At 42.8% G+C, this 1,153,433-nt stretch overlaps 4 protein-coding genes and 1 non-coding gene across 22 annotated transcripts; 2 read left to right on the forward strand and 3 right to left on the reverse strand.

The window, feature by feature from the left end:
- The first annotated feature begins 22,413 nt into the window (after positions 1-22,413).
- On the forward strand, positions 22,414-211,528 carry Plekha7 (pleckstrin homology domain containing A7). 13 transcript variants are annotated; one of them, XR_009057559.1, is made up of 30 exons: positions 22,414-22,513; positions 22,617-22,693; positions 22,782-22,839; positions 143,851-143,934; positions 152,769-152,880; positions 153,526-153,630; positions 157,660-157,732; positions 158,724-158,824; positions 162,636-162,811; positions 171,333-171,803; positions 177,266-177,788; positions 178,114-178,200; positions 178,764-178,883; positions 181,038-181,091; positions 188,617-188,697; positions 191,811-191,879; positions 192,057-192,137; positions 193,134-193,283; positions 193,780-193,881; positions 195,652-195,760; positions 195,891-196,117; positions 198,754-198,942; positions 199,030-199,147; positions 200,147-200,250; positions 201,239-201,439; positions 203,889-204,044; positions 206,547-206,680; positions 207,422-207,561; positions 209,081-209,186; positions 211,120-211,528. XR_009057559.1 is itself a non-coding variant. In XM_057777368.1 (30 exons), exons 1-29 carry the CDS (start codon positions 22,431-22,433, stop codon positions 209,174-209,176), a joined length of 4,086 nt encoding a protein of 1,361 aa, XP_057633351.1. In that variant the 5' UTR covers positions 22,414-22,430; the 3' UTR covers positions 209,177-209,186; positions 211,120-211,528. The 13 variants fall into 13 exon arrangements, 12 of the variants coding, with proteins under 12 accessions (XP_057633351.1, XP_057633352.1, XP_057633353.1 ...); XM_057777368.1 differs by having other exon boundaries at positions 209,076-209,186; XM_057777369.1 differs by lacking the exon at positions 209,081-209,186 and having other exon boundaries at positions 211,120-211,527.
- LOC130879175 (small ubiquitin-related modifier 2) lies at positions 78,299-78,888 on the reverse strand. The gene has a single exon (XM_057777380.1). It carries the CDS (start codon positions 78,812-78,814, stop codon positions 78,527-78,529), a length of 288 nt encoding a protein of 95 aa, XP_057633363.1. The 5' UTR covers positions 78,815-78,888; the 3' UTR covers positions 78,299-78,526.
- On the reverse strand, positions 114,294-114,404 carry LOC130880866 (U6 spliceosomal RNA). Its single transcript, XR_009057663.1, has one exon. It is a non-coding gene; the product is annotated as a U6 spliceosomal RNA (small nuclear RNA).
- Positions 211,529-231,330: 19,802 nt separating the features above from the next.
- On the reverse strand, positions 231,331-243,203 carry C8H11orf58 (chromosome 8 C11orf58 homolog). The gene is made up of 5 exons (XM_057779004.1): positions 242,981-243,203; positions 237,003-237,086; positions 234,668-234,728; positions 233,359-233,468; positions 231,331-232,372 (listed from the first exon to the last, which is right to left on the reverse strand). Exons 1-5 carry the CDS (start codon positions 243,041-243,043, stop codon positions 232,145-232,147), a joined length of 546 nt encoding a protein of 181 aa, XP_057634987.1. The 5' UTR covers positions 243,044-243,203; the 3' UTR covers positions 231,331-232,144.
- A 49,528-nt stretch (positions 243,204-292,731) lies between these two features.
- Sox6 (SRY-box transcription factor 6) lies at positions 292,732-850,207 on the forward strand. Of its 6 annotated transcripts, XM_057777773.1 has the most exons (17): positions 292,925-292,969; positions 388,602-388,671; positions 522,430-522,670; positions 547,293-547,500; positions 624,829-624,918; positions 665,498-665,670; positions 668,395-668,463; positions 728,483-728,603; positions 738,307-738,386; positions 739,752-739,874; positions 769,429-769,578; positions 774,784-774,967; positions 777,750-777,934; positions 806,017-806,125; positions 829,486-829,719; positions 832,364-832,580; positions 844,047-850,207. In XM_057777773.1, exons 3-17 carry the CDS (start codon positions 522,434-522,436, stop codon positions 844,348-844,350), a joined length of 2,484 nt encoding a protein of 827 aa, XP_057633756.1. In that variant the 5' UTR covers positions 292,925-292,969; positions 388,602-388,671; positions 522,430-522,433; the 3' UTR covers positions 844,351-850,207. The 6 variants fall into 6 exon arrangements, with proteins under 6 accessions (XP_057633752.1, XP_057633756.1, XP_057633751.1 ...); XM_057777769.1 differs by lacking the exons at positions 292,925-292,969; positions 739,752-739,874 and adding an exon at positions 292,732-292,801 and having other exon boundaries at positions 728,480-728,603; XM_057777768.1 differs by lacking the exon at positions 739,752-739,874 and having other exon boundaries at positions 728,480-728,603.
- Positions 850,208-1,153,433: the final 303,226 nt, after the last annotated feature.

The following is a 1,153,433-nucleotide window of genomic DNA, read 5'->3' on the forward strand; positions in this document are numbered from 1 at the left end:
AGGCTTGTCTTCCTACAGACTTATAACCCACAGGATCTTCTGGAGCCTGTCCGGCCCTGAGCTAAACAGCAAAAGGCAGATACGACCTTCAGTGACCATGGAGGACCCTGAGGAGGGGCTCTAGGTGCCAACCAAGTAAGTTCTCTGTTGTTTTTAATCAATAACTCAAGTAAAAGTTTATCCTTCTCAAAGATCTCTAATGCAGTTTGACAGCTGAGAGGTTTTGTCAATTTAAAAAGACAACCTCACCAAACGAATTCAGCAAAACACAAATACAAGTTATTAATGTGTGTACCTGCAAGTTATAAAGGTGTGAGGACAAACACAAGTTAATAAAATTCTCTCTCACGCTGCCTTCCATAGTTTTAAAAATACTTTTCATTGTACAAAAACATCTGTTACAGTCTTTCTAATATAAATATGCTGCTGTTTAAAACTTATGTTTTCATAAACCCAAAGAATTCTTGTGAGTTCCAGGGAGCTGAGTTAAAGGATCCACCTTAAACAGGTCAGATACACTTCTCTCAATTCCCTGGTCCTAAAAAAATTTTTTTTTCTAAACCTAACTTTGTCTTCTGTTCTGCCAATACCTTAAACAGGTATAAGAGACACCAGACATTTCCATACCACAAACAGCAGACAGGAACAAAGAGACCAGCTACCCCAGGATGTGACCAGCATTCAGCTTTCTCAGGTTCCCCTCCCCAAAGACGACGCCCACAAATAAGCAGGAAGCAGTCTTGAGAATCCGCCGTCCCAATTCCTTTAACCTGTGGTGCCTAACCTCCTGCCTTTTTATTATAAAAAAAAAAAAAAAGATGGGAATGTAATGGTCTGTCCTGTCCCTTTAAGTCCTGCCCACTCCCTCCCCTGTCTGCTGAGGCAAGTTGATCTTCAGCTTCCAGCCTGAGTCCCTTCTTTTTCATCTCTCTTTTGAAGAGGCTGCTTCTGTCTCTCTCTTCTCCCCACTTCTCCCCTTCCCCCTTCTCTGTTTCTCTCTCTTTTCCTCTCTCTCTCTCTGTCTCTCTCTCTCCTCTTCCCCCTTCTCCCTTTTCCCTTCCATAACCCACTAAATAAATATCCAACTTCACTCTGCATGGCGTACCTATCTATGTCTCTGTCTCTTACCTGCTGTGTGGCTCCCTGCCCAGGACCAGCTGCCTTTGGAGACCTGTGGCGTGGTCTTGTGGTATGTCTATCCATCTCAGTCTCTCACCCCCCATGCGGCTCTCTGCCTGGAACCCAGCTGCTTTCATGGCTTGCTGTGGTCTCAAGATCCACTGCCTGCTGCCTGCTGCCATTTGGGGACCTGAAGCATTTTACTTAAACCATAACACTGTTGTTTATAACAATATTTCCTCCTCAGGAGCACTCCCACCCAACCTCATGTTTAGAATTCATGGATTACATTTGTAAAATTTCATTTCATCTGAGCCTTACATGAAGCCTGTGCAGCAGAGATTAAAATGTCTTTACCACCACTTCCTTTTCTCCCTTCTTTCTGTTTTTTCAAGTCAAGGTCTCTTGTAGCCTTTAATTCATGAGTAACAACCAAGGATAACTCTGAAGTCCTGATTCTCCTGCCTCTCTACTGCTGCTGGATTACAGGCCAAGGCTAACCCTATAAAAGACATAACCTGGAAGGTGGCAGGCTTTGAGCTACCTGGGAGCCCAGCAAAGGGAGGGCAGCAGGCAGTGGAGGGCAACAGGATCCTGGCCCAAGCCTCCCTCTTCTCCATCTCTCCAGTGATTGACAGGGCATTCTCCTGGAGGAGAATTAGGTTCAATAATCATGAAAGGGAGAAGAAAGGATCTTGTGGGCTTGGGAGAGGATGGCCTACATAAAGAAGAGAAAGAAGAATTAATACATGGAAATGTGTGGGGGTGGGAATAGAATACCAGGCCAGTGTAGGCAGGGCCTTATTTGAGTATGCAGCTAATTGAATAGTGCCTGACACAGCAATACTTAGTGAAATTCAGGAATGGTGGCACAGCTGAGGGAAAGAAGTGAGGACAGAAGATGGATGTAGGTGCTTGAGTGGAGGGCAGAAAAGAGATATTTTTACCGACTGAACACCTACTAATGCCATTTGATAATAAAAAGTTATTTCAATTCATATTTTTTAATTGAGAAGAATGGTATGCTGTCTAAATAATATTTTAAAATATGTTCTAGTAATTCTTTGAGGATTTCATATGATGTGTTTTTAAGATAATGATTTTTTTTTATTTTTATATGCATTGGTGTATTCCCTGCTTGTGTGTCTATGTGAAGGTGACGTCAGGTCCTCTAGAGCTGGAGTTACAGACAATTGTGAGCTGCCATGTGGGTGCTGGGAATTGAACCCAGGTCCTTTGGAAGAATAGCCAGTGTGCTTAACCCCTGAGCCATCTCTCCAGCCCCGATAATGATTATTTTTAAGTGAGTGCATGTTTTGCTACATGTGTGTCTGTGCACCATATGCATGCCTGGTGCCTGCAGAAGCCAGAAGAGGACATCAGATCCCTGGAACTAGACTTACAAATGGTTAAGAACTGTCGTGGGCCAGCCTTGACAAAAATATCCTCTTCCAGAGTGGAGGCGAGGGAATTGAGAAATATAGCAAAGAATACGAAGACACAAATGAAAATAATAAAACACAAATATATAAGATAGCATTGAGAGGGGATTTTTCAGTGAGTACTGAAAATTCACCCGTGTTTAATTTCCAACTGGTTAATATACCCCTGACCCTAAAATGTAGGAGTAAAACAGAAGACTGCATTCACACACAAAATGAAAGTCATGGGCTACACTCATTGCTCATGCCCTAGACTCATGCCCTAGACCAAACACTCTGCAGGCAAACTACTCCCTGGGTGGAATTCCAAGTTATTTCCATAAAGGGAACTGGAACCTAGTTGGATCCTTAGACTTCTAGGTAGGAACCAACTACTTCCCTATTTCAGGAGCACGAGGTCTGGCAACTAGCCACATCTGTTGACAATAGCCTTGAGAGAGCAGAACTCTGATTTACAACTAGGTGGGACCTTTGTTTGAGTTAGAAGAACAATAACCTTGAATGAACTAAAAACAAGTCCCAGGGCTGGAGAGATGGCTCAGCGGTTAAGAGCACTGACTGTTCTTCCAGAGGTCATGAGTTCAATTCCCAGCAACCACATGGTGGCTTACAACCATCTGTAATGAGCTCTGGTGCCCTCTTTTGGCCTGCAGGGATACATATGGGCAGAACACTGTATATATAATAAATAAATAAATCTAAAAGTAAAATAATTATAAAAAAAGTTAAAAAAAAAAAAAACAAGTCCCAAACCCTCTGACCTTTGGCCTCTTTGGGCCTCCACAAAGAACCACCATGAAGATACTGGGAATTAAACTCAGGTCCTCTGGAAGAGGACCATCTGTAATGAGATCTGGCGCCCTCTTCTGGTGTGTCAGCATACATGAAGGCAGAATGTTGTATACATAATAAATAAATATTTTTTTTAAAAAAAGAATCATCCTTTTCAATCAAGAATCGCTATCAAGGTCATCCTCAGTTATACCCTGAGTCCAGGACAGCCTGGGCTAGGCTAAATGAGGAAAAAAAATTTCATACACATATATTTCTTTCATTTTTAAAAATTATTTATTTTATGTGCATTGGTGTTTTGCCTGCATGTATGTCTGTGTGAGGGTGTTGGATTCCCAGGAAATGGAGTTACAAACAGTTGTGAGCTGCAATGTGGTTGCTGAGAATTGAACACAGGTCCTTTGGAAGAGCAGCCAGTGTTCTTAATGACCCATCTCTCCAAATCTGCTCCACCTCTGTTTTTTTGAGACAGGGTCTCACTATGCTGGCCTAGAACTCCCTGCATAGACCAGGCTGGCTTCAAACTCACAGAGATCTGCCTGCTTATGCCTCCTGAGTGCTGGGATTAAAGGCCACCATCCCTGCTCTTGCATATACTTTTAGAACTATTATGTGCATGTTCTTTGGTGAGGTATCTGAAGCCTCCTGCTTCTCCAGTCTTCAGCAGCATTGTTCAAACTGTGATCTGTGACCACCTTCAACCGTCACCTTATTATTCAGAGAGGAATGTCAGAGAAGGGCTCAACTGTCCGAGGTTGGGGGCTGTTCCCCTGTTTCTAGGAAACCAGAAGATAGCCAAGAGCTCACTGGTCAATTCCTCAGGTTTGGAGAAACAGTTAAGCTGACCAGAATGGGGGAAACTCACCAATTGAAACTGGCAATGTGTGTAGAAATCATGCTCAAGCATATGGAACACATGGTTGTTGTGGAAAATATACCTGGTTCTGGATCCCGACCCCAGGAGAGGAGCTCAGGGCGGCGGGAGAGCCTCCCGAGTCTCACAGCGCCAATGTAATGGATTAATAAAAACTGCTGCAGATCCCCAAGTGGCTGCAGTGGCAGAAACACTGCAGGTCAAGAGTGAGTCCTAAGAGCAGCCAGTCCCAAGCAGGGACAGCACATGAGACCATGCTGCAGGTCTCCAAAGGTCCTGGGCAGTGAGCCATGGGGCAGGCAAGAGACAGACGGATAGGCACGCCATGCAGAGTGGTGAGGTTGAACATTTATTCGGTGAGTTATGGAAGGGTAGAGGGAGAAGAAGAAAAGATCAGAGAAAGAGAGAAAAACAAAAGGGGGAAAGGGGAGTAGTGGGGAGAGCCAGAAGCTGCATCTTCAAGAGGGAGACGAAAAAGGAAGAGACTATATTATTTAAAACACTGCTTGGCCCATTAGCTCTAGCTTCTTATTGGCTAATTCTTACATCTTAATTTAACCCATCTCTATTAATTTATGTATTGCCACGTGGCTGTGGCTTACTGGGTAAAGTACCAGCATCTGTCTCCGGTGGGCTACATGGCTTCTCTCTGATTCCTCCTCCTTTCTCCCAGCATTCAGCTTAGATTTCCCCACCTAGCTCTGTTCCCCTATAGCTCTGCTATAGGCCCAAAGCAGTTCCTTTATTAACCAATCATATTCACAGCATACAGAGGGGAATCCCACATTAATACAAATTGTGTACTGCCATGTGGATGCTGGGAACTGAACCCCAGTTCTCTGGTCCTCTACAAGAGCAAGTTAACTCCCCTTAATTGCCAAATCATCTCCATCCAGAAGTTTTGTGGGTTTTTTTGTTTGTTTGTTTTTTTGTTTTTCAAGACAGGGTTTCTCTGTGTAGCTTTGACTGCCCTGCAACTTGATTTGTAGACCAGGCTGGCCTAAAAATCACAAAGATCCACCTGCCTCTGCCTCCTGAGTGCTGGGATTAAAGGTGTGTGTTAAGAAAAGTTTCTCTACCGGCACAAAGAAATCCAATCAGACCACATTAAGCCACATCAAATGCCCATGTTTAATAGAAGGCAGTCCCTGGTGGCCTGGGGCAGGGGAAAGACAGAGGGAGTCCAAGCAAACCCAAAAACCATGTGTTCTCCCTCTCAAGCCTAAATTGCCTGGGGGAGTGGTCCTGACCCTCCCCAGGGAGGGGTCAGTACTTGGCATGCTGGGAGTAGGAGTCCAAGCCAGGGCAACTGCCAGGCCAGGGACTTCCAATCATCCCAGACTTCTTGGATATAGGGTGTTAGAGGGCTGGGGTGACGCCCCCAGCTTAATATTACATTCCAGACTCTTTGGATATAGGGGTGTGACAAGGAGCTGAGGTGATATTTATGAACAAACATCCCAGAATGGATGCCAGGGACTGGGGTGACGCTTCCAATCATCCCAGACTCTTTGGATATAGAGGTGTCACTTTTGACCAGTGTGCACCACCAGTGCCTAGCTCTAGTCAGACTTTTTAATAAAAGGTTTTATTTGTGTGTGTGTGTGTGAATATGAGGCGTTTTTTGTTTCTTTTTTTAAAGATTTATTTGTTATGTATAGAGTGTTCTGCCTGCCTGCACGCCAGAAGAGGCACCAGATCTCATCATCAACGGCTGCAAGCCATCATGTGATCTCCAGGAATTGAACTCAGGACCTCTGGATGAACAGTCAATGCTCTTAACCTCTGAGTCATCTCTCCAGCCCCCTGAATATGAGTGTTTATGCGTGTCTGCAGGTGCTTACAGAGAACAGAAAGGGACATAGAATCCTTTGGAGCTGGAATGAAAGGTGAGCTGCCCCAAGAGGATGCTGGGAACAAAACCCAGGACTGCAGGAGGAACAGTAAGCAAACATTCTTAACCACCAAGACATCTCTCCAGCCCCTGGGTCCTTTGGAGAAGTAATCTTTCATATATATATTTTTAAATTCCGGTTTCAGTTGAGTGCACTTGAGCTGTAGGAAGCATCAGGGAGCCTAGACTTTCCAGAGGCCCAGGCTGCACCTGTGCCCACAGTTGTCTTGGGAACTCTCTCTGGCTGCTGCTACCCCTCCAAAGAACAATGGAGTTGTAGGTGAAAACTCCTCTCTCCCTCCTACTGCCCCATCTTCTTCCTGTCCGCTTCTCTTTTCTATTCCCCCTCCTTCCCCTCCATCACTCTCCATACCCACATCGCTCTGTGCTAGGAATTGAATCCAGACAAATGCTCTATTCCTGAGCACCCAAGCTCAAGATCAAAGCCTCTAAAATATGCCCAGGCTCACAGATGGAAAGAAAACACCCAACGCGCCGGGGTGAGGCCGCCCTTCCTCAGTAAAGTGTGTGAGCTCCAGAGGGCTCACAGACATATTATTTAATCCTCTCTCTTTTCCATAGGAGGGACGGAATTGGGAGCATCAGGATCCCTGACAAAGGCTCTGGCACTGGGCCTTAAGCACCTCTCTGTGAAACATTATCACTCCCATTTTTTAAATGTAAGTGTATGTCTACAATGGTGGGATACAGACTCGAGAATGGCCCCGCGGTGGTGGTGTGAATGAGATGGCCTCTTACTATGGCATGTGAAGACTTAATCCCCATTTGGAGGGCTGGTTTGGGTAGGTTTAGGAGGTGTGAACTTTCTGGAGCAAGTATGTCCCCAGGGGCGGGTTTTGATGTTTCAAAAGCCTTGCGCAATTTCCAGTTTGTTCCCTCGGCTTCCTGCTGGAGGTTTAAGAAGTGAGCGCTCAGCTGCTGTTCCAGTTACCATGGCTGCCGCCGCCACACTTTCCAGCTGTGATGGTAACGGAACCATAAGCCCCAAATAAAGCCGTCCTTTATGAAAATGGTCAGGAATATATATACACACACATATATATAATTTAAATTTATTTTATGTGTATTGGTGTGAAGGTGTCAGATGCCCTGGAATTGGAGTTGTTACAGGCAGTTGTGAGCTGCCATGTGGGTGCTGGGAATTGAATTGAAGAGCAGGTCCTCTGGAAGAGCAGCCGGTGCTCCTAACAGCTGAGCCATCTCTCCAGCCCAGTCGTGATGTTTATCACAGCAGTGTCAAAGTGACTAAAACAGTGCCTATATGACTTGTTTAAAAAATAGCCTTTATGAAAAAGACTCAGTTATTTCATGTGCATAAATGTTTTGCCTACATGTTTATATGTAAATGTTTTTATATGTTTATGTGTGTGCCTGCTGCCTGCAGAGGTAGTAAGAGGCTGTCAGAGTCCCTGAAACCAGATTTCTGACAGTTGTGACCAACCATATGGATACCTGAATGTGAACCTAGGTTGTCTACAAAAGCAGCCAGTGCTTTTAAGCACTGATTCATCTTCCCAGTCCACCATGTGATTCTTCATCCTTGACACTTAGGACCACACTTAGACTGAACAAATAGAAAATGTCCAGTAAATACAACAGCGGAGTTTGTTTTAAGAACAGTCACTGGGGGGCTGGAAAGACTGTTCAGCAATTAGGAGGATGTACTGCTCTTGAAGAAGACCTGAGTTTGGTTCCCAGAACCCATATTAGGTGACTCAAAACTTTAGCTCCAGAGGATCCAACAGTCTCCAACAGGAAGCTAGCACTTAAAAAAAAAAAAAGATTTATTTATTTATATACATATAGTGTTCTGCCTACATATATGCTTGCACACCAGAAGAGGGGAGGGCACCAGATCTCATTACAGATAGTTGTTGGGAATTGAACTCAGGACCTCTGGGTGAGCATCTTTGCTCTTAACCTCTGAGCCATCTTTTCAGCCCTGTACATCACTTTTTAAAAAAAAGATTCATTTATTTATTATAGTGCTCTGCCTGCATATATGCTTACCCACCAGAAGAGGGCACCAGATCTCATTATAGATGGTTGTGAGCCACCATGTGGCTGTTGGAATTGAACTCAGGACCTCTGGAAGAGCAGCCAGTGCTCTTAACCTCTGAGCCATCTCTGCAGCTTGAAACTAGCACTTATATCCACATAATTAAAAACAAAAACAGTTGAGAGCAGTGAAGAGTACCTGCTCTCATCCAGAAGACCCAGGTTAGGCTCCCATCACCCACATTAGGTGGGGTAAGCCCAGCTCCAGGAATCTGACACCCCTTTCTGGTCTCCACAGGCACCACGCTCATTTACACACACCCACAAAGCCCCCCCCCCACCTGCACATAAATCTTCAAAACATTAAAAAAAATGCCCACACATTGTCTGTTGGTTTCCATTCTATAACATATTGTAGACATGGGTATGGTACCATAAAATACCACCTAGAGACACTATAGTAATCTTTATTTTGTTTTACTTATTTATTTTGGTTTTTCGAGACAGGGTTTCTCTGTGTAGCCCTGGTTGTCCTGGAACTCACTCTGTAGGTCAGGCTGGTCTTGAACTCAGAGATCTACCTGCCTCTGCCTCCCAAATGCTGGGATTAAAGACATGTGCCACCATCACCACCACCCAGTCACCTTATTTACGGAAGTCATTCTAGGATGTTTGTACAGGATGAAATGAAATCACTCAGATGTCTGCAGACAGCGTGGATCCCTTCAGGTAGCCCAGGCTGCCTTCAACTTGTAATCTTCCTGTCTGAGTCTCAGTCGTGCTAGGGAGAGAGACAACCACCACTTACACACCTAGCTGGGAGGTCACCTTTCTTAGAATCTGTCTCCATTGCCTAGCAAGACATGGCTATGACTTTCTATGGTGTTTCATTGCTTCCCACGAGAGCAGTTGCAAAGCACGAGTCTTTTCTATGAAAAGGCATTAGGGACTTTGGTTTTGGCTAATGTAAAGTGCTTCCAAAACAGCAACTGGCCTTTGTAGACTGCCTTGGTGATGTTAGCGGGTGCTCTGGGCATGGGCATGTTTCCAGTGCTCTGGAATCAAGAGTCACTGAAACAGTGTGACAGACAGCACATACTGCACCAGGCCACAGCTCAAAGGAACTCTGGGGCCACTCCACTCTTATACAATGTGTCAGCCTTATGGTTTTGTAGTTCCCTGTGACTCTGGCAAGCTGACTGACCCTGATAAGCAGAGATGTGACAATAGGGTACCAGCCTGCTAAGAAGTGTTCAGGGCTCTTAGCTTTTCTCTTTTCCTCTTAACGAACAACAGTCTAGAAGATGTTAGAAGGGTCTGGGAAAGCAGTGCATGCTGGATGTGTACACGCGGAGGAGTGGGGGAAGAAGGGGTAACTCCTTGGTCAAGAACAGGGTACCAAAGAAGCCAGGCAGGGTAAGGAGGATGTCTCTTGAGAGATGGCTCCAGGAGGTGGAGTGTGAGTGGGAAAAGGACAGGGTCCAGTGAGAAGCGGGTTCCTCCAGAAAGCTTTTGCTGACAAGAATGGATACATGAGAAAACTTCAGGATTAGAGGGAAGCCAGCTTGGTGATGCACACCTTTAGTCCCAGCACTCAGGAAGCAGAGGCAGGAGGGTCTCTGAGTTACAGGTCATTCAAGACTACATAGTGACAGCCTGTATCAGTCCAACAAACAGGTTTGAGAGTAGTAATCTGGTTACCATTTGTGATTGTTCTCAGAGGCCTCTCATTGAAATTATGAAGTTTATGTTCACTGTCTGCTTCAGTGAGCTATTGACTGCTATTGGCTGGAAGAAGTATGCAGCTAAACAGGAACGATGAAAAAGAGCATCATTTAAAAAATAGCCTGATTTTAATCATCGAGGCTTATACTGCTCATATGGGAGGATGCCCTTGTTCACAGGGAATTCATCTTGTTTTGTTTCGTGGTGCTGGGGATTGAACATAGCTCCTAACACGAGCTAGTCAAGCACCCTACCTCAGCTCATCCCAGCCATGGAAATACCTTACAATGTTGGGATGCACTGGGTCAGGTGGTCCCAGGACATAATGTGGGCAATGTATGTGCAAAAAAATTTGAGAAAAATTTTTTCTTTGTACTTTATTTGTAATTGAAAGAGAAAAAAATACACAGACACAACACACACACATACACACACACACACACAGACAGGGGGGGGGGATAGTTTAGTTTTTTGTTTAACCTAAAAATGAATGCAGAGACAGGGGGAAAGCTGGGAATGGAGGGCCTGCAGGAAGACATGAGGACACACAACCTTCACCTTAGCTATTTAACTTTTGGAGACAGGAGTCACTATGCATCTCTGCCAGACCTCAAACTTCTTGATTTAAGCAATCTTCCTGCCTCAACCTCCACATAGCTAGGATTAAGTAGAAATCATCTCCCATACCTTCTCCCTCCTGTATCCTTTCTCAAGAATTTGATCTTGGGAAGTCTCAAATCCTTTCGCTTTTCCCTGTTGTTCTAAAATTTTAGCCTCATCCCTGAAATAACATTTAAACATCAACTGGGGCCCATCATCCAGGAATGCTGAAACTAACTGAAGTCAGTCATGTGGTGTCACCTTAATGCTAGAAGCCTAAGTCTTTATCATCTCTCTAACAAATGCTGAATGCAAGCCATAAGTTATGACAGCTTGCTTAATTTCTTTTAGATCATTCATTCCTCTAGGTATCCATCTACCTTCTTTAGATCCTTTTGGGTCTTTAGTACTTGATGCTTTCGCAGAGTAGATTACAGGGTAGGAAGCTAAAACCCTGGGTATGTCATCTCTGACAGCTAGTGGTGATGTTGAATCCTGATCTTGTGCCTTCTTTCCCTGCTCATCAGCTCCAATAATTTCCTTAATTGTTTCAAATCTTTTTACTATTGTCCTTTGTAAATACTGAATCTCCTGGCCTGTATATATTTCTAGTGATTTTATTGAGGCACCTAGCCTCTGGTCCTCATTCTGAACATGTGATTCCAAGGTCTGAAGTTTCTCCTTTAAAGATAACACCTCATTCTTGGATATTATTTTGATAGTGTGCAGATTGCCATCCTGGAGAGATACTTTATCTGCTAACCTATTATAACTTTTTAACAAATTTTGATTGTCAAATTCAACAGTATGAATTCTTTCAGATAATTTCTCAGTACCCTTAGACATGGATTCAATTTTATCTGACAAATTAATGTTACCCTTTTCAATAGTATTAATTTTTTTTCAGGTAACTTTTGATTTTAGAAGGTATTAATCCTGTCAACTAGCTGTTCATTATTAGTCTGTAAAGACTGTATTATTTCTAAAAGTGCCTCATTTTGGCTCTGTTATCAAACCATTTTCTTAAGGATATAATATGAGAAAAAAAGCTGAGTCCCAATATCCAATAAGTGGATGTATCACCATAACCATATAAGCCTTGCAGAATACAGTCCATAGTACTAGCAAAAAAGTTACTAAACGTTTCAATGTTAATGTAGTCTGCCGTATTAATTTATTAATTACCTGTTATAAGATCTGGTAAATTGTTTTAGGTGTAATAATCTTTATTGTCCAGCAGGTGTCGTGGTTGCAGAATCACAACTAGCAGTGATGCAACCAGTGGTGACAGGAATGGTCCTGAGCCACTTTAGTTCCCCAGAGACCCTTGACTAAGATGCTTATTTTCTCACTCTTCCTCCCCCTATATGTCCTTGACTCTGGACTAACAAGATAGTTTCTTAGGACAGGGTAGAGGTTTTGTACCTTTTTAAAGATTTATTTACCTGCATATATGCCTGTATACCAGAAGAGGGTATCAGATCTCATTGTAGATAGATGGTTGTGAGCCACCATGAAGTTGTTGGGAATTGAACTAAGGACTTCTGGAAGAGTAGCCTGTGTTCTTATCCTCTGAGCCATCTCTCCAGCCCCGATTTTGTATCTTGTATCTTGGCCTGGTATTGAACTCTTGTGTAGCCAAGAAGACTTTGAAGACTTTGAACTCTGGATCCTTCTGCCTCAACCTCCTGAGTACTGGGATTACAGGTATGTGCTGCCATGTCTAGTTTTTTTTTTTTTTTTTTTTTTTTTTTTGTGGCGCTTAGGATTGAAACCAAGGTTTCATACAAACTAGGCAAGCACTCTCCCAACTGAGTCATGGAAAAGGATTTTATTTAATTAATTTATTTATTTTTAAATATTTATTTATTTATTATGTATACAATATTCTGTCTGTGTGTATGTCTGCAGGCCAGAAGAGGGCACCAGACCTCATTACAGATGGTTGTGAGCCAAGCCACCATGTGGTTTCTGGGAATCGAACTCAGAACCTTTGGAAGAGCAGGCAATGCTCTTAACCACTGAGCCATCTCTCCAGCCCTGGAAAAGGCTTTTTTTTAAATTTATTTATTTATTTATTTATTTATTTTGTATACAGCATTCCTTCCATGTATGTCTGCATGCCAGAAGAGGGCACCAGACCCCATTACAGATGGTTGTGAGCCACCATATGGTTGCTAGGAATTGAACTCAGTACCTTTGGAAGAACAGTCAGTGCTCTTAACCTCTGAGCCATCTCTCCAGCCCCCTGGAAAAGGATTTTAAAAGAAAAGCAGCAACAGAAATACAACTGCTCATATGCTCATGGAGGAAGATGGGCTGAGGGCTGAGGAGACCTTCTCTGGGGGGGAGGGGCTGATTCACTACAGTGGGGACCATGATGGCTTGTGGGGGAGTTTCACAGCGGGTGAGCAAGGTGGGATTTATTAGGCACCTGGCCAGGATAGCCTATGTTGGTGTTCTATCTTCAGGGTGGGGGTTTATTAGGCACCTGGACAGGACAGCCCATATTGGTATTCTAGCTTCAGGCTCTGCAGTGGTTTCAGCCTCCTGTCCTCCCACATTGAAAGGACTCATTCCTAAGCCCTTATTCCAGTAGTGAGAGCTCCAGATGTGGGATCCAGGCTGTGTCACAGTCTGCTACCATGCCCCACAGTCTGCTGAGGAGAGCAGTATGTGGAGTCACAGAGCTGACTCTAAGGCCATGCTGTCCCTAGAGAGAACACAGGGGAGTAATGGATCACCTGGAGGTAGAAGATTCTTTCATACACATTTGGCTGACACAATCACATTTTTGTTGTTTATTTGAGACAGGGTCTCACTACTGTAGCTCACGCTGACCTGGAAGTCAAGATACTCCTGTCTCAGTCTCCCGAATCACAGCTGGAATTACAGCTGTGACCCGCCATGTCAGCCCCAAGTCACAGCTGGACTCACGTTTGAATATGGATTACTGCACACTTAAATTGAGGGGACCGCGTTGTGCTCAGCAAGAGTTCAGCACGAGGGCCAAAGGAAAGAGCCTCTGGGAAGAAAATTCCATTTACCATAGCTGGTGTTCTGTCCGGAAACAGTTATGTAGGCAAGAGTTCACAAAAGCTATCTCAAGAGTGGGCCAAGCCTAGACTCCAGCTTCTCAAACTGTGGGCCACGACATCATACGGAGTTCAATAACTCAGTGTGAGGGTCCCAAAAGGGTGACAATGGCAAAAGCTCTGAGTGCAGAACCACCAAAAATTAATTTAAAACCAAATGTGTAATACTTCTGAGGTGTTTCTGGAAGCTCTCCCTGTGCTGCGTCACGTGACCTCACCAGTCTTGGTTCTGAACACACATCATAGGCACTTTGCACTGTGTGTGCACCATCATGCCACACAGTGCCCACCAGCACTGCCTGAAACACTTGGTTGGGTCCACGGTTACCCAGCTATGAACTGCGGTGTTGCTACTGTACATACTGTTCTCTGCTTTGAGAGAGATGTGATAGTTTAATCATGGGAAACAAAGACTTTAATATTTTCACAGGATTCATCCCTCAAGATGCAACTGTCAAATTAGCATATCTTTCGTTTGTATTGTGTTAGAATATTTGATATAAAATTTTATTTTAGCCGGGCGGTGGTGGCGCACGCCTTTAATCCCAGCACTCGGGAGGCAGAGGCAGGCGGATCTCTGTGAGTTCGAGGCCAGCCTGGTCTACAAGAGCTAGTTCCAGGACAGGCTCCAAAACCACAGAGAAACCCTGTCTCAAAAAACCAAAAAAAAAAAAAAAAAAAAAAAAAATTTTATTTTAGGGCTGGGTGGTGGTGGCGCATGCCTTTAATCCCAGCACTCGGGAGACAGAGACAGGCGGATCTTTGTGAGTTCGAGGCCAGCCCGGTCTACAAGAGCTAGTTCCAGGACAGGCTCCAAAGCTACAGAGAAACCCTGTCTCGAAAAACCAAAAAAAAAAAAATTTATTTTAGGGACTCACAACTATCCATAACTCCAGTTCCAGGGGATCTGATGCTCTGTTCTGACTTCCATGGGCACCAGGCATGCATGTGGTCCACAGACATACATGTGCACAAGACATTCATACACATAAATCTAAAAAATATTTTATTTTACATGTAAGGGTGTTTTGTCTGCATGTATTAATAGGTTTTCTGCACCCCACAGTAGGTTTCTCCACTGATGCAGTAAGTCAGATCAAGCCAAACTGAAAAAGTATAGCAACAGGTTTATTTGAGCAAAGCAACTTCTGGGCAGATTCTCCAGTCCCAGAGACTGAGGCAGGAGAAGTCACATGCCTGAACTAAAGTAGTGAGCTTATGAAGGTTGAAGGCAAGGGGTGATGATATGTCTGCCACAAGCTGGGTTTATGCCCAAGTATAGTCAAAAGCTGACCCCTTTAGGTGGGGACTTGGGCTGCTGGCAATTTCAGGGGAGAAAACTCCAGTAGCCACCAAGAATTTGGAACTGGGCTTTTGGGTGCCTTCTCTTTGTTAGGAGATTCTCTGGGTGGGCGGGGTTTGGCGAGGGAGAGGAGACAGGAATGGGGCTTTCTGGATCATGCAGGGGTGAGCCGGAGGTTCCAACCATCTGCAGTGCCCACAAAGGCCAGCCAAGAAAGTTACAGATGGTTGTGAGCTGCCTTGTGGGTACTGAAATTGAACCTGAGTCCTCTAGAAGCTCAACCAGAGCTTTAACCACTTAGCCATCTCTTTAGCCCCAGAATTGCTGATTTTAAAAACTGCTATTTAAAGCCAGGCAGTGGTGGAGCACGCCTTTAGTCCGGGCACTCCGAAGGCAGAGGCAGATGGATCTCTGTGAGCTCGAGGCCACCCTGGTCTACAGAGCTAGTTCCAGGACAGCTAGAGCTCTTACACTGAAAAAACCCTTTCTTAAAAAAACCAAAAACCAAAACAAACAAAACTATTTGAGTTCTGACTTGGGTTTCCTAACAAAATTATTAAATGAATTTTGGCTTGGGGTTGGTACAGAATTTACAACTTCTGAAAAGGCCTTAAACATCCTTCTCTTGGTTTTCATTATAAGTTCATGCAAAGCAGCATCAACTACTATAAATTCATAATATCCTTAAAAACATCATGGATTCTCAGCCAAGATTGAATTTTTATGTAAAGATAAACAAGCACACCCATTTCATTAGCATGAAAATTCATCTTTATCTTCAATAAATAGTAAATTTATAAATATACCAAATAATATTTTCTTTTTGTTCTCAAGACAGGGTTTTTCTGTGTATCTCTGGCTGCCTGGAACTCACTCTGTAGACCAGGCTGGCTTTGAACTTGCTGAGATTCACCTGCCTCTGCCTCCAGAGTGCTGGGATTAAAGGCATGTGCCACCACCACCCAACTCCAAATAATTATTTTAAAATAAGTTTATGGCCAGGCTGTGGTGGTGCATGCAGAAATATGCAGATCTCTGAGTTCTAGGCCAGCCTGATCTGTAGATTGAATTCCAGGTCAGCTATTATACAGAGAAACTGTCTTAAAAAATTAAAACAAATAAATAAAGTTTATGATTTATTATTAGTAAAATTTTTATTATTTATCTGTCATATATCTATGTATTAGAAATTGCAAGTTTAAAGGTTTAAGAGCCCTGGCCTGGACTTCTTTACATGCTAAACCATGTGGCTTTGGACAATCCACTTCCCTCTCTGGGAGCTTTGGTATCCTCTTCTGAAAACAGAGACAAGAGCGCTCATCTTGCCCACCTCAGAGAAGCACTCAAACGCCTATGTATTCGAGCGATCTTAAGTCCCATCCCCATAGAGCCAGCCCAAGTACTCATACATGAACTCAGGTGAAGAAAATATAAGTCTCAAAATAGCCATTCTTTCTTTTTCTTCCTCGGAAAGATTCCTGTGACCAGACATGTGCTGGGGAAATAGCACTTCTTCTGATTAATCACATCAGTCTAGGACGGGATGACATGGCCTCTGTGAAAAAGTATGTTGTGGTGGTTATTAACTAGTGTGCATTAGAAATACCTGGGGCTGGAGAGATGGCTCAGCAGTTAAGAGCACTGGCTGCTCTTCCAGAGGTCCTGAGTTCAAGTTCCGGCAACCACTTGGTGGCTCACAACCATCTGCAATGATACCGGTGCCCTCTTCTGGCCTGCAGGCATACATGCAGGCCGAACATTGTATACACAACAAATAAATAAATCTTAAAGAAAAAAGAAATACCTAGGGAGGCTTCAATAACACCCATGGTCACCCAATATCACTGTTGAGTTTCAGGTAGGTTTTTTCCTTTTTCTAAAATTCCCAGGTAATTCTTTTCTTCTTTCTTTCTTTCTTTTTTTTTTTTTTTGAGACAGGGTTTCTCTGTGTAGCTTTGGAGCCTGTCCTGGAACTCACTCTGTAGACCAGGCTGGCCTCAAACTCACAGAGATCCACCTGCCTCTGCCTCCCGAGTACTGGGACTAAAGGTGTGACCCACCCCTGCCTGGCACTCTCAGGTAATTCTAGGGGGCAGCAAGGTCTGTACCCACACAAAGAAATGATCCACAAAAGCTGTTTTCTGTGTGCCTATCTCTCTCATTGTACTGGGGATGAATCGGGGACCCACACGTGCTAGACGAATGCTCTACTGATGAGCTATCTCCCCACTTCCTACACCTTTTTGGGGGTGGGGGGTGTTGTATGAGACAGGGTCTATATAGCCCAGAGTGGCTTCAAGCTCCTTATGTAGCCTGGTTTTGAACTCTCCATCCTCCTGGCTCCACTTTCCAAGTGCTTGGGTTACTGATGTGGAACACCATGCCGAATCTGGTGTGCATTTCACGGAGAGGGCATTTCACCTCAGAGTGCAGATCAGCTGTAACTCGTGTTAACAGCTACTGTCTAGGGTATGTAGAGTTAGAATCTACAGCATAAATGTTTTCGCCAACAATTTTCTGTGTTATATTACTAGTGCTTGCAGGAGTTTCTAACTCTGGAGCAAAAGTCCAGGGGTTAGGAGCCTTCTCCATATTTCCAAAGGACCTGCGTTAGAATCTTAGCATCCATGGCCTCTGTGGGCATTCACAAGTACATATTTTAAAAAGAAGGACCAGGTGGCAGAGGCAGGTGGATCTCTGAGTTCAAGGTCAGCCTGGTTCTCTATAGCTAGTTCTAGGACAGGCAGGACCACACAGAGTAACCCTGCTTTGGAAAAGCAACAACAACAACAACAACAACAGCAACCAAAACAAAACAAACAACAAAAATAAAAGAAGAAATTCTAAATTTTACAGGATATACTATATAATTATCTCTCTATATATACTATATAATTATAATCTATATAATCTATATATAGATTTTACTGCTGTTTTTATATTTATACATTTAAATGTGAAATGAAGTTGAAGTTGCCATGCATCATTTCCCTGCAAAGTCCTGTGATTTTTCATCATCATAGCTGTGACTTACACAACTATATTTTATTATTGCTTTTGTTTTGTTTTGAAGACATGGTCTTGATATGTAGCCCAGGCTAGCTTGAATTAGAGTCTTCTGCCTCAGCCAGGGAAGTGCTGTTAAGTGATCACTGAAAGTTACCTCCCCAACATTTCATTGCTATACTTTTAAAAAATAGGGCCGGGCGATGGTGGCGCACGCCTTTAATCCCAGCACTTGGGAGGCAGAGGCAGGCGGATCTCTGTGAGTTCGAGACCAGCCTGGTCTACAAGAGCTACTTCCAGGACAGGCTCCAAAAACCACAGAGAAACCCTGTCTCGAAAAACCAAAAAAAAAAAAAAAATAAAAAAAAATAAAAATAAAAACAAAAAAATAAATAAAATAAAATAATTTCAATTACATTTAGGGAACTGGAGAGATGGCTCAGTAGTTAAGAGCATTGGCTGTTCTTCTTAGGTTCAGTTCCTAGCACCCATAAAGCAGCTGGCAGTGGTCTATACCTCCCTCCAGTTCCAGGGAATCTGATGCTGGCTACCAGCTTATAAGGCCACTGCTTGTATATGGCACGCAGACATAGATGCAAGACACCCATATACATAAAAATACATCTCTTTTTGATTGTTGCTTTTTTGGAGACAGTGTTTCTCTGTGTAACAGCTCTGATTGTCCTGGAACTCACTCTGTAGACCAAGTTGGCCTCAAATTCAGAGACCCACCAGCCTCTGCCTCCCTAGTGCTGGGATTAAAGGCATGTGCTGCCATGTCCAGCCCTAATGATTGTTTTTGGATCCCTAATGAATTTTTTTTCTTGGTTTTTCGAGACAGGGTTTCTCTGTGGCTTTGGAGCCTGTCCTGGAACTAGCTCTTGTAGACCAGGCTGGTCTCGAACTCACAGAGATCCACCTGCCTCTGCCTCCCAAGTGCTGGGATTAAAGGCGTGTGCCACCACTGCCCGGCCCCTAATTTTTTTTTTTAAATATTTATTTATTTATTTATTTATTTATTTATTTATTTATTTATTTATTATGAGTACAATATTCTGTCTGTGTATATGCCTGCAGGCCAGAAGAGGGCACCAGACCTCATTACAGATGGTTGTGAGCCACCATGTGGTTGCTGGGAATTGAACTCAGGACCTTTGGAAGAGCAGGCAATGCTCTTAACCACTGAGCCATCTCTCCAGCCCCCCCGGCCCCTAATTTTTTAAAATCAATATTGGATATTGGATTTTGAGAATGTTATAGAGTCAAATGTGAACTTTTTTAGGCTGACTTTGCTTTTTGAAAACTTGGTATTAACATCTTGGTTAGTCTTTTTGTTTTGTTTTTTGATACAGGGTTTCTCTGTGTAGCCTTAGTTGTAGGCAGACTTTTCTGTCCCACCAGCCAGTTCCCAAATAATCACACAGAGACTTAATATTAATTATAAGTGCTCAGCCAATAGCTTAGGCTCATTTTTAGCTCACTCTTATTACGTAAATTAACCCATTTCTATTGATCTGGGTGCTGCCCTGAGGCTTGTTTATCTCACGTATGTACTTCCCATCCTACTCACTCTGTATCCCGTGGCCTCTCCAGAGACTCCACCCTCTTCCCCTCCCCCCAGCATTCTCTCTGTCCAGAAAATCCTGCCTAACCATCGGCCAATCATCTTTTTATTAACAATGAGAGCAACAAGTCTTCACAGTGTACAAAATGACTATTCCACAGCATCTGGCTGTCCTGAAACTAGCTGTGTAGATCAGACTGACCTCAAACTCAGAGATCCACCTGCCTCTGTCTCCTGACGCTGGGATCATAGGCGTGCACCACCACCCAGCTGGTATTAACGTCTTGAGATCCACCCACATGGCTATGTGCCAAGTTTTTGTTGGGAAGTCAAATTCTGTGGCATAGGAGAAGGACTGGTTATTTAACCACCCACCCTTAGGCCATTTCTAGTTTTTGCCCTTATAGATGAAGCTGCTGTAAATGATCATATACACATTTTTATGAGGAAAAAGAACACACGAATATACTTTCGGGGACATATGGTAGTATGTGATCAAAATATTTTTAATTTTTTTTAATTTTAGGTATATACGTTTTGCCTGCCTGCATGCATGTGTACCACATGTGTTCCGTATGCTCAAAGTTCAGAAGAAGGTATAGGAACCCCCAGAACAGGAGTACAAATGTTTGTGACCCACCACGTAGGTGCTGGGAACCGAACCCAGGTCCTCTACAGCAGCAGTAGTATGCACACTTAACTGTTGAGCCACATTGAAGGGATATCATGTGGGATAATCTCCTGGTGGTGGAGTTGCCTGGTCAAAGCAATGTGTACTTGTAATAGCTGCTGCCAAATTGCCTTCAAGAAGGCAGAATCATTTTTATAGTCCCAGCAACAATGAACAAGAATGTTTATTTATTTATTTATTTATTTATTTATTTATTTATTTATTTATTTTTGGCTTTTCGAGACAGGGTTTCTCTGTAGCTTTGGAGCCTGTCCTGGCACTTGCTCTGTAGACCAGGCTGGTCTCGAACTCACAGAGATCCACCTGCCTCTGCCTCCCGAGTGCTGGGATTAAAGGTGTGTGCGCCATGACCGCCTGGCCTGAATGTGCTTTTTTAAAAAAAGCCAATCCAACACCTATAAAATAGAATTTCACTATAATTTTCATTTGTATACTTGATATTATGTAAGGGCCAATTATCTTCCCATTTATTTAAAAGCCACTTGTGTTCAGGTTCTATTAACTGTGTCTTCAAACCCTTGCCTATCTAATAGATTGTTCTTAAGTCAGTGTTTAATAATAAAGATGCTATTATTCTGTGTTCATTTGGTCAAGAACTGGGTCAGAGACAGAAGGCTCTGCACCCCCAAGCACAGCAACTCTTTCCTTATTAACTTCTTCCGAGGAAGGCTCCCTTTGTCTTCCCAGCACTCCACACCCCTTCCACAGGTCAGCCTGTGCTACATTAGGTTGGCCTGGAGCGCTCCAGCTGTGCCTCCTTCAGGGTCCAGCCTACTCCCACCTCTCTCCTCCCAGGGCCCACTGTGCATCTCCACTCAGTGCGGACCTGCAGCTATGTCCCTGCAAGGCTGGCCTGACCCTTGCCCAGAGCCTAACTTCCTGCTCCACCCACTTGCAGTGTGACAGGACAGGGTGTCTGAGGGTTTTACATTCTTCCATAGAGGAATTACTAAAAGCACGATCCAAGATTGTTCAGGCACCCAGGATTGTCCCTGTAGTTTGGGACAGACCAAGGCCCCTTCTTTTGTCCAACTGACACATTTAGTTTTGGGGAGAACAAGAGAGTAAGCACACAAATGTCAATTAGGTGCAAACAAGTGAGTTAAAGAAGCAGAAGGGTCTCTTTTACTCTGGGGGTTCAGGAGAGACCCCCTCAAGAGTTGAATACTTAAAGAGGCAAGTGTTACAGGCTGCGGGCTGAGTAGGGAAATCCAGGCAGCGCCTCTTTTGTTGTCACTCGTGAGAAGTGAAGGCAGACGCAGCCTGTGATCTCGGCAGCTTCAGATGTGTGGGGGCATGAAGAGGACCAGCGTGGTCCTGGCCCACGGCCCTGCTGTGAGCTGGGGAAGATGAATGCCAGCTTGCCCTGGCGGTTACTAGAGTACCCACTGTGTGCCAGGGTTCAGCGAAGCTACTCCACCAACTCTGCTCACAGTCCCTCCTAGACCTCATTCTTAACTTTTTGTTTTTTAAGACAGTGTCTCATAGTAGCCCCTGCTGTCCCGAAACTCTTTTAAACAGCTCTGGCTGTCTCTCGACTCGCAGCAATCCTCCTGCTTCAGTCTTCCCAGAGCCGGAATCACAGGCAATTCAATCTTCCCAGAGCCGGAATCAGTGGCCAGCCTTTCACTTGTTTTACAGAAGCCCTGGAGGCTGCCCCGGAATCCAGAAGAAACCTGTTCGGTGCTCCTAGGCTAAGAAAGAAGCACACTTCCGGGGAAAAGAAGCTGTGCAGTGCAGGTCGGCTAGTTTTCCTGAAGCAAGGGTGTGTGTGTGTGTGTGTGTGTGTGTGTGTGTGTGTGTGTGTGTGGTGGGGCCAATCTGTTCATCGCCCGCGGATCTCAGGGGACAAAGGCTGAGGGGCCCTGTGCTCCGGCCGGCCCCTGCAACAGGGAACTTTGGAGTCACCACCCGCGACATCTCGGGCTCAGGCACCAGACCAAGTCACCAAAGTTGGGAGCCCACGCAACATCCAGCACAGGAGAAAACACTGAGGTCCATCCAAGTCGCTCGTATCCCCAGCCCCTTCCCACTTCAGCCTCGCTCCTTCACTCTTTCCAACTTCTTGAACTTCTCTCCCTACCCCTCCCCACACTCCCCACCCCACATTTTGTCCCTCCCTATCCCCATCTAACTCCTTGCCCCCCACTTCTTGCTACTCCAGCTCCCTGTTTCTTATCCCTCCCATTCACTCAGTCCCAACTTCGTGCACCCCTGTCCCCCCCCCTCGCCGTGCCCCGCCCCTTGCCCCGCCTCTTCACCCCTCCCCCCCCTCCCCCGGCCCGGGGCTCTGGCGCTGGGCGAACATGGCGGCGGCGGTCGGGCGGGACACCCTACCTGAGCACTGGTCGTACGGCGTCTGTCGGGACGGCCGCGTCTTCTTTATCAAGTGCGCGGGGGGCGGCGGCACTCGGGTGGGGTCGGGCGCCGGGGGCTGGGGCCCGGGGCGGCCGTGTAGGGCGGTGGCGCTAACAGGTGCACCTCTCCCGCAGTGACCAGCTCGGCTGCACGACCTGGCTGCACCCGCGGACCGGCGAGCCGGTCAACTCGGGTCACATGATCCGCTCAGGTGGGCGCGGGGCCGGCGGGGGGCGGTGGCGGGTGCGGGGGGCGCCACGGCCGCGGGAGTTTGACCGACTTTTCTCGCCTTCCCGCAGACTTGCCGCGCGGCTGGGAGGAGGGCTTCACGGAGGAGGGCGCCAGCTTCTTCATCGAGTGAGTGAGCCCGCACCGCGGCCGCACCTGACTCGCTCCTGCGCAGCCTTGGCGGGCTCGGCCCTCGGGGTTTGTGTGGCCGAGGGTGGCGGGCTCGGGGACGGCCGCGCACCGGGGCTCGCAGCGCCGCAGGGGGCCTGGCCTGGTCCCGCCCGCCCACGGTCGAGCCAGCAAACTCCGCGGCTCCCGGGACACGCCTACCCCCAGGGCATGCGTTGGGCACAGTGGCGGGTGTCAGAGAGTGGGGCTCGTGTGGGTCGGGAGTGTGGCCTGAGGGCTTGGGAGTGAGGGAGGGGAAAGAGGGCCCGCGACACTAGTGGAAGGTGGTGTCTGGCCACGCTGGCTGGGATCGCCTAGGAGAGTTGGAGCGCGACCCCGGCGGCTGCATCCCTGTTCCCCAGTGATGGGATGGGGGTGGGGCTCCCGGTCAGCCAATGGTAATCCTGGAACTCTACCCGCGAGTCTTCGGCGGGCGCCGGTCGCAGACGAACGCGCTCTGTCTGCTTTGCCTGGGCTCGTAGAGTGGGAGCTTTGCCGCCTGAGCCGCGGGGTGCTGCTCCACCAGTTTCTCTGGGTCCGTTGGGCTGTGTGGATATGACCTCGAAGCCACAAAGGGCACGCGTACAGTCTTACTCTTTCCCGCTTCGGGAAGGTACCTGTGTGTCAGCGTTCCTCGCTTTGCTTCCTGTGGTTCCTGGGAGTCAGAAATTGTCTTTGATCCTTTGCCCCACTGGCATAGAGTAGGAGCTCGGTAAATGTTTGTTTATCGAATGAATGAACTAGCCAAAGGTCTTCCGGCGGGTGGTTTGACTGGCACTAGGTGGGGGACTGTGGGGGACTGTGATTCAGAATTCATATCTTCACCAAGTTGGAAACACGGTTTAGACCTGGGTCAGAATTTGTGAAGAAAGTCCCTGAGCCTCCTTCGCCGCTTGGGACTCGCTGGGACTGATGGATGAGATTTATGGAAAGGAGGTGCTCACTGTTCTGCCTTCTGATTTGATACCTACAGGAGGAAAGAAAACTGAGCGAACAGGCAGCGGCGACTGCTGTGCAGAAAATTAACAGGAGGGGATGTGAGGAGTGTTGGATGACTTGTTGGATTGGAAGGTTGTGATGACGTTTTCTGAGCAGGTGACATTTGAAGTTTGAATGACAAGAAGGATCCTTGCAGTGGTGACCAGTAGGGGCAAAACATTTCAGAAAAATGTTTAAGGCCCCCAAAACTTCAAGTTCAGCGAGAGGAGTCGCGTGTAGCTTGAAGGTGGTGACCGAGGGAGAGTGGCGCTAGGGGAGTCCCAGGTAGGGAGGTAAATGGTGAAACGACCAAGGTAAAGAGCCGCTAAGCTCTCGTCTGAGCACAGGGAGACTCAGGTTTTAAATGGGACAATGGCATGTTCTGCTTGGCAGTTTTAGGCAGAGTGGGGTCTGGGTGGGCACCTGTGCCAGGGAAGCACAGTAATGACTGTGGTCCAGAGAAAACTAATGGAGGGTGGAGAACAGATACGGAGAACTGTCGTTAGATTCAGGCTGTGCTTTGAATGGAGGGTTTAGACCTTTCTAACGGATTGGACGCTGCCTGAGAGAAAGAACATTCAAAAACAACTCCTAGGGGACTAGGGAGAGAGCTCACTCAGTTCCTAAAGTGCTAGTCACGCAGGCATGAGGACTCCTGTTAGAGCCCATAAAAATCCAGCATAGGGACGTGCACTTGCAATCTTAGCTCTGGGGAGATGGAGACAGGAAAGTCTGGGGCTTGCTGGCCAGTCATCCTAGCCTAGTCTGTAAGTCCCAGGTCCCAGGGAGAGAAGCTGTCTCAAAACCAAGGTGGACGTCTGAAAAGCACACATGAGTTTGACTTGGCTTTTGGCTTGTATATCCACAGGTACACGCATACATACACACCCATGCACATTTGTACATGCATACATACACACTCATGCACATGTACACATGTACATGCAAGAACGCACACAAGTATGCCCTTACCCACTCACACATGCACACAGATGACTTCTAGAGGTACCTGAATGGTGGTGCCCATATCTTTGAGATGGGAAGGCTGGGGTAGAAACAGGCTTGAATAGATGATAAAAAAAGATTTATGCCAGGCAGTGTTGGCACACACTTTTGATCCCAGCACTGGGAGGCAGAGGCAGGTGGATCTCTGTGAGTTTGAGGCCAGCGTGGTCTACAAAGCAAGTTCCAGGACAACCAGAGAAACCCTGCTACATAGAGGAATCTCTCTTGAAAAACAACAACTACAACAAAATGATCTCATTTTGCTGTTTTACATTTAAGATGGGAATATGTGGGGCTGGAGAGATGGCTCAGGGGTTAAGAGTACTGGCTGCCCTTCCAGAGGACCTCAGTTCAGTTTCCTCTCAACAATCTGATGCCCTCTTCTGTCATGCAGGTATACGTGCAGGCAGAACACTGGAATCATAATAAATAAAAAAATCTTTAGAAAAAAAAGTTGGGAATAGGCCATATAGATCAGTGGTTCTCAACCTGTGGGTCATGACCCCTCTGGGGGTCTGACAACTCTTTCAACAGAAGTCACCTAAGTCCATTGGAAAACATGGATATTTACATTATAATCCATCACAGGAAAACTTGGATATTTACATTACAATTCATAACAACAAAATTACTGTTAGGAAGTAGAATGAAAATAATTTTATGGTCAGTGTCACCATAACAACATGAGGAATGACATTAAAGGGCCGCAGCGTTAGGAAGGTTGAGATAGCTGTGTGACTGAAGCTTGGGGAAGAGGGTGAGCGAATGTGTGCTCGTGCACATGTGTGCTGCAGTGTGCCGTGGGGTGTGCAGAGGACAATCCTGGGGAGTCTGTTCTCTCCTGGCATCATGTGGTTCCTGGAGAAAGGGGTCAAACTGAGGTCATTGTCAGGCTTCGTAGTGAGCACCTCTTGCTCACTGAACTATCTGCCTGATCCTGCCTGCTTTCTTAGACTGAGAATTTCTGGATTTGTGATTTGGGGCAGGGGAGCATCTTCTAAAGAGTCAGTAAAGTCAGAGGGACCGAGCAGAGTCATGACTAACTTTGTTTTCTTACTGGGGGGAAGGCGCCCGTGGTGTTTTTGGGATGCGTCAGTTGTTCCTGTTACTCACCAGAGGTGGGTTTTTTTTTTTCTTTTGGTTCTTTGACAACACCATCCATGAATGCCTTCGTTTCTTTCCTGTTGCTGTGATCAAATGCCTGGACAGGAACAATTTATTGAAGGAAGTTGTCTTAGTTACTGTTCTATTGTGAAGAGACACCATGGCCATGGGCAGTTCTTCTAAAGAAACCTTGGGGCTCACTGACAGTTTCAGAGGGTCAGTCCATTCTCATCATGGCAGGCAGCATGAAGAAGTCATTGTTCTGGAGCAATGCCTCCCCATCCACAGGCAGAGAGAGACTGGGCCTGGCGTGGGCTTTTGAAAGCTTTTGAAACCTCTAAACACACACCCAGTTCCAGTGACACACTTCCTCCAGCAAGGCCACACTTCCTAGTCCTTCTAATCCTTTCAAACAGCTCCACTCCCTGGTGACTAAGCATTCAGAAATATGAGCCTATATGGGGGGCATTCTCATTCGTTTCACCACAGAAGGGCTTATTTCCAGCTCACAGTTCAAGGTCACAGTCTATCATGGCAGGGGTCAAGACAGCAGGAACCAAAGCAGCAGCTCACACTTCACTGACAGTCAGGAGGACACGGAAAATGCTTATGCTGCTTGCTGTCTTTCTCCTTTTTAAGCTCAGGAATCATGCTTCTTACTTTTTAGGTGGGTCTTTCTATTTCGATTTACTTAATTCCAATAATCTCTCACAGGCATGATCAGAAACTAACCGAATCTGAATAACTGAGTCACAGATGTTCCTGGATCATGCTCCCCACCCCCACCCCCAGGTGATTCCAGATCCTGTCCAGTTGTTTAATGTGTTCTGATCATATCCTCCCCTACCGCATTACTCCTCCTATCCACTCTCACGCCCTCTGGATCCCTTCTTCTTCACAAGTCCCCTCCTCCTTTCATGATTTTGTTTGTTTGTTTTTTAAATTTCTTTGGAAGTATGGAGGCATGAATGCAGGAAATAGCACATACTGGACAAGTGTGTCGTCTCTAAGCCTCGTCTAGTTTTCTGAGACAAGATCTTGCTGTGATCCTTAGACTGACTGGTCTTTTTTTTTTTTAAATTTATTTCTTTATTTTATGCGCATTAAGGTTTTGCCTGTGTGTCTGTCTGTGTGAGGGTGTCGGATCCCCAGGAACTGGAGTTACAGACAGTTGTGAACTGCCATGTGGGGGCTGGGAATTGAACCCAGGTCCCCTGGAAGAGCAGCCAGTGCTCCCAACTGCTGAGCCATCTCTCCAGCCTCCTGACTGGTTTTGAATTCAGAATCCTCCTGTCTCCGTCTTCCGAGGGCTGGGAGCCGAGGTGTGTGCCATTGCATCCTGTGTAGCAGAGATGTTAATCTAGAGTCTGTTTCTTAAAGCAGAAAACCTTGAACTATGAGATATGGATTTTAGTTTATTTCTGCACTTTTGGCTACGTTTTACATTAATGATTCTCCCAACTACAGATGAGATGGTATGACCATCCCCTTTAAGAAAAGATTTTGTGGCCAGGCGGTGGTGGTGCACACCTTTTATCTCAGCACCCAAGTGCGTTGGTATTTTTCTCTCTTTTTTTTTTTAAAAAATTTATTTATTTATTTATTTATTTAGTATACAATATTCTGTCTGTGTGCATACCTGCAGGCCAGAAGAGGGCACCTATTACAGACGGTTGTGAGCCACCATGTGGTTGCTGGGAATTGAACTCAGGACCTTTGGAAAATCAGGCAATGCTCTTAACCTCTGAGCCATCTCTCCAGCCCCCTGGTATTTTTCTTAATGTATGCCTGTGTGAGGGTGTCAGATCTTGGAGTTACAGGCAGCTCAACTGCCATGCAGGTGCTGGGAACTGAACCTGAATCCTGTGGAAGAACAGTCAGTACTCTTAACTGCTGACCCATCTCTCCAGCCTTTTCTTTCCCTTCCTTCCTTCCTTCCTTCCTTCCTTCCTTCCTTCCTTCCTTCCTTCCATCCATCCATGATTTATTTATTTTCATTTTACGTGAATTGGTGTTTTGCTTGCATATATGTCTGTGTGAGGGTGTTGGATCTCTTGGAGATGGAGTTACAGGCAATTGTAAGCTGCCATGTGGGCACTGGGAATTGAACATTGAACTTGGGTCCTCTGGAAGAACAGACTCTTAACCATTGAGCTGTCTTTCCAGTTCCTGTTTTTAATGATATAAGGTCTCACTTTATGGCTCTGGCCATCCTGGAACTCACTTTGTAGACCAGAGTGACCTTGCACTCACAGAGATCTGTACCATCTGGCACTCTTTTTTTTTTTTTTTTTTTTTTTTTTTTTTTTAAAGACAAGGTTTTGCAGTGTAGCCTGGGCGCTGGCCTTGAACTTTCTAGCTCCCTAAGAGCTAGTTAAGCACCACATAGTACTTACTTAATCTTTTTGAGTTCTTAGAAAAAATACAGGAACTGTTACTGCTATTCATAGCTGTTGTCTGATTTATTTACTTAGAGACAGGGTCTCACTCTGTAGCCCTGCTGGCCTTGGACAAGTAATAATCCCCCTACTTCAGCTTTCTTAGTGTTAGAATTATTGGTGTGTTCACTGTACCTAGCTTTTTGTTTTGTTTTAAGACAGTAGCCTCATGTAATGAACCTAGGTGCTCAAGGGTGTTAGGCAAACACTCTGTCAGAAAGCTGTGCACCACCTGCCCCAGCCTTTTTTACTCTTCATTTTGAGACAGACTCTCACTGAGCTGCCTAGGCCAGCCTTGAACTTGCAGTCTTCTTGCCTTAGTTCCCAAGTAGTTGGGATCTTACAGATCTGAGCCATTAGCTCAGCTCTAGGACTGTGCACCTGTGTTCTGAGGGTCAGGGGGACACCACACTCTGCTCAGAGAGCAGACATGTCCATGGCTTCTGAGGCTTGGCACCAGTCCATCTGTCCTCTGTATTCATGGGAGAGGCTGTGTCCCCAAGAAACCTTGGGTATTCATTAAGTAGTCCAGTCTTTTAAAATTCTTGGCTAGAGAGGAGACTTGTGTATGGAATAGAGGCAGGGAAGCCAAGAGAAGACCTGTTGGGGCTGGTGTTTGGACCCAGGCATCTTGGATGTAGTTACTCATTGTCAATAGCAACACTCAAAGCAGGATCCTGGCCAATAGGGCTGAGGCAGCCTTTTCTGGCTCCTTGGTCATATGAGCTCAGTGCTTCACATCGGGGGATGTCCTCATATATTGGCCACTGGACTAGACCCCCCCACTTTCCTTAACTTCCCTTGGCATCTTCTACCTTTGTTCCAAGGTCCTGACAGGGACCAACAAAGTGCCACTTAGCTCAGGTCCTCCAGCCTTATCTTTGGGGAGTTGTGGGGCCGTCCTGTGCAGGTGCCATTCCCTAGGTAGTAGGACTTGAGTAAGACACACTGAAGGCTTGGAGTGGAGCTGTTTTTTTTATTGTTTCCCCCAGCTCTGTGGTCTGAAACACCCTAGGGGCAGAGCCAGTGATGTAGCTTCCAGGTCCCATGCAAAATGAAAAGGAAAGGCCCTTTATTGAAGGGGGGGGGGCAGTGAAGGTGCTGTAGTCAAATGGGTGTGGTCACACTAGTCTTTGTTCTTTGGGAGTAGTTGAGGCTAGCGAGAGTCCAAGGTCGTCCTTTGTGACACACTGAGTTAGAGCCCTGTGGGACTACAGGAGACTCTGACCTATTGGAGTCTCTGTCTCCAAAACACAACAACAAAACAAAGCTGCAATGTAAGACTGTGTTCAACCAACAATTCTAGCATTCTGGAGGTGGAGTCAGGAAGTCCAAGAGTTCAAGGCCATCTTCAGATATAATACTGAATTGTATAAAGAAGCCAGCCTGGGTTACTTGAGCCCCTTTGTCAAACAAAAGGAGATAAATCAACAAATCTACAATATAAAACTTGTTCCTTTTCCATATTTTTTAGACTTGTCATTTTTTTTTAATTTGCTATTTCATGTGGTTTTTGTTTTTGTTTTTTGAGACAGTCTCACTGCATAGCCCTGGCTGGTCTGGAATTTGCTCTTACACTAGGCTGGCCTCAAACTCAGAGAGGTCTGCTTGCTTTTGCCTCTCCCCAGTGCTGGGATTAATGGTGCACATCACTATTTTCTGGTTTGTTTAATATCATTCTAAGTAAAAAAAGCTTAAAGTATATATTATATGTTTTCTAATTCATGTCTATATATATCAAATATCAATATTGATTTACATGTAGATATTAGGTCATTTCATCTCTGATGCTGAATGACTCATCAGCACCATGCCCTCCTGTAAAACACAGTATGGGAGTGTGCAGGCTCAAGGCCCACTGGACAGGGTGAGGGGAAGGGAGGCCACGTGGCGCATAGGGACATAGGCTGGGAGAAGCAGGAAAGCTGGGCTAGGCGAGAGCCATGGCTTCTAGCCTCCTTCAAAGACACCCTGCTGTAGACCATACCCGGTTTTTAGGATGTGCCTTGTGCATGTAGCACCTCATCTTTCAGTCAGTTTAAAGAGGTAGTGAAAAGTCAACCAGATGTGACAGATGTCGAGGGGGATGTCCCTATTAGCTGGAAGTCCCTTGAGGAAAGCTATTGAAACTTGGACACAGCATTTCCAGAACTTTATTTCAGACCAGAAATTGACAGTCTCACAATGATTCTGGGTGCTAATGGCATACGTGTATTTGAAATGGAACTCCTGAAGCCTCATTGTTGGAAGGCGAGCAGGCTCTCCCGCTTGGCTGGTTTGGGTATAACCCCACACTTTACCTTGCACTTCCTGGTGACTTTATGGGGGTGGGGGAAAAGCCGGATCACGGATTTAGCACTGGATCTGTGGGAAAGTACTAACAGTTTTCTGTGAAAAGCTGGAGGAAGGATTTAAAGCTGTGGTTTGTGGCACAATCTCAAAACAGGCCCTCCAAAGAGCTGGAGAAACCTCTAAGAAAAATGGTTAAAGCTGCCAGGCTCTTGACCCGTGGGGGAGCCAGTTACCCCTGCAGCAGGTAGGTCTATGTGAAGAGGGTGGGTGGGAATCTCTCCTGCATTGAGTCTCTTCTGTGTTGAGTACTGGAGGACTGGGTTCCGCTCCCAGCACTACAAAAGAGAAAATAATAAGAAACACTTGCTTGTGCCTCGGGACAGTCTTTTTATTCTCTTTACTTACTAAGGGGACAGATTTGGCACTTGTTAGGGTTTTGACGAGAAGGTTACGAGCAGGAAGCAGGAGGATGGCAAATCCCAGATCTTCCTGGGCTACAGAGCAATTGAGTCCAGAGCCGGTGCAGGCTGTTTAGTGAGGTGATGCAAATATAAAAGTAAGAAAAGGGCAGGGGGATGGGGGGTTCCCGCTCAGTAGTGGATCATTGAATTGCATATACATGACTCTAGGTCAAGTCACTGTTTTTGGAGGGCAGGCAGCTAGCAGGACCAACTAGGATGTGGGATGCTGGGTGGCTTACTGCGATGCCCACTCCAGCTCCTTGTGGGAGTCAGCATCTCAGACTGGCGTGGTGTTGTGAGTCAATATTGGCACAGGGAAGAACCTGGAGGATTATGGTGGTGCTTGCCTCTTGTCACATGGCTGTCAAAACATTTGTTTTTTGACTTCTGGGAAAGAGAAGCGTTTTGAATGAATGTTTTTGTTGTCTGCAGAGTGTTCCATGAACATTATCTGGTTCAACTCTTAACATGATTTTATTTTGGCTGTAGAGATCTGGTCCATAGGGTAAAGTGATTTTCTACAGTCACCTATTAGTTCCCCTTTTCCAGGCTCTGGGAAAGGCCTGGAGGTATTTTTACCCTAGCGTGGGCTTCTCAGACACAGGAACCACAGATTTAATGACAGAAGGGGACATGGGACTATAAATTTAACGACAGAAGGGGAAGGAAGATCTGCTTTCCTAGGAGACTGAGATAGAGAAAATGTCATATATGCAGACTTCATTTTTGCTGTGCTGAGGTTGGAACTCAGGGCACTGGAACTGCTGCACAAGCTCTCTACCACTGAATGACTTCCCACCCTTGGTGGTCAAAACAGGGTTTTACTGTGAGTCCCAAGCTGGCCACACTGCTGATCCTCCTGCCTTTGCCCCCCAAGTGCTGGTATAACAGGCCTGCTCCACCACACCTGACTTCTGCAGACTTTACAATTGATTCATCCTCTTCCTTACCTATCTTGGGATCACTGCTTTGGTACCTGTATCAAGTCTGCTGTATGGGTTTGCATTTTCCCAAATAAAAACATCTGCCCCAGGAGGTGCCAGCTTCTCTCCAAAGTCCTAGGTGACAAGGAAGTATTGGGGAGACCAGTCATTGACTTTCTGGTCTCTTTGGGTCTTAGTCCCCAAAACATTGTTAGTGCCTGGAGGAAAGCCACCCAGCAGCTACTGTGACCTCAGGTCATCTTCCTTTCTTCCTTCCTTCCTTCCTTCCTTCCTTCCTTCCTTCCTTCCTTCCTTCCTTCCTTCCTTCCTTCCTTCCTTTCTTCCCTCCTTCCCTCTTTCTCTCTCTCCCGCTGCCTTTCTCTCTTTCTACAGGGCGTTCTTATGTAGCTGTGATTGACCTGAAATTCTCTGGATTGACCATACTGGTCTTGAACTCACAGAGTTCTTTCCATCTCCTCTTAAGTGCTGGGATTAAAAGCTTGTGCCACTTTGCCAGGCTTGGCTTCTAATCTGGGCTGAATTTGCTTGGACTGAGTTGTACTAGACTACCTCTCATCCAGCTTGATCAGAGCCACCACACACACTTTAATCCCAGCCCTCGGGAGGCAAAGGCAGGAGGATCTCTGTGAGTTCAAGGCCAGCCTGGTCTGCAGAGTGAGTTCCAGGACAGCCAAGGCTGTGACACAGAGAAACCCTGTCTTGAAAAACCGAAAAGCAAGCAAGGAAGCAAGCAAGCAAGCCAACCAGCCTTTTATGGATTTGTTTATTTTATTTTATGTTTATGAAAATTTCCCTTTGTTTATATCTGTGCACCACATGTGTGCCTTGTGCCTGCAGAGGTCAGAAGAGGGAGTTGGGTTCCCTGGAACTGGAGTTACATACAGGTGATTGTGGGTGCTGGGAACCCAGCCTAGGTCCCCTGGAAGAACAGGTGCTCTTGAGCTGCCATCCATCTTCGTATTCTCTTTACCCTTGCACCTTTTACATACATTTACAGTGCTTCCAAGTAAAGAGTTAATTAAGACAGACATTGTGGTGAATGCCTGGACTTTCAGCTCGCAGGAGGCTGAGGCAGGGGCATCAATGCTGTGAGTTTGAGCTCAGCCTGTAGCAAAACCCTGTCTCAAAACATACAATCAAACTAAGTAAATAACAAGCATGCTAAGAACCCTGAAGCAAAAACCCTCAACTGCCCTTTGTCTGTAAAGGGCCAGACTGCCTGAGGTCACAGGTACTTGCCTAGGCATAGGGATCTAGGCTGCAAGAGCCCAGGGTGGTGTGGAAAGCTGGGGTCTGTCTCCTTCCTAGGCTGTGTGAGTGGTGCTCCTTAACCTGGCAGCCATCTGGTATCAGCCTTGGCCACTGGAGAACAGACAAGGTGTCTGGTGTTTTTCAGATCATAGGTGTCAACCTCTGACACTTTACAGTAAAACGACTCCTAGAGGCAGGCATTTCAATTGTCATTTGTAAGACCGGGCTAAAGAGCTGCCTGCAACCAGAGCATCAGTTGGGACTTGAACTTGAGTCATCCTGACTCCAAATTTAGTGTTGTTTCTACCCTGGCCCATGGTGCCTCCTGCTCCAATTCCCATTCCTTCTCTGCACCTTCCCAGAGGATCCCAAGGCTGAAGCATCTTGGGCTTCCCTCAGAAAGACCCCCTGAGGAAAGAGTGAGTGAGCTGTGCTTCTCAGGCAGGTAAGGGTGATGAGGAGATTCCTGGTGCTCTGGAGGGAGGTGTGGAGCTCTTCATTTGGAGTACCCCCCCTTAATCCTTTCCACCTCTCCTTTTCCCTCCTCCCCAGATGTCAACTGACCCAGTTTAGGGACCGATGAGCCTCTTAAGCCTACTTAAAGAGCCAGGCTGTCTTTCAGGGCCTGCCAGAGAGCATGTCCACATCCCAGACCGTCTCAGCTAGTGCTCTCAGGGACTCTCCAGCACTTCCTATCTAGGCCTGGCAGCTTGGAGTTAGCATGCACTCACTCTGCTGGGTCTCCCAGGAACCCATTCTACCGTGTGTGAATGTAGTGAGGACCATTCCATCCTGTGCTCAGGCCGATGCTGCCTGGCCTTCCTATAGGCCAGGACCAGACGAGGTCTCAAAAACTGCCATATTTGTGTTGTCTCCATTTGTAAACTGAGTTGGCCATAGTTGTCCGTAGATGGACCCAGTGGGTTGTGAAGAGGCAAGTGCCTCATTAGAGAATTTAGCCAGAGACTGGGTGATTTTGGCAGAGTCATCTATTCAGTTACAGGGTTGGAAGCAGAAGGGTCTTCACACTGGGCTCTGTGGACAGAGACAGAAGATATTACCTGCTTCCAGCAATGCCCAGGGCAAGAACAGAGTGGATCCTGACCAGTTTCAGTCTGGGTGTTGGGGGCTGGGCTCTGAGAGGAGGGGACTGAGAATCTTCATGGGAAGATTGAGGAAGGCAGGCAGCTGTGCAGCAAGCCAGTGCTGACATGTTCTGGGGAGCAGGTGGTGTGGGTCATAGCATCTGTGTGAGGAGTGGAGGTGTTGGTTGGGCCCTGGATCAAAGTCTGCAATGGCAACTTGGCTTCAGGAAGGAGGGCTGATGGGATAGGGATGGTGGAACATTGCCCAAGGGGCTCCCATTGCTGGTCTGAGTTGGAGCCTCACAGTGGTTATAGACCAAGGATGCTGGCTTGGGGGTGGAGCTTGAATGGTGAAGTGCTTGCACAGTTTGCACGAAGCCTTGGGTTTAGCCCCAAGCTCTGCCTAAGCCTGGCATGGGTGGCAGGAGGTGAAGGCAGGAGGATCAGGATTTCAAGATTATCCTTAGTTACACAGTAAGGTCAAGGCTAGCCTGGTCTACATGAAACCCTGATCAAAAAGAACAAACCAGTGATGTTATAATCTGAGTGCTGGCTTGAAACCCTGATTCTGTCTCTAGCTTGGGCCATGTCAGTCTCTGTGTCCTCATGTTTCTTTACCTAGAAAGTGGGGGTAGTGACCACGATGGCTTCGTGGACCAGCTAGAGCAGTGCACATGCTGAGAATTAACCCTTAGCACGGCTGCTTTGTTAGTTCTGTGAAGGACGTGCCTTGCTAGGAGAGATGCAGTGCTGTTGGCCAAGGGGCTGCTGTACTGTCCTTGGAAAAGTCTCCTGAAGCCTGGCTAGAAAGGGAGATTTGTGCCTATTTGCTTTTCCTTTTCATCTTTGTTCTTGTTGTTTAGACAGGATCTCATTTTGTAGTCCAGGCTGGTCTTGAACTCATGGCAGTTCTCCTATCCCAGCCTCCCAAGTACTGGGACTGCAGGCTTGCCAGCATGCCTCACTGAAAACTATGATTTTGTATTGAGACGGGTGTGTAATTGAAAGCTGGGAACTAAATGATTGGTGCTGAATACCAAAGAGCAGTTATTGATCTTGAGAGAGTTTCGTGACTGTGTCTATCCAGAGGGAGCATGAACAGGTTTCCTGGGCTTGGGATTGGTATGTCCTTTTCACTTCCTGCTCTCTGTGCTGCCCTCCTGGAAGGCTTCTTTGGGGTTCCAGCTTGGACTATCAGGCAGGGCATCTTGCTCATTTGCAGGTAGGCAGTAACTTCGGTGTCTCTATTAGACACACTTAATGAGCTGCTTCAGCTAGAGCCTGGATCTAAGCCTCTGGGGGCAGAGCTGGGAACCCACACAGGTGCCACAGGTGGTTCTCATGGTGCTGAAAGTGAAACCACATCTAATTTCAGCTTCTGCATCTGCACAGCAGTGATGCTCTTTTCCTCCCAGTGTCATTTGAGAAGGAAAAGTGATAACCTAGCTGCAGGTCCGTGCCCACGGCTCTGCACATTGTAGGCCTGTGGGTATGTGTCATTCATGGCAGAAGCTCCTCATCCATGCCAGTCAGTCAGATAGAGCTGGATGAAAGGTCTTAGGGGCCAGGCTACAACTGTCTGTCAGTGCCCATGCTTTTGCTCAGAGGAAATTCTGGGAGCAGGAGTCTGGTCTTGTTTCCTGTGGAGATGGACTGTACCACTCTCACCTCTGCCCAGGTTATGCCTCCAGTCTAATAATGATCTGGTCAATCTCGAGGCTGACCATAGAGTGGGGATTATGTCTTCCTGAGGGTGGTGATCTCCCACCTCAGAAACCACAAGTACGTAGAGATTCTCTGAGGGCAGAGGAGGCCTGGCTGGAGGCAAGCAGGCTGCAGCTCAGAACCAGGGATGGCTGTCTTGCGTGGGAGACTGAGTGCCAGCAGATGGTGGTGATGGTAAGTGACAGTACCATACTGTTGTGTGAGGCTGCTTGTTTGTTCCTGGCTGCTCAGCCGCGAAATAATTACACAGAAACCATATTATTTGCAGTACTGTTTGGCCAATAGCTTAAACGTATTTCTGGCCAACTCATATCTTAAATGAACCCATCTCCATTAATCTGTGTATCGCTACGAGGCTGTGACCACGAGGCTGTGGCTTACTGGCAAGGTTCTGGTTTGTCTGTTCCCGGTGGTGGCTTTCTTTCTCCCAGCATTCAGTTTAGTTTTCGCCTACTCTACTCTGTAGAGCTTTACTCTATCACAAGCCAAGGCAGTTTCTGTATTCATTAGCCAATAGAAACAACACATTAACAGGAGGACCTCCCACACCAACATACTGATCTTGTCATCTCTGAGCTGGTCCTGGGGTCTCCTAGCCGGACTAGGGTTGTGACTCTGTGTCCCAAACAGCTCCCCAGCTCCCCACGGACAGTGTCAGGTACAGGGTCAATGTTCAGCCAAGTAGATATGCAGGTTTGCTGGTTTAACCTTTGACCTGTCTCCCCAGAAACAGGCTGATTTATAAGAAGAGTAGGTTAGAGTTGGGTGAAAGTAAGACTTTATGAGCTGAAATGGGAAGAAGGACCAGAGCCCACGGTCAGGGTTCAAGGGAGGAGAAATGCCTGCGTAGCCTGGCCAGGGGAGTTCTCAGAAAAGCATTTTTCTTAGCACATTTTGAGCTGGAATTTAGAAAATAATAGACAGACAGCTGCTGTGAGCTAAATATCTATAATCACTGTACCCATGCATGCATTTTTAAATGGAACTGGTAGTACCTAAAATTACATCCATTTATGTAGGCTTTGAATAATTACTTTTTTTCTCTTTGACGTGTGAGCAGGAGCTGGAGAGAGCTCAGCTGGCCTCTCTGAGCTGGTCGCCTTTGGTTTTTCCAACCCTCCTCACCTGAGACTGTAGGTGTGTCTCTGTGTTTGGCACCAGATGGGTTCTTAAATGCAGAGGATATTAATTCTTTGGGGGAAAGGAAAGTAATTAGCTTCAAGTTCTGGCAATAGATATTTAAATTAGAACTCATAGTGCACCCCTTTATTCTGAAAGCAGCCTGGGTGCTCAGTGCTGGAAGATGATACTGTCTTGAAGATGATCTTGGCATCTGAGGTGGGGGGCGCTGAGTTGGTACTGGTTACCTCCTAGACTAAGCAGGAAGGTTTTGGAGTTTGTTCTTAAAAGTGAGCTATAGGATGGGTAGAAGGAGAAGCCAGTTGGTTTTCTTAAGTCCTGATTTACTTATTTTGTGTTTGTGTAGGGTTTTGCTGTTGTTTTTACTTTATTTTGAGACAAACTCTTATCATGTATTGTGGTTGGCTTGGAACCCCCTACATAAATTGATGTGCCTTGGGACTTGCGGGCAGTCCTCCTGCCTCTACCTCTTGGGCGTTGGGATTACAGGTTTGCAACACATATTACTTATTTGTTTATTTTATGTCTGTCTGTCTACACTGACATGCACACCAGACTCGACAGGAACAGCTCTTTTAATCTCCCTTGGATTAGGTAGCAGGGCAAGCGCTGCCTAGCAGCCTTTATTTGTGTTACCACAGCCCCTTTGCCTGCTTGGCCTGCCTCCACCAATCCTGACAGTCAGTACTGTGGAGGCCAGGGGATTTGTTTCAGAAAAAACACTCAACCTGTACAAGTTCAGTTAGAGGCTAGGGCCCGTGAAAGAGAGGTGTGTTACACTTGGTAACACTACGGGGAACAAACTTGGGGAGTCTTTTGTTGAGGAAGCTTCTGGGCAGAGTCCCACTGTGGCAGGCATTGCCACCTCTCCCCATAACAGGGGCACAGTAGATGAGTTCCTGGGCTTTGTGGGGATCTGAGGAGGTGGCTGGCTTTGTAGAGGGCGTGGACTGTGCTACACTGGGGCCACAGCTTGTCCAGGCAGGCCTGGGGTCTGACCACGCTGCCCCCTGCCTGTCTCGTGCCAAGTACCAGGTGCAAAGGGTACAGGACAGCTACCAGCATCTAGGGCCGCCTCTCCCTGGGTTGTTCCCCTCCCATATCTGGCAGACTGAAGGTTCTTCCACAAGGAGGGCAGCGTCTGGGAGAGGAGACAGCCGTCCTGGTTCACGTCTGTAACTTTGGCAGTCTGTAGAGATGAAGTCTCCTTCCCTAGTGCCACCTGAAGTGGAGATAGGATTTCAAAATTAATGGGCCCATGAGATAGCTCAGGGGATAAAGATGCTTTCTGTGCAAGCCTGATGAAGCAGGCTCGATCCCTGGAACCCACGAAGGGTGGAAAGAGAGAACTTTCTCTATACAAAGTTGTTCTCTGATCTCTCCGTGTACACACACATACACACACACACGACCACAAAAATAAATAAAGTAAAGCTAAAAAAGGAAAAACCAAAGTGTGTCCCCAGGGGAAGGATCTGCCCCCTAGTAGAGCTTTCCTGCTACTTGTGGCTGGGCTTTGGAAGTCACTTCAGAGGTCATTTCTCAGCAACTGTCTGTGGACACTTCTTGTGGGAGGAAGACTGTAGGATGGGGCAGAGAGAAGGTGATGACTTTCCTGTCCCAACGTCCTGCTTTGACAAGGGGCTGGTGATGGAGCAGTGGCCCCTGGGCTGGAAGCAGAAGTGTCCTATCTCAGGGGGGAACTCAGGGAACCCCCCAGGTTCTAATGCTTCATCTTATGGGAAGGGGCTTAGCAGACCTGGTAACTCAATCAGGGGCCTAGCTGAGCTTGAGGTTGGCACCTGAAGGTCTGGAACCTGTGTGTAGGTGGGTATGGATGGGTGGGTGTATGCATATGGGAGATTATACGTGCCTGTGTGTGCACTTGGGTGTGGAGGTTAGAGGTCATCCTTGGCTGTTGATTCTCAGGAACTATCTTCTGTTTTATTTTGAGACAGGATTTCACTGGGTTTGGCCTGCTGCTTAGGTTGAGATGGCTGACCAGGGATGCCCAAGGATCTGCTTATTTCTTCTGCCCCAGTACTTTGTTTATAAGTTTGTTCCACCGTATTCAACATTTTCCATGGGTGCTGGGTGTGGAACTCTAGTCTAAAAGCCTGCATAGCACACACTTACTGACTTAGCTATGTCCCCGGTTTTGCTGTGTAGTCCTGGCTGGCCTGGAACTCACTGTAGACAGGATGGCCCTGAACTCTCAGAGATCTGCCACTGCTGGGATTAAAGGTGCGCACCACCATCCTGGCCTTTTGTTTTGTTTTGTTTGGTTTGGTTTGGTTTTTCGAGACAGGGTTTCTCTGTGTAGCCTTGGTTTCACTCTGCAGTTCAGCAACTGTAGTCAGGCTGTTGGGGAACTCATGGCAGTCCACTTGCTTCAGCCTACTGAGTGCTGGGATTATAGGTGTGAGCCACTATGCCAGGCTCAAGTTCATTTTCATTCATTCATTCATATTCATTCTCCTCACAACCCTGCTGTCTTAGTCAGGATTTCTATTGCTGAGGCAAAGAACCATGGCCAAAAAGCAAGCTGGGGAGCAAAGTGTGTATTTGGCTTACTCTTTGAAGTCCTGTTCATCACTGAAGGAAGTTGGGACAGCAACTCAAACAGGGAAGGATTCTGGAGGCTTATGCAGAGGTTTACTGGCTTGCTTCCCACGACCTATTTATTTATTTATTTATTTATTTACTTACTTATTTATTTATTGAGGCAGGGTTTCTTGTGTAGTCCTGGCTGTTCTGAACTTGCTTTGTAGACCAGGCTGGCCTCGAACTCAAATATCTGCCTGCCTCTGCTTCCCAAGTGCTGGAGTTAAAGGTGTGTACCACCACCAGCCCAGAGGTGGCACCATCCACAATGGGCTGGACCTACCCATCAATCACTGATTACGAAAATGTCTTACAACTGGATCTTATGGAGGCATTTTCTCAGTTGAGTTTCTCTCCTTTCAGATGACTCTAGCTTGTGTCAAGTTGACATAAGACCAGCCAACATACCCACTTTTTCTTTTTTTTTTTTTAAATATTTATTTATTTTGTAGACAATATTCTGTCTGTGTGTGCTTGCAGACCAGAAGAGGGCAGCAGACCTCGTTACAGATGGTTGTGAGCCATCATGTGGTTGCCGGGAATTGAACTCATGACCTTTGGAAGAGCAGGCAATGCTCTTAACCACTGAGCCATCTCTCCAGCCCCCCACTTTTTATTATATGTAGCCCTGGCTGGCCTGCAACTGTCTATGGAGACTGTTCTATTCTTGAACTCATAAAGATTTGTCAGCTTCTGCGTCTGAGGTTAAAAGCTTATGCCACTAGAGAAAAATGTAGAGCTCAATAAAAAATCAATAATAAACAAAAAGCTTATGCCACAACTGGTCTGCCTCAAATTCTTGACTTTTTCTTACTGGTGTGCCTCAGTCTCCCTTTCCTGACTATCTTTATGAGCTGATATGGTTCACTGGGCCTCTGTGGTGTACTTCACTGTGGCACCCCTTCCCAGGGGAAAGTCTGCTGGGCCTGCCTAGTGTGTGCTCAAATGGGAGAGGAGGAACCACCACTCAGAGTTCCTGGCTCTCCCAATACGGAGGCCTTAGCCCGACTTGGCCTTACACCCAGCTTCAGCTGACTTACTCTAGACTTCAGTTAGCATGGCTATGGGGTCATGAGAGAGCACATGGGCTGTGGAACTGGGTGGCTTATTAAGCCTCTGTAAAATGGGATGAGTGTTGCTGTCTTTCCCAAGGTTCTTTTGCCTTGGTTAAACAAGGATAATATAGACAGGTGGTAGTGTTCACCTGTAATCTCGCACTTGGAAGGCTGAATCAGGAGGATTGTGCACTTAAGTGCACCGTGGGCAACACTGTAACACCTTGTCTCAAGAAAATTAAACAACATCACTCCCCCAAAAGGCAACAACAAAAGTATGTGGGGTATTAATACATCTGGCTCATATTTGTGTCCCAGGCGGTCTATCCTCTGTAGTAGTTGTGCTGTCCAGATGTGGGTGGGAGATTCCTCAGTTCCTTGGCTCCAGTCACACAGGCCTCCAGGGATCACCTGGATGTCTTGTCCAGCCAGCTCAGCATCTTAGTGATGGGCATTTTCCAACGACAGCATCAGTTGTCCTGTCAGGTTTAACCAAGCGGATAAAAAGGTCCAGTGTCCAGTGCTGCATCCTAATTGTGACCTTGGCTGGTAACACTTGTGGTGGCAATCTGAGTATAATTTGTAGCACAAGTCCTGTCTCCCTGAGCCCTGCCTTCCTTCCTGTGGCAAGGCAGAAAAGGCTCCAGTAATGATGGAGGAGCTGGAGGGGAGGTTCGAACTCAGTTTAGCATTTCTTTACCTACCTTTGCTGTGCCTCCGGGGAGTATTAAGTCCAGGTAGCTGGGGAGTTAAGGTAGCCATTCCGCTTCAGGTGAAGGGATGGCCAGAGAGTGTGGTGAGATCCCAGGGGGAACAGCGTGGAGGCTGCACGGAGGGAAGTACCCAGGAGGGAACAGCGTGGGGGCTGACTAGCCAGGGAAGCTTTGGGTCTTAGGCTGGGGTGGCAGGGAGGACTGATCCAGCATTTGTCATTGAGGGTCTCTTCTGAGGTGGATTTTCATTGAGCCCTTGATGTATTAACATACAGCTAGCTCAGGCCTAGGCTCTGTGAGCATCCAAATGAGAAGAATAAGCAGATTGGACAGAGGTTAGGAACACAGGTTCTGACGCAGGGTTGTCTGTGTTTGAGGTCAGCCCTGCCACTTCCTGACTTGTGGTGTGATCCTGAGCAGGTATATAATCTGGGGCCTCGGCTTCCTCATGTGTGAAATGGGAATAATGATAAGTGTGATGGGGTTAAAAATGTAGGGTACTCACGAAGGTCTTGAGTGTAGAAACTATTTGTGTGTGCTGGCTTTTTATTAGTACTAGAAGGTCAGTTCAAGGTAGATGTTTTGTCTGGGTTGTTTACTGCTATATGGTGCTCCCAGTAACTTCTGGTGCATACATAGCAAGCACCAAGTTAATGATTCACAGCCCCACTGGTGTGCCCAAGAAGCACCGAGCCTGGGCTAGACGTGACACAGCTGTGTCACCAACTAGAGGACACCATGCAAATGATTTGATAAGGGGACCCTGGGAACTTTGGTGGACAAGTGGCAGGCAGGTCAGGGAAAGCTTGGGATGCTGGTCAAGCCTCCAGGTTGATCTTGAAAACCATGTAGGGGCTTATTGGGATCATGGGTGTTGGAGGGAGAGGGTGAAAGTTGGGCAGAGCCGTGTGAAGCATGTCACATTGGTGACACTGGGAAAGTTGAGGCTGCAAAGTTGGTCATTTAGAGGCGTTGTAGCTGCGTCTTGTGGGTCATGAGGCTCCCTGGAAAGGGTCTGCAGGGGTGTGGCCGCCTATCACTGGAGGAACATAGACTATAGGGGAGGAAGGGAGTGTGGAAGGAGTTTGTCGTTCTAAGACAGCTCGTGTTGTCCACAGGGTGGAGCTGGTGGAAGCAGGTGGTGCCTGTGAGACTCTACCTGGTAGGTGAGGCCTGGCTTCCGAAGCAGACAGCTTGTAACACATACCTTGCTTGGCAGCGCTTCTGTCTTAAAAATAGAAGGGACAGAGATAGAGAGGAGTAGTGTGTTTGTCCTAGTGGTGGCCTAGTTAAAACCTAACTGCTGGCAATACGACAGCTGTCCTCACCTTCACTCACAGGCTGGTACCTTCCTCTGCCACCTCCTGCCCATCCCTCCTCCTAGCACTCAGCAGAGGGATGGATTGAGTCCCCAGAGGGACCCCAGAGAGTCTGGGGGCCATATAGAACCCTTGTTGAGTCATCCCATCTCTGTGTGTGTTGGGGGTACTTTCTGCAAACAGACGTTGCTTTTTGCTTGTGCACAAATGACAACCACAGGGAAGTAAGGCAGAGTGGCCTAGAAACTAATTGTTGGGAGCGCTCTGTGCTCGATGAGTTCCAGGGGCCTAGACACTCCTGTGGTCATGGACGGTCCCAACTGTGCTTTTGTGTGCCCCTGTAAGCAACTGTGCACTACTAGTGTGTCTAGGTGATATGATTGAGTATCTAGGGTGTGAGAGACAAAAGGTGCACGCAGACTACCTAAGTACTCAGTAAATTGTACAGGTCAGGGAGGACTGTGTCGTCAAAGAGCAGCTGGCCACAGAGTGAGAAGCCTGGGGCTTCTTTTATGGGGTTTAGAGGAAGAACGTGGTTACTAGTGCTGTAGTTTGGGTGGTTCCTCCCTTTCTCTCAAGATTTTGAGTTCTACACAGAGAAACCCTGTCTCGAAAAACCAAAAAAAAAAAAAAAAAAAAGATTTTGAGTTCTACGCCTGCCAGGGCCATGCATGCGTTCACTGCCAGCAGAGCTTATCAAGTGTGGGGCGGAGGCTGCAGGTTGTAAATGCCCTCTGTTGCTCTTCTGTTCAGAGTCCCCGTGTCACTGTCCCTCTTCTGCTTGGGGGTGTGGCTTCTAGAGGATTCTCAGGATCATCTCTTCAAGCCCAGATCTCCAGTTGGTTCCTCGAGTAGCCAGATTACATGTGCAGGGAACACACTGGGCTAGGCACAGGTATGGAGGTCCTAGGTCCAATAGAAGAGATCAGAGTTTGGCTCACCTCCGTTACCTCAGGTCTGGGCAGAGACTTAGGGATATATTGCGAGCCCCTGTTGTTGTTTGTTTTCTGTTTTGTTGTTGTAGATTTGATTTCTTACAGCTCAGCCTGACCTCACACTCACTAGTTGACTTTGGGTTTGGACTCTATTCTTCTTCCACAGGGGCTCCACTGTGATTTCCCCACTTGTAACTTTTCAGTGAAGGACTCTGCTCCTGCGGCCAGCTGAGGAAAGGAGACAGGAGAGACTGGGACTAGGAAGTTCTGTGTGACTGTCTCAGAATTCTGTCATGCAGGGAAGGGGACAAAGGTTATCATAGAATCAAAGGTCTGGGATGTCAAGGGGCTGCAGGGGAGAGAAGACGTGGGAATGTCAGGGAACCTCCCATGGGAGAGGCCCTCTTCTGCTTCCCACCCAGTGCTTGCAACCCTCGGGCTCTAAAGGTCAGTTTACCGAGTGTTCTGGTCAAACCTAGGTCAGAAACAGGCAGAGAAGTTAATGAAGGCTGCGTCACATTCTCTTCCTTCTTCTGCTTTATTTTTTTTTTCTTGTTTGAATCTGAGGGCCAGAGAAGGGCAGGTGGTTTTCAGCAGGGCTGAACTAGTTAGAACCTGGCTTCCGCCTGGGCTCTTTGCCCCACACCCACCCATAAAGGAGCCGCTGTCCAGGCCTGGTCAGCCCCAGCTTTTCCTGGTGCGCTCCTCCAGGCCAGTCAGCTTTAGGTGGAAAAGGTAGAGGAAGCAAGTCTTGTTTACCAAAGGGGCTGGTTGAACAGGTCTGCTTTGCAAGGTTAAAAGCTGAAGGGGAGACCAAGTTTGAGACTAGGTTTGCTCTGATGGTTCCTGGTGGAGGGAAGGTGAAGGTGGGTGGAGGCAGGCCTGAGCCGGCCACTGAAAGTTCACCACTGGGGAATTTTTTGTTTGGGGTGACTGCCTAGTGGTGTCTGAAGTTTTTTTTTCCCCAGAGAATGACCTCTGAACACAGAGGGCTGAGCAGTTTCCAGCTCTCACATTCTTCTGGACAGCAGGGCTGGAGAGATTAGGACATACACAGGAGGCTGGAGGAGGCAAGTTTGGGGCAATTAATTTGATGGATTGCAACCCAGCTCCTGCTTCCTCTAGATCCTCCCTGGGCTAGGCAGTAGTATGGTCTGATCGTGTGCATGGTAAGGCCCCCTTCCCTGGCTCCTGTGTTACCTGCTGGTTCAGATTCAAGCACACAGTAGGTGCTCTCTGAAAGCCTTGAGGATATGATTGGAGCCTTTCTAGGAAACTATTAGCTGAAGGATCTCTCCCAGTGGCCACACCGTTTATAGGTACAACTAAGCCTCAGCAGTGAGCTCACCTGCCCAAGGTTACTCCGCTGGTGACAGCTGGACTCCAGCCAGATTCCTCCACTGCACTTGCCTAGTGTGTTCAAAGGGAAAGTGACGTACACAGTGAAGGATTCGTGTGGATTTTCCTGACTTACTCCTGGCCCCTGCTTGTCTTGCGGATTCCTGTCAGCATCTCCCCTTCCTGGTTTTGCAGCATCCTACAAGGGTGCTGAGGGCTACACTTTGTTGTCCCTCATCCCCCGTGTGCTCCTGGGTACTGTGGTGGTGCTCAGAGAACTGGCTTGCTTTGAAGGACACCTTTGTAGCTGATTTCTCCTTCTGTTTTTTTTTTCTTTCCATTTCTGGTTCAATTTTGTTTGTTAAGATTTCTGTTCTTCCACATGTCAATAAGTGTGACAGGTACTGCGTCAGCAGGGTGTAAGGAAATCCCAGTGTAAGGGCATACCAGGAGCCTGGGGTTTATTCAGAGCTCTTGCTGTGTGCCAGCGTTGGGCTGGTTTACAATGACGGATGAGGCATGTGCCCGAGGAGCCCATTTCTCCTTAGAATGAATCTCTCTTTCTCTGAGACAGAGTCTCATTATGTAACCCTGACTGGCCTGGATCTTGGCTATATAGACAATGCTCGTCTCAAACTCAGAGAGATCTGTCTGCCTCTGCCTCTTAAGTGCTAGGATTAAAAGTGTGCACCACTTATACAGCTAGAATTATTTTTTGTTTAGCATATAAATAAGTAGCTTTCACTGTGGCTTTTTTGGGGGGGAGGAACAAGGTCTCATGTATCACAGACTAGCCTTAACCTTGAACTTTTTTCTACCTTCTCAATGGTAGGGTTCCGGGTACAAACCCCCACACCAGTTTAGATGGTGCTGGGACTCACACCCAGGGTTTCGTGCATTCTGGGCAAGCCACCCTGACGTCCTCATAGACATAGGTCCTCATACTTTGTGTCCCTGCCCCTTTCTGAGTTTCAGTTTCCATTTGTAATTAGGCTCTAGGAAGAACGCCTTCCTCACCGGTCACTGGTCCACAGACTGAGCTTTATTGACTTTCTGTGGCTGCCAGGCATGGTTGTAGAGGTCAGACTGGGACATGTAATCCACAAACTCTGTGCTCGTTGGGCTGACTTTGTAGTGGAGACAAAGATGGTGAATCAAATGGTTACGGTATGTGGTTGGAGGATTGCAGGTGTGTGAGGTGGGTGCTGGGGAGCAAGGAGGGCTGCGGTGTGTCGGAGGTGGGGGGTTGGTGAGTTAGGAGGGCGGCTATAGGAGGAGAAGGTTTGAGGGAGGCCTCTTTGAGGAGATGGCACCTGGGTGCCAGGAATAGAATTCAGGTCTTCTCAATACTTCTCAATAGAAGAATAGCCTGTGATCTTAACCACTGAGCCATCTCCCTAGCACCCCTGCTTTTAGTTCTTAAACAGCCTCTCTCCACCTTCGACCCATTTACCTACCCCCAGCTCCTTTAGGGGATAGTTTTCCAAGAAGCTCTGTTCACTTCTTGCTGTGTTACTTGGCGCAATCCCCTGGGTGGGTGGGGTGGCAAGGGAGTCTTCTCAGAGCACAGGAGGCTCGAGGGAGGTCCTTGAGCCAGGAGGCAATCTCCCATTTTTCAGTGATACAGAATCCTGCAGTTGGAAGTGGTTGAGCATCACTGGGGCTGTCAGCTTAAGATTCTTGTGCCTGTGTGTGAGTGTTGGGGCAGGGAGGGGTGAGGCTGAGAGGTAACAGGTGTCCCAGAGCACGTGGACTTCCTCTTCAGCCCTGTGTGCCCGAGTCAGCAGGTTACCCGTAGAGTGGGTTTAGAGCCCGTTTGTTTGGGCCCTGCCACCGTGGATCTCACCCGTAAAGACCTCTGGGTTTGCAGGTCTTTCCTTCCCACTCTGGATGGGGTTATTGATTAAACCTATTCTGGGAACCTGTACACATAAAGCCAGAACAGGCCAGCATGGTGGATGTGGATGTGAATCTCACCATTTAGTGTGAGTGAGCAGGTCTAGGCCCTTGCCTCTGGAACACCCCTTTCCTGGGTTCGGTGGCCCTGGCTGGCTGGTCTTCTGTCCCTTAGTTGTCTGGACACACTGCCCTGCAGGTTATTTGATTTAGGCAGAGAGTCTGCATTAATAGGAACCTGGACTTGAGCCCTTGGCCAAACATTCCAAATTCTTTGGACATAAAGATTTTCTAAAGGGGCTTGGGGTCTTTCCAAGGCTTCGCAGTTTCTGTTTATATCCAATGTGGAATTCTGTTGGGTTCCCCAGAGCCCTTTCCCAGTATCCCGAAGGAGACCTGGTTGGGTCACCGGGACCCTTCTCTCAGCCTGGCCTCACCCCACTGTCATATGGAGTGTCTGCCCAGCAGCGCCTGTCCTTCGCCAGTGCCATGACGCTGAAGGGCTGAGGGTGGAGTGGAGCCTTTTGTTTTGTTTTTAAATAAGGGCAACGTGGGTAAACAGAGCAGCATTTCTGGTGCCGTCGGAGAGGGCCAAGACCCCGCATTCCGGCTCCATGACGACAGGCTGTGGGCAGTGGCAGTTGAGATGGACAATGGTGGCTCTGTTGAAAGGCTGACGCTGGGCTCTGAACAAATGCATTTTAATTGAGCACTTTCCACCCTGAGATCTGTGTGGATCTGGTGGCCCAGTCCTCGCCCATTCATTTCGTCTTTGCAGCTTCAGAGCCAAGTTATTACAGCCCCCTTGTTCCCTTTCCAGCTTGGACTGGTTTGTGTTCCACAATGGTAAGAGGAAGGCTGGGTGATGGCCAGAGGGGTTCGTTGACATCCCTGTAACCTGGCTGGCTTGAAAGTTAAATGGAGTGGGTTAGAATCCTAGCAGCAACATTTCTTAGTTAAATCCTGTGCCTCAGTTTCCTCATTTGCAAATTATATAGAATGACATGTCTCATCTGGGCTGGGGGATGACTCAGTTTAAGGGCATGCCATGTAAGCATCAGGGCCCAAGTTGGATCCCCTAGAACTTCTTGAAAAAGCAAGGTACCATGGGGGTATATGCTTGTAGTTCCAACACTGAGCAGGTAGGGGCAGGTAAATCTCTGGGGTTCACTAGCTAGTTGTCAATCTGGCAGAACTGGTAAACTTCAGATTCAGTGAGAGACCTTTGCCTCAAAGAATAATGTGGTAGCACATGCCTTTAATCCCAGCACTCGGGAGGCAGAGACAGGAGGATGGGTCTCAGTGAGTGTGAGGTCAGCCTGGTCAACATAACGAGTTCCAGGACAGTCAGAGCTGTTACACAGAGAAACCCTGTCTCGAAATAAATAAATAAATGAATAAGAAAGAAAAAGAAAAAAGAAAAAAAAAAACAAAACAAAAAACAGAACACACACACAAAGAAATTAAAAAAAATAAAAGGTAGTGATTGAAGACACTTGACCTTCCTTCCTAGCTCCTGGCCTTTACATGTGCTTGCACGCACAAATGCATGTCCTCCCCCATGCCTAGCTCAGGATTATTCTGAGGATTAAGGAAGTTTAGCAGAAAATTATGAAGATAATCCCTGGACTCCAGCAAACTCCGCAGCTGCATTACTTCTTGCCTTGTGCCATTTTAGTGTTGTGTCGCGATCATCGACATTTTATTCACCTCAGGAGTTCTGAGGACCAGCACAACATGCCTACCAGAATGCAAATTTGATTTCATTGTTTCAGTGTGTCTCATTGACCTTTCTGCATAAGAACTCCATTTATTAAAGGCCCACTGTGAGCTGAGTACACAAAACTCACACTTATTGGAGACCTACTGCATGCACCAGACTCTCATTTAGAGACCGAGACCCTCAAGTGGCTCTATTTTGCTCATTTATCTCCCTCCTTGTCCTAAGTCCAAACCAAATAAGAACATACATGTCTCAAAGAACAGCTTTTCCCAGACTTGTGCTCAACCTGCCATCTGCCAGGCTTGTCTCCACACCACCATCCCCACTGGACTCATCTCTACAAAAGCCCACTTGCCAGCCTCTGTCTATGGAATCAAAGCTTTGCATCCTGTCTCCACTTTGCATGTGGCCTCTAGACATGCTTTACAGCAGTGGGCCCCAGGGAAGCTGCACTCCTGTGTGCAGAGCATGGCGACATGTGTCTAGCCACTGGGAGAACCCCACGAATGCAAGTCTCTGGCCACCCCAGTTCTTCCAAAGACTAAGAACATTTTTTTTTTTTTTTTTTTTTTGGTTTTTCGAGACAGGTTTTCTCTGTGGCTTTGGAGCCTGTCCTGGAACTAGCTCTGTAGACCAGGCTGGTCTCGAACTCACAGAGATCCACCTGCCTCTGCCTCCCAAGTGCTGGGATTAAAGGCGTGCGTCACCATCGCCCGGCCGACTAAGGACATTTCTGTTTGGATTTTATTCTCTTAGGCGTAATTGGACTGAGTTTCTTTAGGGGAACCAGTAGTTGAGGAGTTCAGGGTGTGGGTGAGGTCGTACACAGGTCCGTGTTCCTGCCCTTCCTGTGGTGATTGGTGTTGCTATATTTCATAGCCGCTTTTGCCCCCCTCCTACTGCTTGTGGAAGAACCTCTTGTTTCTCAGCCTCTGGGTACACTCCTTATAGTGACAGACAAAGGGTGGCCTCAGGAGATGTGGGGGTCTGGCCTGTGTGCACACATCCCTGTTTGCTGCTGAAGGTCTTCCCTGCTGTGAATGGGCTGCCAAGAAGCCAAATGAGGGAAAACACTTCATACCAAACAGCCAGGAAAAATGGTCCCTGCTCAGGGGCAGGAAGTGGTTCCTCTATAATCCTGGCTTTATAGGGCCAAACTCTCAAAGATTATCTTGAAAATAGCTCACATTCTAAACAACAACCATGGTGAAGGGCCTTAGGAAGGTAAAAGATGGGTGTGGGAGAGTGGCCAGGGAGCTGTGACCATGGGCATGGTTCTTGGCACCTCAGTTCTGATTATAAGAGAGCCAGGCGTCATCCGTGCTGTTAGCAACTAACTCACTGGCTGTGAGCAGTTGGGCCTTCGCTTCTGCTCGCCTCTCTGTACCTGCCTCCCACAGGTGGGTTCAGGAGCTAAGGGTTATGCACCACACACACTGGGTTCCACAACTATGCACCCAAGGATGACTAGAATATGGTCTCTTCTGTCCTGGAGCCCAGAGAAGACAGTGGGGGAGGGTAGTGTGAGCGGAAGGAAGCTCACTGCAGTTTGCTGAGTCCTCTGATAGAGGCATGAAGAGAGGGCTGTGCTATTTAGCTCTGAGAAGTCAGCGCAGCATCCTAGAGGACGTGACTCTCAAGTAAATCATAAATGGACGGAGGATGTTCTGGCCAACAGGCTCAGCACTGTGGAAATCTAATGAGGGCTGGAGGTCGTGGGGCACGTGGGAAAGAGGCTGCTCTGGGACCAGGCTATGGGTGGAACATAGTGACTAAGGCCCCTGTAGCACATGGTGGTGCGTAGAAAATCTTATTCTGATGTCTACAAGGAGGGAGAACCTAACAATGTCAGGGAGACCTGCTAGACAGCTAGTAGGCTGGTGTGTGTTTATTTTATATGTTTGAGTATTTTGCCTGTATGTATGTATGTATGTATGTATGTATGTGTACCATGAGTAATTCTGGTCAGAAGAAGTCTCAGATTCCCTGGAACTATAGTTACAGGCACTTGTGAGCTGATAATGTGGGTGCCTGGGATCTGAGCCCAGGTACCCTGCAAGAGCAGCTTGTGCTTTCTCTCTCTCTCTCTCTCTCTCTCTCTCTCTCTCTCTCTCTCTCTCTCTCTCTCTCTCTCTCTCTCTGACAAGGTTTCTCTGTATTTTTGGTGCCTGTCCTGGAACTAGCTCTTGTAGACCAGGCTGGCCTCGAACTCACAGAGATCTGCCTGCCTCTGCCTCCAGAGTGCTGGGATTAAAGGTGTGTGTCACCACCGCCCGGCTAACCCATCTTTCTAATCCCACTGGGTTTTGCTTTTGTTTTGAGAGAGGATTTTGCTAGTCCAGGCTGGCCCAGAATGTGTAATACCTCTGCCTCAGTTTCCCAAAATGCTGGGATTACAGGTTTTTGCCACTACACGTGAGTATCTAAATGAAACACTATGCTGGCCTGACGTGAGACCAGGGCGTGCATGGACAAAGACAGGAGGTGCAGGTGTGTGTATGTGCACGTGTGCATGGAGGCCAGAGAACAATCTCAGGCATCATTTTTCTTCAGGTACAGTTCAGTTTTTGTTTTTTTTTTTTTAATTTTCATTTGTTTATTTTGAGACAGGGTCCCTTACTTTCTTGGGGCTTGCCAAATAGGCTAGACTGGTTGTCCGGTGAACCCCAGGGACCTGTCTGTCTCTACCTCTTTAAAGCTGGGTACATGACATGCCACCCGCCTGTCTTGTTTTTAATGTGAGTTTTGTGGCTCTAACTCAGGTTCTTCTGCTTTCAAGACAAGTCTTCCCCGGGTGAGTATTTCTCCGGCCTGTGTAACTCTTTGTCGCCGGCACTAGCTGTCTCATGTCTGATCCCTATGAACAGTGTTGGGCCTCCTTCGTGCCACCTTCCCTTGTTTTCGTCAAGAAACAGGGGTAGATGGCTGCTCACTAGTGCCGGATTTAATCGAGACCTGTGGAGGGAAGGCCCAGTTCAGGTGGACTCCGCCTGCCCACTTGCAAACACAGCAGTGTGTCTGGCCCATAAAGAGGCCTTTAAGCAGCCCCAGTGTGAACAAAGATTTCTTCTAAAGACCTTGCTTGAGTGGGGCAGAAGTAAAGTCAAGCTTTGTTTTCGTCTGCTTTGGGGAGCCAACTGGCAGCCAGGGGATGAGGTGTGTCTGCTGTCCAACCGGTTTTCCTGTGTGTGTGTGTGTGTGTGTGTGTGTGTGTGTGTGTGTGCAACACTCAAGCCTGGGGGCTTTGGTGGGTGGTAGAGGGGAGAGGAAGGCTTTCCTTCATGTGTATTGGAGGCTGGGCACCTTGCCTAATCTCTATTCATCTCTGGGAGATGAAGAAATATGTTGCTCTAAGTGGTGGAGCCAAGATCTGCCCTCCGATCTGTGTGCTTTACTCTAGCTGCCAGTCATCAGACAGCAGGGGCTGGGCCACATCCAGGCAGGTGAGTACTCCTGCAGTGAGGGTGTGGTTTAGTCATGATGGGCAGTCAGATATTCCTTCATATCACTGTGTGTAGATAGCAGGTCCTGAGGGGATGCAGAAAAGGGGCCAGGATGACACTGTATTGTTTGCTCAGCCATCTGGTTGAAGTCACTTGTTTTATCTGGAGAGATAGGGCAGGGTGTGGGTTGGTATAAATAGAGGCACAGAAAATAGGAGATGGAGGTTATCAGTGTAACAGTTGGTGGGACCAAGGAGCACTGGGAAGGCTTCATCAAGGTAGGGGATAAGTAGCAGTGTAGAGATAGGGAGCCTGTGTGAATACGGGGTCTTGAAGGTGAAGCTTGGATACTGACTGAAGAATTCCATCAAGTTCTCTGGGAGAAAGGGAGCAGCTGTTGGGTGCTTTTGATGAGTTGGCACATCAGTGATGTATCTGGAAGGGGAGGGGAGAAGGTGAGCTAGGACATCACTCAGCTGTGATAATGGGGATGGGAAGATGCAGACATGCTGGCTGAGTAGAACCTCAAGCGTTGCCCTGGGTAAGCGACGGTCCTGACAGTAGGAGGGAACAAACAGCCATGTGCGTGTTGTGTCATTGAGTGTGACAGTATACTGCCGTGTCCTTGTTCTGAAGAATGCCCAGGTATGTTTGTCCACGCAGACAATCGCTATTGCCACGACACTGGAGCCAGGTGTATGGCAGACACAAAGCTCCTTTCTGGGGTCCCTTTGGATGTCGGTGTGATATAAGAGGACAAGTGACAAGAAAAGCATGTGAACTGCTCGCAGAGTGCAGTTGCTCCCTCCAAGTGTAGCTGAAGCTCTGTTCCTAAGACAGGATCTTCAGGGATGCTCTGGTCAGATGGGCTGTCCAGAGGCGTAGAGTTTAGACATCTACGCCAACCTACTTAGTTTATAGGCAAGAGGAATGGGTGTTAGACAAGTTGGGGGATTCCTTCCAGCTGTTTGTCACGTTCTCTGAGGTCTCCACGCTTCCAGCACTCCTGTCCCATGTCATGTTGGCTTTGCTGTGTGGTCAAGCCAGCTTTTCCAGACTGCTTGCTATCTTGGGTGGGTGAAAATGGGCTCTGCAGGCAGGGGTGAAGCTTAGTTGAAGAGTTCTTGCCCGGCACACACAAAACCCTGGGTGACTGATCCTGCTCAGAAGGTGAAGGCTAGGTCATTCTTGGCTACATCATGAGTTTGAAGTCAGTCTGGACTGCATAAGAGCTTGTCTCAAAACGGGGGATGGGGGAGGATGAGGAAAGGGTAGATGGATGAGTTACAATCCACGTGGAGGCACCTGGCAAAGACCCCACATTAGGGGTTCAAGGCAGCTTTGACTGGCCTCAGGCCTTCATCAGTTCCTCAGTGGTGGTAGCTTTCTCATAGGGCTTATTTCATAAGACCCAGTTTTATGAGGAGCAAGAAGTTGCTACTTTTGAAGGCTTTTCTTTAGCTCTGGCTAAGCACCCATGATGTGGCTGCAGGTTCAGTTCACTCCGTTGGCGGAATGCTTGGGTTTTCAAGGATGTTAGCGAGGTGGGCAGTGACCACAGACCACTTGTAGGAGATGCCTGCTGGGCTGAGCCTGAATGAAATGTGTCCCAGAGTGGAGGCCCGACAGCACCTGCCAGCTGGAGGAAGGCCATGATTCTGCCTGGACGCTGGGAAGGTAGAGAAATTGGATCTTTACTCAAAATCTTTTTTAAAAACAGTGTTTGTTTTATAAAGTTATTCATGTTCCTTGTGAATTTAGACAATGTAGATAAGCAATAAGGAGAAAACAAACACCTCGTAATCTTGTTAACTCAGAAATAGTCACTGTGGAATTGAGGGGGGGGGGCTTCTGAGGCAGCATTCTACTCTATAGCCCAGGCTTGCCTGTAATTTACTACGTAGCTCAAGCTAGCCTGAAACTTGTGTTACTTCTACCTTAGCCTACCAAATGTCAGCATTATAGATGTTGTTTTTAGATCTGTGGGCACGAGTCAACAAAAATGGGATAACATGGTATATTGTTATATTTTTGTCGTGAATTAATACTGCACCATCAGTTTTAATAGCAGCACACTAACTCACCATGTAGTTTACCATCCTTTACTGGCTGTAATGGATGAGATCTGGGGACAGGAGTTTGGAAAGAGCATCTTTATTGCAGTAACTCACTGCGATACATGCTCAGGCTGAGTAAAACTCCAGCCTCAAAGCTTGCATATTGTTCTTTTTTCCTTTGAGACAGAGTTTCTCCATGGGACCCTGGCTGGCCTGGAACTTACAAGGTAGACTAGGCTGTCTTCCAACATGCAGAGATTTTCCTGCCTCTGCCTCCCAGGTGCTGGGATTAAAGACATCACTTATATCACTTAATTCTTAGAGTCTCACTATGTAGCCCTGACTACGTAGATCTGGCTGGCCTTGAACTTGTGGTCTTCCTGCCTCTGTTTTCCTGGTGCTGTGACTACAGATGTTCATGAGCCACTGAGCTAGTCTGTAACTTCTCTGTGAGTCCAAAATTACAAATGGATTTAAGTAAATGCTTACTTAAGTGAGGTGTGATGCCTCATGCTTGTGATCCCAGGACTTGGAAGTCTGAAGCAAGGGAATTGCCAAGAGTTCAAAGTCAATCTAGGCAGCATCATGAGTTCCAGGCTAGCCTGGTCTATAGAGTAAGTCCCTGTCTCAGAATCCCCTCCCCTCCCTCCATGCTTACCTGCTGTGCTCTTTCCATATCAGGAGAGACTGTAGGCAGCCCTGGTGGGAAGTGGGCCCTGATGTCATTGGGAGTGTCCCAGGACCTCAGGTACTGAGTGAGTAACAAAGCTTGGGGTGGGCCCCCGGAGAGGGGAGGATTTGGAGAATAGGCCGCAGTGGGGACTTCACTAAGGCTGAGCAGGGCCTTTTTCATACAATGGCTACGAATACTCCCTTCCTATAATGAGGCAGAGTGGACTGTGGACGTGGAGTGAGACTGGGAGCCTCCAGCACAAAGCCTGGGCTCTATGGGGTGACGCACGCAGTCTCAGTGTCTGTCCCCCACTCTATATCTGATGGAATGGATGCTTCTCTTGGGTCTACCACCCTCCAGGCATGGTTAGAACACCTGGTGTTTCTGATGCGCGTAATGCCTGGGCTCCTTTCTGTTATTTTATGAGCCCTTGGCTGTGGTTTCTGCTGACTTTAATATTTGGCCAGGATTGGTAGCTCTGTGCTTAGGCTCTAAAATTGTCCCCTTTATTTTGGGGCTTGGTATAGCACATGCCTTCAGGAGGGACACAAGGGAAGCCACTGTCCTCACTCCTACTGCTGCCTGGGAGTGTGAGATGGCAGCTGATGCTATGCAGGTGACCAGGTGGTCCCTCTGTGGGTCGAGGGTTGGATTTTGGTTCCATGCATCTTGTCACTTAGAGCACCTCAGTGACTTCCTAGTTGCTGAGTGCTGCGCATTCAGGAAGAACAAGCGCTGACTGGCCTGTCTGAGGGAGTTGGTAGATTAGAGGGAGACCTTGGCATTCCCTACGTCTCCAGGTACTGTAGACCAAAGACTGCTTTCAGATGTGGTTATACTCCAGCCCCAACAGCAAGCCTGTAAGGCAGGCAGGCGAGTCAGAAGTGAGGTTGGGGTGGTGCTGGGATGGCGATGGAGACCCTTTTGTCGTGGCCTGATGCTTCCCATTTTCCAGGCATTTCTGAAGAGCCAGTTGCAGATCCCAGCATCCCAGTGACTACTCTGCAGAGTGATTAGAAAAAAGGGCAGAGACAAAATTCACAAATATCCCTTTTATCTTTTTGCTTTGTTTTGTTTTGAGATAGGATCTCTCTATTATGTAGCTCTGGCTGTCCTGGAGCTCACTATGTAGACCAGGCTGACCTCGAACTCAGAGACTCATCTATCTGCCTGCCTCCTGAGTACTGGGATTAAAGGCATGTACCACCACACTTAGCCCTGCATTTTTATTTTGATGTTTCGAATACTTAACCTTTATCACCAACTTCTTGCTAGGTTCTAGGAAAATATCTTCAAATGCCTCAACTGTTCAGCTGAACCTTGGGTGTCCCACTGTAACTGGGTCGATAGCAGTTGTAGTTACGGCAACCACAATAGTTCGTGTTTACCAAGTGCATGCTATAGGAACTCCCCCACAGTCAGAGCTTACAGCCTGTGGAATGTTTCCCTTCAGAAATAAAAGGGAAAACAAACAACAACAATAATTAAAAAACCCTCCCCACCCATTGCTCAAACCCATCATGGTACCAGTGTCCAGTAGACTCCTGTTTATCTGTTATATTGACCAAGGATATGGGCAATTCCCCTGTATGCCAGGAGATAAAAATAAATATGAACTGGGCCACTCAACCCTCTATACAAATAAGGTGAAGTGCTCAGCCTCCTGCTTTACTAGAGGAAATCCACACGGCTGAAGGTCACATGGAATGTGAACCTTGACCCATATTAAGACTCATTTGTTTTTCTTTATTAAGAAATAACAATTCTGAGGGCAATTGGTAGAGTGCTTGTCATCCGTGCAGCATGCCCTGAGTTCCATCCCCTGAGCTGCATGGCGCTGCTGGCCTGGCCTGTAATCCTAGAATTTGGGAGATGGAGGCAGGAAGACTCAAGTTTAGAAGTTGTCCTCAGCTGCGTCGTGAGTTTGAGCTAGACTGGGGTGTATGTTTGGATCAGAAGAGATCAGGGAGGCCATTTGACACCGCACCATTGCGTCTGCACTCCCCTTGACAAGTGGCAAAGAATATCATTCTTAAATAATTATCAGAAAGAAAAGCCCCAGGAGGAACACATTTCTAATTCTGCAGGAGTGATCACTGCTGCATTTCTTCATCCTGCCTTTTTACATTTTGGCAAGTGTAAATTTCATAAACTTGAATCATTTTACACATAGGATTTACTTACTTAGGTATTCACCTTTTTATTTTTGAGAGATGGTCTCATTTTGTCACCTAGGCTGAGGCTGACCTTGAACTCATGGCAATTCTCCCTCAGGCAAGTGCTGGGATTATAGCATTTGCCACCATTCCAAGTTACTCATGTGATTTTGTTTTTTAGTGTTTTTTAAGGATTTATCCATTTTATGTGTCTGAATGTATGTTATGTACTGTGTGCAGTGGCTGGTGCCCACAGAGGCTGGAGAATGGTGTCAGGTCCCCAGGGTCTGATGCTATACAGACGGTTGTGAGCTGTTGAGTGGATGCTGGGAACTGAACCTGAGTCCTCTGCAAGAGCAGTCAGTGCGTCTGATCACCTGGTTTCGTGCTTCTTCAGTCAGTTGTGGATCCCTGTCTCCCCTCTCCCCCATTAATCTCTGTTCTGCAACATGACTTCCTGGACTGTGGAGTGGGCACTTTTCTAATTGATCCTCAGTCCTTGGACCTGGGATTGTTTTTATTGTTTTTTGTTTGTTTGTATTTTCAGTTTTATAAGTGACAGTGTTATTGACATGCTTGTCTTTGTGGCTATCTTAGATTGATTTGTTTAAAAGTTGCTTTCTCAGGACCAGGATATCAGCATCCAATAAAACATTGTCTGTTGAGTTTTTGATTTTTAATGTGGTGGAGCTTGGAGGGGATTATTATCCTCATGGCTTGTTTATAGAGCGCTGTTTTTGTAAGACAGGGAAGGAGAATTTCTTTAATGGGGGGGGCAGCAGGGGCATGTAGATTGATGTTTTGTAGTGTTCTTAGCGACTGAGCCATCTCTCCAGCCCCTGTATATCACTCTTTTTTAAAAAAATATTTTTTTATTTATTATGTATCCAGTGTTCTGCCTGCACAAAGAAGAGGATGCCAGATCTCATTCTAGATGGTTGTGAGCTGCCATGTGGTTGCTGGGAATTGAACTCGGGACCTCTGTAAGAGCAACAAGTACTCTTAACTTCTGAGTCATCTCTCCAGCCCCTGTACATCACTTCTTAAAGAAAATTTGGTTGACTCTGTTTGACTCTTGGGCCCACCCTGGGAGTCTGGCATGCTGACTGATTGGTAGCTTGATGACATGAGATGTGCTTTTGTCCTTGGAGAGATGCTGGTCAGCAGTGTGTTCCATGTGTTGTGATAGAGTGTGTTTTCATGTGTTGTGATGTGCAGAGGTGAATAGTATGCCTAGTGGTGACTGGTCAGCCCAGAAGAGTATGGGACCATCATCTCCATTTCTCAGAATTATTATTATTATTAATTATTATTCCCACCACTCTTACTACTGCGAGATGAGGTCTGGTTCTGTTGCCTAGGGTGGCTCCAGTCCCTGTGTTTAGGTGATCCATCTGCTTTAGCACCTCCTACAACTGGCACTACAGATACATGCATCGTGCCTGGAAGTATTATAACTTTACTAATGCAGCCTGAAACCTATCGAGGCCTCCATTGCTAACGAATCATGATAAATGCTTTGCCCACCTGCTAGGTCTGCTGGGAAGCCACTGACTTCAACTTAGATTCATGTGGCTGTTTTGAGTCCAGAGAGTCAGACTGTTAAGGTGCTTCCTTCTCTTTCTCTTTAATATTATATTTCTCTTCAATTTGGTCTCATTGTATTGCCCATGGCTGCCTTTAGCTATAGTTGAGTATGGCTGCAAATGCCTGATCCTTCTGCCTTTAGTTCCCAAGTACTGGGCGCATAGGTAAGCAGCGATGTCACACCTTGATGCCTTTGGCCCCAGTTTGAACTCTGCTTCCTGCTGACCCCACTAAGTCCTGTGCTTCTGTAGTCTGGTGGTAGGCTGCCAGTGATCTTGAGGGGAAGGGAGATGGGAGAGAGACTGCTCCAGGTGGTGAGCTGCTTCAGAAGGGCCAGAATCTCCTCTCCCATCACCTGCACCCTCACACCCACCAAACCCCTATAGTTTTCTTCCCTTGACCCATGAGTGCAGTCTGCAGAAACCCATGAGGGTTTCTGGTATATCAAAGGCCATCAAGAAGGTTATCTCTCCTTTTCTTAAATTCCTTTTTGTTTCTCTCTTCCTCCCTTTTTCTTCCCCTTTCTCTTTCTCTTCTTTCCTTTCCTTTCTTTTTTCTCAACAGGGTCTTGCCATATAGCTCAGGCTGGCTTCAAATTTGTTATGCTCCTGCCTCAGCGTTTAGAGTTGATTATAGATGTGTGCCACTGTATCTGGTCACAGTCATTGTTTCTACTGAGGCCCCAAATGGATGAGTAGTAAAGACTGACTAGACATTATAAATGCCCAGGCATGAAGCAAGCTGCAGTAACGACACAGCTGGACATGGCCAGGTGCTGACACACATGCTTCTGAGTACAGCATGAGTTGTGTGAGGTGTCCAAAAGGATTGGAAGTCTCTGAGCCTGGAGCTTGCAGGCCATTCCCGCCGCCTGCGCACACAGGCACTCATGGTGGAGGGGCAAGGGTGTGCCGGGTGACTTTGGGCTTTGTGGCTCTTTTCAAGACTGGAAACAGTGTCCTTCAGCTGCTAAAACAGTTTTCTTTCTTGGTAAGCAAGAAGCACAAAGCAGCCCTTCAGAAAGGGTGGGCAGGAACTTCTGACCCTGTGTCGGGTTAATCTAATGCAACCCTGGGGCAGGCTCCCAGATTGCCTGGCAGAAGCAGAGCTGGACAGCAGTACCCAGAGGTCTCCTGGAGGACAGAGAGTGGTGGTAAGCCCTTCCCTGCAGGCTGTGAGTCTGCAGATAGCCAGGAAGGAGTGCTGGGCCCGCCCCCGACTTGCTGGGCTGGGCCTGGAACAGCCTTTTACCTACAGCCCATGGGGCTGCTGGAACACCTTGAATGCTGTGGGCTGTCTAGATCTGCTTCGAGCAGTTCCTCTCCTTGTGTCTGGGAGGAGAGAGAGGCAGATCTCTGTCGAATGAGTGTTGCAGGGATGAGGCCACCTCACCCCAAGGTGGCCTTGGGAAACCCCTTGGTATTCTAAGCTCCATCCATTAGCGCCCAGAGGATGTCTTCTGAGCAGAGCCTCATAGCTCTCCTTCCTTGGCCTGCACCAGGTCATGGTTGGCGTTTTGGTTTGGTTTGGACTAAACAATTCTATCTACTCTCTTCCCTCCCTTTCTCCATTCCTTTCTCGCCTCTTCTTTTTGCCTCTTTCCGGTATGCCCCCGAGGCCCTAAGAGAGGCTGAGAGGTCATTAGACAGGTATTGCTTTCTTCATCCTCAGATGCTCCCTTTCCTGTTCAGGAAACAAGACACAAGGATGTATGTAGAGTTTGATGTTAAGCTTGGTTGTGTGCTGGGTGAGGCAGGAAGTGGCACATCTGAGTATCAGATGACAGTGTCCAAATCATCCTGGCACAAGCGTTTGTCAAGGACCTGATTTGGAGAGTGCCTGTGTGTTGGGGAACAGGTATGAGAGGTGGGAAGTGGGCACAAGAGTTAGGCTTTAGGGTTCTTTCTCTGGGATTTTGGGTGCTGTGGGAGCAGTACTCTCTGGGGCTTGGGTGCTGTGGGGGCAGTATTCCCTGGGGCTTGGGATGTTCCCTGGCCAGGCTGATGCCATGCTGCAGCTTTGAGGGCTGGACGGCCTGAGGGCTAGCAGACCTTCATTGTCCTCTCCCTTCCCACCTAGCCAAGGTTCATGATGATGGGCACCTGCCAGTTCTTGGCCACCCAACTTAGGGTTTTTGAATCACTCGAGTTGTTGTTGTTGGTTGTCTTTGCTCCAGAAAAGCCGGAGCATGTTTGGGAAAGCCTGATGTCAACTGAGGTGGGCCGGGGGCTGGCTGGGGCTGGCCCCGACAAACTGCTGTTTAGGGGCCGCTGGAGACACTGTGCTCTAATGAGAATGCTCTTTCCTAAACTTTAACCAGCAGAGCCATTGAAGCGTTTGCAGTTAATAACGTACTTGGCAAGTTGCTGAGCTGAACTTTAACAGGCGGTTTAAAAACCCAAGGTAGGGAATTTAACAAGTAGGTCACTGAGAGCACGTGTGTCCTGGAGTGATTTCCATCTCTGACTTTGTGCTGACTGGGGGTTCTACTGGCTCTTCTCCAGGAGGTGGTTATCCCGACGATTTGTCTCTGAAAAGTAACAGTGTACAGCCTCCGTGCTGATAAACCGGGGAGTTGTTTGAGAACTCGGTGAAGCCGCGGAGTGCTGCAGCCCTTCCCAGAGCGGGGCAGTCCAGGGAAGGAGACTTCTGTGGAGAACGGAGTCAAGGAATCAGATTCATGATGTCCCTGCTGTAGCAGGCATGGGCAGCAGCACAATCCTGGATCAAAGCTTAGGATGTCCCAAGCAGGGTGTGGCTGGCCTCATGAATAAAGCAGGGAGTGGAGTTACTGCTCAGATATCTGAGATGACAAAGTCCTTCTGAGGAGTTTGCTTTAGAAAAGAGAAAAGATTTTTTTTTTAAAAAAAAAAAAAACCAGAATGGAAAATTTAAGGAGCTGAAGCAAAGGCTCCCCTTGGATTCTGAGCCATGTATGTCACTGTTGGAGACGCACCAGTGGGGAAGGTTTGGGGTTCAGTCAGGTCTCGCTTCACACTCTGGTTAGTGACTCCAGGTGTCTCAAAGCCTTCCTTGCTCTTCCTGGGACCCTGATGGCCTTGTGGTTTATAGTGTGAGGTTCCAAGGTTGGACTTTGACTCATATCTGTATCTTTCAAGATGTAGATTAGTAATATATATTATATATATACATTAGTACTGTGCAGCATGAGCACACACATGCATCTCTATATATACATACTCATACACATATATGCACATGCATATACCCTCATGTATCTACACATATACATACATGCTCACATATATATGGAACACACATGCACTCACTCAGGCTTCTACACATACACATCGTCATACACACATGCATACACATGTACCCACATACTCATGTTACTGCACATATGCATATTCAGACATATATACACATGCACACACATGCATCTCTCCTGCCATGATTTGATTTTCACTATCTTCAGATTTTTCTTCAACCTTCATTCCTATGTGTTTGAAAGAATAGCATGTGACAAGTAGGTTATGCCCACTGGTTTTGTGTGTACTTTCTCATAACTGCTCAGTGAAGTAAATGCTGTTACCATAATGCTCTTCTTTTTCAGGTGAAAAGAAAAAGTAGTAGAAAAAGAGCTAAAGATTCTGTGGCTTGTGTGTACATTCCCAGCACCCTGGAACTGGGGCAGAAGTTTTGCTGTGAATTGGGGCTAGCCTAGGCCACACGGTGGAGTTTGAGATCACAACAGTTTGTGGCTATCCTGGGGTGCAAGAGAAAAACTTTCCTGGGACCTGAATACAACTCAGAGGTTATGAGGGCATGGAGAAATCGGTTCTCATGCATTACTGTAGGAGTTTAAAGTAGGGCAGCTGTTGTAGAAAGCAGTCTGGGGCTCCTCAGACATCTGAGCTGAATCATCATGTGGTCCAGCAGTTCTACCTCTAGGCATAGACGCAAAGGAATTGAGAGCAGGGCTCAGGTCATTGTGCACCGATTCTCTTGCAGCGTGCAGTAGCCCAGAGGTGAAAAGGATCCAAGTGTACATCAGCAGGTGAGCGATAAACAAAATGTGACATTGACGTACAATTGAATGTCATCTGCCACCCCATACAAGAAGGAAATACTTCATAGTTTTTTATCCACAGCATGGACCAATGCAAAGACACTGTGCTAAGTGGAATAAGGCAGTTACAAAGACACATACAGCAGACTACTCCATGTATTGGAGTCACATAGAACAGTAAATGTGTAGACGCAGAGTGGATCAGATGCCCCAGGGTTGGGTGAGGCAGAATGGAGAGCTGATGCTCACTAATGGTAACAGCACCTGTCTTGTCGAATGGAAACTTTTAGAAATAAGCTGGTCTGGGGCTGGAGCAATGGTTCTGTGGTAAGAACATTTGCTACTCTGTACAGGGCCCAGGTTCACGTCCCCTGCACACACATAGTTCCCTAAACTCACACCGGCATATGCACATGCATATAAGTAAATCATTTTAAAAAGAAAGAGTGCTGGGCTGGGGATGTGGCTCAAATGCTTGCTTGTGTTTACAGTATCTTGGGCTCAGTCCTGGACTATATAAACTAGGTGTGCTGTTGTAGGCTTGTACTTGGGAGGCAGGAAGATCAGAAATTCAGGGACAGTATACATAAGAGCACGTATCAATAAACAAACAAATGCCAGGCCGTGTTGGTACCCGCCTTTAATCCAGCACCTGGGAGGCAGCCATAGGTGGATCTCTGGGTTCATGGCTAGCCTGGTCTATAGAACAACTTCCAGAACAGACAAGGCTACACAGAGAAACCCTGTCTCAAAAAAAACCCCCAAACAAACAAACAGCAAAAACAACATGCCAAGCCTTGTAACTGATAAAGCAGAGCACCGAGAGGGGCCTGGGCTGTAGCGGAAGGCCATGTCATTAATTCCTTTGTTCAAATGTGGAACAGCTGCCAATCAGATGCCACAATGTCCCTATTCCTGTGGACACTTTCTGCTAGACACTAGGGCTGCTAGAATCGGACACCTGTGGCCACACCCTGTGCATTCTACTTGGCTGTACCAACAGCTCTCTTGTCTCCCCAAGGGGAAATGGTCTCGATTTAGGCCACTAAGTACAGCCATTTGTCCCCCTTTCAGCTGATTGTAGCATGGACGCTGTAACTCAGTGCCCTGTGGTAAGGGGCATTGCCCCGATGGTCCAGTGTCGGAGCTCTGCTGTTCAGAAACATGTGCTGGGGTCTCTGCAGTCCTGAAGTAGGACAGAAAAGTGTCTTTGGAGTTATATTTAGTGCTTAGCATAACATGATGGGGGAAAAAACCCTAACCTTACCTCCACCATCAAAGACGAAAGAGAACGTCCTAAATTGAACAAGGTCTGAGGGATCTACAGGCACCTCACCAAACTGGAACACATGCCTCTAAAAATAAAAGATTTGAACTCTGGGAAATACAAAATATGGCTGCTTGGTCACATGCTTATCCTCGATGATCGGTGCCTACCACCCCTTACTGCAGTGTCTGGGCTGCACAAGAGGAAGCTCATGGCTCAGCCCGCTTCTGGGCTGGGAAGGTCTTCAGACCTGGGTAGGCACAGCATGCAGGCCCAGCCTGTTTCTAGGCATGCGCAGCTGAGGAGGGAGAGCATAGCTGGGGCTCAGTCCCACTGCTCCTGTTTGGGACAGAAGGCAGAGTTAAGGTTAACTTACTTGCCCCCCTGATTCCCTTGTGCATTGGGGGTGGTATCGGGCAGATACACTTTGTGCCTGATGCCTTTGGCCAACCAAAACACACTCCTGAGCACTGCCCTGCCGTAGACCCTTCCAGCGGGGTTTCCTCCTGTAACACCCCTACAGTGAGGTGGATGTTACTGTTCCCAACATGCAGTGGGCCGTGCTGAGACTGAGAAGTGACTAACTTAGGCTGCACACGTTAAATAGCTAATAATGGCAGAATCTTATTTTGACGGCAGGGCTGACTGAGAAACCTGTGGTTTGCCACCCTGGTCCAGGAGGGTACAGCAGGGAGGCTGTGGCCCTTCTGTGAAGCGAAGGAGGGTCGAAGGACCAAGGCTGAAACAGCACCCGACTTCTCCCAGGGCAGAAGAACAGCTGCGGATGTCCCTTTAGGGTGTGGCCAGCCATGGGTGTGGGGCCTCTTTTCTGGGCCACTTCTTGGTTCTCTGGTTGCCTGCAGTCGTAACTGTAACCGCTCTGGAGCGCTGACTGCCTGGCGGGAAGCTGAGGCTCAGTGCCTTTGTGGGGCCAGCACAGGTGTGAGACGCAGGTGTGCTTCTCCCCTGAGACCCGGCCTCTGGTGAGCCCCTCACAACACAGGGACTGCCTTAAAGAAGCTGGGGTGCCTTCTACAGCCTTCCCGGCTTCGCTGTTGGGATTCTGCCCTTTCATCTGGACCTCCTCCGTCGTCCTAGTGAGTGTCCGAGCCATAACTTGGGAGTTCGGGGACCTCAATGAGAAAGGTTTTCTGAATGACTGAATTTCCTAAAACTTGAGGGCTTTGTGTTTGGGGAGGGGAGAAGCCGTACCCAGAAAATGAGAAGGGACAGATCAGAGAATGAAGCTCCTTAGCCCAAGGCTCTGAAGGCACGGGGACAGTGAGTGGCCTGTCTGGGGGAAAGGAGAGGCCACTGCTGGCTGGGTCTGTCCTCTGGAGGTCAGTCCAGGACCACGGGGGCCGGAGTGGTGAACTGGTGTGGGTTCAGGGAACTGGCAGGTTACTGGAGCATGACCCGCTCCTCCATCCTTGACCAGGCCTTGCATTCCTCAGTGTCCCCATCTGCATGTTGGGGATTAAGTTGCCTGCAGGCTTTGGGAGGCCTCAGCCCCGGGCGTAGCTGTTGCATGGCCATTGTTGTTGATATTTATTATTTAAGTGCTTCTTCTGTGACTGAGCTCCTGGGGTGTGTGTGTGTGTGTGGAAGATCTCGCTGGGCTGTGGGCTCCTTTTCTCCCTGCTGTCCTAAGTTTGTAGGTTGCACCTGCCTTTGCTGGTGACACTGGGCTCCATTCCTCACATGAGTTAGCGTCATGTGACTGAGCAGCTTTCCCAGAATCCCTCAGGAAATTCTTTCCTCATCTTCTGATTCTAGCTTTTATTTCTTTCCTTTTGGGGTGCATGTCTCCCCTACTCCAACCCCTCACTCACCTTGAGGGCCTAGCTGACCCTCACCCTCACTGCCATGGTGCCAGTCATTTAGATCTCGGGAAATAAGGACTGGGGCTTTTAGAATCTAGTGTGTTGGTAACTTCGGCGCTCATTCCTATGTCCTGGGTGCCTCTGCTTCTTACATTGGTGCCCAATGCTTCGGGACAGTAACAGGCTTCTTTAGGGCTGTTGGGACTTGAGACTGTGGGCTAGCGACAGGAGCAAGGGCCGTGTATTTCTGGTCAGAAGGGACGGAGAGGAGGTGGCTCAAGATAGAGGGAAGCCAAGAGAACAGGAGGGTGTGAGAGCAGGTGTGGCCATGAGGGAGTGTGGGGTCCACCCTTGTGGGACAGTGGATGGGCCTTGTCAGTGCTAGTATTCTGGTCTCAGAGGGTCCTGGGGAGAGCAGAATGGGGCTCCGAGAACCCACCAGCATCAGCTGGCTCCTTCCCTGGGTTTGGCCAGAGTGTCAGGCTCCGCCCCGCTGCACCTGAGTATCCCCCCCCTCCAACCTCCTAGTAAAGAGACTACAGCTTCCTCCATCCAGGAGCGAGGTTTGTGGGAGAGCTTGAGCCAGAAACCACAGGCTGATAAAGATGTTTTTCATTCTGGGGGCGTTAATTAACACAGATTAGATTTCAGTTGAGTGGGGCTTTTGTTGCAGGAGCCTTTGTAATCAAGATGGTTTCAGTACTTCTGTGGTTTCTCAGAGTCATTTCAGGTTCATTACCTTGGTCTGTTACTGCCCTGGGCATTCAGACCTGATGTTATTACTTATGGCCTTGTTAGGTCCAGTGTTTCAAACTTGGTTTACTCCTGGGCTGACGTCTCCCTCAGATATCTATACCCAGGGAGGATGCTGGGCCTGGAATAAGGCAACTCAGGCATGTAGGCACACTGCTTGGCTGTGGGATTTCATTAAACATTTACAAACATGTTTTCTGCAAATTCCTGACATAATCTGGCACAAACACGATGGGATTTGGATTCTCTTCCTCTAGTCATGTTTATTAATAATTCCATCAGCTCCCACTCCGTGGAGAGAAAGTAATCAGAAGTGGTACCGAGGGTGGCAGGCTGAAAGTGGGAAAGGGGACAGTGGCTGGCGGGCGGCTTGTGCCTGGTGGTCTGTCCCCAAGAGTAAGGGAAGAGCTGGCTGGCTGGGCTGGGACCCTTTGGCCAAGCCTTGACTCTTCTGTTGCTGCTTGGGCCTCCACACTGTTTCCTTTTCAAGATTTCTCTTGTTGTTAAACCTGTGAAATTCTAGCAAGTTCAGAGAAGACAATAAACCATCTACCATCCAACCACTCAAAATAATAACTAAAAATTTTCATTTTTCCTTCTAGATTTTTTTCCCCAGTCAAAGTAGGATTGGGGTCTTCACATTTTCCATATAAAATCTTACAGAATAGCTAATTCTCTCTCTTATTATAGAAATAATGCACATTTGAGTTAAACATGCTGGTGTATACTATAATCTCAACACTTAGGAGGCTGAGGCTGGAGGATGGCAAGTTTGAGATTAGCCTGGGCTACGCAGCAAGACAACAAAACAAACAGAAAAGAACTAATATATGAGTATGGGAACATGGAGGAGGAGCACAGAAATGAACAGTGGAGTTTGGCTGTGTGCCCTGGGACAAGCCCTCTGCTCTGTGCACTCACTCACAGATGAGCACAGTCTCTCCTTCCTGCTGGGGCAACGCTTGTGCAGACACCCTTCCTCTCCTGTTATAAAATGTCTGACAAACGTGTCAAGGTGTGAAATTTTCTTCTGAGACATGAGCTTTAAAAAATAATTTATTTGGGCTAGAGAGATGACTTCAATGGTTAAGAGCAGTGGATGATATTCCAAAGGATCTGTGTTAGATTTCTAGTACAGTCTTGGCAGATCACAAGGGTACAGTTCCAGGAGATTCTATACCCTCTTCTGGCATGCACATGGTCCTCAGACATACATGCAGCCAAAACCCCTACATAAAAATGACAACAATGATGATGATGGTAAGTTGAGGGCCAGTGAGATGTCTCATCAGGTAAAAGCACTTTGCCACCAAGCATGACCTGAGTTCAGTCTTTGGGACCCACATGGTGTAAGGAGAGAACTAACTTCTATAAGTTGTCCTCCTGCCTTCCCATGTGCACTGTAGCATGCGCATGCATGTATAGACACACGTACAAAATAAGTTAGCCAGGCAGAGTGGCACACATCTAATCCCAGCACTCAGGAAGTAGAGGCAGGTGGATCTCTGAGTTTAAGGCTGGGAACTTCCAGACCATTAGGAGCTGCATACACAGTGAGATCTTGTCTCAAAAACAAAACCAAACATTCAAATAAACAAGAAAGTAAATAACTGAAAATAGTCTATTGAGGCTGGAGAGATAGCTTAATAGTTAAGAGTGCATAGTGTGCTTGCAGAGGACCTGAGTTCAGTTCCTTGCACCCACACAGGCTGCCTGGAACTCTAGGTGATCTGATACCTTCTTCTGGCCTCTGTACCAACATATACACACCCTTCTCCCTGACATCCACATAATTAAAATATTTTCAAAAATCACCAGGCATGGTGGTGGCACACACCTTTAATTCTAGTAGAGGTAGATGGATCTTTGTGAGTTCAAGGCCAGCCTAGTCTACATAGTGAATTCCAGGACATAGACCCTGTGGTACCTCCCCCGCCCACACATACACATATTTTTTAGAAAAGTCTTTATTGAGATGAAATTCAAGTAATATAATAGTCTCTTATTTTATTTTTTAATTAAAAAATTACAAACCATCTATGTTGTGTGATTTGTGTTTTGCCTAAGTGTATACCTTTACTCACAGAGACCAGAAAAGGGCAGCTGGAACTGGAGTTGTGATGGTTGTGAGCCATCACGTGGGTGCTGGGCATCAAAGCTAGGTCCTGTACACAGTAGTTGTTGATTGTAATTGCTGAGCCATTTCTCTAGCCCTGTTGTGTTTGTTTGTTTGTTTGTTTGTTTTGAGACAGGGTTTCTCTGCATAGTCCTGGCTGCCCTGGAGCTCACTCTGTAGACCAGGCTGGCCTTTCACTCAGAGATTCACCTACCTCCGCCTGCTGAGTGCTGGAATTAAAGGTATATACACTACCTGGCTTTAGTTTTTTGTTAATGCCTGTAAGTTATAATGTGTTTGACATAATTGTGCTCAATACGCTCTAATATCTCTTATATCCCATATGTAATTTAGTTTGAAAATGATGGTTGCAGACTCTTGCTCAAATGCATGTATGCTCATTCACTCTATCTCGCCCTGTCTCATTCTCTGACCTTTCACGCCTTTATGTGGCACGGGAAGTCTTATCTCCTTTGTCAAAGCAGTTCCTTAGCAAGGGTGACTATGCTGGCTGGAAGCAGGAAGGTGACAATGCCCACTTTACACAAAGGTAGCACTTACATCCACTTCCAGGATTTTGGGAGTGTCTGCACTGTCTGTTGGCTCTTTCTGTTCTTTAAGTGAAGCATAGCTTTCGCACAGACAGGTGACACTATATGTTCTAGAGACTGGGTGGTCGGCACCGGTTCCTGTCTCTCGCCTGGGTGAAGTTGAGGCTAGAGTTAGGCTGGCTGTGGTGTCCTGTGCAGACAGATTGGGGGTTAGGGCTGCAGCCAGGAGGTGACTGTGGATCTCCCACAGAAGCCAAGCAAGAGTGAAGCTTTTCCCTTTTCCGTGTCACAGATCTGGCTTATATGTAATTAAAACAGGACCATCTCCGAACCTCACAAAGGCACTGTCCTGTGGGTCAGCAGAGGGAACTGCTGAGGTGGCTGATGGGAGAGTGATGAGCTGTGGGTCTGATGTTGGTTGTGTAACTTGACCTAGATGTCCATTTCCTCTGGGAGTCCACACTATCAGTGGGTGCTAACTTGCCTGGAGGGTTGCAGCTCTCTGCAGAACTGCATGTTGGGCTAGCACAGTACCTGGTGCTGGGTGAGCATCGTGTGTGTGTGTGTGTGTGTGTGTGTGTGTGTGTGTGTGTGTGAGAGAGAGAGAGAGACAGACAGACAGACAGACAGACAGACAGAGACAGAGAGAGAGGTATGGCAGCAACAGGAGCAGGAAGCTGAGAGCTCACAATTTAAAGCACAAATAGGAAACAGCAAACTGGAAGTAGGTGAGGCTTTTTACTCTCAAATCCCACCCCAGTGACTCCCTCCAGCAAGGCCACACCACCTAAACCTCCCAAACAGCACCACCAACTGGAGACCATGTTTTCAAGACTATGGGGGACAGTCTCATTCAAACCACCATAGCCTCTAACCATCTCTCCTATGATCTCACTGAAGTGACCTTCATCTTACATAGCCAGGGACATCCCTTAATCTTTCCTCCCTTTACCCCATTCCAGAACTTTCTGAAGTTATCTTCACTGTCCTCTCATTACCTGGCTCATGTATAGCATGGTCTGAAGCCTGAGACCACAGACTCATAACTCAGGCTAGGGGTGGTCTCTACCCTTCATTGATTTCTTCTGATATACTGAAAGCAAGTGACATGTTCAATTCAGTCTCCAGCCAAACTGCTTCTGCATGCCAGGCCTGTGGTAGATGCCGAGGGATAAAAATAAATAAGTTATGGCTCCTAAGATGCACCTATGGGATGGAAAGTGGAAGCACCCATAGGACAGCAAGTGTCCCCATGGGGAAGGAAGAGGGAGTGCTGGTCAGTTGGCCAGCAGTTGGATGGGCCCCAAGGGTGGTTAGAAAGGTGTCACAGGAAGGGTGGCAGAAGGGTGCTCCTCCCGCTGTTCTGCTTCCCTCCCTTCGTCCTCTCCTGTAAGCTTGCTGTAGCCTATACCTCATGGATCACTGCTAGTTTAGATTTTCCTTCTTATAGAGTGCTGTCTTAGGGTTTTCCTTGCTGTGAAGAGACACAACAACTCTTATAAAGGAAAACGTTTAACTGGGGCTGGCTTATAATTTCAGAGATTTAGTCCATTATCGTCATGGTAGCATGCAGGCGCACATGGTACTGGAGAAGGAGCTAAGAGTCCTACATCTTGATCCACAGGCAACAGAAGCAGCATCTGTGTGCCACACTCGGTGTAGCCTGAGCATATGAAAAGCCTGCCTCCACAGTGACATACTCCTCCAACAAGGCCACGTGTATTCCAGCAAAGCCACACCTTCTAATACTGCCACTCCCTCTGGGCCAGACACTCAAATATGTGAGTCTAGAGCGGGGGGCAGAGGGCATACCTATTCAAACCACTGCAGGTACCTAGCATAGTATTTTCTATGCAAAAGTTTTGAGAAATACTTGAGTAAAATTTCAAACTTTATCCATGAAGTCAGAGAGATAGACATGTAGAAATGGTTTCTATAAAAAAAAGAAGATCGAGGCCAGCCTGGTCTACAAGAGCTAATTCCAGAACAGGCCCCAAAGCAACAGAGAAACTCTGTCTAGGCAGTGGTGTCACTTGCCTTTAATCCCAGCACTCAGGAGGCAGAGAGAGGCAGGTGGATTTCTGTGAGTGTGATATCAGCCCGGTCTACAAAGTAAGTTCCAGGACAGTGAGAGCTGTTGTAGAGAAACCCCATGTAAACGGAGGGTTTTGGCCTATAGTTCAGGCTTATTATTAACTAGCTCTTACATTTAAATTAACCCATTTCTATTAATCTGTGTATTGCCACGTAGCCATGGCTTTTACTAGTCTGCTGGCATCTTGTTTCTTCAGCAACTGGTTTGCATTTCTCTCCCAACTCCACGTTTTTTTTTTTGCTGTCTTCAGTTTGCCTTTCCCGTCTAGCTATATTCTGCCTTGCTATTGGTCGAAACAGCTTTTATTATCAACTAATGAGAACAACATATATTCACAGCATACAGAAGAGTTTTCTCATAGTAACCCTGTCTCAGAAAACCCAAAACAACAACAACAAAATCAACCAAACAAATAAATAAATAAGCAGAAGCCAGGGATAGGGTAAGTAGTTAATATTATCAAGTTTTTGTTTTGTTTGTTTTTAATTTTATATGCACATTTGTGTGAGAGTGTCGGATCCCCTGGAACTGGAGTTATAGACAGTTATAAAACCCGGGTCCTCTGGAAGTGTAGCCAGTGCTCTTAACCTCTGAACCATCTCACACCAGCCCCAATATATCATTTTTTTGTTTGTTTTGTTTATATATTAACTTGTTTTATTCCTTTCCAAATAGTGTTCTTGGTTATTTCTGTTTCTGTGACTTTTCAAGTAATCTTAGATTTTCATTCTTTTCGTTTTGCTTTCTTTTTGAGGCAGGCTGGCCTCAAACATTCATAGTAGCCAAAGATGACTGAACTTGATCTTCCTCCTGCCCCCTGAGGGCTGGAATTACAGGTGTGCTTCCCTGTGCCTGCTCATGGTTTATGTGGTGTTGGGGATGGAACACAGGGCTTCACCATGCTAGATAAGCACCTATCAGTTGACCTCTGTCCCAGCCCTCATTTCTAATTCTTTATTTTTCAGTAGTGTCGGGTAAGAAGATAATTATGATTATGTTTTTATTTAATAACTCATGTTATTATTTATTTAATAAACTGTCTAAGACCAGGAATTCTTCAAGCCCTTCTTGGCCTGCGATGTTCTCTCCATGTGTTGCAGTGTGCTTTTTAGCTGGCACCGCCCAGAACTTTGAGTCTGACTCTGATAGTGTAGATGCCTCTGTGTCTAAAGAGTCAATCTCCAGACTTTGTCCAAGACTCTCTGATCCAATCAGTTTTGTAATCAAGGATATCTTACTGTTTTATAAGCTCATTACAGTCCTTACCTCAGCTTCCTCGAGCTGGAAGGGGAAGGACACAGACTCTAGTTTGCTTTACATTTTCCTGCAGAGTAAGCAGGACTTTTGTATATTTGAACAGGAAAGTAAAACTAAAATGACATGTTCCTTTACAGACAGCCAGGTCAGTTTAATCCCTTTTAACTAAGTTTGTATTGAGCCCCAGATGAAGTACTAGTTACCCACTCATTAGCATTTAATCAGCCCAGCACACTTGGTGTGAGCTTTGTCAGTGTGAGTTCTATTGATGCAAAAATACACGGGGCATAAGATGACAACTTCGTATCAGGGGTGTGAGTGTGATCCTGGTAATGTGTATGTGCGTGATGTGTATATATGGGCATAGCACGCATGGAGGTCAGAGGAACAGCTTGTGGAGTTCCTTCTCTCATTCCACTGCATGTGGGTTCTAGAAATCAACCTCAGGTTGCCAGACTCACTGAAGGGCATGTCTGGTGGAGGCTGTCCCTCTTTTACTCACCGCTTTACTCAGCAAAGGTTTACTGGCCACCACACCTCTCCCACGCTCATGGGGAGTCTGACCTGAGCAGTGAGGCTGCCTGGGTTCCTGTCTTCGGACCCTGTTCTAGCTGTGTGACCTCATGTGTGTGACTTAATGTTTCTAGGCTTTGATTATCAAAGCCATCATAACCTCTGTGGGGTAGGAAGGGTTAAAGAAGTGGTACAGAATTCCCAGCATTGCTTGTGGCAAATAGCAAGTATCCAGGAGATGTTATTTAAAATAGCGAAGGGTTACTGGGGATAGAAAGAGGATGCTTTCCAGCTCTTCAGGAACTGACAGTTGTGTGTGGGAGGCAGGCATGGAAGGGGTGATTTCTGTATGTGTGCTGAGTGCCAAGAAGGATTCGCCAAGTGTTGTGAGAACGAAGAGGCGAGGGGTGAGTAGGTGGGAAGAAGTGAACATAGAGCTGGTAGGGAAGATGTGCGTGTGTGTGCGTGTGTGTGTGTGTGTGTGTGTGTGTGTGAGAGAGAGAGAGAGAGAGAGAGAGAGAGAGAGAGAGAGAGAGAGAGCATTTTTTGCCATCATATATGGATGTGTACCACCTGCACACCTAGTGTCCATGGAGGTCAGAGGAGGCACTCGATCCCCTGCAACTGGAGCTATGGATGCTTGTGAACTATGTGGGTTCTAGGAACCAAACCCAGATCTTCTGGAAGAGCAGAAAATGTTCTTAATCACAGAGACATCTCTCCATCTTGGGGTAAGAGGTATTTGATCTGGGACTTCAGGGCTAGGGAGTTCAGCAAAGATGCCAGAGTAGAGAGTAAAGAGGGTTAGGAGGACATTGCCAGGGGCATTGGCCTGGAGGTGGGAGACCAAGGAATCTAGAGTTAGGATCGGCACGTGGGTCTAAGGCCAGTTTATGGGGTGAGGATAGGGATGCCCCTGAGGTGCCTGAGAGACTGTGATCAAAGTCCAGTTGGACTGAACTCCTGATTGTGAAGGGCCCTATGGGCCATGCTTAGGGATTGGGACTATTTATTCTACACCAGCATATATTTCCCTTCCTTGCCCCCCTTTCTTTCTTTGTATATGTGTTCATGGGTATGTACATGTGCTTGCAGGTACACATGTGAATATGGAGTCGGAAGTTGACATTGGGTGTCCTCTTCTCTTCTTTGCACTCCATCTTGTTCTTTTTTAAAGATTTATTTATTTTGTTATCTTATGTGTCTGAGTGTTTTGTCTGCATGTGTCTCTGGGCAGCATGTGATACCTGAAGAGGACAGAAGAAGGTCCTGTATCCTCTAGGTCTGGCGTTACAGGTGGTTGTGAGCCTCCATGTGGATGCTGGGAATCGAACATGGGTCCTCTTTAAGAGCAACAAGTGCTTTTAACTGCAGAGCCAACTCTTCAGCCCCCCTCCATTTTGTTTCTTGAAAGAGTCTCTTATTGAGCCCGGAGCTCACCAGGTTAGCTAGCCAGCAAGCTCCAGGAATCTACCTATGTTCACTTTCTCTGCTCTGGATTATAGATGCATGCTCCCCACTTTCTACATGAGTGTTAGGGATCAAACTCAGGTCCTCATTCTTGCAAGGCAACTGTTTTGCTAACTGAGCTATCTTTTCAGCTCCTAGGTTGCCTGCCCACCTATCCATCCATCCACCCGTCCGTTCGTCCGTCCGTCTGTCTATCGTATGTGTGAGTGCACACACGAGTTTCTGGGGAGATGTGCATTTGGAGGATGTGCGCCATGCTACCTATGTGGAGTCAGAGGACAGCTTTCAGGAGTCACTTCTCTCCTTCCACTGTGTAGGTCCTGGGGATCAAACTCAGGTTGTCAGGCTTGGTGGCAGGTGCCATCTTGCTGGCCCTTGTCTTTTTGATAATAGTCTTTATCACCCACTTGTTGAAAGTACAGTAGCTTTGTCAGTGTTCACCAGAGATGCTTAAAACACTCCGCTCCCCAGGTCCAGACTCTGGGAGTGGGGCACAGCAGAATCTCCATATGTAGCCCAGGCTGGCCAGAAACTTCTTATGTAGACTAGGCTCGTTGGCCTTCAGCTCAAGAGATTTGTCTGCCTCTGCCTCCATCAGTGCTGGGATTAGAATCATGTTATGACACCCAGCTAGAGTCCTTTGGAAACAGCAGCCCCAAAGGATGGAAGAGGAAAAGTAGTGTCTAAGAGTGCTCAGCTAATACTGGCTATTGATTGAGTGGTTATTATCAAGGAAGGAGGTATTTTCTCCAGGATTCTTGTGTAATAAAATGTCTTCAGCAGTTTGCTCAGCATGTGTTCAGAGGGTTTTACAATCCTGTCTGTTGTATCACACCTCAGCATGAGCAAAGGGTAATTTCAGTTTAGTGAAAGGAGTCTTGGATGGGAGGACTCCTGGGAGATAAGGCACATTATTTTAAGTGGTTTTTTTTTTTATTATCTTTTATTGGCACATATTCATTGTACATAGTGATGGGTTTCATAAAGGCATTTTCATATAAATACATCAGGTACCCTGCCCCCTTCCCATTTCTTCTTGTAGACTAGAGGTTCTCAACCTCCCCAATGCTGTGACCCTTTAATACAGTTCATCATGCTGTTCTGACCCCAACCATAAAATTATTTCGTTGTTACTTCATAACTGTAATTTTGCTACTCTTATGAATCGTGGTGTAAATATCAGATATGCATGATATCTGATATGGGACCTCCAAAGTGGTCATGACACACAGATTGAGAACCTCTGTTCTAGATAGTTTTGCTTCTATTCAATCATATATATAAATGATTTTTTTTTTAAAGATTTATTTATTATGTATACAACATTCTGCCTCCATGTTCACCCGCATGCCAGAAGAGGGCACCAGATCTCCTTACAGATGGTTATGAGCCACCATGTGGTTGCTGGGAATTGAACTCAGGACCTCTGGAAGAGCAGTCAGTGCTCTTAACCACTGAGCCATCTCTCCAGCCCCCTATATAAATGATTTTATGTCTATATACAATCTAGAATCCACAAACTAGAGAAAACATGTCCTTAATCTGTCTTATTTCACCTTTTTTGTCTAGTCTCTCTCTCTATGTATATATATGCATATATATGTGTGTGTATATACTATGCATGTGTATGTGTTCACACAAACACATATATCCCAGGTTAGTCCAGAAGTCAAAATTTTCCTCTATCAGTCTATCAGCTTCTAGGAATTACCCTCCTCCCCCCGAAGCATTTTGGGCTGGAAAAACTGGTTTACCTGTTAAGAGCACTGGCTGTTCTTCCAGAGGACCTGGGTTCCATTCTCAGCACCCACATGGCAGCCCACAACTTTGTAACTACAGCTCCGAGGGATCCAACACTTTCTTCTGGCTTCCAAAGGCCCCAGGACCAATGTGGTACATACACATAAAATAAAACAAGGTGATAATTTAATATTTGCAAGATGGTTTAGTGTAGACTCTTTCCAAACAGAGACTGCATTAGTTGGGAAATGTCTTTTAAAAACAGCTTCAGTGTATCTCATTAGGCCGCAGCATTTGTTTAGAGACAGGGTCTCTTCTAGCCAGGCCTGGAACTTGCTATTCAGGGAAGGACGATCTTGACCCTCCAGCTTCCCCCTGGCTTGCACCTCCCAAGTTCTAGGATGACAGGCTTGTGCCACCTCCCCCAGCTTATCACTGTGTGTTTTAAACGTATTAGGTAGTGTTGCTTTTGTGGCTGTTTGGGATCCTGGACACTGTTGGACTTCCCCTCTGCTGGTGCTCCGGGCTGATTTGGTCACTGCCCTTTGTTATTTAAGGGTCCCTGGACGTGGGTGTCCCATGAGAACTGGTGGCCTCTGAACATGAGGGCTTACCAGTCTTTCTCTCAGTCTTGCTCCTGCCCCAGAACTTAATCAGGACCACACTGAGCTTTTATCGTTTAAGCCTGCAGTCGGCCTGACAGGATTTAATGTTGTAAGATAAGGAGTTAGGCTCAGTAGCAAATTCTTGATGTTCAAAAATCCTCTGACTTGGGGTTTGGGAATGTGGCCAGCTGGTGGTAGTGCTTGCCTGGTATGCATGAGAACAAGGCCACACCTCTAACCCTAGTGCTCAAGAAGTGGGAGTGGAAGTCTGAGCCACCACAGAGCGTACCTTTACAGGAAAAAAGGGAGAAGGGAGGGGCTAGAGAAACGGCAATTAAGAATATTTAAAACTGCTCTCACAGAGAACAAGGGTTTGATTCTCAGCAGCCTCATTGGGTGGCTCACACCCACCTGTAACTCCAGCTTCACGGGATTTCATGTTTGATTGTTCACACCTGCTCCCCCCCCACAGATGCACAGACACACAAATAAATAATAAAATAAATCTTAAAAACAAAGGTGGCCTGTTACTGTGAGCTACATTTTCCCCATGTCTGGCGGAGGGAGGAGCTCTGTGTGTTTAACAGTCAGACTTGAAGGCGTCAGATCCCTGCTGTCCAAAAAGTCACCACTAGTCTCAGAGTGGCCCTGATCACTCGTGTCCGACTGGTCTGGTTTGAGATGTGCTGTCAGTGTGAACTAGCGCCCTGAAAAAATAAAATGAAATCAAGTATTGAAGTTGTACCCTGATCATGTGTTGAAAATGATGTTTTTAATATGTTGGATCAAGTAAAATGCATTAAAATTAATTTCATTTTTATGTTGAAAATGTGGCTCCTTGCAGATCTGTGACATTTTGTTTTGTCACATGACCAAGTTGGTTTTTTTTTAAACAAGAAGTTTATTTAAACAACAAGACGCTTGACTTGAAGGGAAAACTATCTAGGATCATTTTGTTCAAGAGTAATTTATCCCTACTTAAAGACAGATCGCCCTACATGTAACAGCTACGTACAAAAAAGTTATAAAATTGTCCTTGGTTTTACAATGATAAATGAAAAACATTAAAATTCTCCAATCGAACAAGGTATGCAAGGATTTTGTGGTTGGGTTCTTTTGTTAAAACATTGAGAGCAAAATAACTTACTGGAATATAAAGATAAGAGCTGAATGAGCATGCCACTAATGGAGCAGGGGGATATTTTCACAGAACCAGTACTTTCCCCCAGACCACCTCCATCTGCTGTCAATCAAAACAGAACATTGGCCATTTAGTTTAAAAAAGAAAAAAGAAAAAAAAAAAAAAAGAAAAAAGCGCAATATGCTTGTGCACATACACCAGTTACTTTATGTACAATAAAGAAATGGGGACAGGGAAATGAAAGAATAGAGAAAACTATACTGTAGTAGTCAGGATGTGGTGGAACCAAATTGCGGCTTTCTAATTGCGAATGTATTCTTGGTCTATAACAAAATTCTGGAGTAAAGTAGCAGGTTCCCTTTTTAGTAGACACCTCCTGTCTGCTGCTGGAACACATCAATCGTATCTTCATCCTCCATTTCCAACTGTGCAGGTGTGTCTGTTTCATTGATTGGCTGCCCATCAAACCGGAATCTGATCTGCCTCATTGACAAACCCTGTCGTTCACAATAGGCTTTCATTAGTTTACTAAGTGGTGTATGCCTCTTAATTTTAAACTGCACCACAGAGCCATCCTGACCCGCCACCTTCAAATTAATATGGTCGTTGTTCTCAGTCTTGACTCCTTCCTTGGGTTTCTCGTCGGCCATGGCGAACGCCGGAGTCTCCTCAGCTGCCGCTTCACAAAAGAGGCACCAGGTCCGCACTGAAGGAGCACACAGGCAGCACCCCAAGTTGGTTTCTTAAGTCCGTTTGGAGAACCAATTAAAAAGTCAGCAGTGGGACAGAGAGAGATGGTTCAGCTGCTGTGCGCACTCACTGCTCTTGCAGAGTCTCTGAGCTGGGTTTCCCTGCCCAGGATGGGTGGCTGTCCACTGTCATTCTAGTTCAGGAGATCCTGCTTCTTGCTTCTGTGTGTACCTGCCCTCACACACCCATTCTTATACAGACATACATGTATGCTAGTAAAGCTACAAAATAATCTTTTTGTTTTGTTTTGTTTTGTTTTGAGGTAGCAGTCCTGGAACTGCCCTGGAACTCACTCCAAGTCACAGAGATCCTTCTGCCTCTATCTCCTGAATGCTGGGATTAAAGGTGTGCGCCACGTGACTGGCAACTGATTGCCTTGCTGTTCGCCTGGTGCTCCTGAGGGATGTTTTGGTCCCAGGCTCCTGTTTCTAGGGCTGCTTGGGAAGGCAGGCTTTTAATCTGAGGCAGGCGTCCAGAGCAGCAGTTCTGAGCCAGCCGACTTGACCTTGAAGTTCTGCGACTGTTACCACTTCGCTTTGTTTGGAGTGGGAGTTTCATGGAGTCTGATTTAAAGGGTGAAAAGTTTCTGCACCCTGATAAGCCTCTCTGCCTGCGCAGTAATCCAAATCAGACCACATCAAATCGAATTAGAAAAAGCCCAGGTTTATTGTATACCAACACTCCCGGATGGCCTTCCAGCCCCCCAGAGAGGAGAAGACTGGAAACCACGTGTTTGTTCTCTGGGGGGGCAGTTTAAATACCCTTTGGGAGTGGTCATGAGTATCTCTGGGGAGGGGTCATCGTTTGGCGGGCTTTCTTGGGGACGAGTCTGGACTGAGGCAGCTCCTGGGGAGGGGGCTTGGACTGGAGCCCCAACCCAAACATTCCAGATTCTGGGTATATGGATGCCAAGGGCTGGGGTGAAGTCTCCGTCCAAACAGAGCTGTTTGTAGTTTCTGTTATTTTAAAGGACTTTCTCAGTCTTCTAAGGGCTCTGGGGCGACCGGGAAGGCTGCCTGAGTGGAGAAATGGCTCTGCTCAGACTGAGGCTTTGTCGCAGTGCTGTAGGGTCTTTCAGAATTTGTTTTTATTTGTGTATGAGCATTTTGCCTGCATGTATAAGAATGTGCACCATGTGTGTGTCTGGTGCCCTTGGAGGTCAGAAACGGGTGCAAGAAACCTTGGGACTGGAATCCAGCCAGTTGTGAGCTACCCTGCTGTGTACTGGGGCTTCTGCTGAAGCAGTCCTTGCTCATCTTGTGTGAAGACCTCTCCTCAGGCCCCAGGCTCATTTTAAAGCCACGGCTTGAGGTAAACCTGCTGTGGGTTTCTGACGTCCCCACCCCTCCTTCTTGGGTCTCTCTGGCATATTCGGCTGCCCTCTCTTTCCCTGCTTAGGGATCACAACGAGAATGGCATCTGAGCACTCCCCAGCAGGATGAGCCCATTCAGTGCTTGCGTGCCTGCTGTGCGGTGGGTGCCACCACCCTGTCTTCCTGTCTGGTGCCCCAGCACTCCGAGCATTCTTCTCCAAAGTTGCCATCTGTTATGTGCTCTGGGCAGTGTGGGAAGAAGAGAGAAATTAAAAGGATTCTAGAAGTAGAGAACTTGTTGGCAGTACGAGCTAGGCCAGAGATCAGGGCACTGCCATCAGCTGTTTATGTGACTTTGAGTCCTGTAGCCTCAGGACTTCCTTCTGAGATCTGGCTAAGGAGTGGATCAGTTCTGTGTGGGGTCAGTGAAATAGAGTCTAAACCCTGGAGTTTGAATTTGAATTCATCCATGTGACCTTGGGAAAGCCGCTTAAGCACTGTGCCTCAATTTTCTTATCTGTAGAATGGGCATAAGGAGTGTTAACTGAGCTCATATATGATTTTGTTGTTCTTTATTTTTGTTTCATTTGTTTTGCTTTGTTTTGTTGACAGGATCTTTACATAGGCTATGCTGTCCTGAAACTTGCTCTGTAGACCAGGCTGGCCTCGAACTCACAGAGATCTGCCTGCCTTTGCCTCCTGATTGCTGGGGCTAAAGGCTTGCACCACCACATCTGGCTTGTTTTTGTTTTTGAGACCCGACCTCCTGTAATCCAGGCTGGCCTCTCTGTAGCCAAGAATGACCTGAACTGATCCATCTGCACTGCCTCCTAAATGCTGAGGTTTTAGGCTTAAGCTACCACCCCTGGTCTGTGTGTGGCACTTGGCCTTGAACCTAGGGCCTCCAGCGTGACAGGGAATCTCCATCAGCTGAGCCGCGTCCCTAGCCCTGTGGGCTAACAGTGTGAGGTCCATCTGAACGCTTCCTCAGCACAGCTGTGAACAAGGCTGCGGGGTCCATTAGCAGCAGTTCTCAACCTGGGGGTCGAGACCTTTTGGGGTCAGATATTTATATGACGATCCGTAACAGCAGCAAAATTACAGTTATGAAGTAACAGCAAAGTGATTTTATGGCTGGGAGTCAGCACAACATGAGGAACTGTATTAAAGGGTCGCATCCTTAGGAAGGTTGAGAGCCACTGTGTTGGAGAGTGCGAGAGGTCCTTCCCGGAGGAACCGTAGGTACTGCTTTTGGCCTTTCACCAGGGTGGCTTTGATATGAGGGGCCTGTTGTTGTTGTTGTTGTTGTTGTTGTTTGGTAAGATTGTACTGCTAAACAGAACAGAATAGAAACTTGTTTCTTTTTAAAAATTGGGTGTACTTTTGTGTGTGTGTGTGTGTGTGTGTGTGTGTGTGAATGTCTTCCTCGTTGATCTCTCTCTGCCTTTTTCTCCTCCCAGCCCCAGACAGGGTTTCTCTGTGTAGTCCTGTCTTGGAACTCGCTCTGTAGACCAGGCTGGCCTAGAACTAGATCCATCTACCTCTGTCTCCCCAGTGCTGGGATTAAAGGGGTGCACTGCCATGCCTGGTAATTGTTTTGTTCTTCTGAGTCAGGGTATCACTAAGCCTGGAGCTCGTGGACTGGCTGGACTGGTTGGCCAGCAAGCCCGCCATCCTCCTGTCTCTCTGATACTGTGGTGCGCAGCCTTTTCCATGGGTGGTGGACTTCAAGCTCAGGGACTCATGCTAGCACAGCCCCAAAGTTTACCCCCACCTTTCCTGTACCGAGCAGGTTCCTCAGAGTTCAGAGGCCTTCTGTCTTCATGCATAAAAAAGGCAGTGAATGATACCGTGCAAAGGAGATCTGAGCACTAAATACTATGTTAAATGAGCTGACACCTGTAGGCCCTTGGCTGTGCTGGACCCATAGTGAGTGCTCTTAAATACTAGCTGCTTGCATCACTTCCCGTTCCAGAGATTTGAGCCAGTGGCTCCAAACTGGAATCTCCATGGGCTGCTGGGGGGGAGACCATGGTATCTCCTTCTCTCCGTGGTCTTGTGAGCTCGCGTCCCTGGGAAACAGTCTCCTCTGGAGGAAGACAGTAAAAACCCACGCCAGCACTAGAACTGTTGGAGACAGATGTGGGCTTTCCTGAGGGTCATCAGTGGAGAGCATTCCAGCAAGATCTCACTGTGGGTGTCCTGCAGATGAGCTGTGGCCTGTGGTTCTGAAGGCTGCATCCAGCTCTGATTTTATGGACATTAACATTTAACCCAGCTGGGTAAAGACACGTTGTGTGTGTGGGGTGTACCCGTTTCTGAAGTGTACACTCATTCAGCGTGTACTGATGTGATCAGGTGCCCTTTTCTGAAGGGCATCTGCAGTCTTGAGTATGTGTGTCACTTTGACCTTTCTCTTAAGACATGGTTTTTTCCTGGGCATATTTTTTTTTATTATTTTATTTTATTGAGCTCTATATTTTTCTATGCTTCCCTCCTTTCCTCTCCCCTCCCCTTCAACCTTCTCCCATGGTCTCAATTTACTCAGAAGATCTTGTTTTTTTCACTTCCCATGTAGATTAGATCCATGTATGTCTCTCTTAGGTTCCTCTTTGTTGTCTAGTTCTCTGGGATTGTGATTTGTAGACTGGTTTTCTTTGCTTTATGTGTAAAAGCCACTTATGAGTGAGTGCATATTGTATTTGTCTTTCTGGGTCTGTGTTACTGCACTCAATATATTGTTTTCTAGATCCATTCATTTGCCAGCAAATTTCTTTCTTTTTTTTTTTTTTTTTTTTTTTTTTTGGTTTTTCGAGACAGGGTTTTTCTGTGGTTTTGGAGCCTGTCCTGGAACTAGCTCTTGTAGACCAGGCTGGTCTCGAACTCACAGAGGTCCGCCTGCCTCTGCCTCCCGAGTCCTGGGATTAAAGGCGTGCGCCACCACTGCCCGGCTACCAGCAAATTTCAAGATGCCATTTTTTTTCCTCGCTGTGTAGTACTCCATTGTGTAAATGTACCATGTCTTCCTTATCCATTCTTCAATCGAGGGGCATTTAGGTTGTTTCCAGGTTCTGGCTATGACAAACAATGCTGCTATGAACATAGTTGAGTGCATGTCCTTGTGGCATGATTGAGCATCCTTTGGATATATACCCAAAAGTGGTATTGTTGGGTCTTGAGGAAGGTTGTGTCCTAATTTTCTGAGAAATCGCCATACTGACATCCAAAGGGGCTATACCAGTTTGCACTCCCACCACCAATGCAGAAGTGTTCCCTTTACCCCACAATCTCTCCAGCATAAGTTGTCATCAGTATTTTTGATCTTGGCCATTCTTACAGGTATAAGATGGAATCTCAGAGTTGTTTTGATCTGCATTTCTCTGAGGACTAAGAATGTTGAACATTTTCTTAAGTGTCTTTCAGCCATTTTAGATTCTTCTGTTGAGAGTTCTCTGTTTAGGTTTGTACTCCATTTTTTTTATTGGATTATTTTCTTTTGATGACCAATTTCTCAAGTTCTTTGTGTATTTTGGAGATCAGACCTCTGTCTCATGTGGGGTTGGTGAAGATCTTTCCCATTCTGTAGGCTGTCATTTTGTCTTGTTGACGTGCCCTTTATTTATAGAAGCTTTTCAGTTTCAGGAGGTCCCTGGACTTTTTTTTTTTTTTTTTTTTTTGGTTTTTCGAGACAGGGTTTCTCTGTATCTTTGGTGCCTCTCCCGGAACTAGCTCTTGTAGACCAGGCTGGCCTCGAACTCCCAGAGATCCGCCTGCCTCTGCCTCCCGAGTGCTGGGATTAAAGGCGTGTGCCACCACCGCCCGGCCCTGGACTTATTTTTTAAAAGTAATTATTTTTTAAAAGTAATTTTTTCATTTTCAGCTAATTTACAAAATAATGGGTTTCATTACGCATTTTTACATACATGTATCACTAGCATTATACTTTGCTCACACTCAGTATCACGTTCTCTGGACTCCTTCCATATTGTTTTTGAGAGAGTCTCCCGATGCAGCCCAGGCTGATCTTGGACTCTTGGTCTCCCTGTTTCAGCCTCCCGAGTGTTGGGATTCCAGGTGCTCACCACTGTACCCTCTTAGTGGAGTTGCTTCTTGGAGCCAGGCAGTAGGTAGGGTTAGAGAGAGACATGCCACTTCTTGGTGAAATGCTTTACTAGGGGAATACTGACTGCTGGTGCCTCTGAGGGTTAAATTACTTTCCTGAAGAGACTCGTGGATTCTGTCTCTGTCCCCTTCCCCCACCCACACACATCTTTTTTTCTTCTTCAGTGCTAGGGACCAAACTTGGGACCTTGTGTATCCTAGATAAGTCCCGTACCACACCAAGGAGGTATATGGCCCATGCTATCTTAATGATGGTAATTCTCTTAATTTTAAACACAATTATGTCAGGCAGCTTATTTGCTTGTCAAAGAGTATTTGCAGAGACAAATGACAGCCAGCAGGGGGCAGGAGAGAAGAGAGTCTTCTGTCCTCCTGTGTGTCACTCTGCTGGAGCCAAAGAAGCTGGGTGAAAAAGAGCCTGGTCTCATAACATGGGCCAGCAGGGTGAATGGTCAGCCCCACAGAGGAAAGCGCTAGGCTCTGGGGGCTTATGAAGGAGACAGATCCACCCAGACTATTTTCCTGGTGGCCCTGCCCTCAGTTCTTCTTGTCCAGCCGTGTTTGGCTGGGGGCTGTCTGTGGTCTCATGGTTTCCAACTCACTTCTACCCGGGTCACGGCAGACCTGGGTGCTGGTGTAGTGCGGCTGGTCCTTACTGCTCACCGCAGTCAGTCACCTCTCCCGGGGCAGTCCCTTCACTCTCCTCCCAGGGCAGAGTCTGCCCTTTGTTCTTTCTTTATGCGACCCCATGTGACTGTAAGCCCTTCATGAGTGACTGAGTCTGGTCCCGTCTTCTCATAAAATCAAGGCCCTTTCAAGAGAACACACTCCCACGTGCCCAGAGAACTTTACCCCCATCTCTCAGCTCACTTTCCCCCCACCTCCAGTGCCCTTCATAGTGTTAATAGCAATAACATCTCCCGGGGTGGTGGTGTGCCCGCAGATGGCCCCTTCCAGGGTGGCCATGCTGTGCACATTGTCACTGGTTGCCACAGGTGCAGAGACTGAGGCACAGAGGAGGGAATCATCCCTGATTGGAGCTGCTCTGAAGCTTGTCTGGCTAAAGCTGCATCTCTCCTTGCTGCCTGCCCCTTGTGAGCCAGGATCTCTGCTTCTTGGGGCTATCGCAGCAGCTCAGTGTGGGTTTTCCATGGCTGCTTCTGACAGCTGCTTCGTTCCAGCTTCTCTCCAGTCTGGGGAGAAGAAAGCCCACACCTGGGGCCAGCAGAGTCCTCAGAACTCATTCTCTCTGGTCTCTGCACATGCAGAATGTGTTTATTGTTCTTGTCACACCGTCTCCTGAAGTGAAGGCACATTAAAGATGGATATTATTTTCATAAAAGCCACTGGGGAGAAAGGGAAGGGAGAGACAGTTTGGGTATTTGAAGGAATAATTGGATTTGTGGGAAGTAACAACATGCCAAGAAGTGCATTGGATGGTGCTTGTAGGACTAGATTTGTCAGGCATGTGTTTTTAATTACTTTGTCTCTGTTGTCATTATTTAAATAGAGACCTAATTTTGAGAAAGGGGTTCATTATTTAATTAAACATTATTCAACAGGGTTGGCAAATGAGTCTATCTTGTTGCTTAATGTTGCCCCCTAGTGTGTACTGTGTGGATTGTCAGTCTTCAAAAATACCAGGCAATAAAACCCATTTCAAATTACATCAAGCATCAATTAATGCTTCTACAAGGATGCCAGAACTCAGGACAAACATAAGCATCTGTCATCACTGTGTGCTCAAGGAGTGCCAAGACACTGGTTCTAGTGGCTTCTACTGATTCACAAATGCTAGGCAAAAACCATCCTTTTCCTTCACTCCCTGGAGAGTAAACCTCGTCACAAACACACGTAGCCAGCACATGGGATTGGAATAATTGCTGCCTTTGGGTTTGTTAGGGAAGATGAGTCCCCGAGGAAGGGCCCTGGTGGTGTTTGTACATAAGACGGGTGTTTGGTTCTATCTTTGTCCTACTAGGCTCGGGAAGGGTTTTGGCACGAGACAGCATTGAGAAAATCTCTTAATTTTTATAGCTGCAAAGTCGTGCTGCCAGGCCGCTGTGCGCTTCACGTTTGCCAGCTTGTGTCTGCGCTCAGAAAGACTCCTGGGAAGAGCAGCACGGGCTCCAGAAGAGAATGGGCAGAGCCCCCGGCTCACGGGCGGGTAGATACAAAGGGCTTGCTTCCCTGCCGTGGCTTTGACAGGTCTCACTGGAAGATGAAGTAGCCAGTGTGGAATTGGTGACCTTGAGAATGGCACCAAAGTCACCCACACTTGCGGGTGTTGAGTGTCTACTCTTTTCCTACTAGATTGCTGTTGAGGTCGGTAAGGAGAGGGAAGAAGGAAGAACAGAGGAGCCAAATGTAAACTGATCTTTATTTGTTTGTTGATTGTTTTGAGACACAGTTTCCCAGTGTGGACCAGGCTGGCCTCTAGCTCACACAGATCTGAACTCCCAAGTGCTGGGATTAAAGGTGTCTGTCTCCACACCCTGTTGCAGACCTGGTTTTTCTTTTCAAACATAAAGAGATCAAAGTATTAGGGATCTTACCTGTAAACTGGGGTATTTCCTCCTTCTAATCTTTATTACTCTCTGCATAAACAGCCTTTGTTGGTGAAATGGCTCTGATGGAATGACATCCGGGACTATAGCCACTTCTGTGCCTTTCACTCGAGCGTCCTCTATTCACTTGTTTCTTCATGCTGTTCCACCGTGGATTCTAAGTAGCTTGTGGGAGGGGGCAAAGGTGACTTAAAATAACACAAGAATGTACATCCACTTCGGAGATAAAGCCCTGGTGGGGGGCAGGAGGGTGGAAGTAGTACCTTAGGTTGAAGCGTGCACGGTTCTGGAAGGCTGTGTGAAAACATGGCTGCCCGATGTGTGGACAGCCCTGCTGGATCTCAGAACTGTGCCCCCACAACCCTTCTAGCACACGCTCTCTTTCTGAGATTCCAGAAAGTGTCAAGAGGAAATGGTTTTATCAGGCCTGTGCTGTGACCTGGGTGGCACCGGGCATTTGGAAGGGGCCTTGTGGGGAGATTATTTTAAGAGACTTCATTGTCCTGGCACTCGGGCTCGCAAGTGTCTCCAGAGTCTCGCGCTCTCTCTGGGGCTGCAGTGATAAGGGGACCCAAAAAGGTAGTGTTGACTTGGAGAGGATGCTGGGGGGATAACCTTGTGCCCCAGAGCCACGGTTAACTATGTTGCCTTCTGGAGGTCCTCAGGAAACACACTGCTGTCTGGGCTCCTGGGAAGCTGGCCCAGAGCATGGAGCTGAGATGTCGATCTTGCTGGGTTACCAAGGGTAGGCTTGGCAGGTGGTGTGTGCCTCAGAGTGAGTTCTTGCTCGTCACAGTCAACCACAGGTCCGTAGCCAGGAGAGCCACTCTCCTCTTCTTCCCACTCAGCTCCTGCTGCCACCTGCCGCCTCCGTGACTTACCCTACTCCAACACCCACTAGACACGTCTAGCTCATATAGATTTGAACTCCCTTTGCCCCTGTCCCCATCGTCTCAGGACACAAAATTGACCTCCATTTCTCAGCCAGAAACCTGGAAGTAGCTTTGGTTTTCCCTTACTTTGTCCCTGTAGTTTACATCAGTAAGCCCTGGTTGCCTTGGTTCTAGCTTCAGGCTGCTGGGCCAGTTCCCAGCCTCTCTCACTGCACACTCCGGGGCCTTTTCTCCTTTCCCTGCTTTTCCCTACTGTGTGCTGTCCCTCGCACTGCACACAGGCTGCCCTGCCCTAGAAGACTAACAGGAATGGGTTAGTTTCCTTATTTCACTATGCTTTGGTTTTGTTGTCTGTAAAATCAGGGCAGCAGTAGGGCTCATACCAAAATGCTTCCCGGAGGATTAAAGTCCTTCACATACAGAGTTCTTGCGCAGCCCAGAGCACACAGCTGAGCACTGAATAAATAGTGGATTTTTCCTTGTTGCCGCTTGTGGCCATTCTCCGTGTAGAAGCTACAGAAACCTTTGTAAGAAACAACTTTGGTCTTTTCTCTTATAGTCCATCTCCTGGTTCGGAGGAGAATTGAGTTCCCACAAGGTATTACATGACCATAAGTACCTCCCTCTAACGTACCTCCCCAGTCTTATATTTTATGTTCTTTTCCACAGGCCACCAGGTTCTCCTGCTCATGGGATTTCCTTGCCATGGATACTCTTAGTGTCTTCCCACCTCTTTTCATGCTTGGACCAACCTTTAGAGCTTGGCGCAAATGCCACATCCTAGGCCCTTACTGATGCTCACCTGACCCACGTGTGGCTGCTGCCTTATCGTCTTTACCTGCCCTTCTCTATTCTGCCACTACCGTATCCTAGTGCTTTGTGGGCCTTCCTTGGAGAAGCCCTAATTATCCTTACCAAGACTGAATGATGACACCACCACTTCTTCTAGATTTTATTTTATTATTTTATGTGTATGAGTGTCTTGCCTGTGTATGTCTGTGTGCCTGGTGCCGAGGAGGTGGTGAGCAGCCTCCATATAGGGACTTCAGCTTGGATCCTTGGAAAAACAAGTGATCTTAACTGAGCCAATTCTCCGGCCCCAGTGAGTCCATCGCTTCCTATTCCCTGTGTCTCAAGTTCTATTATTAAATCTTTACTACCCTACAGCAGGGATAGCTGTTTAAATCTTGTTTTAGAGTTGAAGAAATGAGAATCCAAGAAGGAAAAACAACGGATACCAGGTCACCCAACTGCGAAGAGAATGAGCCGAGATTTTACTCAGGTCTAAGTCTGCGGCCTTTTAACTACGGTGAGATGAGAGAGTTCCTTCCTGGCTGTGCCGGCTGAGACCACCCTGTCTGAAAGCGAATAGTCTTCCGTTCACGTGTTTTTTGAGCATCCATTATGCTGTAGTCTTACCGTGTGGGGTAAGAGTTCAAAACAGGTACCCATTAGATTCTGTTTAGCTTTGATTGTGAATTGATCCAAGACTCATCTGGGTGATCACTGCTAAGGGTGGTCCGCGTGTTAACTCATTTGTTTTTAAGCTTAGAAAGTCTCATAGTTAGGCTCTAAACTGCAGGAACAAATCACGGCTGTGGGGGAGGTGACTAGCCTACTTCACACTCCCCCGGGCATAGAACTAAGTGCTAGAGAGTAGCTTGCACAAGGTCCTGGGTTTGAGCCCATCACCACCACATAAATACACAAATAAGCATCTAAGCAAGTAAATAGAACAAGGGCTGGTTTCTGGGTTTACTCTAAACTTTTTATTTTAGATTCTCTGTGGGAGTAAGTTCCTGGTCCTACATAGTTATTCCAATCAAAGTGGAAGGAGATGCTCACTGGCCTTGTGTGTTCTCTAGCTGACTGAATGTCTTGTGCCTTTCTTTTTTCAATTTGAAATATTTATGTGTTTGTCTCCAGTGTGTGTGCATATCATGTGAGTGCCATTGGAGTCCAGAAGAGGGTGTCAGATCCCCTGGAGCTGGAGTTACAGGCGGTTTCGAGCCGCCCAACATGGGTACTGGGAACCAACCTTGAGTCTCCTGCAAGAGCAATAAGTGCTCTTAATCACTGAGACATCTTCCCAGCACTCTTAATTATTAATTTTATCAGAACTCTTTATTTGGGTGGCTTTTGGTCTCTGACCGTGGAGCAGGGCAACGTTTCACCCCAGATCCCACATCTCATGCATGTTAGCTCCTTGGTCACTTGTTCAGTGTGTCTTCCGTCTGTCCTGGAGTCGGCTCTCTGGCCCTCCTGAAACTACTTTTAATTCAGGATTGGTTTGTGTTTTCATAGAGTCTCTTTGTGTTGCAGCCCAGGCTGGATGGGAGCAGCTCCTGATTGCCTGGATAACAGACTTCACATCATCAGCCTGATGCTGTGTTTGTTTTTGTTAACTTCTTCCCAGAAACAGCTCTGGACTAATCAGTTTCCAGCATTAATGGCTCTGCTTTCCTCCCCTCTGTTCTCTCTCTAAACAAAGGCTGTGTGTTTTAATAGGCACAATAACAGTAAAATTAGCTTGATTAGACTCCAGGTGGATTTAAAATGTAACCTAATGGCATCTCTGCCTGGCTTGGAAGCCATGCGTCTCATTTTGTGCATAGGATGTGAGTGTCGTGGTGACTGGGGTATGGGAGGATGATTGAATTAAAGTGGCCATCTTTAGATCCTGCTTCCTGGCTTTTAACCTATTAAAATCTAAGAACCCTGGACCCGAGTGCGGAGTGCAGTCCTCCTGCCTTCTGTCCTTGGTTGTTTATATCACAAATGTTAGCACAGTCACCCTCCACCTCCACTCATGCCCCTGAGAACTTTCCGGGTTCCCGGAGAGCTAGGAATGGGAGGTAGGGCCTGTGAGATGCCTTAGCAGGCAAAGATACCCACTGTCAGGTCTGATGGCCAGAGTTCAGTCCCCAGGTGATGACAGTAGAGAAACCCATGCGGGCAGCTGTCCTCCAGCCTCCTCATGCACATCATGGCACACATGCCCTTCTCTCAAATAAGTATAAATGTTTTTATTTGTTGTTGGGACAAGGTTTCTCTGTGTAGCCCTGGCTCTCCTGGAACCAGCTCTATGGAACAGGCTTGCCTCAAACTCACAGAGATTCTCCTACCTCTTGAGTGCTGGAATTAAAGGTGTGCCAGGCAATTTTTTTTAAGTTTAAGGTTTTTTTTTTTTAAGAGAAATAATTATAACTGGACACCTTTTGCTGAAAACCCACAGCTAGCAGCTCCCTTCTTTACCTGTAAATCCCCATGTATGCTTTTATTAAGTAGCAAAGCTCCATGCTAGGGTGCTAGCTACTCCAAGTGCTTTTTCATCCCCCCCACAAAAGGGAACCCTGATCTAGTAGGCTGTCTAGTAAGAGGAAGCGGAGGCACAGAGCGCCCGCCTACTTACCAGCTGAATCTAGTTTAATGTGTGACTTGCTAACTAGTCTTTAACTGTGTGCTTGATAAGGGTTTTTGTTTTTTTCCTTTGGATATAGGGCATAAGCTTTATATTCCCTGAGCTCACTAGGAACCCAGAATATCACACCTAGTATTTTAATATTATAATAATTAGCATACAATGGTAACTTTTGGGAGCAGATACAGAATCCTTAGCTCCTGGTCATGGCTGCTTCATTTGGAGCCTTTACTAAATTCCTGGGCATTGTTATAAGCACATCCCAGGAGGTAAATGTAAAAATAATTTTCTTGCCAGTTTTTTCTACACTGTATCCTAGCGACCGTGGTCTGGCTGTCCTTGGATGTTGCGGCGCTGGCTGGGACAGTGTCAGCACTCACCAAAAGGAGGGATACGAAGGGCACAGTCAGAGCTGGTGTTTTAAAAATCAATGCAGGGGCTGGAGAGATCACTCAGAAGTTAAGAGCACTCCTTGAGCCTCACCCCGAAGCCCATGTCTATTCTGAACTCATAGCAATCCTCCTGCCTCAGTCTCCCAAGCATTGTGATTACAGGCATGCCCCACCCAAACCTGTATTTTTAAAGGTTCCCTAAATTCAGTCATTTTTAAGTAGCATTTTATGATCTGATCATCAAAGTAATATATGTTTATTGTAAGACAAGTTAGCCACACCAGAAAATCTCAAGAAGAAGATACAAAACCACATGGTTCTGACATTGTTACATAGTGGCTCACATGCCTGGTTGTCTTCTTTACTGAACCATACACTGATTAGGTTCTAGAGGTAGCATGCAAGGTTTAAAAAAAAAATCATAAAATCAGACATACCCCACACCATGGACAGGATTCTGTGCACATTAAGTTTGAATACCTGTGAGCTAGGATAACTGACAAATCTCTATAAGAAGGCTGAGAGCAAAATGATTCCCCTTTTAAGACAAGAACCCATCCCCAGTGGCCAGTGTGCGTGGGTGAAGAATTGATCTGTATTCCTGTTTGCCTGGGAGGTTTGTTCCATTCTGCTTTAACATTAGAGTTTTACAGCTCTAATATGGCATAATAGATTTACTTGTGAGGCTCTTGTGCCGTAGCAGCAACATGTTTGCCGCAGGGCATAGGTGAAGTTAGTTATTAAGAAAAACGAGCATCAGGCAACTCCATGGAAAGTGCTGTTCCCCCCACCAGTCAACACATGTACACAGTCAGGATCGTTTATCTTAGAATCTTTTGTTTAGTCTGCTGTAAATATTATATGTGCATTTCACTACATAGAGTGAACTGGCCTTAGACTCACAGAGCTCTGCCTGCCTCTGCTTCCTGAGTGCTGGAATTAAAGGTGCGCACTGCTGCACCCAGCCCTGACAATATGAGTTCTAAATTGGGGCGTGTTTTACTGTAAGGATGCACCATATTGTACTAGCTAGTCTCTGCTGTGTTCAGGTCATTGTAATTATGTACTGCTATGCAAATGGTGGCGCCAGTAACTGCCTTCTGTGGATAAATACTTCATCTTGGAGCTGATGACTCCCAGAAGCTGAGTGATTTTAAGGCTTTTATTTCATGTTGCCATATTGTCCCCAGGAACATTGTACACATCTACAATGGGTATATTTCCCTGCACTAAACTAGAAATTATTCAAAAGACTCTTCCACAGCATTCCTCTTCTCTATTTTGGATGGCCCAGTGTTTCTGTTCATTGCTTGGCCAATTTGTATGGGAGAAGGTTTTTAAGTGAGGCTGGAGATAAGTGAATACTGGTGTCTGGCTTCTTGTGGAAGAGAGCGCTTGCTATCTGTTTTTTTCAAACTGACCTTCACAAACATCTAAAAACAGGAGAGTAATACTTAAAGGGCACATGTAGCTTTAACAAGTGTGTTTTTGCTATGACTTTTAAGGTTTCTTTTTTCTTTTTAAATTTATTTTTAATTTTTTATGTGTGTGGGTATTTTGCCTGTATGTCTGTACACTACAGGCATGCCTGGTGCTGAGCAGACTGAACGGGGGCATCAGATCTCCTGGAATTGGAGCTGGAGGTAGATGTGGGTTTAGAATTTGAACCCAGACCTTTTGGGGAAGTAGTTGGTGCTCTTGTTCCTCCCGGGACAGAGTTTTTCTGTGTAGTCCTAGCTGTCTTGACACTCACTTTGCTCCGCCTGCCTCTTCCTCCTGAGTGCCAGGGTTAAAGGCGTGAACTGCCACCACCTGGTGCAGCTGGTGCTCTTAACCATCTTCCCAGCCCTGATTTCTTTATTCTTATTTTGGTATGCCTGTGTGCGTGTGTGTGTGTGTGTGTGTGTGTGTGTGTGTGTGTGGACACATGCAACGTGCATATGGAGGCTGGAGGTTGACGCTGTCTTTCTCAGGTGTTTATCTTTATAAGGTGTTGATGCACCTTATAGATCACCTCATTGAACTGGGAAGTCACTGGTTCTGCTAGTCTAGATAGCCAGCTTGGAGCCAACTTGGTCCCAGAACCTCTTCTTTACCTCCCTTGCCCTGGGATTATAGGCAGGCCACAACACCCACCCACCATTACATTGGTGCTGGGAATTGGAACTTAGTTCCCACTGAGCCATCCCTTCAATATGATTTGATTTGGAAAATAATTCACTGTCATGTATCATAGAGGCACTGGAATGAAAATGACGTTTGTATACTTATCCAAAGGAGACAAGAGTTAAACAGATCTCGGGAGAAGGACTGTCCTAACCCATCCCTGCCTTATAGAGAAAACACTGAGACCAGAGAGCAAAAGTGTTTCTGAAGGACCATGTAGAACAGTGATGGTGGCACTGGAGCCATATGCAAAGGTTCCCAATTCTCCTCAGTGTTTGCTCATTGAGGTGAGACAGCCATGGACAGGCGGAGATGAGAAAGCACTTGAAGGTCTCAGGACAGAGAGGTGGACTGATTTCCAGGGCCTGTGGGCAGCCTCACATGCTCTCTGGACAAAAGCCAGTTCTCAGGCATGGAGGCTCACTTCTGCCCAGCATCTCCACCTGTTGACAGGAGCGCAAGTGAACCTTAGTTATCAGTGTACTTCCTCAAGCCTCTGCATCTGCGTCACTTCCTCAGAGAAGACTTTGATTGCTGAGTCAATTTGGGGTCCTTTGCCTAGCGTCCTGCATGCCCCTGTACTTCTGAGACCACTATAACGAGCTTGTTCTACGTTTAAGATCTCATCCTGACTGTATTATCCTGGCTGTGAGTGCAGGAACTTTATCCTCTATGTGTAGCTGCAGGCACATTCTGAGCTTTATTTTTATTTGAATATTTAGATACCAATGAATGAATTAGAAGTGTGTGTGGGTTGCTGGGCGGTTCTGTTTCCGACTGCCTGCAGAAGCAGAAGAGAAGTCCCTTATTACCAAGGGTATTGAGAGAAGAAAAACACAGTTGGGGCTGCCAAAGCCATGGGTATGGTCTACTTCTCTGGTGCCTGTCAGTGGACCCCTAGGGTATGGGGGTGAGCAGCCACATCCAACCAAGCATTCTTTTCTGGCTTACCAGAATCAGCCGGACAATCCTCTGGGGGTTTGTTGTTGAAGCGGAGCTTCCAGAAACAGTGTGCGGAAGAATTCAAGGTCAGGGCTTTCAGAGGGTTTTTGGCGGCGCGTGGACATCACACCACGTAACCTACAGCCTGGTTCTCACAGTTGATGGGTGCTTGCTGCTAGGGCTTGGCAGGGCTTTTGGTGACTGGCTGGGCGCCAGAACGCCACAGTGGTGAGGCCGTAGGTCCTGCCCTTCCCGCGCGCTTGCCTCTCTCCCCTCCTCCATCTCAGCCTCCTCCAGCTTGCAGCATCCTCTGCAAGGAAAGGAATGTGCCAGTCTGGGACGCGCCGTCCTGGCCGCGAGGCAGCACCTAGGGCGCCCTCTGGACTGCCAGGGGCTGGCGTCTGGCGCTGCGCGGCGCGCTTGGGTCGGCGCTGATGTCAAGTGGGTGTGGGCTCTTCGCAAAGGCCCCGGCGAGGACGAGGAGGGTACACGATGTGCGGTGGGAGCTTGGAGGCCCAGCCACGTTCCGTGGCCCAAAGCTGTTGACCGGTGGCCCACCGGGGCCGGAGCGGGCGCATGGAGTCTTGGCGCTGCCCGCCCCGGGATGCACGGCCCGCCGCCCTGGAGTGCTGGGGAGAACCGCAGGCAGCCTGCAGGTGTGTGCACGCACGAACTTTCTCGGGCAGGACGCGGGGATCGCGGGCTGCGGTCTGGTGCTTTGTGTCCGGGCGCGGTGTATTAGGAAAGAATTCAGCTGGCCCCTGGCTTCTCTCCTCTTGGGAAGGGCGCGCCGGTAGATGCCCAGCAGGGTTAAAGAATCGCATCTCCAAGTCCTGCCTGTGTTCATGGTAACAGGATTCTCTCTCTGCAGACAGTACGGCTTTCCAAAAATCGCCGGTGGTGCGTGGGAACTAGAGGCCCCAGAGGTGTGGGAGCTGCAGATCGGAGACTGCCTCTGAAGGAGGTGGGAGGTGGTTAGTGGTTTTGCACCGGGTGGACCAATGATCCTGCCTCCCCCGCCCTCCCAGAGCCTTTCCTTGTCCGCTTTCTGGAGAGCAAAAGCCTGAAGCTGGCTGTGGAAAGGTCAGGGGTCAGCCCCTCATGAGTGACATCTCACATGTCAGATACATCTTCCTGAAGGAAGGCAGGGCTTTGTTCCAGGCTTCCTTTGCACCCCAAGCCTGGAAGCCTGGGGGGTCTAGGGCTAAGGCTCCCGGTGCTGTCACTCATCTTTCTTGGCAACAGCAGCTCCTGGTGGGCAGGTTAATTATTAATATGTATTGGCTGGCGACAGAGACTCTGGAAATGAGATTGGTGGCTTGCACTGCGCCCCCCCCCCCCAGCTTGCTGTTTTAGTCCATGATACTGCAGTGTATTTCCAAGGAGAATGGGCATTCTCCCAGGAAACCAGTATTCGGGAGGGAACCCCTTTTCTTTCTTGTCTGTAGGACAGCCAGACTCCCTGGGGAGGACAGCAAGACAATATCCCTTCATTTTTATTTATTTATTTATTTGAGCATATGCACCTTTTCTCTTGCCTTTTGGAAACCAACTGCTGTCTAACAGCAGACTGAGCTCCTTCAGTGTGCACCCAGAGTGTGAGCTGCGAATGCTGCCTGCAGCGGCTCTCACTCTACAAGTGCCTCCGATGCTGCTTTGAGAACTTGGGTCTGTAGTAGGACCTCTGGCAGGACCCTGACAGGTGGCACCCAAGCTGTGCCTCCAGTAGAGAGGAAGACAAGCCTGGGTGGAGAGCTGTGGGGGTGGGGTGGAGTGGAGAGCTCCCTCAGGCAGTTTCAGTTTCCTTTCTGGCCTTGGCAGTAGGTGTGCAGCGCAGCTGGGGTATTTCTACCTGGGCCCCAGGAACGGAAGGGGAAGAGCCCAGGCTGCAAATGGGCTCTGGGCATAAACGGAAGCTAGCGTGAGGACAACTTCATCCTTCCTGGCAGTTTTGAGTCTTGAGACCTGGGAAGCTGTGACGGGCTGCTTTTCCAGCTTAGGATAGGATGCTCGGTCTGGGAAATGAAGGGTCCAGGGTGCAGAAGTGTGGGGAGAAGAAGGACTGTTGGAAGTGGGGGACAAGGAGGCCCATGTTAACTCTGCCTGTGAGCTGTCTGCCAGGTGACAGGCTCTGAAACAGGCCTGGTGCCCTCTACATTCCAGCTCTCTGAAAACTTCCTCAGGAAGCTGGCTCATGAGGTTCCTCTCCCCTCCCCTCCAGCTCTGTGGGCTGGCCTCTCCAGTGGCTTCTTAGACATCTCACCCCAGACTTTCTATAAGGAAACTGCTGTTCCTAATATCCCGGATAATTGAGGAAACGGAACCATGGGTTTCTTCAGCAGGGAGGGCCTGCTGGTCTGTACACTCTGGGTGCCATTGCCAGCACTCAGGAGCATGGTCGTCTCCGGTGGTGACCCGAGCTATTGGTGCTGTAGAGTGTGTGGAGGCAGCTCTGATTATAAGCCAGTTTTCCTCTATTTAGGAAGCTGGCCCAAACCTGGCATCTGATAATGCCTGCTCACCTTTTGGCTTGCTGTCCGTGTCTCAATACTCACTGTTAATGGCCCCATCTCTATCTGGTGAGGCTATCCAAGGGGATTCCGTAAAGCAACAGTGAATAGCAGTGTCTCCTAGACACCATGAACTGAATAGAAAGGGGCCAGAGAGTGGAGGGTTTGGGGAAAGCAAAGCAGTTTTCAGGGAGGCTTTGGGATTATGGGGTGAGTTTTGGGGTCAGAGGATGGGCTGTGACTGTTTGGAGGTGTCCTTGTGTTGTGTGTTTTACCCCCCCCCCCACATCCCCCATCTTGTTCCTTATCTCTACTCTGAGTGAAATAGGTAGACTTGAGTCCAGCAGCAGCTGAGGCCTCAGCTGGACACTGACTCCAGGAGCCTCTGAGGGCAAGAGGGGAGTGTTCTGAAGGTTTGTTCTGAATCAGGACATAGGGGAAAAGATTCCAGTAGCCGTGTTTGCAAAAACACAAAGATCCTTCTGGTGATTGCACTGTCTCTTGTGAGAGGCAAAAGGGCCCCTGTTCTAGGCCTGTAGGCATGCCGAAACCAGGAGAGAATGGGGGGTGAGGGGTGGATTGAGGAAGAAGGGTGTGTGTATGGATGTGTGTCATTTTCTCTGTGAACTTGGGTTTGAACTCAGTCTCTGCTCTGTGTCCTGAGGCTGAGTCAGTTTCTTCACCTATGAAATAGGAATGAGGAAACCCTGTCCCAACCCACACTTGGGAGGATTATAGGAGATGTTTGGGAAGGATTCAGCACAGTGCTGACTAATTGGTAGCTAGAGGATCACTGGGTCATCAACTGGGGGAGCCGTTTTCACACAGGAAGTAAGAATGTTAGAAACCGTATCTGGGCTCCTAGGGATCAGATGTGGCAACTGTCTTGGGAGGGTTTAATCAGACTTGAACATCAAACTTGGCTTCCAGCCTCCAGTACTGAAGGAGGCCTCTGGAGCCTCTTTAGCAGGACTCAGATGTCAGGGCCATTGAAAGGTGTCCTAAGTCAGTCTTAGGACCCACCAGCCAGTGCCTCTCATTGACTCAGGAAAGACAGCCTTTGTGATCTAATGGAATCCTAGGTGCGAATGTGGCCTGACATTCCACGTTACCTGGGGCTGTGTTGTGTCGTTGAAGTCTTTACAGTGTTGGAGGCAGATGCTATTGCTCACATTTTATTGATGAGGAAGTTGAACTGTTAGCAACTATTTGATTGCCTCCATTGAAACCATCATTTGAGAGTCTCTGAATTCAAATTTCTTCAAATGTATTTCTTAATTGACCCGTTCTGCTATTGTAGGCAAAATCAGGCATAAGTTGTAAAATGAGTAGAATGTCCTTATTGGCTCCATGTTCTTTTGGGGTCTCTCCCTTCCCATCATCCCACAGGCTCTGGAGCTAATGGGCAAACACACTCTTGTCTCTAACTTTTGAATGTCTCTTGTGTGCGACTCTTACCTCTCACCCTCACTTTGACCTTTTAAGAAGTTGTCCACTGGGTGGGGTGATGGCTTGGTTGGATAGAGTGCCTGTTGCTCAAGTGTGAGGACCTGAGTTCAGATCCCCAGCACCCACTAAAAGCTAGGTGTGGCCGTGGGTGTCTGTTACTTCAGCTAATATTGGAGCTCTCTGGTCAGCTTCTGAATTCAACCAGCTCTGGTTTCAGTGAGAGATTCTGTCTCAAGGTAAAGTGGGAAGGTGACTTTGACCTCTGACCTGTATACTCACATGTACAGGTGAGTACATCTGAACACACACACATGCATACATACACATACCTCCCGGGGGGAGGAGGGGACGAGAGACAGAGAGACAGAGAGACAGAGACAGAGGGGGCAAGAGAGAGAAAGTAAAAAAAAAAACAAAAAACAACAACAACAAAAAAAACCCCAAAGGTATCTTTTTGATTTGGTGTTGGGCAGGACAAGTCTGGTCATTGGGCTCAGCACTTCCAAAGGTTCCAGGTCTCTGACTCTTCAGTGAACACAGATCTCTGACTCTTTAGTGAACGCTTCTCCCTCGTTTTGCCTGTGCTTCCTATGGTCTACCAGGATGCACTGTGGTTTGAAGTTCCCAAAATGTTAGAGGAAAAAAAATGTCAGAAAGAAGAAAGGAACAGAACACCTTGGGAAAACAAGGGCTTGTAGCTGTGGTGTTTTCAACTCAGAATTGCTCATTGCCAGAGTTGTGCTCTGGCCCAGTTTGTTTTTGTAGCTTGGTAGCTGCAGCCTTGTGGACTGTTCTCTCTTTTAATGATAAAAGCAACATGATGAAGGTGTGACGTGAAGCAATAAATTCTGCTTTAGGAGGAAAAGTGAAAGCAACAGGTAGGAGGACTCCAGGAGTAGGGAAAGTAAGAGCTCCAGGAAGCACAGTGATCATACAGTGTGTTCCTGAGCCTCCGCCCACAGCAGCCTGATGGTGTACGTCGTCAGAGCAGGTGACATTCCCTTCATTTCACAGCAAAATACAGCGACTTGCCTGAGGCCAGGTGCCCTCACACCCCCTCACCCCACCCCGACACACGCACACACGCACAAGCTGGATGATGCGTGGTGCTCTGACCCGGCTTAGGTCAAGGTCAGACTATGGCAGGCAGTCTTGCTTAATAGTTTTAATAATTTTCCTTTTCTTTTCAATAATATATTGTAAAGCTTCAATATTACAAAAGGAGCTAAAAGGGAAGAACTGTGGGTAAGTCTGGAGATAAGCACATTGCGTCTTGGAGTTTTCAAATTTTTTTCTCTTAAGGAAGTGGGGGCATTTGTTTTTGTTTGAGGGGAGATTAGGTCATTATTACCTCTGGCAGATTGGTTTGTGCCTTGAAGTAGGTAGTCTTTCAGGAACTCTTTCTATAAACCTTGTTTCCTTACGGAGTCAGGTCACTCTGACTGTCTCTGCACCGTGGGTGGAGAGAAAGATGAGCAAGACATTCAGAGTGGAGTCTGTGCAGTCTGCTGGTGCCCACAGGCACACAATGACATCCAGTATCCAGGCATGCACCACCACCGCCAGGCCATCCATTCTTTTTAAAGAAATTCTCTACTTGGATTATTTTGCTTGTTTTGATCATTTGATAATTAATATCAGTCTATCAAAACTGGAAGGGATAGAAAAGTTTTGACTATTGCCTTTATCAATAGGGGAAACTGAGTCTCAGAACTGACTGGAATATACAGTACATTTCTAATTGATCCAAGACCTTCAGAACTTAGGCTCTCCCCTCCCACCCATGTCTCAGGACTCAGTGAAATGCTGTCATGCAGGGGTTCATACTTATTTTAACAGTTACATATATCAGGGTTTTTTTTTTTCCCCACATGATTTGCAAAACAATGCAGCTAAAACTTGGAGCTCCTCATTTGGCAGTTATTATGGGGGGTGTGGCCAGAATCTGCTGTCTATTTAAAGAAAAAGTGGAAGTACAGGTTGGGCAGGCTGAGTACAGGCTGAGATTTCAGAGGCAGTGTGTGGGTGAGGCGTGGTTACACTCTTCCAGTGAGGGAGGGGCTTGCCTGCTGGCTTTAGTACTTAAGGGACTGGAAGAAGGAACTAGCCCTTAGTGAACCCCTTCTGCGTGGAGGTGGCCATTGGTATTCAGAAAGCTCCAAAGATCCCTACACCCAAGGTCAGAAAGGACGGGAAGTGGAGTTAAGGTTCAGCTCTCAGCCTGCTCCAGTTACTCGTTTTAGCATTTAGTTTTCCACAGGTTGTGTGCTGGGACCCAGCCATCCTTTTGTGTGGGCTGGACGCCTGTTGAGATCCGACTTCTACAGTACCGGGCTCAGGTGGCAGTGAATGAGGCTGGGTTGCTAGGTTGCCGTCATAGCCTGTTAATTTAAGGCTTCATTTTGATAGAATTTCAAAGACTGGAATTTATCAAATCTGACTCATGCGTTTAAGTGATAGATTACTTATCCTGCTGACATTTGGCTTGTGTTCCCGTTGTGGTGATGCCACATGACTCCAGGAAGACGAGGTTCGTGCCTGTCAGTTTCTCTAAAGGGTAGTTGTTACATGGGTTTTGAGACTCGGTCATGTGTCTGTGTTTCCAGCATTCAGAGAAACAACAGGAGCCTATGAACATCGGTTTGTAGTTTTGTACCCTGTCCTAGCCCCGCCAAGGGCTGCCCGTTACTGGTGTAGTGTCTTAGTAGAGCACACTGGTTATTACAGTGGTTAGCTCACCTCACCAGCACAGATGAAAGGGTTTTCACTGTGATGTTCCCATAGTGCCTGCCACTGAGCTTTCATCACTGCCTGCGTGCTACACACAGTTATTGTGACAGCTAGACCAAGTGGCCCCAAGATACCCAGGTTCTAATCCCAGAACCCATGGATGTGCTGCCTCTCTTGGTAGAGAGAGTTACAGGTTGAGGGAGGGAAGGGGTTTGGATTACCTGGTGCCTAGACAGAGCAGAGAGAAGGAGGAAAGGCATGGCAGGTGGTGGAGGAATATGGGCTGTGGGTCCAGGAACATGGGCAGCCGCTGGAGGCTGACAGAGGTCAGAGGTGGCTTTTGCCCTTGCCCTTCTGATAACCTGCTGATACTTTTGCCCGGTGAAGCAGATATTGTATTTGTGATCACTAGAGCTTTGCATGCACGAGTGTAAGTGTGTTGGGTGTGTATGGGTGAGTGTGTTTTGTTACTCTTCTGTTAGTAGACCTTTATTGATGTGGGAGTGTCATCTATCTGTTGCTTTCATTGGTTAATTAATAAAGAAACTGCTTGGCCTTTGATAGGCTAGCCCTTAGGTGGGTGCAATAGACAGAACAGAATTCTGGGGGAAAGAAAGCCGAGTCAGGCAGTCGCCATGATTCTCCCACCCTACACAGATGCAGGTTAAGATCATTCCTGGTAAGCCACACTTCGTAGTGCTACACAGATTATTAAATATGGGTTAACGCAAGATGTGAGAATTAGCCAATAAGAGGCTGGAACTAATGGGCCAGGCAGTGTTTAAAAAGAATACAGTTTCCATGTAATTATTTCAGGTAAAGCTAGCTGGGTGGCGGGAAGCTGCCCGCCGCTCATACTACAGAGTGGCGCCCAACGTGGGGCACGAACCCACGACCCTGAGATTAAGAGTCTCATACCTTATCCAGAGAAAAATTCAAGTTTGTTTATGAGAAAAGTAAGGTATCTAGTAAAATCTTTTTTAAAAAAAAATAAAAAATTAAGTTTGATGAAATTAAAAATTTTTAATTAAACTTATTATTGTTACTATTATTTTGAGATAGAGTGTTAGTATGTGGCCCAAATTGGTCTCAAATTTACAATCCTGTATCCCAGTGGATCTCAACCTGTTGGTCGTGATCACTTTGGGAATCAAATGACCCTTTCACGGGGGTCAGTTATCAGATAGCCTCCATATCAGATACTTATATTACAAGTCATAACAATAGCAAAATTAGAGTTATGAAGTAACAATGAAAATAACTCTATGGTTGGGGATCAACACAACATGAGTATTGAAGGGTCATAGTGTTGGGAAGCTTGAGAACCACTGGTCTAGCCTCTTCTTCCCAAGTACTACAATTTTAAGTGTGTACTTCATGCTCAGTTTATCATCCATTATGGTATTGATTTGTTTGTTTATTATATGTCTGTGTACACATGTGTGCAACAGTGCTCATGTGTTGGTCCCAGGGATGGAATTCAGGTCGTCACACTTGGTGTCCAGTGCCTTTACCCACTGTGCCACCTCTCCAGCCAACCCTTTGTTGTCTGTTTTTTAAAGCTCATCATTTCTTTTGGACTCTTTAATGTCAATGTATAGGTGTCTAATTTATTTAACAACTATAGTCATAATTATCTGTTCCCCTATTTACGGACATTCAAGTTGTTTTTGCTTTTTTTTTTTTTAAACCACTAAAAAGAAACCATGAATTTCTCCTCTCCCTCTCAAAAAAAAAAAAAAAAAAATCTCATATTCACACTGTAGCCTGGGCAGACTTTGAATTTTTATCCTCAGCTTCCTGAGTGCTCGGATCACGGACATGCGTCAGCTGTAATCAAATTCTTATAATAAACACTTAAATTTTAAAAATGTAATTATTTTTACTTATTTGTGTGTGTGCATGCACCTGAGTACACCTGTTAGTGTGTGTGTGTGTGTGTGTGTGTGTGTGTGTGTGTGTAGAGGGTGGATGAGGCTCTGTATGACATGGATGTATGTAGAGGTCAGAGGACATCCTATGCCAGTTGGGTCCATTGATTCACCACATAGGTTCTGGGTATGGAACTCAGGTTGGGATTGGGGGCAACTGCCTTTGCCTGCTGAATTCTCTCCCCAGCCTGGCCCTTTATTTTTATATTGCAGACTCCTATCCTCCTGTGACATTTAACACAATTTTTAAGAGACTTATTTATCTGACTTATGTTTGTGGGGATTTGTTTGTTTGGTTTTGGTTTTGTTTTGACAGGGTTGTACTACATAGCCCTGGCTGGTCTCGTGCTAGCTATATTGCCAGGCTGATCTTAAAATTTCTGTAGTCCACTTGCTTCAGACACCCGAGTGCTGGGATAATGGGCACACGCCACAGCACCCGGCCTGGTGTAGTTTGGTAAGGTTTCCTTCTTACTAGATTGTGCTGTTTGTGTTGTTTTCAGTTAGTTTGTGGTAATACGACACGAAATGAACGCTGCAGACAGATCCTGAGGATTCAGCCTTGCAGTTGGGGCTCTATAGAGTTTACAACCTTTCAGGGCAAGAGTTCCAACGGCACCTCAGTTCTAGTCCTAGGTCTGCTTCTTTATAGATTCAGAGAAGGCCAACTTTTCAGCCTCAGTTTCCCAGTCTGTAGGAAGGCCGAGAGGTCTGCCGTGAGTGGGAAGGGGATTCTGTGAACTCCAGGACACAAGCTGCTCGTGTATCTCCAGAGTGAATGCTCACAGGCAGCTCCCCTCCTGATGCTCAGCATCCTTCAGTGTCCTTGAGGAGGGTTGGGGGACTTGGCCATAGGCAGCCATTGAGGTATCCATGGAGAACTACTGATCTACATCCGTGGAGAGAGTGAGGCAGCCTGTCTTACAGTATCAAGAGGATGAAGTATAAAATATAGAGGGGAGGTGTGATCTACGCCATGCTCTTTGCATGGACACCCTTGCCAGGAGTGGCTGAGAAGACACTTTCCCTGACATGGGGAGATTGAGCAGGATTTTATCCCAGCCCTGCCACTTAATTTCCTTTGGTGTGACTTAAGGGAAAGAACCTTGAATTTTAGAGTCGCCTTTTTTGTTTTGTTTTTGTTTTTTTTTTTGGAACAAAGCCAACAGTTTCTACTTTGTAGACTTTGAATGAGACCTGCTGTGCCCCTGGCTACACTGGGTGAGCAGTTGGCAGGGACCGACTCTAACTCTGGAATGTTCTCAGGGTCATTCCAGGAGGCCCTTCTCAGTAGACCCCTCCTCCCTCTCCTAATGTTCACCCCCACACTGGGTGAGATGAGCAGAGGGGCTAGACAGGAATTGGGCACCCCAGGCTCTCTTGGGAAGGAGGCCTGTGCCTCCTAGAGGAGTGATGATGTGTGGTTTCCAGGTGCTTCAGTGGGCACGCCAGGCCGTTCTGGAAGGCAGACTGTGTTTGTCTTGCCAAGTACGAGATCGAGTGTCAGCCTTTTGCTTTCTGGGAATAATGTCTGTGCCGATGAGGTGGACTCAGTCATGGAGTGTTGTCAGGGACCAGGCTCTCCACCTCTCTGCTGTTTCCCCCCTTGAGAATGCTTTCTGGTTATTCTTACTTTATAATATTTGGAAAATATCCAAAAGAAGAAAATAAGAATATATACCTGTACACCCAGAGATAGTTACTGCTAATTTCTGCTGTTGTGTTACCCCTTCCCTCCCTCTCCCATGGTGTGGCTGTTTTGGGGTCACTCACACTCTTATAAGTAACCCCTCACCCATGCTCTGTAAGTCAGCCCAGTAAAATCATTGGTGCCTCAAGTTGGGTTTTAGTGGAACTGTTCACCCTACCCCTGTCCTGGGTAGCCCAGGTTATCCTTGAACTTGCTGTGTATAGGATCCTAGTCTTTCTGGGCTAAGTGCTGGGGCTAAAGGTGCGTGTGCCAGGCCCAGTCCTCACCACCCCATCTCTGAAAGTTGAACTCTTACGTACTGTGTGAACCCTGTCACAGCCCGCACCGCAGCACCTCTGTTCTTGTCTAAAATGCACAGCTGCATATTTGGCAGAGCACAGGTTTTAATGAATCTCACATACTTGTCACACAGCCAGGTCATCGCAGCCTTGAAGCGTTTCATCTGCTTTGTGATGGTGGTATGTGCTCCCTGCTCGGTAGACCTTTTCTCTGGAGTGGTTGATGCTCCCTGCTCGGTAGACCTTTTCTCTGGAGTGGTTGGTGCTCCCTGCTCGGTAGACCTTTTCTCTGGAGTGGTTGGTGCTCCCTGCTCGGTAGACCTTTTCTCCTGAGTGGTTGGTGCTCCCTGCTCGGTAGACCTTTTCTCCTGAGTGGTTGGTGCTCCCTGTTCGGTAGACCTTTTCTCCTGAGTGGTTGGTGCTCCCTGTTCGGTAGACCTTTTCTCCTGAGTGGTTGGTGCTCCCTGTTCGGTAGACCTTTTCTCCTGAGTGGTTGGTGCTCCCTGCTCGGTAGACCTGCTCGGTAGACCTTTTCTCCTGAAGGGCATAGAATATTTGACTTTCTCCTATTTTCTTCAATTCTTTGGACTTGATTTTCTAGTTCGTGCATGTCAGTGGTGAAGCGACTTTTGGCAGTCAGGGTGAGGCCCCTGCTTCTGACCATTGTGCACCAATGCTGCCTCCTTGTTTCTTACCCCCAGTCCTGGCGGACAGTACAATCAGCCTCTTGTGGCTTGCCAGTGAAATTTAAGTAATGGGTCAGCCTTTCCAATGCTTCCCTCTTAGTCAGGAAGTTCGTCCGTGAATCTAACCTAAATCTCATCTGCTGCATTTTAAACCCTCACTGCTTCTGGCTCCTCTCAGTGAAGTGGAGCAGAGCAGAAGTGCACACCATCTTCAAGCAGTCCAGCTTAACTCCGGCCGCCAGCCTTATGTTACCCTGGAGGAAACTTGAGGGGCTCTGGCTAATGCTGTCACGACTGGGAGGGCGGTCTCCGCATCAAGTTGCCACTGATAACGCCAGGTAGGGTTTCTGCACCCCAGAGAGGCCATTCTGTAGAGGCCATCGTCCAGACCTCCCCTGCTGTCCACAGAGCTTGCGGGGCAGTTATCATGCAGGCTGTGTAGGACGCTGTGGGTCTCACAGATTCATTCTCTGGGAAAAGATGTGATTGGGGCAGCTGATGGAATTGTCTTCCAAGCGATTTGACTGAGCTATTGGTATAGTTTGAAGAAGGATGCTCCCAAAGGGATGGGCATAAGGTTCGTTCTGGTCTCGGGACAGCTCTTGTAAGTGCGAGAGGCTGGGTCCAGCCTGGGCCACCCACCCTGGCCAAATAGCAGCTGGAAACAGGCTGGGCCACCCTTCTTAGCCGGTGTCCTTCATCAGGTTTATATCCAGCTTTATATCCAGAAAGGAACATGCTATTGTAGAAGGGAGATGACTTGCAGAAAGCTGTAACTTCGAAGGTAGCTAGAGTGCCCTTTGCGACCCACGTGGGCATTTTAGAGTCGGCTGACAACAGCCCCATCAGGGTGGAGCAGGTCTCTGAGGATAGAGTTCAGGACTAGAGGTCCCTAGCCCCTGGGGATTACCTGCTGAAAGAGGTGGAGTCAGTGTTCTCAGGGACCTGGCCCAGGCTGCCTGGCCCCCTCCAGCTGCATGCCGTCTTTCCTTTCCTGGGCACCAGCAGATGCCACCTCCTTGTGAGCACACTGATGCTATGCTTGGATGAATAGTCCTGAAAGGAGATGCTAGTTCTTACAAGGTACTGTTTCCTTTCTTGGCACAGTTTAATGCTGGGCTGAAATAAAACCAGTGTCTCCTGTGCTCTCACCTTAACCAGCCACACCAGGCTGTCACTCCCCCTTTCAAGAGTGCGTCTTTCTGCCTCCTTTCTTTGTTAGCCCAGGGTCACTTCTATGCTGAATGTCCCTGGTGCTTAACTCCGAGTTGGAGCCCAAGATCCCCACTGCAAAGTCTGTGCCCATAAATGCTATCTCTGGCTATACTATAGTTAGGATCCCCCGGGTAGATGTCTAGGACCTGTTGCAGAGGTTCTGTTTTGGACTGGGGTATCATTTTACCAAAAAAAAAAAAAAAAAAAAAAAAAAAAGAAAGAAAGGGAAAGAAAGAAAGAAAAATGCGCTTGGTCCTAATGCGCTCTGATTCTCCTAAAGTTATGAGTAAGGGGTGCCTGCCACCTGCCACATCCTATCAGCGTTGTCCTTTATGGGAGGACAAGCATCTGAGACCCAAGATGCCTACAGCAGAAGTTTGTTTCATGTGAACTTGGGAAAAAGAAGGGGGAATGATAGCTGAAAGACCAGGCTTTCCTGAATGGGGTCATCTTGCTGGGATGCCTTTGTGGATATCCCCGTGGAGGCCGTGCTCTAACTGTGTTGCTCTGCCTGGCAATTGAGCAGGTGATGTGGGCAGGATGAGGATGCTTAGTTCAGGTCAAAAGATGAAAAAGAAGAAATAGGATATCCATTTGCCTCTCCGTGGTTGTTAGGCAGGGCCTGGAATCCCCTCCCTCCCTTTTTCTTTTCTTTCTTTTTTAGATCTTTGGAGGGTGGGGATAAAGCTGTAATACCAGACCGTAAGTTTTTGATTTGTGCCTTAGAGAAAAGACAAGTCAAGGGGTTGGGTGCCTGCAGCATGGTGGCACTCATCCACCCTGAGGCTCAGGTCAGCCAGCTTCCTGGAGAACGTTGTGGATACCTTTCCCCAAAGGAGTTAACGGGGGCAAATCTCTGCTGGGGTGGTGTCCTTTGCCATGCTTGGGTGTGTCCACACATCTGTCTGTGACTAGCTCATGACTGTTCTCCGTGGCTGAGCATCTCCGAGTGCTTGTGGCTGGAGCTTTGCTCTGTGTGGGCTGTTTTTGTGGGGCAGCTGCTCCTTTCATCTGCTGGGCTGCCCCAGCCCTCTCAGCCTTGCAGAAGCAGGCACTCCCTGGAGGAAGAAAGCCCTTGTCACCTCTAGGCTAGCAGTGGGGTGCCAGTGTTCCCAAACTTGCAAATCTTGCCTAGAAAGATTGAGAGTCACCTGCCCACCTGCACCGTTTCAGGCTGCAGTTTTCCGGTTACCTGCAATCACAGCCAATACCCCTGTGATGGTGACTACTGCAGAATTTCTAGGAATAGATTTTATATTTTAGGGAGACTCCAAGGCCATTGTTTGGGCCCAAGAATGTTTGAGAATTACTACATCACATTGCCCCCTATCTTGTTTTATAGTAGAGAAATGCAATGTGGTTAACTTGCCCAAGAACCTGGAAGGCTAACACCATCACATCAAATTTGGTAATGTTCACACCTTTGAGAAGCCTGGCCCATCTTTCTGCTGCTCTTGTTTGCTGAGATCATTGTCTGGGAGCAGATTATTCCCTGTTGTGGGGAGCTGTCCTCTACACTAAGGAATGACTTGTGTGTGTGTGTGTGTGTGTATACCATATATAATACACTAGTAGGCCCTCCTATTTGTAAGTATGAAAAATGTCTCCAGTGTTGCCAAACATCCACTGGGTGCAAAATCATCCCAGTCAAGACCACTAGTTTCGTGGGAGAAGCTGTGGCTCGAGCTGCTCCCTGATAGCTTTATGTTTGGGGATTTTACTTTTATAATCTGCATAATTGGCTTCTTCCCGGCTTGGCTAATGTACAGAGTTGCACACATAAATAGAAGTCACACTGCATATGAGCTCTCCCTTCATCTACATCTTGGCCCGTGGAGGAAGGCATAAATCAATTTGGAAAGACCTCTTGCTTTGGATTCTAGTCTGTGGCTTCTCTGCCAGCCCTGTGCTTCCCAGCTGTGCGGTCTTGGGCAAGTCACTTCCCTTTCTCCCCGTGCCTTGCCGTAGATGATTTTGATGAAAAGAAGTGTTTGTTGTCAGTGAGAATGAAGTGACACCTTGCATGTGGAAATGTTTATAAAACATTACTCATCTATTAAGTGGCAATGATAAAATTCAGGTCTAATTACCACCACTTGAGACTTCTTAGGTTTGAAAGTGCAGATCTCAGCACAGTGAATCTAGTTGTGATATTGGCCAAGTATATTACGCTTCATGGAGTTTTATCTTCTCCCTTCTCACCTTAAATTTAATCTTCCTCTTCTCCCAGGCGACTATTGCAGGGCCTTCTGGGGCCCATTGTCTTGCACAACTGATCAGTTGGCTTTTCATTTGACTGACAGAAACCAGTTTTCATTATTTATTTATTTTTCTTTTTATGGTGGATTTCTGAAAGGCTGACAAATGTCTTGTGAAAACCAAGCCACTCGACACCTCAGAGGGTCAGGTGAGAGGACGGCGTGAGCCTGCAGAGCTGCTCTTAGGTAACCCGGAGCAGACTCCACTCATGGAGTCTTTCCACCGGCAGAGGTGGGCTGCATCCTGGTGTCACAGGGGAGGGTGAGACGGAGGCCCAGGCGCTCCAGGTTCTAAGGCACCTTCCAGCTGCTGCGTCAGACGGTGGGGTGGGTCAGGAAGGACATGCAGGCTGCTGTAGCTGCTCTCAACCCCTTCAGGTGCTGCTCTGTAGGTCTTGTGAACCAGTCTTGCTCCAGTAACTTATGCGTGGGATTTTATCAGAATATACATGACACATGCGTGATTGTCTTAGAACATCTCAAGGGGGAAGGCAAGAACATAAAAGGGGCTGGGTGGTGGTGGCGCACGCCTTTAATCCCAGCACTTGCGAGGCAGAGACAGGTGGATCTCTGTGAGTTTGAGGCCAGCCTGGTCTAAAGAGAGAGCCAAGACAGGCTCCAAAGCTGCAGAGAAAAACCAGAAAACAACAACAATAACAACAAAAAAGGTTCCTGTGAGGACGGATGCCTGGCAAAAATAAATCTTTTCATTTTCCCCACATCCTTGAGCCTTGGTGTCTTAGTTAGGGTTACTCTTGCTGTGCTGAAACACCGTGACCAAAAGCAGTGTTGAGAGAAAAAGATGTATTTGGCTTACATATCTTGAATCATAATCCAGTGAGGGAAGCCAAGGCAGGAATTGAAACCTGGCAGGAACCTGGAAGCAGGAGCTGATGTAGCGGCCATGGAGGAGGAGTGCTACTTACTGGCTTGTTCCTCATGGCTTGCTCAGCCTGCTTTCTAATCAAACCCAGGACCACAGTGGGTTGAGCCTTCCCACATCAATCACTCATCAAGCCCTACAGGCTTGCCATGTGAATTGCCATGTGCACAGTCTTCAGATATTTTCTCAGTTGAGGTTCCGTCCTCTCAGGAGATTCTAGTAAACTAGACATAGTCAAACTGACATAAAAACTAGGCAGCCCATTTGACCAGTTCTTCTACTGGGAGTTGCTCTGATAATGTGACCTTTCATATTAATGGTGATGTGACTGATACTTATGGTTGAGTGTTGTTTACGCCAGTGCGCATGTGGTCAGCCATTATTGCACACCTCATTTCATCCACCCATCACCTCACTGTACTCTCTCCATTTTGAAAGTGAGGAAGCAGGTTGAATGGCGTATGTAAAGTCAAGTTACACAGTGGAAGAAATGAGAATTGGATCCCTACAGTTCGTGAAGCCGGCATGGCCTCCTTCCTACCCTGCAGTTACAGTGCCCCCACCTGCAGATCAGCCCCACTCATCAGCAGATGCTTACAGGTTTCTGTGTTAGTGTGCCTGGACTGCTGTTGCAAAATGCTGGGTGGCTTAAGCAACATAAGTGTTTTTAGCCTGGAGACTAATGGTCAGGGTGTCCATAAGTTTGTCGTCAGGGACCTATGTCCTAGGCGTGCAGGCTGAGACCACCTACTTCTTCTAGTTGGTTAGCTCTTCTTCCTCTCATAGGAGCCCAGTTATATGTGTCTTATTTGTTTTGAGACATGGTCTCTCTGTGCTGTCCAGGCTGGTCTCGACCTTTAGAACTCAAGAAATCTCCTTGCTCTTTTTAGAGCTCAAGAAATCTCCTTGCTCCCTTTAGAGCTCAAGAAATCTCCTTGCTCCAGTCTTGTGAGCAGCTGGAACTTCAGGTGCCATTGCCATGTCTAGTCTAGGGTTCAAATTCCAGCTCAGTGACCTTTTGAGTGATCTCTCCTCTGAATATGGCTATATTCTAAAGTCCAGTGGGGGAGGACTTCTAATGTGAATTTTATTAGGGGACATGGGTCAGCCTACAGCAGCCCTGTGTGTCAGGTAGCCATTTTGATGGGTGACACCCAGCTTGGTAAGCTGCTGTTTGGCCCATTGGCAGTACCAAGAGCCTGCTGATACTGGGAGCCTCAAGACTACCTGCTCTCCGGAATCACACCTTTATCCATAAGGTCTGCATCTACCTGGACAAACCTGTAATCTTCTAGAACCTCATCTTCCCTACTGTGGAGTTAGGTCTGCCTTGGATAGATTAAATGCTTCCTATTAAAAGTGCTGAGGCCAGGGGGCACTCCTGTAATCCAAGCATTCGGGAGGCAGAGGCTGGCTGATCTCTGTGAGTTCAAGGCCAGCCTGGTTTACATAGTGAGTTCCGGGACCGTTAGGACTGTGTAGTGAGACCCTGACTTAGGGGACAGGGGGAAGAAGATGGACTGTAAGTTCTGAGCTCAGGGGTGTGTGACTTCCACCCAATACTTGATCCATGGCCCCTGGGGTTCTGGGGACATAACACACAACCAGGTAAAACCCACCACTGAGAACTGACTCTCGGCCGGCTTCTCCAGGACTATTTCTGCTTCTCTATCCTGTTGGGGGACATGAGCAAAAGAGCTGCTGGCAGCTGTTTCTTGTAGATGCAGAGACCGTTCCTGCTGTCTACTAGGAGTGAGAGTGGGATGGAGGCAGAGATGGCTTAGAAGGAAATTGCCTAATAGATGTTTGGGTTGTGGTGACCTTGAGGAAAGTAGTTTTAGTCAGTGTACAAGGAGTCAAGAAATTGGGGGCTACAGCAATGGCTCGATGGTCCAGAATGCTTGTTCTCCTAACAGAGGATCCAGGTTCAGTTCCCAGCACCACTTGGCAGCTCACAACTATCTGTAACTCCAGTTCCAGGATGTCTTACATACTAACATACTCTTCTGGCCTCTGCAGGTACCAGATATGCCAGATATGTAGGCAAAATATTCTTACATATAAGACAATAATTGAGAGGGGGCCAAGATGGAGGGGTGGGGAACTAGAGAGATGGCTTAGTGATTAATGATTAAGAACGGGAAACGTTCTTTCTCACAGAGGATCCTTGTCAGGTGCTCACAGCCATCTTCAACTAACGCTCTAAGGGATACCATGCCCTCTCTGGACTCGTGTGTGCCTGCACTCACATGCACACCACTAAAGAAAATCTGGTTTGTTTTTTAAAAGAAGGAAACCAGACCTGGTGATACACAACATACTCTTAGCACTTAGGAGGCTGAGGCCAGAGAATTGTTAGGAATATTAGGTCAGCAGACTCAAAAGCTCAAAACAATAAAACAATTAAACGAACAGGTGAAGCACCCATGTTCACTTCAGTCTGTGTGCCTCTGGAACATCAGGGAAAGGCTGAAAAGGATCCCTGTTTGCAGTCGGTGTACTCGCTATGGTGCAGTGTGGCCGGGTACGTGGCATGGCTAAGCTGCCTTCAGCCACCCTGTACACACAGCCCCGTGCTTTCTTTCCCCTGCTGCGTCCTACACTCTTATCTAAACACTTCATGTACTCTCTCATTTTAAAGGCCAAAAACCTTTGCAAGCAGTATGCGCAAAATGTACTTATGAATTTTAATTCTTACATAAATAACAGGTGGCAGAACAACCAAATTAGTATCACTGGCGGTGGTTATGGATAATTTACATCTTTATGGCTCCCTTCCCCCCTTTTCCCATTTCTTCCCTTTCTTTCCTCTTTACTTCCGTCCTTTTTCAGGACCCTGCGAATCCCAGGCTGTCCTCAAGCCCCTGAGTAGCTGAGGATGGCCTTGAACCTCTGATTCTTCTATCTTGATTTTCCGGATCCTGGGGTTTATGTGGTGCTGGGGATCAAGCCCTGGGCCTTGTATGTGCTAGGCAAGCCCTCTGCTAACTGAACCACATCCCAGCCTGCTTTATTTTCTGAACTTTCCACAATGAGCGGGATCTTCACAGAAACCGACAGAGGAGATAGAATTCATAATTTCAGGATGTTAGAATCAGCATTCTTGATCTGCTTTTATCCATTCATTTCTTGTATTTCATAAACATAGTTGAGGGTGTGTGAGTGTATGTATATCTTATTTGGCAACTTTATACATGTACATAATGCATTTTGATTCTATTCATTCCCCATTTCGGTTCCCTCATTCCCTATGGACCCTTCTTCCCATGGTTCACAGAGTTTAATTATTGCTGCTTGTGTGAGCATTGCCAGGACTCACTAGTGGCTATAACACTGAGAAAAATGATCCCCCTCTCCTCACAGCCAACTGTCAGTAGTCCTCAGTTAGGGGCAGGGCCTTAGATCCCCTCTCTCCATCCTTGTTGGAATGTTGACAGGGAGAGAGCTCCCACCTCAGTTATAGCTTGATTTTCTATGCCTGCAGCCAAAATGTGTGGTATCTCCAGCATTCGCGTCTCACCATCTAGGAGGCTATGTTTTACATACAATATGATCTTGCCTGGTTTTCATTGAGTAAGCACTTAAGCTCGGAATCTCTATGTTATTCAATCAAACAGAAACACCTTTGGCATAGCCCTTTTTTGAGGGTCGGACACATAGGTAATTTCTATTCTTTGACTGTAAAAACAGCTTACAACCATGCTGACCAACTTCTGAAAGAGACTATAGAAATGTTGATCTGGAAAAAAATTATGGTGAAATTTGAGATTTTATGTTCCGTTAATGGGGATGTAGTAGGTCCCCAGCACTTGCTTGTGTCTAGTGAATGATGAACATAGTAAAGCAATGCATTCCTATAGAATTGTAGATAACTTCGATAAATGCTAAAAGGAAAAAATGAGGATTTTTTTTTAAAATATGGAACACTTTACAAATTTGCATGTTATCCTCATGCAGCAGCCATGCTAATCTTCTCTGTATTCTTCCAATTTTAGCATATATGTTGCTGTGTTTAAAAAATATAGCTATTTTATTTTATGTGAATGGATGCTTTGCATGCATCTGAATTAACCAATTGAGTGCAATGCCTATGGAGGCCAGAAGAGGGCATCACATCCCCATAACCAGTTACAGATATTTGTTAGCAACTATGTGGGTGCTGGCAACTGAACCCAGGTCCTCAGCAAGAGCAACACATATTCTTAACTGCTGATCTCTCTCTCAAACCTCAGGAACAAGGGAATTATTTTAAGGCATTGGTGGTTTGTCCAGAGGGACCTTAGAAGAAATTGAAAAGTGCAAGCCTGTCGCACATTGACAGTTTCAAGGGCTTGGGGAAGGCTCTGCCATTTCACCTACAAAAACACCAGGGTAGGGCTGGAGAGATGGCACAGAAGAGCACTGACTGCTCTTCCAGAGGTCCGGAGTTCAATTCCCAGCAATCACATGGTGGCTCACAACTATCTGTAATGAGATCTGGCGCCCTCTTCTGGCGTGCAGGCATACATGGAGGCAGAATGTTGTATACATAAATAAATCTGAAAAAAAAAAAAAAAACAAAAAACAAAACCCACCAGGGTAAATAGTGATCTGCACAGTTGTGCAGCAGGGATGTAGAGCTTGCTCTGGCTTTGGGCCTTGCAGACCAGTCAAGTGGCAGCAGTACATTCTGGGTCTCCAAAGCAGTAGGAAAAACAAATACCACAGGGCTGATTGTTCTCTGACTGTGCGCTGTCCAAATAAATGGCTTCTGGAACCATGTCAACTCGTGGGAGAAGGCTTTTCTCTCTCTTTTTGGCTCGACTCTTCTTTGGGTGTTGAACAGCAAACAGACTTTCTCTGTGAAGTGTGTCTTGTTATTCTTACCTGTGGTACGGTATAATTTAGACCTTGTCAGAACAGCTGTCTTCACTCTGAATTTGAAGCCACTGCTCTCCTTTCTTTTCTTCTGTGAGCTGTTTACATGGCAAGAAGCGTACATAGAGGAGACCTTCCCCTCCTCACTCACAACTTGAAGAGGAAAGCAGAATCCTTTAGGACCCATAGCAAAGAGATATAGATCCGAAATACACTTTTGTTTGTCCACTCATCCTTGTGACTTGTTCGGCCAGTTATGCATCACTTGATGTTTGTGTGCCGTGCAGTGTTTGATTATCCCAATATCCAGTGAGTAAGACCTGCTTCCTTCCTGTTCAGTAAGAATTCAATGAGGTTGCAGACACGTGATTCCAAAATCACTTATTACATGTATTTATTTGTACCTATGTGTGTGATGGGGGTTGCTAAAGCATGTCATTGAACCACTTGCAGGAGTTAATTCTCTCCTTTTATTGTATGGATTTCAGGGATTGAGCTTGGGTCATCTTGTTTGGTGGCAAGTGTCCTTACCCACTGAACCATCTTGCCGGCCTATTTAAGCTCTTCCAAACAAAAATTCAGAGCTTAATTCAGTAGGTTTGGTGCTTGGATCAGTATTGAATGGCAGAACAAGTTCAGAACTGACTTTGACAGTGATGGCTAAGAGGAATTCAAAATGGGCTATTCTAACTGCGGGTCTATCCCTCTGCTCCTCCCCCTACCTTTTGGCGCTTCCTGCCCTGTGTTTTCAATTTCTGCCAGTTATAGCTACTGTGTGTTGAACTGTTTGAAAGGCTTTACGGGTTACAAAGTGTTAACATCAAGCTTGTTAGTAACTGTTGTGTGCAGGACATGTGTGTCCAGCTGTATGTCAGACACACTGTATCTCAGAGTCCCTCTCTGGTAGTTAGGTTACTATCTGCATGTAAATCAGAAATAGAAAGCTCATAAAAGGTGACTTGCCCAGGACAGTTCAACTATAAAAACATTTGAATTTAGATATTGGTCCTGTCCAAAGGACTTGCAATTAAAATTTTAATATATATTTATTTTATGTGTTTGAGTATTTTGCTTGCATATGTTATTTGTATAGCATGTGTGTGCAATGGCCTCAGAGGCCAACAGAGGGTGTTGGATCCTCTGGGACTAGAATGAACAGCTGATTATGAGTTACCACATGGTGGTTGGGAATCTAGGTCCTCTGAAAGAACTGCCAGTGCTCTTAACTGCTGAGCCATTTCTCCAGCCCCTAGGACTTGCCTTTTTTTTTTTTTTTAAGCTTAGTTGGGTTAAATAAGATATATAAATGTTCACTGAGCACACAGGAAGATGCCCAATAAATGCCGTTAACTATTGAGGAAAGTGTGGTGACTCTTGACATACTTATGTCTCTACGGTAGTCCTGCTGTCTGCTGGTATATATACCTTCCATCACAGATGGTACCCAACACCACCATCACCCTGGAGATGGTGAACCCAGCAATTCTGTGCTTCTTCCCTTGTACCTACAGTGGCACCACATAGCCCCAGAGAACATCTGTTTGCCCTCCCACACCCTGTTGCCCCCTGCCCATGCTATCCTTGCATTCCTTTCAAGGACAGGGTCTCTTTTGTAGGCCAGGTTGGTGTGGAGCTTGTGATTCTCCCATCTCAACCTCCCAGGGGGCTGGGGATTCTGGATGTGCAACATTGTGTCCAACTTTGCATCATGTTCCTTGCTGCCTGTGGCTGTTACTAAGTAAAACATGGGTTACTTGAGCATAAAGTGTTATGATGCTGAGATACTTCATGTGATTACCAAGGAGATACCAGGTATTGAATGGATAGGTCACATGTATGACATGGATTTGATGAACAAAGTGTGGTTCACATCTGGGGTGGGATGAAGCACACAGCGCAAGATTTTATTGTGTGGTTGAGAACAGCAAACAACGTCAGATTTAGGAATTTTTTATTTGTGAACATTTTCCATTTAACATTTTGGGGTTAGAGTTGAGAGTGAGTATCTGAAAACATGGAAGGTGAGAACTCAGATGCAGGCATTCTACATTCTGTTTGTTTGTTTATGCTTTATTTGTTTGTTTTTTAGATATTGGTTTTCAAGACAGAGTTTCTCTCTGTAGCTCTGGCTGTCCTGGAACTAGCTCTTGTAGACCAGGCTGGCCTCGAACTCACAGAGATCCTCCTACCTCTTCCTCCCAAGTACTGGGATTAAAGATATGCACCGCCCATATTCTGCATTTTAAAGATGATTAATTCATGTGGGGGAACCACTGAGGAAATCAGTCTGATGCTTCTCAAAAGCATAAATGTAGAATTCCCATAAAACTGATGAATTCCACTCCTGTTGTAGGAGCTGCAGGCCGCTTCCTGCCACCCAGCTCCCGGCTGCCTGGCTAGCTTATGCCCCAAAATAACAACACACAAACTGTATTCTTTTAACCACTGCCTGGCCCATTATATCTAGCCTCTTCTAGGCTAATTCTCACGTATTAATTTAGCCCATTTCTAATAATCCGTGTAGCGCCCCAAGGTGCGCTTACCGGGAAGATTCTAGCCTATGTCCATCCTGGATAGGAGCTTCATCGCATCTGCCCTGGAGAAGAGCTGCATCGCATCTGAGCTCACTTCCTCTTCCTCCCAGCATTCTGTTCTGTTTATTCCACCCACCTATGTTCTAACCTATGAGGCCAAGCAGTTTCTTTATTAATTAACCAATGACCTTCCTCCATCACACTCCCAGGAGAATGAGAATGTAAGTTTCCACAGAAACCCCTTGTCCACAGCAGCATTATCTGTGGCACCCTAAAAGTCTAACCCTATGTCTGCCAGCTGAGTGAAAAATGTGATATATCTCTGTACAATGGAATATTACTTGATAACAAAAGGGAGCAAAATACTGGGAATACTATAAAGATGAGCCTTAGCAGGTTTATTCTATTAGAAGAGGGAAAGTTAATGAAGGTAGAAAGTAGATTAATTCTTGCCCAGGGATGGAGTGAGGGGGTGATGCTAGAAGATTAGGTAGAAGGTCTTTTTAATTTTATTTTCTAAGATAGGGTCTTGATGTTACTCAGGCTGGTCTTGTATTCAACTGGTCCTTTGTCTTAGCTGCAGGCATAAGGCAAGGTACCAGTGTGGGATGGGGCGTGTTCTTAGTGGGGCAAACTGATGTGATGACTGTACCACTTGGACTGGGTCTATGGGACACAAGTCATGGTACCAGTGTGGGATAAAGGGTGTGTTCTTAGTGGGGCAAACTGATTGAAGTGATGACTGTACTACTCGGAATGTACTCAAAGCTGTTATAGTGAACTTATAAAGTGGAACCTTGATTGACTTGTGAACTATATCTAATAAAGCTGTTCTTGGCCAGGCAGTGGTAGTTCATGCCTTTAATCCCAATACTCAGGAAGCAGAGGCAGGCGGATCTCTGTGAGTCTGAGGCTAGCCTGGTCTACAAGAGCTAGTTCCAGGACAGGCACCAAAGCTACAAGAGAAACCCTGTCTCAAGAAACCAAACCAAGCCAAACAAAACAAAAAATCCAAACAACTGTCCTCTATGCTCCTTCCACCCCAACAAACATGCCGGAAAGGATCTTGCTCACCTAAATGACGGCAGAATTGAGAAGAGAGTGATTAAGTCCCATACATATATTTTTTTAAACTTTTGGCTTTTATTAGTTTATCTTCAACAAAATCTACTGGGGCAAAAGGGCTTTCTTTAGCACAAAATTAAATATTTACCTCTCAGGTGATTGTGTCAGTGGTCCTAGAAGTAATATCCCCCCTCAGTTTTTCTCCATTTCTAGCTTTTTTCCCCTAAGGACTGCATATTGCTTTTTGTAAATAACAAGCAAAAATAAAACTTTCATGAAATATATATTCCATTGGGTTATGCATGGCTTCTACCTGGTGAGCAGTTTAAAGATTAAATTTAGAATTTTTATTCTAGGAAGCCAGTTTTCTTAGGGGAAAAAAAGTGACTGATCTCATATTGTCCACAAACTGGCCTAACAAACACAGTGAAGTCCTGCTTTGGAGCCTCCTGTCTTTTATCCCCTCCTTTCTCTCTGTCAGACCACTAAGGACCTGGACCAGTTCTTCTCATCACTTTGGTTTGTATAAATTTGTATGGACTTACTTTGTGACAAAGAGAAGATGACCTTGATGGTGGTGGAGCTGAATGGTCAGGTCAAGAGGAAGAGACACACGGGGGCTGGAGAGATGGCTCAGAGGTTAAGGGCATTGCCTGCTCTTCCAAAGGTCCTGAATTTAATTCCCAGCAATCACATGGTGGCTCACAACCATCTGTAATGGGGTCTAGTGTCCTCTTCTGGCCTACAGGCATACACATAGACAGAATATTGTATACATAATAAATAAATAAATAAATAAATAAATAAATAAATAAATAAATACACAACAAGCTACACCAGAGTCCAGGAAAGAACCGTCACAGTGTCTGTGTGCCTGAGACCATGTTTCGCTCTGTTGTCTAAGCACACTTGTTTAGGCCAGCAATGCATAGGCTGCGTGTTTGAGAGCAGAATGTGCAGTCACAGTCAGAATGCAGCTGAACTGTGCACAGCTCCTTCTGGCACACAGAGCATTGGCAGCGTGGAGTATGACCTGCGTTTCTGAAGCTTATGGATAGCATATCTGGGACATCAAAACCTTCCTGCTCAGTTTGTGCAGGGTATCTGCTTGCATGTAAGGTCTCTGCCATGATGGAGGAGAGGAGGGCAGCTCCACTGAGTGCCTGCACCATGCCCCTCATTAAAAAACGTATGTATCTGTGTGTATTCAAGCATGAGTGTATTGCTGTGTACATGTGGAGGTAAGAGAACAATTTTCAGGAGCTAGGAATCTCTCTATGTGAGTTCTGGGGTGTCAGGCTTGCCAGCAAGCCTACCAGCTAAGCCATCTCACTGGCTAACATTGGTGTTTCCTAGCCCTCCATTTATTTAAAAGGCCTTTAAAATAAAAATGTTTTCAGTAAAACCCAGTGTCATCCACTCTCTTCCCCACCCCCGCCCCGAAAATCCTACTGGAAGTTCACATAGAGCAGAGTGAGCCCTCTATGGAGGTTGGTGGTCTGCGGATCAGGAGCTGTGCAGAAGTTTCTAGAAGCTGTTGGGACAATACAAGTAAGAGCTACAAGAGCCTGGGTTTAGGATGGAGGAGGGAGAGGAGCCAGCATATGCTTGACATATTTTATAGGAAGAGAGGACCAGGCCTCCTTTGTTACTTGGTGCAGAACAATAATGACTTTGTTTCACTGTTTCACTGTTGCTATTGACAGCTCATATGTATGTATATATAATCATTATTGCTTCTCACTGACACGGTTTACTGTGGCGTTCCTACTTCTGTCTTCCAGGTAGGAAGGTCTGGAGAAGGTAAAAAGCTAGTCCCTATCACCCAGGGCGCACCACAGGGATCCAGATCTGTTCTGTCCAAAGGCCGTTGAGCAACAAACCTAATGAAAGTGTATCAGACCTTTTGAGTTTATGGCTGAAATAAAAATAGCTAGAACCCTGTTCTCAGTCAGAGCCAGAAAATTAAATTGGAATGTTTACACAGCTTCATGATGTTAGATCAAATATCCAGACAAATCTAAATTTATGAGCTCTGTAAAATCTGAGTTGTTGAGAAGGATGGAGACTGGGCTTTGGGGATGTAGGGGTAGGGTCATGTGACTTGGTGAAAATATTTTTGAGTTCCCAAACTGTTCCTGGTGATGTATTTCTGGATGACAGTATCTGGATGTTTTCTTACAACTGATTTAAAAAAATAAAAAAAAAAGGCCTTAATTAAAATTTCTATTGTCTTTGCCACAAAAGAAGGAAGACTTTGGGTGGTTGTCATGGTGATGACTGAATACACCGGGAGTGGGTAGTGATTGCTACCCAGAGCCCTGAAACGAGCATTTGCCATTTTCCTCACTCCCTGAGAGGCCGTCAGTACCAAACTGCATATTTCCTTAATAGCTTTTTAAATTCACATTTGAGCCACATGTGTGCCTGCGGGGGCAGGCCCTCCCACGACAGCCACAGTTGCAGCCATGAAGGCTGAATCCAGTTCTAATTGCTCTCTGTTCCCAAGGCAAAACCAGCGGATGCAAGGTGCTGGGGAGAACTCAAATAAGGCGATTAGCAACCAGCAGCCTTTCTGGGTCACTGAGGAGAGGTGCATCAGCCCTACAGCCCTTCCCTTCAGAATGAGGAGATAATGCATGGCCACTCTGAGTGCTGCCACCAGGCCTCCCATCCCTTGGCACTGGGAACTGTAGCTACCAGGCAGCTTGTTGGCCTGTCGGGTGGAAGAAGGGGAATGGTGGAGCACAGTGCGTGTCTCAGTCATGAGATGACTTTTCCAGTGGGAGGGAAACCAAGTCCAGTAAGAACAAATGGTTTTTCTATGTTTTACTTCTTTCTCATTTTCCCCACCCTGTGTGTGTGTGTATGTGTGCGCGCGCGCGTGCGTGCATGCACGTGTGTGTGTGTGAGCATGCACTAGAGGTTGAACCTTGGGTGTTATCTCTCAGATGCTGTCCTCTTTGTGTTTTGAGGCAGGCTTTCACACTGACCCAAGGCTCTCTGATTTGCCCAGGCTAGCCTGATAGATGGCCAGTGAGCTCCAGGGATGTCCCTGCCTTTCCTTCTCTGGTTATGGACCTCTTGCCTATGCAGCAAACATTTTACTGATACTTAGCAACCCTCAGCCCTACCTATTTATTTTTAAAATGTGATCTCATAATATTGTTCAGACTCACCTCAAACTCCTGGGCCCAAGCCGTTCCCCCAGCTCCACCCTCACCCACTGCCCCAAGCAGCTGGGATTATAGCTATTGCACTTGTCCACATCTCTCCTTTAGACAGTTTTGGGGAGTTCTCTTCTTGGCTTGGCCAGAACCCAGGTAAGCCTGGGAGAAGGTAGACCTTTGTCTATTTGTAGATGGCTCTTTTGTTGTCTTACCAGCTCCTTCAGTGACAGTACTGACCAAGGCCGTCTGCACCTATGCGTCAGCCAGGATGCCGCTCATGGTTTGCTTTCTTCTGCTGTAGCAGATTTTCCCCTGCAGCTCTCTGTTCTTGGTTCATTGATTAATAGTCACTTGAGGAATCACAGGGAGGCATTTAACATGCATCAGATACCATCTCAGCAGAGAAAGCCATTCACTGAGCAAGCTCACTGCTGTCTGTGTCCTTCCCTGCCCACACAGCTTGACACAGGGGAGTGGAACTTGGATTGGGAAAGGCTCGGTTTCAATGTGTGATTCAGAGGCAGTGGTGTGCAGCGTAGAGTGGGAGGTGCTAGGAGGGTGCATCATGCACTCATTTTTCTCTCTCTCTCTTTCCTTTTTTGGTTTTTCTAGACAGGGTTTCTTTGTGTAACAGTTCTAGCTGTCCTGGAACTCACTTTGTAGATCAAGTTGGCCTCACACTCACAAAGATCCACCTGCTTCTGCCTTTCAAGTGCTGAGATTAAAGGCTTGTGCCACCATGACCAGGCTCATTTCTTTACACAATCCTCTTCAAAAGCAGGAATCCTGGGGCTGGAGAGATGGCTCAGCAGTTAGGAGCACAGTCTGCTTTTCCAGATGACCTGGACTCAATTCCTAGCACCCACATGGCAGCTCACAGTTGTCTGGAGCGCCAGCTCCAAGCAATTTGACACCTTCACACAGGCAGACATACATGCAGATAAAACACGAGTGCACAGAAAATAAAAATAAATAAATCATTAAAAAAAAAACCAGGCAGGAATCCTTGCTAGTGAAAACCATCAAATTCTGGGCTCTTTTCTACATGCATCCCAGAGTGCTGGGAATTCCATGGGGAAGCAGAGGCCTGGGGGTTGTTTCTAGGGGATGGAGAATCTAGTAAGAGCAACCCACCCCTCCCTCTTGTCTTGACAATGTAAAGAACTGATTTGTGCCTTGTTGTCTTTTTCCCTTTATGAGGTCAAGGTCTCATGAAGTCCACGCTAGTCTGAAACTTGATATATTCCTGTATATCACTTTGAATCCTTGATCCTCCTTTTTCTACCTCCTCAGTGCGAGGATTATGGGGTGGGTGCTGAAATACAGACGTACCAGTGATGGATGGAGCCCAGGGCCTTGCACATGATGGACAGGCACTCCGCAAACAGAGCCACATTGTCAACCCTTGCCGCCTTGTCTGATGGAGAATAGTCCAACCTTTGACCTCCTCCCAAATCTTTTAGGTCAGAAGGCCTGGCTCCAGCCCTCTCTACCTACGTGATCTTCTACAGATTTCTTAGTGGGTTTTTGTTGTTGTTTTGTTTTGTTTGAAATGGGTTTCTCTGTGTAACAGCCCTGGCTGTCCTGGAACTTGATTTGTAGACGTGGCTGGCCTTGAATTTACAGAGATCCACCTGTCTCTGCCTTCTGAATGTTGGGATTAAAGGTGTGTGCCACCACCACCTGGCTCTCTTAGTGGCTCTTATTCTAACTTTCCTCCGTGAAATGACAAGAACAGCACCTGCTCACAGATTCAGGTGGGAGATGCCTGGAATAGAAGGCAACACAGAATGTGATATAGGGGCTGGGGAGAGGGCTCAACACTTAAGAGCACTTAGTGCTCTTCTAGGGGACCTGGGTACAGTTGCCAGCACCCACAACTACCTGTAATTCCAACTCCAGGGAGACCTAACACCCTCTTGACTTCCATGGACACCCGTACTCAGGTATATATATATACACAGACACACAGAAATATGCATAATTAAAAATAATAAATGTTTAAAATTAAGTGTGCTCACTAGAGTTATTATTCTGGATGCCCGTCTTGCTCTGGTATCTATGTCTACCACCAGTCTGCAGTCTGGCTAGCTGTGGGAGAAGGCGGATAGCCCACGGTGGGCCCTTTTTGGGGATGTGGAGAATCTGCAGGGTTTTTTAGGGTGGGGCGATAGACCCCAGTGAGAACATTTCTGGTTCACCTTCTTGCTACCAGGCATCACAGAGAAGTTTTCTATGAAGTCTACCCTCTGTTGGGGGAACTGAAGTCAGAGCCCAGGTCTGGCTTGATGCCTCTCTTTTGCTCCCTCCTCTCTCCTACCCCGCTGAATGTCTTGAAAAATCAGAAGGAAAAAGAAAGGAAAGAAATAACTAGAATCGAGATAAAAAGTTCTCTCAGGGTGTTGCCTGTGCTCATGCTGTATAGGGTGGAAACTCTGGGTACTTGAGGTCCCTGTGGGTCAGGCCCCTTTTTCCTGCTGTGCTCCTCAAACAGGACTCCCTTCCTGAATGGGCACAACTCGGAAATAGAGCAGGAAACTGGTTAGGTGGGGATTTCCAGAGTCATCCCATCCCACCCTCTTCTAAAGGTGTTTGGAATCTGTTTCCGCAGATGCAAGGTAGAGCGAGGTCCTTCTTCCCTGGGTCCTGCGAGGATACCGGCTGGGCCAGGGAGAAGCACTGTCAGACTGTCAATTTTATTGTTAGACATCCCTTGAAGTGGACACCTAGTAAACAACAGGTTTTACCAGGCAGGAGGTCTGGGACAGGGAGGTTAGGTGCTGAGTAACCTGATCCTTGGGGCCATCTAGGGTAGAACAACACAGAAGCTACTACAGGAGGCCCCTCCCATTGGAATGTGACCAGGCCACTTTATCCCCTACACCGTGATAAACAAAGACCCTGGGGATGTCCCTGGACTCTGGGCACCAGAAGCCCGCAGATCAGTGGTTCCCTTTCACAGGGTTTACCTAAGACAATCTGAAAACACATTTGCATCATGATTCATAGCAGTGGCAACAGTACAGTTATGAAGTAGCAACAAAATAATTTTATGGTTGGGGTCATCACAACATGAGGACTATAATAAAGGGTCACAGCATTAGGAAGGCTGAGAGCCACTGCCTCAGATCTATGTGCTGATTTTCCCGGGCACAGCCTGGGTTTGACAGAATGAAGGGCTAAAGGTCAAGATTTAGTAGGCCACTGAGTGAGCCCATGTGCCCACTCTGCCTCTTGTTGGTTTCCTCGTTACTGCACTGCTCCTACTTGCAGGGCTTGGGCTGTTTCCTAGGTTCCGGAGAGGCACCACTTCTCCCACCAGAAAATTTTCATGCCTAACAATGTAGAGGTAATTCTAGGGAAAAGGGAATAAAATTAGTCTTTACATTATTTACCTTTTATTTTTTGTGTATGAATGTTTTGTCTGTTGCACCTGTGATCCCCAAAGAGATCAGAAGAAGATGCTGGCTCCCCTGGCACCAAAGTTAGAGACAACTGTGAGCTGCCTTAGAGGCTGGGGACTGAACCCAGATCTCCTGGAAGAATAGCAAGTGCTCTTGCCTGCTGAGCCTTCTGCACAGCTCCAAGAGAGGAGTCTAGAAAACATCCCCTTACAGGGCAGCAGCCTGGTGTGCACCAGAGGACCTGCCTCTTGGTTGCCATAACCACACAGTAGGGTGCAGAGGAGGCCACATGTCTCAGAAGAAGCAGTTGGCACTGGACTTCAAGTCCTGCAGTGTGTAGTCTTGAGCCAATGTTTTATCCCCTCTTGTGGTTATTCCTAAAATTATGAGACCTCATAGTGACCTCTGGGGATTGTACATAACAGCTGTTTCCAGTCACAATGGTCAGTATGCAAGAAATCATGACTGGTACAGATATTTCTCGTGGCCTGTTAGAGGATACTGGACACTGAAATATGAAAGGTGCATATGGACAAAATGGAATGGCAGAACCCACACAAATGGGATTTGTGCCCTTATAAAAGAGGCTCCTTGGGTGGGTAGGTAGCTCCTTGTGATTCCAGATTGGGAAGGTAGAGAGAGGACTCCCTGGAACAAGCTGAGTAATGAAACTCACCATAGCAACAACTCTGGCTTAGACTGAGAGATCCTGTTTCAAAAAGATTTGGGTGGAGAGTGGTTGAGATGGCTCCCTACAATAACCAACATGGGCACACACACATTCTTGCATGTGTTTGCCTATATGTGGTCACAAATACATGCTTGCGCACATGCAACACTTACACATGAAAGAAGAGAAAAAAGCTTCAAAGAGCTTGTTTGCCACATCCCACCATTCGAGGAAATAGAAGATCTGTTCATGAGGAATGGGCCCTCACCAAGACAGGGAACCTGTGGGAACTGTAATGTTAGACTTTTGACCTCTAGGAGTGTGAGAAATAAATTTTAGGAACTGAGGAGGTGTCTAAGGTTGACAGATTTAACAAGCATGGGGACCCAACTTTAGTCTCCTTGTAACAAGCAAGGTGTGGCAGAACTGTCCTGGAACCTGCCTGCCTCTGCCTCCCGAGTGCTGGGATGAAAAGCGTGTGCCACTATGCAGAGCTGAGATTTTGGGGTATGGTAGTGGAGGCAGGGAGGAATGTTCTAACCCCAGCAATGGCGAGATGAGTCACACAAGGGTGACTCCCTTGCAGCTCATTCGCCAGCCAGCTAGCCTACTTAGTGTAGACACCTGATGTCTTTGACCACACAGCAAAGTCACACATGTGCATGCATGCACTTACACACATGTGGACTTCCATGGGAACACACAGAAATCAATACGAGCACTTGATGTAGGAACTTGGTGTAAGCTTCCTATGAGAAAGGACTTAACTAGCCCAACACAGCCTTCCTGGAAGCTGGCCCAAGTTCTCCCTGTAGCTCTGCTCAGGTCCTTGGTTCTGCTTCCCCACAAGTACCACTTTGTGCTCAGGAAGTCACATACTGCAGAGATGATTACTAAGCAGTGTAGACTCAAAGCTGGAGAGTAGAAAGTGGCCATCTCAGTCATGGCCGGTCTGGGATCGCCATTCTTTCATTACTAACGTGCTTGGTAGGTAGTTTTTGGCTTGGGCTTGAAAATGCACAACACCAGTGATGGTCAGAGGCCATTCTGACATTATCAACACTCACCCTGTCCACATATGCTAAGGGCCTGAATCCAGGGCCTTATTGCTAGGCAAGTGCTCAGCCACTGAGCTATCCCCCAACCCCCTGAAACCACAAAACATTAAAAAAAAGTTTGTTTAGTTGTTCAACTCTACTTAATAGTCCTTCCGGCATGGGAGGTAGTAGCTGCTTGGTTAGAGTCACTATTGCTGTGATCAAATATCATGATAGAAGCAAGTTGGGGAGGAAAGGGTGGTTTGTACTTCTGCATCACTGCTCATCATCAAAGGAAACCAGGACAGGAATTCACATAGGGCTGGAACCTGGATGCAGGGGTTGTGGAGGAATTACCACTTACTGACTTGCTCCTCATGGCTGGCTCAGCCTGCTTTCTTATAGAACAGCCCAGGGACGACAGTACCACAATGGGTGGGGCCCTCCTCCATCTATCATTAAGAAAATGTCCTACAGATTTGCCTACAGCCTGAACCTATGGAGGATTTTCTCAATTGAGGTTCCTCCCTTTCAAATGACTCTGGCTGCAGCTCTTTCAGTGATAGGGACCTGTATTTAGTCCTTCTCCGTTCTAGTCCAACTCTCCTGTGCTTGTTCCAACTTTCCCATCTGGCTGATATGTGTGGGTCCCGAAGTGGACATATCTGAGTGGGCTCTGACCAGTCAAAAATGACCAGTTAATCTTGCTTGTTTTGGACTCTGTTCTAATGTTGAGTCCAAAGGTCTATTGGTGCTCCTGCAGCTTTCCCACACTGGACCAATTGGATCTAGAGTTAGTTCAAACCTCAGATCTAATGTAGAATGTATTCTCTGGGTTGTCAGAACAATGGACCACAAATCCAATGACTCCAAACAACTGAGTTTATTCTTTATTTGTCTTAATTTTGTTTGTCTGGGGGTCAGAAATCAGCACATCAGCAGGCTTGGTTCCATCCCATGCCCCTGCTTCTTCCTGCTTCTAGGCGTGGAAGCTGACATCTTCCCCGGCTCTGCATATGTCCCCCTGGTCTCTGCCTCTGTCCCCCGTGGCTTCTCTCCTGTGTGCACTTCTAGGGCCTCAGACCCACATGTACTTTCTCCAGTTCACGAAGCCTTGACACTAGACCCACTTCTGAAAGGCCTTTTCGTGTTTGGGAATGGAAATGAGTCACTGGAAGATGGATTTTGTTTAAGGCAGGAAATTATTTAAAAACAAGGTTGGATGGGTTTCCCTCCAGCCCTGTTTGCAGGAACTCCTGCTAATTCGTGGTTCCTAATTACTGTGACCTCCAGCCGTTCTCCTAACCTTCCCAGGCCTGTTTCCTCAGCTACAGAGTGGAGGTTGAAGAAGGGCAATCAGAGTAGATTTCAGCCCTACACGCTTTTGTCCTTTAAAAAATTAAATTATATTTTTAAAGTTTATTTTGGTGTGTGCTGACTTGCTGGAGACTTGCCTGCAGGACTCAGTTCTTCCTCCCACTGTGGATTCCAGCAGTGTTGTGGCCCGCTAAAGTCTGATGGTGATTTCTGGAAAACAGGGTTACCCTACTAAGAAAGTGAGTCACTCCAACATGACTTCATAAATGGGGAATTTGCTGCTCTTGACTAAGACAGGTTATCTTTTTTTTTTTTTTTAAGATTTTATTTATTATGTATACAATACGGTGTTCTGCCTCCATGTATGACTGCATGCCAGAAGAGGGCACCAGATCTCATTGTAGATGGTTGTGAGCCACCATGTGGTTGCTGGGAATTGAACTCAGGACTTCTGGAAGAGCAGTCAGTGTCCTTAACCTCTGAGCCATCTCTCCAGCCCCTAAGACAGGTTATCATTTGTGAAAATCTAAAAGGCTTTCATGCCGTTTGCCTTGACGGGGGTAGGTGTGAGCCGCCCTTACCCCCTCCCCTCCATTACTCGCATGCAGGTAGGAGCACTGCGGACTTGGGGACAGGTGCTCCTCAGATATGTATCTATGTATCGAGTAAGTGGGTGGATGAGATGAAGTGAGGATGCTGAGCTCACAGTCATTGTTGGGGACAGGTGAGGCAGCATCTTTCAGGTCGTGTCACCTAGAAAGATTTCTCCCGAGTACACGATCAGACAGCGGCAACTTTTCCCTGTGGCTCTCTGGAGCAGTTTCTGGATCTGGGACCAAGCTCTTAAGGGTTACATTCTGACCTGTGGTCTAAATGCCATACTCAGTGTTAGGGGAAGTGTGTGCTCCTCTCCAGAGATGTGTTTCTGTCCCCAGAGCCCCTGCCTGCTGTCTTGGATCACTTTTGGTGTCCGTCATCAGAGCAGCATTCACTACTACCTGTTCTTGGGTTCTTCTGGAATGATGCTGGTGGCATTTGCTGGGTGTTCTTTGACAGGGAAGAGTCCAGTGGTCTGGATTTAGCTGTGCTGTAGTCTCGGCAGGAAGCTGTAAGGGCAAGATCCCATCAGCCACTGGGAGTTTCTTCCAAGATATGACAAATGTGTATACGGTACTTATTCATTCAGTAAGAAGGAAACTTTGTAGTCAATTTTTGCCATTCTCCTTTTGTTCTTACTCTCACGTCAGATTCTTCTAAACATGTCATGCTAAAGGAAGATCCTCTATAGTTGCCAGTGTTGGTACAAGGTAGAGTCCCCACTCCAGCAGGTGCATCCAGTCCGAGGTCCAAGGCCAAGCACAGCTATGAATTTGGCCCAACACAGAATTGTAAACTTTTTTTTTTTTTTAGTTTTTCGAGACAGGGTTTCTCTGTGGCTTTGGAGCCTGTCCTGGAACTAGCTCTGTAGACCAGGCTGGTCTCGAACTCACAGAGATCCGCCTGCCTCTGCCTCCCGAGTGCTGGGATTAAAGGCATGCGCCACCATCGCCCGGCTGTAAACTTATTTAAAACATGATTAGATTATTTTCAAAGACTCCATTGTGAGCTTTGTAGGTAGCAGCCTGTGTTGCAAGGTCAGAGGGTGGGGCTCCCTGAGCAGTTGAGCTTGCACGTCTGTGTGCTCCAGTTTGTTTCTTAAACACTCCTACTGTGGCTTAGCCCTTTGTTCTTCACACTCTGGCAGAGCTTCAGATATAAAGACGTGTGAGAAAACTGAGTGTGCATGCCATATAGATGGGCTCCCAGGTCAAGCCTGGGACAGAGGGTGTGGTGACGGCCACAGTGACCACAGTGAGCCGAAAGGTGGGTCTGCTTCCCAGTCTTGCAAAAGTGTTTGCTTTTTCATGGTGGACTGGATTCTTTTTTTAAATGAATGTATGACATTTTTGGCTTTTAAAATTCAACTGGATTTTTAGTCTCATTGGAATTCAAGTAAACCCTGTCTTGGGGACATACTAGTTCATAGTCATCAGTTTGCAATGCCTGCTATGTGGCGGGTAGGTTGACATGTGGGATGGATCCCAGGATTGTCTCTGTATAAGGAATGCTGAGTGCCCTGGGAGCTATATGTGAAGGTGAGTGCTATGGCCATCTTTGTTGTGGACATGGGGGAGTTCACGCTGTGTAAAGCACAAAGCAACTTGGAGAACATGTACAGTATCTACTGCGTGTGTGCGTTTGCGTGTTTGTGTGTATGTGTGTGTGTATGGAGGAGTGCATGTACCACAACAAATGTGGAGCTCAGAGGACAAAACAAGGGACTTGGTTCTTTCCACCATGTGGGCTCTAGGCAATTAAACTCAGGTTATCAGGCTTGGCAGCAAGTGCCTTTACCCAGTAAGTCATCTTGTTGACCTTTAAAATTTTTAGAATTATTTCTAACCACCTCGTGTGTGTGTTTGTGTGTGTGTGTGAGAGAGAGAGAGAAAGAGGGGGGGGAGAGGGGGGCAGATAACTTGTATCGGTTCTCTTCTTCCACTGTGCAGGTCCTAGGGATTGAACTCAGGTAGCCAGGCTCAGTGGTGAGAGCCTTGACCTACTGAGCTGTCTCACTGGCCAACTAAAATTTTAAATGACTAAGTAATCCGTAAACACAAATAACAATAATGACACAGGGTCAAACAGGCACAAGTATCTGCCACCAGAGTTTAACACTACTACTGCATTTGGATTCATGGTTCATAATCCTTCTGGAATATGTACCTCTTGAGAAAATTTTGAAATGCAAGTAAGAATTGGGAAGAATACCACCGTAGTTTAAGCCTTCAGGAGTCGGAGGGGCTGGAGGTGACCAGGCAGGGCCACTTGGAAGGAAAGAGACCTTGAAGGTTACACAGAATGTAGCAGGGAAGATGGCAGTGGGAGACACACTCAGGTGGGAGTGACAAAGTGATTGGAGCTGGCGGACAGTTAATCTCACAGGACATGGGGTGGTCAGATACAAAAGCAAGGTGGGAGAGGGGAGATAATCGAAGAAACCTGGGCTCCAGCGCAACTGATGTGGCAGCAAGGACAACCTGGCCAGAGATTTTGGAGGTAGGGCCATTGGGCAGAGTGGCCCTGCTGGTTCTCACATACCTGTTACTGATCTCTTTCAGGGTGTTACTGGTGATAGAGGGTTAAGTCTGGTACCTGATGACTATGCCCAGGGCACTTCCTGTTCCTTCACTGGCTCCTTGGCATCTGGCCCACTGGGGCCAGAGGTGGCCTTTGCCTGAAGAGTGAGCAGGAAGAAGACTAAGCCTCCACTTTGTGCTAATTAGAACTTGAGTTTTGGTCATGCGGTTGAAGAAAGGCTCTGGGCTGCTTTCTGCTCTGATGTCTTTGTTTGTGAAATGGACATAGTACTACATACAAGGGCGTTGTTCTTACAACAGGATTTCTAGATGAAGTCACTCTTGTGTTTACATTGGACACCTGCCCCAACATGGGTGCACAGCACAAATGACCACAGCTGTCTGTCCTGTTGGATTGAGTGCTTGTATCATGAGGCAGGTGAGGCAGTAATCATTCTCTATTCCCCAAAGTACAGTGCTAAGCACACAGTAGGACCAAATAAGTATTAAATATGTGGTGTTTGTGCTAGTAAGCCTAATTCAGGTTTTTTGTTTGGTTTTGGTTTTTCAAGACAAGGTTTTTCTGTGTAGCCCTCTGTGTGTCCTGAAACTCACTATGTAGACCAGGCTGGTCTCTGCCTCCTGAATGCCGGGATTAAAGGTGTGTGCCCTCATCACCCAACTAATTCAGTCTTTATAACAATTTATTTGTGATTATTACAATCTCTTTTGTAGTTAAAACTATTTTGTTAGGGAAGACAATTGAGAGAATGGCTCCTAGTCTCTCTCTCTCTTTCTCACATTTTCTTTATTTTTGAGAATTTCATACATGTATACAATGAAATATGATCATATCTACTTCCTATTTCTGTCTTCCAACTCCCCTCTATTCCCTCCATTGTGTACCCTCCCAACTTATGTCTTTGTTGTTGCTGTTTGTTTGGATAACCCACTTAGTCCAGTTACTGTGGCCTGTAGGTGAATGGGTCTGGAGCCATCCCCAGAGCACCCTCAAAAATGAATGTTCTTCCTCCACCAGCAGCCAGTAGTAGCTCCTTGTATAAACTGATGACATGACCACTCCATGGTATGGTTAAGGGGAAGGTTTATATTGTAGATATGAGAGAGAGAAAACAGAGGCATCTAGAAGAGAAAGAAGTAGACTGGACATGGCCCAAGGCCTTTGTGAGAGAGAGGAAAACAGAGAAGCACGTGTCTACACTCAGGCATAGCCAGAATAGCAGGGCTGTAAGGAGAATGAGTAGCTTGTGGGAGGGAAGCCAGATAACTGGGAGAGGTGAAGAGCCAGGTTCTTGTGACGTGAGGGAGCCTGGAGGCCAACACGTGCTTTGGTATGCTAATAGGCACCATAGGTAGCCATTTGCCCGTTCTGTCAGTAGGAAGGGAAATGACTCCTGTTTGGTAGAGGGGAACCGGCTTCACAAGTTCCTGAGAGTGCTGGCTCTTATCTAACCTCCAGAAATCCTTCTGTACCCCAGGCAGAACCCGGCTCTGGATGTCTGGACTTTCCTTTGGACCTGACTCGCCTTCATCTGGTCACTTACTCTTTCATTTTGCTGTGGCAGACTCACATTGTCTTATAATCTTTTTATTTATTTATTTATTTATTTATTTATTTATTTATTTATTTATATTTTATGTGCCTTGGTGTTTTGCCTACATGTATATCTGTTTAAGGGTGTTAAATTCTCTGGAACTGGAGTTACAGACAGTTGTGAGCTGCCTGCCATGTGGGTACTAGGAATTGAACCCAGGTCTTTGGAGGAGCAACCAGTGCTGAGCCATCTCTCCAGCCCTTGTCTTATAATCTTGAAGGCTTTTACCCCCCCCCCTTTTTTTTAAAGACAATAACTCAGGTTTTACCACCAAAGTGCTGAAAGCAGTAGCAAAGTTTAGAAAACCTGCCCAACTGCCATCCTAAATAGACTGAGAACAAAATCTCCTTTATTGTGTTCTCAGTATATGTTTCTTGAGCTCCTACCATATGCCAGCACTGTGGCAACAACTCTAGAATGCGGCTGTGTAACAGCGTGCAATTCCCTGTCCCTTTCAACCTTGTAAGGGCTTTGTCACCCACCTTGTGATCTGTAGACCTGTGTAGGTTACAGTGAAAGAGCCACTGCTGTTCTGTGACCTCAGTATCTTAGTTTCCCTTTCTGTCTCCTGCCTCTTTTGGGAGTGAAAGCTTCCTGGTTATATTGTCCTCAAAGAGCCCTAGCCATTCCCAGGCAGTTCTGGAAGAATCCTCGAGTTTTACCAGGCAGGTAGATGAGTATGGTAGTACTTCTCCACCAAGACGAGGCTTGGTCTTAGGGCTGATTTTAACCCAGCGCAGGATGGAAGAAAATAACCGGATGGTTCTTTCTGACATCAGGGCTGGGTGTTAGGCTCTGTCCTGATGCTAGAGGGAGCCAACCTCCCAGGCTCCAAGAACAACGCACTGGGTCCCTTAGCGCTTGCCTGGATGTGTACAGCCAGTCATCCTCATTCCCTTTGGCCACAGGGTTGGTGACTCAGAGCTGGAGGTGTGTGCCTGCCTGGTGCCTGATTGTGCTAGGGGTGTGGAGAGGAGGGAGAATGAATGAGCAGGAACAAGAACAGGGTGACTTGCTGGGTTGTAACACTGGGAGCAGTTGTGGAGAAAGAGAGAACAAGCCTTCCTCTCGCCTGCCCTGAGCAGAGTGCAGATTTCATCAGACCACCACCAGGAAAGACACAGCTCTGACTATGGGACTCAGGGCGAGTGTGGGCCTGTCTGCAGGAAGTGAGCGAGCGGGTGAGTCCTGGATGGGTCTGTAAGGATTCAGTGTGTGGTAGATTTTGGTTCCCGAAGTTTCAGATGGCCAGCAGTGCTATCACTCAGCAAGAGCGCCATTTTATTAGGAAAAAGGAGGACAAAAGTGTCCTGAACTCTTACCTCCCTCACATTCCTACAGACGGAAAGGTGTCCTGTTGGAGATGAGGAGGGGAAGGTTCTTTGTGTTTTAAGTTACCTGTAGTATCATTGAACTTCCAGTTCGACTGGGGTTGGCTGGATGGTAGGAGTTTGAGAAGATCCTGTCACCTAAAACATCCTCCCTGCCTGGGAGGTGCTGGTAACACCTGGCCCTGTCTTCTCAAGTGGCTGCCCAGGCACCGGATTTGGGAGGCACTGAATGGAAGTATGAATGGGTGCTCTGAGGTTGAGAATGCCTCCCTGTGATTTCAGTCCTCCTGTAGGCTCTGTGTCCCTGGCTGAGCTCCATCTGTAGGGGAGGTGGATTTTCTTGGTCTGTTCTTTCGGCACCATGGAGACAGACCCTCTGAGGGACAAGGGTGTGGTTGAGGGGCTGTGCCTGCTCATCCGAAACCACTGCCTGACAGGCAAGTCCTTTAAATAGATGTTAACAGTGATCTGGGGTTTTGTGTGCCTTGACCCAAGAGGAGGAAAGCCTGTGCTTGAGTCTCTGTCTTTGCAGGCTTGTCCTGCTGGAGTTGTAATGCAGAGCATTCTAGAACCAGCCAAGGAAAAGCCTAGCAGGCTCCAAATGCGGAAGTGTTTCCTGGGCCCTGGCCTTACAGCCTCCTCATAACCGTGCTGAGCTGGATTATCTCCTTCCTTTACAGATAAGCCCAGCACTCACCCACTCATTCGATGCTATGCACGGGACAGAGCTAAGGCTTGAACTCCAGGCTGTGTCCAATCTGATCTGCCAGGGTGGCCTCTGCGATGGGGAACCCAGGATGAGGAAAACAGAGCCCTGAGAGGTTGAGGAGTCACTGCTAACAAGGCTGACATTCTATTACCTTGTTTCTCTGAAAACTTCCTTCACAAAGTGGGCAGGGCTGTCGGCGTTTGACTTCCTCATTCTAGTAGGAGTTTGACTTTCATCTTTTCATTCATAATCACAGGAAGCCAAATTAAAGCTCCCTATTTAGCGGGTGGAATTCTAGCTATGTGATCCATTGTGGGATCTGAGATGCAGGCGGGCTTCTACCTTCGGCTTGGGAGAGGTGTTTTACAAATGGAGTGGCCCCCGAGTGGATCTGTGAAACCCACATATAACCTGTGTGACAGAGCTTTCTAGATTGTGCTGGAAATCATCAGTCTGCTCTATCCAGGGGACCAGAGGGACAGAGATACCTGCTGCCTATTTTGGGGTGGGTGAAGTAAGCCAAATGTGGGTAGTATGGGTGCTGGTAGCCCGGCGCTGCTGTATTTCTGGCTCCCCAGGGATAATGGGTGCTTCTAGCACTGGCCTAGGTTCCTTCGTCTGGGCCTGGGAGCCCTGCCCGGGTCACCTATCTGGGCTTTGTGATGGGTTGATAGGCTCTGCACAACCTCCTGCTGAAGGTGGTTGCTGCTCTTTCCCAAGGTAACAGTTCAAGTCTCTCCCATGTGAGCATCCCTTTTCCCATGCTCTAGGAAAAACACGAGAAATACAGGAGCCAGCTTCCAAGGAACCGAGAACTGGCATGTGGAGAAGATTGGAGGAAAAGTATTAGTTGGGGGAATTAAGAACAATGAAAGAGCCTTCATATCTTCCCCTGAACTGTTAGCTTAGCCTCACACTCTGTCTAGTTCATACAAGTGAGACATAGGAGAGCGAGTTTATACTCCTACCCCACCCCGTTTCTTCTGAATCACTCAGCAGTTTCCTCTCAGGCACTTGATCCTCACTTTCTGCATTGAGGGTATTAACCTTCCCTTGTGGGCCTACAGAGGCTTCTGGCATGCTAACGTCTCTTGCGCTGCTAGTAGAAGGCAGCTGCATCTTGATGGCCAATGACCGTTAGGTTCTTGTCTCCGTTGCCTGAGTTCTGCTTTCTGCAGGTGTAGGCAGTTCACTAGAGGGCTCACTTGAAGGTCAGAATCCCATTAGTTTTTTCCTATTCATTGAGTCCAGAGATGCTTCTGAGCACCTCCCGGGTGCCAGACAGCTCTGCAAACTGATGTAGTAGTAAAGAGACAGGTCAGATCTGTGTGCTCGTCAAAGGGACCTACAGTAATCGCACGTGCGCCTAAGTGCGAAACATCACAGCTGTTAATAACTAAAATAGGCTGATGTGGTATGAAGTGACAGTGAGACGGGCTGAGGTGGTGACAGCCCTGCCCAGATCTAAAGGACAAGGTGCCAGCTGCATGGATACAGGCAAGGAACGTGCAGACTGTGAGGACAGAGGGTGCCAAGTGGGAAAGGCCTGGTGTTCAGGAAGTGAGGTAGGCAGGGACAGAATAGTATATGAAGAGGCTTTTGCTAGCTAGGAGTCATGCCATCTTGAAGTTTTGTTTGTTCTGAGACAGATTCTCGTGTAGCCCAGGGTAGCCTGGAACTCACTTTGTAGTTGAGGGTGACCTTGAGCTTCTAGGTCTCCTGCTCCTCCTAGTGTGTGCTGCAATGCCTGCTTATGTGGCACTAGAAATGGAACCCAGGGCTTTGTGTGTGCTGGGCAAGCACTGTGCCAACGGATCTAAAGCCATTGCTAACCCCTCTTCTAGGGTTTTCCAAGCCAAGGCAAGCAACTAATTTTCACTCTGGATGGTGTGGTGCTTCCAGTGCTTCTGGAGGAGCCTGTTATGATCTCACTTCCAGTGAAGTCACAGAAGCTGAGAAAGGATGCGCTTAGCTGTTGCAGAGGCTAATCAGGAGACAAAAGCTAAGCCTGGTAGTTGCAAGGCTATAATCCCAGCTACTTGGGAAGCTGAGGCAGGAGGATCACAACTGCAAGGTCTGCCTGGGCCACAGCGTGAGTTTGATTTAGTGAGAGACTGTCTCCAACTAAAAAGCGAAATGAAGGCTGGAGACAGACTTTCGTCACGAGGGCACTTGCCTCACATTCCCGAGGCCCTGGGTTTGGTCCCTAGTGCTGGGGCAGGGTGGGTGGGGTGTGGCCAGAGGCAAGCAGTGGAGGTGGTGGAAAGCGAGGGTGAATATAGAGCATCTTAGAGAAAAAGCCAGTAGAGCTCACATGCATATCCCAAGCCAAAGTTAGGCCATAGAAGGAACAGAGAAGGACTCCAATTGAGGACATTGTTACCAGAAAAGTTTGGTTTGGGACAAAGACAGCTTATTGTTCTTTAGTTAAAACTTAGATGTCTGTTGTTGCTATAGTCAAGGCTCAGTTGGGTTAAAGAAACATTGAATGCCTTCTGTATGTTTAAGTGTGTATGCCCCTTTGTTTTAACCCCTAGGAACATTTTAAAATCCCATTTGTAATGATGGAGCCAAGGCTTAGAGAGGTGAAGAGGCTTGCTTTGGTTTGAATCCAGCCCAGCTCCAAAGCTCTGGGCTGACCATTGCTCAGGGCACATGTTGAAAGAGATACCTTAGGGGGCTGGAGAGATGGCTCAGAGGTTAAGAGCACTGACTGCTCTTCCAGAGGTCCTGAGTTCAATTCCCAGCAATCACATGGTGGCTCACAGCCATCTATAGTGAGATCTGGTGCCCTCTTCTGGCATGTAAGCAAACATGGAAGGAATGTTGTATACATAATAAATAAATAAATTTAAAAAAAAAAAGAAAAAAAAGAAAGAGATACCTTAGTACTGCATGGATAGCTTTCTCTTAGGGACGGGATAGGACCATAGGCTGGCTGGCTCATCCAGGCCTATTCTCAGGCCACAGGAAGAAGGGCTGGCAGAGGAGTGGCTATGTGGAGAGAACTGTTGTCAATGTTGACGGATTCAAGACTGCAAACTTGAAAGACCACTCTCATAAGATCATCAGCCTCCTTAGAAGTGCCACATTACGGTGACACTTCCTGTTAAGTGAACAAATTAGTAAAAGTGCCAAGTAAAACAAACCAAAAGGAGCTTAGGAAATGTTCGCAATTCGAAGATACTGTCTTTTTGATACAGTCTCATCTAGCCCAGGCTAACTTATCAAGATAGGTGAGGGAGGATGACTGAACTGCTGACATTGTCTCCACCTCCCCAGTGCTAGGATGGATGCTGGTGTGAGCCACCTTAGCCCATTTATGGTACTGGGGGTTAAACCCACAGCCTTGTGCACTCTGCCAACTGAGCTGCACCCCTACCCCTGAAGATAGTTTCTGCTCCCGATTACACTGAGGAGCCCAGATGAGAGCTGACATAGTTAAGGCAATTTCTTCTCATTTGTGGAGTTTCTGTTTTCATTTTTGAGCATTTTCTGGGGTACTACTAGGTGACCCACAGTCCAGAGTTCTGTTGAGACACTGAGGCCAAAGATAAAATGTGCTGTAAGAAGCCTGGAGGCGATGTTGAAGGCGGCCTTAGCCTGCGGGTGTCTGGGAGGCACATGGAAGGGTTGGGAGGCTGGGGACAGGACTGACAGGCTTTGCTATGTATGTTGATGAGGCTCTGCTGACTTTGACTGGATACTTTCCTTACATTTTAAGCTGTTTCTTCTTTTTATAGCTAGGACCAGATAAGAGCTAGTGCTGGTAGCACATCTGTCACATTCCACATACCAATGCCACAGCCATCAGAGAGCCGCACTCAACAGTGTGCTCTGGCCTCCTGTCAAGCGTCGTTCACAGCTTTCCAGAGCTCCCTGCATTAAAAAAAATCAATAAAAAAATCAACTTGCTAGATAAGTAATTGGAACTTTTATGTTAAAGTAATCGAAGTTTTTTTGATTTGATTTTGGTTTTGGTTTTCTAAGTCAGGGTTTCTCTGTGTAGTCCTGGCTGCCTTAGAACTTGCTCTGCAGACCAAGCTGGCCTCCAATTTAGGGATCGTTCTGCCTCTGCCTCCTGAGTGCTAGAATTAAAGGTGCACACCACCACACCAGTCTATGCTCATTCTATATGAATGAAAAATTCCCCTTCCCAAAACTTGGCAAGAAACTGTCAGGCCCTCACATTCTGACCAGCCCTGTGTGTTGTGGTGCAGGTGAGCTCTGCTGAGCTCAGTTCTCTCTTCTCCATGGTCCTCTGAATTCTATTATCAAGGCTCTTGTGTTTGCTGCCTGCCCTCTCAGGGCTTTCCTTCCCAGTCCAGGGCTTTTGTGAAGGTGTGTTTATTTACCTGGGCACTGCTTACTCTCCCCTTCTGCCTTCCCTCCATGCTTCCTGGGACTCTCCAGGTCGCCCTGGCTGCCAGGCCTTTCCCAGAAGTTGCTTCTAGGGGGAAGAGTGGGATTTGAAAAAAAGAAGACTAGATCGTGTTTAAATCATTTGGCAAATTGCTTTCTCAGTAGCCTGAAGAGAAACAGAAACTCCTGCATGAGGAGAGTCTATTCCCTTGAATCCAGACGCCTGGCTCCCAGCCGGGGCCATGTCTGCCTTGCTGAGGAGCAGAGGTGGGAAGTCAGGTTTTAGGACAGGTATTTCGGGGATGTGCTGATACAGGTCTGCAAATGCTTCTTGAGTCAGGGTAATGGGACATGCGACTGTGGGTTTTAGGATCAGGAAACAGAATGGCATTTTAGAGTCAAAAAGGGACAAGGAATGAAGCATGCGTGACTAGACTTGGAGTCTCAAGCTCATGTAACAGGCAGCCTTCGTTGGGCAGTGGTGGGTCTGGAGCTCTATAGAGAGCACAGTAGTTGACTATATCAGTAGACAGGTTGTCTACCTCTTGTGGGGCTCGCCTTTCTCCCTAATGACCTACTAACAACAGGTAACTTGCCTACAGGTATTAGGTTGAATGGTGTAGCCTAGGAACCTTACTCTTTTTTTGTTCAAAGAGTGCTGAGCTGGAAGCTCTGCCAAGAGCAAGCTGGGTACATAAAATCAAAAGCGATGAAGTTTCAGGATCCCAGAATTCAGGATTCATTCATTCACGTAGGTCCGTCTCCTCTCCCAATGGTTATGTTGGTTATGTCCTCTCTGTTTCTCTCTCTTTCTAATTCTGATAATAGTCATAATCTGGAACCTTATTTCTTTTATTTCTATCATGAAAATAACATGATCTGTGCTTCTAACCTCCTTGAGTACCTGAGAGTGTTGGACAAGGAGAATGAGCAGAAACTGGGAGGGCCGAGGCCGAGGCTGATGGTGTTGGCATCAAGGGCAGCAGACACTAGGGAAGGGAGTGTGGGGAATTGTGTGACCAAACAACAGCTATTTTTCATCAGTTTAACTCATCATCCTTCCAGTGTTAGAGTGCTTGTACTTCTGAATTAAGTACCAACACCTTGTAGCTCAGGATTCATGAGCCTGGGACTCTCTGGGTTTATTTATATGACATGGGGGTAGGAGACAGACTGACTGCCCTCAAGGTTGATATTGTGTGTAGAAAAGGTGGCCACTGGCTGCTGGATCTGTTCCAGGCACATAGAAGATTGGCCCTGTGCTTCTGTCTACAGAGGGTCCATCACCTGAACTGATGATAGGGCCAGAGGCTCCTTGGGGTATACTGCTTGCCTTACAAGTAGCATTCAGAACTTTGGCCCTGGGCACAAGGGGGATGAAGGGGTCGGTGAATGTGGCACTGTGTTTCTGATGCCCTGCCCACAGGGCTTTCTGACCATAGTCAAGAAGACACCAGTCTCTGCTTCTTAAGGGAAGGGGACAGCACATCATATAGAAGGCCTGGGATTTACAAACAGAACCTAGATTCACTCGCTGTCTTAACACTTCCCTGAGGTTGTCCTGTGCACACCCCTCATCTTCTTAGCCCAGTTTTTTCTCTAACAAAGTGTGGAGCTGGTGTGCTGATGGCTGGATGTGTGAGCAAATGTTTGTGGACTCTACAGTGCTTCCGAGGCTCTAGAGGCCAGTGGCGTTGCTGCTTGATTACTCTCTCCCCATCAGTTGTTTTCCAGACTGCAAATGGGACCGACCCAGAGTTTGTACTCTCAAGCTTCCTGGAGTTAACTGAAAAGCTACGTGAAATAAGGCCCAGCCCTTGAATGTGATGCAAGGCTGTCTGGAACAGGTGTTGCAGGGGGCTGTTCCCATCCCAACTGGAAAGTGCTTTTTTGGGAGGCCCAGGCTGCTGCCTGCCAGATGAGGTCATAGGATTCTGTGGGTTGGCCCAAGAATAGGACTGGGAATTGAGAGGCCATCTGTGCTGGGATGAGTGAAGGTTTGGTAGGGGCGGTTCTCTGTGGCTGCTCTGTCAACAAGCAGCCTGGTTTGATGGCTTGTTAGGACTTGGGCCACTCTAGCTCCCAGTGCTAAGGTTACATCAGGCACCAGGACAGAGTAAGGAAAGTCTCGGGCTTTTAGATATTGTCTTCCTTACCTGTCTTCCTAAACTGTGTGCTGTGCAGATTTAGATCCGCTAATCTCCAGAGAGACTCAGTGCTCAGTTAGGGGGTGAAGCTAACAGCTTAACATCACTAAGCTGAGATGATCTATTGGCTGGGAGAGCAAAAGTCTCTTCACTGCCTGTGTTAAGAGCTTTTGAAAAGGGCTCATACCCTCTGATTAAGCAATTTTAGTTTGGAGGCTTCAACTCAAGGAAATATTTTGAATTGGGGTGAGGGGGCATCTGTACTCAAAGTTGCTGATTATGATGGGAGGGACCCTGTAAAATATCCAGCATTAGCAGAGTATATGAGTCTAAACAGAAGCACCATGAGGTCGGGGAGTAGGGATGCTTTTGTTCCCCTGTTCCCTTGTATCCACAGCAATGTCACACATAGGCAATGTAATTGAAGGTATGAAAAATATTATGTTCATATGTCAGACTGTTACTCAGTAATTCAAATGAAGGCATTGGAATGAAAGTGTTTCTCCTGCATGAGTTACATATAGAAAACAAAACAAAACAAAAAACAAAACCACAGTGGAACCTTTACTTTGTATGTTGACTTGAAGATTTTTTTTTTAAAAAAAGTTAACATCAAATATAAAAACTGAAAAAAGCAGCATTTTTTAAAAGACTTTTAATTTTATGTATATGAGTGCTCAATCTGCATGACCTTTATGACAGAAGAGAGCATCAGATCCTACTATAGATGGTTGTGAGCACCATGTGGTTGCTGGGAATTGAACTCAGGCCCTCTGGAAGAGCAGTCAGTGTTCTTAACCCCTGAGCCATCTCTCCAGCCACAACATATTTTTATATGTAGAGAAGACTCTGCCAACTTGGGCTTAGTAGGTAAGGGACCTGAGTTCAGTGAGAGAACAAACTCCCGAAAGTTGCCCTCTGACCGCTGCTTGTGTGCCCTGACACATATGCTCCCACCTACAAACAAACAAATGTAGTAACAATTTTTTTTAAAAAAAAATATTATTTATTTTTAAAATAGAAGACAAAAAATAAATCCCAAACTGCCTTGGAGTTTTCCACACATAATGATGCCACAGGTGCTTTTCGTTAGTTTGCTTCCAGATTTTATAAAAATCTAAAAGCAACTATGATTTTGTGCTTGGGAAATTCTTTTTCAATCCACCACATTCCCTTATGAGAAAGGAGATTCATTTATTTGCTTCTTTGCGCAACAAACCAGCAGCCTTCAGAGCCGACTCTGCATCTTTTGAAACTCCAGGCAGTCTTTGTCAACACACAGAACACCTACACTTGGGCGAGTCTGTCATCTTGGCATGGAAGCAGCCCCTCCTGACTTCCGAAGGGTGGTAGAAGGTTTGGGTGTTGGAACCGAGCAGGTCATGTTGCAGAGACATGCCCATACGTTTATTTTCCCTTCAGTGAACTGAAGACATTTGGTAGCAGTGAGGAGAATTTTAAGAAGATAGGATTTGCTGGCTGGGTGGTTAATTCTTAGGATTCTTTCCCTGACATACAGTTTGGGGATGCTGAGAGTACCGCCTATTTTCCTTCATTCTTGTATCAGCTTGCTATCTTATAGAGGGTGTTTTTTTTTTTCCTCTTTAGTGTTTCAGTGTTTTGGAACTTTGTGAAATATGTCTTTAAGATATTGTATATTCCTGGGCATGGTGACACATACCTGTAATTCCACTATGTGCAAAACAGGAGGATTGTCCAAAGTTTGAGGCCAGCCTAGTCTATATGAAAATTCCAGGGCAGTTAAAGATATATAGCTAGACCTGAAAAGTTTTGGCGGCCCAATAAATCTCTCTGCCGACCCAGTAACCCAAATCAGACCAAATTAACCGAATTAGAAAAAGCCCAGGTTTAATGGATACCAACGCTCCCGGGTGGCCTTCCAGCCCTGGGATGATTCTTCCATCCAAACAGACCCCTTTTCAAAAAACAAAGCTAGTTGGACACTTAGGAGTCAGAGACGGGGACCTGTATGTGTTTGAGGGTAGCCTGGGCTAATGACCAGCCGTGTTCCTCCTTCCCAGAAGAATGTTTGATGACCTGGGTCTCTAGCATATCATCTCTTGGTGTCCTAGTCCCCTTAATCATGTGACTTCTTATCTTTCTGTCTCTCTAGCCACAACCAGCAGACCACAACCTTCAGGCATCCTATGACTGGACAGTTTTCTCCAGAAAACAGTGAATTCATTCTTCAGGAGGAGTAAGTATTTCTTTATGTTCTTACTCAGGCAGAGTAAGTTGAGAGCTTGGAGACATGAACTCAAAACACAACCTGCTAGGTGGTTTCTGCTGTTTTGGTTTGTGTGTTTGTCTTGTGGTAGGGTAGAGGGTCTTGGAGTGGATTGAGAGGAGTTTTGTTTTTCAGTCTCCACGTGTCTGGTGAGAGGATGGGGTGTGGAGAGATGCTATGGGATGTGGGGGTGCCTCTTAAAGTCCTCTTTCTGCTGAGACATCCAGCTTGCACACAAGCTGTGCTCTGACTAGACTCCTGACCTGGTGGGAAGGTGGTAAGAGGTGAGATTGGGTGCCAAGTTTACCTGCAGGAATTCCCAGGTTCCTGTCCCCGAACAAGGATTTGGACAGAGATAGCGGAGAGTAACGGAAAAGTTTACTAAGGGAGCACAGCTTCTCCAAGTGTGGAAACAGGCCAGAGCTGGAAAAAGATCAACGGCAGAAGCTATAGAGGGTTGTATATTTCAGTATTGTGGGCTTTGGGCTGAAGCATAGCTCACAGTTTTCTTTCTTTCTTTTTTTTTAATATTTATTTTTTTATTATGTATACAATATTCTGTCTGTATGCCTGCAGGCCAGAAGAGGGCACTAGACCTCATTACAGATGGTTGTGAGCCACCATGTGGTTGCTAGGAATTGAACGCAGGACCTTTGGAAGAGCAGGAAATGCTCTTAACCTCCGAGTCATCTTTCCAGCCCTCATATTTTTCTTTACAGGCCCTTTTACATGTCAACCTCGGTGGAGAGGGTTTCCAGCCTTTCTTTATATGCTTATTTTGACATCCTACTCTCCTGCTACAGTTTACATAAACAAAACCGCTAAAGCCATCAAGCAGAAATCCAAAGGTGGGGTCTAGAGGAGAGGCAGTGCTCTTCAGGGAGAAAACCCTCGTCATTAGCTGGACTCACCGTGCTACCTGAGTGGGCTGCAGGGCCTGTTGCGTGGAGATTCTAATCTAACCTTAGGCTTGCTTCAGAGACACCGAGCTTCCTCTGCTGCCTCTTCTTCAGGAACCCGTCCCCAGCATTGGTATAGGGCCTCATTGCTCATGATCGGATTATCTGTGCCACTCTTCTGAAGCCGCTTCCTGATGCTCACTGAATTTCTTCAGTTGTCAGCGGCTGTCTGGCCCTTTGTGGTTGTGCTAGTTTTACTTCCATTGCTGTGATAAAATATCCTGACAAAAAGCAACTTAGTGGAGAAGGGGTTTATTTCAGTTTACAATTCGGTCATTATGAAATTACACGGCGTGAGAACGAATCACAAAACACACAACGGAACCTACTTTAAGAGTTTATTAAGACATTTAATCCCAGGACTCGGGAGGCAGAGGCAGGCAGATCTCTGAGTTTGAGGCCAGCCTGGTCTACAAGAGCTAGACAGGCTCCAAAGCTACAGAGAAACCCTGCCTCAGGGGGCGGGGGGGAATTTATTAAGAGGAGGAGAGAAGATGTTCAAACCTGTCGGAAATTTGGTGCGGGAAGAGAGCGTAGAACGAGTGTGTCCAGCTTTTAAAGACTGTCACGTGCACGCACGCACGCACGCACACACGCACGCACGCATGGGTTTATGTAGCTTCCTTACGCATAGATCACTAGGACTTGAGGACCCTGGGTGGCTATGTAATTTGCCTGAAGGCTTCATGACGCATCCATAGCTGTGGAACCCGAAGTGTCAGCTCTTACCTTGGGTGATAGAAATGATAGCATGGGGAAGTCAAATCAGACAGCTAGTCACAGCACATCTATTCAAGAGCAGAGATAAATTAATGCGTGCGTGATCGCTTGCTTGCTTGTGCTCAGCTTGATTTCTCCACCCTTAAAACGCTTCAGGACCTCCTGCCTAGAGGATGGTGCTGCCCACAGTGGGCTGGGTCTTCTTAGATCAGTTAACTAAATTAAGACAGTCCCTAATAGACATGCCCATAGGCTAACCCAATGTAGACCAACGCCTTGCAGGTGGTTCTCAAATTGTGTCAAGTTGACAATTAGAGCTGTTCATCACAGTAGCTATCAGGGTCTACCCACACCCAAGGCCCAGGAATGTGATTCCATGTCTGAGCCTCGAGCACAGGCACATACTTTCTTCTTCTCCGTGCGGGTGCCTCTACAGCTTTGGGGAAGAGAGAAGCATTCCTGAGCAGTGACGGCAGCTGACTGACAGTGAGCTGTGTACACCAATCCCCAGACTCCGCAAAGCATTTAATGTGAAGGTGGGGCCAGGCTTGAGAGAGCGTGCGCTTGCTTTGGAAGTTCAGAAGCCCACTGTTGTGCTGGTCAACCAACTGCAAGGCATGTGGGCTCCCTTGGGGGTCCTCACCAAGGGGACATTTACTTGGAATGCCTTTCCCTGTGCTCAGTCAATTTCAACTGTCCTCCCATTCCATTTGCGTATTTGGAGAGAAAACACGGTTGGAATGACTGGTGATGTGAGCGGTGTCTGAAGACAGCTCTGAGAGAGGCCTGAGACTGCTGAAGGTAGGCGGTCTCTTACTGAACTTTGCCCCCTTTGCCGAAGAGACTTTATTTTACGGGTTTCAGGGCAAAACTCTCCTGAAGCTGCAGATTGTGGGTTTAGGTGGAAATCTCGCGCTGCTAGGCGGTTCTGTCTGCTGTTCTTCCTGCAGCTACATGTTGGTAAAAGCTGACAGCCAGAGGTAAGGGCGAGTGAGCATGGAAGAAGGCTCTCCAGCTCCAGGAGGAGGACCTTCGTGGTTCTGGGCTGTGGGAGTCTCATCTGTGGCCATCAGTGACTGGTAGAACCAGCACCTTGTCTCCAGACACTGATAGTCTTGGGCTAGCTTTGCCTGTTGCATTTGGTTGCCATGGCAGCAGAAAAGATGAGGAGAAATGCAAACACCTGGCAAGCAGATGCAGGAACTTGACTGGTTTTCCTCTCCGGATTTTCAGACAGCATTTGTGACAGTCACAGGTAAGGGGAGACACGGGAATGGGGCCCTTAGTTCACTCAAGGACAAATGGCAGTTTTTGGTGTGGATGTTTCGAAGGGCATTGTCAGTTGGGAATGCAGTCCTTGCCACATGACACCCACATCTTTGGCTCTTTTCTGCTGGCCAAATATGCAGTCGTGGTGGCTTTGCTATGTGGAAGGGAAGCTGTTGCTTTAAAACAGAAGCCTTGTTTCTTCCTGTGGTTTCTCTAGTCCTTTTCCTTCCCCACAACCTGGGAAATGCTCTAGTTGTCATTTGACAATTGCTGTAGTCTGATGAGAAGGGCAACTGCTTGGTAGATCAGACAGGAGGAGCAGGCAGGCTGGAAGGGGACAGATTAGAATGGGAGAGTCTCCGAGGTCCGTGTCTCCCTCTCATCCTGCAGTCATGGAGTCTGAAGCAGGAAGAGACTAGCCCAAGGCAGTCCAGCTTAGGGACTCTGATGCCAAATTCAGGACAATGCTCTGATTGAGGGGTGGGGGCACAGCTGTCTGGGCTGTCTTCATGCCAGGTGAGGAGGTGCTGTTTGGGTTCTTTCCCAGCCTGTGTTTAAGGAATTGAGGGGGACGGGGAAAGTGCATAGTGAACTGTGCTGGGGTGAGGTTGCAGCTACTCAACCTCACCCGTGAAATCCCTTGTCAGACAGCCTCCCCCGGGTTGCTGGAAGTTGACAGTAAGCACTGGCAGCCTGTCTGTGTCTCTTTATCTGGGAAGAGGGTTATGAAGGTGTGTCAGCCTGCTTGGGACAACAACTAATTTTCCCTTCTCCCTCTCTCTTTCTCTCTCTCCCTCCCTCTCTTCGTTCCTTCTCTGTCATTTCCACTGTAGATTGTGCTCCTTAAATGAGTGCTTGTGTTTGCAAGTGTGCCCACTCTTGTACGCAGTCCTCCATCCACAGCCCCCTCCCAGCTGAGTTCTCTGGTCTTTGGAATCCTGACCTGAAGGATCCAGCACCTGAAGTTGGGGTTCCTTTTATCTCATAATTCATGGGATAACATTAAATGAGTTGTTTTGTTTTGTTTCAGTGCCAGGGATCAAATTGAGGGTCTTGCTAACACTAGACAAGTACACTATCACCCAGCCAGATCCCCAGCCCAATAAGGTCTTTTTAATAATAGAGTTCTGTTTCTCCGTAAGTCAGACGACTTTGAGCCATTGCCTTGACCACTAGAAGGGAAGCCTGCCATAGTTTCTATATTTTGACTTAAAAAAAGTCACAGGTAAGGTGTTACTAAGAAACCATTGTGGTCTCAGCTACTCGGTTGGCATCTTGAGCTTTCTGGAGAGAAGGGACTTGGTAGAAAAATAAACTGTACCTGGGATTTAGGTTCTGGGGTCTCCAGTGGTGACGCAGGAACGGTGCAGATCTTACAGTGCCCCTAGCTCTCAGAAAGTTGTCTTAATGCACAAGCTGCCTTGTGAAGAGAAGTTTTCACCCCATTTAAAATGGAAACTGAGGCCCAAAGAGCTGATTTGTGGGAGAGTGAAAACATATCAGAGCCCAGCTGAAATCCTGTCATCTCTGTTCTTGCTCTTTCCCTACCCCAGATTCCCTGGTTTGAGGATTGTCCTTTGGACTGTGATAGCCCAGATCTATATCTCACAGATCTTGGGGCTTGGCACTTGGAATTGGGATCTCTTTATGGCAGACACCACCCAGTTCATTGTTTTTAACTTAATTAAAATTTTTATAGTTCTAGGGATTGAACCTAGGTTTTCATGAGTACTAGGCAAGCACTCTACCCCTGAGCTACAGTCAAGTTCTTCTTTTACTTTTTTGTTCTGTTTTGGTTTAGTTTTTCCAAAACAGGGTTTCTCTGTAGCTTTAGGGTTTGTCCTGGAACTTGTTCTGTAGACCAGGTTAGTCTCAAACAGAGATACCACCTTCCTCTGCTTCTCCAATACTGGGATTAAAGGTGTGCGCCACCACCACCCAGCATATTTGCTGTACTTCGTGCATCTGTCCTCAGAGCTTAGCTGACCTGTCTGTAGTGACTTGCAGAAACGAAGGGTCCTGCTGTGTTGACACTCAGGTGCCCAGAGCAAATGGCTTCCGCATTTGTAAAGGTTCTGGCTCTGCCTATCAGGTTATGAGCACTTTGTCTTGAGGCAGAGAAAGTCACTTCTTGGCTACAATCGCGTAGAATCCAGCCCTTTCCCAATGGGACTTCTCCCGGCTGATTTCGTCTACTCTTCATTTCTTTTGTTTGGTTCTGACAGGAGGCAGCTGAGCTCAAAGTTTAGCTCACTGTTTTGAACTTCAGCCCACACCCCTGCAGCAAAATAATCTGCATTCATGTAGCTTAAGTGAAGGAAAGGGAGGTCTTTGTTTCAGCCATCCCACTGTCCTGGGAATCCAGACAGCACAGACACCCAACAAGCAGGCTTACAGTGAATAGATCTTATTTAAGGACACTAAGAGTCTGAGCATGCAGGTTCTGTGGTCTCCTCTGTAGGATGCAGTGTGCCTGAGGGCATGCTGATGGGAACTGTTTGTCTTCTGGGGACATTCTTGGGTGAAACTTATTAGCAGAGTACATCCAGGCTGAGGACTTGAAGACAGATCAGTATGTCTGTCCAGCCACATTCTTCAGTGGGGAACTTTCCTGTCTAGTAGCCTAGCTGAAGCAAATGCACCAGATCTCCCTCTGTTGAATGATGCCCCGTTCACTCATTCTGGGTCCCCTGGCTTATCTGTTCAGGAGGCTTCGCAAATACATCCTGGGTGCTCCCGTGCTTAAATCAATGGGCTAAACTGCTATGGGAGCTTTCGTGAGAGTCAGCTTTTCATCCCACTGAGGAAATTGTTTTGATACTTTCTCATGTCTATTATATTCTCATGATATAAAATGGATTGCTAGTTGTGATTCTAGTAAATAGCTTGTGGTCATTTCCAAGGTCATCTTTCAGTGTGTTCCGTGGTGAGGGGATGGCCTTGTCTTTGATGGCTAGACTGCATGTGTCTGTCTTCAGTGCCGGGTCAGGCTGCATATAACACTGAAGACTGTTCGTTGAATGGAGATCCTTCTTGCAGCGTTAGTAGACAACACAGTCACCTTCCTAGGGCAGATTTGGGGTTTTCCTTTCCTCCCCTGCCTCCCACTGCTTCTTAGATGTCAGTGGTGTGGCCATAACCAGTCTTACTCCAAACAAAATCTCTCTGTATCTGGTTCCTCCAGCAGGAGCTCTGTCCTCTTTTTACCCAAACCTGTGGCCAAGTTTTGTCTTTCTCCTCATGCTATTGGCTGAGGAAACTCCCAGCCAGCTAGTACGCATGGCCAGGAGTAAAGTTATGATGGCCAGACTAAGGCAAAGAAATGGCAAAGCTCTCACTCATTCTGAGTTTCCTGGACCAGCCACAGATCCAGATAGGTAGGTCTCTGTGAGTTCGAGGACAGCCAGGGCAGTTACACAGAGAAACCCTGTCTCACCACACCCCAAAATAAGTGATGAAAAAAATGTTTATATTAAAGTGTGTGTATATGTGTGTGTGCGCATATGCGCATGCATGTTCTTGATTTTTGTTTTGTTTGAGACAGGGTTTCACTATGTGACTCTGGCTGTTCTGGAACTCACTGTGTAGACCCTGTTGGCCTTGAACTCACAGAGATCCACCCGCCTCTGCTTCCTGAGTGCTGGGATTAAAGTTATGTGTTACTGTACCTTGCATGCTAAAATAGTCCTCAGGTATAAATAAGATCATGAACACATCACAATTACAGAGAAAAACAAAAAAACTAACAAACACAAAACAGCACCCCCAAAATCAAACCAGGTATAACAGAAAGGACAGAGACGTAAATAAATGTTAAAATGCTTTTGTTTTGGGTGGCTGGACTATGGAGGATCCCCCTCCTCACTTCACCATTTAACTTTTTTTTGTATTTTCTTAAATATCCTATAATGTTTCTATTAGTATCTCAAAGGAAATCCAATTGAACTTGGTAAAGTCAAAACTAAACCTTTTGTGAGGTTGTCTCTTAAGTCTTGAATTTGTGTGTGTATGTGTTTCTGTGTGTCTGTGTAGGTGAGAGGACAGCTCGTAGGAATTGGTTCTCTCTTTTACCATGGAGGTCCCAGGTACTGAACTCAGGTCCTCAGACTTGGAGGCAAACGCCTTTATCCTCTCTTATCCACCCCTTGTGTCTTAGATTTCAGTGGGGGGAAAAAGTTGCCTAACAGACAACCCAAGAGTTCTCCTTCCTTGACCCCCCTCTGGAAAGCTGGGCAGGACCAGGTCCTGGGAAGATGGCTGGTTGTCCTGCTGAGAGGCAGAGATATGGCACAGCAGCCTCACAGAGCCTCTTCCCACCCCAAACTGTGAATTTGCTGCTGCAGCCTCTGCCAAGGGAGAGGCCCAGCCTGGTGACATTTCCCTGTCTGAGCAGGGAGCAGTAACAACGTTTTGGCTGCGATGGAAGCCGTGGGCAGGGATTCTGGATGAGTCTGGCTGATACGGAGTCGGCCGGCGTTCCGCCTGGTGGGTAGTACATTTGCCACTGCTGAGCATCTTATGGGGCTGGCCCATTGGGAAGCTGATGCCTGCCTGCTGCTGGGGAAGCATAGTGGCCACACAACTTCTGCAGAGAAGTCGCCTCCTGGGGCAGTGCTGGTGTTGAGATCAGAGCCTTACAAGGATCCGTGTCTTTTGAGCAGTGGTGGTGCCTGAAGGGAGCATGGTATCTCTAAGTGAAGACTAGAATTTTTCCATCACGCCCTGTAAAAGCAAGTGATGCAGGACATTCTGAGCTCTTTTCTCTCAGTTTCGTCTGACCTGGATCCTCCAGCTCTGTCTTTTCAGGGTCCTGGATAAGTCCTCCAAAGTAATTTTTCTCAACTCCTGAAGCAGGAAGCCTCAACAACATTATATGTAGACCTGCTGGATCCTGCTGCCTATTGGAGCAGCAGACAAAATGCAGTCAAGGAATGCTGTGCTTTCTGCTTTCTGCTCAGGGACAGCCTACAGATTGTGGAGCGGCAGGGTCTTGTCATGCATCATGCTGTTCAAGGATAGGTACTGAGCTTGGGTGAAAGCTTTGACACTTGTGTGTGGAAAAGACTGATACAGATATGGGCTCCTCGGAAAGCAGGTGAGAAGGATGTTCTTCCACATCTCTTTAGAGTAGCGCTCCGAGCTCTGAGCCACCCCGAGCCTCTCAGCAGAAAGTCCATGTGGCTGGGATGCTGATGAGGAAGCACCAGGGTTCCCTACTGTGGCCTTACAGATACTTCACGACTTCCTGCTATCCAGGCATGGCACAGGGGGTTAATATCTCCAGTGGCTCTATTTTGGGGCAAATGGAGTGTTCCCAGAATAGGACTCTTTGTTGAGTAGGTCTATTTTGGGCAGCAAGCCCCACTGGCGTTTATGTAAGCATTCTCTGTGTATATCTGGGGGTGTGGATGTGTGCGAAAGTGATTTCTTGTTACTAATTATAAACAGCTTCTTTTGGGAGTTGGGGAAGTGGAGGTGTGTGTGTGTGTAGCGGTATGATGACTCCCTCCTTCTGTGAAGAGTATTGTGCGCCTTGAGCAGTTGCCAGGACACCCTAGTAAGAGAATGAGTGTGGGTACCTTAGGATCACAGACAGGGAGCGCGGTGTGCACCCTTTTCTGGAATGTCTGGCCGTGGTGGTGTGTCCATCTGCCATCTTCTTGGTCCTCTGAAGGACAGGAACAGGCGAATTTTGTGACCTCTGTCTACAATCTGGGATCAGATGACCTCCAAAAACTGGGACCTGAGTTGTTCTGATGCCAAGCAACCAGCTCCAGCCTAGGACAGGTCATAGACTGTGCTTTCCACTCTGCAGCTGGGCACATACTCACAGGATTCCCCTATGCCTTCCTGCAGGCCACACCCACATATGTCGAAGCAAGAGAGAAACCAAAGACCGTCCAGCATGGTCAGTGAGACATCCACGGCTGGGACCACATCCACCCTGGAAGCCAAGCCTGGACCCAAGGTGAGCCCCTAGTCACCGGTTCTTCATGTCTCTTCTGTATTTTTCCAAGCCCATTTGTAACCAGAAGTCCATTTGATTATACACAGTTTTGTGGGGTTCACCCATATGAAATGCTCCCTCAAAATTACAGATCAGGAGATAGAGGCCTTGTCCAAGGAAATGGGTGGTTGCTGAGTGACCAGGACTGGCATCTAGTTCCTCGAGTGCTTTCTTCACTGTCCTGGCGTGTGCTCAGAAAGCAGCACCTCTGTTTACGTGTCCGTGATGTTAGATCCTGGCAGGTTTCAGTGACAGACAGGCTCGAAGAGCAAAATGCCCAGATGTTTTTGTTCAAAATGTAGGATCACTGACTTAGCCAGGTGAAACAGATTGGGAGACCAAATATTGGATACTGACAAAGTCAGGGACTGAAAGTGACTTTGTTTCGGAATGCCATGGCAGCAGCTCTTAACGTAACTCCCTTAATTCACATCACTCTGTGTGAACCATGAGGCGTTTGCTGTATCTGGGTCGTGCTGTTTGACTGGGAGGGATGCTGTGACCAAGGGCACACGGTGACAGCAGGGTGCAAACAGTCCTCCTGTCATACAACATGTGTGTGCCCTGCTCAGTTCCTGCCGCTAGAACAGAGTCTGCTTTTCCTAGATCCTCAAGTCCAGCAGCAAAGTGCACAGCTTTGGGAAGAGAGACCAGGCCATTCGGAGGAACCTCAATGTCCCGGTAGTGGTGAGGGGCTGGCTGCACAAGCAGGTGAGGAGGCTGAGGTGGGAGTGAGGTGGAAGAGTGGATCTTGCTTGCTTCCCTCTCCTCCGGCCTTGGGAGACTGTGAATAGCTGGAGAAGCTTCTTGTTCCAGAGTTTGTTTGGGGCAGGTGGGTTCTGCTCACTGTGCACGGTGACGTGTTAATTGTTTGTGAGTGAGCTGTTTGCCCAGGGTTGCAGCTTCCCTCCCCAAAACCATTTCACTACTTTGGCCTGGTGCTCTTGGTGACCAGGGGCTGGTCAGATGCAGTGTGGGGTGATGGAGATGAGGGGAGAGGGCTGCGTATTGAAGCCCAGGGCTACAGTGTGAATGAATGAGTCGGCCAGAACCCAGCTCCATGTTCACCCTTTGCCAGCACCTGCTGTCCTAGTGACGGTGCCTTCGTTATTGTTTACCTACAAATACTATCTCTTCCTTGCCTGAAATGTTTTTTGGTTTTTCGAGGCAGAGTTTCTCTGTGTAGCTTTGGAGCCTGTCCTGGAATTCTCTCTGTAGACCAGGTTGGTCTCAAACTCACAGAGATCCTCTGCCTCCTGAGTGTTGGGATTAAAGGCGTGCACCACCACTGCCCTTGCCTAGGATGTATGGTTAGCTCCCTAGCACTTGGGAACCCAAAACTGCCAGATTCATCACTTGCTTCCTGCCCCACCCTCTCTCCAGCCACTTGCCCTGGATCTTAGTAATGAGGAGCCATCATTCCTCTCTCAGGTGTGCAGGGAAGAGACCTCAACACCATCACCTACTCCTTCTTTTCCTACACCTGTTTAGCCAGGAAACGTGGCTACCCTGTCTCCTTCAGCTTCCTGACCCATAGCCCTAAATTGCTTTGTCTCTGATCTTTCAGACAGCTATGAGCTTCCAACTCCAGAACCATGTCTCATTGGCCCCTTCCTTTTCTCCTTGTCATTTCTTCATTCATTTGCTCCCCGTGTCTGTGCCATGGTTTGTGGGGCTCACCCAACATGTGTGAAGAGGTAAATAAGGTTTCCTCAGGAACTTGTCATCTGCAGAGGGAAACAAAGAAGGCATTTTTTACATCACACTGTCACCCATCCCTAATCTGTCACCTGCTAGCAGTGACAAAAGCCAATCAAACTCCAAGATCAATGATGCCCATTTGAGGATAGCATTTGTAAGAAGGACTTTGCATTGTACACTGTATAGGAGGGGTTTCAGAGCCACCTTCCCATGGAAGTGGAGTCCCAAATCGCTTTATCTGCTCCTGGTCATATGTCTGCTTTCATAGAGCTCTGGTCTTTCCTCTTTTCTTACAAGGCTGTCTTCATCTGAGTAATTATCTTATCTGACATGCCCTGTTAAAGAAAGGACACTGGTTGGAAATGTGGCGGGAGAGGGAAAGGACTGTAAATAATCCTTCCCACCTCCACCCCTTTTGCTGCTCTGCTTCAGTAACGGTCTGTTTAGAGCATTGCATACTCACAGCAGAAGCAGAGCTGTGCTCATTCAGCCCAGGAAGTGGCATTTGAACCATGTATGGAGGATGGATAAAGGCCTGCCAGTAAAAAGAAGGGAAATGCTGTCTAGACTGTAGAAATCATTTCATCAGTCTGCAGAACTGACCATGGATGACAGCATCAAGTTAATTTGGTTTTGGCGCTTTAGTGTGTGTTGTGGGGTGGGAGTACATAGCAGACAAGTCTCATGTTGTATTTAGGTTGGAATCTGATCTTCTGTTTCTTTTATTTGTTTGTTTTGTTTGTTTATTTTTGTTTTTCAGGACAGGGTTTCTCTATGTAACAGTCCTGGCTGTCCTAGAACTCTTTGTAGACCAAGCTGGCCTCAAAACTCACAGAAATCCACCTGCCTCTGCCTCCCAAGTGCTGGGATTAAAGGCGTGCACCACCACCGCCAGGCTGTTCTTCTGTTTTAATTCAAGCCTGTCAAAACTTCTGACTAGGAAAATACTTTATTTTTATGTGTATGAATATTTTGTTTACGTGTGTGTATGTGTTCCATGCTCATGCTTGGTGACCATGGGAGCCAGGAAAGGGCAGCTCATCCCTCGAAACTGGAGCAGAGACAGTTGTGAGCTGTCGCGTGGTTCTAAGAACTGAACTCAGGTTCCTGCAAGAGCAGCAAGTGCTCTTAACCACTAAGCTGTCTCTCCAGCTTCAAGGAGAGATCCCCCCCTTTGGTTTTTTGAGACAAGATTTCACTGTGTAACTGCCCTGGCTGTCCTGGAATTCACTCTGTAGACCAGGCTGGCTTCGGGCTCACCAAGATCCACCTGCCTCTGCCTTCAGAGTGCTGGAATTAAAGGTGTGTGCCACCACCGCCTGGCAAGGAAAGATGTTTTGTCAGTTAAACCCAACTCTCAGATTCTCCTAGGTGTTGGAGAAGACTGGTATATAATATTGCTATTTTCCCTGTATCCAAGTTTTTTTGTTTGTTTTAGACTTTTGTTATGAGAAAATTTGATTGCAAAGAGAATTCAGACTTTTACATTGAATGGAAAGAAAATAACAAAATCAGTCCTGTGTTAGAAAACAGAGTTGGTTAGCTGAGAGCTTTGTCCCAATTACCTAACTTAAAATTATTCAATACTACCCTATGTAAATTTACCTTTTAATCAGAATGAATGAAGATATTTTATAGCCTAGATCCTAAGACAAAACCAAAATACTTCATTTTTAATAAGAATTTATTATAAGTAGTTAACATCTATTTTTGAACTTTCCTTTCTTAGAAGTAAATGAATTATAATAATTTGTTACTAGGAGACCAGAAAACCTTACTTCCTGAGATAAACCATCAGTGAGTCTAAGTTAATTTCTATTTAAAGTGTAGCTTTTCAATAAGACATTCACTGAAAGAGGGAGGGAATATAAGCCGTCACTTAGTCCAAGTTTAATGTCCTGTTCGAAAAATAGCTATTTAGTAAGATGTCTGGTTTATTGAAAAACGCGGGGGGCAGGGGGAGAATATGGGGGCCAGAGATGTGGCTCAGTTGATAGGGTACGTGCGAGACAAACACAGGTTCTGGGCTGGATCTCAGGGTCGCATAAACCAGGCCTGGTGTTGCCCATCTGTAATACCAACACTCAGGAGGTGGAAGGGAAGGGTTACAAGTTCAAGGTCAGCCTGGGCTACATGAGGCCATCTCATTAAAAAGTAAAGTAAAATAAAAATAAAAGAGATGTGGTGGTACATTTCTTTAATCCCAGCACTCAAGAGGCAGAGGCAAGTGGATCTCTGAGTTCAAGGCCAGCCTGATCTACAGAGTAAGTTCTAAGACAGCCAGGGTTACACATGGTAACCTTGTCTTGATCAACAGACAGACAGACAAGCAGACAGATAAAAGAGAAGTGCCAGCAGTTGGCTCATTGGGTAAAAGCACATACCACTCTTGCAGAGGACCCAAAGTCAGTTCTTAGCATCCACATCAGTTACTCACAATGGCCTATAACTCTATCTCTAGGGCTCTAACACTCTCTTCTGGCTCCTATGGACACACACACACACAGAGGAATGTTAAAATACATTTAAATGTTAAATTTATTTTGAGTGTCTGGACATCTTTCCTGATGTATATTTGTGCACAGGTGTGTGGAGTCCAGAAAAGGATGTCAGATTGTCAGATGCCCTGCGACTCCAATCACGAATGGTTGTGAGTTGCCATCTGAGTTCTAGAAATTGAGCCTAGATCCTCTGGAAGAGCAATTAGTACTCTTAACTCCTGAGCCATCTCTCTAGCCCTGAAAATAAATCTTAAAAAATAAAAATGTGGCTGGGCGGTGGTGGCACACACCTTTAATCCCAGCACTGGGAGGCAGAGGCAGATGGATCTCTGTGAGTTGGAGACCAGCCTAATCTACAAGAGCTAGTTCCAGGACAGGCCCCAAAGCTACAGAGAAACCCTGTCTTGAAAAACCAAAAAATAAAATAAAATAAAAATGTGAAATAGGGCTCTGGGCGGGTCTTGGCTCTGGGATCAGCTTCCTATGAGTAGAGGGCGGGGTGTAATAGTCTGCCCTGACTGTTGTCTGTGCTTTGCAGGACAGCTCCGGGATGAGACTGTGGAAAAGACGGTGGTTTGTGCTCGCTGATTACTGTTTGTTTTATTATAAAGGTGAGCTGCAGTCTCAGTCTCGTGCTGGAAAGACTGGTGAGGGAGTCCATTGTTAGAGCAGTGTCCTGCTCCTCAGCCTGTTACCCTGTGAGCATGTTCACTGGTGTATATGGCTGGTGGCTGCAGCTTTACCCCTGCAGGCCCCAGAAGTTGTACTTTTTGAATTCAAGTAAGAAAGATTCAGTTATGGTCTCAAGACCCAGAGTCACGTGGGCTTTTGCCCTACTTGGATGCAGTTTACCTTGGAGGCCCTGGAGAGCTGAGAAGCAGTGGACACTGTGTGGGTGTCTCCTGTGGTACTTGACAGGACACTGGAGTAGAACTGCCCATTTGAGCATTTATGGAGTGCTGTGTAAAGTCAGGGACTGAGCAGTGTGGAATCTCAAAATACGGAAGAGAAAGGGAAGTATGGACTCTGCTGAGTGCTTTTGAAGACACAAAGTCCTTAGGTTCCTCAGGGGAAATAGCAAGTGCTTGTCTTTGGGAATTCTGGGAAGACGTTTTTAGAAGGCTTAGGATTTGCATTTGGAGTTTTAAGGATGGTGGGTGCTTTGTCTTGTGTGGGAGGAGATAGGCATTACAAGGACACACTTGAGGAAAGTTCTAGATGCATAAGGAGTTGGAAGGACAGACACATCTGTGCGGGCCAGATGAGACGATCCCAGGGATTATCAAGTGGATGGGGGCTAAATGAAAGGGCTGTCACAGAAGGTGGGGGCATGGGCTTAGTGTCCAGTGGAGAGGTATGTGTAGGAGGGGAGAGCAGAAGTGCCACTCTTGTCTCTGCCCCACAACATGTAGCATGCTGTTCTACCGGCAGTGTGAGCGGAGAGTGTACTCATGCCCCTCTCTGCCTCAGGGAAAATGCCCTGTGGGCCTCACTTCTGGGTCCTGTTAGTGCAGAGGGGCTGGTAAGCATTTGGAACCCGGAAAGGGGGCGGTGCAGACAGGATTCCCAGAATGCTGTTCTGATGTGTTTTTCCATCCAAAGACAGCCGAGAAGAAGCAGTTCTCGGGAGCATCCCTCTGCCCAGCTATGTCATCTCCCCTGTGGCCCCTGAGGATCGCATAAGCCGCAAGTATTCCTTTAAGGTACTGTCTCTCTTCGGTCATTCGTGCCATCTTAAGAAGCAGTGTTCTCAGGAACACCTTCATAGAACTGGAAAGGAAGTTAGGAGGCTAGAGAGTCTCAGACTCAGACTAATGAGGTCTAAATGACTTAATAAAATCATGGCCAGTATCCAGGAGGCAGAAGCAGACAGATCTCTCCACATCAAGGCCAGCCTTGTCTGGTCTACATAACCTATTTGTCTACACTAGCCTAGCCAGGACTACATAGTGAGACACTGTTTTTATTCTTTATTTTATTTTTCTTTCTTTTTTAAAAAATATTTATTTAGTATGTATACAATATTCTGTCTGTGTGTATGCCTGAGGCCAGAAGAGGGCACCAAACCCTATTACAGATGGTTGTGAGCCACCATGTGGTTGCTGGGAATTGAACTCAGGACCTTTGGAAGAGCAGGCAATGCTCTTAAAACCTCTGAACCATCTCTCCAGCCCCCTATTTTATTTTTCTTAAAAAAATGGTTATCACCCTAGCCATGAAGTGCAGCCCCTTCTATTCTGTAGTCCAGGAGCTGCTCTGAAATCATTTTGTTCAGTGGCTTCTAGAATTATCCTTGGTGGTAAAGTCTTCTTCAGAAAGTCTTCCCTTTCTGGATTTAGTGGTCCCTTTTCTGTGCTGTGACCAGAAGCAACTTATGGAGGAAAGGGTTTATTTTGGGTTTCAGTTGCAGAGGCATGAGTTCCTCATGGCAGGGAGGTGTGAAGTGGAAGCTGAGTTCACTTTTTAAACTCTAAGTGCAAATGAAGGGGGGAGGCTGGAAGTGGCTTGAGTCTTTTAATCTCCAAGCCCACCCCCAATAGCTTTCTCCCTCCAGCAAGGCTGCACCACCTGAACCTCATCAGACAGCACCACTTTGGAGCTAAGTGTTCAAATACTGGGGGATGCTTTTCATTCAAACTACCACACTGGGATTGAGCGTCACTGGGGGTAAATAATTGCGGACCAGGAGAGACAGACCTTGGAGTGGCGTCATGGTAGTTTGTCATGGCTGTGTACAGTTTATCGTCACACTTCATTGTGAAATGGGAGATAGATGCCAAGAAAGCATCTTCTTGTGTCCTCACCCCTCCCTTCTGTCCTTCAGCCAGTGATCTTTCCAGCCCGAGCTTGGCTCCCTCAGTTGCTTCTCACTGATCTCTAACTGAACACAGATTCTTAATGTGACCTGCAAGGCCCTGAGCACCCCACCCGGGCAGCAGCATAGCCTAACCATGTGCCGCCCTTCCCTTTGCTCCCCCGAGCCAGCTTGCTGGCATCTGTGAAGATAAATACTAAGTGCTTCTCAGGGCCTGAGAGTCTCTTCCTCTTATCCTGGAGTTGCCTGTCAGGAAGAAGGCATTTTGAATATCCATCCTCAGATGAGTCTAGGTCAGGTGCTGTTTCCCCTCTTCCACAGCGTCCCAAACTCTGTGTGTGTGTGTCTCTGTGTGTGTGTCTGTGTGTGTGTGCTTTCCATGTACTAAACACTCAACAGACGCTGAATTATTGCGAGGGGAGTAAACTTGAGAATCTGTCATTTAGGGACCTTTGCATGCTCCTTTATTATCCATGGTGGTTCTTACTGTCCTGAAATCTGATCCTGGGGTTCGAGGGGGGAGGATCTGGGCTTCCTTAGTATTGGATTAGCACCGCCATGTCCCGGGGCAGACTGTTTCTGAGGTAGATTCTTGTTACTCTTATCCTAGTTCCCTTTTGGTGTAGCCTGCTTTCTGTCCAGTCATGTGAAGTTGCCTAGTAAGGCTGTGCTAGCTGAGGAGCCCAGAGCTGAGAGGAAGGGACCATCTCCAAGACCTCTTGCTGGACCAAGGATACCTCCTCAGGCACAGTAGTTTGAGTGTAGGTCACTGGGCCAGGTGACAGAGGAACTGGTATCTTTCTTACCTTTACTGTCAGAGCCTCTGATTGCCTCAGCACAGGCAGAGTAGAGCCGGGAACCTGGTCTTCAGGTGAGCAGCTAGGCACAAGCCTGCCAGCAGTGACTAGAAACTAAGGCTCTGTGCTTTTTTTTTTTTTTTAATTATGTATACAATATTCTATCTGTGTGTATGTCTGCAGACCTCGTTACAGGTGGTTGTGAGCCACCATGTGGTTGCCGGGAATTGAACTCATGACCTTTGGAAGAGCAGGCAATGCTCTAAACCACTGAGCCATCTCTCCAGCCCGGCTCTGTGCTCTTGCATGACTCCTCACTCCTGTGGTAGCTGCATGCTTGAAGTGTGCCCTAGGCCAGGTGAGGTTGGCTCTCAGGATACTTGTAGCGCAGGGACTTGCTCTTTTGAAAGGCTGCACTGAAGACCTTCCTGCATTTGCATCTGATGAGCTAGTGACTGCCCCAGAACGCTCTGTGCGCAGAGAATCTTGGGCCTCATGGTCCAGGAGAACCTGTGTAAGGATTTCCATTACTAGGTGGTTAGGTGTGCATGAGTCTCTTTTTGTTCTTTTTTGCCATAGCTCTTGCTTGCGAAACAGAGGGGATCAAAAGAACACCTAAGGCATTTAAAGTGAAGATGTGGGGTTTCTTCTGCCACCGTGGGGACCTTGGCTGCAGGCAGAGTCTGCCTAGGCTCTCTAGACACTGGGTTTAGTAGACTCAGACATGTTAGTGTGAGAACTAGACCCATAGCTAAGTGCACTGTGGGACTTGGATGTCGAGTGTGAGAAGGAAATGCTGAAGGTTTAAGGCCTCTCTGAGGATTTGTCCATCCATCCTGAAAGCATGCCACTCCCCAGCTTACAGCTGTTTCCTCTGACTGGTCACTGATAGGGCCTACCTTTTGCTCTAGATCCACATTGCAGAATGACCTGCAGTTTTGTAGAGGACCCGTAGCATCACATAGAGAAGCCTAGGCTGGGAGTCAGATCAGGTTCCAACTCTCCACTCATATTCATTCATTCGAAAAACAGTGGGCACACACTGTATGCAGGGCACTATTCCTGGGTATATATAGTGGGGAACAAAACAGGAAAGTTTCCTTTTCGTGTGATGTTTGTAAAATGACAGTGTCCAGTGATGGTGCCCATCTGTTCCAGATGTGCTGTGGGAGAGTCACCAAACCTTTCAGGTTCACTTGCTCATCTGTAAAACAGTTCCGTTCCAACCTCTCCTGGCTGCTGGGATTAAAAAGAGACTAAAATTATGAGCATGCCCAGGAGGCACAGGATGGGCACTCTCATAATCTTTCCCTTTCCTACACCATCTCCCTGTGTAGATGGGGCAAGGTTTTAACTGCAAAGTTAAGAGGCAGACCCCTGCCTTCTCAGGCACAGCATTCTGATGTTTCCAACTGGAAGCCATTGGAGTTGCTGATCTTTCTAGGCTTCCCACAAGGAACCATGTATAGCCTTGGGGGACAAATGCAACCGGCACGACAGAATTCCCAGTCAGATGTTGGTCAGCTCTGCCCGGATCCAAGGGTCTTCTGAAAAGACTATTGTTGCTTCTTTAGGCACACATCACATTTCATGCCTGTTGAAGCTCAGGAAACTGAGCCACATCAGTCTCTGAGTATGGCAATCCTGAGAAAGTGGCATCTAGGTTGTGACATTTTTCAGATGTGAAGACAAACTGGCCGACACTGGGGCTTCATCTAGTGGGAACACAGCCAGAATACCCCTTGTTCTTGCTCGCAGAGAGAACATGCACTAACCTGTCCATCCCCTGCTGCAGGCTGTGCATACGGGCATGAGGGCGCTTATCTACAGCACCACCACAGTGGGCTCCTTATTCTCGCTTGCAGAGAGAACGTGCACTAACCTGTCCGTCCCCTGCTGCAGGCTGTGCATACGGGCATGAGGGCGCTCATCTACAGCACCACCACAGCGGGCTCCCAGGCTGAGCACTCGGGCATGAGGACCTACTTCTTCAGTGCTGACACCCTGGAGGACATGAATGCCTGGGTCAGGGCCATGAACCAGGCTGCACAGGTGCTGTCTCGATCATCACTCAAGAGGTCAGTCCTGACGGAGGGTCCCGGGGTGGGAGCTAGAAAGCTCCATGGGGCTGCAGTTCCACCGGTCATGCTGTGTTCAGGATGGCCTTCTCTCTCAAGTACATTCTAGTAGCACATGCATCTCTCCAGGCTGGCGGCTCCTTTAGACAGCATCTAATACCTTGGTGCCTATGCCCTGGCTCCTTAGGATGCATAACCATGGGACCTGACATGTCATGTTCTCAGATTTTTGTCTTTGTGGTAGAAGGGATAGAGATATTCCAAATCACATTCCCAGGTAACCTCTGTTAGGTTAATTGATAGCCTTTAAAATAACTTTCTGTTTATGAAATAGATATGTACAGATATATGCAGGTTTTTTCTTTCTTACCTTTAAAATTGTATGTATGTATGTATGTATGTATGTATGTATGTATGTATGTATGTGTGTGTGCTGATGCCATGGCGCCACTTTGGAGGTCAGAGGACAGCTTTTGGAAGTTTGTTCTCTCCTTCCATGACATGTGTCCCAGGAATTGAACTCGGGTTGTCAGGCTTGGTAGCGGGCACCTTACCCATTGGACCACCTTTCTTTTCATTTTAAAGTACAGCATCATTAAACAATATCCACATTAGCCGGGCATTGGTGGCACACGCCTTTAATCCCAGCACTCGGGAGGCAGAGGTAGGCGGATCTCTGTGAGTTCGAGGCCAGCCTGGTCTACAAGAGCTAGTTCCAGGACAGGCACTAAAACTACAGAGAAACCCTGTCTCGAAAAACAACAACAACTACAAATCCACATTATTTAGTGCCAGTAGACATAGATCACTGTAGCAGTCTGTGTTCTGCTGCTAATAACAAAATACCCAAGTCTGGGTAATATATAAAGAAAAGAGTTTTACTAGCCTCATAGTCTTAGAGGCTGGAGTCTAACCAGCGCGGTTTGGAATGTATTGTGGACCCCCCCCATATACACACTGGTTATACTGTATCAAAGGCAAGTGCCACCATGACGGGAGCTCCTGCAAGAGGGAGATCAGTATTCCTCACTTTTGCTGCAGCATCGGCAATGACTTAATTGCCTTGACCTGGTGCTAAGCCCCATCTCTTACTCCTATCACATTTGAGACCAAATTTGTGAACTTCTAGGATGAAAACCACACCCAAATTCTGGTAACTGTTTAATTTGACACAGTGTGCCACTGTGAGGTGTCCACCGTGTGACTGTCATGTCTTCAGACATGTGCAAATCCTTGGCCAGCTCTGACGTGTGTTTCCTAAGCTAGACTTATAAATAGGTCTAGATCAAAAACCCTCCACCAGCTCTTCACACACGAGCTCTCCAGACTGATGGTCAAAATACCACCCCTTTTTATTTTATGTAATCCCATCAGTTGTCCCTTAAGCAGCAAGGTGTGTTCCACTTGTGAGTGTTGGCTCACATTTCTTTACTGGCGGTCGATCTTATCAGTCTTTGGAGTTAACTGATGTGCTGTGTGGAGTAAGGTTATCTTTTGTTTTTGTTTTTATTTTTGTTTTTTTTAAACACAGCTTCTCACTTTGTAACCTAGACTGCTTGAACTCACCGTAGTCCTCCTATCTAAGACTCCAAAATGTAGAGAGAGCACAGCTTGAGCCACCGGACTCAGCAGTATGTGGTTATGTTAATGCTTGTGTCCCCGTTGCTGAGTGAAGACAGGCAGAGAATGCTATTGGCTGTGTGGGAAGAACTTTCGAGGATTGACTAATTCACTGGCTAAGATTTGGACAGCTCTATTCCTACCAGCAAATTATAGTTGATACTGGTTTTGCAAGGGATCCTGTCTTAAGCATTTTCTCTGAAAATTATACCATTTTCACTCCTAACAAACTCATAAAAAAACTTATCCTATTTGCTCAAAGTTCTTTCCCTTTCAAAAGTTGGAAAAACTCTTGCCTTCTGAGTCAGAATCAAGACATGGTACCATTTTCCCTTAACGACCTGGAAGATGAAATGGCCAACCAAACAGACAGAGACTCAGTAATCTTCTGGGTTTCCAGAATAAGATGTTCAGACATTTGGTTAGTTACAATGTTTTGTCAGGCAGGACAGAATCTTGCCTCTCCCCATTAGAGGTTGTGCCCCCCCCACCCCTGCAGCAGCCTCCTGTTTCCTGGTTCTCACCCAGATCTTCTGCCTTGTACTTTATTTAGGAATGGTGGCATCAATCAGTACTGTTGATTGTAGGTGACTCTAACAGGATAGGAGGGATTTACTGCTTCAGGCCCCTGAAGAGCTGAAGATACAGCCGACTCTAGAGCAGCTGGGCTGGAGCTCAGAAACTGTCATCCTCTCAGGCTCTGTGGGGAGGTCCAGGGAACATCTGGATCTGAGGGTTAAGGGCTTGTAGCACTCCCAGACTCTGGCCATCCTGTTTGAAGCCCAGCAGCAGAGCCGGAGGAGGCGGGGTCCTTGCCCGAGAAGCGCTGAGCTGCCCCCTCAAGTCGACCTCAGCCACACTGAGGTGGCCAGAGAAGGCACTCGTTGATATCACTGGCTGTTCAAAGCACAAAAGTGGAGTCCTGTGGGCCACAGGGACTGAAAGCAGAAGTAAGGGCTTGTTCCATGGGAAGGCTGAGGGCATCAGGCTGAGAACCTGGAGATGGCTTGTTGGCATGAGTGGTAGAACACCAGTAGCCATAACCCAGGCTGACCAAAGCACCCCTGGCCTCCTCTGTAGTATTGTCATTTTTATTTATATTTTGTTTTGTGTGTATGGATGTTTTGCCTGTTTGTATGTCTGTATGTGCCTGGTGCCCACTGGAGTAGAAAGAGGGTGTTGGATTCCCTGGAACTGGAGCTATAGACAGTTGTGAGCTGTCATGTGGGTGCTGGGCATCGAACCCAGGTTCTTGGAAAGGCAGCCAGTGCCCCTAACTTCTGAGCCATGTCTCCAGCCCACCCCACCCTCTCTTCCTTGAACACCTCCTCCCAGAGCTTAGTCTCTGCAGTCTTTCAGATGGGACTTCAGCTTCTAGCTTCCCTGCTGTTACTGTGAGAAATACTTGCATTTTTCACACATCAGTTTCTCACAGTTCTTAAGACCCTTCCAAGGATTAAACACCCTTAGAGGAGCCTAGGATGCAGTCAGTACTCCCTGACAGACACGCCATCTTCTGTAGCTCCTGGCATAGTAACACCATCCACCTTTTTTGGTGCACCCTTCCAGTTTTAGCTGTGAGTGTTTGAGGGAATCACACTCTCTTCTTTGCCAGTGTGTCTCCTCACAGTAGCTTGCTCCTAGCTCCCCAGGCCCTCCCTCTTCCTGTAGCTCCCAGGAAATTCCTTCGTGCACCTCCTTGACTGCATCTGATTTGCATCATTTTGTTTCCTACATAAGTTTCAGATCCCCATGATACGCACCCCACCCCACTTCCTGGGGCAGAAGGGGAATGAGGTACCATCCTGTCTCCATCCCTCTGTCACGCCCTCTCTTCCTCTCCCTCTCCATTTCTGTCTTCTCACCATCACATCTGGGCCTTGTCTGATTTTCTGGGGCCCGTCTTGGTCTTGACATCCGTCTTCCCAGCTTGTCTAAGGATGCCTTGTCTTTCTCGGAAAGCCAAAGCACTGAGCAAGGAGGCCCGTTTGCATTTGCAGCTCACAAGAGGAGAGAGACGAGGGGTATCAGATGGTACCTCCAGTCTCCCCGGCTTCTAGTCCTGTCTTGGGACTACAGGAGCTTACATTCCAGTAACCTTTGGAATAAAATCCTGTTTCCTTGACTGATTTGGCAGCTGCAAACTGTCTGGTCCCTGCAAACTTATCTCTTGCCTTCCCTATTCTCAGTGCCCCTACCACCTGAGTCTCCCTGAACTTAGACCTGTACATTCGTTCATCTTTTATCCTGCAAATATTCGTGGAGGGCATTTGATACTGAAATCATAGCAGAGGAGAGGTAGTGTCTAAGTCAACCTGCTTTTGGGAGTGGGGAGAGGATACCCTATAGAAGATGACTTTTACCAGGATATAAGGACAGAGGCAGTAAGATGGGGCATGGACAAGGGTGGGACCAGTGGGTGGGAAGCAACCACTTTTTTTGTGTGTGTGTGATCAAGAAAAGTCTCTTTAGGTGAGGGCTGTGGAGAGGAGGGCTCATAGTACAAGGAAGTTAGATGGCGTAACTGAGGAAGAACATATATGGGGCTGGTGAGTCAAAGAGCTTGCTGAGCAGGCCTGACCAGAGTCCGGTCCCCAATGCCGCGATCAAGGGGGATGGGGTAGCCGGATGCTGTGGCATGCATCTGCGCCTCATCACCATCTTGAAAAGCAATTCATTTAGTACCTGGCCCGGAGTAAGTGTTTACTTAAGTGCATGACTGTTTGGCTGGCTGGCGAGTGGAGGAGTTGGTGAACTAAACAGCTCTGAAACCTTTCTACCTGCAAGTTGCTCTGATAGACTTGGCATGGCGCTGAAAAGGTGATACAGCGGGTTGAGACACTTAACCTCCAAGCCTGACAACCTGAGTTTGATTCCTCAGGACCCACAAGGTTGAAGGAGAGAACCAACCCCAACAAGTTGTCCTTTGTCCTCCACACCTGTTCCCCCTAAGAAAAAGTTTAAAAAGTTGGGATGACAGGGTACAATGTGAAGCCTGCATTCTGTATAAGGAACCAGCCGTCTCAGAAATGGCCCACATTAAAGCTCTCTGCACTTTCTTTGGCCTTTCTTCCAGTCTCTGTTCACTCTGGGTGATGCATGGCTGGACAAGCCTCAGCGGAAGTACTTGATAAACAAATTTTAGCCCTGTGTCTGCAGACTTTAGAGTCGGATCTGGTGGGGTTGGAGTCCTGTGTGTGTCACTGGTACAGGGTCCGGCGCAAAGTAGTTCACCTCTGAGCTTCACTTTCCTCAGCTGTAATGAAGGTGACATGCAGCCTGCCAGCCTGCGGGGTTGTGTGGTTAACAGGAGAAGTGTTTTGCTCAGGGTTCTGCCTTGTGAGGTTTGCTCACAGTCAGCACACCCATTGTCACTGTCCCACCCTTCCTTTAGACACTATATTGTAGATAACCCCATATGGGGATGTCCTCAGCCTCTCTGGGCATGGCCGAGCTGACTTGGCAGTGTTGTCGCAGGGTGAGAGATGATCTCTGTTAACTTCCTGGCACAGGTTAGACCTTGCATGTATAGAAACAATAGCATCAGCTTTAAAATGTAAATGACCCTGGCTGAGACTACTGTGGAGTTTTCAACTTTACAAGGGATTTTGTCACGTGCCACTCTGATGCAAGACTGGGCTGTTGCATGTGTTTTGTGACTCACTAGGGAGACAGCTGAGGGTGGCAGAGTGTCCTTAGCACAGGTCAGGTCCACTGTTGCTAATTCAGGGAAAACAGAGCCAGTTGAAGAGGAGTGAGATTTTCCCTGGGGCGAGGGCCAGGGGCTGGTCGATTTAATGCTGGAAGGATAAAAGGAAATGACTTCTGTCTCTGCCACTGAGGGCCTTCCTTGATGCTAAGCACGAACCAGAGTGAAGGAAGCTAGCTACCTGCTGCTTCCAGGTACTGTGAGGCCCCATCTCTCCAGTCTTTTCTAGACCCTGCTCTTTCAACCACTCCCTAGAGGTATATTCTGCAGGAATTCTGCTGTTCATCCAAGTCATAGATGTAATTGTTCCCCATCAAATTGATTTCCAGGAAGTATTAGCACGTGTGGGGGGTATATCCTCCTTTGCACATGTACAGTAGAAACCAAGATCTATTGTTATAAAGTTAGCTCTGAGACGAGAAGAGACTTTGGGGTTAGCAGTGTTTCCTTCAGTTCTGATGCGTACATGAGAGTGCAGTGTTTGTCTGACTGCTTCTCTTAGTTCACATAGTAGGAAGATAGAGCTACTTGGAGATGGAGGTGAAGCCCATTTGGTAGCACGCATAAACATGTGCTCCAACCCTACCATAGCGTACACCAGGTCTGTCATCCCAGAACTTGGGAGATAGAGGCAGGCCTTTTTCAGCTACGTAAGAGTCTGAAGAAAGCCTGGAATTCACAAGTCTCCCACCCCCCAAAAAGATAGATCTCTTTGTGTTTCCAAGCTGGAGTGACCACTTAGCAGTGTGGGAACAAATGAAACCAAACAACCATGTGACTCTCCCAGGGATGACCCAGAAGGCAGCTGGGCTGTCATCAGCTCAGGGGCAGCTGTAGAGCATAGCCTGTAAGGATGAGAGGCAGGGAGTGAGGAGGACAAAGGCCAAGGTTGGCTCCTCGAAAGCTGCTGGTGGGGTGCACCAACAAAGAAGAGAAGAATGAAAGGCCGGGCAAACTGCCCAAGTGACCTTTGCAACAGAATTCCTTATCTGTGAGCTTACAGTAAGACTCGGTTTTAAAGTATTTATTTTGTGTGTGTCTGTGCATATACGAATGCAGGCATGCTTGTGTCATTCAGAAGACAGCTTCCTGGAATTGATTCTTTCCCTCTCTCATGTGGGTTCTGGGGATGGAACTCAGGTTGTTGGTGTTATTGTCAAGCACCTGTATCTGCTGAGCCCTCTTATAAGCCCAAGGATTGCTTGTTTGTTTGTTTGTTTGTTTTTGTGGGGATTTTCCTTTCTTTTTTTAAGAATAGTTTTTTTTTTAAGTATACAGTGTTCTGCCTACATGTCTACCTGCAAACCAGAAGAGAGTACTAGATCTCATTACAGATGGTTGTGAGCCATCATATGGTTGCTGGGACTTGAATGCAGGACCTCTGGAAGAGCAGCCAGTGCTCTTAACCTCTAAGCTATATCTCCAGTTCAAGAAATTTGCTTTTCTTAAGGAGGGGGAGTTCAAGACAGAGTTTCTCTGTAGCTTTGGAGCCTGACCTGGAACTAGCTCTTGTAGATCAGGCTGGCCTTGAACTCACAGAGATCTGCCTGCCTCTGCCTCCCGAGTGCTGGGATTAAAGGTGTGCGCCACCACTGCCTGGCAAAATTGCTTTTTTAAAGCTTAGGTCTTTAAATATTTTCCTGTTACCAGGGCATATAGACCTCCTGGGTTGGAGTGGAAGGTCCCTCAGACCTAATCCATCATTATAATGAGATGTAACAGCCTCTACAGTGTAACATGAACCAGTGTCTACCATGTACTCAGGAAAGGGGATTTATTGGGTCACAGTGAGGAAGATCAGTGATACATCTGGTTTGGATGTGACTGCATGTGAGAACTCATGCTGAGTCCTCAGGACTTGCTCCTGGCTTCCTTCAAACACACCTCATTCCGAGGCAACATGAGCTCAAGGCAGCTCAATCCAGGGTCCAAGGACTGACTCTCACTAGCCTCGATTGGGCCATTGGCCTCCCCCTGAACCAATCCTGAGACTTGGAGCTTTGGCAGAATAAGAAATACTAAAGTCGGCAGTGCCCAAAACATGTGGACACAAAGTGGGGAAGGGTGAGCCCAAATGAAGACAGAAATGTTGTCAGGCAGGCAGTGGACAGAGATATATGTTGGGGAGGTGAGATGTCTCTCAGATATGAATAAAATGAGATGGGAACCAGGCTGGTGGTATAATCCTATAAAGGCAAGAGGATCAAGAGTTTAAGGCAATTCTTAGTTACCTAGCAAGTTCAAGGCCAGCCTGGGCTCCTTGAGACCCTGTTTTAAAACAACAAAAAGGAGGCATAGATCTGGCAAGGTGGCTCAGCAGGTGAAAGTCCTTGCCACCGAAGCTGGCAGCCTGAATTCTACGCCCAGGAGCTATGTGGTGAAAAGAGAGGTCTGACTGTTGCAGGTTATGCTCTCACCTGTATACATGCGCCATGACACGTGTGCGCACAAACACACTAAATAAATGGGTAAACAAGTAAATAATAAAAAATTGTAGAGAATCCAGGCAGTGGTTGCAAACACCTTTAGACTCAGCACTCAGGAAGCAGAGGCTGGTGGATCTCTGAGTTCAAGGTGAGCCTGGTCTACAAAGTGAGTTCCTGGACAGCCAGGGCTACACGGAGAACCCTGCCTTGGAAAAAACAAAATGAAAAATTGTAGAGAAGTACTGAAAGCCTCCCAGGGACAGGCCCTAGTTCTGTATGCCCGTCTATCAAGACAGAACAATGGCTCACTGGAGTCAGATGCACTCACTGCTGCCTAGATGGACACATGAGCAGGAACTCAGACAAGCAGCAGACTAATTTTGCTCGGTGTGGGCAAGCCTCGACAGGAGAGCCCTGCCCACTGCCAGAGCCCCTCATCTAACCTTAGCTCACACCTTTAGCTGTCACCCAGTTCCTCTCCTCATACTTGCCAGGTTCATGTGTATGGGGGGACAGGGTGAGGACAGAAAGGCAGTGGGAGGCAGAATCTAAAGTGTGTGTCCGTGGAGTAGCAGTCTCAATACGGCGACTGTGTCAGAGTGCAGTCCTTTACACCGAGGGACTTTCTAGAGGAGGTGGTTTTTAAGCCAGCTTCCCGCAGCAATCGGAAGGACTGGGCATGAGGGGAGGGCTTTCCAGAGATGAGTATAGCATGCTAAGGGGAGTCGTGGCTGTGTGCGGGCTGAATATGCTGCTGCCGTTACAGGGACATGGACAAGGTGGAGCGGCAAGCCATGCCACAGGCCAACCACACGGAAGCTTGTCAAGAATGTGGCCATGTGGGACCTGGTCACTCGAGAGACTGTCCTCAGCAAGGCTATGAAGACTCCTTTGGCTTCGACAGGAGGGAGCCGGAGGATGAGCGCTTCCGTTCTCAAAGGGACCCACTGGAGGGCAGGCGGGACAGGAACAAGGCCAGGTCCTCGTACTTGCCAGCTGAGGAAGATGCTTTGTTTGTGGATCTACCCGGTGGACCCCGAGGCCAGCAAGCACAGCCACAGCGGCCCGAGAGGAATGGCATCCCACCTGTCTCTTACGGCCCAGGAGAACAAAATGGTACCACTGGGTACCAATGTGCTGCTCCTCCCAGGACCAACCCGGAGAAACACAGCCAGAGGAAGAGCAACCTGGCCCAGACAGAGCACTGGGCAAAGACTCAGAAGGGGGATAGCAGGAGGTCAGTTATGGCATTGAAGTACTGCTGATGAACATGATAACGGGGTGCGTGTGTGCGTGCATGCATGTGTTTGTGTGTGTGTACAGCTGTCATTTCCCCTGTAGTGTGTGTGTGTGTGTGTGTGTGTGTGTGTGAGAGAGAGAGAGAGAGAGAGAGAGAGAGAGAGAGAGAGAGAACAGCTGTCATTTCCCCTGTACCTACTCAACTAATTAACCCCTCTATCTTTATTTGAATGCCCTTAATAGCCCTCCAGGAAGGGGTGATTGCTCCTTTAATTTACAGACCAGAGAAATGTGCTTAGAGAAGGGAAGACACCTGCGTAGGACACACAGATTGGTGGCAAGGTCGGAGTTTGAAGTGTGGTCTGGGCCTCGGCCCACCGAGAGGACACAGAGATCGCCGGCAGAGTCAGTGGTTGACTCTTCCACCGCTGCCCCTCTGCTTCTAAGAGTCCTTGTAGACTCTTGAGGACACGAGACCCAGCTGAGGAGTCCAGGGAGGAGCCTAGGCTCTGCGGACACTTGTGTGTCAGGGAGCACAGGCTGCTCACCTGTGGCTCTAGAACTGCTCTTGAGAGGATAGCTGCAGCCTGTTGTCAGAGGTGGTCTACTGTCTGGACCATGTGGTGAGGGAGAGTGGCTGGTAAAGAAACTCTAAGGAAGAACTTCGCTTGGAGACATGGCTGTGGGACTGGCCAGAAGGGGAAGCCTTCCGGGTTGTAACTCCTTCTCTCTAGGAGAGAGCAGGTGTCAGCTCTGTTTATTTAAATGTTCTGTTTTACTGAAAACAAAAAGCTGTGGCCCCAGAACAGAGGGGAGTGACACTGTTGTCCTTGGTGCTGAGCTGGTGGTTGTGAGGTGACCCATGGCTTAGTGAGCTTGCAGAGCTGATAGGGTCACGTCACAGAGCCTCATAGTTCAAGGTCAGGCATTTAAATGAACAAAAGAGCAGTAAGAGGAATGACTGGAAGGTCGTGTGTAGACTCTGATGCTGCAGCCGCTACAGAGCTTGGGAGGAGGTGGCTGCCGTGGCAGCCCAGGACGGCAATGTCACACCTAGGAACAAACAGGAGGTTAGCAAAGGCTCGGTATGTCCATGCTTTAGATATGCATGGTGAAGGAGCAGGGAGAGAATAAGCCCTGGGATTTGGACTTGCGCACGTGAGTGGCAGCTGAGCTGAGGAAGACTGAGGGAGGTCTTTTTTGCTTCCACTGAGTGTCTTGGACCTAGGTGGGGACATCTTGTGTTACCCTTCTTGACAGAGCTAATGTCTTTTTTCACTTGAAAAAAAAATTTAAATTTATACGTATGGGTGTTTTGCCTTCATATATGTCTGTGTACCAGGTATGTGGCCAGTGCCTACAGAGGCCAGAAGAGGGTGTTGGGTTCCTTGATCTGGAGTTAGAAACGGTACCATGTGAATGCTAGAAACCAAACCTGAGTCCTCTATAGGAACAGCAAGTGCTCTTTAACAGCCACCCTGTCTCTCTACACCCTTTTCTTTCCTTTTTCTTTTTTAGATAGGGTCTTGCTATGTAGCCCAGGCTGGCCTCGAACTCACAGAGCTCCATCTGCCTCTACTTCCCAAGTGCCATGATGAAAGATGTGCACACCACACCCGAGCAGAGCTAGTTTCACGGTTCAAGTCTGAAGGCAGTTGACTTGGGAATGAAGGCGCTACTGGGATGCCTTGCCAGCGAGAACCTTTCATGGGAGAAAGTATTTGCAAAAAAGCAGATAACTGAGGTTCTCACTCGTCGCTGATGAAATGTGTCTCCATAAGCCTTCCTGACAGCCTACAGACCTCCCTTACTGCACTACACACAATGGCCTGTCCTGCAGGAGGCACGGGGGCCACTAAGAGCTGATGGTGCTGGCTTTCCCCAGGTGTGGTGGAGTTGGAGCCGTTCTTATGTGAAGGACTGGGGATTTGGGTGGGGGGGGTCATCCATCTGTAAAGAGCAGTTCACTAGCCTTGGAGATCTGCAGAGCCCAGGGTGGAAGCTGATCTCAGTGGGATAGAAGATGGGTCATAGTGAATCAGTTCTGAAGTGTAGAGGAGAATGCCCATCAGCACGAGGTTGCACCATGCCTTAAAAGGACTGCATCCTCATTCCCAGATATTTGCCCTTAAAGATGTATGTAGCGGGGCCTCATGACACCAGAGGGTAGGTGTCAGTTCCAGGCCAGTCTGTTCTACACACACACACACACACACACACACACACACACACTCGTATATATAAGTATAATTGTAATTTCCAGTAGTAAGTGATAGAGGGATCTGGCTGCTTAATGAAGGAGCTTTCCATTTGAATTTTCATTCAAATTTTCCATTTGAAAATACAGAGGAAGAAGCCGGCTATCTCTGCTTTGTGTATAGTTAAGACTGTGCTGACCTCGTTGTCACTGGACAGAGCACATAGTGGTTGGCATTGGAAGGGGGACAGACTACTTTGGTCCACATAGGGAACTATTTCTACCTTATCCCTGCATTTTTGAGTTGCATCTACTTTGCATTTCCTTCATTTAACTCTATTGGAATGGGGTGAGCAAGGGACTCACATACCCTGAGTCCTAGCATGTTCTGTGAGCTTGTTTTTGAAATTCTAGCCTTCAAGAATTCTCCACCCACACCCAGTGTTTAAGGTAAAGTATACCTTGTAAAACAAAAAGGCGAGGTTGGGCTTGGGGATTAAACGTGGATTTGAGGGAACACAATAGGAAATGAAAGCCCGTGTGATTGATGTGGAAGCGAGGGTGAGGAATTTCTACAGTGAGCGGGAGTGGTCACACAGGTTGATCTTCTGCTTTGACATGGCTGTATCTGAGGCAATTTTCTCAGGGTATCCTGTTTAACTTTCTGTTCTTGGGGCCACAGAACAGGTAAGAGACCAGGAGCTCCTGATTCCTGCTCCTGGGAGCCATCAGGTCCCTGTCTCCGTCAGCCAGTTAATCATTATAGTCTGGCTGCAGGAGCCAGTGGCCACCATCCTAATGTCTGAGATGACCCCGAATAGCAGACAGTCACAAATGGAAGGCATGGTCTGGAGGGTGGGCTCAGGATTTGGGGCAGTGCCTGGTGGGGGTTGTGATCATCTAAACGTGATAGGCGGGCCCTCTACGTGGGCTGGAGAAACAGGGGTTTGGCTGGGACATACTTTGCATTCTTCAAGTTTTGCTTCAGGCAAAATAAACAATGGTTCCAAAGTCCTGGCCTCCAGGGGAAGCCCCACACCTGGTTTCTGCTCCTATCACCACCTCAGACATGGAATTTGGAAAAATTAATGAAAAATCTCTGCCACCTAGTGGCAAGCAAACACACTTGCATGCTAGATGGGTTTGGGCAGAAGAGATCTTAAAATCCCCTCAGCTGTCAAAGGGAAGATACCTGCTTGACGGCTCCCCTCTACTCCTCACAGTGATCTAGTCGGAGGCTTTATCCACATGTTTAGAAAGGGAAGAGAGACTCAGAAAAAACACAGACCCGAGGTCAGATTTAATAGGCTGTTAGAAGAGCACTTGTTTAAACAGGGTGAACACACTCTGCCGGAAGTTAGCACTCATAAGTCTAGTAGGGCTGAGAAAACCTACATTTCAAAACTATATTTTAGATAGGGTCCTAAACTCAGGGCTTTGTGTATGCTTGGCAAGGACTCTTAGCAACTGAGTTATATCCTAGCCCTGTATTTAAAAGACCTTTTAGATTTATTTTATACGTATGAATGTTTTGCCTGCATGTATGTGTACCATGTATATTTCTGCTATCTGCAGAGGTCAGAAAAGAGAGTTAGAGCCCCTGGTACTAGCGTTACAGATGGTTATGAGTCACCATGTGGGTCTGAGGATTGAACCCAGGTGCTTTGCAAGAGCAGCCAGTGTTAGGGCTTCCCTCCAGCTTTTACTTTTAATCAAAAAGAAATAATTATGGGGCAGTTGGCAAGAGTGTTTTCTGTGCAAGCCTGAGAAACTGAGCTCAGGTCTTCAGCACCCACATTAGTGCCAGGCGTTTTGCCCATGCCAAGCAGCCCGTGTTTGGGCACAGAAAGATGGATCTAGGAGCTTACCGGCTAGCCAGCTTAGTCAGAACAAGAAGTTCTAGGCCAGTGAGAGACACTGTCTCAAAGGAATAGACCGAGGGTGTTAGAGCAGGATACTTGTCTACACACATGTACATGGTCATGTACACCCAACACGTGTACATACACATAATCATGCATCTTTAAAAAGTATTAATTATATATTGATGGACTAGATGGGGCAGTCTAGTCTATGCACACATTGTGATGTAGTTGAAACAAGCCGATGAATGCGCATCACCCCACCCACATACCCTTGTGTGTATGTGGTGAGAACACTCAGTCTTGAAGTATGTATTATCGCCGTGTTGTGCAGCGGGGCTCTAATACATGCTCACTTGGTCCAGCTGAAGCCTTGCACACACTGACCAACATCTCCCCGTTTATTTCTGCCGTCCCCAGGTCTTGTAGCCATAGCTTTACTCATGGCTTCCCTGCATCCCCATAGAAGTGAGAATGTACAGTGTCTAACTTAATTCAGGAATCTACCTTCTGAACAGGCCTTGGGTGCTGCTGCCGCCACTGCCTTCACTGGCCATGCTTAGAGTTAGCATCAGCCCAGAGCAATGTCTGACACACAGCAGTGCACTCTGTATAAGTTTGCTATATGACGTTGATAAGACAGAATCAGAATTTGAACTCTGTAAGGGCACTGAGGGGATTTGAGGCACACTGGAGTGGTCAGATCAGGTGACCATGTACATGAAACACATTAGGAGGCTGTCAGAGTTGTCTGGAGGAGGGAAGGAAGCTGCCTCAGGGTTAGAAAGGTGGTAAAGGGAAGACTCCCGCTCCAGCCATTTTCTTTGTGAGCTTCAGGGGTTGGTGCTATGATGATGGATGCTTAAAAGAAATCCCACACTAGTTCAGAATTGGGTATAATAAAGGGTTATTTATTTAGGGGTAGACTCACAGATTATAGTCCTCTGCTCAAACAAACGAGGAACTACAACCAAATAGCCTGAAGAGACAGGCTGGATGCATGCTTTACATCGGCATGTGTAGTATAAGAGGCCACGCCCAAGTGGACGGGTAACTTAAAGGCTACTGGCTGTAGGAATTCCTTCAGCAGTGCTAGGCTCCCAGGCAGAAGAGAACTATGGGACCTTTCCAGACCCACAAACATTGCTTGTCATTGACAGCTGGCAGGAGAAGAGAGGCAGTTTAATCATTCTGCACCAGGAGTGGTGGGCAAGGGAACCCCCTGGTGATCCTGGCTGTCAGAGAAAACTGCGTCTGGGGTCTTCTTCAGTGCAAGCCCTGTGTGTCTGCTTCAGCCACTGTTTGGGGTCCTCACAGTCTCCCCAGCAAGCTGATCTTGTGAGTTTCCTTAGCTGTTTTGCCTTGAGTGATGGCCTGACATGCTCTTTCTTCCTTTCTCAGCTTGCCCTTAGACCAGACACTTCCTCGCCAGGGTCCCAGTCAGCCCCTGTCCTTCCCGGAAAGCTACCAGACTCTTCCTAAAAACACTAGACATCCTTCTGGGAGCTCTTCACCCCCTCCCCGGAACCTGCCCAGTGACTACAAGTACGCACAGGACCGAGCAAGCCATCTGAAGATGTCCAGTGAGGAGCGTCGGGCACACAGGGATGGTACCGTGTGGCAGCTCTACCAGTGGCAGCAGAGGCAGCAGTTCCGGCATGGCAGCCCCACGGCGCCCATAGGAGCTGGCTCCCCGGAGTTCACTGAGCAGGGCCGCAGCCGGAGCCTGCTAGAGGTGCCCCGCTCCATCTCTGTGCCTCCATCTCCTTCTGACATCCCTCCTCTAGGGCCTCCCAAGCCCTTACCACCCCGGCGGCCACATACACCAGCAGAAAGGGTCACAGTGAAGCCACCTGAGCAGAGGAGGAGTGTGGACATCTCTCTGGGAGGGTCTCCCAGGAAGGCACGGGGTCATGCTCTTAAGGTGAGGCCTGGGAACTTCTGCCGGGTGACTGCGGTCTGAGATTGAGAGACAGAGTCACTCTGGCTTCTTGGCAGCCTACAAGGCAGGAAAAGGTGTTTGCCTTCAGTCAGTCCATGTATCCATAACAACCTAGCTGAGACTTACCTCTCCAGGGACGATGTTCAGTTTGCTGTACTATGCCTAGTGAGGAAGACTGTGTGTTCCTTTTGGAGAGCAGGTACCCAGGGCTCAGACAGGCAGAAGGGCACGTGGTAGGTGGGCCTGGCAGTAAGTGACTGAGGTCTCCTTGCCTGGCCTCAGTCTGGCTTCTCCTCTCTTGTTACAGAACTCCTCTCATGTGGACCGGCGTTCCATGCCGTCCATGGGCTACATGACCCACACAGTCAGCGCTCCTAGCTTACACGGAAAATCGGTAAGCGGCTCCCCACTTCCCTCTCCAGGTGATTGACGTGTGCCTTAGCATATGAGACCCAAGCCCATGGTATTTTCTCCCTCAGAGCCAATCAACTGCAGTCCACAGGCAGCTTTTGACCTCTTTTTAGTGATGAGGTGACAGAGAGGCCCAGCGACTCACTCGGGCTTTGTAGCAGACCCTCCAAAAACTGAGAAAAGTGGAGGAGAATGTTGGGCTGGCCCCCTCTTTCTTCTACCTGCCTGCTTTCTCCTTTAACACCTCTCCTTTCTTTCCTGGCCTTCACTGTGATTGGTTAACTCTCCCTTCAAAATTCACTGTGATTGGTTAACTCTCCCTTCAAAGCACCCATTCCTCTGGTGAAGCTGAACTGGTGGCTTCTGAGAAAACAGCTTCCTGTGCCCTATGCTGGCGGTGCCTTTATTTGCCCTAATGACAGAGCCAATGCGATCATTGCCTAGTGGTGTCACACCAGTGTTGTCCTGGCACGGGGTGAAGAGTATAATTGCAGCGGTGTGCCCTGCAGTGGCTGACTCCCTCCTGATGTGTCTACACGCCCGCAGCTGGAAGAGCTCTCGCTGCTGCTCACCCGGTTGCAGCGGCACCAGGCCAAGTTGGCCAGCGTGCGCAATTTCGCCGTGGGCCAGTTACTGCACCACTACTTGACCTTTCCTGCCTGCCAGGTCAGCGCCGGTGGGCTCTCCTGGGCCCAGGCAGGGATGGCCTGCCACTCATGTTTCCCCGTGCAGTGTGCTCTGGTCTGTCCTGCTGGCTGGCTCTCTCCCTCTTCCCTTGCCTGTTTGCTTCTGGGTGCTATAGCCAGTCACTGTGGCAATGGTGGAGCGCCCTCCCCCCCCACCTCGCTCTGGCACAGGGGAGAGGATGCATGGGGTGGGACAGACCTGAACCTTGCTTCTTGAGCTGTGCAGTTGCCGGGCTAGCACATGGTCATCTTGTCTACGAGCTGTGCCCTGTCACTCTTTGTCACTCTGCCTTGTCATTCATTGAAGACATGTGGGTCAGCCTGGAGGGAAATGTAGGGCACCTCCCCTTGCAGAACAGCCCTCATCTCTTGTCCTGTTTGGCCTTGTAAGGGGAACCTTCATAGGTAAGGTGGGACTGAATTGTCATTATGGGACAAGAGGATGCTGAAGGGGCAGTGACTCACTGTGTTACCAGGATCTTGCAGGCTGGAGCCAGAATCCCTGTTTTAGAGTGTTAAATAGCACCAGGGCCTTGGATTTCAGGCTTCATGAGACTGCCCAGAGAGTTGCTCTCTTGGGCTCCTGGAGCAGCTAAAGGAAACGGAGTCCTTCTTGTCTGCAGAGTTGTCCTTGGGCAGCGGTGATTCAGCCATACCAGCCTCGTCCCTTCATGCAGCACAGAGCAAGGCAGAGGACAGATGAGGGTGCTGGCATTGTCACTTCCCCTTTTAGCAGGATCTGAAGGACCCAGGAAATGTAATTAGAAAAATGGGTATAAGAGAATGGGTTTGTTTGTTAAAAACAAACGAGCAAACCTAAGTTGTGAGACTAAGTAGATGATTCGTGGTTAAAGAGCTTGCCAGGAAATTGTGTGAAACCTGTTAAATGCTGGCCGGGTGTGGCTGTCCTCCTGTGATTCCAACCCCAGAGCAAGCTCACTAGTAAGACTGCTGCATCAGTGAGCCCTGAGTGCGTGTGAGATCCTGCCTTAAAAATAGATAGAAGAGCAATGGAATGCTCTCACACATGTATGTGCCCCACACATGCAAAAACATGCACACCCACATGCATACCATAAACATAAAGAAAAAAGTCATAAATCACGAATTTAATTTTAAATAACATGCTTCAGCTATCTTTTTTCCTCATGTTCAAAGTGTGTAGGGACAATGACTTGGGGAAGTGGGGCGGTGAAGGAGACAATATAGGGAAAGCCCGTGCAAACCATAAGCGTCCCTTACAGATAGGGCTTCCAGGCCTAAAGCACTGTGTGAGCGTCTCATGTGTGAACTGTGTGTAGGAGATGGTCTCGCACCTTATTTGTCTACCTTCCCCATCCTTGGCTTGCTCAGCTGGAGGCCCCCAGTCCACTAAGAGCTCTGGACTATTCTTAAGTAAGCTCTTGCAACTCTTCTGCCTCAATTAGCTTCTGTGATCTGCTGAACGCAAGTGTGACTTGTGGGAAGTCTTATTCTTAATTATAGCTTGATAGACCATGAGAGACTCCACCAACACTCTTACCCAGGGACCCCTTCACTAGTTCCTGCCAGGGCCGCTTTGACTTCTTCTGAACAAAAGAGCAAAGCTTCCAGGAAACTTGTAGCAGGAGTCCAAGGTCACACTTGGTGGGACCTGCTGGATCACCCAAGTTGTTTCTCTCTGCCTTTTCCAGCAATTCATCCACATCACTTGGGGTCATATTACTTCATGCATGTGAGACAGCCCAGCCCAAAGGTTTGATGCCAAGGGTTAGAGCAGTGCTGTCAATGGGATCCTAGCTCTGTGGATGGCAAGTGCTCTTCCAGGCAGATCTCCCGGTTCTGCCTCAGGAGCCCGATCTGCCTCATCTGCTCTATTGCCCTAGCCACCTTGTTGGGTCCTCCCCATCAAACCACAATGGATGCAGGAATAAGCTGGCTTTTCCCATAGTGACCCACAAGCTCTACCATGCCGAAAGAGGGCTCTGAGTTTCACAAGGCATCCGTGCTTCCTCCATGGCCCGGTGTGTTCGTCTGCTGTGGTCCCGTGTCTTCAGAGCTGTGTGATGTGAAGGGTCTACTATGAAGACCAGTTATTTTAACACTGGTGTTTGTAACTGTTTTGTTTTGTTTTTCCTCCCTGTTTCCTTGGAAGGCTGATGATACCTACCTCCAGCTGAAGAAGGACCTGGAGTACCTGGATCTAAAGGTGGGTGGTGGAGCTAGAGAGATGGCTCAGTTCAGTTCCCAGCACCCACCTCAGGCAGTTCACTGCCACCTACTATTCTGTTCTAGAGCATTCAATTCCCTCCACTGGCACCCACATGCACATGGTGCAATAAGCTCACACGGGCACACGCACTACTCCTGAATAAAGATAATACATCTTTGAAGGCGAGTGCCATCAAGATCCCACCTCCCACGGACACTCACTTTTCCGAGAGTATTACCTGCGGAGCCCAACACTCACGCTCCAGACCTTAAGTGAGAAGTCTTGTCTGAATCAGATGAACTTCGTTGCTTACAGTGTGACTCTTGTGAAGTTGCTTGTGAGCCCTGGTGGGAGGTCTCTGACTTAGAGAATGAGGACCATGATTTCGATCTTTTCCTTCCCTTGGTTAGACCCAGAGGCTCCTAGGAAGTAACCATTGGCTTCGTCAGACTCTCTGCTGCCGCTGGGAGTGTGTTTGGTTCACAGGGAGTGGCTGATGGATGTCTTCAGCCACAAGTGGCTTCATGGGTCCTTTGGGTTTGTTGATGAGGGAGCAAGTTCCACATGGAGTGATGGGACTTTGAGGCCCACCCATTGCCTCTCCCTTTAAAGCTGAGTACCAGGAGCCCATACATGCTTAAGGCCCAGGCTCTGACTCAGCCTTCACAACAGACCTGAAGGGCTCCTGGGGAAATGGGATACATTCCTCCCTGGAGAAAGCTGCTCCTGACTCGCCACAACTCTGCATATTCCCTCTGAGGACAGTTTCTCATGCTGGTGCTGTGGTACAGACTGGAGGAGACTAACCTTAGTCAGCCCGGGGAGGGAAGGGACCTGCAGACCGTGCTCATCTCCACTGCACTGTGAACCTGGCTCAAGATGCTGCTAATGCAGGGGTCGCCTTCAGGCCCCATGGGGCTCAGCTGTAAATACTAGCACATAAGGCGGCAGGCAGAGGGTTTTCCCATGCTGACAGTCCACCAAGGTCTTGCTTAGATATCTCCCAGTTCACTTAGATATCTATTAAGCATTTGCTGTATGTCAGCTAGCTCTACAAAGGCAGATGCAAAAGAAAAACTGAGGTCCTACTCATAAGAAATTTCCAAGTAATATGGGCTGGGGAAAAAAAATATCCCCAAATGATAGTATATACAGTGATCATACAGAGATCTATTTGGCTCAGTTCTGAGCTGGAGTCATGAGAATTCCTATGGGCCATGAGAAAGGCTCCTGGGGAAGCAGGGAGCAGATGAACAGAGCTTTGAGGAATCATGGCTCAGAGTAATTGTTGGGAAGTAGGTGGGGACAGGACCAGAGTGAGCCAAAGAGAGCTGGGGCACAGTGGTGAGATTAGAGGCATGGGGAGAGGTGGAAACAAATCCTGCTGACTTCTGATTCTCTCCTAGGCCTTAGGAAGGAGAGCTCAGGGAGCACAGGGATTAAAAGAGGAGAAACTGAGGCACAGGCTTCAGAGCAAGAGTTCCTGTTTGTCCAGACTGCAACAGAAGCTATCTGGCCCATGGGCTGTGTTTTTTTTTTTGTTGTTGTTGTTGTTGTTGTTGCATTAGCGTGCACAGTAGCCCTATAAGGGAGATAAACTACTTCTCGAGGCCACATTGGAGACAGAGATAAACTGGCTCCAGTGCTACCCTGAAGCTCACATTCACCTTGCTACCAGCCTTCATAACACGTCGTGTGTGCTGCTGTGGTCCCAAAGGCATTAAACTTTGGGGGGAGGCAAACTTGGGTTCCAATGGCAGGGAATGGATTTGATAGACTGGAGAGGCAAGTTACACTGGGGGGGGGGGGTGCTTTCCTAGCTAGCAGCCGTGTCACCTGAGGAGGAATTCTGGATGCTGCCATTGTTTGTCATGAGAATAGCTGGGCTTGCAGCCAGATTTTCCTGGTGGTGTGTCTGCTAACTGTAATTACTAAGCTCTTCTCAGGGAACTAGTCCCCAGATGAGCCTCTCCTGAAGCTGAGAGAAGCTTGACTCTCCCACTGCCCATGTGAGAGAAGATGCTAGACTATGTGTGCAGAGTTGATAAGAAAGGCTAGTGTGCCTCCATGGCTTCCCCCAGAGGGCAGGGACCAGCTCTGCCCTGCACGGACCCAGCTGGGATAATAGATTCTCAAAGGAATAGCCAACTGCAGGACCCAGAGCCCAGGATCAAGGGTCTCCAGATGAGTGTGTACAGATGTTCAAAGCATAAATCTAAGTCTAAAAGTGTTGTTCCAGTTTCCATTGTCTGGGGTAGTGGTCCACGGTGGGTCTCTGCTTACCTTGATATGCTGTATGCTGATGTCCCCTTCACCTGTGGACTCAGGTTCTCTTCCCCAGCTTCTCTATGAGCCAGGGAGCATTTCCACAGTGGGAAGTGTACCTGTGAGAAGACTCACAGCAGCAGTGCAGTGACAGGGAGCTAGGGGAACTTGGGAGGAATGGAGACAGGCTGTAAAGCTCTGGTGTCACCATGTGTTTCCTGTGACTCTAAAGAGGAGTGAGCCCAGTAGATGGCAGATCCAGGCAGACAGGGTTCAGCTGATAGACATGCTCTTCTGAAAGGGCCTTCTCCATAGTGCTGAATGCCCTTTCCCTGGGCTGCACAGCTGGAACTCCAAGACATATTGGGTCATGGATCCTATGACATTCTGGGCAGAATGTCCTTGAAATGAGGAAGAGAGAACAAGTCACACACCTAGGAAAGCGGGTCCACTTGAGTAAGCCCCAAAGACCATTCTGGGCATGGGAGACAAGCTCAGCCTCTCTAGGACCAACTTCCTCTTTCTATGGTGGGATAGATTGAGCCTCCAGCCTCATGCATATGAGGCAAGCACCCTACCACTGTGCCATACTCAACTATGTCAGCAATTCTCTTTGTACTTTTTGTTTTAAGATAAGGTCTTAACTATTAATAAATTCCTAGGTTAGCATTGAATTTCTTTTTTAGCTCAGGCTGGCTTTGCAGCACTCAGGTAGCTGCAATAACGCCTGTGTCACTAAAGTCAGGTGTGTGTGTGTGTGTGTGTGTGTGTGTGTGTGTGTTAATAGGGATATAACCCAGGGCCTTGTGCTTGCCGGGCAGGTGCATTCCCACTGCTCTGTTTCCAGCCCTAGAGCAAGCTTCTCTAGAGATTTCTCCTTCTCATATCTGATCTGCTAATCCCCTCACTCTGCTGTGTTGACCTATGCTCTTTCATGCTCTTATCCAAGAGCCAAGGTTCCAGGGCCCGTCCACCCCTCTGATTAGCTGAACCCCAGTTTACTGAGTTCATTGGTGGTGTGTTCTCCCTAGCACCTTGGGCGAGTTTTCCTCCCTCAGGTGGACATTGCTGCTGTAGGGCCAGACAGTCAGATGAAGGCACCTCTTAGAAAACGCTCTTAGCTAGGGTGTTTTGGGGAGTGCTTGCTTCTCTGCTCTTTCTCTTGGTGATGCCAGGTTAGAAAGGACTGAGCAATGACGAAGCTTCTCTTCTGCCTGGCAGTGTGGACACTTGGTTCATCTGTGTTTTGATTCTCTCAGTAGCTCCGAGTAATAGGAATTATTGTCCCTACCCTGTTAACCAGGAACTTGTGTGTCAGAGATGCTAAAGGACTTCTGCAAAGTTCCGTGACTGGAACTGACTTCAGCCCTGAGTTTGTCGTCATGGAAATCCTGTTTCCCAGAGCCTGGACTCCATTGATTGGCTTCCAGGCGTGGGCTGTGGTGGGGCTGCTGTTGTCCACAGCATTTTAAAAGAATTATTCTTTTAGATGGAGTCTAATAGTGTTCCCCAGTTTGTTCTCAAATGCCCAGACTCAAATGATGCTCCTGGGCTATGGATGTGTGCCTGTGCTCCTGGCTTTGAGTTATTTTTATACAGCTGTGAAACACATCCACGTGAGGTTGAGCAGGGTGTCTTTGGCTGTAGATCCAGAAGGTTGCCTTCAACCCCAGGGAGCCCCTTGTCTCTGGGAAGGCGTGCCATTGCAGCTTCACATCCGTGGCACTGTGGGTTTTCTCTGACAGTTTGAGCCTTAGATCAGGGCTTATCCATTTCCAACGTCAGCTTCTCGGGCAGAGTTTTTTAGTTTGCTATCTGGGACATCAGCTATTTCTAGAACACCTGGGAGCTTGGTTTTTAAAAATATAGATCTGAACCAGGTATGATGATACACCCCTGTGGTCCCCATTTCTTAGGGACTGAGATAGGAGGATCATTTGAGCCTGAAAACTAGAGGCCAGCCCACAGAACATAATGACTTCCTCAGTCAAACAAACTGCCAGACAGTAATGGTGCACACCTTTAATCCCAGCACTTGGGAGGCAGAGGCAGGTGGATCTTTGAGTTTGAGGCCAGCCTTGTCTACAGACTGAGGTCCAGGATGGCTAGGATTACACAGAGAAGCTGTCTTGAAAAAAATACAAAACATTTTTTTTAAAAGTCATAATTGTGGCTTTATTAAGGGGCAGAGATAGATCAACATATATATTTATAAATCACTAAGTATCACTCATTGCATAAATGACTAAGATACAAAAATCACAAGAAAATATCCATTTGGAAGGAACTTTTAAAACAGTTTAACATCACTTTATATAAAAGGTTTGAATAACATAAAAACATAAGGAACATATCTCAGTATAATATTAACTGCATGTTAAGTCTGTAGCCCACATTATTCAAAACGGAGAAAATTTAAACTAACAGCAGTTACCAGACAAGTATGGCCCTTTTTTATGCATATTCAATACAGTGCTTGAATCCTTAGCTAGAACAGTAAGACAAGGAAGGATATGAAAAACTAAACAAATGTAAATAGTAAAGAATGAAGTAAAAGTATACTCATTTGCAGATATGTTCAAAAATTTATTTGAGTGAATACTTTCCATAAGGTACAAAATTAATTCACAAAAGTTGGTAACCTTACTATATTCAAATGACAAACATGCTGAATAAGACATCATTCACAATGTCAATAACAAACAAAAAGAGCAACAACAACAACCAAAGAAAACCCCATAACCTGGAAGAGGCCCAACAATGAAAGTGAAACACCACTATACTACATTGAGAATTAAAAAAAAAAAAAAAAAAAAAACTGGGAGCACTCATGCTTATCAAGAACACAGGATCCAGTTTAACAATGTCAAAGGTGAATACCGCTCATATGGAAACTTAGAAACAAAAAAGGAGAAATTCTCTATCCTAGAATAGCTGAGATTCCTCAAAGATGTACTTAACAAGCTCCCTACCAAAAGTCGTTGTGAAGCTAGGTTTAACAACATGCTAATCATCACAAAGGAATTAGCATGAAACGGTTTCCTCCCAAGGCCAAATCAAAGGCCATGCCCACAGGTCTCTAAGAGCTCCTAAGCCTGACAGGGTCCAGCGGCAAGAATGTAGTAGTGCTGAGGACAGGAGGAGAGCTCTGCCCAGCTTGTTTGGTCTTGTTCACTCTCCATTAATCCCTAATTCAACACGAGAAGTCCTGTTGTTTGGTCTGATGCTTGCTGAACCTCTGTTATTGCCCTATAACAGTAAGGTAACTTTCAGGAGGTGCGAATGAAAGAAAAAGCTGGCCATAGTGGCTCACACCTTGGAGGTGGGTGGATCTCTGTGAGCTTGGGGCCAGGCTGGTTTATACAGGGAATTCCAGGACAGCTACCAAAGCTTCCCATAGAGACTTTTTCTCAAAAAACAAATAAACAAACTTCAGAGCCTGACACAATCCATGCCTGTAGTTCCAGCACTCAGTAGGTCAGAGACAGGATTGCTTCAAGTTCAAGGCCAGCTTGGGCTACTTAGTTCCAGGCTAGCCAAGGATACAGAGACCCTGACTCAAAGATAAAGCAGATAAAGGCACTTGCTGCCAAGCCCTGTGACCTGAATTTGACCCCCCAGTACCATACAGTGTAAGGAGAGCACTGTCTCCACAAGCTTACCTTCACACACGCACACTATAGGATGCATACACAGATATGTTTTGTTTTGTTTTGTTTAAGGCATATCTGGAGGTCTTTACTGAGTTAGCACCCTTGTGCTCAGAGTCCTGGGCTCAAGCTCTAGTGTGACTCTTATGCACCCTAAAATTTGAGGTCTGCCATTCAGGGACAGAGAATACCATCCCAGCTGTGAGCTAAACCACTGGGGAACTTAGAAAATGCACATCAGTGCTTGAGCCCCATGCTTAGATACTCCGACCTAACTGATGATATTCAAGCATTCCTCTCTAAAAACCAGACAGTCCCTTAGGTGTTTTTAAAGTACAGGCAAGGTTGAGAAAGATTGCCTCAAAGTGGTTGTTTTGTACTTTTTTGTTTTGTTTTGAGACAAGGTCTCATCTACCCCGGGTTGTTCTTGGATGCCCAATGACCTTGGACTTGTGTCTTCCTGCCTCTGTCCCCGAGTCTGGGATTATAAAGTGCATCTATGACTGGTTTATGTGGTACTAGACGGAGCCCACTGCTTCACGAAGGCTAGCCAAGCACTCTACCAGCTGAGCTATACACCTCGCTAAGAAGTGGTGGCTCACAAAGTGTGGTCTCTGGTCAGCTACAACAGCAGCACCTGGGAATCTGTTAGTAATACAAAATCTTGAGTCCTACTCCAGGTCTGCCTCTGGTGGCACCTGAGCCTTCCAGATGATTTTGCACCACTCAGATGATTTTTTCACCCTGAAATTATAGAACTAGCATAGGAATCCTGATGCCAGACTAAGGGTGTAACTTATGATAAAGCAGTTGTCTATGATATGAGGGGCCCTGGATTCAATTTTCAACCTTCTAATAAAAGATAAAACTTCTGTTGGCCTGAGATCTACCCACCTGGAGGGGGAGGACTCTGGGTTTTTTTTTCTTTGCATTTCTTTAACGTGTCTGTGTGCATTGGTGTGTGTGCATACGTTGAGGCATGCGTGTGGCAATCAGGACAGGCTGCGGGGGCTGGTTCTCTCCTGCACTATGTGGGTCCCAGGATTAAGCTCAGGTCATCAGGTTCAGTGGCAGCATTGCCCACTGAGCCATCTCGGAGGCCTGCCAGATTATTCCAGCACCAACTATAAGCATTTGGGGCCATTGGTCAGTCATGGATGTTTAGCTGCACCACATGTGTGGAGGTGGAATTTGAGGACTTTCTGTGGAAAATAATTGTATTTTGTTTTGTTTTGAAAAATAATTGTTAAAAATGAGCTGAGAGCATGGAGCCACTCTAAACCAAGCTTCCAGGTGTTCCAGAACATGGTGAGTGAGGCAGGAAGAAGCAGATCTCCTCTGTTAGGCCTCCCCTCCCCTTCTGCAGCAGAACTAAGAAGGAAGTGGCCTTGTGCTTGGTCAGCCTACACAGCCCTTCACCCTCAAGTAAGCAAAGCTGATTCAGGGCCTGTTCTTCAGAGTCAGGCGACTGGGAGGCTGTCCGTACCTGTCTGCACTCCTCCCCTCTGAGGCTCCCCTTCGCCAGCCCCCAGACTGTGGCTGCTTCAAGTGTCCTTGGATGTCTCACCTGTTACGTTTTGTTGTATTTGCCTTTCTGTTCGGAACAGATTAAAAATAATGAACCTTTGATCAACGTGCTTTACAAAGTGCTGAAGAAGTCAGCACGGGGCTGTCGGCCCGGGAGAAGCGTAAGATGATCGGATCCGTGTCTCCAGGCGGGGCCATTCCATTGCTTCTGCCTCAGTGCCGGCATCATCACTTGCTTAAGCAGTTGCTCTCCTGACGCCCCACGCTTCCTGCAAGTCATTTCGGTTGATTTTCTTTAACCCAAAGCTCTCTTCAGCATTGTGGCCAACACATTGGGCTGAGCTGCTCATCTGTGGTGTCTTGTGGCTCCATCTTTTATGTTGCAGAGGGATGGGGAGCTTGCCTGGCTTGCCATCATCTTGTGTTGTGTCTCCATCCTCACGTGTCTGCCTCCACGTAGATAGGGCCGAGCATGAATTTCTTGGGAGGGAGCAGCAGTTCCTAACCACTATAGAGAGGCCATGGATTCCACTGTCTCTGCCTTCGCTGGGGCAGGGTGTTGGCATGCAGGTCCCATGGATAGCCATGGAACTGGATAGCCACCCTTTGAATGGTCTCTCTTGTAATGTAGACAGCTCGTGGGACATTCTGAGGGAGGCTCTAGGCAGGGAAGACAGGTGTCAGGTCCTGATGGAGTAGAGAAGTGGAATGGTCCATGAACCCCAAGTCTCTTTCCACGTAGAGATTCCTTAGGATGAATGAGGACCCAAAACCTTTGATTTTTCTGGTGACAGATAGTGGGGGCACTTGTTGACATTTTACGTGGATATATATACTGTTATCACAGTGTAATTTTTAAAAAGGAAACTTAGCTGCCACATACTACCTGTGGCTGTGACTATTCATTAGAGCATCCTTTCTCTGGAACGGAGCTAAGCCGGGGGACCTCAGAGCTGTAAAAGAGCTTCTAGGAAGCTGATGCCCTATGGACTGTGACCTTTACTCCATTGGAAGCCAAACTAGCCAATCTGATCTTGACATGTTCATGAACTCACTTAGCAAACATTCTCCATATCTCCTCCATATGCCAGATCTTGGCTGGGCTTCAAGGATAGAAAAGACATCTTAGTCTCCACAGTGACCCCTAACGTGGTTAAGATGTCTGGAGAGAAGAACTGAGCAAGCATCTTTGTTATCAGATACTCTAAGTGCCACAGCAGTGACAGGCACCCTGGGAGAGGGACACCCTGAAGGGCGCCAGACTCATTCAAAGGGAAGAAAGAAAGACGAGGACTTTAAATTCCTAGCTAGCTCCCAGCATCCTATAAATGGCACAGTAAAGAGGGCAAGGGGGGGCCTGTCCTTAGAAAAGAGGGAATGTGACTTTCCCAGGAGGTGGGGGGAGCAAAAGATTGGATCCAGAGTCGCGCTAAGGACAGCAGTGAAGGGCACCCTTCCAGAGGGGATGCCACCAGAAGGCTTAATTTAGATCTGCTTTCTCAGAATGCCTTTATGTGTAGACACCTCATTTCTTCCCTGATGGGGCTGGATAAACGAGGCGCTGCTCAGTTAGAGACTGTGCCTTATTTAAGCATCAGAGACATCCACAATAAAAAAAAAAAAAAAAAAAAAAAAAAAAAAACAGGGGAAAAGGGGGAGGAGTTTGGTGGGGAGATCCCCGGAGTGCACCTCAATTTGAAAGTGATTTCTAGCTGGTTAACGAGCCCAGGCCAGCTTCTTCAGAGAAGAGACCGACTCACAGCCCTCCCCTTGGAAGGGCTTGTTTCAGGGCTCCATATGTTGTAACTGTGTATATCCATGTATGCACACATACTCTGACACAGACCCCAAGAAGTCATTTGATGAGGGCAGTGAGACGGCGCAGTGGTTAAAAGTACTGGGTGTTCTTCCAGAAGATTCAGTTTCCATCCCCAGCACCCACATGGCAGCTTACAACTGTAACTCCGATTACAGGAGATCCAGACCCTCTCTGGTCGCCATGGGTACACAGACACACATGCAGGCACAACACCCATGCATGTAAAATAAATATTTTTTTTTCTTGTTGTTGTTTTTTGAGACACGGTTTCTTTGTATAGCCCTGGCTGTCCTGGAACTCTCTCTGTAGACCAGGCTGGCCTCGAACTCAGGTATCCACCTGCCTCTGCCTCTCAAGTGCTGTAATTAAAGGCGTGCGCCACCACTGTCCGGCAAATAATATTTCCTTTAAAAGTAGTCATTTGCTGTTGGCCTGGACTTGCTGAGGTCGGGTGTAGGACAGCTGGGCACGTGGATGTGGTTAGTCTGAAGGGAATGATTGCCAATGCATTTTGACTCCTGATTCAGACTCACAAGCGTCTTGGGCCTTCCAGATGGAGTGGGGAGAAAACAAAGGCTGTCTGTCCAACAACTGTTCATCCTGGGGCCTTCTGCCTGCCTAGCACATACACTACCTGCCGTTCTCTGTGTCCACTGCTCAGAGCCTCAGAACAGAACAGAGATGGGCTCGTGGTTTGAGATGCATTAAACCTAACCTTGTCTTGACCCTGGGAGCCCACATCTACACAGCCTATGGCAGGAAGGTGCCTCGGGGGAAATGGAAGCATGAAATAGAGAGTTGGAGTCAGCGGGAGCAGGGAGGCAGCAAGCTACCTGCTTACTGTTGACCGAGGATGTAGACGGGGATGCTCCACTGGCTGGAAGTGTGCGTGACTTGTTCATTGCTTTATTGAGATGGTAAGGCAGGTTGTAACCCACATGAGTACAGCCAAACCTGTTGTCGAGGTGTGAACCTGACCTGGGCACCTTCTCCCTTTGGCTGGATCTTTTAGCAGTATAGGGTGAGGAAGGCTGACCTTGTCCATGGGAAAGGGGGCTTCTCAGAGACCAGAAAGAGACTGGGCAATGGGGTGTAGTCCTGTGTTGTCCCTAGGTACAGTAGCAGGCCTCTCTTATTCTTGGCAAACCTCCGAAGACCCACAGAAATGTGTCATGCTCACTTGGGGCAGACACCTTATGGATAACCCTGTAACTTGAGCACCTGCATTTTCTTTAGTTTGAGAAATGTAAAAGTCTTAGGGTCACCAAAAGGTTTCAGTTTTTCCATAAAGTGAAAATTAAAATAATGCAGATAGTGCTCAAGTTTCTGCTCATCTTGTGCCATGAGCCTCCTGCCTCCGCCAAGACTTCCACCTCCATCTACCATAGGACTAACCTCCCTTCCTGAGTTTTGGCTCCGCCCACCAAGTTAATCATTAAATTGTTCACCTCCCAGATGACAGGCCGAGATCTTCTTAAGGATCGAAGTCTGAAGCCGATGAAGATCGCTGAAAGTGACATTGATGTGAGTTACCAGTGCCAGGCTGGCTCTTTGGCCACCTCCTGATTGGACCTGGGCAGTTTCCCGCAGGGTTCACGTGGTGCTCTGCCCAGAGGCTTTCTGCTCTTATTCCTGAGTCCATTCCCTGTTCTCACCTCCCCCCACCCCACCCCGTCCTCTCCAACTCGTTCTTGCTTATAGGTCAAGTTGAGTGTTTTCTGTGAACAAGACAGGATCCTCCAGGACTTGGAAGACAAGATCCGAGCTCTCAAGGAGAATAAAGTATGCATCATCTTTGCTTCGTAGTGGGTGGGCGGAGGGACATGCAGTCACTCTTGTCTTTGCTGGCACAGCATTTGCACTCTTGTGTTAGCATCAGCCAACAGGAGGTGCTGGGAATGTAGCTCAGGTTATATAGTGCTTGCCTAACATGCATGAAGCCCCAGCATTCATCCTCAGCATCACATATAAACCAGGGGTGGTTAGCACACACCTATAACTTTGGCACTTGGAAGGTAGACGACTCCAGGGAAAATCAGAATTTTAAGGTCATCCTCAGCTATACAGTGCTTGGCCCTGTTTAAAAACCACAAACAATAAATAAAACGGGTGTTAGTTTATTCAGTCCTTTTTTGTCTGAGGGTGTTCCTCAAAGACTTGTGTCTGAGTCTTCTGTCCTTTTCGCGAGAACCTTAGTCTGCTTGGTTTTAGTACCCCAATTCTGTTCTGGCCCATGTCTCAGCCTGGGAGTCTGAACCACTGGCAGGCCTGATGAGTTAACATGAGGAACCCAAAGGTCTGCCATGGAGAGAATGGCCCTCGTCACAATGGGCAAAGCCTTTCACTTCCTCAGGTTCCTTTCCCCAGGGATCTGGGCTGTGAAGGCTGCAAGTCTAGATGGGAAGACAGGAGTGAGCTGGTGTCACAGTGAGACGCTCAGAGAGACTTTTTTCCTTTTTGTATTTAATAAGACATATTCATGGTGTTGAAGATCTGTGCCACGCCTTTTTGTCACAAGAGCTTGCAAAATTTTTCTGTTATTTCTTTCATTTGTTTCTATATAATCTATAAGGACTCAAAAGGTTCTGCACCCACCTTGCAGATAAGAAAACTGAGGCATGGAGATTTTGGAGACTTGCCTAATGGGCCAGTCTAAGCTGCTGTCTAAAGCCCTGTGTCTTACCTCCAGCTCAGTTCTGGCCTCTTTGCCCTCAGTTGTTTGGTTCCTCTGGGGAGGACAGTCCTCCCATCCTGTTTTCTTGGCCCGTTCTGGCACAGGACCAGCTAGAGTCCGTGCTGGAGGTGCTGCACAGGCAGACAGAGCAATACCGCGACCAGCCACAGCACCTGGAAAAGATCACGTGTCAGCAGAGACTCCTCCAGGAGGACCTCGTCCACATCCGGGCAGAGCTCTGCAGAGAGTCCACGGTACGTGGAGGGTGAAGAGGTGATAGGCACTTGCCCTGGGGCTATATTCTCATCACCCTTGCTATTGAGTTGAAGGCAGGGGTGAGAACCTGTCTCTGCCTCTGGTGGCAGGTTATCCAGGGGTATCATGTCTGACTCACCTCTCCTTCAGCTTCTGTCCATCAGGATAGTTGAGGGAGAGCCAGTTCTGTGGAGAAGTGTTCAGGCTGTAGTCTGGTCTGTGCACAGTGCGCTCCAGCATGTCAGCATTTCTGCTGTGGCAGCTGTCGATCCAATGTGGTGCTGGCATTTCTACCAGACAGGGGAGAACCAGTTTTGGGGTAGGGAGTGAGCAACACAGGTAGCCAGGGTTGCCTGTTCCCATCTCCTTTCCACCAGGCTGCCTAAGCCTCTCCTTCCCATTTACCTAGTAGTTATCAGGTTAGGGGGGTGGGTATTCTTGAGGGGACTGGGCTGAGGGGAACTTGGGGACCAGAAGTGTTTTCTTGGCCAATAGGAGATGGAAAATGCCTGGAATGAGTACCTGAAGTTGGAAAGGGATGTGGAACAGCTGAAGCAGACCCTGCAGGAACAACACAGAAGAACCTTTCTCTTCCAGGTGACCAAGAAAGAGGGTTGTCACCTCCCTCGACTCCCTAACCTCCTATTAGGCTGTGAGCTTGCCAAACAGCTACCCCAAGCTCTCCCTTAGGGATTCCTTCTGCCATGATGAGAAGCTTCACCTCAGTTCCCCTGCTTCTTTGCTCTCAATGTCTAGCCCTCAGTGTTTGGGGAAGGGCTGGTCCTTTAAAAGAGCAGAGGCAAGAAGAGCCCAGTTCAGGACCCATACCCACCTAGAGGGCATTTGGAATGCAGGGCAAGTTTCTCTTGGATTCTCTGAACAATCGTAGGAAGTTCAGCCTCCTCTTGCTTCTGGCAGAGAGTGTGAATTCAGTCCCTGGAGGGTCCTCTTCTCTCATCTATACTCATTTGCCTTTCTGGAGGCCGGGCTGGGTGACCCCCATTTCTGTGTCCTGTGGTCAATTTGGAAAAGGTGGCTTTAGCTTAAAGGTCAGGCCATTCTAGCTGGCCTGTGTTCTCCTATTGCAGTAGGCAGCAGGCTGCTATCCCGCCCTCATATTTTAAAAATGGAAAATGGCCTGCTTTCCAATGCTGCTTCGGGTCTATTTCTGTTTCTTGGGGCTCTAACATTGATTCAGTGTATTTATTTGAATCAGCAAAGTATTCCTAGAGGTTTCTTGTGCACAGGACAGCATGCTATGCCACTCCGGGAACTGGGCTTGCTAAGTAACGATGGAGTTCTGACCCAGATGTAGACTCAGATGTTGCCCGAGGAAGCCAAGGAACTTCTTTGGAGAGTCCCTCTTGCCCCCTATGGGCCTAATGTCATCCATCACTCAGGTGGCTCTGAGAGACCAGCCCAGGACACTGGAGAGCCTTGCCTCTGGTTCAAGGATGACCTTAGAGAATCCCCAGAGTATGCCGTTCTCCTGCTGCTATTCCTCCCGTAATACCCTTCACTGGAAACATTCCGCCGTTTGTAGTATAACACTTGAACCCCAAGCTCTCCCTTAGGGATTCCTTCTGCCATGATGAGAAGCTTCACCTCAGTTCCCCTGCTTCTTTGCTCTCAATGTCTAGTTTCTAAGTGACTGCCATTGGTAAAATCTCCCCAAATGTTGTTTCTGGTTGTAGCTGAGGTTTATCTGTAGCCCATGGTTTTTGAGACAAGTCTCACTTTATAACCCAAGCCTTGAACTTGAAATGCTAACCTTAACACACCCTCTCTCTGTCTCTGTCTCTGTCTCTGTCTCTGTCTCTGTCTCTGTCTCTCTCTCGTTTCATCGTGTAGCCCAGGCTGGCCTCCAGCTATGTAAAGCAGGACTGCCTCTGCCTCCTGAATGCTGGCAGTAAGGGTGTGCACCCTCACACTAGGCATCCTAAGAGTTCTCTAAAGCCGTGTTGAGTCCGTTCTCATGTTGTGCAGCCATATTCCAGAATTCTTGAGAAACTGAAAATCTGTTCTCTTTCCCTCGCCTTGCCCAATCCTGTGGCTTCCCCTCTTCTCTTCCCTCCCTGTCTCTGTGAAATTGACGGGGTGTTCCATACATCATTGGGGTTGAGTCCTGTGCTGCTCAAGGCCATTTATTTTAAGTTAGCTAAAGTAGGCCAGGTGAGCTGATGAACACTGCTCCCAGCATTCCTCACTGATCTGCTTCTCAAGGAGACTGAGTAGGCTTGGTGCCTACCCTGGCAGGTTTTCAAAGGTTTTTACCACCCCTGTGGTGAGGGACTGTGACTGAAGAGGTATCATAAATCCTCAGAAGTGAGGAGCCAAGAGCCTGAACCAGCCCTCTGTCGTTCCCAGGAGAAGTCTCAGATACAGAAGGATCTGTGGAGGATCGAAGATGTCATGGCAGGCTTGAGTGCGAATAAAGAGAACTACAGAGTCCTGGTGGGGTCTGTCAAAAATCCAGGTAAGACAGCAACCATCTTCCTGAGTGCAGGGACAGTGTAGGCACGCGGGATGGCTCTCAGAGAGGCTGCGTCTCCATGGTGAAACAGCGTCTTGATTCCACCGTGTATCGTTTCTGTTCATCCTCTCAGAAAGGAAAACGGTGCCTTTGTTCCCTCACCCGTCCGTGCCTTCACTCTCTCCAACTGAGAGCAAGCCGGCCCTGCAGCCTAGTCCTCCCACCAGCCCTGTGCGGACACCTCTGGAGGTCCGACTTTTCCCGCAGCTGCAGACCTACGTGCCATACCGACCTCACCCACCCCAGCTGAGGAAAGTGATGTCCCCTCTTCAGTCACCAACCAAGGCAAAGCCTCAGGTGGTAAGCTGTGGCAGCTAGGGGCGGAGGGCATGCTGTGTGACTTCCTGCAGAGAGAGGAACAAGGATAAGGCACAGACAGCAGACCAAAGAAATGACTCCACCCCAGTACCTGGTGACCGATGCATTGATTGGGCTTCCTTAAGCAGGGTTGACTTACAGCAACATGAGTGACGCCCCAACATCCGCATCGTTGCAGAGTCCACCCCAGCTTGGGTGATGACTCTTAAAAGCTGCACTGAGAGAATCACTGTTTTCAATCCGTCTTGAGATTTTTTTCTCCAACCCCAGCAGCCTTGCTGGACAGGAGGCTGCCGATGTGCTGAAGGGTGCCTGGCAGCCAGGGTTAAGAATAGCGCTGAAGGTACTAGCCTGTCCTCAGCTTTTCACTGGGTTCTTGGAAAAGTTCATCATTTTTCTGAGCTACCTCAGTTTCCTCTTAGAACAACAGTCGGTGCTTTTAACTGTTGACAGCCCCGGTTGTTACCATTTCGTACGGTTGTTTGCTTGTTTCAGACATTTATATTTGAGTAACAGAAGTATCTGTCCTGGGGCTGGAGAGATGGCTAAGCAGTTAAGAGCACTAACTTCTTTTCCAGAAGGCTGGGGTTCGATTCCCAGCACCCATATGACAGCTAACACTGACTGTAACCCCTAGTTCTGGGGGATCTGATGCTCTCTTCTGGCCTCCATTGCTCCAAGCACTTGTGCCTAGACATCCATGAGGCAAAACACCCGTAGATAGAAAATAAAACTAAATGTTAAAAATGTTTAAAGAAGGATATAGGGGCTGGAGAGACGGCTCAGTGATTGAGAGCACTTGCTGCTCTTCCAGAGGGTGGAAATTTAGTTCCAGCACCAATGTCAGGTGGCTCACAGCCATCTATAACTCCAGCTCCAGGAGATCTGAAGCCTCTGGCTTCCACATACCCACATGTGCCTGAATATAATGGGAAATTTTTATTAAAATATCCATTTTGAAGATAACATGTGAAATATGACAGTGAGCTGGATGGTGTGGTACACGCCTTTAATCCCAGCACTTGGAAGGCAGAGGCAGGGGAATCTCTGTGAGTTTGAGGTCAGCCCGGTCTATAGAGAGAGTTCCAGGACAAGTTCCAAAGCTGCAGAGAAACCCTGGGGGGGGGGGACGGGGAGGAATGGGATGGCGAGGAGAAGCATGAGGGCCTCTGGAGAGCTGCGAAAAGGAGAGGAGGTGAGCTGCTTGCCGTTCAGCAGAGAGAGTTCCCCCTCAAACCGTGAACCCTGAGTTCTTGAGAGGGACAGAGATTTAGTTAAGTTCCGCTCTAGATTTGCCTATGGAAACAGAATTCCCTCACTACTGATTAGGATATAAAAAGAGGACCACAGGTCTTGGCTTCCGTGTAATTCCCTTACCCTTTTCTTCCTTGGCTCCCCGTGTCTGCATCCCTAAGCACTTGAATTAGGCCAGGAGAGAATACAGCCCCTCTGTGTGTTCCCCACTGTGCACTTCATCCTGTTGCATACATCCCACACTGTTGCTTGGCTTATTTCTTTAACTTGCTATCATTTTAAAAAGCATTTAAAAAATGGTCCCGGCATTGTGGCACATACCTTTAATGCTGGCAGAGGCATGTGGATCTCTGACTTCCAGGCCAGCCAGGGCTACGCAGAGAAACCCTGTCTCAAAGTACATAAATAAATAAATAAATAAATAAATAAATAAATAAATAAATAAATAAATAAATACAGGATTGGCTAATTTCAAAGAACACAGAAACAAGGGCCACAAACAAAGTATTTAAGTGTCAAACTGGAGAAATGAAGGGAGATTTGAGGAAGGAAGGCAGGCGGTGATGGTGCACGCCTTTAATCCCAGCACTGATTTTGAGGCTGAGGCAGGTGGATCTCTGAGGCCAGCCTAGTCTATATAGTGAGTGCAAGGATAGCCATGGAGAGACCCTGTCTCCAAAAATCAAAAGAAAATAAAAGGGAGGAAGGAGGTACCGCAGCCATCTGGATGAATTTTCATGGCAATCAGGATGGTCTCCTAGCATAAAGGAGCCACAGCCCCTAAGAACCAGCCAAGCACATCAAGTACCAAGGAGCCTGGTCTTGTTCCCTGCCTCCCAGGAAGTCAACAGCAGTGCAGCCGCCTCTCCTGCCTTCCTGTCAGAGCCAGAAAAAAGGAGAGACTCTGTAAGAATGTTCATTTCCCAGAGGAAGAGCAGGAGGGTGCAGACTGGTGAGCAGATCCCCACAGGAGTCGGGTCACAGAGTCTGCTCAGGCTGACCACATGGGGCTGGTAGATGTCTCTTCCCCAGGGTGCTGTCATCATCTCAGGAGAGATGGTCAGGCTCCCACCTCCTCTGGAGGACATGGGAAGCTGTTGTCATTTGACGCTGCCAAGGATGTAGATCCAGGACACCAAGTGCAGGACCTGGGGACACACTGTTACTGGGTAACACTTTGAAACTAGAAAGCATGTTGGATCAAAAGCAGTTGGAGTGGAAGTGGCCCCAGAAGCTTCCTTGGCTGGGATGGTTATGTGACCCTGAAGTGGTCAAGCCTGTGGCAATGCTGAGTAACATCCAGCTCTCCTCCCCACTTTAATTCCATCCCTCTGGACACGGGGTCTGGTTCTCTTTCTGAATAGGAAGACGAGGCACCCCCCAGGCCACCACTTCCTGAACTCTACAGCCCAGAGGACCAGCCCCCAGCTGTGCCACCTCTGCCTAAGGAAGCCACCGTCATACGGCACACATCTGTGCGGGGCCTCAAGCGACAGTCTGACGAAAGAAAGAGGGACCGGGAGCAGGGCCAGTGTGTGAACGGCGACTCGAAGGCGAGCTGAAAAGACGGAGCATGCCCGCAGAGGGTGGGAAGGGTGGTGTGGCACTAGTGACTTCATAGCCTCAGACTCTGTCCGCAGGTGGAGCTCCGGTCCTATGTGAGCGAGCCAGAGCTGGCCAGCCTCAGTGGGGACGTGCCTCAGCCCTCCCTGGGCCTCGTGGGCTCTGAGAGCAGGTACCAGACACTGCCGGGCAGAGGTAAGGCAAGACCCTCGTGGAGCCCTTCAGGGTCCACACCACACCACTCATAGCCCCTACCTGGGCCTCAGATCCTGGTCTTCAGCCTGGGTCTGTGACTGCTGAGAAGGAAGGACTGGCCCAACCTCCTCCCACCCACAGCCCTCTCTTTTCTTTTCGAGTAGTCTGCTTTTCCTCCCTTTCCTATTTCCAGGAGCAAAAATAGTGATTGCCCTGAAATCTGACACTGTCGAAGTATTTTATATTAGCCCCATATTCAATCGCACTGGTAGGCAGGGGCTGTTATGACTCCCATTTTAGAGATCAAGAAACTGAGTCGGGCTGGAGAGAAGGTGTAGTGATTAAAGGGTGCTGATTGCTCCAGAGGACCCGGTTCAATGCCCAGCATCCATGTGGTGGTTCACAACTGTCCATAGCTCACCCATGTGGCATACAGATATATATGCAGGGAAAACACTGATCCACATAAAATAAGTAAAGAAAGAAAGAAACTGAGGGTGAGAGAAATTAAACAAGTGCAGTTAGCTGATCACAGAGGAAGCCGGCTGTCCTGAGCTCTGGCTCCAGATCACTGTGAACTGCAGGCTGGAGCGCTAAGAACCGTCAGTCCTGAGGCCACCTCAGATCTGTGTCAGCCTGAGACTTGGTCCATCCTTTCTTACACCCATGGTCTCCTTAACTGGGCTCCCTGCTCATCCCTAGCTGGATTCCCCACTGAAGCAGAGGGGTAAATGTTCTTGTACCCCCTTTTCACCTGCCACAGCCCAGCATTTCTGCCCAGGAGCAGAGCTTTATCACAAAGCTTCTACAGGGACAAAGGCCACCCTCAGGGCAAGCTTCCTGTCTTCCTGGGGCCTGCCCCATCTAGGCTCAAGGAGAAAAGAATAAAACAAGTGGGTTAGAGTGGAGCCCTGCTGGCCCCAGGAGAGTGGGGTGGCTAGGGAAGGCTTGGAGGCGCTGAACCGTACCACAGCCACCTGATTCTCCTTCCTTGCTAAGGGCTCTCAGGCTCCACATCCAGGCTCCAGCAGTCATCCACCATTGCTCCCTACGTCACTCTCCGGAGGGGTCCGAATGCCGGAAACAGCAGTATGACCTTCTCTGTAAGTGGCCGGGGATGTGGAGGGACTCACACTCAGTGGGAGGGGCCTTGGGGTGTGCAGTGACCAGTGAGCCTTGGGGAATTTAGGGTTCTGTCACCCCCCTGCTTACCAAGAAGGCCACTACCTTGCCATCTCTAGTTCCCTTTTGGTTTTTCGAGACAGGGTTTCTCTGTGTGTAGCTCTGGCTGTCCTGGAACTTGCTTTGTAGACCAGGCTGACCACAGAGATCAGCCTGCCTCTGCCTCCCGAGTGCTGGGATTAAAGGCGTGCGCCACCACCGGGCTGACATCTCTATTTTCTGATGGCTACCAAACCTGTCGGGGTCATGAGAAGTCCAAGAAGCCTGTACCCTAGGTCCGTCCTGGAGTGCAGATTATTGGCTCAGTTGGATAGGCACAGCCTCAGCGTCTGCCTCTGCCCGGAAGACTCATTAGGGTGGGGGCACTGGGTACTGAGAGGAAGTGGTTTTCTGTAGCTGGCACGTGTAGCATGCTGCAAAGAGAGGCTAAGCGGGGAGAGGGCAAGGGTGCAGTTCAATTGCTAGAGTATGTGCTTAGCATGTACAAGGCCCTGGGCTTGACTGATCCCTAGCACTGCAGAAATCAGGTTTGATCACCAACATCGGTAATCCAGCACTTGTGAGGTACAGGTGGGAGGATCAGGAGTTTAAGACTGTCCTCAGAGGGGCTGGAGAGATGGCTCAGAGGTTAAGAGCATTGCCTGCTCTTTCAAAGGTCCTGAGTTCAATTCCCAGCAACCACATGGTGGCTGACAACCACCTATAATGGGGTCTGGTGCCCTCTTCTGACCTGCAGGCATACACACAGACAGAATATTGTATAAATAATAAATAAATAAATATTTAAAAAAAAAAGACTGTCCTCAGAGCAAACCTGAGGCCAGCCTGGGCTTCCTGAGACCCTGTGCTAAAAGCAGAAAGCAGCTGTGCTTCTAGCTCCGTCCACTCTGCGTCTCACCTCTTTCGCAGAGACCCAAGAGTGCCTTGGAGCGCCTGTACTCAGGGGACCACCAGCGGGGCAAGATGAGCGCGGAGGAACAGCTGGAGCGGATGAAGCGACACCAGAAGGCCTTGGTCCGGGAGCGCAAGAGGACCCTGAGCCAAGGAGAGAGAACGGGCCTGCTCTCAGCCAGATACCTCAGCCAGCCACTGCCTGGAGATCTTGGCTCAGTATGTTAGATGGGGCTGGGACAGAGGCCAGAGTTTCCCCCAGTCCCCCAAGTGTACACATGTCACCTCCCAGGGTGACCTACATGGTTGAAAGAACATCCTGAGGGGCTGTTTGTCCACGACCCCAGCTGCACGTGTGAGCTGGCCAGAGGATGACCCGGAATCAAAGTAATAGGGAGGTTTCTAGTGACAGAGGTCTCGCCCATCCTCCAAGCTAAGTGGGAGGGGCCTCCCGACTGAATTAAGGACTTGAGAATGTAGGGTTGAAGGAGGAGAGGAAGATGGTGAGGAAAGAGATTATGTGAAAGTCAACCACATAGCCTCCCCACAGCAGATACTGGTGCCGAGGGAGGCAATTGACTAAGGAAGGGTTGGTGCCCCAACCCTGAGGTGCTGGTTGTCTCCCACAGCCTGTGGTGCTGAGCGCTCAGGTACTCAGGAGGGCTGGGGAGCTCGGTGCTGCCTCCTGATGGCTGGTGTGCTATCCGCCCACGGTTGCCTTAGGCCCATTGTGGAGACATTCCTTTTGGCATTTGGATTTGGAGCCCCAGTTCCCCAGCCCTCTAGCCTGTCTGCTCTCCCTAATTCATTGCACAAGCTCTCTTGCTTCTAGTGTCGCCGCTCATTGCCTCTAATCCTGCCTGATTGTCTTCACAGACGCTCCGACTGGCACTGGCCTTCTCTAACCGGCCAGTGCTGTCTCTGACCAGCCTTGTGTTAGCAGCTGTCTCCCTAGCCTAGCGGACATCTCTAGGTGTGACTTTCTTCCCACCGCCCTGCTTCGTGTAGGCCAACTACTGATAATGCGTCCATCCCGAAAGCTGCTCTGTGGGGACCATAATCATTAGCAGAGGGCTGGGATGGGGAATTTATCAGATTCCATGCCTGACACTGGACAGCAGACGTGAACGTTAGAGAGTGCGCATGTATGTTCTAGAGTCCGGGGCCATTTGGTTTTAACTCCTCTGATCCCATCACACAGTTCCTTATGGAAAAGCCTTTGCAATTCAGATGTAGTAATTGAATGAATAACAAAGCAAACTGTGCAGAGGGCCTCTCCAACTGTCTGTCACTAAAGGACTGGAATAATGTCTTTAAAAGCTACAAACCCATTAACTTTAAGCTTTATAAGTAAGTATCATATGGGGTAACCCTGACTTTCTATAACGTGCTGTCAGAAATGTAGAGAGTATCTCAGAACCGTAACTCCAATACCTTGTAATTTTTTTTTTGGAAAGGAAAAAAAAAGGCTTCTGTAAGTCTCATCAACGCCAATAAACAAACATATTGCTTTCTATGACGGATTGGCGTGGTTCTTCCCCAGGGCACTTTGCAGAGTGTGGTGAGCTTTTGCTGTTTGTGGAAGCAATCAGGCTGGGTTTAAACGAGGACTTGTCTCTATTTGAGCACTTGTGAGCGTGTAAGAAAATGTGTGTTTCCTTTGTGGATCAGTAAATTTATCCCTGAACTGTAATTGGAAAACCATCACCAAACCCAACTGGACTGGTTTGACATGGAGACCTTGAGCTTGTGCATGAATGTGTGGACCGCGCTGCTATGGCCACGGGCTTGGGCTTGGGGTGGGGTGTGAAGCATCCATGGCTGCTAGGGCCTTGTGAGGTAAATGGAGTGAGACAGAGGCAATGGCTTGATGCCCAAGTATCCATCCTTCCACCCTCATAAGGGCAACCCTTAAGGTCAGAGGCCAGGCGGAACAGGAAGCCATCTTGGAGCTGGGCAGACATTCTTGGGTAGATTTTCCCCTCCTGTGAAGAGACTGTTGACACAGAGCTGCCACTGTGAAATGGCCTTGGGGCAGCTGCATCTGACTTTACATTTAGTGTCAGTTCTAGTTCCCTTTCTAGTTTAAGGAAAATGTCTTATCTCAAGCGGTTACCATTTTCCCCAGTCCTTTGCTACACTGGCCGCCAGCCAGCTCCTGGGAACTGAACTCTTTCCCTGCTGGGATACAGGTCCCTGCACTCCGAATCAGCCGTGCTGAGAGCTCTGTAGAGAGGTCATCCCCAAGAGCTTGAAGACTGTGAAGGATTTGGGTTTTTTCCCCATTGTTTGTGATCCTGGAGTGTACGACTCCTAAGCCAGAAGGCCTTGGGGAGGGGAATTTGGATGGGGCAGGTCATTCTGGGGTCACCCTTTTATACCTGGGACGTTTTAGATACCTGTGGACCACTGTGAGGAAAAAGTCATGGGTCTCCCGCCAGTTCCCTAAGGATGCACATTTGAACACTCAGGTCTTAGAACACGGCCAGCAGTGTGGAAGAGGCCACAGGACCGAGCAGAGGCCTTCCTTGTTTTCAGTGACACACACGGCTCCGACACTTGCTTAATGTCTCAAAGGTCCATCTCATGGACACCAGGCCTCAGGGTCCTTCCTGTGTGGCTCATTGATGAACCGGGAAGTGAGGTTAACCCTCTCCTCTGTTGCTAGTGGAAGCGAGAACAAGATTTTGACCTGCAGCTGCTGGAGCGGGCTGCTCAGGGCGACAGAAAAGACAGAGAAGACGGCTGGCTAAAAGTGCAGGCCACACCTGTCACGGAGTTGGACCTAGAGCCACAGGACTATGATTTGGACATCAGCAGAGAGGTGAGGATGGGGGCCTCTTTCACACTTCCGAGAAGCCATGGAATTAAGGCTTCTAGCCTGACTTGCAGTCTCAGTCAGTCAGGGGGTTCGACTTCACTGTGGACCACGAAGGTGCACACATGAATAGCGCCTTGAGACCATAAGTCATCAGTGTTTTCTAGTAATGTTTAAGCCGATTTCTCTATTTGGGAGCAAATTGTACCCTGTGCCCTTAATGGTGGTGTGGGGGGATTAAGTGATTCAGCATGTTCCCAAGAGATTTAGAGAATGTTCCCCGGATCATTAGTGATGGCCTATGCGAATGGCCTGTTAGGCAGACTGTAGTTATCTATCATACATGGCGTGAAATACAGGGCCGGTCTGAAACCTCACAGAAGACATTGCCGGTCGGGAGTGGAGAGTTTTGGTTTTGAATGCTTCTGGTGCCCTCTAGTGGCTCACTTGCCTCATGACAGGGCAGGCCAAGGAAAACATGGCAAGAGAAAGGAAAGGGGCAAGTCACTAGGCATCCCTGTTCACCGTCGGTCTGCGGCAGTGTCCAGTGTCCGCAGCTGCTTTGGTTCTTTGCATCCCTAGCCCTGGGGTGGCACACAGTTGGTATGCAGACGGAAGACGGCTGTATGAACTTTCAGTGTCCCCAAACCTTTGTTTTGGGACTTGGCCCACTGCATTTTCCCCGTGTGTAGCATGAGTTTGGGTGGGACTCTGTGTGTGTTTGTGTAAACCTGGGTCTCACATATGCCAAGCACACAGAACTGCCCAGCCCTTCTGTCTCCAACAGGCAGGGCAGATCCATTTACAAGCTGGTTCTGCCAATGGTTAGGGTTTCATGAGGGAGGGGACTCTGAGAACAAAGAACAGTGTAGGTAAGTTGATGCTTGAGTTACTGCATTCTTGATTCTTGCTCCATGGCCAGCCTCCTGCCACCAGGCCTTTCTCTGACACCCTTAGCAGCGGAAACCAACAGGCTGGACTTTTTCATTCACAAAGAACCTCCATGTGCTTGCTGCCTTGGCAATGCAAGGTTGCCCTCTGGTGTCCTAATTGGCCCGCTAGCCCAGGGAAAATGTCCTTTATCTCTAACCTAAATCCTACTACAATGCAATCTACTTCCTTCCTCTAGATCTGTCCTGGTTGGGAATAACAGATATTTCTTGCTGCCTTTTAACAAAATGAAGGGCCATATGGGTTCAGTTCTGTTACTGAGACTGAAATCAACCCAGTCAAGAGCAAAGAAAAAAAACTGCCTTGAGGCAAGTTAGGTTATATTTTTGAAAGTCACGGCCTTCAACGCCCCTAAAAGTGCAATCAGAGGTTTTCAGAGCTTTAGACTGCCAGTGAAAACAGGGACTCTGACTGGTTGGTGCTGGCAAGATTACCTTTACATTTTTTATTTAATTTTTTTTAAATTTAAAATTCATTGTGTACGTGCGCGTGTGTGGGCACCTGTGCTTGTACACCATCTACCCTTGAGTATAGAGGGCAGAGAACAGCCTGTCAAGTTGATCCTTTCCACTATGTGGGGTCCCCGAGGTCAGCCGTCTGTCTCTCTGGCACAAGTTAAGCATCCCTGTAGTTTAGGTGGTGCTGAGACTGTAGGTAGTATGAGGGGAGAGCTCTTGTCACCTGGGAACTAGAGAATCACTTCTGTCCTTGGGTGACACCCCCTAAGGTTAGGAATGAGGTGTCTCTAGGGCCCTGTCCCAGAGGAAAGGATAAGAGAGCCTTTAGTTAAGGTGACAGAAATAAACCATGCAGAGTCAAGCTGAGGGGAAGGAGGCAGAGAACTGAAAAGAGGGCCACCTGTCTTTATCCACTGACGCTTTTATTGAGGTGAGTGGAAAATCATCAGCTTTGGTGGTCTCTCTGCTGCCAGACGGTGGATCGTTTTGTTTTGTTTATTTGGTTGGTTGGTTGGGTTTTGTTACTTTCTGTTTCGAGACAGGATCTTTCTAGGTAGCCCTGGCTGGCCTAGGACTCACTATGTAGACTGGAGATCCACTTGTCTCTGTCTCTCTAGTGCTGGGGTTAAATGCATGTGTTACACCCAGGTCTGAAGCGTTTTTGCAGGGCAGAGACTCTCCCTCCTTCGGTCCATTGATCCAGCACTCCTCCATTATGGAGGGTTTTCTGAAGGGCGTCCCTTAGCTGTGAGGACACTGGAGCTCCCACTGAGTGGGTGTGGCTGGAGTCAGAGCCCTGCGGCCTTGGGTGTAGCACTGAGGATCTCGTCCTTCCCGTGAGATGCTCTCCGTGTTGCTCGCCTTGCTGTTCCCCTTGGCCTCTAGAAAGCTGTCTAGTGTAGCAGGAAGTACAGCATTGCTTTGGTGTGAGACCCAGGGTCAAGTCGCTGGTTCCACAGCTGGTTCATTTGATGATCTTAGCAAGTTTCTTCACCTCTGTGGACTCGGCTTCCTCACAGGGTGGGAAGGGTGGAAAAGACAGATCTCAGATCAGAGCATCTGAGGTTATCCTCCATTCTACCACCCGGTCCTCCCCCAGCTGTCTAAGCCAGAGAAGGTCTCCATCCCTGAGCGGTATGTGGAACTGGATCCCGAGGAGCCACCCAGCCTTGAAGAGCTGCAGGCACGGTACCGGAAGGCTGAGAAGATCCGAAATATCCTCGCTCGTTCAAGGTCAGCCATTGCTTGCTCAACCCTAAAGTCTCACAAACCTCATCTCAGGTGATAGCTCAGCCGTGGGAGACCCAGGCCAGGCTGACTGGTCGATATTTTGCTAGGCTTTATTAAAAGTGAATTCCTCTGATTGAAGAGGCTAGGCAGGTTCTCAGGTGAGAACACTCCCTCAGCCATCTGAAGGCTCTGGAGAACTTGTACAGGGTCCCTGCCCAGGTCCATGCCTTCAGATCTGTCCCCAGTGATGGGCAAGTGTGAGCCATCAAGCCAGACCTTAGTGAAGTAGACTCAGTTGAGGTCACCTCCAATGATGGTCCTTTTAACATTTGTGTCCATATTGCGTTGTAGATCCATAGCTGGGCCAGGCCAGTCCAGGAGGTGCTAGACTAGGGCCTGTGTTCTTCACACGCTCTTGAGGACACTGGGGGTTTTTCTCCCTGAACCCTGAGCATTGGACCCAAGGAAGTGAATTCTCTGGCCTGTGAGCCTCCCTTTCAGAGTTCCATTACCCACTTCATATCTGGATGGATCAGGAGTCTCCAGCCTGCAAGGAGGAACGGAGCTATGTTCACTGTGGGTTTCCTGAGACGTAGACCCTCTTGTCTGGGAAGAAAGGAGGCAGCGCACACCTGATGCCCCCAAAGTGTTGAAGACGCCCCTCCCCACAGCTGGGGAGACACTCCACAGGGGAGGCTGAGGGCCAGGGTGCGGAGACTCACGCTTTCTCTCTCTCCCCCACAGCATGTGTAACCTGCAGCCCCCAGGCCAGGACCGCAACAGCCTGGCCGACCTGGACTCACAGCTGCAGGAACAGGAGCGGATCATCAACATCTCTTACGCCCTGGCCTCAGAGGCCTCTCAGCGCAGCAAGCAGGTAGCAGGTAAGGCCATGGGTGCCGACCTTCGGGGACAGTTCCTGCCGGCTGCTCCCAGTATAACTAGTCCTAGAGCCAGGAAGTTAGCAGACAGTGACAGTTAAGGGTGTATTCTCTGTCCTGCCTGACCCAAGCAGGAGAAGAGCTGCCACTCTGCTCTGTATTGGCCAGCTCTGAACCAAGGGGGCAGCGCTCGAGTTTCTTTCCGTAGGAAGAAGGGAACAGAAGTGATGCCGCAGCGGGGGTTTCTTGGTAGGGCAAGAATTCCTACCTAGAAACCCTTCCTTGGTCCTCACGCCAGAACCACTCAACCTTGCCAGTTACCCTGTGGCACAAAGCAGGACTCAGGAATCGAGGCTTTGCCAGCCTAGCCAAAAGAATATCACCATGGTGTAGAAGCAGCACATGGCTGTGTGGTGTGTGAAGGCTGCTTTAAGCTCATGCTTGGGATCCCAGCTCTCAGGAAGCTGAGGCAGGAGAATTGCTACATGCATGTTATAGGCTTGGCTAGCCTGAACTACAGAGTGAGACCCTGTCACAAAGAAAACAACACAAGAGCCTCCCAGAAAAAGAACCCTGGGCTCCTTCCTCCACCAGCATCTGCCTCCCTTGGTATCCTCACGGTCCATCCCGTGTAGTTTGTCCCCGGATGCAGAGGCTGTTGTATGTCTCCGTGGCGCCTCTGGCCAGGTGCACTTCACGGATGGATGGTCAGAGGACCCAGCGTGGTGCCTTCTCCCTACTGGCCTCTAATCCGATTGACCAAGGACGCAGCCTGCAGGCCTTGTGGCTGCTGGCCCTGAGGAGTCTGGTGTGGGGAGCAGCTTTGACATCACTTCGGGAGGCCCCATGATTGACTAATGAGGAGAGACCTGTTCTGTCCCCATACCCTGGCCCTCCAGAGTTCCGGAAATCCAGCCTTGTATGTTAGCTTACATCCATACTCCCATCTAGGGAGATGCAGGCAGGAGGATCAGGGCTCCAAAGTCATCCTTGATTACAGCGAGTTCAAGCCCATCATGGGCCACACTAAGGCCGTGTCTTGAAACCAAGCAGACTAAGCCAGCCTCTGAGATCTCTGCTGTCCCTGCTCTGTCCGAGACACGTAAAAGGGCTGGAAGCGGTCTGTGTTGCTCTGTGACTGGGACTCAGGCAGTCCCTCTTGCTGGTGACCCCAGAGCTCATCTCGGCGGCCTCCGAGCCCCTCCCTGTGAGGCTGCCCCTCCTCTCCAGGCACCCTCCTCACAGCTGCGCTTGCTCTCACTCCTCCCACCCAGCTGATGACCTTAGCCCTGACACCTTCTGCCCTACTCCCCAATCTACACCTTTCTTCACTCTTGCTCTCTCCCCTGGATCAGAAACTACAGGCAAGCTATGCCCCATAGATCTGCCCCCAAGAGCAGCCATCCGTTGGGGGCAGTGGGGCCAAGCCACACAGTCCTGCCAAGCAGGGCATATGGTGGTGAGGGTGGACAGGTCTCAGTCTAATACACCGTGTGATTCCTGTGTGCTCTGTCTAGTGCAGCAGCTGGCCCTCCTTCCGCCTAAAGCCCCCCTGTCCGCCAGGACGGTGCCACCTTACCCCCCCTTAAGCAACGGACTGCACTACACCTTTGTCTAACACCTTCCAAGTAAGAGCCCCTGCCTGGCTGTCCTGCTGCCGTGCACCCCGTAGTCTGAGCATGCCCCCCGCCCCCCGCCTTCCCGCTGCTGCTGAGCTGACTGCAATGCCACCTGCTGCTGCTTCCTTCCATTGGCACTGCGGCCGCTGGGGGGGTGGGTACTTACTAGACGGTAGATGGCTGGAGGTGACTTGCTTTTTAGGATTCTGACCTCAGGCCTCAACAGAGGCTGCCATTAAAGGTGCTGTTGTGCTGGAATATCTCCGTGGTTTTCAACCCTTTGGCTTTATTGATATTGCCATTTGTAGAGTTCATGCTGCAGAACTGTGTGGTTGAGGTACAAGGGAAAAAAACTGCAAAAAAAAAAAAAAAGACTTCTCATATTTTAAGTAAGTTTAGGATTTTGTGTTGGGCTGCATCCACAGCCGTCCTGGCTCACATGTGGTCTGTGGGCCATGGATTGGACATGTCTGCTAGGGCCCTTGCCGTTCCTGCCCATTTCCCTTTCCCACGGCAACTTGATGCCCCAAAGAGCAGCATAGGGCACACTGCCAGTCTCCAAGGAAAAGAAGAATCACATTCCACTCTTTCGTGGCCTTCCCAAAGGGACTGAAGAACTGTTAAGTCCAGAGTTACAGAAGGCAAGCTGAGACCCCGAGGGGTCTCCTCATACAGCAAGGCCTGAGACTGTATCAGTCACTGAGTGTCTTAGGGAAGAGACAGATGCAAGTCCAGGACCACAGTCCATCGAGATGCTTGGTATAACTCCACTAAGTGAGTGTCTGACCCAGACAGGAAGGAGCCCCCCAGGAGCCAGTAGGCCAGTAACCACCAGCTGTGGAGTGATTTCATGGCCTGGGTCAGCTGCCCTGTCTGTATCCAAACCTGGACCACAGAGGTCACACCAGAGGTCCCTCGCCGTCTCTTGCTGTCACTTCGCAGAGTTCCCGTCTGCGCCTTAACTGGGTTCTGGTTGACCTGCTAGCCATTGTGCTGAGCATCTCCTGGTGCTCACAACAGCCCCACGAAGCTCTTCGCTCCGCTGTGTAGATGAGGAAACAAGGCCCAGATGTCTGAGGGACTTCCTAAAGAGTTGAAACACGCACGTGTCAGGGTGCAGAGGCTTTTGGTGTAAACCCACAGCTTCCATTCTCCATGACTGCTGGCTAGCGGGCTCATCTGGGCCATCCCGGAAACGCCATGGGTCTGCAGAAGAGGGTGCAGGGGACATCACTTTGCACTGGGGCCCTCCAGCTTTAGAGCCCACAGCCAGCCAGTCCGAGAGCAGGAGGGGGTGAGCTGGCTTGGGCCTACCATGGCCCACAAGAGGGGCAGAGCAGAGGAACGCCATGGAAGGCTCCAGCCATGTTCTTTGTTAAGTCTACAGGACTTGCCAGGGCCATAGTTGTCTTCTTAGAGATCTGAGCAGGTAGAGGTGCCAGGGAGAGGCTCCGTCCACTCCGCCTTTCCAAGCGGCTGTGGCCGTGTGCTAGGCCGTGTGCTAGGACCGAGACGCTCTCAGGCTTCGCTGTGCCTCTTCCTCTCGTAGCGCCACAGGCAGGTTAGAACCACTCCCTCCGTTAGGTCGGAAACATGGGAAAAGAATAAAAATAAATAAATAAAGCAAGTGAGCGAGGTCCCATAGGCTTGGCTCTCTGATCTTCCGGAGAATGAAGCATAGAACCATTAACTACCCCAGGAGTTTGCAGTCTTGGCCTACTGCAGAGGACAAATTTATAAACTTGAACTTAAAGTTAGAAGAGAAAAAAAAAAAGTGCACTAGGTCCTAGAAGCAAAAGTCCCTTGACAGCGGCCGCTTTGCCCACACCCCCTGCTCTCCTACTCCATCTGCCAGCCCATCATGTGTGTGCACAAACATGCCCACTATGAGGGCAGAAGCAAAGGTCTGCCAGCCTCTCACTGTCTCTTGTGCTTTTTCCAGCCCAGGCAGTAACAGACCCATGATGCAGTGTGCAGCGGAGAAGCCTGGACCCGGGGGCCCAGCTCAACCAGCATCTTCCTGAAATATTGTCTCCTCTGCCCAGTGGAAACCCTTCCAGCTGAACAGGGCTCGCGCTGAAGGAGAGAACAGCCCACCCAGCATGGGGGTGCAGCACGGAACAAGGGCTCCGTCCCAACACAAGCCCATTGTTTCGGTCCAGAGTCCTTTCTACAGTTGACAGAAGCACTTTTGATACATGATGTGAAATATACTGTATTTTAGGATCAGAATGTATTTTATGTGCTCACCTCAAGGTCTGAGTGGCTGAAAGGTGAGCCTGCAGGGTTTTGTAGCCACACATAGGGATTCAGGTACTCTGGGGGGTGGGACATAGTGGGTGGGGAGAAGGGCAGGACAGGCAGGGGCCATTCCCACTGCCCACGAAGCCAGAGAGTGGCTGGATTTGGGGATGTGCTTCCTGTGGGTTCCAGCATGAGGCTTGTTACCATGCTCCCCAGAAAGTGAGGAGCATTTGACTGCCGAGGTCAGTACCCCTGAGCTGAGGCCCAGCCTTGGAAACTCTACCGGGATGGCCCGTGGAGCCTGTCTGGGCCTTGGTGCTGACTGAGGAGCAACCACCTATGTTCAAAAGCGGTGGCTTCTTCAGCCTGTCATGAAGCAGTGAAGTTCCCTCAGCAAACAGTTCTCAGAAAAACAGCCACTGTGAAGTGGAAATGGGAGATGTGTTGTAGCAATAAACTCCACACCCGGTGGAATCTGCATACAAGACCTCGGCTGCCTGCTGTGGGGAAACCCGGGACAGCTTCCCTGGGACTGGTGAGGAGGGCAGGCAGAACCAGGGCACAGGACTTTGACCTGACTCTAGCCCAGCTGAGGAAGAGGTGACCATGCCAGACACAGTGTTCTTGGCCCCATATTTAACTTGTCTCCTGGTATTCTACATACAGGAAGCAATGGTTGAAAGAAAACAAACTAAAAACCCCTCCATTGGGTGGAGCCACGTTTTAAATGAAAATTTGTCTTTGACTATACTTAAAAGAAAAAAAAATCCTTGAATATATTTAGAAGTTGCTATCTATTTTTAACTAACTCCATATGCTGCCAGTATCAACTTCATGCCATTTGCCAAAATAAAATTTTATTTTTGCCTTTATAAGATTTTGTTGGAAAAAATGAAATGAATATTTTGCAAGAAAAAGTTAATTTAAATAAAAGTGTAATGGTTTGCAAAAAAAAGAAAGAAAAAGAAGTGATGTACAGATTAAAACATTAATGTCATCCGTGTCCTGTTTCTTGCTGGCTGTGTTTATCCCCATGACCTGTACGCACGCTCCCCGTGTCAGCTCTCAGTCTCCTGCTTACTGTGTTCACTGAGGACACATTCCTCTTCCTGACAGCTCCTTAGAGTTGAGTGACTGTGGAGGCCTGAGGGCCGTGGACCCTCATATGGGACTGGTTTGAGCTGGCCAGCCCCAATCTAATCCAAGATAGCACACGGGGTACAATGGGCTCCCATCCAACCCACACACTGCCCATTCCAATTAGGCCTGTTAGTGATGGACCATTGCAAACTGGATTTGCATTTAATTCATCTTGACTTGTGATTCATGCTGAAGGCAGAAGGCTAGGGGCCAGTTTGGTTTAGGGATGTGTGTGGTTTCCAAGTTTCTGCATGGCCAAGGAGTGTGCTAGAGGTTTGGAGAAGCCTTCCAAGTATTTAAACTGGGAGAAGTGGATTCTGGATGGGCGGAGGGGAGAATGCTATGTTAACCACTGTTCGTTTTGAATTTAAAAATAAAAAATACGGGCTGGAGAGATGGCTCAGAGGTTGAGAGCACTGACTGCTCTTCCAGAGGTCCTGAGTTCAATTCCGAGAAACCACATGGTGGCTCACAACCATCTGTAATGGGGTCTGGTGCCCTCTTCTGGCCTACAGGGATACACACAGAATATTGTATAGATAATAAATAAATAAATCTTTAAAAAAATAAAAATAAAATAAAAAATACTCTTCTAGTTTTAAACATTAGCTGGAAATGTCACATAACAGATTAAAGTGGGGGGGGGGGGATTCTGCAACTGAATGCAGAGTTTCCTGAAAAGACAAAAAGCCCACAGTCGATGCCCGCCGCACGGGGGAGCCATCTGTAGGTAGGTGGTTTTTCAGCAGGACTGCATATGTGGTTTTGAACTTTTGGTCTTGGTTTGTGTTTCACTGCTACAGCCCTGTGTTTGAGGGAGCGTGGCTGCTGTTCCTGTTGTTCTCTGTCAGGGAGGGAGGCATACACCGTTCTAGGAGAGTTGTGGCTTCAAGTTTAATCCGCAGGGTGAAAGAGCTTCAGCCAAGCTCAGTGCAGAGCACTCAAAAGAAAAGTCACGGGATGGCAGTGTCTGTGTAGGAGGCAATGATGCCTGATGCTGGGGTGAGGGAGATGGCTCAGTCAGGAGAGTATTTTCTCCAGAAGCGTGAGGACCTGAGTTCAGTTGCTAGAAGGAAGCCAAGGGAAAAACAGACTTGGTGGCACGCATCTGTAATCCCAGCCCTAGAGGATCCCTGGAAGGTGGAGACAAGAGGATCCCTGGAGCTCACTGAATAACCAGGCTAGCTCCAGAGGGACACTGCCTCAAGCAGTAAGTTAGGAGCTTGAGAGATGGTTTAGTAGCCACGAACACTTGCTCTGCAGAGGATCCAATTTGCTTCCCAGAACCCTATGTGGCTCACAAACCTCTGTCACTCCAACTCCAAACTGACACCCTTTCCTGACCTCCATGGGCTCTCAGCACTCAAGGAGCGCATATATGTACACACAGGCCTAACACTCATCCACGTAAGTAAACCTAAGCAATTGAGGAAGAAACTGGTCATTAGCCTCTCCCTTCCACACATGCAAGTGCACTACACACATGCACATGCAAACTGGTGCGTAGTTAAAAACAAGATGGGGCCATTTGTAGACTGACTAGGTGCATGCACTCTGTGATTAAGAACTGAGTGGCCCAGCATTTCAAAATGTACATCCATACAGGCCCAGGACCTTAGCAGAGTGCTAAGAGTGGGGGACGAGAATGTGTCTTTGTGTCTGTTTGCTAACCACCTCTCCGTTTGCTTTCATGTATTATGTGTGTGAGTGTAGGTGTGCATGTTCTGTGACGTGTGGCAGGCAGAGGACAATTTATGGTCGCACTCTTACTACGTGGGTCCCAGGGAATCAAACTCCGGCCATGAGACTTGGCAACAAGAGCCTTTGCCCATCACCCATCTCAGCAGCCCCGCTCACCTCTTAATTCAGACTATAACTTGGATCCCAGGTGAGGCCCAGGCTGTCTTGTCTAATCAGGTCCAGAGCCAACAAGAGAATGTTAAGATCAACTGTCGAACAGGCCCTGGGAACGAGATCTCCTAATCCCCTCTTGACCTTCCAGACCCGCCTGCATTTTTTACATATTCGAGATGCCATCTAAGTAACACTTGATATACAGTTTATGAGGTAGGTACGCCGGACTGAGGGAGGGGGCCTTGGTCACCTTCGCTCGGACCTGTTCTCCAGGGACCTGCAGACTCCCCTGGTCAGTGTATGTGAAGGAAGACGACAGTAATGGGTCCAGACGCTGGCCCAGCCAGCCAGGAGGCTGTTGTGGGCTCCAGGAGTTCCCCAAGATAACAGCCCAGTACCCTGTGCTAAGTCCTTTTGTGTTCTCACTAAGGGTGGGAACGAAACAGCAAATTATTTGTCTAATCCGCAAAATCACATTTCTGAGACATAGCGGGCCAGTGCTGGGAGCCCCCTGCTTCAGGTTTGCTCTCGCGGTGGGGTGGGGCTCTGCGGGGACTTCTCAGGTTGTTCTGAAAAGAACAAAGGGACTGGGCTAGGGGAGGCATGAAAAAACGGCAGCCCCTCCCAGCGCGGTAAACATGCCGTCACTTTGCTGCCTGCACTCAAAAGGCGACCACTTTCATTGCTCCCCTAGCAAAAGAAACCTTTCTTCAGAGCGAGTGGCGGTGTACAAAGGCAGAGCACAAAACGCACGCACATCAGAGTCCCCGCAATTCTGTTTGAACAAGCATATTGATTGGGCCTGACCCTGTTACATTTTTTCCCTATTATTTGAAAAGGTGCATCTAAGTGTAGTGAATTGAGTCAACGGGACTGAACTTTCCACGAGAACTTCTCGAGGTATTTCTTTAGTTCAAAGCTTTTGAAATTTAAAGGGCATTTTTAATATGAATCTGTTGAGTATTCTTTGCCGCAGCCCAACAAGGCATGTTAAATGCAGATGAAGCTGAAAGAGGAGGCTGCTAGTGTGGGTGCAGCCAGAGGCTGTGGCATATGGACCAACCCTGCCCTGTGGGAGAGCCAGGCTTTGCAGAGGGGCTAAACCCCAGGTTGGGAAACAGCATAGACCCTAAAGGGGACCCTTCTGAGTGCATGAGACCAGCGTAGCCACAGGCGAGCAGTTTCAGCTCTTGCATGTAGGAGGCCTGGTGTCCTGCTAAGCTGCCCACTCTCCCACATTCTTAAGGAAGCTGAGAAGGAACTAGACAAAGTCGCTTAGCTTAGGTCCCAGTTTGAGTCACCACACCTTGCCGATATCTGCCAGCCCTAGGCAGGCCTCGTCAGCCTGTCACAGGCGCTCTCCCTCTGAACTCTGAGTTCTTAATCCTTCATGGATCAGGGTCTTGGGCAGTTTACTGTTTGTGTGAGTCCCGTGTGCCATTCCAGCTCTAGTCTTCGGAGCAATCTAGAAGCCTCTCGCTTCTCAAACATAGTTAAGAGACTCTTGGTCCACTTAAGGCTTATGCCTTCTCTTTTAGATTAATGATAATAATAACTTATGTGTATTACTAATACAAATAATAAAAATAATGTATGTGTATGGTTGTTTCACATGTGTGTATGTATGTACCACATGCGTGTATGTATGTACCACATGTGTGTATGTATGTACCACATGTGTGCAGTGCTGGAGGCACTTCTGGCTGGAGGAGGCCAGAAGAGGACACTGGCTCCTCTGGAGTAGGAGTTACAGGCAGTTGTGAGCTGTCTTGTGGGTGCCAGGAGTCAGACCCAGGTCCTCTGGCAGAGCAGCCAGTGATCTTACACTGCACCACCTCTCCAGCCCAACTCATGGCTCCTTTTGGCCAAGTTCCTGGCACCTTGTTGGTCTGAGTTCCTGTTTGCCTCTGGAGGCTTTTGACTCTCCAAAACATTTTCTTCCTAGACCCAGCGTTTAGGCTCAGAGGCAGAATCACCCCAGAGGAGCAGACAGAGCCAGTCCTCACTACACCCAAAGAATGTGGGGTATGAACATCTCAGCAACGTTCCCAGGGCAAAATTACTGCCTTAAAGACAGTGGCCAGGGGGAGTCGCTGTAAGGTCGGAATCACCGCAAAAATTGACTCTCTGCCAGTCTCTGCCCGCAAACGCAGGAACCACACCACTTCAGTCCAGTGCCCGCCCCCTAGTGCCTTGTCCTGCTAGCCTCTGACGCTGAAGTTCATCCACACTTGTTTACTTGGCTGTCACTTTCAGGCCTCCTACTGCGACCACAGTAGCCAATGAGAACATTAGCAAGTCTTGTGTCTCCATTGTCTGTTCCCCCGCGGGGGGCAGGGGGCAGGCTGTCTTGCCAGCATCCCCCTTGTCCTTCCTGGGAGTCCCTGAGTATCCCTTGCGGGTGCACTGCAGACCTCTCCAGCTTAAGTTCCCCAATTGGCAACTTCTGCTGGCTGGGAAAGTGCCCCAAGATGGCCTCTCATTCCTGCGCTCCAGGAAAGCGGTCCCTTCCTGGGCTGGTGATCATCTCTCCCAGCTGCAAGACCCGGATGTACCAGAGCATCTTTTTCCTTATAAATCGTTATCCTCATCCCAGCCAAGCTCATGGTGCACACATATGGCAGAAGATTTGTTGCTCTGGCCCAAAGCAAGGCTGGGAGGTTGCAGAGGACTTCCCCAGCACTGCCCAGCTCCTTTCTCTTTGAGCTTGCATCTGCCTCAGTATCTCTCCCTCCTCAGAGATCGCACCCCCTTTCAGGTAGCCACTTCTGTGTGGTCAAGCATCCCAAACTTAGTGGTTTAACACCATAATTAATTATCCGTCATGATTAAGCAATTGTCCAGGCTCATCAGCTGGGCAGATTTTCAGCTCCATATAGTAGAAGCAGTCAGTGGACTGTCTGAGGTGGCTTTTTCACTTTGGTGGCATTGCAATGGGGCTGTCTGGATAAACTGGGGTGGCCGAGTATCCGCCTCTACCCAAGACTCCTCACACGACTGCTTAGACTTTCTTATAACGTGGAGGAAAGGTGTACTCCTCACCTGAGCTGTTTTTCCTAGGAAGTCATACTGCCAGATCTTTAGAAATCAGGCCCGAGCCAGGCATGATAGCATGTATCCGTAATCCCAGCACTTGAGAGGCTGAGGTAGGAGGATTGTGAGCTTGAGGACACACTGAGCTATGTAGTGACGCTCTCTTGGGGCGTGGGAGGTGGTGTGGAAACGCGTGTTCCCTGCAGGGTGTACTGCAGGTTCTTGTGCTTACCAGCAGGTGGTGCTATTTGGAGAGCTGTTGGAAGCCGCCTGTCTCACTGGCCAGCCTGTGGGGGTTTGGAAGACTGAATTGGGCTTGGTACCCAGCCGATCACAGATGTTTGCTGACCGCTCCTACAGCAAGAGGAAAAGAAGCAGGCAGGTGTCGGCGTCGGCTCTGCCGTGCTCCGCTTCTCTCTATTCCAGGAGGACTGGTCCAGGGACACCTTTCAGAGACTGAGCAGGGTCAGGATGAGCCTCTGGAGAGCTGGGAAGAGAGGATATAAAGGACTTCACTTACGAGGAGCTTTCATTTGGGAGGAGGGCATGTCAGAGGGGGCAAGGATGATGACCCATCATGGTTAGCACCTCTTCCCAGCCCAGAAACTTGCCTACCTCTGATGCTCCGAGGTCGTACTGCGTCCAGTTAGACTCGTTTGCTAGATTTTTATTACTCATGATGCTTGTTACCGTTTTAAAAATTTATATTCATTATTTATTTTTTGGGGGGGAGGCAGGGAGATACTCATGCCGCAGCATGTGTGTAGATGTTAGAGGACACCTTACACGTTAGTTCTTGCCTTCTATTATGTGGATCCCAGGGGTCAAACTGAAGTGGCCGTGCTTGATGGGAAGCAAGTACCTGTTACCATTGATGTCAGTCAGATACTTTGTGTTACACTTTATGTCAGGGGTGGTTTACGGCAATGTTGGAACTGACTCAGAGGTTAAAGGTGATTCTAGCCAAATCTGACTGCTAACCCGTGTTAGATTCCTGGACCCACGTAGTGGAAGGAAGAAGCAGTCTGACTCCCATAAGTGGTTTGCCAGCCTCCACACACGTACTCACACACCCTTTTTACAAGATTTATTTTATATGTATATGCATGAACATATATATATATGAACCATGTGCATGCCTGGTGTCTGCAGAGGCCAGATGAGGGCATCAGATTCTTGGAAACTGAATCTAGGTTTAGTTAAGCAAGTGCTCTTAACCACTGAGTCATCTCTTCAGTCCCTAAATACAGTTTTTAGTAAAAAAAAAAAATTACAGACAGGTGTTCCTTCGATTCCAATCAATAAGACTTGGTCCAGAACAGTCTGGTGGGCTGTACAGTCTGGTGGGCTGTAGGTCTGTTGTTTTTAACAAAACCCCAATCGTTTGATTTTACCCATAAAGACTCAGGAGCCCGATGCTGGGGTGAAAACCTGCTAGCTCAGAGAGGCAGAGAAAGCACCCAGAAGCCTGCTCCTCGCCCCAGGCCATCTTCAACCATCCTCCCCAAACTGAATGTTCCTCCCTTATCCTCACTGTGTCTCTCTGTCCATCCTCCTGACTCCCTCCTCCCTTTTACTCTCTATGGTTTTTTTTTTTTTTTTTTACTTAATAATCCTATGCTTACTTCCTGTCAACTGGTTGCTTGATCCGCCTCCTGACCTATGGTTGACTTTATTTAATCCTGTTACAATATTCAAGCAGAAAGCTCTTGGATCGAAGGTGTGTGCTGGGGCTGAACCACACCACAACTAGAATCAGGTTTTTCCAGTAAAATTCACAATCTTAAGGTTAACAGTGTGATCAAATACCCTGCAACACAGGCTTCCCTGGCAGTCCTGGGACCAGGGTAGCCTTGGGGTGCCTGGTTGCTGAGCTACATCAAGCAGAGGTGATGTCTCCAACCCCACCACCTCACCTGCTGCCCACACTTGGGCCGTGGTTGGTCAACTCCCATGTAAGGTGGAAGGACTGGAAAGGAGAGGGTGCCATGTGGGAGCCAGTCTACCCAGAACCCAGTTCTGCTTTGCCAATCAAGTCTCTTGGAGTTTGTTACTCCTCATCTGCTTAGAAAGTAAGGGGATTGCTACATTGAAAATGATTCTGGCACTGCCAGGCGGTGGTGGCACACACCTTTAATCCCAGCACTCTGGAGGCAGAGCCAGGTGCTCTGTGAGTTCGAGGCCTCGAACAAAGTGAGTTCCGGGACAACCAGAGTTATTATACAGAGAAAACCCTGTCTCACAAATCAAACAAACATGGTTCCTGGTTAGCTTGAAACAGGGTCTTTTTTTAAAAAAAAAAAAAAAAATGTATTTAATTTTATTTCTCTGAATTGGTGTTTTACCTGCATATACGTCTGCATGGGGGTGTTGAATTCCCTGGAACTGGAGTTATACACAGTTGTGAGTTGCCAAGTAGGTTCTTGGAATTGAATCCTGTTCTCTGCAAGAGTAGTGAGCACTCTTAACCACTGAGTCATCTCTCCAGCCCTGAGATAGTGTCTTAATATGTAGCCTTGTCTAACCTGGAGCTTGCTGTGTAGACCAGGCTGGCCTTTGCCTCCAGAGTGCTGGAACTAAAGGTGTGCACTATTATGCCCATCTAACAATGGCTTTTTGGGTGGTGGGGGATTGTTTTGGTTTTTTTTGTTTGTTTGTTTTTTTGTTTTTCCCGAGACAGGATTTTCTGTGTAACAGCCCTGGCTGTCCTGGAACTCTCTTTGTAGACCAGGCGAGCCTTGAATTCACAAGATCTGCCTGCCTCTGTCTCCCAAGTGCTGGGATTAAAATAACAGTGAAGCTATTTTGTTCTGTCTTCCCCGCCTACCTGAGTTTCGCCTAGTTGATAAGGCCAAGGCAATTTCTTTAATAACCAATAAAAGCAACACAAATACAGAAGGACCTCTTACACCAAGAACATAGGCCAGTGGGCCCGTGAGATGGCTCAGCTGGTACAGGCCCTTGCCACACAAGCCTGGAGACCTGAGCTCAATCCCTAGATTCCATAAAGGTGGGAAGAGAGGACCAACTCTGATGTACTCTGTCCTCCACATGTGCACCGTGGCACACATGTATGTACACACACACAAACACTAATGATAAAACTTAAAATATTTAAGCTGTTTGAGAGTTGGGACGTTGACTTGTTTCCTTATTATCCTAGTGTACATAACAATCACATACACACAAAATAATGATTGTTCCGTGAATGAATGATGCCGTCCCATTGCCAGGGACACTTGCCAGGAAGACTTTACTTGACTCTGGTGTATGCCTTAGCCCCCAGGAAGCATCCCTAATTCCCTGAGCAAGTATGGAATCCAGCAAACCACCACTCCCTCCCCAAGCTTCCGTTTCCTCATTTGAAAAATGGACCTAGCCATGTCTGCTCCAGCTGGATCATCATGGAGTCCACACGAGGTCACCGTTCTGCACAGTCCTGGGCTGGAGAGCTTTCAGTATGTCACCAGCCACTTCCACCCTCGCGGCTGATCCTTTCTGTGAGTAGCAGTCTTGCGGTGGTTCACCCATATTTAAACCCTGCCCCTCTTAAGGGCTGGCCAAGGAACGCAGGCTTGGGGGTCCTCCGCTGCCCCGCTGCCCCTCTGCCCTGGCCTTCTGCTCTCACCCTCTGCCCTCTCAGGCAGTCACCTGCAGCAGCAGCTCAAGGCTTTTGAAGCTAGGATTCAAGGAACCTGGCCGCAATGGAGCTGCCTCCCAGAGCCCTCCAGGTGCCGAGGACAGGCGGGTCCTTGGAGGACCGCTCCCGCAGCCCTGCGGCTGTCCACCTGACATCACATCAACCTGTGCAGTCCCTTTGATGTCAATCCCCAAACTGGAGCCCGGCGCCCTGCTCTGAGGACCCAGGCTTTGAAGTTGGCCTATAAATTGAGCTTTCAGGAAGAAAGTTGTCTGTTGTGCCTCAGAGCAACCAGCCGGGCCCTGTAAAGGCACGCGGAGTACCGTGAGCCCCTGATAAATAATTCTTTCTGGGCCCAAGAAAAGAGTCGTTGCATTTAAAGAGAAGGAAAATTCCCTTGACCTTTTCATTGAAGTCAGGGGTGGGGGCATTGGAGAGGATTCTGGTGTCTTCTCATGAAAGCCACCTGGGGCAGGCTGGTGGTTCCTGAAGCCTCAGTAACGGCACTGCAAACAAGCGCTCTTGACACCAGGTACTCAGCCCCTCCCTGCCCCTCCCTTCCTGCTCTGCTTTGGCTTGACTGTGAAAGGCTGAGGAAGAGAGGCCTCAGCCCTGCAAGGCAAACCCTGCTGGGAATGGTAGGGTTTGCGATCCCATTTTGCCACCTTTTCCTTCCAGAATCTGACCGTCCAGGGCTGAGGTGGTCAAGAGGGTGCCATGGATAGCCGGCCCGAAGGAGGCCCAGGCCCAGACACTGGGCTGCATTTGCTTCTGTGCACCGTCGTGTGTTATGTAGACAAAGCATGGTGCACACATAGAAGGTACACAGAATAGCACACTCGTGTCATAACCAGACGTGACACCGGTTGTCCCCAGCTGGACTGCTCAGGAGGTCACTGCCCTGGCACCTGCTCTGCCCACTTCTGTGCTAGCCACACACCAGATTTTCTTTACTGTTTAACCTAACCTAGTGAAGTACTGACAAAGACCATGTCTTTGTTGGGGTATGTGTGTGTGTGTTTGTTTATTTGAGATAGTGTCTCACTATGTCGCTCTGACTGGCCTGGAACTCACAGAGATCTTCCTGATGCTGCCTCCCAAGCGCTGGAATTAAAGGCATGTGCCAACCATGTCTAGTTTAAAAATCACACATGCAATAGCTTCACTTGTTTGGTGAAGTTATTTTTCCCATTGCTATGACAAATACTTGCTATAAACAACCTACTCTGGGAAGGGTTTGTCTTGGTGGGTGACTTGAGAAGGGACGCTGTCTATCACGACAGGAAAGGCTTGGCAGCAGAGCCGTGGGGTAGCACCCACGACACAGTCACTCACTGCCTAGTCCAGTCTGTTCCCGAATTTATTCCCGGATTATACATGCACCATCTTGCCTCGCTCAGAAATTTTCGTCACTTCGTCAATCCTGAAAGGATTTGACTCCCATCAAAAGTTCTCAAGTCGAACTGGAGCATAAGGCTGGGAAGTTCTGGGCTGAATTCTCAGTTGTGAGAGGGGGAAATAGCCATCTGATCTCACTCAGTAGTCGGGAGACAAGGCAGGAGGATTACCTGGAGTTAAAAGCCAGCCTAGGCTATCTAGTGAGATTAAGGCCACTATGTATCATGAGATATATAATGAGACTTTTTAAAATGTGGATATATTTGTACATTTATAGATATGCATACATAAAATTATATAGAATATATAATATATGCAACTCTTTAACTTTGAATTTGAAGAATTGTTTCTTTCTTGATAAAAAGGAGAAAAAATTGCAGGAATAAAGAAAATTTCAACAGAAATGGCATACATTATTATGCAACATGTTTTTTTGTTTGTTTTTAACAAAAAAATCGTTCTTAGGTGTATATGTGTATGCCTGCTTGTCTGTATGTATACCACGTGTGTTTATGTGACCACAGACACTGGAGGAGAGCAGAAAAAGAGGAAGACTGCCTAACAGCTCACTTTCTTTCTTTTCTTTATTCACTCCAGGACCACAGCTTGTGAGGACTCATACCTGGGATACGTGGTTGCCCTCAGTTAAAGTTTCCGGGAAGTGCCTGCCCTCCTAGAAGTGCCCAGGAGTATCTCCTAGACAGTCCCAAAGCTGCTTGACACTGGAGATTAACCATAGAATGTGTTTGTTTCTTTCCCACTGAAGATCATGCTTATGACGGTCATGTTGCATGTAATTCCCTCACTTCTGCTGTGATATCATCCGGGCTGTATGAACACCTATCCCTTTTCTTCTGCACTGCTGAAGGACACCTGGGTGCTTTGTGCTAAGAGCTGTTGCAGAGACTAGTGTAAACACCTAGGTCATAAGTATATCTTCATCTTAAGGTACCAAATTAAAGCAGGGCCTCGTGGCACATGCCTGTAATTCCAGCACTCAGGAGGCTGAGGCAGGAGGATTGTAAATCTAAATCTATACAGAATTACAGAGGTCTCTAAAAAAACCAAGCAAGCAAGCAAGCAAGCAAGCAAGCAAGCAAGCAAGCAAGCAAGCAAGCAAGCAAGCAAAATCCCCAGGTGTTGCCCACACTAGTAATGCTACTTTGTGTCTACTATTGTATCTTGTTACTACCCAGCTTCACTGTGGTGGGCAGTCTCCGAGACCCACTCTTTCCGCTTGGCATACACACTCTTCAGTCTCTTCTCCTTCAATATGAACCAGAGCTAGTAATTCACCCCTAGCAAAGGCTTGACAAGTCTGCTCCCGAGTGTTGGAATTGAAAACACGTGCCCCCCCAACACCTGGCTTCTGTGGGATTTTCTTTGTCTTTATCCTAATTGGGATTTGTAGTGATTCTCAATCTGTGGGTACATGTCTTCAGTTCATTTGAGAAGACTCTACCTACTTTCTCTTTTAAATATTTTTTAAATTACAGAGGTATATGCACATGAGTACAAGAGCCCGAGGGGACCAAAGAGGGCATCAGATGCCCTGGAGCTGGAGTTATAGGAAGTTGTGAGCCTACTGATGTGGGTGCTGAGGACTGAACCCATGTCCTGTGAAAGACCAGCAAGAACTCTTAACCGCCGGAGCATCTCCGTAGCCTGGTACTGAAGGCTTTTGCCACATTCTCCTGGAATCTTGCAGCAGTGTCTCTCAACACATGTGGCATCCCATAGACCTTCATGACACTGATTCATACTGACTCTAGGACATAGAGCTGATCTGGAACTTCCCTGGTCACAGCAGTATATGTTCAAGCTGATTGGCTGCACAGTACCAGGTTTTAGTGCTGCATTCAGAATGGTAGAAGTATTGTACCAACACACTCAATGATAAATACGCATTCGTAACATGCAGGGCTCCTGAGACAGGTTCTCACCTTCCCTAAGCCTATGGCTGGCTTCTCAGGCTGCACAGGACTGATGCCCAGGACCAGGTCACTCTGTTGGGAGTCTCTTGGGTATGGGATGGTGTTCATCAGTGGCCTCTGCCTTTGCCCACTATATTCCAACAGCACCTCTCAACTGTGACCAACCACAAATGTCCCCAGACATTGCCAAATATACCCAGAGGAAGGAGTCAAAGCCACTCCTGGCTGAGAAGCAGTGGTCCAAGGACAACATTCCAGACAAGAAAGCCCCACAGTGTTAGCGATACTAAGAAAGAGTCTGTGTAATAAAAGAGGGCCGCTCGCAGGGTGTAACAGGAGCTGGGGGTTGTGAGTTGTCTGTCTTTGGTTTTGACTGTGTGGAAGCGCATGGCTAAGTTCCATGTGTTCCACTTTAGTTATGTGGACTCAATTTTCAGACCCGATCTTCTATTTCTAACATAGCAATTCCTTTGGAAATGGCTTCGTGTAGTTTGAAGATTGGCAGGCAAAATGACACAGTGTGGAATTCAGCCTGGTGATGGTGGTAGCCCGCTCTGAGTGGGAGTCAGGATCTCTGAAGCAGCTCGTCCAGTAGTGGGCAGCCCTCGTGGGTGCCAAGGAGAGTAGGGAAGGCCTTGTTTGGTAATGGGGGACATGGTTTTTGGGAAGCACACAGCAGGTATTCCTTGGTTTTTCCTGGGCCAGAAGTAATTGAGGGGTTAGAATAGGACAGGGTCTGACATTCAGAAACCAAGCCAGTGCAAGCTCATGCAGTAGCAATGTGGTGATCGAGCCAATGTGCACTTCCCGTCTGGAGACAGAAAAGTGACGTCATCACTCCCCTCTTCTTCTGGCAATCAACCAAAGCAGCAAAGAGAGACGGAAGTGCAGACGCTGGCTTCCATGGAACTCAAAGGCATTGACGCAAACTTGAAACCGGATGGAAGGGCTGAAAAGGGGGTGGGTAATATCAAAGGAGCACAGTAGGATGTTTGCCTGCGCAAGCTCTGAGCCAGATGGCCAGTGCCGGCCTAAGGTGGGGCTGTTGGTCAGGTGACAGGAGAGCACACAGGTATACAGCATCTACTTCTCTGGATTATTGGTACACATTTTATTTGTAAATGTGTGTGTGTGCACGTGCATGCACACGCATGTGAGGGCCAAAAGAGGATGCTCGATCCGATCCCCTAGGGCTGTAGGTATGGGGGTGGGGAATAAGCTGCTTGTTATGGGTACTGGAAAACAAGCTTAGGTGTTCTACAATAGTGTCTGGTTCTCAGGAAAGATTTGTAGTTATCAACATAAAAGAAGAAGAGGAGGAGGGGGAGGGGAGGAAACAGCATCAGTAGCAGCTAAGCTTGTATGAGGACATGACACAGCAGCGGCAGGAATGCACTCTCCGGATACTAGGGCAACACAGTGAGGAACAAGAGTGAGATGAAAGAACTAAGGGGATTTCTAATTTTATTTAGTTGATTTGTTTTGTTTTGTTTTTTGAGTCAGGGTTTTTTCTGTTTGACAGTCCTATCTGTCCTGACCCAGGCTGGCCTTGAGCACACTGAGATTTGCCTGTTTCTGCCTCCCAAGTGCTGGGATTAAAGGTGTGTACCACCACTGCCCGGCTGGATTTTTTATTTTGATTTTAAGATTTCTTTTCTTTTCCTACATCTTGGTGTCCACTGGGGCCACAAGAGGGCATCAGATCCCTAGAACTGGAGTTACAGATGATGGAGTTACAGCATATAGGTGCTGGGAATTGAACCTAGGTCCTCCATAAGACCAGGAAGCATTCTTAACTGCTGAGCCATCTCGTGTTCTCTCCCAGTTTCACTGAGAACTTATAACTGGAAATTCTCGGCTAGTCTGTTTTACATCACCACACAGGACACCACAGACTGAGTAATTTATAAAGAAAAGAAGACGGGAATGCAGCTGAGTGATTGAGTGCTCACCTAGTGAATGTAAAACCCTGGTGCAGTCTCTAGCAACACACACACACACATACACACACACACACACACAGCTTTTAGCTGAGCATCGAGGGGAATGAAAATAGTTTCTTTAGCTCAGGAGTTCAAGACCAGTCTGGGCAACCTTAAAAAAAAATGTTGACTGATTGTGGTGCATACTTTTAATCCCAGCACTCGAGAGGCAGAGGCAGGAGGCTCTCTGTGAGTTTGAACATTGTACAAAATGTCAAAGGCTCTGTGCTGTGTCACCCTTGGCAGGAACTGCTGAATTAACCCAGCATTGACACTTTAGGGATGTCTTTACTTTAAAATTGAATTCAGAAAATGTATTTTAATGGGGAATAGTTATACTTTTATAACTGTAGGAAATGAAAGGCATTTCCCTCAAAATTCATAGAGACCAGATTTGATTGAGGGATACCCCCTGAAAATCTTGGCTATAGACATACTAAAATAAACCCAAAAAACAAAAAAAACAAAACAATACAAACAAAAACTCAATAAGACAGGTGACATATGTGCTGATCCCTTTGCATGGGAACACCTCTGAGGCTGAATAAGACATGATAGATCTTGTTGGTCAGAGTCCTCATGACTTATAAAGTTGACAGATGTCTTTTACCTACCCAACCTTAAAACAAAAATAGCATCTTTGGCTGGCTTGTGTACAATGCACAGTCCTTAATGTTAATGCAGATATGTATGTTACCTTTAAAAGTTTGTGTTTTCAGAGCAAGTGGACCACACACCGATGAAAATGGGTGGCTCAGGTGATTCAGTGTTTCAGAGTTGCCTCTTTCCAGTTTCCTCTGAGTTTTGCATCCACAAACAACTTCAAAGCTGCTAGTTGAGATGGTCCAGTCTCTCAGACTATTCTAGCTGGAACTTAAGATAAGCTTTGTACTTTCTTATTAAACAGAGACTAGACAACAAATGTTACAGCCAGTTTTTATAGGAGTTGACCATTGTCTCAATTTTCTCAGGGTCTCCTGTGGATGCTGTACTCTCAGAAAACAGGAAGTAGTCTAGAGAACTCAATGCCCACATTCCCAAGAGGTGTGGGAGGTGTTTTTGGGTCATTTGGTGGGTTATGGATGTTTGCCATCATTTATTGGGGATATACAAATATGGGACAAAAAGACAACTATTAATCTCAAGTATTTTACATTGGTATGGATTTTTGTATATTGATACAAAGTTAAGGTTATTTTTGTTATACTATATATATGTTTCTACCCTTGTTTAAGGTATTGTACCTAAGGGGCTTATTTAAAATTGCAATTTAAAGTTCTAGTCCTTGAAAGTTATTATTACAAACTGCTTAGGATAACTAAAAAATAGAGGTTAGCAGTTAGTCTTCTCTAACTATAATCAAAAGTATCAAACTTGTAGTCATATTAGGTATGTTTTCAAGGTTAAACAGATCTATTTTAGATAGGTGATCTTCAAATGCCTCAGAGACCTACAGAATATGGCATTTAATAACCTAAGTCTTTTTATGACAGCGAGACACATCTATTCCTAGCAGGACCAATCTACTTCATAAAAGTATGATGGGTGTCAAAAAACTTCCATATGGAGTTCATTTTGATTGTGTCCATGCTAGTTATTTGGGCAAGAAACTGCCCTTGCCTTGACTGCTGACAGTATACTGTACAAACTAGACAAGCAGGACACAAAGGAAAAAGACTGTTAAATTTTGCCAAGACAAAGTAGGACAGTTCTTCAAATTTCCAGCTTCACAGAAAAGTCTATCAGATATTCTATGTCTGTATGCCAAAGACAGATGTCCCAGATGGTGCAGAGGAATCTTGGGTGATTGTTCAGGCAGCCAGTTGCTTTTGTCATTTCTATAGTTTGGAAGTTGCTTGCTCTGCACTTCCTGTTTACTCAGGTAATAGTATATTCTTCTTGGGTCTCTGATGGGGTTGAAGACAAGATAGTTATTATAGTTTTCCTTGTTATTGCATTCAGAAAAGAAACTTACATGAGAGATATTTATAAGGTTAAGAAACAGGGCTTAAATTGTTTATCTAAGAAAATGTTTTGAGTTCTAAAAAGATAATTTTGTGTTGGTAATACAAGTTAGGGTAGAAAGTAAATTAGGTGCACAACTTTGGACTTACCAAGATAGAATAAATAATGGAGTATTTTCTCTCAATTTGCCAAATGTAAATCAACTGGATATTGTAAATATAATTCTTGATAATTGTTCTTATTGTATATAGTCTTACTATGTTAAAACTAAAACCCCTTCATTTAGACACAAAGGGGGAAGGTTGCAGAACATTTGTTTAACTATGCAAAGATATGCTGCATTTGTTCAATTATGTAAAGATGTGTTGCTGCTTTACCTTGCCTGCCCAAGGCACCTGATTGGTTTAATTAAAAACTCAACAGCCAGCAATGAGGTAGGAGGTATTGATGAAATTTCTGCCAAGGAGATAAATAGGAGGAATTTAGGCTCTAAAGGAAAGAAAAAGAGAAGGCTGAGAGATGCCAGGGTCAGCCAGTCAAGACACAGAGATAGCAGGAAACTCAGACACACAGAATGAAAGGCAAAAAGCCCCGAGGCAAAAGAACTAATGGGATAGCCTATGTTAAGGCTGAGCATTCGTAATTGATATCTCCATGTCTGTCTTTGGGAGCTGGTCGGCGGCCCAAAGAAAATTTCAACTACAAAAATACTTGCATCCTTCACACACACACACACACACACATACACACACAGTCAGGTGTAGTGCCATACACCTTTAATCAACACTCAGAAGGCAGGAGGATCTCTTGAGTTCCAGAACAGCCAGAGATACATAAAGATACCAACAAACAAGAAACAAAACTCCACAAATGAACAAAAGGAGAGTTGACTAGACAAAGTAAGGGTCAGAAGCACAGTGAGGTCCAGTTTTTACTGGATTGTTGATATTTTTCCAGAATAGCTTCCAGGTCATGAGAATATGCAGATGTGGTATATACTTGGCAGGACGACATGATGGAGCCTGCTCCTCGAAGACCGGGGTTCATGACACTGAACCCATATAGCAACTGAGACTAGCACCACTCAGAAGCAAGATACTGGTTTCAGTGGATAGGGCTCAATGCCTGGGGGTGTGGCTGTAGTGGTGACAGAGCAGTGTGGTAACAGAGCAGCAAGATACATTCCTGTGTGCTCACCGGCAGCTCTAATTTATTTCCCCACAGTGTGAAGGGTGATCCAACCTTTTCAAGTGTGTTTCTTCATGCCTGACACTTCTGCACCTTCAGTTCTCCCAGATGCTAAATACCTGGAAGGCTTTTGCCTACTACAAATGACATGAATTTTAAACATTAAGGGCAGCTGGAACCTTGGTAACGGTGAACCTCTGGGTGCAGTGTTGGGACAAGGACATTTCTGGATAAAGTTACCAGTATGGAAAATCGTAACCTTTCCACTAACCTCACAAAAATAATTTGTATTCTCTGACTTTCTATTCCATTTACTTAGTGTGCATTCATGTGCCACAGCTCGTGTGCAGATTCAGAGGACAATTGGAAGAGGTTGTTCCTTGACCTCCACCACGTGAGTACTGGAGATCAAACTCAGGTCAAGGTCAGGACTGACAGCCAGTGCTGATGGCCACTGAGCCATCTCACTGGTCCTATTTTCTGAAATATTTAAAAAAGTAGGTATAAGATGACACACCAAGTCTTTTGTTTTTCTTCCATTTTTGCTAAAGTTCCTTGATATTCACTTATATAAGATAGATAGGTGTTTAATGTGGTTTAGGGACTACAGGCTGCAGGGCTTCATGGACCAATACTCCAAAAACCTACTAAAACTCTGAATTTTGTTAAGTGTCAGTTGTTATATATGGCTTAATAGAAACTGAAAATGTTTTAGATAGCCCTGCATATTTAATAATGAGTTGATGGGAATGCTTTAAAAACCCTCTGATCTATGCTAGCAAAGTACTGTCCCAGGCAGCTAGGTGTTCCAGCCTCCCCTATTACTTTGAGATAGTCCCTCAATGCAGCCCAGCCGTTTCCATGAACTCAAGGCAATCCTTGTCTTGGCCTCCCTAGCACTAGGATGACAGGACAGCACCCTCACATCTCAAGTTTGAAAATTTCCTGTGTATGGTGTTTTGCCTGCATGTTTGTGCATCACTTATGTGCCTGGTCCTTGCAGAAGTGAGAAGGGGGTATTGGATTCCCTGGAACTAGAATTACAGTTGCGAGCTATCACATAGGAGCTGGAACAGAATTCCCTGAAAGTATGGACAGTGCTCTTAACCACTGAGCTTTCTTTCTAGGCCCTCATCTATTCTGAAACACGAATCAGTTTTCAGTTTCTACTTAAATTAACTATAATGTGTAATCCCGGAAGCTGGAATTGAAATCCAGTGTTCAAACTAAAATCAAACTTCTTCAAAGTGTTTTACACACATCGTCGATCATCAGCGAGTGATTTTAACATACAGGCAGTGCCTACTTGTATACCGTTAGGAATTAAAAAAACAAAACAAGAAGATCCTTTGGGTAAAAATACAAAATATAAGTCTATAAATCAGAAATCACCTGCTCTGTGCTCCATCTCCCACATCTGAACTTTCAAAAGGACAGCTTTACAAAGTCTCGCCCACCAGGCACGCACTGTAGTCCAGACATGCTGGCAGATCAGTTCTCATACAGGTTGGATTCTCATCTGTAAGCCTGTCAAAATTTTGACAGTTATTTAAAGCTCCATCCACTAACCCATAATGCACGTGTTATCCACTGTACAGCTCATGTAGAGAACAGGTAGGTGAATCCTGTCTTATGCAACAGCAGCACAAATACCTGGTAACGCTTCCTTTCAGCCACCAGTCTAGAAAAGAGTGTAGACGAACATGCTTCCAGTTCTTACTCAATAAGCCTGTTCCCCATTCACAGACAATGAGGATAAAGGTATCACAACCAAATATGGGAAACTGCTTTCTCTTTATTTAGACCTTAGGAGAAAAAAAAAATGAACTTTGGTCACACAGTACCTTAAAAAAAAAAATCCAGTTTTACATATTTCTAAATACACAGGACTAAAGGAGCAGAGAAATAATTTCTTCTGTAAAAACTGGCCAGACTTTATCAAAACTTTACCACACACTGAAATCAAATCATATAAAGACATTTTGGGTTTGTCACCTTCTGAATGATATGACGGCTGCACCTCCACCCACCAGTGTCCTGTGCTGGCTCCTGTGCTGCTCTGGTCTGAGAGTGGAGACTTAACAAGCAAGGCCTGTCAACAATGGACTGCAGCGTGGTAGTGTGGCCGGCGGCAAGAATATCCATGATGGACAGGTCTACTTTAACAAAGAGTAATCAAGGGAACACTTCTCATGAACACGTCACAGTATCACATGAATTACAAAAGAGAAAAATAGGAACAAACCTCAAACACAAAGATGAAAGAGCCACCACAAACAAAGTAAGTGTCCCCCATAATGCACCTGCAGGGGTGAGAAGGTGGTGAGAGGGTTGACGATGCTAATACGGAAGGAAGCTGAGTACAGTATTTATTTCTCATTTTATACAACTCTGACTCTTTACAAAAATGGTTATAGTCATGCCTGGAAAAGTGTAACCCATGGCATTTGAAAGCAAACACTCTTTGTAGTTATTTAAAAGGGCCTTTTTAAAAATTATAATACAAAGGTCTGTGCTCTATAAGCAGTCCTCCACTGTGCATTATAACAATAAGGCTTACTTTTAATACAAAGACTAAATGTTTAATAGTTATGAGCCGCTGGACTTGACAAACATCATCTTATAATTGCTCTTCGCATCTTTTTTGCTCTTCGGGTCTTCTGCATCATCAGGATGCTCAGCAGCGTGGAGTTCTTCTGCAGACTCCTCCTTCTCAGACTCAGAATCACTGTCCGAGTCATCTGGACTCTCAGCATCAGGTGAGTCGTCGTCATCGTCATCTCCAGCCACATCACCTTCCCCATCATGATCTTCTACCTACAACACCAAACAAAGGCCTGTTAAGGAAAAATAAGCACCACTGGCCAATGTAGAACCTTGGAAACTGGGACCAACCCTATTTTCATCTGTCTTAAAAACAGCCCACTTAGCTGGGCATAGTGGTGCACACCTTTAATCCCAGCACTTAGGAGAGGTAGGTGGGTCTCTGAGTTCAAGTCCAGTAGGGGCTACATAGTGAGATTCTGTTTCAAACAAACAAATTAAACAAAAGACTAGCCCACTTGATAGTATTAAGTTACTATTTTACAACTTAAAATCCCTGGCTGTCAAGGAGAGACTGGGGACAGTCACATCTGACTTTAAGAAAAGCTTCTCAGGGGCACTAGCTCAAAAAGGACTGTATTTTCTCTTCCCGATACAGCTTCTACTAGTAAATTAACACCGTACCAGTCATTACACATCACATGTATTACAGAGATCACTCAGGAAACAGCTAAGAAACCTAAGCCAGTATTTTTTTTTTAAAAGATTTATTTATTATGTATACAACATTCTTTACATGTATGGCTGCACGCCAGAAGAGGGCACCAGATCTCATTATAGATGGCTGTGAGCCACCATGTGGTTGCTGGGAATTGAACTCAGGACCTCTGGAAGAGCAGTCAGTGCTCTTAACCTCTGAGCCATCTCTCCAGCCCCCCTAAGCCAGGATTTTTAACTTACATGAAATATTTTATTTTATCTTATAAGCATTTATTCATACCCATTAAAGTCGTGCCTAGAGGTTAAGCAGGATTTCCAGTAAGCGAACATTAGAACACTCGTTTTAAATCCTTAAGAACATCACTCTGATTATGAGTGACAGGTGTGCTATAAAAGTATTGTAGGTATTTGACAGGCGCTTCCTTGTCTGTTTGTCTACCGCTTGTTTTCTTCCTCTAATAGCACTCTTGGCTGTTCTGGCAACCCCAATATCAAAGTGAAACTGATTATGCCCCAGTCAACGGAAACGCAGTTACTACCTCGCTGAAGCCAAGTCCACAGTGCCGTCGGTACCGGCCTGAGAGTTTACTGTCCATGCTCTGCTGGTACTGAGACTCCAGTTCTTCATTAATTTTCTTGTCTTCTTCCCCTGCGTGTCCATTGTACTTTGGTTATGTTTCAGTCAAATTAACAAAAACATTTGATTACACAAAAAGACCCACAACACAGATGCTATTCTATTCAGGCCTGAGTTCTCTAACTGTGACTAACTTCAGTGTTCTGTGGCCACCTAACAAACACAGTAGCTGACAGACATATTTTCGGTGACTTTTAGGAGCCAACCTTCTAAATTAAGTCTCTAACGGCCGTAACTCTGAAGGTTCTCTCCAAGTCACCTAAAAACCTCTGACAAACCAGAGCATCTGTTTTTGAGCCGAGAGAATGAAAATGCGAGTATTCTACTCAGAGTTCAAGGTCATCTCAAAGTGGCCTGGCAATGGTTCTTTATGCTTGTCTTCGTGTATCAGCCAACAGAAACAAACTAAAAACCCAAGTTATCTGTTAATGCAACACTTCTGTGTTTGTACTCACTTCATACTATGACACAGAACACCAACAGCCTAGTGAACCCCACTTAAAATTCATGGTCCCTGACAGTGTACACTCAAGACTTTGGGTACAGTGCTTTAGTATATAAACGTGAAAGCAATTTTAGGTTCCAATCACAAATATTTGTGCTTTGGGTCATTTTTTCTATATAGCTCTCTCAATGTTTTCGTTATTTATTATTCAGCAAGCATGCCATGTGTTGAATTTTGTTATGGCACCTTCATACATATTGTCATTTCATTTTGCTACAATCTTCAATTCTAAAAGAGGAAGTGATAAATGCTAAAATTATTTTCCACTTTGCAAAGCTAATGTTCTGCCTTATAGAACAATGCAAATTATTCTGAAATAACTAATGTCAGAAAAATGAGAGGTCAACTGATTTCTGAAATATAATACATAAGATAGTATCAGTATAAAGTTAAACAATTCAGTTAAAATTGTTAGATTTAATTTAGATTATGCTGTTAATTAATAGCAACCGAGACTAATGGTTTCATTTCCAACAGACTGATTTAAAATCAAATTTATTTGCAGTTTTTATTTAAAAAAAAAGTTCCCCCCATTTTTCTTTTCTGGTGCAGGGAAGTCAGGGCCTTGTACATGCCTGGGAATTGTTTACACCAAAAGGATGTATTTCCAGTCTCCCTTAGAGTGCCTTAATTAACAGAACTATGCATAGAAAAGCATAAAACAATACAGACTTAGCTCCTCTTTTTTAATGTTTTACTTTCTTACCTGTTCGGAAGTGAGATGTTGATTTGTGATCTCCTATAACAAGACGACCAGTGTGTTCTTTCTGTAAGAAGGTAAAAAAAATGTACTAAAATTGAAATTGCTCATTCAATGTAATTATTGGATGTCCACTACTATGTAGTGGAAACTATCTCAGGCTTCTGGAACATTATGAAGATCAAGACATAAATCAAGATCCCCATCTTTATGGAATTACACCCTAGCCAGGGGAAGAATTAAAAAGATGTACACAAACATAGTCAGTAAGTAAATCATTTCCTGCTAGAAGGTAATATCATCAAAATAAAATAGGGACTAAGGGAACAGAAAACTCAAAGGCTAGAGCAGGTTGGATTTTATTTTTCTTTTTTTGAGATTTTTGAGACAAGGTCTCACTATGTAGACCAGAGATCTTCTTGTTTCTGCCTCCCAAGTGCTAGGGTTAAAGACAAGCACCACCACCATGCCCAGCCCAGACTAGAATTTTAAATGAGATAGATAACAAGGAAATTAAGCCAGCCCAACCATGCTCTTTGCTGCTGAGTGCCCTGCCACTCCCACCTGTTTCTCTGTGTACTGTCTTGGAACTTGCTCTGTTCTGTACACCAGGCTGGCCCGTAACTCTGTCTGCCTCCTGAGTGCTGGGATTAAAAGTGTATGCCATCATCATGCCTAGGTATACTGATTTTCATTAAAACCTTTATATCATCTATTTGTGAGGTCTCAAGAATATCTTAAAAAGAAAGCGAATTATTTATGTAGATTCAAAGCAAAATAATAGACTTATAATGTACCAAGTAATGGAAAATGGAAATGACCATTATTCTTTACAATATATTACAATTAACTAGTTAATCAAATAAAAATAAACTCAACTTCAACCTGTCAAAAACAGACCTTAAAACAATTTAATACAAAACAAAGATAATTTGATTCAAAATAACTACATAACTAGTTTCATTTTGTTAGTTCAGTCCACTCTTCATAGGACCCATGACAGGGAAGAGTGCACGAGACTCCAGAGCACTGCTGAAAGCACGCGTGCAGACACCTGTGTGCCTGCCTGGGTCTCCACCTAAGGACACACCCTATGTGTGAGCGCCATTTCCCTAGAGAACCCATCTACTGGTCACCAAATTTTACAGATTCAGTTAGGATTTTTTTAGTACTTTCAAAGTTTTCATTCTAGTAGTTGAACATGTACCCGAAATTATTACTTTATATACCTTTCAACAAATTTTATATAGAGAAGTCAAGAGAGAATGTATACTATGAAAATCTGAAAATCATACCAAGAATTATGGATTCACTACACAAATGTGCCCTGAAGGCTCTGTGAGGGTTTGACTTCCTCAATCCCTCTCCACTCGGAAGCATCTGCTGGGATCTGGGGAACACAGCCTGCAAATTTAGTAATTTCTGAGAAGCTTTACTGCACAGCAAAGTCAGAGGAAACGGCCACCACTATAAGCTCTCTCACAGTCAGGATTCTGTATTGGTTTCAGTTTCTTCAGCACACAACCATGTGACACCCAGAACCCAGAGTGGTACTAGCATGTGATAGGCAGTGGAATGCACCAGGGCTCCCCTGTGCAACAAAAACAAAGGGTGGGGTTTGACCTTGAGGGCTGAAAAGAAGAAAATGCTCTCCTAATGCTTTCCAATGTAGTTTGTAAAACAAGACGGCTAGGAAAAGAAAGGTTTTTCAGAGAGTCCTTTCTTAGCACCTGTGACCACACCTTCAATAAAACTGGGATGTACTACGAAATACATAGAACATTTCCAAAATTAGGCCTCTGATAAGGGATATTCCCTTGGCTGTTACTTTATGGGTAGAGGTTTCTACAATATAACATGTTTAGAAATGTCTTCTATGTCTGGGTGGTGGTGACACACGTATTTAATCCCAGTTCTCAGGAGGCAGAGGCAGAGGCAGAGGCAGGTTGAGTTCTGAGACCAGCCTAGTCCACAATGTGAGTTCTAGGATAGTCAGGGCTGTCACACACACAAACTATCTTGAAAAACCAAAACAAACAAACAAACAAACACAACAAATGCCCTCTATGAAAACCATCAGGTATCAGGCAATTAGTTGAGTCTACACAAATCCAATTTTCTCCACACAGTCTCTAACCACACAGCTAAAGATGCAGAAAAGTCCAGAACTGGTTCAGAAATAGTAAAAACTCAAAGTGTTTGGTTAGGCTAGGTTTATTTCCTAAAGCCAAAAATAAACCAAGAAGAAAACGTAACCTGAAGTGCCCCTTCCTCCTCACTTAACCCAAACAAACACAGCATTATTTTTAAAAAGATAAAAACACAAACATATAATGCTTACCTTTCCTGCACCCATAAGTCTCAAGAACTTTTGTTTTCTCTCTTCATTGCCCAAGTCCGCTGCTTCCCAATTGCTAGATCCAAGCTGCAAAAGATTATCTTGTATTTTGTTTTTGCATTTACAAATATTAAAATATTTAAAGTCCGTCTGTGACTCCAACTTTTCTGTCAGTTTTAACTAACTGGGACTCGTGGTTCTCAGGAAGTTAACCAATATGTCACATGGGAATTCAGCTAGGTTCCCTTCTCTCCCCTCATGGCAGAGCCCTTTACTTTTGTTACTACCACAGCTCTGTCATTAGAGCCTGCAGAGGCCAGGATTAAATGGCGTGCTCATATATTACTGTGCACACACTCCTGTTTCAAAGTCTTTGGGTCCTGGGCTCCAGGATGCAAATCTGTAACACCCATTGTGATGCCCTTTGATACCCACTGCCCTAGATCAAGCCCTGAAGGGGACTAGAGCACCTAGTACCAGAAGGCTGCCAGGATTGGTAACCAGAGCTTTAAAAATTCTGGGTTTGGGCCAGTGAGATGTCGCGATGGGAAAAGGTGTGTGCAGCTACGCCTGACAACCTAGGCTTGTTCAATGGGATTCACAAGGTGGAGGGAGGAAACTGCCTCCCACAAGTTGTCCTTTGACCTTCACATGTATGGCACGGAATGATGCTGAGTGTGCATGTACATGCACACAAATAGAATATAATAAAAAAACTACTTTGCTGATATTTAGGAGACAGCATGTCATAATCTTTCAGTTTTTTTCTGGGGGGAGGGAGGAGAAATCGCAATTATTTATTAGAACCAAAATGTTATAATTTAGCCGGGCGGTGGTGGTGCACACCTTTAACCCCAGCACTTGGGAGGCAGAGGCAGGCGGATCACTGGGAGTTCGAGACCAGCCTGGTCTACAAGAGCTAGTTCCGGGACAGGCACCAAAGCTATAGAGAAACCCTGTCTCGAAAAAAAAAAAAAAAAGTTATAATTTTCATTCTTTCTTACAGACCCTCCAAAAAACAAGAAGAAAATTTACTTTTAAAAAGACTAAAATACTCCCAGCACTTGGGAGACAAAAGCAGGCAGGTATCTGAGTTCAAGGCCAGCCTGGTCTATAGAGTGAGCACTAGGACAGCCAGGGCTGCACAGAGAAACCCTTCTCGAAAAAATAAAAAGCAGACAAAAAGACAAAAAACAAAACAAAACAAAAAACCCAAAACATTGCATCTTTCAAATAACAACAGGTTCACTGGATTGTTTTGTCAGTTTAAGTACTATAGACTCCTATTAACTATATTTTTTATACATTTTGAAACAAACAGAAGATTTCATTATACTCTACCAATCACTTTAGCCATACTAAATGACTAAAAGGAAACCGTGAAAAACTTTTGGCAATATATTGTGTCAAAATGTCAAGTTATCATGGATCTGTTGTGCAGAATTAATTTTCCACCCCCGCCCCCCCAAAAAAACTGACCGAAGGCATATCAGAATCAAGACTTTAAGAGAAGAGGGCTGGAGAGTTGACTCAGTGGTTAAGAACTATGGATACTCTTATGGGAATCTAAGTTTAATTCCCAGCACTCACGTGGCAGTTCACAACTGTCTGTTAACTCCTGTTTCAGTAAATCCACATGTCCTCCTCTGGCCTGGATGGGCACCAGGCACACATGTGGTACAGACACATATTCAGGCAAAATGCACCCCCATACAAAAAATTAATAAACAGTAAAATAAACAGTAAAAACAATGCAAAATAGCATGTAGTATGGAATTATGGGCTAAAAATAATGAAGTTACGTGCAAATAACTCAGACTGATTCTTTGTATTATAAAGTACTTTTCCAACCAACGAATCAATGTGAGACAAAAACAAGAATAAGAGAATATGGTACCCTCATCCTGAAAGCCACTCAACAGGAAGGGCTCCGTTTTGCAGTAAGAGTTTCATTTTTCAAGAAGAGCTGGGGCCATCTCATTTTTCTAAAAGGATGCTTGACTTTTACTTCATCTTTTATTGTATGTGTGCAACATTTACTTGATTTGTAATGGGCAAAGGCTGAAGGCAGGTGTGCATACAAAGGTGACTAAAAGAAAAAGATGATATAGAAATGAAGACATTCATTGGATTGATCATTCTAACTAAATTTATAATAAGAAAATGAAAATGTTTTACAATTATGGAGCAAAGGTGAAAACCTCCAACACAAAATGGTAAGTACTCAGTTTTCAAAAAATCCAAGTATTACATTTTGACTATGAAAATGCAAGTATGGGGGTAATGATAAAGCTGAAAGTTATTAGAAGCAGCTAAGCAATCTTTAACTGTATGTTCTTGTTCATACATGGTGCCAATGGTATAAACAAGATACTAACTCTCTAGGTTTATAACTGATAAAATCAGAAACCTACAGAGTAAAAGTTTGGATTTGTTATTGTTAAATTTATATTAAAGTTCCTAGTAGTCATTAATATTCCCACTGTATTTCTCTGAAAATTACACACATAAAGAATTTTTGAAATTCTAAATAAATTTTTATTTAAAATAAAAATATAGGCTTTTTAAAATAACGAAAACTCCTCCTCAGCATATGAGAGTTAAAGCTTTTGCATCATACCAGACCCACTTGTTCTAAATTATATTTGGTGGAGGGGATTATATGTTCTCATAATTTTGGCTGCCTAACTTATAAATCTCTATTCCTTTTTATGACACACAGGTCTTTTTATAGGTCAATTAGTCTTAAATATTTCTAGCTCAATTTGATAATAAAGTACCAAAACTGCCCCAATTCTTATTCTCACTAAATCACTTGCTCTGTGAGCCAATACTGACATTTAATTTAGTTTTAATTCCTTATTTACCAAGACTTTTCAGAAGTCTATTTTATGGTGGTGGATGCCTATAATCATGAGAGATGAAGGCAGCACTGTCTTAAGTCTAATTATCTTGGTGCTACACAGAAAACTTCATACCAGCCTCAGCTATTGTAGCCTTTAGTCAAAACCCCAAGGGTTGGGGGCATAGCTCAGTGGCAGAGCACTTGCTTAGAAGGTTTGAATCCTGGGTTTAATTCCGAGAACCAAAAACCAAATCACCACCAACAAAAAACAGTCTCAATAAAACACTAAGAGCATACATGCTAAGAATCTAATCTAAAAATCTCTGACTCTAAAGTTCTTCTGAATGCCAACATGGGACAAAGTATTCATCTGGCCTCACAAGGTAACTCACAGTCAGGGTAGGTGCACTCAAACTACTATGTGTATGTGTGCATGAAACAGGTAAATCAACTATCTATACTCAGGCTTTATCCTTATGATAGCTTATGAATATGGAAATATTCCCAAATCAACAAATTCTGAAACTCGAATCAGACTGTCCCTCGCCTTAGGGGTACTCAACCTGCAATGTTCTTTAACTTCCACTTCCATTCCCTTTAGAGTTTCTCAGAGCAGTTCAAAAAGCGAACCAACAGACAGATAATAAAGGACACCAAGGCGCCAACTGAGCTGATCCCGGGCCCTGGCCACAACAACTTCTGCCTATTTCCCAGCATACTGCATGGGACCAAATTAGCTAGTATTCTTCAAGCCATAGGGTTAAAGCTTGCACACATATATCCACAAGCACATAGCAGCAAACATCTTGACAAGGTTTTTACCTAACTTATCCTATCTTCCTTCTATAATCTCTAATCTCAATTGTTTCTAAAGCTTTTTTTTGTTCTTCCTTTCCAAGAACAGCAAGCACATTTCATAAACCCTATATTCCGAAACACACTGCCTGACAACTACTTGTGATTCTTTACCTCCCACTCTGAAAAAACAGCTTTCAAGCAAACCAAATGACACCCCAATAAACTCTTCATTACGCTTACTGTAGACTGCAATCACATTTGCTCTTCATATACGTATCCCACTGACTATTTACCTGAGCTTACTTCTATGCCATCCTTCCCTAGCATTGTATTCTGTGATATCAACTTCCAGTATCTTTTAAAAGTGTTTGGTTGGGGGCTGGAGAGATGGCTCAGAGGTTAAGAGCATTGCCTGCTCTTCCAAAGGTTCTGAGTTCAATTCCCAGCAACCACATGGTGGCTCACAACCATCTGTAATGAGGTCTGGTGCCCTCTTCTGGCCTGCAGGCATACACACAGACAGAATACTGTATACATAATAAAAAAATAAATGTATTTAAAAAAAAAAAAGTGTTTGGTTGCCCTCAATTATATGTGAAGTCATTGAATCAAAAACTCAAATCTGTTACATGCAGTGGACAGTAATACATTACTGTTAGTTGATTTTCTAGAATTTCCAGGTGTATTTTGAAAATATAGATGAGATTAAAAAATCCAATTAGTAATAAAAATAATAAACATATACAAAGGAAACTGACTTATGAAAACCACTGCTAAGGGCCAAGTTACTTTATAAACCATAACGTAACAACACAATCATTTTTATGAGAGTATAGGCAAAGTGCCAGGTTCCAATCTTGAAATATAACTATACTCACCTTTAGAGGCAATACTTATAGGATTGGATATCTATCAGCACTCATCTACTTTAAATTGATTTCATCAAAAGCCTTCTATTAAATTTCTAATGTCAACTAGATTTTTCAATACAGCTAAAAGTTGTTTTATTTCTGAGTCTATCAAAGCAGGCATATGACATCCCAGCAATCCAGTTAGTACCAGGAGAAAAATAATGTAACAGCTCTTTTAGATCTATTTTAAAGTCTAGATCACTAAAAACCTAGACAAATTCCTAACAAATGCAGGAAGATTGTATTAACAATGTAAGATCTAAATTCCAGAGCAGGGAGGGCAGTGGGCAGGAATAAATCTCAGTAGATTTAGTAGGACTAATAATTCCCCCAATTTTATATTGATTACTAATCTTCCTCACAGGGTTAAAATTTATTTAAATGCTCTTACTATTCTGGTCCTCACCTCATTTTCCAATCAAAGGGTGGCTCTTGGTAGTCTCTCATTAATACAATCCAGGGAACCTTTTACGGCTCACAAAGGACGCAGGAAAGACACCAAACTGCACTAAAAATTGTAATCCTGAAGCTGACAGTGTATTAATAAGTTAAATGAGACCAGCTTTAACCTATCTCAAAGATGACTTCCTCATGTTCTAATTTCCCCATCGATGTTCCCAAGCATTTCATTATAGGAGGACCTAGTTTTAAGTGTACAAGTTTCCATCACACTATGCTAAAGCTAAGACAAATACAACATAAGCACCATATTTATTAATCTTCCAATTCCCAGAATCTGGCACTGCAGTCAGTATTTAGCAGGTTATAAGGGACAGGTTAGTATCTAAACTTATAAGCTCAAGGCATGAGAGGAAAGGTATCTGACACCAAAATGGGATTTCTGGGTCTCAATGCCTCTAGCCTCGCCATTATTCCATTACCAAATTGTCTATCACAATCTTCGGCTCAATACTGGTCTCTGTTTATTATGACTGGTGCAGATAAGGGTAGCAATTACCAGTATACTGCAAAAAGAAAAAAATTATTCAGGCCGGAAAATCTGTACAAATGTGATTGGCTATTTCGCCATTGTCAGAGGAGCATTTTAAACCTAAAACGGGTATGACATATCTATCCTGAAACGCCTAGGAAAGGAACTTCAGCAGCCGTCCGCCCACCCCCCCCCCCAAACGCAGAGACATCTGAATTTATCTGGAAACGAAAAAGCTCCTTTCCTTTCCGAGCCTTCTCAGGGTTTCCTTCCTCAACAACACCTCCTGCCGTCCCCCCACCCCACGCTGGTCTTTGGATCTCTCAGCTCCGGGACTCTTCAAACCCTCAGATTTTACTAAGAAAAAGGAGACATCCCCTCACTTGCGCCCCCCCCCCGCCCCCCTCCAGTCACCTCGGGCGCTTCCTAGTCCATCCACCCTTCCCGGCCTACCCCAGCCTTTAGCAGGCCTCAACCCTCATCCATTGTTATTTACATCGTCGTCGGGGGAGGCTGAACGCTTCACCCCGTGTGGGTGAGACTCCCGGGCAGCACTCATCGTGGCTGGGATCCCGACCGGGATATGCCGAACACACTCGCAGCTCTCCTCAATTACGACACCAGTTGCCCTCACTCAGCTACCGGCTCAAGCAGCGCCACTCCAGAACGCAGAGCCCCTCCGGGCCTTCTCCGCCACAGTCGTCACTGCTGCGGCCGCTCGCCGCCCCGGAGCACTCCGGGAGTTGTAGTTTTTTGGGCTCGCTTTTTACTGGCCCGACTAGGCCGTCTTCAATGGCTTAAACTACAATTCCCAGGAGGCCTAGCGATACCCCTCGCGCGGCGTGGCGGGAGTGCCCTCAGAGGCGACGCTTTCTTCGGCGGCATGTAGAGGGAGCTTTCCCGCGGATGGGTATGACGGTGATCTTTGGTGAAGAACTTCGTTGCCACAGAGAGGCCAAGAGTGGGTTTTCGCTCATTTTCCGTGAGATTCTGCCCTGTTGGCAAACACACCCATACAGTTAAACACATAGCTTTAAATGTAATATTTGAGACGTATTGAATACGAGTTCCTCGGCCCAAGACAAAACCCTTTTAAAAAATGGTTTCTTTCCCCCCTGAACCGTGATCTTTATTGCTCGCTCGGGATGGCTAGACAATTCTGATTAATTTCTCGCAGTTTTCTATTATTCACCGAAATGAGTTCAGTATAATGCTGATGGCTGGTTAATTGGCTTGTTTTTGAAACCGGTCCACGGGAGTGAGTTGTGGACCGCTTTCCATGGGGCTTAGTGTGACCCGTTTGTCCTGTATAGCGTATTGAGACTTTACCGACTGAAATCTGCCTCTGCCAGATAATCCTATATCGTTTCCCCCTTGCGGATTGTGGTGGTGGTGAATTGCACATAAAACAAACCCCTTTGAAGGTACAATACAGTGACATTTAGGAGCGTTCACACTTCAACTGTCACCTCAGTCTAGTTCCAAGACACCAACCCTTAGGAAAGATACTTCACTGTTCTTCCCATTTGCAAGCCCGGCTCCATTTACCACTCCCTCTTTCCCTTCTGTCTTCCCAGCCCCAGCAATGATTAAGCTAAAACTTTGTAGTTCAAGTGTTCAGATATTAAAAATGAACTTCTGCGTGTTTTCTGACCTTGGTTTACAAAAACAAACAAAATTTTGTTTTGGATTTTCCAGACAGGGTTTCTCTATGTAGCTTTGGAGCCTGTCCTGAAACTTGCTCTGTAGACCATGCTGGCCTACACACAGAGATCCACCTGCATCTGCCTCCTGAGTGCTGGGGTTGAAGGCATGCACCACCACTGCCTGGCAAAATGATGATTTTTGAAGTAAAACAAATGTTTAGTATAAACCTCCATACTGGGAATGTGAAACAAACTTCACTGTCAGCTTCAGTCCTCAATAGTTATCCTAGTTCAACCACTTGTGGACAAGTGCTGCTTTCCTACATTTTAGATAAAGCGGAACCATTGATAGATTCTTGCCCCGAGTGAGGTATGCCATGCCTGTGAACATAGTACGGGGGAGGTGGTAAAGGAAGATGAGAAGTTCAAGATCGTCCCCTCCTACATAGTTTGTTGGACAGGTCTGTCTAGGTTTGACCTCCTCTCAAAAAACCTAAATAAACAAAACAACAACCCTCCCCCCAACCAAAACCAAAACTTAGAACTGTGCTCACTGAAAGACGGTTTCTTAAGTTTTTCAGTCATAGATTCAGATTCTGTTCCTTTATTTTTGAAGCATAATAGCTTTTAAGTAAATTATATAGAAATATATTTGAAGCTATATATAATAAGCATAAAAGCAAAACACAGATTAGCCTGTTATTTCTATGTTAAAATAAACCCCAATAAAGGAATAAACCTATGAGGAGGGAGAACATTTTTAGAAGTGGTTTCTTAGTCACTAGAATTAAAACATTTTACTTAATAACTTCGTAAACCCACTTAGTTTTTTATAAATGCGATTATAATGGAATTTAAGTTGCAAAGTAGATGATTATAATTTACTGCAAATAGATTTGACAAATTGAAATAGACACAATTTAGAACACCTAGCCATGTTACTGACAAAATAAGATGGCTCAATAGCTACTTAAAGACAGCTAAGTAGGGGGCTGGAGAGATGGCTCAGTGGTTAAGAGCATTGCCTGCTCTTCCAAAGGTCCTGAGTTCAATTCCCAGCAACCACATGGTGGCTCACAACCATCTGTAATGAGGTCTGGTGCCCTCTTCTGGCCTGCAGGCATACACACAGACAGAACATTGTATACATAATAAATAAATAAATATTAAAAAAAAGACAGCTAAGTAATTCTAGGATTAAAAAAGATTATTAGTAAGGTTAGTAGCTACTAAAGACTTTAACTTTACTAGTAGATAGAAGTCCAGAAAAATTTAATGAGTTGCCAACATGCCTTTTATTCACCAGATTTGTGGCACATCTGGATGACCATGTCTTCAACTCATAAAACATCATCACAAACAAACCTCAGAATAACAAAGACTGTGTCATTAAAACAGACTTGACTCAGCTCACGTTCAGAAAGCTCGATGGGAAGATGAGCTTGTGTAGCAGTAGGAACGCTTGACGCCGAGACCCGGCAGTGTTCTTCCTTGTTAACGAGGAGGAGAGACCCAGGCACCAATGGCGGGCGCTATGAAACACTTTAGCACTGAGACCAGTTCAGTTTCATTTTTGGTTTGTGTTTTCAAGCACAATAGCCCAGAGTGGTGGTTAGTGAATGTCTTAAGTTTGTACTATCTCAGATAGTCTCTGATAATCATGAGTGTCTACACATTATGGAAATTTTACCAAACACTTTTCAGTGAGTACATAAGGGACATATTTTCTGCATTCAAGGAATTTAGAATTTGATTGTAACAGTTTAAGTTTCAGTTTATCGATTTATCAAATATATCGGGACTATTTGCCAAAAAAAGAAATGAGCAAAAATGATTACTGAATTAGTCATGGGAGTGCTGAATGTCTAGGGACTGAACCTGTAAGGTTCAGTCTGTTTACAAATATCTAGCTATTCAGATACATTTTAAATAATGAAAACATTCATAATCTTTCCTCCTATCTTTTTATCTTTTGCTAATGTTTGGAAACAAGATCTTACTAGCCCATGTGGGCCTGAAATTCTGTGTAACCCAGTGTGTTCTTGAACTCATGAGTTTCCTATCTTAGCCTCCCAAGTGTTAGCATTACAAATATTTTAGTTCTTAAAGAAATACAGCGCATTAGCTACATTATCATCATCACTAACCACCCTACTATACACTAGAACTTCTCATACTTATGAGACTTGAGCTTCGTATCTATTCACCAGACTGTCTCCATTCTTCTCTTTTCTCAGTTCTTTCTCTGTCAAACACACTCATCTTCCATGAGGTCAACTTTTAAATAATCTATGCATGAATAAATCAGTCAGGACTTGTCTTTCTGTTTCTCGTTGATTTCACTCAGTGCTCTCCAGTTCCATGCATAATGGCACGCATGACAGGAACCCGTTCCTTTGTAAGGCTGAATGGTGCTGTGTGTATATATACTATGTCATCTATTCATCCATTGATTGATACTTAGCTTGCTTCCATTTCTTGGCTATTATATAAATAATGCTGTGGTAAAAATGGGAGCACAGATGTCTCTTCAACATACTGCCTTCATCTCCTTTGTATACATACCAGTTGGATGATTGCTGTGCACCATATGATAGTTCTATTTTTAATTTTCTGAGAAACCTCCATGCTGTTTTCTATAATGGCTGTCCCAACATCCATCCATTAGTAGTGTATGAACTTCATCTTTTCTCGGCCTTATCACTGACAATATTTATATCGATACTAGTTCTTTCTGGATTGAGGCAATCACACTGTGATTTTGTTTGTTCTCTAATGGTTAGCAGTGATGAGCATTTTCTCATCTATCTCTTGCCTGTGTGTCTTCTTTTGGGAAATGTTTATACACTCTGTTAGATCCCCCCCCGCCCCCGCCCAGGCTCAGGTATTGTAGCCTTTATTTTTAAAGTCAAGTTCAATTTTTAAAATTTATAATTTGGGGCTGGAGAGATGGCTCAGTGGTTAAGAGCATTGCCTGTTCTTCCAAAGGTCCTGAGTTCAATTCCCAGCAACCACATGGTGGCTCACAACCATCTGTAATGAGGTGCCCTCTTCTGGCCTGCAGGAATGGATACACACAGACAGAATATTGTATACATAATAAATATTTAAAAAAAAATAAAAAAATAAAATAAAATTTATAATTTATATGTTTTGAAACATGGGCTGGAGCTCAGGGTGGCCTCAAACTCTTAATCCTCTTGTCTCGGGTTTATAAAGTGTGGGATTACAGGAGTCTACCACCATGCCTGATTCAAGTGCAGTTTTAAAATGAAACTCTCAGGAAAATATTCCAGCTATTCCACCATCCCCCACTATTTCTCTTTCAATTACTGATGGCCATTGTGCCTCTAAATTTTAAAAGAATTTATTATTATTATTTTTAATGATCTATGCATGTGTATATTGGGGTATGTGCATGTGAATACAGTTGCTGGAAGAGGCCAAAGGTATGAGAATCCCTTAGAGTTGGAGTTACAGTTGATTCTGAGCTGCCTGATGCAGGTGTTAGGAATTGAACTTGGGTCCTCTGCAAGAGCAGCATGGACTCTTAGCAGATGAGCCATCTCTTCAGCCTCATCTTCTTCCTAATCCTATAAAGTTAGCGAGGCAGGGGGTCACAGATATGTTTCATTTCTCTTTAGTTTTTTAAAAAATCAACACACACACTGAACATAGTGGCACACACCTTTAATCCCAACACCTGAAAGGCAGAGACGGGTGGATCTCTCAGTTTGAAGCCAGCCTGGTCTACATAGTGAGTTCCAGGACAGCCTGAACTACCTGAGCTATGTAGTGAGACCCCGTCTTAAAAAAACAAACAGAACAAAACAAGAACAAGGAAATCAAAATCAGTACATACAATAATGAATTTCATTGTGGCATTTTTGTACACACTGTTTTTGTTGATCTTCCCACACTACCATCCTTGTTCCTCTACCCACTCCAACGGGTCCCTTTCCTCTCCCTAGTAGATTTTTTCTGCTTTTAAAACAAGTCTTAAACATTTATTTTACTTTTTCATTATGCATTTCTGGGTGTGTCTGTTTGTGTGGATTTGCGTATGCGTGAAGGTTACTTCTGAGGGCAGAGGTGGTTGATGCCTCTGGGTGCTGGGAACCAAACTTGGGTCCTCTGCAAAGCAGTATGTGCTCTTAATTGCTGATCCAGCTCTCCAGCCCCTCCCCTCTGCTCTTCTATCATAGATATTCTATTGCCCTTGTTATTAAAAATTTTACTAACCCTCAAGACCTCAAGACATCTCATGATGTCCTGAAAAATAATAAAACAGTACGGTACTGTGTGTTAATGAGGTGGGTGAACAAGTACTTTAAAACAAGTATTATTTTCCCTTGTCACAAATAGTAAACGTGCTTTGAAAATAAGTTAAAATATTTTAAAAATAATATTTTTTTATTATATTCCAAGTGTGGTGGTATATGCCTTTAACCCAAGCACTCAGGAGGCTGAGGCAGGAGGATAATGAGTTGGAGGCTAGTCTGGGCTCTCTAGCAAGGCTGTGTCTCAAAGTAATAAGTCAATAAATGCACCTATAATCTCAATCTTTCAGACTTGATATTTTATTCATAAGTAATTCTCTTGTAAACTAGGCTGACACATCACATATTCATTGGCATCCTATATGAAGCTTAAGAGTATAGAGATGAGTATGTTTTTGATGCTGATAATTGTGTTTCAGCACTTCTGAGAAAAGACCAACAGCATTTAGCTGAAATAACTTTCCAGTTCTAAATGAAGTATGTTAAGCTGACATATTAAATCCCCAAGTATAAAATTAGAATATTTTAGTTTTATGATTTATAGGAAACACACATATGGGTTCTTAGAAATTACCTCTGCATGTTTATAATGGTGAATGGAATCCTTTCTCATTATTGTTGTTGTTGCTTTTAAATTGTTGTTCTGTTTTGTTTTAAAGGCTGGCATAGAGGTTATTGGGGTGTTGAGGGTAGGGAAGAACTCAAGACTACAAAGGAAATAAAGCCGGGGATGTCAGTGTAGGAGAGCAGCCCTCTCCGGGCTGTTAACATTTACAAAGCCCTTTCAGGGACTAAGGAAATAAAGGCTACAAATGTCTGGAGCTTGAAATGGCTTTTATACTTTTGAACCTGTTATAAAAGCTTTCTTAGAACTCTGTTTCATCCCCCCCACCCCAGCCCCAAACAAATTACTTGGAAGGTGTGGGGAAGGAAATTAAACTGAAAAAAAAAAAAAAAGACATAAAGGATGTTGCTCATGGCCTATTTTAAGTTTCTGAACTATAATAAACGGGGGAAAAAGAACAAAAGAAGAAGAGTTGCTGTATTTGGAAGCAAGGGAAAAAGAAGTGATTGTGTCTTTGGCTGTCAGTTGCTAGTGGCTCGAAAGGAGCATTTCTAACATGAACCGGCACCTCTTGGTTCTGCTGCTCCTAAGTTTGTTTTTAAACAAGCTGCAAAAAACCACACTGAGAAACCATGTCTCAAAAAACCAAAGAAGGAAAAAAAAAAAAAAAAAAAAAAAAAAAAGGACAAAAACATAACAGAAACCAAGGGCTGGAGAGATGGCTCAATGATTAGGAGGAGCACTTGCTTGCTCTTCCAGAGGACCTGAGTTCAATTCTTTGGTTCATGTCTATGATTGTCAACTGCCTGTAATTCTGGTTCAAGGAGATCCAATGCCCTCTCTGGTCTCCTCAGGCATCTACACTTAAAGGTACAACACACACACACACATTTTAGTATAATCATGTATTTGTATTTTGTGAATAAGTTTTTTCTTATAGTAGCATACAAAGATATGCATAACTCTCAGATGCTCCTTTGCCAACAAGTGAACATGTCCATCTCGCTGTTGCCTTGCTTAAGGAATAAAGTATTTTCAGTGTCCTGAAGCCTTTTCTATCAGTTGCTACCTTCTGTGAAGATCATAAATTAATTTTCTCACTGTTTGAGTTTCACCTAACTAGTATAGCATGTATTATTTTTCACCCAGTGTCTTCTTTAAGACTGATTTTTATGAGGACCGTCACTGTTCATATATGATAGTATCTGCTTCATCTTGTTTCTGAGTCATAGTTTGCTGTATGATTCTAGTACAACCATACAGCGTATGATGGGTTGTTTACAGTTTTTTACTATTATTAACTATCTGGCTACAAAGACTTTTGTATATTTTACATATATTCACTGGGATTATGTTTAGGAATAGAAAATAATCCTAATAGATTTTCCAAAGCATTGGAATCACTTTATACTCTCTGTTTCTTAGGTAGTATAATTGAATCATATTCTTTATGTCTGTTACAGTAAAATGGCCTCCGATATAAAACATTTGGAGAAGAAATGAATATATAAATACATGAGCTTCATAATGCCCATTTTTAATATTTTTTAAAAATATTTTTTATGGTTTATTTAATTTTATTTTATATGCATTGGTGTGAAGGTGTCATATCCCCTGCAACTGGATCTTCAGACAGTTGTGAGCTGCCATGTGGGTGCTGGGAATTGAACCCGGGTCCTCTGGAAGAGCAGTCAGTACTCTTAACCACTGTGTCATCTCTCCAGCCCCGCCCATTTTTAATATTCAAATATATTTTAATTATGTGTATTTTTGTGTATGTGTGGGTATGCAGTTGTCAGTTGATCCCCTGGAGCTGGAATTACAGGTGGTTGTGAGCTACTTTATCAGGGTGCTTGGAAATTGCAGTTGTGTCCTCTGCAAGATCAGTATATACTCTTAACTGCTGAGCCATCTCTCTAACATCCCACTTTTGAAAATGTTGTAGTGTTCCTTTTTGATAACTAGATCTTTGGGATTCCTTACAAATATAATTTGATAAATAGTAAAGGAACTGATTTGTTGCTAATTTTTGTTTTCTCAGAGAACTGAGTTATTAGAAAAAAGTAAGACTTCAAAATCATAAACTATTGTTTTTATATTATTTACTTTTTTGACAGATAGTTTTTGTTTTCTGAAACAGGGTTTTGTTGTGTAATAGCCCTGGAACTCACTTTGTAGATCAGGATGGCCTGAACCCACAGAGATCAACTTGTCTCTGCCTCTTGAGTGCTGGAATTAAAGGCAAGCACCACCACTGCTTGGCTCAGAATAATCGTTTATTCCTTAAACTGTTGGAATTTCTTGAATATATAGTGTCTTCTACTTTGAGCAGAGAGATAATTAATGTTTATTATCTAATCGTTTCACTCTTTCACTTCCTAATTTTCTGAATGACTAAGTTTCACCAAGGAACTTGCTTCAGTTAGACAATCCACAACAACATATTAATGATAAGCTGTTTCTTCAGGGAAAATAAAACACCACAAGCTAATTTTTAAAAACTCATATGTTATGGAAACAGTTGTATAATGTCACAAATATGAGCCATATGTAATTCAAATTTTTCTGTAGATACAACCATGAAAAATAAAAAGATGAGGCTGGGGAGATGGCTCAGTAGTTAAGAGTGCATAGTATCCTTGCAGAGGACCTGGCTTTAATTTCTAATACCCAGGTTGGGCAGCTCACAATCACCTGTAACTCCACTGCCAGGGATTTGATGCCATTTTCTTATCTCCTTTGGCACTGCATATATGTATGCGTGCACACACACGCACACACACACACACACACTCATACACACACATACACAAATACAGAGCAAGCAAGAGAGAAAAGGGAAGTGCATACACATTCATATACATAAAAACAAATCTTTTAAAATAGTAAAATAAAAAGAAACAGGTAAAATTAATGTTAATGTGTTTTAGAAGACCCAATATTCATAAAATAGTAGAAGTTTGTAATATAGTAATCATAATCACATGTAATCATAATAAATATAGGTAGTGAAATATCCTCTTTTCTTCAGCAATCTTGTATATATTTTAATACTATAGCACATCTCAGTCAGAGGCAGGCACACTTCCAGGACCCAGAAGTTACAGGCAGGTGTCGGTTACGATATTAGAGAGCAGACATTTGGGCTTCCCATGATAGACTGGGTAGCGCTCCATGCTGTACAAGGTAGCTGTGACTTACAGCTAAGCATGCCTTTAGCAGCTTTCCATCAAAGGGAACTCTAACAATGGACTATTAGACAGTTTTACAAGAATTTTGAGTTTCTAGAACAAGCAGGAAAGTGCTCTGAACTCTACTACTAAATTTAATGTTTTGAAACTTTTCTAACAGGCTGCCATGACAGATTCTGAACGACAACTTTCAGTTTAGAGCTTTGAAGACGATAGAAGCCCAGAATATTTCAAAGCAATCTGTGTATTGGAATGAGCAATAGCAAGATCTGTGTCTGGTGGGAAAACATACCCAAAGAAAATGAAGGGATACAACATGCAGAAGTACTGGTAGGTAAACCATGAAGGTATATGGAAAACCATAAGTCCTTTATGGGGGAAAGCAATGAAGTTGATAAAGGGAACTTGGAAATTTAGTAATCATGGGGTAATTAGGAAATCAGTCAAATAAAAAGGTTCATGGAAGCAATACTTTTTTCTAGAGCAACTATATACAATTAACTTCCTTATTCACTTAGAAAACCTACATAAACTTCTTAGAACTATAGTATAGGTGAAATAGTTATCATTTTTAGAAATAAGTAGTATTACAATGCTAAAAATACAAGAACTTATATTTTATTGCTTTTAAAATTTTACTTTATTCTTGAAAAACCAAAAAAATTATTTTATGTGTGTGAGTGTTTCAGTTGCTTATATGTATTAAGCATTACATGTATGTGTGCTGTCTACTGACTGAGAGGTGGATCTCCTGAAACTTTAGCTACAGATAGCTGTGTGCTGTCATGTTGGTGCTGGGAATCAAATCTGGGTCTTCTGCAAGAGCAACTCTTTAACTCCTATTTTATCCTCCCTCTCTCCTTCACTCCTTCCATTCTCCCATCCCTCCGGCTCTTTTCCCTCCCTTCCTTCCTTTTTCCTCCCCTCTCCCCACTGTCCTCTCTGTGGCATAGCCTGGTCTCAAACTCTGGGCAATCCTGTACTTCAGCCTCTTGAGTACTGAAATGACAAGCATCAATGCCACACCAGCTAGTTTATTGTTTACTTTCAGAAGTGTACACATTTTACATTTTGTTTCCATACTAGAGAGCTAAACTGCCTATCAAGAAAACATAGGGATGAAGTATGATTTCCTCAAGAAGTTTACTTTAAGGACACTGGGGATAATGAAATGAAGCAATGGGATGGCTCTTGAGTTTCTGGTTTGAACAATAGACAGAGAAGATATTAATCAAACTTGAAGTTCATATTAATTAACACATGGAATAGATAATCAGCAAATCAGGACTTCAATCAGATAACAGCACTTTATCTTATAGGATATTTATTTTTGTATTGTTTCCAAAATGTTGCTATTTTTAGGGGCGAGGGAGTGAGTATTTTAAATAAGAGTGTACTAAAGCCAAGAGAGTAGATGAAGTTACACAGGAAAGGAGAGCTTTCTCAGAAGGCCCTGGCCTGCCTGGAAGGAGCATTAGGACTTAAGTCAGAGAGAAGACACAGAATCAGTGCCCCTGAAAGGGACTGGCTATCGGTGAGGATGGAAAGAGCCAAGAGAGTCTAGTCTTTGAAGCCCAAGAGAGGTCAGCAGTAAGAAGCAAGTGATTGTGGTGACGTTGAATGCTAATAAGTCGCTAGATAGCAGAGATGCAGCCGTTGGATTTGGCAGCATCTGGTTTGAATTCTAACTCTCTGCTGCTTACTAGTTGTATAACGGGCAACTTTTCATTTTAAGTTACTGCATCCTGGCTTTCTCATCTTTAGAAAAAGGGATAACTGCTTCCTACACGTACTTGTGAGGATTAATGAACTGTCCACCGGAACTTTCTGACAAATGTGGATTACCTGATTGATACTAGTTCCTTCCTGTTCTAGCTTTGTGATGCTCTTTGAAACTGAATCAGTTGAGTGTGCATAACCACCAGTCAAAGATATTAAATTGTTTCTGCAAATTCTGTTTTGTCAAAAGTTATAAGATAGAAAATGCTGGGTTTGAGGGTATAGGTCAATGGAACATTTGCCTAGCATGCTTGGGATCCTACATTGAGTCCCTAGTAAGTACCACAACAAAAAAATACACAAAAACGCCAGAACTAAATACTATATTTTAAGTTAATTTTAAAGTTAGCTTACAAAATAATAAGTACACACACAAACACATACACACACAGTATTCAAATAATTTTTTTAAAGATTTATTTATTATATATGCAACATTCCTTCCATGTTTGCTTGCATGCCAGAAGAGGGCACCAGATCTCATTATAGATGGCTGTGAGCCACCATGTGGTTGCTGGGAATTGAACTCAGGACCTCTGGAAGAGCAGTCAGTGCTATTAACCTCTGAGCCATCTCTCCAGCCCTCAAATATTTTTTATAGTAGAAAAATACATCATTTGTACCAAGTGCCTACCTTTTGGGATCAAGGGTATTTTAAGTAGTTGGAAATTAAATGCGGGCAAATTTTTAGTACTCATGGAAATTCCCTCCCAATACTATCCTATATATTTCTCCATTTTATTATTTTCATTCTCATCTTCATATTCTTTACTATATTTCTAATCCTCATGCCCTTACCCTAGTGAGAGGTATTTTTGTCAAGGCTGGTCCCCAACCGTTTTTAAAAATTTTACTTGTAGTTTTTAACTGTGTATGTGTACGTCTCAGTGTGAGTATGTACATGTGAGTGTAGGTGACCTCTGAGACCAGAAGAAGGTAGCCGATCCCCTGAAGTTGGCATTAAATGCGTCTCTCTGCGCCTTAGTTGTCTGTGCCTAACTTCTATTGGCATGATACTTTTAAAGCAGACATATCTGGTAAGTTACTTATTTCCCCTTTCAAAACTATGAAGTTTCTATCTGGCATGTGGTTGTTTTTACTAGTTGCCTTTGAATAGACTTTGGTCCCAGAGTGGCAGTCTGTGCATATTGAAAATCAGCCCAGAAGATTTTCAGGTGACTAATACTGAAGTTTATTCTAATTCTGATCATTTTCTTTTTGTCTTGATTTTAAATTCAATCCCCAGTTTAGCTGCTACCCAGTTACGGGTTTGTAGGCATCTCCTAAACCTGAAAAAGTATTTTGAGACGAACTCAGGGGCATTCTGTACTTTGCTGAAAGTAATTCTGTGTGTCTGACTTCAATTTATTTACTTTTTTTCTGCAGAATTACTGTAAAGGTTTTCTATTTCACTCATTACAGCACAGTGTTTTTCACATTTGAATAGACTACATCAACATGAATTCTTTATAAGGACCTTAAAACAAACTTTGCCAGTCCCAGAATACAGAAGTGAATTCACATCCCAATACTCAGCTGCCTCATGAATAAAGGAGAGCTTGTGCCTGACACTTTGAAGCTGTAGCTGTTAAACCATACAGAATATTTACCTCAATAAATCATTATAAGAAAATAAGGTACAATTATACCCACAGAGAAAGAGAATTCAAAACACCGACTTATGTGTTCGGTGCCTACTCCCTCATCCAGCATGTTTTGAATTTCAGTCATGTTTGTCATCTTTGGCTGCTCCTTGTATCTTTAAACTAATGGGTTCTCCTTGTTTTTTATTTTATTTTTTTACATTCCTCATTAAGTTTGTTATTTCCTTTGACGCACAGACATGAAACTAAGTACATTTAGTTTTACACTTAAAATGAACTGTATCACTTTTCTTAGGGTTAAACAAAGAATTAGAAAGAATTGCTAATTTATTTTAAATAAAATAAAGGTTTACTTGCTTAGTTTGTGATGTATGAACAAAATTCTAGGTGAAGGATTTTGTTTGGCATCATTTTGAAGTAATCCTGAAAAAGAGGAAGAACTGGGCTAAAGTGGAAAGAAGCCCACAACTTCAGCTCCAGCCTTGACTGGCATGGCAGGTGGTGTTGGCCTCTACTCTCAGCACTCAGGACCCGGGGCCAGCAGAGCTGTGAGTTCCAGGCCAGTCTGAGCCACGTAACGAGAAAGACTCAATCTCAGTTGAAGTAGTTTACTTATTTAAAAGGTTAATATTATTATGAAAAGATATATTTGTTCACAAATGCCTGTTTCAGTCTACTGAAAGTTAGGACATCCCACACCCAGAAGCAGAGTGCTGGAGTAGGGGAAGGAGTGACAGTGAGCTTAACAGAGTCAGACCGGCTGGGGCAGGAGGCACAGGCAGGTTGATCTCTGAGTTCCAGGCCAGCCTGGGTTACATAGAGAGGCCCTGTCTAAAAACTTAATAAAAATAAAAAGTTAAATATGGACATTTGTGCCTAGGATAAGTATTTATCAGATGTTGTAGAAAAAGAGGATATAAAGTATTTTGAAACAACCAATTTATCCAAAAGTATAAAAGTTTTACTGATTCAATGTAAGACAATTTAATTTTTACTGTATTTAGAAAAATCAAAGCAAATGTTTTTCTTAAAGCTTGTCAGCAGAAAGAATAGGTTGTATTTAAGCTGATTGAGGTTATCTGATCACTTTTTATCAAAGAGTTGTACTTCAAAGTATAATTATCTAAAAAGTTATCAATCTTTGTGAAATTATGGCCATTTTTCAGTGGTATTATAGTTAGATTAAAACATGTCAGTTCTGGGGATATAATTCAGAACTTTATACATGCTTAGCATGCACCATACCACTGAGCTAGGCCCTAGCCCTAGAGTTAAATAGATTTGCAATCTAGTTCTTATTACCTAAGCATTTCACTAGTTACTTTTTTTTGTTGCTGTCAAAAAATACCTGACAGAGAAGAAAGGTTTATTTGTGTCCTGATTTCAGTCCATTGTGTTGGGAAGGCATTATAACAGAAGCTGCTTATTAGTCCGTGGCGTCATCTACTTCCTTCTGCTAGGCCCAGTTGCTATAGCTTCTACAGCCTTGAAAATAGCACCACTAGCTGGTGAGCAAGGCTCAAAACATGTGAACCTGGGGTAGGAACCTGTGTGTGTGTGTATGTGTGTGTGTGTGTGTGTGTGTGTGAGAGAGAGAGAGAGAGAGAGAGAGAGAGAGAGAGAGAGAGAGAGAGAGGATGAATACTACTTAAAAGTTCTCTGGGAGCCTGGGATGGTCCATTTATACATTCTCTAGTATTATAACCTGTTTTATTCCTTCCATTCATAATTTATAACTATTTTATTTATTGTATGCCTTGTTTATTTTTGTGTCATTACAACAAGAGATCCATGGAGCAAGGGCCTGGCTTATTTGTGTAATATTATGTTCTCATTGCCTTCACAGGTATGTGTTATGCATAGCATATTCTTTTTTTTTGGGGGGGGGTTTTATTTTTATTTTATTTATTTATTTATTTATTTGTATTGAAAAAAAAATTTCCGCCTCCTCCCCGCCTCCCATTTCCCTCCCCATCCTCCCGCCCCTCTCCCCCTCCCCCCACTTCACTTCTGCTCCCTCTCCAGTCCCAGGAGCAGTCAGAGTTCCCTGCCCTGTGGAAAGTCCAAGGTCCTCCCCCCTCCATCCAGATCTAGGAAGGTGAACATCCAAACTGTCTAGGCTCCCACAAAGCCAGAACCTGAAGTAGGATCAAAACCCGTGCCATTGTCCTTGGTCTCTCGTCAGCTCTCATTGTCCCCCATGTTCAGAGAGTCCGGTTTTATCCCATGCTTTTTCAGTCACAGTCCAACTGGCCTTGGTGAGCTCCCAATAGATCGGCCCCACTGTCTCAGTGGGTTTTTTTGGTTTTTCGAGACAGGGTTTCTCTGTGGTTTTGGAGCCTGTTCTGGAACTAGCTCTTGTAGACCAGGCTGGTCTCGAACTCACAGAGATCCGCCTGCCTCTGCCTCCCGAGTGCTGGGATTAAAGGCGTGCGCCACCACCGCCCGGCGCATAGCATATTCTTAATAAATATTTGTAGGATGAAAGAATGAACACTGTTATACTTTAAATAAGCAAACTAGTTCAATTCATAGGAGTCCCTGATTTTTGTCTGCCCTTGCTTTGAGTACAGGCTGAGAAAGGTAAGTAAAATCAGGTCCAATGGTGAATTAGTAAGTCAAAGAAGGAATCAACCTAAGACAAGAGAATTCAAATAAATAAAAAAGGCAATTAGATGACTTAGGGCATTGGCAGCCAGGCCCAATGGCCTAAGTTCTATACCCTAGATTCACCTGGAAGAGAAAACTGACTCCTCCAGTCTTTCCTGTGACTGCCATATACTCTGCCTCCTAAGATAACTGTTAAAACAGCAACAAAAAGAGGATATAATTATTTAAGAGGAGAAGAAACATTCTCTTTTAGTTTTTTTTTTTTGTTTTTTTTTTTTTGAGACAGGGTTTCTCTGTGTAGCTCTGGCTGTCCTGGAACTCAGTCTGTAGACCAGGCTGGCCTTGAACTCAGAGATCTTCCTACCTCTGGTGTACACTATATTGCCCAGCTATTCTGTTAGTGTTTTACCTAAAAATTTGAAAATTATCTGACAGCTTCACACACACATACTCACAACTCACTCACACTATATTTTACTCACTTTCACCCCAACTACTCTCTCACCCCTCCCACTCCTGCTAATCTCTTCAGCAAATCTCCCTTCCACTTCCATGTGCTTTGTTTTGTTTTGTGTGACCCACTGAGTTTAACCAAGTTGCTTGTGTGAGCATGAGTGGGTGCTGTTTGCTGAAGCATGAGCACCTTAACAGCATTTCCACCACTGAAGACAATGACTCTCCCTTCCCTAGCAATGATCAAATGCCAACGGCTCCTCAGAAGTACATCCTTGGAGCCTCTCCACCATCTATGATGGAGTGTTCACAAGTCACATCTTGTACAGGTGTTCAAGTCTGCTCTGAGCCATGAATTTGAGTTTGCAATGGCTGTGTCTAGAAGATGGATTTCACAAGACTCTTCCCCATTCTTCTGCTTTTAAAATAATTTCTTTTCCCTCTTTCTTTGTTTCCTTAATCTTAAACTTTCTATATGGAAAAAAAGCGTTCATAGTTAAAAGCAATATGTTAATATGCAGGGAGTATATCAATGAGATAAAAAAAATAAAAAAGAACTATAGTGAAAGAAATCTATCCATTTTTTGTTTTTCAAGTCGTGATTTCTCTGTGCAATAGCCCTGGCTGTCCTGGAGCTTGCTTCATAGACCAGGCTAGCCTTGGCTAACAGAGATCCACCTGCCTCTGCCTCCCAAGTTCTGGGATTAAAGGTGTGTGCCACCACTGCCCAGCTATTTACTTGTTTTCAATAGGTTTTTTTTTTTCAAGTGATTTATGAAGGGCATTGAAGGTGCTCCTAACATACTACTTCTTTCAGTGAACTTAAACCTAGAGGGCAAGTGAGATGTGTACATTAGTAACAAATGAGAATCATAAGATACCATTTATAACATTGAAAGTAGTCACAAGATACTACATAATATATAATTAATGAACTGGCCAGAATAAGTGAATTTACAAAATGAAAAGTAGATTGTTACTGGTGAGCTGGAAATTAGGAAGTGGGAAATTGCTTCTGATGGACATTTGAGTTTATTTGGCGGGGACAGGGTCAACAAAACTTTCTGAAACTGGTGATGGGGGTGCAATTCTGCAAACGCACTAAGCTCTGTTGAGCACTTTAAATGAGAGGCAGTCCATAGGTAACTTGCATCCTCATTAGACTGTTGTATAGGATTGTATGTAGGAGGGCTGGAGAAGGGATGCTAGCGATGTTGAAGATAGTCAAGTGAGATGAAGAGACTGTGGGTTGTCAAGTGGCAGATAGTGGAATGCTGGGTGTATTGATGGAGAATAACCTTTTATAAGTTTTAGAACTGGAAATTCCTGGGAATAGGAGAGAGAAGTTGCTGGGATCTGCAATAAGTATTTTGTTGTTTGTTTGTTTGAGAGACAAGGTTTTGCTATGTAGCTCTGGCTGGCCTAGAACTCTCTACGTAGACCATGCTGGTCTTAAACTCATAGAGATCCATCTGCTTTTGCCTCCTGAGTGCTGGGATTAAAGGTGTGCACCACCATACATTCTGCAACAAATGTTTTAAAGAAAAATTCAGAAGTCTACAGCTGGATGTGGTGGTGTGAGTCTGTAGTGCCAGGTACTCCAGAGGCTAAGGTAGGGCTGCTTGAGCACAGGAGTTTGAGGCTAACCTGAGCAGCATAGTCAGGCCATTTCTCTTAAACAAGCAAATAAATGAAAGACCCTATGGTTTAATTCTCTTTAGAGATATCCTATTGAGTAGACGAATGAAAGAAAGGAAGGGAGATTGAAAATAAGTGTGAAAGGGTTGGGGATGTATCTCAGCCGCACAGGAATGTCTAGCATGCATTAGGTCTCAGGTTCGTTCCCAGCACCTCTAGTGATGAAGCTTTCTTTCCCAGAAAATTCTCAAAAAACTAGAGAGTAAATAAGTATGCCTGTATTAAGTGTAGTTAGTTGAGTGAAAGGAAAAATGAAATCTGAGTTAGCAAGGAGAGCAGAGGAAGAAGGTGGTGATAATGAGCTGCTTTGTCCTTAGTTGCTCAGGCATTCCTGGCTCCTTTTCTGCTTCCGCTTCCTCTGTCAGTGACTCCACCATGTCAGACAGCCAGTGCCTTCACTTGATGTGGTCTTATTTAATTCCAGGAAGTTAGGAATAGCTTGGGCAGGCTATTTGTCACCCTTCACAAGCTTTCATTTTTTTTTTTTTTAAAAAGAGTTATTCTTATTTTATGTATCTGGGTGTTTTGCCTACATGTATGTCTGTGTACCACATGCAGGCACCTGCAGAGGCCAGAAGAGAGCGTCAGATTCACTGCAACTGGAGTTTCAGATGTTTGTGAGCCTCCATACAGGTATTGGGAATTGAATCTCAGTCCTCTCTGGAGGAGCTGCCAATGCTCACTGCTGAGCCGCCTCTCCAGCTCCATAATCTTTCCTTTTAGTTAGAAATAGGATCATCAGGAAAAGGCAGTGCTTGACACAGGGATGGGAGTGAGGAACATGGGCATCTGATGAGCAAGTTTAATGCTGTTGTTTAAGAGGCAAAAGAGAAGAACCTTTTTATGATTGGCAGATTCCCACTTCTAATGAGAGTAATGAGCAGGGCTGAAAGATAAAAGATCTCAGTCTCTGTTTGCTTCATGGAAATAGAATTCTTTTCTGTTAAATAATGCTTTTAAAAGCTGCCAAGAAAATATCTGAATGCCATTAAGTTGTCTTCATATTCCAAAACATTCCCTATAATGTTATAACTTATACAGAGAAGAGTTGAACTGTATTTTGTTAAGTCCACATTTAATTTGGGAAGAATTCTTATGCCCTGGTAGCCATTGGTGAGAAGTAAAGTTATAGAGGATCACAATAGAACAGGATCCATTCTTCAGATTCCCTTATAATAACTATGCATTTATATTATACACAAATAGACAGGAAGGCTTTGTTCTTATTTTATAATAATCATGTATGAAACCCTTTATGTTCCATTTATGTATAAAGACATTTAAATATAAAGCCACACTTCTGAGAGAGTGAATACTCCAAGAATGGAAGTGGGAGGCGAAGGAGAACAACAACTTGGATGCTGCCACTCACTTTCTAGGGCGTCCGAGCTAAGCCTGTGCATGTTTGCCTTCATCTCAATTCTATTTCTATTAAAAAACTTCAATCTTAGCATAACATAAAATGAACATATCAATGACTTAGTGTATTTCAGTTCCTAGTATATGTACAGTTCCATATAACCACTATCACAATTAGGATACAAAGCAGTGTATGAAAGTTCCATGTTTCTTTCACCAAATCTTCTCCCTTCTCAGTGCTTGACTAACACATATTTCCTGACATTAGATTTTGCCTCATGTAGACATTCCATTAAGGGGAATGATTCTATTCATTACAATGCTTTTGATATCCTCCTGTGTCCTCTGTGTATGTGTGGCTTGGGTTCTCTCTCTATTGAGCAGTATTCTATTGTATAGTGGTCCCACTTGCTGTTGAAGGGCATTCTAGCTGTTAGCAAGTTTTTTTTTAAGTAACTAAAAGTTTAAACTAAATGTTTAGCATAAAAATAAACGGCTTTCATTGTGCCGTTCTCATGCACACATCTAAAGTCATGCCTTGTTGCTATTTGCCTACTGTGTCCTCTGTCCCTGCTGTATTCTTCTTTTGCTCTCCTTCCTTTTCCCAAATCGTCTCTGCTCCTGCTTTTATAACACAGACAACATTATTTTTTCCTGTTTTCCTTCCACTCTCTGAGACCTCTTCTCCTCTCAATGACACCTTCCAGTTTTTATGTCCCATTTTTGTGTCCCTGTCTCTCTCTCTGTCTCTCTTTCTCTGTCTCTCTCTCTCTGTCTCTCTCTGTCTCTCTCTCTCTCTCACACACACACACACTTCAGTCTAGCGTCTACATATGGGAGAAAATGTGATATTTGCTTTTGCGGATTTGACTTATTTTGCCTACCACATGATTTTCAGCTATATCTACTTTCCTGAGGATGCCGTAATTCCAGTCTTCTTTAGAGTGTAACAAAACCCCACGTTGCGTGTGTACCATAGTTTTTATCCTTCCTTCTGTTGATGGACATCTAGACTACTGTGAGTAGTTAAGCAATAGATATAGATTTGTTGCATTGCTGTGGGACACTGACTTGGAATCCTTGGAGTAATTCCTTAGGAAGGATATAGTTGGATCATACTTTCTATTTTTAATTTTTTGAGGAACTTCCATACTAACTTTCATAGTGGTTGCACTGATTTATATTCTCATGAATGACATATAAGGTGCCATCATAAAGGCTTGTTTGATTTCTTGAAGATAGCTCTCTTGACTGAGCTGAGATGGAATCTCATTGTAGTTCTGATTTGCATTTGAGGATTACATTTTCTATGTGAAGAATGTCACTGATGTTTTGAAAAGGATTACATCAGATCTAAAAATCATAGTGGGTCATATAGGCAATTTAAGAATATTGGTTATTCCAGTCAATGAATATGACATGCCTTTTCCTTGTTTTGTGTGTGTTCTTTTCAGCACCTCTTTTTGCTCTTAGTTCTTGAGATTGAACCCAAACCTCACATGCTCAGAATGAACTCCACCACTGAGCTACACTCTAGTCCCTCTTTAGTGGCTATCTTCAGTGTGAGTGTGCTCATGTATGTGGGGGCTACTCATGTTTGTCTGTGCATGTGCACATGCAAGTGGAGACCAAAGAGATCAACCTCAGATGTCATTCCTTTGGTGCCAACAATATATATATTTTGCTTTGTTTTTCGAGACAGGGTTTTCCTGTAGCTTTGGAACCTATTGGAGCCTGTCCTGGAACTAGTTCTTGTAGGCCAGGCTGGCCTCGAACTCACAGAGATCCACCTGCCTCTGCCTTCCGAATGCTGGACTTAAAGGCGTGTGCCGCCACCACCTGGCCCATATTTATATTTTTAAAAGAGATTTACTTATTTACCTTTTATGTTATTTTTATTTATGTGTATGTGTCTGAGTGTATAGATGCTATGTATGTGGATGCTTGTGATGACAAGAAATGTATCAGATCACCTGTAATGGGGGTAACAGAAAGTTGTAAAAGCTGCCCATCATGGGTATTGGAAACTCAACTTAGATCCTCTAGAAGAGCACCAAGCAATCTTAACCACTGAGCCATTTCTCCAACCTCCAAGAATTTGTTTTTATTTTTAATTTATATGTATGTGTGTGTCTGTGAGTATATGCCACATATGTGCAGATACCTACAGAGACCAGAAGATGGCATTGAATCCTCTGGAACTGGAGTGCAGGCAGTTGTGGGCTGCCTGACATGGATGCAGGGAACCAAACCAAGAGCCAGCAAGAGCTTTTAACTGCCAAACACCTCTCCAGCTTCTAGCATTTTCTCTTGAAAAAAATGTGGGTTTTGAGGATCAAACTCTGATTCTCATGCTTTTCAAGAATGCAGTTATAGCCTGAGTTCCTCCCTACCCCTTCATCATGTTTGATGTACAGATCTTTTACTTCCTTGGTTAAATTTATTTATAGGTTATTTATTTGCTTACTATTTATTTTGAGTAAGATTGTTTTCCTGATTTCTCTTTTCAAAAAAATATTAGTTTAAGTAGAAACACTACTGATTTTTGTATATTGGGTTTTTTATCCTGCAACATTGTGACTTTTATCAGTTGACAGGTGTTTGGTAGGCTCCTAGGGATTGTTTTCTGGACAGGGACAGTTTAACATCTCTTTCTGGTTTTAATTGCCCTCTATTTATTTCTGTTGTCTGATAGTGTTGGTGAGGACTTCAGGAATATGTTGAATGAAAGTGGAGAAAACATTCAATTGTGGATTAGGGATATAGCATGTGCAAGGCTCTGGAGGTTCAGTCCAGCAACAAAAAGATGATGGAAGTGTGCATCTTTATCTTGTCCTAGTTTATATAGTTTTCAACAGTTTCACACTTAGTATTATGTATAAATGGCCTTTTAAGTGGCCATTACTATGTTAGAGTACATAAATGGTCTTGTTTTCTCTTGACTGAATGACAAATTCTAAGGAATGCCTTTTCTTCATCTATTGTGGTGGTCATATGGTGGTTAATCCTTGATTCTGTTGGTGTGATCCCACATTTATTGACTTGTGTGTGTTGAATCTTCCCACTGGAGGAGGCATGCAAGAATGCACTAACATTTTAAAAGCACTCCTTCAGACTATCCTAAACAACACATCAGTTGGATTTTTGAAAAAAATGTGACCTTGGAGATCCCTCTAGTGCTGAAATAGGAGCAGTACACTGATTGTAGACATAGTAAACCTTGCTGTAGGATAAAATAGTGGCAATGGCTTTTATTGTGAGAGGAAGCACCCTGCTTAGAATTTCTGGAAGGATAGCCACAAAGTCTGATTACAAAGATTAAAATAAATACTTCAAAGTGTAGACTTCTTCATATACCAACATTATTTCAGGAGCATCCTACCTAATGGATTAAAATAAAGCAGCAAAAACTGGTCATAAAGCTGTCAACATGTATGAACTAGGGGCAAATTTTTTTTCAAAGACTTGTTTTAAGGAAGCCCAATAAACTTCAACAAAACTTAGAGAAACATCTCAGTGCTTTATCAGAGAAACAGCAAAAAGATTGAAATAATAAAAAATTAAACAGTAATCCTTAAACTAAAAAGTACACTCAATAAAATGATAAACATAATGGAAGGCACTCATAGCAGAATCCATCAAACAGAGGAAATAATCAGTAAGGTCCAGGATGGACTGTTTGAAAATACACAGTTGAGGGAGAAAAACAAAACAAAACAAAGCAAGGAGGAGGAGGATTGAAGGTAATGCACAGGAAGTTTGGTACAGCATTAAAAGAGCAAATATTTTGAAGAGAATTGCATGTGTAGATCATACTGGGTAGTATTCAGACTGTTAGGTTTCAAGTGAGCCTTGACCATACCAAAGGGATATTACACATGTTCAAGACAGATACCAGAAAGTTTCCCAGACCTAGGGAAAGATGTCAGTACTCAGGTAGAGGCTGGTTAAAAGGCACCAGTCAGATAGAACTCAACCAAGTTTACCATTGGACCTATTATAATAAAGTTCTCAAAGTTTAAGGCAAAGACAGGAATCTCAAAGTGGTAAGAGGAAAGGAACACTCAAGGGTATTTCTACTTAACAGCACACTTCTCTATGAAAACCACAGTGTAGACCAGGAGGAAGTAGCAGGGTTATTTACAGTGCTTATGGGGAAAAAACTGCCATATGCAGTAAAGACACCCTTCAGAAATGAAGGGGTGGGGGGTCTGTGAGATGGCTCAGCAGATAAAGATGCTTGAGACCAAGCCTGATGACCTGAGTTCCCCAGAAACTCATGATGAAAGGACAGAATTGACTTCCACAAGTTGTACTCCGACCTCCACAAGCATGTTATGACTTGAACACACACACACACACACACACACACACACACACACACACACACAGAGAGAGAGAGAGAGAGAGAGAGAGAGAGAGACTTTTTCCCAAGCAACACTGAATGAGTGATAAAAGGTCTCTCAACATGGAAAAGTCCAGGTCCAGACAGACCCATTGCTAAATTTTTATTCAGATTTTCAGAATTGATACCAGTTTTTATCAAAATCTAAAAAGTTGAAGGGAAGGAATTTTTCCCTCCAAACATACTCTATAAGGACAAAATTATCTCACAACAAAATCAGATCACATCCCCAAAATGAAAACTGTGGGCAAGTATCCTTGGATATCCTTGGAAAAAAAAATCCTAAACAGAACCCTAGCAATCCCAAACCAATAGGGCACAGGAGGATGAGATGTTGTAATTAAGTGTATCAATCACAAGAGTGCAAGGAAGGTTCATTATAAATCCATAAATGTGATACCTAATATTAGCAGGATGATGCATAAAATCTTGTAGTCATCTCAATAGATGCAGAGAAGCCTTCCTTAAAATTCAAGTTTTTATGAAAAAAACTCTGAACAAATTAACTATAGGTTGATGGCAGAGAGAGGCCATAAAGAAGCCCACAGCTGACATCACACCAGATGTGAACCATCAGCATCTTTTCCCTGAGATCTGAAAATAGAGTAGGATGCCCATTTTTACCACATACCTTCAACCTTGTCTTGGAATTAAAACACACAGTAGCCCAGTGAATCCAAAGGAAAGAGTAAATGAACAAGAGAAACAGTGCTTCAAAGAATCAGTAAAAAGTTAAAAAAGAAAAAAAGACTTCCAGAGCAGGTACAAAGGAGCAAATTCAGAGGCAGTCCTCCACAGGACTATGCTCAAGCCAGCAACCTCCAAGGGACCAGACCTGACCGGAGGAAGTAACCTCCAGAGCAGGCCCCAGTCAGCAACTTCTGCAGGAGCAGGTACGAGGGAGCAAACACACAGGGAGCAGGCCTGAGCCAGAGACATCTGGGACACCAGGCCTGAGCCAGGGACGTATGTGGGAACAGGAGCGAGCCAGCGACCTCAGTGGGAGCAGGCCATAGCAAGTGACCTCCATGGGAGCAGGCCTGAATGACAACTGGAATTGCAGAGTGACCCCTTGGAATGCCTAGTGACCTCTGGGAATACTGAGTGACCTTCGGGGTGACTGGAACCATGGCTCCAACTGTACCATGGAGAGCAAGTATCTAAGCCTTGGATTTACTGTCACCTGTAAGATTGATCACCAGAGACACAGCCCCAACTACCAATGAGAGAAAAGATGGCTAGACAAGGTAAAAACACACTCAATTACACAAAGGACAACACAACATCAACAAAAACTAGTGGCTCTACAACACAAGACTTGAACACCCCAATATAGATGAAACAGAAGAAAATGACCTAAAAAGTAACTCAGAGAATGTTTGAGGCCCTTATAGAGAAAATGAAAAATTCTCTCAAAGAAATGAAGGAAAAGACAAAAAAATTGGAAGAAATCAACAAATCCCTTAAAGAAAACCAAGAAAAAGCAATCAAACAGATGAAAAAAATGATTCAAGACTTGAAAACCAAAATAAAGACAATGAAGAAAAAACAAACTGAGGGAATTCTGAGAATGAAAATACAGGAAAACAATCAGGAACCACAATTGCAAGCATAAACAGCAGAATACAAGAGATAGAAGAGAGACTCTCAAGCACTGAAGATACAATAGAGGAAATAGACTCATTGGTCAAAGAAAGCATTAAGTCTAAAAAACACTTAATACAAAATATCCAGGAATATGGGACACCATGAAAAGACCAAACCTAAGAACAATAGGGATAGAAGAAGGAGAAAATGTCTAACTCAAAAGCACAGAAAAATATATTCAACATAATCATAGAAGAAAACTTTCCTAACCCAAAGAAAGATATGCATATAAAGATAGAAGAAGCTTACAGAACACCAAATAGACTGGACCAAAAAAAAAATCCCCTCACCATATAATAATCAAAACACTAAACATACAGAATAAAGGAAGAATATTAAGAGCTGTAAAGGAAAAAGGACAGATAACATATAAAGGCAGACCTATTAGAATTACACCTGACTTCTCAGTGGAAACAATGAAAGCCAGAAGGTCCTGGTCAAGTGTTATGCAGACATTAAGAGACCATGGATGCTAGCTCAGACTACTATACCCAGCAAAACTTTTAATCACCATAGATGGACAAAACTAGATATTCCATGACAGATTTAACCAATACCTAGATTTAACCAATACCTATCCCTACACAAAGTACTAGAAGGAAAACTCCAACCCAAGGAAGTTACCTACATCCACAAAAACACAGATGATCTCACAGCAGCAAATCCCAAAGAAAGGAAAAACACAATAACATCACCACCAACAAAAATTAAAGTAACAGGAATTAGCAATCACTGGTCATTAATAACCCTTAATATAAATGGACTCAAATCACCTGTAAAAAGACATAGGCTAACAGATTGGATACAAAAACAAAATCCATCCTTCTGCTGCATGCAAGAAACACATCTCAACTTCAAAGACAGACATCATCTCAGAGTAAAGGGTTGGGAAAAAAATTTCAATCAAATGGACCTAAGAAACAAGCTGGTGTAGCTTTCCTAATTACTAAAAAAAATAGACTTCAAACTAAAATCAACCAAAAGAGACAAAGAAGGAAAAATTCATCAAGAGGAAATCTCAATACTGAACATCTATGACCCAAATATAAGGACACCTTCATATGTAAAAGAAACACTATTAAAGCTCAAATTACACGTTAAACCCCACACACTAATAGTGGGAGACTTCAACACCCGACTCTCACCACTGAACAGGTCTGCCAGACAGAAACTTAACAGAGAAATAAGGGAACTAACAGATGTTATGACTCAAATGGATTTAACAGACATCTGTAGAACATTCCATCCAAAGATAAAAGAATATACCTTCTTCTCTGCACCTCATGGAACCTTCTCAAAAATTGGCCACATACTAGGTAACAAAACAAACCTCAACAGATACTAAAATTGGAATAACGCCATGTATCTTATTGGATCACCATGGCTTAAAATTAAAATTTAACAGCAACACTAATTTCAGAAAGCCCACAAACACATGAAAATTAAACAATGCTCATCTGAATCACCAATGGTCAAGGAAGAAATAATGAAATTAAAGCCTTCCTAGAATTCAACAAAAATGAAGGCACAACATACCCAAACCCATGGGACACTATGAAAGCAGTGTTAAGAGGGAAGTTCATAGAACTAAATGCCTTCATAAAGAAGCTGGAAAAATCTCACACTAGTGAATTAATAGAACACCTGAAAACTCTAGAACAAAAGAAGTAAACTCACCCAGGAGGACTAGACAGCAGGAAATAATCAAATTGAGAGCTGAAATCAACAAAATAAAACAAAGAAAACAATACAAAGAATCAATGAGACAAAGAATTGGTTCTTTGAGAAAATCAACAAAATAGACAAACCTTTATCCATACTAACCAAAAGGTGAGAGAGAGAGAGAGAGAGAGAGAGAGAGAGAGACAGAGACAGAGAGAGAAAGAGAGAGAAAATCCAAATTAACAAAATCAGAAATGAAAAGGGGAACATACATGGAGAAAATCCAGAGAATCATCAGGTCATACTTCAAAAACCTGTACTCCACAAAATTGGAAAACTTAAAGGAAATGGATAATTTTCTGGATAAATATTACTTGCCAAAATTAAATCAAGATGAGATAAACAAATTAAATAGACCTATAACTACTAAAGAAATAGAAACAGTCATCAAAAGTCTCCTAGCCAAAAAAAGCCAAGGACCAGATGGTTTCAGCTCAGAAGTCTACAAGATTTTCAAAGAAGAACTAATACCAATACTCCTCAAATTGTTTCACACAATGGATACAGAAGGAACATTGCCTAGCTCTTTTTACAAGACTACAATTACTCTGATATCCAAACCACACAAAGACATTGCTAAGAAAGAGAATTACAGACCAATCTCACTCATGCAAAATACTCAATAAAATACTGGCAAATTGAATCCAAGAACACATCAGAAAAATTATCCACCATAACCAAGTAGGCTTCATCTCAGATATGGAGGGATGGTTCAACATACAAAAATCTTTCAATGTAATCCACCATATAAACAAACTGGAAAAAAAGCCACATTATCATCTCATTAGATGCTGAAAAAGTCTTTGACAAAATACAACATCCCTTCATGATAAAGGTCTTGGAGTGATCAGGGATACAAGGAACATACCTAAACATAATAAAGGCAATATACAGCAAGCCAACAGCCAACATCAAACTAAATGGAGAGAAACTCAAAGCGATCCCACTGAAATCAGGAAGAAAGCTCATGCAGCCTTGTGTTGGGACCTCTAGCATGAGCTTTCTTCCTGGTAGAGGCTGTCTTCCTGGTAGAGGCTGTCTTCCTGGTAGAGGCTGTCTTCCTGGTAGAGGCTGTCTTCTTGGTTTGCTGATGAAAGTCTTACTGCCGTGTCTGCCATGGTGGGCAGAGAGAAAGTGTGGGCTCTCTGCTGTCTCTTTAAATATAAACACAAATCCTATAGAACCAACCCCACTCTTTCGACTTGCAAGAGTTTTGATGTTGGGGGCTGAAGAGATGGCTCAGAGGTTAAGAGCACTAGCTATTCTTCCAGAGGTCATGAGTTCAATTCTCAGCAATCACATGGTGCCTCCCAGGTACCTATAATGAGATCTGGTGGCCTCTTCTGGCATACAGGCATGCAGAACACTGTATACATAATAAATAAATAAATCTTAAAAAAAAAAGTTTGGATGTCAAATGTCCTGCAGAGGTCCATGCACTTAAGGTTTGGTCCTCAGGGTGATGTTCTTCGAAGGTGGTAGAACTTTTGGGAGATGAGACTTTTTAGGAAGTCTCTAGGTTGTTGTAAGTGTATGCACAAAGGGGATTATGGAAAAATTGACTTTTTCTCTTGTTTCCTGGATTCTGATATAAATGGTTGTGGTTTAACTACACACTCCTGACACAGTGTTGTGTTGTCACAGGTCTACAGCAAAGGAGATAGTAATAGTTGAAAACTTTCAAAATTCTGGGGCCCATGAAAGCTTTTGTCTATCATAGCCGTTCAGATGTTTTGTTACAGTGGCAGAACGTTTGCTAGAATACTTCAATAGAGGCCTCAATTCCAAGTCCAGCCAGTCACACATGGAGATAGAATCTCAACACGTGGATTTGGAGAGCACACAATTGAGTCCATAAGTAAGAATAAATTCAGGGCTAGAGATATGGCTCAGCAGTTAAGAGCAAATCGTTGCTCTTCTAGAAGACCTGGGTTCAATTCCCAGCACTCACATGGCAGCTCACAACTGTTTGTAACTCCAGTTCCAGGGATCTGATACCCTCACACAGACAAATGTGAACATAAAAAGAAGAATAAATTTAAATAAATTAAAAGAAAGAAAAGTATCTCTTTCACTGAAGATTAAGTTAAATACAGATCATTAAGTTGAATTACAGTGATCCTACAGGATTATTAGTGTACAACTACAAAGCTGTATTTTCCACTAATTTTATAAGTTCTGTATTGATTAAATTAACCAGTCATTTCTGCATTTGTATTTTTCACACCTGGATATAAGCTGATAGAACCATCTGTACTGAAAACATTGCTAGTTGTCATGGTAGAAGAAAAAGAGGAAATAACAAATCGTTAGAGTTGTTAAAACCTATGTCTAGAAGTACCGCAGAAACTTTCCACATGTAGTCGGCCAGCACATGGCCACCAGTGTGCTTATCAGGAGGAAATGTATAATATTCCCATTTTGGCCAAAAACAATTGCAGATGAAATGAAAAAAAAAAAAAGAAATCTCTGAGGAAACTAGGAATAGGAAGAACATTCCTTAGTATTAGGAAGACTGTAAGGCAAACAAACCTAAGACAAACTAAGACTAACTGGGGGAAACCTGAAAGCCTTCTTTCTAAAATTAGAAATGAGACAGGGGTGTGCACTCTGACCACTCATAAGCTCATAGTTCAATATAGTGTTTGAGTCCTTAATCAGAACAATAAGTCAAGATAAAGAAATGATATAAATAGGAAAGAATGAAATCAAATTATTTATGTTTACAAATGACATGATCTGGTACCTAAAGGACCCCAAAGACCCCACTGAAAAACTCTTAGATCTAATGAACACTTTTAGCCAAGTTGCAGAATACAAAATCAAAATATAAGATCAGTAATGAATTTGTCTGGAAAGACTAGTCAAGAAAAATAGTCCATCCACAACAGTCATAAAATGTTTTGAGGAACAACATTGTTGGGGAAAGACTTCTGAAAAAAAAAACCCTATGAAACAATGAAGAAGGAAACTGAAGAATACACTAGAATATGGAAAGAGATCCCATGCTAATGGATAAGGAGAACTGATATTGTAAAAGTGGCTCCATTTCCAAAAGTAATCTACATATAGAGTCTCCGTAGTCTCCACCAAAATTCCAGTGTTTTCCACAGAAACAGAAAAAGACCTAAATTTCACATGGCATCACAAAAGACTCCCAATAGTCAAAGAAATCTTAGTAGAAAGAGCAATGCTGAGAGTGTCATAGTACCACGCATGTCACAGTGATGAAATCCCTGGCTATTGACACAAAAGAAGGCACAGTGGTCCTGGAGTAGAATAGAGGACCCAGAAATAAACCCACATAGCTACAGTCACTGTTCTTGGGCAAAGGGGACAAATCAACTATTGGAGAAATGTTGACTACTTTAACAAATGCTGTGGGAAAATGGATACGTATATGTAGATGGATGAAGTGAGATCTCCATTCCCTTTCTGAGAAAAAAAAATCAAATCAAAATCAATAAAGTGTATTAATGTAAGACTTGAAAGTTTTCCAGGTGGTGGTGGTACATGCCTTTAAAGGGAAGGAGAGGCAGGCAGATCTCTGTGAGTTCAAGGCCAGCCTGGTCTACAGAGCAAGTTCTAGGACAGTGAGGCCCACATAGAGAAACCCTGTTTTGAAAAACAAAAACAGGAACAAACAACAAATGAAAGACTTGAAAGTTTGAAGTTACTATGGGAAAAGTAGGGGAAGCACTTCAGGACATAGGCCATAGGTGAGGATTTTCCAAATAGCACTCTAATAGCCCAGGGATAATAGCAAGGATTAACATATGGAATTACATGAAATTAGAAACCTCTATGCAGCAAAAGAAATAATCACTAGACTGAAGTGCTGGCCTACAGAAGAAGATGTTTGCTATCTATTAATCTGACAGGGGATTAATATCATGACTACATTATATAAAGAACTCAAATAGAAAGCCCCACCCAGGTAATCCAGTCAAAGAATAGGCAAACAGACTGAACTCCTTCATATAGTTCTGACAGTCCTCAGCAAATCCCATAGCTCGTTCTTCAAAATTCATCTTGAGTTTGACCCCTTCTAGGTGATTATTTTTCTCTCCTGCGGTTATTTCATCAAACTTCTCTCCAATTTCCTTGCTTTTTACCCCTTTGGGATTCATTTTAGAGCAATGTAAAAACCTAAGGTCATATACTTTCTATGCAATATGCCCAGCAGTGAGTTCCTATTTTACTTAATATTAATACCTGAATTCATTCTGAGTCTTTCTGGCTTTTTTTTCTTAAGCTTCTTTGTATATATGCGCATACCTTGTAATAAATACAAAAAGTTGAAAACTGCATTGAGACTCTTCAATTTCCTTGTTGGGGGCAGGGTGTGGGAGTCTTTAAAAAATCTTTTTCCGATAACATTAACATTGTTTCACTAGTTACAATGAATATTATTCTTATTCCTTTAGAAAGTTTAAAAAGGAATATAATAGAGGTTTCAGAATGCAACATGCTGGTTGTTAGATTTCTGGAACGATGTAAAGAGATTGAAGGCAGAAAAAGAGACAAGAGCTAGATATTTCAGTAGACAGGACTGCTTATTGGCACACACAGTGAGGGGCAGCTTCTCTCCCACCTGGGTGGTTGAAGAGACCCCAGAGAAGCAAGATGGCTTCCACCCTTTAGGAATGGGAATGATTGCCACACAGAGCTTCTTGTAGCTTCTGTTTCCCTGAAGTTGCCCATCCAAGATGACACAAGCATGATTATCTGTAAGCTCATAGGAACACTGTTTTTCAGGGGAGACACTGTTACTGATTATGATCATTTAAGACTTTTGTGATGTTGTGGTTTTTGTTTGTTTGAGGAAGGATCTTATTATGTACCCAAGGCTGGCCTTTGACTCTATTCTCTTTCCTTAGCCTCCCAGCCACTTAGGAAGTGCCTCCTCTCTTTCCTTTGTCCCTGGCTTGTTAAGCAAATGAACAAAAACACCAAATGTGATTAAAGATAAATAAATTATATGATAAAAATCAATGTCCTCTCCTCTTGCTGTGACCTTTTTTAAAATTATTATTTTATTACTTAAAAAAATACTATTCCAAATTCCCACTCCCTCCATACAACTTTCCACCTCTCCCCCTCCAGTCCTAAGGGAGTCCAAGACCCTCCCTACGACATCTAGGTTGAGCAAGGTATACATCCAAAGAGAATAGGATCCCAAAAAGTCAGTTCATGCAGTAGAGACAAATCCCAGTGCCACTATTGGTGGCCCCTCAGTCTGCCCCAACTGTCAGCCACATTCAGAGGTACTAGTTTGATCCCATGCTCATTCACTCCCAGTCCAGTTGGAGTTTATGAACTCCTATTAGCTCAGGCAAACTGTCTCAGTGGATGACCCCCTCATGGTCTTGACCTCCTTGCTCATACTCTCACTCCTTCCACTCTTCAACTGGACCTTGGGAGGTCAGTCCAGTGCTCCGATGTGGTTCTCTGCCTCTGTTTCCATCTATTGTTGGACGAAGATTCTATGGTGATTTTTAAGATAATCATCATTCTGACTACAGGGCAAGGCCTCTCTCTCTCTATTGCTTAGGGTCTTAGCTGGGGTCATCCTTGTGGATTCCTGGGAATTTTTCTAGAGCCAGGTTTCTTGCTAAACCCATAATGGCTCCCACGATCAAGATATCTTTCCTTGCTCTCATATCTGTCCTTCCTCCATCTTGACTCTCCCATTTCCTCATGTTCTCCTCAACCCTCCCCTTTTCCCCTTCCTTTTACCCTTGCCCACCTTGCTCCCAACTTGTGACCTTTTGTGAGAAAATGTGTCAGTTGTTTTCAGTGAGTGGTACATGACTCCAGGACCCACAGCTTTAAGGAGATGTAGAAAAACCAATGGGCAGAGCATCAAGTATTACTAGAATTTTGACTGGACAGAAAGAAAAGAGTAATTGTCTTAATCCATTTTGTATTGTTACCACAAAATACTGGATACTGGGTAATGTAGAAGAGGAACAGGTTTGCTTGTCTTATGTGTCTGGTGACTTGAAGGCCCAAACAACATGGTTGCCAGCTTTCTTGTGAGCCCTTCTTGTTGTCTCACAACTACTGGTGGAAAAGTGGAATGGTAACTGGCCAAGTGCAAAGGGAAGTTTGTGTGTTCAAGCTAGGCCTGCTGCTGCTCCTCCTTCTCCTTCTTATCTTCCTCCTCTTGCAACCTACTGTCATGGGAACAAATTCCCTTCTACCATATTTTCCTTAGTTTCTCAGGACAGCATTAATGAACTGAGAGGATGGAGCCCTCAGGTCCTAAATACTTTTCATTTGGTCTCACCTCTGAAAAGTTCCACTGCCCCACACTGCAGTCATGCAAGCTTTCCACACATGAAATTGGGGTGAAGGGAAACCATGTCACTAGTACTATACATAGAAATGAGTATCCCGAATAAAGCTAAGATTAGCATTATCTGGATCCTTGTGGTAAATCCATGATAGTAAGAAGTCCTCTATAGGGTGGTCATCATGTTCACATGACAGCAAGGGAAGTTTTTGACTACAATGTCTTAGGCAATGAATGTGTTTTATAAGTTTGGAGTTTTGAAGTTTAGACTGGTGAACAGTGAAGTAATGCCATTTAAGTTTTCAACTCCATCCTTTAGCTATTGTTATTTAGCTGAAATTAAATTTTACAAATTTGTAGCATTCTTATTGTGTGCTGGGAACAGTTTTATATGCTTTTGAATTTTTGAAATTACCTTTTTCATCCCCATACTTAAATGGTTTTTGGTTCTTACCATCCAGGGCATGGTGGCCATCTTCAAGAGGAGGAAGTTTAGAGATGAGGTGGGAAAGAGTCTTATGGACCTGTATCCTTCTGTAAGAGTAAGAAAACCTTCCCAGAAACACCTAGAGTCTAGGGTAAAGATAAGGAGATGGAGAGCAAAGCAAAGGCTCACATTTCAGATAGTCATTTTAGAAGTTCAATAGGCATTCTGGGCAAAGAGAATAGAAAGCTGAATAAGGAAGAAAAAGAAATAAAAAATTAAATAGTGTCTGGAATTGAAGGCATTCAGAAAGAGAAAATAGTAGGTCACATAGGACCAGAAATCAGCTGTCACAGTGTCATGCTGAAGTCTAAAATACAGTGGACGACAATCAGCCTGGAGACTGAGAAGGAGAAATGTCCTGGTTGCAGTCCAAGGATTGTCCCCTGGAGGAGGCTCAGTGTTTTAGTTCTATTAATGTCTTCAACCAAGTGGATGTAGCCCACTGTGGTGGTTTGAAAGAAAATGGTCCCCAAAGGGATTGATACTATTAGGAGGTGTAGCTTTGTGGGAGTGGATGTGGTCTTGTTGGAGGAAGTGTGTCACTGTGGAGGCAGGCACTGAGGTCTCATATATGCTCAAGCCACACTCAGTGTCTCAGACCACTTCCTGTTGCCTGTGAGTCAAGATGTAAGAACTCTCAGCTCCTTCTCTAGCACCATACCTGCCTGCATGCTTCTTTGCTTCCTTCCATGATGATAACAAGTTAAACCTTTGAACTGTAAGTACCACCACTTAAATGTTTTTCTTTATAAGAGTTGCCATGGTCATGGTGTCTCTTCACAGCAAGAAAAACACTAAATAAGACACCCACTTATCATACCCTAACAGAAATACTAAGAATAGTGTTGGACTACCTACCTGGATATGGTGAGCCAGCAAAATAGATACTGATAGTTGCCAAAATTGGCATTCATTAACTGAAAGTTTGTCTATTGGGGAAATAATGTTGATAGACAAAAAATATGGAGAAAGTGATGATAGGTTCATAGGAAGAAAGTAAATTCTATAAACAGGGTTTTCAACAGGAAAGCTAAAAATGCTATAAAAAACAATATGTACTTGTAGTAGATTGATTGACTCTTCTGTAAACAAAATTTATTTTGTGTGATTATGGAAGCACTGCCTTGAATTAGATTAAAGTTATTATATTATTGCTTTTATTTTTAATTATGTGTATGTGTGTGCATGTGAGTGCCTTCAGATGTCTAAGGGGTCGGATCTCCAGAACTGAAGTCACAGGGAAGAGTGAGCTGTCTGATATGTGTTCTGGGAACTGAACTGTGGTCCTCTATAAGAAAGCAGTATGTGGTGCTGTTACCTGCTGAGTCATCTCTTCAACCTCAGGTTATTACACTACTATATGGAGAAAGTGGGGGAGAAGATATGAGAGAACTAAATATTCACCTGTCAAAACCAGAAGACTGTGGGTATGATTAAAGAAATCAGCACATATGTCAAAGTTTATGGTACATTTAAAAGCATGGTATTTAAAAAATGTGCAGCTAAATATCAAAAGAAAGCCAGAGGATTTGGCTGTGATTGCCAGGGGTCACATACAGGGGAAGGAGGAGGGTGTGGTAGGGCCTCATATTGCATAAGCTTTTTAGTGAAATGTTAGCTTTTATCTTCTGCAAGCATTGCTTTAAGAAAATCAATTAAGAATAAAAAGCAAAATTCTTTATGAGTTGACCTGGCAACAACCTTTTCATTGATTTTTTTTCGTAACTAAGTAAAAAATGTGTGTATTTTAAAGACAAGAAATTTGAACTAGGCAGAAAAATAATTATACCAGATACATTTGGATTATGAACAAAAGAAATTCCAAAATTCCTGATTCTGATTGAGTTTTGTGGAGTCTTCCTGTACAGGTATTCTTGGGGCACCTCTATCAGGGGTGCTTTTGTTTTCTTGACTGTTTCTGAGGAAGTAGTACTTAGGGGGCTGGAGAGATACCCTGCATCCACATGATGGCTACCTACTATCTGTGACTACATTTCCTCTTCTGGCCTCTACAGGTACTGCATAATATCTATACAGATAGACATTAGGGGAAAATAACCATACTCATAAAATAAAAACAGATCTTTAAAAAAAAAAGTGGTACTTAGGAAATAGGCGCGATGTAAATGGAGAGTTGTCAGTACTGTACTCCAGGACACTGCCAGTGAAAACTCCTGCAGCTGGATGATCTTTGTAAGATATTTTAAAAGCTAGTTGGTTAGATTATATGCTGCATCTTATCTAGGACAGTGCCATTCTAGTACTCTAGCTTGTCTTTATTACACCCATATATGGTCAGCAAAGATGCTACTATACTTCCACTTCTGGGTAAACTCTGCCTTTTGTGGTAGTTGAATGACCATTTCTTTTCACATACCTGATGCAGTGCTGAGTGAATCTATTGCAATGATTTGTGTGCCCTGTACAGTGGAATCCAGACACCACGATCCTTTTTCTTATTCTTCTTGGATCTTAGCAACCTTATCTCATAATCTAGACATGGCCTAATTGTCTTAGTACTCCTGAGGACATCACAAAATAATTTGCAGTAGCACTTGAGCACTTCTGTGGACATGCAGTAGACTATCAGCTACTGAATTTGTAACTGCTTATGTAGTGGTGCAGATATCTTCTATGTAAGGAATTACATCCAGATAAACCCATGACAAGTTGAAAACATAATTAGTTTCAGGCTGAAAGTAGCATTAGTTAAAAATGAATGTGATACACCCGACCTACCAGCCATGTTGGCTTAGCAATATATGTGCTGGTCTCTTACTTATGTCCTTCATGTTCATATGGCTGACGGAAAGTTCATTGTGACTGCCTAGCATCTCAATAGAGGCTCTTAACGATCCCCAGGGGAAGACGAGTATTCATGGCAGGGTTTCTACTGACTATGTATCACTTTGCATCACTGCAAAGTTGAAGAATTTCAAGTTGGACCATCATAAGTTGGATATAACCTGTAATTACAGACTAAAAGAAGTCTGCTCATTACAAGATACCTCTTCTGTATGTTTATAAATATTAGTTATTTGGCAGAAAACGTTTATATTTTGATGCTTTTCCAGATGTAGGAATAAAATTTGCTAAAGTTCACACTTTATGTGCTCAGATTTGTCAAAGAATAAAAGAATAGATCTCCTAATAGCTGTTAGAGAAGTATCTATGTGATAGTAGGAGATAGATTAAACGTAAGAATACATCAATGTGACACAACCCAAAGTTATCTGAGGGAGTCTTAAATCTGAAAAAGGTTACCTATCAGAGGTACCTGTGTGTCTTGCGGACACATCTGTGAGGCATTTTTTTTGATTGCTGATTGATGTAGATGGGCCCAGTCTATTGCAGGAGGATCCATCATTGGACAAGTGGATCTGAGCTGTATAAGAAAGGTACCTGGATGTAAGAGAGAGCAGCTTTCTGTACCAATACTATTCCTGCAAATGTTGAATATTCCTAAGACCCACCGGACTTTCTGCGAGAATGTGGCAAGCAGCAGCCACCAAGTAACACAGGGCAAGGGTTCTTTGTATGCCTAGGGAAAGTGGCATGATGACAGGAAATAGTGGCAATGGTGGGCAGACTAAGCCTATTTTCCGAAAAAAGCTAAAACAACAAAGAAAATTGTGCTGAGACTTGAGTGTGTTGAGCCTAACTTATTCTAAGAGAATGCTGGCTAGTAAGAGATGCGAGCATTTTGAGTTCAGAGGTTATAAGAAGAGAAAGGACGAAGTGATCTAGTTCTAAGCTGATTTTGTTATGAAGACAATAAAATTACAATCTTTTACTCAGAGAGAGAGAGAGAGCTAGAGAGAGAGAAACAGAGATGAGGGAGAGACACTCACAGATAGAGATAGAGATAGATAAATAGATAGATAGAAAACAGAGACACAGAGAGAGACTGAAAGAGAGAGAAAATGCACCAGTCTTCTTGGTCTGTGCTTCAGTTCCTGCTCTGACTACCTCAGTGAGGGGTTGTGACCTGGTAACATAGGCTAGATAACCCTTTCCTCCCTAAATTGCTTCTGATCATCATGTTTATCACAGCAACAGGAAACAGACTAGAGCAATCTAGTATGTAAAAAAGTTTTCAGTGCTTGTGTTGAGAATGGTTCACTTCCTGTCATCCTAGAAGCTCCTCTGGCTTTTTTTTTTTTTTTAAAATCCATAATTCACCCTCCCAAGAAAACACCAGTGATATCTAAGAGGCTGAGGCAGGAAGACTGAAAGTTCAAGGCAAGCCTGGACTGGGTTACACACTGAGTTCCATCCGGGATATCCTGAGATACAGTGAGGCCCTGGAAAGAGAGAGAAGCGGGGTGTATATCAGTGGTAAAAGCAAATGTCTTATTAACTTTGTGAACTATTTCTTAACATTAGTGGATATTATCTTAAATCTATTTGAAAAAGAGAATGAGAGTAAAAATTTTGGAATTCCATCTGAAAATTTAGACTATATGAGATTTTCATTAATTTGACTTTTTACAAACTAAAGCAGTTTTACAAACTTCTCCCTGTTGTATATATATGAAGATAGGGTTATATAGAGACTGTTGAAGATTTTAGTGTTTTTTTTTAGCTAACAAAATAATGCCAATAACTAAAATATTTGTTAGCTAAGAGTTTTCTTTTTCCTTATGGTTTGGTATCATGATTTTAATACACATTGAAATGTTCATGTAATGTTCAACTTACATGTCAAAACACCCTTTTTAATTGAATGAAGTCAAGTATGTGAATATACTTCATATGTTATCATAATTTGAGAACCAATTGAAAGTTCATGGTGAAATATATTTAATTTCAACAATGAATAAGTGCCTACTGGTTAGTAATATCTATTAAGTTGTAGGGACAAAAATTACCTGTTATTTTCCATATAAATAAAATTTTAATTTTAACATAAATATTTTAGTGTATTCAAAATTTCCTAATTAGATATTTATGCTCAGCTTATATTCAACCAGGTAATGTTACAAGTTATGCTTCTTGCTTTCTTTTTCTCCTCACTGAGCTTCAAAAATATCTTTTCCATTTTGACAAATATGCAAAGCATCAGAAGAGGCAGGGCGGTAGTGGCTCATGCCTTTAATGCCAGCACTTGGGAGACAGAGGCAGGCAGATCTCTGTGAGTTTGAGGCCAGCCTGGTCTACAAGAGCTACACAGAGAGATCCTGTCTCAAAAAACCAAAACCAGATCAATGAACTAACCAACCAACCAACCAATCAACCAACCAAAAACCCCACTGCCACCACAAAAAAAAAAAAAAACCCACATAAAAACCTAAAATGAATATTAAAAAAAAACATTAAAAACATCTAGTACATACTTGGCTCTTTAGATAATAATACCAAAATCATTTAAACACTGAACATCAGCAACTTTTGAAGTTTATGTCTGGTAATAAAGGTCTGTGTTTATCACATATAACTATTAAAAGTATTCCCTTGAAACTTTCCCAAGTCATGTCCTGTTACTGTTTTCTAGGTCACATGGTTTTCAGCTTCCTCTTATTTCTTACAGTGGTGCTGCAGTGGTTAATGTAGGCCCTCAGTTCTGTATGCATTGAACACCTGGCTTACTACCATTACGATGAACACTTTGACAACAGAGGAAAACTTAGTGAGACAGATTGTGCAATGCACAGATCTTGTGCTGCAGCTAAAGTGCTATGGAACCCTTACCATTATGAATGTACATTATGACTACATTGTACAAAGTCCTGGTATGCAAATGTGTGGCATTCAGAGAAGTGAAATAATTGTGTGTTATTATTATCTTTGTAAATTACATCTGAAGAGTTTTGAGGACTTTACGATGGCAGTTTCTATAGTCACACTCATGCAGTTTGTGCAGCACAAGTGTTTTCTTTCTCTATTAACAATAAGTGAGCCAATGAAAATGCTTTTTAAATACACACCCGACAAGCAGTTATCTGGCTTTTCATTCTTACTATCCACAAACCATCCTTTATCATCTTTTAAGACAGCATAGAAAACAGCTTTGTAAACATCTGCTTTTCATTGTTAATTGTCAGGAAAACTGGCATTTAAAGCCTTTGGAATTCTCCTAATCCTATCAAGAAGAATACATTATATACGTTTATCTTTTCTCTTTCAGATGGTTTTCAGATTTTAAAAAATGTGCTATCCTTCATTCACTTTTCAAAAATTACTTTTATAAGTACAATATTTTTATTGATAGTTTAATGAAATTTCTTTCTGTAATTAGTTGAAATTATTACTAACAAAGGGTAAATTACAAAATGTGCAAGATAAATAGAGTTTAAATATATAATGTGTATATTCAGATTTTTCATGGGTATATTTGCATATTGAATGTTCAATGATAGAAAAATATGAGGAAAAGGTCTTTGGTAGCTGAAAAGAAATTAATTTAGGACTTAAAATCTTCTGCTACAATTATTCTTTAGGAAGGATGCTTTATTTTCATAGGCTTTTTCTGTTCCAATAATCGAGCCATTAATGTCAACAGAGTATCCCTGGCAGTGATATACTATGAAGGTTTTTGCAGTAATGCAGTGGTACTTCCTTCTAAATCAGAGGGACTGTTGAAATAATTACTAAAAATATTAAAATTCTGATCTAGTTGTTCTGAATTTATAATGTGAAAGCAACTGCACCCATCTCTCAAGAACATAAAGAGCATCCATAATTTAATAATTAAGTAACACATAATAACCAATAATTTTTGTTACCTATAAATAGGCCCATGTAACAAGAGTAAGGAATACTAAGAGAAGTAGCTGATTGTTAATAAAAACTTTTTTTCAGAATGTTCTCATTTAGAAGCATTTTATAACCTTTATTGAATTGCCATCTTACTATGCAATTAGAAAGTATTGTTATTTTTCCTTTTTAAAAACTTGTACTTTGCCATTTTCTATGTTGGTAGAAGTTGGACTCCTACTGCATTTCTTTTGCTTTTCAAACTTGGAGTGATGTAGAACTAGGCCTTATCACTGCATAGAAAATTAATTTAAATGACATATTGTTGCAGTTTCTATGACAACCATATCATGATGCTTATGTTCTTAAAAATTTTTAAACTATAATCTGAAGTATGCTAATTCTTGTAAGTGTAGTCAACACTTATTTGCTTAATATTCATTTTAGTACTGAGCTTCATCAGCTTTCAAAGTCAGATAGTAACATGCTGCATACATTAAAAGAGATTTTTGTATGAACTCTTGAGTTTAAACGTTTTCCTACAGTTCCTGAACTTTTAAGCATGCACAAGAGAAGCTTTTCATTCCCTATTTTCTTGAAGAGATAGGAACGAGTGTAGAGTGAACACATGCAGCAGGCTTTCAACATGGCTGTTTCCATCTCTGCCCTTATTGGAAAGACAATATATTCAAATCCAATGTAACAAATTCTAATAAAGACTAAAAAGTCAATAAAGTCCAATGAGCTACTCAAATAATAGTGAATATTCAGATCTTTGGGAACGCTGGCTTATTCTTTAAACTTTTGTTGTTTGAGTTCAAGAAGCTAACATCTCTCTCATAAATGTATGATTATAATATGTGATAAGGACATGTATTGCTTCAGGTTAAAGATATTTTTTCTAGCAATTATATTAAACATTTTGATTTGAAATACAGTTTGAATATTTTTTAGAAGTGATTTTAAAATGAACCATGCTATTTAGAATTGCTTATAACTATATACTCTCTTGTTAAGTAAAGATGCTTTTAGATATATTATTTGGTAGATTAGAAATGTATAATTTTAAAATTTGTATTTTAGAAATGTATATAATTTGTTGGTTGATAAAAATAACTGGGTAATTTAATTTAAATGGTATACACTGAATAAGATATGATAACATCATGTGGAATTATCAAATACCAAATACAATGCTTTTGCTGGCATATTTTATAAAAGTCATTTTAAATTAATGTTAATGAATTATAAAAATACAAAAATAAGTTGTTGGGTAACATGCTTTTAATTATTTCCTTTTCACATATTAGGCACTCAATGAAATAACACATATGCAACAGAAATCCTACATTTAGACATTTTAGAAAGCAATCTGTGGTTTGAAAAGAAAAATAAGTACCAAATTTTAAAATTATAGGATATCAAATTCAGTCTTAAAAATACAATGCATAAAACATCAAATTCCCAAGGCAAATATTTAGACTTCTGAAGAAGGATAATGTCATTAAGCAGCTCTACTGGCAGCTACTGGTGAGTGGACCCTTGCCTGTCTTTTATGAGGCATCACAATAGGCATCATATTGGTTTATTCAGTGTTTCTGGTGTGGCTCAAGTGCATACTAAGTGCAATGACGGTCATATTAGTGAGTGGCAAACTTCAGGCCTGGGAAGAGGCCAGTGTCTTTAGTCAGTTAGCAGCACCTATGAGGCAGTGTGAATGTGAGGCAGTTATTGTGAGGGTGCTTGGAATTTTAGTGAGCAAAGTTTACTTCTGTGGTTGAAATATAACCTTTTGTTGTATTTTCCAGGTTCATGCATGTGTGTGTGTGTGCTAATTACCTGGATCACTTTTATTTTGGTTTTAAAAAACCCCCACAGTTCCATGTAGAATTGTCAGAGAAACATTTGGATGCATGATTAGCTTTTCTCTTTTCATGTGAACTTTTCAGGGGCATTAGCTTCAGTAGCCTTCAGTGATAAATCAACTGTTATCTTAATGCATTCTTTCATGGAACATTTCAAAAAGGTTAGCTTGATTTTTTTACAAGTATGAATGATTTATATGGATTTTGGAGTCATAAGTAGTAGAAGCTTACAATGGTTCCCTACCATACCTTTATTTATGATGGTTTAATAGCAATACATTTTCCTATTAATGTATTTTTTTAATAAAGCAAAGTGTGTCTACTGAATAATGTCAACTGATAATACAAGGATTTTTGCTTAAAAGTTATGGAATTGGTCTCTGACTGCACATTCAACGTGTTCTTTAACTGATGTTTCTACCTAAGCTTGGTCTCTGCCAGTTATGTTGGCTCCAGTGTATAACTCTTCCATTTAAGATAAATTGAATGGCCAGAATTATGTATAGCAAAGCCAAGCTTCCTTTGAGGTGAGGCTCTGGGGCATTTTACAAGTCTAACGTTCTTCCATGAAGTTGGCCCACCCCAGCGTGGCTGAGAAATGAGATGATTTGAGGGCTATTACATACTTACAGTTTTCATAGTGGATTAGAATAAGATTACTTAGCACAGGTGTTTCTATAATTGGGATTCCCTGGGAAAATTCAGTACTGCTACTGCATTCAGTACCACTCAGTTTTCCGCATGAGTGAAGGCACTGTTGATTTGCTGGGCTGTGGTTTGAATCAGGAGAGAGGGTTCTGGCTTAGAGGACTGTTTCTTCTTTCAGAGAAAACATTTCTTACTGGCTATTAGGATTAGATTGTTGTGAACCTATTTACAAATTTTATTTCATTATTTATTTATTGCTGGCCAAATACTGGCAGGCCCCAGTTGGTGTCATCCAGCTCTGGTTCAAGCTTTCCTAGAACTCAAAATAGTTCCCCAGTGTCCTTTTTCTTAAACAATTCTTTTGTAAAACATCATATTTAAGTAACATTTATGTACCCAAGTAGCAGTGAGAAAAATCTCAGAAGTGCCCTAGGGGCACTTCTCTGAGGAGGACCTTTGGGATGGCCTTGTAAGAAGTCTCTAAACCTCGAAGGCAATGTCCAGGAACAACTAAGAACAACCACAGTTGTCAGAAGAGTGCTATTTAAAGCCTGGTATCCAGAGAGCAAAAATATCTGCAGAGCAGCGAGTGAAACGAGCTTCAGAAGATGGAGGGACAGAAGATGGAGAGCTGGTGGTACAATTAATAACATGTTCCTTAGTTTTACCAACCCATTCTTAAGACACATGATCACACCGATTTTTTGGAAATTGGGCTACCCTAGGCCCAGCTTTTTCAACAGATACCTCTACTGTCCTCAGGTCTCACCTGGAGACCCCGGTTTATGACCTTGGAGCTGTTTGCATCTCTAAAACCTTTGTCTCCCTTCCTGGAGGTGGGAAAGCGACCTAAGCTGGAACGGAGACTGAGTCTCAAGCAGGCCCCATCCTCTACCTGGGTAGTTAGTGCCAAAACTTCCCTAACCGCAGCAGTCCCTGCCTCGGATCTGACCCCAATTTTATACACCACGGAGAGAATGCACCGGGTACTGACATTAGCTACTTTGCAGGTCACCTCCTGGCTCGGGTTCTCACAGCAGAACAGCCTTCAGGGTTCCTCTACTCCAGGGGGTCCTTCTTGGGCTTTTCTTTTAAACTGTCCCAGAGGTCCCTCTAGCTGCCAGCGACGTCTGTACGGCGGGTCCCCGTGACTCTGAGCCCAGCATACTCTTGCGCTCCCACCTCAAGGTGGCGACCGAGGCACGTAAACAAAGCCCGGCTGCGCTGGCGGTTGGCACCCAGGGGCACGAATTTCAGTTTCCCAGCTGCTCCCCAGAGGGCCGAATTGACTGTTAAAGGGACCCTTGTAGATGGATCGTTGGGACGGAATGTCAGCAGAGCGTGCGTGCGTGCGTGCATGCATGCGTGTGTGTGTGTGTGTGTCTCGCGTGCACTTGTGTATCCGCCGGGCCGAAGCAGGCAGAGCTCTTCTGGGATGGAAACTCTAGCCCCAACCCGTTTGGGACGCTTGAACCTTCCTAGCATCACCTGGGTTCTCAAGGCCCGCAGGCCCTGCGACCCAGGAGACTAGGGCTCCCTCCCGTTGTGCCTCCCGAGTAGCCTGGGTCAGTGAGCAACTGTCTGGATAGAGGGTTTGGTCGCTGTCGCAAACACCAGATTTGCAGATCTCTGTTCAGTGACAACCACAATTTATGAGTGGGTCCGGAAAATATAGCGCTTCGGAGCGCTGGAGGCGTTCTCTAGGGTGCGCACAGGCCGACCCGAGGGTAGAGATAATTGTGGGTGGGGAAGATAGATACGGACAGTAAAAGAATAAGCATGCGACAGTCATACAGTCTTACCTCTGGGACGAAGGACACGGTTCCTAGAACTGCGAACTGTATGGTCAGTGTGCAGCCCAGCTGTTTCTCCCGTAGGCGCTTCCCGCCTAACACCGCCTTCTGAGAAACTTGGACAGGGCTTGAGCTGCCCCCTCCTACTTTCCTCCCCTTCTTTTCCTTTCCAGACATCGCTTTAACTCAACCTAGGGCATATCCAGAAGTCAATTCCGTATAGAGCTTCCATTCAGTCGTGGCGGGGGGAAATCCGGTTTACAGTTTCTCATAGGCAGATGGAAGAAGTAGATGGCTACAGGACTTTGGAGGGGTGCGTAGGGATGGCACGAGGTGTTGGTGGCAGCGAAAGACGGTTTCTTTTGGGTCTTCGCACTGCCGCAGGTAAGGCTCTCAGATTGTAGCTGCCCTGCTGCAGATTCGCAATGGTGGGCTAGTGGAGGACGCTCCACTATTGAGAGGGGGAGTGGAGGAGGGAGGAGTGGGGAGAAATGAGCTCTGGACAGGCTACCCCAGCACGCATTGTCTTGGTGTCAGTGCCGGGTGCTCAGCTGATGTCTTTGGGAGCGTTCGAACAAGGTAGACCCTCCAGTACCCTCCCCCACCTTCTAGAACGTGTTTCAAAAGACACAAATAGCTCTAAAATAAGTTAAAAAAAATCTTTGTCTGACTTTCCGTTCAAGATGTAAAAAGGATTAAATAAATAAAACTTTATTTGACTGTGGAGTTAATACAGAGACTCAGCGACATCGCTGGTCTTTGGCCTTATTCTAATTCTATGGTAGTAATTACCCTTCGTTTCTTTAAGTGCGATAGATTTATTGCCTTAGAGACTATGCACAGTTTGATTGAATTATTCATTTTTTTCTTTGGTGTAGACTGCATCTGGGGACTCTGATGTGACGTGTAGATTTTTTTTTCAGGAACAAAGGGAATGTGGAAATGAAAGAGAGAGGGAGAGAGAGGCTGGCAGATGTGATGAGACGCGGTGAAGGTGTACGCAGACGGGCACTCCCACGCCTCCTCCCTTCGGCTCTCACTGCAGCCCTGGGTAACTCGCAGGCTAACACAAACAGCTTTTCTCCCGCAGCCTGCCCTCTGTCACTGTAAGTACATCACCCTTCTCTTATCAGCATGCAGATTCCAGCCACGCACTCCCTCGTCTTGGCTTTGCACCTTTGACAGCAAAAGCACACTGGGAAATTAACTTTCCTAATCTAGGAAAGGCATGTCTATAAAACTTACTTTTTATTTATCTTTATTTTTCTTTGAAAACAGAAGTTCATGCATTTTTACCACTTTCCCTACCTTCTTTGTGACGGTGCTCTGTTGCTACTGTCACTGTAACTGTGCTTTTCTCAACTGGATGACTCGCAGACTCAAATGAAATTTAATGTTATTCTCCATCGTTTAAAGTCCAGGAGCAGTGCCTTGTCCTTTTGCAAAATGACATCTTAAAGGATGAAGACTATTACTCACAGTTTGCTTTTGTTGCTGAAACAGGAGTTGCGATTTCTTTGAGGTGCTGTCCCAAGGGCACTGTTACTTGGGGAGTTGATGTTATCTGCTTCTCCCAAACTTAGGCGAAGCGCCACGGGCTGCAGGAGCATTGGGTGTTTGTTATCCCGGTTTAAGGAAACCAAAGGCGAAAACTTTTCTCCACGCCTTAATTAAAGTTTTTCAACTTCTTCTCTTTTGCCTTTTACGTTCTTTCACATATTCTTCGTTTTGTTAAAAGTTCTCCTTGGTATTTTGGAGTGAGTGGCATATTTGTCATGTTTACACAGTAGCTATGAAGCCCTTCCTGTGAGAAGTTGGCCACCTTAGGATGAAGTCACGCAGGTCCGAATGATCCACCCGGCTGTTGTAAGGGAGCCTTTCAGAGTGGGGAATTCGAGGTTTTAACCGCTGCTACGTTTTTTTGCGTGGGTGTTTTAAATATTAACTTCTAAAGCAGGATTAATTGCGTTGCCCTTCCCAAGTTCAGGGGGAACCTCTCTCCAGGAATCGAGCGCGCCTTGTCTCTGCCAGTTCGTGCCTCTTCTCTGGAGGTGCGAGGCAAACTTAGCAAAGCCGAGTTGCCTTTGGTTGGTCGAGGTGCGCAGGGACACAAACACAGCGGGCGCCCAGGCAGCAACCGCAGCAGGCAGGTAAGTCAGCCTCACCCTGCTGGCCCCTTCTTCCCTCCCTCACATTTCACTGCCCGAGTTCACGTAGAGCTGGCTCCGGCCCCCAGGGGAAGAAGTGAGCTGGTGTGTTCCAGGATCTGGATGCGAGATGTCGTGTGCCCTTCATAGTCTTCTTGGAATTCGCATGCGGTGCGGACCAGGTGGAAAGCCCACCACATCAGCGGATGCCTGGCTTTGTGCCTCACCTACTTGTGTTGTACAGCTGGTACCCCAGGCTTTGGAGGAAACCCTTAGCAAGCACACACCCCTATTTCCCCCGGGCCACATGTCGCCCAGGGAGTGCGGTCTGGATTGTGACACCCAGACCCCAAAGTTTAGTTTCCTTCTTTTGGGGCACAATATTGTCATCTGCTCCAGTTGCCTATCCCTCAGCCATCTACTTTGGTACTAGTTTATTAATTGAAATCTAAAGAGGGCTCCTAAGCTCCTTTTCAAAAGGTACTAGGGCCTTGGATTACAAAAATCTTGGTAATGTTTCCTTCTTCTTTCTTGCCCCCCCCCCCCCCAGCCCAGCGGCCTGCTTTCTGGTCGGCTGTGTCTGCCTCCCAGAGCCCAGAGTGCTCTGTGATTTAAAAACACCAGTGAGTTGGTGTTGGTTAAACCAAACCGGTCTCAGCATTTTGGAGGAACCCAGGGGCAACCATGTTTGTTTATGCGAAGGCTCATCTGTTTGAGTGACTTTTCCCTGCGAATTGGTCTTTGAGACCTAACTTGGCCTTCTTCTCTTTGTAGGCTTTTTGGGCCGGTCATTTGGTTTGACCCGTAGGATTTGGAGAGTGTCTCTGCCACCTCCCACCTCACCCCACCCCTGAATTGGAATTCTAAGGAAGGCAGCAGAAGAGTTGGAGGCTCAGGAAATAAGGGTTGGGCCAGGTGGAGCCTAGGTCAGACACAGATGGGAGAGCTTTCTAGGTTGGAAATGCAGATTTGGGCTTTACCCCGTGTGTCAGATCTAAGAATGGTCCAGCATTTGGGGAACTCTTCCAAATAAGAATCTGCCCTGCTAGGCGCTGGAGATTACCCCTCATGGTAATTCCAGTGCCTGGAGGCAGCTGTGAGCAATGGAAATCTCAAAATTTCTTGCTCAGGACTATTTTCCTCCCAGCCAACCTTCAAGTCATTTTAACACATGGTCCCTAAACTCCAAACCCTCAAGCCCTGTGTTTCCCATAAAGCAGAAACAGTCAGTCTCTGCCTTCTTCCAGGCTCCTACTGGGTGTGATCACTACCTTCATCCCACCCTTTCTCTCTTGTCTGGAGTTCATCTTGAAGCTGACTAACGTGAAGTGTACTGGAAGGAGTCAGCTCCTTCCATTGCCTGGTTGATAAAGATGAGGCTTTCTCCCTTTTCTCCTTGCCTCTATGGGAGGTCTTCCCTATGCTGGTCATCATTTCTGTTCCTTCTCGGTTTATTTCAGTGTCTCTCTTTCGGAGGCATCTCAAAGGAGCCCTCTTTTGTCAGTTTCTACAAAGTAGAACCTTTAAAGTCTTGGCAGGTACGTTGGTTAGCTAAAGCCCCTCTCAGCTTTTATTTCTGATGTGGGTCTCCACTGACCTTAGGATTTTTTCTGGGCTTGGTTTGAGGTAAGCCAACCTCACCTTTTGCTCCACCATGAGGTCACAGATAGTTTTCTCACTTACCTCTTTTTCTTTTCCATCTCAACAATGCTCCCTCCTTTTCTGGACCTCCAGCTGTCTCGGCCTTGAGATAAAGTTCCAGGTTTCTACTCATTTAGGCCATTCTGTGTTTTTCACACCATTACCCTACCCTACACATGGCTCAAAGGGGATCTTGAACATGTGTAGGGCCTTTATTGGGGAGCGCTGTCTTTTTATTAGAGGATTGTTTATATCTGACTATGCAATTTTACACGCTATTTTGGTTGACTTGAAATGCTTCATCTTCTCCAGGCTCCAGCTCAGTCACCTGAGATTGTTCCTCCAAGTCTGCCTTTGCAAGGTTGAGGTAATGAACATGTATCACCCACTCAGTTCCGCGAAACAAGGCTCATCCATAGGATAGATGTTCGGCCATTTTATTTATTGTTATACAGGTATAAAGCCATCTGTGGTGTTTGTGCATATATTTTCATAGAAAATTTATTCCGCAAACTCCATCAATCATATGGTCTCTAGGACAAGGCTACCCACAAAGTTGGGATTTATATGCCAATTTCTTTTTCTTTCAAATTCTCCTCTTATATTCTTTAAGTTTTTCTTTCCATTTACCCAGGTTCTACTAATCGAAGGTTTCATGATCTCTGCGTCCTGAATCTGTTTCTCTCCATTCTGCTGACTACTTCTCTCTCATCTCTAGTACTTACCCCAAAGTCGCCTTTCTCCTCCCTGGTTCATTCCAGCCCCTGTCCTTCTCCTTCTGGGTTTCTTCCACTTCTCACTGTGACCGTCTAGCTCAGTATAGAAAATTTTAACCTCCAGTCACTTAACTTTTCCCAAACTCAAGTGATCATCCTGACTTTCCTCTTATTTGATTTCCTCACGTCTCCTTTGCTCCTTTTTTTCTCGAGAGCCGCCTACCTTTCTCCCTCTTCGCTTTACCTTGTTCCTGGTTCCTTCACCAGCAGCCCCAGTCCCTAGCATTGCTCTCTCGGTTCTTTCTTTTCAGCCTGCCTCTCCTCTACCTAGTTCTTGTCCCTTGTTCCCTCTTGCCCGGAATCACCCTCTTCTTCCTCCCCTTGTAGTGGTTGCTTCACTCTCTGCTTCCCCCGGAGCGTCCAATTCCAGTCTCTGCTCGCGCCGGTCTCTCTGCCCTCCTCTCTCCGAGGCTTGCTCTTGCCTCTGCCTCCTGCTCTCCCCTCCTTCTTCCCCAGCCCTTCCCCCTCCCTCCCAGCCGCCCCGCCTGGCTTGCTGCCTCCTTCGCCTCTTGTCTCGTCTTGCCTGTGTTGTCTGGGAGGGGAGCCCTGCCTCCTCTCCCTCGCTCAGATCAATGCCCTGGCCACTCACTTTCTGATGTTGCACGACGGGAAATGCTTTGAATACTTACGACATGGCCGCTCACACTGATTGCCAAGATTGACAGCACTAACCATCGCCTTCACTTGTTTCACGGGGGGAAGCCCCCTGTCAGCCGGCTCCGCGTGCACCTCCTGGCACCCCGGCAGCAAACTTGTGCGCTTAGCTCTCCCCCCTGGTCCGGGGCAGGACACCCCCGCAGACTTGAGTTAACGGGCGACGGGCCGGGACAGCAGCGCTGGGGACCTGCTCCCTTGCTCCCAAGGCAGCAGCTAATTGACCTAGCACCGACTCCCCTTTCTTTAATTTTTAAAATTTGTATCTTTCCCCTTTTCTTTAATGCCTTTTACTCCCGCGGCGCAGCGCACAAGGAGCCCTCCCGTGAGGTACCATCCTGGAGCCCGCCCAGGTAACCGGGACGGAGCGAGCGACTTGAGAGAACGAGGGAGGCAGTGTGAGAGAGCAGCAGTAAGAGCTACCTGTTGGGGCGCCGGAGGGGGCAGGGGACCGGAGCCCCGCACCGGGCCGGACACTGGCCCCAGCGCCTCCCACTCCTGCCTTTCCCGGCACCTCTGGGGTTAGTTTCTCCGAGCAGGGACGGCGGCTGGGGTGGGACAGCGGAGGGACAGCGAGGGACGCGAGGCAGGCGAGCCCTTGGCAAAGCCTTGGCTTGCCGGGAGGGGACTGGGAGGAGGGCGCTCGCGGGAGGGCGGGCGGGCAGGCGAGCCGAGGTAGAGAAAGGGGCCTGGCGCTGCTCGCCTGCGGTGGACACGCCGATCCTCAGGATGCCTGCCTCTCTCGGAGAGTTGTGTCCTACTCCAGAGACGGTGACAGATCTGCGAGGCGGGTTTCTGGTTTTCTTGCCCCCCCTTCCCCAAATCACTCCGAGAAAACACATGTTATAGCCTCAGATAACTGTGTGTAGGACACCGAGGCAAAAGGGCAGGGAGAGACAGCCAAAACTACCTTTGACAGCAGAACTGTTATCGCCATCGCAAGTATTCGTCCGGAAATCTGTCTGCCCTCTTGGCCCACCTAATTCTTCCTCCTTCGCTTCCCCAAGTAAATACTCTATTCTATAAAAGTGGGAATGAAATGAAAAAGAAGTCAGGTGGCTTAGAGAATGAATTGTTAAGTCTCCGTAAAGTTCGAGGTAGGTATTTCATGAAAGTTCGCACAAGTGTGGGATGGAAGAAGTTGGTGTGCCAGCCTGTGTTGTGTTTAGTGTTCTCTCTCTCTCTCTCTCTCTCTCTCTCTCTCTCTCTCTCTCTCTCTCCCTCCCTCCCTCCCTCTTTCCCTCCCTCCCTCCCTCCCTTCCTCTTTTTCCCCCTCTCCCCTCCCCTCTCCCCACTGTCTTCCTACCCCCTCTCTCTTTCTCTTGCTCCTTCCTCTCTATTCTCAAGTTTAGGATTCTGATGGGGCTCTTGGGTGGTAATGCCCTTTGTGCCCACAAGAGGGCAACATATTGAGGGCTTTGTGAACACTGGATTTCTCATCGCCGCGCGCTTGTTTGGGTTTTGAGAAAGTTTTAACGAAACTTTCAAAGTGATATCTCATCTTATTCATAATATTAAAAAGAAGTAAAGTCATAAAAAGGAAAGAAGAAACACGAGAGAGAGGAGAGAGAGAGAGAGAGAGAGAGAAGAAAAGAGAACAGTCAGCTTGCCAGGAGAGTTAGAGCTACAGGAGACGGGGTGGGGGGGTGGGGGGGAGGGCTGTTGTAATTGTGGGTTTGGCCGACTGACGACTGGAGTGCCCTCCTCGGCAGTCTCAGTTGTAGCCGGAGGTCATGTAAATCGACCTTAAAAGAATGCATAAGCCATAAATTAAACCCTCACCCAAGGGCTGATCCATAAGTAGACAATATCCAACCTGGACAAAACGGGCTTCCTTTAGAGCCGACCTAAACCGCACTCCCCAAATAGAGACTAAATGCAAAGTAAGTTTTCTTAGCGAATGAATATTTTGTTTTCTTGAAAAGTGTCGGGTTGATTCGCCGTGTGACTGCGCCACCGAAGTACTAAGAGGCGTCAGTGTCAGCCAGGCTGGGACGCAGGGGCCGGGAGGACCCGCTGGGCTTCTGACGCCCCCCCATTTCGGTTTGGGACCGTTGGCTAGTTGCGGGGTTGACGCTGGCCTAGGGCGGGCGGGACTCCAGGATCTCCCCTGCGCTGCGCGCCGGGGTGAAGTTTACCCGGAGGAGCGCCTAAAGAAAACCCGGGTGGCCAGAAGCCGCGCGCTCTCTCCTAGCCCTCGCCCACAGAGGCTGCCCACGACTTTCCCAGGACGCTTGAGTTCCAGTTCCCCTTGCTCCCTCCATTATTGCACTTTACTTTTTATGATCTTCTCATCAATAAACAAACCGAACTCCAAGGCAGTCCAGCAGCCCCACGGTGGTCCTTTTGCTCAGCATTCAGGCAGCGCAGGCTGGACCTCTGGCGACGTGGGCGAGGGGCGGCCCCGTAAGGCGCCCGCGGGTTCGGCCTCCAGGTCCCTGGCTCTTCTGCCGGCACCCGCGGCTCAGAGCCTGGCCCGCCACCTTCGTCCCTCTAGGCTTTCTGCCCGGCTCTCCGCCCGCTGTCCGCTGCCCTATCTGCAGCCGACCGAGGTCCGCAGCTCCGGCTGGGCCGCTGGGTGGGAGGCGGTGCTGCCGAGGCCCGCCTGCCCCGGGGGAGCTGCTTTCGGCTTTCTCCCTTAAAGGGCAGTGCGTAGAAGGACCCGGACTTGTGCAAAGGCTGCTGGGGTTGAACTGCGGCAAAGGAACCGCCGGGCTCTGCGGAGGACAGATTAGCTCCGGGTCCGCGCAGCTTTGAGATAAAAAGAGAGAATTGGTGTGTTCGGACAGATAAAAGGTGGTCGTTGCTGGCGTATTTTGAGTTTTATTTAAGTTTGTCTGATTCTGATCAAGTTTGAATATGCTTGTTTCTGTGACTGCTGCTCCTATTTGGGGTCTAAAATAAGTCATCTGCTGGGCTGGCAGGGCTGGCAGCTTGCAAGATGAGCTGTTCTGGACTGCTTCTGTGTGTTGCCTTCTGTAAGGGTCACACTTGAAGTTTCAGTCTCAGGATAGCTCAAAGCTGTCCCGGCGGCACACTGGACTGAGCTCCGGACCTTCAGCCTCACTGTCCGTGAAGGACTACGGGTGACTCCTCTGTCCTGTACGCTGGGCTCCAGCGCGCACTCCAGTGGCTTGGCTTTTGGCCCTGGCGCAACCGCCCAGCCAGAAACCCAGTGGAGAGCGGTGCCCCTTCCCCCGCCCACCAGGGTCTCCTCTCTTCTGTCCTTTGTAGTCACATGTCCGGGTTTTCCCCCTGGTACCGAGAACAGACACAGCCCCGCCCAGTCTATTTCTAGAAGGTGGGTTTGGTGAATAAAAAGGTCAAGTGGTTAGGTTCCCGAGCTGGGTCACAGCGAGGGGGGACAGGACGGACACCTGGCAAGGCCTGCCCCGCCTGTCCCCCCAACCCTGGCGGGCCTGCCTGCCTGCGACTGGCCTCCCTAGGCCACATTCTTGTGCTAAGTGCGAGAGGCCGTAGAAAAGGCAACCCTGAACCGGCCTAGTGCAGGCGAAGCTGATCCTGAGATGGCATTTTGTTTTGAACAGTTGCTGGGGTGGACGCTTCCTCATAAGGTAAGGTGTCAACTGGACAGTCGGCTGCCCAAATGCCACATGTATAATTAGCTTGCGCACTCAGCACCTCATCCCCAAGACCCATAGGCACGGGCTTGGCTGACTTGAGCAGCTCAGTTCAGTTCTGGATTACAGGATTCCCGAGGGAAGCCGAACCGGCCAAGACAGTCTGGGGAGGCCCTGGCAGGGAAGACTGGCCATGAAGCTTCGCTTTTGATTTTTGCCCTTTCTGTGTCTACATTTTTTCTTGGTTTTCGGGTGAGGGAAAAGTACGGTTTAGGAGAGGATACTCAATATCAAGGCAGGCAGGTTGCAGGCTAGATGGGGAAGGGGAATCTGACCGTACTCTTCTCCACTTGCTGCACTGGGGAGTCTGCGAGGACCCCTCTGTGTGCACTAATCTATTGGGAACAGCCAGACTTTGCACTGTGTGTCCTGGTTTGGGAAGGGACTTCAGAACTGCTCCCTTGTCTTCCTGCTTCCTCCAATCTCAGAGGTCTCTCACAATAATTTAGTGTTAGTGCCCTGATTGTAGCTTCCGTTTTCCTCTTCAGGCCTAGCTGCTTGGGGCTGCTAGTGAACCTGTGCGGGAGCTGGGGAGGTCTGTTGGCTCCCTCTTCATTTCTGTTCATTCCTGGGCTTTCGGAGCAGTGCCTTGTCCCCTCTGTCTGCTCAGATGGGTGCTGGAGGTTCCCTCTCAGCTTCCCCATCCCAGCCTGAGGCCAGCTTTAAGGTTTGCTGCCCGGTATAGTGCAGCCTCCACCATAACCCTCTCTCTGCCATCCCTCTGCCACCCTGTGTACCTTGTGGAATTCAGCACTCAGTCTTAGACACTGGGATCAGGCTTCCTCCTCCCCTTGCTTCTAGGCCTCTCAGACATGCTATTGGGAAGAGGCTCTTTATTTCAAAACAAATGAACAAAAAATTTCCCAAAACCTTCCACAAGTTAGTGGGATAGAGTTAGCTTTTTCAGTAGCAAAAGTTATTTCCGTGGTGGGAAGTAGGGGCATGCTTATTAAATTTCACTTGCTTTTGATTGAACCAATGCAGTATTTTCTAATAGCAGGAACAAGATTATAACTGAATTTTCAGTTTCTCAGTTTGTGAATGTATTATCTATGCACTTTCCAAAGCGTCTTTGTTGAATACACATGTGCATAGGCAAAAAGACATGTAGATTTCTTGTAAATATTTGTGAAACCTCATAAGAGATATTGCTCCTGTTCTTAAGAAAGGGTAACAAGCCACCAAACACTGTTTGACATTTTGAAAGCAAATGTGCACTACAGTCATTTGATCCAGTTTATGGCCAAAGGCAGCTAGTGACCAGGACCCGGATGCATTCCTCAGGCAAGCTGACATCCTTGGTCACTTCATGAGCACTAACACCTTTCTCCTCTGCCCTTCCACATTTCTTATCAAGGCAGGATTGGAAGCTATTTGTTCATTGTGTATCTGGTTCATTGTTGCTTTTATTTGTTATGTTTGAAGTGATGAAAAGGAATGTTCTTTTAGTGTATATGTACTTTTAAAAAATGCAACAATTTGAGCTTTTTTAAAAAAGAATTATTAGGTATGATATACTTTGCAATATATTACATAACTACAACACTTAACAATATATTGTAACAAAAAATGTTGAAAGACTACTTATCAAGCAGTTATCATGTGCCTGTGCCTTAAGCTGACTCTGTAATGCATTAGTCTTAGATGGAGTGATAAATAGTGAGAAGATTGTCTGCCAAGCATCTTCTCAGTAGCAGCAGAAAACAACACACATTTTCCTTTATAAGGGAAAAGCAAAGATTTACATGTCAACATGCCAGCAAACCTTCCTTTTTATAAAGCTTCAAAGTACATAACTTTAAACATATAAATTATAAATTTTGGTGGCATTATTGAGATTTTTGTATCAGCTTCTATTTCTTCTGATTTAGGAGATATTGGGTTTTAAGTCACCGATTAAATTGCTACACATATCTATCTTAAATATCATAAATCTGTAATGTTTTATATGATTCTCTTTCAATTGATACAGTAAGTACTAGAAGGAATGGTGTTTCTTGTTAATAAGATGATACACTGACTTTAAGGCTTTTAATATTTTTGTCTTTTCAGATTGGTTAGTTTTCTTATCTCTAAATTTTAAAAACAATTTCATCACTAGTGAGATAATCCATATATCTATATGTATTTCATCTATATATCTCTACTACTTAAAACCAACATGTTATGAAATTGTAGTTTGGATTTAAATGAGAACTATTTGCTTAAACATAGTTTGGGGATACACACACACTCATATATATCAATTGATGTTTTTGAAGTCAAGTAGAACATTCTCAAGCTAATGTGTCTGAGAGTTCCATATCAGGCACAGACAGGTACTAGGATGATAAAACACAGATAACCTGCTGTAAGATGATTTGCAGATGGGATGTATTATCTGCCGTCATGAGGTTAGATGGGTCATGTTACTATATATATTTTAAAAAATTAATTTAGACTATTTCAGATTGATCAAGTTATGTGGATCTATGAGGTTTAATGAGGGCAAGTATTACTATAGAAACCTGCTATAATGAACAAAATATACACTCACTGCTTTTGTAGAAGAAGAAATGAACTTCTCTGGGTTTGGACTGAAACTTGCTTATGAATATGGTCCTTCCTTCCTTCCTTCCTTCCTTCCTTCCTTCCTTCCTTCCTTCCTTCCTTCCTTCCTTTCTTCCTTCCTTCCTTCCTTCCATCTTTCTTCCTTCCTTTTTTTTTCAAACAGGGAAAAATAAGATGCTAGATAACACAGCATTTCATGTCCTCAGCCCGATTCTGCATTTCCTTATGATTATGTCCCCAAAGTGAAATAGTCTAGTTAAAAAGCCAGTGCTTGGGAGTATATGAAAACAATTTTTACTAGATACACGCACTCTTTAAATGAACGATATCGCCTTGTTGCTTAAGTTCTTCAATTGTTAGCAGAGCGCTAATTGTTTGGTGAGAGGTATCAGAGATTCTCACCATCCTCTCATTATATATTCATTATTCACTCTTAGGAAGGATGTTTTTATTTTCCTTGTTCTGTGGAAGAGGGTAAAGCTTTTCAGCTAATTATTTTGTTTAGACATTTAGTCAAACTGGAAGTAGTTCAAAATTTGCATTATGGTATTGATAGAGCTTTTCAAGTATTTAGTATCTGATTGTTATAGTTTATATATAAATATCAATTGAAGACTGTGGATCGAGCCTGAGAAACGGAATATCATTTAATTCTCCTCCAGGCTCTCACCTCCAAAACAGGGTGCTGATTTTCCCCCCCCAGATCTGTGGTAGTCTAAAAAAAAGGGACCATGAAACCCTAAAATCTCAGAGAAGCAGTATTGATTCAATTCGTAACTGCAAATCCTTCATATCATTGCTCAAAATATCTAACTTTGCACCAATATTAGCCATTCTTTTTATAGTGACACCACGCTTAGTAAAAAACTTCTAAGCACTGAGGTCAGGTGTTGAGATTGGATTCTACTTTATTTTTTATGAATCAGATAAAGATTTCTGTGCATGAGACCATATGTGAAGATGAGAGAACAAGAACATTTCCATATCAAAGACAATATATCTGAGGCTGCATGGTAATTAAGATGCAGTGGTTTAGGCTCTGCACTGGCACTTAGAGCATCGCCGGGCCTTGTGCATCATGCAGGCTGGTGCCTCTGCATACTTCTTGAAATACACTTATGATTTTGTACAAACATTTATGCCAGTCCACACTTTTCTGTGGATAATTTGTATTTCATCCAAACCATTCAAAGTCGAAGTTATTTTTCGAGCTACCCCCTCATTATGGCTTTTGTGCATCAACTATTTTTATTCTAGTTGTTTGTATTTCTTTTTACCAGAATGATGGCTTGTTTATATTCAGAATCTCTTCTTGCTCCTCTAAGACCCCTAATATATCACTCATTTTACCATTCACTCAAAAAAACTTTCATCTTTAGGAAGGATGTGAGTTATTTTCTGGGGTTAATTGGAGATGCTGCAATCCACTATAAACTAATAAGCCACATTAAAAGTCAACTGCCTAGTTATTTGTGCTTTACAATGCTAATATATTTAGTACTCCTCAGTAACTTGCATAGTATATAATGCTGGGGAAATTTCTTTTCAAAATGTTTAGAGAATTTGGAGATCTTCTGTTTTACTTTTTTATAGCATGAAAATGTGTGATGACATTCTCTTTCATACGCCAAGTGAAAAGCAATACTTTGTAACTGTAGAAATCTTGCTATTTATTTAAAGAGTTATTTCTTTGCATTTACAGAAGAGATGCTTGATTTTATTTATAAGAAATTGAGTTAATGTCTTAACCTTTTGGGGACAGAAGTGTGATACAGTGAAACCTGTCGTGAATGGAACGGTGAGGTAGGAGGCCCTAACATTTGGTCTCTAATGCTGTGTCTATTTTAGGGCGTCTTGCATCTCTGGGAAGCAGCTTGAATGTGCTCTGTGATTTTCTGGACTTTCTATTTCTGTGTTTTCTCTCTATGCACATTCTGCTGTGGTACTTGTGGCAATGCTCCACTTGGTGTATTGCGTGAGGAAGCTTCCAGGGTCAATAAAGCCTTTTTAATGCTTTCTCTGGACTGAAGTATTACTGTTCATATGTATATATGCCTGATATGCTATGAATCCTGTAAGAATTTTCTGTGTTTTAATTATTTTGAATGAAATTACTTATGTATATTAATTTGATGCTTTTCAGTGATGTCCCATGTAAATAGGCACAATAAGAATAGGATAAATCATCGTCTGGTTTGCAGATTTTGCTATGCAGACTTTTCATGCTATCTCATGTTCTTTTGATTGTTTTCCAAAAAAAATCACAAGATAACTCCTTACATGATATTTCATTGCTGTCACCTTCGTCAACTCATTGTTTCTAGTCAAAGTAAAGAGCTGTATTTAATAGTTTGTCTTAATATATTCATCCAAATACAAAAAGGGATTTCAGTGCTGTTTTTGATTTCACCTTCTAAATACAGTCTCTGCTCCTTTGAAGAAAGTAGTTCTTTAAAATTAGACAAAGAAAATTGAAAATGTTTCACTTTCCAAGTCTAAAAAGCCCAGTGTGTGTAAGAAGAAATGTATTTTTTTTTTTTTTAATGAAGAGCACAGATTTAAAAAGAAACCCATTTTGGCACATGACTGTGAAGGCTTCTTTCGTACGCAGATGTATCCCTGGGAAATGTGGTTGGTACTCAGTTATCAGCACCCAAGGAACATCTTTGAGGGTGGAAACCTTGCTTTTCAAAGGTCATTCCTTTCTGCTGAGGACATTGGTAATGGTTACAGCAAACTTAGGCTTCCATTCCAGCTTCACTGCCAAACGTAGCATTTGGCTAGTTGCACAACTTGCTCCCCCGCTCTGTAAAATAGAAACATCCACGTATATTCTTTTCTTTCCTAGAAAGAACTCACCTGAATTCTAGAAGACTTGGGAGAGTCCCAAGTGAGTAAACGCAGTGTCTTAATTTATAACCTCTTATATTTGATGAAACTCCAGTCTTAAATTCTGGAAAAGATTGTGAAAGTCATTTCATCTGTCACTATCCATTTAATACTGATGATCCTTACTCCAGTCTAATCAATTAAGAATCTTTCTTCTTTTTGTATGCCTGCAATGAAAGGATATTTTATAACTGAGTTTGGTTATGTATATAAATGGTTCACAACACTGGAGAATTCTTTTGTTCAATATATACATTTCATTCTTTTTCTTTTTCTTATATTTTAAGGATAAATGGAAATGAATGTTTTCCTTCATTTGAATGATAGACCTGAATAGACCAGAATCAGACCTTCAGTTTTTATTCCTTGAATCTTTCCATTTATATCTTACCCCAATTAGTTGTATGACCTTGGAAAAGTTAATCAACCTCTTCGAGTCTGTGTGTACTAATTTAAAACATAGGACAGTGATAGAATTGATCACATAGAATTGTTGTGAAGATTAAATGTTAAGACACTAGATACAAAATTATGTAGAATACTTCTGGATAGCTATGTCAGGATAGATGGACAGTGGTTGTGTGATCCGTACTAGACTCTTGACATGAGAAGTGGCTTTATTCTCTAATATTTTATAGATTTATCCAGTTTTTAAACTGCATTCATATCCACTGTCTCTTTCACTAAAGAGTATGTAGGATGCATAGACTTACACATCACACTGCCTCTCTGGCTCAGTGACGTGAATTAATGTTTCTTTGGGCTTCGCTTCAGGACAGTACTTATTCTGAGCAAGTTTGTATGCTATCAGTCAGGACTGGCTATTTGGCCTTCTTGTCTCGCCACCTCAGTACTTATTTCCCGTATCCTCGTGTTCACTTCCAGAGATGTCATCGATGTGTTTCTCATGACCAACAGAAATGAGCAATGCCCTGATGAGTATGAGTTAAGAACATTGCATTTGCTCTGTATGTCCTCAATGAATGAAAAGTAGAAATTGATTTGACAATTGCGTAACATAGGTGACTAGTTTCAAATATGGGGTTCAGGAAAGGGAATATATGCTAGTGTCCTTGATGGTGGGAAGGTTGGGAATCACTGGATTACATGATTTCAAAGCTGAAAATGCCTAGTCCTTGAGGAGCTATGAATATGGGTAATTCTGAGCAGTGTGGTAATTACTACCGTGGAGACATGCACACGAGAAGTTCCTATGCTGAGTAAAACCTAGTACAAGGAGGCCTTTGGTATGTGATGTGAAGGATAGTTGGGGGTAGGAGTCAGGCAAAGAGACCTCAGGGAGCACTGGGGCAACATTTGCTACCACTACTTACTGTTTGGTGAGTCTGATAGTGAAATTTTTCACTGTATCTTTATGACTTTAGAAAGGCCATAACTGTCATAAATGTGATATGGCCATAGACCAGTAGCTTAATCACTGTTCCCCCGCCTCTCTTCTTCTTTTTAGCTGGATTTTGTGGTCAGTAACTTTGTGGGTATATTTGAAGGTACAAAGAAATATTTTATATTTTTTTCGTGAGACAGGGTTCCTCTGTTTAACAGCCCTGGCTGTCCTGGAACTCGCTCTGTAGACCAGACTGGCCTCGAATTCATAGAGATCTGCCAACCTTTGCCTCTCAAGTGCTGGGATTAAAGGTGTGTGCCACCACTGCCTGGCCTCAGATTTATTTTTTCTTCAAGTTTTTCAGATAGATATGAAAATTAAAAGAAGTGGTTTATTCATAGATGCACTTGGGGCTCAGAATATAACTCAGAGGTAGAGTGCTTGTCTAGCATGTACAAAGTCTTCAGTTCAATACCCAGCAACACATGCACACACCAAGAAAACTGTCAAAGTAAATGAGCTACTGAATCAAGATTATAAATTAATACAGCCTTGTATCTTGTACTGCCACATGCTCCTTCTATTCATTTGACAAGCATAGTTGCAGAGAAAACATTATTTGGAAAATTTCAGATCTGGGTATTAGTTTTGAATTTATTTTATTGTTCTTGTGGCTATAAATTAATAGTTTTAATTTTCATAAGTATGAAGTTAACATATTTCATATTTTTGTTGTGTTTGTGTAGGCATGTCTGTTCTTGTATTCAGGAGTGTGTGTGTGTGTCTGTGTGTGTGTGTGTAAAAGCTAGAGGTCAACCTTAATGTCTTTTCTCAGATGCTATCTACCTTATGTTTTGAGACAGGGTCTCTCACTAGCCTGGAACTTGCTCAGAGTTTCAGGGATCTGCTCCTGTCTCCCCAGTTTAAGGACTGCAAGTGCATAGTACCATGCCAAGCTCTTCATATATTCTAGAAGTTGAACTCAGGTCTTCATGCTTCTTGTATGACAAGAACTTTACCAACTGAGCCATTTCCCCAGACTCTCCATAACTTTGAATTGAAGGGTAGCATGAAGGTAAATCCTTCCTCAGAGTAGAGAAATGGGAATTATTAAACAACAATGGTGAACAGCGATTACAGCAGAAGCAGCGGCAGCATAAGCCTCTTCCCACTCCTGAATTCCTTCTCGTTAGTCTTTTCATTGTCTTTTCATCTGGAAACTCATGTATTCTAGGTTTGTAAAGACCTTTTTTCAGAGTGGCAGGCTTCTTGTCTGGTTTTGATCTGGAGTTTCTTTAGTGTTTAACAACTCATTTCTCCAAATTATACAAGCTCACCAAGATCTTGCAACTCAGGTGACTGTGACATAATGACTGATTGAGAAAGGACTGGTGGTCACACTCCCTGCTGTTGTCTTTGCCAGTCCTTTGGCTTATGGACACTTGCGATGTCTATTGACAGCAGCATGAAGAAAATGATGCCACATCTACATTATAAAGACATATTCTGAAGCTGAGCCAGCGGTGGGATTGTGAGACCTGTAGAAGACATCTTAACATGACCCAAGTTTTAGAAAATTAGTTGTTTCCTCTAAAGAAGCAACGACTCAAACAAAAAGAAAATAAATTAAAATAATATGGAGGCTGACGAAAGTTTAAGTAATTCAGAGCACAATGTATTAGCTAACTGAGTCCCAGGAATGAATGAATGAATATATATATATATATATGCATTAGAAATCCCAAATATGTGCTGAAGGAAAATTTGACTACTTAAAAATTTCTTAGATATAGTCCTTTCTCTTATAGGTGTGTGTGTGTGTGTGTGTGTGTGTGTGTGTATTTATTCTATTGGGACAGGGTCTTCCTATATGCTTCTGATTGTCCTGGAATTCATTATGTTGAGCATGTTGACCTCAAACTCACAGAGCTCCACCTGCCTCTGCTCCCAAGTACTGGGATTAAAGGTGTGTGTCACCACATCTGGCTCTAGTTCTTTCTCACTATTAAATTTTTTGTTGAGAGTATATGTATTGAGACTTAAAAATAATTTTAATCTTGGTATTCCTAAACTTGTATAACATTATAGTTAATTTCTATTTTTTTGTCATACCAGAGCCTCGTACGTATTCAGCAAGCACTCTACTACAATATTTTAAGACATTACTAACAAAAATTATCAGCCTGAGGCTGAATCTTTCGAGTTTTATAGACAATAGTCCTAGAGGGCACTTTGAGCTATACATTTGTATAGGTTTATGTGGTTTATGGGATGTTTATTATACAGAATAGTTTCATATTTTAAATTTTGTGGTATTTTGTAATAGGCTTGTTTTTTAGTGTGTGTGTGTGTGTGCACGCATGTTTACAACCAGATTAAATTGGATAGAATAAGTGAACCTGAAGACTCACATTCTTATGTGTGATGTGACAAAGGAGGAATGAAAAATAGTTGTTGCAATTATGACACATTTTCCAAATCACTGTCCATACTTAGCTATATGTAAGCTGTGATATTTGTGTATGATATATGTCTTTGTCAAAGCCATGTAGAGAGGTTATCAGATGTGTGGACTGATCTTCCTATTGTATGTTAGGATTGCTTTGCATTTTAGCTCTGCTTTTGCTTGTCTGTGTTCTTATTCTTTTAGCTTTCCATTGTGGACATAAGCTAGTCTTTGTAACTAAATACCAATATAATAGGACATTTGTGTCAATGTCTTTTATAGTTTAAGAAGCTGAAATAATATGCATGTTAGTTTTGCTTACTTATCAAGTTTATATTAAAATAATTTAAAAAAGAAGTACAATTTTATTAAATGTAGTAAGAGGGGCATTAAATTATATGGTCATCTGAAAATTTCCCAGATGGGTCCTCTGCTCAACTAAGGCTATTGCTGATGCATTTTAAAATAACCTTGATAACTAATAAAATGTTCATTCCAGTGTAAGACTACGGGAGCACTGTAGCTGGCACCCATGCTTCCTGATCGGGGTAAGCAGAGGAAAGACTTCCTGCAGTTTAGGTCAAAGAGACAGAACTTAGGATGTTCAAGGAGAGATAGAAACTGAGAACCAAGGTAGTGTAGGAATCCAAGCACAACTAGAGAATCCGACAAGACAGTGGTAAGGTTCAGGAGAAGTTCTGCCAGAATCATGCATGGAACATGTTCCCTATTACACGTGCATAAATATTTGAAATTGTACATATGTCATGCTGTGGTGATGTATGCTACAAACATCCCTATATAGATATTTAAAGGAAAGCTATAGATGGAATAAATATTCTAAGATTAACTGTGGTTTCCCATACTGTAGGCCAGGACATGTTTTGTTATTTGTGAAGTCTTGGCTGCACACTGTGATGAAGTGATTCAGCATCTGGCTCTAGACTTGCCTTGCTTTGCTGTGTGCTTTTAATGCTGTCACATTTAAGTAGTAATTCTGTAGAAGGAACACAAACACACACAGTGGAAGAATTACATCACCAATTACATTTTCTAAATTGTGATATTAATTTTTTAATGCTATGCACAAAGCATGCAAAGACCCTGTTTTTTTTTTTTTTTTTTTTTTTTTTTTTTTTTTTAAAGTTTGACTGCTAAATCGCCATCTTCCAATTGATTATTTTTGCCAGAGGGAATAAAAGTATAGTATTTTAGTATCTTAATAAACAGACTCAAAATCCATCAAAACTCTTTGAACATCATTAAACAGATTAGAATTTCCATTGCCAACTTTAAAACTGAGAACAGATGAGATTTTTTTAAATTAATAGTCATAGAATTTTGGTGGCCAAACCACACCATAAGTCTGTTTTCAAATAAATGTATAAATGGCACTTATTTGCTTCGTTGATAAAATGTGACCTTTACCTTGAAGAGACATTGTTTGCTTGTATGTTTCTAATTACTTACATGAATATCCCTCTGTCTGCTTTATCATCAATTTACCTATTATCTATCCTATCTATTTAATTACCCATTTGAAGATCTATCTGTCAACCATCTCTCTCTCTCCCTGACTTATGTACCTAGTGACACACATTCTTTCTTGTTATTGTAGGAAAATTCAGCACATTCAGTATGTTAGGTCTTTTGTTTCTGTTCCTTTCCTTAAGTCTTGAAACTTTACTGTGAGATAAGCAGGTGAACCTGTGGATGGAGCAAATAATTCTCCCTTGTGCTTTCCATCCACTTTTAGAAGCATTATAAAGAATCTTCTGTTTCACAGGTTTGCTTCTAAGGGCAGATGTTACATTACAAGCTTCAGCATTTGGTGGCAGTTGTTTAACTCTGAACAATGAAGTTAGTGGGGCCCATCGAGCTGTCTATAACTGCATCTTTTCTCCCTCTGTTTCAGTCAGGATAGCCACATCACCAGCGGTTACCCTTCCCCAGTTATCCCTGAAAATTACTTTCATTAAAAACAAAACTTATGGCTAAGATCATATCTTCTCACATATTGGAGTGGTTCATTCAGAAGTAGCTCTTTAGCATGCTAAGAAATACGTTCATTTACTAATCTGAAAAACAAGGCATAAGTGTTTGTGCAAAATTTCAGCCGTGTTTTCTATGAGCCTTTCAGTCTTGTTTGAGACAGACCCGCTGTGCACCGCAAAGGACGCTGTTCACATTGCATTTTTTGCGAATGGCTGCTGCAGAGTGGTGCATCAAGCAGCTATGATTTTTAATTGCAGCAAGGCGTTTTGTCTTGTGACCTACTGCTTGTTGTGTATTTTCCTAGCCTTCTTGACGGCAGCAGCAAGAGCAAACATGTAGCCCGTGTTTTACAAAGGAATTCAGAAAAGGCTTCTAAGCCTCTAATGTATTGGTATAAATTTGTAAAATACTGGATTGAATTTTCGTATTGATTTTAAAGACAGTGTTGGAAAGAATTGCAACTATTTAAAATTTATATCTGTGTACTTAGTTTTCAAATATGTTGCAGATTGTAAAGTCTCCATATTCTCATTATTTAGCCTCTCAAAACACACTAAGGCCAGGTACACTGTCAATATCATGGGATAGAATCTGTATTTCCCACTGTCTTCTTGATAATTAGGAAGAACATTGGCTAATTTCCACAAGATCTGCTTGGATCATCACCTATCTTGAAATGTACCATTCAAGAGCCCTGGCTTACAGTGACATAGCTTGTCACTAAGGCTTATGGTATTAGTATTAGCCACTAACTTGTATATTTGGAAGGAACTTTTAAACTACCTGGGCACTTATTCTGGCTTAATTTTATAAAGAAACTAGATGTTAATATCTAAAATTAGGCTCCATTTTTTATTCAGAATATTTTTTATATTGGATATGGGACAATAATGATTGATATAGAGAGCAGTGTGTCATTCAGAACTTAAATTTAAATAAGGAGTCCTTCTCTGTCTTTTAAATAAATATATAAGCCCTGTTTTTTACAAAATATTTTCCTAGGATGGCTTACCCATTTAGGAGACCACTAGGGTGGAAAGTAGGTGAGAGTGACGGGGGCAGCACAGTAACTGAGAGGGAACTGAAGAGGTCCTGAGGTTTCTTCTTGGGACAGCGTTCCTGGGAGAACAGCTGCCTTCAGATACCCAGGGCGGCAGCAGGAAGTATAGTTGTTGATTCACCTATGTTGGGGTCCAGGAAAAAGTAGTATGACAGTTTTGGGGCTCCTATATAAGAGAGGAGGCAAATAGACACTTTGTTTCATTTTTTTTTTGGACACTTTATTTCTTATGGCAAATAATTTCAGCCTTTTGTTTTTTTTTGTTTTTTCTAGACAAGGTTTCTCTTTGCTTTGGAGCCTGTCCTGGAACTCACTCTGTAGAACAGGCTGGCCTTGAACTCACAGAGATTCACCTGCCTCTGCCTCTCGAGTGCTGGGATTAAAGGCGTGCGCCCCCACCGCCTGGCCAATTTCAGCCTTTTTATAATGTGGAGGAACAAGGAAGGTTTTGAAATTTAAAGTTGTGCTTCTGGGGGTGGGGCCTGAGTGAGGGTTACTAGTGTGATGTCTGGGGCTCTTCGTTGTTTCTAAATTCAGCAAGAGTAGAAGTCAGAAAAGCTGAGAAAGGCAGCACCCAGGGATGACTGCCTGGCAACATCATCACCAGCGTTTTCTCTTTCTCCCACTCCACCCAACTCAGTGGCTTACTTTCTAGGTGGTTTAACAGCATAAACAAAAACACAGTTCGGGAACTTCACCTCAACAAACTTTGGGTGATGTTTGCTATATCATTTTTCTCTAGGGGTAAGTTCTTTAATTATCAGACTGGGCCGTAAGTGATGATCTAAAAAAAAAAAAAAAAAAAAAAAAAAAGAGGTTTGGCTCTGCTGCCCTGTTCATTTCCTTCTGGACAGTACCATTTCTTTATATAAAACTTTTAGTGGGGTTTCCTGTTCTGCACACCAGTTTTAGACCTCCACGTCCACAGTGCCTTCTGAAGCAGCAATGCTAGGAATCAAATATATGGTTGTCATGCTAGTGGGTTCATAAACAAATACGGAAGAATTCTACTTCTCCAGACAGCTTCTGACAGAATGCATTTCTGTGATGTGCTAATGCTTTCTAGCCCAGTGTCTAGGGAGTATCTCAGGAAGGGGGGCTTAACATGTGAAGGCTCATATGTGTGAAAGAGCTTGGGCTGGATGAGATAGAAGAGTGTTGGGATACAGCCATTGCATGTGCTTGGCCAGGCGGGCAGCAGCGGCCACTGCCAGGCCTTTTGAGTATGGTTTCTGTCACCAAGAGAGTTGGCTGTCTTTGAAGTGTGTTAGTTAGCCTCTTCTGGGATCTTAAGTGCAACTGGCTCTCAAGAGGAGAAAGATGAAGGATCTCTAGGAACAGAAACTCTACTATTTTCTTGAAAAGTTTACTTTTCTTCGACTAATTTTTATTGTAGATTAACAGACTTCAGCCTTTTTCATTTTTTCTCTTCAGGACCTACTTATTGCCATGGATGCAGTATTGAGTAGTGGGGTGGATGAGTGTCTCCAAGTATGTGCTGAGAAGTTACTGTGCACCATGCATATTTCTGGGTCCTTTCATAGGACAGAGGTAATAATGGCACTTGTAACACAGTTCCTGGGAACTTTGAATGAACAGATACACTTGAAGAAACAGATATAATAAGAGTTGTAAGTTCTCATTGAACATTTGTTGTTATTTTATTATTAAATGTTCACAATTATTTCAGAATTAGATATTATTTTTGTTTTATATAAAAACAAATTAAAGTTGAAAAGGGAAAATGGCCTCCTTACAATCAAGCAGCTGTTGAGTAGCAAAGCCATGGTAGGCATAGATGTCCTAGCTTGAGAGCTTGAACATGTTTGCTTCTAACAAAGCTGTTCTAAGAGGCAAATGAGTCAAGAGATCCTCCCCCGCCCCCAGTCATGAACCAAGGTGATTAAGCAAGTAGGTGGGATAATCAGGGCACTTAGGAGCTGTGAGTGTTGTGGAATCTCACCAGTGTGCATCAACATGACTTGATGTTGACTGCAGTGCTTATATTCAGAGCCGCAACATCGGCTTTATACGGTTTCTATGCTGGGATTTGACATCAGTTACTATGGAGTCTTACAAAGAGAGGCCTTGGTTCCAGTATGGACTAGTTCAGTTAACATGATGGACTGCTTGCGTTTCTGTCAGCTTCACTTTCACATGTAGAAATCTCAAATTACTTTTCCTCTGGACTAATTGTATTGTTCCTTTCAGTTAATGGCCTTTTGTGTTTCCTTTAGGATTTTGCTTGCTCCTGCTAAGGCTGTGCGGTGAAGGTTGCTGTCTCTGACATTTTGTGTTTAGTGGTAGAACTTCGCTGATTTATACAGAAACACCTGCCTTCCTTTCCTTTTGATGTCTCCCCATCTCTCATTATGTGCCTAATGTCTTTCTTAGTGGAGGTACTTCTTTTGTGTGTTTGCTAGTTCCAAGGCCAGTGTGACCAGTTACCTCTCAGTTGGTGTTTTATTACATGGAGAGTGACATATAAGCTTTAAGCAGCACTGGGTCTATTTAAATTTCTTTAGATATAGACTTTTAAGTGCTTTTTAAGGACAGTAATCATTTCAACCTGAAGGCTATTGTGTTGATATCAGTTTTAGAATGAGGTAATGAAAATACTGAGGCTTTAAATCTCCTCTTGACTCTAAAGCTTAAAATATTCCTCAAGTGTCTATTGCACTCTGTGGCAAGATTATGTGGGAAACCAGTTTTCAGTCAAATATTCTGAAGGCCAGAGCTCACGGGTGGGCACACTTTTGCTTTCTGACCTGTGCAGTGCTGGAGAGTTGGTTTGGGGTTCAGGAAGCTTAGTGGTGTGAGTTTGTCAGTCTCATCACAGCTTCATCTCCTTATCTTCAAGGTTATACTTACTTCTTGGGGTTGTTTTAAGGTGCAAAGGAGTAAATATTAGTACTTAAGACAGCTCGTGGTATAGTATTAACTGTCATTAAAGCGAATGCCTGTAAAAGAGCAGTCTGGATCAAAAGAAAAGAATATTACATTCAACATACTTCATTTAAGGGGTAAAAATGAACACTACTAAATGTAATGCAAAGGAATTATGTACTCTACCACATAGTCCTTAGGACTTTTGAGAGAAGCCTAACTGATCTATAGTAACATGTACTTTGAGATTCATTTCAACCACAAACCAATAAACCTGTTGGAGCTAAAATTATTTTATTACAAGGTCAGCCTCATTCCTCTTTAGTGTCATAGTTTGTAGGGAGGAGCTGGTAGAGGTACTCAGTGAGCCTGGGTGTGAGATTCTTGGACTCAGACCTGTAACCCAAGTGGTAAGAGTAGTAGCATCAGGAGCTTCCAGGAAGCAGCAGCTGCCTACTGAGCTTTAGTACACTCAGCTTGGACCTAGTCACTCACTCCCATTGACTGTGCCTTGCTTCCTAGACCCAGAAGGCGTGAGTGGAGGTGTCTGGCTGAGATTGGGTTGTGGCATTTGTAATCCTCTATTTCTCTTAAGTTTCTTTTATGACATGGACTCCAGGTGACCCCTTTCCCCAGATGGCATCCCTCCAGAGGGGCCTCACTCAACAGTGCCAGGAATTTGTAGGTTCTGGAAAGATCCCAACAGAGGCTGCAAACTGGCTATGTTAGATCTAGGATGTGAACCTGAGTTTGTCTGATAGTACTCAGAGAAGAGCGCACTGGGGAGAAAGACAGGAGAAGCATCCCTGGAGGCATCTGTGAGTTTGGCATCTAAACTGATGGCGAGGTGGCAGTAGAGAAGGCAGCTTTCCTGTGTGCTAGAATGCTATGAGGTTTTTAATGCAGGTTACAGGAGTCCCTCTAGCCACCTGTGGGCATGTGAGAGCCTTGGGATGCCTTCTGGGCATGTGCTCTTCAGATGATAAAGCCAGTCTTTGTACTATGAAAGATAGCTAGCGCTGAAGGACTGCCACCCTCATGATAGGATTCGCTGTGATTATCCATTGCTGACAGGGGAGCAACGATGGTATGACCTCCTAGACACCAAGCTCCATGTGGGCTTGATATTTGTATGTCTGTTCACTAATTTTGTGTCTGGCACCAAAGAGGGGCTTGGCAGATACTGTTCAATGAAAGGATACCTGGAGTACTTGATTGGATTTGTGTTGGCAAGATGGCTCTAAGCCATAGAGGGTAAGGGTTCCTTGCCACCATGCCTGATAACCTGAGTTCACTCCCTGGAACCCACATGGTAAAAGGAGAGAACTGAATCCTGAAAGTCGTTCTCTGAATTCCACATATGCTGTGTGGCATGTGCACTCGCACGTACACACAAAATAAATGAATGTAAGAAGAAAGTCCCATTTGTTTTTGTTTCATGTGTTGAATGATGATATGTTTCAAGTATTATTATCTCATATATGTTTTCCTTAACCTTGTGAAGTGTGTGTTATTGTTTATGGTTTACAGATGAAGGGCACTTAAGAATTAAAGAATTTACTTTAGGTGACATTGTTAAGACATAGTGGCCAGGATTTGAAACTTTAAGTACAACTGTTATAGAGTACTAGGAATTATCACCTTTCTTGTCCTAGATAATCATCTATTAATAGAACCTTTTTTTTTCTTTAATGGAAGCCACCTCTTACTGTTGACTCATTAATCTTGCTGCCAACTCAAACTCATAAGCCTTTTATTTACTGTGACTTGCCCTGTGCTGGCTTCATTTCAGATAGTCATCCTCTGGCTACATTCACCTAAGCTTGCTTTCTTGAGTTATTTTGGGTTATATGGTTTTGTAGTTTCCTCAAACAGTTTTTTTGGTATTTTCTGATCAAACAAATTTTTACTTCTTAATATTATTAATATAGTATAAAACATTTTGTAGATTTTTTAGTGCTTAAACTTCCTTATATTCCTTTACTAAACTAGCTAGTTATATTGTGTATAAATGCATATTGCTGAATTTAAATTATATATGTAGATATAAATTTATATCTATAATTCGTGTGTTTTAATGCCATAATTATAGAGTTAGGAATAGGAATGTTCTGGAATCACTAGGAGAGCATAGAAATTTGTCAATTCTTTAATTGTTAAGAAAAAAACAAATCCTCACTATAGAACTATTTTATCACTACACATTTTTTTAAATTTATTTATTATGTATACAGGTTCTTCCTGCATGTATCCTGCAGTCCAGAAGAGGATACCGGATCTTATTATAGATGGTTGTGAGCCACCATATAGTTGCTGGGAATTGAACTCAGGACCTCTGGAAGAGCAGCCAGTGCTCTTTACCTCTGAGCCATCTCTCCAGCCCCATCACTACACATTTTAAGGATATATTTCATTATATTTTATTTATCTCAATATTTTCTATCCTTCCTTGAGTCAGTATTTGTAATTTGTATTTTGTTATGGAATCCTCTTTTCTTCTTGATTTAAAAATATATTGAGGTCAGTAAGAAAAGGAAGGCTGATGAGAAGCCAAGGACAATTGCACTAGGTTTCGATCCTAATACATGAACTGGCTTTGTGGGAGCTTAGCCTGTTTTGATGCTCACCTTCCTGGGCCTGGATGGAAGTGGGAGGACCTTGGTCTTCCTGTAGGGCAGGGAATTTGGACTGCTCTTCAGTATCGAGAGGGAGGGGGAATGGACTGGGGGGAGGAGAAGAGGAGTGGGGATGGGGGAGGGGAGTGGGGGGAGGGGGCAATGTGTGGGAGGAGGGGAGGGAAATGGGAAACGGGGAGCAGTTGGAAATTTTAATTAAAAAAGAATAAAAAAAAAAAAAAGAAAACTCATTTGGTAAAGGCTCAATGCCCGAGTTTGATACCCTGGACCCACATGGTGGAAGGAGAGAACTGACTCCCAAACACTGTCTTCTGACCTCTACACACCTCAGTACCATACACAGACAAAATCAATAGATGTCAAAGAACCCTCTGAAAATATATTGGCACTAATTAATATGCTTTTAAAATTGTTTTCTACTTTTCTGTACCTATGGGTTATATTCTTTATTTTTCCTTTTGTTTTAAATAATTTTGTGATCTTTTCAGATCTGATTATATCATTTAACACATTAGTTATTAGAAATGGTTGAGTGTGCTGGCACACAGTTTGCATTCATTATATATTTACAAGGCTTAATTGAGTACAATTTAATAAATACAGTGTCTTCTATATATCAGAGAGTGGCTAAAGACTCCAAAGGTGATTCTAACAGGATCCTGCCTTAAGAACTTTAGAGTGTAGTAAGATGTTTGAGGCTGATTATAAACACCATGCTGAGCTTCTGACATTCTGTTTTTAATGCAGCCTTACATCCAGAGAAACAGTAACAAGACAGGACCTTTTCCCCCCTGCTGAATGCTTGGTCCACATGATATCTCTTGCCTCACCAGCAGTTAGTTGTATAGAACTGGGCATCTTGTCTTGATACTTAAATTCATAGTCTGTTAGGAAGACTTTTAGGGGATGTTTTAATCATTTCAGAACATTGTAAATTTTAACATCTAGAAAATTGCTTCTTAAATTTAAGCAGGCGTGTATGTCACCTGGAGGTCTTTAGTAAAATTCAGATTCTTATTCTATTTGGAGTGGAGCTCAAGGTTCAGTACGTTCCCAACAAGTCCAGTCCCCCCAGACCATGTCTCTGCTGCTTTTCCTCAGTGCTGCTGACTGGGCCACACTTTAAGTAGCTGAAAGGTGAAGGGTGCGGCGTTTCTTATTCTGTAAGTAATAAAAGGACACATTTTATAAAAGTAATAAACAGGCCATTAAGGCTAAAATTAAAAAGGCCAACAGCCATGCTTCATGTTGGTGAGATTTTCCAGCCACTAGGGCTCATATACTGCTGGTGAAAGTGTCAATTGTTATAGCCAATTTAAAAATATTTTGGAATATTTACTGAAGTAAGGTTTATGCCTCCACTATGGCCAGTGGATTCAGATCTGGATATAACTCAGAAGAAAAAGGGCCTTTCCAACCAACAGACATGTGCAGCATTGAGTGTAGGTCTTTGTTTCTAATAACCAGGTACTAAACAAACCAGATACCCAGTGAAATACTATGTAGCAGTAAACGAAAGTCTTGTGATATTCACAATGTGAATGAAACTCACAGCCATTATGTGGGCATAGAGAACTAGATTAATGAGGTAGAACAGAGGCAGGAAAAGACTGGAGAGAGGACATGGGGCGTGTTCCGGAGGAAGCAGGCAGTGATGGAGTGGGAAGAGTGCTCACCTTTGGGAATGGCTTTTCAGTTACGAAGAGAAGTTTAAGAAACTTATGGATTTTGGGAGTGTTTTGTGTTTTGGTCTTGGTGATGGAAACATGGAAGAATACTGCATATACATTCACATTTATTACCCGAACTTGAGAGTAGTGAATCTTATCTACATACAGGTTACTGAAAATGTTCATTTTCATAAAAGCAGAGTACTCAACAGAAGAGAAAAGACCTTCTGGGTTCTAAAGGGACCCTCTCCCCAGCTCCATTTACAGTAAAGCTGATTTCCAAGAGTGTGCTCACGTTTATATTCACCTACAGTATGGAAGTATGAAAAACGTAATTAAGAGTAATGAGTTAAGGCAGCTAGTGGCTCCTTAAGTTACGAGTATAGTTGCTTTTGGTTTCAGAATAAGCATGACACAGCTTAAATAAAGAAATATTTTTGTCTTTTTTTATGAGGAAAGAGGAGAAAATCTGAAGAAAACAAGCTTTCTTTAGCCCTGTTGGAGATACAAAACAAAGAGCACTAAGTGGAGGTCTTTTTACTCTCCTGGCCTTTCCTCTCTCCTTGTAATTTCCTGCTGCTTATTCTGGTGCCTGAATTTCCACACTGTCACTCTTCACTGCCTTGGTGGCCTCATGGAGTACTGTTTGGGACACAATCTTAAACCTAGTCTGTTTTTGTCTCTCTTTAGATCTCTAATATTTTGTCCAACACTCTTTCCTCTCAGTGATCCTAGGATTCTATAACTTTCAGGTCTTTTGTAAGCAAGGAAACTCAGTTTTAAAGCTGTCTGAGTCATGAAAATCTTACAAAGATGGCAAAACCTTGACTTCCTCTTTGATTGACTTTCAGCTCATCCCTCTTAGTTCATCCATTCCCGTTTGTCCCACAGAGGTGCACTCTTTGGTGGAACTGACTAAACATAAGACAGCCCAGTTTTGTCTCTTTATAGGCGAGGAAACAGACGTGTACAGAGGACTTCTTGGGTACTAGTAATCAGTTATTTTAGGCCATCCAAAAATATTTCAATTGCTAGACAGTAAAGTTAAAATGAGGAAAGATAAGATTTAAAAGATCTCTACTTACTTTTTTTTTATTGAAAAAATTTCCACCTCCTCCCCGCCTTCCATTTCCCTCCCTCTCCCCCCACTCCTCTCCCCTTCCCTCTCCAGTCTGAAGAGCAGTCCGGATTCCCTGCCCTGTGGGAAGTCCAAGGTTCTCCCCCCTCCATCCAGGTCTAGGAAGGTGAGCATCCAAACAGGTTAGGCTCCCACAAAGCCAGTTCATGCAGTAGGATCAAAACCTAGTGCCATTGTCCTTGGCTTCTCAGCAGCCCTCATTGTCCGTCATGTTCAGAGAGTCCGGTTTTATCCCATGCTTTTCCAGTCACAGTCCAACTGGCCTTGGTGAGCTCCCAATAGATCAGCCCCACTGTCTCAGTGGGTGGATGCACCCCTCGCGGTCCTGACTTCCTTGCTCATGTTCTCCCTCCTTCTGCTCCTCATTTGGACCTTGGGAGCTCAGTCTGGTGCTCCAATGTGGGTCTCTGTCTCTTATCTCCATCCATTGCCAGATGAAGGTTCTATGGTGATATGCAAGATATTTATCAGTATGGCTATAGGATAGGGTCATTTCAGGTTCCCTCTCCTCAGTTGCCCAAGGAGCTATCAGGGGACATCTCCCTGGACACCTGCGAGCCCCTCTAGAGTCGGGAGGTAGAGACAGGTGAATCTCCGTGAGTTCTAGGTCACACTAGTCTACAGAGTGAGTTTCAGGACAGCCAGGACTACACAAAAACCCGTCTCATAAACCCAAACAAACAAACAAACAAACAAACAAAATGATGTTGCAGAGGATGTAACTTAGTACTTTAAGGTGATGGGACATGTTGTGAGATAGAGGATTTTGTAATGTTGGTTTTTCCTGTTTGGTAATTATGAGTGAGGTTGATTCTAATAATTAACCAACCCCAAAAATGAGCATGCACATAGTTGTTTGTGATTGTGAAAAGAAACTTTTCATATGTACTATGGTATTTTACCCAGTGACATCTTTAAATTCACCTATTTATGTTTTTAATGTGTGTGAATGTTTTGCTTGCAAGTAGGTATATGCCCCAAGTCTGTACTTAGTGCCAAAGAAAGCCTGAAGGGGTGTTGGCGCCGCTTGAACTGGGGTACAGGCAGTTGTAAGTTGTCATGTGGGCACTGGGACATGAACCCAAGTCCTCTGCAGGAATGTCAACTGCTCTTAACCACTGAGTCATCTCTCCAGCACTTGGTTTGTTTTCTAATGTAGAGAATCTTCTGATGGGAAGATGTTTTTAGGTTTTTTTTTTTTTGTAGTTGAATATATATTGCTCTTTTTTCTTTATGGTTAGTGTTTTTCTGTGCTGTCCAGGAGACATTTCTCTATCTGGTCCAAAAAATAATCTCTAGTGAGCTCTACACTGGTATTCACTGACCCAGGTTTTTGTTGGCATATTATTTGAAATAATATGGATATCCATCTGTTCCAGATAATTTGCTAAAAACTCATCTCTCCCTCATGGTTCTGCATTTTACCTTTGTCATCTGTCAGCTTCTCCTCAGATTTTTTAAAAAAATCTTTATTAGGTCCTCTGTTGCAGCTGTCTGTCCTGGTATTAGTGTCCTCTCATTTTATTTGTGCCCCTGACATGCCTGTCCTTGAGTTCATGTCCTATGAGGCACCTGCTTGTGCTCGCATTCACGCCTCCCTGTCTTCCTCACATTGGCACTGCACTGAGTTTCACTGCCTCATAGATTTAAGTCTTGTTACCTGGTTCTTATTATCTTTCCTTTCTTTCCCTTCCCCTTCCTTTCTTTCCCTTCCCTTCCCTCTCCCCCTTCCCTTCCTTCCTTCCTTCCTTCCTTCCTTCCTTCCTTCCTTCCTTCCTTCCTTCCTTCCTTCCTTTCTTTCTTTCTTTCTTTCTTTCTTTCCGTTTGTCAATACAGGGTTTCTTTTTTTTCTTTTTTTCTTTTTTTTTATTTATTTCTTTATTAAAGATTTCTGCCTCCTCCCCACCACCTCCCATTTCCCTCCCCCTCCCCCAATTAAGTCCCCCTCCCTCATCAGCCCTAAGAGCAATCAGGGTTCCCTGCCCTATGGGAAGTCCAAGGACCACCCACCTCCATCCAGGTCTAGTAAGGTGAGCATCCAAACTGCCTAGGCTCCCACAAAGCCAGTACGTGCAGTAGGATCAAAAACCCATTGCCATTGTTCTTGAGTTCTCAGTAGTCTTCATTGTCCGCTATAGAACCAGTTTTTCTTGATTTGTTCATCTTTTTTTTTTTGAAAAAAAATTTTCCGCCTCCTCCCCGCCTCCCATTTCCCTCCCCCTCCTCCTGCCCCTCTCCCCCTTCCCCCACTCCTCTTCTCCTCCCTCTCCAGTCCCAAGAGCAGTCAGGGTTCCCTGCCCTGTGGAAAGTCCAAGGTCCTCCCCCCTCCATCCAGGTCTAGGAAGGTGAACATCCAAACTGTCTAGGCTCCCACAAAGCCAGAACATGAAGTAGGATCAAAACCCCGTGCCATTGTCCTTGGCCTCTCATCAGCTCTCATTGTCCGCCATGTTCAGAGAGTCCGGTTTTATCCCATGCTTTTTCAGTCACAGTCCAGCTGGCCTTGGTGAGCTCCCAATAGATCAGCCCCGCTGTCTCAGTGGGTGGGTGCACCCCTCGCGGTCCTGACTTCTGCTCAAGTTCTCCCTCCTTCTGCTCCTCATTGGGACCTTGGGAGCTCAGTCTGGTGCTCCAATGTGGGTCTCTGTCTCTATCTCCATCCATGGCTAGATGAAGGTTCTATGGTGATATGCAAGATATTCATTAGTATGGCTATAGGATAGGGTCATTTCAGGTTCCCTATCCAGGGTTTCTCTATGTAGCTTTGGAGCCTGGCCTGGAACTTGCTCTGAAATCCAGGATGGCCTTGAACTCAAAAAGATCTGCCTGCCTCTGCCTCTTGAATACTGGAATTAAAGGCACACACCACTTTTTTGTTTGTTTGTTTGTTTATTTGTTTGTTTCAAGACACGATTTCTCTGTGCAGCTTTGACTGTCCTGGAACTCACCTTATATACCAGGCTGGCCTCGAATTTGCAGAGATCCAACTGCCTCTGCCTCCTGAGTGCTGAGATTAAAGGCATGAGCCGCCACTATCCAGCTCAGTTCTTATTTTTCAAGAGTGTCTTAATGCTTCTTGTCCTATTGTATTTTGAATGGATTTAGAATTAAGTTACATACACACACACACACACACACAGATTTCTAATGTAGTTTGTTTTTATTTACAATGTTAAAAAATGTTAGGGGAGAAATAATACTTTAAAATGTTCAGTTTCCAACTCTGTGAACATATTGTATTCTCCATTTATTTTACTATTTTTAAAGTATCCGAATATAGTTTTAATTTCTCCTTATAGGTTTTATGCAAGATAGACATTAAAAGAAATAAAAAGCACTTTAAGAAAATAGAAACAAAGAGTTGTCTGCTTAAGGAATAACAGAAGTAGTGTGAATTGTTGTGGCAGGAACAAAGACACCAATTGTTTCATAATATAGACACTGAAGGAGAAAATTAAACAGTATTATATTTTTCTCTTCATAGGTGTTTTGTAATATGGAAATAATATACAAATTACCATATTTTTATTTAGTCAGTAAGTAAAAGAGAAAATCAGTGTCCTAGTTGTTTTATTGGCCACCTGTGCTGGCACTGTCTTACTGTTTCTTTTTCTATATGGATAGACCCTTTGCCTGAAATACCTAGTCTTAAATAGATGTCTTGGTGTTATGTGCTTGAAATGTGTGCTTATTTTAAGCTTCGAAGTAATGAAACAATGCTTTGCCTGAGTTGCTTCTTAGTTGGAAGTCTAGCTATTTCTATTTGGTCTCTATTCATTCTTTGAAACCACCAGAGGCCTTCTTTAGTGTGCAACTTGTAGGCTCCAGAGCAAAATTAATCCAGATGCATCATCTGTCTTAACATGTAATTCATTGTTTGTTTTCAAAATAGAGATCATGGAGCAGGTTGTCCCAGTTTGTGATAATCATTCATCTTGTCTCCATTGGTAGTTGGGGATACTTGTACAGATAGGTCCTAACCTTGTCACTTCTGGGGAGCAGCAGTGAGACTGCTTGCTTCTGACAGCAGACAGCCCCAGTGCAGAGCCCTGGTTTCATGTTACATTAGGTATTAGCTCTGCTCTTTCAGGAGCTATTATGCTGTGACATCAAAGATTTTCAGACAGGGCAGTGGTGGGTTAGCACTGAAGTTGTCTACTGAAAATTTAAAGAACTGATTAAATATATATGTTTAGACTTTAATATAAGAGGTAGAGACAGAATTAGAATAGTGTAAGGAATGCTGAAGAAATGATCAATCCATGGACTGTCCATTTAGTCTTTCTTTGTTTAAGCCAAATTTCATGTCTTTTTTTAACTTCTACAACCAGTACGAATGGCCATTATGTTAATGCCAGAGTAGCTGATCATTTGCAGAAAGACATAATGGAATAAAGAAGAAATAATCCTTTGTGAAATAAAAGTGGGTGGTTTGCTCTAGAGAGCGTTGATGTGCATGAACATGTGGACAGTGATTGTAGTGGCCTGACTCGCTTCTTGCCAATGAAAGTTAGTTAAAAAGACCAGACCACACACCTGGGTAGAATCACAGACAGGCAGCTTCAGATGCGAGTGAACATAGACATACCAGCAGCTGGGGAGCCTTGGTTGCTACAGTTGTATACATGGAAGTGACTTGAGTCTGATCAGATCACTGTGCTGTCTCTAGGGAAAGCTAACTGAGATGCTGAGGATTGCTATTACGTACTTCTGTCTGAATTGGCTTTGTAGTTAAGAAAAATCAGTGAGGCACTGTTATGTTAAGTATTGTTTTCTTTTTTGTGGTGAAACCCGAGTTTCTGTCATTGCAACATTACTATGTTATTTTCATAAATACTGAGATTATGAAATGTCAATTAATTTTAGAAGCCAAGCAAGTAAGCTAAACTTTAAAGTGAACACAGCCTAAGAATTATACTTACCTTTTTGTTAAATAGTAAGCACAACTTTTGTTACCTGTAAATTAGATATGTCAAAATATGTTCTAAATATTAAAATTCTGATGCTGTTATTAAAAAGTATCTGGAGCAAAATCTCCCTGAGTCTTTATAGGTTCTGTTCTTTGGATTATGCTTTAAGATAGTTTTCTTCCATTTCAGGGTAATGCATAATATAGCCATGAAAACACTCATTTAGGAAGTGGATTGTAAAGATTCCTCCCTGGCCTGCCCTTCATTGTTCCATCCTCTATTGTCATTAGAATGATTAAAGGCTGATGCCCCAGGAGCCTGTGTGTGTGTCTGTCACTTGTGGGATGTGCTAGCTTGAATTGAAGATTGGAGTGGATTTCATTATCTAAAATGCTTTTATGCTTTCAATGTTTTAGTTTGATTTTATTTTTGGCATAACAAAAGCCCAGTAAGAAGTATCAGTTTGTTCATAGAGACATTTCTTCACAGCATTTCAAGCACCTAAGATCTCTTGTCTCAGAAAGTTTAAGGATATTTAATATTTTTCTTTTAAAAGTGCTATAATTTAAAATTATAGTATTTGAGAGGAAAAAGAGAATATTGAGATGGATACTTACTCATTTATAAGCAGTAATCAAATCATGTAGAAAAATTAGTATTTTCAATATGGTCTTCAATTCTTTTGCTTTTACCTTTAAATCCTCATTCAAATGCTTTGAGGGATCACAGTTCCAGAGTTCATATGGATGGCAGGATTTCATAGGCTGCCTAGATGTAAGCTAGGTGTGCTGGATGTTTCTACTGCTTCCACTAACTGACAGCCTGAGGGGCTGAAGAGTTTGTTCTGTGTCATAGAACACAAAGTAGAGGTTCATGGTAAATATGTCTTAAATGAGCCTTCCAATCAATAAGTACTTATTAGGTACTGACTGTTGCCAGCTGTCATGGGGACAGAAAATTGTGTATCTCTCTGAACACAGAGAACTTAACAGTAAGATACAGGAAGGCTTCTACTCAATTGTTAGGGTGTACACCTTCTGAGATGAGAGAGAATAAAATCAGCTGTAGGAATTCAGCAAAGAAACTTCAGAAACAACCTTCAAGGACTTGGGTTGGGGATGTATCCAGTTAATAGAGTGCTTGCCGGCTGTGCACAAGGTTCTGTTTTGATCATCAGCACTGGAAAAACCTAGAATGGTGACACACCTGTAACTCCAGTACTTGGGAGGGAGGAGGAAGCAGGAGGATTAGAAGTTAAAGGTGAGTTTGAGGCTCTGAGACAGGTGATGCCATCTCAAAATCCAAACCATACCAAACCAAAAGGAGCACCTTAAAGGCCTGACTGGATTTGGACTGTGCCTTCTCAGGGTGGATGGTTTGCTTCTGCCTCTGTTTTGTTTTTGTGTTTGTGTTATTTGAATGTTTTTACAGTGAATGGTCAAACTACTAAAGGAAATGAACTCAAGACTTTCCACCACTAAAAATCAAGAAGCCTAGTTTTCTATGCCATACAGCCTTTTAAATCAACACAGTATCTTTGTTTCCTTTTAATGGCCAGCAGGAAAAATGACTTGAAAATTCCACTAGAGAACAGGCCATGTGATAGAGACCAAATTTTCAGTGCTGTTTGCTAAATGACAGAAGCGGGGAATTCTAAAAAGATAGAAAGTTCTTGCCTTTCAGATGAAAATATTTAAGAGATAGTATTAAGCAAGTCTCATAATTAGGTATGTATTGGCAAATTTTTATAAATCTCAGGATCAGAAGTTAATATTGTTCAACACTTCAACAATATTATGTCTGGTAAATGCCAGGAAATCTAAAAGTGGACAGATTATCTAAAACCCAAAATAAAATATTACAGAATTGCTGAACTGTGAGTTAAAAATCTCAACATTGGGAACTAGAGAGATGGCCTAAGAGTACTTGACTAGACAGTGGTTAAGAGCACTCGCTGCTCTTCTAGAGGACTTGAGTTCAGTTCGTAGCACCAACATTAGGTGGGTCATGGACACCTGTAACTCCAGTTTTAGGGTCTCACATGTGCACTTGCATTTTATATACATTCATACACACATATATGTAACTAAGAATCCTCAAACATTGTCTTTAAGTTTGTTTTGATGTAGCAAGTCATATTTTCATTTTGTGTAGAACAGATACCCAAACTACACTTTATTTTTTTATATCATACAAAGTAAAATAAACAAGATCATTTAAGTAGTCTCATTAAGAAACTGGTACATTGCTATATCTAAGAAACAAAATTTATCATTTATTTTTTATTTTTATGTGGATATTCAAAGAATGACCATATTATCATTTTTGATAATACCCATGCTCAAATTATTTTTCTTAGCATATAATTTGTTAGAAAATGTAAAGGATACTTGCTCTGGCTAATATTTACATCTCATTACCTTTCCAGGAGACAGGAGTGGGTAAAGTAAGCTCCGTCCAGTTTCACTGCTGTTTGTTTTCAGTTCTTTCAAAAGGGTTCTAAGATGCATTTACTTATTTAAAAATTAAAAAGATTGACATAACTTCAATTTCAGATCGCTCTGTTATTTTACAAAGTGTTCAAAATTTACAGTCAGTTGGCATGTTAAAAAAAATAAATGGAACAAATTCTCAGGATTAGAGTCTCCACCTCAGGATGCAGAAGGAAACTTGATAGTGGCTGCTTTCTACCATGCGCTTACGAATCTGTTTCTCCTTCCCTTCACTTGGCAGACTTAGTGCTCATCCATTCTGCCAGGCATTGAGGACGCGAACATAAAGACTAAAGTGTTTACCGCCAGGGAGTGGGAAAAGACAGACTGAGGAATGAGGAAGACGGAGGTAAAAGGTAGCTGAAGAGGGGTGGGCAGTGTGTAAGCATCACTATGCTATTTATTATACTATGGACATTTCCATAAAATAGTGGACAAAGGAATGTAGGGGCATTTAAGAGAGAACATTCATTTTGACTAAGTAAATGACTCTCCAGTATTATTTTTATGCATATAATATGAATTTTCATTGTTCAGTACATTGTTGTAAGTGGTACTAGGTCAACATGTCCTTAATCTCACTGTGAGTAATTTTGTAGGTAAACTTTGCACATCATAGAACTGTCTGACTCAGTGATATTTACTATACTCACATGTTGTACAGCTGCCATGACCATATGGTCCTAGACAATTTCATCACTTGAAAAGGAAACCAGTCAATATATTCTTTCTCTGTACTTTCTAGTACTTGGTAGCCACTAATCTGCTTTCTGACTCCATGGATTTACTGCAAATAATTTCATAAAAATGCAACCATTGAATTCATAACCTTCTGTTCATGGCTGTTTTTACTCAGCACAGTGTTTCTATGTCTACTAATGTTTCAGTACATGTCAATACTTCTTTTAAAGACTGAGTAATATTCCATTGCACATGTGGACATGTGGGTCATTTCTGCCTACTGACTTTTGCATGTGGTGCAGCTAGGAATATCCATGTGCAAGTTTTTTTGACTGGACACCAATTTTCATTATTTCGGATATGTTCATAGCAATAGAGTTTCTAGGTCATGTGACAATTCTCCTTAACTTTCTGAGGAACTATTGTACTGTTTTCCACAATGGTTGACTTACAGAGGCTGCACTCTTGTAAAAAAGACCCCCCTTCTCCCAAAAGCTTCTTAGTTAGGGGTGGGATTTCATATCTAACTTTCATCTCCATGCTGGGATTTGGTCTGGCTTGGGTTTGTACATATTTTGTGTATTCTGGCACAATCACTAAGTTCATATGTGTCCAGAAGGTAGTTTCCTGGCTAGAATCTACCACCTCTGGATCTTACCCTCTTTCCGCCCCTTCTTCCATAATAATTCCATGAATCTTGGGAAGAGGAAGTACAGTGTATGTGTTCTCTTTAGGGCTGAGCATTTTGAAGTCTCTTATTCTCTGTACCTTGACCAATAGTGGATCTCTGTGTTAATAACCATCTACTGCAAATAGAAGCTTCTCTTTTGAGAGTTAAAAATCCATTAAATCTATGGGTAAAATGATAAGTCATTAAAAGTTTAATACTATGTCTTAGCCAAATGATAATAGTGTAGGTTTTCTCTTAGGGCCTATGACATGTCTAGCCATTATTGTAGCTTGCAGGGTTCACAGCTGGATGCTGTTTGGTGATAGCTTTTCTAATATGTAGCATGCATAGCTCCTTCCAGCACTATTAAAGCTAAGAAGTAGGAATGAAGATTCTGGACCATTATCTTATTTGTCCATGTCCAATTATTCAAATGTGTGGTGACAGCTCTTAGCATCAAGTGCTGGAGGGTAACCAAGAGCACTGACAATATTATTGTTTTGGGGGGGTTTATGGTACGTCACTGGGCAATAATTCTGAAAAAGGAAACCTATTCATGTCACTGGGTTGTTTTACCTAATAGGTAAGGACATCGTTTTACCTAATAGGTAGGGCGTTATTGCATTATTGGCCTGTTGTAGAATAACTCCATTTCCCCATTTTAATATTCTCTCTCTCTCTCTCTCTCTCTCTCTCTCTCTCTCTGTGTGTGTGTGTGTGTGTGTGTGTGTAAGCTTCTACAGGTATAGGTTTTCATATCCCTCCTCTCCTCTGTGATGTCTATTTCTTGAAGGGAGAGGGCTGGCGAGTTCTAAAAACAATAGTGTAGTAGGAATTTGGTTGAACTCTGGATATGATGAAATATACTTAGTTTTAAAGGCCTGGTCTACTTTTTTCCCTCAGTAGGACTGATCGCAATTCCTAAAGATATCTCTAGCTGAATATACCTCAATGCTACATGGAACGTTCATTTTTCAGAGTTTTCTGTCACAAGAGCAGGATTTAACTCTCCTAGGACATGTGAAAATTAAACATGTTTTAGAAACTGGGAATGCTCTTTCCAGCCTTACAGGACTTTGAAAATGAGCCAAAGGAGAAGTTGCTTATACTTGAGGCGTCTCATGTTTGCCTTAGGTTACTCTGAACAATATGAAGAGCCAGTATCCTTAATCAGAGGCTCTTATGCTCCTTACTGTTGGTGCCTGTTTGTACATTTAAAATAGCTCACATGCTATTTTAATTTGTATTTACTACATTGGATTATTTTCCTTGCTGATTATTTCATTTACTTTAGAATTGTTTTGGTCCATGAAGAAGAGAATGTATAGTACATTACAATTGATACTTACTTAATGATTAAAGCCTTAAAAAATGGTGCATATAATGAGTTTGCATGTGTGTGTGTGTATGGGGGCATGCACATGCCACACTGTAGTGTTAGCCTGTGTCTTCCACATTGCATGAGGAAGGGACCCCTTTGCTTATTGCTGTGTGGGCCAGCCCAGCTGGCCTGCAAGCTTTCTTCCATGATTCTCTGGTCTCAGTTTCACGAATTTCCTTATTGGGGCACCCTGGCATGGCAGACACTTACTTGCATGACCACACTGGATTCTGGGGTCTGAACTCATGAACTGGGGCTGTTAGGCTTGTGTGGTTAGGTTTTTTTCATGCAAAGACAAGGATTATTGAATGATATTGGCTGGAACCTTTAAAAAAATTTTTGTGCTGATTTTTCTGTGAGCTTTTGGTGTTTGTTATAATCTCAGGATAATATAAGCACTTGAATGCACTAGCCTATATTTCTTTCTTTTCTGTTTTATGGATGAGATTATTTAGAGTCACTGTCATTGTTTGACATTTGGACAGATTTTTTTTTTTTTTGGAGGGGGAAGTATTTAAATTTGTGAATTCAGCTTCCTTAAAAGTTGCAGAGCTGTTGAAAGTGCTCCCCTTTGGATGAGCTGTATTGTGTGCACGGAGTGCTCACTTTATCCAAGTGGCCAAAGCTGTGCATATTGAGCTAACCCTCTCCTGACTCATGTCTTCGTCATCTCATTGTGCTGTAGGTGTCTGGTCTTTTTCCTGACATCCCAAGTTTACATCTCCTCTCTTTCTATCAGTTTTGATAAAGGTTTGTTAATTTTATAGACAATTAAAAAACAGCTGTTTGCTTCATTATTATAATAATTATCAAGTAACTTACTATTTAGCTTACTCCAAGCCTTGTTCCATGATTTTTTCCTAGATATTATTTTTATCTTTTTAATTTTATTGCTTTTTTTTCTTCTGCTTCCTTTGGTTAGCCTTGTCCCTTTTCTCTGGGTTCTCAAGGGTAACAATTCCTGATGTTAGACTTCTTGTTTTATGTGTGCATTCAGTGCTATAGCTGTCCGGTTTGGCCCCGTGTTAGCTGTGCTGCACATGCTTTGGTATGTTCTCATTTTCTTTTAGTTCATTCACCTTTTTTCTATTTTTGAGATTTCACCTTTGACCTATACATTGTGTAGTTTCTAAGGATTTGTTATTCTGTTATGATTTCTGGTTTGATTTCATATTGGTCAGAGGACATGCTGTGTACCATTTCTTCAAAATTAGTTTGTGCATGTGTGTGTGTATGTATGTGTGCGCAAATGTGCAGGTGTGTGTCTGTGCGTGCAGATGTGTGTTTGTGCATGAAAATGTATATGTGTATGTAGCTGTGTGTGTGGTGTGTGTGTGTGCAGGCCAGAGAGGACACGTCGGTTATCATTGCTCAGGAGCTGTACACTCTGTTTTTGAGAAAGGATCTCTTATTGGCCTGGAACTTGCCAGGCAGGCTAGGTTGGCTGGCCAGGGAGTACCAGGGATGCACCTGTTTCTGCCTCCCTAGCCTCCCTAGTACTGGAATTTATAAGTATCCAACACCTTATCTGGCTTTTTTTCCCCTTCAACTTTTTATTTTCTTTTTTGAGACAGGGTTTCTCTTTGTTGATCTGGCTGTTCTGGAGCTCACTCTATAGATCAGACTTGAACTCAGAGATCTACCTGCCTCTGCCTCCCGTGTGCTGGGATCAAAAGTGCATGCCACCACTGCCCAGCTCCCTTCAAGTCTTTTATTTAATTAAAGTTTAGTTCTTTCAGAATCCCTTTCTCTGATCCCTTCCATGTACCCCTTCCATTGCTCCTTCTCAAATTCATCATGGTCATTTGGCTTTTTATTTAGCTTTTTAAAATGTGGATTCTAGAGATTGAACTAGGATCCCCGTGAACTGACTGAGTCATTCCTTGAGACTCATTTGATAGCAGTTTATAGTAGTGTATCTTGATATGTTGTCTGGGAGCACTTAACAAGAATGGGTATTGTATGGCTGGATGGAGCATTCTGTAAACTGATAATTTTCTGTTGATCATTAGTGGAGTTCCATGTCCTTTCTGTGTTCCTGGTGCAGTTCTATCAGCTCTTACTGCTAGGGTAGTGGTTGTACTAGTCCAAGTAGAATGGGGGATCATATGTATCATTACTTTGCTTGTTTGTAATGTACTTAGCTTAAATATTTTCTCGGCTTAACCTTTAGAACCTTGGCAGTGTGCTTATACAATCTAGGAAACTCAAAAGGAGAATGAAAGTTGATTAATTTACTCATGTTTTCCTTGGTTCCCTTTCTTACTTCCTCTAAGGATTGAACTCAAAGCCTCATGCATGCTAGTCAAATTCTTTACCACTAGGCTACCTGCTCTGATCCCCTCTTCTTGATCTTTCAGGGTTTTGTGTCCTTTCTGCTTGAAGAACTTCCTTCTACATTCTTTGTGTGTGATCTTGCTCTGGATAAACTCTTGTTTTTTTTTTTTTATGAGAAATGTTTAGATTTCACACATTCCTAAAGAATGTTTTCACTGTGTAGGATTTTGGCTATATCTTAACAATTGAAAAACATCATGCCACTTCCTTCTGGCTCTGATGGTTTTTGATGAGAAATCTACTTGCATGTGGGTTGTTTCCCTGCACCTGAGATGGTATTTTTCTTTGGAGGTTTTCAAGAGTTTCTCATTTTCAGAAGTTTAGTTATGATGTGACTTGGAATATATTTCTTTGAGAGCATCCCACATAGGCTGTCTTCAGTTTCATGACTCTGTAGGTCTAGTTATGTCTGGCTAAATTTTGGACGAGTCATCATTATTTTAGGTATCTTTCCAGCTCATTCCTCTCTTGTCCTCCAGGACTCTGATGATATGAATGTTACATGTTTTTCTGTAGTCCCAAAGGTCCCTAAGACTTGATTTCTCTTTTTGCAGCCCAATTTGTCTCTGTTGCTTAGATTGGATGTATTCTACTGTTGTAAGAGGCTCGGATCTCTCAGTTTTCGTAATCCTAATCAAGCCCTCTATTGAATGTTTTATTTCAATTACAGTACTTTCCAATTCTAAAAGTCTTCATTTTTTTCTGTTTTACTGAAATTTATTAGAGTTATCAAACAAAACATTATTTTTTCTACTCAGTATTTTGCTCTACAGATTCCTTGGCTCTGTTTGCTGGGATGCCTAAGAGCCAGACATTGGCATGAACCATGTAGAGACTGGCAAAACCCATAAAACTCTTTTCTTGGTCATGATGATACTGGCTTTCTCTTTCTGTAGACCTTCTGGGATGTTATCTGGGTGTCCACTTAGCAGATCTGTCTTACTTCTTGCAATAGAGCGTTTCAAGGGGAAGAGGATATGCTTGGAAGGGGCCTTCATCACTGCATATCAGCCTTGAGGATCACTTCAGTGGGTTCACAGAGATGCCATGGTCTGAGCATTTTCCTATGAATGTTGGCTACCCTGAGCCATTCTAGGCTGAAGTCCCCTGTGATCTTGCACCTTGGTGTGTTTTCTCACTGCAGGGCGCCTCCCTATGGGCCTGATGCAGGGTGTGAGCCAACATGGTATGCTTTCAGCAGCTGGGCCTTGGTCTGTGGATCTTCTGGGCTGGCTGATTAAACTAAATATGGATCCTGTCGTTCCATGTTGGCTCATGGCTGCCTTCTGTGCAGGACATTTAAACACTTTGTTAAATCATGGCTGCTTTAACATGTTTGCCAGCCTTTCTAACATTTTGGTGTAGTATCTATTGATTAACTTCATCTAATTGTAGAGCTTTCTGGTTTTTTGACAGTGCATTTTGATTTAAACTTGGACATTTTTATAATATAAAAAACATTCTGTATTAGCCAGATCTCTTTGTAGCAGGGAAGAAGGTCGTTACTCTCTACTGCTTGGTGGATCCGGTAGTCATGTGCCTATCTTGGGACAGGATCCTTGTTATTGTTAAGTGAAACTTTTTGATTCCCAGAATGGTCCTCCTCACTGACAAGTGGAAATGGCCTTTGAAGAAACAGTGGGCAGTAGTGCTTTCTGCTATCTGTAGTGGGAGTGGGAGGATGCCCAGGCCTGGGATAAGCACAGTCAGAGAGGCTGTTACTGACTGGAAGGGTAAAGGTCCCAGGTCTCTGTCTGACCTTTTTTTTTTGACACTTTTTGGAGGGTGAGTATTGGAAGCCTTATTTATAACCATGAGAGAGTGGGATTCTAGTTCCCATTTGGCTTTTGTTTGAGTCATTTGAGAGAGGATCACAAGGCTTTGTTTTCCCCTCCAGTGTCTGAAATCAGAGTGGTTATTGTGGAATGGGTTGTCTTGCCTAAAGATGTGAGTTTCCTGGTCCTTAGGCCAGAGAGAGTAGATTGCTTGCTCTTGAGACGTTTTGCCCATGTCTATTGGTGTTCCTTGACTGTTTGTGTTTTCAGTTTAAGGGGAAAGATGAAGCTGAAAGGAAGCTTAGGGAAGTCACAAGAGTGTTGTAACTTTTCTTGCTGTTTTATCTTTCTGTTGCTGTCTCCTTATGTTTATTTTAGTTGTACATAGAGGAGAGAAAATGAAAAAGAATCCTACTCCATCTTTTCAGAATTGGGAACCCCTAATCTAGAGATGTACAATGTAAGAGCATAATTACCTCTAGAGGAATAATGTCATCAAGCTATCTGTGGGTACAGAGAAAAGAGTGAAAATGGGAAATAGCATCTTATTGTTAATATGTAAAAATTTTATCTTGAAGGCTCCTGGAAGGATCCCATGATCAAGTTTTAGAAACTACTGCCCTGGATCAGAAAACACTCATGTTGACAATATGAAAAAATTTAAACATTTTTATTACTTTAATATTTATTTTTATTTATATGTGTGCTGTATATTGTATATATGCACATGTGTGTGCAGATGTCTATGGAGGCCAGAAGAGAGCATGGATCTTTTAGAGCCAGAGGTTATAGGTGAGTCATTTTGTGTGGGTGCTGGGAACTCTGCTCTGGTCTTCAGAGAGAGAGAGAGAGAGAGAGAGAGAGAGAGAGAGAGAGAGAGAGAGAGAGAGAGAGCAACAGTGTCCTTAACCACTGAACCATCTCTCTAGCCTCTGACAACATATATTTTAAAACAAATTTTTGTTAAGTACTTATTATTCTAGTGCTGAGATACAGCAGTGTGTTGACAGGACTTGGCCCTCATGAGCTTTAGTTTTTTGACTCAGTTGACTTGGCAACTGATAGAAGTTATATGTTTTCCATAGGTCAAGTCCTTATATTCATTTCTCAGGATTTGTCTCAGTTTGGTGTCTTTGTTTATCTTAGGCAAAGCATTACAACCATAGGTGTTGACAGGAGGAATTTAGATTACTGGGGAAAGTGGTATCCAAAGCAGTAGAATGATGCCATCAGGTGGGTGGCAAGGCACAGTTGCTGATCAGACAGAATGATGCAGCAGACTCTCCTTCCCCCGTCTTTCCTTCTTCTGACTTTTCCCTTCCTTTTCTTTCTCTCCTCTTCTTTTTTCTTTCTTTCTTTCTTTCTTTCTTTCTTTCTTTCTTTCTTTCTTTTTCTTTCTTCTTTCTTTCTTTCTTTCTTTCTTTCTTTCTTTCTTTCTTTCTTTCTTCCAGCTTCAATTAGATAGGTCACTTTTCTAATTATTACCTTCCAATTTGTATATATTTTACATGAATACACACAATGCATGCATATCTATAGAACACATTCCTATATCAATAATGTATATTTGTGTAATGCCAAGAACTTGCTGTTTGGGGCTCACTAAAAGATGACAACACTGGCCATTGTATATGAAACTTAAAGGTTTAGAGTAATATTGGAATGATTTTTTTGGTTTTGTTTATTCGTTTGTTTTGAGACAGGGGTTTTCTATGTAGTGCAGTGTGTCCTATAACTCAATCTGTAGACCAGACTGGCTTCAGACTGACAGAGGCCTGCCTGCCTCTGCCTCCTGAGTGCTAGGATCAAAGGCGTGCATCAACACCCAGATAGACCTAGAGTGTTTTAATGTTGTGGTGTGTTGAAGTGTCTATGCGGTGTGTGTGCTGCAGAGCCTACTCATTCTAGCTTTTCATTTTAACCCACTTTAACAGCTTCTTTGTGCCATTCTAACATATTTATGATGGGTTTGCTTTGAAATCTCCCCCACCCCGTGTAGACACTGAGTACCTAAACCATAATTGAACTTGATTTTTACTCTCTTCAGCAGTTGCTCTTAAGGGAAGCCTAATATTTCCATCAAAACATCTAACTATGGCTGTAGTCTGAAAAGCCTTTCTCCCTTTTTCTTGGCAGAGAACATTGTAAAGACGAGGCAAAGTAAACTTAAAATTCAAAACTTTGCTTTGATTAAAATAAATTTTATGGGCATGTATATGATTGGTCACAAATAGCCTAGGAAAGTCAGAGGCTCAAAAGGAAATATTACCAGCATTCTTTAGACTCTAAGTAATAGCAACAAGATTAGCACAATGAAGTTACTAAAGTCTGGAAGTCAGTAACAAATAGACAAGAGCTGGGGGTAAAATGGTCCATTTATTTGCAAAGTAGAAAACTGCTTTCTCTGTTTTTGTTATTTTAAAAACACCTGGTGCCACTTGCTGCAAATGAAATTTTTAACGGTTAATGATGGAAATCTTTGTGAGTGTGTAAGCCTGCTTGTGACATCCCTTCAGTCAGTGACGTGCTTCCTTGTTGGTCCCAGAGAACTATGAATGAGGTGTTTTATTACAATGGAGGCTCAAGGCCCTAATCAAAGGTCACTGGTTGCCTCTTATTCTCCAGTTTCAGATTTGTCTGTTTGATCAGGAGGAGCAATGAAGTGATTGCAATGAAGTCTGTACAGGCTGTGTCTGTTGGAACTTGAAAGTCTTTGGAGCCAGGTTGCTGACAACATGCGAACCCTGAAGAAAGAGCAAGCCGTGTAATGTCTTAAGGCAACTTTCAAGCAGCATCTTCCTTTTGTGTCCTTTGAAAGAGTCTCAGATAGTATTGAGGTGCATATGAGGAGAGTTTTTATTGATTAAAGGAGATTTTCCTCTTGCAAACATGCATGGAGCCTGTGTTCCTATTACTTTCCTCTCACTGCCTGCTTTTACACAGAAGTTCATTAACATGTGGATATGCAGTGATTGAAGTCAGACCGCTTTTCACAGAGGAGCTGTCTTGATATAATGAGCTCCTCTTTAATGTTCAAAAATTGTTGTTACTTCCTAAAAGGGGTTGTTTGTGAATTTCATTAAATTTAATCTCCTCTTCAAACAATTTCAGCATTGTTCAGTTTACTACAATTAAAATGCTTTCTGATGCTAAAAAAGCCACTTTTTACAGATGTATCACAAATGCAAGCACTGTGAGAAGGCTTTGTTTTTCACTCGGAAAGAAAGGCTGCTATTTAGCTGAGACTCTTAGTGTTAAAACAGGAGAGGGCACACATTGCTACAGTCTTGGTTGCTTACAGGGTTACACCTTCGATCAGTTCCTGGACTTAAATCTTTGTATAATCATGGCTGAAATGCAAGGTCCTTGCCTTTTCAGTTGGCCAGAGTGCAGCCCTTCACCAGTATAAGGTCGGAAATCTGGAGCTTCTGCTGTGGACAGAAATTCCCAAAGGGACATGTGAGAAATTCCTAGCTGAGTAGCACGGCTTAGAGTCCCCAGTGAACAACTTCATTAAAGAAAGCGATCTTTTCTGCTCAGTGGGATTTGAAAGGCATGAGAGCAATTCCTGAATCTCTTGAAGATAGGGTAAAGAGGCTTGATGTCTTTCTGGAGAGTGTTGAGCAGATGAAAGATCAAAACATTTTCATGTGCTAGAAAACAACTTTTCAGGGAAAAGGCTAGGACAGATGGTTATGAGGGGGGGGTAGAGAGCTGAGAATAAACTACTTGATATCTTTTCATATCTTTCCTCTTTCTTTCTTTCTTTCCTTCCCTCTTTTTTTTTTTTTTTTTTTGGCCAGCAATGTTAGTTTATAGAGCTTTCTGTGCTGTACTCCACAACCTGGGGGAGTCTTCTAGATGCTTCTTCAGTTCCTGAGGTCATTAAGTTAACTTCTTCCCCAAACATCTGGTGAAGTGAAGAGGATTCACACGTTCTCAATAATTAGAAAACTGCTGTAGATGTTGGCTGATTTTTGGAATTGTGCTTTGAGTAGTTAAGGGCAGATCCAGCATGCGAAATGTGCAGGGGTCTTTAGCTGATGGAGCTCATCTTGTCACCAAGCTGGCCTTTGTAAGTCATTGTGATGTAGCTCTGTAACAAAAGGGCTGTGGGGTCTCTTTGTTACCTCAAACACAATGATGATACTTTGGTCTGAAAAGGGGCAATTCTTGTGCCACATGAGACAGGAAAGACTCCCATGGCCTTGTAAGAGCTAATTATGAGAATATTACTGGTATTATGGCTTATAGCTAATAAATAATAGCTATAATAAATAATAGCTGTTGCCAATGTTATAGTTTGGAATTATGAAGACAAGCTTTCAGGTGAGAAATGAGGATATTTGTGTTACTCACCTAAAAAGATCATATGTATAAGCAAAGGGAAATTACAGAACGATGATGGGATGGAATTTTGTTTAGATTATTTACTTCCATGTGGAGATTGCCAGATCTCTGTTAGTTAAACAATAGCCTCACAGTGGGAATTGTTAAGGTGGAACTAGCAAGAAAATTCCAGAGGTAATATGTAGTTGGGAAGGGATTTGGATATGAAATGGGTTTACTGGAGACCTTTAATGAGGAATACATTTACAGAGGAGATTTAGGCTATAAAGTAGACAGAAAAGTTATAGAGTTAAAGTGGAGAGGAATGAGGGTTAAGAAATCTTTCTCATGCATTTTATTGGCCTTGTTGAAAATTTCCTAGCCCTGCTTGGCCTGTCCTCACGCTCCACATGGGCACACATAAGCTAATTATATTTAGGGCACTTTGACATCTTCAGTAACATTTTACAGTACATAAGGGTAGTTGGGATGGATTTGAAATTATATGTAAAAGATGTATTCACAAGTTCTGACCAAGGCATCCTATATGGCCTTGGTCATCTAATAAAGAGAAGCCCCACACTTGGAGCACATTTACTTGACATTGAAAATGGAAAATCAAATGTGGCAGTTAAGTCATAGTATGTAAACATAATGAACAACCAGAGAGGAAAGCCAGAATTTTTGCTGTGAATCTGCCTAGCATCACCTCAGTAAGTCTTAGCTGAGACCTATTAGGGCTCTTATTGGCCCACAAGAATCAAATCTGTTTGCATCTATATTTTATCAGTTAAACTTCCATGCTTTTTAAATTAAAAATAAAGTTAAAGAACAGTTTTTAAGTGTTACATCAATGTGTTTAAAACTAGATTTATGATTAGAATAAAATGTTATCTGCTGAAAGGAAAACCATTTTACATGACTTTATTTTTTTTTATTATTATTATTATTTTTTTGTTTGTTTGTTTTTTCGAGACAGGGTTTCTCTGTGGCTTTGGAGCCTGTCCAAAGCTGGTCTCGAACTCACAGAGATTCACCTGCCTCTGTCTCCCAAGTGCTGGGATTAAAGGCGTGCGCCACCACTGCCCGGCTTTTACATGACTTTATACTGGGTATTTTGTCTGACTGGAACATTAAATATTTTAATCTACAAAAAGAAGATTATAGAGACTTGTATAGGTTAAAATATTTGTTTTAAGGATCAATTCTCTGTGCAATCCTGCGACTGTATTGGAATAATTCCTAAACAGAAAGGTTTAATGTGCACACCAAAAGACCCATTCCTTTATTTATTTTACATGCCAACTGTAGTTTCTCCTCCCTTCTCCTACTCCCTTTCCTCCCCACTTCTCTCTGGCTCCCCCCACCCCTATTTACTCCCCCATTTCTACTCAGACAGGTGCAGGCCTCCTATGGATATCAAAAATAGGGCATATCAAACACCTTTCCTTGTACTAAGGCTGGGCAAGGCAACCCAATGAGGAATAGGGTCCCAAAAGCCAGCAAAAGAGTCATAGTAAGCCCTAGCTCCCACTGTTAGGGGTCCACAAGAAGACCAAGCTACACAAAGTTGCGCTTTAATTGCATTTGAATATTGGAATGACAAACTCAGCGGAGTAGGGCATGGTCACACATGCCTGTCATCCTAGCACTTAGGAAGTGGAAGCAGGAGGATCAGGAGTTGAAGGTCATTCTTGGCTACAATGAGTTTGAGGCCAGCCTGGGAAGCATGAGACCTCGTCTCAAAACAGACAGACAACAAAACAAACAAGATCCAGTGGAGTAATTTTGTTGAGTTAAAGTGTAAGAATTGTGTGACTTGGAGACAACGAGTAAGCTACCACGCAGTGACAGTCTTCATTTCATTGACAGTGTTAATTTGGAGACCTGTGCTATCAGTGGTTTTGATTTGTTTTCTTCCCCGCTTTCAGGCTATAATGAGTTTTTGATAATTATCATAATTATCTGAGTAATGTTCCCAGTCATTCTGACTATTTGAACTGTCAGTAAGGGACCAGTTTCTATATGTTCAGTTAAGGGCCTTTTGTTAGATGAATGAGGTAGAAGATAATAGAAGATAAATGAGAGCTGTGATTTCTTGTACATCCTCATTTTGAATCAAATGCAGGAAAGCTTTTATTACATAAATAATAGAGATGTAAGAAGTCCAGAAGTGCCATGTCAGCTTCTCAATTAGCTTATCTAGATCAGAGTCTTGGGAACTATTTATATTAAACACATCTGGATGTAAAATTACTGGAGTGTCACTAGATCATCGGTAAATATGAATATATTCACAATTTTACCTAAGTAATCAAAGACACATGGTTAAAGCACTTCTGTTTAATAATATTTCTATTTCTAAAAGTAATTTAATATTCTGGTGGACAAAATTTTTTGTTAGAAATCTTATGTGCTTAAAACTTTATATGTAATAATAATGATGACAGTATATTTTGAGAAGCACATGCTTAAATTACATATCACACCTGAAGAAAAAAATGATTTAAAAAAGAAATAATTATAACTATCTTGGTAGATGATCAGCTAATTAGTGGTAATTTAAATTAAGTCCACACATTGAAAGCTGTAATATGTTTTCATAGCATTGTCAAGTTTTTAAGGTGCAAGTTAAAGCGCTCTTTTCTTTCAGATTGTTGAATTTTGCTATTGAGATTATAAATTCCATTTGCTTATTTGTTTTTTTTTGACTGTTTATTTTTGGTTGTGAATTTTGCAAATTGTCCAACTGGCTAGTATGTGATTGAAATGGAGATATTCTCCATTTTTAGACATTTCTCCATGAAGTACTCATAGGAGTAATCCTGTATATATTTTAGGCAGCCATTGACCTTATTTTTTGCACAAATCAAGTAACATTCAATACAGATACTATGGCAAGAGAAATCAAAATAGCCACCTAATTATAATTACCCCCCCATCATTATATTGCTACGTGCAGAACAACTGGTTCTTTTAAGTGGGAGCTTAACTGCTGAGTTTTGGCAGGTACAAAGGTTTCTTTTCTCCTCTCCCTCTGCATTTGTATTTTCATTGCGTGGAGGACTTATTGGAAGAGTTCAGACTGACCTCTCTCTTGAAAGATTTCATTTTAATTCTAGTAGCTTACAGGAAATTATTATTTTAAGTTTTCTGAAATTGTCATCATTTATGGTATAGTTAGATTGTTAAGGGATAAGGATAGTTTTAGGTAATTTGAGGGAAATTGTTATCAAGAGTTGGGCCAGATAATATATAATTAGCTGTTCCAGTTACTGCCTCTTGGGTAAAATCAAAGATGCATGTGAAGGCAGGGATGATGCCTTCTGAACTGTCTGTCTCAGCGTGTGGCCTGCGTGTCTTAGACGTTCAGTGGTGACTGAAAGAGAAGGGGGTCAATGGGAAGGAAGAGAGGACACAGTCCTTAGTTCCACACCCTCCTCTTGTGGTGATTTTCATCTAATTGCAGAACATCAGGAAAACCATCTTACTCTGAGCATGACAATGGCAGAAGTTTGAGAAACCCATCCCAAAGGGTTGAACGCACTTTGCTCTACTCTTTTCCTTGTGTGTTTTCTACTGGTTAGTGTTGGAAACAGCAAGACGAGAGAGTTACATATAACAGTGCAAGGAAAGCTTTGATGACACCTATGAACGTTTTTTAAAACCAAAAGTTATTTGCTAGTGTACTGACTGAAAGTTATATATTGTCTTGTAGGTAAATCTTGATTATAATGTTAGAGTTTAAGACTGGTAAAAGACCTGAATAATGAAGTTCGTGTCAGAAATGAAACTCATCTATCCTGTCATTATGATTTTTTTTATTTTAATGCATTTCCCTGGATCTGTTGCTGTGACAAAAATACCCCAAAGAAGCAACTTATGATGAAAAATGTTTATTTTGGTTCACAGTTTTAGAGAGTTCAGTCCATGGTCACTTGGCCCCATTGCTTTGAGTCTGTGGCAAAGCAGAACAATCATGGAGGGGAGTACTTGGGAAAGCAAAACTGCTAGCCTTGTGGCAGCTGGGAAGCTGAGCATAAGAGCCAGCCCAAACTTCCTCCAAAAGTGTGTCTCTAGTGACCTAACTTGTTTCAATAGGCCCCACCTCTTAAAGGTTTGCTGGCTCTAATCTCCTTGCCAAGTGCTCAACATAAGGCCTTCAGGGGACATTTAGGAGCTCGATCACACTAGGCTCAAATCTTTGCTGGATGATCCTGGGGTCTTAGCAGGATGCGGTGGATGCTGGGTAGTTATGAAGTGCTGTTGTATCAGGAAGATTAGTTACTAGGAAGAGAGATATAAACAGAGAAAATATTTTTGAGAATGATAAATTCACAGGTTTCAGGTTTAGAGTTCTATCCTTTTGGTAATACTAATATTTAGTAATTATTATATTTATTATGAAATGAAATAATTACTATTGTATGAAAATGGTCCATGTACTTATATAGTATTGTTTCTCAGAATTAGAGATTTTCATTCCCATTAAGTTAGGTATTATGCAACGCTGTTTTAATTTTCCTGGTTCTCAAACTGTGTCAGAGACCTGTGATATTTACCAAATCCTGACTTACAAATGTCAGCCCAGAGAAAGGCTCTGATTACTTATGGCACAGGGGGTCTCATTGTAACCTTTCAAGTCTTCATTTATAACTTTCAGAGATGTTATATACAGCATTTAGGTACATGTGGTACACACACACACACACACGACCCAAATCTCTGTTATGCTAAGTGAGCTAAACAGTGATAGCAATAGTTTGTGGATAAATGTTTAGAACAATTGTTTTCATTTGTGGCTGGCTGTAGGTGTTGTTTGTGATAACAGTGCTCAGTTTATTTAACTTAAAAATTTCATGTAGTGTGGGTTTGCTGATAAAGAATTATCTGTTAACTTTTATATGTGTGAAAAAAATCTTGGTTTTGCCTTGTTTTAGAAAGATATTTCCTATAGGCTTAGAATTTTAAGTTGGTCACTTTTTGTATGCTAATGTTGTGTCATGGTCTTTGGGCTCACATAGTTTCTAATGCAAAGCCTGCTGTCATAATTTCCATTGCTCTACCTGTAGTGTGTTATATGTATTAATTAGCTTTTCTTGTGGCTAATTCTAAAGCATTTCTTTTCCTTTTTGGGCAGTAGCTTGATTATGATGTACTAGTGTTTTCTTCAAGTGATTATGTTTGTTAATTCTTCTTGTGCCTTTCTAGAGGTTCCCAGATCTGCGACTTTATAGTTTTCTTCACATTTGTAAAGCTTTGGCTAGGTTCTTCGTTTGATTTCTCTTTTCTCTTGGGACTCCATGTATGTTAGACTGCTTGATGCCCTGTTAATTTTCTTCTTTTCTCTCTGTGCTTCATCTTGAATAGTTTGTACTGCTACCTCATCAAGTTCTATTGTTAATCCAATCTGATGTGCTTCCATTCTTGCTATTATTTTCTTTCCTGCTTTATAAGTTCTGTCGTTTTGTACCTTCCATTTTTAAAACAAGTTTGTACTTTTGAACACATTGGCATTTTATATAGCTATTTCCTATACTTACCTTTAAATCTGTTATTTTTCATTTCTGGGTCTGTTTCTATTGACTTATTTTTCTCCTTGTCGTAGGTCATGTTTTTCTGCTTCTTTGTAAGCCTATATTTTTCAACAATCTGTTGTAATATTTTACTATTCACATAACATTAGTTCATTTCATCAATTTCCAGTTGTATAATTCAGCAGTGTTTAGCACATTCATGATGTTTCTAGGCTATTTCATTGTTTGTTTCCAGAACAGTTTATCCTCTGAAGTATGGGCATGTTGGGAGGAGCAAACATTTTGCATTCTCATTTTCTTTCTGTGCCCTTATCCTCTGTTTGACTTTCAGTGGTGTTGCCTGCACAGTTTATCTTCTGTCTCCTGAGTGTTCTTAACATCAGCTAATGCTTGATCATATTCCATGACTCTTTCTGATGGTACAGTGCTTTGGCTTGCCATGGGTCAATTTCAGGAATCTCCAAAACAACTGTCTTGTTACTCTTTGTTAAGTGTGTAGATTATAGTCTTGAGTACACGGCTCAAGGTTACAGCAGCCTGGATATATCTACTTTTTTTACAAACCTTTGCACTGTCTGTGTTTCTGACGCTTTTGTATGTTTTATAGCTATTGTACAGTTCTTATATTTGGACATATATTTCCCATGTCTTAATTATTCTGATATTTTTTAAACTATATTTATATCTTTTGAGAATGTTTCTCAATCACCACTTTCTTTTCATTCTCTACACTTTTCAACACTGGACAATGTGGCAGATTTTTCACTGTTTACTTCTGTATTTTCTGGTGTCCTTGCCATGCCTGTTCCTTTAATTACATCTCCAAACACATTTCCTATCCAAATGAGGAGTTAAGAATTAAGAGCTGAGAACTAAGTGTCTTGTGTCCGGCATTGGCTATCCTTGACAAACCTTCTCTTGAATGTGCACCATAAATACTTCTTCCACCTGTCCTGTTTCAATTTGAAATGTCTCTTCTTCAATACATGCATTTCTTAGTAATTCAATGGAAAGACATCTTTTGAAATAGAGAGGTTTCCCAGTTGTGATATGCCCTTTTCTATTGTACAAAATAAAATTTCTTTTGTATTTTTGGGAATAATATATACAAACAATTCTATTCTACTTGGATCGACTTGTTTCTCTTTGATGTTTACATCAGAGAAGATTCAGGGAAGCTGAGTTGGAGGTGAGACTTTGGAACTACAGATGTATTCAGACATAAGACATGGGTACTTCAAGCTTGGGCAGCACAAGGGGCCCTGTCTCACTAAAACTGAAGACATTGTCTCCATCGGAGGGGAAAAATGGCTCTATCAGGTCAGGATTGTAACTTAGTAATCCTTCTTGTCACCTCTACAGTGCAGGTCTTCATCATTCCCCAGCGGGATCAAACAATCTTTGCAAGGAAACAACCATTATGGGCATTTTTTTTTATTTTAAAAAATTATTTAAATAGGTAGGAGGTGGCGCACTCCTTTAATCCTTCCATTCGGGAGGCAGAGGCAGACTGATCTCTGTGATTTCGAGGCCAGCCTGGTCTACAGAGTGAGTGCCAGGACAGGCTCCCAAAGCTACAGAGAAACCCTGTCTTTAAAAACCAAAAAAAAAATAAATAAATAAATAAATAAATAACATTTTTTTCATTTATTTTACATACCAACCAGTTTTCCCTCCCTTCTCTCCTCCTACCTCCTCCCCCTTTCTATCTTCTCCTCCTCCATCTCCATTCAGAAAGGGGCAGGCTTCCCATGGGCTTGCACAAAGCATGGCATGTAAACGGAGATCATGCTTCTGTTTCCTAGCTACCTAGACTCAAATAATCACCCAAACACTATATCAATTACAACACTGTTTGACAGAGAGCTCAAGTTTATTTCTAGCTAGCTCTTGCATCTTAAATTAACACATTTCCATTAATTGTGCTTCACCATGAGGCTGTGGCCTACCAGTAAGATTTTGGTGTATTTCTCCTTCAGCAGCTACATGATGTCTTCCTGTCTTGCCTTCTTTCTTCCTTCATTCAGTTTAGTTTTCCTGCCTACCTATATTCTGCCCTGCTATAGGCCAAAGCAGCTTTTTTATTAACCAATGGTAACAAAACATTCACAGCCTACAAAGGGGAATCCCATGTCAATGGCACATCAAGTTGAGGCAGGACTAAACTCCTCCCCTGAGTGGGGTGTGGTAACCCAGCATGGGGAACAGGTTACTAACAGCTAGCTAAGTTCCGGGGAGAGGTCCTGATTCTACTGTTAGAAGCCTTACTAAGAGACTAAGCTACACGATTGTCACACACATGCAGAGGGCATAGGTCGGTCTCATGCAGGCTCCCTAACTGTTGGTCCAGCGTTCATGAGCTCTGGAGAGCTCAGACCAGCTGTCTCTGTGGGTTCCTCCATCATGACCCCCCTCTTACAGTCCTTCCTCCCTTTCTTCCACAAGACTCTGGGAGCTCAGTGCAGTGCTTGTCTGTGGGTCTCTGCCTCTGCTTCCATCTGTTACTGAATAGAATATTCTCTGATGGGAATTAGGGAAGTTATCAATCTCCTTACAGTAGATGGCCAATTCAGGCACACTCCGTACTATTGCTAGGAGTCTTAGTTGGAGCCATCCTTGTGGGTTCCTGGGGGTTTTCCTAGCATCAAGTTTCTCCCTAACCCCCAAATATACCCCCTATCAAGATGTCTCTTTTGTTACTCTCTGCCTCTATCCTGCCTCCATCCTGCCTCCAACCGGCCTTCCACACCCAGCCCCAGCATGGACATTCTTAGCCTGAACAAGACCTTAAGATGAATCTTTTCTCAAGTGACATGATACCATAAATTCTGGAACAGCCATTTAATTGGAAAATTGGACAGAAGAGAAAGGCCCTCCTTGGGCCAGCAAATATTTTCTTGTATGAATCCCTTAAGTGCTATAAATGCGCCGGGGATCTAGAGGACGGAATGGCCTTATCTGAGCCCATGCAAAGCATCTTCCTAGGCGTATCCAGCTGCCGTCAAAAAGTGCTGTGCTGGCTCAAGGCTGGCATTGGTGAAGCTAAGTTTACCTGAATTTACCACAGGCAACTCAGATTTACGAGAGAGAGAGAGAGAGAGAGAGAGAGAGAGAGAGAGAGAGAGAGAAGGGCTGTCAAAAGTTGATGGGTAGAGTTCCAGGCTGGGATTGTATCACCTGACTGGTTGAGATCATTGGCAGTACATGGCTCCTACAGTGCTAAGTGGGGCCATAGAACTGGAGTAAAAATAAGACGAAAGCTCAGGAATGGTCCGAGAGGTTTTATAGTCTTTGGATGAATGAAAAGAGGCACAAAGGTAGTTAATGCCATTTGTCAGTGGCCATTAAGAGCTTTGAAAACAATCTCATTTCATTAGGCAAAAAGTTATGTTTAGAGAGGGCACTATAAAGCAAAAGCAAAATGGACTAGCAAATTTAAAGTCAAGTGCTAGGATAGAAAAAATTCATAAGTAGTTTTTAAAGATGTGTTTGCATTAAAGGCAAAGTGCTGGAGGTCAACAGCTATGAATACCAGCAGGGCTGTGCATAGGAACCACTGGTACTCACTGGTTTGCATTGTTTTTGTTCAAAACCAACATTTGACTAAGTAATGCAACACTATGCTTAAAATTTATATAGGAATCATCAATTTCTATATTTCTATAATTTGTAGACTACCACCCTATTCATTTTTAAATGAATAAACTTCTACACAAACCCATTTGTAGTTTTTTTTCATATAATTTTTGTTGCCCTACCTGGAAATCTACAAAAATAATCTAATAAATCTTGCAGTTAAATTATAAAAATGAAGAGAGATAAGAGAACAGAAAACAATAAAAGGTACAACCAGTTAGTTTCTTCTCCTAACTTAAGATTCAGAGTCGAGGGAAATGGCCTTTACTGAAAAGGATGATTCTCTCACTTCCTCCTGCAGATGGAGAGCTTTGTTTGTTTCCCTCTGCCTCCACTCTGTCTTAAATACCCACTAGACAGGTGGCCACAGCGTGAGACTCCAGCCTGCTCCACAAATTGTTGTCACCTGTGCCCCCAGAACTTCCAATCTGATAACTGGAATCTTGATATTTTAAAAGTCAGAACTCCCAAAGATGCAGGAAACACCTGCATATACATTTGCACCTCATACCAAATGTCTGGTTTTCTGACAAACAGCTAACTTTTACTCATTTACAGCCATCTTTAAAAAGTAATTTTAATAAGAATGCACAACTCAAATTTTTATGACCTTCCTGATGGCTCACTTTTAAAAAAGTCATATTGAGATGGATCAATTGGTAGAGGTGTCTGCTGCCAAGCCCAGCTCCTTGAGTTCCATCCTCAGGACCCACACAAGGAAGGAGAGGAATGACTCTTACAAGTTGTCCTGTGATCTTTGTAAGAGTGCTTTGGCACACACATATCCCTCTTAAATACATGGATAAATAAATAAATATAATAAAATGTTTTAAGGGCCATAAGTCAAAGAATTAAGTGCTAGTCATAATTTCAGCATCACAAGAGGCAAAAGATAATTTCAAAGTAGTGAAAGGTTTTGTTTTTATTTTCTTCTGTAACATCTAATTCACCTTTGAAATTAATAGTAAAATTATTTACATGTACATTATCAACATGATCATACTTTTTTGTATTAAAAAAACCTAGTAAAACTGACTCACTGTTTCTTTTAGAGGCAAATCCTGGGTTCCCATTTAGCACAATATTTCCTACCTTGCCAAGATAGAAGAACTGCCCAATAAAAGTAGATTTTTCTGGGATGGAGAGATGGCTCAGTCAATAAAGTACTTACTACATATTTTGAGACCCTGAGTTTGAATCCCTAGTACCCATGCAAAAATTTGGATGTGGCAGTCCACATCTGTAAGCTCAGCACTGAAGAGCTGGGAACAGGGAGGATCCCTGGGACTTGGCCAGCCAGCAGCCTAACTGTCTCAGTGAGCATTAGGTTTAATGAGAGACCTTGTCCCAAGGCAAAGGTGGAGGATTGGTGAGATGGTCAGGAGATGAAAACAGTTGCTGTTCAAGCCCAATGACTTGATTTCAATCTCACAGTTGTCTTCTGACACACAGACACACACTCACTGAGGTATCCACATCCTCACCCTCACATAGTAACAAGTTTTAAAACTCAAGGTGGTATAGGAGGACACTCGATGTTGGTCTGTGGCCTCCACATGCAGGTATGTGTGTATACAGGTACAGACACAATCTCTCTGAGAGAGAGAGAGAGAGAGAGAGAGAGAGAGAGAGAGAGAGAGAGAGAGAGAGAGATTGATTTTACAATCAATAAATGACTTTAGCAAGCTCATAGAATGCGAAGTTAATATGCCAAAAAAAGAAAGGAGATTTCTGTTCCTCAAAAACAATAACCAAACTTGTAGCTCCTCTGGTTTTGCCCATTTTGAATACATTATATGAATGGCATCATGAAAACATGCCTCTTTTGTTTCTAGCTTACTCTTTTGTGTGCCTTCTCTGCTCATCCATGTTGCACCATCTTATTTTTATGGGTGAATAGTGTTCCATTGTACAGCACTACCTCAGTTGGTTGTCCAGTCTCCTGTTGATGGAAATGGGCTGTGGCTACCTTTTGGCTGCTGTGAATACAGTTGTGATGGGTGTCACGTGGAAATTTTTCCAAGAACCTGTTTTTGATTTGCAGGATCTGGTGATTTTGTGTTTAACTTTTTGGGGATGTGTGAAATTGTTTTCCACAGTGGATGTGTTTTTAAGATTCCCACAAGCAACACCCAGAAGCTTTCAATTTCCCTCATAGTGAGTGTTCAGTGGTACCTTGTTGTGGTTCAGATATATATTTTCCTAGTGTACAGTGCTGTGAAGCATCTCTTTATGTGCTTCTTGGCTATTTGTATATTTTCTTTGGGAAATGGTTGAGCCTGCAGTAGCTTTAGTTAAAGTATTTTAGTGTGGAATTGTGAAGAACTCGTTTGTATTTGGGATATTAGATATTCACTAGTACTATGTTTTACTAAGATTTTCTACATCCTGTGGGTTTTTTCAAGTTCAGTAGTATCGTTTGATACATAAAAGTTCCAAAATTTGGATGCTAGATGGCTTTCATCACTCTTACAGAGGACACAAGAGCACTTATCACTCTTGCAGAGGACCTGAGTTTAATTCCCAGTATCCATGCCTAGCGTTTCACAACTATCCATAACTCTAGGACCAAGAGACCCAAGGCTTCCAACTTCTTAGAGTATCTGCACTCATGGGCACATACCTACACAGACACATAATTAAAAAAATAATAATACATTTAAAAAAGTATTCTAAAATTTGAAAAAAATCAAATACATCTATTTTCTTCAATTACTTGTTTGTTGGGTGTTATCTTTAGTTTTATCATTGTTATAGTGTGTGTATATATGTCTGTGTGTATTTGTATGTGTATGTATATGTGTGTGTATGATGTGTGTGTGGATGCTCACGTACCACCATATATGCTTCTGACTTTCTAAGTCAGAAAACAGCTTAGTTGTGTCAGTTCTCTGCTTCCACCTTCACCTTAGTTCTAGGAACTGAATTCAGATCAGCAGGCTTGTATGGTAAACACTTTACTGCTGAGCTCTCTCACCAGCCCCTTTGGTGTTACAGCTAAGAAATAATTGCCAAGTCCAAGGCTGTTAAGATATACCCCTGGGCTTTCACCCAAGGACTCTGTGATGTAATTCATAGGTTTAGGACTTTGATATGTTTTGCAGTAATTTTTCCTGCACATGGTGTGAAGTGAGGATTTGCATGTATATTTTCAGTTTTCTTACATTTTATTAAATAGACCACTTTTTACTCATTGAATGCCTTGGGCCTCATCCACTTGTGGCTGCCTAGACTTGCTTCTGAGTTCTTTCTTCTGTTCCATTTGTTTATTCATTCTTAGACCAGCACCAAATCTGTTTACTGTGCCTTTCTGGTAAATTTGGAGATTAGTAAGTGTTCTAGTGCAGACGCTTTTCAAGATTGTCTTGGTTACTCAGGGTCCTTGGCAATTTCATATAAATTTATAATATCATTTTTTCTACTTCTTCAGGAAAGGTTATCAGATTTATACTTAAAAAATAACTAATACCACAAAATAAACATGTCCTGATAGCTAGCAGCAGAACGTGGAATGTTCTACTGTGAGTTATTGCATCTGAATGAATGGAGAGAGATGTTATTTCAGTGATAGAGTTTTATTGCTGGCTTCTGTTTCTATTGAGGATAATGAAAACCTCATGTCTGGGCCGGCGAACAAAACTGGTGTGACCTCTGATATGTCCCACCTGTTATGCCTTCACAATTGATGACGGTCACCTCATGTGAGGGTAAGCTGGAGAGGAACATGCTGGCAAGATGGAAAGTAATGCTTACATGTTTAAGTCCCAGAAGCTGAGATAAATGTGGCCCAGGTCCTGTACAAAAGTAAAAAAGCTGAACTTATCTAAGCAAATATTTTGAGAAAGGACGGTATTAACAGCTGGTTGGCTCACAGCATCTTTTCTCAGGGAGACTCGCTCCTTGGTTGTGAGTATGCATACTATGCCCCTGCCGGGTGAGATAAATGACCTCCTAAGTCCGAACGGGGCAGCTTTTACTACTACAAAGACTTGATGAGCAGTGTCTGAACTTTACTCATTTCCTACTGCTGCTTTTAGGGAAAACTAAAATTATCATTTGGGACTAAACTTAGAAATTATTGATCATCTTTTCAAAGGAAATATAAACAAATTATCATTTGGACCTTTATGCTCTGGAGGTTTTTTTTTTAATTTCTTATTTATTTATTTTTATTATTAAAAATTTCTGCCTTCTCCCCGCCTCCCATTTCCCTCCCTCTCCTCCTCCCACTCCCCTCCCCCTCTCTCTCCAGTCCGAAGAGCAGTCAGGGTTCCCTGCCCTGTGGGAAGTCCAAGGACTTACCCCCCCACCCCCTTCCAGGTCTAGGAAGGTGTATGCTCTGGAGTTTTGTGGAAAGTAGTTTGTCAGCTGAAGAATGATATCAGTTCTGGGCTGGAGAGAAGGCTTGGCAGTTAAGAGCAGTTTTTGTCCCAGCATCACATGGTAGCTCACTACTCTCTGTAACTCCACTTTCAGGGGATCCTACATCTATTCTGATTTCCTTGGGCTTCTGCACAATCTGGTGCAATACATATACTCAAACACACATACATACACACACACAAAATAAAATATATATTAAAAATTATATCAATGATGCAAATATATTAAAAATACCATTACATTTACACATTTTCAATAGTTTACAAGGTTTTCTTTTTCTTTCTTTCTTTCTTCATTTTAAAAAAGTGTATTGATTCTTAGAGAGATTCTTATACTGATTTCAGTGAGTCAATATCGGTGTTCCAAAATTAAAAAAACAAACCACAACTAAGGTACCTTTAAACATACAGGGTAAGATTCCATCATCATGGAACTCCGTGTTGTAAAAACAAGAGCACATCTCCACTTAGGCTTAGGTAAAGATGGTTCTTCACTAAGCATTATTCAGCCTAAGACTTCTGTGGAAACCTCACTCTCTCTGGTAATTACATGATCACTAGTGCCTTGTCTGTAGCTTGGTGAAGGTTCTGCCTGTAGGATGAAAGGTCATTTTTTTTTTTTTTTAAAGGATTGTACACATGTGAGGGTCAGGAGCAAGCATAATTTATTCTTGGAATTCCCAGGTGGATTTCAGTTCAGCCTCACCTCTCCTCTCCTGCCCTCTCCCCTCCTCTCCTCTTCTCTCCCCCTCCCTTTTCTTTTCTTCTCCAACTCTTTCCCTCCCTTCCTCCCTTCTCTCTTTTTTCCTTCTCTGCTCCTTTGTTCTTCTACTTCCTTTCTTCCTTTCAGTTTGAATTGTAGGTAGACTGTTTCTTCAGATCTCTTTCCCTTCATCTCTATTCCCCTCTTTTCTCTTTTTGAAACAGGGTCTCATACTCAGGCTGGTCTTGAACTCTGTTGCTCAGAGTGGCCTTAAAGCATGACACACCCGCATCAGTCTCTTGGGCACAACCCTGCTCAACTCCGATTTTTTTCATAGAAATGAGATTACAGTTCAGTGCTCCACCATGTTATGAATGGACTGGCATAGAATTCTGGCTGCTGCTGAGTATTGATATTTTTATGTGAAGGTGCAGCATTTCAAATGTTAAGAACTTCTGGGGCTAATCCGTTTCCAGCTGGGGATTTCTGATACTCTACAGTCTAGGGAACAGCATTATTTTAGAGTTGAAAGAATCTTGGAGGTTATCCATTTCAAATTTATTTTATAGATAGGCCAGAATTCTAAAAGAAACACCAGTCCAGCTTGACTTGAAAAGTGATCTCATGGGATTGTATCTTTAGAGCATTGAGAAAACCTAATGCAATCTATAACTTTGCTTCTTTGTGGGTCCCAAGACTCCTGTTTTTAAAAATTATTCATAGTTCTGTGATGTAAAGGCCCAAGATCTCATCTTTTGAGAATTTTCTAGGCGTCTCTGTGAGGATTTCTGAATCACAAACCAATGCTATGCAAGCTGCAGAAGAAAAGAAAGATGCGAGACGGTGCATTTCGTAGACCCATTTGCCTGTTAAGTCGTCTTATTAGGCGTACTTAGTATCATGCTGAAAATGAGATAAGGCAGGCACAGGATTATTTTAGATGACTGACTATTGGTCCTGAAGTGATGAACTTTAAAGTTCAGTGTGTGTCTCTTTGAATCTGCATATGTTCTTGGTAGTTTCTAATAGTATACTGCTGTCATGCACAGGTAGGCAAGCTATGTAAAGGCAGGTGGACAAAAATATGTGCTTGACTCATGTGATGCTGGGGCCAGACATTATACTGAATATAAATGAATATGTGGAAAGAATTATATTTGTTTTTAAAGTGATATTTGAAACAAATTTGTTATCAAATAGCAAATGTGATTATTTTAGCATATAAATAATTTCCTTGCAATATTGAAAGTTTTCTTATTACTCTTATCTATCCAAACATATACTGTAATAAGATAAGATAAAAAGTTTGAAATGCTATTTATACACTTAAGACAGAATTTCATGTTTTCAGCAAAGGCATATATACCACTATCGTCAAAACTTCTCATTTTAAACATTTTTACTTAAGTACGAAAAAGCATAACAATTGTTCACTGCTGCAGAAAAAGGAGTGGAAAGGAGCAATCAATAGATGACTTTCAAATGTGTTTTCATCTTCAATTTCTTCAGAATTAAAATTTTAGAGTATGGTGTGTGTGTGTGTGTGTGTGTGTGTGCGCGCGCGCGCGCTCTCGCGCGCGTTTGAGAAGGCAGAGGTCAAGACTAGGTGTCTTCGTCTTTTGCTCTCCACCTTATTTTTGAGACAAGATCGCTCGTTGTAGCCATGGTGGCCACCAAACCTGTGATCTACTTGTTCCCCTGCTGCAGTGCTCTGCCCAGTGCAGGTCCCAGTGCCTGCAGCTATTCCTGGGCTTCTACAGGAATGGGATCTGAACCCAAGGCTGCAGCTCATGCAGCAAACTCTTTCCTTACCGAGAGACAGTCTCAGCTCTGAAGTACAAGTCTTAACAATCTAAAGATGCAGGTTTTCTTAAGGGTCAGTCCTCTTCACAGAGCCTTCTATTAGTTCTCTCCATCATAGCTACTTTTCAGGAGATAAGCAGTTTCAGCCATCCGTCACCTGCTATCTCACTCAACCTCACAGATGAAATTAGTCACAAAATATTAAAGATATGTTCATTTATGTTTAAATATTATGTTTCTATCACAAGATAGTGGTGTTATATACTCTTGATTTATGTTGGAATTTTTTTGTGATTTTTTTTCCTGAATGAATATAATCAGTATGCTAAGTATTATGTTTTAAACAGATTCCAATCTGTAATTTTGTGTCTAAGTATTTTTTGATGATACAGGGCATCAATATTAAATGAAAATTTAATTCAGTGATTTCATTTTCTTGAAAATATTTCTATCAGAAATTCATATTCTACTTGTATTATGCTGAACATGATGCCGCATGCTTTTCTCTTCCCAGTAATCACCAAACATCAAAAAGTTTAATTTAAATTGAAGTGTTCCTCCATGGAATGCACAGAATATCTCACCTGTGAAGGAACATTAAGCTTTGTAAGTCATAGAATCGTTGTCATTCATACCCAGTGTCTGTAACTCTGCAGTTCACACCATAGCTTTGAGTGCCCAGTACCTGGAGTTCTAGAGTTCACACTGTAGCTTTGAGTACCCAGTGTCTGGAGCTCTGCAGTTCACACCATAGCTTTGAATACCTAGTGTCTGGAGCTCTGCAGTTCACACCATAGCTTTGAGTACCCAGTGTCTGGAGCTCTGCAGTTCACACCATAGCTTTGAGTGCCCAGTGTCTGGAGCTCTGCAATTCACACCATAGCTTTGAGTGCCCAGTGTTTGGAGCGCTAATGTGTTGTGCTTCAGAAGATGTTTGGACTATTGTAAATCTTGTCATTATATCAGTGAGACCAGAAATTCACATTGACACTACATTTTATTTTGTGTTTACAACAATATATTATATCTAGGTTCTATATATACAATATATATTTGAGCATAGGGATCAAACTCTAGGGTTTCAGTTATGGTAGGCATGAATCCTTCTCTAGTCCCTATTTCTTCTTTCTTGAGAGCCTTTGTAGGAAATGTTTGGAAAGTTTCACCTTTTTGAACTAGAGAAATATCAAAGGATTTGATTCTGAAGTCACTGAAACTGTAGTGTGCTTAAAGTCTGGCATGCCTCCAGAGTGACTGTATTAGTGAATGTTCTGCTAGTATGATAAGGTATCATATAAAATCAACTTAGGGATAAACAATTGATTTTGGCTCATGCTTTCACAGGTCAGGGGTGATGAGGCAAAGCATGACCACAGGAAATGTGAGTAGAGCACAGCTGCTCACCTCTCAGTGCCCAGGAAGCAGAAAGAGCTCTAGGTCTGTTTTCCCCCGGCAGTACTGGGAACCAAACTGAGGTGTCATGCATGTGTGGCAAGTGCTCCACTACAGCCAGCCTTCTCAGTCTGTTTCCATGGAGCAGTTTCCTCCAGTTTCTGAGGAAGATGCTATTTCAACAAGATTTTATAGCATGATATAGTAACATAGTTTAAGTAGGATTAAGTAGCTTAATTTGGTTAATTAAATAAGTTAGATTACAATTAGATATAACTGCATGTTGGTCACCAGGATTGAACATTTATTATATAAAGACATAAACATGGGAAGAGGCCTGCAAGGGGAGAGAAGCAGGTGAGAAAGTGGGGACTGAGAGCAGCCAGAATATATTTTATGTATATGTATTAAACTGTCAAAGAACAAATTTAATTAATAAAAATAATATTATAGAATTAGCAAAGTCCTATGATTTTAGAGCATTGGTTGAAGAGCCCAGGGCAGATAAGTGTAAAGTGACATATTTGTGAACCAGTTGGTTATGTGCCTCCCTTTTCCTTCCCGCCTTCTTTCCTTCTTTCTTTTCTTCCTTTCTTCCTTTCTTCCTTTCTTTCTTCCTTCCTTCCTTCCTTCCTTCCTTCCTTCCTTCCTTCCTTCCTTCCTTCCTTCCTTGCTTCCATCTTTCTTGTTGTAGAGAGGGGCTGCTTGTTTGTCCTGGCCTGCCTGGCTAGCTTACACCCAAAATAGCCACACAGAAATTGTATTAATTAAAACACTGCTTGGCACATTTGCTCTAGCCTCTTATTGGCTAACTCTTACATCTTGACTTAACCCATTTCTATTAATTTGTTTATTGCCACATGGCAGTGACTTACCAGGAAAGACTCAGCATGTCTGACTCTGGTGGCTCCATGGCGGCTTTCTGACTCTGCTTTCTTTTTCCCAGCATTCAGATCTGTCTTCTCTGCCTACCTAAGTTCTGCCCTATCAGGGGCCCAAAGCAGTTTCTTTATTAAGCAATGAAAGCAACACAAATACAGAAGGACCTTTCACACCACTTTCTTCCCGCTTCCTTCTTCCCCTCCTCAGCCTCCTCCTCTTTGTTTCCTTTGTTTTTTGACAAGTTCTGTGTTGGTAGCCAGGCTAGCCTCAAACTGAGAATCTTCCTGAATCTAACTTCTGAGTGCTCAGAATGAAGGCACATACCACCCTGCCTCACTTCTAGATTTAGGAGTAAATAGATACAGAGAATGAGCAGTGTTAAGAGAATGGTGTTTAGAGATCTATTCCAAGACCAGTCACTTATAAGCATTTTAATGTAAACTCTTTATTTCATTTAAAATTAATTTTTATACAATATATTTTGACCATATTTTCCTTCTCCCCCTCTCCCCCAGCAGACTCCCACCTCCCTACCAACACAACTTCATCTTCTTTCTTTCTAAAAATAAAGCTCCAACCAAAATCCCCAAACAAGAAAGCAAACCAAACTAACTTAAAAAAACCACAACACTAAAAAATACCAAAATAGAAACATGCAAAAAATATGGAATCCATTTTTGTTGGTTAGCTATTCCTGAGTATGGGGTCTGCCCTGGAGTGTGATTGACATACCCAGTGACACTTCACTGGAGAAAACTGGCTTTTCCTTTTACTAGCAGGTACCCACGGCAAACAGCTTCTTGATTATGAGTGGGACTTTGTATCCACTCTCCCTTCTCCGCTCTGGGATCTTGGCTAGTCTGAATCCGTGTAGGTCCTGTGCACGCTGTTAGAGGCTGTGAGTTCATGTGTGCACCAGTCCTGTTGTGTCTACAATTCTATTCCCTTGGAGTTATCCACCACCTCTGGCTCTTACAGTCTTTCCACCTTCTCTTCCACAAAGATCCCAGAGCCTTTTGCTGCAAACATTCCATTTGAAGCTTCATGCTGAGGGTCCCTCACTGTCTGCACATGGTTCAGTGTGGTTCTTGGTTAAACTGCTGTCTAATGGAAAAAGCAGCTTCTCTGATAAAGGTTGAGCAATGCTCTACCCTGAGTCCCTAGTCCCAGCCTAGTGTCTAAAGTTTTAAAATTTAAATTAAAATGTAATTATATAATTGCTCCACTCCCTTTTCTCTTTCCAACCCTCCCATATCCTCTCGTCCAATCTCTCCCATGTCTCTAACCCTTATGTGATTCCCCCTTACTCCTTCTCAAATTCATGGCCTCCTCTCTTTGATTATCATTGTTAAGCACACACACACACACACACACAGAGAGAGAGAGAGAGAGAGAGAGAAATACAATTTGCTGAGTTCATTTAGTGTTGCTTTTAAGTACATGATTTCAGGACTGAACACTATGTATTGAAGAACCAATTAGGGGCTCATCTCTGAGGAAAGACTAATCCTCCTTCTCTCAGCAGTCATTAATTTTCTGTAGTTCTTTGTCTAGGGGTGGAGCCTCATGAGATTTTCCCCTTCCATCTTAGTCTGAATATACAGATACATCTCTTTTTTCAATGGAAAAAAAGACTATTTTAAGTTCTTCAGGTGGTACACATCAATAAAGAATGGCTAAGTATCACAATTAAACCCATTATTATATACAGTTGATATATAGTAATAATAAAAAGTCTTGAAAATAAGAATGTCTAATATACAAAAAATTTAAAGATAGTTGAATATAAAAGAAATAGGGGATACTTTTCACTTATGTCAAAAAGAGTTTTTTGTTATTTGAGTTTTTCTAGTTCCTTTCCTATTTAAGACCTGAACAATAATACTTAACTTTGACTTTTTACATAGAATAGGCAATTACTTTAGGGACTTTTGTGTTGTGACCCCCAAATCAAAAGGAATTATGGATACTATAAGGAAAAATAATAAAAACAAAGTATAGCAGCATCCTATCCTTAAGCAAGAACAAACAACAAAGACCAGACTGGAAAGTCAGATTTTGTTATTGTGTCTTCAGAAACAAATAGAGTCAGAGCAAATTTAGAGGTCAGTAGAGGCTGACCTACCTGTTACATGACTTCCAACTCCATATAATTTAAAAAGTACCAAACACTGAGTCCAATTTGTGTTGTGCTGTTCTGTGTATGTGTGTCTATCCTCTGAAGCATGATTGACCTTCCAGGGACTGCACTTCTAAACTGACCCTTCCTCCTCTAGAAGCTATCAGCTTCCCATGAGTCCTTGTCCTTTTCATGCAGGAGTGTTGGCTGACTTGATCTTGTGCAGGTCTTTCATAGATCTGCACATTTTCTGTGAGTTCATGACTGCATCAGTCCTGTCACGTCTGGGAGACTCACAATCTTTCTCCCCTCTATTGTGATGTTCCCTGAGCCGTGTGGGGAAAATATGTGGTATGAATATCCTACTGGTGGCCGAGTGTCCCCAGACATTTATTCTTTGTGCTTTGATCAGTTCCAAGTTTTTACCTTAACTGGTACCCACTACTTGAAGCTTCTCAGAAGATTTTTAGTGTTTTTTATTCTTCATTACTCTCAGCAGCTTTTGCTAGCACTTGGTGTCACCCTCACCCCTTATAGTCCAAACCTGCTTGTTTCCCCAGTTTATGGCACTGGAGCTTTGGTATGGCTTACATTGAAGCTCTGTAAATTAGGCTATCTGTGTTGTGTCTCTGCTAAATTTTCTCTATCCTAGACAGTATCTTAAGATATTAGATCACAGACAAGATGGTCTGCCTGTGTGTTTCTTCTTTATTGAACTCTACTTTACCTGGAATTTCCTTGGTACAGAAAAAGGATATTTCTTCATGGGACTATTCCTTACTAGTTCTGTTGTTTTCAATGCTCCTAATGCATATCACTTCCATCAAAGGCTTATTTGGTCTGTTTTCTTATTTTGAGAGAAATGTATTCTTACTTTGAGTGTGAAGTTGGTATAAGAAGGTATTGAAACCTTATTCTGGTTTGAATGCATTTGGAAGATATTTTTTTGCATTAATCCTATAGGTTTTTTAAAAATCATTTTATTAAGTCATTTCCAATTTTCATTCTTTTGGTTGCTTTTAAGAGGAAAGAGTAGAGAAAAATGATTTTATTTCATCTGTGTTGGTCAGCTTTCTGTCCCTGGAGTAAAATTATAAAGAGGGAAGGCTGGCTTTGGTTTAGTTTGGAAGTTCTAGTCTGTGATCCAGACTCCATGGCTGGTGCGGGAGAATTGTCTGTATTCTGTCAGTCATGTTATAAATAAATGCTGATTGGCCAGGCAGGAAATATAAGTGGAAAAACCAGACAGGAAGTAGAAATGATGTAATGAGAACAGGAGAATTCTGGGAAGGAGGAAGTTGATTCCTCCCACTCCTGCCCAGACCACCGAAGCAGCAGGATGTGATCTGCCTCACTGAAAAAAGGTACTGAGCCACATGGCTAACATAGATCAGAAAAATGGGTTAATCAAGATGTGAAAGTTAGCCAGTAAGAGGCTAGAGCTAATGGGCCAATCAGCTTACAATTTATGGAGACCTATGTGTGATTTTCTTTGGGGCTAAACAGTTGTGGGGTACAGGGCAAGACAAAAACCCCAACTAACAAACAGGACCTGCTCATGTTATAGAATGGCGCCCAACATGGGGAACCCGCTCATGTTACACATGGCTATGATGGCAACTCATATGACAGGGGTGTATGATGGAACTCTCTGTTTGTGTCATCAAGTCAGAGAGCAAAAGAGGACAAATGGCTGGAGTCCCACTTACTTCTCAGAGCTGTCCTAGTGACTCAATAGCATCACCCTGGAGACCTAACTTGGTCAGTTTTTCACATCCATACTTGAGTGCCATGTTTAGCTAGTATTCTGACTTGTAAAAAGATTTATAAGCCAGACATGGTGGTGTACATTTTTAGTCCCAGAATTTTGGAGCAAGAACCAGGCAGATCTTTGTGAGGACAGCTTGATCTACAGATTGAGTTCCAGGGCAGTCAGGACCCTGTCTTGAAACAAAGAAAAAAACCCAAAGGATTTATAGATATATTAGCTATACTTTCCCAGTTAAATATTTCCTAAACTTTATTGCCTTTCATGTATCAAGTTTTGTTCAATGAACTGTAAGTAACTATTATCACTTTGAATCTTTAAAAATACAGTAATGTTTTTAATACTGTTTTGTGTAAAGATTAGTCATTTGAGATCCAGATTAAGTTGATTGCCTATGTCACACTGTAGCAGAGTTGAAATTAGAATCCATAGCTTTCTGACTTCAATAGTGTAATTTTTCTGCCATATGGTCCCTGTTTAAATAATTAAAAAGTTTTAACAAATGATATATGATGCCATCTATTATAATTAGATCTTCTATTGTTACCGTTTGGCTCATTTAAATTTAGTAAATGTATCTGTCATTCATCTACTCACACATATTGGTGTGGGACAATTCTATATTCTGTCAATTATGTTTTAAATAAGTGCTGATTGGACAGGAACCAGGCGGGAAGTATAGGCAGGACAACCAGACAGGAAGTAGAGCTGGGTCAAAGAGAACAGGAGAATTCTGGGAAGGAGGAAGCCCGTTTCTCTGCAGTTCTGCCTAGACACCGAAGAAGCAAGATGTGAACCTGCCCCGCTGAAAAGGGTACCTAGCTATGTGGCTAACATATACTAGAATAATGAGCTAATATAAGTTATAAGAGCTAATAAGAAGCCTGAGCTAATGGGCCAATCAGTTTATAACTTATGGAGACCTCTATATTATTTTCTTTGGGGCTAAGCAGCTGTGGGACTTGGTGGGAGGACAGAAACCCCAAACAATCAGGCCCTCATGTTACAACATGTAAGTTATGATAGTGTTATAGGTCATGAGTTGACTTTAATGACCGTGTCACATCATGAAGGGTTAAAGTGCATTAGTGCACTGTGTCCACTGGGTTATCTATGGCAGGGACCAGAGTAGATTGCTTGGTCAGGCTCATCAACCAGAACCATTGATTGATGCCTGAGAATGAACAGAGGATGTTTCTAAGATGCATTGACAATATATCAAGTAAATTCATATTGACTTAGTCTACCTTATAATTTAAAGATTTATTTTATATGTGTGTTTGCCTGCATGTATGTATGTGTACTACACGTGTTCTTTGTGCCTGTGTAGGCCAGAAGAGGGTATTTGATTCTCTGGAACTGGAGCTACATACAGATGGTTGTGGGATGTCATGTAAGTGCTGAGACTTGAACCAGGGTCTCTGTAAGAGCAGTAAGTGCTTTTAAAGGTGGAGTCATGTCTTCAGTCCTTTTGTGATTTATTGAGCATTCTGAATTGTAAGAAAATATCCAAGGCTGTGCTTGTGCAATATAACTTAGTCACATTTCTGGAAGTTTGTGGATAATTAACTAGAAGGCAACATTTGGGGGCATCTAGAAGGGTAACCAGTTAGTCCTGGGTTGTATGTCTTGAATTGTTGCTGCTTCTATTTGCCAAAATATTTGCCTGCTTTTCTTTTTCATTTTGTTCTCCCATTATTGTGTAAGGAGAAAGGTGACTTCAAGTGTTCCCAAACATAATAGCACTGGATACTTGTATAAGACTTTATTCATAGTGCTATGCTCCAGTGTTAGCCTGGCTATGTGGGCTAAAGACCAGCTATGACATTGTCCAGCATTTTGTCACAAGTATTGTCTTACCTAGATTCCACAGCTGTCATTACTTCTGATGGCTAGAACTCTTTCTTCTGATGCAATTATGCATTTAATGTTTTTAAAATTTTGAATTAAATAACAAGTAATAACAGCTTAGAACTGACTTTATTGTTATAGCATGTTAATATTTCAAATGGAATTAAAATGGTAGAAAGTAGAGAATTGTAGAAAGGAGGCCAAGCAGATTGTGGTGGCTCAGATGAGCAAGGACTCCCTCACTGTGTTGAGAAGGGGTACTGGGAATGGTGTGGCTTTAGAAAGCAGTTGATACTTCAGTCAGGAGATTGCAAGACAGGCACCGCTGTGCAGATGTGGTAGTGTTCGGGCAGCTTAAAGGAAACCTGAATGTACACCCTTTAAAGACGAGGGAAACATCCTAGTACTTTGATTATGGTCTGTGAATCAGAATGTGAAAGTTTCCCCCGAGGCAGGCTGTTTTTATATGTGCTCTTGTACAGAAGTATGGTAGTCTCTCCACCTACTTGTTTTCTAGTCCCTTATGCCTGCCTTCTCATTGTTAGGCTCATTCCTACCAGTCTTTCCTTAAGTCTGTGTTCATAGGCCTCCACTCCCATTTTCTCTTAGAATGCTTTCCTATTTTCACTGAAAATGGTTGCCTCCTGAAGCTCTTTTTAGAGAAATGCTGGCTTCCATAGAAAGGAGCCCACCTGTTGAATTAATATTTAACACTCCCTGAGAAAGCCAGCACTCAAGTCTGGGTCAGGGTAAGGGAGGTGCGTGGCTATCCTCTCACATACTCTGGTGCACCCAGCTCTCCTCAAATGACTTTCAACAACTGCTAACTTCCCTGAACTTGAGTTTTACAAAACCTAGTGCATTTCTTAGAGAATGGGGACCAAGTATGAGGGAGACTAACTAACCAAAGCTGAGCTGGTACAACCAGGAGACCATATACAGGGTGCATTCGACTGTTAGCCACTGTCATTTGTTCTCTATTTCTTAAAGATGAAGTCTATTTAATCTTCTCACTAACTTGGGTCTTAATCATGTAATTTCTTAGCAGAAACTTTTAGAAGCCTGCAGGCTTTCATCAGACTCTTCCAGAAGCATTTCAGGGCTCACAGGCTCGTCTAGAAGCATTTCAGGGTTCACAGGCTCGTCTAGAAGCATTTCAGGGTTCACAGGCTCGTCTAGAAGCATCGCAGGCTTTCACAAGGCCCTTCTAGCATTGAGCCTTTCGCAGACTCTTAGAAGCACTGTAGGCTTATTTTAAGCCTCTTCTTACCATGTCATCTGTTATGAGAAGGGCATATTTCAGCCATGAGATATATCATCCTCAACTCAAGGTCCAGAATGAGAAGACAACAGAACAGACCTGGAACACAGGCATGGAAGATGACCTGTTCCCACTGATATGTAACACAAGCAGGGAAATGAATATTTGTTGCTGTAAGTCACAGAGTCTTTGAGGTTGTTATGTAACACGATACCACCTTGTTTACCAGCTGAATGTGTCAGCTTTGCTTTGCTGCAGTCACAAAGAACCCCAAGTCAGCTTACAAACACAAGCATTTATTTCCCAGTCCTAGACCTACAGTTTGGCTGTGGCTATGTTTTGTTTTGCTTGGCCAAATGTCTTCTTAGCCTGTGACCTAAGTTGAAGGAACAGCTTCTGTTGGGGACATGATATTCTCATATCAGACCCAGGAGAAAAAGAGGTTTCATCAAAGCCACACAGGTGCACTTAAAGCTCCCATAGAGGTAGGGCTATGTCGCGTATTCCCACATTCCATCATCTTTTGCAGCCTGCTGATGGGTCAGGGACATCTACTTTGTCTGTCGAGAGGCCTTGGGAGTCCTAGCCAAGGCAGACAGTTGGAAGCAGTGCAGTGTAGTCACAGCAGACTTTCACTTGTAGAATCCTTCTCTCCCCACTCCAGGATGACTGAGAGGTATAAAGTACTAACAGGCTTGGGGGTGGCAGGTGAAATTAGCTTTGCTATACTCACTGAGGACTTTTAAGATATTTCTCTGGAACACAAGTTCCAGCTGAGGCTTCAAAGGCCGCAAGAAAGAGTGTAAAGAAAAGTTAGCTATCAGAAGGGGCTGGATCTCCGCAGATGCCTTCTAAAGTCAGGAAATGTCCCACCACAGAAACAATTCATGATGTTGTCAGTTTCCAGGGCTCTAAAATGAAATGGCTGTGGCAATGGCCCTTTCCATTGGACTCATTGCCGTTTTTTTTAATCCCCCCTTCTTCTTTTCTTTCCTCAAGACTGTAGGAATTTTTATGAGCCTCTTTAAAGTAACTGAGCTTCTAGACAGGATGCCTGCAGCAGACAGGTGATATTTGCACTCTGGTTGCTGAGTTGGCCACTGGTCCCACTTCTCTGGATTGGCATTCGGATCACAGGTCCATTTAGAAAGCCTTTGTCTGTCATATAGCCTGCAAAAGTTCCTTCCATAGATTGATTTTTAAATGTTCATCATCATCATTGTTATTATTATGTGGGTGAACATGTGTGTGTGTGTCGTGTGTGAACTGGAGTACGTGTGCACCACAGTGCCCTTGTGGGGGTCACAGGACAACTTTTGTGACTGAGTTCTTTCCTTCACAGTGAGTTCCCAGGACCAAATGCAGGTCATTAGGCTTGTGCAGAGAGAGCTTTGCTGCTGAACTGTCTTGCCAGCCAACGCCCTTCCACATTTAGTCCTGTAATGTCATTCAGAATACCCCAGAAGCTGACTAGAGGAAAATTTGATAGGATTAAGAATCTCTTCCTATGCTACATTGAAATTCACTCTGAGTCCTTAATTTCTCTTCTGTGCTATATATCTCTATTTCTTTTTACCCAAAATATATCTGGATCTTATATTAAGTAAACTTTTTGTAGGAGGAAGGAATGCTAATTTTCAGGTAGTCCAGTACTTTTTTATGTTTTATTTTGATTTTCTGTGTACCATGTGCATGTAGTACCTGGTGCCTATAGAAGCCAGAAGAGAGTGTTGGAGCCCCAGAATGGAACTGGAGTGGCAGATAGTTTGTGAGTCACTGTATTGGTGCTGAGAATTGAACCCAGGTACTCTGGAAAAGCAACCAGTACTCTTAACTGCTGCACCATCTCTCTAGTCAAAACCAGTAGTTTTAAAACTTAATATCACACTATGAAATTTGGAAAATAAATTATCTTCACGATTAGCTTATTAAATAGAACCTGGAAGAGATGGTTAATAATATGTTGGATTTTTATCTTAGCTGCTGGAAATGAAGATTCATTTATGTTCTTTTTCTTCTTTTATCTCATTTTCTCAAAATCTAGCAAGTGAGTAAAAACACGAGCAAGCTCTGCCTTTCTTACTGGGAAAAATGCTGTAACTGAGATTCCGTTAGTGGTCTAAATATAAAGGAGAAATCTAATGAGATGTGAATAAATGATATTTTCAATAGTGATCTACTTTTTTGCCTAGCCTTTAAGAGGTAATTATTTATATTCAAGAAACAAATTCAGGAAATAGAATATTTTGAAAAGGCAGATACAGTTGCTTTGCTGAGAAACATTGTTGCTGAAGACATCACCCCACGGTTTGAAAACATGTTGATGGATACACATACTGCTTCTATAATTTGTTTGTTTTTAAAAACAGTTGCTGACTGAAGTGGATAAGATGTATAATAAGGTGTGGCATGCCAATAGCAAGTATTTTTATCCTTCCACTATGGGAGTGTCCTCTTATTAATTTCTCTTTCAGTTGTGATTTCAGTCTAGAAGTCTTGTTTGCATAAATTGCTTCATATTTACATTTCACAGAATGTTACTGAGTTCCTGGTAGTCAGTGCACTTTTATAGACTTTGCTCGGGAAATTAAAATGAACAAGGTAAGTCTTCTCTTCATGAGAAGATAGCCTAGTGAAGATGACAAAGGACATTATACACAGAGCAAGCTTGTGTGTTCAGGAGACATAAAGGTCATGTTCTCAGTACTCAAGGCTTGAGAGATGCATTCTAGTCCGAAGACTATTCTCAAAAGTACTTGTCAGGTGCATTACTGTGGTGGTTCAGGAGATAAAGGTGCTTGCCACCAAGCCTGACAACCTGAACTTCCATCTGTGGAACCAACTCCTGCAACTTGTTCTCTGATCTCCACTTGCACATGGCTCATGAGTTTGCACACACACACACACACGCACACACACACACACAGTGAAAAAATGCTAAAGAAAAGAGAGGTAGCTTGATGCAGAAAGTAGTGTTTATGTGCGACAGCTGGAGGTCGAGAGGAATACATTTCAATGGCTTTGGAGAAAAACAGGAACAAAGGCCTAGTGAATGGAATAGACAATTTATTTTGAGGCCAGATTTACAAAAATCTTGAATATAGTAAAGAATTTAGGGTTATGGTGAGGGGTGCCAGGGAGACCTGCCAATTTTGAGCCTGCTGGTGATATGCTCACCTCTTATTTAAGAAAAATACCTTGAAGCTTGTGGATGGGCCAAGCAGTCACCCCAAAAGAGGAGAAGTTGAAGCTTTAGGCATATAGAAATTAAGGTGAAAGGCAAGATGGGGCTATTCAAACTGGTGAGAGGAAATGGTGGAAGGTAGTCTGAGAAGTACCTTGGAAATGACCAACGTTAACACCCATTCTTATTAGAAAAGGAAAGAATTATAGACTATTTTTGCTTTCTAGTCTGATGGCCAGTTACTTATTCAGGACCATTTTATTGGCTAATGTAACCATTATTATTTCTTTGTACTGAGGATTTAAATAAGGGTCTGGCACAAATCAGACAAGGACTCAATTGTTGAGCTCCACCTGTAGCCCTAAGAAACAGTTCTCATGTCCTGTTTTAAATATCCAGTCCCAATGGCAGTTGTTTTCTTTGGTCATTACTAATGGCCAGGTATGTGATGTGGCCTTTGCTTATGTCATACTATTGGAAGTGTGTCTGTGCACGTGCGATATTATTCATCTGAGTATCAAGAACAGCTCTTGCCACCTCCTGCAGCTCACGTGAGAGTGAAAGTAAGAGTCTGTCTTTCACGCTTGTTAACTACGTGCTTTGTAGAACTTCCTGTATTCAAATTATTTTTATTCTGTCACCCTAACTCATTACAGCACTTCTGGCTCAACATATTGTTTTTAAAAAACTATATTTTATAAATTTGAGGAGTCTGGGAAGCAGTAAGTTGCAGGCACAGTTAGCTCTTAGCAGGGAGGAGAAAGAGTGATTTTTGGACTATTATGTATCAAATTACTCTGCTTGTACCAAAGCTTTCCTTCGGTCTGACCTAGTTTTAGTAAAATAGCTTCACAGATAAGTCCAGATAATCAGTCCATTGTGTTGAATTCATTAAAGAACACAAGAGCAGAACAATAGTGTGGTTCTTGGTATTAAAGAAAAATACCAAATAGTTATTGATACTTCATAGTCATATATTTGCATGAAAAATTGATTTTTCATTAAAAAAACCTCATTTTTCAGTAAGAATATGTGAAATGCTCAAATTTGAGTCTTCTTTCTTTTTTTTTTTAGTTGGCTGCTGTGGTTGTGGTGTTTTGCAGTCTTTTGGGATCACAGCTGTGGACACTCCCCGACCTCATCTGTGTTTTTCCTTTGACATCATGTGTTGGTAGTTAGGTTCCTGATCCTTTTTATTTTATTCTGTGAAGATCTCTCTCCTCGTTTCTTCCTACTGTTACCCTACCACTTGTCTCTCGGGTGTGGGACAGGCTGATGGTTAGGGTCTTTCATTTGATGTTGTTTTCATTTTAGTTATCTATTTCACCCTCAAACTAGTGTACATTTTTTTCTGGTACATTTGGTCTGAGTTCAGTATCATCAGATGGAGTCAGCACATGGAATATGAAGTCGCACAAACATTGTTTATGCGGCAGTCACTCCCTAAGCAGGCCTGGTGGTGGGGTTTCCAGCAGCGTCATCCTCTTGTGTAGTCTATCTCCCTAGCCCCTCTCAGGGGCTTCTTTCAGAGTATGTTTGCTTTGCAAGGTACTGAACCTTCGAGATTTGCTTCTAGCGATGAGGCTGCTTTGCTTGGGAAGTGGATTATCAGAGTCTAGTCATTTCTGTTTCTTTATAAGAAGTACTTTGGTTTCCTTGAGTTTTATACATTTGGGATTGTGCAGGCTCTAACAGGTTCATACCAGAAGTCAAATTTACTTGGTTTTTGGTGTACTTAGGGTGTCAGCGATTTTATTGCAGTGATTCTTGTCCAAAAGAACTAGCCACAGTTCACTTCATCACATGGTTGGAATCACCCAGTTTAAGTGCTTATATGCTCCTAACTTTGTAGCTCTTTGTAAAAGATAATACACATAAACTGCAAGTAAAACCATTAATTTAATCTCAGTTCTTTCTATTTTTTGTATGACATAGTCTCACTGTGTAGCCCAGGCCAGCTTGGAATTCACAGAGATCTGCCTGCCTTTTGCCTTCTGATTGTTGAGATTAAAGGTATGCGACATAACCGGATGATCTCATTCTTAAATCATTGTTACTAATGAGATATATTTGCCTCTTTTTAAACTTTGCAAACAGACTGCACATTGTTACCCTAGCTTCCTGTTTCACATTCATTGTAGCACAGTTGCTTATCATAGTAACGGCTGAAAATCCAGTCTTTCAAAGAGGAGTCATAGGCATGAACACAGTGTGATGTAATACTGACTCCGAAGCAATCCTTTTGTAGCTGACTGTTGATCAGAAGATGTTGTGCCCTGCTGCTTTTCTTGCATGTGAATTCTTTATCACGAGTGGGTGTATTCGAATGCTTTGACACAGTTTGCCAGCTACAGCTTTATGTGCATCTCTCATCCACCATGACACGTTTCCCTGGCACACAGCATTTAGAGGATGATGGTTGCTTTTGTTGTACTTAGGTAAGCATTTGGTGCACAGAAGTTGGGACAAAAAAAGAACATATGTGCAATCTGCTGTTCTGAAATGAGACATTTTTTAGTGTGATGCTTTGCTGAGTTCCGATTTGCCTTGCTTGCTTTCCCCTTGAATGCATTCTGACTATGGTGAGACACTCATATGGGCTTGTCAGAGGCACAGTTCAAAACCTTAATCTCCTCCCTTTTGTCTTTAATGTGAGGAACTCATTTTAGACAGCTGTTCTGAGAAGAACAGAGTGATAGAGAAGCCGTGGTCTGGGAGTGTTATTTTGGAACCTGGTTAGCTCTGATGCTTTTCAGTTTTAGTAGCTTAACTTTTCTTCTTTAAGGTGGAGAGTCACAGATGTCTCTTCTCAAGGTGAGTCACCTTGCTCTGATTCATCCCCGAAGTGGACTGACTACACCAGGAACAGGATTTAGTGGGTGGATGTCTGGGCAGCATCTGCTCCGTGACCACTGTCTTCATGGATTACACTGTTTGCAGAGTCCACTTGTGACAATAACAATTCTCTAACAACAGGTAACCCTGGCCATGGAAAGGCTCTTTTGGAAACAGATTTATACAGTGCAATTCTGTTTTGAATTGGCAAGAATTTTTCTTGCTTTAAAAAAAATTGGTTTAAGCCTCCCCAGAGTGTGAAGTGCTAAGTCAATATTTTGGTCATTATGCAGAGGAGCACCAGATGGTCTGTGAGGGTGACACTGTGGGTGGGAGCCCTGGTGACTGATGCTGTGCTACACTTTGTGGTTCTGTAGCCACCATCATCCACAACAACACATCCATATGCTGCTGTGACACAGAGACGAACAATGAAACAAGATTTTAAAAGTAGAAATGTTCCCAGCCAGCTCCAAAGGAAGTTCAGGATGCTTATACACAGCCCACAGCCGTTTCTTCTTACTCTGCTTTCCTCTTTTCTGGGCAATGATGTTGGATTCTCAGCTTGCTTTTTAGTCAGTGAAGATTCTCACTAAGATAAAAACCCGAGAGTTTTTATTATTTTCTGCAATCAGCCTGCAAGAGGATTGCTCACTGCTTTCCACTGCCTCCCGTGCTCCTGATCAGTTTCCTTATTTTGAAAAATGGGGGGATAAAAATCAGTTCTATATTGGATGTCTTGGTAATGGACTCGAAATTGAAAGCAATTTGGCAGCAGTCTCCAAGACACTACCAGCACACAACTAAAGCCGTGACACACATGTCCAGACAAACCGCCCTATGGGACATTTCATGGAGAGCAAAAGCCGGATGCTAGTAGTCACAATCTACCACCGAAATGGCTGATTAAAAGTTCTTTGATTATATAATCTTTCAATTTATAAAATTATACTACCTAAATTGAACTTTGTGCTTTAGTACAATGTTTACTGAAGGCTGTATACTAAGGTACAGTATAAAAGGAAAGACAGGGAATAATTCTCTCAATAGGTTCATTATGGAGGGGACCAGAAGGAGGGGGACATGGGCAAAGTACAGCGACAGACAACGTCATAATGGAATTCATGATTTTTCAAACTGAAAAATTAATTAATCAAGCATTAAAAGGTCTGACACCAGGTAGAACTGAAAGAATTTAGGTGTACTGTAGTCCAAGACCAGGTACTCAGTACCTATGGAAAGGAAAAAAAATGAAATAGAACTGTTGATGTTGGCTTGGCCAGAATAATAGCTTTTTTTTTGACTGTAACAAGCAAGTAAAGAGATAAAACTCCCAGTAGGCTGTGAACTCAGGAGTCTGTAGTCTGTGAATAAGGAGGGAGTCGCACCACCTCCTACCAACTGGTGAGTGAGCAGCTTCCCAGTTCTCAGAGAGGCGGTGCTCACCTCATCCAGGTATGATCCCTCCTGTTCTGATGGGACTCAGATTGATGGTCTGCACAGCACTCGTGGCTGCACACAAGTGAGACCTGTGGATGAGTGAGCCAGCCTAAACGGCAGCTACGAGAGCAGCTGAAATGAGATATTCATAGACAGCCTGACAAAACTAGACTCCTGAGTGCTCATGGAATGTGGGCTAAAGTCATAGCTACAGCGCTGCTGCATTGGTTGAGCTGCCTTTGCAAGGGAGGGAGTCAAGTTGAAACAATCTGTTTGATTCAACTTATAGCAACCGTTTTAATTCTGCATAAATTGTTAAACCTCACCATGTCCCGGAGGGCATAAGTACCAGAAAATAGGCAAAATGAACTGGAAGAAAGAATCACTTATTGCTCAAGAATGCCTAGGTAAAGAGAAATGAAATTTATTAAAAAATTTCATACTGGGTGTGTGTGTTCTATGGGCCTGTTTGGGCATGGGTACAGCTTGTTCTCCCTTCATGTATGTGAGCTTGTGATGTTTACTCTGGCGTTTACTAGCACAAGGCTAAAATGCCTCTCATCTTTACTCTACTCAACAGTATTTAGTAGTGTATTTTTTATAGATATGCCATCTTAAAGTCTCTTCCATTGCAGTGAGACCATCATGCCAGGACTACAGGTCCCCAAACTTCATTTTTAGGCTTTGTCCATTGTGCTCCCTCCAGGGCATCTCAGAGATGTTGTTACCTAATATACCAATTGTGCCTAGATTAGTGTGTGTTAAAAATAAGGCCCAGCTTGAGAAACCTTCCCAGGGTTAGGTTTTATTATGTGCCAAGGTCTGTGAGGACTTCTGTGAAATTAAATTCCAAAATAAACTTATTTGAAAAGATCACATACATATATAGTAATAATTTATAAAATCATGAAAGATATATAGTTCAAAAAGTAGAAATTTATTTCCTTCAAGTCCCTCAAGATCCTAAGTTCTGCTCCCCAATGCTATGGCTATTACTGTTTTCCTATAAACCCACCAGAGAATAACCAGTAAAGTGGCTTTATCTCCTCAGTATAAGTGGTCCTGTATTAAGTGTATTTGTTTGTATGTTATTTTTCAAAATTTCATAGTTGTTGAGAATATTTTTATCAAGACATATAATGTTTATGTTCTTTTACACTACATTATATTTAAATATATGTGTATACTAGCACCAATTTAATCCTCTTTAATGGATACTTACTTTACTGGTTCTAGTACTTTGCTATTAACAATATTGTAGCAAATATTTCTGTAGAATATGTGATTATGTGTAAATGATATACGGGAAATTTCTAGACATTGAATTGTGAACTAAAGATTATATATAAAGATTGTATTTTATTTTACTTTTTTTGAGGTGGGGTGGGGATGGTGTCTTATGTAACCAGGGCTGGCCTTGAACTCTTTGTAGCTGAAGTTGGCCTTAAACTGCTGATCCTCCTCATCTACTTCCCAGGTCTGGGCTTCACTATGTCTGGCCAAGAATTGAAATTTTAAATGAATGTGGTCAAATGTTTTTCTGTAGTTGGTCTGTCAGTTTCTAACCTTAAAAATTATCATCAGTTCTTCTTTCTTCATACCATACACCATACAGGTGAAAACAGACCTCATTGTTTAATTTATATTTTCATCCAATTAGATTGTTTGCCTTATGTTTAAATGTCAGACATTTGTACTTTTTCTTAATGTTTTACTATAAAATATATTACATATATAGAAAGTTACACAAAACAAGAAGGTTTTTCTTTTATTAAAGAAAATTTTTGAGCTAAATCTCATGCTCGAAAGCTGTTCTAGAAATTACTGTGTAGCTAAGGCTGAGCTTGAACCCTTGGCCTTTTTTCTCTATTCCCCAAGAGCTGGGAATTCAGGATCATGATATTGCACCTGGATTTTAAAAAGGTGTTTTATCATGGGGAAAGCATCTACAACCACTGCCTTAGTTAAAAGGCCCAGTGTTTTCAGCCTTTTAAGCCCATACCCCATCCAAAGATAAAGTTGACATTGCCTTTCTTTTGAGATTGTAGTGTCTTCTATTTTTTTTGTACTTTCACCCTAGATCAGACATGCCTAAACAAACCAATTTTGCTTTGCTTATTTTCTATACTTGAATATAAATAGATTTGTAGATTTCTGTCCTTTTCCATCTAGATCTTTCAATCCACATTGTCTGTGAGAGATCCATTCTGATTGGTCTGTGTGATAACAGTATGCGTTTTTCATTGTTGTGTAGTATTTCATTGGGTCTTGATCACAATTATCCATTCTTGTGTTGTCAAACATTTCCAGGTTGGGGCTCTGTGGTAAGTGCTCTCTCTCTCAGGTGCACATTTCCAGGTTGGGGCTCTGTGGTAAGTGCTCTCTCTCTCAGGTGCACATTTCCAGATTGGTTCTCTGTGGTAAGTGCTCTCTCTCTCTCTCAGGTTCACAGGTGCATGCACCTTTGGTGGGGGAATCAGAGAGGTGGAGCTTCTGGATTCCAGGATGAGGTGTGTTCTTTACTTAGATAAAAGTCCTTCCCCACTCCTACTTGTGGCACAGCTCCTGCTCCCATCATTGCTATCAGGTTTTGTGGCTGCAGCATTCTGGGGCATGGTGGGACATCTTTTTATGGTTTTAAGTTGTAGTTCTCAAAGGATGACTAAATTTTCATACCTTTAAAAGTTTGTAGGCCATTTAGAAGTCCTCCTTTATGAATCTTATTTATTTTCAAATCTCTGTCTTATTCAGTCGTTTGACTCTCCCTACTGACTGTGGAGGAAAATCAATTCATGGTAGGTGGTTTCCAACAGGCTTTGGAAACAGCTGGGGCAGGCAGCCTTAGGGAAGGAGAGTGCAAGTATTGGTTGGGAGGCTGGGAAGACGGAGGAGCCTTGACTGGGTCACTGGTGCCATCCTCATGGAAGAGCCTAAAACCCATGCTCTGTAGAGATTTTCCTTCAGGGGCATTTATAACCCCCGCTACTGCTGAACCTGTCCTCGGGTAACCCTCCAGGTACCTTCAAGAGGAAGGCCTGAAGAAGGAGAGACGTGTGCAGCCATATGAGAGCAAACACTGTAGTCTGCAGACTGCACCGGGCTAAAGAACCCCGACACCGGGCACCTGCCATTCCTTTCTCTAGAAAAAAATTACAGCATCGAACAATTTTAAAGTGGTAATGGAATCTTGAAAACACTTCCATAGGATAGCTATGATCCACTGGGTTTTCGTTTTGTTTGTTTTTTTTTGTTTTTGTTTTTCGAGACAGGGTTTCTCTGTGGTTTTGGAGCCTGTCCTGGAACTAGCTCTTGTAGACCAGGCTGGTCTCGAACTCAGAGATCCGCCTGCCTCTGCCTCCCGAGTGCTGGGATTAAAGGCGTGCGCCACCACCGCCCGGCCTCCACTGGGTTTTCATTTGAGACTCTTGGCCACTGTCTCACTTTGAAAGTTTAGAGTCATGAAGCATCCAGAATGGATTTGGAGTGTGAGAACTAGGCCAGGTCTATTGCTGTTTTCTATTAAGTTGTCCGGTGGGACCCATCTTTCCTTATCACTTAGCACTGTGCACATCATTAAACAACTGTGTAGCCTTCCAAGAGTCTTTGTGCTACCTGTGTCTTCCTGTGGGCAGGTCTGGCCATTACTGTTCCTCTAAGTCTGACTGTTTGGCCTAGGAAGCTTGCTCTCTTTCTCTCTCTCTCTCTCTCTCTCTCTCTCTCTCTCTCTCTCTCTCTCTCTCTCTCTCTCTCTCTTTCTCTCTCTGTGTGTGTGTGTGTGTGTATACTCATACACACTCAGCTTAGGAAATTATACATATACATGTACAGACTGTTGGAGCTTTAACTGGCATGCTTTGAAGCTGTAGGTAACTTGGGGAGAATGAGTCCTATAAAATCTTTTACTCCACAGCTCAGTGTCGGTCCCATTGCTGGTCTTCAAACTTACTGGTGGCGCACGCCTTTAATCCCAGCACACGGGAGGCAGAGGCAGGCAGATCTCTGTGAGTTCGAGGCTAGCCTGGTCCACAAGAGCTAGTTCCAGGACAGGTCCCAAAGCTACAGAGAAACCCTGTCTCAAAAAAGAAAAACAAGAAATTCACAAATTATTACATAGAGATTTTAAATTTCTTTGATTTTTGTCATTCATGTCATTGTTAAGTTGGGTGCACCAGTAAATAAGTCAGTTGGTTCAAATTCATTGGTAATACTAGTTAGATCTTTTTTTCTAGTCTCTATATTTTATCAGCTATCATGAAAAATGTTTAATATATAAAATATATAAAAGTATATAAAATTAAATTGATTTTCAATTTATTATGTGTGTGTATGAATTATTTGTGTGCACAGGGGTGAATGCACATTACAGTGTGCACATGGAGGTCAGAGGACAACCTATGGGAGTCTGTCCTGTCTTTCCACTTGGGCTGTGGGGATTGAACTCAGGTCAACAACCTTGGTGGTAAATGACCTGTCTCAACAGAAGTCCCTTTTTAATTAAAAAAAATTAAGAGAAAGTTTAAACAATCTACTCTGATTATAAATTTATATACTCTTCCTTATATTTCTACTAAATTTAATTAGGTATTTTGGGACTATGTCATTAGGTTAATACAAACAGCCCTACTACATTATATTGATGAATTGTTTTGTTATTGTTACTATTATGATTATTATTACTATTCTCTTTCTCTAGTGATTGTTTTTTACTTCAAGCCACCCTTGTCTGATGTTATTAGTGTTTTCTTTTGAATAGTATGTGTGTGCTAGTTTGAAAATTCATTTTTTCATTAGAAATACCCTTTGTAAAATACATAGAATGACATATTTTTTATTGTAGTGCTTAATTTCTGGGCGCCTGAGGTCTCACACTCCAGTTCTGCTGTGCTCTGTGTTCATGATTTTATGCTTCTTCCTCCTCATTACTTGATGTTGTCTGAAATACTGTTCAGGCCACTTGATTGTTTTTGTCTTGTTTGCCTTCCCATTAGAAGGTAAACAGTAGACTTTTGCCTTATTTTGTTTATTTATGATCTATATATCACTAAGTGGATATGCGTTTGAAAATTATGACAAAACAATTTATCAGTTAGTTATAAATTTCTTTACCCATTTGTTTTGAGATTTTCACAGACAGTAATGTACATAGAAGTTTCTTACACACAAAATCTGTTCATTCTGGAATTTCTTGAACTTATGTGATCACAGAACCGTCATGAGTTTCCTTGTGTAACAGAACCAGTGTTCCACAGGACACACTCTGGGAAAGCCTTGGCCTAGGTGGTCTAGCTAAGGTATTGCTAGAGTGTTGCAGATTAGCATGTGGAGTCCAGTGATCTTGGGAGCAGGAAGGATCTACAGATCACCAAATTTACCCCCCAACTTGTATAAACAATGCTTTGTTAGAATCAGTTGGCTCGTTCCCTTATAGAGTCCCTATGGCTACTCTTGTCCCTTCAGGGAAGGTCAAATGCATGTGGTGGGACCCTGGGAGCTGCAGACATGTTATTACTTATTGTCTGGCATCTTATAGGAAGTTTGCTGATAATAGTTGCAAAATAATTGTTACATGCTCATTATTTTGTAGGCTTTTATGTAGATAATCTTTTTTTCCCCTTTAAGACCAGGTTTCTCTGTGTAGTCCTGGGTGTCCTGGAGCTTGCTCTGTAAGCTGACCTTGAACTCAGAGATCTGCTGCCTCTGCCTCCTGAGTGCTAGAATTAAAGGTGTGTGCCACCACTGCCTGGAGAATAATCTTTTTTCTTCTTTTTTTAAAATTTATGTGCTTTGGTGTTTTACCTGCATGGAACTGGAATTACAGGCAGCTGTGAGCTGCCATGTGGGTGCTGGAAATTGAACCCAGGTCTTCTGAAAGAACAGCCAGTGCTCTTAACTACTTTAGCCCTCCAGTGGATAATTTTAATGATCCTAAAATCTCTTTGAGATAGGTAAGGTTCTTTTTATATTACAGATGAGAAAACTAAGAGGAGAATATCAACAGTTTAAAGAGCGTCAATGTTGTGAAGTGAAATTAAATATTTAAACATATCAATGATAGTTGTTACCAGTTGTCAAGCAGTGTTTCATGGTAGGGACCATAGTGATTGCTGTCCTTCTACATAATCTCAGCATCAGAGTCACAAGACAGATTTATGGTGTGCCATTCATAGCTGAGGAAATGAAAATTACTCATGAAGGAAAAAGTAGATAAACTATTCCATTCTGCATCTTTGAGGAACATTGTTGACCCATGAGAAGTTTAGTAATACTGATCATTAAACCAGAACTTCTTCAGTACACACAACAGAGACTACACAGCATGCCCATTCCCGGATGAAAGCTGCAAGTATTCGGTGCTGTATCTAGAAGACGGGCTTTGAATATAGGTTATAGAGCTCATATTACTAGTTAAGGAGGAGTCCTGCGTGTGTACAGTCTAGAAAAGTCCTGAATACTGGTCAGGATTGTGAACTTTGTAAATGTGAACTATTTGAAACTGTGTACTTTTGCAGGGTCTTTATATTTTTCTAATGAAAACCATTCAGCACTATGAAAATTTCAAAAACTACAAAACTAGAAAGAAAAGAATGAACCTTATCCCCATTCCAAAACCTTAGTGGCAGCCTTAGTTAACAGTTCAATAGTTCTTTTTAGCCTTCTGTTTAAACTTAGGATTGATTTCTTTTTAAAAGCATGCAAATAGAATCTGTGTCCCTATTTTTGCTTTGTGCGCTGACACTGGCATATTGTTGTTGTGTTATTGCCTAGGAGTCTAAATAAAAATTTTAATAACTACATAATTTTATGCAATATAAGTCAACTATGTTTTACTTAAATATGTGATCACAGATACCTTTAGATTCCTCTCCTTGCTATTTCATCTTCTTTTCTTCTGCGTTTTAAATCATAAGAATAATCATGCTCATATCAAAACAGACTTCCTGGAAACATAGTTTTCCAATTTCCTTCAACCTTTTTGTAAAGGTTTAATCATTTATAATGTAAGAAGATAAATGTTGATGTACATGTATCATATTTATATACATACATAAGCATTGGATTTATTTAATAAGGTAAATTTAATCATTTCATAGCACTATTTCAACCTATCTTTCCCAGCATCATTTTGGAGCTTATAATTTGTCCTAAAAATAACTTGTGCCTGAGTCTTAATTTACTCTTTACCCAATTTTTAATTTATTTAAAAATAAAAGAGTCCTTTTCTCTGATTCTATGAGAAATGAGTACCCATGTATGTAAATAGTCTGGACAGTATGGGAAGAGAGAGAGGAAGAAGAGCAAAAGTCACTTATGCTACCAACACTTACCAAAATCTCTTTCTGAATAGTTTTTTGTTTTTATTTATGCATCTATTTCCATATTCAAACATATATCACTACTTAGATTGGTTCCCTGTGTATTCGTATCCTTCTTATGTTAATGTGTGTTTATATACACAGGATAGTTTTTTATGTTAATGGAACACATTGCAGCTTAGCTTCTTCAGTCCCTTTTTTTCGTAGTTATGACCCTCTTTTTTTCTGATAAATATAATATATAAATGTGTGTTCCAGCTTTAATGCCTGCACTGTACTCTGTCCTGAGCTAGGGTCTTCCTCAGGCCTTTGCTAACTTGTAGTCCCTTACTGTTAGGAGCAACACTGTGAGTGCTGTACATTTTCTCTCTAGTCCAACACTTAGCAAAGAGACAAACAAGAGTCTTTGTATCTAAGGCCATCTCCATCAAAATTTTATGTGTATTAGAATCAGGATCTTTTACTTTTTATATCTTTTCACATTTTAATTTTTGCCATCAGTGACTGTATGTGTAGTGAAAGCAAATCTGGCAAGTTGGCTTCCGGAAGGCTTCGTTGTTCTCACCAGGGAAGGAGAGGCACTGCTTTTCCTTATGCTCATGAATGTCGCATTTTGAGAATTAATGTGATGCTGGACATTTTTAAAGCTTACTCGCTGTCCTGCTTTGTTATTTGTAAACACCTACCTATGCAGCACACTGTTCTCCATTTTCTTAGTTACTTTTGGAGCCTTTACCCTTCTTTGTCACGCTGTTCCAAACATACGTATTTAAAAAATTGTGCTTTGTCCCTTCATTATACTTATATACAATAAAGTTATATTTTGTATTAATATTTATTTATTTTAGTAGCATGTGTAGAGATATCTCTCAGTAAGACTATACAAGCAGTCATTTAGGTTTTTCTTCTAGATTATAGGTTTCATTTTTACATTATAAAAAACCCACATGGGAATTTGCTTTAGTATGACATGTGAGGTAGGCAGGTGTTCAATACGTTGTTTTCTTTGTAAATAGACATTTTTCTCAGGATCATTTGTTGAGTAGTTTATTTTCCTTTACTAACTTGAAGTGTCAGTATTCTAAATTCTACATATTCTTCTTTCGAAAGATAACCTGTTTTTCATCGGTCTGCTAGTGAGTTTCTGTACCAGTAACATCTTCTTCAGTTGTTGTACTGTAGTAATATTTACGTTAGAGGTTTTAAACCTAAGGCTCATACATATTATTTTGTTCTTGGAAAGATATTAAACTTTATTTTTTTTTAAATCATCCAGTACTTAAGTCATTTATTTGAGCACAAATATAGCATCCTTGACCAGAGGATATTCTTTTAATTTCTTTGTTTTCATATAATGTATATAATACATATATTTTAAAGTTTTATTTTTGATTATTATTATTTTTTTTTTTTTTTGGATTTTTCGAGACAGGGTTTCTCCGTAGCTGTTTTTGGTTCCTGTCCTGGAACTAGCTCTTGTAGATCAGGCCGGCCTCAAACTCACAGAGATCCGCCTGCATCTGCCTCCCGAGTGCTGGGATTAAAGGCGTGTGCCACCACTGCCCCGCCTATTTTTGGTTATTTTGAAAAGAAGAATGACTGGAAGCTGGAGTGTAGCAGGTGGTGGAGTGCTTGCTTGGCATGCACAAAGGCTTCATCCAGGTTTATCCCAGAAGTTACTCAGAAATGGAAGCAGTGCAGAAAAGGCTTGGGTGGGCTGACATGTGTGCTTGGTTCAGTATCTGTCTCCAGGAATTACGGGAGCAGGGCTGGGGTCAGTGAACACGGATGGCAGCATTTAGAATTTCTTAAAAGGAGTTCTTGGTATAAGAAACAACAAGTTTGAAGAGGCTGGGGCCAGAGATGCTAAGCAGCACTGCTATGGGACAGGAAGTGAGCAGGAGGTTTGAAATGAAACTTGGTAGAGCTTCAACACTGGCCACAGTACTTGCTGAGAAGTGAATGTTTAATCCAGTCGATATCCCAGGTCTTTTATTCATACAGTGGGACAGTCATCCCTTATTGGTGATATTGGTGATGTGGAGATTCACTCAGAGATCGTCATCAGCTGACCTGTGTGTGGGTGATAGAACTTGCTTTATAGTATTTGTCCTCCTTTCTTTATAAAACTTTTGTTTGCTTACCTATCCTTTCTGTCTGTCTGTCTCTGTCTCTATGTGTGTGTGTGTGTGGTTCCAGTAACATTTGTGGGAGTCAGTCCTCTCCTTCCACTGTGTGGATTCCAAGGATTGAACTTGGGTCCCCAGGCTTGGTGGCAAGCACCCTTTACTCACTGAGCCATCTTTCTGGCCCTAGTTGTCTTCCTTTCTTACCATCAATTCCATAGAATCAGGGCTGATGGGGATGACATGAGATCTAGGGCTGGGATGTTGGAGAGCTTAGGACATTTCCATTTTTTCAAATTAAAAAAGTAGTTATTGCCCATTTCTAGCCTTAGCATAGCAGCATCAGGAATAGAATGATGTAGAGTATGCAGGGCATTTTTTCTTGTGTATAAACACACACACGCACGCACACACACACACACACACCACTGGTCATTCAAATCTTGTTTGGAGAGGGAGTTAGCAAGAGAAAGTGAAAATTTGTAGACAGGACAGAAGAATTGGCAGTTGTTTGGGGAGGTGGGAGTGCTGGAAAAATGTATCTAAACCCAAGCTGTTCCTGCTTCCATTTGAACTAAGTACAAAATATCTTTTGTCAAGTGAGTTAAGTATAAATGTAAAGGACTGAAACTTGGTGTCTACCATCCCATTTTACAGATGAAACAATGGGAGACATGTCTTTTTGCTTAGAGTGGACATAGCCTAGTAATTGTAAACTTGGACTTAGCATGCCAGTTCTGCCACCAACCTGTGGCAGGGCCTACTCTTAGCTTTGCGTTTGTTTCCTTGACCACAGTTTCCATCTCAGAGGTGGGGCATTTCCTGTGAGATGCCAGGCCAGATTTCCTCTGCACTTCATAATGAGACCCTTAAGCTATTCAGAAAATGTAGTGATGGGGTAAGTGGATCTCTCCATGATACTCGTTGCTGTGTTTTGAGAGTGGGCAAATGGCCTGTTTAGACTGGGGAGAACTAGCTCACAGTGTGCATCTAACCTCCAGTGTGTCTGCTGTGGTTAGTCACCCAGCACACTGCTGCTATGACAGCATTTCCAGGGGCATCAGCTCTAGGGTCCTGCTACTCTTGTTAGTCTTTTAAAAAAAAGTATTGGCGCCGGGTGGTGGTGGCGCACGCCATTAATTCCAGCACTCGGGAGGCAGAGGCAGGCGGATCTCTGGGAGTTCGAGGCCAGCCTGGTCTACAAGAGCTAGTTCCAGGACAGGCACCAAAGCTACAGAGAAACCCTGTCTCAAAAAAACCAAAAACCAAAAACCAAAAAAAAAAAAAAAAAAAAAAAAGTATTGGCTGTCGGGCTGAGGAAATGGCTCCATGGGTGAGGCGATTACTGAGTACACTTGGGAACTTGAGTTCGGATTTTTAGCACCTGAGTGAAAACCAGGCATGGCACCGTATACCTGTGATCCCAGCACTGGGAGGTGAAGAGTTGTGGATCTTACACTAATTAGTGCTTCAGATCCAATGAGAGACCTCATTTTAAACAATAAGGTGGAAAGCAATAGTAAAAGATACCCAACTTTGACTTCTCTCTGCATAGGCACTTAAGCACGCACAAGTTGGTAGCTATACCAGCTAGCATGTCATCTGTATAGTTTGTGACTTGGACACATTTTAGTTGAATCTCAGTGTAAGGGCAGAGAAGGGATGCATATGTGAAAGCTGTGCCTCATGCAGGAATCAGGTTCTTACCTCCAACTATCACAAAAACTGGGAAGGGAACAGCAATATTCTCATTCTAGAATACACATCCTTTATCAAAGAATATGAAACTATAGTTTATATTCTGCGTCTTTACTGGATGTTTCTACACTGCTTCAGAAACTTCTTTACCAGCTGTGAGTACCTTGATGTCACCAGTTCTACTCTTGTTACTTGTGCTTCTCAGGGCTTAGCGTGGTGCCCAGCAGAGAAAGTGTGCACTGCCCAGTGAGTAATTAGGACACACTCCAGACATTTGACTCTTAGTGACCTGAGTTACAAAATTTTTGTGTTTCTGATCTCTCCCCTTTTAAATTTCTGCCATGAATTTAGAAATGCTTTAAGTGTATAAAGTGCCACATCCATGCTGCAGAGCAAGTTCAGACCGCACTCACCCTCTGTACTCATGTAAGTTGTTCTGGTTGGTGTCCAGTTGATAATGCAGCTGTTATTTTTATAATAATCCTAAGTACATATTTGCACAACAGGCGGTGTCAACTCATCTTGGTGTTATTTGCCTGATACTTTCAATTACCAAGCTCCATTACCCAAGTCATTATTTGTGGTTAAGAGGGAGTGGTTCTGAGAGCAGCAACAAGAAGTTTCTTAAAAAGAGGATCCAATTGACCCTTTTAAGATGTCTCTAAATGTATCTCGGTTTACCTGCTCTGGTGCAAATAACAGTCCTGGCTTACTTGTTTTCACCAGTGTACTTACTAGGAAACAGCAGGCTGAATGAAATGGTGTCTGTACTTCTTAGGGATCCGGTATTTATTTGCAAGCTTTTGTTACATTATTGCTATTTTCAGTGTCCTGCTCTCCGTTCTTACTAGTAAGTATAATTCAGGGAGGGAAAGCTGATTAGAGGAAGAAATCCTCTCCACCAATGTGAGACTTTTAGCTACAGATTGTATCACAAAAGGAGGAACCCAGACCTCAGCTGCAGGAGCGCTGGAACTGAGCTTTATTGTTCCGAATCCCTGAGATCCTGGTCCATGCCTCACACCCATGGGCTCTCAGAAATGCTAACCAAATTCTTGTATCTTTACTTCATATCCCAAATAAAAAACAACCCACACAGTAATAATTAAGATCTTTAAGTCTAGGTCTAGTTTCCAATTCCATTTTACACCGAAAGAAATATGTTGTAGTTAAAAAATAAAAAGACCCAAACCACTAAGTCTTTTCAATGAGATAAAACATTTTACTAGTTACAAAATTTTAAAAATTTACTAAAGTTTTTATGATCTTACCCATGTGCAATACATTGTCTTTTCAGCCCAGCAGGTCTTGAATTTTAGCACGGTAGAAAATACCTGGGGATACTGCATAAAAATAGGTTTCTGGGCAAACCTATTTTTATAAAAATAGGATTCAGGACCACACAGTTGGTATGTCTGGATGGGCCTTTTATTTTTTTTATTTTTTATTTTTAAAATCTTATTTTAGAAGCACTCTGGCTATTGTTTTACCAATTTTACTCACATAAAACCTCTTTGCTGCCTTTTTTTTAAAAAAAAGTGGCATATGTATGCCCCAAACCACACAGATGATGAAGAGATAAAGAAAAAGGTGATAATTTATAAACAGGAGGTTGAGGGTGTATCTCAGTGGAAGAACACTTGCCTAGCAAGCACAAAGTAATGAGTTCCATCCCCAGCAAAAACAAAACAAAATGAAACAAATGAAGAACTCTGTCACAATAGGTATTTCAAAGAATGTGTTTGCTAAGAAAAGTAAGAGGAAGTAAAGGTAAAAAGCATACATGTTTATCAAATGAAGAAATTACAAAATGTATCCCAGTTCTCTTTGACCGATTAATAACGCTTGGTTCTGCTCAAATAGCCTTCCTCCTGTATGTACGGGGAGCTTTTCTGTAGTCAGTGTAGACACTTTAGACTAAGTCACATGATGAATCTAGAAACAGCTCTTGAAAGCTTGTGGTCTATATTTTGATCTTGATTCGTGGTGATAAGCTGCCTTTGTAAAATACCCTTGTAAAGACATACTTTCTTCTTCTAAACAACCTCATTGTTTTTCCTGTGAGTACTGATTTGTGCCCACTTGTCCACAGTAGTTGAAAGAGCAATATAGTGTTGGTGACTGTGTAAACATGTCACACTTAGGCAATCCTAGCTCTGATTTACAGTTCAGCCTCACAGCTTGGCAGAGGTGAACCATGGGCCTGCATTGTGCAACATCATTTCCTTTTGTTCCGAGAAAGCTCACTGATTCAGTTAGACAAGCTGGTCATCGAACTTTCAGGATTTGTCTGTCTTTCTCCCACACCCCAGCACTGGGAATAGAGATGTGAGTCACTGTGGTAATTTTCACCTGGGTTCTAGGACCTGAATTTGGGTCTTAGTGCTCATGGCAGTACTACCCAGCACTCCATCCCACAACTTTCAACTTCTACTGTGGCATAAAAGTTCTTTTGATAATCCCCTAATAAGCATTCAGCGTAGACTGGACACACTTTTTATTGTTGTTGTTTTGAGACAGGGTTTCTCTGCATAGCCTGGCTGTCCTGGAACTAGCTCTGAGACCAGGCTGGCCTTAAACTTACAGATATCTGCCTACCTCTGCTTCCTGAGTACTGGGATTAAAGACTTCACCACCACCCAGCAGACTGAACACCTTTTATTTTGTGAGCAAATTATTCCGTTGTTTTAAAAAAGATTTGTCTCAGACTTAACTAAAATTGGCCATTTTGTGATTTCTACACAATAGCATTATACTTTTGGAAATAGAAAAGAAAAAATATCTCTTAATTAGTACTTCCCATATAATAACTGCTATTCTTAATTTCCTTTCTTTTTCTTTGTTGGCTTGATAATATTAAACTAGTTTCTTTTCCTAACAGCAGGGTGGAGTTTTAGAGTACATAAGCAGTTATCAAAAAGTGACCTGCACAGTAGGAACCCTCAAGGGCCTTTGTCTTCAAAGTCAAAGCGACCTTCACTCTGTTTAGTTGTGTTTTCTGTGTTCCCGATACGGGCAGTTGCATGGAATTGGTACCCAAATGTAAGCCTGATGAAGCCACATCTTTTACTAGATGTGATCTTAAGTGCCGAGGAGAAACAATACAGAACTCATTTCCCATCACTCATGATAAAAATAAAAAATAGAAAAGTATAAAATTGTTTAATTTTATACATGAGTAAAAATTATTGATTTTATCAATTATTTAGTATTGTTTTAATACTCCGAAATTGGAAGAATGCACAGAGTACTCACGCTGCATACCCAGTGTTATGGGCATTGTGAGGAAAGTCATAAATGTGTGTGAGCATGTTTTTGGTGGAGTATAGTCTTTACTTGAAAGCACAGCTAACCAGACACACAATAGCTATGTCTGGTCCTTGGCAGACTTCAAAAAATGAGCAGTGAGCTTATTTGTTGTAGGAAATGAGACTTTAAAAAGAAGGAAAAAAGAAAGGAAGAAAGGAAGAAGAAAAGCAAGGCAACCGACACTACTCTTTGTTAGTAAAGTTCAGTCTTTCAGGAGAAAATTAATAATTTGGAAAACTTGAATCTACCACAATGAACTTGATGACTTCACAATATGTTTAAAAACATTTCTGGTAGAATCAGTAGAAATAAGCCGGGCGGTGGTGGCATACGCCTTTAATCCCAGCACTCGGGAGGCAGAGGCAGGCGGATCTCTGTGAGTTCGAGGCCAGCCTGGTCTACAAGAGCTAGTTCCAGGACAGGCTCCAAAACCACAGAGAAACCCTGTCCGAAAAACCAAAAAAAGAAAAAAAAAAAGAATCAGTAGAAATATTAGGAAATGTCATTTTAAAACTACTATTTAGTAAAATATGTGAGTGTTTTGGAGGTCTGCGTAACTCAATGAGTGAGCCAGTATTTTTCAAATGAGTGAATGAACGATGCTACAGTCATGTGTGCCCAAAAGACTCAGACAAGGACCAGAGGCCTTGAAGTCAGGGGACTCAAAAGTAAATTGATGTTTGGGCTTCAGATTCTACCTTGCCCTTTGAGAAATGGTTACTTGTCAGTTTTTGGTATAGATCAAAGAAAAAATCACAATTATCTGGAAAGGCTACAAAACATTGAGCCTCTTTCCAAGTATGTATCTTTGTAAAAATGGATACTTTTCACTGTTGTCACCAAACCAGTCTGTCAACAGGCACCAGGAGAACATAGCTGTCTTTTAGGGAAGAAAGCATTTAAGAAATTTACAAAAATAAGAAACAATGCCTTTCATTAACTATCATATTGCTCTACAGTAGATTTATTGTTGCTGTTTTAAATAAACTACTTTAAAAACTAACCAAGTTTCAGTTTCTAGCAAAATGAATACTCTTAAATATAGCATTAGCCTTTGGGGACTTGTAGTAAAATCTAAGGACTATAAAGGAGTTTGACTACCAGTAGAGTAGCAATGTCTTTAGATATGAGACCATCTTAATGTCATCTCATTCTGTGCTGCTCAGTTATCTCTTCTGGTTGCTTTTGAGGTGGGATCGGAACTGAAATACTGTTGACCCTGTAGACTGAGCAGTGCAGAATACACTGCTTTAATAATTGATCTGGCTTTTTAAATAACTGTCTTTGAAACTCTTTAAGAGTAGAATTCCTATCTCACTTATAAAGAAGGCTATTCTAGGGAAGGGTGCTGCACTAGCAGAAAACCAAGTGTATAACTCCTTAGAAACAGCACCAGAAGTTGACTTCTGTCCTCCATACATGTATGCACCTGTACACATGTTAGCCTCGGTACCAATTCTTTTGAAAGTAAAAATTGATGGTGTATTTGTATAGCTTCAGTACTTTGTATGATTATTAAGAACACTAACTGCATTAAGTTAAGCCTCATGGAGTTCAGGAAAGATGAGGTCAGTTTTGTAAAATTGTGAGGAAAATTTTTTTTGTTGCTTTTTGTTCTGTTTTAGATCCATGTAGTTAAAGTGTGTGTATAGCAGGATAGTAAAGGTTTTAATGTAAATTTCTATCTTTAGGAAATGCATTAGATTTGCACACAGGATACTTCAGATATCTTAATATCTCAGTTTTTATTTTGGAATGTAAAAGATTAGCACTGAGGAAAGAAATGCTTTGAAGGCAGTTGGTTTATCTCTGTGGTTCACTACATATAACTTTGTCAAATCAGTGACTCTACAAAGTAAAATTCTTTAATTCTTCATCAGTTCTTTGATGTGTAATGCTATAACTTAATGTAAAGGTGAACACAATTTTGTTTACAGGTATTTGTTTTTAAAATGCTTTACTGACTGTCAGGATTGGAAGGTCATTTAATCTAACCACCTAGTTGATGTTTGAACATTCATGCTAAATCAAACAATAAAGAAAAAGTAGAGGAGTGTTAAAAAAGAAATGGGTGTGACCTAGAGACAGAACTTTATGTAGGATTAAAAATTTAGCCTGAAAGCTTTTAAAGTCTAATTACATGGGGAGGTGCCCTGTGTTTTTATTTGCTGTTTACCTTTGATCTGTCGACTATTTTTGGCAGAATGGGACAGGCTTTTTTGAGTGTTCATAGTTTCTTTATTTGATGTTCAGACACGGATCTGAAGTTGCCTGGTAACTCTGAGTTTCTTTTTCTTCTAAATATCCCTAATGTTAACACTTGGCTTTTGTTCCTAGACTAATAACAAGTTACTATATATCTGATTTCTTTGAATGTGTAAATAGCAAACTGAATTTTAGAAGTAGTTTTGCTGCTTTTGCATCTGTCAAACATGTTACATATAAACCCCCAAATGAGATCAGTCTGTATTAATAACAATAACAATTAATATGAACTTTGTGCCATTACTTAATATAAAAGTTTCAGTGAAATTGTACTTTTTAAGACTTAAATATATATACATGTATTTTATTTTCACATATATACTTATAACCATTTGGTTTTCTATAAATTTGTTTTTAGTATATAAATTATTTTTATTCAAGAATCTATCATGGCAATATTATGTCAGTAAATATAAGATTTACATCAAAATTTTAAATAGTAATAAAGTAATGTTTCTGTGTTAGTATTTTATGTTACTAATGTTTTTTGTATTGTTGGATTATTAGTATTTCTTTATGGTACTCTTTCCTTCAGATTTTTCTTTTTTTAAATATTGAAGTATACTACTAAAATTTAAAATTTAACTAAGAACATGTGAAGGGTTGACATAAACAGTAGGGAGCAGGTTACCACTGTGTTAAGTGTAAAAGTCTATGATAGAAGATTTTGAAGGGGAAGACTTTTCAAAAACACTCATTTCTGTGTTTTCACGCTTCAATGCGACCCCTGCCCCATCGCCACTGTTTGCTGAGTGTACGCAGAGATTTGGGCCGTCTGTGGGTACTAGTTGTTCTGGGGATTCCCTGGACCAAACAGATTGTGGTTTTCTTGGGCGTTTCCTCCAGAACTTCTCACATCTGTGCTGCCCTCAGGACCAAAGCGGCCACTTATACTTTTGGAAATGTCTTCTTTAGCCTCATCTCTCCCAGGTCTTAAAGGGAAAGCTTAGAAACATGAAATACGCGCTGGTTGTCACGCCGGGCCTGCTCTAACACGTTGCTTCTTTACGTCTGCTTTCTATGTGTGAGGAAGATGCAGCCATTCTTTCTGTTGTTTATACAATGAACTATGCGATGTTAGGAATATATGCTCTCTTCCAGTTGTTTGCCCTGGAATTTACCAGTAAGTGTAAGTAATTGGCAGTCTGATCTGGAGATAGCTTTACCCATATGTAGCAAGACTGCAATGATTTGACAGATGGAATATACAGAATTTCCTTTAGTGTATATCAAAATACATTTTTGCCCCAAATGCCTAGAATCTGGTTTGTTCCAAGTTTTAAAATATTTTAGAGTTAAAAATCTTAACTCCTAAACAGCTAAATTATTGAAAAAGTTTAAGCCTTATTACTTGCAATATTTTCTAGTTGTTGTTTTTTCCCTCTCCATTGTTTACATGACAGTGAATTATGCTCTTCTCATAATTACAATTCATGCCTTTTAAAAAATAGGCACCAAAGAAACAAGGTATGATTTTTTTTTTTTTAAAGAAAACCACGTAGGTTTTTTTGTTTTTGATTTCTTTCTTTCTTTTTTCTTTCTTTCTTTTTTTTTTTTGATATTTCGAGACAGGGTTTCTCCGTAGCTTTTTGGTAGGTTTTTTTTTTTTTTTGGTTTTTCGAGACAGGGTTTCTCTGTGGCTTTGGAGCCTGTCCTGGAACTAGTTCTGTAGACCAGGCTGGTCTCGAACTCACAGATATCCGCCTGCCTCTGCCTCCTGAGTGCTGGGATTAAAGGCGTGCGCCACCATCGCCCGGCTCTCCGTAGCTTTTTGGTTCCTGTCCTGGAACTAGCTCTTGTAGACCAGGCTGGCCTCGAACTCACAGAGATCCGCCTGCCTCTGCCTCCCGAGTGCTGGAATTAAAGGCGTGCGCCACCACCGCCCGGCTTGTTTTTGATTTCTTGCGTTTTGCTGCAGATTCTTTCTTGAGAATTTTCTTTCCCTGAGAACCGATTGAACCCAGGGCCTCGGGCATGGGAAGCAGTGCTCTTTCATGGAGCTGCATTTCTGAGCCCTCTCTTTATTGCCCATGCTGACGCAGGGTCTCATTGAACTCACTCTGTAGCTCAGGCTGGCTTTGAGGTTGCAGTCCTGCCTCAGCTGTCCCTATAGCTGGGATCCAGGCCTGTGCCACTGGGGTTGAATCTAAATAATATCTTCATAAAGAAGTAAGGGGATCAAATAAAAAGTGCCCCCCTCCCCCTCACAAGAGCCAAATACTCTGCTGCTTTGTGTACTCATGTTGAGTTTCTGGATAGGGTTGTTGTATTCCAGGTAACATTGCACCCATAGATCCTAAAACGTCTGATGTCTCCAAGCAGGGAAGGGTAAAATACCAAGGACGAGTGGCAATGCTGTCTTCCTGGACAGACAGCATCATATAGTTACTGAACCCTGGTGAGCAGAGTAGGATTGGCCTGAGGCACAACTCTCTACAGGATCATGTCGTGAGGAAACCCAGTGAGACTCTCAACCTTCCTAATGCTGTGATCCTTTAATACAGTTTTTCATGTTGTGGTAACCCCCAACCATAAAATCATTTTTGTTGTTACTTCATAACTGTATTTTGCTACTGTTATAAATCATAATGTAAATATCTGATATGCAGGAAATCTGATATATGACCCTCAGATTGAGAAAAACTGCTCTAACCAAACTCTCGTCTGCTCAAATGCCAGGCTTCTACTGTCCATCCTTCCTTAGTAATTTATCACGATCCCTTAGATTAAAGTGTACTTTATGTGCTGTGAAGGAGCAGAATTAGATATTTCCTTTGTTTTGCCACTCATTTTCTTAATCTGTTACGATCATTTGTGGTGATTGTGGTGGCTCCTACAACGATATTGACCAAAATTTTCTTTGTTTTCTAGAATGAATTTTATTCAAACCTAGTTAGTTCTAACTTGTGTGTTTGCCATTTATATTTTTAAAGTTGCAGAATGAGTCAAACTCATCCCTAGAGTCCAGGAAAGTTTCTGAGCTAAATTAGTAACTCAAGTTCCATCATTACTTTCATTTGAACACCACTCATCAGCTTCCTCACATTCTGGAAAGAACACAGCTTCTGTAACAGAGTTCCTTTGTTTTCATGGAACCAAAATGTGCTTTATTTAGGCCAAACAATAAAAACAAACGACCTAACTACTTTCTAATGCATGGTGGCTCTAGAGGGAGGAAACCATAGATATTTAGAGGCATAAGTGACTCATTGTGCTAGTGCCGTTTTTCTGAAGCCAGCCCTGCATGTTTGACTACATCTGCTACTTCAGGGTGTACTAAAGTGTGTGAAAGCACAAGAATGATGGGTAGAGCTGCGGTCCAGTCAGGATGCACTATGTACAGCCTCAACAGCCAGCAGTTCACCCCTTAGGTAGAGCAAAATCTGCCTCTTTTCTTATTAATTCTACCTATATGGCATTTCTGTTGAACATGCTGGTTATATTCCCAATAAAGTGAATTCCATTTAACCTTCAGGATAAGTGAAACCTAGTTTTCAAATGTAGCTTGCAAGTTTAATTTTCCCTTTTGAAAAAAATTTTCCTTTAGTAATTTTCACTCCTACTTTTGAACACCTCCGTTATTGCTGATGGTTTCTTAGAAAAAGTCATAGTGGATGGAGATGTTGTATTTTTAAATGTAGAACAATGAAATAATTGTTGCTTTTGGCATGAAAGTCTTGGCAAAGTTCTTAGAGAGGGTGAGGACACTGACTCTGTTTGGAAACGTTACTGCTCATTGCCAGCATGTGCATTTCTTCAACAAAGCTCTAACGCATTTTACTTATGTTTTTTCATTTCATTTGTATCCAACTTTTTAGGTCACTTTCATGAATTCAAAGGCAATTTACCAGTGACTTCTGGGTGCTGGGGTGATCCTCGTGTGTAATTGTGAGTATTGATTTAGTCATTTCTTTTCTCATTATATAAAGAAAAAGTCACAGTTTACAAACAAATTAACCCATATGCAATTTCTGGTTAGTTTTTAAACAGTTGTTTAGTAAATATTATTAGTTTTTCATAAGTGATTGTTTTGGGATGAAGAGCGTAGAAGAAAACGTCAGCTGCTGTAAAAGCCTGTTGGTTGTGACTTCCTGTGCACATTGCAGCCTTATCCCCCTAAGCCTAAGTAATAAACTTGTTATTTTGGGAAATAGGGCCCCACTGTAGGAACAAGTTACCTTAACAATTCTCCTGTACGTATAGATGAGTGGTTTACCATGATGATGTTGTACTTCTTCTGGTTATCTGGGCTTGAAAAGTGTCGTGTGCCTATTCTCAGAGAAGAGTGAGGTAAGAGAGATCCCGAGGAGCAGTCAGTTCAGGGAGATCTCGTGCTTTGATACAGACTCTGTCGTGAATATATCATGTACATCAAAACAGTTGTGTTCCCCTCTTTCTCTCATCCCCAAATACCTTTATACTTTTAAACCGTGTTTTGGAGAAGGAAGAACTTTTTCTCAAGAGAGAAGGTAAATTTTAAGGAAAAAATTGAATACTTCCAAAGACTAATTGAAATGCTTTAATTGTTATATGTTTGCTATAAAGAAGTAGCAAGTTTTAAGAAAATGCTTAGTTTAGGGCATGGCCAGCAAGTCAAGCTTTGGTAAGTCTGCCTTATGCTGAAAGGCTATCGGAAGAGTTTTGGCAGATGCCATGACCAAGTTGCTGTTTCTTTAGTTGCTGTGGAACTAGTCACCACTTACACTGAGTGAGAGCTTCAGGGGTAGAAATCCTCACCTAGTCAGGCCAACTCACAGGGACAGTGGATGGGGCAGCGCTAGAGGCTCTGTGAACCTTATTACCTGCATGGTCATTGCATGGTCGGAAGCAGAAAGTTACACCTCACAGCCATGTGAACATCTAGGAGATAAGGAAGGTGGGATATTATTTTGCACATTCATAATGGATAGGCCACACCAAGGGTGTGTGAGGACTGATTAGAATCTATCTGCTCAGATCTGCCATTCTGGTCAGAGGAGGAAAGCACTGTGAAGCAGATTGACTGTGGCTTTTGACAACATGTCTTATTCCAGAACTCTTTCTTCCTTTCTGTCTTTCTCCCTTGTTAAGGAATAAAATGAGATATTTTTTCAAAGTAAGCATTGGGCAAAATGATCTTGTTCTGTATGCAGTATGTCACTTTAAATTTTTTATTTTTAATGAAAAATATGTAATTCTTTCTATCAAATTTTATCAGGATAATGAATGATTAAATAAATAAAGCAAACAACATCAAATTCAAAGATTCAGTAGGTACTTAGCTTTTCTGATCTGCCGAGACAACTCGTGCAGTTTGAAATGAATCCCTACGCAGAAAATGCTACCTCCTCATGGTCTTAATAACAGTGAACTTTCCCTAAGACCACCAACTATTTTCTTGTCAGGTGCAAACACACACACACACACACACACACACACACACACACACACACACACCGGGGGGGGGATGAGAGAGGGAATTTTCTTTCTCTTGTTTTTGTCATTCTCTCTGACCTCAGTTCCTTGCTGCAGGTCAGATTCAGGGGAGCAGTGACCCAACTCCCTCTCCCCACTCATTTCTCCACTTTTCTAGAGTGTTGGGGCCTTCTTGGAATTTTTCTACACTTCTGTTTATTGCTACTACATGCTTTACCTGAACTGGAATTTTTTTTAATTAATTGATTGGGGGAGTGTAAGGAATCATTAATTCATGTCATTGTGGCTTTTTTTTCTTTATGAAAAGAAATCTGTGGCAAACAGCAAAGCCCAGACCAGGGCTCCCTCAGGAAGAACATCTGTGAATTTAAGGGAAGTAGGTCTAAGTGCATTATCTTTAAAAAAATATTATTCAGTCTAATCTTGACATAGAGCAGGTAAATAAAAAAGATGAGCTGTGAAAATCCACAAATAGGCCTTGAATGCCATTTTCCATGACAACGGGAGCTGCCCCACGAAAGCATTAATGCTGGGAATGTAAGGAATTTAGAATTATGCCTTCTCAGTTTTACAGTTGTGTGCTCATGTTAATTAGAGATATACTGACATTTGAAGTATCTACATTAATGCACAGACCTACTATACATTTGTGAACCAAGGCCAGAAATCTACTTTAATTGAAAGGAGCTGCTAATCTGACTGTATATCCATTACATCACAAGCTTTTAAGTTTTATATACTGATGTCCATGCACTCTTGCTCTTTATATGCTGTCTTTCTAATTCATCCCTGAAAGGCCAGCCTGCTCTATTTTTACTTCAGACCGGTGTTTTGTAGTAATATCAATGGGATTTTTAGAAAAAAAAAACTGTGATTAATAGTGTTTTTTTTTTTTTTTTTTTTTTTTTCTTCTCTGACTTCCTAAACTTTTGGTTTATAAACCTTTAGAATGGCTTGCACTGAAGTCAGGTAGGATTTAGGTTTATGGAGTGCTCTGTAGCCTGTGTGGAAGCTAACACCATGCTCCTCATCAGACCGACTCTGCAGCTGTAGAGAAAAAGCCCAGATCTGCAGATCCTGAACAGATGAGCAGCTCAGAGAGATCCTGGGTTTTCTGGTAGAGCTGCCGTCCGCCGTCTCCATGCCATGCCTTGCCCTTTCATTTCTGGCTTGTATCTCAATGCCTTCTTGAAGTCAGACTTTAGAGATTTTGCTTTGTCTGGCTTCCATGTAAAGCGAGACCTTATGAGCTTGTATTTCTTTAGATCTGTTTGTCAAGGCTTTGGACCTAATTGTTTTGTTGTTTAATGAAACTCTCACACTTGCTTTTTGGAGCAATCCCTGAGTATCACAGAGACCAGTTAGAAAGTTTTTTTTTGTAGCACTAGAACACACTGCTCCGAAGGGTTCTCAAGACTCAGGACTTGGTCCATTAACTTATTCTACGAGCACACTCAGATCTGAGACCTGGGACCATTAAAACGAACTCAGAACTGCTACTGTCATTATGGTCTCCTTTCCCTCCTTATGACTTCTCTCCCTCTGCAGCACTCCTCCGGTCTTTCCTCTTTCATGTTGCTTGCTGCACATTGTGCCATCACAGCTCACTTGGTAATTTCAAGTTAATTGCTCAATTATCAATGATAGTCACAGAGGACTCGAAACATGCATAGTGGAAGATCTTTAAAATTTCAAAATAAGTTGGTGTGTCATAATCTTAAATGTGAGGCATGCCAATATATGCAGACATAAAACACACAGCCTAAGCTTACCGTTTAAGAGAAGGCCAAAAACTCACTCTTAAAATCAGTGCTTTTGTCTGGCACCAAAGTGTTTCATCTTCGCTGATTTCAAACAACATGTCTAAATTTGATCTTGGTTTACTTTTCAACGCCAACAATTTGGGTGGTTTATGGAATAAAAGGGAAGTAAGCTGCACAGATTTCTATCTGAGTGTTGTAGAAGCTCACATCCACAAATCACCTGTAAAGTGGACTTGATGCAAGGTGGGCCTACCTTGGTGCCACGCAGGAAGCTTATGAAGGGTGTGGAATAATGTATTGGTGGTCATGCTCCATGTGGGGAAGCTGTAATTAAAGGACAGAGGGACAGTGACATGTGTGTTCATTATCTTTTCGTGATGAAAACATGTCTCCAAGAACAGTGACTTTGAGTACTCATTGACTGCTGCCTAGCGACACCCTGATGCCTCCAATATAACTCATGCATCACACCAGGATTATTGTAATGCTTTTGACAACTAAGCAAAGTAATATTACGTTTTTGTTTCAGCATTCATAAGGTTTTCTCTAAACTAATAGTGCAGCAAAAGCTCCACTTTTAGATGCTGTAATGGTCCTTCCAGGTTTTTATAGGACTGTGGAAAGGCTGCATTTGAAGGTGTGGTGGAACCACACAAGGTCAGTGCTGACATGGTCAGTGCCCACTGGAGAAAGGAAACAGTTGGGCCTGGAGATAACTACTCCAAGTTGCTTTCTGAGCTTGTTTTAACCAAAAGAGAGACTCAATCATTTCCCTATATTCTTACATTGTGCTAATTCTCAATGAAAGGACCAAATGCATATAGAGAAGGGTAAATACAGTTATTGCCTCAGCTGGGTAGTGCTCTCAACTGTAAGGTGAGGGAGTGTCAGCAAACACACTACTGCACAGCTAAGGACAGGACATATACTCTGTCCATTATTTAGCAAAAGTAAGTCATTGATTACCACAAGTAACTATCCAGTTTAGGAAGGAAATCTATTTTGTTGCATACTTCTGCATTACTTTGTATAGTTTTATGCTAAACATATTGACATGTTATTTTGGAATTTTGGTATGAAGATAATCATTTCACCAATTTTTGCCAGGAATGTGAGTTAGATGTTGCCAGTAAGGAGAAAAATGGTGTGTATTTTCTTTCTTTTTCAGTGTATTACTTACATATTTCTTACTGCGAGTTTTCGAAAACATGAGTTAAATATAGTGAAAGAGATGCATTTCTAAGCCTCACTTTGCACAGATGACTAGCAAAAAGACTTACCTTTAATGTTTATCAATCAAAAAGTTGATTCCCATGACATATGCTTGTTGATATTATTATTTGCTGAACAATAAGACTTTAGCACAGAACTTAGAAGAGAAGGGAGGTGTTTCCACCGAGGGCTGAAAGCTTGAGCTGTTCCTTGAGAGTTCCTCGGGGTGGAGTTTTCCCTGGACAGAGATGCTGCTTTCCCCCTTCAGCTCAGTTTCCTATGGACAGAAATGAGTGGACCCCCCGACAGCATTAGGTTTTCCACTTCATCTCTTCTCCGACTCTTCTATAGCTTTGGAAGGCACAAGCACAGCACAAGGCGTGTTTGCCAGTTAATTGTTACTTTTCCCAGTTTGAGACTGGCATTACAAACAATTAGGCAGCAGCATTAATGAAATCCAGTCTACGCCCTTGTAGCTACCTGGACTGAACAGAATACATTTTTTTTCTAGCTGGGGCAGGCTGTTAAGAAGCCCATGGCTTGGTTTTTAATGACTTCTACTAATGTTCGAGTTTCATGAAACTAACTAATGAAGAAATTTAGATGTAATATTTCTCATGGGAATACTATTTTCTTTTATTATGTATATCACTACATCACAAGTTAGAATGGGTGACTGATAAAATATGTGCTTAAGTTCATATTCACTAAAGGTTGACAGCTTTAAGGGAAGGGAATATTCTGGAATTTCTCTTAGTGATGAAACTGTATGAACCCACTGACTGTGTTGATTCTATGACTAATTTAGTGGATTTTTCCATGAACCTACAGTTGCAGGGCAGACAGCTTGAGAAACATCTGGGGACACTGAGAAATCTAAGCATGATATAGGACAGAAAAGACAATTATTAAAGAACCCAAAGCCTTTGAGAAGGAGATACAGCTGAAGTGATGGGGCAACATCTGTACCCCCAATACCATGAGTAATAGGAAGAACAGAGACACAGAGATATGTGGACACGAGACAGATCAACTAGGAGGCTTTCTGTAGATCACAAAGTGGATTTTGGGATTGTTTCCCAAGATTTAGAAATACTTGTTGGGATTTGGCAACAGCTATTTAAAAGGACTTCTACATTTTCTCCTGATTTATTACAAATGTATTTATTTTAATTCAATGGTTTTAAAAGTACAACTTAAGACATTCTAGGCCGTGTAGATTCTGTAAAGAAGCTAATGAGAATAATTTTACTTTTTCTGCATATAAATGTATGTGAAAATAATCACACACGTAGCACATGTTAACATTATGTGGGAGAACTGGACAGTTCACTCACCAGGTCAGCATTCCCCAGATAGTTGCACCCCATGCATATTTCAGGGTTTTTACAGTCCCCAAGATAGGGAGCCACTCTAGACAGTCATCAAGAGATGAGGGATAAAGAAGATATGGTACATATATGAAATAGAGTACTAGTCAGCCATAAAGAACAAAATGATGTCACTTGTAGGAAAATGCATGAAACTAGAGACTGTCATATTAGCTGAAATAAGTGAAACATAGAAAGACAAATAGGATATGTTTCCCCTCTTAGTTCTCATCTTTTTTAAAAGCATAGATTATGCATGTGAGGGAAATATGCCATATTTAATTTTGTGTATTGGAACGCATGTGGCACCAATTCTCTAAGGCAAGTTACAGTGTGGTGGGTCTGCCTTCTGCTTCCTAGCTTTCCTCTCTCCCTTTGCTTTCTTCTTCTCCCTGTCCCTTCTTTGTTTCACTGGTGACTGCTTTGCTAAGTTAGTCTGTACCGTGTGGTATGTTGAAGATGACAGTTGGCACTTGCCCCTAAGTCTGTGCAGTATCACTGTTCTGATGGGGGCTGCATAGTCCTGATTGTTCTTTGTTTTGTTTCATTTAAAACAATGAACTAAGGTCTCTCTAGTCTGTTCTGTGCAATCAAAGGAAGTGGAAGAGTTGCTGGGATTAGTTTATCATTGCAAGGTGAGACAAATAGGATGTTTGGAAAGAAATTGTAATCTTTATTGTCTCAGAGTCCTTCTAAGCCAGAATTAAGGTTTGTCAAATTTTAAGGTTTATTAAACGTTTTCTTAGAACAGAATAGGGGAGCAAGCATCTCTTTAAAAAGGCTTTAGAAGGTCCCCAACAGTGAGCTTTCTGGCTATCACTGTATACTTACCAGAAACATTCCCAGCTGTGTCTCTTGGGTGTTTGCTCTTTGGAGGATAAATTAGACTTAGTTCTTAACACTGCTATTTTTTCTTTCTTTCTTTCTTTCTTTCTTTCTTTCTTTCTTTCTTTCTTTCCTTCCTTCCTTCCTTCCTTCCTTCCTTCCTTCCTTCCTTCCTTCCTTCCTTCCTTCCTTCCTCCTCCTACTCCTCCTCTTCCTTCTTTTTTACTTTTTTTCATGGTTTTTCAAGACAGGATTTCTCTGTAGCTTTGGAGCCTGTCCTGGAACTAGCTCTTGAAGACCAGGCTGGTCTCAAGTTCACAGAGATCTGTCCGCCTCTGCCTCCTGAGTGCCGGCAATAAAGGCGTGCGCTACTACTACTTTGCTGACACTGCTATTTCTTTTTCTTTTTTTTTTTTTTAAAAGATTTATTTATTTATTATGTATACAATGTTCTGCCTGCATGTATGTCTGCAGGCCAGAAGAGGGCACTAGATCTCATTACAGATGGTTATGAGCCACCATGTGGTTGCTGGGAATTGAACTCAGGACCTTTGGAAGAGCAGCCTGTGTTCTTAACCACTGAGCCATCTCTCCAGCCCGACACTGCTATTTCTTAAGAACAATTAATTCCACTTAAATATAATGGGGTACATATTCTATAGTACCAGAAAGGTTAAGTTCATATGTCATTTCAGAAGTAATATTTAGGTAATGGAAGCCGGATTTATCAGGAAGAAGGCTGTGGCTTGGCTAATGCATGTATGCTGATCAAAAGGCAAGGTGCACAACAATCTGAAATTCTTCAAGAGGACTTTCTTTGTGATAGCACTCACCAACAGTACTCTGACATTTCCCACAGCAAGAGGGATGAGTGAGCCCAGGTAGCCAAGGACTTGTAGCCATGGCTGTTACTAAGCACTTGTGTGGGCTAGCTTTCAGTGATCTTGTGAGACGGTCACTTTCCCCAGTGTGGGTTTTTTTTTTTTTTTTTTTTTTGCTAGATGGTTTCTTTTTCTTTTTCTCCCCACTCTCCATGATAGCATTGAAAATGCTAGGTATGTGTCATGTATAATGTCTATTTCCTTCTCCAGATTAAAAGTTCTATCAGGACCAGGCAGGGGTAGTGCAAGTCTTTAATCTTATTGCTGTGGAGCCAGAGGCAGGTGTATTTTTATGAGTTTGAGGCCAGCCTGGTCTATAGAGCTAGTTTCAGGGCAGCTAGGGCTACTCAGAGAAACTTTTGTCTCAACAACCACCACCACCACCACCACAACAAAGCTCTGTTGGGGAAAGTACCATGACTGTTATTTAAGCCTGCCTAGCCAGCTTCTAGCACAATGCCTGATATATGAGAAATTCCCCCTAAATATTTATTTAAAGAGTAAATAAATGAACAATAAGTAAGTAAAGGATAAGAACAGATGGTAATTCAGGGAAGTAGAAGACAGAGCTAGGACATGAAATCTGATGATCAAGAGGAACTGATTTCATTTAGATATCTTGGGTGTGAAGGGCCCCCATGTGTTGTACCCATTTCAAAGCAGTTGAAATATTTGATCTCTGTGTGGTTGCATCTTAGCTTGAGACTGAATGCCAGGCAAAAGATCGATCACATCTTTTTCCATCCCACTGTAACTCAGCTGTCCTACCCTAATAGTTTCCCCTAGGAACATAGATGTCACACCCTGGACTTTCAGAGTTCTCTTCCTCATCCACAGAGAGAACTTTTCTCATCTTTATTCTCTGAGATTAACCCAGATTTTCAGTCTTTGTGCTGCTGATTTGAGTTTTGGTCATAGGCAGTGTGATTGTTGTATGCCCAGTTGAGTTTTCTCCTGGAGAGATGAGACACCATGGGGGCGTGGGGCCTTAACTTATGTAGCTCTTAGCATGCAAGTGCTTGTTTTGATCCTCTAACAGTGGTTTCATTTATGATGTTTGGCTTTTTTTCTTTGCTATTAGTACATACATTGGTCAAGAAATCTTCTGTCTGAAATTTTTTGCTTTTGCAAAATGCTATTGGTCATTTTTTGTTTCTGTTGCCACTTTCAAAAATGGTCTTATGGTTTCTTTTTGTTATGCATCCTAGTCAAGGAGGAAGTGAATATGAGAGAGTGAATGTAAGATTTGCCTCATGCCATAGACACATGTGTAAATCTTTCAGTCTGCTTACAGTGTTCTATATAAACTGAGAAGATAGTACAAAAAATGGATTTCTGTGGTATCAAGCAATATTCACCTTTACGCGGGTCAAATTATGATCTGGATGCTTTGACTATATGATCAACTATCAAAGAACATCAAAAGTCAGCTTCCAGGGGCCAGTGGGATGGCTCAGCAGGTAAAGGTGTTGCCACCAAGACTAAGGACTTGCGCTCACTCTATGGAACTCACACACTGGAGGGAAAGAACTGACTCCCAGAAGTTGTCCTTTGACCTCCACATGCAGTCTATGGCATAAACAAACCCCTCCAAAGTAAATAAAATGTGTACTTCTAATGTCCCTTTTCTAAAAGAAATTATTTGAAGCAGCCTCTTTGCCAGTTTCCTCAAAGTTAGAATCATAGTAAGGATTGATCTGGCCCCATTACACATTTCATAGATGTAACCAGTGGTCAGCCTATGTCCAACTTAATCCCTGAAACCAACTTCTATGTGTGATCAGCTCTTTTCCCAGTTAAGGAAAATCACTGTTTTGATAACAAAGGTTTTCATCTCATAAGAGTGTTTAGTACCTGCTGGAAACGAATCGGCTCCACAACCATACACTGCATGCTGAGTATACTCAGCACACCATTGATGCTGCACTGGAAATAAATGCAAATGTGTACATAGGTTCCTGGGCTGAGAACTGTGCAGTGCTTTTACTCCCTGCCATGTTCTAAGTATCTAACCAAGACAACATATACTCCAAAGAAGGTAGTAATAAATACCAACTAAGCTATAATGGTTGTGGTTGTTTCAGAGATGTGATATAGTCTCCATACAGAATATATTAAGTGCATATATATTACCTGCTGAGCCATGGCACTTGTCCCAAGAAATCAACTTTTGGTACTCTTTGACAATTGAGTACAAATTTGTAAATGGAATAGGTATGAAGAAAGGCGTGTCCTGCTAGTGTGGGGACCAACATAGGATAGGTAACAGCAGGGAGGGAGCCAGGTGCACAGTGAGAAGTTCAGTTTCATGGAGTACAGCTTGTGGTTGGGGAATGTAGGTATGATCATATGATTGTGGAATGCCATGTCACACCAAGTAGATCACAGGGTCCATCACAACCAGAATTCAGAGGCGTGGTGAGAGTTTACCTCTGAAAACCCAACTCTGGCAGCAGTTAGCAGGGCTGGTAGGGGGCACTAAGATTTGAGCAAGGGAAACTGCTTGTGATCGACACTGTACATCGCCCAGTAAGAGGTAAAGGTGCTTAGGCAAAGGCTTAGAAAGGCTGGCAGGAGGCTCCAGTGGCAAATGACCCTTGTTGCCTTCACTCTGTTTCTTGTGCTTATTACAGCATGGGATTTATAAAAGACAAGTAGAAAGGATCTACTAAAATACATCTTGCCAATGTGTACACTCTTTTTGACCTCATTAATTAAATCTTCACTTAAAATTGAGCATTTTTTCTTCCCTTTCCACAGAATACTAGGAAAATACATATTTTTTTTAAAGGAACAAAAGTAGGTTTAAGGATAAAATTACCTTGAAAATTTAGAGGCATGAGAATGAATACATAACATGGAAATGCATCTAACAAGAACACAGACAGATATGAGCTCTAGGAGCTCAAGGACAAAGGCAGGGACTTGTTGATTTTAGAGGCTTATTGTGGAGCCAGGCAGGTGTGAACATGAACAAAGTGAAGATCTTTGAGATTGGGGCAGGTTTTTTAGGTGGCTTTCTCAGGAGCGTTACTGCACGGCCTCTGTAAAGAGTGATCATCTCAGGTCTTGATGATAGTGGCTCTCTGGTCAGTTGTCACAAGAGGTAAGGTTACATCACATAACTAGACTTGTAAAACATGTTCTCTTTTACTAGTTCTGTTGAAGGCAAGAAGGGCAGAGCTGAGAAGTCCATCCAATGTGAGAAAACTCCTACTGAAGTGAAACTTAGAAAATAGATGTTTCATGAAATTACATCTAACCTCACAACTTCCTTGAGGATCTTGGCCATTTTGTTACATTATCATCCAGAAAGACATTAGCCTCCATCTATCCATCTATCCATCCAACTGTACAAACACCATCCATTCACTTATTCATCCATCCATCCATAATCCTTTTATCCACTCATTTATCTAATCATTTACCTTACATGTCCATCCACCTATTTATCCATCCATCCTTCAACCTTCTATTCACTCATATATCTGTTTATTCATCCACCTGTTGATCCACATGTCCTTCTGTCCATCATCCTTCTATCCATCCATCTGTCTACCCATCCATCCATCTGTTCATCCACCATTCAATTATCTATCCATTTGTCTGTTTACCCATTATTCATTATCTGTCCATTCATCATCTATCCATATGTTCATTTGCCAATCCATCCATCCATCCATCCATCCATCCATCCATCCATCCATCCATCCATCCATCCATCCATCCATCTAGCCAGCCAGCCAGCCAGCCAGCCAGCCAGCCAGCCAGCCAATTTACTCATGAATTTTTCTCCATGAGAGTTAAAAAAAAAGATTTATTTTATTTATGTGTATGTGTGCTTTGACTGCCTTTAAGTGTGTGTACCACATGTGTGCCTGATAACTGAGGAGTCCAGAAGAGGGTATTGGATTTCCTGGTTCTGGAGTTATAGGCAGTTGCAAGCTGCCATGTAGGTGCTGGGAACTAAGCCTAGGTCCTATGCTAGGACAGCGAAAGTACTTAACTCTTAAGCTGTCTCTCAAGTCCTTCATACGAATTTAAATTCAAGAATCTTTCACATGAGGCAAAATTTAAAAGAGAAAAAGGATAGATTTCAAATAGACCAGGAAATACACATCTGAAAAATGCAAAGGAAACTGACAGAATATCAAGCTCTTCCTCCCTGGGAAGCTGTTCATTGCTCTGGATACAGTGAATGCTTTTTCATAGCCTTTGTGTGACTGAAAAACCAGTTTTACTTGTTCTTAGGACTAATGAACATGAATATCAGATATATACATCTCTCTCTCTCTCTCTCTCTGTAAACAGTAGCAAAGTATTTTTCACATGAACTGCATGAACTCTATATCCCACATATATGGTCTATCAGTTAAGGTTTTTAAAATTTTTTAAAAATTTGAATATTGTATGAGAAAGTTAACATTTATTAATATTTCACATCTTAGCTTCTTATGCCTTTGTACTTTAAGAATAAACAAAACAATGAATATAACTTTTAAAATTCCTCTGTAGATCAAGGTGTATTTATGTGTTCCATGTGCATCTCCCCCTCTCCACTTCACTGAGTGACAGCTGCCACTAGCATAGTATCAGGGCATAATGCACTCAAGTTTTTTTTCTCCGTATTAGCTCACAACTCTCAGCCCCACTGACTGTGGGAAGACCTGTGAAAGTGTTTCAACAGCTTTGAAGTAAGAGCTGTGGGATTCCTGACACCCTGGACTGTGTTTGAGCTAGCAGCAATGTTAGATAAAGCATAGAATGCCACCTGTGCATGCTGGTTTTGATAGCTTTATTGAACTGTAATTGATATACAATAAATTGTATGAATTGAAGCTCTTCACTAGGTAAACTTTGAGGTGGGACACAGGAATGAAGCCATTTCCACAGCAAGGTAGCATTTCATTATTACCAGTGTGTCTTCACCCTTGCTCCTTTGCCTGACTCAGGCTGTCACTGCTACGCTATCATGGTGCAGTCTGCACTTTATAGAACTTTGCATTAGTGGAATCATGCAGTATATGTTCTGTTTTCTAGAGTTTCTTTCACTAGATGTATTTGTTTTGAGATTCAGTCATGTGCGTGCCAATATCTAATTTTTAAAATTGTGGAATAGTTCTTATTTTCTCAATACGCCTTCGATTGTCCATTTATTTTTTTCTGTTTTTCTGAGTTTGTTTTTGACTTATTTATTACAAGTGAGGCTGCTGTTAACATCCATTTTTGTGTGTTCCTGTGCCGTTCTGTCTCCTGGATAAGCAGATGAGAGGAAATGGGGTATTTAGAGGACAAAGCTTGACTTTGCAAGGCTGCTGAACTTTCACAAAGTACAACTTTACATCCCTTATGTCCCTGCCACAGTGAGTGAGCAGCTCAGACACTCCATATTCTTAACAGCAGTTGCTACATTTAGCCTTCACCTTTACCTATCCTCATTTTCTGATATATGTTTTTGAAAATGTATAATTAATTGAATAGTTAATTTAGCACATATGTGTGTGTGCATGTGAGGGTCAAAAGACTGTTTGTCGACGTCAGTTCTCTTCTCGCATGGTGTGTGTTCCAGGGATTGAAGTCAAGTGGTCAGGCATGGTACAGGCCCTTACAAGCTGAGCCATCTCACTGGTCCACCTTGTGTGTTTGTCTTCCCTGATGACTGATGATGACTATCTTTTCATGTATCTAATCTTCTCTACTTTGCCAAAGTATCTTCCAATCCTTTGCTAGTTTTTGAGTTGTGGTTGTTTTTCTCATTGAGTTGTATTATTTTTTTACATATTCTAAGCCACATTTTTTGGTGCATTTCATTTAAATTGTTAGTTTTATTGGGGTGGATTTGTTCATAATACCCACTCATTATACTTTTACTGTATATGAACTATTTAATGAAACCATCACTGTGATCTGAGAGTACAAATACAACATCTCAGAATTTAATATTGATTTTTCTATTTTCTAATTTGCCTATTTCTATCTTAATGTCAATGTTTCCCATTTTCTTCATGATTTTTTCATTTATTAAGCTGAAGCTGAGGCTGCTGGTGGTGGTCCTTGCTATAGCAGCTGTGACGCTATGAGCTTGCTTCCGTGTGCTGCTCTGGCTGCGTCCTTTGAGCCCTGAGAGGTCATAAACACAATTGCAATCATTTAGATGCTTTCCAGTTTCCCTCTTGGTTTCTTCTTTAATTCATGTTTTATTTACAACTGTAAGCTTGTGCTTTATTATTTGGATATATTTTAGTCATTCTTCTGTTACTGATTTCCAGTTTAATGCTGCCGTGTCAGAGAAAATCCCTTGATGATCTAAATGACTTTTTAACATATTGAGCCTTGTATAATATATGGCTGAGAAAATCCTCCATCTTAGAACATGTCATGTGTGCGGGAAAAAGTGAGCGTTCTGTTGTTAGATGCCATGTTTTGGTAAAGCTGATTGCTACACTTGTCCAGGCTTTTGGTTATCCTGGTTGACTCTTTTTAAGGATATTATTTTCAGTGTTGCAGACTGGCCTGCAGTCTGCATGATCCTTGTGCCTCAGACTGATGAGCATGGGCTCATGGGTGTGTGCTACACACCTGAACATTTTTTTTTTTTTGTCTATTGGTTTTTCACCCAATAAGAGAGATTTTGAAAATTCTATTATTCTGCTTAAATTTTTATCTGGCTTTGCCTGTTTTTCTTTGAATCTGTTCCAGGTGGATTAGTATTTAGATCATTATGTCTACCTGAGGTGATTACACAAGCATTTCTATAAATCATTCATTTAACCTATAGTAATTTTTTTCTTTGAAATCTTCCTTCTCTGCAAACCTATTACAGTCTTTTCTTAATTTTACTGTATTATGTATATTCTTTCTTTCTTTCTTTTTTCTGGATTTTTGAGACAGAGTTTCTCTGTGTAGCCCTGGCTGTTCTAGAACTTGTTCTATATACCAGGATGAATCTGACTTCATGTATCACAACTGCCCGGCTTTTTTTTTTTTCCATTCAATTATTTACACTTCCTTCCCTCCTCCCAATCCCCTCCTGCTCCCCTGTACCCCCTCCTCCCTCTCTCACCCTGCTTGAGAGAGGGCAGGGAACCCTGCCCTGGGGGAAGTCCAAGGCCCTCCCCCCTACATCCAGGCCTAGGGAGCTGTGCATCCATATAGACTAGGGTCCCAAAAAGCCAGAACATGCTGTAAAAACAAGTCCCAGTGTCTTTATCAATGGCTTCTCAGTCAGCCCCCCTTGTCAGCCACAATCAGAGAGTCCGGTTTGATCACATGCTCATTCAAACCCGGCCCAGCTGGATTTGGTGAGTTCCCATTAGATCAGGCACACTGTCTCAGTGGGTGGACCAATCCCTCATGGTCCTGACTTCTTTGCTCATCTTCTCCCTCCTTCTGCCTTTCAACTGGACCTTGGGCGCTCAGTTTGTTCCTCTGATGAGGGTCTCTGTCTCTATCTCCATCCGTCGCCAGACGAAGATTCTATGGTGATATTTGAGATAATCATCAGCGTGATAGTGGGGCAAGGACCGTTCAGGTACCTTTTTTTTTTTAAAACAACAACAACAACAACAACAACAAACTCTTTGACTTTTGAATCATTGTGTTTGTGTTTGAAATTGATTTCTTATAGATTGCATATAATTTTATATAATATTGTAAATCTGACTTTTAACTTGGAAGTTTAGACTGTTTATATTTAATGCAATTATTAGCTTGGCTAAGTATCAATACATAGTCTTTCTTTTCTATTTTGCTACCTATTAATTCTTCAGTTTTTCTTGGCTTCTTTTAAATTTGTTGAGAATTTTTAATTTTTAAATTCTTTTTTATTTTATTTTAAAATATTTATTTATTTATTTAAAAAATAAAACAATCTTCTTTCATTTTACATACCAATCCCAGTTCCCACTCCCTCCCTTCCTCCCCTTCCCTCCACCTAACCCTCTTACCACACCCTCCAGCCACTTCTTAGAGAGGACAAGACACATTACTTTGGGGAAGGTCCAAGGCCCTCCCTACTATATCTAGGCTGAGCAAGGTATCATCCAAAGAGAATGGGTTCCAAAAAAGGCAGTACAAGGAGTAGGGATAAATCCCGGTGCCACTGCCAGTGGCCCTGCAGTCTGCCCACCTGTACAACTGTCACTCACATTCAGAGGGACTAGATTGGGCCTATGCTGTTCCCTTTCCTGTCTGACTAGAGTTGGTGAGCTCCCATTAGCTCAGGTAAACTGTTTCAATGGGTGTACCCATCATGGTTTTGACCTCTTTGCTCATATTCTCACTCCTCCCACTCTTCAGCTGGACTTTGGGAACTCAGTCCAGTGTTCCGTTGCAGGTCTCTGTCTGTCTCCATCAGTTGTTGGATGAAGGTTCTATGGTGATATTTAAGATATTCATCAGTCTGACTACAGGGCAAGGCCAGTTCAGGCACCCTCTCCTCTATTGCTTAGGATCTTAGCTGGGGTCATCCTTGTGAATTCCTGGGAATTTCTCTAGTGCCAGGTTTCTTGCTAACCCCATAATGGCTCTTTCAATCAAAATATCTCTTTCCTTCATCTCATCTCTGTCCTTTCTCCATCTCGACTATCCAGGTCCCTCAAGTTCTCTTTCCCCCTCCCCTTGTCTCCTTATCTTCCCCTTCCATCGTCCCTACTCCCCCCATCCCCATGCTCCCAGTTTTGTCAGGCAATCTTGTTTGTTTCCCCTTTCCAGGTGGATCTATGTATGTTTTTCTTAGGGTTTACCTTGTTACCTAGCTTCTCTAGGATCATGAACCATAGGCTCAATATCCCTTTGCTTTACAGCTAGTACCCACTTATGAGTGAGTACCTACCATGTTCATCTTCTGGATCTGGGTTACCTCACTCAGGATGATTTTTTCTGGTTCAATCCATTTGCATGCAAATTTCAAGATGTCTTTTTTTTTTAAACCACTGAGTAGTACTCTAATGTGTAAATGTGCCATATTTTCTTTTCTTTTCTTTTTTTTATTATTTATTTATTTATTTATTAAATATTTCTGCCTCCTCCCTGCCACCGCCACCCATTTCCCTCTCCTCCCCTGATCAAGTCCCCCTCCCTCGTCAGCCCAAAGCTCAATAAGGGTTCCCTGCCCTGTGCAAAGACCAAGGACCACCCACCTCCATCCAGGTCTATTAAGGTGAGCATCCAAACTGCCTAGGCTCCCACAAAGCCAGTACGTGCAGTAGGATCAAAAACCCATTGCCATTGTTCTTGAGTTCTCAGTAGTCCTCATTGTCCGCTATGTTCTGCGAGTCCGGTTTTATCCCATGCTTTTTCAGACCCGGGCCAGCTGGCCTTGGTGAGTTCCCGATAGAACATCCCCATTGTCTCAGTGTGTGGCGCAGTGCCATATTTTCTTTATCCATTCTTCAGTTGAGGGACATCTAGGTTGTTTCAGTTTCTGGCTATTACAAACAATGCTTCTATGAACCTAGTTGAACAAGTGTCCTTGTAGTATGGTTGAGCATCTTTTGGGTGTATGCCCAAGAGTAGTATTGCTGGGTCCTGAGGTAGGTTTTTCAGACCCAGTCCAGCTGGCCTTGGTGAGTTCCCGAAAGAACATCCCCATTGTCTCAGTATGTGGGTGCACCCCTCATGGCCCTGAGTTCCTTGCTCGTGTTCTCTCTCCTTCTGCTCCTGGTTTGGACCTTGGGGTTGTAGTCTGGTGCTCCAATGTGGGACTTTGTCTCTGTCTCCTTTTATCGCCTGATGAAGGTTAATATCCAGGAGGATGTCTATATGTTTTTCTTTGGGTTCACCTTCTTATTTAGCTTCTCTAGGATCACGAATTATAGGTTCAATGTACTTTATTTATGGCTAGAAACCAAATATGAGTGAGTACATCCCATGTTCCTCTTTTTGGGTCTGGCTTACCTCACTCAGGATAGTGTTTTCTATTTCTGTCCATTTGCATGCAAAATTCAAGAAGTCATTGTTTTTACTGCTGAGTAGTACTCTAATATGTATATATTCCATACTTTCTTCATTCATTCTTCCATTAAAGGGCATCTCGGTTGTTTCCAGGTTCTGGCTATTACAAACAATGCTGCTATGAACATAGTTGAGCATATACTTTTGTTGTATGATAGGGCATCTCTTGGGTATATTCCCAGGAGTGGTATTGCTGGGTCCAGGGGTAGGTTGATCCCGAATTTCCTGAGAAACCACCACACTGCTTTCCAAAGTGGTTGCACAAGTTTGCATTCCCACCAGCAATGGATGAGTGTACCCCTTTCTCCACAACCTCTCCAGCAAAGGCTATCATTGGTGTTTTTTATTTTAGCCATTCTGACAGGTGTAAGATGGATCTTAAAGTTGATGACTAGTTTCTTGAGTTCTTTAAATATTTTGGAGATCAGTCCTCTGTCTGATGTGGGACTGGTGAAGATCTTTTCCTATTCAGTAGGTTGCCTTTTTGTTTTATTGACTGTGTCCTTTGCTATATAGAAGCTTCTCAGTTTTAGGAGGTCCCATTTATTTATTGTTACTCTCAGTGTCTGTGCTACTGGTGTTATATTACGAAGTGGTCTCCTCTGCCCATGCATTGAAGGCTACTTCCTACTTTCTCTTCTATTAGTTCAGTGTGCTTGGATTTTTTTTTTTTTTTTTTTTTTTTTTTTTGGTTTTTTGAGACAGGGTTTCTCTGTAGCTTTGCAGCCTGTCCTGGAACTAGCTCTGTAGACCAGGCTGGTCTCGAACTCACAGAGATCCGCCCGCCTCTGCCTCCCAAGTGCTGGGATTAAAGGCGTGCGCCACCACCGCCCGGCCTGGATTTTTTTTTTATCACTTTTTTTATTTATTTATTAAAGATTTCTGCCTTCTCCCTGCCACCACCTCCCATTTCCCTCCCCCTCCCCCAACAAGTTCCCCTCCCTCATCATCTCTAAGAGTAATCCGGGTTCCCTGCCCTGTGGGAAGTCCAAGGACCACCCACCTCCATCCAGGTCTAGTAAGGTGAGCATCCAAACTGCCTAGGCTCCCACAAAGCCAGTACGTGCAGTAGGATCAAAAACCCATTGCCATTGTTCTTGAGTTCTCAGTAGTCCTCATTGAAGGTGAACCCTAAGAAAAACATTTAGGCGATGAAAGGAGACAGAGACCAAGACCCACATTGGAGCACCGGACTGAAATCTCAAGGTCCAAATCAAGAGCAGGAGACAGAGCACGAGCAAGGAACTCAGGACCGCGAGGGGTGCACCCACACACTGAGACAATGGGGTTGTTCTATCAGGAACTCACCAAGGCCAGCTGGCCTGGGTCTGAAAAAGCATGGGATAAAACCGGACTTGCTGAAAATAGTGTGCTTGGATTTTTATGGAGGTCTTTAATCCATTTGGACTTGAGTTTTGTGAATGGCGATAGATATGGATCTATTTTCATTCTTCTACATGTTGACATCTGGTTATGCCAGCACCTGAATGTTTGTTTTATTAACCTTTGCGATTTCTTTGGGGCTTATAGCAGTCCTGTTCAACCCTCACAGACTTAGTACTAGTGATTTCACACACCATTTCACATGATGTAAAGTCTTCCAATGGTACGGTGTCACTTTTCTACCATGGCTGGCCTTGATGCTTCTGCCACGTTAGTTCACACATGTTGTGATCCTCAGAATATATTATATTTTTGCTTTGAATTTGAAGATTTAGAAATGTATTTTACAAAGAGATAGAAGATGAAAAATACAATTCTTTTTAATTTGCTCATACACTTAACTGTTTTGGTTGTGACTTATACCTTTGTTTAAATTCTGATTTTCTTTCAATTATGTTACCTTATATTGCTTTGCATATGCCAGGCAATCACTCTATTACTCCAAGCACATTATCCAGAAAAAAACTTTGTTTCTTGCATGTATTGCAGATGGACTTTTATTTGGCTGTTCTTTTATTGATTCACTGTTCTTTGGCTTGCAAAAATCCCTAATCTTCTGTAGTTCCTATACATCAGTGGTTCTCAACCTTCCTAATGCTGTGATCCTCTAATACAGTTCCTCATGTTGTGGAGACCCCCAACCAGAACATTGTTTTCTTTGCTATTTTGTAACTGTGATTTTGCTATTGATATGACTCGTAATGTATGTATCTGAGATGCAACTCCTGGGAAAGGATTATTGGGCTACACAAAGGGATTGTGACCCACAGGTTGAGAACCACTGCTATACATGTTGTCCTGTGTGTAGTGTGTAATCTTTGGCTGACTGTTTTGAAGATATTATCAGTGAATTTACACAGTCTAATTGTTATGTGCCTCATAGAGGTCTTCTTAACTATTTCTCAACCTTAGGATCTTTGAGATGCTTGTACCTGTGGGTTTATGCCTTTCATCACATTAGGCACAATTTCAGCCACTATATCTTCTGCAGGTTCTGTTTTCTCATGCCCCTCCTCTGGAGGTTCAAGTATCCACAGATTGAAGATCTGTAGCTTACATCCTCCTCTTTCTCACTCACTCTGCTTTGTTTTGTTTTGGATTGCTGCTGTTGATATGTCTTTATGTTTAATTACCATGTCCTACAGTGTGCAATCTGCTTTTAATTTCGAGTGTTTTCTCATCTTATTATATTTTTATCATTAAAAGCTCAATTTGAGTCTTTTAAAAATGCTTTCCTTTTTCAGTTAATATGATTGGTTTTTTATTTAGCTCCATGTACAAATAATAGAACCATCTATAATACCCACTTTGCTATCCTCTACTCATTTTTTCATCCCTTTCTGCTTTAGTTGGTTGAGTTTCCCTTGCAACAGACATGTAGTTTGTATGGTCAGTAAAATTTTTCTTTATTTTATGTGTATGACTATATTTTCTGTGCACATGTCTGTGTAACAGTTGAGCACAGTGCCCACAGAGGTCAGGAGAAGGTGTTAAATCCCCTGGAACTGGAATTACAAATGCTTGTTAACTGCCCTTGAGTGCTGGGTTCCCATCCTCTAGAAAAACAGCCAGTGCTCTTTATTGCTGAGCCAGCTGTCCAGCCCTGAGCAGTAATCTCTCATGGGATATCAGAAATAATGTATTTTTACTATATTGAAGGCAAAGTGTTTTCATTTTCCTGTTGATACTTTTTGCTTTTCTTTGGTAGACAGTTGAGGCAAGAAGAACAATTTACAGTGCCTGCATCTAACTTATGCCAGCTGGAACTGGCATATCTACTATAGGGTCAATTCTCTTTAATACTGAGGCATACAGTCTTGAGTACCCTGGAGAATACCTTTTGTATTATGAAGTTTGTAGATATGAGATAGGAAAAATGACCTCTTCTTTGCCTTGGATGTGATCTGGGTATCATTTTATCTGCTCTTTGGAATATATCATCTAACATTAGTTTCCTCACAACATCTCTTCTTCCTCTCCCTCTCCTCTTTCCCTTTCATTCTTCCCTTCCCTCCCCTCCTCCCCCTTCTTCCACTTCCTCTTATTGAACATAACTCCTCTCATACAACACAACCCAATTATAGTTTCCCCTCCCTCTACTCTTCCAAGTTCTGCCCCCATCACCCCTCCCTTCCATATCTACTCTCCTACCATCTCTCATTAGAAAATGACAGGACTCAAAGAGATAACAGTTGATCATGACAAAATAAAATATAATGAGATGAAACAAAACTATCATATTGAACATGGCAACTCAACAGGAGGAAAGGAGTACCAAGATCAGGCACAAGAGTCAGAGACCCATTTGTTCTCACAGTCATGAGTTCCATAAAAACTCTAAGTTAAAAGTCATAATATATACTCAGTGGACCTGGTACAGACCCATGTAAGCCCTGTGCTTGCTGCCTCAGTCTCTGTGAGCTCATGTGCACCTTGCTTAGTTGATTTAGAGGGTCTTGTTCTCCCGGTGTCTTCCATCCCCTCTGGATCGCACAATCCCTTCACTTCCTCTTCCTCAGGATTCTGAGCTCCAAGGGGAGGAGCCTGATGGAGACCTCCCTTGTACACTCTTTCTCCCATGTAGACTTTTTCTCTCTGGCTGTGGGTTTCTGCATCTGTTACCATCTGCTGTGGAGGGAACCTCTCGGGCAATGACTGGATGCTGATCTATGAGTACAGCAAATTATCATTAGTTGTAATTTTATTGATACTTTTTGTTTTTCAGACCGGTAGTGTTTGGTTTTATTCTAGGTCCCTGGGATATCTAGTCTCTGGTTCTTGGTCACCCAAGCAGTGTCAGGTATGTGCTCCCTCTTGTGGAGTGAGCCTTAAGTCAAATCAGATACCGATTGGCTATTTCAACAAGTTCCGTGCCACTACTGCTCCAGTCTGCAGGTAGGACAGATCATAGGTCAAAGGTATTGTGGCTGGGCTGGTGTTCATGCCTCTCCTTCAACAGCCTGCAGAGTGCCCTCAAGACTCCATGAAGGCACCAACTTGACCTCTCCATGTTCAATGAGTTGTATGGGCATTGTCCTTGACAATGGGACCCTGATGTCTGTCTGCAGAGAGCAATCCTTTATCTTAGCAATAGCATGGTTGGTTTGGGGGTTTCCATGGGACCCACTTGGCCAACAACTCAGTTGAATGCAACCCAGTCCTGCAACTGGAAGACTCACCTGGTGACAAGAAATGGCCAGCTGAGCTTCTATATCCAACTCTACTTCAAGTCCTCACTAGGATCAACTTCATACATTCTAATAAGTTTCCACTACACTAGGTTTCCACACCACTCCTCAAGGGTTCCCCAGTTCCAGCCATCTTTCCCCATACTCTATCCCTTTGCATCCCCCCAATATGATCACTCTGCTCCTGTCTAGACGTGCCCCCAGACCACCTGTAAAATCTATTTTTCCCTCCCAGAATAATCCATGTGTCCCCAGAAGACCCCTTCTCTTAATCTAACCTCCCTGGGTCTGTGGATTATAGCTTAGTTATCATTTACTTGATGACTAATGTCCACTTATGAGTGGATACACACCATGTTTTTCTTGCTGGGTCTGGGTTACCTCACTCAGGATGATCTTCTCTAATTCCATTTATTTGCCTGCAAATTTCATGATGTGCTTTCTTTTCAATAGTGGAGTAATACTCCATTGTGTAAATGTACCATATTTTCTTTACCCATTCTTCTATTGAGGAACATCTAAGTCATTTACAGTTTCTGGCTATTATGAATAAAGCCACAATGAACATGGTTGAGCATGTGTCCTTGTGGTAGGATAGAGTGTCCTTTGGATATATGCTCAAGAGTGATATAACTGGATCTTGAGGTAGATTGATTCCCAACTTTTTGAGGAACTGCTATATTGATTTCCATAGTGTCTGTAAAAGTTTGCACTCCCACCAGCAATGGAGGAGTGTTCTCCTTGGTCCACATCCTTTGCCAACATTAGTTGTCACCACTTGTGTTATTGATCTTAGACAGTCTGACAGTTTTAAGATCAAATGGAAGAGGAAGGTTTGGGGAGTATGATGGCATTTAAGTAAAGTAAAAACTGAGAGGGGAAATAAGATTCAGGATATCTAAAGAGCAACATGAGAAAAAAAGTGGTTGATTGATTTGGGTAATAATTTGGATAATTAATAATTATAATGATTAGGATATTAGTAATAGTAATAAAAGGTCCTGTGATGGTAAGAGTGCAGAGAAATATAAAATAGAAGATGAAGCATTATTTTGCAATATGTCAATGGATCAAAATCTACGTTGTCTTCAGCACAGTGCTATGATGTAAATGGTAACCTTGGTAGCATTATGTCAATATGTATCATGTTAGTTAGTGTAACTTGGTCTGTTACTATAGGGGATTTTAGAAGATGTATTAGGAAACTTATTTTTGGAGTAGATGAACCTTAGAAGGGAGTGATAAGAAGCAGATAGGAATTCTAGACAGAAAAGCAGAACCATACTTATCATGAACCATAATTGAGTATGTTGTCTTAGAAGAACAGTTGTATCCTGGAGTTAGGCACAGAAGACTTCATTCTTGCTCTGTTTTTGATGGTACTATGTCAGGGCTCATTCTCTCCTGAAAGCCTCATGACCAGCTCGGCGACTATCCAGGTGAGGTAAAGAATAAAAAAGTATCATCTTTGCAGGTACTGGTTCAAAATCTCCCAGAGACTTTTCTTACATATTTATACACAACAGAACTTATGACCTGTGACCTTTACAATAAGAATGAATTCTATTGTTTGATAAATAGAGGTCAGGGTTAGGGCATAGAGGAAGGATCTGTGATAAGCATAAGTATAGATTCTGTTGGTGAAGGATGAAAATTACCTGGGGCCTCTTTCATAGGGATGTGTTCTATTCACTGCAGGATTAGGGCCTGAACAATTCTCAGGATATTGGTGGGATTCAGGCAGAGATTGGCTCCTAAAAGAATAGCAAAGACTCACCAGGTTGATTGCGACTTTTCTTTCTGACATTGCAAGTGACTAGTCATCATCTATTTCCTTCTGCTGAAGAAAATAAGCCCCCATGATTGACAGTCCTGGTGTCCCCAATGCTTACTCTAAGGTGTGATTTCTATAGGTCTATGGACAAGTTGTTATCATGAATGTCAGTTCCCTCATCTGTGCATGGGTGTTGTTGTTGGGAAGGATGATAGGGGAGATATTTAGTCTGTATCTGGTAGCTAATGGACCCAATAAGTACTATTTTTTATTTTTTCAAGCATTCTTTAATTCTGATGAGGTGAGGAAAATGTCTCCTAACTCAGTGGTCTTTCATTAACTTATAAAGTGCCCAGTGGGGGTGTTGCTCACTCGGTAGAGTGATTGCTTAGTATTCATAAAACCTTGGTTCTGTTCTCAGTGCTGCATAAATTGAGTAAACCCCAGTACTTGGGAAGAGGAGGCAGGAGGATGAGACGTTCAAGGCCATTCTAAGCTCCATATTGAATTCAAGGTCAGCCTGAGAAAAATTTGGTAATCAGCTGAAGTATAATATATGTTTTATAACTGATGTTCCCATTTATTAATATTGCCCATCTTCATGGCAATCTAGGATAACATTGTCGTGTTTTGTTATCTATCCCTAAGTATTATAATATGAGCTGCGGGGCTGCGTCCCCGGCACCCAGCCGCCCGCATGGCTAGCTTATATCCCGAAATAATTACACGAAGACTGTATTCTTTTAATCACTGCCTGGCCCATTAGCTCCAGCCTCTTATTGGCTAGCTCTTACATATTGATCTAACCCATTTCTAATATTCTGTGTAGCACAACGAGTTGGCTTACCAGGAAAGATCTTAACCTGCGTCTATCTGGAGTGGGAGAATCATGGCGACTCTCTGACTCGGCTTCTTTCTCCCAGCATTCTGTCTGTTTACTCCACCCACCTAAGGGCTGGCCTATAAATGGGCCAAGGCAGTTTCTTTATTAAATAAAAATAACTCCTCCATTACCTAAGAACTAGGGAGTGTGTATATCAGCATTCTCACGTATTCTAGCTTTAAAATGTGTCTGAGCGATTAGTATTGTGAATTAAACCTTATACACAAATTACTACCACAATTCCGTATTTTCAGGGATTTTAAAAATAGAATGGAAGATAAGAAATATGAAGCTCTGACACCTTAAATTTTCCCAAGCATTGAGCCCATTTTCATTATTTAACTTGATTATTTGGTGAATGAAATCAGTTTTGCTTTAATTTTAATCATTGAAATGATATATTACACAATAAATAATGTTTAGAAACTCAGACATTCCAAAACAATTATCTTTTAATCCCCAGTCCGTTTTATAAATACTGTGGCCAGTGTGCACGTGCCCATGAACTATTATGGACCTCTAGGAACTTCAAAGGTTGTTCTAGCATAACTAATCTAAAAAACAGAAAGATTCTAGTTTCTTCACCACAGGAAAAGTTCAGCATTCCTTCATTTGAATTGATCTGTGTTTGAGAGAACTGTTAGTAGGATAAATGATTGGCATACCACTTGGGGAGTTGTCTTTCCTGTCTTTGCATTGACTACAGGAAACAGGTATCAAACGTACTGCTGCTCGTGTGCCCAGTGTAGACCTGCCTGTAGATATGTCTGCTTGTTTCTCAGCTACAGTCTGCTGAGCTGGCAAGTACCCACCTTCCTCAGCTGGCGTTCCTTCAGCCTGGTCTTTACATTTCCAACCCTCAGTCTGGCCTGATGGCAGGTTCTTTGGTAAGACCTGCCTTATTTTTAATTCCAGATGTGCCACCAGGATGCTTGTAAACATCTTGCAACACAGTGTTTTTACAAATCTCTCAAAATCTCTCTATATGAAAGAACCCAAAGCAAGGCACAGCCAAGCTCGATCTGAGTGTTTGGCAGTGCTGTAGAGATCCAGCATTCACAGTTCTCCTGGACAAAGGTGGTGTAGTCGCGAGAGAAAATAAGTGTAGTCCTCTCATTTTGGTTTGTGGTGAACATTTTAATACTTCAACTTATAGAAGAGATGAAGAAACTACTCTAGAAATACAGGTCTGTAGTCTACAGGACAGTGAAATGTGAAACAAAGTGAGCATTATGTAAGTTCCCCTCTTGATTTTATATCATATTATGACTGATTTTTGGATATTTAAAATTGTACCTTAGTGCAAAATATTAGGTGGAATGCCGATTTTGATATTTCAGGTGAACATATAAGCCTCACACCAGTAAATTTATGCATTTTGTACATGTAAAGTATAAGAAAGTTGGGAAACCTATGACATATTAATAATAATAGACTCACATAATAGCTCAGTGCTTAGGACTTGAAGGTCACTTTACTAAATTATTTTCAGGGTAAGATAAATATACCTTCTCATGTTAAAATACCATAGAGATGACACAATCTCTATTAAACATTACTGATCCCAGCACACACTTGTCATAGTCATAGCTTCAGTGACTGGTGTGGAAGACCTGGCTTCCTGAGGTGTGGTGGCTTATGGAGCTGTGTCTTCCTGGCACTCACAAAAACACATGTGACTTCTGCAGAACTAAAGTTAAAGCATTGCTCAAGGCGGTGCTTCAGGCTGCCGTGGCCACTATGACTTCAGCTTACCAAAGGTTAGAAATTAAAGATTTAAACTTTTGCTTAGAGAAAAAGTATGCCTGAGTGCCTCTGAAGCATTTAAATATCTGTCTTTGTTTCTAGAAATCTCTACTACAACATTTAGGGCAGACATCAGGGGAGTAAGTGAATACATTTGAAACAGCCACTCCAGTGAAATATGCTCTATTACTTGGTGAGAGACATTGGCAATAAAACTAAAAGGAAATGATAAAATAAGATGGTGATTGTTTTGACTGTTTATGAACTTGATTTTAACGTTGAATAAATCCAATAGCCAGAGATCTATCTTGATATTATATGCTCATTAACATAAATCATCCAATGGGCAATTATGTCCACATGACACATACGTGGAGATAATGATGGTAATTTGCCACCTGTGTCGGGAAGCGCCTTCTGAGTCCCACTTAGAAATTTCCCTAGTTTTCTTGGTAAGTCTTTAGATTAAAAAAAAAATGAGTTAAAGAAGAAAAAGATTTAACAGCATCTAAAAATGTTACCTCTGAACTTGGGTTGAAAAGGATGAGAAGTGTATTTTCAGTAGCAGAGCAAGTCCCCATAAAGGCTGTCCAGAGCGTCTTCCTGTGCCGTGGTGCTAACAAATAGCACTGTGCTACACTGTTAGCAATAAAAATGAGATTTTAAACCACAGACTAGTTTAGTGACTTTGGTTCAATTTCTTCCCTCTCCTGGGCCTGTTGAAAAGGAGAGCACACTCCATCTCTTTAAACAACCTGCTTTTCTCTCTTGCCATAGAAAAACATCAAGTCCAACTTGGCTTCTGACACAGTCTGAGCTGTTGGGATTAGGTAAAGCTGATCTTAAAAGAGAAAAACTGGATGCTCAGCAGGGTCCCACAGAAACTCTTGGAGCTAACAGGAGTTGCTACAAATTTAAATATTACTTTTCCTAGTAGAGTAGCTCTACTAATAAAAGGCTTTGGATATTTATGAACGGCCATGCACCCTACTTTGCTAAGTCCTCTAGAAGCTGGGATGTGGGCATGGTTTTCTTTTGGGAAGAAGGAGTGTTGGAGAGAAGCTACTGATGAGGTGTCATATAATTTTACAAGTTGCATAACTGCATTTAACGACTAAACTAGCTCTGATTAAAATAACAATTGAGCTTGTAATTCTTTCTGAACAGCTGCTGCTACAGGGGGTCATTACCTTGGAGAGCTGGGAAATAATCATACTCCTGGTACATGCAGTCTTGTGTTTTACAGCAAAGCACGAAGTTTAAAGCTTACAGAAGAATGTTATTTGAAAGCTGTCAAACCATGTTAAAAAAGACTGCATCGTCAGAAGGCCCTGGTGGCCACGCTTCTGCATGTAGCCTTGTCTTATTCATTATAAAATGCATGTTTATAAAGTTCCACAGAGCATCCAATTCCCAATTCACTTATATCAGCAAGACTTAACTTGCTCATTAATCTAAATTCTTTTGCAACTTTAATCTACATGTTTAATTAATCATAAAATGAGGCGGTAAGTAATTTCAGCAATGTGTGGCTTGTTATCAGATGCATTTAATCACTCTTCTGTGAGCTCATTTGGAAACACCTGAAGATGTCGAGTGCGGTTTGAATGAGCATAAATTATTCTTTGTCAGCGTACTTCACTCAACTAATAAGACATTAATTTAAAAGGCACTGTTTGTCATTTTTAGATCTTTACCAATATTTTTAGCTTAGCAATATAACTATAATTGTATATATGATTCAAAACTAGTGCCCAGCATAGGAAAGGGTAAGAGTTTAATTCACTTTTCTTATTTACATGTAATTATGTCATGTAATCTTAGTTTTTAATGAGGATTAACCATCTTGTAAGTATTCATATGCCTTTGGAATAAGGTAGCAATGAATTATAGTTGCAAAAATTATTTGTTGGTACAAAGACTGGTAATTTCTTGTTTTTTCAAGGTGAGGGATAAAAGGCAATGACTTTTGGGAGAGGGCACTGATTTGAAGATGCAGGTACCCCACGGGGTCATGTGATACACAGGCTAATATTAAATCCAATAGTTACATTTTGCTGTCTCATATAATAGCATACAAGATTCTGATAGGCAGCCAAGAAACATTAAACAACGACAGTCTTATTTTGCCTAAATTTCTCCTCTCTCTCTCTTTCTCTCTCTTTCCCCCCCGTACCTACCTACCTACCTACCTCTGTCTCTCCTGTGCATATTGTGTATGAATAGGCATGCATGCCCATACACACCTAGAAATCAGGATAGGGCATAGGGATTCTTCGTCTGTTGCTGTCCTCTTTTTTTTTTTTTTTTTTTTTTTTTTTTGAGACAGTGTCTCTTGCTTGACCAGAGGATTGCCATTTAAACTAGGTTGGATTTCCTAGCCGAGTGAGCTCTTGGGCCTCTTTCTGTCTATTAGTATTCTTAGTGTCATGCCTAATTTTTATATAGGTGCTAGGATTTGAACTCGGTCCCTTATACTTACGAGCAAGTGCTCCTACCCACTTAGCTACCCTACTTCGTTGCTAACAGTATCACATAATTGGTGATGACTTAAAAAAAAAAAAAGACAAAACAGCAACAGTAACAAAACCCCACTCAGTTTTAGAGCAAAAAAAAATTACGAAGAATGGAATGAGCTATGTATTTCAGTGTCAGGAGTAGGAAAATAACAATTGCATTTCAGGATGTCATCACCTGTCCTGTTTATGCCACAAGATTGGTGACACATGGGAAGAATAATTATCTCAGAGAAACAAATTTATTTACCTTCCTTAGAGCGGCCCTGTTCATCTTACTCAGGAACTTGTCTCGCTCATAGGCTGTCCGTGAATTGTCAGTGGCGAGCCAGAGGGAAGGAGTCCTGCAAAGGGATACAGTTGGAGCTAAAACAAAGCCATTTTGTCCATTTCATTTGATGTGTGCCCTTCTTGAGCTCCCTGTTCCTTGGGGCCCTTCATGCCAAGCTAGCTGTTATTTGAGTGTCTGTTTCTTACCCTCTTGCCTCATGACTTAGAAAATGTTTTTTTTCCTAGCTTCCTTTTTAAGAAAAAATAAAATCCCGTGACGTCTCACTTGTGCCATTCAAACCTGACAGGCTGCAGCTGCACAGTAGAGGGATACACTGCTCACCCCTGTTTTGTGAGCCGTGGCACACAGTGTTTCTTAACGCATAATAGAAACTGCAAACACTGGGTCTTCATCTTGATCGGCTTTGCAAAGGAACATTTCTTTGAACATGGTTCTTGTGACCATAACCGTCCTTTTGTTTTGTAGAGGAACCATTTATTTGTAGAGGAACACACCATCTATCCGGAAGGTATGCTGTTGGGTTTTCTTGCTGTGAAACCTCCATCTTCCTTAATTGCCCTTTCCCTGGAAAACTGATATCTTTTGAAAAAAATTACTTTTTAGCCAAGTATAGTAGTAAACATCTTTAGTTCCAGTACCTGGGAGGCAGAGGCAGGATGATCTCTGTGAGCTTAAGGGCAACCTGGTCTACATGGTGAGTTCCAGGATAGCCAGGGCTATGTAGAGAGACCCTGTCTCAAAAATAGATAAAACAATTTTTCCTTCCCTCCTTTCGGCTATTTTCCTCAGGAGGTTTAGTCTCCATCCTTCCTGAACAGGATCTTACGTAGCCTACCCTGACCTTAAACTCTGTGTAGCTCAGGACATCTTTGAATTCCTGATCCTCTTGCCGCTACTTCCCAAATGCCAGAATTACAAATCATGTGGCAACATGTCTAGCTAAGAGATTTATAGTCTAAATCTCCATTGTATAGGCAAAGAAAGTACACAGTATCCCCCACACCTACCATTACTTATGTGTGAGAGACCTGTCCTGATGTCCTGTTATGTACAGCTCTACAAACACAAATTTTATTTTTGAATAAAATTTTAAACCAAGTGCTAACTGACATCTTTTGCCTGCACAGATGTTTTTCAATAGGAAAATGATGAACTCAGTTCCATGAGCTCTTGTGCTTTAAGATGTTTGAATGCAGGCTTATGCCGAGATATGCCCCTTCATTTCGTCTTCATGCACACCTTCATCTTCATTTTCAGGCACACCTGTACCTTCATCCACACCTTCACTTCCATCAATTCTGTCACCCTTATTCACACCTTCATCCACACTCTCATCTTCATCCACATCCATACCTTTTCCACCTTCAACCAACACACACTAACACAGATACCTTTGTCGCGTCACAAATAAGGGTACATCATTTAAATGTACCTCATTAATGAAGACTTTCTAGTTGAACAGAATGAATAACATTCAGACGAGGAACCATTTTGGTAAATGAAAGGGAATGCATGGCCCCCAGTCTTTCTACACTGGCAGAGATGCCGAGTAGGTCTTCATTTCTGCGTATGACTTCTGTGACTGGTGAGGAAAATGATCAGTGATAGTGGACAGAGAGGTCCTAGAAAAAGTAAGGACATTTGAGATGTGCTGTGTGCTAGCTTAGATTGTAGGGTGTGGAAGTCCTGAGTGGATATCCAGAGCCCAGCAGGTGTGGAATTTCAGGTTGACGAGGTAGCTGGTGATGGCTTTACTTTGTTTCAGACTGTGCATGTGAATCTCTTACTTATTAAAAACTGAGACAACCATCTGACATTCAGTTAACCCCTTGTGGTACTTAAGGAGATGGTTAAATTTCCAACACGTTTCCTAAAAAAAAGGTAAAATCTCTCTCTCTCTCTCTCTCTCTCTCTCTCTCTCTGTGTGTGTGTGTGTGTGTGTGTGTGTGTGAGAGAGAGAGAGAGAGAGAGAGAGAGAGAGAGAGAGAGAGAGAGAGTCTGGTGTCATCTTCAGGAATGCTATGAATGCTATTCACCTCCTTTTGAAAAGGTTTCTCATTGGCCTACAGCTCACCACTTGGGCTAGACTGGCTGACCAGTGAGTCCCAGAGACTGATTTACTTTTACGTTTCCTGTGCTGGGATAACAAAGGTGGGCACCATACCTGACATTTTTATGTGGATTTCAACTCAGGTATCATGCTTACAAGGCAAGCACTGTACTGTCTGAGCTACCTCTCCAGCTTAGCTGCCTAGCCTGAATTCTATTTTTATTTTAAATTAAAAGTCCATGAACTTTTTAAAAACACTTTTGTAATTTGTGTTTCTCCATCCTTTGGGCTCCAGCTTTGCCAGGGAATGCTGTCTGCCTTCTGTTACAGTCTAGTCGCATAGCCACTGAAAGCTGCTTCTGTTTGGTGGTCGTTTATGCTTCATAGTGTATCAGATATTTGACAAGTTCTGATGAGAGATGTACAAAGCTCTGCCCAGATGATGTTCTTATAGACCATGCAACCTTGCTCGTGTAGCAAAGTCAAGCACTGGGTCATGCGAAAGTGTAAATGACATTTAGTTCTGTCTCTGGAATTCCCACCAGGATGGTTGACTTGTAGCTGTGCTGACTTCTCCAGTGCTGCCAGCCTGGAAGCTTGGATCTGTGTTTTCCATCTGAACTGCTTATGATCAAAGAAAACAGCAGTAGCTTTAGAAGCTGTTTGTATTTCTCCTGCCTCCGGTTCATAATAGGGGTATATGGTTTTCACTTGTTATTATCAGCGATTGTGCTACAATTCCCCAAATACTTTGTTTTCATACACTTCCAATTCTGTATTTTAAAACCTTAGAGTTCATATATAGTCAGTAAAAATCATTTATAATGTCAATACTGAGTTCTTCCTATGTATTTCTCTATTCTACTTCTCTTTTGTTGAAACATATGATATACTTGAAGGTTAATAATTTTCTGTTTTTGTTTTTAGAATTTGTCTACATTTCAAATTTCAAGAACACTTGCACAAGAGTATTTTTGTAGGTAGTTCCTAAGGAACCAGTAGGTAGCATCCTGAGAATTTGTTCCCTGGAGTAGTTTCTCATGGAAAACATGTCATATATGGTTTCTTAGGAAACCTGAGTCCCATTTAGCTCACCATATTTTTTCTAACTATAATAGCTAGCTGCTGTTAAATGCTTATATAATCTCACTTTAAAGCCTAACTTTCATAATGTTCTTCTGGTAATGCCTGGTAGAAGATCTGACTGAGGCTGCTTCACCTCATTAGTGTGAAGCATTAGAGGGAAAACCCCTTTGAGATGGAATTGGGAGGCCAGGGCTTCATCATAACCTTCAGTAGAAAGAGGGAAACTGGGTACCCTAGCTGAGGTAGGCAGGAATGTATGGTCTGGCGATCTAGGAGTGGAACCAGATGTCTGTTTAGGCACAGTGGTCATCCTATTGGAGGATTCTGCAGTGTGAGGATGGAGAGAGCTCTGCTTAAGTTCACACGAATGGTTCAAAGAGTGGGGGATGCAGTACTGTTCGTTTGTGCAGCCCACAGAATGCACACATTTGTGTGGCATGTCAGTACTTAGTCTGTTCTTCCTGCACTTTGGGATCTTTGTTTTCAGTCCAACAGCACTGCTGAGCCTTAGTTTTGAACAGTGTTGGAAAATATTATTTATGAAGTCTTACGTGAGATAGTGAATATACATATAGGAAGTGGCTGAAGTTGATTCAGAATTAAATATCCCTTAATAGATGACAAACAGAATAGTAAGTAGTTCATTACTGTTTAACCATAGTGTATCCTGAACACAGTGGTAGGAGGCTTTGTTGACATGCTAAAGCATATCCGAGTTTCAGCAGTTTTGAATCATGTTAATTCCTTTCCTTTACAATCTGAAAAATTATATTTATTGTTACTGTCAAGTGGGGGAACTATGAAGAAAGGAGAAGTAGGGACAGAGGGACATTATTTAAAAGACTCAATACATTTAAATAGTGTAGGAAAAACAGTTTAATGAATTATGAATAAAATACTTAGAAAGATTTAGTTTCCAAAGGATACATACACATCAGCTCAAAATGCAGGGCAGGACAAAGTGCTTTGTGGAATAAACTATGTATTATTCTTAATCAGGAGCATTTAGAATAAAAGGGAGAAACTCAGAAATTAAAAACTCAGCTGACCTCATGTCAACTGCGTGAGACATCTGAACTCCATCCTATGGGCACATAGCTGGGCCACTCTCACACAGAGCTGTCTGGTGTGTGGACTGCACTCACTGGCAAGACGCCAATGGTAAGGACACACTCGTAAGCTCCATATAGAACACCAGCTGCACTTCCAGGCAACTAGAGCTGTGCAGATTTCTGGGCAACGACTGGGTTAACTCAGTTTGATTGGTGCCCCTCTTGATAGTTGACTTCTGTACTTGTTTGGCCAAAATGAAACCAAAGTGAACATGTGCACTGCATACCCCATCCTTGTGTCTATTAGTTCACGCTCCCTACCTTCCCAAGCACATATTCACTATACACCTCAGAAACAGAACAGGATGAGAACTTTCTTCAAGCAAAGCTTAGCCACTGGGTGGTACTTTTCTTTCTGTCTAGTCTACACCCATTCATAGCAGGAGAGACATTTTCCTTGGCCTATCATTTGTAAGTGCTTGGTTTATTGAATATGAAAAGAATGACTTTTTAACTCTTATAATTGCACTAATTTTTCTTCATTTTAAATTACTGCTGGGCTTTATGATCCTAGAACTTGAAAAGTTATTTAGATCCACCTAGTCTTTCTGTCTTGTCCTTAGATGACCTTGATAGGCAGATATTTTGGTCTCAGTCTTGTAAATCAGTAGATATCCAGAATTCTATGGACTAAAGAGACCTGAAATAAGGGAGACAAAGGTGGTTGTTTCTGAAGCTCACAGCTTCACATGTTCTAGTTCCCACAGAGCCAAGAGGCTTTCCTACTTTTGACCATGATTCAGTACAAGAAATAAATTTATCTGCTAACCCAATAATACACAGTATAACTAAAATGAAAATGTGGTTAATGGCATTATTTATTTATATTGTTTTTTATTTATGTGCATCTATCTATGTGAATTTGTGTATGTAAGATGTGTACTGGTGCTTGTGGATGCCAGGTGTTTGTGAGCTGCCTGATATAGGTGCTGGGAACTGAACTTAGGGCCTCTGAAAGAGCAGCAAGCACTCATAACTTCTGGGCTTTCTTTCCTCCAGCCCCTGGCTCTTATTTTTGGAATTTATTTTTAGGACCTGCTTTGTGTGTGTGTGTGTGACAGAGAGAGAGAGAGAGAGAGAGAGAGAGAGAGAGAGAGAGAGGAGAGTAAAGCAAAAGAGTGCTTCATGCTTCATTTATTTTATATAACTACTTTGGCAGGTAGAATTAAGGATTATTGTCGCCCCAAAAAAGCACATACTTGTAGAGCCAGTCTTCAGTTTGGGATCATTTTAATTAATGTTCACTCTCTTTCCTTTAGTCCTAGTAATTTCTTAGCCGTGAAGAGTATCTGTCTCAAAACAAAGAAAACAAACCTGTAATGATGCATTAAGATGTAAATTGAAATTTTTGATAATTTTTTTTTCTAAAAAACAAAAAGAAGAAAATAAAGAAGGGGAAAAGAAGAAAATAAAGGAAAAGAAAACTTACAGTAGTGGGTAGAAAAAGTTACTGTTGTATTTAAGTATTGCATAGTTGAATCTTGTAAGATTTTTCTTTTTAATGAAAAAAAGTAGATAGACAAGGAATAACATCTTACTCTACCGGCCAGGATATTTCAGCAAGCCAAAGGAAGTCAGACCTGAATGAAGCGTGGAATTTTCCTTTCGTTTTCTATAATAGCTATGTTTATTGAAGAGAAAATGGAGGAAAAAGTGACCATCATGCCTGGTTTTGAAGAGCAGCTTGTTTGTGTGTCTCAGACATTGGAGACATTATTCGGGACTGCTTTGACTTTGCAGAAATGTGACCACTGAAGTTCTAACCAAGGTGTGGGGCTGTTGGATACATGAGAGGAACCAAGTCATACAAGACTGACTATCTGTGAAAGAATTCACTTACCTCGCTTTCCTGGTTCTTTGTGAAAGAACGTATTCTGAAAGGAAAATACCGGCTGTAGCTGGTTTCTTTGATTTCTGTTTCCTCTCCCCACTCCTACCGCTTTCCCGGTTTTCCTATTCCTTTCTTTCCTTCTCTCCCTCCCTCCCCCCGTGGCTTTCTGTTTTGTTTCTTTTTTCTTCCCTTTCGCTGTTTTCTCTCTCCACCACTCTCTTCTCCACTTTATCATCTTCTGTCCCTTCTATCATTCTGATTTCTTTGGTGAAGTCTCTACAACTGCCGTTATGACCTTCGTTCTCTTGCGTCCTGTAAGACGTGTGAAGGGACTCTGCGTTTGCCGTTTAAGGGAGCCGTCTAGGAGAACATTTGTCTCTCTGCCTTCTTATACTTTTCTTTTTTTTTAAATCCGTATCAACACAGAAATGCTGTCCTGTTTCTGCAGATGTTGAGATGCTGTCTTCCACTCCCTATCTTCTCACGAATGAGATTCATCTAATGTGCCCATTAGAAAGGAAAGCAAAAGTTCACTCTGAAACTGGATCTGGTCAGATAGTTCTGCCTCTGTAATGAACCCATTGAAAGATACGTAAAGAGATGGACTTGTTCAGTAGGTAATCACAGAGGAATCCCTATCCCAGCTCTCTAGCTGAGAATGGGATCTAGGCCTTGTTGAAGTCAAGCCTGGCATTTAAAGCCAGCCTTTTCAAGGGTGTTTAGACAAGATAGAATGATGAACTTGGATGAAAATACTGTTGTATAAACGCACTCTGGGGCCCAGAAGGTGAGAGGAACTTTCAGCGATGTAGAGCATAGTCAGACTGCAGTCAATGAGAGGCACATGGAGGATGGAATGATGAAGCCTCCCGTAGTTCCAGGGTGGATAGATTGGATTCCAGAAATAAGGATGTGAAAACACCCACAGACCTATGACTGTACCACACTGGACAAAACTGCAAGTCATGGAGTAATTTGAGTAAATTCAAAGCAATGGCCTAGACAGACGTCTCTTCAACAATGTTGGGGTGAAAGAGCAATCAGGTAAAGTTCTCGTGGAGCTGATAGGCCACTCCAGTTAAAGGAATTTTATGAGCGCCTGATTTTTTGACCTAATATTGCCCTATTAATTAGTTTATATATTTTAATGCATCTTCATGTAGAACCTAAGTCTATACATTTTAAGATGTGGATTCCATTATCGATTCAAGATTTTTCTGTGTCTTAGATCATTAAGACATCCTCCTCACATAGCACCTGAGATTGTAGTAATTATTTAGGATGTTTTTATGATGGGCAATGCAGCAACATGTTGAGTGTGATTACTATACAGCTATTAACTTGCTTTGTTGTTTTATGAGTTTGGCCATCAATCTAACCATGGTCAGCAATAAGAAAAATTTCTTGGCAATAAGAAAAATTGGCAGAGAAAATGATCACATTTCCAATAACTTGTATTTCTGCTTACAAATACTTCAAAACTAACCAAAACAAGTAACAATCATTCTCTTTATTTTTAAAAAGTAGTTGGCTTATCAGTTTTTATACTGTTTCATGTAAATATTGGCAATCATCATTCTTACTCTGTTCACATGTCCGGAGACTACTAACAGAGACCCATGGGACTTTCCTTCTCTGTGACCTCATGTCAAATAGTTTTGTCAACTAATGCAAAATGCAAGCCAGGGTGTAAACTGTCATGTCAGAATGATTTGACGGGAGTGACCTGCCTGAGGACAGGGTTTCTAGGTGTATGTTTCAGGCTGACACAGGGGGAAGGTAACTCACACTCATCGAGTGCATACACATACTGCATCATTTACTTTTTGCACGAGCTCCATGATATTTACCGCAGAGAATATTTACCGCAAAAAGAGTGAACCTGCCCCAGGTTCTTATGGGAAGGATTTTATATTATAGGGATCAAGTGAGGAATAAGGAAAATAGAACAGATACGCCTGACAACATGGGAGAGATCAGACAAGCAGTCACTTCCCCGCTCACCTCGGCTGTGAGTCCTCAGAAGTAGTGTAGTTACTAGTTACATAACATTGCAATTAATGTTGCTTTATAGCATGATATCTCAGCAACGGCAAGGGATTTCTTTCTCTTCTGCTCAAATAGGTAAAAGAATCTCTGTAAAGCCACAAACATAAACTAAGTTTTAACTTGTGCATTTAATTTGATTCTCAGGAAATGTATCTTTTGATGGTAAAGAGACTTTGATTTTAAAAATTATGAAATTACTAATGTTTTTTATAGTTTCTATTCCTATTGTCTTATTCCAAATCTCACTAATTAAATTACTAGTGTTTAAACAAAATACTGATAAAACAAAACGGAAGTCAATTGTTTAAAAATCACTGAAGACTTTTTGGTTTTATTTATTTAGTTTTTTTGTTTTGTTTTGTTTTTTTGTTTTTGTTTTTTGAGACAGATTTTTCTGTAGCTTTGAAGCCTGTCCTGGAACTAGCTCTTGTAGACCAGGCTGGCCTTGAACTCACAGAGATCCACCTGCCTCTGCCTCCCAAATGCTGGGATTAAAGGTTTGCACCAGCACTGCCAGGCTTAGTTTGTTTTATTTTGTATGATTGTGTTGCCCAGACTAGGTTTTAACTGCTGGGCTCATGCAATCCTCCTGCCTCATTCCGAGTCACCAGGATTCCAAGCATACACCACCATGCCTGCTTTCATGCTTAAGTGAAAATCTGTGTAGACTTTTTGTCCAACACTCAGCTCCATGATTGATCTGCAGCAGCTGCTAACTGCACACCCTACGGAGGTGAGCATGGGAAAAAGTGATTCGGGCTCATTTACGTAGTCTCCAGTTTGCATTTATGGGCCATGTTAAAATTTAAATGTTAACATACTAAAGTCATTTTGAAGTATCTCAAAACACTAACAGAGACAGGAGAAGGGAGAAATCATAATGGCACTTAAGAAATTTGAAATCTCCTAGGGAGAATTAGGGCAAGTCTTCATCAAGTAGTTTCCACTCAAATGGCTTCCCATAAGAATGGGAGAGTTTTGTCTGGAGACCACATGGAAGCCAGTGGGCCATTCTAAGTTGAAGTGAAGTATTTGTAAACGTAGATATATACAAAGAGATCTGGCATACTTAGAAACTGGAAGCTCACTGTGATTGCCACAAATTAGGTAAAAGGAACGGAGAAAAGGACAAGGCTGAAAAGCAGAACTGAGATTTTGTTGGTATGACTATTTTCTTAATATGGACTAGGAAAATGTTTAATTTCAGATCTTTGGTAAAAGTGTACTTTTCTTTTCCTGGTTTTTATTTTTTAATTTTTTAAATTTTTTTCAGAGAATATTTTTTATTATTATTCTTATTATTACAAATTTTCACCTCCTCCCCTCCTCCCATTTCCCTCCCCCTCCCCCTATTCTCCCTCTCCCTCCCTTTCCAGTCCAAAGAGCTGTCAAGGAAGTCCAAGGTCCTTCCCCCTCCATCCAGGTCTAGGAAGGTGAGCATCCAAACAGGCTAGGCTCCCACACAGCCAGTACATGCAGTAGAATCAAAACCCAGTGCCATTGTTCTTGGCTTCTCAGTCAGCCCTCCTTGTCATCCACATTCAGAGAGTCCAGTTTGATCACATGCTCCATCAGTCCCAGTCCAGCTGGCCTTGGTGAGTTCCCATTAGATCAGCCCCACCGTCACAGTGGGTGGGCGCACCCCTTTCCTGATTTTTATTTTTTAATATAGGTTCTTGTTATGTGGCCAGGTTGGCCAAGAAGTTTTAATCTGCTTGCCTTAGCCTCTGACATACAAGGATTTCTGGTGTGTACCTCCACTGCTGGCTCAGGATATGCATTTTTGTAGGATTCACTGTTTTATCACATGTCTATGATATACGCCTCTTAGTGCCATTATTAAAGTAGCAGAGCTGCTAGCCTATTAAAATAAACTAGTGGTGCAGAGAGGAACAGAGTATGAAAGAACCCTATGTAGTCTCAGAAAAAGTGCTTGTCAGTTTTCTTTCAGTTATTTTTCTCAAGTAAATCTTTAGATTTCCCTATAGTTTGGCATCAATTCTCTTTATAGACAATTTATTGCTCAGTCAGATAAATTCTCAGATATACAGGCAGTGAGTTCAGCATAGTACTTAGGAGTCAGTTTTTATTGCTGTCTTAAAGAAAACATTAATACACAAACCTTAAAACTGTGCATTATAGTGGTCGCTTACTCGTGCCTTTGGCATCTTGCATTCTGTGAGCCACATGTGACTTACACATCTAAGGCTGTCCTCTAGATGCAGGTTTTCATTTGGAAGGGAGACAGGCTTTGCGTTCCTTCTTAGTATTTTGTTTCCCTCCAGAGGAACACTTCAGAAGCTCCCAGCCTCATGCAGGCAACATCACAGCCCCTCTGAACTGAGATGGTTTGGGCAGGTCATGGCCAGAACACAGAACAGGATGTGTCTACAAGTAGAAAGTTTTCTACCAAGTCACAGTAGTGCAGAAAATTGTCGGAGAAACAACTAATTAATCTCTGCTCCTTTACAGCTGCTTAATGCAATGCATAACTAAAAGTCCTGTTAAATTAATTAATGATTTCAATTAGGAACTTTTCTTCAAAATGTTATGATTCGTATCAGGCTGATAATGCAGTGACCTGGGAGTGTGAAATCTGTGTTAGAAAGAGAGTCGCCAGTTAATTGATTCACAAATTATTTAAAGTTTGTTGCACCCAAGGGGGTGCTCTGTTTCACGACAGTCATTTCTTAAAGTGCACAAACTCCTTTTTTCACCTTAAGAATGTCTTGGGTGATTAAGACTGATAAAATGCCAGCACGTTTCTAGACCCGACGAGTCAGATTCATAGGTGAGAATGTAGAGATTCCGTCTCTGAAGAGGCTTCTTTCTCTCCTGAGGCAGTTTGTTATGGCTCTTTCTGTAGTAATCTGGAAGAGTTTTCTAGACATCGCTCTTTTAATTTTTGGAACTGCTAAATGTTGCATGTATTTCACACTAAAGACAATGTAAGTATGCGTCCTCTAAAGCCTTGAATGGGTGAGAACACAACATGAATGGTTTTGGTAATTGATGTTTGAGGCCTTTGGGCTCCTGGGGAGTCTAAGATGCCAGCCTTAAGTTCTGGAGAGAGTGCTGCCTTGCCAGTGCAGTCAGTTTGTAGAAGACACCTTGAGGCTTTTAAAAAATAGCATATAAGAACAAATTAAAAACATCATAAACACTTGCTTCCAGTCTGGTTATTTCACCCATAACTTAAATAACAAATAAAAGTATACATATGTACAAGCAGAAGGGGAGAATCAATACCATCAATATTTTATAATACATTTATTAAAGTTTTATTACGTTTTTATGCTGGTTTGGGCTGATTCTAGAGCATATAAGTAGGGCTTAGGAGAGAACCCTTTCTGAGGGCCCAGGACTGACCAGGTCGAGGATGCAGCATCCAGGTTAGAAGGTCCCCGGACATAAGGGGCAGCTTAATGAATTAGGCGCAGTACTCACTCTTGTTCCACACACAATTGGGCTTAACAAAGAGTTGAAAAGTTCTGTGACTTCTGGTTGGCTGAACAATATCCTTCTCAGTTTTCCTGCAATTTGATAAGCAGTATCAAAAAGATGTTTTTTATTTCTTGTGAAAATCAAGTTTTCCTCTAGAGAAATTCACCTCCCGGTGCTCAGTGGTAGACACATTTGCAGGATGGAGCCGGAAGCGTGTTCTGACAGACTGTTCATAGCATCCCCTGTCCTGGGGACTCTTCACTTCTTTCATTTTTCCTGACCCCAGAAAATTGCCCAGAGAGAAGACAAATAGAGGAAGAGTGTTATAAACAATAACTTTATCTTTGTTGAACTTGCTGCAGGGCAAAAAAGGAAATGGACTTAAAAGGGGAGTAAATTCCTACTAATTTTCACACTGTAGGAAATGCACTATTTCAGACCCTTACTGACTGCTTCTGTTTTCCAGGATCAGGGAGCCTATAATCTCAGCACCATTAACAAGTGCTGTCATTCAGATACACAGTGTCTGGCTGATTTAAATAAAATGAAATGAAGATAGTTGTTTCTGGTCCCTTGGCTTCACTCATTGCCATAAACATATGCTCCGCGTCCTGCTTCTTTCCATCTTATTTATGACTTTAATTTGTTGTGTGGGCTGCGCTAGAAATTAAATTTAATATAATTCTCCAAGGGACCCTGTCATATAATAACATGGTAATTTCTGTGTATCCTTTTGAAAAATGAGGAAATTAATTCTTCCTGACATGTTCTAATTATTCCAGTGTGAACGGCAAATCCGTTTTTCCTAGCCCCTGAAGTGTTATAGGCAAATGGCTGGTGTTCAAAGCCGAAGTGCTAACGCTGACCAGCAGTGCGTTTAATTTGAAACATGAGCAGACACCTTTCAACACACCTTTGTAATATTGGAGTACTTTACAGGAATTAATTCACTACTTATTTGGCAGCTTAGCCTTGGGGTTATGTTTTTTTATTCATCAATACTGTAGCCGTGTTAGCATAGTGTCTCCCATTCCCTTTAGCGCCAAGGCTCTGCCTAGCACTTACTGTGTGCATTGGGGTAGCTCAGCTGTGTGAATGAAGGAATCCCCAGTCCCTTCAGAGATACCAGTTGTGTGCCAAATCGTGTTTGCATTTTAGAGAGAGGTGCAGCAAGGTCTCGGTGCTAAACTTAATTATAGTCTGTAGTTAACAGCTTTAAACGGGAACTGCAAGGTGTAGGAGTTATCAGGACAGCCTTGCTGTGGAAAGATACTGTTGCCCTACAGTAAGTTTCAGATGGGAAAGCCCAGAGTTTTATGTGAGTAATGATACCATGGATAGTTTATTCTATTATTTGTGAATTACGTCCCTGCCGCAATGGAAGCAGGGGTACCTCTTGGACACGAGGCATTTTTGTTGCTGTTGACAGAGTGGGACAGTCTTCAGCCGAATAAATTGGAAGTCCTGTGCGGCGCTCTTTAGAGGATTTTCTTTATCTGTGATCTTCAATGTAAACTGGCTGCTAGGTTCCTTTGTTTTAGTGGGCAGCTGATGAATGCTATCACATGTGGCCATTTATTGTTATCATTAACAAGAAAAACGAATGCACAAGATACTACTTAAAACACAAGCTAGAGATACAATTAAACTTAAATAAAAGAAGCAGAATTGTGTCTGGAGTGTTGTAATAAAGGCTATCAGTTTCTCCATAGAGCATTTCCTCTAAGTTTTAACTTAGAAGAATTGGAGATGGGAGTAGCATTATCCTGAAAAATAGCATCGGTTTTGCCCATGCTTTTTCTGATGACCATTCAGTTGCTAGATATCTACTTTGGTTCTCTCCATCAATCACTGGAGGCGACTATCAGGCTAGGTTCTTTAAGTTTTTCCCTCTGCTCACCGCTGGAACACGTGAGCTCCTGTTGACTGGAGACTGGGTGAACACACGCTCTTCTCATCTGGCTCATGCTACTCTGCACGATCCTTGCCGGCACAAGGCTATTCTGAGGCTTTGTAGCAGGAGAAGCTTGGAGGAGCTGCTGGTGAAGTACGGAGGAGACAGCACCGCCCTCCCTTCACCCACAGGCTGCAGGCCTGCTGGACCTTCCTCATCATGGACTCTCTTGTGCCTTAGAAAAGGAAGGGGCTCCTCCATCCATAGGCCCTTCTTTTCTTCTTCTGTTCTCCACTGAAATTGCAGATGGTTAGCGCTCAGGGCCTAGCACAGGTCCTGGTTAGTGTCCTATAACCACTTCTGTAAGCTCTAAGAAGTGAGGGCTGCTCTTACCCTACAGTCTTCAGAATAAAGGATCCGCCACACTAAGTTTGTCATCGTGATTCTGTGTCCACCCAGCTCCGGTCTCTTCAAATGCTTCCTGCGCTTCCATCAGCATGCCCAGAAAAATAAACAAAAGAAGCAAAGATTCCTCTGTTTGCAATAATTTTTTTTTCATAATGTCACTTAGGCTGTTTCTGGTCATTTTAATCTCTAAAACTCTCTTATTATAACTAAAAACTAATGTCTAGGAAATATGCAAGTTTGTTTCTCTATACTCCTTACTAGAATCAAAGCTACTTGAATCATATGTTAAATTTTATTTCAAAACAGATAAGCGATAGTCCATTATTTATTCTGTGTATGTATGTGTATATAATATATGTATATACTCACACACACATATTTCCATAAAGCCAAGATTTAATTTGTATTTCCTGGATAATCTCATCAGTACCTTCTTTTACAGCAGTAGGTTTGTTTCCTGAGTCAGATCCGTGTGTTTTTCAGACGTCTGAGAGTGCTCCACTGCTGACTGGAGTTCTGAACACGGCCTTTCCTTTACTCCTATCTCTCATGTTTCTGGAGCAGGCTCAACAGCTGACATGTATTGAGTATGCCACAATACCAGATATCGTGGCAATCATTTTATGTGGATGTTCCCATGTGAAACTAGAAAAAAACCTCTTTGAGGTACGTGTGTGTGTGTGTGTGTGTGTGTGTACATTCTACTTTTATTGGTGAAGAAACTGAGCACAAACAGGTTAAATAGTTTTGTTAAACTACATAGTTTATAGAAGAAGGAATGACTATATTAGGATATCAAATGCCTGGCATATAGAAGGTCAGCTACACTGTATTGGTTTCTGACCTAGTCAGACTTCTGTTGCTGTGGTAAACATCATGACCAAAAGGAACCTGGAGAGGAAAAGTTCATGTCATCATACAGAGAGTCCATCATCAAGGAGAACCAGGACAGGAGCACAAAGCAGGAACTTGGAGGCAGGAACTGAAGCAGAGACTATGGGATGGGATTCTGTTTATTGCCTTGCTCTCTCTCAGGCTCATGTTCAAAGGCCTTTTATACCTCTCAGGACTACCTGTCCAGGCATAGTAGTACCCACAGCAGGATGGGACTGGGCTTCCCCGTTAATCATTGGTTAAAGAAGTGTTCCACAGACATGCCCACAGATCCATATAGCCGATGGAGGCAATTCCTTAATGGAGGTTTCTTCTTCCTAGGTGATTTAGTTTGTGTCAAGTTGATAAAACACCTGCCAGCACAACCGCTATTATTGCTTTTGTGGCCAAGTACTTGTTGTCCTGAGTTTACACCAATACTTGAAGACTCTCTTCATTATTGTGATGATGGAGCTTACTCTAGAGGTGGAGTAACTAGATTAGCTGTCCCGGAAACCTAGCCTGTGAACCTGGTGCTCAGAGAGCTTAAATGGTTCTCTGAATGCTGAAGTGAAGCTCGCTTTGGGTGCTCTGAGGTCAGAGAGTGTTTTGCTGCTGTGTTGCTCTCTGTCTAGTGGAGGCAGGACCATGGATACGAGGAAACAATGAGGATAGTTCTGAGTAGAGTGTGATCAGTTTTCTAGTTTAGGAGAGAAGTGCGATGGCCTTTGGCCAGACCTCATGCTTTGTTAGCATTCTGTTCCCAGTGTGTTGGGGACAGAGCACAGGGGGTGATTTCACACTTAAGATTCTAGTTGGAGCAATAGAAGAGGTAACAGTGAGCCATGGCAGCTGACACTGCAGCAGGCTGCATTTATTTACAACTTCCCATGGAAGAGCCCTGAGAACTACTTATTGCTCAGAATACATTTCTTCACTTGTTTTCCAACCACCCAGAAATAGAAAAAATAATGTCTCTTATGAGTAAGGAAACTGAGACAGGATAGAAACCAGCAAATACCTGAGCTAGATCGATCAACATATACAGAGGAAAGATGGATTTTGGCTCAGAGTTTTAGAGGTTTCAGCCTATGGTTGGTGACACTGTTGCTCTAGGGCCTGTGTGTTTGGAGGCAGTGCAGCAATAGAGGGGGTGGACTGTGGGGCAAAGACCCTTTGCTTGATGTGAAAGACAAGGGAGAAGGAAGAGGGCTGAATTTTCAGTGTCTCCTCTGAGGGCACACCTGCCGAGACCTAAAACCTCCCACTAGGTCATTTCTCTTACAGTGTTGTCCTGCAAATAATGCCAAGCCTTTCAACATGGTGATCTGGGGTCATTTAAAGTCGAAAATACAGTGCCTGCTAACTGCACAGTGTGAAAGTGTGGCTGGCAGGAATACAGATTTGGGAGTTATTTACAAAGGATTGGTAGATACACCATCTAATCAGAAAATATCTCCTATCTCTCTACAGAGACACACAAACACACACAGAGGGGAGGAGGAAAGAACAGAGAGAGGGAGAGAGGAGAGAGAAGAGACAGAGAGGGAGGGAAAGAGAGAGGGAAAAATAAAAGGAGCTAGGGTGAGAAAGGAGACAGATGAGAGAAGGGAGATCCAGAGGAAGCGGGGAGAAAGAACCCTAAGATGGAATCATTGGGAAGATGGTGAAAGGGACCAAAGGCTTTACTGAAAAGTGAAGTGGACCTTTCTAACATAATGGATAGGAAAGAGGAGACTCCAGAGGAGAGTGATTGGAGTAGTAGTTGTTGATCTGATAAAGCATTAGCTGGTTTCACTGAGAGTTTTAGAACTGAGATGAAGGAGAGAGCACTCACCACAGTGACAGTATCACCTATAGCTGGGAGGTCATCTGCTCTGCCAATGAAACTAGTCTACAGCAGCTTGTTGCTAAGGCCATGGATGGCCAAGGGTTGCTGTAGAAAGATGATGAAGGTGTCATGAGAGATGGAATTTCCTCTAAAACAAGTGATGGGGGGGACAGTCCCTTAATGGACAGTGACTGCCCCCTTTAAATTTTTTTATTAGTTATCGCGCTCTCTCTCTCTCTCTCTCTCTCTCTCTCTCTCTCTCTCTCTCTCTCTTTCTCTCTCTCTCTCTCTCTTTCTCTTTCTCTCTCTCTCTCTCTCTCTCTCTCTCTCTCTCTCTCTCTCTCTCTCTCTCTCTCTCTCTCTCTCTCTCTCCTCTTCTAGCTTCCTATAGTGCGTGCATTTGGAGGGCAGAGGACAACTTTGGGGAAATGTTTTCCTCCTTCCGTGGTGGACTCCGGCCATGTGACTTGTACAACATGCATGCTTATCAACTGGCCATCCCATCACTCTCTCTTTTTTTGATAGGGAAAACACAAACATGTTTATAAACATATGTGAAACAGAGGGGAGGGAGAAAGCCAAAAGAAGATACTGGAAAGAGAGGAAATAGCACCCCTGTTCTTGAAATAGCTTTACTTGAGGGCATTTGCTAGATGTTTCCCGCAGTTGCTATAACAAAGCACTGTAAGCTGTGTGGCTTAAAAAGATAGACATTTATTGTTTCATTTTGCTAGAGGCTAGACTCCAAAACCAAGGGGCTGGAGGCTCACGCTTCTCTTGAGACTTTCACTGTCTGTTTCTAGCTTCTTGCAATTTGGTGGTATCACTGGTCCCAATCTAAAATCTGAAGTTCATGTTTTTGTGGGGAGATGTGTGTTAGATTTCATGTTTGTCTGTTAAGCCTGTAAGTCAGTGTTTTGTGTGTCATGTGAAAAGAGTTTGGAATAATTTTTAATTTGCAAAATACATAAAAACAAACAATTAGACAAGTATAAATTATAATCTAAAGAGTTGGGCATGGCAATATACACCCAACACTCCTTGGCCCGGGGTGAAGCAGGGAGCTCTCAAGTTAAAGGCCAGCCTGGCTGCATATCTAGAGCCTACGAAAACAAACAAACAAAAAAGCCCACAAGATACAGTAAAATAAAGAGAGAAAATATAAATTCTAATCCCAATTTTTCAATTCTTGAAACCATTACCTTTTAAGAAATTTGATTTCATTTTAATTTCTGTGATCTAACAGTAATAAACAAAGACATAAAATTGTTTATAATCCATACAGTCATGTATTTCTGTCATTTTTAATTAATAGTTAGTTTGAATTATGACTATTAATAAGCCAACAGCAGAACACTGAAGAATTAATATCTACAATTTTACTGGCAGAGCAGATGAGCTCTCAGTTATAAATAATATCAAGCTTTGACTGTGGTGAATGCTACTCTTTATCCTACATGATGAACTAGGAGGCAGAATAGTTATGCACTTTTAGCAACTGGTTTAATATGTAAGGCAGGTTGTACTGTCTAATATTCAGTGTGACATCTAATATAAACTCAAACACTGAAAAGCACCCAGGGAAAATGTAAACATATCTTTATATTGTCATGGCTATCACTTTTTCCGTACTGATTTTATGAATGAAATCATATGATTTTTCTCTTAGATATTTTAATGTTTAACTCAAGTGGACCATAAATACATCACCTCAGACGAATATTTGGTGTGGTTTTCTATAGGTTAACAAAATGCTTAGTGAGTGCTTATGAACCAGATATTTTCCTGGGCTAGATCACATCTAAATAAGAAAGAGTTCTTTGTGTCAGAGTTGATGGTTTAGAGGGAAAGATGCTCTAGATACATAGATGATTATGGCGCAGTGTAGTCAGGGTCTGTATAAAGTGCTGTGTAAGAGATTTACAAAGCATATTTAAAAGAAAATCTCATGAAAACAGCCACCACTGGTATCTGGAACTAGACTCAGAAAGCAAGGTCTATGATAACAACTGTTTCCATGCTCTTGCCTAGAATTATGCCACACACATAATCAAAGCTTTTGGCAGCTTTGATTATGTGGTGGCTGAGCAGGCCTTTAATCTCAGCACTTGAGAGGCAGACGTAGGTGGATCTCTGTGAGTTCAAGGCCAGCCTGATCTACAGAGTGAGTTCCAGGACAGCTAGGGCTGTAACACAGAGAAACCCTGTCTTGAACCTTGCTCCCCCACAAGCTTTGGCAACCATTTGTATCTGCAGTAGGGACATGATCAAATAAACTTGTTCCCAGGAACAGGAACATCAGTGACAGTACTCAGACACTGAAGATCACGACATATACAAAAGTATTACAAATGGGAGCAGAAACTTTACAATTGGTTCTTTAAGAAAAATATTTTTTTTTCGGTATCCAGCGATGTCAGCTAGGCAAATTCTCTACCGTTCAGCTACATCCTCAGGCGAAGACTTTGAATCTTGTCTTCCTCTTAGATCACTTTTGGTGACAAAGGGTCAAATGCGGAGTCTTTTTCCACTTTAATATACAGCCAGTGTGGCTGTCCAGATGGATTCGTGATTAGGTAAATTCATTTGGTGCTAAATCTGATGACTTGAGTTCAGTTCCTAGACCCACAAGGTTGAAGGAAAGAACTGACACCCATAGGTTGTCCTCTGATCCCCATACATGCATTTGATATACATGTGTACATGGACACAGAAAATACACACACACACACACACATACACACTATAATAAATAAAAATTAATACAACTAATAAAAAGGCTGAGGAAGGAGCTAGTTGGTAGAGGGCTTATCTAGCAAGCATGAGGCCCTGGATTTGATGCCAGTATCCTCATAACCAGGCATAAGTCTGTAATTCCAGCACTCCAGAGGTAGAGGCAGGAGGATTGCTCTTTACTATATAACAAGTTTATGGGTATCTTCAGAGACATGATAACCCATCCAAAAATATTTTATAATAATTTGTTTATATAATATGACCATATGAACTGCCTGGTAATATGTTTATTCATTGGAAAACATTATATAAATCATTAAGTCTTATTACTTTCTTTCTTTCCTTTTTTGAGAATGTGATGGGTCTGTGACTGGAAGGATTCAGGTGGTGAAGATGCTGACACACTTTGTATAATCAGAGTCTGAACTGCCCTGTGTGACTGGAGTCTTATAAGTACTGGTTAGCTCCTGAATGTTATCACCATTGAAGGGAAGAGACAACTGACCACTTACAAAGGAGAATTTATCCTTTTCGTGATCCTCTGCTGCCCAAGTTCGCCTCCCCATTCTGCTCACACTTCTCTGTTACTTGGTTGTGCCCTCCAAATGGGGAGCAGACTGCATACATTTACTGCCATGATTAAACACAGACTTTCTCTCTTTGGAGGTTAAGGGTGTGTTGAATATCACAAAGCAAGAAATATTTTTTTTTTTGGTGTGAAGAGCAATAATAAAATAATCAATTTGGACAGATGTTATTTATAGGACTAATGTATCAATGACTAGAAATGTAATTAGATGTGACAAGTGAGGACCCCTTGGTGGATGACTGAATGCTGATTGTATTTTTTATTGGTCATGTTCTGAATCTGGTCTACTGAGGGAAGTCCTTTAATGCCTCCCAAATTGTGGGGTGCACTTGTGAGCCTAACCCTTCCTGAACAATGGTATACACGTCATTCCTTGAGTAGTCTGTGACAGGGAGCATTTCAAGAACTGAACTATTATATCAACAATATTGTTGGGTGATTGGATTCACCACAAAAATGGAGATGGAGATCCCCCCCCCACACACACACACCACTACTGTCCTAGAAAAAGACCGATTGATGTGAGACCTTAAGACAATGAAGCAAATGTAAGACTAGATTTTGGGTTTAGGCAGTTTTATGGCCAAATGCACCTGCTATAGTGATGACAGTGAAGTCTCACTCCTTAACTACTTGTTTAAATGTCAGCTTCTTAAGAGCGGGGTGGATGTTGGTGCTGCGGGCATTGGTGCAGGTGAAGGTTCGGTCCCTAGCACTAAAACAGCAGCAGCAGTAGCAGCTCATTTGCATCGTCTCAGTACCAGTCACAAATTGCTTTGGAACCCTTTGACCTGACATCCCCCCAAGCCCACCTTTGACTGTAATTACCTGGCGTGTACGCCTTTTTGCTAAGAGCAGGAGTTCTTCTGAGTGCTCCAAGAGTTTTGCAAGTGGCGCTGATTCTTTTCTTTGTCCTATGTCATTGGGTGGGGAAAGATTTTTGTCCCAAAATAAAGGGTTGTTATTTAAATGCTCAGCTCTTTCTGTTAGGATACAACTTGGCCTTTTTAGGAGTGGAAGGATCAGAAGTGGAGAAGACGTTCAGAAACTCTGAAATTACAGTCTTTGTGATGACTGACTTGCGAAGAGCACTTAGGGAGAGTTCCTGAACACTATCACCTCCTAGTTTCTCTGTGTTTGTCTTTACTTTATTTCCTCCTCCTTCCCTCCCCTCCTCTTCATCCCTCACTTCCTCCCTCCTCAAAGTCCCACTATGTAGCCCACCTTAGCATCAAATTTATGATCCTCCTGCCTCTGTCTTTGAGTGCTGGAGTTACAGTCATGAGCCAGTATACGGAGCTTTCCTCTTCTTTCTTGTTCCGAATTATTCTCTGTGAAGTATTCTCTGACTACTATACTGTGGGAAATAGTTGATGATGTCTGGATGGGGCTGTTCCATTTTTAATAGTAAAAATGCCAAAGAGTTGAGAATTACTTCTATAATCAAAAAAGATATAGAAATTGAAAATTTATCTATGATAAATACTTAAACATAAAATCTGAGTCATAATAAGGCAAATAAAATAGTAGGAACTTTAGTAAATTTAAGCTACTAACAAGTATTAACATCAACATGCTTCACAGTTGTGGAAACGGCATGTGTGCAGGGCTGTAGCTATAGCTTAGTGGCCGTGTGCTGCTCAGCTCATGCAAGGCCTTAAACTGGCCTCGAACACACCCAAAGCACACACTCTTTTTCACTTATAACCTCTTGCTCCATATTACCTTTCCTTAGGTTTCATTTTTAACTAGTTCATAAATGTGGATTTCTTTCTTTCTTTTTTTTAGGACATATATCTTAATTCTATTTTGAAATGAAATTCTTGAAGAGTATTAGAAATTTTGTCTAGCTATTATGAAATAACTGAACTTTCCCTCCATCTGTATAAATTATTTACTTTGGGAATTTACCAGGCTTATTCCACAGACATTATCATGATTGTTGTAGGGTCTATGGTGTTCCAGGTACTGTTTGAAGAAGGATCCTTGCATCAGCAAATAAAGCAATCTTTGCTCTTACTGTTTATGTTCTAGTGGTTGAGGAAGGAAAGGCATTACAAATAACAAACATAGAAAGGAAATGCAGTCTGCAGAAGAGGTGGGTGCTAAGAAGAAACACCAAATAAATGAATGAGGTCAGGAGGCCAAGTGCAGACCTTCCTAGTTTAGTATATGGAAACAATACTCCCTCATAGAGAAGGTGAGGCGTGTACAGAGGTTAGGAGTGAAGGAGTCAATCATGCCCCTGAGGTGAGACCATCAGGAAAAGGATACAGTATCCTAACTCAGGTGTGAACTCGAGGGGTACAGGAACAGAGGCAAGGAGGCCAGCATTGTGCATTGTGAAAGGCAAGGATACACATGACTTGAGCCATTGTGAAGAATGGTGTGACCCAAGGATGAAGAGAAACCAGAGGAGGATGGGTTCTCAGAAGAAAGTGGTCTTCCATTCAAAAGGTTTGCACTGCCTGCTGTGCTGAGTGGGGACCGCATAATGGAGACAACAAAATGCCATAGCGCAAAGGGCTTATAAACAAGAGGAGCTTATCTCTCGTAGTTCTGTAACCTGGGGAGACCAAAACAGGCACTGCCAATGCCATGTGTAGTAAGAGCTTGCTTTCTTCTGCAGTCCTCTTCTTACCCTTGCCTCACACGGTGGAAAGGGTAACGGGTCTTTTTCTGGACCTCTTACAACACCTCTGCGAACATGGCAGAATCTCCTCCCAGAGATACCGTATCATAATACAACCACCTTAGGGACAAAGGCGGACTCTGCAGGAGCATGAGCTTTCAGACTACAGCAGGAAACTTGTGAGTAACCCAGATAACCATTAGTGGTGTCCTACATCCTTGAATGAATGACCCGCTAAAAAGACAGTACTTCACCTCTCATTGAGAGCAAGTGGAACATGATTGATTGAGTTAGGTAAGTCTTCCCTGAAGACCCATTGATTAAGCTACAATCCCAAAGAATAGAAAATAAATAAGATAAAAGGGTTAGGGTAGGGGTAGCAGAGGTGCACACTACTTTACAGAAAAGAAAGGGCATTTGCAAAGGTCTTGAGGTGAGAGGAGTGTAAGTCGTGTTTTGAGAGCTGGTGGATTTCTGGTGAGACAAACTTAGAGTGCTGACATCTGAATACTAATTTCTTGACAGACTCCATTTTTTTCCTCTCCTGTGTGGTTTGGGGGAGTCAGTTCTTGTTTATTTTCATTTTCAAGGCTGAAGCAATCAAAGCTTTCAGTAATAAAGCATCTTGCTCAGGGCTGACAGCTAAGAGTTAGAAGAACCAAACTCTTGCTCTCTTGGTCAGAGTTCAACCAAACTGCAGCAGGGACCTTTTTTATCTGACGCCATGTCATTAGGAACAAGAACTCTTGACAGGTGCTCAATATTTTCTGGATGAATGAATGAGGGAATAAATTGGAATCAAGGTGTATTCACTCTGAAGTCCATGATCAAGGTTGAGCTGACTCATGTCTGGTGCAGGCCGGTAAGTACAGGTATAAAACTGCTGTCGAGTCTGTAGAGTGTTTTTTTTTTTTTTTTTTTTTCCCCAAGACCAGGTTTCTCTGAAGCTATGGAGGCAGTCCTGGAATTTTTGTTATAGACCAGGCTGGCCTTGAACTCACAGAGATTCACCTCCTCTCACTCCCAAGTGCTGGCATTAAAGGCATGTGCCCCCACTGCCAGGCTTCTGTAGGTTTTGAACAGGGCCAGTGCCTGAGGCCAGTGTAGTCCACCAGGCTGAAGCAAAGACCTTGCAGGAGCGGGGCAGAGCTCTGAGGGATGAGCACTTGCAAAGCAGCTTCCTAGGTCGGTTGTAGAGGGCGAGAGGGTTCAGCTCAGGAAGGCTTCATGGGGAATTTTGTGTGGCACAGCAGCACAGCCACCTACGCTTTCACTGTCTGTCCCATGTCCTGTGTGGATTTTTTCATGGGCTTCTGATAGTTCTTCTATTCATTCCCAAACATTTTCCCCATTGGGTTCTCTGCTATCTGGAGATGCACAGGACTTTTGACATGTGGTCGTGAGCCTAGAATTGATGTATGTGGCTTTACTTCTGTCCAACACAAGCTGTTCTCTGCACTGCCATATGCCCTACTCCTCGGATGCAGGCTGCGAGCCTTCTGATCCCCTTCGCTTCATCTCACACAACGCAGTCCTTTCACTATCTCAACCATTTTCTTTGACCTTTTGTCCCAAAATGAAAGCTATGGCCGCTGTTTTTTATGAGGAGACATCTGCACCGTGTTTTCAAAATTCTATCCCCATCAGAAATGCTGTCCTGCATGTGTGCGTGTGTGCATGTGTGTGTGTGTGTAATTCTGAAATTCCTGTTTTGCCTTTTTTTTTTTTTTTGGCTTTGGTCAAGTTGTCTTTTTAAAATCTTGATTTCCTTTGTTTTTAATTAAAATATGATTACATCATTTCTCCCTCCCTTTCCTTCCTCCAACCCCTCCCAATTCCCTTACTTTCTCTCAAATCCATGGCTTCTTTCTCTTTAATTACTATTGTTAGGTATATATGAATAATATATGTGTGACCTGCTGAGTCCATTTGCTGTTGCGTGTGTATGTTTACAGGATTGACTTACTGGTATACTGGTATTAGATAACCAATTAGGGCTCATTCTTTGGGGAAACCAGCTTTTCCTCTCTTTGCCGTTTTTAATTACTTGTAGCTTTTCATCTAGGGTTGGAGTTGGGTGAGATTTCCCTCCATCCACATTGGAATGTCAACTGGTATTGGAATTGTTCAGGTCTCATTTAGGCAACTTATGAGATTTCATTAGTGTAGCTTTTCTGTCATATCAAGAAGATACAATTTCCCAGCACACTTCCTGGCCCTCTGGCCAATTTCCTTTCTAAATGAACAGTTTTCTTATTATTTTATTTTTAAAATTCTCTCTCTCTCTCTCTCTCTCTCTCTCTCTCTCTCTCTCTCCCTCTCTCTCCCTCTTTCTTTCTCTCTCTCTCTAAACCCCTCTTACTGGTCTTGTCTTGATAAGTATAGAGGTCAGAGGACAACTTGCAGGAGTCAGTTCTTACCTTTTTTCATGTGGGTTCTGGGAATCAAGCTCAGGTCATCAGTCTTGGCTGAAAGTACCTATATCTGCTGAACTGTGTTGCTGGCCCTTTAACCTACAATTTTTCCAGGGGAATTACTTTTGTAGTGAATCAGTTACAACAGTGCTCATGAGTATTCTTTATAAGCTGGACAAACATTCCTATACTAGCTGTGATCACTAAAACCTATACACACAAATCATTAACATTTCTTAAGACATCTTCCTTACCCATGCCAACCTTCAGAGTGTTTTCTCCCATGATTAGAACCTCTTAGAAACTGTCTGTGCTTCTATATGCATTTCCTTACTACCTGTTCATACAAATCTATTTCTAGTGAATCTGCTGACTAAAACTACAGAATATTCCTAAATTCCATACTTATTGTTTTTTCCAAGCTCTTGTCCTTTTTATTCAGTGGTCATTGATATTATTCACTAAAAGTGATTCTGCACAGTCCTTTCATGTAGTTAGACACTCAGAAAGGTTTTAGTAAGTAAATGGCACTGTCATTAGTTATTTTAGATGCATTCATTTCTTTTTATGTATAGGTTTTCCAAGTTTAGCTTTTTTTTCACTATTTTTCCTATGGTCTTTCTTGGATCTCGGGTTTGTCGTTGTGTCTTTTAATGCTACATGATGAATCTCACAACTCTTCCTCCAGCTCCATACTAAGCTTTAGTTCTGCCTGCCAAGTGAGAAAGCCAGAGAGTCAAAGAAGATAGTAAGAGGGAAGTGGGAAGCAGTATCAGAGAGATAGCTGTTGCCTCAAGTAGTGCCCTCAAAGTAAGACTTTGGCTTTTGAACTTAATGACATAGGAAGTCACTGGGAAAGTCAAGAGAGAAACAGATGTGATCCATGTTTTTAAAAAGAATTGTTCTTCTATAGGAAGAACAGGCTACAGAAAAGCAAGTATGAAACTTGGACCCCAGCCAGAAGGCAAATACAAAAGTGTTTAAATGAAACACCAAGCTTGGACTAGAACAGGAGCGAAAGTAAACAGTGCTATGCGAGTGTGGATTAGAGGAATAGAAACCCTCTGGTGGTAGGCAGTCTCCCTTAGTGGGCTTTGGTGAGTTGGCAAAATCTTTCTTCCCAGGTGCCTTCTCCTTTGGTAGCTACAGTCCAGTGGCCATGGCTCAGTGAGCAGGATTCCAGCTAGATTTGCAGCCTACTTCCTTCTCTATTGGAACACCCTGGAAGTAGGTAAGTGAAATAATGATGTGTAGCCATCCTGAATATTAGGAAAGTGACTTTTTAAAAGACACTTTTAAAAAAGGTGTGTGTGTGTGTGTGCGCACATGCGTGTGTGCACGCCTGAGTACGGAGGGTAGAGGATGACCTAGTGTTCTTCCTAAGGTGCCGTATACCTTGGTTTTTAGGGAGAGTCTCTCATTGGGGTCTGGCTAGCCAGTGCCCCATGATCCACCTGTCTCTACCTCCGCAGCTCAGAGATTATAAGCGTATACCATCATAACTGGCTTTTGACATGGTGCTGGGGTGGAACACAGGTCCTCATGCTTACATGGCAAGCATTCCACCTACTTACCGATCTCAATCTATAACACTCTCCAATCCAATTTATTTTCTATCATTATTAGTCTCATCCAGGCCCTTATCACTTCACATGGTTGAATCTCTCCAGCCACAGGTTTATGCCAGGATAACTCCTCCTTTGCTTCAGTGTCTGACCTGATACACTGAATTCCTGAGGCTTAACAGTTCATTATGCCAGCAAGACCTAGTCATTGCAACTTATTTCTATGGTTAGGAGACCTGAGCTAATGAGTGTAAAGCCACTGAGTGATTTATATAACTTGAAAGTAGATTCGGGGGACTTTGTACAGTATTAGTGTCTTCTAAAAGGCTGATTGCTTCAGTGTGCCTATGCTTGAGTAGCTAACCTAACTAGAGCGAAAAATTAAGAAAATCCTTACTATTTCATTTGTGCTTCTTTCAATAACCCAGTGATATCTTGAAATGGTGTAGTGCTGAAGATGAGGCCAGTCTAGGGATGGCTGCCAAGTCCTCCACAGCAGCAATATGAAGTAGGAGGTCACGAATTCCTCTCGCAGTCTGCAGGCCACTGTGCTAGGGGCGCATGCAGAAGCTGTGCTAATTGCCAGCTTGTTTTCCATATGGTTCTGTTTTAATGAAGCATATTTGATACAGATGGTTGGAAAGTAAGCCGGGCGATGTCTAAACTGCTCTGACTGATCCCTACCATGCTTCCACCCCAGCACCAAGTGCCTCTGCGAACTGTCTTCACTCACAGCTTCTTTTTAAAAGTTAAAATGGGGCACAAGTTTACCCAAAAATTTCTTCTTTAAGTTTGGTCTCTAAAAGAGCAGTCATATTCCTCCATATTCTAGGCCAAAACTATATTCTAACTAAGGTTTCATGTGTGGCCAGAAGAGGACATTGGTTCTCCTGGGAGTGGAGTTACAGACAGTTACATGCTGCACTTGGGTGCTAGATTGATTCCCAGTCCTCTGGGAGAGCGGCTAGTGGTCTTAACCACTGAGACACTGCTCCAGCTCCTGTATGTTTTCTATATCTCATGCAATAAAAGTAGACTTATTAGATGCTAATATTAAGTCAGAGGTGAAATTAAGGGCAAACTGCCCAGCAATACTACAAAAATTCTTTTCTTTCTTTTTCTTAAAGACAAGGATATCAATATATAGTCACTATGTTTGTATTAGAGCTTACACTGATAGGCTGGTGTTCTCTGAGTATTTTATTTTGGGCTGCTTATAACTAAAAGTGCACGATTATCTTCATATTTGCTCAAGAATATAGATAATGCCCTTGTCAGACTTGAGGCTGAATTCTGCAGACAGAGCAAAAGGGTCCAATGGGTTTGCATCCATTTTTGCTGGTTTATTTTTCTTCTTCTCACATTGTCACTAAGATATCCTCTTTGTTATCTGAATTAGACATCTGCTGAATAGCAGTGCCTCTTTACCTGATTGTGTGAAAAGTCTTGGTTGAATCTGTTAGGCCTTGGAGGCCCAGGAATCTGTTAAGTGCCACTAAGCTTGAAAGACATAATGTCCTTGGTCTGTTGTCTCTTCTTATGAAAACTTTGATAAATAGCTCTGATGTAGGCATGGAATAGACCAAGGATTACTAAATTTTAATCAATATATAGCTGAAAGGAGTAAGTCTTGCTCAGAAATAACTCCTCATATCACAGAGAGATTGAGGTGCAATACTAATTTAAAGGAATTTCTTACTTGACTTATTTATCTTGGTACAAAAGATTTGGACACTGAGAGGAATCTATCAGGAAATATGCCACCCCTAAGAAACCAGCATCTCCGAAGTCTTCTAGAGTCTCACTCCTGACTTTCATCCACCTCTCTTCTCAGCTGCCTTTCTTAGACAGGCCAGACAGCGTCTGCTCCGGAGTACATGAGCGTGTGTGGGGAGCTATGCTGAGCACACCCCACTGCCACAGAAACTGTCACCTTAAATAGATGTCAGAGTCAATGTTGAAGATTATGAGAATGGAAAGGAGTGCACATTTTCACTTCTTTAAAGACTTTCCTTTGAAAAATATAGTCTGTCACTGTTGTCTCGTGTTGGAAGATTTTACTGAGTTTTCTTTCATTGCCCATGAAAAGTAAATGCCATCCCAAACGAGACAAGATAAAGCAGCACACTTATCCTTTTTAACATCTTAGTAATAGTGGCTCGCCAGTCTTAGTCATTTTTACCTTTCCCTAAATTAATATATACTCTGAAGAATTTCTTCTATTCTTCTTTCTTCTCTTGTTTGTTTCAAACGTGGCTTAACTTTTGCTGAATCCAGAGCTTGAGAGGTCCAGTGAAAAAAGAACAATTGCCCATGACAGCTGTCAGAGAATCAAGCCTCATGCAAGATACAGTGCATTCCCCAATAATGGTTAAAGCAGAGCTGGAGTTGCATTCACCTTAGAAATCCAAAAATGTTTTAAACCTATTCTGCCCCTCTTTCCCCCTTCCTGAGGACTGTTTCTTAAGTTCAAAGGGAACTGCTCATTGGAAGGCTTTCTAACTTTGAACTCTGTGAAAAAGAACTTCCCAGATCCAGGGACCCCACTGCTGAGGTGGGCTGATGGGAAATCAACATCAAACATGGTGCAGTAGTAGTGGGGCAGGGGCCCGAGGTGCTGTCCGCCCAAACACAGGGGAGACTAGGGAGACCCAGCTTTTCCCGATAATGCCCATGTGCCAAGTGTCTGTGAGGGTTCTCATTGTTCTCTCACTTTCAGGGGAATAATACTTTTGTTTCAGACCTGAAACAAGATATTTGGTTAACCTTTGGGTTGAAAAGTGCTCTAGTTCTTCAACTATTGTTTTTTGGTCTTGATTTTGTCTTCAGAGAAGTAGCCAAGCTCAGGTTTTCATTTAATTGTAATAAAATACTGTCCTAGAGAAGAAAGAAGTATGTTTTGTTTTTACGGGTTTATATGGAAATACATAGAACTGCAATAATATCTTAACTATGGTGTGTGTAGACCACTCATTTGAATGCTATGCAAATCTTTGTTACTTTAGGGCAAACAAGCTACAAACCCATAATGTGTGGTGTGGTATGGGGAGCACATGCTATGAATTGGATAATCATCCTGTGGGTTCATCACATTTTATGCAGGGAAGAGCCACAGTATCAAACCTAGTAATATGCAAACAATCTGGCAGCAAGCAGCCTAACTCTGGAGCACTTGGTGAGTTACCACACTGGATGGTTTCACTGCGTGTGAAGTTGCACTGGTTGATAAGTGAAGGTATTAAAATAGCAGAAATTTATGTTGTCTTAATTCGTGGAGGTTCTAGAATTCCCTGTGAATCTGGAATGTTAATATAAATACTCCATTTGTATGATGGGAAGCACACTGTGTAGACTACACGTGTTATGGGCCGGACTTGCCTCTGCTGTGTAGAGACACTGGAGTGGGAGGCTGTCTTAAGTGAAAGTGAAAAGGCGCATTTGTTTAGCTGCACGGCAACACAAATATTTCACTTAGTGAGAACTGGCTACGCCTCTCCTTATGGAGGCAGTGCCAGCTCGTAAAAAAGCATTCTGTTGAGCTTTCCATAGTAGTGGAAGGTGCATGTGTTGAGCTGCCCAAAGCTGGGCATCCAGCTTGTATTCCTCCCTGATCCTTCTCCTGGTCTCTCCCCAAGTTATCCCCCATTTAAAAAATTCCACAGAAATAAAAGGAAATAGAAGGAAATGAAAGCCAAAGATACCTGGCCTACTAAACTCTGCTAAGAATATGTGGAGATGCCTATTGGTTACAAGTCAGGCAAGAGCCACGTACTTCCCTCTTCTCAATTCTCTTGTCCCAATGCCCTTTTCTTTGGGGTCCGTGCTGTATTCCACTCAACAGTGGAGACATTGGAGGCATCTGCTTTAAGATGACAAGCTCCCAATACAAAATTCTGATTTTAAACTCTCCGGTCTCTCACAATGCATTTGTACCTCAGGCCCTTTTTTTTCCTTCTTTTTTTTTTTTTATTTATTTTTTTTTTTATTAAGAAAACAGAAGAACTGACACAACGAGGACCACCTTGACTTGACTTGTTTAAAATTATCTGCTTTACGTGTTTGATTTAAACTAGGCAAAGCAATGTGCTCTGCCTCAGGAGTGCTGAGATGAGGGGCTATATAGACACTATAGGTTGTGGCCATCTGTGTGCATCCCACATCAGTGGCTTCATCAGGACATAGTGGCATGAGAGGAGGACAGCATTTGAAATGTCTCTGTCTGTGAGGCAGGGGATGAAGACTCTAGGCACTCACAAGCATAAAGTAGGAAGACCACCTAGACAAGCAGTCTGTGAAATGTACAATTTTCTCCTTTAATTAAACCAGTCTTTTAAGGTAGCAAAAGGAATGTTAGAGTTTACTTAAAGAGCCTTTAAGGTATTTCAAAACATCTCACCCTTTTTGAGTAAAATGAGTACAGGTTGGGTGCAGAATAAACTGTGAGGAGTGATTTGTAATGGACAGGATCCTTTAAAAAGACACGCCAGAGAGTTAAGTGAAGACTGTTTTGCCTGAAGAAATGGAAAATAAATTCAAAATGTTGCAATTTCTGTGTACTAATATCTGCACAAAGTTTAGAGTGCTGTGCTCCACAACTGTATTAGCATTTCTTTATGAGAGTGGTCAGGATGCTTAACATTTTAAAGAAAAATATATTCAGATGTGAGAATTAGCTTATTCTAATTTTCCCTATTCTAAATTAAGTCATTGCAAGTTTGCAGTAAGATCTGTTCTTTCTCTTCTTTCCCTCAAGTGCATTCTGATCTTACTGATTCCATTACTCTGTGTTTTTGTATTGGTTCTCTTGGAGATGAGGACCCTTTTAATCCCTGAAGACCGAGACCTTATTTGTCTGTCAAGAACCTGAACTGACCTGCTTACCCTACCACCTCAGAGGAGGTGAAGTTTTGTTGATTTAGTCATATTCTAGCCCTGTGACTTTCATATAGAAAACACAATGCATTGCCTTTGATGGGATAGGGCAGGATGTGCATGGCCAGGAGGCAATGCAGGTATGGTCTGGGTGCAATGCCAAGTAAACATTTTCCCAAAATCTTTCTTGTTAATGAGATCCTCCAGGTTAGTCTTGGAGTGGCAATACCTTGAGTTTTTCAAGGACCTTTGGATTGAAAGTGTTTGCTTTTTGGTAGTGTAATTGTATCGCTATGATGTTCTGTGTTCTGTGTCGTTGCCTGGCTCCTTGTCATCAGAAGCAGTTCTGGATGGGGAGGCAGCTTAGTGATCAAGCACATGTCTAGCCTTCATCCCCAGTATCACATAGATGAATAGTTGGGTATATGGATAGACAGACAGACATATAGACAACTCAGCTCACATTTTCTCTCCAAACAAGAGAATTCTTCATATTTCAGAACAAGTTCTACATTGGGGTAGGCAAATTTGTTCATTGTGAAGAGGCACCAAAGTTACACGGGGCAGTTTGAGCTCTTTACTCCATGGTTCAGGGTAAGACAGATAGTGTTAGGCCTATATTATTCTGGTCTCTTTGTCTTCTGTTCTGCCCGCCTCCCTCCTAACGTAGATATAAAGTGTTTGGTTATTTGGTAGTGTTTTTGCATCATTATCATATTCTCTTGTAGATTACATAGTCCCCCAAATTGAGTAAAAATCCAAAACAAACTCCAAACCTCTGATTCTTTGTTGCATGGACTGCTATAGAAAGCATCCAGTAAATATTTAGTCAATGACTAACCAATGAATGAGTAAAGTGTGGGAAATGTTGGCAGGAGAGGAGAGGCAAGTTACAGAAGCCTCTAGTGCTGTTCTCACTCAAAGTCTAGATTCCACAACTAACTGTCACTCATTGAAATGAGGCAGCCAGTTTTTCATACCATAAATTATTTTATTTTTAAAATTTCTTGTATCTGGCAATATACTATATTTACATCACTACCCTACCTCTCTTCTCTCTCTGTTCCACTATATTACCTCTTAAATGAAAGACTTCTTTTTCTTTGTTATTGTTATACACATATACACAAATACAAATATATGCATTGTATATATAAATATATAATATGTATATAAATATTATCCTACTGAGCCCATTTCTTATTGCTTGTGTGTATATGTTTTTTGGGTTGGCTGTTTGGTATTAAATAGTCAAGTGGAGGATTCATACCTGAGGAAGACCGATTCTTTCTCTCAGCAGTCATTAATTGCTCTTTATCTAGTGGTGAGGGCCTATGAGATTTTCTCCATCTACCATGTGATGTCAACTGGTGTTGTCATTGTTCCAGTCTTGTTTAGGCAGCCATGTTGTTGATATTTCATGGGTGTGGCTTCTCATTACAGGAACGACCTCACAGGAGAATTCCTAATCTTCTGGCTTTTACAGTCTTCCTACCCACTCTTTCATGCTGTTCCCTGAGTTTTAGGTGGAGCTTTAGGGTTCTGGTATAGATATATCTCTGCATTTTGACCAGTTGTAGTTTTCTGTAATTTGAGCAAATTTTTAATTTTTTTTTCTAGATAGCACAAATTAGCCACCTGTTGGCCCCAAGTGTTTTCAGGTGGCGTTAAGTTTTACAAGTCTGTTTCAGACTCAGTCGGCTCCTCTAGGATGTCATAGGTAGTACCAAAGATGTTTGGGAAAATTCTGTATCTGGTCCTTTGCTTTTAAAAAAGTGTTAGGGAACATTTTCGTAGGAAACTCACCATTCCTGTTTACAGGCAACTTAGCTGAGGGTTGGTGATGAGTTAATTACTTGTCTACATGCAGCTTTAAACAGACAGGTGGGTTTTATGCAGGCTAAACAATGTAGTGGGTCAGCCAGAGTGCCATCATTACATTGACCTACTTCCGATGCTCATGGGTAAGTTCTGTGACCCTGTTCATTACACATGGAGGGAAAACCATTTTCTTCATAGAGCCACATGTTAGGACAAATACACAGTGAATGTACCTGCTAAGCTTTCCTTTAAATATTTAAAAATTAAAGGAGTGCCCAAAATCCAACTGCAATGTTCCTCATGTCTCAACTGTTTTAATGCTGCAACGGGTGTACTCAGCAGGCAGCCTTTCTTTCTAGATTCTTTTTCTATTATTTTGCATATTGAAATACCATCTAGACCATCAGGATATCTCGAGGCTTACTGAAGTCCCCCATAATTGATCATTTTTCTGCTTACATAGTCCATGGTGTATTTGTGTAAATGGTAGATGTTTTATTTACTGGCCACAGGGGAACAGAAATCTTTGTGGACACCCAGTTATTTTTATAGCGAGGCAATATACCTGCCCAGTTAAGCAGATAATTTATATGACCTCTCAAATATTAAAAGTACTTCCCATTATATGTAGGAGACTTTTATCATATTTTATTATTCATTTGGTAAAATGTAAATAATAAAGAAGAACATATATCTTGAGTATCTTTGGCATGTAAATGGTGGCCACAGATTGTGTTCTTTATACATTGCAAATATTTTGACTGCCACAATATCCTTGAATATGTCATTTATAGCTCTCAAAATATTCTAGTTTTGATTAATACAATGCATTAAAATTTGGGGCATTAAAAATAGCTTTTACATAAGTGGTATCTTTATCCAAAATTATCTTGATATGTAGAACCAACTAGTATCAGGAGCCTATTCTATTTTTGCAATGTGTTTCACACCAACTCTTCTTTGCCTATTTCTGACAAACATGTTCACTTGTGGGGATCATGTGTCATCAGACGCCAGTCCCTGGTAGTCTTGTGATCTCACTTTATCAGATCCCATTGCATTTTCTATCTCTCTTGCTGTGCTAGTCAGGCTTGGTCTTCTTAGTGTTTTTTTGAAAATAGTCCTAGAAAGTCAGTTTCTGATTGAATTTTTTTTCTCTCAGGCAGGGGCATTACATCTAATCTATCTTAAATAATATACACAGTTATATAATTCCTACTATCCAATGAGCACGCAATTTAAAATTATTGATCAAATTAATTAAAAGTTATTCTAAGATACCTATACTCCTAACCCTTTCTGTAATGCGCCAAATTTACATCCAGCTTTGCTTATGTGCACTGCTTGCTTTTCCATGTTATCCTGGGTATTAGGCAAGAAACAAAGAAATCATTTCCAGATGAATTGAATAAAACATCTTTAAAAATGTAAAGTACTTTACATATAATGAGATGCTAAGAGAATCTGGGGTTTGTGATGGAGTGGGGGAAGAGAAGAAACTGTCCTGCCAATCTCTCTGTCATCGTTACATTCTTTTTATCATATTGGAGCATAGGATATATTGTTTATATCCTCTTAACCCCACAGTTTGCACACTGTGCTCTAAACACATGCATAAAATAGGTGTGTGAACCATCATGATGAGAATGAAAATCGTCTCTGTCCCTTAGCAATCCATCCTTCAATGACTTCCTACTACTCTCTTCAGACTTTCCTGCATTGTGCCATTCCATAACACACAGCTTCCTCATGTATGACTTGGATGACTGCTCCAACTCAAGGTATAAATAGGCAATAGCACTTTAACGTTGTAAACTACATTTTTATTTTGTGGGTGTGCCAGAGGACAACTTGCTGGAATCAGTTTTCTCCTTCTACCCTGCGAGTCCTGGGGCTTGAACTCAGGTGATGCGGCTTAGAGGCAAGCACCTTTGCCTGTTGAGCCCTCTCACTGGCCCCACATGCTAACTTGATATGTGGTTCTTTTGTGGCATATGTATTCAATTAAAATTAAGGTAAGATTTTGAGGCCAGCCTGTTCTACATAGTGAGTTTCAGGTCAGCAAAAGCTACATAGTGAAACCCTGTCTCAAAAAACAATCACCACCATCACCACCACTACAACACCACCAACAACAAAAATTAAGATAAATGGTTAAGTTATATGGACTTTTTATTCACAGTAAAGGTTTACTTGCCACCAGAGAGAGGTTTTTAAGCAGTTTTTGTAGTTCTTAGAGCCCACGAATAGAAAAATTTCAAGATGCCAGTTTGGCTGTAACCCAGATGAGGGAGGATAATCGGGGTTTCAATGTCAGACTAAGATCCAGATTATCTTATGTGCGCGAGTGCGCGCACGCGCGTGCGCGCATCCACCCACCCACCAAATAGACCCCAAAATTATGAATAGGCCCTATATACCTCTGTGAGTATTATATGAATTTAAATTTAGGAAGACAGAAGGAATTTTTTGGAGTGTCCATCTTTGGATCCAGGCCATAGAACTGAGGTTATCAAAACAAGAATTGCTCATTCGTAGTTTTTATCCTAAGTAATTCTAGCAGCAACTCAAAGAAGCCTTTGCTCTGCAGCTTCCATTATGATAAGTATTTTGAAATTTCACCGCCACCCCATTACTTAATTATAGCAATTATTAGAAAACCAAACTCTTACGCATTATGTTGTCTCCCGAGGTCCATGTCCAGCAGTCTCTTAGCTTTCTTCTAGGAAAACACCTTTCATGTGCTGCAGGTAGCTAAGGTGGAGAGGTCCTGCCTGTCCAAGGCCTAGTGAGTGGATATTCCATGTGCCTACACACAGAGATTAGCACAGAAATAAACTTGTCATCTAGGTCATGACAGAGGACTCAATCTTGGGGTGTTTTCTCCAGTTAGTGGAAATGAAATACAATCTTTCTACTGGACTTAATAATGGAGATGCAGGTAGTCATTGGCCCTTTCATAAGGGGGCACAGACCTGGGAGACAGACGGAGAAAGACTGGTTCCTACTTAGATCAAGGAACTAAGCCCTACTGTCAGAAGCCAGGATTTCTCATTTCTGTGAACATGTGGTTACTTTTATAAAGCCAGTTTGGATTGGTTCTTATCACTTACCACTAAAAGTGTCGTAATAAATGCAACCAAAGCTGGCACTCCTGGTGTGGGGTGGCCATGTGTGGGGTGGCCATGTGAAGCAATGTTTTGGTGTCCACTGACTCATCTGATATTGTGGTTTATTTACTATGCTTCTTTTTCTAGCAGCGTGAAGAGTATGGGTGAGATACGGAAAGTCATTACTGTTTAAACAGTCACTACTGGATGATTTTATTAGCACTGTCAAAGAATAGAATGCAAACAAGATGATATAGCTAGACAAATTCTAGCCTTTTGGTTTATGTTATTTTGAAAATAGAAAGTTTATAGATTTTCCTTTTGGATTAAAAGTATAGTTTTCCTTTTCCTTAAATAAAAGAAGTTGAAATTTGCTTACATTTTTAATATTAACTTCTGTTTCAGTTTGACATTTTTGTTAGATGCCTGTCTTCTACAAGAATGAGCGCCCCATACTTCATCTGCCTATATGTGACATTTTCAGACGCTATTCCTATTCATTAGTGTATAATTCTACTTAAGATCAACAGTAATGAATTTGCTCTAAATTAGAGATTTTCTCACTAGTTAACAAAACAGGAATAAATGCTGTAGTACAGATTTTGTTGTTTGCTGGAAAAAAAATAATCTGCATTTGAGAGGAAAATTACTCTCTAAATGTCGCCATGGAGAATCTATTTGTTTCTTATAAATTATATTTAAAGGGGGATATTTTTAATATATATTATTTACATAGTCATATAGGAGTCCTCCATTTGTCTGTTTTAATTTGATCTGAAATATACATGAAAGTCCAGGCTAATTGTGCTTCACTTAAACATATGCTGGGTCTTTTTGTTGTAAGATTTTATTGCTTAAAAGTTAAAAGCATCATCAGAAATAACATCTTGGTTTTCTTGTTATTTTTTTCATGAGTACATTCTTAATCAAATTTGCTCCTATTTACCTTGCAAGCCTTCAATGCTCCTGTGCTAAGTTGGCCATTTTCTCCCTGGTCCTGAAAAGCATAGAGACCTAACGGTCTCAGACAGAAGCCTTTGGAGTGTGGAGTTTTCACTTGGAAATGCTCTTGCCCATATTTGGGTTGCTGACTCCTAGTTTAGAAAAACAACACTCACATCAGAGCCATTTAGGATCAAGCCAAGCCTGCTCACCCTCCACCTCCTCCCATAGCACTTTTGGAAGACATTGTTCTGAGCCATATTATGGTGGGGTTTCTTAGTTTTTTATGTTTGAAATTTCATTTCTAGTCATTAAGAAGAATTGACCCTTTCTTCAAATGATTCAGAATTTTAACCCAGGGTAAATCACACTCAAAGTGGACATAATTCCAAGGCTGACCCGCTCTGAGAGAAGTTCTTTCGAACTTGTAATGTTGCCTTCCTGTCTCATTTCACTGTCTTCCTCACCCCTGCACTCCTGGCAGGAGAGAGTCACATAGCAGGGCCTCTCCACTTTACCATTGCTTCTGAGCCAGCATTTGCACTGTTTCAAGAGTGAGGGGAAGAAGAGACCTTGCAGTCATGCCACAGTTCTTTGCCCACCCTCATGTCCTTGTTGCTGTTCTTTTGTTTCCTGAGATACTGTCTCATACTCATAGCCCAGACTGATCTCTGGTTCTTGGTGATCCCTCTCCCTCAGCTTTTAAGTGCTGGGATTACAGATGTGAGCCACTGTTCACTGCTCTACTTGTGCATTTACACAAATCCCTCACTAGTGACAGATATCACCGTGATTCCAAGTTATTTTTTCTTAATGCTGTACACTAAGCATCATCTACCAAGTCACTAAGCATTGCCACACAGATATGTGTGGGACCCCAGGTAAATCTTGCTTGCTTTGGGTAATGCTCCTATTTTATTTTCATAAACTAGTTAGGGGTTATATTTTATTTTAAAAAAATTTGTTTAATTTGACAAGTTAGTAATCGTTAATAATTTGGGGGAATGCAGTGAGATGTGTGTAGAGAAATGCTAGGATTCTAATCTTATCATCTATAACTTCCAGCAGAACTACTCTGGGTCCATCCCTACTTTATACACATACTGCTCTGCTTCTTTGTCTGTGATTGTTTTAGATTCCCTACAGGGGAGAACATGTGAGTTTTGGCTTTGTAGTTGGGCCTTCATCTTCCTGAAGGCCTTGAGATATTCCTTCCCACAAGAGTCTGAAGGGTTCTTCTTTTCTTGAGGGAAGACATTGTTTCTGTCTTCTTTGGGATTGCATTCTGACATTTTTCTGATAACTATGAACTTCTATGAAGGTGTTTTTCTTTTTTCTTTGAATTTTTTTTTATTTGTAAGTATGTTGTTATTGGTAGATTTTCTGAACCATGTGGAAGAAATGACATAGAACCTACCTTCTTTCAGTTTCAGAATTGATTAAACTTGAAAAATGTTTTTCATCTCTCTTCATAAATGAGATTAACCATAATTTTCTCTTCTTATGGTGTCTGCATTTTGCTTTGTAATTCAGAACACTCTACCTTGTAAAATGGGTTGAGGATCATGTAGCTGTCAGTCTGAGAAGAACTTCTGACATTACCTTTCCTTGGAGGCCTTTGTAGTTTAAATGTACACTGTAATTGGGAGAGAGATTATCTTATTCTTAAAGGATTTGGAAATGTCAGCTTAAGATAGTGTTGTCGTCATTGTTGGGCGACACAGGTAATGGGGAAGTTGGGATAGAGAAAATGGAGATGTCTGGGTGGCTGCATTGGCTCCCACATAGCAGAGTGGTTGTTCTGTTTCTGTCCTTGATTATTTCTTGGGTGGCTTTTGGAGCAGTTCTTTGGAAGTAAGAGAACAGAAGGTTCTGGGAAAATACCAGCGAAGGTGTTAACTGAACAGAAGGTTCAGGTACCCAGTGAGAGTTAATCTGAGATTTTAACTCTTCCCAAGACCCAAGCCCCCCCTCCCAAGCCCCATACAGATCTTCCCTTTCAGGCCCCTCCCCTCTCAGCTCCTGGTCATATTGAGCCAGTGTCCCTCTTAAGTCTCTTTTTGGGACCAATCTCAGCCCCATTTTGTCTCTACATCTAGAGAAGTAGCTGTGACTCCTCTGTTCCTGTGAAAAAGCTGACTGATGCCAACGTTAGGACATCATGAATGTGTGCTGTGGCCAGAGAGGTGGTTTCTTCCAGATGAGCTCATTGTCTTGGATCCCTATCTGTTCTAAATGTGTGACAGCTTTAATCAGCGCACAGGGTTTGCACTTGTGCTGTGTGCCAGGTACTGGATACTCAGAGGCAATCGTTCTTCCATTTTTTTAAATCTTTTCCTCTACAATTCTCTCCTTTTATGATACCCTTGATTTTATCTTTCACTTTCCTCTCTGTCAAAGCAAAGAGCCTTTTAATGGAACTTTCTAGTTAAAGTCAAGTTCCTTCCTGAGAACAATTGACTCCATTTTGTGAACTTGGCTTATTTGTTTGTTTAGCAGCCAGTGTCAGTGAAGGCACAAAGCTACTGTGACTCTCACTTGGACTTATTGCTTTCTTCTGTTCTGTGCTCTTGAATTGCTGCCCTAATGACAGAAACTCGATGAAGTTGAGAGGATGGAGGATCAGACCATGGAAAGCCAGTGCAGTGCTTGCCTGGTGCTGTACTTGTTGACAAAATGCAAACCATAACTTAGGGCTTTGATGTAAAACAAAATCATTGTTAAGATAAGTTGTAAACTGATGCAGAAGAGCAATGGACACTTAAATGCTCTCTCTTATGCTGTATTTTTCTCTAGGTAAGAAAATTTCAAGGTAGCTTTCTTCAAGCACTTCCCTTTTAATTTTCAGATGCAGTAGTGGGTCTTGCTGGTCTGTTTTTACAATAATATTTTAATCATTTATTTGAGAATTTTAAACTATATTTTAATCATATACACCTTCCCTTCCCCCTACTCCTCTCAGATCTATTCCTGCCTCCATATCCAGAAAAGTTGTGGAAGCTCTCTTTCCCCCTCCTTTACCTCTCTCTCCCACTCCCTATTGAGTACAGTTTGTGGTGACCAGCTCACTTAGGAGTGAATCTTATCCTGGAGTGCTGTCAATATACCAGGGTTCACGCCATAAAGAAAGCTGAATCTGCCTGTGTTAGTTACTTTTCTGTTGCTGTGATAAGACATTCTGACCAAGGCAGTCTAAAAAAGAAAGGGTTTATTTGGGGCTTACAGTTCTAGAGGGATAGGAGTGCATTACCATCATGGTGGGGAACATAGCAGCAGGTAAGCAGCTGCAGAGAGCTTACATTCCATTCATGGACAGGAAGCAGAGAGTGCACTGGGGATGGTGCCAGGCTCTTGAAGCTGCAAACTCTGCCTGGTGACACATCTCCAGCAAGGCTTCGCCTCCTAATCTTTTTCTAAATAGTTCTACCAACAAGGCACTAAATATTCAAACATATGAGCCTGTGTGGGCCTTTCTCATTCAGACCACCTCATTCCACTCAATGACCCTTATAGGCACATGGCTAATAGCATGTAAAATGTGCTTAGTCCAACTTCAAAATTCCTCATAGTCTTTTACATTTTAACCCTGTTTAAAAGTCCAGTGTCAGCCGGGCAGTGGTGTCACATACCTTTAATTCCAGCACTTGGGAGGCAGAGACATATGGATCTCTGTGAGTTTGAGGCTAGTTCCAGGACAGCCTCCAAGGCTGCAGAGAAACCCTGTCTCGAAAAACCAAAAATAAGTAAATAAATAGGAAAAAAAAAGTCCAGTGTCTGTCCCTTCTAAGACTCAATGCAATCTCTTACTAGTAACCCCCTGAAAATCAAAAGGCAAATTATATACTTCCAACATACAATGGCACAGAATGTGAATTGTTATTCCAAAAGAGAGATTGGGGTGTTTTGTGTGATAAAACTTTTCCTGGGAGACACAATACATCTCTACTCATCCCAGAGATGGCCTATGACAGACCAAAGTACAGATACCACCAAAGTATAGGTTGGTGAACCAGTAAGTTTTATTGGGATTGCTTACAGGAACATGGATGAGGGGGTTACTTATGGGAGCAGAAATGACTGAGAGACAGCTGCTTCACCAAAGCCCACCCCAGCATGGGCGACAGCTCACAAGGCTGGGAACTTGGAGCACAGTTTGTAGGCAGCTCAACAGGTTGGAGAGTGTCCTTTCCAGGTCCCTCAGTTGGTCTAACTCTCTTCCACACAGCTGGTGTGGTCTCTGAGTCTTCTCTGCAGATCTGTTTGGCTAACCCTAGAGGTACTCTCAGCTTTTATTGCTTATTCTTATAGGGAGGGGGCTTAGTGAATCGGGTCAGTTTCAGGGACTTCCTGGAGCTATTTTTGTTGTTTACTTCCTACTTAAGGAGCATCCCTTAATTATGGAATATTTTAATCTCAGAGGGAATTGTGGACACAACCAGGCATAGTGTGGAAATGTGCAACCAAAATAAGGCAAACTCCAAATCCTGTAGCTCCATGTCTGATGTCAGAGGGCTTCAGTTTCGCTGCCTGCAACACACTTCTCTCTCTTGGGCTAGTTCCACTCCCTGTCTGTAGCTCTTTTTGGCAGACATCCCACAGCTCTGTCACCTAACAACTTTGAGTTGCCAACATAATCCAGGTTTCATTTTCACAGTTTCACAAAATGGTCTCTTAGGGCCTCCATGAATGGACTCTGTTGCCACATTCCTGGCCTCAGCAATTTTCCCTAACTTCAGAGCAAGAGTCTGCAACCTTATCACTCATGTGTCCTCATAACTCTAAAGCCAAAGCCACATGGACAACATTGCCAAATTCTGCTGCCCACTTGGGATGACGAGTCTTAAATCATATTTGCAATCCAAGGCAATCATGCCTGTCCTTAATCTCCTTTTCTTGTTCACCACGAGCCTTGGCTTCAACATCCCATTTTCTTGGTGCTCTTTTTCTTTGTATTTTTGTACATTTTGTATTTCTTTTTTCCCTGCTAGTTTTTTTTAATAGTAAACCTGTGTGAGAATGATTACCAATAACCATACAACACAGTCAATATTAATCTGTTTTGAAATTTTCCCCACCAAAGAAAGTAGTTCATTGCATTTCAATTTAGTCTCAGGAAAATTCTTAGGAGAAGAGGCAGAAGGCAGCTACATTCTTTATCAAGAAAACACAAGAATTGTCTCTGGCCCAGTTACTAATATTGTTTCCCTCTAAAACCTCTTGAGCTGAGCCTCAATCCCTCCATGACACATCTCCTCCAGCAAGTTCATACCTTCTAATCCTTCCCAAATAGTTCTACCAACTGGGCATTTAAACATATGAACTTATGAGGACCATTCTTGTTCAAATCAGCTCCCTGCCTTTCACAGAAGCTATCAAATGCCAGTACTCCTCAGACAGAGGTGGGGTTACTTGTCCATCTTCTCTGAACCCATGCTAGGATTTTTGTCTGGCTTGAGCTTGTGGAAGTCTTATGCATGCTGTCACAATTGCTGTGTGTTCATATGTGCATCTGCCTGTTGTGACTGGACTATGCAGTTTCTCTGAAGTCATCTGTTGACTCTGGCGCTTATAATCTTTCTGCTCCCTCTTCTGTGAATGTCCTGAACTTTGAAGGGAGAGGAGGGGAGTGATACAGATGTCCCATTTAGGGAGGGCCAAGTCTTTTATTCTCTGTAAGTTGTCCAGTTTTGGTTCTCTGTGGTTCTACTTAAAGAAGCTTTGCTGACCTATGGATATAACAAGAAGTCATTAGGAGTCATTTCAATGCTATGTTTCTTTAGCAGAGTAATAATAGTAGCTTCTCCCCTAAAGCCTATGACTTATCTGACCACTCTTTTACCAGTGTGAGCTATGGGGTCCATCTTGTGGAGAAGGCTTCAAATATAGGCAGAAAATGATTGGCTAATAGCATTTGTGCCACTCTTAAAACAGTAGGTATATCTTGCCAGACAGGGTTCACAGCTGGGTGAGATTGGTTATTACCTTTCTTCTTTAGTAGTGTTCTTGACACCTTCTAGCACTATGAAGATTAGCTAGTAGGGTTGAAGCTTACAGATTATTACACACTTTACTTTTTCATGCTTATGACTCAAGTATGTGGTGTCTTCAACGATAGAAACTTGCTGTTAACTTCTGAAGGGTAATCAAAAGCACTGGCAATAATCTATAATGTTTAGAGGATTCTGGGATCCCAAGGACCAACAATTCAAAAAGAGATAATCCATTCCTGGTATTGGTACTTTTATTTGGTAGTATATAGTGTCTAGTTAGGGTTTTGCCCTCACATTTTAGGGTAACTTCATTTATACTTTTTAATATATGTATACTATTTAGGAACCTTCTACTGTTATAGTTTTCCATATAGATTTTTCAAAATACCTTAAGCAATATTTATCCCACTTCTTTATTCTGTTTCTACTCTTCTCTCTTATGACTTTATGTTTTTGTTCCTTGAGTATCATTGCTGGCTTTGGCAGCGTTTATCAGTGTAAGTTCAGAGGGATCAGTGTCTGAAGGTGCTGGAGATTCACTCTGCTGTTTTAGTTGCTCACAGGAGAAAGTGTTCAGTAATGCTATAGGATCGGATTTCCCTAGCCACAGAGTTTAGTGATCCTGCACTGTTATCACCTCTACTCTTAATGGGTAGGCATTTGTGAGTAGATTGACTGGTGATTGGCTTTAGGTAAACCCCCAGAGTTATGTAGTGTGTCTGCCAGATCAGCTTGTGGAAGGAGGTATGGTCACTGTAGATGCCTTTCCCACTCTTATTTCACCTCTAAGAGCAAACATAGAATCTACAGGGTGCTCAGTTAGCTTCCTAATTGTCTTCAAGTGTGCCTTCTTGTGGACTGCCAGCAGGTCGGTTTCCTTTGCCCTCCTTTATCTTAGTTGAAGATGTGGGAGGAACAATAGTTTTGGGAGTGCTATGGACTAAGGTTTGAAAATATTCTTTAAGAAATACATTCTAATTTCGCTCTTGTTGTATTGAAACACTGTTATAGTAAAGGACCATGATTTAGCTTTTTCTGCCTTTTTATACATTTCTGAGATACAGATCTAAGGAAAATATAGGTTCATCATCTGTTAGGGCAGCGGTTCTCAACCTTCCTAATGCTGTGACCCTTTAATACAGTTCCTCATGTTGTGGTGACCCCCAACCATACAATTATTTTTGTTACTACTTTATAACTAATTTTTCTTCTGTTATGAATCATCATGTAAACATCTGTGTTTTCTGATGATCTTAGGCAACCCTTGTGAAAGGGTCATTACACCCCACAAAGGGTTGCAACTCTCAGATTAAGAACCACTGTGTTAGATGTTTTCTCAAACTTTGCTAATACTATGTGTGACATTGGAGACTCTGGTTCACAGAAGTTTGTAGTTTTGAAATCTTCTTTTATTAATGTGTAGCTGACTCACATCTATCAAAACATAAAATTCATATTGAATTGGTATAGGCCTTTAAGACTGCCTTCAAACCTGAGTTTTCTCTCTGAGAATCAGTGGGGACAAGATGTGAGAGGACTGTTTGTTCATTGTGAAGAGCTTTTCTCACTATCAAAGTGAAAGTCCCATCACTTTGAATGGCTGTTTCCACAACATTGGTTATGATGGAATGAGCTGGAACCCTCTGCAGAGCCTTGGTCATCATGTAAGTGACCTTGACTTCTTTGCTAGCGGTGACATTTTAAGGACCTGATTATTCTCCATTCTTTTTCATATTCATAGCCTTTCCCATGACATTTCACAGTGTCCTTTTTCCACTTGGAGTATTAGTCATTGAGCAAATGTGTCACAGACAAGGTTTCCACACTGTGGTCAGATTGAGCTCTCCTAATGAAGGATAAAATGGAGGAGGTATAGTTTAGTGACCCCATCTGTCCCTACCATGCCATCCTAGATTACCAAAAAAAGTCAGCCATTCAAGGTAAGTTCATGAACTCATCTAAAATCAGATAACCTACAAACATGTGAGTAAATTGTCTTAAGCCACTGTTTTTCAGTGGTCAAACTTTTCAATGTTCTTATACTCATAAATGTATCATATAATCTCAGATAACCCAGCCTCCCAAGGATATAACTCAGCTAACGACACTAATGATCCTGGGTTACTTGCTTCTTGCTATCTCACTGCAGCTTGTTTCTCATTGGCTGGCATGAGAAAAGAGGAAACCTTGACCACTGCTGCTCTTAGGAACTTCAGAGAGCAAAGTATTCAGTGGTACTTGAGTGGATAAGGTAGGTACTCTTTTTGTGGGATTTTAAAGATACTCCTTCCACAATCTGAGCATAGACCTAGTGTATAGTAGCCTTCTAGAATGTGGAGTCATATAGTCTATAAAGAATGATACAGGTAAGTCATCGAGTTGAGTATATACAGTAGGAAATATGACAAGAGCTACAGACTTATAAGGGCGGTTTGGTTAGTGGGAGACGCTGTGTGTGAAAGTGTGGTGTGTATTCTCATAAGATTATTCTACTGAGTATTTCTGTCTGTGATGTACAACTATGGAAATCCATATCCCTGTCATCATGTGACACTTGATTATTTTTAGTCAAGAGCAACTTTTAACTAAGAACTAGTTTCAAGGAGAGTCAAGAACATGAGGAAAAGCGAGGCTTAGAAAAGTAAAATCTACTTATCTCCAGACCATTTAAAGATAGACGGTATAGATAAATGCTGTGAATATAGACTGAGCTATTGAACCTTAACCCCAGACATGGCAGGTCTAGCTTACCCAAGAGAGGGAAGGAAGGCTGGTTAACAAGAGTCACAGCAAGTTTTATTGAGTGAGTAATTCTTTGCTTCGCACTTTGACCTTGGAAGTCAGAAGGCTGTTGTTTTTCCTAATGTAAGTGTTGTGTAAAGCACTGCTATTTCCTTTCCTGTGTGTGTGTGTGTGTGTGTGTGTGTGTGTGTGAAAGAAGTCTGCTTTCATTTTGGCGCTGTTATAAAAAGGAGCTGGCTGAGAATCCTCTGAACGTTGGCAGTCTTGCAACCTGCTTCCCGGAAGCTATGGCCTTTTGTTTCTGGAGCTGTACTTGAAGGGCATTGGCCAGCTCCTGCCCTTGGTTAACTCATCCAGTTCCCTGGGAAAGTCCTTATTACTTTATCCTTGGTTAGCTCATCCAGTTCCTTGGAAGGTCCTATTGCTTTGTGCAGCAGTGCGGTCACCTGGCGGTAGGTCATTAGCATTTTTAGTCTCCTTTCCCTCACAACAATGCACAACATGCTAATTAGAGGATTCTGAAAGCTAAGTAACCTGTTTTAAAATCAGACATTTTAATTTGCAGCTTTAATGGCTGTTTTTATAATAACTGGCTTTATTGGGGGTAAAAGCACTTCTCATGTTCCACTAGCAAGGCAGAGCATAACAGAAGCTGACAAAATTAAAAACCTCATAATGCGACCTTTGCCTGGGATAAAAGGCTGTTTCATAACAATTTCCTTTTGTTCTTTGTTTAAGCCATTACTCTAAAAGGAGCCTCCGATTAATCTGAGTAAATGCATCATTACAGTACTAATCCATGTCCTTCTGTCAGTGTCTGTTTTAATTAAATAAGAAATGCTAGCAGAGAGATATCACGCACAAAGCTGTGATTGGAGAAAGAAGCACTGGTTGATGAAGGAAAAGATTAAAAAGGGCTTTACGTTTTTTGTCCATTTGCATAGCCCCAGATGCCACAGGGTTTCAGGATGAGAAGAAACTTACAAAAGTCCTGATCACATTGCACTCACAGATTTAAAATAATGGGACTGACCAGTGCGATTCTAATCATGCAATTTATCACATGCTAGACATTCCAAGGCAAGGGGCGGAACAGTGTCGGGTGTGTCTTTTCAGCCTTCCGTGCAGCCTCTTGTTGCGGTTGTGAAAACACACCTGCCAAATTTGGAAAGTTTATTTTAGCTGAAATGGACAGTGAAACTTGGTAGTGTAATATGTGTGTGTGTGTCTGTGTGTCTGTGTATGTGCACGTGAGAGTCTGTGTTTAAAGTATCTTGCAACTTTTAGTTTAGTTTTTCTTTTATTTGGAAATGGTTTTCTTTTGATAATACATTCAGGAGTTAGTGTTTAATTGATTGTTAACTGTGAAAGGCACACTGAATAAATACTCATCAGAAAATCTGACTGCACGGATACCTAGGAACTCTTCTGGCCCTGCAGTTGCAGAATTCCCATGGTGAAGGCATTCTCCACATGCCCGCCATTATTTGATGTAATGAAAAGAGAAAGTGTGCAGCAGTGAGATTGTTAATTAATTTAGCCTAACAAGATGAAGATGAATGAAGCAAAGCACAGACTGAAGGAAGCAAGAGGTCTTATTTACAATTTAATACATTTTTTTTTATATAATGCAGTTTTCACTTGATTTAAAAAAACAAACAGATCCCAAATACTAACAACAAAATATACTCCCACCCAACAGTTCCACATGGAGCTCCTGGCCCGACCTCACAGAAAGCCAGCCATGGCTCCATATGGAAGACAGTTCTCCAGTGTGTAAACAGGGCTTTTCTCCTGTAAGAATCCTACAGTAGTTAACCTTTAACTCCAGTGTTTTATTAGTTCTGCTGCAGACAAGAGGTGAGCACAAGAATAGCGACCTGAAAGCCTTTAGGTTTCTCATTCTCCAGGTTGCCCTAGACTTGTTGCCTAGGTTATTTAATAATCATTTTATTTTAATTGTCTTTCACCAAAGGAAAGAATCTCAAGGGTTGGGGGTGGGGTGGGCAGGGAGGAAAAGCTGCGTGCTTTTTACATGCAATTACACAGAATTCTTAAATTAGCATTATTTTTAAAGTCTCCCTTTCAGAGATTAATGAGCTTTCTCCAGTATTTGACCTTTCATCATTCTTGCTTTCTGCTCAGAAGTACTTCCTTCCTTCCTACTGTAGCTAGAAAAGACAGTCTCTTATCTCGTGTTACTGTAGGCAGTGGTGACCAGGCTCCACAAATGGCGCTATTATGATCACTGTGTCTTTATCTCAGGGGTCAGGAACAAATCCATGCAACTGCTTCTAAGGATTTCAATAAAGAGGACTTTTTTTTTTTTTTTTTTAAATCCAGACAATCGCCTTTTATGTTACTTTTAAACAAAACTACTAGTCCATCAAGAGTTTGAAAAGAAAACAATTCTACAGAGTGCCGGTATGGCCACAGACCAATCATCATGGCACCCATTCTCAAGTCCTTTATTTTTCAAGTCCACAACAATAGGTTGTTGATTCAATGGACAAGACCAGAACAATTAAGTTCTCTGTTTAGCAGCAGTGCAGCATTTTAATGCCCTTCTCTAATAATGGTCTCATTATTGTTATTCTAAGACTGGGCCTCAGGAGGAGGAATATTTGCTGGAGGTACGTCATTATTTTGCAAATTTCGATTAGCTCATCATGTTGTCTGTAGTGTGAAAATCGTAGCTAATTAGGGCAGCCAGTTAGACTACCAGCTTTTGAGCTTATGAGTTAAAAGGTAGCATACTGGATAGGCCAGCGATGTGAAAAAGGTGGTAAAAAGGAGGATTAGAGCAGTTGCCTTAGTAACTCCAACTTCCATCTGGGAGGGAACAATGGACTTGTGTTTCTCCCCCACCTTGGTGTAAAAATTGGTTTTGTTTTGAAAGGACAGGGTTCTTTTTATGACAATCTGGAATTTAGCCCAACTGAGTGCAGTTGTAGTTGTTAGGAGAGACCGTTGGATAGGAAAGATGAAAAGGTCACGGTGAGCCTCAAGGACACGAAAGGTCGTTGTCTGCTGAAACAATGGTAGATTGTGGGTCTATTTTTTTTCCCCTCTCTAATATTTCAAGGCAGCCTCTAAGTCAGGTGATGGGACAAATACCTACAGTTTAGTCAGGTGAAACAGGAGGTAGGGGTGGAGGGGGAGGGGGAAATGTGGGGAGAGAATTTGTACTATGCTTTAAAAAAGGAAGCGAGAAAGCAAGTGACTCCGATCTGCTCCTGTTAGAGTGGCAGTTCTTTGTTGCCATCAGAGATTCCAGTGCGCTCTGGATGGCTCGCCTCTGTGCTGAGCACATCCCTGGGAACCTCTCCAGCATGTGAGGAGCCTGATTTAAGCTTTCTCTTTGGGCTCCCCGGAGGATCAGTGATGTGGTACTTAACAATAAATTTAGTTGTTGTCGCTTTCTCCCATTATTGGCACCCTTAAAAGGTTTCCCTTAAAATGCACACAGAATAAAATGAATGATAAATATGGAGGAAATTTGTTTCAGCACTCCACAGGGTTTTACCATAAATTCTATGACTTCCATCCCAGAAAGTTTACAGGAAACTGTTTAGATGTTGCTGCAATAGCAACATGATTTTTTTTTTATGTACAGAAAAAAAATGGCCAATTTTAGGATCTACTAGGGCCTTTGTATGTGGGGATGATGATAGAAAAAGACTGAATACAGTGCCATTTCTTTAAAATCCTCGAAACCAAATCACCCTCCCAGGTCAAAATACTTTTAGTTCAGCAAAATGATGGACTTCTTTTTCCACCCATATCAATATTAAAACATTTAGTTTTACTCTCTCTCTCTCTCCCTCTGTGTGTGTGTGTGTGTGTGTGTGTGTGTAGAGCTAAAAGGAATGAAGGAAGGGACTGTTGCATTTAATAAACAAAAAAGACTGTCTTTGATGATCTCAGAAACCTTCATTTTTTTTTTTCCCCTCTGCTGTCCCACCATGACTCTGTGGTTGAAGCTGAACTTGGTCCAGGGGTTGGGGAGATTTCAGATTCTCTTTTAATCCCAGTCTTTTGCCTCTGGTACCATCCTCATTGTGGTAACCTTTGTTCTGTGGGGAAGTTGTGCCCCTTTAGTTCAATGTAAGATCTTTTAGACTTGACACAGCAGTCGTGAAACTCCAAGGTTTCAGGACATTTGTCATCAGCTAGTCACAATTCCTAGTTTTGAAAAGTGAAGAGATTAGATGGAAATCCTCCTCATTAGAGCTAAATGGCTTCATTTGCTATATTATCTAAATAGGAAAACCTGGATAAAAAAATGAGGAAATATTATCCAAACATGTTTAACTTGCTTACTGGTTCTCTGAGTGACTGGAAGAGGAAGGGTAAAGCTAATATCTGGCAATGGTGGTAGGATTCAGATGAACATTTTTGATAGCAATTGAAGCTCTGTTTGCATAAATGAAACTTTCCATATCAGGAACAAAACAAATATGGCAGTTCAGTTTAAGATGCCATCTCGATAGCCCTGGAGAGACAAGCTTTGGGGTGGAAACCTGGTCACCAGAGTCCTCCCCTTCCCATCTTGCGTTTTTCTGATGTGCTTTCAAGTTATTATTATAATCAATGGTTTTAACCCTTTCTTTCAATGGCAGCAGATTTATTAGTTTCTTGTTTTTCTGTCTGTAGACAAGGACTTGAGATTATTTGATTTTTTTTTTTTAGATGTTTTGAAACATTAGAGTTGTTACCTGATTTGAAAATGCAATGTACATTTGGGAGACTATGGTTAGAGCATAAATTTGTGCTATACTTAAACAGATACTCAGAAGCAAGTACAGACCACGATATTATTTAATAAAATTAATAGAAATGCCAGAGTTTATGTTTGGAATCACTCAGAAAGTATTTAGAAATTTTAGGCTATTTAGATATCAAAGGAAATGACCCATATTCTTACCTTATTATTTCATATTGAAAAATCTTTGCCCCTCCCTGACACTTTATTTCAGCCTTTCATCTCTGTGTGTCAGACGAAAGAATGTGGTAGTTCATTTACGTTCTGCCTCTGATGCTCAGAATGGTGCTTGTCTTATACTAGGCTATAACAAATAGGTACTGAGTATGTGGGAACAAATTCACATTTTTATATTGGAATCATTTTTATTGCATTTGTTCATGTTAATAGTGTCTTTTAAGACATTTTAAAATGACTATATCATGTGCCTGCACACAATCCACCATACTATGTTTTATCATTTAATTAAACGTTTTGTAATTTTTATTGCCGTGTACACATTAATTTAGAAAAGCATGGTCTATTTATTACTAAAGTAGTAGTTTTTTATTAATAAAAGCAAACTCCTCTTAATTGTAGTAGCCCACGAAGTCCGGTCTCTTTTTCATGTCTGCATTTAGCTCTCAGCTCCCTAGTAGGTCTGCCTGTTTGCATTGTGTTCCTGACCTCTCATGCTACGTGTTTCCAGACTTGACCAGTTTAGTATCTTCTGACATTCTTGATCTTCTTTCCCATCAGAATACCAGCTCTGTGGTAACAGGGAGTTATGGTCATGCACTCTTCGTGCCTAGAACAATGCTTACACCATTTCAGTGTCTCAGTAGTAATACTGAATACATTGACTGAAACTTGAAAATAGAAATGCTTATTTTGCAGATTTCAAGTCAATGATTTATTACACATATGAGCAACACTTATTAACCAATTAGTACAATCACCAAGGACTTCCATTTTCCTAGATTTTTGGTTTATTTTCAAATTTATGCGTATGTATGCTTGTGAACCTGCGTGAGTGTGCGTACACCATGTGCATGCAGGGCTTCTTCTTGAGCTAGAGTAGCAGGCAGTTGTAAGCTGCTGTGTGGGTGCTGGGAACTGAGTCCCAGTTCTCAGCAAGAACAGTAAACACTCGTTTTTTTTTTTTTTATTATTAGTTTTTATTTTTATTTTTTTCCCAAGATAGGGCTTGACTGCTGAATCATCTCTCTAGATCCCTCTTTTGGGGTCTAGATCCAGTTTTGATATATCCTTATTATTTAGTTGAGTAAAGTCATCATATTATGTTGCTAATCGAGTTTTCTTGAGTTTTTTTCAAGTTGAACTCTGGCTTTAGGTAGATGTTTCTATGCCTTAAATGGCATGGAAACAGTTCATCCTTTATTTTTCATCCTCAAGTTCTTCTGATAAGACCCCTAAGGTTCTGGTCTGGTTACAATCTCAGAATATCTGATTAAAATTTGGGATGATTTTACAGTATCCTGTTCCCAAGTGATATTGGTTCTTTCCCCAACTTTTCTTTAGGAAGAACATCCTACAAACTTCGGTTTACTGTTTTCACTGGGCTAATTTTATACATTTCCTTAAAATAATGTAACAACAGCTAGGACGATGGCTCAGCTGGAAAAGTGCCTGCTACACAAGCCTGAGGGCCTGAGTTCAGAGCCTCAGGACCCACGTCCAAAGTCAGGTGTGGTGGCACAGCTGTCGCTCAGCTCCAGGGGAATGGGCAGAGATAGGCAGACTCCTGAAACTCATTTGCCAGACAACCTTCTCTAGTGGGTGAATTTCAGGTGTAGTGGGAGACCCTGTCTTAAAAATAAAAGTGGAGAGATAGTGAGGAAAGACACCTGACATGGGCCTCTGGCTTCCACATACGTGTGTCCACACTTAAGCATGTTCCCACAGGTGCAGATACGTGCACTGTTTGAGCCATTTTATGAACTTTTCTCTGGATTAAATCATCATCTTAGATTCCTTGAAAAATAAAAGTAAATGCTTAGAATGAAAAAAGTTTAAAATTTTATTTGTGGATTTTATCCCCCTCCCCCCCGAGACATGATCTTGTTATGTCATTCATTTGCGCTGGCTTTGAACCCTCAATCTTGCTGCGAGAGCTTTTGTCTTTGCCGAGATCACAGGCCTGGGTTCTGGGCCTAGGTCTTGGCTTTTATTTTCCTAGGGCTGCTACTTTATTTCTCAAGGACTATAGCTATTCTTGACTCTCTTCTACTTTCTTCATTCTTACCGTGCACACAGGCTTTCATTTGGCACAAAAAACCAGTTATTAGTCCCCGTGTATGACTAGACATCAGAGCAGGTACAGAACACTGGGAAGGGCAAACTAGGTTGGGAAGAGTCAACAAGTTAACACAGTAAGCGCAGTGTGTCAGCTAAGAGATTGGACACTAGATACCAGCAAGCATAGACCATTATGGAAATGAGGCACAAAAGAGGAGCTGAAATGTTTCACAAAACAGATCAGAAAAAAAAAAAAAAGCCTCTCCTGCCTAGCCTAGGGTCTGATCCCAGCACCAAATAGCGTTAGAGAATAAACTCTAGTTTCTGGGTGATATATATATATATATATATATATATATATATATATATATATATAGAACTGCCAGCACCCAGTCTTCAGTGGTAAAGCAAGGCAGAATCTTAGGGTCTAAAATCAAGGCAAAAAGTCAAGGTCATAGGGCTAAAGAGATGGCTCAGTGGCTAAATATTCGTACTCTTCTTGCAGATGACCAGAGTTGGTTCTCAGCAGCTCACAACTGCTTGTAACTCTGGCTCAAGGGGCCATCCTATGCCACTGGTTTTTATGGCTCTAACATGGATGTAATTAAAAACATAAAAATAAACCTTGGAAAGGTCAAGGTCAAACTAACAGCAGCAAGAGTAAATAATTTCATTCTTAATTCCGAGAATTTGTACTGGAATCTCTGGCAGGAGGTCAGAAATGATTTCTCTAGACGGGTCTTTTAAACCTTTAAAGAGCACACAAGAAAAGCTTTGGGTGCTTGGGACTGGCGATATAGGGGCCAGGTCTCTACAATTCCACTAGCATGCCAGATCATTCAGATTCAAGTGTTTGCAGAGCACATTTGGAGAAAATTGCCCTAAATTATCAGGAAGCACTTATTGTGGGACAGGGGACCTAGTGGCTACCGCTGTTGGGAGAGGAAGGAGGTGTTTAGAATTTGAAAGTCAGACCTTTCTGCTAAAAGAAACAGATTTCTTTTGCTCAGAGTCCAGTTGTGTTTGTCTGCATGCAGGAGCGCAGTAAACACGGGCTGGTATGCACTGGCCTGGGGTGCTGTAAACCTGCTAGCTTTTTCTCCTCATGTCTCTTGCTTCCTGTGTTTATGACCCGAGTGCTTTTGTAATGTCTAACAAACATTTATACCTTTTCTGTAAAACTGGGAGGCAGATGGTTCTTTTTGGCCTTACCCAGTTTTTATTTTACTCTCCATTTGTCAAACACATGGCTACGTTTCCTCTTTTCCTCCCCACTTCGTAAGTTGATTAGACAGACTGCTGTCGTGCTAAGGGTTAACCAGAAGAGAATTACAAATGAACTATCTAGAAAGTTGATTATTAATCCAGCTAGAGAAGAAATATCCTTTTACTTAGCAAGAATGAGTATCCAACGAGTGGATAATATTGTTCAGGCGGTGGGGTGGAATGGCAGAGCTTGGTAAGTAAAACAAAACTTGGCATTAATATTTCATATTCATTTTTGAATGAGTAGAATGTTGATGTAAACAATTAAGTCTAATATGATTTCACAAGCTGCTAGAACATTCTAAAAAGTTTCTAATGTTCTTGTCGATGAGATCCCTGTACACTTTATCGGTAGAAGTTCACAGAAAGTGTTTGCATGAGTGGATAAATATATTTAATTTTGAAAATACGTGATTAGATTGCTGATTAAGAACACGGAAGTGGGCATGGAGGAATGATTAGTAAGATAATCTAAGTCCAAACCTCAAGTAATATAAACTGAAGAATCTCCAGTGACAAACTGACTTTCTTTTCTGTCTCTCTCTCTTTCTCTGTGTGTCTGTGTGTCTGTCTCTGCTTTTTTTCCCCCACAAGAGCACGTGCTGGACTCTTTGGTATTTAATATAATTTAAACCATAACATTCGTATAAAGATTCACTGAGATATTTTCCAGAAATCAAGGAAACAAAAACTGTCATAGGTTTTGGTATTTTCAGGGTCCCAAGACTCATTTCCTTGCCGTGTTTAATTTAAAGTCCTTTTCTAAAGGCAGCTTTTATTGTATTTGTGAATTGGAAGGGAAGAGAAATGAGAAGATCTGTGCTATTTGTACAACGAAAATTAAGTGAAAAGGTAGGATTTTAATAATGTTCTCTCACCAAAGACTGTTCCTGTTGAAAAAAAATTTTTTGATGTCAATATTCAATTCTGTAAGGTTGAAATTTTGCCCGATATTTCAGAAATAAGCCTTTAAAATGTAATGTGAAGCATAACAAGTATTATCAAAACCTTGTGTAATAAATAAATTGAATATGATGCTATTATTCTTAGAAGTCAGTGACACTTTCTCTCAATTGCAGTTGTGTACAAGTGAACACTTTTGGAAATATATGTTTTTGGAGATAACATCACTTCAAGTTAATATTTAATTAGTTAATGCTTAAATGAGTGAAGATAGCTTTTTAAAAAAAACTATGAATTCAAAGTTGGAAGTAAATGCTGTGTGTGTGCACATGTGTCTGTGAGTGCATTTGAGTGCAGATAAGAAACTGTATTTTCTGATCACCAGAATACCATGGGGGCCACATACTTAGCTTGTGTTTATTTCTCATGTCCTGGCTTATATTTAGGACTGGGAAGAGCAGAGCATAGTAAATGAAATAATGAGAATATTAGTTAAATTTGTGTAGTTCTTAGAGCTAAGTGCATGTCTTAGCTCATTTAATCCTCACATTAGCTCCGTGGTTCTTGGAAACCTGTGAGGATTAAGGTATATGCTAAAAACAAAAGTTAGGCTAATTAAAGATCCCTTAGCATCTGATATTAAAAGTCCACAGAGTCAAGGCTCAGGAACCAGAATGTGTAAGAGGGAAAATACCTGAATTTGGTATGCTTGTCTTAAAACTCAGAGACTTTGATATAAGACCAGGAAGGAAAGGGAACTAATCAGCAAATTCTTTGCATTCATTAATTCTTTAACAAATGTTACTGTGGAATTTAAGTTATATAAATATAACTATCAATTATATAGTATAGCATATCAAATATGTACACATTTATAAGAAGTAAAATGTCACCACAAAGACCAAGCCTCTCTCAGTCTTGCACCCTCCTCTCTTCATGCCAGAGGTAACTATTTTTTTGAGCTAATGTTTCATTTCTTCTTGCTTTCTTTTTTTAAATGATTTATTTATTTTTACTTTATGTGCATTGGTATTTTGTCTGCATGTATGTCTGTGTGAGGGTATCAGATTCCCTGGAGGTAGAGTTACAGGCAGTTGTAAGCTGCCATGTGGGTGCTGAGAATTGAACCCAGGTCTTCTGGAAGAACCGTTAGTGCTCTTAATCGCTGAGCCATCTCTCCAGCCCCAATTTCTTGTTTTCTTTCTAACCTGACTCAAATTTCATGTTCATGTGTAGTAGGAAGATCCCTACTTACCACTCTTTGGATCCTTTGCTTCCCACAATACTTTGATTAAAATAAACTAAACAACAGCCACCACAAGTCAAGGCCCTTTCCCACAGAACCTGAAGCTCCCTGCTGCAAGCAGCGGGTCTTCATCCTTTCTGACACAGTGGCTGGACCAGTTTCCTGTTAGTTGCTTGAATCCTCTAACTTATTTCCTGCCACAAGATCTTCACAGAAGGCTCTCTTCTCCCTTGCAGTGCATGTCTCTCCAGTCTTTAACAGCAAATTCTGACTTGTCCTTCATTTTTTTTTCAGGTCACAGTTTTATTTCATTTAATTTGACCTATTAATTTATTATTGATTCATTTTGCAGAGGGGGTGTAGATATGGGCCAGTGTGTGCCGCAGCGGACATCTGGAGGTCAGAGGACACCTTTCAGAGACCTGTCCCTTCTTCTCATTGGTTCCAGGAATGGGCTCAGGCTGTGGGCATATGGGGCATCTCAGCAGTTCAGGTCCTCATTTCAAAGTCATTTCTTCAGAGAAATTGTCCTTGATCCTTCCAATTCAAAAACTGTTTGCCTACAAAACTCTTGCTGAATACTCCACTTAATAAATGGCGGATATTGCCATTTTAAATGATCTATTGATAGGCTTAACTTTTTTGCTTGGATATTGTCTCTTTGCTTTGGAATGGCCTATTCTGTTATTAGATTTTTCTTGGCACACATGATCTTACACATCACAGACATTCCATAAGTATCTGTTACTATCAGGAAGAGGACGTAGTAAACAAGGAAGAAGGAAAAGGGGAGATTGAGATGAAGAAGACAAGTCTTTGAAAACGGGGTCTATTGTCGACTGTTCTGTTTGGATATGCAGTGTAGATAGAACTCTACATTTCAAATGCAAAAGAATGAGATGAGGAAGTGGTAAGGACCCCCTAGGTTCTCCCTGACCTTAGATTCTCAGCGGTTCTTTTGTAGAGACACAGGAACTCTACAGGTTTATAGGGTAGTCCAGTGGCTATAATCCTATTGTACAAGTGCTCTAAGGGACTCCTAAAATCTGGGGGAATTTAAGATTTAACCGAAGAAATAAAAAGCATGAGATCAATTGTAGGAGTTTTACAGCAGGTGACTAGAATTGCAGTACCCCTGGTGGGGACAGTTGTCACGATACTGTCACATAGCTTTGTTTTCAGGAGAATGGTAGGTAAGGCTCTTTGTTTGTTTTGTCTTGTCTTGTTTTGTTTGTTTGAATAAAGAAAATGAAGTCAGTCTGTGAGGTAGGTGGGACTTATCAAATATCTTTGCTGACATTTATAGTTAAAGTTCAAGGCTATGCGATTATACTCATATTTTTGGTGGTGATGGTAGGGAAAAAAGATAAAATGAAGAAGATGATATGAAGAATTTAGCTCATGCTTTTGAGTAAAGTTTTTACATATCATTTTATATAATTAAAATTTTTATTACTTTACTATTACTTATTTATTACTATTTATTTATTAATTAATTAAAATAAACATTTTTTCATATAATATATTCTGATTATGATTTCCCCTCCCCAAGTCCTCTGAGATCCTCTTCTTATGATATTTATTTACTTACTTTGTGTGTGTGCTTCTGCCCCAGCAAGCACTTGGAGGTCAGAGGCCGGCTTCTGGGGGTGGTTCTTACAGTCTGTCCTTTGGTTTCCGGGGCTCTTCTCCTCAGGTTGTCGGCTTTGGTGGCATCACCTTTCTCTACACAGCCATCTCGGCCCATCTTATACAGTTCTTATGGGAACCTGGGAAGTAATGGAGCAAGACTTCTGCTGTCATTGTTTCACAAGAGCTTAAGCAGGAGCAGACTGAGACTATTTTAAAGAAATTCCTAGATGTAACTTTCCAGGAAAAATGAATATTTGCTCACCCTGACCCCCTGAAGGCTCAAGCCAAAGGCAAAGGATGTGTTTTGTGGCTTTGGTAGATATCTTAGATGTTTTGACTTGACACCCCCCCATTTCCTAAAAATACTGAGTGGTTAATAATTTCTAACAAATGGAACCAAATTGTCTAGATGCTTATAATCAATAGAGATACACCACTGAACTTACTATATGTTAAGGATTACTGAGTGAAGTTTAATGAGCTAGGTCCTTGTCTAATATCTTAGAGATTCAAAATAAGGCAGGAGTGTGACTGGAAAAGAACGAAAGAGTGAAACCATGTAACAGGAGACGACTTGGGCCTCCTGGGTGTACACTTAATTGTTCAAAGGAAGGTGTCCATTTAGATTATCTTAGAGAAGAAGTGGAGGGTATATGTGTTTCTGTTACATATATACACATGGTCAGACAAGTAGCAAGTGGAGGAGGTATTTGTAATGATTACCTGAGAAAGCCAGTGTGCTTTAAGAAGGACAAACTTCTTTGTTTCAGTTGGACAACGACTGAGAAGAAATATGTCTGCTCATGGTGGCAGAAGCATCCTGAGGTTAAAGAACCAGGCACGTTAATCCTCAAGAACAGAATTTAAGAGATTGTAAGAGCTTACTCAGGCCTGATGCTAGAGACCTTTAACCCCAGCTATTCCAGAGGCTGCAGCAAGATCCTATGTTCAGGGCCTGCCTGAAAGAGTTCAAAGCCAGCTTAGCTAAACCTAGCCAGGCTTTTATGCAAAATCAAAGTAGAAAAGAAGGATGAGAGTGTGACTCAGTGGTAGAGCACTTGCCTAGCAAATGTGACTAGCATGCCTGAAGTCCACTTCAGTCTCTAGTTCACACACAGAAAAAATGAGAAGACAATACCTAAACAGCAAGGATGGAACCATATGAGAAAGAATTTATACCATGGTGCACCAGTGTGCAAGCCAAATGCAGAAGGGAGTTTGTAAGCTATAGTTGCTGAAAATACAGGGCCTTCCTTGCTGAGAGTGAAGGCCTTGCCACTTAGGAGAAAATGGTTAAAATGCTGAGCTATATCAAATGAGTTCAATGTTAGTTCTTAAAAGAAGCTGTCTTCTACAAGTCTCTTATCTCAGAAAGGGAAATGACTTGACCCAAGGGACATATGTTTATGCATTCTTCTAGTATGTGAACTTCATGAGTTCAAGTTTGCTTTCTGGCTTGTTCAAACTAGGAATAAAAATATGGTGTGCATTTTCACATGTTAGTAGTTAGGCAGTGATGTCTACTGTTAGCCCAAGTGAGGATTTTAGACCCCATCAGCTGCCTCCAAACCACAAAAGAGTGGATGTCAGAGAACTGGGGCATGAAAAGAGGAAACAGGAGGGTAGAGATTCCAGGACTGGGCTGTAGCTCAGTGGTGTGCAATGAAGATGCAAGGCCTGGAGCTCAGGCCTCAGCCCTGGGCTGAAAACAAACAAGAGTAGGTTTTAATCTGAGTTAACAAGAGAAGATTCAAAAACAGATTCACTTATCCCTTCCTAAAGGTCTCTGTTTGGTGTGTTGAAAAGACTGGATTGTTTTTCTTTTTAAAGTGCCTTACCCTATTCTGTTATTTTAGGTTCCCTTCATTGAGGAACTATTAAAAAAGTGAAAAACATTAAAAACAATGAAACTAATTATAGTCCAGTGAGTTCTGTCATAGAATAACGTTGGACACTTCCTAAAGAACCATCAAACACTTCTTAAATGAATAATTATTGAAAAAAGGAAAAAAATTTCCTTAATTAGAGAAATTAATTAAAGATCTTCAACTTAAATTCCGTTTCTACTTCCAAAATTAACTACTTTCTCGTAACTGCTATTTTCAATTTGTCTTTTCCCTCCAAAGTTCTTCCTATATAATCATATATAAACATATACAATTATTTAGAAACATGCAGTTTCATTTGTAGTTAGGTAACACTCCCCCTTTCACACATATTGGTTTGTTTTTTGCATGTTCTTTTTTCATTTGAAATTATGACAGGAATGCTACGTTCGTTTACAGAACTTGACCTCATTTTCTTCTACATGGTATTATGCTGTGTGTGTACCATTGCTACATCATAGACTTCTGACTTATCCAGCTTAAAGATCCTCAAGTAAAATTTTAGATGTTTAAAAGTTAGAAATGATAAAATGTAAGTTATCTTTAAGAACATATAAATAAGGCAGCTGGAAAGGATCAAAACAATCCTATGGGTAGATAAAGGTACCTGGTACTCGCATACTCAGCACAGATTAATCCTTCTCTCCCGCCCATCTTTCCTTAAGTCATTTACATTGGAAAAATATGGATATGTAATTACTCAGTCTCTTTTTATCTTCTCTAATATGTTGTTTCTTTATTTGTGTGGATTATTGAATGTTTGATCCTTGGTCTATGGCTGTTTCAGGTGACTACTCAAGACCCCTTTCCCTCATGAATCCACTCATGAATCCATAGTATGTGGTTACTCCATCCTAGGCATCAAGGAGACCATCAAAACTTTCTCCTTGTCTCTGTCTCTCATTCTGTGGGAAGAAAGCCATGTTTTTACACATGCATACAGGATCTAGATAATGTTAGTTTATAAGAATCTCACACATTCGTGGGCAAGACAGACACATAAACTAATAAAATATGTAATGTGATAGAAGACTGAATAAATCAAAAATGGGGTGATCAGGGAAGGTTTTTACAAGGTGATAATTGTGGTAGAGATTAAAGATTCACTACCATTTAATTGAACAGATAATACAAAGGAAATGACAGGTAGGAATGTAAGGTATAATAAGGGCTTGGGTAAGTGAATAAAGCAAGGTACCATTTAGTTTGTCACTGGGAAAATATAAGGTGTTTTTATATAGAGAGAGTGGCTGGTAGTGAGCAAAGGAGACTTGAGTCCACTGAAAATTGGTTAGGAGGTAAAGTGCTTGATGTGAACCCATAGAGTTCAGTTCCCCAGAACTCATGGAAAAGCTGGGTACAGAATGCATCTGTAACCCCAGCAGAGCTGAGTGTGGGGGAGGAGGGCAGAGATAGGAAGAATCCTTGGAACTGACTGGCAAATCAGTCCAGGAAAATTGTAAGTTCCGGGTTCAGTGAGTGCCTATCTCAAAAAACAGAGACATTGAGAAAACGCATTTGAGAAAAACTCCTAGCCTCTACATATATAGGCATACACATGCACACACAGTAATGCTTATATACACACACACATACCAAATGCACATGTGAAAATTGATTTAAAAAATGAAAAACCTTGGGAAAAAGCACACAAAAAATAACGACTTAAAGGGACTGACAAGCCATTTGAAGTAAGCTAAATCTTGGAAGGTATTTAGAAGAAGGGAGGGAACTGAGCAAGGTTTTTTTTTTTTTTTAGATTTCAACTTTGAGAACAGGCTCCAGTCTGTGTTGTTGTCAATAGAACCCAGAGAAAAAGTTTCTGAAGACACAGTGACCCCAAAGTACAGATTTAAGAAAGCCACTAAGTCCCAAGCAACATAAATATAAGGAAAAGCAATTTATGTACATCATAGATAATAGAAATAAGCAAAATTAAAATTAAACATTTTTTTTCCTTATTGGTGCAGTTGTAACAAGTTCAATTGGGAGGCAGAGGCAGGAGGATTGTCAGCTCTAGCCTAGGTTATATAACTACTTCCTGGGCTCATGAGCATCTTTAGACCAGAAATTGTACGATTTAGATGAAATAAATAAATTGCATGAAATACAGATTACCAGAAGTGATAAAAGATAAATCAGAAAATTTAAATAGTATTTTTATAAAAGAAATTTGAGTGCTAATTAAAATTTGGGTATTAAGGAAATTTGAATGTTAATTCAAATTAAAAGATACTACAAAGAAAACTCCAGGCCCAAATGGCTTCATTGGATAAAGGTAAATGCTATCAAATATTTAAGAAAAAAAAAAACTAGCCTTACAAAAAATATTTAAAAAAAAAAAAAGAAAGGACATAATTCTTACGTCATTTGTGACACCAACTCCGATGGTTAAATTTTTTTATTTAAAAAATTTCATGCATATTCTTTCTTCTTTCCCAAGTACTCCTAGCTCCTTCCCTCCCCATAATTATGTTCCCTCTCTCTAAAACAAAACAACCAAATAGACAAAACAGTAAAAATGCCCAAGAAAAACGAAATAAAACCTAAAAAGATATACACACAAAAGCCACCAAACCATTACAAAGGACAAAAACCACGCAGTTTATTTGTCTTGCTCACCTACTCTTGAGCATGAGACCTGCTCTGAAGTGTGGTGGATGTGTTTCTCCAGTGTCACGCCATTGGAGGACACTAATTTCCTTCTCCCAGAAGGGATCAGTGGCAAAGAGCTTGGTGAGTGGTGGGACTTGGTGTCCAGTTCACATTTTCTGTGCCAGGATTTTGTCCGGCTTAAGTCTGTGCAGGTCTTGTATATACTTCCACAGTATCTGTGAGTTCATGTGTGCATCTGCCATGTTGTGTCTGGAAGATGCTGTTTCCTTGGAATTATTTACTCTGGTCTTTAACAATCTTTCCACCTCTTCTTCCACGTAGATCCCTACACTTTGAGGGGAAGGATTTGATATAGATATTCGATTAAGGAATGAGGACTCCAAGATCTCTGACTGTCTGCACATTGTCCAGTTGAGGGTTAATATGTTAATTACTATTGACTGTAAGAAGAAGCTTCTTGGGTGAAGACTGAGTAATGGAGTGATCTATAGATATAGGAATATGTCATTGGGAATTATTTTATTGCTATGTTCATTTAGAAAATAGATTTTCCTCTAGGGACCTATGTAGTCTCAGGTTTTTAGCCTCAAGAGTAGCATCAGGGGTGGGTCCCAACTCTTAGAGTGACCTCATATCCAAGGGAAAAGTGGTTGGTTCCTCCCATAAAATTTGTGCCACTTTTGTACCAGTATATACTGTAGGCAGATGGCTGTTGTTGATCACAGTGTTTGTAGTTGGGTGAGACTGATGATTACTTTTCACCTCTGGTTGTGTGTATAGAGACTTTCAGCACTATTAATACTGGTCATTAGGGGTGAAATCTCTAGTTAATCATCAGCTAAATTTCTCAGTGTTTGATGGCATTAGTAAGTGGTGTCTTCAGCAATAATGCCTTACCATCTTATTATGGAGTGTAACCAATAGCAGCCGTAATAGTAGTGTAACCAATTGGCAATGGCCTGTAATGTTGGGATCTATGGGGCTTCTTTGATCAACAACTCAGCAAGATGTAACCCATTTCTGAAACTAGAAGTTTTACTTGGAATCATATGATGTAGATCTAGTTGGGACATTTTCCACCACATTATATAATAACTCCATTTAAATTCCTTTTATATATGTATATACTTTAGGGAACGTCTAGAGTAGTAGGTTTTCACATGGCTTTTCAAAAGGCCTCTTGCTTTAGTTACTCCTTCCTGGGAGGGATGGTTAATTTTGATTGCTGGTCTGAAAATCCAAATTGTTGAATCACAGGTTCAATAAGGGATCCTTCCTGAAAAAATAGAATGGAGAGCAATTGTGGAAAGACCCGTGAAGCAATCATCTAGCCGGGGAAGAAACCTGGCATCTTACTATCTTTTTGTGGTGTTGAAGATCGAACCCAGGGCCCCACACATGGCAGGCAAGCACTACTCCTGTTCATTACTCCAGATACTCACATTTTTTTTTTTTTAAAGTGGCCCTATGATTAGGCTATCCATTAACCAAGAAAATCAGTCTTTGGAAGTGAGATACAGGTATCAGTAGTTTTTTTAAGGTCTTCATCTTATTTTAAGATGCACCCACATTTGAAACCACTGAACAGTGATGCTCTAAGATACAAAGACATTGCTTAATATGAGCACAAGGGCCAGGAAATGAGACCAACAGGTCCATGTACTGTAGGTGATGGGGGATAACAAAGCAGGAGAGTAATCTACTTAGATATTGTTTGGGGGTCACACTATAGATATTAAAAAATTCCTACTCCCACCTCTTCTACCTCTCAACATCACCCCTCCAAGAGTTCTCAACTTGGAATCAGGAAAGGAAACTTCTGTTTTGTATTTTTTGTGTTGCAATAAAAATTATTAAAAATGAATGAACGTATAGATTTCTCCAATTCTCATTATTATGATACTTCCCAAGGTAAAGGCAAATCTATATATATGAGTAACAAATAAATATATAAAAATAATAATAAAAGATAGAAAAACCACATCTTCCCTCAAGAGTCTTATGCATACCAATACATGCAATCTTCCTCTGAGTTTTGAATTTAGCTGAAGATGGCTTTGAAGTAAGGCCCCGAGCATGAGGCTTGACTCAAGGGTTTGAACTAAAGAACAATATGACTCCCGATACCACGGAGCTCTGAACACAGGAAAGCTGCCCAAGGCTGCAACATGAAACTCTCCTCTGAGTTAGAATGTGTATTAGCTGGTAGGAGAGGAAGTGGGAAAAAGCTGTGAAAATTTAATTAAATAATATTTTGCATATTTTTCTCCTTTGGACTCAATTCAGTCACAAATGAAATAGCAGTTGCCTGGGATTTCCACAGCATTAATTAATTCAAACAAGGGAAAAATGAATCAGAACCAGAAATTTATTTATTATGCCCTTCTTTCCTTTAAGATCTCAAAACTCTCGTGGTCTCCTGTGATCATAGAAGTTTGCATTTCTAAGACTTGGTATATCCAATTTAAAGTGGATTAAAATATCCTCCCAGACATAATAGTAAGGGGAGGATATTTGTTTTCATTAATTTTTTTAAACTATCATTTTAATGGAAACATTTTTTTCTTTTAAGTGACAGAAATAAGACTCTTGAAAATATAACACTGCTAAGGATAGAATGCCTCTGGAAGTACCTTTCGGAATGGACTGGGGTTCATCCTCTTTGCACTGTAAAATGTACCTGTGTTCAGAGATGGTGTTCATCGCCCTTAATCCCTGGAAGAGGATTAAAAATAAAAAAAAAAAAGAAAGAAATAACTCCACGTTAGCTGAGTCAGCTACAGCATCATATCTAGGGACACCAAATTTTAGGAAAATTATAAAAGAGTAAATTGAATATTAATTGGAATGGAATATATTTGATATAAATTATAGTCCTGATTTTTACCAGAGGTCAGTCTCACGATGGGTGTTCCTTCAGTCCATCTCCAATCTGCGCTAGCACTGTAACACAATGCTGGTAATATGTCAGTATTTAAAGTAATTGAGATTTTAAAGTATTCCAGGACTTGGTGTCTTTTTATTCTTTGCCTTTCCATTCTTCTTAAAGTAAGAGCTCTGATTTGTAAACAAGTGGAAGATGATTTGTACTTCCAGAAAATTCACACTTTTGGAATGGAACATCCTCTGGTGTCTGCTGTGTGTCTCTCTGGCATGATCTCTGTGGTAAGACAATTCCAAGAGCTGCTGTGGGTTAGCAATGAGTATTGTTGCCACAGCTTCTCTTTTGATATTGCAGTTCGCTTTCTGATCTGTTTCTTTCTCTATCATCTGTGCAATGTCAGCAATTAATGACAATACCAAAATTTGCTAACACAGTAAATTTCTTATAGAAGATAAAATACACTTCATTTATGATGACACATCCTGAACTTTCTCCATTTTATCCATGTGTTTTTTTTCTTTCCCCATGGTTGTTTAAACATTTCTTAAACTCTTAGAATAAGGGTGTGTCAGAATTTTCAGTGCAAAGACAAAGGACTCGCACATGAACCATAATTTAAGCTGCACGCTCATCCTAACTGCTCTTTTAGCATTCTTTTCAGGTGAATTTGTTGGATAACAACTTTTTTTTTTTATGTTACACTTTGGTTAACCTTTGTTCTTCTAGGGACAGCACAGGTTATGTGAGAAGGGATTCTAACAGGCAGTGAGTATTCCCTGTCATATGTGCTTGTGCTCCTTGAGTTCTAGCCTTCTTTTTTAAGAGTCAGCTCTATATTTTTACTGTTTAACTCTGTATGCTGATTTTTCAAGCAGCAAACACAGAAAGTTAATTGCAATGATCTACAACTCCAGTATTAAATACAGCTCCTGGCTGGGTGAGATGGTTCAGCAGATAAGGGCTCTCGTTACACAAGCCTGTGCACTTGAGTTTGAATCCTAGAACCCATAGTGGAAAGAGAAAATCAACTCCTTAAGGTTTATTCAGGAGTACACTGTGGTGCATACATGGGTGTGTGTTTACAATCACAGTAACGGCAATACATAACATTTATATGAGCAGCCCTGTTCCTGTTCTGGTGTGATGTGTGTGCAGCTGATGTCATAGAATAGTTTTATCTTCTGGTTTTTCAGTTTCATTTCTTGCTAGTTTGTCATCATGGCTCAGAACAGTCACCATGAACATCTAATCCTGGTCTGTCCCCTGAGCTGAGGAGGTTCTGCTGACCTCTTGCCTCTGTACAACTCTGTGTCTTTTGAACTTCTGCATCTGTAATTGGGTTTCCTGTCTTCACCTTTGTTTCCAGACTCAAGGTTGTTATTTCTCTTCAGTTATTATTTTGGCCTTTAGCAAGATCAGTTTTCTTATACTTTAAGCTGCTACTTACATTTGGCTATGAACTGACAAATTAGATAAAAGCAGGGAAAAAATAGTCTTTAAATGAGCTTCTTCTGTTGCCAAATATGACATATGTGCTTGCACAGGAATGTTACCATTTATTTTTCAATACTTACGAACATTTATTTTTATTATTTTTAATTATGTGTATATGTTTGCATGTGGACAAGTGTATGTGAATGCAGGTACCTTCAGAGGCCAGAGGCATCAGATTCCCTGGTCCTGGGAGCTGGCTTTATGGACAGTTGTGGTCCACCTGACATGTATACTGAGAACTGAATTGTGGTCTTCTGGAAAAACAGCAAGTGCTCTTAACTCCTCGGCCATCTCTGCAGCCCTATTTTTCCAGTTCGTAAACAGTTACTCCTTTTTTCTTTAAATACTGAAGACCTAATTGAGCACTCAGCATATGCCAAGACAGAAAACCTTATATCTGTCTGCCTATCGGACTTATTCCTGAAACAGTCCAGCAAGTTGTATTAATACAGATAAAAATCCATAGAGTCAGAGAAATTGAATAACCTGACTGTATTACTGGTAAATGTTAGAAGCAAAATTTGAACCCAGGTGTGGTTCTTAAGTAGTTAGAATGAATTCAGTGCTATTTAAGTAGAGTAGATAGATTCTGAACTGAAGACTCTCCTTTAAGAAGTTCTAACACAGGACCTTGGGGCATCTCTGTGGGATCTGAATCCATTCTGATTCTCTCCATCCCTACAGCATTACTGCTGGTACACTGTGAAAGGGTCTAAGAAGCCTGGTATTCAGGACAAACATGCTGAAAGGACCTTAAAAGCCCTCAGCCAGAAGGGGCAATCTTCTCCTGTGGCCCGGAGCTCTTTTGGACTTGCAGAATCCTCAGTCCACCCTTTACTATGTTTCTTATACTGGGGCATATGATTCATGATTTAGGAAGAAGCAGGTAACCTCTAATAGCGTGGCAGTGATCCTAACGACCATGATTCTCAGGGATGCAGATATTAACCTCTTTGTATGCATCTAGTTGAGACAGGGTTTCAGAGTGTAGTCTTTAAAGTTCATCTTTCTAGGTTCAAATCCTAGCTGTGAATGGTATATCCAGGCAAGTTCATGTATGTATTTGGTTTCTCTTATGAATGAATAATAGGGAAAGTAGCAATATACCTGCTCATAGGACCTACTCCTACATGATTTGTTTTTAGAACCAAAGAAGTTAATATATGTAGAAATAATTAGCATAGAGCTTGTATATTAATTGAGTTACAAATGTTAGCTATTATGGTTCTAATTTGAATTTTAGTTTTTTTTCTGTTTTTTCTTTTTTTCCTTTTTTCTTCTCTTTTCTAATTTGAATTTTTAAACCTATTTTTTAAAACTCAATGTTTGTGAAAATGGTTAACAGTCTCTGAAAAGCAGAAGCCTTCACTGATCAATGTATTTCAGTTTTATCTCACAAATAACTAACACCGTATCTCATTATTCCTGTTTTTCTTTTCTTAAAGTCTATCCTCAGGTTGAGAGTGACTGCACAGTGAACTCTGTAATTGCTTTTTGGGTATATTTCTTGGACCTAGACACAGAACAATCTAAAGTTGCAAGGTTTTGTTTAGAGTGGACCCAAGTTACAAGTGAAGGGTCATAAGGGCATCTCTTCCCCTTGGGATAATATCTCACACGACGTGAGCATTTTCTGTGCTATTTGAAAGTGCAAATTTCCTTTGGGCAAGCTGGGTAACAGTGTAGTTCTGTTCAGCAGCCAACTTGAGTATGGAACCAGCATCCCTTGTTCATCTGCTACTTTACTATTGGAAGAAAGTGGCAAATAGCCCTGAACTACTCCCTCCTCTGTGGTGTGCATGTGCAAAACAAAGATAAAAACTATGTTTCCTTCGTGGAAGGGTGTGGAGGCAGACAGTAATTTCAAATAGAAATAATGACAGCAATTGAGGTTTCCAATGAGGACACCGTGGCCACCAGAGGAAGAAGGAAAGAAGTTGATTCCTGAAAGAGGTATTTGATTCAACATTTAGACTGTCGTGTATGTGTGGGTGCCTGGGACACTGCTGTTAATGAACTGATGTGACTGTTTGACAGAGATGCTGTCTGCAGGTTTCCATGATGTGGCCTTGGAGAGGAGCAGCCTGAGGTATCCAGGACACCTGCAATTAGCAGAGTGAAACTCCAATGTTTTGATAGACAAAGACTTTTGGTTCTCGGCTCTGTTGCTTCTCTGTTATACCAATTGTGAGAGTGGCTTATTCTTATAATGGTTTATCATTTTTAACTAATAACATTGACTCAGAGGAAAAGTTACCAGACTCTCAAGAACATGTATAATACTGTTTTAGGACCTTAACCAACTAACCCCCCTTCCACTATGAACAAGTAGTACTCAATCTTGCTGTCATCTTTGGGTGGTGTTTAAACATTTATTTCCAGGAGTTTGACACAGTGTGTATATGCCTATGAGTGTGCCTGTGTGCACCTGTGTGGGCATCTGTTTGGACTGGGGGAGGGGTGGAGAGAAAGTGAAATTTTAAGGGGATGGAAAGTCAGCAATATTGAATTCAGAGGAGTGGAAATTTAAACTGAAAAATAAAAGGGTTTTGAATGCTTTTTCTCTTAGTGAGAAAAGTGAACTCACTGCAAGATACATATGTCCACAAAGAGTATTTATGAATATAATATGGAATTATAAGAGCAAGCAAACTTTCTAGAAATGGAAGAAAAATATATGACTGAAAAATGAGGCAGTGGTGAAGAAAATACTTTTTGAACAAAATTTGAAGCATCGTGGCCAGCTGGGATAAAGTTTTAACAGAACAGGCTGGGCCATTTATAGATTACAGCACTTTTAATTTTGACAGTGTTACAAAGTGTTGATGTTGATAAAGAATTTGTTGATGCCATATCAATTTCTCCACGTGGAGAAGTGTTTTAGGGTGATTAGTTAAGCTTGGGGCTGGCAGCCAGAAGAGAAAACAGGCTTTCTGAAGTAGGAGAAAGTTGCCTTTGCTGAACTTTTGCTCCCTGTAGAAGTCCTTATGGTCCAGGGCAGAAGCTGTTTTCTTTCTTCATTTCTTTCAAAAAGTCTTTTGTGCTTTTTGGCATCATGAAGATCTTTGTGTATGGTTGATTAAATTAACATTACTTTCAATGACACTCCAAGGTCTAAAGTAGCCTTGCCATATAAAAAGTTTCATATTTGTGCAAATTGGTGCAGTAATTTAAAAGCTGAACCATGTAACAGGTTACTCCCTCTTTCAAGTCAAGGACCTACCTACCTGGTGTTAAGGAAGGCATGCTTAGGGGCCAGGCTAGGACTTTTCAAAAGCAAGCCCTCCTTCCCAAATAACTGGCTCTGTCTTTGGTTTGCTTTTTGTCTCCGTGTACCAGGGACCTTTTGTCAGTCCCCCCCCCCCCCCGCCCCACGCCTTGCTGCAAGCAGTCGACGTGGGTGATGGGGTTTGATCTGAATGACTTTAGGCCTCACTCACAGCTTGTTGTGGTAAGCAGGTGTGCCACACTTTAAATGCATTTTTTGAAAGTTTTTTTTTTCTTTTCTACCTTCTCATATCCATACAAGCTAGTGTGCTTCACTGTGACACTTGTACACACATGTTGTTGCCGTGGAGCTCGTTCCCCAACAGAATACACCCCTGCATTTCTGAGATTTGTTGTACTTAGAGGAACTGTCATTTTGTTGGTATTATTTTGGTAATAAGTATATTATTTGATTTTTGTTAATAAACATAATTATGGACTTTTAAAAAAGTTAGTTGATAAAATGGATTTGAAGAAAAGAATAAAATACAATATTTTCCATTGATTTTTTTCTACTAAAACACCCCATGATTATTGGAGAAAATCAGAAAATATAAAAAGAAAGCTAAAAATGAGTAAACTCCTAGGGTGATGCTGAGAAACAGCCCAAAGTGTTTAAAAGAATATATTTTAGACAATTTTTTACCTAGGTGTTTCTGTTTCTAGAAGAAAATGAAATATTATTAAATAATGCTATTTTGTAAATTTCTTCAATTTTAAAAAATTAAAAACATTATTATATGTAGTTACTCTGAAGGCATTATAAAACATGGTAAAATGAAAACAATTTTGAAATCTTATCTTAACTCCCCAGAGATGTTAATGGTTATCATGCTTTATTTCTTCTTGCAAAATTTACCTTATAAATTTCATATAGCTTTATCATAAATCCATATCGATGCATTGGCACTATTCTATAACCAGCCAAGTCATGGTTCTATTTAGTTACATTATTTTCTAGTTTATCTTTTGTAAATAAGAATGTATCCACAAGCCCACTACCATGTCCAAGGAACAGAATATTGGTATCAGCACACATGGCCCCTAGGTGAGAGCTACTTTTTGAACAACAGCATCTCATTAGCATTGCTCCTCATATTACTAAATGCTCTTCTTCACAAATATTTTCTTTGTAAAATGACTGCATCATTTGTATAAAAGTAACAGGTACTGCACCTGAGAAGTTCATAGAAGACATAGATAGTCAAGGAAAAGAACCTGCTTCCTTTGTCCTAGTCTAACCGTCTTCATTAATAAAATGCCTTATCTGTTTGTCTGCCTATCAAATCCATCTATCTATCCTCTGTCTATTCATCATCTATTTATCAATAATACATTTATCTATAATCTATATAGCATATATATTTACTTTTAAAATAATAACGGGATCAAATAGCAGCAAATGTTTCGTTTTCTTGCTTTAGCAATCTATCATTTCCATGATTCTACATGTTCATTAGCATAATAATTTCCCTTTTATTTAATAAAATTATACCTTGAGAAAAGCATCGTCTTATTTGTGTGTGTGTGTGTGTGTGTATGTGTGTGTACATGTGTGGAGGTCAGAGGTCAACCTATAGGAACTGGTTCCCTGCTTCTACCTGTGGGTTCTGGGTCTGAACTCACGTCCTCAGGTTCAGTGGCAAGTGCCTTTCCCAGCTGAGCCTTCTCACCGACTCTACTTGATTGCTTTTCATGATTTCCTACTGTCCTATTATGGACGTTGCACGTGTTGGCTGATAGCTATAGTTATGTTGCCTCCAGTTTTCTCTAGTAACACTAGCAACCTTTTGTTAAGCCCTACTAGAGTTCAATTTCTGCACATATCTGCAGCTGTTTCTCCAGTTTAAATTCTCAGAGATGCACTGTGGGCTGATCTTTAAAGATGTTTTATACATATTGCCAAAAAGCCCTCAGTCACTTCATTCTTAATCCTAGGATGTGAGGTCACTTTATCTCATCTCTACCAACACATTGCCATTGTTTTTAACCATTGTCAGTGTGACGTAGAAAATGACAGCTAGTTTTTTTTTAGTATAATTTACATTTATTTTATTAATAGTTAAATGGAATACTTCATTTTTTTAGACTGTCTGAATGTCTATTAAAATATATTTTTTGCTCATAACTGCATGTTATCAGATTGCTGCAAGGATCAAATGAATGACTACATATGTACATATATGTAACTAAATATTTTGGACAGCTGAACACAAAGAAATATAATGCTATTTAAATGGATACTGGGTATTTTTTAAAGAGATATTTATTTATATGTTTAAAATCTTAGCCCTTTGTCTTTGATGGTGTGGACTTTTCTGTTTTCGTGTCTTGCTTTTAGAGGCTGTATTCCTGGGATCCCTGGGCTAAGGGGATGATGCTTCCACAGCATCCTTCCAAATATCTGGACTGTAGTGCATACATCCATTCCAAGCTAGAACTAACTTCCAACCATATTATTTCTACAATTCTCCCTCCCCTTTTTTAAGACAAGGTCTCCCAATGTACTCCATTTGGCTTGAAATTCACTATGTGGGCCAGGTTAGCCTTCTGAGTGCTGATATTAAAAGCATGTACCACCACAGCTAGCATAATTCATCTCTTAATGTTACAATTATTATGAAGTTTTAGAGACATTTGGATTTGCTTTTCAATTTGTTTTGTATATGCCTATACTTTTGACAAACTTTATTTTTTAATATTTTTTATTCTTATTTTGAGACAGGGGTTCTCTGTGTAGCTTTGGTGCCTGTCCTGGAACTAGCTCTTGTAGATCAGGCTGGCCATGAACTCCCAGACATCCACCTGCCTCTGTCTCCTGAGTGCTGGGATTAATGGTGTGTGCCACCACTGCTGGGCTTCTTTTGACAAACTTTAAGTAATGAGATTTCGTATTATTTATAGTTTTCCAGTACTGGAGACTCGATCTCAGCTTCATGTGTACTGAAAATTCACTAAACCACTGGGCTACGTTCCTGCATCCACATCTGGACCATTTTGTTAAATTTCTTCTGGATCCCTTAAAACTACTTAGATTCACAGTTTTATTAGAACTATATTAAATTTATAAAGCAAGCTGGTGGTAATCTTTTAATTTAAATTAAAATGCATTCTTAGACATCTCAGATCTAGTTCCCTCCTGTAGGATGTGGTGAAGGGTCTCTTGAGTGCATGAGTTCTAGATTTCTAGATAGAGCCTAGAATTGGATGTGGACTATGGAGCTGACTCCGTGAGCGTGTTTACAGATTTAGACTCTACCAACCAAAGCCTCCGATCAGCTTCTTCTCTGTCTCTCATAAGCAGCCATGCCACTCTACTGAGTTTGGAACTGATGTTTTGTGGAGAAGAAATAGTTTTACTTTTAGAGTGTGCTAATATTGTCTAAACGTGGAGGAGATAAACAGCCTCTCAAACTTGCTGCATGGACAGTGAAAGCCGGAGCCGGTGGAGCGGGTGCCAGTGTGCTCGGGTGGAGTCACATGCACACCACAGCAGATAAGGACAGCCATAAAGATCCCTGACAATTGTTATTTTAGGATCAGGTCTTCTAGGGGCATATTCCCCTATCTTAAAATGTTTTATACTTATGAGGATGCTTGTGATCTTCTGATAAGAACAAATGTTACTTACTTATGAAGTTTTTCTCTTTCCTCAATGTGTCCCTTTCCCCCAAATATTTCTGCCTTCTACCTTCATGACATAACTGTTCTGAAACCTCCTTCCCCTTCTTTTGGAGTTCTTTCTCCCCTCTTGTACTGCATCCTTTCTACTTTCATGAGATAAGTTTTGTTGAAAGCAGAGCACCATTTCCCTGTGTGGTGATTTGTGTAAGTTCTGCAGGCAAAGGAAACCAGAGTGTTTATTCGTGTGAACTAGCAAAGTCTGAAGAGCTTTTGAGAGTTGTTTGTTACTAATAGGTTTCTTTTTCATATAAATTTGCGATTCCTTTTTGTAATAAATTATAACTGTTTGAAGTTCCAGATATGTTTTCAAACTTTTAAAACTTCATGTCAGTCCTAATGTTTCTCTGTCTTTTATCCTATAATTTTTTAAAAATTAGTGTAGCATAGGCTGCCTTGAACTTGTGATCCTCCTGCCTCATCTTCTCAGGTACTGTAGATGTGTGTTACCATGTCACACTCATCTTGTATGTTTGACCATGATTGTCACCTTCCTAAACCAGTGATACACAAGTGGCAATCAGCAGTCATTTCAAAAATAGAGAGTGCATTATGGAGAAAGAGGGGAGAGGGGAGTGCAGATGGCTCCTCTCCCTCTCTTTCTCCACACTTCTCTGTTACCCCCCCCCCCACACACACACAATTTTATTCTGCTCTTTCTTGCATTTAGAGGCTGAATAATTGTTTTGCTACATTAGGGTTTGTTTGTTTTGTATTTCACAAATCTCATCTCAGCTGTCTTTAAAACTGAATTTTATAAGATTGATTTATTTTTGTTTAATGCATATAAATGTTTGGCTGCATGTGTGAATGTGCACCATGTTCCTGCATTGCCTGTGGATGCCAGGAAAGGGTGTCAGATCCCTTCAGACTGGAACTACAGGCTGTTGTGAGCCAACCTGTGGGTGCTGGGACCTGAACCCAGGTCCTCTGCAGGAGCAGCCAGTGCTCTTAACTGCTGAGCTGCTTTTTCTCTTGGTCCCCACATTATAACTATAAAATATTTGAATCACATTGTGACACACTTAAGCAGAGTCTGAGAAATAAGTCAAACTGCTGGGTATGAGAAAATATAAGGACATTAATACTGAATTAATTTTTTTCTTTTAAAAATGTATCCCACATGTTATTTGAAGTACCATATATTGCATTGCAACAAAGTTAATTTTTAACATTAGTTTGACATACATAGTCATAATTTTATCTGACAAACCATGAAGACTGAACAAGTTTTAGGAAGGAAAGCTGCAGACCTGGGAATAAGTGATGGTGTAAGACAGAGCTCCTGCTGTCAGAAGTAAGGATGCTAAGGAATGAGAAGTCAGGTAGAGTCTCTCATGACGGCAGCTGTTGAATAGGTTTCCTATGCTCTTGGTAGGCTTTTGTCGGATATCAATGTTTCTAAGTGTTAGGTCTCAGATGTTTGCATAGCAGTCTTAAGATACTGAAGGATGAAGAGGCCCTATCAGGAAGAGAAATTTACAGATGACAAGAGTTACCTCGGTGGATTCTTAATTCTTCTGAGAGTGAGAGAATAACACAGAGGAGGAAGTTGGACCCAGGGATAAGAACAAGACTGGAAGGGAGAGCAGGCTGTCTGTTTTGGACCTATGTCTAAAACCCGTTGCTTTGTATATGGGAGTGAGTACCATGACTTGTCCTTGCTTGCTCTCCCTGAATACAGAGCCTGTGTTAGCCATATAACTTAAATGTTCCGTGTCATTGCTAATGTTTTCTAGTGAGAGTGTATTTTTGTGTATCGGTGCTTGCAGACGGCACACACGATGCACATTGCTGCTGATAGCATTCCGCATACTGTCATGCTGCCACCCCACACTCTGAACCACATTGGTGAAGAATTTTAAGAAAGTGTTTGTCATGTATACCAGCATTGAAAATTCCAAACATTGTTCACATTGGTAATGTAAGGTTTTTTTTTTTTTTTTTTTTGACAGTTTATTTGGGTTGTAGCTAGATATAGCCTCAAATAAAGCATACACAAAGTAAGGAAATGTTAGATCAATTACTCTGTCTAGGTGTTTGGCAGGTAATAGCCTATTTAATATGAACAGTTCTTGTGAAATCACCATTTCAGAGCAGTTGAGGAATATGTAACTCTCCCGCCATTGTCCTCTGAGCTTACCCTTCTTTGAGAGTGCAGTGCCCAGCTCCCTGTGACCAGGGCTCACTGCTGCTTCCATGGAGTCAGTCACTGTCTCTCTGTACTGGGCTTGTCTTTCAGTGATCTTTGGAGAAGTAATCTTTCCAACAGAGTTCACTCTCAGCTGTCAGTTCAAATCTTTGCTGATGCTTTCTTCCTTACAATGCTGCTGGTTGAAAAGCCTGCCATCTGATCCCACTTTCCTGTTCTTTTTGCTCCTCTACCATGTTTATGGCATGGTACATGCATCTGAACACACACATTAAATAAATAGAATGCTAGTCATGAAGTAAAGGCCAGTAATGCCTGAAGAATCACAGTAGAGGTCGTCCTCTGGCCTCCTCATGCACCTGTACAGGACAGGTGTACACATTTATGCACACACGTACCCCACACAAATATCATAGATCAATCAACTATCTAATTAAATATTAGAGATCCTTTGTTTATTTGTTTGTTTTTTGAGACAGATTTTTGCTGTGAAATAGTTCTGTCTATTATGGAACTCACTTTATAGACCAGGTTTAGCCTTGAACTCACAGAAATCCACCTGCCTCTGCCTCCTGAGTGCTGGGGTTAAAGGTATCCACCACTGGCCGGCGAGGTTCTTATCTTTAATACATTTTTAATATTTAGCAATCAAAAAAGCAATATAAACCAGTTAAAGTAGTGTAAAATATTGAATTTGGAGTTTCATGTCATTTAACAAATATATTTATAATAATGATAGGTGGGACCCATGATTACCTATGGGCAGGATACTGTGCTGAAGATTTGTAGGTATGTTGTATAGTTTAATCTCTTATGTAATCTCCATGAGCTATGTTTTATTATGTTGATTTTATGATAAAGAGTATGAAGCACAGAGGTCAAGTCACTTGCCTGGGACCGCAAAACTAATAGGATAAGAATGAGTCAGGGTAGGCAGGCTGCTTTGAATGCAATGTTAGAGAGCCTCGCTCATGTCAGATTGTAGATGTGAGATTTTGGTAGGAAATGAGGTGTAATGCTGGTCCCTACTGGAGTTTATAATAAAGTGTCACTCTTCAGAATGAAGTCAAGACCATGTGTAGATGAATTTATGATGTGTGTTGCAAAATATTTCCACCTGTGCACATATCCACTCATTCTTTGGAAGTTAAGACTTCTTCACAGGTGTTCACTGAACACATACAAGGTGTCCAGCATGATACATCTGTGAGCACGAAAGAATACCTAGCTCCCAGGAGCTTACGTTCTAACAGGGAGAAATAGGCAGTAACAGAAAGGCAACCCCAGCAAGTAAAGTAATATCTTCTAAGTTAGAAGTTAAATTCTGTGGGGCAGGATAAAAACAAGAAATGTAGACAGAGAAAGGAAGCATTAGGCATCTAGGGAAGAGAATCTGAGGTAGAGGGAGCTGCCAGTGCAAAGACCCCCTACCCCAGCGGGGAGGAAATGAACCCAGCATATTCCAGAACAGGGGTGAGGGCCAGAGTGACTGGAGTCAAATGAGTGAAATAACAGGAACAGGAATAAACAGAAACATGTTTCTCACCATGAGGAATTTATAGTTATTTTTAAATTTAGCATACATAATATTGGATTTCACTGTGATACTTTCTGATATGTATATCATTGTACTTTGCTTATAGTCACTCACTTCCCTCTCTACTCCCCTTCTCTTCTTGTTGCCTTACCCATCCACACAGTTCCTCTTCTGTTCTCTGCTTTTGTTGTAGACATATCTTAGAATGCATATGTACACATATACATACACACATGTATGTATGCTATGTATTTATATACACACAGTCAAATCTAGATTCTATCTGTGAGAGCAAGCACACCCTACCTGTCACCTCTCTCCTCTCTGGGAACCTCAAGGCAGAAGTGTGGCTGCATCCCATGTTAGAACTTTGTTGACAGCTTGGGCACCAGTGACATCACGAGGTTTCTGAGAAGAAGGACTCGCTGTCCCTGAAAACCATGAGCCTGACACAGGACAAGAGAGCACGTTCAGAACATGGTGCTTTCCTTTGCTTTGTTTCCTAGTTCTATGTTGGGTCCAGTAGAGACCTAGAGGTGTATTTATTCTGAAAGTGAAAATTCCGACAAAAATGCAGTTGAAATAAATTTCACTCCTGTTTCAGAGACAAAATAAAAAAGCAAAACCCCAATCAGAATGCCTGGGTTTAAAGTGTGCCTCAGAAAGACTCATAGTGCACACGGATCCCTGAGGAAACAGATCGCAAATCCAGAGTTCCCTTCTCTCACATCTGATAAACTCACTGTGAAAGTTGGTTTACTCTAGCAGCTGTCTGACGGTAGGCTTCCCAGTAAGAACTTTTATTTGTTTGCTTGTTCATTCATTTATTTATTTTGAGACAAAGTCTCACTATGTAATGCAGGTAGCCTTGGTTTGTGGTAATCCTCCTGCCTCAGTCTTTTAAATGCTGGGATTCTAGACATGTACCACCATGGCCTGCTTGAATGTTTAATTCTTGCCCAAGGCTCTAGGAAGGCTCATTCACTTTGATGAAGCATTGTAAGTGTTTTGATGGTCTATTCTCTCACACTGAATTTTTTTTACTTTTGTTGTCTTTTATCTTGATAGTGGGTTAGGCATGAAAAAGAAATGTAAGAAGCAGGGCTGTGGATGTAGCTCAGAGGTAGAGCACTTACCTGTTTTTAAGTTCGAGCATTGCAAACAAACAAACACCAACACCAAAGCAATAGCAACAAAACCCAGGCGGAGAACTTCTTGCACAAAAGAACTCCTGCCCTGTTAAAACAGTGATCCATCTTGAGGAGCACATTTCCCTGGTCAATTTGTGCCGAGCCCCACGTAGAAAGGACCGTGATAGGCTGCAGCTTATGAAGTAATTTGTTCTCTGAGCCATTGAATAATAAAAACAGCAAATTTAGACCCACATATAAATCTTCGTCTTGCAATTTGCCTGCAGTGTTCTTTCTCAATATCAGTCTCTTGTCTGTAAATTGGATATAATATTCCCTATACCTGTCATAGATGTGGAAAGATTAAGTAAGAAATCCCTTTCATTTCTTTCTCTACTTGAATTCATTCTTTATGACACAAAAGCACTTCTATATGTGTAGGTTGATGCAATTGTATGTAGATCATTTTATAATTGGCTCCCTTTGCAGGATGTCAGGAGGTAAGCATGGAGAGACCTCTCTAGCCTTCCTAGCAGCTGATTAAACACTGCGTGGGAGAACTGGGAAGTGGGAAGGATGGCAGATGAAATCCTGGCAAAGAGAACAATCTAATCCCAGAGGACATTTGCAACAACTGCCTGGACCCTTTGACTGGACCCAGAGCAGCTCAGGGCAAGAGTCCTGCCCCTCAGCACACCGTCCAAACTGTATGCATTAAGGCTTGGCTTTAATGAAGTCATGACCACTTGTTCAGCACTGCATATGGCTGGATGTGATTCCCAGCTGCCCTGTGGGTTAAAGTGTAAACAATGAGTAGATTGTTATGTTCTCCTATTAAGCCCAGAGCGTGATCTCATGTCTGTGCCACATATGTCTGCAACCAGAAATGTCCCTGCTCCTGGTCTCATGGAAAGGAAGTAAGGCTGTGTCTGAAAATGTCTGAATTCATTAGTCTGAGGGCTTTTTGCTCATGTTTTTATTGAAAACAAACAATAAAATAGAGGTGTAAAAAGTTGTGAACATCATCAATAGGCGTCAGCGTGGCACCAAATAGATGATATATACCAGGACTAACATTTTACCTCAGAACTGAGACACCTGGATATCTGGCATTTTCTCAGAAGACAACATCCTTGTAGTTCATGGCCAAAAAGAAGGCTTCAGAGCCTGGGATCAGAAATGTGCAGAGCACTGGGGTGAGTGACAGAAAACACCAATCACAGAACTGATTCCTAAACCTTGGCACAGTCGCTAGTGTGTTGATCAATTGGTGTTCTAATTTTTGTTGTTCTGTATTGATCAGGAATGCTATTGTTTGTGCATGTGTTTGCATCTGCGAGGGCAGCATGTGTGTGCTGGTCAGTAACAAGCTTGGGTACAGCACTATAGCTTCTGCATTGTCTAAGGCAGGATCTAGTAGATTCAGCTGCTGCCTACAGTAGGCCAGCTGGCTTCCTGGGGATTCAGTTGTCTCCATCCCCCAGTTTACCACAGGAGTTCTGGGATTACTGATGCATGAATTACCATGGCTGACTCCATGCGTGTTCTGAGAATTCTAACTCAGGTTCTTAAGCTTGGACAGCCAGCACTTTATCCATTGAGCCATCTCTTCAAGCCCTAAAATGATATTTGTGCTGATACTGTTTTATATTACAGATGCTTCAAATGTATATATAATGGGAAAAATGAAGCCCTGGGATTTGAATTTCTCTAGAAGGAAAAATTTATAATAATTTTGATTAACATTCTAGATAATTCAAAGTGGCTGTCTGTGTTTATTTCTATTCCTTGTAGCAGTTCTAAAGTAAAACCATCCCATTCTATGGACAAGGAAGCTGAGGATTAAGGAATTTAAATAACCTTTTAAGGTTGCAAAAGACTGGCTTCTTACTAGGGTGATCTAATGTCTGTGTTTTGATATTCTTGCTGTGCCTCACTGCGTAAGACTTTCCTAAATTTCTCTGTAAGATAGCTTCCTGCTCTCTAAAGTTGGTAATAGTCAGAATTTTGCTGTTTTCCGTGTGCATATACGCTATCTTTCACCCTGATGTTATGTCTGTTCAGTGGTGAGCTCTGCCTGACTGCCATAAAACTGTGATTCCTGTTCACAGATGGGTAAAACAAGCCCAGAGAGGGTGTTGATTTTCCATGTCAGACAGCTCTCAGAACAAAGCTACAAATGTTTTGTCCTTAGTTTGGCAAAACTAAGTGTGTCCCCCTAGGGATGTTGATTTAGCACAGAGAACGGTGACTGTACAACTGCAAGAATATTCCATTAGCCAGTCTATGAAGGAGGGTCTTTCTTTACCTGAAAAAGCAAGTCTTTGCCCACTTAATCATTTTCTGGAAAATTCCCTTGGGAGTAGGGGTGGGCTTATCCTTCGAATCCTGATGCTGTATCCAGAGAAAGGATAGAGTTATTATTGTTATGAATGAAACACAGCAGATTCCTGCCTGACTGTGTTAGGCTGGTACCTTGGTTTAGCAGCTTTTTAAAATTCTCAAGCGTAATTGAATAGAGAAGTTTGGGGATGAAGAAGAGTTAAGTTTGAAAAGGAAACTTTCTTATAGGTAATTGATTACAAATATTGTGTGCTAGTAGCATTATGTCCTTTTAAACTGTAGAGTAAGGAAAACAATGAAACCATCTCTGAATACTTCCTGAAGTCTGGCAAGGTCTGGGAACTCTGGAGTATCGGTACTGGGTCTGCCCTGAAGTAGCTGTAGACTTGGCACAAACTGCTTCTCTTCTCTGATCAGCCTTTACTTGATTAGTGAAATGGCAGAACTAGATGATTTGTTTGGTTTTATTTTGATGTTTATTGTTTTGAGACAGGGACTCAAGGATATTGGCTGCAAAGTTGGCTGTGTAACTAAGGCTGGCCTCATCCTTCTACCTCTGTCTCCAGGTGTTTTGGGTAAATTTTATGTTTATTTTTGTCATTCAACTCTTCAAATTTTACCACTTGATGCCATTTATTGAAAAATTAAACGTTAGACCATGTTTCCAATAAGAATAAGCAAAGACAAGAGACTTTCTACTAAAAATAACTTTTATTGACTGAAGTCCTTAAAATAAGATCTTAACCTGTTTTTAAGGCAACTTCCCTCCCCCCAGATTATGAGCTTGTAAATTAGCACTAGGCCATGCTTCAGACTTGAGCTCTTCTACTCAACCATCTGCTTGCTACAGGTCATTTATTTAACAATGAGAATCTGTCTCCACATCCCGAACAAAGTTATCTCTATTTTGCTTAAATGCTTTTTTAGATGACTAGATAATATGTCAGGTCCGAGGCTAGAGGGAACTCCTTCCTCAGCTGTGAAGAGTGCCTTTCAGCTACGGACCTGTGCAGTTCATATGCTCTCTTTTAATTGATGGTGGTGCTATCTATAGGACCACAGAGTTGGAGGAAATGTGTGTGTGTGTGTGTGTGGGTGTGTGGCATCGCTTGAATTTATTAAGGAAGAAATTTTATCTTCGTCACTGCTTTATCCCTAGACTCTAGAACTGGACCATGCACATGTGTATCCATAGTAACCCATTAATTAATAAGGAAGAATAGTGTGTGAGAGAGAATACTTAGATTAGTTTTTTTTTTTTTTTTAATCTTTAACTATGTGCTTACAGTTATTTGAGCAAGGTGCCCAGGCTTATGGACATCTCTATGACTAGAGAGTTGAGTTGTTCTGGGCTGTTCTATGTGGCCATCATCACTCTGGCCACATGTGAATGAGACAGGTGAAGTGTTACTTCTTACACGAATGTGAAAAAGTTCCATGTTCTGAGAAAGAGTCAATGTGCATATTGATCTCTGTTTTCCAGTATAGATTTCCTCAACTCTGAGTAGCTTTCTTTGCTTGTACTGTCAGGCTCTAGACCTCTCTTTCCTTAAGTGGACATTAGGCACTCCTCCCAGTGTCTCTGGACACTATTGGTATATTTTGCAATCTTCTGGAGAATTAGCATGTTGTTCCACACAGGGAAGTAGCAGAGTGGTGGGACTTGTGTGTGGCCCTGCTATGGTCATGGTGCCCTGCTGTTCCATAAGGTGCAAGGAGAGGAGAATGAGAGTTGGGAGCAGTGCGGATCCAGCACTTCATGGTGGTGATATTCATCACTTGTTATCCTTCTTTCAAAGGGGAAGGTGTGGACCTTGCTTGAAAGAGCAGAGACAGAGGAGTACCATCCTCATGGTTGGGTCCCTTTGCATTTTTCCAGTTCCTTTTACTTTCCCCTTCATAAGTAGCATAGGGGTTCACATTTCTCTTTTCAAAAGGAACTGCACGGTAGTGGGGAGGGCTGTGTGTTTTTGTTGTAGAGGGGAAGCCTGTGTGTTTTTGTTGTTTTCCATTTTCAAAGAAGACATGGGTTTCACTTTCAGCTTCACACCCTCAAGCTGGATAGATGTGGGATGTCATATTCTCTGAACTGTCTGTAGGGGATGATTGTATAGATAAGAGACTACCTATCCATTTCACCAAATTGCTGCATGAAGTGCAGAAAATAATGAAGGCTTTGAGAATTATAAATTTATCTGAAAGCAAACAGCAGTTATTTTTTTTCCAATATCTGAATTCTTAGGGGCTTTGGCTGAAGTGAGACTGTATCCTGTGGTTTGTCCTGACTTTTGCAACAACCTCCTCAAGCTGAATGGATGTGGTGCTTAGCACTGCTCCAGGCTTTCCTTGGTGTTTTCACCAGCCACTGCTCTGACCCCTCACAGCTGTCGTGTGTCAGTTCTGAGGAGGGTGTCTTGGGCTGGTTTTGGGTTGCAGAGTCTGGAATAGAGTTTCAGTTCTGAGTGAACAATGACTGCTCACTCTGAGGAATTCTATGTAACTTGGTGTATTACTTAGATGATGATGTGGGTGCTTTATAATTCACAGAAACATGCAAAAATGACATCCTTGGTACACATATTTTAAGGAGGACTACACCTCGATTTTCTTGATTCTTATTTTCCCAGCAGTTCCTTCTGATACCTGTTGCTCAGATTTTCCACCCCTCCCTTCACATCTCCAAACTCTTTGCAGCAGAAGTAAAGAATGTTTTTACCATTCTTTTCAAAGGTATAAGAATTGCTTAATGTTGGAACAATATGTTCCAGCAACATGGAGCTACAATACACAGAGACAGTGTTGAAAAGTAGTTAAGGACACATTGACTCTGGAGCGAGACGTGTGGTTTTGTTGACATGAAACTTGGACAGATCACTTAGCTCTGTTTTTTTTTTTTCCTTCAGTTTCAATAGGATTGGAGCTCCTATATCACGTGGTATGTGACAGTTGAGTTTGTAGATATACATATATTCATATATTGAAAGTTAGCTATTACTTCTGCTATCATTCTGAAATCCTCCCTACTTTTAAAATTCTGAAGTCATTCCACACCTTGTTTCTGTAGCTAGGAGCCTGCCTGTTATCTTGGGGGTCAAGGTGCAATTGTTCAGTAGCAAGGTACAATTCCTATGCCATCCTGAAAAGTGACTGTGAAATATGATATGTTTGAATGGTTTGGATGGCCCAGGAAACCTACAAAGGATATGTCTCCATGTTAACTGTCTGGGGGAGCACAACACATAAACAGGAGAGGAAATAAATACAAGTCTGTTTTGATCAAGTTAAATGAATACTATATAAATTGGTGTAATAAGAAAGTCATGAAAAATTGATACTTTCTTGAAAAGCTTCTGGGGAAGTTGAGCTGAGCCTGGAAAGTGGATCTGGAAACAGGGAGGTGGGTAGAAAGATGAGGGGGTTGGGAATGCACATACCTAAATGTAGTGGACAGTTGCTGCCAAACAAAGCCAGACAGAGCAAGGATAAGGCACTGCATGGTCCTTCCTGTGTTGTCCTAGTGAAGTCACTTAAGTACCCAAAGCTTCAGTTTTCTCTTCTGTGAAGTGGGGATAAAGATACTTGCCCATGCAAAGCAGCTAGTGCAGTTTTTGATGCAGTTAATATTTAGGAAGCAACTTCGTTTGGTATACACTCTAACAGCCGAAAAGTATGGGAATAGGAACTAATGCACATAACCACAGCCAAGCTGCTGGACTACTTCAGAGCTTAAGGTGGATCATTTGAAATGAGGTTGATTTTGTCTTTTTCATTGTTTTGTGACTGTATAACTCAGGCTGACTTTGGACTCTGGATCTTTCTGTCTAGCCTTCCAAGTGCTGGGATGAAAGATGAAAGACCTCCCTGGACTTGAAAATGGGGGTTGGATAGTAGGTTCTTTGCAGAGTTGTTTTGAGACTTAGTGAGGTACTGTGGAGGGTAACTCATGAGCTCAGCATGTAGTTTGAGCTGTTTCTTCTGCAGCTCTGCTTTCTCGCTGACACTTTCATGGCAGTTATTCTAGTCTCGCTTCCCTCTTCTCTTCTGTTCATCTGTCTTCTTTCAACAGCATTTATCAGCTGTGGCTGCAGAGACTGAAAACAGAGGCTTAGAAGAATGTGGAGGTAGAGGAACTGGTCGGCACCACATGGCCAGCAGAGCAACAAGGAGCAGATAAGGAAAGGGCAGCTAAACGCACATAAGCACAGCAGCGGGAGCATAAACACACATGCACCCCTTTGACCGAGTCATCCTTATTAAGGCCACTGAGGGATTTTCTTCTTAAGAGGAATTTCGACCACACTGCTGCCTTGGTTAAATTTCTTCATCAACATTTTATCTCCCAGAGGATAAATCCTAACCGTTTGAACAGCATCGAAATCCTTTCTGCTTTGCTGGCTGCCCGTCTTTCCAGACTTTTCCCTGATACTTTCCCAAGATACCCTGTATCTCTACTGCTTTGAAGTTTTTGTTCTCAGGGTGCCTTTATACATTATGGAATCTCCGCTTCCCACCAGACAAATTTCTACTCATCCTTCAGGAACCCACTGAATGGGACTTCTATGTCTCCTCTGATCTCTCCACAATGAATTATTTGCACTTTTGGGTTTCCAAAATGTATCTAGATGGCACCTGTTTGTGTATATCGTCTTACAGTGATTTATACTTTATTTCTATTTCTTGCTATAGTGTAAAGCAAATGGTTCCCAACTTACATTTTTTTTTCAATAAAAGTGATCCACTCTTAGTAGAAGCTGTACTTCAAATGTTGCATGCAGTTCTTCTTACCCAAGGCTAGCACCTGAGGTGTGGTTTACTCAGCCATTGCTGACATAGCAGCAAGGCACAGCTCCTGCTCAGATACCAGTCATGAGGATCAGCAGCCAGCACAGGGTACCCAGTTGCTAAACTCTGCTGCCTGCTTGGTAGGTGTGGCTTATGAAATGCAGTTATTATAAATTTTCAAGTCATGGATTCATCAGGTAAAACCCTGTCACAAGATGAGGCACATATGGTCAGATGTCACAGTATTGGATACCTCTATGAGTTTGGTAGTCATGACAGTACATGATAGGAAGCAGGTAGTAAATATATCTGTGCTAAATTAAAGAGGTAGTAGATTCGGGCTGATGACTTTTAAGTCTTGTTAGACAAAGTTTGAGGATTAATACAGAGCTACTGCCTCATAGATCTCATTTTTGTAGATGAATTCAGAATGGAAAGGAAAATCTTATTTTTTTCCTTCATCAGGTCAAATGTCTCTTTCCTTCAGAATACAATCTTTTCCCAGAAAATTCTCTAACATTAAAAATAAGTTTAACTTCAAGTTTGCTAGTTTTCTTTCCTCCGCTGGACTGTTTCTTAGATCATGTAGCCTAGAAATCTTGGCAGAAGCTGATGGTCTGGCACTTGACAGGAAGGTAGAGATCAGTAGTTCTTCATCTCTGGTGTCTTCCAGCTTAGAGCCAGGTTAACTTGGACCACCCTTTGCTCCTCAGCACCGTGTGTCATAGGAATTCCCCACTGGCAGAGTCAACTGCATGTCCACAATAAAAGTGAATTTTCCTCTAGCATATGCCTTTTACAATAAAGCAATATAACAATTCACCTGATCCTGTATAATTTGAAAGTGATGGATGGAAAGAAAATGGTAGGGAGGTTGGTCTCCCACTCATGGTTTAATAGCTCTATGCTGCGTTTAATGGTTTATCAGGATCAAATTTCTTTGAGAAGAAAACTGGTTAATGTGGTCAGAGACATCTTTTGTTCCGTCTGGCTCTGGCCATTTTGGGGAGTAAATAAGCTTTTTTCTGTATCCACTCTCCTTGGGAGCTGTAATAAGTGAGTGCATACTGCAGTTCTGTGACCTTCAGCCAACCAGAGAAAGACACCTCTTCTAATCAAAGGCAAAAGCCACGATCTTTCTTGTTGTAACTTACTGTTGACACAAGAAAGGCCAGAGAGATTGACATCAATCTCTATAGAAACCATTAACCAATGCTGAATAAATCTGCAGCATTGAATCCATATGCATGCTTGCTTTTATTATTCTTGACCTATGGGCACACTTGAGCATTTTGTGGGCTTTGTTTTAAAAGGAATGTTTAAAATGTAGCTAGTTATTATGGGATTTCATTGGCGAAATAAACTGTTTGTGTAGTCTAAATAAAGGAATCTGTATTATTTTGCATCTCCTAAGCATTATTTGCTTAGGTGTGGCTTGGTTTGATTCCAGATTAGCACAGAGCGGAGGCTGTCACTTTAGCTGGGCGTAGCAAAAAGAAAGTCGTTTTATACATGTTTTCCAAATGATGTGCAAGTCGTGTGTCATTTGATTCTAACTGTGACTTTATTGGCTTCTGCTCTTAAAAAAATTCCTTCAAGCCTAAACAATGACTGTGCTGGTGGCAAAGACATGTGTGTTTAAGAATCTCTTAGATATCCCAAATTCAGGTTGATAATACTTGTCAGACAATTTGGGACCGTGTGCTTAGCAGAAACAGTCTCTGTTAGTCAGAGCTTCAGTGTTTTGAGCTCCTTTTCCTGACTCCGCACCCTGAAATCTCAGTTCTAGTTGAGGAGGCTGAGGAAACAAAAATGCTTTTCATTTCATTCTCTGCTGTACATTTTCCAGTTTGGGTGACTAAAGCTGGCCAGGGTGCCTATTTTTGGAAAGAGGAATTAAGATACTTTAGAGAAAGTACTGCACTGTGTGCTGGCATTCCAGATGGCCAAACTAGAGTAGAACCAAGCCCAAGGTTTGAGGCTTTCGTGCCAATGATGACCTCATGAGGTCCAGCCTGGAGAAAGAGAGACATAGTTCTCCAACAATGATGAAGAATGGCTTCTTCCTTTCATATTTCTATTGAGTGATCTCCAGTGTCCTTCTCTTTTCCTGTCTCTGACAAAATTAGCCCTTTATAATTAACAATTGTTAGATTTTTGGCTTGTCTCTCAGACTTCTCTTAGAGCCTCTTTCACCCCCTCTACTCATTGTGTCCTCTCCACCACACAGAAAAAACTGTGATATTTTTCTCTTTGGTATTCCTGTCTTTTCCTAGCAGGCTTTTTTAGTGGGGACTGTGGGAGATTTTACACTTGATTTGTTGAATCTGAACTCTTTGCTGTAAACTCTCACACACAGAAGGAGCTATCTTTATAAATGACAGAATGGACCTGGCCTGAATGGCGCTTTGTTTACTGTTTTCCTAAAAGGGGCCCCTCTATATTTCATCTGTCAAAGTTGCTTTTCTTTCTTTCAACAATGCTTGATTGTTTTCACAAAAATTCAGGTTCCACAGACAGGAGAATTCTGTATTATATTTTCCTGCCAAATTCCGATCTCTGTTTCCCTTCCCCTGTGCTCACAAAGGGCTCATAACTTACTGTCAACTGTGAGGCCGACCACAAAGCTCCACTGTTGCTCAGCAAATAGGCTCTATTGCATGATGGCTTGACTAGCTTGTAAAGTTTGCTTAACTGTAGCAGCAGTGGCAGAAGGCATGTGGGTACTGTATCTCCCCACAGGCCAGCAGTCTTCACTTCTTCCATCGACTTTTATGCTTTTAACTCTCTTAATTGTTGAACAGAATTGACACTGCTTTGTTGAAGCAGACTAGATGCTGTTTGAAGCCATGGCAGCACTTGGTAGCCTGGGACTCAGGAGAGAATAATTAGCTTTTTGTTTTTTAAATAATTTTTTTTTTTTTTTGGTTGGCAGTTAGTGGTTTTGTGATTTGGGAAGGTGTCAATGGGCTATGCCCTCGAGTTCTGAAGTCCTGGCTGATGTGGCAAAGAGAAAGCCGAATTGAAGCGTGGAGGAGCAGCCACTTCGTGTGAGTGATTTGTGCCTCTTTTAGCTGTCACAGGTCTTAACTGTGTTACTTTCCCTTCTAATTTTCGAAACTTCAAAGCCTCCCTGATTGGGTGGGATGACTGTGTGTGAGGAGCTGCTGATGTCACGGTAACGAACTAATAACTTGAAAGGCATTTTTGTATGACATTTTTAATCTTGCTAGGGAATTATAATGAATTTTTTTTTAAAGGATTTGATTTTCCTGAGGGTTTAATACACACACAACTTTCTGAGTAGTATTTATTAGATTTTTAAAATGCACGCTTTCCTTTTTCCTGTGTAGTGTAAGGTCCTGGTATATTATGTAGGAAGAATGACAGACTTCATACATGAACTCTTTCGGCAAAATCAGCCTGTCCCTCACTCCTTGCTGTTTTCTAAGGCATGTTGCATCTGACAAGGCACCTTATGTACTGTGGTAAAGATACCTCTCTAATAAAAATATTTCATTGTAATAAACATTTCAAGTAGGTACAATTGTCAAGCAGGCCACTAAGTAATTACTGGTGTGCTTTAACTAAAGAACTTAGAGTGATCAATGCTCACAGCAATTTAACTAAGATAGACTGCTATCCTATCAGGATTTACAGTGCTGAACATTATACCTATATCAAATAATGGCATTTTCCCCATGAAACTGTAGTGCATTGAATTGACTTCTGAGAAATGAATTACAACAGTGCTTCATTAATTTTCTTCACTTCAACCCCCTTTATTCTGTCGTATGTTTCTTCTGTATTTTTTTTTTCTGAGCAACAAACACCCTGAGTTTGTTCCCTGTAGTGCTTGGCAAAGTTCAAAATATTTATTTGTTTCTTTTCTCATCCAGCTACCCTAGAAACCTCACTGTCTATGAGCTCCGTCCTCAGGCGAGTTTGTCCTATTGGGATGTTCAGCTGCAAATCATACAAATAGGCACCCCAAGAGGCGGTGAATAGTGTTTTTGACCGAGCCTCAGAGAAGAACATCTATTTTGCAATAATTAAGTCACTAAAACTCCAAAAGGGACACGTTTGCTTCTTTAACGTAAATGGCAGTGAGAGGAAACGTGTCCTGTGTCTTCAGTCAGCCCATGAAGCTGCCTTGCGGTTCTTTAGCACAGCCTTAGGAACTGGCTCCTCGACTTGATTTAGAAATAGAGAAAATTGTGTAAAACAAGAAGCATTTTGGAGCCTCTCATGCAAGGCCAGGAATCACTGCTGCTCAGGGCACTGGTTTCCCCGAAAGAAAAGCAAGTGTGTACTCTGAAAAGCATTCATGCATTTTGGAAACATGGGTGGCTTAGACTTTCTGTGTACTGTCAAGTTAATCTCAGTACTAATGGAAATATGGTTTATAATAAGATTGATTTGTTTAAAAATCAATTTAAATCGAGTGGTTACAGTATCCAAATTTTTGGACTGTTTGTTTGTTGTTTATTGCTATTGAAAATCAAGGAAGGAGATGGACATAGGGAGGCCCAAATAAACAGCCAGCATCTCACACTCTGCTCTGTTCTTGGAAAACAGCTCTCAGTAGTGTGGCCAGTAGGATCTGGTCTTTCTAGTGTAAAGATGGTCTTATCTGTAGCTCTCTGCAGAGGTGTTGTATATGAGCCTCTCTATATAAAATGTACTTTGTCACGGCTCCATTTACTGGGTCACAGATAGACTGAAACTAGTAAACTTTCACTGAGTAGAACTTTAAATGTGTGTTTCTAAAAATTCAGAATTTCTTCCCTTAAGAATTTTTATTGGTTTTGTTTGGGCCCAAATATTTTTTCTTTAACTTTTATTTGAAGTAATTTAGAACTCTTTCTATTTCTACTAAATGCTAGGTTCTTTCACAGTCACTAGTTTAACCTTCACATCAACTTAAAGGTACATGAGTTGACCCCTGTTGTACAAATGGGGATATGGAGGCTCAGAAAGTTAATTGATTTCTCAAGTTCATAGTTCTATTAAACGAGGGGTCCAAGATTTAAATTCCATATCAAAATTTTCCAACCATACCAGTCTTCCATCTGACAGTAGATTCTGTTAAGACAACTGTGGTGTTTTCCAGCTTTAGGCACCATAGATACAAATAAATATTTATTTTTAAAGAAATCTAAGTAGATGATAGACTAGGCATGGCAGTACTAAAAGTCATCCAGATAACTGTCTCAGTCAGGTTTGGGAAGTTGAAAGACATGCATTCATGATCGGGGCCCACGACTATGAATAACATCCAATTCTTTCTTACAGCAAACACCAGAGTTGGGGAAAGCCAGAGGTTCTTAGCTTGATAGATGTAGTTAGGTGCTCAGTAAAGAGTCTCTTAACATGCAAGACTGTGGGCAGCCACATTTGACTTTCATAATGATAAGCAAAACAATTCTGTGCAGTGATTCATGGAGACAATTGGATTCTCATGTTCTCCTGGAGCTGTTTATGATAATATGTTACAAGAAAATGCAAGTGAGAAATTTAAAGCAAATAGCTATAAGGAAGGTAGAAAGTTGCAGAAATATGGAGTGAAAACCCATGATAATGACACCTTAGTTATCTGTGAAGGCAGGCTGCTTTCCACATAAGAATCATTCAGAAATCTGTGTTGCTGGTGACAGACAGTGACAGTTTATAACAATTCATGTCTTCGTGTCTGAAGCTTTTCTGCTTCTTTCCCTTGAAGTTAGGGTATACGTAATATCCTACGCAGTCAGTTTTTAAGTTTTCCAGAGGCTATTTGAGTTCCTGTGCCCTTACTGGGATCAGCTGAACAGTTTTAGCTAAATGAATATTGCCAGAGCTCTTGTTTCTCTTTCCCTCAGGGATCCCCTGACACCTGCTTTTCTAGATGGTATAGCAGTAGGAGCCATACCTCTTGAAGTGGTTCCAGCCCTGACCTGTGTCTAGGGTGGCTTCTGTGGTCAGAGCTGGTGAGTAGAAATTGGTTCTCATTCTCTAGGCCTTGAAATGAATGAGCAGTGATATTCTTGAATTTTACTATTGACCATTTAAGGACATAGTTATATGTGGGAAATCAATGTTTACCAGAAAATTCAAGCTAGAAAAACATGGTTTATGTTAAGAAACAATTCTTAGAAAATACAGTGCCCCTCCCAGTCTCTTGTACTAGAAGCTGTAGTTACTTGCTCAACTGATTTTGCTGTCAAAGTGCCTGGAAGGAGAGTCTGGGTGGCCTGTTCAACAACCTCTTCTTCCTGCTTGTCTTAGTTACTTTTCTATTGCCATGACAGACTACGACTAAAGCAACTTATAAAAGAAGGCTTTTAATTTGGGGAACCTCCTTAAGGTTCACTACCATCATGGTAGGGAGCGTGGCAACAGGCAGTAGGCATTGATGCTGGAGCAGTAACTAAGGGCTTAGATGTTGCGACAACAACCACAAGACAGAGAGAGAGAGAGAGAGGAGAGAGAGAGAGAGAGAGAGAGAGAGAGAGAGAGAGAGAGAGAGAGAGAGAGAGGAGAGAGACAGAGGAGAAAAACTGGGAATCAGCCCACCCCCAGTGACACATCTCCTCAACAAGGCCACACCTCCTAATTCTTTCCAAACAGTACCACTAACTGCATCCAAACATCCAAATATATGAGCCTGTGGGGGCCATTCTCATTCAGCTACCATACTACTCCTCTTCTTTCCCCCTCTTTCCCTGCCTCTTCTTTCTCCTCTCTGCCTGTCTTTACCTCTGTCCCTACTCCCAGTTGTTATCTAGTATTCAAGTACCTCCAACTCTAGGATTAGAAATTATCTTTCATGTTTAAGGTACCAGTCATCAAATCCAGAGCTAGGAAAACACTCTGCCATCGAGCTATACCTCAGGCCCAAAGAAAACAAATGAAAATGGGGCTTTCCACTAAGGTTTAATGAAGTGAACAATTTAGAACACACAAACACACACAGTATTTATAATAAAATTCTATATGGATGGAATATATTAGTAATGAAGGATTCATGTGATAATTGGAAAGAACTAATAGTTTATATTTAAAAAAATCTTTAACCCTATTTTCTGCCTAGGAGTTAGACTACCAGCATTCTGCCCTCTGTTTGCTCGGTATGGCCTTGGGTGAGTGCTGTTTTATTTTCTGTTTGTCTTTATGAGACAGGGCTTTTGTTATATGGTCCTGGCTGGCCTCTGAGTTCCTACATAGACTAAGAAAGCCTTGAACCTGGAACTATCTTCCTGTCTCTGCCTCCTGAGTGCTGGAATTATAGGCATGTGTAATCTCACTTGGCCTTAAGTTTTATTTTATCTTTTTAAAAATAAGCAGTGTTGTTCTTTGGTTTCCTTATAATTAAACTGAGCAGAAACATCACCTAACTCCTACAGCTGCATGAGAACATGAGTTCACACTGTGTGTGGTAACATAGAGCAAAGTGCAAGGACTTCCTAAGCTTCTAGGGGAAACTGCATCTTTCAGTGATTTCTCCAATGTCCATCTGTCTAACCATCATCTATTCACTTACTACCACATTTGCTCATCTTTTTAATGTTCCTGGAAACATAAATTAATGATTGGTGTGGCTTTTTAATTGCCGTTATGTTTAAAATTCGAAGTGTATTTAATGATTCAGAGCATGTGGGAAGAGGAGACACTTTTTGTGTATGGAATTAGTTTAGAAGCTTCATTTTATTATTTTTTATTTTAGAATTTTTTTTATTCATTTTACGTACCAGCCACAGTTTCCCTTCTCTCTCCTCCTTCCACCTTCCTCTTCTCCTCCCCCAATCTACCCTCATCCACTGAAGCTTCACTTTAAATCTTCTGTTACAGCTGCTGTTTTTCTGGTTAGTTTAATATCCTACCTGTTTCTCCTTACTTGAATAGCATTTAAACAACTGGGTAATAATTACTGATTTGTCTTTGCACCAAATATTGTACTAGGTTGGCACCAGGGGATGCAGAGAAACATGGAATTTTGTACTCTTTCTTGAAAACTCGATAAGCCTAGTTGGGAAATTTATACAATTGTTTATGTTTTATCATTCTTTAATTTTCTTAAAAAATAAGGTTGTGTAGGGTGTGTGTATCAAATATTGAATAAATGTTGCAAGAATGACTTCCTTGGAGGTGAGGGAAGCGACAGGGAGTAGGTAGAACAAAGGCAGAAAACCTGAGAAAAGCTTGAGACTACCAGTGTACACAGAGTGGAAAGTACAGGTGTAGCCTGGAGAAGGCAGATTAGAAAGGCTGGGTGGATTTGGGTGCAGGGTCTTGAATGCCTGGGTCAGGAGTTTTGATTTCATTGTGTCTCCAGGGGAGAGCTACTGATGTTTTGATTAGGAAAGTGGAGGCAGATGGAATGGCAGCAATTCATTTAAAAGGGGAAGGCAATTGAAAGAGACAAGCTAGTTTAGAGTAGGTTGCTGGAGTTTGAACCTGATGTGCAGTAAACCCTGTCCTGAGGTAATTATAAGTATGGTGAGCAAGGAGGGCCTGGGAGACATCACCAGGGAAGTTTGATGCAGCTGAGGCAGGCGGCAGTGAGGAGCATGGACACCTCTGAGAATCATGCTCTTCTGGACCTGGGTAAACAAGGGAAGGCACTGTGGAAAATTCTGATGAAGCTAGTTTTAAATTCCGTTGCTATGGCATTGCGAGTGTATCTTAATATTAACAACTTGTGGTTGTTTGGGGCCTTTCAGGGAAGGAAGAGAACTCAATATCGGAACTAGAAAAGGTAATCACGGGCTTTAGGGGAAGAGGAGTGGGGGGGAGGGGGAGAGGGGCGGGAGGAGGCGGAAAAAAAATTTTTTTTCAATAAAAAAATAAAAAATAAATAAATAAAAAAAGAAATAAAGCAGGGAGAGGCTTGATCAAGAAGAGCACAGGGGCAGAAGAGAGGTGACAGTAACAACCTCAGCATGTGACGCGAATGTTTGTAATTGTTCACTTAAGTAAAAAAGAATGATCCATTTTCTCATTATGCCCTCTCTACTTTTCCTCTGCCTGTCTTCCTAGTACCACTGAGCATCTGTAAGGTGTGGTGCATGCTGCCAGGCACTGAGATCCAGCAGTGAACAGGACAGATGGGAATCTGTCTGTGGGTCACAACATATAAAAATCTTCTTCTACTTAGAGAGCCTGTGACAGTGTCTGCTGGAGCCCTAGCAGTGTTTCCTGATAAGGCTTGCCTTTTCTTGTGGATATTCTATGTTATCTCTGGGAATGTCAAGGAATGAACATCTCTGAAGTTCAAAACTCCTGGTCACATCCCCTCAGCTAGGAGATGTTCACTGTGTAAGGATCTCTTGGAAAGAAAAAGGTTGTTATGTTACGTGAAAACTGTAAGATTGAGGGAAATGATAATTTTCTAAAAGTATTATTCTCCCCTCATCCAAATGTTTCACTAGACAACAGGAAATTTATCAGATATCATAGTCAAAACTAGCCCCTGAGACCTGACTTCTCCCTTCTGGTTCTCCCCACCTAGAGTTTCTGACTGTGCATGCAGTCTGCCTGTGTGAGCATCTCTTACACTTCCCTGACAACACAGAATGAAGAAACTGGAATGCAAGGAGAATTTAGACTGGTCTCAAGGAAGTGTCCAGACAGGGAGTGACATACCAGATTATCACTCTTTGATTTGTATTCTTAGATTCAGGCTCAGGCAATCCTGAACTGTTGATGGTGCCCAGTTTGTTCCTTCACCTGGTGCAGGTCTCTCTGCTCCTCTGCTAACTAGCTGCTTGTGGGTGGGTGAGTGATTAGAAGTGAGACTTTGTAGAGCAGAGGTGAGAGGCAAAAGTGGAGGACCAGACTTAGCAACCTTATACATCTTTCTAGTAAAGGAAGGACACTGTTGATGGAAGAAGAGTCCTCTAAAGTGGGAGTGTTTGGGGAAAGGGAAGTGTGTGTGTGTTTGTGTGTGTGTGTGTTACCATATTGGAGGGAACTATCTGAATCTGAGCATTTTAAATTTTGAGTTAGATATAAACGAGCATTAATTCCTTTGCTAAGAGAGCTTTATGTGATAGGTTTCCTTTTTATGTGTCAGGATACTGATGATAATAGTTTTTGCCTGGACCATGGCATCATCAGTGTGTGGGAGAGCCAGTTCCAGCTTTTAGAGCTTCAAAGCCAAACCAGTTTGGAGTTATGGAGTCCTCGGGAGAGTGAGTCAGTTTGGTCACCAGTCTTGGGCAAGAATTTCAGATGCTTAAGGTCTCAAAAAGAATTCATTTTTTTTCTAAATTTTTATAGAAATAATTAATTTGTATGATGAATTTCCAACTTCAAAAATTTAAGCCAATTTAGAAGACAAAGTATACAGCTTCTTTCTCTTTTATGAAAAGTTAAGTAAAAGCTAATGAGGTTGGATTTCCACTCTCAGGAAGGAGTCTATGCTAGAAAGAAATTTCTGGAGGTAAGGATTTTATTTTATTTATTTATTTTTTTTGTGATGGATGTGCTGCTGAGTGTAATTGGTGTAAGCCACTGTGATGTCACCTGTAGGTCTTTGCACCCTGTCAGTAAGGTTGTGAGGCTCCTATTTATATTTGTTTCATTCTCCATAAATTGGTGTTTCTTGTTGTTTTCCATTTTTACTTGATGTAAGGCTAATAAATCTTATTGTTACACAATATGGAGCTTGCATCGCACACTCAGGATTAAAGTGTTTTCCTTATTGGGGGAGCCAGATAGATGTGTTTACTCTGTAGAGAGGTTTAGATTTGATTTTTTGTTTTCTTTGTGGTAATTATGTTTGCACTTTGCTGATCACTACTTGTGCATTATTACAATGGAAGGTGACAATTTGATTGTCTTCAATTGGAGAAACAAGTAATTTTATATTCACCAAGCTGTCAGGTAATACTAACTCACAGTACTGAGAGCTCCTGGCAATGCGGTTTGGCACCTATATTTAACTGGTTTGATGCTTGTGTAACCTCTGCTGGATCAGAAATGCTTCAGAGACGGTTTTCAGGACTGTGCAATGAGGTTTTCATTAAGAAGACAAACTGAAAATGAGCTGTAAAGCCAGGCTTCTTGCTCCCCTCCCTTTTCTCTGCCCCCACCCCCACTGTTCTCCTTCTTCCTTTCTTTCACCCCTTCTCTCTTCCTTCTCCCTGCCTTCTCTTCTTTCCCACCCTTCTTGGATAGGAATCTGAAATGTGCGATATTTCCTTACCAGAGAGAATTGCCCCATAGCTTTATGTAACTGAAGGGACCCTAGAAATCAGCCTCTTTACATAATTTTGTCCAATATCACCATGTTTGAGATTTCATATTGGAAAAAATATCTCAATAGTATCCAATTTTCATCTCTCTCTTCTTTTGTGAAAATATTAATCAGAAAGTCACAGTGGAGGAAGAGTGGGCAAATAAATGCAGGGATAACTTTTTATACTTTCTGTCTGAGAAGATGTGACTCTAGTTTGTAACTTTTCTTAATAAGCAGATGAGATGTCCCAAAACGGGACACTTTTGTTAGTGGATCAGTTTCAGCGTGGTGGGGACACCCCTTGAAAAATTAGGGTTCCCATCCCCTGTGAAGAGAATGTTCTAAGTGGGCATGCGCGAATAAATCCTCATGCTGTTATTTTAGACAGCCTTCTTGCACACAAGCCATGAAGAGGTCTTTCAGTTGAGCTGTTCAGTGGCTGAGCTTGATTAAAACCCTCTGGGTTAGGGTGTGTATTTATAGTAGCCATTGTTTGGTTTTGATCTGACTGTCAAGCCACTGATTTTATTTATATTCTCTGGTAGTGGCTTTCCAAAGCAAAATTTCCAACAGCTACTGGTAGATAAACTATGAGAAAACTCAGTTTTATTTCTATCAAGCAAAAAGTGTAGTGGCTCTATGATATCAAGTTGTTTTGATCTTAGAACGAAACTGGATACACAGGGACAAATGTGATAATTTTAGGTTTTCCATAGGCAGTCAACCAGAGGCCAGTCGTTGGGCGGGTTGCCTGTGCCTTCTAGCAGACACTGACCAATTAGACAGAGGTGGTTACGTGATGTAACATTATCAGGAGAAACAATTCATGAGTCAAAGCATTCCAAGACATATGAGCTCTAGTCCAAAGAACAGTCTTAAACTATATAAAGTGACAGCAACATTGTCAGCTAAATATAGACACCAGAGATACAAACTCTGATGACTTGAGAGGAATCTGTTCCAGGTAGTTCCTGTTCTGTAACAACCTCAGAGGGCCTTTGGTGACAATTTTGGTGCATTGGTATGGAAAATTAGAGGCCTTAAGAAAGTCAAGACCCATTAATTTAAGCCCCTTCTTACTCACACATGAAGTGTATGTCATTTTGCCTCAGCTCTGTCAACTTTGCAGCTTGCTCAGATCAATGAGGTTCCTAACAGGCTTCATCTCTCAGTGGCTCTATAGAAACTCGGAGAGAAGGGCAGAGATGCTAGGACGAAGACAGGGTTGTAGGTTTTCCAGTAGCTCTGTGAGCTTGCATTCTGTCAGTTGCTTATTAAACTTGGACAAGGAAGAAAAACCTTGTAAAAGCCCATGGGCGTTTGGAGGTGGAGTGGAGATGACACGGGATTGTGGCTTCAGAGAACACAGAGACCCAGCAGCAGCCGTGACCTCTCCAGGGAAAGGTCCTACAAGGAGCTTTTTCATTTGATTATTATGTGTAAATTAAACATTTTAAGATCTATTTATTTGTGTAAATGGATGTTCTGCCTGCATGCACATCTGTGTATCACACAGGTGCTTGGTGAGCTCGGATGTCAGAATGGGACACTGTACCCCCTGGAGCCAGAATTACAGAGGGCTGTCAACTATCATGTGGGTGGTGGGAATCAAACACAAGTCCTCTGCAAGAGCAACAAGTGTTCTTCACCAAATGAGCCATCTCTGCAGCCCCCAAGGACTTTCTTCACTTTAGAGCTAAGCTTTTCCTTATAACCCTCTTGAGTCCCTGAACGTGGGAATTAGAGGCACAGGAAGAGGTTTGGAAGTCATTCTTTGCTCTGGGCTGGGTGGACTGGAATCCTTTGTGAGGTTCCTGGGCATTGTGCATTTTGGCAGCTGAGCGTATCTGTTACTCATGCTCCTTAGAGTCAAAAGCATTATGTTATGTTTTGGAAAACCAGTTAATTTCTCAGTATGAGATCAAATGTAGTATTCAAGTAACCTCTCTAACTGGGATGAGTCTACATGAATCGTCCAGAACAGACCTTCAAAATAATAACTGTAAGCGTTGGACTGAACTTTAAAAATTTTCTCATAAGTAAATGAACTATTAAAGTGCTGCTTTATGTTAGAACAGTATGTCTTTTTTGCTTTTAGTTTTATTGCTTCTTTTATTCTTGAGATTATAATAATTACATCATTTCCTTCTCCCTTTCCTTACTCCAAACCCTCCCATATACCCCTCCTTGCTCTTTTTCAAATTCGTGGCCTCTTTTTCTTTTTTCATTGTTGTCACACACACACACACACACACACACACACACGTACGTAATTCTTTTGAATAAGTGTAACATACCCCCAAAGTGAGTGTTAATTTGATAATAATCAAAAAAGTAATGAAATATTAAAAAATATTTCTGTGCCATCATATTGGAACAGTTATGCATAAACAAACTCTTCTGAAGCAGAGGACTTAGTATGTGGATGGAAGCCCCACCATCCTTTCTTCTATATAGCCCAGACCTCCTCACCTTTCCTATTCAAGAACAGAAAGTACTTTTACCATCTGAGTTACTTTGTAATGACCTAAGCATTCCTACCTGGCTGTAGGGCTGGAGTGGAGAGTTTTTACTTTTATAGAGATGGACCTGTTCCTGCTGGCATCCTGGAGGGCATTGTTAATTATGGAGGCTTATCTCTATCCGTCTTGTTCCCCCAAATCCCAAACTGGAAGTTATTTCCAGTGGTCTAGCATTCAGAGAATTCACCTGATCTGTTGGGCAGAGACAGTTCGAGTGTAGGGAACATATGATGGGAACTGAGTTTTACATGTCCCAAAGACATACAATACAATTCTTTTTGGAGGTTTTCCTTGATAATAGCTATGCCCCAGAAAACCATCTTGTTTAACCAGTGTGATAAGTTGACAATGTAGTTTTCCTCTCTGATTATAATGTGCTCTGTGTAGTCAATACACTGGTACCATGTGAGTGTAATTTCCTCTTTTATTTGATCTCCAATGCACTGTATTATAAATAAACAGTTAAAAAAAAACACCAAACAAATCTGTTGCATTTCCTTTTAAGATTGTACCACTGTAGACACTTGTTCTAGTAAAGTAGAATTGGGCACATTTGATTGCATTTAAATTTTTCATGCTTCAGCAGTTTGGCTGGGAGCACAGCAAAGAAAAATCCCATGAGCGAGGAGAGTTGAGAATAATAGAACTTGATTTTGTGTATTATAGCGGCAACATTTGCGCTGCTTTAGTAGGGTTGTGTCAGCACTTCCATTATAAACCCCTGTTTTCAGGGGCTCTAACTAGGAAGATATTTTTTTAATACAAATTAAAAAAACAATTCATTTGAATGATTTTTAAGTTATAATAGAGCAAAAATAAAACAAAGTAAAGTCACATAGAAATTGACTATTTTCACAAGGATTTTAATTTTTTTTTGCTCAATAGTTGTGTGGGACATAGCTAGGTAAGGTGCTAGCTGATGTACAGAGGGATAGAGTAGGTGGGAACATTTTTGTGATGCATAGTATCACTCATGTGTGCATTCAAAATAAGTGCAAGAATCGCACACAAAGCTGGAAAATCTCAATTAACAAGGTGTATTTGATTCATGGATTCCTAAAGCAGGTGACGTGGGTACAGTGATTGCAGTAAGGGTTTCACCAAAGCTGAGTGTCTGTGCTTTCTAAAGTGCAGTCCAATCACTCTAGGAAAATGTGCGGAAGGGAAATTCTATGGCTAGCAAGAGTGCCAAAGTGAGGTTACTTACAAGTGCTTGCTGTGCAAGCCTGACGTGAGTTCAGTTCCTAGAGCAGAGCTCACTCCTGAAAGTTGTCCTCTGACCTCCACATGCACTACTTGGCAAGTGCATGCTTGCACCTCCCCCTCCATTCCCTCACCCAATGTTAAAAAGAACAAAAAAAGGGTAATACTAAAGAAAGGAAACGAATGAGGATGTGTCAGTTAAATTGAAAGATTGTATAACGATTTACATATAAAAATTAGCAAACCAGATCTGATAGTAGTAAATCTATGATTTATTTTCTAAACTACATGATAGCAAGCTGGCTCAGCATATAAAGGCGCTTGCAGCTAAAAGCAATGACAACTCGAGTCCTATCCGTAGGATCTGTATGGAGGAAGGAGAGAACCCATTCCTGTAAGTTGTTGTCTGTCCCTCACACATGCATGCTTGACACACACACAATGATTGTAATATTTAAAAAAATTGTGTTAAAAGTGAGTTGTGTGCATTTTCCAATAAAACAAACAAACAAAAGCACCACTTAGAACAGTGATTCTGAGCCTGTGGGTTGCAACCCCTATAGGGGGTCACATATAAGATACCCTGCATATTAGACATTTACATTATGATACATAACAATAACAAATTACAGTTATGAGCTAGATACAAAATAATTTTATGGTTGAGGTTTGCCACAACATGAGGAATTGTTTAAGGCTGAGAACTACTGACCTAAAATAATATGATACAATGACAAAGCTACTGTTGAGAACAAACTGAAAGAGCCCAACATTTTCATCAAAAGGAAATACTTGATGAGAGAACAAGAGTCTTCTTTTCCTCTGTGTACAACATAGTTAAGAATGCTAATAAAACAAGCACAGCGGAGGAAGTAAAGTATGATCTGAAAAGTGCTCTTGGGACACAGCATGTTGACCTCGTTACAAAGGGATGGGCTGGGGAGTCAGGTGTGCCTTCCTTACCTGGTTCTCCTACCTCCCCTACTCGTCTGTCCCAGTTGTGGTGTGAGCTGAGGATGAACAGTCGGCTTTAATATATTGGCAGCCTATCTGGTATTTACAACCTCAATACACATTTGTGTTTGTGGGTGTAAAAGAAAAGACAGCTTGTGTGCCGGTGTAAATAGGCTCTGATGGGTCACTGGAGGGCTCACCAGAAGACTGCTGATGAAGGAGAGGGGAAGCCTTTCCCCACTAATTGTATTCAGCGTGTAATTTCTAAACTTCCCTCTGAATTTTGATTTTCAATTAACACTCCCCATTTGAAGATAATTTTCTATTTAATGTAATTGCAGGAAATAATTTATTGGCTGATTAAGACTGAGGACCCAGCCTTCCTTAAGAAAAACACTCTCACCAACCAGCCTTTAAACTCAACTCATAGCTTTGGACAGATTGAATCTATTTTTACAGCTGCAGGGCTGTTTAATTAAGATCGTACACTATTGTTAACCAGCATAGTCTGTCATCAAAATGATTCTTTAAGAGACTGTTTGCACTTGTGGGTTTTGTGTCCTGATTAATTTTTACTTAAGCATTAATCACAGATACTGCTGTTGGAAGGCACCAGATAACTTTGTAATAAGAGCTATTTGTTGGGAGAACCAAAGTCACTCTGAGTTTTGGGTTATGACTTTCACTTGTATTTAACTGTTTCTAAAAGGTGGCAGTATACTAATTCATTTGTTTTTATTGTGTGTGATTACTTTAACACTAACTGCCCATTATCTGAACGATGAAAATACTCTTGCCGTCTGTGATCACCCTTGCTAACTTGCAGGACAGTTATAATTGCCTGGTTTTGCTGTAGTATTTCTGGGGCCAGTACAGTGGGTTCTGTAGTGACTTTGAATACTGAAATCCATTCTCTGGTTATGTGTCCATTTGTTAGTACCAAGAGAAGTCACTCAAGAATGCGTCTGAGTCTTTGAGACAGTACTCTTTAGAACATTCAGTTTCTCTTTTTAGGGAAAATAGAGCTATTCTTCTGCACACCTTCCCTATTTTATTTTTCAGTCTCATCTAAATAGATGAAAGTTTTAGTATTTGTACAATGATTATTATAAGTAGGTATCAGCATTTTAATATGTTTCAAAGCACTTCAAAAGCCTGTAATACTTTTATTTAGAACTGTGCATAATTAGATTAGCTGATCTTCTATTAATGTTTTTCACTGTAGGATACTAACTCTGAGCCCCCTCATTAATTGTGAGAAATTTAGCATTAGCTGTTAAATCCTATGTGAAACATGGGCTGCTACATAAAAACTACTGTTTAAATTGGAATTAACTTAATTATTTTTCCTTGCACTTGATATTTCCTTCACTGCAATATTCATGAAAGCATGTGACAGATTTGTAAATTTAACTGTTAATCTCAGATTTCTAGACCCTTTAATCAGTATTTATTTGTCTGTAGAAACAGTACAGGCAAGTTAATGATTTGCTAATTTGAAAAATGCTCATGTGGTTCCCTATGTTAACTGATTTGTGCATTTAAAAATGGTATGAAATCAATTAATGTTAAAGAGTAATTAAGGTGGTGATTGTATTCCCTTCATTACACAGCAGTTTCAAAGGAAATACAATAAATGAAAGTCAACATGAAGTTTTAGGGGAAAAAATGGTTTCTTCCCTCAGTTCCTAAACTTTTAGTGGTTAGGTCACTAACCACTTACCCAAGAAATTCATCTTTCTAAAGTGATGTATCAAAGTTTTGCAATTTTGTATAACATCACAGTTTCTGATCTCATATAAAGTACAAAATGAAGGTCTCATCACACAGTCTCTTGATTGTTTCTTTGTGGAGACTTCAACAAATGATACTGGTTTGCGAGCTTTTGGTATGCACAGTAAGCATTTAATTTTTTCATAGTAAATGCTATAAATTATGTATCTACTTTCAGTCATAAAATAGAGGTATAATTACTTCAAAAACTCAAGTCAAATGTCACAAAGTTGTTATAAGATTTATCTAACTCTAGAAGTCACTCAGTCAACATGTCACTTAAAAGTTAACAAGCAATACTTACTGTATCTTGGAGATCTTCAGAAAAGCTTCACATTGGTGTAAGGTCTGGCATTCACAATTAAGATGTAAGCTAGGAAATCATGGCCAAATTGCTTAGCATATTAAGGACAAATTATTTACTCAGTTTCTGTTTTCTACTTAGGCTTATTTCTATCCTTCAGAGCTATGGGAGAAAGTTAGATGTTTTTGCTCTGAAGTCTTTCTTCAAACTGGCTCATCAATCAGTTCATTCACTTGTTACTTTCATTGCTAACCACCAATCTAATCACTCTCCAGAAACTCAATCTAGTTGGGAAAACTAGGAGGAAGGACACACAAATATATATATTGTTCATTACAAAAACTTAGAAAGATCTTATTTGGGGATTTACGTAAGGGGAAATATGCAGCAGTTAGCAGGAAGATGTTTAGAGAGTGTAAGCAAAGAGGAGGCATAGAACAGATAAGCAATCCACCCTTTGTGGTTTACACTCTGTCTCTCAGTTTCAAGGATTTTTATTTTATTTTATTCTCAAATTAGTCAAATACAATGAATGACTTCTACTTTTGTTGTTGAGAGTCCTCTTTAATCCATGGCGTTTCCCTTCTTCTGCAGAAGAATGTCTTCCAAGCAAGCCACCTCTCCATTTGCCTGTACAACTGATGGAGAGGAAACAATGACCCAGGATTTGACCTCAAGGGAAAAGGAAGAGGGCAGTGACCAACATGCGGCCTCCCATCTGCCTCTGCATCCCATAATGCACAACAAACCTCACTCTGAGGAGCTACCGACGCTTGTCAGTACCATTCAACAAGATGCTGACTGGGATAGCGTTCTGTCATCTCAGCAAAGAATGGTGAGCACTGAAAGTCTGGCGACTGCTACCGACTATGTCTGCATCCTCATTATTAGTAGGTGTTTGGAGGAAAGTTAAAATACATGGCTCCAGTGTTATTCCTGCTCAGGTCACAAAACAAACCTGAGACATACAGTTGTTACTATTTTAGTAACTGGGAAAACTGGGAAAGCAGTTTGTGATCTAGGCTATGACCCACCATTAGGTCCCCCACTCCTCTCCTCCTCCCCCCACTCCTCTCCCCTTCCCTCTCCAGTCTGAAGAGCAGTCCAGATTCCCTGCCCTGTGGGAAGTCCAAGGTTCTCCCCGCTCCATCCAGGTCCAGGAAGGTGGGCATCCAAACAGGCTAGGCTCCACAAAGCCAGTTCATGCAGTAGGATCAAAACCCAGTGCCATTGTCCTTGGCTTCTCAGCAGCCCTTATTGTCCACCATATTCAGAGAGTCCAGTTTTATCCCATGCCTTTTCAGTCCCAGTCCAGCTGGCCTAGGTGAGCTCCCAATAGATCAGCCCCACCTTTTATTTTTTATCAACTAGAAGAAAACTAGAACCTTAATTTATTTTATTAAATTAGAAGTTTCAACCCTGACTTGTATTTCTTAACTTGTGGGTAACCAAAAATTGAGTTAATGAAAAAAAAATCTTAAGTAGACAATGAGAGTTTTATTCCTTAACAAAAAACAATATATCATTCAAAATGCCTTACTAACTAATGCACATATGGAGATGGATGATTGTATAGGGAGAAAGTTTTATTTTCAAATGATTTTTGTAGACACATCCTATGCTCTGGAGCAGTATGAGGAAAGGGGGTGGGGATCAAAAGATGAATGAAGCAAGTTTTGAATAATTTTAGTTGTATTCCAGGATTCAAAGACTTTTATTTATTTGTTAACACATCTCAATTATACAGATTAACAAATTTCATTGACATTTCCATACATGCATATAGAATTTTTGTTTTAGTTTCCTGCTCTACTATCATTTCTTAAGCACCGTCTTTCTCTGCTCTTCTACATTCCTAATAGTCCTTTTAGGTCAATGTTCTCCTCTCCCTCCATACTCGGCTTAAATGTCATGTGTGGTGGAGATACTTGTCTTTGTGCATTTGACTTATTTCACTTAAAATGATAATCTCCAGATTTTCCCAAATGACATCATTTGTTTTTCTTTTTTTTATTTATTAAAAATGTCCACCTCCTCCCCTCCTCCCATTTCCCTCCCACTGCTCCCCCTCCCCCTTCCTATCCAGTCCTAAGAGAAGTCAGGGTACCCTGCCCTGTGGGAAGTCCAAGGCCCTCCCCCCTCCATCCAGGTCTAGGAAGGTGAGCATCCAAACAGATTAGGCTCCCAAAAAGCCAGTACATGCAGTAGAATCAAATCCCAGTGCCATTATCACTGGCTTGTTGGGAATCAACAGAGTACAATTTGCTGGCTAGAAATTTACCTTCCAAGAGAAGGGGAAAGCAAATATATGAGTCATGGATGAAATACATTTTCTGATTGAACTTGTTCACTCCTTGTCTCCAAGGTGGCACGGCCGAGATGGACAGTCAGTCTCTGCTCCTTGCTCCTCAGCAGGATAATAAGACTCTGCGTGGTCTTTATTTGAACAGATATTTACTGGGTACCTTCTGGATGCCAGATTTTCTACTAACTACATTTGTATTATGGTGAAGCAGATGTGATGCATGCCATCCTGAAGTTTGTGTTGTTGGACAGGGGATAGATATGCAAACACATACATAGTTAACATTGTGACCGTGCTGTGAAGAACAGAATGTTGTCTGAAAACACAGTGAAGGGAGTCTAACTTTGAATAGATGACGAGGATGCCCTCTCCAAGCTAAGGATGACAGGAAGTAGTCAGAGCAGGGCAGAGGAAATCCACTGAGAGGGAAGTGCATGTGAAGTGTCTGAGGTGATAAAACCATAAATTAATTTAAGGAAATGCAAGACGGTCTTTGTGGTCAGAGGATAATGAATGAAGATGCACCAGAAGTGGTTGGAAAAACAGATAGGGCCTATATCATACAGGCCTTGGAGGTGGCATTGTGGTGGGGAGATTTCATCTGAGTGCAGTGGGAACAGCCTTTGAAGGACTGAAGAACATTTCTCACTGATAATTCCAAGTGTAGCACAGTGAATGGACGGGCAGGCGTCAAGAGTGAAAGCAGGGGGGAGCCACTGGGATTTCTATTTCAGAAATCTAGATGAAAGATTACAGTAGCTTGGATTAGTGTAGACAAAGAGGGGACACAGAGAGGGATTGGTTCAAGATAGTTTTGCTTTTACGCCATGTGCAGGCCTGACAAAATAAAAGTAGCTGGGATGGAAAATGTATGGGCAGAGACAGGGACAGTACAGGTCACGTTGTTTCTTCAGAGGGCACTCTCCTTACTTTTACCAGAAAAACTTAATTTTGGCAAGTTGCTTTGCTGAGTTAGTCTGAAACTTTTGATTATGCAGAATTTGTCAAAAAAAAAGATACTAATAACTTCTGTTACATATGATTTATGGTAGTATAAAATAGCTTAAGGTTGCAAGCATGTTATAGATTAGTGTGAGAGACCATCCTCATATAAATGTTTCCAAACTTTTACTCTGCTTTCTCCTAGAGCGATTGTGTTCTCTGAACACTGGGAAGCCAAAATATTTGTTTAACTCCCTCTCTATAGCATTTCCCAGCTGTGTACTTATATGGTGCAATAAAAGGATGTAACAAATGGGAAATAGCAGCTGCATGTGGAAACTCTCTTTGTGTCCCCTCCTCACAGATAGATTCAACAATGTGGCAACTGTAACCTCAGACCTATGATGACCTAGGCCGCAGATCAGGTCACCAGTCAGGTTCTGGTTTTTTTTGTAAAGAAAAACAACGGAGAGTTTTAGGTTCCTGTCAGATCTGCAAACATGTGAGGTGTGTATGTGTGTGTGTGTTGGAATAGGAAGACTGTAACTGAAGTAAAATTCTAATTATTTCATTAAATATGAAGTCCAAAAGAGCACTGACGCAGAGACCTGAATTTGCAGCTCTCGTCTGTGGATATTTCTGGCTTCTGCTGTTTGTTTGTAGTTTTCTCACTTACCATCAGCTGAGTCTCATAAAATACTGTAGAGAAACAAAAGATAAGAATGAGTGTACAGGAGGCTGGAGAGATGGCTCAGTGGTTAAGAGCATTACCTGCTCTTCCAAGGGTCCTGAGTTCAATTCCCGGCAACCACGTGGTGGCTCACAGCCATCTGTAATGGGGTCTGGTGCCCTCTTCTGACCTGCAAGCATACGTGTAGACAGAACATTGTATACATAATAAATAAATAAATAAATATTTAAAAAAAAAAAAGAATGAGTGTACAAACCACAACACATTTGTTAGGACCTCTTCCATTTCTGTCATTTAGTTTCCACAATGGTCCTCATATACCTGAGAGCATTTTGTCTACTGAGTTCAGAAGAGTTTCACTGGGAAATAAGAAAACCTGAGAGGTGGCTTTCTCTAAGCCAAGGTAGAAAAAACAATGAAATTCTGCCAGTCTTTATCACTTGACTAGAAAACAAGTTACATGCTAGAATTCTGATTATTTTGAAGTAGAAATTCAACGAAATAAAATGCCACACCGTTTCCAACAGGTAAAACAATGCGTAACAATCCAAGCACAGAAGGAGGATTGAGATTTCAGGGAGGGAATTCATAGGCTAATGCAATATAAAGCATTTGGACATATTTTAAAGAATTACAGAAACCAGAACATCTGTTTTTAAATTTCGTATCTTATAGCAATTGTTGACTTTTTTTTTTTTTTTTTTTTTGATGGTTGAAAAGCTAGTACACAAAAAATACTCTGTTTTTGTCAGGGCTTTAGGGTACCGATACATTTTTGACACAGGAACATTGACACTGTTCAGTGACATGTATTATTGTTCTCATTGGCCTTGTGCTGTCAATAAGCAATGTAGCTACATAATTTCTCCATGTTAAAATGTATAGGGCACCGTTCTTTTGTATGTCAGCATAAAGGAATATCTTTGTGATAGCTTGCAGTGACAGTATCTATTCTCATATGTGGTTATTTCCCATACAATTTCCAAGTGCGGAAAGGATATGTGAGCCTAGGTATTGCTAGTAATTGTCTCTGAAAATACACAGATTTGTTTATTGGGGGTTATGTTGTGAAGATATTTATATGTAGCAACTTGTATCAAATAAATGAGTAGAGAGGTGTATGTTGTTCTATGTTCTCCTTCCAGTACATTTATTTTTTGTTTTGCTTTAAAATATAATTTAAAGAGCTGTCATCTGCATCATCACTGGTAAGGGCGTTTGGAGTGTCCACTCGGTTCCTGATACCAAGACTACCTTATAATAATATCAGATCTCTGTTTGAATGGAATTTACACAGCACACGGTCTCAGAGTAAGACAGTTCAAACAGTGGGGAAATCCAGTGAGGAGAACAGCAGCACAGAAGGAAGAGCTTGCTGGAGATGAGAATCTTGAGTTGAAGTTTGGAACAAGTCAACTGTGCAGAGATTTGGGGTGGGCACCTAGCAAGTGTGTAATAAGTACAAAAGTCTTTTTAAAGTTTATTATTTAAATTTTTTACATTTTTGGATTTAAAACATGTTTTTATTCTTTGTAAATTTCATATATATATAATATATTTATATTTATCCACTTCCTGCCCACCACTTCTCTCCAACTTTCTGTGGGAACTACCATCCTAACTCCTTTTTGACTTCATGTCTTTTTTAAAATGTATTATTATATTAATAAATTATATTAGTAGTTCTCTGAGTTCAACTAGTGCTAAACACATGTGAAAGGATGTAGAGCCATCCACTGGGTCACAGACTACTTACCAATAGGCATATCCTTTGATGGGGATGGAGCCTAAGCAATCCCTCCTCATCTATGCTCAAATTTTTACTGGTTTGATCTTGTTCAGGTCTTATACAGGTAACCACCACTGATATGAATTGATGTGTGCACCAGCCATGTCATGTTCAGAAGGCAGCATTCCTCAATGCTCCTCCTCATATTCTGGCTCTTATGTCCTTTATTCCCACTCTTCCATGATGTTCCCTAAACCTTAGATATGAAGAGAATAATATAAACAATCCATCTATTGCTGAATACCTAAAGTCAGCACTTTGACCAGTTGTGAGTCTCCACATTAACTACTATCAACTGCAATAAGAAATTCCTCTGACCAAGGTTGGGAGTAGCACTACTATACAGGTATGAAAACAAATATTGAGAGGACAGTTTGACAATTGTCCATTTAGTGAAACAACCTCAGTCTATCCCCCACTAGGACCTATGATCTTGCAAGTCATGGACTATTGTGCCAATATTAGACATGAACTCCCTCTAATAGAGCAAGTCTCAAATTCAATCAGAGGGAAGTTGGTCACTTTCATAATAGTCATACTATGATTACACCAGTGGAAACATCTTTCCTGTAAGATTGATGCTGTAACATGCAGGGTCTAGTACTGGGAAATGTCTTTCCTGCTCCAGTGGGCCCGGATATCATTTACTGTTATTACTTCAAAAGCTAGCCATCAGGGAGAGACTTTCCTAGTCAGTTTGTTAATGTCCTGTAACCAAAGTGGGTAGTGATTTAGCAGTTAGTAAATCATCTTTTGACTAGTGCATTTGAACTATGGCCCACAGCAAGAGTGACTAGAGAGGAGAGATGATCTGGAATGAAGTCAAGGAGGCAGACATTATATATATATATTAGAGACCCGAAGGTGCTAATGAAGTGTTTGAACTTTATTTCAAATGGAAGAAGAAGCCATTGGGAGATTTTAAGCAAGACAGCAATCACTCTTTATTTAGCTTTCTAATAGATCACATTGGCTACTGTGTAGGTGTGACTGGGATGGGACTGGAAGAGTGGACAGGGAAGTTGTTCATGGAGAGTATAAAGGCATGAGCTTAGTAAAAATGGAGTGAAATAAGTGACACTGAGGATCAAGAACAAGGGAATAGACATATTCCTCATCAAACCATGGGCACTTCTGTGGTAGAACATGGAAATGTGGGTGAGGCATCAGTGGTCTGCCTTTTTCTCTGTATTTATGTGTAGAGTGCAAGTGTGTATTCGTGTGTGTGGGATTAATATGTACAGCTATATGTTTGGGAGTACACATGTGTATATGTGTTTATGGAGGACAGAGGATGACATTGGTTGTCTTCCCCTACTCTTCCCACTTTATTTACTGAGATAGGTAGTTCAGTACCTATCTGTTGCTGAACCCAGGGCTTGCCACTTTACCTAGTCTGGCTAACTTTCCCCAGAGTTTTGGTCTCTAACTCACAGATTCTGTGATTACAAAATGGCTATCTTACCTGCCTGGCTTTCATGTGAGTCCTGGGGATTCCAACTTGGCTTGCTGGGAAGTGCTTTATCCACTGAGCCATATCCCCTGTCCGTGACAGGTCTTTCTTAAACATGCACAACGTGACAGTAAATTTAAAGTAGGGCTCTCACATATGCCCTTGTGCACTTATATTCACAATCGTATTGATATTCATTTTAGGCAAAATGTTTTTATCTATATCTGAGTTTGAATTATCTACTTAATTAAATAGAAAGAACTGCATTATACCCTCAGCCCAGAATGTTTGAACCCCTTCTTTTAGAGATGCAAATAAAATAGCTTTCCTTATTTGTATTAGGACTCTAGGTTAGCAAGTGTAGGCTGTCTGGTGCTGATTACCTACAGCCTACCATAGGACTTTTGTAGTAGCTGATCAATCTAATGAAACTTTCAAAAAATAGAGAAATGAGCAAGATTTAGGTGGCAATTTTCATTCTTTAGAAAAGTTTTAAAGTAAGATCCACATCAATAAAAGATCTGAAGACTCTCTCTTTTTTTTTAATTAAAAGAAAATAATACTAGCCGTGTCAGACATTTAATAAGTAGTGACCAGGAACAATGTTTCCTTACTTGCAAGCTTTTGCTCCTCTCTGCCTTTCTTGCCCAGAGAAGTTGCTAGTCAGCTCTGGAGTGCTTTACATAGTTCACTTGGAGTCATAAAATTTCTGGTGTGGACTTTGTACCATTTCTGGGAACAGGGCTATTGTCATTGTGTGATAGCATAGTCCAGGAATTCTTACCGAGGATTTAATCTTCAGCTACGTTTCATGTTGTGACAGACTTTTTTTTTTTTTTTTTTTTTTTCGAGACAGGGTTTCTCCGTAGCTTTGGAGCCTGTCCTGGAACTCGCTCTTGTAGACCAGGCTGGCCTCGAACTCACAGAGATCCGCCTGCCTCTGCCTCCCGAGTGCTGGGATTAAAGGCGTGCGCCACCACTGCCCGGCTGTTGTGACAGACTTTGAGAAGATTTCTCATCTTGCTTCTTTTTGAAAGATTTAAGAATGTTGAGTTGTTGCCAGAGATTTTTGTATATGTGTGAGAGAAAGAGATTTAGTAATTTAAGATACAAGGCACCGCCCAGATGAATTTAATCTCAATACCTTTATTGGAATTGTAATTCAGAAAGTGTGGTTCACCTGGTCTGACTAGCATGTAGTCCTCATGCAGAAGGTCAGGTTGATCTATGTCTACTGTGTGGTGTTTGACCAATCTCTGAGCCTCTTGGGGGAAAAAATCAGAAACTGGCAAGATTTAGGCTTCTTGAGAAAGTTAGTCACTACCTGTCTTAGTTATTTTGCTTCTGCTATGACAAATCACCATGACCAAGGCAACTTATAGAAAAAATAGTTTAATAGGAGTTTCAAAGGGTGAGTTCATGACCCTCATGGCAAGAAGTATGGCAGCAGGCAGGAAGACATGGTGCTGGAGCAGTAGCTGAGAGCTCACATCTGCTCCATAAGCACAAGGCAGAGAGAGACATATTGGGAATACATGTGCATTTGAAATCTCAATAACCTCTGTGGTGGTTTGAATATGAATGGTCCCAATAGGCTCATGTAATTGAATGCATAGTCCCCAGGTTTGAGAGGATTAGGAGGTGCGGCCTTGCTGGAGTAGGTGCGGCCTTCTGGGAGGTTGGCTTTGTTGTAGAAGGTTTCAAAAACCTTCATTAATCTGAGTGTCACTCTGTCTGTTGTCTGAGGATCTGAATGTAAAACTCTCAGCTAGTTCTCCAGGGCCATGCCTGCATGCATGCTACCAGGCCCACTGCCATAAAGTTAATGGACTAAGCCTCTGAAACTGTAAACCAGCCCCAATTAAGTGCTTTCCTAAAAGTTGCCTTGGCCATAATGTCTCTTCACAGCAATAGAACCCCAAGAGACACACCTCCTCCAACAAAGTCACATCTCCTAATCCTTCCCAAGGAGTTCCACCAACTGGGGACCAAGCATTCAAATACATGAGCCTAATGGGGCCATTCTCGTTCAAACCACCACACTGCTTTTCTCGTTTTCTGATTTTGGAAATCCATTCAACTTTGAGTTAAAAGTTAGGTGTTAAGTGAAGATGTTCAACTGTGGCCCAGAAGCCACCGAATAGTATTCTCCAGGAAGGATTTCCTTTCCCTATAACTTTGAAATTAACACACAGCACTATTTCTTTTTAAAAATCTATCTCAGAAATTTAATCACAAACTTACTTGCAATTAATTCTACAGAGTGAAACCATGTTTCACTCTGCTTGATTCGTTAAGCCTTGGTGTGGCTGTGAAGTAGGAAACTTGTCTGTATGTTTAACACACTGATACTCCACTGTAACTCTCATGCCTGGATCATTCCCTGTTGTGTTTCTTTTCTGTTTTTTTTTTTCTTCCAGTGTACTCTAAAAGGGTTTTTTTCAAAGCTAAGCTGTTTAAATAAAAAATAAAATGGTTACTGGAATGGTCCTTAGGAACGGTTTGATGCTTATGGAAGTCTGAGTGGCCTTGTCCTACTTGGTTTTATTAGCGATGTCATAGGTCTTTATAAAGACACTTTCTGGAAAAGTTTTTCTCCTTACCTGGCATGTCATCAAGTCTTTATGAGAAGGAGAAACACTAACTGCTCTGCAATGGTTGACTTCCCCTTGGGCACGAAGGGATCAGGTATGCATGCTGATTAGCACAATCCAGTCATTAACATATGATTATGTGGGCTACATATTGAACACCTGCCAAAATCTAAGAATCCCATATTTTGCTCTATCCATGCAAAGACTTGCATTTCTTCTGTAATTTGACAGATTAGGAAAATCAGACCCTGATATCTTTTCTGCCACTATAAAAAACCAGCATACAGTGTATCTTTAAGGACCTGGGCTTTGCTGTGTTCAACTCTCTTTGCTCTTTTAGGCTGTGTGAACCTTCAGTGGCTGGGCTTGCAGAACACTGACTAGAGATTGAATCTCAAAACTCTATCACTGATGTCACTTGTCATTTACACATTCCTGCCCAACCATGGATATTGTCTTTTGGGGTGGTTCAACCATCTTTTCTTAATTTTCTTCAGTTTTATAGATTTTTTTTGGTGAATAGTTTTCTTTTCCTGAATGACAATAGTATACACGGTGCTCTTCTCTGTGTTGCTGGTCTGTTGTAGAGTGTATTGTCAATTTTCTGCTTAAAGTAGAACTCCATAGGCTTTCTTTCTGTCTGCAGGTGGTTTGTGCCCATGGATGCATTCTTTCAAAATTCTTAATGCCATCCCTTCTTGCCTGGATTTGGGTATATCATCAGAATGAAAACAGTAACTATAATAATGAAACATGAACATTTGTGATATTCTAAGCAACATTCTATTGGGGAGGTATAGATTGAGTGGCATGTAGTGGTTTACAGGACTACTTTGAACTTTTGGGGGAGCATGAACTCACTTTCCCAGCCCTCTGGACTAATAGGATAAGATGGAGCAGACAGCACTGAAAACACAAATCAGGACTGTTTGCACTCCTTAGGATCTGTCTTCTCTTATTCCAAGGTAACAGAAGGCAATTGAATCCTACCTGCACCATTTAGAGGAGAGTTTGAAAGGTTCTAATGAGGACTCAAACCTCCTGCATCAAGCAGGAGAGGCCCCACTCTATTCTCTCTACAAACACATCCAATCTTTATTATAAAAGCCTCCATAAATGTGCCTTCATCACCTTAGTATGCAAATTATCCCACTGTTCGATTGTCCTTCTCAATTAAAAGTTTTCTTTGCTTTCCAAGAGAGAAGTGTAACCTTTTAAAAGAGCAACACTAAGTTATTATTCCTTTTGTTAAAGTAGCCTTCCATGAGATAACTTGTTTTTTTTTTTTTTGTAATATTAACTTCTAACTATTATTTTGGTGCTACTGTATTCCCATAACCCATAGGTATTATTTTTCTAGGTGATGCAAATTGAATTCAGTGATGTATCTTTGCGTGATCTGCATTCTTAGTTCCAAAGTATAAATTACAAACCTTCACTAATAAAATTTTACAATCAAGTTGAAATTAGAGTGAATATTTATACATTTCATTTATCTTCTTTATATTTCATTATCATCTAGAAAATGGAAAACCTTGTTTAACAAAATGATTAGAAATTATTTTGTAAACATTTGCTTTCATTGTAATTTCACTCCAAGTTATTTTTACCACCAGTGTGTTAAGAGTACCTTGAATACAGTAGTCTCAAGTCCATCAGATTTCTGATTGAACTGTGCCCTTTTAAGCACAGATAAACTATAGTGGTATCATAGAAGGGACTCATTGATTTGAAATGTCAATGAAATAGAAAAGAAAGAACTAGAACACTTAGATGAAAATCAATCATTTTTATTTTGAAGTTTGTGTGTGTGCGTGTTTGTGTGTATGTGTGTGTGTCTGTCTCTGTCTTTGTAATTACTGGTAAGTAGGTATGATTAAACAAATTGAGGACACTAATACTTTTCTGCTTAACGAAGGACTCTATAGCATGCTTTCAGTCCGCAGGTGGTTTGGATTTATGCATATTCTCTCGTACAGAATTCTTCAGGTAATTCTTCCTTCTTGTCTTCATTAAGAAATTGAGAGAACTTTTGCACTTGAATTCATTATTAATATTTGGCCTTCAGTTGTTTTACTTTATTTTGCACATTTTAGTCTTTGATAACACACTTTCATTTTGCACGAACACTATTGTATTTTGTTTGTAACTTGAGTATAATAGTTTTGACTGTTGTTCTTTTGAAAATGACAGAATAGGTTAAAGGATGCGTCTTAGATTTTTGGTATTTGAAAGTTCCATCTCAGAGGGAAAGCACTGGTGGCTGGCTATGTGATTGTCCAGTAACATCAGTTGAAGGTTTTTTGCCTGAGGTGGGGAAAGTCAGAGGTTCAGGCACTGGGGGACCTGATCGCAGCTTAGACTTCCTGCTGCTTTGTGTCAATGTTGGGACATTAAGTGCCTAGTTTTCCCCTTTTCTGCAAATACAGAGAAAAGTAGGTAGACACATGAATGGTTGGGTGGGTGGGTGGTAGTTTTGCAGCTTCTGGAGATCATTTTTAATCTGCTCATAATCTGTTCTAATTGTAGAAACAAATCAGAATGCTAGCGATGTTACATATGTTTTCCTAGATTACCACAGGTTTCCTGTTAAGCTCACTGTAGGTACTGATGTATTAGGAAGATGTTTGAAGACTTTGGCAGTGAAGTCCTCAAATTGGAGCATGTACTGGACAGACTCCAAGGAAGAGAAGCTTTTGGGGCTGAGAAAGGCCTGAGGGACTTAATGGCCTGAGTGGTTTGTCTAACTTCAAGCACTCCTGTTGTCTTGCTGGTTATAACAACCATAATGATAGCACACGGTTATTTTTTTAAGCACCCGAGTGTCTCTCAGATAAGAAAGAGAGAAAAACAACTGTACAGAACATAACAGAAGGCAATGGAGTTGACATTCGAATAAACAGTTAGCTTTGATAAAAACTGTGTAATCTTGGGCCGCTCTGCACAGGGGACCTGTGGTCTGTAGGAATGCGTGCAGCATCTCCAATTGCTGCATAATCTCCCACACCCAGTGCCTCAGGCCGTCAAGAAAGGAAACAAGGGGAATCCTCTTTTCAGTGGCATTGTTCTCCCTGGTGACTGGGAGGAGACATGTCAGAAGAAGTTTGTTACTTTACAAAAAGCCTGTGCTCGGCTTGGTCACTGATTTGTCACGTGACCTCAAGAAAGCCACTCTTAACTCCTGTCTTGAATTTCCTCATCTCAGAAAGGGAAGATTTGAGCTGTAATTGCCAGATCTCAAACCACTTTTAACTTCCCAGTTTCAGAGTTGAAGCTGTTTGAGCTGGTTCAGCCTAGCAGCACTGTTAGCACCCAGTGACGTTCCAGGTGAGGGACTGCCTGTGATGACCGGCACTTGAGTATGCCAGGAGCCGAGCCTTGATGTAGAAGCCTATGGCCTGGCCTCTGAGAAGTTCAACATTAGCCTTTCTGTCTGAAAATGATTAAGGCCCACTACCAGCCCCCTCTCCCAAACAACAGCAACACCAGTAACAACAACAAAAACAAATCCGAGAGGCTTGTCTAGGGTGTATTTAAAAAATCAAGAGACAGTTGATGGGAAATATGTCCCTGTGTAAATCGTTTGGATGAAGAAAACGAATGACGAGACTGTGCAGAGAAGTCTTCAGACTGTAAAAGGAAGAATATCCTCAGTAAACATGCAGACAACTCTGTATTTTTTCTTTGGTTACTAGCAGGAAGAGTTTCATTTCTCAGGCATGAATGTGATAACTCTGGCCCAATAACAGGTTAAAAAAATGGTCTTTTTGCTAATTGACCAAATTTGAAAATGCAGTTACCAAATTTATATATTGACTGGAAAAGTTCCAGAAGTTCTCTTATTCAAAACTGTATTTACTGATAATGTTTTTTTGAGAGTTTACTCATGTTCATACTTATCTGATTCACGTGAGCTATACGAGTTTTACTTTTTGAGAAATAAATATACTCAACAAGCAAAACAACAACAACAACAACCAAAAAAAACAACAACAACAAATCCAAACACTACTGAGTATTGTCATCTACGAGGCTTCCTGACCATGGCATTAGAACGTAAAAACAACAGCTCTAAGGCAGTGTTGATGGGTGACTTCATGAGTTTGCTCAGTTCACTACTCTTTAGGAGAGCGAAAAACCAAGCTGGCACATACTTGACTTGAACTGTCTTTTGATTTTTATTTACTTATTTATTTGAGAGAGGGTCTTTCTTTGTAGCCCTAGCTGACTTGTAACTCACTATGTAAATCATTCTAACTTCAAACTAATAGAGATCCACCTGCCTTTGCTTTCTGAGTGCTAGGAATAAAGGCATGTGCCACCTCGCATCTGTCTCTGGATCATATCTCTATGAAGAAGAAATGAGGGAAACTGGGATAATACCCCAGTTTCAGAAAAATAAGATACAAAGATACTATGGTAGCCGTGTGTTTGTACTGAAAGTGTTTCAATCTGATTGTTTTCATGGGACAGATTTATACATTGAAATCAATTTTATATTCCTATAAAGATAATTTTTTGCCAACTCTCCCGAAATGGGATAGACTGTTTTGGAAGGTAGTGAGTCCTCCATGAAGGGGAGGTATTTGCAGAGAAACTACACAGTTGATTGTCAGGGCTCTCCACAATCGCTCCCCCACCCCCACCATCACGCAGTGCTTATATAATTGGCACAGGTCCAAGAGTCCTATGTTTAGTCATGCATTTAAGAACAACTCAGTGAAGTCTATTCTTTATTGATAGTGCTATTGCTTCCATTTTAGAGAGAAGGGAATTAAAGCTGAATGAGTTTAATTAAGTTGTCTGAGCTTAAATGGACGAAAACTGGGAGTTGGACTAGAACAACAGGGCCCTGCTGCCTGTCCCCCAGTGAAGGAGTTTGTCATTCCATGTTCTTCACAGGGATCCGTGCACTGGCTGTGACTGCAGAACTGTGGTTTTGAGGACATTAGCATGAAAGGGAGATTGTATGACGACAACACAAGGTGTTCTTACGAACTTGTCTCCACAGTTTGAGCTTTAAGGTTTTCTTTCTTTCTCCCTCCCCCACCCACCCTCCCTCCCTTCCTTTCTTCCATTTCTATGCATTCTTTGTCAATATACTAGCTTCCATTTGTTACATGTCATGATAAACCCAAAAGTTATGATTTGTGTGTTAGACATTTAGTCTTCAACTTGTTAAAGAAGTTAAATTTCCTTTTTAGCCGGAAGCTATTAGAACCTAGAGCAGGCAACCCTTTCCTGATACTAAGACAATAGAAGGCCTATACCACAGGGCAACCAGCAGGTGGGTTTTGGGTCATCTGAAAACATTTTAAAGTGATAATCTGAAAAAAAAGATAAACTTGTTATTTTTCAACTGCTGTATGTTATAATTCTACATTGTATCATCGATGAGTAAACATTTTTTTCTTTATGTAAACTTTATCTTTAGGGAGGGCTACAGTGATGATAAAGTTGTGACATGAAAAGCTTCATCTGAGCACGGTGCAAATATTGTGTGTATATAATGTCATTGGATGCATATGGGATGTGAAGATACATGCCACTTATCTAACACAACTTTAACAGCCCATTGTAACTTAAAGTAGATACAAGCAGTGTTCACAAAGAGACTTGAGGTCATGGTGGGAACTCTCCACCTTGACAGGGGAAACTGACCCTCTGGTATGTTTGTTTTAGGTTGTCAAAGGAAGCACAACTTTTAGTTTATTTTTATTATATCAATTTTTAGTTGATACCTTATTGTTTTTAGCATCTTTGTAGATACTGTACCTCTGTAATTCTCTAGAATTTCCAAGAAAACACTACAATTAAATAAATTGGATTGATTATTGATTTGGGCTTTCTTCAAATGACTCTGTGTATGGGCTAAGGATGGTCACTATCTATTGAGTGGGATCAGCATTCGAGAACAAATCTATGATTTCGAATCTCAGTAAACATTATCTTTGAATGGGGTGGCACTCACCCAGTCATAACAGCTATCAAGAAATCTAGCAACAAATGTTGCAGGGACGCTGAAAAACAGGAATCACTGTTGCTGGGGTTTGCAAATTGCTATGGCCATGGCGGGAATCAGTTTTGGAGGCTCCTCAAAAAATTCAAAATAGAACTACCATATGACCACAATATTTCACTCCTGGACATGTACCCAGAGATCTCTGTGCCTGCCATAGAGATATTTGCACTTCATGTTTACTGCAGATCTCTTTACTATAAAAGGGTATTGGAACCAATCTAGTTGTACATCAATAGATGAACAGATAATAAAATCTGGTACATATAGAAAACAGAATGCTATTCAACTTTAAAAAGTGAAATCACAAAATTTTCAGGAAAATTGATGGACTAAGGACATTAACATTAAGTGATACCACCCAGTCTCATAAGGAAAAAAGCTGCATGCTGTCTCTCCTTGATGGAGCTTAGCCTATAGCACAAGCATGTATGTATGCAAGCAAATGTATGTGTGATATAACCTTTAGGAAGGAGAACAGGAAGGATAATTAAAGACAAAATGCTTACCAGTGAGTTCATATACTTAGTATAGTTCTTGTAAATCCTTTGAATTATCTCTCTAGATATATCACATTTTCAGTGCAAAATAATGGACAGTCCTGGAACGGAGAGTATGCACCTGGGATCCCCATGAGGGAGTTACCTTCCTGTGAGACCTGAACTGTTTTCATTGGCTGTTCCACAGGATCTTGTTCTCCACTGTACTAAGCAAGGCATCTTTTACTCTTTAAACAAGAGTTTCAGCTATTCAGATTATAGAGTGTGAAGATTGTTAGAAGTGTGTTTAAAATATCAGAAGTTTAAAAACTCTGAGAATACCCCAGAATTCTGATTTATTTGTGCTGAATCTCAAAGAATAACACACCATGAATCTGGAAAACATCGAGAAACTTGTTTAGCTTTCTTCACTGGACAATTCTAAATTATATTATTGGTGGTGAATAAACACACCTTTTCATTTAAATAACCCTTATCTTTAGGGAGAATCAGGTAGAGTAAGGATAAAGCTGTGACTAGAAAAGCTGAACCTAAAATGGGCATCAGGGTCTGGGATGTCACTCTGGTGGTGGAGTGCTTGTCTAGTGTGTACAGAGCCTGGGTCCAACACTGCATAAGCCAGGCATGGTGATGCGTATCAGTAATCTCAGCACTCAGGACACAGAGGCAGGAGAATCACAAGTTCAGTGTCATCTTTGGCTACTTAGTTAGTTCCAGGAGAGTTTGGGATTTATGAGCCAATATTTCAAAAGAAAAAATAAGTAAGAAAACACATCCTGTTGACAGTATACAATGGAGCAAAATGGATGCTTTTCATTCAGTTTTGTTTATGGGCTCAAGGAAGGCTAAAGAGAGGCCAATGCTTTGTCCCAACAGTACATTGGGCAACTAGTCCCAGAGTGGATTCATGCAGCTATGCAGGCCATTTCTCAAGCCTTTCTCTCATCTGTAATGACATCCACATGTTTATGGGTCCTGACTCCAGAATACAGGCAAAATCCCGTTCCTGACCCATGCTGTCTAGCTCCCAGCTCTGAGCACCACTTCTGATGTTAGCAACTCTAGTCCACTTCATTACTCTGCTTGTTTATGAGGACTGCCCATCTACATTCCTCACCTAGGTGTGATGGCAGCCCAGCTGACTCAGAGCATTGTATAAGGGAGGAGATAGCTCAGGTGCACTTAGGATAAGTGCTCACTGATAACATTCCTAGAAAAAAAACATAATTGCTAATGTTTCTGGAGTTTTGTGAGGAGCCAGTACTTAGTGGATTCAGCTTGGGAGCAAAGGTCATAATGTAGTTTAGGCTCACTGTTCCATTCAGATTAATCAGTATGAATAAAATCCTAAAAATAGTGCCAGTGGCTATCATGACAGTATGCCGAAGTGACAAGTGACACAAAGCACATGGACAAAGGACATAGTAATAAGAGTTCCTGAATAGTTAATAGTGGGTACCTTATGACATGCTTTATAAGTGATTCATTTCTCATGACAACTATTTGAGTGTAATTATATCTCCATCCTATAAAAAAGGTAGAGTCTAGCTTCCATCTTCTGGACTGTGGTCAAGCTTCAATGATTCAAGTATTGCATAGAAAGCTGTGACTAACTTAAACAATGTCGGCAATAGCCTTCATCTGACTCTCTTTCTGAGCAGTGTGGACAGCAGTCCCATAGAAATAGAGGAAGGCATGAAACCCTAGCCACTGCAGAGCCCTTGAAGACCTAGTCAGGTACTGTATTTCTAAGAGTAGAGATATCTCTGGGACCCAGCCATTGGACAGACTTAACTGCAGCATCACAAGGAATTTTGAGACAGACCCCGGACAGTTCTGATTGTTGTTACATGTATTTAATATGGGAAGACTCTGTTATGTGACAGCACTCAAGTACTACAATTTCCTTTTGCTAATTCCCAGGTTAGATTAATTATATTACATTTTTAGACTTATAGTAAGAAAATCTCCTTCCTGGAGATAGATGTATGGAAACAGAAAAGCTTACAAAGTGGTCTTGTTTAGAATCATAGCATCTTGCTATGGAGGTGAATGTTTTACAGGTGTGTGGAATAGAAAGAACTTTGGATTCGGAGTCAGAAAACCCACATTTAGGTATTAGCCTTCCAGCTCCACCCAAGTGGCCTGGTGGAGATCCCTTTGCCGACGGCTGGCTTGCTTCTCACTCAGAATGAAGACTGGGAATTCAGTATTTACTGCTGGTGGAGTATGTTCAAAGATATATGGAGATTGTATAAGGAGCCTGAGAATTATGCCAAATGAGAAATGAGAGGGGAAAGGTAGACAGGGCTCACATAGATGCTATTAATTTGATCTCTTAAGCTATTTCAACAACTTTAATATGGAAGGGGACATAGATTGATGTTGCACAGTTTTGGAGGGTGAACAGGAAATGATGTAATAGAGTATTAGTACTTTCTGCTGCTACAACAAAATATCCCCTGACTAAAAATCTCATAAGCAGAAATCTATCAATACCACACAGTTACTCTGAAAGCAGGGGCCATGGTATGGATGAATGTCCCTAATGTGTATGTTTTAAGTTTGGCTCTTAGTGCAGGGTGATATTGTGAGGTGTTGGGAATTGAAACCTACTGGGAGACTTTAGCTATTGGAGTTGTACCCTTGAAGGGGAATGTAGGCTGCTAATATTGGTCTCTTTCCCTCCTTCCCTTCTCATTCCCACACTCTCCATGGTCAAACCTTTTTCCCCTTAATATGTTTTCATCATGACGTGCACCCCAGGCCCAAAATAGGCTTGGAGTTCATAGGTCAAAACCACTAAAGCTATAAGGCAAAGTGAAGTTTTCTTCCTTATAAGTTGACTTATCTCAGGTATTTCTTACAGTAATAGAAAACTAAGGTGGTCAGAAAACTCTAACATCAAGGCACTGGTGGTTTCAGTCTGGTGGGACTTTGTTCAGCTTTGAGGTGGTAACAGGTGTCCATTGCTGCACCCCCTAGAGAGGGGGACAATTACTGTTTGAAAGGAAGGGTGACAAAAAAGGGCCTGCCTAAGTTGTTACCAGGTTTTTTGGGACACAAATTTCATCCACGAGGACTTTGGCCCCATCAGTAACTATCTCCTTAAGACCCTACCTCTTAATACCATGATTAGGTCATAGAGTCTAACGTAGGGGTTTTGAAGGGGTATATATTTAAACCACAGAAGTGAGGACCTAGATTTTAGCTTATAAGGATTCTCTTGTAAATAATTACATTTAGTGCTAGGTATTATTTCAAATGCGTCAGTTGCAGATGGAAGTGGCTGTTCTCTGTTCAAGGAGACCATGACAAAGGCAAGGACTCTGAAGATCCTCAAGCAGGCCAGGCTTTAGGCTCATGAATGCCTCTTTTCCATTTCTCCTAAATGTCCAACTCCAAAATAACTTTTGTTTTTCTGTATTACAAAAGTAATCTGTTCATTGATGAAAGTAGAAAACTGTGTGAGTAAAAATATAAAGTAAGACTCCCAGTAATCTTACCATCATTTAGAAATCATCATAAATGTTTTAGAATATATTTTTCTGGTGGAAGGGAGGAGAGGCAGATACTAACCTTTGTGCACAAGTAGAAGTAATCACTTTTATATTTTAAATACTGTGATATATGTCTTTTTTCTATTTATTAGTACCTTCTCTATGAATAGAATTTTTTACCATACAACATTTTAAATGTCCACATTCAACTTTCAAAATTATATTTGTTTTGATTAAGAATGCTATCTATATCAAATATTTTCAATAAGGAACCTCAAAAAGAAAATAATATTTCAACAATAGCATCATCAGTATTTTGTTTGTTAGATATTTTGGTTTCTAAATGTGCATATTTTTCTCAAAATAGGTATATTAAAGATTTTTGCCAACCTATTTTCTCATTCATAGTACATTGTGAATATTTGCGTGATTAAACATTCTGCAAAACTATGATTTTCAATGGTTTTAAAGTACTCCTTTATGTGTATAAAGCCACAGTGCTCTCAAACAGTCCCTATAATCAGGCAGAGAGATTGCTTATAGTTATTCTCTATGATAAATTCTATATTCAGCTATGTTAGAGGAATTTTGATGGTTTTGTGGTATTCTATGTTATATCTGTATCATCAATTACTTATTTTTAAGCATATAGATTTTAAGGATTTTGTTTATATACTCACATGGTTGTTAAAGAAATCTTCCCTTGGTTTTAATTTTTAGTTCTTTGAATATATTTGGAGAGTTTTGTTGGAAGTTCATCACTTTGCAGCTTCTAGTATGTAACGTCAAGAATTAAAATTCAATTGTAAATGTTTCCATGACATCCAAAATAGTAAGGAATCATCTATTATAGCATATCATTAGTTGTTAGATTACATGCATTTGGTTAAGTTCTTCGATGTGTAATCTGGGCAGCAGCAGATTGGCAAGTTCTGTGGGGTCAGGGGGGCTTTAGAGATGAAATGCAGTTGCTGTGAACTTTGATGAGACATGCAGAGGCATAGATTAGAGTAATTCAAATTCCTTCGAATACTACTGCTCAACATTCACTTTGGGGTAAGAATTCTGGAAAATCTGAGCAATTAAAAATATCTTGTGTTTAAAAATATTTACTTATCTGTCCTCTCAGTCACTGGGAAACATTTTCATTGAAATTCTTGACTTGTGAGAACGGCCTTTTCTTTTCTGGAGCTACTGATGTTTTCTGCACTACTCTGCTTTTCTCAGCCATCCCCAGGCATTTCACGTGTTTAATAGATCCACACTGATGTGCTTCTTGCACAGTCTGAATCTGCATCGTCTTAGTCTTGTGTTGGCACAGTAATTCTTTTAAATGATATTAACATTTTTCTTTACTGTTATTTTTGGTGGAACCATTGAGATTGGGGCCGAGAGAAAACAAGTCTATTGTAAATTTCTTTGAATGTGACAATGGCTCCAGAACTCAATGAGTTTCTCATTCTTGTCTTTTTGTAATATTCCTGTGATCACTCATGTAACTTAATAATTATTTTCCAAAGAAAGATCAAAAGAAGGGGAGTCATCTCCTGTGTTGTTTTTTATAAAAACTCACAGCTCACTAGAGTTATTGATTTTGTCTTTTTTAAAAATATACACATCATAATGTTAAGGCTAAGTACAATTTAAAACTTTACAAAATTGTTTTTGTATTATATGTGTGTGTGTGTCCTTTGGTAGGTTAGGGTTAAAACTGGATGTCTTCTATCTCTTTCCTCATTTATTTCCAGACAGGGTCCCTCATTGGATGTATAGCTCACCCATTTGTGTAAAATGGTTGGCCAATCAGTTCCAGGGATTGGCTTGTCACTGTGTCCCTAGCAGTTGGATTTTAAGTATACAAAAGCATGCCCAGCTTTTACATCAGGGCTGAGGATCTGAATTCGGGTCTTCATGTTTGCATAGCAAGCACTTTACAGGTGGATCTAGCTCTCCAGTTCCCATGTACATTTATTTTGCCATCTTCTTAGGGAACAATATTTCCTGCCGGGCAGCCGGGACCTATGTCTCTGAGCCACCGCACTCCTGTTCTTGAGCTCTTGCTGGGAATGTAGGACAGCCTTTGCACATTTGCCTCAGCTGGTCTAGCATAGGACCTGTCAGGACCCAGAAAATTACAAACAAACTAGGCTCATATTTCTTAAGAAAATTTCCACAAATGATGTAAGTCTCTGGGGTGGTTAGAAGTGTTGTGTCAAAGTTCTTTTGCTGCTCTCCATATTTCCCTCTATTTTAAGGATACTTCTTTGGTAAGTTCACACAAAGATTCAATGTTTTTAATTGTAACTTCCTACTCCCCTAACAGCTGTCTTGCCCATCTTCCTCCCAAATTCTTATCTGGTACTTTACATTTTTGTTAAATATTTATTTTACTTGGCAGGCCGTACTGCTGTAGAAAGCTGACCCTCCTTTCAGCAATATCAATTGCCAAGAGCTCTCAGCTAGGGGTGGAGCTGCATGGCCGCTCCTCTAGCCATGTTGGAGTGTGTCACAGCTTGATCTTGTGCAGGTCTTGTGCGGGTGCCACAGCTTCTGTGACTTCATGTGTGCAATGTCCCTGTCATATCCAGAAAACACTATTTTGCAGCAGTCTTCCCCAGCCTCTGATTCTTAGGATCTTTCCATCCTCTCTTTGATGATGTTTTCTGAGTCTTTGTGGAAAAGGACACTTCATCCTTTTTTTTTTTCTCTCATTTGGAGTTGTTGCTGTCTCAGGAGACAAATTTTTTAAAGCTAAATCGACTTCCTTGTCAGTTTTACTCAAATGAATTAGGGGTAAATCTCTGGTCATGAAAAACCCTGTGTTTATTGTTTTATAAAGTTTAAAAGTGATAGGCACCCCCCATGTTTCCAAAGGCTACTATAAATGTATACATCTTTAGCCTCTCATGACTTATCCCTCATGTTGGTGCCTTGGCAATGTATTACAAAAGTTCTTTGTAATACACAAGAGAAATCCTGACTTTACAGCCTCATGTTCTGTACTTGGTAGTATAGAGGCACTTTGCACAGACAGTGGGACAGAGGACAGCATGGGTCATCACCGAAGCAAAAGAGCCCATGGTTTTTGTCTTTGGTATAGGATGGCTGTAACCACATTCCATGACCATAAAAGAAAGAACACAGTCTAACAGGGAAGTGACAGCCAGCTCATAGGACTGCTTGAACTTGAGCCCGAGGGACAAATGGCACTGCATGCATGGAGTTCTAGTCTGAAGTGCCTCTCTAGAGCCTTTCAGCCTCCACCTGATACCAATGGGAAGGGAAGGCCTTCACTCTGGCCAGTGGAGTCACCTGAAGGTGAGCAGGTTTCTGGCCACTGGATTTTTTGTCACTCAACTCTTCTTAGCGTGTGCCAGAGTTTTAGTTTTGATTTTTAGGCTATATGAGCACCAGAAGAAAAGTAAAGAATAAACGATTTCGTGATGATTGTTGATTCATCAATACCACAGTCACAGTGGCAGCTATGTTTCCTGGGGTTTTGTTTGCACAATATGGAGAATGAACTGACCATCCTAAGGAGTCAAGACCTAAGCACAGTAGGCATCTCAAGACGGGCTTCTCTGCCTCTCTCCACAGAATGTTTGTACATGTTAACTGAGATGGTGAGTCTTTCATGGGTGATCATGAGGTGATTTTAGGTACAAGATAAAGAATTCTATCTCACTCATTTACTTTGTCCTTTTCAAGTTTTTTCAGATTGAGGCCATTGCATACATATATCCACCCCACTCCCAGCTCTGTGCTAGTAACAATATGAAGGCAAGGAGCTGAAGACTTATCTCACAGTATTAAGTAACTATATTGAAATACATACCATGCAGTTTATCCATTTAACACAGACAGGTTAGTAGATTTTCGGTACTCATGGTATTTAAATTAATCTCAGGATCATATCAATGCCTTTCCTTCACAATCCCTCTACTCCCAGTTCTGTATCTGCCCCTTCCTTTAGGGCATCACCTCAATTGGGGTGGGAGTGACTGACGCTCAGCACCATGTGCAGAGGCTTTTCAAGTGCTACCTCATTCTGTGGTCCCGACAACCTTGAAAATAGGGCCCCTATCACTTGATGAACAGTGACAGTAGTTCCCAAATCCCAGCACCTTTTTAGCATAGCTATTGTCTCATTTACTGCTCACGGAGACCGCTGCTTTCACTTTCAGTTTCTCCCCCTCCACTGTGCACCAACTCTGCTGCCTTAGCCTCCTAGTTTTTCAGTGCTAATTTAGTTCTATTGCTTGTTCTTGGAGACCAAACCTGGCATCTTGTGCATGCCTGGTCAGGGCTCTGCTGCTGACCCAGTCCCAGCCCTCCTTCACTCAAACTGGCTGGGCTGCTTTTGGAAGGGAAGAGGTTAGGAGCCATTGGGATTTTGAAGCTTCTAAAGACTAGACACTTCACAGACCTTGTTGTTTTTAATCATGAAAAGAACATTTGTTTTATTCAGATAAGGTGTATGGAGGACTACTTGAGGGCTCTAGCCATGTAACAGTTGCCTCTAATCCTTGGTTCTTAAATGTTTTTTTATTATTATTTTATTTTAAAATACCTGTATGTATGGGTTTGTGTGTGAGTTTGTAAGTGTGAATGTGTAAATACAGTTGCACATAGAGGCCAGAGACACCAAGTACCCTGGAACTGGAATTACAGAATTGTGAAATGAGCCATGGGAATGTTAGGACCCGGACTCTGGTCCTCCGCAAAGGCAGCATGCACTGTTAGCAGCTGAACCATCTCTCGATCTCTGAATCCTCAGTTCTGAGTCAAAGATAACAAAACTATTTCCTTTTCAAAAAACTCCCACGTGGTGTTTGTTTTTTAACCTAAGATTTGCTCCCCCCCCACTGCAGCTGATAGATGGAGCCTACTAGCAGTTAGCAAACTTTTGTATACTGTGAAGTAATTTCTGTGCAAATATTTCTGCAATGAGCATTTTATTGTTGTTAAACACAGTTTTAAAATGCCACGTGAGAAGCATGCTACAGCGTGCTGGAACATCAGGGGCAAGCTGAGGAGTGGACGGGAGCTTCTGTAACTATGGACAAGCAATTGAAACAAGCAATTCCTACAAACCCCAGCGTGTAAAAATAATATTCAGATCGTTGGCTCTTTCAGAGGTTTAGATGTTTTATTTAAATTTCTAGTGATCAGTGAATGTTGGGCATGGAAACCAACTTCTATTGTTTCTAAATGAGAGAAAAACAATCTTTGTGTTTGGTCTGTCGGGAGAGTATTGCTAATAAGAAGACCCAATTGGGGAGAAAAACTTTATCAATTCTAATACTGGTTCACTGAACCTGAATGTTCATAAACCCAAAGCATGAGTGAATGAAAAGCCAAAATGTCCAGTTTTGTTGTTTTGTTATCTCAAAACCGAAGCAGCTTGAACCTGGGATTTGAGTTTAGTCCCTTGGGTACTTAACTACTTTAGGGTTCCGCATTGCTTAGGAGAAGAGTAGTTTGTTTTTTTTTTTTTTTTTTTCTGAGTACGTTACTTTATTTTATTGATATAGTTTATTTGATCCAGTGACCATCACATGCTATTAACCTTTAGTTAGGGACTTTATTTATTTATTTATTTTGGAGTGGATTTGAATGATATACACTAATAACTATTTTTTAACTCTCATTTCATTTTTCTAGGATTCAGAGAATAATAAGTTATGTTCCCTATATTCCTTCCGAAATACGTCTACCTCACCACATAAGCCTGACGAAGGGAGTCGGGAGCGCGAGATAATGAGCAGTGTTACTTTTGGAACCCCGGAACGCCGCAAAGGGAGCCTTGCCGACGTGGTGGATACGCTGAAGCAGAAGAAGCTGGAGGAGATGACTCGGTCGGAACAAGAGGGTATGTGGACTTCCCCTCTGGGCGTTTCTTCTGGTCATAGCAAAATGACCAGAATCCCAAGGGTGCAAGGTGTCTAAGTGCCACAAGCTAGCAACAGTCACTCAGAGGTTACTATGGTGATAGCTGACTGAAGTCCATTAGCAGTGCTAAGCAGATAGCCCCAGGTTTCTCAAAACCTGTGCATTTTGCTTGATTTTTACAACACCCCAAGGATTTAAACTTATTTTAACCATCACCCTACAAAAAGATAGTAAGGGAATTTTCCTGACTACAATTTTGGACCAGGCTGGCCTCGAACTCCCAGAGATCCGCCTGCCTCTGCCTCCCGAGTGCTGGGATTAAAGGCGTGCGCCACCGCCGCCCGGCTCTAATGTATTTTTCCTTCCATTTTATGGCTGTTACACATTTTAAATTTTATGTTCACCTTGAATGTTGGAATAGACTGAAGAGGTGCTAATGACCTCTGAGGATGGGGCTTTGATGCCATAGCTGTCCTGCGTTCAATTTCTCTACAGGAGTCTTCGGTAGACTATTCAACAAAATGCTTTGTGTGCTTATTACAGTGACTGTGTGCATGCGTTCTTTATCTGTGTACTTCAGGCCTAACATAGCCCTGGAGTTTTCACTTGTAAGTGAAATTTTGACCTCCAAAGCACTGTAGAGGAACTAGGATTTGGTGAGCTGGTAGTGCCCACCTAACTTAATTTTATTCTTGTAAAGATTTGAAGTTTGTCTTTAATTGATCTTGCTGATGTCCTTGTCATGTCAATCAGATTATTGGTATGTCCATAGATGCTTTTGACGACTTAGGGTTGCTCTGTGGTAACTTAGGAACTGCAGCCCTATCTAACACCTGCTTAATTTCAAGTTCTTTAGTTTCTCTAAGTCACAGAATTCAAAAGTTGCTGTGGTCCTGTGTTTGACATGGTAACTCAAATATTTTGAGAATTAACTCAGACAATGAATATAAAAGTCTCTTATAAGCTGCAAACTACGTGAATTTGAGATATCTCTGATAATTACCACATTATAAATGTCGATTGTTCCACTGTACTGATGTAATGATGCCTATGAAGATCACTGAGGTAGTCAGGATGTTCATCTTTACAGTCGCTTCTCTTCTTTACAGACCTTTAGAGTTTTTGGGTTTGCATGTTGCATACATCCATATGTATCTTTTTATACATCCATGTGTGATTGTGGGTTTTTTTTGTTACCTGTGGGTGTGTGTGCATGTGTGCTTAGATGCACTGATTGCTTCTTCAACATTAGGTGGCAAGCTGTTTATTTCTTTCCAAATTGTTAGTAAGTTCTAGCATGTTTATCCCATCTATCTTTAGATTGTGAAATAAGACAATTGGTACATAATGGTCTTTATTTAAAACATGAACAAATGTGCTCCAGAGAGGCCAATGAACAATTATGGATAACATGTGATCATTAGTGTGTGAACTCTGTGCTGACTCTTCTGCTTTTTCAGAGTTTTATTTTCTCTGACTCCCTCCAACAGTCTACTGAAGCCTCTATTTTTCCTTCCTTAGAGGCATGGTAAACTCAGAAAATAAAATACTAGACTTGGAGAGAAGTGAGTTATATTAAACTGCCAAATAATTTTTAAAATGTGATAAGGCAGAATGTGATCCTTCACTAATATAGTAAAATAAATTTTAAGGTAGGACCCACCAATGCCATTCTAGTTTAACATCTACAGTTTTAATGAGAACAGTGGGATAGAGAGTTGCCTGTTGTTGGTGTGATGACATTATAGTAGCCACAGCAGACTGTTGTTTTCACCCATCACTTAAGGACATGCAAAAATTTCCATCTGAGCTTAGGTGGGGAAAGGTTGCCTTTCCATCTGAGTTCTGTCAGCCCATATCTCTTGGGGCCTGTGGACTCAATATTGAGATCTCTGATGCTAGATGCTATGCTATGCTCACAATGCATAAGACAGTAATCTCTCATTTTAAACAATTCCTATTCTAGTAGAAGGTGTAAACATAAATTGAATGAAGTCTAGTTTGAAGTCTAACAGTGGCAGGTTCCATGGAAGCAGTACAGATAAAATGTTTGGGGTGTTTACAAGGAAGGAGGGTTCTATGGGGAATAACTCCTAACTAGTCATGGAGAATGACAGGGTCTCTATAGGTGGAATGCATGGGAGAGACATTTCAGGCTGAGGAACAGGCATTGCACTTAAAACAGCCATAAAAATTCCAACTTGAGTTGAATTTGCATGTGATATATAAAGATGAAAAAACTAGCCCATGTTCAGATGGTGACAAGCTTTGCAGTTTGGGCTAAGGAATTCTAATGTTATTTTGAAAACAATGAAGGAACTGCTGAGTGTTTTATCCTAGGAAGAAAAGGATTGGAACTTTCCTCAGAGAAAGTGAATCTGGCAGTTAGGTGTAGGGTGGATGGGAGCAGGGACAGGCATTAAGGACATTGTTCTAGGCTAGAGCTGGTAGGTGCCTGAACTAAGCCAGCAGAAATGGGAAGAAGGGCTGCATATGGAGGTGGAATCAGGAGAGGCATTGAGAAGATAATGCATAAGTGTGAAAACCAAGACAATGTCCAACTGGAGCTTGGTGGTAATACAATCAGTAAAAGAAATGAACAAATATGGTTTGCAAATAGGAGCAAGGCATGGCTTCTAATTTTTATTGAGTTTTATAATTTTTTTAGTTTGAATCCCATTTTTAAGTGTGTGTGTGCATGTATGCACATATCCAAGTGTCTTTATATAACATACCTTCCTTAGTGACTGTGGGAAGGTCGGAGGGCAGTTTCAAGTGTCAGCCCTGACTTAGCACCCTATTGCAGGTAGCATTTCTTGTTGATTGTCACTGTGGATATCAGGCTAACTGCCTTACAAGCTACCAAGAACTGTCCCATCTCGTCCTCTCTGGTTGCATAGGCATGCTGGGATTATAAATGCCCACCACTGTGTCCATCATTACATGGGTGCCAGGATTGTGAACTCATGTCTTGGCACTCTTACAGTCAGTGCTACACCCACTCAGTCACCTCTTCAGTCCTGAATACTAATTCCAGTTATCTTCTGGTAGTAGAATAGAATGATATACTGGGAGAACAAAGAGATATAGAAAGATTATTAAAATGTAGGTTTGATTTCTGATTCTAAAATGAGTATAGCATAGGTCTCTGGAGGTCAGTTATCCCAGCTTCTGCTTGACTTTGGCTCTCTAAAGACTCGGGTCCAGCCCTCAGGTGAGACATGCCAACTTACGGGCGTGTCAGAGCTTTCACATGTGTCGTCTGTTTCTGCCTTATGTCTCCTTCATGGTTTGAGGGTCATATTTTAGGGTCAGCTGACTGACAAGCCTGTATGGATTACATTATAAATGAAGACCTTTCTGGAGTTATTCCCAAAGAATGCTTCGACTCTTCATCAAATTAAAAGCACCTTCCTTCTCATTCCTCTTAGTGAAGAAGCTCATGTATATGAAGTTTATCCCTGTCCATTTTAAACCATTGCTCACATGATAGAACAGCAATATTCCAGGCGGAGGCCTTCATTCACTGCATCACTGTTCTCCCCGAGTCATGCTCTAACTAGATTGCAGAGAATCTGATGAACAATGGCATTCTGTCAGAAGCACCCCCTCTAACAGTGAAGCCGATGGGAAGATGAACAGAGGTTCTACCTTTTGTGAATTTAACTTTGATTTAGTGTCATAAGTAGACGAATAGGTAGGTGGCAGGTAGGGAAAGGGCGAGAAGATAAACACAGGGGTGGGCAGAATGAATCAGAAGCTTCTTTATAAAAGCCTATTGCTACTGGTGGGGAGAGCACACAGAAAGGCTTTGATTAATAGAGTCAGGTTGAAGGCTTCCAAGATAAGAATCCTTCGGCTGTGATTAAATGATGAATTCTAGTTATCCTTGTGTCACCCATCTTGTTGCCAGCGTAACTGGGTCCTAACATAAGCGACAGTTGTCAGAAAATGAATACTTAAAAAGGACTTCTATATCTAAATACATATATTTAATCAGAGAGTCCTTTGGCTTCTGAAAATAAGTTGTCTAATGAGAATTTCATTTGAGCAGCTGCGACTGAGGAGGTCAACAGGCAGCGCTAGGAGAATATGGCCCAGCTGGTTAAATGTGGTGGCTGTCGTGATTTAAACGGTCAAGTGCTGCTTGTAATCCAGGACCGTCTGTTTGTGGAGGGAAGAGCGAGTGCTTCAGCATAATGTACAGCTGTTTAATCTCTCTTTAATAATAGAGTTCCAGTCACTGTCATGTCTTGTGTACTACACGACTAAGTATATGATCCCAGGCCCCTGGGATGGTTGCAGTCAAGACTGGGAGTCATGTGAGAGACAAGGACACAACAGGAAAACTCTCGAGTGTCTGACACGACTTTCTGACTCTCTGCACTTTTCAAGACTCCCCTTTGGGTATTAATTACTGTTACCATGGGAAAGCAATGGTGCTTGGAATTAGGCAGAAATATCAGAGTGGCTGAAGTCTTTCTGGAGAGCATGGAGAGCACACAGCTTAAGCAGGGTTCCATAGACATGACTAGGTCAGAGACTAGGGTATGAATTTTCTCCATTGAATGGTGTGCCTTAGACCATCAGGGTGATGCAAACACATAGATCCATCTTGCTGTGCTCACACACAAAGGGCAGTGAGCTTGGGCTTCTGGCAAGACAGTATTCTCAAAGGATGCTGTAACTGTTAGGAATACCAGAATGACTGTCTCTGTGTATAGCAGGCACACTGGTATCATTTATATTTCTAAGCAGTCATCTGGTCTGTGTTCCCACTGAAGTGTAGGGTATATGTTATATATTTCATTGTACTAAAGGTGCTGTCTAGTGTAGTTAAAATGATGAGAAAATTCAGCTTTGAAAGTCATATGTTAGATTGGGGTAGATCTGGATTTGAGTCCAAGATTCATGAAACTCATAAAAACACTACAAACTGCCACGTGGAGTTAGAGCTGGAGCTAAAGCAAGATACTGGAGTTTGTGGTCACTCAGCATTTATAACTTGAACTCCAGGGTGCACACCACTGAATTTTCCTCTGCTTTGTTTTTTTAAAACCCTAAATGTGCATCATTATTTATGTAGTTACTTTTCTTTTGCTATGATAAAACACCATGACCAATGCGATAAAAGCAAGCATTTAATTCAGCTTGCAGTTTCACATGGCTAGACTCCATGATGGTAAAGTGAGGGAAAGGCTGAGAGCTCACATCTTGATCTACAACCAGGAGGCAGAGATTACTAATTAATCTGCCCCCTGGTGACACATCTTCTCCAACAAAGTCACACCTCCCAATCCTTCCCAAACAGTCCCACTAACTGGGGACCAAGTATCCAAACACATGAGCCTACGGGGGTCATTCTCTTTGGAACCTCCAAAATTATAGTGTTGCTATTAAAATCAAGCTTTAGTCAGTCACTAAGGCACATGGAATACTGTGGCTACACAGGATAGCACTCAAATGGAGCCAGAGTTATTTCATAGCCATGAGATCTTGCATGTGTGACTTAACTCTTCTGTTCTTCAGTTCCTTCATTCCATGAAGCTGGATTGTGGGGACTGGATATCACTTTTCTCATCACAACTATCATTGCTATTGTTATTGTAACTACGATTACAGTATTTGTTATTTGAAGAAACTTTCGAAGAGAAATATTATAAAAATCTCATTGCATGCCACAGACGGTAGGAAATGTCCCAGGGTGTTAAGGGATTTAATATTTGGCGGCATTGGTGTTCTTGTGTTCTGGAAGAGCAATTCAGTTTTGCTGGCCTTTCAGGCCTTCTGGAAAAGCTGATACTAAAGTTTCCCCACTGGAAACCAGTCTTCCCTGCTGTGAAATGTGGAATGCAGTGTTGTCAGCCACGGAGGTTGGTGGAGCCTTGGATGAGGTTTCAGACTCCTGTCAGGAACAATGTGTTCCTGCTGCAATACAATCTATGAAATCCTGTGGTGCAATAATGAGAGCACCTTGACATTCAGGCCATGTGGTAGCATCAAACAAGTTTAAGGCAGAATATATGAATATTAGGGTTTTACCCCTATTTTGATTGGTTGTTGAAGTCTTAACATCTCTAAACCTTTTCTGGTTTTCATTTGTGAGATTTATGTATAAAATCATAGTAAAAAGCCAGAGGGATGTGGCTTCATCAGTGAAGTGCTTGTCTCTCTAGCATGAAGGTGAGTGTTTGATCCCCAGATCCCACTTAAATGACCTCTCCAGTACTGGGAGGTAGACAGGAGGATCCTGTGGGCTTGCCAGATTGCTGAGCTCCAGGTACAATCTCAAAAAATAAATGGAGAGTGATTGAGGGAGACATCCCTAGATTTTAGGCCTCCTGTGCATGTATGGATGAACCCCCACACACATACATGTATGCATGCATGTTATACACATGTACATGAACACATACACACAGAAAGGCTTTGATTACTCACTAAAGTCCCTGCAGAGTACCATCTCAAACATCTTAAGTGAACACTAAGGTTTCACACTCTGCTCACAATTTGGCGAGGAAGGGGTTGAGTAGTCAGAACAGTGCTGCTACGACTTCATTTAAATTCAGTTTTTCTTCTAAAATATATTTCCTTCTGATAATCTTTGTGTTCTTGCTGCTACTTTGGACTATTTTGCGTAGAAATAATGCTTAGTATATTTCTGAGTTTAGGTGTATTTGCTTTCAAATTTTTGAAAATTGGTCATTTTCTTAATGTCACTCTAGGAATCAGAGAATGAACAATGTCTCAGACCTTTTGGAGACATTGTGACTAACTCTATCTGCAGCTGTTTTGTGGCTCCCTTTACAGTCCAGGTAGCACACTATTCAGTTAAACCCTCTCCTTAACATCTCTCTGCTCAGCTTCTTCTTTGAAAAGATACTGTAGATTTCTTGGCCTGTTTCTAGCTCCTCAGATTTAAAAGTTTTTCCCCCCTGGCTCTTTTCACTAATAATGTTAGCGTACATGGGTAACTGTTTCAGGTTTGTCTCTGAGTGAACAGGGAGGGGTGTTGAAGGTGCTCCAGGTCTGAGTGAACAGGGAGGGTGTTGAAGGTGCTCCAGGTCTGAGTGAACAGGGGGGTGTTGAAGGTGCTCCAGGCACTCTGTTGTCTAGACAGGCAGCTCCCTATGGCTTTCTGGAACCAGCCTCATTCTCCTCTCCCCTTTGCATTTGTGCATTTTGCATTTTCTCTTGAAAATCCATTACATTTTTTTTTCAGCATTTAGTTTTGGAGCTTCAAGAAATAAGTAGGGGACAGTTTTGACTTTTAGTATTTTCTTTATACCTAAAAATGGAAATGAACAGATAAGAAAGTGGGTCATTTAAACATGGAGCTGATGCTGAGCTCATGAACAGGGACAAAGCTCATGGGCCCAGGCTCTAGCTTGCTGGAGACAGTCCTCTTCAGGACTGCCTATGTGCTCCTCACCTGTGTACTTTTTGCTTTAGATGTGCCTGGACTTTGCTGATATCTTCTGTTTTGTTCTGCAACAATTTTGAATTAGTTTCTAAACAATATATTTAGTTTTGTTTGCTTTGGGATATTATAAAAAATGATGCCACCCTGTGGTTTTCTGAGACCTGCTTTGTGTACTCATGACAATACTACATGACTATTTTTCTGTGTAGTGTAGGCATTTTCACTTTTGTAGAATGTTCCACATACTGCTCCATGGTATGGCATGTAACAGCCTACTCTCCTGGCTTCTGTCTCTAGATATTTGAAGTTTTCATAGTTGTCAGTAGTGCAGACAATAGTGTCAGAGAGGTCCCTATACTTGGCATGATGCACGTCCTCCTTGGAATCCCTTAGGGAGCAGTGTTAACTGTGACAAATACGTGTGCCCTTTTTTCACTTGCTTTAAAGCAGAGTTTGATTTCTGTCTCTCTTTCTTTCTCTCTTCCTCTGCCCCTCTCTGTGCATGTGTTCTCTGAAAGCTTTAGCTGTCTAGAACGCTTGGGTCTATCTTCCTCAAATGTTCATTAGTGTATATTTGTATGTATAAAAATATATAATATATACATTTTAATAATCACTAACAATTTCCGGAAACTCAGCAAGAGTCTTGAGGGGGCCCTTTTCTGCAACTTTCTCTTTATTGTGTCATAATAGAATGTTTTCAGTCCTTTCAACAATGGCCAAACACAGGTTTCTTGTTCTCCTGCTGAACTGTTATTACTGGATTTGTTAGGAAACACGCTGTTCCCCTTTTGATCTTCTTTCCTGATGTTTCCATCTTATGATGTGGTTTTAGGATTAGAGTTAACTCCTGACCTCTAATTATCTTGGGTTCACAACTTTCATATTTGTCTGAAATATTTTAAATTAAAAATTACAAGCCTTTGATTATTGTTCTATCCTATCATTTCTACTGAAACAGAAATTTTTTTTTAGCCAATTGACATGTTTGATGGAAATCTTTGCCTCTCTCTTGAGTGTCATAGACATGTAATTCCAGCTACTTAGAAGGCTGAGGCAGGAAGGTCACAAGTACAAGGCCATTCTGGGCTACATAGTAAGTTTAAAACCATCCTGAACAATGCTATCTCAACATAAGGAAAGGAAAAAGAGAGCCAGGCATATAACTCAGCATTTGTGTGCTTGCATTGCATACATGAAGAGTCTAGGTTGAATTATAAGCCATTTAAAAAGGTTTAAGAATTCTTTCAGGAGAATGGAAAGATGGCTCAGTGGTTCATATTCACAACATCAGATAGTTGGAGGCCTGTCTATCCTCCTACTCCCCTGGAGGTGGAGGATCCCATGCTGGCTAGCTAGACTAGCCAAATCTATGAACTTTGGGTTCAAGTGAGACTTTGCTTCAATATTTATGGTGAAGACTGGTAGAGAAAGAGACCCAAAGACAACCTCTGATCTCCACAAGTTTATATACATACTCATACATGTGAATATATATTTACCAGGCATGCATGCACACTCCAGTAAAAATAAAAAAAAGAGAAATTCTTTCAGATGTTGGCCTGGACTTGATATGCATTCTTTCATGACCCTTAGTAACTTACTTCATGGTATCAAGTAATTAACTAATTGATTTAAATCTATTTTTTAAATTTATAAAATGATGCTTCCCTAGATAATTATTAAAGGATAAATTCTAAAATTCTGTGCCATTATGATTTTTTTCAAAACATATCATATCTAAACTTCAGAGTCCACTAATCAGGGTGCCTCTCTCCCAAACTGTTTTTGAAATAAATCACTCAATTCAACCAATCTCATGACTCCTTTTCTTTTATTCTTGAAAGTGTTCGTTATTATCTCTTCTTTTTGATCCTGGAATATTTATGAAGTGAGAGATAAAAGCAGCTATGCAGTTTTGATGTCTGAAGAAGACATTGTCCAATGAAGTACTTACAAAGCCATGGCTTCAAGGCCCTAGCTTAGCACTGAATTATCTGTGGCACTGAAATGTATGCACTTTCTTAGTTGATGTCTTGAGAGTTTATGCGTGAGGTGCCCCACACAAGTCCAGACAAGTCCTCCACAATGAAATCAGAGGATGCAGACTGTCCACTACCACTTGGAGTGCTAAAGTTAGAGGCTTATGGGTTTGCACAACTACTCACAGATAATATGTTAAAAACAAGTAAATATAGATAGATTATTAGAACAAAATGATGATGGTATACTAAATAGTTATAGAACTATGACAAAGCATTGAATTGTGCTGAGAAATGCCATAGCATCAGCAACAGCAAAGTCAGTCACACCAGTGTGTACTTTTTAATGAATGCAAACAAGGGTCAAGGGAAGTCTTAAGGTAGGCCCTTTAATCCTAGCAGTTGGGACACAGAGGCAGGCAGATTTCTGAGTTTGAGGCCATCCTGGTCTCCAGAGAGAGTTCCAGGACAGGCTCCAAAGCTAAAGAGAAACCTTGGAGAGAGAGAGAGAGAGAGAGAGAGAGAGAGAGAGAGAGAGAGAGAGAGAGAGAGAGAGAGAGAGAGAGAGAGAGAGAGAGAGAGAGAGAGAGAGAGAGAGAGAGAGAGAGAGGAGAGGCGGACCCAATAAACTGTGTGCACTGAAATTCCATTGCACTTCAGAATGAAATTTATTTAAATGTTTTTATTTATTCATTTATTTTTAGTTAATTAGTGTGTGTGGCTGTGAACATGTGTGGAGGTAAGAGGATAAGTTCCTCTAGGAGTTCTCTCTCTCCTTCCACATTATTTCTGAGGCCCTGTTTCTTCTGCTGTTTCTGCACAGCATATTCCAGGCTAAGTGGCTAACCAGCTTCCAGCTGGTCTGCTGTCTCTGCCTTCCATCTCTCTAGGAATGCTGGGATTACAGATGCATGCCCCATATCCACATCTGGCTTTTTATGTGGGTCTCTCTTCATCAAGTTTGTCCAGCAAGCACTTTTACCCTTGAGTGATTGCCCTCATTCTGGCCTTTTTAAAGGATGAGCCTATAGATCCCTGTGCCTGGCTTCTGTTTACTCAGATTTCAGTTCTGGGTAGGCCTGGATGACTCAGTGGATAAAAGAGCTCACTGCCAAACTTGATGATCTGAGTTCAACCCCCATTACCAATATGGTAGAAGGAGAGAAATGATTCCTTTGGAGTGTCCTTTAACCTCCACATACGTCATGAGTTGTGTGCCACTTACACCCACACACAATTAAATAGAATAGAAAATACCAAAACAAAAATATTCACTCCCTTGGAGAAGTCTCATATGCCTTCAATCCTATTCTCCAGGTGTAAAGGAGATCACAATCACACTGCTTTTTCTTTCCTTTTCTTTCTTTCTCTTGTTTGGGGTAGGGTGGGGATAGGGTCTTATTACCTCAGGATGGTCTCAAACTTTCCTTGAACTGATTCTGACTCTTTTGCCTTCACTCCCAAGTACTAGGAATAAAGTCATCTGCCATCACATCTGGTTTTATGTTATATGTGTTTTGAGGGTCTCTGGATTCGGGCTTCATGGATGCTATGTAAAAACTCTGCCAGCTAGGCTCCATTCCCAGCCCCACAATCCCTCTTGGACATATTTGTGTACTTCCTTTTCATAGCTTCACTACCTTTTGTGACTTCCTTGTCTTCTGTATTGTGTCTCATTTCATTTAGATGGAGAGTCAACCAGGACTGGTCCAGGGCTGTTTCCCAGTACTTACAACTCTTAATAAATGTTTATTGATTTAAAAAACAAGTGAAACTTGTTAAATTATAGTGAATATTGCCTCCAGTTTTTACTTCTGCCTCCTCTACCTTTGCATTTACCCCACCCTCAGAGTTAGGCTTCTATGTATAACTTTAGTGCTACTGCATTCGGATCAATAGAGAAAAAACAAAATAATCTCTGTAATGACATCATTTCCCCCTTCTTTTTAGGTTTAGAAGATCTGTTTTAAAAGTCATTCTGTCAATCTGATTTTGGTATGATGTCATTTTTCATCATCCATTGATTGGAGTTGCCCTCTCTCTTCTGAATCCATAGCCATTAGTCCTCAGTTCAGCCTTGTGTAGACTCATAATCAAACGGTTCTAAGTTCACTACAGGTGTATGAAGTCATAAGTCTTCCCATGCAATCACATCATGACAACATATGAATTTACTGTCTCCCTAATTGTTGATGCTCCACCTTTTGCCTGCTGTGGCATCAGCCTCAGGGATAAGGTGTGCTCTTTTTACCTGGTGGAAAATAGCTTCTGGGATATTTTTCCAGACTAGATTTTTTTCTAATACTTCATCAGTGTTGCTGTGAATATAAGTAGTTCCTTAGTATGAATTTGCAACACATTTCTCAGATCAAGTAAATCTGCTCAGGTTTCAGTGGGGCAATATCACAAACTCCATGAACTCTTATAAAACATCACTTTGGCTGAAAACAAATTTTCATTTTTCTAGCATCAATGTCCAGAATGGCCGCTGAGTTAGGTAGTGGTTTCGGTTAGAATTTGATAAAAAGTTGCTGCACTATGCTGTGGAATCACTGTGACATTTTGCTTTTTCATTAGTCCCAGCGGAGTGACTCGGTTTCTCTGCATCTTCGTCAATAGTCGGCTTCCTCACTTTCCTTTTAGACATCCGATAGGTGTGTTATTCCATTTCATGGTGAATTAATGTATATTTTTTATGGCTAGTGATATTCATTGTATGTGCTGTTTGTCATCTGTCTTTTGTACAAAATCAGATATTCTTTCCTTTTTGTGTTTGGCCACTTTTTGTTGTTCTAAGTAATAGGCCTACATTAGAGATATGGGTTGGAAGTACCTTCTCCCAGTCTTTAGCTTGTCTTCTCATGTGCCCACATAGCTGCAAGTTTAGAGTCTTAATGAGGTCTGGATGAACAATTTTTTGCTTTATAAATCATACTTTTGATATAAGTTTTTAGAACAACTTGCCAAGTCATGGATTTTAAACATTGCCTTCTACTTTTTCCCCTGAAGAATGTATAGAGTATAATTTACTTTTAAGTCCATATATAATTTGGAGGTAACTTTTGTATAAGGTGTGGAATTTAAGTCAGAACTCACTTTTATGTTTTTAGCTAATGGATAGTTACTGCCTCTGTTGAAAAGGCTTGTCTGCCTCCATTGATTCATACTGTAAATGACAGAATTGGCTACATAGGAAGCCCTTATGAGTCATGAACAAAAGAACACAGCAAAATGATGGCAGCTGTAGTAATGTTTAGAACAGAAATTATCTGGAGCTGATGACTCATCAGTTACAGGATAAGATCAATAGAAATCAATCATAGTTCTCTACAGCAGTAGGGACATGTCTTAGTCCTTACAGACTGCTATAGCAAAGTGTTGCAAACTGGGAAACTTACAAAAACCAGAGACCTATTTCTCACATGCCAGAGTCTAAGAATCCCAAGACCAAGGTTTTAGGAGAACTGATGTCTGGGATACTCCCTTCTTCTTAGTTTGGTACTTTGCCGCTGTATCTTCATGTATCATTAGGGACAAGCAAGCACACATAGGCCTTTTCCATAGGCCCACTAGCTTCACTCACAGCCCACACACCAAATCCTATCTCTTAATATCAGCACACTGGGGATTCGATTTTAGCATGTGGGCGTGGGAGGGCAGAAACATTTAGGCTGTAGTAACGCTTGAAACTGAAATTAAAAGCAAAAATTATTGCAGTCTCTCAATAAAGTAAAAATTTTTGGTATGCACTTATCACATTGTACAGAACCCATATGCAGAAATTGCAAAATGTTCATAAAAAGCAGCAACCTAAATTTAAAAGGAGAATATGATATTCATATATTCATATACTCGAAAACTTACTGTGTTGAAGATGTCAGTTCTCCCACAAATTACCTGCATATTTAATGTGGTTCCTATTAAAATCTGGTAAGAACTAGTAAGTAATAGTACATCATCATATTTGAATTTTTTATAGACAAACTTACAGGCAAGTTCAACCTTTCAGTGCTGCAACATATAGTCATTCACAAGGTTCATTTCTGAGAATTTGCAATCAAGTTATGAAATAGATTATTAAAATCTCATAACTTTTAAAAAAAACTTATGATTTTGTTTTGGACCAAATTCATAGCTGTCTTTGACTGCATGTGGCCATGATCATATAATTTTGTAAGGCATTTATTAAGTTCTTTCAAATGGTATTGTAGTGAACCAAGGTGGGAGAGGTAAAAGTAGGGAAAGTAGGAAAGGAAAACAAATTAAGAATATATATATATATATATATATATATATATATATATATGTGTGTGTGTGTGTGTGTGTGTGTGTGTGTGTGTTTGTGTGTATATGGCTTATAGTTAGGAAGGAAAACATGACCTGAGTAAAGGCTGTCCATGCTGTAATAGAAGGGTGCTGTCAGTGTTCCCTTAGGACAGAAGAGAACCGTTGTTTTGTCTCAGGCTAGAAAAGCCCTTAAATGATTTGAGTTGAATTTTGAGTAACTGCAAGATGATTATCCTGAACAAGGGATAGATTGGGACCCACGGTAGAGCAGAAATGTACATGAAATGTCAGTATATGAATGAGCTTCTCAAGAACTGTGTTGTGGCTAATTCAGGAGATCTGAATGTGAGAAAAAATAGGTTGAAGGCATACTAAGAGGATTGAATTTGGTCATCTGGTGCTGGAAAGCAGATGAGAACTTTTAAGTAGGGTGATGAGAGACAGATTTGATTTTCTTTTTTAAAGAAAAGTAACTTTGTTGGCATCCTGACCATCAGTTGCGCAAAGGCAATGGGCAGGGCAGTGAGGAACAGTCTGTTATAGGCTCTTGTATGACCTAGGAGGGTACTGATAACAGCTAAAGCACCAACAGAGAACATATGGAAACTAGCTTTTAGAGATGTAGTTGAAGTTGCTAATTGGCTGTGGTATATGAAGTTGGAGAGACAACTGGAAAGATTTGAGGCTATTGAGATGGTCCATCTACTACGGATGACAAGTTTCAGGGAAAGGTTTGGGTTTAGATGTACTGAGTTTGAGTATTCTCTCTGTGGATAGAAAAGAAAAATATTAGTCTGTTTGGATGCTCACCTTTCTAGACCTGGATGGAAGGGGGAGGACCTTGGACTTCCCACAGGGCAGGAAACCCTGACTGCTCTTAAGACTGGAGAGGGAGGGGGAGAGGGAGGGGGAGTGGGAGGGAAATGGGAGGAGGGGAGGTGGAGATTTTTAATAAATAAATAAATAACCAAAAAAAAGAAAAAAGAAAAATATATCCAGCATGCAGATGTACAAGGGACTATCCAAGAAATTAAAAGAGGAGTACCCTCTGGAGTCCCTTGCCTCTCATTGCCATGGACTGAACTCTTTTTGTAGTGAAGTCATTTTTGAAGGGTCACAGTCTTTGATGATATAGGACAGTCACTACCCCTGGCCCAATAGTGCTATCAAATGAAGCAGTAGATACAGGATGAACAAAGATACTGCCTGTGTATCTGGCATGCTGCTTTATATTAAACTTTTTATAAGTCAAAAATACCCTTGAGGAAAAAACGGTATGCTAATGACATAGTGGTTGTATAGTTCCAAGTGTTATATGCTCCACACAACTGCATGTGGCAATGACAGACTTGGGAACTTGTAGGACAGTGGATTTGTTTATGCTAGGATCACTATAATACCTGATAAAGGAGCTATATTTTGACAGCTTGTTCAATGTAGTGATATGAGTTTTTAACTCCATTATCATCTGGTACCTCTGTGGTATGCATTCTGCATTTGACCAAAGCATCATAACATGGCCTATGACAGTGAAACATTATAGAATTACCTTTAAACAGGGTAATACACTTCCATGATCAAAGTGTTCAAATAATTGTTCGTAGATTTGAGTAGCTGGGTGAAAATACTAGCTGCAGGGGAGCTGGGTCAAGGTGTACAGGTATGAATTTCCATTTGATTGCTTGTTCTGTAGGTTTGCATTTTCATGTAGCTTAACAGTCAAACTGATGTCATAGCTTAAAGACAAATGAAGCCTGAGTCTGCCTTAATGGTCTAATGACTGGTTGGAGTGCTGGTGTTAGGGACTTGTCAGGGAAGACACACTGTCAAAGCAAAGAAGAAAAGTTGTTGTTTGATTTCAAATGTATTCATCTGGATTCCAATTTTATTTCAGTTCTGTACTTTCCTCAAAGATATAACCACAGTTTACAACATGACCTTTATGGTGCGTAAGAAATAGCACTGGTTGATGAAGCTATACTTACTACAGAAAACAAAGCCCACGATCACAGGACTCAGCATTAAGAAGACAGACATTTAATTACCAAAGGAAATTCTGTATTCTTAGACAGTCAACTCTAGGGGTGCGGAGGTGACCTGGGCAGAAGTGAATTTCACAGTGTCTAGGTGAACAGCCTCAGGTTTCTCTGGTGATGAACTTGAGTTTTCGTCAGCCCCACTCACTCTGCCATTCCTGCTGTTTTGCAACAGGGCTTAAAAGTGCTTTAAGTGCTTGTGACCGTGGTAATGAATGAAAATGTCTCTCTAGCACTGAGAGGATTGCATTAGACTGAATAGTCACCTCACTTGTAAAAGCACTATTAGAGTGGGCCAGCTGTAAGTAAGGATAACGATTTGTGTCCACTGCTTATTTACTGAAAATTGTCAATGTATTATTTATTGAGAGCTCTCCAGACAGTGCTTGTCAGAATAAAAATGTCAGCTCTGAGCAAAATGTTATAATACATAATAAAAATGCTAGGTACGCATTTTAGCAAGACAACTAATTAGACCTGCTTTTTCTTTAGAAAGGTACTGTAAAAATGCCTAATATCACAGACTTTCTCCATTTGTATACTTCTTTTTCTTTCTTCCCTGCTCAGCTCCATATTTGTTTTAAAAACTTAGCATGTCTGAGAAATAATTTGACAACTTACTCTGGCTACCATTAGGCTCCCCAAGTAGAGGGAGCCTTGCTGAAGGAGGAAGGCCTGACTTGCCACCCCACAGTGAGCAGCCGCCCTCACCGCCATGTTTTGTCTGGAATTAGATGTCACTTCCTCCCTGAGCAGTGCTCTCGGAAAACTGCCTCCAGTGTAAACAAGATAAAATTATTAAGCTTATTCCTCAGCCGTGCTAATTAACCCCAAACAAATTTCACATTAAGGAAACAGAATTCAATCAATGTAAATGTTATTGCCGTGTATTACTGTAAGCAATAATATAGTGGCTAAAATAATTAATTATTTTGATTTTTTTAAAAAGAAAATATTCCTTCTCTATCTAAAAATATTGTTGCAGAACATTTTGTGGATTTATTCTTCCTTACTTTGAATTTTCTGGCACTGAATATGAGAGGCTCAAGTGGCAAAGTAGGAGTAATAGAAAATTTTATTCTGAACAATGGATTTTCTTTCCTTCTTTCACAATTGTATTATAGAACAGGGCAAGTGTGCTTTGGAGAGCTTCAGGTTTACTTGGTCTAATGTGTTTTCCTTGGCAGCACTGTGGCCGGTCTCGTTTCCTCGGACCTAGTCCAGGTGACAGCTCATCCTAGCGATCTCCTATTCTTTCCCACTAGGCTTTAGAAAGTGCACATGGCGATGGTGGAGGGTAGTAATATAATCTGTATCTGGGAGGAGAAAATTTTGCTGCATTCCAGGTTTTCAGAGGCATTTGCCTATCAAGACTCTCTCACCTGTCCCTTTTCCAGAAAAATCTGGGTTCACACAGGAAGTCAAATTATCCTCTTCATGGCAGTTTTCTAGCACCAGACCCCAGATTCCAGTGTGGTTGTGCCCCGAGAACTTGGATGGCATTTGTCACTATCACTCTCCTCACCCTCAGAGACCACACAAGTACAGATGCTGCACAACATGGAACTTATTTCTCATTCAATGGAATGCGTATTTTATTAATATGAAGTAATTGATCATAAGCAAGCCTATGGTAGAAGGAACATAAATCAAGCACTGTCTGTATTAAGATTATTCTGAGAATAGTACATGGCTTAACCAATATATACTAGCAAGCATTAAATTAACTTTGAAATTTTAAAGTAATTTAACTGAATTATACAATAAGCAATATGCAACTTTATAAATTTGGCCCCAGCATTTTTTTTTCCTGTAATGTTTCCATTGTTTAGCAGTTGCCTCTGCTGGTCCTGTCCATCCCCAGTTACTTCTGTATCTTGTTTGACGGTGCTGCTGAGCACCTTACCATCCTATACTAAAGCTGTCTTCGCCTTGGTGGGAATAGTTAATCCTTTAATGGTATCTTAAATATCTAACAAGCAGGTTGCTGCTAAATACACACAGTGATGTCAAAGTGAATAACAAGAGCATAGGTGCTCCAAGAAATAGCTGGCGTGTGCCACTAACAGCCATAAATCAATAAAAGCCGGTCCTGATAGCAGAGGCATGAAGAAATTAAACTCTCTTGAGGGCTTCAAAATCACATGTGAACTGACAATTTACTGGACTGTGTATTTTGATTTCAAATAATTTGTTTCATGCAATTCTTTATATTTTAGTCTTATTTCTTTAGTTTCTATTGCCAGATAGTTGGTTATAAGTTTTATTTCTTTGGGAGTTTATTTTTACTCTTCTAAATAGAAAATGACTTTAGATTTTATTTCTTCACATTGCGTAGGTAGCTGTTAATGCTCTGCAGGTTATAAGAAGATACATTCAGTAATTAAAAAAACATGAAATGAAGACAATAAAATTTTGTACTGAGCATGTCCTCAATTTGGATGTTTATGTACATAAACGTATTTTAGGAAAATGTTTAAATACTATACATACTATAGCAGAGAATATAGTAGGGCTAAATATGATCACTAGCATTCCCATAACCCTCTAGTAGTCAGAAAACTTGTAAAATCTTAAACTGAAAGATGTCTATGATTAATATTTCTAGATTTGAAAGTTACAGTATAATGCCAAGTGAATAAATGCAATAAAATTCTAAAATAAGAATCCTCGTTAGAAGAACCTGTATTAGTGTCTTTTGGAATGAGATGCAAAAGCCTGCATCTGGCATTTTATTCCATTTAAGACAGTAATTGACAAACTGCCGTGATCTTGCTTTCCTGTGCTTTTCTTCCTCTACTGAATCCCCCCCCCTTTTTTTTCCTTTTTAAATGAAAGTTAAAAAGGGAAAAGGGGACTCCAGCATTTTGAAACTCACTGGTCCTGAAGTGATGGGAAAATAGGCAAGGTGTCATAGCTAATTTCTCTCTCTGTTTTATGAGTGCTGCTCTTCCTTATTCCCCGTCAGCCCTGGAATCCCCGAGGCTGTGCAAACTGGCTGAACATCACTCAATCTTAGTTTTATATCCCCTTTTAATAATGTTGAGTCTATTCTGTCCAACTTTGATTCAGACAACCTGCTTGTCTTGAAAAAGTGATATATTTAATCAGTGGCGCTGTCCCCAGCCTAGCTCCCACTGCGTGTGACTGCAACCAGGGAGTGGTACAGTGGTCTGTCACTTCTGTTTGAATGGGTAATGCGGAGCCCATCAGCTGAGAAGACAGGAGCTGGAACTGCTTGTTAGGACACATGATCAAAAGCCACTCTCTGCTTTCTGCCAATCAAACCTCATGTGTCGCCTTGTGGGGCAGACATTAAATAGATTTTTTTTCCAGCCTTACACTGTGGGCACTTTGCCAGTTTGACATGTGAACTGTTACAAAAGATAGCAGAGTTTTGACTGCTCACTGACTGCTTTAAAATATTAGTGAACACTTGTCAGAATGAAGTATTCATAATGCTATATTATGATAAACCAATTAAATGCTTGTTACTTTTATAGTACACTTTATAGATTTTTGTTGTTTTCCCTGTTGTGGTTGGGGGAAAAAAGAGCAGCCAGTTGCTTCTGGGGTGAGAGAAAAGAAGACAAGCTGTAAATCAGCCCTGAGTAGGAAGCTAGCACATGTATGACCGGCAGTCAATGGGGGTGATGGCTGTTTTGTGGAAATAACATCAGTGAATGAAATATTGTTTTACATTCTTCCCTCAAGTCTTAAAAATTATTTACTCCTCTGACGTCAAAATAGGAGAGAGTGTTAGTAGTTCTATTTTGAGCAAAACCTGCATTTGAAACTTAAAGCTGTGTCTGACGTGGACATCTCCCTTGTTTCTGTTTATTGAGGCGATGGGCCCATTTCTGAATTCCAAGGCAGTCTCTGGTTTGTGTCTGCCCCGTGGCTCTTTCCAGCTGCCTCTTTCTTTTTGTTCTGCCCTGAGGATTTTCCTATTATATTGCTGCCTCACTCAGCGCCCCTATCAACCTAGTAATGATGATGGCCTAACTGCTAAGCTTTTAAAAGCAAGAATGAATAGTAAGGACTTTTAATTTAAAAAGCTCCTTGGAATAGGCATTTCTGACCATTACCAGGCATCCAGATAACCACCCCAAGGCTGTTAAATCTTGGTGTTTTGATTCCTCCAAACTTGCCACTTGGTGCTTGCTGTCGTCTCTTCCCTAATGATCATTTTAAAAGGAGTTAAACATTTTCACCAAAACATACCATGGCAGTCTAGTGCGCTGCACATAAACAGCTGCTCCCTCAATAAGCCATTCTTTATAATACCCTTATTACCTTCCAGTGTCTCAAATTCTGATTAGTCAACAGTGCTGATTGCTGCACAGCATTCCATTGCCCGTCTTCCCTGCTCAGCTGCTCAGATCTGAGTAATCACAACACAACTTGGGCATTGTTTCTCCCAAGTTGCTGTTCATATTGTGCCTTGAAAACTCTGAATTATCCGGGGAAACTGCCATGGTGTGGGTGCGAGTGACTTTCCTCGCTTATATTTAAATTGTCTGCATCAAAGCACTCAATAGGAAAAAAAAATTCATGTTACTGTGGAACTCTTAGGTTAGGAAGAATATTTGTAACTTAAAACTGTTCCCGTGATCAGATTATGAAACAGGGTATGTGGACATGTTTTGAAAAATGAGTCCTTTACGAATGTGTAGCTACAAAAATTCTCATATTATAGCAGTAGATTTCAGCCAGCCCTGGAAGAGACGTTTGTGTGGGGAAGCTCACAGGAAGGACCTCCACTTTTGCTGAAGATGAGATAACGTCCGCCCTGTTACTGTGTGCAGCACCACCCTTGCCACCAGACGAGGCAGCATGGTGGTGGGTCCAGTTATGATGAAATAAGGAAGGGTGGGAAAAGTGTGTCCACCGAAGCTAGGATTTCAGCGATTCCTCTTTTGTGACCCCCTGGAATTTACTCTCAGTGAGGAGGAAATGCTGACACACTGGAAATGCAACCCCAGCCAAGGCCCTAAATCTGTCATTGTGCTCTGCAGTCTGCTCTGAAAATAGCGGAACTCTTTTGGTAAATTAAAATCGGTGTGAATGGGAACAGATGTCGCCATGCTTCCCACTATCTTCAGGGATGCCCATTAGAAAGGAGAGGTCAGCGAGGCTAGGGTGGGAGGCGTGCTGGAGTATGCAAGCAGGGGCTACACAGGGCTTCTACCGGCATGTTAGTGCTTAGATTTGTACTATCTTTGGTGACTGTGTAAGAACTTACACACATTGCTACACCTAGGGACAAAGATAGGGGCTGATATTTGTTTTTGGAAAACTCCCTGATATTCCCTGAGAATGTATCTTTTCTTTAGCAAGCTATATTGTTCCTGCCCACTATTAGGTTGTTACTTTCTGGAATCCTCTTGGCATATACTCCTAAAGTATTTGTTACACTCTAAGCCTATAGTAGAGTCTTTGTACTGATATTTGTCAAAAATAATGAAAGTGCTTTATGCTCTAAAAATGTACAATTTATCAAATAGCATGTGTAGTCAATTTAAATAAGTCTCATAGAAGTTTCAGTCTTGATTTGAAAAAATAGCATAGGATGAATTTATTTATAAGAACCTTAATAGTTTCTCTCAATTCCTTTTACATTTTAGATTACCTTATAATTTTCTAAATCTACATGAACAATAATGATCAATTTTGTCAGTATTATTCACACCTTTTATTAATTTAACATAGATGAATAAATGTGAGTGTTGTGAAGAGTTGATTGGGAATAGATTTTAAATCTGACAGTTAGATTACAGGGTACCTAAGGAAAAATGGCTCTTTCACTAGGTACCTAGTAATTTAATTCTTGTTTGAAATTATTATAATTTATTACAGTGTGTGGGTCCTAATGAATGTCTACTATTAAATGAAAAGGAGAAATTGAAATTAAGATTATGAAATTCTTTTAACTCATATCTTAAAATCCTCTTAAACAATTCAGAAGACATTAATAAGCTATGTGGGTTTCTCTCCATATTCTACAATGATAAATAGAAACATTTTTTTCTGCATGTAAAGAATCTAGGCAACGTTGCATGCCACCACAATCCACGCTTGCAGTCTTGGTATTTTGTACAATGGCAGCCGTGATAAGAACATTGAATTGATAACTCTGTTTAGATCTTTATTCAGACTTGACCTAGACTTTTCTAACATTAGCATGTTGCAGAAATGACTATTTTTTACTTTAATGTAAGTAGAAACATTATTTTTTAATTTAATGTAAGACAATTTGATTTTTAATGGAGTTGTAGACAGCACCACATTAACATTTAAAAAATACCAACTACTGAGGAGGCTCTTAAAATGTGAATTCGTAAAATCCACATATAAAATAAGAATGTTTGAATGTCTGCAATCATTGAAGGCTGCTGCCCCCAGATGCTGGTAAAGCCTAACATGTCCACAAAATGATCAGATATTTGCATAGAATAATTCCAGGAGCAAAACCAGTAATACCATATGCCATTGTTCTATCTTGATATATTGCTCAAAATATCACTTGAAAAGCCCATTGAATATTTTCATCTGGAACTGAGCCTCAATTTACAAACATGACTCTTTTTTGAAGTCCCTTTAAGAATTAGACTGTCATGTTTGCTAATTTCTAGACTTTCTTTCTGTCTTTATTTTTTTTAAGTGAGGCAATTGTGATTTGTGTCACTGATCACTCGTTTATGTGTAAAGAGGTAAAAATCGGAGCAAGCAAGTTGGAGATGGCTTATTTCACTGCTGAGTTCAGAAAGTAAGCCTGCTGGGGTTTCTATAGCCTCAGAGCAATGTCGTGTTGTAGGGCCTGACCATTTCTCATCTCAAGGACCCCTATGACCAATCCTGAATATGAGAAGTGAACTGAAACTTCTCAAGAGTATGGCTGCTTAGTTAGGCTTCTGTTTGTTGGGTGGTTTCTGCATGGGTTTCTTTTGAGGTCTGGGAGCGTGCCTTTGGGCTCCGGAGAATGGCATCTCCATTCTTCTCCATTACACAATTCTCTATGGGTCCCAACATTGTCACTCTTACTTAAGGAAGACAGTGAGCATGCTGGCTGCTTTTACATGGGCAGATGGTCTCTGGCCTCTGATAACCTACTTGCTGAGCTCAAGTTAGCTGAGTTTCTGATGGAAACAGTCATCACGAGGACAGGAAGGACACAGGAACCACAGCAGTGCTTAATATTCTCCCGAGGAGAGAGAAACAATTGGGTAGTCAGCATTCTGCCTATGTTTCATCCACCAGTCATATCCACGTGGTTGCCGTTTTGTACTGTAGCTAGGATGCTTACGTCCAACGTCGTCTTTCATCTACTATTACAGAAAGCTAAAATCGGCCCACTTCAGCAGGGGAGTGGCACAGGGAGGCAGAATTTGCTGGTGTTACACGATGTGAGAACACAAGAATCCTGCAATAAAAAAAACTCAGCCCCTTCACATTATTCTTTTGCCAATTGTGATGCCATAACTGTAAAAAAAATGTTCATTTTGAAGTATTGATAATTTACAAAACCCCTACCTACTGTCATCTGTTTAATTAGATTTCCCCCCTTGGTACCTATTTAAAGTCTAAATGAAAGATGGAAATATGTTTGCTCTAAATATTTGATATGATTGAGATGAGATTAAGGGGTTTAAATGATTTAAAAATTATATTTACTTTAGTGCAATCTGTTAGATTCAGTGGTAATCTGCCGTTGGTTTGCTTCACAGCGAAGCAGGCACCAAGGGTTAAAGTGCCCAGCACACTGGTACAGTTATAAATCCGGGCCCCTCTCCTTCCCACTTACAGAGTTCTGCAGGCGAAGTTGAGTTTAGCTCAGAAATTCCCCGTTTCTCAGCAATGACCTTGCAGGCTAGAGCGACATGGCTCAGTGGCCCTTTCCAGCTGTACTCAGGCTCTCCGTCGGGGTATAATCATGCTTGGTCCCAGCACCGCAGGCTTGGACATATGTTGAGTTTTATTTCTTTCTTCTGACATTAATCCTATTCACCAGCTGTTCTGCCAGCTGCCATTCTTCAGTTTGGAGATTACATTTTGGGGGATACCAACAAAGGTCTGGTTGACCACTGCTTTCTCTTTCCTTTTTTCTCCTGTATTCCTTAGAAATGACTGGGCTTGGGGGAAGGAGGATTCAATGTTTTCCCACTATGACCTCACTTTTTTTTTTTTGACTTCTAGACATAAACATGATTTATTATCACTCAGAGCATGCTGTAGATAAGCTTCCACAGTGCAGGTTACCACCTTATTTATAAATCCCTTCCATAAAAAGGTTTTAGGTTTACATTGAAGGATATAATTAATGTTTCTTATGCTACTATATAAACAACATTAATTAGTGACAATTTCTTTGATGTTCTAAAACATATTCCAGATGAAAATGTGCTTTTCATTCTTTCTTTGTCTCCCCATCACAGGTTTGAGAGTGTGTCTCAGTTCAGATGATCCCCTCTTTTTTTTCTGAGCTATGGTCCCACTAATCTTATTTGAATGGGCTATTAAATCTCTGTTACACTCATAATATATACTAATAAGTAGTATAGATTTCTCACTTTGTATTCCAGATGATCTGTCCATAAGCAGGATGTTAAACATCTGTAGTTTAAGCCTCTGGGACTAACAAATGCATTAATGCCAGAAAGAAAAGTAGCCTGGACGATAAGGTCACAGACCATGTGGCGAGGCAGCATCCCCAATATTATTAAGTCTGCACATTCTTTTCAACACTAATCCTTCCATTTTCATAAAGGCAAGAAGATTAATAGACTTAAGTTGTAATCATTTACAGTACATGTTTATTACATTAATACCAACAAATACACAAAATCCCATATGTGTTATAATTCTGCGAGCTGCTGTTTGGAAGTTGTTTAAAGCGCTCCACATGCCCCACAGTAGCGCTCTCTTTGTCACGACTGCTTCAGGAGGTCTACCAACAAATGACTGCTTGTCTGTAAGACTCTGCTTTCGTCTTTCAACTTTGTGGCACACTGAGGCTGTTTATTGTGGTAAACAATACAACCTTAAATACACCATAAGCTGAGACCAAAAGAATGAAGAATACGCTCTAGATTAAAACCAACCAACCAACCAACCAACCAACCAACCAACCAACCAACACACAAGGAAACAAACAAGCTAGTAGTATGCTTTGGAAGGTAGTTTTGTTTATTTTTTTCATTTGTCTATCCATCATCCACATATTCATCTACCCACCCATCCTTCCAGCCAGTCATTTATTCCATGGAGCAAGACGTTACTTATTGAACCACTTCAGAGAAAACATAGCATTTTGTGTCTACCAAACCAGTGGAAGTCTTCACGTGTATAGAAATCTACAGAGAAATGAGTTTATAAACTGCCCACTGAAAGACATATCTATTCCATACCATCTCCCTATGTCCCCTCAAAGCTTCAACAGTAGTGAACCCCATTTGCTAAATATGGACATTCTATTTATAGAAATATCATATTTTTATTGGTGGCCAAAGCAGTGCTTATAGGCAAACCTACAGGTGACTAATAGGAGTTGCTCACTAAGTGGAATAATGAATAGTATTAGGTGTCAATTAAATCAAGCTTCCCCGAGGTGCAGGTGCTCCACAATGTACTGACACATTTCAAGTAGCAGTGCCACTTCACCCATGCATATGAACAAGCACATTTGCATATTAAAAAGCTGAAAATTATTTAACTGAAGCAAAAGTCTTTTAGAGATGATGGAGGTTATTAAAACTGTTGACAAGAAAGAAGGTAATTGCCTGAAAATGAGAGATGACATTCTGCTATACACAGGGAACGCTGTTTTTGTTGTATTGTGCAGCAGTGCCTGGGTGTATAACCTATTACATTGAGATTGCTCCTATGCAATTAGACCCTTTTTGTCCTCACTTCAATAAGGCTATGATTATGAGGGATTGAAGAACACTTGGCATATTGAATGTCTGTTGTTTTTATAACTTCGTCAGAAATGACAAAACACGTTTTGTGTCCTGTTTTTTCTTTGTAGGCTTATTGATTCTGTGATTATAATATTCATAAAAGACAATGTGTTCATGGTTGAACACTCTGTCATTTATACAGGTTTTATTTTTTCTGTCTCAGCATCACATTTGTTTGAATGCCAAGGTGTTAGTCATAAGATGAGCAGATTTTTAAAGTAAAAGATGAATAGGTGAGAAGTTTATCATGTTAATAATCCCAAATATTACTATTAAAAGTGTCATAAAAAATGGATCGTTTCCCAAGTTTCAGATGCAGATAGTTCACCCACTGAGAAAACTGGAAAGCAATTTTATTTTCTCTTCGACTCTGGGGTGTTTATTTTCACTCTGATTTTGAGAGATCTTGTGATCTTGTGCATGGCTTATGTTTGTCAGGAGGGGAGATTCACGGGCTAGAGGGAGGTCTCCCTGCCACTGTATGAGGCAGCTTGCCTGGGTTGACTCACTCCAATCTGTAGGTAGTAGCTGAAACAAGTACAGTGAGTGTCTCAATTGAAGTTGGAACCCAGCAAATCTTTGCAGGTGGAGGAAATTTCAGGTTCTATGCTTTATTAAAATTATGCTTGTTAAAAGACTTTACATCTAATGACCCTAATTAGACTTCATCTTCCAGAAGTACCACTGTGGAAGTGCTTGGAGTCCATTTCCATCATTGGATTCTTTACTTGAAGATGGTGTTCTTCGGGACATAGTCATTAGAGCGCATTCAGCTGGACTTTAGGCTTCTAGTAAATCCATTTTCCTTTTGGGACAATCAACTTCTTGACTTTATTTCTTATGTGAATTTAAGTCCAGTACAGTTTGTCAGGCATGGACATGACAGGTTCTGAGTAAAGCCCCAATGAATCCAGAAAGTTTTCTAGGGGCTTGCCATTTATGGGCTCTTTCGTTCTTTGATTTTTGACTGCATCCAGGATCAAGGCAGCTAAGAGGCACACCTAGGGCTTTTGTTACAGCTGTCTAGTGATTTATCTAATCTGACTTCTTCATTTCTTTAAGTTGAAGAGGGAAATGTCTTTAGGCATTGCAATCTGACTCTTGATTAAAAAGATAAAAGTGAGATACCCCAATTCTTTCCAAACACATTATGTGCTGCTTGTTGAAAACTTGGCTGTTTGGATGATGAAAATTCCAATGTGGCTGTGCTCAAGAAGCACAAAATAAAAGATCACCACCCTAAAACTAACAAATATAGGACAGGTACCCTAAACTCAAAAATAGAAAATAGAAACACCCCCCTCCATGTCAGTCCCAAGAATAGAAGTCTGATGCCCCACAGGTCAAACTCTTCAGTTACTTCAGAATGCAGGTTTAGACACATGTTTGAGCCTCAGTTTTTGTTCACGTAACTCTAGTTCTTTGTAATTAAATTATTTTATATTCCAATATTTGTTAGGTGGCCTTGTTTAAAAAGATTAAGAACAATATTTTTATTATTTGTTTTTTCTATATAACAGTCCTTGACTGTTCTGGAACTAGCTCTGTAGACCATGCTGACCTCAGACTCATAGAGATCTACTTCCCTCTGCCTCCTGAGTGCTGGGATTAAAGGCGTGCACCATAACTGCCCAGTAAGAGTAATCTTAACCTAGCTTCATTTGACTAGTTTTGGTGAGGCAAATCATTGCTTTTAACTATACAATTGATATAAATTTCTTGGTCAATTTTTTGTTTAAACTTTTGTAATTTGTTTTGATGTTATTAATTTAAAAATTTCCCTTAGTTTATTCTATTATTGTGAAGATATTTAACACTCAGAATTCTTTATAAAAAGGAATTCTTTATAATACTTTATCTGACTTTTATACCCATCAGTTTATTGATTGGAATATTTAAAAACAGGGTAAAAATTAGTTTTAATTTTAATTTGTAAGAAATTATGCATTAAGTGTATTCATGTCAAATATAAATTGTTTAATAGAAATGAGAAGCATGAGATATATTAGAACCATAGATCTTTGGATTTGTTCTGGATAACAAAGCCTTCCACACAAGCCCTTCCCTTTGTCATATGCTAAGTTCTCTATGAAGCCATCATGCAGTGATACTGGGGAAATTAGGGTGCACCTTTTGACAGACAAGTCGTTATGAAATTCCCTGCCTGCCATACCATTGACAAACCTGTATAGATTTTCATATCCCAGGCATCCATAAGTATTCTTTGGGATGCTTTTAAATGAGGGAATTATTTTAAGTTAACTCTAGCTTTCAAATGTGTATGCTTTCTCTCCCTTGATACCCACTTTCCCTTATACTTAGTATATCTAATATTCAAGTAAATGAACAAAAAAACTTATAAACTATTATGTTGTAAAGTTGGAAAGGATAAGAATGAGACTGAAGACAGATTTAAAAAACAAAACTGAACAGCAAAATAGATGCATGAGGTCACATGAATATTTAGGTGGCTATTTAGGTGGCTATTACAGGAAGCACATTAACAATTCAAATACTTGGCATGTTTAGGACTTAAGCAAAAGCAAAGGCTTGAAGAAAGTATGTGATTTGATGGCTTTCCTCTGCATCCAGGAACTTTTTCTAAAGATATTGGACACTTGGGAAATCATACTGTACTCCTACCTCTGTCCCTTCACCAAACCTTTTTATTTACTTATTTTTTTTCAGATAAAGTCTGGTTAATGAATAGCCAGTGTGCCTGGAGCCGGAAGGGTAGATAGCAGAGCACTTGGAGGCAGGCAGTGCAGATTGCATGTACAGCAGCTTAAAGACATTCTAACGCCAACTCACAAACTACCTTTTCTTTCCTATTCACTATTTTGAAGTTTGTGAGAAACTTAGGAACCCAGTATTGGTACTTGAGATTCCTACACACTCCCGTAAACCTTATTTTGCACAACTGGGTGTACCAGGAAATTTCTGTATCCTATTTTGTTAGGTTGATAATACTTTAATTGTATATAAGTCTTTAGAGTTTTCAAAGATCTTTCTTATGCATCATTTGAAGTAGGAAGATGGACAGGATATTATTCTTATGCTGTCCTAGAAGGAGGGGATTGATGATTAATAATTGATTACCCAGGAAGAAGGAGCTGGAGTGAAAATTCAGGTCACTTGCTGCTTCAGGACCCTTTTTAGTCTCCTGTATTATGCTGCACATGATAAGCATGGTGTTATATGGAGGAGCTAGAGGTGAAGAAGCCCTCAGGTAAGGAGCAACAGGCTTAGCTGCTTAGGAGCCTCAGAGAAATTGATTTGCCTTCAGGGGAGGAGGTGATTCCTTCAGGGATAGTAATGATGTGTGTGTGTGTGTGTGTGTATGAGGGGGTGGGAAGGAGGGACAGGAAAGTCTCAAAGAGTGGCACAGACAAAATAGTGTTTCTCTTTGTCCCCAGACTCCCACTATTGTCTTCTTTCCTGAATGGTTGGTTTCTTAAGAACATACTTACACCTCAGTGATCCACCTGCACAACTGCATGAACTCCAAATGGAAAAAAGAGGGCAGATTCTCATGTTGGTTGAAGAACTGCCAGCTTTATATTTCTTCCTTGAAATTTTCACAATACTCACAATCTGTTTTTAAACAAAATACCCCCCCCCAATTTTATTAAGAAAGATTTCAAATAAATAAAAAAAAAAATCAGAGGATGGTACTATCCCTTATGGACCATTTATCTAGCTTAAACGTTACCAATATTTCGCCCAACTCACTATTTTTATTTGATTAAAGTTTAATTTAAAATGTAAATTACAAAATATGCCAAGCATCTAGAAAATAATAGTACATGCACTCAAATTTCTGCCACTATTAGTCAGCATACATTATTTTTGTGTGTCAAACATGATAATGAGCTGCAATAATTGAAAGATTGAAAATAGACACAGAGCACACAAACTAAGAAGGGTGTAATAAAAGCGTTTTGTAATTTACCAGAACATGCCTGCTATCATGTCTTTAAAAATTGAATTCTGCATAACAATTGGTGTGGTTCCTAAATGCCTTCTTGAACACGGTGGCAGTCATATGTCAGGTGATAGTACTGTAACCGAGGCACTTTGGCCTGCAGTTAGATCATAGGTGTTGCTTGAGCGCTCTCTCTGCCTTGGTGTATACTCACAATTTCTTGCTGTTAGGTGTGCCCATTGGGAAGTCACCGCTGTCTGTTCCAAGTCTCTTACACTGCTGTGTGTGCTCTGCCATTAGACCCAGCTGAGATGATTGGCAATTACACTAAGCTACCTCTATCTAGCACCTTCTGAGAATCACTTTCGGCCCCTGTGTCCAGAGCATGCTTTTGTTGGAGAAATTCTCTCTAGACATACTAAATACAACAATGACTAGCCTTGTGCTACTTAATCTTTTAAAATCTATGACATTATTTTTAAGGATTCATTAGAAAGCTCAGTTTTCCCACACCTATTGAAAATATGTATAAAAACTTTTGGTCATTTTCCACCCCTAGCAGTTCAGTATAGGTAACATAATTTGAGTAAGTTTTGATTGATTTAGGCTCAGCCAATATCTCAGGATACCGCTAAATCTTTGAATGAAAGAAGCAAAATATGGAGAGAATCATTCATTTATTTGTTCAGAAACATTTGCTGAGCTCCACAGCACAATGACAGCCATTCAAACTACTCGAACATTAAACATACCTCTCCTTATGATCTGTGGATGTATATGTGTGTGTCCATATTTTAAATGTGCTCATTCATGCATGACCATGCAGGTGCTTGTGTGTGAGAGTGTGTGTGCTCACGTGTGTAGATTATATTTGTAGAAAGGACAGTTTGACCGTCATTCCTCAGGTACTATCCTTTTCTTTCTTTTTTTTTTTTTTTTTTGAGCCAGGATCTCTCATTGGACTGGTGCTTGCCAAGTGGCTAGCGTGGCTGCCGGGGAGCACCATGGATCTGCCCCTCAGTGCTGGGGTTGCAAATCTGCACTGCACTTAGCTTTGTTACTTGGATTCAGGGACCCAACCGAGTTCCTAACCAACAGACTCTATCTCTCCCCTTTAATCAATTATTCTTTTTTCTCAGCTCAGTAGAAAAGTCTACTTGTCAAATTAGCATTATGTTCGTTGTAGTCCTTTAAAAGAAATGTAATGTGATTTCCTTTGATTTTGGTGTTCACTAAAAGTGGACTGGCAGGTTATCTGACAGTCAACATTACTTAATTGCATCACTTCACCAAACAAACCTAGCAATAATCTGCTTCCCATAACAAAGTGTAAGTTATAACCTTTTATGAAGTTATTTTTTGATTGACTAATATGACAATATTCTAAACTAGTAATCCTATCAACTCTTTTGCAGGTTGTATTAGCTTCATAAGAAAAAAAAGAGAAGGAACTGGTATAAGAGAAAAGACAGTTTAAGAAACAATTACATAAGACATTGTTGGGATATACATATGTCAAAATGTAGAGATATCATGTTTCTGAAAGGTAGTAAAGACCTTTTAAAAATACTTAAAATGTGTAACTTATAGTCTACTTTATAGTTATAGTAAATGCTATATACTTTTTAGGTATATGAGCTATTACTAATGATCATAAATAATAATGTAGGAGAGTGTTTAGAGTTTACAACAAATTTTGTCATTTTTAGAAGTAATTCAGGATATTTAAAATTTAAATGACCATAGTTATAGGTACACATGACAAAAGTTTGGCAAGACAGAACTTTTAGAAGAGGAAGGAAAGTAGTAGTAGGTGTTTTTTTCATGGTGGGAGGTAGACCAGACCTGTTCCCTAGTTTCTGTAGCTACAATGCCACCCCACCACAGCACTTCCACGGGCTTTTGAAATGTGCTGGTTATGTGTCTAGTGTTGCCTACAAGACAGAAGCCCAGCCAGACAGTACCCCATTTTTAAAATTTGCCCCTTTCTTCCCGTAACTAGCTTAGTACTGAGTTACAGGATGGCTCTAAAGAGTTGTAGTAATACGAGATGGTAAGCCCTGTAGAAGAGGCCTTGGTAAAGAGGTCAGTGCTGAATGAAGGGCACAGGAGAGCAAAGCCTTCAGCTTCTTTTTTAACTGAAAACAGGTTTTTTCATACTGTGTATTCTAATTATGATTTTCCCTCCCCGAATTCTTCCCAGATCCTCCTTAACTTCCCACCCTCACAAGTTCACACCCTTTCTTTCTATCCTTCATTAGAAAACAGACATCTAAAAAATAATGATAAAATACCAATAAACCAGAATAAGATGAAACAAACAGACAGAAGAAAATATCCAAAGAAAAAGAACAAGAGCTATATATAGATACAGGGACACATGTTTGTACACACAGAAATCCCATGAAACACAACACCAGAAATGACAATATTTACCCAAAAGACATGTAATGAAGAGGGGGAAGAAAAAATTAAAGACAAAAATTAAAGATAATGCCCAGACAAAGCATATGAGACAAAGAAGTACCAAAAGTGCCATTTAGTTTATTTTGTATCGACCGTCTTCTGGGTGTCGAATGTGTCTTTAAGAGTGATTTGTAAACTGGGTGGTGGTGGTGCACACCTTTAATCCCAGGATTTGAGAGGCAGAGGCAGGTGGATCTCTGTGAATTCGAGGCAAGCCTGGTCTATAAAATGAATTCCTGCATGGACTGTTACACAGAGAAATCTTGTCTTAAACAAACAAGAGTGGTTTGTATACATAGTGAGACTCTGTTGGAGATAACTCATTTTCCCATTGTGAGCGCTTGTCAACTGGAGATACTCTCGGGATTACCTCGGGATTAGGAATTGGGGCTTTTCCTACTTCACCTCTCAACACCGGTACTCCATCTGATTCAGAGTGGTGCAGGCCTCTGAGTTCACATGTGTGTCAGTCCTGCTGTGTCTGGAAGACCTTGTTTCCAACCTAGCTACCAACCCTTCCATCTACAAAGCCATTTTATTTGAAGTGAGTTAAGTTTGGAAATATTATAACTGGATTCAATTAAAACTCGTTTAGTTTGTATTCTGTGAGAACACTCTTTTAGTGGCTATTTTGGCCTGTTGACAAATGAAAATGGTGTTGTCAAATTATGTAGTAATTCCTACAGCAATAAGAACTTAGTATGTATAGTAGCATCGTCCAAATTCTGTGAAAAGTAGTGACCCACATGCTATATAGTAGCTGTTTAAAATTAGATTATTGAATTAACGGGAGTTTTGACTTCAGTAGATACCAGAGACAAATTGGTACACTTGATGGAGAGGTATTTTTAAAAGGTATTTGGAGTTAACATTTTAGGGTGGAAAATAATACCTCTTTTTGTTAAATACTAGCATAAAACAAGAACATTTCATCCTATTAAATATGAACTCAGTGTTTACATACCAGCATTATAAGCTCTATGTGATTGTGATCTGAACTGCTTATAGTTACATTTTGCAGCAATTTTTTTTCTTTCATTGTAACAGAGTTTCTTTAATGACTTTAAATTATAGCCATTTAAAAGGGTGTCATGGTCCTAGGGGATTTTTTGGGGGAGGGGGAAGTATCAGCCTTTACTAATAATGTCTTACAGTTCAGGAGGTTATGAGTGAGGCATGGATATGATAGGGAGAAATTTGGCTACTAACTGCTTTTTTGGTCCTTTCATGTTCCTCTGGTGGGCTATGACACAGAGGTAACTTAGAAATCTCCCACACAAGGAACCTAGACGGACACTGATTTATACACAAGGAATGATTTTACCCATGTTAGCAACTTTTTAAATGCTAATATTTATAAAGCTTATATGACATTTTCAGGGAGTTTTTCTTTTTCATAAGTTCAAAGATTCCTGATTTCTTTTTTTAAATTGATTTTACTGAGCTCTACAATTTTCTCTGCTCCCCTTTCTGCCTCTCCCCTCTCCTTCAACCCTCTCACAAGGTCCCCATGCTCCCAGTTTACTTAGGAGACTTGTTTTTTTTCTACTTACCATGTAGATTAGATCTATGTATATCTCTTTTAGGGTCCTCATTGTTGTCTAAGTTCTCTGGGATTGTGATTTGTGGGCTGGTTTTCTTTGCTTTATGTTTAAAAACCACTTATAAGTGAGTACATGTGATATTTGTCTTTCTGGGTCTGGGTTACCTCACTCAAAATGATGTTTTCTAGCTCCATCCATTTCCCTGCAAAATTCAAGATGTTGTTATTTTTTTCTGCTGTGTAGTACTCCATTGTGTAAATGTACCACATTTTCCTTATCCATTCTTTGGTCGAGGGACACTTAGGTTGTTTCCAGGTTCTGGCTATGACAAACAAAGCTGCTATGAACATAGTTGAGCACATGTCCTTGTGACATGATTGAGTATCCTTTGGGTGTATACCCAAAAGTGGTATTACTGGGTCTTGAGGAGAGTTGTTTCCTAATTTTTTGAGAAATTGCCATACTGATATTCAAAGGGGCTACACCAGCTTGCATTCCCACCAGCAATGCAGGAATGTTCCCTTTACCCCACATCCTCTCCAGCATAAGTTGTCATCAGTGTTTTGATCTTGGCCATTCTTACAGGTGTAAGATGGAATCTCAGAGTTGTTTTGATTTGCATTTCTCTGATGGCTGAGGATGTTAAGCATTTCCTTAAGTGTCTTTCAGCCATTTTAGATTCCTCCATTGAGAGTTCTCTGTTTAGGTCTGTACTCCATTTTTTAACTGAATTGTTTGTTCTTCTGATGACCAATTTCTTGAGTTCTTTGTTTATTTTGGAGATCAGTCCTCTGTCCGATGTGGGATTGGTGAAGATCTTTTCCCCTTCTGTAGGCTAGGGGATTTTGTTTTTTAAAAAAATGGATGTGGCGGCGTAAATGAATGCAGAAAGATTATAAAAATATATACAGCTTTAATAAGGAAATAGACTTACAGGACCACAGGTTCCCGCGGAGAACAGGAAAAGCAGAGCAAAAGGGGCTGTTAGGATCACGCCTGCCTGGCAGATTTATCAGTAAACATTAGCCCAAGGCGAACACGCCCCCAATGGGTGGGGCTATATCCCTAAATCTCCCCCTTTTGTCTAAATAAGATAGAGCTAAACCAAATACAACTATATACAATAATAACAAATAATAAATATAACAAACAATATTGAGAACAAAACTTTTGCTAAACATTCTATCTCAAGGAGTCTAAATAACATAGAGAGTAACTACAATTATATAGGAAGTGCTTAAAAGAATACAGTTTCCGTGTAATTATTTTGGGGCATAAGCCATGCGGGCGGCCGGGTGCCGGGGACGCAGCCCCGCCACTCATATTACAACAAATGGAGATTCTGAACATTACCATTGTGTTTCCTTTTTGAAAAAAAGAACCTTTAGGCAAATACAGTCATTTTTGTTGTAGGTTCCTTTGTGGTTTAATTCCATTTATTTGTTTCTTTATAGTTTCTTGCCATTTATTTGAGAGACTGATGTCCTGTTGCATAGTACACAATCACAATATGGCCAAAATTTTCAAAGATTTTCAGCAAGTTTTATTAGTTTCAATGGAAATAAAATCAAAACCGATCCAATCAGTTTTTGTGTTTTCAGAAAGGTTCCATGCTGGTGTGTATATATGTTTCTGTTCTTCTTCTTAAGTTATGGTTAGAGATAACAATTTACTGCTAAACTTTCTTCAAGTACACTGTGACAAATTTTTTTAAGTATGATATTTTAAACATTTCTATTTCATATAGAAACCTATTTGTTCTTGTTGGAAAACACCTTAAGGATCTCATTCGATGACCTTGGTGTTATATTTCTGTTTTAAAATTTTGAATTCAACTTACTTTTAAAAGTTGACATATTTTTTTATTTGCAATTGTTTAAACATAATAACATTGCCTATTACTTGTATTGATTCTATTCTAATTGCCTACTGCTTATTTTGACTTCAAACTCAAGTGGCCGTTCGGGCCTCTGAGTGTATGTGTAGCTCCTCTTTGTCTTTTTTCCCCAGGTTCTCATATTTGGATGGAAACATTAAATACATTTTAATTCTACCTTGTTGTATGTCTTGTTTATTTATTTTTGAGACAAGGCCTTAATTTGTAGCCCAGGATAGACATAACTTGCTATGTAGCTCAGGTTCCTCCTGTCTCAGCCTTCTAAATATTAGGATTATAGACTTAGAACAGCACGCCCTACTAATTCTGTCATAATTTATAGAATTACATTTGATATGTGCCAAAATACATCAAACACATACACACATAAATAATCAGATTTCAAATATTGAAAATATTAATTTTAATAATTTTTCATGTCTGACAAAATAGAAACTAATTATTAAATGTATAGTTTCTTAGGTGTATATATATTTGGCATATCCTATTTACTTTATACTTTCTCTAAATACACTCAAAATTTACATTTTTAGGATAAGTAAAATAAAAATTAATGTTTTAACAATAATAAGTTATATCTTTAAAATTAAAAATAGACTTGCAAAAACTGCACAAACTCAAAAATTCTTATTACTGAAATATACTTTTCCAGCTGTTTTCTTAAAAAGAAAAGCAAGTATGTGGTAGTCTTAGCTAAAATCCTTTATATATTTAATTTTGGACTTTATGTCAAGAAATTGGGGTAATTATACACATCATTTTCTGAATTGGATTTTATACTAAAGCAAATAACTGTTATAATCATTTTTAAGGCAATCTATGCTCTATAATATTTTAACTACAAACACTAATTAGCATTCGTTGGGTTTTGGGTAGTTTGCATTGCTGCCTTGACTTTCTTCTTAAAATTTCATTGTGGGAAGCGATTGATCAAGAGCAGTCTCTAAGTAAATGATTATACTGGTATTGAATTTAACAAAAGGAAGATTTTGTTTTAATATAATAACAGGTGGTTTGTGTCCTGAGAAACTAACCTTTTGGGAGGGAGCCAGCTTAAAATAAGAGCATCAAAAAGTAGGGGTAGTCAGCCAGTCTTTTAGAGCTAGCTGCTATATGCATGAAAATCTCTACCAACCCTGGCTCAGCAGCCACTCCACTGGTGATTTCCTAACAGTTAAGCTTGTAAATGTATTGAACAAACTTCACTGTTATTCTAGAATTTTACCAGTTTATTGAAAATAAGGAAGGTCCACGCAGCTAGCTGTCCTTTCTTCTAGTGAAGACTTGCAGCATGACTCTGCTATCCTCTTAGAGAATCCAGTGAGGTATAAATTGTCTCCTCAGCCCCATGGAAAGGGTGGATATGAGAAGTTTTGTGCTTCGTGCCTGTATTTTATTGTGAAAGAAATCTACTGGCATAATGCAGCTAAAGTATTAGATGAATTGTGAGATACAGCAACTGAAATTATGTTTTTTTGCAATATTGTGCATTATTATATGTCCAGCATTCTCAAAATCAGTAGTTTCATTGTCAGTATGAAGGTACATGTGTGTTTTGTGAGTTAATATATAAACGCTGATGTGAATGGAAGTTTATATATGAGATATGGACAAGCTGTATGTGGTAGTTAATATATGTTGTGCATTTTAAACTATCTTGTGTGTTGTAATATATGCAGCTTATATAGGTAGTAACAGTACATATAACATGCTTGCATTTCAGATACTGTAACTTGCTTTCATGTTAATGTTTATTTTTATATTTGAGTATAATTCAGTGGAAGACATACATGGATTTTTTAGGACCTGGACAGGCATTTGTGGTTGCTGTGTGTACTTGAGAAAGCTCCTTAACCTCTGAATCTTTTGTAATATTGGGATATTATTATCATGTAATTGATACATCTAAGTACCAGTAAACAAAGTTTAATAGTGTCATATTCTGAAATTTGAATTATGTATTATTGTTTATATTTTGTTGCTGCTATTGTTTTAAGAGTCTCTTTCTGTAAGCCAGGCTGGATAGAATTCACTATGTATCCCAGTCCAACCTTGAACTTGAGATTACAGCTGAATGTCTTCATAACCTAAATTCTTTATTATAGATATTAACATGGAGTCTGTGTTTGGTATAGACATCAAAACATCTAGTAAAAATGTGTATGTTATTGATGGCCGAGAACCATCAATAACATACTATATTTAGATCTTTTGTTTTACTGTATTTAGAAATTTTGTCCATATAATTCTGGAAAGGTTTAGTATCACTGGACAAACCTACTAGGCAAACTATGTATATTTGTGTTGATAAACGTGGGTGTGTGAGGATTTCTGTATCACAGGTAGATTATCCTTGTTTCTTTGATACAGTAGCTCACATATCTCATTCAAATAATAAATATAAAAAACCTTTTTGATGTATCAGTTATGTGTGTGTGTGTGTGTGTGTGTGTGTGAGAGAGAGAGAGAGAGAGAGAGAGAGAGAGAGAGAGAGAGAGAGAGAGAGAGAGGAGAGAGAGGAGAGAGATTCAGAAAAGCAGCAGTGGGATGTGGCAATCCTCCTCCTTCTCCTCCACTCCTTGCTTCCCCTCCTCCTCCCGCCCCTTCTCTTCCCTTCCCTTTTGCTTGTATATGTACATAAACAAAACCAAAGGAAAAAGTTAGGTCTCACAAACATATGATACCTCAGATCCCATTCGTTATCCGTCAGTTTGTTCTGTAGTCTCATTACAGCATTTATGTCTCTGATACTGGAACTTCTTCAGAATGAATAAAAAGAGCCATCACTTAACTCTGGTTGATGGTGGCTATAAGGAATCCTATACTCTTTTCTCTCTGCTACTCTCCAGAAGCTGATTTTTCAGACTATAAGGATGATTCAAATAAATTATAATTGAACTAAGTGCTGTAATTCCAGAACGAATTTTGTTCTTTCAGAACCAGGTTTGATTTCTCTCCCTGAATTGCCTTTGAACCAGAGAATGATGATTAAGGAAAAGGAACTTATTAAAATAGAATACTAACAGAGACAGCCTTCTAGCCAGTTAAGAACAGGACATTTGAATCTTCATACATATAGCCAGATGAAATGTGCACATCTTTTTGTTTTTAGACAAGCATATCCAAATACATAAAGAATTCTCCTTGTAGAATAGATCTGTGATTCCCTTGAGATACCAGTGCAGTCAGTAACTTGGTGAGAAAGTAGCTCAGGGTCTATAGAGAAAGAGGACAATTTCATTTGTGGTTTTAAGCGAGTCATTGTTTCATTTGGAGAATGTAAAATCGGTGACTGGGCTCGTTTCCTTTGTAAAGGATTACAGTGACACACGGAAGCTTATTCGTGCTTCTGACAGATGTGTTGGCGGTTTGCCACAAGCTAAGGGTGCGGCCCTGACTGACAGCTTGCAATTATGTTATGATGAATGGTTCTGATGTGTGTTCAAGAAAAAACCACTTTCTAGAGAGTGAAAGTCATCCATACGGTTCCTATAAAAATAAGCTCAAATAAAGTATGGTAACTTTGTATTTTGTTTTAGCATTTTGGTGGGCTAACCAATTTGAGCATTCCTCCTTCCACAGAAGTCTCTGTTTTTGATAAAGCAAGGATGAAATCCAAATTTTTTGTGGGTGGAAATGAATTTGATACCTTTTTTTGGCACCAGGAATACTTTATCTGCATTTTTGACAAAACTGACATGTCCAAGGAAATCTTTACCTCTCACATAAACTTTTAAAATGCATATGTGGTGTGTCCCATAAGACTTTTGAGTCCAACATTCAAAAAGAAGTTGTCTCTTTGGACCAACTAAGTTTTTAATAAATTTTGCTGTTTGTATTTCATGAAGAGACTGTGTTCAGATAATGTGGGCAAATCCAAACCAATTTTTGGATCTTTCTGATCATCTCAACTCTTTTCTGATTTTATTTAAGTCAGATTTGAATATGGCTTCTAGTATAGACTTTTTTAGAGTTAATATACTTGTTGGTATGGAATTTTATTACATAGTGATGATTCTGTGTTTAAAACAGGTACCAATTAAACCAGCAGTTTTCCCCCATGGATTAAAGTTAATCTATTTTCAAAAACTAAGTCGCATAAAAATATAAAAATTAAGTTGAAATGGAAGCTTTTTTGCAAATACTTAAATTGTGAAATTTGTTACTTATTTTGAAGAAGGTAGATTTCAGTTTGATTCTCTGAGAAGCTCAAAACATGGCACTCTTGAGGTTAAGAAGAAGTCTGTATCTATTAATATTAAGAAAACAACATTGGTGAAATTTTAATAAATGTGGTATTTATCATGTGAGAGAACATAGTACAATAATAAACTTGTCACAAATCAGATTACAAGTAAGACTTGAACAGTACTATTTCCAAAGGCGTGTAAAAGAAGGAAAGAGGTATCATTTACTAACCCCCAACTTTTTAAAATGTATTATCTTACTTCAGAGAGGCTAATTAGCATTGTATAGATCTGAAGTAATCTCAAACAAATTTCTTAAGAATTTAAATTTATTTCAGTTTTACAGTAGCAAGCTTCTGTCTTTTGGACTTGTTGCTCTCTAAATCTCTTTGTATGGTTTAGGGTGTGCCATCTCTAATATTTCAGTTGTGACTTTCCATTGGATCTGAAATTAATTCTTCCACAGTGAAAAGAGAGGGTGTAGCCACTGTAGCAATCTAGTTCCGCAATCCTACGTTGCATCACCCGCAGAACAGGTACATGAAAAGTTCTGTAACTTGGGTTTAGGCCACAGCTGCCTCCTGGTACTGGTTCATCATTTACCATTCAAACTCGATCTTGTGCCTAAGAGCAGGGATGTGAAATCTTCGATCGCTAGGATTTTCTGTCTAGTTTTCCATTTTTGGAGGCCTCTGAACGTCCCTTTCCTTTTAATTCCAAATCTGTATCCCACTCTCAGTTTTTTGTCTGTAAAAATCTTAGATTTTTATTGATAAAATGGTTTGTAATCTTTATCTTTATCCAAGCTCAAATGGGTGGATATATTTTTATTTTCTAGTTTGTCTTCCCCCTCATTTTCCTCCTTTCCTGTTTCTTCTCCCCCCTTCTCCTCTCCTTCCCTTCCCCCATGTTCTCCCTCTTCCTCTTCCCCTCTTTCCATCTTCATTGTTTTCCTTCCTGATTCATTCTCCAAACTTGGTATTGAAACTCTGAGACCTCAGATCCTCAGATCTCCATGTTTGATTTAGTTTTTAGCTGGAAGAGGAGCATTAACCAATCCTTTTGCAGTTGCAAGTTAAGGCCTGCTACAAAGCTTGGCATTTGAGCTCTGAGCTCTGAGTAATATCTTCTAGCATATAGTTTGATCAGATGGAGAGTGTAGTTATGGGGGAAAGTAGGTTGTATTATTTGGAGTTGTACTGTAGGTCATAATTATTAGTGTTTATAGGACATACTCATTAGGTAATTATATCTTGTTGAGATATTCGAAACATATTTGTTTTTAACTTGAAAGGTTTCTGGTGGGTAATAATTAGATCCCATTTGGGATATTTTATTTAAATGAAAAGTAGTTGGAGTAAACTGCACATTTTCTTTGCTTATTTTTTTTTTAATCCTTTGACATTTTGGAAATAAGCTAGCCTAAGCAGTAGCAGATACAGAGAAATCTATCTTTGTTAATGCCTGAGGTGGGGTGACTAAACATTTAATCAGATTTGGGGAGAGTTTTCTGGGCTGTTCATAATTAATTCTTTCACTGATACTTCGTTGTCGTTGTGATACTTATCAAACAATTCCATAATGCCAGACACAACAACGGGCTAATGTGATCTCCATGTGTGCCCTAATCAAGACTGCAAAGTTAGAAATTGGTAGAACTCAAATTTCAAACCACATTGAGTCTCTGCAAACCCAGTGTGAATCCCTGTGTGCTGCATAGTAAGTTGCAAGGAAAACTGACTGCTGAGGGAGTTTTCCAGCTCCCTCTGCCCACTGGGAGGACAGGAAAACAAATGAACTAACATTCCTTTCCCCACCCGATCCAGCAATGTTGGAGTGTTGGAACAGTTACAGGTTGAGGATAAATAGAAGGTAGATAATCTACAAAGAAGATTTATCTTTTGTTAAATACTTGTGGGAGAAGGCAAACTTCATTAAGCAATGTGATTCTCTTCTTTTCTCTTTTTTTCCAGGCAGGTTCTCACTTGTTGTCCTGGCTGTCCTGGAACTCACTATGTATACCAAACTCACATGATCTGCCTGCCTCTGCCTCCCTAGTGCTGTGATTAAATTCCTGAACCTCCATGCCTGACTGTTTCTTTCTTTTTTGAATATTTATTTATTTTTATGTGTATGGATGTTTTGCCAGCCTGCGTGACTATGCGTCATGTATGTGCGGTGCCCACAGAGGAGAGTGTCAGATCTTCAGGACTGGAGTTACAAATTGTTGTAAGCTACGATGAAGGTGCTGAGAATTGAATCCAAACCCTTTGGAAGAGCAGCCGGTGCTTTTAACTGTCAATCCATCTCTCCAGACCCCTTGTCTGCCTGCTTATTTCCAAGAGGAGCCGATCACCTAGATTCCCAGTCACTTTGGGCCACTGTCTTGCATAAAATACCATAGGCTGGACGGCTTAAACAATAGGACTATTTTTCTTGTATTGCAGAGTCTAAGTAGTCCAAAATTAAGGTTCTTAGTCAGGGTTCTTTGGGGCTGGCAGGAGCCCATATGGCATAAGGGTGAGGGGACAAGAAAGAGGCCACTAGCATCTCATTTTATAGGCACTCATCTCATCTTGATGGATCCATCTTCAGGATCTCATCCTCACCTAACTACTCCCCAAATCTTTCTCTGTGTTCCATGAATCTGGGTGTCAGGGTTTCAACATGTGCAGTATCGGGGACACAATTTAGTCCTAGTACATAGCCCTCCTGTCCCCTGAGGTACTCAGCCCTTGAACATGGATTGTTTGATGAAAATGAGTATTTTTAGTTTCATTTTCTCCTAGAGTGTGTGTGATGACAGATATGACAAACATTTATCTCTTAGGTAAAACTGTTTTCTATCATACAGTTAATGGAGCTTAGGGTTTCTCAGATGTACTTCATTTAATTTGTGTGGCACCTGAGGAAAATTTGGCTTAGTCATACTTCACGTGGCATAATTAAGTGATAAAACTTCTGTGTTGGGAATGTATTAGGTTACAAGTATGAATAACTAAAAAGAAGAAAAATCAAACCATACAAAATGCCCACCATACTGTTGCTCAGAGATATTAATAGCAGCAACAGTAAGAAGAGCCGAGGGGCAGTCAGAGGGCAAGTAGAGGGAGGAGGTGGTGGATGGATATGATCAAAATATGGTGTATAAATCGATGAAATTTCCAAAGAACAAATAAAATATTATTAAAAACAAATGGCTATTTAACTTTTTTTACACAGCAAGCAGTCTGGAGAAGAAAGACACTGGTGTTAGTACAGGAGGCTAATAATTTAGGAACATGGATTGCATACTTACAAATCTTATGGCCTTCCATTAGCTGCAGTAGCCCCACAGTCCAGGAGTGGGAACAGAAAATAGTACTCCTCTTTCCGTGCAGGGGAAGGGTAGAGGGAATCAAGACAAGGGAGTCTGTTCAGTAGCCTCATTGAAGACGTTTTCCTCTGTCTCGTCTAGAATTAGGTTATAGGACCGATTACTGCAGCTCTGAAGGAGACAAAAGCAAATGGCTTGTTTGTCCAGCTTTTCTACTGGGAGACAGTAGAGAAGGAAAGGGGCTATGAATGGGTTAGAAGTCTCTTCCAAGGAAGACATCCTAGGTTCTGTCCTTTGATTTCATTTGCTTTCTGTCCAAGTCTTGACAGTCTTGAAGCAGGGATTACTTATACTTTAAAAAAAAAAAAAATTGAACGGTTGTAAGATTGCATTTGCTCTCTGTCCAAGTCTTGAGCTTTACTGAAGCAGGGATTACCTATACTTTCAAAAAAATTGAGCAGTTGTATTTCAGTTTATTTCCAGGAAGAATTTTGGTACATTTACGGAAAATAGCAGAAACACACTTGGTGAACCTCAGTGAGGGCCTGAGAGCAAAGGTTCCAGATTCAGATCAGATTCAAACATTGTTTCTACCACAAATTAGCTATTATCCAGGAAGTTCCTTGTTCTCTGTAGTATAGAGCATATTAGATACAGTCAGGCGTGATCTCACAAGCATTTAACAACTGTGGATAATCACTAACACTCTGAGCAGAAGAAGTTTCCCAGAGCTCAAGTGTTGTGAAGTACAGCGTGAGTCCATTTATGTTCATCACCGTCTAAAGGACAAGATCTAAGATGATGCTGACTATCTGTTCCAAGCCAAGTTTAGACAGTATATGAAGTGAGGTTTAAAACCCGGACTGATTTCTTTTTTTTTTTTTTTGTTTTTTTTTTGTTTTGTTTTGTTTTTTTTTCTTGCTGATTTTTTTTATTAATTAATTTAATTATTAAAGATTTCTGCCTCTTCCCCGCCACCACCTCCCATTCCCTCCCCCTCCCCCAATCAAGTCTTCCTTCCTCCTCAGCCCAAAGAGCAAGCAGGTTTCTCTGCCCTGTGGGAGGTCCAAGGACCACCCACCTCCGTCCAGGTCTATTAAGATGAGCATCCAAACTACCTGGGCTCCCACAAAGCCATTACATGCAATAGGATCAAGAACCCATTGCCATTGTTCTTCAGTTCTCAGTAGTCCTCATTGTCCATTATGTTCAGCGAGACCGGTTTTGTCCCGTGCTTTTTCAGTCCCCGGCCAGCTGGCCTTGGTGAGTTCCCGATAGATCATCCCCATTGCCTCAGTGTGTGGGTGCACCCCTCGCCGTCCTGAGTTCCTTGCTCGTGCTCACTCTCCTTCTGCTCCTCCTTTGGATCGTGAGACTTCAGTCCAGTGCTCCAATGTTGGTCTCTGTCTCTGTCTTCTTTCATCGCCTGATGAAGGTTAATATTCAGGGGGATGCTTATATGTTTTTCTTTGGGTTCACCTTCTTATTTAGCTTCTCTAGAGTCACGAATTATAGTCTCAATGTCCTTTATTTATGGCTAGAAACCAAATATGAGTGAGTACATCCCATGTTCCTCTTTTTGGGTCTGGCTTACCTCACTCAGGATAGTGTTTTCAATTTCCGTCCATTTGTATGCAAAATTCAAGAAGTCATTGTTTTTTACTGCTGAGTAGTACTCTAATATGTATATATTCCATACTTTCTTCATCCATTCTTCCATTGAAGGACATCTAGGTTGTTTCCAGGTTCTGGCAATTACAAACAATGCTGCTATGAACATAGTTGAGCATATACTTTTGTTGTATGTTTGGGCATCTCTTGGGTATATTCCCAATAGTGGTATTGCTGGGTCAAGAGGTAGGTTGAACCCGACTTTCCTGAGAAACCGCCACACTGCTTTCCAAAGTGGTTGCACAAGTTTGCATTCCCACCAGCAATGGATGAGAGTGCCCCTTTCTCCACAACCTCTCCAGCAGAGGCTATCATTGGTGTTTTTGATTTTAGCCATTCTGACAGGTGTAAGATGGTATCTTAATGTTGTCTTGATTTGCATTTCCCTGATTGCTAAGGAAGTTGAGCATGATCTTAAGTGACTTTTGGCCATTTGAACTTCTTCTGTTGAAAAGTCTCTGTTCAGCTCAGTGCCCCATTTTATAATTGGATTGATTAACCTTTTACGGTCTAATTTCTTGAGTTCTTTGTATATTTTGGATATCAGACCTTTGTCAGTTGCGGGGTTGGTGAAGATCTTCTCCCAGTCAGTGGGTTGCCTTTCTGTCTTAGTGACAGTGTCCTTTGCTTTACAGAAGCTTCTCAGTCTCAGGAGGTCCCATTTATTCAATGATGTCCTTAGTGTTTGTGCTGCTGGGGTTGTACGTAGGAAGTGTTCTCCTGTGCCCATGTGTTGTAGAGTACTTCCCACTTTCTCTTCTATCAGATTCAGTGTGTTTGGACTGATATTGAGGTCTTTAATCCATTTGGACTTGAGTTTTGTGCATGGTGATATATATGGATCTATTTTCATTCTTCTACAGATTGACTTCCAGTTTTGCCAGCACAATTTGTTGAAGATGCTCTCTTTTTTCCATTGTATACTTTTAGCTCCTTTATCGAAAATCAGGTGTTCATAGGTTTGTGGGCTAAAGTCAGGGTCTTCTATTCTATTCCATTGGTCGACTTCTCTGTTTTTATGCCAGTACCAAGCCGTTTTCAGTACTGTAGCTCTGTAATAGAGTTTGAAGTCAGGGATGGTAATGCCTCCAGACGTTCCTTTATTGTATAAGATTGTTTTGGCTATCCTGGGTTTTTTGTTTTTCCATATAAAGTTGATTATTGTCTTCTCCAGATCTGTGAAGAATTTTGATGGGATTTTGATGGGGATTGCGTTGAATCTATAGATTGCTTTTGGTAGAATTGCCATTTTTACTATGTTGATCCTCCCAATCCAAGAGCAAGGGAGGTCCTTCCATTTTCTGGTGTCCTCTTCAATTTCTTTCTTCAAAGACTTAAAGTTCTTGCCAAATAGATCTTTCACTTCCTTGGTCAGAGTTACCCCAAGGTATTTTATGCTATTTGTGGCTATCGTGAAAGGTGATGCTTCTCTGATTTCCCTCTCTGCTTCCTTATCCTTAGTGTATAGGAAGGCAACTGATTTTTTGGAGTTGATTTTGTATCCTGCCACATTACCAAAGGTGTTTATCAGCTGTAGGAGTTCTTTGGTAGAGTTTTTGGGGTCGCTTATGTATACTATCATATCATCTGCAAATAATGAAAGCTTAACTTCTTCCTTTCCAATACGGATCCCCTTGATCCCCTTATGTTGTCTTATTGCTATTGCTAGAACTTCAAGCACTATATTGAAGAGGTATGGAGAGAGTGGACATCCTTGTCGTGTTCCTGATTTTAGTGGGATGGCTTTGAGTTTTTCTCCATTTAATTTAATGTTAGCTGTCGGCTTGCTGTAAATAGCTTTTATTATATTTAGGTATGCCCCTTGTATCCCTAATCTCTCCAAGACCTTTATCATAAAGGAGTGTTGTATTTTGTCGAATGCTTTTTCAGCATCTAATGAAATGATCATATGGTTTTTTTCTTTCAGTTTATTTATATGGTTGATTACATTGATAGATTTGCGTATGTTGAACCAGCCCTGCATCTCTGGAATGAAGCCTACTTGATCATAATGGATAACTTTTCTAATGTGTTCTTGGATTCGGTTTGCCAGTATTTTATTGAGAATTTTTGCGTCGATGTTCATGAGTGAGATAGGCCTGTAATTCTCTTTCTTGGTTGGGTCTTTGTGTGGTTTTGGTATCAGGGTAACTGTAGCTTCATAAAAGGAATTTGGCAATGACTCTTCTGTTTCTATATTGTGAAATACATTAAGAAGTATAGGTATTAGCTCTTCTTGGAAGTTCTGGTAGAATTCTGCATTGAAGCCGTCTGGACCTGGGCTTTTTTTGGAAGGGAGATTTTTGATAACTGTTTCTAATTCTTCGTGACTAACAGGTCTATTTAGATCGTTCACCTGGTCTTGGTTTAGGTTTGGTATATGGTACTTATCTAAAAAAGTGTCCATTTCTTTTGCATTTTCCAGTTTTGTGGCATACAGGCTTTTGTAGTAAGATCTAATGATTCTCTGAATTTCCTCTGTGTCTGTGGTTATGTCCCCCTTTTCATTTCTGATCTTATTTATTTGTCTGTTCTCTCTCTGTCGTTTAATTAGTTTGGATAGGGGTTTGTCAATCTTGTTGATTTTCTCCAAGAACCAACTTTTTGTTTCATTGATTCTTTGGACTGTTTTCTGTGTTTCTATTTTGTTGATTTCTGCCCTCAGTTTGATTATTTCCAGTCTTCTACTCCTCCTGGGCGCGTCTGCTTCTTTTTTTTCTAGAGCTTTCAGGTGTGCTGTTAAGTCCCCAATGTATGCTTTCTCCGTTTTCTTTAAGTGGGCACTTAGTGCTATGAACTTTCCTCTTAGCACTGCTTTCATCGTGTCCCATAGGTTTGAGTATGTTGTCTCTTTGTTTTCATTAAATTCAAGGAAGACTTTAATTTCTTTCTTAATTTCTTCCTTGACCCAGGTGTGGTTCAGTAGTTGACTGTTCAGTTTCCATGAGTTTGTCAGCTTTCTGGGGGTTGGTTTGTTGGTGGCTTCTAACTTTAATCCGTGGTGATCTGATAAGACACAGGTGGACACTGATATTTTTTTGTATCTGTGGAGGTTTCCTTTGTTTCCAAGTATGTGGTCAATTTTCGAGAAGGTTCCATGAGCTGCAGAGAAGAAGGTGTATTCTTTCCTATTTGGGTGGAGTGTTCTATAGATGTCTGTTAAGTCCATTTGATTCATTACCTCCAACAATTCTCTTAATTCTCTATTAGTTTTCTGTCTGATTGACCTGTCCATTGGTGAGAGAGGTGTGTTGAAGTCTCCTACTACTAGTGTGTGTGATTTGATGTCTGCCTTGAGTTTTAGCAGTATTTCTTTTACATAAGTGGGTGCTTTTATATTAGGGGCATAGATATTCAGGATTGAGACTTCATCCTGCTGAATCGTTCCTGTTATGAGTATAAAGTGTCCCTGTCGATCTCTTCTGATTGATTTTAGTTTGAAGTCAGTTTTGTTAGAAATTAGTATGGCCACACCTGCTTTTTTCTTAGGACCATTTGCTTGAAAAACCTTTTCCCAACCCTTTACTCTGAGTAGATGCCTGTCTTTGTGGTTGAGATGAGTTTCTTGCAAACAGCAGACTGTTGGATCCTGTTTTCGTATCCAATCTCTTAGCCTGTGCCTTTTTATTGGTGAATTGAGACCATTAATATTAAGTGATATTAATGACCAGTGGTTGTTAACTCCGGTTATTCTTACTGCTTTTGGTAGAAGAGTTTGTGTGTCTCCCTTCTTTGAGTTGTGCTGTTGAAGGGTCGCTAGATGCCTGGGTTATTGTAGGCAGTGTTGGCAATGTTGGATTCCTTGGGTTGTGATTTTCCTTCTATTACTTTCTGTAGGGCTGGATTTGTGGCAACGTATTGTTTAAATTTGTTCTTATCCTGGAATGTCTTGTTTTCTCCATTGATAGTGAACGATAGCTTGGCTGGGTATAGTAGTTTGGGTTTGCATCCATGGTCTCTTAGTTTCTGTAGTACCTCTATCCAGGACCTTCTGGCTTTCATGGTTTCCATAGAAAAGTCAGGTGTAAGTCTGATCGGTTTACCCTTATAAGTTACTTGGCCTTTTTCCTTTGCAGCTCTTAATATTCTTTCTTTAATCTGTATATTTTGTGTTTTGATTATTATATGGCGAGGGGACGTTTTTTTTTGATCCAGTCTGTTTGGTGTTCTGTATGCTTCTTGAATATTCAAAGGAATATCTTTCTTTATGTTGGGGAAGTTTTCTTCCATAATTTTGTTAAAAATGTTTTCTGGACCTTTGAGCTGTGCCTCTTCTCCTTCTTCTATCCCTATTATTCTTAGGTTTGGCCTTTTTATTGTGTCCCATATTTCCTGAATGTTTTGTGATGAGAATTTGTTGGTTTTGGTGTTTTCTTTGATCAGTCCGTTTATTTTCTCTATGTTGTCTTCAGAATCTGAGATTCTTTCTTCTATCTCTTGTATTCTATTGATTATGCTTGTTTCTGTAGTCTCTGCTCGTTGACCTATATTTGCCATATCCAGCTGGTCCTCAGTTTGTGTTTTCTTCCTTGCTTCCATTTCAGTTTTCAATTCTTGGACTGTTTCCATTACCTGTTTGATCGTTTTTTCTTGGCTTCCCAGGGTATCATTTACGTATTTACTCATTTCTTCAAACTTTTTGTTATACTTCTCATCCATTTCTATGAGGGCATTTTTTACATGTTGTTTAAGGGACTCTATTGCTTTCAAAATGTCAGTTTTTTCCTCTTCTCCTGTGATAGGGTGTTCAAGTCCTTGTGTTGTAAGATCATTGGGTTCTGGTGTTTTCATGTTGTTTTTCAGATTGTTGGGTGAATTCTTGCCTTGGCGTCTGCCCATCTCCTCTTACCGATGCTATCTATTGGGTTTGATTTAATTGTAGCGGGGCAATCTGTTCTCAGTGCAGGCTTCACTGTTTCTTGCCCGCACTATCCTGTATCCAGTGCCTCTGCCGCCCGGGCCTGCCTGCCGGTGCCTCCGCCGCCCGGAACTGTCTGTGCGCCGGTGTTTCCGCCGCCTAGGCCTGCCTGCCGGTGCCTCCGCCTCCTGGGCCTGCCTGCGCGCTGGTGCTTCTGCCGCCTAGGCCTGCCTGCCTGGCCTGACTGTCGGTGCCTCCGCCACCCGGGCCTGCCTGCACACCGGTGCCTCTGCCGCCCGGACTTGCCTGCGTGCTGGTGCCTCCGCCGCCCGGGCCTGTCTGTGCGCCAGTGCTTCCGCTGCCTAGGCCTTCCTGCCGGGCCTGACTGCCGGTGCCTCCGCCACCCGGGCCTGCCTGCACGCCGGTGCCTCTGCCGCCAGGACTTGCCTGCGTGCTGGTGCCTCCGCTGCCCGGGCCTGCCTGCGCGCCGTTGCCCCCGCCGCCTAGGCCTGCCTGCCGGTGCCTCCGCTGGCCGGAACTGTCTGTGCGCCGGTGCTTCCGCCGCCTAGGCCTGCCTGCCGGTGCCTCCGCCACCCGGGCCTGCCTGCGCGCCGGTGCCTCCGCCGCCCAGGCCTGCCTGCCGGGCCTGACTGCCGGTGCCTCCGCCACCCGGGCCCGCCTGCACGCCGGTGCCTCCGCCGCCCGGACTTGCCTGCGTGCTGGTGCCTCCGCCGCCCGGGCCTCCCGGACTGATTTCTAAAGAAAGCAGAAAACACGTTTGATTCCTTTGCCCTTTCTCCAAATCTGTTCCTGTGCTGGCTGTGTTTCCTTAGCACCCCTTCCCTAGAATCACACTCCCTTCCTTTCAATTTGGTAAACTGACACTTTGTATAAGTGATCTGAGGTGATAGGAGAAAGAGAATTGATTCAACATTTGACTGAGATAACTCATAACAAGATGTTAATGACCAATTGGTTCATTAACTCTTCAAAGGAAGAGGTGGTTTTCTTCTGAGATAAGCTCACATGTTACAAAGAATCCAAAGTTTGTGTCACATATAAAGGGGATTTAAAAAAAATCTGTTATTTAATAACCCTGATTTTACAAAACAGAAAATGTTATATTAAACTCTTAAGTACCTTTACTTACGTTTTAAACATTTAAAGATTTTGCCTCTTTATATTCACTTTAACTTTTATTTCCCCTTTCCCATAAAATAATGGGGACATTTAGACAGTAAGCTTTAGCTTTCCAATCCTCGCCTAGATGATGTGCACACATTGTGTGTTCATGCCGGGCCAGGTGCCTATTTGTTTCTAAGAGCTGAAAGTCTCATGCATGCTCTGTAGACAATGAGTGACTCGGCAGAGACTCTGCTGTCTTTGGTTAACTGTGTAAAGACCCTTGAGAACAAAGGCATGGCTGTGGGCTTTGTATTAGGTTTCCAGGGATTAGCTTTTGACTGGAGCAATGTGATGAGTACAGCCCCTTAAGTCTTAAAATTTTTAGTTTATTTTTAACAAATTAAAAAAATACAAAAAAGGCAGATGGTCAATTGTGTTCATACCACTCAGAATTAAACATAGTCAGTCTTCAGGCATATTTATTTTAGTTTATTTTGATAGAAAAATAAGTATAATTTAATGAGAAATATGTATCCTTTGGAGTAAAACTTCAACACAGAAAAGTTTGAAAAGAGAAGCGTCAAAGCAGTCACTTAGAAACTTTCATCCCTACAAGGCAGGTATGGTAACACTAGAATTAGATGGGAAGGCTTGTGAATATGGGGTCATATTGTGGATGTGAGTGTGAACAGAAATGTTTTTCTTTACTTTAATAGAAAAGAAAGTGAACTTGAGTTAAAGGAGTTGCTGAATTCTAAATAAGTGTTTATTTCAATCACAGAAATAATTTTCGGTCAAAGATTCCCCTTCATCTTTAAAATCAATTAGGTGTTTGACAGAACTAGCTGGCTTTCCTGCTGCTTGCCATGCTGCGTTTGTGTTTGCTTTGCTTCTGCTCTGTCTGGGCTGACAACTTTCACACCATCGCTTGTGGTGGCCACACATTGGTATTATTTCATAGGTATACGGATGGAACACCCATCACTATTCCTTTGAATACATCTCATTTCTTCTGACTTCACTTCACTTTGGTTGCCTGGATTTAGAGCAATTAATTTTCCTTGCAGAGGGCTGAAGGGCACTGTCCCTGACAAAAGGCTTAGGGGTTCTTACATTTGCATCTGTCTACTTTCTCTCTTCATATATGAATGATACATTTCTTTAGCATTATATTCTTGGCCAGGCTTGCTACCTTCCTGGGTTTTTGTGTATATTTCTTCCTTGCTGTTTCTTTGCTTTTCTTTTTTGAAAGTCAGAAAAAAAATTATCCCCCTTGAGTGAGAACAGAATGAAGTCAGAACAGTTCAGCGGAGGTGACCTGACTCTTACTTGGGCTGAGCTGTCTTTTCTGAGGTTCTGTGCCTAACATCATAGTTTAGTCTGCCCCCAGTAATAACTGATCAGGGTCCACCATTTCTTGAGGTGGACAATCTTGGTATTCTTCTCCACATTTATTCTATAGAATTGAATGATCATGTCTGTAAGTCAAAGATCTTTTGGCTTTCTCCCCTTTCTTCCCCACTAGTTCACTTCATCTGATGAAAAGGCCACCAGAGCTCACTTGATTGTTTTCCAGTCTGTGACGACTAATGATTTTCTTAGCATTTTGCTGACTCATCTATATCACCCTGTTTCTTTCTTGGTCACAAGTTTTTGACATGTTATGTTAGTTGTTTTACTTTGTTTGCATGTTCTTGGTGAGAAAACAGAAACAAAACAAAACAAAACAAAACCCAAACCCTTTTTTTTATTTAATTAGTACTTGGGGAAGCAAAATGTGTGACCTAGTTTTTCTTCATAATTTTTATTAATTCTTTGTGGATGTCATACAATGTATTTTGATCACATTTACCTGTAACTCCTTCGTCTACCTTCTCCTAGATGTACCCCTTCTTTCTGCCCTCTAACTTTGTGTCTTTCTTAAAAATAACTTGCTGACTCCAATTTGTGTTGCCATTATACTTCCATATGTTGAGCCATACACTAGAGTTTCTGATATAATTTCGCTATGTCTTGATAATCATAAATCCACCCCCTTTGAATATAATGTAGTATATGTGTCTATTTTTTTTGTTAAATAAAAATGTGATGGTGAAAGGTATGATATGATAGAGCAATATGAAAGAGCAAGAAAGACAGGACAGATTATCCAAACACAAGTATAAAAACCATCTCTTAAAACTATGTAGAAGGCCCATGAGATAGCTCAGTGTGTATTGCTTGCTGCCAAGCCTGAGGACCCAAGTTTGATTCCTATGACCCACATGGTGCAAGGTGACAACTTCCTGCAAACTAACTCCAGCATCTCATCTCCACTGGCCATGGCACACATATACCCTGTCTTTACGCATAAATACACATATAAATATAATAACAAAGACAGCAAAGAGCTCCTATTATCCATGAGGCTGGATGTCTCTGACTTTTAATTGTGGATTTTCGTTTTTCTCTTACGCATTGGTCAGTTGATGCTCCATTGTTGAGGCTGTGCTTTTAGGTGTGCAAGCATTTAAAAGTGTAAGTTCTCCATCTTATCATTTATGCATTGTTTGTCAGATCCTGTATCTTTCATTCCTTTGTCAGGAAATGCCTGTCCTTATCTATCAGTACCCTTTGCACTAAACTCGACTTTATCTGATAATTAATCTTAGTAAAGATGTGTAGATATCTCCATAACCTTACTCTTAATTTAATTTTTATTTGTCTTTTACATTTTCATGTGGATATCTTATAACCAGCAAAAAAAAAGCCAATCTTCTCTCTCTCTCTCTCTCTCTCTCTCTCTCTCTCTCTCTCTCTCTCTCTCTCTCTCTCTCTCTTTCTCTCTCTCATGCTTTCCAAGGCTTGTAGGGTGGTCAGAGGACAACTTTTAGGAGTAAGTTCTCTCTCTCTCTCTCTCTCTCTCTCTCTCTCTCTCTCTCTCTCTCTCTCTCTCCCTCCCTCTCTCCTCCCTCCCTCCCTTATTGAGTCTCTTGCTTCTGATATCCTGACTTCCAGGCTACTGTCCTCAAGATTCTGGGCAATTCTCTTTCCTTTCTCCCATAAGAGTACTGGGATCACATTGCCACATGTGACTTTCTGACGTGGATTCTGGGAACAGAACTCAGTGTTCAGGCTTGTGCAGCAAGTACTTCTACTTGCTGAGCCATCTCCTTCTTTATTTTTAATTGTGGTGATGTATGTAGGTTTGCGGTCATACGGAATCACCTGTTTTGACATTTGTTTTCTATATACAACACTCATTATTTTATCCTCCCTTTTCTGTTTTCTTTTAACAGATTTTAAAATAATTCTATTTCCATCCTTTGTTGGATTATTAATGATGTCTTTGTGTTGTGATGAACATGCAGATCTTTAACTTAATCATAGGTTATCCCCAAGCTGTCAAACTATTCACATACTAGTGCAGGAACCACGCAGAATTCTTCAATTTCCTTTTGTAGAGTTTTCCCTGATACTGTACATCTTAAAATTATACCAATTGTAAAAGTCGTACAATACATGTTGTATTTATTACTTTTCTCTTTACCTGATGAGGAGCAGCTTGAGAAAGGTTTGTTGTGTCTCCAGTTTGAGGGTCCAGCCCATCAAGAAAAGGGGGCGCCTTTACAGCTGGAGGTCAGGAAGCCCAGAGCAGTAGGTGCCACTGCTCCTCAGGCTTCTCCCCTCACTGCTTTTGTTCAGTCCAAGCTTCTAGCCCATGGGACGGCTCTACCCACATGCTAGATAGACCTCTCTTCTCAGGTGAACCTTCCTGGAAATAACCCCACAGATGTACGTGTGCAGTACCCAACAGTGTCGTTTCCAAAGTGACTCTTCATTCAGTTAGGCCCACAAGGAAGACTAACACACTTTGAGGTGTGTGTGTGTGTGTGTGGTAAATTATCTTAAAAATAACTACATAGTAAAAAAAAACCATTCACATATAGTTTTGTTACTTCTATTCCTGGCACCCTAAATTTCACTGGGTACATTCAGATTCCCCAATATAATTTTCTTCTATTTGAAGAATTCCCTTGACCATTTCTTTGCATAGATATCTGCTGCAACTAATCCCATCAGTTTTGTGTAGCCAAAAACATCTCATTTCATTTTTGCTTCTGGGAAACATTTTTTGTTGGGTATAAGGTTTTAGGTAGATAATTTTATCTTTTTCTTTTACAACATAAAAAATGTTGCATAATAGTCTTTTTACTTTCCTTGTTATCAGTAGAGAGTTGGTTCTCTTCCGACTGTGTTTCCACGGGATGCTGCTAGCTTGTCAGACTTCTGTGTTTCAAGGTATAAGCAGTGTGATTAGGGGTGTCCTTGTGTAAAAAAGGAACAACAATCCTCTATTCCTCAGATGTGAATTTCACTGGAATTCTTTCTGCACCATTGTGTGGTGTTTATCTAGGCATAGTTTTACATTACAGGCATTTACTATCAATGTTCTTTGTCCTCATTCCAGTATGATGTTTAGTCACTTGGAAGCACTTTGATCTTTTCAGGTCTTATTTTTAATTTTTCTCAATAGGACAAGGTAGCATTTACCTGGCCTAGAGTAAGTAGGTTTACCCACCACGGAGGCAAACCCTTCAAGTACATTATGAGATGCCCATGAGTGCTGATGTTTTGTACCTTGGATACCGAGCGTGGGGACTGTCCCAGGTTAGTAATTCTGAGTGTTTCTTCTCACCTCCGTCTTCTCTAGTGTTCTTTTGTGCATGATTCTTTTTGTATTCAGTGTAATACTGCAGACGGCTAATAGCTAGCTTTTTCTCTGTGTGTGATTTCCCCTTCTCCTTTACTTTGTGCTGGAAACTCCAGCCATCTCCGTCTCCAGGAACCTGCAGTACTATCTTCTCAGGAAAGTAGGTAGCCTTTGCCTCGGCTTACTTCCTGTCTCTGCTGGGCAGTAAGCTAGACCAACTTTAGGGCTCACTCATTTGTCCTGCATCTCTTAGGGAATACTATTCTTGGTCACCAGATACCTTATCTGTAAAATCTTATTCATAATGGTTTTTTTCCACTTTGAACATAATTTAGGAAGCAAAATAACTTCTGTGCCTATCTACTCAAAAGTGAAATAGATGAGGTACCCATACAAAATGAAATAATAGTCAAATGTATCAAATTTTTACAATTAAAACCATGAAACACATTCTTTTGGTGAGCCTGTGAAGAAAAGGGTGTTCTTTGAGGAGAATGAAAATTGGCACAATTCTTTGGCATTGAAATTCACAGTGTTTCTAGCATCTGGCTCTGGCCTCCCCTTGGCTCCCCAGTCCTTGTGATCTCAGGGAAAGAATTCGGATGAGAAACAGAGTGTGTCATAGGAGACAAGAAGAGTCTATTGAGTGAAATGCAGCTCTCTCAAGGCTGACAGTGGCAATGGCCAAGGGGACCTCACACAGGCTTTGTGCTGTTTCTACAATCTAGAAATGACAACTTTCTCTAAGGGACACTTCCCTGCCTAAGTGACAGGCCTGTTTGGATCAACTCTTAAGGGATGGGGCAGTGGTGTATCTTTGTTCTCTACCAGAATGCCTCCAGATAGATAGTAGTTTTAGAACTGTTGGTGCAATTCAGAGCGGCTTCTCCCCAACTAGGGCTAGAGAAACCCTCAGATATGGTCCTAATCAATAACGTTAACCCTATGGTTCCAGTTCCTGTTTTTCCAAGCTCCTGGTTTATAAGGAGAGCTTCATCCCCAAAGACACTCAAGCCAGCTAATATCTGGCCAGCTCCCAGCAACAGTGTATCTCAGTGTTACACATACACTTTCTTATGATATATCAGTACCCTTCTATAATTTACTCTAGAGATACCTTGACATGACTCAAGAATGTCCATAAAGTGGGTCACTGTGACGTTAATGTCAAGGGGAACAGCTTAAATATTCACCATGTTATATGGAATGGAATACCATGTAGCTGTAAAAAAGGTTAAAAAGACTAAACTGACCTAAACTGACTTGGAGTTATTACTAGTATAATATAAATATAAATATATCCTGGAAAACTCTCTCTCTCTCTCTCTCTCTCTCTCTCTCTCTCTCTCTCTCTCTCTCTCTCTCTCTCACACACACACACACACACACACACACAGAGAGAGAGAGAGAGAGAGAGAGAGAGAGAGAGAGAGAGAGAGAGGAGAGAGAGAGAGAAAGGAGAGAGATTTAAGAAACACTGTATTCTGTGTACAAGCAAGGATTTTCTGTCCAATCACATAGAGAGAAACACAGAATAGAAAATAGAAAATGACAGGAGTGGATACCTGTAGACAATAGGCACAAGTGGAATAGGAGAGATGGTTATGGTGGAGCAGATTAAATGGGATGGCCAAGGAGGTGAGACTGCTGGGAAAGACAAGGTATGAGAGCCTTCTGTAGCTTAGCAGAGTTTTGTGTCACTGTGTATATTGGAACTATGCTATTCATTCTGAACAACAAGCAGATAGGCATAAAGAGCCTAAATGAATGGAAAGAACAATTAGAAAAACCACTGTACTGCAAATAGCATAGCTGCAGTGCAAGCATGGTTGGAGTGTGGGTCACTCGAACTGACCTCAGTAACTTTGGGTTAGTGAGTATTTGGATTATATAGCCCAAGGTTAAAGAAAGGAACCATTTAAAAACACACTTCTTAAGAGACAGAATTATAATAAATATATTATTTTAAGATTGCTTAACATTTAAAACTAGGTAAAGAATGGGCTTTGGATCTCCTTAACACTGTGTGTGTCTTCAAAATAAAAAAAGCAAGAAATCTTGTTCATAGTTTTTATGTTGAAAAACATGTTTTCTCAATGAGCATTAAGAAGATTCTAAGACTGTTGGCAGTTACTTAAACCTGTTCTGATATTCAGTAATTATTAAAGGCCAAGTGTCCAGGAGCCGATAACTGAGAACATTAAGAACACAAATTTATAAACCACTAGGCACTCAGGCACCATTTCTTCCTCCCTACCTCCTGAATGGTCTACTTTAAGGCATATCAAACATTGTGCTCAGAGTCTCCCACTCATTCCCCACGGAAGTTTGGAATAAGAGGCACAGAATGTGTCCTCCTTCATTCACACAGTGAAACCATAATAAGACGTGTGCAATTACTCCTGAGATTTTGTTTTGGTCAGGAAGCAGTAGGAGTGACTAGGACTCAGTATTGTGCTACAGAAGTTACCTAGAAGAACCCAAGGGTTCTCTGGGAAACTATAAATTGAGATGAAATTAAGGCTATTCTTCTTAGTCTTTTTAACTCTTGTCTAATGCTCTTTCAAGTTTGTCATCACTTTGACAGTCATTATTAATATTTTTATTACTGTTGTTATCCTCCATAGAAGCCACTTGAAATAAAACCCTGATCATAAAACTCTTAGTTCACTTGCAAATATGTAAGCTTTGGAATCTGAGAACTTTTTACAAAGGGTGTGTTAGGTGACTTCAAGGGAGTAAAGCCACCTGTCAGCAGATGGCTTGATGGTATTTGTGTGAGGTGTGGGACCAGACGAGATGCGAGTGGAGTTTGCAGTTTTCCAGGTATAGAGGCATCGCACAGCCCACAGAGATGTCTTTGTCCACAACTAATTATTTTGTCATTTATAATTCCTACCTCAGAACTCCTCTCAGTGCTTTGATCTTAATGCACCATTGATCCTATCCTGGGATGCTACTGCAGTTTCTCTTCCTGTGCTGATTGACAAGGGTCGTTTATTGTAGCGAAGGCAATGCCTGTTATTTTCCTTTAAGCACTTATAGGACTTTATATGTAAAAAGCATGCTGTTATCTGGCTAACAGATCTGCTAGTAATGACTGTCCATCTATAGACCCCAGAGCCTGTGCAATCCATGGCAGAACAGGTCCTGTGACCATGGCTGCTGTTCTATTCTGTATACATTTCACTAGTTTGTGGCTGTGGTCAATGGTTTACAGACCTTGCACTCTGAGATATCATCTTTGCTTTTAGAGTGCACTTTGAGACCTATTCTTCAGGTTTTTGCTTATTCAGTGATATCACATTTGAGCCTGGGCTTCTATCACTGACAACAGAAGAATGTTCTCTGCCCATCCTGGTGGTGACTATGTAGCATGAGTCTGTATATTTTACTGTCTTTTCTTATATACATTTAGACCAGTAATGTGCACACAGCCTTTAAATCTTGATAGTTGCGTGACTTAGTGGTTCACTTGTTCATGTGCTGAATGTGTGGCTTCTGTGGTTAGAAATTTTGCAGTACTTATATCTGATGCACACACAAATTCGCAGCCATACAGAATTACCAGCGTCTAACTTAGCGTGTAGCCGGATTCTCTTTGACACCACTAACTGTTGCCAAGTTTGAATAGAGGATTAAGAGGCACATGTAGTCCATCTTCAAGCTGTGCAGGGAACTGTTGAAAGGGCCTTTGTGCTCTGTGTGATCAAGAGAACTGGTCAGTGTTTGGCATCCTCACAGGACAATAGTCAGTTGAGAATTTGTTGTCATTCTTCCTGTTCTCTCTCAAAAGAAAAAGAAAGGGGAATTTATTTAGAGTTCAGTAGGGCTTTTTGTGGCTTTAACATTCTTCCTTTTCAAAAACATAATTTTAGCTTTGGTTCTCCTTTCACTCAAAATGTAAATGTTGAAAACTAAGCCAGGTTAAAATTGAAAAAAAAATCATGTTCAGACAGATGCTTTTATAATCTCGATGATTACTTAATTTATTGTCTTAGCTCTGAGAGAAGGGATTCTTTGAAGAACTAATGGACAGCCTCACCCTGCTGGGAATTTGTAAGTTCCTATTCATGTGTAGGTCATTTTCTCATAAAAATAGAGAGCATTTGGTTATTAAGAAAAAAAAACTGCAGAAAACTTTAGTGGAGAGTATCTTGTAGGAAGCATTCTTTATGAAATACAATGTCACGCATTTGCTCCTGAGATGGTGCCTTCCCATCTAGGGTTCTTCCCTGGGTCTCTCCTACAGTGGCTGAGCATGTGGGATCTGTAGCATCCTTTCCATATACAACAAAACAACTGAAATCTACAACAGAGCAAAAAGCAAGAAATTTCAGAAAGTCTGCAACTAGGTATGGTCGTACAGAATCCTACCCTTAGGGAGGCAGAAGCAGGCAAGTAACAAGCCCAAGGCCAGTGTGGCTCACATCAACGGCGAGCAAAACTGAAATATATGGAATACTGTCTGCCCATTCAGTTGATCCCCTGGAGGATCTGGGCTTCAAATTCCACTGTCATTCATTCATTTTAACGAACTCTAGGGGCGAGACTTTAGTTATCTCCTTTTTGTTATCTGAACAGTAAGGATATGCTTGCAAGCAACTGGGTTGGCTTGCTGATCTGAAAGAGCTTCCTGACTGCTAGAGGAGCTCAATGGTGAAGTAATTACAATAGTGTGTAACAAGTCATGATGTAGGCAGCCTTCTACCCTAGTGGAGTCTATCAGAGGCACCCCTGGAGAAATGATATTTACTTTTAAAAAATTACATTTATTGTGTGTGTATGCGCATGCCACAGTGTGCATCTGGAGGTCAGAGGATAACCCATGGGTCAGTTCTCTGTTTCCATCATCTGGGGTCTAGTCATCAGGCTTGGTGGCAAGTGCTTTGAGCCCCTGAGCCATCTCACTGGTTCAGACATGAATGCCAGATTGTCACTAAGTCAGCAGTCTAGTTGGGGGAGAGAGTGTGCTAAGAAGAGCACACATAAAAGTTCCAGGCAAGAGGACACTTAGGTGGTGGCAACTGGTCTTTGGGACACTGAGAGACCTTCTGTGAGAGACGTAGTAGAGTGGACGGAATAGGGGTGCAAAGAACGGGTGCAGAGAAGAGTGCCTTCTGGAACGTGGAGTCTCTGAAGCAACACTAAAGAATTCGGACCTTACTCCAAGGTAAACGTTTGAGGACTTGAAATCAAAGGTTGGAGACACTTGTACCTGTCTGGCATGGATTATTCCATTCTCCTCCCTTATGAAGCAGAGTAAGCTCACAGTGACTTGACATTTGTCCCTCTCTCTGGACCAAGGAAAGAATATGTTCTGTTCAAGTACTATGGCATATTACATTATAATTTTATTATGATATAAATTTATTTTTTTTTTTTTTTTTTTTTTTTTTTTTTTTTTTTTTTTTTTTTTTGGTTTTTCGAGACAGGGTTTCTCTGTGGCTTTGGAGCCTGTCCTGGAACTGAACTAGCTCTGTAGACCAGGCTGGTCTCGAACTCACAGAGATTCGCCTGCCTCTGCCTCCCGAGTGCTGGGATTAAAGGCGTGCGCCACCATCGCCCGGCTTATGATATAAATTTAAAGCATGAATTCATTTATCCATTTAATGTGTTTATGTGTTGATGTGCATGTGTGTGTAGAGGTGTGCATGTCCCACTGTGTGTGTGGAGGACTGCTTGTGGACATTGCTTCAGGGATCAACTCCAGGAATTATGTCGGCAAGTGTTCTTACCAACTGTGCCATTTGCTGGCTCATTTCGATTTTTCTCATCTTATTCTGAGGAATTGGACTTGTCTATAGCCAGATTCCAGAAAACTCTCTTTGTGTTGGACATTGTCATATCTTGCTGTTAAGTATTCTCGGACAACTGCCAAGTTAAACATTTTACTTCATTAGTAACTTTTCAAAATGCTATTTAATACCATTCACAGTATAAGCATAAAATCCATAAGAATTTACCAAAACACAGTAATAATTGATTAGTTATGAGGTACTACTCATATGGTTTTCAATAAATTTGTGCATGTTCTCTCATATGCATGCACATACCACTTGTAGCAAGATGTAATATATTCTAATATTCCAGAGACTCCCTCATTCTTCCTCCCTACCATAACCTCGGCAAGACAGTCAGTACATAGACTCGTGTGCCTGTTTGTAACCCTCATGCAGACGGTACTGTCCTACCTGGTCTTCTTGGTGCTTGACAGTGTATCTTTGTTGAAGGGAGCTTGCTCCGTTTTTTTTTTTTTTTTTTTTTTACTATTTAACATTCCATATGTGTGGGTTTTCATTGCTGAACACCCAACATTGAATAATTAGGCTTGTGACATACCTGTGTGATAGTCCACTCTGATAATTTTCTTCTTATTCAAAATAGTCTTGACTCTTTGTAAACCATTCTCTGAAATATAATTTTTATAATTAATTTCTAGAAAAAGGTTTTTGGGATTTAAATAAGCATCTTTAGATCAGTTTGGGCAGGGCTTATATCTTGACATATTATGACTTTCAAAATTTGAGCACAACATCCTTCCATTTGTTTGGAATTTAAGAAATTTATATTGGGTTTTTACTATATGTATATGTAAAGGTTCTGCATATTTTATAAACTCATTGTTTTTATATTTTCTCTATTTTTCAAATATATAGTAATATATTTTATGTTAGTCACATAGCCAATGATCTTGTCAAAATACTTATTAATTCTCATAGTTTATTTCAGGCTTAAATTTATTTCCTTGTACAGGATAAAATGGTAATGTACTTTATTTTCTATTATACTTTCTTAAACTTACAAGCATGTTTCACAGCAGTTGAGTGGTAGTACGGGACATGCTTATTCAGCCTTTCTTCCTGTCAGACTTGCAACCTCCCCAGCTGTTAACCTACAACCCATCTATGAGAGCCAGTGGACCTGTGTCAACATTATGGACTCCCCAGTTTCCTCAGTCCACAAAAGTTCCCTTTGTCCATCTGGGGGTTCGATGGTGTGTCTGTCACTGTGGCTGGCTTTGCTGTCCTGCTCACTTGTCTTCCCTTCCCAGGCAGCCCCTAGCACTCACTCATTAGCATAGTTTCCCTTTTCTAGGATGTCTTGTATTAAGAAATAGTATGCTAATACATGAACTGGCTTTGTGGGAGCCTAGCCTGTTTGGACGCTCACCTTCCTGGACCTAGATAGAAGTGGGAGGACCTTGGACTTCCCACAGGACAGGGAATTTGGACTGCTCTTCAGTATGGAGAGGAAGGGGGAATGGAGTCGGGGGAGGGGGAGAGAAGTGTAGAGGGGGGAGGGGAGTGGGGAGAGGGGGCAATGCATGGGAGGAGGGGGAGGGAAATGGGAAGGAGGTGGAAATTTTAATTAAAAAAGAATAAAATAAATAAAAAAAACAAATTCAACTCACACACACAAAAAGAACTAGTATGCAGTCTTTTCAGACTGCCTTCTTTCACTTGGTGGAATGGTAAACATTGAAGTTCCCTCCATGTATTGTCATGATTTGATAGCTCAGTTATTTTTAGTGTTGAATAATATTCCATCATCTAGATCCACCACATATTACCCATTCACAGGTCAAATGGCAGCTTGACTGGTACCCAGTTTGGGAAATTTGAATAAAGCTGCTATAACCATTTACATGTAGGTTTTGGTGCATATCTAAGTTTTCTGTTTGTATGGGGAAAAATAAAACCCAAAATTGTGTTATTAGAGAATGTTTAGTTTGGAGACTAACTGCCACGTATTACCCCCACTGGCTATACTACTATACACTGTGCCACATCTTGCTGGTATTTTGTGCCATGGTCTCAGTCTTGGCCATTCTAATAGGTGTGAAGTACCCATCTCATGCTCCAGTGACAAAGGTACTGCTCATCCTTCCACATGCTTACCATCTTTGTCTCTCTGTGCTGTCTGTTCAGGTAATTTTGGCACTTTAAATTGTATTGTATGTTTTCTTATTGTCAGCTTAAAGTTTTTTGTGTTTCTGATAACATGCCTTTATCAAATGTATTTAGCAAATAATTCTTCCACTCTAACTTATTTTCAGTTTCTCTTGACTGTTTTTGACAAAGCAGCAGTCTTTCAGTCTTGAAGATGAACATTTATCTTTCAAAACTTCAACTTTGTCATTGATTTTGGATTGTGTCTTTGGTACCCTGACTACAAAGTCATCATCATAATGCAGTCATGTAAGCCTATGGTTCCCATGCTGGCTTCTATGAGCTTGGTTGTTTTGTGTGTTGCACTGAGGACTGCTGTCTGTTCCTAGTTACATTCTATCACAAGAGTGAGCTTTGTGTTTAGGTTTCTTATTTGTGTGTGGATGTCCAGTTGTCACAGCTCCATTTATTGGGAAGATACTTCTTTTCTCCATTCCATTATGACTCTATCAAAGATTAGTGATCAAATTTAAATGGGCCGATTTTTGTTCTCTATTTTGCTCCATTCATAGATTTTTTTTTTCCTGGTATCAAATGGTCTTGTTTGCTGTAATTTACTAAGACCAGAAGTTGACTTAACACCAGTCCTCTGACTGAGTCTTTTTCAGCTACAAGTTGGTTACAGGCTCTTCTGTGTCTCCATGAAAACTTTAAATTTACCTTGTTGATGTTCTTGAAATAGTTGGTTGGAATTTTAATTGGGACTGCACTCAATCTACAGACCAGATTAGAAGAACTCAACATATTGGTGATATTGAGTCCCTCAGTCTCTAAAATTGGCAGGAGTCTAATTTATTTACTCTTTGTTATTTTTGTTAGAGTCTTATTGCTGTTCTTAAATAAAGTTTTGACATACTTTATTAGATTTATACCTAAATACTGCATTTTATGGTGACACTAATGCAAACTGCATTGTGTTTTAAATGTCAAATCCCACTTGCTACTGATAGGAATATGCTTGATTTTTTGTTTATTAATCTTGTATCCCTCAGCTTTGTTGTAACCACTTAATGAAAACTCATGTTGATTTTATGCTTTGGTTCATATTTTGGTATTTTCTACATAGATAATCAATTTATTACATTATCAACACTCTGTCTGTCCTCTACTTTCCTTTGTTGTCATATTCATTGACTAGGACCTGCAGGCTGACACTGAAGAGCAGCAATGAGAAGGGGCATCTATGGCTTGTTCCTAATCTCCCTGGGACAGTATTAAGTATGCTATTAGCCATATTTCATTTTTATTTTTTTTATTTTTTTTCATATTTCATTTTTAGATGCTCTTTATGAAGTTGATTCTTGTCTATTTTAGTAGGAATGGGTATGTAAATCTTTTTCACGTGACTTTTCTTTATCTCTTGATATGATCATGTGGTTTTCCCTTCTTTGACCTGCTGGCATGATTTGAAATGCTTGTTTTTGAATCTTGAATCACCTTTGCATATCTTGGGCAAATCTCACTTGACTGATGTATATGATTTCTTTTAAGCATTGTTGGATTTGAGTTGATAATGTTTTGGGTTATAATTTTCTTAGAATACCTTGGTTTGGTTTTGGCATTTGGGAAATGCTGCCCTATACAATGAGCTAGGAGACTTTCTTTCTGTTTCTACTTTCTGAGAGGAGAAATGGTATAGAATTAGTGTCATTTCTTCCTGAAAGGTGTGGTAGAATTCACTGGCACCTGGTGCATCCAGTTTGGGCTCTTTAATGAATATAGATATAGGCCTTCAAATTCTCTCATTGCTTTCTGAAGTTTTAGAAGATTGTGTCTTTATTTAGTTATTGTATCCTACTTTAGCTAGGACTGGAAATACATACGTGCGTACAGAAGGTTAATAATATTCTTTTATTCTTTCTTAGTTGTTGTAGGATTTGCAGCCTGAAGCAATGTCTTTCTTTTTATTTAAGGTCTTAGTGATTTTGTAATCTCTCTCTCTCTCTCTCTCTCTCTCTCTCTCTCTCTCTCTCTCTCTCTCTCTCCCTCTCCTTTTTTCTTAGCTTGGCTAGAAACTTACCTAGTATTTTCAAAAGGAGTAGCTTTCAGTCTGTTGATTTCCTATCTCCTTTCCTTTCCTTAACCTTTTGTATTTTCCTCTCTCTCCCCTCTTCTCCCATCTTCTCTTTTTTCCCCTCCCTCTTCTTTTTGAGAAGAATCACATTTTGTAGCCCAAACTGGTCTCAAAGTCCTTGAACTCATGGCAGTTCTCCTGCCTCAGCCTCCCAAATGTTGGGACAAGTATGAGTTTAGAGTTACCACACCTGAGTTATCTGTTTTCAGTGTCATTTACATTAGTTGTTATTTCTTTTCTTCTCCTTCTTGGAGATTAATATGCCCTCCTTTTAATGGCAGAAAGCTCGCTAAGTTTAGATAAGTGCTGTACTTTCCCCTCTAAGCATGACTTTTTCTACCACTGAAGAATTTTGATAATCTGTATTTCTATTTTTATTTAAAACAATTTCCATCATTCCTTTTGAGATTTCTTCATTGGCCCAGAAATATTCAGAAGCATGTTGTTTAATATCTATGTGTTTGATATTTTGCTATTATAGATTACTATCTTAATTCCACTTTGGTCTAAGAGGAATGTACCAATTCTCTCTCTCTTTTTTTTTAATTTGCCTGTTGTGTTTTACAGTTCACAGCATGCTCAGATTTTGTGACTGTTCACTGTGAGTTTAAAGACTATTCTGCTGGGTGGGAGGTAGTCTGTAGGTGCTAATTATGTCCAGATGATTGATGGTGTTAAGGTCACCCTTGTCCTTACTGATTTTATGCCTGTTGGCTCTGTCCACTTTATGACAAAAGGATGTTAAAGTCTCCAGCTGTGAGAGTGGATCCATCTATTTCTACAAGCAAATCTTGCTCAGTGTGTTGGGATGCTCGGTTGCTGGTGTATGCATATCAATAATTGTCATGTCTTGTGGGGTTGCTAGGGACAGTGACCTCCTTAACCCTGATAACATCCTCTGCTCTGAAGTGTCATCAATCTGAATTCACTACAGAGACTCCTGTTTCATCTTCACAGTGTTAGCTTGGCAAAGCTTCTTCTACCTTATTATCTGTATATCAACAGTGATTTCTTTTAGAGAAAATATAATTGGGCACTCTGGGAGAGGCCACGCTACCCCTTAACTTGGTATATTTAGGCCCTTGATTGTGTGTGTTTTCCTTATAGTTGGATCGGTGTGGTGCTATTGTCTATGCTTTGCCTTTATTTTTATTCCCAGCTTTGCCTTCTATGCTTTTCATACCCGTTGTGGATCTATTTGAATCATTTTGTAGGTTTGCAAACACACTAATGGGTTTTATCATGGCATCATCACAATATGTGTCCTTATCCTTCCTTCTCCTGTATTTCTCTGGTCACTCCTTTTGTGGTTTGAGGCTAGAACTTTACATGATTCCATTTCTCTAAATGATCTAGGCAGAGTCGTTGACTTTCACTCTGCTGATCTGGATTGGAAGTTGGAAGTTGACTATGTATACTGTACTGTATCTCCATCCCCCTTATATCTCTGGCTAAGTAGAATTCCCAGAATAACAGACAACTGAAGAATAAGTGTAGATATCCATGTTTTGCCTTTAATAATCACACCTGCTAGAAGTCCCTCCTGTTCTTAGATGACAGAGTATTTAAGTTACACCGTTAGTGGGGATTAAGCATTATAAAGTGCTTTATCTATACCCAACAGAACGACCAGATGACTCTTTACCTTTATTACAGTACTGCACAAGTACACAGCATCTGAATCTTTATGGAACTTTACAGTCCTAGAATAAATCCTTCTTGTTCTTTTTTCAGTAGTTATACTTGGCAACATTTTTTTGTGGGTGTAAATGACTTAAAATGTTCATTCCCATTTTACTTATTTATAAATTATCTATAAAATATTTATTATGTGTGTGTTTGTGAGTATGTGTGGGCACATGAGTGTCACAGTGTGTGTGTGTGTGTGTGTGTGTGTACATGCATGACAGAAGAGAGCCTGCTGGAACTGGTTCTTTCCTTTAACTAGGTGGGTTCTCAGGATCAACTCAGGACATCGAGCTTGGTGACAAAGTCCCTTCACTTGTGAGGCATCTTGCAGATTCCTGTTATGTTTTTTTTTTTTGTATCTAGATTATAAAGGAAATTCACCTATGAATTATTTTATCATAAACATTTTGATCAGAATTGTTGATCTTATTAGTTGGATAGTGTTTGGTTTTACATGCTCAGGAAGTGTTTGTATGAGATTATTCATATTTCTTCCTTGACTGTTCGGAAAAATTCACCAGTCTGGCAATTTGGGCCTGGAGTCACTTCAGTGATCAGTTTTCTATCTTGGCATATGCATTTCCAACAAATTTTGTATTTTATCTACAATTTTCAATTTAAAGTTCTTCATATTAACCATGAATTGTTATACTAATCTGTTATTGTCAACATTGTTTTTTTTTCTATGTTACAATGTCACTTATAAAAAAATATATTCTACTCTTGGTTTTGGCCACACAGGAATAACTGGTCCTGGGTTGATCCCCGCTCCAGTACAAGCAGTCAGAGCCCCCTTCAAGTGTCTTCAGAAAGTAGAAGACAGGAAACTGCAGGAATGCCAGCAGTGAAGGGAGAAATGCAAACCAGAAAACAGAATATTTACATACCCAAGAGCTGAGCAAAGCAGTACTTAGAGAACATAACTGCAAACAAGTGCAGGTTAAGAAAGAATTAAACCTAAGACTCCACCGTAGAAATTATCCAAACCAGAGAACAAGAACAAGGAATAGAAACATGGCATGGCAATGAATGGACCCAGAGCCAGTGGGGTGATGGTGATCCCTGCAGGTGGCTGGAGTGCCTGAGGGAGATACTGATGAAGTTTTGAAGAAACACTTATGACAATTCTAAACGTGTTTAAGAATGTAAGCCTCGAGTCCCATGGAACAGAAACAACAAGTGTCAGATGGTGTTTCTGCTCCATTTTTATGTGCTCCTCAGAATGTAGGTTCAAAATAAAGAGAAGAATCGAGGGGACTGAAACAAAAGGCACACCCACAGTTCAGTTATTGTTGGAAATTCCAGGGAATTAAGAACAAAACTGCGAATTTCTAGGATGTAATTGATGGTGACAACACGTAGTTCATATAAACTTCTGCATAATTATTCATTTTAAGTGAATTTGGAGCATTTTGTATAAAGTTTAAGTTGTGCTATAAGCAAGTCTCTGTAAAAATTAAAGGATTCAATTTATAAAGAATAGATTCTCTGGTTACATGGGAATAGTAGATTAGAAATTGGTAGCAAAAGCAAAACGCATGCCTTTAATCCCAGCACTCGGGAGGCAGAGGCAGGTGGATCTATGTGAGTTCGAGGCCAGCCTGGTCTACAAGAGCTAGTTCCAGGACAGGAACCAAAAGCTACGGAGAAACCCTGTCTTGAAAAATCCGAAAAAAAAAAAAAGCAAAAATAAAAATTTCCCAAACAACAATTAAACCACATATTCTAAATCAGCCATGGATTAGAGGAGAAGTATCATATACAGCTACAAAATATATTTAACTAGATGGTAATGGAAAATTACTCTAACAAGAATGTACAGACCAGCTAGGGCAATGCTGGAGAGAAATGCAAAACTTTGTGTACACATAGTAAGCAATAAATATGATTTAAAATTGACCTATACATTTCAGAATAATCTCACCAAACCTTTTGTTTTGTAAGTAAGGCAATCCCAAAACATATTTAAAGCTGCTAAGGACCAAGTACAGCCACGAGCATGCACTCATTCCATGTGAGCTCAAGGAGTCACAGTGCTAGAAAAGCAAAGTCATACAAAGCCAAAGAACCATCATCAGAACAGGCAGAAACCCAGCAGTGGTCACTCCAGACTCTCAGAGCCCTACCCAGATCAGTTAAGAAGGAAAAAGACGTCTTCAAACAAATAATGTTGAAACAACTGGACACACGCATGAAACAAAGTTTGTTTTTCACTCATAGAACACACAAAACAAATAAACTTCATTCTGTATATAAAACTAAAATTATAAAATTTTTATTTCTTTTCTTTTTGAGATTATAATATAATTTCATCATTTCCCTTTCTCTTTCCTCCCTCCACACCTTCCCGATGAATCCAAATTGCTCTTTTTAAAATCCAAGGCTTCTTTTCTTTTACTTTCAATTGTGATGTGTGTGTGTGTGTGTTTTCAGGGCTGACCATTTGGTATTGGTTAACCCATCGGTGTGCTCTTCCCTAGAGGACTATTTCTTCCACTCGCAGCATTCTTTAGGTGCCTTTAGTTCTTTGTGTAGGGTTGAGCCTAATGGCTTTTCCTGTTTACTTTCACATGTCTATTGTTCAGGTCACAGTTAGGCAGTCATGTTGGTGAGACTTTATGGGTGTAGCTTTTGAGGTTACTAGGAGACACAGCAAATTCCCTGATCCTCTGTCTCTTTATCTTACTGCTGCCTCTTCTGCAATGTTCCCTGAACCTTAGAATGGAAGTTGTTTTGGACATATATACACTGGGACTGGGTTTCAGACCTCTAATTTTGATTGGTTGTAGTTTTCTGTAATGATCTCTGTCTGTTGCAAAGAGAAGTTTCTTTGATGAGGGGTGAGTACCGTACTTATCTACTTATCTGTGGGTATAAGGACCAATATTTGTGATATAGGTAGTGATTATACTTAGTAACATGGTGTTGTGGGTTCTCCTCCAAGATCTATGACTTTACTGTCTCTGGGTGCTGGCTTGGTTCCCGGTACCAGGTATGAGTTCCCTCTTGTTGAGCATGTCTTCAGTCCAATTAGAGAGCTGCTGATTACTGCCAAGATAAGCATGCCACTACTGTACCCTTAGGGTTATCGTGCCATGCTGGTCATTGATGCGGTTCATAGACATCATAGCTGAAGAGTACTGTTGGTTGCTTCCCTCCTTTGGAAGTTTGCACAGAGCTTTCCGGTACCATGAAGTCTAATCCTCAAGAAGGGGCATACAGGTCAGCAGAACTAGAAAACTTTTACAAGGAAACAGGAGAAAAACCTTCCAGGTCTTAGTGTAGACAACATGTTATAGAACTTAGAAATACCAGTCATAAAGGGAAAAGTAATAATAAATAAAATCTATAGCTCATCAAAAAACACTTTATAGTATAAGTTAGGCACAATGTAAAGAAGGTAAAATAATGATATATATTCTGACAGACTTGACATATGTATAAATTGTTTCCACATACATATATATATATGATATTGGTTAATATAAATGTGCAGAAACATAAAAACCCAATAAAGAGACCAATAATACAAATGTAAATAAAGCAATTTCTGCAATTACTTAGTGTGCAATAAAAATTATTTTTTAAAATCATATCAAAGAATTTTTAGAGTCTGGAGTTAATCAAATTTGGAGAAATACCGAGTGGTGTTAGAGTAATTTCTTGCCCTCAGACAACTTAATGATAGGTAAAATAGAGTGAACTTGACCATATGTTAGTCATACAATGGTGAAAACTGATAAATAGTGGTAGTAATAGATATAGGAATTGTAAAGCTCAGAGGTAAATTAAGTGGGAGATTAATGAGATAATAGAAGCTTAGTAAGTATTATTTTTCTATCTAGAAAAAGAGAGTTGATATTTGGAGTGGTAAGTCAGTATAGGCAATCAAGAATAGTAGGTGGTGTGTGTGTGTTTGTATTAAGAAGAGGGAGACATTTTGGTCAGGAGGATGTAAGATAGGATGGTTGAGAAACACCAGGCATGCAGAAGGAAGTGAGACAATTTTTGAGGACTCACCTAAACAGGGCAAAACCAAGAATTGTAGATAGGAGGCATCAACTAGGGCCAATAATGAAGGGACATGAAACCCACTGGATAGTATAACCTCCTATTACATTGTTCTTTCCTTGGAACTTGATGGCCAACCACTCTAAAAGAATTGTGAGCTCTTAAGTTCAATGAGAGACACTGCTTAAAAATATGTAGAGGTCAACTGAGGAACATATCTGTCTCCCTTTGGCTTCTATATGTAACCCCATACACAGAGATACACATATACCCAGAATCATAGAATTAAGAAAACCTTTCTCAAAAGAAGGAACAGAGGGTTTGGGGGATATAATTCAGCTGGTAGCATGCTTGGCTAGCAGGTACAAAGCTTTGGATTGGGTTCCTAGTACTTTATATACAGCTGGAGGATCATTCTGGACTACACAGGGAGTTCTAGGCTGGGCAGACTGGGATATACAGATCCTGTCTAAAGCAAACAAATAAACAAGTGGACACACAAAAATAATTTATAGCCATAATCTTATATTGTTTCTTAAAATGAGTTATATGTGAATCTGACATAGTAAAACAGGTAATTGATGAATATAAACAACAGGGGCAGCAGTAACAGGGAAAATGTTATTGATAAGATAGATTTTAGTAAATATGGGTATGTACAGTTTCTAACAGACATTTCTATTATGGTAAATCTGGAGCATCTGAGGGTCTCATGTGCAAGGGTTAACAATAGAGAAACAAGGCCCAAGGCTGCACATGCATGTGGTTCTCAGGAAAACAAAACCTGTCTTGGAAGAAATGACCTGTTGAGTTTAAGGCCTTTTATTTTTAAAAAAATGAACTTTGTACTGAGTGTTTAGTGGATGGTGTTCAAGAAAGGAAAGCTTTTAGTTCAATCCATATGAAGCACTGTGGAAAAGCTAAGTGGAGAGTCCGAAAGACTAGCCAAGCATGTGTAGGAGACAAGGCTGCTGGACACCTCTGCTTTGCCCTGGCATGTCCTGCATTGTTTTCACCCCGTCCAAAGGGCTCGTGTTTCTGTCCACATCTGAAGCAACTATTAATAAGTTCACGACTGACTACTACATTGTACAGACCATAAAACTGACGTTTGAACAGTGATTTAAATAGTATTCAGTAAAGCAAGCACTGACATGTGCCCTAGCTGTCACCATCTCAAGTCAGCAATGCCAGCGGCTTCCTCATCTTCACTCCATTTTTCCTCACTTCCAAAATGAGTGCTCTATCTCCAGCGCCAGGCTGCGAGCTGGGATTTACCATGAGTGTGTTGGCACCAGAGTGGTTATTCTTTGATGAACAGATGAGAGGAACTGGGTTGCCAGTGATTCTTGTGTTCATGTTTTAGGTGCTAGCAGTCTTGGTGAGCAGGTGAGAGAGATGCCTTCTGCTTGCTCATATAGAACAGTGTGACTTTCATGAATGTATGCTTAGTGCCAGTTGTCAGGGTGGCCTAAAGAAAGGTCTGGTGGATAAAAATAGTACCTGGAGAAAAGATCGCCCCTGACATGAAAATGCCTGCATGTGAGTCTGGCAGGTTTTAGATGTGGGGCCTCTGTTTCCTCTGAACATCCTAGCAGCATTTCTAACACCTCAGTTATTTCCCCTACGCGCCCCCGCCCGCAAACACACCCCACACACACAGCACATTGTTCAGTAGAGTGTCTGTGGAATTAGCATATTTCCTGGAAGGACTATATCTGATTTAATGACCAAATCATTTTAAGGCAGCACAACAGAATTTTACAGGAATGAAATCTCCCCCTTCACACCGATCATGCATGTTTTACTTGAGTATTGAGTCATTAGCATGTTTATAATGGTTCTAATTTAGCACAACATTTTCTGAATTTTATCCTTGAGTCATTTACAAATTGTTCTTATTGAGTAAACAAAGGGAACAGATTGCATTTTATACTTAGCAATTTATCTGAAAGAAGAGGGGAGGGTTAATTGTTTTAAAGTTTTGGTCTGTTTGGGGAAGTGAGCCTGCTTTCTCATTGCTAGGCATAAATGCCTTACTTCTCATTTTTTTTGGATAGAGGGTATGCTGTGGAGGAGGAAAATGAAGAATTAGGAGTAGGACAAGATTGGCCACTCCCACAGGGGAGTGTGGAGCACAAGGGGGCTGGCACGAGATTATCCAAAACAGTTGGTGCATTCCTTAATGATCAAGTGCTTGAGAAGCCCAGTTCTTCCTGGCAGAGCATCTGTGTTGATGTTTAGACCGCTGCCCTGCTGTATGGGAAAGGCATGCTTTCTCTTGCTACTTGCCTAAAAATAGGATGGGGTATAGCATTGTATGAGATATTTTAAGATAGCAGAAACATTTAAGAGGTTAAAGGTTTGGCTCTTGGATCAGAAAAGCTCAGTGATACAGTGCACACTGTTCTTTCCACACTAGATTTTCTGTGGAGTTGGTTGGAGATCTGCACTCTGGGCTAGGGAAGTTATTTCTAGGTTTGTTTGGTTCAGTCTGAAAGACACACTCTGTGGGCTTTTCTGTCAGCTCCCGGCATGAAGAGCTTGCTTGAAAACATACTCTATTTATACCCCTTGTTCTTATTTGGAAAGTCAGTTGTTTCATTTTGTGTGTGTGTGTGTATGTGTGTGTGTGTGTGTGTGTGTAGGGACAGTCATTATAGAGCATTGCTTTGTATGTTATAGTGATTTCAAAATAAAACTGGCACATTTTAGTGTCTAATTATTTTTAGTGAGCTTGGAGGGTTTTAATTAAAATTTAAGAGTGCTCTTCAAGCTCTCCAAGCTCCAATTTTATCCCACACTGTATTGTGGCGCTCTTGCCACTGTGAAAAAAAGTACAGTAACTGATAACAGCATCTGTATGTCCCCAACGAAAATGCAAGCATTTTGGCTGGAAACTAAAGTCATGAGCTCTTCAGATCAATTACCAGTGTTGTGAATGTAGAGCAAGTGATTGCATCGGAAACTTCTGATTCCATGATAAAATAAAGGGATGCCTTTACTATTGTCTTAAGCATCACTAGAGCAAGAAGAAATATGTACATAGGGACTGAAGCATTTAATTCTACACCAAATATTTGAAAGATATTTTTGTGTCATGTTTGTGACATTTTTGCCCTCTGACTTCCAATATGACACAGAAGTGAAAGGAATAATAAATGTTTACTCATAGATAAACTGTTTCAAAATATTCCAAAGCATTTCCATTATTCTATCTTCTTCCTTTGCTTTAATTGTGATTTATTTACACTTCTTGACACAGAAGATAAACCTTTATCATTCATTGTTAGAACACCTGAAGTCATATATATATATATATATATATATACACACATACACACACACACACTCCATATGTATAGTAACTGAAAATGATTCCAAAATATCAGTCTACAGATTAGGAGATAATCCCACTTTGAGCATTTATTTCTTATTCCATTAAACTTGTTATGAGCCAGTGCATTAGCACGCCATGGCATATCATATTCTTTACTTAGCCTAAAGTCTCAGTTTCTAAGAAGCAGAACCATGTTTGGTAATCTGTGTATGGCACATTGTAAATAAAATCATTCTTGAAACATATCTTTCTTTTGATAGAAAAAGTTTAAAGTAAGGTTTCTGAAAGATAAATTGTTAAATTTGAAACAATAAACAAGCAAGCAAAAACCCCATCCTCACCCCTCAAACCACAGCCTACCCAAAACTATATACCCGAGTACTAGTCTAGAGGTGTGGAATCTTTATGCCTTTGCTTCAGCTAGAGACTAGTTAGAATCAAATCCCCACCATCTGTAAAACAATAGGCAAAATAACCCGAGGCCCCGTGTTTTACTGAGTAGGTGTTGGTTGCTGTTAGTAAACTCTCTCATGGTAGAAGGGGTGAGCTCTGGCCTCAGGTGACACGCTGCACAAATTTAAAGCACTGTGATCTTTACTGTGTCTATGTCGCAGGGACACTACAGTGTGTGCTGTAGCATTATGGTCCTTTCTCCTCATCTTGAAGAGTCATTTGGTTCTGTAGTTCAGATAGTTTAGTCACAGAACTTAGATATTAAAATTTATCGTCATTGTCTTTTTTAGTGGAAAGTTATTTTCCAATTAATAAAATAAAACATATTTGTTCTGTGACAGAACTGTAAACTATTCAGGGGACATTTGCTTTTTTTAAATCCCATTAGAATCACTGTGACTATTGTATGAAGACACTGTTTTGTTCTTTTTGTGTATGTAAGGACTCATTTATATAGTGTTCCCTTTGTAGACACACAAAGTCTGTTTTCTTTTTTCCTTCACTCTTTTCTACTGAAGCAGGAGCTGGTGTAGCTGGATTTCAGCATTAACAAGAAAGGATGTTTTAGTAGAATGTCAAATGCTCTGGAGCCTGGGAATGCGTAGCTCCTGTGTGAAGCTGATTGAGTTTATGCTGCACCATATATCCTTGTTGTGCATAGAGCTATGTTTGTTTCTCATGGAGCATCGGCATTCTTTCCTTGGGCCTCTGGGGTATTTCAAATCTATTTATAGGAAGTAGAGACAAGCTTTACATTTAGTGTGCATGTGTCCACTTGACATGACTTTGTAGCCATCCTTGATGTATTGGGTTAACTTAACCAAACATTTTGGACTCTTGCATCTGTGCTGGTGGGTATCAGTACAGTGCAATGGTAGAACATACAAGAATGGATGAAAATATAGCAAGCCTAGTAGAGTATAAAATTTAAGTCCTTTTATTGATCTTTCTCATCTGTTATCTAATGTTATAATCATCTTGCTCTGAAATCCCAAACTGATTGGAGAAACCAAAATGTCTGGCAGGAATTCCTTTGAAGATTTGAAGCCTTGTTAATCCTATAAACTCAGTTTTAATACTGGAAAAATATAGGTATCGAACAGACTACATACTTCATTTCTGACTGTGAAATGGAGAGAAGTCAGGGAAGAGGCGGATGGCATTTACTTAATGGAATGTCTATGTAGAAAGGACGTGGGGTTCTGTGACAATATCAGTCCTTTAATGACATTAGGATCTGGATTCCATCAAATTTCTAATTGATTGCTCTTGTCACAAACAAATGCTAATTGTTTTCAGCAAGATTTTCTAATCATGTGGGCTTCTCATCTCTTAAGCAAGGATCCCTGCTTTTCCCAAAGCTTATCTAGGCTCTAAAGCCCTTTAAAGCCATCATGACCTAACTGTCAATCTGAAAAATTCAAGGCCGATTTGGAAGCTAGAGGGGGAAAAAAACAAAAGAGAAAATACTCAAGAGATAGGTGCTGATGTGGGGGAGAAAAAGTATTTGGAACTGGAGAAACCATTTTAAATATAATTTAAAAAGAAAATTATCAGAACTTTGACACTTGGAATGCTAAAGTTTAATGGGAGTTTTCAAACCTGCCTGCATTCCCTGGAAACATGACCTATTTTGCTAAGAGTCGGATCTGGAAAAGTACATGTAGACAGTTGTAAGCAGGAGGCCTGCTTGTAAGTCCATCTGAATCCAGAGAAGAAAACAGTGCATGTAGGAAAAATAGATCATTATTAGGGCATTTCTAATGTTTATATTTCCGTAATCTTATGAGTCTTTATGAAAACAGATGTAATTGCTCCCTGTAGTCTAGAACAGTATTCTAACACACCCTAGAGCAGATGCTATTTAAACAGGTGTTTTCTTTAATGAACACATGTGTCATTTCTATATAAAAGTTTTAGTAGTTTTCACTATAAGGGTACAAAAAGCATCTTGACTTTATTTACTTGTCTATTTTCTAGTTTTGCAGAAGTTGAATTTCTTTTTTAAGGACTACGTGGTTACAGGTTAATTGGCCTCTTCTTCCTTAATGATTTACCGTTGTCCCTTGTACAGCATATAAATTTTGCTTACACTTTTAAAATATAACCTGAGCTAAAAGAAATATCATATAAATTTAAACCTGTAGGGGAGAGCCTTTGTTCTGTCTTATCAGTCTGATAAATGATAAGCATTGATTAAACATCTTTAGATTTATGCAGATAAGCATGGGTTACAAGCAATATCAGCCTGGGGCAATAGTTTCCCTCAGTCGTGGTGTTTTATGATTAGAGGAATGGTAGAATTAAACATACAGCAACAGAAACAGCTTTTGTTTGTTTCCCACCGAGCCAGTTGTCCATTGTCTAGCTCTCTGGGTCTGTAGTATACATCTTTAATACTTACCTTTGTATTTTAATAGATTCCTCCTGCATGGAAAAACTACTTTCAAAAGATTGGAAGGAAAAAATGGAAAGACTAAATACGAGTGACCTTCTTGGAGAAATCAAAGGTAAAATATAAAAAGTATCAAATGTGCAGATATTACTTCACGTACCCCATGCAGCTGCCAGCCTTTGTGCAAGGACCCTAAACTCTGACTTCTAAACTAGGTTATCCATGGAAGAGTAGGGGTGATACCCTCCTGGATGTCTTTGCTCTTAGGTGTACACTATAGACCTTTGCCCTCCCTGACATCAGTGTACAGACTGCCTTGTGAATTTACTTGACAGACATGATAGAGGGAAAGTCTCGTCAGAGAATGCAGCGTCGCTTAGATATACCTGGCTTTTCTCTTAGACTCATAATAGTAGCTCAATTTACAGATTAAAATTATTTGTGTGAATTTCTCTTGCTGGAAAGAAGCTATGTATACAATCCAACAAAAGCAGATGGAATATATCCTACATTGCATTTTATGACTGACTTCTAAGACCTGTTTATCTTGATTCCAATCCAGCCTCTCATTATGCCTGGGTAGTTTTGGCCAAAGCACTGGCGTTTTCTACGTTTTGTCATCCCTGTCTCTGCGGAGGTGATAAGAACACCTACCTATATGCTCCTTGAAAGAGTCGGCACAAGTGAAGGTCTCACCACTGTAGCGCCTGGCACTCAGCAGAGCACTGGGAGCACAGTACGCTGTTGGTCACTGTTGATGTGCCCATAGATTGGGGATTGAGTCATAGCAAAGAGAGTTCTGGAATTGAGCACTTCCTGCACTTTGAGTACACAAATATCTTTGTCTTTTAATTTATTTATTGTTGTGTTTCTGGGAACTGAACTAGACAGGCATGAGACAAGGTGCTAGGAAGTCCTATAGCTTCACCCCTGCCTGTATGTAATCCTTTTGAAATATTAGGAGATGAAGGAGTACCGTGTATTTCAGCATTGCATCACCTGTGCGTGAAGAAGTCTGTGCTTCTGGCCTGCCCCAGCTCTTCTGTGGACTCACGAACAAGTGTCACATCCTTACACTTCCCGGTCATGAGAGGAAGCCAGGCCACCTATTAATGCTGTCAGTCATCTCACAGATTTCCACACTCAGTTTGCAGGAACACTTCAGAGACTCGATCACACGAGTTAGCAAACAAATTTGGGTTGTTTAGCTCTGTTAAGACAAGCATTTGGTAGTAGATATCTCAGGAAAATGGTATTTTTAATTTATCACAGAAAGCTGGTAGATCTCTGTCCCTTTGAACTCCAATGGAGAGAACAGTTGTCCTTTCACAATGAGTAATTAACAACTCATTCCATTAACTAACAGAGTTTCGGAATCAAGTGAAACGGAATATTATTTTGAATTTTACTGCTTCTGCTTTGTACTCATAAAAGCCATTTGCTATTTTGGAAAAAAAAAAAAAGGAATCTCAACATAACTGATGGGTAGCAAGAAAAGTCATTAGTGACATATTCTCCATCCAGCTGCAATAACATGGGCTGTGTGACTTCACACGTCATTTTGTGTTTTCTTCTCTTTCCAGAGTCATTGGTTTTATAACCGTGAGGACAGAAATGGCTTATGCAAAGGCTAGCGTTTGCCAACATGAGTGATGGGGGTCTTGCTTTCTCCTAGGAGCATGGAAGCTAACATTTTATTATCTCTGTGATGAGGAACTCTGGCTTTTATACACTTCAGGGTGTGTTTCCCCATACCGTTCACTCTTATTTATATTTAATTCTGAGTTTAAAAAGCCAAAATATAACAAATGTTTCGGGTGCTCAAAATTTTTAATTCTCAAAAGTGAAACACACAGACCCACGCCTTTCCACTTCGTTTCTCTGGAGGTCCTGTAGGTTATTTGAGCTTCCAATGGTGAGCTATTTTGAATTTTATAGACATAAATGTTCATATTATTACTGAATTTTTCATTTAATGTGTTCTACAATTTTTCTTTTTATAAATTTTAGCATTTTGCACCACAAATATTACATACATCATATATTAACTTAGACATTAAAAATTGTAGCTAAAGCGGTAATTTGAATACTTTAACTGTTGCTGGGAGAACACACTTCTTCTTTTCTTGGTTCTGTGTGTGACTTGGCCAGCTGCAGTTTGTAAATGTTTATTTGTAAAAAACAGAAAAAAGCACACAATAAAACAAAAGCATTCTTTAATTCTGCCTAAATCCTGTGACACAAGCTTTCTGTTTCAGCTTTCATCTATTCCCTAAGTTTTGTAGAAAGTTAGTACATCCCCTGTGAGCTGCTAATTCTCAGTATAGGTTTCATTTGGAGAGACAATCTTTAAAAATCATTTTTGGCAAATACGTGGCACAAAATGAGGCTTCCCTGAGTCAACCAAGCCTTTTGTTCAACACCGAGTTGCTCATTTCCTTCTAAAGGGCTTGTCCAGAGCGTGAGGACTGTCAGAACTTGAGAACTCTGGGGTGTATTTCATAGCATCACACCCTGGTGCACACATGCCTGTCTTTCTTCCCCTTTGCATGCGTGACTGTTGCAGTTGGTTTGTCCGGCTTCTCCCACTCTTGAGATTAGATACAATTTTGCCATATTTTCTTTCAATTAGTTCTGTGTAGAAGCATTTAACTTTTCCTTCCCTCCTGACTATATTTTGATGTGTTATGTCAACTAGAGTTATAGTTGTTTTAAACGGTTATAAAATAACATTATACACTCCGACTGAATGTTCAGACCCCTCTTGACTGGGAATAAGATTTCTCCTTACACTTAATTATACATTTGGTTCCATTTATATAAACTTTTACTAGTACTTCAATAATTGTTGATATAGTATATTTCATATTTATCATAACTTTTATCCAACATATTTTCAATTTTTACTAAAGTTTCTCTTGGATGGTTTTATGTCAGTGTGATAATTAACATTGCAAAATGTCTTAAAATTACCTTTATATAAAACTATTGGGTGAGCAGACATATTTATAAAATTGCCTATTTTTATTGAGCACAATTTATTCAATTCCTTTTTGAAGATTCTTTATATTTGTGTGTGTTGCCTGCAAGTATGTGCATGCAATGCCCACTGTGTCCAGAAGAGGGCATTAAATTCCCCTGGAACTGAAGTTACAGGCAGCTGTGAACCACCATGAAGGTACTGGGAACAGAACCCAGAGGACTACTATAATGCTCTTAACCACGGAGCTACCTCTCAATCTCCCTAATCAATTCTTATGTCCCTCAGGAGAGTTTTGGCTTTAATTCTGCACATTTCCTTTTGTTTTATCCATATTTGAGCTATTTCTGTTCCTGTAGTTAGAGATTATACCAAGTTTTATAGATTAATTTTACTGGCTCACTCCTTAATTTCCCTTTTGGGGGCTCACTAGGCCTAATCATGTTGCAGCTGACTCCCTGTCTCCTCATCACCTTGCATCACCTTGCCTGGATTACTAAGAACAGTACTGAGCAATACAGTCAGTAGCAGGGATTTGGGCATAGTTTTTAATTTATAGTGTTGGTTTTAGTATTTTAAACTTTGTATTAAAATAAACTAATTTCTTTTTGAAATACCATCTCATGTAGCTCAGGCTGGCCTTGAATTAATAATAGCCAAGGATGACCTTGCCTCCCCTGCCTCTAGCTCCCTTGTCCTGAAGGATGTATCTCTCATAAATTGTGTTAATTTGTGACTTTTTTATTTGTAGTATATAGCATATATGTAATGAATATATGATATACATATACACATATTATAAATATATTACTTCCAGAGTTCAAAGTAGAATTGGCCTTTCCTTTCTAGATAATGTAAAATATCAAGTAGATTATATATTTTTTCTTTCTTGAAATTTGAATAATATATTCAGAAAAACACCAGAGCTTCATACTTTTTTAGGTCAGTTTTGTCATAAAGTATTTTGTTTTAAAAAATCATATAGTTTGTGAGATTTTCAAATGTATTAACATGGATTTAGTATACAGCATCTGCTATTTCAGGTCTCCTGCATGTTTTCTGTTATATATCTGAATTTCACTTTTGCAAATTTGTTTTTCCTCTTGTCTTTCACTTTCCCCTGGCAGTAGGTTTTCTACTACTTCCCCTCTCCCTTAAAGGGGCAATGTTAGGGCTTGTGTGTTGGTATCACTTATTTTCAGCACGCCAGTCACATCATCTTGCTTTCAGAATTTTTGTCATTTTATGAATGTTTAATAATTACATGATTTGCTAACTAATCTGTCTTTAAATATTTTCCATAAGTTTTAAAGTCATACAGTGTAGCTGGGTGTGGTGGCACATGCTTTTAATCCCAGCACTCAGGAGGCAGAGGCAGACAGTGAGTTCCAGGACAAACTCCAAAGCTACAGAGAAACAAACAAGTCATACAGTGTAGCAAAGTTATTGAAAGGAGGGAATAGCCACCATCAGTCCTGGTGGGATAATCGAGAAATCATAGAATGGATAAAAGAGTATTGAAAAATGAGCCTTCAATCCAGAGAGCTTAATATTCTATACAACTAAGAAACAGTAATTTCTTTTAAAGATTTCACTTTAAAACTTGTTTCGTGTAATACTATCCAAATGAAGCACCACAAGGCTGCTAAAATCAGGGGATAGTGAATAGTGGTCAAACTACAGCTGAAATCTGAGATACACTGAGTTAGTATGAGTTGCCATTGAGTCTGTGTTGACTAGTGTTTTTTTGTTGTTGTTGTTGTTGTTTCTTTAGTGGTTTATTTTATTATTTTTAGTTAAGTGTATGTATGTGCCTGTGTGGCTATATGCACAGGAATGAAGGTCCCTGAGAAATCTAGAGGGGTCAGATCAAATTGAATTGGAGTTATAGGTGTTTGGGAGCTGTTATGCATGGATGCTGGGAACCACACTTGAGTCCTCTGGAAGAGCAGCAAGTGTTAAAACCACTGAGTCATCTCTCCAGCCACTGCTTTTATTGTTTATATTTAAGGCAGATAACAGTATGTTTCTATTACACATGGATTCTGGTTGGGTGGTTTGCAGTCAAGCCAATTGATAAGAACATTACCTCAAAGAGTTCTGTTTTTCTCAGTATGGTAAGAACGTCTGAAATACTCCCCAAGCACCCTTTAAATATGCCAAGAAGAGACTTCACAGCGTTGTGCACTGCCGCATTTCTGCAGGCCACCTCCTCTCCAGTCACCACAATACTTGGGGATAAGGAGGTAACGCACGAGTTTAAGAGCAGCAGTCTCATGAGAAAAGCCCCAAACATTTATTGTGACGTGAAGGAGGGATCAGCCTCACACATACTATCTGACTTGAAGTTGTGTTGGGTAGGAGAAAAAAATTCTGTTTTGTGCTGTTTTAGGGAGTTGGGATAACAGGGAGCTTGTTCTTAAAACACAAAACAACGTTTGAAGAAGTTATGGCATTTGATATTGATATAGTTGGAGTGTGTGTGTGTTAACTTAGGGTGCCTGAAACATGAGGTTTCCATCCCATGTCAACAGGGAATATGAGATTCTTTATTGCTCACACAATAGAAGTGTAAAAGTACCTAAAATTGTGAGTGCTGACTCACACCTTTAACTCGGGAGGCTGAGGCAGGCACGGCAGTGCAAACCTTTAATCCCAGCACTTGGGAGCAGAGACAGGTAACTCTCTGGGTGTTAAAGACCACCATGGTCTATTTAGTGAAATCCAGGATAGTCAGGATTGCATAATGAGACCGTCTCTTTTAAAAAAAACAGAGTAAGAGTCCAGATATGATTGTTTTCTCCTTTAATACTAGCACTAGGGAGGCAGAGGCAAGTAGATCTAGCCTAGCCTAGACTACACGTTCCCAGGCCAGCCAGGGCTGCACAATGAGACTGCCTCAAAATCAACCAAAGAGAAAATAACAAAAGTTCTAAAATATTTAATGTTTATTATAGTTGACTCTGACAACTGAGTAAAGCAGAACAGAAAACAGGCTATTCAGAGTGATGCAGGAAGTTGTAGAGTGGGGGCTTCAGAAGTCTCTGCCTGATGTGATAGAGTGTCTTTAAGTTCTCTGGGGTCTTACCACTGTCAGAGGGAAAATTGGACCAGGCCCCTGGTCTCCCCGTGGCATGCACTGGCCCTGTGTGTACCTTTGATTTTGACATGAACATGACAACATGGTCTCACTACACAACCCTACTGCCATCCATGCTTAAATGACTGAAAGAAGGGTGGAGACTTGTGACAAGAAGACAGTACAAGACAGAAGTGTGGTCAAGTTTGAGTTGTGCCAAGTTTGGGAAGATTCCAGGATAGCCATGGTTTGACACGTTTCTGAATGCGGTGGTGACCCCGAGCCATGCCTACAACATATGGATCTGCGTCCTATTGCTGTGCAGAGGCTCACTCTATTCAGTTTGTAAGAAAGGTTTTGAGCCAGTCTCCCTGCTTCCCAATCTTCCCCTGGATATGGTGGCTGGCATCTCATGCTTCATGTGAAGGCACTTCTTTGGGAACTGTGCCAGGGAAACGGTTGTTTGCGTTAGCACGGACTGAACTGTGCTGTGTTTGTCAAACACCCAGATAACAAGAGACACCAAAAGATGATGCGTGATGAAGGAAATAAGGAAAAGAATGATTCCTTTCAAGTGTTAATTCTGAGTAAATGTTTCACTACATATATTTAGGTATAAGGTAAAAGCATACAAGGTAGGTATGACTGCCTATAACTTAGAAAGATGAAGTAGTTTTTTTCTGATGGAAAAATGACTGAAAATACATTTTCAGTGGCATTTCTGCAAATGGTTCCAGTGTCTTTCAAAGCTATTACTGAAGTCCAATCATGTATTCATTTCTGTGTCTGAGGGATCTGACCAGCCCGCTCCAGTTCTCAACATTCATGCTGGAGAGCAGAGATGCTGCCCTGTTCTTTTGTCAGGGCTGCTTTCAAAGACTTAAGTTAGAAACTATATGCCGCATGTAATGCGAACTACCACAACTGTGCTTGTAGCAACTACTGAAGTGAAGACATAAAGGTAATCTGGGTATGGGGTCAGGACTGTAATCCTAGAACTCACAAGGTTGAGGCAGGAGGATTGTGGGTTTGAGGTGAGCCTGGACTACACAGTGAGACTGTTCCCAAAACCAGAGACAGCACATAAGTAAAGTACAGCAGGGACCACAAAGGAACTTCATTCTAACAGCCCTGTGAAGTACTCTGAGGGTCTGGATTCATTTCCATTTTGATGTCAACAAGAACCCTCCATGGAAGACAGGTATGCAGAGTTGTGGTTTAATTTCAGGACACAATGGGTCTTAAAGGTCAAACAGGGTGGGGTGTTCTAGAAGTAGCTTAGGCAGGGTCAGAATGGATCTTCCAGTTCCCACAGAATCAGTATTCAGCACCACAGTCGCTGACTGACCTGTCTAGTGCCTCCTGTTTTGTTTAGTCTCTTATGGACCTAAACTACACTAGAGTGCGCGGGTACTTCCTCCCTACCTTGGCCTCTTCTGTTTTGTTTTGTTTCCATAATCCTCTGTTCTAGGAGTAATGCTGCCCACCGTTTTCGCTTGGCTGGGCAGGAACTACTACTGTATACTTTGCATATTTATTTATAAATGAGTTTTCCTGAATTTCTACTCATAAATTTATGGTAATCTCTTCCTCCTCTGGGGAGGCTTCACAAAACAAGAGACGGACCTGGAGAGATGGCTCAGTGGTTAAGAATATTGGTGCTCTTGCAGGGGACCCAGGTTCAGTTCCCAGCACCCAGATGGTGGCTTATAACTATCTGCTCCAAGGCACCTGATGTCTGTGTCAGGCTTCTATAGATACTAGATATGCACATGATGCTCATACATATAAGCTGGCTCTCACATATATTTATAAAAATTACTAAATCCTAGAAACAAAACAAAACAGGAACACTTGAGGGCGAATCTTGTGCTACCTTGCCAATAAACCCACCAAAGGATATTCATTTGGGGATTTTTTTTCTTTAAAAAAAAAACTATTCCAATAATAGCATGTCATTGCTTGTTTAGATTCCATGTATCTGAAACTTCTAAATTGATTTTTTTTTAATGCACTGAGTTGCTTTAGATGCTAACTTGTGAGTCCAGGGATGCCCGTCTTCTTACCTCTAGTCTCATGAGCTGGTGCTGTTGATTGGTCCAGTACCTCTTGTACATGTCCCTGTAGTGTAGGGCTTCAGAGTCACATCAGAAATTAGAGCTGGAGGCTTTTTGTCTGCTACACAATCTGACTTGCATTTCTCCAGATCAGTCCAGAAAGTCACTGCTCTAAACCACATGGTAAATTACCACGGCAGAAACTTAGTATTCTGCTCCAAATAACATGTTTAGCCAATTTCACAAAGTCTTTTGGACGTCTTGTAATCAATAGTGATAATTACAGGAGAACTCCTGGATTCCTTTAGCCAGCAACAAATGCACAGAGCAGCCCCTTCTGAACACATACACATCTGAATCCAGCAGTACCCACGGTTTCTAATCACACCGCTTTGCATGAGTGTAGACATCTCAGAGCTCTCCTTTGTACTCTCTGCTATAAACATCTTTTCCTTCTTTTGAAGTCGGTGTGATATACATGCAAGCAATTAAAACCTCCCCCCTCCACTGGAGGTTGGAGACGCAAGGTCTTCTTAATTAAAATTCTAACAAAAGCTACCCGCAAAAATTCCTACTATATGATTAAGGTCTAAAGTATTATGATACATTAGACTCATTGTTAACTGTTGGGATTAAAAGAAATCGATATGTTGGGGTGAGATCAGCTGAATCTAATTAACGAAATCAATGTTTACATAAAAGAAAATACTAAAGTTTAATAGCAGGTTCTGCTTATAAATATAACACTGGCTAAAATTGTTCTTTATTGTTACTGCATTGACCACATAATCATATTTTAAATTCAATGAATAAGAATCAGAAACTTCTTTCTTGTAGTTAATTATTATAATTAGAACACAAAACTTTAAAATCATATCTGGTTTCAAAAGTTTTAATTATGAAAGATTCTTAAATGTAAAAATAGTCTCCAATTATAAAATATTCCCAGTGATTCCATTTTTAAAAGGCTAATTTTAGCAAGAGCTACATACCAGAGTCAGAAAGGAGGCAAAATTGGGAAGAAGTAAAAAGAACTAAAGGATTCTTGTGCAATTATGATTACATTAATATGCATTAGTCCATCAGGGATATAGCAAAATTAAAAGGGATATGTTTTGATATAACGTGAAAACAACGCACCTTACTTTTTCGTTCCTGGTTGCTGTGATGAAAATAAATATCACAACAGTATGGAGGAGAAAAACTTCACTAATTGCAGCCTAGATTTTTCAGTCAAATGAAGGTCATTAGCAGTTTCCTGGAAGCCTTCAGATTGCTTACTAGGAAATGGTAGCCAGCAGGACATCTGTAGTTCTCCTGGTGGAATTAGTGAAACACACTGGAGTTTTAATGGTGTATATCAGATATAGGCTGACGGGGGTGGGGCGGGGTGGAGTTCTCTACCACAGTAGGTAATATTCTTTAAACAGAAACTTTTTTTTTTTAAATTTCAAAATTAGTATACAAACCCAGAACTTAGCCATTAACACCCATACATTCACCCATACGTTCTGTGACGCGTAGAACTCACTAACAGAACAGGGTCGCTGTACAAGAGGGTCTGCAAGTGCAATGGCACGTCTAGTTAAACTGAACGAAAGTGCTCGCTCTCATCGTCACAGTTTTCCTTGTTCATAAAAGTGAGAAGAACTGAGTGTAATATGTCTTCCAAGACATCAATTTAAGTCTTACTTGCTCTGCATTTTGATGATGTTGTAATATGAGCGTCAGGGCTGCTTCCCACCGCCACCCGGCTAGCTTTCCCTGAAATAATTACACGAAAACTGTATTCTTTTAATCACTGCCTGGCCCATTAGTTCCGGCCTCTTATTGGCTAGCTCTTACATATTGATCTAACCCATTTCTAATATTCTGTGTAGCCTCACAAGCTGGCTTACCAGGGAGGATCTTAACCTGTGTCTGTCTGGAGTGGGAGAATCATGGAGACTCCTGACTCGGCTTCTTTCTCCCAGCATTCTGTCTGTTTACTCCACCCACCTAAGGACTGGCCTATAAATGGGCCAAGGCAGTTTCTTTATTAAATGAAAGTAACTCCTCCATCATTTCCCCTTTTTTTGTTTAAACAAAAAAGAAAGACTTTAACTTTAACATAGTAAAATTACATATAACAAAATGGTTATCAAGCAAGAATTACAGTTACAATATTTATATCTATTATATCTCTTATCATAACTAAAGAAAACTATAACTATCTATCCATTCTTCAACTCCATCAAAGACTCCAGAAGGATATAATATTACCTAAGTAAACAAGAAATCCAAAACTCTAGAAATGACAGAGACATTTCACTGCCTGGACAGTCACTCAAAGTTCCTCTGTACCGTTGGGGCATCCATCTTCAGCCTTCAGGCCCATAGTATCCAGCAGACATTTTCATCAAGCAGGAAATTCCAAAGACAGTTCAGTCACTTTTTGTTGTGTCCTGCAGAATGTCTCACAGACTCTTTCATGAGTCAGGAACCCCGAAAGACCATCTCACCTTTAGGCAAGTTCAGCAGTCCTTTTTCTGCTAGTTCTTTGTGTCCAGTTTATGCAACAGTCCAGGCATGAGCAGTTTCTTGCCCAAATGGCTATCAAACTCCTTAAGGAGCCTCTTCAATGCCCATCTTCCTCTTGAAGTAGATTGGTGCTGCCAGGAGCAGACGTGTCTCATTGTCATGAAAAGCCCTAAGTTATTAAAACCTTTAAATGCCATATTCTGCAGTCTTTGAAAGATATGAAGAATGCCTATCTAGCTGAAATATATCTATGCACATCTAGAAAATCTAACTAACATGACTAAAAGCTTGACAATTATCGATGATTATCCATTAACAACCTATATACATTACATTTTTTAATGAACTATACAATCACAATACCTTAATCAAGATTAGAAATATGCATATACATATAACAAAATTGACCTTCAAATCCACACCAATGCAAATTATTCATATCTATATCATATCCCCCTTTAAATGTAAAAGACTATTCATAAACAATATTTGGGAATATGGGCGCAGTTTTTTTCTCTCCAAACTGCTTCCTGCTGAATGGGGGCGCTGTATTCAGATCTTTCATGGTGTAACCTGTGTGTCAGGGTCATCTCAGTCTGCAGTTGAGTGAAGTAATTTTCTGAAGGTGTTCACAGCAACCTTTCAGGAGGGCGTGGTCTATCATACCATATCGGGATAGACGCAATCCACAGAGTCTCATCCTCTGTGAAAACAAAAGAAGACCCTCTCCAAAGCATCATATCCTTAGACCCATATTCTGAAATCATAATACCCTTATATCCATTCTGGTTTAGCTTGGCAGCCCATATAATGAAATGTCTCTCTGCACTTAGCTCCTTTACAGTCAAAAATTTTAAAGAAAACACAATAATACAAAGAATCCAGACTCTCTGTGAATTTTCCATTTTTACATGGCTTATTTTTCTTTATTTCTTTTAATCTATAACTATCTGTACTCTGTCTCTTTAAAGACTTTACCCTTTTTTAAGACATTAACTTTATTCTTTATATATATTTTTTTCTCTCTCTCAAGCCTTCGTACATTCATCCAACAGTGTCTGAATCAGTTCTATTGTGAATCTGTAATTTTTTTACTATCCAGGAGCATTTCTTAAAATGTTAAGCACTTCTTAAAAACTTAAGTTGCACCATGTACAGGTAATACGGTACCACCTATGTCCTTCTCAGTCTAAACCTTAACTGCCCTGTTGTTATGGTAATTACGGTAGTTCCTGCCTGAGACCAGCACAGTTCAGCATGGTGGAGCTGAGCTGCTCCTGCATCAGAACCATTTGGTGCCCCTGAGTCACACACAGTTCCAGGCACACAGCAGTCCACATTGCCATCAAGCAAGCCGTAGCACTTCACTCCAAATGCTCCATTCAAAAACTCTGTCTCCTGCAGGAGACAGACAGAGATCGCAATGGCGGCACAGCCCAGAAAGCCGGCATTTTAAAACAGCCAGTTTTTTCCTGCTGCTGAGTCAGGACAATTTCTTTGCGGCATGCAACCCAGAAACAGCAAAAAGCTGTCTTAAATTCTCTCTCTCTCCTTTTCAATCCCTCTCAGGTTTGACGTGGAGTTCATTATCACGCTGGGCGCCACTCTGTAGTAATAAGAGCGGCAGGGCTGCTTCCCATCGCCACCCGGCTAGCTTTACCTGAAATAATTACACGGAAACTGTATTCTTTTAATCACTGCCTGGCCCATTAGTTCCGGCCTCTTATTGGCTAGCTCTTACATATTGATCTAACCCATTTCTAATATTCTGTGTAGCCCCACAAGCTGGCTTACCAGGGAGGATCTTAACCTGTGTCTGTCTGGAGTGGGAGAATCATGGCGACTCCTGACTCGGCTTCTTTCTCCCAGCATTCTGTCTGTTTACTCCACCCACCTAAGGGCTGGCCTATAAATGGGCCAAGGCAGTTTCTTTATTAAATGAAAGTAACTCCTCCATCATGATGATTCCATGGAGGTAGAATCAGCCATGTAGAGAGTGCAACTTATATGAAATGATTGATCGGCTTCGAGAGGGCTGGGATGTCTGGAACATTTAGTGGTGACAAGAATATAGAGGCAAGTATATGTACTCATTAGGTCATATAGGATTGTAAAGAAAGAAGTTTCTGGTTGGTTTCCAGTGGGAACAGGAAGAAGGGTATTTGGTAACTACCTCTTATATCACAAGTGATTTTATAGGAAAGGAGCCAGCAAGTGTAAGTCTGAGAGGAGATCTCATAGGCCAAGAAACTGACATTATCATACACATCTGTCAAGTTTACAACACAGAGTATGTTGTTAATGTTTGCTCAACCAAAAATCATGTTGTTGATAATTAAAGTACTTTCAGATAAGTTAGGTCTGTACACATTAGTCCAACTTTATTTCCATCTTGTGACAATAGGCAAGGTAGACATCACAGACCTCCCAAGTCTTCTGTAGCATTATTAAACTATTGTGTTTAAGCAAGGTCGAATTGTCTTACTCAAAAATTAAAATGACTTTCAATGTAACTGGTTCTTTTTGTTAAAATAGGATTCCGCAGTTAAAAATTCTGACACATAGTTTGCATAAGGTTTTTTGTTTTGGGAGGGGTTTTTGGGAATAAATTTTACACTGTAGCTCAGGCTAGCCTAGGACTCATGGCAATCCTCCTGCTTCAACCTCCTGAGTTCTGAGATTATTGTTGGAGCTACCTCTCCTGTATTGGCTTAATTTGTTTTGAAAGTAGCTGTGGTAGATGAAATTTGCTATGTGTACACTTGTCTTAGCACTATACAGAGATTTTAGTAAATACAAACTAGAAAAAAAGTTAAATATACTAACATTCATTTGCTGTATTTCACCTCAGCCTTTTTTATTTGAATAAATTACAGAGGTTTAAAATATACATTTGTGGTAATATTTATACATGACTAATTTTTGGAAGAAAAAGTCCTGGAACATTTTTAGTCTCTTGTTCTTTTGGGGCCTACCAGTGCTCTGTGTTTAGCACAGTAAAGGAGCCAGGGTGCACCCTAGATATTGCTTTAGTTTAGAGTTAGCTCTTGAGCAAATTCTCAGGGTGGGGGCATGGCTACATCCCATAAAAACTGGCATGTGCTTCTGGACCTCTACAATCCTAGTTATTTAGGTCATTTGTCTGAATGGGAAAAAAAGCAAAAAACAGGCAGACCACTTAATAAAATGTGTGTATTTTTGTCCAAATGCTGTTCTTCTGAATAAGGACTATGCACTGAGCATAAATTGTACATTATTCTCTACATTTTAAATTTGTTACCAATGTTGGTAATTACCACTGAGTGCATATTTAATGCACTGGGGGAATTTGATGCAATTATTCGTTTATTTGTGATTCCCCTTCAATCTAAATGTCTACATTAAACTATTGAAAAAGGAAACTCTGGAGAATTTAGGTCACTTTTAAAAATTCACTCACTTTCTGAACCCTGGTGGTAAACATATGTTACATTAGCCAGGATGAAATTAGCATAGGCCCTACATTGTAAAGGATACAGTCTCCAAGTTTAGTAACATAAAATAAACCCTACTTTGAATACAGCCTTCAAGGGGGTGGATCATTGGCCACACCACCTGCCTCCAGAGTCAGTGGAGACGTTATAACTGAATGCACGTTTTAGCTAGTTTAACTTCAGATAAATTATTTTTCCTTGAGCCTCTTTCCAGCACTTTGGTATGGATTACACCAAGAAATGAACTAAATAGACACAAGTTGGTAGCTTTTAGGAAGTCTGTTCAAAATGACAGAAACCACAGAGAAAAGGTCCAAGTTTGACTCTCTTCATGATTGCCCAGACTTTTTTTTTAAAGCTCAGAGAATTTGGGTACTGAAAAAGACCCCTAATGCTGAAAGGGTCTGAAAATAAGAAAAGTGCGAGAAGGGTAGAGTTTCTGTCGACCCACGTTTTATTTTCTCCTTTGATCATAAACTGGAAAGAAAGTACACGCTTCACAGAAATGGCTCACCATCATTAGGATGGTTTGGCCAGGAGAGGGAGCGAGGCAGATGAAGACAGGTTTTGATGATAGGTGGGATTCCACAGGCATCTGGTTCAGTAGACTCATCTAGTGTTCCTCTCAGCTATTTGTTGTGTGTGCTTTCGTGATATTCTTTATCATCTCTGTACAGAAGAGATGGGATCTAAATGAGATCCATTCTGTGCCTTTAAAAATAGGTTTCTTCACACAATAATAAGAGATCTGTGTTCTGCAGTTAAAGTGAAGAGTTGTGTTGCTGCTCACATTTGTTTAACCGGGCTCCCATCACAACAGGTGCGCAATTATTTTATGAGTAAAATATTATCAGCCTTCAAAATTAGCCAGGGCAAAATGCAAGTTGTCTGATTAAATAATCAAAGCTGATACTTAAAATACATTTGATTTCCACAGGAATTTTAAAATGCTAGACCCCACTCTCTTACTCTGGAATTCAGAGGAAGTTACAATTGTTGGTAGCATGGAAGTTGTTCTTGTAACTAGTCTGATGTGCTTTGTGTAATTCAGTTGGTTTTATAAGGCAAACTATTATTAGAAAATTAATTTTGGTATAATATTTTAACCTATCAGTAAAGTGGTGCATATAACAGCAGGTAACTCGTTTCCTTTGAAGATTATTCTGCATTTGATCACTCAAAAGGCCTACCAGTCTAGAAAATTAAAGTCTAGTGTATGCTCACTTAAAATCAATTTATGAAATATAAAATTAAATATAAAATTATATATTTAAATATTATATATATAATATTTCAGTTTATAGAGTAAATAGATTAGAGATACATTTAAGTCATGGATTATCTTAGTGAAAGTCAAGGCTCCTAAATGGTAAAATACAAGTAAAACTCCACCCCCCCCCCCCCGCCCTCCCCTGAACTGAGCAGGAAGCATATCTGGGCGGCAACTTCACTGTGGTTTAAAAGCCTACAACAGCGCAGCTGTTAGAAACCAATTACAGGCAGGTAACTGTTTGTTTTCATATCTAAATCTGTTTGTCAATCAGGAGAATGCAATGAATCAGGAGAAGGGATCTCAAATACAAACCACAGAGTAAGGCAGAGCATCTGGAGGAGGTCCAAGCCACAAGAATTAGGGCAGGAGTACAGATGGAATCAAATCCACACGTGCGCATGGCTCCCGGCTCTGACCACATTTTTCAAATCAAGTCAGAAGTTGAGATGATTGGAGAGAAATCTCAGTTTTCTATTGGGAGTAGACTCATTTTAAGGTCTGTTAGAAGCAGTGTGGTTACCAATAGGAGAGAGATTATAAAAGAATCCTGCATATTGTTATTAACTTAGGATATTTTCAGTCCTGGCTCTTCGACAGTCTCAACTAGATACTGTGACTTACGTTCTAGTTCGGGAGTGTTTTGAGATATACCTTCCACTATCTTGTGAAGAAGCAGGCTTTTACCATGTTGACTTTAATTTGCAGCAACTTTCAGCTTCTATGCCTTTTCCCGAAGCATCTTATTTTATCTGGATGCAGTCGTGAGGCCTCCTCTACTGTTCGATCCTATCCCTGGTACTGAGGCTGCGAGACAGTGAAGCTCACAGAGACTTCACACATGTCTGTGGCTGACGTGGGGAAACCTGCTGAAGGCCAGACTTTAGGTTGGTGACATCAAGAACACATAAATAGGAGTTTTTTTGGAAAGCTAAAGAAAACAAAATAGGCACAGCCACCCTGTGGTTTTGCTTAAACACAGGTTTTTGGATCCACCGAGAGCCCTGGATTTCTTTTCTACTGCTTACTGAAAGGAGTCCTTTTATTTTTTTCAGGCACAATTTGTGCCAGTGGGCTTTTGCCTGGAAGCATGGTGGCTGTGCACTGTGTCTGTCTGCTGTGGCTATCAGGTTTAGCTGCCCTCCCGGTGGATGTGAAAGATTCTTCTCCTAGGCTTCTTACTTGTCCCAGGTCTCTGTGTAAATTCAGTTTAGATGTCAGGAAAGGGGAGGAGACCTCTGTGACCTGAGGGAGCATTCTTTACAGACTCTCCTGTGAAATGGCCTCAGAATTAATGCAGAAGTGACTGGTAAGCTTCAAACAATACTAGAGGAAGTAACATGATTGATTCTTTTCCCTGTAAAGTACCAGGAAGGACTCTGAGGAGGCCTTCTGCATTATATATTCTGTTTCATGAAGAAAACTAGAGGCGTGTATGTGTGTGGGCACTCACTATGCTGCCCTTGAGTAGGGCAGAAGACAACTTGTAGGAGTCTGTTTTGTCCTTCTACCATGTGAGTCCGTGGGGCTGAACTTGAGTTGTCAGTCCTAATAGCAAACACCTTTATCTGCAGAGCCATCTTGTCAACCAGAACGAAACTTTTCTTATTGAACATAAATCTTATAGCCAAGATGAGATCTTGAGAATGCATCTTACTCATTCTTCTGTTTTTCAAGGAGAAATATATTTGTAGAATTTCAGTCAACCTGTAGATCCACCTTGAATGCTTATTGTGAGGTCTGCATTATTTATATGTATGAATATTTAACTGTATATATGTTTGTGCACTACATGTGTACAATCCCCAAGGAGGGCATTGGATCCCATGAAACTGGAGTGGCAGATGGATGTCAGCTGCCAAGTGGGTGCTGGGAATCAGACCAGGTCTTCAACAAAGCAGCAAGTACTCTTAACTGCTGGGCCATCTCTCCAGTACCAAGAATTTTTTGTTATAAAGATTTTATTAAAACCAAGAGCAGAAAGTATGACAATAACAAGAAATAACATTTATTAAGCAAATTCTGTATGTCACATTGCTTTGTGTTTTTATCTCAAACAATCCTCAAGTTAAGGCTATGAGGTGGGCATCATCGCTCTTCTTTTAGTGAAGAGTTCAGGAATAAAGAGCAATTTTCTCCAGACACCAAGATAATAATAGTGGCCATGCCAAGGTTTGAATCAAGGACTCTATGCTGCTGGCTACTGTCCTTTCTGAGCTGCTGGGATTATAGCTGCTGCGTTCTGGCCCCTTCTGGGTCACCCAGACACCACTGGGTCACACTTATTCATGAGTTTCTCAACTCTTTTGAGCTAGTGTTTGAACCACACAGAGGAACAGAGAGGGCAAGCTAAACAACAGGTACCAATTACTACTGTCCTGGCTATGACATCACCATAGGAACTGTGCATTTCCCTGTTTTGAGAATTTGGTCATCATTTCTATTCTCTTCTATCTTTAATTTTTACATTTATAACCTTGTAAGTACAAATCTCCTCTTTTCTGCTAGTTTAAATTCTCCAAGTTGGAGGTTCTTGGTTGTCCTTTAGTGGAACTGCACCTTGGTTTCTCTAGTTTGCTATTAACTGCAGTGTAGACCTGCCCCTGTCTCTGCATAGTATTGTGCTATAGTAGACTCTGGTTTCCTGGGTTAGCCAATCTGCTGCTCTGCAGTGAAGGATGTGGGGATGTCACCTGAATAACAGTAGAACATAAGCTGCAGACACTGCTGCTAGGGAGACTTCTGGGCTTTGTACACTTCTAGCACAATGGCATGCAGAGTTCTGTGTTTACTGCAAAACCTTATGAACCATGAATAGAATTTTAATAACAGATTGTACTCCAGTTAATTATTAAGTTAAAACTATGAGAAGCAGTTGGAGAAGATTGCCATCTCTCTGCAACAACGACCCTGTGTGGTTCTGCTCAAAAATCTTCCTGTCACACCAGGTGCTGTTAGTGTAATTTTCTGCTCTCTGTGAAGATATATCAGGAGTCAGCTTTAGCCTTTTTTTTTTTCCGCTCACCCAAACAACATGATTGCTGACACTCTCGGAGTGACCAGTGTTTTGGATTTGAGTGCTACAGAAGATTGTTGTAATAAATATAACAGTATTATTTTAAGGATCATGCCATCAAATTGTGTACAACAGTTTCCATTCAAGGAGTAACAGCTTTGAGAAGATGAGAAAGCAGAACCAGCCATGAATTTAGAACCGTGGACTTGATGCCTAGTCATGGTCTGGAAGTGGAATGTAGCACAATTCATAAAAACCCAGAGACAGAAATTGGGGTTCGACATGAAAGTCAGAAAAGCAAAAGAACCAACCACTGGCTTTTACCTCTACCTTAGTTCGAATAGGCAATCCTGCCTCCAGGAATCTCGAATGAGACCGTGGGCGAGAGCTGTCTCCTCCCAGTTTATATGTCTCTCTAGTTTTGGGATTAAAGGCATGTACCACTATCACCTGGTTTCTATGACAAACCGGTGTAACTACTTGGATTAAAGGTGTGTGTCACCACTGCCTGGTCTGTAAAGCTGGTCAGTGTGGCTGTTGTACTCTCTGAACTTCAGGCAAGATTTATTTATTAAAATACAAATGAAATATTACTCCAGTGGAAACTGCATCTCCTTATGGAGAAAGAGAGTGTGGGAGCCTGGGCTCATGGTTAATACAGCTGAATCATCCTGCAGGACCAAGCAGAGACGCCCAAGGACACAGATCAGCAGAATACAGAACACAAAGCTAACTTACCCAGGAAGCCATAGGTTAGATAACAACAGTGAAAATGGGATCCAGGCTGTAAGACACAGGGCTGCACGGCAGCATATGTATAAAATTTCAACACTAAAAGGAGAAAAACTACTCATTGTTGATAGTATTTGATCTTGGGGTGAGATTTCCCAATTCTGACTGCTTACATTGTGTAGTAAGAAACCCGTGTTTAGGCTTTGATAAATGGAAAGGATTTTGAGATAGCTCTAGATCTGCTACCCAATATGGATGACTAGCAATATATGGCAATTTAATAAATTCAAGTTAATGGAAAGTCACCAGAATTAAAATTTAGCTCCTCCACCACATTTTAAGTGCTTAATCATTGTATCTGTTCAGTGACTGTCATATTAACCAGCAAACAGCAGAAAATCTCCTCTGTCTAGAAAGTTCTGTTGTACAGCATTGTTGTAAGGTATGAAAGTCATAAGACCATCTAGTAATCAAAATGTATGTATAAGTATCCTTAACAAGTCATCTCTGTGACAATAGACTTTAAAGGTGCCAACAAATTTAATGAGGTTTCTGGAAACAGTTTTGTTAGAAGAGTTTTATTATGTGAGGCTGGTTTTGAAACTTGTGTTCCTAATTTGCATTTATCTATTTACACACTGTTTCAATATTGTTTCCTTTCTTCACTACGAAGATGTATTTCATTCTCATTGGAATGGATTGTAACCAGACACAGGGCTGTGTGAGTGTGTGGGGTAACACACTTTTACTATATTCTAAGTTATCTCCACTAGTAGCTGATAGGAAAGTCCTTTCTTGCATCTTAGTTTTAAAAAACCAAGTGTCAACTAGACAGCTTCTAGCTTTAGTGTGGCTTTAATGTATGCATTGTTCATTGTATCTATTTCTAATTTTCTGTGTTTAAGTACATGTGAAAGTATCCAGAGTGAAAGGGAGGAGAGAAGAGATTAGACATTCTAAGGAGAACATTAATGAGGAATTGAGTTCAAAGAGTATCAGTGTTTCCCTTCAAACTCAGTGGAACTCAGAGACAGACAGCGTTTGTATTTGTAGGTATATACCCTTTTCTTTTGTATTTGTAGGTATGCACCCTTTTCTTTTGTATTTGTAGGTATACACCCTTTTCTTTTGTATTTGTAGGTATACACCCTTTTTTTTGTATTTGTAGGTATACACCCTTTTCTTTTGTATTTGTAGGTATGTACCCTTTTCTTTTGTATTTGTAGGTATACACCCTTTTCTTTTGTATTTGTAGGTATACACCCTTTTCTTTTGTATTTGTAGGTATACACTCTTTTCTTTTGTATTTGTAGGTATACACCCTTTTCTTTTGTATTTGGAGGTATACACCCTTTTCTTTTGTATTTGGAGGTATACACCCTTTTCTTTTGTATTTGGAGGTACATACCCTTTTCTTTTGTATTTGGAGGTATATACCCTTTTCTTTTGTATTTGGAGGTATACGCCCTTTTCTTTTGTATTTGGAGGTATATACCCTTTTCTTTTGTATTTGGAGGTATACACCCTTTTCTTGGATCTCCTAAACTCTGCCAACTTTTCTTAACACTGAATGGAGACAATTTAACACGTGGACTATTCCTATCCTTCTTCATGCTCATGTGCAGTCACTTAGCTCAGATTTGGGATCTAGTAGTGAAGCCAGTTTAGGCTACCAAAGCCTAGGACTACACTAGATCCAAGCTGGTTCAACATGAACTAGACACTTCATGGAAAGACTTATCTGAAGAAAAGGAAAAGACAAAGTGGCAGACAGACACCATTTCATCTCAGACTAGCAATCAGTGTAGGGAGCGAGTACTTGCAGAAAGCTGCTGTCAGCACAGTTGCCGGACACCTAGCAATACCAAGGAGGGGCTTCTGTGCTGGCGCACTACTGTGCCGAAGAGACTCCTTATACACATGAGAATATTCTTCTAGTGTAGCTTTTAATCGCAGTCAAATCACAGACACAGGGAAAGAACTACAGAAACCAACATGTTTAATATTTGGAAATATTAAACTAAAACTGCAAAGATTGCATCTCTAGTATCTAATTTATATAAAATGGAAACATAAAACAACCCTGTAGACTTTCATATAAACTCATGTGGCAGCAATATGAAATGTGTTGGATTGATAAACATTTACCATACATTGAGTCCATTAAATAGTTCTTGTTTGTTGTTCTTTTAAGTAGAAGGAGGCTGTGCTTCTAGAGCAGAGGAAACAATCAGATAAATGTGATTTGTTACCACTCAGTGTCAGAGCAACAAGTGGCTCTCACTGCTCGCCCCCAACCATGTTGTCTGCTTCACAGCAGCTTTGAGAGTTGCCTAGCCTCCTCACACTGTCTTTAGAAGCGCGGCTATTGTCCTCCCCCTGACTTCCTGCCACAGGAGGAGTGAGAACACAGAGTCTACTGTAAGTTGAGGAGGTTCTTTTTGTAGAAGCAAGCAATTCTCATTAGAATAGCACTGCTGCCAGAACTTTAGGGACAGTCTATAATTTCCTGTGCATTTTCAGTCTTTATATTTTCACCAGTTCCACTAGTGTGGTCAACATTCTTTCCAGTGTGTGTGTGTGTGTGGGGGGGGGCAGGGCATGTGTGCACATGTGTGTGTAGGTACACATGTAGAAGCCAGAGTAGTTGTTGGCAATCCTACTCTATTGCTCTCCACTTTCTTCCCTTGAGAAAAAGCATGGAACTAAACTGGAGCTAGGCTGGGGACTCAATAATTCTCCCTGTTTCTGTCTCTGATAGTGCAGGGGTTACAGGGCATAAACTTGGCCATGCCCTGGGCTTTTACATGGGTGCTAGGATCCCAATTCAAGTTTTCATGCATGTACATCAAGTATTCTTACCCACCAAGCCATCTCTCCAGTTCTATGACAAACCCTTATAAAGAAGTTCTCAAGTGTTAGGTGTTAGGAATGTAAAGATGGCTAACGTAAAAGCCAACCATCTCCAGCAACATTCAGGTGACAACTGAGTTTAGTTCATACTTATGAGGATGTTAAAGAGAAATTGGTCAAATTATGATTTAGATTTATTTTTCTTCAAGAAAATAGAAGGACTGTATTTTAAATAAAGAGAGTCATTTGGGTTTGCAAGCATCATTATGCCTTCTTCAGTGTCTCAAACTCTGGAGAGCTAGAGTTCAGATTGCTTTCTCCAGCACAGACCTTGTCTCTGAGTTTTTCAGCCTGATAGAGGCAGCTTCTGTCATCAGTTTCCCTCTGAGAACTTTACGTCCAGCTTGGATAGAAAGGTACTCCCAACGTCGTCTCCCAGATTTACCAACACCACTTCCCTAATTCTGAGCCTGGCTTTGCAAAGCAAGTCCCAGCTAGCATTATGGACTTCAACAGTGACTGGATTCTGGGTTGAGGTAATGGGAGACCAAGAGCAGAAACAGACTAGGGGAGTTGCTGTGGACTTCCTGTCTCAGCTCTTTTGTTGGATTGCTGGGCTGGACTTTGACCTTTTCATAACCTTACATTCCAGGGCCCATCTTTTTGTCCTTCGGGTCGGTTTGCACTGCAGCTAGCTCCAGAGTGCAGGCCTGTCCCTGTTGTTCTTCCTAAGTCCTGAACACTCTTTGCCTCGTTGGCTTTATCTTGTGTGACTGCAGTTCATCCTTTGTCTCCAGTACTGTTTTGTGATACAGCTCTAGATCACATTTTTTTTTCAGCCAGCTGTCAGTTGATAGCTGCCATTTTGCCTTCTTACCAACAGTGTGCATAACTTATAGGTTTTCCTTTTGCTTTCAAAAATATTTTTGGGGTATACTCAAGCACTGCATCTAGCTCACTCCTGTACCTTCTCTTCCCTGTAACTCCTCCCAAGTATTCCATTCCCGAAGTCACAGCTTCTTCTTTAATATTACTGTTACATCTGTGTACACACACATACACAACCTACTGGTTTGCGTAGCGTTGTTCGCTTGAATGCATGCCCGGGTGACCCCTTGGTACTGGACAACCTGTGCAGGACCTCAGCCCTGGAGGACATGGACTCTCCCTCTCTCAGCAGCCGTCAACGCCTGTAGCTCCTCCTAGTCCCAGATGAAGAGCTGCACACTCATTTTTTATTGAACATAGAAAAACATCTAGGGTGATTTTACAACAGTTCCTCTTGGTAGAGATTCCAAATCTCATACAAAGGAAAGCCAATGTTCTAGAAACATATAAGTAGCTTGTTCTAAACCACAAAGACCAGGAATTGTGGACCTAATTTTTAAAATCCTTTTTTTTCAAAAGCGCACTTAATTTATTTTATTTCAAAATCCTTGTCAAAGATGCAAATCTGAATGACCATACGTTATCCACCATTCATTTTCTCCACCAACTGTAATTTTCTCAAGGAAAAGCATTCAGTTCAGGCCTCAGAGCATCATACAAGTGCTTTTCTTCAAGACAACATGCTATATTTTGGCATGTAGCAGAAATATTTCTTATTTCTCATTTGGTTATGCACATTATTTTGTAAAGTTTACTCCAAATTTAACTTTAAAATTAATTTATTTTGCTGCTTTATCAAGAAATTTTAAGTGAAGTCAACCTGTTGATAAAATGTGAGTATGTGCTCCCAGGTGTCAGTGCGAGCTAGCAAAGGGCAGTGCTGGTGCCTTAATTCATGCTAAAGCCATAGCAGTTTCACCAGCCATTACTTTTGCACCATCAGGGCAAATATCAATACAGTGAAAAAGAAAAAAGAAAAATAGCAATTTTATAAAAAAATTTATATCTGTATTTTAGGTATCTGGTTCTGTTATATTCATTTTACCCAAACTATTATTAACCTCTCCAAACCAGCATTATGGGAAGACTTTCATGCTCACTTTAAGACTCTGGAGTCTAAAGGGAAAGATGTGGTATTGTTGACATGTTCTCCCCACCCCAATGATTGCTTCGGTCATTTGATTGGCATTTCATTGATAGATTTTATGGTATACAGATTTGGAAATTCAAGTCTGCTAAAATAAGTAAAGAGTCCATGTTACTTCTTTAGGCAGGAAAATGGTTAACAAAGTCAACTAGTGAGAAATTAAAGTGAATTATTTAATTTAAGAAACATGTTACAGCGGAAAGAACTCTGTTCTGAGAGCAAGGTGTCTGATTCCTAGGGCTGGGGGAAAAGCTTGGTCCAAGTTCACAGGCGTACACAGGCTGTGGGTTCAATTCCCAGTAATACACAGGATTCCTGTTCCATGCCTGACTCTGCCAGGAGCTAATTAACTACATGACATCAGCTACAACTGTGCCTCCCTCCCTTTCTTGCTTTTAGCTTCTTTACTTATAAAATGTGGGGTTTAATGATCCCTTGATTCTTTCCAACAGTGATTTTATGAGTCTGTGACTGGATAATCACGCTTTTCAAAAAAGACTTTGCAATTAGTTTTGAATAGATAAGATTGATTTTAGAAGCCATCCCCATCCGGTGACAAAACCAGCATGAGGAGCAGTGGGGAGCGCTGGGGCGAGTACTTCTCTTTGCGTAAAGTCCTATGCCCGGTACATTCAGGTGTCTGACGCCGCAGCTGCAGTGGAGATGGACACAGACACAAGCTCACTATGCACACAGCCACACTCATGCTTCCTTCTGTGGCTCTCCTAGCTGCTGCATATGGGGGCTGACTGGGACTTCAGAAAGGAAAAACAAAACACAAAACAGTCTGATGGTGCTTGGATGCTAATGAGAGCTCCAAAAATTTCAAGATGAGGAAAATGTTCTCAGATCAATCTAAAAGGATATACTTGGGGACTGGAGAAATGTCTCGGTGATCAAGTGCTCATTGCACACAAGTGGGGACTAGAGCTTATATCCCCAGAGCCCACATAAATGCTGGGTGGTGTGGTTCCCGTCTTGTGATTCCAACATTTGGAAGGCAGAGGCTGCTGATCCCCCAGGCAAACTGGCTAGCTCCAGATTCATCTGAGATACCTGCCTCAATGAGGTAGAGAGCAATTGAGAATGACCCCTGGCAGCAGCCTCAAGCCTCCATACATTGTGTATGGGGTGTACACTACTTATGAGTGTACAGTTGTACACATATACATGTGCCCCACACAAGCAAATCTACATACTCACATGAAGTATGGGGAAAAAAGAAAGAACAGTGTGTTTTGAATTAGAGCTCGTGACCCTCCTGCCCTTGCCTCTTCAGCATATACTAACAGCCTGTGTGTCTATACAACTTGTGTGCTTTGAATGAGAAAAGCAAATAGTTTTGTGTTAGAGTTCAAAGTCTGGCTATGTGCTCTTTGAGTGTGGCATATGTACTCCCTGTGTGACCCATCATTGATAAATTGGTGGGGATGACAATATCAACTATTAAAAATAGTTTTTTTTAATGACAAAATTGTACATGCTATTAGGCATTATTTGATGTTTGTGATATATGCATTGTGGATTAACTACATTTAGCTTTAACACATTACCATTTTTTATGATATCTATAATGCAAAATGGTGATTATAGATAATATCCTGGCTTTCAAAGCATGTCCCAGTCTTTTTCAGTCCTTGGATTATTATTGTGTCTGGTTGATTTCATGAAGAAATTAGCTAAAACAGTGTCACCCTTCCTATCTTACTGTAGCGTAAGCTACAGTTTCCACGTGATCTCATTTGATACCTATTTAGGCAAGTCAGTTTACTGATAGGTTGTTTTATCAGTTTATTGATTCAGCAGGAAAGTAGGCTAAAATAAGTTACTTCATATTCAAAATTACTTACTGTGTATTTTTTTTTATTGAAAGAGAGAGTACCCTAGTAGGCTATTGTGGCTTTGATTTTTAATGGCAAGATAAATGACTACATCACCTCATCTTGCTGATAACCTGCTTTATATTTCTTGGGGTGTCAAGAAAAACTTGTCTTGATTTTTCCCGGGGGATCTAAGCTACAGCAATTGTCCAGCTGATTTGAAGGAGTGGTGGTGTGGGGCTAGTGGGAGTCGGCTGGCTCACCTGTGCTCTCGTTCGCACGTAGAACTCGAACCAACAGCTGCACACTTGCTTGTACTTAGCTCATGAATGGGCTTGCATGTTTACACATGACCACAACCATGGCTGATATTTTGCTTGCCCATATGTTTGGTTTGATGCAAAGATAATTAAAACTTGGAAGTGCTTTTGCCTGAATCCAAAGTACACTTTTTCATCTAGAATACATTTGGCCCCAAACTCCTGCAGTGTGTGGGTTTCTCGGGCCAGTGTTTGGCCTGTTTATCTCCCTGCCACACAGAAAACATGAGTGCTCATTTTTAGTTTCTGTCCTTTTCTACTCTGACATGACTGGTTCTTAGCTTTAAAAAGGATGTCAGAAGACCAAGTTTTCTCCAAATGTTAATAGTTAACAATTTAATTTAAATTGTTCTAGAAGGAAAGGAAAAGAAAAGAAACTTCAAAGGTGCCGCGCCTGTATTTAGTGACATTGGGTTGCAGTGATACAGTCATTTGTTTTCAAAATTCTTATTTGTTTGTTTGGTTTTTTGGGCTTGGTTGTCCTGGAACTTACTCTGTAGAGCAAGCTGGGTTCAGACTTAGAGATCTACCTACCGCTGCCTCCCAAGTGCTGGGATTAAAGATGTGGGTCACCATATCTGGCTAGCTTCTTGATTAATTCCTAATTAAATTAAATTAATTAAATTCTTAATTAATTCTTAATTAAAACATGTTTTAATAATCTAGACTTTTTATTTAAAAATTTTGATCCCGCTGCTTCTTACACATTCTCTCTTACTATGACCTTCATAATATGAGGTAACCCAGTTAAGACATACCTCCAGGATCTTGTGGAGCCATGTTGCCAGGTCTGGCAGAGCCATTGTTCCTTTTTCAAAGCATATTTAGTGTATTTCCTCACTATTCTGTTTGCTTGTTTACCTAGTTTGGAGCCATCAGTGTTTTTACACCCACTATTCCTTGTTGTATTTTATACAGACCCTTGGATGCCTTATTGTTAAGACAATTAGAAGTGTCTGAGAGGTTAGATAGAACTCATGAGGTATGAACTTGAAAATGTAATTAGGGCTCAGGCAGGTATCAGTTCTGGAGGACAGGCCGCTTCCTTTCATGCTATTCTACTCATATTGTGGGAGATACTTTTGGGGTTAGTAAGACATTTAGTAATGTTGCCACTAATTTTCAAGCAATTAGCTATAAAAGTCTTTGGTGTAATATTGGTGTGTGAATATTTTAGGCCTGTCATGTACATTAGGAGAGATGATGTTATAAAGCATCTGTTCAGAAGCCGTTAGCTCTGGCTCTTTTGAACTGTAAGTACTGCCTACACCTGCATATAGTTGGTGCCATTTTTCACTGGCGCAATGAAAAATTTTGCTTTATCTTCTTTATGTTAGATGGGACATTTGACTAGTCTCTCTCTGTATAAAGAACTTTACTATTTCCTCATTATATATGCATATGAGTTTAGAATCTTCAGCAACAAACATAAATGACATGTTTATTTATGTGTTTATATTTTCATTATGTACTTAACATCAAACTTAAAGCTTATACTAATATAATGCTATAAAATATAGGCATTTTGTTGCTCAGTATATTTTGGATGGGCAGCTTCCTGTTGTTTAGTTAACTACTGAGTAAAACTATTAATCTGTTCTTTTTTCTAAAAGGAAGAAATCTATATAGTCTGAAAATTCCTTGAATTAAGAATCACCTTTCATGAGAATTCATAGAACATTTTTGTTAGTTAAATTTAAAAATTCTCTCCAAAATATATGACAATTCTGGAATCATGGAACCAAGATTATATAACCTGGTTCATTGGTAGGTTTTGTCTAAATAAAACCATATTTGTCTACCTATGTATTCACCTGTATATTTACAAAATACATTTTATTATGAATTTCTACATATTTGAGATAACTAATTGAATTTACTTTTTTTTTAATTCCATTATCCCTATCTCAGGTTTGCACAGTAGTCAGACTCATGTCATGGGACTCCTGGGAGATTTATTTGTCAATCGTGGGTTCCATCCTCTGTGTCTGTGACGTTACTTACAAACCGGCACTGAGGGTGAGTTATGAGTGGAGTTCCTACACACAGGCTTCCCAGGGCTTCTGGAGTTCACACTCATGTTATTGAGATAATAGCAATGCTAGCTCCCGTCATGGAAGGAGTTACCTAGCATGGATGATATGTTTTCCAAAGACGTCAAACGACAGAATTTAAATAGTTTTTGAAAGCGCACTCACCTATGTGCCCAGATCTGTTGTAGATGTTAGGAAGCTAAAAGTGAACAAGTTATGAGACAAACCAGGTTTTATATGTTATGGTTGCCAAAGACGAGATTAGGTAAATTTTCTTTGCCATGGAACATAAAAAAAATAAACAGTAACTCTGTATGACAACTGAGTTCTTTCAGGAATCCAGCACATTAGTTAGGCAGAAAGAACTTACCAACATTTTAAAAGGAGATCCACAAATGTTCTGTGCATGTGTCAGTGTGATGGAAAACTGCATTGTCTTCATACAGTCAGAGAGTGCTTGAGACTGTTTAAGCTGGAAACAATCTGCCAATACTCTATTAATTAGGATTCTTCTTGATTAGCAGAGCTGGATTATCAAATGGAGTTGCTAAGAGCATATAAAAGCTCATTCAACGAGCCAGTTTTCTTCCTGTGCTCTATATACTTCCATTAACCAAGGAGATTTTGTTCATCTGATTGACTTTCTATAGTTTATTTAATAAAGTAATAGATATATTGATTTTAAAATGTTAGGAAACTCAGATCTGGATCACAATAAAGGTCATTCTCCAATTTTTGAAATTAAAAAAAGAATTAGTTTACTCATATATTTTCATGTATTTTCTTTTTTTCTTTTTGGTATTTTGAGACAAGGTTTCTCTGTATCTTTGGTGCCTGTCCCAGAACTAGTTCTTGTAGACTAGCTTCCTAAAAAAAAAAAAAGGTTTTGGTGATTTTAGCTTATCATTCAACTTTAACTTCTTTGACGGTTTTTTTCCTCTGAGCAATTAAAAATCCTAATCTGTTCTCTAGCTGTAGGGTATTGGTAGATAAGCCAATTTTATTGAAAGAAGTGATTTTAGAAGTGGTTTCTTCAATAATCTAAACCTCTCTAAAATGTGCCCTTAAATGCTTAGGTTGTGTAATTCATACAGTCCTCCACTTAATTCTTTTTTCTAACTTACAGTTTAAATTCATAAAATTATTTGACAAAACTTTTCAGTTTGAAATTAAATTTCTAGTTGTAACATTTTCTTGAGTATTTTCAAATTAGTTCATGTACATTCAGTCCCCTCCATTTATGTTTATAAGATCTTAATATTAAATTATAATTTCCCTAAGTATACCTTACCTATTATTAATATTGTATCTACCAATAAAGTATTTAAAAAATTTAAAAACCCAGAAGTACTTCTTGAGAACTATGTATAAAGTAGCTGGTAACTGGTTTTTATCTGTGGTTTTCTTTCTTTTAAAAAGCACCTGTGATTTGCTGGATAGAGACTTGGCGATCAGACCAACTAGCTTAGAGTCATGCCTCAACCAATTACAAGCCATGTGATCTTGGACATGGTTTTAGCCTTTCTCATTCTCACTTTCCCAAGTTTTTGAAATACAGATAAAAATATGACTAGCCCCAGCACACAGTAGAGATTGGGATCATCATAAGTGCTTGAAAACTTTTATTAACCTAAGCCTGAATTTCTTTAATATTTAACTTACTTAAATTACCTCTCTCCTTTCTCTTAATTCGTTTTGCTGCTGCTACATACATAGTGATAGAAATGGCCAGTAGGTTCATTTGGTTAGAGTGGTCCCAAACTGGAAGAAAGTCACATACATCACAAGGATTCCTGGGATTCAGAGTCGTCTATTTGGGTTGCGAACCACTGCAGCTGCCCACCTCCATCTGTTGAGAACTCCTGATTTAGGACTGGTTATTAGGTAATTTCAACTTTCCTGAGCCGAGAAGTGCTAGTCAGCATCACATCTGCACTTTTTCTCATTGATGCTGGTGATGTGGTCATTGCCTCTAAAGAGCTGGCATTCAGATGGAAAAATACACGCTAGCTGTTCACTTGTCCATGGTAATGACCTTCCTGATCAATTTGTGTGGCACTATAATCAATAGAGCAGGTATTAAACTTGGGCCTGGAATCAAGAAGGTCTGTCTGTGATCATCTATGGTTGTGCTTGAAGTTTATGTGTTCTCAAACTGCCATCTTTAGAAAAGTTTTACATTTAAATTCAACTTCTTTAAATAGTCTTACTGCCGTTCATTTCTTCAAACTGATCCCATCACTTCTGAGTTGTATTTCTCTCCCATCATATCTGTTGTGGTGTTCTATTTATTGTAAGTTTCAAATAGTTCTATCTTGCTTCTGTATTGCACACTCAGATTTTGCTATTATGTTAAAACATGATTTAAAATCTTTTACTTTTAATGGAGAGAACAATTGTAAAACCAGAAATGTTTTAAAGTTAAAAGTGAGTTTATGAAATTATTTCTGTTCTCATTGGAATCTACAGTCATAAAATGATCCATTGAAAATCTTGAATTGAACTTTCGTTTTGTGTACTTATGGATGACTTATTATGAGAGTATAAAGAAATTATTATTTATAAGTTAAACAAAGTACATCAACCTTTAATTTAATTTTTATAATAAAAGGCCAGAAAATATTATGGACATTTTTCTCATATTGTAGTTTAGCATGTTCAACACCATCCTGTGATAGGAAACCCCTGATCACTTTTGGATCCAGGTTTAATTGTCTTTTTCTCTAACTCTGACATTCATTAATTCCTTTATTCTAACTATTGTGAACTATGAAAGGAAACTACTAGAAAACTCCAAAGCATTACTCTCAACATAGTGCATCTCCATAAAACTATGGTGAGTTAAAGCTGACAACACTGTTTTAACCTGAAGACAGTATCAGTTAAAGCTGAGGATGAAAAGAACATCTGCATCCGTGCTTAACTATGAAATAACAATGGAAGAAAAAGCAGTTTCACAACCGTCTGAGCCTTTACAGACTCGTCATCTGAGTTTGCAATGGGTAGGATGCACACATGACCTGTTACCTAGCTAGGTGCTCAGCCATGAAATTCTGGAAACTACCAAGCACATATGTATGGTTACATAAGAACACGGATTTTCTTTTTCATATGCATGCAAAATACAATAATTATACAATTGATATATATGTTTATGAATCAGGTAAACAAATCATAAACTAGGATAAAAATAAAAGGCCTCTACCAAAAACTGTCCAGGAGACTATGTACATAAAACTCTTATCACAAAACAGTTGCTGTGGAAATCTAAACTGGACTACTGTGTGACAAGTGAGTTGGGCCAGGTCAGGAGCTGTCCTGACTTGCATTAGATAAATTGCAAAATCACCTGGGAAATGGGCATACTGTGTGTGTGTGTGTGTGTGTGTGTGTGTGTTTATGCTGACAGAAATTGTTCCAACCTTAGTGGTACGTAGGTGTTTTCTCTGACTTTGCCAGGTTTCCCCATGTAACTTCCTCTTGGCCAGCACTTACCTTAGTCTGCAGATGCACTGCATCCAGGGCAGCAGCCCACTTGACACTTGACACATGCAAATATTTGAGAAGTTCTCAGATTTTCATGGGTGTTGTAAATATTGTATCTGGAATGTTAGAGAATGTCGGAGAATGCCGTGGTCTGCATAATCATTGTGTCTGGGCTTGGAACCAGGAGTCCATATGTTGTTTGGGGAGAGGAGTGTAGGCTTAGGAAATAAGTACATAGAGGGTCTTCCCTATGAGCCAGGCTGCTCGATTCTTGAAAAACTCTAGACCTGCCACTCAATGTCAAGATCTGTTTTCACATCCATAACATGTCAAAGTCCAATTTGCTAACGTCTTTAGCTATTTGATTTCCTAGTCCAGCTTTTAAACTTATTTTGCAATAAAACTTTAAAGAGAAACTGTATTTTTTTTCTTGAGACCAGAGAAACAGCTCAGTGGTTAAAATATACTGCTCTTGTGACGGACCCAAGTTTAGTTCCCAGCGTCCTTGTTGGGTGACTCACAATTGCTTGTAACTCTAGCTCCAGGGGTAGGCGGTCTTTGTACTCATATGTACACACAAACATACACACACATATGTATATGTGTGTATATATATATATATAGAACTTAAAAATTCTTTAAAAGAATAACAAATATAAAACATATCAGTTGTCTGTTTCTAACACTTACCTGGCATTAAAAATGCTTGGTGGGTCCAAACAACATTGTTTCTCACTTCTGCACAGTCCCTGATTATATCTCAGCCCGAGTGAGGGATAGTAACCTTGACTCTGGACATATGTGGATTCAGATCCAGTCAACTGCTTTGTGAGTTGGTCAAGTTATTTAGCTGTTCATCTAGCTGTGGTCTAGCTGTTCACCTGTGAACTGAACCCAGCAATGCCATGTTAAGAGTGCAGACTTCGTAATGTAACGCATAAGTAATGTTAGACAAAGCACCCTTAGTAAGGTCTGCCTGTCTGTCTTACTCCCCACTTCCCAGCCTCTAGATGTGACGGACTGTCCAAAGAAGTCAAGTCTGCAGCACTTGATGATTGAAACAAAACGTGTCATTGTTCTTCTCCATAAAGGAGCAGAGACTTCCATGTTTCTGAAAGGCAGTTATTATTTTTATGTATATGTTATGGAGACATAGCTATTGCCCATCACAAACACCTGGCAGTACTGTCATGGCAGCCTGTCTCCTACTGAAGATGAGATGTGTCAGGATGCGTTCATTTCCGGACCCCAAAATGGTTGGATAATAAAGCACAATGGGCTGATGCCCAGCTGTGAGGTTGGGAGCCCAGATGGCAGAGTTCCATGGATTGTTCTTACTCAGTTAGGATCTGCAACATGAATAGACCTCAGTCGATCCAGGAAACACACTTCCTTTTACAGCCAGGAAGAAGGGGACGCTAAGGAGAGGTGAGTGTGCCTGGCATAGACAGCAGACTGGTTTTCGTTTAGAGAGGACCGGGGTCTTCTTGTCTCTTGTTTAACAGATTTGAAAGACATTTTCAATAAGATTTATTTACATTTTGAAAAGGAAATTCTCATATATTTAATAAAAAAGAAAGAGAAAGAAAGAAACAGAAAGAAAGAAAGAAAGAAAGAGAGAAAGAGAGAGAGAAAAAGAAAGAAAAGCCTCTGTCTCAATCCATGAGGCCAGCTTCCTGCGTGGCACCCGTGAAGTCGTTCCTAAGAGCACAAGTGCTGCATTTATTAAACTTTTTATTTACTGAGGAGTGGATGGGAGCATATGGGAGCCATGACAATAGCCGACTGAGGAGAAACAAAGCAATTCCAGTGTTCTGCTGTCTTGAAAAAAGTCATTCAGGATTTGCTCCTATTGGTTCAGCTGTTGTAACCAAAGCCTGATAAGATAATAGAGGGCTTTGTGAGTTTTTTCCTTTTCTGAAATCCTTTATCTTTGTGATGCACTGGGGCCTTTAGAGTAGAAAGCTTTTAAAATTACTGTTGGATTCAGGACTCAATTATCTGCTGGTACCCTGGGACAGGGGTTCCTTTCTCAGGCAGTCACCACAAAGTAACTTTTATCAAGGAACCTTCTGGTGTGTTGCGGGTCTCCTCAGCTCACCCTGTTTATTTATTTATTTTTTTGTTGACTTTTTGATGCCCTATTTTGTGACATTTAAAAGAAGATTCCATCAAAAAAGGCCAGGGCTAAATGATGTACTGGGCTTGTGAAGTAGCAACATCACAGCCCATCTGATGTGTGCAAGGCTGCAGTGGGAGAAGCAACAGTTTGACCAGGTTATCTGAGGGCAGAAAAGATCAAATGTGGCTTTCTTCTGTGACTGGCATTGTGTTTTTAGCTTTCCTCTTGAACAATGTCCATTTAAAAAAATTAGTCCTGCCCAGGGAGTTGATTCGTAAAAGCTTTTCTTTTCAACATAATTTAAAAATCTTTCTGTATTATTGGCTGAAATCCTGGATTGATGTCACTTTGGAATTACTGTTAAGTGCTTTAAACTTTTTAGGACTGATGTGGAAAAGTCTATCCTCATCGGACCCTAATCCAGCGTCTCTGCCCATCCTCTCCATCAGTCCAAGAACAGGCATTTTTTAGCTGTGGATTCTTGTAATTTCACTGTGATGTTCTATCAATTCTGTTAAAGTAACTCAGGCTGGTTAGGTGCTGTTACATTTTGGAGCCCCTTAGACATGCTTCAGATACTGCTACTTGCTATTGGTTTTATTTGGCTTTGTCAATTTTGCTTTGACAATACAGTCCCTCATTTTATTAGAAATAAAAAGCGTACAAGGAAATGCACAGAATTTAATTTATCTGTATTCTCTTTTCTCTCTCCGTCTTTCTCCCTCTCCTCCCACCCCTTTTACCTTTTCCCCACCTTTTCTCCCTTTATCCCTCTGCCCTCCCTCCTCCTTTCTCTTTAAGTATCTCTTTCTCTTTCTGTCTCTTTACTGCTATGCACATTTCTGTATTTTCTTCCTACAAAATTTAGCTCTCAGAACACTAGTGATCTGCTTCGAGAGAACATCTATTGAGGGGACGATCTATGAAAATCCCTGTGCTCTAGAAGTTACAGGCATGGGATTATTTGAAAAGAAGTGAGGCAAGCCCACATACAAAGTGGAGCCCTCCTTATATTTCCAATGCCCTGCATTTTTCTAGTGCTAACAATTTTAATTACATGTGTTTCATACGGACAAAATTAGCTAGCAGATTATGGTGATAACTTTTATGAACTGATGTGTGTGTGTGTGTGAAAGACCTTTAATTTAGTCTTAAATATGACTTTTGATTTCCATTTTAATTAAAATTTCTATTTTAATGTTTTATCTTATACCAAAAAGAAATTATCTGTTTCATGTAAATTCTTACATATTTTTGTTGTTTTTTCCTTTGGTGTTGTACCTGAAGACAGACTTATAAAAGTTAAAAATTAAATTACCTATTTTAGTTAATTTTTCCAGGTTCTCCAGATTCTGACCAAAAAAAGACTAGAGGGCTGCTTCTGAAACTGTTATAATAAAAGATGGTATTTGAAAACTTTTGACGAGGGAAATTGCCACCATATTTACATTTTGGAAAGTGTTTCCTTATTTACACACTATTGACTTCCTATTGAGACTCGAAATTTTAACTACAACTGGTAAAGAATTCAATGGATCAAATTCAGTAAATCTAAAGTCATTGGAATAAAGGCCCCTCAGAAAAAAAAATGTGTCAATTTTAAAGGTCTTTCCTAACTGAAGACCATTTTGTGATAGAGCCAAAGGTTAATAAAATCAGTAGTGAATGTAGCAATTTTACAGATAAGCTATTCACAACAAGTGTAGTTACTTGAATAAAAAGCTAATTCATTTCTAAAATACCACATGCAGTAGCAGTGAATAGCTGCTTTTAGGTGCTTTCCAGAGGAGGGTAAAATACAGAATCGCAGCACTCTTCTCTCGCCGCGTCCCCGGCTGCCTGTAAATTGCTGTGAATGGGGCTGTGGGCTGACAGGCTCTATTAAGACAAACTGCCTTTCTCATCGGAGAGATAAAATAAATCAGGTGTTTAGTCAAATTAAAATACTTCAGCTAGAGCAGGCCCTGGGGAGCACTGATCCACCTTACTAATCCGAGAGAAACTCAAGACAGATGTGGTTTGGGGATAAAGATGACCCCATGGAAGAAAAAAGGGAAGAAAGAAAAAAGAAAGGAAAAATCGTCCTGCAGCTCACAGCTCTGCCTCTGCAGTCAGAGAATAGATACGGTTTACAGTGGAGTGTCAGGCACACCCCGTGTGTGACATACAATAAAAGCAGGCACACTGACTTGGAGAAAAGCTATGTACAGAAGCTTTTTCGCTGGCTCCCTTTTTGTGGTTTATGAAACACCTCTGGCTTTGTGTGGGAGGCAGAGGAGGCTATTTCCTGGCGATGCATTTGAGAGAGTCATTTCAAGATAGTCTAAAGATGTGAAACAGATGGCGTTAGGCTACCCATGACCTCTGCTGTCTCAGTGCATCCTTAGGCACCACTGTTTATTTCTCTTCTCTCTCCCTCTCCCTCTCCCTCTCCCTCTCCCTCTCCCTCTCCCTCTCCCTCTCCCTCTCCCTCTCCCTCTCCCTCTCCCTCTCCCTCTCCCTCTCTCTCTCTCTCTCTCTCTCTCTCTCTCTCTCTCTCTCTCGATCTCTTTATATCTATCTATCTATCAAATTGATTTTGTCAAGTCATAAAACATGATGTAGGGTAAGATTTTTCCTCCTCTCCTTAAGTTAATTGAAGACGTGTCCTACAGTCTTTTGCTACCTTCACAAGCCCGACTGTATTTAGGAGTCCCGTATGCTCCACTGGCTGCCTTTCTCCCACTTTGGCCATTCTAGTTTCTCTGTGATAGTAGAATCTTAGTTCAACTAAATGTGTTTGGAAATGAAATAAATTGTATTCTCAGGTTGGTTTGGTCACTATGATTCACACCTCTTATTATTTCTATTACAGCAAGGTAGATAAACACTTCATCAATTTACCAGAACTATCTATTAGCATAGGTTCAAATACTGATCTTTAAATTAATTGTGCCAAACTTATACAATGGGTATGGAACACAAAAGTCACTCCTCCCTGCAACACCTATGCATATAGAGAACATAAGCTGTTGTGTTGTTTGAATGCATTGTTCCCTGATCTGAACTCAAGGGCTAGCTACATGGCTATACATAGGATTTCTCATTCTCAAGGAATTTTAGATATGCTATACTGGTACATTTCACCCAGGGCCATTTGTTGTGGCTTATAGCCATATAAGCATCTATTTTCTACTTGTCATCTAGCTATCATCCATCACACATCATTTATATCTATTTAGCTATCATTTATCATCTAGCTATTACCTGTCATCTATTTCTATCTATGTATCATTTATTATCTACCATCTTCCTCTGTCTACAAATCATCTATCTATCTATCTATCTATCTATCTATCTATCTATCTATCCTATCTATCTTTGTATATATCTTTCTATCTATAAATAATATACCTTTTCTATCATCTATATCAATCATCTATAAATTATTAATCATTTATCAATCTATTGGATAAGTTTTACTTACGTTAAAAAATAGTGATAGTAGCCGGGCGGTGGTGGCGCACGCCTTTAATCCCAGCACTCGGGAGGCAGAGGCAGGTGAATCTTTGTGAGTTCGAGACCAGCCTGGTCTACAAGAGCTAGTTCCAGGACAGGCTCCAAAGCCACAGAGAAACCCTGTCTCGAAAAACCAAAAAAAAAAAAAAAAAAAAAAAAAAAAAAAAATAGTGATAGTATTATATGAGTACCTAAATCCTTAAATTATAAATGTTGCTGTCTCTTTTTATTTTCCTTAAACACCTGGCTAAGTCTAATGACAGAGTTTTAAGGTCACCTTTAATGTTTACAAGCAGTTTCATTGTCTTCATACTCTGTAAAATGATTCAGTTAAATGTTATTATTCTGTAAACTTAGGTCTACATAACAGAGTCACCTAAGCATTTATAGATAGCACTGTTGGCCTCACCTTGAATGAGATTGTCATTTACACACTATTTCAGCTTCTTTCTTTGCCAAGTGGAAGGAAAAGAGAAATAAATGAAAGATTACTGAAAAGGCTTTACAACTGGAGAAAGTAAAATTTCATCTTCACTGAGAAATATAAACATAAATCCAAGTTGTGTGCCTTTGGTCCTTGCCCAAAAGCTTAATAAAGTGTCTTTGGTGCTTTGTTAACCAAGAATAGTGTAGGACAGCTATCCTGGTTTTCAACAAGCCTCTGAACTCACCTCATGTAGTCATGTATAAGAAGGAAATTAGTGGATTAAGGATAGGACACAATGCATAGGCAATAAAGCATGCATACTCTCCATGGATTTCTGAAATGTTTAGCCTTTTCTCCACATCAGTCAGAGTTACCGTGCTTAAAATATTAGTGATGTTGCATTATTCTTAGAATGGAGAGAAAACTCATCAAACATGCTTTATATGAACTGGACAGAGTGACATTTTCCTGCCTCTTTAGCCGCATCTGGTACCCTCCTTTCCTTTATTTTCCTTGTTCATATTTAATCACCTTTATTTAATCTCTGAAACACACCAAAGCCCATATACTCCCAGCATACACAGGCATAGCCTAGCCTATATATTTTTTCCTTCTGGGAAGCTCTTGATCACCCACAACTCATGGCCCTTTAGTTGTAGTTCCCTTTCCAAGGCAATGATTCATTTTTTTCTTCAAAGTTCTTTGTTCAAAAGTCATTATCACTCTTTACCTAGTTAATTCTTGTTCTTCTCTTTAAATTGTTGCTTTTCTATGGTTCCTTCCTTGAACTTAGATCCAAACTTGGGTCTAGCTCCCTGTAAATACTTGGTTTGTTTGCAGTTTGTCTGTTGTAGTTTACATTCAGATGGTGATTATTTACTATAGCACCTGGCACATTGCTCCCATCCAAAAGGTGTGAACTGGATTGATAACGAATGAAATCAGTAAATAAATGAGTTTCTTAGTTTTCTTGTATCTTCTCATTTCTGCACATAGTGATGAAAATGTAACTGGATCTTTTTGTGCTTTTAAAGATACTTTTTGGTCTCCTTTGGCAACCTACATTTATAGATTTCTTATTTAATATTTCTGGGTTAAGAACTTCTTTTTTTAACCAAACCTAAAATTCTACTGATGAAATAAAAATCCGTTCTCCTTCTTTAATGATCTCCAAGTGCCATTCCTGATTCGCTGTATATTTCCATAATCAGTGTCTCTCCATTTTTGTATCTCATTCTTGTCTTTTAATTTTGATTATAGATACTCTTTCAGATCAGTCCTCCTTGTAGGGACACAGGGAGTTCTTCTTTATTAAGGATCTGAGTTGGTATTAAAAATCCGAAGGTGTTTCTAACCGGGTTGCTCTTCTGCAGCCACCTGTCTTCCCCTGAAGGAATCACAAGCCAACAAGGGATCGCCAGTGTTCTCTGAAGACACCTTCTTCCTGGGGGTCACTAGGAAAGTAGAGACATACATAATTAAGATATTTTTAGCTTCTTCGGTTGTTCCGATGCTTTCTTAGTAGGCATGGGTAGGGCTTCACAGGGCTGAAAGTCTCCCCTTCCACATTCACAAAAATCAGCACTCTTCAGCCCCTTTGACAGCTGCTGGATCTTCCTGAAAAGCTTTCAAAGCAAAGGTCTCCTCTTTATAATGAAACCGGTGAGGCTCCAACACAGTGGCTGCGATCCTTATCCTATGCTGCAGTAAAATGCTCTAATTTAGATTCACAAAAGGATCCTGTCCCCCTTACTTAGGAGAGCTGTGCAATTTGTCCATAAAAGACTGTGCAGTGCCATTAACGCATACCGTAAGTGCTCAGCATCTTTGCGTTCATTAAACCGCACATCCTTATGCATAACCTTTCCAGCCTCTGAGCTTGTTTTCTTCCTTCGACGAGTGACAAATGGCAAAAGGGCGAGGGGGCCCCCAAGCAACATTTTTGCCTTTGAGGACTAGTGTGGAAACCTTAGCTTGATCCCTAGTTAAAAACAAACCCAACCCAACCAAACAAACAAACAACAAAACCTCAATACTTTCTTACCTAAAGCAGCTTTTATTCTCTTGAAAACTTATTCTATGGCCAAGAGAGTGATCCCTTACCTCTGAACTTCAGACAGACCGTTTGACAATAGAAAACCTTTGAGGACAGTGACGAGGAAGCTCCTTAGATACTGTTTAGTAAGCACCTGCTGTATCCTTCCTCGCTATTAATACTGAGTCGTTGAGGAGAGGGAAGTTATAGAACATTAAAATATTAAAGTTTTTGAATTTTAGTCATAATTATAGAACTTTGCTTTCTTTTTAAACGTTTTTGTTAGCACATATTAGTTACACATAGTAGGGTGGTTGTCACACCATCTTCACACACGTGTGTGGTGTATTTTGTTGATACTCACCTCTCATTACACTCTGCTGTCCCCTTCTGCTCGAGTCCATATCCTTCCCTTCTCAACTAGTCTCCCCCACACCCGTGTTTTCTTGTCTTTTGTTGTTGTTTGGTTTTTTTTTTTTTTCAAATGTGTCTTTGTTTGATTATTTTTTGGTAACCCAATGACTTTATCTAGGGCTACTTCCAGAACATGGGTAAAGGGTTATTTTCAGGAGTTGGGGCTCCTTATTCGTAGCTACACCACTGAAGAAAATCTCTCTCCCTCACAGTCACCATTAAGTACCTATAGAACCTCAGATTTCTTGGTATGCTCAAAAGATGGGTGTGTCATAAGAAGGAGTAGATGGGTAGATTGTTCTGCTTTGGTTTTGGTTTTAGAGGGGGAAGGAGAGTCTAGGTGACAATACGGTTCTGAGCACGGACAACACTAACTACATCACAGCACACATGTGCTCACAGTGACTCATAGTTACTGTCCCAGACCCTTGTCTAAGGGGTTCTCCTTCTAAACTCCGCTCTTCTTTCTCTGATTCCTTCAGACATTCCTCAAGCTTGTGAGATTTCTTCTCGTTTTCATTTAGGTACACCTGAGAGCCTAGCAGAGAAGGAACGCCAGCTCTCCACCATGATCACCCAGCTGATCAGCTTGCGGGAGCAGCTCCTGGCAGCGCACGATGAACAGAAAAAGCTGGCAGCCTCACAGATCGAGAAACAGCGGCAGCAAATGGACCTTGCTCGCCAACAACAAGAACAGGTGAGCCTGGCAAAAGGAGCCAGGGAGTTGGAGATGAGGTGGGGTGGACGCCAAACTCCCCGAGCAATCACACTGATTGGTCTGTTTGTTGTAGGCTTTCTTAAGAATATAAAACCAGGAAAATTCAAAAGAAGAAGAGAAAAAGAAAGAAGGGAGGAGGCAGGAAAGGAGGAGGGAGACTTCTAGAAATCAAGTCTTTAAGAAAACTGAGGGCAAATGCATGCGAACTAAGGGAACATCCTAGCTAAACAGACATGACTTTTGGAAAGTGTGTGACTTGAATTGCTTAGGTATAGTCATCTACAGAGGTGCCCAGCGAATCCCAGTGCTGCCGCAGGTTCTCTCCGGGTCTCCCTTTCCTCTCTAGAAAAGAAGGGATTATCTTCTGGAGAAACGTTGGGACTTTTTAGTTCACTTGCCCAGTGATTCCTCCCCCTCCCCATACAGCTCATTCCCGCTTATGCTTACTGTCCAAGGTAATTATGACTACTCTGTCCCTCCTCCATGAAGGTCGTCGTATTGGTTTGGGTGGTGAGTTAGTCACTTCCTAGAGTGCAGATAAGTCACTGAAAGCAAATCAGTTCATGGCTCCTTAAAGGACATGATTGAGTCAGAAATGAGTATGAAGAAAAGGTATCAGAGTTTAAATGTATGTCTTTTAGAAAATGAACTACTTTTACAAATGATTTTCTTGTCTCCCAGAGTGCATTAATATAACAATGATCCTATAGCATAGACTCTCATGCCCTAGATCAGACAGACCCAAATTAATGTGCAGTTTTTAGAAATCTGACATTATTACTGGAATTATCTTTTCAGTTAAATGTATGTTACAGGGATATACAGAGCAGTATATGCTCTGTTGATTTTAATGAGTTGTGACGTCTGCTATTTTATATGCTTGAGTATTTGCCCACATGTAGGAACATGGACTCAGCCCCTAATGGAAAATAACATAAAGGAACACTGTAAAAAATCAGAAGTTAGAATGTCATTTAGCCATCCAGAGATGACACAGTAATTAACTATTGACACTTGTGAATAAGCTAGCACAAATTAATCTTGACACATTTGCAGACGAGTGATATCTTACAGTGAACACTTTGTAATTATATTCCAAAATGAAAATTAAATGACACTTAAAACTAGGTTGTCATGCTCAATGAAGCGAGCATGTAGCTCAACCGATTGGCAAATAAAATTCCGAGTTTGAGCCACATGGTGCCTATGTACCATACTTCACTGTGTCAAACCCATGTGTGGAGAGTGGATGATGGTAATTGCGCTGTGGTGTTTCCGATGCATTTCTAGGCAGCACTTCATCATTTACGAGGGACCATCAATATTAGATGCCTGCTGGTGTTTCACGAGCTTGCTAAGAGGAAATAAATAGTCAAGGGTTCCAGTGTCCATACCTAGAGCTACAGAGTGAGTGGTTCATTTCTGATTTGAGTGTTAGCAAGTCCATCCTAACCTGGTTAAATACTGTTTTTGTTGGACTGTAAGCTCTAGGGAAGAGAAATCCCAGATCTCAAACTAGAGTCACTTAGAGGCCCCAACATTATATTTCCAGTTTGAGGCAGCTGTCATCAGAAACCATGGAACAGCATCAGGAAGTCTCCCTCTGTGTTGTCATGTGCCGGATGCTTGGGTATTTCCTGGGTTCTAGGTGAGGGAGGGTGACAGGAGGAGGTATACGGGTGGGGACTGGAGCCATCCGCACTTATTTTCACATCCAACACAGCTTTGTCTAGAATCCCGGCTTTTGGAAATAGGTAGAAGGAGGGACTCTTAATCACAAGCACTATGGAATTATGTCTTTCTGGGTGCTATGCTCTTGGGCTTTCCATGTCTCCTTGTTTCACAGTTCATGCTCTGGAAGAATCCTGTTTAGAGCCTAAGGCTATGGTCAGTTGTAAGGTGGGCAGTGAGTGGGCAGACAGGGAGCACCTGAACTCTGACTCCTGGTTAGTTAGGCAGCAAGCTCTGCCTGCTTCTTATGGAAGTCTTTTGCCATCCTAAGGGGCAGATGTGATCTCCAGTAGAGTTTGAATTTCATGACTAGTATTTCTTTTTATAGACCAGATAACTTTTCCAGATGCTGAGTTTGGTTGCTGTGTAAAGCAAGGAACTATAATACCTGTATGCAAATCCTGTATAATAGAACAAGTGCATGCAAATCCTATATAATAGAACAAGTGCATCGCTGTCCTGAAAATGCTTTATAGGTCAGAGAATGCCATCCAAAAAGCTATTTTTTTTGTTTTACTATTTACTATGTTTTTATGTCCCTCTGAGAATATTTGTTAGTGTACCATGGTCAAATGACATAAATAGACCAGTGGCACATTAGGAAGCCCTTTGTTGCAGATTTTACTTTTCCCAGCCAGGCTAACCTCTGGACAAAAGCGGTCAGGGTTTTCCTGTTTTATTCTGGAAGGATCTAGTTTCCAAAGTTCTGTGGTTTCCAACCAGTCAATGTAAACTGAGGAGCTTGTTTTCAGTTAGAGCACAAGACTGTAGTTTGCACCTCTGGGTAAAGTAGGAGCACCCCATTGGCTCAGAACCTCCTCCTTTCCGCTCTGGTCGCACTGCCTCCATCCAAAGGGAGTCTTTTATATGGAGGAGCAGTAAAGCATTTGTGCAGTGGTAGGAGAGACGTGGAAGTAATGGCAAAGGTGCAAAGCATTTCATTTTAACCTAATGAAACTTTATTTCTGATAGATCGCAAGACAACAGCAGCAACTTCTCCAGCAGCAGCACAAGATTAATCTCCTGCAGCAACAGATCCAGGTCAGTGTGTTTTATTACCTCATCTGATTACCCAATGTGCTTCTCCTTGAAAATGGAATTTAAGGTGTTGTAAATGCACGACTGTCTTATCAACAGTGCCAGTGTGTCTGTTATTCAAGGATGATGCAGTACACAGTTGTTGTCCAAGGGGACAGCCAGGTGGTGGTCACAGCATTCTCTGGTATGATATATGAGCAGAATACACTTACCCACCCTTTCAGCCCTGCCTTCTTCTATTTGTCCTAATGCCACCAAGCTAAAACTTCCTGGTTTCCAAGGCAGCATACATAGATGGCTGTTTTCACTGCTAAAAGCCACTTTCTGCTTTGTGTTTTATTATGTAATGAGGTCACAGAGAGAAGATTACTTTTATTTCCTCATTAGGACTGGTTGGGTCAATTCTGAGAAGAATCTGGGAAAAGCCTGGTATTAATTTCTTTTTTAGCAAGTTCTAGCTGCACCGTCTTTGGATGCTAAGGAAAACAGACTGAGAAATGAACAGTGGCCTGTCTTCAAGGAGCTTATAATCCAGACAGGAAAAAAAAATAGTTCTGAATAATTGTAACCTATTTGGGAGAAGTCAAGTCATTATTTTTATTTATTTATTTTTCTAGTGGAAATATAAAAATGTGCAGTTCGTTATAGGGTCTGCGAAGGGAAAGTGATGGTCTGATTTATGTTGTTACTTTAGACACTTAATGATTAAATCAACTAACAGCTCTTTCAGATAGGTAGGGAGAATGCCTTCTATTTCTGAATAGAAACCTAAGTGTGAATTGTAGAAAGTGCTAGAATAAGGCACTGGTTGTCTAGATTAACCTGCAGAACATTCATCCTAGAGCTATACTTAGCCAACCATAGAATTCTTCTCTTGTTTGTTGTATTTTCTAATCTGCTGGAATCTAGCCCACTATAGCTGAGTCAGTGTCTTCTGAGGCTTCTCAGCACCTTTACTGAGGCTGAACACATATATTGAGTGCCTTCTTGCACTCCCAAAGCACCAGTGACATAAACTCATAGTTCTACTGTATTGATGAATGCCAGTGATTTTAACTTAGACCTTTCCTTCATTTTGTTAATCATTCTTAGTGTTCTGGGTATGGTGACTACATTGAAAATTCCAACAGTGTCTGAAGAGGTACCTCTCTTCAATTTAGCTTTTTTTTTTTTTTTTTTGGCAACTTCACTTTGAGGATTTAGCTGGAATGTGATGTCTGGTTTTGTCCCAATTCTGTATTCTATATTCGAATCCACATTTCAAAATCAAGGTAGAATGTCTTTTGCATTTTGATGGTCAGACTTCACAATTAAATCTGGGAATAATTTCTCATCTCTTTCATGCCTCATGCTGAGGTCCTTAATTACATGGCTATCCAGGTGTCCCCTTGTCTGCACTTATTAAAGTTTCCAGTGTGTTTCCTACTCCTGGGGTTAAGATTTTTAGTCTGTGGTTTCTTACATGTTTCTCTAGCTTTCTCCAAGAACTCAGGGGTGTTAAGTAACATGATAAGTTAGTTCCCTTTCTGGACTCTCCTATAAGGGTATGTATTTATGTATTTCTAATATATTCTGCTTTTTCATCCAATGTTATTTATGCAACTGACAGTCTTGATTGGCATCTTTCCATGCTCCTGAAAGCCTCAGATGAATAGCTGTCAGTTAGTAGTATTTTTATGAAATAGTATAGTTATTAATTACATATGGTTTCATTGTTGTAAAATGAAATTGATGTGTTTTAAATAAATATGGGACACAATCTTAAAATATTAATCTGAATATTCACTTTAAGAAGATAGAGATCCCGTAGCTCAGCTGGTAAAATGCTTGGCATGCAGCATAAAGAACCAAGTTCCATTCTCAGAACCCTACTTAGAATCCCAGCACTGGGGAAACAGAGACAGGTTTACTCCTAGGGTTTGCTGGCCAACCAGATATAGCCTCAGTAGTAGCTCTAGGCCAATGAGAGACCCTATCTTAATAAAATAAGATGGATAGTGCACAAGAAATAGCATGCAAGGTTGACTGTTAGCCTCCACAGGCATGCAATACACGTATATGCATGCTTCCACATATGTATCCACTCAAATATACATGTGCGCATGCACACACACACATTCACACACACATACACACAAAGAGAATATAAACCGTTTTCTAATAGATTTTTAATTATCTAATTTTGACACATTTTTAATAATTTAATTTTTTAAAAATCTAATCAGCAATTGAACTCAGAAATCAAGTTATAAAACAGCTAAGGTACACAACGTCAGTGTTAGACTCATTTTAGGGATCTAGATTTCTTTCTAACAAGAATCCGTGCTTTTCAAAACAAGAGAACAGTAAGACTTATGTTTACTGTTCCTTCTGTCCTGGGCTCCTGCTACCTGACCTATCTTGTCAGCACTTATCTTATCAGCGGGAGACCATTCTAAGAATATTTCAAATGCTGAAAACACTCCTTGCACAAAACATATTTATCTCTGACACTTACAAAGCAAGTTTTGATATTCAACCTTTCAGCTAGTTCTTTGGGAGAGAACATGAGTTAGCTGTATTTTTAAAGATAGTTTCTCACCAGCCATAGACATAATCTTATTTATAAGATTACAGTTGGGTTAATTTTAATGTACTTTTGGAGGGAAAATGTGAGATTAAAAATTACTTCAATAATACTTTTTTTTAAAAAAATCACACAAAGGAAAATATGTTTCCATCTTAAACAAAACTAACCAGATGATTAAAAATTAAATCTAGCCCTTTAATGTTTTCTTTTTCTGAGACAGTAGACCAGGCTGGCCTAGAATTTAGAGAGATCAACAGTTCTGCCTCCCTAGCTCTGGGATTAAAGACCAGCTTAACTGCTTTTTGTAAAGTTCCCATGACTCCAAAAGCAATTTGAAAGGTTTAACACTTTTAACCTTCTACAATCTTGAGTCTTAGAACCTGTTAGCCCACACGTTCAGCAAGAATTGCCCTCATAATCAGATGTAGGTATTAAGTTGCTATATTCAAGACATTATTCTAATTTAGTATGCTAATTTGTTTTTCAATTGGCAGGCTTTAGCAGAAAGGGAAAAGTGTCTAAACTCTCTTAACAACTGCATACAAACACATCTGGACCTGTTTTAAGAGCAACAAATGAAAACTTCAATGATTTACCCAAAATGAAAACCATGGTCTTTCATTAGAATTAGGAAAAGACATTATTGAGATGGTATTATAAAAGTGGAATTTTCTTTGTAATCATTCAGAACCTATATGTGCAATTGAGATAATTTTTCCTTTATATTTATATATATCTATATGCACAAAGAGGAAGAATATAAAGAAAAAATTATCTCTCTCTATATATATATCCTCACACATACATATATATCAATATCATAATTTTTCTTGGTGGATTCTAACTATACTTTTAAAAAGATTCTTCTAAGACTGTGTAAATAGAGTTAAAAAATATAATGAATGATTTCGTGAACTTTTAAAATAGTTTTCTTGATCTAATGTTTACCATTTAAAAAAACTCAGGATAATAACTTAAATGATAATTAACACAGTTTAATGTTAACAGATGCTGTTGCCTGGTGAACTCAAATCCACTTGTGTCTTCGGGGGAGCTGGTGGCCCCTCGAAGTTGTTACATACTAAGTGAATCTCCTCAATGGAACCCAGGAAAAGTCAGGCATGATTTATATTCCCAGGACAGCATGACCATAAAATGTAAAGCTAAGAGCTCATGAAATGTGGATCTTCCTACTTGCCAATGTTGTTTCTTGATGCTGTACTTCCAAAGGAAGATACTGGCTTCAATCATTCCAACCCACCTTGCCTAAGAGCTGCACGGTGGTACCTCAGCCAGTGTTCTGAAGCACTTTATTCTTGAGTTATGTGAACTGACATACAAAACTCACTTTTGATGTATCAAATTGTTGTTATAGTGTTTTAATCAACTCGTCAAGGGAAGGCTTTATTAGATGGAAAAACATGTTATAAATCTAGATACCTTGATTTCCTTATGCATTTCTTCATCTAGTCTCATTTGGCCATATCTTAGGTTTGAATCAGAGAAGTCCTTCTTCATGGATACAATATCCTATACTGTGGCACCTGCACCCTGTCATAGGATTACATTTAACGATGGCATCTCATGCTGCAATTTCATCTTTGCAAGAGAGTCCAGCTCATTCAAATAACTTTGTGAAAAAAAAAATCCTTACTTTTCCCCAGATGTATGGAGTTACCCAATTATCAAAGTCTTTTCAGACTAGGGTATAGAGTCAATCAAGTGGTCTGACTTCAAGACTGACTAAAGAATAGTCTCCTATGGATGAACTGACTGCTGGGGGTTTCCTCAGGTGCTTGCCTTTCTGGACAGGAAGAGCTGATGTCAGTTCATGCAACATATCTTCTTGAGTAAAACTGGGAAACTTGGATCATTATCTCTCTATTTTATGATAAATATCCAAATATTGCTTGCCCACATCCATCATTTCAGATACATGTTAGGTTGGAACTCAATCTATAGAGAACCAGAAACAAGTGCCATGCTGTTTCTTTCCAGAGACTTTGTTATGCTAGAAGCTTCTCTTTTAACTGCTGTAGGACCCAAATTGTTTTTCAGCTATATTTCATGAAAGATTTATTCTTTTATTAGGAGCACATGAATATTTAGTATTTTCATATCTAGTATTTTCTAGTTTAGTTATTCCTACATGTTGTCATTGTATTTCATGTGCACATTACTTGTGTGGTAGAACACCAGTAAATGTGTGTTCTCCTTCCCCTGTGAGTTAATCAAAGATATACAAATACTCTAAACAAGAACATGATTATCTTAAGCAATCAAACATGGTGGTTTGAGGCAGCCTCTGGCTTTGAGCTAAACTTTGCCTGTGGCTTCCCTCAGCATGATTAACTGCAGACATTTCAGGTATATGCTGAGCAGGATAAAGGACTACCTTTGTATGTGAAATAGTTGTCTAGAGATCAGAAATAATTGCTTTGTACATTAGCCTTCATGGCCTGCTTGACCTGGTTAATTAATTTTTTGCCAGCATAAAATAATAGATATATATTTAAGGATATGCTTCATCATTAAGTATCTAATTGACCTCTAATTTTAAGAGCTGGGCCTTCTATTTATTGTCTTTCCAAGATGGCTAGAGCAGAGCACTGTTGAGAGCTGGCTTCCACTCTCAGGCCAGCTTAGGTTTGCATCTCTTTTCTAACTGCATTTAGGGTTGAGAAGCAGAAGGCAATTACAGGGCTCCTCTTTGGGCTCTAGCAAACAGTCTGGTTCTGTGTGGTATCGATCGGTAATGGATCTCCTTCCAAAAGCCTCGGAAAGAAGCAAATAAATCCATCGAAAGCAATTTGATACTTCTATTGGCATTGTACATGTGTCTGGTAGTCTCTTGCCATTGCAATGAAATAAACAAAGCTTAGAAGTCTAGGATTAGCCCCCAGCTTCAGCAAGCCCTTAAAATATCTTGTAATTCTATCTTCAATCATGAATTAGCCAAGAAAAACAGACCCTCTCTCCTCTCTCTTTCTCTGCTGTGTGCTGTTTTCAGTTGCCCACAGGCAAGCTGTGGTGATCTTCTTTGGAAGTTTAAAACCAAGATAAAAATGCAAATCTAATTATTTCTTTTCTGTAATATAATTAACTTTTAAAGTAATGATAGATGCTCTATAGCCTGCTTGAAACATTTTAATAATGAAGTTTCTAGATTATAAAGAATAGGTAAAGCTGCTGTAATTTATAAATTGCAAGGACCATAAAAGCTAAAATGACAAAGTCTTAAAGTGGTTTAAAACTATACATTAATCACTCTAGATTGTTTAGTTTTGAATGAGTCTAGAAATAAGAAGAGCATAGACAAGATCCTATAAGATGCTCTGCAGACTTAATGCACTAGTTACTTACTTTCCAAATGTGGCCTGTGCAAAGCTGCTAGGCAGGGGAGAACTGAAGGTTCTAAGTCTGTTTTTTCCTGTGTGTGTTCCTTCCCTCCTTTACCCTGTCTAGTCTACACATCCCTATCTCATCAGACCTGTTCACCTCTCAGATCCTAGATCTCCAGCTTCCCAAATCAGAGATTCTGAAAATTCATGGAAGCCAGAGGCTTTGCTTCTTACTTGATATTAAAGTTCTAGAAAGTCTCCTCACCTCCTAGGTAGGGCACGAAGCTTCCCAGTGGGCAAGATGATTCTGGTGGTTATCAGCAGGTGACATCACACAACGCTGACTTGGTCTTATAAGAAGAAGGTCACTTTCTTCTGTTTGTTTCTTGGTCCTCTTTACACCGAGTGTGTAGTTTTGTATAAGTCTTGAGTTAATCTCATCATCCTCATTTGTGTGTGTGTGTGTATGAGAGAGAGAGAGAGAGAGAGAGAGAGAGAGAGAGAGAGAGAGAGAGAGAGAGAGAGAGACTAGAGAGAGATAGGGGTATATGATAATAATGCAATAACATAAATATATATATATTTTCTTTTCTTTATTGTCTTTTTTGGGGATGAAGTCTCACTGCACAGCCCATACTGGCCTTGTACTCGCAGTGATTCTTCTGCCTCGGCTTCAGAGTGCTACCATTAAGAACATGGGCCACCACATATCCCCTCTGATTATTTGCTTATTTATTTCCTTCTAGAATATTTTTTTTAAAAAACACATACTTTATTGAATCTGAGCACTCCGTCCTTGATAGTCAATACTTTGACCAGTTATGAGAGACTGCCCACTGTAAAAATAAGTTTCTCTGACCAAAGTTGAGAGCAGCAAAAATATATGAATATAAATAAATACTTAGAAGGCAGTTTGACAGCATGGCCATTTAACAAAACAATGCTAAGTTTCCTCACTAGGTTCAATGACCTTCTTTGTCAAGGACTTTTGACCTGGTTTATAATAACAGCCTCAAAATCAATCAGATAGAAGTTTATTACTCCATAATAATCATGCCACTATTTTACATATTGCCTAGCATGTCGGTATTATAGCATGCAAGGTCCAGTACTGGGTTAGACCATTGGTGGCTTTTCCAGGAGCCTGAATAGCACCCTCTGGCATGGTGGAAGCTAGCCAGCAGGGACAGAGTTTCCTGCTTAGTTTAATAGAGATTACATGTTAGTGGTTCTTAATCTTGTTTGCACTTTGTCATTACATGGAAGACTTCTAAAAGTACTAACATCTCATGCCCATGTCAAACACTTTGATTTAATTATTCAGTTAGGGTACAGTCCCAGCATGGGCAAGCCTAAAAGTTCTTTGTGTATAATTATAATAAGAATTTAGAAGTGTTGACCTGTACATGGTAATATGGATTACACACTTAAATGTGAATTCTAAGTTGCTTAGATTTGCTTTCTCTATCCAACTATCTAGCCATTCATTCACCCTCCCACTCACCCACCCATCATCCACCCATCTATCAATCTATCTGTCTATCTATCCATCCAAAAGTGTAGAGGATTGGGATATAGATTAAAAACTAAATGAGTAGTTAAAATATACTTTTATCTTTGGTCACAGACACTTAGCTTCCTAGCAACCTTAAACAGACTGTATATGAAGTAAATAACTGTGGCTAGTTTTTTTGGTAGTTTGACTTTTAATTTTTGTAGCAGTATATAGGAACACAAGAAAATGATGGTGTTAGATGTATGGTTTTAGGAGACAGTACATTTAAAAATGAGATATGGTCTATAAAAAGAGACAAAAAACATTTAGTGATATTTCAGAGACTACCTGGCTTATTTTCAGTATTGTTCTAAACATATTATTTTAACCAGCAACATGAACTATTCCTCGCTCTGACATATTCTTTATGGGCTGGATAGATGGCTTAGCAGGTAACAGTGCTTGCTCAACAAGCATAAGATCTGAGATCAAATCCCAGCATCTACATTATAAGCTGGATGTGGACATGCTCATGCCTGAAATCTAGCTTTGTAAGTGATGGAGACAGGAAGATTTTTGGGACTTGCTGGTCACCAGCTAAATTCCAAATTCACTGAGATGCCCTGTCTCAAGGGAGTAGGGCGCAGAGAGATAGAGCAGGACACTCTGCCCTGCTGTGATATATATATATATATATATATATATATATATATATATATATGCAACTGCATACCACATATGCATGTATATCAATCACAATACTATATTCACATATGTACTCATCCAAAATTCTGTTTATTTAATTAGTTAATTAATTTTGAGGTGGGGTCTCAGGTAGCCCAGGCTACCCTAGAACTCCCAGTATAACTGAGGATGACAATGATGTTCTTGTTTTCATCTCCTGAGTGCTGGAATTGCAGGCATGAGTCACCAGGCCTTGTTTATTTGATGTTGGGGATCAACCCAGGGCTTTGTTTATGCTAGGTAAGAACTTTACCAACTCTGCTACATCCTCAGCTCATTACTTGTTGTTTTCTTAAAGTGTTTAAAATTATAAAATTGACTACACTTTAACATCCTTGACAAACACAGAAGTCTAGGGACATTTAAATCTAGATTCCTGCCCACAAAGCAACCAATCTGAATTCAGGCATGCTATGTTAGAACTCGGGCAACTGGTACAGATTTTGGAGATCAATGAGTCAGGATGCAGGCTCCAATCCAGTCAATAATTAGTTTTGTAGTCTGTTTTACTATTTATTAGCTGAGACACAAGTTACTTTAGATCCATAGGCCTGCGTTTCCTAATCCCTAGAATGATTATGGTACCTTACAGTAGTTTTGAGGTTAGAGAAAACTGTAAAAGGCCCTAAGGAAGCCCATGCCTAGTATCTGTGTCCATGCTATCATTAGTGCTGCTCCTGGATGATGGGTGCAGGGATACTTTCAGATCTCTTAGAAGAGAAGCCGGTATGGGCATATTTTGCAAGTGCACATATGTAATTCCTTGTAGATACACACATGTGCATTCAGAACCTACAAATTAGTAATGTGAATATAAGATAATCATTATGTAACACTGTAATTAATTATTATCTTCATATTGACTAGAGACAAAGAAAGAACAACTACTTCCTCTGGTTGCCAAATGAGAGCTGTTTCCATTGTCACAGAGTAAGGCTTATCAGGCATGCAGAAATGGTCAACTGAGAATTAGTGCTGCCGGGAGATGATCACCAGGGAGCAGGGTATTTTATTCTGGAAAAACAGGGTCCGATTCTTAGCTCTCACACTAAAACAGGCCTTGTTATCAGATCGATAGTGCTTGAGAAATTAGGATAGTAAACGAACCTTTCCAATTTATTTTATAGCTTTTTAAACACAGATGAAGTTGTGCAGTATGGCTACCAGACACGGAAGACCTTGTCTAACATAAAGTTGTTGATATAAATCTTACATGTGCCATCTCCCATAAGTCAAGTCCTTGCCTGGCTTCTGTGAGTTATATCTACACTTAGAATTTAAGAAGTTGAACAGTATGCATACCAGGCTTGAAAGAGGGGAATAAAAATTGATATACTGTGTGGGACTTGATGGAACACAAGGGAATACCCTCTGAGTTCTGAGGATGTCCTGACGTAACCATTTTTAATTCATATATAGTAATTCCCACTCTAAATTAGGGCCAGAGTCCAATATTTTTACCTATTCAAAAATAAAAGAAAATAAATTATGTAAAACCTGTAATGTCTCTTGCCAGATCCTGTGTTTATTTCATCCACCACCCAGTCCATTAAGAATGTAAGTTGGACCCTTCAAGGAGGAAATTTCGTATTTCCCAGATCAGAATGAGACTAGAGTCCATCCTCAGTAAGTGCAGACTTGACTGTTGTCACCTGTGTATTTAAGTGAAAGGATTTTCCCTTAGAATGTCTTGCCAGCGGTAGCTGAGATTAATATGGTGGCAGGCTCTCCATTGGGCTAGCTTGACTGTTGTTGGGACAGACTGATGGGAAGCAGGCTAGGCCCATTATGTGCTAGAATTGTCTCATGCATTGACTCTTCCTTATATAAAAGTATCTTCTTTTTATATATCTTCTTTTAAATATAAACATATAAGTATATTTTTTGATGTATCATCTTTATATATAAATATATAAATGAATATATATTCATTTTAAGGAAAAAAAGATTTGAAACTGATGTCAGTTTTCTTTTCCACAGTAGTCACTTCAGGAAACAGTGTCCCAAGTGAACAAAACATTTCTTATTATTTACTAGTGTTTCTGAAACTGGATTTGACAGAAGTTGTTTGTAAACATTGAAGAATCAGTTAAATATGGGGTACTCTGAGGTTATTATGCCTGAACGGAGCCTGGGGAGGCAGTTGGAAACTGGGAACTTCCACGAGAGAAGGGAGCCCAGCTGAAGGGCGGGCAGGTGTCTGTTTAGGAAAGGGCTTCTTCTTCTCAGTCATCATGTCTGCCCTCCTTCTCCTGACTTGCACTTCAGTACAAACACTGAGCTCTGAGCAGCCTTATGCTAGGGTCTGTGGCTCGAAAGAGAAAACATAGTATAGTGGCAGATATCAGAGCACCAGTGTCCAGGAACAGAAAATTTGGTTTCTGAGATGGCTATTTTGTAATTAGTGGTAGCTTAAGAAAATCTGTATACTACTCCACTGAAGTCTTTCTGCTGTCTCTGTGTCCCTAGGTGTCTGTGTCATGTGGCAGCAAAATAAAGTGGAGGCACCATTTACTGACCTGGGATTTGTCTATGGCAATTGTGCTCTAGAAGTATGAATTACTAGGTTATAGAGGTTAGCCTTAGAGGATCAGGTTGCCCAGATTAGTATCACAGTGATGGAACCAGCATGCACTTTACGACTTGGGAAATTCCAGCTCCTTGCTGACTGTCTGTAATGCAAGAGCAGAGAGCAGCACTCTGCAGTGGGGTGTCCACACCACAGCTGTGTTTCTGCTGAGATTTTTCTGACTTCATTCTGATTGGATCATTAGATTCACTGGGTTCCAAGAGGCCCCACACAGACCCCATTTTAGGATGGAGGATATCTTTGGAATTCCTAAACCCTGGATAATCTCTTGTGGGTGAGAGGTCAGACTGTAGTAGTCTGTAGAGTGGGTAAGTTGTACTCTGTGACGAAGATTTGACCGCCATATTGATGACATTGGTCCTTCATAGTGAGATGAATCCCTAACTAGTAACCCTGATTTGTGATGTCCTCTCTGTACCCAGTCCTATACACAATCATTAAGGCAAATGTGTTTAAATAGTAGACTTAAGTTATCTGTTGTTTTTAGTTTAGAATTAAATTTTTTCTAAGTGCTTTTATATAAAAATGTTGGTTAAAAATTAAATGTATATTGAAAGATCTTTAGTATTAAATTAAATTTATTGCCTATTCAGTTTTTAATGATTTTAGATGATGTTTATAGTATACTATTGCTTGGAAAGAAACACAGGCTACAATAATGCAAAAAAGTACGATCTTATAAGGTTACATAAAAATAAGCCTCAAGAGAGCCTGGAAGAGAAGGTAGTGCTTGCCTGGTTAATGTCATCATTCCTCTTTCAGGAAAGACTGGCTGTCAATCTTGTCATCCTGTGTCTGCCCTCATCATATGTAATCCCCACCTCTTAGGACAACTGCCTGTAGTTGCTTCCACAGAACTTTCAGAGGAAAACAGTCTCCAAATAGCTTGCAAATATGCAGGTCAAGTTTTTCCCAGTGTTTGAAGCACATTTTTCCTGATTCCTGCACCTGTTTCTGACTAATTCTCCTAACTTCGCCTGCAACAACAAGTTCATTTTATGCACTTGAATAATCTTCTTGGCTCTTTCAAGCTATCACTTTGTCACCTGTAGAAAAGGATTCACGATGGTGACTGCACTGCTCTCTGTAGAACTTATTCCCATATTGATGGGGTGTCTGAATACCCAAGTTGGAGACAAAATAGAATCAGGGCAGAGACAAAAGATTTGCTCAGTGGCAGAAGGAAACCCAGACTTGGATTCAGCCTGGTCTTCGTTCTGCCCTACTACTTGACCTTCAGATGTTTAGAACAAGGTTTCCAGACCCTGCCCCTGAAGTTCCAAGGAGCTGTGATTCTGGGTGAAAGAATGGATATGGCTCCTTAGAGGAAAGGAGAGGGCATGGGCATTCTTGCCAATAAATCTTGAGGACAAATGCCATGTTGACCGTAGTAGCACTGGCCATGTTCACAGAGAAGGATGCCTCTGTTGTAAAACAAGGAAGATCTTAGAATCTTGAGATCCCTTTGTGGGACATTGTGATAGACTTCAATGTGTGCTACCTACATGCAGTCTATGGGGCTTTTTAGAAAACTTCATTTAGGAAGAGGACCATAAATGCCTCCTTTCAGGGGACAGCAAACATATCTTGCCGCTAATGACAAATTCCTGGCACTAGGGATCCATAATGGAAAGGGTGACTCAAACTTAATTTTAGTGTTACAAGTAAAATATTACAATTTTTGAGAAAAATTCACAGCTTTCCAAGGTATTAATTGCAGGAAATTACAACACATCCCACTGAAGTGTTACGTCAGTGGCATACAGAATGTGCAACAGCAGCTCTCAGTGCTCTTGTTTTTATCCTCTGCCGCATTTTCATTTAGAGATGTTAAGTGATTGGAACTTCGTCTAGCCCTAGGGGTGGGTGGGGTGGGGTTCAGTCAATGAAGGGCAGGTCTCCCTATGTGCTTCCTGGAAGTAGGTTTCCTGTGTCGACAATGCAGACAAGGATCCTTGTGGCCATTTCTTCATTTGCAGCTAGTTATGTTTCATCTTCTGGTGCCAATGAATTTTCCAACTGCAATTTATTTATTGGTTTGTATGATGAAAATATAAGAGAATTTCATTTCTGAAATTCTGTGTGGCAGTGCTTAATATGGTTTTCCGATTTCTTCCCATTTTGTTTGAAGTAAATAGGGTAATTACTCACTAAAATTCTAATATATTTCAGGGCTTTAGGGATGAATCTAAAACAGAACCATATAATGTTCTATTTAAGCAAATCCAAGTTCTTATTAGGCGGTTCACCTTAATGCCATTTTTAATAAATAAATTTTGTTTTATTTTTTCAAGGGTTATTTAATTTTTGTTGTGATGCCACATTCTGATGTCTGCCTCTGTCAAGACCTGCAGGATGTGATTGTGATTGTGCTTTAAATGTGAAAACAATTTGCTATTTGAAAATTGATAGACCCTCTGGGGAGGATACATAAATGTGAATGAGAAGACGTCTGATGTACTTCTACTTCTTCCTTCCTTCTCTGCTGAGGCGTGTTTACAGTTTATCTGTTCTTGCATACGGCATTTGTACCGTGTACAACTGACTGCTATCTAAGTAGATATGAGTGAAGCAGATTTTTGGGAAACTGTGGCCACGCTGCTCCCATGGGTTGTTTATGGTCCCCATTAATTACAGGACTTTGCCATATATCTATTGGCTAGATCTGGTTTTACTTATCAGATCCAGGCATGCTTTTGTCCCCTGCTGCTTAGGGTGAAGTCCTTGTGCTACCAGGTTCTTAGGACTCCAGAGTTCAGGGCATCTTAAGCATGGAAGTTGACAGCCCTTGAAAGATTAACACTGCTGTAGCAAACTTTTGGCATATTTACTCTCTCTCTCTGTCTCTCTGTCTCTCTCTCTCTCCATATAACACAGATAAGACAAGCAATTTACTTTTAAATGTAGTAGTCATTTAGTAATTATGGACACATCTTTATTTTTCTATAGCCCATCCCTTCAGTGCTTTTGGTAAACTGAAGATCCTTGAAGCATGGTTGATACTTTTTCTCCACAGCCTCCATGTTTATTGTCAGGGAAAGGAGTAAGTAAGGATGGGGTGAGAGGCAACACTCTGCAGATTGCCTCATCACTCCCCCCCCCCCCAGGAGCATTGTGTATCCTGGGAAATGAGAATTCAGGAAGGGGATTTGCTTGAGCTTCTAAGAAGGCTGTTGAGCTTTCCTAGTGGAAAGAGCTGGTAGTAGGCAGTTCTTGCCATCTCTGCCTTGAGAGATGTATCACCCTTGTATCCTGAGAGGTGAGGTATTGAATTTGAATAGGATAGCAAGTCTGTGGTGTTCTAGGCCTTTCCATTTTAGTGTTGCCAGGAATGGCTCCTGTAGCTGGGCTTAAACCCAGCTGTGAGAGGCATTGGCATTTTACAGGATGAGTGAGCCAAGATTAACCATCCACGTGGGAAAGATCTGTGGGAGGAAATCTGAGGAGACACCGCCTCTTCACTTATGTGGGCCACTTATGTTGGGACATTTTCATTACAAAAAAAAAAAGCCTTATTACATTTTGAAAACAAACAATAGGAGGCTTTTTTTTTCCTTCCCAACTAGCTGTGAAGTTGTACAAGAAAAACAGTGAAAACTGGCCGGGCTCTTATGCTCTGCGCAGAGCAGATGAAATGATTCATTGGGTTTTATGCACATTCTGTGAAGGGTTAGCATTGCTAACAGAATGAGTGGCAGCCTCTGAGAGCTGAACAGACCCCAGGGACTAGTCTTTGTTCCTCTGGTCTTGACAGGCATGTGCCTCTGTTAAATGAGGGCTTAATTTCTCTCATATGTGAACAATTTCCAAGCCCAACAAAGGCAGCCAGGGCTGGAGCTGTTCAAAAGGACTAACACAGGAGGAAGCATTCTCGAAGGAAGAGGATGCTAAAGGCTAATTACTCTCTCTGCTTAGCCACTATTTTATATTTTTCACTACTCAAGGTTTATTAACATGGGTCTGCCACAAGATTTTTTTAAAAAAACATAAACACATATTAAAATTACAAGGGTATATTTTTATTCTCTGTGAAATAACCATTTGCTGATCTCTGCTGTTTGAAGAGAGGTGTGCCCCTCAGTAGTCCTGGTGTATATCATGGAATATTAATTCAATAGAGGGGGAGGGGAGAGGCCAATATACTTGGGATTTCTGTCTCAAGTGGAAGGAATTTAAACTATTTACTAAGTGGTACCCCTGGACACTCTGTGAACCTTTTCTTTTGACAGCACTGGCCTCAAATGTGGAGGGGTCTTTATGGCAGCATTTTCTGTGGAGTTCAGGCTTTGAATCTTTCATTTGTCTCAAAGGGATTCTTATTGTTAAAGGGTGCAAGTGGGAAGTTGTTGTATATTTTTCTTTGCTCTGTTCGTGTCATCATCAGGACTCTACACTAGGCCATTTTATCTTCATTGGAGTTGTACTATGCCCTCTACTTATGTATCAGTCAGTTGTGCAATGGGGACAAATGCCTTACACCAGGACAGATAAACTCTGCACATGCCTCAGCAGAAAGGAAAACTGAAGAAGTGCATCTTTCACACTTGGTCCTGTTTTTTGACTACTGATCTTTAATGCAGAGGAGTGTTCTTTTCTGTATTAGAACCTTCCAGCCGTGCTTGTTTAGTTTCAATGTGTTTGTATGGGAACATAGAAAATTATAAAGGTAGGGCTACTCGGGAGAAATGACATCTTTTGATGCGTAATTGTTTTTTTACATTCTTAAAGCAGGGATTACCAGTTCTTTGGGTTATTGTAAACTGTAAACTTTAGGTTACTGTAACTGGAGACCTCTCCAGACTCTGAATAAAGTAAGGGTTTATGATATGAAATAAATTACAGAGTACTCACAATAGATGTGCTTAAAAGTCTCCCCCAATACTTTCTACATTTAATATGTCTAACATAAAATCGGAAACCTTCATATATGGACTCTTGACACAAGCTCGAACACCTCATGCTCATTGCATGGAGCAGTGTTATACTGTACATGGCAGACTCTATGCGACATAATAGGAAATTGGGAGCTATTCAAATGATGGCATTTGACTAGTGAAGTGGTCTTTGTGAATGCACTAGCAGGTGTGACAGAAGAACCACAGCTTCATGCCTAACTGTTTTGGCTAGAGTATGGGTGACTCTGAAGGAAATGGCAAGATGGCCTTACCTAAGAGTGTGAAAATGTTGACTTGACTCAGGGAAGAAAAAAAGTAAAAGCCATTTCCTTTATTTTTTCAGATGACTTTTTAAAAATTTATTTATTTTTCTTTCATACATTATATCCCAACTGCCTTTTCCCTTCCCTCCACTCCTCTCAGTCCTTCTACCACCTCCCCTCTTCCCCAGATCCACTCCTCCATTTCCCTTCAGAAAAGAGGAGGCCTCTCAGGGATGTCATCTGAACATGGAATAACAAGTTACAGTAAGACTAGGCACAAATCCTCATATCAAGGCTGGTTGAGGCAACCCAGTAAGAGGTAAAAGGTCCCAAGAGCAGGCAAAATGATCAGAGACGCGCCCACTCCCACTGTTAGGAGACACACAAAAACACCTGGCTATACAACCAAAGCATATATAGAGACACTAGCCCAGAGCCTTATAGGCTCTCTGTTGCTTCAGTCTCTGTGAGCACCTATGAGCCTGTTTAATTGATTCTGTGGGTGGTTTTCTTCTGGTGTCCTTGATTCCTCTGCCTCCTACAATCCTTCCTCCCCTCTTCTGCGGGTTCTCTGAACTCTACCCAATGTTTGGCTATGGGTCTTTGTATCTGCTCTGTCAGTAGCTAGATGAATCCTCTCTGATGATGATTGTGCTAGGGTCTAGTCTGTGAGTATACAGAATATCATTAAAAACCTGTAGTCCACAAAATTGGAAAATCTAGAAGAAATAGACAATTGTCTCAATAAATACCCCTTACTGAAGTTAAATCAAGATCAAACAAACAATTTAAATAGACGTATAACCTCTAAAGAAATAGAAGCAATTATTAAGTCCCCCCAAAATAAATAAATACATTTATAAATAATCAGGGACAGATAGTTTTATTGTGGAATTCTACCAGACTTTCAAAGAACTGCTAATGCCAATGCTCCTCAAATTATTCCATAAAAGAGCAACAGAAGGAACATTGCCAAATTTATTTTATGAAGCTATTTCCTCCCAAAGGTTTTTCCTTAGGAACCTTGCTTTCTACCCAGAATGACTGTGATTTATATGATAAAGAACGCTCTAGGAGTAAATGTTGGAATCCACTTAAGCTGACCAAGCCATATTTGCTCGAGATTAAAATGCATAAGATGATGAAAAATGTCTACAGGTTTTTAATGATATTCTATATACTCATAGACTAGACCCTAGCCCAAGCATTATCAGAGAGGATTCATCTAGCAACTGATGGAGCAAATGCAGAGACCCATAGCCAAACATAAGGTAGTGTTCAGAAATGAGCCAAAAACATTCTATCACGCTTACAGTTAACATGTGTCAATTAAGTTAAGCTTGCTCCCCATTTTATTAAGGAGGGTATCCCAAATTAACAGTCAGTAGCCATTGGTAAGCCCCCTCCATTCTTATGTTTCCGATTCTTACGTACAACACTATTCTATTCCCATATGTGTCACTTGATTTCTCTTGAGCATCATAGAATTGCCGATGCTAGTCCAGTTCACCTCAAGTATCCCTGGTCTAGCCTCTGTTTTTTTTTTTTCAGTCTTGCAGTTGCTAACAAGACTCTGGCTATACCTCATCAACAGATTGCTGATATGGTTTAAACTGATTCCTCATCTTATGATCTCTGTCTCTACTTCACTCTGTGTATCTGCTCCAAAGCAGTCTTCATAAAGTCATTTCTCTTCATTTCTCTTGTGCTTAGATGTCTCCAGTGGGGCCCTCTAGCTTCTGATTTTGACCCACTCAGCAGTTTTTATCCTATGCTTGTACTTCTGACATCATTCTAGTGTTTGAAGGTAACCCCTGCCCCGCTAAGTTTACATTGCTGCTGGGACAGGCAGACAGTACCTGAGGGTGAGTAACACAGCAAGCTAGAACAAGCTGCATGGTGGACAGCCCGGAGCTGGAGGGAGTGTGAGAAGAGTAACTGCGATTATAACAGGATGGGCAAGCACTGATTGAAAAGGTATCTGCACAGAGATCCTCAGGATTAAGAGAGCCAGTCGTGTGGATATGGACAAAGACATTTTTAGGGTGAGGGAAGAGCATATGCAGAACTCAGAAGGCAAGTACGTCAGGCTGTAGGGAAGGAGTACCAGGGAGCTGGTGTGGCTGGCAGACAACAGTAACTCTAATGTTTTAGTGAGATTGGCAACCATTGAAAAGAAGGATGTGACTACTGATTGTGTTTTTTAAAAAGATTTATTTATTTATTGTGTACAGTGTTCTGCCAGCATGTATGTCTGCACGCCAGACATGGAGCACCAGATCTCATTACAGATGGTTGTGAGCCACCATGCGGTTTCTGGGAATTGAACTCAGGACCTCTGAAAGAGCAGCTAATGTTCTTAAGCTCTGAGCCATCTCTCTAGGCCCCTGACTGGGATTTTAATAAGATGTCTTAGTTAGGGTTACTATTGCTGCAGTGAAATACCATGTCAAAAAGGCAAGTTGGGGAGGAAAGGGTTTATTTGGCTTACACTTCCACATTTCTTTTTGTTATTAAAGAAAGTCAGGACAGGAACTCAAACAGGGCAGGAACCTGGAGGCAAGGAGCTGATGCAAAGGCTGTGGAAGGCTGCTGCCTACTGGCTTACTTCACATGGCTTGCTCAATCTGATTTCTTATAGAACTCGGGACCAACAGCCCAGGGATGGTACCATCCAGAATGGACTGGGCCCTCCCTCATTATCACTAATTGAAAAAAATACCTTACAACTGGATCTTATGGAGCCATTTCCTCAATTGAAGCTTCTTTCTCTCTTCGATGACTCTAGCTTGTGTCAAGTTGTGCCAAACAAGCTTATTCTGTGTCAAGTTGTGTTAAGCAAACTAATTCCAGCTTGATCAAGATTTGGAGTATTGTAAATGATGTAAAGGTGTCAAAAGTGAATGGAGGGAAACTACAAGAAAGGTAATTTGGCAAAACCTGCTGGCTACTTGGACGAAAGCCACAGAAACCGTGAAAATGACTCTATATGTGATGAGAAGGTGGAAACAAAGGGATGTGGAGAGAATGTGGGGGGAGTCAGGGCAACGCCAAAGATTTGGACCTAAGCTGGTGGCCAAATGGAGCTGTCACTGAGGTTCTGTAGTTCACTGGGAGTTGATAAGAACAACAAGGTTGGGCAATGGAGGGAGAGCAGAGCATCTGGAAGTCAGTGTGAAACTAAGACATTGAAGTAGTTTTAGAGCAACAGGTAGTCATGCTGAGCAGGCAGGAAGACATACAACCTGGAATTCAAGGACTGGGAGAGTATGTGTAACATGTGTCAGCATGTGATGGTCTTCAGAATTCAAAGGTCTGATATCTTAAACTTCCTTCATGTTTTCTTACATGGCTGAATTGCCCGTATGCAACCTTCTGACCATCTTTGTACTTTCCAATGTGCAAGCTAGCTGTCACATTAATTTTTTACTTGGAATACTCATTGCAGTTGTTTGAATGAGAATGGTCCCTTTAAGGTCATAATATTTGAACACTTGGTCTCTAGTTGGTATAAATATTTGGGAAGGATTAGGAGTTATTGTCTTATTGAAGGAGGTGTGTAACTGGGGGCAAGCTTAGGTTTCTAAAGTCCACACCATTGCATTAAATGTCTCTACCGGGAGTTTGTGTCTCAAGATAAAAACTCTATAGACTCTCAGCTACTGCTCCAGTGCCATGCCTGCCTACCTGATGCCATGTTCCTTGCCATGATGGTCATGGACTCATCCTCTGAAACTGTAAGCCCCAAATAAACTCTTCTATAAGTTTCCTTAATCATTCGTCTTATCACAGTGACAATATAAAAGGAACTAAGACATCCATCCATGTCCTCACATTGGTGTTTACTGCCAAAAGCCTTGGAATTCTATTAAGTGCTGGTTCAATGAAGCCTTCACTGATCACCAGTGATCGGCACCTTTTAGCACAGTTCTCTTGTGGCTTTCCACAACCCTTGGGCCTTTTCATAACATTTATCATGGGCATTGGACTTTAGCTACTTGTAAATGTTTTATCCTCCTAGAAGATAGTGTTCATTTAAAGATGGGATAAATACATTTTCACAGTCTAAATAGGCCTGGATGGTGCATTCATTGTACATGGTGAAGGCTTGGTGGATATTATAGGGTAAATGTGGTCTTCACTCATTTTAGTGGAAGACACCCATAATTACTAAGTTTATCTTTTTGTATGCCCATTAGTTACTGAAGCAAGTATTTTAAAGTACATGGCTGAAACAAATTCTGCTATAAAATATTTAGCTTATGGCTCCATGAGTGAAGTGGGCATGCGGGGGTTTGATGGGTTCTCTTGGTATTGACCTCATCAGTGTGAAGTTGTCCAATTTGGACATTCATTTGCTGACAAACTGGCTCTTAACATCAACTTGATGAAGTTATCACTATGGATGAAATAACAGTTGGTGCATTAAAAACAATTGTACTGATCTGTTTTTGATGGACCTGAGTGTTCATTAAAATGCACATCAAGGGCATCCCCAAAATGTGAGGTAGGTATTACGGTGTAGAAGTTATCACACCAAGGGGAACAAGAGCGTTTTGGGAATTCCTGAGAAATCATACTGAGAATTATTCCTCTACAAGTAAAACATCATTTCATTATAACACTATCTATTATTTTGTAATCAACTGGAGAAAACTGTAGTTGTAAATGAATTAAAGAAACAAAACCTGCTCACCTTCCTAGACCTGGATGGAGGGGGGGGAGGACCTTGGACTTCCCACAGGGCAGGGAGCCCTGACTGCTCTTTGGACTGGAGAAGGAGGGGAAGAGGAGTGGGGGGAGGGGGAGGGAAATGGGAGGCGGGGAGGAGGCAGAAATTTTTTCAATAAAAAGAAAAAAGAAAAGAAACAAAACCCAATATGAATTCCGGGAACCAGACTCGGGTCCTCTCGAAGAGCAACAAGCACTCAACTGCTGAGCCATCTTTCTAACCACATTTTCTCCTATCTTTAAGACACACAGAGAGTTTTCATCATGGGATTTGATCTGGATGTGTAGAAAGTTTCTTTCTTTTTTGAATTTTACTTTTCTTGACATGTGGTTTAGCCATATTTTTTTCATTAACAATGAGTGGTTCTTAATATTCTGAAAGGTTAAAATCATATGTTCTGCCATTATGCATCATGTTTTTTCCTATAATGGCCCTACTCATTAAATTAGTTCTTTTATGAAAGATACAATAAAAATAGATGAGTCTTAGATTATTTTGGCTGGAAGAAAGCTGGCAGGAGGGTAGAGTGGATCACTCACTTTCAGTGCTGCTGGCCACATACAGGGCTCGTGCATGTGTGTGACAGAAGCAGAGGTGCTGCTCACGTGCTCTCCACAGCAGGACCTCCTCTGCCTCGTCCTGTGTAGTTGTTTTCATTTCTTTCCTCTTCCAGGTCCTCTTCTCTTTTCTCTCCACTCCCCACATTTTCCCTCTAGTCAACAGTAAGTTATAACAAGAAAGATGATGGCTTTTGCCTTTGATTAGAAGAGGTGTCTTTCCATCCATCACTTTCAAATTATACAGGATCAGGTGAATTGTTATATTGCTTTATTGTAAAAGGCATATGCTAGAGGAAAATTCACTTTTATTGTGGACATGCAGTTGACTCTGCCAGTGGGGAATTCCTATGACACACAGTGATGAGGAGCAAAGGGTGGTCCAAGTTAACCTGGCTCTAAGCTGGAAGAAACCAGAGATGAAGAACTACTGATCTATACCTTCCTGTCAAGTGCCAGACCATCAGCTTCTGCCAAGATTTCTAAATATATGGGCATTCTAACTGATGCATTGTTAAGGTACAGGTGGTAAGCGTGGGAGCTAATCCATTGCTTTGCGCCAACCAATTGCATCTTTACCAAATTCTAGTCCAGTGCAATTATATTGGTTGATTGAAATCTCTGTGCACCAATGGAAACTGACAAATAACTCAGAGCATTTTCTTCTTTGAGATTTGGCTTCCCAGCATGCAATGGGGGGAATATCAAAGAGAACAACAAACTAACTGATTATTAAACTAAGGGCATTTGACACCACTTGAGGAGCCAGAATCATTAGTATAGCATTAGGAGTTAGAATAACTTCTTGAAGCTTTGGTAAGAATTTGTATTTAATAATAAAAAAATTGAGAGCTCAGCTCCAAACATTGACTAATTTAAAAATATGTTAAAGTTATTCACAGCTAGAAATAATAATTATCCCTGTGGGTTCACTTTGCTACTTTTGTAGACTCCAGAAAAAGGACAATTTAGAATTTCGAACAAAATCTACCCTAAGAAAATGAAACAATCCACAATTAATTTTTATCCTCAGTCCATGATTTTTTTAAACAGAGTATCATCAGTACCTTGAAGTGATCTGTGAACCAACCTACTTTAACACAAAGAGAATTCTTATGACGCTGGTTTCTAATATGGAGCCATACCGTCTTCTGTCTCTGTTAAGCAACTTACTACACTGTGTGTAATGGCTCAGCTGGTGTTTAGGGAAAGTGACTGTGGGAGTAATAGGCCAGTGATGTCCAGAGCACTCTCTAAGAAAGCCTCCATGCCCAGCACCCTGCACTTCTCTGGGATCCTCCATGGGAAAAGGCTTTAGGTCTGAAGGTTGGCATGTTTTTGCTCAGAAGCCAGACAGACACTGAGTTCAGAGCTTTCTGCCTGTTGGATGATGTTTTGTTAAGTTCTGATGGTAGGTCCCCTCCCCTGCCCTATCTTAGGTCCTTTTCATCAGCTTTCAAGAATAGTTCATTATTAAGTATCCCATTGTCTTCCCTTTCCACTTTCAGAGAGAGCGTACCCTGCTGCAGCCTGAGCATGTCTACTTGTATGCCAAGGCAGTTTTGTCAGGTGTGGCCAGTGCAGCCCAGCCTACATCCCAGTAAGGCAATCCTTTTACATAGCCCACCCTACTGCATGAGAAACTCAAAACAAAACCCTGTGCATAAGAGGCTTAGCTCCCATCTCAGTACCTCTTCTCCCACCCCTGCTACTTGGGCACGTTTGCTAATGAAGTTTCACTGAGTCCAGCGTTCTGTTGCATTAACTAGAGTTTTATAGGTAGAAACAGACTTATCAAAAGTCTGATTGTTCTGTGTGCCAATAAAAACCAATAGAAAGGAGACTATTTAATAGTAACTGTATATGTTACAAACTTTATTACATTTTAAATTTAAGCTAAAATTCCACTTGGTCAAAAATTTAAAAGATTCCACAGTTGTGTGTACAGTTACTTGGTTACTAAAGTCCATGGGTTTATAGTTTAGATCTTATATTACTCAGAGAACTGCATAACAGTCTTTTGTGCTCATTTTTCCCCCCTATCGGTTCACAAGTTCACATCACCTAATATTTTTTCATTGAATTACCTTTTGATCCTGTGAGGCCAAATCAAAAAATTCAAAACAGGAACCATGTCTTTCCTTTAATGAGAAGCAATTCCCTCTCATAACAGTTTTGGAGAGCTGAAGGAAAATGTTGAGAAATAAAATAGATGGACATGACATAAATGTGAGCAATGCTAAGCACCCCGATATTATTAATATTTAATGAAGTTACTTGTTCCCATCTGAGAGGTGACATTCATTCTCTCAGCTGGAGCAGGAGCGAGCTCAGCAGCCTTCACCGCTGACCTGACAGGATCTTACACAAGGAACTCATGTCAGGTTTCTAGCCAGCATCAGCAGCACTGATGATGTGTTCCATGAGGGTGTTCTCTGAATGGCGTGTTGCTATGTCCTTGAGCTCATCGATAGATACGATTTAGACATGGAGTCCTCTGGGGACTGTAGGCATTGTCTTTCTTCTAGAGATGATACATTTATTTCATATTCTGCTCTTTTTCTAAAATGTGCAATATAGAATGTTTTGCAGTCAGATGATGTGAGATATATCTACCCTCTCCCCTTGCCCCGCTGTGGCAAAAACCATGGGATGCCCTGTGTTCCAGTATTTCAGGTACTCTAACTTAAATAAATTTAAATATTTAGAGAAACCTATTCCGGAATTTCAGAATATTTAATTCCTTTTCTTCCTTTTTTATTATCCTTCCAGTCCTCTCCATCCCTTTCTATTTTCTCATTTTTTTGTAATGGAGCAGAAGAAGGACAGTGGAAGAGTAGTTTGGACAGACATAGTAAGCAAACTGTTCCCATCATTGAGAATAATATATATATCTCAATGAGGTAGTTATAGTTTTTAGTTAATGTTGGTACATGCTCACCTAGCCTGAGTTAATGGCTTACCTAAATGATTTTTTTAAAAAAACAAATTTTACTTAAAACTAGCTTTGACTACTCTTTGAGTAACTTCACTGAGACAAAAGAAAGACACATTCCTTATGGCCAACACTGTGATATGCTAACCAACATGCTGTATGTATCCACCCATTATCACTACAAGGCAGAGAGTAACACTCGTTCCCAATTGAAAAGCTTGAGTGATGATCTGAGGGCAATCTGAACCAAATCTGGAGTTTAAAGTGAGACTGGGAATGGAACTAGAACATGAGGATTCTGGACAAAGGGTCTTAGGGATGTAGAAGTGTGTTTGTTGGTAGAATGGCTCATCTGTCAGTTGGGCTACATTTGCAATCAGCTATAACCCAAGCTGCTGCTTTGCACTTCTGTGGGGCACTCTCTTGATTAGATTTTTTTTTTTTTTCGAGACAGGGTTTCTCCGTAGCTTTTGGTTCCTGTCCTGGAACTAGCTCTTCTAGACCAGGCTGGCCTCGAACTCACAGAGATCCGCCTGCCTCTGCCTTCTGAGTGCTGGGATTACAGGCGTGCGCCACCACCACCTGGCATTCTTGATTAGATTATTGAACTAGGAAACTAACCCTACATGTGGGCAGCACCTCTTGGTAACAGCCTAGATAAAAATACAGAAAAAGGAGACTTTGCTTTTGCCTGGTAGCTCTCACTCCTACTGACACATTTTCTACCCTGTTGCCAAAGCATTCCTTCACCTACATTAGAACCAGCTTCTTTGACTTGCCAATGTAGACTGAAGATCAGCAGCTCTCCAGGCCTCCAATACTAGTAGAGACTGCCAGGACATCCAGCATCGTAGACTGAACAGTATGCTTTTGGATTCTCTAGTATGTGACAGTCAGTTTTCAACTGTCCTTAATGTACCTTGTTAGCCAATATAATAAATCCCATATATATTCAGTTTATCAGTTCTCTTCTTTTGCAGGGGTTCTCAACCTTCCTAATGCTGTGATCCTTTAATACAGTTCCTCATGTTGTGATGACCTTCCAATCATAAAATTATTTCATTGCTACCTCATAAGTAATTTTGCTACTGTTTGAATAAAAATGTAAATATCTGATATGCAGGATATTTGATATGCAATCCCCGAAAAGGGTTATAACCCACAGCAGGAGAACCACTGTTTTAGAGAATGCTACCTAATACAGTTGATGGTCTGTTACTAAATTAGTCTCAGTAGGCTACAGCAGAGTGCACAAGTACAAGTGTGACAGAATAAAGCTGAAATGGTCTATTTGGTGACCCTCATATGGCAAACTATAACCAGTTCTCTATAGAATTTAAGGAAGAGAATGAGATGCTATTTTCAATTCTGAAGGGCCATTTTGACAACATTGTGAAGAACAGTACGGGGTGGGGGAGTCAAAGCAGAGTCAGAGGACGTTTAATGTCCCATTGAAGCAATCCAAAATGGAGGAAATACAGGATTCAAGCCACAGTGGGTGTAAAGATGGAAATAGACTTGAAGGCTGCTCAGGAAATGAATCTAGGGTGAGCAAATGGCCGGTGTAAGAAGAAGAACAGATTTAAGCTAGTCCTACATTTCTGCATGACACCAAAAAAGATTACTACTGTGTGATTCCACAAAGGTTTACCAGGTAGCTGCTGTACACTAAGAGCCATTTCAAGTCGTGTCAGTAGACCAGCAAACAAATGCTGACAAGCCATAAGATCACAGAGACGAAACGGTCAAGTTGACATAAAATTAGCCAGCACAGACCTCTTCAACTGAAACTTTAAACCACTGAGAAAGAAATGAAATGTACTAGGAGATAGAAAGGCATCCCATGTACATGGATTGGCAGAATTCATATTGAGAAAAAGATCATTGCTGAATGCAATTCACAGATTCAATCCCTATTCAAATTTCCATAACATTCTTTACAAGATTTTTTTTTTTTAAAAAAAATCTAAATTCATATGGAAGCACAAAAAAATCCCATAGGGTCCAAAATAATCCTGAATATATCACATCTGATTTCAAATTATACTGCACAAACAAACAAGAGAAACAAGACCCTGAACATAAAGCAGATATGTGGATCAACAAAAAAGAATAGAAAACTGACAAACCTACATGATTACAGATACCTGGATTTGCGATGATGGCAGAAACACACATTGAAGAAATTATGGCCTCTTCAACAATTGGTGCTGAAAAGTTGGATATTCCTATATAAATGACTTAAAAAACATTCCTAATTTTTACCCTGCACAAAAATCTTGACTGTAAGACCCAAAAATTTGCAATTCTGGGGAAAAGTAAGGAATAACTAAGGAAATAATAACAAGAAACAACAAAAGGATATTGCCTCAAATTAAAAACTGTATGCTCCACAGAGGAAATAAATGCCAGAGTGAAAAGATAGCCTACCCTGAAGGTCTTGAGAAGATCATTGTTATCCATGGGACAAGATATAAATATGAACAATATACAAGGACTCTAAAAATTAAATGCCAGAAGAACTATTAGCCCAAAAAAGAGGCAAATGAATTTGAATGGTCCTTTAAAAAGGTTTTTAAAAAAGTAAATAAATCATGAAAGTCTTCAGCATCCTTAATCATCAGGGATATGTAAGTCAAAACTGTTTGGTGATTCTTTATCACACCAATACACCAGTAGCAGTGGTTGTCATAAAAAACAAACAAACAGCAAATATTAATTAGGACACAGGGAAAAAGAAACCTTTATATATTTGCTGGTGGAAATTAAACTAGTTTGGTCACTATATAATCTCACTCTTCAAAAACTAAAAAAATAGAACTATGGTGAGATTCAGTGATATACTCCTCCTGCACATATGCCTGAAGGACTCTAAGTACACTGGAAAACACTGGTGTCTCCATACTGGTAGTACTAGTCATAAGGATCAGTAGTTACAGGCAGATGGATTTATTAAAAATGTGAAATAAGTACATGGTAGAGTTTTATTCCGTCACAAACGAGCAAAATTAAATTAAATAATTTTCAGGAAAATGGATGGAACTGGGAATCATCGTGTTAGAGTTAATATAGATTAAGAAAGCCAAATATTAATGGTGACTTATGCTTGTAAACCTAACTCTTGGGAGACTGAGGCAGGAGGATTGATGTGAATTTATGGCCAGTCTTGGCTGCAGAGTGAGACTCTGTCAAAAGAAAACAGAACAAACAAGCAAAACACAACAAGAAGACAAATAGAATGTTTTCGCACATGCAGAACCTAGATTTTAAAAGAAATCAGGCCAACAAAAGAAGCACAAGAGCAATGTGAAATTAAGAAGGGAAATGTAGTGGTCAGCATTGTCAGCTTACTAAAGTCATCTGAAAGTCTCTAAAGGAATTGTCTAGGTTAGGTTTGCCTGAGGTATGCCTGTGGGGATTATCTTGACTGTTAACTGAGGTAGGAAGGCACAGCCCACTCTGGGCAGCACCAGCCCTAGGTCGTGGCTTATCCAAGTGAGCTAGCTAAGCATGGGCTTGTGAGTGAGCCAGAGAGTGAGCTTACGAACAGTGGTCTTCTGTGGTTTCTGCTTCAGGTTGAGTTTCTGTTCTGATTTCCCTCTTTGGTGGGCTAGATGTAGCCTGTAAACTGAAATGCACCCATGTTCCCATTATGCCATTGTCAGAGTAACAGAAAAGGAAGTTAGAACAGGGAGTTTGGGGGAAAGAAAAGGGAACCACCAATGGGGATGGCAGAGAGAAAATAGCAGGTTGACTATGATCAGCATGTAAGCATGTATAAGTGTCATGTTAGAACCCATTATTTTGTACAATTAATCTGTACTAGTTTCTAAAATAAATCTCTCATTTAAAGCACTTTGTTTTTGAGGCAATTGTGCCCAAAGACAGAGTGACACCCTCAGGCTATATAGTTTGATAGTGACAATGATAGTTCTGGAATTTGAACTTTTGGACCCATTCTGTCTCTGTTCCTCTGAGAAACAGAAAGGACAGTGGATTAGAAGAACTACAAAGAATTTTCTATGACTTGGTCCACAGAGGAGGTAGGAATGGGTTACTAAAGGAGGGGGCAGATATGAGTGTGAACATTGAGGCAAGGAAGAGAGGGCATATCATCGTGACGCCTATGAAACCACCCTTCCTGTTTTGGGTTCATACAGCTCCTACTAGGAACAGGCTGTGCTTTACTACAGAGTAAAGGCCGTGCTTGACAGAGAGGAAGCAATAGGAAATTACTATGGAAGAGGAAGGTGGATAACAAGATAGCGAGTGTGTATATGTCAGTATAATTACTGATGTTTGTTTACTGTCTCTGCACTTGCACTATAATAAATATCCATATGCTTGATGTCATGTGATTAGCAGAGTAATTCTTTGCTGGCCATTGAGAAAACAGAAGTGTGAGAAGTCAGGACCTTGGGCCAAGTATCACATTAAAAGGCCCCATCAGAATTCTACCTAGCAATAACAGGCACATAGTGTTTCATACAATTTGGACACTGCTCTAAGGCTCCAGACACTTGAACTCATGGATTCCTTCAGATAACACTCCAGGGTATGAAATACTATCCCCACTCTTAGATAAGGAAAATGAGGTCTAGAGAGCCCAAGCAATCTGTCCAAGGTTAATCCACTGTGAAGGTGAGAGTTAAGCCTGGAATCCACATCTTAATTCCTGCATCCAGTGTTTCTCCTTTCTCTGTCTGTGTCTTTAGGGCTAGTGGTTCCATAGTGACCACACTCTCGCTGTCTTCCTACACAGGGGCTTTGACTGACAGACCTGTTGATTCCTTTGTCAAAGTGGAAATTAGGATTAAGCTTGAAAAAAACAATTCACTTGTGAAAAACATTGTTTTATGTATTTATTTATTTTTTGACAATTAGCTTTGCTTACACTCTATGGTCAAGCAAAGAGTGTAATTCAAGAAACATGTACAGAAAAAAAAGGGAGGGAGCAATATAGTTTCAAAAATGGGAAATCTACCAGGTTCACAACTTGTAAATGAGGAATGCATGAGTAAGAAGTCAAATATGTGCAACCCAAACTGTCCCATACAAATATTTGAACACTCCCTAGAGGGTTGGTTGCCCCAGGAATGCCTCTCTATAAACTCAAGGTGTAACTTATTTCAAGGTAGACAAAAGCCTGCATATTATGATTGGCTGTCCATAAGATGGGTTAACAAAGATAGGAAAATTTGATGTGAATATCACTAGAATTCTATTTCTCTTTTTAAAAAGCCACCTTGTATACTTCACATGAACTTAATATGAAGTGGCTTTAAAATAATCATGCTGTGGTGGAATGTTTCAGGAGGCTGTTGGACTTGATTTACTCCAGAACTGGGAGAATAGGGAGGCTAGGTTTAGGTGTGGAAAGTTGTCACCTAAGACAACATGGATGCTTTGGAGTGTAGAAAGAAGCTTCTGCAGTGTTTGTGAGCTCCCGTTCACTGTAGAAGAAGGGCTGGTTCTATAAGAGTGGAAAGGGTAATAACCAGAGATGTGTGGCTGAACTCACAATTGCACAAAATGAGAGACATTTTAAAATTATGTTTGTCTGTGTGTTTGTGCATAAGCACAAATGTGCTTGTGTGCACATACAAATGAACCTTTTGAGATAACTGTCTGCCAATACTCCTTTCCTATCCCCTTTATACTGTTCAGTGGTGCACTTAACTTCAACTGCTTTCTTGTGTTTGTAAGAGAAACTTTGGATTCTGATCATAACACAGTTCTTCAACTTTATTAAGGTTTATAGTCTGCCCCTGGGTGATTTTGAGCTCATTGTATAGTTTTGTTATGGCTCAGATTTGTCAGATATCAAACCACATGCACATGTTTGCATACCACACACACAAAACAAACAAACAAACAGAAAACCCAAGCAGATCACAAAGCTGTACTATAGTAAAGGCAAGAATGTGCTGATCTAGAGAGAAGAAATTGCAGTTCTAGTTTACTTACTTCTTTTGTAGTACTGGACAAAACGGCCAAATCCATGCTTTCTGTGCCACGGTTCATTCTTAGAATGCTTGTCTGGATCAGCGAGCATGGCACTTTGAGGAGAAAATAAGGTTTATTGTGTCTCTACCTGGGACTTTGTATTTCTAGCACTAAGAGTAACTAAATTATCCTTTACATCTTGCCAGTAGTATGTAAGCTAGGAAACTCAAGTTGGGATCAATTACCATTTTAGCCTCCAGTTCTCCTGGCATTTGAGAATTAACAACTAGAAGATTCAAGTGTGTTGTGTGCAAGGAGACCAGAGACCAGTGGTTGCAGCAGCCAAGGAGCCCTTGAGACACAGTGAGACAGATGGAGTTCTGATAGGTTCAGTGAATGTCTGTCCCTGGTATATTCAATTGCTCAATACTTTGTGGAATGAACCCTTACTATTATCCTATTTGCAGGGGTGGTAAATGGATGAGAGGCTTAATTTATTTGAATAACTGGTCCTATTAGAAGCTGTTTGTTCTGTCTGGAGAAGGGTTTAGTGCAGAATTGCTCTATAGGGTTATAGGACACCAAACAAATTAGGTGAACCTCTCAGTTCACAAATATTCCCATTCCTAAGGCTATTAATTTTTCTTCCCTTAAAAGTAGCAAATCTGCTATCCTTGGTATGTGTGTGTATGCATATGTGTGCACACATGTAAATTAACATGAAACTAGGAAGCTGAGGAAAATATAATTCTTAATCAGAATCAGTATTTATCAAGACTATCTTAGTATGTTCACTTACGTCAGTCATCTGTACTAATGGCAAAGGATGTTTTCTGACTTTAAATGCATATCTGTTCCATAGAAAGCAGCAATTACTATTTCATTACTATAGCTTACCAATAGGCCTGGGTTGGGATTTGTGAAGTCAGCCATCACTTCTCTAGCTAAGGAACAGAGCTGACTGTGGGTGGGATCAAATATGTCTGTGACTTGTGACCATTGGAAACAGAGCAAAGCATTTGTGGCAAGCAGCAAGAGCACTTGCTGGACTTCTAAAACATACACGTCTGTAAATGGAGAAAAGTGACTATTTAAGGTTGCTTCAAAAAAGAACCACTGTGTCTACAAAGTAGGCAACCTTAATTCAATATTTGCAAAAGCAAGCTATGTGTGGGTGAAAGAACATGTTTTTGTCAAAAGCACTGGGACGTCCCTCCACACTGCATGTCATCGTGCTGGTAAATTAAAAAAGCAGAGTATTAGAGACAGAATTGACTTTTGGCAACTTATTAAGTGATAAATAATATTCATTCAACAAAAAGACCCTCAAGGCCACCTTTAAACTGTGGTGGTGCTGGAACTATGCCAGATACATACAATGAAATTCTTTCACCCACATTAAAGGTGTTGCCTGAATTGTATCTAGCGACTGCAGTTGACTGTGTGTGTGTTCACAGTACTCTCGTTTTCTACTTTGTCCATACCTTGTTTCATAGGAGTGGGCTCCGCACTGTCGTAAGGTTGATTGCTACAAGACCTGATTGTATAGGACTCAATTTCTTGACTTCCATGTTTGCTAAGTGCTTGTATGATGCTTGTGATTTAAAGATTGTTTGATTTATGGTTTTGGAGATGGGGAGAGATTCTGTGCTAATTTTATGTTGTTTTTTTTATTCTTCTCCAAATACAAAAAAAATTATAAATTTGGAGATATTGTCTCCCTAAAAATGTAAAAAATGTAAAATATTAAATGGGAATTTCATCTCTGAGTACCTTGGGAGATCCCAGCAAAATAACCACATTTAAGATGTTTGGGGCTTAAACAATCTGGAGACTCATTTCTGATAGCATCCTATAACATATGGGCCTACACTGGCAGGAAGGACGCCTGGTATTTGATGTGGAGAGAAGAGGAGGGAGCTCTTGGCAAACTTAACAAAATGACTGAAAAGTATTCTGAGGGAAGAAGCAGAAATGCAGAGGTGAACAAGCTCACTTACATATACGGTAGAGCTTTCGCGGTAGCCACATCAAGGGAAAGCAAGGGGGTATTGCTACCGACAGAGTCTTTGCCAGGAAGCAAGGTGACAACAGAACTATTGTCAGAAGGTATAAAGTAGGGCAGAAAAATTGAAATGACTAACTTACAAAGTAGTGGATTGAAATGCAATGTCCAGACAGAAGTAATGAAGTTATTCGGCAGAGTTACTCAGAGGCTGCAGGAGCAAGAGGAAAAGCTGATGTGACAAATTTAGCTATTCCCCAGTCACACTCATTAGGCCCTATTGTCAGCTCCAAAAGGCAGATTTCCATTGTGGTTTATATCCAGGACGCTAGGCGTTGAAACCCAGAACTTCTCAAAATTGGCTGCCTGCTGAACACCGTATGCATCACCTTGCTCGTTTCTGTAAAAGATACAAAGAAAACCTTGCTTGCGTCATCAGAGAAAGATTCCCACCCCCATTTGTGTGTTATGAAAAGAGGCACTATTTACTATAAGATCCAAAAGTATTAATTAGCTGCCTTTGGTTTAAATAAAATTGATTGTTAAGGCAGAAAATAGAGGATAATATGAGTCCTATTCTGCTGTAGCCTCCCAATAAAAGAAGCAGTGACCCAACTCATTAGCCCTTTGATTTAATATATTGACACTTGGGTTCGAATAATTCCGTTTAGTGGCTTTTGCTTCCCAGGGATCAATTTAATTAGTTATAAAATGTGACTTCTTGTCAGGAGCTAGAAGAAACGCTGACATTAAATAAAGTCATACGCAATTTAAACAATAAAGCTATCGATGCCTGGTTAAAAGTTAATGATGCAAGAAAAATGGCTTAATAGAGACAACCTCAGCATCGCAAGTGATGCTAGGAAAATTAAGCTAAGTGGATGAATGAGGAATGGTGATGTTGTTGAATTGTTAAAACAAATTCAGAGCTGCTCTGATGAAAGCTCGGCAAGGTTGGAAGTGGTTATCTCTCAGTCAGGGAGACAGGACTGATTCTAGGGCCCTTGTCAGTGTGTCTTCAGTGTCAGGCTAATGTGCTGATTTGGGACTGATGTTTGGATCTGTAGGCTAGCAAACCTCCTGAGACGACCCTCACACTTCATGAGTGACTCTAAGAAGTGTTGTTCATGGCCATATCTTGTGACCTCAGTGAGGTCTTTTCTCAGTGCTCTGGTGGCTGGGCCTCTCTTCAGAATGGTACAGGCATTGCTAGCACTAAGTCTTTTCTGGAAAATATCGGAGCCGAACTCCAGGTCTAGACTTGGGCCTGGTATGCTTCCTTCCTTTGGAAGGTGTAAGCTTCTTTCATCAGCTTCTTTGATACTCTGCCTTTGACCCTGGCTTGAATGATTTTTCTGTCAGTGCCTGTGCTCCCAATAGACGTAAGTTAAAAAAGTAAGTAAACTTACCCAGCATTAAGCAACTAGATGGTTTCTAAAATTCTTTCTGACTTCCTTAGTTCAGTTATAGATTCAAACTTAACTACTTAGTCCATGAAATTAACTGCTTTGGGAGCATACTGAAAACAACCAGTAGACTGTTTAAATACACATTCTGTCTTCTGGGGTATACACACACACCCACAATTGCCTGTCTTTTGGCTTACCTGCTGTATTAACACCAGTTAGCTAAATAAAAGAACCACATTTTACTGACAGACAAAATTTATATCTCACTTCTTCAACTGTTGCTTTAACAAGGCATTTTCTCATTAGCTAAAAAGAAAGTACATTTGGAACTTGAAGCGTTTTCAAATATTCCCTGCTGTCAGAGAGAGGATTGGCATATGTGTGTTGTGTTTAACTCTTAGAAACAGCCAAAGAAGGTTTCGTCTTCTGCAGCTTGCCCCAAGCATAGTGACAGACTCTGATGTCAGTGGTTGCTGGGTGGGAATACAAGAACAAGGAGCTGAGGTCCGGGAAGGAAGATGAGATGGGGACTGGTGGCTCTGACACCAGCTCTCTGACACCTTCTTCCCCAGCTTGTGGTGGAGCAAGAATCCTCCGTTGCTTTCCTGGAGTGTACCAAAAGGGTTCAAGATTGAAGATCCCGAGCCAAAGCTCACTGCTTTGGAAATTTGTTTATTCTTTCTGCTGATTCAGCTACCAAGGAAATTACTGTAGCATCTATAGTGGAGCATCAACGTGCAAGTGTATCCATCTAGGAAAATCACTGAATAACTTACCTTGTCTGTTTATAGAAAATGACTATGCTTCAAAATTGCAATAAAGCACAAAAGCTTTGAACTCCCGGTGAAACAAGCACATTAAGATGTGTTGGGACTCAAATGATCTGCAGGTTCATTTGTCACTCTGTCCTATAATACGTGTGTCCACACTGGCAGGAAGGGTCTTTGGTAGTTGATGTGGAGAAGAGGGTACTTTTCAGAATGTGAAAAAGACTCTGCAGCTTCCAAGGGAAGGAACAGAAGTGCAGAGGTGAACACGCTCGTTTATGTGTACGGTAAAACGTTCACAGTAGCCACATGCAAGGGATACAAGGGGATGTTGCTGTGTATGAAATCTGTGCCAGTACCAGGCTCTCCACTGGAGTAAAGGTTATCTTTTTATTTGCTTTTCTTTTTGAATGTTGGGGGAAGGGCAATTAGCTGAGGACAAGAGGGAAATTGTTAGGGACTGCTGTTAGATAAACTAGTTTGTCTTTGTGTTGACATTATATTGGCTACAGCCTACACAGAGGGAATTGCCTGGAAAGGGGGGAAAAACACCAGGAGAGAGAGAGACATTAATATTTCTTAGTGTGTGTGGGTGCACCAGCAGCAGAGGGGCCCGTGTTTTCTTACGGCTCAGATGGCAAAGCTAAGCATTCAGCCTACGGCAGGAAAAAAGTGCCTTTTTTGTTTTCTGACTGCAGAGTCCAGGCATTCCCAGGGGAACACAATGAATGGCCCATTTTGTCCAACACGGTTTCATAGACATAGATCTCTTGTTTTTTCATCATTATTCTTGCCCGTCATTGGGTGTGCACATGACATTTGAGCGTGTTTTAAAGTCTTAACACACTCATGTGCCTGCAATAAAGTTACTCATAACAATCCTGCTTTTCTCCAGACAACAGAGCAGGGTCTGTTGTTTTCATAAGTCACGGCAGCTGGGAGGCAATTGCGTAGACAACAGCTTAATCTAGCTGGAAAATGCAGAAAGAGGACAGCACACACGAAGTTTCCTCCTGTATTATTCCAATGTGGAAGAATTAAAATGTGGACATGGGTGGTCTAGTTCAGTAACTGATTGGCAGAACATACTTTGGATTTTTGTAGAATGGTAAATGTTAGGCATTACTTTTCCCTTGTTTGATAATTGCTAGCATGCGGGAAAAAGGAACAGTACCCAAGTTTGTCTCAGTGGTCATTTGCTACTTTTGAGTTGCTGAAAAGCAGTGTGTTTGTGTGAGAAGACACTGAACTAAGTAGTTTTGAAGTGATGGCGAGAGTCCTCTTTGAAAGGTGTGAAGAAGGCTCACTTGAGGCTCATAGCAATTCCCAGCTTCTTCAGGCTTCCTGCGTGCAGTCACTAGCACGCTTTAACTCTCACAGTGAGTAACAGAGGTTGGGGAAGAGAAGAGGAGCTGAGAAGTTGAGATCTGTCCTAGAATGCAGGGACAGTACGTTGGCTGTGCCCTCAGGATGCTGAAGCACTGTTAGTCACATGCATTCTGCCTGGAAGACAGGATATAAGTGTGAGCACAGTGCAGGAGCGGGCTTTTCCTTTTCCTCCCACTTTGCTTTTGAGGGAGAAGGGATCACACAGAACGCTGGGAGAGAAATGACTTAGGAAGTAGAATTCATCCTGATGTGCTTAACCATATCAAACTCTACTGGCCTTTCCCTTTTGAGGAAATATGCTGTGATAGAATTTTTTTGTAGGCTATTTAAAGATACCCAGGTGACATAAAGTGCTCAGTCTCTAAGACATAATGGCTTTTCTGAAATTTTTACTGGAAAAGATGAAGCCGTCCAGGCTGGGACCAAGTCAATCCCTCCCTAGGATCATGTGTTTGAATAAGAATAACCTGGTTCATTTCTAGTCTTAGTGGAGAAGTATTGAACTTCATGAGGACACTTCTACAAGAGGTGTAATGGAGAACTCTAACCAAATGCTGCTGGGGGCAAGGGATGGTCCTCATCTCTTACACTCTGAGCATGAAGAGACATTTTAAAGATTCTATTTATGGGGCATCTATTTAATTCTTTCTTAAATTTTATTTTCCCTACACTGCTATTATGCTTTACATAACACACTCTTCACTTACCCTTGGCAGAAGACAGCAGTGATGGCTCATGGGCCAAGCCCTTGTGTGTCAAAAGCCAGTTCAGAAGTCAGTGTTCTGCCAATCTCTCATGTTGCTACACCCCAAACCCAGTACAGATAAACCACAAGGCCTTTATGTTAGTGCTTATCATCTAGGTTTGACAAGTGAATTCTAGTTTCCATCTATGGTTCTATCTACCAAACATCAGTCTAGTTTTGATGTGCCTTTTATTTAACTCTAATAAATATACAACATGATTTTTAACTTTTACCACCTAATAGAGGAGAAAACTGACGTAGCAATCTAGCTGTGATAGTCAGCTTATTTTTCTTTGGTTTCAAAACCTGTGTTCACTCTACTATGCCACGCTACTCCCAGAAAAATGAAGTGTGGGGTGGCAAAACAGTTAATGAATAGAAGGTCGAGACCGACACAAGAAGCTAGAATACTTCCTACTTCTTATCATTCTTCCTTTCTGTTCAGTTGAAAATGTTGGGCAGGACCCACTGAGGAAGTTGACTAGGCTGCAAGCAGCCCTGTTAGATAAGTAGCTTATCATGGTGATGGGAAGAGTTAGGGCCCACTAAATTAAGACTATTGAATTCAGAAGTGGCTCAAGGATGAGGCCATACATTAGTAACAAGGAAGAGATATACAAAATGTGTGTGTAGATTACACACATATATATCTGATTATAATATATGTAATATATTGCCATACTATGTGTAGATAGCACATACATATTGTATTATGTATAACTATATATGAATATATATATATACATATCATTACATACTGGTTTACGTAACGTACACATATTATGTAATGATTTCTAGGCATTTTACTACTTTGAGGAAAGAGTTCCAAGTATGGATTGGAACAAGACAAGAATAAATTCAGGTACTTGATTAGAATTCAAAGTACTAATATAATTTCATGATCTTATGTATCAAAACCATAGTAATATGGAGACTTTTCTATCCATATATATGAATATAGTTGTCATTACATGTGTCCATACATAACACACTATAAGAATATTTCTCACTTCTGTGAATGAAATGGTTAGGAATAAAGCAGTGGTCCTTAACCTTCATAATGCTGTGACCCCTAAATACAGTTCCTTATGTTGTGATGACCTCCAACCATAAAATTATTTTTGTTGCTGCTTTATAGCTATAATTTAGCTGCTGTTAACGAATCATAATATAAATATCTGTGTTTTCCAATGGTCATAGGCAACTCCTGTGAAAGGGCCAAAGGGGTTGCCACCTCTAGCTTGAGCACCACTGGAATAAAGTATCCCTTGGTAGTTGTCTACACATTGCATACCATGTCCTCAAAATACCGTCTCCTGAGTCTCTTTGGGAAAGGGAAAATAATGACTATTCTAGAAAGTGAGGAAGTATCCAAAGTGCCTTTAGGGCCATGACAAAACTGGTTTGTATGTGTATGTGTTAATGTGTATTAAAAATAAGAACAATAGGTAAGGTAACACTCTCCTGTAGTAGAGTGCCAACTACAAAATGTCCAAGAGCTTAGGGAAGCCACTTGGCACCCAACCTAGCTAGTCATATGAATTTGGAAGAGGAACATGAAGGGATGCTGAGGCTGCCAGAGAGTTGACTAGAAAGGGTTATCTACCTAGTCTAGTCTCAAAGCATTGCCCCAGACACCATACAAGGAAGCCAAAGAAAATTCCTCAGTGTGGTGGAGAAGCCTGGCCAATATCACACTGTTCAGATGGCACTAACGGTGGAGGGACAAATTAGTGTCCCACAGTGTCTGATGGGTTGTGGTGAGGGGAACAGGGCACCCTCTTTTCAGATGCCTGCCAAAAAAAAAAATAATCCAAATTCAACCATAAAGGGCATCCCAGTGAAAAATAAAACAACTTAGGCACAGTCTGCAAAATAGCTGGCTTGGAGATCTCTAAGTTGCTGTGGTTGAAGACCTGTGTCGCTTCTAGTTCAGAAGAGATGGAGACATAATACAGGTTGTAGGGGATGCTTCAGGACTGTTACTGACAGAGGACGAGCATCAGAATTGCTTGGTTTGGGCTCCTGGTTTTGTCAATCTGATGACTCTATCCTTTACCCTTCTGAGGTTGATTGAGTACATCACACGGTTCTGTGGACTGGTGGAGATAAAGTGTGAAGGTTGGATGCATCTCCTGGAGCCTGGGGACTTCAGGAGTTAATGTCTCTTTGTGAGCTTTGTTCTCTCTAGACATTACTGTGTGTGGTACCATGTTGGCAGATGGGTGCTGTCAAAACTGATGTAGTCTTATGCAGGGCTTCATGATATTTTATTTTCATATAATTTTCCCCATCTCTTTGGTAATTTTATTTTGATCCCTCAAGGTAAGCAAAAATATCATTTTCTCATTTATTTCTAAGGAAACCAAGATATACTGGTTCAAAACTAAGATGGTAGGAAAATCCAAGAGTACAACATAGCTTTTGCAGATAGGAATATTGGTCTATTTCTAGCCTTTCTTGCTGACCTTTTTCAGAGCAGCTTGTCCCCCAGATAAGCAAAAATACCTCATTCAATCCTTTAAGATTAAAAAAAAAAATTAAGTTTAAATTTAGTTTAATATGGTAACAGAATTTATTTTTATTTTCCAAGATACATGCTTTTCAATATTTGTGAGTTTTCCATAAACAGTGGTAGGTGAGGACAGAGTCAGTTAGTCTTAACACATGCATGTAACCACATAACCACGGCAAAGCCAGCATGGTGGCTGTTTAAGAACCTCGTTTCTGACATGAGGTGCCCGTACACGTCCATACAGTGATAGGCACCGTACACATCCTCTCTGTGCAGCACCCTCTTCTCCTCCTACGTTTTCCTTCCCCCCCACGCTCCCCCACATTGGGCCCAGAGCTCCAGCCTTGAAGCATATACATGTCCTCAAGGCACACTAGTTATGAGTAGGACCCCAGGACTGAATTCAAATCCTGAGCCCTTTCCTTATGAATTGGATGACCTCAAGGGAGCTAGTGAGCTTTTCAGCGCTTACCCATAAAGTGGGAAAACAGCAGTACCTACCTCCTCTACATGTTTTGAGAATTACATGTGTTAGTTCATATGAAGATCATAGATAAGTGCCTGACATGTTACAGATGCTGACTTGGTGTGGCCTTCATTAGTATTATTACATTATCGTTATTATCATCACCCATGTAATTACCACAGTGGCTTAAAGTAGGGTAATAACACTATAATATCATTATAATGTCATAAGATTCTGATTAGCATCTGTCATTACATCTTCGGTCTGCCCCTCTTACTTTTGTGTCTGATAAAGTAATTTAGAATCTCTACTGCTAGCCTTCTAACCTTTAAAGGACTCTGGGGTAGATGCAGTGTACTTCCTTGGGATCTGATCTGCTGCTCTTTAAAACATGCTTTTGTGATTCTCAAATCACATAGATCTGCCCCACCACAGAACACATACTGATCCACTCACACATACACACAAATAAACATGCGTACACATACACAAATGTAACATCTTCACACAGTGTACACACTCACACAGATTCACATGCATATACATATATTCACATACACAGAATATATATTTTGGAAGTCTTTTCTCCCAGCTTGTGATTTGTGTTTTCAGTTAGTTGATGAGCAGTTGTTTCTGTTTTTAGCTTCCATTATGTTCTCAGATTTTAATTATTTGTCTAATACAATGTCACAAAGCCCCTTCCTATGTTTTTGCCTAGAAGTTTTCTAATTTTAATGTATGATTATATTTGATCCATTTGAATTAAATTTTATGTATAATTTAAGATAAGAAATCTTAGCTTTCCTTGCTGTATTTGTTTCTGAGATTATCCTTTCCTCATTGTACCTTAGCATCATTGTTTAAAGATATTTTATCTAGCTACCACACATCATCTATCATCTATATATCAATTACTGGTATCTATTGTCTTTATCTATGTACTCTATCTATCTATCTATCTATCTATCTATCTATCTATCTATCTATCATCTATCCATCTGTCCATCATCAGTTTTTGCAGTGCTGAGATTTATTCTAGGACCAAAGGGCATGTTAGACAAGCTACATACTCACACACTGCTAGAATTTTGATTTATACTGTATTCTATGTATCAATTTGAAGAGAATTGCTATCTCATTCCATGAATGTATTGTTTTTCTTTCTTACTATGGTATTTTAGATCTTCCTTTATAATATTCTGCTTTTATGTGCTCTGTATAATTAAACGATCATAGTGTCTCCTTTGCTTTACATAAGTATTTCCTTCGAGTGGTAAGAATGCCAGAACTCCTCATTCTTCGCCTGTGTTGAATAGCAGCAGTGTTGTTGCCTGGGTCTCAAGTTGTGTACTGTGCTTCCAGTGTCCTATGTTATTTCTGCATAGAAGTCTTGTATACTTTGGTTAAGGTTTCCTTAGTCTGTTTTATGCTAGCATAAGTGGAATTTTCAAAATATTTTTTCTAGCTGCTTATTGTCATTATATAGAAAGGAAATTGTTTTTTTGTTATTAACAAGTTGACTTTTAATTCACTTGTTAATTCTTTGCTTTTTATAATATTTTGTTTTTTTTCTGATTTTCTGTGGTCATGATCATGTTTTTCACAGATAAAAAATATTTCTTTCCATACTGTGTGAATTTTATTTATTTTCAGAAACTGCTGGTTCATCAAATAACCTTATTGGTAGTGGGGAACTTCCCTTCCAGTTAAGTTTGTTGAAGATTTTCTTTATTAAATCATAAATGGATTTTAATTTTAAAGCTTTTTGAATTGTTAACATGATTGTTGCTCTTTTGGCTTCATTGTAATGAATTACATTGATTGGTTTTCAAATGCTAAACCAAGTTTACATTCCCTAAACAACCCCCACTTAGGTATGATATATTGTTTTTTCATGTATTATATTCTACTTAGCCTACCTATGTGTAGGCATTTAAAACTCCATTTCAGGATTATGCACAACACACTCAATTTACATTTTACTAGGGTGTTTTTGGGAATCTCTGTATATTACTGGGAATGTGAAGGCCGAGGTTACCATTCTGCTCACAGAATTTATGGTTTCATGTATATTTTAGAAAAATAATGTATGACTAATTTGAATGTCTATCACAGGCATAAACATTGGTGGGGTGGGGGAGAGGAAGAGGGGCAATTCCCAGTGTCACCTGGTAGCCTAGCTGTCAAATGTCCTTCCAGATTTGTCTTCATTCTCTCGCCATGGTGGACTTGTGTCCAAACACTCATTTAGAGTAAAGTTGGGAGAAGAAAAGGGGGCCTGTTTTTAAGTTCTATGGTGAAAGACAAAAAGAAAACTGGAAATGGAAATAAAAATTCCTGAAATAGGATTTCACCTATGTTCTTTACCTGGTAATGCCACCAACAAGTCAGAGCCTCCCCATGAGTGTCTGGTTCTTTGTCACCTGTGGTTGTTGGTACTGAGAAAGCAGGTGGGGGCAAATGCAGTCCTGGAAAAGCACACAAGCACTGCCTTGTCTACGTGAGAATGACTGCACTATAGTCTAAATCTTTTCATCCCTAAAAAATGAATTTTATGCTGTTTTGAGTAGTAACAGAGACAGTCCTGGCTTTCAGTTTGGGCTTTGTCCTCAGGTTTTGAGATTTTGGCAAATCTGTTCTCTCTGGGCCCCATTGTCTTTATGTTTGAAATGAGTACATTGGAAAATGTTTTTCTAAAAACCTTTCTAGTTTTTAAAGACTATATGAACCTAATGATTCTTTTTATAGTGTGTGTATGTATACTATGTATGTCAGCCTGGCAAGGAACTTACTGAAATAAGAAAAATAATTGCCATTAGATATTTTGTATGAATGTAGTCTACATCTTTAGTAACAGAAAGTAAAAAGCAATGCCCACATAGTTAATACCATTCCTAATTTTAATTATGTGTTGAAATGCTGGCATTGCATATGCTGTTCTGAACATACAACACAAGAATCTTAAGACTTCTGTATGTTTTATGTGCTATGGTTTTCCTTTATTATTATTTATAGTTTGCTGTAAGAAAGCTTAAAGGAATACAAGGCATTAGAACACCACACCTTTAACTAGCTGTGGCATAATACATGATTTGAGTCCCCAATATTTTCTAACACTGAGGTTTGTTTATTAAAAAAGCCCCATGCTGTGACTGAATCAGTCTAATAGAAGCCAAGTTTGAACTTGAACATTCAAATGTCTGCCCATCTATCTTGGGCATATATCATACGTAATGATGCGGGGTCTAGACATCTTTCTGGGTTTGTTTATGTCTGTTATGGATTCCCTCATTATCCGTACTGTTTGAGGGAGACCCCATGGATTCAGCTAGTTTATTGCATACTTGCTGTATTTTAAAACTAACTCAGGGTTCCAAGCATTCTACCTTGGAAGATTCTTTTCTCTCTATCCTCTTTTATGGTGATGATTAAGGTAAAATAGAGTAAGATTTTAAAGAGCGATGATGTGTTCAAGTGCGAGGCCCTTGCCCGTTTCCTGTGCAGTTCTACAATCCTTCTGTCTATTATACCAGTCTACCTAATTCTTCAGGCAGTTTGAATTATGGCATATTTTCCTGTTTTAAAATTAAATTATATACCATCTGCTATCTGGTTATACTGATTTTCACTCTTAAAACACATACACATATGTATGTATATGTAAAGTATTAACCTGTAGCTATTACTAATGTTACAGTTTATACATAAACATATTCAGAGTACTAGAGGTGAGTAAGAATACTTTATATATAAAAGCATAAATATCAAGAAGAAACTTTAGATATGAAAGCAAAATTAGTTTCCCTTTCTAGTTAAATTGTTTTATTAGTCTAGTTACTAGTCATCTGTAATAGAGAGCAGTAGTCACAGGGTGACGATGACTACCCTACCCAACCTGTTGTTAAAATCCTCCTTCAACATTTTACACAGTTAAATATCTTTTTGCAAAACTATTGAACTTGAAAGAAATGCTATCTATAGTCTTTGAGTTATGAAGTTATCTTTATCATTAAATAAAGAAATCAAGTAGCATGGTCAGGACTTGCAATAAACATTTGTCATCAGCATTATCATTTTGGGTATTTTTGGAGGACATGACACAGCACTCGCTGTGAACATTCGTCGTTGTCCTGAGTTTAGAGATGTTTAGATCCAGGATTTCATGTGTGTTTATGTGGGTGAGGAACAAAAGAAACTTAGAAACTGAAAGCATAAACCTAATCGCTATGCCCACTTAAAAGAGTAACTGGGATCTACACTTTTCAGGGGAGCCTGCGCTTCCGTGTAAAAGGCCAGGGTAGCAAGAAGTCGTCTATTCCTGATTTCTTTAGACAGCGAGAGCCTTGTGCCTTGTCTAGTTCCTGCGTTTTAAGTGCTTGTTCTGTGTAGCAGAAATAATACAATAAATGGGTTTAACCACATTTGTCTCAGCTAGACAGTCTGCTTTGTCAGAGATTGCTGGTACAACATAAACAAATTACGTGTTTGTAGTGCTTTTCAATGAAAGCCCATCTAACAGAGCTGAGATTGTGTTGCAGCAGCTGTAGATTTAATCTCCTACCTGTCAGTTAAAACAGGCATTTCCTGAGCCAGATAAGGACTGGTTGTAGAGGAGGGAAGTAGTCACAGCTGGACAAAGACCTATTGTTATTGGCCCATAATTTCCATGTACATTCAACCCTCATTCTCCCGTGGAGACTGCAGCCATAGTGTAACATTGAAGAACCTAACAAGGGCTTATTTTTTAAACTTAAATCAAAAAGAGCTAAAGAGAATCAAAGCTAGGCTTTGTGTTATTGACTTGGGGAAATTTTAATGTGCATCTGAAAAAAAAAAGGAACTACTCATGACTTTGATCATGATTCCAGTTCATTGTGGACTTGGTAATAAGACTATGGACAATGTCTGCTCACAAGTTGACAGCTAAATATTTAGGAGTTCAAATTGTAACAAAAAACTATTCAATGTCACAAACTTAAATTTGAGGATTGAGGCTTTACCACATGATTCCTTTATTATGAGTGCTGCAGCTGGAGACGGGGATCTGCGGATCATTGTGTTAAGTCAGTTCTGTAATAGCGACGTGGGATGTCTATGGGCACTTCTCCTGTACTCCCGTTTGCAACAGAAAGCATGACTGCTCCTCGTTAGTGCAGAAGTGGTGGTCAGAGCATGGTGAAAATAGGAAGTAGACACCCCTGCTTTCTCTCTCCTGCCCGTTTGTTGAAGGGGTGCAGTAGAGAATAAGTGTCTCTTTTTCTCCTCACTTCACTTTTGTACCTATAGAAATTTTTACAGTCTAAAATGACTTGTATAAGTCAGAAAGGCTTGGTTTGAAAATACCCTCCCACTGCATGGTTATATGGTACAATGAGCACCATCTCCTACACCAGGGAGATGTACTTGGGGCACTGGTAGATCAAGCCCATGTATTTATACTGACTTGGTTAGCAATCTAAATACACAACTTTTCAATGTTTACCTGAAATTTCAGTTTAAAATAATTCATACAAGTGAACATACGGGCCTGAATATATAACTCAAAACATAAGAAGTTGAGTTCAGATCCCCAGAATTCACCTAAAAATCCAGGTGTGGTATATGCTTGTCACTCTAGCTCAGGAGGCTGTGAGCAGAGCTAAGTGGATCAGTGGGTGCGTGCCAGTCAGCTGTTGTTGCCAAATTAGTGGGCTTGAGAGTTTGCCTCAAAAAATATGTGAAGAATAATGGAGGAAGACACATGAAGCTGACCTCTGACTCCTGCATGCATGCATACACTTATATAAATGTACTCTCTCATACATGTGCACACACATGAACATATGCATATCTACACAAAAGAATGAAATGAATGTGTGTATTAAAGGGTTTCTTCTATTTTTGTATCAAAAATAGATTTTTTTACACAATATTTTCTGATTATGGTTTTCCCTGCCCTAACTCCACCCAGATCCTCCCCACAAAATTAATAGAAAAAAGAGTCAGAGAAAAGCATGGGGAACACTTACAGATACAAAGATGCACACATTCACATACACATTTTGTATATATTAAAATTTTAAAGTTTCCATAGAAATTTCATTTTTTACAAGGAGCACTTTGTCATTCTGATCATTACATAATATTCCTAAGGTAGTAGGAATCTTCACTTCAGAGTGTCCTTTTGTTGAAACACGGGGAGTAGAACGCATCAGTGGAGTCAGACTACATGTCACTGATGTGGCTTGCTACAGAGGTGGCACCTTTGCTCCCTTCTGCTCTTCTCCTCAGAGTCCTGCCATACTGGTTTTAGTCATTTTCTTTTCTTAACTACTCATGATTAGAGCAAACCTGTGTAGCAATGTTCTTTTATTGGTCCAAGAGCTTAGGGATGACTTTATATGGGTGCACTTTTAAATCTATGCTGTGCATTCTTACTTTATTTCCATCAGGAATTGTCATCAAAGGGAATGCAATAGTCTGCTACACAGAAAATATGGATGCATCAAAACACAGGATCTTAAAATTTATCTCTCTGTTCATCTGTATCTCTCTGTCTCTCTCCTCTTCTGTGTTCATTTTTAGAGATGAAATCTTTTTATGTAGTCCTGGTTGGCTTAGAACTTGCTGTGCAAGCCAGGTTGGTCTCAGACTTGTAGGCTATCCTGTTTCTGCTGCAGAGGTAATTTAATTGCCATGCTTAGCTTGTTTTGTTCTTTTTTCCTTTTAGACAGAATCTTATTAACCACTACAGATCTTGTCCTGGAACACTCCTCATGCCCCTGTCTCCCAAGTGCCCTCCTGTGTTTTCACCCCTTTCTGACCAGTTCTTAGATGTTTTAGCTCATGCAATCACACTAAAGAGTCACTGGTTTCTTTTTGCATTGTGAATTCTGTTTTTCTCTTTATCCTAGTGGCTCACCAGTTTCTTTCTGTTTCTCCTCACTGTTGGTTTCTGTTTCTTTATATGTGATTATATTGTTGAGGTATTGATTGCTTTGAGTTAGTGCTAATCTGCATTGAACAACACTACTGGCTAGTCATTTTAGCAGCAGGCTGCCATGAAAGGTGAATGACTCACATCTGATTCTATACTGTAGAGTCCACCTTTATTTGTTAAATGTGGTATTAGATTTAATTACCAAAAAAAAAAAAGAAAATATAAGAGTTTTTTAAACTAATATTTGGGCCAGTTTTCATTTATTAAATTCTGACTTTGTGATCTTTATTATTGTTATTTTCCCATTAAAATGTTGTAGATGCCTTTAAGTATTTTGAATATTAATTTCCTACACAGAGACTGAATTAAGAAATACTTTGCATTTAGTTTCTGTCATAACTTTCTCCATTGCTTAAAATTTTATTAAGAACATAGTTGGTAGGAGAAAGTTCCAGTGACACAGCAGGCTCCACCCAGTTTGGAAGATCATCTCAACTGGCAGCATAACGGAGAAGCTGTGTTGAAGGGGGTGTGCTTTCCTCCCAAGAAGGCACTTAGCTGACCATGGGTCAGCCAGTATCTTAGTCCCTCTTTTCCTGGTGCATTTGGAGACACTCTCCAGCAGCCTATTGTGACGGTGTCTGCCACATGTTTCCTTCTGTTTGTACAGAGAAGGTATGGAAGAGGGAAATAGGCCCATATTACCCCTGCTTGTGGACTACTAAGAAAGTTTCTAAATTGATTTCTATTTTCATTGTTCCTGTGCTAAGCTTAAATCAGGTCTTAAGCCATTACTTTCTTCAATCTCTCCCAGTGACTTTGCAATACTCTGACAATAAAACCCCATTGTCTTCCCAAGCTCTTCTCTGCCCTAGGAGATCCGATGTGTCTCTGACTTTCTAGTCTCTCCTCTCGCACACTCCTTTTGGTGGCGCTGCCCCCCTGGGCTATCATTGCTGCCTTAGTGCCTTGGCTCTGACAGCCCTCTGCCCGAGTCTCTCTCCTCTCAGCTAATGTTGGTGCATATTTCCCACCATTATTGTCTGTCTTCCATTGAGAAGCTTTTGAACATTTCCATTCAAAAAGCCCTCTGTCCTTCCTGCCTCCCACACCTACTTCCTGCTGGCCCAATTACTGACATGGTCACCAAGTTTGAGTAGCAGATGTAGGATTATGTGTGTAAGTTTGTAGATATTGTATGAGTATGCATATGTGTGAATGTGTGTACTGTGTATGTACATGGTAGATAAGAGTATGTTGCATGCATGAGTGTGATGTATGTAAGTATGTTGTATGTATGTTTCATATGTATGTATAGTGTTTAGATGAGCATGTGTATGTTGTATATGATTTTGTGTGTGGTATATGAAAATATAATGTATGGTGTGTGTGAGCATGTGTGTGTTGTGTGTATGTGATGTATGAAAGTATGTTGTATGTGGTTTTGTGTGTATATTACAACATGTGAGTGAACATGTATATGTTGTTTGTGAGTATGTAATATATATATATATATGTATAGTGTATGTGTGCTTATATGTGTGTTATATTGTGTTTTGTGTATGTGTGTGTGTGGTATATGTGTATATGTGCATGCTGCTGTATGTGGTTTTTTATGTGTGTGTTTTGTGTGCATATGATTTGTGTTTAGTATGTGTTGTGCGAGTGTGGCTTTTTGGTGTGTATATTGTGTGTTTGTGTGTATGTTGTATGTGTTGTGAATATGTGTGTATGTGTGGTATACATTCTAAAAGTGGAGTAGGGTGATCCAGGATGACATCACAGTGCATGGGTGTTTTTGTTGTTGTTTTTTAAAAACCTGGTGTGTAGTGTAGATGATAAACCAGAAGGCCATCTGGCTTGTACTCACAATTACTGTTTATGCCTGTCCTCAGGACCCACTTTCTGAGTATCACCTGCTTGTCCTCCACCCACACACACTGTACAGAGCTGTCTCCCAATGATACCTCTTAAGACTGTCCCTATGCCAGCAATCAACAACATGGAGGCCTTCTCTTTATACCCAGCACTGTGTCTTTCTTGGGCCATCTTGCTTGAGAAGTAAACAGCTTTTGTTCTCTGTGATAGCTGAACCTTAATGTTCGTATAGAATATGTATCATATAACTAGTCCAAGATAGCATAACAACTCTACTTTTTTAATCATTATTTTAGAAAATTATGCTCCTGGTTCTGTTGAGAACAATTCACTCTTTCAGCCAGGAATGATGCAATTGGTGAAGGCTATTAGCATTGTCTACAAATTATCGGAAAAGAAATTTCAACTGTTAAAATTAGAAAAAAATCTTGATAAATGAATGAAATCAATTTTAAAATTGATCAAAGTTAGACTTATAGCCGGCCCCAAGCTCACTATCGTGAATTGTGCCTGGAGGTTTCTATTCTTGTTTCCGTCTTGTGCAGCTTGCAGATGAGTGAGGTTCGACTAGATCAAGCATTTAAAAGTCTTTGGTCTTCATCAGGCCTCAGCTTGGTTTTTAAGTCAAATACAAGTTTTGGACGCATCTGTCACAAATTTCTGCAAGCCTGCTTTGTTCAAGGTTCCTTCCTAAGCCCTGGTGAGTACATAGCCCTGGTCTTCAAGCTGCTTGAACAGGACTTTAATAAGACCAGCAGTTTCAAAAGTCAACCTACATTTCTAGATGAGGAATTTAATAATTGAACTGTAGTCATTGCTAACAGAATAAGCTTGTATAAAATAGTTGAGGAGTCAAAGCCAGTTTGCCTTCATTACAGGTCAAAAGTTTATGAAAGGTTTATATCTGGATGTGGCTGCTGCAGAGACTGGAACACCACATTCTCCACAAATGGGAATGGACTCGCATGGCATTTGTACAAAATATGAAAAAGAAATCATTTTCATCTTGGCAAAACACTTTGATCATTGTGTATTTAATGAGGTTTCCACTTAAGAACAACAATCATCAGTCTCTAAAATGCTTCATACTTCTCTGGACAGAAGACAGGCTAGCACAAGACATTCATCTTCACTAGTCTTTGGAAATATCCAGAGTAATTGACTAGCTCGGTCTTCTGTGATGGCCTGGTGACCACTAACTGTGACTATTTGCATAATAGTCAACTCTTCACTTCTGTAGTGATAACTGTTTGGATCTGATTAAAATTAAGACTGTTTTAGTTCTCTTGACTTTTCCAGAAGTTGCAAAAATTGAGATTTGCTGTTCTGCTTTAACCAAACAAATGCACACATGGGGATAACAATATGCTGAGTTTATGCAGATTTTACAGCACGGATCTGAATAAAATGCCCACTAATAGACCCTTAAGGAGTAATAAACACACATGAATTTTCCTTAGTCGCACTCTAAAGTGATTTTAACATACTACTAGACCTTAACAATAATATTTAATTGACAAGATTATGCATTTGTATGGATTGAAAAGGTGGTAGATATCTAATTCCAAATGAATCATAAATTTTACTTTTGCATAACATGTTTTATTAATTTCTTTATGGCTGGGATATTCTATTTCCCTCCTGGTGAGATTTTCTTAAAACATAGTAAGGAAACTTAAGCACATTTAATTAACATTTATCATCTTTTTTAGAAAGTGATCTGACTTATGTCCTCATAAATATTCTTGATTTTTTTTTCTGGTGTATGCACCATGGAAAGACCATGGAGCAATACTTAATAGATTTTTTTGGCCATAATTTGATTTTCTCCTTAAGCAAATCCTTCCTTGCTTAGCTGACATTATTTCAAAGCAGTCTGACAGACAGGAGGACCTATACTTTGTGATGAGATGAGGGCCATGGACATCTTTATATTTCTAGTGCCAGGCTACCAGCCATCCAGTGATAGACTGGGATATATATATATATTTGAAGAGCTGAATTAATTGTGTCAAGCTCTTCATGTTTGTGGAACGAGAAACAAGGGACAAGTGAATAGGAGACAATGATAGAAAGTAAGTCAGTTAGTGTCAAGACCATGTTCTTTCCTCTGAAAAGCTCTGCACCTAGAAAATATACAGACAAGTGAGAACAGCGATAGTCTTCATTATTGGGATCTGGTAGATTAGTAATATGTCAGGCCACTTAAAATATGAATTGGGCCAGGTATACCATATGCAATGGGTATAAAGAGGTATTGGGAAGGATGCATGTCTCCATCAGGACTGGCTTTGCTCTTTGGGGTGTGTCTGGAGAAGTGTTGTAAGTCATGTGCCATTGGCTGACAGCTGCTGTGCTCGTCCTTTCATGGACCCCTTCTCTCCTGATAACCAAGGAGGAAAGCAGAAAGGCCTGGAAGGGGTGTGCATAGTTGTCATGTGGATGATGGAGCAAATTGATTGAGTTTTGCCTATTTTGCTCACTCTTGGCAAAGTTGTGGGGATAATGAGAAGCTGTGGACAAGCTGTGTCTCTTTCATTTCTTCTGTAAATATTTCTTTCACGTTTCATTGCTTAAAGGTGTGATTTGTAAGGAGAAATAACTGCTGTAGCTGCTCTCTTAGGTTAACTTGTTGATGTGGGATGCATAGAATAGTGTGCTGTTTAGTGTGACCTTGACACAAGCCAGGGTCATCTTGGGAGAGGGAAAGACAGTGAGGGATGGACTCCATCAGACTGACCTGTAGGCAAGTCTGTTGGGGCATTTTCTGGATTAATGACTGATGGAGGAGTGCCCAGCTCACTATGGGTGATGCCATCCTGAGAAGGTGGTCCTGACTGGTATAAGAAAGCAGGATGAGTAAGTTGTAAGGAGCAAGCCAGTAAACAGCATCCTCCATGATCTCTACTTCAGTTCTTGCCTCCAGGCTCCTGCTTGAGTTCTTGTCCTGGCATCCCATTGAGGTACTGTGATTGGGAGGAGTAAGCCAAATGAGCCCATTCCTCTCTGGGGTTCCTTTTAGTCATTGTGTTTATCACAGCAACAGAAAAGAGCCAGGACAAATGGTATGCCTGCAATATAAAGTTAGCTCTTTGTTAATTTGCTCACCAAAGAAGAATACGGAAGTAAAAGGACAAGTTTTGTAAACCATCTTCTTCTCAACCATCTTTTTATGCCCTGGCAATGCTGAACCATGTATGGGTAGCCTGTATATGACAGTTCTGTTGAACTTGTTCATATTGGGTTTTATGGTCTAAGTTGATGTGGATGACTGACAAGGTTTCTTTCTCAAGAGAACACCAGATCTCAATACAGATGGTTGTGAGCCACAATGTGGTTGCTGGGAATTGAACTCAGAACCTTTGGAGGAGCAGGCGGTGCTCTTAAACTGCTGAGCCATCTCTCCAGCCCAAGTTTTGTAAAGGATGCTGTTCAACTATACTATATTTAGTTGGTTCTACCTTTGGGAGACTCTTCTTGGCCAATTAGTAAGAATTTTGAAAATTTTGGAGGACACTGAATTATATTAAAATTAAATAATTAACCATGACAACAGACTATTTTGTCTGTTATCATACTGGCACCCAAGAAAGATGAGAAGATGAGGAGAAAGGGAAGAGAGAGTAGATGAAAAGGAGAGGGAGCCAGAAGGAAAGAGATGGTGAGATAAAACCCTCCTAACAACAGACAGTAACCAAGCATCATTTTGTGGGTGGACTACATCATCCACCCAGTGTGCATGCGTGGACTGTTGGTGGGATTCTGGGTGCAAATTCTCTAGGAGAGGTGTGTTCCAGACCTGTTCTTGCTGGGATTTCCCTTTGATTATTCTCCAACTGCAGTAAGCTAGAGATTTGCTAGATAAGGCAAGCAAATACAAGCAAAGTTACCTGAAGATGTACATTGACACTTTCTTCTGGAACAAAAACACTGCAATCCATAACCCTCTGCAGCTGTAGGCACAATGTTAGCACAATGTGGGAATTCCTGGTCTTGTTCTGAACCACTGGTCAGTCATTGCACAATGTCTGTTAGGTTCTTATCTCTATGTTGAGAACAATGGAGTGAATTAAAATAAATATGCCAGTGGTTGTTCAGGGTCTTTGCATGTATTTAGAAAGACATGGCTAATTAATTGAAGAGCTTGGTGGATACTTGAAATCGGGGTCAACAGAATTCAGTGTACGGATTTTCTAAGAAAGGGCAGAGCAGAGTCTTCTGGTATTCCACAGCACTTAGCAGAACATTTTCCACTAAAAAAAAAATGTACTACTGAGGCAAGAATATACCCTACCAAATGAGACCTTCTCCTTCAGAATCCTCCAAAATTAACTGTTCAAGCACTATGGTTTGATGTGTACTTTATGACAGAGAGGGGACACCTGTCTGCATTTGAGAGTTCTTCATATAAGTTTCCTGAGCCTTTTATTCATTGTTCGAGATGCTGTGGCTTTTTTACAGTGGTAATAATGCATTATGCAAATGACTCAGGTATTCTTTGTAATGAAAAGTGTGGCAATTCCAGAAACTGACCCTTCACCATCACCGTGTCTGTCTGTGTTCTAGTTCTGCCTCTCTCTCTCTCTCTCTTTCTCTCTCTCTCTCTTTCTCTCTCTCTCTGTCTCTCTCCCATCTTCCTCTTTCTTTCTGTCATGGTGTACACACATTGGAGATTTTCTATCTAACATTTCAAAAAACTTTCTCCAATCAAACCACATCAGGAGTTATATTCTAGAAATAACTCATTAAAAAATAAAACAAAACAAAGCAAACCTCACTTGCCCCGTCTTTAAACTTAGGCACAGACATTAATATGCACATGATTTTTCAATACAAATACTTATCGCATATCACTAAAAAAAAGTGAAATCATCTCCATGAAAAAGAAAATGAGGCCCCCTGAGTGTCACTCTGTTTGCATATTAGCAGGCAGCCAGGTCTCTGCCAAGTTGCTCTCTGACTGACTGCTACAGATGCTCTTTCTCAAGTATTCTGAGTCAGATCTTTAGTGCAAGTCTTCAGGGACAAACAATAGCACCTGTCCCTCACAAGCTATCAGGCAAGAGTTAGCCCATTCATGTATCTTTAATGAAGCTGGGGGCAGATGGCAAGAAATGGCATCGTCAACAACTTAGCACAGGGAAAACAAAGGCATGAGTCTTGACACAGCAATGCTATTTCATGAATTTGGAAGGGAGCAGACCCAAGTGTTTCACACGCATCTGCTGCTGTCTTCCATCCTGAACGATTCAAGGAACACCCTACCAATTAAAATTTCTAGGCATGCAGGCTGTCGGATGGAAGATGTTTTCCCCACCCTCTCTGAAAGGGAAATACATTAGTCAGGGGTTGCAGAAGGGTAGGACAGGGACACAGTTGTGCTTGGGGGTCGTTTGTTCTTCCAGGATGCACTAAGCTTGACCCGTGATGAGATTCTTCTTTCTCATTAACTCACTCGATACCCTGCCAATTAGTGCTTTCTTCCAAAGCAGTAAAAATAATGACGTTTTCATGCTGAGATTTATTTTGGCTACATCAGGCTTTATTCTTTGTACTAATAAAATCATTTTCTTCTCTTTATCTATAGAATAATTAAAGAATATCTCAATATATGCAAGGAAAGTTACAGTTTCAAGAAAGAGAGGTGCTATCTGAAAATTTGATATGTCCACATGACAAGACATGTGGAGACTGGTTGCTCTTTGATGGAGTGTGGGGAATTTGATTAGTTTTATCTTTTAGTAAAATTCTTTGGGAAGTTGCCTTCTCCCACGTGACTACCCTTACCAGCAAGTCACCAAATGGGTGAGTGGGATATGCGAAGGAGGAGAGAAGTCAAGATAGATCAAATTTTTCAGAACGCATAGAACTTTTATGTATTTTCATAATGCTTCATCTGCCCTAGCCACTGACACACAGAGCAGTGACCTTAGTTCTCAGCCTGTAGAAGATGAAGATATTTTGTCTGCTCTGTGGTCTTTGTGTGGTGGCCACCAAGCCCTCTCTCCCAGTCTTTACTCATTACTCAATCCTTCTTTCCATTTTGTTCCCATGTTCAACAGACTATAGTGTACACATGGAGAACCTGCTGGTGAGCAGGCTGTAGAAGATGATAGAAGTATCAACAGGCTTTTTCACTCTTGCTAATCTTTTATGACAATGTTTTCCATACACTGGGCAGATCTGAGTAAGTTGTGGGAATGCCATCGGTCTCCTTGTGCTCTAAAAGTATAAATTCTAGCATCTTCCAATTGAGGGACACGAGATAAAGGCTGTCTATGATCTCACTGCATTGTTTACTACAACTGAGTGAAACTACAGCTTTGTCTAGAAAACTGCCAGTTCTTTCTCATTACAAAGAACTGCATTCCTAATGCCATTTAGATCTGCTTTGTAAAACACAACTTCATGCTTAATATAGCATGGTAATTCATAGTAGAAGCTTTAGCCCTGACAAGCACAAACTTAGATCTTGATCTGACCTTGGATCCTGGACATGCCACTCTTTAGTTGGTAGAGTTATTTAACTTCATCCAGCTTTGGTCTTTCTCATTAAATGAATAGGGCTAAAATTGAGTGCCTCATGGGCTTGTGAGGATTAAATGGGACAGGGTAAACACATCACCTTTTCAAGGGAGACATAAAGGAAACAATGGAAGCTATTAGACAGAATCACCACTTCTCTAATTAAAGCTCTAGGAGGAAATGTCATGTCTGCACTCAGACAGCGTTCTCACCAGTGGATGCCTATCCTGGCTTTAATAAAGGGCTCTCTGCCCCACCACATCATTGCTTTATTTAAAATGAGTGAAAGGCAAGGTGCTGGGTATGTAGCTCACTGGTAGAAGAGCTCTTGCCTGCATGCTCAAAGACCTGGGTTTGATCCCCATCACTTGGAATAAAATGTTAAGGACAATTTTATTTTGTGGAGCTAAATGATCATAGCTAATGGATGCGTTGTAATCAGCGATTGGAATTAGTGATAGTAAATATCAAGAGCAAATGAATGCTGGGTAACAGTGAGAGAGCAGAGGAAACTTCATTTAAGATTTGACAGTGCTCACATCATCCAAACTCAAAAAATGTTTTCAAGAATATGGTCCTGACATGCAGAATTACTATCAGCTGGAGACCTCTGGGTCCCTTGGCTAAAACCAATCTCTCTTTTTACGACTACTGAAGTCACCATGTAATAACAAACATACTGTGTTGAGTGACTGGCAGTTCTGGCCTCCAGGTTCAGCTGTCAGAGGCTGTGTAACTCTAGGCTTGGATCTAAATGAGCTGGTAATCGGTTTCTTGCATGTCAAATTTGAGGATTGAACTAAAATGGGTCTTCTCAAGGAATGGTCTCTGGGCCAGCAGTGCCAGCTTTATTTAGGAATATCCATGAAATGTCCATGATCCAACTTTGCCTTCAATACAAAAATTCCCCAAGTCCATAAGGGTGGGGCAGAACACTGGCTTAAAGGACCCTCTGGTTTGTTTGGATGCACATCAAAACATTACCACTCTCCAGTAAAATTTGGTTTTAATATTTGGATAATTGGACCTCACCTCATAGCGTTTGACTCGGAAGTGCTGTGTACCCGGACCCAGAGATTTTGCTCTTTGAAAATGCTGCTGATGCTGTTGGCCAGACACTGTGTTTGACAGCTACTAGCCTAGATCTTCTCTGTGCTCCAGTCCAGCTCTGGGTCCGTCAGCACTTCTGCTCTCACGTGTCTCTATGCCTCCTCTTTCCTTAAACAGCCTCTGGGTAATAGTTACCAGTGAGGACTTTGTTTTTTTAAACTTCTTAATTTGTAGAGTATGATAGAAAGGAAAGGTCCCAAATTCTTACAGAATGAGTTAATAGGAAACACCTATACTTTTGTTATTTAGTGTTAAAACCAACCCCAGGGACTGGAGAGATGGTTCAGTACAGGGTATTTGTTGTGCACATCTGAGGATCTGAGTTAGAATTCCCAGAGCTTACATAAAGCTGGGTGTGGTAGCACACATCTGTCATCCCGGTACTCTTAGAGCGAGCTAGGAGGCAGGGACAGGAGAATCTCTGGAAGCCTTCAGGCCCGCTAGCCTGGCATTTGCAGTGATCAACGACAAAGATGCTCTTAATCAAGGTGAAAGTTGAGGACTAGCACCCGTTTGTCCTCTGACCAACATAGGTGCGCTTATCTAGACACACAGCATTCACACACATGAACATACACGTTCACACTGTAGACACCATAAAAAACACATTATATGCATAATAAAAATCAAACAACCACTTCCATTTGCTAAACGCTGCAAAAACAGTACCTTCAGATGGGCAATCACAGCCAAGAGCTAAGGCCTGGCTCCTGTCAACTGCTCCTTGTGTTGTCTGCTCCCCGACACGGCTGATGGGAAATTAGGTTTCTTTCTAAGATGCTAACTAATAAGGAGCAGTAGAGACCCATATATCTCATCTTCAGACAGTTTTTGTAATTCCACCTCTTCTTTTTTTCCAAACTTTCTTCTTCCTAGAAACTTGGGACTGGATTACACTCGTCAAGGCATATTGTCTGCTAAATGCATGAGGAGCCTCTGCTCTCTCAAACGAGTGACTCCATGAGCGCAGATTTTCCTTCTTGAAGTAGAGTTAGATCCACTCTTTTCTGTTTATCCATAACTTGATAATTTTCTGTTATCAAGTATACAGAAAACTAAAGAGCCAATGTTGACTATAATACCGTATCAGTGTTATGTTAATGAGCGTGCTGTTTTGGCTTTGGTTGTCTGTTGTATCCTCACAATGACTGTGGAAAGTGTCTCGTCTGTGTTCACAGCTTTGACAGATAGAGTCAGGAGAGTTAAGACTTTCAAGACCACACAGCTCAGAAAATATAGGACTTGGACTTGGGCTTTTTCCCTAACAAAGACAGTGTACGTTCTCAACAAATTTATGCTGTGTAAATGAAGGAAAGGCATCGCGCTATCTTCTTTTAAGAGTACTTTTGTCAATTCTTTTAAAACAATGCAATTTTGTCATGTTCACCCTGCTCTTCTGCTCTTCCCTCAGTTCCTCCCAGATCTATCCCCACCTCTCTATACCTCTGTATGTCCTCTTTTTTATTTTATTTATATGAACATTTTGCCTAAACATATGTATGTGTACCATAACATGCCTTGTATGCACTGAGATTAGGAGAGGGCATCAGGTCCCCTGGAACTGTGCTAACAGATGTTTGCAGGACTCCACGTGGGTGTTAGGAACCAAACTCTGTCTTCCATGAGAGCAGAAAGTGCCCTTAATATCTGGATCATCTCCACAGCACCTCCTGCACCCCATCACTTTAAAAGGAACTCATCTAGTACAATTTAGACTGCCCATATTCTTCCTCCTGAGTGTGAGGCCATCACCTGAAGTGTGATCAATCTATGGAGGCCACATCCTTAAAGAAAACTGACTCTTGTGCCCCAGAAGCCATCAGCCGTCCATAACTCCTCAGAGGTAGAGGCTCACGAACTTCCCCTTCTGTGCTGGAATGTTGCCGGCTTCATCGTGTGCATGCAGCCACTTCTGCTGTGAGCTCGTGAGCACAGCCATCCTGTCACATCCTGAGCACACTATCTTGCTGACCCCAACTTCTTAGACTCTTTCTGCTCCCTCTTCTGTGATGTTCTCTGAGCCTTGGAGAGGTGAATGATATAGATGCCCATTTGTGTCACTCCACTGGCACTAGCTTCTTAATGGTAGATTTTTAGTAATCAGAGAACCATAAGGTTGGAATGACTCCATATGTTTATAAACATACACACACACACACCTGCTTATGTAGAAGTATTCAGAAACTCTAGGGCAAAGGCAGGTGCTGCCCCATCTTAGAGACATTTTTGATAAGCTTATCAGAAAATTCATCTTTATACAATGCTTTACTAAAAGCTTTACATTCTTCTTGAGACTAGTTCTCTCCCTGTAACTGCTCTGTCTTTCATACATGACACATGACATGTTATTCTCTCTCTCTCTCTCTCTCTCTCTCTCTCTCTCTCTCTCTCTCCTTCCTCTCTCCCCCCTCCTTCTCTCCCTCAACCTGAGTAGGGGTGATTTCTTCAACTGCTTCTCACTTCCCTAATACACAATAGCAGCTTATTACATTGATGGGTAAAGAAGAAGGAAGAAAAGAGAAACATGTTGCCTCATTTTTAGGGTAAAACATCTGCATGGTGCTCTAGGCACATGTTAGGACCACATTTCTGGAGGACCATGAAAGGGTGCCCTATGCAGCTGACACTCATAAAGACATTGTGTTCTGTTTTCTGACATGGAACATGCCACTTTCATCTTGGACATCACGCAGAGTCACAGGAAATGGGTCGAACAGCAAACCTGGTGCTTTTCTTTCAGGCTAAAGGTGAGACATGGGCACCAGGGGCTCAGCACCAGTTTGAGTAGGCTAAGTGTGTTCTCCCATGGACAAAGCTTGGGCTTAGCTCAGCTAAAACAGAAGAAACAGCTGCTCAAAGCTACTTTCTGTCACGCCCCGCTGGCAAGGTAGTAATTGCACAAAGACCTTTTTATTATAAGTTGATTTTCCTGAGAAATGAATTCAGAAAAATACTGTAAAGTGTTTATTTTTTTCCTTGCCCTTTATTAACCCACATCTTGGGGTATTCCCCAGAGAAAGACTGTTGGCGAATGAAACCTCTCAGACCTGCACAGACGCATGTGCACGATGTCCCTGGCTGGGAATGGCCAGGGCCAGGGGAAGGCAAGCTGGTACTGTTTAGACAGGAGCATTGCTCATATATGGTATTTTGCCTAAAGAAGAGATTTAGGAATTTAGGCCGAGGAACCATTTGGGTGTATAGAATTGCTGGCATTTCTATCTTAAATAGTATATAATGTAGCCATTCCTGCTTTTAAAAAGCCATAGATTTGTCTAAACCAAAAGACTGTGCCTTTTGGCACATTTCTGTTCTGATCTTTCAATGAGGAAAGTTCCATAGCTCAGCCTGTGGACTCAGACCCTAAAGCCAGGACAAAGCCTTCCCGCTCCGCCGTGCTGGAACCAGGGCAGCATGCTAGAGTGAAGAAGGGAGCTAGGAGATTAAAATGTGGTTTCCAGGAGCATGATTCTGTCATAGCTCTGATTTCCTTTATATGGAGTACAAATACTGATGGAGAGTGAATATTTCTCTCTTTCGCATTTTTGTGGTCTTTGATACGTTTATTGAGGTCAAATGAAATCTGATATAGTAGGATTTATTATGAGTTGCTCAGTGGATACAACTCCATAATTACTGAGCTACATGGCAGTGCATAAAGCTGACAAGCAATTTATATGTTGCATCGAGGTGTGTATGGCAAAGGATATTAGTTTAATTGGGCGCCAAGATATAGTAGCCTTAAATCTGAAGCTCCGTGTGTTTAATATAATGCAGCGAGGCTTTGGAAGAAGCTTCTCAACGAGGGAGACACAGCTTCTGGAATATATAACAATTAGATGTTACTTTCTGGACCAGGACACTGAATACTTTTTCACGATGACGCTTAGAATGCAAAGCCTCTCACTCACAGGGTGAGAGAAAGGAACATTTAGTTTTCTGTTCTTTCTTCAAGAAAAAGGGTGAGAAAAACAAGTCAAGAGCCATTAACCACCTAGTGGAAGCAGGGGTGTGGTCGGGCTATGGTGAGTCCATGGCATGGATGTCCTGATGGCAACTAAGGAGAGGCCTTAGGTGAAGTTTGCCTGTATTTTCTCAAATTCAGATCTGGAAGGGGTTAGAGGCGGGTGGCCGTGCAGGCACCAGAGCACCTCCAGCAGTGGAAAACAAATGCTTCTTGGCGACATGTGCTCGCTGTCTGATCGCAGGCTCTCTTCTGTTTAGCAGGTTCAGGGACACATGCCTCCGCTCATGATCCCAGTTTTTCCACATGACCAGCGGACCCTGGCAGCAGCTGCTGCCGCCCAACAGGGATTCCTCTTCCCCCCTGGAATAACATACAAGCCAGGTAAGTGGAGAGCTGCGGCACAGTTTTGGAAATGCTCGGGCCCACATGTTTTTACTCAGTAGTCACAACAAACACAGGCGCAGACAAGGGAGCTATGGATAAAAACACACACAAAACAGCCTATTTTAAAGTAAAACCAGGGCTCGGGAGGCGGGACATTGTAAGAACTAATTCTTGCTAAACTAAAGTCTCTAGAACTTTGACTTTCTTTGCTCACGTTTGAGTTTGTTCTGAACTTACAGATGAAGTCCTGAGCTGCTCTTGCCTCTCTCTTGTACATACACCTTTACTGTTAGCTGTGTCTTCGGTTGTTCACGGATCTTTTCTTTCTCCCTTGAGCTTCCACACACTGGAAAACTAGTCACATACAGTAGAAAATGCTGCTGTTATTTTTTTGTAAGATTTCTCTCAGAATAAAAAAAAAAAAGTTAAAATTGCTGATTTAATTAGCTCACCACTAATAGTAAAGTTCTTTTTCATTTTGGTCTAAATAATGAAGCATTCAGTAATATTCTTCATTCATCCTTGAACCTCAAAAAAAAAAAAGCAGGTCACATAACCTTGTAGTGAAATATGCTTTGACATGATTTAGCAAATGTTATGATTTTTCTTTTTTCCTCTGAGTTTACTGGACTCCTGGGGAATTCAATTAGGGGCATAATGGTTTGAAGCTCTTTCAGAGCCTCCTTGTAAACATGGCTTTAAATGTTTAAAGATAGGTTGCCAAAGGAATCCAATGTAAGAAAATAGCCAAGTACACAGAAGCCAACCTCAGTTTCATTTGTGCGTTCTTTGTAAGTGACCCCAGCTCAGAAGTAGTGACCTTGTTCGGCTCATTAATAATTTCTGTGTCAAGTTCTTTTTAACACATTAACCTGACTATATGAACCACCTAGTCAGGGTATAGCCAATCTGAGGGCAGCAGTTTCTTTGCATATGTGGCTTCAAATGTGAACAAAGGCATTTAAATATGCCTGAGCCACAGATATAAACCTCCTCGCAGAGATGCTACAGGAGCAGATGGAACAACCCAGAAGCTCCGCCCATGACCGCCTCACTTGTGTTTGGTAGCGAACTCCCTTCCCTGTGAGGAAGGCATCTGGGGAGGGTCAGCTGATCCAAGGTATACCTGTGCTGAGGGACTGCTCCATCTAAGGGCTGACAAAAAAAAAAAAAAAAAAAAAAAAAAACTTCAAACACAAAAAGGTCAAGGGTAGGCTTTGGAAATGATAGGTGTACAATGATGTTGAAAAGTTCTGGCTTTTAAAACACATTGTATTCATTTTTTCATCATTAAATCTGTGCAGATATTCTAAAATCTGAAGTACTGCTGGTTTCCACATTTTAGGTTAGGAGTTTTGGTCCTGTATTCCCATAAGGTTTTTCAAAACCTGAGTAGAAGAAATTATGTCAATCAAATTATTAAACATTCGATTTCCTACAATGGAATTCTCACAGCAAGTTACCTTTCCCTATAAAGTTGGCCTCCGCATTCAGTATAAGAGAGCACATGTCCATCGGCTCTGAGTTAGTTCTTTATGGCAACTTCATTTCGACATTGATGTAAACTGAGTTTATTGTTTCATCTTGATTTAGAGCTGGCATCCCTGACCCAGTTTGGGGGAAGCCTCTCAGTATTTTTTTGAAACCAACAGACATTATCTGTTGGTTTAATATTCTTACCGCTAATATTCTCTGCACCTCCAGACCACACATGAGCCTTGTTCTTTGCTATTGTAGACATCTTACTGTATGGTACTTAATTTGATTATAGCAATGGCGTCATTTCTCAGGGGTTAGATATGGCTATGTGTTCATTGAATTAAGGTTGTTTCTCTCCCACAGGTGTTGTTGAGGCTGTACCATGTAAGAGAGAAGTTATGGATGGGAACAATTTGGTACAGGACTCAGTGACTTTTCAGTAAACTCAGAGATGTGTACTTGGATAGCAAAGATGTGCTTGGTTAGGCTGGCTAACCCTGTTGAGAGCAGCACAGTGGGGTCAGGTTTGTAGGAAGAGTCTTAATCACAGGCAAGCTGCTATCTCAAGGTATTTTCTATTAACCTAAATCTTTTATCAAATAATTTATGCAGAATTTTAAGTTCTTTAATATTTTGGTTAATCTAAACTTTATTATAAATACAAGCTATGTTTGAAATGGATTAAACACTGTTAAGCTGCGAGTAGAGAATTTACAGGTTTGGTCATGACAGGAGTTGGGGAGATCACTGTTGGACTGGAATCTGGACAAGCAAACCTTCCGCCCCAAACTGGATCCCGATCTGATTGACTTGGAATGTATATGAGCAACTATAAGATTTGGAAACAGTGGCATTCATTCCTATCTGGGCCCCAAAGTGAGAAGAGGAACAAGTGCTTCCTTGTCTTTATAAAATGGAACATAAAAGCCTTTCTTTTTGCTTCTTCCATCTCTCCCTCCTGGAACTGCAATATTTTCCTGGTGTTTTGAGCTCAGGAAACTGATTCACCGGATTGAACAACTGTCTTGATTGCCAGAAGCAAGGACCATTGTGGGTTGTCTCTCTCTGCTCGTTGAAATTGGCCAAATGTTAGATCCTATGTTAGAGTAGTGTCACGGACACATTTAGGGCTCTCAGCCTTCGCTCCCCTCCAGGCGATCTGACTGTATCTCTGGAAGTTGTAGGGTGCCAGCTATGGTGCCCACCACATGAGATCTTCCATCTCCAAGTAGTTGAGAAAGCTTGCTGCCAGGATACGGTATAGGAAGCATCTTCAGGGGGCATCTCTCAGACTGGCATTTATAGAAGTAGCTTTAATACGTTCTAATCCCTCAAATTTATTCTTATTTGGTCCTATAATTAGAGACATATTTCAGATAGGGATTCACTGCAGCCCAGAACGTTAAGTTGCTCTGCTTGCTCTCATTTGTGAGCCCTAAATGCAACAATCAGAGAGACAGTAACCACATTTGAGCATGGATGCCTGAAATCAAAGGAGAAAACCCCTTCACAGCCTGAAAAATAAAACCATGTCCAACCTGCTTTGTATTCCAAGGATGAGGCAGTTGACCACTGTCTTATGTAGTTGGGATTTTAAAGCCATTATGTGCCTGGACCCTGCAGGTACTCCTTGTTCTATGCTGTAGCTAAGGCTTATTGTATGGCTGCTGTGCAAGAAAAAGTCATACACAAAATATAGAAATTGGATATCCACATGTTTTGCAAGTGGGCATCCAGTTTTTCTCACACAGTTTGTTGAAAAAAACCACCCTCTTCCTTTTAATGGTTGTGACACCTTCTCAAAAATAAATTGAATGTATGTGTGAGGGTTTATGTTTGGCTGTTCACTCTGCTGTGCTGGCCAGCTTGTTTCTGTGTCAGTACAGTCCTGTAACTTTGTAGTCAGTGTTCAGGTGGTGCTACTCCTCTGCCTTTATTCATCTTTTTAAAGATTGTTGCAGTTTTGAGGGACTCTTGAAATTAGGTATGAGCTTCAAAACTGCTCTTTTCTATTTTGTGTAAGGGGTTATTGATAAGGATTGCCTTGAATTTGTAGATTTCTTTGAATAGTCTTAACATCATAATAATGTTGTCTTCTTGTCAATACAGATACTTCTTTCTGTGTATGTCTGTCTCCACTTCTTTCATTAAAAATATCCACTGACAAATGAAGATTGTACGTATTTATGGTGTCCCCCATGGTGTATGTTTTGATACATGGATAGATTATATAATGTTCAACCGGGTAAGCGTACCAATATCCTCAAACATTTGTAATTTTGTTTTCATGCTGGAACACTTAAAGTCCTTTCTTCCTTCCTGAAATACATACTTCCTCTTTATTGTGACCTGCAGTCATCTTGCTGGGCAGTAGTATGCCGGGGCTTGTTTCTCCTAACTGCATCTTAGTACTTATTGATCAAACTGTCTTCATGCCTTCTTCCCTTTGAGTTTCCATGACTCTTTGACAATCGCTGTTCTACCTCCAATTTCTATGACATCTACTGACTTTAGATTTCTACATATGAACAGGAGCATGCAATCCTTGTCCTTCTGTGCTTTGGCTTGTTTCTCTTAACACAATGGTCAGTTCCGTGCATGTTAACACAAATGACACACTTTATCCTATTATGGTTAAATAGTGCTCCATGTGTGTGTCCACATTTCCCCCCATTTTTTTCAGTTGGTAGACACCTATGCAATTTTATGACTTCATTATTTATTTCAACAGTATTTTATAGTTTTCAGGGTGTAATTCTTTCCATCTCTTTGGTTAGATTTATACCCAGGTGTTAAATTCTTTTAGGCAGCATTATAAATGGAATTTCTTTCTTAATTTCCTTTTGGCTTATTTATATTTACTCTTGGCATAAATAACTAAATTGAGAATTTTTCTGTTAATCCTAATACGTGTATATGGTGTATTATATATGCATATACACATATATATGAATTTGTGTGTGTGTTCCAAAATAGATTATTTTTTACTTTTCTTACCAGTTTGGATGTTTTTCCATCTTTTTATTGTGCAGTAGTACTGGATGGAGCTTTTAAGACAGTGATGACTGGCACCAGTGAGATGGGTATTGTTGTCTGGTTCCTGGTGTCTCAGGGGAAGCTTTTAGTTTCTTGCCATTGAGTACAGTGTTAACTGGATATCTTTAATTAACTCTTAGTCATTATGAATTTTTTCTTTTACTCAGAGTTCTAGAGTCCTCATCACAGAATGGTTAAGTATGTTTTTTATATAAATTTGAGATGATCATGCAGGACTCCCATACACACCTTTGTTCTATTATGTAATGCAGTTAATTAATTTGCTTAGATGGAACTACCTTATAATTTCTGGGATAAATTCTACTTGTTATGGCAAATAATACTTCCAATATTCTGTTGGCTTGAGTTTGCTCATGTTTTCTTAAGGGTACTGCATTTACATTCATAAAGAATATTGGTTTTAAATTTTATTTTCCTGTGACCTACTTACCTGTCATCAAGCTATTTGAGGCCTTATAGAATAGAGAAGAACTATTCTCTTCTATTTTTTGGAAGGGTTCATAAAGGTGGTATAAATGCTTCTTCAGCATTTGACAGAATGCTGGGGAACCCTTCTAGTCTAGTCATTTCTTTGCTGGGGTTTTGATCACCAATTCTTTTCTTGTTATAGATCTGTTGAGATTTCCTATTTGAGCTTAAGTAGTTAGGTAATTTTTGTGTTTTCTGTTTCTTCTGAGTTGTTTAATTGGCTGGCATCAGTGCTTACAGTTGTTAGCTGATTTTTCTTTTATTGCATACCATTTGTTGCCAAGATAACCCCATGTGTGTGAGTAATCTCATTAATTTTTATAACTATCCTAAGATATAAGTGGGGATAAGTGGTGTTCTATTTTATTAAATGAAAAGAATAAAATAAAAATTTTAAGTGTTAATTAAATTTTCTGGAGCTTCACATCTCAAAAACAATGGTTTTAGCACTCAGGCTAAAGTTCTCCAGATGGATAGCTCATACTCTTGGGAGGATAATATAAATGGATATGATTTAAAGGAACTTTTAAACTTTTTGTTTAAAATATAATTTTGAATGAGTTTACCAAAACAGCATCTTACAATGCCAGCCATTGCTCTTTCAGACTATTTCAAAGAAGGGGCGTATCACCAACATTGGAACATAGATTAATGCAATCCATATATCTAGAATGAAAGCATTTCTGCCATGCTCCCACCAGTGCCTCTATTTTTAGTGTGAGTGGTGAGGTCCAGCAAGAAGATATACTTACCGGTGTAGCCCAACCTGTGAGAACATCAAGGTTTATTTCTTGTGTCTTCTCATGTACAGAGCTTCTGTCACAGATGAGCCCTAACTAGACATGAGCTTTGAGTTGCCATCTGAGTTGACTTCTTATGGGGATGGTTTGTATATGTTCAAATTCACTTACTTAAATGCCATCAAGAAAATGCCAAGGGTTGGCCAAGGGTCTAAGATGCAGCCACAAAATAAGTGATAGCATAAATATGGCCCATGAGTTTTAGCTTTTTAAGAGGCGTGTGGAACAATATATGTGATAGTAAAACGAATAAGTAAAACCAAGCGAGAAAAATTTTTTCACTTGTACTAGTACTTGATGAGTAGAAGAGGAATTTAGCAGGAGAAATGAGAATATGCTGGTTTCAGAAATGCATATCCTAATGTCTTCTGTTATTTTTTTGTGCCCTGAACAAAGTGAGAACAGTGTGTTAGAGCTTTAGTACATTACTTATTGCCTGCAAACCTTTGCCACAGTGCAGCATCATGCAGGGGTAAGTGTGGACCTGCTGGATCTGCTCTGAGGACCAAGAGATGATGTGCAAAAGCGACACATTCAAGTCTGTATTAGAAACTTTTGTATAGTGGCAAGAACAATGGTACCCCCATGAAAGTATGGCCCATAGGTTTGTCAATGTCCTGTGATGCCACCATAATAATTTGTGAAGTTAGGGATGTGTAACATACTGGTCTTCTGCGTAAAAGGGTGGGAAATGAAATAGGAGACTTTATTCTTTACTGAAGAATCTGAGTCCTCACTCCTAGTTCTGATTTTTTTCTTTTTCCTTTCTATTCTTCCCAAGTGTCAAAATGACTTTTGCAATGTGTTAATGTCTATGATTTAGAAATCTAAGAATCTACAATTCTCCCAACCTTGCCTCTCTGAAGAACGAAAATAGATGGACAGAATTTTGCTGTGAGCTTTTGATTGTGTTTTTCTGATTTTTTAAATGACTCCTTTTAGAAAGTAGGATTTATATATGAAATGTACCCACTAAAAATATTCTGGAGGTGTCTAGTGTGTTTCAGGGATAAATTCGCACCCTCTAGTGATTAATTAAATGCACTAAGGTTTGGGCTTATCTCAGTGTCTCTGTAAATTTAAGAATTTACTCTCTCTCACTCGGGACTCTTGGTGTGGAGAGAATACCAAAGGAATGCTGCCTGTTTTGATGAATGAATTCAGTGCCAACCACATTTATGTGGGTCTCAATTCTGTTTTGTGCTCGCTCTACAAGCATAGCAAGATGGTCAGAAGATGGACTTATAGAGTGACCACTGCTTTTCAGATTGGTGTTTGGGGACTGTCTTTTTAGACTTGAGGTAACAAGGGCCAGATTACAGTCATGTCTAAAGTGAACCTGTTCCAACAGGCTGCCTCTTTCTTTGTACAAATTTAAAAAGAATGGTCCTCATGCAAACATTTCACATCCAGAAACAAATTTGAAAAAAAAAATTGCTGCAACATGTTGGCTGATTCCATGCCAAGTCAGCCACTGCAAACTTTCCTTCATCGACTTTTACAAAGAACATTAGAGTGTGTGGAAGGAAGTGTGTGCCTTTATCACAAACTAAACTCGTATTGCCCTGAAATCCCCCTTCCTGTTATATATTTTTTTCTTCTTCTATGGTTTGCCCTCATCTCCCTTCCCTGCCTTTATACTCCCCTCCCTCTTCTAACCATCCTTGGTGATATACTCCATTGCTCTAATGTATTCATTTTGACTTTTAGTACTGATACAATGATGGGTTCTGGAGAAATAGCTTTCTGAAGATCTATTCAGATATGCAGATTCAAACCCGCAGAAAGGTTAAAAATATTTTGAAAATATGCTTGTCAACAGTGGAAAGAAAGCTGTTTGTAGCCAGCAGGTGAGCTGGAGAGTACTACAGGGTGTGGTAGAGATAGTCATAAATTAACTGGCAAGCCAGAAACCATGTAAAAAGCCGACTATTTCACGGCACAGTGGCATGACAGCTATGGAGAAGGAGTGCCCTGGGGAATTCTTTCAGAGTTTGATTTTTTAAAATATGTTTGACATGAAAAATGTTTTAGTACAAATAAAGCCACTGGTATTAAACTTCCAGGGAGGGGGTTGTGGTGTAGAGTTGCATGAATAATGCATGACATTTAAAGAAAGAACAGCTTTAAAATGTTTGGGGAGGAGGTCTGTGTTGATGGGTGGAACGGTTATTTTTTCCCTCTATTTTTGAAACATCATTAATTCAGTATCACTTGTGTTTTTTTAAAAAAGCTCGTAAGATATCCACCAAAAGGAAAAAAAAAAAACCGTTTGACTTAGATCAAGATATTCTTTCTTCAGATAATTTAGTTTAAATATCAAGACGATCAGTAGACTTATTTAAGCATAAAGTGATAGTCATTTACTATAAAAATAATTTTGCCTAGTTATCTTTTTAAAAAAGCTCATAGAGTAGGACAGACTCAAATCAACCTCATGGAAGGGGAAAAACAAGGTCAGATATTTTGAACATTACTCCATAGGAGACCGGCACAATGTGGCGTTAGCGAGTGCATTGCGGCAGCACCCCGTTTGCAATCAGAAGCCAATTGTTACTGAACTGTGCACAGGCGCACACTGTGCTCAATGGTCTGATGAGGTATTATGGATATGACGCAAAGAGACTGTGCAGATCAGAAGCTAACAATTTGTTAAAAGTGAAAGCGACTTAACATTTACATTGGGCCAGCTGAGTAGCACTTTACATGGCAAGCAGGACGAGTCCCAAGGAACCGGGGGTACCAGGCAAGCTGCAGGTGTTCGCGCCCATGCAGACAGGAAAACAAGAGGTTCTCTTGCTTTCTGGTTGACAGCCTCAGTGCCTGGAATTCTTCCTGAAATGTCTCTTCATTATTACATTCCGTGTTCAGTGTGGAAAAGTTCATGCAAAACAGCATGATTATTATACATGTCAAAAATGTGTGGGGGAACAGCCTATTAAAATATAGCCTAGAGATAGTGCATAACACTGACTTTAAATAAGTAGCTGGGACCAGAGTGCTACTACATTAAGTCATTGATATTGTGTGATTCATCCACAAATATTAATTTTTAGTTCACTTAATGCCATTCCAATATGTCTCTCATCCCCTTCTCTTGGCTCTTTGGGGTTCGGGTCATGGCCTGTGTTCTCAGGTGACAGGACGTGTTTCAATCTCCTGTGTAGTTGTTGGCGTGGTCTTGAAACACTCACTCCCAGGTTTTCAGTGCAGACAGTCCATGCAAAATGTGTAGTTATTTAATTATCATCACTAAAAAGGATTCAGACAGTGCCTGTATGCCTGATTCTTAACTAGGCTGCCCTATTCTAGTACTGGAGGTTAAACCGAAAGACACAGATTTCTACTGTCAGTAAGGTGCCAGCATTTCACAAAGTGCCAGCAGGTAAGATTAGCCATATCAAAGAGGATGTTTTTTAAATCATGTTATTTACTTTTCATGAAATAAAGCTTAGCATTATGGTCAGTCACTAGCAAATAATCTTTTTTGGACTCTAAGACTACACTTTACCTACCAAGCTCAAACTTTGTTTCTTCTAAGAGAAAAACCTCTTTTCACAGTGTACTGAGCATCAGCCTGGCTTTAAGATTTTTTTTTGACTCTTAAAAAAATGATGTATTACAAGATTTGTAGTGGAGTGAACATGCTTGAATTGCACATTTAATTTTTTTCAACATCACATTCATGTTTTGCCAGTTTGCCTACCAGCTATCTGTTAACAAAAAGTTCCAAGGCGGCAGCACAAGCCTGTGCCCAGCTAAGCCTTTTGTTTCTGCAGATGTTTGGGCTTAGGGCAACATTGTAAAGCTCGGGCGAGCCAAGGACCATGTTTATACTTGTCTGCTGCGATTCCCCGTGCATTGTCTAAACCTGTGCGCATTGTTCTTTCCGACAGGTGATAACTACCCCGTACAGTTCATTCCATCAACAATGGCAGCTGCTGCTGCTTCTGGACTCAGCCCTTTACAGCTCCAGGTAAGTGCCAGGAGGTGAAAAGAATGTGGGAGTAGGGCCAGTGCTTTAGTGGAAACCTGCAAGCCAGCTGTATCCTAAATAATGGCCCGAATGTTAAATCATGTTTTAATCAGAGTCCAGAGAATTAACACCTTATGTACTTAGTGCACTGGAAATGGAAAAGAAAAGGGCCAGTTCCAGCTGTCTTTTAAAGGGACCCTGATGTCACAGTTTGGTACTGTGTGCTCTCTTTCAGAAGGTTAACAGTTTCACATTAAGGCTAGTCATTGAATGTGTTACCCTTTTCCATATCAGTGTTTCATCTGCCTTTCCATTATGCACAAATATACAGATTAGCTTGTCCATGGTCAGTTTTAGACCAGAGACATTGCTAGGCCTTTTCCTCCTCGTAGCTCATGGAATAAGGAGTCATTAGTCTGAGTTGCTTTGACTGTTTAGCAAAATATAGAAACACTGTTCCCGAGAGCGTAATGTGACATTGTTCTCACCAGGGCTAAAGGTCTAGGCATGAAACCCAACTTAGTTCAGGGTCCGCATCTTTTGTTTATCAAACTAATCATTTTTGGAGGCTGACCAAAAAATTATTTGCATCTTACATTCTTCATAGTAAAATGAAGTATTTTGAATAGGCCTGGGTGGCCTTTATACACTTTTAACAACCCCACTAGAGGCATAAATTGACTTTAAATATATGATTAGTTAGAAATACATGATAAGTTAAATTTCCACACAGTTCGAAGTTCCTTAAAGACAGTCTTTGTTTGATTTTATTTGAGCTTTCCTTTTGAATCTCGGGAGGAGCTTCTGGACAGATAGGGTTTTTGTGTAGCTACCGCCTGTGAGACGTGACCATAAACACAGGCCACTGCCGTAACAACGATGAAAACAAACCCCAAACACTTCAAACATTTTCAGTTGGGGCAGTAGGAAGAAATTTTGCGACACTGGAGTAGTTTCTGTGACAAGCCTCACCTTGGCAGCATAAAATTGTCCTGACAAGAGGTACCTGGGACAGGGATCTTGGCAGCAGGATGTCCTGCTGCTTCTCTTCACAGCCATTTGCCTTACACTCCCTACAGTGGGCTCCCAGGGAAGGTCTAACAGGGGTCCTCCCATGGGTGACTCTACTCTAGTTCTCCTGGCCCCACTGTGACTGTGCTGTGGGCGCTCTCTTAAGTTAGAGATGGGGGAAGTCCTCTCTGGCTGCTCCTCTGCCCAGTTTCTGTACAACAGAGACTGGGTCTAGGCCTGCGTTCCATCTTTTGATGTGGTCTATACCCTGCATTAAATTCCGTGTTGTCTCATGAGTTCTGACAATATGTTTTGTCTTTTTTTTTTTTTTTTTCTGAATATGCCATTAAACAGAAGGGTCATGTCTCCCACCCACAAACTAACCCAAGGCTAAAGGGCATAAGTGACCGTTTTGGCAGGAATTTGGACACCTTTGAACATGGTGGTGGCCACTCTTACAACCACAAACAGATTGAGGTATGAATGCTTCTGTTGGTGCTTCTTTGGGTGGGGGACTGGATGGTTCTAGCATATTCTAGCCTTTTGAAAAGTGACAAACAGCCTGAATGCTAGAGCTGATCTCTTTTTCTTCATTCCTAAGGATGCTTTTTTTTTTCCTTTTCCTTCAGAAAAAAAGGAAAACCTAACCCAAAACCCTTAAACTAGTTATGTTTTGCCATGTTTTTGTGAGTGGTTTCAAAGCTGTCTTTCCACACTCCTTCCAGTTCTTGTGTATGCTGTTGTAATGTTTAACAAATACTTAAACTTTAAAGATCATTTTCCATTTGACCTTACAGTCCCCTGTAACCTTGATCAACTATGGTTTTGACTCTATAGTTCTACAGCTGAGGGGCAGATAGATCCAGAGAGTCTTCCACAGCTGTTAAATACTCTGGATGTTGGGGTGACTACCCACAGTTGCTTAACCCTGTCTAAGCTGGTTTCCTTAGTTTTCTCTGGCTGAAGTTGGGTGCCTGGGTCTGGCTGGGCTCACAAGTTTCTTGGATGCCCTTAAAGTGTTTAACCACCCAGAAAAATGCTCTTTTGTGTTGTTGGAAATTTATACCCTCTCTGTCTGTGTCCATTTAGAAGATGACATCCTCTGCACAGGAACTCAGCCCTCCTCTCTGTAGTGCCACACTGGATCCCTCTCCTGTATCAATCATTAGCGTCCCTCTCTGGGACTGTCAGATATTGGAGAGCTGCCAGAGAGCTACTGATTTTAAAAAAGATTAATTTTCTGGGTTAGATCAAATACCAAACTTTATATTCTAACCCAGAAGAGAACCTTTACCTAATTCTCTCCTCTAAAAACACTCATTGTATCTATGCTCAGCCCTTTGGTCCTGTCAGTGTAGATACATCAGTAATCTATGACTTTAGATATGATCTCCTCTGCCACTTTTCAATCCACCTGTTTGGAAAATGATGAGGTGACTACACCTAAGCAGAAGGAGGACAAGATAAAAGGCCACCTTAAAATGTCCCAAAGACAAGCTGCAGTACTCTCTGTTACTTCCCAGTGATGGGCGCAGGAGGACTGGGTTTTCCACTCTGCCATGACTAGACTCAGATGGGCACAACACCTGCTGTCTTCTACACAGCCAGAAGAGAGTTCTTTCAAAGGCCTTCTGTTGGCTATAGAAATGCACCATGTCTTTGAGCAATGTGAAAATCAGCTTGATCCAGAAAACTAAAGAGAGGTGTGTAGAGATTGGGGCATCTGTGTGACGGTAGGTAGCAGGGTGACACACTCAAGACACACAGCACAAGTGTGTAAGTGCCTAGGAGATTGGGAAAGCAGGTGACCTTGGCTCACTCTTTGTCTTTCAAAGGTCCTCTCTAGGGATATTGCGCTCTGAGCTTCCTCCTTCCTTTAGCTAGGTTTCCACCAAATCTCTCACGTTACCCCATACTTCACCTCCTGATATCCCCCCTCACAGGCACAAATGTTGTTGTGTCGGATCTGGCTTCTGTAACCCCTGGTGTCATACACAGGGGTACCATAGCTTTCCAGAGTCACAAAGGTGCTGACTGAGAAGCTAGGGAGATGTCACATGTCTATCACTTTAATTGGGCCAGATAGCAAACCCATTCAATGCAAGAGCTTTTTTATAGCTTTGTAGTTTAAGTGTATCTGGTCTGAGAGTATCCTGAGATTTTATTTGTACTATGTTCTCTTGCCTCCATTAAAAATTTTATTTACTTAATTTAAAAATTTCATGATAAGTTGGTTGGTGGTGGTACACACATTTAATGTCAGTGCTCTAGAGGCAGAGGCAGGTGGATCTCCCTGAGTTTGAGGCCAGCCTGGTCTACAAAGCTAGTTCCAGGACAGCTAGGACTACTCAGAAAAACCCTGTCTTGAAAAAAGAAAGTTAACTTATTGTAATGAACTCACAAATAAAAACATCACCTAGCTGGCTTAAGGAAGCCACTCCCAAACTCCCTGAGTCTCAGCGAACTTCACACAGTTACTTTGGTCATTTAAGCTTTAACTAGGGTTTTACACTTTCACTGTAACCTAAGAGTTTATGCACTTATCCACCACAAATAAATAATAAATAAATAAATAAATAAATAAATACAACAGAGCTGAAATAAAAAGAACTAGTTTATATCCTCTTTCATAGCTCCTGTATCCTTTTGCCTGCATTCTGTCTTTTCCTGGTTACCCAATATTACCTTCTCTTGGTTTCCTTTCTAAATGTTATACTGTATCCACATTTATAATTGTCTGTGTATAGAGGTGTATACCTCGTAGATTAAATCTGATTCTGAGAAAGGATATGTGGTTTTTACCTTTCCATCAAAAATATTATTTTCCTGCGTGTCCACAAACCTTGATGTTTATTTCTGTGCTGCCCTGGCTGCACTTGTGTGAGAGGCAGGTTTCCCAGGCTTCCTGGCTTGAGCATGGTGTATTTATCAGGATATCTTTAAACGCCACAGCAGAGACCTATATCTAAACTGCTGGGCAGTACTGTTTAGAACAATATTAGACTATTTAGAGGAAAAACTTAATAACTTGCTCTATTACTGTTAAATCACCACCTCTGTAAGCTGGGATTCTCTTACTCTCTCTGATAAGCTAAAATGTCATGGTTCTGTCAATCACTGGGGTCGTGATAAGCTGTGACAGTGCCTGGCTCTCTGGGAGGAGCTCGCTAACATACTGGCCCTCAGCCGACACACGCGCTGGACTCGCTTTCTCTACCCCTTGACTTTCCTTCAGAAGCTGTCATTTCAAATGTCAGTAAGTCTGCACTTCAGCAGCACTAGCTACACCCTAAAGTCTGAAAGTTTGCATCCAGTGGAGAAAGGCATAAAAAACTGAATGACCTTCTGACATTAGAATATTCCAGTGTGTCTTAAATTAAGGAAGACACCGAAAGCTTTTCTGATCTAAGGCCCGGTTGTCTCTGCCTCAGGGGCACAATATCAGGAGAGAGGAGGCCAAAGGTGCTATCTTTAGTTAAACAGTTCAGCAGATGGAGGGATGAATGCTCATCTATCTGAAGGCTGGGGGCTTGAATCATTAATTTTGATAATGTATTTAACCCTGGGAACAATCGGAAACTGTAACTCTAAGGTTACAACGCTTTTGACCTTTCCAGAACAGAGGGCACATTCCACGGTAAACAATATATTATATTGCTACTTACTCCGGGGCTCTCACCGTATACATTTCTGGACCACTTGCCATTTGCTTTCCGTAGCTGTGTTAGCACTGGTCCTTAAGTAAGTCAAAAAGAACGTTGAGAAAAGGGGACTAGAATAATGAGGCGGTCATGTAAACATGGCCTTTCAATAGTCACGATCTTAGATTCCGTCTGAAGAAAATACTGTCTCAGAACCTGACTTCTGGGTTATAGTTTTCATTTAAAAGTGTTTTCAGTGTATTGATTCATTTCATTTAGTTACTATCATTATGATAGATCCTAGGGTAATTTTGCTTTGTTTTGTGTTTAATTGGGAGCAATGTTGTCTCGTAGTTTCAGCTTATATTAAACACAATCTGGTCCCATGTACAAAAGGTACACCTGCCTCTTGCCGTCTTAGTAAATGACGCGTGCTTCTCTTCAGCGAATCCAGCAGTTAAACACCACACAGCTTAAGAATTTCTAATTAAAATATCTCCACATGTCAGCATATTGGTAATGTATTATTTTAATCCATTTATTTTGTTTATGAAACAGTGACATATGTTTAGATTGTGAAATATATGATCCTTAAAAATCATTTTATTGAAGGAAATTAATTCCTACAGTACTGTGTGGGTAATGTGTTCACTCACCCAGTCAGTCACTGGCAGTGCTGCCAGTCTTAATGTCGAGTCGGCTCCCAGTTTCGGCATGAGCAGTCTTGAAACCTCACAGTTCTTTTTCTTTTCATTTTTTTCTTCCTTTTTTCTCACTTATGAATTTAAACCTGCTCTTCCACACACATTGCTGCATATATCTGTTACCCCTTTAAAAATACAGTAAATGGTGGGAGTGAATATTTATATAAAAGATTCTGAAGAGCAATGAAAATTAAAACCAGCTAGCTACCTTTTCAAAGTTAGACAGTAATTTGTTTGTCAGTGGAGAGATGCTTGGGTCAGCCCTGAGATAAAGTGACTGTCAGCAGTTATTCCTCCAAGACAAGTAATTTCCCTCAATGCATTGCTGACAGATTGCTCACTTCTCTGAATCACCAGAGGAAACAAACTTAATATTGTCACGGGCAGTTTCTGTCTTCATTAGCCCCCAAGAAGGATTTTCCAGCATTCCAAGGCCACCAAGCTTTAGTTGGAACATATTTTAACAAACTGATTCTTATAGTGGTAGCATAGGTAGTAGCCTAAATGGAGTAATTGGGTGTGGGAATTCAAAAAAATATCAATAGAATTAGGTTTTCACGTTTGTTGGTTACTCTGAGTGCCTTAGGGGGAAAGTCTTGCCAAGTTTACAAAGATGGAAGAGTACATTGAAGGTTTTTCTAAAATGAAAAGGAACACATTTGTTATTTAAACAACATTGTCAAATTCAGTGTTTCAAGTGGAAAGAGAAGCAGTGTCCATTGGTGTGGGAGAGTCTCCATTGCTAATTTAGCTCCAGCTTCATCTGTTGACTGCTGTGTTTAGGGGCTCTCTGGCTGCTGGGACTCTGTCTTCTTTTTGGCAATTGTAAACCAGCCTCATCATGGGGATGGGAACAGTAGGGCAAGTTAACTTTGCTGAATGGGCTTGAAAGCTAAGACAGAATTATCAGAGAGAGGCAGTACTACCCAGCTAGTGGAGAGAATGGGAATTGTTGACTCAGTTTGTCTTGAAGATATCAACCAAGGAGCTGCGCTTTGAGGAGCAATACTTGCCTCTTAATCAGCCTACACTCGCCCTCTCAGCTTCTTTTCTTGACTTTCAGGGGGCACGAAAACTTGAGAGAACCATAGCAGCTGGATCCAATGTGCCCTGAGTTAACAGAATCATACCCTGAGCTCCAGTTCCTACCATGTCTTATTTGCTGTTTACCCAGCACTGTTTCCAAAATGCTTTCTTTTGACAGCCTTTAAATAGTGAGAAAAGCATAATATATATTCTCACGGTTGCCATGAATAGCATACAGGATCATGAAGTAACTACATACTTCCCCAAATGCTGGCAATGAAATAAAATCTTTCCGACATACTAAGTGCCTTAGAGTCATCTAACAGACAGGACTGCCGGGCACTGAACTCAGATTTGAGCTTTCTTTTCTTTCTTTTTGATGTGAAATCCATTACATATCCTGGCATTACATTTAATAAAACAAACAAGTGAATGAATGAATGAATGAATGAATGGATGAATGAATTTTGTATTTGGTGGCATCAGGTCTAATCTTTAAAGCCGTTCTAAAAAGGTTTGGTCTTTTGCTCTATCTGTAGGGAACATGTAAACAAAGCCTTCATTTCCAGATGACTCTTGAAGAAAACATGCATGTTCTTGGAGAATCCTGATGGAGGCTGGAGGAATACAAATAAGATCAAGGAAGCTGCTAGATACAGAGGCATTCTCCAGTCCTTGGGAATCTGACTAGTTACTGTGGTTGGCAAAGTAGAAATTTGTACTCTTCCCAGCGAAGAGTAATCAAACATTGAGTGAAAGTTTTCTTTTGGATTATTGATTTTTATTTATTTTTAAGAAAGTGCCTGAAGTTGAGAAAGTTGGCTCTTCTCTCAGAGATTCTTTACCTTTTGTTGTTATTTGGTTCTTGGGGTATTGAACTATGCCCTCAGAGATAGTTAGTAGAAGTCAGTACACTGAAAATGTAAAACCTGTGCAACCTTTCTCTACTAATGTGAGGACCCCCCTACCCCTGCAAGGAGTCACCCAGCTCCAGCCCCACCAGTCACTCCGCAATCAAGAAACTCTGCTATGCAAAACATTGTCAGCCCTTACTTTTTTGGTGGCTTTTACAATCCATGATTTCAACCATCCATGGGGAGAAAATGCTTTGAAAACTGCATCTCTAATGAATGTGTACAGGTTACACATAATACAATGGAGCAAGTGTTTGCATAGCATTTATATTGCATTAGGTATCCTACGAGATTTAGGGATAAGCTGAAGAACATAGAAAGATGAGCATTCAGAGATTTGGGTATCAAAGGGGTGAGAACAAATCCCCACCGATACGGAGGTCCTTGCATGTAAGCAGACAGTGACAGATCTTCCATAATAGCTTTGCTATCATTGTTACACCAAATAAGCCTTGAGCATCTTGGATTGGTAGTATCTACATATGTCTATACTGGAATTAGAGACACAGTATGACTGACAGTGGGTCAGAACATTAGAAAGTAAGACGTTCTGTGGCAGAAGAGGCCAATGACAGGACAAGTACAGTCAATAGTTGGGAAATTTGTACTGGAAAATAGAGTCACAAGCTTATCTATCAGGCGACATGAGACTGATCCAGATCAACACATTTCTTAGTGGTATTTCAATAAGTGAAGAAGACTGAGAAGCTGGAGGGATGCAGAAATTTCCCTCCTAGACATAACCCAAGTGCACTGCAAAACTTCTTTCTCCCTGAGGGCTGGCATGTTTTTTTGGTTTTTTTATTTTATTCTTTTTAAGTTAAAATTTCCGTCTCCTCCCCATTTCCCATTTCCCTCCCCCTCCTCCCACACATCGCCCCCTCTCCCCACTCCTCTCCCCCTCCCCCCACTCCATTCCCCCTCCCTCTTGATACTGAAGAGCAGTCCAAATTCCCTGCCCTGCGGGAAGTCCAAGGTCCCCCCACTTCTATCTAGGTCCAGGAAGGTGAGCATCCAAACAGGCTAGGCTCCCACAAAGCCAGTTCATGTATTAGGATCGAAACCTAGTGCCATTGTCCTTGGCTTCTCATCAGCCTTCATTGTCCGCCATGTTCAGAGAGTCCGGTTTCATCCCATGCTTATTCAGTCCCAGTTCAGCTGGCCTTGGTGAGCTCCCAATAGATCAGTTCCACTGTCACAGTGGGTGGGTGCACCCCTCGTGGTCCTGACTTCCTTGCTCATGTTCTCCCTCCTTCTGCTCCTCATTTGGACCTTAAGAGCTCAGTCCGTTGCTCCAAATTGGGTCTCTGTCTCTATCTTGATCCATCACCAGATGAAGGTTCTAAGGTGATATGTAAGATATTCATCAGTATAGGATAGGGTCATTTCAGGTTCCCTCTCCTCAGTTGCCCTAGGTACTAGCTGGGGACATCTCCCTGGACACCTGCGAGCCCCTCTAGAGTCAAGTCTCTTGCCAACCCTAAGATGGCTCCCTTAGTTAGGATATATACTTCCCTGCTCCCGTATCCACCCTTCCTATATCCCAACCATCCTATTCCCCCAAGTTCCCCCCCATCCTCCCCTTCTCACGTTTATCACCCCATTTCCCCTTAGCCCCATGCCACCTCACCGCAAGTTCCCAGCTTTTGCCTGGCAATCTTGTCTCCTTCCCCTATCCAGGCGGATGACTATACGTTTTTCTTTGGGTTCACCTTATTTAGCTTCTCTAGGATCACAAATTATATGCTCAATGTTCTTTATTTATGGCTAGAAACCAATTATGAGTGAGTACATCCCATGTTCATCCTTTTGGGTCTGGGATACCTCACTCAGGATAGTGTTTTCTATTTCCATCCATTTACATGCAAAATTCACGATGTCATTGTTTTTTACCACTGAGTAGTACTCTAATATGTATATATTCCACACTTTCTTCATCCATTCTTCCATTGAAGGGCATCTAGGTTGTTTCCAGGTTCTGGCTATTACAAACAGTGCTGCTATGAACATAGTTGAACAAATGCTTTTGTCATATGATAGGGCATCTCTTGGGTATATTCCCAAGAGTGATATTACTGGATCTTGGGGTAAGCTGATCCCAAATTTCCTGAGAAATCGCCACACTGATCTCCAAAGTGGTTGCACAAGTTTGCATTCCCACCAGCAATGGATGAGTGTGCCCCTTTCTCCACAACCTCTCCAGCAAAGGCTATTATTGGTGTTTTTGATTTTAGCCATTCTGACAGGTGTAATATCGTATCTCCACTCTCTCCATACCTCTTCAATATAGTGCTTGAAGTTCTAGCAATGGCATGTTTTGGTTAATCTCCCCGATCTACCTGTCTGCTTTACTCTGGGAATTTTATATGCTACTTGTCTGCAGCTGTGTAAGAATCCATCCAATTGTTATTTCCGGGAAGTTTTGTAACAGTTCACCTCTACATAATTGTTTGAAACCATCTCAGTTTATTTTGGCTAGTCTAGATTATAAGACTTGTGATAATGAGTTATATAATTTTATATGATAGATCGATGGGTTGATGGACATAACTTAATGTTACTAACACAGTATTCATTTTCAGTTCATTGTAAACATCTACTCTGTGCTACATGCTATTTTATACATGTATAAAAATAACCATTGTATGTTCAAATCTTCATAATTGGTGGCGGTAGTAGTTATTACATCAAAATTTTGAGAGGAGTAAGTGCTCTCTTCCCCAAGTCTTATAAACAGACACAATTCCATTATATCAATAAGCAATTAATGCAGATATATCTAAAAAATTGCCTTGTTTACTATACTAAAAGGAATGCAAACTGAGTAGAACTAAATATATTTTCTATGATTTCATCTTCTTCATCCGTTGGTCAGGTGTATATTTAAGCTAGCAATCACAGTCACTAGCATTGGAGGCCCATCCTGCCTACACCGTCAGCGGTGCTGAGCTTGGAAACAGCATCCAGATACCAGGTGGATGCCAGGAAGCCCCTGCCTTCACTGAGCTTGCATTCTGCTGGGACAAAGAGAAGATGGAGGAAATCATAGGACCCAGCTATCACTCACTGTGGCAGAAATATCCTTGTCCACCTATCTGCCCATCCAGGCATGGGCAGATGGTTACAAATCAAGGCCCATTTGGGTGCTCTGTCCTCAGTTTGCTTTTCTCTGATCCTTAAAACTGCAAGTTTTATACTAGCCAGCCAGTTCTGCTGAGAGCAGCCACAGCTCTCTGGGCACAGTATGTGCTTAGCTTTCAATAAGGAGGTGTTAATTTTTACTTCGACAGCATATAAATCTATAAGAGTGATATGAATATGGTCATTAGCTTTTACAGGGGATACTTTTTCCTTAGAGCCAATAGTATGAATGAGGCCATTCTTGGCAGAGGATCTCTATATCTGGTATATTAAATAAATGATACAAGGGAAACCTGAATTCCTTTCTGATACAAAGTAAACAAAGGCTAGCTATGGACACCATTAAATAGAGCTAGGTGTGATGATGTATGTACATAAAAACATCAGACTGAAACCCATCACTCACATGCTAACTGTGCACTGACAGAATATTGTGATACTATGCATGTGTGCAGGTGTGTACACGAATATACTTACATAGTACCTAGTTTCTGACTTAAAAAGCAATTTATATTTAGCCTATGTAAGAAATGTTTTTAACGTTAACACCATATGTTTAAAGAAGAAATGAAAACTCGGGTGAATTAAGTGACTTGGACCAGGTTCCTTACCTAGTGACAAGGTGGGACTCTAGTAGGTGATGGAGTGTATTTTAGAATTTATTTCTCAGCGAGGCTTCTTTGCTTTAGATTCAGATGACTGGTGGTGACACAGTAGGAAGCCCCACACTACAGGATGCACAACCATTTAGGAACTCCTTACACAATGTATTCCTCTCTTATGGTAGCCTGTAAGGGAATGGAAGGTGATTTCATTACATCATAAAGGGGAAAAAATTTCAAAGTCAGTGTGGTCTTCTCCACACCCCCAAGAAGTTTATAGCCTTCCTCAAATTTCCAGCTGTCCAGAAGAAACTTCCAGCTGAACAGAACTGAGGAACCGAGAAGGGCCGTGATGAGACATCTCACTCCTTAGCTTCCTTTTGTCGGAGGAAACGCTTTGCATGCTTTACTATGTGCAGTTCTATCCTTTGGAGAGCCTGGGGCTGTCTTACAGTTTGAGAGTTTTGATGAGTCTCCTGAAGGAGCTGGGGACTGTGTCCTTGGCCATCCCTCCCTCGCGCAGCCCTCAGATTGTGTTCAGCAGGTTGCTCGCCAGCAGAGGAAGCAGATGTTTGACCATACTGGAGTGAGCGCCTGCTGCATGAGGAGCTGAGCATGCCTCCTGACATCTGGCTGTGGCTGGGTCGCCATGCCTGCCTGGGGCCAGGTGGCCTCAGGAGCCAGGGCAAGAGAGCACTGAGCCTTCGCTGCTCTTCAAGCGATTAGTGCACTGGAGCAGCGATAATGCTGAATTATCGCTTGGGTGCCTCTTTCCCGGGAAGCTCGGGACAATAGGAGAGTCAGGAAGGAGCGCTCACAGTAAAGTCGTGTTCCGAGAGACAGGACTGATTATGGAGTATTAAAGAGCTTTACTTTAAACGATTTAATTTACAAATAGATCCAGACAGTGTATGAAACTTCCAAAACCATTAGTGAAGCAGCTGAAGAGTTTTCTAATTTAAAGTGGCCGGGACAGAAGCGCCGGTTCAGCAAGCTCCATTTTTAGAGTTTGGGCAACTTGTCCAGTTGACGCTGTAGACGACAGGGTGTCTGACACAAGGAAAAAATATGCTGATACTTGTGGTACTGGGGAAATTTCTCTAACTTGAGGGAAAGTAGACTTGGTAGGTAAGAAGCCAGTTGGCTCGCATGGAGCTTTGACTTCATCCACGTGAAGTCTGCATTGGCTCCCGAATGCCGAAAGCATCTGTTACGCCAATTTCCTTTACGATATGTGTTAGTTAGGTAAGCACAATGGATGTGGAAATGGGGAGTTTGAAATGTGTTTTCTATGAACAGTTGTCACATTATGTTGCCTTGCCTCTTACAATTTTTTGCCCGTAAGACCTCTGTGCTCTAGAGCCTTCTTATAACAGATCACCACATCTGTGCCCCCAGGAATGTGTTGGGGAGGAACATTGTGTTGCTCTCGGTTAACCGCTCCCTTTCTAAGTGATTTGTATTTAATTAACACTGGTGAGAGGCTGGGGAAAGTGAGGGAGCTCCATTTTCCAAATCTCACTCTGCTCAACTGGGAAAGAAATTTTAAAAAAGAAAGTCCTCTTTTCTGAATTTCTCTCTAACTAAGCTGTTTTGCAACGGGCCATTTAATACTCAAAGGGACAAAGGTATTGCTTCACTCACTGAATTGTATTAAGCTCTTTCTCTGAGGCCCCATTTCAAAACTCAGTAGGAAAAGTGCTTTAGCATGGCATCCCCAATGGATTATCACTTGATCTGCTTGAAGAGAAATGCAAATAAATAAGAAATCAAACTTTAAAATAAAAGGAGAAATGCTGCCTATGGCATTCTTCCTGCTTCCAGTCTCAGCAGCTCAGCTCCACACCACAGAACAAGAAGACACCCTCCTGGAGGGGGTGCTGGCCACCTGCTTAAGACATCTTCCTTACATACAGGATGTGCTGGCTTCACACTCTAGGAACTGTCCCCACACAGTGTATAGTTGTGGCATTGGCTCAGACCTAGCACCAGAGCTCACAATAGAGACACTTTATTCAGGTAGTGGAGGCCTCCATGTGACTCCTTGGACGTAGGTGCCTCAGTTTTCCATTCATTTACCAGTGGTCTTCAAAAAACAACATTTAGGAGTTGCAGAACAAAATGGACCTCTAGAATTTCCCTCTATGAAGCCACAACCTACTAGTTCTGCGCCTCCATCTGCTGGGCTTTCCTGCCCTCTCTAGGAGACCTGAAGGTCACTGTATATCAGGTCAGGGCGAGTGACTCAAACTGCAGCATGTCACATTTTGTCTAGCAGCTGGTTTGCTCTCTCAAGAAAGAAAGAAAGAAAAAGAAAGAGAAAAAAGAAAGACAAGCCACGAAAGTGTGCGATGCACGCTATGTCCTGCATGTGGAGCTCAGAGGAAAGTTCTGAGAGTTCTTTCCTTTGTATTCCCACTGTGGCTCTTAAAGATTGATCCAACCCCTATTGCCAGGTTTGCGCAGCCACTGCTGTATCCCTGGGCCATCTTGCCAGTCCTAGCTCGCTCTCTTCTCAAGCTTTCTGATCTATGACTTAGTGAGTAGCTCGGAGGTTTTGTGAAAGCAGCACCTCCTAGTTCCACACGATCCTTGATGGAACCAAGTGTCTACTGACTAACTTCCTCTAAACCCCGTTCTCCTCACCTGTGAAATGGGACTCCCATCTCCTACTGGGTGGTCATGAGAATTAAAGAAAACCATAGGAGCGCAAGGTCTGATACATGGTTGGATGCTCACTATTCTTTACCTCTGGATCTTTGTACTTATATTGTAATCCATTTATTCATTTAACAAACATTTTTAAATCATGTCCAATGTCATTAAGTTAAACAAGCAGGCTAAGCAATTTCCTGCCTTCTTATAGTCCAGGTGGGAAATCAAGCAATGAGCGGAAGTGCAGAGTGATGGGGGCAGATAGCACAGGGTGTTCACTTGTTATGGGTGTTTGCCCACTTACAAAACTGTTTGAATCTAGGCACTGAAAAATATTTTCAGGTCATATCTGTATCTGATGCTTCTGACTTCAAAAATCATAAAGTTCCAACACGGTGCATTCTAGTAGAAATCACAGCCCATTGGCAATTAAAGTACATTTTTAAAAAAAATTTCCTACTGATTAAAGTTTTAAGAAAAAACAAAGATGCAGAAAGAAAAAATTCACAAGTCATCAGTAAAGATTGTTAAAGCCACAGATTTCCGTAGCTGGAAAGATAGAAAGACCTTGAGTAGTCTCAAATGCCAAGCCCTACTTCTAGCCTGTTACTTGAACTTGAGAAAATTAACGTTCCCAATCCCCAAATGCTTCTGTTAAGTGGCTTTAGGGATGATGCTGGTGGGGATAAGAAAATTCCTGTAGAAAGTTCTTTGTACACTGCCAAGTGCTATATGAATCTTTTGATTTTTTGGTTGAAGAAATTGAGGTTCAAAAAGCTAGACTAGCTTACCTAAAGCTGCTGTGTTTATCAGGGGTGAAGGTACAGAGAAGTGCAGGTACCAATGCAAAGAGCAAACCCCATTGCTTCATATAAGCAAGTGTTGGCTGAATTGAGAAAGACAACCAAGAAGACAGTATATCTTATGTTGTTACCTATTTGGAGTGATATAGCTCCTAGGTGTGTGTGTGTGTGTGTGTGTGTGTGTGTGTGTGTGTCTGTGTCTGTGTGTGCATGCTTGCATGCTGTGGGGGAGAGTTTGCATTTGGTTGTACCGATCTAATTGTTTATCCATTAAAAATACCAAAATAAGACTCCGCTATAGTGCTGGTAGTCTTAATAAATGATTATTTAGTTCGCTTACACATTAATTTTCTAAATGTTTATTAAATGTCTACTACATAGTAAGCACCTTTTTCTGTTTGGGATATAGTAAGATCAATAAAACTCAACCTGTGCCCTCTGAGGGCTCATGACCTAGCAAGCAATATAATGATTGTTAAAATAGATATGTTCCCAGTTTGAAATCACTGTGGGAGGAGGAAGTACTTAGCACTGCCTGGGGGAGTTCTGGCAGACTTCCTGGGTGAGATGCTGGCAGTATTGACTCCTGAAAAGAGAGTGTGGGGAGAGATGTGCAATGGCAGGAACCTGAAGAAGATGCCCAGACAAACAGAGCAGCAGGGCGACATGCGGACAATAGCAGCAGGCAGCGTGGCACCTTTAAAAGTATTTGGTCTAGGTGGAGTGTGCAATCAGAGGTGAGACTGGAGAGGTCAGCATGGGGTCAGAGAACAGCATGTCTTTCACTCAATGTGAGGGGATCAGCAATGCCTATAGTAGATGTGATTTTACTCACACCAGAAATAGTAAAACAGTATAAGGTCTACTGAGCAACTTTAGTGAGTGCTGTTCCTCTATTAATTTGATCTCTAGTTTTCATTTCCCATTATACTGAATTTAATAGTTAGGGGACTGTGCTTTGTAAAATTGATAGTCCCTTCAGAACAATGGTGCCCTGTGGCAAGTGACACTGTACAAATAGTGTAACAATACACGGTGAATAAACAACACTGGGGAAGATTGACACAAAGCCAGGGTCCAACCATTTCCTGGGGATTTGGGGAAATCCCATAATCTGCAGATTGTGCTCAACCCAATCAAACTGCTTCTCAGTGAGCAGGCCTGGATACTCTTATTCCACTCAACATGTAACAAGAAGTTAAATCTGGAGAGAAAGGCTACGGTTCTTCTCATTGTTAACATGCTGTAACTATGCCCCTTTCTGGAGTAATAAAATCTTCCCTGGCAGAGGTCAGGATCTCTGTCACTGACTTATTTAACAGATCCTCCTAACATCTGTCCTGCAGACTGCGTACTTTATTAGCAGACAAGAGACCCAGCAGCCGCAGCCTGCTGTGTACGTATTCCACATCCACACAGCTGTGGATTAACTCAGACTCACCAGAAGAAGATCAACCAGAAGGGACAGTAATGGTATTGGCTGATTCTAAAAAGGCAGGAAGAAAGAGCAGAAACAAATGCTGCCTGAGAATCATTCAGTGTTTTTAGGGTGACAATTAGCAGTCTGTTTGAAAAGAAGTAAAAGCAGCTATTTAAAAAAAAGGGGGGGGGGGTCTACTCATATCTGTGTGGGAACCTAATCAGGCTCTGTTTTCCAACGTCGATGACTCCGTGTCATACCAGGTCTGCGACAAGAATGTGCCTTTTGTGCGCCGATAATGTGGAAATGATAAAACTTCCTTGAAGAGACATATGTGTTTATGTCACGAGGTGCGTTACTTGACAAAATGCTTTGTTCTTCTCATACTTTCCACACAGCATTTCATGCTGATCTGAGGCTGAAAGTCTCTGGTTAGCTAGAACTAGCTGCTGAAGCCAGACAGCCACTTTGTTTGGTGATTTGTCTTCCTGTGCTGTAGATTATCACACAGCATATAAGGAACGACAGAAAGAAATGCTGATGTGAACCCCTGACCCAAGGCAGGCACAAAACCAAAAGATTTTTCCTTCAGAGAGCTGCACAGAGACATAAATATTCCATGGTCCATTGGAAAGATGCTGTCTTAACAAACCAAAGTTGTGATCTGATATCAGGAGTAGAGTTTTCTGGATGTGATACAGTAGGCTTAGAAGAGTTGTGAGAGTCAGAGCGCCCTGCTAGGGCTTTGAATGTTTGACATCTCCTGTTCCAGGAACAGACAAAGTTCCTGTTCCCAGAGAATAGCCAAGTGCTTTCCCTGTTACCAGAGGGGAGGGGAACGTTTATAAATCTCGCCACGTTGACCCTTAGCATGAACATCTTATTTCTGTAGTGTGCTGCCTCCCAATATGGCCCCAAGGATTGGGCAGGGAAGAGACATTACTAAACACAGCCAAGGCGTGCTGCAGGGATTGGGCTCATTCTGTTCATGGTGATCTTTTTTACCTTTCAACTAACTAAGGGCCTATTTCTGGGCTTCACTGGAGCAAAGCTCAGCTAAGTGCCCTTCCTGCTGTGGTCTTTCTTGTGAGTGCCTAGTTGGACTGTCCTTCTGTCCTTTGTGAGTGCCTAGTTGGACTGTCCTTCTGTCCTTTGTGAGTGCCTAGTTGGACTGTCCTTCTGTCCTTTGTGAGTGCCTAGTTGGACTAGTGTTTTTGTCCTGGTTTGTTGTTTGCTTGTTTTCAGTTTTGGTATCTCATCCCTCCTCCCACACCATGTTAGGGATTAAATCCCTAGGCAAGTATTCTGCTACCACCGAACTACTTCCCCAACCAATAATGCCCTCTCTCCTCCTCCCTCTTTTCCTCTCTCCCACCCTTTTTCTCCCCACCCACCTCACCTCTGGCTTTCTGCATGCCAAGATAGTTCAGTTTACTGCAGACATAACCTGTGGAGAATGTTCTGCCTGAGTCTCCACTTCCCACCTCTGAGAGACAAATGGCTTTTTGAAGATCACAGTTAATGAGCAGAGGGATGACTAAAGGAGGTGGACTCTGATGGCAATGACATCCTGCTGCTGAGAGCAACTTCAGCAATCTAACTTTTCTACATATCACATCCAGCCCTCTGTGTAGCTATCCCCGTCTGTAGCATCTGCTGTAAGAAACGCTCAAATCTCTCAGTGTCTGCTGACAAGAAAGCAAGTCGTGTGCTGTTATCCACCATGTGAATGGTTTTTCACTATGGCCACCACATACAAGGTATTCCCTCTCCGCTAATTAGAGAGTAAACCATGGGTATAGCTGCAAGGTGCAGTTGGCATATTTACATACTACAGAATATGACAAAGTTCTCCAGTTGGCAATAGTAATAATTTGCTGTTTAAATAGTGACAGCAGAATTGGCCCTGAAATAGGGCAAAACATTCACTCAAATTTAAAGAAAGTATAGAAGAAAATATGAGTAAATTAAGAGAATATTTTACATTATTCCTCATCATTTACCTGACTCCTTACAGGTGAGCTCAGACTACATCCCTTTCTCCTTCAATAGTTCTAAAAATGCAAATTTTAGTTTAGTATTAATATAAAATGGATTTTAAATAAATCTGTGGGTTTTAGTATAGGTGTGAATTGTGTTTACTAGCATGAGTCTGCTCAGTCTTCCAAAGTCTGCCGAGAAATAAAAAGCAAGTTCATCATGAAACTCGCACAATGTTTTACATACTAAACACCCATTTCCAATTAGCAGCATTTCTTCTGTTCAATAAAGCAGAAAGGTACCATTTAGAAAATGTTGTATTTTCATGCAATTTTTGTTTCTCATATATATTTTTAACAATTTAAATATTTTTATTTAGTTACATAGTAACTCATATTTGTCTTCATCCAGTATTGGCCTGGAAGCTTCATTAAAGATGGAATTTGAAGAACATCGAAGCCAGGCAGTTGTAGAATATTTTTCAAGCAACAACAGTTGGTTCCTTGGCAATCATTGTGGGTCCAGGCAAGGCAGCCTGGCCTCTCTCCAGATTCCCATGTTGGTACTACTGAGAAATTTCCAGGCCAGCCATGTTGTTTTAACATGGTATTTCCTAGAAACCCAGAAACGCAGTGTTGGATCCAAAGTCCATTTCATAATATGTAAGACCCACAGGATGCGTCCTTCTGTCTGTCTGACACATTCCCCTTTCTCTGGTGCCTGGTACAACTTACTCCTACCACCCTGGATTCTTTGATTCCTAAGGGCACCTTTGTCACAGGCCTGCATCCACATATTGTCTCTGACTGAGTTCTGTGCCCCAGCATCCCTCTTGAGTTTTCCATTTCTTTCTATTTAATACCATAACCACCAAGCATGCTGACACACCCAGTTTTTTTTAAAAATATGTTTCATAGTAAGTAATACAGCAGAATTGTCCAGATGGATGCTTATTTGTCAGTTTATTCCCTGTCCCTCCCTACCAGAGCACTCCTCACTTGTGTTTTTCTAAACTCTACTAGTATCCATAGAGCCACACACACAACAAATAATTTTTGGATGAATGGATTATGGGATGAATGACTTTATTGTATGTTTGCAAAGAAACTGTACGCTCAAATATTAGTAAACTCACATTTATACCAAACAACACATGTGCTAAAAAATACAGATCCATGTGTGTGCGAATTAATGTTTATGTTTCAAACCCAAACTTCTGACTCATGAATGAGCCTTTCTATCCTCTTGATGGAGTCGAGATGCACGAGCCTGGGGTTTTGCTCATGAACTCTGGCTTTGTGATTAGAAAGCCACAGGGGTATTACTGGGTTCAGAAAAATGGATCTCTCAGCAGTGCCTGCTCAGCTCTTGGGAATGGGCATGGAGCGGCTTGCTTTTAAAATGGTAGTTTCCTCTTTGAATATCTTGTTTGAGAATGGACTCACCAGTTGTTTTAGTGACTTGATTTTATTTTGTAAATAAGGCATTGTATATTGATGTGTTTTCTTTAGCATCACGAAAGAAAAGAGAAGAGACGGGGGTGTGCTTTGCTTATTCTTAGCAATTGTACCACATAGCATATGTAGCCCAATGTAACCTGTGCGATGGGAGAATGTATCTCAGTTGATTACTGTTGTAGCAAAGGATCGGAAGTTCTGCTATCCGATGGTGTCTGGTTTTTAAAAAGGTGTCCTGAGCTCCTCTTGTATCCTCTTTCCTTCTTATGGTCTCTCCTCTCCTCCACACCCAACACATTGCCTGCCCCGTTTGTTGTGAGTCAAGTCAGAGAAGCCAGTTACTGAATGCTTGAGAAGCAGGCAGGAGGACTCCAGTGGGGCTGCTCTTCGCATTCTTTCCTCTGTTGACCTTCCTGAGTTGCCTGCAGGAAGTAGTGAATCAAATGCAACAAGCCCTGCTTTCCAGCGCCTTACAGTAACTTACTTGTTCTATTTTGCTTTAGCTATTATAGAAAGACCAAGTAAAGTCTCAGGTCTACTCTTACCCAAGACACATTTTTACCCCTTTATCTATAATTGCATAAGCTTTAGTTTTAAAAATCTGAAAATACCTTAACATGATTATAATTACCTTAACCTAATTACTGTGGTGGCACTTTTAAAAATGTACATTTAAAAACAAATATTAAAAAAAGTTCTCTAAAATAAATTATTCTTCGAAATCCACAGAGTAACTCTCAAGTATTTTCAGGATAAAATTATCTCTGATGAAATGTACAAATTCGTTTGCAGCCCATTCCCTCAGGGAACAGAGGACATGGAAGCACAAGTGCGTATGAAGGTGGTTGGGGAAGACCATGGACCTGAGTCTGGATGTTACTCTTTCTGCTGCTTGACAGCTGGTGTTTTTAAGCAGACCACTTTTATACTCTGGACTTGAGATTTGCTCAGGTGTGCAGAGGAGAGACTAGAGGATGATACTCACAGTGATTGTGCTAATATCACACTGCCCAGTGTTTCTGTGTAAGAATGAACCTGTATGTCCAGAGCTTCAGTATGACAGAAACAAAGATGGCCTCTGTATTTGAGATTCCTTTTGGGACATGTCTTAGGGTTTCTATTGCTGCAATGAAACACCATGACCAACAAAGCAAGTTGGGAGGGAAAGGGATTTTTGGCTTACATTTTAAGCATTGCTGTTCATTATTGAAGGAAGTCAGGACAGGAACTCAAACAGGCAGGATCCTGGATGTAGGAGCTAATGCAGAGGCCATGGAGAACTGCTGCTCACTGCCTTGCTTCCCATGGCTTGCTCACCTTCTTATAGAACCCAGGACTACCAGGCCAGGGATGGCACCACCCACCATGGACTGGGCCCGCCCCATTCATCACTAGCTAGATCTAAAGGAGGCATTTCCTCCCCTGAGGCTCCTTCCTCTGATGACTTAGTGTCGAGTTGACACATAAAACCAGCCAGTACAGAGAGGAAAAGTGAAATGAAGAAAAGGCTGTTGGCAGAAATGGTAGCAATCCCAAGACAACGACACCAAATGGAAATAAAAGGGTTTTAACAGCCAAGTGTGAACAGGGCTGCTATTAAATGCCAGACATTGTCTTGTATACTAGGAAGGTAGATTAAAGAAGACCCAGTCATTCTCTTCTTGAAGAGCTGGAAATTTTGCATAAGAGAAAGACATGGAGAGCCGGGCAGTGGTGGCGCACGCCTTTAACCCCAGCACTCGGGAGGCAGAGGCAGGCGGATCTCTGTGAGTTCGAGACCAGCTTGGTCTACAAGAGCTAGTTCCAGGACAGGCTCCAAAACCACAGAGAAACCCTGTCTTGAAAAACAAAACAAAACAAAACAAAAAAAAAAAAAAGAAAAAGAAAAGAAAGACATGGAGAGAATAACGGGAAGTCCATAAAGAGGTTTGAGGGGTGCATGTGGTGGGGCAGACGGGAGAACAGGTTTCACAGAGAACCACACTTTGTTTTGAGATTCAGAGGTAGGTAGAATTGTGACATACCCATGTGGATGGGGGAGAGCTCATGGGCTCCACCCCAGATGAAGAGCAACAGGCAATTCATGACTACTGAGAGAAGGAAAGTTGGTCACACCCTACAGGGACGAGCCCCTTAAATGGTTGTTCAATACCAAGTGATCAGCCCTGAAAACCATATACAGACAAGAAACACTAAACGGAATCAGCAGGTTGTATGTATGTATTTATTCACACACGCACGCACGCACACACACACACACACATTTTAATAATGATTGAAGAAAAAGAGGCCATGAATGTGAAAGGGAGCTAGGGGGAAAGTTATGGAGGGAGTTGAGGGAGGAAGGGAGGAAATGATGCAATTGTAGTTTAATTAAAAATGGAAAAAGAAAGGCAAAGCGTGTAGGATCAAAGTGTGCAGGAAGGCAAGGCTGACTTGGCGATGAACTCAGTACATAGAATGAAAGCTGCCTGACCCCCTCTATTCCTTCTCTCACCTTCTAGCCCCACTGGCAGGGTTCTTCGGCCTCAAATATTAATGGACTAGCCACACACAAGTTCCTTCTGTGTTTAAAACAGGGACTTCATTTCTGTCCTTCCAGAAAACCGCAGCTGTATTTCCTGGATCATTCTGTTGACATTGAAGGTTTATGAGAAGTAAAAGTATTTGTAAACCTTTCAAGTAATTATTTTTAAACTCTCCCTTTGCCCCTCCTTCCGTCAGAAATGACTGCTACTGATATATTTTCCTCTCTGCTAAACAAGCACTAAATCAGATTTCTTAATTGCCTGCCTCTGTTTCCACCTCTTCACAGCTGAACTTGTCCAGTTTTACAGCATGGTTTCCTGGGTAGGCAGAGGAACCCAGGGGATGCCTGGAGAACTGAGCTAGGCTTGGAGCATCAGCCAGATAAATAATGTCACTTCCTTCAGGATGCGTCCCTCTCCTCCCCCACTTGTTACTTCCCACTTCTGTTGTCCTCTTGAGCATTGCGTGACACACCAGGGTGGAATCTGTTAACCTGGGTCTGCACTAAGCCTGGGCTCTAGGAATTAATAGCATAAATATGCAAGAGTTGAATCTGTTGCTAGTAACGGTGGTATGTGGTTTTGTTGGACGGCATATGCCTTGCCTTCCTTTCACCATTAGCGACCAGTAGGCAGCATATGCTTGAAGGAGAATTTTCCTTTTGTTTTGAGACAGTTTGGGCAGGGCACTCTTTGTCCTTATTAGATGAAATGACATACAAGGAGACTCTGCTCCAAAGACAATTCAGAATGTATAAAGTCATGCTGTAATTTTTGTGCTGATTTTCCATTTTTTTGGAACATACTTGGGGTCGTTTACCCTGTCTATTGAGTCCTCCTGTTTCTACCAACATTCTGCATGGTTCTACTCGCTGATCTGTCAGTCTGTTGAACTAAGGGGTTCTAGGTCTTTTAGCGAGGCTTAGATTGGTTGAAGAGGGATTTGTCTGGATGATGCTGGCTGGTGGTCCTGTTAACTTTTCTCTCACTATTTGGGAACTGTGGAATGGCATTTTTAAAGGAGTAATATCAGCTATCTAGAGGTGTAGTTGGCTGCTTGAGAACTTGGACCAGTGGGCACATCAAAATCTTCTCCTTCGACAACGATCCTTGTCTGTTGGCTAAGAACCAGATATGGGTTTCACTGCGAGTGACTGTTTAATTATTTAAAACAATTTGACTTTAAAAGAAGAAATGGGATTAAAGGTGATACTGGATAGCACAGATAACTGTTTTTTCCTATATAATTATAATGAAGATTAAATAAGGCAATAAATTAAAATATTTAGCACTGTACCTTAGTTTAGTATTCAGTATGTAGTTGCTGAATTACCTTGTGAATGAATGGGAGAGATCTCTAGGTGCTGGGCAGAATGGTTACGTGAAAATGATGTGACTATGATTGAAAAAAGCCTTGTGCCCCCTTTCTGTGGTCTTCTCTACTGGAGATCTTACATGATACAGAATAAAATGTTTTTTACAATATAATAAATGTAGATTCATCATGTTGACACTCATATAATTTGTCATCACTTTAGCTGTTTTGGGTACAAAGCATGGTTCTCTTCCCAAACACAAGGGTGGTGGCATGACTCTGACAAAGTGCGTCGGTCAGTGCGTGTCCCAGAAGACTCTCAAGCATTTTTCCATAAGACTGAGTTAGACTGGTAGAAGCCATTGCCTTGTGTGGAGTCTGCACAGACTTGCTTTTGAAGGTATCACTAGGACACAAAGATGAGAAAGGCCTTCCTCTGGCTGGTCCTGAGATCCAGAGAGCTCCGTTACAGGTATGTAGTTTGTAGGTTTGTGCACTCCTCAGAGGATTTTTCTTAATCCATATGTGTTAAAGGTTGGTGAGTGGCTAGTAATCACATGGAAAAGATGCTGACTTCTCTTTCTAAGTCCCTGTCTTCAGAGATAAATTCTAGGATTATTAATGTAGCCTGGCACTGGGCTGCCTATTTATGTTCCCACCGAAAGCCATATGCTGAAAGCCTTAATCCCCACACAATGATGTCAGAAAACCAACCTACAGGAAGTGATTGGCTCATGAGTAAGGAGCCCTCATAAAAGGAGTCCCAAAGAGAGCACTTACTTTTTCTACCATGGAAGGCAGATTGAGAGGATAATCTTCTAGGAGTAAGCAGGTCCCTACCATATGTGGAGTCCTCCTGTGCTTTGGCCTTGGGCATCCCTGCCTTCAGAGCTGTGAGAAATGCATTTCTTTTATTCCGTCACCCCACTCATGTTTTGTTGTGGACCAAGGCAAGCCTGCACCCACCTGTGCCACCAGCCTGTCATGCACTGGGCAGCCCTGACATGGTGGTCTTTAAGTTCCTCGACAGCTTGCCGTTGTTTCCACCCCAGAGATAGAGTGCTCAATGTTTTTCATTCTAGAGGGCTTCCTGTCAATCTTTCTCCCTGGGAACCTTTTTTACTTACATAAAACATGTCTTCCTTGGAGAAGCTGTGCTGGTCCTCCAGAAGTTTCAAGTGCCTCTGTTAGGGAGTTTCTTGAAATCCTCTGCTTGTGTTTTTCAGTGGTTTCTAACTTTAACTTTACAAGACTGTCTAGGCAGCTGTGTAGTATTAGTTTCTTATGAAATCACATGTTGTTTCTGAGTGTCTTGTTGACACATTTCTGATGTTTAGTACAAGGCTTAATTAATAAGTATGGAGTAAAGTTTGGTCAATGAACAATTGCTGGAAATATGTTTGGAAGGTGCAAGGATTGATCACATAACCAGTGTCTACTTCCAGTGACATTCTGGTAACTAGGAGGTTCCTCTAGCTCTAGGACTAAACAGTATGGCCTTGGGAAATAATTCAGCTCATTTGAACCTTGCTTAACCAGTAGAATGATGATGTCAGGCTAGTTTAAGCAATATGCTCCTTCAAGGCTCTGTGTGTTATTGCTCCATTTACCCAAGTTCCAATGCTAAGAATGATGTTTAAACCTCTGCTAGTAAGGATGGAGCAGTTTTAACAATAAAGTTAAAAAAATAATTTTTAATACACTATAAAATATAAACACTTTTATAATTTTGAAAAGTTCAAGTAGGTTCAATTTTATGTGCATGTCTTTTGTATGTATTGTGGCTGAAAAAGTATTTCACTATTCCTCCAAAAAATCACTAAGCATTTTACAAAACTGCAATGGAAAAAAAAATCTGCATTTACCAAAAAGTCTTCATCAAGTTGAGATATTTATGGGACCTTTACTCAACCTGTGGCCCACTTTTCTGTATTGCTAATTTCTCAGACCTCAGCTGTGTGTGGTTCACAGTCATTCCTAGACTGTGAACTCTGACCTGAGAACCCTGCATGGAATGAAACTCTTATAAACCATATGAGCTACATAATCAGAATCTGACCCTTTCCTTTCAAACCCTCTAGTGTGCAAAGAGATTTTCTAACTAGAGTTATATCATTAGAATAACTAGTATTTTTTTTTATTCTCCCCCCAAAAAGATGCAATACCAGAAAAATGTCAGAGTTCTTTGTAAATATATGAAAAAGGAAAGCCTGGCGCTCCTCCTTAGTTATGCTCCACCTGCTATTTGTGTGACAAACTTTTGAAGCACACCTCAGTTGAGCTAGTAGTTCTTTAATGCCTAGTAAATATGCTATCAAATTACTTTATTTTTTATTTGTTTGTTATTGATGGTTTTTATAAAGCCAGTTTTAAAATACACATTTTTGTTAAACAAAATAGTTTTTAAAATTTATGTTTTAATCAGTACTTAGGTTGGTATATAAAGTAATGGATCCCTTTGAGACCTGTTCATATCTCTGTGACTTAAATTTCATTTTCCTTCTTTTCCCTTTCCTCCACCACTACTCATGTGAAACAATATAACTTAGCAAAGACTGAGTGTATATTCCCTTGGCTTTATATTTTTTAGAATTCTACATTATTACATTTTTCATGAAATATAATAAATATAGCTGAGTGTGACTTTGTCTCAATTGCAGCAGCTCTTCAGTGATCTATGTAGTATGTCAATTCAAAAATAATCCTTGGGTACTTGTTACTCCTAAGCTGCCGTCATTAGTGTCAGGCATTCAACAAAAAATAGATCTCTCATGTCTTCAGGAAGTTTACAGTCTGTCAAGGATAGAAAGCAACACATGCTTGACCAACACAAGTTTCTGAAGTGATGGACACCACAGGAATGCTGCCAGTCAAAGGTTGGAGAGCTCCATTTCACACCTCCAGGGCTGAATGCTTGGGCCTTTGGATCCTCTACTCCCAGTGCAGAGCCTTGCATGCAGAATGCATTGAGCAGAGAGTAGCTTAGAAAGTGAACTATGAAATTGCTTTGTAAATATATGCCTATTTGATAAATGGCATTCTTATTATCTAAATCAAATCTAAAATCTCCAATTTGAAGGTGATAATTACAGTGAAATGACTATGCTTCATTGGGTAGAATGTGATAAACTGATTTTCATGGCTGCCTGCTTTCTTTTTGTTGTATTCCATTTTCTGAGTTTTGTCTCAAAGCTTGTTGTACTGAGTCTTATTGCATCCTGCTGTCCACTCCACTCAGTGGCTCATTTCCCTGACTCGGGTGCTCTAGGAATCACAACTCACAAGAACTGGTTCTGAGCAGGATGAGTTTATGGGTCTTGTTACATTTAAGTAGAACTTATTGGATATGGCTATGGAATGGTTATTACAACTTCAGAGAAAGCAATTAATACTACCTTATTTCTAAAAATTAATTATGTTTTCCAGTAAATCTGAAGGTCATTTAATTGAGTCAGATATTTAGAATATAGACTTATTTCCAAAGATTTTTTCCTTGAATTATTAGTTTTAGCTCTCTGAAAGATTTGAGATTGAGTAAAACAAAATAGGCTTTCTTTTGATGAGGCATAGATTGTTTGTAAGAACTTGTATCTTTAAGACATTATGACTCTTTAATATCCAGTTATAGTTTATAGCTCCCAAAAGAAGGCAAATGCATTTTCTATTTGTAGCTGCCTCTATCCATGTCTTTCGGTATCAAACTTTGCTTTGCTGGCTTAGTCCAAGCAGAAGGTTCAGAGAAGTTGTTTACTGTGTCCTACCAATTTGTTTTGATTTGTTTATTTATTTATTTTGAGCTACGGTCTCCTGTAGTTCAGACTGACCTCAAACCTGATATGCATGAACCTTGAACTCTTGGTCTTTCTGCCTCTACTTCCCAAGCACTGGGATGACAGACATTATGCTAACATGCCTAGTTCGTGCAGTTCTGGGAAGGAACCCCAGGCTTTGCGCATGCTAGGCAAGCACTCTACCAACTGAGCTGCATGCTCAGCCTTGCTGAGTTTCAAAAGAAAAAGATCCATTAAAGTGAAAAAGGAATGAAACTGCAACCTTTCCTTTGGCTAAATTATAGCAGTTTGACTTGTACTTGTGAATTTTTCTTGCCACTGAGTCATTGCATATAGAATTAAGAAACTTTAATTCCTTTAGAGGGTTGTTATATTAGAAAAATTGTTCCAAAGAAAGCAACAATCATGACATAGGCACATCTGGCTCTTGCAAATTATTCTTTATTAAGCTTTCATTTAATTACATGTGCTGAAAGGTCTGTTTTTGATTACTGTAATTTTTTTTATTTGTCCATCTGAATGATAGTAATGCTGGAAATTATATACAAACCACCTGTTTTTTCTCTTCTACTAATATGGTTAAGTTTGAGCTCTTTTTTCTGGTAGTTGATGAACTAGGAAGCTTCCTATATAGAAATCTGACCATCAAGGTACTGGCTTAATCTTGATTATAAGAGGAAAAGAAAATATTTGAATGATGTTTTTAGGTACCAGCAGTGTTGAGACTGTGATATCTGACTGTTGGTTAACCATGGCAAATTAACACATTCATTTATTACCATTTTCACACAAGTCCTAATACAGGGACAGTTAAGCATTAGATGTAGCAGCCTTTAAGTACAATAGAAAGAGAGCTGGTAAAAGTTTGGGAGGCATGAGAAATTGATATTTGAGTTATAACTGCTATAAGAAAAGAAAAGGGTAATATGCCATTGAAGGCAGAGATAGGAAGAGAGTGGTCAACAAAATGACTGATTGAAATCAATAAAAGATGGCCCCTCAGCCTGATGCATGGTAAGGGTACTGATTCCTCCCACCATTCATTAGCAACATACAGCCCAAGCAAGGGACTGAAAGGCTGATCTCTTGAGAAGCTGTATTCATAGGTTTTTATCTTGGAACATCAGTCCTAATAATAATGGCATTCAAATGAATCTTCAAGCTAAGATGAGAATTTGAGGGTATCCCTTTAAGAACAAATAAAATGGCCCAGTGTAAGAGAAACAATATGTAAGTGTTGACACTTTGGATTCTCTAGGGAAAAAAGTCTACTTTCAGCATCATAATTTTCTAATGAAGCCTGTCATTCACTAATTCACCCCTACAGTTAGACTTCCCAGTCAGCTCCTGGTGATGTCACTTATGTTAGTCAATGATCACCAGAGACTTTAGAAATCCTTCAGTGAGAAAGAGTTCAAGGGCTGGAGAGAGAGCTCATTCATTAAAGGCTAGGTTCACAACCAAAAACTGTAAGAGAAAGAACTCAAAAGATTAAAAGAAAAGAGAGAGAGAGAACAGTGCAGACATCAGAAAATAAACACAAATACAAAACCATCATTATTATTACTCAACAGAATAGTGAGCAAAGTGCTGTAAAGAGAAGCAGTCAGAGAACAAAAAGGATCCTTAAAATCGTGACCGTGGAAAGTCCATAGAAATCTTAGAATAAGCTGATGGAAATAATCTGTCATAGAGTAGAATAAAACATTTAAGAGTGTGAGATAGAAGGAAAAACTAAAGCCAGAGGGTTCATGAGGATGTCAAACATTTATTAGTGTGAGTTGATGGGGAGCCTCAGAGTGTTTCCTAGAGTTGAAGCACATGGTTTTATACATTGGAAGAGCTAGGCTCCAGACCAGTGTGAGTTCAAAGTCAACAGGCAGACAGCCCTCAGGAGGAAATCTCTGCACTTGGTATACAGAAAAGAAGGCAATGCTGTCTCAAGTGAAAACTGATTTCATGCAAAGAATCTGAGATCAGAATGACATCAGACTTCCTTGGCAATAAGAGTAAAAGGACAGTAAGTCATTGTCCTTGGAATTCTGGGAATCATTTTTAACTTAGAATTCTGTATCAAGGGAATATAATAATAATAAGTCTTGAGTCATTTGTTCCTAAAATACCAACCTCACGGGCACTTTTCTCAGGTATTTCCTGGAGGTTATGTACTATTGAAAATATGACAATTAACTAAGAAACAGGAAGCCGTGACAGACAGAAAATGGAATCAAACATAGGAGAGACAAAGGGGAGTTCTGTGTAACACTGGTCTAATGAAGAGCTGGAGCAAAAGTGTAGAGAATTCTAGAAGGCATCTCTAAGAGGTGGGAAATGTATACAGTGATTAGCCATATATTCAATTGTATTGTATTGAGTTTTCTTGGTCTTTGGGAGAGTCTGGATTCCCCATGATAGTTATAGAAACGAGAAAGAGATAAATGAGAGATAAAATGATAAACAATACAAACATTAAATCTAACAAAGAGCTAAAGAGAAGAGTTACTGCTGAATTTAATCTATATAATCCCAACTACTTGGGAAACTGAGACAGGTAGGTCCCAAGTCCAGGGTATGTCTGACTTTCAGAGTGAGTTTAAGTTTAGCCTGGACAACTTTGTGATGATAGCCTGTCTCAAAATAAAATATTGAAAGAAGTCTGGAGATATGGCTAAGTGGTATTACCTAGCAAGCCTGAGGACCTAGCTTCAATACTAGTACCTGAGAGAGGGGTCCAGGAGAGGAGAATGAAATATAGCTCTTGGCATAGCTCAGCTACGAATAGTGCCAGAGTAGAACCAACAGTAAGACTATCTTCGAATCTCTGACATGAACACTAAGCGATTAGAGGGACACATGAAGGCATATATAGCTGGTGAGGTAGAAAGCTAAGCTTTCGTCCTCCTGTGTGAGAACAGTGTATAAACATATACAAATGAGGTGATAAGTAAGAAAAGTCAACCAAGTTGAAAGGGAATGGTCTCCTCAAAGTAGGAGTGAGGTGGGGAGGGAAGTGTGGGGAGGCCAAGGTGATCAGGTATGGTTGTAGAGGCTTTACCTTATATAAGGTAACCGTGTTGTTGTGATTTTCTTTCCATTTAAAGGCCTTAAAGTAATATTGAATTTATTAAATAATGAATAACATTATTTTGATAAAAGTTAAAATTATCTAAAAGTGATATTGGCCCATATTTCAATCTTGAGTCTACATTCATTTAATTCAATATACTTAATGTTGATCATTTTAAGATGAGTAGTATCAGATTGTCTGTTTACTTTGTCTCCAGAAGAGGAGCACTTGTAAGAGGGAGCAGAGGATGGATAAGAGAGCAAGATAGCAAATACTTAGAAAGGACCCAAGAGACAGCAGCTGAAACAGAGGGAGATAAGCCCAGAGTCCCAATCCGAAGTAGAACTTGGGGAGACACCAGCTGAGCTGTTCTAGCCACAAAGGGGACACTGGGTTATCTCCTTCAGCACTGGGGCCAGGAAAAGAAGCTTGATTTTTTAGTTCCTATGGCTTCCAATCTGGCTATACCCTGTCAATGGTCGTTAAATACTGCCAAGAGAAAAGACTGAGAGGGAGGTGGCTGCTGGTGGACTCTAGGGGCTTAGGGGCAGCACTGATCTTCAAGGATCTGCATCCTCAGAGAAGTATGGGGAGATCAAGGACACTCAGAGAATTTCTGTTCAGTTTCTTAGTTCACAAGTGGGCACACCAGATATTAAAGAACGTTATATAGTGATTTCAGGCTCTTAGAAAGGATCTTATAGACTGCTGTGCCAAACTCCTTTTAGTACAATTGAAGGAACTGAGCTCTCAAGAGACCAGTCTTGTCCCAGCCCATGGTGTCATTGCTGGAACACTTACAGTACCATGTTTCTCATTCTAGTCCTCTTCCTTTCTGAGTTACTTGATTTTTCTTATTTTCCTCTTTAAAAAAGTGAGAGAGGAATGCAGGGTTGTGAGAGATGCTATCTGGCAGCATGGTAAGTTTTCCTGAGCCTGTCCCAGCCGCGTTTAATGAGACCGATGGTCGCCTTCTCTGTTTTGCAGCAGCTCTATGCCGCTCAGCTGGCCAGCATGCAGGTGTCACCTGGAGCAAAGATGCCATCAACTCCACAGCCACCAAACACAGCAGGGGCGGTCTCACCTACTGGGATGAAAAATGAAAAGAGAGGGACCAGCCCTGTAACTCAAGTTAAGGTACTTGCTTTGCAGGATTATGGAAATGGTTTGGAAAATAGCTTTGTAAGAAAGATGGTGAAGTGGGCTATGCTGGGAGTAAGCAGCCCTCTTTATGGGGAATGCCATGAGTGAGCACTGCGAAACAGGTGCTTGCCTTTTGATAACAATAGTGCTATATTGTGAGATCCTGCCCTAACTCCAAAAACTCACTCCTCAAAAAAATCTCTCCCTTCAGAGTCTGGATTTCATTTTTTAGTGTTCACTGGCAGGAATGGCTGTGCTTTTATTGTCAGTCTTTGTCACAGACCTGCAACACTTATCCACATTCCTTAAACAGGTGGGGAGCCCACTCAGCGTATCAGAGGGATCAAAGGGGATCTAATGCTGGACTTGGCGTAGCTTTGTGACGCTCTGTTCTTCAGAACTGGCTGCAAAGCGGTGCTGAGGAATATCAATGGCTGGTAGTGTTTTTCACTATGTCATTACGACAGGATAAATGGGCTTTCACAGTTATGGGTAGAGTGTTGATACATGTTTTTCTTAACTGATTTTCAGTGTCCTCAAACTGGTCCCCTGGGGGCGGGGGTACTTGGTGACAAGGGCTATGATCAGACACTTCAAATCTGGTCCCTACACAGTAGAAGTTGCTTGGGGGGATTGTTTCGGCTTCCTATATTGAATTAATAAATTCACACAGTTTGGAGAAGCAGTTGCTGTATGTAAATTGACTGTGAACTTGGAGAGGTGTGCTAAGTGTGAATGCATGGTTGTAATTTTGCAGAAGTACTGCATGTAGTGAGTTTGGGCAGTTATTGAATCTTCAGACAGCAAACAGTTGAGAGTAACCGACATCACTACTAGGTGCTCTGTAGTCACTGAAGCTGCTTGATTTTAGTAAATCACAGATAGCAATATTGAGACTTCAGAAAATCTGCAAAAATAATGGACTCCAAGTATTGAAGACTAAAACCATGAGCATCCTCCAGACGACCTGTCTGTGCTCCATTCACAAATATGAACTTAATGATTCTCTAGAGAAACAGGGTGAAATTACACTTAATTGTTAGAAATCTTGAGCTGTCACAATTAACACAGGAATTATAAGTTTGTAGAAATAGATTGTTTTATATTCCAAAAACCTATTTGTGAATCTGAATCATAGCACAGCAAGCAGCTCAACCCAAGGACTAAGTCTCTTGATAGTTGTCAGAGAAAGAGTATGTGAAATGCCAGCAACTGGGGCTATTTGGGTATTAAATATTTTAACATGAAAAAGTCATTTTGTAATTTAAGTTGGCCAACTGGAACTGTACCAAACCAAGCCTTTACTGGATGAGTAAATGTTCCCTGGCTAAATTCAAGTTTCTATCTGCTTTTACCATTCCAGCTCTGTGGGCCAACAGATTTTATTACTCACTTGACCACATGCAAATGCTTAGACATAAGAGTTGTGTATGGTTTGACTTGACAGTATTTTATGTTAGTAACAAAGGAGCCATGTCTTATACTTCTTAGATCATATATTATGTGAGCAGAAATATATAATCCAAGACATAAAGTTAGCATTTAAATTGAATATACCTATTACTGAAGAACTTCTGGAAGTAAACTCAGTCTACTAACTGAGGAGATTTCTTCACCCAGATTCGTCGGGTCCTCACTCTAGCCGTTTTCCCTCTATAGAGAATGGTCATGCACGGTGTAGTGAAATATTGCAGGGCAATGTTTGCTGAAGGTAATGAGATAAACACGGGGTTTCAACTGTTAAAAGTCTGTCACTGTAATCTGGAAGTTAATAATATTATGGGCCTTACATGAGGCCATATGTTCTCTATCATGTAATGAGCATTCTATAAATGGTGGTGGTAGTGGGGATCCTCACAGTGGTCATGAAGGAGCGGAAGTAGTTTCATTGTGGGGACGGAAGTGTCTGGTTACATAGTTCCACAATGAGAAAGATCCAGAATTATTGAGCTGGACGGTGAGTATCACCTATCAGCTCTACATACAGCAAAAGCCTTCTCAACCTGGCAAGGCATTCTTTGTCCCTGCAGCCTTTCCCCTGACAAACAATATGTGTTATCTTAGACTGGGTGGAGAGGTATATGATTAACCCTGTCAAAAATGCCTCAAAATTTCATGATCCTTACATAGAAAGAACATAAATGTTTTCTCAGATTATATATTTTAGACTGATGACATGGTCTTTGTCAATTTTTTCCAGCTTTTAGTAGAGTGATTTGCCTGCATCTTAGCCACCTCTGAGTTTTTTTTTTCTTATCTTATCTGCTAGCTCTATCATCCGTGTCCATTTTGAGGTTGGATTTTTTTCTTCTTTATGTGTATTTTCATGTTTCTGTGTAAGCCCATCGTTATTAAATAGATGCTACACATTTTGAATTCCACAGTGTTGGCTGTTAAAGTGTTTGCATCTTTTTAAATATCGGAAATCTATTCTGAGACACAGAACTCCTGGATCTTCTTTGGATATACTTTTCATATTTGTTAGTCAGGTTCAGAACAACCAAGAATCTCAGGGTAGTGTATCCCCATCATGAGGCAGCAACTTCCTGGACACTTTACTTAATGCCCTGTAAGTGCGTCAAGGGACCATTGCACTGTGTTCTTGGGAGAGGAAGCCATTCTCAGGCCTTCATGAATGTGCAGTCGTTTGCCTTCTCTCTTCTTCACTCTCCCCACACTCAAGTTGCCTCCTCATACGCACTTACTGATCAGCCCTCAACTAAACCTGCAGTCCAATCTTTTGCAGCTTTGTAGCATTCTCTCTCTTTCTCTGCAGATCTGACCTTGTTGGTATCCTGCCTCAAAAGTTGTGTCTACATTAACATTTATAACCTCTAAACTCTCAACTCAGGGAGGCTGCCAAGATACCTGTACCATTTACCAACAACTCCTTCTCCATAGTAATGTGGACCAGTCTAGAATTCACTTATTTCAGAAATTTCTGTCCCAGGATCTTAGCATCGATGTCGGAAGAGCACTGCCTAATAATCAGATCCTGTCTGGAGGGTGGGTCTTTAACCTCAAAAGTAAACCCAATCCTGTCCCTCTAACATGATTATAATGGAGAGCATTTGAGATTAATTGTGAGTTACAAATAATAAGTTAGAGACATTAAAACCGAAAAAGGTGTTTTAACTCCCTATTTTCAAGGAAATTGAAGAAAACATCAATAGAGTAAGACAAGGCACAGAAAATGTAACTAGTTGCCTACAAGTGATAAGTGCAGCACTTTAGATGGGATTAGTGGCAGTTTCTACACCTGTAGAAGGAAAAAGCAGTGAGAGTGAAGTCGTAGGACAGAACTCTGCACGCTGAAACACAGAAGAGACGATCCCGGAATGGCACCGGAAAGGGTTTGTCTAGCATGTGCAACTAGAGGAAAGAATTGAATTTATGTTTGAAGAAATAATAGCTGAACATTTCTTTAACTTGACAAAAACTCTAAACTCAGACATTTTAGAAGTTTCGCAAACCCCAAATGAAGGCAGCATAGAGAATATGAACCAAACAGCATATAAAGTGCTATGATTCCAATATTCACGAAGGAAGAGACTAGTTTAAATATCTTTTGAATTAAGGGCAAAAAGAAGCAATTTAGTTTAGTACATCAGATAATTTTGACATTCATAGTGGATGTAATCTTGTTTCCCCAGAACATGTCCTATTCTAAATATAAAGTGCATTGCAACACAGATGGGACAGAGCACTTGTTTCATATTAATACCAAATAAACCAAAACAAACAACAACATAGACCATCACTACATTAATATACAAATGATTTTTCCTCTGCTCATTTGGTAGAAAGGGAGGTGGAGATTTGTAGTCCAATAAATTAGACTCAAATTCTTTCCTCCTTCGATGGCCTTGGAAAGATGCTTTTCATTGTTTTGATTTTCACCTCCCGGTTTGCAAAGTCTGAGTAGTCTGCCCATCCTCCTGGTGGCACCGGTGGCTGAGTGGGCTAATGCACTGAGGGGCCTGGTGTAATGCTTGGTGCACCGCCACCTCCACGCATGGCCCTGCTCTCCCTCTCGCCCTTCCTCCTCCAGTGCTGTTTTCTGGCACGTCTGTTGATTGACATCCCGTAGTATATGGCCATCTTTTTATAGATGGAGAAATAAAGCCTCAGTGAGGTCACATGTTAACCACGGGAGAGAATGTTCTGTTACCAGATGCCGTTGTGTATTTTCAATAATGTCATTGAAAGCAGGTTCTCTTTGCCCTCCCAGTGGCAAAACAGAATCTGACATTTGCTGATGATTTTGCTTCAGAATGCAATAATGTAGATCTTAACATTGAACCTTTAAATCACATACTCATATCCATATTTCTGAAATGATTATTATCTGCAGCTCTTTGATGATAGAATAAATGAGACAAAATGAAAACAAGTTGCTTAACTTTCAAGTCACTGGCTATCCTAGAGTTCCAAGCCAGAGATGGAAATACTGGGTTCAGTGTGGAGGGATATGGTCTTAAAATAGACATTCCATAAATATATGTAGCAAAGATTGTAACAAGACATCACTTTAAACATGAAAAATAAATTGCATATAGCATAGCATGTAAAACATAATTATAATGTATGCTTGCTCTTCACAAAAATTAATTTTAAACATGAATAGAGACCAGAATATAAACCACAAGAGCACCCACACCCAGAAAGCCACATAGAAGCCTGTGGTGTGGCATGGGACTCTGAGGGCAGGGGCCCTGGAGAGCAAAAGAAGACTCTCCATGTTTCCATTCTAAAGTACTTGCAATTGTTTGATTTAAAATATATATTAAAAAATTAGCTGCAGGGACTATTTATAGTCACAGGAACTTTTCTGAGAGACGAACACAAAAGCACTACAGAGCTACTGAAATTTTAAATAATTCTTTGTAAATGCCCTAGGTTAATTTAGATCCCTGAAAACACATTAGGAAATTAAGCTGTAATGTGAGCTAATTCAGATTTTAATTTGGCAAAAAGAATGATCCAACTACACAGTTAATGTAAATAGAAGCATAACACAGGGAAATTAATGAGGTTCCTTCCGATGAATCTTCAAGGAGGTAGATAATTAGCTTCTTTTGTTATTGTTGTAGGAGAACGTGGCATTGTCTCGGAGGTGTAAAATAACTGTGGCTTACTAAGTGATAATGTGCTTCATTTGTCTTTTTTAAAATAATTATTTATGTTAAACTCTTGTAGGATGAAACAACAGCCCAGCCGCTGAATCTCTCATCGCGGCCTAAGACAGCAGAGCCTGTGAAGTCCCCAACATCTCCCACCCAGAGCCTCTTCCCAGCCAGCAAAACCAGCCCTGTCAACCTTCCGAACAAGAGCAGCATCCCCAGCCCCATTGGAGGGAGCCTGGGGAGAGGATCCTCTCTAGGTAAATGGAAAAGTCCACTTCAGGAAGGGACCCGTGACCTAGAACAGAAGTGCGCTGGCCAGGATGCCTTGCCCTTGGGCCCTGTGTGCTCTTTGGGAAGGATAGTGATATTCTTTCCACTGAACCAGAACCCAACTTGGTATCTTGGGTGACTAGAACTTTTGAAAAATGTCTCAAATCCTGTTAGGATCCATTTTTTTTTTTGAGATGATAATAGATCCTGGCCATTAGACAAGTAAGGAAGTGGCCTTAATTTTATCAAGATTTTGCCTAAAAGTAATTCTGTAAGGACATCAAGAACCGGCTTCATTCAGGAAGCCATGTTACAGGGTGCCTTTTCCTTCTTGCTTTTTCAAGGCTCTCTAGAGGTTTTCACATGGCTCTTTGAAAGTGTGGAGCAAAAGCATGGGTTTTACAACAGAACATGTCTCAACCAATAACTTTCACTGTCTGGTGTTGTCGCTCTGGACTTTAGTTTTTCCTAAACCCTACATGGGGAATAGTATTGTGTAGGCCAGAAGAGAATAGTCTGCCTGACAAGGTCTTGCAGTGTCCAGCACATTGGAGCTGTATTTTGAAAGACTAGGATAGGTGAATCCCAACACATTCATGTTGTTGGGTAGAATGAAGCAATAGGCAAGAAAACATTTGTCAGCAGGAACAAACCAAATGCATTAAGGATGTCATTACTGGGCTCCTCTTGTCCCTTGCTTTCCAAATAAAGACAGTGAGATTCAAAGAGGTTGGGAATTCGACCCACCATTTCTTTACCATGTTCCCTTCCTTGTGTTATTTAATCATGGAGCCTCTTGCTTATTATAATTTGATATGGTGATGTGTGGGTAGACCCACTACAACTCTTTTTATCTAGTTTTTCCACTTTATTTAATTTCACTTGACTTTACAAGTTAGGCAATTTAGTTCTTACTGGTAGAATGCCTGAGCTCCAGCCCTGGGCTGTGAATAGCAGAACCAGGACAGATACCCAGATCCTGCTACTCTCAGGAAGCTCCCAGGTCGAGGTGTGCTCAACTACGCTGAGGGTGAAATGCAGTGCCCTCTCCAACACTTGGGGCATTAAGATAGGATGTGAGCAACAGCCTGTTCTGACTTCCAGTCAGGCTTGCTGCATAGGAGCCACAGCTTTTCACTCCCTGCCAGGGGAGCTCAGTGAGAAGAGAAGAGGTGCATGCCCAGACCATTGCTGCCAAGTGCTTCTTTTTGTTGGCGTCTTGGGAGTAGGGAGATGAGAACAAAGAAAGTCAATAGAGGAAAACTAGCCTGCCTCTTGAAGTGGCCCTTGTGCGGTGCACTTCCACATCCTGTCTGGAAAGCACTTGTTCCTGGGCTGCTCATCTGCAGGGAAAGAAGGAGTTGGTTTGCCACAGGCCGTGCTCCTGTCCAGCAGCAGAGCACCCTTCTTAGGTCAGAGCGGTGTGTATGTGTGTGTGTGTGAGGGGGGGTGGCGGCGCAGAGTGAAAGCGGCTGCTGCTAGGGCAGTCTCTGCACAGAATATTGCACGAAGGTGGCCTTTTATCCAGAAAACTTCAAAAGAAAAAAGCTTAATATCCTATAAAGGAACTGACTTTTAAAAACATTTTCATAGATAGTTTCTGGAACTTCACAAATCACACAGATATGCACATGTGTTGTGCATACAAGGTGTGTAGCATGAGCTTGATTGTAGTCTAGTTTCCCTGTTCCTCTGTCTGTGTGAGGTGTCTGCATACATGCATACATGCCTGTCACACACACGTGTGAGGAAATACGAAGGACCTTACACAAGTAGATAATGTCAAATACACAACAGCTGAAATCTAACAGTAATCAAATAATTGGCCTCTTTTGTCTAAAAATGGAAAAACTGATTCAAAGTATTCAATTAAGCTGAGTAAAGCACAAGGAATAGAGGAAAATTAGTTTCTATTCCTTTTTTTCCCCTCTGGGTTACATGGAATATAATGGAAGAAAATGTTTATTCTTAGTTGATTTGAGGGTTTGTGCTCATGTGAAAGCCATTGCCACACATACTGCTTCGCTGTATGTCAGGATTGGGGGTGGGAGGAGAGGCTGGGAGCAGTGGGTGTCCGAGCTAGGGATGGGGCAGCATTGCCATCCTCTCGGTAAACAACCGAGGCAGCATGATAAGAAGAATGCTTCATTAACCAGCCGGCTCTGGGAGAAAGGAGCGCGTGGTGTGCTTCTTCCCACCCCCTCGCTTCTGCGATGGACACAAAACACACACACACAGATGTCACCATAGCGCCCGTGTACCCTCACAGGTCTCATCCTGTTAGCTTTCAAACTGTTCCCCTACACATAACACACCAAATACGAGAGTATCTGAACAGAAATCCCAGCCATCTCCTCTGCCTTCTCCCCTCCTTGTTCCTCCCCCACCTATCAGGAAAGATTGTACACAAAGAATAGACACATGGAGAGCTAGGAAGGGGATGTAGGAGCATTGATAACTGGAGGCACAAGTGGCAAATACTTCCCCTGTGCATGCACGATTAGAACTTAGAACCAGCCATCTGTGAGAGGGTCGGGGACAGCCTACTAGCCTGGAGGGCCAGGGTACCTCCATGGCCTAGCTGCACCCTGAGCCAAAACAGCTTGCTTCACTCGGCTTTCTGTGCTCTAACTAGCGTTGTAGTTTTCTTAAGAACAAATGTGTCCCCTCCTTCTTCAGAGAATACAGTGTTCCCCTGGGGAGTGGGTCACAGTCAGCACTTGAGGGACTGTCCCCACACACCTCTAATAACGCACCCTATGTATGCAGATATCCTGTCCAGTCTCAACTCTCCTGCCCTGTTTGGGGACCAGGACACAGTGATGAAAGCCATTCAGGAGGCTCGGAAGATGCGAGAGCAGATCCAGCGGGAGCAGCAACAGCAGCCACACGGGGTCGATGGGAAACTGTCCTCCATGAACAACATGGGGCTGAGCAACTGCAGGAATGAGAAGGTAACCCTGCATCCCTCCCCGCTCCATAGCAGGCCCATGGGGTCACTGTCATCTCTCCTTAGGCTCCCGGTTCTTACCAGTGATCTGGGTTTCCAGCTGGAGGGCCGCCTTGTCAATACGCAAATCTACCCTGTGTCACATGCTCACATTACTGCTGGTTGGCGTTTAGGTTGTCTCCCAGGTACTCAACCTACCTGCCTGCCTGTTGGTGTCTCTCTGTCCCAGTCTGCACTCTTCAGGCTGTAAACTGTGTGGTTGGAGTGAGAATAGAATGCGACAATATTTAAAAGGATACACACATAAACTCACAGTCACGGTTAAGTGAATTATGGCTCACCGTTAAATTTAATGCTACACTTCCTATCCAAAAGTAAAAAACAAAACAAGCAAATTTCAAACTGCAATTGATTTTCATCATTTTGATTCAGCAAAAAATTTATCAGGTGCTTGTTCTGGGATAGACGCATACAGAAGTAAGGAAGTCTGGAGTAAGTTTAGTCCGGAACTAAACAGCATACACACCAGTAGGGGACAGAGACTGTGGAGAAGGCCGTGTCAGTACATGGCTGGGAACCAAAGGGAAATAAAAGCAAGTTAAAGGGAAGAAACCAGCTTAGGGCGCTTATTTCAGAAGTGGCAATACGGACTGTCTGGATATGACTCAGGATAGAGACCTGAAAGAAGTCACGCTGCGGCTGCAGGAGGATCAGAGTGGAAGGCACTCCAGACAGGTAGAGCTATGCAAGCACGGGCCAGTGTGGCCAGAAAGTCACAAGAAAGCGGATCGCTGAGAACATTAGGTAGAAGTCACGGCCTGGGCAAAGCACGTTCAACCTGGTGGACTCTGAGAAACCTCTTCATTTCATCCCACACTGGACCTCTCCAGTGTGTGAATGAGATTTGATTGACATACAGAAAGACCATTTGGCCTCCTGAAGAAGAGTGGGAAAGGGGGATTGGGAGGAGTGCACCCGGCAGGACAGCTCATTCATTCCTTTTATACACAAATACTTGCCCGGCACTAAACTGTGAGAAAATGCTTATTTATTTACGTTTAAATATGGGGCTATTGGAGAAGGACAGATGAATATTGTAATAGACAATAGTAGTAGCTGTTAATAAAATGTTAAAAACACGTGTGTTTATTTAGTGAACTGAAACTGCAGGCTGCGGGGCTCAGGCCAGGAGTGTCCCCTTTGTTTCCGTCCTGGCTGACTGTAGTGAGGACACGGTGGCAGAGTGTGCACAGTAAGATAAAAGCTTGTGGTTTCCGCAGTTCCCCACAGGGCTTTTCTATTTGCTCTTGAAGAAGTTGGGAGGTGTGCAGTGCTATTTGTGTTCCTGTGTGGCAGGACCCTCTGGAAGGACAGGTGTAATCCTTTCCTAAGTGACTACCACACTGGGTTGTGTAGAGAAGCAGGGACTTAAGCTGTTTGGCTCTGGAGGCCAGTCTGCAGGTGAGGTGTTACAGCCATGCTCTCTGCAGCTCTCAAGGAGGACCAAGCCCTCCTCTTCCTGCCTTCTAATTGTTACAAGAACCTGGCTTACTTCTGCCTTCTCCCGGTTTCCTTCTGTCTTTCCTACTTGCCTTCTGTCTGTGTGTCTGCTACCTAACCCATCTAATCTGTTGTGACCTTACTCTAATTTGATGGCATCTATAAAACTCTATTTCAAAACAAGCTCAAATTCACAATTGCATAAAGTTAAGACTTTTTTGTTAAGGAAACAATGTGACCCATTACAAGGTGTGCACAAGTATAGCTCATTACCAAGCTTTTGACCACACCTCTGTACTCTTGGGCCATACTAGGAGACTAGGGGTGCAGGGTAGAATGGGGTTGGTAATAGGATGGGATACTCCAAGACTCATATGGACAGAGAGAGATGTCTTACCAAAGTCAAGTAAAGATGTGATTTTCCCTCCATTCCCCTGTCCTATGATTGCCATTAGCATCCTACAGGATGTGGAACATCATATATAAACATAGGTGCACACACATAGCTGTAGGGTAATAAATAAAAAATTAATGTCCTGCACTATATGTAGTTATTTACTATTATCATTTGGAGCCAAAGGTCAAAAGTGGACACTGTACACTTCAAATTCCAAAGATTAATTTTTATTTCCCATTGACTTTTCTCAATTCATTTGTGAGGAAGGAAGAAATCTGAAGCTAAATATGAAAAAAAAAAGGCATGAGAGAAAAAGCGAGAAGTAAGGTCGACTTTGAACACATTGGTAAATTATAATCTAACCTACAATATATTGAAGAGAACCGAGTCCCTGAAGGTAAGCTGCAAAGTGGTTTCTACAGAACAGGAAGCTGTGACTTCCTAGTTGGGGAGTCGTTGTGTCAGTAGATACAGTTCCTGGAGTTGGGTGTGAGACATGGAAAGCCCATGCTCTTTAGGAATGCTGTATGTGTTTATCAGCTCTTCTCAGAGGATCTCGAGCCTCCTGAACAAGATCACTGTTTGAGGTGATTGGCGTGGGTGTGTGGGCCTTATCGGAAGATCTCTGTATTTGCCAGGCCAGTTGGGCTAGTTGCAGTTAGAGGAATGTGTGGAGAGCAGTACTTCAGAGCCCCGTGAGGGAGGCAGCTTCAGCTCTACCATCAGAGCTTCATCCTAAAGTTGTGACTTTCCTTCCTTAAGAACACCGCCATTTCTTCCAAGTCAAAGGTTAAGTATATAATATGCAGTAAAACCAGGAAGTCGATTGGGACAAATCCAGTTTGCTATCTGGCTTCAAAGTTGCCCAGCTTTGAATTGCTGGTCCAGTTTTCCTTAACTATAAAGACCTGTAAACTGTAAATTAGACATGGTAATTTGTTCCTTGGACCCCGTGTCGCAGTTTTAGGTAAGTTTCATAGCATCGCTGTCTCGGACCTTATCATTTATTAAGCACACTTCTCTCTTTTACTTAAACCTTCTTTACAGAAGAACATAGCACATACCTGGGTTCCCTGGGAAGTGGACTACCCACTGGATGTTAGTGGCAGGGGTGTGGGTGTGTGGGTACTCTCCAAAACAGGCATCTGTAGAAGGGACAGGGACAAAGCAGGACTGGGTGAGGAAATGGTGCACTGTGCCTCCACCAGCAACCCCTTCACAAGCTTCAGGACCCATCGTTAGTGAGAATTACTCCAAATTTCGAGAGGGACATTAGTTTTGCATACTCGTGCCAATCAGTCCTTGGATAAAAAAAGCTACCCGGAAAAGAGGACTTGATCTTGTCTGAGGTGACTGTCTTTAGCTGAAGCAAGGCCAAATAGGAGAGAGAGAACCTTCCAGTGCTGAAGGGGATGGGGCAGCACATCCCAGTGTCAACCATTGTCTGTTTCGTTCATCACACTAGGTATGAGTAAACAGACTCTGTATATATAACCACTGTGGGCTAGTGAACAGACCCAGACACAAGAGAGCTGTGTTTTTATCACACACACAGGCTCATGTGTGTCCATATGAATATATATTTACCCATGATCTGTTTCACTTTATTGAGCAAATCTTTATTTTGCCACTTTAGTATGAAACATCACTGACTTGATGGGCCAGAACAACACCAGTGGAGTTGCTCTGGGTGACTGGTGCAGGGTGTGCAGGGTCTGCGAAGTACTTAGATTGTGTGGACAATAGACTGTGACAGCACCTCGGGGTCTGTCATCTGTGCCCTCATCTCCATGAGCCTCTGCACACACACTGTGAGTGTCCTGCCAGCAGAAGGCTGAGTCTCGTCCGTCAGTTAGCTTTCCCCACCAAGAATACCAGCCGGCCGCATCTGTGCTGGAGCACCAGTGCGATTAGATCATATGATCATATTATGGTGAATTCCTTACCACATTGTATTGTTCTGACAATTCTAAGTATTTTTGTCATGACAATCCACTGCAGAATTTCAGTCACACTACTTATAAATGTCATAGAGCTAAGCTCAGGGCATCTGACTAAGAGAGAGGTGAGTCAGGGTAGCCTTCTTCATGAATGGTCTGTGGTATGTTTGACGTGTGTGTGTGTGTGTGTGTGTACTCAGTGGTTGGATACAAAATTCATGTCGGGTCACAGATCTCAGAAGTGGGCACACAGGCATACAGATGTGGGCTTGGCCATCACTCCCTCAGGGAATCGCTTGAGAAAGATCCTGACCCTTGGGAGACGTCCAAATGAGCACAGTGGCAAAGGACCGCATTTACCTGTGTCTAAAGTACAGTGGCTGCAACTGGAGCTGCAGTGTGGGTGGGTAGAGCTTACTGCTAGAGAGCTTGCTCTGTGGGTCACAGTGCCGGGTCTGCCAAAATCAGAGCACACCAGACCATTCAGCCACCACCACCAAAACACAAGGGGATTGGAGTCAGCATTCCATCCATCTGGTACCATGACTACTGGCAACAGAGAAGTGGGCCCAGTGAAAGGAAGGAGCTTACTGACCGTCAGCGACTTACAGCAGAAACAGAGTTAAGTCTTGGTGTTCCTCATCTAGGTTACTCTTTCCGCAGAGAGAACAGTATCAGATTTAGTTAGCAACTTTCTATGATACTTTAAGCCTTGGGCCCTGACAGTCTCAAACCTTTGATGGAATAGGGAAAAGCTATATATAGTGCAAAGAACCATGAACTTCCTGCTTTCAGTACAGATGCTGCTTTCTGTCTCCACGGTGCCTTGTTCCTGTTACTCTGGATTCATAATGGAAGGTTGAGTGGTGTGGACAGAGAAACAGAAGTGGCTAGGTGAGGCCACAAATAGATGAGAGAGAGCCTGGCTCTTAGTGTGGACTCACCATGGGTCTCTGTTCTGTCCGTGGGGTTTTCTGTCTGTCTTACCTAAGTATGTCACCTTACCTTTGTGAGTTTCAATGATCAGGGCTATGAGATGAAGGTGGGACTCATTTCCCTGGAAGGCTGTTTGAGGTTGAGTCTAACAATCATCTCATGTGGAAAACGTTCTTTTGGTATTGGCTTCTCTCTCACTTTAAACCCGCGTGCCAACTCTGTGCTCATTTAGTCTTCCCTCTCTTGGATAAACTCCAGCAGAAAGGGCGGGACTACTGTGTCTTGGGGGCCACAGTGTCTAAAGAACAGAGTGAAGGCTGCGAAGACCCTAACAGGAAGCTGCTCACAAATTCACCTGTGCGTTTTGCTTTTCTGTTTTCAAAGGAACTTTAAGGTTTTAAATGGTGTTTGTTGTTTCTATCGGATGTGTGTACATGATGGTGTGAGCATGTGTGCCACACGTGGAGGTCAGAGGACACTGTGGAGTCAGTTCTCTCCTGCCTTAATGTGGCTTCTGGAGATTGTGCTCAGATCTCAGGCAGGCTGGCAAGTGTCTTTACCCTCCAAGCCATCTCACTGACCCTCGGGGAACTTTCATGTACTTGTGACCTGTTAGAATCTGGGTGTAGCCAACAAGATAATATTCAGATATGATTTGTTGTTGGTAGGGAGCTTTTTTATCTTCTGATTTAATGTACTTTAATACATACTTTCTTCTTAAATCTGCATTGTGTTTGATAGCAACAATCATTAGTCATATTCAAATGGTATGTTTTTCCTAGTCAAGTAAAATAGAACAATGATAAGCTCCTCACTGAGGCACATGGTACATGTGTTGTTAGTTATTTCAAAGCCTCTGTTGCATTTTTACAAGTGTGGATCCTTGGTCCTCACCTGGCTTTGCAAACTCAGAACATCCACACCACAGTGACATAAAGCATCGTCTCTCCCTGGGAAAGAAACACACGAAGGAGACTCTGCTTCTGATGCTCAGTTGCCACAACTTCTCATTATTTCTATAGCTGATTCAGATATTTACTGCTACATGACAGGATAAGTGTAATTAGAAGATCAATACTGAGAACAAGCTATTAGGCAAACTGTGGAATGGACTCCTTATACAGACCAATGGGTGCTTACTGTTTTCAAATCAAGTGTACACAGAACCAGTTAATGGGGATTATTGTCTTTGCAACTGACTGGCATGCTCTGATGCAGTGTTTCCTCAGGCAATCTGCTCCCAAGAAAATACATTATGGAGGATGTAGAGCACAGTGGAGACTTCACAGGAAGGGACAGAGGCTATAGTCGTCTTTGTTTGCAAAGCAGAGCAGCAGTCAGTTCAAAAGATATTGAACAATATTTTCACAACATGAAAAACAATGCTTAAATAGTGCTTTATGCTCCAAAAATACTATTTATTACATACCGATCTGTTCAAGGACGTGCTGGTCCTGTTTCACAGGTGAGGAAGCAAAGATCAGCTAAGGTCACTCTTCCCATCATGCCTTCTCTCCATCATTGCATTTGTTCCCCATGTCTCCAGAGATAGATGGGCTGTTTCACTCTGAATCTAAGCTGAGGTGTATATCGAAGTTTCAGACATACATTTTAATGAACACATCACTATTGTGACTGTGGGCAGCTACCTAAACATGTGTTTCTGTATTCTCTTTGAGATGAACAGCTATAGTTATACTTGCATTGGTGTTTTCCTAACATAATATGTACAGAAGTGGTATAAAATTAGAAGAGAGTAATGAGGGTTTGTTAATGCTCCTTTTTGCACTTGAACCAGTAGCACTGGGCAACTCCATGCTGCTGTGTGTAGGCTCTGGCTGAATGCAACCATTGCCTTCTTTCTTTCCTGTTGTCAGGGCTACTTCATTGGTTGCCTAGCTACTGGTTTAAGGCTTAATTCATAAAAAAAAGAAAGAAAAGAAAAGAGCGAAAGAAAAGAAAGAAAAAAGAAAGAAAGGAAGGAAAAGAAAAACCAACAACAACTTACTTGGTTCTGATTCTTGCTTCCTCTGCGCTCTCACTGGGAAGAATGGTGAGAATAGTTATGGACTTATGATTCGAGATGCTTTTTAAGGACAGAGGTGAGGGTTTGCAGCAGAAATGAAGCTTTTAGTTTTGTTTATAAGTATTTAGGTCAAAATATCAAATCCAGTTACCACTTCTCCCAGTGAACATGTTAAGCTTCTACACAGTCAGGTAGTAGCTGTGTGCTCATCTTCTGGGAGATTTATTGTCTGCACAATGTGTAAAACATATTAATTAAGCCCTCACCAGTGCAGGCACTCTGCAAGCCTCCATCCATCCAGGACTACTCTTTCTACTAGCTATTTTCAGCTCTTGGGCTTTCAAGGCCCTTCTACACTCCTAAAAATTACTAATTACCTCAGAGACTTTGAATGTGTGTGAGCTATATTACATGGATGATAACAACCAATATCCATCATATTAGATATACAAACTGGAGCATTAGGATATTTATTTGCTTAAAATAGTCACAGATCAATTAGATATTATTTTGAGTGGTAGCTATGCATTTTAAAGCAAAATTACAACATGAATGTCTTTGCTTTTAATTTTTACAGACTCCTTTAGTTCCTGATTCATTTTGGAAATAGCCAGTCTCTCTTTTCTGCTTTTTCATTAAAATTATATCCTAGACATACAATATTTTGAGCGCCATTGTTTGTACAATAGAGAAAGGTACCTAAATGGAAAAATAATATCTTAGTTTTACTGTGGAACGCATTTTGGTTTATTGGGCCACCCTCTTAAAAGATCTATAAAGTTTCAGGGCAGGGGTTATATGCTATTCTAGATAGTATCATACACATATCTACATTAATGTTTGAAGTGTATGCACCTTAATTTTAAAACATCTTCTACTCAAACATCATATGTATTTAGAAATAAGCAGAGTTTTGAGGTTGAGTTCTCTTGGAGTTTAAGAGGCAAAAACTGTTAACCAAACTGTGTAACTTGTATTTATACCTTGTCTGAATGCGGGAAAAAAAATCATTATGAGTGATTTGCAGTGATACGAACCATAAAGTAAGGAATAAGAAGTATGGGGTAAGGAGATAGTGTGAAAAAGAAACAACTGGCGAGAAACTAAGGTTCATAGGTAGAGTGAGATGAAGTCATGTAACTGTGGAAAAATAAGCGCACAAATTTTTGATATTCATATTTGCTTAATTGGTAATGAGGGGTCACGACTCAGTTCTGAGCTTCCTGGTAAACAGGCAAAATGGGAACGCGTTATAATAGTGTACCTGTCTATTATATAAGTAAAATTGCTTCTCAGGAGAAATGGTTGTCATATTTTTAAAAGGTTAATAACACTTTGAATATAAAGTGAAATTCTGTTTAAAACACAACCGTAGAAATGCTGTGTAACCTCCAACCTGTTTCCTGTTCTAACCGAGCTCCTGGGGACGATACAGAAGGCTCCTGGGGATCACAACCTTGGCAGAGAAGCAGCACCTGTCACTTGCCTAGGTGCCTCTGGACCCTGGAACCTGCACTCTCAGCTCTCTGTTTCTAAGGTGTAGGCCTTTCTTGAGACCTGGCTGTCTCAGTTCATGTGACCTATTCGGGGATCTTTACCCTGTGAACAGGGGACCTTGTGTCTGCCTTGTCTTGAGAGACCTCTTACAAATGCTTTTACAGAGTTGGAAGTTCACTCTGTTTTTTTCTCCCCTGGTAATGATAGCTTTTCCCTTCAGAGGCATAAATCAGGAGCCTTTTCATCTTTACAGAAATAAAAGTTCACACTCTGTGTTCTCTTAACCAAAGTAGTGCTACCCACCACTTCTCTAACCTATCACGGTGAGTACAGTTATCTTGGCAATGAGAGCTTGTACAGACCAGTTAGTACAGACTCTTACTTTATAGATGAGGAAATTGAGGCAGAAATAATGGGAGCAGTTACCTGCTCTAAAATACAAGGTATTAGAGAACGGTACAAAACCCCACATCCCTGGCATTCGGGCACAGTGTATTACAGATCCCAGGACAATGTCCAAGTCCTAAGGTAACAATGTTGGTGACTCTGGAGTTTACGTAGTACTGACTTCAGTGTAGTCCTTCTCTGTTACATGTTATAATCTTTGCAATAGTGAGCCATGCACATATGATATATTGTACACACACATATATAATATATGATATATATATATATGTTATATAATACCTTATTAGAGTTAAGGTCAAAGGAGACATTTGTCTTTTGGGTATGTTCAGTACACAGTAAGCGCTTGGTAGCATATGGAATGATTTAACTTGATGCCAATAACAATTTTTGTACATATATTTTATATGACATTTTAGTTCTCAGTAGTTCACACTTGTCAAAGGTTTACATAAGCCTTTCTCACATTAGGCAGGTGAGTAGCACTAGTCTCTTTCTGGCAGTTGCAGTTTTGAAAATAATGGGAATGTCAGAGTTTTGTTAGAAAACATTTTTCTTGTTTATCCATTACAATCGGTCCTCACAACCCTCTTATAGATTTTTTTTCCATCATTCCCCTTTGCCGGTAAAAATGAAGTTCCAAGAGCTCAAATTATTGGATGGCATGCTTACAGGGAGCACTGAAAGTGAACCCTTCACACTCTACTCATGACTCCATAGCCTGCACCCGAAACTCTCTCTCTCTGTCTCTCTCTCTCTCTCTCTCTCTCTCTGTCTCTCTCTCTCTCTCTCTCTGTCTCTCTCTCTCTTTCTCTCTCTGTCTCTCTCTTTCTCTCTCTCTCTGTCTCTCTCTCTCTCGTGTGTTGATATGCACACGAGGCTGCTTTATGACAGAATATGATATCTGTCTGTGTTCATCTCTGATTTTGTTCTACTCTCTTGATGCTTGTGGCTGTTGCTATATTTGGTTGTTTTTGTGTTCAGTTGGTCTCAGTTCTGCCTCTTTAGACTATGTGAGCACTTTACAGCGGATGTGACCTTCTTTCCACACTGGATCCCCTCTCAGCATTGTCTTGAATCTGCTTGTCCCAAATGTATCTTCAGGAGCTCTCTGGCAGAGGTTCACTTTTAGCTAAGATCCAGTTTGTAATCTTGACATTTGCAACTAAGATTAGAATTTCCCAAAGTACTGTCTTCCTGCTATGGAGAGAAATGCTTGCTTTTATTTTTGGTACAACCCTGATTTGCCCTTTATGTCTTTTTATAAATGAAGTCAACAGCACTGGCTTTGAAGAAACACAAAGAGTGTCTTGTGACGTGCATTACCCACTAGATCTAGTTCATATATCTTCTTGACTGTCAGTCCCTAGCAACTCCCAAAGAGATGGTTCGAATTTGTTCTATTATGGAGAATCAATGCAGTTTTTATGAAAAAGTGAAACATTAAGTTTGGGATCCTCTTATATATGTTGATAGTAAACCTTCAACATTAAAATCAGTCTTCATCTTTCCACCTCCAAAATAGAAACAAGTTTAAAGAAATAATTTCATGAATTCATGGTTTTAAAAGTTGCATTGGCATATCAAGAACTTCCTAGGATTGGGGATGAAGTTCTGTGGTACAGACTTGGCTGCCATACATAGGACCCTGGTTTTGATCCCTACCATTGTAGAAAAAAGGGGATGGGGCCCTTTTGTTCTTCTAAGAGTATGAATTCCCTAAATTAGTAACACCCCTGAAAAGGAGGTTGGAAGCAGATTTAGTCTTTTGTATTCTAGACCTGTGATGTAGCTGACATAGTATGATATCCTCGGGTCTAGTCAAGCATCATCAGTGGAAGAAGAAACAAAACTCTTTTAAATAAGTCACAGTGAGGTTAGAGTCGCTGCTTCAGCCTAACGAATGCTCCATTCACTTCAACCACATGGCCTTACAGCTTGGGACACCTGTGGCCTGTTACTTTTGAGTGCCTTTGTTTACTCACTAGGAAGGCAGAAATGATAAATATACACGGCTGTGGGCAAGAGCCAATAACATAGTATGTGTGAAGTAATGCAGACGGAAGTAAATCTTCTGGCTTCCATGGTTTCCAGCAGGAGGGCATCACGAGAGTTGGGCAGGAAGAGCATCTCATCTGATGGGCAAGTTTGTGCACAGGCTTGGCTTGTCCCTCTCTGTCCTGATGGAAATGCACTTGTGTTTAGGAAACAAGATAGATCAGACCCATGTGCCACTTGCAGGACACCCATTAGCTAGGGACTTGAGGCACTGCTGACCAAGGGGAAGAGTGGTCTGGAGAACAGGAAGAACTTGCAGTGCTCCATAGAAAGACTTAGGAGAAACATCCAGACGAGGTCCCCAGCACAGCGTCCTCCGGGCACCCTGGCATTTGTCTTCTCATCTGGGCTGGGATGGAGACCATACTACAGGGTTCCGGTGACAGGGGGTCTTGAATATCTGGGGAGAGAATGAGTGAATGGTTGTGATTAAGAGATGGAGGGGGAGGGAAGGAAGCAGAGAGAGACAGAGGAGAAAGGAGAGAGATGGAGGAAAGAGGGAAGGAGGAGAAGGAAGGGTAGTGGCTGAGGTAAATGGAGTATTTCCCCAGATAAACTTTCAGACAATGAACTTGTTACATAGCAACTGGTAAGTTGTTTCTTCCCAGCATGACAAAGGTAGGGATGTGCGGCTGTAAACACAAAAGAAAAGCTGAAGTAATTATCTTAGTTCATGGGCTTTTATGACTAAGTTCTCTGGTGAGGAGTCTTATCCTCCTCTCAGGAGAAGCCTGACAGAGCTCTTATTTTCTGCTGTCCTCTTTCAAGGGAGGCACTGAGGACTCAAAGCCAGCACTTCCCTGTGCTCTATGCTTTCCTACCCCCCATTGTGGCTTACTGTTACTGCTAATGCAAAGGAAGAACCGTTGTCCTGACTGTCCCTATGTCTTTCCCTGACACAGAATCTGTGTGCTTCTGTCGAGAAAGCAGACTGCACGAGCTCCTCTGAGCCATACAAAACTATTTTTCCTTTCAGTCTGTTTCCACACTGGCATGTGCCTGCATTGGCTCAGTCAGGGAACCTTATAGAAGCTTCCTTGCTGGGCTTCAGGAGAGCTTCACCATCAGCGTCTCTCCTTGCTCTGCTTCACTGCTGACTTTCTGCCTCCCGGTGGCGGTGGGTCTGCTGTGGAGTGTGCACTGCTTGTGTCTGCCTCCTCCTGTGTATGAGGAAGCATTTCTCTTTCTCTGAGTTGCTGCCCTTCCCTGCGTCATCCCGTTCTCCCTTCTTTCTCCTTCCTGCACCCCTGCCACAGTCTGAAGCTTGCTGATGACTGGTGATTTTTCTCTGAACTGTACAGTGGTAAGAGGAACTTGCTGCTTCTGGATTGCTGTGGAGAAGGGCTACCGTATATAATAACTGTGTCTCCTTGTATGTTCTGTGTCCTCTGTAGCAACATAGCCACAGGAGCTCCAGTGTGTGCACCCTCCAAAGGGTCCCCCAAACCACAGAGGAATTGCTGCATGAGGAAGAGGTAGCCCAGTGCAGAGGGTGGCAGGGGACAGACTTGTGCAGACTTTAAGATTGGTTTCATTTATTTAAGCACTAAGGACATGATGTCTTGGCCTTGAAGAGCTTCCGAAATTTCAGTTTATGAAGCGAGTGCCTAGTTGCAGAGCTTCAGGAGTTGATGTGGACGGCGACCTTCCTCGTGGCCTGATCTACACCTACAACACTAATCAAAGTCTTAGAAATTAAGCAGTGCAAAAGGAGTTGAGCAAGATGCTAAGGCAGAGGCCCGTTTTCTAGGGGACTTTGGTGAGTCTCTAATTACTGAGCCTCCCTAAGGGAGTTCTTTCTGGAGCATCAGTAGATCATGTCTTCCAATAAGACTGTAGGCACGGGGCTGAGAGTCTGTTTGATGTCCCCATGGCTGAGTAGGGCTCTCGGGTGTCTGAGGGGCCCAGAGAAGTAAGGCAGTGACTTCTGCTTAGGAAGGTACTGTGGCCGTGCTCTGGGATTCCTGCCTGCAGCCTCCTTGGAATGGAATGAAATTGGCAGCCTTGGGCTGATACATAAATAAGTAGTGTGTCCTCTCTGGTTTTCCATAAATAAAGCGATTATTTGTTTATCATCCTTGTGGGTGGTTGTGGAAAGGCGAGGCTGTAGAGGAGTGTAGTCAGTTTCAAGTAAATCAGGTCTGCTGTGCCCAAGATCTCTGGTGTTTAGAGGACACGTTTTAGAATTGCCTCAGAGCAGTGCGTAAGACCTGAAAGTTAGCTAAGCACTGAGTTATCTACTGAGCCAGCCCCATGGCAAGGCCACAGTACTGAGGGGTCTGGATTTCATGTTGCACCAAGACTGTTTTCTGAGCATTATCATCCCCAGTTTTTAGACTGTTGAAAGGCTGCTTAGTGAAATCAAAAGCATAAAGGGATCTTTATGGTTTCCGCTCACACAGAAGCCATATTAAGAGTGCCTTTTGCAGTTAAGTCTGTCTGTCTCAAGGGTAAGACTACTGGTGACTGTTTAGAGCACACGTGTTTTAAAACCGTGACGAAGATGCGAACGGGCCCACAGACATCTTGACTAGTCTTCAGGGAAGGCTGATATTTTAAACCAGACAGCTCCTAAATAGATGCATTTATTTTCAGACCTGTTACCTTGGATCTGAGCATTCTATATTCTGTCCTCACACTCTAGTGCCCACAGGAGAGCAAGCCCACAACTCAGAACCTTGTTTGAATGGCAGATCTTAACCTGCATAGCCAAGTTTATTTTAATTAATTAATAAATTTGCTACTATTTTGGCTGTCACCTCATTTATTAAAATCGACTGTTCTAATCAATACAAATTTAAATATGATCTTATTTAATTGGTTAAAAACAGATTTAGTCCTTTATTTAGTCATTTTACCTTTGTTTTATTTTTATTTTTTGCTTCTCTGTGGATTACATTTGACAGTAGAGTTTCATAAGAATCAACTTTTTAAAGTATTTTTTTTCTTTTGGTTTTCTCTATATAACAGCCCTGACTATATTGGACAGACCAGGCTGGCCTCGAACTCACAGAGATTCACCTGCCTCTGCCTCCTGAGTTGTGGCCATACCGCCCAGCAAGAATCAGATTTTAATGGGCATGTTGCATACCTTTAATCCCAGCACCTGGGAGGCAGAGGCAGGTGAATCTCTGTAAGTTAGAGGCCAGCTTGGTCTATATAGCAAGTTCTAGGCCAACAGGGCTACATAGTGAGACTTGTCTCAAAAATAAAAATCAAATACAAAATAGAAGGAACTATAATTCTTAAAACTTCAAAAATTTGTAATTGTTATTCTCATGGTCTTCTTATGTCATTAATTGGTCTGAAATTACTGTTAAAATTCTGTGGACATTTAAAACCTCTGCTAATTATAATATTCACATGGGAAGTTGTTTGTTCTATGAATAACTGTTGATTTTTTTCCTTGAGACTGTGCAGATCCATTTTAAGCAACTCTCCTTTGCTGGTCTTGGGTTGAGTGAACAGCTTATTTGCCTCTGCTGGGTTTCCAGGTCTTTTGTGGACAAGGCAGGGAGTGGACAGGACACACACGCTGATTTAGTGAGTCTCAGACTCTTGGAGGGGTTGCTCTTTTTTCATTTAGAAAACAGTTCATGCAGAAGAATCACCATTTCTAACTTTGAAGAAATGACTGTCCAAATATAAGGAAACTTTTACACAAGAATTGAAATTCAGCATTTGAAGGCACCTCACTATTTAGTGCCTGGCCCTGAATGATGAGCCAAAATTCAAAGTTATGAACTAAATTAAATTCAGTTCCAATGCTGCCTTCATCTTGACATTTAAATTGTTTAAACATAAATCTGAAGACTGCTTTCTGACTTAGTAAAAACCAAAGTTGATGCAGTCTCCAACTTCATTGTCTCAGCTATAACATAAGGCATTTCAGTCTCTCATTTCTGAATATGGAGATGACAACCTGAAGCACGATTAATAAGAACTTGGAGACATATTGGGGTTCTACCTGGAGACCAGAATAGCAAAGCAGCCAGCTACTGGCTCTTGCCTTGACCTCAGTCTGAAATGGTGATCCTACCTCCAGGAAACCCCAGATGAAACTGAGATCTGTCTCCTCCCATTTTATAATCCTCTCTAGTTCTGAGATTAAGGGTGTGCACCACTACCGCCTGGTTTCTATGGCAAGCTAGTGTGGCTACTGGGGTTAAAGGTGTGTGTCATCACTGTCTGGTCTGAAAGACTATCCAGTGTGGCTATTTTACTTTTCTGATCTTCAGGCAAGATTTATTTATTAAAATACAAATGAAATGCCACTACAACAACCTCTCCCCTCTGTAGGATAAGAATAAATTAAATTATCCATCCAGACTATACTTTGAATTGAACATACTTTGAGTTTGTGTCAGTCAGAATCTGTTGTCAAGATCAGGTGATCTTTATCTACTTCATCGTTTATTCACTCTGAGGATGGGGGCAGTAATTACCAGCATCCTCTGTTTGTGGGCTCTCTGACAAGCTATATATATGTAGGGAGCCCCTAGCTCATTTACATCACATGCATAATGTACGCTAGCTGGGATATTAGCTTCTCAGGTTTGATGGAATTGCACAACACACACAGTGATCAGCACATTCTTGAGACTGCAATGATCAGAAGAATCAGAGGAATATAGCAGCATGTGGGAACAAGGGGAAGTGCTCTGGTATCAACACACACCCATCCCTGTTCTCTTCCACCCCTTTGAACCAGGTTGGTTTCCCTGGGTGCCTAACAATTCGTCAGAAATCTAGTAGCGTAAATTACAGAAACAGGAACAAGAATAAATGTCTATTCATAGGCTTCATATTCAGTAAAAAGAGGAAAGAGTTGGCTTCAGGGAGAACAAACTGCCCCAAAGCTTTGTGGATCTGTACATATGCTTATGTCATTTTCAGAGGAGATGCACAGCCTTTTACAAATGCGCCTGGCGCATTTAATCTCAAGCAGGCATTGGATGCCACAAGGAAAAAAAATGAAGGAAGAAAAGTCAGGCATGGGAAATTAAAAGAAAAAAAAGTTCAAAAATATGCAAAACACAAGTTGCTAATAAAATATTGTCTGCTACACTAATTAACATGTTATTTACAAAGTTTATTCTTAGCATACTAACGAGAAGATGACAATCCCATAGCAGTTTCCACTCAGATTACTTAAGACTGTAACAAGAGTTCTATCCTGGAAGTTTGTTACAAAACCATCAGCTTTCTATAGTCCTGAGCAGTATTTCTGAATAACGCTTACACAGGAATTCAATCAGAAGCCCAGATGTTTGAAAAGGATACAGCAGACACACTGTAGCTGTTTTAAAGACAGCTACTTTCCCTTTGTCCTCTCATCAGCTTCACAGTTCCCTTCCAATTAAACCTAGATGTGTGTTTAGCTTGTCCACATCCCCGCCCACCCCTACCCCTGTCTCCTGTGTGGTTATTGCTGACTTGAGACATCCCAACAAGGAATCTCACTCCTCTGGACTAAGCTGTAGCATTCTTCCTGCCTTCCCTTCACCTCCTGATAAAGAGTTGACAGGATTTACTGCCACACACAGCAAATAACCTGTTAGTTAGTCTGTGTAAGCCCCTCCCCTGCCCCCAGACTCAGCCTTACTCATTTTGCTGGAGTCCGGCTCAGGCAGCCTCTAGTCCAGTCTTGATTAAATAAAGCAAAATACGTTGATCATTTTAAAAACTGAGAATTTTCTTGAATTTGGTTTCAATGTTCAAGAATTGAAAAAAGTGAGAAAACTTTAATTTTATTTGTGATAGATTTAACTTAAGAAATTTAAAGTCTTTGTTAATGTTTACATTTCTGTCTTTATGCATTTTTCTGTAATGGCTAGAAGAAACAGAGTGCCCTCACTTAAATCTCTTGAACATCCCCCACCCTGTGAAGTATTTTATGTGAAGAGTCTGTGTGTGATGTTATCAGAAAAAACTTGTTTAATTTTATTTTTATTTTAGGCTTATTTTTATGTTTTAGAAGAATATTGTGACCCCATTTGGGAATTTTAATTTGTGTCTTATTTAGTCTGCAGTGTGACACCAGTTAATTGTGCGCTACTTTGTAGTAACTACATGTTAACTCTGTTGGAAGTAATGGTAATTATACTGTAATTGACACCAGTTCTCCCACAGCTTTGGAAAGCCATACAATTAACACATATCGCCACAGTTGGACACTTTCTTTTGTCCTCTGTGGCATGCCATCTTAGAGTACTATTTTCAACAGTGTTCCTAAATATTTTCTCCTTCTTTTAAATGCCTTTTAAAAATTGTCAATTTTTAGAGTTACTTCTAAACGTTACTACTAAACTAGAACATTTCTTAAATTTTAATTTTACTCAATGAAAGCCTCTCTTCTGATCAGATGTAATTAAAGTTCTCCATGACTTTTATTACAAATTTGTTGATGGTGTCCTTGGTTCTACAGTAGTTCCTTTCACGAACTCTTGACATGGAGGACTGGCTCTGAAAGTGAGTCACAGCCGCTCTTTTTAACTGGACTCGCAGGTGGAAGGGCTGCACTGTACCTGGTACCCCGATGCCCTCACAGTGGACACCAGCCTGGAGACAGAGGCAGATTTAAAGCCAGTTAGATGAAAGTGACTTCCCTCTGGTTTTCACTGCCCCCTTCTCTTGCTTTCCCCTGTGACCCCCTGCCTTCCATTGCCTGGAGAGTCCAAAGAGTTTTTGAACCAGCAAACAGACGCTTTGGGACCAAATATGACCACAGCTTGGCAGGCATGTTTGACAAAGGGATTAATTTTGAGTGCTCTTCTTGAGACTATGATAATTGTTAAGAACGTTTTGTGACCCAGTGAAGTGTGTGCGGGAGAGCTGGGAGAGCTAGAGGCAGATATCACGGGGCGGAGAGTTTCAGAGCTGGAAGAATCCACGGAGAGAAGCTAACTCCCTGATTCCGCAGATGAAGCCACCAGAGTAGCATGGCTGGCCCAGAGTGGTGGAGTCAAAGGAGCAGAGGCTGAGAGAGCCTGGAGGTCCTGGGTTAGACACTGGATACGTTCGCAGGGGCTGACGGGCTTCAAGCAAGCCTCCTGGTCTCTCTGGCCTCAGTGATCTCTGAGGGAAGAGGCCTTTATGTTTTCTTTTGGAGTGACAGCTTCCCCGTTCCCCTGTTTTTCTCTTAAGAACATATACTATTTTTGCAGCACACATTTTCTTTAAATTACAGGAAAACCTCTTAGGGGATGCAATGTATTTATACAGCTCATAAATTAAAACAGATACATTGTGGTAATGCTTATGTTTTCCATTTTCGTGTGTTTATATTTCTGTGGGGGAAGCAGCTTCAAAATTATCAGTTGGCCTGCTAAAACTGAAGTAGAATGCATAATTTTGAAGAAAATATTTATTCTTGGTTTGTATAGTTTCGATGTCTTTAGCTTGAATAAATTGTACCTGTGTTCCCACAAACAATGTTGAAAATACACACTGCAAATTACATAGATGTCTGAAATCAAATTCATATGATCCCCAAGATACCATTTCGGACAAAGATGTTTGCTAACTCGCCGTTAGTTTTGTGCTGATGTCCTTTGCTCATATGGGGAATGTTAGGCTAACAATAATGTTATTGTTATTGGTAGCTTCAGTGAGATAGAGTTCCCTGTTTTTAAATCATGTTTTAGCTTTCGAAGTAGCTTCTGCAGTTTTACAATGGAACCTTTTGTGAACTTGTTACCGAATAATCGGAGAATATTCAGGAACAAATCTGCCACATGCCCCTGTGTAGGAGTAAAAAGTTGAAACCACATATAAGCAGGACTCCGGTTGCCACACAACTGGATCTGCTTAAATCTGGGTGCTTTATAAGTCTACTTGGGAGTTGCAAACTTATAAATAACCTTGCAATTGGTTAAAGCCATATTAAAACCATATGAGCAAAACAGAAAGCGTTTAGCTACAGGACTCCAGTAAGCACTATCACCCAGAGAAACGTAATTGAATTCAGCGCTTCCCAAGGCTAAAATGGGCTCCTGTCTTCAGGACTAATGCTGCCATGTCACTTGTCAAGTGACGGTGGTGACATGAGTCTGAGCGTGTTGCAGGGGGTGCATGGGACCCGGCTGTTGCCAGGATTATAGAGACAGAGCTCTTCTGGCTTAGTGCACCCTTCACATCCTGGGGGAACCTTGTCATACATCATTTGAAAATGTCTTTGAAAGCCCCATAAAACACATTCACAAGAAGCTCTGCCGACAGTTGTTCATTTCAGCAGGCATGTGCTGCATGGCCTTGCTCTGCTTACAGGGCCTAGTGCTTGCAAAGGGGAGCCTACGGTCCAGGGGTTAACAAACACTAACCCAGCACCCCAAGAAGAAATCTGAACAGCTCATGTCACTCTTACTGATTGTGATTCATTTTTTTCAAGTTTTCTTCTTCTGGTTTTTGACAACTTTTGATGAGTTGTTTTAAGTTTTCCTTCCCTTTAAGGCTAAATTTTTTGAAGAATTATTCATCGATAGATAGACGATAGTTAAGTAATAGATTATAGGTAGGTAGGTAAATGGCTGGTAAGTGATAGGTAGATGATTGATAGATATATGGTAGATAGCTAGATGATACAAAAGGTAGGTAGATTAATGATAATTAGGTGTAGATGACAGGCAGATAGATAGATAGATAGATAGATAGATAGATAGATAGATAGATAGATAGATAATAGCATTATCAACATAGAACTACTACTTGTTTCTGATTGCAAATACTTTTGAAGGATCATTGCTAAAACTTAATAACCTCTCTAAACTTTACTTTTTGATTATGTGATAAATTTTGATGAGTGACAGGAAAACTTTTATGAAGTAAGAAACAAAAACTGTCATCCTAACAGTATATATCACAGATCGGGTGGCCCAAAAAGCTGAAATTTACTGTCTCAGTCTTAGAAGCTGGAAATCCTCAGTCTAGATGCCAGTGGGGTTATTTTCTTCTGAGGCCTCCATCCTTGGCTTTCATATCTGCCCTTCTTTCTCTCACATGGTCTTTCTTCGGTGTAAACACACTTGTGTCCAAACTCCTACTTAATATACCTAGTCAGACTGTGGTAGCACTGACTGTCACAACCTCATTGGACTGGGTTACATCTATGGCCATCCTTAGAAAACAATAGTAAGATATAAATGATATAAATTACAATTTAGGTAGGTATTTGTACTGAGGTAAATTCAGGATCATAAATCGAAAATTTGGTTATTGTGTGCCTTTTCCCAATCCTTAAATTGCTGGGGAAATGCTGGTGCCATAGGGTTGCAGTGATTAATTAAAAGGTTATATGTATGAATACTTCCCAGAAAGAGAAAGAGAAATTAGGGGGGTGTAGATTAGTAAAATAACCTGTCAGATAAATGATTGAAATGAGAGATCATATGTGTAGACACTTTGCAGAAAGGTAAGATAGAAGGAAAGAAGGAAAAATAAATTAATAAAATATCATAACAGTTTAAGACATTATTGCTAAATATTCCAAGCTAAACATTAACAGCACCCTGATCTAAAACCATGCATTCTCCTGCATCAGTTGCTGACCTAGACAAGCAGAGTGCATTCCTTTTGCCTTGACTAAGCATCCCAGAACTAAAGTTAGGCCTTTTTTCCAGCAATCATGTGATAGTCAGATCTCACATCCATTTTTAAGCACTCAGAGGTTCCCTGACTCTCCCTCCCTGCTCAGCTTCATGCCCTGCTCAGTTGGAATCTTAGGTTCAGATATAACTCCTTTGAGTTTTCTGAATGTAGGATTTCAAAGCCCTTTGGACTCTCATATGTTAAACTTTTTCCTAACATGCCATTCTCTTCCTGATGACATTATAATTAGGCCAACTAAAGCATTTCTTCTTGACAAAATTTTGTGTTGACTTTTTACCAGTCCCAAGTGTAATCTGTAACACACTCCCTTTTCTTCTGACACCAAGACCATAGAGAACACATATCATGGTTGACTTATGGGTCTGTCCATGTGGCTTCTCAGTTTGCTAAAGATATAATGTCTGTCTTATGGGCTTTACAACAGATTAGGCAATCCAGTAGCTAAATCCTGCCAAAATAGCTTCCCTTTCTTCATCTATTTTAGTTTTACTTTTAAACAAAGTAAAATTAATGTTTAATTTTTTACAAAAGCAATGATATCAAATTTAATTATTTTACATAGATATATTTAATTATTAAAATACAAGTAAATAAATGCAAATTAAGATGTGTAAGTCAATAGAATGCCCTTCTGGTCAGTCTGGGCCCCTGTTGGGAAATGGGAGATCCATCTTACTCTAATTATATGGCAGGGCTTCCCATAACATCTCTCCTTACAGCCTCAGCTCTCCTAGAACGTTCCTCTTACCCTACTTAGCAGTTAAAAATATGTCCATTTCTGCCAGGTGGTGGTGGCACACGCCTTTAATCCCAGCTCTCAGAGGGGGCAGAGGCAAGTGGATCTCTGAGCTGGAGGCCAGCCTGCTCTACAGAGCAGGGTCCAAGACAGCCAGGACTACACAAAGAAATCCTGTCTGGAAAAACAAAAACAGAACAAAACAAAAAGATGTCTATTTCTGATGAAAGATAGTAAAATGAACACTTGAGCAAAGTTGTTTTAATTTCAGTTTAATTTTTCTTTAGAAGTAAGAGGACAGAGGGCCACATACTGACTAACTTGGTGGAAATTCTCATTGGAGAGACTTCCATTATACCAAGTTGGTTGGCATGTGATCCTCGCTTCTCTTCCAACAGGTGTCTTTGTGGTCTGGAGCAAATACGGTTAGAAAACTCAGGGCTTAACTCATTCATGAATACTAACCAGTACAATACTGATGTTAAGGGTACATTAGGAGCTATAAAAAGTAAGAATGTTGGCTAACACAGTACTACTGGACTATAGAATTCAATGATGAGCTTCCTTTTTCCCAGCCAGAGGCTTTACTATCTTCAATACCGACTCTGGAAACATCCATGCTTCTAGGACAACTTCATCAGAAAGTCACCTTTTATGTGTCAGACCTACATTTTTAGTATGTACGTGTGTGTGCATGCCTGTGTGAGTTTATGTTCCACACAGCAGCCACAGGCAGATCCCCTGGAGCTAGAGTTACAGGCAGTGGTTGTGAGCTGTCCCATGTCGGTGCTGGGAACCAAATTCCAATCCTCTGCAAGAGCAGTGAGTATTCTTACTCACAGAGCATGTTTATTGATCATTAGCAAACATTTTTATCATGAAATTACTGATTATAAACTACAGGATAGAAATTAAAAGGATGTGTGTGACGACTCAATAGGACTATGTATGTGGTTGAGAATGTCTTGTGAGAACCGTCACAGATGGTTATGTCCAAAGCAGGTCATCATGGGCCAGAGAATTACTTTCCCTTGTATTGTCCTGCTTACAAAACAAAATAAAATAAAAGCATTTATTCTGAAATGTGTACTGCTTTATAAGTGTCTTTGGTGGAGAATGTCTTCTGTTGCCAGAATTTGACAAAGATTTTGCAAAAATGCCTGTGTTTACCTATAGAAATTCCAAGTTAGATTGATATTAAGCTATATAATCAAATGCATTTTTCTGTTTTTTTAAAAATTATTTATCTCTCTCCTGTAGGAATATTTGAGATTCTTATTCAGCTTTGTTTAGGTTATTTTGTTCAAGGAACTCTCACCAGTATAGGGGGAGTGTGTTGAATCTAAGCATCTCATTTCCGAACTGGGAATGCTGTGAAACTATGGTTCTTGCTACTTCTAGACACCCCCTTGTGTGGTCTTGTGAGACCACAGGTCCTTGTGGACATGGATAGGAACTGCATAGGATCCATAGTAAGGCTTAAGATATAATCCCTGACGTATAAAATCTTTTGATCTTGATGCCAGAGATCTAGCAATGTACATGAACCAAACCCTGATTGTTGAACTCAGTGCCATGGAAACCAGGAGCTAATTATGTAGTCAAGACTTAGAATTTGGGCATCATGGAAAGTGAGCCAATTAGATAGGAACCAGAATTCAGAAGAAATGTGGGTTTTTCAATAGGAATAGGACTCGACAGGAAGAGAAGAAGCTTGTCGCAGAGGATTATGGTGTTGTCACAGATGGGCCACTGTTCACCCTCGTAGAAGATGACTAGTTGGGGAATTGTGCAGCATTCGATTAGAAAAGGCATATGGGCAGTGAATGAAGCACCTTGCAAGCCAGGGTTTGGCTAAAATGCAGTGGGAAGCAGGAGGTGACAGAATGTTCTGACCTAGACACTGGAACTGCACAAGTTGAGGATGCACTGTGAACAGAGACCAGAGAAGACAGAGACCAGGGCCAGGACCAGCCAGGAGGCTATGGCAGCCAGTGAAGGCTGCAGGCCACAAGGCTTCTGCCAGGCTAAAGGTTACATGAGGTCCTTGATGGGAAAACAAAAGGCCTTGTGGAAGAGAATCAGCCATCCCAGGTGCCTGGATAGACCAGGGTAAGGAAGGAAGTGAGACAAGAACTATTAGCCAGTTGGCACTGGTGCAAATGCAGGACAGGGGGATGCTGGGTAAAGGGGGATGTTATATTTAGTTTAGGGCAGTGTTCTCCTGGATTGAAGAAGCAGTCCAATATATAAGTGAAATCAAATGTCCAGAAAAGATTGAAGCTTAGAACTGGGATGAAGACAAAAAGACTTCATTTAGGAAGTGCCCAATTACTAGGCATAGCCGGAACTTCAAGGGTAGTCAGTATTTCAGAATTCTGCAATACCTGTGCTTTGGGAGGGCACAAAAACATGATTGACAAGCTGTGATGTTAACCTTTATTGCAAATCTGAAAGGTTTTTAAATATTTTAAATGTTTAAATGCTCATTTGGCTATGTAACAACAAAATTCTTATTTGCATAAAAAAGAATCATGTCATATTCCCCTTGAAAGAGATTGGTGCTACTAATTCCACAATTATATGGGCACAGAAATTTCTGTTTACTACCTCATATATACATAAATAGAATATTTGGCAATTAGTTAATAACATAAATTTAAGTTTATTTTAAAAAGTTGATGTTGAACAAATCCCAATTATAATGTATTTTATGTGTAAAAATAACCCAAGATAATCTTCACCTCTTTAAACTACAGTATGGGTAACAGTCCCCCCACCCTGTGCGCATCTGTTTGCTTTGTGGCTACTGTGAATGACACCACACTCAGACAATCTGGACAAATGGGCTTTTGAATAAAGGTTGGTAAAGTGCCTCTCCTTAGACTGCAAGAGTAAAGTATATGGTACCATTATCTAGACAGGTCTAGAATGGAATATATCCATTTGTGAAGTAACAAACAAAAGCTCCTTGAGCATGTACCACTTTCCCCTTCTGGCTGTAGAAAGGGGGCCACCTTGAAAGGACTTGAAGCACAATACGGGCTGGCCACCCCAGTGACCCAGAGGGAAGGTGAGGTACAGAATTGCATTTGGTGTATTAGTTTTCTGGAGACGGCTACAATCCGTCATCTTGCACATGGTTTGAAAGTGGCTTGTCGCACTGGCGAGCAAACTGTTATTTAAGCACACCATCCACTCTACTACTGAGACGGCTTTGCCAAACTTATCCAAGTAGTCTCACACGCTTAAAGACAGTATAAATATCATTTATTGCCAGCAGTTTTCTTCAGACTCCATGGCTGTCTTCCTGCTGCCTGATCTAAGTGTCCCAGTTTACATTATGGCCTTTACTGCCTCTGTTTGATGGAGTGATCAGTAAAAATTTAATGACACTATAAAATAATAAAAATGTCATTAATTTGCCATGGATCTTGGATGCAGTGGTTGTAAAGTTACATTAATAAACAGAATATTTTTTACAACAAAAAGCATTGTTACGTGGGAACGTATAAATAACACACATAAATTTAAGAGCAATTTTACTGTGAGCACACACATTATTATGGAATAGCCAATAAGTGTATAAAACACAGTGTATAAAATTTTATTAAAATATACTGTGCACATCAAAAATTCAGCTTTTATCTAAGTGCAAAGAAAAGCCATTATTGTGTGCTGACTGTTTCATCACTGTTCCTTCCTCAGATCACTGTTTCACGTTTGCTGCCGGGAAGAGGCAGCTGATTTCCTCGCTTAAATGAGAACAAACCCCTGGTCTTTATTTACCCCCAAATTCATTCTCTCTCCACTGGTGTCAAGATGTAACTGATCAATCTTGCCACGGTAGAGAGGGAAAAATTGCTAATTTAATGCAAAGTTAAAAATAATGCCAGAGGATCTGAGTGGTTTGTTCACTGACTCTGGAAATAAGGGATAATAATCAGAGTCTTTCTGTCAGCAGTGAGGCCGCCCCGTCATTGATTTCGATAACACGTGGAGATGATGGATGCTACCATCTTGTGGCTTGTAACATTTAACATTCATCAGCTCCCACTAACGGGGGCTTTATCATTTAAATATCTTTATTTAATATGCAACATCTACCTCATACATCATAATTTCAAAGCACTTAAAGAGCCAACAGTCCCTACAACGCTGTAGAGCTGACTTTTAGATTTTTTCTGGTAACTTTCATGTTGCCCGCGTGCTTGTGACCGACAATGCACAAGCGAGAGCCTGCTCATGGGGCAGTGCAGCGAGTGTGCATTCCACTACCAACGTGAAAACCAGGGGGATTTCAAGAGTGGGACATGGGGTCAAGTTCACACTGAGGAATTGTGCTCTTATCTCCGCATCACCCTACTTGGGAGCTGTGTGCCTAGGGAGAGATAGTTCAAGGGGTGGGGATGGGTTACTTGGGACCTAAGGACGTGCCCTCCACTGTCTATGTTTCTCACAGTGACAAACCCATTGGTGTTTAACAGTCAGAAACTCAGCTTCTTACACAGGCTCCTGTCTACCGCACTGAAAAGCTGTGCCTAGCTCAGCCGCACAGACCTAAGCGGTAGACACCAGGCCCTCTTGTCTTAGGGTTCTGTGGCAGGCAAATAAATATTCTGAGCTATTCTTTGAAGAAAAGAAGGAAATCTTCTGGGAGACTGGGAGGAAATTTATATGAAAGGGCTTGGCTTTGCAGGGCCCTGCTTTAATCTCAAACACAGTGCTTAATATTATCAAATTGAAAATGCAACCCACTGCCCCCAACACTTTTTATCATTGATTTATTTCCTGCCTATTTAACCAGTATTTCATAGGATGCTCTTCCTTGTCTTCTACGCTGTCAAATATTGATATTTTACAAGGAAAGTGTCTTTGCCAAAGAATCTTTTTTCAATGAAGTCAGAAAAATTGTCTGACTTCAAAGGCACGGTGAATGTGTTGTGGAGCGTCCTGGATGTTTTTGTTATGATTAAAAACAAGCTGATACCACTGCATTGTGAGTGTGCTTCACTTTTAGAAAGGAAAAGAGATGATCGTTGTGTAAGCTTTGTTGTCTTGGGGATCTTACAAAGCATGGCATGTAATCCTCCTGCTTCCCCTTCCCTGTGAAAAACACTAATATTCTTCCAGGAACTTTTTTTTTTTAACTGAGAATGTTTCCCAGTAAAATCAAAGAGAATGGATGACTAGAACGAGCCTTAGAATATGAGTATCGATAGGTTGCACAGTGTTGTCTTTTAGAGAAAGTTGTCCCGCCCCACCTGCCCTGAAAATTTGTCCTTCCAAGGAGGTGGGAGGACTTGGGGCCTGTAGCAGGCATTCACATGCGAACACGCTGGAGAGGCAAAGGCTGACCGTGGCTTTGCAGTGCGCTTCTCTTTGACTCTCTTCACGCTGCCACAGCCCAGTGCTACTCAGAAATAGACGGGCTTATAGAAAGCAGCTGTCCTTCCCTGACCGCGTGGGAAGCTCCCACCCAGCTCATGGCTGCAGTAGCATTGTGTTCTGGGCTGCATCTGGGTTAATTTGTTCCCGAACAGCCGTGTTTTCACATGAGGAGGAATTAGGGAACCACATTCACTTTGGTTTTGATTTTCAGTCTGTCTTTTATACGGGTCGTATTTCCGAAATTTCCCCACACTCCGCTGTTGAAACTAGCTAGTTAGTGTTACCCAGTTGAAGAAATGACGGCTAGTTAATTGTGTTTTGTTGCAAAGCTTTCCTAGAAGCAGTGCTAGATTAAAGCACAGTTTATGCTGTGTTTTCTTCCAACGAAGATTTCAACGCCATCTCTGATGAAGGGGAACTGGAAGATTTACTGCAACAATTTGACTGATGGGAATTAATTATAGAAATATAATGATATTCAAAAATAATCGTATTAGAAAGCACAAACGCAGTGAGGCTGTACAAATGAGGCACATCCTCTATCAAGTAATTGTATGTTTGCTCCTTCCGAATATTTCCAAGTTTCTAAACATCTTACAGAACAGAACGCTTGGCGTGTTTCCGTCAGATGCCGAACATGCTCTGTGCAGAACTAGGTCATTGAACAATAGACTGCGCGGCAATCAGCCCTCTGCTGCTGCATAATGCATTAGTATAACATGCAGAAACCATTCCCCGAGCTGCAAGCTGCTATTTCATGTCTGTACATTCAAGCTGACATGACATTTAATATCGTTTCATAGTAACAAACAACAAGGCCTCATTCATTCATAAGGATAACACAAAGCCAAGTATGGGTCTGGAGACTAAGCACAGAGATGGGAGGTGAGAATGGGTACCAGTGCTGGGCTTTTGCAGATCACACCACCATGTTAGCACAGCCAGTGAGCCCCTGCCACTGATCTGAGAGGTGCTGTCTCAGACTTCTGCTTTTAGAAGAACTGGAGAATAAGCAAACACCTTTGGAGTTCCCTCCTAAAGCAGCAGGGCTATTGAACCTTTCTGACTTCTTTACAAGGTGAAGTTCAGTGCCCAGGAACTCACAGTTGAAAGATTTGCTTCAAGAAAAGGAACAATGTCAATGTCCACTCAACCAAGGTTGACACGCTTGCCTTTGAAATATTGGCACATAACATTCGAATTTGTCCTTTTCTCAGGAATACTAATCAAACTTGTGATCTCTAACTGGGAAGATTGTCCTCCCATTTAGTAAGAGCGTTCTTAAGTTTTGCACTGGCCCCCTCTCTATTGCATTCCTTGTAGATTCCAGACGTGAATCCAACACATCAGGACTGGACAGGCAGAGCGGTGCTGGCAGGTTCCCTGCCATGGCCTCTGCTTCCTTCCAGGTCTGGCCTTCTAGACACTGCTGGTTTTGTCAGTGACACGCTCAGCCTGCAGCGGTCTCCAGAGCCTCAGTAGTTCAGACATGATGTTCATGAGGCCATGCTTTGCCGACTACACAAAAGGGAAATGGGGAGGAGGCAGATGGCTGCTGTGACTAGAATAAGCCTCTGACTATCCTTTCTCCTAGGAAAGAACACGCTTTGAGAACTTGGGGCCCCAGTTAACAGGGAAGTCAGGTGAAGATGGGAAGCTGGGCCCAGGCGTCATCGATCTCACTCGTCCGGAAGACGCAGAGGGTGAGTGATTTTTTACTGGCTTGTGTTTCTCAAGGTGGATCCTCATGGCCGTTTTTGAGAGTCACTATCTGGATTCTCTAAGCGAGAACAGAAACGTTGATCCTCTGTATGTATTAAGGCTGAGGACTTTAGGACACTGCTGGACTCTCTACTAATGAACACACAGCAATCCAAGGACCTCACGATGTTATTTCTAAGTTGTAGTGAGAAATTCAACTACATCCCCTTAACAGATCTCCAAGTGTCTCCCACCTCACTGAAGTTTTACTGAGAAAAAAAAGAAACATGCAAAGAGGACTTCTTTAAAAAACATAGATCAAGTAATTCCTAGGTGCAGTCAAACCCTTTGGGACTAACTGACAGATTCAGCAGAAACCTACTGGTACTTTAGAAAAGGCCCGGCTTGGGGCCTGTGCACTAACCATGGCGGAAGCCTGTTCAGTGTTTGTTGGAAAGGGCAGCCTCACTCTCAGGATGTCTACCTGCAGCTCTGTCAATGCCCGTCTTCATTGCTTCCTTTTTGTTTGTTTGTCTTAAATGTACCAAGCAGCCGTCAGCAGAAATTGTTCCCCAGAGGCCGGGTACAATTTATAGGTTAGGTCAGCACTTTGCTAGTAATGTGGCCTGGTTATTTACTGTGTCATCACGGAGTGGAGACTGGCTTTCCCGTTAGCTGTTTCTTTGGCAGAATCCATCCCACCAGTCAGGGAAGATTAATTTGCTCTCCTAAGAGTAACAGAATCCTTTACCAATCTCAGATCCTAGTGAAAGTCCTATTTTAGCTTAAGGGAAGAATCTTACTAGTTACCTTTTTACTGGCAGAGTTTCTTACAGGCCCCTGATCCCTTAAACACACACAAAGAGAGTTCTCAACAACATCTGAACAGAGTCTCCCCAGACAGTTTGGAAATTTCTAGTATGAATACTGAGAGCTGGCTGGTGTAGACAGCAGCAAGGCCTCAGATCTCCGGAAGGTACAGCTTCCATGTCAGATGGAGATACTAATTCTTAAGGATAGTGCTACAAAGGTGCAGAGAGTCAGCATGAATGCTGAATGGTGTGTGTGTGTGTGTGTGTGTGTGTGTGTGTGTGCTTGTGTGATAGAAAGAGACAAGTAGAAGGAAAGGGGAAGAGGAAAAGGAAGGTGGTGGAAAGTGAGAGATAAAGGACTCAAGAGCAGGACTCTACCTGCTCTCCAGCATAGAGTGTGTATCAGGGGCACACAGACATAGGCACATAGACCAGCAGGCTTCCACTGGCAAGGGTTAAGATTCTTCTGTCTAGTCAACCATGGAATCCAAATGATTGACATGATCAATAGTTTGACTACAACACAGACATAGTAGCTGGCCTGGTGGTCTGCAAAGAAGTATTTCACATCAGGCCCGTGTCAGTCTCCTTGCGAAGTTGTACTATGGAGGACCTAAGTCTCTGGCTGTCTGTAGTGAGCCAAGCAGTCTCCATCACTTTGGGGGAATTGAGTCTGTTCGTTTTGCTATGAACCAGGAGTTACAGAGCCCTGTCCCCTGACCCTTGCTCTACCAGCATTTCCATTTGATTCCTTAACTATGCATAGTAAATATAGGGAGCTGCCTCTCAGTAGCACTGCTAATCAAGTTGATGAGACTGTGTGAATGGAACTACTGGCCATTGTAAAAAGATAAAAACCTTAACAACAGAGAAAAGTAGGATAGTAGAAATTCCTCTCAATATCCACATTGTATAGCTTCAAGTACATTTTCCTAATGACATTTTTTAATAAACATCTATCCAGTGCTCATATGCTAGAGGATCTGTTACTTTACAGCCTTCCTCATACAATCTTTAGATACTCTTTGAATAAGTCATCATCATCATCATCATTATATAGGGTCTTATTATGTAGCCCAGGCTGGCCTCAAACACATGATGTTTCTACGTCAGTCTCCCAAACTATATTCCATAACACTTGGCTGGTATTACTTTTTCCCATTTTACAGGTTAAAAGGTTGAGGCTAAAAAAAATAATGTGGTGTAGGTGACAATGCCAGTAATGATGAGCTAAAATGGATGGAGGATTCAAGTTCTAGCCTCTGTATTATACCTCTGTGTAGTCAGATAATTGTAATGCCTTCATCTTTTTGAACAGACTTCGTGTGACCTTCCTCAGTAAGGCCCATTTCCTCTCCCCTAAATATAGCTGGTCATGCCATCCGTCAGTTCTCCTGTTACCCCATCACACGGAGCAGCATGCTGATGAGTGTAACAGTAGACAGGCTGGAGTGGCCTAGGAGCTTACAGAGCTGTGAAAACCTCCCTTCACAAGCCTGCCCAGAGTTGCCATTGAGACCTCATGTGCCTCTGGGGGACTCTGAGTTCATGAATGGAGTCGAGTTACCTGCACTAATATGGACAGCAGCGCAGTGCCTTTGTGGGGAGCAGCCTTCTGCTGACTCCAGGAGAGTTCCTGGCATCTGTTCAAGCCTGAACTGATTGCAAATCCTGTTGGAGTTCCAGTTCCTATTAAAGTCAGGATAGGCAGCAGGTACACAGAATAGCCTCTACTCTGCTTGTTCATATTCCCCTCGGCATGAAGACTGGAAAGGGGCTGAGCGTCAGTAACAACAGCCAAGTGTATTTACTCACCCACTAGCCCGTGCAGTCCAACAAAACAGACACTCGGCCAACATTTCTTGAGTGCCCACAGTGTGCCAGTCCCTTGCACTAGACCCTGGGTAATCCATGTGAAATTAAAATAGTGATGCCCTTCAGCAGCTAGAGCTTATGATCTAGTGAGGGAAGACAAGATTCAAAGGGAAATCTGTGCCCAAGCCGTAACTTTTAATCACTGAGAACAAAACTCTAAGAGGAAGTACCCAGAAAGCAAGCTCTTTAGGAAGGCCGAGCTGAAAGGTGAGCTATGCCTCCAGCTAGGGAGATCACCTCCTTCTGTCCATGTTCAATCATCTCCCAGCTCCCTCCAGCCTCAAAGGGCTGTACCCTCCTTGCACGTCTCGTCCTTCTTGTGGGACTTCTTAAGTACAAAAGCAAGTCAACCAGAAGACAGGTCCTGTCCCAGCCATCCTCTTAGGACTGTCTGCCAGCCATACAAAGGATGGCATTTCTCAGTGAGCAGCTTGGAGGCCTGTTTCACAGCCCTGGGCCTGGAGGCGGCAGAGAAAAGGTCACCCAAAGAGACAGCTGTGCACGTGTATTAACCACTCATCAAAATCAAATGACAAACCATAAGCAAGGAAAACAGAAATTAGAAATATAAAAGGCAAATGTCTTCAAAATTTTATTTTTAAAGTCCAGCTGTTATTTGGCTTGAATGTGACAAGACAGCATTTCTTCTTCACCGTGATATTTATAAAGCTGCGACTTCACTGGCGCTGGGGACTTAGGAAGCGTGGTTAAGGTCCTGTTATGTTTAGAAGCCGATGAGGACTTAACTTGTATCAAGTCCACATAACATTTTCACTTCCCTCTAGGACTTGTAAGAATGTGAAGACTTGATTAGTTGGGTTTGTGACCTTGTGTTAAAAATGACAAACAGCTGTTGAACTGTTCGTAGACTTTCTATGTGGTGTTTCCCCTCTCTGGGCTCTTTGTAGGCAAGAGTTTACTTTCTACCCTAATCCTGTGATTTCAAAGTTGCATTATGTAATGGAAAGGGCTCTGACTTGGTTATTGGGAGATTTGGAATAAAAGCTCTTTTGCTCAATGGCTGGAAACAAGCGACTGATGCCCCCAGCATAAGTATCTCTATCTTCTAAAAGAGCCATATTGGATTTGATTATCTCTATGTTTCCTTCCAATCCCATGGTTGTTGCAATGGTCTTAGCAAACAGAGTCTGTTTCCAGTGAGGAAAATGATATATCCACAGGAAGCTCAGTCAGTTCCATTTAGGTTTTCATTTTCAGAGGAATAAGAGAACAATGCCTTCGAGGATATATTTCTGCCACTTGCTGAAGCGAGTTTTCATGGTCTTTGAGCTTCCCTGCTTATTAATGAAAACAGCGCTTCATATTTGTCACCTACCACAGACGAGCCTCTCCTCCCCTGTACATGCTCTCTCCTTCGCCCTTCCTCCTCCCCCCTCTCCTCCTCCTCTTCCTCTTTCCTCCCATCCCTCCTCTTCCATCTCTCCCTCCTTCTCTCCCTCCCCTCCCCACATCTGTTTCTCTCTTTTCTTTTTCTCCCCTCCTTCCCTCTCAGTTTTCCTTTTGAACCTGTAGTTTTGCACTGCTTTGCTGTGGGTTTTGTTTAAGGAAACCTGACTTTTCTTGCTTTCACCTTCAACTTCAGCTACTTTGTCCTACCCTTGGAGGGATCTGTCCCTCGTTTTGATGTGAAGAGCAGTGGAATATGCACCTATCCTTTAGGGACAGGCTCTGAAGATGATTGTCTTCAGCTGATTTTTGGAACCTGTGTTGGAATTGTACCAGTATGCTGTCCTGTGTGTTAGGCACTCAGGTGAATTTGATGGGAATGAATATTTCCATTCCAGGAACTCCCTTTGTAGGTGTGTGGCTCTCAGCAGCTCTCCTTAGCTTCAGAAGGGGTGAACTGAATCACAACAAGAGTTTTCTTCCTTAAAGCAACCCCTCTTTCTCCCCATCATCACTGAGCCTACCATAACATAGGTAGATGCTTCCAGAAACACTTCCTCCCCCTCTTCCTCCTGGTCCTTCTCCTCTTTGAACCTCAGTGTCTTCTATCTTAGGTCAGTTTTATTTATCACCAGCTTAAAGCTCTCTGCTTGTAGAAATGGAAGACTGCAGTAATTTTTTCTTTTCCTTCAAAATCTGTCAGTTAGCGAGCATACCCTCACAATGGTCCCCCTTCCCCTCAGCCATACTCTGCAATCCCCCACTCTGCAATCTCCCACACTTTCTGCTTTCTTTTGGCCTTTCTGCATTCTTACTCCTCCAGGAAAAAGAGGGTCACTCCCATGATGCAGAACTCACTGGAGGCAGCAGAAACTGTAATCCAGTCCAAAGTGGGATTCAGATGCTATGGCTGCTTATGCCTTGGAGTGTGAGGGCCACTGGTGCAAGCCCACCAGAGTACATTGTTTTACCTTTCAACACCAGATCCTCAGGTCTGAGACAAGGGACAGGGGTCCCGACACCTGCATCTTCAGTTTAGCAGTCCCTCTGTGGTCCCTGAGAAGTGGAGGCTTTACTTTGTTCAGATGATCCAGAGTGATAAACTGGCTTGTTCTTGACAGATGCACTGTGCTTCTCTGTTAATAACTTCTAGACCAATGTATGTCTGCTTCCTCTAACTTCTATCCAAAGGATCTAGCCTGACTTCTAGACTCTGACAGAATAAGACTTGGGACCACACTAGATGCCACCCTCCCCTCATCCATCACGTCTGCTCCAAGAGCTAGAGGACTTGTGTCCCACTGTTCCCTTCTAGTAGTCATTTTCTCTGCACAGTTTCTCTAGCCCGAGTCAGGAGGCTGATGTGGGGCAGGGCTCTGAACTTTCCTCCTTACCCACTCTCACCTGAGAAAGTTACAAGACCTTGAGTGTCGTATATACCCATATAGCTATATAAAAGAGGTACATGAATCAAATATTTACAATAATAAGTAATAAAGAAATATATTTTAAAACAATTATTTGGTATAAATTTGTTATTTATTAAAGACAAAAGCACACTTGCTTGTTAATTTTTATAGGCGGAACTAGAGGTTGGCTATATATTTCGTGCTCCAGGAGGCAGGGCACATTCAGTACTTCTCAGAGTTGATTGGCACTTGGATTTTATAATTATCAATGTGGAGGCATCCCCTCTGTCTAAATAGGTAGTACAAAATGGCAGAAGTGTGTTTAGACACATTTCAGAAATTGCTGGAAATTGCCCTAAACCCAAGCAAAAAGTTAATTCAGTGATTTTTATGAAACTCAAGTCAGCATCTCAAATGGCAATTTTTAAAACTGAACGTTCTAATGCAATACAATCTGCAGACATTCTGTTTGATTGATGCTAACATGTTGACAGATGATGGTAGAAAGATAATAGAAATCTTCGTTTCCTATAGTAAAGCCATATGTCGCCATGAACGTAAGATTGTGAGCACAGGGGAAGCACTGTGATTCACAGCATGCTGTAATCTCAGGCCTGACCAGAGGAGGGAAGGCAGCGCTCTCTCTGCTGTTGGAGTTGTTTGCCCAGTACAGTGCTGGGCAGATAGCCTGTGTTCAGAGCCGAGGCTGCAGTGAGCATACCTGATCTAATACAGGTGGATGCTTCCAGAAACACTTGTGGTCCATCACGTGCTTGATTTTGAGTCACTGTGTGTTCATGGGCCTTTACTATTGCTGCCCTCTTCACAACTCTATGTTTGGATAAATGATCCTTTGCGGCTAGTGACCCAGACAGGGCTGTTGGTTTCTTTAACTCTCTAATTTTACTGCCTTGTAATTGGACTCATTTACCCATGACACTGCTAGAATATAGCAAGTATCAATTAGGGACCATGTGATCTTGCCATGTGTTTGTTGGTCTCTTCTTGTAGTAGTGAGAATTGAACACTGAACCTTGCCCATGCTAGGCAAGTGATCTATCACTGAGCTATACCCCCAGCCTAATGTAATCTTTCAGATAAATGGTTTTCTGGGTAGACATATGCCAGATCTGATGTGTCTTTTCTCAGAAGGGTATCCAGCTCCTAGAACGTGTACCAGGAATAACGAGTGAAGAAATAGACCTAAAAGCAGAGAAGACTCCAGTGAACCAGAAGGTGTGGTAGCCAGCACTGTGCTTCAGCTTAGTATCTCACCCTCGAGGGCTGCCTGAAGCAGCATGTTCAGGCATCTTAGAGACCCTAGGCAGAAGACCGTGAGGAACTCGTGGGCAGGTGTCTGAGGCAGGCCAGGCATGAGGGAGGTCTGAGATGTGCTGGGGAGGAGGACGAGCTGCACTGGCAGGGAGATCAGCAGGGTTCACGGAGCCCTCTGCTCTGGGCTAACTGTTGTATGAGTATCACAAAAATGTATTTTACTGTGGATATAAACCGTTTTAGAGGCTCCTGTGCACCAGTTTATATCAGCTCTATATATAAAGTGCAGGGCTCTTAAACAAGCAAATAAACTTCTCTTACAGAAATATATTTGCCGTGCCTTAAAAGCTCCCAAATAACTTTTAATGTTGGGAGAAAACAATTTCCATTGAACTCTTCAAGTGATAGATGGGCCTGATGGGGCAAGAAAGTGAAATGTCAAGGGTTTTGTGTAGCTGAATCCCAATACTTCATAAGGGGAACTCAGTCTGCTTCCCATAGTTCCTGGGCTTAAAGAGTCAAGCACCCATCACCCATCCACCTGTGAGGAACTGAGTCCCGCCCAGTGGGTGGTTTCTCTGTAGACTGAACTGTAAAGATCTGTCAGTGACAGAGTGTGCAATCACACACACACACACACACACACACACACACACACACACACACACACAGTCTTCAGACAGAATGCCCTGATCCCAAGAGAGAGATGCCATCTGCATTGTTTCTACCACAGGGAGCCCCAACTCTACAACAAACAAATGACAAGGGTTTCTGCCTCCTACCATGAAAATCAGACACAAGACAGGAGCAGCCAGCACACACTCCTGTAAGACTGCTTTCTCAGCCATGGGCCTGTCGACTTCACGTAAACCAGTCTACTAGGGTGAGCATGCTCACAGAGGTCTATCTAACATGTATGCATGGACTGTGTAGCTCTTGAGGTGTGATCTTTGTCTAAATCCCTGAACCATAATCCTCCTCTCCTGACAGCAAGAGCCATTTGACTTTCCATATGAGGATGTAACATTCAGCTCAAGCTTAGGTTGATGGGATTCAAAAGGCATAAGGCCAGCCTGAATGCTCTTGAAAATTTCCTTGCTTAATGTCAGGACTGAACTTGAAACTAACCTTTTAGCCTAACTGACTCTTTCCTTCTCCTCAAAGTTTGGAACTCTGGTTTGTTTGTTTGTTTGTTTTTATTGTTTTAAAGGACCGGCACCTATGAAGAACTCTCCACTTTTCTGTTATTGACACCCTCATTTTTTCCTCATCCTATATTTTACTATTGTCTAAGACTGTGATCTTTGACATGTACACATTCATTTCAGACTTTATTGACTTGGGTTTGCTCCACTCCCCATGTGTAAGAAAGAATTAAAAATGTTTGCGCATTGTTTCTCAAAGAACTACTCATAGTTGGCATCCCATGGCAGCACCCACAGGAGGCAAAGCAGCCTGCCATATTCCATACTCAAGCTCGTCTTTGGGAAAGAGAAGAAGTGCCAGTTAGAGGAAGAAGCTGCAGTGCTGTGGACAGCACAAACTCTAGACCTCAGGGTATTACTGGAAGTAGCCAAGGGTGGACAAACAGAAAGCAGGTGTGCTCAGCTGACAGAACCATAAAAGCAGACCCAGACAATAAAGCTGGCGGGAAGCTCCGGGAGCATGGAGTCATCCTCACCTGTGTCCTCCTCTGGAACACAAAGCTCTGCTCATGTTTATACTCCATTCAGATTTGCTGACTTGAATACCTTCTGGAAGTAGCTGGACACCTTGCTGCAGAGGGCCTTGAGTGCCAGCATGAGGAATTTGAACTTTGTCATCAACTACACAGGCATTACCCTTCAATTGTTAAAGCATGACATAGATCCAAGAGATTGAGAGTAAGGGAAAGCATAGGGGGTCTTAGAGCTCAGCTAGCCCCTTAATTCCTCCTCAGTCCTTGTTGAGTAAGAAGAAAGTGAGCAGGCGTTGGATGGGTTTCCATGGGGATCTACTGGAAACAGCTAGTGGTCTCCTCTCTTCTGAGGTGTGAACAAACCCATCTGCCTGAGTGACAAGTCAGTTTTGACTTGGATCCCTCACTCAGGAGAGTGAATTCTCCAATGCTTTTGTCCAGTGTACACTTAAACTTCCTACACATGCTGCCCCACATTAGGTCATGGTGCCAGAGAGCTCACACAGTAACTTATCAGTGTTGTCTGCAGGCACATTCAGGATTCATTCATAAAAGCTAACTGAAGTACAATGTAGTACCTCAAGTAAATATAATATAGGCTTACTTTCATGGCAGAGAAATCATAGTTTCCATTCCTTGTTCTGCGGGAAGGTGGTCCTGCTTGGGGACAAAGTAAAGCATGGCTCTGCACTGATGGTCACAACCACTTAGAGTGGAAGGTAGAAAAGCAACTTGGAAGGAGTCCAACGGCCTTCTCCTCTGTTTGTTAGTTCTACAACCAATAACCCCAATCCTTCCTCACTCCATTGGGTCCTGTTGCAAGGAGAGGGACCATTTGATTGTCCCGGCCACCCAGCTACCGAAATAACCACACAGAAACTGTATTAATTAAAACACTGCTTGGCCATTAGCTCTAACTTCTTATTGGCTAACTCTTATACCTTAGTTTTGCTCATTTCTATTAATCTGTATACTGCCACATGGCAGTGGCTTACTAGGTAAAATTCAACATGACTGCCTCTGGCTGCAGATCCATGGCATCTCTCTCTGACTTTGCTTTCTTCCTCCCAGCATTCAGTTCTGTCTTCCCCGCCTACCTAAGTTCTGCCCTATCAACTAGGCCAAGACAGTTTCTTTATTCATTAACCAATGAAAGCAATACACAAACAGAAGGAACTCCTACACCAGGGTCTTTATGAAAAACCTGATGTCTAAGTTCATATGATAAGACTGTTTTCCAGCACTGGGGGGTGGAGCTCAGTTGGTTGAGTGCCTACCTAGAACCCAGGAAGCCCAGGGTCCAATCCCTCCAGCTTCATACACTGTGGGTAGTAGTGGTACATACCTATGATCCCAGGATTAAAGCAGAAGGATTGGCTGTTTAAGGTCATCTCCAGCTACATAGTGTGTTTAAAGCCAGGTGACCTGAGACATTCCTCAAAATAAAATAAGAGGAAAAAAAACAGAAAAAAAAGTTTCTCCCTTTTCTGGCCCAGCAGTCTGGTTTGGTGTCAGGGGAAACAAGAGGTGTGGGACGACCTTGGTCAGACTTCATGAACGTCCACTTTGTTTCAGTTCGCATCACACAGACCCTCTGGAAATACGTTTGGCTTTGGAGCTTTATTCTGTTAAGGAGTAAATTGTGCCCACTCCCTCCAGTTAACCTGGGAGTTTATTTTTAACCATCTAAAGAACAGAGCATGAAATCTAGAAGGCATCAACCAGTTTATGAAGAAAGCTCAGAAAGAAGTCAGATGCTAGTGAGGTCACTTGTTCTGCCCTTGCAGAACTAGAGTGAACACCTCCCCTGCCCCCACAAGGCTGCTGCAGGTTCTCGGGGCTCCAGTCCCTGTGCTAGGAATTTACATGCATTCCCATTTCTCCTCAGCAAAATGTTGCAAAGTAGAAACTGTTAACCCTCTTATATAGGCAGATGAAATTATAGACCAGAGAAAGAGCAACTGTATAATTCATACTCGGATCTATTAAAATACACACATAGCATCTTAACCATACTGTTTCCCAGTTTTCTCCAAAAAGGGCCAATTGAACCAATGGCCTTTGTATGAATAGTGTTTCCTATGGTTTTCATTAAAAATCAAGAGAAAAAAAAACATGTGTAAAAGCTTTATTTTTTTAACACTTGAACCACAGAAGTATCAGACGCCATTAATTATTGTGTTCAAGTTTCAGGATGGAGATATTTGTAGTTGGAGTCACTACTCTGAGCCCTTGGGCCACCTCTTTCTCATACCCTTTACATACCCTAGCTTTGAAAACAAAGTTAGTTTTTCCTATACCCATAAACTGCATTCTCTGTTTCTACTGTCAAAGAGAAAGACTCCCTAGAACAAATGAAATAAAATGAAACACAGAAGAGAAAGGGGCCGTGAAGTTCATGTTGATGGCAAGCGTGTGACCTTTGGGCAGCCACATCGGAGCTGCCAGTGAGTCATTTACTGAGACTCAGGCATCATTTGACTTCTCGTTTTCTTCCCGTGGAACAATAGGTGTGTATTAAGTGCTCTTATTATCCCTTTCATGTACAAGTTCTCTGATTTCATGAGGATGTCTTACCCTGATCTTATGCTATTCAGGAAGGCTTCATTGTGTGGTTTTATGAGCTCAAGCATGCATCCCTTTGCCTACTTACACCCACTCCATGGCACTGGCAACAGTATTCAGACTTAGTACTCCCAAGAAGTTCAGACCCTCTTACCCTTCTGCCAGGGTTGCCCAGGAAGTGGTGGAGTAGCAGACGAGAACTGCTCAGTGTGGCAAGTCAACAGAAATAGCAAAAGGATTAATGACAGTGTGTGGCCTTCAAACCACCATTAGTGTATGTTTTGTCCATCACAACTATTCTTACCAGGCACTTGACAAGATATAAGAAATCAAATGGGGACATGGTTACAGTCCAGCTACAGAGATTCCCAAATACCAGGGAAACGACAGACATGTCTCTCAAATCCCTACTGTGGCAGATAGCTGCTGTCTCCTGCTGTCTCAGTACATGCTTCAGCATTTACTTTATGGCTGGTTGTGCTAGTCCCTGGGGTGAGCTATGGATAGGACATCATGCACTCACTGCGTTTGGTGAAGGTGGGCACATGTAACTGGGGATAAGGGTGAGTTAGGATAAGCGTCATGTTAGAGGTAGACATAAGGCACAGGCTATTGGAACCTAGAATGCTTAGCCAAAAGGGGATGAGCAGCCCTTAAAATGGGTCATCAGGAGTGATTGCAAGGTAGACATGCCGTGGCAGGAAAATAGAGAGCTGGGATCTGTAGCCTGAAACCAGTATGTACGAACTAGAGGTAGTACACTCCACTACTAAAAAATCAAATATGAAAGCAAAACAAAAAGCCCATGCTTTGAGTAGAGGGCAAGAGATGGCACTGGAGCCATAGCGAAAGACAAACTTGCCTGCTGCTCTGGAGGTAGAGATTCGTCTATGGGCATGGGCATGGGTGGAGCACTGGACACGTGCAGATACAGAGTGGCCTGGTCAGAAGTCAATGTGTGAAGTGCACTCTGTCTGAATTCAGAAAATGGTATTTCTGTGGAGGTTAAAGTATTTGAACCTGAAAAGGAAGCATACAAAGCAGAAGGCTAGATTTTAAAGGAGTCTGGCAGAGACCTGGAGGACTGCAGCAATCGGCAAGGGGAGAATTGGGAAGATGGATCAGGTAGTGTCTTGTTTATAAGCTTTTCTTTGCCTTGGTTGGTGCTTCATTCCACATAGTCTGTGGTAGGAACAAGGGCTGGGTGAAGCCAGAAGCCGATGGGCTGCGTGAATTATTTAGTTTACCAGCTTTCAGCAGTCTCTGTGTCCTCCATGGGCCTCTGCTGTTACCAGACGCTGGTTCCCCTGAAGTCCTAGGAAGCCAAAACCGCTTATTGTCTTATTTCAAACCCAGCGGTCTCTAGTTCAGGCTTAAACGTCGCTGTTCACCTGGGCTCACCAGCACACGAGCCCTCCCGAGCTACACATGGCATACAGATAAGTGGAATATTCCGTGCTCTCTGCCACTTCCCGGTCATTAAAATAGAGAAGCACAGAAGTCATGCCAGCTGCCATGGGAGCCTGTAGCTGAAACAAGCTAAAGGACTCTCTTCAGCTATCTGTATAAAGCAAATATAACTTGAGAATTAAAAAATAAAATTAAACCAAAACCTAGAGCAGGAGACGCTGAGCCACTGGTGAGAATTCCCTTCATTTTGCAAAGCCACGGGCCACATGCACCAGCTCACCGCAAAGTCATTAAGCCTTTTTAAGCTCAGATGAAAAACATTAACAAATCCCACAAAAGGCTTTAGTGTGGCCCCCTTTGTTCATCCACATATGGCACTTTATAACTCCTGCACCACTCCGCTCATGTGTTTGTTTAAGCTGCCTGCATCGGGCTGGGTCTGAAAGAACAAAAGACATCTTGAGCAATCCTTAGCAGGAAATGGCTAATCTAAACATGGTTTGCGACACTTTAAGTAGAACAGAAAGCAGAGGGATTGATTAGCCATTAATGTCCAATTGGCTCCATATGGATGTCGCAATAATAAAGCCTTTTTCAGGGCAGTAGCCGAGTTATTGAATTAGAGTCTATGTTTCCTCAGAGCTGACCTTAGGGAATTCCCTTTTGGTTCTTCTTGTTAATCTTTTAAAAAGAAGGGAGTTTCTAATGGAAAACCAGAGAAACGCTGGCTACAGTGACACTCTCAGAGCCCTGAAACCAGAGGATGCCTTCATTTAACACCTGTCTAATCCCTGCTGCAATTTCAGTTGCACTGCTTTCTCCAAGTGTACTTCCATGTTCAGGGGCAGCATCTCAGTTGAGGGTGTGAACTTCAAATCCTGCAATGGGCTGCTTGGGTGTGCTTAGCTGTGCAAGGAAGAGCATCCTTACAGGGAGAAACTTAACATCCCAGCTAGAGAATTAAAACTAAAATTCAGTTTTCTCAAATCCCCCCATAGTGACTTGGGAACTTTGACCTAAAGGAGGCGTGCTAGACTGAAATCTGGCAAACCTGAGTTCTAGGTGTGGCTGTTCCTTATTAATATGGTGGAGACTGGTTACCCCAGGGAGTGGTCACATGATCTGGGAGCCTAGGTCCAAATGCTGTCTACCTTCCTACCCCTTGCAAAGTATTGTGAGGAGGACTGAGATCATGTGTTTGGTGAGAACACTCTGTAAGTATTGTTTTGTGCACAATTGCACCTGGTGTGCTCTCCTAGAATGTGACTTCTGGCTTCGTCTATCTAAATGCTAAGTTGCTTCCCAAGGATCATTTCGGAATGGCAACTGATTAACTGTTCCTGTATTCAAGGAAGCTTTTGCTTTGTTTGTATACTGCATGTGACTAACTATCTGTCCACCTTTATTGTTTATCTATTAATTTTCTAAGTATAGACAAGCTCTGTAGTTGCAGTAAATGTAGGGTATTTGTCATAGTGGAGTGGTAGAATCCTGGGATGGAAACATATCTATGGTATTCCCTACATTGGCAGATGAAGAACTGGTCCTTTAGCAAAGGACCACAGACATCCCATCTTTCACTTCTGCATTGTTGGTTCTTAGTTTTTCACCAGTCTCTAGTTCAGAAGAGACAATCATCTATCTACTGTCTTCCTCAAATCAGATCCGCTACAGCAGGCCCGTGTCACTAATCTGCCCAGCTAGGGCTTGGCCCTGTAGCTCAGCGGTGTGGCCCTTGCCTAGCTCGCATGTGCAAGGCACTGGGTTGGTCTCCAGCACTGCAAAATAAACAAACGAACACACCTAGCTGATGATCTCTAAGACAGTTGGACAAGCCATGCCCTGCAGGCCTGGCAGTCTGCTTCTCAAACATGATGAGCAATTGCTTCCCTTGCGATGAAGGCTTTCTCAGCCACAGAATGTGTTTCCTACTAAGTTAGCCACTAGGAAAGCCAACTCCTTTCCCCATTTTTACGTTGTTTCATTTTGAGCAAGAAGAAATCAAATTTTAATTTCAATAAGCATTCTTGTAATGAAAGTAAGTTACCATTCTGGTAGTAAGCTGGAACAGAAGTTAGCAAAGGGCTCTCCTGATTGGAGACAGACAGCTGTCAACAATAGTGAGCTAACTCTACCACAGTGATTTGGATTTTATAGGATGAGCATGGTGAGTCAATTGAACATAGCTTCTAATTTCTCTTTCTAATATTCCATGTCCCTTTCCAGAATTACCTTCCCATCCACATGCCCCTACTAACCGCATAAGGGGCTAGCATGTGCAGCAGGTAATTCAAAAGAGTAACTCGGGGAGAGAAGCCATCATTTTGGTGAAACAGTCTGAAATGATGTGATTGTGCACTGTCCCATGATGCCACCTGATGCTGGTCCCACCTCTATTTACTTATAAGCAACCAATGATAGCTTTTTGACCCTTCGTAATGATGTTGTTTTGGTGAACAGGAATAACTTTGAGTTAACCATGACCTAAAAATATCACACATTTCTCAATGTTCCTAGGAAAAATCTTCAGAAAAAAAAAAACATTTTATAAGTTGGTTGGCTTTTCATTTTATACTTTTATTACTTTCATTTTTATTAAATGTATTTTAAAACATTTTTATTGGGGCAGTGTCCTATTGTATATATACTTTACTTATTTTCCAATTGTTTCAAATTTTGTCTAGTACTTCTACGATATTTTTGGACAGAATTTTTCATTTACTTGGGAGTGAAAGTGTTGTATTGTAGGACAGACTGCCAGGAAGTCACTTACTGTTTCACACTTGTGCACGTTGTCCCTGTGCTTGCCAACGTTTCATTTCTAAGCCACTGTAGCAAATGTGGAGTGAGATCTCATTGTGGTTTTAATTTGCATTTTCCTGATGATTAATTATACAGAATAGCTCTCCCTGCCTCCATTGGCTATAACTTCTTTACTGTTTTTCTTCTGCCCTTTTTAAAATGAGATGTTTACTTTTATCCATTTGTTTCTAAGGGATGAATGATGGATCTTGGCTCACAGTCGGAGGGTAGAGTTGAAGGTGGGAAGGTGTGGCAGGTGGAGTGTAGGCGGCTGGTCACTGTCTGCAGTCAGGAAGCAGAGAGATGGGTACTCTGATTTTGTTGTTATGCAGCTGTTATTTGTATATTCTAGATTAAAAGTCTTACCAGATAATGCATTGAATAATTTTCCCCAACCTGTTCTTTACATTTGTATACTGTTTGTTTATTTTTTGTCTTCTGAAACAGGGTCTCACTCTGTTGCCCAGACTGACATGGGACACGTTCTGTGGCCATGCAGGCCTGGCACTCCTGATGACCCTCCTTCCTCAACTAGTAGAGTGCTAGGATGACAGGTCACCTGTAGCTGTCCCCACAGTCAACGATGACTCTTGATGAGTGGAGCTTTTATTTTGATGCAGTTCAATTTGTACTTTTTCTTGCAAACTTGGAGCTGTATATGCCATCGAAAGACTCTTAACACAAAGTCACTCTGCAATATCGCTCTTTATTTTGTGTAGAGTGTTATAATTTTACTTTTGATTTTAAGTCATAACTCATCTCAAATGAATTGTTGAGTGTGAGGTGAGAGGTCAGAGGTCACTCTCTTCACTGTATTTATTCCCTTTCTTAGTGCTAGTTGTTGAAAGGCTGTCAGTTCTCATGGTGGCTGCCGTGGCCTCTTCCAGATTGCCTCAAGTCTGCCATGCTCTTCTCCCTGCTTTCCTTTTCATATGAGTTTTGAAATCATGTGTCAATATTTACAAGAAACTCTTTGAGGAAGAAGTAAATTTGGGAAGTACTGATAAATTAATTATGTTAATTTTTCTGCTTCATGAACATGGTGCATTCTTGATCTATTTAAGCCCTCTGATTGTCCAAGCACTTTGTTTTCCATATCTATTTCTTGAACATTTTTTGGTTGAATTTAGTTTTTTTTTTTCTGTCAGGTATGTATGTAAATTGTTTTTGAGACAGGGTCTCATTGTGTAGCCCCAGTTAGCCTGACACTCACTGTGTAGACCAGGTTAGCCTCAAAATCACAGAGATCCACTTTTCTTTGTCTCCTAAATTCTGGAATTAAAGATGGGTGTCACCATGCCTAGTTCAATTTTTTTTAATGATTTTTATTGTTTACTGCCAGTGCACAGAAATACAATTGATTTCTGTGTTATTTGATGTCACAATACTGAAAAACTCACTTATTCTAGTAACCACCTTTGTAGATGCCTTAGAATTTTCTTTGCAGACAATTGTTTTGAACAGATAGTGGCATCTGCTCTTCTGTGTGTTTCTGTTGCTTGTTGACTAATAATGGTTGAGTGTGGTGTGAGCTGTAGGCTTCTTAAATGCATTGAACAGAATGACAAAGTTCTCTGCTGTTCCATGTTCTTGAGTCCCTTTGTCCTGAGAGAACGTTAGATTTCGTCAGCGCCAGGGTCTGAATCTGTGTTGCTCATGTTCTCCTCTTTGTTTGGGTACAAGGGAGGTTATTGTCTGAGTTTTAAGTTTTAAACTAATCTTACATTCCTGAGTTGCCCTGTTGATTGTCAAGTACTCCTTCCTTCTCTGTCCTAGCGTTGGGGATGCTGATGCTCATCATCCTCTCACATGGTGGAATTTCCCTGTGAATCATGTCACTAGGAAAAAAAGGATTAGATTTTTCAGGGAGGTTTCTAGCATATAAGTTAAAATATCTTCCTGAGCTCTCAGAGAATTCATGCTTTCTACTTATTGAATGAATTTTAATAACAAATTTCAGGCAATTTGTTCATTTCATCTAAATTGTCAGGTTGATAAAAATTCAATCATTTATAATATCCCTTTATTGTCTTTTTAATGTGACTAGGACCCATAGTGAAATTCCCTCTTTCAATGTAAATATTGATGTTTTATTTTTTTCTCTCTGTCTGTTGATTAGTCTGAAATAGGTATGCCAATTTTATTGATTTTTTTCAAATTACTAAGTCTTCATGTTTTAAAAATTATTTTTATTGTGTCTCTCTTGTATTTCATTGGTTTTCATTCTGTAAAATCTCTAAATTAAAATTTAGTTATTTGACTCGTTTTTTTCTAGCCTGACTGGCTTAGATCATATAATCTGCATTTTAAAAACATCCTGCTTCCATGTTGCTTCTCCATGCCTGCCTCCCCTGTGCTGAGAGCCTCCCTCTGCTCTGCACCTGTATTTCGAATGGTGTGTCTCGGAGGGTGTGTTCTTACAGTTAAATTCTTGTCACTTTAGTTTCCTGAACCACTGTGCTATTGTCCCACAGTTAATCTCTTTACCATTCATATGTTAAAACCTGAGAGATCTCCCCCTTTACCTTTACCTGTGGAATTCGGGATTTAGAACCAGAAGCCACCCCTGTTCTTACACCATCAACAGCACTGGCAGGCTTTCTGTCTGCATCTAACCATTCTGTGCATGCACACTGGGAAGTATCTCCATGCGGAAAATCTGCAAAAGCAGGATTTCATTACATGAGATTCCCTTCCTTCTGGGATAAAGTCCTCCACAGTTTCTTCTGGGTTTTGGTAGCCCTCTGGTGTCTTTAGATTGCTGCCGAGTTTCAAGTGTTTATCTCCTTCAGGTTTGGTCAGATGAAAGCTATCTGCTACTACTAGATGCCAGGGTAGATTTGCTTCTCGCCAGTCTTTTTCATTCGGTCTGACAAAACGTAAGTTCTAAAAGCTTTCAGAAAGTGTTGAGGCACCGTCCTTCTTCCCTTCCTCATGTGCTCTCAGTTAATCACCGAGACAGTTTGGTGGGATTCGCTCATTTAGCTTCTGCTTTGATCTCCTCTAGAATACATTTGCTCTCCTCAGCTTAAATACCTTAGAGGCTTCTGAGGTTGGTATTCAAGGTGCTTAGCAATCCAGCGTTGTTTATTTTTCTAGTTTCTTTTTTTTTTTTTTGGTTTTTCGAGACAGGGTTTCTCTGTAGCTTTGGTGCCTGTCCTGGAACTAGCTCTTGTAGACCAGGCTGGCCTCGAACTCCCAGAGATCCGCCTGCCTCTGCCTCCCAAGTGCTGGGATTAAAGACGTGCGCCACCACCGCCCGGCCTATTTTTCTAGTTTCATCTCTTAGTGTGTCCCTCACTTCTCCAGAAACCCCAGCCAATGCCAGCGTCTTTCTGTGCTCCAGCTGTAAGTCTGTCTTTATTCATACTGATTCCCTGGGGCACTTTGACACCATGCTCACCGAATCCTGCCCTTCTTGAAGGGTTCAAGCTGTGCTTTATCTCTCAGGTCTGTCATGATGAGCTCCGTGCACCCCAACGATGCCCTTTCACAGTGTTCTGAGATCACTTTTGTTAGCACTGGTGTCTAGCTTTTAACCGGGTGTCCTTTCCCTATCCAAACTAGTGCCTGTGCTAGTTAGCTCTGGGAAGGCCTATCCTGGTGCTTCCCGTACACTAAGAATTTGTTGTGAGAATTTACTGAATTTGTGTGTGGGTGATTACCAAGCACAGTATAGAAATATCCAGAATGTCTTTCTAGAGAAAACTTTGTATATACAAACCCCACACTGAACACTCACTCCCCCAGACAGCCGCTGGGATTTACCCAGGAAGGCCCCTTTGTAAGGTTAGTTCAGGACCATTGCCACAGGCTGTGATGGTGAACTGGGCCTTGTTAACAACCCACCTGGAAAAACTCAGCTTTCTGTCCTCTCTAAATCACTCACTTCACAGCTTCCTAAGGAAATCTTTGTCTTGGCAGCTTCCATCCTCTCCCTGCAGATTCCTTTGTTTACCTGAAATTTTGTACTTGCACAGCCTTCTCTGGAGATGAAGGCTGAGTTAACCAACACAGGCCCCCTGGTTCAGGGATACTGTACAGAGCAGGAGGTTCCAGCAGACAGGATCTTCAGCCTCCTGGGAGGTGCTGCTGTCTTGGCCTTCAGTTGCTGTCCTTCCGCCTGCTGATGCTGGCCCAGTAAAGACTCAAAGTCAGCAGGGAAGCTGTGGTCCTGGGATGGGATACATCGCTGAGAGTCTACACTCCTTCCAGCCACTTTCGGTGGGAGCCTCTTGACTTCACAAATCTTTTCTCCACTGGTAGAAGTCCCTCATGCAACACTGAGTGATCCCTATCAGGGATCACTTTTCTTTATGTACTTAATGATATCTTCAAAAAATGAATAGGCCACTGCATACTTGATATATATAATTTAGAAGTTACTTAAAACAGGTCAATTTGGGGTTTCTAATATATAGATTGATAGGATATCTTTTGAAAATAATGTATAGTGTTCTGTAAAACATTTTCTATCTTTAAAAAGGGACTTTTAAAATGTAATTTTCATTTTAATCTCTGAATTTATACATGCATGTAGAGTGCATGTGTCTATTTCTAGGGCTACAACAGTCCCCAATCCTCTTTCATTCTAAGGAAGGTTTTACAGAAATTTAGTACACTTTCTAAGACTTCGCCCACTTCTCACATCTTTGTGAAATTCTCTCCCCATTTTTTCCAAATCTCGATCTAAAACTCAAGTGATAGAAGAGTTGTCGTCTTTCAGTAAAAAAGAAAGTGACACAAGAGACGTTTCCTATCAAAAGGGCTGGCCCAGGAAGTCTCTGCTGGAAAGCATCTTTCTGCATAGGGAGCTCTAGACAGCTTCATAGAAGCTGTGTGAGGTGCAGTCACTGCAAAAACATGACAGTCCAAGATGCCCTCAGCACGTTTCTGCGAAGTATCTGTAGTTTACTACTGTTTCCTCTACGAACCTGAACACAAATCAGGGCATTGTAAGGTCTGGGAAAGGACATCTTCTTTCTAGGGTATTAGCAGTAGTTAAGGAGAGTGACATCTCAAACATCATCTATGTTTGTGGGCTACCTTAGGAGATTTGGAAGTCAGGAGAGAAAGGATATGAACACGAAGAGGAGAAGGAAGTGGAGGATGAAGAAGGAAGCCAGGTGAACACCTATGTCTAGCTGGGGTTTGCAGCGGGGCCTGGGCACAGCAGATCTGTACAATATTAAAACTCACAGTGCAGTAACAGCTGGTCAGATGTCAGGTCCAGTTCATGATTTTAAGCTTTGCTCTCCTAGGATAAGTCTCTTCTTCCAAAATCTTGGTTCTTCCTAACAGAACTCCTAGTTTAAGATAAGCCTTCATTTTACAGTTCATTCCTTCTGGAAGAGAAAAGAGGTGACAAGAAAAAGAGAGAAAAGAAGGGGCAGGGAGGGTGACACAGATCAACATCTTCAAGTACTGCCCGTCTTCTTCTTAGTTTGCGTTTTATAGGAGTATGCACTGGGCTCAGATTTTTTCAGTATGGATTTATTCTTAGAGCTCTAAAGTTCTTCTCTGGGACTCATGGTAAAAGTGGTGCATGCTGGGAAAGGCAAAAGACTTTGGTGGAGGGAGAAACTGTTCTATGTGGCTTACAAGATGCAGAATACCACTGAGCTCCTAAAAGAAGAATAAGCTAAGGCAGTGTAGCAGCCTTAGGAGAGGGGAAAAAGAGAAGTGGGGCTGGGAAGAAGAAGAAAAACAGGAGAGAGAGAAGTGGGCACAAATCTAGAAGAATTAATATCAGTATCAGTAGTGTGGTATGGGATATATGGTCTCTGGACTAAGTTCTAAAGTCCCACCATGATTTCTGCCAATCTATGGGAGGGTAAAACAATCTCATTCACCATGAAATACCATTGCAAAGGAAGAAGTGAGAAGCTGACTCTTGGGTTTTTCTAGTAGAGAGAAAATCCAGCAGTAAAATTAGGTCCTGAGTGTTAATCACCTGTGGCATAACAGTTAACTTAGAATAATACTGAACTGCTTTCACATCTGACATTCTCCACAAACCTGTCTCCTTTTATGTGTACACATGCCAGTATATAAATTGCTGCATCCATGTCAGTTGTAAAGTAATGGCACCAAGGGTGTCGTAAATCACCACAGTGATCCTCAGGAGAAGACACTGTCGTATCTGAATGAGTGTTCTGCGTCCAGAGTAATGCATGCCTTCATCTGGCCCAGCAGTCAGCATATCGCCCCATGATGATGGATATTGTCAGCTGGAAGCTACACTGCATTTCACTGCACAATAAACATGGCTGTCAACCCCACGGAAAGTGAAATCAATTTATCCTGTATGGTCAGTGCATTTTAAATGAAATTAATGTACTGTGGGTATGGTGGCAAAAAGGTAGCATATTAGTTATGCATCCTGGGACCTAAGCCTTTCTGAGTAACGCATCATTCTGTCTAGTGTGCTTGAGAAAGGGCTCTTTATAAAATGTGTGTTATTTTTTTCATGATCTTCAGAAAGTGGCCTCACTGCCCTTCTTCATTTTGAGGGAAAAATCCACAATATTAGCCAAATTCCATTCTTTTATCCTATCTTTTGTCTGTAGTAAACAATGACCATATTTTCCAAATAGTAGCACCCCTTAATGTCCTAATTTATTACTGGCTTTGACACAAACAAATTGCTCCTTAAGCAAGGTATCTGGAAATAGGACAGAAGGACCAGAGATTGATGGGGCGTGTTGCTCCTGTAAAATCTCAGTGCTTACACTGAATGGATTGTTCTAGAAAATGGAGGTGTTGGTTTTAATTCATACTGAATTTGGGAAGGGGGTACAGGATTTTTAGTTTGTATAGTAGGAACACTGACTGAAGCTATCAACTGTACCTACTCCACAGTTCACCATAGAAGTTCTCAATCTACATAGAGACAGCAGTAATTAAGACAAGGCAAAGCACACATCAGTGTGTCACACTTGTGGGGTGTATGAAGAAGCCAGAGCCTCATTCACTCATTCATTTAACACACATTAGGAATTAGAATTTTGTGTGCCAGATATGTCACCAGATTCCAGGACTACAGCTGCAAGTCAAGCCTCCGCCCCCACCCTATCCTGGTGGAGTTGTCTCTCCGGTGTGCTAATAAGTTAGGTCTTCAGAAAGTGTCAAGGTTTCGTAAACAATAAAGAAATCCTTTTTATCAACAGAAGCATATCAGGTATTTAATAGTCTACTATTTTTGCATATGAATTGGAGACTTTACTATGTTGTTTGGGAATTACCAATATACAAGTATGAAAATAAGAGAATTTCTGACTTTAGGGATTTCTTGTTCCAGGGATGGAGTGGAACTGTCAGAAGGAGACAGTCACATAAGCAATAATTACTTCAGGGCGTGAGCCTGGCAGCCAGAGGGGCCAGTGCATCCTGAATGGAGATCCTCACCATCATGGCTGCTCTTGTAACCTGAATACCCTTCCTGGTTGCCTTTGATCCCCTCCCTCACTTACCTGCTGATTCCAGTTCATCCTTCCAGGCTCAGCTGATGTCGTGCCTCCCAGGACATGGGAGGTGCCCTGCTAATTCCAGTCTTGCCCTATTTTCCACATAGCCAGTCATAACTGTCTGCCTTCCTGACTGTGAGCCTCTCGAAGGCTTTATCCACCTTCCTATCCACAGTGCATAAAGCTTCCCTCATAAGGATTGCTCAATGAGTGCATTTGATTGAATTAATTCATTCCTGAAGCAGCAACAATTGAATATGACTTGAAAGATAGTGCGTCTAGCTTGGAGGAGTAGAAGGCTTCAGGGGCACATTTGGGGACACACATAGTTTGAAGTCGCAGATTTTTAGAAATGATTGGTAAGAGTTTGCTTTTGAAGGAAAGCTTTATATCAGGGGAGCCCACCAATCGTATTTCCTTACCACCTACAACCGATGGAGTGTGTGATGTAGAGAACAACATGCAAGATCAGCTCAGCCTCCTGTCTCTGGCACTGTGTCAGCAGGGCTTGTGGAAACATCGTTTAAAACTGTCTGCTTCTGAAAGACCTCTTAGAGCAGAAGACGGGCGGGGCTGGGGACAGCAGTGGAGCCAGGCAGAAAAGTGTGAAATGGCCTCATAATAATGCTTTCCTCATCTGTTCTTCCTACCCTAACATCACAGGAAGCAAAGCAATGAATGGCTCTGCAGCTAAACTACAGCAGTATTATTGTTGGCCAACAGGAGGCGCCACTGTGGCTGAAGCACGCGTCTACAGGGATGCCCGCGGCCGTGCCAGCAGCGAGCCTCACATCAAGCGACCAATGAATGCATTCATGGTTTGGGCGAAGGACGAAAGGAGGAAAATTCTTCAGGCTTTCCCTGACATGCATAACTCCAACATTAGCAAAATCTTAGGCAAGTGCTACGGCCTACAAGGGGGTGTGGGGTGGGTGCAAGGGTAGGAAACAGGGGCAGAAGTGACCTCCTAAGAGAAACCGTTTGCCAGGGCAAATGAAATTAAGGCAAGTGCCCACGGCAGCCTTAGAGAGCCACCACACCACAGTTTAGGTGAAGGGTTTGTTGCGTCTCCTAAGACAAGGCCTGCAAACTTTCTTCTCAGACAGAATTATCACTAGGGTAAGCCTGGCTAAGCACTTTAATTTAGAGCTGAACTTCTTAGAGTGGTGTGCTCACCTTGTAAATTTAGCAGCTATTGAGTGAGGTCATAGGACTCACAAGGACAGACAGACCTTACAGGTAGTGGTTCTACTTGGTGAGTTCTCCCAGGTTCACATGGTCACTGGCAGAATTTGCCAAGTACGAGTGGTGCCTCCCAATTGGTGTGAAATTCAGGGGACAGAACACTGTCTCTAATGCTAACTCGAAGGCTTGTAAACTAAAGCTAGATTTAATCTGACACTGGATGCCTAGTTCAGATTATTGCCATGTGCTGAGCTGCAACCTCAGGGCAGAGCCCTGCTTCGCCAGCACTGTCCTGCACGTTCCCAGCTTAAACTCAAGCCTTAGACCATCAGGGTAAGCCTGCTAGCATAGATTACACAGTTTGGAGCTGTTGTGCTCAACATATTGAACATATTTTATTCAACATGCAGCATTACAGTCAACATGTTTCCTCTTTAGAGAGAAGAAACACAGACAGCCCTGTTCAGTTTAAGCCGCCACTGTAGAACAGAGCCCGAAGGAGCTGCGTAAGATGCTGGAAAGCACCAGGCTTAAACTGTGGCTTTAATTCTTTAAATGTTTTGTTCAAGAGCAATAAATATTTAACCTGAGTAAATACCAGTGATCTGGGCATACACAAATACACGCGTTTTGACACAAAATAAATGATTTAACTTGATTCTGAGACATTTCGAGGCAAGAGCCTCTAAGAAAATTTAAAACATACTTTGGACCAAATAGAAGTAGAACATGGAAACACGCGCTTTTTCCTTTTTGTTTGCTACTTTTGAATTCTAATACAAGTGCTAAATATCACTTCCATTTAGAGAAACTTCAATTTTAGGGTTTCAGAGACAGGCAGAGGAGTGATATTCTTTTTAATTTAAATACAAGCTAAAATGTTCCTAATGAGTAGAATATATATATACATATATATGTGTGTGTGTGTATATATATATATATATATATATATATATATATATATATATATTAAATTCAAAGACATAAAAGAAATCAGTGTTACTCCAGCCTCGCAGCTGCTGATAACTCCATGTTTGTTTCTTGCCTTTTCGGTAGCAGCATTTGTAAGCTTTCAGATGGGCACAGACGCCCTCTGTTTCCATCTTGGCAGCCTTGAAGAATCTCTATTATTGATATGCCTCCTGTGAAAACATTATGAAGAACATGAAAAGTATATTCATTAAAATGTAAACTGTTATGCACGAAGATTTCACATTTCAAGGGTGCCAGGAATCCTAACCTGGGGCCCTACGTTGCTGGCAGCCAGCATAACAAGCTGATTGGCACAGCCATTGGGTCTGCACAGTTTCATGCAACCATCAGGAAAGGACAGGGATACTGTGAGAGCAAACCGGGGTATTGCTGGCTACTGAGACTGTTTGTACAACTTCGCCATTTGTTTACATGTGAAGAATCGCCACTGAAGAACTGCTAACATCCAGTCTGCACAGCTGTGACCACTTTATCCACCAGACACAAAAATGCAATTCAATACATGTGAAAAAACACATCCCTTCTCCATCAAGTGTTTAGATAATTCTTTGTAAACAATATTAGAGAAGGGAATACTTTTCCTTCTTCCTGTATAAACCATACTTTAAAAACTCTGTGCTTTTATTAGTTCATCTTTGAGTGATCATTTATAGAATTTGAGAATGGTGCATATGACTTCAACTGCACTTCCCCTTCTATAGCTACAACCTTTTAAGTAGAGGTGTGTCACCCTAGAGGTGACAGTGCACAGGGGAGGTCTCTATATATGTAAGAATGCTAACATGTGCCTAAAGAGGCTTGGAGTGTGGGACAGATTCAAGTTTCTAAGAAGAATTCTGTCAATCTCAGAAGCATGCCTTGAAGGTTTGTGCTGTTAACCCTTGGGGAGAGAAAGAAGAGGGCAGAGGAGAGAGAGGTGGAAGCTGAAAGACAGCTAATCAGGGAAGGTCTTGGCTATGGCAGCAAAGCCATTTTACAGTTGCACAATAGGGCTGGCTCATCAGCCCGGTGAGGTGACCTAAGTTCAATCCTCAGAGTCAATAGAAAAGTGGAAGGAGAGAACTAATTTCCCAAAGATGTCCTCCGACACACCTGAACGCCCATGTATGTACACGAAAAACATAATATCACCAGTCATAAAATAGTGAGAGAAGAAATACAATAAATACATGGTAGATTTTGCTCTTGTATTTTTGGCTCTGTAGTTTAAAGAACAAGTTGGGAGGCTCAGCCATGGGTAGTAGTAACAGGAGCTCCTGAGCAAAGGCAGTGAAGTAATGGGAGAAATGACCAGTCATTTAGATCTGGAGCATGTCGCCATCGCCATGACCGCTTATATATTTAAGGCTAATTTCATGTTTAGGATCTCGCTGGAAATCCATGTCCAACCAGGAGAAGCAACCTTACTATGAAGAACAGGCCCGGCTAAGCAAGATTCACCTAGAGAAGTACCCAAATTACAAGTACAAACCCCGGCCGAAACGCACGTGCATCGTGGATGGCAAGAAGCTCCGGATTGGAGAGTACAAGCAACTGATGCGCTCCCGGAGGCAGGAGATGAGACAGTTCTTCACTGTTGGGTACGTAGTCCTCAGTGGAGACCCACCCTCCCCTTCCCAGGAAAGAGCCATAGGATGCTCCTGGCCTGTGTGTTTGGGAAAAGGTTAGTAAAGGGAGGACTGTGACCTGTGGAGGTCCTGGCTACGGGGCTCTGCCCCGTCACGAGCCTACAGCTTGACTCCCGCCCCCACTCTGCACAAACCTGCTGATCGCATGTCTTCCATGCTCACCCGATGTAGCCAGTGCCCACACACGGAGTTCTTGGTAGTTTATTTAGATAGACACACAGAGAGAAAAAGTAAAAACTGCCTCTTAGAACTCCCCACAGCTTCCCGGCTTCTCTGGTGGTGCTTCTGACTGTAGTCACAATGGTCTGCTTTTGTTGTGGGATCTACCACAAGATAATTGGCCTTGACATTGGTTAGAAGACCTCATTTTTGGCATCGTATCCAGAACTCCTGTTGCAGTAAATTATTCTGTGGTGGAAGCAGTAACAATGTGGATTTTCTTGCTTAAATCAGAAACTGGGCATGTTTTTGATATCTTCAAGTCTGATTTCATGTCATTTTGTTTAAAAATTAGGTAATAGATTTCTGGTATAAATTTCGACTTGGCTGACGGGCTGTCTGCATTCAAAAGCGGCCCCTCCTGACCACAGTAGTCAGGATAAGTGGGCAGATGCCTGGAGATTCCAGCACACAGACCTTAGCAGCCTATGGGTGTGGGGGAGGCACTCTGGAGACAGAGGCTGTGGCTGCAGGCAGAGGGAGAATTCTAGGAGAGAGATGAGAGAGAGGAGCCGAGGAAGCAGAAAGAAAGCCACATTATCTGGACATGTGAAGGAGAAAGGGAAGCTGTTCCCTGGCCAAGTAAGAGAGTTCTACTTAAAGGAGCAAAGAGGGAGATCTTCCAGGGGAAGTGAGATGCTCTTTATGTTTAAGGATGCTCCAAGGGAAACCCCAATGGAACATGCTGGTCTTAGAAGCACATGTTTAAAAGGGTGAAATAAATTCAAATAATGAACAGAGCACAATTTGGAAGTCACTGAAAGTCTTCTATGTGTGCTGTGCCGGGGTATTGGGAAGAACTGGGGCACTGAGGTTTGATGACTGGGCAGTAACTGCTGACCCTGCCACCTACTTGGGTAGGGCCCTTACCTTTACCCAGTTTCCATTTCCTCCCATGTGAATTGGGACGGACGACAGCAGGCGTCCTGTATCATCATTGAGACTATTCAAGAAGGCAGAACTTCCAGAGGACAATACTCAGGACAGTAGCTACAAAGCCAGAATCTGCAGTTTGACTTACTATGTATCCACTGCCCCAGCAAAACTATCTAGCACCCTAGTTCACCAGTGAGTTTCTCTAGACTCCGGCAAACAGACCTTTTCAGGGATAAAGGGAATTGTCCCGCCTTATTAATTGAAGATTCTAACATGTTAATAAATGAAGATGTTACAGAAATGGGCTTATCAAATACCTCTGTGCTATGAGTGTTTGTGCCTTTTGAAATAATGCTTTTAACACAAAATGTACAATGCAATGTAATTGGACCATTCACATGGTAATGAGACGGTTTGTGAAAAATACAGGTTCACAGCGCCCTTTTAGTAGGCTAGTCATTTTAACACAATATGGATTTAAGACTGCATGATAAACATCTTGTGTGTTTAACCTGGTACTGCATCCCTGAGACTGTATTTATCTTTTGAAAAGTTTAAATTTGAGAGCTTTTGTGATTCCTGGCCTTCTTATGCCCCTGTGTGTTGAGTGATACTTGGTGGGTCCCGTTGACCACAGTCTGAAAGGTTATCAGAAGTACTGTTTGTCTCCTGACACTTATTTGAACAGACGAGTTGTAGCAATGGTATTTAACTTAGTTAGTTTTGCTACAGAATACATTAAAATGGGTCTGTATCCAAATACTAGTAAATACTGGTGCAGACTGGTGATTTCTTTGAGACATAATATATCGGTAACCCCCTGACCCTCAGATGACTTAGTGACATCTACAGTGTATTGGGTGGCCACACTGCACTAAGTGTTTTCTATACCCAAGTCACGCAATCCATAATCCTTTAAATAAGATCCAGGAAGAGAGTCCCCATGGTTCCCAAAGGTGAAGAGACATGAAAGCTCAACTCCAGGTCTTCACCTCTGTCTTCCCAACAGCAAAGAAGCCCTCCTTACCATATTTCCTCACAAGGTGCTTCATAAGCTCTTCTGGAGCAGACATGAGCATAGCCATGCAGTTTGCGAAGTGCTTGTGGACCCTGAAATCAGTGCAGTACATGACTGCGGGGTGTTCTGAGGTGAGCTGCAGGGGCTGAGTTGCTCCTGACAGGGCAGGAAGACGTACTGGAGGCGGGTAACTTCAGTCTCTGGAGTGAGCAGTGCTGTAAGAGGACAGGCAATGGCCAGAGCATCCATCCTGGTTGTGGGTGCTTCCCTCTTTCCAGTTCCAGGGATATCTGCTACACAAAGCTAGGTGTTATCCCTGTTTATTACAGATTTGTGTTTTCTTTTAAATAGTTAAATCTGATAGATTGGTAAATTAAAAAATGGTAAAAAAAAAAAAAACCATTAAATCTGATAGATAGGATCAGCTTTGGAAAGTGATCTTCATTAGCTCTAAGGTTACAACCAGAGAAACAGAAAGCAAAACAAACAAAAACTCAAATATTACTGTTGACCTCTGCGTTTTTATAGCTGATTTTGAAAAGCAATGCATCCTTTTCAAGCCAGTCATAGCACACACATTACTTGACATTTCTGTGCATTTCAGTGACTGCACAACTGTAACTGCTGAGTCAGAAAGATTAGCTGTTACAAAGAAGTTCGGTCAATAATATATAAAAGAGTTAGTTTCCTCTTACATGGGACTTAACTCCTTCAAATGGCAGATTAAGTATCAGGATTTTGTGATCATTCTATGACTACAGAATTGATGGTCACTGAGGCCTATGTGGCATCAATGTTATATTTTTTCTCAGGAATCATTGCTAAAACTGCCTTTTGTTTGGAACATGTTTAGTGATTTACCCCTGAACTAGTAGGAAATTACACAGATACTGCAACGTATCCAAATGGGATAACATTGTAAGCAGCAGTGCTGGAAAAGTATTGAGTACTCGTAGTATGCAATGTGCTTTGCTGAGTGAAGAATATAGGTTATTGAAAATATATCAAATGTATTAAATAGACACCATCACTACTTGAGGACTGACAGGCAGTGTGTTGGTAGACACGAAATCACTTGTCCAAGGCACATAGTCAGGTGCATTGTTGAGATGTAAGTCAGGCTGATATGGGTATAATGCAGGTTTGCCTTAATGTTGTATGAACCTCACAATTAGAGCCCATGTAGGATAGTAGTGAAGGCTTTGACTCCAGTTAACCTGTGCCGGCTCCGATGCCGGCTCCGATGCTGGACTGTGTTTTCATCATTATACTAGCATGTATGGATCTTTGTTCCTCAGAAGCCCCCACTTGCCCTTAAGCTTTTTGCCTGCCAGTTTTCTAGATGTAGAGTAAGGATGACTATGGCACCAATAACAGAGTCCCTTGGAAGATGGAAGGGCTTGGCAAATGGAAAATGCCAAAACACTGTGTAGGATGCAGACATGTTATTTCAGAAAAATCTATGTGTCAGATATTTATTTCATACTATATTAGAAGTATTGTTTTCCTAGATAATTGTGCCCTAAGCGATCTGGGAATCTACCATTTTGATCTTAAATCTAAAGGAGTCAAGTGACGCCTGTAAGACATTGTTTTCTGCACTGTTTGGTAAGGAACCAGCTTAGAACTACCAGCAGATAATGCAAGAAGATTGCTCATATTCCCACCCCTTCCTACAGCATCAGCCACAGAGTCATGCTCCGCTCACATTCTCATGAGCCGAGCCCTGTTGCCTCCACTTACAGACTTTGACAGGGTCTAAGGGTAAGCAGTCATAGGGCTTTGCCAGTATAAACATCTAATCCTTTTATATTTGGCAAAGCTAGACTATTCCAGAACTATTCTTGTGATTTAAAAACCATGTCTCAGTGCTGATTTCTACCCAGGTACTACTCTGTTCTTGGCCAACTCTGTTCCTGTCACTGCATGCAAATACTTCCAAGACATCTTCAGCTTCTATTTTGATGCACACATTTATTATTTGTAGAGCCCAAGGCCTGCCAGCTACTCCTGTCTGTGAAATCTGCAGTGTTTGAATTTCGACTTTGAAATTGATCTGTAAAGGAAGGAAAAGTGCTTTCTAGGAAAGTGATTCCTGATAGACAATCAGGAATCTGATTGATGATGCTTGCTGATTTTTTTTCAGTTTGTTTATTGATTAATCAGTCAATTGCTAAGAGCCTGTTAGAAACCAGCAAGATGCCCAGTTCTGTACTAAATCATCAAAGCACAGGCATTGTTCCTAGAGACAAGAGTTTTCAGAGCAGTGCATGGCTAAAGAAGCCAGATACATGCATGACTGTGTGTCTTAGTTAGGGTTACTATTGCTTTGAAGAAACACCATGACCATGGCAACTATTATAAGGAAAACATTTCATTGAGGGGGCTTGCTTACAGTTTCAGAAGTTCAGTCCATTATCATCATGGCAGGAAAAAAGGCGGCATACAGGCAGATGTAGGGCTGGAGTAGCTGAGAGTCCTACATTTTGTAAACAACAGGAAGTCATCTGTGACACTGGACAGTATCCCTAGTATAGGAAACGTCGAAACCTGCCCCTACAATAACACACTTCCTCCAACAAGGCCACACCTCCTAGTAGTGCCACTCCCTATGAGATTATGAGGACCAATTACATCCAAGCTACCACATTCCATTCCCTGGCTTCCATAAACTTGTAACAACATTATAATGCAAAATTTCAGAAGCCACATAGTCAATAACAGTCTCAAATTTGCTTCAAAGTCCAAAGTCTTTCCTGAGACTCATGCAATCTCCTAATTGTAAAATCAAAATCAAAAAACAGATCACACACTTCCAACAAATGATGGCACAAGATATACATTACCATTCCAAAACTCAGGGAAGGGAGCATAGTGAGAAAATACTGGACCAAAGCAAGACCGATAGCCAGCTGAGCAAACTCCAAACTCTGCATCTCCATGTCTGATGTTGAAATGTTCTTCAGATCTTCAATTACATTCAGGTTTGTTGACTGCAACACTCTTCTTTCTTTTGCGCTGGTTCCACTCCCTGTTAGCAATTCTCCTTGGCAGGTGTCCCATGACTCTGGCACCTCTAACATCTTGGGGGTCTCCATCACAGTCCAGGCTTCAACTTTACAGCTTCATGCAATTGCTTCTTTACTAAGCCTCCATTAGGGACACCCCTGACACATGCCTGGCCTCAGCAGCCTTTATCCTATAACTTCTTTCTTCTGCCCTTAACTCTAATCCCAGAACCACATGGCTGAAGCTGCCAAGTTCTGCTACTTCCTGTGACTGGAACATGGTCCCTTTGTTCAGTGATGTCTTCACCAGCTTTCTGTCTTTCACTGCCGTGGCTGTGCTGAAACTTGCTCTGCTGACCAAGCTCTCCTCAGACTAAGAGATCTGCCAGCCTCTGCCTTCCTAGTGCTGAGATTAAAGGTGTGTCCCACCACACCCAGCTCTAAGTTTTTCTCTAGTTCCTTTTCACAAATGGGAAATTTAGCCACATGGGATCCTAAAAATTTACATTTTGTAATTTGCCCTGCTTAGCTTGCTCCTTTTCATTATAAATCTTTATAAGCATGAACACTAGTAACCACAAGACAGAGTTTTGAGATTTCCTCTGCCAATGGAATTAATTCAAAACTCTTCACTTTAGCAGAGTCTTTGAACATGGGCAAAAGACAGCCACTTTCTTCACCAAAACATTACAAAAATGATACTAAGATTCTTCTCTGAAACCTCTTGAATGAGCCCCTGACAGTTCAAATAACTCTTACCACCTCTGTCTCCCATGCTCCTCTTAGTATGGCCCATTGGTAGTGCTTAAAGCTTTTTAAGTACCAAAGTCCATTATTACTCTAAACAAACACATGGTCCAACCTATCACAACAATACTCCAGTCCCTGGTGCCAACTCTGTCTCAGAGTTACTGTTGCTGTGAAGAGACATCATGACCACAACAACTCTTATAAGGAAAACATTTTTTTTTTTTTTTTTTTTTTGGATTTTTCGGACAGGGTTTCTCCGTAGCTTTTGGTTCCTGTCCTGGAACTAGCTCTTCTAGACCAGGCTGGCCTGGAACTCACAGAGATCCGCCTGCCTCTGCCTCCCGAGTGCTGGGATTAAAGGTGTGCGCCACCACTGCCCGGCTAAGGAAAACATTTAATTGAGGGGGTTTGCTGATACTTTATCATCATGGTGGGGAGCATGACAGCATGCAGGCAGATGTGGTACTGGAGAAAAAACTGAAATACATCTTGCAGGCAGCAGGAAGTTAATTGTGATATGTGGCAGTATCCTGAGCATAGGAATCCTCAAAGCCCTCCCCCACAGTGTCACACTTCCTCCAACAAGGCCATACCCATTCCAACAAAGCCACCCCTCCAAATAGTACCTCTGCCTATGAGATTATGGGGGCCAATTACATTCAAACTACCACACTGGGTTGGCTGACAGTAGCTTGTACACCAGCCACAGTACAGGTGGTGTTTACAGGAATGATGAAGTGCTTATCTAGAAACAGAAGCCCAGGAAGAAAGTTTGCTGTGCAGTAAGAGCAGACCAGCCACAGACACCTTGGAGGGAGACACTTGAGTTTTGAGAAGCTCTTGCTGGTAGAAAGTAGATTCTTGACTACGAATCAAGGAGGGGTAGGTGTGTAGGGTGGAAGTGTGAGATGTGCAATAATAGAAAAGTCTAAGATAGGCTGGGCAGAGCGGTGAGAGCCAGGACGCTTCAGCTTAGACTAGTCAGATAGCAGAGCCTGAGTGGCATGTAGCATTGGACTTCAGCCCCACAGAATCTGTGGCAGCCTCAGAAGGGTTAGATTTTCTGTGCTGCATGTCACCAATCACGCTTGCAATCTGCTAAGGCTCCTGGAGGGCTGACTTGCCACCTCCCAAGGGAGCTGCTTCCTTTGCGAAGCCTCTCCAATACCAGGAGGTTGTTTCTTCTTCACTGCTCGGAAATCTGCCTGCTGATTTGCAGGTTAGTCCTGATTCTCTGGTTTGGTCTCCTGTTTATGAGGACAATCATTTAGCCTCTAAAAATTTCTACATCTTAGTGTTGTCCTTTCCAGATTATTTCTTTTTCTTTTCTTTTCTTTCCTTTTCTTTTCTTTTCTTTTTGAGACAGGGCTTTTCTGGAGCTTTGGAGCCTTTCCTGAAACTAGCTGTTGTACACCAGGCTGGCCTTGAACTCACAGAGATCTTCTTGCCTCTGCCTCCCTAGTGCTGGGATTAAAGGTGTGTGCTACCACCATCCGGCTCCTTCTCAGACTTCTATTCTCATTTCTTTTCTTGTCTGAGATACTACTTACATTTTCCCACTTTCCCCCTCCCATTTACTGGTCTGTTCCCTCATCCACTAACTCAATGTATTCAACAGAACAGCATCAGAGAATCTCTAACTCTATGTATTTACTGCGTGTTCTCTGTGTCAGGCGTTTCCTAAACTCTGCAGCTATATTAATGAAGAATCCTGTCCTTATGAAGTTACATTCTAGTGGTGGAAGAAGTCAGACAATCAAACAATGAATGAATAAGTATGAAATAGATACAAGCATCTTCAGAGAACAGTAAAACAGGAAAGGGACAGTGGCAGAGTGTTTTGGAGGCTGGTGCACTGGTTAGGGTAGCCCCAGTATTTTCCTGAGGGAGTGAGAACTAAGCAGGTGAGGAAGCAAGCTGTGCAGCCAGTGGGCAGAGGAGACACAGCCCTCCAGGTCTCCAGATATAACTATGCCTGCTCATTCAAGAAGACGGGAACAGAGCAGAGGGAATCAGTGGGAAGAATTGTAGATGTCAGAGAGATGACAGAGAGTCAAACTGTGAAAGACCTTATAGGCCATTGTGAAGCTGAATTTGACTCTGGGCACAGAGGAAAGGCTTTGAAGAATTAAAAACAAAGCAAAAAAGATGTTGGGCTTTGACAGGATCACTCTAGTCACTGTGTTGAAACTTGTCTGAGGAGGAGCAGCCTGTTAGAAAGAGGCTGAGCTCCTAGGATAAATCATGCTTGAATTGATGATGGTTTGACCAGGTGTGTAGGAGTAGAGGTGCCAAGAAGTAGATAGATTCTAGACATTTTCCTGATGGAGACTATACATGGTTTGCTAATGGATTAGCTACAGTACTTGAAAGGACTCTTATTAAGAATTGGCTTGAGGAACTGGAAAGATGGGAAGTATTTGTTAGCCAAGATCATAATGGCCACTGAAGACTGGAAATCCAGAGAATGACTAGAAGTTTGGTTTTGCACTTGTAAGACTGAGATAGCCTTTAGCATCCAAATAAAAGCACACACAAGTGTGAGTGTATGTGTGTGTGTGTGTGTGTGTGTGTGTGAGAGAGAGAGAGAGAGAGAGAGAGAGAGAGAGAGAGAGTTTAGGAGGAAGGTACTTGCTTAGAGATATAAACTTTGGCATTATCAGCACACAGACACTATTTAATGCCACAGTATTGGATTTTGGACCAAGCTGATTTTGGATTTAGTATTTTGGAGATTATTGGTGTTCTCCTCCTGAGTTGTTTCAGTACAGTGTCAGGAGAAATTGAAATGGGACTAAGGAAGAACTGAGAGGAAAAAATGGAGAGAGACAGCGTTCTTGAGTTTTTTAGAACATCAGAGTAAGTAGAGCCGTAGCTAGAAGAGGGGAGAGGTAGTAGGCCATGGAAAATAGGTTCAGTGGACAAACAAGTCTCTGTGTCAGATTCAGAATTCACTAAACATGCACAGTGCAAGCAGAGGGTTGGGCTCAGAAACACCAGCGAGGCAGTGTGATGGTGGAAGCCTGCAGAACGTCTCTTCTCGCTGTGTCTCATTGCCACGTGGAATGGAAAGTCAGACCATCATCTTAGAGAGAGAAGTCAGGTATTTGATGAGTGTTGAAAGTATTCAAGGGCTGTCTAGGAGAGAGAGGTGTGGGCTGGGAGAAGGTGCCTATGCTGCTGTCAGGACAACACCAGAGACTAGTACAAAACTCATTGTAAAGGTAAGGAGCAAAAGCAGGGAACTGCATTTTCTCTGCCCAAGTTCATCTGGGTGCCTGCCTGTCAGAGCAGGGAGGGAGTGACCCCATCTCCAGACCATTAGTAAAGCAACTTTTAGGGAGGTGGTAGGTGGAGCAGAGGCGGGGCGGGGCGGGGGGCGGGAGGAGCATAGCAGTGAACCATGGAAGAATCCCAGGAGTGCAAAGAAAGTTAGGTTAGGAGAGGGCTCTACAGAACCAAGAACCAGACTTTGGGCTCAACTTACATTTATTTAAGACATAAAAATAACACACACATACACACACACACAACACAGATATTTTAATTTAATTTCAAAAGCAACCACCTGTTCTTGTGAAAAGCACATGTTTTCTGTATTTAAAGAAAATATACCATTTGATAGTTTGTGTTGGTCTGAAAAGTTTAGAATAGCTGTAACACTAGGAAATCTGTAAAATGGGCCAATATTGTAGGTGAGTGTTCTATCTACACTTGCAAATTAAGGCAAAAATAATTCTATTATAATTATACAAAATTAGTTTTAAATGTAATACAGTATCCCTTGGGAATATTAGCATGAAATTAAATTTGTGCAAATGTATCCCAAATTTAAGAATCAAGAAGTATAGGTTTTTAGAATTTGAGAGGGAGCAGGATTTTGTAGGTGCATCTACAGATACAGGAGTTTCTCCTGTCACTTGCCTTCTTCAGGAGATCAGATTCAACATAGGAATCATAGGAACCGGATAAATGTCAAGTCCAGGGTCAGTGCCAGCTCAGATAAGTGCTGCTGAGTTGTCACCTTATGTCTTCTCAGGAGCAGTAAATATTCAAGGGGTGGTTATGTTCGTTGAATGAAGTTATAACTATCTGTCTGTCTGTCTATCTATCTATCTAGGTATGTGTTATAAGCACACAACATACGTTATATTAGTAAAGGGTTAAAGAATTAGGGGACACCCTGTGGTGGCTGAAGGTCCCTAAAGGCAGTGTAAGCACACATCTCCAGGCGTCTTGGCCTTTCCCCTACAAAAAGAGCGTGGAGGCCTCTGCGAGGAAATGACACCATCCTGGGGCATCCCTGACCAGCTGGCACCAAAGCCGCTTCATACATATGCATTTGTTTCCTGAGAGTGGGGTGCATAGAAAGTCTTGCTGATGTAGAGGCTGATGAGAAAGTCATTTGCTCAGATGACAGTTGACTGAAAGCCTTGGTTCCAGCAGGTAGGAGGGCCTTCCAGAACACCTTGACCCCAATTTTTACAAACATGAATACCACAGCTCAGCAAGAGCTATAACAATGACACCTGAGGTGTGTGTTGGCTATAATCTGCTGCCCATATTCAATGAGACTCATTTGATAAATTTTACATAGTTGAAAATGTCACCTCAGAGATAGTGTCTGAGCTTGGTGGAAGTTTAATTCTTGTGGGCAGGGTGAAAGGAGGCGCACAGTGGCAGCTCTTCCTGCACAGGAGAGCACGACCTTCACAAGATCTGCTGGCTTGTGATGAGCTGGGGACACGGTATGAAGCCATGTGTGATCTGTGAGTGATCTGGTGTGACTTGGCCTCTTCTGGGATGTAGCGGGAGCAGCATGCCTGGTGCATCTTATTATTAGGGTGCAAAGCTCACTGCTCTTTATTACTGAGTCCTCCTGCCCCAGCTCCATCCTCTGCCTCAGGAGCAGTGGCATCTGAGATGACTATTCTGGAAGGATCCTGGCCTGGCAAGCCCAGCTCCAGCAAGTACACATTAGAACAGAGAAGGAAGGAAATCTGCCAAATCTGACTATTTGTGACTTGCCAGGTCCTTTCCCATTTTTCTCTTTCATCTTTAGTTCTCAAACTAAGTTGAAGACGACACCAACCCTCTTAAGAGTATCATTACAATATGCCCGCGCCTCTTGACTATTTAAAAAAAAAAAAAACACTCTGGTCTCTTTTAAAATGGTCTGACATGGACTGTTGTGGTCTTAACTGCAGCATTTGTGCCCGACCCAATGCCAAGTGTGATCTGAGCTTAGTGAAATTTGCCAAGTTGAAAGTTCTGCCTTTATGTTGGGAAGCTTAGTGAAATTTGCCAAGTTGAAAGTTCTGCCTTTATGTTGGGAAGCTGTCAGCAGATTGCTGCGTTGTATTATTTAACCACCAGGCACAGCATCAGGACAGCCCAGGGGTTCTTCCAAGGAAGGTTCTTGTCACTTCTGGCCCCTGACATGCTACAGAGGGCCTGGTTTGGGGAATGTGGGTTAGGAAGTCCCGATCTCATGTGAGAACCTATAAAGAAATCCCCCTCTTTCATTTTGTCTCCGAATCTATACAGGCAACAGCCTCAGATTCCCATCACCACAGGAACAGGTGTTGTGTATCCTGGTGCTATTACTATGGCAACGACCACACCATCACCTCAGATGACATCTGACTGCTCTAGCACCTCTGCCAGCCCAGAGCCCAGCCTCCCTGTCATCCAGAGCACGTATGGCATGAAGATGGACGGCGCGAGCCTGGCTGGGAACGACATGATTAATGGAGAGGATGAAATGGAAGCCTATGACGACTATGAAGATGATCCCAAATCAGACTATAGCAGCGAAAACGAGGCCCCAGAGCCTGTCAGCGCCAACTGAGGAGCTTTTGTTTGCTGAATTAGAACACTCTGACATTTCACCCCCTTTCCCCAACAACAACAGAGTTCTTAAAGAGCCCGCATGCATTTGTGGCTCCACCATACATCAGCAGAGTGGTCTTAATCGCTTCGTAACGTGTGAGACAGATTAAGTTTTCCTGATTTTTCATAAACTTGAGTTTTTGTCGTTACCGTTACTGTTGTTGTTTATTTAGGTGAAGACGTATTAAATATGAGACACCGGGACTTGGAAACTTATCTCCGCCCATCGCCGTCTTTCAAGTCTTACATTTCTGTCTTACTATTTTTCTTTGGGATGTTGACAAAGGGTTTAAGTTACTGTTTTAGATGGGGTTAAACATTCTCACTCAGGTATGCTGTGCCGGCTACAGGTTGTGAATGTGTTTTTATTCTGAATTACTATAGAGAACAACTGAGGATTTCGTATTGTGAGACCGGACAAGTCCACAGTGTGTGCGGCTGCATATAGAACATGTTCAAAAGCCCTCGGAATTCCATTTTTTTTTCCATGTGTAGAATTCAACTTTGAATGTGCCAAACTTTTTGCATAACTTTTGAATCTTAACTATTTTGAAAGTCTTACCGGAGACACTGCAAAGTCTTAGACAATCTTTGGCATCTTAAAATAAAATAGCAAACCACACTTTTTTTTTTTTTTCCCAGAAAATGGTGAAGTACTCAGGAATCTGGAGACAAGATATTGTAAGGAATGAGCAAGGCTGTCACAGTGCATGAACCCAATTGTGTTTGCCTCTTGATGTGCCATCAGTGTGTGGCATGGAACGGCACGCATCAGAGCAGTCTCCACACCAGACACGACACGGTGGTCTCCCTGCCTGAGACCGCCTTTCACTACATCCATTCTCCCCTGCCTTTCACCCTGACATTCAATCTTAACACATTGTTCTCTTAAATAATTTATTCATTCCAGAATGTCAAGGGTCCACTTACTATTTATTTTAAAAATTATTGGTGGCATTAATTTAATAATTTTTCTTTTTTGTTTTGCCCTCCTTGCCCTTTCACCTATTTTTCCTGCTGGATACAAAAGATGTACATAGCAATCTCATGTCCCCAGAGCCCCTGGAAACATTTCTGAATTGATGCTAGTAAATGCATATGTTGTTGTTTTTAAAGATGAGTGTCTATCTGGGTCAAAGGTGTCTTACATGTAAACATGTATGCCCCTGTGAGTCACTGTGAGCTCAGGTCTTTGCATGGAGTTCCTCCCTCATTCAGTTTTCAGTGAAAGTAGAACCTGAGTTCCACTCAGCAGTGAAGGTCAGCAGCGGTCACCGCCAGTCAAGGAGCCTCTCACAGCCTCTCTGAAGCCCAAGGGCCGTAGACCACTCAGGGGTCTACAGTGGAGCTGGCCTGCTGTCACTTTTACTGAGCAAGCTGGTCCTGACTGGCACATCCATGGAGATCTGTGCAAAATTTCCAGGATGTTAGAAGCCTCAACACTAAGACAAGGGCAAAAGGAAACCATGGGGATAGCCAGCAGGACAGACCGATGGCTGCTGGGGTGGTCCCCGCTCCGCTGGCAGACCTCACGTCTCAGAGGCTGCTTGTAGATGAGGTGGTCTGCTCCTGAGACGGCTGCTAGGCTGGGAGGCACAGGCTTCCTGTCCATCTCCTCACTACAGGTGGTTCTACTATGTCGTAACTTTGACCTTCCTGAACCTAGGCCTGGTTGCTTACAGGAGCCCTACCCAGAGTCCTTCCTTGGGAGTGAGTCAGTGGACAGGACAGCCCAGAATCTGAGCATTGGGAAAAAGAACAGCTCCATCAGATTTTTTTGAGCCATTTTGTCACTTGGAAGAAAGTAGTAAAACTTCATATTTATTTAAAGAGTGCTCCAGGCCATATCTACTAGCAATAAATAGGTCTAGCCAAGAGATGACCAGCCCTGTCATTCGCTGTGAGTGCTCTCCATAGGCTGTTTAAGGTACTGATAGGAATGTTTTGTTCTTAATATTGATTGGGGAATGGAACTTTGTTAATGTACATTGATTTCATATGAGGAGGAGGTCACTTTTCAAAAACAAAATGAGTATTTATTATGTCTTACTGATTTCTTGGACTCTCTGTCTCTCCTCAATTCCTCCTCATGCTTCTTCCTTTCTCTTTGGCTTCTGCTCTCACTGGTAAGTTTTTTTTTTTTTTTTAAATTGTGCTGTACAGGTAGAGTGTTATATGGCTAGCATTGTATTGTATGTAATTAATTTTGCACAAAGGCAAACATTTAGCATAGTAGTTAATTTTGTTTGTTTTTATGACCATGCCAAAATAATATTCTGGGCTGGTGGAGAACAAAGGACTGTTCTTTAGGACTGAAACTTGATTTGCTTTAAAAAAAAAAAAAAGAGAGAAAAAACAAACAAACAAAAACCACACACACTCACAGATGCTGTTTCGTAAGTGTTACAAGCACTGGATATAAATGGTATTTTTATCACTGACTAATGTGAAACTGGTATGGAAACTACATGAACAAAAGTCATCTGTCTCGACTCGTGTGGGCTTGCCTCACAGTTGCCGGATCTGAGTCATTTTTATGTCTTGTTATTTCATTTATTTATGCAAAATACATGTGTGTAGGAACTTCGTGTCAGCTCCAATTCTGCCTCGGCACTGGGTCCAGTAACTTCTAGCCATATTCTCAAACACAAAGGTTGTCTGGGAATGACTGGGTGGGAACGCCTCTCATTGGCTCAGACAGTGATGCTGTATTCTAATCTAAATTTTGTGCGTACACAGTTTATTCTATTTATTAGCCACATTTGGCTCTAAATATCCATGGGAATGAGAATGACAATCACAGAGATCGCTTACATCAGTGGGGCTTAAACAGAGTTTTTATGACTTCACCATCTCATTTTTAGAGTTTTCTAATTGTGTAAATATAACATAGAAATAGAATTTATTTTTGGTTCATGAGTTCCTAGTGACATATAAGTTATGTATCTTCTTTCTATTCTTTATCCGTATGTGTTACTCCACACTAAAAGCTGGCCAGGCAGATTTAGTGTGGACAGAGAGCTGTCAGCTCCAGTGAGGCAGCGTCCATCCTCAGCCAAGACAGCAGGACCTCTGCCTGGTTCTCATGCGGTCCCGAGCCCCCTGGTCCCCCACTCAGACCTCCCCCTCTTTCCTTATGGGAAACCGAGGACTTTCTGTAAAGAAAGGAGATCCTTGCACACACTCGGTTTCCAGCAGAGCTAGGAGAAAGTCAGGAGTTGCATTTTAGAGAAAGATCTGCCTGCCGTATTAGTATAAACCTCACGGTACCAGTCAAGGGGTTCTAAAGTCACCTTCCTGCAGTGTCCCCTCTTTTACACTAGCTTTAAATAAAACCCAGGTTTGTCTCCAGGAAAGAACTCCCAGGATCAGGATCAGGCTTTCCTTCGTCGCCTGGGAATAGTGGTATTGTCAGACAATCCTCTTTTTAGTGAACGGGCTCTATGGAATAGAAAGGAGGGGACAGAGAGAGAGAAGACCCATCCGTGGACACAAGAAGCCTGGTTGGCAATTTCTCTTCATCATTGGCAGTTCCAGGCCATGTTGTTTTTGCAAACACTCTCTCAGCCTTCCGGGTTTGCCTCATTTGGTATTTGATACCTTCTGTCCTATCCTGGGCCTGAATCCCTGCGCCAAGGTCTCGACACAGACTCCTGGGCCGTTTTCTAAATTCAGGTGTGGGCTCAGAGAGCCCGCTTGTCAAATGCTGGCCTCCTCTGGACATCAGCCCCACGGGAGCCAGCAGTGCTAAAGAAGGGTGTGATCCCTTTAGAGCTGAGAGCAGGCTCGGGTAAAGCCTGCTTTTCTGCAGATGGGCACCTCCCTCAGAAGAAACATGGCCTGGTCACATGATCCACCCCGGAGGCTGTCGCTCTAGTCAGTCCTTTTCAATAAGTTGACTTTCCCAGATCCTTAGGGAAAGGAGCCAAGGATTCCTTCATAGTTTTGAGCCATAGAAACCCCGTACCAAGTGCCAACAACAGCAGAGCTGTGTCCAGAGAAAGAGACTAAGATGATGGCGGGGTCTTCCTCGTTACCAACACAGTGACAGCACCGCCAGATGTAGCCTTGCCTGGGGTCCACAATTCCTCCAAGGACGGGGCTAGCACGTCAGCTCCCCCTGAATGGATAATGACAGTGGTGACCTCACTGTCTCACTTGTCTCCTCTACCCCTGACACGGCTTCTTCGGAAGCGGCTATTTCTCCTGCCAATCACATTGTTTCTGACGCCACACACGCTTGCTCATGACTCTGCACGTCAGAAATAGACTGAAAATCATGACATGCAAGCAAGGATTTTTTTGTCCCCATCCCATCATTTCCAAGCACTTATAAGCTGGCACCGGGGATGCTTGAGGGCAGAGATGGAGTGACTTGGCGCGGGATGAAAGAGTAAGGCTTCCTGCAGATTCCCTTCTGTCGACCAAGGAGTTTGAGGAAGGTAGTAGGTGATGTTCCTTGCTGGTGTCTTATTTCCACAGAAAAGCAGGCATAGAGCAGGGCTTCAGTGTGGGCACTCTTGGAGTCTGGGGATGTGCAAGCATTTGTCATTGCTACAGATTACAGGTCTGCTCGTGTGCATCCTCCGTTGTCTGTCTCTGTCATATGTGCATCTGCTCTCTCTCTCTCTCTCTCTCTCTCTCTCTCTCTCTCTCTCTCAGTGCAGTCCTCTTGTATCCTCCTCCAGCCCATAGCACATTAGGATACAAAACAGCTGAGCACTTGTTTTGGCTCGTTCTTGTATTTGCCGTGTACAATTTTGAATCACCCTATCCAAGCCTCTAAGCTGTTACTACGTAACTTATCTTTACTGTAACTCTTTTCTTTGCCTACATTGTATTTGTTTGTTTGTGATGTATATTGTGAGATTGTATTCTATGTTAATTTAATCAGCACAACTCACTGACATGCTGGACTGACATGCTGGCTGCTGTTTTGAAGTGTAAAGCTTGTGTCGGGCTGTCCGGACAACTACAACTCTGTTGTCAAGGTACTGTGCATTGGTTCCCATAGCAACACTGTGGGTGTGGCCCTTTAAACTCCAGGGACATTCAGCACACCCTCCAGCAAATTTTAAGTGCAGATTTTCTTTGTTGAAGTTCTATGAATACCACAGGTACCTACTTGGCCCATGGCTGGTAACTATTTTGGGCAATTAGAAAAACAAACAAGCATTAAAAAACTAGTGTCTATTGCTGCTTTGAATATGTTTGAAAGTCTGAAAATGTAAATAGTTTATCAAAAAAAATCTTGTACAGTCCAGTGTAAAGTTTTTAAATGACCTGAAGGGTTACCATCACAGCTTTCGCGTGCTCTCCTCTGGATAGTGGAAAAGAGAAGTTTGCTAAGGACTGAATGGAATGGGGACTTCGGATCGGAAGGCGTGAATCACTGCCCTTAGCTTGTCACATACACAGACCTCTTGGATCTTGTCGGACAGTATTGGCATGAGACAAACTCAGCATGGAACACCCTCCAGTGAAACTTCTGCAGGGCTTCTTCCCTGCTCTGCCTCACCATGAAGGGGAAAGATGAGATGGAAAGGCGTGCCGTTTTTGTCTATCCTGGAATATGTTGGCACCTTAGCTACTTTTCCCCTTCTTTGCACAAGGTGCTTTCCTGATGTGTTCGCCATGCCATCCTTGGGTGATAATGTATATGCCATGATGGGCCCAGGCCCCCGGGGGAGTCTATAGGAACTGCCTATTTATGCTCATTTACCTCAAGACTGTCCTTACCCTAAACTAGCTGTCATCACTCCATCTTTTGTACTGCTGTTGACACTTACCAATTAAAGATAAATTTTGTTTTATGACATCTGTGTTTGGCTTAGTCTATGCCCCCAAACCCTTCCTCCACAGAGCACAGCAAGACCCAAACGTGGAGATACCTTCCGCCAGAGCCTGGAGGTACCAAGCTTCCTCTGGTGCTGTCTGTCTGAACCCACTACAAGGGAGGGAGGCTGGGCTGAGAGTTTCCAAGCCCTTCGCTTGGGAAGACACGCCTGTGTCTGCTGGCCCACACATCGCTGCAGCAAGACATGCTTGTGGGTTCTTCAAAGATGCGAGGGAAGGTCTGTCTCCTGACTTCTTTTGGAGAGTGAATGAACTGGAATAAATGGAAAGACCCTCCACATCAGCCCCCACCCCCACTAGCACCCTCCCCCCCGAGTCCCCTCACCTGTCTCCTCCCTCACCCAGCTTTTCCAAGCATAGCAGCTTATGGTACATGGGAGTGCTGACCTGGTGTCCCCTCAGTGACTCCTGACTCCTGCCTCCTGCCGGAAGCTCCCAACTCCTTCCACAGTTGAGTCCCCCTAGAGGGAGTTTCTGCTCCCAGCAACGGTGGCTCTGCCAGTGGAATTAGCTTTTCCCTTCTGTCAAATGGGATCGTGGTCTCTACCTCTCAGGGTGCGGGAGCTTGGGGTGGGAGCAGCGTGAGTTAGATGGCAAGTATAACAGGCAATACTGCGGGCCAGCACAGAACCTGACCAAGAGACGACCTGCCACATCCAAGCCCATGTCTGAGCCAGAGAGAATGTTGGGGCTGTCACCTACTGAGCCAAGTAAAGGACAAGGCCTATCTGAGGCTCTGACTCCCTCTTGCAAGCTGTCCTCACTCCCAGATCATCCTTAGCCACTGGTCCTCACAAAGCCCAGGCCTGCTCCCATGCTTTCCTGTAGTCTTTAGCCTTTCATGATGAGCAACTCAAACTCTCTTTCTCCCTTGACAGCCAAGCCTTGGCGGCCTCATCTTGTCCAGACCTAAGGTACCCACAATTACTCTCTGCACCTCTCAACACTCCTCTGGGCCATGTAGTTCCCCTTCTTTTGAGTTAAATCTCATCCTTCTATTTGGGAAATCCCCACTTACTTTTTGTCACCAGGTTCTCAGGTCTTCCGCAGGCCCCAGTTTTGGGGCTTGTGCACAACACTTTGGAAGGATATGTGTGCCTCAGTTTCCACATTGTGGCTATTGTTATCCTGTGTTTTTTCTGAGGAGGAAAACTGGAACTCATAGAAGTCGAGTCCATTTCTGGGGTTTCTGGCCAATCAGAGTGAGAGTTGTTCTTAGATCTGACTCTTCCAGTTCTTTCTGGATCAGAGTTCCTTCACCTGTTTTGGTTCATCATTACCCCTACCGTTTTAGACAGTATATTATTTTCCCCATATAGCTGACCAATTCTTGACAGAAGTCTCCCAGGAGCAGAAGGCTTTATTGCTTTATCATGGTTCACAGTTTGAGGGTTCATTCCCTCGTGGTGGAGAAGGTGTCTGCAGGGGCCTCACGGGCTGGCACACACAGTCAGGAGGCAAAGGCGAGTGGATGCTGGTACGTGCCTTGCTTTTCTTCCTTTCACTCAGCTTAGGACCCCTCGCCCATCGAATGGGGATACCTACATTTAGGGTGTGTCTTTCGTTCCTCTTGGTAAATTCTGGAAACTCATCTCCCCAGAAATGTGTCTTCTAGGTGATTCTGAATGCGGTCAAGTCAACAAGACCGACCATCACAGACCTCCCTCCAGCTGCTCCCGTGCCCAGGCCAGAGTGTGGCCCCATTTGCCTCACAACATGGTGGGTTGTACGTTCAGAGTGAATAGCATGTGAGAGAAAGAGGCACAGGCCAAGTTGTATCTTCTTTTATAACCCAAACTGCAAGTCAGGATGCTCACCTAGTTTGAGGGTGGTGGAAAACAACCCTACCTCTGTTGGGGGAGTTATGGAAAGGTCTGGGTGCTGCTGTGACCCTCTGGCAAGCATACTCTCCTACATTAGGTGCCTGATTGTGGTACCCCACACCCAACTATAGCTTTTCTCCACAGGGCCTTTGCATGAGGCCAGTGTTGACACCAAGGCCTGAAATGGAAATCAATATCTTAAATTGAGCTGTGGTCCAATCTTGCCAAGGCCAGTATGTAGCTACTAGGCCCCACAAATTCTGGAAGAGGACAGCTGGAATCAAGTAGCTCACGGAGTACCCACTCCCAAACAAACTATGAGGAATAGGTATTACAGTTACAGCCTTGATGGTAAGGGGTTTGGGCTCCCTCTCAGTCCAGATTCTCACAGAAACATTCAACCGGTCTATGCCAGAATGCGTATTAGGGTGAGTTCCCTGGAGTATTTGCAATAGAACGTGACTAATATTCATTTCTATACAAGCCCATCAAGGAAAGCAATGTCACTCAGCAAAACAGCAGTGGCAGCACAGAGCTCGTATTGATGTTTCTGTCAGCACTGCAACAAGAGATGCCTTAAAGCAGCAATAATCAGCAGAGAAGTCACAGAGTCAAAGAAAAATAATTTACCAGGTTTCTGACTCAGAAAATATTAGTGCCGAGTTCTAACGGTCCTTAAAAGACCTGTGTCATCGACTCCACTTAAAAGGTTAGGTTGAGGGAAACTGTCAATCTCAACATAATCTCCAGAGTTTCTGATCTTGGGTCAAGGCTGATAGGCTCATCATTAGCATGCTCACTCAAGCAAGGATGGTGACTAGTGCATTCTCTTCTTTGGATCTTGTTTACAGGTATATTGAAGGTAACAGGATGCGTTAATTTTTGTGAGTCCTCAGCACCCCCTTTGTAAACAATGGGACAGAAAGGCGTAAATCATGTCACGGTATCATAGAACATGGTGAGTTGGGATTCTTTCTGTCAATTTCCTGGCAAATAACGCAGGTACCCTTTGGAAATTAAAGAAGTACTGACATCATTATTAATGCGTTTCACAGATTGGTGGGAAAATTAAGACAGAGAAAAAAATCCAAAACTTCATGATGACCCAAGAACTGTCAGAATCCTGAGCCTGGGATGAGCCAGTTGTTCAGTCATGATGCACTGTCCTGCTGTCAAGGCTAGCAGGGAAATTAGAATGCACTTGACTGCGAAAAGTAATCACAGTCTACATTTGGATAAATACCCTCATAAAACCACGTGCAATTACTGCCCATCTTAAAGAAGTTCACTTGCTTGGGAAAGATACTTGTTCGTGAGTGTTGAAAAGAATAACACCTGATGAACTGAGTGGACTCTGGCCACTGGAGAGATGAGTCACAAGCACAGTCCCCTATGCCGAGGCCCTAGCACCTTGGAGTCTCCACTTGTGGAGGTAACCAGGGCTTCCACAGGTGCCAGGAGGCAGGTCGTGGATGTGTTGGGGTGTATGAGCCGGGCATGCCTGCCCTGGACAATGCTGTGGAAAAACAAGTGGCTTTGGACTTGAAACTGTGTCAGATAAGACACACCAAGGGGGCTAAATTTGCAGCTGTGAGTACAGCCCATAAACTGGACTGGCTTGCGGGCTGTTGAACTTCAAATGCCTGCCAAACTGAGTGTGATATCTGGGGCTCTCCATTTTTGCAACTCTGCTGCAAGGGGTGGCAAAAGTCCAGTTAATTTAAACAAGAAAATCTGGGGAAATGACGAACAGAGGGAGTAAATGGGTCCATCAAAATGTGGAGCTGGAATTACCTTCGCGGATCTTAATAGGCTATGTGAAGACGGAATGGGGCTCCGTGTGTCCCTTCAGCTCCTGGCTGCTGACAGACTCAAGAGAGGACTGCTAGACAAGGTCGAGAACTGGCTGATGACTGATTGATTGATTGATTGATAGATTGATTTCTACAGTATTAAGATCCAAACAGTCAGACATGTGAATTGCAGCCCGTTTTCTGATTGGCCATCTGTGGAGTGCTTGGTTCAGAGCTAAAGTACCTGAGATCTCAGAAACAAAAGAGAGCAAACACCATAAAATATTATCACTTATATTTAGGTTATGAGTTATTGGCTCCAACTGACTGGAAATCAGTCTAAATGGTTTAGAAAGCAAGATGGAGTTGGTGACTTACATAGCTGAAACACACAAACACATACATATACATACAGACACATACATATACACATATATACATTCACATAAACACATACATGCATGCATGCACACATACATATGCGCATATACACAAATACACATAACTCACATGCACACATACGTTCACATACACACATACCTACACATAAACCCACATGTGCACACATACATGACACAAATACACATACATACACACACATGCTCATAAAACACACACATATACCACACATGTACGTTATGGCTTTAGGCCTGTCTGGATACAACTATCCAACAAAGCCAACTGGAGACTCTATCTCCATCTCTTGCTGCCAATGAGGCGAGCATGTTCTCAGGATACTCTTCCCATGGGGCAATGTTCCATGGTTCCACACTCTGTAAGCTCAGCTTTGGGCTCATCAGAAAGAGCATTTTCTTCTTCCTCCAATGTATGTTTCAGGGATATTCAAATTCAGTCTCCTTGGGCTGTGGCTTGCCTCACAGGACTGTGGCAGAGCCAGTCACCATGGCCTAGGAGAGGAAGAACAGAAGCTGCCTCTCCCATCGTCACATAGACTGAGCAGATGAAGGTTGGTGTCCCAAGAAAAACCAGGTGCCCAGAGGATGGTGCCGGGCAGGGTGTCCCAGGTGACTTGTGAACTGCAAGTGGAATCCCCAGGATTCTTTTCAAGAGACCCAGCCAACATCCCCATGATCCTGTGTGAGCATGGACCATCTGTGTTGTCAGCAGCATGATGCTACTTCAGCTGTCCAATCTTCAGCAGCAGCGAGTCTCCAGTGTGTTCATGGCAGTCACACGGAGCCGTCTGCCTTCCGTGTTCTTTCTTCTCACAAGGGAGCAAAGATTAGAGAGCAAGGTCTCACTGTGTCACCAGGGCAGCGGGCTGGCTTGGAGCACCTGCCTGATGCCACACAGTAATGCAAGGATGGTTTTAGAACCTCTGCTTCTGGGTCTGAGATTAGAGCTCACAGGAAAGACCTTGATCTTTCTTACATAAAAATGATTCCTGTAGAGCTTGGGCTTGCTTCCACTGCACATCAACATGACCTATCTACAGAGAGTGGCCAGTCCTCAAATGCATGCCAATGTCCATTTCTATAAGGAAAGGCTTACTAGGACACAGCTCCACCCACTTCTAAAAGTCTGGCTGATGCTACATTGTTGGTTTTTGTCTGTTTATTTGTTTTTGTTTTTAATGCCAGTGGCAGGGCTGAGCAAATGGAAGGGGGGCTTTAGAATCCAAAACATGTCAGACAGTTGTTCAGACTTCTTACACAAAAGTTTGCCGTCACCTCCCACCTCCAACCATCTATCTTCACTGTCTACTTAATTTTATTTAGGAACACCTAGGCGACTGGTAACACATATCTGTGGGTTTGTCTGTGATGGCTTTTTGAGGTGACCAACTAAAGAGAGAAGGACCCACCTGGGGTTGTGGGTACTTCAGCCTGCGAGCTGGGTGGTCCAGGGAGTCCAGGGAATGCCAGCTTCCCCCTTCTCCACTTGCTGGTGGCTACGTGATGGGAACTGTCCTGCTCTGGCTGTTACGTGGAAGAACGGTCCTGTTCCTCCATACGCTGTCTCATTCAGGTGTTTTGGCCACAGTGACCGAAAGGTAGCGGGCACATCTGTCTCAGAGCTGTACCCCAGGATCCACAAAATCCTTCTCCCTCTTGATCTTCAGAGGATGAGAGCTGAATGCATATGGAGATTCTGAAACAAGCCAGGACTGGGAGAAATCAGGCCACACTCCAAAATCCACGGGGAGGCAGGGGAGGGGGGGAGGGGCAGTTCTGGGGAACAGTAGGAAGTCCCTGCCTCCACCTCTGGAGAAGCCTCAGATAAACCCCGAGTTGTCATGGCTGTGCTTGGAATCACATAGGTTGCTTAACTCCTTCCCTACCAGGCAGAGGTAACTACCCAGGATCTTCAAAGGTTAGCCATGAATTTGAGGGTGGCTACTTTAATCAGTTCTGGAACTAGTTGATGAATGAGTTGATATCAACTCTCGGTCTTGTGCGTCCTAGTGTCCCTGGCCCAGCCCGCCTACTTTCCTGACAGTCCCGCGGGATCTGCCGCCTGTAAGAGCTCTTCCCTGAACACGTGGTGCGATCACTGCCGGGACTTTTGCACCCCAGGGCAGCACCCCGTCTGTGCTGCTTCCAATGAGAAATGCCTCCCATACTCTGAGGCCTTTGAAGACTCGGTGCCCAGTTGGTGGTGCTGGTCGAGGAAGTTTAGGGGGCTGGCCCTGCCGGAGCTAGTGTGCCACTGCGAGAAGCCTGAGAGATGAAAACCTTCGCTCCACTTTAAGTCGACTGTCTCTGCTCCCTATCCAGCCGCCATGCCTGTTTGCCGCCATACCTTCCCACCTTGATGGGCTCATGTCCCTTTGGGATGGTAAACCCTGCTAGACTCATTCTTCTGTGACGTTCCCGGGTCATAGTATTCTATCACAGTGACAGAGAAACAATAACACCTGACCTCAGACCGACAACGACGGCCTCCGGCTAAAATGGCCTTCCCCTAACGGTAACTGGAATCACGGCCCTGCTGAAAACCTCTGTGGGTTGATGCCACCTCTGCACCCTAGTGTCTGACCTAAATCCCCAGCCACCATTGGCACCCCGGGAAAGTGCTCATTTCATCTCTGGGTCCCCTGCCCTTAACACAGGGCCAGTCTCCTCTTCTGTGCAGTAAATGTTTACTGGATTTAAATAAGCACAGCCCAAGCTCCCACGGGCTTACATTCCACACGTAAGTGGATTGAAATCCGCCAGGATGCTACCCACACGTGGGTAATTCCAGGCCTCCAGACGACCTTCCTTCCTCGTGGCTTTGGGTTTGCAAGGTGTGTTCTCGCCCCCTTCTTCCTGATCTTTCTCCACTAGCATTCTTTTGTACTTTCTCAATCTACAGAGCAAGGCAAACCCCCATCTTTAAATCCTCCAGGGGTGAAGTACACATTACCCACAACACACACACCAACTACTTGGCCCAAATGGGACCCCTAGGTCTCCAGCCTCCTTGGCCTTGGAGACACAGATCAATTTTATATTAAGGATCTTCGCTCTTCCCGAGTCTCCCATGCATTTAATGTTCCCTGAAGCAGCAGTTGGTCTTTTGAAGAAAGGATGCAGGGATGGGGGTGAGGGGGGGAGAAAGTTCCTTTGGTTTTAGCATTAACTAGCGCAGTATTAGGTGTGAATTTCTAAGAAATTACGTGGCAGTGAGGTTATGACTTTCACACGAGGCCTGAAAGTAACATGAAAATATTGCCTGGTGCGACTCCACATGGGCATATGAAATTTCATTCCGCCTTGTGCGTGGAATTAGGGGGCCCACATAATGAAGCACTGTGTGTATGTAGAGGCGGAGGTTAGCCAGATGGGGGGCAAGACTGGCAGCTTGAAGACATAGTGCTCAAACCAGGGCAGTTTCGAACGACTTACTCCAGCCCTCTACCCCTAGCCCTAATGCTATTTTTTTTCTGGTTGTCAGTAAAACAAGCACATTTAGGATCGGTTCTAGTTTGATTTTCTGTTGTTAAGATAAAACACTAACCAAAACCAAGGCGAGGAGAAAAGGGTTTATTCAATCTCTCAGGTTATACTCCACCACTGAGGGGACTCAGGGCACGAACTCAAGACAGGAACAGGGAGGCACGCACTGAAGCGGACGCCCTGGAGGCATGCTGCTTCCTGGCTTGCTTCAGCTTGCAACTTTTCCTCTGCAGCCCAAACCCACCCGCTCAGGTGTGGCACTGCCAGCAGTAGCCTGGCAGTCAAGACAAGGCCCCCATGGACATGCCCATAGGCCAAGCAGATGGAGGTGGTTCCTCAGGTGAGATTCTCTCATCCAGAGTATGTCTAGGTTTGTGTCAGGTTGACCAAAAGTAGTCATGGCAGCATTCTCCTGCTGGAATCCCTTGTCAGACTCTCTCTACCAGTATAAATGGCTAGAGAAAGTTGTAGGATTAGAGCCAAAGAGGACAGATTTCAGTCCTTCGCCGCTTATTGTCAGCTGACTCTGGTCAGCCCAGTGAGAGACTGAGCCAGTCAAAATGAAGTTGCTACCTTGCCGCAGGCAGAGATTGTTGCAAATTCAAGTTCAAGGTTGAAACTCTGTGTTTAGAGGATGGGACTGGGAAATCCTTGTTCTAGGGTGTCTTCCAAATGATTCTGCCACTTTATCCAGACTGCGATCCAGTCACTCAAATTCTTAAAGTCCCAATTTCCTTCCTGTAAATGAGCTTCTTTATTAGAGAAAATCTGAACCCTATGTAGCTTAAAAACACAACAATTAGCTAGGTATGGTGGCACATGACTTAATACTGGCACTTGGGAAGCAGAGACAGACAGAATTTAAGACCAGCCTGGTCTACATAGCAAGTTACAGGGCAGCCAGGGCTACAGAGAGAAACCCTGTCTTGAAAAACCAAGGGTTGAAAAAAAAAAGATTCATAAAGTCATTTCCAGAGTAGACCAACCTTCTGAAGAGATCTGATCCATTACCCCAGAGAGACCCAGAGAGAGAAGTTATCCATAATCCCTTAATCTCAGTTCTTAGCACCCAGACATGATGAGGACTACAGAGAAATTCAATTGAAGATTAGAATAACAGATTTACAGTTCTTGAACCCAGGGTTGTAGAACCAGTGTTCAGCTGTCTGCGTACTTACTGAGCAGCTAATCTGTGTGGTGTTTTGTGCGGGTGTTGGGACAATGCTGTGTTATCCTGTCCTACACACATATCAATTCAGCTACAGTACCCAGCCCTTTGGACCACATCTTGCTCTTCACTGAAGCACAACGTCTCTTCCTCATTCTTAGAACTACCTTCTCGGCGGGGACCACCAGGGGACCCTGCAGTCTTTACTCAGAGGATGGACTGCTTTCTCAAGCCCTCTAGCTCATCTTCCAGTGAGTGCTGAGCCCTTGGGCATGACCTTCCCAGGGAGGGCACAGCACTCATCTCGCCCTTGAAACACCTGTCAGAGGGCCTGACACAGTACAGATGTTCATCAAATCCAAAGACGGATTTGCTTCTTCTCCAAGCAGATGCAGGAGGCCAATGCTCCACTCAGCACTGATCAGGACAGAGACTGTTAGCCCCACAATGCCCTGCACGCAGCCAGCTTCAGGTCCACATCGTGAGTCAGTGACGACCCAGACAGAACAACACTGTCTGTCGGGACTTTCTGGAAGGACAGAAAGCCTGCACCGGTCCAGAGGGGCCTCTGGCCACAGGTGCTGATGCAATGTGTCCAAGGACATTGAGAACTGAATTTTTTGTTTCATTGAATTTTAAATTTTGGAGGAGCAGTGTTTCACGTAGCCCAGACTAGCCTCGAATTCACCATGTAGCATAGAACAACTTTGAGCTTCCGGTCCTCCTACCTCTAGCTTCCAAGTACTGAGAGTCTAGGCAGAAACTATCATGAGGCCAGCAGCGCCACATTGGTCATCATGGACCCCATGGATGACTTGAATGGGAGGGGCCAATTAGGAAGAAGCAGGAAATACAAAAGCATGCTTGGGAAACCCCCAACAAGCCTTGCCACAGCCTCCGGAGCCTCATAGGGGTTCCTGCTCAGGAATCTTCCCACATCCATGAATCAGCCTGAATTAAAGCCGAGAGAGAAAAGCACAGGGCGGCCGCTAACCAAAAGCTGGATCCCAGTAGTTAATCCCAGAGATAGCCAGTGGGGCCCTATGAGTGCAGAGGGGACTCTTCCGGCAGGCGTTCTTGTTTCCAGCATCTCCTGTGAGAACCTCTTCTGTCCCGTGAGAATTCAGCTGGGTCTATAGGCAACAGATATCATAAAACATTTTTTCTAGATAGTGTTCTTTTTAAATTTAATTTAACTTTTTATTGGCTGTGTGGGAACCTGGGACCTCAGAGGCATATAGTTCAGGAAGTGCATGTGTGAGGTAAGGGTCCTTTGTGAGGTTTGAATGTGTCACAGGACCCCTTCAAGTTGCTGAACAAGAAGCTATCCATTCTGAGTCTCTTTGCTGGGATGTCAAAGGACATGGGACACAGAGAGTAAGCAGGGGAATTTTGAAGAGCCATGGCCATCAATGCAAGCAGAGGCCCACATCTGGATGGTCCTGCTCCTTTCGGATGGCCATCCTCTGTAGCCTTGGGTCTCCAGAACTGGCTCACCTTCTGAATGCAACAGAATGAACACAGCAGGAAGGTGGGCCTGGGAGGCAAGACATGAACAACCAGATACAGAAAGAGGATCGGGATTGACACCCATGGAGGTTAGAGGACTTGAGGGCTGAGCACCCAGCAGGCCTAAGCCAGGAGCTGCCCGTGGACTTGTTTATGGAGAGAGGCAGCGGTGGTGGGAGTCCTGAGTTAGCAAGAGGCGCAAGCATCCGTTTTAACAGGCCAGTCACTGAAACACTGACTTTGGGGGAGGGGAGAATAAAAAAGTAGAAGCTGATCGTGGTGACTAGCTGTAAGCACAGCGCTGCACCTGAAGCGTAGGAGTGTGATGTGTCACTTCCAATGTGAGTGCCACCTGTTTGGAGAGTTACTCCAAGCAGGTGTGTCTGACCTGCACGGGGAGGGGCCTGACCCATTAGACCCGGGAAGGTCTGTGCAATTGCAGCCTCCGGCCCAGTGTGAGAGAGGAGGTGGCAACATGACCGTGTCGTTTGCAGTCGACTTTTATGACTTGCTGTTGGACAGATGACAGGGCAGTCTGACTGTTTTCAAACAGCCCGGGGGAGTTACGGACTGATGGGTAGACCCAGAGGAGGGATGGGGGTGGGTAGCATGCAGGTTGGAAGGGAGCAGGGGTGCTATTTGAAAATGCAGTTGTCATTGTAGGAAGGCAGACCCAAGTGCTTGAGAGTCTCTTTTAGCTCAAAGAACGTAGAAGGCAGAAACAGTAAAAATTCGAAATCAATGAGCTAGAAAACAGAAAGCAATGGGAAAATCAAAGAAGCCATCAACCACTTCCTTTAGAAGGTCGATACAATGGCTAAACCTCCAAGGAGGGGGAGCTAGAGGAAAAGAAAGGCTACAAGCCCCACGGACACCAGGAACGAGGAGGCAACAGATAATCAGAATCAGAAACGCTACAAAAATTCTCAATTTGTGTCAATAAATTTGCAGGGCAATTTAAAAATTAGCAAGGAGAGTAAAGAACAATACAAAGTATGAATAATTTTCTAGTTTTATGAGTTGAGGTCTTGTGGTTAAAATTCTCCCCACAAAGAAAATTCCAGGTTTGGAGGCATCATTGATGAACACAAATATATAAAAAAACAAAACAAAACAAAAAAACAATGTCAGGCTCAGCTAGTTTTTCCTAAGATTTTAGTATTATCCTGATATTAAATCCAGACAGATACTTCACAGGGAAGGGAGTGAGGAAGGGAGGCAAGAAGGAAGGGGATGGACGGACAGGAGGGATGGGTGGATGGGAGGGAGAAATTGGAGGGGTGGGTGGATGGGAGGGATGGGAGGGGTGGATGTATGGATAGGAGGGGTGGATGGGTGAATGAATGGGAGGGAGGGGTAGAAAGGGTGGGTGGGAGATGGGGGGGGTGGAGGGATGGACAGACAAAGGGAAGAATGAAAACCTGAGCAGCATCTTTGGTGTACAGATGTAAGAATCTTTGACATTAGCAAATGAAACTCCACAATGTATCAAAAGAAAAATAAATCATGACCAAGGGAGGTTTATTTTAGGAATTCAAGGTTGGTTTAATATATTATCTTATTTCTTTCTTCAATAATTTCATTTATTTTCCCATGCATGGTGTATGCTTGCACGGGCTCATGTCTATCACGTGCACGCAGCAGCCCATGGACGTCAAAAGAGGAGGCTGGGTCCCCGGGAACTAGAGCTGTAGATTGTGAGCAGCCCATGGATGCTGAGAATCAAACCTGGGTCCTCTGCAAGGGCAGCTAGGGCTATTAACCACTGAGCCTCCTGCAGGCTTCCAGTTTAATATTTTAAAAGCAATACATGCAATTCACATGTGAAAGAACAAATGATAAAAGCAATGTTATTACCCGAGTGATGCAGAAAAACACTTGAGCCCCATTGAATCCCTTTTCTCTCAGTAAACTTTTAGTGAATTGGGAATAGAAGCAAATCCTCTCTGCCCCATCCTCCATCTGTATGTGTGTGTGTATGTGGGTCTGGCTGACCTTGAACTCCCATGATCCTCTGTATCATTCTCTTCATCATTTTCCTAGCAGCAGGTACCCCCATCAGCGGTTGCCATGAACACTCTTAGCCAGTGAAGTACATTGTGATAGTTTGTACCAGAAATGTTCTCATTGGACTCGTGTGTTCGAGTACTTGGTCCCCAGGTGGTGACACACTTATGGGTGGTTATGGAATCATTGGGGCAATCTGCCAGACGTAGGCTACTAGCAGAGGGCTTTGTGGACTGTGGGCCTCGTTTTCTTCTGTTCCAGCTCTGGGCTTCCTGATTTGCTAACATGGGAACAAAACTACATGGCAAGTTACAGCCACATAGTTTCATGCTTGCCCATCATGACACACACACACACACACACACACACACACACACACAAACACGTAATAAAGGAAGAGCATTTGGAGGGCACACGAATGGCGGGGCAGAGACATTGCTTGCATTCCCCTGGACATTTGCACCCTGGTGGCAGGTGGTGAGGGCATGTAGGAACTCATCACTCCTGGGTCATATCTGTTACAGGACACATGGACAGCCCGGTGGGGAGGGAGGAAATGGCAAGTGCCCCTTGCTTCCTGATCTCGGAGGAAGGCTCCTGGTCCTGGGTTCACAGTCCGCGCGGGGAAGTATTATGGCCTCTCCTTCCCTACACTCTACATAGTACGGAGTGTCCTCACCTCCAGGATTTGCTTGACAGGACAAATTACCATCCATGTATTAGAGCTGGGGGAAAGAGGTGACAGGACTTAGCTTGTTCAGGGTCACACGACTTGCAAATCCCGGCTTGTCAAAATGGACACCTGCTGCAGCCCTCAGCCATGCTGCCTCTCAGCCTCTGGCCTCCTTGGGGGCTGGATCTTCCATTTCAATGATGCTGGTTCACAGCTCTCCCTGTCTCCAGATGCCTGTGTCTAGGGGAGCAGCCCTCCTTGCTCACCTGACACAGTACCGGGATTCTACTCGTACATGTAAATGAAGAACTGTTAAAAGGTCCTGTGTCCTGTTGTCCCTGAATTGCAGGCCCTGCCCACTGAGACCAGGCGTCCCGCTGTGAGGGCGGCACCGAATGGGCACAGCTCCAGGCCCTGATGTTAGTTTACATATATATAAATTTTTTGATTCGTTGATTCCTATCCGTTGGTTTTATTCAACATAAACTCTCTGGGGCCTTTCACGGTTTCCTTAATTAAGGAATGGGCAAATGAATCCTGCTTGGTCCTCAGGGTCTGCCACACTTGCTGGTTAGGGCCAGATTAGCAGGGCTGACCACTCCTGTATCAGTCTGCACAAGGAAGCAATGAGGGGGAGGGGCATGCATCTAGCAAGCACCGGAGGCAGCTGAAGCAGGCAACTGGAGGAAGGGAAGTTAGGTCTGACTGGCTCTGGGACACACACCGGAGGGACCGCCCCTTGACTGGCTTGGAAGAAAATGAGGACTTAATGTTGTTTGTTTTGGGAACTGCAGATAGAAAGCCTGGCCTTGTGACCTTGAACTTGGAGTCCATTTTATACCAGTTAAGATCAGGCTTTGCCTTAAGCAAGTTGAGATCTGACTTATTTAGAAGTTTGAAGAGCAGGGTATTGCACTTGGCCGCTGCCCCACAATCAGATGGTCTGATGGCTAGTGTTCTTATCATGACCGAACCTAGAACGACATGGAAGACAGGCCTCTGGACAGGCCTGTAGGAAATTATCTTGTGTTCATTGAGATGCACTTACTCGTCCACTACGGGCAGAGCCATTCCCTGTTTGAGGCTTCTGGACTGTATCAAATGAAGACAGGAGAACATTCGAGACGACTGCTCTTTGCTTCTTGATTACGGACGTAAAGTGACAAGATCCCTCAAGTGCCTGCTGTCATGAGGACATAAAGTGACCAGATCCCTCAAGTGTCCGCTGCCGTGACTACTCTGCCATGATTGACCCTGCAACCATGAGTCAAAGGAAACGCTTTCGCTCGTCTTGTTTTTGCTGCCCACACTGGGAGCAGTTCTGGTGTAGACCCCATGACCTTGCTTTTGAGGTGATCTGTGCTTAAGAGCCCGGAGCACCCGAGGAGTTGGGTTACTTTGTGTGTGTGTCCTGAACCCATGTTGCATTTCTAGTTTATTCCAGCGATGTCTTAGCACTCCTTAAAGACTGGGACCTAGAGGATGGCCCGCATACTAGGTAGTTTAAAACCATGCCTATTGAGCCCTGAATTAAATTGTACTGCCCAGGGCAGGTGAGCTCACCCTTCCCACCCCGTGGCTCCAAAGTTTCAGCAGAGCAAGCATAAGGAGGCTTCTGGTTTTCCAAACAGGAGACCCCCGACCCCCCTGGGGGCGACAGGGATCCTGCCTCCCCCCCTCCCCCCGAAGGTGGCTGGTTTGGCTGCTGAGTTCCCTTGCAAATTGGTTCCGCATGTTGCCGACATCAGGCCCGAACGTTTGCTCAGCACACAGCAGAGAGGGCCCTTCGGGGAGGCTGAAACCCCACACCACCCGCCGTCCGCCCCCAGCTCTAGGCTGCCAAGCCGCTGCCCGCAGCCAGCTCCCGGGCCCAGGGGTGGGCGAGCCAGGACTGCAGTACAGGCCCCCAGGGTCCATAGGCCACCAGAAGGCAGCCCTGGCGCCACCTCGTGGCCATTTGGGGAACTGCATCATCATGGCAGCCCGTTCTTGTCCAGGGCCTTGAGACCAAGGATGGAGAGGCATGCTACAGGGCTAAATTCGCCAAAGATGCTTCTTCTTCTATTCCAAGAACTCCCAGGGCAGGAAAATGTGGTTCCCAAGGCTGAGCTATTTTTAAACGACAGCATGCGCCATGCAGATGCACTGTTTATGGCTGACGTTCTGAGCCACGGAGAGGAGCTGTGCCTTTAACCAAAGGCAGATGCCAGGAGAGGATAATCTGGGTGGGCTGGGTCTGTCAATTCCCAGGCCTGAGTGGCAGGGCAGGCAGAACCTTGCGGCCAGTCTGAGGCTGGGGTTTCCCCTGGGAAAGATGACTAGGTAGGCTGGTCTCCCTGAGACGAGGTCTAAGCCTTTCTGGTGTGACTCAAGGCTGAGCCTGGGAGGGAAAACCTCTTATCGACTCCCTCTTCCACACAAAAGTAATGGCAAGGCTTCTCACCGAGGTAATGAAGTGCTCGGGTTTTGAGATTTTTCTACCAGGCCTGACCTCTGATCAGATGGCTCACTTTCCATGGTATCCAATCTTGCGCCAGCTCGTCTGCTAGAAACTAGGCGGGTGGGGGGGGGTTCTTTCCCATCCCTACTCTTTCTGTGTAATGCCTGTGTGTGTATGCATGCTCGTGCACGGGTAGGAAGACATGTGTGGATACCCATGTGCATGTGTGTGGAGGTCAGAGGTCGGTGCTGGGTGACATCATCACTTTCCTGCCTTCTATTTTGAGGCAAGACCTTTCGCTTGAACCCAGAGCTCCCATAGTTGTCTAGTCTTGCTACCTAGCTTGCTTTGAGTATTCCCTGTTTCTGCCTGCCCCAAGGTGAGGTGAAAGCAGGCCACCACACCCTTCTGACATTCACCTGAGTGCTGGGGACCTGAGTTCTGAACACTCATGCAGCAAATGCTTTTCCTTCTGAGCCGTCTCCCCAGCCAGCTGACGTCTGCTCAGGACTGAACCCAGTTCGGGTTAGCCTGTGTCCCACCTCCAGTTATATCCGAGAGGAGGCTTGCTGCCCCTTTCCAACCTCAACCCACCCGTTCCAGTGCCTACGTCCTCAGTAAAACTGAGCTGGACTTGGATTAGCTGTATCTCCTTGTTCAACCTGAGCCTTGCCTCTTCCCCAGTCCTCTACTGTCCCTACTTGCTTTGACCATGGGTGTAGGTGCCAGAACTTAAGAGCTTGGCCAGCGAGCTGGAGTGTGCGCATTTTGTTGTAGTTGTCTACACTGTCCATGGGGGTTTCTGTTGGTGCACTGCGCACGTGTCTACCAGAGACAGGGAGGCAGCTGGAGGCCAGTGCCTCAACTGGGGATGGACGGGAAGGAGAAGGGCGCTGGAGTAGAAAGACTGGCAGTTTCTTGCCAGCTTGTAAGGAGAGCATCCTGTAGGTGAGAGCTGTGTAACACACGGAACCGTGTCTCCTCCTTTCTGGCCTAGGACTTCTGCAAGTGAAGGGCCCAGGTCTGGTCTATTACAACTAACCGTTGTGTGCTCTTGGAGGAGCTAGGAAATGTACAAAGAAGTGACAGCTAAGTGGATGGACCGGCAGTCCTGAGGGGCATGAGACAGCCAGGGAGTCACTTTGCTGGTTCTGGTCTAGACAAGCCCTTGCGGTGACCGTTGGCAGTCCCCTGGACCTATTTCTTGTGGTGGAGACTCTCTAGCTCTGCCAGGCAAAGCTAGGAGTCTTTGATCTGTTAGGCCCAAGATCTGTGTGAGGCAGGCCCGCAGAGACAGACTTTTGGGAAGCCAGCACTGCCTTTAAGACTCTCCATCCTCCCTTTCAGAACAGCCTGTGACATGGGTACCCAAATGATAAATGAAGCCCAAACTGTGAGTGAGAGGTGACTGAGCAAGGACTCTGCAGATCCAGTGCGAGGATGCAAGAAGTCACTGAACCAGGACACAAAGTGGCACCCCGGGGGCTTTACAGTCCATCGTGTTGAAACCCGCGGACCTGACATCCTTAAGGGCCTATCCAAAAATGTGTGGGGTGCAAGGGCTGAACTCATACTTGTGTATATGGCACTGGGCAGGGGAGCAGCGGGGCTGCAGGGGCTTATCAAAAAAAAAAGAAGAAGAAGAAGAAGAAGAAGAAGAAGAAGAAGAAGAAGAAGAAGAAGAAGAAGAAGAAAGAAAGAAAGAAAAAAAAGAAAAAAGAAAAGCCCAAATGGTTCGTTTGCTTTTCGACCTTTTTTGCTGTTTTTACAGTCCACTTGGCTGTCGTGCCAGTCAGGGCCCAGCAACAATGCAGAGTTATGGAGCAGCGCTAAGTGCTTGTTTGTAGGAAACTGCCAAAATGTTAGTACAAAGTGGAAGGTGTTTGTACTGTGGGGAATAACGGATGGGCTCCCGGGCAGAGGCGGCCGCCTGCTTATGAAGTCGGTGCTCTTCTCAGGAGCCGGCCGCCGCCCCAGACCCCAGGCAGGATTTTTCTGAGCGCACAGGGCCCTGTGCTGGCAGCTAAAGGGCACCCGTGGGCCTCATGAATCAGCCCCAAGAGGGGTGGAGGCCCCGCTGCTGCTGTTTATCTGATTCTTGGGGTTTGACTTTGCTGGCCAGGAAAGCCCATTCCTCAGAACGTTCCAGAACCCTCTGTGTGTGGTGAAAGCAAATAGAAGCTTGTTTGGGATGCCAAGTGACAGGGTGTCCTGCTTTGGGGAACCCGAAGAAGCTGTCTTCTAAAGAGGCTTGTGGCCTCAGAGAAGGTGGTGGGGGAGGGAACTCTGAAGGGTGGTTTAGACGCTGCTGGAAAAGACTGTTCATCGCCTTGTGTGGGCAGCTGGAAGCGAGTGAGTTCAGGCAAGGAAACTGACGGCCCTGGGCCTATGCCATGTCTCTGTTTCTTAAGGAGGGCAGTATAGGAATCTCATTTTGGTCATTATTTTGTTTCCAGATCAAAGCACTATGTAATTCAGATTCACCTCCAGTTTCAGATCCTCCTGCCTCAGCTTCCTGAATGCTGGGATTGCAGACACGTACCCCCATATCTGCCTCAGTGTGTACACATGCACGTGTGTGTATGTGTGCGCACACGTGTGAACATGTGCTCACCCAGGCACAGCAGACTTTCCTTAAGCCGCCATTAGAGGTGGAACATATGAAGGCATATGTATAATCTGTTAGGAGTTCATTCGTGTCTGCATTTGCATCAAATCTTCTAGCATTTGTTTGATCCATTAGACTTTGAACTCACTTTGTCTTACAGTTTGAGGAGATCGCCCATCCCAAAGGCAAAGGCATAGGTAGGAGGAGGCTGGGCACACTGTATCCTCAAACTGGAAGGAGAGAGCGGAAAGGAAGTGAAGCGAGGCCCTAAAGCTTCAAGGACCACCCACTATTCCCTACCCCTTACCCACCACATCATAGCCACCCCCGAACCAATCACACTCTACCTCTGCTCCCCTTTCCTGCAAATGACCAACTCCTCCAGTAAGGCTTCTTCTCCAGATGTTTCTAGTCCCAAGATAGTCGGAGACCAAACTACTGCTGTCTATCTGATGAGTGGAGATATCATCTAGTAAGTGTTGCTAGTGCCCCTGGCTGGAGAGATGGCTCAGCAGTTAACAACTCAGTAAAGCTCACTGGCTGCTTTTACAGAGGGCAGCTCTGTTGTGGAATATTATTTAACTATGTAAAGATGTATGGCATCTGTTTATGCTGCATTTAATTATGGACAGATGTGCTGCTGTTTTACCTTGCTTCCTAAGGCACTTGATTGGTCTAATAAAAAGCTGAATGGCCAATAGCTGGGCAGAGGAGAGATAGGTGGGGCTGGTGGGTAGAGAGAATAAGTAGGAAGAGGAGTCTAGGCTCAAGAGAAAGAGAGAGAAGAATAGAATGAGGGAGAAAGAGAAGGAGACGCTCCAGGCCAGCCAGCAGCCAGCCTGAAACAGGAAAGTAGGATATACAGAATGAAAGAAAGGTAAAAATCTCTGATATAAAATGTAGATGAAGAGAAACAGGTTAAACTAAGTTATAAGAGCTAGTGGAACACACATAAGACAAGGCCAAGCATTCATAATTAATAAGAAGTCTCTGTCTTTATTAGGGAGTTGGTTGACAGCCCCAAAGGAAGCCTGCTACACAGCTCACAACCACCTGTGATTCCAGCTCCAGGGGATCCAGCACCCTCTTCTGTCCTCTGCAAATACCCCCCACCACATACATATAAATAAAAAACTATTTTTTACTTTATGTGTATAGCTGTTTTGCCTGCAAGTTGTCTATGCACCATGTATGTGCAGTACCCCAGGAGGCCAGAAGAGGGCAATGGATCACCCAGGACAGAAGTTATAGACCCGTGTGAGCCCTGCATAGGTGCTGGGAATCAAATTTGGGTCCTCAGGAAAAGCAGCAAAGGCTCTTAAGCATTGAGCCATCTCTCAAGTGTCCACCCCCCATAAAGCACATCTTTTAAGAGGAAACAAAAAGTTGCCAGTATGCACACTTTGCTGTCATTACCTGGACGTTAAAGGCACAGGAGTCAGCCAGAAAAAGTCTGTCCTAGTTAAGCCTGCATTCTCAAGTACAGACAGATAATAAAGAAGATTAACACAGCAGGGAATGAAATATGCCGAGAAGGGTATAGGAGCAGTGAAGACAGCCCTGTGATATGATTTGAATATGAACACCCCCTTCCCCGTTTATCTTGTTTGAATAGCCCCTCCTCCCCACTGGTGACTTTTTTTTGGAAGGTTGTGGAAACTTTAGGAAGTGGATGGAACCTTACTAAAGGAAGTGGGTATCCCAGGGTGTGTGAGGGGTTGAAATTTTATAGCTTCGCTCTACTTCCTTCCCTGCTGCTCATTTCTCCTTGGCTGACCTTGCTGTGTGAGCAGCTGCCTCACGATGATGCCTTTCCCTCCACGGTCAACATTCCCCTCAAACGGTGGACAAAGATGAGCCCTCCTTCCTCCAGTTGCTTTTGCCAAGGATTTTTGTCCCACTAGTGAGATAAATAACCAGTACAAGAAGGGAGCTGGAGAGATGGCAAGATGTGGGGTCAGAGAAGACAGTGTCCCAGGCCCTGGAGACAGAGCCAGGAGGAAAGATGTTGAGAAAGTCCCTACATCTGGAACCTGCTCCGGGTCAGGTGCTCGCGAGGGCTCTGGGTAGGTGGCATGTCACATAGACCACACAGTGCTCTGTCAAAGAGGACATGGCTGATAGTGGGAGTGACAAGCTGGGATTCCCAGCCACACCCACTAACTCCAAGCCACGCCCCCCACCCTTGCAGTCCCCTGGATCTGCTGAACTCACTGGCTTCAAAGCCCCGCCCCCCAACACCCTTGTAGTCCCCTGGCTCTGTTGAGCTCACTAGCTTCAGAGTGTGGTACAGTGGCGTCGAGACCTGCTTCTTTCCCGCTAGTTATCTGACTTCTTTAACTTTCACCTTCCTCATTCCCCATAGGGCTCTCAGTGAACAACAAATACATTTATCTCTATTAAATATACACACGAAGTCCCTATCATGACTCCTGGCACAAAAAGGCCCCTATCAACTGCTGAGCTAACATTGGTATTCTGATTTTCTTCTATGTTTCAGGGCTGTGCTCCAGGGGATGTGGTTAGCACCTTTCTTGGCCCGTATACAAGGTGCTGTTAACCCTTATCATTTAGCTCCGGGTCTACAACAGGGATTCACAGCTCCGTGAGGGACACCTGAGATTTCAGCTACATCTGCCTGGTCACCTACCTTGCCGGTCTTGATGGCTTCACACTGGAGCCTGCCGCTGATGACGAAGCACAGCCTTTCAGCGGAAGGCAAGGTGTTGCCCTGAGCTTCAGCTCCGAGCTTTGGGCTCTGCTCCCAACTCCCACTTTCTGCAGATGACAAGCTCAGGGTGGTGGGTGCATGGGTTGTCTGCATGCTTGTGTCTCTCATTGCTGCCCTGGAAATACGAGGTGTGGTGACCCAGTTCCAGGCATTCCATGGGATGGAGGGAGGCTTATTGTGTGAACGTTACTCTGGTTATTAGGAAACCTCTTCTGGAACATTCCAGAATTGTGTTTTAGAAACTGTTGTAGAATCCTCCCTTGAGAGTAGAGGGATTAGGGGGCTGTACTAAGGTTCTCCAGAGGAACAGAGGCAATGGAATGACTATGTATTACAAAAGGGTTGTATTGGATTGACTGGGTAGCACAATGGCTGGCTATAAAGGGGAGGCTGAGAACCAAGTAGCCCTGGAGTGTCCCTAGAGAGCCTCTGGGATCGGTCCACTGTTGGAAAGCTGAAGAAGCTGGGTTCTGGAGGCAGTGAAGGATAGACGGTGGTGCCAGCAATAGCAGCAGGGTAGGCGGAATTAGCAGCAAGAAGCAAAGGTAGATAAACCAAGCAGCGCCTCTTTCAGAGGACCCCTTTATATCTGGGCCACCTCAAAGGTGCTACCCATTCCGGACGGCTTCTCCTCCTAAGTTAATGTTTCTTGGAAAAGCCCCCGCAGACCAGCCCAGAGCATCCTCACTGATTCCAGATGCAAACAGCTGGCAATCAGGGCTAACCTCATCGGGGCATTCCTTATTGTAGTCCTGCATTCATCTGGATGAAGCGGTGCTAATTTGCTGAGGTTTCTGACTTAATGACTGCTGAATAAGAACTCAATAAATCACAGCCAATGCATAATGTTTGCCAAGCCCCAAGCTGTTAGTCTCTCTTCTCCCTTCATGTGGGTGGAAGGATGGTGGTGTGGAAAGGCCCAAAGTCTCCCCATAGTGTCTTTGCTTCCTTTTTATTAGTAAAAATAAATAACTGGATATAGCATAGTCAACAGCTGTATAACTCAGCTTCGCCTGCGGTGAAATGTGGCCATATGACCAGATTTCATCCAATGGGATCTTGTGGAAGGCCGGGGGAGGAGGGTGGAGAGGGGGAACTCTGTTCCTCCCACCTGCTTCCTGAAACAGAGACAGGCTGAGCAGCATTTAGACCATATGCTAAGAAGGACAGCCCAGTAGCAGCTGCAAGAATCCTACACCATGACCATCCTGGAATCAAGCATCCATCCTGGGCTGCTTGTGCTGCCAGAGGAAAACAGCCCTACTTTACCTGGGTCACTGCAACTTTGAGTTTGGTGATAGCGCTTGGACCACTTAACACATGTGGGATTTGTGGGTCTTCTGAGCATCCCCCAGAGACTCACCACTCATGGCAGGCTAGGTCCGAATATCCAGACGATGCCGTCAGAAGCACGGTTTTCCCTCCTGCCAACACATCCCTCCAAAGCTAGCCTCTCCTGTTCCCAGAAGCCCCCACGTGTGCATTATAGATGAGACTCTGCAGGTCGTACGCTGCATGGCAGAGCCAAAGCCAGAGCTCAGAGCGTGCAAATGTTAATTCAGCTTCTTCCCCTTGCAGAGCTTCCTGTCCATCTGTAAGTATGTTGGGTGTGGGGGGAACACTAATCCCATCCCAGTCCTCAAGTGGAGACATCAAAGAAGCTGGCAGGGGCCCCTTCCAGGGACAGCTGGAGGAATCCGGCTTGCTAAACCTAGCCTGCTGCCCTTTGCCCTCTGGCATGGAAGCTCTGCCTACTGGGCTTCTGGAAACCAAACTGCCTCAGGGCCCCGGAGATGTTTTCTGGAAGGGGAAGTTTTTTTGATAGAGATGTGTGGTGAGGTTTTGCAGTGAACATGTTTGGGGTCCATCGGTGGCTGGTCTGCGTGTGTGGATGCAGGCGCGTTAACCCAAGAGGCCAGTTGGGACCTTTTCATTTGTACAGTGGTGGTAACCTCACTTGCTTCACTGGGAGTTTCTGTAATTTAGATCCCGTGTGTCAGATGTTCCATGAAATGTCCAGGCTGTTCTGACATTTGCATTAGGAAGAGAAGTTTAGAAGTGATCTCTTAGTGACTAGTCAGGAACACGGTGAGAACTGTTTGTAAACTATTTGGTGGCCCCGTATGCAACCCATTGTTTTCAGGCTTGTTGATTGATTGGTGATTTTTCTTACTTTTAAAAATGTGACCCAACTTTGTAAATTTCCCATGTATGCCCGAGGAAATGTCAAGCAATAACAGATCATGGAGTATCAATTCAGGGACTCAGTTCTGTTGTTAAATTTGTTTTTTCTTGAAAAATTAGAGAGCTGTGTTGAACTTTCTTTAGCTATGGAGTTGAGTTTTATGTTTTTTTATTTTTTTTTAATTTTAATTTAAATTCTGTCTCTGTTTCTAACTATCTTCAAAGTTATTTTATTTATTTGATGTAAGCTAATAGGCTCCACCACGTCCTGGAGAGTGGAACAGTTTTGGTAACATGTTGACATCCATGTTTTTCAAAGTGTGTGTTTAAAACAATACAGCCAACCTGGATTTGCTTAGGTAAATTTAGCTGCCTATATGTTTCCATTATTTTACTTTTAACCTTTCTATGTCTTTATGTTTTAGACCTTTCTCTTTTAAACAGTAAACAGTTTTGAAAAGAATGAAGTTGGGGGCTGGAGAGATGACTCAGCGGTTAAGAACACTTGCTGTGCTTACAGAGGACCTTAGTTCAATTTGTAGCACCTGTGTTAGCTTGCTCACTCCTGCCTGTAATTCCAGCTGCAGAGAATCTACAGCCCTCTATTGGCATCCAAGGACACTGCACACACACACACACACACACACATACACTTAAAAATTTTGAAAAGTCAAGTCTAATAAGCTCTGCATATCAGTTTGTGACTTTAGTCCTTTTCATTTTCTGTTGGTCCTGGTTGTTGACACATTGTATCTCACTGTCCTTCCTTTGCTTCCCCCTTCTGTACTGTTTCTTCCTTGTGTGGTTTTGCCATTGGTTTAACTTTTTTTCCCTCACCTCTACAATTTTGTAAGTTACCAATTTAGTTTTCATTCTCTTAGTTACTGTGTTGGATCTTGGTCTTGCACACTTGACACCAGTTGATACTGTCTAAATGTTTCTTCGTAACACAAGAAGGAGCACGAGCATGTTCAAATACTTCAGCTGCAGCCACACACTGCAGTCACTGTTCTCTGTGGCTCTGTTGTGGAGCCTGTGGGTCAGTTGTTTGCTTTAGTGCACGGCGTAGTCTCTATCGCTATCTGAGTGGTAGTAGCACCGGGGTTGTGTTTATCTACATGTTTCCCAACTTCCTTGTTTTTGACTGTGACGCTTGTGAGACCAACTTTTTCTTTCTGAAGCTGATTATTTATTTAGAAATTGCTTTGTAGAAGGCCAGTCTGATCACAAAGTTGGCTTTTGCTTATGTCAGGTGTCTTTAGTTTCTCCTCACCTGGCTTGTTGCTGTCATCACCGTTGCTTGTTTGTTTGTTTGTTTTTGACCCCAGAGCCCTCTGCATGCTAGGCAAGCACTGAGCCACATCTTTGACTTTCTGGGACTAGCGCTCTCCTTAGCAGACTGGTAGCTAGCTTTATGCTGCTAGGTCTTGTTTCACTGCTGTTCCCAACTGTTCCCCATCGGGCTGTGGGCCAGTGGCCAACATCACCTAGCCACTCACGAATGAGCTGCTTTTGTTCCTTGGCTGTTTTATGGGGTGTTGTCGTGTCCTTTTCTTTGGGTTTATTTCATTATAGGTCTGGATTTATTTGTTCATTTATTTCTGTTGCTTGGCATGTTTGTGTTTCTGTATTTATAGATTCATATTGTTGGTTCTAAAAAGAATTCTCAACTGTTAATTTTTTTATTTAACAGTTTTTATTACAAAACTTTATATATTTGCATATGTGCATGCTAAGCCATGAATGGGGAGGCCAGAGGGCAGCTGTTGAAACTGGTTCTCTTCTTCTTCCCTGGGGGGTCCTGGGAATCAAACTCAGGTTGTTAGGCTTGGTAGCAGGTGCCTTAACACACTAGCAATCTTGCCGGCCGTTGGGCCCTCAAATATTGCTTCTCTTAATACAGTCCTTCTCCTTTCTCTCCCTTCCCCATTTTCTTCCCTCCTCTTTTCTCCTTGAAGTGGCCTTGAACTGCCCAGGCTGCCTCAGTCTCCCAAGTGTGTGCTACCACACCCAGGTCCCCTGGTTTTCTGCCCACCCACTGCTCGCTGCTCCACCTCTTGTGTATCCCCTTCCCTATCTGACCTATAGTCTTAAATATTCCCTCAGCTCTGTCTTTAAACCACTGATCCTCCATTCAGTGTGTCTGTCTTATCTTCTGTTTTGACATATTCACCCAAAGTTCAACGCCTAAAATATTGTATTTCATTCTAAAAAAAATTCATATTATTTATTTTCATATCTGCTTGGACACATTTGGTAGTTTCCTATTTCTTGCACATTTTTAGCTCAGTGTGTTCATCCTCTCTTGTTTGGCATAGGGGTCTATCTGTAGTCTACACATTAAAGTTTCAAAATGCCAAGATCTGGAGGGCTAAATGTTTGCCAGCCTTCGGATTCTCACTCATTCCAGGTGAGTCTGGTCATGTCTGTTGTGGGCTCTTTCTGAGTTAGCTTCATTTATGGGGGAGATGGTCTGTTTCAAGACCATGTTTAGTTGTTAGAATTCTGCTTGCTGTAATCAGTGTGGCATCCAGCGACGGGACTTTGAGAGATTGTTGAAGCTGATTTCCCAGGCGGAGCAGCAGAGAAACAATTCCATGTTCTGGCTGGGCCTCTATCATGGGTTCTGAGCAGGATGAAACTTCCAGGACATTGGGAGCCCTAGACACTGGGCAGGGCAGGGCAACATTCCTGGGGTGTGCAGAATGAAGGAGCTAGCGTGTCTCAGGCGGCTAGTGTGTCTCACATGAATGAGACGGGCTTCTGAGGTGATGGGCTCGTCTTCAGGCTTGGCTTCCTACATAGTACTAGACATTGTCCTGACCATCACTGCTGTCAACTATATCCTATCTCAGGAAGCTGTTGCACTATAATTATTTAACTCTTTATTTTTAAATTTCAGATTCTACATTACTTCTATGTATATAATGTTTTGTTAATGTGTAAAGTACTGTGGTGAACATCTATGTAAAAATACTTTTAACTTTCAAATTAGCAAAAGGAGAATTCCTGGGCTGATAGGTAAATTAAACTCATTGTTCTTTTCAGATCTTAGGTGGAAGAACCAAAGAAGAAATTGCTCAATGCTATTTAATAAAATGTGGGGGAAATCAGAGGCAGAGAAAGAGGGATTAGGGAAGAGGAGGAGGGAGGGGGCAAAGAGAATACAGAGTAAAATAATGCCATCTCGTATCCTGCTTCACCCCAAATTGATTTTATCTGATTTATGAGAAAATAAGATTACCAGAGAGACATAGTTAGAATATTGATAATAAGTCTTCTAGTACTTTCCAGCCACGTCCCTGAGAAAACAGAACCCAACTCTAGTGTTCAACAGTGACAGTCTCTCTGGCAGCCAAGGATTGCACATGAAAATGGAACCAAATCAGTCTCTGAGTATTTTCTAATTTTTTCTAGAAGAAAAACTCACCAAGGAAACCCTTGTGCTGACTGTAGAGATGCTTTGTCCTTCACCAGCCTTGGCCCCAGATCTGTGCATTGGTTGATGGATGAAAGGTACCAGATGCCAACATACCTGAGTGATTTGTGGTTAGCTGGGTGTCCAGAGGTGCCTGCCAATCATCTGCTTTCTTAGCGATGTCATGGGCGTCAGGCATCAGCTCTCTTGTGTCTTCTCTAATTGGACACAAACAGAAACGATGCAACTTACGTGTAAAATGTTGGAAAATTCTAGAAGCTACTATGGTATCGTTGTGGTTCTCCAGTGGGTTAGAGGAGGCTCTCCACTGTCTTCTTACAAAACTGCTTCCTCACTGAAGACACTTGAACCTATGGTGGACAACAGGTGCTTCCCCAGTACCCGCCCGTCCACTCTCACTAAGTGACTGCAAAGTGTCAGGTGTCATGCTGGACAGGATGAGGATTACGCAGCCACCAAGTGGTCATCAAGTGCCCACCTCAGGCAGTGCTGGAAGAATAAAGATGAGGGAGACAGCGGTTTGAAGGAGACAGAGGGCTTGTCTTCAGAGTTTCAAGTTCTGTCGTTCTTTTGGAGAAGGTAAACAGGACAATAGAAGAACATTCATTGGTTAGTGGGCTTCTGATGTCATGAAGCAGACTGGGCAGGACATAAAGGATGCATGGAAGAGGGTTCTAAGAGGACCAAGAAAGGATGCTTAAGCTGAGTCTTGAAAGAGCTGCTAGTGTTTACCAGGTAGATGAGAAGGAAGGGAATGGAAGCCAGTGGCACTGTGGGAGATCAGCCAGGCTGGGTTTATTCTTAGAGCACTGGCTGAAGGTAGAACACTGGGAGCTCTAGGCAGTGTGTTATAGAGTACAGATGGGAGAGAGGGGTGTCTGGGAAAAGCAGGGAGTAAGAGACATAGCACAGAGCCCACTTGTTGGATCTGAGCTAGTGGGTATTATACATCACGCTGTGAAACGAACAAGAAGAAAGGCTCGCTGTGCGGGTTCAGAGCCAACAACTCCACTCATGGCAACCAGGAAGCCAGAGGCCTTCTCAGGCTGTGAAGCTGCAGGAGCAGGACAGAGCTATGAGGCTAGGGGTAGGCAGAGTGATGGGCCAGTTCTTGTGATCCAAGATGGGGGGTCTCTGAAACCTTCTAATCCAGGGAAACTAAAGCAAGCCCTCAAAAAGAGTGAACCCTTCCTGAGCTTCACCGCACCTAGAAATCTCTTCAGGGTTTAAGGGTCCGTTTCTTCTGTTTAAACAAGCTCTGACCCTTTATCAGGGGCAATATTAATCAAGGACTTAGGACCTGGGCTTGAAATCTGGCTCTGTGTCCTGGATAACTTTTCTGAACCTCAATCTTCTCATCTAAAGAATGAGCACAGTCATATCAACCCCAAAGAAGGCCAGTCATTTGATGATTACATGGGACACTTAGCAACGTGACCCAACCTGGCAAACAGTGAGGGTAGGTCCTGCTCTTAGAGGCCAGCAGGAGGCTGAGAGTAAGGCTGATGGTCCCTCTGCCTGCCCATTTGCCTGCAGAGCCAAGCCAGCTGTGAGGAGTGGCAAGGCTCTCAGACTGCTGCTGCTGTTCCTGCTGCTGCTGCTGCTGCTGCATGCAGTTGCTGGACACAGCTTGCACTCCGCTAAGCAGGACACATACCTGGTGCTCAGTTGAATGTTTTGAATTAGGGCTTTCTTCCTCCAGGTTGATTGAGGTACAAAGACTGTCTGTTTGGGACAGGGGTTTCCGGGGCAGAGGACCAAGAAACGAAACGAAAGAGACAGTGAAGTTTTCACTGTAATCTCTAGAAAGGGAAGTGCTTTCCAAATAAGTAATATAGGCATTCAGTTCCTTTGTAACACTTATGTCTGGGGAACCACTCACTGTGTTTGGACTATAATCTGAAGGTAGAGGTGATAACTATAGCAAGTTACCCATCACCTACCCCCTACCTCTTCTCAGTGAATTTACCCATCCCTCCATGAACTCATGCCTCTGCCTACCAATGCATGTGCACATCCATTAAATGAACTGTCACTATATATCTGCTTATCCATCTATCCATTCATCCATTGTGTGTCCGTCCATTCATGCATCTATCATCCCTCTATCATCTGCTTATCTCTTTACCTACCTCTCATGCATGTATGCATTTACCCACTGATCTACCATCCATCCATCAATTACCTACCCATCAACCATCTGTCCATTTATCATCCATCTATTCATTCATTCATTCATTCATTCATTCATTCTTTCATTAATCAGTTCATCTCTTAATCATGTGTCCATCCATTTACTCATTCATTCATCTCTTAATCATGTGTCCATCTATCCGTCTGCCCATCCACCCATCTATCCATCCGTCTGTCCATCCATTCATCCATCTATCCATCCATCCAGGGTCTGTGATCTTTCTTCCCTTTGCTATTAGTCCTGAGACTCATCCTGCCTAACTGAAAAAACTCTCATCTCTACCTGAAGTTTTCTGGGCAGTGTCTACCTGTGCTAACTATGGCACTTTAGAACCACACTGAGTTATATGTTGGTTTCTCTGCTCATGTTCTTCTGGACGCTTTTCTTCTACTATAGCAACCATGCTCAGGCACAGATGTGACAGCAATCTTCAGTTTCACAAACCTGAGGACATCAAGTTGTTATAGCCACAGGTTGTTGTCTGTAGTTTCTGTCCTGACTGGTTTCTGTCCTCCCACCAGGTCCCACAGCCATTTAGCCCCAAAGAAATCACACAGAGGTCTATATTAATGATAAATGGATTGGCCCATTAGCTCAGGCTTCTTATTAACTCTTATAACTTATATTAACCCATTATTCTTATCTATGTTAGCCACATGGCTTGGTACTTTTTTCTGCGGGGCAGGTCAAATCTTCCTTTTTCCATGTCTGGGCAGGACTGGGGAGGAATGGGCTTCCTCCTTCCCAGAATTCTCCTGTTCTCATTGACCTGCCTCTATTTCCTGTCTGGTTATCCCTCCTATATTTCCTGCCTGGCTACTGGCTAGTCAGTTATGTTTAAAACATAACTGACAGAATACAGAATTGTCCCACACCACTTCCCCCTCTTTTTTTTTAACAAACAAAAAAAAAATCCATAGTCCATTTTGGAGGAATGTGGGCATAGTATTCCAGGCTACTTCCGACTGGCTGGGGGCACTGATAATATTATGGAAACCTAAAGAAAATTTAGAAATATGATCAAGTCCTGACTGGAGTATCCTTTGAGTCTTGATCATCTCAGGTAGTAGTCTTAAATCTGTTCTGGATGTAGAACTCAGATATCCAGACCATCTGTTCCTACCAGAGATTTCTCAGGTGGTCTTTTTTGATCAAACTTGATTTTTCTTAACTCAGAATGAATCCACAGCCTCTCATTTCCTGTGGAAACAAAAGCAAAATCTCTTCTCCAAAGTAACATACATTTTGACTTCAATTTTGAAGTCAAGGTATTTTCAAAATACCTATCTTAGATTAATTTAGCAGCATTTATAAACAAATATTTTTAGCAGCTGTTGCTCCTTCCTCGGCATTCAAACAATTTAAAGAGAGCATAAGAACACACAGTATCCAGATTCTCTGTGTATCTTCCATCTTTATGTGGCTTTACTTTAACTTCTATTTCTTTTATTTTTACTTTTACTTTTTGAGACAGGTTCTCTGTATATCTTTGGCAGTCCTGGAACTCCCTCTGTAGACCAGTCTGTCTTTGAACTCAAAAGATCCACGTGCCTCTGCCTCCCAAGTGCTGGGATTAAAGGCATAGATGTGACCTGCCCCAGTGAAAAAGGTATTGAGCCATGAGGCTAACATAAATAAGAATAATGGGTTAATATAAATTATAAAATTAATAAGAAGCCTGAGCTAATGGGCCAGTCAGTTTATCATTAATATAGACCTCTGTGTGATTTCTTTGGGGCTAAGTGGCTGTGGGACCTGGTGGGAGGACAGAAACCAGGCAGGACAGTAACCACAGACAACAACAGGTGCTCCTGAGGACATCCAAAGGGAATGGTGACACAGACAAAGAATAGTTCAACCACACATACTAAGGCTTGTCATGCATGGCCCAGCACCAGGAACTCTTTCCTGATATTCTCTTCTCCACCTGCTGCAGGGGCTAAGGAGAGCTATTGCTATGTCCACTCAGCCCAGGGGCTTCTGTTTCTTTTCTCTGTCTGTACTCAGAGCCACGAATGTTCCATCTATCTACTCACCAGGAGTAACACAACATCTCAATGAAAACCTATCTTTCTTAATATGAAAGTATACCTACTTTCTCTTGTACATAGAAAAGATTCAGAAAGAATTTGGTAATTGGCCTTGGCCTCCTCCTACATGCTCTATGATGGTACCCACAGCCCAGACTTAACAAAATACAGAGGAGATCAGTTACAGCACTACATTATCCAAAAAGAGCCATCTTCCCCCAAGAGAAAGCTCCAAGTCTTTCCAGATGCCAGAATGCCTGGGGCCATCTTGCTTTTATCTGAGTACCAGTCCCTCACCCACTTACCCCACAATCTGGCAAGCTCTTCCTTCCTGTCTTACATGGAGGATATTTATTCTGCACCCTCTGAGATCCCTGTCAAACTGGTTACTGAGGTTAGAGCTGTCAGTAAAATAGACATGGTCCATGACTTTCAGAAGCTGCTAAGAGGGTAAGAGAGGAGATGCCAGACACATGCCTGAGATGGGTTGCAAGACTAGGAAAGTGCATCCTAGTAACTTTCCATCCATCCATCCCTCTGGCTGCTGGCTTACTCATTTGTCTGTTTTTGTACATTGTTCCTCTTCCAGTCAGGCACAAATACTGTCATTGCCTGGCCACTAATCCAGGCACTGGATATGTAAATGATCTTTTTTTTTTTTTTTTTTTTTTTTTTTGGTTTTTCGAGACAGGGTTTCTCTGTGGTTTTGGAGCCTGTCCTGGCACTAGCTCTTGTAGACCAGGCTGGTCTCGAACTCACAGAGATCCGCTTGCCTCTGCCTCCCAAGTGCTGGGATTAAAGGCGTGCACCACCACCGCCCGGCTATGTAAATGATCTTGACCTTGTCCTCAGAGTTTGCAGGGGCTGACACATGGGAGAAATCGATACTTTGTTGCCATTGGAACAGGGATACAGAATGAAGCTGGGGGACAAAATAACCACTGTACTTGGGAGGCCTCAAGAAGGTCAAATCTGATCAGAATTTGGAAACAGGATGACAGTTTGCCAAGTAAAGAAGAAGACTGGGATATGACAGGCAGGCAAGAGTAGATTGTAGGAATTAGGGCTCAAGGGATTGGTGTGGAATTGGAGGTGGGCAGAGAGTGTATCCTGACAGAAGAGGTACCAGATGAAGCTGGAGCAATGCAGGCTTTCAGGAAATGACCTTGGGAAAAAAGGCTGTCAGTCATGGCTGCTAAAGAAACTCTGAAAATGGCCAAGAGCTACCAGAGATGTGGGCATCAGTGGAAATGGCTATTCAGGAGGTTAAAAAGGCACATTTTGAGGGACCCCCATCTCTGCACTTGCTACCTGCTGGGATGTGTTTGGCCTCAACTGGGGAAGCCTGTTGCTGCAGGGTAATTTCTCCCCAGTTACCTACACTTACCTCCTAGTGTGCTAATGAGCACAGAGCTTCAGGAGATGCTCAGCCTGTCATTTAGTGTCTGTGGAGTGGAGCCACAAGGCTGCCTGGAGGCCCTGCCAGGGCTGACACCTGGCTTTGCTAGACTGGCCTGGGGTAGGAGGGAAGGTGTTCCTGCTTGAGAGGAAGAGGGTGCTTGGAAGGATACAGTCGAACCAACACAAGACTGCGTCTCTGACTGCTTAGAAATATCAAGGCGGAAGCTCAGGAGGAAGTGTGAGGCGATAATGCCTGTATTTTGATCTCTGTATCGTCTCTCTTCTGGATTGATAGACAAGAAAGAATACCTGTGGTCTATTTGGAGTCCCCTCCCACCTACCCAAGAAGAGATTAAATAAAGCAAAAACAGAAATTTACCCTGTGACTGGAAAGAAAAATCTGGACCATGAATTCAAGTCTGGGCTGCTGGAATAAGGTGCATTTGAAGGGGCTGGAGAGATGATGGTTCAGTGAGTTAAACTGCCTGCTGTACAAGTTTAAGGGGCGTGAAAGCCCAGAATTTATGTAAAAAGCCTGGCGTGGCCATAGATGCCTACTACACCAGCACTGTAGGGATAGAGGCAGGAAAATGGCTGGGGCTTGTTGGCTGCCAGCCTAGAACTCTAGGTTCAGTAAAGGACCTTGTCTCAAGGGAATAAGGTGGAGAGTAATCCAGTAAGACCCATGGCATCCCTTCTCTGGTCTTGGTATTTGACATGGACAAATGCATCAAACATATATGAAACATATAATGTCATACACATGCAGTGAGTTATAAATGTCATGGATAAGGAGAAAAATACTTTGTCCTCATGCAGTGAGCCTCAGGCAAGGGCAGGCCACAGTGGCAAAGGTTGTGCTGCATAAGGACTCTCAGGGATTTAGATCCCTCTATCTCTTCTCCCCTCAGTTTCAAGGTCAAGTGTGGGTTCCAGACACACTTGCATCCACCTGGTGGAAAAGGAAGAATGCACTGGTAAATTCATTGTTCAGCAAATCTGTTTCTTTGGACCCAGTTTTACTTGGCAAGTCAACCTCCCTGCTTTACTACCATATCAAAGCTGTAGGAAGTGAGTGACATGAGTGTGTGCTCCTGACAGCACTGATCTGAGCAATGTGTGGGGTTTGCATGAGGTAGCTGTCACCTGTAGAACTTGGTACAAGAATGAAACATGTGGAACTGACCTGGATTCTACCCTGGCCTGGAACAGATCCACTAGTCTGGGCCTGAAACCTACAGTCTTGGGAGCAAGAAGCTTAGACTTATTTACATCTGAATTTGGGAGCCATATTATATAACAGAAAAAGCTGACAGACACAGTACATAAGTTGAGGGCAAGCAATCTTTTAAGCAATTAAATAAAAAATAAAATGTAGACTCTTGATAAAAAAATGTATACATATAGCTGCAAGAGAATCTGGAAGAATTATTTTCTAGTTAAATAATCAAATTCCCCCTTTAAAAGAAAGAGAATGGATGGCAGATAGGCATATGAATGTAAACTGAAGTCACTGAAGAAAGACGGGTTAAACCATTAAGACCCTTCTAAACTACGACTAGAGTGGCTAAAATTGAAAAGACTGGTCATTTAGCAATTTAGCAAGAATGTGGGGCAACTAGAATTCTCATACAATATTTTGCTACCACTTTAAAACAAATCAGCTCAGTTGGGTGGTGGTGGTAAACACCTTTAATCTCAGCACTTGGAGGCAGAGGCAGGCAGATCTCTGAGTTTGAGGCTAGTTTAGTTTAAAAAGCTAGTTTTAGGACGATCAAGGCACAGAGAAACCCTGTCTTAAAAGCAAAACAAAACAAAACAAAAAAATCAGCTCAGCTTATGGCTGAATACATGATTCAGTGGGTAATAATACTTCCTAGTCTTCCACAGGGTTTGATTCCCAAAATCCATGTCTGTAACTCAAGCTCCAGTGGATATGATGCCCTCTTCTGGCCTCTGTAGGCACTGCACTCATGTGTGCATGCACACATTCTCATAAAAATAAAAATTGTCATTAAACCCAATTCAGTTAGATGGTTTCTTAAAAGGGTAAATATATCTATCACACAACCTAGACAATCTGCTTCTACAGATGGAGACTGTTCAACACTGTAACAACATTACTGGTAACCATCCTGTCTTGGTCCTATCTACCTGCTGCAACAAAATCTGCTAGACTGAGCATCGTTTGAACAATAAAAATATTTTCTCATAGCTCGAGAGACCAGTAACTTTAAGACCAACATACAAGCAGCTTCCGTGTTTGGTAAAGGCTTCTTGTTTCAGAGATGATCCCTCTTGCTGAGTTCTCCCAGGGCAGGAGGAGTTGAATGCTGTCTTTGTGGTAGAAGGCCAAAAGGGTTAAGCACACTCATTCCAGCTCTTTGGTGGAGCAGATAGTCGACTTTGACCAGACTGGCAGTCTAACACAGAGGGAGGGGACAAGTGTGTCTCTGACCAATGGTCTAAAGCCCTCTCTGATGCGAGCTTTCCCCATTGTAGGCAGGTGTGATGATTTGGGAGTAGAGGGAAGCCCCACCCAACCTGGGAAGCCCCACCCAACCTGGGAAGCCCTGCCCAACCTGGGAAGTTCTGAGAATTAGAAACTATTTGTATCTTATTTGACTGAAGGAAAATATAGTCCCTCAAGGTAGGGGAGGTTAGGAGAGTTCTGCCAGCCTTCCCCTTAGGGAGGCTAGAAGCTAAGCAGATTATAAGAGGTGTTTATTCAAGTTTTCCAAGAAGTAGACATCCAGCAAGAGGCATTGGGGGGACTGTACCCTCAGAGCTCTCACTTCCCTGAGCCCCAAGTTTATAGCATGCAAGCTTTCAGGTTTGAAATGGGCGCCCAGACAGGTACATCAGGAAGAGGGGGTCCACCTTGATTTCACGCACGTGTGAAGACTGCCATCATTAAGTTGGGCATATCTTCCTGCAAAGCAGAAGAAGCTCTTGTGGGATCCAACTCTTAACTCCTCCCACTGTGGACCAGGCCCTTAACTTGAGCCAGCTTGCTTTGGCCATTAAGATGGGAATAAAGGCGATGCCCACAGAACCTTCATGGATCTTCACGCACCAGGCATTGCTCTCTGGTCATTCAGACTTCTTCCTTCTGGTCACTTATCCTTTTTCTTTGCCTCCATGAGAACATGGCTGTTTTGTCTGGTTAAAACAAACAAACAAACAAACAAAAAAACCCCAGCATGCTGAGGCATTACAAGATACAGTAGAGATGACCTTGGTTAAAGACACACTAGATCAGCCCATCCTCAATTCAATCAGGACAAAATGATTGAAAAACAAAACAAAACAAAAAAAACTGAACTCAGCCCACATCATGATGAGTGTCAGGACTAGACAACCCAGAGAGCCTCTTGAAAAACGGGAACGAATTTTATTATAAAGAATTGATATTTTAGGCAACTATACCTGAGGTGATATATACAGAGCTAACTGATACAGTATCCAAACCTCTGACTCACTCTTGTCTCCGTATGTCCACTTAACTGGGAATACTTAACCTGAGCCAACATTGTTTCCTGTCTCGGTTCATTTCCAAACTTCTGGACAGCAGGGGACAGGGAAAGCCTGGCCCCCGTGTTCCCAGCTCATTCCTCTTGGGTAGGTGGAAGGCCAGCTGGTTCAATACAACCCACTCCAGAGGAAGGCAGAGCTTGAAGTAGCAGGGAGGTGGGGAGGACGTGAATTTCACTCATGGAAATATACAACTTAATTACTACTCAACATTTGCCATACCCAGGTATTCTAATTAAGAGAAAAGGTCAATAGGTTAAATAAGTAACTTAATCAGAAAATTATGCAAAGTGCCACAAATCAAACATATTACACAGCCCTTGAGATCGATATGGTATGCAAATCGATTACCAGACATCGGGACAACTGAGTAACTGGAATACACAGTTCATCAAGGAAGACCAAGATATGTGGCAGAGTGTGTGTGCGGGTGGACTGGTACCCCCAGCAGTATGACCGTGAAGGGAATACCTTTTGTTTTGGTGCCCCGAAGGAGCGGAGGGTTTTTGGTCAATGTGGAATGGGTGCACGTCAACCTGGCATTATGCATGGCTTATAGGGCGGTGCTACAAGCCTGCCCTCAGTCCCAGCCCTGTTTCTGCTTAGCTGTGTGACCTTGGAAGAGCCACCTGACCCTCTGGCACTTTGTTAACAATGTGAATGTTTGCACCAGCATCTCAGGTCAGGGGCATTGGGTTAATCTGCTCTGGATCCAGGGTGTCTACTGGGAAAAGGGACGTGATGGAGGGATGAGACACGGAACTCGCGGATTTCCTTCCCCTCTGCTCCTTCCTGCCTTCCTACTAAGCCCTGCAGGCAGGGCACATGGCCGGTGGCCAGCAAAATGTCCCTCTACCAGTTTAGGACAGTGGTTCTCCACTGGGGCTGCTAGCTGGCAGGCCCGGAGATATTTTTGGCTGGTACAATTTTCAGGGTGGGGGATTGCTACTGACATCTAGTGGGTAGAAACCAGGGATGCTTATGAATATTCTACAGTGGCCAGAACAAGGTCCCCTGGCCCCCACCTCAAGAACTGACTAGTCCTAATGGCAATATAGACGAGTCCAAAGTCCTGAATTAAGAGGATTACGTAGCTTCTAGTCTCTAGACTTGGAGACTCCATTATCTAGAGGGAGAGAGAGGGTTGGCCAGAGCCTAGAAGGCTACAGGAGTCCTCAGGGTAATCAGAGAACCTTGTAACTTGCCCCACTGTGGCTGCAAGAGCCCCAGACAAGTCCTGGTCTCCCAGCGCTGTGTTGGAGGGTAGAGCTGGTTCCCGTCGGCCCTGTTGCCTGGGCTTCAGAGAGGACCGATGTAGGAAAGCTCTTCCCAGAGTGAATTCTGAAAGCTTGGCCTGGCCTTGCTGAGAGGCTGGCAGCAATGGGAGCCTGCCCTGGCCTGGCATTCCCCTCAGAGTACAAGAATGTTTCAGAAATGGACCCTTATTTGGGCTTGTTTTTGTCCCAGAAGCTGTAAGGCTGCCTGCATTTTCCCAGGCCTTCCTGTTACTCCAGGGAGGGAAGTGGGACCTTGGGGACCTTGCCAGCCTGGTGTGGAGGGTAGGGTACCCATCCCCCTCCTTGGCACAGAAGGGAAGGTCTAGGGAAGGGTGTCCCTTCTCAGGGGCCTATGGGAAAAGATGGGGAACAGAAGGGTGTGGTGTTTGCCTCCAAGGTCTCCTCTTAACACCAAGGCCCTGAGATATCTTCTACCCGAGGCTAGGGACCGAGCTAGGAGTCTTCAGTGAGTGCTGGAGGGAAAAGAGAACTAGAAATTAGAATTCTCTGAGACAGAAAGTGGGATCCACATTGAGCAGGGCGTATGTTGGGCATGGGGCAGGACGGAAGCTTCAAGAAATCCCTGTGTTTAGAGATTCCCTCTCCAGGCTCTGGAGGTCTCCCAGGCCTCTGGGATCACAGAGTCTCTGAAGGCTGAGACCAGGCCCGTGTCATGGGGGTCAGATCTGGAGAGGAGAGCAGAAGAGAGTTTATCTCCTTTCTCATGACCTTAGCTGTCACCTTTGGCAGCTAGCCTCCCTTTCCCAGTCTTGGGACACACACAAGACATAGCAGACCCATCCCCACCTCCCACAGAGCATAGGAGGAGCAGAGGAGGGCGTATAGTCCAGGAGCTTGTCTAAGGTCACAGCCTGGAGCAGCGGCAGGAGTGATGCCACCTAGGTTTCCTCACTGGTCGCCATAACGTGGTATTCCCATGGCAACTTCTGCTTCCTCAGTTTGGACCTTTTCATGAAATGCTCCCTTCCAGAAAGTGTCCTACACATGCTATGTTCTGTCCCAAGATAAGTTATCTTGCCTCAATGTTTACTCTCATCATTCTTGAGAACAGAAAACAGCCCCGGTGAGGGCATCCATCCCCCGACTGTGGGCCCAGCTCCTTGAGTGTCAACCAAGCAGGTCTCCTTGAACGGAAGTTTGCCACGGTGCTTGTGGCAGCTGTCGCAGGGCCAGGACCAGAGTGAATTCATGAGTCTGACTGGAGAAGACGGAAGTAGAATCTCTGGAACCCTTCTGTCATACTTCATGTGTGGAAGTCAGTGTCTGGGTCCAGCTGGCACTCAAGAGAAGGAATCACAAACCTGAGTCTTGGACATCAGTCACCCAAAGCCCCTAGAGTGTGTCACCCCAGTGAGGCAGCAAGGACGGCAGTCAAGCGCACCATGTGGCCTCATTTCTCCCCTCGTTGGATAGTTGTTGGCTTCGAAACTTTTAGGGGACAGTTCCTTTCTGCCCACATGGAATCTTATACCTGGAGTGTATCTGTATCAGAGAGTGGAATATCAGGGAGAGAGCTAAGAAGAAAACTGTGGGAGTGGGGAGCAGGGCAGTGACCATCACACAGTCTTGGTCCTGACCACTCTATAGAGGAGGCTCCTTGTCAACCGTGTGGCTTCCACAGTTAAAGAAAGGTAGAAAGGCCGTAAGGAAGGCTGGACCACTGGCCCTGACGAGACCCTACAGAACTGTGATGGTACACACACAGGACTCTGTCCAAAGGGACCAGTCCTCCAGCTCCCATTTCCTGGAAGTCCTTCTTTCAGCCTCTCTTACCGTACTGGCACTTCCTGCTCTGATCAGCCGACACTCTCTGCCCATGATTCATCCCACAACTGCCTCACGGGGCTGTAGCCATTGTGTTCATCGTCTCTGAATGGATTCCCCTGGTGCCAGGAGTTACGGCTTCACAGGGCCGGGAGGGTGCTGTTGGCCAGGGTAGGGAGGCAGTGGTGAGAGCCCCTCTGTTATAGCTCAAATTCGTTTCTAATTCACTTTCCTTCCAAAGTGGTTTTGTGGCTGTACTAATGCAGGTGCCATAAATAGTATGTCCACGGGCCATAATGGAGGGAGGGAGAGAGCGAGAGCAAAAGATGTATTAAGTGCGCACCATGGGCTTCGGGGGAAAATCCTTTTGATCTCTTCCCACCGCACAATGCCCTATTACCTTGTTGGCTTGCATCAGCCAGAGAGAGGATGTTTCTCATTGTGATTGCTACAAATTGGCACCTGTTTCCCAGAGAGTAGCTTTCCCCTGAATTAAGGGGAGCGTCCAGCTCCATCTCAGGTGCTAAGGACCTCCTATTAGTGGGGAATGTCAGCACCGCTGAGCCTCTAGCTGGGATGAGTTTGGCGCCCCTCCCAGGGAGTCGGTGCAGCCTGGCGCTCCCAGCAGGGCGGTCCATCAGAGGACACAGCTGATGCTGGGAGGGAATACTTAGAGAATTTGGAAGAGGTGGTACCGAGTTTTGAATTCATGTTTTCATTCTCAAACTGGAGCTTCTCTCATTTTCTTTTATTTAATTACTAAAATCATTTAAAAAGCAGTTGTTCAGCGGGTGCTGTGTTCAGGGCATTCTGACGGATGCTGGGGACACAGCAAGGGAAGATAGAAGGTCTTTGCCCTTATGGCAGGAGTCTCTCGTGCCACTGGAGATAGCAGCCTATTGATCCCCACCCTTCCCAGGACCCTCTTTTTCTCATATCTCTCTTTCTCATTGCGATCTGTCTGGTCCTGTATCACCTCACTGCTCCACAGCCTAGGAGCTCCCAGTTTCTGAGTTAGTTTCCTGTTTAACTGTTTAACAACGTAGTGGCTTAAGCCAACATCTTTTCTCTATCTCATAATCCTGAAGTTCGATGGTTCTGAAGTTGACTCGGTGTGAGCAGGGTTTCATCGATTGCTGGGCGCTCTATCAGGAAACTAGTTCCTTGCCTCTTTCAGGTTCTAGAAGCCGCTCCATTCCTTCTCAAAGCCAGTGATGGCAGGCCTAATTCTGCGCTGCATCTTCTGACTCCCCATTCCTGCCACCCTCCCCCTTGTTCCTTATGTGTGTATGCTGTGTATGTATATGTGGTATAGGTGTGTGTGCGTGTGTGTGCTTTCATACAGGGGCCCAAGGTCAAGAACAGTGTCTTCTTCAATTGCTTTCCACCTTACTTTTTTTGAGACAGGGTCTCTTTCAATCTGGAGATGGCAGGTTGGATTATTGACTGGGCAGTGAGCCACAGGTATCTGCTCATCTCTGCCCCCACAGCTACCGTGTTTGGATTTTAAGTGGGTGCTGGGAATCCGAACTCAGATCCTCATGCTTGTGCAGCTACACTTTAGCCACTGAGTCGTCTCCCCTTTCTTAAGGATCTTTATGGTTACACTGGATTCTTTCCACAATCAGGGTGGTCTTCTGGTCTTCAGGTTAGCTGCTTAGCAACCTTAATTCTGTCCCAAATCTCCTTTCCATAAAGCGTAACACTTTCAAGTGTCTGGGCCAGACTGTGAACTGGGTATCACTTTGCAGATAGCGTCTCTGTCCTTCCTAAAACCCTCTTGCTCTTCAGTCATGAGCTAAGTTCATCACCTCAGCCCTCCCCAGGCCTGGTCCCTCTGAGCTGATGGTCTTCCCTCCAACACATGTTTTAGGCCTCAGCTGAAGTGGCTTCCTCCAAGAGAAGTCTATCTTCACCCATTTGCGGCCAGCAGGTTCTCATTCTCACACAGTGGCTTTCATGGCCTGTAGTAAAAAGACCCCAAACACTGTCTGGCCCTGGACTGTGGAAGCTGGGATGGCAAGGGCCTGACTTCCCTGTCCCAGCAAAGATTTATTGGTTCGTTGGATAATATACTTAAAGGGCAAAAATGTGTAGCGCTCTTACCTAAGAAAGCTGTTCTGACCCGTGTGTGTGTGTGTGTGTGTGTGTGCGCGCGTGCGTGCAAATAGCAAGGATCAGGCTTGTTGAAGTGATAATCTCTGGGGAGAGGAGTGGGCAGGAGCGAAAGAAAGGTGACATGTCCTTTATGGTATCTGGACTCTGAACGCTAAAATTCATTTGTTATAGGCACCCATACTAAACAAAATAGCTTTGTTATTAAATATGATCAAATGCCACAGAAAGCAGATGTCATATTGTTTTAAAGTTATCTGACTGAAGACCCCCGAGATATGATCCCTTCCTTGTTGCTGGTCCACAGCCTCAAATAACACTGTGACTGTCCTGAGGCTGCACGTGAGTAGGCCCGCTAGGATTGGTCGGGAAAGATAGGTCTCATGTCAGGTCTGATGCCTCCACCTCCCTCAAGTGTGCCCACCATGGGACTCACAGAGGCAACTGTGTGTAGTGTGTGTGTGTGCACATGTGTTTGTATGTATGTGTGTGCATGCATGTGTGTGCATATGTGTTTGTATGTATGCATGTATGCACGTGTGGGTGCACATGTGTGTGGTAGACATGGTGTAGTATTTAATGTGTAGTATATTTGTAGTGTATGTGCTCTTTTAGAGTGTGTTTGTGTAGTATGTCATATAGGTTTGTGTTACCTGTGATTTGTGTGGTGTGTGTGGTGTATGTAGGTATGATATGGTGGTGTATGTGGTATATATGCCATCTATATGTATTATCTGGACATGATGAGTGTGGTATATGTGTTTCTGTTGTATGTGCATGTGTGGCACATGTAGTAAGATGTATATGTTATGTGCCATGTGCTATGTGTGCACATGGTATGTATATATGAACTGAGGTATGTGTGATGCATGTAACATGTATTTACATGGTATGTGGTGAGTAGTATGTATGCATGGTATGTGGGGTGTACAGTGTATGAGGTATATGTATAAATTATGTATAGTATGTGTGATGTTGTGGTACATGCATTTATGTGTAGTGTGTGGTATTTGCATGTATGATGCATGTTTATTGTGATATGCGTGTACACTTTGTTTTGATGTGTAGCATGTGTAACGTGTGTCTGATACATGGTGTATGTGTGTATGATATGATCACGTTGTATATATGTGTGGTATGTGGTAAGTTAATATGTGTGGTTGTATGATGTATGTCCATATATAGGGTGTGTGACTGGTGTATATTTGATATGCTGCATATGTGGTATTGTATGCATGGTGTGGCATGTGCCTTATATAGTATGTGTGATGTGTGGTATGTATATTGTGTGTGTTGTGGTATATGTTTGTATGGTATATTGAGGATAGTGTATATGTGGGGTATACATGTTTTTATGGGATTTGTTTTCTGTTTTATGGGCGTTATGCTAGGCATATATGTATTGTTGCATGGCATGTGGGAGTGCTGTTTGTAGGGTGTGTGTGTAGAGTATCTGTCTGTTGTCTATTGTGTGTATGTATTGTATATCTGTGTGTCAACAGGGTGTGTATGTATTATATATCTGTGTGTCAACAGGGTGACAGACACTCGGCAGACTCTCTATGCTGATCCCTCTTACCCTGCTTGGCACACCTCATGCCCAGGATGACTCACTTGAAACACCCTGCACAGAGACTGGGGCTCAGTAGGACTCAATCAACAGTGTGTACATGACCAGGTGTCCTGAAGGGGGCAGGGGACAGTGTGTGAGTGTGTACATGACCAGGTGTCCTGGAGGGGGCAGGGGATAGTGTGTGAGTGTGTACTTGACCAGGTGTCCAGGAATGGTCAGGGGGAGAGCGTGTGAGCTGGGCTTTAGGGACAAGGAGATGACTGGCTGATAGCTGTGCCACCGAGCCTAGGCCTGGCATGGTAGGAGTCCTGAAAACACAGGACTTGGTGGACTTCAGAGGAGAGGAAATGCCCAGTGTCCCAGAGCAGCCAGTAGCCCAGAGAGCAGCACCCAGGCATCAGGCCAGCCCTCCGCCTTTAAGCTGCTGCAGTCCAAGCTGTCTGGGTTTGGCGAGAACACACACCAGCTCCCAAAGAGGGGGCTGTGGGTTTTCCCTTTGAGCTCTCAGATGTCTTAAAATTGGTCAGAGTAATTTTTTCCTTCAAGTCATTCAAAATGTTCTGTTTCTGGCCTCAGCTTGGGTTTCGCTTTGCCACATGGAAAGGTCCTGGGGAGCTCAGTGAGCCAGGGCGCCCTATCCAGTTCGCTCTCTCCAGCCCTCTGCCAAGACCGGCCTGGGCTGAGGAAGGGAGTGATGGGTGGCTGCTAATGGGAGAGGCCCAGAGGCCTCGCTTCCGAGTCTGGTGGTCAGTGGGCGAACTCAACTGCTGGCCTAACACAGGTCCCAGGTGCTGCTGAGAGCTTGTCCAGCTAAAGCCAGATACCTGCCTCTTCGTTCCAGGGGACGGAGTAGGACTCAGAACCAGACGAATCTGTGCTCTGGCTCTGGTAACCAGCAGCGCAAGTGTGAAAAGCTGCCACTGGCTTTTTGGGCCTCAAGAGATGGGTATGTGCCATCTTTGAGTAGCCAGATCCTCACAGTTGCTCCCCAAGCCCTTCTAACACTGGCCTTGAAGGGAGGCTCACAGGCAGACACTCAGCAATGAAATCATTGAGGAAAGGGGGCGCTAGGGAAGGGGGTGTCTAGACCAAGGAAGTAGGGACTGAGAGTTGGTGCCTCAGGGAAGCTGTGAGGACAGAAATACTGGATGAGGCAAAAGCCTCAACTCTGCCAGCCCATACTTACCACAGGCTCAGCCCCAAATACTCAGCTCTGTCGCCAGTGAAGGTGTCACTCTCAGGCGGTAGAGCGAGGGCATCCCGTTGGGTATGGCGCAAGACTGTCTTGATTGTGTTGTTGACTGATTCAGACAAGCGGTCCTGGGAAAGGGGACATTAACTTATCCCTAAGCCTGTACACCTAAGACCTGTGACAGCCACAGACAGAGCTCTGGAAGGAATTTGTTTCTTCTTGTGCTGGGTTAGGAGCAGCCAGGGCCAGATAGGCGGTGGCAGGGGATGGTTTTGTTGTTGTTGTTTGTTTGTTTGTTTGTTTGTTTTCTGATTCTTGCAGGTCTCTGATGCAGGCCTGGTTTTCTCTCACAAACACAGCAGCTAATTCTGGCTAATGTGGGCCAACAAGCCTTATTAAAATGTGTTCAGAACCGGCCGAGATCTCTGGAGAGCGATGGCCCCTGGCTGGACGCCCTTAAGCCAGGAGGAGTATCCAAAACCACCTCCTAAAACCGGCTAGTCCCAGGAGAGTGCCTCAGCTGTCATCACGGGCCTACATTGCAGTCAGCTATCCTGGTGGTTAGATGTTCTAGAAACTAAGCTTTGGGTCTCCTGGAATCAAGTGTGGTGGTGGGTGTAGCTGCCCTCACTGGACCTGGAGTTGAAGGGGGTGCTAATTGAGGGGAGCCCCTGAATAAGTGGAGCCCCTGTGGGTGAGGGGAGCTCCTGGGTGAGGGGAGCCTCTGGCTGAAGGAAGCCCCTGGGTGAGGGGAGCCTCTGGGTGAGGGGAGCCTTTGGGTGAGAAGAGCCCCTAGGTGAGGGGAGTCCCTTGTGAGGGATCTGAGTTTTCACCACAAGAGAATGTGGAAGGTTAAGTTCTGGCTTCTGTGAAAAAAAAAAAAAAAAAAAAAAAAAAGGGTGGGTTGCCTCCAGACAGGACCTCTGGGAAAGAGCCTCTGATGTAGAGGAATAGGAATGTTTATAGGTGACAAACGACCAGCACAGAGGTGTGCTGGACTCTTTCAGGTGAGCAGCCCACAAATTTCGTTTACTTTGGTTTTGATTTCCTAAGAGGAAGGACAGGTGGGCTTGGGTGTCTAGAGGTCCCTCTCGCCCCTTTCCCTAGTGCTCTCACAGTGTCTTTGTGGAGACCCGCAGCTGTGCCTCTCTCCTGTCCCAGGGGAAGAGAGGGTCATCGCTCTCTGTTGTTCTCTTGCGGTAGGTATTTTTTCCAGTTTTCTTCAGTGTGAGATCCTGGACGCTGGCCAGCATTGAGTAGGTGTGGCCTGCAGGGGCTGGAGTCTGTCCCCTGAGCAGTGGCGAGGTGGTACTTTCAGAGAGGACCACATTGTACCTGCTTCTGTCTCAGGGCCACAGGAGAACAGTACCCTGGACCACTGTCCATCTTTCCCAAAGGGTACAGACTGGTGTTATAGGGCGCAGCTCTTAGATCAGTGGCTAGACTTTGATTCTGTTGGCTTGGGAATGCTCTGGAACCAAGCTGGGTCCTTTCCTGGGCCAAGCTTACCCCAGAAATGCTGGTGTTCTAGAAGGGGATGGGTCATAGGCAGGGTGGCCTTTGGGCACCAAGTTGATCAATTTCACTCCCATATTCTTTTTCTATAGTTTATTCCAGTACTCCAAAATAAGGGCTCTCTTTTACTAAATAATATAATTTTAGAGTATCACTGTACTTGTTTTTATTATAAAAGAATGTATACTTTATAAAAATTCAGGCAGCATATACATCTTAGATGGAAACCCACTTAGACACGGTGCTGTTTTTTAATCTACATGTATATGTGTATTTGCATATGTAAAAATGAAATTAATCCATTTGGAGAAAGATGTCCACCCTATAGTGTTGACTTTAAGAAGCCATTTTCCACTCGTGACTGCTCACGTTTTATTTTGACTAAAGTGGAAAGGGCTATCTAACAGACTGCCCAGCTGTGGAATGAGTCACCCAGTGGGTAGTAAGCTCTGGGGGAAAGGTGTTCTGGTCTCGTCTGACTGGCCGGGCACACACCTATAAGCTGGAGCTAAGCAGTAGGATTACCTATTTCATGCAGTTAACCGTGGTGGCCCCTGTGGAATAGAATACAGAAGAGGAGAGAGAAGACAAGTTGGCTCTGCCAGGCCCAGCCCTGAGTCCCCTGACATGCCACTTCCTTCACACTAATGGCCTGGTGATGCTGGAAGACTTTTTCTGGGGAGCTCCAGGCAGTGGCTGGCCTGCTGGCCTCCCAGAGCTGTGGTCCCCATGGCTGTGAGAGTTCTGGAAGACTTCACAGGACCCAGGTAGATCTGTAGTTGGCTTTTACCCAGAGACACTGAGCAAATATTTATAAAATGTTCAACTGACCGAACAGTGCCAAGTCACCTTGATGATATTGTCTGCGTGTGCTGTAACAGAATTTCTGAGTCTTAGGGAGTCAGGGAGCCCCATGGGAATGGGGCGTCACTGAACCACCTCTCTCCTGTCTCGTCTCGCTCTCTCCTGCACAGGCCTTGTCCCCACAGAGAGGGCAGTGACTTGATAACAAGACTGCGAGCGAGTAGGGACATTTTAAATTTCATGTGTTGACTTATTTATTGACAGAGTCTCATGGCACAGCCTGAACTGGTCTCCTGTCTCATCCTCTCCAGTACCAGGACCACAGGCCGGCACCTCCCATCCCTGAGTGCGGGACAGGGGTACTTCTAGATGAAAGCTCCCCACAGACAGAACAAGTTCATCTTCACTGGAGTAGCTCACCAGGGCTCACCCCCACCACCGGAACCCTCCTCTCTCTCTCTCTCTCTCTCTCTCTCTCTCTCTCTCTCTCTCTCTCTCTCTCTCTCTCTCTCTCTCTCTGCAGTTCCCAGAAGCAGGACCCAGGCCGCCAGCTGCAGCCTGTCCAGGTTCTCCATCGGATTATGAAGCTTAACATTTTTGTGAAGAAGAAAGTCTTCCCTCTGGGAAGCGATAAGAACATTCCATCCTCCTCTGGCTCCAGGGAGCCTGGGAAACAATCGCCAAAGGGGGAGAGTCCCCAGGGACAGATGTCCTAGGCCCTGGGCACAGGCAGGGCTGCCCCCTGCTGGCTCTGACCTTCCTTTTCCCCCAACCCCTTACTTCCCCCCCCCACCCCATAGCTGTCTGATGTGGTCTCTGGGCCTAGGGAGGAAGGCAGACCAAGCTGCAGGCATAGCCTCTTCTTAATGGAGAGCTTTTCTATGCCCGGGGCTGGTGGGGTCACGGGAAACTGTAGGGACTAGTCCTGGCTGTGAGTTGTAGTCTGGGTGGTGGTCAGTTCCCAAAGGGAGTACTTAGAAGACAGGGTTGTCATGGACAAGAGTGAGCAGTGGGGTTGAGCCTTGACCTGAGTTAAGAAGCAAAATATCCAAGGCAGAGCCCGAGACTGCATTAATCATGGTGAGGGTGGCTAGGTTGGCTGCTGGGGTGCTCTTAGTATTTACCCAGGGACACCTCACCTGCTTCTACAGCTTCCCTGCCCTTTCCTCATTCCCTCCATCCTCCTGCCCTTTGTCTACAGTCTCTCAAGTCAAACTGGGCCTTCTCTTCAGTCCTTTGTCAGGGAGGTCAAACTTCAGAGCCTTTGCCAGTGTTTCCCCCACCTGATGCCCCTTGTTCTCTTCTGGTTGCTAGCTGTTACATTCTCCACGAGGCCTGATCAGATCCTCTTCTCCTCTAGGAGAGCAAGCAGCCAGGTCCACAGAAACTCATTGCAAAGAGAACACATCAGGAGTCCTGCAGGCAGATAGTGCCGTGAACCAACGAAGAGTTCATCTTAGCGTGGCCCTCTGCAATATCCGTTGTCTTGGATCCTGAGCTTGGGGCTGGTTTGGAGCTCTGGCTACTCGCCTGTTCTGCCTTGGACTAGCTTGGGAGGTGGTCAAAATTCAAAAGCCAGAGCATAGTTTATGCTGGATGTGTCATGCTGAAGCACACACTTATTTATTTGAGACATGGTTGCACTGTGTAATGCTGTGTGGTCTAGAACTTGCTGTATAGACCAGGCTGGCCACAAACTCATAGAAACCCTCCTGCCTCTGCCTCAAAAGTGCTGAGATTAAAGTCATGTGCTACTGTGCCTGGAGTTTTTTTTTTTAATTTAATTTGAGACAGGATTTCATGCAGCCTACCCTAGCTTTGAACTCTGACCTCCCCCCTACCCAGTGTTGGGATTACTAGCTTGCTTCCCTGTATCTGACTTTATGTACACTTTAAAGTAGAAAAACCATCAAAATATCCCAAGTCAAAGAAGTCTACACTACTCCCTAACAGGTGATTATTTTCTAGACACTCATAACACTTCTTGTCGGTCCCCTCTCTACTGAAAGTTAAGATCCTCAAGGGTAGGGTGTAACAGACTTTCTTTTGGGTCACCAATCAGCTCCCAAATCATGACAGGGAGATTTATTATTAGTCATGAATGCTTGGCCTTGTGTTTAATCCCACTAGCTCTTATAACTTAATTTAACCCATTTCTCTTCATCAATGCTTTGCCTCGGAGCTTTTTGCCTTTCTTTCAAACTGTATGTTATGTTCTGTGTCTATCTGTCTGGCAACTGGCTGGCCGGCCCCAGGCACCTTCCTCTTTTTCTCCCTCATTCTCTCTGTTCTCCTGAGCTTAGAGTTCTCATTCTACTTACTCTCTTTGTCCACCAGCCCTGCCTATCCCTCCACTGCCTCGCTATTGATGATTCATCTTTTTATTAGACCAATCAGGTGCCTTGAGCAGGCAAAGCAGCACATCTTTACATCGTTCAACAAATGTAGCATAAACAAATGGAAGACGTCTTTGCCTAGTTAAAGTAGTATTCCACAGCATTTCCCCCTTTTGTCAAAATAAAAAGGAAGGGTTTTAACTTTAACCTAGTAAAATTATGAACAATAGGAACAGTTATCAAGTACAAATTACATTTACATTATCCAGTCCATTTGTATTTGGCAAATTCAGAAAAAAAATACTCCTCTATCCTATCTTACTGAGTCCAAAATTTTGTACCTAATTTATCTTTTACCATAACTAAGAAAAACTGTAACTATAACTGTCTAATCTTCAACTCCATCAAAGACCCCAGAAGGATATAATATTACCTGAATAAACAGAAAGTACAAAGCAAGCAACTTTTAAAAATTCAGAATAAAGATAAAGACATCTGGCTGCCTGGACAGTCACCCAAGGTTTCTCTGCAATACAGGGACTTCCATCTTTGACCTACAGGCCTAGAATATCTGGCAGACTTTTCTGCAAAGCAGGAATTTTGAAAAACTTCCCCACCTTGTCTTGGCAAAGTTTGGCAATCTTTTTTCTTTGTGTCCTTCTTCCCCAATTTGCACAGCATACTATTGGCATTTAAGGCAAGAGCACTTTCTTGCCAAATGGCTAGCCTTGCTGCATTGAAAGAAAACTCCATATGGAAGTTCTCTGATGCCCATCATCCTTTCTAAAGCAAATAGGTACTACCAGAAGCATATGTATCTCACCCTCATAAAAAGCCTGATGTTATCAAAGCTATTTTATATTGTTTTTTTCAAGACAGGATTTCTCTGTATAACAACCCTAGCTATCCTGGAACTAGTTCTTGCAGACCAGGTTGGCTCAAACTTATAGAGATCCACCTGCCTCTGCCTTCTGGGTTCTGGGTTTAAAGACATGTACCACCACTGCCCAGACAAACAAAACATTTTAATGCCATATTCTGTAGATCTTCAAAGTGCTTGAAGACCATATATCTATCTAAAATATATCTCTATATGATCTTCAAAATATACCTAACATGACTACAAGTTTGATTGCTATAAATAATTACTGACCTGAGTTTCTTAATAATCCTAAATGGTTTAACTGCTTAGGTACAATACCTTAAACAAGAGTGTAAACATATACATATTATGTTTTAACAAAGATATTCCTAAATTTGTATTATATATAAAAATTCCTTAAGAGTAGAAACATTTACAGTATAATACAAATAACCTAAAGTTTGTATCAATATAGGTAAATCCTTACCAACGTAAAATATTTGAGATTAATAGTTGCCTTTTAGTTTAAAGTAGATTCAATAATCTACTCTTTTATCCTACCATTCCTATATCACCCTATTTGTTTTCAGAAAAAGACCTTTGTTCTAACCTCCCTTGTTTAGTTTCTTCCCTTACCACAACCAACAACAATTTGCAACCAACCCCCCAAATGATAAGAATTATCCATAACCTGCCAAATGAACAAAAACCACTCAACCTACCTCTTGGAATGTCAGTGTTGAGTTTTTAAAATTACTTCCTATTGCCTTGGGGCAATATACTTTTAGGGAACCCTAAGAAAATTAAGATAACAGTCAAATCCTGGGGAAACTAAATGTAACATTTGTTGTCCAGTCTCTGTGTAATGGGAAAAAATGCAAGGTTTATCAAAAGTCCTGGCTAGAGTAGTTTGTGAGCCTGAAACCTCTCATCAAGCAGCTTTGATGTTGTCCTGAGCAGTTTGTAATATGAGACTGGTCTTGGGTGGTGTTTGTGAGTTTAATAGCATTACCATAATCCAGGTGAAATTGTCGTTGTGGGGCCCCATCATCTTTTTCGAGACTTCAAAGATCACCGTTAAGAATGGTTATGGTTCACTGCAGAAAATGTAAACACTGTAAATGCCATATACCGCAGACCTTACAGAGGCTAAAGGATCACAATCTATTGTGTGTATTCCGGGTGCACAAACTTCATTCCTAGTTAACTGCTTCAAAATCAAATTTGAATTTATATAAGAGCTAGATAAAGTACATTTCTAGAATTACTTAATATGGCCATTAATTATCACAACAGGAAGTTCAATATATATAATATGTAATAATCTTATAATTTTAGAGCTAATATTTATGCCTTAAAGACCAGTGACAATAGAATAGTCTCTAATTTTGGGATTTCTTCTGTCTCATGCAAGGTGGCTCATCTGACACAAAACAGAGATTTTGGATTGTCCTTTAACAAGTATGTTTGAGTTTAGAGACAGTGCGAGTTATACTCCAACTCCAAAGTCAACTTTTATTTTTAATTGAATCAGAGCCACAAAAAATACCATTTGCATTTTATGATTGAAAAAACAACAGAAACAACCATTTGGGAAATTTTATGACATTTTATCCTGTAGGAAAAGCACTATAACATTAGGCCAATTTTACTGGGTTTTTGGGGGGGACATTTTTCTGAGAATAATTTGTCCTTCTTCAGATATTTCTATGGAACAATCCTGTACAGTATAAAAATATGTTGCTCTCATTGTATTAAAAAGCTGATTGGTTAGAGCAGGACAGGAAGTATATATGGGACAAGCAAACTAAGGATGCTGGGATGAAAACCAGTTGAGTCAGAGGATACCTCAGCTAGACCTTGAGGAAACAATACCTGTAGAAAATGAGGTCACAAACCATTAGTCTCTTGGTAAAACATAAATAAGAAATATGGATTAATTTAAACTATAAGAGTTAGCTAATATAGTAACAAGCCTGAGCTACTGATGAGCATTCATAATTCATATTAACTTTCTGTGTTGTTTGTTTGGAAATTGGTGGGCAGGAAAGAAATGTCCACTGACAAATGATGTTCCAATATGGGGCTGGAATTTCCACATAAGACCTGACAAAGCTTTGAAAAAAATTCTAAACACATAAAAAGGAATCAAACACAGCTTCTTGGTAACTACCTTCTCTGTTTGCTAGCAGTAAGAAGAGGCATGACTCCTTTAAGAGGCAGCTTCTTGTCTCATGCTAGTGACAAACATGGGCAAGTCTCTTTTTAGAGGCCCTGCTACCCATCACTTAAATGGGTTTGTGAGTAGTGGGCAGCACACTACTTGGTAGCAGCATGGACCCAAAATCTCCCTGGAGTTGGGGTGGTAAATGTGGCTCTCACTGTTACCTCTGCCATGGAGCTAGTCTATCAGAGAACCAAGGTGGAGCCAGCTACCAAAGCAGAGGAGGTCCTAGTCTTGCCGCTTAGCTGTTTAAAGGCTCATGTGGTCAGAAAAAGATTATATATCTTCAGTAAAGGCAGATTCAGATGAAAAAAACCTCTAAATGGGCTACAGTATATATATATATATATATATATATATATATATATATATATATATGCTGAGGATAGAGAAGAGAGTTTATACAGTCTTAGATTTAAAAATATAGTTTTAAAGTAATCAAATAGAGTCCTTAAAAAGGGAGTAAAGTAATAAAAAGGTCACATAAATATGGAAAATATACAGAGAATCTTGATATTGTGTGTTATTATGCTGTCTTTGAATTTTTTGACTGCTGAGGAAGGAAAGGTAACTGCTAAAACACATTGGATTATGAAAGCTGCTAAATTAAAATGAGAGTCAAAAGATTTGTTACTTTGGGGAAGAGGTTATGCTTTTATTTCTACAGGAAATGTGGATTCACACAAGGTTTAAGATGTTCAAGTTTGATCAAGGAAGATCCTCTGAAAATCCTGGCTACCAAAATAACAAAATAAACCTAGAAAAACTGCAAAAACATGTCACATATATTTTACCTGCTCAAACATAAAGCAAAAAACCATCTTTGACTAATTTCTGTACAGTACACAGTCTATATTTGTATTAATACAACTGTGTGTATTACCTTTAGAAGTTTATGTATTTTCAGAACAAGAGACCAAACACCAATGAAAATAGATAACCCAGGTGATCCAGCATCCAAGAGAGCTTCAAAACTGATGACTGAGGTGATCCAGTCACACAGAATATTACAGCCAAGACTTAACCATTTTCCTAAATTTTCTCAGGGTCCAAGATTACCAACACCCCCAAACAATAGGAAATAGTCTAGAGAATGATACCCACACTCCCAAAAAATGAGTAGTAGATGCTTCTTATTATTTAAGAGGGGGTTGGTTACATGTTGTTATTGGTAATGGTCAGGAAAAAAACTGAACAAAGGAGATTAGGTTTCAACAATCTCTTTCTGGAAATTAAAAAGGGGGGATGTATAAATAGTAGGATTAAAGGGTGGATTATTGAATCTACCTTTAAACAAAAAAAAAGTTCACCTACTAGCCTTAAATATTTTACATTGGTAAAGATTTTTGTATATTAATACAAATTTAAAGTTAATTTTGTTATTCTATATGTATATTTATACTCTTGTTTGGAGTATTGTGTTTATACAACTTTTAAAAATGTAGTGTATAATTAAGAAATACAGATTAATAGTCATCTTTAATAGTCAAACTTATAGTAATATTACACATGTTTCAAGATCATAACTAGATATATTGACATAGTTATAAGCTCTTAAAATAATTCAAAGGCCTACAGAATGTGATTTTTAATATGTTTGATAACCTAAGGCTTTTCATAACAGTGAGATATGTCTGCTCCTAACAACACCAATGTACTTCAGAGAAGACAATGGGTATTGAATACTCCATAGGGAGTTTGTTTTCTTTATGGCCCAAACAAGCTATATGGACAAAGAAATTGCTCTTACCTCAGTTGCTGAGAGTTACTGGTCAAATTGGACCAACAGGATGAAAAAGAAAAGGTGACTGTCAAACTTTGCTCAAACAAGATAAGATGGTCCTTTAAAATTACCTGTTTTTCAAAAAATCTTGCCAGGTATTCTAAGTCTATAGGTCAGAGAAGGGTACCCAACACAACAGAAAAAACTTGGGTGGCTGTTCTGACAGCCAGCTGTTTCTGTCATTTCAATTTTTGAAAATCACTTGCTATACTCTTCCTGTTTACTCAGGTAATATTATATCTTTCTGGGGGCTTTGATGGAGTTGAAAACTAGACAGTATTATAGTTTTCTTTAGTTATGATAAGGTAAGTTAGATATAAAACTTTAGACTCACAAAGTTAACATAGATAAAGTATTTTCTCTAGTTTTGCCAAATATAAACAAACTGGATATTGTTACTGTAATTCTTATTTGATAACTTTTGTTATATATAGTTTTATTATGTCAAGGCTAAAACCTTTCTTTTTAATTAGACAGAAAGGGGGAAATGCTGTGGAATAATCCTGTATACTGCAAAAATTTATTCTTCTCATTGTTAATAAAAAGTTGATTGGCCAGTAGCCAGGCAGGAAGTTTAGATGGGACAACCAAACTAAGGTTGCTAGGATGAAGAGTGACAGATTCAGAGAAGACACTAGCCAGACCCTGAGGAAGCAGAACATGTAGAAAATGAGGTAACAGACTGTGAATAATGTGGCAAAACATAGATAAGAAATATGGATTAATTTAAAATGTAAGAATTAGCTAGTAATAAGCCTAAGCTATTGGCCAAGCATTTATAATTCATATTAAATCTCTTGTTGCTTATTTGTAAACTGGTGGATGGGAAAAATCTACCTTCAAAATGTCTCATTTGTCCAGTGGTTTTAAGAGTCCTTAATTGGATGCTTTTATTTTCCTGGAAAGACAAAAACAAAACCATTCCCCAACACTAAATTTGGGGAGTTTCTTTTCTGTCAGATTACATCTTTGTTGACAAAATGTTTTATGGTAACAAAAAAAGCATTGTCTTTTACTAATAAAAGTTATTATTTAATTTTTCATAATGAAAGGCATTTGTTAGTTTTATAAGTTAGCTTGGATTGCATGGCCACACAGATAAACTATGAACTCTCCTCATCAGGAAGACTATCCTTTTTTAATCTAATCTTTATCAATCTTAATGATATCCATAGCTTTTCTTCTCCTGTGGAAAGAAAAGCAAAACCTCTTCCTCAATGTAACACATATCCTGGTTTCTATTCTGAGGTTAACACATCTTTAAAATATATAGGTTGATTTAACTCAGAAGTTTTTCTTTATTATTCAATGTCTCTCTGTAGTTGTTTTTTTCTTATTAGTATTGAAAAATTAAAGTTAATAAAGCACTGTGTAATCTATCTCTTTTTATTTATTTACCTTGTTATTTATTACTCTTTTTATTTATTAAGCTTTTCTTATAAAGTGAAAATTGATCTATCTATAACTGCTTATCCTGTAAGATTATGTGGTATAACTGTAATATGCTTATTGCTGTAATATACAGAAAACTGCTTCATTTTACTAGAAACATATGCTGGAGCATTATCAGCCTTATTTTATACATGTATCTCCGTAATGGCCATGACCTCTAATAAATGTGTAATTACAGAATCAGCCTTTTCAGAATTTAAAGTATTGGTCCATTGACATCCTGAATAAGCATCATAATTTGGTGCATATATTTTAATTTTCTGAGCTCTGGAAAGTGAAACACATCCATTTGCCAAATTTAATTTCTTTGAGTACCCTTTGGGTTATTTCCTGAAGGCAGTAGAGTTTGGTTATATAAAGAATAAGTAAGCCGGGCGGTGGTGCTGCATGCCTTTAATCCCAGCACTTGGGAGGCAGAGGCAGGAGGATCTCTGTGAGTTTGAGGCCAGCCTGGTCTACAAGAGCTAGTTCCAGGACAGGAACCAAAAAGCTATGGAGAAACCCTGTCTCAAAAAAAAAAAAAAAAAAAAAAAAAAGAATAAGTAAGACATTTCCTTATAATTTTTTGGCTTGTTTTCAAGTATAAAAAAACTCTTTTTCAAACTGTTGCTATTAACATGGTATTTCTTATGAAATTCTGAGACTTCCAGCACATTTCCTACTAGTAGCTGATCAATTCCATCATTATCTTTTACTAGAAGGCCTGGTAGACCCATATGGAATCTGGTAGGTGTTATAAACAAGGGATGATTTCTACTTTTTATTTTTTTTGTAGTTGAATAAATATTGAAATTAATTCTGCATCATCTGGAATAATTTCAGCAGTTTTAATATGTAAAACAATTCTGTATATTGAGAGTCAGTAACTGTATTAAGAAAATCTAATATTATGAGAATAGCATATAATTCTTATTTCAGAACTGAATCATAAGGGCTTTTAGCCACTTAACTTATTTTTCCTGACTTATAACCTGCCATTTCTGATTTATTTGCATCAGTATAGAATTTAGGAGCACCAGAAACGGGTGCATTTTATTATGTGAGGAAGAATCCAATTAGTTCTTTTTATAAACAAAAGTCTCTTGCTTTGGGGTATTTGTTACTAGTCTTTTCCAAAAATTACTGCAAGTTCTTTTCCAATGTTCATTTTCTGCCCATAATGAGGCAATTCCAGCATTAGTAAAAGGTACCACAGTTTCTGCTAGATCTATTTCTCTTAACTGATGAAGTCTCAACTTTCCCTTCAGAATTAATACAGAAACCTTTTTTACATAGGTCTTTAATTTTTTATTCTGATTTTGTGGTAAAAATATCCATTTTAAGATATTATCTTCTCTCTGCATAAGAATTCCCATAGGAGAATGTGTAGAAGGTAAAATTACTGAAATACAATCCAGCTTTGGATTCAAGTGATCCACTTATACATTCTGTAATTTTTTTCTACTAGAGCCAATTCTCTCTCAACCTCAGCTGATACTTTTCTTGGACTATTTAACTCTTTATTGCCTTGGAAGGTATGAAATAAATTACTAAGTTCTTGAATTGTTAATCCAGTTGTAGGCCATAGCCAGTTAATATCTCTCAGCAATATTTTAAAAAAAATCATTAAGCATTCATCATTGATCTCTCCTGATTTGTAATTTCTGTGGTTTAATTTTCTGTAAACATACTTTATATCCTAAATAATCAATAGAATCTCCTCTTTATGTTTTTGCAGGAGCAGCATGTAATCCCCAACAAAGCAAATTTTTCTTTACTTCATCAAACATTTTTTCTAAAATATCTGTGTCTGAATCAGTCAGTAAGATGTCATATATGCAATGGTAAATTATAGATTGAAGAAACTGTTTAGCAATTAGTTCTAATGGCTGTTGTACAGATGGTCAGGATATGCAAATATGCTTTTGCTTCTTCTTTTATAATATGAGGTTACCTGGGGAGTGGCTGCCTATAGGATACTTGGTCTAGAGTGGCTTCACTGCCTAAACAACAGAATGCTAATGACTTGGCTCAAAGTGTTAAAGCAACTGACTGTTCAAATTGTCCTTTGTACCGTGTTAAAGAAGTCTTTTGTTGCACCCTTTCCCCTTTCTGTATTGAGGTATAAAAGTATATGGATAATTTAAACATGAACAATTTTAGTATTCACTGGAACTCCCTCCCAGTACTATTCTATGTTTTTTGTTTTATTATTCCTAAATGCATCTTCATATTCTTTACTTATATTTCTGATTCCCAGGCCCCTACCCTGCCTGGTAAGATGCGTCTTTGTAGAGGCTGGTCCTTGACTTATGATGCCTAATGTGGGGCTGATCAGTGAACCCTGAAATACACAGAAGTGTGGTCAGACATGCAAGGGAGTAATTGAGGGACCCCCACACACAAAAAATTGTACCACAAGTGGAGAGGTGAATAATGAGTGTTTGGAAATGAATAGTAGATAAAACTAGAAAGAGAAAGGTGGGGCAAAAGAATCAGGAGTAAAACTGTAAATAGTTGTAGATATGAGCCAAAAAAGTAATATTCAACTATTTGTACAGTTGTTTGAATATATTTTGATAGCTAGAGGAACTAAAGCGGAGCAAAATCAAAGGCAGAGATATTTAGAGTTTGTAAATATTATATTCTCACCCCCATGCTGGTGGTGTACCTACCAGTCCTTCAGGTTGCTCTGGGACTAGGAGAGATCAAAGCACGGCCTCGCCTTTGCCCCTACAAGTGGCTGTGCTGTGGTCACTGAGCTGCATCCTCTATTGCTGCTGAATGGATGAACAGAGTAATGAAAATGTGTCATTTGACCTAGCAATGGCCCAGGTTACTGCCAAGATTGTGCAAACAACACACATGTGCAGTAGCCAGCTGAGTCTGACCCACGCTGTGTGGTGGAGCCAGGAAAGGCAGGAGAAGCAGAGGGACTTTCTCTGAATAACATGTATCAGGACCTAAACTCAGCCCACTTTATTTATATGCACTTTCTTTCCAGGGTCTCTTGGGCTGGATTATGACTCTTATGTGGCTGGTAGAGCAAGTTGAAGGATGGGTGATCCCAGATAGATAGGAAATAGCATCTATGTTCCCAGTCAAGAGTTTCTTTCCTTTACAGTCTGTGCTGTTGAGTAACAAATGAACCCCAAACACAGCAATTTGAAATGACACATTTCTTATGTCATGGTTTCTGTAGGTGATGGAGGAAGGTCATTGGTTAAATAATAAAGAAACTGCCTAGGTCCATTGGATAGGCCAACCCTTAGGTGGGTGGAGTAAACAGAACAGAATGTTGGGAGAAAGAAGCCGAGTCAGGAGTCACCATGATTCTCCCACTCCAGACAGACGCAGGTTAAGATCTTTCCTGGTAAGCCAGCTCCTGGTATTACACAGAATATTAGAAATGGGTTAGATCAATATGTAAGAGCTAGCCAATAAGAGGCCGGAACTAATGGGCCTGGCAGTGTTCAAAAGAATACAGTTTCCGTGTAATTATATGTCATTCAGTTTCCTCCACCAAGGCCACACCTTCTCATAGTGCCACTCCCTATGTGCTTATGGGGGGGCAAATACATTCAAACTACCACAACCATCATCAGCATCACCATTATTTGGCTTTTTTTAAGGCAGGGTTTCTTTGTTGCCTCTCTTTGCTTTTGCTGAATTCTGTTCCCTAGGTAGATGTTCAAGGTCTGGAGCATACTCAGGGGAGGTGCTGACACCACCGAGTAGCAATCAGGGTCAAGGAACCACCCCACCTCAGCTATCAGTTCACCCACCCACGCTAACATTGCCGTGTTCACTGAATCTAACAGTGGGTTGCACATTACACATGTTCATTCGTGTGCAGACTAATTGACATTTATCAACAAATATTTGCTGGGCCTCAACTGTTGAAGCTGGGAAACTGAGAAAGCTCATTTCTACCGTGAAAGAGACATGCCTCTGGAAAGATATGAGACACGAGAGTGCCTTCTCATGGTGCACTCAGGAAGCAGCAGTGTTAACGCCCATCAGATGTTAGTATTTGGCAGCCATCAGCCCAGCAACTTTGCACACACCACTGCTCTCGCTCCTCGCCATCACCTCCAGTAGGCTGGAACACCATCACTCCTCTTACAGAGGAATAAATGGGACACAAAAAGCTTAATTCTTATTTGCTCACAGTCACATAGCTTCAATGTCCATGTACTTGGTCTTTGCCCTTGCCCCCTGAGATATGGTTTCATGAAGCCCAGGCTGACTTCAATGTTTTATGTAACTGAGGATGGCCTTGAACTCCTCATCCTCCTGTCTCCACCTCCCGAGTGTTAGGACTACAGGTATGCACAACCATGCTCAGGCTCAGTCCTGTTATTTTGAGATATAACTTCACTCCAGCTCCGACTCTGGCTTCTAACGTACCCAGGGTGGCCTCAAACTCACTTCAGTTCTCCTGTCTCAGTCTTCCAAGCACTAAAATTGCAGTCCTGTGTCAGCAAGCCTAGTTAATGTAACACTTGGAAGATAGAGTCTGTGAGATTCTCCTTAGTCGAATGGCAATTCTTAGAAACTCTCCTCCAGCTGTTCGGGGCAACAGTTACTTCAGGGGTCCCAGGTGAAGCTGCCCACTGGATTATTTGAGGTGGGAAAAGTGGCAGGGAAAGCCACTCAGAAAGCAGGGGAAGAGAGTTGTTTTGGTTGAAAAGATTGACATTTTAATAAACTGCTCTTAATTAGTAGCACTTTGAAATTCCAAGTGGTGCGCGCTCCATCTGAGCGCACACGGGCGGCTGGCTTCTCGGAGACGCGACGCTTGTGGGTGATCTCCCTTTTTGAAACAAACCCAGACCCTCCAGTCACAATTTATTTTTCATTCCAAAAATGATCTTTACTGAAAATGTTGCTTTGGTTCGAGCGAATTAGGAATCCTTATTACACAGGCAGACACTTCAAACAGTGCCGGCTTGCTTTGCCGGCTGCCGCATCAAAGCTTGTGCTAGAATCTCTGATTACCACCCACTTGGGAGCTGACAGTGTCTGAGGCTTGGGCCTTTGGCTCTGGGATCCAATTGGCTCAGGGGCCCAGGAACCAGGTGGCTTCCATGCCAGCTGCGGTGCCTTTCCGATTTGCAGGGCTTCGAGGGGCTGCTGGGTGTAGAGAAGGAAATGAGAGTGGCCTAGCCCGACCTACTCTGGCTTGCACTGTGCACGTCCACATGTGATATCACACTTCAGGCCAGCAACAGGCCCCTACCTTCTGTGTGGGGGTACAAAAGAGCTTGGTAAATACTACTGTCTTGCTCCCATATTCTGCGTCAGTTGGGAAGTGAGATGAAAGGTCAAGGCAAGAAACAGACTCACAGCATCCTGGTGACCAACACCATGGCCAGTCCTGTACAAGATGGCTGGAGTCTACAGGCCGACCTCCTGCTTTGCCCCTTATCATCACAGTAACTTCCTCCTCAGGCCCCTGTGCATGGTACAGGACAAGCTGCCTGGTGAGGATCATGGACTACTAAAGCATTAGGAATGGAAAGCTGATATATATGTGTATATGTACGTATATGTATATACACGCACATGTATTATATACACATATATGTATATATTATACTTTATATAAATATATATATATGCATGCTATTCTTGCAGTCATATTTAATCAGCTGAGTGAGAAAGAGTGCACACGAACCCTGAGCCCTCAGACCCTTGGAGGCCAGGGAAAAACATCCAGGGGTTCTAGTTAAGGCTGGTGGAGTTCTATCTTCTAGTATGACTTTTGACCCCTCTTAACGTCCAGAACTGTGATGGATTTTGCAGGGGGACATTAGGAACCACACTCTTGGTCAGCCGTCTTGCAGATCTCAGCACCTGTCAGACACCTTCGAATCAGCCCAGCCCTAGGCTCCCCTCCCGGTTGAAGTCTTCCAAACAGAGAAACTGTTCCCAGGATGTCCAGTTCAACTTGCATTTCGCAGATAGGGACATCGAGTCTTGGCTGCATTCTTGGCTTGTCAAGGACTGGCCTCGACAAAAATACTTCTTACCAGGGTAGGGGCGTGGGAATTTTATAAATATAAGTAAAGAATATTAAGACACTTAAAAAATAACAGGAAAAAAACATAGAAAGTATCAGGAGGGCATTCCAGTGACTGAAATCCTGAAATCCACCCGCATTTATTTTGCCACATATTTCATACCCAGCTTAACAAAGGACTTTATTAATATAATACAAAGGATAACTCACACAGTCAGTGGCTTTATCACTCTGAGACATCCAATCATTAGCATTCTGTTGTCTAGGTAGCAAAGGTGCTCTTGATCAGGTATCCTGAGGACCACCCATCCCCAGGTGACCACATAGTTACAAAAGAAGGAGCAGAAGTTCGTTTACTTGCATATATTGACCATGATAGGATGACATGGACCTATCTTAATTTCAAAAGAACCAAGCAATCGCACCTGAGTTGGGATGTGCAACTATGCTTATCAAACTCCAAACTCTCTGACCTTCAGACAAGGTGGAAATGCATTTTTCTTTTTTTTTTTTTTTTTTTTTTTTTTTTGGTTTTTCGAGACAGGGTTTCTCTGTAGCTTTGGTGCCTGTCCTGGAACTAGCTCTTTTAGACCAGGCTGGCCTCGAACTCACAGAGATCCGCCTGCCTCTGCCTCCCGAGTGCTGGGATTAAAGGCGTGCGCCACCACCGCCCGGCTGGAAATGCATTTTTCTACCTCCACATTGGCTCACACTTAATAAATGTTAAAAGGGATATCTTGAGACCATTTGCCCCAAACTATCATCCTAAGAGTGATAAGATTCATACATCACTCCAGATGTGGGGAGGTGTGCTTATTGCCATGGGAGACACTGCTGGTCATTCGAAGAGGTCCTAGCCACCCCAAGAGCTAGCTTGTATTTAGGAAGATGCTTTGTATAGTATTTCCTGAACTTTTGATTTCCAGGTCCATGTGCAGATATGGATTCCACATGACATAACCAACCATGCAAAATCTGTTGCCTCTTTGAAGGTAATCATGGACACACTGGCAAGCATTGTTAAAATATAATGCAACTACATAGGGACTAGGACCACGGTGTGTGTACGTGTGTGTATGTGTGTGTGTGTGTAGAGAGAGAATGAATTATATAAACCTGAATTCTGTCTGGCCAATCCTCCTCCTCCCAGAAAGGTTATTAGAGATGGTGCCACATGAGGGATAATGAAAAACAAAAGCAAAACACCTTCTTATAATCTAACACAAATCTAGTTATTCCTCACAAGAGCCCTGGGGAGTCAGCCTCAGAGCATGGGGGATCTCATTCCCTCCACTGAGGCTCAGCTCCAAGTTTTAGGGATGGCTAGTCACCATGTCTAAAGGACGGGCCAGAGGGCAGAGAGATCTGGCATGAGCCTTCCTCTGTTGCAGGATAACTGTCTTGAGGTCCTCTCAACAAGAAAGTTTAGCTAGGAAAAAGAAATGTTAACAGAGCCAAACTGTACGTGTGGCAACACAGTCGGTTTCCGCCCTGGTGCAAGTTCTTTGCTTTTCATAGGTCGGAACTAAGCAGGCCACAGCCTGACTGAGACATGGACCACACTGTCAGCAGCATGGCTGTAGCCTGCCTGGGAGATGAAGAGAGGAGACTAGGAGTTTGTGATGATTCCTTTTCCATTGACTAGATTCAGAATTCACCTCAGAGACAGTATTTGAGGAAGGAAGACTCACTTAGAATATGGCAGGCACCATCTCACAGGCTGGAGCCCTAGACTGAATATAAAGCAGAAGTTGAGCTGAGTAGCAGAATTCATCTTTCTCTGCCTTCAGATGGGACAAAACAGCCTCAAACTCCCATGCCATTCTTTTCTGCCAAAATGGATTCTAGTCCCTCTTAACCCATGAGCCTCCTCTTGTCAAAATGCCTCCTGTCAGGTATTTGATCCCAGTAATATGAAAAGTAACGAATACAGAGAGATGGCTCAAAGCATGGCAACACCAACTGTGATGCCTTACCAATCTTGTCACACCAAGTAGCCCTGGGGCCTGCAAGGGGGCCCTGGGGTTAGGATTCCACAAGGTGACTCAGTTGCTCAGGCACCAGCCCCCAGCCAGCAGGCCAAGGTGACTTTCTCTATGAGGGAGACCTAGGAGGAACCTAGCCCAAGTCAACTCTTTTCCCCTCAGAAAGTCATCTTGCTTGGGCCCTGGAGGGTTCGCCACATCTCCAAGCGCCATCTCTAATGAGCATTGTGCAGGATTATTTCTGGGTTCGCAGCTCTTGATTCACAGAGAAGCAGAGCCCCTGAGGCACCCATGCCCTTCCCAAAAACCGAGCTGTGGACTTCCACACGCCTGCTTGCAGGTTGGGGACTGGTGGGAGTGTAAGAAGGCTATGGAAGCGGGCTGAGATCAGGTGTTCAGCAGACCAGCATCTTGCTTTTGGTCATCAAGATGCTCTAGCGGCAGGAGGGAAGCCTCCTCCCCTTGATAAATGTAGCCTCTGCAGCATAGACAGTCAGGGAGAAGAGAAAAAGGCAAGAGAGTGAAAGGGAGCATGGCCAATCTGAGAGGCAGCTGAGAATTCGGTAGGAGCCTCTGCTCTATATGAATCCATTTGATGAAATTTCTAGGTACTGGAGGCCAGTGTGGGAGTGCTGAGGGCCTTGTCCCTCAGCCTCGCTGACTGGAATCCTTTGGGGTTGGGCAGGAGGACCATGAAACCAAATCTCTGAGGAGACAGGAGGGGAAGGTGGTAGACGTCAGGGTCTATGTTTCCTTGAATCTTTGATTGTTTCATAGAACTGTTTGGAAAGGGTCCCAGAGAGGGCCCAAATGACCAGCCTGATGAAGGAGGTCAACTTCCCAAGGAAGGTTCAGGAGGAACCTTAGGGGTTTGACTAGAGGAACTCCAGGACAGCAGTCAGTCCCTATGGGGCTGTTTTTCTGCATAAACTCTAGCCTAGCACTCCCTGTCTCTGGGGAATACCAAGGATAGCAGGTATACCATGTTTCGGCAGCTTGGGGGTTTGCCTGCACGTCCACCCCCCCCTTGCTGGAAGCCTGGTGTGCATGACCCTCTCTTCCCGTAAGTCAGCACTTCCTTATCCCTTGCTGTCCTTCCAAGCCAGGGAGCTCGGGAATTTGGGCCATCTGAAGTAACCGACCAGTGCTGGTGGCGCAGAGATTTGAACTCTCTGGTTTAGCTCCTAGATCAGTGGTTTGGCCTTTGGTCATTATGAGCATCATCTGTAGAGCTTTCTAAAATCCCTTGGTGATACAGTGTACTCTGCCCAGAACGTTCTTCCCTTCTCATTAGCAGTGTGAAGAACCTTGCAGGACAGAGTTCATCCCCATCCTCCTTTACGCGTGTCATGCTGGAGTTACAGGAATGCTACTTAACACCCTCGCTGCCGTACCTAAGGCACAGCTAGCACACAGTGGGTGCTTTAAAATTTAGAACTAAGTCCAACCCAATCTGTTGGAATTCAATACAAAACTGCATAGAACTGGAGGATCTAGAGGCGCATGCCAGAGTCAGGCATACGAGAACCCCACTGCTGTTGCTTGCCAGGGTGAGAGGCATATTCCATGGACCACAGAGAGAGAGAGTGGCTGGGATTCCTATTCAGTACCTCAGGGACCTTAATTTAGGGCACTGGATCCTGGAATATGTGTCAGTGGGCTCTTGGGTGAAGGCAAGCCATGGATCCCCATGACTGCAGGCAACCCCAGACTCCTGGGCCAGCCAAGAGGAGGATTACTTGCTGGTTTGGTTGATTAAGTGCTGAAGTTTCTGTGAGTTAAACCCAAATCGGCTTTGGAATGTGTTCACTCTCTCTGCTGAGAGAATGGGATCCTTGTCATATGCTAACTCTGGATAATATACACTGGGCTGCTGGGCGGATTAGGATGAGATCCTGACCATCAAAGCCCTGGCTGCTGGTGCCTGGATATAGTGAGGCCCCCGAATGCTCGCTGCTGGTGCCTGAACATAGTGAGGCCCCCAAATGCTCGCTGCTGGTGCCTGGACACAGTGAGGCTCCCGAATGCTCGCTGCTGGTGCCTGGACACAGTGAGGCCCCCAAATGCCAGCTTGTAAGTAAACTGAGGCAGACTTGGGGGTTGGACAAAAGCTGGTGAAAGAAGGGTTTCTTAAGCGATGGCTTTCTGGTGTCTTTTTGTCTTTGAGTTTTGGGGCTCCAAGCTTGGGACAAAGGCCACTCGTGCACAATCTGTCTGCAGTAATTGGAATAAAGCCAATTCCTTAATCTCTCCTGCTCCAGTGACTTCATTGTAACAGGACCCATCTGATACAGTTGCTGACTATTTTACCCACTCCTCTGCCCTGTCCTTAGGCCCCAGCTTCTCTCTCCCCCCATTCTGTCTCTGTCTCTGTCTCCCTCTGACTGTCTCTGTCTCTCTCTGTCTCTCTCTCTGTCTCTCTCTCTGTCTCTGTCTCTCTCTCTCTCTCTCTCTCACACACACACACACACACACACACTAGGTCCTTGATTATATGTTGCCGACCAGGTTTCTGCCTCAGGCCCTTTGTCCCTGTTATTCCCTCCGTCTAGAATGCTTTCTCCTTAGAAGATGCATAGGAAACCCCTACACTTACCTCTGCTCAGCTGCCCCCCCTCCTTAGGGTGGGCCACCCTGACTTCCCTCTCACATATCCAGCCCCTCTGCATTTGCCACTCTTGTGCATGTTTCTTCGGGATGCTGTGGGCAGTAGGGGACACCCTCTTATATGTTTGCGTCCTGTTGGCGTCCTGGTTGAGATGTTTTTCTAAGCAGGCCTGTAATTGAACGTGACAAAGAGACACATGACTCAATGCCTGCCACTCAGGAACACTCAGGATTTTTAGCTATTCGATCAGATGATGACCTCAAACCTGAAGTGCGAGTATTACCCCATGTATCCTTACTGGGCAACATCAAACAATTCATTTACCCTCCCGGGGCATCCTTACTGGGCAACATCAAACAATTCATTTACCCTCCCGGGGCCTTCTGCAGAACAAGAGGAGAGCCTGGTTCCTCACTTGGTGAGTGACATTCAGGGTCAAGCAGAGGTCAGCTGATAGGGAAACAATTTGCCTCGGACAGAGGGACCTGGGAATACAAAGAGAGGCCTGTTCCCCTAGGAAAGGCAGTGTGTCTAATTTCTCACCACACCCCAGCTGAGCTGTGTCAGGTGGTCCTGTGTGAGGTGGGGGGAAGGGTAACTCCTTTGACTAAGCTAGTGAGAGATTTTTATGGAGACCACTACGTTTTTCTTTCAAATAATTTCTTCAGGGCTCCCAAGTGTCTTGGTGCTGGCACTCATTAGCAGGCTAGAGAACTTAAAGAGAGAGTCTAATTAAAGAGACCCTTCTCATCACTTACTGGGAGGGGCGGGGAAGGGTGCCCCAAGGCCTGCTGGCCCCTTCTGCCTGCACATGAAGGCCCCTGGGCTTCAGGCCTCAGAATTGAGCTCAGGAGCAAAAACTGAAGCCAGAGGTCAGGAGGACTCTGGCATTTGGAGTAAACTGTCATTATTCTATTTTCTTCAGTATAAATTCCAGAAAAGTACACAGAACTGGGGCTTCTGGGGTGCCTGGGGATGGGTCTGACTCTTGTCAAAGAAGTGCAATTATTGACTCTGCTGTTAATGAGGGACATGGAGCGTGCGGGCTCAGGGCATAAGGAGAACAGTGGGGACAGCTGGAACTGGCAGAGAAGATTCCAGAGGCTGCTCTGATGTGCCGTCTAAATGTTGGCAAGCCCATTCCTGGTCCCCTTGGAAAACAGTGGAAGAGAAAAAACAAAACAAAAACATTTACATACCTGTGGGAGTATTAGCTTAGTACTTGCCGGCAGTGGAGGAAGGTAGCCTAGGCTGCTGATTTGGGTTGTACCAATATAGACAGACCCTGCTGCCTGAGGGAGGAGCCAGCCCTGCCCACCTCCACATAAGTTGTACCCACTGAAATCAGTGTGATCCCCATAGATGAATGAATCGGGGGTTAGGCTTCAGGTCCTCAGACTTTCCTCTCCTGAAGAAGTAGGAAGGATTCCAGAGAACACATAGAATCATTCGGTGAGACACTCAGGCAGGGCTGAGGCTGGGTCTTTGTCCGTGAAGGGCACACCTTCCCGTGTTCCTGGATCTGGCAGAGAGTACTACACTGGATGCTTCTGTGGGGTACCCGTTCTGGGACAGGAGGCAGGAGTGTGCTCAGTGGGGTCCTCCAGCTTCCTTTGGCTCCTTCCCACTGTGGTGACCAGGATATAGGCAATAGGACCTCTAGCACTGTACGTGATGAAGATAAGGATGCCCTGGGAACTGGAGCCGCCAGTGCCACCCAGGAGCAGAGATTGTGTTCATCCTCTTCTACGTGTCCTTTTTGTCCTTTGTTCCCTCGGTACCATCTGTCTGGTGTGGGTGGCTTCTTACCTGGTGCCATTAGGATCCCACAGCAGATGTATTGTCGGGGGCGGGAGAGAGAGGGCAACGCTCAAGTCTGGGTTTGAGGTTTGGAGGTGGCTCCCATCCACCTTCTTCCTAACCAGTGGCTGGTGTGGAAACGGAAGCTGCTCTCCTCTGGGATGGGGAATCAGCTCGGAGAGAACCAGGAAACAGGACAGTGACTCCCTCCCACCCGTCTTCAGTGTGGAGAGAAGTCACAATCTGAGTTGGTCCTGGTGGCGAAGGCATAACAATGTTGAGCACGGTGCTTTCTTGTGGCCTTTGCTGGCCCCTCACTCACTCCCAGGAGGCATTTAGGACCGTGTTCCATCTTGGAGACTTCTACACTTGAGAACTCACAAGAACACAGGGGAATGGCTAAAGCCTGGGGGCCAGAAGGGGACCCACGAGCTTGCATTTCTGACATCCTCAAGAGGCTGACACCTATCCAGGGCCACCCTCTAAGTGATACTGTTCTCAGCCTGAAGACTCTTACCAACACGAAACTGATGGAACCAGGGCAGGAGCGAAGAGAATGGAGCTGTCTCCTTCCCCACTAGCAAGCTTGGCTCAGCAGAGGACTGGTACTATCGCAGGGGATCCTTGGCCCCTACTTTTCTTTATAACTTTTTTATGTATGGGTATTTTACCTGCATATAAATCTGTGCGCCACTTGCATGTTTGGGACCCACAGAAGCCAAAAGAGGACGTTAGGCCCCCTGGAAGTGGAGTGACATATGTTTGTGAGCTATTATGTGGGTGCTTGGAACCAAACCCAGGTCATTTGCAAGAGCAGCAAGTACTCTTAACTGCTTGGCTATTTCTCCACCCCTCAGCTCCTGCTTTTCAAGAAGTCTCTGCCTTGAGTCACATTGTCTCTCCTGGTGTAGCAAAGGGCCTGAGAAAATGCTCTGGGGTTAGTTTCTGACTCTGCCTGGAAGACCTTGGGCCAGATATGTGACCTTTTCCATGCTCTTTTCATCAGGTGAGGCTGTTGAGAACACTGGATGAGGGATGAGAGACACGCCCATCTGCAAAGCTTAGGGTAAGCTGTCAAAAGTCCTCTTACGTGGTCCTTACCTCCATCTCTTCATTTAGTCCTGCTGGTCTTCCTCTAGGCCAACCTTGTTCCCTCCAGCTCCCAATGCCAGGATGGAGACATTCCCCCAGAGCCCAGCAGAGTCTAGATCCATCCACACCAGGTAGAGTGGGGCGGATCTAGGCAGAAAATTTACCCCTGGGTTAGAGACTGGATTTCTCGCCTCTTTTAGCAGCCCGGCCCTTTCTCGTCTTATCTAGTATCTCACAGGAAACCAATGCATAGTCTCACTTCCAACCTAGTCCGACAGTGCTCAGGAACACTGCCAAAGCCTGGGGCTGTGATATTTTGCTTGTACCTTGGGTTTGGTATCATGGGTGAGGCTATCCTGTAAAGCAAACAAGACATGATGGTGATGGTGGTGATGATGGTGGTGGTGGGTGTATCCAAGCTACCAAGACAACATGTGACTAGATTGTTCTTCCTACCCACCCCTTCCCTTGCTAAGCCCTAGTGTTGGGTCTGCAGGGTGAGTACTATGCAGCCACAGCCCACAGATCCCTAACTAGGAAGAAAAACATCAGCACACAGAGCCAAAGGCCTATGGGCCGACAGGAGTTAGGGCTTCCTGCTCCCAAGTGTGGCTGGTGCCTTGTTCAGACAATAGGAGGACCCTGAGTGATTTCCACTTTCAGACACTCTGTCTCCCATCTTGTGCCCTTGGTTGACTCGGGTGTGATTGCCATCCTGGCCTGGCTTAGCTTCCTCCCTGATGGAGACTCCAGCTGGTATCTTGATATTAAGGACAGACTCAAACTTGAAAGAGGCTTTGTTCCCAGGCCAGGTTGGTAGCACTGCCTGCCTGAGCCAGCAACCCAAGACAGGGGGCCATGCAAACCGCCCAGGGGCCCTCTGGTTGCTGGGCTCCATCCAGTTCCAATCAGCAATCACCGTCCACGCGCAGCTTCTTTCCTCTCCTCCTGCCCAGCCCAGGCTGTGTAGCTGCGGGTTCCAGGGTTGAGCGCTGGCAGCCTGCCCTGGGGTTTCCTGAGACTGCATTAAGGGACTGCGCTGGAGACATCCGGGAGTTTCTACCCTGGGTGCCTTCTCTTGCTCAGACTTCTTAGCCAAAGCAGAGGGTTGGAATCGCGTCTTTTGACGGTACATTCCCTTCCTTGTGACCGGGGAAGATTCTAGAAATTTCCCTCCAATCTTGAGCAATGACAAACCCCATTCTTTTCCCAGAACACGGACTTCACCTGAGACTTTATTTTTATTTTTTAAGCCAGAGAAGCTTAAGTACAGAACCACATGATGAAACATTTTAGAAAGTCCCATCCTGTTTAGGAGCTTCACATCAGAGTGTTTATTGTCCTTCCACTCTACTGTCTTTCTCTTCTTTAGCTGGTGGCATCTGCTCATAAAAGCTAAAGCCCGAGTAGAACCCTTTGAGCAGTCAGAGCCAGCGGAAGAGCAATGAGACCTTGGCTAACAAAGCTCCAGAGTTTGTCAAGCCAGTTTATCCTTTCTGTATTATTTTCACTGTGGCTTAAAACACAAAGGCCTCGACACTCGGCCTATAAAATGAAGCATGTGTGGTAGGGGGCCTGGTTCTGCTCAGAGGCCTCAAAGGGGCTCCGAGACTTTCCCCTTTGCCTCCCTGGCCAGGGACTGAGACTTGACGCAGCATGTTTTGAATTTACAGAGAGATCTACAGCTTTGGGCTCGGTTTTAGTACTTTTAAAAAGCAATCAATAATGGCCAGTTTGTAATAAGAAAAATTTATGAACTGACAGTCAAAATGTAATTACAGAGGGGATCCCTTGCAAGAAAAAAGAGGTGATGGGAGGAGACATCTCTCGACAATCTGTTTGCACTCGTTTTCATTCGCAGAAGTGATGGAGTGCGTCTAGGTTGCGCTGGTGCTCTCCGGAGGCTTGTCTGGAGCCCGGAAAAGTCGCTGCCAAGGTTTGTGCTAATGAGAGGGTAATGGCTCCTGCGTTAACTTCTCATTGTTACTCACCAAATGGGGTTTTCGCAGTGTTACTTTTATGGATGAGGCTGTTACCAGGCAGTAACTTCCACACCTCATCTTCTGGGTCCCTTAGGAGATGCGTATGCTGGAACTTTCTGGAAACCAGGGCAGTGCTGCAGCCCACCTCAAGCCACCTGTAGTTGTCTCCTTCCCTTTCCCTTTACGGCCACTCAGTACTCTGAGGACACTGCTGAAGACGGATGAACACTTTGCTTGTCCAGGAACTGCCTTAGGTTGCTTTCTGCTTCCGTGATAAACACCGTGATCTTTTGATCGGAAAGTGATACTTCCAGGTCACAGACGGAAGTCAGGGTGGAACTCAAGAGAAGAACCTGAGGCAGGAACTGAAGCAGAGACCATGGGGGATGCTGCTTATTGCTTTGTTCCTCGTACTTAGCTTAGCCTAATTTCTTGCATATTCCAGGACTACCACTTGCCTATGGTCGCTGATGCTGCTCCCAGTGGGCTGGACCCTGCCACATCAACATCAACCATTAATTAAAAAAAAAAAATTCTTCTCAGACCAATCTGATGAGGCACTAGTTTGTGCCTAGTAGTCAGAAAATTAAGAGTATAGCATTTTTGGAAGTTTCTGGGTCCCATCCAATTTCAAGACACAGGGCATTGAGCTTAGCCTTTCACCTACAAAAGGCTCAGCTAAGACTTTGAAAAAAAAAAAAAAAAACCAGGAGAATTGTCAGGCTTTCTTGGGCCATCAGCTCTTAAATCATACAGGGAGACTTACTTTTAATTGTGAATGCTTGGCCTTAGCTAGCTAGGTTTTTTCCCCCCTTTTTATCTAAACCCACTTCGATTAACCTATGTGCTGCCCTGAGGTTTGTTTCCCTCACCCACCTGCTGTCCATCCTGCTTCCCTGCTTTCTCTGAGCCTGGCTGGCTAGCTGGCCAATGACTGACTGGCTGGCTCCCTATTCTCTCTGCTCATCAGCCCGTCTATCGTTCCTCTTCTAGCTATAGGCTGTTCAGCTTTTTATTAGAACAACTCTGTGCCTTAAGCAGGCCAGGTAAAACAGCAACACATCTTTACAGTTAAACATATGGAGCACGGCACATCTTTACTTAGTTAAACAAATATTCTGTTCCACAAGAGAGAATGGCACCTGTCTATCACATTTGTTTCAGTTCACCAGGTGCCCTAGTGTTGGGTGGTCCCATCAGAGGCTTCTGTTCTAAGAAGTTTAACCTGGTTAAATTTTATTTATCTAAACTATTTCTTGAAATACTGAGATTTGAACCCAGGCCTTTGTACGATACCAGGTTCCAACCCTAGCAACCGCCACGCCTGTTTGTATCTATTCTTCACTCCATTTATGTTCATTAGCTTTACAGATAACATTAAGGATTGGGAGGGGGACAAGTGTTGTGACTCGAACCTGAGGCAGGAGGATTGACAAGAGTTTTAGGCTAACCTGGGCTACACTGAGAGATATTGCCTCAAAATAATAAAGGCAAAGACTTCATAATAAATATTTACTAATAACTCTCCCCTTAAGGGAGAGCTGTGACCACTCTGCTGGGGCTTCCAGAATTACTGCTCTGCCATGACAATCTCTTGTGAACCCAGTCTGGTTTGTTGCCTTTTCCCCATCTCTTTGCCTACTGTGTATTTTCTGCCATTGGCCAGGCTATCTGTAAGTAGGGAAGATAAAATTCTGGTTAAATGTTATTCTTTCCCTCAACAAATGGGGACTGACTGGCCCTGACTCTCTGTACCGAGAGACCAGAGAGATACATCTTACTGAGAAGCATGAGGAACCTCAGGCAACTGTCCTCAAAACCCAACCCAAGGTTTTGGGAGGCCCAGAGACATTTGAACTAGCTCTTCCTGAAGCAACTGAGGAAAGAATGGCTGGGTTTCCCTTATCACCCCAAAGAGAAAACAGGGAATTTTGCTCAGTATTTCAGAAAAAATCTGGAACTATGGGTCAGGTAGGGGAGAGCAAAACCAAGACCACCCTTTGGCTAACTAGCAGGAGGCTAGAATTGGCTGCTTGCCTATAATATTTATGCTCCCTTTCCCTGAACTTGTCTGTTTATAGGGGTTGACTTGTCTTTTTCAGGGGTTCTAAGAAAGATATCCCAGAGTGGGCTAGCTATTTGGCTTCAAAACATTCCAAGGGCCTGTGTCTTTTAGATACAACCAGCCCAGCCAGGTCTCTGTGCTTTTTTCTAAATGGAGTTGTCCCCACTTGCACAAAGCTTGCCTCGTGCTGGGGTTGGGACATATGACTAGGCAGGAGCTCCAGTCCCACAGAGAAAGCTTTCTAAGCCATTATCTCCTCAGGAACCAAAGTAAGTGTCATTAGTGGTTTGTAAGGGGGTAGGCTGCATTCTCCAGGGCGAGTTGGTTGGACAAAGGACTAAAGGCTAAGATGTTATTTTAAAAAGGGAGGGGGCAAAGAAGGAGGCAAGAAAAAGATGAAAAAGTGAAGTCTGGTGAGTTGGGACCAGAGGACTGTTCCTCAAACAAGAAACTCAAGCATGTTTCTGATCTCCCTCTGTGACTGTGGAGGCAAAGACAGGAAAGGGGAAAAGGCTTTCAGAATAGCGTTAAGATAGAAATCTTCAAACCATGGCTGCTTCTAAATCCTGCAGACTCTGACAGAGAAAGGGATTCCCTTACACTTCCTCATATATCCTGCACACTTTTATCTCCCTACGTTTAAGGAAAATGTAACTTTCTTACCCTTTGAAGGCAGTCAACTGAAGGAGAGCCACTAATGGTGTTGCCTCTCCTGACTTAGCCATGTGTGGCATTTGTGGTAAGAACTTGGCTTAACCGTTGCTTCAAATACATAAGCAGGACAGACAGGCCCATAGAACTTGTGTTTAAACATCATTCAGGCCACTTACAATCTGTGAGAGGGAGGGTGCATCTTTCTCTTCTAAGACACTCCATTTTTCTTCCCTCTACATAGTGGGGCAAGTAAAAGACAGTGGAAGAGAAGAAAAGAGCGTCTCTCTCCGCATCACCACTGGTCCGCCTGCCTTCAGGAGCTCCACTATGCCCCTGCTGAGGAAGCTCATTGTTGATGGTGCTGAGGGTGTCCTCTGTAAGGCAGGAGCATGACCCTGTGCTCAGCTTTAGCCTCCCAGTTAAGATATCACACTTCAGGGAACTTGGTAGAGCCGGCATCCAGGTGGGGCAGATTGATTAAATCACAATGTCTTGGAGCAGTCTCCCAGCTCCAAGCATCCGGTAAATGTGGCCATCCACACTCTCACTGACTCTACAATGGCTGTCTAGCTTTGAGATCTCTCATGGATCGGCTGGACAGTTGATTTCTCTGCAAGTATTTATCAATGTAGGTCACTTATTTCCTAAACCGTCTAAAATACTAAGAGACACATTACCGTTATTTACTAAGCAAGGAAATGGATAGCTATATAATGAGAGTCAGGCAGAGATAAACTCTGAGAATTCAAATTTTGTTTGCAGACAACTGGGGGAGTTTTGCCTCTTTCCCCCAGGAGGTATGCAGACACACAAGGTGCTTTTATCTTTTCCCTCTTCTTGAATGCAAATCATGAACTTCATTGAGAGTTTGGAATTGATGCTAGCTCTGCCTGAGGTCAGTTTGTCTTCTGTTACTGAGAAACACCTGTGATGTCCCCAAGCCTGGTGCTGGTTGCGGTGGTTATATGGTAGCCTCCCACATGGCAATACCTGTTCAAGACCCCTCTCTTGCTAGGGTTGTATAGCAAGTCATTTGTAAATATGACTTTATTTAGAAAGGGGTGTTTGCAGATGTCACTAAGTTAAAATACGGAGTTGAGACAATTCTCTGTCTCCTAGGTGGACCTTAACTCCAATGACAAATGTCCGATGGGAGACAGGAGAGACAGAATCTAAGTGATATAGTCACAGAATGTCGCATGACCATCAAGACCAGAAAGGCAGGAAGGACTGTCTCCTGGAACCCTTTTTGGTGGGACTAGGAGAAGATCGTCCTGGACCTCTTTAACTCTGGCCTCCGGGTAAATTGTAGAGAAAAAAATTAAAGCCTATTTATTTATTTATTTATTTATTTATTTATTTATTTATTTATTTAATTGAGCTCTACATTTTTCTCTTCTCCCCTTCCTGCCTCTCTCCTCCCCTTTGACCCTCTTCCATGGTCCCCATGCTCCCAATTTTCTCAAGAGATCTTGTCTTTTTCTACTTCCCATGCAGATTAGACATCCATTATGTCTCTCTTAGGGTCCTCATTGTTGTCTAGGTTCTCTGGGATTGTGATTTGTAGGCTGGTTTTCTTTGCTTTATGTTAAAAAACCACTTATGAGTGAGTACATATGATAATTGTCTTTTTGAATCTGGGTGACTTCATTCAATATGATGTTTTCTAGCTCCATCCATTTGCCTGCGAATTTCAAGATGTCATTATTTTTTTCTGCTGTGTAGTGCTCTATTGTGTAAACGTACCACGTTTTCCTTATCCATTCTTTGGTCAAGGGGCATTTAGGTTGTTTCTAGGTTCTGGCTATGACACACAAAGCTGTTATGAACATAGTTGAGCACATGTCCTTGAGGTACAATTGAGCATCCTTTGGTTATATACCCAAAAGTGATATTGCTGAGTCTTGAAGAAGGTTGTTTTTTAATTTTCTGAGAAATAATGATACTGATATCCAAAGGGTCTGTACCAGTTTGCACTCCCACCAGCAATGCAGGAGTGTTTCCTTTCCCCCACATCCTCTCCAGCATAAGTTGTCATCAGTGTTTTTGATCTTGAAAGCCTACTTTTTACAAAGACAGTTGGTTCAAAAAGCACTTGTTAAATAGCAATAGGAAGCTGGCACAGGGACCAGGGTTGCTTCCCACAGACCATGATATCCCCATCCTATCTGCTGCTTGCTTTCAATATTCCTGCTTAACTCAGAAAGGTGCTCTTCTCTGTGTTCTGTTCTGGGTGCATACACACAATTAAGAGTCTAACACATTGGTTCTCAAACTTCCTAAAGCTTTGACCCATTAGTACGGTTCCTCATGTTGTGGTGACCTCAACCATAAAATTATTTTCATTGACACATCGTAACTGTAATTTTGCTACTTTTAAGAATTGTAATATAAATATGTGTTTTCTGATGATCTTAGGTCTTAGGGGATCCCTGTGAAAGAGTTGCTTGACCCCACAAGGGTCATGACCCTCCTAGAAATGACAGCTGTGCTTGGCCCTGGACATCACCAACCTTTCTCCTTTCTGACTCTCCCTTCAGCCAAAGTCATGCAGATTGCTTCCTTTGTGACTCCCTAAGCATCACTATGTCCTTTCTGTGCCTTGGCTATTTGTAACTCTTACCTCCAGTCTAGGGTATCATCTTTTCTTGTCCCCCAGAACCTCATATTTGGATTCTGCATCATTAGATCTCTCTTGCAAAGGGGTGTCTCATGCCATCCTCAAGTTCTTGTGTTCCTCAAATGCAAAGGGAGATCCTTTGGTCTAGTGGGTGTCTGTTTCCCTTAAATGGGAGCCACATGGCCGAGCTCTGAGGAAGCTTATACATGGCCACAGCAAGGACCACCTCCATTCAATCCAATTTAAGAAGAAGAATAACAGTGTTGAAAAACAATCTTTAGCAATAAATGGTATGGTGAGTTATGTAGCAAATCATAAGCATTGCCTCCAATATTATGCCTGTAGAAAATGGCCTTATGTAGCTAATTGTTAACCAGGAAACTCTTTCATTAATTCAAATGGGCCAATGTTTTTACGTGATACTGTCATATAAATGCGATGTGAAGGTTTACGTAAAGATCACTCGAAGGTATCTTTTTTCCTTTTTATTCTTTTTTTCTTTTTCTTTTTTTTCTTTTGGCAAAGCAGACTAATGCTGCATTATGTTTTATTGTGCAATAAAATTATGTGCTAAAATTATGCTCATAAATGTACGCAAATGTAAACCAAGCTATTAGTTATGTTTTCACAGATAAAAGTCATTAGCATAGCTATCAAACTCTTCTCCCATTTGAATAACAGAATTATGTCTAGAGTCTCAGGCTGTCTGGCTGGGGCTCAGTCTCTCCGAAACAAGTGTAAATCTTGTTACCCCTGGGAGCAAGTTCCCTGACCTGACTTCAATGCCCAATGCAGAACCACGGCCTGCATGAAGCCCTACTGGGTCCCTAGCTGAGAAGGGGACCACTCAGGGACTCTCAGCATCTCACATCGCTGGGAAGTCATTCTTAACACCTCCCCACCTACTTCCTGCTAATTAGACTTCTCAAAAAACAATTGTGGATCTTTGGAGATCTCAGGAGGCTGACAGCATCTTTTAGCAACAGTCACAGGGAAACAGTGTTTCATGTATAATTCATGAGGTACGTGGTCATCCTGGTGGGAAATTATTTCCTCTGACAGACTCGGGTGGTGGCGGTGTCCTGTCAGAATGGCCTGCAGTGTATAATTAAAACCTGAGCAGAACAAATTAATGCTGATTACTTTACAAACAGTCTGAAAGCTTGGATTCTGTTCCCTGTCTTCCAAGAAGAAAACAGATATTCAGAAATGTGGAGATCTGCCTGCCGCTCCTTGCACTAATGATCCCACTAATAAAGAGCCCTTGGAGAGGTGTTACACTGAACATTCTTTGTCTTCCAATTGGCTTCTGGGATATTCGACAACACGGGGATCAAACCAGAAATATGACAGGCACTAAATCTCTCTGCTGGGTGGGTCTCTGTTTCGCTCTCTCCTGAGATATGGTTTTTGTCTGATGGATCAAAGTTGGTGCATGCAGGGAATATGAGGGCTAAAAGGTCCACATAGCCAGTTAGTCATTTTTCTGGGTTTTTTGATAAGACCAGCAAAAATGATTGTTCAGACTCAACCAGAGCCATGGTGAGGTCATGAAACTGCCAATGTAAGCCTCCTTCCAAGGTTTTGCATTTGAAATAACAACAGCAATATACTGGTGAATACTATGTTTCTTCGTCCTTTAATTGCATTTGCTTATTTTGTGTATGCATGCTGTGTGTGTGTGTGTGTGTGTGTGTGTGTGTAAATACCCAAGTGTTGTGTGCCTGCAGAGGTCAGTGGACAACTTGCAGGAATCTGTTTTCTTTCTTCTACCTTGTAGGTTCTGGGGATCAAATTCAGGTCATCAGACCTTAATGGCAGATGCTCTTGCGTGCTGAGTCATCAACCCTGAAGACTATTCTACATCCTGAGTAGGTACTGAGCTTTGATCCAGGATCTCATTCGACCCTCCAAGCTCTATGAAATTCATGCTCTAGTTATCCCCAGATTCCAGGTGAAAAGACCCCCAAGGCATATGCCTGGTCCAGATGTCGCTTGACTGAGTATATTACTACTCAGTGCAGGGGTTAATTTCCTCCTCTCCATCCTTCCAGACAGGAACCTGGCTCCCTGCTGCTTTGGCTAGGACTGGATCATCCAACCAGTCTCTCATTGCCTCTACATTTAATCTCTTCAGATGAACTCTCTACCCTTCTACCAAGGCTAGGTTGCTGTAGGAAATCCTACAGCCAGTAGTAGCCTCTAAGTTACCCACCCCCTTGGGCGTAGCCTCTTACACTATAAATGCCTATAAATTCCCTCTCTCTTCTGGCTGCTGGATTCGGTTCCTGTTCTCTGCTCATGCAGAGGACTGTGATCTGTGAGTCTACCCCTAAATAAATAACCCTTTATTATACTCAATTTTGAGTCAGTGTGGGATCTCTTTTTAGCATCCATCTTCCCTAGGCTTTAGAAACAACCCAAAATAACCAACGGATTTAATACATGTTGATGTATTCTCTACCACCTAACATGGGTAGGGTGTACACTGCAAACGAAAGTCATGGTACTCACCTTCTTGAGCATGCTCACGCGGAGGGAGGAAAAGAAGCAGTTCCCATGACGTGCTGTCCTCCTGTGGAAGTTCAAATTCTTAAGCTTAGATTTAAAGCATCATATTCTCCTTACTTTCTCCATTTTCACCTCCAGCAACCCCTTCCAGGATTAGGCCAGTGTAGGGAAAGAAGGAGCTGGTTCTCAGTTGGCTTTCTCCTCTGCAAAGACCTGTGAGATTAAACTTCATGCCCTTCTACCTTGTCTGAAGCACAAGTACCCAGAGCTAGAATCCTCTTCCCATGAATGGGAAAAATACATATAAGAGTTTCCCATCATGCTCTTGTGGATAAGTCATATTTCTATACAGGTACTTGACAAGGTTTGATTAAAAGGAATATGGAATAGGACCTGATATGACTTCAAATTCTACTTGGACCTATTACTTCCTTCATAAATATTATTTTTCTCTACGAATATTATTTTTCCATATATGTGGAAGAAGGGCTCATCATACCTTCCTATTATGACAGAGTTCCTTAAAGTTTTAGCATGCTTTGAAATCTCCCTGGCTCTAAAACAGACTTCTAGACTCTTCCTATGGCATCTAGAAGGTCAGTGGAAGAATCCAGAAATTTGTATTTCTTCATTGGTGAAATTCTGGAAACCGTGAAGGAATCCTTGCTGTCTGGTTCTTAAGAGTTTTTCTCTTTTGTTCTTTGTTGAGGTTTAACAGGGTGTCTCTTTATTGTGTATAAATCCATGATGGATAACTACATTGTACACACACATGTAAGCACCACTCAGCCCAGCTCCCAGAAGACTCCCTTGTGCTCATGTGTGAAGGCAACAATGATGGTTTCTAGTATTCCATCACCATGAACTTGCTTGTCCTTGAATGCCTATGACTAAAAGGGCATAGTATGTGTTCTGTGCCCGATTCTCTTACTCATTACTAAGGCTGTGAAACTCTCCCATGTTGTACGTAACAGATCATTCTTCCTCACTAATGTGCCTTATCTTGTTGCTTGCATATCCTGCCCCATCCCATTTTAGAAGTTTAGACATTTTCCCCTGTGCTCAGTATTAAGGAACATTTTGGGGTTATGACTAATAGTCTTTTGGAAGGCATGAGCACTGACTTCTCTTAGGTATAAACTCAAGCGTGTAATTTCTGGATCCCAGGGAACAGATTTGGTTATCTTTAGTCAATTCTTCTGATATCCCAAAGTGGTTGTACCAGCTCATTATCATTCTCAGCAATGCCTGGGCATTCCAGTTGCTCTGCATCCTCAGCAACATCTGCCACTGAGGTCTTACTTTAGTAGTTTTTTTTTTTAATATTTATTTATTATGTATACAATATTCTGTCTGTGTGTATGCCTGCAGGCCAGAAGAGGGCACCAGACCTCATTACAGATGGTTGTGAGCCACCATGTGGTTGCTGGGAATTAAACTCAGGACCTTTGGAAGAGCAGGTAATGCTCTTAACCACTGAGCCATCTCTCCAGCCCCCACTTTAGTAGTTTTTATGAGCAAGCTTATGGGTTGAATTTTTTAAGTGGGACTTTGCAGGTTTATAGATAGATTATTAAATTTCTCTTTTTCTTTTACTTCTGTTTTCCTCCTGATAAATATCTAAAAGGAGAATATTTTCAAGTCCAAACACGTTATCATGGGTGATAATATAGTAAATTCTGGCATAGGACTTGATAAAATAGAAGGGGGAAAATTAAGAAATAACATGCAAATGTATGGAGAGGAGCCTAAGGCCAGAAGTAGAATGAAACATATCCTGGGGTTTGGATAGCTTTGACTGGTCTGGCTCCAGGAATAACACCTGCAGCAGTATCAGGGTGAACATGGTGGTTTGGGCTGTTTTATCATTATGTGTGTTTACCTTGTGGGACTCCAAGGTATGCCATTATTATCCTCTCGTGTGTGTGTTCCTGTATATACATATGTGTGTGAGTGTGCATTTGTGTGGAGGCCAGAGTTGTCTTATGCAGTTGCTGTGCACCTTGTTTGTATGTGTATGCACACATACATGTATGTGAGTGCATGTATGTGGACATGGAGATCAGAGGTCACACTCAAGTATCTATTTCAATTGTTCTCCATTTTATTTTCTAAAACATGGTCTCTCCCTGGCCTGGGGCTCACAAACTCAACAGAAAAGCCTAACCAGTGAATCCCTAGACTGACCTGTCTCACCCATTGCTGGGATCGTACTGGGAGGCCCGAGGAAGGAACTCGAGTCTTTATGTTTGTACAGCAAGCACTTCACGGCTTCTGCCATCTTCCCAACCCTGTTTACTATACTTGGCTGTCAGAGACCCAGCAGCTAGCTGGTTAGCTATCTTGATGAAAGGGTTCTTTCTCTAACTGACTTAGAGTCCTAGAGGATGCTGCTGGGGCTGCCTTTGACATTTCCTCCAATCTCTGGCTATGGAGTCCATTCTGCACTCCAGTTCTGAGTCGGATGGGTGAACTTCTTCCCCCGAACACGATGCCTGACTTTGATCTACCAGGGCTCCATGTCCCTGGCAAATAACAGACGCCATCGAGTCCAAACAGAGCAAGTTAAATTCCCAGCTGTAAGCTCTCAAATCCTTGCCTTCTTCCAGCACAGTGTGGGGATGGAATGTCAGCAGGGAGCTCCCTTCTCAGCTTCCCCAGGAAAAGGATTTTTCACGCCGAGTCTTCTAGAAATACGGAATAAGACAGGCATTCCTCTACTTGGAGTCTCGACTCCCTCCTGGATCCTGTGTCTCTCTGTTTCCATGGAAAAAGCCCCGACCGTGTCAACAGGAAATGGTTCTGTGGACAGTTCACCTCACTTCGCTGGGACTTGGTTTCATGTTGATGGCAGCCGGGCGGCATGGGAGCCTCAGCCATCCTTTCCTTTCTATATTAAATGACAGCCATGTGCCTGTTTCATTTATCCCTCCGAACTTTAACCTCTTTGTCAGGTGCCACATGTCAAAAGGTCCTGTGCCCTGGCCTGGGTCCTCTGACTTTGAGGTCTCTTAGTGCTGGCTGTAGTCCCTGTTAGCTTATAACTTCATCATAGAGACCTGGGTAGAGCCAGGGCTCAGTTAGGTTCACGTTCTCCTCAAGTGTATCTTCTGGTCAATTTAAGTCTTGCTGTAAATTCTTACATCCCTTGACAATCAATCCTTCCTGGCACTTGAAGTGAAATCCTCAGGTTACTTTAGTCTGTTTTCTCTTTTAGAGTGGTGAGGCCTTTGGCATTGTAGCGATTTGAGGAGTCCCACTGTGCAGTTACAGAGAAAGGCAGCAGCATTCACGTGCTTGACCAGAGCCAGGAAGGGAAGGGATGAGAGGGGGCGGAGGGGATCTGTCCTTTATTTTAGCAAAGAGGAAACAGAGATGCACGCCTACTCCGCCTGACTCAGGTAACACATTAGACACCAGGGCAAATACACAGACGGAGGAACACGGACTTGTAAAGTCTGTCTGTAGAATGCCTTCCCTGAATGCCAGCTCCTCTTGAGGGCCATTCTCTAAACTCAGGGCTTGGCCTCTAAGTCTGGAGACAAACATGCCTTGCCCCAATCCTCACAGAATTCAGTGTCCATAAGGCCAAACGAAGGGGATGCATAATCTCTATGTAAGTGACTCTATAGTTAAAAATAAGACTTTTAAAGCAAGGCACCGATTTTCAAAGACAGATAATTTATGTAGTTGAGGAAATTAAAAAGTTTTAAGTTGATGATCCAAGTTAATGATGCCCAAAGTTCGGTAGAGAATATCTGAATCCTTTATCACACAAGGGGTAGTCAATGGTGTTGTGTAGAATGCCTATGGATGGAAAGGTAGGGGAGGCAAAGACTATGTTGCCTGCAGCTATACAATAAAACATTTGTCCCATGGTCTGCAGGGTGGAACCTGACCTGACTTAGCTGTATCTTTTTGTTTCACGTCTCCTGAGGGGCTGCAGTAAAGACATTGGCCAGGGCAGTGATGATCTCGAGGTACACTGGAGAAGGCGCATTTCTAAACTCTGTCACTTGTGGGCCACAGGATTCCGCTGCTCTCAGGGTGTCTTAAGGTTTCTTAGGGTTTCTATTGCTTTGCAAAGATACCATGACCCTGGCAACTCTTACAAAGGAAAAACCTTTAACTGAGATGGCGGCTTCCAGTTTCAGAGGTTTAGCCCATTAGTATCACGGTGGGAATCATGGCAGCTCGGAGTATGGCGGCATGCAGGCAGACACAGTGATGGAGAATTCCACATCTTGATTCAAAGGCAACAGAAGTGAACTGAGACACTGAGCATGGCTTGAGCATATTTGAGACCTCAAAACCCACCTCCATAGTGACACTCTTCCTCCAACAAGGCCATACGCACTTCAACAAAGCCACACCTCCTAAAAGTGCCACTTCCTTAGGGGGCCATTTTCTTTCAAACTACCACACGGTTTTGCACGGAGACCCTCAGTTCCTTGTTGGTTGCTTCCTGGGAGCCACATTTGGTTCTTAGCCTTGTGAGCTTCTCTAGAGGACAGATCTGAAGGCAGCAGTGGCAGAGTACTTGAGTAGTGTGTGCAGGTCCTGATTCTAATCCCAGGTTTTAACACGCTAAAAACAGAAGCAAACAGTGGCACTTTGCCTAATCCAGTTGAAGATGAGACAGAGAGGCAATGTGGAAGCACATCCCTTATAAACCAAGCTCCGAAGCACAAACTGGCATCCCTCATTGATTCTGTCCCCAAGAAGCAAGCCACTAGGTTGAGCTCATCTGCAGAAGAAATGATTACACATAAGGGCATCACTACCAAGAAGTCAAATAAGGGGACTGTTGCTGTTCACCTACAGTGGGGTGAAATAGAGTAGCCATCATCTTAAACTCACGAGACGACTCTCAGCTTCTGTGGTAGTGGGCAAAAAGGAAATCAAGAGGACAAAGCATCCTTTAGCCATGATGCTAAGAGCAGTTAAGTCCTCCTGGTTTCTAGTTTGGATGAGCACACTAGTAGCCAGGTACTACCTTACAAGATGATAGAAGAGCACATTAATGCATAGTGTTCCCCGCAGGCTTATAATTCAAACACTTGGTCCCTAGATGGTAACACTATTGAGGAACTCTGAAAACCTAGGAAGTAAGACTGAGGGAGAGAAAGTAGGTCAGTGGGGGCAGGCCTGTTGGACTCTTTGATCCCCGGCTGCTTTCTAGATGGCCACACAATGAGCAGCTTGTTCCTGCTGCCACAACATTCAGCCCACGCTTGTGGTAACCAGTAAACATACACTTTGCCCTCTGAAACCACGAGCCAACATAAATTCTTCCCCCTTTCAAATGGTTCTGTCAGGGATTTTGACTTAGTGCGGCAAAACACAAACACGCACTGAGCATAAAGATGCACGAGTTTTATATACAACAAGTGACCTAAGAATTTACCATGGAATAATACAGATACACAATGAAGAATGTTCCAGAAGGAGCCTTGAGACATGTTTTTGTGAGAATGGAAAGCATATTATAAATGGCAGTAGTTTTAACAGAAAGTTGTCAGATCTTATGCAGACAATGGCTTAATTACAGAAAGTAAAAACTTGGTATCTTTCCATTATCATTCCACAGCATAAAATAGCAAATTAGTCATTGGGTTGGATTGGAATGTTTGATGTTTTTAAAAACTGCTATTTGACCTGCTGACTTGAGTTTCATTCACAAAAACAACAACAAAAAACAGAGCAAAACAACAAAAACCCAGAGAAAGCTAGTAAGTGAATTTTGGCTTGAGATTAGGACTTTGCAGGGACTTCTGAAACGGCCCTCAGCACACCCGCCCGTCGCTGTGCACTACAGACTTATGTGCAGTAGTGTGCCCAGCACTGACTGACTTAAAATCAGAATACTGATCAGCTCTGAAGAGTGTTGAAGATGCTCCATGTCCTACAGTACCAAATTCGCCAGAGGGGCTCTGGTAAAAATCAACAAGTGCACCCATCTAATTCGTATATATTTACTTTTATCTTTAGGTAAACCTGCGTCTGTGTTAGTTTTACTTGTCATTGTTGTAAAAAAAAGTTGACAAAAGCAACCTAAGAGAAGAAGAATTTACTTTTGTTAAAAGTTTGAGACTGCAGCCCATCTTGGAGGGGACGCCATGGCATCAGGAGTTAGAACCAGGGGATGCCATGACATCAGGAGTTAGAACCAGGGGACACCATGACATCAGGAGTTTGAACCAGGGGACATCATGGCATCAGGAGTTTGAACCAGGGGATGCCATGGCATCAAGAGTTTGAACCAGGGGACGTCATGGCATCAGGAGTTAGAACCAGGGGACGTCATGGCATCAGGAGTTAGAATCAGGGGACGTCATGGCATCAGGAGTTTGAACCAGGGGACGCCATGGCATCAGGAGTTTGAACCAGGGGACGTCATGGCATCAGGAGTTAGAACCAGCTGGTCCCATTGCACCACAAGGGCAGCAGAGAGAACAGAAAGGGTGCTGGCAATTAATGCTGGGTCCTCTGCAAGAGCAGTACTTGCTTTTAACCTCGGAGCCATCTCTCCAGCTGCCACAGATTATTTGCTGTGAACCAGCTGAGACAGGATAGTGGCGTAATGCAGGAGCACCATGATGGAAGGATGCAGGAGCACCGTGATGGAAGGATGCAGGAGCACCGTGACGGAAGGATGCAGTTATGGGTTCATGCCAATGTCTCTTCCTTCTTCCTCTCTGATGGCAATAGGAAAAATAGAGTTGGCGGGACCTTAGAGACCTTATCGCAGTATTGGAGGCCATGGAGAATCTTAGACATTTTTTTGGAGAGTCTTGGGCATGTCTAATGATAGATTACAAGTTAATAGCAACACATCTGAAGACACTTTTTAAGTTAATTTTGTTTAAATTGTGTGTATGCATGTATGCCTGTGTGGGGGTGTGTTGAGGTCAATTTAGGTGTTTTGGGGGGCTAGAGGAGAAACTAAAAATCCCTCCCTCAGGTGGGTGCTGGCAATTAATGCTGGGTCCTCTGCATGAGCAGTACTTGCTTTTAACCTCTGAGCCATCTCTCCAGCTGCCACAGATTATTTGCTGTGAACCAGCTGAGACAGGATAGTGGCGTAATGCAGGAGCACCATGATGGAAGGATGCAGGAGCACCGTGATGGAAGGATGCAGGTGCACTGAGTATAGTGAAGCCTAGAAAAAAGGGACAGGCTGGGGACTTCCTAGAGGAGGGGCCTAGGCCTACTGGGCTCAAAAAGACAAACAGGCATTAATCAGTCAAAGTTGAGAAAGCCAGCAAGGAGGAAAGGGACAGGAAAAATAAAGTCTTGCAAGAGAGGTTTAGAGGCTTGGAGGGGTGTGCATTAGGAGTAGGGGATTCTGGGTCTACTGCTGGGTAACAGGTGCCAGTGGGAGATGTCAGTGTCGTTAACCAATGCAGGGCAAGGGTCACAATTACACCGCGATGGCTGTCAGTCAGGGTGCCCTGCTGTCACTCACCTTTGCTTAACCTCGAGTCCTCCTTTTAAAATCAAAGTCTGTCTGGTACCTCTTCTCCTCATCCCACCTCGTTTCTCGCACAGAAGCACTGCGGGTTGGGAATTACAGCAGCAAGGGCACTCGAAGCGTTTCTGCAAAGACTGGTGATGGCTTCGGGGTGACCCACATAAGATCACTGTGGTCCTTGACACTCAGTAGTGAAAAGAAGATGCCTGAGTCCAATAAGTGACTGCAGACTAAGGGCTTCTCTGTATGGAAGCGTCTCAGAAGAATGCCCTACGTGAGGATGCGGAGAATCATGGGGGCTAGAATCCTGGGGGCTGCCTGTCCTGCTGCCTGAAAGTCCATTCTTCTAGCCCCCAACTCCTCTGCTGGGATAGTGCTCAGGAAAGCTCTTATAAAGAAAGCTTGGGCACTGGAACCTGTCACTTACAAGCTGCATTCAGTGGGCAAAGGTTCTGAGTGATTTTGTATCTCTTGGTTGTTTAACAGTTATAGATCCCAGAACTGTTGTTTAAACCCCCAAACCCAAGATTCCTGCCTATTAATGAGAGAAATGATATCCTTGTAAGGTAGAGCCCCTCTGTCTCTCTGCACACAGATCATCCGTTTCTCTCCTCCACTCTCTGCCCCTCCCCCGCATCTAGATAGGGTATCTGGTCTTTTGATCTTGGACAAGCTTTTGATGTTCTTCTGAGTTATGGAAAGACAATGTCCAGCTCCTATTTTTCTTTTCTTTGTTCAAGACAGGGTTTCTCTGTGTAACAGTCATAGCTTTCCTGGAACTAGCTCTGTAGACCAGGTTGGCCTTGAACTCAGAGATCCACCTGCCTCTGCCTCCCAAGTGCTGGAATTAAAGGTGTGAACTACCACTGTCCGGTCCAGCTCCTATTTTTAAAAAGCAGAGGTCCAGATGACAGACAGGTACCCTGCTGTGCCTGGGAAGTGGGTGATTGTCTTGGTTAGGTTCTATTGCTGCATTCAAACTCCCCCACCAAAAGCAGCTCAGGGAGTGAAGGGTTTCCATTAGTTTACAGCTCTCAGGTTACACTCCAGCACTAAGGGAAGGCATGGGGAAGGGAAGGCATGTGTCTTCCTAAGACCTTGGTGGTGCAAGAGATTGGTGCCTCCTCCTTGAATTGAGAGAATGAGGAATTAGATTAGAAGGAAATGAATGCCAAGCCAGATATGCCTGCTACTGTGTTCTCCGGTTGAGTGTTTTGAGTTGTTCTTCTCGCACATGGGATTCCATCTCTTCCAAATACTAGTGCCTGTAACTCTGGCAATGCCCAGCCCCACCTTAATGTCTGGGGAGAGAGTGAGGTCCTCTTGTCTGCACTGTGGCCCCATCAGGAAGCAGCAGCTCTAGGTGGAAACTTGAGTTCAGAGCCTTTGGCTACCGGAGGCCCGACGCTGCTGTCTCTCTCTCTCCTACAGAATGCAAGCTGAGGCTAAAGGCCGAGGTGATTTTCTCTTTTACAACATCATAAAACAGCATCTCATTCTTCAGATGACACCTCTTATGGGCTCATGTCCAGGCCACGATTAGCAGGTAATCTTGTAGCCTGTGATCCTTCCAGGCCTGCAGCCTGCCTGTCAAGATCCATGGCAGGAGGAGGGACCGGGTTGGATCTAAGTGTGCTCCTGTCCCATGACCTCGGAATGAAACAGCCTGTCTTTAAGTCTTCCCTTGCCCATCTGGAGTTAATGCCAGCAGCCTCTGGCCTCTTGCTGGCTTAGCTCCAACCATTTGCCATCTCAAAGAGAATGCTATCCCCAACCACCCAGGCTGCACAAGGATAAGGAACCTCTTTCCTCCATGAAATCATGGAAACACTGAACTTGCCCCTTCAGAGACTGTACAGTTTCAGTATACCAATGGGGAAAATGAGTCCCAGAGTCATTCTGTGGCTTCTCTGGGGTCACATCGCAAGGATGAGTGGCAGGGGAGAAGTGGAATCTAGACTTCCCAATGATGCCCATTCTTGGACTTATTTCTGGGTGTTCACTGTGCCATGGATACCTACCAAATACTCACTGAGGTAGGTCCTAGGTTCTCTGGAAGCTGGCCTTGGGGCCACCTTTGGAAATTATCAGAGCTTCCCTTCAGTGGGTCCAGCTCAACCCAGACGTCCAGGAGGAGACAAGTAAGACAGTGGCAGGAAGCAGCTCCTAGTGGCAGCCTGGCTCTCCCTGACTCTCCCAGGTCCTCCTTGACCATCCCTCACCTTCCCGGACTCCTCCTGATCCTCTTTAACCATCCCTCACCCTCCCTCATTCTCCCTGATCTCCTCCCTTGCTTCTTGTCCTTCCCTGGCCTCAGAACACATGGAGCCCTTGGGTTGGCTGCCACAGTAGTCTATGGTAGCCAGCACAGGCCACTCCACTTCCAGCTTAGGGGAGACCGAGTAGAATAGTGGAGGACGGGCTGCGAGTCCCTGATCTCCAGCCCTGACACCTCTCTTCTGGGCTGTGCAGCATTTGTGGCACAAGCTCATCTGCCTGACTGCTTTAAAAAGAATAAGACTTACTGACATTTAACTGTTAGGAGCAGGAAAAGGATTAGCTCTTTGTAGACCTACCTAGCTCTTTGTAGACCTACCTAGCTCGGGGCCCGGCTCACCACAGCTACTTATGCAGCAGTCACTATTATTGCCATGAAACCAGGCAGATCTCAACCTTGTTGAGACAGATTGTCCTCTATGCCAAAGAAATGATCCTCACCCCATGATCTTAACCAGGAGTTTATAGGAAGTCCGTATTGGTTTTCTCCCTTCTGTGGAGCGAGTCCAACATGGAGGTGGGGAGGGAGAGAGAGAGCTGAAGAGGAAGGCTCACGTTCAGTTGTTGGTATCATGAGTGTCACATGTACTTGACATTTGTGATTCCTTCTGCCCTCCCCACTTCCCTCCCTCCCTCCCTCCCTCCCTCCCTCCCTCCCTCCCTCCCTCCCTCCTCCTTTCTCCCTTCTTAAGGCAAAGCCAAACCACTTCGTTATGTTTGAGGAAAATATGCTTCTTAAAAGCAATTAATAAAGTAGAAAAAGTTGAAATATGAACATAGTGAAGTAAGAAACAATCCACCGAGTACAAGAACACAAGAGACTACGGCTTTTGCATATCCATAGACAGAAAAATATAGACCCCTAAAAACACTTTAATAAAGTGAGCTCATAATTCTAAATACTATTTTAAAACATGAAAGCACCACTTTCAATTTCATTGGAATTTAACAGAGGAAAATATGCTCAAATAAGACTGCAGGGGTTGTTGAGGAAACACGTCTTTACCGTGGGGTAGTATTTCCTGAAAACATGTCTAAAGTTAATTCGAAGAGGCTGGCACCGTTTACTTTAAAAGGCGATGATTCAGTTATTCACAGGCCGGTATCGCCTTCTCACAGGGGATGTCCCTCCAACACCAGAATCTTCACGGAAGAACTTCTCAGGCTATCAAATGCCAGGAAAAATTTGGAAACTGTCCAGTAGCAGCACCCATTTTCCTGCTTGGTAAAATGATGATCAGAGATGCCAAATGACCTCGGTAGGGCTGCAAAAGGGAGAGGAGAAAGCCCGATCTGTTGGCACCCCAGAGCGGGGCCATGCCCACATCCAGGTGTGTAGCAGTCCTGTTTGGTCTCTAAAGGAGGAGCTCATGAGTGCCCTGTGACCTCTTCCTGCTCCCTTCCCTAGACAGCTGGAGGCTTATTGGTTACTTTACTGGTTTTATATAGCTCAGACCAATACCAATAACCTTATGACTAGGATAATCCTATTTATGCAGCTATTCCATCTCCTGGCCCATTTACTCTTGGTGGGCAGAAGGGGTGTGTTTATCCTGGAAAAAAAAAATCTCTGACCAAATTCCTGACAGAAAGCAGCTTAAGGAAGCAAAAGTTTCAGGGGATCGTGTCCACCGTGGCTGGAAGGTGCGGTGTCAGGAGTGCAGGGTGACCGGTGACCCTGCATCCACGGTCCAGAGGAAAAAGGAAATGAGTGCTGGGTTTACCCTACTCTCATCTTCTTATTCAGTCTGGGACTCCAGCCTAGGGGATGGTGCCACCACATTCATGGTAGATCTTACCCCTTTGGGAAATTCTCTCTGAAAACCCTCTTCTAGACACGTCCAGAGCTGTGTCCCTTGGGTGACTCCAAACCCAGTCAAGGTTAAGTAGCACAGCTAGGGTGGGGGGCAGGAGGATGAGAGTATCGAGGAAGACAGACAGCCATGTGCTACCTCACGAGTGGAGCGAAGGAGCTAAGGATGCTGCCGGTGGAGTTCTGCCAAGTACACGAGACAGAGGAGGTTCGTTGAGAGCTGTTGCTTCGTGTTAGTATAAGTACCAGGTGGATGTATTGCTTCCATTAGAGCTTCCTTACAGGTTCCACTACTAAATTGTTCTCTTTTTCTTTCTCAGTTGACTGACCACCACTGTCACAGAGTTTGGCTCCAGAAGGGCTTGTGGGTATTGTATCACTGGGTTTATTTGCGTTTGAGAAACTGTTGTTTTTACATAGCGTTATTGTATGCTATCCTGTGCCCTCCCTGTTCGTTTTCTTTCTCTAAGCACATTGTGAATATTGTTCTTTTGGCTTTGAGTGCTGCCTGGAGAGCGCTGAAAGGAGCCAGGATGTAACCCCTTTGATGCCTACTCTCCATGGCTGTCTGAATGCCTGGAGTATCATCACTTAGTCAGCCTGTATCTTGAGTGGTTTTGTGTTTTGCCTTTTCATTTCTATATTCAATTTTTAAAATTTGGATAATTAAAATATTTTACTTTTGGATTTGGAGTCTTATCTTTTTTATAATTAAGTGCTTTAAAGTCAACTCGTTTCTCTATCCCAGCCATAATGTCTTTCTTTTAATCCTCACTTACTCCGTCTCCAACTTCTAGCCACATAAATAATTTACGTTCAGAGGCTCTACCTGCTTCTTTTCTCTCCGACTTTGGTGCTGGTTCAGTAATGAGGTGGCTTGGGTCCTTGGTTTGCTCTCTTAGACCCTCCATCTCCATTTTTGTTTTTAAACTCCTTATCTTGTTTTTCAGGCCTGACACTCCTGGATTTATGTTCTTATTAAGATGGCGTACAACACAAAAGAGTGGCCAATTCCTGTCTGTTCTTTGCCGTGTTTTCTCCAAGGTTGGTTCTCATTTTCCCTCTTTTTTTCTTCCTCCACTTTCTCTCTCTCTCTCTCTCTTTAGAAACTAGATATGCATAGGTCTTCTCTGAAGAAAGGACAGATGTTTTGTGGCTCCCTTATCTCACCCACGTCACCTTTGCTGATGTTCTTTCTAAGTTTTGCTTCTTTCTTGCCTTGAAAGTAACGCTCCTATCCAGGATGCATCTTAGCCTACGATGCTAGAGGAGCCTGAGGACCCATCCTTCTGTCCATGTCTCCTTCCATCCAGCGTAGTGGAGTAAGGCAGAGGACATTTGAGTGTTTGAAGGCTGGTGGGGGAATGAGCACAGACCAGGGGAGACAAGTATAACCCTTTACTGCCAGAGTCCAGAGAAACCAATTTGAGAAGGCAGTCACATTTACTATCCACTTTCTATAAGTCCAAACAGCTTGTGCTCTGGAGACAGACAAATTGGTATTTGGTCCAGATGCTAGAATGTCCTGGTTTTAAAATCTTGGACCTCCATTTCCTCTTCTGCAAAAGGGGAATCATAATAAAATCATTTCTGGCAGAGTGAAGACGAGTCAGTGAAAGTAGTCGTTACCTCAGGATGGACAGCGTTAGCAAAGGCTAGCTCTTCCTCTCATTATCATCAGCAGTATGCATAGTACTTGTGCGCACTGGACAGGGGAACTGATCAGAAGGGATATTAAATAGCAGAAATACTTATTAAGGGCTAGGGATGTGGCTCAGTTGAGAGTGCCTGTCTAGTATGCAAGAAGGTCTGGATTTATCTCCAGCACCCCAGAGAACAGGCATGATGTTGCATGCTTGTGATTCTAGCACTTGTGAGATAAAACCTGGGAGTGCAAGAGCATGCCCAGTAGTGTAGAGGGTTTAGAGCATTCTAGCATAGCCTGGACTACATGAGTCCTAATTTTTGAACATGACCCAAAATTAATTGGGTATACAAGCTATAATTTTAGGGTTGTTGGTTAATCATTCACTAAAGAAACCTAAACTCAAGCTAGGAAGCCCATAAAACCAACCTCCTTCCTCCATGGTATGGTGAGAGATGAAGGAAGAGGGGAGGTCTCATGAGACACAAAGGGTATCACCTTAGCCTAGTAGCTTTGAAGACGTCCCTAGAACATTGCCACCACCACTTGTCTGTGGACTACTTAGAGATGCAAGTTGCCTGACTCCAGTTGGGGCCATTGAACCAGAAACTCAGTGTCTAAAACACATGCTGGGGCTCCCACAAGTTCTTCTGGTGTTTTAGATGGATGCGGGGTTGGAGAGCCATTCTTTCATTCTCCAACAGAGCTGGTACTCAGGAACTTTGTCAGAGGAGGATCACAGTAACCCTAGGGTGGGCTAGCAGGAGACAGAGTTGAAAGAGTTGGTGAGCGTTTTTATAGGCATGCGGCCAACCTGTATTTCTTCTTCTAAATAGACATCTTGCTTCATAGCATCATCTGGATAGATGGGTAATGCTGCTGTGCTGAGCTATTTTTTTTTAAAGTGAACTGTAATTTTGATTATAAAAAGATAAACTATAGAAAAAATGCGGTTCATTTTTAGCTATAGTAAGAGCCTGGGGCTCTCTGTGGAAGCCTGTATCATCCGCCATCTGGTGGCAGCATACCTCCCTGGCAGGTGGTAGCAATACTGCATGTCAGGGATTCTGTAGAGACAGGAATCAGCAGGAAATCAGAGGACTGGGGAAAGTGGAGACAGCATCCTATCATGCCAAGCAATAGGAGTCCGTCCTTAGAAGGGCGGTGGGGCAGGAGTAGAGAAAGGACTGTAGAGAGTCACACAGAAGGATGCACCAACCCACTATCTCTGAGGCTCGGTACCAGCGTTTCCATCCCCAGACTATTGTGGGGGTCACACAAGGGTAGAAAACAGCTGTATGTGTTTGGAAAACGGTAAGTAGCTGCCCAGATGTGAACTGTTTATTATTTATGCTTTAACCTTGGTCTTTACTGGTGGAATGTAACATTTTCTGCTGGAGGAATTTCAGCTATTAACATGCAGGTGGAGGAGGTATGTGGGTGTTTGGTTTTGTCTTGATTTTTTTTTAAGGACGTAGGGGAGGGGGGAAACTGGACCTGAGGTCGCCCTAACTATGAGTACTGAGCAAAAAAGGAAAACCCATGTCCAGGGTCCTATGAGGTGATGGGCAGGGAGATCAAGAAACCCAGCCATTAGCCTCCATGTGTTGTCTTGATGTGAGGAAAGGCAGGTTAGAGAGAACGAGAATAGACTAAGGACAGTGGTGGAGGGAGGGAAATAGAAATAGGGGAGGGAGGGAAGGAGGGAAGGAGAGAGAGAGAGAGAGAGAGAGAGAGAGAGAGAGAGAGAGAGAGAGTAACTAAGAGAATTGGAGAGAGAGAAGGACTAGAAATAAGCCAGGTTAGAGGAAAGGAATGGAAGAAGACGCACCCAGTTGCCACCTCCCCGGCCATTTCGATCTTTTCACCTGGCAGCGCTCTTTCTCTGTTGCTGGGGTCCTGTGACTAAGAAGGGTCTTTCCTCAGAGACCTTGGGCTTTCCTCCATGTGAAGTGTTTAGATCCCATGTGCTGGTGAAAGAGAAGAGCCTGGCATGCTGGAAAAAGAGAACAGATGTCTTTGAAATCATCTAAATTGTCTCTATTTTTAAAGAAGTTACTCTTTCCATTGCTGCCAGATCTGAAAGTCCAATTTGCCAGGATAATATATCCGGTATGGATAAAGATTTCCAAGCTTGAAGTGTTTGTTGCTTAGCAACCTGGAGGCAATGAAAGGCTTACTGGAGCTTGATCATTTGACCTTTTGGGGGGACAAGTCTTCCTCAGTGGGTACTGTGGGCTGAGAAATCCCACGGACTCACCTAGACTCTTGCTCTTCTGAGTGGCCTTCTCTCCCTCACCTTCTGAGGTGCTGGGGAAAGGAAGCCAGAAAACAGTCCCAGAGGGTGCCTGAGGAGGAGAGTCTCAGAAACAGAGGGAACAGAAAGGAGGTAAGGAGAGAGAGAGAGAGAGAGAGAGAGAGAGAGAGAGAGAGAGAGAGGGAGGGAGGGAGAGAGCAGCATCTGTGCCCATTAAAGGCTCCCTGGCCATCAGCACAGGTCTGAATCACTACTTCTTGAGTGGTTTGGATAGGACAATGGCATTTCTGTCCTTTAGAAAAGACTATTTTTAATGCATGTTTCACTCTGTACCTTGTCATTATTGCCGTCCCTGTTGCTGTTTATGAAAACATTTTCAGTCACTACGTGGTGGGCTGAACACGCCTCTCCGTGCCGCCCCAGGATCGCTCCATACTTGAAGGCCTCAAGCTGCAGGGAACTTGTGTTCTGCTGGGGAGCTGAATAAATGGGAGTGTGCATTGTGGCTGCCTCCCGCCCCCATGTCTCCTTCTGTCAGGAATGACCCAACTTGTTCTAGTTTGTGCTCTTCTACCTCTTTCCAATTCTGGCCCTGTGTGTCTGTTTGACTGAGAAATATCCCCTATAGACTCAGGTATTTCAACTCTTGGTCCCCAAGATTGTGGAGGTAGTGCAGCCTTACTGGACAAAGCACATCACTGGGGGTAGGCTTTGGGGGTGGTTATAGCCTTGCTTCACTTTTGGTTCAGCTCTCTGCCTCATGTTGGGTGCTGAAGATTTTATCTCTCAGCTTTCTGCCCTGGCTGCCATGCCTGCTCTGTCTCTTGCTTCTATGACTTCCTACCACAATGGCCTCTTATGTCCTGGAGCAGCAGAAAAGTAATGAATGCACATAGCACGAAGGCTGTTTCAGTTCTAACCATGAGGCTTGTGGATCATCCAGTTAGCATGCGCAATCCCTCCCTAGCCCTCATTGCTACTTCTGAGAGGCCCCTCAAGAGATACATGCTTGGACTTCTCAGGAGAGCTCTTGTTCCACACCTGGAGCCATGCCTTTTTCTGCTGGATGCTTCAGACCGGTTGGGACTGTGAGATGGGACAGCTTCAGGGTGAAGTTGACTGTGATGAGGAGAGAGAAGAGACACGGGGGAAAAATCAGGAGCCAACATGGACAACATGGCTCCATTGGTCAGTCAAACCACCTCTAAAGTAGCTTTCCCTGGGTTCCCAGTTATTTCAACCCCATAGTTACCTTCGGTGGCTTACCTGGTTTGAATTGAGTTTTCTGCTACTAAGAATCAGACAGTCTTTCTTGATACAGCACCATTTTTGAGGCTTTGTACGCCATGCAATACTTCCATGTGGTTTATGCTCACAATCCTTATGGGAGGGTGGAAGGGATAGCCTGGCATCCCCATTTCTTCATCCGGGACAGAGCTGTGCTGTCAGTCCAGGGCAATGTGACTACCGAATGTCAGCTGGTAGTAGAGCAGAAGCAAGCAGGAAAGATCGTATGGAAATCTGAGTAAGAAATGTCTCCCATAGTCACACGCATCTGAGTATTTGGTACCCAGTTGTTGGCATTATTTGGGCAGGTTATAGAACCTCTGTGATGTAGAGCCTTGCTAGAGGTAGTACATCACTAAAGGTTTCCTGTTCTTTCTTTCAGCTTCCTATGTATAGATAAAAATGTGATCGGTCAACTTCTTGCTTCTGCCATGTCTTTCCTGCCGTGATGGATTATCTCTTTGGGACTATAAGTCAAACCAACCCTTTTAATCCTTTAGTTACTTTAGTTCATGGGATTTTTTTTATATATATAATAGCAACAGAACAGTAATACTGAGTAACTATCTGAACCCTAAGCTGATCTGGCAGACAAAAGCCAAGGCCAGGATGCCAAACAGAATCTACAATAGCTTCTAATGAACTCAGACTTACTCAGAATCCTTACATAACACCACATGGCCCTGTTACAGCCCCACACAGTCTTCATTAAAGACCTAGCATTGTGAATCTCAGAAGGAACACCTTCATGGTAACTTCCCATTACTAGAAACTTTAACAAAGAGGCTTATCAAGTTCTTCCACTGACGCTTTCTGGTTTAACATCTTCCCATCAATTTTCTTCATCTGGTATGAGAAAAATCAGAAAACGCTTGGGATGTCAAGACGTTGGGATGTGATAATGCTAATTAACATTGGTTAAGCATCTTTCATTTATGTGGTCGTTTGAGCTTTAGTGTTATGTGAAAGTCCTAAGGCAGAGGTGGGCCTGAGCATCAGAGATGTAGAATAGCTGCCCCAATGTCACACAGCTGGAACTGTGTTCTTAACTGTCGTTCTGCTTGGCTTTCTAGTGGGCAGAATGAACCAAACCACCAGCCTAGAACCCTACAAAACAGAGCACAATTGCTCTAGTGGTAGATAGAGCACTGCAGACCAACTCTGAAAACCAGAACCGTCCCCACATGATGTGGAAATGAACCAGCATCCTCTGTCTCAGGTAAAAGACTGTTACACTTAAGATGACCAGTCTTTTACCTGGGAGAGAGGACGAACCAAGGCTTGCTCTGGCTCTGTCCACCCACGATTGTGCATATAACCCTTCTCTGTTTTATCCAGCCAAGTCTCCAGAGAAAACCATGCCCGTGGCAAATCAACCCAGAAGTCATTGGCTAAACAGATCAAGTTCCCACAGCATAAGACCAAATTGTGTCACAACATATCTGGTGATGATTGTGAAGAGGTTTGCCTAAACATTATATCATATCAGAAGTCATTAAAATGACAGACTTCACATACAGAATGTAAAAGTGTTTATAAGGAAAATGTACCATGGAATGCATGAAAAGCAAAGTATGTATTAAGTCTTAATATGTAAAGAATTCTTACAAATCACTAAGATTTTAAAAAAGAAACATAGCAGCATCAAAACTTCGAAATGTTGGGATACCTCTATAAACTCTTAATATGTCAATTTGTACATGGCAAGACATAATGTGGTAAAATAATCTTAAAACACACGACTCAACAATTCTTCTTCTAGAAATGTGCCTTGGATAGAAGATAATCAACATCATGTCAAATCACAGTAATTTGAAAATTGAAATTTTCAATCAATGACAGTATCTATTCATCCAAAGATTGTCTAAGAAGGATCAATAAGGTGTATTGGGTGTGCGTTTGTTGGTGTTAAAAAAGGATATTTGATCTGTCATTGAGCAAAGAAAGGAAGTTGTACACATGCTTATATCTACATATTGATAAAATTGTCTCCTCCATGTATGAAGATGCTTGGCAAGACGGTCACCCATACAATAAACATATTCATATATACCTGTAACCTGAATGTATTATTCTTCATGCTTTTCTAAAATAAGCATACATTTCTGTGTGATAAATGTACTAGCATGTTATTTTGTATGTATAAATATTATAGAATTTGAAAGCAGATGTCTTGATAAGCTATTGTTTTTTCCTTCACTGATATGTCTGGCTCATTGGCATGCTCCTGAAGTCTCTGCTGCTTAAATATAGAGTTATACAGTTGCAGACATACAACTCTCTGAGCGCCAGGATTCTCTGCCACATGGGAAGGAATTTCCCTGCACAGCCATTTGTAGACTAAATTAAAATGATATGCTCCTCCTCAGCAAGTATACAAAGAAAGTCCTGATAAATTTCAATAATAATTATCTTTATTTAATTCAGGGCTCAAATATCTTCCCCACCCCAACAGTTAATTACTGATAGTTTTCTGATAATCACTCACACGCACCCATCGTTGCTCATTTGGTTTTTACATGCTAGGGTGAGCTCACAAAAGCCTAGATCAAGCTTGTCCAGATCCATGTCCTGATACCCAGTCCTGTGCTTGATATTTAGTGGAGATATGCTAAATAGTTGTTCAGCTGAATGAAGACATGAATGAATTATAGTTACGTCAAGTGACACAATGTTGAAATAAAGAACCATTTGCCAAAAGAGTAACTTTGGAGATCTATACTCACAGGATCTGTTCATTACAGCACCTCCCCACCTCACCCCAAGCCCTGTTGGGAGCACAGCATGAAGGTCTTTGTGTCCACTGATCTCCAGAGAAACTAGGAATATTAAGCATCCAGGATTGTCTTACCAATGGGAAAGATGTAAAACAAACAGACAAACAAAACAAAAACCATTCTTCCATCTAGAGGCTGGGATTTGGAAGTAATTAATCTCCTGATGATCTGTGTTATCTGTTGGGCCAGGTCATATTGAGCTCCTACAACCAGGGCTGGAGATGGCTAATAATCTAAATGACCATTATACAGACTGGGGATCCCCAAACTTCCACAACTAGGACCAGAGGTGGGTCACAGCCCAAATGACCTTTACTCTATCTGTATGACTGAGACCAGGCCAGACCCTTTCTGAGGCCCTCAAACTAGGACAGGTATCCTATCTCTATATTAGAGTACTACTCAGCAGTAAAAAACAATGACTTCTTGAATTTTGCATGCAAATGGACGGAAATAGAAAACACTATCCTGAGTGAGGTAAGCCAGACCCAAAAAGAGGAACATGGGATGTACTCACTCATATTTGGTTTCTAGCTATAAATAAAGGACATTGAGCCTAGAATTCGTGATCCTAGAGAAGCTAAATAAGAAGGTGAACCCAAAGAAAAACATATAGGCATCCTCCTGAACAGTAACCTTCATCAGGCGATGAAAGGAGACAGAGACAAAGACCCACATTGGAGCACCGGACTGAAATCTCAAGGTCCAAATCAGGAGCAGAAGGAGGGGGGAGCACGAGCAAGGAACTCAGGACCGAGAGGGGGGCACCCACACACTGAGACAATGGGGATGTTCTATCGGGAACTCACCAAGGCCAGCTGGCCTGGGTCAGAAAAAGCATGGGATAAAACCGGTCTCACTGAACATAGCGGACAATGAGGACTACTGAGAACTCAAGAACAATGGCAATGGGTTTTTGATCCTACTGCACGTACTGGCTTTGTGGGAGCCTAGGCAGTTTGGATACTCCTCTCACTAGACCTGGATGGAGGTGGATGGTCTTTGGACTTCCCACAGGGCAGGGAACCCTGATTGCTCTTAGGGCTGACGAGGGAGGGGGACTTGATTGGGGGAGGGAAATGGGAGGTGGTGGTGGGGAGGAGGCAGAAATCTTTAATAAATAAATAAATAAAAACATATCTTTTTGAAGGAAATGGCATGCCTGGAGTTGAATTTTGACGTAATTATGCTTCCGTATACACCAGGGAATATATTATACAAGGAAACTCCCCCCCCCCCAATTATTTGTTGGGAATAAACTGTCTGAGATCAGACTCCCTGAGGTCTTGATCCAGGTTGACAAATCAATCTGAACTGAGCTTCCATTTTCAGCTCTTCATGCCATGACCACCTACATGCTTACCCTCACACCATCTCTGCATATGTATATATGCACACACACTTATATGCACATATAATATATACGTATATATGTGCATGCCACATTGTATAATATACATGCACATATGCATTCAATATACACAAATACATGATGTATATACATATGTGTATTAACCACCTGAACCTTATTTTGGAGTTCTATTTCATAAACATAGAGTATGTTATGCAACAACAGTAGAGATGTTTCTTGAGTCCTTATGTTGATGTCACTCATTCCTTTGTGAGACAATTGAAGACATAGATGAGTAGGGAATAGAAGTCACTTGCTTCCTTTATCTAGAAGTAGCTGAACCAGGATCTGAACCAAGGTTTTCTTACTGATTTCTGGGTCCTCTGCTCTCAAACATGATGATTTGCAGAATGGCATCTTAACTCTTTCATTGAGAGGAATGATGGAATTCCTGGGCAGCTGGACCACTGGGCTTCAATAGATCTCTAGAGAAGAGCAGGGGGCGGGGGCGAGCGTGGGAATAAGAAATTGCTATGGTGTCAAGAGGAGATGCAAATAATAGCAAAGGAATAGAGGAGGGAGAAGATGGAGGGAAATAAAATGAGGATTAGACAGAGCAAGCGCTACTTCCACTGACAACCTAGGTATGTGATTTTGGCTTATTACCTACCTGGATCTACCTTTTGGACTGACTACCCAGGCCTCTCATGTCTACTACCTACCTAGGTCTGTCCATTTGAACACAGCATCAGACTCTGCCATTTTTACTGACCATCTGAAGCCGCTGTTTGGGGGAGAGCATCTCTGTTCTCCAGGAATACTGTGGAGCAGGTGATACTCAGAGCATATCAACGGGGTGAGGGTGGGGTGGGGGATGAAGACTGCTTTCCAGTGCTCTTATTCTGAGACCTGGAGTCCACCCTGATACCTGGTTTGTGAATAAATTTGAGTGGACAGTTTGAAAGGTATGAGAACTGGATTTGGCTTTATTTTGCAGTTTTAAAACATCAACCTTATATTGGAATGAAAACATTGACTTGTTGCCATCAAATTAAAAAAAAAATTTGACTATGCAGAAAATGTTAGCATGAGAAAGAGGTCTTTGGCCTCCCTTCCCCACCAACCTGAACCTCTGGCAGCCTGCACCAGGGCCCTCTTTGGTGTTCTGTTTCTACTAATCCTTGCTAAGAAGAAACTAGGGAAGCCAGAGGTCAGCTGATGGGGCCTCAAGGTGTGACCTTTCCCAGGAATATTTGCATGTTAATAGGGGATCCAGGGAACCCAGGACAGCATCCAGGTCTTATATGGAAGAAGTCCTGAAGGTAGACAAGGAAGCAAGCTGGGCCCCAAGGATCCCTGCTGTGTGGACCACTGGGATTCTGCCCTGTGGATGGTGCTACTCTGGGCTTCTCTCCAGGGACTCTAATAAAGAAGCAGTTTAGCCAGAGCAGCAGAACAAAGCAATTGTGTTTGCCCCCAGGCAAGGACTCTACTGCCAGGGCCCTCTGAGCAATGCCCAGCTTAGATTCTGGGCCCAGCAGACCTTACCACCCATTTGTGAAATGAATGAAAAAAATCCCTAGTCTGGGGCCATGCCTATAGCCCTAACACCCAGGGATCCTTTAAGTCTAGAGCTCAGACCCAAGATTTGAGCAACTTCTTACTAAAGATATGAATATTTCTGCCATTTATCTATTATTTTTCTTCCTCCTAGCCAAACAACTTCAAGTGTGCACTGAGTTGCAGGACATTTCACGTTTTTCCTTGAACTCTGGTTAAATCAACCTCCTTCCTAACTTGGGCAGACTGGCGAAAGTAAAAACCCGACTCAGACACACTGTTCTATACAGGAGACCACGAGGAGGGAGCGACCAGGACAAGACTACTTTCCTGTTTGACTGAATTCATCAAAAATGTCCAAAGCCCACACTGAACGTTCATCACTAATTCAATCTTAGCACCATAATTCAGAGAAAACAATTACGGCATTTAGAATTTTTAAGGGAACTATTACTGCTGCCTTGGCCCTTTTAAAAATTATGTTCCCCAAAGGACAAAATGTAATCCATTAATATGTATGTATTATTACTTTTTTTTTTCTTTTGGTAACGGGAAGAATGCTGATGCCGGTGAACGTGGAAACATTTATGGGTAGCTGACAGCCCGCCACGTTGACTCGCAGTTCTGAGTGCAGTATTTTCTAGAATCTAAAAGGCTATAACATTAATTACCTCTTGGCCTTCTTCTGGTTGCCTGCTGGTTTCTTCCCTGAGTTCCTCTTCTCCCTTCCCACCTCCCAGGCCTCACTGGTGACTGGCTAGCTACCAAAGAGCATGGTCAGACTAAGCAGGGCCTAAACCATTGTCGGGAAGATTGCTGGTGGTTGATTCCATTTTGGGCATTCCATTCACTTTTGGAGCTCAGGAATGCGTCCCCACTTTTAACTGTTCAGTTGTGGGCCCCCCGTATGTGCTGTGTCTTGTGGCAATCCTAGGGCACAGGACGCCTTGAATTTGTGAGCCCAATCTGTAATTTTTCCAGTGAAATGCCTTCAGCTGAGCGGCGTCTGATTCTTTATTCCCCTCTTTCACTTGATTCTCTTGATCAGTAGAGCTTCTTTATCTTCGTAATTCAATGGAGTGATTGAGGGCTTAGTTACCTGAGTCTGGCAGAAGAGACTTAGTCTGTGAAGCGTTCCTGTGTGCCTGACCCATGTTTACGTATGCACATACATGTACGAAAGTGTGACCAGCGCCCAAGTACCCACACACATAGATGTGCAGGTCTATAGCACGTATAAAAACACGATTCAGAAGTCTCCATTCTGCTCTCTGATCAGACAATTGTCACATGTATTTGGCATTCATTATCTCCAGCCCCCGGCGCCTCTGGTCCTGTGCCCTGGCTAGCAGCGTTGTGGTTTATAGAGATCGTATGGCAGGGAAACAGACCTTGAAAGACACAGCTCTAAGAAGCCCGGTGGACGAATTTCTTATGATTTGAGTCTGGGTTTATTCTTCCCTGTGGCGGGGCAGGCACCCCAGAGCACACACGGCCCCGACGCCTGGGAGCCCAGGAGGAGTGGAGACCGTGACAATAAGCGCACTGTTTTTCTTTCTTTCTCTCTCTCTTTTTTTCTTTACACGTCTCGGATTGCATTTCCTATCTGCGGGGGTAAAAAAGAGAAGAAAAGGGAGCCTTGTGAAGTATCCAGAATCTGGGCAGGAAACCACACAGAGTGAAGGTTGCCATTGTCATTAGCAATTAATGTAACCACCAGGGCTAGAAGGAGAAAGCCCTGCCAAGGCTGCAGAGGGCAGGGAGTGGGGGCCTGCTCACCCCTTCTTGCCAGCCATGGTTGCTTGGCTGGCTGTGGGGGGAGGAGTGAGCAGGACACCTCCCCAGGTACCCCTAGGAGACAGGTTCCAATACTAACATTTAAAAATTGTGTTTTCAAGTAAGGTGTATAGGACTTGATAAGTTATGTCTCTGCCACCCACTCTTTCTCTCTATGGCTCCAAATCCCATTCCTCAGTTCCCCTGGGAGTTTTTTTTTTCCCTCTTAAGTGAGTCTGTTGAGGTACTCTTAAGTAGACTTTATTGAGTGCCCTCTGTGCCAAGTTCTTGGGGGCACTGGGCACAAGGCAGAGGCTAATCTATTACAGATGTTGAGAACCAGGCATCAGGCTGAGTGACTTGTCTACCTCATTTGGCCCCATTACAATGCCAAGAGCTGAGTTTTCTCCTCCATCCATTTTCCTGGTGGCATTGTGGACACCCAGAAAGGACAATGAGTTATGCTCCAGGACATATAATTAACCCACTCCCCAGCTCTATTCTTCTTATCCTGATTTAATCCCTCGAGAAGCACAGGAAGCAGAGGGGATTCTGACAACTTAGCTCCCAGCTAAAGGACAAAGTGGTGCCGACTTCAGTGAGGGTGGTTTCGTAGACACTGTCTAGGCAAGGGAAGCCTTGCAGACGGCTCCTGGAGGAGGCGAGACATTGCTCTGTCCTTAGGTACATGTGGGCAATGTCCATGAGTTTTGGACAGACAAAGCAGTCTGGAAGAGAACACAACCTTTGTGAGTCTGTCCCAGAGAGAGAGAGAGAGAGAGAGAGAGAGAGAGAGAGAGAGAGAGAGAGAGAGAGAGAGAGAGAGAGAGAGAGAGTTCTGTAGGTGCATCCAGTCCCTGAAGCTCTTATGTCAGGAGCCAAGACTGCCAACATTTCATCTCCAGTTTGGGTGCATTCAAATCCCCCTGTTTTTCCTCCACCCCACACCCTGCTAGGTCTCTTCTCTTCTTTATTTCCCCCTTCCCTACCCACCCACCAAACTGTCTTTTTGGTAGTTTAAAAAATGCCACTTTTCATTAATGTGACCAAAATGTCATCAAGTCATTTAATGCTCTTTAATGTCCTTGTATCGTTTACGTTTTGCGAACAGCATGGAAATGAATCCCATCTGTGAGTTCAGGGACATCAAAAAAGTTGGACAGGCTATTTAGACTTGCTACTTCACATCACATTAGTGTGTACAATGTCAGGGGACTGAGCCAAGTCCAGCCCAGGCGGGCTGCCTCTGCCCCTTCCCGGGGCCCAGGACTGACAGATCACTTACTTGGGGAACTCAGAGTCAATCACGGATACAGGCCTGGAAGGGAGCCCAGAGGCTGCAAGGAAAGTGTGAAGCCTAAATAAAAAAAATAAGAAATGAGAAATGATTTAGGGAAAAAAATCTCAATGTCCCACAAGGGTTTTTTGTTTTGTTTTGTTTCTTTTTCTTTTATCTGTGGGGAGAGAAACTGGGCTCTACTGCCCTCTTCAAAAGGAACTGACCTGCCTGGATCCTGCAGGCTCACAGTTATGATGGTGAAGAATATAGAGCTAGGGGGCCAGATGGCGGGGCTTTGGATCCAGGTTCTGTTGTTTGTTTGCTCTGGATAAGACACCCACGCTCATACCCCTACCTATATCATATGGTTGTTATGAGAAGGAACTGAGTTGGTACGTGTTAGGCGGTCAGCCTGGGTCTGACATACAGCAAGTACCCTGTGTGAGCTGATGGGTTGCTATCATTCTTTCGATTATTTGCTATCTCACTCATGCTACACTGAGAGTTCTCTGAGGGCAAGTGCCAGGTCTGATTCTACTGCCACAGTTAACTTTTGAGTGATACCTGGCACCTGAGAGACCCTCCTTAATTGTTGGATTGTACCAAAGTAAAAATCAAGATCTTCAATCATGTTGCAAGGGTGCTATACATTTTTTTTTTTAAATTCCTGGTTCTAGCCGGAGATTATTTGCTATGATGCCCCTGGAGTTTTTGTGCTCTCTAGGCCTGCTTCTTAGTTTCCTGGTCTGTGCTGAGCAAATAGGATCTGTTCCGCACATATCTACTGAGTGTTCCTTAATGAGTGACTCCAGGCTGGGAGGCGATGTGACAGGAAGCAGAATCAGAGCCCCCTGCCACGTGCATACATATCCATGCCTGGACACTCACATACCACTTCTCTGGTCATCACGATAGTTGAGCACCTGACACAGCCTGGTTATTAGGGTTATTTAGACAACGACAGAGGTAGAGGCTTTGTCTTTCCTTTGGAGTTGGTGACTGTATACCCTGGCACCTCTGAAGGCATGCCTACTTTCCCATCTGCCTGGAGGGACCTCATGAGACAGCAAACAATGAAGATAACACATAAAGGGGGATGGAAGGGCAGGGGAGACCCGGGCTCTTATGCAGACTTGCCCATGTCAAACAAGATAGACTGAATCTTCCCTAGAGTTCTTTATGATGCCACATAAAATCAGATGAGATCATCTCCCTTTGAAAGCTCGGGAAATAAAGGATCCCAAAGCCTTAGGTCCCATGGGGATCTTGAGCAGGACCCTTCGTATCTGTCTTGTTGACATCCTGGTCCCTAATAAGGTCATCTGCACATCTGTAGCATATCTGCCCAAAGCCAGTTAACTGGAAATGAAATCAGTCACTGTCAGTGGAGTGGCTGTTCCCCCTTTGCCCTGGAGTCTGTGCTTTTGGGGCCACTCCTACAAAGCTCAGAGGTCCTTGGGCTCTGGACATCAAAGGGGGTGATAGAATACCCAGCAACCCTCTGGCCAGGAAGTCAATGTTTTAACTTTCTGACTCTCAATCTCTAGATATAGAAAATCCCCTGTATTAATCTCTTCCTGTAAGTTACAAATGATCAAGTCTTGAAACATAGAGCACCATTTAAGTTACAATTTTCCATTCCACTTTTAATCAACTTTAACATATGATATTGAGTTAATAATGTTAATAGCATGGAGCAGATATAATTGGAAGCCAGACATTTTGGTTAGCCTGGGTGGGTTTAGTAACTACAGTGCAAGAAGGCTTTCCATTGTATTTCTTTTTGTTTTTTTCCTTCAGAAGCTAGCAATTTTTGTTAGAAAATTTTAATAATGACTGAGCCTGACTGGGACACCATTGACTCTGCTCACAATGAACTCTGAGCTCTATAGATACCTCCCACTCTACTGTTGCACTCACTTGTTATTTTAGCCCTCCAGACACAGAAGTCTGAGCTAGAAGACAGTTGAACAATCACTGTGTGTCTAGCCTGCAACAGCTCTGTAGACCCACAGGCTGTGATTCATCCCCAAGCCCTCAGTGGACACACAGGAGTGACTCAGAACATCTGAGCTTGGGACTTTTAGCGTGACTCCTAGCTGTTGAAGAAGTGTTGAAGGATGTCAGTTCCTCCCCCAGATCATACTAACCTCAGGAACACCCTCGTGCCCACCCTGACCGGGCTTGGTGTCTAAGAAGAGACCCAGAGTACAGGAAATGCCTACTTTCTCTTCCATGTGTGTGCATATATGCGTGTACATGTGTTGATGTGTTATGCATGTGTGTCCAAGTGTGTCCCTGTGTGTTTGTTTATATCCAGGGGTTGGTCTCTCTGTGTTCCCTATTTCCAGCAGAAGGGGAATTCAGGAGACTACATCATAACTTCCCAGAAACTTAAACTGGACAGATCATAAGTCACCATCCTTCCAGAAATGAGGACATTGCTGGACAGGAGTTATGACTTGCTGGAAGCTACGTACCAAGGTGGCAGGGAGACATTATCAGAACATCAGGTCCCAAAGCCTGTGTCTTTAAATTTTCACAGACTGGCAGAGGAAGCTGGGCCCTCAGAGATTGTTTAGACCCATTTCCTCGGTGTGCAAGTGGAGAAACTGAGACCCCGAAAGCACACGTTCTCACTCAGAATTCTAATCAACAGGCCAAAAGCCAGGCTCAGAAGCCAAGTCTGCCAATTCAGATTCTAATGTACCTAAATGATTTGAGCGAGCACCAGAGCTTATGGATTCATTCATTCGCTCATTCAACCAATCTGGATTCCTCACTGGAAACAACTCTTCCCAAGACTCAAATGCCATCCCTGCATAATCACCACCTCCTTGAAAGCAGAAAGCCCATCCCCAGCTTTGTTTTCATCATGTGTTTAGATTGGTTTGGCCTGACATCGAATGTTTATTTTGTAATACATTTTGTGCTTGTTTCCTGTCATCTCAGCAAGAGTTGAGACTCATGGGACTTTGGGGGTTTTCTTTTTAAAATAAGTATCCTTGGAGTCGAGATGTTCACTGAAATATGCACTAGATAAAACTATATAATGAATGAATTAATGGTTTGGACTAGAGGGTTCTATGTCGAGGTGAGATCCAGTCTTTCGAAGAGTAGCATGCCCAAGTGGCTATGGCAGATTCTAGAAGCAGAAGGGAGGATGGATGTTGGGTAGACCAGCAGTGTGTGCTACTGCATCAAGGCTGCCCTGAGACTATGATAATGGTCACTGAGAGCTTTGAAAAAAGTTAAGATGCCCCAATGTTTTGTTTCCATAAAGCAGCCAGCAGAAACATTTGCTGGGGTCCAAGGTGTCTCCTTTCCAGACACCTTTCAGAGTGAGGCCAAGGAATGAATTGAGACTTCCTGAGGCAGCAGGAACTCAGGGCTGAGCTCCATTCGTTATCTCCCCCAATGACAGGCTGGTCTCCAGTGATGTCATCTGAGCCTCTGCAGGCCTTTCTGCCAGGAGCCCACTAACTGGAAATGACATCAGCCTCCAGCAAAGTGACTTGGGCGCACAGCAGACACATCCCGCTGATCCCTGTCTGGCGTTCATCTCCCCGCCTACCTGGAAGTCTTTTGCCTGGCACTTTGGCAAACAAAGAGGCATTTGAGAGGGAATTAAACTGACTTTAACAGATAGCCCCAAAGTGTTTCCCAACACATCGATGCTCGCATTGAATTATAGGTGCTAATAAAACTGTCAGAGCCTTGGCATAGGAGTCAAACCCAAGCAGAAAGGCCCCTGGGAAACCATGAGCATCCATCAGGGCCTGGAAAGTCACTGCTTGGCCCAGCAGGAGGCTCAAACACACAGCACCAGGCCAGGAGAGAGCTGGAGTCCCCAGTCCAGCTCCACTCACAGCTGATTGACCCCAGGGTTCTTACGGGCTTGCAGCAGGAGGCAGCGTGGCTGGTTCCACGCCCATTGGTTCTCTCCCATTGACAAGGAGCTGTTTCTCCAGTTACGATAACTTTGCATTTCCATAGAACAAGTCTGATGCTCTTAGGGTTTCATCATTACTTCACTCTGGCAGGTAAGGCTCCCTTGGTCTCTGACGGCCTAGAGCTCACCCAGAAACCATCCTTCCTTCCTAGCCACAGCCACAGTCCTGTCAGCAGATGTCCATTCATCTGGATCACTGGGCAGGGTTCTTAGAGATGTGAGTGACAAGTGCTTGGGCCAATCTGGGTTAAGTATGAAATAAATGAGAATATTTCTTCCCTAGGTCAAGCGCAAAATAAACACACGAATTTACAAAGTCAGTCATTGCCCTTTACACTGAATAGTGAAACCAGCCAGCACCCAGGAGAGCAGGTAAGGCTGGAGCAGGGGACCCATGCGAGGCTGAGGATTTCCCTTTTTATCTCCCAGAGTGACTTCTGTTTGTGGTGCCAACGACTGGCAATTCAGTTCCGCTCACATCCTTGACCTCGTTAGAAATCGTTTTTCTTCTGTACTGTTCCAGAGAAGTCTACTTTATGAGGCTCACTGGGTCATCTCCAAGCATACATCTATCCCCTAAGACAGTCACCCTGACAAAGGGGTGAAGCTCTCTCATTGGCTGGACCGGAGACCACGTGCCCCCCCCCCCCCCGGAGTTAGGGAGGATGAGATTGATTGATTTAATTCAAATCAGGTAGATGCAGAGTCTGGCAGCAGGAACTCCCCAGTCAGTGCGAATGTTGCTGCCTGCAGTATTTCGGACATGAAACATCTTCGATGCTGAAAGTGTGGAACCCTAGGGGACGAAGCCCTGCGGAGGAAGTGGGTCACCAGGAGCAGCCTGTGCGTACGTGCGTAAGTGCGTGCGTGCGTAGGTGGGTGTCTTAGCCAAGCCTTACTTCCTTTCCATGCTCTGCTTCCTCACACCCCTACTGCCATGCTTTCCTCATCAAAATGAACTCCATCCCTTCTTAAACCGCGAAGTCAAACCCTTTCCTGAGTGGCTTTTTTGTCCCACGGATAAGAGAAGTGATGGACACGTTACCTAAAGAAGAGCTCTTGATGGGGAGCTGCAAAAAGGCACTTCTGGTCTGCTTTTCTCACAAACGGTTGGACATTTAGTATTTCTGCTTCACCTGCCTGGGCACTTCCATCTGAAACTCTTCTCCGTGATATTGATCCTAGGGAAATCATTCCCCAGGGCCAGCCTCGGTTTCTCCTTCCAGGATCCCTTCCTTCATCTTAAGCGCAGGCCCCAGTTGGATACCACTATCACACGTTTCCATGGTTTTGGGAGGGACAAGGAAATATGCAGAGACAAACTAGACACAGAAGAAATCCATGTCCCTCATAGAGTCAAGAGAAGTAGTCTACAGATCCTGACCACCATAATGCCTCCCTTCTCTTTGCTTGCTGCGCCTGGTAGGTATCTGCACTTCATAGAGTCGCTTTAAGCTTGGAGAGTTTCTGGGAAGAGAAGGTGGTTTAGGAGCTAGGCTAGACAGACCTGAGTGTCCTGACATCCCCCCTTCCGTTTTCCTACTTGTGGAGGTGGATAGGAGAGGGCATTTTACTAACCCTCTCAGCCATCTTACAAAGAGATCATTATTCCTTTATTTGACGATGTGGAGCCTGAGGCACAGAAAACCCAAGTGGCTTGTTTTACTCTGGACTTTACCTGACTTTTATGTTCTCTTTATCTGGCCTTTCAAAAACTGTACAGATCTTTTATTTAAAATTTATTCCCTTCCACGGTGTTAGACATGCTTAAGGGAAGCCACCTGGAGGCTTTAGATACACACACACACACATACACACACACATACATGCTCATGCGTGTATATGTATGTATATACATGCATACACATACATATGTATGTATATGCATACCTATGTATACACACACATGAGAGAGAGAGAGAAATTGGGGGGAGGTGTGGGCCAGGATACACAAACTTGAGAGCTCACATCCTGGCCACTTTGTGGCCCCTGCTCTACTGAATCCCACTTGGTAGATGTCCTCACCCGTTGAGGCTGAGTGTGGAGGTCCTCAGAGGAAGGGGCAAAGCATTGCCCATGAAGCCAGAAACAATGTGATCCACTCATCCCCAGCCTTCACATGCTTTTAGCTTTCCCCACTAGACATGAGCTCATGGAGCTCTGCCTCACGCCCCCTTCCATAGATTTTCCTTTTCCTGTCGTCAGGTTAAATGGAACCGTCACAGAGATGCATTCATCAAGAGCCGCCATCGGGTAGTAATAGAGGAATTGTGCCGGCCCTGGTACCACAGAGATGATCCTCAGCGTCACCCGAAGAATGTACAGAGGCCACATTTACGTTTCAGGGCAGCCTTTGAAAACCTTGGCATAGGTCCCCAGCTCTGTTTGCCTTCCCGCAGCATGATGTGAGAACACTGGTACAGTGTGTGCCTTGTTTAAGCACAAGCCAGGCACTGTGTGGCCTGGGAGGTGGATTACGGGCCAGATGAAGGGCGGAAATCCTCGGCAGGGATGGCTTCAACTCCTACAGTTCTTGTATGTGTGTTACTGTGAGGTCTGCTGCCCACAAACCCCACAGCTATTCCCTCAGTGTGAAGAGAGCAGCTGAGCCCGGAGGGACATGCCAGCATGTCCATTGTTCCTGTTCTTGGTTCTAGCACCAGAGCTTTCTATAGTTTGGTTCTGCCTTGTTCTCTAGACTTATTTTCTTCTATAGGTTTTAGGTCTTTGAGTCAAAACCAATCATAAACATATACAAATATGAGAGATGTAGACAGATATGCACACATGAACACATTGGCATTTTATATATATCATAAAAATATAGATATGCTTGCTTATATTATTGGCATATATTTGTATGTATGTATTAGACATAGATATGCCCACATTAATACCATTGGTGTATATGTATAAACATGTGTGTATATGTTAGATACAGATATACTTACATGTAAACCATAGGAGTATGTGTGTAATGGAACTTGAGTTCCATCCTCTGTCCTGTGTGATTGCTTAAGAGTGATTGCCTAGAACAGTGGTTGAGAAGGATGCTTAATCCACATACCGATTCTGCAGCATAAAGCTGTGATTGACTAGAGAGGCTGACCATGGGCAAATGTCTGGAGGGGTCAGCACACACATCTTCCTCCTCTGATCTCTGCTTGGCTTCTTAGTTTTATCTTTGAACTATGTGCTAGAGCCTGCTACCCTTCTCCATTTTCCTCCTATCAGCTAGGAATCCTGTCCCCATGGATACTGGTTAATTGTTTTCATCATCAAAGGATGGTTCCAATCTACACTTCTTGCAGAAGGCTACACTGATTTTGATTTTTCTTAGACAAGAGTTCTTTTCCTTCACTGTGCATGACTTTGGAGCTTTCCCTCTGTAGTAGTGTTCTCTAGTTTGATTCAGAGAGTCCCACAATGTGCCCTGCAGCATGCTGGAAGAACTGGGAATGCCTTGATGAGAAAATCAAATAGCTCTTGTCTTTATATCCCCATTGCCGCTGATTCTATTCCCACAGTGAGTTTTAACTTCCTGGGTGAAATCATCACATTTTACAGATGGAGAAATAGTGGCTTAGGATAGGATCAGAGAGTTAGTTGCCAAAGTTATATCAAAGCCGGGAATCCTGGCTATGACTCTCAAGTGAGGCCCTTGCTGTCAGGGCTGGAAGGATCCTTAGAACTGTTTAGCTCTGTGCCTGAGGGACTCTGAGGACAAGCACATCCCTCCTTAGCTTGCTGCTTCCTGTTCCTGGGCTTTGGTGTTCTGTTTTCATTGTGTTCTCTTTATTGTGAATCATGAAGAATCGTTTTTAAAAACAAGCCAGGAGTGAGCGAATAAACATAGACTGGCCATCTCATTGATCGGAAGGAAATCACCACCATTCTCCTACCTCCTGTGGATGGAGAAGGACACAAACCAGGCAGGGAGGACCCCACACCTTGCAGACTTTAAACTTGAAGTGTTTGTATTTTTCTCTTTCCACCGATTTTAATTTATTAGCACACATGCACATGTGTGCGTACACACACACACTCTGCATTCTGCAGTTGGTGTTATTACACCTGCTTTCCAGATAAAGATATATTGAGAGCCAGAGAAGTTAAATAATTTGCCCAGTGTTGTGGAGAAAATAGCAGACATATGGTTTGTCTGTTTGGGCAGGGGAGATGGCTCAGTGGACAAAGGCACTGGCTATCAAGCCCAGGTTTGATCCTTAGGACCCATATGATGGGAGGAAAAGTTAATTCCTGGAGCTGTCCTCTAACTTCCCCACTCACGCTGTGCTGTGCCCAACTTCCACCATGCACGCATGCACACCACAAATAAATAAATGTAAAAAGCAACTTAAAACATATTTGAAGACACGAAGTTTGACTTCAGCCCCTCTGTCTTGACCAAAGTTGCCACAATGTTCAGGATGAGAAAGTGAAACTCAGAGAAATCAGTCCAGAGTGCCAAGGCCACACAGCTGGTTTAGGAGCAGAGCTGAGCTGTCTGGCTCTTTCTCAGACTGTGGGAGGGAGCAGGGCAGCCCCATCCGTGGCTACTGTGGCTTATGGGGTCCGAGAAGACAGAATTCTCTAGTATGATATGCACAAGCTGTCTGTGTCTCACATTGACGAGGTGGTGGGAGGGTGGGACAGAATACCAACACACCAAATATTACCCTAATTGGCTCAAAGGCCGTGATTGTATCAAGTTCTAGAAATAATGAGTGAACCAGACAGCTAGCCCACTGCAGCTGGCCAACAAATTTTTTGGCTCAAGTGTTATAATTATTAAATGCAGGGAAGAAGAAGGGTGCGGGGACAGAGAGAAGAAGCACGCAAACGCTACCCTGACGCTTAGTTTGAGATAATTTATCCAAAAATTATGCAACCCAAGAAGGCCAAAACTTGCTTAAATTTAGATTTGGACGAGACTCCTGTCACACACACACAAACGACTACTGTTTCCTGAACACCCACTCAGCACACACAATCAACCCCTCAACGCTGCCAACCCAGTGGAACAAAAGGGATTTTGATTCTGAGATTCTGATTATTTTTAAACTTTAATGACAAATCCTTCCCTTCTCCACATTAAAAAATAAAGGCTGTGCATCTTGCCATTAAGGGACTGCTTGCTGCCGCGTGGTTCTCCCAGGCACTTACGTTGTTTAAATTTTAATTTCCGGGTTGAAATTTTTATCGAAAACATCACTATCTTTATAAGTAACAATAAAAAAAAAAGTTTTCGTCTCTTGTCACTGTCATAGTTTGTCCTCTTACCTACTCTCAGGTCACCTCGGCGAGGGGACGTCCGGCTTCTCCAGTGACACTGAGGGTGAAATTACCAGGCTGGCCCCAAACAAGTGGTTATTATTACTTTAAACTTTTTATTACAGTTCTGTCTGTCTGTCTGTCTGTCTGTCTGTCTCTCTCTGCACATGCGTGCACACATATGCCACAGTGATGATGAGGTCAGAGGACAACCTGTGGGAGTCATTTCTCTCTTCCCACCCTGTAGGCCCTAGGGTTTGAACTCCAGTCCTCAGGCTTGGAGGCAAGCACCTTTACTTGTTGAACCTTCTTGCTGGTCTCCATTATTGCTATTGCTATTGTTTTACAATCTAGAGTTTGTCTTGAGGCCAAGTTGAGGACTTAAGGCTTTACATCCTTGGCCATTGGCAAGCAAAGTCCCTCTATAACGATGATATTAAGATAGGGTACTGATGAAACAGTCCCATGTGCTTGCTACCACCAGGATGGCTCCAGGTACTTTGCAGTCATTCTCTTCCTACAGTCTTCAGCGTGAGAGGAGGAAGCTGCCGTGACTCCGTCTTGGAGGAGACAGTGTGTGACATAGCTTCCTGCATCCCAGGGGCAGAGATGCAGCTATCTATCACCTTGATTGGATGTTGACAGCCACAGAGACCGCTGGAAAATCTGACCTGAAGGACTGAGAGATGTCCAAAGAGAAATGTTTCTAGTTAGGTATTGGCCAAATCCAGGAAGGCTTCTTTACAAAGAGAGCTTTTGAGTTCAATGTGGAAAGCAGGCAGGCAGGATTCTGACTGCATGAGGGATAGAGTCAGACAGTATTCTTAAGAGAGAGGAGAGTGAGGCTTGCTCATGAAGGACTGGTTCAGCTTTGCATGAGGAGGAAGCAGGACCATGCTTGATCCATTCTTGGTTCCTTGAAAGTCTTGGACTCCTACGTAAGGATATTTGATGTTTTCCTTCTCACAGTGGAACCATTCAAATGTGTCAGTTGGCGAGGGAACACAGGGTTTAGGAAGACGGGACTTAGTAAATGGTGATGGGAAACCTGGGGCAGCAAAGGGAGGATTGGGAGGGGGAGGCCAGACAGCTCAGAAGGGCTTCTTCCTAGCTCTATTGTCTGTCTAGCTTGCTCTGTTTGGTCCTAGGCCTTGGGTCCTGGATGTCCACTTTGGACCCCCAAGTGGCCCCATGGGTCCCAGCTTGACCCTCTGATAGCTCTCTGCTGCCCCCATCTGGCCAAGCACCCCGTGTCACAAATCATTTGCAGGGCCTGGCCCAGAACACCCAGAACATCACTGCCAGGAATACGACTGTTCCTGTTACTGGGCAAGACTCAGAACATGTGTTCTGTGCCAGGCAGGTCCGTGTCTTTAAGTGTTCACAGTTGACACTTCGGGAGCAGTCAGCAGTGACCACTACTATTTGTGTTAGAGAGATGCTGTAGCTTTAAGATCTGAGCCTTGAGTGTTGGTCAAGTACTACCTCTTCTCTGTTAAGATCTGGGACTCCTGCCTTTGGCCCGCTTTTGTCCAAATCCCACAGGAGGTCAGAGCTTGAAAAGGGGGATGGGACTGCTAAGGGGTACAGCGAGGGTATGGTTTGCCTCAAGAGGATGGCAGGAAGGAGGGATGCGAGGAGCGGGAGGGGTAGCCATGCTAAAGATTGTTTCACTGTGGACTGAGGTCAAAGAGAGAGAGCTTTGCATGGGAAATGGGAGGCTGGGGCCCTTGAAGCCAGAGCACAAAAGGCCACAGAGCAAGGGGCACAAACTCAGGGCTTGGTGCGCAAAGCGATGGCTGGCATGGTGGCTTAGGACTGCCTGGGTGTGTCTCTCAGTTTTCTTAAATGGGTAGTGTTCTTTCTGCCCAAAGACATCATTCCAACTTGACAGCATTTGGGGGTTAAGTCTCTGACTCTTAGGAAAGTCCTATTAAGGAAAACCCACTGGTATTTTTCAAGCCGAGGAGTGCCAGTCAGACAGGGTGGTTTCTAATGGAGGCACAGTGGGACGGGAAAAGCTAGGTCAGGGGTGCAGCTGGCAGCTGAGTGGGGGAGAGTCTGAAGGAGGTCTGGGAGAGCCAAATGCAAGCTTCTCCCCCTTCTCACTTTAGCCTGAGGCCAGCCGTGGGCACATGATAGCATTTTCACAGAACAATTCTCAGGAAGGCTGGTGGGGGACAGAGCAGAGCCGTATCTTTGCACAAGTGAGTGTGTCCGAATGGCCTGGCTGGATCAGCAGAAGTTGTGAGTGGGTTTGGAGCACAGACAAAGTGCCAGTTCCGGGACGGGGGCGCGGACTGGGAGTATGTGAGCGCTCGTGTTCTCCTCTCAAAACTTCCATAAATCCTGTAAGACACCTCGGTGTCCTCAATGTTTCCTGTGTACTTACACAGTCACAGCTGAACTCTCTCCAGAGAGACCAGTGAGATGTGAAGCAAAGTGGTAAGGGAGCCTTTTGGGGAAGCCTCAATCGGATTATATGGCAAGCAGAAGAGGCAATCGGTCAGAGAGATTCACTGTAAGGAGGGCTGAGAACCAGATCTGAAAGCCACTTGCACTTTAAACCAAGCTGGCCCTATGGACCCATCACCCTTCTGGTATTTTTTTTTTCCTGAGCTGTGATGTCCTTGACTCAGAGTATCTTTATTTCCACTGGCTCCAATCAGATCCCGAGTCTAAAGATATAACTGTAAAGTATCCCTTTTGAGAACCTCGCGTGAGACTTTCAGCCAGTGAACAAGTGAGTCTGGCAACAGTGGTTTCCTTGCCAATCATCTGGCGTTAAGAACACCTTACGACCATGCCCCTGAGCAGATGTATCATGGAGTTGGTTCAGGAGCAAGGGTTTTATAGCAATTGGAACCATAAGAGACAATTCTAGAGTTGAGCACTGTGGTAAACACTTGCAGTCCTAGCCCTCAGGAAGCTGAGTCAGGAGGGCCTTGAGTTTGAGACCTGCCTTGGGTATACAGTGAAGCCATGTGTTTAAAAAAATACCCAGTGTGTGGATGCATCTGATTTTGATCTTCATGGAAGTCATGTTGAAAATAGGAAAAGGAAAGAATAAAGAAGAAACTGAGGGATATATGTGGAAATGAGCAATTATTTTCTGGAACTCTGAGTCAGTGTCAAAACTTACATAATGGAAAATGACTTGTTCTTCTCTGTCTTGTTCCTGTCTGTCTGTCTGTCTGTCTGTCTCTCTCTCTCTCTCTCTCTCTCTCTGTGTGTATGTGTGTGTGTTTACACGTGGATCTGGTACACGTGTATCTGTGTGAACGCCTATCACAGCCAAGGGTCACCTTTGAGTGTCGTTAACAGTTCAGGTGCCATCCACCTTGTTTTCCAAGACAGGGTCTCTCATTATTCTTAAACACTCACCAACTAGTGAGCCACAGGTATCCTCCCTTCTGTCCCTCTCCAGAGGCTGGATTGTAAGGCTTTGAACACCATTTACATAGGTACTCAGGGGATCAAACTCAGGTCCCCATGCAATCATTCGATTAAGAGAAACATCTCTCCAGCCTGTCATACAAGTTTTGAAAGATTAGTACAGGAATGGCTATTCAGAAACTTTTCACAGAAAAAAAATTGAATTGAAAGAAAACCACCAAGTATTTGTCTCAGTGAGTTACTGGGGACGTCAGAGGTACTCCTGGCAGCATGCTTAGCTAACCTGTTTCTGGTATGAGGTGGTATGGCATCTTTTGAGTATTCTCAGCAATCAGTAGAAATGGCAACATCAATGGTACCATCAGGGCAGAGTCAAACCTCTGCACATTGCAAACAAATCCTTAGACGACAAACACAGAACAGAGATGGCCAGCAGCAGGAATACTGAGAGTTGCCTCAGGCAGTTAGAAGCTGCTTCTGCTTTTGTTTTGGGTTTTGTTTTACTGCTTTAATTTTTTATGTAAATGAACATGTTTCATTCTATAAAATATATAAAATAGATCAGAAAAAGTGAGTACTGGAGTGTGGAAATTAATTTGTACTTGAATCCAAAAGGATTGCAAGCGATGAGTGAATCATTTGTGGTTAGACTTGGGACTGGACCCCTGCTGCATCCACCCTTTCCTATTTTGTGCACCTTCAGGCTTTCAAGTCATGCTGGACTGAACCTAGACCAGCTCTAGAGGTGAGCCCTAATTAGTGGAAATCAGTCTGAGTCTCTTCCCTGCTATAGCAATTTGGTTTTGGCAATGCTGGCTCAAACCAAAGAGACCAAGATTGTTCTCCTGGGACCCCAAAATACTGATGTGAAGCTTTTCATATTAGTGTTCATGGGGTTTCTTCTGTCCCTTCTGAGTGTGAACAGGAAACATGTGGTCAAGACCAACCATTCTGAGACCTCGAGTGAAGTCAGTATGTAAGTAAATGGACTCTAAGAGAATGCCCGCACGTACTAAACTGTGACCACACCCCCTGCCTTGGGTCTTTAGATTTTGTGAGTTGAAGAAGCATTAGATTATATTGAGTTGTGCTTAGAAATGTTACTGGTAGCTTAAGAATTCCCACTATGAACCAGTCCTGTAATCTAAGCTACTTAGGATGCTGAAACGGTAGGGTCACAAGTTCAAGGGCAGCAAGCACTACAGACTGAGGTTCAAGGCCAGCCTGGGAAACTTAGTGAGATCCAATCTCAAAATAAATTGTTATCCTATGTCTTTTGAATAGAGTTAACTGGTATAGCGCTTGCCTTTTAATGCATGGGGCCCTAGATTCAATCTCTAGCACTTGGGTGTGTAGGGTCGGGAATGCCTGATATAGGGATACCCAAAATAGCATCCTGGGATTTGTAACAGAAATAGGATAGGAGAAATGACAATAGAAATAGAGCAGATGATAATAGGAATGAATGGGCCAGAAGGGTTTGAAGAGCATGGATGCTTACTGAGAGACCTCTGAAGATTCCAGGCAGCAGCAGTAAGGACCTGCCATCTGAATCATTAGAAGCCACTTTCCAAGACTTAAAGCCATGGAAGGCAAGTCTCCTGCCTTCAAACCCTAGCTCTACCGTTCATCTAGTGATATGTGACCAACGAAACTAGTTTTTGAGTACACGACCTAGTAACAGGAGCCAATTAAGAGACTATTGGGTAGGCTAAGTGCAGAAATTTATATAAAACGGGCAGCGCAAATACACTCAGCACTTGGTAGCTCTTGTCTTACCTCTTCATGTTAGGAAGTGACAAATTGGTGCCCGCAGACCCGTTATAAGACCTGCCACACACTGACAGTTTTGAAGATTGCCATTAGCCTCTTGACTCTACTGTTTTTTCAACCTTTTGATCTGCTAAATCAATTAATCTTAGAACATTTCTCTACTATTGTAGCTATATTAGCCATCATTTGCTACAGTAATGAATTAATCCCAGACCACACAGCTCAATGACAGGGAAGCCTATTTTTCATTTATTTAATGGCATCACCACCAGTCATCATGGGGACTTGACTTCATGAAGTCATCAGGGGCCCAGGCTGACAAACACTCCAAAATCTTGTTACTCCAGTTTGGAAGGCAAATCTTCATTTAGCCTGCAGAAATGGGAGAGATGGAGGGAGGTACATAGGATTTGAAACACTCTGGTTTGAGAGTAGCAGTCACATCACGTTCACTCATCATCGTTGCTTGTTCTGGGCTATAACATGGGCCCAGTCCAATTACAAAGGAGGCCAGAGAGCAAAGAGGGGGCATGGAAAACCTGGCGAGAACCAATTACCCTGTTCTAGGAGCCATCTCCATGTATAATAAAGAAAACATAGGTATAATTTCAAATTATCCTTGACAATTTAGTATATCCTTCTTCAGTTTGCACACCACAGCCTTTTGCTCCAGAGTAGCTCTGGTTAGAAAGAGTTCCCATGCTCTGCCACAAATGTCTGCTCCACTACCCAGGGGCATTTCAGAAAGAGCTTCCAGGCCAACCTTTGCTTAGAAATTCAATGTCCAAGATGGGTTAGCAACCCACTAAAGGACATTTTGTTTGATGAGAAAGACTTTAAGGATGTTGAGTAGGGGAGGCTCTGAGCACACGGATACGTATAGAGGTTCTATCTTCACTGTGCAAACGCTAGGGTAAGCTGGGATGCTTTGTTTCTGAAGCATTATCTCCGAGTTTGGGTTCTAACACACGTACCAGAATCATGAATGATACATATTTAAAACAATCACATTCAACTTCTTCCTTGGATATATGGGATCTATGAAAAAGGTCCAAGAGGTCCTGCTCTTAGATTGAACCTAGATTAAACTGATCCCCTTGGGGTGATGGGGTACAGCATCCCTGAGGCTAGAAGGGATGAAGGTGAGAAGGGCTATGTGCCACCACCTATAGGAGACTTTGAGTAACTGGACCAAGAATGGCCTGAGGGAGTGGAGTCACCTAGGGGCCTGCCTCCCTCAGAGGATCATATTGGCCTGAGCCAGAGATAGAGACAAATGAGACATTATTCTGAATGTTCCCCAGTGCCAGCAGCAGGGAAGTAGGCCAGAGTTCTGCAGTGCCACCACATGGTACCACAGGAGGAAGCACTGCTGGCAAGGATGGGGACTAACGATCAGATGCAGATGATAGAACTCCTACTCAGAAGGGGATGCCCCGTGAATCCCTTCTCACTGGACAGTCCTTAAGGGCTGATGGCCAAATAAAATCATGCTGGGTGGACTGTTCGAAAGTGAATTTGAAGAACTAAAAGACATCACCCCAAATTGAAACGCCATGCCCACTGACATGTCTAGATGGGAGAAGGTTTTTCCTGAGCTAAAACATTTAAAAGAGGCAGAGGAAGTGGTATGGCACTCATAACCAACCTAACTGAGTGCTCCTTCTGGGAGTCAAGCTGCTTGCTGCAAGTCTTCAAGGGCCAGACAGCCCAGAGTATAACTGTCTTCCTCTTTTCCTCCCTAACATTGCCTTCCTCTTGCTTTTCTTTCTCCCTTTCTCTGCTTCTTTAGTTGTATCCGATTCAGATCTGGACAGAAGAGAGGTTCCTGGGAATTTAAAGAAGGCTTAAGGGTTAGAGTAGGGGCATCAGACTTGAACTCACTTGATACATGGATTGTCCTTGGTCAAGGCTGGCCCCATAGGCTTTTGTAAGTTACTATGGCTAGTCCTTGGTTCAATAGCTACCTTGTTTACATAGTTCGTGCTTCTTCTTTTCAGACATGGGGAGTCTATGGCATGGAGTTAGGCAGACAGTGATGCAGTGGACATGCTTCAGGTCTTAGGACCTAATTACACTCCCTAGTAAATTGATATACTCACAACTGTCTCATGGGACTAATGAAAACAGTCATGTGTCTCTTATCCGGCCTGATGTACAGTATTTTACTAGGTCTTGACTATTCTGTTTCAGAATTATACCTAAAGGAGAATCAGGAACCAGAAGCCCTGGTACTCTTGCCTGTCTGTCTCTATCTCTGCCTCTCTCTAAACTTTTTTGTATGTGTCTTTGGATCTCTTGTGACTGGCTGTGTGCACATGGTCACATTATTTGTGCAGGTGCACACCCAAAGCTGTGCATGTCTCTGTATGTGGTGGCTGGATGTTGACATCCTTGATGACTCTCTGTTTACAGCTGCATGGTCTCTCAGTCGGCCTGGAGTTTGGTGACTCAGCTGGTCTAGCTAACCAACTTGTCCTAGGGATCCCGTCTCTGTCTCTGATGTGCTGGGATCACAGGCAGGCTGACATACCTGCTTGGGTTCTGATTCTTACCCATGTGGGGCAACTGCTTTACCTACTGAAGCATCTTAGCCCTTGCTGCTATCTTACCAGCCCACCTGGGTGTCCACCTGGGTGCTTGGCAGATGTCTGAAGGAGCTCACCCTGAAAGTCAGGTTCCACAGCAAGGGAAGGTGGCAGAAAAATCCATTGACCTACTTCCTGAAGAATGGAAAATACTCTGCCAAAACAAAGATGTTTCCAGAGGGTGGGTGGGTTTTGATAAATAATTAACTTGGGCGGATTACATTGTGTCTGGAGGAGTCATTTCAACAACATGTTCACACCCCCGACATCTTGTTTCACATTTTCCAGGATAAAAATCTCCTTTGAAAAAAAAACTTTGTTCAGAAACTTGGCTATAAAATAGTGTTTCCATCTAACGAATGCCACAAAAACTTACTGTTTATGGGCAACATCTTTAATTGGATCCGAAGACACTCTGTTGTTTCCAGTTGGCCTTGGTTAAACCCAGGTAGGTGAAATCAGATTGCCTTGAGAAACAGTTCAGGGCCACCAAAGTAGAACAACCTTCCTATTGTCCTATGGAGAATGTGCACTCAGCGGCTCTGGAGCGTCGTGCCGCTTGCCAAGCAAAAGGGTTTTTCTGCCAGGTGCTGTGGGTTGGGGCGTGGCCACACTGGGAGCCACAGCCGAGGAGATAAAAGATTCTGACTGACACAGTGGCAAGAGTTCTCAGCACCAGATCCTGATCCAATTGTAGGTTCATCCTCTAACACAGTCTAGGTAACCACATCAAGAGGGCTTGGCTTGTTTATTTTGAGACAGAGCCTTAGCTCTGTAGCCCAGGCTGAGTGCAAGCTGTCCCTGGTGATCTCCTGCCTCAGCCTCCCAAGTGGTAGGACTACAGTATTTTGCTTCTGCTAGTACAATCTAATGGCTTCAATTGCCCTCTTTTGTGAATCAGTTGGTTTAGGTGGCAAATAGATTGGTATTGTCAGGTGAAGTCTGATAGTAGAACCTGCTAATTAAGAACAACATTCTGAAAGCATTCTGGAAAAACAGGAGTGATTAAATTATGTGAGAAGGTGAGCAGTGGGGATGAGGAGGAGGAGAGGAGAACAAAAGCAGAAGGCACCAAAAGATGTAAGGTCAGACAGTGTCATGTTCTCTCACCAAGTCGTCCTTTTCTGTCTAGGATTTTGACTCAGCCCTGCACATCAGTGGAGTTTTACAAAGAGATTAAGTATATTGCATTTAGTTATATGTGTGAAAGTGTGTGGGGGGGGGCAGGGAGAAAGAGATGGAGGAGAGAGAGAGAGAGAGAGAGAGAGAGAGAGAGAGAGAGAGAGCCCACGATGACTGTAGAAACCAGCAGACAATTTTCAGGATTGCAGGAGTCAGTTTCTTTCTTCTACAGTGTGCATCCTTGGGATCGAACTTAGGTCTTTAGTATTGGCTGCAAGTACTTTTACCCATTAAGCCATTCCATTAGTCCAAGAATGAATGTAATATCTGGATCTATAGAGAAAAGAGAAAGGACTCCAAAGCAGGGCCACCTGAATAAATATTCCCAAGGCCCTTTGGAATTTACAGTAGACACAGAGATGACATGAAATGAAACTAGGACTCCTTCTTATAATTAATATTTTTGTCTAGACAGTAAGGAGGATAGGAGAACCAAATGTCAGAGTTACTAGGACCAAAAGTCACAAATCCAGCTAGCAACCTGGGAAGCATTGAAATATGAGCCTCCCTCAGGGTCTGGCCAAGTCTTGCTTGGTCCCCCTCAGCCACCTCTCTGCCTTTTCCTGCTTCCTCATGACCCCCCAGACCTCGAGAATGCTGTGCTGTAGGGAGTCGTGTCTATCCAGAACTTTACAGGTTCTCCATCTTTGAATGATGGGGTTACAGTTCGGCTTCAGATTTTGGATAAGTGAAGTAAGGTGGCTCTTTGTGGAGGACAGCTTAGCCTTCATCTTTAGGCATGGCATTGCTTAAATATGGTTGAGATCTGTGAAATTCCTGGGATGCATACTTGTCTGTTTGCTTAACCAGCATTAAGCTAAAAGGTTGGTTGGCTGTGATTAGCCACCAGTGAATTCATGCCAGTGGATGGAGAGATGATTGCTGCTGCATCTAGTTTCACCACGGCTCTCAAAGAATACATATTTTTAGCAGCGAAGTTCAGATTCCAAGTATTCTCCCTCCGCTACGATGTCTGTTGGGATACTTGCCAGATAGATGTGTTAACGGTCCAAGTCAGTGGCTGAAATCTGAACCATTGTTTTCCTTTGGATTGTTTGTCAGACTCTTAAAGTCTCAGGGCTGGGATTCCAGCAGGATGCCCTGAGCTATTCACAGTTGTGTGCGTTCAGATCCAGGTGATTTAGGGACAGATTAGAACTCATTTCTTTCCTGTCACTCCGAGCACTCTCTAGACAGCTCCCCAACACCAAGGACAATGATAAATCTCAGAGATCCAGGTTAGTATTTCCCATCTTATGAACTCCTAGAACAAGGGAAAGTGATGAAAGACTGCCTGATGTGGGATAATGGCAGAGAGGCGAGGGGCACAGTAGGTGATACACAGGTGAATGATGCTTCTGCAGCCTGCTTCTGATGTACTGTCATTTTATTAAAGCAGACTGTGAGACAAGGCAAGTGGGTGTAGAAATGAGAAACACTGGCTCACTCCTGTGATCCCAATACTCAAGAAGACAAGACAGGAGGATTTCTGTGAGTTCGAGGCTAGCCTGGGCTAAATGAATTCAAAGATAGCTCGGACTGCAAAGTTAAGACAACCTACTCCCTCCCCCCCAAAAAAATAGAAAGAAAGAAAGAAAGAAAGAAAGACAGAAAGGAAAGAAACAAAGACAGAAAGGAAGGAAGGAAAGAAGGAAGGAAGGAAGGAAGGGAAGAAGGAAGGAAGATAGGAAGGAAGGAAGCAAGCAAGGAAAGAAGGAAGGAAGAAAGGATTTGGGAATTAGAAAATAAAAATTAAAGAAAGTCACACTCAAATGGTAACTTGCACATAACTTCTTAAATTAATAATTTAAAGTATCGAAGCAACTGTAGCAAGATCTGGAGGAGTAACTGAAACTGGACATGTGCCCCGGTTTCACATTCTAAGAATGGAAAGGTTATTTCTAGATCTAGATGCTATTGCATAAAGATGCCTACTGTGGGCATCTAACTCTTAGCAAGCATTAATCCAGAAGAAAGGGCAGGAAACACTGAACTCGCTGACTTTCCAGATCCGGAGTTACTAGGGTTGAGATACAGCCTGTTCCGGGAACTACCTTCCGTGAAGAACCTTTCCCCATGCTGATAAAATGCACCATAAAGCTGTCAGGAATTACTGCCAATATTTCCTCTGACCTCTGGTAGGACAGATGGTAGGAGAGGCATGGACAGGCAGTTTCTTAGGGGTCAAGTCGGACTGATCCAGCAGCAGCAGCAAACAGCCTCAGTTGAGTGTGGAAGTTGATACACGTATAAATCAAGTCAAAGGCTTCTTGGAGACAAGGATTCCGAGGATGCCAGCACCTTTTAAAGTCAGTCATTGAGAGAGCTCGGAGCCAGCACAAGCCCGAAACTCAGCCTTGGTCCTTCATGACAGGCTAACTGAGTCGCCAACAAAGGGATCTTCTCGTTAGTTATTTCCAATGATTATAGAAATAAAAAAGACAGAATTCTCTGGTTGTGGTTACATGAGCCTCCAGCATCTTGTCCGCACCCTTTGGATATTTAAGCGACTGGAGGGTGGAGGTGGGAGGGCCCAGTCCCAATTCATTTTGCAAGGAGAGGATTCCCACAGAGCACAACAGAACAGGAAAGGAGCAGCTTCAGATACAATGGCCCCATTCAAAGCAGATGGGAAGCTGTTCCCCCGCAGGAGACCACAGTAAGAACTGGCAACAATGAAAAAGTGCACGAGTAGTGGAACATGACAAAAATATGAATGGGGCAAATTTTATCTTCTGCATATGTGTGCTGCGCATGTGTGTTTACATGTTGCACTACAGGTGCGCATGTGCGTGCTCTGCATGTACAAGATTGAAGCTGACTTTGGTTGTCTTTCTTTCACGTATGTATTGATGCAGGGTTGGTCTGTCACGGAGCCTGGATCTTGTTTCTGCTAGCCTAGCTACACAGCTTGCCAGAGGGAATCACCTGTGTCCTTCAACACCCTGGGATTACAGCTGAGCTGCTATACCCACTTAACTTTTGTGTGGTATCTAGGATGATGTGGGGTTCCCCTCTGTATGCTATGAGTATGTTTCATTACCATTGATTAATAAAGAAGCTTCTTTGACCTATGGCATGGCAGAATATAAGTAGGCTAAAGTGAATGGAGGGAGTCAAGAAAGTGGAATCAGGCAGACACCATGTAGCTGCTGAAAGAGAAAGACTCCAGAACCTTATCGGTAAGCCACAGCCTTGTGGAGATACACAGATTAATAGAAATGAGTTAGTTTAAGATATAAGAGCTACCTAGGAATATGCTTAAGGCATTGGCCAAACAATGTTGTAATTAATACAGGTTCTGTGTGATTGTTCAGGTCTGGGTTGGTGGGAACCGAAGGCACAGTCTCTGTATACACCAGGGAAATAAACTTCATTCTTATGCTTGAACAGCAAGGGCTTTCCTCTTGAATCATCTCCTCAGCACAAATATTGCAAATTTTGAAAGACTACCGGTATGTTTAAAAAAATAGAAAAATATCTCAGTTTTTACTTTCTATTTGTATGTGTGTGTGTGTGTGTGTGTGTGTGTGTGCATGTAGAGACCAGAGGTTAATATCAATTGTCTTTCTCTATTACTTTCCACCTTATTTTGGAGACAGAGTTTCTCACTGGGCCCAGAGTTTTCTATTTTGGCTAGACTCACTGGCCAGGGAGCCCTGGAAATCCACCTGTCTCGACCTTCCCAGGGCCAAGGTCACAATGTTCTGCTGTAACCAGCTTTTTACAAGTGCATTGGGAAAACCACTGTAGTTGACGCTAATCCACAACCTCAAGGAAAAGAGACTTTGGGGACACAGATACTATCAAGAATCATGCAACTGATGATAATAAAAATAGTAGATATGAGAGAAGGAATAAAATGTAAAGAATATTCGGTAATAGTCACACTAGCCCATGACCAATGCCTGAAAATGCATGTGGAGCAAGTGTTGATAAAACCAGAGGATAAAGAACAGGGAAGTGATGAACCTCTTCACCTGCAGGACAATGTGACCAGAAAGACAGACACTAGAGAGCTAGCCAAGGTGTTCAAAGAAAGGAAGCTCTACAGCTGGCTGAGAAAGGCATCCCAAGACACAAGAAAAGACGGGTCCAAGGTGACAGAGTGACTGAATTCTAACTTGAAGGACAGATTCTGTTGGGAACAAAACTCTGTTATCTCTCGTCCAATGAGGCTATTAATTTCAAAAAGAGCTGAAAAGTTCCTCTAAGGTTGAAAAGAGTTTCATTTTTAAAGGGAAAAATAAAGTTGACCAGGATTCATGAAAAGATGAACAAGAGTCCGTAACTCTGTGAACAGTTAAGCTGCTAACCAGCGTGTAAAGGAAAGAAAACGTGCTGAAATATAAAAGGTCTTAGAAAATATTTTGTTCACCTGCTTTTCTTGAAAACAAAAAAGTAGAATTTCAGGCAGCCAGGGGATATTTGAGTATAATGAATGTGAAGCGTTCAAGAATGGGTAAAACTGAGTATGGAAGGGTGGAATTGAGCATTAAATATGATAAACATATAATTATACTTCAAGAACAGGGTAATCACAGTGACAATGTTTGTAAATGGTATAGCTTTTAAAAAAACATAAGGTAAAGTTTAAGTAAAAACAACATGAGAATGATACAAATAAAATGCCTACTTTCTTTCAGGGGAAGAAGGGTGGAATTGATGATTGTCAATAAGTTCGGTTTTCAAAAGCATGACTGTATCCCATTAATAAATTTTGAAATAAAAATTTCAAAATGAATGAAATACAAGTAATTCAATGATCAGACTGATGTACTGAGCCATCACGGAGGAGCTGTGATGCTCCGGTGTGTGGTGTGTAACCGTAAAGGCGACAGATGAATGTCCCTGCCTGTCGTAGATTTCCCCTTCTGAGCTATGATCAGCATGTTCATACTACAGCATATGGAGGCCAGTCTGGATTACATGGTGAGTTCCAAGGCAGACAAGGTTATATAGTAAGACTCTGCCTCAAATACTATGACATATATTAGTATAAGCCAGTAGTATCCTAAGAGACCAAGAGAAAAAGACCACCATATTGTCCTGATTATAGGAAACTTACCAAAACTGAAATTCTTTTCTTGATTCTAAAACAATGACAGCAACACCCTAAGAGTATGTAGAAAGGCAGTTTCTATTTCTTGGGCGTGCACACATTGAAATACGCTTGGTTAAGAGTCACTAAACGGTTCTGGTTAAATTCAGCGGTGAAACAAAGACAGCCGCTGTGTTAGGCAGCATACTGATCGTCTGAAGTCATCTAGGTTCTCTTGCCCAGAAACCGGGAGCAGGGTACATTCCCCAGCAAAGGACAAGGACATGGAGTTAAAGTCACTAAACAGAGACAAAGTTGCCTTGGACCCTTAAAAGTAGTGGGCAGAGGTCAGGCACAGAGACATTCAAGGTCACTTGCTTTGAAGATGGAGGAGGGGCTGTGAGACACCACAGGAGGAGTGGAGAAGGCCAAGGAAATCCCTTTCCCATTGAAGTTGGGAGAAAGGAACACAGCCCTGCCAATGCCTGGGATCTACCTCCAGGTCGCTAAGATCATAAACTGGCCTTGCTTGTGACGGGCAGTGTGGCAGTCTGGGAAACAGATTCTCCCACCACAGTCCATACTGCTGTTAGCACAGAACGCTGTGTGAACAAATATTAGGAAGGAAACAGCAATTATTACTCACTGGTATGATTGCATAATAATCAGCTGCTATTAGAAAATAACAAGTATTAAGTTAAAAGGCTCATGTAATGATTAATGAAAACAAGACATAATAGCTTTTCTACATTTCAACTACAAAGAACAAATAAATGAAATAAAGTGCTTATTTCTTGTAGGAAAAAAAAAACATGTTAGTAAAATCAGCAAGAGATGTGCTAGTTCTGTTTGAAGAAGCCGATAGACAGCATGCTATCATAAACACACGAGTTGGGAATACCCCCTCCTCCCACTTCGCCCCCTTCTCTCCCTCTTCCCCCTTCTCTCCCTCTTCCCGCCCCTCCTCCACCCCTTGCTAGTTTTCAGTGCTGGGCATGTAACCTAGGGCCTCACACAGTTGGCAACAGCTCTGTCACTACGATCTCAGCCTCCAGGGGAAATAGTTCTTGTCTGGCATTAGTGCGCTTACTAGTGTAAAACACCTCTTAACATCAAATTTAATTAAAGCCTCAACAGTATACCCATTGTCTCTGTAATGGAAACTAACCAGAATTACCCTTAAATTAAACTCTGAGAGATCAAAAATATAAGGCTTGCTATAAATAATAATACTGCATGCAAGATTAAAAATCCCTACAAATCTATTTTTTAAGTTTTAGTTTTTGTTTATGCATATGTGTGTGGTGGTGGGTAAGGAAGAACCTGTGGAGGCCAAAAGACGGCATTAGAGTTCCTACAGCTGGAGTTACAGGTGATTATGAGCTGCCCGATGTGGGTGATGGGAACTGAGCTCAGGCATCTGGGAAGGCAGAAGGTCCTGCTCACAGCTGAGCCAGCTCTCCAGCTCCTGCAGAGCTGTTTTAATTAAAATAGTGCAGTATTCCTTTAGGACTAGAAAGATAGTTCAATTGACGAAAATTGATCAGTTCAGAGGCGAATTCCAATAAATGTGGGAATGTATTTTATGAATGACATTTCAAATGAGTAGCTGGAAATATAGACTAGGTCGTAAATAGTGTTAGAAGTTAATTCACCATTTGAGAAAATGAATTCATATTTTATATTTTGTATAGAAATGAATTTCAGACAGCTCATATATTGAAATATAAAAATTAAAGTCATGGATACTAAAAATGGTCATAAACGTTATTATTTTCTTAAGGTAAACCACAAAACTCATAAACAATAAAGTCAGATTTTAACCCTGCTAAACATTTCTGTGCAAGGAAAATTATATAGAGTCAAAATTCTAGGAACAAACTGTGAAACATTATCAAATGAGAGAAATGCTGAACAACTAAATGGCAAATTGGGTAGAAATTGTAAGCTGCCTTCAAAGGAAAACAAACACAAATGCCCATAAACACCTGAAGAAGTCACTCAACTGCTGATGAAGTAAAGCCAGAAATGTCAGGGCTTGGGTTCATTGTGCTGCCTGAGACTGGGGATGAGAAAAAGAGGCAAGATCCATATCTGGGAGGGACATAAGGAATGGAAGAATTCATGTTGAAGTTGATAGATGGGATGACCATGAAACAGAAAGGCAGGATTTGAAAGATACAACGTGTCCAGTGCCGCTCCCCCCCACCCCCCCACTCCCCCCCAGCTGTAGATCTCAGATGCCCCATTAATAAGAATGTATCTTATGGAGATAATTGGAAAAAACAATGTGAGTATGTCTTATGAAGAATCATATTTAGCAGTGAAACAAAACAGAACAACAGAAATGTTCCTTTAAATGGTAGGACATTGGTATATTCCATGAAAACTCATTTTGTCTTTAAAAAAATATGCAGATCTATATATCGTTGAGCAAAAGACACAAGCAAATCTGATATTGAATGGCCTAGAAATATGGTTTGACAAAATCTTGGCAGCAAGGCTGGAAGATTGTCGTGATTTTTGAGACCATCATGGGTTATATTGTGAATAGCAGACAAGCCAGAACAACACAAATATCTTGATAGTAAAGGATCTGTTGTTTTTATCCATTTGCTTTGTAGATGTTATTGTCTTTAGTATATTTTTTACACAATTTGGACTTTCTGTGATAAAACAATGAAAATGTACTTTGCAACAGGTGTCAAGTTTAGTAAAGCTGATGGATATTTACAAAAATACAGAATAAAAAAAAATCAAATGCCTCATGGCAAAGCAAATGATTCTGTTAAAAAGGAATTCTGTGAATAAAATTTTTCACTTTCTGGAGCCATATATTATAACAGGAAAAAATTGCTTTCTTTCCCAAGCATATTTCTGGCCTTGCAAAAAGTTTTAAGTAGAAACAATTGCTTCAATTTATGAGTTGTGCAGGAAGTATAGCTTGGGCTGGTACAACTATTACATGATTAAGAATCCTCTCCCACCCATATAAATATTTCCACTGGTGCCATGGTTGACACATCACTTTCTTGGGTGGCCTTGATGTAAGAGAGTTAGGGGATTTAATGATATAATGACTATAAAGAGTCCCAGCATTGCCAGAGAAACAAAACTTACTTCCATTAACTTCACTTCGCTTCTATGGAAAGTACTGCTCAGAGCAGATTTGAGCAGATTCAAGCGCTGGGACTGGCCCTACAGTGATGATTTGTGAGTTGTTTTCTCATGTGTGTCTTCAAGCATGTCCATGGAGTCACTTTGGAACCCTCCTGAGTGAGACTATGGACTGTAACCAGAGTAGCTTTGTTCGGTGTGGTATCCTACACTCACAGTAATGCCTGGAAATAGAATCAGTCCACTAGGTCACACTATTCCTTCTCAGCCATTTGTCAAATGAGTATCCACCAACTTCTTCCTAGCTCAGCTTGGGGCACTTTCAGGTAGAGATTTATTATCATTGGCCCATAGCCAGAGATGTGCAGAATCCAGTCTGAGGTTGGTCAGGCTGGTTAGACATTCCTTATTCTTAGTTCTTTTCTTGTCATCAAGGAGACTTCATCTCTGGATGTCACACTGATCAGGGACTGAGTGGGGATTTCACAGTTAGGTGAGTGGTTACACAGAGTAGCTGAGGAAAGAGTGTACATGACAGACTCTGTCTGAGATTACTGATGTGGTTCACATTTTGGTCGCAGTCATTGATGAAATCACATGTTTCATAGTGTTCTATCTGTATATAACAAAACTGATAGCTATAGTGAATATTAGTTGAACTTTAATCAGGAGCTCAAAGGAGTCAAATAATAGAAGCAATGGGCATGAACTATTTCTATATCAGCATTGTCCAAAAATGCTTCTTTGTAATATAGTGAGGTCCCTATTACATCAGTGGTTCACAACATTTTAAGGGTTGGCAAGAGGAGTCTAGGATCTCTTCTATCCATCCTAATTGTAATATTCTAGTTCAATGTGCACGATTCATTTTAAGAGTAACACCAGAGAGTCCTTCCTTTAATGTCAACTAATCTGTATTGTTTAAGGGACTAACAAGAAACCTGTCTCTTGGACACTGCACTTAATGGCATTAGACTGATCAAAGGAATGTTTTTAAGAACATTGTAAACTGTGTCTTGGTAGGTAGACTCCTACTCAAACCCTTTGCTATGAGACTCAGAATTGTCAGTGGAACTGTGTACTAGGACACGGAGGAGAGCAAGACAGGTCTTCTGAGAAGTCAGAAGGGGAGTCAGTGTCACAATGAGGGACTGTAGAAATCAGGGTGACTTCAATACAGCTTATCATCTCTGCACAACTCGCCGAAACCCATCGCTAGCCTCCTGAAAATCTCTCACAAATGATGGGAGCCACACTTTTCAGTTTGCTTCTCAGTAATGATGGGGTATAGGAGGTAGGGCAGTCTTTGTGTCTTGGGTAAATGCAAGTACCATATTGTATACAATGGACTCAACGTGTTACCTCAGATTCATATGTTGAAATATTAGGTGATAATATTTAGAAGTCAGGTCATGAGGGCAGAGCCCTCATTAATGGATTAGTGGCTTATAAAGAGGATACTAACCATCATTATAATGTATAAGGGTATGGCAAAAAGATGGAAGCCTGCAATCTGTGTGATATGGTTTACACAGTTAGATTTTGCCTCAAGCTGCCCAAACTGTGAGATAGATGGATACAGTAACTTAGAGGTGAAGGCAGAAGCATCTGCAATTCAGGGTCATCCTCAGCTACATAGTAGTTCAAGGTCAGCCTAGGATACATGAGACTTTGCATCAAATGTAATGGGTCTTTCTTTGTACCATCAGCTCCTAATTAATGACATGAAGACTTACTATTATGAAAGCTTGGCTTTAGCATAGTCGTGTTCTAAACTAGCTCTTAAGATTTAAATTAGCCTGTTTATATTACTCTACACTGTCACATGACTCCTTACCTCTGTTCATTATCATGCATCCTACTTCCTCTTTGTCTGGCTGGCAAATCTCTGCCTTTTGATTCCTTCCCAGGGTTCCCATCTCTGCCTAGAAGTCCTACCTATCCTCTCCTGACTAGGTATTGGCCATTTAGCTCTTTACTAAACCAATCAGAAGGTGCCTTGACAGAGACACATCTCCACAGTATATAAAAAGTTTATCCTGTAACAATCAAATAAGTAGACTATGAAAGAGCTAAGCACCTTCAATGTACCAAAAAGTGTCATTAGAATTTTCAATAGAGTACATGCTTTCTGATTGATGCGGGATTCCCTTCTGTATGCTATGAATAGGTTTTATTATTTTTGCTGAATAAAGAAGCTACTTTGGCCCATGGCAGGACAGAATATAGCAAGGCAGGAAATTCAAGCAGAGACAGAGGAGGAAAGAAGGCAGAGTCAGACAGATGCCAAAGGAAAAAGATGTCAGGACATTACTGATAGACCACAGTCTCGCGATGATACACAGATGAATAGAAATAGGTTAAGATGTAAGAGCTAGCTAGAAATATGCTTGAGTCATCAGCCAAACAGTGTGGTAATTAATATAGTCTTTGTGTGATTATTTGGGTCTGGGTGTCCAGGAATGAAAGAGCAGTATTCATTTGCACAATGGTGCCCAACATGGGGCAATGTTCATACACATAAAGCATAAGAAAGCAAAAAAAAAAAAAAAAAAAAAAAGAAAAGAAAAGAAAAAAAGAGCTCTAGAGTCATAAAAATGGGAACCAAGCACAACTTCTTGTTAGCTGCATTTTTTTTCTTGATAAGCTCTGTTTGCTGGTGGTGAGCAGAGACATGGCTCCTTTAAGAGAAGGCTTCCTGACTGGGCATTAGCAGCAAAAACTGTGTGGCTCCTTTAAGACACAGCTTCCTGGTTTGCTGGTGTCACAAATGGCTCTGAATCTCTTGAAAAGTCCTTTTACAGAGCACTTAAATGGGGTTTGTGGGCAGAGTGCTACAAGTTGCTTAGTGGTGACATAGACCTGCTGCATCCTTGCAGCTGGGGTGGTAACCATAGCTTGCAGAGCTGGCTGTGAACATACCCCCACCATTTTGGACTGGGCAGAGTCAGAAGGCAAAGCAGCCATAGTCCTAGCCACACTGCTTAGCAGGTAAAAGAAAAGAAGAAAAGTGCTCCTGGTCAGAAAATGATTACAAATATGCAATAAAGACAGATCCAGACAAAAATAAACCTCTGAACAGGTCACAGTGTATTTAAAAATATATGTAGGCTTAGGAGAGAAAGGAAAAAGAGTATAGACAAGAGTACAGACAATCATAGAGTAAATATAAATGAAATAAATATTAACAAAGTAATAGAGTTAAAAATAAGCCATGTAAAAACAGAATATACATAGAGAATCTGGAGTATGTATATTATTATGTTTTCTATGAATTTTTTTGACTGTGAATGAGCTAAGTACAGAGAGACATTTCATTGTACAGGCTGCTAAGCTAAATCAACACATATATATTAAAGGGATCTTGACTTTAAAATTTGAATCAAGGGATATGTTTCTTTGGAAAAGAGGTTCTACTTTTGTTTCCACAGAGGATGAGAACCTGTGGATTCCTTCCAGACTAATGTGGTTTGATGTACCAAGACCTCCTGAAAGGTCTTTAAGAACCCTAAAAATATTTTGCCCAACAAACAACAGGAAGCAGTTTGGAGAAAACTATGCCCAAATTCCCAAAATGATTGTTTATACATACTTATTTTCATTTAAAAGGGGTTGAGTATAAATATTTATGGTCACAGTCACTTTCTAAAAAAAAGAAATAAGGGGATATGATAGCGATGAATACTTTGCATGGTATGGATCTTGGTCTATTGATACAAATTCAAAGTCAATTTTGTTACACTGTGTATATGTATATTTCTACTCTTGTTTAAGGTATTATGTTTATAATGCTCATTTAAAATGTTATGCACAATTAAAAATTACAGATTAATAGATAATCATTTATAATAGTCAAACTTATAGTCATGTTAGTTAGGTTTTCTAGATATATAGAAATGTATTTCAGTTAGATAATTTTTAACACTTTAAAGACCTACAGAAAATGACAATTGAAAAGTTTTAAGAACTTAGACTTTTCTCAACAGTGAGACGTGTCTGTTTCTGGTGGCACCAATCTACTTCAAGAGAAAGATGGGTATTGAAGGGTCTCCTTATGGAGTTTGCTAGCCATTTGGGCAAGAAACTGCTCTTGCCTCGACTGTTTGATGGTATGCTGCATGAACTGGACATGCAGAACCCACAGAAAAATGACTGACTGCTAAACTTTCCAAAAGATGAGATAATCCTTCAGGGTTCCTGCTTCACAGAGGAAACTGCCAGACATTCTGCAGGACACAGAAAAAAGTGACTGACAAACTATCAATATATGCAAAACAGTCTTTGAAATTTCCCGCTTCTTGGAAAATTATGCCAGATACTATGGGCCTGTAGGCTAAGGATGGATGCCCAAATGTTACAAAAGAACTTTAGGTGACTGTCCAGGCAGGGAGATGTCTCTGCCAATTCTAGAGTTTTGGAAGTTGCTTACAATACACTTTCTGTTTACTTAGGTAATATTATATCCTTCTGGAGTCTTTGATGGAGTTGAAGACTAGATCGTTATAATTAAAGTTTTCCTTAATTATGATAAAAGATAAATTAGATATGAAACTTTAGATTTACAAAAATAGGATAGATGATAGAGTATTTTCCTTAAGTTGCCAAATATAAATGGACTATTATAATTCTTACTTGGTAACTGTTTGCATATGTAATTTTACTATATTTAAGTTAAAACCTTTTTATTTAGACAGAAAATGGAATTTGTGGGATTCCCCTATGTATTCTATGAATATGTTTTATTATCATTGGTGAATAAAGAAGCTGCTTTGGCCTATGACAGGATAGAATATAGCAAGGCAGGAAATCTAAGCGGAGATAGAGGAGGAAAGAAGGCACAGTCAGACAGATGCCCTGTAGCTGCTGAAATAAAAAGATGCTGGACACTTATCTGTAGGTCACAGCCTTGTGGTGATATACATACATAGAAATGGGTTACTTTAAGATGTAAGAGCTAGCTAGAAATATGCCTGAGTCATCGGGCTAAGCAGTGTTTGATTATTTGGGTCTGGGTGGCCAGGAATGAAAGAGCAGTCTCTGTTTACCCCTGATCTCATGTTTATTTGCAGTGCAGAAACTCTCAGACCAAGCATCTTTTGGGTAAGAAACACAGGTCAGGAGGCATGATCTTTGACTGGCATTTGTGGAAACTTCAAGAACCCATAGAGCTCACAATGCAGAGCTACTCTCTCTCTCTCTCTCTTTTGTTTTTCTTTGTTTTTTGAGACAATTTTTCTGTGTAGCCCTGGCTGTCCTGGAACTCACTCTGTAGACCAGATTGACCTCAGACCACTGAGATTGGCTTGCCTCTGGTTCCTGAGTGCTGGATTAAAGGTATGCACTACCACTGCCAGCACACAGTCACTCTTAAGAGTAGTCTTTGAGGTCATTGTTCAAAGGAAGAGTTTAGCATTTTGTTTTCCATTTTTGGCAGAAATCAACAAACTATGGTCTACGATCCAAACCAGATGTTACTCTGTCTTACAAAGTGTATTAGAATGCAGCCATATCTATTCATTTGCACATTTTTCATCCCTTCCTTCATGCTGTAACTCTACCTACCGAGTCTAATAATTATGAAGTATATGACCTGTGAAGCCTAAAATATTTACTATTTGCAAGTCTTTCACAGAGCAAATTTGCCACCCTCCAGCTGATTATATGTTTCAGTTCACTTCAGCACCTTCTATTGAAAGTTCCCACCTATTCAAAACACCAAAATGGATATTAATTCTATTGCTGATGTTTTTTTAACTTCTGGCAAGTTGGCCACTTGTTGACTTAAATATTCTGGCACTGTTTCTAGCTCATAAGCCCCCATGTGCATAGTCTACAGTGACGGAGTGATTTCTTGGGTTTCACACCCTTTTAATAATGTTTGCTTGTGCTTGGGGGGGAGGAGGAGTACCCCTCTCCATTCCTTCCTAAAAATGCCAAATTGAGAGGGAAAGGAGGAGGGCTGTGTGCTCTGTGGGCCTGTTTCTTGTTGGTTTATTAAGGACTTATTAGGATGGAGAGCAAGTGTTCAGACAGGAATGAACTTTAGCTGTATTGTTTAGAAACGCTGAGGTCTGAAAACATTAGGCTGAAGCAAGAGTTCTTAGTGCTATTTCAGGTTTTGAAGCAACAGAAATCCCCCTTTCAATAAAAATGGAATTGATTTTGTTACCAGCCACACATATGTAGCAGGATGGCCACCTTTCAAAACCACTCCTGCTGACCCAGAGGTTGGCATCTTCATATTGATGCTCCTGGTTTTTCATATGGGTGCTCCATTTATGCTTTCACTTCTCTACTTTTTCATTTCATTTATTTTTGTTTTGATGTTTGCTTTTATGCACTATGGTCACTTCAAATACTTAGTGGGAAGAAATGGGACATGAATGCACACAAACAAATATTTAGATAAATAAGTAAGCCTAATGGAAAATGCATACTTGCACAAAATAAGGCCAAGAAATCTACAAATATGCTAGCATGTGTGTGTGTGTGTGTGCTTTGGGATGGGGTTTCTTTTCTTGTTCCTAGTGTGATGCTGGTTACCTCCTGTAGATCTGATGGTCAACTGCCGCCATAGTTGACTGTTCTGAGCTCCTTAGAGAACACAGGAGAAGGCATCCTTAACAACAAGGAGCTGAGCACCACTGTGTTAAATGGAGTCTTTCAGACCCTGATTATGACCACACTATGCATACGTTTTTCTTGGCATAATCTGTGGGCAGTTACTTTGTGAATGATTGCAGGCAAACTATACAGCCCCTAGAGGAGGCAAGACCAAGGCTCATGGGGAATACTTAGGAGCAGAAAGGTGTTCTGTAATACCTCAGGGTAAAGAGTACAGATACAGACATTATAAATAGAGCTAGATTGGATTGACTGTGATGTTGACAAACACTGTCTCCAATGTTACCTTCATCTTCCAGGTTTCTTAGGGTTGAGTCACACTGTAGTGAAACTGCATGGGCCTTTGAGTGGTCACTTCCTGTTCCTCCCTGCGTTATGTTATCCGGCCCTTTAAGTTATCTGCTCTTTACCTGGGCTGATCTGGTGAACAGATTCATGCATCTCATGGAGAAATGATTCTGATCTGTGTTAAGCCAGGTCATCTTCACCATCTACTCCACCATAGCCTTTGAGATAATTAGTTATTCTTACAACCAAAATAGGTTTGGGCAGACTGAAGGAGTGCCAAACCAGCCATCACAAGATGCAAGCTGTGGACCAGCTCCGCCATTGGTTATGTGACTTCGAGCTGGTCATTGAAATGCTTCAGATATCAAGTTGCTAATTTGTAATGTGGGGTTAGAAGTCCCAAATGGACAGAGTTGCTATGAAAAACAGATGGCAGTGTCCTTGAAAACCTCTTACAAGTCCCCCAATTCTGGCACAAATATGAAAAACTGTGTTATTACAAATAGTTACATTTTCTAATCTCATGCCAATTTATCATTGACACAAGGCCATTGTGGAGACATGGCAAACAATAGAGAAGAATTTCAGGAACACTAATGGCTTCCTATTGTCACATGTCTAGTAGACCCTAGGTGGAACTACCACATACAGGATGGGAGTGACTTCCTACAGGGCAGTTAGCCATGTGTGTGGGAGACGACAGTCTGACCACTTGAGGTCCTGGTTATTTGAACACGTATTTACCAAAGTAGGAAGTGAAGCTGATAGGAAAAGGCCTTCTATGCAGTAGATATGTCTTAGTTATTTTCCTCATTGCTGTGATAAACACACTGGCAATAACTTAAGGACGAAAGGGTTGACTGTGACTCACAGTTAGTGAGTATACTCCACCATAATGGGTCAGTTCTGGCAGACATACATATAGGTTAACCCAACTAAATGATCCCTTACGGGTGTTTCTGAAGGCCTGTTTCCTAGGTGACCGTAGCTCCTGCCAAGGTGACAATATTAACCATCACAAGACATTTTTCCTAGGCATTTTCTTGGAATTTCTTTAACCTTACAATAATCTCACATAGAGGAAGGGAGAACTCATCACATGAAGGAACTAAGCTTTGGTTATACTAATTTACACCATTTCCCAGTATTTAGGGACTACTCATGATATCTTGGAGCCAAATTCCTCCAAATGGGGAATCTCGGCTCACTGTAGGTCTTCCTAGTTCATGACCATGACATTCTCTGAGGGAGCATATCATAGCACCATCACTACTGTTTAAATGGCAGGAACACAATTCATAAGAATATTGAAGGGTTTAAATATTGAATCCAAAGTACAAGATGTAATGGCAAACCTTTAAGTCTTAAAATCAGTCATTAAAGTATTTAAGACTGGAAAAGTACATATACATCAGAAAGAGTGGGAGCAGAAAGAAGATAAAAGTATACCTGCTTGTCATGAAAAAGAAAGATTAAGGGCTTTGGTCAGATGCCAGGACAAAGGTCACAAAAGACAATATAAGGGTTGCAGGATTTGGCTCATCTGGGATGGAACTTGTTTTATCTTTAAGACAATAAAGCCCCCCTTTTTAATTGAAATTAAGTAATATTTACTTCATAGAGAATTTTTATAATAGCTCCAAACCAAAATGATAAAGAAGAATTTTAATCCCAGTCGTGGCTCAGCATCGTAGGATCACTGTTAAACATATGAAGCAGGGAACTGTGCGGCGAGAAATGGGTTCTCCTTTGGCGTAATGGTAGAACTGATAGAGTAGGAAACAGCTGAGAACCTTTTATAAATATGGAGAATATGTTTGTTACAGTTTTATACAGCACAAACTCAAGTCTAGACACACTTCCCAAATAATTGACATCATTTCCATAGGGAACTTCAGTAGGTTGACCCATGCATTCTGGACCCTAGAGCATTCCCAGAATGGAGGAATATGGAAGAGTTAGCTTCAGTCTTTCAAACCATAGGCAGCGATGGCTGTTTTCTCTCTAATGAGTACAACAATCCGCAGGGCTATGTTTAGAATCACACGGTATCTCACCTCTAACAAAAACTGTCCCCTTCCCTCTCAGCATCTGTGATATCCTAGCCTTGACTGGTGCTGAGTGAGGTCCCAAAGGAGCAGGTCCCAGGGTCACAGTAGGCAAATGAGATGTGTATTCTTCAGGGTGCTCGGGAAACTGCAGGAGTAACTGTGTAGAGCTGGAGATATGGCTCAGTTGATAAAGTGCTTGCTGCAAGCTCCAGGACCAGAGTTCGGGTCTGATCCCCAGCCTGCATCTCAATACTGGTCAGGTAGGTATGGGGGAGTGGGTGTCACCAATAATGCCAGGAGACAGAGATAGGTGATCTCAGGAGCAAGATGGCTACCTTGTCTGGATGAATCAGGGAGCTTTGGGTTCAGGTGAAAGATCTACCTCAAGATATAAGGTGGGAGAACAACTTAGGAAGATAATCTATGTCAAATGCTGTCGTTGACATACATGCACCCCGCACACAAATGTGCCCACACATAGCAAGCGTGGATCCACACAGCACACACATATAATGTAAGGGAGGGAAAAGGAGGGAGGGAGTGAGGGTTGGTGGAACTGTACTCATTAGATGATTTATGAGCCAGGAAAATGAGCAGTGGACTTAGCACCTGAGAATAGGCAAGAGCCTAGGCAGTAGGGGTCAAAAAGACAAGAAATTCATAAGGAAGATGCCAAGGTAGACCAGTTAGCTTCTTGCAAAAATATGTTGTAGATCTGAAGGTGTCCTTGAGATTTTGATCCTTCTGCCTCCACCTTCTGATTGCCCTGATTTAAGGGACACACTGCCATGCCCATTATATGCCATGTTGGGGATTGAAGCCAGGGCTGGTGAATGCCAGCTAAGCCTTGCCCCCAACCCCATCTCACATAGTATGTTTTATGAACGTGAAACTTTCTTCTCTCCCACCCTGATTCCCTGTCTTGTGATCATAAGCCTTCTGTCAGGATCCCAGATTCTCCTCTTGGCCTGGAGTGGGTGGGAAATGAAAAAGACGTAACTTAGTAACTTAGACCAGGGGTTGAGAAAAGGAGTCTCTGTGAGCAGCATCGATGTCCTATGGCTGTTTAGGCACAAAGACAGAATATTCTCGCCTCGCCATCCTGCATGGCCAGCAGGAGGCTGGCCTTTGAAGAGTGTGGGTGGCTGGAAGGTGCTGGCCTCTTCAGCTCACTCATCCTTTCCTGACTCCTAAAACACACCCCCGTCACATGGGACCAGTGACGTCATTATGTTCGTGCCAACTGGCCGGTTTTACGTGGTCACTAAAGCTGACTGATTCAAACTCAAAGAAAAACAGAAGGAAAGAAGGTGGGAGAGGGGGTAATTACCAAATATCTTTCCTGTCTGCGTTTGATTTATTTATTCTTGGTAGGAGCACTAACTGTGAATACAATACAGTGTATTCATGGAGAATTTTTGTTGTTTGTTTTCTATAAGTGACTTAAGGTAACCCCCTCCCTGCCCCCGTCACCACCCAGAGCCTCTCATTTTACCTTTGGTTTCCTAGCTGCTGGCAGGATTAGAATCAGTTACTGGATGCCTCCTTAGAAGGCGCAAGGGTGCTGACTTTGTTAGTCATAAGGACTCATGAGTCTTTCCAACTGCTAGGGGAGCACCCTGTGTTCTGGGGCGGTGCCTGTGGCACACAGGGGACAGAGAGTCAGAATTACTAATATAGAGCCGCTTGGTTAAAGAAGTCTGGAATCTCCCATAGGGCAGGGGTACTGAAGGTCAGAAGCATGCAGCCCTGAGCCCAGGCATGGAAAAGATTTCTGTAGGGAAAGACAGGGGAGGAATGCAACCCTACTGCAATAGCTCCACCCACGGGGACTCAGTCCATCTCATTTTAACTTCGGATTTTGAATTGGTGATATGCCTGGTACTGAAAGCCTAAAACACAACCCAGCCTTTGAGTCCAAGCACACCAGCCTGCTTCCTCCCACAGTCTGCTTTTTCAGTTGTTGTTGAGATTTGTTTTATTGGCTTAAATCAAAACAAGCCAGTCTGCTTTGGTTTTGTTTTTGCTTATTTGTTTCAAGACAGCATTTCTTTGTGTGGCCCTTGGTGTCCTGGTACTCCCTAGGTAGACCAGACAGACCTCAAACTTAGAAATCTGCCTGCTTCTGCCTCCTGGAGCTGGGATTAAAGGTGTGCGCCACTACTCCCAGCTCCGATTGTTTATTTTTATTTGTTTGTTTCTCAACATCAGTCAGGGCTTCAAACACTTACTACAGAAGATCTCAGCGTGGTGGAAAGCCAGCCAGCGTGTGGGAAGCGACGTGCTGTTACAAGGAACACTTCTGGTTTAGCCAAAATCCCGCCTTTGTCTTTGGAGCTATTTTGCTGTAAATTTAGAACAGAAATACCCTTTCTGAAATAAAAGTGTAGCTTTGTTGGCGACAGCAGCAAGTTTGCTGCTTCACAATTTTAGAATTAGACGACGGACTTATTTAGTACGCATCGGAGGGTAAAAAGCAAAAGCCCGTAATTTAAAACATTCCACTCTACCACAGTCCAAGAAAAACACGAACCGGTGAACAAAACCAGCAGCATTGTAATAGGAAAACAACTAGGTGCATTTTTTTCCAAAACCTAAAAACCAGGAATCTAAATGTATGAGTTACTGGCTAAAAATTCCATTTTTGTGTCTGAGTTTTAAACTGAAAAAAACAACCGAGCCCTGATAAACATCATTTTTAAAAATGTACCGATTCTCTGCAGCCTGAGGTGTGGACTCAGGTCTCGCATCCACCTTTGTATACTCAGGGCTCTCTCCTTTGCCCAGAGGGAGCCTTTGCTAAACAGGATTTTGCATAGACTTCCCAGTCAGGCCTTTGGTGATTGCTGCGGTTCTCTTCCCAGGAAATATTTGGCAGTGATGTTGAGACATTTTATTTTCCTCTAAACACTTTGAATGTTTCTTTGAGGCTGACAGAGATTTCCAGAGCATGAGATGTAGCTGTTAGTAGTGGTGCAGGTGGGACTGAAAAGAGTCCTTGGTCTTTCTTTAGTGGAGAGCGAAGACCAGCACACCCAGGCTGCTGTTCTATGACAGTCTCTGGAGGTGTGGGTCAGCAAGAGAACCCTTTCTAGCATGCACCGGGTGCTGGATTCCATCCCAACTCACAGCGAGAGTAGAGGGACACATGGAGGTAAGGTGACTTTGAAACAACCAAAACCAGACACATACTCCCCCAGCAGCATCCTAGAGAATCAGGCAGGATTACTTAGCCGTTTTTGTAGTTTGAAACCAAGCCGCCCTTGATGAAGATAACATTCTAAATCTATCAGACGATTTGTCACAAAAATTGTGCAGGAAAATCAAATCTGGGAGGGTGGGAGGAGGAGATAAGAATTTTTTTGCGATGCTATATATTCATTTGTTTCTTCACACAGTCAACCACCGAGCTCTGGGTAGAGGCCTCAGGCGGGACAAACTTGACATCTGAGAGAGGATCCTGTCCTTTGGGCTTTACGTACAGATGAGAGTTTGTATAGCAGGGCTGGGGAGAAGGCTCAGTAGGTAAAGCACATGCTGTACAAGTAGGAAGACACGAGTTCAGATCCCCAGGACCCATGAGGAAGCCGGGTGGGTGTGGTGAGACAAAACGGGAGTCCCTGGAGCAAGCTGGCTGGCCAGACTGGCAGACCTGGTGAGCACCCAGTTCACCCAGAGGCCCCACACAGTAAATAAAGGAGAGCTATAAAAGATGATCAGCATCAACCTTGGGTCTCCACATGTGTGCCCACACATATCTACCCACACATGTGAAGACAACGTATGCACGGGTACATTACATGCACGTATATTAACCAAAAAGGAAGAAACAAAGGAAGAAAAGAAAGAAAGGAAGGAAGGAAGAAAGGAAAGGAAAGGAAAGAAAAGAAAAAGAGGTGCTTGTGTGTAGAGTTAGAGCTCATCAATATAAAAGTCAGCATGGCAACTGAATTTGTATCACTCACCCACAAAGTTTCCTGCTTAACAGGAGGTTGGCATAGGAGGGAAAGAAGAAAGAGATTTAAATGAGCAAGGATGACGAAAAGGGGCCATTTGGGGACCCACTGCTAGGATCTCAATGTAGGGCGCCTCTTCTAATCCTTGCCTCCCTGCTCAAATAGTGAGTTTGGCTCATTTTTCATTCCCTTAAACATTTTTCCTTTTGTACTGTTATTGAAAGCAAAAATGAACAGCCCTCATCACCTGCCATTTAAATAAAAGATGGTTTATTCCCTTTAACCAGTTGTTATGGCGAGAATGCTGGATGTGTCACTGATGGCTATGTTCCCAGGTGCCCGGCCGGCTTCCTGGCCTCCCGAGAAATCCTTTCCTGTCTCTACTGCCTCCATGTCTGGAGGAGGAGAGCCCTTTGGGGTGTAGCCAGCAGAGAACCACAGACCACAGACAGGGTGCTGCTGCTGCTGCTGCTGCTGCACTGAGGCCCCTGCCTCCTGCCTCTGGAGAATGGAGTCAGATCATGGCTTTTGCAGAATAGGGTGTTGGGTGCAGAGTGACCCCAGCTTCCTTATTTACTGGTTCCAGAAGAGACACTGTCATCTGTCCTTCTACACTCTGCATAGGAGAAAAGACAAGGGAGAAGGCCATTGGCTGGGGTTTAGGCTCTGGTTGTCAGCTACTAGAGTCCTAAGTGGGATGTTAGGGACATGGAAGGTCATGGAATGTTCCATCAATACCAAGTGAGTATTTTTTCTGTCCAAAGGACACCCGCATTTCTCTGGTAGAACAGCCTAACAGGGCACACTGTGAGGAAATGCTCTCATGAGCGTTTAAGGGGTACAAGCTTGGGGAGACAGTTTAGTAGTTAAAACACTTGATACACAAGCATCAGGTGGGAGTCCACTAACTACCGGGAGGCAGACACAAGGGATCCTTAAGGCAATTGTAATTGAGAGTTCCAGGCTCAATAAAGAGACCCTGCCTCAGTGCACAAGGAGAAGTGTAGTAGGAGCTGCGGGCTGCGTTCCTGCCGCCTGGCTCCTGGCCGCCTGCCTAGCTTATGCCCCGAAATAACAACACGGAAACTGTATTCTTTTAAACACTGCTTTGACCATTAGTTCTAGCCTCTTAATGGCTAATTCTCACATCTTGCCTAACCCATATTTAGTAATCTGTGTAGCACCAGTCTTACCAGGAAAGATTCAGCATGTCTGACCTGGCGGCTTGCTTCATCGCGTCTGCCCTGGAGAGAAAAGGCATGGCATCTGCCTCACTTCCTCTTCCTCCCAGCATTCTGTTCTGTTTACTCCACCCACCTATGTTCTAACTTATCAGGCCAAGCAGTTTCTTTATTAACCAATGACTTTCCTCCATCAGAGAAGATCCTTTGAAGACTCCTGGCATCAGTCTCAGGCCTTCCCTACATGCACACACCTGTGCACTCTCCAAAGCATGCACGCATATGTGCACACATTTCACACATGTGTACATATGAAGGGTAAAAAGAATAAAGCTTACCAGGATGTGTCTGTGCGTAGGGAGTGATGATCAAGTATGCGGTGTGTCTTTGTGGAGTTAGGACTTGAAACTCACCTGCTAGGATATCATGCTATGCTGCCAAACCTATTAAACCTGGAAATAAAAACAGAAGTCAGGAAAGTAAAAAGTGACTATTGTGTGGATAGGGGCATGGTGGAGCATCAGACAGGGTATGAGTGCTTTGAGGGGGAAAGGGGAAAATGAAGGACTCTAATTAGAGGGGGAGGGAGGGTAATGCAGAAGAAGGAAGGAGGAGATAAAATAATGATAAAGATGTCTAAAAAGGTTATAAGGAATCACACTATTGGTTCAGTAGTATAAGCCCATATACTTGGGCACTAACCAATAGCTCTCTAATTGGACTGAAGACCCACTTGAAAAGATGATTATCAAAAATTATACCTGGTGTACTGGAAACCTAGTCAGCTACTCAAGGCTAGTAAGTCTTACATCTTGAAGGAGGTCCTACAACCATTCCTTTACTTTAGTGTAATTCGTAACTTCATTCTAAATATTTGTCCTTATACTCATAGATAAGAGTAGTTCTCAGGCCCCATCAAGGAAACTTCTCTTTGCAACATTCAGAGACCATTACAGATTTGTGTATTTGACAATACAGAATTGTGGCGTTCTATGGGACTTACAGCAGAGACACACAGAACAGCCCTTTAGCTGAGGGATGTTATTTTCTGAGACTGAGAGAACTGAACTGATGACTGTAGGGTCTCTTACATCCTAGCAGTTTGCAGTCTGCTGTGCAGAGATTATTCACCTGAAGGACTGAATACCCTGACATTATTTTCACATCTCTCTTTTCTACCTTTAATATAAATAATCAAATTCTAGGTGGGTTTTAGGTAATGACAAATTATGTTTACAAGTATCTTTGGCCTTCTGCACTATGGGTAATGAGGATTAATTGTGTTCGTGTGAAAGATGAGCAAATGGAGACTCATTGAAGTCAAAGTATTTGTTCTGATGAACTCAGTCATTGAGTGTATAAGTCAAGGTCTGACACTAAGAGACATATAGACTTTATGGCATGATTGTGGCCATCATAATGTGCTGTGTTGGGACTGAGCTTCCTGGGGAAGGAAGGCTCAAAGTTGGATTCATCACTGTGTCTCCAATGTCCAGTACAGAGTCCACTACTGTTATAGATACGTGTTGGGTAGATAAAGAACACATATTTTGTCCAAATAACAACACATTTCTTAAGTAATTGTGAAAGATCACTGTCATTGTCACCTTGACTGGATTCAGAATTGTCTAGGAGACACATCTCTGAGGATATCTGGAGAGGTGTTTTCAGAGAGATTTGAGAGAGAGAGACAACACCCCATGGCTGGGGTCCCCAACTTTCTCTGCTTCCTGACTGAGGACACACTCTGAGCAGCCACCTCACACTTAACTCCACACTTTCTCTGTCATCATCCCCTCAAACTGTGAGACAAAGTAAACCCCACTCTTGCTCAAACTGCTTCTGTCAGGAGTTTTGTAATGAGAAAAGTGACCAGTGTGGTTGTTTTATAATCACGTTAACCGTAACACATGTTGATAATTCCACAGTACATGAACTTTGCAGAGTGTATTTTTGTTAGTAAAGTTTGCTTTAGGAGGACGAAGTGAAAGCTAAGGACTCAGGTATGGTGAAAATACATCACTTTGTTAACATGGGACTGTGACACTAAATCGTGAAGGAGACAGGTCCCACAAAATTATCACTGCAGGTTGCTTTCTGGACCATATGGTCCAGGGTCTCTGGTGCAGACCTAGCTGCGGCATGGATTCCATTGTCCCCATAAGGATAGTCCTGCTTGTCAACTGCATGTCCCGATTTTTCCTTAAGAAAATATGGCTACCATATGTGTGTTATAAAACTTGAGTCCCAGGACTAACCAGCTATAGGCATTGCTAAACTTCGTATCCTGCTCAATGGTCTACACTTGCTACTTGCTTCAAACAAATGCTGATTCTAGCTCTCAGTATCCTTAAAACAATAACTTAGTTTTTGCTAAAAAGATGATTTCAGTGGCATTTTGGAGAATTATGATTTTCAGAGCATATTTGAATCATCTCTTTGTGTATTGGGGGGATTCCTGGGGGAGTGAATGTGTGTGTGTGTGCTGTGTGTGGGAGGGGTCAAGAGGTCAGCATTGGCATCCTCCTCATTTTTCCTTTACTTTTTTGAAAAACTTTTAAATTTTTTGCCTTATTTTATGCATATGGGTGTTTTGCCTACATGTATATCTGCACATCAGTTTCATGTCTGCTACCCGTGGAGGTCATAAGAGGTCAGATCCCTTGGGGTTGCAGATGATTGTCAGTCACCATGTGGGTGCTGGGAATCAAACCCAGGCCCTCTGCAAGAATAGCTAGTGTTTTGAAACTGAGGAACCATCTCTCCAGCTCCTATACCTTGTTTCCTGAGACAGGGTCTCTCACTGATCCCAGAGGTCATCCATTTGGCTACAACATCTGGACAGACAGCCCAGTCTCTGCTTGTCTCAACACTAGGATTATAAGCACTTACTGGTAAGCCTGACTTTTTCACTTGGGTTCTTGGGGAATTGAACTAAGGTCCTCCATGATTTCATGGCAAACCCTTTACTGAATGAGCCATTTCCTTAGCTCCTGAATTATTCCTTCAATGTGTAAATTTCTATTTAACCTATTTACTAAAGTGTTTATAATAACTCTAATAAGGAGAGATGAAATTAATAAATTATGGCTTCACACCTTATTAGATTTATTTACTTATTTACCAAATAGGGTCCAAGTCAAATGGATATATTTGATGACTTGATACGTGAAGATTTTGAATACATTTTGCAGGCAGAGTCTGGGATCAGAAAGGTCCTTGTTTCTTAGACTCTGACACCAATGTGTTCCATGAATCAGAACAGACTACTCTTCTCTGGGTCTCCATTTTCTTTGTTTTTCAATTAGGTGATTGGATTTAAAATGTTTTATTTTTCCTTGCAGGGACCTGTGAGTCCCTCAGAGACCCGAAAATTCGCCTTCTCAACATCTTTTCCCACTTTTAACGGGGCATTTCTGTCATGGATGTAGACTGGATCGCTATGTAAGATACTATTTAGAAAGAAAAAAAAAGTTCCACAATCAACCTAAATAGTTTATGGTGGTTTTTGTTTTTGTTTTGAATCTGCATTATGCCTTCTCTTCTTCACTAAAATATGCCTTTGAGGTATCTGGGGTTTGTCTGGGCAGAGATGAAGATGAGGCCTGCACATGAGGGAGGAAAAGCTTCAAATAATCCGCTGGAGTGAAGGAGGCCCCAAGAGAGTACTGACGCTGTCACTGAAGAACACTTCATCTTCCCAGGTGGGATTAGAGTCATGGAGGAGGAGAGGAGGGGACCATGCCTTCAGTTCTTATCTCTGGTAGGAGAGAGATGTTGAGCCATTGGTTATAGCACCAGGAGGGTATTTTTTTAAAAGAGAAATACATAGTGAGAACTGGCCTCTCCAAACATGAATTTTGATATAGTTATACCTTTTGCTAGATTAAATTTGTTGGTCTAATGGGAAAATTTGAGAAAACTAAAAGACCTAATAGTTCCCCATCATTGAGATGACCCATTCTTGAGGTTTTGACAGTAGAGTCCTCAACCAAGTAGTGACCAAGGCTGACCAAATATCTGCCAGGCTCAGCCCTGTGTCTCTAAGAACCTAGACTTTGCTTTTGCTGCATTGGGCCTGGAGTGTGTTCGTGACTCCAGCACCTTCCATTATTGATTTCCCATTACTCTTGATTCATTCAGATTGGACTTCTTGGTTTCAAGTTGGCCTCATGACTACGTTCCTTTTGACACATAGCTCATCCCAGTTAAAGCTCGGTCTCGCCACATGCAGTTGGATTCCTTCAGTCCTCCGGCTCTTCCTCTACTCCTGGATCAGTTCTTATCCTCCCCATCCCCTACTTCTGCGCAGCTGAGGTTCCAGCATGGCTTGGGATAGGTCTGTCCAGGGAGTAACTATAAAAATCTCCTGTTGGGATGCTAAGAAAGAAAGCACCCATGTCTGAACTGAGTCCTGAAAGCTCCGTTTGTTCTAGAATTCCCCTAGCTTTGAGAAGGGCTATCTCAGTGGTGAAACATTGGGAATGCAGCTCCATCTCACCCTGGCAGATCATCCAGGACACCCGGGCTTGTGGTTCAACTGCCTGTGAAGCTGCCCTCCTTCCTGAGGCCTGCTGTGGCCACAGTCGTTGGGAGCGAATTTAGCTTTCCCTCATTTATTTTCCTTTTAGCTCTTGGCACCACACTGTGAATCTGTGGTGCTGTCTCTTTATTAGTGTATCTCCTGTCTTGCCCATGTCCTGGCTTTTTTCCAGGGACTTTTGATCTCTCTCCAAGGACTGGAGGCATTTCCAGGAACCAAGGCTATTTCAGAGGATCCTTGGCTTCAAAGACTTCCCTGTGTCTCCCGAGGAGAGGCTGGCTAGAATTCTAGCACCTTGGAGCTAGCTCCACCTCACCTTGCTCATTCTCCTCTAAGACCCTGAGCTCTTGAAATAACAGAACCCATGGCCATTTAGTTGATTTTTCCAGAATGTGCCATGACAAATCTGCCTCCCACAGGAGAGGTGGTGTGACTGTTTCATTATATGTTCTGACCTTCAGAGGCATATGCCACCCAAATTCCATCCCACATCCTGACTTTCCTGGTGCCCCTCCCACTCCTGTTGTTCATACAAGAACTGAACAGGGGCACACTGTAGCCTACAGAGCTGTCACTACATGTAAGTGCCCTCTCTTTTCTGATAGGAGATTCTGCAGGATAATGTCAACTTGTCCTATCTACTATAGCCTGACTAAGCTCTATATCCAATAGGCAGGATCAATTGAATGTAAAATAACACAAATTTGTGTGCTATCGAAACATATCTCTGTAGTTTACACTGTAGCTACAAAAATCAGGGAAGGTTTGCTGGAATGCTAATATGAGTGATCTTTCTCTGAGTCTTTCTGAATCTAGAACCATTCACTCTGTGGGTCACAGGTCACCCCCCCACAGTGCTTCTGTATGTATACTTCCCAGCAGATTATAAAACTTATAAAGCCTCAGGGTTCTCAAGGATGAAAGGGTGGCATCAGTTGTTCTTAAAGCTTAGGCTCAAATTTGGCACAGCATACTATGTTCTGTTGGTTACAGAGGCTCAGAGGTTCAGCACGGATAGAAACTCAAAATGGGACACGAATACTTGGGAATGAGATTTGTTAAGGTTCATCTTCTTTTAATTTCATCACAATGCGTGTGAAGTTTTGTGGGCATAAGGCTCTGTTACTTCCATAAGTTATTGGCTTATGAAAGAAATGGTCAGAGATGAAATTGACAATACAATGATCTTCCTACTGAGTAAACTCAGACTTCAGAAGAAGGAATAAACAGTTCTCAGGAGGATTCTATGAAATCAATATGGTGTGTGGAAGGCTTTCAGATGAGTACGAGGGTGACCATTGGTGAGGGTCTTAGGCAGCCTCACCGAATAAGCAGGCTGTGCTGTTGTCGAGAGGCACTGTATATGATCACGTAGAAGTGAATATTCTCTACAGGAAGACTCAAAGATTCTAGCGAAGGTCTTATTGAAGTGTCAACTTGTGATCTGTGGAGTCTGTTGACGACTCCTCAGGGCAGCATATCAGCCATCTAATCATTGAATCAAGAGGAGCTGGGTTTTGATCATATTTGTGATAGTTGGTATTATAAGAATGTGTGATTTTACTGAAATACTATAATCCAGAGGCTTTTAGCCTTCTTCCTTGGATAAGAGCAATAGTTTGTATGTAGAATGGAGGGTAGCAGATATTTATGTATTATTCTTTTTTATTGTCCTTGTTTTCCAACATGATGTATCTTTGCTCTTGCCACATGTTTGCGGAGCATAGCTTGGGTTATAAATTCGCTTTCTCGTCCCATGTCTTTTGTTTATTCATGTAACTTTTCTGATCAATCATATGTGAGTGCCATCCTCGTGTGACAGTGTGAACAGAAACAGGTCCATTGCATCCATTTATTCTGTTTCCTTAATCATGACACCAAAATAGAGAAGACTTTCCCATCCTTGTTTCTAAGATGAGGAAGACTTGTATAACAGAACCCCAGAAAGCGGGCAGTCTGTAGCGAAGAGTAACTTAAGAGGTAGCTTGATTGCTAGCCACCTGAAGTTTCAGCGGGAGTAGGTTGCTATTATGTTTGCTGCACAGTGGTAGATATGTGCATCGAACTTGTATCCCCTTGATCCTATCTCAGATCTCCTTTGTTACATTTCTAGAGGGTAGCTGAACAGTTCCTTCCTAGTTTCTTTATAATCAGGAGTTACCTACTATTCATCAAAAACTTAAGAAAGTATTAAATGACAGGTTTTATTTTAAAGAATCAGTAACAATTAGAAAGTCATTGATGTGTTGCAGCAAAGCATAAAACACAATAGAGATATTGACAGCGAAGTCATGTAAAACTGTTCCATAGATGTATTCATATGACTATCTGAGCTGATCTGGGTTAATTGCATATTAGTTGTAGAATGTTTAAGGAATGCCAAATCATTTAGTAAAGTCAACTCCAGAACCCAGTGTTGTATCTTAAACTTTCCATTTTTAAATAATTCAAACTTACAGAAAACTTACTGTAAAAATAGCACAAATTATTTCAATATCCCCTTTCACTTTTTTTCATATTTACATTTTGTCATGTATATTTTATTATCCTGCTTTATTTTTCTGAGCCAGTTAGAATTGGTTGGAGAGTGGGAGAGATGACTCATCGGTGAAGAGCATTAGCTGCTTGCTCCTGTAGAAGACTCCGGTTTGCTTCACAGTACCCACATGCTGGCTCACAACCACTGTAGCTCTAGTTTCAGGAGACCTAATGCCTTCTTTTAGCTTCCCAAAGCATCAGACATGCACATGGTGCATAGACATACAAACAGGCAAACACTCATACACATAAGATATCTTTAAAAATTAAATAGAATTGACTGAATACCTGGTTCTAACTACCTGGTTCTTCTTTATCCTAAACTTATGTGGTTATATTACCTTTTGAAAAAGCATGGTGTCTCAAACAATAGAAATTTAAAAATTAAGACTATAATGCTATCATCTACCATATAGACTTTAATCAAATGTTCTAATTGTTATAATAGTCTTAAAGGCAAACAAACAAAAGTTCTTCTTCTGATTTTAACCAAGGTCATGCACTGTATTTATTTGTAATGTCTTTCCTTTCAGGTAGTGTGCAGGGTGGAGGTGTGGTGGGGTTGGGATGGAGTGGAGTGAAGGTTGGATGGGGGTGGGTCGTTTCTCAGATCTTTGTCTTTTCTTCTTCTTCTTCTTCTTCTTCTTCTTCTTCTTCTTCTTCTTCTTCTTCTTCTTCTTCTTCTTCTTCTTCTTCTTCTTCTTCTCCTCCTCCTCCTCCTCCTTCTCCTCCTCCTCCTCCTCTTTCTCCTCCTCTTCATCAACCTCCTCTTCCTCCTCCTCCTCCACATCCTCCTCCTCCACCTCTTTCTCCTCCTCCTCCACCTCCTCCTCATCCTTCTTCTTCTTCCTCTTCCTCTTCTTCTCCTTCTCCTTTTCTTCTTTCTTCTCCTTCACCTCCTTTTTGTCCTCCTCCTCCTCCCCTTCTTCTTTTTTCATGATATTGATACTCTTGAAGATTACTGGTCAGTTTTAGGGCACCAGTTCCTTAGTTTTTATGTAATTTCAGTTTTCACTATCAGATTAAGATTAGTTATTCTGTCTCAGACATTACAGGGGTTAATGTTGGTAATTCTTACAGCACATCAGCCTCAGGATACAGCTCTGCTCCACTAGGGGTGGTGCTGACTTTGATCACTCAGCTAAGGTGATAACTACAGGCTTCTCCATGTGTTCACTAATTCCCTCCCTGAAATGAATTAATATTTTCAGAAGATAGACATTCTGAATAAATATATGTCCCATATCTCATCACAATTCCACTCGCTAGTTTTAGCCTAGATTTACAATGCTTCTCTGAATCACTTGTCACTGTAGCAGCCAAGTCTCCCTCTCCTTGTGTCAAATTCTTCACACAGTTGTTAGCATTTGCATTCTACTGTAAGGGACAATAGCTCTTTTTCTCAAAATTCGTTCCTTCCTTAAATTGCTAATGTAATTTATTTCTTAGTCTAGGCTCAACAGTTCTGATATCCCATGGGCTATGGTAGTTGTATTACTTAGTCTAATTAAGAAACTATTTCAGATTTACCTCATGATGGTCCCTTAAAATGAATTTCTAAGGTTGGGAAGATGACTCAGTCTACAAAGTGCCTGCCATACAAGCACAGGGACTTGAGTACTATTCCTGGAACCCACGCGAAAAGAATGGGCATGGCAGCACCTACTCATAACCTCACTGCTGGAAGAGATGGGATCCTGGCCTTGCGGGTCAGTCAGACTAGCTGGATCATAAAGCTTCAGGCCAGCGTGAGACGCTTTCAAAAAAAAAAAAAAACAGGTGAAGGTAGCACACACACATACACACACATTTACACACAGACATACATAGACACACACACATTTAAACACAGACAGACAGACATAGACACACACATACACACAGACACAGACACACACACACATCAAACAAGAAAAGAATCAGTTCCCCTGACACCGCATAACACTTTTTGTGTACTTTGGTATATACTACTTGGGATAGGGCATTTTTTTCCCTCAAAGAGTCTTTAATTCCCACAGCAATACTCTGAGCTAGGCATGGCAATGTCCCACAGAGGTACATACTAGGACCCTGGTTGACTGTGTGACCCAGAAGCATTCTGTAATGAGCTGAGCTTGTGGAATCCAGAAGGAATCCCCGGCCCTCCGGCAAGCTTATGTCACTGCTGGTCATAGCTCCTGTCTCTGTATTTATCTTTGAACACAATTCTAAGCTACTTGGTGAGAAAGTCTGTTTGAATGTATATCATCCCCACAATTGCCGAACACCACAGGTGTTCAACAGAAGTTTCACACTTGGTTCAAGAAAGCGCCTGAAATCTCTTCTCTCCAGGCAAATTCTGGAGTTAGTTATAAAAGTGTTGGTGACCAGACGTCTTAATTATTGCTGTTCTTTGCAAGGGAAGAAGAGATCTGTCTGTTTGGGTGGGGACGGGCAAGCTCAATAACATTGCCAGCTGTCCATGATATCTGTACAGCAGAACAAGTCATCCCGCACTCCCTTGTCCCCTTACACAAGGCAGGAGACACAGAGAGTCATAAAGGAGTCCACAGTAGGAATCCTTCCTTATCTGTAGCAGATTAGGAGACCACATGGAGACATGTTCACAATAAATGATATTGTTCTAATTAAGACCTAGTTCAGCTGAAAATTAAAAGCACAAACTCCTTCGTTACTTCCTCACAGACATCCGGACCAGGAGGCTGTTTGATGTTGATTATCTCCTTGCTTCTTTCAGTCGAGGACCGAGCCAAATTGCACCATTTGTTCTAATTATTCCTCTCCTGAGATTGCAAAGTTCTGTGTTACTCAGGGAGTTATTCCAAACTCCATCCCGAGCCTCCAGGATAGAGACTGCGCTAGGGACCCGGGTCTGCCATGAGGCCACCAGCACAGACCTTTCCTCCTAAGTGTAGCACTTATCAAGGTAATGAAAGAGGCATTAGCGGGAGAGCCCAGTGGATAAGAGCGCTAGCTGCTCTTCCACGGGACCCAGAGTTCAAGTCCTAGCACCACAAGGCAGCTCACAGCTCTCTGTGACTTCAGATGCAGGAGATCTGAGGCCCTCCTCTGGTCTCCAGAGACACAAGACATATGCTTAATAAACAAACATAGAGGCATGCAACTTGCACATTCACATAAAAGGAAACATAAAACGAAGATATTATAGCCAGGTAAGAAAGGAATTGGGAGGGATCTCCCCCATTGTCCTCTGTCCACACTGGTCTCCCATTTCTCTGTCTAGTCCTGTCACGGGGGGTCGAGACCTCCCTGGGAATCCTGCTCACATGCCCTCACTGTCATGTCCTCTGGCTCTGCTTGATTTTGATGTGTGTCGTGCCAGCTAGGTCTGGCAGCACAGGACTCAGGTCCTCTCTGCCGGAGTCTCATGGGTGGTGGGTCCCTTTTTTAGAGTCTTAGCTCCTGCTCCTGCTAGGCAACTTATCTGACAGCTTCACTGAATCCTTTAGATTCCAATCACCATGCCCTCTGATAGGTCCCAGGGCCAATGAGTGGTCACAGACCATACTGTTGCCAGTTCTAGAATGCCACCCGCCACTTCTTGTTGATTTCTTTTAATCCTTCCTAAACCTTTATTCAATTCTCTTCTATGGCCTGTCTGTGGTGTCTCTTTTCTGGCAGGTCCAGAGAATAAGGAACTTGGTTCTTCAGTGGAGACAGATAGAAGGACATCATTTGTAGCATACTTGACTTGAATCTAATCCCGAACGCCCGGTTTGAGGATGGCAGACTTCAGCTATGCAAAACAGCCAGGCTGGTGCTCCAGCAGCAGGCTTTTCCTGTTCTCTCTCCATCTGCCTGGGCACTATCCCAAACACTTCTCTGCCACTGGCTCACTTGGGCCATAAGTAAACTTGTAAAACAGACACTGTGTTTATCACCACTTTCTAGATGAAGAAACTAAAGCAAAGAGAGGTTAGAGGTCACATCCAAGATTCTGCATCACAGTGGTCAAATCAGAACCAGAAGTTTCAGCTTCAGGGCCTGAGCTCTTCATTTCTGCACTAGATTCCTCCACATAGACGGAAGTTGGTACCAAAAGACATTTAATAAGAATGCACCGAATCACCCAGATAATAAAATCATCTTAACATCACTTTGAAAGAGCAAAATCCGTAACATTTGAAAGTCATTTTTAATTTTGGGACTTCTGACGCAAGTGCAAATATTCAAAAGTGCCCTTTTCAGCAAGGTGTGTTCTCTTCAGGCAGATGGATCAAATGACAAAGGTTGTGTGGACGGATGGCACTATGGAAGGACTCAGGAGATTTGGGTCCCTCCAGCTATCAACTGGGTGTTACTCAGTAAGGTCCTTCATGCTCCTGGAACCTCACTTCCCTCCAGAGAGTTTGCTAAGTCTCTCAACATTTCTCTCATCTGACACCCACCTCCTCTGTGATTATCTGACCCAGCTGCCGCCACCACTGTCACCAAGTTATGCCTGCTGTCTTTGGTTAAGAAGACTCAGACATACATGCGGTCCATAATCTTAAACAAGGGTACCGCGTGTCTTGACTTAAATACAGGATCTTGCCACCTCCTCCGTGAGCCAGTTTTGAAGCGAGGGTAACTACTCACAGGGCAGTTAAGCTACCTTAAGAACCCAGGTCTAGATGGTGTTGAGAGTTAGTCTCTTTGAGAAGGAAAGCAGCGAAGGAGGAAGGTGGAGTGGGATGGCGTGGAGTGGAAGATGGGATAGTCTGACGGACAGGGATGCTCTAGTCTAACATCTCCATGAGATACCTCTTGAAATGGGTGTTGTTCCTGGTAAGGGGTTTCATGGCCACCGGGCTCACCCTCTGCTGAGCTCATTCCTTTTCCCCCTCCACATCTTCATAGATGTCATGACTTCTGTCTACTAGGACCTCACCAGTCTAGTCTCTGTCTCTTTCTCTCTGAAACGTATACATAAGAATTTAGTTTCAAAGCCTGGATGGAGAAATGTCTCGGTCATGAGGAGGGCTGGGCCTTGGTCAACCCCCACAGGTCTAGAACATTGGCTGCAAATGGCGTCATGCCCTGGGTGGTAGCCATCAGACCTAGAGTTTAAGGAATGAAAGAAAAAGCTGAGAAGCCTGAAACACAGCAAACTGCCCAGGGGAGACGCTTTTGAAAGGCTGATGACAGAAGCGAATCTCATTTGCGATGGATTCTGCACTTGTTTCAGGAGGATGATTTAGTTGGGTGCTCATTCCCATTGGGTGGTAAGAACCAGAGAGGCAAGGCTGCTTGGTTTAACTAAGTCTCCCAGGACCTATTTCCTCCCAGGATGTCATAGATCAACCCCACTAGTCACCTGTTAAATGACTCTGTTCCTTAACCCAGCCCTTCCCTCACTTTTTTCAACATTCAGGCTGTCCCAGGGGTCAACCCTATTCTGAAGCTGGCATCTTCTTCCCTCTGAGCCCTCACTTATACTATGGGGACCCACTATGACCTCTGACCACAAGTAGAGGAGGGGAGCATGGTGTCCTGGGCTGCGGATCATAGGCTTGGCAGTGGAGTTGGGCCTCTGGGAGGTGTTGGGAGAAAGTAGGACGCTGGGCTCTCCCTCTGGAGGCATTTCTTCTGCATACATCAGGACATTTTTTTCTGGCACTTTCAATGAAGGACGGTGCTGAGCAGGACTGCGCTTGCTGGGCCAGCCTGCAGCTCCTGGAAAAGAGACAAGGCGGTAGGCCTCTCCCTTCCCCGGGGCCCTCAGGTGTGAGATCAGAGGCGCTGACAGTCATCTGTTTATCAGGCTGCTTTGTGCCTTAGAGATCTGTGCTGGGCACGTACATGGATCTCTGAAAGGCAGGAATCTGCAGGCCGTGTGCAGTTCAAGCCCAAGCAGTCATCTGTGCCACTCACTCCAAACTGGGAGGCTCAGCCCTGGGACTCCGCAGCAAAACACGGCCTTTTCATAGTACCACACACTGCATAATCCTTTCTCTTTGCTCTCAGGGATCAAGAAGGAATTCTGGCTATTTGTGACTTGAAGCTGATGCAGTAACAATAACAGCGATGATAGCTAATATTGAGAGCTCACTGTCAGAGGCAGTTGGCTTGTTTAACGAACCCTTTCCCTTAACTTTGGCAAGGACAAGGTGGCCAAGAGGGTTCCCAGGTCAGGGAGACAGGGGACTCAGGTTATAGCTTGTCCAGTTTCATAGCAACAAATGGATGCAATCAAGATTCAAATGCTGGGGGTCAATTCCTGGCACACAGGGCTGAAATCCTTCTCTGTCTTTGCATGAATCATTTGGTCTAGAAACTTTGTCCCTCCTAATATCTGAAGAAGGCAGGTTCAGGCATGATTGGCTCCCTGTGTGACTGGTCCCTCTGAGAGGTCAGGTGTCAGTATGAAGGTGACCTCCTCAGAGGCACCTCCTCAGGCCACCTCTCTTTCTTTGTTGGGATTCATTTCATTTCTTGCTATTCTGAAATCTTCTTTGACGTGTGACTACGCTACCCTGACCACACCACCGTGTGTCCTCTTCTCTCCTGTCTTTCTCAGGTTGTCTATCTTTGTCTTATGAAGGACTATGACCCTGGGTTCGAGGGTCATGGAAGCCATCTAAGATGTATCCCCTCAGATGCGTTTCCAAGTGAGGGAGCCTTGGTGGGTTCATGGAACTGTTATAAGGAAGTTGCAGCTTCTGGGAGGGCCAGCGTTCATCCCCCTGTTACACAGTGAAAATCAGTTCCACAGCGTCCCTAATCTCATTGCCTCTATCTTTTGCTTGTGCAGTGTCTGTCCCAACATACAAACTTCTTATTTCATCATGCTTCTCCACAGGGGTCTCAACCAGAGTGCATGGTGGCATTTAGAGCGGGGTAGATATTTATCACACGGAAGAGAAATTTTCATTCCTAGGCTCGCAGGTTTCCATGTTTTTTTCCCCACTTCATATGAGGGTGAGTGTACCAGTTACTTTCTGTTACTCTGGTAAAATATCATGGCCAAAAACAGCTTATAGAAGGAAGAGTTTATCCCAGTTTAGCCTCTGGTTCCCGAGGGAGAGTTTCTAGTGGCAAGAAAGTCATGGTGGCAGTCGGCCTGAGCAGGAAGCTGCCTGACAGCACATTTATAATACAGAAAACAAAGTGACACACTCCCCATGGCATACTTTCAGAGCCTGCCCCCAAAGGTGCCAATTTTAAATACAGGAACCTGTGCAGGGTGTCTCACTTAGTCCATAACAGTGGAGTGAATGGAAAGAGAAAGTTTTTATTAATGCCACTCCTCCTGCCCCCCTTAGTTAGCTAGTGTCCCTCGGGGCAGGGGGACCAGCCCAGGTGAGGACCACCAGCTTAGGTTCTTATGATCGTCGTCTGTCTCCTTTCATAGGAGTGAGGGCTCTGTGGGGGCTGAGACCTGCCCGCCTTGTGTTCCCTGAGTCTCAGCCGACATCTGGTGCGGATGCCAATATATATTCCTTCAATGCACACGAGGAGACAGAGTTCCACTTTCTGGAAATGTGTGTCTGACTTCGTTAAGCTGTTCCAGCTGAAGAAGGGAGTCATGATAATAACACGGGCCTTGGGGATGAAGAAATGGTGGCTGTGGTCTCTGATCTCTAGAGAGATGGCTCGGGGCAAAGGGCTTGCTGTGGAGGCGCAAAGACTTGGCCCACAGCACCAGGAGAAGTGGCATGTCTCTGCTATCCTAGTGCTTAGAGAGACAGAGGCTGGGGCATCCTTGGAGTCCGCTGGTCAGCCAGCCTGACTTAACGGATGCGCTCCAGGTTCAGTGAGAGACCCTTTCTCTGAACATAAGGTAAAAGAAGGAGACCAAGGAAAGTGTCACTGGTACACAATGGGGTAGGAGGGGTGGGGGAGAGAGAGAGAAAGAAAGAGAGGAGGAGGGAGAAATGGAGAGAGACTGACTGAGTGTAGTATCTTCCTAGGGGTCTCTTACTCTCCACTGTCTGCCCCAGGTTTTCTTCTCCTGAGCTGCCCATGAGCCATTTCTTCACTCACTTTCTGGCCCCTGCCATTTGGCTCCTTTCTGTCTGCTCTAACTACTGCCCTTGCCCAGTTGCCTCAGGTTACCTCCCTGGTCACTGCTAAAGATTTAGGTGGCCAGGCTTATGATCTTGTCATCTGGCTGGGATGTTCTTTTCTACTAAGGATCTATCACTGAAGTCAGTTGGTGTTTTATTTGTTACCTCTGGGAATGTAGGTGTGGCATGTTGTCTCCAGAGTTCTCAAAAACACAGTTTACGAGTCAGAAAGGAAGGATGCTTGATGAGCAGATTTTTTAGCAACCACAGCACCACCCCAAAAGGTTGTAGACATATATTAATGATTATTTCTCTTTTCTTGCCTTTTCTAAGGAAAAGAGAGTCAGGTATGGATACAGGGAAAGTCTTTCTATCTGGCCACAGACATGGAGACATCTCCAGTGTGTACTGGAGGGAGTGGCAGATAGGTGGTCTGGGCCTAGGCAAGGCCTTTAGGTACGAATAACTGCATGGGATCAGTTTTGACTGGCGTAGAAATGAGGAAGGCCATTTGCTCGAGAGCTGGGCAAGACTGTTCTGGTTTGGTTGTGAAGTGTCCTGTCATCTCGTGTGTTTGAGCATCTGGTTCCTAGCTGGTGGTGCTGCTTTTGAAGTTGTGGGCTGTGTATGAGGTACAGCCTATCTGGAGGAAGTGGGATATTTGGGGTAGAGAAGGGCTTGAGGTTTATAGCCAGGCCTATTTCCTGTCCTTTCTCAGTTTACTGATTCACCTACTTAGGACCTGACACAGCTGAGCCTGGTGCCAAGCCTTCCCACCTTAATGAACGGTACCCTCAAGCCCAATGCCAAAGCAAATCCTCTTTGTTTGAGTGGCCTCTTGCCTGGTATTTGATAACAGAATAATGTGAAGAGAATATAAGCCAGGACTTGAGGCAAAGACACTCATCTGGACACAGGATAGCCACACTATGAATCTTTGTCTTTCAGCTCTCCGCTGTGTGGCTTGTGTAAGTTACCTCTGCAAGAGAGATGGGGTGGGGGACTGTTCAAAGTCACACAGCTGGGCACAAGCGAGCTGGAATTCGGGCTTGGCTAGAGCCGAAGTTTGTGCTCTGCCCACCATGCTATTCTGTTCTCCCTAGCCAGTCTCTCAGGACCAGTCGGTGCTTCAATCCCCAGGGCTGAAAGCAGCCAAGAACAGCTTTGCTCAGCTCAGTGTATGGCTGCTTCAAGAGATGCTGCAGGGTTTTGATACATTAGGAAGCAGAGCTGCAGATGAGAGAAATCAGTATGCGTTCCCCAGGCTCTGTGTCAATTTGGCTATGATAATCAGCCAACACACACACATAAGCGAGCATCCACGCACACACCTCATCATCACCATGACCACCACCTGCAGATACGTCCCTGCTTGGACCAGCTTGGGAAGTCAGCATGGCCTTGGGCAACCACAGGGAAAAAATTCAGCAAGGCTGAGGCGGAAAGTATCGTGTAGGTAACAGAGAGGTGATTGTGTAGGGATCACCGCCTCCATTTAGGTGTCAATTGTGTAATTTCCAGCTGTTGCTCAGCTCAACAGCTGGAGTTCAATATGCTCAGGGTGTATCTGGAGGCCCCCAGCCGGGAAACTCAATATTAAACTGGCTTCCAGAATCTAGAAAGAACAGCTCCTATGGCAGTAAACCACAGAGGAGAGGCCTCTTCTTTCCACCCACTTAAGCAATGGTGACTCTTTGGGGATAATATTGGGGCAGCCTAAAGGTGGCTGTTCCAAGACAAGTGAGACAGGAAGGGGATGCCTTAAGACAAAGATGCACAGAGTGCCAAGCCCTTTCACTTCTTCTAACGCCGTGGAGTGATGCCGTTATCCTTACGCTCTGTTTTACAAAGAGAGAATAAATCTCTTTTCCTGTGTCAAACAAGGCGTGATTTGCAGAGTTGGTTACCAGAGTGAGTTGTGTTTGCCCCCTACCCCCACCACCCTGGAAGCGGAGTTGTGCACTGCCTACGCATCAGAAACAATCTCTGCTCTCAGTGGAAAAGTCCTGCCAGCTTGACCAGATTCTGTGACTTAGAAAAAAGGGTTTTCTGAAAAGAGGGAGGAGTCCTCTGGAGTGGAGGTGCCAGCTTGTTGGAAAGAGAGCTCAGCTCTGCGTTAAGTGGGATTTCTCAATAACAGGAATGCACCCCCTTTTAACATGAGTGTGTTGGAGGCAGAAGGGAGTTGCTTTTATCTTTTATCTCACCTTTGATTCCAGTTTATCACTCTGGATTTCCTTGCACCAAACCAAACGACATGCTACCCTTCCTCTCTTTCCCTCCTATTGTTTTAGCTTGTGTGGTGACGGTGACTATTGTACCATCCCAAGGCAGAAGAAAACAGAGGCTGAGGACCCAAAAGTGTTATTTAAAGAATTGAATATTAGGAAAAAAACTGGCAAACAGGAAAGCTGGGGTCTAAGAGCAGTCATCAACGACATCTGGTTCACAGCACTGGTCAAGGTACAGAGGATCTTTAGATTGTCTGATCTGTAAATAGTAAATCTTATATCCCTGCATGAAGATTTAAGATGCTAATACAATAAGCAGGAGCTTGTACTGTGCAAGTGAGACAAAAACTGGGTATACTTTTCTAATACTGTGATAAAACATTATGACCAAAAGAGACCATCCATAACGGAAGGGTGAGGCATGGCGGCAGGAAGCTGAGAGATCACATCTCAACTGCACACGGGAAGCCTCTGAGCTAGCAGAATGTGGAGTGAGGCTGTAAACCCTCCAAACCAGCCACCAACGATGTACTTCCTTCTGCAAAGTTCTGTGTTCGACAGGTCCCATAACCCCTTCTCACCCCAACAACGCCACCAACTAGGACCCAGCTTTCAGATACACACGTCAATGGGAGATACTCCTCTTTTAAGCCATAATAGCATTCTATGAGAATGAGTCATGAACTCATTCTGAGGTAGCACAAAAACCCCGTCTTTTGTGCGGAGTGGGTGGAGGCTCATACAGTTCTTTCTCTTGCTCTAGCTATTGCTCTTGCTCTCTACCCTGCTCTGACTCATTTCCCTCCTGGAAGTATCCTACTGTGTTTGCTCTGCTGCCATTGTGTGCCTTTACTTGATTCTTTGGAGACACGAGAACCTGAAACTCCTGGTGATATCCACCAAGCCTGATATCAGTTAACACCAGCACTATATAGTCCTGTGCCCATGACAGCCTTGCCCATTAGTTCCCACACTCATTCCTTGGTAGCCCCAGGATTGTCTTCAGTGTCTTCTTAAAGTGGGACTCTGGGAGTTTGCTTCTAATTATGAGTAGCCCATGAGCTGAAACCTGATTAAACACCTACATTGTTGACTTACTTGTGTGCTCATTAAATATTTAAAAACTGACTACATTAGGGTGCTCTTTGAAGCCCTGGGAATTCAGCAACGAGAGAACAGAATCTAGGAAAACATATCTGAGTGACATAGACCAGTTACCTCAAGTTAAAGATGACAAAACTAAGGTCCAAAGGATACATAGACTTGACCTTTGATTTCAAAGTTCAAGCCAAGATTTGCAAATGATGGGGGTCCTGGAACAATGAGCAAAGCAGCGATGCAGGTGATGAAATAGCTCCCCAGTCTTTGTCATAGGTCCTTCTGGGACCAAGGCTCTGGGAAGGCAAATCTGGTAGTGTTTGGATCCAAAAACAAAGGTTGTTTAAACTGGAAGTGGGGGTTCCACTGGGGATCCTTCCATTAATTTAATATATCCTAAACCTCTCTAGAATTCACCTCATTTTGGTACATTAAACCACCATTTAACAGCCACCAGGGATCTCATCACTGGGCAAGAATTTAATACACAAAGTCAAAAGGATGGTCACAATGAGAAGAGTTGGTGGGCGGATAGCATAGAAATATTCTCCCCAGTCTCATGCCTCTCATCTATACAGGAGAATATTACTGCTGATATTCAATGCCACTCAGTGTAAGCATCTCAGAACATGACTCCCAAACTCTTCACAGGGAATGAGCCATTCTCTCTCCCTGGTTTCGCATTGATGTTGCTAAATCCAGAAAGCTGGTGGTCAGGGCTTGCTTGCCAAAAGGGAAGTTCCTTTACTTCTCCTCCATCTCCTATAACACTGCTCTGAATTCTAAGTTCTCCAGCATTTACTCAGTTTTGGCTCAGTCCCTGAGTGAAGCAGTATCTGTGATTCCATCCAATGTCTCATCCTTTAGGCTTCTAGTTAGACCATAGTACCCAGAGCCAGCGCGCCTCTCCAGCCCTTCCCCCTCCTTGTCTGCTGTGGTTTGCTGCTGAACGCTCCATTTACTCTAATGCTGTAACAAAAGACGTGAGTCAGGAAGGGGCACATTTTGGTGGCAGAGTAGAGTGGTAGATGGGTAGAACACCAAGATTCAGTCAGTCCTTCCATGGAACCCTTCACAAGCCTCTTGCTGTGTTTATGACAAGTTATATGATGGAAAAACAAGATAAGATTATAGAAGATAAGTCCCATGAATGCATGAACATATAAATATGGGAATTTAGAACAGAGCAAAAATGAAAATAAAGAGACTATATTGGACGTTGTTAACATCCTAGGGCAATGGAAAAAGACATTGAAGATTGTGTTATACAGACAATCTGTAGGGTAGAGTTTTGCCAACTTGTAACTGGTGCATGCTAAAATGGTAGGGGAATAAAGAATGCCATCTAAACCCAAGGTCTACTCAGTTATTTTGTGCTAAGATACATATTTGCATTTGTATGTCACTTGCAAACTATGTCTGTGTATGTACATCCACATGTGAAATGTACTCATATATGTACGTTCTTGCAGTACCTGCTCTAGTGTTGAACTATACAATGTCCTATCAGAGTCTCTGGTACTTAGTAGGGAACCAATGTTTCATGTATAAACAGAGCAGCAGTTAGGTTCCTCTTGTCTTATGCAGTGACTCCGCCTGTCCTTAAGAAAGCAGCCCTGTTGGGGTGTGCATCTACACCCGGCTGTCCCCCACTAAATAATGTTTTGATATCACTTGCCATTCCTTATCAACAACACTTAAATCCTACAGTATTTCTAAGGTCTACTTTTGTATGACCTAGTAAGGACAATAATTGACCTTTGCCAACATTAGAAATGATTTTAATGTGTAGCTTCTGGGGACAAAAATCATTTATGTAAAATGATTCACTGTGGAGTAGCGTTGAAAGCAACCGTGTGAACATCCTTAGGTGCCACAATGGAGCTGGAGTCATGCCGGTTGCTTCCCACATGAGTGAAATCTGACTCTATTGTTAAAAATATTCATGATTTTATTATTGATATGACAAGCTAAGTACTTTATGATGTCTAGCACTCAGTAGTTTATCTCATCTGATTGCTCCACCTCTATGAGTTAGACATTAGTGTTTACAAAGTGGCAAAGCTGTGCTTCTAAACTGGTTAATCAGTTACCCACATCCCGCAGATGGCCCTTCTCCTACTGGGTTCCCCACTCAGGGGAAGCTATTCTGTAGATGACATGGGTTTCAATGGAAGTCTCCATTAGCGCAGTGGTGAGCAGTGGGGATTTAAGTCACAGATCTGGGAACCCTGTAACTGCCTTCCAGGGGAGCTAAGGGTGTCAAGAAGGTTCCACAAGGCAAGAGTTCAGACTAGGGAGGCAGACAGGAGCTTCTCCATGCAGTCTCCTTCCCTCCCGGAAGCAAGGACTGTGTGTGACTCACAGAATAGTGCAGATTATCTCGTCTCCCCCCCACCCCGAGTGATATGCAGATATTTCTAAATGAGTTTTCATGGGAACTCATTTCCAGAGGCTCCAGAAATGCTCACGGAAGCGCTCCCATTAGCCCCCTGCCTCCGAGAGCCCTATGTTGAGCCTCATGGCAAAGGTTACTGCAATAGACCAGCAAATAATGAAGCTAATGACATCGAAGAGGCAAAGGCTCCAACTTTTAATACTGTAAGCGCTCCTTCTGATAGATGTCATTTCTTTCAACGGCTTCAACTTTCTTCAAGGCAGAAAGCCATTGAAGCTGCAGCGTAGCTGAACATCTGTCTTATCATGTGGGCAGATATTGGGATTAAATTAACTAGAAATGAATAGAATGATGTATGACAGAGTGCAGATGTCCCAAGCACAGTGTGATAATTTCATTGCAAAACTATGTAATGAATTCCATACATTATGGAATTACAAATGTACCACTTTAGGTAATTGTGACTGAAGGTGTAATGTACAGGGCATAAACAGAGCGCCAGCCCAGGGGCGCGACGCCTCTGCGGCTTCTCTATAGTCATTTCAGAATTTGATTTGGCTTAATGTAAGACTATTATTATGATAAGAGCTTTATTTTTTGGTTGGCTCTTTTTCTTTCTTCTTTTTTTTTTTCCTTGTTGGCCCCTTCAGCATTTCTTTCCCGGTTGGTACAAGAAATATTTGGATTTATCATATTATAATTTGTTCAGGTCATAACTTTGGCCTCCCAGAGAGTGATAGCTAGGGGCAGATCTACAAAAACATTTTGTTATGAGACTTAAAGATCTCTCTCTCTCTCCCTCTCTTTCTCCCTCTCTCCTCCCTCCACTGTCTCTCCTCCTTCCTCTTTCACCCCCCCCCCCCCACTGTTCCCCTCTCGTAAATGGGAGAGCGTTTTGACATCCTTTCTGATTAGCGCAGGGAACTCCGACTTGAATGGGCAGAATCTTGAGTTGAGAGCCAGAACACCGAGGTTCTCTTCGTGACCCTGAGCAAGTCACTGCACCTCGTGGAGCTGCTGTCTCCTCACATGTGACGTCATTAGTACTTCATTATGGTGCCACCAAGTAAAACCGAGCAAACTCCAGTGTTCGCGCTGTGGTGACGGGGGTATTTGTCACACTGACTGTTTTGTCCTACTGCTCGGCTGAGTGATTACACAGAGAGCACGGAACTAATCATTTGTTGATACACAAGTCGAATAAAATTGTTCTAGCAAAGTACCTGGCCCGGTGCCTGGCTCGCAGGAGATATGGAATCATTATTTCATACGCGACAACTGCTGTGAGCTACCTGTGGAGGCCTTCAGGCTGGGTTGCTGGTAGCATAGTCACAGATCAGCTTTTTACAGAAATGGACCCTGGCCAAGGGCTATCTCTCTAGAGGCAAAGCCTAGAGGATTGTTGGCCTTCGGTGCCGCAGCGAGGGCGGGGTCCCCAGCCTTGGTTTACCACTGTGCTTCTTTGCATGGGTTACAGAGTGAGGCAGAGGCTCCTCTCTGGTGGAGAAGCACGCCTTCCTCGGTGAGGTTTCCAGGGGTCAGCGCAGGAAGCTGCATACTGCAAAAGGGCTGGCACGCAGCTCTGCTTGCCAAGGGACTGAAAGCTCTCCCGGGTCCCGGTGGGGTCCGGCCGGCCTTTTGTCTGTCTTTCCCTCCATCCCACTGTCTTTTATACCCGCCTTTTATTCCCCTTTAAGTCTCCTTTCCACCAATTATTTGCTTGAGGTGACATCAGTGGAAAATGTGAGGGGTGTCAGCCGGGTGGAAACCTTACCCGTCCCTGGAGCAGAATGCCTGTTTTCAACGTTCCCATTGGCCCTTGGTTTCCCAGCATGCTTGGGCCGTGTAATGCTCTCCTTACTGTGGAAGTAGGATTCTGGGGGTGACTTGAGGTCACTAGCAGCTTGGGTCCTCCTCTCCACTGGGCAAATTCTTCCCCATCTGTCCTTTTCAGAGCGCTGTGTAACTGGTCTGGGAGGGTTCACTGGACAGATTCGTCTTGCCCCAAGAGAACGCCACTGCACCCAAAACTGGGCTTGGGTCTATGACAACACATTCTCTCCCCACAAGCTTCAGGGCTGTCTGCAAGACCTGGGCTCTCTTGCCAATTTGGATGCCTTGAAAGGAACATTGATCCAAACGAAGTCTAGAGGAAGGGAGCTAATCTCCCTTTGCTTATCAAATTTGAGGGAAAAAAAAGTTGACATCGTATTTTGTTAAGTGCTGGCTCAGCCCTTTTGGCTTCGCTGGAGAGAACCAGCTGCGCATGTCCAGTGTGGGAGAAAAACTCTGCTCCACTCAGATGCCTTAGTGCTCGCCACCTGGTCAGGCCAGACTCGGGGTCTGCTGGGAAGGGGGACCTCTTGGTGTCCTGCTAGGTTTCCCGAGAAGCTCGCTATTTATTGCCTCTGCCAATGCTGCTGCTTAAAATTATCGAGAGAGAGAAAAAAAGACAACAGCGCCGGAAAGTGACTGCTTTAAATGTGGAGAGAGCGCTACAAGTTCTCGGGACGCAGAAGACGTGCGTGTCTGGGATCATCTGGTTCTGCAAGCAGATGCCCAGTTTATCTTACTTCAAATCAATCCCTCTGACTGGACACTTTCCTGGATGAATTAATTGAGCGTGGCTAATGCCAAAATGCTCCCGTGATTAAGGAGCTAGGCAGAGGGGCGCCAGGTCAGGATGTCAGCCCGGGAGGAGGGTGGGGACCTGTTTACTTCTATTCTCCTAACAGAAGGAATAGGCCTGTGTAGCCCACTGGAAATAATTTTGAATAATCTCACTCTATTACTGGAAGCGAAATTGAGTCTGCTCAAGCTACCCCAGTGATCCGACATTTCAGCGAAACGGGAAACTAATATTCAATTCATGCGGCATAAAATAAGTGACAGAAGGAAAAGCAGGGTGAAATCTGGAAGTTTTTAGTTTTCGATTTGAGAGGCTTATTTATTACTAGATAGAATCATGAATGCAGCACACACAGACCGGGGGGGGGGGGATTTCATTAAGCCTGTGGTCATTAGCAGTGGTGTGTGTGTGTGTGTGTGTGTAAGTGTATCTGTCCGTATGTATCTCTCTGTGTGTATGAGTGCATGCGTATGTCTATGTGCCTAAGGATATTTGTCTGTAGGTATTTCTCTCTCTCTCTCTCTCTCTCTCTCCTCTCTCTCTCTCTCTCTCTCTCTCTCTCTCTCTGTGTGTGTGTGTGTGTGTGTGAGCGTGCACGCACGTGTGTGTGTAGATGTGTGGAATGGATATTCATGCCTGACACCAGTATCACATAGACACTGTACTGTATACATCAAACAACCAAGCAAGGGAACTAGTCTAGGAAAGAGGCAAACTCCTGACTGATCCATTGAAGCCTGGCCAAGGGGCGGAAGAACTCACTTTTAGATTTGACCCCACAGACTGCGCAACCAAGTGGTGGGATGGAAAGGGCTCACTAGTTTCCTTCATCCTCCAGCCTTAAGCAGATCTGCCAGGGAGCTGCAGCCTCTTCGCCAGGAGGAACCCTGACCCCTCTCTTGATCTCTTATCTTTGTTTTCCATCACTACTCACACATGGTAGTTGGTTCTGGCTCGAGTTCCTCTCTAGAGCCCACTTTCTCCTCTCATCCCATTTTTCAAGGAGTACTAATTGGTCTTCGTCATGGCAAAAGCCACAGGTGGCCAGAGCTCAATAGGTAACTGTTTTTCCTCTCTACAGATATGCAGATTTTTGCAGGACAGACCTGGGGTTCGACAAAGCATTTACTGAGCATTGGTTATAGTCATAATCTTTGCTAGGATTTGAGAATAAATATAGATTTAAAAAAAGATACCGTGTCTGCCCCTGGGCATCTTATGGCCAGGGTGGGGCAGATAACTAGATAGGAGCATGACAACACCCAGCCTTCTTGCCTGTACAATAAGGATAGCACGCTGTACTTACCTGCAGGGAGAGGAGAGGGTTATATGGGCTGGGAACTGAATCACACCTAGCACAGGTCCCGACACGTAGCAGAGACTCAGCAGAATTCTTTGAGAGCAACTTGATGCTTGGCTTTGGGCCTCTTCTTTCTCTGCCAGAGTGGGGAGATTTTATGAGGGTAAAGACATCACAGTTCAAAGAGATCAGCATCAGAGGAGATGCATGCCTCACGATTGTTTTGCCGGCCACAAGTTTAAAACAGGTTTGGTGTCCTCTCTTCTGCACAGAGAACCCTCCATTTGAAACACATACCCCTCCATGGATGTGCGGAATGGAGCCCCCTTTTCTGTGCTGGGTGTGGTTTGGACGTGTCACCAAAGTCTTTTTGCTCAACGTCTTAAAATACTACTATAGAGCAGAAACATCTGTGTGTGCCCTTCTGGGCTTCTGTCCAAAGAATTTCATCACAAGGATGCCTCCCTCAGCCCTTCTCTGGGTACGGATAAAGGAATCCAACTTGGCATGGATGGGTGCCAACCTATCAGGCAGTTTTCGTTGGCTTCAGCGCTGTTCTCTGCTTCTGTGGCCTTGCTATTCAGTCCTGATGATACACAGAAGCCTCTTCACAGAGTGAGCAGTGTGGTTCCAGATTTTTCACTCTTTGGGCCTGGGGTATTGCACTGGGTGGTGGTGATGGTGGTGTGGGCTCACTGCATTGGGTGGTGGTGTGGGCTCACTGCATTGGGTGGTGGTGTGGGCTCGCTGCACTGCGTGGTGGGGGGCTCACTGCACTGGGTGGTGATGGTGGTGTGGGCTCACTGCACTGGGTGGTGGTATGGCTCACTGCACTGCGTGGTGGGGGGGCTCACTGCACTGGGACGTGGTGTGGACTCACTGCACGGGGTGGTGATGTAGTCTCATTGTACTGGGTGGTGGTGTGAGCTCACTGCACTGCGTGGTGGTGTGGGCTCACTACACTGCGTGGTGGTGTGGGCTCACTACACTGGGTGGTGGTGGAGGGCTCACTGCACTGGGTGGTGGTGTGGGCTCACTGCACTGTGTGGTGGTGGAGGTGTGGTCTCATTGCACTGGGTGGTGGTGTGGGCTCACTGCACTGGGTGTCGGTGGTGTGTCTGGAGTCTTAGCTCAGGAAGCCTATGCTATGGTTGTGTTGAGTTCTTCTTGTTCTTCAGTGGAGCCCGGGACATTCCTGGATGCATGCAGCCTAGGAGGTGCTTCACAAAGCAGGCAACATCTGCCTCCAATAGGTTTGCCATGGATAGAGCAGCTACAGGGAAAGTTAGACCCTCTGTCTAGGAAACAATATCTGGCGGGTGCTGGGCTGATGTGCAGAAATGGGAGATGAAATGGAGTTAGGCTAAAGGAATCCTGCAAATAAATAACAGCTCCAACAAGTCCCTGACAGGGCAGACTTTGCTAGAGCAGAATGTGTGTGCTTGTGTGTGTGTATGTGTGTGTGTGTGAGAGAGAGAGACAGAGACAGAGACACAGAGAGAGACAGAGAGAGACAGAGAGACACAGAGAGAGAGACAGAGATAGGCAGAGAGAGAGAGTTGTTGAAAGTGGATGAAACAACAGAGTCAAGTTACCCAGAAGTACGTGCACAATTACATTGCCTCTTGTTTCTCTATCCAGTTCCCAATTCAGTGAGCAAAATCTAGGGGCATGTATCTATGGGCTGGTTCTGAGACCTAGCCCTCATTTCCCCTTTAAAATCCACAGGACTCACTGTTGCTGTGAAGAACATTGGGCTCTGTGGCTCCTCCTGGACAGCAAACACAGTTTGGACCTCTGTTTCTCATGGAGGGGTGGATCCTTGGCTATGTCCTTTCAACTGTGATGTCTTGTTGAGATGCTAAGGATTTTGCCCCTCTGCGCCTCACCTTATTTTTCAGGATTCTCAGAGGAAGCCTTTGCTTTTCTCTCATATATTCTGCCATCTTGAGAGTATTGAGGCTGAGGGCTTTCAAGACCTTGAAGGGAAAACCCACCAATGCCCCAGTTCAAAGCCCAGAAGCCCTAGGCTTCTCTCAACACCACAGAGAAATCCTGTCTACTGGAGAACCTTGGAGAAGCCAACACAACCTTGGACAGCCACTCATGGCCTGGATCCCTTGCAATGACTGGACAGTATGACCTCAATGACTGGCAGTGCGATCAGGCAGTGACCAGTTGTGTCCAAGTCCAGGTATCCCCTACCTAAACAGAACAGTGACATGACTGAGACAGAATCAGGCAACCCAAATCCAAAGTCTGAGCATGTGACTTTGGCACATCTTTGAATTTTTTTCCTAAGCTCCAATTTTCTTATTTGTAAATAGAAAACAATAAGATTCCTCCCTCACAGGGCAGTTGGGGGAGGTAGGGATGATACACATAAAGCAGATGGACCTATGTCAGGCCAGTCTAACCATGGTTACAGCAGTCCATATTTAACTTCCTCCTCACCTATGCCAGACTGCAATGAGTTCTTTGCATATTTTTGTAGGGATGGTATGCAAGAAGCTACACACTCCATGAGTTAAATGCATATCATTCTCTGCCTATTTATCCAGAATTTTCTATAATTTTTTCAAAATCATCTCTCTAAATGTTTTATTTCAAGTCTTCATGCAGTCTGGTGGCATATATACAATTCTAGTTGCCACCAGAGAAAATCAGGTGCTGGGGTATCTTGTAACTTGCTTTGGGTTTAAGCTCAGGAAAAGATCAAAATTTTCCCCCACCACTTTCTTTCTTTTTATTTATTTATTTATAACAGTTTTTTTATTGAAAAAAAATTTCCACATCCTCCCCTCCTCCCATTTCCCTCCCCCTCCTCCCGGCCCTCTCCCCCTCCCCCCACTCCTCTTCTCCTCCCTCTCCAGTCCCAAGAGCAGTCAGGGTTCCCTGCCCTGTGGAAAGTCCAAGGTCCTCCCCCCTCCATCCAGGTCTAGGAAGGTGAACATCCAAACTGTCTAGGCTCCCACAAAGCCAGAACATGAAGTAGGATCAAAACCCCATGCCATTGTCCTTGGCCTCTCGTCAGCTCTCATTGTCCGCCATGTTCAGAGAGTCCGGTTTTATCCCATGCTTTTTCAGTCACAGTCCAGCTGGCCTTGGTGAGCTCCCAATAGATCAGTCCCACTGTCTCAGTGGGTGGGTGCACCCCTCATGGTCCTGACTTCCTTGTTCATGTTCTCCCTCCTTCTGCTCCTCATTAGGACCTTGGGAGCTCAGTCCGGTGCTCCAGTGTGGGTCTCTGTCTCTATCTCCATCCACCGCTAGATGAAGCTTCTATGGTGATATGCAAGATATTCATCAGTATGGCTATAGGATAGGTTCATTTCAGGTTCCCTATCCTCAGGTGCCCAAGGAAGTAACTGGGGACATCGCCCTGGGCACCTGGTAGCCACTCCAAGTTCAAGTCTCTTGCCAACCCTTAGGTGGCTCCCTTAACTAAGATATGAGTTTCCCTGCTCCCCTATCCAACCATCCTTTATCCCCAATCATCCCATTTCCCCCAGTTCCCCTCATCCTCTCCTTCACACTTTTCTCTCCCCATCTCCACTCACCCCCATCCCACCCCACCCCCAAGATTCTAATTTTTTGCCCAGCAATCTTGTCTATTTCCCATAGCCAGGAGGATAACCATATGTTTTTCCTTGGGTTTACCCTCTTGTTTAGCTTCTTTAGGATCACAAATTATAGACTCAGTGGCCCCTATCCATGGCTAGAAACCAATTATGAGTGAGTACATCCCATGATCTTCTTTTGGGGTCTGGGTTACCTTACTCAGGATAGTATTTTCTATTTCCATCCATTTGCATGCAAAATTCGAGAAGTCATTGTTTTTTACCGCTGAGTAGTACTCTAATGTGTATATATTCCACACTTTCTTCATCCATTCTTCCATTGAAGGACATCTAGGATGCTTCCAGGTTCTGGCTATTACAAATAATGCTGCTATGAACATAGTTGAACAAATGCTTTTGTCATATGATAGGGCATCTCTTGGGTATATTCCCAAGAGTGATATTGCTGGGTCCAGGGGTAGGTTGATCCCAATTTTTCTGAGAAACCGCCACACTGATTTCCAAAGTGGTTGCACAAGTTTTCAGTCCCACCAGCAATGGATGAGGGTACCCCTTTCTCCACAACCTCTCCAGCAAAGGCTATCCTTGGTGTTTTTGATTTTAGCCATTCTGACAGGTGTAAGATGATATCTCAAAGTTGTTTTGATTTGCATTTCTCTGATCGCTAAGGAAGTTGAGCATGACCTTAAGTATCTTTTGGCCATTTGAACTTCTTCTGTTGAGAATTCTCTGTTCAGTTCAGTGCCCCATTTTTTAATTGAGTTAATTATCATTTTAACGTCTAGTTTCTTGAGTTCTTTATATATTTTGGAGATCAGACCTTTGTCTGTTGTGGGGTTGGTGAAGATCTTCTCCCAGTCAGTAGGCTGCCTTTTTGTCTTAATGACGGTGTCCTTTGCTTTACAGAAGCTTCTCAGTTTCAGGAGGTCCCATTTATTCAATGTTGCCCTTAATGTCTGTGCTGCTGGGGTTATATATAGGAAGCGATCTCCTGTGCCCATATGTTGTAGGGTACTTCCCATTTTCTCTTCTTTCAGGTTCAGTGTGTTCAGATTGATATTGAGGTCTTTGATCCATTTGGACTTGAGTTTTGTGCATGGTGATAGATATGGGTCTATTTTCATTCGTCTACAGGTTGTCATCCAGTTGTGCCAGCACCATTTGTTGAAGATGCTTTCTTTCTTCCATTGTATACTTTTAGCTCCTTTATCGAAAATGAGGTGTTCATAGGTTTGTGGGTTAAAATCCGGGTCTTCTATACGATTCCTTTGGTCGACTTCTCTGTTTTTATGCCAGTACCACGCTGTTTTCATTACTGTAGCTCTGTAATAGAGTTTGAAGTCAGGGATGGTAATGCCTCCAGAAGTTCCTTTATTGTATAAGATTGTTTTGGCTATCCTGGGTTTTTTGTTTTTCCATATAAAGTTGATTATTGTCCTCTCAAGATCTATGAAGAATTTTGCCTGGACCTTGATGGGGATTGCATTGAATCTATAAATTGCCTTTGGTAGAATTGCCATTTTTACTATGTTGATCCTCCCAATCCAAGAGCAAGGGAGATCCTTCCATTTTCTGTATCCTCTTCAATTTCTTTCTTCAATGCCTTACAGTTCTTGTCAAATAGATCTTTCACTTCCTTGGTTAGAGTTACCCCAAGATATTTTATGCTGTTTGTAGCTATCGTGAAAGGTGATGATTCTCTTATTTCCCTCTCTGCTTCCATATCCTTTGTGTATAAGAGGGCGACTGATTTTTTTGGAGTTGATCTTGTATCCTGCCACATTACTAAAGGTGTTTATCAGCTGTAGGAGTTCTTTGGTGGAGTTTTGGGGGGCGCTTATGTACACTATCATATCATTTGCAAATAATGCAAGTTTAATTTCCTCCTTTCCAATTCGAATCCCCTTAATCCCCTTATGTTGTCTTATTGCTATTGCTAAAACTTCAAGAACTATATTGAAGAGGTATGGAGAGAGTGGACAGCCTTAGCGTGTTCCTGATTTTAGTGGGATGGCTTTAAGTTTCTCTTCGTTTAATTTGATGTTAGCAGTCGGCTTGCTGTAAATAGCTTTAATTATATTTAGGTATGACTCTTGTATCCCTAATCTCTCCAAGACATTTATCATAAAGGGATGTTGAATTTTGTGAAATGCTTTTTCAGCATCTAATGAAACGGATCATATGTTATTTTTCTTTCAGTTTATTTATATGATGGGTTACACTGATAGATTTGCGTATGTTAAACCAGCCCTGCATCTCTGGGATGAAGCCTACTTGATCATGATGGATAATTTTTCTAATGTGTTCTTGGATTCAGTTTGCCAGTATTTTGTTGAGGATTTTTGCATCGATGTTCATGAGTGAGATTGGCCTGTAATTCTCTTTCTTGGTTGAGTCTTTGTGTGCTTTTGGTATCAGAGTTACTGTAGCTTCATAAGAGGAATTTGGCAATGACTCTTCTGTTTCTATATTGTGAAATACATTAAGGAGTATAGGTATTAGGTCTTCTTGGAAGTTCTGGTAGAATTCCGCATTGAAACCATCTGGTCCTGGACTTTTTTTGGAAGGGAGGTTTTTAATAACAGCTTCTAATTCTTCGTGACTAACAGGTCTATTTAGGTTGTTCACCTGGTCCTGGTTTAACTTTGGTATATGGTATTTATCTAAAAAAGTGTCCATTTCTTTTACATTTTCCAGTTTTGTGGCATACAGGCTTTTGTAGTAAGATCTAATGATTGTCTGAATTTCCTCTGTGTCTGTGGTTATGTCCCCCTTTTCATTTCTGATCTTATTAATTTGCAAATTCTCTCTCTGCCGTTTGATTAGTTTGGATAGGGGTTTATCAATCTTGTTGATTTTCTCCAGGAACCAGCTTTTTGTTTCATTGATTCTTTCAATTGTTTTCTGTGTTTCTATTTTGTTGATTTCAGCCCTCAGGTTGATTATTTCCATTCTTCTACTCCTCCTAGGTGAGTCTGCTTCTTTTTTTTCTAGAGCTTTCAGGTGGGCTGTTAAGTCTCCAATGTGTGCTTTCTCTGTTTTCTTTAAGTGGGCACTTAGTGCTATGAACTTTCCTCTCAGGACTGCTTTCCTAGTGTCCCATAGGTTTGAGTATGTTGTTTCATTATTTTCATTGAATTCAAGGAAGACTTTAATTTCTTTCTTTATTTCTTCCTTAATCCAGGTATGGTTCAGTAGTTGACTGTTCAGTTTCCATGAGTTTGTAGGCTTTCTGGGGGTAGCATTGTTGCTGAATTCTAGCTTTAATCCATAGTGATTACTAATATTTTTTTGTACCTGTGGATGTTTGCTTTGTTACCGAGTATGTGGTCAATTTTCGAGAAGGTTCCATGAGCTGCAGAGAAGAAGGTATATTCTTTCCTATTTGGGTGGAATATTCTATAGATGTCTGTTAAGTCCATTTGATTCATTACCTCCATTAATTCTCTTATTTCTCTGTTAGGTTTCTGTCTAATTGACCTGTCCATTGGTGAGAGAGGACTGTTAAAGTCTCCTACTATTAATGTGTGCGGTTTGATGGCTGCCTTGAGTTTTAGCAATGTTTCTTTTAAGTACGTGGGTGCTTTTTATTAGGGGCATAGATATTCAGGATTGAGACTTCATCCTGATGAATTGTTCCTGTTATGAGTAGAAAATGTCCCTCTCCATCTCTTCTGATTGATTTAAGTTTGAAGTCAACTTTGTTAGAAATTAGTATGGCCACACCTGCTTGTTTCTTAAGTCCATTTACTTAATAAGCCTTATCCCAACCCTTTACTCTGAGTAGGTGCCTGTCTTTGTGGTTGAGGTGTGTTTCTTGTAAACAGCAGAATGTTGGATCCCGTTTTCGTATCCAATCTCTTAGTCTGTGCCTTTTTATAGGTGAGTTGAGTCCATTGACATTAAGTGATATTAATGACCAGTGGTTGTTAACTCCAGTCACTTTTTTAGTAGTAGATTTTGTGTGTTTCCCTTCTTTGAGTTGCACTGGTGAAGGGTCTCTACATGTCTGAGTTATTGTGGTCATTGTTGGACTCCTTGGTTAGTGATTTTCCTTCTATTACTTTCTGTAAGGCTGGATTTGTGGCTATGTATTGTTTAAATTTGTTTTTATCCTGGAAAATTTTGTTTTCTCGATTTATAGTGAATGAAAGCTTGGCTGGGTATAGTAGTCTGGGCTTGCATCCACGGTCTCTTAGTTTCTGCAGTACATCTATCCAGGACCTTCTGGCTTTCATGGTTTCCATAGAGAAGTCAGGTATAAGTCTGATAGGTTTACCTTTATAAGTAACTTGGCCTTTTTCCTTTGCTGCTCTTAATATTCTTTCTTTATTCTGTATGCTTTGTGTTTTGATTATTATATGGTGAGGGGATTCTGTATGCTTCTTGAACCTTCATAGGTATATCTTTCTTTAGGTTGGGAAAGTTTTCTTCTATAATTTTATTAAATATATTTTCTGGACCATTGAGCTCCGCTTCTTCTCCTTCTTCTACTCCTATTATTCTTAGGTTTGGTCTTTTTATTGTGTCCCATATTTCCTGAATGTTTTGTGATGAGAGTTTCTTGGCCTTGCTGTTTTCTTTGATCAGCATGTTTATTTTCTCTATGGTATCTTCAGAATCTGAGATTCTTTCTTCTATCTCTTGTATTCTGTTGGTTATGCTTGTTTCTGTAGTCTCTATTCGTTTACCTAGATTTTCCATGTCCAGCCGGCCTTCTGTTTGTGTTTTCTTCTTTGCCTCCATTTCAGTTTTCAAGTCTTGAACTGTTTCCATTATCTGTTTGATTGTTTTTCCTTGGTTTCCTAGGATATCATTCACTGATTTACTCAATTCTTCAAACTTTCTGTTATACTTCTCATCCATTTCTATAAGGGCATTTTTTACATGCTGTTTAAGGGCGTCAATCACTTTCATAAAGTCATTTTTTTCTACTTCTTCATGATTAAGGTGTTCATGTCCTCCTGTTGTGAGGTTGCTGGGTTCTAGTGGTTTCATATTGTTTTTTCAGATTGTTGGGTGAATTCCTGCATTGGCGCCTGCCCATCTCTTCCTCTGAATGCTCTCCTATGGATCTTCTTTTACCAGATCAGGTCTCCTTGCCTACTGATGTACCTTCCCAGTGATGGCACTCCTCAGTGATGGCTCTCCTGGTGCTCCAGTGATGTCTCTCCTGGTGCCAATATCAGATCTCCGTGCCCAATGATGGCTCTCCTGGTGCCGAGATTAGCTCTCTGTGTTGGTTGGGTAGTTCATACACAAAGCACCTACCTTGCTTGGTGCAGGCAGGCCAGAGTAACAAAGGGACTCCTGCTCGCCTGCTTGCCCTGAGGCTTCGCCCCCAGCGCCCAGACAGGCTGAGCAGGGTGGTGTTATGTGCCCAAAGAGGGAAGGGGGCAGAAGGAAGAAGGGTTCTGGATGCAAGCTGGGTGGGGTAGGAAGAGAGAAGCACTATGCGAGGAGTAGAGTCCCTGCAGGGAGCCCAGGAAGTATGGGGGGGATGAGGAACTTCTGAGTTCCCTGTCCCGGGCTGCTGCCGTGGGTCACAAACTCACCCCAATGATGGCTCTCCTGGTGCCGAGATCAGATCTCCGTGCTGGTTCCCCCCATCACTTTCTTCATAGGACATTTCCATTCCAAGGTTGAGAATCAGGGAGACAGAAAGAGAAGTCTGTGGTTCTGGCCCAGGGTCAGTCTTTCCCTAATGATAGTGGCTACCAAGATACAACTCCTGGTCTGGGTCACTGGGATTCTTGTTCCAGGCACACAGAAACTGCTCTATCATACTGCCTGGTCCTTAGCTGTATGGTCCCTGCTGCTTCCTTCCACATCTTTCTCTCTGCATTCTAACACCATTTGGTGGAGTGCAAAGGGGACATGATACTTTCGAAGTAGCATGCAGTGGCTGTTGGACACTCCTAAGAATCTAGGAGCTTTGTTGCCCCCTCTGCTCCCTGATGCTGTTCATCTTCAGGCTGCTATGCTCTGGATGGTTAAACGGACCCTGAGGATGGGTCTGCTCTTCTGGTATCCATAGGCCTGTTATCTCTCCTTTCTGCTGCCATGGGCACAAGGTTGGGGATGGAGCTTATTAGAAAGTTCACACCTCTTCTGCTTGCTGTCTTATACTTGGAGAATTTTATACAGGTGACTGACAAGACAGTGGAAACAGGAGTTAGTAGATCGCCTGCTCGCTCATGTAGTCAGACTTTCTCTGTTCCACCAGCTAACTTCCCCAAAAGCACAGAGACTTACTGTTAATTATAAAAGCTTAGCCTATAGCTTAGATTTGTTAGTAACTAGCTCTTACAACTTAAATCAATCCATTTTTATCAATCTACTTTTTATTTCATGGCTTTATTTATTTATTTTTTTTTTTTGGTTTTTCGAGACAGGGTTTCTCTGTGGTTTTGGAGCCTGTCCTGGAACTAGCTCTGTAGACCAGGCTGGTCTCGAACTCACAGAGATCCACCTGCCTCTGCCTCCCAAGTGCTGGGATTAAATTCATGGCTTTATTACTTTACTCCGTATTGCTCATGTTGTTTCCTCTGTCTTTCTGGTGACTTTCTGCATCTCTGCCCTTCTTCTTCCCAGCATCCTCTCTGTCCCTAAGATCCTGCATAGCTATTGGCCATTATGCATTTTATTAAACTAACCACAGTGACACATCTCTTCACACAGTGTAATCAAATATCTTGCAACACTCTCAAGTATTTTCCGTCTTCCTTCTGGACAGAGGGCATTGAACTTTAAAGCTAAGAATGCATCATTCTTTGCTCTCTGTATCTACCACGTCAGCTTTCTTAAAGGGGAGGAGTGTCAGACCAATTGCTCCCACAGGGGAGGCTTTAGATGGAATCAGGGGAGGCAAGGTAGCTGAGTGGGTGTGGTCACCATTTGTCTACCTAAGCCTATTTAATCTTTCACATGACCTTAAAATGCAGCTTGAATTGTTAATCTCTCTTATAGATCATGAGCTGTGACCCAGAGAAGCAACCTTTTAGCTTCTGAAACTTGTATAACCACAAGTATTTATAGTTTGAATTCAAATATTAGAAAATTTAGCAAAGACTGACAAAGTCTCCTTTTTTAATGGCTCTTACATTCAAAAGAGACAAATATAGCTGGGCGGTGGTGGCGCACGCCTTTAATCCCAGCACTCGGGAGGCAGAGGCAGGAGGATCTCTGTGAGTTCGAGGCCAGCCTGGTCTTCAAAGGGAGATCCAGGACAGGCTCCAAAGCTACAGAGAAACCTTGTCTCAAAAAAAAAAAAAAAAAAACCCCAACCCCCCCCCCCAAAAAAAACAGCAAAAAGGGACAAATATGGGGGAAAATAAGGAAAAAGATAACTACATAATCAGATAGCAGAACCTGAGTTGACGAATGTCAGGGGCTACATATAAATTATGGAAGAGGGATGGGGGCACTATGGATGATGAGCAAGTAAACAGTGTCTCTCTCCAGAATGAGTTATATAAAGAGTCCTATATGCAAAGAAGAAAGTCCTAGGGAGAGGGGAGGAGGGAAGGAAGGTCCTGAGTTAAGAGGATGCTTGACTGAATAACTAACAGAAAAGAAGGGTCAGGACTTGGACTCAGTAACCTGCCTTTAGGGGCTGCACACTTCACTATCACATGACGTGACAGTGCCCACAGTATAACAGGTAGTAGTGTTCTGGTTATTTTCCCTGACCCTGCCCTGACCCTTAATGGGTGTTAAATAGGTGAAAATCCTATACGGTCACCTTCCTACTCTCCTTGTAGCCACAGGAAAGATTTACGATCTGAAGAAAACACCAGCAGAAACACTAGTGGGCTTCTAATCGAGCTAGTGAAGCAGAAAATAGTGACCCAGAGGAAGCTTGCTTGCCATCCTGGAGTTTGAAGAGTGGAACATAACTGGAGGATACGCACAGAGCAGCACTGAACACTGTCCATGGCAGGTTATGGCATGAGCATGCGTGGGAGGCAAGGTCAGGCCTGGGGGAGGCGGGAATTACCCGGCGCTCTTTACCAGTGCCGTGTGTCACCTTTAGCATACTTCGGGGCTTGGTTGGGCAGGACTGGGCCATCTATTGTCCGTCTACTTTCTCCTGCAAAATCAACATAGGTCTTATTTTTAGTTAAATAAAATTAAAGACTAGATGGAAGAAACAGTCTCTTTTTTCCCTTCTTTCTCTGAATCCCACGCTCTTAGAGTCTGTAGTTTTTATAAGGCTTGTGTGATGATAAACAAGCAAGAGAAACGTCATTAAAATTGGAGTGAATTTCCTTCGGGACTGTGGAAAATAATAATAATAAATATTTTGTGTGTTCTCCTTTCCTGTTTGGAAAATCCAAAGCAAAAGATGCGGTCACTTGCCATTTTGGCATTGTCAAGAGTGTTTCCAACGCTCTGGGTAATTGCCATGTGACTCCAGTAAGGTCTCCAAGCAACTGGAAGTAATGGTCTTGTTCACCTCTTCTGCCTTTCCCAGGAGCAGTAAAAAGACCAGAATCTCAAAGCAGTCATTTCACCTTCAAAAAAGTATGGCCCCACCCCACCTACTCTCTGAACATCTAAAAATACATTAACTAAAATGAACTAATTTGAGTAGGAAAAAAAATGACCACACCTCTGTTGGTTACATTGTTTCTTAAAGATGATCATATTTGAGTAAAACTGTGTAGACCAGGGGACAACTTTGGGTGCCCTTGCTCAAGTGCCTTCCACCTTTGATACGGGGTCTTTGTTGACCAGGAGCCTCGATGAGACTAAGCTCCCTGGCCAGTGAACTCCGGGGATCTGCCTGTCTGTGTCTCCTGTCTCACTATCTCTCTGATTGCAGGCATGCGCACCACACTGGCTTTTTATGTGAGTTCTGGAGATCCGAATTGAGGTCCTTACAGTTGTGAGGTGGATGCTTACTGCCTGAGCCATCTCCCCAGCCCCTGGGTCCTTTCCTTACTCCCAGTTCCCTCTCATTCTGTTGGAGTGCACTCTAGTAGCTTCCTGAGATAGCTGAATGGAAGTTGGTCGGTATCCTTTTATCTCCGGGATGTTTCTGCTCTGTCCTTGCACTTTAATGATAGTTTAGGAACAGAATCAAACACTCCGGCGGTGTCTTCCAGCCTTGTTCTTGGTCCTGGTCAGAAGCTGTTCTCACTCTCGAGTTTCTGCGATGTGTGTTTTTCTGAACACTTGTGGAAACTGGGAGAATTTTCTTGGTTATTGTATTTGTTGTTGGATTTTGAGACAGGGTTTCACTGCAGCATGGGCTAGTGATCTTGACTTCTGTTTCCTAAAACCATGCACTGGCTTCTAAGTCTTTAGCATTTGAAAAATTCACAGTAATGAACCTTGCTGTGTGATCTTTAAAAAAGACTTTGCAAAAATTCATGTCTTGAAGAACTTTTTTATCTTAAGAACTTACGCTCCTTGCTATTTTTATTGTAATACATTAATACACATACATGTGTATGTAAATATTATATCTGCACACACACAAATGCATGCATCTATATGCATGTTTCATTTCCTCAAATTTCCTAGAAATTCTATTATTTGGTTACTAGCTTCCAAAGCTTCCATTTAATCTATTTTATACTTTGCTCTCCATTTTTCTCTGTATTTTATGGGAGTCTTTCTTTCTTTTTTTTCTTTCTTTTTTTTTTTTTTTTTTTAAGACAGGGTTTCTCCGTAGCCTTTTTTGGTTCCTGTCCTGGAACTAGCTCGTGTAGACCAGGCTGGCCTTGAACTCACAGAGATCCGCCTGCCTCTGCCTCCTCCTGAGTGCTGGGATTAAAGGCGTGCGCCACCACCGCCCGGCTATGGGAGTCTTTCTAATCTCTGCTTTTCTTTCCTTTGTGCTATAATGGTTTAGATTTCCACAGTCTACTCTTTGCCTTGTAACATTCCACTTTCAAATTTTACTATTGATGTTTTTATTTTTTTATATTTGTTTGCTTATTTACTTACTTATTTATTCGTTTGTCTTTTTGTATGTTTTAGTTTTTTGAGACAGGGGTTCTCTGTGTAACAGCCCTGTTTATCCTGGAACTAGCTCTTATAGACCAGGCTGGCCTCAAACTCTCAGAGAGCCACCTGTCTCTGCCTCCTAAGTGCTAGGATTAAATGCATGTGCCACCATTGCCTGGCTGTACTCATGTTTTTAAAGAATATTATTGGGAAAGAAAGAGTATAACCAGTTGAGTTTCTCTAGAGCTCTCCTCTCCTCTTCCTTGGTTTTATGCCATTAAAAAGATGGGGGCTGTCAGGTGCTTTTGTAGATAACAGGAGGTGTTTACAACTTGGGGCTGTCTGACCATATTTCAGACTTCCAAGCTGAAGAGGGGTTTTAGATGTTTTATGAGATGGCTCAGTAAGTAAGATGGGTCACCATATTCAGCAAGCAAATTCTTACCAGCAGCCCCTAGGTTTCAGAGCCAGCATCTGTGTCAACAGTGTTCAGCATCCTGCTCCTCAAAAGCTCTTTGCTTTAAAGCAGCATTCCCTGACTTCACCTGGAGAGGATGAGACACCCCAGGGTGCTGGGTGGGTCCAGTGACCATGACTTGTTGGGCTGAGGAGTCTCCAGGGAATGCAGAGATTGCAGCTCTAGAGGCTTGGCCTTTAATGGCAAATGGCTTCAGAGGCCTGGATATAGGCAGCAGAGTGGGAGCCAATTGGTTATCATGCAGATTTAAACCCAGTTCATGGGGTTTTAGCCCCCGTCTTCATGCCAGTTCCCAAAAGCTGCTATGCAATTTTGATTCTATGGAAAGTTCTATGATGTAAACTTGTTTGACTCCTAACTTTTCCCATTGCTGGCTTAGAATGCAACTTTCTCAGTTTTACTGTTAGGTATTTGTTTGCTTCTCATCTCATGATGTATCCCAAGCTGGCATGAAACTCACTCACACTATGTAACTTAGGCTGCCTTGAACTCAGTCCCCTCCCTGCCTCAGTTTCTCCAGTGGCTGGAAGGCGCATCTACACTCAGTGAATTTTTATTTAACATTTCAAGTTCAAAAGAGCTTTTTTCTTATTGTTTTCTCCTCTTATACTTTTGTTTTTATTCATTTGCTCTCTCCTACTGTATAGCTTTTAAAATTTACCACTGCCACTTAGTGAGATTTCAGAGGCATAACAGTATAGTTAATAATGTACCGAGCCCTCTAGTTTTAACCAAAAGTTCCCATGCTTTTCCTCAGTGCTTAGGGGAATTTTATCTCTTTACCAAATGCTATGTTTCTTCCATTTCCTCTGTGCTTAGCATTTAAACTCTGAGAGCTCAATTCTTCCTTCTCACCCCAGTATTCATTGCTTAGTAATTTTGGAAACTGGAGGTCCATCAGCCCCAGTTTTCTTAGTCTTTGTGTGTCCAGAGATGTCCATGCCATTGATCTTATGATTAAAGGATATCATTTATTTGTGTCTAGAACTCAAGGTTGACAACCATTTTCTCTACTGTTTTGACAATATTATTCCTCTAAGTTCTGTTCCCCTGGCTCCTTTGGATAATCATTCTGACAGCCCAGTAACCCATTTTCTTCTCTTATGGCTTCTGAAGCTTTTTGCAATCCCATAGTTTAGTTGTAAGACATTCTTTCAAACAATGCAATATAAATTAGAAATCCAGACCCATGAAACAAATGACTTGAAGAGTACATATTCTTAGCTAAGGCTTTATCTTTCGCCCCAGAGACCCTTTGAGCTAGGTGAGTATCCCATACGAAGGCTGTGCACGGAGGGACTGTTAAGTCTGTTCCTTCTTACTTGAGTATTCTGGATTTCTGTGGGGGTTTCTGTTCAAGCATCAAATTGTGCAGGTTTCATCAAATTTTTTAAGATGTCAGCATAAAACCTCAAGCTTTTAGGTCAATAATGCTTGGATTTCCTGCCTTCCCCACCTCCCACCCACTTACCAGAGCAGTTCCCAGGTCAGTGCATGGGCAGTGATGGTTTATTTCCCTCCTGAAGCATGGTCCTCTTGCTACTTGAGACAGGGCCTTTAATTGCCCTGAAACTTTGCCAAGTAGGCTAAAGTGGTTGAGCTGGGAGCTTCAGGAGTCTGTCTGCATTGGCCCTCTTGCCATCTCTGGGATGACAAGGGTGTGCTACCGTGCCAGGTTTTTGTCACGGATTCTGGGGATCAATCGAAAGCCATTGTGCACGTGAGGCAAGCGCTTTACCAGCTAAACCATTACACTTGCCCATCATTTCTCTCTGGCATTCTAGGTGTTTTGGGAAATGAGGAGTTCAGACCATCATCTTGCCTTGGAAGGATATTTCTCCTGAGATTCTTTGCAAAAAGTTGGCTCACATTTAAAATCATTTCCACTGTTCCTAATTTGTTTTTCTTGCTGGACATCAAGAACATTGACAGATGCAAGGTGCTTTAGAATCTGCTCTGTTGGATCTGGGCCTAAGGTCTGTGTTTTCAAAAGTGCCCATCTGAGAATGCTGAATGGTTGCTTCTGGGATGCCCATTAGAGTAACTGGTAGTTTACGCTTGTAGGCTGTTTCTCAAGAACTCAGCGCTCTGTGCAAAGGTTCTGCATTTTCTAGCTCATCATCCTCCCCATCTGAGGCCAGCAGCTCGGACTCCTTGAAAAACCTTATCAGAACGCATGCTTGCTTCACAGGAGGGAACAAACTCCATTGTGTTGATGCCAGCTGCACTAAAGAGTCAGAATTGGGTGGCAAAGCTTTGAAGCTTCAGGATGAATCATTCATCCCACCAGAGCAGGTCAGACCCCAACATGTCCACCGCTACATAGAACTGGACCAGACATTAACCTGCTAGGTAGTGGTCACCTGTAGGGTAGAGAGAAGGCAAAGAACAAGACCAAAAAATACACAAGCCATGCAGTTGTGGGGTTTGAGCTCCTTAGACCATTGGTCCCTGCTCAGCCAAGTGACTCTGAGTTCCATCTTTTCCCATCAGTTTACGTCTATTGAAATGGTGATGAGCTGGTTACGATGCTTACCTCATAGCATTGCAAAGATCAGATCCTCGGCAGGCGTTGCATCCTAAGCCGACAAATAGAGAAATGGAAGCTCAAAGAGATGAAGTGAACTCTTTGAGGTCACGCAGCAAGTAAGCAGCAGATATAGGAATTGCAACTCTGAGAACTCATTCTCTTCCCATGAAGTCACGATAGGATAAAAGTACAGCAAATACTAAGACGATGGAGATAGAAAGGGAGGGAGCGTCCACTGTAAACCAGCTGATGTGGGAGTAAGAGAGGCCTCCATTTCCACATGACGGTCTAAAGTCATGGTTTCAATTTCCTTTGTTTATTGTGTGTGTGTTTATGTGCATACCTCTGCATACATCTGTGTATGTGCACATGTGTGAGTATGTGTGCATGCATGCATGTGTGTGTGTTCATGTGTGTATCTGTGCATACATCTGTGTAGATATACATATGTGAGTGTGTGTGCATGCATGCATTATGTGTATCTGTGCATACATGTATGTGGGTGCGTGTGTGTGTGTGTGTATGAAGTCTAGAGGGAAACCTCAGCTGTCATTTTTTGAATGTCATCCACTGACCCAGAGCTCACCAAGTAGGCTAGGCTGAGCAACCAGTAAGCCCTGGGGATCTGCCTGTCCCTGCTTCCAGCCCTGAGATTACAGTGCACACCACTACACTTAGCCTTATGCAGTTTTTAGAGAGCAAACTTGTGCCCTCGAGCTTGCAAGGTAAACACTTAACTGCCTGACCTGTCTCCTCAGCCATCCTTTGATTATCTCGCAAATGACAAAACTGGGGTGTCAGTCAACGGCCATGATTTAGCAAAGGCAGCCAAGGCCTCTGCATTGAACCTCGCATGATGTGCTTTTCTCTCTCAGAGTCTACAGGATGCTCCAGACATCCGCATGTGCCCCTAAAATCCATACCCATTTAGAAAGGTTCAAATCAATTAGTTCACACTTTGCTGAGGAGCCGCTCTGTGCCAAAGGTGCTCTTGGTGCTCCCGATTTTACGCTTTCAACCCCAATGAGGCCTCTTTTCTTCCTCCTTGCATGACAGCCCCAAATTGAGAACTGTGGTGCATATGCTGTTTGCAAAATGCTAGTTGTGTATGGGTGTTTAAACTTTAGTTTTGCATCTTTTAATTTATTTATGCAAGCAAGCCGCCTTTCATGAATTTTAATCTGCGCTGTCTTAAAGAAGAGCTTTCCAAATGGGACAGTGTTTGTGATCATCGCTAAGCCATTCTAACTGCTTGCAGGCCTGGGGAGAGAGGCATCGGAGAACATTAGCAAGCTCTGCACTGTCCCCGTGATGTCCCAGTCATTGTGGCATAAAATGTGCTTCATGTCTAGGAAGGGGAAAAAAATAACTGTGACTCGGGTCTTTGGTTGTTTTTAATGCTGAGCAGCAGAGCCACAGGGAATATTATGAGTTCCAAGATCTCTGGCAGGAGGGACTCGCCGCTGAAGTGCTTCTTCAGGAGAGACACACAGCGATAAGTCTTTATTCATTTATTTATCATGCTTCAGTTCCTAAAAAAGAAAACACTTCTTCAGTGCAGGGGAAATTGCTTCAATAGATAGATTGCATTTAAATAATTTAAGTATAAAATTACTCGAACCGGCCGACTGATATTTTGAAAACGAAGCAGTCACAGTCAGTTAGGGGAGCTGACAAAGTTCATGAGTCGCCGTGTGGATCAGACACGGGGGAGAGTCTGGCTGACTTGGGTGGGGCTCTCTGTTATGCCCACTGGCTGGCATGAATTGTAGTTGGGTTTTGGTCAGCTCCTACAAAGACTGGATGAGACTTTCAGATCCTCACATCGTTGATAAAAGGTGCATTGCACATGGCTTTCAGAATGCGGCCCTCATCTGGGCAAGTCAGGGATCATGGTGACTCCTACCTTATCTACCTGCACCTACTGCCAAGCCTCTGTGGTTCTACCATGCGTGTCCAACTTTCAGAGCATAGACTACATGCATCCGATGACAGTTATGAACTGGTCCAGCACGTTTGCAGATAACACTGGATGCACCATCAAGAAACTGGATATCCCTGTTAGACCCTCTGACCGGGTGATAGGATGCCATGCACATCTGTAAGACTGGGCGAGGCTGAATTAGGTTCCTGAGGGGATCTAGTGTGGCCCTATGATCAGATCTTCCCTCTGTCTGTCAGGCTGATCCAACCAAGGTGCTGGATCACCTAGAGAGTCTCTCTGTTCTCTGGAAGGCTTCGTTCATCTAGCCTAGGGAAGGCTACCGATCTCTGTGGACTATACCCGGGTGTCTGCGCAAGCACCATCATGTTTGGAGGCTCTAACCGTGGCTGTATAGACAGCATTTCTGTGGTACAGCAGGACCCAGAAGAGCCAGACAAGAACTGATGTAAACTCAATGGCATTTGCCGGGCACTGTATGACCTTTTTGACAACTTAACATGCAAGCTAGCATGCCCAAGGCTCCAAGAAGACCCACCAATAACATTTCAGTTTACACTCAGCTTTAACCTATTTGACAATGAAACCAATGCTGTCCTTTGGCACCTGTTGAAAGGGATTTTAAGGAGACGCACTTAAAGAAATTGTCCTATACCCACTGAAACAGTCTACCTGAGTTAATGGGAGCTCACCAACTCCAGCCATACAGGGAAGGAACCAGCATAAGACGAAACTTGTCCCTCTGAATGTGGGTGACAGTTGTATGGCTGGGGCAGACTGAGGGGCCACTGGCAGTGGCGCCAGGATTTATCCCCACTGCATGTACTGGCTTTTTGGGATTCTATTCTCTTTGGATGGATACCTTTCTCAGCCTAGATGTAGTAGGGAGGGCCTTGGACATTCCCCAAAGCAATGTGCCTTACCCTCTCTGAGGAGTGGATAGGGGTGTAGGTGAAGGAAATGGGAGAAGGGAAGGAAGTGGGAACTGGGATTAGTGTGTAAAATGAGAAATGATAGCTTCATAGCTTGATTTCTTTTAAAATAAAATAAAAAAGAAAGAAACTGTTCTGAAGTTTCTTCCTCTTTCCATTCTACCGTGTTGCCTTTTGTCTCATTCCCCGTCCCCCTAAAACAGTGCAGTTGAAGCGGGGTTCACGGTCTTTATACTGCTAATTCATTAGTGAAGCAAAGGTAGAGAGCTCTAGGCTGAAGATCATGAGCACACCACCCAATCCCTTCAGGATGCGATCAAGAGGCGGAGCAGATACAACTACATGCATAAGCAATGGCAATGTCAGGCTGAGGGATGGAGGTGGGTGTGGAGATACCTCAAAATAAGTCTGGAGATGTCAGACAAATTTCCCTGGAGTAGAGGCCTACCTCCTGTCCCCCGCTTGGGGGGTTTTGCCTTCGAGGATTCAGAGGGAGCATAGGCAGCCCCAGTGTTTACTTTAAAGAGAAAAAAAAATGTCTGCTTTGTAGGCAAATGTTTTCAGCATGGAAATGATCGTTGCAATTGCTGTGGTTGTCACAAATGTTTCATCAGAGCCGATAAAGCAGCTGAGTGTTGGCAAAATCGATGAAAACATCTTGCGAAGTGTTCACTGCCTACTTAGCCGTCTGTGGCTCATCTGGTGTGAAGGGAGGAGGGGACAGAGGCGGTGAGCTGAGGCCACACAGGAGAAGCTGAGGGGAGGAGGTGGTGTGGCAGGAGAAGCTGAGGGGAGGAGGTGGTGTGGCAGAATGCCAAGGCTTCGCCTCTCAAGGGCCCCATGACCTTGAGTGTGTCACATCAGCCCTTTGTGCCTCAGTTGACTCATTTGAAAACAGTGGCTAAAGATTCAGGCCGAGTATCCTTATCTGAAATGCTCAAATATTTCTGTTGAACACTCCTTGTCCAAACACTCCAATTATAAGATGTGCCAATAGAATTATGTTGTAACACTTTGGATTTCAGATTTTTGGGTTAGTGATTGTCAACCTTATTGACTTTATGTGTTTAGGATAAGGTAACATAAGATGTTGTCTTTAGCAATAGATAATAATTTATGTAACAATATTTTGAGGTTCACCTATGTGTCTCAACTGATAAAGATCTATAAAAATATTCATCCAGTGGTTATTGGTCACACACCTTCTAAATGGTAGACTATACCTCAGTGATCAAGGCATAGTGGTGAGTGAGACAGGCTACTGATATAGACAGATTGATCAAACAAGGTACTGTCAAATGGCCGCAGGGATGATGTATCTTACCTAAGTCCATGGGGCTGGAGAAACAGGTTTGATTAATTGCTTCCCCTACAAGCATGTGGACTTGAGTAGTCCCATCTCTGGTACGATTGCATAATAGTACAAGGTGCAAGCTTGTAGTCCCGGTGATGAAGAGACGAACACAGGCAGATTCTTGGAGCTCAGTGGCCAGCCAGACTAGACAACTTGGTTAGTTCCAAGTCAGTGAGAGTCCCTGTCACAAAACAAGTGGACTGTGTCTGCGGAAATGGCACCAAAGGTTGTCCTCTGACCCACACATGTATGCATGTAAACATCTACATATTCACGTACATGCATACACACAGACACACATACTTCTAGTAGTCTGATGCTCTTTGTTTCCTATCACAGGATAGGTTTAATATTCATAGAGCAGTCTGTAATTTGATATGACAGGAGAATATAACGTGCTGCTTCCGGGCTTGTTTCTTACGTTTGGATGCAAGGAAGATCTCACGTACAGAACACCAGCTTTCCCCGTCTTCGTCTAAACTTTCTACTCCAAAGTCAAGACCCTGCATGCATTTCTATTCTCCTGCAAGGGAAAGCAGAGCAAGTCACTCTAACTTGTGACTTCCCTTGGCCTGTGAGGGAAGCAGAGGTAAAGCAGCTCCTGCAAACCTGAAGAGATGGGTAGGCCTGAGAGTCACAGCTGAGATCTGCTCAGTGCATCACAAGCCACTGGGGCCAGAAACTGGCAGGGACAGTGCAAGGGTGACCCCAATGAATTGTTTGTGGTTGTGTGGCCTAGGTGGCCTCAGTCACAGGCATCTCCTACTCTCATGGGTTGCCTCAAGCATCTCCACATCTCCTCTCAGCAAGACCGAGAAAAATCTGTCGATGGCTCTGGCCCAGAAGAGGGATAACCATCATGAAACACCCAGAGCGCTCTCTATGACAGGGAGGCCCTCCGTGGGAAGAAGAGGTTTGGAAGGATTTCCCTAGACCTCACCTTGCAGAGAGAAGGACCTTCTTCCTACTATAAGCCTCTCCATCCTTCCTGTCTCAGCTAGGGGAAAAACAGAGGAGAACAATTTTGTACCACTCAGGGTGGGTGTCCCAGGCCTGGTCAGAGATGGGGTTGTACTGAAATTAAAGAACACTCTATTCTTTCAAACCTTACCACCTTAGCAGCAGGGCTTTAGCATAGTTACGGTGACTTAGAACTAATTTGTTGGTAGGTTCCCAATTATTTGAAGAATACTCAGTGAAGCCCAAAGGCAACAGTGGAGACTAAACCTAGGTCAACTCAAAGCCTCTTGCAACCCCAGCTGCAGTCAATTTAACATCACCCAAATCCAAGCCAGATCACTGCAAACCATCCTATTAAAGGCCTCTGTTCCTCAGCTCAGCACAGCATGTCTACCTTTCAACAAATAACATATTACCAGGCGTGCTGAAGTCAAGACACTGTGAAGCCTGAGGACCAGCCTCAGACACTGCACAGATGCCGTCATTACCAGATGTGGCATTTAACATAGCCACCGTTAACTTGCTAAGGATTTTAGTGCAGGAGCCGGAGAGATGGCTCAGCCGCTAAGAGCATGTGCTACTGCTTTTGCAAAGGATTCGTGTTTGGTTCTCAGCACCCACATAGGTTATCACACAATTATCTCACTCCAGCTTCAAGGGGCTTCGACACCATCTTCTGGACTTGGAGAGTACCTGCGCTCGCAAATGTACATACCAATACAAATGTATACACATATACAGACAGAACTAAATATAAAATAAATGTTTAAGATTCTAATGCAGAAAGCTGACAATGTTGATGAATGGATGCATCATGTAACTAGGTTGATGCAGATCCTAAGAACCAAAAGGAACTGCTAGAAATCAGAAGCATCGGGACAGAAGTGAAGAGAACCCTTTGACGAGCTTTCAGTCTCGTCAGTAGACTAAACAGTCACGCATAAGTCAAACAGGAGGCTCTCTGGAAAATGAAATGCAAAGAGAAAAATGGATGGTGGGGAGAAACAGACACTATCCAAGGACTGTGAGAAAATCCAGACGGTAGCACATATGTGTGTTTGGAAAACAGAAGAAAAGAGAATGGAATCCAAAAAGTATTTTTTTCTTTTTTTATTTATTTATTTTTCCATTCAAAAATTTACACTTCCTCCCCTCCTCCCATTCCCCTCCCACTCCCCCACTTCCCCTCCTCCTTCCCTCTCCCTCCTTAAGAGGGTCCCTGTGGGAAGTCCAAGGCCCTCCCCCCTCCATCCAGGGCTAGGAAGGTGTGCATCCAAATAGACTAGGGTCCCAAAAAGCCAGCACATGCAGTAGAAACAGGTCCCAGTGCTATTATCAATGGCTTCTCAGTCAGCCCCCATTGGCAGCCACATTCAGCGAGTCCAGTTTGATCACATACTCATTCAGTCCTGGTCAAGCTGGATTTGGTGAGCTCCCATTAGATCAGACATGCTGTCTCAGTGGGTGGATCAACCCCTCATGGTCCTGACTTCCTTGCTCATCTTCTCCCTTCTTCTGCTCTTCAACTGGACCTTGGGAGCTCAGTCCGTTGCTCTGATGAAGGTCTCTAGAAATTTCCAGAATGAATGACAGACACCAAGTCACAGTTAAGAAAAATGAAACCAAAACAAACAAAAGCAATGAGAGAGTCTTGAAAGAAGGCAAGGTGGGATACCAGAGAGGCTCCCTTAAAAAGGAACCAGATAAGAGTTCTAGAAGATCCACCTTCAGAAGCCATGTCAGAAGAGGGTGGAATTAAGGATGTACAGTATTAACTGGAACAAGCATCAATCTAGAATTCTCTATGCACTTTAACTGTTCTTCCATGGTGAAGAAAAAGCAAAGATATTGTCTGATCAACAGAAACAAAGAGAATTCACCTCTCATTTATCTCCCCCACAAGAAATGATGCAAAGTTAGAAATAGGTCTGGGTAGAGGACGAAAGGGGATGGCAGAAGGACAGTCCCCAGTGTGCCGTCCCTTCGCTCAGTAACTCTGCTCACAGCAGCAGTGCAGTGTGTGCTTGTGGCAAGGGGAGAAGTGAAGTGAATGACACCACGAGTGAAGGAAAGAGGAAGAACCAGGCTGACTTTGCTGTGGGAGCGCAGAGAGGTATGGTAGTCCTGTCAGCCTTGGGACACCCCTTTTAAGACCTGCAGTGACTGCGTGGCACCTCTCAACTTGGGTCAACACTCAAGTCTACATATCCCGTGTTCTTCCCTATGTGATAGCTTCTATAATAACATTTAATGTATTAATTATGGACAATAAGAAATTGTGCAATAATGGATTGTAAAGTTGAGCACTATAGCAAGATGTTGTAGTAAAATGTATATCAGTACGATATCTGGTCCTGTCATGTGAAAGTGTACTATATGGTGATTTGGGGTATGAATGTGATGTGGTGATTCTTGCAGTCTAGTTGGCTATGGGTAACCAAGAACACAGAAATCAAAACCACAACCAAAGGGGCTGCTGTGAGGTGTTATTTGAACAACAAGTTGGTTAGGTTGACAATAAAGTTTGCAGACCCTAGATCTTGACCCTTTTTTTATGGTGATGCAGTGAAGGTCACAGGAGGAAAGGCCATCATCAGAGCTCTTCATTTTCTCCATTATTTGAGGTCATGCAGGGCAAACCAAAGAAGGCAAGGCAGTTGTGTGGGAGGAATTGCCTTCGGTGCCCACGGGTGGTCTGCCTATTTGGGGGCTGTCTTCCTTTCCTTTCTCTCCCCTCCCCTCCCCTCCCCTCCCCTCCCCTTCCCTTCCTTTCCTTTCCCTCCACTTTCTGACCACTGCCTACTGGCTGGAAACTCCAACTGTCTTAGAATTAATTTTGTGGAATCCAGAAAGCCCATGTTGCCTGGAGGCAATCTACCTATAGTACCCTGAAATAATTTTTGCGTTATTTTCTGTGTCAGAATATATAAAGCTCAGTGATTTGTATTAATTCACTGGAGACAATCATCTCAAGATCTTAGAAGTCATTTATAGGAAAATAGAAGATATGGACTGGATTTCTGTCCCCACAGCCAGCCACCCTTCACTCTCCATCTTGGAGGGATGAGGGAAAGGAGGCTTTTTATAGTCTGGAAGAGTAAGAAAAAGGAAGTAGCTTGCAGGCTTGAGGAGCGAATGGTAAAACACAAGCTGTGTTAAGTTTCACGTCAACTTGACACAAGATACGGGCATTTAAACAGAAGAAACCACAATAGAGAAAATGCCCCTACCGGATTGGCCTATGAGTAAGTCTGTAATGCATTCTCTTGGTTAATGTTTGATGTAGAAGGGCCAACCCACTGTGGGTGATGCCATTCCTGGGCAGGAAGTCTTGGGGTATGTAAGAAAGCAGGCTGAGGAGCCGTGAAGAGCAACCAGTAGGAAATTTCCTCTATAGCCTCTGCTTCAGTTCCTGCCTCCAGGCTTCTGGCCTTGAGTTCCTGCCCTGACCCCGCTCAGTGATGGAGGGTGACCTGAGAGTTGTAAGCCCAAATAAACCATTTCCACCCCAAGTTGCTTTTAGTCATGGTGATTTTTCTCAGCATTAGAAATCAAAGTATAGCAAAAGTTCTTGAGAAGTTTTCTTAAATCCAAGTAGCAATATCTCCTTCTAGAGCTGCTAGTGACAAGCAAGTAAGATCGCCAATGTCCGCCACCTGTGCCAATTATGCATCACGCTACTCCTGGCGCAACTGCCTCTTCGTTTTCCTTCTATCTGTTATCCTTGAACCTCCTTTCAATACATTATAGCATTATTACATCATGACTGTCTCAATGTCCTGCAGAAGCCAACAACATGAGTATGAGTGAAACCACAACCACTTCCCGCAACTGTTTCAGCTGGTAACTTCACACAAACCTAGAGTCGCCCGGGAAGACAGCTCCTCAATTGAAGGAGCGCCTCCACTGGCTTGGCATGTCTGTGGGATGTTTAGTTGACTGCTGATTGATATGGGAGGGCCCAGTCCACTGTGGGTGGTGCCGCTCTGGGCAGGTGGGCCTGGAGTGTGTAAGAAAGGCAGCTGAGTGTGAGCAGGGGAGAGAAAGTCAGTAAACAGCATTCCTCCGTGGTCACTGCTTCAGTGCCTGAGCCCAGGTTCCTGCCTTGGCTGTCCTTAACAATGGGTTTTAACTTGTAAGTCAAATAAATCCTTTTCTCCTCCACTTGCTTTTGGTCAGTGTTTATCACAGCTGTAAAAAGCAAGCTAGGACCAATAGGAATGTGATGTCCTTGTACCCCTTAGCTGTTCTTCTGGAACCCAGTGATGGAAGGAGACGGTGAGCGCTCTGGTGTCCTCTGACCCAATGGTGACTGACACTTGTGTTAGATGTAGTAAGAGAGATGCCTTACCCATACTTTGTTGGGATTCAGACTTGGAAGTGGCTGCAGAAGTAAGGTCAAGCAGGACAAAGGTCTTGCCAGATACATCCAAGGTGGGAGTGTGTGGGCAGGGGGAGGAGTGCTTCCTCGCAGCTATCTATAGAGAGAATTTGGACAGGAACAAGAAGTCTGGCTGAAAGAGCGGAATCCATGAAACAAAAACATGAACAAGATATGATCTTGAGAGTAATAAGAGCGAAAAGGCAGCGAAAAGACGCCGCGATTTGAAACTCATACGTGAAAGGTGCTGAGCTCTGCACTGTGGGTTCTTCATCTGTGAAATGGTGGTTGGAGAGAGGAGCCCTCCTAGGGCTCTTAACCTTCCTGCCTGCCACAGGTCCCCCTGGCAGTTGATCCATGGATGACCCTGTCTTTGTTTGGATTTTCCCAGAAGCAGACCCACAGCACAAGTCACTTACATTGAGAGGAACAGAAAATATCCCTGGAGCTGTGGGAAAGCAGTAGAGTGGAAAATTGGAGCTTTATCCTATAGGGATGCTAGGGCTAGATGCAAGACTACTTCTCTGAATTATCCCAGAGAACATAAGGAGCTGGGGAGTTCTATGGTGCTCAGACTCTGGCTCTTGTACCTGTCCTGTGGGCATCTAGACAGTGCTGCTTTGCATAGCCGCTCATGGAAGGCATTCTCAGAGACTGGCTTTGGAAGCCAGCTGGGCCTATGGGAAAGTTGAAGGGATGTGTGGAGAGGCACTTCCAACGTCTACCACAGACCCCCCCCCTCCCTCTCAGGATCGCATTCTGAAATGCATAAAATACATTGGATTACAAAGCAAGCCAATTATATTGAAATTCAGTTCTATCCACAGACCCCTTGGGGGGTCCCTAGATTAAGAAGGCCTGCTAGGATTTCTTTTCAACATGAAATTATATGGTTTTATGACCTATGAGTGCGGATTGTGTTACTCTGCCAGGAGGTGGCTGAGTGTAGCCCTGTCTGGTCTAAGTAGAAATGATTTCAAAGGAAAACCGTGCTCGGCCAACCTGACAATCCCCTGCAGCCCGGGGACTATAAACTGTACTGGTGGACTCTCTCACTCTCTCCTTTTTATGTTTCATGGTGTTTGTTTTGCTTTGCGTATGTTTCTATGTTTATAATGTGTCCTTTGTTAGACCTCAGCACACGCTGAGGGACCAATTTGCCCCCAACATCACCCTGGCAGGAGCTCTTCCCCCTCTAAGCTCCCCCAGAGAGTTCCACCTGAAGGTGGTGTTTCTAAAGCACTGTGAGGGTCCCACGAAGCTGCCAAGGGCCAGGATCCATGATGTGGCTTCCTGGTAGCAACAGGTGGCTGTGTGTGGCATGTTGGAGCAGTGGTCCCGCTGGGAGCTACATGCCACTGTGACACTATTCTACCTCCTAATGTGACTTTGTGGCTCTGTTACTCACAGCTAAATTACAGTATTATGACTTCATTGTTGAGTCCCAATTCTCCTAATTATAGCCTAGAGATCTATTATTTGATTTGGTAACACCACGTGCTTCTTTTCTAAATCGTGTAATCTCTTGTAGCTTATTAATGTCAGGTTTGCGCACACGCAGGGACTTGGTTGTTTGCCAGGCAGAATCAAATTTTTAAATTTTCGCTGTGTTATGTTACAGGGCTTTGCTTGTTACAATCTAATTATATTGGCACTGAAATACAGAAAACCAATTTATATTAGAAAGCACTTTAACTCTTTCTTTGGAGTGAATTTACATGCCTAAGTGTCTACCACACCATTGGTCTGTTTTAGTTTTTGTTTTTTTCTTCTCTCTCTCTCTCTCTCTCTCTCTCTCACTGAGAAATTCCTTCTGAGGAAGAGGTGAACTGAAGAGACTCTTTCTATGACAACGTCTGCTATTGATGCAAGAACTGGGACTGGGGTCTTTCTATAACGTGTCTGATGTATGGGTGGCAATTGTGCCCCCTGGGCAACCAGACATGCTTAGTGCTGTGGATGGCATTTGCTCCTGGTGCCCAAAAGCCTGGTGGTTGATACCCCTGGAGCTGGCCTTAGTTCCACCTCTTCCATGCTCCCCTACCCTTTTCCCTTCAGATACACTCGGCTTTCTTCTAGGACATCCATTGTTCTGGAGACCAAGAAGGAAACGCTTCCATTGATGGTGGTCTAGTGTGGCTGATCCTCCTCCTCACCTCTCAGGACAGCCCTGTGCCTGTTGCCATTCTGTATGGCAAGAAATACACAAAACTATCCAGCGCACTGCTGTCTTGACTTCCTTGGCTTGACTTCTCTTGCTACCTACTACCTTCTTCTTCTTCTTCTTCTTCTTCTTCTTCTTCTTCTTCTTCTTCTTCTTCTTCTTCTTCTTCTTCTTCTTCTTCTTCTTCTCTCTCTCTCTCTCTCTCTCTCTCAGTGTGTGTATGTGTGTGTGTGTTGTAAGCCAGAGGGCAGCAGCAGATGTCATTAATCAGGTCACTACCTACCTTGTTCTCAGAAACATTTTCTCACTGGCCTGGACTCATTGTGTCAACTGCCCTGGCCATCTGGTCATCTCCAGGATCTGCTGGTCCCTGCCTAGCCCTGCTCAGCTAAAAGCATGCAGCATGCCTGTGTTTTCTAGATGGGTTCTAGGGATTGATCAACCTCAGAAACTCATGTTTGGTATAGGACAGAGATGGAGCCTGTCTTGGTTAGAAAGGAATTCCCAGAGGGGCAAATAGTGGTGTAATGAGAGCAGCTGTGTTAGAATCATAAGAGATCTGGGCAGGTAGATTCCAGGGCTTCTATCTCCTCTTGCATATTCTGTGCGGATCATTTTTTTCATAAGTTTGAGTCACAGTCAACCTCATGTAAAATGGGTATGGTTATAGCTACTTATTGGTTATTGTACAGAGTTGATAGGATGACTGTTTCGAGAACTTTATAGATTTCTAAGAACAAGAAGCACTCCACGTCTGTCTCCTCATCTCTTAAAAGTGTCCCTCTCAAGGTCACCCTCTAGGCCTGTGGGACTCCAGATGGCAAGCCTCTTCCCAGCTGAGGACATTTGCTTCTCTGTCTCCTGAAGTACACCGGACCCTACCCAGCACAGCTCCTGGTTGCCACAGCTGAAGTATAGTGTTTTTCTGAACTATAAACTTCCGGTTGTCTAGCTGGGACTGTGCAAGCCATGTTGAAAGACCCATTCAAGACCTGTGCTCACGAGGCGTGCTTGTGACTACAGCAGGCAGAGACTCACCCATGGACAGTTCCTGAGGAGAACTAAAGTTGGTGATCAAAGCCTTAACGGATCTCCGAGGCCTTTGTGTGTTTCGTCTGTTTAATTTTATTTTTATTATGCATATTTCCAGCACATTCTGAAATGTGTTGCAAGCACTGTCGTGAGCGCCTCTGTCCCACCACAAGCTGTATCCGGATTTCACATGGTCTCGCGTTTGCTTCCCTTCTGTCTGAGAGTTTCTGCCTCTGAGAACTTCTCTTTGATCCATTTCTGGTACCACTTCTCCCTCAGGGAGCCCTCCCTTGTGTCCGCATTTTATCAACCCCACGCAAGATTTTACGCCTTTGCACATAGTCCATTGTTCTGTGGTCTGTTTCTACAACCCTTAGCTTATCTTTCATTAGCATCCAACACAAAAGATGCAACTGGTAGGTTCCCCCATTCATTTATCTCAACCTCAGTATCTCTGTCTATAAAATGGGCTCTAACACCTCCTTCATGGACATGCTTTTCATTCAGCATTGGGCTTAGTGTTTGGCACATGAAGGATTCTCAAGAAACATTTGCTCTTCTTGGGTGGGACCCTATGAATATCTCAATGTATACTTAATATCTATGTTGTTGGCAGGCTTCCTTTTTTTCTCCTTATTTTTTATGGGAATTTTCAAATGTGTCCCCAACAGAGAGCTGGGTGTGATTGGTCTGAACAGGTCCAGTGATCAGATGATCTAAGTGCTTCACGTTTTAAGTTTGAGGCAGGTGGCAGCAGGTGACCTTTCCATCAGGGAGGGACTTGGTTTCTGCACTTCCATAAGCAAGCACCTGAATTCTGCCTCAACATGGGCAGAAAGACGATCTCAGGTCTAGAAAGGAGCATGTTGCACATCTTAACTTTGCAGAGGACCCTGTTCACCCACAATGGGTTCCTGTCTTGTGGACCCTGCTGCTCTAAGCCATAGCTTACTGTTACATAGTTGTTACATAGCAGGAACAGCCAGTGGTGTGGTTACTCCAGCGTCACATGAACCAAACAGTCCAGTGGTCTTGTCTCCCCCACAGATTGGTGTTTCTGAAAGCTAAGGTGCTGATACATTTCTCTCCCTAGATTCCCTGCTCTCAGAGCACTAAGCCCGCTCTCTCTGGTCCCCACCCCCCAGGCCAGCAGAGTGGCACAGTAGCTCCTTGAGAAGAACACAGACTGGGAAGTAGCACACAGCTGTCACTGGCTGGCTGTGCCTTTGAGCCTCCCAGAGGCTTTAGTTTGCAGATGGAGTCACAGTAACAAGAGCTGGGTCCTATGGGAGGTGAGGTTGCACCATTCATACCTCTCATCTTGGCACTGGCTAAGTTTGTTGTCGTCCTATGCTCTTTACTTAATTCCGTGCTTGTGTCTGAGCTACCGCTATTCCCATTTTCATGTGGGAAACTGAGGCAATACGCCACCAATAACCCAGCTAGTAAGTGGAAGAGAGACTCAAATTCAGTCCAGACTTGTCTTCTTCATCATTGCCTGCATCTACATCTTTCCTGTGGACATGGATTTGGGGGATTTCTCTGGGATCCCTTAGCAGAACCTACAAGAAATAGGTATTTAAATACTCAGGCTTTAAGTTTGGCTCATGTTCAGACATGGTTGGTTTCTGGAAGCGCAATGAGCAGCCAGACAATGCAGACATTTTCATGGGATATGGTGGTCCACAAATGAGCACAGAGACCCATTAAGCTGACATACCACCTGACAAATGACGAGGGACTTTTAAACAATTTCAGCCTACTAAGAACCTGGTATTTACATAAGTGCAGATTATGGGAAACAGTGGATAATTTGCTACCTGCTCGCTGTTAATGTGTTTGTGAGCACTGGCGAGAAGCTCATCCATTGTAAGTGTCTACGGGCTAACTGCGCTGTAAAGCAAGCTGACAGCACAATGCACACCTATAAAAGCCTCTGCTAACCGATGCAATCTGAGGAGGAGCGCATGCAAATGAGCACCAGGATAATGGGTGAGAGATTGCTGGGATGCATGCGGCCCTCATCGGAGCAAGTTTTATGCTCCTCTCCTCAGGTGACCCAGCAGAAATACAGGCTGCTGTGATAAGGGTGACACTAACAGCATTCGCCATGGTGATAGTGCAAGGTCGGGGACCAAGAACCCGTAATCGGAAATGCGTGAAGGCCGTGGCCTGACAAGGCTGAAATCCATTCGTTACTCTCTGCTCCCAATGCCCTTGCCGCCTGGCTGAGTCCAGACTCCTCCATCCGAGACCCTGAACTTCTTGCTGTCTTCTGACTTGACTGTGACAGTCTTTCCGGTTTCAGTGAACCTGGGACCTTCTCCAGAGAAACTTTGATTTTGTAGGTAGCTGAAATGCTTCCCTTTTCTCCTTGCCTGAGTGTGTGCAGAACTCGAAAGTTCCTTAGGGTTGTGCTTTCTGGAAATTCATGTTGCAATGAATGCAAATTGTTTGGAGGCAGAATGCAAACTGAAGTCCCAGTGCAAGTGCCTGAGCTAAGAGGGACACTGGGGGAGGTTTCAAGACCTGGGCTTCTACCGTTCCGGTTGCTCCCTCCTCATTTCCCCCCTCCACCCCCCCAACCCCCCCCACCGCCTTTCCCTTCTCTCTTCTCTCCTCTGTCCCCTTTCTCTTTTTCCTCCCCCACGTGTGTGTGAGTGTGTGTGTGTGTGTGTGTGTGAATGTGTGTGTATGTGAGAGTGTGTGTGTGTGAGAGAGTGTGTGTGTGTGTTGTCTTCCTTATGTTCTAAGAGAGACCCTCTCACCAAACCTGGAACTCATCAGTTCAGCCAGGCTGGCTGGCCAGCAGACTCCAAGGATCCTCTGCTTTCAAGACCTCCAATGATGGTGGAGCCCAGCGACAGACACTACTCAGCCATGAATATTCAAGATAGCACCCCTGCATGTGAAAACCCAGCTCTAGAGTGCTCTGAGGACAACACTTTTTCCACCGCTGAGGTGATATTCAAAGTTGTCGACATTCTTAAGTCTTGGCAAATGTTCCAAAATCTGAAAAACTCCAGAATCGGAACCACCCCAGGTCCTAACAATTTTTAAAATGGGATTCTCAACCTTAGTACATTTCCCCCTATATTATACACGGATGACTGTGGTGAAGTTGAATTTATAAATTAGACACAATAAGAGATGAACAATAACAGCTAGCAGTGACGTCAGATAATTGCCACAGTGTGCCGTAATGGAGGCAAGTGAAAATGGCATCTCCATGTCTCAGGATGTCCTACTATGCTGTGCTCATCCGTCTTGCAATAGTGTGGCATGACCAAATACCCATGTTATCATATGAAGGGAGCTGACACAGGCATTGCGACATAGCCGTAGGCTGCTGCCTGAGAGTTCCTTGAACGCTAGCATTGGGACACTTCAACAGTCATTTGGTAACTGAGATGATACTAAGTAATCAACGGGAGAGTCATATATATAGTGTGGATGCCCGGAAAACAGAATAGATTCTTGACCTGGTCAAGACAGAAAGATGAAACAAGCTATCAATCATCTTGTGGTCCAGAATGACAAGTGACTTAAGAATCATAGTTTTGTTTCTGGAATTTTCCACTTAATATTTTCAGACTGTGATGGGTAACTGGACATAGGAGGTCTACTGTATTAGGAGGTAGTAGTAGGGAGATGTCTGGCAAGTTCTTTTTCTCTCCCATCATCCTGCCTTCATCTTTCAGCATCCTGCCGCGTCTGTAAGTCTCACTTCTTTGCATCAGTCAGTAGCCGTGTGTAAGGAAGGAGTGGGTAGGAGCACAACTACATGCGGGAATTATTCTGGAATGCATCAAAAATGAAGTCGAACTGATGCCTGGTGGAGAAATGGGTGGATATGCAGTATGTGAGAGCAAGTAATGTGAAATATTAGTTATAGTTCGGGGGTATATAAATACTTATGACATAATTCTTTCAATTTTTGACAATTAAAATTTTTACCATAGAATGTTTAGGAAATATGTCATTTAAGGATCTGGCTGCACTTTTATAAGACTCTTCTAAGGGAGTAACATTTTAGGGGTTTTCTCAGCACCAACCTCACCACTCCCCAAAGCACACAGCTGACACATGCAAGCTCTTGGAAATGTCCCTACCCAGGCGTGTGTGCAAAGCATCTTTACTGTCTTGTTGAGGTCCTAAATTCCACACAAGTTTAAGTTTTATGTCTCCAAGTGGAAAGATCTTTGGGAAACCATGAAAAGATGTTTCTGTGAGCTGAGATGCCTTCCTTTTCCTTTCCTTCCCCTTTCTTTTTTCCCCTCCCCTTCCTTCCTCTCCCTTCCCCTCTCTTTCTCCTCTTTGTCTTTTCTGCCCCCTCCCCATTCCTTGTTTCCTTTGCTCTCACATGTGCAGCACTGCATTGGTCACGGGGAACTATGAAAATAATTCAAATGTGGACAGACTAATCAAGGAGACGGCACATGGGTAGGTAAGCAAATTCAAACAGAACCATCTGAAGGGTCCATACAAAAGAGAGTCCATAATAGCTTCTCAAGGAATGTAATGCTTTTGAAAGAGGAAAGGGCTCACTAGGCAAACAAGGGAATAAAAAGTACTTCAGCTCCACGGGCTTGGAAGCAGAAGCATGACCTGAATGGCTAGAGTTCAGAATATATGTAAGGGTGCAGAGAAGATGGGAGAGAAGGCTCAGGCAGTAAGCAGAGACAAAGCAATGATGAGTCTTAAGAACCTGGGACTTTAATGCTCGAAGTAATTGAGCGACCTTGAGCAATTTAGGTAGAGGACTTAAATGCAAGGCAGAGCTGGTGGTGATGAAGAGGAATAGCTGGGGACTCAATGGCAGCAGGGAGCAGTTCTGTGAAAGCCGTGGGAGCACTGCCGCAGGCAAATGACGAAAGACCAATCCCAGGAAAATCCAAGGGAACAATGAGCAAGACTTGGCATCTGAAGACATGCAGGGACCGGAGACATTAGATAGTTCAGGGCAACAGAAGTGATACCATTCTCCAAAAGGGTCCACAGGCTGAGCGTTTCTGGTTACTGTCATGACTCATGACAGGAATTCTGATGCCTTGGCCCCTGGGAAGTCCTTAGCCCAGTGCTACCTGCTGAAGGGCTACATGACTTCCGTGATGCTCTATCTCTCCTGAGGCTTATCTACATGACTTGCATGTGTGTTCTGCCTCCCCTGGGACCAGAATCTTCTCAGAAAGGATCCTGAAAATGGCTTCTGGGATGCTTTCTAAGTCATCTGGAATACAGGTTGCAGGAGAGCCCTGTGGCACAGACTCAGCTCCGCTTCCTGGGTTCTTACTTCACACTCCCAGACTGCTGCCTCTTAGAAATGAACCCTGGGCTGCCTCACTTTATTAGGAAATTAAAATTGTTTCCAAAGACCTCAAAGGAGGAAAATAAAATTGTTTTCAGCTTTGATTGCGATCATAATAAAATAGCTATTTAGAGGGGGGTTGTGTTATTCTTGGATAAATGAGGAACAAAAATACTTTTTTACAGTTTGTCATAAAGACCGCCATATAATTTTTCCCTTGACAAACAGAATCAATGATTCGGGGAAGATGAGGGCATCTATATTTGTTCTTCCTTGGACACCAAGCACAGTGGGCTATTTGATGTTTACAGAACTAGGAGATGAACCTCGGTCTGTTTCCTCACTACTCCATTTCCCTGAAGCTGCAGGAGCCTTTCACTTGGCCCCTGAGGAGCTTCCAAGCCAGACAAGAGCCCCCCACACACACCCCATGGTGCTCACTGGCAACTGGTTCCTACTTCCTAGTTGAAGTAAGAGTTCAGAGCCAGCAGAAATGTGTTTGATATCTAACGCTAAGCCTGTGTAGACAGGGCTCCAGTGTTGGCCTCATCTGGTGGCCACAGCACCTCCCCAGCACTAGAAATGATCTTTGTTTCCAGAAGTGAACACTGAGTTAAGGTCACTTGCCCCATGCTCCACAGTTGGTGGCTTTAGCACATTTATATTTCAGGTGCTGTTTAACTCTCGACTCTGAGTTTGCTTTTCCCTCTCTGGGCCCCAGTGTTGCCAACTGGTGTCTAGTGGAGGTCAGCATGTCTTGTTGACCCAGAGACTCTTTGTTTTTTGGTGTTTTTATTGGGAAAGGGGAAAGAAAGAAATTTGACTTAGGGGTATGGGCTCTACAAGGTATCGTGGTTAGAACACAGGGAAAACACATATTAAAGAAACAGAGCAGGGCTGGAGAGATGGCTCAGAGGTTAAGAGCACTGGCTGCTCTTCCAAAGGTCCAGAGTTCAATTCCTAGCAATCACATGGTGGCTCACAACCATCTGTAATGAGGTCTGGTGCCTTCTTCTGACCCGCAGACATCCATGCAGACAGAATGCTGTATACATAATAAATAAATAAATCTTAAAAAAAAGAAAGAAACAGAGTTCAGAATTAGCTTTTCAGTGAAGCATTTGTTAGCTTATCCTAAGGTAATGTGCATTTTTACCTCGGAAAAAGAAAGGGTGGGTAGGATTTCTTAAAGGGTTTATGGATTTAAAGAAGGCAAACACTATTGGCTGAGCTATCTCCACAGATTCTGACCCAAAAAGATCTGAAGAAAGGTTACATTTTCAGATCTCTGCATTTGAAATCAACAGTTTGGGGAGGTGTATTCAGTTTGTGATACCTTCCTAAGTGTTAACATTAACACCCACACCAGTCTCTGAACACTTGTTTTGAAGGAGGTCATGAGCAGGCAGTGTGGGGTTTCCTCTAGCCTTCACCTGGGTGATTCAAGCTGAGCCCTCAACATCTGGCCTAGCCTCTTCAGCCCCAGTTTTAAATGTACACACTTGAGTTGCTTCTAGAATACATGTCTGTCCCTTTAAAGCCAACTCTACACATTCAGAGGCTCTGGCCTCATTGACACAAAGCAGTCTTTGATTTCCCAATAATAAATAAATCAGACATTAGGGGAAGGGGTTGCTAAAAATCTCAAAAATCTGCCCCTAATTATTGCAAATCTCTTTATATATTCTAATGCTTTGGATGCACATTAAAGAGCTCAGCCCATATTTATGATGTTAGCACTGTCCTGGCTTTTCACAAAAGCATCCCTAATTGGCACAAGGATGGGAGGGACCCAAATTGGCTGATGCTCCAGCTACTAGTTTCCCTTTGCAGTAACTTCTAGTGCTTATGAGGAATTCAGGGTCCTTCGTATGAATAAGCACAGGCCCCTGCTCATCCATGTTGTGTCCATCTGTCCTGGGAACTCAGAAGCCCTTAGGGAAGTAAGAATATTCTTCAGAGCATCAAGTCAATGGTGAGCAATGCGGGTCCTTCTTCATTGGGGCAGGGAGGGCTGATGCCAGAGGAATTCTTGGGGTCCTTTACATAGTCCCATCACAGATAGAGGGACACACATTTTTCTCATAGCAAATATGCTTACACCTTGCCTGAACTAAGCAATATGCCTTCCCCTTCTTGGGCCATCAGTGCGTAAGGAATTCATAGCATTCAAAGAGCAAAAGAACCTGAGGTTAAGGTGGAAGAAGAAAGGAAAGTTCCATGTGACTTTCCTGTGAGCAAGGACACTGACAACAGAGGAAGAAATGATTCCACCCAATATCTAGCATGGTGAGCTGATGACTTCATTGGTGCTGTAGGAGAATGGATGGGTCAAAGGCAGCTACTCACCAAAAGGCTCACCTTAGTTTGAGTGACAACTCAAGGAAGCTACAACCCTGGGGTTCTCTGCCCATGTTGTAGGCAGCTCCACTGAAGACACTTCTCCTCCACAGGAATACTTTACTGCTTATAAAACCCTGAAGAGGGGTCTTCTGGGTCTCTTAACCTTCTGAGTTTCCTGAGTCTTGTACATTTTGGGAGCTTCCTGAATCTCCTAATATTTCTTTAGCTTCCTTGGTCTTAGGAGCCTCCCTTCCCCAGAAACACAATGGTTCCTTTCAAATGAAATATTTACACAACAGAAGGAGAGACAGGAAGGATGAATAATAAACTTCATCTAACTTGGTTGCCCATACTGCTGAGCTTCTGATCAGAGATAGACAATGGCAGGGAGGGGCTTTTGGAATGTAGGGTGCACACAATCCAGAGAGACTTGGACAAAGGGCACAGGTCAAGCCATGCTTAATAAGAAAGACCAGAAAAACCATGTGTTTAGTGCAGAAAGAAATGGGATGTAGGGCATAGGAGGCCCTTAGTCAATACACAAAGGGTGACAGAAAGATTTGCTCCCCACAATCAGATGAACTGGACCTAGAAAGCCACAAAGGAGCCCAGCAATGACCGACTGGAAGAGGTGTTGACATTTATTAAGTGCTCACTATGACCAGCCAGCGCCTGGGCTGGGCATTCTGTATGCTATTCTCTGGAGTTCTGAAATTGGTACACAATGAATTCCAGAGTTTTCAGAATTGGTCTGAGTCCCCAGAGCTACAGAGAGCTTAATTTGAACTCCTGACATCTCTCCACCCTAACTCAATTACAGTCAGCACTCAGCAGGATTTGTGCAGTCTCACTGGGGGTTGAGGAGAGGTGGGGGGATTCCTCTGCAGGTAAAGGGTCGTGTTATTCCCTGAGGTCCTTTCCCTTCTGAGAAACCCTGTACACACTCTTGGTGGCCCAAGGAAGTGTGGCTAGAGTATGAAAATCTGGAGGGGAGAAAGAGGAGACATGCTATGTGGCCTTCATCTGCTCCACAGAGTGGAGGGAACAGCAGACAGGCCTCCCCCGGGATTGATTCTCTCCAAATGTGCCCGCTAGTAAATGCTTTACAAAGAAACCTGACAATTTAGTTGTTAATTTAAAACATCCTGTTCTAAGCTGTCTGTAACTACAACCTAATTGTTGCAAGTTGGTGGTGGTTTATTTTCTAAAAAAGAAAAGAAAGTAAAATAATATTAAATACAAATGTCTTTCTCCTGCAATAGCTCAGTCTATTCTTATGCTCTGTCCCTCTGTATTCTTTCCTGCTATCAGCAGATTCTCCCTCTCTCCCTCCCTCCCTCTCTTTCTCTCCCTTTACCCTTTTTCTGTTGTGTGTGTGCATGTTGGTGCACTGTATGCACATGGTTGTGGAGGCCAGAGGTTAATGTCAAGTGTCTTTTTCTGCCACTCTCCACCTTATGTTTTGAGACAGAGTCTTGTACTGATCCAGAAGCTCACAGGTTCAGTAAGATGAGCTCAGGGACCCTCCGATCTCCACCTTCCAAGCACTTGGATTGCAGGTGCTCCCCAACATACCTGGATTTTCACGTGGTTGTTGCAGGTCTGAACTCAGGTCCACAAAGCGAGCACTTTGTCAATTGTAACCATTGCTTTCTCCCAGGGATCAGGCTCTTTATGCAATAAACACTTATTTCTAAAAAAGGGAAAAAATAATGTCATTTCAAGAATTTAAAGGAACCAGGCCTGGAGGTGCAAACTTGTAATGCCAGGTGCTCACAGGAGGAGTGTAAGTTCAAGGCCAGTCTGAACAACTTGGTAAGAACCCGTCATCAAATAAAATGTAAAAAGAAGGCTGGAAACATAGCTCATTGCTAGTCTAGCAAGCATGAAGCTCTAGGTCCAGTCCTTAGATAGCATCTACTGCCTTCTCCACAAGGAAAACAAACAGACAAAAACAATCGCTGTCTTGTAAAGAGTAGCATCAAGGTTGAAACCTTGGCTCTGAAGTTTAAGACCTAAATTTAGACCTGAAAGGAAACAGCAGCTGGTTGGTTGCTCAGGGGACTTCTTTTAAGTATATTTCCTCACCAGTAAAATAGATAATATATTATAAAATATTGCAAATTGGCAGGGTCAAAAGAGTAAGTCTTTAGGAAAGACCTTTTAAGCTGTAATAAATGATGCCGGTGTTTGCTAATTCTTTCTTGCTCCGGAGGCTTGAGAGTGAACTGGAATCTGAACTCTCGCCACCTCTTCACACTGACTCAATTACAGCCTGTGTTCAGCAGGACTGGTGCAGCCTCATGTGGGGATGGAAAGGGATTTCTGTATTGATAACGGCACATGCTAGCTGTTCACTGAGGTTCCTTCCCATTCTGAGGAACTCTGTCCTTAGCCCTGGTGACAATTATTGTACCATCTATATATACATACACACACACACACACACACACACACACACACACACACACACACCCTATCTATGTAGCTTTTAAAAATTCGATTAATGGTGATGGCATTTCTTTGTGTCAGTTATGAAATCAGGGGCTAGAACACAGGCATGGACAAGATGTTGTATAATTCAAGTCCTTCTGTCTGGTCAGAGTGACAAAAGCTTTGGTACATGACTAGGTTGTGAAAGTGACCATGGCAGGATTAGTGAACCAGGGATTATTGTGGATTATTTTGTTGTTGTTGTTTTCTTTTGAAGTCATCGATAAGAAGTAATAAAGAACATTGCAACCACTTAGGTTCTTAATTATTCTGTAACAGGAAATTGTGCAAACTTTGGACACGGCAGAGGGAAAATCAAATCCTTCACTGAGCATCGGACCAGAAGGAGAAGCTACTCGGGGGATGGACCATGAGGAACAGTGATGGCAGGTGTCATTCTCTGACTCACAGGGGACAGCTAGTGGCACAGAACCCCTGAATCTCCTCCCTCCTTGAGGAAGGCAACACAGGTGTGCTGAATGCCTTACTGTCACATTGTGTGTCTTGACAAGCAGCAGTTCTGGAATTGAGAATTGCCTGAGGACTCAGGGAGAACAGGGACCTCCCTGCAATCACAGGCAAGCACAGGCTTACCCTGGCATGGTGTGTGTGGGGTGCAGTGGGGGACACGGACATCTTTGCACATGTGTGTGCACTAGCTAGTTGCATGAATAAAACGAATGCAAAGAGATGATGGAACTGTCAGCCCCTGGCCATCTGTTCTGGGTGTACGCTAGAGTGGCAATTTAGCAGGGTATTTGGAGACCCAGCAGGATCTGGGAGAAGTAAGCCTCTGAGATAGACCTTTGTGTTGGAATTAGGGAAGCATAAGTTGCCACCATCACCTAGTATACAGCATCATAGACATGCTGGGTCCAGAGTCTGCTTTTCCACTCGGGTTGAGAAGAGGAGGTTGCTCGCTGAGATTTGCTGATGGGTTTTGGTCTCTACAGGTGAGCTAGCTAAGATAGACAGTGGTAACTCCCATCATCTACTGTCCTCTAGTATTTTCAGACACCCTCGCATAATTCCTTCGCATATATAAAGTCAAACAAATTTGATGAGTTTATAGAAGGTTTAATTTCACTTGGTGGCATTTCCTTCTATGTGGTCATAGATACCATTTATAGTCTATTAATATGTATCATTTCTATTACAAACGCCTTGCATGTGCTGTTAATGTATTAGAAAAGATTCTATATGGAGAATATCAGCTAAGTCAACTCAAACTAGCATATGAACTAGAGATTGTGGTGTAGACTGGAAAGGGACAGTGTTGGGCTTAGTTTAATCCAGGATGTTACTTAGGCTCAGTTTCTATCTCCTTGCTACTTTATGGCTTAGTTTCATCTTAAGGTTGACCTTGTGGTTATAAGATATAGCCTGATATCCCTTGGGTCTGTTTTAGTCCTTGGCACATGTCCAGAGAATCTCTGCTCAGTTAGAAAACAATCTTGGTTATAGAAAGAAACAATGCAGTTTCTTTGAGCCATTGTGGCAGCAAAACCTAGAGCTCTGCTGGCCAGCTGAAGCATGCAGCCATAACCCATCTCTTTTTCAACTCCATTTCTCAAGCTATGATTCAGTGATGTCATTCTGAAGTAGGATGTTTTTTCCTATTAGCCAGCTACAGACTGTCCAAGCATCTTTTCTGCACTCAAGAAGCTGCTATGATATAACAGGTGCTTAGCAGGTGTTGCATGGATGCATGAACCCAAACCTAGGAATGTGATGACCATAGGGACAGAACCTTGCCTATTTTAAGGCAAAAAGTATGGCCATAACTTTCTTCCTTATTGCCTCTTTGGCTCAAGAGTAATTTAAATTTTTATTTATTTACTTTATTTTATGTGTTTATGCATATGAGTGTATGTATATGCAGCACGTGTGTCGAATACTGTTGAACATTGTCGTAGTTAGGGTTTACTGTTGCTGTGAAGAGACACTATGACTTCAGCAACTTTTATATAGAGAAATTTAATTGAGAGTGGCTTTCTTACAATTTCAGAGGTTCAATCCATTATTATCATGAACGGAAACACAACAGCCAAATTACAAATTACTTTAGGAAGTAATAGAATATTATTAATGAAGACAATGGATCTAATGGAAGCATTGTTGAACAATTATTCAGGGGAGCTTTGAAGAACAATGCCATTTTATTCTGGTTGACTCATTAAGAAAAAATGAAATTTGATCATTTTTTATCTTCTTTTCTTAAGAACAGTTTATGATTCCTGGTTTAGTTTTCCCAGGTGATTCTAGTACCAGACACTGTTGAAGACTAAGGATCTCAAGAAACCGTGCCCAAACTGGAATATCAGCATTGTGCCTCCTGGTCTTTCCATCCATCCTGCATCATCCCCTAACCATAAAGCTGTGTTCAAGGCCACTGGGTTTTCCACATTGGTCCCCACTTTTTATATCACTTGGTTCCATTAGAATATGACTCTTGACTTGGGTACCACAAGGTGGTCCTAAGGACATCTGTAGTTATCTCAGAACACACAGGACTGTTGGCATGAGGTTACATGCTGCTCTGACCCTGGAGATAGAGTTGTCAGACTAGAGTATCTGAGCTATAAATGCCTTTAGAAGCCAGTCTCCAGCATTAGAACTGTGTTGCACTGGTTATTGTCACCATGGCAGCATCATCTCCAGGTCCTTTGAAGGAGAACCTGGCTTTCTAAAAATAGTCATCCCCCTGGTGTTTGTGTGAGCTTGTCAGTGAGAGGATGTAGGTATGAGACCGAAAGGTAGGAAGGGTATATGATTCTTCTCAGAGCCTGTGATGGTCAGCAGCTTCAGGCCCTCTTAGTCTCTTCCCAGTTGCGTGGGTGAAGGACTCCCTCCTCCCGTTTGCCAACACCCATTCCATTTTCTCTGTGTTTTGGATGATAGCTTTCCAGAAAGATCTTCATGCTCTTCATTCCCTCCACTCTTCTCACATTCATGGGAACCCCAAGTCCAATTTTACAATCTTTTATTTCCATTATTCTTTCTTTCTTCCTTCCTTCCTTCCTTCCTTCCTTCCTTCCTTCCTTCCTTCCTTTCTTTCTTTTTTTGAGACAGGATTTCACTGTGTAACCAATTTGTAGGCAGAAAGTTCTTGTTTGTTCCCTGGCCACTCAGACCAGAAATAAACACATAGAAACTATATTATTTGAAATACTGCTTGGCCAATAGCTTAAGCGTCTTTCTAGTTATATCTTTTTGTTTGTTTGTTTGTTTGGTTGGTTGGTTTTTTGTTTTGTTTTTTGGTTTTTCGAGACAGGGTTTCTCCGTAGCTTTTGGTTCCTGTCCTGGAACTAGTTCTTGTAGACCAGGCTGGCCTCGAACTCACAGAGAAAGCCTGCCTCTGCCTCCCGAGTGCTGGGATTAAAGGCGTGCGCCACCACCACCCGGCTCTAGTTATATCTTATATCTTAAATTAACCCATTTCTATTAACCTGTGCATCGTCATGTGGCTGTGACTTACCAGCAAGGTTCTGGCACATCTGTCTCCTATGGCAGCTACATGGCATCTCTCTAGCACTGCCTTCTTTCTCCCAGCATTCAGTTTAGTTTTCCCACTTAACTCTGCTCTGTTATAGGCCCAAAGAGCTTCCTTATTAACCAATGACATTCACAGCATACATAGGGGAATCCCACATCACTGCCTGACCCATAATATTTTCTGAACCAAACCTAGGCTGTCCTGGATCTTCGTATACTAGACAGTGGAGAACTTTTGAGGGCTCATACCTGAAAGCAATATCATAAAAGGAACATTTTAGGGAAATGCTCTATCGGGAATCCAAGGATCTCTCCAGAAATGATGCTAATCATCTCATTTCTGTCATCCTGCACTGAAGATGTCACCTGAAGTGGATCTGACTGTCAGACACAGAGGCCAACTCTGGTGACAAGATCTTCTTGAGTACATATGTGATGGTTATTCTTGCTTGTCAACTTTACTATATCTAGAATGAACTAAAACTCAGGTAGGTGGGTACATCAGTGAGGGATTTTTCTCAAATAAATCATTTGACGTGAGAAGACTCATCTTTAATATGTGTCTTCTGAGGTGGTACGACCCACCTTTAATCTGGGCCACACTGTCTAGTAGCAGCCTATATAAAGGACGTGGAGAAAGGAAGCTTTTGTTCTTTGCCTGCCTACCCTCACTCTATTAAGTCTATTCCTTCACTGGCATTAGAGTCTACTTCTTCAATATGTTGGTTTGTGTCCTTGTCTGGATTCTGTGACATGAGGGCCACTAGTTTACTCTGTTTATTCCTGTCCTTGGTCTATCATTGGCCCTGGAATGAGAGCTACCACAAGATTTACAACATCTAACCCTGAACTTAATCATCCAAATGGTACTAATGGAGTCACAGTCCCTGTTCAGCTTCCATTTTACCTCTTGTTAATTGCTCAAAATAATGGTCCCAGAGACACCTTTCAGGCCTAATACCCCACACAACCATATACCTACTCAGGGAAACCTATTTCTTTGGCTTGAAATGTCCCTGAAGACCAGGCCTAATACAGTGCCCCACATAGAAAGCTAGGTCTAAAGGCTAGATGCTTTCTTCTGGGCCTGTGGTAGCTAATTTAAGGGTATTATCTTTCTTCTAGGATGGTACCTAGAGGGTCCAAGAGGTCAGGGAGTTAACATTCAAAAATCTACACCCCTAATTAGGGGTTTTAGGATAGTCACCTTGCTTTTGACTGACTGAAAAATGAGCAGACACAGCTCACACTTGCTTCCTTGCCCTCCTCTGGCTCCGCTGGAGCCTCTCACACTTCTCACATGAGAAAGTTCGGGTAAGAATAGGCCACAGCGCAAGCTGAGCATGACTGTGAGCTGGCTGTGCATGCTTCCTCCCGGAGATTCCATCTCCAAAGCAGTCTCCTTCCTCGCCTGTCCTGAGGTCTGTGGCTGGAGCCACACACAAATCTTGATCTCATCAGGATCCCTCTGTTCCCTCAGCTGCTCCTGTTTTCCCTGAAGAGACACATGTCCTTCCCTGGAAGTTTTATTGTTCCCCATGGCCTCATTTTTTCACACATTCCTTCTTCAGGAGCTGGGAGCCAGCCAGGCCCTTCTTGTGGGAGAGAGACCCCGGCATCCACAAGAAAGCCCCTTCTCTCCTCATTATGTTTCTCTGTTGTCATTAAAGAGAGAAAGAAAGACAATAAAAATCCCTCTTCCTCCTGGTGCTTTTTATAGATTTTCTCATTATGAGAATTAAGAGCAATCAAAGGCAAATCTATAGCTGCTTCTCTTCAGACAAATCATCTTGAAACTCTTTGCTACTCGAGTCAAACACGACAGCTGCTGGCTGCCAGCACCGAGCCCCCAGGGTAGGTTCCAGTCATCTCTACAGTGTAGCTGGAGGGAACGAGAAGAGCTTGGGTAGGTAGCCTTTGAAGCTAAATGGTTTTGCCCAGCAGCCACCTGCCCTAAGCCCCAAAGACTGGGGATTCTGGATATGGGTTCTTGCTGGGTTTCTGGACAGGGCATGGATAACTATTTTGGAAAATCAATCCAGACACAGAGGGGCTTAGCTGGTGAGTATGATGTTCTTAGAAACCATTGCATAAAAGACAGATAGATATTTCTAAACTGGCTGACCACAGGGCTGAGATGGGGCGATTGTTAAAATCACTTTTACTTGGCCTCTCCCGAGTCTAAGGCCCATTCACCACTAGGACTAGAAGAGCGGGCCCATCAAGGAAGGGTAGGATGGGATACAGAACCTAGGTATTTCCAGCAAGGATAGACAGGTCTTGGGAAAAAGTGTCCATAACATTGTGTAGACCTAAGGTTGCCAGACCCCCATTTTTCAGGGCAGCTGTGCACTTAACAGCTAATATATGGTAGTTTCTCGGACAGGCTGAAAAATAGCTTATGGTGACATTAGCTTGGTGACTGTATTAATGACTTGTCTAGTCACTCTGTCTAGCTACCAGATATATGGAAAGACCAGGAAGCAGAGTCAGGCCAAACAGAAGTCCGAACTTTCACCTTCAGGGCCCACCTTTGAAAGCTCCACCTCCTTCAACATGGCCCAGCCTCCTGAAGGTTCCCAGCTGCTCAGAAGAGTGTCACTAGCCAGGGACAACTTCAAACATAGGAGCCTGTAGGGGAGACTTTACATCAAAAGAAGAGCAAGATGGGGAGACACCAAATTACAATTGAGCAGGCAGTGATCTGATGGTCGGACCTGGTGGTTCTTCATCTCTGTCTTCTTTTCCCCTCCCCAGCCTCGGTGTCTCCATTAATTAAAAAATCAGAACTGCTCTGAACTTCCTGAAGAGAAAGGTCTCTACTGAAGCTTAGTGTCACCAGGCGTCTCCCAGAGGAGAATTTTGTGGCACAATTCTTAGAAACCCTACATGTATCAAAGTCACCTAAAGAACGACCATGCTTGTGCACCTGGGAAACACACTAAACAGCAACGGGTGAAGACATGTACTCATCTTTATTTAACCTTGTCTCTCTGGAACGTGTTCTTCACTTAACTGTATCTATCTGGAATGTGCTTTGACAGAGAAGTCTTTTCATCCCGATAAGCCTTTAAGACGCAAGGAAGCAGTATTCCTCAGCACACACTCTGGGAAACAGGGCTACGGGACATCTCTAGATAACCCACAGGGCTGTGACATCTGTGATTCCTTAGTTCTAGGACACCCCGTGCTTCTTTAATCAGAAGGGCAGTGTGTCACCCATAAAGCTTGAGTAACAAGTGCTTGAGAAAGTGCAAGGCTGCTACCACGCTTGCCCATGCTTGCTATGCATCTCTGATGTCCTCAGCCCCTACTTTCCACGGATACTGTCTCTTGCCTAACATACCTTCCATAGAATTTTTAATGGCTGACCAACTTTTTTGCCTCAGCTCTGGGGTCCTTCCTCCGAGCTACCTTCCCTTTCTTTGCTGTCTGCGTAGATAGCTACATGTGTCTTTTCCTTTCCAAGGCATGCCTACATTGGAATCCTGAAAGGTCCCTGGAGACTGAGGTGTGTGTGGGGTTCTTCACTCCAATCCAGTGCCTAAGGAAGTGTTTGACATGTGGGAAGCCCTCAATAAATATTTATTAAATGATTAGACACAAATTAAGTGACTTCGTAATTGCTCTCTTAGACCGGGAGAAGAATGAGTGACAATCTTACAGGAACGGAATAGCTTCATTTTTTCCTCATTCTGTGGGGAAGTTGCTGACAGGAATGTGTCTTCGTCACTAAGGGGGATCCAGTCACTTCCATGCACAGAGATTTTCCCACACTGAACATGCTTACCACAGACTTAAAGGAGACCATCGTCAATTGGAATTGGAGTTCGCTGATTTTAACATTCTTGGCTAATGCTAAGAATCTAGTAGTTAACTTTTATTTAATCAGTATGCTGTATGATTTGCAGTTCCCTACGAAATAAGGCCTCTTGTACTCACTATCTTTGAATTTAAGAACAACTACATTTAAACAATAATTAATTTACTAACAACCTATTACATTAGTAATAGCTATCTAATGCCTTAATAAAACGCAGCTTAAATGCCACAGTCGATGAACAATTAAAACTACATTAGACAGTTCTCTATGGTGGTAGGTGCTATAACGTTTTCTTTCTCTTTTGTTTAGATTTAGTTTATTTTATATGTGTGAATGTTTTGCCTGCATGTATATAGGTGCACCAAGTACATGCCTACTGCCTTCAGAAGTCAGATGAAAGCATCGAATACTCTGCACTACAGTTACAGATGGTCGTGAGCCACCATAGGAGTGCCTGGAATTGAACCCAGGTCCTCTGTAAGAACACGTGCTCTAAGCCACTGAGTCGCCTTTCCAGCCCTGAGATCATATTTTCAAAGTTGTTGACAAAGTGATCACCAGAAGTATCGAGTCAGATGATCGTTAGGGTGATTATAACCCAGTTACACATAGAAGCTCAAAAAGATGAGACAGAAATACAAACACAGAGCATCTGGACAAGATGATGAGAGGTAAATCCTGTCTATGTGATTTAAAAATCTGCTTCTGTAAATTTTTCTCTAATTCTTTCAATGTGCTTGTCTTAATTGTACATTTCAAAGATAAAAATAAGACTAGAACCAACAGGTGATGTGTTCTTTGGCTCTGAAATATTAGTTTGATTTTTTTTTCCCCAGCTGAGGTTTGAGGATTTTGTTCACAGATGACTGGTCTCATTCATCTTTTCCAGCTGCCTTGACATGTCTCTTATAACAAGACAGAATTCTGAAGATCATACCAAACTCAAATAGTCCGTCTGGTTATTGGTGACCCCAGAAGTCTCTTATATTTAAAAGTTAAGAAGTTCGGCCTTCTTCTGCCCTCATTTGGGGGGTTATGTGTCTTTTATTTAGAAGATGGAGTGAGATGGCAGCTGGCCCAGGTCTGTAACCTTTTCTCTTTGTCCTGAGATGAATGCCAGAAGCTATTACCAGCAAAAGAGGAAAAACAAGTTTCTGTTTGGCTTTTCTCTTCTCTGGCAGTAAACAGCAGAGCAGGCTCAGGGGCGTCCTAAGTGAACAGGATTTGATCTCCTCTGAATTGTCCCAATAAACATCCTTTTAGCTGTCCCCAGCCTAAGCCATTTTCTCCTTTGTGAGGCTGGGGCTTGGTTTTCAGTGGAGTGACTAGTGCTGGGCTCTCAGTGGATCTAACTCCAGACTCTGACCTCTCCTGCCTCCATAGTCCCAGATCACTCATGCTTGTGATATCTGGACCCAGGATGGTCCCTGACTTGGCATGTAAATCTAATTTGATGGAACACAGAGACCTGTCATACTGGAAAGATCATGGCTTCAGGGAGGCAGAACAATCGAAGTTTGAGTCCCAGTCCCTACATTTAAGCAATGTGACTTTGGTTAGAGCAGTGATTTCATCTTCAGGATTTCTCATTTGTTCTTCTGACAGAATGGGGCAAATGTTCTAGCCAAAGCTGTTTTCTGCTTTGGAGAAAGTATCAGGTTCCACATACTTGATAATGTAAGCCCAAGTTTCCATTCTTCTGCTAGTCAGTGCTGCATGCCGAAGAGTCAAAACATTTTCAAACACCATTGATAAGAGAAACTGAGTCCCAAAGGTGCCAACTACGCTGACGAGGAGCCCAGAGCCTGAGTACACCAGGCTGGAGAAGAGAACATGCTAGTGTCGAGATGATCAGGTAGCCCAAACAATGGACTAAAATGACTTCAGGTTTGTGAACATCTCAAGTCTGGGATAAGGAGCCGACTCATAGTAGTGCTGTTTTTGATTGGTTATTGCATCAATATTTGTCAGATACCTTCTATGACTCTGCCCATCAGTGTCATAGATACCTTCCTCCAATATAGCACACAGTTGGAAAGACATCGACAGGCTAAGTAATTATGCCATTGACAACAAAACCAGGGAGCCAATGGCCCTGTGTGAATTAGGGCCAGTGATAGGGACTGGCAGTAATTGGTGTCAGAATGACTCAGAGAGGCATGGAATGAAGTGGTTGAGTACTTAGCGCATTGTACAAAGCTATGGTTGAAAGGATTTGGAAGCACTGAAACGCAGGCATTACTTGTTCTTTAAACTATGAATCAAGATGGTGCATTGCATAGAGGTGACACTTTTTAAAGTTTTTACAGGAGTGTTGTGTGGCCTGGTAATGACCATCCAAGGTCTTCGGTGGTAGCCTATGGCAATAACGGGGATAAAGATATTCCTTGTTGGCCTGTACAGTATTTTACTTGTTTGTTTCTGTTTTTAGTTCGAATTAGTTGTTAGATTCTAAAGTTCGGGAGACTGAACGTGAGAGAGAGAATAGATGGATACGTATGTGCTCCCTGGTTGTCGCCATGTGTTGTCCTGTGACACCTTGGGACACTGTGACTAAAAGTCACATTACATTTAGACCTCCAGAATCATAAACCAAAATAAACCCTTTTCTTTATAACTTACCAATCTAATTTTATGTTATTATAATAGTAAAAGAAGACAGATCAAGAAGGTAGGGTTATCCAGGCCTTTAGCTTTTCCTCTGCTCCTCTTCAGACTCTAGGGGGCTCTGTAATGAGCCGTGACATGATCTAACCTCTGAGAAGGTCGCTCTGCGTGCTTCATTGAGAAAGGAGGAAGAGGAAGAGGAGAAGAAAGAGGAGGAAGAGTGCATGAGTTTGTCCATCCCACCCACCCTGGAGCTGCTCAGCCAAAGGCTAGGGAAACCCACTCCTCTACTCTGAACGTGGGCTTGTGAGATCCTGAGGTCTCCACAGACTCAAGGTTCTGAACCTACGCTACATGGTGGAAATGGTCTCTGCTGCTCCCTACTTCTGAAGGTGATTCAAGAAGGTTTATCCACTTTGTAAGTCAAACAATGATTGAATGGGGCCAGTGCTCAGAAGTTATAGGGAATCTTACTTATTAAAAAGAAGAGCACTGTTACAGGGCTATAACTCAGGGACTAGTGTGTTAATCAGGCATGCACAAATCCCTGTATTGGTTCCCTAGCTCTACATAAAGTAGGTGTAGTGGTACACACTCGTAATTCCAGCACTTGGGGCAAAGGCTGGAGCTTAAAGCATCCTCAGCTACCCAGTGAGGTCAAGTCCAGCCTTGGGTACACAAGATTCTAGTTAAACAAAGTAAAACAAAACCTAATAAAAAAATAGTTCTATTCATCAGGGATCATCAACAATGTAAGAGACTGACTCCTACAGTAGAGAATTCCCCATAGCTGGGAGGTTCAGACAGGGGCTGGGTAACTCTTTGGCTGTCAAAAGATGCTATGTGGAGAGATGAATTCGATCTCCCAGAAGCAAGTCATAAATAATAATCTGTGCAGGCTCTCCCATAAGTTTAACGTCTCACCCACTCGCAGAAGGAATTTCAGGAGTCAGGGGTGTCCAGTTTGATAGTAAAAAATTTAGATATAAAACTTATCCCACTGTATAAAAATTAAAAACCAGCCATTTAAGTGAACTACAAAGGGGCTATGGAGAAGATTGTCTGTAAAATGTTTGTTGATCAGAAATGATGGCCGAAGTTCAGATCCCCGGGAACACATAAAAGCCTGGAGCTGCGGTGGATGCCTGTCATCCAGAGCTGCAAGGAGAGACGCAGACAAGTGGAGTTCTGTGTCTCACTGGTCAACCAGTCTAGCCAAACTGATGAACTATTGGTGCCGTAGGAGAACCTGTCTCAAAAGAGTAAGGGGTAGAGCGATGGAGGTGGGTACCTGATGTCCAACCATGAGCACATCCATGAAATACACACGCACAGAGAAGGGGAGATGCACTCACATGTATATTAAAATTAACCAAAACCCACTAGAGTCGGAAGAATGAAAAAGAGAAATTTAGTATAAAGTCAGTAGAGAGAATGACTTTAATCCCTCTATCCTGGGTCCTAAATCTTCCCTTTTCTCCTGAACTAGAATTCTTGATCCATGTAAAATGGTTGGGGAAACACAGGTCTGCCTAGTGGTGCCCATACAAACTGAAAGTCAGAGGAGAGAAAATGTCCTGGACTTCTGTCCTTACTCCTCATCTCCTCTACACTTTGGGAGGTAAACAACAGATGGAAGAAAAGGACATGCTTTTCTCACATTGGAAATAGCCTGAGAATATATCTCCTCCAATGACAAAGTGAGGGTGAGGAACGGAGAACCAGTCAATGGCCCCAAGCATACTGGACTCTGAAGCGGTGCATGTAGCTGGTGCCCTTGTTCAGAGTCGGTTGAAAACTGGAAAGGGTTAATCAGCACATGTTGTGGTTCTTTTCCTGCAGAAGAAAAGACTCACAATTGAAGCTTTTACTTTCAGACATAATAAAAGACACTGACATGCTGGGTAAGCATTGTTCCTGGCTGCGGTTATTCCAATTATTTTTTATGTTTTCTCCTTAAATGAGAAACACATCAGACAGTAACTCAAACATGTAGATACCTATTTATGCTTCAGAACAAACAGTTTAAGGGCATTATATACAGATGTCTAAATATTTAGAAAGTGTCTGTTTATGGGAGCAAAATGAAAAGTACCTGTTTTCATTTGAAGGATTTTATGTGAAATTTGCATGTAAAAAAGCCAGAGCCCCTGGCGGAGGGTGTTAGAGATGTGAAATGTGTACAGGCATGGAGTTTGGGCGGTGGGTTACAGGGTGGACCTGCCCTCAGCTGTCAAGGGTCCTGCACTGGTTCAAAGCTGGAGGGAACAGATGAACCAGGACTGGGAGATGATTTTCCTTAGGACGGAGCATAAGTAAATGCCTTGAAGACAGTGGTGTGTGTTAATGACCTAAAAAATGGGCTTCTGAACTCACGGCTCTAGCTTCTTATCAGACACTCTTCATAGCCCTGTGGGAACAATTAAAGAAAAATGGGATTTTGGTTGCTTCAAAAGAGAGTTATAAACTGAGGGATGATTAGCCTTCCTGGGAGTGACCTGAGCTCTCCCCAAGCTGTGTGGGGGCATCATAGAAGGTCAGAAGGAAGAGCTAAGAGACTATCAAACACAGTTCCTGACACAGAGAGCCTTTGGCTCAACTCATGAAGAACATAGTACACGAAGGCGATGTGGATGGAAGGTGATGTGAGGTCTCTGGTGCCTCAGATGTTCTGTAATGGGGTGACTCTACCAAAGGGCTGTGAAGGATTTTCTACATTGGAGCATATGGCTTTTGAAAGAGAGAGAGGCTATGTTTGTGTGGGGGTGCTCTCATGTGTGTAGTAGGTTCACATGGACATATATACTTGTGGAAGCCGAAGGCCAGCCTTGGTTGTCTTTCCTCGGGCACTGTGGATTTATTTTATGTTTTTATCCAGAGCCTCTCACTGTCCCAGAAAACCAGCATGCTAAACTGGCTGACTGTAAACACCAGGGATTCTTCTATCTTCACCTTCCTTGCACTGATATTACAAACAAACACCACCATGCCTGGCTCTGTTTTTGTTTTTTGTTTTTTTAACATAGTTCTGGGGATTGAACTCATTTAAGCAACTGAGCATTTCTCCAGACCCCAAAGTTGTTTCTTGAGCAAAGAAGAACTGTAGCTTATACTGTCTGTCCCTAGCTTTTTCTCAGGGCCCCTTGCTGGATGGATCCATTCCAATAGATCTTCGTTCTCTCTGCTCCCACTATTCCTCCTGCTCCCACTGTATTTAGCCATGATGGTCACAGCTCTTCCTTCTGTGAAACAGAGCTCTATGAGGACAGAGACCAGTATGAGGAGAGGGATTCAGTATTTGGAGGCCTTCTTGCTTTCCTGACCCTTCTTAGCCATGATGCAGGGCTTTTCATTATAGCATTTAGCGGACCATGGGAAGTGATACATTCCATCAAAGTAGTCTTAGGTTCCTACCTTTCACAGCACCACAGCAAGGAGTATATTTGGAGGGGGGGAATAGCTGGTTTAGAGGCAGGGGCTGAATACAGAGATTCTCCAACGGAATTAGGTAGGTAGAAGGCTATTTGTGAAGCTCTTTCTATCATCCTAGACAGTTGAGTCTCAAGGCTGGCCCTTGGAGACAGTATATATAAACAGTTCAAGTACAGGGACAGAGACTGGTGAATGAAGGGCTCAGACATTTGTCTTCTAGAACTCATAGGTTAGGACACTGTACTACTTTGTTTTCTGTGTTGTGCTAAACACCATGACTAAAAGCAACTTAGGGCAAATAAAGGTTTATTTCAGTTCTCATTTCCAGGTGACAATACATCATTAGGGGAAGTTGGGACAGAAATTCAAGCAAGAGCAGAGTCAGGAACTATAGAGGAAAGCTTCTCATGGACTTGTTCCTTACGGTTTCCTCAGCTTCCTTTCTTATACAACCCAAGATTGTCTGCTCATGGGTGGCACCAGTAATCAAATAAAGGAAACGCCCTGATAGATGTGACTTCTGTCCAATTGGATGAGACTATTCCTCAGTCAAAGTTCCCTCTTGGGAGATGATTAACTTGTGTCAAGTGATGAAGACTGACCGTCACAGACATGCCTCTCCATGGGAACAGACCCAGCCACAGAGCATGGTACTAGAAGAGACTGTCCAAAGTAGGGAAGACAGAAAAGTAGTGAGGGGTTGAGATTTGGGGAAAATAATGATGCTCAGAGAAGGAGTTGAACTGAGATATAACTAGCTAGGTGTGGTGGTTTAAATGAAGACGGCCCACATAGGCTCATAGGAAGTGGCACTACTAGGGGTGTGACCTTGTTGGAGTAGGTGTGACCTCATTAGAGGAAGTATGTCACTGGTGTTGAGATTTACAGTTTCAGATGCTCAAGCCAGTGTGATGTGGGAGATGACATATGCTGTGAATATGTTTTATTGTCACTGGTTCATGAAGAAGCTGCTTTCGGCCAATGGCTTAACAGAACATAGCCTGGCTGGAAAGGGAGAGAGAGAAAGAGAGAGAGAGAGAGAGAGAGAGAGAGAGAGAGAGAGAGCAGAGTCAGTGAGAAGCTATTGAAGACAACACGCCAGAATCTTGCTGGTAAGCCACAGCCACATAGCGATACATAGATTAATAGAAATGGGTTAATCTAAGATATAAGAGCTAGCTAGAAAGATGCTCAAGCTATTGACCAAACAGTATTGCAATTAGTATAGATTTCTGTGTGGTTATTTCAGTAGTCTGGGTGGTTGGGAAACAAATGAGCATTCTCCGACAACACTAGTGTCTAGTGCCACTTTCTCTTCCTGCTGCCTGCTGATCCAGATGTAGAACTCTCAACTACCTCTCCAGCACCATCCTCCTGCATGTCACCATGCTTCCAGTCATGCTGACAATGAACTGTAAGCCAGCCCCCAATTAAAAGCTTATAAGGGTTGCCATGGTTATAGTGTCTCTTCACAGCAATAGAGACCCTAACTAAGACACCAGACTCTGCTAGAGAAGCTGGTGTCAGAAAGTGAAGACTTTAAGAGAAGAAAATAATCTTCAAGAAGGAATAGTCTAGGGCCAGGTCACTCTGTTGCCTCATCCTCAGAAAGGTGAGCTGTGAGGCTGGGCACACATCCTTTCACTCTGTTCATCTATTATTCTTTTGGTGCTATACACGAGAAAGGCCCTGTCTGCCTTCTGGAATGTAGTCTCACCCTTCAAGGGGCTGAGTGCTGAGTAGTGCTGAAGTCTCTATATCTTAATGGGAACTGTGCCCTTAATTGTCTGGTCAGAGATCAGTTGGGGACAGAAGAACTTCAGCGTCTGGAAAAGGGACTGTCAAGAATATGATGCCCTCCCCCAAGCCACTTAAGAACAAAGGACAGAGGCTGTAGAAGGCATCAGAGATTGGGCTTAACCATCCCCGTCTTGTACTGAGAAACACTTTACAGAAAGAGCACAAGGTGGAGGTGACAGGAGGCGAGGGGGACACAGAAGCCTGGTTGTTAATACAAACCCCTTTCTAGGGCAGACCAACACAGAGAGATAAGCTGGAGAAGCAGTTGAATTCTGAACTCAGTACTAGGGAAATGACTCACTCATGAGGAAGGCAAGTGAGGCAAATGACAGTAAGCCTCGTTGGATCAGGTTCTGAAGGTGCTTAAAGACTTCCGGCCTTGCTCCAGAGCTGGGGCAGAGCCAGGCCTACAGGTGGGAGCAGCCTCAGCACAGCTGTGGCTCACTCCGGCTTCTTTTCCTGTCTACTGAGGAATAGGGCACTACTCTGCACACCACAGCTTAGAAAGAGATTTAGTTCAACTGACATTCTTTTGTCCTTTGCCCTATGCCCATGGAGATGGAAGACACATCCTTTTCTAATATAGAACAGGCCTCCTGACAAGACAACAGCTACCCTAAGAGACATGAACTCACAATGGATTTGGATTAAAGAGCTTAGAGGACACAACCAAACCCAGATTCTCTGCAATAATATCAAGTGCTGTTGACTTTTAAGCCAACTCTCCAGCCTGGGGAAGGTTCATTTCAACAGGCCGATCCAGAAACATTTGCCATGTGTAAGGGAACAAAGTATTAGCAGCTGGATGAAGTTGATATGCACTACTTTTGTGTTAGTTAGTGTTTTATTGTTGTGAAGCAACATCATGATCATAGCAACTCTTATAAAGGAGAACATTTAATTCGACCTGGCTTACAGTTCAGAGGTTTAGTCTATTGTCATCATGGAGGGAAATATGGAAGCACACAGGCAGACATGGTGCTGGAGAAGGAATGGAGAGTTCTATATCTGGATTGGCAAGCAGTAGGAAGAGAAAAAGTCAGCCACTGGGCCAGGCTTGAGGTTCTGAGACCTCAAAGCCCACCCCAGGGAATACTTCCTCCAACAAGGCCACACCTTGTTCCGACAAAGCCATGCCTCCTAGTAGTGGCACTTCCTGCGAGCCTGTGGGGGCTATTTTCATTCAAACCACTACAACTTTGCTTACAGCATTGTTTCTGAAGGGTAAGAACCACAGGGGCCATGATTTACTTGTCTTTGTAGCCCTGTCTTTGAGTGCAAATTCTACTCAAAGTAAATGCTCAGAACACTTGAATGAATGACATTTTCTCTATCAAGTTGCCTTAAAGCGCAGCCTAAAGCTGAAACAATGATGGGAGGGCCCACACCTTGGCCATGACTGCTTAGGAATGTCTCTTGTCCTTTATATGTGGCTAAATTTAATAGGAAATGCACATTTCTGTTTCCACGAACAATTCCACTTAAGGGTGAGTAGGGTGAAGATTATAGTCCAGCTATCCAGGTTGGCACAAAAATGCTAAGCAAGGAAGCCCATACTGGCAGAGAGTAGATGGCCCAAATGCTAGTTGCTATAGTTAAGGAACCACTGAGAATGAGAGTCAAAATCTGTCAGCAATGAGAGATGGCTCAGTGGTTAAGACCTCTTGTTCTTGCAGAAGACCAGGATTCAATTTCAAGCAACTACTTGACAACTTATAATCACCCATAACTCCAATTACAAGGGATCTGGTATTGACTTTTGGCTTCTGAAGATACTAGGCATGCACATGGTTCATGGTCATAGCTGAGAACAAAATACTCATTCATATAAAGTGAAATAATAAATTTTTAAAAATTAATGGTGTTTCTTTTCTGCCAAGTATCAATAAGAAACATAAGCATGCTTCTAACTATAATAAAATGTTATTTCCTAGAAACCTGACTCAATCTTAATGTTTTTTTTTTTGTATTATTTCGTTTTATGGGGTCCTTCCTCAAACCAAGGTTATCAATAGACATACTACTGAAGAAAGCAATGGTTCCTTCCATTGACTGCAGTTACATTTTCCCAAGCGAGGTTGGTGGCAAACAAGGACAGAAGAGATGAAAGCAATGTGGATGTGCTCAAGTCCTGTAAGCATAGCTGATGAAGTCAGCAGCATTGAGCAACTGCAGATGGGAGATCTGGCATGCACTGCAGAGTTCCAGCCCTCAAATATAATATACCACCAGGTCAGTGGACCACAGACAACAGGGACAAAGAAACAAAGTGCTGGAAAGACGAGTCTTCCTGGCCACTTTGGGCTCTAGATTCTTCCAATATTCTTAAGTAGGAATTTAGGTACCAGGATACCTATCAGCTTTTCTGGGTAAATAGACCCTCAAGGTCAACACTCTTGTTTCATTAAGACTTTCCAAAGTGTAGCTTGATACATACTTCCAGTGACACATTCAAAGATGTATACCTGCTAGGTCTTAGATGGGAAGAGGAGTTCAAGAGGAAATTGGGGTGGATTAAAGGGGAATAGTGAGTGTATAAGAAGAGTTATTAATGCCATTGAAAGACAAACCAAGAGGTACTAGCATGCTAGGGTCTCCAAAGAGAGCTCAGACCCCAGTACCAAATTCAAATAGAATGGTGGGGTCTCTAAAGAGACATCAGAGCCCACCTGGCAGAAGTAGAGAACTGTTCTTGTGCTTTTTGAGGATGAGGGAGGTTTCACTGCAAGAGCCTGATGCCAGGCTCTCTGTCTGCCACACGGGAGGTTGGGAAGGAGCTGGGGATCATCATGCAAGACTTTGGAGATCATTCACTTTTCAAGATCACTCGATACTGACCCCTGGGAAAGTCTGTTAAGTGGGGATGCACAGATAATGTTACAGTAGGGTGAAAGGGAGCTGCTAAAGATAGGATGGCCACTCTGGTCTGTCACTGAGAGGAAAGACACTCGCCAATCCCTTATCCATGTCATTATATGCATCATTCTCTGGTAGTTGTGCTAGTGGCAAAATGAAAGTGCAGCCATCCTGGAAGACACTAAAATATTCTAAAGAGATTTTTGTGTCCCTCTGGCTATGAAACTTTGAAACAAGTCCCAGAGAATTAAGCTTTTTCCAGGAATCACTTGCTGAGTCAGGAAAAGGCTAAAGCCTGGTACCATCCAGAGAAGTCTGGGTGCCGGGATGCCTTATCACAGCACTTTGAAGGGTAGGTTAAGAGCCTAAACAACAACAAGTAGGACCTTACCTTGACCAGGACCATAGTTAATAATTACCTCTTGCCTGCCATTTAAACCTTAACCTCACATCAGCACCCTGAAGACAGATTGGGGCTGCTGGATGTGCTGACTACTTTATTTCAACTCGACACAAGCTAGAGTTATCTGAAAGGAGAGGGCTTCAAGTGAGAAACTGCTTTTATAAGATATGGCTTATGACATTTGTAAATTAGTGATTGATAAGGGAGGGCCCAGCCCATGGTGGGTGGTGCCATCACTGGGACAGATGGTTCTGGGTTTCATAAGAAAGCAGGCTGAGCAAGCCAAATTGAGAAAACCAGTAAACAGCATCCCATGGCCTGTGCACCAGCTCCAGCCTCAAGGCTTGAGTTCCTGTCCTGACATCCATCAATGACGAACAATGATGTGCAAGTCTAAGCCAAATAAACCCTTTTATCCCCAAGCTGCTTTGGTCACGGTGTCATCACAGCTATGGTGACCCAGCTAAGACACTGGACCTCCTTGTTCTTTTCTTCATGAGGCCACATTGGGGGGGGGGGACTCCTCTTTTCTCTGCATTTTACTCTTGTTTGTTTGTTTCAATGGTGTACTCAGGGTGGGGGAGGGGTAGCACTTAGCCTCCCATATTAGAGATGTCAAGAGCTCAGGCTTGTGTCCTAAGTCTTTACTGACAGAAGTACCCTCTTCCCAGGAGGACATTGTGCGCTTGCTCGGGTTTGTAGGGCTGACTCTTCCACCTGTTCAAAGACATCTTTACAAGCTGCACGCGGAGAAATGGATTGCGAAGCTCCCAAAGTGCCAGAGAATTTCACGAAAATGTGTGTGCTTTCAGGCAAAGCACTCCAGTTTTCTGGGTCTCAGCTTTCCCTTTTTAGAACCAAGCAGCTGGAGGAGTTATTTCTAAGGTCCTCAGCGGCTGACAAGTGTAGCCCCGCCTTCTTCTTGTCTATTCTCTGAAGGCATTCTTTGAAGATCATTTTCCCAGGAGCGAAGTGCTCCCCGCAGGGGAATATGCCAGGTATGCGTTCCCTGTGGTTATCTTTAGGGACATTGTAGAGCACATGGAATTAAGCGACATGAAAGAGCGGTGGATTTCGCTACTGGCTTGAAGGACTGAGAGGACCAATTGGGGGTATCTGTGCTCACAGGGGAAACCAAGGGGACAGAGATGACTTGATTACCACCAGGTCCTGGCCCTGGGTCCTCAGATTCCAACAGACTCCAGAGTAAATTTAAGCAGGGCTGAATCTCAAGGTTAATCGGAGAACTGGGGGTGTAGTCCAGTGGGCAAAGTGCTTGCCTAGCCAACCGTGCCTGGTTTCTATCTCCAACATCAACCAACCCAACATGAGGTGTGGTTAGTGTATGCTCATAATATACGTACTGGAAGGATCAGGAGTTCAAGGTCTTCCTCTGCTCCATACTGAGTCTGGTGTCTAAGATGCTTGAGACACTGTCTCACAAGAACAGAAACTACATACCAACGAGTAGAGAATGAAGATGAAGGAAATGCTGCCGCCTGCTACTTCCGTTTGTGCAGCTCCTACTGTGAGAGGTCTCTTTAAATGTTAATAGAAAATTCAAGTGAGTAAGTCACTTTTATGAAATCACTTTAATTTAAATTTGTGTGCATATGTGTATGTATGCATGTGTCTGTGTGTGCACAGAGACCGAAGGAAGGCATCTGTATCCTCATGTCCCACACTTTTCCTTATTCTCTTTCATTTTCTCTCTCGACCTACTGCTCTTAATGTTTTTGGCTAGGTTGGCAATCATCAAGTCCCAGGGATTCTTACAGATATATTCTGGGCCCCATCTATCTTGTTATGTGGACAATGGGATCCAGGTTTGGTACCCATGATCGTACAATAAGTATTCTTAACTCACGGAGCCATCTCTTCAGTCCCTTATAAAGTCATTTTGAAGACTCTAGTCCAGGAAGAGCTGATGTACCAGCTCATATATCAACTATTAGCACCCATTTGCAGACCCAATTGCTCAATCCTATGCTGAATGAATTATTCCTATTTTAAATATTACTTGAACGTCTAGGAGGGTTCAGAACTGGAGGTCATATCTCTCTTCAGTCCCTGGTACTGTAATCCAACTCATGGATTTTACATTGTTGAGTCTACCATCCAATTCTTCCAAGAGTTCCAAGATAGGAGCAATTTCAAACTCAGCTCTCCCACAGAAGGCTGCACATCTCGGAAGAGAGAAATAGAGGATACACAAAGGCCTCCGGAAGGACTTTAGCAGCGTTCCATCACATGTCAGACCTTTACTCACGCCTTCGGTCCCTAAGCCTTAGGTCTGCAGCAGTGGGTATGATAGTGAAGCTGTTAGGGTTAAGCTGGTAACCAAATAAGGTAGGCTTGGCTACCCATCCTCAACTGGCCAATAGTAAGTAATTGAGAAAGGGCAGAAAATGACTTTCATTTGTTATGACCACACTAATAGGAGGAACACATAAGCATCTAATGACCCCTAGTCTGTCTTCAGGGTCCTGACATGAACTTTAGTTTACCGTAGAGAGCAGGAAGTATAAATGACAAAGCAGTCCTTATCAAGGTGTGGTCCTGCCTGTAAGTGACCCATAACCCTCTCAACTCTCACCTCTCCTGCAAGATGGTCAGACAAGTTGTCAGAACTGTGTCTCCTGGGAGACAAGACCCCTCTGGCCCACCAGGCTTCCATTCTTTCCTTCTCTGAGCATGAGATTCCCGAGGAAATTCTAGTGCCTTGAGAACCATCATCTTCATAGCCCAATTGTCGATGTGGGGGTGGGGGGCACAAGGTCTCTTTTGAATATCTTCCTTTCTGTCAGTATGGGTTACAGGTTACTCTTGGGAAGGAAGGAGGCAGTGCCAACTCATTCTACTGTACCATTCTGCACAGCATGTATGGAGGAAAAGACTGGAGAACCCTGGGATATCTTAGGTGAAACAAAACCAGTGTGGGATACTTACTCGGGCTCTGTTCTACCCAGTTCTTTTCCAGTTCTGAAAGAGAAGTGAATGTTGCAGAAACAAACAAGGTCCTCCCAACCTTTTTTGGTGCAGAATTCCTTCCCCTGCTGTCTCGGGATGAGGGGGGTCATGGGGCTGTCCCTTGGAAGTGTGTCAGGCTCACAGGCTTGGCTTCACTCCCTTTTCATGCTCTGTTGCTGATTTCTAAAGATACCTTATTTTCTTTGTATGTCATGTGTTTTAGTGTTTGGCCCATGGCTGTGTACCACATGTGTGCAGTGCCTTTGAAGTCCGGCAGAGGGCGTCAGATCCCCTGGAATTAGAGCTAGTGATGATGTCACATGTGGGTGTCATGATGCCATGTGGGTGCTGGGAACCAAACCTGGGTCTTCTGGAAGAACAGCAAGCACTCTCTTTTTTAAATTATATTTTATTATTTTTTAAGTGTAAGGGTTTATCTGCATGTATGTCTGTGTACTGCATGCACGCCTGGTGCTCATAGAGGCTAGAAGAGAATATTGGATCCCCTAAAACTAGAGTCACAGATGGTAGTGACCTGTCATGTGGGTGCTGAGAATTGAACCTGGGTGCAGTGTTCTTAACCACTAATCCACCTCTCCAAACCCTCCTGTTACTGGTATTTGTGCACCAGCTTCTATAGTTTCTAGGATTCTTCATTCATCTATCTAAAATGTCTTGCCTAAACAGACCTGCATCCCCTCTGAGAGTGGACCAAATCCAATCTGCCTTGGCCCTCAGTGTCTGAGAGTGCCTGGTACATAGTGGTTTTTGGAAACACTTGTTGAATGGAAAGCTGAATGACTCAGTCAGCAGGAACAAATAAATAAGCAGCTCCATCCCTAGTCTCCAGTGCTCTGTAAGGCATCACACGTGAGCCTGCTTATCTGGCTCCTGGGGCCATGTGTGTATGAGATCCCCAGACCGCCACTGTAGGTGATAATTCATTGCGATTGGGACTGGCTTGGGCACCAGAGAAACCTTCACACAGCAGACATCTGGCTAATCAGAACAGAAGTTTCTTCATTTCTCATGTGAGATTTCGGAAGGAAAACCAAGCACTGTCACCCATTGCTCAGGACGGGTTACTCTAGGCTACCCATCATACGTGCATTACACACTGCAGGAATGAAGCCTGACAAAAGGACATTCATTACTTGTCCTTAAGAATATTGCTTCAAGTTGTATACTCCAGTATGCGTAAACAGTATTAATCACAGCTATGTCAAATGGCCGCACCTGGCCGCAAAGAGGCTGTAAAAATGTCGTCTTCATTCTTTGTAACCACCCAAAATGTGGGCCTGAATCACTGTGGAACTATGATGATTGAGAAACAGCAGCGTCTTCTGTAGGAAGCACTGAAAGCGTTTTGTTTAGTTTCAGTAAGGAAATGCCAGAGCAAATCAGTAATTGAGGAAGATTAATGTGCCGACTGTCCAGAAGGGGGGATTAGAGACGGAAGAGAGTGACAGTGGGGACAGGTGCACACCTCCAGACGGAGGGGAGGAAGAGGAGTCTTAGAACAGTGGCAAAGAAGACTGACAGGAGGGGTTGCTCAGCAACTTAGGGAGGTAAGAATGCAGTCAGTGTCTGCTGAGCCTGGCTGTAGGTCAGGAGGCCTAAAGGGAGCTCCTAGGCGCTGCAGGGAAGAACGTAAACTGGTACAGCCCCTCTGGAAATCAGAATGAAGATTCCTCAGGAAATTAAAAATAAACCCACCATGTGACCAGCTATGCCTTCTTGAGCGTTTACCCAAAGGATGCATGTCCGCACTTCACAAAGACACTTGTTCCCCAGTCATAGATCCAACGTGGGTGTCCACACACAGAAGACCGCTAAAGAAAATGTGGTCCTATGTACACAATGTGTTTTTTCCTATCTGTGAAGAGTGAAGTTATGACATTCACAGGAAAATGGATGCAAACACCTGGATATCGTCATAAAGTTTTTTTTGTTGTTGTTTTTTTTTTTTTTAATTTGGTGTGTGTATGTGTCTGTGTGTACATGTCTTGTTCGTGCAGTTGACTACTGAGGCCTGAAGCAGGCATTAGAGCCTCCTGGATCCCAAGGTGCTGGTATTACAGGCAGCTGTGAAGCACTCAGTATGGGTGCTGGGAACTGAACTCAGGTCCTCCAGAAGAGCAGGCAGCGCTCTTAAGCACTGAGTCATTGCTCCCTCTTCTGAAGATAACCTGCTAAATGAGTTAGGTCAGTCTAAGAAACAGAAACACATGTTTTTTTGCTCACTTGTGGGTCCTAGATGTCAGGGATACAATAATATCGTATGCCTTGATGATATGAAATGATACAAAACGGACTGCAAAGCAGAGGGGACTAAGAGGGCAGGAGAAAGGGGGATCTGTGAGCTATGGAGCAGCGTACTCAAAGCACGTTATATACTCACATAAAATGGCCTTATGTAGCCCTGTATAACAGAAAAATTAAGTTAAAATCTTAATATAAGAAGGTAGCTAGCTTTTGACCTATTTCTGTCTGGGAAATGAGGTCTGGTCCTGGCTATTTGGGCAAATTCAGGAAAAGTTCACTGTTTGACCTGTGGAGGTGACTACTGATGGTCTTGACGGGGGAAATTCTAAGGTTCTCTAGAGCCCCATGGTCCCCCAAAGGGGGCCGCTAGAAGTGGGCAGCAGGTGCAACTGGTTTGGGTGAAGCTGGGCATGAAGCTGTAAAAGTGTCTATGCCTGTCCTGTCCTGGCAGGGACCGCAGTCACAGCCCTGTCCACGGAATCCTTATTGTCTTCGGGACTGCCAACCAACGCTCCCAAGACTTTCCAGACAGAAGCAGTTTCAAGTTCCCTCTAATTACAGGGAAGAGCTCTGCAAGTGCCCGGAGTCCTGCTGCTACTGATGGAGTTTGGGAGGGGGGTGTTCTCAAATCCCCAGCCAAACCTCCAACTCAGAGAGAGGTGCTAAGGGGGGCTGAGGAGGAGCTGCCACGTGCCAGCTAGATGTGCCAAGTGGAGGAGCCCCAGGCCAGGGTTCTGCCATGTGTTTATTTGGTTTGGCTGATGCAAAAATACACACACACACACACACACACACACACACACTGAGACTCACAGCCTCAGGGTCCGAGTGCAGAGCCCACATTCAGTTTTCTACTAAAATCAGAAACAGCACAGTACAGAAAATGTAGCTAAGACAGTAGGAGGCAGCCATGCAGCAGTGGTTTAAAGGCTCGCTCACTCCTCGCTCACTCCTCGCTCCCTCACTCTTTCATTCACTTATTTGTTCATTTATTCACTCACTCATCTAGCAAGTGACTGTCAAGCACATACAAGGCAGAGGCTAGAAACCAAAGCCACAGGGTTCGGCAGGAATTCACAGGCAGGTTAGGAAGAGGAGCAAGGACAGAGGACTTTTTCAGGCCAGGTGTGATATAGCCTGCCTATGATCTGGTCATTTCCCAGCTTAACATCTTTCAGAGGCTTTGTTCCAGCTAGGCTTTGGTAAGCTTGACAGTTGCACATTCAAAACTCTAGAATGTTCCAAGTCCAGGGAGCTCCAGGCTTCTCTGGTTCAGCTATGCCTGATCTGTTACCCATCTCTCTTCTTTGGAGAGGGTATCTCTCTGTTCCCTGCTACTTCCTGTTCACCCTCCAGGGTCCAGGCTAATAACTCCTGACAACTCTCATCTTGGTGTTCCCTGTATTTTCTAAAGCATTGATTCTTGGTACCACCCACTAGGTACTTCCATACTTTACCTGTCCATCCCTATAGCAATTCTAGCTAGTCTGACCCACATCTCTCTCCAGGAAATTTATCAGTGGATGGCACAGAAATGTTTCTAATAAATGCCTTTGCCAATGAATGATGATGTGGGATTCCCCTCTGTATACTGTTAATATGTTTTATTACCATTGGTTAATAAAGGAGCTGGTTTAGCCTATGACAGGGCAGAATGTAGGTAGGCAGAAAAACTCAACTGAATGCAGAAAGAAAGAAGGCAGATTTAGGCAGATGCCATGTAGCTGCCAAAGGAGAAAGATGCCAAAACCTTACGGGTAAGCCACAACCTTGTAATGATGTACAGATTAATAGAAATGGGTTAATTTAAGATATAAGAGCTAGTTAAAAATACACCTAAACTATTGGCCAAACTGTGTTGTAATTAATACAGTTTTTATATGATTATTTGGGTCTGGGAAGCCAAAAAATGATAAAAATTAGTCTAAGTTTACAGAGTGAATATCATTTAGTGTCACTATGGGTGGCCCTGGTACCACACAAAGTATACTGCGAGCCTGGGGTAAGACAATGCTGCAGTTCAAGTCCTGACTTCAGACACCTCAAACTAGCCACTTCCCTTCCCAAGCTTTGACTAGATTAATCTATAGAGTGATACAGTAGTCTATGAGTGTGGCTTACACAGGAAGGGATTCCTCTGTGAGTGCTTATCTTTCTTTAATGTGCCTGGATCCCTTCTCTACTAGCTTCAGAAGATGGCAAGACCCTGCTCAAAGAACTGAGTATGTAATTTTTTTAAAAAAGACAATAGGCTTGCTGACTTCAAATTCTTGAGAGGTGCCCTTCATGGGCAAACGTTAGTGCAAGTTTCCAGTTAGCTGTCTATTCATGCAAATGTTCCTGGCTGTCCCTACTTTGGATCTGTATCCTAACCATGAAGACTGGAGAACCAGATAGCACAGTTTCAAAACCTGGTATACTTGACTTGAAATTCCTACCCTTCTCAGGTGCCCTAGTGTATTTGTTTTCTCTCTCTTGGATGACGCTCTCTAGACTTTGGAAGAATGCTTTGTCACAGGTATTAGATATAGCTTACTCTGTTGTCTCTGAAGGGAACATCATGGATTTCTGCTCTGGGTCCCACCTGTCACAGGGCACTATTCTGGTGTGCCCACAGCATTCCCTTTACAGTGAGGAATACGAGAGGCCACCAGCACAATGTATGGACCTAACATCCTCATTCTCTCCTTGTAGACCACACTACAGGCATGTGGGTACCACAATTCCCAGAGAAAAATACCTCCAGAGTGCTTCGGGGACCTCTTCTTTTATTTTTTTATTTTATTTTTTTATTTTTTGGTTTTTCGAGACAGGGTTTCTCTGTAGCTTTGGAGCCTGTCCTGGAACTCCCTTTGTAGACCAGGCTGGCCTCGAACTCACATAGATCCGCCTGCCTCTGCCTCCCGAGTGCTGGGATTAAAGGCGTGCGCCACCACCGCCTGGCTTTTTTTTTTTTTTTTTTTTGGTTTTTCGAGACAGGGTTTCTCTTCTTTTAAAATAACCTTCAATCTTTGAGTTATTCTGAACCTGAAATGTGACCCAGGGGTGACTGTGAGATTGGGACTAGAATTTGGCTCCCACATGTGAACGTGTAAGACTATTTGGTATAGGGCCATACTGGGGTGGGAGTAACGGAAGCAGAGCTTGTCGGCTGAGAACCAGAAGTAATATCTACCCTACCCACCTCACCCAACACCCTACAGCAGAGTCCTGAAAATTCTCCATTCCGATAGGCTTCTCACATCATAGACAGCATATGCTTGACAATAGAGAAGGGTAAAGACAGACCATTCATCAGCTAGTTTTCTTCATATGTTGATAGACACATGGTGTGTTGGTCTCTGTATTAGTCAGCTTGCCTAGCCCATGTGGGCTACTATAATAGATCATTTTGTACTGAGAAATGAGTACACAATAGACATGTATTGTTCAACCTTCTGCTTGGTTCAGTTTCTACTGAAGGCTTGCTAGCCTTCAAATGTTTACTTTCTTGCTATGTTCTCACAGAAAGAAAGGCTGAGAGATGGGATTTTTGCTCAAGAATACTAGCAATTTGGTAAGTGTTCCTCCACCTCGTGATCTAATAAGCTCCCAAAGACACCTACTCCCAACCTAATCAAATTTTTGTCACGTTAGAGTTTGGGTTTCAACATAAAAATTTTGAACAATACAATCACTCCCAGTCCCTTGCCTTCCTGGTGTGTGTCAGGAGGGGGGTATGTAGTATGTAGGAGTTTGTTTAGACATGTGAGTAGGTGTGTGTGTGTGTGTTATATATAAGTATTTATTTACACATGTGAGTAGGTATGTGTGTGTTATGTGTTTGTTTATACATGTGAATAGGTGTGTGTATGTGTGTTATGTAGGTATTTGCTTATACACATGTGAGTAAATGTGTTTGTGTGTTATGTGGGTGTTTGCTTATACTCATGTGAGTAGCTGTGTGTGTGTGTGTTATGTAGGTGCTTGTTTATACATATCAGTAGGTGTGTGGGATCATTTGGAAGCCTAAACTTGATGTTGGGTATCTCCCTCTATCCTTCTCCCCATTATGTCTTTGGAGACAGGCTCCCCCACTGAATCTGGAACCCACTGATTTGGCTGGGCTGCCTGGCCAATGAGCTTTAGAAATATGCTCATCCTCGCTTAGTCCCCTTCCCAACCCAGTGCTAATGTTACTACTGACACACACCACTGGGTCAGGCCTTTATGTATGTGCTGAGGATCTGGATTCAGATCAGCCCAGGCCCACTTCTAACATGTTATAAGCTGAAAACATTAGAATTGGGTGTGTCCAGGATCCGCTTAGGACAGAAGCTGCTGTGTAAGAGTGTCTACAGTCCTGGTCTTGCTTCCTTAGCCTAAGACACGTTAGCTATATTGGGGAAAAATGGGAGTACAAGGGATCTACTTCCCATGGTGTGGTCCCAAGTCAGCAAGAAAAGAGAGTTGGCAGCAGCCACAGTCCTACACGGCCCCTTCTTCCCTTTAATATCTCCAAGAATTGGTTTCTCCTTGCAGGTGATATCTGAAAGCCCAGCACTGATGCTTAGCCACTGCAATTAGGGGAGGGCTCGGCTTCTCTCATGTCAGCTAGATTCACAGCCTTGAATCCCCCTGCCTCATCTTTCACTTTAACTCATCCTCAGAACCCGCTAGGGGATTCCTCAAGGGCCTGGTTTGTTCTTCCTGAATGTCAGTCCTTTAACTCCTGCCTTAGGCTTTGCTCTCTGGAGCACACAGAATGAAGCCACTCCTCTGCTACTTACTAGCTATGACTGTAGAGCAGGCTGAAATCAGAAGTGCCTTGCTCTGCCTCAGGCATTTCTTTGTAAAGCGAGGATAAATGATGCAGCCCTACGCAGACTTACTGTGAAGACTAACAAGCGCTAATGCATGTCAGTTTACTGCCCTATAACCATTAGCTTTTACTATTGCTCCTCTTTTTCAAGGGCACTATATTAATCTACTGAAGCTGCCAGAGCAATATACCAGTGACTGAGTGCCTCAAACAACAGAAATTAAGTTCTTTTTATTGTGAAGATCTCAAGTCCGAGACGCAAGTGTGGGCAGAGTGGAGGTCTGCTGTGTATGGCTGTCTTCTCACTGAAGTCACACACGGTCTTTCCCCTATGTGTGCTCCTTGCCGGTGTCTCTTTTTGTATCCGAAATTGTTCTTAGAAAGACATCTGTCAGAATGGGTTAGGGTCCACTCCAATGACAATTTGAACTTACTCTTCAAAGGTTCCATCTCCAAGCATAGCCATGTTCTGTGGGGTTGGGGCTTAGGGTCTCAGCAGAGTTTTAGAGAGATATGTAATTCAGTCCATGACAGAGGTTCTCCAGTATGACTTTACTGTAAGGTGAACACATGGCTGCACCGTTGGGGTTGCCTTGGTCCTGGAAAACACAGGAAGTGCAATCACTCTAGCTCCCCAACAGTCTTGCCTATGTCACAATGTGAAAAGAAGAGAAGGGCCTCTACGTTCAAACTGCAGTGGCTTCTTCACTTACAATTTTTTTCTTATTTCAAAAGGGCACAAGAATAATATACAGTCAGTAGAAACTGTACTTCCATTTTTTTTTTTTTTTTTTTGGTTTTTTGAGACAGGGTTACTCCTTAGCTTTGGTGCCTGTCCTGGAACTAGCTCTTGTAGACCAGGCTGGCCTCGAACTCCCAGAGATCCGCCTGCCTCTGCTTCCCGAGTGCTGGGATTAAAGGCATGCGCCACCACTGCCCGGTTGCACTTCCATTTTTATAGTTTAATGTTTTTCCATGTTAGAAATGAATAGATTGATTTAATTATACTTTCCTGTCAGCCCCATGATCAAGGAGGGAAAGAACCCACACAGCAGAGTGTCATGTTGCTAAGCTGTAATACTTGGTAAACAACGAGTTTATCTATACTGTAATGGTTTATTTTGATTGTCACCAAGATACATTCTAGAGTTACCTGAGAAGAGGGAGTCTCAACTGAGGAACTGCCCAGATCTGATTGACCTGTAGCCTTGTCTGTGGGGAATTGTTTTTATTGTTGATTGAGGTGCAAGGGTCCAGCCCATATGGGTGGCATCGTTCCCTGGGCAAGTGGTCCTGAGTTGTATAAGAAAACTGGTATCACTGGCTAGTGCCAGTGGGGATCCAGTAAGGAGCTTTCTTCATGGTTTCTGCCTCTACTCCTGCTCGAGTTCCTGCCCTGACTTCCCTCAGCAATGGTTGTAAACCTGGAAGCGTAAAATAAGATAAACCCTTGCCCCCCTCAATTGCTTTGGATCGTGATTTTCATCACAGCTACAGAAAGGTAACCAGAGTATCCACATAATGTCCACTGTAGGCGAAGGAACACTTGTGGGCCCTTCTAATGCTGCACGTTCTCCTGATGTCTGACATCTATTAGCTTGCCAGAGCCTCACTTCGGCCTTGTGAAGTGGACAGTACAAAAAACAACATTTTACTAAAGAAAGCTAGGTAAGTGACTCAGAACAACTCATCTTTGCTAGGTGGCCCCAGTTGTCCTTCCCCTTCTCCTTTCATTACTGTGAGCTTCCCAGATTAATCTAAGGAAGTGATGTAAGGATCTGGATCCACTTACCAAGGGCAGAGGTAAGAGGCAGTTAGCCGGCATGCACGAGAGAGTCTGGAACTATTCCTATTCTAATGGGAATTAAAAAAAAATTAAACAGATCATTTCCTCTGTAGTACTTGGGTGCGAGGTGGGCCACAGGCTAGACCTCAGAGCAACTGGCTTTATCTGAAAACAAGAGAGGGCGGGATGGAAACAGGGAGAGATGCAGGCTGTTTGATGATCTGTTCCGAAAGGAGAAAGTCATTGATTAGTGAGCTTTGTTTGATCTGTTCAAGGATCAAAGGGACAAATACCACGAGCAAAGATGAAAGATGGCCTGGAAACCCTGTCCCTCAGCTTGCTGGGAGGCCAGGTTGCTAAGGGCTTTTGAATCAAGGTGGAAGACACTCCCAGCTACCATGGGAAGAACTGCATGACCATCTCATTCTCAGGCAGAACTCAAACATCTACCTAACCCACTGCCTTTAAGAAGAACCCCCATTTATTCCTTGAGTCCTCTTGGGGTTCAGAGAACACAAGGGTGTAAGGGGACCCAGTGACAAAGCACTAATTCTTTGATCTTGAAGAACACGGCCATGAGTCATCACCTGACTTACGGTAAATACTGTGATTGGGCTGAGCTTGGGGAATTGAACCAGGTTGTTGTAAGCCCTTCGAACCTCCTCTGTGACAGTACACAGTGGAAGATGCCTCGTCTCACTTAGGCCTTGGAGAATGCACTGATAGAAGTGCGGGGTTCTGGTTCCAGTTTGAGAGGAGAGAGCCTCATTTGTGGAGCCAAGGAAGAGGCAGGAGGCACCAGCCAATGTTAACCACATTTCTGACCCAGGCAAGGGCCTGTGTCATCCCATTGGGTCCCAGTGGCACCCGATAAGGTAACTTCGGGGGTATTCCATCTCATAACGGAACGAAGACACTGATGCAGAGTTCGCAATGAAGTCACACAGTTGGCATAAGGCAGAGCCAGGATGTGAATTTACCTCTGCCCACTTGAAAACCTGGATTCTTACCAATCCCATAGCCGTCATCCAGAGAGCTCCCTAGAATACCTTGGGTAGACTGAAGGGGCTGAAAGTTGAGACAGGTTAACAGTTAACACGCCACTGCCACAGTTTTAGGTAGCTAATGTAATCTCCCAACCCAGCAGTCTATTCTGTATAAACTTGAGAAGTCCATTGTTGAACGAAACACAGTCTTGGTTCAGGGTGGTTCCTGTGGCTGTGACAGATACCTGGTAGAAACAGCACAACAGAAGAAAGGTTTATCTTGGTTTCAACATCAGAGGGATTCACCCAGCTGGGCAGGCATGCTGACGGAGACTGCTGTCTGTGGCAGCAGCCACATGGGGCCGTGGCTCCTCACGAGGTAGACCAGGAGCAATGAAAACTAGATGGTGAACAGAAATACAGTTGTGTCTATAACATCCAGATGCCAGGCCCTGGTGACCTACGTCTCTCACCAGCTAGGCCCCGCCTCCTGAAGGCTTCACAGCTTTCCAAATAGGGCCACAAGCCCCAGCCTTCAGAACGAACCTGTGGGGGTACATTTAGCAGAGCACAGCGAGGGGGCTCTTTCTTTTTTTCCTCCTCCCAAATGGTAGTGTCAGTGCTCTTTGTAAGGAGGGCTACAAGGCAACACGCTATGGGATGGGGTAGAGGGGTTGAGAGCTGGGAAAGGAGGAAGTGGCTGTGATCGAGTCCTGCACTGTCAGCCGGAGTCCTAGCCCACCTCAGTTATCTGCTTTCACAGGCCAGCTTACAGCTTTTGTACTTTTTAAACATTAAAATATGTTCAACCTGTGGCACCTGGGCCATGTGGGTCAAAGGGGAACTATGATTTTGACCAACATAAAATTGTAAACTTACTTTAAATGTTATGGAATTCTTTTGGAAATTTTTTTTGAGGGGATAACTTAATGCATGGTACTTACACTCCCAACACACACACATGCACACACACGCACGCATGCATGCACGCACACACACACACACACACACGTATGCATGCACGCACACACACAGACACATGCCTATCTACTCTGGTAACATCCTTTTTGACTCTGCCAAAGTCTCCCCACTCTGTTAAATTTTAGCCTCTTCTTCTGATTAGAACTTCCACGTGTAAAGCAATGCTCATCTACCTGGCTCCTCTTTGTATTTGTCTGTAACTCATGTTTTGCTAGAGGTTGGTAGTGAAGCTGTAACACTAGCAGTCAGAAGAGCACGCATCCACGTTAAGTGGATACAGAGAATGAGTTAGTATACACTGTCATAGGTGGCGATCATGACTATGAAGGAGTGTCAGCAATAAAAGGCTCATAGTGATAGGTGGGAGCTCATGATATTTTAGATAATGACTGGGGTGACCTCTCAGGTGAAGCAGGGTTTAGAAAGGACCAACCAAGATTTAAGAGTAATCTCCAAGTGTACAAAGAAGGTAGGTTGCCAATTCAACCTGTGCCTGGAGCATGCCCTCTGTGTTCAAGGAACAACAGGCAAGGCAGTGCCACAGGGTAGGGGATGAATTAGGTAGGAAGAGGCAGGAGGTGACATCACAGAGCAAGGAGATGCCAGGCTATATAAGATAAGAAACCAACAGACACAGCATTTGATTTTTTTTTCCTTCTTAATAACACAGGAAACTACCAAAAGGTTCTGAGAAAAGAAATGTCTTGGCTAAATTATGTTTTGCCACAATTTCCCTCATTACTGTGTGGAGCATAAAATGTGGGGATCCGGAGCCAAACCTGCTTACCAGGTTTGAAAACTGTTGGAGATGAGCCAGGTGAGATGTAGCTCCTACTGAATGGTAGCCATGGAGGTGAGGAGAGACCAGGAGATTTGTGATAGGCCATTCATACATTTGCTGATGTTATATTATGATCAGTAAAGTCAAAGAACAAAGACACTGGACTGTCTGATGAGAGCACATTAAAGACAGATGCTGCTACAATAGGCCAAGTTAGCCGGGGCCAATTTCTGCCTCTGAAAAAAAAATGTGGGTTCAGAAGGATTAGTAGGGGCTCTCAGTTGTACTCTGCTGTGGTCATTACAGAAGCCTCAGTTGATCCTGCAGGAATCTGGGGTTAGAACAACCCTTTCTACTGTCAAATGGGAACAAGAGAGCCAGACCTTTGTACATTTACAGCAGGCAGCCATCATAGACATATGCCCCAGGGAGGAAACATTACCACAGGGAGGATTCCTCTGAAAGTTCTCTGACCTGTCAGCTGCCATGGCTCCCCGCAGCCCAGGCTCTGACAGGGCACTCAATGGCATATGCCTCTGCTTTCTACAAGTGCTGACTTTAGTCCAGGAATGGGGTTCAAGGAGGGGACCCTGAGCTTATTGTAAGAGACCTTTTGCTTGCTTTCTCAGTCATGTGATTTTGATCATGAGCCAGAAGGTGCTTGAATAAGACCGAAGCTCAATTATGAAAGGTTCTTTAGTTAAATTCATCAGTTAAATCTTAAACTAAATGGAGTTCTAATATTAATCGCCTTTTAAAGTGTTTTCAGCTTCCCAAATCATAATAAATTCCTTTAATTTGCAACTAGGCCATTATGCTTTAAAAAGAAAAAAATCCCTATTGATTCAGAACATGTAAGTGTTTTCTAAAGTAAAAGTGATATTTCTATTGGTTGAGAAATTTCTGGAAACCAGATATCCCTCAATGAACAGGAGTCTAGCATGCTGACATTTTTATAGCAGCTGCTGGCAGAAACCTCCTTCCAAGAGCTGACATAAATCTTGTTTGATACAGTTTTGGTTGTCACATTTAGATTTTTCTAGAGAGAACTTGGAGAATGGTTGGAATCAGATGTGGATTATAGGTAATTTCTGCACTTGAAAACTATTGTTGAATCATGGTTCTTCCCTTCAGAGAGGAGAAAGCGGGAGGCCGCCACTAGAAGATGGCAGAAGTCATTACAGGGCATAGGCTTAGCGTACTCACATCCACACAGGAAGTTCACCAAGGTCCCCAAACAGTGATCAGGGACTATAGATGGCACATCCTAAGCACTAGACACAGTTACTAAAGAGACAAATCTTTCCTCTCCCCTTAACTACCCAGAAGTCGCAGGCAACCTGACTACAAGCACATACTATGGACTACTTATTAACTATGTGGCAAGGGACATTGTCCTGTCTCCAAAACTTCGTTTCTTAAACTCTCTTCAGAATCCCCTCCACGCCACCTGTCTGTGGCATTCAGAATTCTTTGCATAAATCTCTTATCTGAAAGAAATTTCTTTCTGTCTTACTGTTTTACTGTCTGCTTCAGTACCCCTAATGAACTCCTAATCCAAGACCTTAAAATCCTCAAATGATCAAGTATGCATGCTTAGATGTTTATGTGTTTGTATCTCCAGATGTGTACCAGGTTATATGCATATGTGCACACATGTATACATAGGTTATGTGATGGCTGTAAGGAAAAATTGTGTGTGAACAGTGTGTTTGCCTGAGAATTTGTGTGAGGGGTATATCGTGATAATCACATGCATCTGGCCAGGTATGCTTATTTGTACTTGAGTTTGTAACCACACATATGTGAGAGAGAATAAATGCATGTGAGCTTGCTAACTGTGCTTCCCAGATCTGTGAGCAATCAGTTCTGGCTCAGAGACAGGAATATCAGTGACAGGGTTTGGGGTCTCCCCTACAGCAACTTTATTCTAGTGATCTTGCCCCAAACATTTTCCACTCGGGCCTCTCTAGTCCTTCCCTTACTTCCCACCAGGGGTCAAGACCCAGAGGGACCTTCCTACCCTTTGGAGCTGCTGCTCTGATGTCTGCCCTGGGAGCCTTGGCTGTGGCAGTCTTGTCATGTTGGACTCTCTGCTGTCACTGCCAAAGTGACAATTGATGATCAGAACTGGAGCTGTCTAGAAACCCAACTTCTGTGCAGGGTCCTTTGATCTACCCAGACTTAGTGGAGCAGGCTGGCAAAGGTGCCTTTGATGGGGCCTGACCAATGAGGAGCCTTCGGGCTGTCCCTGCCCATTCCCTGCAGGCTTTGATGCCTATTGTCCCCAACAAGGGTCAGCCCAAGAACCTGAAAAGTTGGGGACAGAGTCAGCCATGCTGTACCCTGCTTTATGGCCTTTTTGAAAAAAATCTCCATCTGGATGTTTGGCCTAGTAAAACTCACTTCTCAGGAATGCAAAAGTTGGTTCTGAGAAAAATTTCTTTAACAAACCACCTGCTTATCAATTTAGCTGCTATTACAGATCAGTGACAGAGACAACAGGACAAAGTTATTACATATATGGTCAAAGAATGGATGGATTAAAATTGGCTGCTTCCTATGATATGACTTGCTTAGCTACGGTATCTTCTATGTCCCTCACTGTCAGCATTTTCTCATCTGTCACCATAAGGACCAAAAATAAGTACAGGCAATTAGTCAGCTGATAAGTTAAGTCCTCACAAACCTCACCAACACTATCTACACTGCAGGCAGGCTGCATGGTTGGAGGGTGGAAGTCATGTTGGATCTGAAGTTCTGTGTCCTGGGGTTCAAACCAGCTCTGAACCTGTACTCTATCATTTTTCATAGCTTACCTCTTGGGGTGATTATAAACTCACATATATGAAATATTTAGGATTGTGTCTGCAGTCCAAGAACTTAGTTCATCATGTTGCCTATTCTATTCTATTCTTTTTTATGAGATGAAGTCTTGATTCATAGTTAAGATAGCCTGGAATTCAGTATGTGGTCCAGGCTGATCTTTCTTTCCCAAGCGCTAGAATTAGAGAGTTCGGACTTTTGGACAGCATTGAGACTATTAAAGACCTGTGATGTTGGGTTAAATGAGTTTTGCATCATGAGATGGCCACAAGCCTATTGGGGAAAAGGAATAGAATATGATGGTTTGAATGAAAAATGCCCCCCATAGGCTCCTATATGTGAACACCTGGTTGCTAGTTGGTGGCACTACTGGGGGAAGTTATAGAACTTTTGGGACATAGATCCTTGCTGGAGGAAGTACATTATGAGGACTTTGAAGGTTTGTAGCATTGCCTCAGTTCTGGTCTTTATAGCCCTTCGGAACTGTAAGCCAAAATAAATTCTTCACTAAGTGATGGAGGAAGGTCATTGGTTAACTAATAAAGAAACTGCCTTAGCCCATTTGATTGGCCAACCCTTAGGTGGGTGGAGTAGACAGAAGAGAATGCTGGGAGAAAGAAGCCGAGTCAGGAGTCGCCATGATTCTCCCACTCCAGACAGACGCAGGTTAAGATCCTCCCTGGTAAGCCAGCTCGTGGTACTACACAGAATATTAGAAATGGGTTAGATCAATATGTAAGAGCTAGCCAATAAGAGGCTGGAACTAATGGGCCAGGAAGTGTTCAAAAGAATACAGATTTCCGTGTAATTATTTCGGGGCATAAGCTAGCCATGCGGGCGGCCGGGTGCCGGAGACGCAGCCCCGCTCCTCATATTACAACAGAGGGCGGCCAGGTGCCGGAGACGCAGCCCCGCTCCTCATATTACAACAGAGTGGCACCCAACGTGCTAATGAACTCCACGTAAAACCTGAGAGGGCTTAAAAAGGACACAGAGAGAATTTAAGACAGCTTTTTGCTGTTTGTGGGTTGCGTGCGGCAAAGAAATTGTCCTGACTCAGCAACAGGAAAAAACTGGCTGTTTTAAAATGCCGGCTTTCTGGGCTGTGCCGCCATCGCGATCTCTGTCTGGCTCCTGCAGGAGACAGAGCTTTTGAATGGAGCATTTGGAGTAAAGTGCTACGATTTGTTTGATGGCAGCTAGACTCACTGTGTGCCTAAAAGGAAGTCATTTTGTGCTGCGGCTCAGAGGCACAAGCAGCTCCACCATGCTACTGGTGCAATGTGCAAGGATCAGAGGCACGAGTGGCTCCGCCATGTTGGACTGGGCGGGGCAAGCATGCAGTACCTGTTTTTGACCTAGGAATGTCACAGCTTAGATTCTTAAGAGCTTAGCGATTTAAAAGCTCAAAACAAAGTGCTCCTGGATACTAAAAATTACAGATTCACAATAGAACTGATTCAGACACTGTTGGATGAGTGTACGTAGGCTTGAGAGAGAGAAAAAAATATATATAAAGAATAAAGTTAATGTCTTAAAAAAAGGGTAAAGTCTTTAAAGAGACAGAGTACAGATAGTTATAGATTAAAAGAAATAAAGAAAAATAAGCCACGTAAAAATGGAGAATTCACAGAGAGTCTGGATTTTTTGTATTATTGTGTTTTCTTTAAAATTTTTCACTGTAAAGGAGCTAAGTACAGAGAGACATTTCATTATATGGGCTGCCAAGCTAAACCAGAATGGATATAAGGGTATTATGATTTCAGAATATGGGTCTAAGGATATGATGCTTTGGAGAGGGTCTTCTTTTGTTTTCACAGAGGATGCGACCCTGTGGATTTCTTCTATCCCAATATGGTATGATAGACCACGCCCTCCTGAAAGGTTGCTGTGAACACCTTCAGAAAATTACTTCACTCAACTGCCGACTGAGATGACCCTGACACACAGGTTACACCATTAAAGATCTGAATACAGCGCCCCCATTCAGCAGGAAGCAGTTTGGAGAGAAAAAACTGCGCCCATATTCCCAAATATTGTTTATAAATGTTCTTTTACATTTAAAGGGGGATATGATATAGATATGAATAATTTGCATTGGTATAGATTTTAAGGTCAATTTTGTTATATGTATATGTATTTCTGATCTTGATTAAGGTATTGTGATTATGTAGTTCATTTAAAAATGTAATGTATAATTAGGAAATATAGGTTGCTACTGGATAATCATAAATAATAGTCAAGCTTGTAGTCATGTTAGTTAGATTTTCTAGATGTGCATAGATATATTTCAGATAGGCATTCTTCATATCTTTCAAAGGCTACAGAATATGGCATTTAAGTGTTTTAATAACTTAGGGCTTTTCATGACAATGAGACACGTCTGCTCCTGGCAGCACCAATCTACTTCAAGAGGAAGATGGGCATCAAAGAGGATCCTTATGGAGTTTGATAGCCATTTGGGCAAGAAACTGTTCTTGCCTGGACTATTGCATAAACTGGACACAGAGAACCCTCAGAGAGAGAACTGCTAAACTTGCCTAAAGGTGAGATGGTCTTTTGGGGTTCCTGATTTATGAAAGAGTCTACAAGACATTCTGCAGGACACAGCAGAAAATGACTGAACTGTCTTTGGAATTTTCCTGCTTCATGGAAATGTCTGCTGAAAACTATGGGCCTGTAGGCTGAAGATGGATGCCCCAACGGTACAGAGGAACTTTGAGTGACTGTCCAGGCAGCGAGATGTCTCTGTCATTTCTAGAGTTTGAAGTTTCTTAGTTCTTGTTTACTTAGGTAATATTATATCCTTCTGGAGTCTTTGATGGAGTTGAAGAATGGATAGATAGTTATAGTTTTCCTTAGTTATGATAAAAGATAAAATAGATATAAATATTGTAACTATAATTTTTACTTGATAACTGTTTTGTTATATGTAATTTTGCTGTTAAAGTTAAAGCCTTCTTTTTTTTGTTTAAACAGAAAAAGGGGAAATGATGGAGGAAGGTCATTGGTTAACTAATAAAGAAACTGCCTTAGCCCATTTGATTGGCCAACCCTTAGGTGGGTGGAGTAGACAGAAGAGAATGCTGGGAGAAAGAAGCCGAGTCAGGAGTCGCCATGATTCTCCCACTCCAGACAGACGCAGGTTAAGATCCTCCCTGGTAAGCCAGCTCGTGGTACTACACAGAATATTAGAAATGGGTTAGATCAATATGTAAGAGCTAGCCAATAAGAGGCCGGAACTAATGGGCCAGGCAGTGATTAAAAGAATACAGATTTCCGTGTAATTATTTTGGGGCATAAACTAGCCATGTGGGCGGCCGGGTGGCTGGAGACGCAGCCCCGCCGCTCATATTACAACAACTAAGTTGCCTTTGGTCACAGTATTTGATCTCAACAATAGGAAAGTAACTACATTATCTTTAAATCTTGGTATTCTATTATATGCTTGATTTATTTTACTTGTAAGGTTTTTCTTTAAGTTTTCTAATTGAGTGATTGGCTTTTTGAATTCCATCTTCATTTCAACTCAAGACCTATTTTATGTTTCTATCTCCTTATTGAATTTTGTTCTCTGGTCCTGGATTGTCTTGTTTATTTCCGTCAGCCTCTTGTTTGTATTTGCTTGGTTATCAATTGGGCTTTTATTTTTCTAAATTTTCCCCTTTAGTTTTATTGAGCTGTTTCATCATGGCTTCTTCAAACTCCTTGAGTTCTTCGATGAAGTTTATGATTGCTCTTTTAATTCTATGTCCTTGGATTCATCTAGGTGATCCTCATTGGCAGCTTTTCTATAGAACTGGTAGGATCTGGAGAGTGAAATCTGAGCACTGGGGCTTCCTTTGTTAGTTCTGTGCTTGATGTGGACAGAGCAGATTAGGAAAGGAGAGAGGATGTGCTGGCAGACTGGTTGGAAATGACTTGAATGGAAAGAAGTCAGTTGGGTAAATGAGACTAGAGTGGTGTACAGGATGTGCCTCCTAGTCCAAGCCTGAGTGTGAGGCTAGATCTAAAAGAGGGAAAGGTTAAATGTGGCATAGAAAGAGCCTGTGCTCTTGGGGATAAGGAGGGAGGGAACTGGCAGAAGCCTAAAGATTGCTTCCAGGGCAAACAGGGTGGCCAGAGCAGGTCAGGACGTTGAATTGGGACACAGTGAGATCTGTAGTGCTGGGAGAAAGCATGGGTGGGAGGGTCAGGGAGAGTTGTCAGGCTAGATCCTGAAGATGGATTTTGGAGATCTAGCCAGGTGGAGAGATTGGATATAGTGCGGAAGGGATCTGTAGTTAGTCTCTAAAACTTTTACCATTTACCTCAAGACCTGTTTGAATAAACTCTCTTTACCTTCTAATAATTTCTTCATCTCTCTCTTCTATCATATGTTCCAGTAACCCTCATCCTTCACAAACATATTGCCACTTTGAGATACTTGCTCATTTTTGTGACTTAGACTTTTAACCTGGAATTTGGCACCCTTGCTTATGTTGAACTTTCAATGCTTTGTCTGTCTTGTAAACCTGCTTGTTGGTTTCTGTCTTGCCCATTTCCCATAGCCAGTAAACCCCAAAGAAATTACACAGAGAGTCTACATTAGTTATAAACTGATTGGCCCATTAGCTCAGGCTTTTTATTAACTCTCATAACTTATATTAACCCATTATTCTAGTATATATTAGCCACATGGCTTGGTAACTTTTTCAGTGGGGCAGGTCACATCTTCCTTCTTTGATGTCTGGACAGGACTAGGGAGGGATGGGCTTCCTCCTTCCCAGAATTCTCTTGTTCTCATTGACCCACCTCTACTTCCTGTCTGGTTGTCCTGCCTATACTTCCTGCCTGGCTACTGGCCAATCATCATTTATTTAAAACATAATTGATAGAATACAAAATTGTCTCACATCACTTCCCCCTCTTTTTTTTTAAACAAAGGAAAATATCCATAGTCCATTTTGGGGGAACTTGGGAGTAGTATTCCAGGCTACTCCCTGCTGTTTGGGGACAATGATAATCTAATGGGGACCTAAAGAAAATCTAGAGTTATGACCAAGTCCTGACTGGATCAAGCCTGTAAGGCTTGATCATCTCAGGCAGCATCTTGAATCTGTTCTGGATATAGAACTCTGACTTCTGGACCATCTGTTTCTATTGGAGATTTCTCAGGTGGTCTTCCTTGATCAAACCTGATTTTTCTTAACTCAGAATGAATCCACAGCCTCTCATTTCCTGTGGAAACAAAAGCAAAATCTCTTCTCCAAAGTAACATACCTTTTGACTTCAAGTTTGAAGTCAAGGTATTTTTAAAATACCTATCTTGGATTAATTTAGCAGCATTTATATAAAAAAATATCTTTTAGCAGCTGTTGCTCCTTCTTCAGCATTCAAACAATTTAAAGAGAGCATAATAACATACAGTATCCAGATTCTCTGTGTATTTTCCATCTTTATGTGGCTTTACTTTAACCTCTATTTCTTTTATTTTTACTTTTAATTTTTGAGACCTGTTCTCTGTATATCTTTGGCTGTCCTGGAACTCCCTCTGTAGACCAGTCTGTCTTTGAACTCACAGAGACCCACCTGCCTCTGCTTTCAAAGTGCTGGGATTAAAGGCATGCACCAACACCGCCTGCCCCACGTTGGGCACCAGATGAAGGTGTAAGTCACAAAACAATCCCACACGAGTTTGGAATTATGATTAATAAAAGGGTTATTTATTTAAAGAGGAAACTTACAGATCAATGTCCTAGACAACAGCCCTCTAGGACAGGAGTCTAGTAGATGGAAGCAGAAACCCGAAGCAAGAGAAAAAACACACATGGTTACCACTGTTTTTTAAAGCAAAAGAGACCACGCCCAAGTGGGCTAGTATCTTAAAGGCTATCTGTTGAAGGAGCAGAAGGAACTCTTGCAGCAACCTTCTCTACTAAGTTTGGGATAGCCAGTTGGTAAGTCCAGTGAATCTCCTAGAGTATAGGCACATTCATCCTTGCTCTCATCACTCATTCATAATTTGTAGTTCCACTTGCACAGGCTGAGTAACACTATTTTAGGGTTAATGGAACAGATTTTGTTTCCCTGGTAGGGATACTCTTTCTCTAGTGATGAATATCCTGAACCCAGAAGAAATCAAGATAGTGTAGGTGAAAACCAAGGATTCCACAGTTGGGTCATACTTGGCTCTTATGCTTTTGTTTAGAAAATAGCAACTTCCTATTTCTATAAACAGTAAATGCTTTTATAAAAGGAGAAATGCCCTTGTATCTGTGACTAGTTAGGGACTTAAGAGATAACCATGGATTATGCAGGTAGGCCTACACACCACCCCAGACAAATTTATAAAAGGAGACAGAGGGAAAAGAGAGGTGGATGGAGGACTAGAAGGCCCTGAGAGGATGATGGCAGAGATTTTCATGGTGCAACCGCAAACCAATGAGTACTAGTAGTGGCCAGAAGCTGGGAAATACAGGAAATGGGTCTTCTACTAGAGACCCTGGAGGATGAACAACCCTGAAACATTTTTATTTCATAGAAATAAAGGTTTTGTTTATTTTTTTCTCCATAGCTATAACAACACATTTATGGTAAGTTTTTTTTTTTGGTTTTTTGAGACATTTGTGTTTTTTTAAGTCACCAAATTTACTCAGAGTTTTTCCTTAAACTAGTATCTATCTGGTTTCCTCATTCCATCATTTCTGAAAATCTGCATCCACAGATTTGCCAGTAAATAGATAAGGACAGTTTAGTGACTGGTATCATGAGTCCAAATTCAAGACTGTGAGAACAGGGGTGTTTCTGTATGGCACCCCTTTCCCAAGGCTCATAAAGCACCTTATGAGGTTACAGGTAGACAAAAAGCAAGTAGACAAGGAATTTCAACCCATCTCTTCTTTGTTTATTTCCTTTGTAAAATGCTCATGTCAATTGGATCTGTAATTTTAGCTACAGAAAATTGTCTGAAAGCAGTGTCTTTATTATTACTATCATTTTAAGTTATGTGAATATGTGTATGATTATTTACATCTAAGTGTAGTGCCCATGGAGTCCAGAAGAGGGTGTTGGATCCCCTTCAGCTAGAGTTACAGGTAGTTGTGAGCTGCCTAATGTGGATGCTGGGTACCAAGTTCCAGTGTTCTGCAAGAGCAGTATATTGTATGCTGGCACCCACCAAGCCATCTCTCCAGTTCTGGAAGCTTCTTCACTACTGAAGTTTACCCTTTACATATGTTTTGTTTTCTAGTCAAGAGCCATGCTGTATTCAGGAGCAAAACATCTGACCCTCAGCAAGAATTTGTTTTCCCCATCCCTGAGTAAAGAGATCCATATACTTGAATACTTTCAACAACAAATGAGGGGCTTACTCTTCTAGCTCACAGAGCCTGGCCTGCCCTCTCCCACACAGACAGTGTGTACTCCCCAGAAGCAGAGAAAGAAAAGCTACCAAGGACTTTCTCCATTTGATTGAAAAAAAAAAGTTTGTTTTTGTTTCTAGATTTTAAAGCCCAAAATGGGTCAGTACTGTAAATAAAACATTTGATCTCATTTAAAAAATTTATTATAAGGAATTTTGTTTATGATTTTATGTACCCCAGTAATAATTAATTGGAGGTCTTCTGTGGTCTCCACAGACCAACCATCATTGAGACGGTGGGGAAAGATGATCCAACCCACCCTCTCATGCTTGGCCGAAGGAACCATCTCCCTTTTTAGCTTTTGCTTTAGCCTACTTTGGGAAAGCTGCATTGATAATAGGTTGATAGTAGGACTTGCCTGTTAAAATGCATAGGGCATATTTACTGAGTCTGTGGGTGACACTAAGATCAGAGCACGCCTTTGGGATTTCCTTAGGTCAAGAGACTTTACCACAACTGTCTTGAGCCTTTAAAACTACACTTCACTTTACCCCCTGAGTGCCAAAAATTAGAGGTTAATTAGTTGTTTGGTGCAGTAATATGCATACACCTGTATTCATGCAAACAATGCCAAAGAGAGTTGCAGTAACATAGATGGTTAATGCTAAAATTAATTGAGTGTTCTAGATGTGTGGACATATTGGACAAATGATTTTTTTTACATAAATTATCTCATTTTTGACAACTGAGTCAGTATAGGTCATGTTGTGCTGTGTGACAAATAATCCCCAAATCTCATTTATTTCGCCCCATGAGGCTGACTGATTCTGTTGATTGATTTACCTCACAAGGATAATTGACTCTCTTGCTGGGTATAAATCAGGGATACTAGGTAGTGGATATTGGGAATATGTCCTTTGTGGCAGGCAAGAAGACAGTTCTAAGTGATTGTTTACTTACATACAAGAGAAACACATCACTTCTGCTTATAACTTATGAGGTAGAATTCATCTTATGACCCAAGCATTTCACAAAAGGACTGAAAAACTCAACTTTACTATGTTGCTCAAAGGTGAAGATGGAGGAGGAGGAGAGTGAGAAGCACTTGGAAATATTTTATGACCACAATTTGTAACCACAGAACCACCTATTGGACGAGTTGTTTTAAAACATTGAGCTAGAGATGTACAGATCACAGAGGAAGAAACAGGAGCAGAGTGGCGCATAACTTGTCCCAGTCATACACCTAATACATCGTCTAAAGCAAGAAGCTAAGATTCAGACTTGGACCATTTAATATCTTTCTGTCCTGCCCCCAACACATATAAGTGTGCATGCATACACACACATACATGTACACATACACACAACACACCCTGGGGTGCTAGTTAACTGCACCAGGGGCTCTTGGATTAATGTATCCTGTGTATGCATCCAGGAGTGGAACCAGTCTTTAGAGAGGATTTGTGGTCAAATCAGGGAGGATAATGCTTAGGTTATTAAGCTGAAAAGTCAGGATGAAAGCCAAAGAGGACAAAGGAGGTGGGCAAACGACCCTTAAAGCCAAAGACCAAGACCAGGACAGAGGACCGTGCTGGTAGCAAAATGGTCAGTCTGGTGTTAGACACTGACTGCAAAGATGCTCCGTACTTCTGCAGCATGGGTGGGCATGGGTGGACATGCTCTACAATCTAGGAAGGCAACCCAGCATGGTGTGTATCCCAAAGTTGTGCCAGTTTCCTCCTATTCACCCTGTGACTGTGACTCCTGAAGCCAGAGGAGGTGGAAAAGAACCAGAGAGTTGAGGATGGAATGCTTGCCGAGAGTGCACCTTGGTAGGGATGGAAATCAACAGTGTTTATTCAACCACCTTCATGGTCCTTATTTTCTTTCTCATTTGTGCTATTGAGTCAACCCATGAGCCTTTAATTTCAATAGTGCATTTCCAGTTCCTGAAATTTCTACTAGTTTTTTTTATGTCTTCTATTTCTTTCTGAAAGTTCCCATATTTCTGTTTGTGTCAAATATATTATGTCTTACTTCTTATAATTTTTTGATGATTCCAAAAATCTGTGTTATTTATGTGCGATATTATTTACAGAATATCTATTCTCCTGTGAGTTTAGATTATTATTATTATTTTCACCTTTTACCAAAAAAAAAATTCCATTCTTGCCAGGAGATTGTGGCACATGCCTTTAGTCCCAATACATGGGAGGAAGAGGCAAGCAGATTTCTGAGTTAGATGCCAGTCTGGTCTACAAAATGAGTTCCAGGACAGCTGGAGATAAACCGAGAAACCCTGTTTCAAAAGACAAAAAACAAAAAACAAAAAAAAAAAAAAAAGAAAGAAAAAAAGAAAATCATCCTTGAGATGAAATTACAGGTGTACAATGAAAATTGATCACATCTGTCTTGTGTTTATCCCTTCTAAATCTCCCCATATATCCTCCAATGTACCCCCTCCCAACATTTTGTCTTTTTGTTTTTAAAATTTTTATAACCAGTTAGCACTGCCTGTGTGTGAAGAGGTATGAGGCCATTCACTAGGGCACTGGAATCCTATCAGTGACCATGGCCCCCCAAAAAGATAATTCTCTTAGCAATGATCAACACCCTTTTTTGGTGGGGGCCAGAGATCATCGATCCCATCTTTGTGGAACTTTGATTGGCTTGATTTTATGTAGGTGAGTCCGGCTGCTGTAGGATCATGAGAGCAATAGCTACGTCCTTTCTAGAAGGCAGCCTTCCTTTCTCATTGGTGCACTCAGTTTTGTTCTCAGCATTTTGATCATAGTTTACATTGTAGTTTTCTGTAATTTTTCATACACTGGACAGATTTGCATTTGCACATTTTGAGTTTTATGCGTCTCTGGGTCTTGTTTAAGACTATGGAGAAATGAGCTGTGTGTTGGCAAGTTATGAACATGTTTGAGTGTAGGAAACAAATTCCAAGTAGTATTTTCTGGGTTCTCTTGTCACCGCCAATTCTTTCAGAAACATTGTGGTGCTGTTTGGAGCCATGGCTGGGTGTGTGGAGGTCTCTCCTGCAACACAGCCCTCAAAATACTCCTCTCCTCTTCTTTTAAAGGTCAGATCTACCACTCCAGGGAGGATACTGATTGACGGGGCTCATTCTCAATTGGAAATAGCCATGGAGAGGCCATGTTTGGTTTGCAGTGAGGAGTGATGAAGTACGATGGCCTCTGTCATTGACAGCAGTGCCAGGTGGCATAGGAGAACCAGTCCAATGTAGGGTACTGACTCCTGATCAACTTTTCCTTTGCTTCAGTTTGGCCTCTCATTTGCTTATTTCCTTTTTTTGAGACAGGGTTCTCTGTAGCTTTGGAGCCTGTCCTGGAACTAGCTCTTGTAAACCAGGCTGGCCTCGAACTCACAGAGATCTGCTTGCTGCTGCCTCCCGAGTGCTGGGATTAAAGGTGTGCACCACCACTCCCGGGTTTTTCCTGCTTGTTTACTTTTAAAATGCAGATATTATTTATCTAATAGGCAAGTGGAGCATATTAAATGGCATAAGCAACCTGAGCTGTAATGTCTACTGTCTAACACATTAGAAAAATTCAGTTACTCTTGAGAATTTGTCTGGCCTAATGAAAAAGGGCTGAGCTATCAGAAGGCAGAAATTAAGGACTTCCTTAATTAAATTCCCTGCTTGCATCTGAGTTATGTTATAATGGTGAGGGGCCCCAGTTCTACTCAGTTCTCACCCTCACATCCCTTTGAGTCACGGCCAGGGCTTCGAGGATCCAGATGCTGCTCAGCATCTGGGGCTACCCTGGAAACCGAAAGGCAAGCGCATTGTTCCACAGAGCTGCAGAGGATACTCCACAGAAAGCAGAACACAGGGTGGACAGCTCTGGAGCTCTCTGCATGACCACAGGATGAGGCTTTGTTGCATGGCTTCGGGGATCCTGAAGGACATCTTCCCATTCAAAGACAGATAATAATTTGAGTCTCAGTGGAACTCACCCAGGTCACAGCATGTCTTATAAGGAATCCAGAGGTTTTCATAAGTTTGAAGGAGAGCTGGGGGAGAAGAGAAAGCTGCATGTGTTGTCCCTGTCCTCACTCATGCCACCGAGCCTCCAGCTCCTGAATGAGGATTATCGCGATACACACTTTAAGGTTTATTGTGAATATACAGGTCAAACTCACCCCAGGGTGGTTAACTTTGTCAGCTCAATTGCATCTAGAATCAACTAGAACGTAAGTTGCTGTGCATTCCTGTAAGGGATTTTCTTGGTCAGATGATTTGAGGCAGGAAGACCCACCTTCAATGGGGCCAGCACCTTTTGGTGGCAGGCCAGAGAAAAGAGCCATGGAAGAAGGAAGCTTTGCGTGCATGCCCCCACTCTTGCGGGCATGTTCATCTCTCTGTTGTTGCAGCATCCTTCACTAATAGTAGAAGCAGTTTCTTCATGCTTCCAGTGCAAACTGAAACCAGCATCCTCCAGGTCTTCAAGGTCACAAGGGACTCCTGAGACATCTAGCCTCATGGATTGAAGAGCCACCAGTTCTTAGCCTTCCTAGTATGAGACAGACTATATCCTATAATCTAATAAAACACCCTTTAATATATGTGTATTAATATCTATTTAATATTTTATGTATTCTGCCAGTTCTATTTCTTTAGACAACCGTGATTAATACACACTTCTTTTGATCCTGACTCTAACACTGCTGACCAAATGTTGTACTCTTTCTTTTGGAGCCTATTTGGAGCCCCAGAACACACCTTTTTACAACCATTTCGAAGAAACACGAGAAGAAGTTAGTCATATATACCTGGAAGGATTTACATCTTCTGATTACAGGTCTGCTGTTCTTTTTTTCTTTTTGACACAAATTATATTGTCATTTTGTCCCTAAAATCAATAACGGTGGTGGTACTCTAATGAGAGGGGCTTTGTGGATTCCAGAGTAACTGAGGGAAGTTCTCATCTGCTTTTAACATGGGCCTATAGGGAGGATGAAGAAACCCTCACCTGAAGGGTAAAAGCATCTACTTCTTCTGGGCCCTGGGAGGACATTCTAAAATGATGATGAGGATATAAGCCCCGAGGAAAGGTGACTTTTTTATACTGTCATTAGCCTGACATAACTTCCATGTGACATGACTCCCTAGAGTAAAAAGTTCTCTGGTGGATGGAGTCTTAAAAACATCCAAAGTATTCGTGTGCTCATGATCATTACGAACATGCTAGATTTCATATGTATATCATGCCTGTGGCTCTTGCCTGGTGTGTTGTGTGCAGGTGCCACAGCACAGAGCAGTATGCCTTCCATGCTAATAGAAGCATATGTTACACGTGCTGGTGTGTGTGCACATGTGTATGGGAACGTATGTGGATTTTACCCGCTGTGTTTGCCTTCAACACTGTCCTACTGAGGCAGATGCTACTATGTGACTTCTTGGCTGATTCCCCAGCCCTCATTAGCACACACACTTGCTCTTCATCTTCTGATCACTCATCACTGCCAGTAGCTGGATGCTTGCCAATTAGAAGTTGAAACTCTTCATAGTTTCCTGGGGATCCAGCTGTTTGTGTCAGCCCTAGTTCATCCCAGGACCATGAATACTACCAAGGGTCAACAGGAGGGAGTTCAGTTTATTATTCTGAACATCTGCCCTAAGGCCCCCTTCCTTGTACCCCTTTTATTCTTCGGGCTCGTGTGTCCTGTCTTAGTCCTCCAGCAGATGTACTAAAGGCAGGATCTTTAAAGTCATCAACTTTGGTCCATTGTGTGTGGAACTTGTCTTGAAGTATGGGCCAGTGACTGACGAAGATGTTAAAATGATCCACATGAGATAGTTACTGACAAACACACTAACTAAGCCAATTAAAGTTTTTTGAGTCCTTTATTGATGGTCAGACCAAGAGGAGACTCATGCATGCCTCTGGAAATTCTCTTGGTGTACAAGTTCGGGGGACTGCATTTTTAAAGATTAAACCATAATTATATCAGTGGAGGGGGACGCTTACATTAGTGAGGGATCTAGAGTATCCTGGTGACATCTCCTTTCTTTGCAAGACTTGTTGCATTTTCCAGATACTGCATAATGGGTTTGGACCATGGTCAAGGTCACGGATAGTTCCAGAAGCTTTGCTAAGGTGGAGATGGTTGTTGAAGGTAGAAGGCTGAGAAATGACCAGACAGGTACAAAATAACATTGGGAGAGGATAATATTAACTTTGACATTTCAATCTGACCCTAGATGGAGGAGGAATTTCTTCTTCTTCATAATTACTTCTCAATACTAGCCTACTAACTAACTGAACATAGGTACAGTAATTAACATTCATTATTAACTTCAGTAGATTTAGAAACACTTAGGAGACAGACCGCTAGGCATGCGTGTGACGTTTCCAGAGATGTTTAGCTGAAGAGGGAAAAACCACAATGCTATCCCATGGATTGATGTCTCAGGCTGGATAATAAGGAGCGAGGGAGAAGGCATGCTAAACACCAGCATTCCTGTTTCCCTATTTTCTGACTGAGAATACAATGTGACCAGCCGCCTTGCTACTGGTTCCATCCCTGTCCCACCGTGATAGGCTGTGTTCCTCTGAACCTTGAACCCAGGCAAACCCTTCTCTTGGTTTGATTCTTGTCAGATATTTGGGCACAACAACTAGAGTAACTAATATGAGACAATGAAAATAGTGATCGAAGTTGGGTACCAGTTAGGAACAGAGCTGCTTTCTCTGTGGTTTGCATGTTTTGCTTGACATTGATATAACTGAAAAAAACAAGCTGGTATTCATTCAGTTCAGCAATTACCAGGCCCCTCTGTATGCCAAGCCGGTGTCTAGAACTCTTTCCCACAAAGAATGTCATGGTGTTTGGAGTGATAAAGTGATCGGTGAGCTAGGGCTGCTATGGCAGTGTACCACAGACTCATCAGCATAAACAACAAATAACTTTCTTTATAGTTCACCATCAAGGTGACAGTGGGGTCTGGGAAAAGACTCATGCAGCTGGGCAGTGGTGGCGCATGCCTTTAATCCCAGAACTCAGGAGGCAGAGACGGGTGGATCTCTATGAGTTAAAGGCCAGCCTGGTCTATAGAGTGAGTTCCAGGACGGCCAGTGAAGTTACACAGAGAAACTGTCAACAAACAAACAAACAAACCTCTGACTGCTGTTGCTGTTCTTCCAGAGGACCCAAGAATAATTCCAAGCCCCTGCTGGAAGCTCATGAACAAACCCAAGGGATCTGATACCCTCTTCGGGACTTCAAGGCACTGCATACGTGTGGCACACTTTCATACATGCATCATCCAACACTCATACACATAGAGTATCAGGGTGACAGTGGATTGGCTTCTGATGAAGACCATAAGAGAAACATGTGCTCCAAGCTGTCTTCCTGTTGGTAGATGACCAGAATCCATCTCCTCCCCATGGTTTCACATTGTCTTGTACGTATTACTCTACATACAAATTTTCTCCTTGTAAAAGGATGTCAGCCACATTGAATTAAGGTCCACCATAATGAGTTCATTCTTACTTCATCACTTCGTTGTGGCACATATTTCCAAATATGATCAAAATGTTGAGGGTGGGGTTGGAAATCACTACATAGAAATTTGGAAAAGGGGCTACAATCTGATGCATAAAATAGACCAAACTCACTTGTTAAACACTAGTTTCCCTATGAAGACATGGTTTCTTGGGTAAGATTTGATGTTTCCTTTCATGAGGTATCCTAAAAACTTTTTTTCTGACTTAGTATTGGTTATTATGTTCAATCTACTGCATCCCTTACTAGTCTGAAGACTCAAGGCCTTAGGCACTCGGTACTTGATCAGCACTGAGGCAATCTTTGACACTTAGGAGTAAATGAGTCTGTCATAAGACTGGATGGGTGGGTGGGGTAGGTAGAATTTAACAGCAAGGTTGGAAATCTCTAATATGCTCCAGAATCTTCTGTGGTGCTGGCAATGAGCACAGCACTGGGGAAACCCTCTCTGAAGGAAGCCATTGCACAAGTCTCTGTCCCATGGAGTTAATTCTTATTTGGAAGGCTGTTTGTGGGAAGGAAGCATTCCCTGACTAGGGGTCTCCCCTCCCTTTGAGTTTCATTCTTCTGTACTTCTGCGGCATCGACAGGGGGCTCTGTCTGATGTTCTATGATTCCAGAGGGAAAAATATTGTCTGCTGTCCCAGCCCCAATCTGCCTATCATCATAAGCATTTTCTTGAACTAGTTTAAAAGCAACCCAATAAAGTTTACCAGGCTCAAACAAACAATAGGCAGAATTGAGGTTTAAAATAGTCACTAGTCATACCTGGCCTACATGTGCCAAAGTTCTTAACCAGCGCTAGTACCCACTTCCACATGGAAACACCCCCCCCCCCCCAAATACAGCTGGGCAGCTCCGGACTGAAGTACCCTGTAACCCTCATTTCTCAGGTTATTGTCTTCAGTTTAGATCCTTTCCTTAGAAATCCCAAGGTCTGAAACTTGCTTGTCTAGACCCTTGCCAGCCTTCTTGAGCAGGACTGGGCCCTTTTGGTGTTTTCTCTCTGGTTAGAAATGAAGATTCATCTTTATTTTTCAACTTTGCTGGATTGGTAAATATTGAGAAAGTTGGTAAAACTCATTTCTGGGTGCATCTGTGAGGGCATTTGCCAACTCAACTGGCATTTAAGTGAGTCTACTGTGTGGAGGATCTACCCTGAACAAGGGCTGTGCATCAATTAGGCAGGGAACGTCCATGCATGGCAAGGAGAAGAGACGAGGCCAGTCTGTGGGCATCAGGCCAACTTCTCAAGCATGTTTCTTCTGTTGCCTTCACCATGGACATCAAATTCTATTTTACCCACCACTGAAAATGGACTGAGCAAGAGGCACTCTAGGCTGTTCCAGGCCCTCAGCCTTGGAATGAGGTTGCCCAATTGGTTCCTCTTGTTCTTTAGGTACCCAGCATCTTGGAGCTTGCATCTGCCAGTTTCTCTGGCTTCTGGTGCCGCAAGTGGCCATTGTGGAATTACCCAGATTCCAGGTGTGTGAGACTCTTCAATAAACTTCATAATTGGATGCCCAGAATATACTTGCAACTATAGCTGCCTCTTTCTCGTTAGTATACTTGTGTGCCTCTGCACGGGCCCTGCTCTTGCTTGTCCTTGTTTAGGGTTCTGGGTTTAAATAAGCCTGGGCAGCATGGAAGAAGAATAGCAGCCATAGCTGAGCGATGGGGCACCAGGGTACCCAGCACTTCTGAGCTCTGCCCAGGGAGTTTACTCTAACAAACAGAACCTGACCTGGACAAAAACAACATTAGCGATCAGGACATATCCATACCCTGGCACGCTCCTGGCATAAAGGACCTCGCTAAATACCTTTGCAAAGCCTACATTGTGCAGGATTCTTGTACCGCCTACCCGGCCATCCCCACACTAGCAAATCTTTCTTGAGGCCTTTGTTGTCAAACCAAATATAGCATTACATTGTCTGGCCTTCCACCCATTCTGGCGGAATAAAGGGGCCCGGTCCCCAGACTAGGGGCTCAGGGCTCCAGCGGCCTCCTCAATGCTATCTCACCACTGCAGCCCACACTGGGAACCTTCAGCTCCCCCACCCCCGGCTCTGCTCCTGGGCCTGTGGCTGCACCATTGATACCAGTGCATTCTTTTCCAGAGGTTCCCACGAGCATGTCACTAACCATTTCCTGGGCCTTATCACCAGGAGGGGAAGAAAGGGAGCGCCTTTGAAAACTGGAAACAAAACATCAGGCCTCATTGTTGTGTGACTTCCCCATCACAATCAGGCCGTTCCATCACTCAACATGCGGAGACTACAAACGCAGCCTAATACAGACACTCGGATTGGCAATTTGACCAGGACATTTATTGTTCCGTATCTGCAATCTCTGCTCTGTGTGTTTGTGGCTTTTAAATCTTCCTTTTCATTGCACTCCCCGCCCCCTCCGTTTGGAGGGAAAAAGCCTGTGTCCACTGGCTAACTTCAAGGGGCCACTGAATCCATCTGTAAACTTTGAGGCGCTTCCTTTTTGCCAGAAATTCATGGGGGAGCAGCCCTGTACTTGCTTGCTTTGTGTACCTTTCCATCCTCACCCTTTCAGGGCCTTCCTGGTCCCTCTGTACTTACCCCTCCACCTCCTCCAACCCCCTCCTCCCTGTATGCCATCCTCTCACCGTATACCTAAACCCAGCAGAGGTGGCTGCTGGTTGTTTCTTGTTAAATGAGGCGGGTATCTTTTTACTTTTTAATTTTACTGTTGCTCCTCAGATACACACACACACACACACACACACACACACACAGGTCTGGATTTTCTGGGGAAACGGCACAGAGGAACTTGTCAAACCTCTGGTGTTGTAGAGAAAGAGGAGAATGGAGAGGCCTGAGCCGTGGCATATGTTGACTTGGTGACAGTCTGCCTGGAAATGCTGCGTCCAGGCTGTGTGTTAAAAACTCTCCGAAGGGCCTGGGAAGATGGATCAGTGGGCAAAGGGATGGAGAGAACCAACTCCACAAAGTTGTCCCCTGGCCTCCACGTGCACACTGTGGTGTGTGTGTGTGTGTGTGTGTGTGTGTGTGTGTGTGTGCAAGTGCTCATGTGTTCAGCTGTGTGATATAGAGAACAGAGGTCAGTCAGTCTTGAGTATCATCTGTCTGGATGCCACATACCCAGTAGAGTTTTTGTTCGTTTGTTTGCTTGTTTGTTGTTTTAAGACAGGGTTTTCCTCGCTTGCATTTTTCAGATAGTGTTTCATTCACTGACTTGGAAACGACACATGAGGTTAGGTAGGTTGCCTCGTCAGTAAGGCCCTCCAGAGCTGGGATAACCAGTAAGTGTGTGTTACCACTCCTGGCTTTCTTCTGTACATTCTGGGGATTGAACTCGGGCCCTTGTGCTTGCATGGCAAGCACTTACCAACTGAGCCACCACCTCAGCCCTGGAAATCAGTACCTCATACATATTCAGTCACCTTACAGTAACTGAACTCAATAAAACCAGTGACTGTCATGTCCAACAGAAAAGGTGGAAGCTACCAGGTCTGGACAGTAACCTGGATTCTCAAGGGGAGTCTCCGAAAACAGAGATCCAGAGGCTCTAGAACCAGCGTGGGCAAGTGGGAATATGATCAAGTATTATGGGGTAGGCAGGCACCTGTCAGATCTCCTGAAACTGTACTAACATACATGGTGGTGTGTGGAGATAATTCTAGAAAGTCCCCAGTGCAGCCAGTGCCTGGTACAGAGAAAGAGTTGTGTAGTGGGTGTGATTTGTGCCACGGCATGCATATGGCAGTCGGAGGACGATTTGATGGAGCTGGTTCTCTCCAACTCTTTGCTAGTACGGCAAGTGCCAACCCATCTTCTCAGGCCCTTCAGAGAGTCCTTGACACACAACCGGACACAACATTTCCAGGCAGACTGTCACCAAGACAACATGCACAACCAGGCAGGCCATTCCATTCTCCTCTTCCTCTGCAACATCAGAGGTTTGACAAGTTCCTCTCTGCTGTTTCCCTAGAACAGCCGGACCTGTTTGTGTCTCAGAAGCAAGAGTAAAGTCCCACCTCCTTCCTCATTTATCCTGAGATGTCAACCAGCAACAGCCACTGCCAGTTGACTCTTTATGTATACAGTGAGAATGGATGAGAAGGGAGGTGGGAGGATAGAGGAGGGAGAAGGGAAGAGGAGAATATACAGAGGTAATCAAAAGGACAAAATAAAGGGTTAAAAAAAGTGAGAACTGTAAACAGGGCTGTTTCCTGTTCTAAGGGAGCACACTACTCTGATCATGGAGAACAAGCTGTCCCCAGGCTTCAGTGACTTAGTAAAGTCCCCTTGTGTGTCAGGGACTTAGAAGAACATTTGCGATAGTCTCTTAGGGACCAGGCTTATTTCCAGTTTCCAATTCTAACGCTTTAACTAGAAGCAACACAGGTCGCTCTTTCTCTCAGACTGTTGATCTGACTTCCGCTTGACATAGCTGCAGAGGAGGCTGGGAGGTAGAGGGGGAGCAAGTTGAAATTGAGGAAGGATTGCGTGCCTCTATCCACACAGCAGTACTTGCTCTCTCCTGATGGGAGGACTGAGTTGAGAAAGGACTGGGAGACCCCAGCGGGAGGTGATTGGAGATAGATAGCCCATGGCAGGGATGGTAGATGGAGCAGGGAACCTGGTCGGCCTGGGACTGTAAGATCTGGCATCTGATATCTGTGCCTCAAACTGCTCCTGTGAATATGAAAGTTTTATTCTTCTAGATTGTGTATATACCAGCCTCTTGCTGGGAAATGTCATTGCTGTTATGACCTGCCAGAGGGGTTAAGGTGACTGACTGTGTCACTGTCTGAAACCTGTGTACCCTTTCAATGGTAACCATTCAGAAGTCATATGACATGGTGTCTGGAAGGATGAGAAAACTGGGCCCTGGTTGAGAAAGGACCCTAAGGAGGTCCTATCCAGTGGCCACTCCCACCAAGGGTAACCCCTGAAAGAGCCAAGGCTCTCCAAGTCAGTATCTTTGCCTCTCTTCTGGGCTGGTTTTGTCAGTGAGTTCTCTGTCCTTGTAGCACAGTGATCTTATCACAGCAGATTAAAAATGAGAATGGGCTCATAAAACATACATTATGGTCTCTCATGGGCTCATAAAACCAGATAAGTGCTTTGCTCCAGAGAATCCTAGATCGAGTTTACACTCCTCTCTCTCCCCGTAATGGAATTGTCAACAGCGGATAATTGGAGTTAAAAAAAAAATCCTGTCACTTGTAAAGTTCAATTTAGTGCATTGATTGTCTGGTTCCACGGCTGCCCAGAGGAAAAGCAGATCACGTGGGAGGAGACTTGGTCTTCTTGACCTCCTGTAGCTGCTCCATGATTTCTAAGAGGCTTGGAGCAAAGGTACCCAAAGGAGCACTGTGAACTACAATCGGCTTCTAGATGGTTCCCTCTGCCATTCCAGTGATACCTGATTGACTCTTCAACACTTGAGTTCAGTTAGTAACCAGGCTTGACATGGGCCTATGCCGAGCCCTGGTCAACATCATGTTAGTCATTTTTCTGACTGCTGTGACAAACGCCTGGCAGGAGCCACTAAAGGAAGGAAGGGTTTGTTTGGGCTCACAGTTTGAGGGGACAGTCCACCATGGTGGGGGAGGTGTGGCTGCAGGAGCCCTAGATGCCTGGTCATTTATCCCGAGTCAGGAAGCAGAGAGAGAGAGGTGAACGCTGGCTCTCAGCTGGCTTGTTGGTGAACGGTGTCCTTCACATTCAGGGTGGGCCTATCTGCTTATTTAACCCTTTCCAGACACACCTGCATAGACACACCCAGAGAAGGTGTTTCTGTACAGATTCTAGTTCCAGTTCTACAGCCGGTGAAAATTATCCCCTCCAGGGGTCTTTCTGAGATCGAGCGTGATGGGCAGGGAGAGGAGTAAGTTGGAAAGCCAGAGAGGTAAGTTCTCACCAAGTCAGCCCTGCCTTGCCCCTGTTTTAGACAAGTGGATTGAAAGGACTGGTCTTGAACAATAAGGTTCATTCTTGACAAAATCTGATTCTCACCAAGTTTCTCCCTTGTGTCCTAAGCTTGATAAATAGCTCTGTCCCCATGATGCCTGAGCCCTTAAACCGTTAATGCACCATCAGAAAACTAAGTCCATTCACTGGGTTCTCAACTGTGGGAATCCTGCCTGGGCTTAACCGAGTCCAGCCACCAGGACCTTCTCCCAGTCTATCCAGAGCCTGGAAACTCACTTCTAAGGAGACTGGCCCTCTGCCTACCCTGTCAATCAATCTTCTACCCACTTGCCTATACTCCTGCAGTTCTGGCTGCCTACAGAGCCCTGAACGTTCTCCCATTGCAACACAGACAGGAGGAGAGAAGGCTGTCCATAGGAGCGTCACCACTTTCATGGAGCTGAGCATGTCTTAGCTAATGTGTTTTTCAACCTGGAGTTCTACACTGCTGGAAGACACATCCTTCCTGGTCACAGTATTAACACTTGTCCCCTCTTTACACTCTGACTCTGAGGATGGGTGACTCTCTTCTCACTACTTAGTCTGTTTCTTCCTAGACCTAAAAACTTAGGCAACACATACACAGGCCATCTTTCCAGCCAGCCCATTTGCCCATACCCACACCCTCCCAGTCTGAGGCTGAGCGCTATAGCATTGCACACAGACCCCTGATTTATCCCCAGTTACGCATTACTGTCAGTGCTTGCTTGCTCATTTGCCCCCTGGTTAAAACTCTGCCGAGAGCAAGGACCACTTTCAACCAATGTCTGGAACAAAGTGTGTGATCGGTAAGGATGCACAGAGACTTGCAAAGAGCAAACATTTATTCGTGCCTGCCTAGCTCACTGGTAAGCAGGCGAGGACTCTGCCGTGTGTAGTGTGGTGGCTGCTTTCCCAAACACGGCACAGGGTGGCTCACTGATTCTGTGACCTCCTGGGATGGGCTCTAAAACACAACTGAGACAGAATAAATGTCTGGCGGTTCTGTTTTGACTGGTGACAAGAGTTGCGAGCTGATTAATACATTTAAAGTGGGGATCAATTTGTCTTTTCACATCCTCTTACCCTGATTGTAATGAGTAGATCTTTTAACATAATGAAAACTGCATATTTCACTCAAATTCACAGTTTTGCATTCCGGAGGAGATGACATGCTGCTTTTTATTTAACGTTAAAATGAGGTGTACTCTCGTCTTGAGAGGCTAGGGAAGATGACGAGCCATTGCTTTGCTGAAAGGCCAGGACTGTGGCACCATGTTCTTTGGATTGGACTCTGAAAATTGGTACCCAGAATTATAGAACGGCAGAGCACCTTTTCAGACAACTTGCCTTTCTGTCTCTTGCCTAGATCATGGCTGGCCTAGAGCCAGCTCAGACAAGGGGCTTTCTAGCTTTGCCTTGGGTATTCCCCAAAGATAGGGAGTTCACCGCTATCTTTTTAATTTTCCAGGACCCAAGTACTAAATTAATCATTCTATTGGTCCAAAGTCAATATCTGTCCTAGTCTGATTTCTGTGGGCTTACCTTTGATTTCCTTCTTCTGCTCCTCCCCTGCTTGCTTCCTTTTTAAACTTTTGATTAATCTTCCCTGAAAATGTCCACTATCATAGCAACAACCTACAGCTCTGCATCACCTTAGGGCTGTCTTGGTGTCATTGCACCCAAGGGCAGACTCAGAACAAGTGGGTTCCTGTTAGTTCTCTGGTGACACGGGGCCTGATCCTATGGAGATAATGTCCTGTCTAGTCTGCATACCTTTCTAGCTCCAGAACTTGCCTGAACAGTGGGTCCTCAGGACATACTGAGTTACTTGATGCGTGTGTGAAGAGGTGCAGGGTTTTATGGAATGCTTGCCCTGCTGCCCATGGCTGGTGCTACATAAGTATCTCTCCGTGAAGCATGATACAGGGAGGAAGGTAAGCATAAACAAAGGGACTTGCAGCATCTCCTCTCTTGTGTCAGAGATGCTTAGGAGCTGCGAGGAGGCTGTGCTCTTGCCTGGGGAACCAGAAAAGTGGAAGAATCCAGAAAACAAAGGAAAGAAAAACTGCACAGAGATGGGGGGCAGAGGGTGCTGGGGATTACCTATACAAGTACCTAGCAGTTCACAGGCCCAGCCACATTTTTGTAAGGACTCCCAAGAGGTGACCTGGCCTTTTTACCCAACTACCTCCTCTTAGTGTTCCAGTCCTGATGCAAAAGAGTTTCCTTCTTGAGAAACAGTTCTGTCTAACCCCATCAGGGTGGAGAGGAAGATGTCTCATGCTAACTTTCGCAGAGATGCTCAGTGAGGTGCAGGAGGGGCTCCCCAAGTCAAGCAGACAAAAGTGAGAGGGTTGGAAGCAACCATCAGTCTCCAGCTGCACCTTTACCCACCAACCTCTCTCCCAGCCTTTGCCCGTGTGATCGCTCTGTGTCTGTGTGTGCATCCAGCCCCCCTTGCTCATGCACCCCCAACATCAGGAATCTTGCTTTCAACAAAAGAAGCAGTGGCTGTGGATAAGACAGATGTAACAGAGCAGTGGGAACCCAAACTAAGAGGAATTCACTCTCCATAAATTATGCTTTAATAGATGTCAATTATTAATTCCTAAATAAATATTTGTTAATATTCAAAAGAGTTTGCCTACTAAGAAAAACTCAGGCTACACAGAATAATTAGTGCCTCTCACTGTGTGTGATGGCTGTGGCCCATGATCTTTTTCCCCCTCCTGTTCAGAATTTTATTTTTTTTCCTGAAGTGTGAATGCCTGAGTGTGTGAGGTTTCCTGGGGAGTGTTAGCTTGCTCTCCACGGGGGTAGTTTGGACTTAAGGTGTTTGCAGAGAAAGGATGCAAGCAAGCAGCAGGCTGCTCCCGCAGAATCATCTGGGCGGGTCCCTGGGTCTCTTTCTCTTTTGTACAACATGTTTGTGGAGTACTGAAGCAATTGTGTGTCTAGAGAGGAATTTGTCGATCTAGTGAAAACAAAAAGCCTAGAGAAAGCACTGTCTGGTTTATGAAAGACCCAACTTGATGTATTTGTTTTGGGTTCCCTGAAGAATTGAGAGGGGCAGGCATGGAAGGGTGCCATCAAAAGAGAATGCATGGGTCTCTGGGGCTCAAGAGGGTGCAGACTGGTGGTAATGGTGATAGGAGGTGTTCTAGGTCCAGAGGAGAGTGAAGTTGGTCCCAAGAGAGTTCAACAAAATGCTAAGGGGACATGGAGAAGCTGGAAACCACATTAAGTCGGGGACAAGAAGATGGAGAGATGTATGCAGAGAATAGAACCTGAGATAACTTGGTGGAAAAATAGGGTTTTGATATCCAAAGATGGCTTGACATTTCTTTTTTAATGGGCATTCATTCATTTGCCTATCATATAAGATATATTTATTTAAAGCATCTGATAAGTAATCGGTGTAATCTGGATGCTGAGGCTATTTTTAAAAATGTGCTAAATCACCACTACCAACAACAACAACAATAAAATTAATCTATAAATGCCATTCTACTGAGCCTGCACCAGACCCAATTAGAAATCAATTGATTATTTCTGCAACAGTTGTACCATTAGGGTACCAGTAAGCGTCTCTTCCCTGGGAAACCAGTATTGTAGCATGTAAGGTCTAAAGCTGGGGAAGACCATAGCTGCTTTTTCTTCCCTAGTGTCTCTCTTTGTGCTTTACAGATTGCCTGATTGATAGAGCTAGATACCATACCGTACTCTGTATGCCTGCACATGCCTCGAAGGGCTTCAGGAATTTTGCATGCAGATCCCGAGGGAGGAGGGCTTGGGCTAATGTCTATTGCTCTTAGGTTTCTCTTCCTGCCGTCCCACGAAGTGATGTCGGCAGCTCTCACGTGTATCTTTGACCATTACTATGAGCATGATGACAGCCACTGCTCAATAGTGTTTGTTGCATGAACTAAAGAGGGAAGCACACAGACGCCTCACCCAGCCCCCTCCAGTGTCACATGTGCCTGCTCTTCTTCTTGACATTCCTTCCTACATTCCAACTGCTGTCGGAAAAGCCAAGAGTTGGGAAGGACTGAGTGAGCAGTCTGAGAAAAGCCAAGCCTGAGTTTTGACTTGGTTGTGTCCCAGGGCTCCATACTTTCTTGTATCTATTTTTGTGTCAAAACTCCAAGATATCCTCCATGTTTGCTTTCTTTTTGGAAGGTCTTTCTACAAGATCTCTATCTATGTCACATGCTGGTGGACAAGGGTCATGATGACACACAAGGCCAGCGTGATGAAAGCAAGGACATCAAATCTCAATTGTGAAAGCAAAGAGCAAAGGTCATCCCACTCCAGGAAGGACCTTTAAGAGCCTTTTCCATGGGCATTAACAAAGGCGACAATTGCTTCCACCAGTGCTTGCAGCCTGTCTCCAGGCAGGAAATAGGAAGTAGAGGCCTGGAGTGTCTGCTTTTCTTCCTGCCCTGGCCCAGAGAACCTAGACATTTCTGAGATGTTGGTGTTGCTCAGCACCTGTCTGCCAGATAAAAACATCAACAGTAGCTCTTGCTTTTTGGCTTCCCAGACATCTAAGTGCCAGGATCCACAAAGTTCACAAAAAAATATCTGTTTTTTGAAAAATCTGGGGGAAACCATTTTAGGTCAAAAAAGAGTTATAATTTAAGATATTAATACACCCCTCTTTACATTAGTGTCATCATAATTTTAGTCTATATGTATATGTGTGTCTATATGTGTTTATCTATCTAGCCATACATCTGATTACTATCTAAATGGGAGACAAAGCCCCCGAGGAAGTTGTTCGTACAGCCCAGGAAGGTCATATCATAGCTTTAGAGCCAGAGAGAGAATCAGCTGGGATTCGTGACACTCTCTGGGTTTGGGCTCCTTCAGGAATAGTTTGGGGATGATTGAAGCATTGATTCAGCCAAGCCCCCGGGTATTAAAAAAAAAAATAAAAGGGCACTGCCTGCATTCAAACCCAAACACAAGGGCACTGCACACTCCTCAATTCATGTTGTAGCTAGAAGTAAGGTAGGTATAGGAAGTCCCTAACCTTCCTCCGGAGCCACTGTTAAATTGAAACAGACAGCATGGAGTTGACCACACTGAAGTGCAGTGATAACTTTGATGGGGGTGGGGGCATCTCTGGAAAGGATAGCATTTATTGGGTTTTGTTTGTTTGTTTGTTTGTTTTGTTTTTTGAGACAGGATTTCTCTGTAGCTTTTGGATCCTGTCCTGGAACTAATTCTTGTAGGCCAGGCTGGCCTCAAGCTCACAGAGATTCACCTGCTTCTGCCTCCCAAGTACTGGGATTAAAGGCGTGCACCACCACCACCCGGCAAGGATAACATTTATTCTCAACCTTTCCTAGAGGATCTTAGCAGTATCACCTTAACCTGTCAAGGCTAGCCCTCCAATTTGCCTTAATTCCTTTTAGTTTCTTCTTTGCTTTTGCTCCTTCAAGTAGAACCTGAAGACTCATTTGGGGACCGGAGTCTAAGGAATCAAGATCTTATTTCTTCAACATGCCTCTGTTGTGCTGGCTTCAAGAAAATACCAAATGATAAGTAGCGGTTTGCTGACTGAAAGAATTTGGAAAGAATGAGCTATTTAAAGCTCTGTGAAGCTCAACCAGGTTGGGAGAAAGATCTATCAACAGATAGATAAAAGAATGATTTTTAAACAGCAGTTATTATTTCAAACAAGAGGACTAGAGGGATGGCTCAGCAATTCAGAACACTCACTGCTCTTTCAGAGGATCCAAGTTCAGTTCCCAGTACACACATTAGGCAGCTTACAACTGTCTGTCTCTCCAGCTCCAAGAGGCGCTGACGCCCCTTTCTGGCTTCCTTGAGCACCCCACATGCACGGCACACACATAAATACAAATAAAACAAATCTTTAGAAAAAACATAGAAGGTACCTGCCTGATGTGTGTTATGTATACACTTACATACAAATCAGAGAGGAAAATGGGCAACGAAGAGAGTGGAAGGGAAGGAGAGAGCAGAAGTTTGTAGACAGATGCTGGAAGCCAGGGATCTACGTACGTGCTGCCACAGATTTGCTCTGTGATTATTCCAAATGTATTCAAACCGCTCAGAACCTCAGTTCCTCTGTCTCCCATGGTACATGCAAGGTGCTCCATTAGGAATACCTGGCAGAGGCAAGAAAGCCTATATGGGCTTCATAGCAACATGACAAGCCAGAGAAACCCAGCCTCAGAGGTTCTAAACACTTTAACAAAGGGAAGCCTAGGAAGCTGAGCCCATATGCAGACAGCGTTTGTAATGCCATAAAAATAGCCTAACAAGATTATATTGAAATATCCCACTATTTAACTTAATAATTTAAATGTTTGCTTAATGAGGTGGACTTGATTGGATTAGGGCATTCACAATTAATTTTGATAGATCGTTTTCTACGTTGGAGGTGCATTCTTCTGAGCCAGGAGGTGGAACGGAAGTGCAAAATGTTTATGTTCAAACGAGCATGTGATTTTGCAGAAAACATTAATCCCAGATCGTGCACACTAAGTCAATTTCGGAAATGGCTGCTAGAGATATTATTAGAAATTGCTCTTCAAATATAAAAAGCTTGTAATAGAGTTCTGTCCATTTTTCCTTCGGCTGATGGAAGTTGTTTTATAAATATGCCCGTGATGGGATGTTTCTTCATCCCAGCCTTTCGTACTAATTGCAACTTGAGAGCAGGGTAAGTAGTGGCTGTCAGGAACACTGGAAAGCCAGTTTCAAGCACTTCTGCCCGAACAGCTTCATGTTCAGGGGGCGCGTTCTTTCTTCTGCTATCTCTAACTATACTTCTATGGTTTTTTCCTCTTGAAAAGCGCTTGACTTAGACACAGTGAGACCCACCCGAATGCTGTTTATGCTAAAGGAAGGACTTTACTACACAGCAAGAAACTGCCCCCGACACACACCTTTATCTCCTCAAAGTCAAAGGGCTAGGAGTGACTGCTTCTTCCGGTGCAGCCATGAGGAGGCCAAGACAAATGGTCTCTGCTGATGGCAGGTTAGAAAGTGACCACGATATCCACCCCAGAGTCCCGGCAAGCAGGCTCCCCAGCACCGCTGCTGTCAAATGAAAACACATCGGGGTTTTCTATCAAAGTTTTGGGGTGCAAAGTGTCTGTCTGTTTCTCTTTACTGTGATAAAATACTTAAGGGCTAAATCATTTATTTTTGTCTCAGGGTCTGATGTGGTACAGTATGTCATGGCCAGAAAAGTGTGCAGAGCTTATGTGAGCTGGTGGCCATGGTAGCTCGACCCTGAGCCTGCTGGCTCACATTCCCGAAAACCAGGAGGGAACAGAACATCATAGGAAGTGGAGCCTGGCTATCACCCTCAAGGCTAGCTTTCCCTACAACAACCCAGCTAGACCCTATTTCCTAAAGGTTATACAAACTACTAAGTACTGCCACCATCTGGGGACCAAGTGCTCAAAACCAGAGCCTAGCGAGGACATTTCTTATTCCACCCATGACAATGTCCATGGGCAAGGGGCTTATGTAGAATGCTTGGTTTCAGTATTTTCCTCTGGGGAGGGTGAGATTAGATAACCTGTCTGTTAACGTAGTAAGGGCTGGCAGTCCTGGAAGCAGTACTATTTGGTTAGGGAGCATGCTGCTATAGGAGCTCTGGATTGGGAGCAGCTGACCAGTATTCAAACCCAGATTTTCCTTTCCTCCGCCAGACTCCTCCATCTCCAGAGGAAAGCGGATACCAGCTGAGTTTCCGCCAGCCTTGTGTGTCCACGACAGAATGGTAGCACTTGACATATTGGTACCCAGGGCTTGGTCTTGGGCAGGTGGGATCTGCTCTGAAGCCACAAGGTCACTGTCATGACAAGAGTTTGAATCTGACCTCTTCCTCTTCCTCCTCCTTCTCCTATTCCTCCTCCTTTCTTACTCTCCTCTTCATCCCCTCTACCTCCTCCTCTTTTTATCTCTTCCTTTCTACGTCATTTCTCCTCCTTCTTTCCCTCCTCTGCCTCTCCCTCCTCTCCTTCCTCCTCCTCTCCCTCTTCTTCCTCTCCCCTCTCCTCTTCCTCGTCCTCCTTCTCTTCCCCTGAGTCCAGGATTTGAAAGCATTTCATTAAACTCTTATCCTTTGTGAGCTTTCAGAGATCCTCATAAATGGCAGTGCTTCTGCATGACATTTAATGACCTTGGCAATGTTCCTTCTGCTTGCCCTGTTAGCTCTCCATTCCTCTGTTACCAGGTGTGCCCCTTAGCCATCCCATATCTCCAGTCTTTTCCCTAGAATCTGGATGCTTTCTCCAACCCCAGGCCCTTTGGATGCACCGCCTGCTGCCTTTTTCCAGAATGTATTCTCAACTAGATAAGGTCTCCTATTCAAGGTCAAATAGTCTCCTCCTTCCCTCTGCATTTGGGACTTTTAAACTTTCTTAAGTTTTCACCTATTATATATAAATAATATGAAGAGAAATTCCATGTCTGATGCCTATAATACAGGTAGGTTCATGCTAAGAGACGTTAGGACTACAGACACACATTGTCCTACAGGGCTTCTTTTAGGGCATTGAGATGAATTCTGGGGATTCGAACCAGGGCCTTCATGCTTTTGTGGCAAGTGTGTCACCTTATGAACCATTGTTGCAGACTAGGAAGGTCTCTTCATAGAAGAGAAAATTAAGGCTCTGAAAGGCTCATTTTCTTCCCAGGGTTCCAGGCCTAGTTCTCTGCAGAAACTAACTAGAGTCCTGAGCTGGATTCCAGACCAGGGCCTTTGTCAGCTGTTGTCCCGACCTCCTGCTTAACCTATTCAGAGATCTCAGCACAGTAAGCAACACGAAGCTGAAGAAATCATGTGACTCTCGAAGCCCTTTCAAGACCCCTTACCATGGAGGTTATGAGCAAATGACAAGGGGCATCTCTACTCCCGAGGGATTCCAGTCACGCGAACTCTACTAATTAAGGCTGGAACGATGTCATCTCCTGAAATAGCATTTTAATGACTGATGGCTCCAGTATAAATTGTTATCTCCTGATCCCTCGTTAGGGAGCTTAATTAGATCCATCATAAAACATATTGATCAATGACACTGAGCGGGCCCACAGGACATTCACTGTTCTCTGGAACATTTCTGTCTTTTCTGTGACAGGGCTAGGTGGGATGGGTCCCTTAGAGACCCAGGACATCATTCCCCTGGCTCTGTCTCCCTCCCGTCTATCTGTTCGTGTCAACCATGGGTCAGGCTCTGGATAGGCTTCTCATGCCTTAGCTGGCTTTCTCTTTACCAGTAGTTGCTATTTCCTTACCTTGCAAACAGTAAAATGGACCATGGTAGCCCAGTTGTCACTCCCTTGATGCAGACCGGGCTGATAGAGCTTACTGGTCAGATGATAGCTGGGAGTGACAAACAGAAGGAGGAAGGACAAGCTAGACTGGATGACCCTCCTAACCTATGCACAGCGCCACATGGAGCCGTATAGATCCAACAGCAGAACTTCAGCTTCCTCTAGTTGAAGCAGAGTTGCAAAAATGCTACCTCAACGTGCTAACCACATGACTGCAGCATGGCTTTGAGGCGCTCCAGTCCAGAGAGATGTAAGTTCAAAGCCCAGTTATTCTATTATACTATGTATAATTTTAAGTCAATTACACAGACTTTCTGAAATCACAGGGCATCTACAACATGGGTGGTAACAACTGGGCCTTTCTCTTTAAGTAATTGCTAAGGTTTCAGTGAAATGCATTTTTAAGCTAAACAGTTTGGGAACCTCTAAATAGTTCAGCAAATTCCATTCCTCACTGAACATCTCATTGTTTCTATTTAGAAGGAGATTGTGGCCTCTTTATAAAACAGCTAGGGATAGTAACCTGTGCCGTGAAATGATTTGTAGGCAGCATATTGTAGATGGTAATGATTCATGTGACATTTATTGATCACCCTCTGTATACATTGGTGTTGGCCAGAAGGTTTCAGTGACCTTTTCATGGATAAATCTTATTTAAACCTTTCATCATTATTATCACGATTATTAAAATAATGCATTGGTGTAAAATAGGGATGAAGGTGAGGAGATGGATAGGGAGGAAATGACACAGAAGGGTTACTACAACCAGAGTCCTGCACTCAGCTCAGAGGAAAAGGTGGTCTTACTATGGTGGCCCAGTAAAATGTCCCAGGCATTCCAGAGATGAGACAAGATTGTGTTGATTCAGTGGTCTGGACTCTCCAGGGCGTGTGCACATCTGTGGCACTCACACACGTCTGCACTCTGTGTCTCTGTGTAAGTGTGTGTACCTCCCTCCGTATGGAAGCCACTTTGCAGGAGAGGGTGACTCCTCACCTGTGTGCACTTGAGGGCTTTTCTCTTGCAGTAAATGTAGCTTAAAAGCTGGCGACAGGGGCTCTTCCCGAACACCGATCACATCACATCATTTCTCTTTCAGAGAAAATGCTGGAAATTAACCTGCAAGTGGCGAATCTCTCTTTTAATTCCTCTCTCTGCCTTCTCTTCTTCTCTGTGTGTGTGTGTGTGTCTCTGTCTGTGCCTCTGAGGTTCTATTTATAGCTGAACGCTTTCTTGTTTTCACACTTAGCATATAAACGTCCTGTCTTGCATGAGAGAGCGTGCACGGAGTGGGTCTGTAATTAGATCAGCGCTCCGTCCCGATGGCACACGCTCAGGGCGGACATTGTTCCTTACTCCGCTCCAACCCACAGACTCGACCAAGCTTCGGAGTCCTGCCCCTAATCCATTCTTCCCTTCCCCTTTTGTCAACCCCTGATGACAGTTCCCCAATGTGACTACTTCCCATCTGGTCCTCTTCTGCTGCTTCGGAGGTGATTTCAGTGTTCTCAGCAATCCCCACTCAGAACAGCCCAGACCCTGGCTCTGATCTCTCTGCAGAACAGGACCCATGTAAGGCCATCAGAATGAGAGCACACAGTAACAAACTGGCCCTCTGCCCCCAGGGAGACTGGAGAGCTAGGTCCCCACTCCCTAGAATAAGCAGGCACAATAATAAAGATTTAAATTAAATAACGAATACAGGAGAGGAAATCGGGCTTCATTTCCAAGCACTCTCGATGTGTGTTAGCAAGTATTGTTGGGAACAATTAGGGCTGTATGAGTGAGGGGTTTTTTTCTCACTTGCTTGTCAGGTCAGAAGACAATCTGTTTATTTTCCTGATACAATTTTATTCAATAAACTGAAAGGATGGGAGCCAGGAAAGAGGGTATGAACAGGATGTGTGCCATCAATTTGTCAAATAAATAATCGTGCTTGGAAACAACAGATTTTATTAATTAGACAGGATGGTGTATTATTACCATTAAAGTGTTATATTGCATTAATTTTTATATTTTACTCGGCTACTAATTACTGTAAAAGATTTCGGGAATGAAGCAAAATAAAATCATGCAGCATTATACATAATGTAAAGATAGCGTGAATTAATTTGCCCACTGAGTGAGAGAGGAAGAGGCACTGGGGCTGTCTGTGTGCTTCCTTGGCTGGCTTGCCCCCGGGGGAGCCTTGGCAGCAGTAGCACCCCTGTGGCTGCCCCCTGTGGCTGCTGAGATGGGGTGGAGGAGGCCCTGAAGTCCTGGGTTCGAGGTCAGACACCGGATTACTGTGCACCCTTTAACAAATTTTCATCCAGAGACTTAGGTGTTCTGTCTCTATTTGCCTTAGGGCGACTGCCAGAGCTTGCCAGCTGCAAAGGGCGGGGATGGGGAGTAGAGTGGAAGGGGGAGAAGGGGGAAGGGAGGCTTGCAGGGTCTCTGCAGGTGATAAACAGAGGCATATTCAGAAATCTAGACCCGGTCAGGGCAGGCTAATGCCCACGTCCTGGTAGGGCCTGGAGGCCAGGTCCACCTGGGACACACTGCCTGGAAATGGTGCAAAGCTGGCTGCCGCGAAGGCCCGTGCAGCAGCACAGATCTTTGCAGACCGGAGGTCTGGTTAGAACAGGTGTCTCTACTAGGAAACCCACCAGGCGCTGGTACCACAAAGAAAGCACACCTCACCTCTGCGCAGCCCGGCGTGAGCTATATGGATGCAGTCAAACCTCTTATCCACGCTCAGCAGTTTATTCTTTAGCTTAGAAAATAAAAAATAAATAAATTTTAGCTCTTCCCCACATCTCCAAATAACAAAAATAGGTTGTCTGACCAGGCCAGGGAATCCAAGCCTGGCATAAAATCTGATGGAGGAAGCAGACTGGGTTGGGCCCTCCTTGGGAACTCCCCATGACTACAAAGCGGCAGGAATGCCAGGAGCACAAGGAACCCCCTCCCATCAAGGTCCTCGCTGACCTGGGCACTGCGGCCCTCGCCCCACCCCACCCCCGGGGGTAGAGGGAGCACTCCCTGGCGCAGCCCAAGCCCAGCCACGTTTTTCTGCAGGCTAGGTCTCAACAGCCAGGGCACCGGAGAACCCACATTTCTCACGACCTACTGCCACCTACTGCCCTTATCTGAGAACTGCAAGCCTCCTGAAAGCGGCCTTGGGGGACAGAGTAGCATCCCTGGGGTGCGCTCTGACCATTAGCTAGAAACCTTAATTTTCAGAGTGTTCCGGTGCATTGTGTGCAAACAATTCAACCAGACCTCTTGAACTCCTGGTGTTCTGATTTATTTGGGTGACTCTTGTGAGGTCTGAAAACCCTTCCGTTGGGTTTAAAGGACCTTCTGGTAGCTTCTTGGAGTGGGTCAGAAATAAGGTTTACAGCGAATGTTCCTGTTTCTGGTTTCCTGAGTGTTAGACCGTCACCTGTGCTGGAATTCTGACCTCCATGAGCACGGCATGCCTTCATCCCTTTTCTCCCATCTTTGTCTAAAGTCTCTTCCTCTTACTATTATATGTGCTATTTGTGCCCTAGTCCTGTCTGCACCTGCTGGCCAGGGGTTATTTAACCCCTTATGCCTAATATTCCTCATCTTTAAAGCCACAGTAATCATGCTTTCCATGCAGGATGATCAGGGATTAAATGAAAAACTGTTTATAAAGAACCTAAAGAAGCCTGGCATTCAGTAGGTGTGTTAGAAGTTCGTGGTAAGGAGATTTAAAAAGGCTCAGATTACCTGCACACTGACACAAGATTTTCATTTCATTTTGATCTCCCCAAGTGCGAGCATAATTTCTGAATCGGTTATGAACCCATAGGTACTAGCACAGAAGGAAGCAGTACCACTTACCCATCCATCATCCACCCATTATCCATCATCCATCCATCCATCCATCCATCCATCCATCCATCCATCCATCCATCACATGTTGCCCACTATGCTCTGGGAATACAAGAGAGTAACTGAACACTGAGGCCTTTTACTCACAGAACTTATAGGATTTGGAAAAGACAGAACAAATAAGTTAGGCATGGTTGCCACATACCTATAATCTCAGCACTTGGGAGACAGGATTGCAGCAAGTTGGAGGTCAGCATAGTCTACATATGGACTTCAAGGCCATTCAGGAGTGCAAGGCCTACATTGCAAGATTCTGTCTCAAAAGCAAACCAAATAAAGAGATGAATGTGAGCATTATTATCCGAGGTTTCTGAAGAAAGTGTGCATGAGTCAGGCAGGAGAGCTTCTGCAGGCAGGGGCAGCAGAGGGCTCTGGGAGAGCGGCGTCTGGGTAGCAGATAGTGTAATGCAAACTTGAAGGATGAAAGAAGGCAGATGGGGGTTGCTTGGGCTAAATAGGGGAGACCAACTGTGAAGGGTGGCAGACGTGATCTTAATCTTGACGGTGCATATCAAAGGATGCCGTAAATGCACACACATACATGTCAATGTTTATTGATTGGCATTCTCAAAAGGGATAGATTGTATTGCATGCAAATTTAAGTTCATAAAATTAAAAAATAAAAGAAAAACAAATTGGACTAGGCAGCAGTGTACTCTGTTGATGCCAGCACTCTGGAAGCTGAGGCAGGAGAATATGGAGTTCATGGCCAGCCTGGGCTCCATGGCAAGACCTTGTCTCAGAGACTAGCAGTTGTTGGAGGAGGGAGAGACAATTTCTTCAGTGATATAGTCACTGTGAAGTGCCATGCTCCTGTAAAATAGCTGCCTACCATGCTCCTGTAAGCAACCCTAATTATACTCATTAGTACATGCACGCACGCACACACGCACGCACGAACGAAGGTGAGTAAGGGTTAGTTGGGAAGTGAGCTAAGAGTGAGGAGACATGATGAGGTAATGGGGAGTAAATACAATCAAATGCATTTATACCTGTATAAAAATGTCAAAATGAAACTCATCATATTATATATAATTAATCTTAAAAACTAACCAATCAAATAACTAAACAAAAGGAAGTGGAAGAAGACCAAAATGAGATGAGAAGAAAAAGAGACGACAACAAAAAGAAAAGAAAGGGAAAAGGAGATAAGGAAATTAAGGCATGAGGAGGGCAGAGAAGAGGGTCCCAGACAATGACCAGAGCTAGTGTGGAGAACAGGACACAGGGAAGATCTTGTCCAATGAAGGAACCTGGGAAAGTCTAAGTGGACTGAGCCTGACCAGGAAAGGAACATTAGCAAGAGATGAGGTAGAGCTGTGGCCTTTGGAGTTTACTGTGAGCACAATAGCCAGAAGCAGCCTTTAAATGGCTGAGGAGTTCTGAGCTCCAGTGCAGCCATCTTACCAGCGTCATCTTGGACAATTGATTGTCTTGTCCTGAACATTTTCACAGTCTGTAAATGGAGTGGTCACAATATGCAGAGCGCCATCAAAGAAGACGGTAGTAAGGATGGCCATGAAGGCACCTGATGTGCACGGGTAATGAACAATGCGTGTATTCTGGGCATTCTGAGGGTCCCGGTCATTCCCAACACCAGCAGTCAGCAGGAGCAGAGATGTCAGGACTTTGAACGGCAGATGTAAGGGAAGGAGGAATGGGGAAGTGAGGACAGTGAGGTCCCACCCACCCATTACCAGTTCTGTCTTCCTGTCTTAGATTAGTTTTCTTTGTCTCACAGAAGGACCCACTCACCCCCTACCCAGTTCTATCTTGCTGTCTTATAGATTATTTCCCTGTGTCTCATAGAACACCTCATAGTTTGGAGTTACACATTTAAGTTCTGCATGCATTCTCTCACTCAGTATCCAACTTTCTGAGGACTGCGTGTTCTGTGAGAACCAGGGCAGGTTCTACTCCTTATCCGCTGTACCTCAGGATGGGCACATAGGCGATACCCCATAGAAACTGAATCAGTGAATGATGAATGAATAAATGCTGTGATCCACTTGTCTTAAGCCAGAACCCATTCCCTTCCATGATTAGCAGTGACCTCACTTTGGCTTTCCTCTCTTGGGCTTCTCCAACAGTCTCATCCTAAGCCTAGGCCCCTTCTAACGTTTCTTTTGGTTTTGATGTCCCCCTAAATATCGGCACAAATGGAAGCACCACAGGACTCATTCTATCTGATAGATGTTCTGAAGGCCCACTTAGTCAGTGGAATTGGCTGAGAAAGGTCAGGCAGGACTGTCCTTCGCATCCTCCTGATGAGGAGCCAGGCAGCTGAAGAGGTGAGCTGGCCCATCTGTGCCACGGCTCTGGTGAGGAAAGGACTCAGTGCAGGGGCTTTTGTGGTCTGAACACATGACTGGCCCCAAGGCCTACTCTACTTGGTGATTCTCTCCTACATCCTATCTGGGACACTGGAGGTCTTACAACCATGTGGAGGTATTTTTCAGAGAGAGCTTGGGGCTTTCTTTTCTATTGCTGTCCCTAGAGGCATCTACTCCTCTTCTTCTCCTGGCAGCCATAAGGTGAATGGTAGATGTCCCAGCTACTCCCAGGGCTCCAAAGTTAGTCCTCTAGGTGGTGATATGCCAGGGCTTGCTGCTGGTCTTGCTATGGTCCAACACGCTGACCTTGGACCATTGGCGTAAGGTTTCTATGTCTGCTCTGTGCTACATCCTGGGGCACAGTGGTTAAGGAGCAAAACCCTTTCTCATAGAACATACAGTCCTCAAAAAGTTAGACACTGAGCGAATGCATGTAGAACTTAAATGCGTAACTACAAACTGTGAGGTGCTCTATGAGACAAAGAAAAATAATCTACACACACACACACACACACACACACACACACACACACACACACACAAAATGCTCAGAGCAGTGTGAGGCCCAAAGCAATGACTCAACTAGTCTCTTCCTCTCCTTTTTCTGCTTCTTTATTTTCAATTATTCTTTTTCCTTTTCTGCTATATTTTTGTTTGTTTGTTTCTGTCATACTTATTCTTTCTAAGTTCCCTTCTTCCCTGAATGTGGCGGATTTCACTAGTACACCAGGAAATGTTTTCAGAAGTAATAAATAGATCAATGAAAGGAAATGGAATTCGCAGAGCTGATGTCTTGGACAGAATGCAAAGCAGTAAAGGAGCTTACAAGATGCATTTAATGTTTTCTCTCTGTTTTTGTTTGTTTTCTTTGCAAATCTCACATTACAGGCTATGCTACGGTATAACAGCGAGCCCGACACTTCCATTCTCTGGCTGTGTTACCTTGTGTAAGTTGATCAACCCCTCGGGGTCTCCATTTCTGCATCTGTGAGAGAGCAGCACTGAACTTGCTCATCTCCCTCCCCCCGTGCTTTATCTCAGATCCTATGAGATCACACACAGTTCTGTCAGTGTGAAACTTGATGCTGGCTATCTGTGATAGTTGAATGTGATTGGGGTGTGTATATAGAGAGAGGTCTCTTGTCCATTTCCAAATGGAGCCTGTTTCACTGTGGCACACAGTGACACTTTTGTTATGGGATTTCAGGTAAAGGCTCAACCCCCTGAACCCTCCTTTCCTCATCTGCATAGTGTGGTTGAGAAGGTGTATGTAAAATGTTTAGTTGGATGATTGACAGCTAGTAAATATTCCCGAAGAAAACCCACTCTAGGGCCCACTAATAGTTTCCTATTAACTGGCATGCTGGCTGTATCAAGCTGAAGATGTCCTTGGTAGATGTTAGAACTCAGTCAGGGGATAGTACTGAGAAGATGTTCTGGAAGAGAATCTGGGCCAGCCCAGAAGGGTTGGACCTTGGATTTGCTCTGGCCCTCTGACCCACTGCTGCAGGAAGAAGGAGAGGCCTGGGCAGAGGCGTGGCAGAAACAAGGGAGGGAGGAAGGGAGGGAGGGAGGGAGGGAGGGAGGGAGAGAGAGAGAGAGAGAGAGAGAGAGAGAGAGAGAGAGAGAGAGAGAGAGAGAGAGATTTCTTGGAGAACTATCAACTCCACAAGTGTCAGAGGAGCTTGGATGGATGTGGCCATGAATTGGGTCTGTGAGAGAGCTGGCCTGTCAATTCCTGATTAAAAACACAGCACCCATTTTAAAGGGAATAAGAGCATGTTTATTTTGAGCAATATATTGTGGGGGCAGCTGGTAGGCAGCTATCACCAAGTGCGAAGTCCCTGCTATAGGCTTTGGTTACTATCTGGTGCATTCCTTGCTTTGGAGTTAGTGAGAACTACCTGTCTCCTGAGAATACATTACAAGGCTTACTACACCTGTTAGTCAAAAGAAGGCTAGGTGTGATACAGAGCTGGCCAATGCGTGCCTACTCAAGGTACACAAAAGCCCACAAAAGCTTGGCTACGGACCTGCAACTTCTCAACTCCTCTAACTCGCAAAGATCATCTTATCCATTTGTCCTACAGAATCTTCAATATAGTGTGATACTAGGTCACACTAGGGTCTCTGGAGTGGGCCTCATTGGGAATGGATGGGGGCATCAAAGTGCTTTTCCATGGGTGGCTAATGCAATTGAGTATCTATTCCCATTCTTATTTTGTGCTAGTGCATGTGTGTGTGTGTTACTTTTCATGCCCCTCATCATTAGTTCTGTGAACTATCCCCCTTGCTAGTTGCAAAGACGTCTCTTTTTAAACTTTAATTGGTTGTCGGTCAATTTCTTTAATCACCATGTGTCGGATAGTATGCTAAGCATTCTGTTTTATTTTATATTTGCTGCTGTTTATTTTTTAATCATTTTTAGTTAGTGTGTGAATGAGTTTCACCATGATACTGGCACTATGTAATCACAGTGATCTGCCCATTCACTCCCATCTTGTCCCTCCCAGCGGTTTAACTCCCTCCCCTGTACCTCACCCCACTTCTGCTTAGATGTCATCTTGCTGTGCGTGTTAAATCTTCATTCCACACGTGAGAGAGAATATGGTAGTTTGTCTTTCTCCCACTCTCCACATTGCTCCTTCTTGTCTCTCCCTCCGCTGGCCACTCTAACATCCTTAGATCGCCCCAACAGTTCTGGAAAGTACACGAAATGATATCCGTGAACAGAGGAGAGGGGAGATTCAGAGATTTGCCAAGACATAGAATGTGAAGAAAGAAAAAAGGAAAGGCCTGATGGTCCAAAGACCAGCTTGCTACCAGACAAGCAACAGGGGTGAAAGATATTTTATGGACTAATAAAGGAATGCTGGGATAGGAGACCGTCACTAGCGGGGCAGACATAGGAAAACAGGTGTCGAGGAATTTGAGGGATGTGGGGCCAGTCTGCTGCCAGGCAGCCCAGGTTCTTCTTTTCTGAGATGTAAAACTCTTCCTTTGGCTTTTAGTAGACATGGAGACCATCACCTTCTCCCTGCAGCCAAGCTCCTTCCTCCTCCACCTCCACCCCATGTTAGAGCAGACATCCAACAGCACAGGCCACAGAACTCTGTGAAGTCTCCCAGGTGATTTCAGTGGATTTATGTAGGGGTGGGAGAGAGGGGAATTTTAGGGTTTTTAGTCTGTTTTTGAAGTCCATTCCAAGTCACGCATTGCCAATGAAACAATTTCAGAATATTCGCTGGGTGTCTCCCTCATTCCTGGAGGCAATCGACAAGATGGAGACTTCCCAGGATACTCTGGGCCTCTAGAAAATAGAGACCGACAGAAATAAATGACTTGTTTCCATTCTCCAGGAATTCATTCATGCACTACAGAGGCTTCTTCCTTCACCGTTTGGCCTCCTTATCTTTTCCTGTGCTGAGGTCACCTTGCTTCTTAGACCCCATTGTCAGAAGAAAGACAGTCATGACCTCCTCTCCCACAGCCTGTGATGGAACTTTCTGGGCTCCGGGAATATTCACAACAGGATAGGGAGAAACACAGCGTCAGATCATTATGGCTCTTCTCCGAAAGAAAATCAGAGAGATTCACACAGCTACGAAATTGTGGCGCTGAGACCGGAAGCTGACGGCTGATGCCTACAGAGGGCCAATTCCAACAGATAGTATTGATAGGTGGCCAATTTGCAGCTAATTATTCTCCTTGATGACACGTGCCCACTGGGGTTGTTCTCTGTCTGCTCACACTAGTTAGTTTTTGCTTGGCAAAGAAAGTGAAAGCAACTTCCGCCTCACAGGAAGGAAGTCCCTCTTATCATTCTGCTTCCCACGCGTTAATAGTCTCTCCTCTAAGTCAAACACAGCGAGAGAAGCGATTATGGGAGGTCCTGGGGCCATCAATATGAATAAAATAAACATATTCCCTTCTCCTCCAGGAGGTATTGGCCAATAGAATAATAATATTTCATGAGGGTTTTTGAATTTTTGCTGTGTCTTTAGTTCTGGGTTCTTCCATTTCAGCTGGGAGTAGCAACACAGAATGGCAAGGACTTTTTTTGAGAATGAGACAGTTGTGACTCTCACAAGTTCCTTCTTAAAGGCTGGCTGGGGACTGAGCCAGCCCTGTAGAACATAGCAATTTAAGAACAGGGCACTTGAAGCCTCCCCTAGTGGCTCATGTGGCCCTAGGACATCTCTTCCCCTCTGAACTCAATTGCCACAGTTGTAAAGCAGGGGCAATAAGAACCAAGTTCCCATTGGTATACAGCTCTATCGGTGCTGTGAAGGTAAGATTCACACATGTCTGACCCAGCCCTAAGCATCATCTTCCTGAGCGCTGTTATCAGCAAGCAGACAGAAGAGGGAACAGAAAGCATCCGTGACCTCACGTGTCTGACTTCTTAGTGTCTCTAATTTCCCGACAGCCCATGCCTTCCATCTTTGCTACCCTAATGCTATACCTCTAAGAGCAGGGCCATAGACTCCGTCTCTGTGACCAGGGCCTTGCTAACGATCCTCTCAACAGAGATGACAAAAGCAAAGCATCAGGACGTAGAAGCCACCAATAGGCTTCTGGAAGCTGCCAAGCTCTGGTGCCCACTCCAGCATCCAGGAAAGAGGGCGGGCAACTGTGACATTTCACACAGGTTCTCTCTTGCTTGGCTTAACTGACTGTGTGTTTTGTTAAACAAGTTTAGGTTTGGAAAAGATTATTTTTGGTACACTGCTACATAATTAGATGAATTTTCATGAGTTTATTTTTGAAATAAACTTTGAAATTGTCCGTGTTTTACTGTTTTTTAATCATCTGCAGATACTGTTTTTTTTCAAGACTTCACATGGAAAAAAAACCTTGTTACATATCAGTTTAATTTAGATTCAAATAAAATAATTTTTTGAATTTGCAGCAACAACAAGTCTGTGAAAGTGGTTGTAACTGGTGTTGAGTTGTTTGAGGATCAAGATAATTACAGTATAAAAGATAAGAGAGAATATAATATCCTTGCATGCAGCGCCTATTCAGCTAATCCCCAGCCCTTGACAGATGTTCAAACACAGTATTTTTAAAAGCTGACTTAAAAAAAAAAACGGGGTGATTCACTTATTAGATATAAACATGATAAGAAGAAACTCGAAGTCTGACATCCATGATGCAGGTCCGAGATGAGAAACTCAAGACAACGGAAAAGCTTGTGCTCATTAATGGAGGCCCAAGGCAGGACCGAGATGGCAGACACGACAAGCCTTGTTGCCAGGAGCGCAGATTCCATCTGTACCAGCCCCCCAAGAAACAGAGCCCTGGGGCAGCTTCGATGTTCTTCCTTCTCTGGTGCTGTATGACTTTGTGCCTCTGCTTCTGGCTACCACTTGAAGCCGAGGCTGCCTGAAGTCAGTGTGGAAATGGAGTTTGACTGGCTTTGAACAATAGTCACTCAGCAGTATTAGGAAGCCCGGGCGTAGAGGGGTTGCGAGCAGCATGCCATTTGGCTCAGTGATTGCTCTTGTTGCTGGCTCCCATCTCTCCTGCACCCATTTACCAAACACTTTTTTTTTGCCTGCGTATCATTGGGTTTCAAGGCCATGCGCCAGCCTCTGAGGCTAAGAGATGGGGAGATCACGAATGTCACAGCCAGTCGTGTCTGCAAACAACAACACGACCGAGCTTGGCTTATATGCCATGCACCGCTCCAAATTCCCATAGCGACTTCATGAAATGTATACCCCGTTTTGCCCATTTTACAGATACGGACATAAATGGCATCGTACAGGAAAAAGAACAAAAGGCCATTCTTTTAAGTCAAGGCACCACGCTGCACTGAGGATAGTAAGCTATTAAATCACTTTTTAAATTAGATTGTTTATGACAAATTCTCAGTGCTAGGGACATACAGGCTGAGCCCCCATAAGGGTGCTTTATGCTTTGCCAGATCCTCTATCTGAGTCCCAGAAAAGTGCTCCGGAACCTCTGCCAAATGCCTGCCCCGGGGAGGTGGAGTGAGTGAGAGACTACTGGTAAAATGGGCCCAGACTATGGACTTCCCTCTTTCCCAGTATGGGAAAAACAGACCACGTGTTCCTCAAAGCTCTTGGTTTTCAGTGAAGCCTATCAGCTCAGTGCCCAGAACCCTCACTCTCAGCTTAGTTGTGTCTTATCAGATAGAAGAGAGGAAAGAAGGACTATATGAGCAAGGAAGGTCAAGATCATGATGGAGGAATCCACAGATGCAGTTGAACCAAGCTCCGGGACACTCATGAACTCTAGACCCATAGCTGTGGAGCCTCCATGGGGCCACACTAGGTTCTCTGTATGCGGGAGACAGTTGTGAAGTTTGGGCTATCTGAGGGGCCCTAGTCAGTAGGACCAGGATCTATCCCTGGTGCATGAGCTGATTTGATTTATTGGAGCCCATTCTCTATGGCGGGATGCCATGCTCAAACTTAATGCAGGGGTAGGGGGTGGGAATTGGTCCTGCACCAACTTAATGTGCCAGACTTTGCTGACTTCCCATGGGAGCCCTTACTTGTTGGGAGGAATGAATAGGGGGTGGGTTTCGGGGGGAGAGGAGGAGGGATGTGGGGAGAACTATGGATAGAATGCAAAATGAAATTCAAAAAGAAGAATCAACCCAATGGCATCTTACTTCAAAGCAATTATGGAAATGGGGCTAGCCTGGCCTGTTCAGTGCTTGTCTGTCAACAAGAATCAGACACACCCCTCCCAACCCATCTGAGCTTAGAGCAAACCAGAGAAACCAAGGGCTATCACTGCAAATTATTAACATGTGGGTGGAACCTGAGGCAAACCTTCCCTAAATGGATCTGTGCGGGCCATTCCTCTAAGTAGCCTGTGGGTCCAGACAGCCTTGGTCACTGGCTACACATTTAAACATTTTCACTTGTCTTTGATTCCTCAGTTAGCAAACTTCAGAGGCACACTTTAACCTCCATGGGCATTCTGAGGCCCTAAGCTCTTGTCCAATGTCACAGAATCAGGAAATAATTGGAGACACAAAGACTTAAGCATGGTCTCTTGCCTGGTTCCAACATTTCAGCTCATCTCTTTTCAGAGAAAGCTATCAAACTATCTTCAGGATCCCTTTTGGGGTCTCTTTTCACACCTCACTCCTTTCTAATGAAGACTTTTTTGCTCCTTGTCTTCAAGACAGGGAGTCCAGGAGGAAAGAGAGCCCAGGCAGACCCCGCACTAATAGTTTCAATTGCTAGCTTTGACCTTCATCTAGTAATCAGTGGTGACATCTAGGCAGTGCTTTCCCACTTCCCAAGGGTTATCTGGCTGATTGACATCTGAGCATCGCCAACTATCCCACGATCGCTAGTTCTGCCTTGCAAATCTTCAACTCACATGGTCACATCAAACAGCTGTTCTCAACTTGTGGATCTCATCTCCTTTGGGGGTTACATATCCGATATCCTGCACAGCAGATATTTATATTACAATTCACAACAACAGTAGAAAAACTACAGTTATAAAGTAGCAATGAAAATATTTTTATGGTTTGGGGTCACCACAACATGAAAAAAATGCATTGAAAGGTCTCAACATTAGGAAGGCCGAGAACCACGGACACAGATGAAGACTAAATATTAAAACAAGCCTGCTGATTTTGGAGCCCATGCTGGTTCCTGCTGGGCTGTGCTTCCCCTGATATGGTCCAGTGATTAAAAGCTGGGGTATAGGGGATTTAAATGACAGGTACCAGCCCCCTCCCCCCAAATTACCCAACCCTGCCGGGATTTGGACAGATACTAGGGCCAATGCTTTCTTCTCTGTACCCAGGCTGTTGGAAGCAACAGAGGATATACTCTTTTCTTCCTACTTTATTTTTAAAATAGTCTGCATACTTTCTATAGACCATGGTGCAGAGGCTGAAAGAAAACCAGGAGATCAGCCCTGGGTCCCAGAAACGGCTAAAAGAATACAAGTGCATCTCTAGGTGACTTCACCACCCTGAGATGCCAGTGTGATTGCCCCCAATTTACAGATCCAGACACCACATGGTAAGCCCCAACGGAGAGCACCTTGGTTATACCATAGTTCACTGTAATTGGTATTTTTCCAAGGCTGAAAATGTATTGGCCCTCTTTAGCTCAGTTGCTACTTTTCTTCCAATTTTATTTGCTTAGCAAACTTCTCGTCTTCAGAGGGACAAACCTCATTAAGAGAAAACTCTAAGAACATCCAAATTGTCTTATTGGTTGAAATTCTAACAGTAATGAATAAGCAGTTGTGACTCTTGTTTCCAGACTGTGGGACCATGGGATATAGACAGGTGACATGCCCAGGGTGCGGAGCCCAACCCTAGTAGGGTAAGAGGACCTTCAGTATCTGCAGTGTGCTGCAAGAGTTCTCTAACCCCGCCCACAGAGCGTCTTCATTTTCTTGTTGCCCTTCAAGTTCTGTTGGTTTTGTTCAGATGTTTTTAATGAGTTTGTCCTGCGGCAGCCAGGGAATGGCTAACAAGTCTACTGGGCCCTTGAAAACCCATTAGAATGTTATTTCTTACAAAATGAAAAACTAACCTCGTGCCAGATGCAAATTGAGCTCAAGCCATGAGAAAAAAAAAAAGTTTGATTTTGAAGGGAAATTCCACTGAGACATGAAAGTTCTCCAGCTTGGGAAAACAGTCTTTGATGTTGAGTCCGATGTACAGTCTAATGTGAGTTTTAGGAGCACTGGTGCTACAGAAGTTGGATGGAGGTCAAATCACTGTGCGACTTCCCCACTCACTGATCTGGCGAGAGAGGCTCCATTGCCCTGCACCATCACTCTCAAATGAAAAGCTAGAGAGTAAGACTATGCGCAACCTCACGGAATACTGGAGGACAGCAGTGGTTTAAATAAGAAATGTCCCCCTTTGGTTCAGGTATTTGAAGACTTAGTTCCCAGTTGGTAGTGCTGTTTAGGGACCTGCTGCCGCCTTGAAGGAGGAAGTATGTCACGAGGGGAGGGCTTGGAGGGTTTATAATCTCAGTTCACCTCCAGTCCTCTCTACTTCTCTCTCTCTCTCTCTCTCTCTCTCTCTCTCTCTCTCTCTCTCTCTCTCTCTCTGTTCATGTTTGCTGTCGAAAATGTGATCTCTCCGCTCCCGTTGCCATGCCTTCTAGCCAATGGACTCTTACCCCTCTGGAACTATAAGCCAAAATAAACTCTTCCCTAAGTTGATTTAGCCATGGCATTTTATCAGAGCAACAGAAAGTGAGGTAACACAAGGATTCAGTGAGAAGTTGGAGGGGTAGCAAGATACGCTCAGCTACAATCCTGACAACAAAAGGAACCTGATATAGGCTTCTCTCACTCTGAGATAAAAGACTTAAAAACTAGCAGCCTAGCATTGGCCACTGTCGTCAAAGGGTCTAATGTGCCACTTAGCTCTGCTGTACCTGTTGCTAGTGCTCACCGCCATTTACAAAGGCATCCCTGAGCTTTGTGGTTTATAATGGCTGCCAGGTGCCAACTCTCAGTGCCTTTTCTAGACAAGAAGTAAAAGGGAGTCTGGAGGGAAGGAGGCTGTATGTTCTTGTCTCTCCGATGACTCAGTACCTTGGAAACTCCCTAGTAGTTCTAGTATATGTTCTTAGATCATTTGAGTCTCTTTAGCTAAAAAGCAGACAAACAAAAACCCCAAACTGGGGAATACGGACTTATGATCAGACACGTTGATTGGACACTCAGAATAAAACAACGTTGGGTTTTATCCGTTAAAGAGGAAAACAATAAAATCAATGGCTATCTAGTAATGTTTGTTATGGCATTTAAAGTACTTTAAAGTGTTGCCTATGAGATGACCTTAAATTTGGAGACTTAAGTAGGAGAGAGCCTCTGCACAATGGACTTGAATGGGCTCCGATAGAACCAATGGGTGGGAACATCATTTATTCCTAGGAAGGATGTTTGAAAGCACTCACTGAACTAATCCGTGTGTCTCTGCCCTCTTTATGATGATAAGGTGCTGAGTTTTGGAGGGAGATTTCTGGTAGAATACAGTATGAATGACTATTGAAAGGCCAGGTACATAGTAGCTGTTCAGCAAATGTAGATCATTCCCTATCTCTCCCCCCCTCCCATCTCTACTGCGCCCCACTGTGGTTCAGACTTTTCAATGGACAGGAAGAATAACCAGCTCCCTGCCCTGGGAAGTGGCAGGACCCCTCAGAAAATAAGGCTGTTCTTTGCCTCTAGCCTGCTGCTTCCTACCTACAAAGTGCCGAAGTGAGTGAAGTCAACCCTGTAATCAAACAATACTGGATACTTTAATTACCGCTTTTTGCCCTGCTCGGAATCACTGTTTTCATGTGCAGTGCTCTGAATTAATCTCTTAACAGTGGTGTTAATTCCTCAATGCATAAAGAGGTGTTTTGGCTATAGAAGTAGTTCTCAGAGAAGGGAGCGGAGTGCACATATTCCATGGTCTCTTACTCTCTGCCAGTTATCCTGTTAAGTGCTTTCCAGACCTTAGCTCAGGTTTTTCCCTCATGGTAATACTGCTTGGTAGATTTCTCTTCTATTTTATATATGTAAAGATGCAGACACACTAATGTGCTTAAGAGTATAATTTGCACTGTATGAAATGGTGACACCACCTCTTTTACCAGCTACCTGACATGCCGCAAATGAAGAGGACTAAGCTCATCACTGCAGTTCATTCCCTACACCCCAACCTTTCTTGTGGGTTCCTTCGTCTCATCCACATCTGCTAAAGCTCAGATAAAATTTATAAGTTCATCTCTGTTTTTTACTTAAATGTTTAAGTCCACCAACAGCTTTAAAACTTGATGCGGTGGGGGCAGGAGAGATGGTTCATTGGGTAATTCACAAACACAAGGATCAAGGTTGGCTTTCCAGAACCCACTTAAAAGACAGGTGGCTGTGGTGGTCTGCCTGAATCCCAGCACTCAGAGGCTGAGACGAGATGTCCCTGGAGCAAGCTGGCAAGAAGCACTAGCCAAAACTCAAGAACCAGGCTCAAGCTCCAGGTCCAGAGACCTTGCCCCAAAGTATATAAGATGGGGAGCTCCCCAAGAGGATATCCAACTTCACCCCTTATCTCCCTATCTGAATGTTTGCCTTTTTGAATTTTGGTCTTCAGAACTAGCTTTGGAAAATCTTCATTACTCTTTCTGTATTTTAATGATGGGGGCCTTACATTGTAGTTCATGCTAGCCTCAGACTCACTATGTAGGCTAGGGTGGTCTTGGAATCCTCATGCCTCAGCCTTCCTGAGTGCAAAATGTGTTAGCTAACAGTGAAAAGGCTTATCCCTATTTGCATGAGAACCAGTGGGAGGTGACCTACCCTGGGCATTGTTTGAAGCTGTATTTTGTATTCAGTTCTGCCCCAGGTGCTCCTCCTCCGTGGACCAGTGAGCCAGCTAGGCTTGTTCTTTTCATGGTGACCATAGACACACAAGTTATTCCCTACACCACGTTCACTCGCATCCTATTGGAAACCAAGCAGTAGCTGTGCTGGTTGGTTTTGGTCAATTTGATGCAAACCTAGCTATATCTGAGAAGAGGGACCTAAACTGAAAAAGTGCCTCCATCAGATAGGCCTATTGGCAAGTCTGTGGTGTCTTTATTCTTGGTTTATGATTGATATGGCACAGCTCAGTCCACTATGGGTGCTACCATTCCTCAGAAGGTGGTCCTGGGGTATATAAGAAAGCAAACTGAACAATCCAGGAAGAGCAAGCCAGTAAGCAGCAATCCCCCCTGGCCTCTGCTTCAGTTCCTGCCTCCAGGCTCCTGCCCTGAGTTTCTGCTCTGACTTCCTTTCGTGATGGAATGTGACCTTAGAGTAAGCCCTTTTCTCCCTCAGTTTCTTTTGATCATGATGCTTTTTGGCCACAATGATGAACTCTACGACACAGGCCAAATGCAAACTTCGTATGTGAAAAAACATATTTAAGGCACACTGGAAGGATAGGGGAATGAGCATCACATCTCTAGGAGGACATAAAAAGAGAAGAGAGGAGGAAGTAATGAGTTGGGGTAAGCAAACTGAAGACAAATAAAAAAATCCCTAAAACTTACTGTTTTATAAACTTATTAAAATTAAATTAAAAAGGGATTTGAATGATGTACCCTGCATGGGTGGATAATGCTCCCATTCCAGAAGCAATGGATTCTTAAATGAAAATCTCAGTGCCAGATGGTGATACCGCCTATGAGTTTTTGGTTATGGAGGCCTTGGAGTCCCACCCCTAACAATGTAGCTACTGCCATTGCTTTTGGTTTCCCTCTAGAATGTGATAATAGACCCTGGTGCTGAAGATTCTACTCGCTCTGGCTGTAGAACATCAAGAGATCAATCCAGAAGTGAGATGGAAGTGTATTTCTGCTGATTTGCTTTAATAGAGTGAGAAGAAACTGTGCAGATGGCTTGGAGAGAAAAGTCATCTACTCTCCTACATCACAATATGTGCCCCTGGTACAATAGTGGGCTGACTGTTGCGGACATAACAAGTTGCTTTGGGTTTGGATTTAAGACCTGCCCCGCAGAATGGAATTCATGCCCGGTACTATAAACCACTGGTCAAGAGCAATGATTGGGGAGCTCCGAGGCCCTGGGCGATGGGCTACTACTGTTGTTTTGTTCGATGGACATGGTGTCAAACTGTCTTCTCAAATTCTAATGCTGGGGGCCATAGACTAATGCTGCTGCAGCCTGGACAAGAAAAGCTGTGTTCTTTGCTGTGGACGGCAGCAAAGGCAGAGGCTCCTAACTTTTCAAGCCCCAAGAGTAAGTGACTATTGAGTCGCATAGAGCATTTCCATCACCTTCTCGAAGGCTCAGAGAACGTCGCAGAAGAGGTCATGGGAAGACTGTAAGAGACAGGAGACGGACAGGAGCACTCGGGGAGTACTGTCAGGACCTGCCATGGCTTTTGCATCCCATGAGCTCACTGCAGCTGCGGTTATCTCACAAGACTGGACCTTAAGGTGTTTCATCGCAGTTAGGCGAGGGACCCATGCGGACCCATGGTAAGTTAGTTGTCTTTGCTTCCGTGAATAATCCCGGATCCATGCTCTTGTAAGCCACCTCAGTTATATTCAGTTGGTCACACATATACACATAAGTCATGAAAGCAGGAGCGGGGACTTGTTGGGAAGAAGAGTACAGTGGCAGAGGGAAGGGTCGTAAAGGGGTAGCTGGTGGTGGAAACAGAATTTGTTGTACACATGTATGAACTTATCAAAGAAATCTTAAAAACCCACAAAAAACTCATTTTAGTTGTTTATTTTAAATACATCTTTATTTGTATTGGTGTGTGTGTGTGTGTGTGTGTGTGTGTTGAATGCACAGGCAGTTCTATGACAATTTTGTTCCCTGTATCAAGGATGAATGATCTAACCCTTTGCATTCATCTGTGCAAATGCCCAACAGCAGCCCTCTGTAAACAGGCTGGTACTACTGAAATGAGCAATGTGAAGAGTCATTTTAAGTTTAGCGATAGCCTAGAGCTGGAACTGCCAGTCTGCTGATGATGGCACTACCTTAGTACTCTGTCTCTGCGTTTCAACTCATTTCTAGATTTACACTTGTCTGCTTGGTGGAGTCTTGGTCAGGATTCTTCTAGTTGCAGGTGACAGAGTCAAGTCATCACCTCTGTGGTCTGAGATACACAGGCTCCAGGAACTGACTCCCACACCAGTCCTCTGATAGGCAGGCAATGGGATGCCAACAGGTGTGAGGGATTAATTGGGTATAACTGATATTTTCTTAATATTTATTCTAGTTGTCATGTGAAGGGAGGATTAGTGGGGGCGGGAGTGGAAACATGCATAACCAGGTGGAAGGGAAATGCAATTTTCCAGGTGAAAGTGGTAAAATGGCAAAAGATGGGGAAAAAAAACCACCACCACCACCACCAACAACAACAAAAAAAAACGCTGTGAGATTGTAGTAGGTCCAAAAACGCTGTGAGATTGCAGTAAGTCCAGTTTCAGGCTAAACTTTTACAAGTTTAGTTAAAAGAACAGCAGCCGGCAGGCCCTTACTTAGTCCTTTTCCATCTCCAGGAGCTAGGATAAGGAGAGTGGGTAATGCTTCTGAACCAATAGATGCTCAAGACATGTTTGCAGAATGTCAGTGGAGGAATGAACGAGCGAGGAGCAAACCACAAAATGACAAGCAGTTAGAAATATTAACCTCAGTGACTTGTGACAACATGTGAGCCTTAAATGTGCTGGTTGAAAGCTGCCATCACGGGACCCTTTGTCTTCGGAAACACCGACACCAGTGGCACGCTCACATGGGTTCTTCACAGGTCACAGTATGTGTCAGATGCCGTAGGGCTGGGTGCCAGCAAACCCGGGTATGGAGGTAGGGTTCACGATGGTGAGAGGCATATTAATGCTTTCACATCCCAGTCTCAAGTATCTGCAGACTTGTTTCATTACTTGGTTAGAAGCTTCCATCTGCAGGTAGAGGGAGTTAGAGTTGCTCCCCAGCAGGTCTGGAGATTCCTTTCTGAGCACCTGAGCACACAATTATCATAAAGTGTAGAAGAGGAAATCAGCTGAAGGAAGACACAGCTGCTTAAGACGAAGGAGGTACATAAAGGACCAGGCCTGAAGCCTCCTACTTCGGATTTGGAAGGAACGGTCATGAGCTAAGGGAAGTGGGGGTCTTTCAAAGCAGGAAAAAGCTTAGAGACATTCTTGTCTATAGCCACCATGAAAACAATGCCCCCTGCTGGCACCTCCACCTTCTCTCACTAAGATTTGAGACTTGCCAAACCTTGAAAGAATCCCTCTGTGTTGTATCCTGAGTTGTTTTTCTCTTTACTATGACCACACACCTGAAAAAAAATCTATTTAACCAAGGAAGAGTTTGTTTTGGTTCACAGTTTGAAGGTATAGTTCCTCATGGTGGTGGGGCAGCTTCCAGCTATGGCAGCAGGAGTATGGCGTTGCTTCTGACATCTGAGCAGATTAGAAAGTAGACCAGGCTATAAAGCTCAAGGCTCTTCCACACCTCCTAAAGGCTTCGCAGCATCCCCAGTAAGCACCATCAGCTAGGGTGGTCAATCATTCAAACCCTTGAGTCTATGGAGAACAGTCCACATCCAAACTGTAGCATACTGGAAATGAGTATTGTAATAAAGGGACTTGGCCGAACTGGTGGCGTGAGCTGAGAAGCCTTAGGGCTTTGTTCCCTCGTTCTGGGTCCAAACCCAGCAGCAGCAGAAACAGAAAGGCTAATGCTACAGGGAAAGAAAAAGGAATCATCTCAGAAATCTCAGAATCTGAAGACAGTTTTATAGTAAGTCTGAAAATCAGTACTTATCGAAGCCCCAAGATTGAGCTGGGAGCTATACAGGCAGGAGGGCGTCTCTGGTTCTTGCAGGCTGGTTGCTGTGACTGGCCAGTAGCTCACTGATGATGAGGGAAGAGAGAAGGTCATGGTGGTGGTGCTGCAGATAATGAATCCTGCTCCAGGAAGCACACCCACCCCTCGTCTTTCAAGATTGCCACTCCTACCTCTAATCCCCTAAAGAGAGTTCTTCCCACTCTATTCCTACTCATCTGCCTGATCTCCGTCCCCTGGCCTTACCCAGTCACTACAGTCAGGGCACAAAGTACAATGCCTCACATGGAGCCAAGTCCTGCTGATGCTTCTAGGACCTCCTCACTCCTTTGTTGCCTCACCATGTCCCAGAGGCTCGGCACGATCGGGTCCATTCATAAAAGAGCCCTGGGCCTTTCATGAGCCATTTATTCTAAACAACTCAGAGCAGCCCTTGGGGGCCCTGGTGGGATGTTTGCACGTCTAATTTCCTTGAACTATTGATAAGAGCCTACTCCAGCCAGCTAGTTGTCAGCCTTGACTCCAAGGGCCTGGGAAATGTACTATTTGCAATTACTTGAAAAGAAACTAATTAGCTTTAAGGAGGAAACCATAGGTAGAAATGACTGAAATCAGCTGCTCAACTGTGCTCGGCAAAGAGAACGTGAAGGAGGAGGCGATTGCACCTCTCATTTGTTCCTTTTGATCCAAGTATAGAATATGTACGAACCACACCGGGGCTGGGCAGGGGCCTCAGGCAAAAGCATTGTCAGCTGACCTCTTGGTAGCTGAGATTCATGATGACCTGAAAGTACCGCTGGGACTTGTTCAAAGGGAGCCATGGGAGGATCTGGGAAGGGAGACAATCAACTCTGGACTTCACCGATGTGTGTTGGTCTTCAGCATTTGCCATAGGCTTCTGCAGATGGCAAATCTAGTGTGTGCAGATTAACAAGGGCTACCCCAAAATCATTTCCCAAAGCAAGCAGGAAACAGTACATGGAGATTTCCCAGAGCCTCGCACATGTCCAGCGTGCGCCCAAATGACAGGAGCAACGACGTAAGGTGTCAGCAACCTGGCTGCTGTGGAAATGCACTTTGGGTATGAGAGGCGAGAGTAGACAATCATTAGACAGGAGCGATCGCTATAGCTATATTTGATATGTTCTTGCTATTCCTGCCCCTGCCCCTGTGTGTGTGTTTATATACATTCATCCATGTACATCTAAGCAGAGGCCAGAGAAGGATGTCCAGTGTCCTGCTCTATGGCTCTCCACCGTATTCTTTTGAGACAGGGTCTCTCGTTGAACCTGGAGCTTGTAACTTCCCACACAGACTGTCTGTCCAGCAGTCTCCAGGGATTCTCCAGTTTCTACCTATGCACAGCACTAGGGTTATAGGTACACATAAACATGATCAGCTTTGTATGTGGGTGATGGGGTCTGAACTTGGGTCTTCGTGTTTTCTCGGCGAGGGTTCTCATCCACTGAGCCATCTCCCCAGTCACTCTCTTTAAAGCTGACGTTTCAAGACTGGCCCAAGGACACATAGCTCATAAATGACTTCTGTGAGCCCATATATGATGACAAGAGAATAAAGAAAGGATAGCCTCTGTGGAGGAGGTTCTGGGAAATAGACAGTGGTGAGGGGGGAGAAGGAAGGACAAACGGAGTCAGCAGATGCTTATATGGTACATGGAGCCCAGCCTTGCTGGCAACTCTGCAGATGGAGCTCGACACAGTTTAGTTATTACTCGGCCCTAGAGGCAAGACCACTGGGGCTTTATCTATAGATTCCCTGCCTGTCATCAGTTGATGCTGCTTTGTGGGCAGAAACCTCCACTAGCTTCTGTGCTTAGACTAACAGGCCCCTAAGCAGACCTCAGGACCACTGGTGACAGGCATAGGAGGAATACAGAGTCCTCGCAGTGTGCCCAACCTGCATAGCAGAGCTCCAGGAATACAGACACCCCCCCCCCCCCTTCTTCACTGAATCTGCTTTAGTTGATGATTTCAATACCTCTCCAGTAAGGGAAGAGGCAGAGTTCCAAGCGCTAACGCACAGGGCTCTGCACTTGTTTCCCACGCCTTCCTCTCCTCCTCTAGCGCACCTGCAGCCTTTCTCATCAGGGCCTGGGCTCCAGACTGGATGAAGCAGCATCATACAGGAGGATGCAGGTCCTGGACAGGCAGGCCCCATGCTCAGCAGAACATACTGTATCTGTCCAATAAAATCCCAGGCTACTACATCAGTCTGCAATCAGCACACACATTTCCGGGGTCTGTCCCTTACCTACTGAGTCAGTTTCAGTGGCTTGGATCTGAGTCTCTGCGTGCTAATCCCTGTTTCTGGTAAATTCTCCTGCACAACAAAGCTTGAAATCTTCAGGCCCCAAGAAAGACACAAGCAACACACATTAGGATTTTTTTTTTTTTTTATTGTTTGTGTGTGGTTCATCAGAAGGTCTCAGTGTCAGCTTGCCTGGTTCAGATCCGAGCTCCAGTATGCTTAGATAAATGATCTTGAATGAGATACTGAACTCCTGTTTCGCTTTGGAACAACAGAGATAATAATAGCATGTATTTTGTCAGTACTGTTATGAGGATTAGACAAGTTAATCCATATAAAGCCCCGAGAACCGTGCTAGGCACGTAGCAAACACTCGAAAATATTAGTTAACTCTATCACCGACTCTGAGCATCATGCCAAGGGTCTTACCTAGGCTGTAATATTAATCCTCTGAACAACTGCACACGGAAGGTATTATTAAAGATTTGCTACAAATACTTTATCTCGGGCTCGAAGGTTAAACCTCAGCCTGGGTTTGATTTGGGCAAGAGGATTCGGTCCCAGTCCTGGGACATTTGCCTTTGAAATCCTGTTGCCCTTAGTAGGCTCCTTCCCTGTAGCCGCTGCAGCCTCCTGCTTTGTGCCCAGCTCCTCCCCGGCACGGGAGGAGGGAGCAGAGCGAGCATTGGTAGCCTTGACCTGGTGCCTGCCTCTGCCTTGGCCAGGCTGGAGCGGCTCTCTGGGATCTGGTTAGCAGCTAATGATCAGTGGGCTCTGGCTGTAATGATCGGATTAGCTGCGCTTTAATCACTGTCTATTGTTTCAGCAGCGAGAGAATTTCACAGCTCATTGACTGCTCTGACTCCTAATCTACATGGAGGAAACAATGTCGCAGCTCATCAAAGGCAATCAGCTGCTAATTGAAAGGAAATGGAATTTTACAATTACAGGCCACCTTTCAGTGCTCAGGATTTCTAAGCACTTCTCTCCACCCTCCTCTGCCAGCTCAGCACTGGCAGGAGCAATGACACCCTGCTAGAGACTTCCCTGGGAGCTGCATTTAGAACCCGGCTCCAGAGGGCTGCAAAGGGAAGCAGGCATCCTAGCCAATGCCTGGGTTGTCCTTCAAGGCTGGATGCAAGGGAAAAAATGCAAGGGGGTTGATGGTCCTGCTTCACCTCCCCCACCAGATGACCCGTTCACTGTCACCTTGAGCATGTCTCTTCTCTTCTCTGTGCCTGTGTCTCTTCTCTGAAAAGGAGACGCTGACTCTGATAACCTACTAGGTTCTTCTCTACTCTGATGACTCTGTTTGCTGTCTTTGCTGTTTCTCCTGGGGAGGACACGCCAGCTAAATGGAGACCTCTTCCTTGCCCAAATATCTGCTTTGCCAAGTGCTTCCAAAGTGACTATCTTAGATGTCCCTACGGAATAGCCCTAATGAGACTTTAATGGGACGGAAAGCAAAGCTGGGAACTAGCCCACTCAGCCCTCTGATGAGACATCTCTCTCCCCTTCCTGGATCCATTCACTCCCTTGGATGAATATCAATCACGCTGAATTCTAAAGACAGCCCCGTGAATTGTTCTGGGTTCTGTCTTTTTCCCAGAGAGATCCTGTGGAGACGAGACTGGGAGGAGGGCTGTTGGCCAGGAGGGCCTTGCTGTCTTGACCCTGTCTCCCAGCCCCATTCCCAGCCGCCTTTCCTCTGAGAACAAGACCAACCCGTGTCTGCTTTGAGCTCTGGTCTGCATCAGCTTTCTATAGCACTTGTTCAGTCCCTGAGCACAGCCAAAGCTCCCTAACCCCGCAGTGCCATTCTCTCGGGGTTCCCATGATCCCTGGACTTGTCGGATGTGCTTATCAGGCAGACACTGGAGTCCTCCTACTTCTTTTGCAAACAGAAATGTTATGGAATATCTCAAAAGACAAAAGCATGATCAAAAATAGTTGCTGTTTGGCCAAGGTTCAATTTCAGTCCGATTTCCTTGCTTTAGGAGGGCACTGAAGCGGGGTCGTAGTGTGACCTGTGGCCTACAGAAATGGACAGTAAATGAGGCGAAGACAAGTGGCCAAGTGCTGGCTGAATCTCCCTCCCATCCGCCCACAATGAGCCGGGAGGAGGCTGGTTTGAGCTTCCTGAGGTCTTTCTAGAACCCAGGCTCAAGGGAAAGGTTGGGGCAAGACAACAGGGTTAAGGTAAATGGGACAAGAGGGGATGGAGGGAAATACTTGCTGAAGCTGGGCTGTATCCTGAATATGAAAAGAGTAAAAGCCAGAAGGGAATCCAGATTGGAGGCTGAAATAGACACACCAAGCCCATTGCCCATGGATAGATCTGATAGCCAAAGGTCTGGATGTAGAGAGCCAGTATGGAGGGTAGAGTGAAATCCAGGGCAAGAGCAAGATGACTCTAAAGAAGCACTAAGGAAATGAGTGTCATCAGCAGGCTGATACCAGCTAATGTAAACAATACTGCCCCAAGAGAAGAATGCTGGCTAAATGAAGGTTGGAAAGTCTGCCCATTGGTGATGGTTAGTGGGAGAAACTTGGGATGGATCTTAGGTCATTAGCCTTGGTAACAAGCAACCTTCAGAACTATACTGATCTGCCTCTTGCCTTGTCAAGTGTTTGGATAACATAACAAGTAAGTGCCCAGGGTAAGTTTTTCCCATGCCTGCTTTCATTCATTCAGCAAACACTAGCTAGGTACCTACAATATGTCAGCTGTATTTATATGAGTGAATAAAACATTGCAGGGATTTTTTTTCCTCAGGCCAATGTGACTAGATCTAATGACTGAAATATTTAAATTAGCAAACGTGCGTTTTGTTCTATATGTAAACCACTTAATGTTTTTCTGTCTTTTCTTAAGAGAAAAATATATTTCAACATATGTGAAATGGGAAAATATCACTATAGAAATAAGTAAGTGCATAATTATCAAAATACCTCAACAGAGAAGCTCGAAATAGTCCTTGTAACCAGAAGGTACCAATGAAAACAAGAAAGGCCTTCAGTATTCAAGACAGTTCCAAAGATCAGCCCCAGGGAACCAGAGTTTGCTGTGTCTACTATCCTGTATCTACCAGCCACGCTCTCTACCCCGCTCCCTGTGGATGCCATCCCATGACACACGCCAGTGTCTGAGGTCTTGTGGGGACCAAGTTGCCTTTACTTTCTGGTCTTGCTATCAGCTTGTGCTGTATCACAGATTCAGATTCAGGAATGAGAAGACAATTACCCATTAGTGCTGGCCATCAGAGTACTTCCCAGAGATGCTAGGCAGGATCCACAGCAGCTGGTTCAGGTGTGTGTCCTCCCTATGTGAACCACATCCAAGGGTGATGGGTACAAAAGCAAAGCCGCACAGAAAGGGACGCATGTGAGGCAGACCAAGCCAGTGCCTTTCGCAACTCATTTGTTTGTTCTTTAAATATTTATCGAGCACATATTTATGTAAAGTAGCAGCAAGGATGAATACAAAGCTATGTACACAAGACGTAGTCCTGTGGATTGCAAATATCACACCATAACAAGGGGGGTAAATAGCAAATAAATATTTTTCATGGAGGAGAAATGCCGTGATAGGCGTCTTTGTGGTGTGCTGCGTGGATGAAGCAAACGGCACATTTGCCTGAAGAAGAGAAAGGACAGCGTCACAGGGATGAGAATGAGCACAGGATGGAAAACTGGAAGGGTTTAGGCCAGCAAGACACTGAGGGGTGGTGTTTCGGGAGCAAGCTGGCTGTGCCACCAGTGTCCCTGGAGTCCAGTTTGGGACTCTGTGCAGAGAGAATTTAAAAGCAAGGCGGGAATCAAACAGCTGAGGGTTTTGAAGGCCTTGCTGAGGAGTTTGGCTGTACTCTGTGGGAGAAGAAAGAGTGTTGTGGTGACTTTAGGAGAGAGAACATCATGATCAGATCATGTTTTGTTGGCAGCAGCAAGAACGGATGGCGGGGAATGGCACTGGAGGATGGGGCCCAGTCAGAAAGCTGTTCCACCAAGTGAGAAAGCAGGGACTGGGGCAAATAATGGCAAGACCAAAGTATCTGTTTCTACTTCCTAACCAATCCATGGAACATATTGTTAATTGATTGCTTCTCCCCAGACCAGATAAAACAGCTCAATGTTACTCAACTTAGTGTGCAAGGTAGATGCCGCCCCGTGGCAGCAGATGAACACTCTTGGCAACCATGTCCAGTCTAGCTCACTTACATAGGAATGGAGAACAGGGGAAAGAGAACAGAAATGCCCATTGGCTCCAAATGCTCAAGCGAATTTTCCCAGAGCTATTCCTGTTCCAGCCAGTCACATATGCCATCGGGTCCTCCACTACTAGCCACAACTGGGTAGAGCTTGATAATCTCTCTCTCTCTCTCTCTCTCTCTCTCTCTCTCTCTCTCTCTCTCTCTCTGTATATGGGTGTGTGGTGTGCACTCCTATATGTGTGTTTGCATGTATGTGGGTGTACCAGTGTGCAGGTGTATGTGTTTGCAGGTGAGTACAGAGGCCTGAAGTGACATTGAATGTTTACCTCAATCATTTTCTACTTTATTTGAGACAGGGCCTCTCACTGACACTAGAGCTTGGTGATTTTGGCTGCTCTAGCTAGCCAGTTTACATTAGGGGATCCCCTGTCTCTGCCTCCCGAGTGCTGGGATTACAGGCAGCCACCATGTCCACCTGGCTGTCCTCACTGGTTCTGGGGATCTTCTGAGTTCTACTGTAGCCTTTAAGCTTACCCTCAAGTTTACATCTGTGAAGCCAACTCCACAGCCTCAAATTTCCATATACTACTTTGTAAGAAAATAAAAGTACCCCTTCCCTGATTGCTCTTTCCTTGCAGCCAAAACAAACAAACAAACAACAACAACTAAAACCTGAGGCCTGCCAGTCTCTCAGTAGGCCCTGTCCAGGAAGCTTTCATCTTTAACCCAGTGCCACACTGAGGACAGAGCAGAGCAGGACTTGGGCTAAGCGTTCTTTTATTGCCCTACACTGGATTCATCTCAGTCTATTTGTTTTCCATCTCTGTCCCGATTGTCAGTTCCCTGAGGGCAATGTCTCTAGAAAACATTAATGCCTTAATCACTTTCTGGTTGCAGCACCCAAGAACAACCCTTAGAAGACAGGCGAGCAGCCTGGATTTGCCTCACCTTGGCTAGGATATCGGAGTTCGAGGATCTAGTCCCAAACCCTCAAGATCTGTTTCCAATCATGCTGGCAGCCATCATTCCTGCCTGCTACTCAGCTAACCTGGCAGAGAGAACAGAACTAGCCCCCAAATCAAGTACAAAGCCACAACCACAACCCAAAAGGCCCTAAGACGTGCAAATTCTGTGAGCATCCGCTGGCAAGTACTGGCAGGCTCTTTCTCACATACCCCCTAAGTCTGACTAACGCAAGTCATGACTGCTCTGGCCCCAGACATACCGTGGGGTAAGTCATCTTGTCCTTGTGGACACTGACGATTTCTCATCTTAAAGGTTTATTTTAGATCTAAGTGCTCCGCATGTCTCACATCACTTAAGGACTAGGTAAGAAAGAGGCTCCTGGGGGCTGGGAGGATG

Source organism: Chionomys nivalis, chromosome 8 (assembly GCF_950005125.1).
Source record: "Chionomys nivalis chromosome 8, mChiNiv1.1, whole genome shotgun sequence".
Classification (NCBI taxonomy): domain Eukaryota; kingdom Metazoa; phylum Chordata; class Mammalia; order Rodentia; family Cricetidae; genus Chionomys; species Chionomys nivalis.

Coding starts and splice junctions, on each gene's coding strand:
- Plekha7 (XM_057777368.1), top strand. CDS start 22,431: ATGGCGGCGGCGGTCGGGCGGGACACCCTACCTGAGCACTGGTCGTAC. Junction 195,761..195,890: donor GGGGTCTGTCAAAAATCCAG/GTAAGACAGCAA, acceptor TCATCCTCTCAG/AAAGGAAAACGGTGCCTTTG. Junction 199,148..200,146: donor CCAGACACTGCCGGGCAGAG/GTAAGGCAAGAC, acceptor TTCCTTGCTAAG/GGCTCTCAGGCTCCACATCC.
- LOC130879175 (XM_057777380.1), bottom strand. CDS start 78,814: ATGGCCGACGAGAAACCCAAGGAAGGAGTCAAGACTGAGAACAACGAC.
- C8H11orf58 (XM_057779004.1), bottom strand. CDS start 243,043: ATGAGTGCTGCCCGGGAGTCTCACCCACACGGGGTGAAGCGTTCAGCC. Junction 237,087..242,980: donor CAGCCTCCCCCGACGACGAT/GTAAATAACAAT, acceptor AATCTTTTGCAG/CTTGGATCTAGCAATTGGGA. Junction 232,373..233,358: donor GTGGACTTGGCTTCAGCGAG/GTAGTAACTGCG, acceptor TTGGTGTTGTAG/GTAGAAGATCATGATGGGGA.
- Sox6 (XM_057777773.1), top strand. CDS start 522,434: ATGTCTTCCAAGCAAGCCACCTCTCCATTTGCCTGTACAACTGATGGA. Junction 624,919..665,497: donor CCTTCTTGGAGAAATCAAAG/GTAAAATATAAA, acceptor GTTTTCATTTAG/GTACACCTGAGAGCCTAGCA. Junction 769,579..774,783: donor GCCCTGTAACTCAAGTTAAG/GTACTTGCTTTG, acceptor AAACTCTTGTAG/GATGAAACAACAGCCCAGCC.